The 1,153,433-nt window shown below is 46.4% G+C and overlaps 1 protein-coding gene and 1 long non-coding RNA gene across 8 annotated transcripts; one reads left to right on the forward strand and one right to left on the reverse strand.

Annotated features, from left to right (window-relative positions):
- Window positions 1-235,204: 235,204 nt before the first annotated feature.
- On the reverse strand, window positions 235,205-926,606 carry MAP4K3 (mitogen-activated protein kinase kinase kinase kinase 3). Of its 7 annotated transcripts, XM_063918038.1 has the most exons (36): window positions 926,289-926,604; window positions 795,655-795,712; window positions 621,676-621,766; window positions 567,490-567,554; window positions 565,222-565,277; window positions 538,450-538,497; window positions 515,132-515,174; window positions 493,208-493,280; window positions 485,403-485,534; window positions 484,491-484,553; window positions 484,304-484,385; window positions 479,128-479,238; window positions 469,467-469,541; window positions 429,453-429,531; window positions 421,277-421,335; window positions 420,424-420,486; window positions 403,813-403,854; window positions 399,173-399,231; window positions 374,062-374,100; window positions 373,699-373,752; window positions 369,991-370,033; window positions 355,675-355,837; window positions 354,492-354,616; window positions 352,680-352,721; window positions 341,311-341,395; window positions 332,078-332,157; window positions 330,964-331,024; window positions 324,307-324,424; window positions 289,853-289,911; window positions 261,944-262,047; window positions 251,169-251,340; window positions 250,967-251,035; window positions 250,725-250,817; window positions 248,366-248,436; window positions 239,617-239,672; window positions 235,205-238,528 (listed from the first exon to the last, which is right to left on the reverse strand). In XM_063918038.1, the coding sequence occupies exons 1-36, from the start codon at window positions 926,382-926,384 to the stop codon at window positions 238,441-238,443; spliced, it is 2,817 nt and encodes a 938-aa protein (XP_063774108.1). In that variant the 5' UTR covers window positions 926,385-926,604; the 3' UTR covers window positions 235,205-238,440. The 7 variants fall into 7 exon arrangements, with proteins under 7 accessions (XP_063774108.1, XP_063774110.1, XP_063774109.1 ...); XM_063918040.1 differs by lacking the exon at window positions 373,699-373,752 and having other exon boundaries at window positions 926,289-926,606; XM_063918039.1 differs by lacking the exon at window positions 403,813-403,854.
- Window positions 926,607-1,059,717: 133,111 nt separating this feature from the next.
- On the forward strand, window positions 1,059,718-1,138,735 carry LOC134911715 (uncharacterized). Its single transcript, XR_010176790.1, has 2 exons — window positions 1,059,718-1,059,841; window positions 1,138,227-1,138,735. It is a non-coding gene; the product is annotated as an uncharacterized LOC134911715 (long non-coding RNA).
- Window positions 1,138,736-1,153,433: the final 14,698 nt, after the last annotated feature.

Raw genomic sequence — 1,153,433 nt, forward strand, 5'->3', positions numbered from 1 at the left:
GTGCTCTGATTTCAACAGATTGACCACCCGTGAATCCTTGTTAAGCGAATTAAGGGCTCCATCCACAAGTCCCACATGCCTAGCGGAATCGCTCCGTGTTAGCTCCTCCTTCAATGTCTCCAGCTTCTTCTGCAAAAGCCTGATGAGGGGAATGACCTGACTCAGGCTGGCAGTGTCTGAACTGACTTCACGTGTGGCAAGTTCAAAGGGCATCAGAACCTTGCACAACGTTGAAATCATTCTCCACTGCACTTGAGACAGGTGCATTCCACCTCCTATATCGTGCTCAATTGTATAGGCTTGAATGGCCTTTTGCTGCTCCTCCAACCTCTGAAGCATATAGAGGGTTGAATTCCACCTCGTTACCACTTCTTGCTTCAGATGATGGCAGGGCAGGTTCAGTAGTTTTTGGTGGTGCTCCAGTCTTCTGTACGTGGCGCCTGTACGCCGAAAGTGTCCCGCAATTCTTCTGGCCACCGACAGCATCTCTTGCACGCCCCTGTCGTTTTTTAAAAAATTCTGCACCACCAAATTCAAGGTATGTGCAAAACATGGGACGTGCTGGAATTTGCCCATATTTAATGCACACACAATATTGCTGGCGTTGTCCGATGCCACAAATCCACAGGAGAGTCCAATTGGGGTAAGCCATTCCGCGATGATCTTCCTCAGTTGCTGTAAGAGGTTTTCAGCTGTGTGCGTATTCTGGAAAGCGGTGATACAAAGCGTAGCCTGCCTAGGAAAGAGTTGGCGTTTGCGAGATGCTGCTACTGGTGCCGCCGCTGCTGTTCTTGCGGCGGGAGTCCATACATCTACCCAGTGGGCTGTCACAGTCATATAGTCCTGACCCTGCCCTGCTCCACTTGTCCACATGTCCGTGGTTAAGTGGACATTGGGTACAGCTGCATTTTTTAGGACACTGGTGAGTCTTTTTCTGAGGTCTGTGTACATTTTCGGTATCGCCTGCCTAGAGAAGTGGAACCTAGATGGTATTTGGTAACGGGGGCACACTACCTCAAGAAATTGTCTAGTTCCCTGTGAACTAACGGCGGATACCGGACGCACGTCTAACACCAACATAGTTGTCAAGGCCTCAGTTATCCGCTTTGCAGCAGGATGACTGCTGTGATATTTCATCTTCCTCGCAAAGGACTGTTGGACAGTCAATTGCTTACTGGAAGTAGTACAAGTGGTCTTCCGACTTCCCCTCTGGGATGACCATCGACTCCCAGCAGCAACAACAGCAGCGCCAGCAGCAGTAGGCGTTACACGCAAGGATGCATCGGAGGAATCCCAGGCAGGAGAGGACTCGTCAGAATTGCCAGTGACATGGCCTGCAGGACTATTGGCATTCCTGGGGAAGGAGGAAATTGACACTGAGGGAGTTGGTGGGGTGGTTTGCGTGAGCTTGGTTACAAGAGGAAGGGATTTACTGGTCAGTGGACTGCTTTCGCTGTCGCCCAAAGTTTTTGAACTTGTCACTGACTTATTATGAATGCGCTGCAGGTGACGTATAAGGGAGGATGTTCCGAGGTGGTTAACGTCCTTACCCCTACTTATTACAGCTTGACAAAGGCAACACACGGCTTGACACCTGTTGTCCGCATTTCTGTTGAAATACCTCCACACTGAAGAGCTGATTTTTTTGGTAATTTCACCAGGCATGTCAACGGCCATATTCCTCCCACAGACAACAGGTGTCTCCCCGGGTGCCTGACTTAAACAAACCACCTCACCATCAGAATCCTCCTAGTCAATTTCCTCCCCAGCGCCAGCAACACCCATATCCTCCTCATCCTGGTGTACTTCAACACTGACATCTTCAATCTGACTATCAGGAACTGGACTGCGGGTGCTCCTTCCAGCACTTGCAGGGGGCGTGCAAATGGTGGAAGGCGCATGCTCTTCACGTCCAGTGTTGGGAAGGTCAGGAATCGCAACCGACACAATTGGACTCTCCTTGTGGATTTGGGATTTCGAAGAACGCACAGTTCTTTGCGGTGCTTTTGCCAGCTTGAGTGTTTTCAGTTTTCTAGTGAGAGGCTGAGTGCTTCCATCCTCATGTGAAGCTGAACCACTAGCCATGAACGTAGGCCAGGGCCTCAGCCGATCCTTGCCACTCCGTGTGGTAAATGGCATATTGGCAAGTTTACGCTTCTCCTCCGACAATTTTATTTTAGGTTTTGGAGTCCTTTTTTTACTGATATTTGGTGTTTTGGATTTGACATGCTCTGTACTATGACATTGGGCATCGGCCTTGGCAGACGACGTTGCTGGCATTTCATCGTCTCGGCCATGACTAGTGGGAGCAGCTTCAGCACGAGGTGGAAGTGGATCTTGATCTTTCCCTAATTTTGGAACCTCAACATTTTTGTTCTCCATATTTTAATAGGCACAACTAAAAGGCACCTCAGGTAAACAATGGAGATGGATGGATACTAGTATACTTATGGATGGACTGCCGAGTGCTGACACAGAGGTAGCTACAGCCGTGGACTACCGTACTGTGTCTGCTGCTAATATAGACTGGATGATAATGAGATGAAATCAATATATATATGTATGTATATATAATATCACTAGTACTGCAGCCGGACAGGTAGATAATATATTTATTAGGTAATGATGACTGATGACGGACCTGCTGGACACTGTCAGCTCAGCAGCACCGCAGACTGCTACAGTAAGCTACTATACTATAGTAGTATGTACAAAGAAGAAAGAAAAAAAAAAAACCACGGGTAGGTGGTATACAATTATGGATGGACTGCCGAGTGCCGACACAGAGGTAGCTACAGCCGTGGACTACCGTACTGTGTCTGCTGCTAATATAGACTGGATGATAATGAGATGAAATCAATATATATATGTATGTATATATAATATCACTAGTACTGCAGCCGGACAGGTAGATAATATATTTATTAGGTAATGATGACTGATGACGGACCTGCTGGACACTGTCAGCTCAGCAGCACCACAGACTGCTACAGTAAGCTACTATACTATAGTAGTATGTAGAAAGAAGAAAGAAAAAAAAAAAAACACGGGTAGGTGGTATACAATTATGGATGGACTGCCGAGTGCCGACACAGAGGTAGCTACAGCCGTGGACTACCGTACTGTGTCTGCTGCTAATATAGACTGGATGATAATGAGATGAAATCAATATATATATGTATGTATATATAATATCACTAGTACTGCAGCCGGACAGGTAGATAATATATTTATTAGGTAATGATGACTGATGACGGACCTGCTGGACACTGTCAGCTCAGCAGCACCGCAGACTGCTACAGTAAGCTACTATACTATAGTAGTATGTACAAAGAAGAAAGAAAAAAAAAACCACGGGTAGATGGTATACAATTATGGATGGACTGCCGAGTGCCGACACAGAGGTAGCTACAGCCGTGGACTAACGTACTGTGTCTGCTGCTAATATAGACTGGATGATTGATAATGAGATGAAATCAATATATATATGTATGTATATATAATATCACCAGTACTGCAGCCGGACAGGTAGATAATATATTTATTAGGTAATGATGACTGATGACGGACCTGCTGGACACTGTCAGCTCAGCAGCACCGCAGACTGCTACAGTAAGCTACTATACTATAGTAGTATGTACAAAGAAGAAAGAAAAAAAAAAACCACGGGTAGGTGGTATACAATTATGGATGGACTGCCGAGTGCCGACACAGAGGTAGCTACAGCCGTGGACTAACGTACTGTGTCTGCTGCTAATATAGACTGGATGATTGATAATGAGATGAAATCAATATATATATGTATGTATATATAATATCACTAGTACTGCAGCCGGACAGGTAGATAATATATTTATTAGGTAATGATGACTGATGACGGACCTGCTGGACACTGTCAGCTCAGCAGCACCGCAGACTGCTACAGTAAGCTACTATACTATAGTAGTATGTACAAAGAAGAAAGAAAAAAAAAAACCACGGGTAGGTGGTATACAATTATGGATGGACTGCCGAGTGCCGACACAGAGGTAGCTACAGCCGTGGACTAACGTACTGTGTCTGCTGCTAATATAGACTGGATGATTGATAATGAGATGAAATCAATATATATATGTATGTATATATAATATCACTAGTACTGCAGCCGGACAGGTAGATAATATATTTATTAGGTAATGATGACTGATGACGGACCTGCTGGACACTGTCAGCTCAGCAGCACCGCAGACTGCTACAGTAAGCTACTATACTATAGTAGTATGTACAAAGAAGAAAGAAAAAAAAAAACCACGGGTAGGTGGTATACAATTATGGATGGACTGCCGAGTGCCGACACAGAGGTAGCTACAGCCGTGGACTAACGTACTGTGTCTGCTGCTAATATAGACTGGATGATTGATAATGAGATGAAATCAATATATATATGTATGTATATATAATATCACTAGTACTGCAGCCGGACAGGTAGATAATATATTTATTAGGTAATGATGACTGATGACGGACCTGCTGGACACTGTCAGCTCAGCAGCACCGCAGACTGCTACAGTAAGCTACTATACTATAGTAGTATGTACAAAGAAGAAAGAAAAAAAAAAACCACGGGTAGGTGGTATACAATTATGGATGGACTGCCGAGTGCCGACACAGAGGTAGCTACAGCCGTGGACTAACGTACTGTGTCTGCTGCTAATATAGAGTCTAGACTGGATGATAAATTATTGATAATGAGATGAAATCAATATAATATCACTAGTACTGCAGCCGGACAGGTACTATATATATTTATTATGTAATGACTGATGACGGACCTGCTGGACACTGTCAGGTCAGCAGCACCGCAGACTGCTACAGTAAGCTACTATAGTAGTATGTATAAAGAAGAATGAAAAAAAAAAAAACCACGGGTAGGTGGTATACAATATTATATATATATATATATATATATTATATACAATTATATATATATATATATATATATTAAACTGGTGGTGATTGATTATTAAACTGGTGGTCAGGTCACGTTGCAACTTGCAACTAGTACTCCGAGTCCTAAGCAGACAATCACAAAATATATTATTATACTGGTGGTCAGTGTGGTCACAACAATGGCAGTGTGGCACTGACTCTGGCAGCAAAAGTGTGCACTGTACGTTATATGTACTCCTGAGTCCTGCTCTCAGACTCTAACTGCTCCCCACTGTCAGTGTCTCCCCCACAAGTCAGATAATTAATACAATACACAGTCACACTATCTAATCTATATCACTTCAGCAAGTAGTATAGTAGTATAGTAGTACTCCTCCTAATAGTAATAATGCTCCCCAAAATACTGTGTCTCTCTCGTCTCTACTGTGTCTCTCTCTTCTCTAAACGGAGAGGACGCCAGCCACGTCCTCTCCCTATGACTCTCAATGCACGTGTGAAAATGGCGGCGACGCGCGGCTCCTTATATAGAATCCGAGTCTCGCGAGAATCCGACAGCGGGATGATGACGTTCGGGCGCGCTCGGGTTAACCGAGCAAGGCGGGAAGATCCGAGTCGCTCGGACCCGTGAAGAAAAAACTGAAGTTCGGGCGGGTTCGGATTCAGAGGAACCGAACCCGCTCATCACTACAATATACTATATACTTCAGGAGTGACCACACAATGAGATAAAACAATTAATACAAATAACCTTTAAACCATCTAAAACTCATATGAAAAACCCGCAACGGTATCACAGTCGCTCTAATCTGAACTAGTGGTATAATAATTCAGAGTATAATCCCTAAATAAAAATCACAATACAGTGCACTGATTCATTAGTTGTAAAATGTCCACATAGGCTGGCCAGCCTGTATTTACAAGAGATGTAATTCACCCAAGAGTTCATCCAGAGAGAACAGTTAATTTGTATAAATAGTGTCTGTGACACAATACTAGAGTTAAATAAAATGAAGAAAGGTCACCATACAATTGGACCGCTTACATACCATCCAATTAAGTAGCGTCGGTATGTGACGAATATCTCCTCCAGCCGAGCGGTAATTATCCTCCCCATGCCACTGATGTGTGGAGCTGTTTAATGGGGATAATTTATGCTAAGCATCCGTCTCGTGCTGCCTCTTACACCCGCACTAGTTTACTTGCTGGGATCACCCGAGACCTCCGTTGTCTGTATTTCACGTGCCGGCATTCACCGCGCTGCCTGGGTGCTAGCAAGATAGCGCGGCTGGGTATTCCTTTGTAGCCGGAGTCCAATGTACAGAGATGTACGGAGTCCTTTGCAGCGGGTTTTGGATGTTATAATTACCCAGCAAAAAGGGCAGTAGTAGCCGGCATTCACCGCGTTGCCTGGGTGCTAGCCAGATAGCGCGGCTGGGTATTCCTTTATAGCCGGGGTCCAATGTACAGAGAAGTACGGAGTCCCTTGCAGCGGGTTTTGGATGTTATAATTACCCAGCAATTAGGGCAGTAGTAGATGATCAAATAGAGAGGTCACTACAAAGCCGTCACCTAACGCGTTTCTCAACCATTAGCCCCGGTCGTTTCATCAGAGGTAGATAAAAGGAAGTTCCCGTCTGACCATATTTAAAGCCCCAGAATGATTATCTAAACACAAACAGCTGATAACCTTAATCAAGCATGTGGAACAAGTTTAAAGTAATGAAAACACCATGAGATTTGAACGTAAGTCCACACAATAGATCCAAATGCTATAATACTCAGGAATGGAATAAAATATAGATACAGATACTGTATCTATAACTATCTATATATTTAAATTAAATATGTGCACCCGTGAGGTGTTATGAAAATCACCAATCAATAACAATAATATAAATATACAATCTGTAAATATGATTTCATTCATTTAAAACCTTTTACCTAGAGGACAAATAATTATATTGATATTAATAATAATATTATATTTATTGTGTTATTGCAGTGACAAATTCAAGTAAATGTTAAATTAAATAAATCAGTCTGTGGAGTCGACCGAGGGGAAATCAGACACATTCAGGAGAGATATATTTAAACTCATCTAGAAAGTGTCCGTCGGCCATCCGTCAAAACCACATTTATTCTAGTATATTTAAAAAATATATCATATCTTAATATATTGCAAATCCTACATATGTGAATGTGAAAAAAATCTTAAAAATAACTATACACCCGTGCATCTACACACATATATACACGTATCATTCCGTGTATACACAAATGCAGACGCACATATCATATTAAATAATAACTACAACTGTACAGAAACGCTCAAATACCCATGGATTACTATAATAAAAGCCACGTTCTGCAACCTAATTCCATACTAGACGGATAAGATAATTCCAAGATCTTTTCATTGGGTGGTTTCTACCACCCACCAATTCTCTGAGGGATCATTCAGTCCATTAAACATTATTCAATTCGACTGTATCATTTAGACCTTGTGGGGATAATGTTTGTAACTGGAAAATCCAAAAAGCTTCACGTTTACAAAGTCTATTGTACCTATCACCCCCCCTACATGTGGGCCTGACTTGTTCAATCGCTCTTACTGTAAGGCCTTTAAGGTTCCCCTTTTGACATAGATTAACATGATTGGAGAGCGTATGTGTTTTCACGCCCTTCATAATATTGCGCCTATGTTCAAGGAATCGCATATGTAGGGGACGTATAGTCCTACCTACATATTGAATGCCGCAAAGACATTGGATTACATATATTACATAGTTAGATCTACAGTTGAGAAAGGTAGTTATCTCAAATTTCTCCTTGGTTATGTTTGAATTAATAGTAGTACATCTGGGATCCGGTCTGAAGATCGACAGTGTCTAGGTCGACAATGTTTAGGTCGACCACTATAGGTCGACAGTCACTAGGTCGACATGGATGGAAGGTCGACAGGGTTTCTAGGTCGACATGTGCTAGGTCGACAGGTCTAAAGGTCGACATGAGTTTTTAAAAAAAAAATTGGGGGGGGGGATTTTTTCATACTTAACGATCCACGTGGACTACGATTGGAACGGTAAAGTGTGCCGAGCGAAGCGAAGGCACCATGCCCAAAGCATGGCGAGCGAAGCGAGCCATGCGAGGGGACGCGGTGCACTAATTTGGGATCCCGGTCACTCTACGAAGAAAACGACACAAAAAAAAAAAAAATGTCCTCATGTCGACCTTTAGACCTGTCGACCTAGCACATGTCGACCTAAAAACCCTGTCGACCTTCCATTCATGTCGACCTAGTGACTGTCGACCTATAGTGGTCGACCTAAACATTGTCGACCTAGATACTGTCGATAAAACGAACCACACCCGTACATCTATGATCAAAATATGCACATGTCAGACATCTGTCTTTCCCACATTTAAAGAACCCCCTTGGTTTAGGGGGCAATCTAAAGATGGGTTCTTCAGTGTCTATACCAGATGTTACAAGTTCTCTTCTGAACAAACTTGGTGCTAATCTTTGTTTTAGATTTTGTGCTTTTTTGAAAACCACAGGGTTCTTATCTGAAATAACACCTTCTAAAAACCAATCTGATTGTAAAATCGTAAGATACTTAGAAATAATCCTCTTAATTTGACCCGCAGCTGAATTATATTGTGTAATAAATGTGGGTGGTTGATCAGATCTCCTATTTTTTCGAGATGTTCCATTCTCAGGATTTAACATCAATGATCTTGACTGACTTAAAGTATGTTCTAACGCCTTATCCAGGAGGTGGGTCGGGTATCCTTGTTTGATAAATGACATATACATATCCCTGGCCTGTATATTGAACATTTCTTCCGAGGAACAATTCCTACGTAACCGGAGGAACTGACCTTTGGGAATGTTGTTCTTCCAGGAATTGTAATGACTGCTCTTATAATGTAAATAATTACCACAATCCACCTCCTTGATATATGTAGAGGATTCTATTTTACGATCCAGCCAGTATAATTCTGGGTGCAGCAGCATAATGGTGGGCAGTGTTGGTAAAAAAGCATAATAGTCATTGGTGGACAGTGGCGCAGTATAATGGCATTTAGGGTGTGGCCGCCTGGGGCTTGCAGTGGTGCAGCATTTTGGACAGTGGGCCAGTATAATTCTGGGTGCAGCAGCATAATGGTGGGCAGTGTTGGTAAAAAAGCATAATAGTCATTGGTGGCTTGCAGTAGGGCAGTATAATGGCGTTTAGGGCGCGGCTGCCTGGGGCTTGCAGTGGTGCAGCATTTTGGGCAGCGGGCCAGTATAATTCTGGGTGCAGCAGCATAATGGTGGGCAGTGTTGGTAAAAAAGCATAATAGTCATTGGTTGCTTGCAGTGACGCAGTATAATGGTGTTTAGGGTGCGGCTGCGTGGGGCTTGCAGTGGTGCAGCATTTTGGGCAGTGGGCCAGTATAATTCTGGGTGCAGCAGCATAATGGTGGGCAGTGTTGGTAAAAAAGCATAATAGTCATTGGTGGCTTGCAATGGCGCAGTATAATGGTGTTTAGAGCGCGGCTGCCTGGGGCTTGCAGTGGTGCAGCATTTTGGCCAGTTGGCCAGTATAATTCTGGGTGCAGCAGCATAATGGTGGGCAGTGTTGGTAAAAAAGCATAATAGTCATTGGTGGACAGTGGCGCAGTATAATGGCGTTTAGGGTGCGGCCGCCTGGGGCTTGCAGTGGTGCAGCATTTTGGGCAGTGGGCCAGTATAATTCTGGGTGCAGCAGCATAATGGTGGGCAGTGTTGGTAAAAAAGCATAGTAGTCATTGGTGGCCAGTGGTATAGCCTGCCTACCTTGTGCGGTTTGTTTGGGAGCTCAGCAGCGTGCTTGCAGCCTCCTCTCCAGTCATGTGCGCAGTGAGGGGAAGAGCAGTGTCCAGGAAGTCGGCTCCTGTCTTCACATATCGCACATCGCAGTGTAATATATCGAAAGTGGTAAAAAACATGTGATCGTGCCGCGATTCGATAAATAGTAAGTGCACCACATACTATCTTGAGACGCGAGATTCGACCGGCGTGCCCGCGCATCGCGTCGAAAGGTACCTAAAAGGTGCATACAATCCTTCAATTTCTCTCACAGACCGGTCAAAATTGAAAGGTTAGCACCGATTATCTCACAAGTGTATGGGCACCATCAAAGGGACATAATTTTTTTTTTTACCTAATATTTGTTTATTAAACTGTTGTGGACACACATTATATTTATTATACTGTAAATGCTGATTAACATACAGGACAGAAAAAGCAATACCTTTTACACTGAAATTCGAGCAGCTGTGGCTGCTGGATGTGTAACAGACTGGAAAATGTCCTGAATTCTTTTCCCCTTCGCGAGAGTCAGCAAGTGAACTCAATTCCACACGTAACACTCAGATATCAGAGAAAATTCTTCTTTATTACTTTATAGTCGTTCTCCAGCTGGGAATTTAAGTATCGTAGATTTACCTTTACATAACATACATTATGACTTCACAGTTGTAGATAAATAATAAATTCATCGTGAGTTCTTTTATTGCACAGATACTGGATCGTCACGACGTTCTCTCTCCGCCTATATTGGATCCCTAGAAGGAAGTGCACTTTATACTCACAACTTTAAAAGCATTAAGTACTAGGCTAAATCGGACCCACTAGGCAGAACAACCCGTTAAATAATGGTAATTTTCTCAACTATAGACTAAGGCAAACCTCTCACTAAATATGATAAATCGCGGAATGTTAACAATTTTAAACAGTAAGGGTTAGAATAGTAGTGTACACTCCACCCCCTTACACCCCATACCAAGGCATATAATTAGAAAGAATAATAAAACAAAACAAAAAAAATATCTCTTTAGAGCACGTGCACGGCTATATATGTCTTAAAGAGAGCTCTCTAACAGTTTGTTACTCGGGTCAAGTATAAACTGGGTTTAGAAGTTCGGATCTGATTTTTCTAGGTGATGCTGTCTATTCTAATGACCTGAGCGGTTCCTGAGACTAATGCTCAACTCCAGAAAGTTTATCGGCTTTCCTTGATATGCTTGTGAGGTTTAATTATGGCTTGCGTTCCAACTCTCTAGTGTACTGTATCTCCAACACGAGTTCCTCGGCTGCTACTTTATATTCTTTGCGGGGCACTACAGAATCCTCCGATTCCTAGATAACACTTGGACAGCTGTGTGGTACTGTGATTTTATAACTCAGTATCAGTCTATGTGGTTTATCCTATGCAATTCCTCGCACTCCTCCCAGGCTGCTGTTCTAGAAACCTGGTCCCTTAGCTACGTTAATTCTTCACCTCTCTAGCTGAGTTGATGTCTCTAGAGCTGCCTTTATAACCGAGCTTATTTGTGAGCATCAATGCCGGGGAAAGAGATCAGTGTCCCAAGTAAGTATGACTTGGTTGCCCAAAAGGTCTCTGTATTAAGTCTATGTCAGGGCTGCATCAGGGATCACAGCTGAAGGCACTACTATCTGAGTGACTACCCTGGCTGAAACACTACTGCTATCGCTGGAGCTCACAGATAGGAGAGAGGGGGAGTTTCACCTACGTGGTTCTCTTGGTGCTGTCAGCCGCCCTCTCCCTCCTCCTGGTGCGGCCGCAGTGAGGGAGACACCCCTGGAGTCGCCTCCTGCTGGTATTACTGTACGGGGTGGGAAGGAGCGTCACTCTCTGTACTCCGCCTCCGGCCCGCCTCTTGGGGTGGCGACGGCCTGTAAGCCGCACTTCTGCTCCACCTCCCGGCCGCCTCCAGCCCGCCTCCGCTCCGTCCCGCTGTCTCACCGCTCAGGCTGCTGTGCCTTGCCACGGCCAGGCTTTCTCCTTCCCACACTATTTACCGGGTAGTCCGGGGACTTCACACTCGGTGTCGAGCTGGGGAGAGCCACCCGATCAGCCCTACGCAGTCCTGCTTCAGTCTCTCTGGGACTCTGGGGGGTAAGTGCGCAGCTCTTTTTCTTAACGTCTCTCCTCAGGCACGAGTCTCGGTGTAGCCGGCGCGTGGATTTGATCCAACAGTTTTTTAATCACGCGCTGGCCCCCTGCACCTGTCCAACTACTGCCAGCAGTATGCACTATATGTGGCCACAGGCACCCATTTTTCCACTATCACCAATGTATATAATATATACTGAACACAGCATCTGTGTTATTATAGGTACATACCAATATATATATATATATATATATATATACATATATATAATTATTATTTCACCACGAGTCAAATAACTATACTTAGGGAATCCACAGCCAGGTGAACTGTGGTGGGGGTGTCACATACCTCCCCAGTAGAATGATGCGTGTCCTCACGCATGTGTCCATTTCAACATACAATACAGAACTAATCTTTCAATTGCTAAGGATTAATTACAAATAAAAATACCATACACAAATATACTATGACGACTTAATCACGATACCTTAGAGGTAATGTACCTCGGGTACTGCGTTTCGGTCTCCAACATATTGGGATAAGCACCTCCCCTTTGTCTAGAGCTCCCCCACTACAAGTGGTGTCATTATGTTCCAGGGACCCTTCCTCTATTAGGTCTGAGGTTATCGATTCTACCGAACTCTGCTTAGTAGGACCACCCAGGAACAATAAGAGCTCCATGGGATCGTGTAATGGTAGGAACTCCAAAACCCCTGGGTCATCTATTTCCGGCAAGTTTCGTCCTTCTGCAGGAACTGGGGCGAGACAAGGTTTGATTTGTTCACGGGACACGACACTGACTGGCTCTTCCGGACTGCGGCGGATTTTGTACGTATAGTGTTCTCCATCCGGAACACCGACCACGACATAGGGGAGACTTTCCCACAACGTATCCAATTTACAGTGACGATGGTTCCGTCTTCTCCATACCCTATCCCCGACTTTTATAGGCACGGGCTGGGTATGTTTGTTATAATTTTTTTCTTGACGCTGATGGACGACCCCTAGTCGTTTTTCTACAATTGCTTGGGCTGTTTTTATCCTCCGTTGATGTTCACGGACCCAGTCAGTCTGGGGGTTAATGTTATGAATTTCTGTAGGCAACAATTTCAGGTCCTGAGGCAACTTTCCCCGCCGGCCAAACATAAGGTAGTAAGGTGTAAACCCGGTGGAGCAATGTTCCGTATTGTTGTATAAATATGTAAGCTCCTGAAGTAGAGCAGGCCATTTGGCTCGTTCCCCTATCGGTAGACTCCTCAACATACTAATGATAGTTCGATTAGCTCGCTCGCACAGGCCGTTCCCCTGTGGGTGGTAGACTGTAGTTCTTGTCTTCTGACAACCATAATAGGAACACAGTTCCTGGAAAAGTTGGGATTCAAACGCAGGACCTTGATCCATTAGGATGCAATCAGGGTATCCATAAGGCCTAGCGAAATGTTTGAGGAACAGTTCAGCGGTGGTCTTTGCTGTAAGATCTCTGGCTGGTACTACCACCAGGAACTTACTATAATGGTCAGTCATAGTCAGAGCATATTGGTACCCGCTGGTGCTCGGTTCTAGTTTTACATGATCCAGCGCGACGATTTGCAAAGGACGTTGACTCTTGATGGGATGTAAGATATCTTTCTGAGTATTATCAAGATGTCGCTTAAGGCTGCACGGCACACACTCTTGACACCACCTCTCAATGTCGTTTCTCATGCCGATCCAAAAGTATCTTTTTCTTAATATTGCCTCTGTCTTTTGCATACCGAAGTGTCCAGATTGATCATGATATGCTTCTAACAGTAGGTTAGCTCGATCTCTTGGGACTAACAATCTGCCTGACTGTCTGATGAGTGCCGGGGTCGATGCTAAGTCGTATTAGAAGACCCTGTTTTAGCTGGAGACGTTCCCGGTGTCTCAACCATTTCACAAGCTCTGGATCAGCTTCGGCTCGTTGAACTCTGCTTAACCGGCATTTCTGTTGCAATAGAGCCATGAGGTCTTTCAACACTGTGCTTCGTTGTTGGATTCTTGACCAGTCGACAGGAGTTGGGTCACATGAGTGATCCTCAACCCGCGGATCAATGGAGGCGGATAAAGGGTCAGACGTAACAGTTCTCCCGGTTCTAGCGACTTTGAACACTGGAGTCTCGATGTCTTCCTCAATGTCATTACCCTCTTCTGCTACATCTGCAGTTGGTAGCCGTGATAGGGCGTCTGCATTCCCAATTAACTTCCCACTTCTATACGACACCGTATAATTGAAGTTGGCAAGGCGAGATACCCATCTCTGTTCGAGGGCCCCCAGCCGAGCAGTAGGTAGATGAGCTAAAGGATTGTTGTCCGTCATAATTATAAACGGGGCGGCGGCCAAGTAGTCCTTGGATTTTTCCGTAATGGCCCAGACGAGAGCTAACAATTCCAGCTTAAAGGTGCTGTAGTTCTCACTGTTTCGCTCAGTCTTGCGAAGGCCCCTGCTGGCGTAAGCAATAACTCGCTCCCTTCCATTCTGCCTCTGAGACAAGACAGCCCCTAAACCACGATGACTGGCATCGGTATATACTTCAAAGGGTTGATCTTAGTCTGGATAGGCAAGCAGCGGAGCCTCCGTTAACGCAATCTTCAGTTGGTCGAAGGCCATTTGATGTTCTTCCTTCCAATCTACAAAAGACGAACCTCTTCTCTCAACACCCAATCTGCCCCTTAAGAGTTCGTGCAATGGGGCGGCTACTCGGGCGAACTGTTCAATGAAACGTCTGTAATAACCGACGAGCCCTAGGAAACTTCGGACATCCCGGACGGTTCGGGGTACTGGCCAACTCTGCACCACATTAATTTTTTCCGGGTCAGGCATCACTCCTTCAGCGCTGACAACATGACCAAGGTATCGAACCTTTGGTTTGAGTAGATGGCATTTGGCAGGTTTGAGCTTCAGTCCAGCCTTAATCAGTAAATGAAATATCTCCTCTAGATGTCTAAGGTGATCCTCATAACTTTTTGAAAAGATGATGACATCGTCGAGGTATAACAACACGGTCTCAAAATTGTGGTGGCCAAGACAATGTTCCATGACACGTTGGAATGTAGCTGGTGCGTTACAGAGTCCGAAGGGCATCCGATCAAATTCAAAGAGGCCCATTGGGGTGGTGAACGCCGTCTTTTCTCTATCTTCAGGAGCCATTTGAATCTGCCAGTATCCGCTGGTAAGATCTAATGTGGAGAAGTATGCGGCCGTTTTCAAGGCTGTTAAGGATTCTTCGATCCTCGGTAGCGGGTAAGCATCCTTATGAGTAACAGCATTTAACCTGCGGTAGTCTACGCAGAATCTGAGGCTGCCGTCTTTTTTCTTCACAATTACAATCGGAGCCGCCCACGGACTATGGCTCTCTCGGATGACTCCAGCCTCCTTCATCTCGGCGAGCATATTTCTCACGGGCTGATACATGGTTGGAGGTAAAGGACGATGCCTCTCTTTGATCGGAGGGTTTGTTCCTGTAGGTATACGATGAAACACTTTCTCGGCCTTGCCGAAATCAGAAGGGTGTTGACTAAAAACCTCAGCATTTCGTCGTACGACCTGAAGTATCCCTTCTCGTTGAGTGTCTGGAGTATCCTCATTGCCGATCTGTACCTCGGACCACCATGGAGTTTCCCCGTCGTCGTCTGATTCTTCCGCTGCTGTCTCACCTGGAATTGTGATTCCATTCTGTCCCACGATATCCTGGAAGTCTACTTGACTGACTTTTGCTACTGGGTAGTGATTGTAAAGTCGGATGTGGTAGTTATGCGGGTTGAGTACACGCAAAGGTACTCTTCCATGTTCCACGATCGCCAAGGTTCTCGCTACAGCGAAAGGCTGCTGTCCATCATGAACGCAGGATTCTACTAGAGCCTCATAATTACGTCCCAGAGGCCCTATCCTGGTCTTACACCACACCACCTGTTCGGACTTAGGTTCTAACAAAACCGGTTGCCGATCTGCAACTCGGGCCTTTCCGACCTCCCCCCGAACATTGGCAAACCTCCTCTGCTTCTCAAGCATCCGTACTGTTTGTTGTAAGGCCCTCCGTTCTCTAGGAGCTGCAGTCTTCATTTCGCATCGTAGAGCTTCCACCATTTCCTCGGGGCAATTCTTCAAGATATTCATACCTAAGATAACTGGGGGTAAATGGGTACTAGGAGCAGTGGTAACTAGACACCCCTGTCGATATAACTTGGCCTTCCCTATCCTCATATCAGGTTCCCAATATCCTTGATATGGAATGGGTTGTCCGTTGCTGGCCAGCAGATGGAGCCATGTAGTTGGTGGAGTTACGATGGTGTGTTCATCCCAATGTCGAAGGAATTCTGTGAGACGTATAGTAGACACTTGAGAACCTGTATCTAGGAGAGCCATTACTTCGACCCCATTAATTCGGATTTTCAGATGCGGGCACTCTCCAACGTACCTGGGCCACCACTCCTGCGACGACGGACCTGTTACTGAGTCTCCTCCCGAGGGTCGGTCCCTTGCCTCGGGTTCTCCTGGTTTAAATTGGCATTAGGGCAGTTTCGCTCAACATGTCCACTTTGTTGACAACCCCTGCAGATTGGTCTTCCCTGGGGGTCGAATTGATCAGTGGGCCGCCGGCCCGACTCTCTAGGTATGTCCCAGCGAGGTCGATTCCGGCCACTGCGCCCTTGGCGCCATTCTCTTTGCCGGTTATCACCTTGTTCTCCACTTAGCTCGTCTATTCATTGGCTCATCCGAGCCAAATTCAGTGTAAGCTCTGTAAGTTTGCTGCCAAGTAGACTGATAGGGTCTGTTCCTACCGGGCTTGGGCCTGCTGCGAAACGGCCCCCTTTGGTATCGGGGTTTCAAACCTGGGACACGATTTATCTTCGTGTGGACTCTCCTCCTCATTTTTATCGGCTGCTTGTTCCTGATCAGCGTCGTCGCTTTGATTTAACCCGAGGATTTGGAGAATTTCCTCCTTAAATTCTGAGAACGAGCAATTTGGCTGCTGACGCCTCCACATTCTTAGTTGAGATCGAACTGCCTCACCTTGAGCTCCTTCTATAAATAAGTTAATTAACGTCTCGTCGGACTGGATTATCTCGCGGGTATCGAGGATTTTAACTGCTTTCATTGCCTCCTGTAGTCCCAGGGCGAAATCCCGCCGTGATTCGTTGGGTCGCTGTTTCCTTGCATAAAGACGGCTCTTGACCTCCGCTACTGTTTTGGAGTCGAATCTACTTCCGAGTTTTTTGAAAATATCTTCCACCGTCTCTTTTTCCTCATCCTCCCAGGCCTGTACCTCACGTAATGTAGAGCCTTTCAGTTGTCCCATCACAATCTCCACCTGTTGTTTCTTACTAAGTGGATATAACCGAAACATAGAATATAATTTGTCCTTGAACTCCTTAAGAGTACTAGAGCCAGAGGATCGTACATTTCCCGCATATGTAGGCAACCACGGGGCCCCAAAATAGTACGGCATAGTTATAGGCGATGTCATCGTGGTAGTAGTTGAATTTTCTTTTCTGGGAGACGCTGGAAGGAGCCTCCTGCCTGATGTCGATGTCGATGCGGTAGTCTGTGGAGCCGACATTTTTCAGATATCCTGTTCGTGGACGCCAAAATCTTGATGTAACAGACTGGAAAATGTCCTGAATTCTTTTCCCCTTCGCGAGAGTCAGCAAGTGAACTCAATTCCACACGTAACACTCAGATATCAGAGAAAATTCTTCTTTATTACTTTATAGTCGTTCTCCAGCTGGGAATTTAAGTATCGTAGATTTACCTTTACATAACATACAATATGACTTCACAGCTGTAGATAAATAATAAATTCATCGTGAGTTCTTTTATTGCACAGATACTGGATCGTCACGACGTTCTCTCTCCGCCTATATTGGATCCCTAGAAGGAAGTGCACTTTATACTCACAACTTTAAAAGCATTAAGTACTAGGCTAAATCGGACCCACTAGGCAGAACAACCCGTTAAATAATGGTAATTTTCTCAACTATAGACTAAGGCAAACCTCTCACTAAATATGATAAATCGCGGAATGTTAACAATTTTAAACAGTAAGGGTTAGAATAGTAGTGTACACTCCACCCCCTTACACCCCATACCAAGGCATATAATTAGAAAGAATAATAAAACAAAACAAAAAAAATATCTCTTTAGAGCACGTGCACGGCTATATATGTCTTAAAGAGAGCTCTCTAACAGTTTGTTACTCGGGTCAAGTATAAACTGGGTTTAGAAGTTCGGATCTGATTTTTCTAGGTGATGCTGTCTATTCTAATGACCTGAACGGTTCCTGAGACTAATGCTCAACTCCAGAAAGTTTATCGGCTTTCCTTGATATGCTTGTGAGGTTTAATTATGGCTTGCGTTCCAACTCTCTAGTGTACTGTATCTCCAACACGAGTTCCTCGGCTGCTACTTTATATTCTTTGCGGGGCACTACAGAATCCTCCGATTCCTAGATAACACTTGGACAGCTGTGTGGTACTGTGATTTTATAACTCAGTATCAGTCTATGTGGTTTATCCTATGCAATTCCTCGCACTCCTCCCAGGCTGCTGTTCTAGAAACCTGGTCCCTTAGCTACGTTAATTCTTCACCTCTCTAGCTGAGTTGATGTCTCTAGAGCTGCCTTTATAACCGAGCTTATTTGTGAGCATCAATGCCGGGGAAAGAGATCAGTGTCCCAAGTAAGTATGACTTGGTTGCCCAAAAGGTCTCTGTATTAAGTCTATGTCAGGGCTGCATCAGGGATCACAGCTGAAGGCACTACTATCTGAGTGACTACCCTGGCTGAAACACTACTGCTATCGCTGGAGCTCACAGATAGGAGAGAGGGGGAGTTTCACCTACGTGGTTCTCTTGGTGCTGTCAGCCGCCCTCTCCCTCCTCCTGGTGCGGCCGCAGTGAGGGAGACACCCCTGGAGTCGCCTCCTGCTGGTATTACTGTACGGGGTGGGAAGGAGCGTCACTCTCTGTACTCCGCCTCCGGCCCGCCTCTTGGGGTGGCGACGGCCTGTAAGCCGCACTTCTGCTCCACCTCCCGGCCGCCTCCAGCCCGCCTCCGCTCCGTCCCGCTGTCTCACCGCTCAGGCTGCTGTGCCTTGCCACGGCCAGGCTTTCTCCTTCCCACACTATTTACCGGGTAGTCCGGGGACTTCACACTCGGTGTCGAGCTGGGGAGAGCCACCCGATCAGCCCTACGCAGTCCTGCTTCAGTCTCTCTGGGACTCTGGGGGGTAAGTGCGCAGCTCTTTTTCTTAACGTCTCTCCTCAGGCACGAGTCTCGGTGTAGCCGGCGCGTGGATTTGATTCAACAGTTTTTTAACCACGCGCTGGCCCCCTGCACCTGTCCAACTACTGCCAGCAGTATGCACTATATGTGGCCACAGGCACCCATTTTTCCACTATCACCAATGTATATAATATATACTGAACACAGCATCTGTGTTATTATAGGTACATACCAATATATATATATATATATATATATATATATATAAAATTATTATTTCACCACGAGTCACATTACTATACTTAGGGAATCCACAGCCAGGTGAACTGTGGTGGGGGTGTCACAGATGTAATCTTTAACCTACGTGCTTTTTACACAGTTAGCGTACAAAGGTCCGTACCGTGTATGCACTTTGCGTACACACGCCGCGACGGATGTACAAAGTACACGCAGTGCATACACACACACACCGACACACTGAGAGCACAATGCAGCTACACGTGTGTCTGAAATACACTTTAAACCTTAGCAGGGAGGAGACACGACACCAATTGTATTTAAGATGTTGGGATCCGACCCACCAACATATAATTTCTGAAAGGGGGTACAACAGATATACAATTACAATAAGAGAAAAGAGGCTACAATACAATGGTACATACTTTTGGTGTCGCCAGCGCCACACGGTCCGATGCTCAGATCAATCAAGCAAGTTGACCTTCAGAGAGAGAGAGAGTGACCGGCTAGGCAGCTTTGGCTTTTATACAGTTGGTAAAAACACATTACAATGGAAACTGTAACCTCTTCATCCATAGGTCAAAGGGCTGGTCATTTACAGTACAGGAGGGGTCATAGGTTGGTTTGAATAGGTGGGCGATGTCTGTTCCAGGTGTGCTTGCAGTTGGTCTCCACTGGGTTCCCGCCGAATATCAGAGTACAGTAAATACAGTATAATAGTAATATTCTGTTCCTGCGCGTAATTATGCGCAGGAGCGTGCTATCTCTGCAAACTGCTACCGGAATGTTGCCCTAAAAATACCCTACAGCTGGATACCAAACACCACCTCATAACCTAATGCTGTCCCCTCATATCCTGTAAAGGTGAATCCCTTTGTTGTTGTACCATTTAAACAAGTATAAATTGCTGGTGTGGTGCATGTGGGCTATGTGTTCATTGTGCACTATGGGGGTAATTCCAAGTTGATCGCAGCAGGAATTTGGTTAGCAGTTGGGCAAAACCATGTGCACTGCAGGGGAGGCAGATATAACATGTGCAGAGAGAGTTAGATTTGGGTGTGGTGTGTTCAATCTGCAATCTAAATTGCAGTGTAAAAATAAAGCAGCCAGTATTTACCCTGCACAGAAACAAAAAAACCCACCCAAATTTAACTCTCTCTGCACATGTTATATCTGCCACCCCTGCAGTGCACATGGTTTTGCCCAACTGCTAAAAAATTTCCTGCTGCGATCAACTTGGAATTATCCCCTATGTGGATTAAATATGTGATATGTCTTTGTGGTTTTTCCATGCGAGTACAAATGCTACCGTAATTACTCATACCACGCGCTAATAAGCAGGACCGCGTGAGCGGTCATAAGCAACTTGCGGATATGTGCACGCATGGCAGAACAAGTACGCGCACGGAGGCCATCTGTGTGGAGTTTGTATGTGATGTGTGTACTGTAATATTTTCCGACTTCGACAATACTGATTGGCTCGTAACCGGCACAAGATTCCGGCACTGTCTCCATGGCTACCTGGCTGTTTGCCAGTGTGCAGCTGACGGTCCGGCACCAAATCCACACCTGCTGGTGGCAGACGGGGAGGTGAGAGGCTGCTGGAGGGGCACAGGGGGAGTTGAGAGGCTGAAAGGGGGGGGTGTCATAATGTGTAAGGGGCATTACTGTGTGGCATAATGTTATAAGGAGGATTACTATGTGACCTATTGTGGAAGAGGCACTAATATTGTGTAGCATTTGTAACGGCATTACTGTGTGTGGCATAATGTGTAGAGTAATATGTGGGTAAACCCTCAGGTGATTATGCACTGGACTGAGAAGTATTTAGAGCTAATAATACAATAAACCAGTTTATGACTTTTTTGTACATCAAATTGTCATGTGTCAAAGGGCTGTAGGTGTAGCAGAAACCGAGATACAATACAGTATGTTTGCTTGGGGTGAATGAGCTTCTAGAGAGCTTATTCAAGAAAGGCTTTCTTTTTGGTGCACTCTTTTTTTTTAATTAATTTGTTAGTTCATTGAAACATAACTTTTTTAATTTCAATTGTTTAAAAATTGGTGACACTAGTTGTCAAAAACTGTAATTGACAGTGCAGTATTAAAAATATAGTGGCTGTTTATTAAGCCGTTCCACAAATGGCAATAGTAGTTATATATTAGATTAATGTAGACATACCAATACTTAATTCCACTTGGATTCGAAAAAGCTGTATTGCGAAAATATTAGTTGGTATGTTTCTGCATACCTCCCAACACGACCCTCTCCAGGAGGGACAGAATGCTCTGCTCCTGGACTTCCGTCTTAATTTATGATTGCCCTCACCTGTGGTGAAACACCTTTCTTATCCATTAACCTGTTCAACACAGGTTCAACACAGGTGCCAGCAATCATACATTAAGAGAAAAGTCCAGGAGCAGAGCATTGTGTCCCTCCTGGAGAGGGTCATGTTGGGAGGTATGTTTCTGTAAGATATAGACAGTGTTCCACACAGAGGGTATATACATTTATAAGCGGTAGCGGAGCAAGGCACCTTGCCTGAAGCATGCGAGGGGACACGGTGCACTAATTGGGCTTCCCGGTCACTGTATGGAGAAAACTACACCTCCAAAAAATGAAAAACTCATGTCGACCTATAAACCCTGTCGACCTTCAAACCCTGTCGACCTAGTGACTGTCGACCTAAACATTGTCGACCTAAACATTTCGACAAGACGAGGAATTCGACTTGTTGAAAAGCACGTGGATCGGTGGAATAGCTGCCGATCCACGTGCTTGTCCCCCTTTTCGACCATCTCAATTCGACTTTAAAAAAAGTCATAGTGAGATGGGGAGAGCAGCGCCGGAGACGGGGAGAGCCGTGCCGGGGAGAGCAGCGTCGGAGGATGTCACAGCCGCCGCTCACAGCAGCGACCACCCGGCTCCAGCAAGCGAGACCTCGCTTGCTGGAGCTGGGTGGGCGCTGCCGTGAGCGGCGGCTGTGATGCAGGGACAGGGAGAGGAGGGACGGGGAGAGGCAGAGAGACAGGGGGGAGACGGGGGAGGGCCGCGGGCAGACGGGGAGGAGCAGTGCTACAGTGCAGCGCTGCTCTCCCCCGTCTGCCCGCGGCTCTCCCCCATCTCCCCTCCCGCATCTCAGTTCGACTTTTTTAAAAGTCGAATTGAGATGTCATTGAATAGCCCAGGTCGGATCCATTTAGACAAATGAGTGTCGGAATGAATCCGACTTCATTTGAATATACCCCATAGCCTCTAAGAATACAATTGTATACAACTAGTGTCACCAATTTTTAAATAATTTATATTTAAAGTTATGTTTTAACTAACAAATCGATAAAAAAAGAGAGTGCACCAAAAAGAAAGCCTTCCTTGAATACACTCTCTAGAAGCTCATTCACCCGAAGCAAACATAATGTGTAAGGTGCATTTCTGTGTGGCATAATATATAAGGAGCACTACTACTGTGTGGCATAATGTATATAAGGGGTTGTACTGTATGGCGTAACGGGAATAGGCTTAACTGGGTGCCTAATGTGTAAAAATGGGGACTCTGCTGCCATAATGTGTAAAAAGGGACTCTGCCTGCCTAATGTGTAAAAAGGGGGGCGCTGCCTGCCGTAATATGTAAAAGGAGGATTCTGCCTGCCTAATGTGTAAAAAGGGAACTCTGCTTGCCTAATGTGTAAAAAGGGGGACTCTGCTGCTGTAATATGTTAAAAGGGGACTTTGCCTGACATAATGTGTAAAAGGGAGCTCTGCCTGCCTAATGCATAAAAGGGAGCTCTACCTGCCGTACTGTGTAAAAGGGGACTCTACCTGGCATATAGGGGCAGATGTATTAAGCCTGGAGAAGGCATAAAGAAGTGATAAAGTGATGATAAGTGTAAGGTGATAACGCACCAGCCAATCAGCTTTAATATGTAAATTGTCAGTTATGAGCTGATTGGCTGGTGTGCGTTATCACCTTGCACTTATCACTGCTTTATAACTTCTTTGTGCCTTCTCCAGGCTTACTACATTTGCCCCATTGTCTGATAGGGGCTTTAACTGGAGTAATATGTAAAATGGGGTTCTACCTGGCGTAATAAGATACAGGGGCTCTACCTGACGTAATGTATAAAAGGGGCTCTACCTGTTGTAATATGAATTGTTATTATTTTGTGGTCACACCCCTTCCCCATAAAGCCATGCCTCTATTATTTTTGCACGTGCCTGTGGCCCGCACTGGCCCTGTTTTGTATATGGCGGGTGGCGCTGATGCTGTTTCTTGCATACAGTGCTAAAATGTCTAGTTACGGCACTGCACTACTCTTTGGCATAATTTGAATTTAAGGGTACAATTGATTTGTCACGCCCGTTCCCAGTGCGCACTCTCCCTGCTTCAATTATGGAGGGTAGCATCAATGCTGTTTGGCCCTCATTCCGAGTTGTTCGCTCGCTAGCTGCTTTTAGCAGCATTGCACACGCTAAGCCACCGCCCTCTGGGAGTGTATCTTAGCTTAGCAGAATTGCGAACTAAAGATTCGCAGAATTGCGAATAGAAATTTCTTAGCAGTTTCTGAGTAGCTCCAGACTTACTCAGCCATTGCGATCAGTTCAGTCAGTTTCGTTCCTGGTTTGACGTCACAAACACACCCAGAGTTCGCCCAGACACTCCTCTGTTTCTGCAGACACTCCCGCATTTTTCCCAGAAACGCCAGCGTTTTTTTCGCACATGCCCAGAAAACGGCAAGTTTCCGCCCAGAAACACCCACTTCCTGTCAATCACAGTACGATCACCAGAACGATGAAAAATCCTCGTTATGCCGTGAGTAAAATACCTAACTTTTGTGTAAAATAACTAAGAGCATGCGCTCTGCGAACCTTGCGCATGCGCAGTAAGCGACTAATCGCAATATAGCGAAAATCGGCAATGAGCGAACAACTCGGAATGACCCCCTTTATGTACACAGGGCACCAAAATGTGTAGTTTTGGCTGTGCTTTGGTGTGCACAGATGTGTACCTTACCTAAGTGAACACCAGGGGTTAAAGTGAGCAGGAACGGGGCGGAACTGCGTTCCGTCAGTTCAACTTGGAGACGGCACGCAGTTCCACCTCCTCCAGCTCACCTAACCTGATGTGTGACGGCGCCGCAGGGAGATGCCGGGCACCTGCTGAGATTGTGTTTTCAGCGGCGCCCGGCTCTGCCTGCACAGCCGGCGGCAGGAGCTCACTACTGAGATCCTGCTTCCGGCTACCGGCTCAGTGCGCGCTATGAAGAGAGACGTCATGACGTCCCTCTCATAGTGCTGGGGAGCAGAGTGAAGCGGACGCCAGGAGGATCACAGCGGGAGCGGGGATTGGTAAGTATGTTTTTTTTGTTTTTTTTTTTAAACGTGTGACTACTACTGGGGGCATAACCACAGGGGGGCTAAACTACAGGGGCTAACTACAAGGGGGCAAGCTACTGGGGGCATTACTACTTGGGGCAGACTACATGGGGCAAATCTACAGGGGCGCATTACTAGTGGGGGCATAACTACAGGGGCACATTACTAGTGGGGACATAACTACAGGGGCGCATTACTAGTGGAGGTATAACTACAGGGGCATTACTACTGGGGGCATAACTACAGGGGCTAAACTACTGGGGGCATTACTACTTGGGGCAAGCTACTGGGGGCATTATTAGTGGGGGCAAACCTACAGGGGCGCATTACTACTGAGGGCATAACTACAGGGGCACATTACTAGTTTGGGTATAACTACAGGGGAGCATTACTACTGGGGGTATAACTACAGGGGCATTACTACTGGGGGCATTACTACTGGGGGCATAACTACAGGGGCTAAACTACTGGGGGCATCACTACTTGGGGCAAGCTACTGGGGGCATTAGAACTGGGGGCAAACCTACAGGGGCGCATTACTACTGATGGCATAACTACAGGGGCACATTACTACTGGGGGCATAACTACTGGGGCGCATTACTACAGGGGGTATAACTACAGGGGCATTACTACTGGGGGCTAAACTACTTGGCACAAACTACTGGGGGCAAACTACATGGAGCTAAACTACAGGGATGCATTACTACTGGGGGCATAACTACAGGGGCGCATTACTACTGGGGGCATAACTACAGGGGAAAACTACTGGGGGCAAACTACATGGGGCTAAACTACATGGGCGCATTACTACTGGGGGCATAACTACAGGGGCGCATTACTACTGGGGGCATTACTACTTGGGGCTAAACTACATGGGCTAAACGACTGGAGTCATTACGTCAGGCGACATTACTACTGGAGGCAATATTACACAGGGGCATTACCATTAAGGGCATTACTAATGGGGGCACTACTAATGAGGGCATTGTAAAGGGGGCACTTCATAAGGGGCATCACTCCTGGGGACATAAGGGGCACTACTACTTGTGGCATTGCATAAGGGGCACCACTACTATGGGTTCAATGTAAGGGGCACTACCACTGTGGGCACTACCAGTACAGTGGACATTGCATAAGGAGCACTACTACTGTGGGCATTATAAAAGGGGCGCTACTGATGTCGGCATTGTGTAATACGGGGTGCTACTACTGTCGGCATTATGTGTATTGGGGGAGCTACTACTGTGGGGATTATTACCATTGCATGACCACGCCCCTTTCTTTTTTAGACCAAGCCCCCTTTTTGGGGCCTTTATTGCATGGGTGCCGGGGGGAAGGGGGGGGGGGGTGAGTTCCACCACCTCTCTACGACCACTTTAAAGCACTGGTGAACAGTATTTAATCCTCCTCCTATAGCTGCTAATCCGGGACTTGGTTAATTGGGGAAAAGCCTTCCCTTTTCTTTGTGTGTGACCTACACCAATGAAGTGCCAGCTTTACCTAACATTACCAACCAAATTCCAAATGTCGGACTATGGCACTTGTTTGAATCCCTTGCAGGATGAGCTTTGTTGTGTGTATTTATTTTTAATACAGAGAATGGTGTACACTTGCATGTTGCTCTAATATGAATTATATTTCTAAGAGCATAGACTAAGAAGTAGGAGAAGTCAGGAATAGTAAGGGGAGGAGTCTATGCCAGGAGCTGGACACTGACGAGAGGTGGGCCTGTGTGCGATAAATGCCAGGGCCTATTTTTAGTCCCAGTCTGGCCCTGTAAATTAGTATACTTATTTTACAGCACTTTGGAGAGAATTTGCAATTATCCAGTATTACTCATACTTGCCTACTTTTGAAAAACATTTCAGGGAGATTGTGAAAGTAACACCTATCAGCGTGGACGTACACTGCTACATCTGAGAGGCGTGTCATGAAAATTGCTTACATCCAACCGTAAATGAGCCCTAAAGTTAGTATACTGTATACACATATACTGCAAGTGGCCATGCAAAACCTTATTTAAAATGTATGTAGCCATAGGGATCATTGTGCTTTATAACCAATACAGGGAAATGGCACTGATGATCCCATTTGAATGGATATATCTCTGATTCATTGTTCCCCCCAAGAATGTAACCGCTACATAATGGGGGTGTCACAACTGAGGGCTGGTGCTGACCAAGGAAGCATCAGTTGTAGGGGCTAAAGTGTACGTGAACCTTTAGCACAGAGGCGTGACCAAGACAACTTTGTAAAAGTTTAAAATGTTTTATTGAACACAGTTCACTTTGCACATTGACAGTTCACGGAAGACAGTTGTACTCAGTATTATGGAGTTGTAGCATAACAGGAGAAAACACAGTTCCTTAAGTATAGGTACAGTAGGAATCTGTTGGGAGTAGTGTAACTCCGTAAAGTCTTGGAAGACCTGGAAATGGAATAGTCCAGAGAACCAACAGCCATCCACTGTATAGATGGTATGAGTAGGAACTGACCAGCAGAAGACAGACTGGAAGCTGGAGATGCTGGTGGAATGCTGAATGAGGGGTGTACTTTTGAACTGCCAGGAATGCTGGGTGGAACCGGCCCAGGTGGTGAGGGTGCTACGGAACTCGTGGATGAAGTGAGGTTTAGCTGATAGGAGCACCGATGGTGAACTGTGAGATGATGTTGGAACACCAATGTAGTAGGAGATCAAATGAGGAAACCCCGATGGTGACTGGAGATCGATGGTGGAACACCGATGGTGACTGGAGATCGATGGTGGAACACCGATGGTGACTGGAGATCGATGGCGGAACACCGATGGTGACTGGAGATCGATTGCAGAACACCAATGGTGACTGGAGATTAATGGCGGAACACCGATGGTGACTGGCAGGGCAGAGCACCGCTGGAAGCCGGTGTCGGGTAACTGCCGGTCACAGGATGCAATGCTGGGACACTGCAGAGTCAGGCTGCACCGCAAGATGGTAGCAGGTGCGGGTCTCTAGTGGAGCTTAACTCAGGAGCTGGAATACCTGGAACAATAGCTGAACTACCACAAGCAGGAGAGACTTGACAACCAAAGCACTGACACCTAAGCAGCCTTAATGCAGGATATTTATACCAGCTTGGAAGCAGGTATTGGCTGGGCAATTAAGCAGAGTCCAGAGTGCAGCTGCTGGATAATTAGGCAGAGACCAGAGTGCAGCTGATAGGCTGAAAAGTAACATGTGATGTAAACAAACATGGCTGCGCCCATGTTTGAATTTGGAGGGAAAGACTGTTTGTAACTTGCATGTGAGTTTTAACCATGATGCTGCCAGAATCACAATGAAGAGACTTGAGGCAATGTGATGCAGCGTGCTGCACGCAGACAGCGCAGATGGAATCCAGGCTTGGAATGCTGGGACAGTCTCAGGAGGCATTTGGAAGGTAAATACAGATAAGAAATTACCCAGATCGTGACAGCACCCCGCACCCCCCCTTTAGGAGTGGCCCCAGGACACTTCTTAAGCTTGAGAGGAAATCTGGCGTGGGAAGCCTGAACCAACTTGGGAGCATGGACATCCGATGCATTAGTCCAGGAGCGCTCCTCAGGGCCATATAGTCAGAAGATCTCTTGGAAAATGATTTACATCCAGAAACTGAAGAAAATAAATCTAGACAAAGTCAGAGACAACTTAAACTGGATTCCTAGAAGTCCTCCCAATCTTCCTCTTCAGAAGCCAGACCTTTGTCATCCGAACAAGTGGACCATTGACCGTCACTGAAAATAGAATTATCTTCCTGGGAGAAGACATGGCTAGGAAGAATAGTTTCACCCATAATGTAGCTTGAGTCATCAACAAACTCACCTTCGGAATCTGAGTCCAAGTCCAGAGTGAGCATGAGAACATTTACATTAGTGGAGAGAAGTGCTACGCCAGACTGCACTTCAAAGAATTTCGAACTACATGACGAACCAGAAGCAGAATCAAAAGGAAACATAACCAAGTCTTAAATCAGCAGACCGTTGTTCTTGAACTGGTTTTGCTGTATTTCTTTCCTTGGCAACTTGGAAGTCTTTGATACCTTGATCTTGCATAGGTAATGATGCTGCGGATGAGTTCGCAATGGACGAATTCGGACAGTCAGTCTTTGGGGCAAATTCCCGTTGAACGGCTTTAATGAAAGTAGAGAGATCGGTTAGTATTGGATCGTTGGAATCAATAAGAGGAGTAGCCCAGTCCAAAGCTTTGCCCCTGAAAGCTTGAAGGAAATACTTGATTGCATTAGATGGAGTGATGCCATCAGTTGATTTTGACTCAATTTCCGAAAGGTAGTGACGTGCTAGAGCAGGAAATTGGATTAAATCTCCCTCAAAGAAAACAGATGGAGAAACTTCAGAAGAACACTTGCAGACTGATCAGTAGACAAAGACTTAGACTCTTCAGTTAGATTGGTAGCTGGAGACCCTGGACTTGTTGTTGAGCGAATAGACACGGAGACAGACTGAAGTCTATTCTTGAGACTGGAAGATGGAAGTCCTTTATTGGGACTAGCTGACATAAGTTCTTTACCTAAACAAATGGAAGGATCCGGATTGAATCCTGATGAACTTGAACTGGCTGGAACCAGAGGAGACTGTACCGGACTTATGGACGAGACCAGATTGAATCCAGACAAACTTGAACTGGCTGAGACCGGCAGAGACTTTGGACCTACGGATGGAACCGGATTGGGTCCAGAGATATTGGAATCGGCTGGAACCGAAGGAATCTTCAGACAGACGGTGTTACGATTCCTGTACTCCAGACTGGAGAAGATCTTATGGCAGAGATCTGAGTACAGGAATGAAATACAGGTTGTGGGAGCTGGAGAGCCTAGTAACCCCTGGCGCCCTAACTCCGTTGTCTCGCCCGTGTTATCAGAAATCCCCTGCGAGACTATGGTTGCTTGAGCCCATGGCAGCCGCGTTCGAAGGGCGGATTATGTCTGCCCAACCCCGATGCCCCCGCAGGTCTTAATGGGAGACAAGGGGAAGTCCGAGACAGGGAGATAACAAGGGGCCCTCTGACTAAGCAACCAAGCCAGGGGTTACAAGCTAACTTAACTAAATCAAAAGGTATGTGCGGACTAGCCGCCAGGGAAAAGGACAACCAAGGATCCACGGATCCGACACTCCTATCCGGCACCGCTGGACACCAGAGTGGATCTTGTGGAAGCGGAATCCTCCGCAAAGCACCAGAACTCAAAATAAACACAATAATAAATAGTAGCGGACAAGCCGCAACACACGGCTGCGCCGCGACTCACGAACACCACCAGATATTAAAGGTGCTCGGTCAGACTCCAGGAACAGATGGTAACTTCCGAGTACTGGATCACTGAGAACAGGAACAAACGAACAGACCGGGACTGGGAACTCTCTCTGCAGCAGAATCAGGCAAACAGGAAGCTATCACCGGCGTCTGTGAGGAGTCCTGGGAGTGCTTTTAACAGAGAGTCTTCCAATCAGCTGTTTGGAGGCTGATTGGATTAAATGCCATGCAGCTGACAAGCTGCATGGCCAGGGAAACAGATGAGTGATAATTACAACATGCCGTGCAGCTGCATGCTACACAGCCAGGAAACCAGTGATGATATAAACTTAGACCCAGCAACGGGGAACACGATCCGACAGTGGCGTCCCCGTTGCTAGGCGCCGGCCGCACTGACGAGCGGACCCTCGGCGCCTAACAGTACCCCCCCCTTGAGGAGGGGTCAAGGAACCCCTAAATCCGGGTTTCTGAGGAAATTCTTGAAAAAATGCCCTTTTGAGCCTTGGGGCATGAAGGTCCTCATCTAGGACCCACGACCTTTCCTCAGGACCATAACCTGTCCAATGCACCAAAAAATAAAGCCGACCCCGGGACAGCTTGGAATCGAGAACCTTCTCAACCACGAACTCCTGCTGACCCTGTACATTAACTGGTGATCTCCCCTGAGGTTTTTTACGAGGAAATCTGCTAGATGAAACATATGGTTTGAGCAAAGAGCAATGGAAGGTATTTCCGATTCGTAACGTTTTTGGTAGCTGTAACCGGAAAGCAACTGGATTGACTTTTTTGATAATGAGAAATGGTCCAATAAATCTAGGACCCAATCTGGCTGAGGTTTGTCGAAGTTTGATATTGCGAGTCGACAGCCACACCCTGTCTCCTACTCTAAAAGTGCACGGCCGCCGGAACCTGTCCGAAAAATCTTTTTCCTTGAAAGCTGCTTTTCTGAGAGCTATGTGCACTTTTTTCCAAATAAGTTTAAGATGAGAGGTCAGGGCCAGAGAGGAGACAGAGGAATGTTGGAAAAATGAATTAGCTCTGGGGTGGAAACCAAAAACTGCAAAAAATGGAGACACATTGGTAGAGGAATGACAGGCATTATTATAAGCAAACTCTGCCAATGGAAGAAACTCAGACCAGTCATTTTGGAGTTTGGCCGAGTACAAACGCAAATATTGTTTTAAGGATTGGTTCACTCGCTCAGTCTGTCCATTTGATTGTGGATGATAACCGGAGGTTAATGATAATTTCATTTTTAACGAAGCACAAAAAGACTTCCAAAACTGTGCAATGAATTGTGGACCCCTGTCAGAAACAATATCAGTGGGTAACCCATGGAGTCTGAAAACATGACGGAGGAACAAGACTGCCAATCCCTGGGCAGATGGCAATCGGGGAAGACCAATAAAATGAGCCATCTTACTAAAACGGTCCACTACCACCCATATGACTGTGCATCCAGCTGACAGAGGGAGATCCACCACAAAATCCATGGAGATATGCGACCATGGTCTAAGAGGAACATTCAATGGCATAAGTTGACCAATAGGCAAAGAACGGGGAACTTTATGCTGTGCACAGACCTGACACGAAAAAACAAACTCTTTAATGTCTTTAGAAAGACCAGGCCACCACACTGCGCGGGATACCAATTCAAAAGTTTTAGCGACTCCCAGATGCCCTGCAACTTTGCTATCATGAAATTCCTCCAAAACAGTTGCTCTCAAAAACTCAGGAACAAAAAGACGACCAGCAGGAGTATTTCCCGGAGCTTGATGTTGAAGCAGCTTCAATTGAGAAAAAACATCCTGTGTGAGACCTGCCTGAATGACTGAAGGCGGAAGTATGAGAGTAACAGGACTGTTGTCTTGAGCGGGAAGAAAACTGCGTGAGAGGGCATCTGCCTTGGTATTCTTGGAACCAGGTCTGAAGGTGATAATGAATTTGAAACGAGTGAAAAATAAAGCCCAACGAGCCTGTCGGGCATTCAGTCGCTTAGCTGATTCAATGTATTGAAGATTTTTGTGATCTGTCAAAACAGAAATGGTATGGGTCGCTCCTTCAAGCCAATGTCTCCACTCCTCAAAAGCCCATTTAATAGCCAGCAACTCCCGATTACCAACATCGTAGTTGGATTCAGCAGATGAGAATTTCCTGGACATAAAGGCACAAGGATGTAACTCAAGGGAATCTGGATCCTTCTGAGAAAGGATAGCCCCTACACCAACCTCCGAGGCATCTACCTCAACGATGAAAGGCAATTCTGGGTTGGGATGTCTAAGGACAGGGGCTGAGACAAAGGCTTGTTTCAAGGCCTGAAAAGATACTTTAGCTTCACATGACCAATTGGTAGGATCTGCTCCCTTCTTAGTGAGTGCCACAATGGGAGCAACTATGTCAGAGAAAGAGTGAATAAACCTTCTGTAGTAGTTCGCAAACCCTAAAAAGCGCTGAATTGCTTTTAAGTTGGTGGGTTGCGCCCAACTCAGGATGGCTTGGAGCTTCTTAGGTTCCATTCGGAATCCCCGAGGGGAAATAATGTACCCTAAAAAGGATACCTCCGTGACGTGAAATTCACACTTCTCCGGTTTGGCATACAAGTGATTTTCACGTAATTTCTTAAGTACCTGACGCACCTGGGTAACATGTTGTTCTATAGAGTCAGAATAAATCAAAATGTCGTCTAAATAGACCACAACGAATCTTCCCAGAAACTCACGGAGCACATCATTAATGAGATCCTGAAAGACTGCCGGAGCGTTAGATAGGCCGAAAGGCATGACCAGATACTCATAGTGACCTGATTGAGTACTGAATGCCGTTTTCCACTCATCCCCCGATCTGATTCTAATGAGATTATATGCTCCTCTCAGGTCAATCTTGGAAAAAATAACAGCCGAACGTAGCTGATCAAAGAGGACAGAGATCAGAGGCAGAGGGTAAGTATTCTTTACTGAGATTTTATTCAGGGCTCGAAAGTCAATGCAGGGTCTGAGGGAACCATCCTTCTTCTCTACGAAGAAAAAACCTGCACTTAAAGGGGATTTAGATGGCCTGATAAACCCTTTCTCAAGACTTTCTTTCACATACTCATTCATGGCCACAGTTTCAGGACCAGACAATGCATATAACCTTCCTTTAGGCAACGTGGCACCAGGAATTAACTCTATGGTACAATCATAAGGCCTATGGGGAGGCAAAATATCCGCATTGCCCTTGGAAAACACATCCAAAAAATCTTGGTACTCTCCAGGAATATGTGCGGGCCTGGCAGCAGCTACTCGGATAGGAAGTGTAATACATTCTTTATCACAGATGGTACTCCATTGTAGAATCTCCCCAGACTGCCAATCTATGATGGGATTATGAAAGGCCAGCCAAGGGTGACCCAGAACCACAGGAACTGCTGGACAATGGGTAAGAAAAAACTCAATCTTTTCAGAATGTAGAGCTCCCACCGAGAGCAAAACAGGAGGTGTACATAGAGAAATAACCCCATTGGATAAGGGACTCCCATCTAAACCATGCATGGTGATACACCTACTTAAGGTTAACTGAGGAATACCTAAGGCCTTGGCCCATGTTAAGTCCATAAAGTTTCCTGCAGCTCCACTGTCCACAAAAGCAGAGACCGAGGAACAGAGGCTGTCATAAGAAACTTTAGCAGGAACCAATAGTGAATTATTTGAGGAGATGAGCTGTAGACCAAAGTGAACCCCCTCACTATTCACTTGGTCAGGAAGTTTCCCGACTTGTTTGGGCAACTACGGGCAAAATGTCCCTTACCTCCGCAGTACAAACACAGACCAGAATTTTGCCTCCTGGTTCTTTCTTCCGGAGACAATTTGGAGAGACCAATCTGCATAGGCTCCTCCATGTCTATCGGAACGGAAGAAACACAGGGAAAAGAAATTACAGATGCCCCTTTCTCAGTCCTCCGCTCTCTGAGCCGACGATCTATTTTAATAGAGAGCTCCATGAGTTTATCAAGGTTCTCAGGAGCGGGATACTGAAGGAGGCTGTCTTTTATAGATTCAGATAAGCCGAGGCGAAACTGACTGCGCAGGGCAGGATCATTCCAGCCACAGTCGTTCGACCAACGGCGAAACTCCGTACAATAATTCTCTGCAGGATTCCTACCCTGTCTTAGAGCACGCAACTGACTTTCTGCGGATGCCTCTCTATCAGGGTCGTCATACAATAGCCCTAAAGATTTCAAAAAAGCGTCTACAGACGATAAGGCCGGATCGTCTGTCTTTAAACCAAAAGCCCAGGTCTGAGGATCCCCCTGAAGCAGAGAAATTATAATTCCAACCCGCTGAGCCTCCGTACCTGAGGAAACTGGTCTTAAACGAAAATACAGTTTACAAGACTCTTTAAAATTAAAAAACTGTTTTCTATCCCCAGAAAAACGGTCAGGCAGATGCATTTTTGGTTCAGGGATGACCCTCGGGGAAGTCCGTAACAGATCTTCCTGTGAGCTCACCCGGAGGGACAGATCCTGAACCATCTGGGTAAGTTCCTGAATCTGACTAACCAAAAACTGGCCAGGATTTGGCCCAACACCGGTGGGATTCATGAGGCCGACAAAATTCTCCCTACTGGATAAGTGAAAAAATTAACTCCTGTTGAAATTTTTTCTTTTGTCTGGCCGGTGATAATGTTACGATTCCTGTACTCCAGACTGGAGAAGATCTTATGGCAGAGATCTGAGTACAGGAATGAAATACAGGTTGTGGGAGCTGGAGAGCCTAGTAACCCCTGGCGCCCTAACTCCGTTGTCTCGCCCGTGTTATCAGAAATCCCCTGCGAGACTATGGTTGCTTGAGCCCATGGCAGCCGCGTTCGAAGGGCGGATTATGTCTGCCCAACCCCGATGCCCCCGCAGGTCTTAATGGGAGACAAGGGGAAGTCCGAGACAGGGAGATAACAAGGGGCCCTCTGACTAAGCAACCAAGCCAGGGGTTACAAGCTAACTTAACTAAATCAAAAGGTATGTGCGGACTAGCCGCCAGGGAAAAGGACAACCAAGGATCCACGGATCCGACACTCCTATCCGGCACCGCTGGACACCAGAGTGGATCTTGTGGAAGCGGAATCCTCCGCAAAGCACCAGAACTCAAAATAAACACAATAATAAATAGTAGCGGACAAGCCGCAACACACGGCTGCGCCGCGACTCACGAACACCACCAGATGTTAAAGGTGCTCGGTCAGACTCCAGGAACAGATGGTAACTTCCGAGTACTGGATCACTGAGAACAGGAACAAACGAACAGACCGGGACTGGGAACTCTCTCTGCAGCAGAATCAGGCAAACAGGAAGCTATCACCGGCGTCTGTGAGGAGTCCTGGGAGTGCTTTTAACAGAGAGTCTTCCAATCAGCTGTTTGGAGGCTGATTGGATTAAATGCCATGCAGCTGACAAGCTGCATGGCCAGGGAAACAGATGAGTGATAATTACAACATGCCGTGCAGCTGCATGCTACACAGCCAGGAAACCAGTGATGATATAAACTTAGACCCAGCAACGGGGAACACGATCCGACAGTGGCGTCCCCGTTGCTAGGCGCCGGCCGCACTGACGAGCGGACCCTCGGCGCCTAACAGACGGATGGAACCGGATTGAGTCTGGAGACAGTTGAATCAGCTGGAACTGAAGGAGTCTTTGGACCTACGGATGGAACCGGATTGGGTCCAGAGATATTTGAATCGGCTGGAACTGAAGGAATCTTCAGACAGACGGATGGAACCGGATTGAGTCTGGAGACAGTTGAATCAGCTGGAACTGAAGGAGTCAGAATCCGGTTAGAACTGGAATAAGTGGAATCCAAGTGTTCAGTTAGTCCATCCTGGACCTGGACCATACTGGATGCCAACATGGTAACACTCTCAGAAGGCAGCAAACAGGAGTCTATGTCTGTATCTGTGGCCCTAAGAACTCCACCTGGGATCTTGGCCCTGGATACTTCCCTTGAAGCTGAAAGACTGGAGACCCCACCTGGGGTTGACAAATCAGACACTTCTCTTAGGGTTGATAATTCCGGCACCCCTTCTGGGGTTAACAGATCAGAAATTCCTCTTTGAGTAGAAGACTCATATGCCACTTCTAGAGCCTGAACATCGGATACCCCTCCTTGGGCTGCAGAAATGAACGCCCCTCCTTGGGCTGTAGAAACGAATGCCCCTTCTTGGGCTGCAGAATTTGACTTCCCTTTGGTGAAGAAAGTCTTAATTAATCTCTTTTGTTTCCCAGAATTGGAAATGGGGCTCCTGGTCACAGGACCCCAATTGTAGAATTGGGTTTTTCTTTGATTGACCTTCTTATTGTTCCTGACCAGATCAGAAGGAGCTGAAGATTCCACATAGGAAGGTATGTAATTATGAATGCTGTGATGTGGAGATCTAACACACTCCCTTGGCTTACGGAGAGAACAGTCTTTAATAAAATGATCAGAGCCCTCACAGTAGAAACACAGTTGAAACTGCATGCGACGCCCGCGTTCCTCTTCAGAAAGTCTAGACCGCGGCTTACTCCGGAACTTATCTTTACTTGGTGCAAGGGGGAATGACTTAGACATAGGGAGATTGGCAGCTGTCGCATCTTTGTTCTCAGCAGACTGTGGGAAGGCTTTCATGGAGATGGGAGCAGAGATATTAGGAGTATCACTGAGACACTTTGAAATAATCGGAACAATGCTAGAGAGAAGGTCTTGTAACTGATCCAACAGTTGACTGAGAGTCCTTAAATATTCAAATTTCTAAGCGACAGGAAACAGGGAGGACTGGGAATGATGAACAGAGGAGATCATCCCCTCAACAGGAATGTCAGAGAGTTCTCTTGAATCAGATACCTGAAGTGGAGTATCAGGTGTAATTGAAGCTTGGAAATCACTCGTAGGAACAGAAATGGAGTTAACCAGAGAATTTTTGACTGGCGAGGAGATGCATTATCTTGAAATGGAAGGCTAAAGCATTCAATAGGTACTGTAGTCAGAACACTGGATGCCCTCGAACCACGGAGGATTACTTGGATTCCATCCATCCGGGTGAAAAGGTCCTGGAGACAGCGAATAACTTGACCCTGTGCAGCCTCCAGATGTTCAAGGCGGGCTGCAAGTTCTTGCATCGGCCTGGTCGCTTGGACCTTGTCTCCGGCCGGATCCATTAGGTCAGTGCTTACTGTCACAACTGAGGTCTGGTGCTGACCATGGAAGCCTCAGTTGTAGGGGCTGAGGTGTACGTGAACCTTTAGCACAGATGCCCAAAGGCGTGACCAAGACAACTTTGTAAAAGTTTAAAATGTTTTATTGAACACAGTTCACTTTGCACATTGACAGTTCACGGAAGACAGTGGTACTCAGTATTATGGAGTTGTAGCACAACAGGAGAAAACACAGTTCCTTAAGTATAGGTATAGTTGGATGCTGTTGGGAGTAGTGTAACTCTGTAAAGTCTTGGAAGACCTGGAAATGGAATAGTCCAGAGAACCAACAGCCATCCGCTGTATAGATGGTATGAGTAGGAACTGACCAGCAGAAGACAGACTGGAAGCTGGAGATGCTGGTGGAATGCTGAATGAGGGGTGTACTTTTGAACTTCCAGGAATGCCGGGTGGAACCGGCCCAGGTGGTGAGGGTGCTACGGAACTCATGGATGAAGTGAGGTTTAGCTGATAGGAGCACCGATGGTGAACTGTGAGATGATGTTGGAACACCAATGTAGTAGGAGATCAAATGAGGAAACACCGATGGTGACTGGAGATCGATGGCGGAACACCGATGGTGACTGGAGATCGATGGCGGAACACCGATGGTGACTGGAGATCGATTGCAGAACACCAATGGTGACTGGAGATTGATGGCGGAACACCGATGGTGACTGGCAGGGCAGAGCACCGCTGGAAGCCGGTGTCGGGTAACTGCCGGTCACAGGATGCAATGCTGGGACACTGCAGAGTCAGGCTGCACCGCAAGATGGTAGCAGGTGCGGGTCTCTAGTGGAGCTGAACTCAGGAGCTGGAATACCTGGAACAATAGCTGAACTACCACAAGCAGGAGAGACTTGACAACCAAAGCACTGACACCTAAGCAGCCTTAATGCAGGATATTTATACCAGCTTGGAAGCAGGTATTGGCTGGGCAATTAAGCAGAGTCCAGAGTGCAGCTGCTGGATAATTAGGCAGAGACCAGAGTGCAGCTGATAGGCTGAAAAGTAACATGTGATGTAAACAAACATGGCTGCGCCCATGTTTGAATTTGGAGGGAAAGACTGTTTGTAACTTGCATGTGAGTTTTAACCATGATGCTGCCAGAATCACAATGAAGAGACTTGAGGCAATGGGATGCAGCGTGCTGCACGCAGACAGCGCAGATGGAATCCAGGCTTGGAATGCTGGGACAGTCTCAGGAGGCATTTGGAAGGTAAATACAGATAAGAAATTACCCAGATCGTGACAGCACCCCGCACTCCCCCTTTAGGAGTGGCCCCAGGACACTTCTTAAGCTTGAGAGGAAATCTGGCGTGGGAAGCCTGAACCAACTTGGGAGCATGGACATCCGATGCATTAGTCCAGGAGCGCTCCTCAGGGCCATATAGTCAGAAGATCTCTTGGAAAATGATTTACATCCAGAAACTGAAGAAAATAAATCTAGACAAAGTCAGAGACAACTTAAACTGGATTCCTAGAAGTCCTCCCAATCTACCTCTTCAGAAGCCAGACCTTTGTCATCCGAACAAGTGGACCATTGACCGTCACTGAAAATAGAATTATCTTCCTGGGAGAAGACATGGCTAGGAAGAATAGTTCCACCCATAATGTAGCTTGAGTCATCAACAAACTCACCTTCGGAATCTGAGTCCAAGTCCAGAGTGAGCATGGGAACATTTACATTAGTGGAGAGAAGTGCTACGCCAGACTGCACTTCAAAGAATTTCGAACTACATGACGAACCAGAAGCAGAATCAAAAGGAAACATAACCAAGTCTTAAATCAGCAGACCGTTGTTCTTGAACTGGTTTTGCTGTATTTCTTTCCTTGGCAACTTGGAAGTCTTTGATACCTTGATCTTGCATTGGTAATGATGCTGCGGATGAGTTCGCAATGGACGAATTCGGACAGTCAGTCATTGGGGCAAATTTCTGTTGAACGGCTTTAATGAAAGTAGAGAGATCGGTTAGTATTGGACCGTTGGAATCAATAAGAGGAGTAGCCCAGTCCAAAGCTTTGCCCCTGAAAGCTTGAAGGAAATACTTGATTGCATTAGATGGAGTGATGCCATCAGTTGATTTTGACTCAATTTCCGAAAGGTAGTGACGTGCTAGAGCAGGAAATTGGATTAAATCTCCCTCGAAGAAAACAGATGGAGAAACTTCAGAAGAACACTTGCAGACTGATCAGTAGACAAAGACTTAGACTCTTCAGTTAGATTGGTAGCTGGAGACCCTGGACTTGTTGTTGAGCGAATAGACACGGAGACAGACTGAAGTCTATTCTTGAGACTGGAAGATGGAAGTCCTTTATTGGGACTAGCTGACATAAGTTCTTTACCTAAACAAATGGAAGGATCCGGATTGAATCCTGATGAACTTGAACTGGCTGGAACCAGAGGAGACTGTACCGGATTTATGGATGAGACCAGATTGAGTCCAGACAAACTTGAACTGGCTGAGACCGGCAGAGACTTTGGACCTACGGATGGAACCGGATTGGGTCCAGAGATATTGGAATCGGCTGGAACCGAAGGAATCTTGAGACAGAGGGATGGAACCGGATTGAGTCTGGAGACAGTTGAATCAGCTGGAACTGAAGGAGTCTTTGGACCTACGGATGGAACCGGATTGGGTCCAGAGATATTTGAATCGGCTGGAACTGAAGGAATCTTCAGACAGACGGATGGAACTGGATTGAGTCTGGAGACAGTTGAATCAGCTGGAACTGAAGGAGTCAGACTCCGGTTAGAACTGGAATGAGTGGAATCCAAGTGTTCAGTTAGTCCATCCTGGACCTGGACCATACTGGATGCCAACATGGTAACACTCTCAGAAGGCAGCAAACAGGAGTCTATGTCTGTATCTGTGGCCCTAAGAACTCCACCTGGGATCTTGGCCCTGGATACTTCCCTTGAAGCTGAAAGTCTGGAGACCCCACCTGGGGTTGACAAATCAGACACTTCTCTTAGGGTTGATAATTCCAACACCCCTTCTGGGGTTAACAGATCAGAAATTCCTCTTTGGGTAGAAGACTCATATGCCACTTCTAGAGCCTGAACATCGGATACCCCTCCTTGGGCTGCAGAAACGAACGCCCCTCCTTGGGCTGTAGAAACAAATGCCCCTTCTTGGGCTGCAGAATTTGACTTCCTTTGGTGAAGAAAGTCTTAATTAATCTCTTTTGTTTCCCAGAATTGGAAATGGGGCTCCTGGTCACAGGACCCCAATTGTAGAATTGTGTTTTTCTTTGCTTGATCTTCTTATTGTTCCTGACCAGATCAGAAGGAGCTGAAGATTCCACATAGGAAGGTTTGTAATTATGAATGCTGTGATGTGGAGATCTAACACACTTCCTTGGCTTACGGAGAGAACAGTCTTTAATAAAATGATCAGAGCCCCCACAGTAGAAACACAGTTGAAACTGCATGCGACGCCCGCGTTCCTCTTCAGAAAGTCTAGACCGCGGCTTACTCCGGAACTTATCTTTACTTGGTGCAAGGGGGAATGACTTAGACATAGGGAGATTGGCAGCTGTCGCATCTTTGTTCTCAGCATACTGACGCAATCCTACGAAATGGGCGTGAAAGTGGGTGGCTAGTGTGGGAGTATGCATCCAGCAGTTGTTAGGCGCCGGGGTCCGCAATGTCCGCGCGGCCCGGCGCCTAGCAACTAGGGACGCCGTGCGCGTTCAGCCGCCGGCTTCCTAGCAACGCTAGACGCCGGGCGCGCTGAGCCGCACGGACCCTAGCAACGGGGACGCCACGGGCGGACCGCGTTCCCCGTTGCAGGGTCTAGTTGCACACACACTTGTCTTCTGGCCGTGCAGCAAGGTAGCTGCACGGCATTAATACCAATCAGGCTCTGAACAGCTGATTGGAGGACTCCCTGCTAAATACCTGCTCAGTGCTGCACACAGACGCCGGTAATAGCTTCCTGCATGCTGCTTTGGTTTCCTGAACGTCTGTTCCTGTCCTGCTGTATCCGGTCATTCCTGTCCTCAGAAGTTCTGTATCTTGGAGTTGTCATCTCATCCCAAGAAGTCGTTTGGTCCCCTGTTGTCCTCAACGATCACCAGAGAATATCGTGTGGTGTTCGTGAGTTACGGCTCTGCCGTATGTTGCGGTTCAGCTGCTTTATCTTTATATTCTGTTTCGGAGCATTTGCGGAGGGTTCCGCTTCCACAAGTCCTCTCCGGAACTCGGCGGTGCCGGGTAGGAGAGTGGACAAGTGGATATTTTGGTTGTCCTTTTCCCTGGCGGTTTTTCCGCACATATTCTAGTTTTTAGTTTCTTGTAGCCCCTGGCCTGGTTGTTTAGTCAGAGGGCCCCTTGTTATCACCCTGTCTCGGATTTCCCTTTGTCTCCCATTAAGACCTGAGGGGGCATCGGAGTTGGGCAGACATAATCCGCCCTTCAAACGCGGCTGCCATGGGCTCAAGCAACCATAGTCTCGCAGGGGATTTCTGACAGCACGGGCGAGACAACGGAGTTAGGGCGCCAGGGGCTATTTTCCATTCCCGCTCCCTTCCCCAGCATTACGTTCCAGTGCTCCGGTCCTCACAATAAGATCTCCTCAGACCAGAGTGCTGGAATCATAACATTATTAACGGCCAAAACCAAAAAAAAAAAAACTAAAATTAAACAGGGTTTAATTTTTTCTCATTCAGTTTTTGTTAAAATTTTTTGGCCTCTTGAATCCGACAGGTTTAGGGCCAAATCCTGGCCAGCTCTTAGTCAATCAGATTCAAGAACTTACTCAGATGGTTCAGGATCTTTCTCTTCGGGTGAGGTCGCAGGAAGATCTTTTGCGAGCCTCCCCAAAGGTAGTCCCTGAACCAAAGATGCATTTGCCCGACCGTTTTTCTGGTGATAGAAAAGATTTTTTAAATTTTTAAAGAGTCCTGTAAACTTTATTTTCGTTTAAGACCTACTTCCTCTGGTACTGAATCTCAGCGGGTTGGGATTATTATTTCTTTACTCCATGGGGATCCTCAGACCTGGGCATTCGGTTTAAGAGCAGAGGATCCTGCGTTGTTGTCAGTAGACGCTTTCTTTAAATCTTTAGGGCTTTTGTATGATGACCCAGATAGAGAGGCGTCCGCTGAAAGTCAGCTGCGCGCTCTCAAACAAGGTAGAAATCCTGCAGAGGTTTATTGTACTGAGTTTCGCCGTTGGTCGAACGACTGTGGCTGGAATGACCCAGCCCTGCGCAGTCAGTTTCGCCTCAGCTTATCAGAGTCTATTAAAGACAGTCTCCTCCAGTACCCCGCTCCTGAGACTCTCGATAAACTCATGGAGCTTTCTATTAAGATTGATCGTCGTCTCAGAGAGCGGAGAGCTGAAAGAGGAACATCTGTAAGGTCAAGTCCTTGTGTTTATTCCATTCCAGAAGACGTCGAGGAGCCCATGCAGATGGGTCTCTCCCGGCTGTCTCCTGAGGAAAGGACCAGAAGGCAAAATTCCGGTCTTTGTTTGTACTGTGGTGGTAAGGGACATTTTGCTCGTAACTGTCGGAACAAGTCGGGAAACGCTTTGACCAGGTGAATTGTGAGGGGGTTCACCTAGGTCTGCAGCTTATCTCCTCGAATAACTCTCTTTTAGTTCCAGTTAAGGTTTCCTTTGACAGCCTCAGTTCTTTGGTATCGGCTTTTGTTGACAGTGGAGCTGCAGGAAACTTTATGGATTTAACTTGGGCTAAGGCCTTAGGCATTCCACAGTTACCATTGGATAGGTGTGTCACCATGCATGGCTTAGATGGGAGTCCGCTTTCCAATGGGGTTATTACCCACCGTACACCTCCCGTAGTACTTACAGTAGGAGCCTTACATTCCGAAAATATCGAATTCTATCTAACACATTGCCCAGCAGTTCCAGTTGTTCTGGGTCACCCTTGGCTGGCCTTTCATAATCCCACCATTGATTGTCGGTCCGGGGAGATTTCCCAATGGGGTACATTTTGTGCTAAGGAGTGTATTTCGTTTCCAGTCAGAGTCGCAGCTATCATTTCAGAACTCATTCCTGGGGAATACCAGGAGTTTGCCGATGTATTCTCCAAAGGCAATGCGGACATTCTGCCTCCCCATCGGCCTTATGATTGTGCTATTGAGCTAGTTCCTGGTGCCGCATTGCCAAAGGGGAGATTATATGCATTGTCCGGGCCAGAAACTTCGGCTATGAATGACTATGTTCAGGAGAGCTTACAGAAAGGATTTATTAGACCATCAAAATCCCCTTTAAGTGCTGGTTTTTTCTTTGTGGAGAAGAAGGATGGCTCGCTTAGACCATGCATAGATTTTAGAGCCCTGAATAAGATCTCAGTTAAAAACACCTATCCTTTGCCGTTGATTTCTGTACTCTTTGATCAGTTACGTTCTGCTGTGATTTTTTCTAAAATTGACCTGAGAGGAGCTTACAACCTCATCCGAATTAAATCTGGAGATGAGTGGAAGACGGCTTTCAGTACTCAGTCGGGTCACTACGAATACCTGGTGATGCCGTTCGGCCTGTCTAATGCTCCAGCAGTTTTTCAAGACCTCATAAATGATGTGCTCCGTGACTTCTTAGGGAAATTCGTGGTCGTTTATTTAGACGACATCTTGATTTATTCTGAATCGATGGAACAACATATCACCCAGGTGCGTCTGGTTCTTCAAAAGTTACGTGAGAATCATTTATATGCCAAGCTGGAGAAGTGTGAATTTCACGTCACGGAAGTATCTTTTTTAGGGTACATAATTTCCCCTCAGGGATTTACCTAAGAAGCTCCAGGCCATCCTTAATTGGGCGCAACCCACCAATTTAAAAGCAATTCAGCGCTTTTTAGGGTTTGCGAATTATTATAGGAGGTTCATTCATTCTTTTTCTGACCTGGTTGCTCCCATTGTAGCTCTGACAAAGAAAGGAGCGGATCCTACCAACTGGTCGCATGAAGCTGAGTTATCCTTCCGGGCCCTGAAACAAGCCTTTGTCTCAGCTCCAGTCCTAAGACATCCTAATCCGGAATTGCCCTTTGTTGTGGAGGTTGATGCCTCAGAAGTTGGAGTGGGGGACGTCCTTTCTCAAAAGGATTCGGAGTCTCTGGAGTTACATCCTTGTGCCTTTATGTCCAGGAAATTCTCCTCTGCTGAATCCAATTATGACGTTGGTAATCGGGAGTTACTGGCGGTAAAGTGGGCTTTTGAGGAGTGGAGGCATTGGCTGGAAGGAGCGAAGCATACTATTTCGGTATTGACTGACCATAAGAACCTGCAATACATTGAATCAGCTAAACGGCTTAATGCCCGACAGGCACGTTGGGCATTATTTTTTACTTGTTTCAAATTTATAATCACTTTCAGGCCTGGTTCCAAGAATACTAAAGCTGATGCCCTGTCACGTAGCTTTCTTCCGGTTCACAATAACAATCCTGTTGTTACCCCAATACTTCCATCTTCGGTCATCCGGGCAGGCCTCACACAGGATTTATTTACCCAGTTAAACCAACTTCAACATCAAGCTCCAAGATTTACTCCTGCTGGTCGTCTTTACGTTCCTGAATTTTTGAGAGCTACTGTTTTAACTGAATTCCATGACAACAAAGTTTCAGGGCATCCGGGAATCACTAAAACATTGGAGTTAGTCTCTCGCTCAGTATGGTGGCCTAGTATTTCTAAAGACGTTAGGGAATTTGTTTATTCATGTCAGGTTTGTGCACAGCATAAGGTTCCCCGTTCCTTGCCTATAGGGCAACTTATGCCCTTAAGTGTCCCTCTCAGGCCATGGTCTCATATTTCCATGGATTTTGTGGTTGACCTTCCCCTTTCAGCTGGATTCCGAGTCATATGGGTGGTAGTGGACCGTTTTAGTAAAATGGCTCATTTTATTGCTCTTCCCCGATTGCCTTCTGCTCAAGGGTTGGCAGTTTTGTTCCTCCGCCATGTGTTCTGGCTTCATGGGTTGCCCACTGATAATGTTTCTGATCGGGGTCCACAATTCGTCGCACAATTCTGGAAATGTTTTTGTGCTTCATTAAAGATGAAACTGTCGTTAACATCCGGTTACCACCCACAATCCAACGGGCAAACCGAACGAGTTAACCAGTCATTGAAACAATATCTGCGCTTGTATTCAGACAAACTCCAGAATGATTGGTCCGAGTTTCTTCCTTTGGCTGAATTTGCTTACAATAATTCTTGTCATTCCTCCACTAAAGAGTCTCCTTTCTTTTCAGTTTTTGGTTTTCACCCCAGAGCTAATTCTTTTTTTCATCATTCTCCAGTCTCCTCGCTGGCATTGACCTCCCATCTCAGAGCAATTTGGAAAAAAGTGCACCTTGCTCTCAGAAAAGCGGCCTTTCGAGAGAAGAAATTTTCTGACAGGCTCCGACGTCCTTGCACTTTTAAGGTGGGAGATAAGGTGTGGTTGTCAACTCGCAACATCAGGCTTCGACAATCCTCGGCTAGACTGGGACCCAAATTTATTGGACCATTTCTTATTATTAAAAGAGTCAACCCAGTTGCCTTTCGGCTACGTTTACTAAGATCTCTCAAGATTGGAAATACGTTTCACTGTTCCCTGTTGAAACAATACGTTTCTTCCAGCAGATTTCCTCGGAGGATCTCTCAGGGTAGATCTCCAGTGGATGTACAGGGACAACAGGAGTTCTTGGTAGAGAAAGTTCTTGATTCCAAATTGTCCCGGGGTCGGCTTTATTTTTTGGTTCACTGGAAAGGCTAGCTATGGTCCGGAGGAAATGTCTTGGGTCCTAGATAAGGATCTTCATGCCCCTAGGCTCAAGAGGGCATTTTTTCGGGAATTTCCTCAGAAACCTGGCTTTAGGGGTTCTTTGACCCCTCCTCAAGGGGGGGGGGTACTGTTAGGCGCCGGGGTCCGCAATGTCCGCGCGGCCCGGCGCCTAGCAACTAGGGACGCCGTGCGCATTCAGCCGCCGGCTTCCTAGCAATGCTAGACACCGGGCGCGCTGAGCCGCACGGACCCTAGCAACGGGGACGCCACGGGCGGACCGCGTTCCCCGTTGCAGGGTCTAGTTGCACACACTTGTCTTCTGGCCGTGCAGCAAGGCAGCTGCACGGCATTAATACCAATCAGGCTCTGAACAGCTGATTGGAGGACTCCCTGCTAAATACCTGCTCAGTGCTGCACACAGACGCCGGTAATAGCTTCCTGCATGCTGCTTTGGTTTCCTGAACGTCTGTTCCTGTCCTGCTGTATCCGGTCATTCCTGTCCTCAGAAGTTCTGTATCTTGGAGTTGTCATCTCATCCCAAGAAGTCGTTTGGTCCCCTGTTGTCCTCAACGATCACCAGAGAATATCGTGTGGTGTTCGTGAGTTACGGCTCTGCCGTATGTTGCGGCTCAGCTCCTTTATCTTTATATTCTGTTTCGGAGCATTTGCGGAGGGTTCCGCTTCCACAAGTCCTCTCCGGAACTCGGCGGTGCCGGGTAGGAGAGTGGACAAGTGGATATTTTGGTTGTCCTTTTCCCTGGCGGTTTTTCCGCACATATTCTAGTTTTTAGTTTCTTGTAGCCCCTGGCCTGGTTGTTTAGTCAGAGGGCCCCTTGTTATCACCCTGTCTCGGATTTCCCTTTGTCTCCCATTAAGACCTGAGGGGGCATCGGAGTTGGGCAGACATAATCCGCCCTTCAAACGCGGCTGCCATGGGCTCAAGCAACCATAGTCTCGCAGGGGATTTCTGACAGCACGGGCGAGACAACGGAGTTAGGGCGCCAGGGGCTATTTTCCATTCCCGCTCCCTTCCCCAGCATTACGTTCCAGTGCTCCGGTCCTCGCAATAAGATCTCCTCAGACCAGAGTGCTGGAATCATAACAGCAGTAGGCGTGTTTTTGGCACATAACAAATGTTCGCTATCTTGACGCAGCCGAAGAGTGAGTCTGCAGCTACTCAGCACTTGCAAAGTACTGTTACAAGTGTGTGTCTGCTCTAATTAGCAATTAATTAGCAACTGAATTCACCTGTTGAGCATTTACTCGCAAAACACTGCTCTTACAAAATAATACAAACAGCAATTATATGGCCACTTCATATTTGTATTGTTAGCACAAACAAATCTGACACACTCACAAATAATGCACTGTATTTTTTGTAACAATAAAAATTAACTGACGTTAAATGCATGTTTTCATTATTTGTTTACTAATCTCAAATGTGACTAAATAAACTTATAAACTACATCAGCTAAATCTTCTCAACATAGACATATTCCTTTGTACATACCAAATAACATGAGCACCATAAAGCAGCCTACATTTCATGTGACTTAATATGTTTTCTTTTTTTGTTTTTTTTTGGGAATATGTGTCCATATCTAATACTATGGCATGTTGCCCCTAGTAACCCAAGTTTTTTTTTTTTTTAATATGGTAAATTAAGTGTTGTGCAAGGCATACAGATTTAAAATTACACTATGCAATGTTTGTATGAATATTCTGATTGTTCCCTTGTTCCACAAATGTCAATATGCCATGTTCAAGTTTACAGGGCACAGTTTTCATGAGTGCATAACCTTTAATAAAACACACAAACAATTGTAAATTAATTTTTTTTTACTTCAAAAAAAGTTCAAAATCAACAACACAACATGGCTACAAATGAACATCACATACAGAGATGGACATAGCAGCAAGCAGATGGCATTGGGCAAATGCACATAGCAGAACCCAGTACTATGGTAACCCCTTCTTCTGACAAAATATGATGTTTTCAATTAAGTAAGTGAACCCCCAGCCAGACTAAACTTTTAGGGGAACTGAGGTAGATTCCGGAACAAACACACAAACACAAACATACACAGCACGCTAGGAAGAGGAAGATGGCTCAGGTGTAGGCACAAATAACTCACAGGCTACAATTTAAAGAAAACCTTTCACTTTGAGGGAGTTCTACATTCTGGCCACACAAGCCAAAATCAAAAAATACATTGAGGCAACATGTAAAACATGGGTGCTGCCCATCTGGAGAGACATCACTTTCTCTTTTTTTTCCCCGCCTTATGATGTTCTTCTTGGCTTGGTCTGCGGAGCGACCTTCGAGTGCCCTGCCCAGTGGGATGTTCTTCCTGGGCAGGGGGAGGGGAGGGAGCCAATGTGGCTGGCTCTCTGCCACTGTGGGCAAGGGAGACAGCGATGTCCTGGAGCCCTTGCCGAATGGAATTGGCAAGTTCATGGAAGGAGGAGGCGAGTTGATCTTGTCCCTGCCTGATCTCTGCCAGACCTTGGCAGAGTTGAGCTACACCTTCTCCACACTGGTTCTGTGCTCAGTGAGCCGGACAGGTATCTGGCTTACCTCCTGGAGCATCCTGTCCTGAAAAGCATTCAGGCTCTCACCATACCTGGCTATTTCAGTCAGGATTTCCGGGATAGCAGAGGGTTGGGTGGGGGGGCCAGTTGGAATCTGGATGGGTGGGATTTGTGGTCCCACACTGCCAGACACACTAGGTCCCTCCACCTCAGCCTCAGCCACATAACCCTCCTGTGACTCTACCTGCTCACCCCCCTGTGCTGTGTTATGTGCAAAGCAAATAGAAGAATGAGTTTAAAAAGAGTAGATAAAAACAATATGAGACTTTTGTATCCAAAAAAATTTCAACAAAAAAAAAATATGTGTGTAAACTTACCTGGCAAGTCATGTGCATGGAGTATTTCAGGCAGGTTTGTGTCCATATAAGGCACCCCAACCACCTCCTCGTAGCTCACACAGTCCATCGCTATCTCCTCCAGATCTGTGTATTCCACAGTGGCAGCTAGTCCTCCCCCTGTTGCCCTCGAGGCATTCCACTCCGCAGATCTCTTGCCCTTCAGGCGGGATTTGAAGTTGGCCCAACTACATATGTGGGGAAAAATAGGGGCAAGGTAGTGTTAAATTTTGAAAACCTGCTTTAATATATAGTACACATGCTATGCATTTGGTTGCTATAGGCAACATCACATCTAAGTTACTTTTTAATAATACTTGGCACAGAAAATGGACTGGCAATATACACTTACCGTCTTCGAACTTCCTGCGAGGTGCGGACTATTGAGCCGACTTCATTTATAGAATTAGTGATGTCCCTCCAAATTCTGTCTTTGGTTGCAGCACCCATGTTTTTGGGTCCTCGATGTATTTTTTGCATGGCCTGTGTGACCAAAATCCGTAACTCCCTCTTAGTGAAGGCAGGCTGTCTTTTCTATTTTTTGGAAGTAGCCTGTGAGCTATCATCCTGACCTTCATCACCATCTTCCTCTTCACTAGCTGCTTGTGTAGTTTGTGTTTGAGCTGCTAGTCCAGAATCACCCTCAGTTTCCCCACTAGCTATGTCTGGCAGGGGATTCCCTCCTAACTCCTGGGTAGCAGAAGAAGGAGTTTGTATAGTACTGGTTCCTGCTATTTCAGAGTCAGCATTGGCAAACTCAAGCATCTGCCTCCGCAGTGCTAAGCTTCTATGTGCTAAAGCTGCCATCTGCTTCTGCACCTCGTCCATCTCTGCTGCCGTCTGCTCACGAGTAGCCATGTTGCTGGTAGCATGTGTGTATGCACGAGTATTCAGCTATTTATAGCTGCTTGCGTTTTCCGGTGCGGAATTCCGCGCAGGTGTATATTATGCTAATTGGTCCAGTAATTGCTACACTGGCTATATGAACGCCCTGCATGCAGCCTGTGTGTGGGTGTATGCGGAAAATTACTGAAGCACGGTGGACATTTCTGAGTGAGTTTTGAGAGTATTTTATATTGTTTCAGTACATTTTTTTAATGCAATATTCTCCTTTTCATGTATGTTGTGTAAGATTGTTGTATCCAATGGTTTTTATTATTTTAAAAAAATTTTATTTTATATATATGTGAAGACTAATATGTTTATGATTTGAAGCCATATTTGAATGATATGTGTGTGTTTGTGTGTGTCCGCGGGTGCGAATCACCGCCCATGAGAACAAACTGTCCTGCACATCAATGTACACATATCAATAAAGTTTATTACAGATGACACCATACATTTCCAACCAATCACATGCAACCAGAAACTATAAATATAAGCCCATATATGGAAAACGCCATTGCCATGATGCGCGCAGCAGCATTCACGCGCCGCGAGCTGCGCGTCCTGGTGGCAGTGATGGACCGCCGCGTAGGCCGCGCAGGGCCCTTTGTCCCAAATAGGGTAAAGCGCGAGGCCTACGCGGAGGTCTGCCGCTTATTGAGGACCCGCGTCCGCAGCAGGCGGACCATCATACAGTTAGAGAGGCGGTGGAGCGACCTCCGCAGGCGGACGCCGGACCTGTTGGCGGAACTCCGCCAACAAATCCGGGAATTACGTAGACACAGTAAGTTTAATACATTACATAACAATGAGATTATTAGCATAAACTTTGCATATTTTCACTAAGTGATAGTGTGAAAATTTGCACACTGACAATGAACTATTGTAGAATAAACATGACACAGTGTGTGTGGTTAGGGCAAGCAGTACTGACTGTGTAGCAAAGTGCTTCTGAAAAAGTGCATGTTGTTGTACAGAGTTGCTACACAGGCTGTCAACTGAACCCAATAACTTGCTCAGTGGTGTAATTTTAATAAGGTGGGAGGTTTTTAGAACTGGTGATGTTGCCTATAGCAATCAATCAGATTCAATCTATTAGATTCTATAAGCAGCTTAATAAATGTTAGGTATAATCTGATTGGTTGCTATGGCCAACATCACCAGTTTAAAAATTTGAAAAACCTATTAATGTTACCCCTGTGTCTTTAACATGGGACAGAACAGTGTAATTGAAAAATGGTGTTGTTAAAATTTGTCATGCTACAACCTAAATATTACATATGTCATTCTAGGACCACCACAACGGCAAGCTGCTGCTGGGAGCCCCGACCTGTCCCCTTCTGAGCCCCCCTCCCCTTCTGATGCCCAATCCCCTCTCCTTCCCAGTCCCCTTCTCAGCCCCCCTCCCCTTCTGTTGCCCAATCCCCTTCTCCTTCCCAGTCCCCTTCTCAGCCCCCCTCCCCTTCTGTTGCCCAATCCCCTTCTCCTTCCCAGTCCCCTTCTCAGCCCCCCTCCCCTTCTGTTGCCCAATCCCCTTCTCCTTCCCAGTCCCCTTCTCAGCCCCCCTCCCCTTCTGTTGCCCAATCCCCTTCTCCTTCCCAGTCCCCTTCTCAGCCCCCCCCTTCTGTTGCCCAATCCCCTTCTCCTTCCCAGTCCCCTTCTCAGCCCCCCTCCCCCTCTCTTTACCAATACCCATCTCTGTCCCCCTCCCCCTCTGAAGGCGGACAAACAACCACTCCGGCCATCTCCCCCTCTCTTTCCCAGACCCCCTCTCTGGCCCCCTCCCCCTCTGTTGCCCAAACACCCTCTCCGCCCCCCTCCCCCTCTCAATCAGACCCACCCTCTGAAAGCAGGTCCCCAATCCCTCCTCCTTCCCCAATCCCTCCTTCTTCCCCAATCCCTCCTCCTTCCCCAATCCAGCCTCCTTCCCCCATCCAGCCTCCTTCCCCCATCCAGCCTCCTTCCCCCATCCAGCCGCCTTCCCCCATCCAGCCGCCTTCCCCACCCAGTGAATGGGCCGAAGAAGCCCCTGCGGATATTCCGGGGAGTCCGCATGTGGCAGATGCGAGTAAGTGTTGAAAAATTTTAAATGTATTGGTTACCTACTTACACTTATAGGCCCTACACACTGGCCGATTTTTAGAAAGATATGAACGATCTCGTTCATAAATGAACGAGAACTCGTTCATATCTTTCAGTGTGGAGACTCCAGCGATGAACGATGCGCGGCCCCGCGCTCGTTCATCGCTGGTCTCCCGTCGGCTGTGCATGCAGGCCAATATGGACGATCTCGTCCATATTTGCCTGCACTTCAATGCAGCTGCGTGACGGGGGGAGTGAAGAAACTTCACTCCCCCCGTCACTGCCCCCCCCCGCCGCCGGGTCGCTCGTCGGCCGTATCCGCCGTCGGGCAGCTCGGCGGCGGGTCGGCCAGTGAGTAGGGCCCTTTACAATTACAAAACATGCAGTGTTGTACTGTGGGCAATCTTGGGCCAAGGAAAAATTTTGTGTTCTTCTTCATGGTCTAGATGTTGCGTTTACATTTATGTGAGTATCATTAGATGTACAGTGTCTATGTGTGCAATGTTTTGTCTGTCCACTCTAGGTCGACACTCATTAGGTCGACAGTGTTGCCAGGACAACAGGGTTTATATGTGCTAGGTTGTCAGTGAAACAGTTAGACCTGAGTGGAGTTTAGTATGTTGTTGGTCTTTTACACTTGTGCCTGGGTATTCATAATATTTGCACTTTCAACTCGCATACTTCACTTTGTTAGCCAGCCTAACGACACAATGATTTGTGCTGTGAAAGTTACACTCACAAAATGCTTATTTGATTTATCAAAACCTGTTTGCCCTTATTTAGAAAGGCAGGCTTTCAGGGAGTGTGGGCATGCTAGGATATGTTGTCCTTCTGAAGATGTTGATATCCATTGTGATGATGCAGGGCCAATCCCAAAAAATATAAGTTGGCTTCACTCCAGATGTGAAGGAATGCCAACATGGTGTAAGATTTACTAAGATGGTAGTTCTCTTTAAGATGGGATGTTGCCCATAGCAACCAATAAGATTAAACTTGTAATTTTTTTGACCACTTCTACAAGATAATATGTAGAATTTGATTGGTTGCTATGGTCAACGTCCCATCTTAAATAGAACTCCCATAGTAGTAAATGTACCCCATGGTGTGGTACACTTTCTTAAAAAAAAAAAAAAAAAACATTGCTGAGCAGGCTTGTGTGTTGTTCTGCTACTGATTTATCCTTAAAACAGCCATGATGTAGTCACTTAGGCATTAAAGTGTGCTTTGTGCCTTGCTTGTATAATAGGTAATGTGAGTAAGTTAGTAATGTTTTCTTTGACTCTTCTTTTCAGATGCTGCAATTGGAGATCCCACCAGTTTGCCTGCACTTTTACAACGCCTAAAAGGCAATTTAAGGGCAGTAATTGCTGATATAGAGGCAATTGAGAATTTTTTTAAAGTTTATAATTTTTATTTTGTTCACATTTTAATTTCTGGAAAAAAAAACAAAAAAAACAAATAAATACAAAAATTGTTGAAGTTAAGCAGGTGTTGTGTTTATGCTATAAAGGAACAGCACATTGGTGTGCAGAAATTGGTGACCTAAAACAGTTCACACATCTTACTTAAGAATAATTTCATAAAAATACACCAACAATAAAATTTTTTTAAAAACCGTTAGGAGGTTATGGATTATAAATACATGTAAACACATTTATTCACACACTACACATCTACACAATACTTCAAACATTTGCATTAGACCAGGCACATTTCCCATATCTATATTTGTAATTTTTCCAGATCAATGTTTATGGCCAATTATGCCTACAAAGTGTTCTTCTGGTATTCTTTGAAGACTTAATTGGTCAGGACCATTGTCATTCATTACACTAATTGGATTCGTAATTGAGGAGGGCTTGTGGACTTTAAACTGAAAGGTGTAATTTCACTTAATAGAAAAAAAAAACCATTGTTGTGCGTTTTTCCGCAAAAGTGTGCACTTTTAAGAAGAATGTGTAAATCTACGAAAACTTAGTATTTTTACGTTGCGGTTTGTGTTAATGCGATGGTTTCGCATTGCTGCGATGTCATTTGGCGTACGCCCACTTTGTGTTATACTGCGGACGAATTAGCAAAAATACGTTGGAGGCGGATATTCGCTATTTTGCAACATGTTCACAATTTTGCGCATACTTTGTGCGAACGGAAAAAATAGCGAACAACTCGGAATGACCACCATTAGGAGTATCACTGAGACACTTTGAAATAATCGGAACAATGGTAGAGAGAAGGTCTTGTAACTGATCCAACAGTTGACTGAGAGTGCTTAAATATTCAAATTTATAAGCGACAGGAAACAGGGAGGACCGGGAATGATGAACAGAGGAGATCATCCCCTCAACAGGAATGTCAGAGAGTTCTCTTGAATCAGATACCTGAAGTGGAGTATCAGGTGTAATTGAAGCTTGGAAATCACTCGTAGGAACAGAAATGGAGTTAACCAGAGAATTTTTGACTGGCGAGGAGATGCATTATCTTGAAATGGAAGGCTAAAGCATTCAATAGGTACTGTAGTCAGAACACTGGACGCCCCTGAACCACGGAGGATTACTTGGATTCCATCCAGCCGGGTGGAAAGGTCCTGGAGACAGCGAATAACTTGACCCTGTGCAGCCTCCAGATGTTCAAGGCGGGCTGCAAGTTCTTGCATCGGCCTGGTCGCTTGGACCTGGTCTCCGGACGGATACATTAGGTCAGTGCTTACTGTCACAACTGAGGGCTGGTGCTGACCAGGGAAGCCTCAGTTGTAGGGGCTGAGGTGTACGTGAACCTTTAGCACAGATGCCCGAATGCGTGACCAAGACAACTTTGTAAAAGTTTAAAATGTTTTATTGAACACAGTTCACTTTGCACATTGACAGTTCACGGAAGACAGTGGTACTCGGTATTATGGAGTTGTAGCACAACAGGAGAAAACACAGTTCCTTAAGTATAGGTATAGTTGGACTACTGTGGGAGTAGTGATGAGCGTCGGAATCCGAACCCCCCCGAACTTCACCCATTTTACACGGGTCCGAGGCATACTCGGATTCTCCCGTATGGCTCGGTTAACCCGAGCGCGCCCGAACGTCATCATCCCGCTGTCGGATTCTCGCGAGATTCGGATTCTATATAAGGAGCCGCGCGTCGCCGCCATTTTCACTCGTGCATTGGAAATGTTAGGGAGAGGACGTGGCTGGCGTCCTCTCCGCTTATTAATGTTGCTGCAAATATTTGTGCTTATTGCTTAATTGTGGGGACTGGGGAGCAGCTGTATTATATAGGAGGAGTACAGTGCAGAGTTTTGCTGATCAGTGACCACCAGTTTTATCCGTTCTCTGCCTGAAAAACGCTCCATATCTGTGCTCAGTGTGCTGCATATATCTGTGCTCACACTGCTTTATTGTGGGGACTGGGGACCAGCAGTATTACATAGGAGGAGTACAGTGCAGAGTTTTGCTGACCAGTGACGACCAGTATACGTTGTCTGCCTGAAAAACGCTCCATATCAGTGCTCAGTGTGCTGCATATATCTGTGCTCACACTGCTTTATTGTGGGTACTGGGGACCACCAGTATATTATATAGGAGGAGTACAGTGCAGAGTTTTGCTGACCAGTGACCACCAGTATACGTTGTCTGCCTGAAAAATGCTCCATATCTGTGCTCAGTGTGCTGCATATATCTGTGCTCACACTGCTTTATTGTGGGTACTGGGGACCACCAGTATATTATATAGGAGGAGTACAGTGCAGAGTTTTGCTGACCAGTGACCACCAGTATATATAGCAGTACGGTACGGAAGGCCACTGCTCTACCTACCTCTGTGTCGTTGTTAGGATCTCCTGCTCTGTGCTGCCACGTCGCCATGGCAACCGGGAGGCAAGTGTTAGCGAAGTAACCTGAGCGCAGCTGATACTCCGGTCCGGGTTTTTACTGTGTAGTGGTTACAGGCTCTGTGCACGGCAGGGAATCCGGCGCTGGTTTTGTGCTCACAGTCTGTGAGGTCTGAGTGGGGCTAGGACAGCACCTGCTATATAAACCATCCTCTCAGGCTAGGCAAATGCTGCTGAATCTTTGTTTGTTAGTCAGTTCCAGAGAGTTAGCTAGTACTGTGTGACTTTGTATTTACTTGTTGCTTACTGAGAATAGGCCTTGGGATTCGGTATTTCATTCTGCCAATCCGGACCTAGCAGTAAGACTGGAGTCAGTTGTTTGACCTGCTGGGGTTCTTTTGCTATTCTGTGAACCCAGCAGCTTTACGGCTGTACTCTCAGACCTGCTTGCTTAATCCTCCCTCACTGTGCAGGGCGTCCAGGTGTCAGTTTAGTGGCAGTAAGCTGAACCTGTGCCCTGCAAGTGGGGGTTAGGATTGTGGATACTCTCCTTGTGTCTATATTTCTATCTCTGACCAAGGAGTTTATTCCCACACCCGTTGGTAACCCTTTGGGGTTTTTCCTGTTGCTCTTAGCAACATCATTTCAGGTGCTCCACATGTTAAATCACTACACCTCGCTTCATTGTCCGCTCTATTCCATCTGAGCATTCCTGACACTAGGGAGACACCCAATTCCTGAGCCTTTGGGCTTCTCCGTTCACTTTGTGTTTATTAGTTATTCCATCACCTCCTGTGTATGTTATGTTATACTGTCTGTGAGTTCGTTTGCTTTGCTTCCCTCTCTGTTCATACGCCGGTATACTCCTGTTAGTACTGGTGTGCGTAACATATTCAGCAGCCTTACTCCTGTTGAAATTTTGTGGGAATATGGAGCATACCCCTCAAAATACTTTGCAACAGGTGGTCGATCAGGTGCAGGTCCTGACTCGACAATTTAATGAGATGTCCATTAAAATGAACACCCCGCAGGCCGCTAGCGGAGCTCCCGCAGCAGCAGCGGCAAGTTCAGGGGTTAAGGAGCCGAAAGTAAATCTCCCGGATCGTTTTTCTGGAGATCGCTCGCAGTTCTTTTGTTTCAAGGAGAGCTGTAAGCTATATTTCAGGCTTAGGCCCCAGTCTTCTGGGTCGGAGATTCATCGGGTGGGCATGGTGATTTACTTGCTACAAGGAGACCCACAGGTCTGGGCATATGGGTTACAGCCTGACTGTCCGTCGCTTAAAAGTGTTGATGCTTTCTTTACGGCACTGGGCATTTTGTATGATGACCCTGACAAGATGGCTTCAGCCGAGGCTCAGATTACGGTTCTTAAGCAAGGGCGATGGCCAGCTGAGGTTTATAGTACGGAGTTTCGGAGGTTGGCTCATGATACCCAGTGGAATGACACAGCCCTGAGAAACCAGTACCGAAGGGGCCTTTCTGACCAGATAAAGGACCAACTGGTACAATATCCCTCGCCTGATAGCTTAGATCAGCTCATGCAGTTATCCATCCGGGTGGATAGACGGCTGAGAGAGCGTAGGCTTGAAAGGGAGACCGCAGTTTCCTTTTTTCCCAAGGGAACCTCAGACTCTGAGGAATATTCCGAGGAGCCTATGCAGATTGGGGCTACCCGCCTCTCCTCGCATGAGAAGACGCGGAGGAGACAGCAGGATTTGTGTTTGTACTGTGGGAATAAAGGTCATGTTGTAGTATCATGCCCAGAAAAACCGGAAAACTTCAGGGCCTGAGGGTTATGGGAAATATCCTGTCAGGCCAGAAGTCAGAATTTCCCAAAAAGACTTTTCTCATTCTGGTGACTTTGGAGATCCTCGGTCAAACTGTCAAGACTAAGGCCAATTCTTTTGACCCCCTGGATTCCACGCCTGGTGGTTCCTCTGTTGTTTCGGTCCTTAGGGGTATTTGGAGGAAAGTGAAGAAAGCCCTTGTGTCTGTGTCATTAGTGACCAAAAGGGTTTTTGATAAGCGGAGAAGACCCTGCAGCTTCAAATTAGGAGATTTCGTCTGGTTGTCCACCAAGAATTTGAAGTTGAGACAGCCATCTCATAAGTTAGGCCCCCGGTTCATCGGCCCTTATAAGATCACCAGGGTTATCAATCCGGTGGCATTTCAGTTAGATCTGCCCCGTTCATTGGGTATCAATAAAACATTTCATTGTTCCCTTTTAAAACTGGCGGTTAGTAATCCTTCTTCCAGTGGAAGACCTTCTCCTCTTCTGATACGGGGTCAGAGGGAGTTTGTGGTTGAAAGGGTTCTTGACTCCAAGATGGTTCGGGGTCGGCTGTCATTTTTGGTGCACTGGAAGGGGTATGGCCCGGAGGAGCGGTCGTGGGTGCGCAGTTGTGATCTTCATGCCCCCAGACTAATACGCTCTTTCTTCTCGCAGTTCCCCGATAAACCCGGTGGTAGGGGTTCTTTGACCCCTCGTCAGAGGGGGGGTACTGTTAGGATCTCCTGCTCTGTGCGGCCACGTCGCCATGGCAACCGGGAGGCAAGTGTTAGCGAAGTAACCTGAGCGCAGCTGATACACCGGTCCGGGTTTTTACTGTGTAGTGGTTACAGGCTCTGTGCACGGCAGGGAATCCGGCGCTGGTTTTGTGCTCACAGTCTGTGAGGTCTGAGTGGGGCGTGGACAGCACCTGCTATATAAACCATCCTCTCAGGCTAGGCAAATGCTGCTGAATCTTTGTTTGTTAGTCAGTTCCAGAGAGTTAGCTAGTACTGTGTGACTTTGTATTTACTTGTTGCTTACTGAGAATAGGCCTTGGGATTCTGTATTTCATTCTGCCAATCCGGACCTAGCAGTAAGACTGGAGTCAGTTGTTTGACCTGCTGGGGTTCTTTTGCTATTCTGTGAACCCAGCAGGTTTACGGCTGTACTCTCAGACCTGCTTGCTTAATCCTCCCTCACTGTGCAGGTCGTCCAGGTGTCAGTTTAGTGGCAGTAAGCTGAACCTGTGCCCTGCAAGTGGGGGTTAGGATTGTGGATACTCTCCTTGTGTCTATATTTCTATCTCTGACCAAGGAGTTTATTCCCACACCCGTTGGTAACCCTTTGGGGTTTTTTCTGTTGCTCTTAGCAACATCATTTCAGGTGCTCCACATGTTAAATCACTACACCTCGCTTCATTGTCCGCTCTATTCCATCTGAGCATTCCTGACACTAGGGAGACACCTAATTCCTGAGCCTTTGGGCTTCTCCGTTCACTTTGTGTTTATTAGTTATTCCATCACCTCCTGTGTATGTTATGTTATACTGTCTGTGAGTTCGTTTGCTTCGCTTCCCTCTCTGTTCATACACCGGTATACTCCTCTTAGTACTGGTGTGCGTAACAGTCGTCAAGTATACTATCCATCTAGATTCTATACCTGTGGTGCATTTTAGTTTTGCAGTTTGCTGACAGTGACCACCAGTATATATAGCAGTACGGTACGGAAGGCCACTGCTCTACCTACCTCTGTGTCGTCAACTATACTATCCATCTAGATTCTATACCTGTGGTGCATTTTAGTTTTGCAGTTTGCTGACAGTGACCACCAGTATATATAGCAGTACGGTGCGGAAGGCCACTGCTCTACCTACCTCTGTGTCGTCAAGTATACTATCCATCTAGATTCTATACCTGTGGTGCATTTTAGTTTTGCAGTTTGCTGACAGTGACCACCAGTATATATAGCAGTACGGTACGGAAGGCCACTGCTCTACCTACCTCTGTGTCGTCAAGTATACTATCCATCTAGATTCTAAACCTGTGGTGCATTTTAGTTTTGCAGTTTGCTGACAGTGACCACCAGTATATATAGCAGTACGGTACGGAAGGCCACTGCTCTACCTACCTCTGTGTCGTCAAGTATACTATCCATCTAGATTCTATACCTGTGGTGCATTTTAGTTTTGCAGTTTGCTGACAGTGACCACCAGTATATATAGCAGTACGGTACGGAAGGCCACTGCTCTACCTACCTCTGTGTCGTCAAGTATACTATCCATTCATACCTGTGGTGCATTTCAGTTGTGCACAGTATATATAGTAGTAGGCAATTGCTATTGATACTGGCATATAATTCCACACATTAAAAAATGGAGAACAAAAATGTGGAGGTTAAAATAGGGAAAGATCAAGATCCACTTCCACCTCGTGCTGAAGCTGCTGCCACTAGTCATGGCCGAGACGATGAAATGCCATCAACGTCGTCTGCCAAGGCCGATGCCCAATGTCATAGTAGAGAGCATGTAAAATCCAAAAAACAAAAGTTCAGTAAAATGACCCAAAAATCAAAATTGAAAGCGTCTGATGAGAAGCGTAAACTTGCCAATATGCCATTTACGACACGGAGTGGCAAGGAACGGCTGAGGCCCTGGCCTATGTTCATGGCTAGTGGTTCAGATTCACATGAGGATGGAAGCACTCATCCTCTCGCTAGAAAAATGAAAAGACTTAAGCTGGCAAAAGCACAGCAAAGAACTGTGCGTTCTTCTAAATCACAAATCCCCAAGGAGAGTCCAATTGTGTCGGTTGCGATGCCTGACCTTCCCAACACTGGACGGGAAGAGCTTGCGCCTTCCACCATTTGCACGCCCCCTGCAAGTGCTGGAAGGAGCACCCGCAGTCCAGTTCCTGATTGTCAAATTGAAGATGTCACTGTTGAAGTACACCAGGATGAGGATATGGGTGTTGCTGGCGCTGGGGAGGAAATTGACAAGGAGGATTCTGATGGTGAGGTGGTTTGTTTAAGTCAGGCACCCGGGGAGACACCTGTTGTCCGTGGGACGAATATGGCCATTGACATGCCTGGTCAAAATACAAAAAAAAATCACCTCTTCGGTGTGTAATTATTTCAACACAAATGCGGACAACAGGTGTCAAGCCGTGTGTTGCCTTTGTCAAGCTGTAATAAGTAAGGGTAAGGACGTTAACCACCTAGGAACATCCTCCCTTATACGTCACCTGGACCGCATTCATCAGAAGTCAGTGACAAGTTCAAAAACTTTGGATGACAGCGGAAGCAGTCCACTGACCACTAAATCCCTTCCTCTTGTAACCAAGCTCCTGCAAACCACACCACCAACTCCCTCAGTGTCAATTTCCACCTTACACAGGAAAGCCAATAGTCCTGCAGGCCATGTCACTGGCAATTATGACGAGTCCTCTCCTGCCTGGGATTCCTCCGATGCATCCTTGAGTGTAACGCCTACTGCTGCTGGCGCTGCTGTTGTTGCTGCTGGGAGTCGATCGACATCCCAGAGGGGAAGTCGGAAGACCACTTGTACTACTTCCAATAAGCAATTGACTGTCCAGCAGTCCTTTGCGAGGAAGATGAAATATCACAGCAATCATCCTGCTGCAAAGCGGATAACTCAGGTCTTGTCAGCCTGGGTGGTGAGAAACGTGTGTCCGGTATCCACCGTTAATTCACAGGCAACTAGAGACTTGATTGAGGTACTGTGTCCCCGGTACCAAATACCATCTAGGTTCCATTTCTCTAGGCAGGCGATACCGAAAATGTACACAGACGTCAGAAAAAGAGTCACCAGTGTCCTAAAAAATGCAGTTGTACCCAATGTCCACTTAACCACGGACATGTGGACAAGTGGAGCAGGGCAGACTCAGGACTATATGACTGTGACAGCCCACTGGGTAGATGTATTGCCTCCCGCAGCAAGAACAGCAGCGGCGGCACCAGTAGCAGCATCTCGCAAACGCCAACTCGTTCCTAGGCAGGCTACGCTTTGTATCACCGCTTTCCAGAATAGGCACACAGCTGACAACCTCTTACGGCAACTGAGGAAGATCATCGCAGAATGGCTTACCCCAATTGGACTCTCCTGGGGATTTGTGACATCGGACAACGCCAGCAATATTGTGCGTGCATTACATCTGGGCAAATTCCAGCACGTCCCATGTTTTGCACATACATTGAATTTGGTGGTGCAGAATTATTAAAAAAACGACAGGGGCGTGCAAGAGATGCTGTCGGTGGCCCGAAGAATTGCGGGCCACTTTCGGCATTCAGGCACCGCGTACAGAAGACTGGAGCACCACCAAACATTCCTGAACCTGCCCTGCCATCATCTGAAGCAAGAGGTGGTAACGAGGTGGAATTCAACCCTCTATATGCTTCAGAGGATGGAGGAGCAGCAAAAGGCCATTCAAGCCTATACATCTGCCCACGATATAGGCAAAGGAGCAAATGCAAATGCACCTGACTCAAGCGCAGTGGAGAATGATTTCAACGTTGTGCAAGGTTCTGCAACCCTTTGAACTTGCCACACGTGAAGTCAGTTCAGACACTGCCAGCCTGAGTCAGGTCATTCCCCTCATCAGGCTTTTGCAGAAGAAGCTGGAGACATTGAAGGAGGAGCTAAAACAGAGCGATTCCGCGTGGCATGTGGGACTTGTGGATGGAGCCCTTAATTCGCTTAACCAGGATTCACGGGTGGTCAATCTGTTGAAATCAGAGCACTACATTTTGGCCACCGTGCTCGATCCTAGATTTAAAATCTACGTTGTATCTCTCTTTCCGGCAGACACAAGTCTGCAGAGGTTCAAAGACCTGCTGGTGAGAAAATTGTCAAGCGGAACGTGACCCGTCAACATCTCCTCCTTCACATTCTCCCGCAACTGGGGGTGTGAGGAAAAGGCTAAGAATTCCTAGCTCACCCGCTGGCGGTGATGCAGGGCAGTCTGGAGCGAGTGCTGACATCTGGTCCGGACTGAAGGACCTGCCAATGATTACTGACATGTCGTCTACTGTCACTGCATATGATTCTCTCACCATGGAAAGAATGGTGGAGGATTATATGAGTGACCGCATCCAAGTAGGCACATCAGACAGTCCGTACGTATACTGGCAGGAAAAAGAGGCAATTTGGAGGCCCTTGCACAAACTGGCTTTATTCTACCTAAGTTGCCCTCCCTCCAGTGTGTACTCCGAAAGAGTGTTTAGTGCAGCCGCTCACCTTGTCAGCAATCGGCGTACGAGGTTACTTCCAGAAAATGTGGAGAAGATGATGTTCATCAAAATTAATTATAATCAATTCCTCCGTGGAGACATTCACCAGCAGCAATTGCCTCCAGAAAGTACACAGGGATCTGAGATGGTGGATTCCAGTGGGGACGAATGAATAATCTGTGAGGAGGGGGATGTACACAGTGAAAGGGGTGAGGAATCGGAGGATGATGATGAGGTGGACATCTTGCCTCTGTAGAGCCAGTTTGTGCAAGGAGAGATTGATTGCTTCTTTTTTGGTGGGGGCCCAAACCAACCAGTCATTTCAGTCACAGTCGTGTGGCAGACCCTGTCGCTGAAATGATGGGTTTGTTAAAGTGTGCATGTCCTGTTTATACAACATAAGGGTGGGTGGGAGGGCCCAAGGACAATTCCATCTTGCACCTCTTTTTTCTTTCATTTTTCTTTGCATCATGTGCTGTTTGGGGACTATTTTTTTAAGTGCCATCCTGTCTGACACTGCAGTGCCACTCCTAGATGGGCCAGGTGTTTGTGTCGGCCACTTGTGTCGCTTAGCTTAGTCACACAGCGACCTTGGTGCGCCTCTTTTTTTCTTTGCATCATGTGCTGTTTGGGGACTATTTTTTTTAAGTGTCATCCTGCCTGACACTGCAGTGCCACTCCTAGATGGGCCAGGTGTTTGTGTCGGCCACTTGTGTCGCTTAGCTTAGTCACACAGCGACCTTGGTGCGCCTCTTTTTTTCTTTGCATCATGTGCTGTTTGGGGACTATTTTTTTGAAGTGCCATCCTGCCTGACACTGCAGTGCCACTCCTAGATGGGCCAGGTGTTTGTGTCGGCCACTTGTGTCGCTTAGCTTAGTCACACAGCGACCTTGGTGCACCTCTTTTTGTCTTTGCATCATGTGCTGTTTGGGGACTATTTTTTTGAAGTGCCATCCTGCCTGACACTGCAGTGCCACTCCTAGATGGGCCAGGTGTTTGTGTCGGCCACTTGTGTCGCTTAGCTTAGCCATCCAGCGACCTCGGTGCAAATTTTAGGACTAAAAATAATATTGTGAGGTGTGAGGTGTTCAGAATAGACTGAAAATGAGTGGAAATTATGGTTATTGAGGTTAATATTACTATGGGATCAAAATGACCCCCAAATTCTACGATTTAAGCTGTTTTTTAGGGTTTTTTGTAAAAAAACACCCGAATCCAAAACACACCCGAATCCGACAAAAAAATTTCAGGGAGGTTTTGGCAAAACGCGTCCGAATCCAAAACACGGCCGCGGAACCGAATCCAAAACCAAAAGATGGTATGAGTAGGAACTGACCAGCAGAAGACAGACTGGAAGCTGGAGATACTGGTGGAATGCTGAATGAGGGGTGTACTTTTGAACTGCCAGGAATGCCGGGTGGAACCGACCCAGGTGGTGAGGGTGCTACGGAACTCACGGATGAAGTGAGGTTTAGCTGATAGGAGCACCGATGGTGAACTGTGAGATGATGTTGGAACACCAATGTAGTAGGAGATCAAATGAGGAAACACCAATGGTGACTGGAGATCGATGGCGGAACACCGATGGTGACTGGAGATCGATGGCAGAACACAGATGGTGACTGGAGATCAATGGCGGAACACCGATGGTGACTGGCAGGGCAGAGCACCGCTGGAAGCCAGTGTCGGGTAACTGCCGGTCACAGGATGCAATGCTGGGACACTGCAGAGTCAGGCTGCACCGCAAGATGGTAGCAGGTGCGGGTCTCTAGTGGAGCTGAACTCAGGAGCTGGAATACCTGGAACAATAGCTGAACTACCACAAGCAGGAGAGACTTGTAGCACTGGGTTTGACAACCAAAGCACTGACACCTAAGCAGCCTTAATGAAGAATATTTATACCAGCTGGGAAGCAGGTATTGGCTGGGCAATTAAGCAGAGTCCAGAGTGCAGCTGCTGGATAATTAGGCAGAGACCAGAGTGCAGCTGATAGGCTGAAAAGTAACATGTGATGTAAACAAACATGGCTGCGCCCATGTTTGAATTTGGAGGGAAAGACTGTTTGTAACTTGCATGTGAGTTTTAACCATGATGCTGCCAGAATCACAATGAAGAGACTTGAGGCAATGGGATGCAGCGTGCTGCACGCAGACAGCGCAGATGGAATCCAGGCTTGGAATGCTGGGACAGTCTCCGGAGGCATTTGGAAGGTAAATACAGATGAGAAATTACCCAGATCGTGACAGCACACCCCCCCCCCTTTAGGAGTGGCCCCAGGACACTTCTTAGGCTTGAGAGGAAATCTGGCGTGGGAAGCCTGAACCAACTTGGGAGCATGGACATCAGATGCATTAGTCCAGGAGCGCTCCTCAGGGCCATATAGTCAGAAGATCTTTTGGAAAATGATTTACATCCGGGAACTGAAGAAAATAAATCTAGACAAAGTCAGAGACAACTTAAACTGGATTCCTAGAAGTCCTCCCAATCTTCCTCTTCAGAAGCCAGACCTTTGTCATCCGAACAAGTGGACCATTGACCGTCGCTGAAAATAGAATTATCTTCCTGGGAGAAGACATGGCTAGGAAGAATAGTTCCACCCATAATGTAGCTTGAGTCATCAACAAACTCAACTTCGGAATCTGAGTCCAAGTCCAGAGTGAGCATGGGAACATTTACATTAGTGGAGAGAAGTGCTACGACAGACTGCACTTCACAGAATTTCGAACTACATGACGAACCAGAAGCAGAATCAAAAGGAAACATAACCAAGTCTTAAATCAGCAGACCGTTGTTCTTGAACTGGTTTTGCTGTATTTCTTTTCTTGGCAACTTGGAAGTCTTTGATACCTTGAGAGGAGTAGCCCAGTCCAAAGCTTTGCCCCTGAAAGCTTGAAGGAAATACTTGATTGCATTAGATGGAGTGATGCCATCAGTTGATTTTGACTCAATTTCCGAAAGGTGCTGACGACTAGAGCAGGAAATTGGATTAAATCTCCCTCGAAGAAAACAGATGGAGAAACTTCAGAAGAACACTTGCAGACTGATCAGTAGACAAAGACTTAGACTCTTCAGTTAGATTGGTAGCTGGAGACCCTGGACTTGTTGAGCGAATAGACACGGAGACAGACGGAAGTCTATTCTTGAGACTGGAAGATGGAAGTCCTTTATTGGGACTAGCTGACATAAGTTCTTTACCTAAACAAACGGAAGGATCCGGATTGAATCCTGATGAACTTGAACTGGCTGGAACCAGAGGAGACTGTACCGGACTTATGGATGAGACCAGATTGAGTCCAGACAAACTTGAACCGGCTGAGACCGGCAGAGACTTTGGACCTACGGATGGAACCGGATTGGGTCCAGAGATATTGGAATCGGCTGGAACCGAAGGAATCTTGAGACAGAGGGATGGAACCGGATTGAGTCTGGGACAGTTGAATCAGCTGGAACTGAAGGAGTCTTTGGACCTACGGATGGAACCGGATTGGGTCCAGAGATATTTGAATCAGCTGGAACTGAAGGAATCTTCAGACAGACGGATGGAACCGGATTGAGTCTGGAGACAGTTGAATCAGCTGGAACTGAAGGAGTCAGAATCTGGTTAGAACTGGAATGAGTGGAATCCAAGTGTTCAGTTATTCCATCCCGGACCTGGACCATACTGGATGCCAACATGGTAACACTCTCAGAAGGCAGCAAACAGGAGTCTATGTCTGTATCTGTGGCCCTAAGAACTCCACCTGGGATCTTGGCCCTGGATACTTCCCTTGAAGCTGAAAGTCTGGAGACCCCACCTGGGGTTGACAAATCAGACACTTCTCTTAGGGTTGATAATTCCAACACCCCTTCTGGGGTTAACAGATCAGAAATTCCTCTTTGGGTAGAAGACTCATATGCCACTTCTAGAGCCTGAACATCGGATACCCCTCCTTGGGCTGCAGAAACGAACGCCCCTCCTTGGGCTGTAGAAATGAATGCCCCTTCTTGGGCTGCAGAATTTGACTTCCCTTTGGTGAAGAAAGTCTTAATTAATCTCTTTTGTTTCCCAGAATTGGAAATGGGGCTCCTGGTCACAGGACCCCAATTGTAGAATTGGGTTTTTCTTTGATTGACCTTCATATTGTTCCTGACCAGATCAGAAGGAGCTGAAGATTCCACATAGGAAGGTTTGTAATTATGAATGCTGTGATGTGGAGATCTAACACACTTCCTTGGCTTACGGAGAGAACAGTCTTTAATAAAATGATCAGAGCCCCCACAGTAGAAACACAGTTGAAACTGCATGCGACGCCCGCGTTCCTCTTCAGAAAGTCTAGACCGCGGCTTACTCCGGAACTTATCTTTACTTGGTGCAAGGGGGAATGACTTAGACATAGGGAGATTGGCAGCTGTCGCATCTTTGTTCTCAGCAGACTGTGGGAAGGCTTTCATGGAGATGGGAGCAGAGATATTAGGAGTATCACTGAGACACTTTGAAATAATCGGAACAATGCTAGAGAGAAGGTCTTGTAACTGATAGTGATGAGCGGGTTCGGTTTCTCGTAAACCGAACCCCACCGAACTTCACCCTTTTTACACGGGTCCGAGGCATACTCGGATTCTCCCGTATGGCTCGGTTAACCCGAGCGCGCCCGAACGTCATCATCCCGCTGTCGGATTCTCACGAGATTCGGATTCTATATAAGCAGCCGCGCGTCGCCGCCATTTTCACTCGTGCATTGGAAATGTTAGGGAGAGGACGTGGCTGGCGTCCTCTCCGCTATTGTTGAACTTGATTGTGCTGTGCACTATTGCTTAATTGTGGGGAGGGCTGGGGAGCAGCTGTATATAGGAGGAGTACAGTGCAGAGTTTTGCTGATCAGTGACCACCAGTTATCCGTTCTCTGCCTGAAAAAAACGCTCCATATCTGTGCTCACAGTGTGCTGCATATATCTGTGCTCACACTGCTTAATTGTGGGGACTGGGGAACTGCTGTATTATATAACAGGAGTACAGTGCAGAGTTTTGCTGACAGTGACCACCAGTATACGTTGTCTGCCTGAAAAACACTCCATATCTGTGCTCAGTGTGCTGCTTTATTGTGGGGACTGGGGACCACCAGTATAATATTATATAGGAGGAGTACAGTGCAGAGTTTTGCTGACCAGTGACCACGAGTATATAATATATAGCATTAGGTTACAGTAGGCCACTGCTGTACCTACCTCTGTGTCGTCATTAAGTATACTAGCCATCTTCATTCTATACATGTGGTGCACTTTAGTTTTGCAGTTTGCTGACACAGTGACCACCAGTATACTATATATAGCAGTACGGAAGGCCACTGCTGTACCTACCTCTGTGTCGTCATTCATTAAGTATACTATCCATCTACATTCTATACCTGTGGTGCATTTTAGTTTTGCAGTTTGCTGACACAGTGACCACCAGTATACTATAGCAGTACAGAAGGCCACTGCTGTACCTACCTCTGTGTCGTCATTCATTAAGTATACTATCCATCTACATTCTATACCTGTGGTGCATTTTAGTTTTGCAGTTTGCTGACACAGTGACCACCAGTATACTATATATAGCAGTATGGAAGGCCACTGCTGTACCTACCTCTGTGTCGTCATTAAGTATACTATGCATCTACATTCTATACCTGTGGTGCATTTTAGTTTTGCAGTTTGCTGACACAGTGACCACCAGTATACTATAGCAGTACGGAAGGCCACTGCTGTACCTACCTCTGTGTCGTCATTCATTAAGTATACTATCCATCTACATTCTATACATGTGGTGCATTTTAGTTTTGCAGTTTGCTGACACAGTGACCACAAGTATACTATATATAGCAGTACGGAAGGCCACTGCTGTACCTACCTCTGTGTCGTCATTCATTAAGTATACTATCCATCTACATTCTATACCTGTGGTGCATTTTAGTTTTGCAGTTTGCTGACACAGTGACCACCAGTATACTATAGCAGTACGGAAGGCCACTGCTGTACCTACCTCTGTGTCGTCATTCATTAAGTATACTAGCCATCTACATTCTATACCTGTGGTGCATTTTAGTTTTGCAGTTTTCTGACACAGTGACCACAGTATACTATATATAGCAGTACGGAAGGCCACTGCTGTACCTACCTCTGTGTCGTCATTCATTAAGTATACTATCCATCTCTTTTATCCGCCTCTTTTTTTCTTTGCATCATGTGCTGTTTGGGGACAATTTTTTTGAAGTGCCATCCTGCCTGACACTGCAGTGCCACTCCTAGATGGGCCAGGTGTTTGTGTCGGCCACTTGTGTCGCTTAGTTTAGTCTCACAGTGACCTTGGTGCGCCTCTTTTTTTCTTTGCATCATGTGCTGTTTGGGGACTATTTTTTTGAAGTGCCATCCTGTCTGACACTGCAGTGCCACTCCTAGATGGGCCAGGTGTTTGTGTCGGCCACTTGGGTCGCTTAGCTTAGCCATCCAGCGACCTTGGTGCACCTCTTTTTTTCTTTGCATCATGTGCTGTTTGGGGACTATTTTTTTGAAGTGCCATCCTGTCTGACACTGCAGTGCCACTCCTAGATGCGCCAGGTGTTTGTGTTCGGCCACTTGTGTCGCTTAGCTTAGCCATCCAGCGACCTCGGTGCAAATTTTAGGACTAAAAATAATATTATGAGGTGTGAGGTGTTCAGAATAGACTGAAAATGAGTGGAAATTATGGTTATTGAGGTTAATAAAACTATGGGATCAAAATGACCCCCAAATTCTATGATTTAAGCTGTTTTTTAGGGTTTTTTGTAAAAAACACCCGAATCCAAAACACACCCGAATCCGACAAAAATGTTTTGGTGAGGTTTTGCCAAAATGCGTCCGAATCCAAAACACGGCCGCGGAACCGAATCCAAAACCAAAACACAAAACCCGAAAAATGTCCGGTGCACATCACTAGTAACTGATCCAACAGTTGACTGAGAGTCCTTAAATTTTCAAATTTCTAAGCGACAGGAAACAGGGAGGACCGGGAATGATGAACAGAGGAGATCATCCCCTCAACAGTAATGTCAGAGAGTTCTCTTGAATCGGATACCTGAAGTGGAGTATCAGGTGTAATTGAAGCTTGGAAATCACTCGTAGGAACAGAAATGGAGTTAACCAGAGAATTTTTGACTAGCGAGGAGATGCATTATCTTGAAATGGAAGGCTAAAGCATTCAATAGGTACTGTAATCAGAACACTGGACGCCCCCGAACCACGGAGGATTATTGGATTCCATCCAGCCGGGTGGAAAGGTCCTGGAGACAGCGAATAACTTGACCCTGTGCAGCCTCCAGATGTTCATGGCGGGCTGCAAGTTCTTGCATCGGCCTGGTCGCTTGGACCTTGTCTCCGGCCGGATCCATTAGGTCAGTGCTTACTGTCACAACTGAGGGCTGGTGCTGACCAGGGAAGCCTCAGTTGTAGGGGCTGAGGTGTACGTGAACCTTTAGCACAGATGCCCGAAGGCGTGACCAAGACAACTTTGTAAAAGTTTAAAATGTTTTATTGAACACAGTTCACTTTGCACATTGACAGTTCACAGAAGACAGTGGTACTCAGTGTTATGGAGTTGTAGCACAACAGGAGAAAACACAGTTCCTTAAGTATAGGTATAGTTGGATGCTGTTGGGAGTAGTGTAACTCTGTAAAGTCTTGGAAGACCTGGAAATGGAATAGTCCAGAGAACCAACAGCCATCCGCTGTATAGATGGTATGAGTAGGAACTGACCAGCAGAAGACAGACTGGAAGCTGGAGATGCTGGTGGAATGCTGAATGAGGGGTATACTTTTGAACTGCCAGGAATGCCGGGTGGAACCGACCCAGGTGGTGAGGGTGCTACGGAACTCACGGATGAAGTGAGGTTTAGCTGATAGGAGCACCGATGGTGAACTGTGAGATGATGTTGGAACACCAATGTAGTAGGAGATCAAATGAGGAAACACCGATGGTGACTGGAGATCGATGGCGGAACACCGATGGTGACTGGAGATCGATGGCGGAACACCGATGGTAACTGGCAGGGCAGAGCACCGCTGGAAGCTGGACGCTGAAAGCCAGTGTCGGGTAACTGCCGGTCACAGGATGCAATGCTGGGACACTGCAGTCAGGCTGCACCGCAGGATGGTAGCAGGTGCGGGTCTCTAGTGGAGCTGAACTCAGGAGCTGGAATACCTGAAACAATAGCTGAACTATCACAAGCAGGAGAGACTTGTATCACTGGGTTTGACAACCAAAGCATTGACACCTAAGCAGCCTTAATGCAGGATATTTATACCAGCTGGGAAGCAGATATTGGCTGGGCAATTAAGCAGAGTCCAGAGTGCAGCTCCTGGATAATTAGGCAGACCAGAGTGCAGCTGATAGGCTGAAAAGTAACATGTGATGTAAACAAACATGGCTGCGCCCATGTTTGAATTTGGAGGGAAAGACTGTTTGTAACTTGCATGTGAGTTTTAATCATGATGCTTCCAGAATCACAATGTAGAGACTTGAGGCAATGGGATGCAACGTGCTGCACGCAAACAGCGCAGATGGAATCCAGACTTGGAATGCTCTGACAGTCTCAGGAGACATTTGGAAGGTAACTACAGATGAGGAGAAAACCAGATCGTGACAGGTGGTAAGGTACAATAAGGGAGATTGCTGGACTAGTCAGGGAGACAGGGAGATTGCTGCTATTTCAGGGAGTCTCCTGCAGAATGAGGGAGGGTAGTCAACTATGGTATTACTTAGAGATGAGCGGGTTCTGTTCTCCGAGATCCGAACCCCCCCAAACATCACCTATTTTACACGGTTCCGAGGCAGACTTGCTCGGTTAACCCGAACGCGCCCGAACGTCATCATCCCGCTGTCGGATTCTTGCGAGATTCGTATTCTATATAAAGAGCCGCACGTCGCCGCCATTTTCACTCGTGCATTGGAGATTGAACGGAGAGGACGTGGCTGCATTCTCTCCCTGAAAAGCTCCGTAATCTGTGCTCAGTGTGCTGCAAATATCTGTGCTCAGTGTGCTGCAAATATCTGTGCTCAGTGTGCTGAAAATATCTACATTCTCTGCCTGAAAACGCTCCATATCTATGCTCAGTGTGCTGCAAATATCTGTGCTCAGTGTGCTGCATTGTGCTCTTTGTCAAGTATACTATCTTTGTGCTGCATTATTGTGAGCAGTATATAGTAGGACAGTGCAGCATTTTGGTGACCAGCAGTATACATATATAGTACAGTACAGTAGGCCATTGCTGTATCTTGCAGCTCTGTGTCAAGTATACTATCTCTGTGCTGCATTATTGTGAGCAGTATATAGTAGGACAGTGCAGCATTTTGATGACCAGCAGTATACATATATAGTACAGTACAGTAGGCCATTGCTGTATCTTGCAGCTCTGTGTCAAGTACACTCCTGCAGAACATTGCACTCAAATAACTGCTGGTAATTCCATCTACTACACTCCTGCAGAACATTGCACTCAAATAACTGCTGGTAATTCCATCTACTACACTCCTGCAAAACATTGCACTCAAATAACTGCTGGTGAATATATACTTGTCTAGGTTTATTGTAAATGAGTGCTGCAGATTATCACTACTGATTGCACTGAAATAGTAAATAGCAAATTGGGTGTTAAGAATTATAGCATTGCTATAGGCATAAGGCATCTGCTTTTACATTAGATTGCTTATGTACATGATGGGTTGCTATTGATAAATTGGAATGTTATCTCCTGAGTATAGGCATGAGGGCATGACTGTGATAAATCTCAGTTGGTTGGTTTTGTTTTGTTAAAACTGTTTTATTACTAGTCATTGCTGGGGGAGGGTTCTTTGGAGTTTGGGTGTAATCAGTGTATTCACATGTTTGGTCCATTACTTAAAGAGCATCAGGACGGCTTAGGCCGTAGGCTTGTGGGAAATTACTTCTAAGGACATTATTCAAAGGATAACTACAAGTTTAAAAATAATTTCAATGTTACACCGACGTTAAACCGAAGGAAAACAGAAGGACAACAATCTATCCACAATCTGTACCACTAACGGACAGCTTTCAAACAAATGTGAGTTCAGTTCCTCTACACATCAAACTACTCCAGCCGGAGTAATCCATACTTATAACTTAAATCCGTGTTAGGAACGCTGCTAGACCTTTCCACTTCATCTGCAACTACTCAAATTTATGTCTATAGCTTACCAAAACCACCTGAATTCTCACCTGTACCAATGTTATCTGTCTTTTTACACTATGAAAAGACATCCCCAAACTGCTCACTACAGCTCTCTCTTATGCAAAATCATGTATGTTTTTTGATGTAATGATTGGCTTGTAATTGGCATTGCATGTGTGGGGAAGTTGCACAGTGACACATAGTTTATTATTGCATGCTTTCTGGTGTTTACCTCCTTTGATCATTTGCTCATTGTGGTCAGGTGTACTATATCTTTACATTTATGGAGGTGTATTCAAGGTGTAAAGGACACAGTGTGATTCCTGATTAGTAAAAAAAATATATATATATATATATATATATATCAAACACTGAGCAACATCCCCAAACAGGTAATTTCAACTTTAAACTTGTCATTTATTTTGTACAGTCTGGACATGGCTACTAATAACAAATGCACAGACAAAAATCTTAAAGCTATGTGTGCAAATGCTAGGAGCTTAGGAGACAAAATTCCAGAGCTAATTGTGATAATGACAAGGGATAACCTGGATTTTGTGGCAATTACAGAGTCATGGTGCAATGAAAATCATGACTGGGACATAGCTATACCAGGATACAATTTATTTAGGAAGGATAGAATAGGAAGAATAGGAGGAGAGGTAGCAATGTATGTGAAAAAAAGCATAAATTCTACTTTAATACAAAATATTGAAGACAAAACTGAGGAACCTTGGGGTCACTATAGAAACCGGGGAGAAGGATGTTATCCGCATTGGGGTGATCTATAGACCACCAGGACAGGGGCAGGATTTGGACAGGAACCTATTGTTGGACATCACTAAAATGGCTTTAAAGGGAGAAGTCATAATCATAGGAGACTTTAATTTACCTGATGTAAATTGGGAGGGGTCTTGTGCAAGTTCAGCTACAAGTGGCAAATTTCTACATTCCTTACAGGGAGCATCTCTCAAGCAATTGGTGGCGGAGCCCACTCGCAAAGATTCAATATTAGATTTAATTCTTACAAATGGTGATAGGATATCCGACATATATGTGGGTGAGCATCTGGGATCCAGTGATCATCAAGCAGTATGGTTTAGTATAAAGGCAGGATCCAACTCCTGTCACACAAAAACAAAGGTGTTAGATTTTAGAAATGCTGATTTTGCAAAAATGGGGAGATGTTTAAGTGATTCATTGGCAGACTGGTGGAACTTGGAAGGAGTGCAGGAGAGGTGGGAAAAACTGAAAAGTGCAATACTAAGTGCAACTGATCTTTGTATCAAAAGGGTTAGGAAAAGCACCAGGAAAAGGAAGCCAGTGTGGTTCACAAAAGAAGTATCTAGTGTGAAAGCAAAATAGATGGCTTTTAGGAAATACAAACAGACTCAAAATAATAACGACAAAGAGGTGTATCTTGACAGACGGAAGGATGCTAAGAAAGTGATCAGACGTGCAAAGGCAGAAGCTGAGGAAAAAATGGCCCAGTCAGTAGATAAAGGGGGCAAAACTTTTTTTAAGTATATAAGTGAAAGGAGAAAATCAAATGGAGGAATAATAAGACTTAAGACAGAGAGTGAGCATTTGGTGGAGGGTGACAAGGCAATAGCAGATCACCTAAATAATTATTTTTGCACAGTATTTACTACAGAAGAAGGGATGGGGCCACAGTTAAGTTGCAAGGACATTCATAAAAATAAGGAAGATGAAAGTACATTTACAGAGGAGAAGGTCCTAACAGAACTTTCACAACTAAAAATGGATAAATCAATGGGACCAGATGGGATACACCCAAGGATACTCAAAGAGCTAAAAGATGTGCTGGTTACACCATTAACAGAATTATTTAACCAGTCACTAAATACAGGTGCTATTCCAGAGGACTGGAAAAGAGCAAATGTAGTTCCACTGCACAAAAGTGGAAGCAAGGAAGAAGCAAGTAACTACAGACCAGTAAGCCTTACATCAGTAGTGGGGAAAGTAATGGAAAAACTATTAAAAGAAAGAGTTGTGGAATATCTTAAATCAAACCACTTACAGGATCCAAAACAGCATGGATTTACTGGTGGTAGATCATGCCAAACAAATCTTATTGACTTTTTTGACTCTGTAACGAAAATAATAGATCAAGGGGGAGCTGTAGATGTAGCATATCTAGACTTTAGTAAGGCATTTGACACTGTCCCACATCGCAGACTGCTAAATAAACTTGAAAGCGTGGGGGTGGATTATAAAACAGTTAAATGGATAAGAGCCTGGTTGCAGGATAGGAAACAGACAGTTATAGTTAATGGAGTGCAATCTATGGAGGGAAATGTTACCAGTGGAGTACCCCAGGGATCTGTACTTGGTCCAGTTCTCTTTAATATCTTTGTTGGTGACATTGCAGATGGTATTGAAGGGAAGGTATGCCTTTTTGCAGATGATACAAAGATATGCAACAGGGTAGACACACCGGGAGGGGTAAAACAAATGATTGATGACCTAGGTAGGCTTGAGAAATGGTCAAGAACGTGGCAACTACAGTTTAATGCTAAAAAAATGCAAAATCATGCACTTAGGTCTAAAAAACCTAAAGGCTAAATATAGTATCAAGGGTACTATAATAGAAACTACTGAGGAGGAAAGGGATTTAGGAGTCACTATTTCAAGTGACTTGAAGGCAGGAAAGCAATGCAACAAAGCAATGAGAAAGGCAAGTCAGATGCTTGGTTGCATAGGGAGAGGAATCAGTAGTAGGAAAAAAGAAGTGATAATGCCACTGTATAGGTCATTGGTGCGGCCCCATCTGGAATACTGTGTCCAGTTCTGGAGACCATATCTCCAGAAGGATATAAATTAGAGAGTGTACAAAGAAGGGCAACTAATATGGTGCATGGCCTACATCACAAAACGTACCCGGAAAGGCTAAAAGATCTTAACATGTATAGTTTGGAGGAGAGAAGAGAAAGGGGGGACATGATAGAAACTTTCAAATATATCAAGGGTCTTAACAAAGTTCAGGAGGGAAACATTTTTCAAAGGAAGAGAAATATTAGAACTCGAGGACATACACTGCGACTGGAAGGGGGGAGGTTCAGGGGAAATTTAAGGAAAAAATACTTCACAGAAAGGGTAGTGGATAAGTGGAATAGTCTCCCATCAGAGGTGGTAGAGGCTAAGACTGTAGAGCAATTTAAACATGCTTGGGATAGGCATATGAATATCCTTACAAAGAATTAGGGTTCAAAAAGGGTTGAGATTACCTAAAGGATAAAAAAAAAAAAGAGGCAGACTAGATGGGCCAAGTGGTTCTTATCTGCCGTCAAATTCTATGTTTCTATGTTTAAGTATACTATCTCTGTGCTGCATTATTGTGAGCAGTATATAGTAGGACAGTGCAGCATTTTGGTGACCAGCAGTATACATATATAGTACAGTACAGTAGGCCATTGCTGTATTTTGCAGCTCTGTGTCACCTAGTATCCTGATCAGTGCTCAATATCTGCTGCATTGTTGTGACCAGTATGTATACTGTACTGTGCGACGTGTGTTATACACCTGGTGATTTTATACATCCTGTAATCTGTACTGAGCGATGTGTGAGATACACCTGGGGATTATACACCCTGTATACTGTACTGTGCAACGTTTGTGATACACCTGGTGATTATACACCCTGTATACTGTACTGTGCAACGTTTGTGATACACGTGGTGATTATACACCCTGTATACTGTACTGAGCGATGTGGGAGATACACCTTGGGATTATACACCCTATATACTGTACTGTGTGATGTGTGTTATACACCTGGTGATTATACCACCTGTAATCTGTACTGAGCGATGTGTGAGATACACCTGGGGATTATACACCCTATATACTGTACTGTGTGATGTGTGAGATACACCTGGGGATTATACACCCTATATTATTATTATTATTGTTATCCTTTATTTATATGGCGCCACAAGGGTTCCGCAGCGCCCAATTACAGAGTACATAAATAATCATACAGGAAAACAGCAACTTACAGTTGATGACAGTATAGGACAAGTACAGGGTAAATAAACATAGTTACATCAGCAGATGACACTGGAATAAGTATCAGGTGGCAGAAGACTGCTGGATGTGGTACAGTTGAAGATTATTAAAGTAAGACAAAGGATAAGCACATGAGGGAAGAGGGCCCTGCTCGTGAGAGCTTACAATCTAAAGGGGAGGGGTAGACAGACATGGGTGACACAGATGGGGTACATAGAGAACGTGGAACAGAGGGTCAGGATGAGATTTGGCTGGGTTTGGTGAAAAAGTGGACCCCCAGAAGGCACAAGTCAATACTAAACATTGCAACATTTTACTGGGCTATGCATGAGAAAATTAAAAATAGGGGAAAATACAAATAAAAAAAAAGAATCGATAACTTATACCGCTTTCAAAAAGGTCAATGGAAGCTGAAATAATGGACAGCTACCTCATGGAAGCCAGATACAGTATACCAAACAGTACTTAGCAGAGTTAGGAATGAGTGCTTATGAAATACAGTAACATTTGGTCATAATATTTCAGAAACTGCATGGCTGGTCTCTTGCACTCTTTTGCTCTAATACACCACTTGCTTTAGGATTTATATTCAAAAACATTATGTCTCCATAATCCCAAAAACGTCAGTCTTCTTGGAAAGTGGTTTGTTCCTTTGTAAGGGAAAGAGAACAAACGTTCTCAAACAATGGTTTCTCAATTTCTTTTTCCTCTGGGAAGGGATTGTGGATTCGCAGGAATATCTGAGCGTTTCTGTAATCAGAAAGCAGCGACTTTCTACAAATGTTTACAAATAATTCCAGTGATTTTGTCATTTTCTTCCAGTGATTTGGACCAATAATACCATTGATTAGAACGAATAATTCCAGTGATTTTGTCATTTTCTTCCAGTGATTTGGACCAATAATACCATTGATTAGAACGAATAATTCCAGTGATTTTGTCATTTTCTTCCAGTGATTTGGACCAATAATACCATTGATTAGAACGAATAATTCCTGTGATATTGAGGTGTTTGTGTCGCTTAGCTTAGCCGTCCAGCGACCACAGTGCACCTCTTTTTCTCTTTTCTTTGCATCATGTGCTGTTTGGGGCCAATTTTTTTAAATGCCATCCTGTCTGACACTGCAGTGCCACTCATAGATGGGCCAGGTGTTTGTGCCGCTATCTTGGGTCGCTTTGCTTAGTCATCCAGCGACCTCGGTGCAAATTTTAGGACTAAAAATAGTATTGTTAGGTGTGAGGTGTTCAGAATAGACTGGAAATGAGTGGAAATTGTGGTTATTGAGGGTAATAATACTATAGGATCAAAATTACCCCCAAATTCTATGATTTAAGCTGTTTTTGAGGGGGTTTTGAAAAAAAACACCCGAATCCGACAACAAATTTTCAGGGAGGTTTTGCCAAAACGCGTCCGAATCCAAAACACGGCCGCGGAACCGAATCCAAAAACAAAACACAAAAGCCAAAATATTTCTGGTGCACATCTCTAGTATTACTGTATCTGCCAATATAAAACAATTTACTATTGCAGTTTGGAGGCGGACACCTCATACTGCAAAGCAAAGTTTTTTCAAACTCCTAAGCAAACTTGCATGGTAATACCAGATGGAAAATATCCGATTTTGCTATGCATTAGATTCCAGGCCAGTGCTACTCAGCACTTAGCTGGTCCTCTGGTGGACCCAAACACCTATCAGACCCCTCACTGTGGGGTAAATTTGCCTCTAAGCATGGGTCCTTACCACTGCATTCCCCCGGTGGGCCCTTCATGCCCCAGTCCGACACTGGATACAACACAATTATTACTGCTACAGAGTATTTTGTTTGCGCCTGATTCAGAGAAGGACAGAGAACCATACTTGCCTACTTTGGAAAAATAAGATTTTACTCACCGGTAAATCTATTTCTCGTATTCCGTAGTGGATGCTGGGACTCCGTAAGGACCATGGGGATAGCGGCTCCGCAGGAGACTGGGCACAACTAAAGAAAGCTTTAGGACTACCTGGTGTGCACTGGCTCCTCCCACTATGACCCTCCTCCAGACCTCAGTTAGGATACTGTGCCCGGAAGAGCTGACACAATAAGGAAGGATTTTGAATCCCGGGTAAGACTCATACCAGCCACACCAATCACACCGTATAACTCGTGATACTATACCCAGTTAACAGTATGAAATATAACTGAGCCTCTCAACAGATGGCTCAACAATAACCCTTTAGTTAGGCAATAACTATAAACAAGTATTGCAGACAATCCGCACTTGGGATGGGCGCCCAGCATCCACTACCGACTACGAGAAATAGATTTACCGGTGAGTAAAATCTTATTTTCTCTGACGTCCTAAGTGGATGCTGGGACTCCGTAAGGACCATGGGGATTATACCAAAGCTCCCAAACGGGCGGGAGAGTGCGGATGACTCTGCAGCACCGAATGAGCAAACTCTAGGTCCTCCTCAGCCAGGGTATCAAACTTGTAGACTCTTACAAAAATGTTTTAACCCGACCAAGTAACAGCTCGGCAAAGTTGTAAAGCCGAGACCCCTCGGGCAGCCGCCCAAGAAGAGCCCACTTTCCTCGTGGAATGGGCTTTTACAGATTTAGGGTGCGGCAGTCCAGCCGCAGAATGTGCAAGTTGAATCGTGCTACAGATCCAGCGAGCAATAGTCTGCTTAGAAGCAGGAGCACCCAGCTTGTTGGGTGCATACAGGAGAAATAGCGAGTCAGTTTTCCTGACCAGCTGTCCTGGAAACATATACTTTTCAGGGCCCTGACTACGTCCAGTAACTTGGAATCCTCCAAGTCCCAAGTAGCCGCAGGCACCACAATAGGTTGGTTCACATGAAAAACTGATACCACCTTAGGAAGGAATTGGGAACGAGTCCTCAATTCCGCCTTATCCATATAAAATACAGATAAGGGCTTTTGTATGACAAAGCCGCCAATTCTGATACACGCCTGGCCGACGCCAAGGCCCACAGCATGACCACTTTCCACGTGAGGTATTATAGCTCCACGGAATTAAGTGGCTCAACCCAATGCGACTTCAGGAAATCCAACACCACGTTGAGATCCCACGGTGCCACTGGAGGCACAAATGGGGGCTGACTATGCAGCACTCCCTTAACAAAAGTCTGAACTTCAGGCAGTGAAGCCAGTTCTATTTTGGAAGAAAATCGATAGAGCCGAAATCTGGACCTTAATGGAACCCAATTTTAGGCCCATAGTCACCTCTGACTGTAGGAAGTGCAGAAATCGACCTAGCTGAAATTTCTCCTTTGGGGCCTTCCTGGCCTCACAGCACGCAACATATTTCCGCCATATGCGGTGATAATGGTTTGCGTTCACTTCTTTCCTAGCTTTAAATAGCGTAGGGATAACTTCCTCCGGAATGCCCTTTTCCTTCAGGATCCGGCGTTCAACCGCCATGCCGTCAAACGCAGCCGCGGTACGTCTTGGAACAGACAGGCCCCCTGCTGCAGCAGGTCCTGTCTGAGCGGCAGAGGCCATAGGTCCTCTGAGATCATTTCTTGGAGTTCTGGTTACCAAGCTCTTCTTGGCCAACCCGGAACAATGAGTATAGTTCTTACTCCTCTCCTTCTTATTATTCTCATTACCCTGGGTAAGAGAGGCAGAGAAGGGAACACATACACCGACTGGTACACCCACGGTGTTACCAGAGCGTCCACAGCTATCGCCTGAGGGTCCCTTGACCTGGCGCAATATCTTTGTAGCTTTTTGTTGAGGCGGGACGCCATCATATCCACCTGTGGCCTTTCCCAACGGTGTACAATCATTTGGAAGACTTCTGGATGAAGTCCCCACTCTCCCGGGTGGAGGTCGTGTCTTCTGAGAAAGTCTGCTTCTCAGTTGTCCACTCCGGGAATGAACACTGCTGACAGTGCTAACACATGATTTTCCGCCCATCGGAGAATCCTTGTGGCTTCTGCCATTGCCATCCTGCTTCTTGTGCCGCCCTGTCGGTTTACATGAGCGACCGCCGTGATGTTGTCTGACTGGATCAGCACCGGCCGGTGTTGAAGCAGGGTCTAGCCTGACTTAGGGCATTGTAAATGGCCCTTCGTTCCAGAATATTTATGTGTAGGGAAGTCTCCTGACTTTTCCATAGCCTTGGAAGTTTCTTCCCTGTGTGACTGCCCCCCAGCCTCGAAGGCTGGCATCCGTGGTCACCAGGACCCAGTCCTGTATGCCTAATCTGCGGCCCCCTAGAAGATGAGCACTCTGCAGCCACCACAACAGCGACACCCTGGCCCTTGGAGACAGGGTTATCCGCCGATGCATCTGAAGATGCGACCCGGACCACTTGTCCAACAGATCCCACTGGAAAATCCTTGCATGGGACCTGGCGAATGGAATTTCTTCGTAAGAAGCTACCATCTTTCCCAGGGCTCGCGTGCATTGATGCACCGACACCTGTATACGTATTAGGAGGTCTCTGTCTAGAGACGACAACTCCTTGGACTTTTCCTCCGGGAGAAACCCTTTTTATCGTGTTCTGTGTCCAGAACCATACCCAGGAACAGTAGACGCGTCGTAGGAACCAGCTGCGACTTTGGAATATTCAGAATCCAGCCGTGCTGTTGTAGCACTTCCCGAGATAGTGCTACTCCGACGAACAACTGCTCCCTGGACCTCGCCTTTATAAGGAGATCGTCCAAGTACGGGATAATTATTTCGGCCATTACCTTGGTAAATACCTCGGTGCCGGGGACAGACCAACGGCAACGTCTGGAATTGGTAATGACAATTCTGTACCACAATTTTGAGGTACTCCTGGTGAAGAGGGTAAATAGGGACATGCAGGTAAGCATCCTTGATGTCCAGTGATACCATGAAATTCTCCAGGCTTGCAATAATCGCCCCGAGCGATTCCATTTTGAACTTGAACCTTCGTATATAAGTGTTCAAGGCTTTCAATTTTAGAATGGGTCTCACCGAACCGTCTGGTTTCGGTACCACAACATTTTGGAATAGTAACCCCGGCCTTGTTGAAGGAGGGGTACCTTGATTTCACCTGCTGGAAGTACAGCTTGTGAATTGCCGCCAGTACTACCTTTCTCCGAGGGCAGCAGGCAAGGCTGATGTGAGGTAACGGCGAGGGGGAGTCGCCTCGAACTCCAGCCTGTATCCCTGTGATAATATTTGCAGAACCTAGGGATCCACCTGTGGGCAAGCCCACTGGTCCCTGAAGTTCCCGAGACGCGCCCCTACCGCACCTGTCTCCACCTGTGGAGCCCCAGCGTCATGCGGTGGACTCAGAGGAAGCGGGGGAAGATTTTTGATCCTGGGAACTGGCTGTCTGGTGCAGCTTTTTCCTTCTTCCCTTGTCTCTGTGCAGAAAGGAAGCGCCTTTGACCCGCTTGCTTTTCTGAAGCCGAAAGGACTGTACCTGAAAATACGGTGCTTTCTTAGGCTGTGAGGAAACCTGAGGTAAAAATGTTTTCTTCCCAGCTGTTGCTGTGGATACGAGGTCCCAGAGACCATCCCCAAACAATTCCTCACCCTTATAAGGCAGAATCTCCATGTGCCTTTTACAGGCAGCATCACCTGTCCACTGCCGGGTTTCTAATACCCTCCTGGCAGAATGGACATTGCATTAATTCTGGATGCCAGCCGGCAAATATCCCTCTGTGCATCCTTCATATATAAGACGACGTCTTCAATATGCTCTATGTTAGCAAAATATTATCCCTGTCTAGGGTATTAATATTATCTGACAGGGTATCAGACCACGCTGCAGCAGCACTATTTATGCTGAGGCAATTGCAGGTCTCAGTATAGAACCTGAGTGTGTATATACAGACTTCAGGATAGCCTCCTGCTTTTTATCAGCAGGCTCCTTCAAGGTGGCCGTATCCTAAGACGGCAGTGCCACCTTTTTTGACAAACGTGTGAGCGCCTTATCCACCCTAGGGGATATCTCCCAACGTGACCTATCCTCTGGCGGGAAAGGGTACGCCATCAGTAACTTTTTAGAAATTACCAGTTTCTTATTGGGGGAACCCACGCTTCTTTACACACTTCATTCACTCATCTGATGTGGGAACAAAACACTGGCTGCTTTTTCTCCCCAAAAATAAAACCCCTTTTATGTGGTACTTGGGTTCATGTCAGAAATGTGTAACACATTTTTAATTGCCGAGATCATGTAACGGATGTTCCTAGTGGATTGTGTATATATCTCAACCTCGTCGACACTGGAGTCAGACTCCGTGTTGACATCTGTGTCTGCCATCTGAGGTAACGGGCGTTTTTGTTTTTGTTTTCGAGCCCCTGATGGCCTTTGAGACGCCTGGGCAGGCGCAGGCTGAGAAGCCGGCTGTCCCACAGCTGTTACGTCATTCAGCCTTTTATGTAAGGAGTTGACATTGTCGGTTAATACCTTCCACCTATCCATCCACTCTGGTGTCGGCCCCACAGGGGGCGACATCCCATTTATCGGCCTCTGCTCCGCCTCCACGTAACCTTCCTCATCCAACATGTCGACACAGCCGTACCGACACACCGCACACACACAGGGAATGCTCTGACTGAGGACAGGACCCCACAAAGTCCTTTGGGGAGACAGAGAGAGAGTATGCCAGCACACACCAGAGCGCTATATAATGCAGGGATTAACACTATAACTGAGTGATTTTTCCCCCAATAGCTGCTTGTATACATATATTGTGCCTAAATTTAGTGCCCCCCCTCTCTTTTTAACCCTTTGAGCCTGAAAACTACAGGGGAGAGCATGGGGAGCTGTCTTCCACCTGCACTGTGAAGAAAAAATGGCGCCAGTGTGCTGAGGGAGATAGCCCCGCACCTTTTTCGGCGGACTTTTCTCCCGCTTTTTTATGGATTCTGGCAGGGGTAATTTATCACATATATAGCCCTGGGACTATATATTGTGATGATTTGCCAGCCAAGGTGTCATATATTGCCCTCAGGGCGCCCCCCCCCAGCGCCCTGCACCCATCAGTGACCGGAGTGTGAGGTGTGCATGAGGAGCAATGGCGCACAGCTGCAGTGCTGTACGCTACCTTGTTGAAGACAGAAGTCTTCTGCCGCCGATTTTCCGGAACACTTCTTGCTTCTGGCTCTGTAAGGGGGCCGGCGGCGCGGCTCCGGGAACGAACACCAAGGTCGGGTCCTGCGGTCGATCCCTCTGGAGCTAATGGTGTCCAGTAGCCTAAGAAGCCCAAACTACCACCTGTTAGGTAGGTTCGCTTCTTCTCCCCTTAGTCCCTCGCTGCAGTGAGTCTGTTGCCAGCAGATCTCACTGTAAAATAAAAAACCTAAAATATACTTTCTTTCTAGGAGCTCAGGAGAGCCCCTAGTGTGCATCCAGCTCAGCCGGGCACAAGAATCTAACTGAGGTCTGGAGGAGGGTCATAGTGGGAGGAGCCAGTGCACACCAGGTAGTCCTAAAGCTTTCTTTAGTTGTGCCCAGTCTCCTGCGGAGCCGCTATCCCCATGGTCCTTACGGAGTCCCAGCATCCACTTAGGACGTCAGAGAAAAGCATTTCAGGGAGATTGTGAAAGTAACACCTATGAGTGCAGTGGTGTACTGCTACATCAGAGACGCGTGTCATAAAAATGACTTGCATCCAAATGTAGATGTGCCCCAAAGTAGTTAGTAAGATCTGATATTTTTCAGGGCTTCTCATGTACTGTGTTTTACAAGAGGTTGTATATAAGTGTTCACTAGAACTCGTATTTAAAAATGCATGTAGCTATAGGAATTATTGTGCCTTATAATCAATGCAGGGGAATGGCACTAATGCATACCTCCCAAGTTTATGCTTGTTGGGAAAGGGGCGTGGCTTCACGAGAGGGTCCACAATTGCGAGCCACGCCCCGTTTCCATCACTGAGGAGGCATGCTCAGCGCTCTGTGAGCTGCTGGCATGCCCCCTCTACCTCTGACTCCAGTGAATAGACGCTGTGCGCATGTGCACAGCGTCTATTCACCGCTGCTCTGCTAAGCAGAGCAGCGAGTGCAGGAGCCTCCCGACTGCCCATCCCACCCACCCACTGCGGGACACTGCGGCCCGCGGTGGGACAGCGGGACAGTCCAAAAAAAACTGGACTGTCCTACGAAAATTGGGACAGTTGGGAGGTATGCTGATGATAACATTTGAATGTATATATCTCTGATTTCTTTTTATGTTCCCCAGGAATATACAGTAACAGCTACATAATGGGGGTAAGGTGCATTCAGGGAGATTGCTAGACCCTTCAGGGAGTCAGGGAGATTGCTACTATTTCAGGCAGGCTCCCTAACAATCAGGGAGAGTTGGCAAGTAAGCACAGAACACATCACTGCTACATCTTTGTACATAGCAGCGATGTGTAAAAATGGCAATGCTGCAGGAGGTGTCTGTAGGAAAGAGATGCCCCCTTCCAGCATCTGCGATCCAAATGCTGTGTCTGAAGATGCAGCATTGGATCACTATTGCGACTATTGGTTATGCTGTTGGGAGCATTGGTTATTTGAATAAGCAGAAGCTGACTCCCCCCGTTTTAGGGGATGCTGGCCAGCTCTGCCCATCTCCGCCCCCAAGCACCAGCTGCCTGTTGATCATACTGTGGCTTAGGTTGCAGTGTGTGCGACCACGCAGTACCCTTTATGCTTCTGCATAGATCAGGTTCTGCGCAGTCCGCCCAGCATCGGAGATGTATGCATACCATTGGGTTTGTGTACATCTCTAAATCAGCCTATTGTCTCTAATTTATTGGATTTTATATCATTGCATTTGTTATTTGTTTGACTTTTATCAGTGCTGTCCACCTGGACAGCTGCTATTTCTGTATGTATTGATGTTTATGTTATTATTTTCTGGTTGTTTCATTTAATTTTTGTTGTCGTTGTTTATAATATGTAAATATATTTTTATGCAGTTTTCCATTATATGTATGATTATTTCATGTACTTATTATAGCATATCTGCAGCAATATTTTCTTTTTATTATTGGACAATTTATCGATATTTATATTTTAATTTGTTGTTTTCACATAGCACTAATTTCTATTCTTACATTGAATTATGTGCAGTTGCATATCTTTGTCCTCCTAGAGCATATATACTGTAGGTTGAAGACCATAGTCCACATTTGCAGGACTAGTAGTTTAGATGGAAACACACAGAAAGGAATGGGTAAAACAAAATTATTCTAAGTCTACTATCACTTTTGGACCACCCATTTAATAATCTCAACTTAATTTCATCTCTGGGGGCTATAAAATTAGCCCTTATAAGCAGGAGTTTATCCTTGATGCTGGCACTTATCGTGGATTATGCTATGCATGCCTTAGGTGGGTGTTTTTCGCACAACCTAATTGGGTAGGGGTGAGAAAAAATGCGAAAAACACCTTTTTTTTTTTGGAGGCTGTGGCAATAGCGCAGGTAATTGGATACCCCCTTAGAAACTTCCTTGAGGAACCTCAATTACAGTTTTGTTACATGCACTTTTATTATTTTTATTATTATTATTATTATTATTATTATTATAGAATTTGCTTGTAGTTTATCAGTAGCTTATACTGTGATACACTGCCACCCAGTGGTTTTTGTTGACATTACATTATTTAAGAACATGGGACCTGATTCACAGTTGCACATGTAATACCGCACAACATATATGCTAATGCTTCAGGAGGCATCTGAGAACAACAGACACCACCTGACAGCTTTGCAGATCTGAGTGCTGTAGTTTGAAGCATACAGGCATTTAGGACAGATAGATGACAAATGCACACAACATGGATGGAGTGTTTTTCATGGGAGTTGAAGGGACCTGGTGACAGCCCAGCACTATCACAGCATCTTGCAGGCCCTTGGGAATTATGACATGTCCCCAAAGTAATTTGAGCTTGCGTACTACTCTGAATTAGGTCCATTGATAAATAAAATGTAAACGATACAGTCATAAAGAATTGCAACAATATGCAAAAATAAAACAATATCAAAATTCTACAAACAATACCCTATAATGACAATTTGAAAAAAGTTTTTTGGAGATTTTTGCTAATTTATTAAAAATAAAAAGCTAAGAAATCACATATACATAAGTATTCACAGCCTTTGATCAATACTTTGTTGATGCGCCTTTAGCAGCAATTACAGCCTCAAGTCTTTTTGAATATGATGCCACAAGCTTGGCACACCTATCTTTGGGCAGTTTCGCCCATTCCTCTTTGCAGCACCTCTCAAGCTCCATCAGGTTGGATGGGAAGCGTTGGTGCACAGCCATTTTCAGATCTCTCCAGAGATGTTCAATCGAATTCAAGTCTGGGCTCTGGCTGGGCCACTCAAGGACATTCACAGAGTTGTTCTGAAGCCACTCCTTTGATATTTTGGCTGTATGGTTAGGGTCGTTGTCCTGCTGAAAGATGAACTGTTTCCCCAGTCTGAGGTCAAGAGCGCTCTGGAGCAGGTTTTCGTCCAGGACGTCTCTGTACATTGCTGCATTCATCTTTACTTCTATCCTGACTAGTCTCCTAGTTCCTGCCGCTGAAAAACATCCCCACAGCATGATGCTGCCACCACCATGCTTCACTGTAGGGATGGTATTGGCCTGGTGATGAGCAGTGCCTGGTTTCCTCCAAACATGACACCTGGCATTCACACCAAAGAGTTCAATCTTTGTCTCATCAGACCAGAGAATTTTGTTTCTCATGGTCTGAGAGTCCTTCAGGTGCATTTTGGCAAACTCCAGGCGGGCTGCCATGTGCTTTTTACTATGGAGAGGCTTCGGTCTGGCCACTCTACCAAACAGGCCTGATTTGTGGATTACTGCAGAGATGGTTGTCCTTCTGGAAGGTACTCCTCTCTCCACAGAGGAATGCTGTAGCTCTGACAGAGTGACCACTGGGTTCTTGGTCACCTCCCTGACTAGGGCCCTTTTCCCCTGTTTGCTCAGTTTATACAGCCAGCCAGATCTAGGAAGAGTCCTGGTGGTTCCGAACTTCTTCCATTTACGGATGATGGAGGCCACTGTGCTTATTAGGACCTTCAAAGCAGCAGATAATTTTATGTACCCTTCCCCAGATTTGTGCCTTGAGATAATCCTGTCTTGGAGGTCTACAGACAAGTCCTTTGACTTCATGCTTGGTTTGTGCTCAGACATGCACTGTCAAGTGTGGGACCTTATATAGACAGGTGTATGCCTTTCCAAATCATGTCCAATAAACTGAATTTAACACAGGTGGACTCCAATTAAGCTGCAGGAACAGCTAAAGGATGATCAATGGAAACAGGATGCACCTGAGCTCAGTTTTGAGCTTCATGGCAAAGGCTGTGAATACTTATGTACATGTGATTTCTTTCTTTTTTAATTTTAATAAATTTGCAAAAATCTCAAAAAATCTTTTCATGTTGCCATTATGGTAGGTATATAGGTATTGTGTGTAGAATTTTGAGTGGAAAAAACGAATTTATTCCATTTTGGAATAAGGCTGTAAAATATCAAAATGTGGAAAAAATGAAGCGGTGTGAATACTTTCCGGATGCACTGTATAACAAAGAATATGTCATGACAATGTAAAGAGCTGCCTATTATATGTGTGCTGTATACAGAAGCAGGGACTTTTATCTCTGCATGCAGAAATAGATTGCAGCAACAGCATTTACCCTGCAGCAGCGCTGCAAGTATGGCATTACGCGGCGATATGGCGTACCGGTAAGAAATTCCCAGCCGGTACGCCGTACCGTCCACCATACCTGCCTCCCACTGGCGTCTGTGTGAGGAGGAGAGCGCAGCGCCTCTCCTCCCCTCAATTCTCTGTGATGTCCACGGTTTCCGGCGGCTGCGGCGGTGGCGGGGTGAATATCAATAAGGCACCGGTTTGCTAGCCAATCAGAGCTCACGGACCGGCAGCCGCAGCTCCTGATTGGCTGCCGGTCCGCGAGCTCTGATTAGCTAACGAACCGCCGCCTCATTTGAGATACCCACCGCCGGAGAGGAGACTGGACTCCACGAGCATTGAGGGGCAGAAGAGGCGCGCGCTGTGCTCTCCTCCCCTCACACAGCACAGACAGACTAAGGCAGCAGTGAGCGGGGTAGGGGCACACTAGGGCAATGTATAGCTGGCACTATGGGGGCATTTGTGTATCTGGCACTGTGGGGGCAATGTATATCTGGCACTGTGGGGGCATTTGTGTATCTGGCACTGTGGGGGCAAAGTATATCTGGCAGACTGGCACTGTGGGAGCATTTGTGTATCTGGCACTGTGGGGGCATTTGTGTATCTGGCACTGTGGGGCAATGTACATCTGGCACTGTGGGGGCATTTTTGTATCTGGCACTGTGGGGCAATGTATATCTGGCACTGTGGGGGCAATGTATATCTGGCACTGTGGGGGCATTTGTTTATCTGGCACTGTGTGGGCATTTGTGTATCTGGCACTGTGGGGCAATGGGGGTCATTCCGAGTTGTACGCTCGTTATTTTTTTCTCGCAACGGAGCGATTAGTCGCTAATGCGCATGCGCAATGTCCACAGTGCAACTGCGCCAAGTAAATTTGCTATGCAGTTAGGTATTTTACTCACGGCATTACGAGATTTTTTCTTCGTTCTGGTGATCGTAATGTGATTGACAGGAAGTGGGTGTTTCTGGGCGGAAACTGGCCGTTTTATGGGTGTGTGTGAAAAAACGCTACCGTTTCTGGGGAAAACGCGGGAGTGGCTGGAGAAACGGAGGAGTGTCTGGGCGAACGCTGGGTGTGTTTGTGACGTCAAACCAGGAACGAAACTGACTGAACTGATCGCAGATGCCGAGTAAGTCTGGAGCTACTCAGAAACTGCTAAGAAGTGTCTATTCGCAATTCTGCTAATCTTTCGTTCGCAATTTTGATAAGCTAAGATTCACTCCCAGTAGGCAGCGGCTTAGCGTGTGCAAAGCTGCTAAAAGCAGCTTGCGAGCGAACAACTCGGAATGACCCCCAATGTACATCTGGCACTGTGGGGGCATTGTATATCTGGCACTGTGGGGGCAATGTATATCTGGCACTGTGGGGGCATTTGTGTATCTGGCACTGCAGGGGCATTTGTGTATCTGGCACTGTGGGGGCAATGTATATCTGGCACTGTGGGGGCATTTGTGTATCTGGCACTGTGGGGGCAAAGTATATCTGGCAGACTGGCACTGTGGGGGCATTTGTGTATCTGGCACTGTGGGGGCAATGTACATCTGGCACTGTGGGGGCATTTGTGTATCTGGCATTGTGGGGGCAATGTATATCTGGCACTGTGGGGGCAATGTATATCTGGCACTGTGGGGGCATTTGTTTATCTGGCACTGTGGGGGCATTTGTGTATCTGGCACTGTGGGGCAATGTACATCTGGCACTGTGAGGGCATTGTATATCTGGCACTGTGGGGGCAATGTATATCTGGCACTGTGGGGGCATTTGTGTATCTGGCACTGCAGGGGCATTTGTGTATCTGGCACTGTGGGGGCAATGTATATCTGGCAGACTGGCACTGTGGGAGCATTTGTGTATCTGGCACTGTAGGGGCATTTGTGTATCTGGCACTGTGGGGCAATGTACATCTGGCACTGTGGGGGCATTTTTGTATCTGGCACTGTGGGGCAATGTATATCTGGCACTGTGGGGGCATTTGTTTATCTGGCACTGTGGGGGCATTTGTGTATCTGGCACTGTGGGGAAATGTACATCTGGCACTGTGGGCAATGTATATCTGGCACTGTGGGGGCATTTGTGTATCTGGCACTGTGGGGCAATGTATATCTGACACTGGGGCATTTGTGTATCTGGCACTGTGGGGGCATTTGTGTATCTGGCACTGTGGGGGCAATGTATATCTGGCACTGTGGGGGCATTTGTGTATCTGGCACTGTGGGGGCAAATTATATCTGGCAGACTGGTACTGTGGGAGCATTTGAGTATCTGGCACTGTGGGGGCATTTGTGTATCTGGCACTGTGGGGCAATGTACATCTGGCACTGTGGGGGCATTTGTGCATCTGGCACTGTGGGGGCAAAGTATATCTGGCACTGTGGGGGCAATGTATATCTGGCACTGTGGGGGCTTTTGTTTATCTGGCACTGTGGGGGCATTTGTGTATCTGGCACTGTGGGGCAGTGTACATCTGGCACTGTGGGGGCATTGTATATTTGGCACTGTGGGGGCAATGTATATCTGGCATTGTGGGGGCATTTGTGTATCTGGCACTGTGGGGGCATTTGTGTATCTGGCACTGCGAGGGCATTTGTGTATCTGGCACTGTGGGAGCATTTGTGTATCTGGCACTTCAGGGGCATTCATATATATCTGGCACTGTGGAGGCATTTGTGTATCTGGCACTGTGGGGCAATGTATATCTGACACTGGGGCATTTGTGTATCTGGCACTGCAGGGGCATTCATGTATATCTGGTACTGTGGAGGCATTTGTGTATCTGGCACTGTGGGCAATGTATATCTGGCACTGTGGAGGCATTTGTGTATCAGGCACTGTGGGGCAATGTATATCTGACACTGGGGCATTTGTGTATCTGGCACTGTGGGGGCATTTGTGTATCTGGCACTCTGGGACAATGCATATCTGGCACTCTGGGGCAACGTGTGTCTGGCACTATTGGGTCATATGTGTATCTGGCCCCCCATATGTGTATGACGCCCCCATTTTCATTGGCCACGCCCCATGTGGCATTTGGTCACACCCCCTTTTTTTTTTTTTTTGCACACGCACACAGTACCCATAAGACATTTTGTCTACTTGCACCACTGCCCTGCAGTATGGCTCATGATGCCCTTTGTGTGTTAGGTGTGAACTTATGCAATATGGTGAACACGTTAAATAAATATTGGTGCTAATATGTCTTAATTGTAATTGTGGTTTTATTAACCATCCACCAACCATCTACCATATGCACCACACACAGCCTACATGCCTTTATGTTACATTCTACATTCATATTTGGACGTATCTACAGAAATCAAACATTATTTTTCAGACATTTTGGTCCCTATTGGGACATTTATCAATGACATACTGTATGTCCATTAAAACCATAGGTGAAGTGAATAACATTGATTATCTTGTTACAATGGCATCTGTCAAGGGGTGTGATATATTAGGCAGCAAGTGAGCACTCAGTTCTTGATGTTGATGTGTTGGAAGCAAGAAAAATGGGCAAGCTTACGGATCTGAGTGACTTTGACAAGAACCAAGTTGTGATGTATAGCCGCATACTGGTCAAGGTGACCATGTTGATCAATGACCACCACCAAAAATGTCTAAAATGGGCACACAATGCGGGCATTTATGCGGATGCTACTTTGACATGGACCACCTACAGTACCTAAACATTGTTGCAGACCAAGTACACCCCTTCATGGCAATGGTATTCCTTGATGGCAATGTCCTTTATCATCATTATTCAGAAATGATTTGAGGAATATGACAGAGAAGTCGAGTGATTGACTTCGCCTAGAAATTCCCCAGTTCTCAATCCAAGTATTCCGTGGGATGTGGTGGAAAATAGGATTTTAATACCTACCGGTGAATCCTTTTCTCTTAGTCCGTAGAGGATGCTGGGGTCACATTAAGAACCATGGGGTATAGACGGGATCCGCAGGTTACATGGGCACTTTAAGACTTTAAAAAGGTGTGACCTGACTCCTCCCTCTATGCCCCTCCTCCAGACTCCAGTTTAAGGAAACTGTGCCCAGGGAGACGGACATTTAGAGGAAAGGATTTATTGTTAAAGCACTGTGAGCAACTTACCAGCTCACACCTCAAGCATGCCGCAGAACGTGGCATTCAATAGAACACAAGCCAAAGGCATGAAGAATTTTCAGCACTATGCTGACAAAAACCAAAACACAACCTGTGTGTAACCACAACCAATAACTGCAGATACAGTACGCACTGGGACGGGCGCCCAGCATCCTCTACGGACTAAGAGAAAAGGATTTACCGGTAGGTATTAAAATCCTATTTTCTCATACGTCCTAGAGGATGCTGGGGTCACATTAAGAACCATGGGGTTATACCAAAGCTCTAGAACGGTCGGGAGAGTGCGGACGACTCTGCAGCACCGAATGACCCAACATGAGGTCATCATCGGCCAAGGTATCAAACTTGTAAAACTTAGCAAAAGTGTTTGCTAAATAGCTGCTCAGCAAAGTTGCAATGCCGAGACTCCCTGGTCAGCCGCCCAGGACGAGCCCACCTTTCTAGTAGAATGGGCCTTCACCTAATTTGGTAACGCCAATCCTGCCGTGGAATGAGCATGCTGAATCTTACCACAGATCCAGTGCGCAATGGTCTGCATGGAAGCAGGACACCCAATCTTGTTGGGAGCATACAGGACAAACAGAGCCTCTGTTTTCCTAATCTGAGCCATTCTGGCGACATAAATTTTCAAAGTTCTGACCACAGCCAGAGACTTCGACTCAACGAAGGCGTCAATGGCCACAGGCACCACAATAGATTGGTTCATGTGGAAAGATGAACCACCTTCGGCAGAAATTGTTAACGTGTCCTCAATTCTGCTCTATCTTCATGAAAGATCAAATGAGAGCTCTTGTGAGACCAGGCCACCAACTCAGACACCTGCCTTGTAGATGCCAAGGCCAACAGGATGACCACTTTCCAAGTGAGGAACTTCATTCAAACCAATGTGATTGAAGGAACTGCAACACCACATTAAGATCCCATGGTGCCACTGGAAGCACAAAGGAGGTTGGATGTGCAAGACGCCTTTCACGCAAGTCTGAACTCCTGGAAGGGAGGAAAGAAAACCTATAAGGCTGAAATCTGAACCTTAATTGAGCCCAATTTTAGGCCCGCATCCACACCTGCTTGTGGAAAATGGAGAAAATGTCCTAGCAGAAACTCTTCCGTAGGAGTCTACTTGGATTCACACCAAGAAATATACTTTCTGCAAATACGGTGGTAAAGTTTAGATGTTACCCTTTTTTTTTTCTGAACAAGTGTGGGAATGACTACACTGGGAATACCCTTACGGCTAGGATTTGGCGTTCAACCGCCATGCCGTCAAACGTAGCCGCGGTAAGTCTTGATACACGCACAGCCCTTGCCACAACAGGTCCTCGTGCAAAGGAAGAGGCCAGGGATCTTCTTTGAGCAATTCCTGAAGATCCGGATACCAAGCCCTCCTTGGCCAGTCTGGGACAATGAGGATTGCTCGAACCTTTGTTCTTTTTATGATCTTTAGAACTTTTGGAATGAAAGGAAGCGGAGGAAATACATACACTGACTGAAACACCCACGGTGTCACCAGTGCATCCACTGTTATTGCTTGAGGGTCCCTCGACCTGGAACAATATCTCTGAAGCTTTTTGTTGAGACGAGATGCCATCATTTCAACTTGAGGAACTCCTCAACGACTTGTCACCTCTGTGAAGACATCTTGGCGGAGGCCCCACTCTCCCGGATGGAGATCGTGTCTGCTGAGGAAGTCTGCTTTCCAGCTGTCCACTCCTCGCTGACAGAGCACTTGTATGTTTTCCGCCCAGCGGATAATCTTTGTGGCTTCTGCCATTGCTGCTCTGCTTTTCGTTCCGTCCTGACGGTTTATGTATGCTACTGCTGTTACAGTGTCCGACTGGATCAGTACGGGTAGACCTCGAAGAAGATGTTCCGGTTGTAGAAAGCCGTTGTAAATGGCCTTAACTCCAGAACATTTATGTGGAGACAAGTTTCCTGACTTGACCATCTTCCTTGGAAGTATTCCCCCTGTGTGACTGCTCCCCAACCTCAGAGGGTTGCATTCGTGGTCCCCAGGATCCAGTCCTCAGGATGAAGTCCATCAGGATGAAGTCCAGGCTTGATATGCCATAAGGACGAAACGCGTTGAGGAACAGAGACTGAACTGTATCTACTACACATCAGATAAGCTATTTTTACATTATTTTGATGTACGGGTATTTGCTTTGTTTTTTAACAATTAAACTGGTGTTAAAACTTTATTACACTATTTCGGCTACCTTCTTTCTTTTCATTGGTGATCACTGGGCATTAGAAGTACCATGAGGTTCTGGAGCTGAAGGGAGAAATCTATCCAGTTCGGGAATTCCCATTTTGAGAGCGTGCGATTTAATTAAGTGGTTAACTCCACTCATGATGGTACTTGCGTTTTTCTAAGGGTGTTATTGAACTGGTGGAGGTTTTCATTTGAAGGATCCTAATATACTGCACTAGTAGGCGCTGTTTTCACCTTCTTTATATATATATATATATATATATATATATAGAATAGCAGAGACCTAGGCGCTTAAGTACAAATGTGCTGTATTAATTATTAAAAGTGACACTCCTTATCTCCTTTAAGAGTAGCTGCTCATAATACAAAATAAGTGTGAGGTGTACACTTAACAACAAAAATACGTAATAGAGAAAATAAGCGCTTTTAGGAGTGTAATAGCAGAAAGTGGTGAGCCAAAAACATGTGGGTATATTTAAAACCAAGAGCACTTATCTGGTTTTATCAGTATTTCCAATGGTTTGTTGATCAATTGAGATTCACATGTAAAGAAACAAAACGAAACATAGTGTGTACTGTTTTCACAGAGCAATGTCATTAACTCAAAGGGCCATATATTAGGGAACCAGCTTATTCCCAAATTGCATATATTTCACAGCCCAGACATTTTAAGATAAACAAATTAACAATTTATTACAAAAGACATACAAATGGCTGCACTAAAAACGTACAAGATATAAGAGCAAAATTAGGCTTATCTGTCCATCTAAAAAGGACTCAGCAGCAGACTGTCCCGATAAATAAAATAGCCAAAATATATGCGTACAAGAATTTTATATATAATATAAAATATATATATATTATATATAATATATCCCCTTGAAGAAGTCCAGGCACTTGAACGGACGAAACGCGTTGGGACTTTACTGCTGCTGCAAATTCCTCTAATGGACAGATAAGCGATTGAATTTTAAAATTCTTGTACGCATATATTTTGGCTATTTTATTTATCGGGACAGTCTGCTGCTGAGTCCTTTTTAGATGGACAGATAAGCCTAATTTTGCTCTTATATCTTGTACGTTTTTAGTGCAGCCATTTGTATGTCTTTTGTAATAAATTGTTAATTTGTTTATCTTAAAATGTCTGGGCTGTGAAATATATGCAATTTGGGAATAAGCTGGTTCCCTAATATATGGCCCTTTGAGTTAATGACATTGCTCTGTGAAAACAGTACACACTATGTTTCGTTTTGTTTCTTTACATGTGAATCTCAATTGATCAACAAACCATTGGAAATACTGATAAAACCAGATAAGTGCTCTTGGTTTTAAATATACCCACATGTTTTTGGCTCACCACTTTCTGCTATTACACTCCTAAAAGCGCTTATTTTCTCTATTACGTATATATATATATATATATATACATACATAGCCCTCTCTGATATGCATCCCATTAACATGCAATTTTTTACCCAGTCAGATATTGGTGGTGCCGACAGGGCCACCCACACACGTCTGTGTCCCTAATATAGTTTTTTCTTGGGAAAAACATTCATCCACCTACATGTTGACACACATGTACCAAGTACCATCAGGAGTCGGCGGTGCTGACAGGGTCGCTCCCACAGCCGTTTGTGGGAAGCACTCCGCCTCAGACATGCCGACACACGTGAACCAAACATGTCAGAGAGACACAGATAGAGTTTTCCAGCTCATAACCCAGCGCTTAATCAACAGTTCTGAACACTATAGAATGCCCCAAACCTGCAGCGCTTTTATATTAAACATATATTGCGCCAATTTTACTGTGTCCCCTCCCCCCCCCCCTCCCCCGTTTTGCACCCTGATAGTTTCAGCAGTGTACGGAAGGACCAGCGTCTCTGCAAAAGAAAATGGCGCTGGCTGTGTGAGCTGTGAGGGCTAAGCCCCGCCCCCGTAATGGCGCGCTTCAGTCCCGCTATTTTTGTTAAAAATCTTTATACTGGTGGGGGTTAGGACAGTGCCCTGGCACCTATGTCCCCTGTTGCCAGTCTTATATTGAGGTATATATGCTGCCCAGGGAGCCTCCCCCCCCCCCCCCCCCCGTGCCCTGCAACCTGTAGTGCCTCTGTGTGTGGGAGCATGGCGCGCAGCGTGCGATCGCTGTGCGGTACCTAAGAAGCCGTCACTGAAGTCTTCTTTGCTTCTTCTACCTGTCTTCTGACTTCTGGCTCTGCAAGGGGGGTGACGGCCGGCTCTGGGAATGAGCCCCTAGGCGTACCAAGTGATCAAACTCCCAGGAGCTAATAGTGTCCTGTAGCCAAAGAAGCAGAACCTTGAAACTCACAGAAGTAGGTCTGACTTCTCTCCCATAAGTCCCACGAAGCAGGGAGACTGTTGCCAGCAGTTCTCCCTGAAAATAAAAAACCTAACATAAGTCTTTTTCAGAGAAACTCAGTAGAGCTCCTCAGAGTGCATCCAGTCTCACTGGGCACAGATTCTAAACTGGAGTCTGGAGGAGGGGCATAGAGGGAGGAGCCAGGTCACACCTTTTGAAAGTCTTAAAGTGCCCATGTCTCCTGCAGATCCCGTCTATACCCCATGGTTCTTAATGTGACCCCAGCATCCTTTAGGACGTATGAGAAATACTAATGCCAGCCATGGAGGCTGCACCTCGCAACTTACAGGGGGGCAGATGTATTAAGCCAGGTGAAGTGATAAAGTGGAAGGTGATAACTCACCAGCCAGTGAGCTCCTAACTGTCATTTTTCAAACCCAGCCTGTAACATGGAAGTTAGGAGCTGATTGGCTAGTGCGTTATCACCTTCCACTTTATCACTTCACCAGGCTTAATACATCTGCCCCACTGTCTGCTATCTGACATCTTGGTGCCAGATACTACAGGACACCTTCAGAGGTCTTGTGGAATCCATGGGGGTAATTCTGAGTTGATCGCAGCAGCAAGTTTGTTAGCAATTGGGCAAAACCATGTGCACTGCAGGGGGGCAGATATAACATTTGCAGAGATAGTTAGATTTGGGTGGGTTATTTTGTTTCTGTGCAGGGTAAATACTGGCTGCTTTATTTTTACACTGCAATTTAGATTGCAGATTGAACAAACCACACCCAAATCTAACTCTCTCTGCACATGTTATATCTGCCTCCCCTGCAGTGCACATGGTTTTGCCCAACTGCTAACAAATTTGCTGCTGCGATCAACTCAGAATTAGGCCCCATGGGGGTCATTCCGAGTTGTTCGCTCGTTGCCGATTTTCACAACGGAGCGATTAAGGCAAAAATGTGCATGCGCATGGTTCGCAGTGCGCATGCGGTTAGTATTTTAGCTCAAAATTTAGTAGATTTACTCACGTCCGAATGAAGATTTTTCATCGTTGAAGTGATCGGAGTGTGATTGACAGGAAGTGGGTGTTTCTGGGCAAAAACTGGTCGTTTTCTGGGAGTGTGCGGAAAAACGCAGGCGTGTCAGGGAAAAACGCGGGAGTGTCTGTAGAAACGGGAGAGTGGCTGGGCGAACGCTGGGCGTGTGTGTGACGTCAAACCAGGAACGAAACTGACTGAACTGATCGCTATTTGAGAGTAGGTCTGGAGCTACTCAGAACTGCTAAGAAATTTTTATTCGCAATTCTGCTAATCTTTAGTTCGCTGTTCTGCTAAGCTAAGATACACTCCCAGAGGGCGGCGGCTTAGCGTGTGCAATGCTGCTAAAAGCAGCTAGCGAGTGAACAACTCGGAATCACCCCCCATGTCTCGACGGGTCAGAGCTGTGTTGGTTGTACAAGGGGGACCTACACAATATTAGGCAGGTGTTTTAAAAAAAAAAAAAAAAAAACTTTTTGCTACAGTATATTGAAGCATAATTGAATCACAGAAGTCACATCCACGTAGAAGCAAGGCATGTGGTTATAATGTTATAGCTGATGGGTATACATCACAATCAATGAATATATATATATATATATATATGTATATAAAATCCTGGCATAAGACAGCATAGGATATGGGGGGTGGAGCAAAACATAAAAGAACCGAGAAAACATACATTGCTTCTTATGACTTTTTCTATATTTTTCAATCAATACCGGAAACCAAGCAAGCACCATATAACATAATGGTTCTCACAGAAAAGAGTGTAACACATATCTCCAGTCCAAACTGTCCCGATTTTCAAGGGACAGTCCCGTTTTTTTGGGAAAACAGTGGCGTGGCTCTCGATCGCGGCACTGCCACAAGGCCATGCCCCTTTCATATCGGTCACGCACCCTTTTCGGTTGCGCATGAGGGATTCCCGCGACATGATTTGAACATGTTGGGAGGTATGGTAACTAGAGATGAGCGGGTTCGGTATCTCTGAATCCGAACCCGCCAGAACTTCATGTTTTTTTTCACGGGTCCGAGCGACTCGGATCTTCCCGCCTTGCTCGGTTAACCCGAGCGCGCCCGAACGTCATCATGACGCTGTCGGATTCTCGCGAGGCTCGGATTCTATCGCGAGACTCGGATTCTATATAAGGAGCCGCGCGTCGCCGCCATTTTCACACGTGCATTGAGATTGATAGGGAGAGGACGTGGCTGGCGTCCTCTCCGTTTAGACACTTGATTTACTAATTTTGGGGAGCATTAGGAGTACTCAGTAGTGTACAGTGCAGAGTTTTGCTGATAGTGACCAGTGACCACCACTTTTATTTATAATCCGTTCTCTGCCTGAAAAAAGCGATACACAGCACACAGTGACTCAGTCACATACATACCATATCTGTGTGCACTGCTCAGGCTCAGGCCAGTGTGCTGCATCATCTATATATATTATATATCTGTCTGACTGCTCAGCTCACACAGCTTATAATTGTGGGGGAGACTGGGGAGCACTACTGCAGTGCCAGTTATAGGTTATAGCAGGAGCCAGGAGTACATAATATTATATTAAAATTAAACAGTGCACACTTTTGCTGCAGGAGTGCCACTGCCAGTGTGACTAGTGACCAGTGACCTGACCACCAGTATATAATATTAGTAGTATACTATCTCTTTATCAACCAGTCTATATTAGCAGCAGACACAGTACAGTGCGGTAGTTCACGGCTGTGGCTACCTCTGTGTCGGCACTCGGCAGCCCGTCCATAATTGTATATACCAGTGACCTAACGGTGGTTTTTTTTTCTTTCTTTATACATACATACTAGTTACGAGTATACTATCTCTTTATCAACCAGTCTATATATTAGCAGCAGACACAGTACAGTGCGGTAGTTCACGGCTGTGGCTACCTCTGTGTCGGCACTCGGCAGCCCGTCCATAATTGTATATACCAGTGACCTAACCGTGGTTTTTTTTTCTTTCTTTATACATACATACTAGTTACGAGTATACTATCTCTTTATCAACCAGTCTATATATTAGCAGCAGACACAGTACAGTGCGGTAGTTCACGGCTGTGGCTACCTCTGTGTCGGCACTCGGCAGCCCGTCCATAATTGTATATACCACCTAACCGTGGTTTTTTTTTCTTTCTTTATACATACATACTAGTTACGAGTATACTATCTCTTTATCAACCAGTCTATATATTAGCAGCAGACACAGTACAGTGCGGTAGTTCACGGCTGTGGCTACCTCTGTGTCGGCACTCGGCAGCCCGTCCATAATTGTATATACCAGTGACCTAACCGTGGTTTTTTTTTCTTTCTTTATACATACATACTAGTTACGAGTATACTATCTCTTTATCAACCAGTCTATATATTAGCAGCAGACACAGTACAGTGCGGTAGTTCACGGCTGTGGCTACCTCTGTGTCGGCACTCGGCAGCCCGTCCATAATTGTATATACCAGTGACCTAACCGTGGTTTTTTTTTCTTTCTTTATACATACATACTAGTTACGAGTATACTATCTCTTTATCAACCAGTCTATATATTAGCAGCAGACACAGTACAGTGCGGTAGTTCACGGCTGTGGCTACCTCTGTGTCGGCACTCGGCAGCCCGTCCATAATTGTATATACCACCTAACCATGGTTTTTTTTTCTTTCTTTATACATACATACTAGTTACGAGTATACTATCTCTTTATCAACCAGTCTATATATTAGCAGCAGACACAGTACAGTGCGGTAGTTCACGGCTGTGGCTACCTCTGTGTCGGCACTCGGCAGCCCGTCCATAATTGTATATACCACCTAACCGTGGTTTTTTTTTCTTTCTTTATACATACATACTAGTTACGAGTATACTATCTCTTTATCAACCAGTCTATATATTAGCAGCAGACACAGTACAGTGCGGTAGTTCACGGCTGTGGCTACCTCTGTGTCGGCACTCGGCAGCCCGTCCATAATTGTATATACCACCTAACCGTGTTTTTTTTTTCTTTCTTTATACATACATACTAGTTACGAGTATACTATCTCTTTATCAACCAGTCTATATATTAGCAGCAGACACAGTACAGTGCGGTAGTTCACGGCTGTGGCTACCTCTGTGTCGGCACTCGGCAGCCCGTCCATAATTGTATATACCAGTGACCTAACCGTGTTTTTTTTTTCTTTCTATATACATACATACTAGTTACGAGTATACTATCTCTTTATCAACCAGTCTATATATTAGCAGCAGACACAGTACAGTGCGGTAGTTCACGGCTGTGGCTACCTCTGTGTCGGCACTCGGCAGCCCGTCCATAATTGTATATACCACCTAACCGTGGTTTTTTTTTCTTTCTTTATACATACATACTAGTTACAAGTATACTATCTCTTTATCAACCAGTCTATATATTAGCAGCAGACACAGTACAGTGCGGTAGTTCACGGCTGTGGCTACCTCTGTGTCGGCACTCGGCAGCCCGTCCATAATTGTATATACCACCTAACCGTGGTTTTTTTTTCTTTCTTTATACATACATACTAGTTACGAGTATACTATCTCTTTATCAACCAGTCTATATATTAGCAGCAGACACAGTACAGTGCGGTAGTTCACGGCTGTGGCTACCTCTGTGTCGGCACTCGGCAGCCCGTCCATAATTGTATATACCACCTAACCGTGGTTTTTTTTTCTTTCTTTATACATACATACTAGTTACGAGTATACTATCTCTTTATCAACCAGTCTATATATTAGCAGCAGACACAGTACAGTGCGGTAGTTCACGGCTGTGGCTACCTCTGTGTCGGCACTCGGCAGCCCGTCCATAATTGTATATACCACCTAACCGTGTTTTTTTTTTCTTTCTTTATACATACATACTAGTTACGAGTATACTATCTCTTTATCAACCAGTCTATATATTAGCAGCAGACACAGTACAGTGCGGTAGTTCACGGCTGTGGCTACCTCTGTGTCGGCACTCGGCAGCCCGTCCATAATTGTATATACCACCTAACCGTGGTTTTTTTTTCTTTCTTTATACATACATACTAGTTACGAGTATACTATCTCTTTATCAACCAGTCTATATATTAGCAGCAGACACAGTACAGTGCGGTAGTTCACGGCTGTGGCTACCTCTGTGTCGGCACTCGGCAGCCCGTCCATAATTGTATACTAGTATCCAATCCATCCATCTCCATTGTTTACCTGAGGTGCCTTTTAGTTGTGCCTATTAAAATATGGAGAACAAAAATGTTGAGGTTCCAAAATTAGGGAAAGATCAAGATCCACTTCCACCTCGTGCTGAAGCTGCTGCCACTAGTCATGGCCGAGACGATGAAATGCCAGCAACGTCGTCTGCCAAGGCCGATGCCCAATGGCATAGTACAGAGCATGTCAAAACCAAAACACCAAATATCAGTAAAAAAAGGACTCCAAAACCTAAAATAAAATTGTCGGAGGAGAAGCGTAAACTTGCCAATATGCCATTTACCACACGGAGTGGCAAGGAACGGCTGAGGCCCTGGCCTATGTTCATGGCTAGTGGTTCAGCTTCACATGAGGATGGAAGCACTCAGCCTCTCGCTAGAAAACTGAAAAGACTCAAGCTGGCAAAAGCACCGCAAAGAACTGTGCGTTCTTTGAAATCCCAAATCCACAAGGAGAGTCCAATTGTGTCGGTAGCGATGCCTGACCTTCCCAACACTGGACGTGAAGAGCATGCGCCTTCCACCATTTGCACGCCCCCTGCAAGTGCTGGAAGGAGCACCCGCAGTCCAGTTCCTGATAGTCAGATTGAAGATGTCAGTGTTGAAGTACACCAGGATGAGGAGGATATGGGTGTTGCTGGCGCTGGGGAGGAAATTGACCAGGAGGATTCTGATGGTGAGGTGGTTTGTTTAAGTCAGGCACCCGGGGAGACACCTGTTGTCCGTGGGAGGAATATGGCCGTTGACATGCCAGGTGAAAATACCAAAAAAATCAGCTCTTCGGTGTGGAGGTATTTCACCAGAAATGCGGACAACAGGTGTCAAGCCGTGTGTTCCCTTTGTCAAGCTGTAATAAGTAGGGGTAAGGACGTTAACCACCTCGGAACATCCTCCCTTATACGTCACCTGCAGCGCATTCATAATAAGTCAGTGACAAGTTCAAAAACTTTGGGTGACAGCGGAAGCAGTCCACTGACCAGTAAATCCCTTCCTCTTGTAACCAAGCTCACGCAAACCACCCCACCAACTCCCTCAGTGTCAATTTCCTCCTTCCCGAGGAATGCCAATAGTCCTGCAGGCCATGTCACTGGCAAGTCTGACGAGTCCTCTCCTGCCTGGGATTCCTCCGATGCATCCTTGCGTGTAACGCCTACTGCTGCTGGCGCTGCTGTTGTTGCCGCTGGGAGTCGATGGTCATCCCAGAGGGGAAGTCGTAAGCCCACTTGTACTACTTCCAGTAAGCAATTGACTGTTCAACAGTCCTTTGCGAGGAAGATGAAATATCACAGCAGTCATCCTACTGCAAAGCGGATAACTGAGTCCTTGACAACTATGTTGGTGTTAGACGTGCGTCCGGTATCCGCCGTTAGTTCACAGGGAACTAGACAATTTATTGAGGCAGTGTGCCCCCGTTACCAAATACCATCTAGGTTCCACTTCTCTAGGCAGGCGATACCGAGAATGTACACGGACGTCAGAAAAAGACTCACCAGTCTCCTAAAAAATGCAGTTGTACCCAATGTCCACTTAACCACGGACATGTGGACAAGTGGAGCAGGGCAGGGTCAGGACTATATGACTGTGACAGCCCACTGGGTAGATGTATGGACTCCCGCCGCAAGAACAGCAGCGGCGGCACCAGTAGCAGCATCTCGCAAACGCCAACTCTTTCCTAGGCAGGCTACGCTTTGTATCACCGCTTTCCAGAATACGCACACAGCTGAAAACCTCTTACGGCAACTGAGGAAGATCATCGCGGAATGGCTTACCCCAATTGGACTCTCCTGTGGATTTGTGGCATCGGACAACGCCAGCAATATTGTGTGTGCATTAAATATGGGCAAATTCCAGCACGTCCCATGTTTTGCACATACCTTGAATTTGGTGGTGCAGAATTTTTTAAAAAACGACAGGGGCGTGCAAGAGATGCTGTCGGTGGCCAGAAAAATTGCGGGACACTTTCGGCGTACAGGCACCACGTACAGAAGACTGGAGCACCACCAAAAACTACTGAACCTGCCCTGCCATCATCTGAAGCAAGAAGTGGTAACGAGGTGGAATTCAACCCTCTATATGCTTCAGAGGTTGGAGGAGCAGCAAAAGGCCATTCAAGCCTATACAATTGAGCACGATATAGGAGATGGAATGCACCTGTCTCAAGTGCAGTGGAGAATGATTTCAACGTTGTGCAAGGTTCTGATGCCCTTTGAACTTGCCACACGTGAAGTCAGTTCAGACACTGCCAGCCTGAGTCAGGTCATTCCCCTCATCAGGCTTTTGCAGAAGAAGCTGGAGGCATTGAAGAAGGAGCTAAAAGGGAGCGATTCCGCTAGGCATGTGGGACTTGTGGATGCAGCCCTTAATTCGCTTAACAAGGATTCACGGGTGGTCAATCTGTTGAAATCAGAGCACTACATTTTGGCCACCGTGCTCGATCCTAGATTTAAAGCCTACCTTGGATCTCTCTTTCCGGCAGACACAGGTCTGCTGGGGTTGAAAGACCTGCTGGTGACAAAATTGTCAAGTCAAGCGGAACGCGACCTGTCAACATCTCCTCCTTCACATTCTCCCGCAACTGGGGGTGCGAGGAAAAGGCTCAGAATTCCGAGCCCACCCGCTGGCGGTGATGCAGGGCAGTCTGGAGCGACTGCTGATGCTGACATCTGGTCCGGACTGAAGGACCTGACAACGATTACGGACATGTCGTCTACTGTCACTGCATATGATTCTCTCAACATTGATAGAATGGTGGAGGATTATATGAGTGACCGCATCCAAGTAGGCACGTCACACAGTCCGTACTTATACTGGCAGGAAAAAGAGGCAATTTGGAGGCCCTTGCACAAACTGGCTTTATTCTACCTAAGTTGCCCTCCCACAAGTGTGTACTCCGAAAGAGTGTTTAGTGCCGCCGCTCACCTTGTCAGCAATCGGCGTACGAGGTTACATCCAGAAAATGTGGAGAAGATGATGTTCATTAAAATGAATTATAATCAATTCCTCCGCGGAGACATTGACCAGCAGCAATTGCCTCCACAAAGTACACAGGGAGCTGAGATGGTGGATTCCAGTGGGGACGAATTGATAATCTGTGAGGAGGGGGATGTACACGGTGATATATCGGAGGGTGAAGATGAGGTGGACATCTTGCCTCTGTAGAGCCAGTTTGTGCAAGGAGAGATTAATTGCTTCTTTTTTGGGGGGGGTCCAAACCAACCCGTCATATCAGTCACAGTCGTGTGGCAGACCCTGTCACTGAAATGATGGGTTGGTTAAAGTGTGCATGTCCTGTTTTGTTTATACAACATAAGGGTGGGTGGGAGGGCCCAAGGACAATTCCATCTTGCACCTCTTTTTTCTTTTCTTTTTCTTTGCATCATGTGCTGATTGGGGAGGGTTTTTTGGAAGGGACATCCTGCGTGACACTGCAGTGCCACTCCTAGATAGGCCCGGTGTTTGTGTCGGCCACTAGGGTCGCTAATCTTACTCACACAGTCAGCTACCTCATTGCGCCTCTTTTTTTCTTTGCGTCATGTGCTGTTTGGGGAGGGTTTTTTGGAAGGGACATCCTGCGTGACACTGCAGTGCCACTCCTAGATGGGCCCGGTGTTTGTGTCGGCCACTAGGGTCGCTAATCTTACTCACACAGCTACCTCATTGCGCCTCTTTTTTTCTTTGCGTCATGTGCTGTTTGGGGAGGGTTTTTTGGAAGGGACATCCTGCGTGACACTGCAGTGCCACTCCTAGATGGGCCCGGTGTTTGTGTCGGCCACTAGGGTCGCTAATCTTACTCACACAGCTACCTCATTGCGCCTCTTTTTTTCTTTGCGTCATGTGCTGTTTGGGGAGGGTTTTTTGGAAGGGACATCCTGCGTGACACTGCAGTGCCACTCCTAGATGTGCCCGGTGTTTGTGTCGGCCACTAGGGTCGCTAATCTTACTCACACAGCTACCTCATTGCGCCTCTTTTTTTCTTTGCGTCATGTGCTGTTTGGGGAGGGTTTTTTGGAAGGGACATCCTGCGTGACACTGCAGTGCCACTCCTAGATGTGCCCGGTGTTTGTGTCGGCCACTAGGGTCGCTAATCTTACTCACACAGCTACCTCATTGCGCCTCTTTTTTTCTTTGCGTCATGTGCTGTTTGGGGAGGGTTTTTTGGAAGGGACATCCTGCGTGACACTGCAGTGCCACTCCTAGATGGGCCCGGTGTTTGTGTCGGCCACTAGGGTCGCTAATCTTACTCACACAGTCAGCTACCTCATTGCGCCTCTTTTTTTCTTTGCGTCATGTGCTGTTTGGGTAGGGTTTTTTGGAAGGGCCATCCTGCGTGACACTGCAGTGCCACTCCTAGATGGGCCCGGTGTTTGTGTCGGCCACTAGGGTCGCTAATCTTACTCACACAGTCAGCTACCTCATTGCGCCTCTTTTTTTCTTTGCGTCATGTGCTGTTTGGGGAGGGTTTTTTGGAAGGGCCATCCTGCGTGACACTGCAGTGCCACTCCTAGATGGGCCCGGTGTTTGTGTCGGCCACTAGGGTCGCTAATCTTACTCACACAGCTACCTCATTGCGCCTCTTTTTTTCTTTGCATCATGTGCTGTTTGGGGAGGGTTTTTTGGAAGGGACATCCTGCGTGACACTGCAGTGCCACTCCTAGATGGGCCCGGTGTTTGTGTCGGCCACTAGGGTCGCTTATCTTACTCACACAGCGACCTCGGTGCAAATTTTAGGACTAAAAATAATATTGTGAGGTGTGAGGTATTCAAAATAGACTGAAAATGAGTGTAAATTATGGTTTTTGAGGTTAATAATACTTTGGGATCAAAATGACCCCCAAATTCTATGATTTAAGCTGTTTTTTAGTGTTTTTGGAAAAAAACACCCGAATCCAAAACACACCCGAATCCGACAAAAATAATTCGGTGAGGTTTTGCCAAAACGCGTTCGAACCCAAAACACGGCCGCGGAACCGAACCCAAAACCAAAACACAAAACCCGAAAAATTTCAGGCGCTCATCTCTAATGGTAACATATGTTGTAAGGCAAAAGAAAAATTGTAGTAACTCAAGTTAAATACACATAACCTTGTAGTACATAAACAAATCACAGAAGAAACACCTTAACTATCAAATTTATGCCCCCCATTTCTCTGACGTCCTAAGTGGATGCTGGGGACTCCGTCAGGACCATGGGGAATAGCGGCTCCGCAGGAGACAGGGCACAAAAAGTAAAAGCTTTAGGATCAGGTGGTGTGCACTGGCTCCTCCCCCTATGACCCTCCTCCAAGCCTCAGTTAGATTTTTGTGCCCGGCCGAGAAGGGTGCAATCTAGGTGGCTCTCCTAAAGAGCTGCTTAGAGTAAAAGTTTTGTTAGGTTTTTTATTTTCAGTGAGTCCTGCTGGCAACAGGCTCACTGCTACGAGGGACTTAGGGGAGAAGAAGTGAACTCACCTGCGTGCAGGATGGATTGGCTTCTTAGGCTACTGGACACCATTAGCTCCAGAGGGATCGAACACAGGCCCAGCCATGGAGTCCGGTCCCAGAGCCGCGCCGCCGACCCCCTTGCAGATGCCGAAGAGTGAAGAGGTCCAGAAACCGGCGGCAGAAGACTTTTCAGTCTTCATGAGGTAGCGCACAGCACTGCAGCTATGCGCCATTGTTGTCAGCACACTTCACACCAGCGGTCACTGAGGGTGCAGGGCGCTGAGGGGGGCGCCCTGGGCAGCAATGAAATACCTATACTGGCTAAAAGATACATCACATATAGCCCCTGGGGCTATATGGATGTATTTAACCCCTGCCAGGTCTCAGAAAAACGGGAGAAGAAGCCCGCCGAAAAGGGGGCGGGGCCTATTCTCCTCAGCACACAGCGCCATTTTCCCTCACAGAAATGCTGGTGGGAAGGCTCCCAGGCTCTCCCCTGCACTGCACTACAGAAACAGGGTTAAAACAGAGAGGGGGGGCACTTATTTGGCGATATGATTATATATATTAAGATGCTATAAGGGAAAAACACTTATATAAAGGTTGTCCCTGTATAATTATAGCGTTTTGGTGTGTGCTGGCAAACTCTCCCTCTGTCTCTCCAAAGGGCTAGTGGGGTCCTGTCCTCTATCAGAGCATTCCCTGTGTGTGTGCTGTGTGTCGGTACGTGTGTGTCGACATGTATGAGGACGATGTTGGTGAGGAGGCGGAGCAATTGCCTGTAATGGTGATGTCACTCTCTAGGGAGTCGACACCGGAATGGATGGCTTATTTAAGGAATTACGTGATAATGTCAACACGCTGCAAGGTCGGTTGACGACATGAGACGGCCGGCAAACCAATTAGTACCTGTCCAGGCGTCTCAAACACCGTCAGGGGCGTTAAAACGTCCTTTTACCTCAGTCGGTCGACACGGACACTGACTCCAGTGTCGACGGTGAAGAAACAAACGTATTTTCCTTTAGGGCCACACGTTACTTGTTAAGGGCAATGAAGGAGGTGTTACATATTTCTGATACTACAAGTACCACAAAAAAGGGTATTATGTGGAGTGTGAAAAAACTACCTGTGGTTTTTTCCTGAATCAGATAAATTAAATGAAGTGTGTGATGATGCGTGGGTTTCCCCCGATAGAAAATTATTGGCGGTATACCCTTTCCCGCCAGAAGTTATGGCGCGTTGGGGAAACACCCCTTAGGGTGGATAAGGCGCTCACACGCTTATCAAAACAAGTGGCGTTACCGTTTCCAGATACGGCCGCCCTCAAGGAGCCAACTGATAGGAGGCTGGAAAATATCCTAAAAAGTATATACACACATACTGGTGTTATACTGCGACCAGCGATCGCCTCAGCCTGGATGGGCAGCGCTGGGGTGGCTTGGTCGGATTCCCTGACTGAAAATATTGATACCCTTGACAGGGACAGTATTTTATTGACTATAGAGCATTTAAAGGATGCATTTCTATATATGCGAGATGCACAGAGGGATATTGGCACTCTGGCATCAAGAGTAAGTGCGATGTCCATATCTGCCAGAAGAGGTTTATGGACACGACAGTGGTCAGGTGATGCAGATTCCAAACGGCACATGGAAGTATTGCCGTATAAAGGGGAGGAGTTATTTGGGGTCGGTCCATCGGACCTGGTGGCCACGGCAACAGCTGGAAAATCCACCTTTTTTACCCCAAGTCACATCTCAGCAGAAAAAGACATCGTCTTTTCAGCCTCAGTCCTTTCGTCCCCATAAGGGCAAGCGGGCAAAAGGCCAGTCATATCTGCCCAGGGATAGAGGTAAGGGAAGAAGACTGCAGCAGGCAGCCCATTCCCAGGAACAGAAGCCTTCCACCGCTTCTGCCAAGTCCTCAGCATGACGCTGGGGCCGTACAAACAGGTGCGGTGGGAGGTCGTCTCAAGAGTTTCAGCACGCAGTGGGCTCACTCGCAAGTGGACCCCTGGATCCTACAAGTAGTATCCCAGGGGTACAGATTGGAAATTCGAGACGTCTCCCCCTCGCAGGTTCCTGAAGTTTGCTTTACCAACGTCTCCCTCCGACAGGGAGGCAGTATTGGAAACATTTCACAAGCTGTATTCCCAGCAGGTGATAATCAAAGTACCCTTCCTACAACAAGGAAAGGGGTATTATTCCACACTATATTGTGGTACTGAAGCCAGACGGCTCGGTGAGACCTATTCTAAATCTGAAATATTTGAACACTTACATACAAAGGTTCAAATCAAGATGGAGTCACTCAGAGCAGTGATAGCGAACCAGGAAGAAGGGGACTATATGGTGTCCCTGGACATCAAGGATGCTTACCTCCATGTCCCAATTTGCCCTTCTCACCAAGGGTACCTCAGGTTCGTGGTACAAAACTGTCACTATCAGTTTCAGACGCTGCCGTTGGATTGTCCACGGCACCCCGGGTCTTTACCAAGGTAATGGCCGAAATGATGATTCTTCTTCAAAGAAAAGGCGTCTTAATTATCCCTTACTTGGACGATCTCCTGATAAGGGCAAGGTCCAGAGAACAGTTGGAGGTCGGAGTAGCACTATCTCAAGTAGTTCTACGACAGCACGGGTGGATTATAAATATTCCAAAATCGCAGCTGTCTCCGACGACACGTCTGCTGTTCCTAGGGATGATTCTGGTCACAGTCCAGAAAAAGGTGTTTCTCCCGGAGGAGAAAGCCAGGGAGTTATCCGAGCTAGTCAGGAACCTCCTAAAACCAGGAAAAGTGTCAGTGCATCATTGCACAAGGGTCCTGGGAAAAATGGTGGCTTCTTACGAAGCGATTCCATTCGGCAGATTTCACGCAAGAACTTTTCAGTGGGATCTGCTGGAAAAATGGTCCGGATCGCATCTTCAGATGCATCAGCGGATAACCCTGTCTCCAAGGACAAGGGTGTCTCTTCTGTGGTGGCTGCAGAGTGCTCATCTACTAAAGGGCCACAGATTCGGCATTCAGGACTGGGTCCTGGTGACCACGGATGCCAGCCTGAAAGGCTGGGGCGCAGTCACACAAGGAAAAAATTTTTCCAGGGAGTGTGATCAAGTCTGGAGACTTCTCTCCACATAAATATACTGGAGCTAAGAGCAATTTACAATGCTCTAAGCTTAGCAAGACCTCTGCTTCAAGGTCAGCCGGTATTGATCCAGTGGGACAACATCACGGCAGTCGCCCACGTAAACAGACAGGGCGGCACAAGAAGCAGGAGGGCAATGGCAGAAACTGCAAGGATTCTTCGCTGGGCGGAAAATCATGTGATAGCACTGTCAGCAGTGTTCATTCCGGGAGTGGACAACTGGGAAGCAGACTTCCTCAGCACGACCTCCACCCGGGAGAGTGGGGACTTCATCGGGAAGTCTTCCACATGATTGTGAACCGTTGGGAAAGACCAAAGGTGGACATGATGGCGTCCCGCCTGAACAAAAAACTGGACAGGTATTGCGCCAGGTCAAGAGACCCTCAGGCAATAGCTGTGGACGTTCTGGTAACACCGTGGGTGTACCAGTCGGTGTATGTGTTCCCTCCTCTGCTTCTCATACCTAAGGTACTGAGAATTATAAGACGTAGAGGAGTAAGAACTATACTCGTGGCTCCGGATTGGCCAAGAAGGACTTGGTACCCGGAACTTCAAGAGATGCTCACAGAGGACTCATGGCCTCTGCCGCTAAGAAGGGACTTGCTTCAGCAAGTACCATGTCTGTTCCAAGACTTACCGCGGCTGCGTTTGACGGCATGGCGGTTGAACGCCGGATCCTAAGGGAAAAAGGCATTCCGGAAGAGGTAATTCCTACCCTGGTCAAAGCCAGGAAGGAGGTGACCGCACAACATTATCACCACATGTGGCGAAAATATGTTGCGTGGTGTGAGGCCAGGAAGGCCCCACGAAGAAATTTCAACTCGGTCGATTCCTGCATTTCCTGCAAACAGGAGTGTCTATGGGCCTCAAATTGGGGGTCCATTAAGGTTCAAATTTCGGCCCTGTCGATTTTCTTCCAGAAAGAATTGGCTTCAGTTCCTGAAGTCCAGAAGTTTGTCAAGGGAGTACTGCATATACAACCCCCTTTTGTGCCTCCAGTGGCACTGTGGGATCTCAACGTAGTTCTGGGATTCCTCAAATCACATTGGTTTAAACCGCTCAAATCTGTGGATTTGAAATATCTCACATGGAAAGATGACCATGATGTTGGCCCTGGCCTCGGCCAGGCGAGTGTCAGAATTGGCGGCTTTGTCTCACAAAAGCCCATATCTGATTGTCCATTCGGACAGGGCAGAGCTGCGGACTCGTCCCGAGTTTCTCCCTAAGGTGGTGTCAGCGTTTCACCTGAACCAGCTTATTGTGGTACCTGCGGCTACTAGGGACTTGGAGGACTCCAAGTTGCTAGATGTTGTCAGGGCCCTGAAAATATAGGTTTCCAGGACGGCTGGAGTCAGGAAAACTGACTTGCTGTTATCCTGTATGCACCCAACAAACTGGGTGCTCTTGCTTCTAAGCAGACGATTACTAGTTGGATGTGTAGTACAATTCAGCTTGCACATTCTGTGGCAGGCCTGCCACAGCCAAAATATGTAAATGCCCATTCCACAAGGAAGGTGGGCTCATCTTGGGCGGCTGCCCGAGGGGTCTCGGCTTTACAACTTTGCCGAGCTGCTACTTGGTCAGGGGCACACCCTGGCTGAGGAGGACCTGGAGTTCTCTCACTCGGTGCTGCAGAGTCATCCGCACTCTCCCGCCCGTTTGGGAGCTTTGGTATAATCCCCATGGTCCTGACGGAGTCCCCAGCATCCACTTAGGACGTCAGAGAAAATAAGAATTTACTTACCGATAATTCTATTTCTCGTAGTCCGTAGTGGATGCTGGGCGCCCATCCCAAGTGCGGATTGTCTGCAATACTTGTACATAGTTATTGTTACAAAAATCGGGTTATTATTGTTGTGAGCCATCTTTTCAGAGGCTCCGCTGTTATCATGCTGTTAACTGGGTTCAGATCACAGGTTGTACAGTGTGATTGGTGTGGCTGGTATGAGTCTTACCCGGGATTCAAAATCCTTCCTTATTGTGTACGCTCGTCCGGGCACAGTATCCTAACTGAGGCTTGGAGGAGGGTCATAGGGGGAGGAGCCAGTGCACACCACCTGATCCTAAAGCTTTTACTTTTTGTGCCCTGTCTCCTGCGGAGCCGCTATTCCCCATGGTCCTGACGGAGTCCCCAGCATCCACTACGGACTACGAGAAATAGAATTATCGGTAAGTAAATTCTTATTTTATCAAGCCTCGGAGAGTGATAAATAGCACGGTGATAAAGTACCAGCTAATCAGCTCATAACTGCCATGTTACAGGCTGTGTTTGAAAAATTACAGTTAGGAGCTGATTGGCTGGAACTTTATCAGCATGCTATTTATCATTCTCCAAGGCTTGATAAATCTGGGCCCTAGCGAGGAGGGGGGCTCCTCGGCCTAGCATGCAAGTGACATGTGCCCTAGCCTGGGTAGAGTTAGTGAAGTAGAAGGTGCCATCGTTATCCTGAATGCTAAGCTTGGCAGGGTACTTTAAAAAAAAATTGGTGTTATTATCATGGAGCTTCTTATAGGCATCTCTGCGATACTGATGCAGAGAAGTCTTGAAAAATTAGAATGCAAGCCCCTTCAGCCACCAACTAAGGAATTCTGCGGTTAGCACAAAGCGTGTGCTCCTTCATGCGGAAATCTAGAAATTTCGCTCTGACAGGTATAGGTTTAGTGGCTGTGTCTGGCCTATCTGGACCTATAGTGAGCTCTTTCAATATGAGGAAACAATGAATTATCAGAAATATTAAGAGCCCCAATAACTGACTTGATGAGGGTATAGTCCAGATCACCTATTTTAGCTTGCATGGCCTGGTCTTAGGATGTGAGGGTATCTGAGGAGTTATGTAGGGTATGGACTGACCCAGGGGCGAAGGGAGGGTGGTTCCGGTGGAGCTCGAGCTCCACGCGCCCAGGGGCGAAGGGAGGGTGGTTCCGGTGGAGCTCGAGCTCCACGCGCAGCTTCACATATTCCCTATGAAGCCATGCTCCTTTTTTTTTGCCGCGCGCCTTCACCGCGCACTATGTTTCACCTGCGGGGGTGTGTGTGGGGGCGCAAAAAGGAAACTTTCGCTCTGAGTGCCACAAGGTCTAGAACCGGCCCAGGTGGCAACGCCCCCAATTCAGTACAGGGGAGGGGGGTGCCGAAACATACCTTGCTCCAGGCACCATGACACCTTGCTACACCTCTGGACTGACCCTCTGGTCTAGGAAATTAAGTCTAGAAGGATTAGCTTCAGTGCTGTGTCAAAATGTGTCTGTATATTCTCAAGTTTTTCTCAATTTGGGGCATAATGATTTTTAAAATTTCTTGGGGAATTTCTGTAACTGAGGAATGCCCAGAAGGAAGGGGTGTCTTCAGGCAGGCTGCACTCCCTGCACCTATGGTAGCTACACCCTTGTATATAACACATGTAACTGTGACAGGGAAGGTGGCCGCTCTCAGCTGTGAGTACCAAACCAGCTGCACCTATGGTAGCTACACCCTGCATATAACACATGTAATTGTGACAGGGAAGGTTGCCCCTCTCAGCTCTGCATAGCAGCTGCACTCCCTGCACTTATGGTAGCTATGCCCTTGTATATAACACATGTAACTACAGTATGACAGGGAAGGTGGCCCCTCTCAGCACTGGGCCCCATAGCAGCTGCACTCCCTGCACCTCTGGTAGCTACATCCAGTGTCGGACTGGGGCATGTAGGGCCCACCGGGGAAATGCAGTGGTAGGGGCCCATTTTAGGGATGTGGCCTGTCTGCAGAGGGTGTGTGGCCTGCCACCTCATTGGTTTGACTAACCATTAGAGAGTGCAACATCTGGGCCCCTTCATAAATATATACAGTAAATTCAGCTGCTGCATGCATGATAATGTACCAGATTAATAACAGATTAATAACAGCAACTGTAGAAAATACACCATAGTCCAGTATAATGTACCATATGTATAATTCAAATGCACAGTCTAGAACCTGATCCTTAGAGCAGGAGGTGGGCCCCCAGGCAGTGGGGCGCACCGGTGGTTTCCCCTGTACCCCTTTGGGCCAGTCCAAGCCTGGCTACACCTTGTATATAACACATGTAACTGTGACAGGGAAGGTGGCCTCTCTCAGCATTGGGTCCCATAGCATCTGCACTCCTCGCACCTATGGTAGCTACACCCTGTATATAACACATGTAACTGTGACAGGGAAGGTGGCCCCTCTCCCTCTGGGCCCCATAGCAGCTGCACTCCCTGCACCTATGGTAGTTACGCCCGTGGTGAGCCCGCAGGGGGCTCTGTTGCACTCGTACCCCCACCGGCAATCGGGCGGCTAGGATCCCGGCATCAGGATGCTGACCGCTGGGATCCCAACTGCCGGTTACATAATCCCAACGCATGATAGAGCATATGGTACTTGCCTATTGTCCCGCAATGTCTTGGAGACTCCAGGATAGCAGGCACCAAGGTGTAGGCATATCTTCAGTAACTCCTCAGTTCCACACGCTGATGCCCACTTCCCATGTGAAGTGACCAGTCCAGGCAAGCTGATGACGCTATTCCTGCTGAATCCCATCATCATGGCCCCTTCCCCCGCTTTACAATGATGTAATCGTGGCTTTATATACTGTGCCTTGATGATGCCATTCTGCTGTCATGCCCCTGCACTGCCCACATGGTTGCGCCATACCCCTCCCAACTGGCAGCCAAGAGCTTGGTAAGTGTGTGATATCTGGGCCCTGTAGCTCACCAGCAAAAAAGTATCTATTTTGTAACCATTTCATCACCCCCACATCCACTGCATACAATGGGGTCTATGTACTAAGCCTTGGAGAGAGATAAAGTAGATGGAGATAAAGCACCAGCCAATCAGCTCCTGTCATTTTTCAAACCCAGCCTATAATATGACAGTTAGCAGCTGATTGGCTGGTACTTAACTCCGTCCACTTTATCTCTCTCCAAAGCTTAGTAAATAGACTCCAGTGTCTGTAACAAGCCCAGTGATTTAGCCTACCAAACACCCACCACCACCACCACCACCAATTTTGCAGCTGAAGACTGTAAAGCATGAGAGGACATGGGCTGTTATCCGATGTCTCCACTGTACAGCTGGCCACACGCAGGCCCATCCCGCCTCTGGAGCTGCGGCCCAGGATTATTCATCAATTTGACCTCACACCTGGATGGCCAAACCTGACCTGGACCAGTAAAACAGCCCCATGGGGTTTCTGGAGGATCTATGGGGCCAATTCAAACCTGATCGCTCGCTAGCTGTTTTTTTGCAGTCCTGCGTTCACATAGTCGCCGCCCACCAGGGAGTGTATTTTAGCTGTGCAAGTGTGCGATCGCATGTGCAGCCGAGCGGTACAAAAAGATTTTGTGCAGTTTCTGAGTAGCCCAGGACTTACTCAGCTGCTGCGATCACTTCAACCAGTCCGGGACCGGAATTCATGTCAGACACCCGCCCTGCAAACGTTTGGGAACGCCTGCGTTTTTCCAACCACTCCCAGAAAATGGTCAGTTGACACCCACAAATGCCTTCTTCCTGTCAATCTCCTTGCGATCGCTCATGCAAATGGATTCTTTGCACAAACCCATCGCAGAGCAACGAACCGCTTTGTACCTGTGCGACGTGCCTGCGCAGTTCTGACCTGATGGCAGCGCTGCTAAAAATGCTAGCGAGCGATCAGGTCTGAATTAGGCCCTATAAACACTGTGTTATGTGCACATTAAGTGGTATAAATGAAAATGTATGAAACATGAGTAATTAACATGAATTAAAAACATTATCACATTATAATGAAGTAAACATGACACGATGGGAGTTGTAGTGCACCAAGGACCTCCTAGACAGATCCGCACATGCAGAGCTGGATTAAGACTTCGGGGGGCCCGGGGAACGTAAAACAGGGGGGGCCCTCAGGTCTAAAATTAAAACCACAATACAAATGCATACATTATATATATATATATTCCATAGACAAAAAACCTTACGGTTTCACATGTCCCATTAAGGCTTCTTAGACATGATCGAAATTTCAGAAACCTGTTGTAACTCTTCCACTCAAACTCCAAAAAGCAATGAAATTCCGATCATTAAGGCTGACGCCTTAATGGACGTGTTCCTTGCGCAATACAGATATGGTATGCCATCACAGCCTGTGGGTAAGTGCAGATTCAGCACTCTCACAGAGTGAGATTGCTGTCACTCACACAATGGTGGAGCTGCTAATTCACAGATTTGTGTGCTCATTGGAATACACACATGCAGTCTATGCAACTGAAGGTCTGAGCAGTTTTGTGGTGCTCCCATCCCACACAGTGCCCACAACCATCCCATTCGGTCACCACAACCATCCCACCTTGTTACAACATCCTTCTGACTCCATACATCCATCTCACATAGTATACACATTTAGCTCCCTCAAACATCTTGGTTAATTGCTAAAACTATAATACCCTATCTACGGTCTATGCATCTACACTTACTTCCCCTATACACCCCCATGCTGCCCTGTCTTCCCCAATCCCTACTGCTGTGTTCTCCCATCTGTGCTAGTCTGTACTAACTTATCTGCACCATCTGTCTTTCCCCACCTGTGCCTTGTCTGTACCACCGTTTCCTTCTCTGTGCTGCTCAGTGTTTCCTTCTTCAACGTCACTCTGCCTCCTTCAGTACATGGCACACTATTTTCTCTCCCATCTGCACCAGTTTTCTACCCATCCATGCCAGTGTTTTCAACCCATCTGCACCGCTCTGTCTCCCTTCCCATACTTGCTGCTTAATCTACCCCCTATCCACACCACTCTTACCCCATTCATGTAGCTGACATCCTGAAGGTAAATTTCGTGGATCATGTGCTCTTGGCAGGGGGATAACCGCTACAGCCCACCCCCCAGTGGTCTGGAAACGCCTCCGTTGTGCAGACCATGCCCTGCCAATGGCATGCTAACGCTGTTTGCACGCCCCCCTCCTTCCCCGCAACCACCTCTGCCTATCAATCAGGCAGGGTGATCGCAGCCAGTGAGATGCTGATAGCATCTCACTGGGCTCCTGGGGTACGCACGCACAGTGCGGCCATTGCACGTGCGCACCTCACAAACTAATTCAGACTGCGATTGCTGCTGCTGCGGTCTGAATTACCCCCTGTGTTTCTTTGTCCCCCCCATCAGTGCTGCTTAGTGTTCAACTCTATCCACACACTTCTGTTCCCCCATCCACACCGCTCTCCTCCCTCCAATCAACAACACTCTTACCTCATCTGAGCAGCTTTGTCTTCCGCTCAGACCTTCAGTTGCATAGACTGCATGTGTGTATTCCAATGAGCACACAAATCTGTGAATTAGCAGCTCCACCATTGTGTGAGTGACAGCAATCTCACTCTGTGAGAGTGCTGAATCTGCACTTACCCACAGGCTGTGATGGCATACCATATCTGTATTGCGCAAGGAACACGTCCATTAAGGCGTCAGCCTTAATGATCGGAATTTCATTGCTTTTTGGAGTTTGAGTGGAAGAGTTACAACAGGTTTCTGAAATTTCGATCATGTCTAAGAAGCCTTAATGGGACATGTGAAACCGTAAGGTTTTTTGTCTATGGAATTTCATCGCTTTTTTTAAATTTATTCTTTTTATTCAGAAATGTAAAATTTCACTGTAAGAATAAACATTTGATTTTTTAAATGTTTAATGAAAATGTTCGTATAACATCACTGTTCTGTGCAAAATTATTTTATTAACCAAACCGAATTGTTTAAGGTCCATACACACTTAACGATTTAATGAGCAACGTCGCTCATTTTCCCCCTCTTTGAGCGATGTCGCTCGTTTTATCGTTAAGTGTGTATGCCGCCAGCGACGAACGATGCGCGGCCCCGCGGGTCGGCAACAATCGTCGCTGTCGGTAGGTCATGCATGAAGGATGTGGACTGTCGTCCACGACCTTCATGCAGGGCTGGCGGGGGCGTGACGTCACTGAGCGATATGAGCGGTCATATCGCTCAGCGTGTACAGTTGGCCGCCGGCCGGCCGGGGGAAACATTAGATGATGTCGCTCACAGAGCGACATCGTTTAATGTGTATGGGCCTTTAGACTTTGGTCAAAATATTTTGCTGCCTTTGCAGCTGATGCAGGGAGGGGGGTAGGCGGCAGCAGCCTGTGACTGAGGCTGGAGGTAGGCGTGAAATGCATTGCTTGTACGTGTGAGTGCGTGGTGTCAGGTGCTGCGCGTGTATATGTGTGTGTGTGTCAGGTGCTGCCTGTGTATCAGCTCCTGTGTGTGTGTGTATGTGTGTCAGGTGCTGCGTGTATATACGAGTGTGTCTGATGGTGCGTGTGTATGCGTCAGCTGCCGCACGTGTATGTGTGTCAGGTGTTGCGGGTGTATATGTGTGTGAGTATCAGGTGCTCCGCGTGTGTACAAGGGTAGGTCTGGTGCTGTGCATGAATACGTATGTCTGTGTCAGGTGCTGCGCGTGTACATGTGTGCATCAGGTGCTGCGCGTGTACATGAGTGTGCATTAGGTGCTGCGCGTGTACATGAGTGTGCGTCGGGTGCTGCGTGTGTACATGAGTGTGCATTAGGTGCTGCGCGTGTACATGAGTGTGCGTCAGGTGCTGCGTGTGTACATGAGTGTGCGTCAGGTGCTGCGCGTGTACATGTGTGTGCGTCAGGTACTACACGTGTCTATGTGTGTGTGAGTAAGGTGCTGCATGTGTATGTGTGTGTCTGATGGTGTGCGTGTATATGTATGTGTCAGGTGCTGCGTGTATATGCATGTGTCAGGTGCTGCATGTTTATTTAATTGTGTCTGATGCTACGTGTGTGTGTCAGGTGCCGCACGTGTATATGTGTGTGTGTCAGGTGTTGCGCGTGTATGTGTGGGTCAGGTGCTGCATGTTTATTTTATTGTGTCTGATGCTACGTGTGTGTGTGTCAGGTGCCGCACGTGTATGTGTGTGTCAGGTTGCGCGTGTATGTGTATGTCAAGTGCCGTTCCCCTTCTTCCCATCCCAGCTCTCTCTGTAGAATACAGCTCTGCACCCAGAGAGAGGGAAAGACTAGGGGGCTGATCACTGCACTGCTCACTTTTTGGTCATGAGTTCGGCCTCCTGTTTCTTCCAGTGCTGTGTTCCTGCAGCCCAGCCCTCCCTGTTGTGCCAGAGAATCAGCCCTTCCTTCCCCTGCCAGAGAGAGAGAGCCAGAGGCAGAGACACTCTTCCCGTAGCTGGCTTACCCCCAGTACTTCAGCACTGGCCATGCGGCAGTCAACAAAGGAGACCAGCAGGGGGTTCTGGCAGCATCAGCTGTGGCCGCAGCTGGATCGGGGAGGCCTGTAGTGTCTGAGGTGGGCAGCACTTCCTCCGCCGCTGTCACCTTCCCCTGCCAGAGAGAAAGCCAGAGACATACCCTTCCCGCAGCTGGGCTACCCCTAGTACCTCAGCGCTGGCCAGGCGGAAGTCTATGGAGGGGATCGGCAGGGGTTTCAGGCCACAGCAGCAGCAGCCAGATCAGGGAGGCCTGCAGGGTCAGAGCTGGGCAGCACTTCTACCAACACTGTCACCTCTGTGCTGGGCATGTACACCAGTCCGTACGGACGGAGGTGTCCACAACAGGCAGCAGTATAATGAGTCAGACAAACTCATTACACGCCGCCCACTGCTGCGCCGCATGCACTCGATGGAGGAAGCCTAGATGCGGTCCCCAGCTGCAGCGAGGGAGAAGGGTGATCACATCACCCTTCAACCCGGCACCTCACAATCAGCTGGGGATCTGCAGTAGCTTCATCTCTCTCTTCCTCTCTGACAGCACAGCAGCCCCTCTGGGTCCCATGTAGCTCTGCCCCCCTGCTCAGAGTTCACTCGGCCTCTCCTGATTAAAAAGAAAATAAGAGACTGACCTGCTGCTCAGATGCGAGGAGGGGACGGGCGGTAGGTCCTCTGTGAGTACACTACACAGTCAAAATTAACTCTGACTCCTCACAACAGTGTGGACTGCGGGCGACGTCAGACGCCAATTTGGGTGTGCTTGCCGCACTACCTGCCCATCAAGCCCAACGTGGTGCCATGGTGCAGCCCCGCCCACTATACGGATTCCATTTTGTATTAGGAACCCTATAACAGCATTCTGACATCCCTCCCCATGATGCTGCCATCCATACACTGCCGCTCTCACACAACTGTACACTGCTGCTCTCATACATCCATACACTGCCGCTCTCATACATCCGTACAACCCCGCTCTCATACATCCGCACACTGCCGCACTCTTACAGCCGCACACTGCCGCACTCTTACAGCCGCACACCATTGCACTCTTACAGCCGCACACCATTGCACTCTTACAGCCGCACACCATTGCACTCTTACAGCCGCACACCATCGCACTCTTACAGCCGCACACCATCGCACTCATACAGCTGTACATTGCCGCTCTCATACATCCGCACACTGCCGCTCACATCTATACAAACATAGCCTTCATACATCTACACATCCAATCCCCGCGCAAGGGAACACTGAAATCACTATCACTTTTGCCCGGGGTGTGACCACAGCCAGCCACTACTCCGGCCACCTTCTTGTGACACCAAAATGCATCTTACCTATCATCAGGGTGGTGCTGCTGCTGGGGGTGGGTTGCTGCCTCAGTCTCCAGGTTGGTGCTGCGATTGGAGGGGGTACTGCTTCCCTGTGCTGCCACTGTCTCCCGGATCATCGTGCCGCTGGCTGAATTGCAGCTTGACGCTACTGCTGCCGGGAGTAACAGCTTCCTGGCTGTTGTTGCTGGTGGCTGCCTACTGCTCATTGCCACCGGAACACTGACCGGCTCGGCAGTGATGCTGGCGGAGGAGTAGTGGCGGTGGGGTGGGGGGGTGCCTGCTCCCTTCCCTCGAGCATGCTGCAGTGTACAAAAATAAATAATAAATAGAGAGCTTACCAGGGTGAGAGTCTGTATGGATCACAGTGATTACATGGGGCACAGCAAAAGGACACCTTGCTGTGAGGGGCTCTGCCCACACAGATTGCTGCACCCTCTCTGATGTCAGCCGCTGCCCTCTCGTTCTCTGGGCGGCTAGTTCCAGTGTGAAGTAGGAGAGGAAGAGAACACACAGGAGAGCAGCCCTGATATATAACAGAGGTGGAAGTTCTATAGGCAGCAGAGACGGAGACCAGCCAGCCAGTCTCCCAGTGCCCTGATCACTACACGCCTCCAGCACAGCATTACAGGAGGGTCCTATAGTGCTGCCCTGAGCTAACAGGTGTGTGTACCAAGTGTACCCCGTACAGTGTGCTGCGCCCTGGTGTCTCTGAGAGGGGTGAGGTCACCGTGCCGCTTTAGTATATGGCTTTTCCTTAGTACTGTACGTTACAGCCCTGCACTAGTGGTGGCAACTCTGCCCTATGTGAACCTGTGAGGTTATTTTCCTATTTACAGAATAACCGGGGAGAAGGCGGCCATATTGCGGCTCTCAAGTGAAGGCACTCTAATACACCCCCTGCTGGCGGCCACTGTGCAGGCGCAACAAATTGAAATGCCCGATCTCTAATGGGGCATATTTCTCTTAATTAAAAAAAACCTGTAACTTTCTGAAAAACCACAACCCCAAAAGGCACTTCACTGGGACATGCTCTATCTAATAAAACAAACCCCAAGTCATATATATATATATATATATATATATATACACACACACACACACACACACACACACACACACTCATGTATATACATGTATACACAAATACACGTATGTCCATGTTTATGTATGTATAATACATTGATAGAGTACATTATATTTATGAATTAATTGCTTCCCGATTCTGCAGCAGCATCATCAGCACCACCAGTGTTACTCACAGTCACTTCACACTGACTGCTGCACAACACATCACTTAATTTCCGGGCCGCCCGCCACCTGGTGAAGAGACATGGGAGATGAAGGACCAGCAGTGCCACGTTGAGCGGAAGTATTGTGAATTAGTTACCCACACACTCCTTGTGACACCTGCTCCCCGTCTGCCCTCCCACCCGCCGCCTGCCGTCCGGAACCCGCACTGACAAGTAAGTCTCAGCAGAATGTGTCTGCCGGCGGCTCCCAGTCCCCAGTGGTGTGGCGGCCGCGGCACACTAGGACTGAGAGACCGCAGCGGGAGGAAAGCACAGGTGGGCGGGAGGAGAGCATGGGCGGACATCACCAAGTCACATTGCAAGGTGACGCCAGTCCCCCCAGTGAGGCCGCCAACTAATGCACTCAGCATAGTATTAGCAGCAGGCAGAGGGGGGGCGGGCGCATCGGTGGTGGGAGGTACGGAAATGAGCTGCAGGCTAGGCTCCACCGATCACACACTCAGTGATCACTGTGCTACAGCAAGCGTGGCGTGCAGCGATGCTGGACATTAGGGAGTGCCTGTGCGCACCAGGCACCCCCTGTACGCACGCCTATGCGCTACCACCCCCCATATGCCACACTACATCACTATGCTATAGCCCTCCCATATGCTGCACTTCATAATTACACTATACCCCCCATACAACATACTACATCACCACACTACACTACTCACAATAAAATTAAAGCATCCCATTAATGAGCTCACGTGAGTTCTCTTCCCAACGGAGCTCCAGACCAAGTAACAATGAAGACACCAGCAGCGTGTAGGGGCATGCCTGGTCCACTTGTCAGGAGAGAGCAGTCACTGGAGGGTAAGAAGGGGGCGGGGCCTAGTCCTACAGACGGGAGAGAGCACAGACAGGAGAGAGCAAGGTACAGGGGTACAAGGGGACGGCTGATGTGAAGAAGGGGGCGGGGCCTATTCTTACAGGCTTTCAAAATTCGATTTTTTTAAAAATTCGACATTTGACAAATTCGACTTTTCTGCAATGGTACAAATGCGGCAATTCGACAAAAGTATATTCAATTGAAGTTTGTAAATTCGACAACAGTGCTTTTAAACAGTAAATTCGTCATTTTCAATCCGCCACACTTTGCTGGCGGAATCTAATAAAAAAATGTAAAAACATGTTTTTTTTGCAGTTTTCTTTTTTGGTAATATCATATCTATTTATATTAGAAGGGATTAGGTACTTAGTTTGTCTTTTTTGGAGGCACAAGTATTATTTATATATTTTTTAAAAGATTATTATTATTTTTTAAATGGAATGTGAAAAACCAGTAAAAAAAATTGCGTGGAGTCCCCCCTTAAAGCATAACCAGCCTCGGGCTCTTCGAGCCGGTCCTGGTTCTAAAAATCCGGGGGAAAAACGGACAGGGGATCCCACGTATTTTTAAAACCAGCACCAGGCTCTGCGCCTGGTGCAAAAAATACGGGGGACAAAAAGAGTAGGGGTCCTCCTTATTTTTTACACCAGCATCGGGCTCCACTAGCTGGACAGATAATGCCACAGCCGGGGGTCACTTTTATACAGTGCCCTGCGGCCGTGGCATTAAATATCCAACTAGTCACCCCTGGCCCGGGTACCCTGGGGGAGTGGGGACCCCTTCAATCAAGGGGTCCCCCCCCCCAGCCACCCAAGGGCCAGGGGTGAAGCCCGAGGCTGTCCCCCCCATAAAAGGGCTGCGGATGGGAGGCTGATAGCCTTGAGAAAATTGAAAGAATATTGTTTTTCCCAGTAGTACTACAAGTCCCAGCAAGCCTCCCCCGCAAGCGGGTACTTTGAGAACCACAAGTACCAGCATGCTGGAGAAAAACGGGCCCGCTGGTACCTGTAGTTCTACTGGGAAAAAAATACCCAAATAAAAACAGGACACAGACACCGTGAAAGTATAACTTTATTTCACACCTGCCGACACACACATACTTACCTATGTTGACACGAAGCAGTCGGTCCTCTTCTCCAAGTAGAATCCACGGGTAACTGAAAATAAAAGATAAATTATACTCACCTGATCCAGGTTCCAGATTAAATCCACGTACTTGGCAAAACAACAAACCGAACACACGGACCAGACGGACTGAAAGGGGTCCCATGTCCACGAATGCAGACATCCGAATCTCGCGAGAATCCGACAGCGGGATGACAACGTTCGGGCGCGCTCGGGTTAGCCGAGCGAGGCGGGAAGGTTCGAACCTGCCTCGGACCCGTGTAAAATGGGTGAAGTTCGGGGGGTTCGGATTCCGACGAACCGAACCCACTCATCACTAGTATGTACGTGTGCGTCAGGTGCCGTGCGTGCACGTACGTGTGTGTCAGGTGCCGTGCGTGTACGTACGTGTGTCAGGTGTCGTGCGTGTACGTGTGTGTGTGTCAGGTGGCGCGTACCTACATGTGTATGTCAGGTGCTGTGCATGTGTGTACGTACACGCGTGTATGTGTCAGGTGCCGCACGTGTACGTGTGTGTGTGCCAGGAGCCGCGCATGTCCATGTGTGTGGGTGTCAGGAACCGCGCGTGTACGTACATATATGTGTATGTGTGTGTGTCAGGAGCCGCGCGTGTACGTACATGTGTGTATGTGTGTCAGGAGCCACGCGTGTGCATACGTGTGTGTGTGTCAGGTGCCACACGTGTATGTACGTGTGTGTGTGTGTGTCAGGTGCCGCGCGTGTACGTACGTATGTGTGTGCCTGGAGCCGCGCGTGTACATACATGTGTGTGTGTGTGTCTCAGGTGCTGCACGTGTATGTGTGTGTATCTCAGGGGCTTCATTTGTATGCGTCAGCTGCCACGTGGGTGTCAGGTGTTGAGAGTGTATGTGTTTGTGTCAGGTGTCGCATCTGCATGTGTGCGACTGTCAGGTGCTGCGCGTGTATGTGTGTGTCAGGTGCTGCATGTATATATGTGTGTGTTAGGTGCTGTTCATGTATGTGGGAGTGGCAGGTGCTGCATGTGTATATATGTGTGAGTAGCAGGTGCTGCGTGTGTATATGATTGTGTGTCAGGTGCTGTGCGTGCGTGCGTTAAATGCCACATGTATATATGTGTCAGGTGCTGCCTGTGTGTGTGTCAGGTGCTGCATGTCTGTATGTGTGGGTGTGTCAGGTGCTGCATGTCTGTGTGTGTCAGGTGCTGCATGTCTGTGTGTGTGTGTGTGTGTGTCTTTCAGGTGCTGCATGTGTGTGCCAGGTGCTGCATGTCTGCGTGTGTCAGGAGCTGCATGTCTGTGTGTCAGGTGCTGCGTGTCTGCGTGTGTGTGTGTCAAATGCTGTGTGTGTGTCAGGTGCTGCGTGTCTTTGTGTGTGCGTGTCTGTCAGGTGCTGCATGTGTGTGTCAGGCGCTGCATGTCTGCGTGTGTGTGTGTCAGGTGCTGCGTGTCTGTGTGTCAGGTGCTGCGTGTGTGTGTGTCAGGTGCTGCGTGTGTGTGTCAGGTGCTGTGTGTGTGTGTCAGGTGCTGCGTGTGTGTGTGTGTGTCAGGTGCTGCGTGTCTGCGTGTGTGTCAGGTGCTGCGTGTGTGCGTGTGTGTGTGTCAGGTGCTGCGTGTGTGCGTGTGTGTCAGGTGCACATCCCAGTTCCTCATTCTTAATGAGCTCACGTGAGTTCTCTCCCCAACGGAGCTCCAGACCAAGTAACAATGAAGACACCAGCAGCGTGTAGGGGGCAGGCCTGGTCCACTTGTCAGGAGAGAGCAGTCACTGGAGGGTAAGAAGGGGGCGGGGCCTAGTCCTACAGACGGGAGAGAACACAGACAGGAGAGAGCAAGGTACAGGGGTAGAAGGGGACGGCTGATGTGAAGAAGGGGGCGGGGCCTATTCTTACAGGCTTTCAAAATTCGACTTTTTAAAATTCGTCATTTGACAAATTCGACTTTTCTGCAATGGTACAAATGCAGCAATTCGACAAAAGTATATTCAATTGAAGTTTGTAAATTCGACAACAGTGCTTTTAAACAGTAAATTCGTCATTTTCAATCCGTCACACTTTGCAGGCGGAATCTAATAAATAAAAGTTGTTGTTTTTTTGGTAATAGCATATCTATAATTAGAAGGGATTAGGTACTTGGTTTGTCTTTTTTGGAGGCACAAGTATTATTTATATATTTTTTAAAAGATTATTATTTTTTTAAATGGAATGTAAAAAACCCGGAAAAAAAAATTGCGTGGGGTCCCCCCTCCAAAGCATAACCAGCCTCGGGCTCTTCGAGCCGGTCCTGGTTCTAAAAATCCGGGGGAAAAACGGACAGGGGATCCCCCGTATTTTTAAAACCAGCACCGGGCTCTGCGCCTGGTGCTGGTGCAAAAGATACGGGGGACAAAAAGAGTAGGGGACCCCCGTATTTTTTACACCAGCATCGGGCTCCACTAGCTGGACAGATAATGCCACAGCCGGGGGTCACTTTTATACAGTGCCCTGCGGCCGTGGCATTAAATATCCAACTAGTCACCCCTGGCCGGGGTACCCTGGGGGAGTGGGGACCCCTTCAATCAAGGGGTCCCCCCCCCCAGCCACCCAAGGGCCAAGGGTGAAGCCCGAGGCTGTCCCCCCCATCCAAGGGCTGCGGATGGGAGGCTGATAGCCTTGAGAAAATTGAAAGAATATTGTTTTTTCCAGTAGTACTACAAGTCCCAGCAAGCCTCCCCCGCAAGCTGGTACTTTGAGAACCACAAGTACCAGCATGCGGGAGAAAAACGGGCCCGCTGGTACCTGTAGTTCTACTGGGAAAAAAATACCCAAATAAAAACAGGACACAGACACCGTGAAAGTATAACTTTATTTCACACCTGCCGACACACACATACTTACCTATGTTGACACGAAGCAGTCGGTCCTCTTCTCCAAGTAGAATCCACGGGTACCTGAAAATAAAAGATAATTATACTCACCTGATCCAGGTTCCAGATTAAATCCACGTACTTGGCAAAACAACAAACCGAACACCCGGACCAGACGGACTGAAAGGGGTCCCATGTTTACACATGGGACCCCTTTCCACGAATGCAGACATCCGAATCTCGTGAGAATCCGACAGCGGGATGATGACGTTCGGGCGCGCTTGGGTTAGCCGAGCAAGGCGGGAAGGTTCGAACCTGCCTCGTGTAAAAGGGGTGAAGTTCGGGGGGTCCGGATTCCGACGAACCGAACCCACTCATCACTAGTATGTGCGTGTCAGGCGCTGCGTGTGAGTGTGTTAGGCGCTGCGTGTGAGTGTGTGTGCGTGTCAGGCGCTGCCTGTGAGTGCGCGTGTGTGTCAGGCGCTGCGTGTGAGTGCGCGTGTCTGTCAGGCGCTGCGTGTGAGTGCGTGTGCGCATGTCTGTCAGGTGCTGCGTGTGAGTGCGTGTGCGCGTGTCTGTCAGGTGCTGCGTGTGAGTGCGCGTGTCTGTCAGGCGCTGCGTGTGTCAGGCGCTGCGTGTCTGTGTCTGTCAGGCGCTGCGCGTCTGTGTGTGTCAGGCGCTGCGCGTCTGTGTCTGTGTGTCAGGCGCTGCGCGTCTGTGTGTGTGTGTCAGGCGCTGCGCGTCTGTGTGTGTCAGGTGCTGCGCGTCTGTGTGTGTGTGTCAGGTGCTGCGTGCCTGTGTGTGTCAGGCGCTGCGCGTCTGTGTGTGTCAGGCGCTGCACGTCTGTGTGTGTGTGTCAGGTGCTGCGTGTGAGTGTGTGCGTGTGTCAGGTCCGTGTGAGTGTCATGTGCTGCGTCTGTGTGTGTGTGTCAGGTGCTGCCTGTGTGTGTGTGTGTCAGGTGCTGCATGTCTGTATGTGTGTGGGTGTGTCAAGTGCTGCATATTTGTGTGTGTGTGTGTGTGTGTGTGTGTGTCAGGTGCTGCATGTCTGTGTGTGTGTCTGTCAGGTGCTGCATGTCAGGCGCTGCATGTCTGCGTGTGTGTATGTGTCAGGCGCTGCATGTCTGAATGTCAGGTGCTGTGTGTGTGTGTGTGTGTGTGTGTCAGGTGCTGCGTGTGTGTGTGTCAGGTGCTGCATGTCAAGTGCTGCGTGTCTGCGTGTGTCAGGTGCTGCGTGTCTGCGTGTGTCAGGTGCTGCATGTCTGCGTGTGTCAGGTGCTGCGTGTGTGTGTCAGGTGCTGCATGTGTGTGTGTGTGTGTGTGTAAGGTGCTGCGTGTGAGTATGTCAGGTGCTGCGTGTGAGTGCATGTGTCAGGTGCTGCGTGTGTGTGTCAGGTGCTGCGTGTGTGTGTCAGGTGCTGCGTGTGTGTGTCAGGTGCTGCGTGTGTGTGTGTGTCAGGTGCTGCGTCTGTGTGTGTCAGGCGCTGCGCATCTGTGTGTGTCAGGCGCTGCGAGTCTGTGTGTGTCAGGCGCTGCGCGTCTGTGTGTGTCAGGCGCTGCGCGTCTGTGTGTGTCAGGCGCTGCGCGTCTGTGTGTGTCAGGCGCTGCGCGTCTGTGTGTGTCAGGCGCTGCGCGTCTGTGTGTGTCAGGCGCTGCGCGTCTGTGTGTCAGGCGCTGCGCATCTGTGTGTGTCAGGCGCTGCGCGTCTGTGTGTGTCAGGCGCTGCGCGTCTGTGTGTGTCAGGCGCTGCGCGTCTGTGTGTGTCAGGCGCTGCGTGTGAATGTGTGCGTGTGTGTCAGGTCCGTGTGAGTGTCAGGTGATGCGTCTGGGGACGGCGGGGAGGGATGGACGGACACAGCAGGGAGGGCGGGGGGGATGGACGGACACAGCAGGGAGGGCGGCGGGGGGGATGGACGGACACAGCAGGGAGGGCGGCGGGGGGGATGGATGGACACAGCAGGGAGGGCGGCGGGGGGGATGGACGGACACAGCAGGGAGGGCGGGGGGGATGGGAGGGCAGGGGGGGATGGACGGACACAGCAGGGAGGGCGGGGGGGATGGACGGACACAGCAGGGAGGGCAGGGGGGGGATGGACGGACACAGCAGGGAGGGCGGGGGGGGTGGACGGACACAGCAGGGAGGGCGGGGGGGATGGGCGGACACAGCAGGGAGGGCGGGGGGGGATGGACGGACACAGCAGGGAGGGCGGGGGGGATGGACGGACACAGCAGGGAGGGCGGGGGAGGATGGACGGACACAGCAGGGAGGGCGGGGGAGGATGGACGGACACAGCAGGGAGGGCGGGGGAGGATGGACGGACACAGCAGGGAGAGCGGGGGGGGATGGACGGACACAGCAGGGAGGGCGGGGGGGATGGACGGACACAGCAGGGAGGGCGGGGGGGGATGGACGGACACAGCAGGGAGGGCGGGGGGGGGATGGACGGACACAGCAGGGAGGGCGGGGGGGATGGACGGACACAGCAGGGAGGGCGGGGGGGATGGACGGACACAGCAGGGAGGGCGGGGGGGATGGACGGACACAGCAGGGAGGGCGGGGGGGATGGACGGACACAGCAGGGAGGGCGGGGGGGGTGGACGGAAACAGCAGGGAGGGCGGGGGGGGGATGGACGGACACAGCAGGGAGGGCGGGGGGGATGGACGGACACAGCAGGGAGGGCGGGGGGGGATGGACGGACACAGCAGGGAGGGCGGGGGGGATGGACGGACACAGCAGGGAAGGCGGGGGGGATGGACGGATACAGCAGGGAGGGCGGGGGGGTGGACGGACACAGCAGGGATATGGACGGACACAGCAGGGAGGGCGGGGGGGATGGACGGACACAGCAGGGAGGGCGGGGGGGATGGACGGACACAGCAGGGAGGGCGGGGGGGGGGGGTGGACGGACACAGCAGGGAGGGCGGGGATGGACGGACACAGCAGGGAGGGCGGGGGGGGGATGGACAGACACAGCAGGGATATGGACGGACACAGCAGGGAGGGCGGGGGGGATGGACGGACACAGCAGGGAGGGCGGGGGGGATGGACGGACACAGCAGGAAGGGCGGGGGGGGGGGTGGACGGACACAGCAGGGAGGGCGGGGGGGGATGGACGGACACAGCAGGGAGGGCGGGGGGGGATAGACGGACACAGCAGGGAGGGCGGGGGGGATGGACGGACACAGCAGGGAGGGCGGGGGGGATGGACGGACACAGCAGGGAGGGCGGGGGGCGGGGATGGACGGACACAGCAGGGAGGGCGGGGGGGGGGGTGGACGTACACAGCAGGGAGGGCGGGGGGGGGGTGGACGTACACAGCAGGGAGGGCGGGGGGGATGGACGGACACAGCAGGGAGGGCGGGGGGATGGACGGACACAGCAGGAAGGGCGGGGGGGGGTGGACGGACACAGCAGGGAGGGCGGGGGGGATGGACGGACACAGCAGGGAGGGCGGGGGGGGGTGGACGGACACAGCAGGGAGGGCGGGGGGGGGGATGGACGGACACAGCAGGGAGGGCGGGGGGGGATGGACGGACACAGCAGGGAGGGCGGGGGGGGTGGACGGACACAGCAGGGAGGGCGGGGGGGGGTGGGTGGACGTACACAGCAGGGAGGGCGGGGGGGGGGGGTGGACGTACACAGCAGGGAGGGCGGGGGGGATGGGCGTACACAGCAGGGAGGGCGGGGGGGATGGGCGTACACAGCAGGGAGGGCGGGGGGGGATGGGCGGACACAGCAGGGAGGGCGGGGGGGGATGGGCGGACACAGCAGGGAGGGCGGGGGGGATGGGCGGACACAGCAGGGAGGGCGGGGGGGGTGGGCGGACACAGCAGGGAGGGCGGGGGGGTGGGCGTACACAGCAGGGAGGGCGGGGGGGTGGGCGTACACAGCAGGGAGGGCGGGGGGGATGGGCGGACACAGCAGGGAGGGCGGGGGGGAGATGGGCGGACACAGCAGGGAGGGCGGGGGGGAGATGGGCGGACACAGCAGGGAGGGCGGGGGGGGGATGGGCGGACACAGCAGGGTGGGCGGGGGGGTGGGCGTACACAGCAGGGAGGGCGGGGGGGTGGGAGTACACAGCAGGGAGGGCGGGCGGACACAGCAGGGAGGGCGGGGGGGGTGGGCGTACACAGCAGGGAGGGCGGGGGGGGATGGGCGTAGACAGCAGGGAGGGCGGGGGGGGGTGGGCGTAGACAGCAGGGAGGGCGGGGGGGATGGGCGTAGACAGCAGGGAGGGCGGGGGGGGATGGGCGTAGACAGCAGGGAGGGCGGGGGGGATGGGCGTAGACAGCAGGGAGGGCGGGGGGGATGGGCGTAGACAGCAGGGAGGGCGGGGGGGGGATGGGCGTAGACAGCAGGGAGGGCGGGGGGGGATGGGCGTAGACAGCAGGGAGGGCGGGGGGGGGATGGGCGTAGACAGCAGGGAGGGCGGGGGGGATGGGCGTAGACAGCAGGGAGGGCGGGGGGGGATGGGCGTAGACAGCAGGGAGGGCGGGGGGGGATGGGCGTAGACAGCAGGGAGGGCGGGGGGGATGGGCGTAGACAGCAGGGAGGGCGGGGGGGGATGGGCGTAGACAGCAGGGAGGGCGGGGGGGGATGGGCGTAGACAGCAGGGAGGGCGGGGGGGATGGGCGTAGACAGCAGGGAGGGCGGGGGGGATGGGCGTAGACAGCAGGGAGGGCGGGGGGGATGGGCGTAGACAGCAGGGAGGGGGGGGGGGGATGGGCGTAGACAGCAGGGAGGGCGGGGGGGATGGGCGTAGACAGCAGGGAGGGCGGGGGGGGATGGGCGTAGACAGCAGGGAGGGCGGGGGGGGATGGGCGTAGACAGCAGGGAGGGCGGGGGGGGATGGGCGTAGACAGCAGGGAGGGCGGGGGGGATGGGCGTAGACAGCAGGGAGGGCGGGGGGGATGGGCGTAGACAGCAGGGAGGGCGGGGGGGGATGGGCGTAGACAGCAGGGAGGGCGGGGGGGATGGGCGTAGACAGCAGGGAGGGCGGGGGGGATGGGCGTAGACAGCAGGGAGGGCGGGGGGGATGGGCGTAGACAGCAGGGAGGGCGGAGGACGGACACGGCAGGCCGGATGGACACAGCAGGCCGGGCGGACACAGCAGGGCGGGCGGGCGGCCGGGCACAGCAGGGCGGGCACAGCATCGGAGGACGGACACAGCAGGCCGGGCGGACACGGCCGGGCGGGCAGGCGGGGGACGGACACAGCAGGGCGGGCGGGGGGACGGACACAGCAGGGCGGGCGGACACAGCAGGGCGGCCGGGCGGGCGGACACAACAGGGCGGGAGAAGTATAAGAAAAATAAGAAAGGATGGCATACATCCTGCCGACGCTCCCGCTGAGTTAAGTGGGCCCGGCTTCCTCCGAGCTGCGGCTATCTCCTCCCGCTGACACTCCTGAAGGGGACCCGGCTTCTGCTCCGTCGTTCTCCTCCCCCAGTAAGGCTCCCTCCGTCGCTCACGTCCCGCGATCTCCTCCGGGTCTTGTAGAGGCTCCCTCCTTCTCGTCCTCCCGCCGCCTGCAGCTGTCCTCGTCATGCACGAGACACTGCTTCCCGCGCTCTCCTCGTGCACAACTTGACAAGCTCATCTATGTTCACCCCCTGCTGGCGGCCACTGCGCAGGCGCAACAAATTGAAAAGCCCTATCTTTATAATGGGGCATATTTTACTTAATTAAAAAAAAACTATAACTTTTTGAAAAACCACAACCCCAAAAGGCACTACACTGGGACATACTCTATCTAATAAAACAAACCCCAAGTCTTAATTTGTCCTCTATCCTGAGTTATGCCTTCCCAAAAAAATCCTCATTCACTCTATAGGAAAACCATGTCAAAAAGCCACAGAGGGAGTGGCAGAAAAAAACTGACAGTTGGAACTTTAGCTTACTCTCAATTCGTCATTTTTTATTATTTTGCCCTGAAATTTGGCATGCACCAGCGGGTGACGATTCTACACGTCCATGCCAAATTTCAGCTCGGTACGTCCAATCAGTTTTGAGGTGTAGCCCCTCAAACACCATGCCCCCATCTCAGAAGTTCCCTATGGGAGAATTCCGTTTGTTCGATTCAGCCTTAATATAAGGGCACGACGGTGCCCTTATATTATAATATATATATATATATATACATACATACATATACATACATACATACACATATATATATATATATATATATATATACACATACATACATACATACATACATACATACATACAGGTTGAGTATCCCTTATCCAAAATTCGCACATTTTTGATTTCCTACTGAGATAATGACATATATTTATATTATATTATATATCTATATAATATATCTACATATACACATAATATATAATATATATGTCATTATCTCAGTAGGAGACCCAAAAATGTGGGATTTTGGATAAGGGATACTCAACCTGTATGTATGTATGTATGTATGTATGTATGTATGTATATATATATGTATATATATATATATATATATATATATGCTAGAAACAAATCAGGAGAGCGCACTGGTAAATGTAAAATAGTTCACTTTATATAGAAATAAGTAATATCCACATACATTGCAGTTAAAACTTCCAAGCTCCGTGAAGTTCACACGACCAGCAGGTTTATGCTCAATCGAGCTGGAACTGTCTCGTCGGCTCTGAACCCGGCGGGTGACGTCACAACGTCCTCAGCAGATAGCCACGCCCAACGCGTTTCGACCAATCACAGTCTTCCCCTGATGAAGACTGTGATTGGTCGAAACGCGTTGGGCGTGGCTATCTGCTGAGGACGTTGTGACGTCACCCGCCGGGTTCAGAGCCGACGAGACAGTGCCAGCTCGATTGAGCATAAACCTGCTGGTCGTGTGAACTTCACGGAGCTTGGAAGTTTTAACTGCAATGTATGTGGATATTACTTATTTCTATATAAAGTGAACTATTTTACATTTACCAGTGCGCTCTCCTGATTTGTTTCTAGCACCAATACCGTTTGCTCCTGTCATAACTGTGGTTTTGTGAACCCGGTGTTAGTGAAGTCTGTGCGGGCGACTGGAGAATTATATGAATACTACCACTGACCTGGTTTGGGAGTGTTGTGGACTCGGGGTTTCTTCCGGTGACTGGGAAGAGGAACCGCAGCAGAGATGGCTGAATCTAGGTTCTCCTCATGCAGGATTAGGTCGGCAGGCAGGAGGCACGTGTGGACGCTGAAGGTCTCCTGAAAGACAGAACTGGAAAGGCGCTGATGAATCAGTGAAGAATACCAGGTACAACTGCGCTAAAGTGCACCGGATGCTTGGAGACACTGAGGTGCTTGGAGGACACTGAGGTGCGTAGAGACACTGGGGTGCGTAGAGACACTGGGGTGCGTAGGGACACTGGGGTGCGTAGAGGCACGGAGATGCTGGAAGCACGGAGATGCTGGAGGCACGGAGGTGCTGGAGGCACGAGGTGCTGAGACACGGAGGTGCTGGAAGCACGGAGGTGCTGGAAGCACGGAGGTGTTGAGGCACGGAGGTGCTGAGGCATGGAGGTACTGAAGGCACGGAGGTACTGAAGGCACGGAGGTACTGAAGGCACGGAGGTACTGTAGGCACGAGGTGCTGAGACACGGAGATGCTGGAAGCACGGAGGCGCTGAGGCACGGAGGTGCTGAGGCACGAGGTACTGGAAGCACAGAGGTGTTGGAAGCACGGAGGTACTGAGGCACGGAGGTGCTGGAAGCACGGAGGTACGGAGGTGCTGGAGGCACGGAGATGCTGAGGCACGAGGTGCTGGAAGCACGGAGGTACTGAGGTGCTGGAGGCACGGAGATGCTGAGGCACGGAGGTGCTGAGGCACAGAGGTACTGAGGCACAGAGGTACTGAAATGCTGAGGCACGGAGATGCTGAGGCACGGAAATGCTGAGGCACGGAGATGCTGAGGCACGGAGATGCTGAGGCACGGAAATGCTGAGGCACGGAGATGCTGAGGCACGGAGATGCTGAGGCACGGAGATGCTGAGGCACTGAGATGCTGCAGGGATACGAGAGCTCTGGAGATCACAACTATAACAGCAGTAAAGATGAACCACGGCAGCTGTGGTTTTCAGTTGAGACTATGGAATATAATACTGTGCCTTTAAGATGAACCACTGCAGCTGTGCCTTTACTTTGAGACTCGTGGAAATAGTGATCATCAGTGGCAACACAAAAGTAAACCAAACAGGGTAACAAGGAACAGAGTTTTCACAGGAACTAGAGTATAAAGGTTATCTTTAGGGAGCTCAGCTTGAAGACTCACACATAGCTGTGAGTGTGACACAAGGAACTGGCCCAGTTTCTAACTCAGCCTCCTGACATACTTCCTGGTCCTTGGTGATTGGTGAGCAGGATTAGGTGATGCAGAGAGTCTCAGGCTGGCAGAGGATTGGACAACTCTGGGTCAGGTGAACAGGCACTGTCATGTGACTACTCTAGCCTAGGCTGTGATGTAGAATGAGGCCTAGCAGGCCGAGAGAACACTGAAGCCTGAACTTCTGCAAAACATAAGATGCTGGCTTTTAGGCCTAAACTTCAGATTGCTGAATTCAGCCTCACACAGGAGATCACCACAGGTGGAGCTAATTAACTATTACCTTTCAGGCAGAGAACTCAGGAAAACACATAGTGCTGACAAGCTGTTTAACTCAGTGAGTAAAAGGACACAGGATCCGGGACAGATGGCAGGGGTAAGTCACCAAATATGAAACCTACAGTCAGGATTGTGACAGCTCCCTGGCTGGGAGCTGGATTGAGCGGCACTGGAATAACTAATTTCAAAGAGACTCTGGAAAACACGGACATGCAGCGCAGAAATTGAATCTTGTTGTTTCATATATATATATATATATATATATATATATATAATACTGGATTTCCACCATGGTGGAAGGGGCACTCACAATAATAGGAAACAGCCAAAAAATTCATATCTCTTAAATTATCACATAGTGTAATTGTTTTATCATCTGTTGCACCAACTCGCCCTTAATCGACGTTTCGACCCTATATCTGGGTCTTTTTCAAGATAGGCAGATTCGGTGAAGGTTCAGAAAATTCACAGAGGTAAATGTTACAACATCAATAGAGATCTAGAAAAGATATGAAACATAAAAACACACTCAGTGCCTCCCAGGCCCCATTGTTGCAAAATAAATACTTCTTTATTACAAAGCACACTCATAGGGGTATATTTACTAAGGTCCCGATTTTGACCGAGATGCCGTTTTTTCATCAAAGTGTCATCTCGGTAATTTACTAAGCAAAAATCACGGCAGTGATGAGGGCATTCGTAATATTTTGGAAGTCCTAGGAAAAAATCACGAATCAATACACCATCGGTCAAATACGCCTGCAATTTGCTAGAAATCGGGAATTTACTAAAAAGTGCAAAACACAAACACTGTCGACAATAGCCAAACACTGCCGTGATAAAATACAAATCGTGAAAAAGTGCTAAAAAAAAACAGACCTGCTTTTTTATCCCGTGTTTGTATAGGCATGCACGGATCCATGAGATCCGTGCATGTTTTTCAGTGGGAACGGGGGGGAAATGTTATAAATTTTCTGGAAAAAAATTGCGTGGGGTCCCCCCTCCTAAGGCAAACCAGCCTCGGGCTCTTTGAGCCGATCCTGGTTGCAGAAATATGGGGAAAAAATGGACAGGGGTTCCCCCATATTTAAGCAACCAGCATCGGGCTCTGCGCCTGGTCCTGGTTCCAAAAATACGGGGGACAAAAAGAGTAGGGGTCCCCCGTATTTTTGAAACCAGCACCGGGCTCCACTAGCTGGACAGATAATGCCACAGCCGGGGGTCACTTTTATACAGTGCCTTGCGGCCGTGGCATCAAATATCCAACTAGTCACCCCTGGCCGGGGTACCCTGGGGGAGTGGGGACCCCTTCAATCAAGGGGTCCCCCCCCCAGCCACCCAAGGGCCAGGGGTGAAGCCCGAGGCTGTCCCCCCCATCCACTAGCCTGCGGTCAACCGCTGACCTGAAAGTTCCCACCATTGGTTACAATGGAGCGCATAGGCGCTACATTGTAACACTGCCGTGTGCCGCCTGTCATACAGTACAGGAGCACACAGCCGATCAGGAGGGTGCTACAATGTGGCGCTCTCTGATTGGCTGAAGAAACCCACTTAGACATCAGTCAGAGTGGGTTTCTGGCATTCGGGGAAAGGGGTCCCATGTGAAAACATGGGTCTCCTTTCAGTTCGTGGTCGGGTGTCCCGTTTTTTTATTTTTTCAAGTACGTGGATTACAAAAGGATTTACAGAGGAGCCGAAAACACTGGATTATGTGAGTATAATTTTTTCTACAGGTACACAATGGATTCTACTGGAGAAGAGGACCGACCTGCGTGGGAACATAAGGTAAGTATGTGTATATGGAGGTGTGGATGGATGTATTAAAGTTATACTTTCAAGGTGTGTGTGTGTGTGGTCTTTATTGGGGTATTTTTTTAGTAGTAGTACTACAGGTACCAGCGGGCCCGTTTTTCCGCCGCATGCTGGTACTTGTGGTTCTCCAAGTACCAGCTTGCGGGGGAGGCTTGCTGGGCCTTGTAGTACTGCTACTAAAAACAATATCAATCACTTTTCACAAAGGCTATCAGCCCCCCATCCGCAGCCTATTGGATTGGGGGGACAGCCTCGGGCTTCACCCCTGGCCCTTCGGTGGCTGGGGGGGGGGACCCCTTGATTGAAGGGGTCCCCACTCCCCCAGGGTACCCCGGCCAGGGGTGACTAGTTGGATATTTGATGCTACGGCCGCAAGGCACTGTATAAAAGTGACCCCCGGCTGTGGCATTATCTGTCCAGCTAGTGGAGCCCGGTGCTGGTTTCAAAAATACGGGGGTCCCCTACTCTTTTTGTCCCCCGTATTTTTGGAACCAGGACCAGGCGCAGAGCCCGATGCTGGTTGCTTAAATATGGGGGAACCCCTGTCCATTTTTTTCCCATATTTCTGCAACCAGGATCGGCTCAAAGAGCTCGAGGCTGGTTTGCCTTAGGAGGGGGGACCCCACGCAATTTTTTTTTTACATTTAAACTTTATTTTTTTGTTAAACAAAGTGCACAATGAAGCCCAGCATGGATCTCTCAGATCCGGCCGAGATTCATTGTATTAAAGTCGGCAGTGTTTTACAAGTCACTCACGTAAAACACTGCCAAAAAAACGAATGACATCGACATCGGAAAACACGAAAATGCAGAATACGGCAGCTTAGTAAATTAGTCGTAATCAATTCAAAAAGTTGCATATTTACACTTTCGATGTCATTCGTGATTGAACTTTGACCTCAAACGGGAAAATACGAATCTTAGTAAATTTACCCCATAGTGCAATCCATCCGATACACCTTAGGCCCAGTGGGTAAAAACAAGTATGCTTCAGTGACCACCCAAGTGGAATCAAGAGACTAAGGGGGGGTACACACAGAGCGATAATCTAAGCAATCTGACTAGATTGCTTAGATTTTCAGCAAGATCGCTCCGTGTGTAGCCCTAACAGCGATAGCGATGCGCAGCCCCGCGCATCGGTATCGCTACTGCTAGATTGGCCTGCATGCAGGCCAATCTAGCGGGCCGCTCACTTCACCCGCTGGGTGAAGTGAGCGCCCCCCCCCCCCCCCGCACGCTCAGCACAGATCGCGCTGTGCTGAGCGCCGGGAGAGATGTGTGCTGAGCGGTTCGCTCAGCACACATCTCTCCAGCATCGGGCCGTGAGTACTGGCCTTAAAGGGCTTACATAAACCAATCTCTCTGGGAGATGTCCAAATAACACCTGTCAAATCAACAGGTGGGCGACCCATGTGCACCTAAAATCAATATATACAAAATATCAGAGGTATAGGAAAAGGGACAGTACTTAGTTCAACTAAAAAAATAATACATAAGTAATCACATACTCTAGTGGCCGTGCCTCCACAATTATCAACTTGTTACTTCTTAATGTGATCAGCTCTCCCTATAAACAAACGGAAGGTAAATCCACTAATTATATAAATACAACGTACCAGACAAACAATACACAAATTTCACAGTCTCTAATTACTCACTAGATCCAGGTAGTCTTTCCAGTATATATCTATGTCCAAATAGTCCATTAAATTGTTTCCAATAGGTCAAACAGATCCCTAGAGTATAGAGCAGTACATATTTACCATCAGCCACCCGGGGTATAACCTTTAAACAAATAGTCATAACCACTAAAATGCAAGTACTCACATGGCTGGAATCCTGCTGTCACACTGCACATGGCTCTACAAACACTGTCCCAGCACCGGGGGTTATAACCCCGGGCACCCGGAAGTAGAAACAACATCACTTTTTGTTCTCAGTATATATTATACACTCAATACACAAAGCCATAACTGGCCTCCCCTACCTCCAAACCAAGTCATCTATCCCTGAAGCCTGCAGCCCTCCCGCACATCGGACTCGACCCCCAGACGCCGCGGTCCGGGATGCGCCCTGCGCTCCACGGACTGGAAGCGCCTCCGCTGACCCGGTCAGGGATGCTTCATGCGTTCCACAGGCCGGAAGCGTGTATTGCGTTCCACCACAAAAAAAAACAAAAACGGAAACTAACGGGCAAATTCACACTTCTACAGGGCTCACTTGGCAATATACCCACTGGGCTTAACTAGGTGTATGCTCAAATTGCTCTCACTAGTAATAAAGATTTATTAATAATAAAAATGGTTTATAGAAAAAATAAACCTCATATTAAGTTGTTCAGACATCATGCAACAATAGGACCTGAGGACTTAACGTGGAGTGCAACCTACATCAATCCTGCCAACTGTGTCTCATACTTCAAATAAGTTGACATTTCAATAACATATAGTAATCATTATATAATCCTAAATTTAACATAGAACAATTCTTGCATATAATCAAATAACACTACATCACATAGAAACATTGTCTTTCAACAAGAAAAATTTCTCCACCCCCACGTATATACATGAAAAACCCGATGTCAAAACATTAACCCCATAATGGACAAAACATCCCCAAGTCATTAATACATTTCAATCCATACATATTTCACTGTGGGGTGTGGTACAAAAGAGTACATTCAATATGACACAAAACAATACAAAGATAAATGTACAAATCAATTGAATGGTCAAACTTATCTACATGCAGACTTTAGATCACTAGATAACATTTGAAATATTCCTGAAGATGAGACCAGTGGCAGAACCACATAATCCTTCCTGATGGACAAAAAGTCTTCAGGTTGGATCATAACACTTGGTTGAAGATCCCCTAACAACAGGGACACCTTCAACCAATCTGTAAGAAATATATAAACATCAACAAAGGTGTAATGAGAACCCCCATTGGGGTATCGAAATATAACTTCTAGATATGGTAAGAGAGGTAATATGCTCACCAAATGCAATCCCAAATGTATTTACCGTTTAATAAAATAGTTCAATGGGTTATATTCATTCATACCCTTGGGGGCGACAGTGTCCAGGGTGTAGATCCAATAACTCTCGCGCTGCTCAAGCGCGAGCACCCTGTCTCCCCCACCCTGTTTGGGTGGAACCCAGTCTATCAATTTACACCTCAGACTTGATACCTGATGTCTATTCTCAAGGAAGTGTCGGGCCACTGGTTTATCAGTGGACCCAATTTCAAAGGCTGCACGTATAGAGGTATGGTGATTGGCCATTCGATCTCTAAAGGCTCTAGTAGTGAGCCCCACATAATATAGACCGCAAGGACAGATTAATATGTAAATAACGTGATCAAGGCGACAGTGCAGATGGTACGTGATCCGTATTTTCTTCCCATTTTGAGGATGTATCACATTCGGACCCACCACCATAGACCTACAGGTCACACATCCCCCACAAGGGAAACATTCAGGTTTCTTTTTCATAATGAGGGTCTTATCAGAAGTGTCACCAGGAAACAAAGTAGGGCGCATCAGAAGCTGTTTCAAATTCGGTCCCCTACTGAACGCCATCATTGGTCTAGGCATGTTAGTAAAAGGCAATGTGGTATCAGAGGCTACAATTGGCCAATGCTTATTAATGGATCTCTGAACGCAGCCAGACATACCGTTATACGTTGTAGAGAATATCATTCTGTTGGTGTTGGCTCGCTTAGCCCTAACCTCACCTTTAAATATCATAGTAGCCTTCCTTAAACATCCCTTAAGGACCCTACGCTTATAACCACATTCAATAAATCTAGCAGTCATCTCTGCGAGCTGTGCCTCCATTGCCCCTGTCTCAGAGTTGATACGCATAACTCTAAGAAATTGTGACACTGGCAGGTTATCTTTTAACGATGGGGGGTGGTGACTACTTGCCAATAGTGTGGTATTTCGATCAGTGGCCTTCCGAAAAAGTGTGGTCACCAATCTCCCCTCTCGGAATGCTAACTTAATATCCAAGAAACAAATCTCATCAGTCGAAACAGTGTATGTAAATCTAACGGGATTCGCCAACCGGTTTAGATCCTCCACCATATTGACAAATGTTTGTTCAGAGCCAGCCCATAATATAAACACATCATCAATGAATCGTTTATACAAACGTATAAATTTACCGTATTTCGGATAAATATATGTTTCTTCATATTGTGTCATATATAAGTTGGCATATGATGGGGCCAGGTTTGAGCCCATGGCCGTCCCTGATTTCTGTATAAAGAATGAGTCCTTATATGAAAAGTGGTTCAGACTCAAAACGAGCCTGACCAACTCTAAGACATACGCAATAGGCTGTTTAAGATTAACTGACCTTAGTAGGGCAATGCCCACCGCCTCCAAACCTTGATCATGCGGAATGATAGTGTATAGAGAGCACACATCCATTGTGGCCAATACCAGTGTCTCATCTAGCAGAGTGAAAGTTCGAATAAGTTCAAGAAAGTCATTAGAATCCCGGATATGACTTTTACTTTCTAGTACTATTGGTTGGAGTATACTATCGATGTAAATAGCTAACGGTTGGAGCACTGACCCCTCTGCCGCTATAATGGGCCTCCCCGGTGGCTTATTTAGGGTTTTATGCACCTTGGGGAGGGTATAGATAATAGGGCATTTGGGGTAATCAACCGTGAGATAGGCAAATAGCTCTGGGTCCAACCATCCACTCTCTAGTCCTCTTTTCAACGAATCATCAACCTTAGATTTGATCCCTATTACCGGGTTGTAGTCTAATTTCAGATAGGTATTAGAATCAGAGAGTTGTGACAAAATTTCGCTATTGTAGTCGGTCCAGTTCTGGACCACCACCGCTCCCCCCTTGTCCGCTGGACGGATAACTATATTAGGATTATCTCGTAATCTATTCAAAGCATCTCGCTCATCTGGGGACAGGTTGTCATACATTTTTGGAACCTGACACTCATTGATGTCCTTCTGGACAATGCGTGTGAACGTTTTAATGCTGGCGTTTGAAGATATTGGGTCAAACTGTGATTTAGGCTTAAACACCGATATCAGAGTGTCTACTACCGAAAAATTCTTTCAACCTAAGATTACGACTAAATCTGTATAATTCAACAGTGTTTTGGAATTTACTATGCTTGGTTGTTGGAACAAATGTCAAACCTTTCGACAAGAGTGCTATTTCAGAGTCACCTAATGGGTAATCCGACAGATTAAACACGGAATCTACAGTCGTCGCCTTCGCCCCCTTCTTCGGGTGGCCACCCCGCCTCGTATGCGGCCGGTGACTCTTGGATCTTCTGTCAGGGCTGCGGACATAGAGTTGCCTGCGCCTAAAAAATGTGTACCCTCCTGCTGAACTTCCCCTGTATCTGTGTCAGAGGTTGAATAAGATGATCCAGGGTTATGGGTAACCGGTGTATAGCGGCGTCTGACCTGGGGCCGATAGTATCTCTCTTGCCCCTCCTGTCCTGAGTTCCAGAGTAACCAACGGTAAACCATATGGTTCTGATAGTCTAACGTCACTGCATTTAACTTTTTCCTCTTAAATGAGATCAACTCATTACGAAATGTGTCCATCTGTGTCTGTAGTCTGTCAATCCAATTACTGGATTTATCGTCGCGTAACAGAGGTAAGGTAGTGGCATTAGCTGTTTCAATGTCAATTTTCACCATTTTGAGATCACTACCGACCTCCTCGATGACAAGTGCAATAAGGTCAAAAGAACATTTATTTAAAATGCCACACCATTTACTACAGAACACCGGGTTGTTTCTACCGAGGGTAGGTATGTTATTCAAGCGAAATCCCAGTGGGATCTGTTTGCGCCTGTGATATTCCGAAAGGAATTGACCGTGAAGTTGTAACTCTACTTCACGTTGACGAAGTTTAAGTAATTTATAAAAAACATCAGCCGCTGTCTCGGCTGGCAAAGAATCAAAATCCAATTTGTCAAACAACAGTTTGTCCACTTCATCGTCAGTGTATGATACAGTCCCCTGTTCTGCTTGGGATAGGAGACCATCGTCCAAAAGGTATATCCCTCCCTGTGCCATAGCTATATTCACCTATTCGATGCTGAATAGCAATATAAGACGTAGATACGCACACCACTACAGTGTGTCCTAAGTTTCACTCTTTACCAAATACTCAAATATAGATGGGTGTCGGTAAGGCAGAGGCATACTAAAACACCTATACCCAATATATCATTGGAGATCCGCACTCACATCAAAACACATAAACACATATTTGGGTGCACCCAGTGATACTGACGAAGTCAGCCACAAATACAATACTGGATTTCCACCATGGTGGAAGGGGCACTCACAATAATAGGAAACAGACAAAAAATTAATATCTCTTAAATTATCACATAGTTTAATTGTTGGATCATCTGTTGCACCAACTCGCCCTTAATCGACGTTTCGACCCTATATCTGGGTCTTTTTCAAGATAGGCAGATTCGGTGAAGGTTCAGAAAATTCACAGAGGTAAATGTTACAACATCAATAGAGATCTAGAAAAGATATGAAACATAAAAACACACTCAGTGTCTCCCAGGCCCCATTGTTGCAAAATAAATACTTCTTTATTACAAAGCACACTCATAGTGCACTCATCCGATACACCTTAGGCCCAGTGGGTAAAAACAAGTATACTTCAGTGACCACCCAAGTGGAATCAAGAGACTAAAGGGCTTACATAAACCAATCTCTCTGGGAGATGTCCAAATAACACCTGTCAAATCAACAGGTGGGCGACCCATGTGCACCTAAAATCAATATATACAAAATATCAGAGGTATAGGAAAAGGGACAGTACTTAGTTCAACTAAAAAAATAATACATAAGTAATCACATACTCTAATGGCCGTGCCTCCACAATTATCAACTTGTTACTTCTTAATGTGATCAGCTCTCCCTATAAACAAACGGAAGGTAAATCCACTAATTATATAAATACAACGTACCAGACAAACAATACACAAATTTCACAGCCTCTAATTACTCACTAGATCCAGGTAGTCTTTCCAGTATATATCTATGTCCAAATAGTCCATTAAATTGTTTCCAATAGGTCAAACAGATCCCTAGAGTATAGAGCAGTACATATTTACCATCAGCCACCCGGGGTATAACCTTTAAACAAATAGTCATAACCACTAAAATGCAAGTACTCACATGGCTGGTATCCTGCTGTCACACTGCACATGGCTCTACAAACATTGTCCCAGCACCGGGGGTTATAACCCCGGGCACCCGGAAGTAGAAACAACATCACTTCCTGTTCTCAGTATATATTATACACTCAATACACAAAGCCATAACTGGCCTCCCCTACCTCCAAACCAAGTCATCTATCCCTGAAGCCTGCAGCCCTCCCGCACATCGGACTCGACCCCCAGACGCCGCGGTCCGGGATGTGCCCTGCGCTCCACGGACCGGAAGCGCCTCCGCTGACCCGGTCAGGGACACGTCATGCCTTCCACAGGCCGGAAGCGTTTATTGCGTTCCACCACAAACAGGTGAGACGCATCGGATCACGCTGGCGGAGTCATCAGGTTTACAATGTACAATGTACTATACTATACTATTGTGGAGACACGGCCACTAGAGTATGTGATTACTTATGTATTATTTTTTTAGTTGAACTAAGTACTGTCCCTTTTCCTATACCTCTGATATTTTGTATATATTGATTTTAGGTGCACATGGGTCGCCCACCTGTTGATTTGACAGGTGTTATTTGGACATCTCCCAGAGAGATTGGTTTATGTAAGCCCTTTAGCCTCTTGATTCCACTTGGGTGGTCACTGAAGTATACTTGTTTTTACCCACTGGGCCTAAGGTGTATCGGATGAGTGCACTATGAGTGTGCTTTGTAATAAAGAAGTATTTATTTTGCAACAATAGGGCCTGGGAGGCACTGAGTGTGTTTTTATGTTTCATATCTTTTCTAGATCTCTATTGATGTTGTAACATTTACCTCTGTGAATTTCCTGAACCTTCACCGAATCTGCCTATCTTGAAAAAGACCCAGATATAGGGTCGAAATGTCGATTAAGGGCGAGTTGGTGCAACAGATGATCCAACAATTAAACTATGTGATAATTTAAGAGATATGAATTTTTTGTCTGTTTCCTATTATTGTGAGTGCCCCTTCCACCATGGTGGAAATCCAGTATTGTATTTGTGACTGACTTCGTCAGTATCACTGGGTGCACCCAAATATGTGTTTATGTGTTTTGATGTGAGTGCGGATCTCCAATGATATATATATATATATGATACACACTGTATAATTTGATCTAGGGGAGTACCGGGCACTTTGGAGATAGACAGACAGACAGACAGACAGACAGACCATACATATAAATTGATATTTGGGACTTGGTCTCTTAATTACCGCCACTGTTTAATTCCTGGAAGTGCCGCCTGTCTCTGCCAGTTGTATTTGTGTTAACAGTGGAGAACTGAGTGCTATTTTTCTACAACTTTATACACACACATAAAAAAAAAAATATATATATATATATATATATATATATATACATACACACACACACACACATTTATACATACACGTACGTATGTACGTACGTACGTACGTACGTACGTACGTACGTACGTACGTACGTGTATATATATATATATATATATATATAATATATACACACACACTTATATGCACACATGTATTCTTTATATATATATATATATATATATATATATATATGTACTATATATAGGAACCTCAACTTCAAATTTAATTAATAACAAAATACAGCCTGTCTTACATTTGCTTGATGGCAAAGACTCACAGAACAGTAGGAGAAGAGCTTGAAGTTCTCTCCTCCGACAAACACATCCACATAGCATGCTGTGACTGTGTGCAGTGTACGGCACGCTTGAAATCCTGCTTCCCCTGGCTGCCGAGTGACAGCTCAGCTGTCCAATGGTGTGTGCAGCAGCAACCTGCGGCTCTGTGACTGGCTGGAGCGTAGGCTGCAGCTACACACACCATTGGACAGCTGAGCTGTCACTCGGCAGGCAGCCCAGCAAAGCTCTGCAGCTGTGTGTGAAGCGGTGTCACTATCAGAGGGGAGTGCAGTGCTGCGGATCAGATCAGTACATTGATCCGATCTGTGGCTTGTGGCGGGGGGCCCTTTCAGATTGGGGGGCCCGGGTACTTAACCCCAGAAACCCCCCCCCCACCCCCCCTTAATCCGGCTCTGCGCACATCACATTCCACCATGCACTGGGCTCAGCCACCAAGCATCCCTGGAACTTGTTATAACATGTTGGCAAGTATGACAGTCACATATCAAAGTAGCTCTAAGTGTATCTACTATATAAAAGTGAAAATCCGTCATTCTGTCTTTCTATACAAATCCACAGTTTACAAGCAACGATCGTGAAATTTTACATACGAGCATATTAAAACACGGCGGAGGCAACTAAAACAATTAGAAATCGCTAACACCCCTAGGGGGGCAGACAGCAGCACAGAGTATATCAGGAGGCAGCATAACTCCGGAATTGCTGGAGCAATGTACTCAAAACTTGGTACACATATGCCTTACAACCTGGGAACAAACACTGTGGAAGGAAGACACCCCTAGCACCCCTAGGGGTGAGGCAGCAGCACTGAGTATTTCAGCAGAGAACATAACTCTGGAATGCCTGCAGCAATTAACAACAAACTTGGTACACATATGACTTTCACTGTGGAAACAAACACTGTGGGGGCCAGACACCCCTAGCACCTCTAGGGGTGGGACAGCAGCACAGAGTATGTCAGCAGACAGCATAACTGTGGAAGGCCTGGAGCAATTTACACCAAACGTGGTACACATCTGACTTACAATCTGCAGACAAACTCTGTGGGGGTTACACCCGTAGGGGTGGGACAGCAGCACAGGGATTTTCAGAAGTCAGCATAAATGTGGAATCCCTGGAGCAATTTACACCAAACTTGCTACACATGACTTATACTCTGGTAACAAACACTGTGAGGGTAACACACCACTAGCACCCCTAGGGGTGGGCCAGCAGCACACACTATATCAGGACATGCATGATATCTCAGTGATGACAGGGCTGCATGTGACAGGGCCAGTGACATGATGTGAGGAGGGGAATGGAGGCAGCAGGAAACCACAGACTGAGAGTTGTATAGTGGGAAGAGCAGGGTCCATTGGGGGACCAAAAAAGAGTGCGGCCACTACACAAAGTGCATCAGGGAAGCAAGATATGCCTATATACTAGATCTCCAATCAACGTAAATTAACAAACTATCATTCTAATTTAACACCCTCATCCCATACCAAAGCACGGGTATTCAGCTATCTACAATGTTATTTATACTGTGTGTTTAATATTTAAATTTATTTTTGTAAACAGACATTCTTAAAATCCAGGGCAACGCCGGGTACTCCAGCTAGTATATACTAAATCATCTGTCACAGTAGCAATATTCTGAGCATATTGGAAGTCTCGCAACAGAACATTTATAGATGGAGTATAAGATCATACATGTTAACATTCAACAATATGCTATGTCGGCATGCCCTCTTATGGAGTCCATGTAAGTCATTAGCAAAACCAAATGCTCTGTCTACATACAGTACAGCGCAGGCACAAGGTCGTCATGCAGTAAGTGATATGCCGGCCAGACTCTTATACCTAAGTTTCCTTTTGATGCTTGATCCAAATAATGTATCACTAACAATGACATTACAGTGAAGTGAAGGAGAGATGATTAGGATGGTCACCTGTAACACACATGCAATGTTTCTGTGACATGGAAAAACAATGGAAGAAATGTTATGGAGTCACCTTCATTGTTGTCCTAGTTGATAGGATAACCAGAAGAGTAGCTTTGGGTGGAGTGTCATGAGATGAAATGAAAACAAAAAAGTTATGTACCCCCCAGGTTCCGTTCTCAACAGTCCGGCTATCGGTACAATGGTGCCACGTGGTGCCACAGGGCCAGGGGCGTAAGTTCAAACCAGACGCCCGGAGGCAAATTAGACAATGGTGTGCCCCCCCCCACCTCATTTGCAGCCACATATGCGCACACACACAGCCACATATACACAGCCACATATGCGCACACACAGCCACATATACACAGCCACATATGCGCACACACACAGCCACATATACACAGCCACATATGCGCACACACACAGCCACATATACACAGCCACATACAAACATAGCCACATATGCAGACAGCCACATCTACAGTCACATATACACAAACTGCCGCATACTGTATACACACACACCCACTTATACACAGACACGCAAACAGCTACATATACAGACAGCCTCCTCACCTACAGTAAAGCAGATATAAATGCAAGGCATCGTCCAGGAGAACCTTCCTAAGCAGCATGTGCCGGTGCGAGGGGGTGGCGGCAGAAGAAAGCTGGTGGGCTGTGGGAAACGAGCAGCAAGGCTGTCGGGAGGTGGGCGTATTGCCTGATACTACCAGCAAACCTCACCTCCTCCAAGCCACTGAGATTCTATAATGATGCTGCTGTGCACTGCCGCAGTGCTGTTCATACACATACTGTAGTGGCTGGTGCACAGAGACTGGGGGAGCTCAACAGAGGCAATGGAGAAGATCGAGGTGCCCCTTTCAGAACTGGCACCCAACTCCATTGTCTCCGATATGTCCGCCGCTGCACACAGCCACATATGCGCACACATCCCCATACATGCACAGTCCCATACACACACATGCACAGCCTCATACGCGCACACAAACAGCCCCAAATACGCCAGTCCGCACATGGACAGCTCACATATACAGAACATACACACACACAGCCCAGTATACATACACACACACACCATACATACTGTACACATACACACACACAGCCCCATATACATACATACATACATACTGTACACACACACACAGCCCCATATACATACATACTGTACACATACACACACAGCCCCATATACACACATACTGTACACATACACACACACACAGCCCCATATACATACTGTACACATACACACACAGCCCCATATACATACACACTGTACACATACACACAGCCCCATATACATACTGTACACATACACACACACAGCCCCATATACATACATACTGTACACATACATACATACACACACACACACACACACACACACACACAGCCCCATATACATACATACTGTACACATACACACACATAGCCCCATAAGGCCCATATACATACTGTACACATACACACACATAGCCCCATATACATACTGTACACATACACACACAGCCCCATATACATACACACTGTACACATACACACAGCCCCACATACATAATGTACATATACACACACAGCCCCATATACATACATACTGTACACATACACACACAGCCCCATATACATACTGTACACATACACACACACACAGCTCCATATACATACATACTGTACACATACACACACACATAGCCCCATATACATACTGTACACATACACACACATAGCTCCATATACATAGTGTACACATACACACACATAGCCCCATATACATACATACTGTTCACATACACAGCCCCATACAGTATATATATATATATATATATATATATATATATATATATATTATTTATTTATTTATTTATTTGTTTTTGTGGGGGAATATCTTTGTTGTTTATTTTTATACACACACTTGGATCCCCAAACATTGCAGCCTCCGCTGCCACGCCTCACCTGAAATCAGCCATCCAGCAGACTCCAGGACAGCAGGGAGCAGGTAAAGTGCGCGGGCTGCAGATTACTAGTACTTCCCGCCCGGCATGAGCCACTCTGGTGAGGAGAGAGCTGCCGGGAGATGGACTGCAAGACTCTCAGGAGGCGGGGCCCATTGCCTGGCACCGACGGCAAACCCCGCCTCCTGCTCGCTGAGATTCTGGAGTGAAGCTGCTGCTCCTCGGAAACCAAGATGTGGTTAGCACATTCCGAGTAGCTGGCCGCTGGCGCACAGAGGCTGTACTCGAGTCGGAAGTAACAGGAGGCAATGGAGACGGTCAGGCCGATTGCCCCCTTCAGAGCTGAAGCCCGGCGGCGACCGACTCCATTGACTCCGGAACTTCCGCCCCTGCACAGGGCACAGCCACGCTCACTGTCCACTCAACCTCTTTCCAACACGTCCAGCGGGTGTGAACAAGTCGAGTGGATGTCATTACCTATTCCCTGTGAATGTCACCTTGCTGGCCCACCTTACAGGTTTATATACACTGGTATTGAATAATACATTTCTTATTTCTTCTCCTCTTTATATGCTCATGGGTTATACAGGTTCTGTGGCTTATTAAACCAGGTGAGATGCAGACTTGTGGTCAGCCAGCCACAGAAACTGTATAATTCGTGAGTTTTCTGGTTTAATGGGATAGTATAGTTAGTATAGCTCTCTCTCTCTCTCTCTCTCTCTCTATATATATATATATATATATTTACACACACACACACACACACACACACACACACACACACACACACACACACACACACACACACACACGTACGTAACGGAAAATTATTAATTCAGCCTCTTAGATAAAGAGCTGTATTTCCTTATAAAATATAAGTGGTGGTTTAGTCTAGAAATTCCTGTCACTTATGTTTTCCCTTTACCTATATATTGAGGCACTCTGTACAACATTGCCTTATACTTCATTTTCTAGGGTGGTCTTCAGTATGCCGACTGACGGGATCCCGGCGCACAGTATACCGGCGCCGGAATCCCGACAGCCAGCATACCGACACTTATTCTCCCTCGTGGGGGTCCACGACCCCCCTGGAGGGAGAATAAAATAGCGTGGCGCGTGTAGCGAGCCTGCAAGGGGCTAATTTGCGCTCGCCACACAGTCGGTAAGCCGGCGTCCGGGCTCCCAGCGCCGGTATGCTGGTCGCCGGGAGCCCGACCGCCGGCATACCATACTGAACCCCATTTTTTACACTAGTCTCCTTTTTTTTAAACTAGAAACTCATGTATATCCAGCTGTAATTGATGTAGAAAGTGTATATGTAAGATAGCTGTAACTCTGTAGCTTTGCTGCTGGATACTGGGACATCACACCTAGCTTGTGACATCACTAGCCCGTGACATCACAATGCTTCTTCCTGTAACATTCTGTCTACAGCTGCTGACGTTTCCAGTTTCCATGCAGGAAGACAGGTAGGAGGTGAGTCCTACATAGCAGGGTATAATGGAGTGGGGTAAGGAAGACAGAGTGCAGTATAGTCCGCTGAAAGGCAAAACAAGATAGACAGAACAGGGAATACAGGTACAAGGACACATAAATAGGAGAAGTGCAGGAAGGAACAACATATTTAAGAATAAAAATGTAGCGTTACAGGAATAAAGAGGGCAGTATGGAGGCTAAGTACACAATAACCTGGGTCTCTATGAGGCAGGATCGTGGCTTTGGGATGAAAAAGTAAATAAAATAGATAAATGGGATATTGATAACTTTGAAAGTACTGTATCTTGTTTGGTTTAAAGAAAATTGGGAAACTGGTTGACTCATGGATATTTTATTGTACTTAAACTAGTACCATGCTTAATGATAGTCTTTTGTGTTTTTTAGATCATCTGGCAAAGAGATTTGCAGAGTGTCGGGTGACCGGCAAAGAGATCTGCAAAGTGTCAGTTGAAGATGACAGGAGGGGTCACAGAGGTAGCAACGACTGGAGTATAACATGCAGAAGGTAAGTTACCATACTCTCTCTGCACATGTTACATCTGCCCCACCTGCAGTGTACATGGTTTTGTCCATTAGAGAACAAATTTGCTGTTGCGATCAGGTCTGAATAAGGCCCAGTGTATGATACTAACATGATCCTAGCACTAGGGAAGATAAAACCTGGAGCAGATAACTTGGGTCTCTATGAGAAAGGATCTTGGGATTTGGATAAAAAGTCAATAAAATAGATAAATTGCAAATGAATAAAAATGAAAGTACGTAACAAAATGTAGTAGTGTAATTATACACATAGTATGTCTGACCAGGAACTTCTGTTATTTAGATCATCATTTGGCAAAGTTCTGGCAAAGAGATTTGCAGAGTGTCGGGTGACCGGCAAAGAGATCTGCAAAGTCTCAGTTGAAGACGACGGGAGGGGTCGCAGAGGAATTAGTGACTGGAGAATAGCATGCAGGAGGTAAGTTACCATACTTGTGTAATTGTGTGTGGTGGGGGGTATTGAGAGCATAAACACAAAACATAGGGTCTATGGTGGGGGAGAGCAGACAATACAAAACATGCAGAAGGGGGCAACTTGGTATAGCACATACAGATGGTGTGGGGGCACAATACAGAAACATAGAAATTGTGGCATACTCTATAGGACATATAGAGGAAGGACATACACTTTTGGGGATTGTGAGATGTAGAACATACTGTAATACAGAAAAATAGGAAGGGTGGGGAGAGCATGATACAGAACATACAGATCGAGGGAAGAACAATACAGATCGGGGGAGATAGTGAAATGGCTGACATTTACAGTATATCAATGAACTGGGGGCAGGTGTACAAAGCCTGGGAGAGTGATAAAGTGGATAGAGATAAATTAACAACCAATCAGCTCCCAGTTGTCATTTTTCAAACACAGCCTGTAACATAGCAGTTAGGAGCTGATTGGCTGGCACTTTACCTCTCTCCACTTTATCACTTTGCAGGGCTCAATACATCTCCCCCATAGAATGACCAAATGATGAAATGGTACAGAATGGTATAAATGATGTGAATTGGAGCTGTCACAAGTGACTCTTTCCCTATCTTTACATATAATAAAGGTGACATAGTCCTTTCCCTAGAGTCTTTCTCCTTACCACTCGGGGCCTGATTCAGATGCGGATGCAGAGATGCTGTTGCACCAAGTGGCTCAATGCTTTTTCACTGTGCATGCGTGTAAGCTGCACTGCGCACGAAATTAAATCAAGCTCACATAGAGGATCCCATCGCAAAGTGATTGACAGGAAGTCAGTGTTTGTGGTGGTAATGGGGGTGGCTAACTGTATACAGGTGTGTCAGGTCCGTTCAAACGCCGTTCCATGTGCGTGCATAAATTACCCATTGCGACCTGTGTTGCTGCTGGAGAGCCCCCTGTGTCTAGGAGACTTGCTCAGCCCACAACTGCTCAGGCTCACGATGCAATTGTGAACGGCAAGATTGCAGCAACGATCGCTTTAACAACCACAACTGAATCAGGCCCACTATTATATTTTATTATTTTATCACATTTAACAACTAAGGGGTCAGTTTAATTAGGTGCGAGTTTGTCTTACAACAGCCACCCTTTCCGGTAGCCCCATAGGCTGAATCTGGCCATGAAGGGTGTAAGTTTGGATACTGTTGAAACATCGCAGCAATCGTAACTCGTACCTAATTGGATTGACCCCTAAATGTTAGCAATTTATAGCTTTTATTATTTACTGGTCAAATTTCTTTTCTGAAGGTACCCACTAATTACTATAAGAGATAACTTATCTCCCCAATGTGTGTATTGTATAAAAACAATGGATAATTATCCTTATTTTAGGTATTTTCCATGTCCTCGGTAGTTATAGTAACATATTTACGTAGAGAGATTTTTCTCTCTACACAACCACACCACTGTTTGCAGTTTGTCTCTCTGCTTGTTCATCCACTAACAATGATTTTTCATCTCTTCCTCTTCGTCTACACGCAGTGGGTGATCCCTGAATAGCTGCCCTGGGAGGAGAGCTGCGGACACATGCTCCAAATGTTGGGACATATGCATTACCTATTAGGAGATGCCATAAAGATGCTAGCTGTCGGGTTTACGGCAGTCAGAATACTGACACTGGGATCCCGACACTCTTCAGAATCCCGGCGTTGGAACTCCGAATGGGCAAGGGGGAGGGAGGGTTAGGTTTACGCGTCAGGCGGGGGGATTAGGTTTAGGCGTCAAGCGGGAGATTAGGGTTAGGCTGTGGATAGGGTGGGTTAGGCACCCACTGGAGAGGTTAGGCTACATGGGAGGGAGGGTTAGGTTTAGGTATCAGATGGGAGGGTTAGGTTTAGGCATTAGGTGGGGGGGTTAAGTTTAGGCTGTGGGTGGGGGGAGCTTAGGGTTAGGCACCCCTGGGGGTGCTTAGGCTGCGGAGGAGCGAGGGTTAGGTTTAGGCATCAGGCGCTGGGTTAGGTTTAGGCTGTGTGTAGGGGGAGGTTAGCGTTATGCTGCAGGTAGGGTGGGTTAGGTTTAGGCACCCCCGGGAGTGGTTAGGCTGCAAGGGAGGGAGGGTTAGGTTTAGGCAACAGTGACGGAGGGGGGGGGGGGGTGGTTAGGCTGCGGGAGAGGGAGGGTTAGGTTTAGGCAGCAGGGACGGAGGTTAGGATTAGGCACCTCCGTGGGAGGGTTAGGCACAAAGGGGGGAGGTTAGGGTAAGACTGCGGACAGGCAGGGTTAGTGGGGTGGGGAGAGGGATAGGCATCAGGTGGAGGGGTTAGGGTTAGGCTGCGGGTGGGGGGAGTATAGGGTTAGGCTGCAGGTAGGGTGGGTTAGGGACCCCCAGGGCTGGTTAGGCTGCGGGGGAGGATAGGGTTAGGTTTAGGCATCAGGTGGGGAGATTAGGTTTAGGCATCAGGCAGGGGGTTAGGTTTAGGCTGTGGGTGGGTGGAGGTTAGGGTTAGGCAGCGGGTAGGGTTGGTTAGGGTTAGGCACCCCCGGGGGTGGTTAGGCTGCGGGGAAGGGAGGGTTAGGTTTAGGCATCAGGTGGGGGTTAGGCTTAGGCATCAGGCGGAGGGTTAGGATTAGGCTGCGGGTGGGGGGAGGATAGGGTTAGGCTGCGGGTGGGGGGAAGTTAAGGTTAGGCTGTGGTTTGGGTGGGTTAGGCACCCCCGGGAGTGGTTAGGCTGCGGGGAAGGGAGGGTTAGGTTTAGGCAGCAGGGATGGAGGTTAGGATTAGGCACCTCCGCGGGAGTCTTAGGCACAAAGGGGCGAGGTTAGGGTTAGACTGTGGACAGGCAGAGTTAGGGGGGTGTGGAGAGGGGAGAACACCCTTTACTCACCCCTGTCGGTCTTTTCTGTACTGGGATCCCGGCAACGGTATGACAACCACTGGGATCCCATGCGCTGGGATAGCATACTGACCCCTCTATTAGTACACCTCTTAACGCCCAGAGGGAAGGGCGATCCTGAGGCCATGGTTCCCCACAGGTTTCCCCCCAAGGGGTTTTTTCTCTCCTGAGTGCTGAAGGATGACTTTTTGTGAGTCCAGAGGTGCAGCTTTTATGCCATAATGAGTACCAATCTCATGCCAGTCCCTGCAATGTATAAGAAGTAAAATAATTGCTAATGCGATCACTTTACTTCTGGGTTTAGACACTGGCTGCGCTAGTTCACATGTGCAATCATCAGCCTGCGTATGTGAGAGCAGACAGTAATGCAGAGGGATCCCAAGGATCCTTCTCCTGGGAATGATTGCATAATGTAGCCCACAGGCTACAAAAGCCATTTAGAGATGGCATTAGCTGCCGGGCCAAGCTCAGAAATGCTTAGCATTCTGGAGCTTGGTGAGTTTCACAGTTTACCATCTGCCGTAGAAACTTTTGGTGGCTGTTTTTGTGTTCAAAATAGGAACGCAATAGATAGCTCAAATATCCATTGAAGTCCCCAATACATACATTCATAGGCTGGTTAATATTTGTGGGCAGCCCCAAAACCAACTGTTTTTGGAGATGTCTCGCAAATATTATTTATTAAATATTCCACTTAATAAACTTTTTATATTTTAACATAAACTAAAAAATGTTTTATGTATTCATTGACTAAGTCTCCTGTCTTTACTGAATGCTATTTTCACAGGGTCCGAAAATTATTCTGATATGACTGTTACTCTACTGTCCTGCTGGTGCTCCTGGCCTGCTGTATAGCAGCCAGACATATATTTTATATACAGCACTCTTGGGGAGATGTATCAAGCCTTGGAGAGAGAGAAAGTGCAGATGTCCAAACCACCCAATCATCTTCTGTCACTTATCTAGCACAGTACATGAAATGATACCTGTAGTTAGAAGCTTCATTTGATTTGGGCAAATACTCAACTTTATCTCTCTCCATGGCTTGATACAGCTCCCAGAAAATATCATGTCTTCCTTTCACTTAATTAACAAGTTAAATTAATTCATTGTCTTGGAAACATGGTAAGAAATTCACAGTATAAGATAATGTTATAAAGGCTTGTCAATACCTCCTGGTACATTTACATTGATTTATCATTCACATTTCTTCCATGCCAGACAGGGGTGGATTGGGAATGTAAAGTGGCCCTGGAAATATATGAAATGTGGCCTCATGTAGGTTGGAGTAAGTCAGCTATAAGCGGGGCCCAACACAAATTGGGCTTAAGCAAACTGTTAGCATTACCCACAGTGGTAGTAAGCAAGGCTAATGCAGCATGGTAGGCAGTCACAGCACCAGCAGTAGGATCGTGTCACAGGAGGTGGAGATCACACCGGTGGGTGAGGCATTGCACTGGTAGGCAGTCACATCACCTGCAGGAGAATCATGTCACAGGATGTGGAAATCACACCAGTAGCTGAGGCATTGTACTGGTGGGCAGTCACAGCACCAACAGGAGGATTGTGTCACAGAAGGTGGAGATCACACCAGTAGCTGAGGCATTGCACTGGTAGGCAGTCTCAGCACCAGCAGGAGGATCTTGTCACAGGAGGTGGAGATCACACCAATAGATTAGGCATTGTACTGGTAGGCAGTCACAGCACCAACAGGAGGATTGTGTCAAAGGAGGTGGAGATCACACTAGTAGGTGGGGAATTGCACTGGTAGGTAGTCACAGCACCAGCAGGAGGATCTTGTCACAGATGGTGGAGATCACACCAGTAGGTGAGGCATTACACTGGTAGGCAGTCACAGCACCAGCAGGAGGATCGTGTCACAGGAGGTGGAGATCACAACAGTAGGTGAGGCATTGTACTGGTAGGCAGTCACAGCACCAGCAGGAGGATCATGTCACAGGAGGAGGAGATCACAACAGTAGGTGAGGCATAGCACTGGTAGGCAGTCACAGCACCAGCAGGAGGTTCGTGTCACAGGAGGTGGAGATCACTCCAGTAGGTGAGGCATAGCACTGGTAGGCAGTCACAGTACCTATGGTAGCTACACCCCTATATATAACACATGTAACTGTGACAGGGAAGGTGGCCTCTCTCAGCTCTGGGCCCCATAGTAACTTAGGTAACTCACCAATGAGGTGTTTCCTGATTAGGAGGGTTGGGGATGGGATTTTCCTGAGGACTGTTTGGCCCTGTTCCTTCTGGTATTGACAGTAGATTGAGACAATTTGTTTGATGAATTCTTATGAACGTTTTTGTCCATAGCACACCCCACAGAACCTCAACAGAGTTAGAGCAGGTGCAGAAAAGCATTCACTGATTAAATTGCCAAGGATAAACAAAGTAGTATATCAATATACGCTCAGCGTGTTAACATTAACCACTATATGCTTTAACACAAAGTAGAGACAGTGAAAAATCTGTTTAACAAGTAATAGAGGTTGTATTAAGTACCGATAAAAAGGATCCTCAGTGCTGTTTGCAACAAATTGCTGAGATCAGGTAAACAGCTTAGGAATTGAAAAATCTAGACGTTACAGAAATTAAATAGTTACCTCATACTGCCACTGGGTGGGAGTGTTGCATAAAAGGTTGACCAGCTATATACCAAATAAAATGTGGTATATATCGCTTGGAGAAATCTTGGCAATGGGGGTAATTCCAAGTTGATTGCAGAAGAATTTTTGATAGCAACTGGGCAAAACTATGTGCACTGCAGGGGAGGCAGATATAACATGTGCAGAAAGAGTTAGATTTGGGTGTGGTGTGTTCAATCTGCAATCTAATTTGCAGTGTAAAAAAAAAAGCAGCCAGTATTTACTCTGCACAGAAACAAAATAACCCACCCAAATCTAACTCTCTCTGCACATGTTATATCTGCCTCCCCTGCAGTGCACATGGTTTTGCCCAGTTGCTATCAAAAATCCTGCTGCGATCAACTTGGAATTACCCCCAATAAGACCTCTCCTTAGATGATTTCCATACGCAGATTTTAAAACATTACGATTCAACTTTGAGACTTTTGAGATCCTCTTATCTGCAGAAAATTCATTTTAAAACGGTCCATAGGGCCTATACCTCCAGGCAATATACAACAAACTTCACCCTGACTCTAATATTACTTGTGTGAAATGTAGAGGTTCAACCACTACTTTACAGTTTGGGGAATGTGGTATTATTAAAAATGTTTGGAATAATGTTCTTATATTCATCAATGGTACCTTTAAAATGCATCTGTCATTGAAACCCCTTCCATTCTTAGGTGCTAACTTCACAGAATGGCTGACTGAAGGTTTGAATAAAAATGTATTACCGATATTGACAAATATAGTAACGATTGCTAAGAAAATTATCTTGAACCACTGGATAACCAGGTCCACCCGTCACTTTTTGAGGTCAAAACGTTACTTTTGAAAACTTTATATATGGACATACAATCTGCACTGCCAGATTTGGAAAAAGGAGCCAATTCATTTTACAAGAAATGGGGTCCGTATATAGATACAATGAATGATGACATGCAGACACAGATCTTTAAACTTTTCGATAAAACTAATTGGTGGACATATAGACGTGTATGTATGGGAATATGTGCTTGATATTAACGTGACTTCCTAAGGTTCTTTACTACTCTGATAAGCTTCCTCTTAATGGGGGTCATTCCGAGTTGTTCGCTCGTTGCCGAATTTCGCTATGCTGCGATTTGTTGCTAAATGCGCATGCGCATGGTATGCAGCGCGCATGGTACGCAGCACGCATGCGCTAAGTTATTTTACACAACACTTAGTAGATTTGCTGTTGTTCGTGCGGCGCTTTTCAGTCGCACTGCTGATCGATGAATGATTGACAGGAAAGGGGCGTTTCTGGGTGGTAACTGAGCGTTTTCCGGGAGTGTGCTAAAAAACGCAGGCGTGTCAGGGAAAAACGCGGGAGTGTCTGGAGAAACGGGGGAGTGGCTGGCCGAACGCAGGGCATGTTTATTACGTCAAACCAGGAACTAAACGGACCGAGCTGATCGCAATCTAGGAGTAGGTCTGGAGCCATAGGTGTGCGCAGGGGGGGTGCCTCGTGCGCACAGGCACCCCCTAATGTCTGGCACCCTGATCTCACATGCCTGATGCAGTGATCGCCAAGCAGGCTGATTACTGTCCCCTCTGCGTTGCACCCTGTCAGGACTGCATTACTGACCGGACGCCTGGGTTAATCAAGGGTGCCACTGACACCGGCTTTCAAATTCCCAGCTCCACCTCCATGTACAAAAACAGCGTGATGTGACGTGATTACGTCATGCTGCTCGCATGCCCACCCGCCACATACACAGTTCTCTCCTTCTATGCTATGCCAACGCCAGCCACTGATGAGGATCAGCATGCAGCCAGCGTTCCTCTTAGGAAGACAAATTCAATACTGGCAGATGGCCGGCAGCAGCATTGACACGTCACTCATTTTTCCAGCAGCAGCAGTACTAGTCTGCGACTGTCAGTGTCAGTGAGTGAGTGACTTGTAAGTAAGCAGCTGCAGCTTGCAGGGGAAAGAGAGGGAGAGCCAGACCAGGCTGAGGAGGAGCAGTGTAATTGCAGTGAGTGCCATCAGGGGTGTTTGTTTGGTGCACACCACAACATCTGACAATGTATCTGCTTTATTACAATTGGTACAAAGGTGGATATTTTATATGTGTTGACCATCAGTAGATGGTGCTAGACACGCCCAAAAGGCGGTGCTAGACACACCCCTCCGACGGTGCACCCCCTAATAAAATGTGCTGCGCACGCCAGTGTCTGGAGCTACTCAGAAACTGCAAGAAAATATTTAGTAGCAGTTCTGCTAATCTTTCGTTCGCTATTCTGCTAAGCTAAGATACACTCCCAGAGGGCGGCGGCCTAGCGTGTGCAATGCTGCTAAAAGCAGCTAGCGAACGAACAACTCGGAATGAGGGCCAATATTCATTAAGTTGCCATTATTGTATTACCAGACGTGTAACTGCTATGTGCAATGGTCAAACATTTTCACATGTATGAGTGATGCTGTACTTTGTCTGATATAATAACTCACCACCACTGGACCAGGAACAAGCCCAGTACCCAGGGGTGTATCTTCCTATTGGCCGGGATGGCACTCGCCAGGGGCACCAATTGTGGAGGGGTGCCATCCAGAGGTGCCACCTGCGGGCAGTAGGTACTGTAGATTCACTTTTAGAAGCAGCAGCTATCCCCCCACCCCCGTGTAGTTCCTCACCAGCATGGATGCCCAGTAACGATCACAGCATGCAGCAGCGGCTGCTGGGAGGTGTAGTTTACAATATGTAGAGTTTCTTGTCTGTATTGTGGTGTGGTGCTAGACGCCGGCGCCAATTACAGTGGCTGTTGCTGCATTGTTTGATCATTAATGGGAATCCCTGCTGTTGAGGAACTACATGGGTGTGGGGTGATAGCTGCCGCCTCTAAAAGTAAATCTACCTAAAAGTGCTGCCTTTAATAGTAAAATCAACATGGGGAATATGTATATCTGGCAGTGTGGGGACATATGTGTATCTGGCAGTGTGGGGGGCATACGTGTATCTGGCTGTGTGGGGGCATACATGTATCTGGCAGTGTGGGGGCATACGTGTATCTGGCACTGTGGGGGCATACGAGTGCCCAGCACTGTGGGGGCATATGAGTGTCCGGCACTGTGGGGGCATATGAGTGTCTGGTACTGTGGGAGCATACTGTATGTGTATCTGGCACTGCACTCGGAGGCATTATGTGTATCTGGCACTATACTGGGGGACATTATGTGCATCTGACACTATACTCGGGACATTATGTGTAAGGAGAACTACTGTGGGTATTGTGTGTAAGGCTGCTAATTGTGTGTGCATGTGTATGGGGTGTGATTTATATATATATATATATATATATAGTTTGATATCATAATATAAAATTGTGAGGCCACGCCCACTTTCCCAGTAGCGTGCACGCCTTCCCATATATATTGGCACTACTGTGTGGCATAATGTGTATAAGAGGTAGTACTCAGTGGCGTATCTATAATGGGTGCAGTTTGTGCGGTGCACACGGGCCCCTGAGTCCAGGGGGGCCCAAACCGCACACACTGCACCCATTGGTACTATACTTACCTTTACAGTCCATTGCTGACTGTGTGTTGGCCCCCTCCCCTCCTATAGCCGTCACCGCCGCTGCTAGCGAACTGAGCACTAGAGACTCTGGCGCTTTGAAAAAATGTTGCGGTGGCCATTTTTCTGAGTCCTGCGCATGCGCTGTAGACTCTGGTACTGTGCCAGTGTCTACAGCGCACAGAGCGCTAGCAGCAGCGGTGACGGCTACGAGAGAGGAGGGGGCCCAAACATGGAATCTGCACACGGGTCCCCTCCTCTCTAGAGATGCCCCTGGTACTACTGTGTAGCATAACGTGAATAATGTACTGTACATTACTGTGCTGTGTAATGTGAGTAAGGCACACTATTGTGGTGTAATTTGAATTGGGGAACTATTGAGTGGCCACGACCCTTTTTTTGGCCCACGTGCCTTCCCTATTTCAAATATGGGGGGGGGGGGGACTTTACCGGAAACCTTTAATATTGATTCAACTGTGATATTATACACGGAATTGCATAACGGTCATTCCCGATTGATTCATTAAGTGCTTTACTTTGCATTTCTGTGTTCATCTTATTTAACTGTCTTCTTGCTATTGAATCTGTGTTGTGTAACTTGCTATGTTTTTCTCTTTGGAAAACCCCCCCAATAAATATATATTACAAAAAAAAAAAAAGGTTGAGCAGCTATAGTTTCATTTGCTGTGTTAGCAGTGGCTACCAGGTGGAGATGATACAGAGCTACAAATAAAACCAGAACAGTGGAAGTTGTTAGCAGTAGCCACCAGGTGGGGGTATAGAGCACTAAATCAAGGAAATCGCAAAACTTCAATGATAAAACACTGTGGGGTCTATTTACTAAGCCTTGGACGGAGATAAAGTACCAGCCAACCAGCTCCTGTCATTTTTCAAACACAGCCTGTAACATGACAGCAGCTGATTGGTTGGTATTTTACCTCCATCCACTTTATCTCCGTTCAAGACTTAGTAAATAGACCCCTCAATTCTATCAATACACACTCAATTAGAGTACAAACATTAACCAGTGTATACCTTAACCACAAAGCAGAGTTAGCAAAAATTCTGTATAACAGCGGGAAGCAGTCAGGATCCCGGCTGTCGGGAACCCGGCAGTTAGAATACCGACGTCGGGATCCCGACACTAGTCTGAATGCTGACACCTGCATTCAGAAAGGGGGCAACATCCCGCCGGCAGAATCCCGAACGAGGAGGCACTGCTGCACTGCAGAGGTAAACTGAGATTAGGCTTAGCCTGCCTCCCGTGGGGGTTAGGGTTAGGCTGCGTCCTAGTGGGTTTGGGATAGGCTGCGGGGAAGGAGGGTTAGGCAGCGGGGACGAGGGGGGGGGGGGTAGCTTTAGGCACCCCTGGGGGATGGTTAGGTTTAGGCACAAAGGGGGGGAGGTTAAGGGTAGGCTACAGCCAGGTAGGGTTAGGGGGCTGGGGAGAGGGTAGAACACCCTTAACTCACCCCTGTCAGTATTTTAAACTCCGGGATCCCGGCGTTGGTATTACGCCAGAATACCATACGCCGGGATATCATACTGATCCCATAACAACTTTTCTGAACAGTAGTCAATCAATGTATTAGTAAACAGAGCTCCAACTGAAAGCTGAGGGTACCAGGCAAAAAAAAACTACTGCTAGGTGGAGATATATCAGATACAGTGAGTTACATAAACAGTCAGTATTCAAACATAGGAATTCAGGATATCAGTAATCGTTAGCAGTAGCCAGCAGGTGGGGATACAGAGCTTCGAATCAGTGACTTTACAGAGCTTCAGTAATAGAACTAGAGAGAACAGCAATTATCAGTACCACCAGGGGCAAAATTCCCATTAGGCACCTGAGGCACGTGACTAGAGGCGGCACTTGTTTGGGGGCGGCACTTGGATGCTTGTGTTGGTACTGTTGGTTATGGCTAAATCGAAGTTGGCTAAAGGACCTCTGACGTCACCACCACGTGACCCGCGACAAGAGTGGGGAGGAGCAAGGTCAGAACATGGAATCTGAAATCGCTTCGCTCGCCATGCTTTGGGCTCGGTGGCTCATTCGCCACCGGGCTACTAAAGGGAGCAGTTGTTAACATAGATAGTGAAAGTACTATCCCGGTGGCCTTGCTCCTCCCCCTCTGACGTCAAAGGTCCTTTAGCCCACTTGGACCTAGCATCAACCTGGTACTGTCAGCCCAAAAAGGATTAGTAACTATAAAATATTTCCACTGTACTGTACCATATGCCATCTTGAATGGAGTGTAAACAGGTAAGACATGTACATACTTTCCCTGTAAGTTGTCCTACTTAGTAAATATGTCTAAATAGTTAAAATGTCATAGTTAGTGGCATTTTTTAAATTATTTTATTAAATTGGCTATGATCAAATAAGGGCTTATAACCAATCAATGAAAATAATAAAATTAGGCAGGCAGGGGGCAGCCGTTACTGTTGTGCCTAGGGGTACCCTCACCCCTAAATCCGCCCCCCAGTACCACCACTGTGTGGGAGAATTATATAACAAGAAACTTTGCAGTCACACAGTCTGTGTTGTAAGCATAGGTTGATGACAATGAGATTGTGAGAACAATACTAAATCCACAGTAACTGGGGCTGCATATGCAGAATCATCACAAAACAATAAATAAATAACAATGGATTACAGAACCCTGGTGTAGCAGATGGATCAGCAAAATGTCCTTTTTTTTGTCCCCCTCTTTTTTTGGGAAAGGATATTCAGCTGGGGAAATAGGCATTGGACTGGCAGTACGTGGAAATAGGGACAGATCAAGATGTAGGCATGCAGGTCATTCCGGCCACCAGGTTCTAAGGGAAAAGTTCAAGGTCCAGTAGATAAAAATGGAGAAAAAGAAGGAAGAATAGAGGGGGGGAATGGAGGGGGGGGGGGGGGGGGGGGGAGAACGAGGGGATGGTAAGGAAGTACTTGGAGGGTGAGGAATACACACAAGGAGCAAGAGGGGAAGGAATCCAAGTAAGGAGAAAGAGGAGCAGAAACAAAAAAAAGTGTTAATAAAAACCAGAGAGGAGTTTAACAAACAAGGGCCCTCATTTCGAGTTGATCGCTCCCTAGCTACTTTTAGCAGCCGTGCAAATGCATAGTCGCTGACCACGGGGGGAGTGTATTTTAGCTTTGCAGGAGTGCAAACGCCTGTGCAGCCGAGCGACAGCAAACACATTTTGTGCAGAACAAGACCAGCCCTGTAGTTACTTATTCTGTACGATGATTGCTGCGACGAATGACTCGGTAATGACCCGCCAAACAAATGCCCTGCCACGCCTGCGTTTTTCCAAACACTCCCAGAAAACAGATAGTTGCCACTCAGAAACTCCCATTTCCTGTCAATCTCCCTGTGTTCGCCAGTGCGACTGAAAGCTAGAACCTGTGCAAAACCAAAATGCTCTTTGTACCCGTACGCCGTGTGCATATGCATGCAGGGCCGTCTTAACAGCAGTGTAGGCCCTTGGGCACAGCAATGCACTGGGCCCCCTACCCATACTCCAGCGGTAGGTGTGGGGGGTGCTATCAGCGGCAGCTTTGATGTCCCGCAGCCGGTAGGGGGTATTCTATCTTCTGCTCAGCAGGTAGGACCTGGAGCAGTAATTTCTGCTAATTACTCCTTTACTGCACAGATGGGGCTAAACTGTAGAAGGGGGCATTGGGCTGAATGAAGGGGCCCCAGTATATGGCTTCCAGGGTGGTAAGGGGTGTTTAATACGTAGGGGAGGGATGGATAGTGGAGTGGGCTTAATATTCATTATTTTCTGGTGAAAGGGCAGCTTGCTTGACTGCAGATATCTCAAGTTCCTGAAATTAGATTTCTTAGCTTTGAATGGGATAAAAAAACTAGAGAGTCCCACCTTTCAGGAGATATTGGGGACTTGGGGATCAGAGCTTAGGAGCCAGAGCAATTCACCAATGCAAATATAACTGCATACCAGGCGTGTGGAGCTGGAGCAGGGATCGGCTGCTGGAAGGCTGATATCTCTGGTTCTGGGCATTGTAGAGATGAGCTGCCAATGTCCTCCAAAAGAGGAGAGTCCCAGCTTTTGGAGTATACCCTCAGAAAACTCTAAGTCAGACAGAACCTAAGATATCTGGCTGGGAAGAGCAATTAACAGGCTTGGATGGGGACCACTGCTTCCAAGTCGGATATCTCCAGTTTCCCACGGCTGATTTTCAAAAATCTGGTACCCCTGGAAAGAGGGGACCCTCAGCTATCAGACTAGGGCCCTTATACTCCTGGGGCCCTTGGGAAAGAGCCCATTGAGCCCATATGAAAAGACGGTCCTGTACGCATGTGCAGTTTTGAGTTTTTTTTAAATGATCGCTACACAGCAAACAATGGCAGCTAGCGATCAACTCAGAATGAGGGCCAATATTCGTACTGGGAGAATAGACAACAGTCAGCTGCCACCATGATCACCAGGGCTCAGCACAGACACCCCGGAGGAACAGCTCACATGCAGAGGTAGACCAGCAGAGATGTCAGACAAGGCAGGTCACCGTTTCCAGCAACAGCAAGATGGTGCAGGGCAGATCCTGGTCTGGGCACTCAGCAAAAGAGCAAAGGAGAGCAAGGCAGATGATCCCAACAGCAGCACTCCCCAGGACAATGGATCCACCAGGGAGAGTCTCCCAAAGCAAGAGATGGGGTTCCGCAACCACCACAAAAGTTAGGAGCAGAGAGGGAAGCTGGCAGAGGATGGAAGGCTCCGTGCGGTAGGAGCACAAGCAGATCTCAATGTGGAGTCACAGTCGCAGTCCTCTAAAGTAAAGCACCACAGGTAAGACCTGCACAGGAGAAACTCAGCAGGAACTCTGCTGTCCACAGTCTTCAGCAATGAGGGAGGCAGGGTCCAGCGCCCACTCATGCCACAAAGTTCCATCGCTGTCAAAGAGCTCTTATGGTTTGATGGCCCCCGGCAGCACTGAAGTCAAAGCAGACCAGGAGTCTGTAAGTATAGGGAGAGATGCTCTTACTCCAAGAGCGGTCCTTGTGATTTTCTTCATAAATATGGCCAGGGCCAGTTCTAGACCTTGTGGCGCCCAGGGCGAAAGTTTCCTTTGCCCAAAATAGATAGGTACAACAGGGTTAGTACGCGCCGTAGATGTGTGGTAAAATAGGGGCGTGGCTTCATAGGGAAGGGGCGTGGTCACAGTTATGCCCCTTGTAGAGTTGTGCCCCCTGTAGCTGTGCCCTCAGTAGTTTTGCCCCCTGTAGAATTGTGCCCCCTGTAACTTTGCCCCCAGTAGATTTGCCCCCTGTAGCTGTGTCCTCAGTAGTTGTGCCCCCTATAACTTTGACCCCAGTAGAGTTGTGCCCCCTGTAGTTGTGCCCTGTAGTTTTGACCTCAGTAGTTGTGCCCCCTGTAGTTTTGACCCCAGTAGCTGTGCCCTCAGTAGTTGTGTCCTCAGTAGCTGTGCCCCCTGTAGCTGTGCCCCCTGTATTTGTGCCCCCTGTAGTTGTGCCTCCTGTAGTTTTGCCCCCAGTAGCTGTGCCCCCAGTAGATGTGCCCCCTGTAGCTGTGCCCCCTGTAGTTTTGCCTACAGTCGCTGTGCCCTCTGTAGTTGTGTCCCATGTAGCTGTGCCCTCAGTAGTTTTGCCCCCTGTAGTTTTGCCTACAGTCGCTGTGCCCTCAGTAGTTGTGCCCCCTGTATCTGTGCCCTCAGTAGTTGTGCCCCCAGTAGCTGTGCCCACAGTAGTTGTGCCCCCTGTAGCTGTGCCCTCAGTAGTTTTGCCCCCTGTAGCTGTGCCCTCAGTATTTGGCCCCCTGTAGCTGTGCCTTCAGTAGTTGTGCCCCCAGTAGTTGTGCCCCCTGTAGCTGTGCCCTCAGTAGTTGGCCCCCTGTAGCTGTGCCTTCAGTAGTTGTGCCCCCAGTAGTTGTGCCCCCTGTAGCTGTGCCCTCAGTAGTTTTGCCCCCTGTAGTTTTGCCTACAGTCACTGTGCCCTCAGTAGTTGTGCCCCCTGTAGCTGTGCCCCCAGTAGCTGTGTCCTCAGTAGCTGTGCCCCCAGTAGTTTTGCCCCCTGTAGCTGTGCCCTCAGTAGTTGGCTCCCTGTAGCTGTGCCTTCAGTAGTTGTGCCCCCAGTAGTTGTGCCCTCAGTAGTTTTGCCCTCTGTAGTTTTGCCCCCAGTAGCTGTGCCCTCAGTAGTTGTGCCTCTGTAGTTTTGCCCCCAGTAGTTGCGCCCCCAGTAGTTTTGCCCCCAGTAGCTGTGCCCCCAGTAGCTGTGTCCCCTGTAGTTGTGCCATCAGTAGTTGTGCCCTCAGTAGCGGCGCTTACACTACAAAAAAAAGAAAAAATACTCACCAGCCCTGCTCCTGCTTCCCGACCGCTGCTGCTGTCCTCCGTCTCCGGTCGCCGCTCCTCGGATCTATGGAAGAGACATCATGACGTCTCTCAATAGCGCCGCACACTGCACAGAGACTAGGACTCAGGACTGCGGCACCCCGGGCAAAAAGCCTGTTTGCCCACGGCAAGAGCCGCTACTGCATATGGCATTAGGAAATGCCGATATGCATGCTGGGTCATTCCATGTCAGTTCACCCAGGCATGACACCCATCATACTTTGTACATTTGATGCTACCACATAGCTACTAATCGATGTCAAATTTTTCTTCTCTAGGCCTCACAGTTTTTAAGATATAGGTGGTCAAAGGTTCGAAAAAATTGCTCTGAAATGCCACTCCTAATGTGATACCCTCAGATAAGTTGTGGCACCACAAGTACCAGAATGCCCATAATCACAGACACTGGGACATGCAGGCCACAACTAACTAGCCCAAGAAAGGGTTAATGCAATTCACAGCCAGCAGCTCAGAGGCTGCAAAGACAACAAGGGTTATACAATGTTGCTAGCTGCAGAACTTCTTGCCTGCAGCTGATTGGGTGCTCTCAGCGGCCTGTGGAGTGCCTGGTGGAGATTGCAGTGGCAGCCCGGTGTGTATGTCACAGCCACAGAGGAGACGTGGAGCAGTATCTAGCACTGTGGGAGAGCCGGTGCACAGCAGTGACAGAGGGCCGTGTCCTGCTGCAAAGAACAGCCAAAAGTGCAGCACGTCCGACAGGGCTGGGGGGAGCACAGCCGGAGGAGGACGCAAAGCAGCCCTGAGAACAGCGGTATAACGGAGGTCCGGGCAACTGCTTCTGGGTCTCCAAAGCATCAGCCATGCAGAGCAGGAGCCACAACACAGCAAGGAAGCACAAGTGCATCAGCCCTGGGACTCAGTAATCGTGTCCGGAGGAAGCGTCTGGAGGGGTAAGCACGCAACTTCGGTTGCACCCTGCAATTGCTAATAGAACAGGGAAGGGGAACCTTAACCCAGCCGGCAGCCATTACTTTCCAAGTTCCAGTAATAGCCTCAGGGTTGCAGAACTTTTACAATGCTTGCCTGTCCCTGCTAGCATCTATCCCACTAGAGAAAGAGACTGTGAGTGACGTGCTAGGACAGTCACCCCTTCATCCTGCCAGTAATCTAGGGACAGTGCCCAAATTGACAGACTATCTATGCCCCGCTTTGCCGATCCTGGTCAGAGTTAATTTAGAGCCGCAGGGGACATTACTCTAGGTAAAGGAAGTGGAACTACTGAACAAGACCTACACACTTAAAGATTTTACTGAACGATATGAACATTCTCGTTCATTAATGAATGAGAACTCGTTCATATCGTTCAGTGTGTAGGCACCACCGATGAACGATGCGCGGCCCCGCGCTCATTCATCGTTGGTGCTGGCTCATTCATACCTGCAGGCCAATATGGACAGTCTCGTCCATATTAGCATGCAGGGCTTTGGAGCCAGGTGACAGGGGAATAAAGAAACTTCACTCCCCCCATCACCCCCGGCGCCGTATCGGCCATCGGGCAACTCGGCGGCGAGTTGCCGAGTGTGTAGGACCCTTACGTTAGGGATCGGGTACCCGATGTCAGGTAAAGGATACACAGTGTGATGTGCTATGCACCTGAAATGTATGTGTCAACACAGTAATATGATTAGTTAAATGACACAGGTACCTGCATAGTAGATCCCATTGCTCTCGAAGTCTAAACCTGAATGACTGATAGATAGGCAAACGGTGGCTTTATAGTATGTTTGGCCAATATTTCTTGGAAAAGAGTATTCCAAGGATTTGGTTACATATTGCATGATTCTGCAGTGTACTTGTATACTATTGTACTTTGTTTAAAAGTACTGACTTATGGTATTGTAGTTTGTTTGATTAACCCTTTTCCACCTACCAAGCAGTGGTAAGCGCCATAGTGCTAATAAATTCATTTAGCCCCGCTTTTCTGGTGTAGTGTCTATTCTCTTGGTATGCTCATCCTTTTCTGTCTGCAAGAAGAGGGAACGTGTACAGGTCAGCTAGTGAAGCCGAAGCAGCAAGCTGAGAAGAACTACAGGTACAAGCTTTGCCTTATGCACCCACACTTAATCACACGTGACAGTATTACACTAATGCTCCTTTTTTTCTTAAGTGTATCTGGAAAAATATTCCTATTTCAGTGCTCTCTGTTCTAAATTTTGCCTAGCATGTCTGATTACCATTGGATATGTTGTGGGGAAGATTCAGATGCAAGTGACCCCTTTCCCCAAGTTATTTTCATCTGGGTCAATTTCTACTGAGTCTGTATCATCTCAGCATCACACTGCTATTGTGACAAGACCTCTCTGACTTGTGCTGCTGGTAATTTTTTTCTCCATCTTCACTTCCTAGGTTTGTCTACTACATACACTGTAATTTGTTTCTCATCTATCAACTACTAATCTAAAACACTCCTGTAATATAGCTATTTGGTATTTTTTCACTGCAAATCCGTTTAAACTGCCTCTTGTTGCTGAGTAACCGAATGGACTACTTACAGCAAAATGAACACATCTGCTCTCTCTATGCTTACACATACTTAAATCTAGTTTAATGACATTAATTTACAGTAACAGGTTCTGATACTTAATGAACTCCTGCACAGTATTGGACCGTGGTCTATCTCTGATCCAGTCTGGGATTCACTGCACAGTCTCTTGGACCACTAATAACCTATTAGATATATATTAAAATGAAATCTATAGACTTCCGACACCTGCGGAGCCTGGGGATATCCCCTTTTTGCTGTCTTGAAGTCAGTGACTTGCAGAAGAGTGTGTGATAGAGTTTTGGCTGTGTGGCAGTATTATGGCTTCAGGAATTACCAGATAGCAGTAATAGGCACAATCTACACAATTTGATTCTCAAACTTGCTAGAATATGCTGCACCTCATTACTAAGCACCACTCTGCACAATGGGCTTACTTCAGCATGGAACGCTGCTCCGATAGTGTTCGCATGCTGAAGCCCTTTGCAGTGTGCACATACGCAGAAGCAGCACTGCGATGGCATCTCACATGTGCAAACGTCTCTGCCTGATTAACAGGCAGGGGCGTTCGCGGGGGCAGGAGGGCATTGCAGGGGCGTTTTAGGGGAGTGGTCTTCACAACGCTGGACTGTTTCTGGGGCAGGCCGTGGTGGCTGCATGATGCCAAATTCAGCCGCTGCAAACCTAAACATGGCGGGTAGCCGTCTGGCTTCGCAGCTAGGATGTGTAGGCAGAGGGCTACCCTAAACATGCATGAGCATCATCTGCAGCTAGGATGCGTAGGTAGAGGGCAACCCTAAACATGCATGAGCATCATCTGCAGCTAGGATGCGTAGGTAGAGGGCAACCCTAAACACACGAGAGCATCATCGTCATGCATTTTTCACACATCTACAACTCACACTGAATTAGCCCCAATGTTCATTGCAATGGATCCTAAAACACCAATGCATGAACAACTGCATTACAAGTCAGGTGATATAATTATCAAGGCATTGCAAGCTACATCTGTATCACTAAACCAGTGCTTCTCAAATCCAGCCCTCGGGACACACTAACAGTACATATTTTTAAAATCTCACAAAATCACAAGTGAAAAAATTTAGTCCTGTAGATCTTTTCAAATGTGTCAGTCTGTTATGAATGTGCTCCAGCAAGGAGATGTGAAAAACATGCACTGCTGGTGTTTACTCAGGAATGGATTTGAGAAGCACTGCATTAGCTATTCACAGAAAATCAAATGGTTTTTGAGTTGTTAGAATGGTGGATACCAAAAGAATAGTTATACAAGTAACTTATCTGCGATAGTTTTTGAGATGTGAAGGCAAATGAAGCAAAAACAGAAAAAGTAGGAACTCCATCACAGAAGGTGGCATTAAGTGACGTAATAATGCCTTCTATTTCTTCTATACATCAGACCAACCCAGGTTCCTGTCTAGGAGGCATTCAAATAACAGATGGTCTGGAAGATTAAATAGCAGGACTGTGAGTCCCTACATCTAACGCTGGAGACTAACACCACCCTGTTCTTATTTTGGTGTTTGGTGTGGACAGACTAGCCCTCAGTATACCATATATTCTGGAGCTAAAATAAGCATCTTTCATCACACATTGGTGGTATATAATGTATAATAAGAAAGGGAACTTGGAAGGTCAAGTATTTTATATTATCTAATGAATCATTAAAAGAAGAAAAATAGGATTTCTTGTGGGTGGGCCATCAAGTATGGCTGCTTTTTTTCGTACGGCTCCCACTAGCACATATAGAATCTCTAGCCATCCTTCTAATTTTCACCTGAAGACTTATTGGCAAAGGCGTAGCTACCTGTTATGATATACCTGAGCAAATTTTACATGAGTCCCTTAGAGACACTCTTGTGAGGTCTTCAAGCCACTAACAGTCAACCACTGTTCCCATAAAGCAAGTGCACTTACCGGTACTTAGATGACCGCCTGGTCTTCTGCTAAGGGTTTATGTAATTAATCAGGTAATCAAGAGGTGCAGGATACAAATGGTAGATGTATCAGAAATTCAGGGTTTGGAGTTAAAGTGGTGCCGGAGGCACAGGATACTTGTGGACATAGAGATTGAATCATGATAGAATGCTGACTGGAGTTGGAGCAGGACCACGCTTACAGGATGTGCTGGAGTTAGAGCAGGACCAGCTTGCAGGATATGCTGGAGTTGGAGCAGGAAAAACTGGCAGAATATGCTAGAGTTAGAACTGGACCAGCTTGCACGATATGCTGGAGTTGGAGAAGGACCAGTTTATAAGATATGTTGGAGTTAGAGCAGGACCAGCTTGCAGGATATGCTGGAGTTGGAGTAGGACCATCTTGCAGGATATGCTGGGTTAGAGCAGAACCAGCTTGCAACATATGCTGGAGTTGGAGCAGGACCGGTTTACAAGATATGCTGGAGTTGGAGTAGGACCAGCTTGTATGATATGCTGGAATTGGAGCAGGACCAATTTGCAGAATATGCTGGAGTTGGAGCAGGACCAGCTTGCAGGGTATGATTCAGTTAGAGCAGGATCAGCTTACAGGATGTGCTGGAGTTAAAGCAGGACCAGCTTGCATCATATGCTGGAGTTGGAGCAGGACCAGCTTGCAGGATATGCTGAAGTTGAACCAGTATCTGTTTGCAGGATATGTTGGAATTGGAACAGGAGCACCTTGCAGGATATGCTGGATTTAGAACAGGACCAGCTTGCAGGATATATTCACTAGAACCAACAGGACCACTGACAGAGGAACACAAGCACCAGGAAAATGGACCAGAGGCTCATGCTGCAGGCATAAACTATAACCTTCAGGTCCTGACAGGGCTGACTGAAAGATAGAGGGTAGAGGAGCCAGTCCAAAGGCTAGCTCAGCCAGGCCGACTTTAATTACAATTCTGTGCAGCTGAAGCGCTGCACGTTCACCAGCGCTGCCCCACTTCCCCCCCATGGCAGACAGGCATCTCCGTTGCCTAGTGACTGGCCAGCTGGAAGTATCCAGATGTCCCAGTTGCCTAGCAACAACTGAGACGTGCAGTGCAGATGAGCTGCAGCAGCTCGTGACACTACTATAGGTGCAGGGAGTACAGCTGCTATGTGGACCAGAGCTAAGAGGGACCCACCTTCCCTATCAAAGTTACATGTGTCATATACATTTTTCACCATTGGGTGGTCCCCAGGGGCCCTTAAAAATTTTTGCATTGCATCTTACAATATATCTAGGTATGCCCCTGGACCTGCTCATTGTAATGTGCTATAAAATGAACTGGAGGGCATTATGATGTTACATAATATAAACTAGTCTAGAGCACTCTAATGTGGCATAAGAAGAACTGGGGGCACTGTAATGTGAGATAATATAAACTGGGGCACTGTATGTTATAATGTGAATTGGGGATACTACAGTATATTGCATAAAGTGTACTGGCAGCCCTACAATGTGACATGTGAGCCAAGGCACTACTATGGTTCATAAAATAAACTAGGGCACTATTATGGGGCATACAATTAATAACCGCTGTGGAGAAGTGTCTCTCTAGAAGTATTAGAACAGGAGTCCGGCCATCAATCGCGATGGCCTACATGATTTGGCGTGAATTCTACAAGAACCTTGACACATCTTGGGGGTCATTCCGAGTTGTTCGCTCGGTATTTTTTTCTCGCAACGGAGCGATTAGTCGCTAATGCGCATGCGCAATGCCCGCAGTGCGACTGCGCCAAGTAAATTTGCTATGCAGTTAGGTATTTTACATTACAAGGTTTTTTCTTCGTTCTGGTGATCGTAATGTGATTGACAGGAAGTGGGTGTTTCTGGGCGGAAACAGGCCGTTTTATGGGTGTGTGCGAAAAAACGCTACCGTCTCTGGGGAAAACGCGGGAGTGGCTGGAGAAACGGAGGAGTGTCTGGGCGAACGCTGGGTGTGTTTGTGACGTCAAACCTGGAACGAAACTGACTGAACTGATCGCAGATGCCGAGTAAGTTTGGAGCTACTCAGAAACTGCTAAGAAGTGTCTATTCGCAATATTGCTAATCTTTCGTTCGCAATTTTACTATGCTAAGATTTACTCCCAGTAGGCGGCAGCTTAGCGTGTGCAAAGCTGCTAAAAGCAGCTTGCGTGCGAACAACTCGGAATGACCCCCTGTATGCATACCGTCTCCTGCCTTGACTTTAGTGCCGTTGGGGGGGGGGCCTTCAGGTCGTGAAAGCTCTGTGATGCCGGCAGGACCTTATGGCATGGCTGGGCCCTACCTCCCCCATTGCTGATGATTGTGGACTGCAGCCAGCTGCCTGGATTCCTTCCTCAGTGTTTGCTGTGATCCTCGAGCTGCTGCTGCCTCCTGGGTTGTTGTTGACCTGCAGTGTGCCAGTGCAGTGGGCTGTTCAAACCATCAACTGCCCCCCATCTCTGCTGACGGTCAGCTGAGCTCTGCCCTATCTGCCCATTGTGGCTTGGCCTCTCAATTGCCGGAGATTCACTTATTCGCCAGTCAGAACCACTGCTTTCTTGATGTCTCCCTTCACAGCTCCTGTGAATCCAACATCCCGGCTCCTGTGAGGCGCTTGCGGCCGGCCATCTCCAACTTCTTCCGGCTGTGTGGAGTGTCATCTTTGGTGCTGGTGAGCTTGCTTTCTTCCTCTGCTGATTTCACCAACCTCCCCTCCTTCCTTGCAGGGGGTGCGCATGGAGCCAGGTTCGTGCCCTGTGTTTGCTGGTTCCCAGGGACGCCTTTGAAGCCAGTGGTGATGCAGAGTCCTGAGAAGCCTGTGGAGGTCATCGAGGACTATCTGATACACTGGTACTAAACCTGTTTGTGTCACTCTTTTCCTTCTCCTACTAATACTTTCTTATTCTGACCTAACCTTCTCTCTACCTTCTCTTGGACCCTTTCCCTCTGAGCGTTTGATCCTTACACCCCCATTACCCCTTCTTACTGTCCCTGATCTCTTCTCCCATACCCCTTCCTTTCTCTTTCTTTTTTTCTTTTACTTAGGCGTTCCTGTAACCATTGGCCCTCATTCAGCTTCAGCTGCTAAATAGCAAAAATTGCAAACTGAAATTTTTTGGTCATCCCGTAAGGATGCTATCACAAAATGATTGACAGGCAGCAGGTGTTTGGGTGCAGCAATGCGGTGTCAGAGGGGAGGTGAGCAGGAAACGCAGGTGTGTCATGGCCATGTTCGGAGCGGCCCAATGACGTCGCCTGTGTTTCTTGAGATAGGAAACATGGCGGCAGTGCTCCTTTTGTAAAGTTTGATTAATTTTACAAGGAAAAACAATATCGTATCACACTGTGGTTCAGGCCGCTGCGTCCGCTAAACATAAACAAATAGCCGCTAAGATATGTGTGAACCTTGCGTATACACGCCGACATGCTGTGTGCACAATGCAGCGACACGTGTGTCTGAATACACCTTATCCCCCAAACAAGAATGGAATGCAACACCAGTAGTTAAATGTTATGTTGTGGTCCAACGCATCAATAATATTTACTCAAAAGATACAGATAAAAGATACAACAATGTTACAGAGAACAGCTACAACCAATTGTACATATGTTTGTTCACGAGCGCTCCCGGATCCCGGACTCAGTCAGTCTTAGCAAGATGACCTTCAGAGAATAGACTGAGCCTGGCCAGGAGGACTCTCTTTTATACAATACAATGGGAAATGTAAGCTCTTCTTCCATAGGTCATGGGGCAGGTCACAGTACATGAGGGGTCATAGGTTGGTTTGAATGAATGGGCGATGCTTGGTCCAGGTGTGTTTGCAGGTGTTCGCCACTGGGTTCCCGCCGAATATCCCGAGTACAGTATCATTACAGTTTACTAATATTATATTTCTGCATATATCTACATGCAGATACATGCGATCAACTGCAAATAGCAACCGGAATGTGGATTACAAAATACTGCACATCTGGATACCAAACGCTAAGTCCTAACCTTGCTCTGTCTCCTCACATCCTGTAAAGCTGAATAACTCTATTGTTCTATCTTTTAAGTGTATGTAACTTGCTGGCAAAGTGTGTGGAGACTATGTGTAAATCATGCACTATATGAATAGAATATGGAATATGACTTTGTGGCTTCTCTGTACGAATGTGTATGCTACTGTATATACTCAAACCACGCGCCAATACGCAAGGCTCGTGAACCAGTGTACATAGCGTGCATGTATGCGTACGCACGGCGAAAACGCGCACGCACAGAGGCCATTCTGTTTGGTGTTTGCATGTGGTGTGTATGTAATATTTTCGACTTCGACACTTTATACGCAGCCTGGCTACCACTGTTTGCTGATTTCTGTGATGCGATCGCAATTGATTTGCAATCGCGTCGCTGGGCGGCACTTAACATGATGGCCAGCCTTGCCCTGTGCTGAGCAGCCCCCGAGCATAAGATTGTAAGCAGCAGCAGTTTTGCTATTTTAGCAAAACTGCTACTGAAAGGGACATTGAAGGTGGATGTGCCTGACTGGAGCTCCAGGCTGAATTGATGAGCTCCCTCTCCTCCACCCCCCCCCCAGAGGACTCCTTTCCACTTGTGCACTACGACATTAGCCCAATTACACCCCTCCCTGTTGGGAGATCGGGTCAGCAGAGCCGGGGGCCACTTCTCAGTGTCCCTGCAGGTTGCAGCCTGTGCTCCAAGCTGAAGCCGGGGCCTGGATTAGGAGCGGTGCCCGACAGCTATTTACCTCCGTGGAAGCCGCGTCCTGCCCTTCCGCAGCTCTATGCTCACTGGCCGGCCACCTGCATTGCCGGCCCTGGACTGGTTCCCCAGAATAGGGCTCCTACTGCGACTATCCTGCCCGGCCACCTGCGACTGGAATAGGCGGGTACCAGACCCCTGCAGGCATCTGGCACAATACTGCATAATATAGCTGGCTGTCTGGATCCTGGTTTCCCGAGGCTGCTCTTGCTGCTGGGATTTTCCCAGCCCTCCTGCACACACTGCAAGCAGGGTGGCTGTGCTCCCCTGGGCTGTCTTATCCTACACTTTCCCTGACTCCTGTGCACCCTGGCTCGATCTGAGGATTGGGCTGCATAGAGTCCTTTCACCACTGGGATTTCAGCTCTATCCCATAGCAGGTCTTCATTCATATCTAGCTTCTCTGCTTATTTTCTCAAGAAGGTTTGGTGGGTGCATTAGGCACTGGAGACTGTCCTTATATATTTGATGATATTAGAGCCCCCTCTGGTGGCCAACTGTAACAATTGTTCAACATTTATGCGGTTTATCCACATTGCAATTCAGCGATTTAAACTGCAACAGCATTAAGTAGTGATTTCTGGGACTGCGTCTAGTGCTCACCACCCCATCATTACCAAATATCTACAGTAAGACTCACCACGTTGCACGACCCTTCACCTATTTACCTCAACTAAGGGGGAAATTCAATTCCTGTTGGATCTTTTCCTACGGAAAGGATCCAACAGGTCAGTATTCAAACCCGACTGGTTTGGCCCGTTCCCGACAATGGCAATCTGACTTTCATTAAAGTTGGATTGACATTGTCGGAAACAGGGCTAAAACCTGTCGGGTTTGGCCGCAATTCCAACAGCCAACATGGATTCCGACAATCCACGTGGTTTCTGACAAGTCAGGAATTCTCGACTTGTCGGAAAAAATGTGTAATCTTCCATGGTGTTCATAAGTTCCTCCTGGGAATGGCTCCACCCAACTGAAGATGCCTGCCTAGTCATTTTTCTGGGGGGCATGGGTCAACAGCAACCTTGACAGCATTATACTCAACTCACATTTTCTCCCATTGGTGCATTTCTTCAATCTCATCTTTTGGTACCTCCGCTGTCAGTCACTGCCTACCTCATGGCTCGAGGCAAGAAAAGCTCTACACAACATGGAAAGGGCTCCCAAGGGAAGGAATCCACACACTCCAGGGACACTCCTTCCTCCTCCAATATGCGGCAGTGTCTAATACAACAAGGACCTGTTCCTGTGACAGACACCTCTGCTCCATCTACTCCCAGTCTCAGTGTCTTCTGACTCCCCGTTTTGGGTGGAAGACCCACCTCCGGGCCCTGACCCGACCTAAGAATCGGGTAGTATCTCAAAGATCTTGCAACTACTCCGCTCTTTGCCAACAAAACAGGACTTTCAATTGTTGGACACTTTCCATTCAGAGATTGCATCGGTTCAATCAGAGGTGACCCAGCTCGGTACTCAGTTATCTTCCTTAGAAGATTTCGCCTCGGACTCTGCCTCCGCTCACAACACCCTTCGAGCAGCTCCAACAGGCTGTTGAGTTCCAACAGCTCCAAGACTGCCTAGAGGATTTGGACAATAGAGGAAAGAGGAATAATCTGCACACTAGGGGTGTGTCGGAGGACATCTCGCCACAGAACATTATCGACTCCCTTACTAATATTTTCAATAACCTCCTGGGCACCCACCTCTCCAATGGAGTTTGACAGAGCACAACGAGCGTTGCGTCCTAGGGGCGCTCCTTCTGATCACCCAAGAGACATTATATGCCATTTGCACTAATATACCCAGAAGGAGGAAATCCAACACAAGGTCCGTCAAACAGATGTTTTGAATATTGATGGTCATCGCATCCAGATTTTTCAGGACTTATCCTGAATGACTCTCCAAAAGAGCAGGACGCTACAACCCCTGACGGCTGAACTCCATAAGCTGAACATTAAAAAAAGATGGGGCATCCCCTTTAGCCTCCAAGTCTCCCACAATGGTAAGATGCATACTTTTAAGGACCCAGCTGATCTCTCCTTTTTGCTCTGCTCTCGGTATCCCTCAGGTCTACCTATCGGACTGGCAAGAACCCTTGGTACGATCTATCTCACCAGAACCTTCTCACCCCAATAATGATTGTCAGCTTGTTCAACACAACCTGAAACCGCCTATGGAGCAGCGTATCTCGAGGGCCCATACTCCGATGTGATTGACTGCTGCGCATTCAGCTCGGAGTGTTAATATGCATGCCAGGATTTTTTATTTTTCCTTTCCTTATGGAGCCTCTAGCTCTTGATTTTTGACTTTTGATTTATGATCCATACTAATTTCTGAGGTTTCTACTCCAGTGGTCTCCCCCTCCCCCACCTCCCTCAATTTTTGTTTCCGCAGGTCCCTCATTGGGCCTATATGCAGCAGTCGGGGGAACTCATATCTCATTCTTGCCTTGACAGTCCACTATATGCCTAAATTAGAGTCCCCCAAACCCGTGGATTAAGTATGTATACATTTAAGAACACCATTTCTTTATGATTTTATTATGCCAGGTTATGCACCATAGAGGAGGTTGAAGAATGTTTCCTTATAATCAATTTTTTGTTATATGTTATGTGTTTGGAGTATAATTCTTAATCCATATCAATATTTGAATATTAAGGTTGCTGCTGTCACTGACCCCCCCCCAGTGACAACCCCCACCCCTCCCCCCGCCACCTTTTTTCTCCTTGGTCTTAGTTTTGAGCTCCCAAGTGACGGCAGTGCGCAATTAGTTGTTTTTCTTGTTCTAATTCAATGTCTATTTGTCTTTCTCAAACAGCTTTTTGATTTGTTTCATGTTTCCTCTGTCTTGTCTTCTCCCGTTCTTTCCCTATCCTCATTTTTCTCCCCATAGGAAGAGATGTAACCCCCCACCCTGGCGCATGTTGCCTCCCGCCTGCAATGTAAGATGGCACTTAATACCCAAAATACGACCATTAAACTCACTTAATGCAAAAGGTCTGAATCTGCCTGAGAAACGGTACAGAACACTACGTGGCATATTTGCTGCTAAAGCAGATGTAGTATTCCTCCAGGATAACCCATTTTAGATCCGACTCAGCCCCTATTTTAAGGGACCATAATTTTCCAGTATTCTTTTATAATAACAATAGTAAAAGTAAGTCATTAGGAGTCGCAATCCTTCTATCTAAACATCTTCCATTCCAGGATTTGTCCTCATTTGCCTTGAAGGAGGGTAGAACACTTCTGGTCACATTGTTTGGCCAGCCTTACACCTTTATTAATTTATATGTACCCAACCAAAATTAACTTTCCTCTCCAGAGTCCTGGACAGAATTGCCCCGCTGGTCGTGGGCATTACTGTGGTGGGAGGTGATCTGAATTGGTACCTTCAGCCGGGGGTCGATGTCTCGGGGACTCCCTCTAGATCCTCATTAGCTTCTTATCGCAAGGTTAGGCGTACTCTCCATGACCACCACCTGATCGACACATGGCGACTCCAGCACCCAGGGGAGTGGGATTATTCCTATTACTCGCGGCCTCATGATACGTACTCCCGTTTGCACTGTTTTCTGCTTCCCCATAGATTTTTACATCTACTCAAAGCTTCTGACATAGGTGTAACTACCTGGTCAGATCATGCTCCGGTGTCTGTGACCCTTGAGACTTCTCCTCGCTTCAAACATTGTCTTTGGATCTAAATGAGCAGATTCTTGCTGATCCTCGCTGAAAAATGTAACTGGGGGAAGAGATCCATAACTATTTTTTAACTAATGAGACGCCTGGGGTCTCGAGGATCACAGTGTGGGAGGCACATAAAGGTGTGCTCTGGGGGAAACTGATTCAATTGGGTTCGATGTTGAAACGTGAAAAAAATGCTAAAAAGGTTTTCTTGCTCCAACATCTCAAAGTCTTCGAAACTACCCACAAATCTGGCCTTTCTCCCCAAGTCTTAACTGAGCTCTCCAAGACTAGATCAGCCCTTAAAGCCTTGTTTTTTGATGATACTAAGAAGGATTACAGAATTTTCAGGAATCTTTTTTTTCAATGGGGTAACAAGCCAGGTAAACTATTCGCAAGAGCTCTGCGGGCTCAAAGAGCTACTACCTTATTCATCCCAATGGTTAAGGATTCTAAGGGGGCCCAACACATTTTCCCAAGGGATATAGCTGACACATTCCACTCCTACTACACCAAATTATACACTCTAAATGACCCTTTATCTCCCGAGGCTTTAACCTCCTCCCAGAAACTAGTGGCTCGATATGTAGCTGAAGCTGGCCTCCCTAGGTTATCTGAGAAGGATAGCGCCTGGTTAGACTCCCCTTTGTCCCTGCCAGAAATAGAGATGGCCCATAAAGACACACCTTCTGGCAAGAGCCCAGATCCTGATGGGTTCACCATTTCATATTATAAACTCTTTTAGGAATCTCTACTGCCTAAAATGCTAGCTGCCTTTAACGCAGTGTCAGAAGAGTGCAAGTTTTCCTCCCAATTTCTAGAAGCTCACATTATGGTCATACCTAAAATGGGGAAAGACCCAGCTCAATGTGCTAGTTATCGCCCGATCACTCTTTTGAATTCTGACGTTAAGCTGTTCGCAAAATTGATGGCCAACTGGCTGAAATTGCTACTCCCTAATTTGATACACTCTGATCAGGTGGGCTTCGTCCCTGGGAGGCAGGCACGAGACACCACCACTAAAGTTATAAACCTGGTACATCTGGTTTCTACTGGTCCTGTTCCGGTGGTCCTGCTGTCCACAGACACCGAAAAGGTGCTTGACAGGATTAGCTGGGTTTATATGGAAGGGGTTTTGAGACATCTGGGCCTTGGACCTGTTATCCTTCACCGAATTTTGGCACTCTATCATTCACTCACGGCACGGATTAGAATTAATGGGGCCCTTTTCGAACTGTTTTAATTTCTAATGGAACTAGGCAAGAGTGTACCCTTTCTTCTCTTATTTTCATATTGTAGATGGAGGCCCTAGTCTGCTCGATTCGCCTCAACCCAAATATCTCAGGCCTCAGAGTGGGGAGTATGGAGTACAAAGTAGCCTTATAAGCGGATGATTTGCTGGCAGTACTGTCCAATCTGGTTGTCTCAATTCCTAACTTAATGGCGGAGTTCAGGCAATTTAGTTCCCTCTCTAATTTTAAAATCAACTTCTCAAAGTCGGTGGCTGTGAATGTGTTGGCTCCTTTTCATTCATTAGACAGTCTTAAATAGTCCTTCTCCTTTTCCTGGCACACTCTAGTATTAAATATCTTGGGGTGACAATACACTCTGACCCTTCCCATATTTTTGATGATAATTTCAAATGCCTATTGCTTACACTCCGCTCAAAACTTAGGGGGTATTTCAGACCTGATCGCTTGCTAGCGTTTTTTGCAGTGCTGCGATCAGGTCAGAATTGCGCATGTGTATGCACTGCAATGCGCAGGCGCGTCACACAGGTACAAAGTGGATCATTGCTGTGCGATGGGTTTTACGAAGAATTCATTCGCACAGCCGATCGCAAGGAGATTGTCAGGAAGAAGGCATTTGTGGGTGTCAACTGACCGTTTTCTGGGAGTGGTTGGAAAAACGCAGGCGTGTCCAAGCGTTTGCAGGGCGGGTGTCTGACGTCAATTCCGGCCCCCGGACAGGCTGAAGTGATCGCAGCGGCTGAATAAGTCCTGGGCAACTCTGAAACTGCACAAAGTTTTATTGTACTGCTCGGCTGCACATGGGATCGCACACTTGCACAGTTAAAACACGGTCGCCGGTGGGCAGCGACTATGCAATTGCAGGACTGAAAAAAAACAGCTAGCGAGCGATCAGGTCTCAATTACCCCCTTAGAGACTGGGGTACCAAATGACTCTCATGGTTTGGTAGGCTTAGTGTAGTTAAAATGAACTTCCTTCCTAGGGTTTTATATCTCCTTCAGACCTTGCCATTCACATTCCCAAAACTTACATAGTAACATAGTTAATGAGGTTGAAAAGAGGCAAAATGCCCATCGGGTTCAACCTATATTATATACTAAGCTGTGCACATTATAATGTACCTGCTAAAGTAATGGTTTTTAGTACCAATTGACAATTATAATTCGTATCACTCCCAGATATTTAATGTCAATATATTAAATACTCTAGCCTTGGATACCTTTTTCAGTTAGAAATTTGTCCAATACACTTTTAAATGCATTTACTGAGTTCGCCATTATTACCTTCTCCGGCAGGGAGTTCCAGGCAGGTTTATTGCCCTTACCGTGAAGAAACCTTTCCTACATTGTGTGCAGAATTTTCTCTCCTCTAGCCTCAGCGAGTGCCCACGTGTTCTATACAGAGTTATTTTAATAAACAAATCCCCTGCTAACTCCTTGTAATGACCCTTTACAAATTTGAAGATATTAATAATGTCTCCTCTTAGACGCCTCTTTTCCAGTGTATACATCTTTAAGCTGGTAAGTCTTTCCTCGTACTCCAGTGTCTCTAACCCTTTAATCAATTTAGTAGCTCGCCTTTGAATTCTTTCGAGTTCCCGAATATCTTTTTTATAATGTGGTGTCCAAAATTGAACACAATATTCCAGGTGCGGCTGTACCAATGATTTGTACAACGGCAGGATTACAGCCTTATCCCTTGTCTCAATACCCCGTTTCATGCACGCAAGCACCTTACTTGCCATCTTTGCTGCATTTTGACATTGTGTACTGTTATTAAGCCTATTATCTATGAGCACCCCAAATCTTTTTCCACTACTGTTACCCCTATCTTTTCCCCATTTAATGTCTAGGATGCAAGTTTGTTTTTTTAGCCCAAAATGCATAACTTTGCATTTTTCTATATTGAAACTCATTCTCCATTTAGACGCCCAGGATTCAAGTTTAAATAAGTCATTCTGTAGAGACTCCACATCGATTTCTGAATTAATTACCTTACACAGTTTAGTATCATCTGCAAAAATTGACACTGTGCTTTTCAGGCCTATACCTAGTTCATTAATAAATATATTGAACAGTAGCAGGCTGAGTACGGACCCTTGTGGTATTCCTCTGACTACTGGTGCCCAGCAGGAGAACATCCCATTGACCACTACTCATTGTATCCTGTTATCCAGCCAATTACTTATCCATGTACAAATAGTATTTCCTAGGCCAAGCTCCCTTAATTTGATGATCAGTCTCCTGTGCGGCACTGTATCAAAGGCTTTTGCAACATCTAAATAGACCACATGCACTGCTTTTCCCTGGTCAAGATTATCTGTCACTTCCTTGTAGAAGCTAATTAAGTTAGTTTGGCATGATCTGTCCCTCACAAACCCATGCTGACTCTTGCTAATAATCTTAGTAGTCTGCAGATGTTCCTCTATGCAATCCCTCAAAATTCCTTCCAATATTTTAACCGCAATAGAGGTTAAACTAACCGGTCTTTAGTTACCAGGATGATTTTTAGTTTCCTTTTTAAATATTGGTACTACCTCAGCTATACACCAATCCTTCTGTACCATGCCTGATCTAATTGAACTATAGACAATCAACTATAGGGGTTTTGCTAGCTGTGACGTGAGGTCATAATAAATCTTGGGTGAAAACCATCTGGGACAGGTGATTTATTAATCTTTATTTTGCTTAATCTCTCCAGGACTACTTCCTCGCTTAATCAAGCATCTAGGCAAGAGTCATTACCTTCACTGTCATTATGCTCTACTATCATTGTCTGATCCTCCCTGGTAAGTACTGATGAAAAAAAATTGTTCAGTATTTCCACTTTTAATTTATCATCATTTATCAAGGCTCCCAGTTCATCTTGTAATGGGCCTACGTTCCCCTTTTTTAACCTTTTACTGTTACTGTATTTATAAAACTTTTTAGGATTAGTTTCACTCTCTATAGCGATTTGCTTTTTGTTTACAATTTTAGCTGCTCTTATTACGTTTTTGCTACTTTTGTTGCATTCCTTGTAGTATCGGAATGACTCCTCCCCTCCATTAGATTTAAATGCTTTGAAAGCATGCCTCTTTTTAGCCATTTCTTCTTTGACCTCCTTATTAAGCCACATTGGTTTGAGTTGCGTACTCCTGCGTTTACTGGCCATGGGAATTAATTTGTGAATATTGCTATTGAGCAACCCTTTTAAAGCATCCCACATTTCAGATGTGTCTTTACCATGAAACAAGAGTTCCCAATCAATGTTGTTTAGTGCCCGTCTCAGCATATTTAACTTTTCTAAAGTTTAATGTTTTCGTTGATCCCTTATAGCTGTGTTTCTTGAAACTGATGTCGAATATGATCATAAAGGGATCACTGTTTCCCAAGGTTTCCCCAACTTTAGTGTTTGATATCATATCCACATTATTGGTAATAACTAGGTCCAGAATAGTTTTACCCCTAGTTGGGTCATCAACTAATTGAGCCAAGTAGTGATCCTTTAACGTATTTAAGAAACTCTTGCCTCTAGCTTTTACACATGAATCGTTACTTCAGTTTATATCAGGATAGTTAAAATCCCCTATCACAAGGATGTCCCCTAATCCCGCAGCTTTTCAATTTGCTGCAAGAGTTGTTCCTCCTCATGTATGCTAATATCCGGTTGCTTGTAACACGTGCCTATGACTAGCTTTTTTGCTTCAATGCCCTGTCGAATAATGTGACAGAGGCAACCGGCTGAAGGCCTAACAGTTATGTGTGTGCACTACGGGATAGTACGTATATTATGTATACACCCAATAATCACAGTAGCAAAGGGTTCTCATATTCATTAGTAGAAGCATAAGAGAATCCATCTTGATTCTAGCTAGATGATATAGCAAATTCATCTTGAACTTTATACACACTGAGAGACGAGAAAAACAACTTTGTTGGCTAAGTATTAATTCCACATACGCACTTTCTAAAAGCTCATAGAGTCCAGATGTAATTCCTAATATGGACACAGTTGAATATCACGAGTATCTTTGAGTATTCTTGACAATGGTCCTAATATTGCATAATAATATTGCATAACAATATTGCCTAACACTGTATTCCTGAGGTATGAAATCATATGGGAGGGATATACAAAAGGGGCGTAACTGTGTATTATATAAAACTCATTGTTGATACGTGTATCTGGTTGTTAAAAGGATTTAACCCAGGAGGAGAGGATGTCCCTCTCCCCTGTATACGGGCGTGGCCTTTTTAATAAATAATAATTGATTTTTATAAATCCATTTTCAATTCATTAATTTTACCTAACAACCCAAACAGCAACAAGATGGTTAATTTAGTTAACCAAGAGAATTCAACAGATGGGGGCTCGTGGTCCTTGGAACTATAGATTTCGATCTCTTCATCAAATTCTCAAAGGGGTGTGCCAGCCAGCAGCTGAGGATGGAAGGAACATCCCAAGTCATTACAGCACTGGTAAGTATAGAATACCATGGTATGTGCTATATTCCAGTACATGCTGTTTCTATACCTGCCAGCTGTCTGTGTGATTGTATTTTTTATAATATGAGAATTAGGAGTGGAGAGATTGACAAAACTAGTAAAATAACTCAGGGACCTGTTTGTTGTTGCTTGTTTGTAAAATTAATACCAAAATTATGTCCAAATCGGTTGAAGGACCAAGTAACTCGGAAATGTTGATTGACAGATGCTGTTGCATGTAAATAAGATCAAAAATAATTCAAAGTTTGTATTTGGGCAAAGAAACAGTAACCGGGGTTTTTCACTCTATGAATGATTGCGTGAATAAGAGCTTTGGACCAAGGGCCAAAATAAAGTAAAAAGCACATAGACCACCTCCCCTTGTTAGTCAGCTACACGTGTATAAGGGTACATGAAATAAATAGAGTGAACAACCCGAGGTTGTAGGGATTATATGTAATTGAGTGTAATAATATATTGCAATACTGAGCTGCTAAGAGCTGCTGTTTGTTTTAAGCATAACCTAAGCATGTTGCTTTGTGATTGTAGTTGTGATAAGAGGGTCTACTGCAGCTTCCCAGTTGACAGACGTGTCGCGTGTGTGAAAAATTGCAGGGATTGCGAATTTTTCCAGCGTATGGGAAGGGCAGGGAGGATTAACCCTAAGTGTGCATATCATGTATGGAAGAAATATTCCATAGAAGCACCAATTTTGTATAAGACTGTGACAAAGGGTACAGTCTATGTTTTGCATTTCAATCATGCTGTATAATATTGGCCTGATCAACCAATACTAAGCGTATTTTGAAATTGGCAAAACTGTTGAAATCTGCAAGAAATTGAAGTTTGCAAACTGTATTTAAATTTTTGTGTTATGGTTTTGTGTGTGGGACATAATGTTCAGTTAAGTATATTCTCAGATCTGGGTTTAATAGAAACCTTCTGTCTGTGATTGGCATGGTTACAAGTTTTGAAATAAAGTTTATATATATATATATATATATATATATTTGTGAACTGAGGAAACAAAAGTTGATGTCCGTGTTCAAATGGCTTTTGGCAGATCTGTAGTTAAAAATATGTGTTTATCTAATGTTACTATCTAACTATGAAGTGAAGTTTCCATATGGTATTGTTTAATACGTAAATATTCTTTAATGCAATATATTGTGAGAAGGTCTGCCAGCAAATTAATGGCTGGATGCCGTGTGAGATTGTATTGAAATATAAAGGAAAAAAAAAGAAAGTTTTTTTTCTGCAAAATAAGCCTTCAGTTTCCAACGCTGTGTAGCGCGGAGAGCTGTAAAAGCCCAGAATCGTGTGACCCCCCTCCTTTCCAGCAGCAGTGTAAGCCATGACGCAGTAAAGAAAAAAAAAGTGTTCAGTGAGCTTTGATTTTTTTCATCTAATAAGATGGATCATAATAAGCATAAGTCAGTGGTTTAAAAAAAAAAAAAAAATTTTTTTAATCATGTGGCCCTAGAATATCAGAATTTTTTTTCACGGCACCCCTAGGAAAAAAATTTATTATTGAGAAATGTAAAAATAGATATTACATTAAGTAGATGGCGTTTATATGTCATCCTTAGAGTCAGTTGTGTGGTGAGGGACAAGATTTGCTTCTGTTTGGCCACATATTTTATGACTGGCAGCCACCAGCACTGGATAATTTGAAGTGGTCCTAGACCACCAACCCAGGTCGCCCCTGCAAGTGTCCGAGGCACCCCAGGGAGCTACGGCACACAGTTTGAGAACCTCTGGCATAAGCAATACTGTAAATATATATTGTGGAAGACAATGATCTGCAATTTTAAATGTTTGTTATACAAACTATCTACTCCAGTTTTAATATAAAAACTAATATCTTTACCAGATAACCTGTAGAAAATGCTGCCAATTTCTTTCTACAGCATAATTGTTATCAGAAAAAAATAAAAATAAAAATCCCAGCAACAGATATGGGCTAAAGATGTCAGCGCTAACAGCATTAAAGCTAACAGATCTGCATCTGGCAGACAGTCAAGAAGACAACGCCCTAACTCTGGTGAGCTATACGGGGAAAAGAGTTTTCAAAGCACCAGAAGCAGCAGCTAAAATCATAGGGAAAGATAAAGGAATACGCATTCTTTAATGTATATGCTGTAAATCAAACATTGCGACAAGCAATTAATCACTACGATTCCAGTATTAACATACTTTTAGACAATTCTTCAAAGTTATTTGGAAGAAACCTAATGTAAAAGTTACAGTGTAAATCATACTACATCACGGATTAGGTATTTCTAAAGATTCCAGGAAGAATAAAGTAGGAACAGATTAAGTTGGATGCATAGCATATCTATATATCACTTACCCTGGGTTCGTGAGGTAAAAAAAGAAAAAAAAATATGCTTGCTAAAATCCATCTCATTGTATAGGCATCGATATAATACGTTGCAAAAGTTCTTAGTGGACTGCACAATATGCAGTGATGAACCAGGTTCCGTAGCCAGGAAGTGTGGGGATATGATTGTATAGAATAGTTATACAGATAGAAATGTGAGCAGGAGCGTTGTTAAGTTTGTAAGTTTTCTGTGAATCCGTATATGTGCCAAGGCATCCATAGGATGGACACAGTCCAAGAAAAGTTTGCTTGGAAGCACATAATGGGTGTGCATGAAAAAACGTAGAGTTTGTGTGGACTGGCCAGTCTGAATGATATGTTGAGATAAGTAAAGAAATGTAACCAGTATGTGGATGATATACCTTTGTGTTACAAATTATTTGAAGTATTGGTGTCAGATACTAAACAGTTGTGGTTTCTTGCAGAAAAGGACACAAGGTGGCAAGACAAAAGTCAACGGTGTGCTGACATAGTTAACTACCTAGGTCATTATTTGGCGCTAGGCCAAAGATAGTTAAAACCCTTAGAGGGTGGAGCCTTGGTATACATTTATTGATAAATAGATATGTATGACCAGATGATAAATCTCTAGATACAGTAATTTTTTTTTTTGTAAATGCTATATGCATACATTCAAGTTCATAACCAAAGAAATTATAGAAGGTAATACAATATTACACTTTATCATGAATAAAACATTATGGATACACAGTCAGAGCCAAACCATCCACTTATGCATAAGCAAGAACATATATGTTTAATACTGAGTATATATGTTTAATACTGAGGTTAAGCAGTAGATTGTATATGATGTGTACATTTTACCTCTGACAGTATACAACTTAGATATAATATAGCAATAGTGTAGCTTACGGAGGGATTTCAGGTTTAAAGATATATCCCTTCATTCAATAGGGGATATATGAACCAACAGGGAAATTGTAACAAATGATTTGTTCCATGAAAAATGTGTTTATTAGGACACAAACTCATTGACATACTACATACATAAAGTGCATGGGTGAATCTGGACCAGTTAAAGTGACCGTGCAATAGATGTAAATCTCTCACCATATAATGGGATTGCGGTGGGCTAGCTTAAAGAAGCAACGTGGGTCCGAGGCTGAAAATTGCCTAGGCACCACCGCAGATGGTTTATTCAGCGTATCAGTCCTTTTACTTGCTTCACTGATCCTCGTCACCCGATTCCCCTGTCCAAGAACCTATCCTGGTAGGGTTTCCTCTGGTGGCACAGTGATGCCCAGCTCAGAGTGTTTCCCGATTCACAGGATCCACCACAACTTAGATACAGCTGCATACTTGTCTTCCTCACCCCCAAAAGTGGGGAGTATAAGGAATATAATGTGGATGAGTAAGACAATTATAATGATTACATCGCATTTTACATTGCATTTAAAGGAATTGAAAAAAACTGATTAACAGGAGAAAAATTTCTCGAGCATCCATAGGGGATAATGGGATGGTGAATTAGTGAATTAGTATTATTAATAATAAAGTGTTGTTGCCAATTATCATTAAGGGGAAATGTCATGAGTTATGCAAATCTAAGGGTAACTAACATGAAATAGATTCACAAGCTTTCTATAGTGGGATGAAGTTTAATGGAGAAGTGTACATTGTGTTTTGGCATGGGACCAAAATAACAAATTATGTGATAATAAGAGGGATCGTGATGGTGATAAAGAAACTATAGCATGTTTACTGCAGATGGTTGGGTTGATTAAAAACAACATTGTTTTAATACAACATAGTTTAATGCAAAAAAAAAAAAAAAAAAAAAGGAACTATAGTATGTGTAACAGGTGTTAAGGGGTTATTTGAGAAATGAATAATAAGGCCAGAGGTGTGAGCTATTGTTTCAAAGACAGTAAAGTTTCTTTACTGATAGAGTTTATAGGAGTTTGAAGAATATTTTGTGTTTAATATGTGTAATGTTGAGAAAAAAAAAGTTTAAAGAATTAAGCATTATTAATCTACAAAAGAGACAGGAAAGGCAGAATTTGAATCATGGCATGGTCCAATCGTTGGTTCAATAGTGGTAGAATTACACCTAAGCCTCTGCTTTGTCTCTCTTCTATATAATTTTTTTGTTATTCTTTTTGGAATCCATGCAAAGATATATTATCCAGAGACTGATTCAAAACTACAAAATGATTTGACGATTCAAATGTGTCACACAAATTATTTAAACAGTTACAAGAATATCAAAAGCTGCAAGAACCTTGGAAAGATATTTAACCAACACGAAAACACACAGTCCGGCACAGGACAATCACTAAAGAGAGTGAAGACGGTGTTATGGTGAGAAGTTGCTTATGTTTTGGTTCCATTACAGATCGCATAGGATGGTCCTGGGCAAGTACCGCTGACTACTGATACAGCCGTTGCAAAGGCTGCAGAAGAAGGACACCTAGATCCATGAGCTTGCAATGAAATGAAAAGGTCAGAGACCAGAGCTTAAAGGAACCTAACACTAAAAACAATTGTATGGAGATACAATACAGAGACTGTTACTACTGTTACTACCACAGAGTTGTATTTGAATAAACCCTTCAATCAAGATAGAGATGATTATGATCATTAATAATAGACTATGTGCTTATAAGCTAATATCCTACAGAACTTTTAACATTTCTGAAAGTATACGGGAGCGACGTTATTTATAACAGCATTAGGACTTAATTTATTTATTTTTCTTTGAAGAGAGAGCGAGCAAACGTGTGGTGTAGGTATGAGTACTCATCCATTATTGTGGATGGGAATTATTTCAATAAGACCCTTCCTTCCTCTTTTCTTTTCTAAGCAGGAAATCCAGAGGGATTTATGACTGGTGTAACGAACACACACTTTGAAAAACGTGGTTGTGAGTATTATACTCCCCTTGAAGACAGATGTATAGATTAATGCATGGATAATTTAAATAATTTAGGATATTATTCTGAGGAGTATCCAGTCCAGCAATACCATTAATTGTTGGAAAGATTTTAAGTACTGCAGCTATATAAATTGTATTGCTAATCATTTGTATAGATACAACAGTATCTCAAGAAAGAACCACTGGTGATAATATTAGCTACACATGTCGGGTGTATTTCAGTTAGTGGAAATAAAATAGGTCAATAATACAGGGAAAAAAATTATCTTATGTAGATATAAAAGGTTGATTTAAGGGAATGTGAAAGGATTGTTACAATATACTAACCTAAGGTTTCTAGATGTGCTAGATATAATGAGTTAGGTATATATATAGTAATGGTTACATATGATGTTCATTAAAGTTTATGATGTAATATGTATTTTACTAGGAGTAGATTCAAAGGTTAAAAGAAGATATCATACACAACGGGGAATGGTAGTTGTCACCATGTCCTTAGGATATGATATATAATTGGTTACCTATTAATTCTAAAAATGTTTGTTATTTAAGATTGATTTAGCAATTTTATACAAAAACATATATTAACTTGAGAAAAGTTTTCTTGCAGGATGAACTATTCCTAAAAAGAGTAATTGACTAAGTAATCAGGAAACATGTTCCTGCCACCAGAGTATCAATAAAACCTCGAAGTGGTAAAGGTGGCTAATAAGTTCTCCTATGGCTAATGAAGTCGTGTGATTAATCAACTGGAAGTTGACGTTTTTTTTTTGTTTAAATTATTGCTAACATGATTAAACTTTATGATAGGATATTCCAGAACTGTGGACATTTGTGATGATTCCAGGACATTGGACATGAACTATTACGATACCATATTGTTCTACATTCTTTAATACCACAAATTGGAGGATATTGTTGATTTCCGGAAACAGCACTTTGAGCTCACTGCTGTGCTTATTTGACCAAAGACATTACGGATCCTGATACGTGTATTGCCAAGTATATAAAGGAGGCCCATGATATAAAAAAAGAACTTTAACCAAGACATTATGATATGGACTGGAAAAGATAAATGTTTAAATCCTAGTATTCAATTTTCAGGATTAGGAAAATGTTTTTTAAGTGTATTGTATGTGATTGTATGTGATGATATATTCTGTGATGAGGTTTATTCTTTGGTGACCCCGATGTGATTATAGCCATTCATTTGATGTTCACCGCCTACAGGTGCGGCCTATGTTGTATTTAGAAGGCTACTGTCAAACGCAGAATAGCAATATTACATGAAATGATTATTAGCGAACTATACGTTCCCAGAAATTCTCCTGAGATGACAGGGCACATGGATAATGTCCCTGATCAAAGGGTGGAGCTGTCGAATAATGTGACAGAGGCAACCGGCTGAAGGCCTAACAGTTATGTGTGTGCACTACGGGATAGTACGTATATTATGTATACACCCAATAATCACAGTAGCAAAGGGTTCTCATATTCATTAGTAGAAGCATAAGAGAATCCATCTTGATTCTAGCTAGATGATATAGCAAATTCATCTTGAACTTTATACACACTGAGAGACGAGAAAAACAACTTTGTTGGCTAAGTATTAATTCCACATACGCACTTTCTAAAAGCTCATAGAGTCCAGATGTAATTCCTAATATGGACACAGTTGAATATCACGAGTATCTTTGAGTATTCTTGACAATGGTCCTAATATTGCATAATAATATTGCATAACAATATTGCCTAACACTGTATTCCTGAGGTATGAAATCATATGGGAGGGATATACAAAAGGGGCGTAACTGTGTATTATATAAAACTCATTGTTGATACGTGTATCTGGTTGTTAAAAGGATTTAACCCAGGAGGAGAGGATGTCCCTCTCCCCTGTATACGGGCGTGGCCTTTTTAATAAATAATAATTGATTTTTATAAATCCATTTTCAATTCATTAATTTTACCTAACAACCCAAACAGCAACAAGATGGTTAATTTAGTTAACCAAGAGAATTCAACAGCCCCCACTTGTGATCTCAACCCATAGCAATGCCACATTATCTCCAGTCCTCTCGTAGAGAACATCTTTTAAGTATGGTTAAGAGATGGTTTAACATAGAGATATACCCCATCTCCCATTTTGGTAGCTCTATACCTCCTGAAAAGAGAATATCTCTCCAAATGTGCAACCCAATCATGAGTCTCGTCCCACCATGTTTCCGTAATACCTATGCTATCATACTGAGTGTTTGATACAAGCCATTCCAATTCCCCCATTTACCTGATAGGCTTCTTGCGTTCACAAGCGTACATTTTAGCTTATTACTTCCCTTGCCCGTTTGTTTTAATGGTATCCTATTGTTATTTGTAAGTGCCTTTCTAGAATTACCCTTACCAACTGTTGTTCTCCTCCCTCCCTTTCCACCCCCATCATACTTAATACAGCCCTCCTTACTACTATCCCTGTTTGACCTATTAAGTCTTTCTAAACCCCCCCATGTAAGTATTTTCCTTGTGCTATGGACATCATTTTCTCTATGTTTAGGGACTTACACAATACCGTCAGAGATTTTGCGTGGGGCAACAAGAGGCCACGCTTCCAACACACTATTCTATTTTGTCGCAAATGTATGGGGGAACTCCAACTACCGCATTTTTCAGTCTACTGTGATGCAATTATTTTACAAAGGATACTGAAATGGTCTCAGGCAACTGACATTAAGCAGTGGGTTAACATAGAGAAGGAAAGCCTGCCCATAACTATTGCATGATACCCCTGGAGGTCTAAAGTCCCTGTTATTTCCCATGCCACTATTGGCTTGTTGGAATAGACTGAGAAATTGATCCTGCATGTCATCTAAATTCACCCCTATAACTCCATTGTTTAATAACCCTGACTTTCCCCCTGGGGTTGCCAGTTCATACTTTGCAGAACAACAACAGATGTCCCTGGTAGGTATGCGCAACAAAACTTGATGTTCAGCTACAATGTGTACAAATGGAAGTGTATCCCACACATCAAAGATAATACATGAAAGGAGAGATAATGTACACACAACTGCAGCGCTCACTAAGCACCATAACACCACATGTGCATGCCAAAAAACATAGTGGTATGAAATAAATACATTCACCCTAAAATGGATGATAGTCCTCAGTATTTGTGATGGCAGATTGGAAGGGTTGGTTTCTCTAAGAGATCTTTCCTTCGCATGTAGAACACAAGCAGGCCTGATTACTCCTTCAAGGCACCTGGAAGATAAGTGCCTCTTTTCCCAATATGAATGGAAATGATAAGAGGCACTGATTGTTCAGGCAGTGCTCCACCAGATTGGTGTCAGCTGGGTTTGGCCTTAAGGTTGCAGTCCCCTGAGGCGCTACAAATGGAGACTGCTTAACACAGACACACAAAAGAAATCATCCGCTAAAGCAGCAGGTGGCCTTGCTGAGGTAATCAGGATCACATTCAACTGAAAAGCAGTCTCAATTTCCAAATTGATTTTAGGGTGAATGTATTTATTTCATACCACTATGTTTTTTGGCATGCACATGTGGTGTTATGGTGCTTGGTGAGCGCTGCAGTTGTGTGTACAGTTCATACTTTGCAGCCTGGACGAAACAGGGGGGAGCAGAGGGTCGACCACCTGGTGGACAGGGGAGGAGTGTACTACCTTTCCCCGCATTGCAGGGAGTTCCCTCCCTCTGAGATATGGCTGAAATATTTTTTGCAGTCTGGGAACTTGTGTGCAGTTTCCATCAGACCTTTGACACCTTTTGAGAACTTGTGTCTGGCAGCTTTACGTTCAACGCGTTTTCTCTCGAAGGCATATGGGCTCTTGATCGAATATATGTACCCTGCTCTTCCCAAATATGCTAGAGACTGGATGTGTGATTTGCAACTTGACTTGGATGAAGACGAGTGGATTAAGATTTTCCAAAATACATTTGCTAGCTCTGTGAGTTACTCTGTAATTGAGACTCAATTTAAAGTACTGTCACGCTGGTTTAGATGTCCACTTACTTTAGGAAAGATGTTTCCTGGGGTGTCTGAGACCTGTTGGCGTTATAATCGGGAGATTGGCTCCCCACTCCACATATGGTGGGACTGCAGGCTGTTGTGTCCTTTCTGGGACAAAGTGATATCTGTATCTAGGTCAATAATGGGTATCGAGACTAGAGAGGCCAATCCCGGGCCATTTTTTCAATCCCAGGTATCGGGATTGAACAATGGTCAATCCCGGGATTCCCGGGACTGGCTTTTCCCTATGTGTCTGCCCCCTCACCCTGCCCCGCACACAAAACTAACCATACAACGGGGGCAGGCGGATGGGGAACATCTGTCTATCTCGGTGGTCAGCGGTGGGTGACGGCATACGACGCAGTGTCACTGCACGTCACGCTGTGGAGCCAGGCAGTGTCTGAGCATCCTGAGGAAGCTCAACGCTGATCCCTCAATCCCCGGGATTGGAGCTTTGAATCCCGGGATTGAATACCGGCCATTTTTGGGCCTTAATCCCGGGATCCCGCCGATCCCGGGTTTGGCCTCCCTTGTCGAGACCCCTTCTACTCCTTCTTTCTGGCTTCTTAATTATTACTCTGGCTCCCCAGAATGTTATAAAAATTCCCTATTGAAATTTCTCAACGGTGCGGGGAAGTCTGTGATACCAGTTCGCTGGAAGTCTACATCTCCTCCTTCCTTTAAGGAATGGTTCACTCGCATGGACATGAATATGTCAAAGGAGTATCTTCGAGTGACTCCGGAGTGGATCCGGAGCTTTATAGCTACCTGGCATCCTTGGCTGGAATTTAAATCCACACAAACATATCTTAAGTTTACTGTTTGAACCAGGTGTACCTATTTGTACCATCATATCGATCTGTGCAGACGGGAGATATGTTTACAGTATTTTATCTATATGTATTTAAGGGTAATCATCTCTTCCTACCCCCTACCACCCTTATTCTTTTCAAACTTGTACCTCTTTCACCTTTCTCCCCTCTTAGCCCTTTTCTTTTTAAGTGTTGTCCTTGTCTATGTCTAAATGTCTGTCTTGGTTTATATGTCTATTTTTGTGTGTTATTTTGAATATCGATAGATACTGTTATGGATACCTTTGCTGCATTTTGTGAATTCTGAATCAACAGGTGTCGAAATCAAAAATATTACATAGAGAGAACATACAGACTCCACACATTATGAGTCGCTATACTTGCGAATACACGCAGCGAGCACAGCAATATATGGTAACATACACATTTACACAGACATGCCACAAAGATAGATTCAACGCATATTTTATACCGCACATAAATTTGAACATACCAAGCACCAGACATCATAAGGTTTTAAATTATATAATGGAGTAATGTCATGTATGTGTATTATTGGAACGAAGCAAGATGGACATGTCGTGCTTGGTATCAAAGCAACCAGATTAATGTGTATATCAATTTGATGCCTGTTATTAAGTTGTAGCTCATTGCAACAAGTAGTTATGATTGAATGTAGGACTATAAAGCCACAATTCTGATGAGAACAAAAGGATTCCATTTAAAGCATGTGATGGACAGGAAACTCAGGCCAGCCCTTTTGATGTCTTCAAGGCTTGCATATGAACTGACCAATGACTCATCATGAATGAGAAAGTTCCCTCCCCTAGACTAGTAACAAGAGATCTGTATACACCCCCAAGAGACTCAGTGTATAGGTGATCACACACAGAGCCAGCTGCTTTTCCTGGTTGTCCCAGATGATGGTGGAGATGATGTCTGTCCAGTGGCTGCATGATTTTACTGAGAGAGAGAGAGAGATATGGAGTGGAGACTTTATTTGAGCAAAATATGGTAATTGTATTGCTGGCCGTGTCTGTAATGAATTAGTTTGTAATAACTGATTACTGTATAAATTGTAACCATGTAACTATATATATATATATATATATATATATATACTGTACATTGTGATATACTGAATACATATCCTTTTAATAACAAATATATACATCAATGAGCTTTGGAACTCAGATAATGTGTGGGTGTGTTATTTTCTTTTATGGGATGTAGTGTTTTTGCGATGTATAGCGTACATTTATAGCACATGGTAATAAGGTGCGCAGGAGTCCACAGTATATATTAGAGCTGGCATTTTAAATATTTGTTAGAAAGCATTTTGACTTTTACAGATGGGGGCTCGGAACCGCGATATCACGTTCTTAATGATTTCACTGTACAGACGCGGCTGTGGTCGACCAGCTAACGATGGACGCATCGCGACTTGCTGACGAATCACATGCCATTTGTTTTTTTGTGTTATCAGTAAGCCGCTGATATGATATTCAATGGACCGTGTGTTTCTCACAATATTTTAAATGCTACTGCGTATTTTTGTTGTTGCAAAACAAAGTTCAAATAAGTCATATTCTATTTAATTCAGATTGGATTGTTTATCTGTTAAGTAGATTTAAAGTACATTTAAAAGTTGCTGCATAGCCATAATATAGCTGTGTTAGCATGCTGAGAAAATTTGTAAACTTTTTAAACTCAGGCCTACAGAAACTCTTGGTGCCTGTATAGCAGCGTTTTTCAACCGCTGTGCCGTGGCACCTAGTGTGCCACCAGCGGTTGTCAGGTGTGCTGCAGCCTGCTGCTCACCGGCCACCAGAGATGCCCTGCACAGTGCTCCACCCAGTGGTGGAACTACTAGCTTCATTAGTAATGAGACGCTGCCGGCGACCTCCGGGCCATAAAGGAAGCAGTTCTGGAATGTAAGGGGAGGGGGAGCCCGCTCCCCGCTCCATAGTCAATTCTGTCTCCGGAGCAGTGTCGCGCAGACGTCATGGCACGACGCTGATGCCTAATGTTGCCTCCGTGCGGTCATAGAAGAGAAGAGACCCGCGCGTCTGGTGAGTTTAAGTGTGACGGAGGGTACAGGCTGTCAAGACAGAGCAGAACAAGGTAAGTTACCTGGGGTAGGCAGGGAGTTTGGAGGGCCGGAGCAGCACATTAATGGCCATACATGGGGAGGGGGGGAGACGCAGTATTGGGAAAACGGAGGGGGAGAAGGAGCATTCACTACAGTAAATACAACAGGGGGACACATCACTAGCAATACAGAGGGAGGACACAGTACTGACAGAACAGTGGTTGGAGCACATTATTGGCAATAGAAAAGCGAGTAGGAAGTACATTAATGGCAAAACAGACGATTGGGGGGAAAACAGCACTATGATGGTGATACACATGGAAAAGGGGATGTACATTATTGTTGGTGGTGCAAAATAAAGAACATAGGGGGGGAGGGGGGTTTCAGGCACATAATAGTGGACATACTGTATAGATGGGGGTGGAAACATGATACAGATTATAATGCAGAACATACAGAAAACTATAGTGCAAAACACTTTGCAAAATCTACAGATTTGAGTGGGTGAAAACAAACACAGAACATGCAGACATTAAGCAGAACATTCACATATATGGGTATGGGTTCAGAAAGTGATGGTGAGCGAGGGGGTATGTCTGTGGGTGAGGTATGGAGTCAGGCAGTGATAGTGAGTGAGGGGTATGTCTGGGTAATGTATGGGGTGGCAGTGTGTTTGATTTATACCTGTGGGGGCCAATGTGTTTAATTACTGTGGGGGCCAATGTGCTTGATAAATGTCGAGGCCAATGTATTTGATATCTGTGGGGACCAATGTGTTTTTTCCCCCGTGGGTAACTGATAGTGTGCCTTGGGAATTTAAAGTCTTGTTAGGCATGCCGCGAGTCGAGAGAGGTTGAAAATCACTGCTGTATAGAGTGTGATTTCTTTGTGACAAAGGAGCCGCATGGTCTGTCCTGCATTTTGGCCTAGCCACATGGCCTGTCCACCATCTTGTGTAAGCCTCATGGATGTGGAAGGGGGAGGAGCAGTGGCCATTTTAGGAAGGTCACTTTCTAAAAAGCTGGCTTTCAGTCTGGTTAGAACAATCAGTTTCCTTTGTCACAAAGTTTCCACATATCTACAAATCCAGCACCATTTATAGGTTACTAATGAATTTATTTAACCAGTGCCATAGTCAATTACAAATAGTTTCAATTGGGCCTAGTGAGAGTAAATGGTGAGATAAGTGAATGTTCTTTTTTAATTCTTGTCTGTGTGTAATTACTTTACATCAAGTGGGGGGTGGCACACAGATAGAAAAAGGAGAGACAGGTTTTGGTTTTTTTCTTCTTTCTTTTCTTCCAAGATTTGTGGAATCTGTTTACTAGGGTAGGATAGCCATTGAAATGCAAATTAACCTGTGTAACTACTTTTTTTTTTAGTAGTGCAAAGCAAATATCTTTGATATGCAAATTAGAGGCAGTGAAGAGGTGAGGTGTCTCATAGAAGTGCAGTAAATTATATATATATATATATATATATATATATATATAAAAATATTATTATAATTATGTGTATATTTATATCAGTATGTTCTGCAAGATAGCTATCCAGTCTGAATCATATAATTTAAATTATAGATTATTGCAGTGATTATAGATCTGAGTGAAATCAGATACATTTATTTGCTATATATATATATATATATTTGAATTAGTGTGTTAAGGGAGTAATTATAAAAACACAAAATGCAGTTCTGACCTGGTCGCAAAGGTTTATACAGAACAAGTGTGGGATATGTTAGTGAGCGATAATAGTTTGTATTGCTCACATTTATAGAGATTGTGTGGTTTAATTGCAGATGCACGTTTGTACACGTGGTACGGAAAAAGTGCAGGGTCGCACACGTGGGGTAAAGGCACGCATGGTCGCGTGTTTACTCAAGGTTGCATAGGATTGCGGATGCTAAGTATAAATCACACGATAGTTGTTCAATTAAAGGCGGGATAGTATACGTTTAATACAATAGCACATAGCTATCCGATTTCAAAAGCAGATTAGTGTAAGACTTTGTTTAGACTGTAAGTACCTCTGGGGTAAAGTAACCAACCTAGGAGAGTGGTATTTTCTCTACAGAAAAGAAAAACACTGTGTGTTTGAGTGAGTGAAAGCAGGAGTGAGTGTATTGAACCCCGAGGAGAAATCGGGATCCCGTGGAAACACTGGGTTAGTAGAGGCTCAGTGACGTAAGGGTTCACAACCCTACATATTGTCTAGGTGGTCTGAAGTGGTCTAGGTGATCTAGGGGGCCCAAATCTAGGTGGTCTAGAGTGGTCTAGGTGTTTCGGGTAACAGCGATCGTAGGGCGGATAGATAACAAGTATCTATACGCTGTGCAATTGAACCGCATGCCCGTGTTCTACACAGCAAAACGTGATACTATTGTCTCATATGCGCTGTGGAAAGCATACGCAGGCGTGATTGTGTAAACAAGGGGTTTTTCTTTGATAACGTCGGGAAATCTCCCTCGTGGGCTTCCACTGGAAAAGGTGAGCAATAGTTATTAGGAAACTTTTTTTTCACCCTACAAAAATTCCAGTGGAAAGATACCGAAAAGGAATTTTTTGCTACCTCTCTCAGGAAAATATTCCAACAGAACTTCCACCGAAAGAAATTGCGGTGCTGTAAGGTCTGATAGGAGCCCTAAGTTGGGTACGTTGCGATCCACTATCAACAGTGTATCGTAGTACTGGCCAGCATGGGCGAGAGCGAGTGAAAGGCACTCGAGTAACTTTCACGTCTGCTTGTATTATGTATTTTGGTGTTTGTGGGAAGAGGCTCACAAATATGGGAGCCAGTTGCTCAAGCGAGAGACGTTTAGCCAGGGTTCAGGCAGGAGAAGTGCGGCCAAAAGGGTCAGCAAGGTTTATTAATGTGTGGGAAATATGGTACACACACGGAGGCTTTTTTGCAATGAATGGGTACGTATGACTGCTGAAGATAGGGCATCATTCCCTGGGGTTGGTGAGTTTGATCCTAAGGTATTGCAGGTAGTATGTCTAACCAAAGTCATATAAGACAAGAACGGAAATATAAGAACTGTTTGAACTTGTAGCAACAATAAACAAGTAAAAAAAAAAAAAGAGAAAGCAAGTACACCGCCATATGTAGATGTGGAAGCAGTTACGGCCAGCATACAAACTATTGAAAATAATAAAAATATGAAAAATATGAATGTAACCTATATATGTACTTATGAATGTTGAAGTTTTATCTAGAAGGAGAAGGCGACCTGACTGGTTTCAGCCATTTCTCATGCACACAGAGGAGTATACAACCGGTAAAAGAAGAGCAGTAGCCTGCGGGGGAAGTTGCTGAGACCAGTGGAACTGGTAAGTATGGTGTCATTCGTGTACATATATAGTAAAACCCAAAAATAAAATAAAAATCAAGAAAGTAACGTCAGAAATGGAGAAAAACCTGTCCGCACATTAGTATTTGCCAGTAGGAAAGCGGACAGAGACAGGGTAACCCCCGGGTATTTCTTTTAGTTACTATATAAGAAGTATTTATTCCTAGTAATGCCCCTAGTCAAGATGAGCTTGGAAATGTATGTTGGATCATGTACAGACCCTTAATACGGGATGAGAAGGATTGAATGAATACTTTGCATGACCTAGAAGCTTATTTTTTTTTTGTCTTTTGCAGTAATAGAAAATTCTCCGTCTGGATAAGATCACTGGAAAACACTAATTCGGCAAATGGGAGGAACGAAAGAAGTGCAACATTACCCTTCAACAAAAAAACTGCTGAAGTTACGATTGGGCCCCTTTCCTTTCCTTCTTTTTCCTAACAGAAATGGCCCCTGACTAACGTAACAGAAACGTTGTTAAATATGAAATACATATATTGTACTCCCGCTCAGGAAGTACAAGGTATGTTAGATACCCTCAAAAACTAATGTTCCATTACACTGTTCTAGATTCATGTCCATCACAGGTAGAGGAAATGATCTCACAAATACCGGGTTCCCTTTGGACCAAAGATGGACAGGACACTGGATTGATGGCAAATGTAGCCCCAGTAGCAGTACAAGTAAAAGATGGTAGGATAGCTCCAAAAATTCCCCAGTATCCTCTGAAGCCAGAGGTAGAATTAGGAGTGCACCCCATCATAGAGCGGCTGCTACAGCAGGGCATCCTATTCAGGACTTCCAGCACAGCCAATAGTTCCATCTTCCTTGTGAAAAAGAGTGGGGGGAGGGGTTACAGGCTAGTGCAGGATCTAAGGGGGATAAACAAGATAGTTGAGAGTCAATTCCCCGTAGGGCTCAATCCAGTTGCCATTTAAAAAAAAAAATCCTCTCCACCTCTACAAACTTATCTGTCACCAACCTCTATTCTGTTTCTCCACAGTTTCCTCATCATCTTTTGCGTTCACACAGGGTGGTACAGTACATGAACCCGATTACAGTTCAAACACTACATGCCTAATTGGTCCTTCAGAGTTCTGCCCGAACCCAGTATAGCTCACCAGCACGATGACACCAGTATTACTGCAGTGTGCCTTGTCATGCACAAAGGGTGGAGGAAGGATGAGAATACTGGTGAAGGGAAATATTTGTATAGACACTGATATGCCCGTTGGTGAACGCAGACCTGATATTTTCTTCTTCTTTCTCTCCTCTAGAGATGTTTTTTTTTTCTTTTTTTTTTGAGTTATGCTCATGGTACTCTACATTGCAAACACACAACAGTTAAATTAAAATACAAATTTGTGTTCCCTACAGGAAAAGGAGGTCTGGAAGTCGAAGGGGTATGGTTAGGAGTCCCCAGGACTCTGGAGAGATGGACAAGGTAAGCCAGTGGCCCCCAGGACGTATCTCCCAAGCCTAGCTGAGGCGGCATATGGTCTGACTCACCTAGGGTAAGGAAGGTATGTGCAAATTGGTAAGAGATTACTGGCGTGTACCAGGGTTCTCTTCTCAGGCAAGCAGGAAAGGTCTTACTTGCATGAGGAAGAACATTTGTTAAAGGTAGTACTAACAGAGCCATCCCATATTCCTCCTGCAGACGGACCTTTTCAGGTAATACAAATCGACTTTGTACAGTTAACACCCTTTAGGAATTATTGTTATTTATTGGTGTGCACTGATGTTTTTTCAAACTGGGTAGAGGCATTTCCTTCCGCCACGGATGCTGCTGTGTTTACTGCAAAGAAAAATTGCACAGAAATTTGTGTGTAGATAATGGTACACCTAGGAGTAGGAGCAAAGCTTGAAATTGGACTATTGTGATCATAGACACTGCCACTAGTATTATGTAGCATCGGAACCACTCCCAGATCTTCACTTAACGAATCACCCTCTTCAAAATTTTTGTTTTTGTTTTGTTCTTGGTTTTTGTGGGTTTTTTTTGGAAGACAACCTCATGTCATGATTGATCCGCACAATGATCAGAAATACACCAATGAGGTGACAGTACAGTACCTTATCGAGATGAGCCAGCATTTGAGAACTTGACAAAAGAACTTGAAACTGTTGATTCCTGGTATGCCAAATACTAACTGTCTTGATTGTGGAACCAAGAGACTGTGTGATTGTTCTTACGCTCGGGTTGCCTAATAGACAGGTGGGAAGGACCATACCAAGTTTTGTTGACAGCACTATCCCAGTGAAAGTAGCCGAGAGAGAGACTTGGGTCCATGATTCCCATTGCAGGAAAGTCGGTAGTCCGGAAGGAACTCGTAAATGGAGTGATATAGCAAAAGTATCACCAGAGAGTCTGTTCCGTGAAGACTGAGAGGCGGCACTGTTGAAGACTACCCTGAGCGTGCTAAAGGATTACAGAAAGACCAGTTGTAATTGATCTGCTATGGACAAGATTTGTTTTGTTCTATTTTTTTTCTTTCCTCTTTCCCGCTGACAAACATTTTTTTCAGGACATTCTATTTTTGCGAGGTTTTTCATGAGGAGTCGAGTGCGGGACTGGAACTGGTTCTGGAGGAAGGAGTGATTTCCTTATAGGATCCCAGGATTAGCCTATGAGTTTGTAAAAGCCAGAGAAAAATCAAAGGTCTACTAGTTACGGAGTTCGGAGGTAACGTGATAGGCTATTGTCTGAGGAATATTATATTTTGTAGTTATTGTGACCCCATGTTTGAAGATGAGAGCATCCGGAGATGTCAGTCTAGCAATAAGGTGACAGACATCCCTTGAGTGATTACCACTCACTAGTGGGTAAGATCTTAAACCAAACGGAATGTTGGATGTGCTCACAGGCACCTCTAAGACGAAAAGATGCAGGCTCAGTGCCATATTTTTTTTTAGAGTTAGCTGAGGTACTTGAATTACACGGAAGGGGGAGTGGACCGGTGGACAAGGAGTATAATATAACTAGACCCCCTAGTCTTAAGATCCACCAGTACCATAGATAAATCCTTGGTATGTTTAAATCTCACCAATTTCAGGAAATTGGGAGGTAATCAGGAACAATCAGACAATGGCTACGCACACATTGCAGATAAAGAGCTCATTAATATATGTGGAAGAAAGGTTTATGAGTGGCTCTCCCCGAACTCCGAAGGTTTATGTTATTTAGGAAGGACACTACTTATAACCCTTGTTCAATGATGAAACAGACCTAGCATACGTTCCAGAAATGGAAACAATGTTCAGAAAATGATAGGAATATGTAAATCATGAAAATTTTATATGTCTCTTTCACGATTTGTTTGTGTTTTCTCCCTCTACCCAGCAGAACCTCAATCGAATCCGAACATCAGTGTACGAAGACGTAGGTACATGTATGTGTGAAATGTTCATTCAAATCAGACATTAAAGGCCAAAGCACTGTCCCAGCATACTCTATAGGTTGAATGTTGTCCCACACCCAACCAGTGGTCCCGTGACTGCTGAGTGCATATAGAGGATGTCTTATCCTCCTCCCTGTCTTCCCCAAATATAGTCAAATGTCTGATTTGCGAAATGAATACATACGTGTGTCTAGGCCACCGATTATTGTCTGAAATATTTTTCTTATGTTAATAATTTATGGCAGTTATTGTTTACTGCCAAAGGGTGGACTGTCGAAGTCAAAAATATTACAGAGAGAACATACAGACTACACACATTATGAGCCGCTATACTTGCGAAAACGCACAGCGAGCACCGCAATATATGGTAACATACGCATTTACACAGACATGCCACAAAGATAGATTCAACACATATTTCATACCGCACATAAATTTGAACATACCAAGCACCAGACATCATAAGGTTTTAAATTATATAATGGAGTAACGTCATGTATGTGTATTATTGGAACGAAGCAAGATGGACATGTCGTGCTTGGTATCAAAGCAACCAGATTAATGTGTATATCAATGTGATGCCTGTTATTAAGTTGTAGCTAATTGCAACAAGTAGTTATGATTGAATGTAGGAATATAAATCCACAATTTTGATGAGAACAAAAGGATTCCATTTAAAGCATGTGATGGACAGAAAACTCAGGCCAGCCCTTTTGATGTCTTCAAGGCTTGCATATGAACTGACCAATGACTCATCATGAATGAGAAAGTTCCCTCCCCTAGACTAGTAACAAAAGATCTGCATACGCCCCCAAGAGACTCAGTGTATAGGTGATCACACACAGAGCCGGCTGCTTTTCCTGTTTGTCCCAGATGATGGTGGAGATGATGTCTGTCCAGTGGCTGCATGATTTTACTGAGAGTGTGATATGGAGTGGAGACTTTATTTGAGCAAAATATGGTAATTGTATTGCTGGCCATGTCTGTAATGAATTAGTTTGTAATAACTGCTTACTGTATAAATTGTAACCATGTAACTATATATATACTGTACATTGTGATATATTGAATACATATCTTTTTAATAACAAATATATACATCAATGAGCTTTGGAACTCAGATAATGTGTGGGAGTATTGTTTTCTCTTATGGGATGTAGTGTTTTTGCGATGTATAGCGCACATTCATAGCACATGGTAATAAGATGCGCAGGCATCCACAGTATATATTAGAGCTGGCATTTTAAATATTTTTTAGAAAGCAATTTGACTTTTACACAGGATTCTTATCAATAATAATATTGTGCTGCACTTGATGTACCAATTTCTCTGATTAAAATGTTTATTTTTGTGTCCTTGTCATTTGAATCCAATAAATACATATTGGGAAAAAAACAGCTGCTACTGAAATTGAATATGTGTCTTTATTTGGACATTGTGGGTTAAAGGGACTTGGTGATTCTGTGGGACACTACTGTATCTGCCATATGACACTGGTATTGTACATGTGTAACACCCATGAGCAGGATCTCCACTACTTTTGGGGAATCATATTTACCGAAGTGGACAGTCATTCATATACCTGTTTATCATAGTTATCCTATTGCCAGCTGTGGGTTTATTTGTTCTGTGGTTACTTAGTTGAATCTATGTGAAGGTGAATAATTAGGTGCCATCAGATATTTCAGTGTATGTACTCTAATGTGTTCTTGTTAGGCTAATGCGACTTTATTAACTTGCTGAGCCTATCGCTGAGACCTAACCGTTCTCCTCTACATAGTTTTTTGTCTGGTTTATTTTATGTAATATGAATGTGATGCCTCTGCGTTCTAAATTAGTTTTCTGCTTTTGATGCTGTACTTTACTGTACTTGTTTAAACTTTATATTTGCTCATTTATCTGTAACAATGCAACACTGTACCCCCTTTGAGTAGCACCATTTTTTACCCCTTCTTTGTTACATAGCCATACTGCTGCTAATTGGGTATTTATTCTCTTTGTAGACTACATCGCCACAATTTTAAATTGTGTACTGAGGGCATGTTATGGACAAATACGTCCATAAACATTCAGCTAATAAACCATCCAACCCTTCTGCTAACTCCAGAAGGAGCAGAGCCAGTAAAACTACAGGGAAATCCAACCCCCCCTTTCCTCCCTCTGTTAATTCTCCACTTGAGGATGTCTCACCTGGCCATCCCTGGAGAGTATACAAACTCTCTTTGACATGGCACCGACCAAAAATTGATACAATTCTGAAGACCAGGTTCAAGAAATTCATTACTCCCCTGACACTCACACCACATCTCTCCAGCCCCACAAGCTAAGAATGATGACTTAGAGAACAGGCAGGGGAGGCCAAACTGATATTTTGTTGTTATTCCTGAGCATATCAGGGAAGCTCAGTTACCAGAGTTCCTCTCCACTAAAATTTTAGGGGCACGTGAGGACTCATTGCTCCCCCATATTGAATAAGGACATTGTATAGGCCCTGACTGTCCTGATACAGGTACAAAACCCAGGCCGGTCATAGCTAAATTTCTCGATTTACGTATGAAAGAACATATTTTGCATGCATAGTCCCTCATCTTACTGTCAACGGTACCCGTATTTTTCAGCCTCACTTTACCAAAAGCGTAGGGAATTTTCTTGTGTGTGCAAACTACGCTATGACAATTCCAGGTTTGGATTTGGCACAAGAATTGACACAATTCTTATCAGTGACGCCCTTGATGTACCCCATTAAATGTAGAATTCAAGATAATGGTCGCACACTGTTTTTCACTGACGCTGCTCAGGCTAAATCACATGTTACTCGTATGCTTGGTCAGGATGGTTCTCCAACGGATGATTCACTCTTTAGTGTGTTTTTCTCCGACAGGGTCCACAGGTTATCCACAGGATAACTATGGGATATGATGGAGCGACAGCGGATTGGCACCAAACGATCACAAGCTTTCAGTCCTCCCAGGATGCAACTGGCTCATCCATATATCCCCGTCCATTGGCTCAGGCAAATCAGTTTTCTGTTTGGTGCGGCAGGAGCCGGACCATGGTCAGAGGGCTGCTGTTCTGGGCAGCCCTAAGCTTTATTTTATTTTTTATAGTCTTACTATGTTTTTGAGCAATCTTTCTTAACAGCGTCTAATACGCATATTGGAAAGAGTCGCTCCAACAACTCTCCGCCGGATTGCAACAACGCTTACCCTTGCGTACAATGCTGTCTCGACGGGCGTCTGTGTCAAATATGCTAGCAGGTCCAGCAGACGTTACCAGGCTGTGGCCGGAGCACAGGGAGAAGGTAAGGCATTGGTTCCACGTAGTCAGGGAATACGGACACAGCCGCACTGTATTGGGAGGAGACTACCAAACAGTAGCTGATGTGCCGCCACCACGGGTGCTCCAGCGCTAGGCCTTAGGGATCATAAGGCACCAGGATTAGTATGAGGCTGCGATCCCTAGGGTTGATGTCAGCGGTGGGGAGTTAGACGCTCTCCTGGTCACCCCTCCCCCAGTTCATGACCAGTTTCCGCGAGTCTCCTGCCATGAACTGTTGCCTCACTTCCGTCTCAGACGCTACCACGAGGGGTCTCGGTCGCAGCACAGGCCGCTGAGTCTGTGTTCACTAAGCGCTACCACGAGGAGACCCGGTCGCAGTACAGGTGTCTGTATGATCGGTGCATCTGTATGCACAGTGCGTCTGTGTCCACTTACGAGTTCCCGAAGCAGCAGTGTACACTAGTAGCATCTGGATCCACTCAGCGTTTGCTAACGTATTGATCGATCTTGGAAGTGGGGTGAGTCTCCCTGTTTCCCACTCTACTGAGTATGGGTTATACAGCACTAAATTTCAATTTACTTTTTGTCAGTATGAATAGTTAAATTTAAGTGCCTATTGCATATGAGTTTGTGTACATTACTGTGGTTTTCTTCACATTGCGTCTGAATACTTTAAGGTCTTTATAAAGCAGAATTCAGTAATATGTACTCCTACATACTTTAAAATGTATTTGTAGCTAATAATGTGCTCATATGACTAATATATAACATATGACTGACTGCTAGTGTGATTGCTGACTTTAATATAGGTGTGTCAGTTGTTTCTTCTGATCCTCAATGCCGGTGCATGGGTAGGGTCAGATTGATATCACTTTAGAAGGTTAAAGTGATTATAGTCATAAATTGTGTAGTACACTGTGAAAGTGCTGATTATTTATCATGTCTAAGAGCGGCAAAGGTGACGAGGGTACACTCACAGCAACACCAACACTCATATCATGTTTGTCTTGCAAAACTGTATTATCCTCTCAGGATCTGGTACAGCATGGTTTATGTGCAAATTGTTTTGCGTTTCAGCAGATTACAAGGCAGATCCCTGTCAATGTCAGGGATAGATAGATCCACCTTGGGCGATGTTTGCACAGACCTTGTCCAGTATAGCTGAATACTTTAAGGTCTTTATAAAGCAGAATTCAGTAATATGTACTCCTACATACTTTAAAATGTATTTGTAGCTAATAATGTGCTCATATGACTAATATATAACATATGACTGACTGCTAGTGTGATTGCTGACTTTAATATAGGTGTGTCAGTTGTTTCTTCTGATCCTCAATGCCGGTGCATGGGTAGGGTCAGATTGATATCACTTTAGAAGGTTAAAGTGATTATAGTCATAAATTGTGTAGTACACTGTGAAAGTGCTGATTATTTATCATGTCTAAGAGCGGCAAAGGTGACGAGGGTACACTCACAGCAACACCAACACTCATATCATGTTTGTCTTGCAAAACTGTATTATCCTCTCAGGATCTGGTACAGCATGGTTTATGTGCAAATTGTTTTGCGTTTCAGCAGATTACAAGGCAGATCCCTGTCAATGTCAGGGATAGATAGATCCACCTTGGGCGATGTTTGCACAGACCTTGTCCAGTATAGCTGAATGGGTAATTCCTACAGCTTCACTACCAGGAATGGGGTACACAAATAACCCATACACACAGCTCCCTACTTACGGTATATATTTTCCCTCACCAGCTTCTCCTAAAAGACAAGCTAATAAACAAGTGTAAGTAAACCATCAATTTCACAGGCTACACAGGATGATTTATCGGACGATGAAAGCTCTATATACTCTACTTCGGCATACGAAGAACAAGTAGAAGGTCTCAGCTCAGTGGATATAGCCGAGTTAGAGAATTAACGGCCATTCTAGGCTTAGAGGATTCAGCAGAGCCTGTGTTAAAAACCAAGGCACCTGTATTTAAACAGCCCAAAGCAAGTAAGATTGAGTTTCCAGGGTCAGACCAGCTTACGGAAATCATGGAAGAAGTTTGGGCTACACCCAGTAAAAAATATAGAATTCCCAAAAAATTGGATTCCAATTATCCTTTTTCAGCTGGGGACTGTTTAAAATGGGAAATGGCTCCCAAATTAGATACGCAAGTCATTCGATTAGTGCGAAAATCTACATTGCCTTTGCCATCAACGTCATTGGATGATGTCACAGATAGGAGAGTGGATGGTTTTCTGAAAACCATATTTTCTCTGTCTGGGGCAGTCATAAGGCCAGCCATGGCTTCAGATTGGATGGCAAAAGCAGTTGCTGCCTGGATAGAGGTCTTTCAGCACCTTCAAGGGAGCAATAATCCTATATAGCTCACATAAAACAGGCTGCAATATTCTTGGAAGAAGAAGCATTAGATATGGGCACTATCGCCTCCAGGGCATCAGCATCAACAATAGCTGCTCGCAGAGCACTTTGATTACGTACATGGAAAGCTGATTCAGAATCTAAGAAGGTTCTGGAATCTTTGCCTTTTACTGGAGGCATTCTGTTTCGTAAAGAATTTACAGATATTCTGGAGTCAGCAGCAGACACCAAAAATGGTAAAATTTCCTTCCACATAAAACCCCAAACGTAGGGGTCCCGCTATTCGGCCCTTTGGGTCACAAGGAAAAGCGAAAGGAAAAAGTGATCGTAAGCAGCCCTAATACAATAAATTTGGTAAGGCAAAAAAGCAATGGGCTACCAGAACGCCAACCATAAAACCAGAGAATAAGCCATCAGTTTGATGGTGCGGGCCTCCTCCTGGGGGACCCCATGGTAGGGGGCCGACTTCTTCAGTTTGCACAGATATGACAGCAGTCTACAACAGATGCCTGTGTGCAAGAAGTGGTATCTCTGGGTTATGTTTTTCCCTTCAAGAAGCATCCTCCTCGAAGGTTCTTCTGCACCAGCCCATCTCGGGTAGAGACGAAGGCCAGGGCTTTGCAAGAAGCAGTTCAGAAATTGCTTCAGTCAGGAGTAATCATTCCAGTACCCCCTGCAGATCGGGGACAGGGGAGTTTTGGCCATGGAACCAGGGGATTATATGGTATCCTTGGATATTCAAGATGCTTACCTACATGTTGTCACAACTGAGGGCCTGAGCTGACGGGAGGCAGCCTCAGTTGTAGGGGCTGAGATGTACCGGAACCTGGGAGGTTGTATCAGACCCCTGGACATGTAAGTAACATGAATAATAACTGCCCGAAGGCGTGACCACGACAACTTGGATAAAAGTCAATGATGTTTATTATGACAACTCCGCAACACAGCAGCAGTAAAAGAAAACGTAAAAGTCAGCAAAGAATAAATACAGTTCCTGGGTACTACAGGATGGCAGGAGCCACAGGGCACTGGTAGTGTGAGATAGTTCTTATGATCTTCTAGATGGAAAGTCCTTACCAGGCCCGACTGTAGCAATGGAGATGACCCAGGATTGTGCCAGCTGGTGTTCCAGGAAAAGCTGGGTTGCTGAAGATAAAACAGCTGCTGTGGATACTGGCTGGAACCAGACTGTTGTTAGCACGGAGTGGATACTGGCTGGAACCAGTTAAATAATAAATGAACTTGGGAGCGATGAAATATGAACTGAAATGTAGAACTTGAGAGCGGAGAAATAATAATACCGGTGGAGAGTGGTAAAGTGTAGAAAGGACACCGGCCCTTTAAGGGAAGCTGTACTCTGCTGGAAGCTGAGCTGGAAGCAGGTAATGTTGTAGCTGGAAACAGATGAATCCACAATGGATTGGAGAGTCAGGCTACACCGCAGGTGGAATGCTGGTGCGGGTCTCTATGGTGGAAGTCTTGAGACAGGAGCTGGAACCTGGAAGACAATCACAGGAGAGAGACAAACAGGAACTAGGTTTGACAACCAAAGCACTGACGCCTTCCTTGCTCAGGCACAGTGTATTTATACCCGCAGCAAGGAAGGGATTGGCTAGGCAATTATGCACATTATCAATACTGAGAACAGATTGGTGGAAATGATCAGCTGACAGAATCCAAGATGGCTGCGCCCATGCAGACACTTGGAGGGAAGTTTGGTTTGTAATCCATGTGGTAATGAAAACAGTAATGGCGGCGCCGGCCACCGGAGACAGGAGGCGCCAGGCTGACAGATGCACATCCAACCACGCGGACACAGCGGAGGCCGCGGCTGACGTAATCGCCACTCAGACACTCTGCATGCAGAAGTTCAGGGACGGCGGCGGAGGCCGCGGGAGACGCCATGCCAGGTGTAATATGGCGTTTACTGTGACAGCGTCCCAGAGTGACAGGAGAGGATACAGGAATGTACACATCAGGATAACAGATGGGATCCGGTCCTGGAGCGCTGAGCCAGCCTTAGGAGGCATCTGATGGGTAAGAAATGGCGTCCAGATACCCGGATCGTGACAGCACCCCCCCCTTTAGGAGTGGCCCCAGGACACTTCTTTGGCTTTTGAGGAAACTTGGAATGGAATCTCCGGACCAAGGCAGGAGCATGGACATCAGAAGCATTGGTCCATGAACGTTCCTCAGGACCATAACCCTTCCAGTCAATAAGATATTGTAGTTGACCGTAACGGTGACGTGAGTCCAGGATCTTGGCCACTTCATACTCAACGCCTCGTTGAGTTTGGACTTTCGGAGTTGGAGGAAGTGAGGAATGAAACCGATTCAAGATCAGCGGTTTCAACAGGGAAACATGGAATGTCCTGGGTATTTTTAAGAAGGGAGGCAACTGGAGTCTGTAAGCAACAGGATTGATGACTTGTTCAGTCTTGAAAGGACCGATATAGCGAGGTGCAAACTTCATACTGGGAACTCTTAACCTCAAATTCTTCGTGGATAACCATACCCGATCACCCACCTTGAGAGCAGGAACTGCTCGACGCTTCTTATCCGCAAACTTCTTGTACCTGAACGATGCCTTGAGCAGAGCTGATCGTACGCTCTTCCAGATATTGGCAAACTGATGCAAGGTGATATCCACTGCGGGAACAGAAGTTGCTGGAAGCGGTTGGAACTCAGGGACTTTAGGGTGGAATCCAAAGTTAGTGAAGAATGGTGTTGAAGCAGATGAAGAATGATACTGGTTGTTATGACAGAACTCGGCCCAGGGAAGTAATTGAACCCAGTCATCTTGAGAGGAGGACACATAGATGCGGAGGAAGGCCTCCAAGTCCTGATTCACCCTCTCGGTTTGACCATTGGTCTGAGGATGGTAAGCCGTGGAAAACTTTAGCTTGACTTGGAGGACTTGACATAAACTTCGCCAGAATTTGGCTGTGAATTGAACTCCTCGATCTGAGATAATTTCTTCAGGAAGACCGTGGAGTCGGAAGATCTCTTGTATGAATACTTGAGCCAACTTGGAAGCTGACGGAAGACCGGTGAGAGGAATGAAGTGTGCCATCTTGGTGAACCGGTCAACTACCACCCAGATGGTATTGAACTTGTTGCACATGGGTAAGTCTGTAATGAAATCCATCGACAAGTGGGTCCATGGTCGACGGGGAACGGATAGTGGAACCAGTTGCCCCGCAGGCGACTGGCGGGATACTTTATGTTGGGCACACTTTGGGCAAGATGCAATAAACTCCAAGACGTCCTTTTTCAGAGTTGGCCACCAATAGGACCTAGAGATAAACTCCAGGGTTTTTTGGATACCTGTATGTCCGGCAAAACGGGAAGCATGGGCCCAATGCATGAGCTTCTTCCTTAGCATCGGCTTCACAAAACTTTTCCCTGATGGGGGCGTAGAGTCCATCCCTACCGTGGAGAATGCCAACGGATTTATAATAGGATGCTTGTCTGAAGACTCTGACTCATTTTCTTGCTCCCATGAGCGGGAAAGGGCATCGGCCTTGCGATTCTGAGAGCCCGGACAGAACTGGAGTTTAAAGTCGAACCTGGAAAAGAAAAGTGCCCATCTGGCCTGACGAGGGTTGAGACATTGTGCGCCCTTCAGGTATAAAAGGTTCTTGTGGTCTGTAAGTATGGTGATTGAATGAGAAGCTCCCTCCAACAGATACCTCCACTCCTCTAGAGCGAGCTTGATGGCTAGCAACTCCTGGTCGCCAATGGCATAGTTGCGCTCAGCTGGGGAGAACTTCCGGGAGAAGAAACTGCAAGGGTGTAAATGGCCATCTTTAGCCCTCTGAGATAACACCGCTCCTACTCCAACGGAGGAGGCATCCACCTCTAAGATGAAAGGAGAGTCGATGTCAGGCTGTTTCAGAACAGGCGCAGAGATGAACCTTTGTTTTAAAAGATGAAATGCTTGCATGGCTTCTTCAGACCACTTGGACGGGTTAGCACCCTTCTTAGTGAAAGCAGTAATAGGCGCCACAATGGTGGAAAAGTCTCGTATAAACTTTCGGTAATAGTTGGCGAACCCTAAGAACCTCTGGACCCCTTTGAGGGTTAAGGGTACCGGCCAATTTTGGATTGCTTGTAGTTTCTCAGGATCCATCTCTAGTCCGGAACCGGACACAATGTACCCTAGAAACGGAATGGACTTGACTTCAAAGACGCATTTTTCTAATTTGCAATAGAGATGATTGACACGGAGACGGGACAGAACCTCTTTAACCCAAAAACGATGTTCCTCTAAATCGTTGGCAAAAATGAGGATATCGTCTAGATAGACCACGACATGACGGTATAGAATGTCTCTGAAGATCTCATTGACAAAATGCTGGAAGACAGCTGGAGCATTGCTCAATCCGAAGGGCATGACGAGGTACTCATAATGTCCGTCACGGGTGTTAAAGGCGGTCTTCCACTCGTCACCCTCACGGATCCGGATGAGATTGTATGCACCTCGCAAGTCCAGCTTTGTAAAGATGGTAGCTCCGCTAACTCTGTCAAAGAGCTCAGTAATCAGGGGTAAAGGATAACGGTTCTTGATGGTAATGTCGTTCAAACCTCTGTAGTCGATGCACGGCCGCAGACCACCATCTTTCTTTTTTACAAAAAAGAAGCCTGCGCCGGCTGGAGAAGAAGAAGGTCGAATGAACCCCTTTGCTAGGTTCTCTTTAATATATTCCTCCATAGAATGCGTCTCAGGCAGAGACAACGGATAAGTTCGGCCTCGAGGTGGAACCTTCCCTGGAACGAGATCAATCGGACAGTCCCATTCTCTATGAGGAGGAAGGATATCAGCAGAAGCTTTACTGAACACATCCGTGAAATCTTGATATGGAGGAGGTGGAACATCAGACGACCTGGGGGAGGAAGAACAGACAGGCAATACTTTAAACAAACATGTCTCAGCACAGGAGGAACCCCATGCCAGGATTTGCGTAGTCGTCCAATCAATTGTAGGATTGTGAAGACGGAGCCATGGAAGGCCCAGGACCACAGGATGTGTGGCTCTTGGAATCACTAAAAAAGAAATAAGTTCGGAATGAAGAACTCCCACTCTCAGACGAACTGGTAGAGTCCTTAAAGAAATAACTGCATCAAAAATTTTGCTGCCATCCACGGCAGTTAAAGAAATGGACGAAGGAAGTCTCTCGGTGGGTAGGGACCACCGTTTAACATAGGCTTCGGTAATAAAGTTCCCAGCTGCTCCGGAATCAAGGAGGGCAATGACGTTCCGATAACGTTGAGCAACTTGAAGCGAGACTGGGAGATTACAATCTTGAGGAGATGGAGAGGAGATCATTACTCCTAGCCGGCCCTCTCCTTGGCGAGCTAGGATTTGGAGTTTCCCGGATGTTTGGGACAGGCATTAATGGTGTGAGACGGAGCTGCACAATAGAGACAGAGAAACTCGGAGAGACGTCTTCGGCGCTCAGCAGGAGTTAAACGGGAACGGCCAAGTTGCATGGGCTCATCTTTAGATGGTGACAGTTGACGAGGAGGAGGAGCAGAAGATTTTGGAGCAGATGATCTTCCACGCTCAGTTGCTCTCTCTCTGAAACGTAAATCAACTTTCGTGCAGAGTGAGATTAGCTCATCTAACTTAGAAGGTAAGTCTCTGGTAGCTAACTCATCTTTAATACGCTCAGATAAGCCATGCCAGAATGCAGCATACAGGGCCTCGTCGTTCCATGCCAGTTCGGATGCCAGGATCTGGAACTGTATCAGATATTGTCCTACAGTACGTGACCCCTGGCGTAAACGGAGAATCTCGGATGAAGCTGAGGTTACCCGGCCTGGCTCGTCGAAGATGCGCCTGAATGTTGACACGAAGGCAGTGTAGGAAGATAGCCGGGTGTCGGACCTCTCCCATAACGGTGATGCCCAATCAAGGGCTGAGCCACTGAGAAGAGAAATAATGTAGGCAATTTTTGTACGGTCACTGGGAAAATTGCCAGGTTGTAGCTCAAACTGAATCTCACACTGGTTGAGAAATCCCCTGCAGAATCTTGGAGATCCGTCAAATTTTGCTGGCGTTGGAAGATGAAGACGTGGAGCAGAAATGGGTAAGGTGGGTGGGGTTATAGCTGGAGTCACTGTGGTTGACGCACCAGACGCGCCTGATCCACGGAGAGTTGTCTGAATCCCATCCAGCCGAGTAGAGAGATCCTGGAGACAGCGGATGATGTGGCCCTGTGCAGCCTCCTGATGTTCTAGTCGGGCTGCCAGTTCTTGCATCGGCCTGGCCGCTTGATCCTGGTCTCCGGCTGGATTCATTAGGTCAGTGCTTACTGTCACAACTGATGGCCTGAGCTGACGGGAGGCAGCCTCAGTTGTAGGGGCTGAGATGTACCGGAACCTGGGAGGTTGTATCAGACCCCTGGACATGTAAGTAACATGAATAATAACTGCCCGAAGGCGTGACCACGACAACTTGGATAAAAGTCAATGATGTTTATTATGACAACTCCGCAACACAGCAGCAGTAAAAGAAAACGTAAAAGTCAGCAAAGAATAAATACAGTTCCTGGGTACTACAGGATGGCAGGAGCCACAGGGCACTGGTAGTGTGAGATAGTTCTTATGATCTTCTAGATGGAAAGTCCTTACCAGGCCCGACTGTAGCAATGGAGATGACCCAGGATTGTGCCAGCTGGTGTTCCAGGAAAAGCTGGGTTGCTGAAGATAAAACAGCTGCTGTGGATACTGGCTGGAACCAGACTGTTGTTAGCACGGAGTGGATACTGGCTGGAACCAGTTAAATAATAAATGAACTTGGGAGCGATGAAATATGAACTGAAATGTAGAACTTGAGAGCGGAGAAATAATAATACCGGTGGAGAGTGGTAAAGTGTAGAAAGGACACCGGCCCTTTAAGGGTAGCTGTACTCTGCTGGAAGCTGAGCTGGAAGCAGGTAATGTTGTAGCTGGAAACAGATGAATCCACAATGGATTGGAGAGTCAGGCTACACCGCAGGTGGAATGCTGGTGCGGGTCTCTATGGTGGAAGTCTTGAGACAGGAGCTGGAACCTGGAAGACAATCACAGGAGAGAGACAAACAGGAACTAGGTTTGACAACCAAAGCACTGACGCCTTCCTTGCTCAGGCACAGTGTATTTATACCTGCAGCAAGGAAGGGATTGGCTAGGCAATTATGCACATTATCAATACTGAGAACAGATTGGTGGAAATGATCAGCTGACAGAATCCAAGATGGCTGCGCCCATGCAGACACTTGGAGGGAAGTTTGGTTTGTAATCCATGTGGTAATGAAAACAGTAATGGCGGCGCCGGCCACCGGAGACAGGAGGCGCCAGGCTGACAGATGCACATCCAACCACGCGGACACAGCGGAGGCCGCGGCTGACGTAATCGCCACTCAGACACTCTGCATGCAGAAGTTCAGGGACGGCGGCGGAGGCCGCGGGAGACGCCATGCCAGGTGTAATATAGCGTTTACTGTGACAGCGTCCCAGAGTGACAGGAGAGGATACAGGAATGTACACATCAGGATAACAGATGGGATCCGGTCCTGGAGCGCTGAGCCAGCCTTAGGAGGCATCTGATGGGTAAGAAATGGCGTCCAGATACCCGGATCGTGACACATGTTCTTATAGCACTGTCCCATCAGTGCTATCTCAGGTTCGCTATCCTGCAGCAGCATTTTCAGTTCCAGGCATTACCTTTTGGGATAGCCACGGCACCCAGAGTGCTTACCAAAATCATGGTGTTATGGCAGCTTATCTCCGCAAGCAGGGGATAAGATTTTTCCATACCTCGACGACCTGTTAATTCTAGCACAATCACAGGAAATGCTCCTGGACCATCTTCAACAACAATAACATGTCTGCAGAGGCATGGATGGCTCATAAATTGGGCAAAATCGTCTCTAGTTCCGTCACAATGAATGACTCACTTGGGGCCTGTACTGGATTCAAGTCTGCAGAAAATATTTTTACCTCGGGACAAGATAGCCAAGGTACTGTCAAGGACTCAGGAGTTGTTACACAGTCAAACAATATCAATCCACGCAGCGATGACTGATTGGTTTGATGGTGTCAACATTCAACATGGTGGAGTATGCACAATTCCACTCAAGACCTCTGCAGCGTCTGATTCTGGCCAGATGGAATACATCAGACAATAAAGAAACAGACTATGGTACTTTCACACAAGGTAAGAAAGTCATTAGCCTGGTGGCTACAAACATCCCATCTAAACAAAGGGAGACCCTTTTGGATATCAGATAGGGAGTTCCTGACAACAGATGCCAGTCTTCAGGGCTGGGGAGCAGTGTCCAGAAGATTATGGTTCCAGGGACAATGGACCGCAGAAGAAAGTTGCCTGCCAATAAATCTGTTAGAACTTCGGGCTATATACATAGCACTGATTCAGGCAAAGGACATTCTTCAAGGAAGACCAGTCCAGATCCGTTCGGACAATGTAACGGCGGTAGCGTACCTCAACCATCAGGGAGGAACACGCAGTCAGACAGCAATGAAGGAGATAAGTCGCATACTAAAATGGGCAGAACTCCATCTTCCAGCATTGTCGGTAGTATTCGTTCTGGGAGTCCTAAACTGGGAAGCAGACTTTCTCAGTCGACACGCCAATCAAGCAAGCGAATGGGCTCTACATCCAGAAGTCTTTCAGATTCTAGTAGACAAGTAGGGTTTGCCAGAGATAGATCTCATGGCGTCCCGTCTGAACAACAAAGTACCGGCATATGGGTCAAGAACAAAGGATCCGGGAGCGATCTTTGTGGACACCCTATCAGTGAAATGGGATTTTCATCTGGCATACCTGTTTCCTCCGATCATCCTGCTACCCAGGGTGGTGAAGAAGATAAAAGAAGCAAAGGGTGCCGTGATTCTAATAGCTCCGGCTTGGCCCAGAAGGCATTGGTACACAGATCTGCAGAGAATGTTGATGGATGCTCCACTTCTCTCCCTCAACGTCCAGATCTACTAATGCAGGGTCCTTATTACCACAGGCATCTGGATCGAGTATCGTTGACGGTGTGGCTCTTGAAACCTCTATCCTGAAGTCAAGAGGATTCTCACAACAGGTAGTTCAAACAAAGCTCGCATTTATCACCGAATATGGCAGGCCTATATTCATTGGTATAATATAAAGAACTGATACACAATGCAAAAACAAAATGTAAGAAGTTGAACCCCTGATGTTTAAAGTCTCCACTAGTCTGAATAGGAGCTACCTCTGTTGTTTCTTAAATAAAGATAAATAATAATGCCAGTGGGTGAAAAAGAGTAAACTACAAGGTGTTTTATTAATTACTAATTGCACAGGGTTAGGTGTTTCCAAGAAAAGCCCAAATGCCGTCCTTCTCTTAAATGCAAGTCCAGCAATCTCTTTCTATTGAAAGTGTCCTTTTTGATGCACAGAGTAGTAACTTTAAAATGTCCTTATCTTAGTGAAAATTTAAATCGAATAAAAAGTCTTTGATCCTTAGTGAGGAAAAGAGACCGGCGTCCCGTGTCTCTGTTGTGGTCTAGTGGATATAGGTCCTTACCGTTGCGGCCGTGTTCGTGAGTAGTCCGGGTGCGGGTCTGCGCCGGGATTCTGGAGGGGCTCTGGACTGGTCAGCTGATGGCGGTCAGCACTAGCTCACTCAGTTCGTCCTTGTACGGACTCACCGTGAGCCGGCTACCTTCCTCGAGCCGATTTTATGTCCATGGAGAGGGTGCGCCGCTGTGGAACCTGTCCGGGAATCCACAGCGAGGCACACCAATCCACTTCTCGAGCCGCACCTGAAGTCTCCCTCCTCGCCGTCCGTCCGCCTGCACCCACTTACCCGTCTTGCTGCGCTACTGCTGCAAGCTCGTCGTCGGTGCTCTGGGGTTCCTCTTGTATCCACTGTCCGCTTTCATGTAGTTGTTTTGAGGACACGAAACAACTACATGAAAACGGACAGTGGATACAAGAGGAACCCCAGAGCACCGACGACGAGCTTGCAGCAGTAGCGCAGCAAGACGGGTAAGTGAGTGCAGGCGGACGGGCGGCGAGGAGGGAAACTTCAGGTGCGGCTCGAGAAGTGGATTCGTGTGCCTCGCTGTGGATTCCCGGACAGGTTCCACAGCGGCGCACCCTCTCCACGGACATAAGATCGGCACGAGGAAGGTAGCCGGCTCACGGTGAGTCCGTACAAGGACGAACTGAGTGAGCTAGTGCTGACCGCCATCAGCTGACCAGTCCAGAGCCCCTCCAGAATCCCGGCGCAGACCCGCACCCGGACTCCTCACGAACACGGCCGCAACGGTAAGGACCTATATCCACTAGACCACAACAGAGACATGGGACGCCGGTCTCTTTTCCTCACTAAGAATCAAAGACTTTTTATTCGATTTAAATTTTCACTAAGATAAGGACATTTTAAAGTTACTACTCTGTGCATCAAAAAGGACACTTTCAATAGAAAGAGATTGCTGGACTTGCATTTAAGAGAAGGACGGCATTTGGGCTTTTCTTGGAAACACCTAACCCTGTGCAATTAGTAATTAATAAAACCTTGTAGTTTACTCTTTTTCACCCACTGGCATTATTATTTATCTTTATTTAAGAAACAACACAGGTAGCTCCTATTCAGACTAGTGGAAACTTTAAACATCAGGGGTAGAGTGCAGTTCAACTTCTTACATTTTGTTTTTGCATTGTGTATCAGTTCTTTATATTGCATTAATAGGGACTGGACAACCCCTGAACCTGCTGCACACCCCGACCCAACTGACACCCAACACCTCAGTGCGCAGATTACCATCACCTGTTCTATATTCATTGGTGCAGTGAAAGAAATATGGACCCGAAATCATTCCAAGCTTCCAGGGTCTTAGATTTCCTTCAGGCAGGAATGGATAAAGGTTTGAAGGTGGCTTCCTTGAGAGTAGAAGTATCAGCATTGACTGTATGGTTCCATAAAAAAAATTGCTAATTTACAGGATGTGCGGACTTTCTTCCAGGGAATGCTGCGCATTCAACCTCCCTTTGTTCCTCCTACAGTGCCTTGGGACTTAAATTTAGTTCTGAAAGCCCTTCAAGTTGCTCCATTTGAACCACTTAATAAAGTGGATCTTAAATGGTTGACAGCTAAAGTTCTCTTTCTATTGATTGCATCAACTAGAAGAGTATCAGATTTAGGAGCGCTGTCTTGTCGTTCTCCTTTTCTGACTTTTTATCCAGATAAAGCAGTTCTAAGAATTAGACCTAGGTATCTTCCGAAGGTGGTGTCTAAATTCCACCTTAATGAAGAAATTGTAGTCCCGACTTTTCAGGTATCGGGACTTTCTGCGGGAGATGCGTCGCTGGACGTAGTCCGGGCATTAAGGATCTACGTGGATCATACCAGTGCCATCAGAAAGACTGATTCTCTCTTCATTCTCTACAGATTTCACAAGAGAGGATGGCCTGCTACAAAACAGATGCTGGCAAGATGGCTTCAAATGACTATTTCAGAAGCATATTCTTGAGCTGATCTCCCTGTTCCGGATAATGTCTCTGCTCACTCTACTCGTAAGGTAGGTCCTTCATGGGCAGCACAAAATTGTGCTTCAGCAGAACAGATATGTAAGGCAGCCACATGGTTTTCCATTAACACATTCATTAGACATTGGGGCAGATGTATTAACCTGGAGAAGGCATAAGGAAGTGATAAACCAGTGATATGTGCAAGGTGATAACGGCACCAGCCAATCAGCTCCAATATGTAAATTAACAGTTAGGATCTGATTGGCTGGTGCCTTTATCACCTTGCACATATCACTGGTTTATCACTTCCTTATGCCTTCTCCAGGTTAATACATCTGCCCCATTATTCCTTGGATACTTTTGCCTCTCATGACGCTGAATTTGAGCGAAAGGTTCTCCTGTCTAATCAGGAGCGTCCCCACCACTAAAATTGCTTTGGAAAATCCCATTGTTATCCTGTGGATAACCTGTGGACCCTGCCGGAGAAATATACGTTATGGTAAGAACTTACAGTTGATAACGGTATTTCTCCTAAGTCCACAGGTTCCACAGGGATCCCACCCTGACGCACATGATTTGAGGATCTTTCTACTCACTAAACCTCTTCCTTCTTGTATGGAAGGGTGTGCATGTGTGTTCTTCTCGCCTGATTAGGGCTCTACATGATGCTCCTGCCTAAATGCTTTGGAATATAACTGATTTGCATGAGCCAGTGGGCGGGGATATATGGATGAGCCCGTTACATCCTGGTAGGACTGAAAGCTTGTGATCGTTTGGTGCCAATCCGCTGTCACTCCATCATATCCCATTGTTATCCTGTAGAACCTGTGGACTTAGGAGAAATACAGTTATCAACGGTAAGGTCTTACCATCAAGTATATATTTCTCAAACCTAATCCATTATTTCAAGCTATAGTTTTTTTTGTGTTTTTTTTCTTACTAGAGCTACTCAAGTTTACAGACTTAAAAAAAAATGTTATGTGAAGCAATGTATTTCTTTATGTTTGCGTTATGTTTTGCTCGCTCCTCCTCCTCCCTCCATGCAGATCATATACTGTCTTCATGCCAGGATTTTCCACACATATTTTCCCCTGCTTGCTGGAACAGGAGGTTGGTGACTGAAGAGTTTGCCCTGATCTTTCTTAATCATCCTAGTTGGGGAATTGGTTATTTCGATACATCCCTCTAGTCTAGTTGCCCCCCTTCCCCCCCATACCCCACACACTTCAAGCTTGTCTCTTGGAATGTGGGAAGCCTTAACAGACTGGTAAAACAAATGAGTGGTTACTTATTTACAACAGTTTCGTCCTCAGATTGTCATTCTCCAGAAGACACACTGGGTGTCAGAAAGCGGGTCCTCTCTCTGAGCACTATGGTTGGATCAGTGCATTTCCACTGATTTTCAAAAGCAAGACTAGAGGAACAGCCATTTTGTTTCAAAAAGATCCCCATTACAGCATTATTTGCTCCATGACTAATCCTCATGGATGCTACCTAATTTTTAATGTAGAAGTGTGGAGTGCTCAGTACAACCTGGTAAACATTTATGCCCCCAATGTTGTCACCTCTTAATTTCTGCAAGATCTCACTCACCTTCTAGGGCAGTGCTCAAATTTCCCCTTATCATAAGTGGACATTTTAATTCTGTGGATGATCATCATCTTGATAAGCAGCCCCTCTCCCCCTGACTTCCAGCCCTTCCTCATGGAGGCATAGGGGGTCATTCAGAGTTGTTAGCTGGTTGCCGATTATCGCAACGGAGCGATTAAGGCGAAAATGTGCATGCGCATGGTACGCAGTGCGCATGCGCTAAGTATTTTAGCACAAAACTTAGTAGATTTACTCACGTCTGAAGAATTTCCATCGTTGAAGTGATCGGAGTGTGATTGACAGGAAGTGGGTGTTTCTGGGCGGAAACTGACCATTTTCTGGGAGTGTGCGGAAAAACGCAGGCGTGCCAGGATAAAACGCAGGAGTGGCTGGAGAAACGGGGGAGTGGCTGGCCGAACGCAGGGCGTGTTTGTGACGTCAAACCAGGAACGAAACGGGCTGAGCTGATCGCAATGTAGTAGTAAGTCTCGAGCTACTCAGAAACTGCTAAGAAATTTCTATTCGCAATTCTGCTAATCTTTCATTCGCAATTCTGCTAAGCTAAGATACACTCCCAGAGGGCGGCGGCCTAGCGTGAGCGATGCTGCTAAAATCTGCTAGCGAGCGAACTCGGAATGACCCCCATAGTCAATACCACAAATCAACTCTCCAGCTCACAGACATCGGACGTCATTTTAACCCTACGGATAGAATTTACACTTTTCTCTCTGGTGTACATCCATCAAGAACTGACACAATTCTTATCAGGGACGCCCTGGTTGCATTAGTACATCAATATGATATCCACAATAAAATATCAGATCATTCCCCAGTTTTGCTGTCCTTTACTCACTTGTTTACAGGTAGGTCGAACATGTCTATGGTGCTTCCTGAGTTACCTCTACCAATCCACAGAATTCAGGGACTTTCTCACTGCACAAAGGGCAAACTACTGTATCTAGCCAAAAACCTGGAATGTTGGGATAGGCCAGTGGTATTCTGGGGAGCATCCAGAGCAGTTCTCAGAGGCCACATTATTGACTGTAGCTAGACATCACAATACAAATCATTGCTGCTGTAGTTGCTTCCTCTCAGGATGCCCACACACAAAACACTGTAATTAGCTTCGATACCACCAAAGCGTTCGACACTGTCCTATGGCCACATTTGCTCTCAATTCTTTCACTTCAAAACTTTCATTGTTTTTCTAGGTCTTATTCAATATCTTTATACGTTGTCGGTCACCTCTTTTTTACTATATGGATACTGCGGTGATCATCTGATTATGTCCTTTGGCACTCTCCAAGCCTGTCCACTTCTATTCAGCATAGCTATTGATCCCTTCCTCTGTTCACGGCAAAATGACACCCACATTAGGGTAATTACCACTGGATCTAAAGAAATAAACTAACTGCCTTTGCGGATGATATCTTATTATACACTGCTCAAAAAAATAAAGGGAACACTTATACAACACAATGTAACTCCAAGTCAATCACACTTCTGTGAGATCAAACTGTCCACTCAGGAAGCAACACTGATTGACAATTAATTTCACATGCTGTTGTGCAAATGGAATAGACAACAGGTGGAAATTATAGGCAATTAGCAAGACACCCCCAATAAAGGAGTTGTTCTGCAGGTGGTGACCACAGACCACTTCTCAGCTCCTATGCTTCTGGCTGATGTTTTTGTCACTTTTGAAAGCTGGCAGTGCTTTCACTCTAGTGGTAGCATGAGACGGAGTCTACAACCCACACAAGTGGCTCAGGTAGTGCAGCTCACCCAGGATGGCACATCAATGCGAGCTGTGGCAAGGTTTGCTGTGTCTGTCAGCGTAGTGTCCAGAGCATGGAGGCGCTACCAGGAGACAGGCCAGTACATCAGGAGACGTGGAGGAGGCCGTAAGAGGGCAACAACCCAGCAGCAGGACCGCTACCTCCACCTTTGTGCAAGGAGGAACAGGAGGAGCACTGCCAGAGCCCTGCAAAATGACCTCCAGCAAGCCACAAATGTGCAAGTGTCTACGCAAACGATCAGAAACAGACTCCATGAGGGTGGTATGAGGGCCCAACGCCCACAGGTGGGGGTTGTGCTTATAGCCCAACACTGTGCAGGACGTTTGGCATTTGCCAGAGAACACCAAGATTGGCAAATTCGCCACTGGCGCCCTGTGCTCTTCACAGATGAGAGCAGGTTCTCACTGACCACATGTGACAGACGTGACAGAGTCTGGAGATGCCAAGGAGAACGTTCTACTGCCTGCAACATCCTCCAGCATGACTGGTTTGGCAGTGGGTCAGTAATGGCGTGGGGTGGCATTTCTTTGGGGGGCCGCACAGCCCTCCATATGCTCGCCAGAGGTAGCCTGACTGCCATTAGGTACCGAGATGAGATCCTCAGACCCCTTGTGAGACCATATGCTGGTGCGGTTGGCCCTGGGTTCCTCCTAATGCAAGACAATGCTAGACCTCATGTGGCTGGAGTGTGTCAGCAGTTCCTGCAAGACGAAGGCATTGATGCTATGGACTGGCCCGACCGGTCCCCAGACCTGAATCCAATTGAGCACATCTGGGACATCATTTCTCGCTCCATCCACCAACGCCACGTTGCACCACAGACTGTCCAGGAGTTGGCGGATGCTTTAGTCCAGGTCTGGGAGGAGATCCCTCAGGAGACCATCCGCCACCTCATCAGGAGCATGCCCAGGCGTTGTAGGGAGGTCATACAGGCACGTGGAGGCCACACACACTACTGAGTCTCATTTTGACTTGTTTTAAGGACATTACATCAAAGTTGGATCAGCCTGTAGTGTGTTTTTCCACTTTAATTTTGAGTGTGACTCCAAATCCAGACCTCCATGGGTTAATACATTTGATTTCCATTGATAATTTTTGTGTGATTTTGTTGTCAGCACATTCAACTATGTAAAGAACAAAGTATTTAATAAGAATATTTCATTCATTCAGATCTAGGATGTGTTATTTTAGTGTTCCCTTTATTTTTTTGAGCAGTGTATATTTCAAACTCTTCTGACTCATTAGTTCACTTAATCGATAAATTGCATTCGTTTGAGGAAGTGTCTGGTTTTACTGTCAACTAGGCCAAATCTACTGCACTCCATTTTAGTCATGACAACCCCCATCCCTGTGGAATGGATGCTGCCTCACTATACTGGCGATCAGACTACTTTACCTATCTGGGGGTTAAATTCCCACGAAACCTGAGACTTCTCTATAACCCTAATTTTACTTGAGTTGCTTGGGATATCTGCTGAGCTGGAAGTCCCTCCTCATTTCTTACATTGGCAGGGCAAACCTCATCAAAATGAAAACGTTTCTTCTCCTTATGTCCTTGATACAGGTCTTACTGGTGCCATTAACTCCTAAAGATGATGCATAGAAAAGAAAAGGCAATTTTCTTACTTTATTATATACTAACAGAGCTATCTTTAGTATCCACTATACCAGAGGTGCTCAAAATGCGGTGTCCGACGGTTGAACTACACATACCAGCATGCCATGCCAGTTTTGCTATAAGGGAATGCTAAAACTGTGGCAGAGCATGCTGGAATGTGTAGTTCCACAACAGCTCTATGGCCGCTTGTTGAGCACCCTTGCACAGTACCAGTTACCATTGTCCATCAGAGTCCTGACGATAGCACAACCAGTAAGACAACAGACAGATATGGCTTTATTTTAACTGAGGATGAGTGTTGTGTGTAGAACACAGATTAAAGACTGTACTGCAGGCACAAACACAATGGAAAAATACTTTAAATTCAAATTTTTTTATCATAAACTATTAAGTCATCCTAAACTATGGATGTGGTTAATGGCAACTAGAAATTATCTAAATTTGAAAGTTGTAAATTATGATTTAAAAATTGGGTGGAAATGTGTAGACAGGCAGGCAAGCTGACAGAGCTGTTTGCAAACCGACACAATCTCTAGGGCATGTGATGTTCTTGCTGGGGAAGGTCTTTCCCCAAGGATATAATAAATTACTTAGAGCTGATCTCTCTTGGAGGGATGATGCTGTCTCTAGCATGTCTTTTCTGGCCCTGAGCTCTCTCACAATTTTAACTATATTTTACTTTTATTTACTTAATACAAAAGGTGTGACTTGAGAAAAGGAGATTTATGGTAAGACTTACCATTGTTAAATATCTCTTTCTGCGAGGTACACTGGATTTCACAGGGAATAACATCGGGTGTAGAGTTGGATCTTGATCCGAGGCACCAACAGGCTAAAGCTTTGACTGTTCCCAGGATGCACTGCACCGCCTCCAGGCACTGGAGCTCAGTTTTGTTAACCAGTCCAATGCAGTAGCAGGTAAGAGGATGGTAGATGTTAGTCACATAGACCCACATTCTCACGACAGGAGAAGGGACTAGCGGCTAATGCCATACAAACCCAAAGAAGCTAAGTGTGTCAGGGTGGGCGCCCTGTGGAATCCAGTGTACCTCACAGAAAGAGATTTAACAATGGTACGTCTTACCATAAATCTCCTTTTCTGCAGCGGGGTACACTGGTATTCCACAGGGAATAACATCGGCGATGTCCTAAATCAGTTCCTCATGGGAGGGGACGCACTGTAGCGGGCACAAGAACCCGGGTCCAAAGGAAGCATCCTGGGAGGTGGAAGTATCAAAGGAATAGAACCTGATGAACGTGTTCACTGAGGACCAGGTAGCCGCCTTGCACAATTGTACAGTGGACGCGCCACGGCGGGCAGCCCAAGAAGGTCCAGCAGACCGAGTAGAATGGGCCTTGATAGCAGCAGGAGCTGGGAGTCCAGCCTGCGCATAAGCTTGTGCAATCACCATTCTAATCCATCTGGCCAAGGTTTGCTTATTCGCAGGCCAGCCACGTTTGTGAAAACCAAAAAGTACAAAATGGGAATCTGACCTCCTGTTAGAAGCAGTCCTTTGCACATATATACGGAGAGCCCGTACCACATGCAAAGATCACTCTTTGGAGGACAAACCAGAAGAGATGAAGGCCGGAACCACAATCTCCTGATTAAGGTGAAAAGATTATACTACCTTAGGCAAATAACCTGGGCGAATTCTAAGAACTGCCCGGTCACGGTGAAAAATCAGAAAGGGTGGATGACGGGACAAAGCGCCTAATTCCAACACCCTCCTAGCAAAGGCAATAGCCAACAGAAAACAACCTTAAGTGTAAGGCATTTAAGGTCCACAGACTCAAGAGGCTCGAACGGAGACTCTTGAAGGGCATTCAGAACAGACAGACAGATCCCATGGAGCCAAAGGAGGGACATAGGGAGGCTGAATCCGTAAAACACCCTGAGTGATAGTATGAACGTCTGGAAGAGACGCAATTTTCCTCTGGAACCATACCGACAAGGCAGAAATATGAACCTTGAGGGAGGCTAAACGAAGGCCCAAGTCCAGGCCTTGTTGTAGAAAAGCCAAAAGTCTGGAAATACTGAAAGTATAGGCATCATAGTTCTTACTGGCACACCAGGTGAAGTAAGAATTCCAGACCCTGTAATAAATCTGAGCCGAAGCTGGTTTACGGGCTTTCAACATAGTTTGAATGAACGCCTCAGAGAAACCTTTGGCTCTTAGGAGTGATGCTTCAAGAGCCACGCTGTCAAAGCCAGTCTGGACAGGTCCTGATAGACACAAGGGCCCTGAATGAGGAGGTCTGGGCGTTGAGGAAGTAGAAAAGGACGTGCTATTTAGAGACCCTGCAGGTCAGAGAACCAATGCCGTCTGCAACGAGAAGTAGTATTCCTCCTTCTTGCTTGAACTTCCTTATTACCCTGGGCAGGAGTGACAACGGAGGGAACACGTATGGCAGCCGAAAGTTCCATGGAATTGCCAGTGCGTCCACGAACGCCGCTTGAGGATCCCTTGTCCTTGATCCGAAGACCAGAACCTTGTGATTGTGTTGAGACGCCATTAAGTCTACATTGGTAAGCCCCAGTTGTCCACTAGGAGTTGAAAGACTTCTGGATGAAGACTCCACAAACCAGTGTGCACGATCTGACAACTGAGGAAGTCCACTTCCCAGTTGAGGATCCCCGAAATGAACACTGCCAATATTTCTGGCAGATGGCATTCCGCCCATTGAAATTTTTTTAAAAACACTTCCATCATTGCCATGCGGCTTCAAGTGTCACCTTGATGATTTATGTATGCCACGGTAGTGGCATTGTCTGATTGTACTTCAACTGGCCTATTCTGTACTAGAGGCAGAGCCAGTGTCAACACATTGAACACTGCCCGCAATTCCAGAATGTTTATCGGGAGGAGATATTCCTCCCTAGTCCACCGACCCTGAAGAGAGTGTTGCTCCAACACCGCACCCCAACCTCACAGACTGGCATCCGTTGTCAGGAGGACCCAGTTGGAGATCCAGAAGGGACGGCCTCTGCTCAACTGTTGGTCCTGTAGCCACCAGCTCAGTGATAGACGAACCTCCGGAGTCTAGGAGAGCATTTGAGACCTGATCCGATGAGGCAGGCCATTCCACTTGGAGAGGATTAACCTTTGCAGAGGGCGGGAATGAAATTGAGCGTACTCTACCATGTCGAATGCCGACACCATGAGGCCTAGTACTTGCATCACTGAGTGTATGGACACTCTCTGGCGAGAGAGTAAGTATCTGATTTTGTCCTGAAGCTTCAGGACTTTCTCCGGAGACCAGAACAATCGTTGGTTGTGTCTGTCCAGCAAAGCCCCCAGGTGCACCATGCTCTGAGCAGGGACCAGCAGGACTTCTTCCAGTTGATGAGCCACCTCTGGGCTTGAAGGAATTGGACCGTCAATTCTAGATTACTGAGGAGAAATTATGGTGGAGAAGAGCCGTCTTGACCACCATGACCTTGGTGAAGATCCGAGGTCAGTCCAAAGGGCAAGGCTTGGAATTGATAATGTAGGTTGCCAATGGCAAACCGCAGATATTGCTGATGCGATATGGCGATAGGTATGTGTAAGTAAGCATCCTGAATGTCCAGGGATACCATATAGTCCCTGGGCTCCATAGCCAGTACAATAACTCGCAGAGTTTCCATACGGAATTTGGATACCCTCACAAATTTGTTCAAAGATTTGAGGTTGAGTATAGGCCGGGAAGACCCATTTGGTTTCGGGACTAGAAACAGGGTCGAATAGTAGACCCTGCCTCTTTGAGACAGAGGAACCGGTACAATCACTCCAGTATCTAGGAGAGATTGTACAACCAGGTGTAAAGTCTGTGCTTTCAGTGGATCCAAAGGGATAACCGTTGAGCAGAACTGGTGAGGGGGGTATCTCTTTAAAGAGATCGCATAGTTGTGAGAGACAACTTCTCGCACCCAGGCGTCTGAACTGGTCTTTAGCCAGGCCTGGGCGAACTGCAGAAGTCGGCCTCCCACCCTGGGGTTTCCCAGGGGGAGGCTGGCCCGTCATGCCGCAGGCTTGTCCTGTTTGGAAGCAGGCTGATGGGTGGCCCAAGATTGCATAGACTTGGGCTTGGTGGTTGTGGAAGTACGAGCCTGTCTCGGATATGCCTGACCCTTTGCTTTACCTGGAGGTCGAAAGGAACGAAAGTTGGTACTCTTAGCCTTCGGAGCAGAAGGATTAGTACTTGGGAGAAATGCAGTCTTGGCTTTTGCCAAGTCAGTCACGATCTTGTTCAGATCCTCCCCAAATAGTATGTCCCCCTTAAAAGGGAGCACCTCCAATGTCTTTTTGGAGTCCAGGTCCACTTTCCAGAACTGTAACCACAAAATCTGGCGAGACAGGAAAGACATAGTAGACGCCTTGGCCGCCATTACACCTGCATCCGGGGCTGCCTCCTGAATATAGTGAGAGGCTGTGGTAATATATAACAGATATTGTCTGGCAGTGTCAGAAAAATTTAGAGGTAGCTCATCCTCAATAGCCTGAACCCATGCTTCAATAGCTTTTGCAGCCCAAGAGGCTGCCATAGTGGGTCTATGCACAGCACCGGTAAGTGTGTAGATAGACTTCAGGCATCCCTCCACACGCTTATCCGTCGGTTCCTTTAGTGAAGTGACAGTGGTGACAGGCAGAGTAGAAGATACCACTAGACGGGCGACATGAAAGTCCACCAGCGGTGGAGTTTCCCACTTGTTACTCAACTCCGCAGGGATAGGATAACGAGCCAACATCCTTTTAGACAGGGAAAATTTATTTCCTGGAGACTACCAGGATTCCTGACGTATGTCAATTAAGAGGTCAGAATGAGGTAAACTACTTAAGCAACCTTCTGACGTTTAAACTTATAAGGTTTCTTAGACGTAGCAGGAGGTTCAATCTCATCATCAGTCTGGAGAATTAGCTTGATAGCCTCCACCAGTTCAGGAACATCAACTTGAGTTGTAGAGTCCTCATCAGAAACAACTGTATCAGTATCTGATGGTTCAGTATAATCCCCATCCTCATCGGAAGAATCATCCAAAATATTTGTGGATTGTGAGGAAGAAATGGCCCGCTTGGATGACCCTTTGGTCCCAGTAGGGCGAGGGTTAGGTTTTCTTGTTTAACAAAGGACTGATTTAATTGCTGTAACTGGGTAGACAGAGTATCCGCCCATGGCAGATTAACTACAGGGACAATATGTGGCTGTAATGGCAGAGGAGGTCACACAGGGTGCGTAAGACAAGTTACAAGCGTAGTCAGCATGTTGGAAAATGCAGCCCAAGGTGGATCCTGATTTGCCACAGGTGCTGCGGGCTGACTGGAAGGTGCAGAGCACCCAGTACCTGAACCCTCAGCAGAAATCTTTTCCTCAGGTAAATCCGTGGCACCAGCACTGCATGATACAGGAGCGTCTGCGGAGTTCCCGCCCTGTGTAGCGGACATTATTGGGAATGTAGCCTTAGGACGTAACAGTACAATTATAGCCGGACAAACACAATACCTGACAAAAACCCACTGTGCTATGTGACCACAACTGCAGAGCACAAACAGAGGATTTAAGTGGTATGAGGCGACTGAAACACACAGTGAAAAATACTAAACAGTATATCCTGTGGAATACTATATGGTATATGAGACCCTGACGCATTTAGCTCCCCAGGGTACAGAATATAGTGATAGCAATATGTGTAATACACAGTATAGAAACCACACAGCAGCTATAGGCACACACAGTCACAGATACAATGCAGAAATTATTACATATAAACAATAAAACTGCACTGGACTAGCAATACTACATATAGATATGTATGTATACAGATATAACAAATGCACAGTAACCCCTGGATGTATATCACAGAATACTTGTACTAAATATTCATATAACAGTGCACTTGTTCTTAACTAACGCTGTCTAAACGACATGTAGAATACTTAAGTGTCCTGTAAATGCACAGCGCTGAGGAGACAGGCGGCTTTACAGAGGAGACAGTGCCCAGCAGTCCCAGGATCAGCGCAGCTATGTGAAATGGCGCCCAACACTGACAAGGAGTGAGGGAGAGAGATGCAGCTCCAGGGCGGGAACACCTGCTGTAGATGGCACCTGGAGCTGGGGGAGTGGCTACAGGTCAGCGCCTTAGCCCCTCTGCTGGACTTCACCACAGTGTCCATGAGAGCGGCGTGGTCTGTCTCCTGGGACCGCGACCGGATCGCGATTTACCGACGGGTTCCACCTGGGGGACCCTCTTGACTCCTCTCTGAAGTGCGGCCACGCGATCCAGGAGAGCAGCAGCGGTGATGTGTGCCTGAGGACCAGAGCGCCTCTGCTGTAAGTACCCGGGAACCAGGCCGCGGGAGTATACAGTGACGCTGAGGGAGGTGATGGAGCCGCCGCACAGAATGTCAACATGACTTACCCTGCAACTAGTGCTTGTGCTGCGGCCCTTGAATCTTTTTAAAAAGGCTCTTTTCAGGGCTGCCTAGTGCAGCCCCCCTGTTAGTGACCTGCACTGCAGGCACCAACTTAAAAACTGAGCTCCAGTGCCTGGAGGTGGGGCTATAGAGGAGGCGGTGCAGTGCATCCTGGGAAGAGTCAAAGCTTTAGCCTGTTGGTGCCTTGGATCATGATCCAACTCTACACCCTGATGTTATTCCCTGTGGAATACCAGTGTACCCCGCTGCAGAAATACAAATTTAGGTGCTTAATTTAATTTTACTTTAAAACACAATTGCTGCAAGTTTTAAAATTAATTTAAAAAAAAGCAACAACAAATTGTTAAAAAAAATCTTGTTTATTTTACAATATATACAATCATCAATTTATCCAAAAGCATTGCCACATCAAGAATATACACCATAGACCACCTACAGCTCTTTGCTCTGATTAGTGTTTTGAATGTGCAAAAACATATAAAGGGAACAAAATACAGTTTGTAAAATATACTTTGTACAATGGAAAGAAACTTGTCAACTGTTCGTGTGATGTGCAGAGGTATTCCTTCATCTATGGAGAAAACTCAACTGCCTTTATTAAGCTGGTTACAGATTCATATGAACTACTTTGTCTCTGGAGGAACAATGGTGGATAACAATGAAAGGGTACAATTCAGGCCCTCAAATTTGCCTCATTTGTTACTGTGCATAATGTAATGTTGAAATAAAGTCTTGGGGATAGACTTACTAAAACAGACAAGTGGAGATTTTGTCCATAGTAACCAGACTCTGGGGTATATTCAATTGAGGTTGGATCCATTCCGACATGCATTTGTCGGAATGGATCCGACAAGGGCTATTCAATGCCCATCTCAATTCGACTTTAAAAAAAGTCGAATTGAGATGAGGGACTGGAGAGGGGGGAGACCAGCGGGGAGACAGGGGACAGCCGCGGGCATACGGGGGACAGCAGCGCTGCAGTAGGATGTGGCACAGCCGCCCGACCTCATGGCAGCATCCACCCTGCTCCAGCAAGCGGGACTTCACTTGCTGGAGCTGGGTGGATGCTGCCGTGAGCGGCGGCTGTGCCACATCCACCTGCAGCACTGTGCTGTAGCACTGTGGCCCCCATCTGCCCACGGCTCTCCCCCCTCTCCTCCTCTCAGGTCCCTCATCTCAGTTCGACTTTTTTTTTAAGTCGGACTGAGATGGTTGAAAACGGGGCCAAAACCTGTCGAATTTGGCCCCGTTTCCCTCAGAAGCACGTGAATCCGCAGCTATACTGCAGATTCATGTACTATTCGACAAGTCGAATTCCCTGACTTGTCGATTAAAAAAGCTGGGGACTGAATAGGTCGGAACGCCTTCCGACCTGAAAAAATCGAAAACTGCCGTCTTTTCGACAGGACGGCAGTTTCGACCTTAATTGAATATACCCCTCTGTCTATCATTTTCTAGGATGCAAGAGAAAAGATAGCTAAAATATGATTAGTTACTATGGGCAACATCACCACTTTGTTTTTAGAACCTTTACTAAAAATAATCCCTGGGATTCTCCATTAAGTCAAGCTTTCATTAGGGTTGCCATGTTTAAAATTGGCAAAAAACATAAAAAATAAAAAAGGAATAATAAAAATAAAATAAACAAATGGACAGCTCCTTTGATGCGCAGTCTCCTTTAGTCTATTTGCATGAGGTAGTAACTAAATTATTTTGGCCACAAGTTCACAGGCATCCTAAAGGATGAAAATAAGGCAAAACAAAAAACCACCGGAAAGCTGTAGCAACGAAACAATACATTCTTAGAAAGTGGAATGTTAGAGGTGCGTGTGGTTGAAATGTTAAGCGTTTATCCAAAGTCAGAGGGAACACATTCGGTTCTGGCTTTTTGTTGGACCTATGTACACACATCTATCAGCTCCTCATTTTTCAAAATCTATGGCTGATTCTGCATCTGGTTTACTTGAATACCTCAGAAGGACTGAATGTAAAATTAAAGAGGAACTATCATAAAACTAAAACAATCAAATAGATTATAGTCTAATTAGGGTCAGCAGCTAATCCATCAAATTTGCACCGAGATAAACCACGTTGGGATGTAAGGGCCTTCATCTGCATCTAGCACACAAATACGTGGCCGTTCTTTATTTACACTAAAATTAAACTTCGGAAGCGCTCCTTCCCCTCCCAACTCTGGATTTACTCCAGGCTGAAAATATGGCCTTATGAGTTTTAATTTGTCATTTAACAGCACAAAAAAGAGAAATATAACAGACTGTACAATAGACACCTTTGTTTATCACATATAGAATAACCTCATTATTTTAGAATACTGACTAGGCAGCTGAGGTATCCTAAGTCACAAAAGCAACTGCTTAGTCAGTAAACCACAGGTAGGCTGACTATGTGACAACAAAGTCTGATTAACATTTCTCATTTGTAATATTCAAAAACAACCAAATTGTACAATTGTGACAGTTCCCCTTTAAACAGACAAAACGTGTACATAGATATGGAAAAGGAAATCTTGCATCATAAGTAAACAGGATTTATATATTTACATCTATATATAATGTGTGTGCATTTTGCCGTCCTCCTCACTAAAAACAACAGTAGCAACAAGCAAACAAAGATATTAGTGGCATGAAGCCAACGCATTACACAGTAGTCACTATGGACCTCTGTGGTGCAATGTATTACATGACAATACTTGTGCAAATTTAAACACCAGTGTACTTGCATTAAAGTTAAGGGTATCATAAAAATGCTTACCTCCTCTCTATAGATAACAGTATTTATTTTAGACTTACAAAAAAAATGTATATTGGCTTTACTAAATGACACAGAATAAAAAATACAATAGTGTTAATAAACATTTGTGTTCTTTTTCAAAGGTCCAAGCTAAATAGCTGGACTAGTCGCCAGGCAAATGAGAAGGATATAGATCACATGATAACCGACCCTGCCCTCCTAGCTATGGTATCGGACCAACTTTACATCTGTACAATTAAGACACTTGTATGTCATAAAAGTTTTACTATGTACAGTAGAACATCGGCTACAGGAAGTCTCAGCCACAGCAGGGTGATTAAGAATTAATACTACCTGTATGTGCAAAGATTACAGAATTGTGGATGCAGCACTTATGTGGGAGGGATTTAAGAATAAATGTGTCCATAACACATAGAAGCAATATTTTCCTCATTATTGACTCATGCCACAATAAATTATCTGTATATATAATATGTATATAAAAACAAACACGTGTTGCTGCAGTCTTGTTCTGAGCAGAAGCTGCTCTTGCAGGAATACGGAATCCTGCCATGTAACACACTTTCCACAATTCCAGTATCTGTAACCACATTATTTCAGCTGGACTGAAATGCAGAGTGACCTGTGCAAAGTGGTACAGATAGAATGCTTGTGTTTTGGCTATTGTATCAAACATGCGGTTCTGCAGTTACGAAAATCCTGAAATGCTTTCCCGCAGTTATCTGCTAGCCAACCTTCCTGCCAGGACAGTAGATCCTCAAGCGATAGTGTTACCAGGATGACAGCTCCCTGTGCAATATGAATTCAGTAACTGTTCTCGTGTCCTGCCAGGATATACAGGTTGCTGTTGGCTGTGGGGTTGTCTGTTGGTCTGCTTTCCAAAACAACAACCCTGCAAAAAATGATAACACAAAACAGTCAATCTATACCATAATACCATTTTTACCATATTTTCCGTACAAATGAACTTTCCTATCCAACATTATAATATCTTTAAATAATACTTTCCCTACTTTTTGGACCATGGTTAGGCAACAATGAGATTCCAGTCTTCATTGCCCCAGCCCCCATTATATAAAAGCTGTTTCTTATCATCCTGCATTGTGGGACAGAACTAGCTATGACGACGCGTTTTGCAGTGAATCGTCTCATCAATGCCCCACCCAGATCTCAAGAAACATAAAGCATAATCCTGGAAGGTGGCCTACGTCCTGGAGAGTAAAGCCAGTATGTTGTAAACAGTGGTTGTCCACCTTCACAGTTGAATTTATTTGCCCTTTTTCAACCTACAATTATACAAACGAAACTTTTATGAATTCTATGTTTTTCAAAGCATTTTTATCATCTAGGCCAGTGCTGTGTAACTATTCACGTGAAGAGGCTTGTGCTTCCAATATTACTTTGTGTTGCTATTAAAAACAAATGATGTCATCCAACACAGCCTGCCCTATAGAGTTTCCAGGAAAGCTTTGGGTCATTCTGTAGTTTTGGAGGGCGGCCTATCTATCGGACAGTCATGATCCAGCCATTTGTTTAGATACTCTTGGGTGCTGTACACACACACACACACACATATATATATATATATAGACTAATGACTGATGGGTTCACGATGCAAACACATGACGAAGAATAACACAATTACAGGATTTGTTAGAGTCTTGGGGAGGAAACGTAATCAATAGCATACAGAAGAAGACTGGGGGATACATGGACCAGGATGCCTGACCGCCGGTCACAATACCTCCGTCTGTGTCCTGGACCCTGAAAATCTCGACAGTCGGTATCCCGGCTAAAAAGGACTCGTTGTGCTCGCCCCCCCCCCCCCCCCCCGTCGGCATTCTGCGGCTGGGATCCCGGTAACAAAGCCCCAACCTCATGGACCCATGAACTCTACTGCAGGCAGCAGGTGTATTGATGACGAAGAAGAGTTTCTATCATTATAACAAGCTTAAGTTAAAACAATAGTTACATTATTACCTGTCAGATCCAAGCAGCCGGAATATCCGTGTGTTATCGGATATTTCCTGTGTTATCTATGAAGAGAAATGCATCAGACACATCATCTACTTACAGTAAATAGATGACCTATACATTGTGCTGGAGGAAAGTCATATTGTGTCAAATGAACAGGTCAGGTAATAGCAGTAGTTATGACAGTGTACTCTAGCCAATAAATATATAACAGGCAAGCATTGTGAGTGGGTATAATACCTGGGTACAACGTGCTTAGCTCATGTAAAAGGGTGACAAAAAATAAGATTTTACTTACCGGTAAATCTATTTCTTGTAGTCCGTAGTGGATGCTGGGGACTCCGTAAGGACCATGGGGAATAGACAGGCTCCGCAGGAGACAGGGCACTTTAAGAAAGAATTTGGATACTGGTGTGCTCTGGCTCCTCCCTCTATGTCCCTCCTCCAGACCTCAGTTAGAGAAACTGTGCCCGGAAGAGCTGACAGTACAAGGAAAGGATTTTGGAATCCAGGGTAAGACTCATACCAGTCACACCAATCACACCGCATAACTTGTGATAAACTTACCCAGTTAACAGTATGAACAACAACGGAGCATCAGATCAACCCTGATGCAACCACAATATAACCCTTATTTAAGCAATAACTATATACAAGTATTGCAGAAGAAGTCCGCACTTGGGACGGGCGCCCAGCATCCACTACGGACTACGAGAAATAGATTTACCGGTAAGTAAAATCTTATTTTCTCTAACGTCCTAGTGGATGCTGGGGACTCCGTAAGGACCATGGGGATTATACCAAAGCTCCCAAACGGGCGGGAGAGTGCGGATGACTCTGCAGCACCGAATGAGCAAACACAAGGTCCTCCTCAGCCAGGGTATCAAACTTGTAAAACTTTGCAAGTGTGTTTGAACCTGACCAAATAGCTGCTCGGCAAAGCTGTAATGCCGAGACCCCTCGGGCAGCCGCCCAAGAAGAGCCCACCTTCCTTGTGGAGTGGGCTTTTACTGATTTTGGAAGCGGCAAACCAGCCGCAGAATGAGCCTGCTGAATCGTGTTACAGATCCAGCGAGCAATAGTTTGCTTTGAAGCAGGAGCACCCAGCTTGTTGGATGCATACAGGATAAACAGCGACTCAGTTTTCCTGACTCTAGCCGTTCTGGCTACATAAACCTTCAAAGCCCTGACCACATCCAGCAACTCGGAATCCTCCAAATCACGAGTAGCCACAGGCACCACAATAGGTTGGTTCATATGAAAAGATGACACCACTTTTGGCAGAAATTGTGGACGGGTCCGCAATTCTGCCCTGTCCATATGGAAAACCAGATAGGGGCTTTTACGTGACAAAGCCGCTAATTCTGACACACGCCTAGCTGAAGCCAAGGCTAATAGCATGACCACCTTCCACGTGAGAAATTTTAACTCCACGGTTTTGAGTGGCTCAAACTAGTGTGACTTCAGGAAACTCAACACCATGTTAAGATCCCAAGGTGCCACTGGAGGCACAAAAGGGGGCTGAATATGCAGCACTCCCTTTACAACGTCTGAACTTCAGGAAGAGAAGCCAGTTCTTTTTGAAAGAAAATGGATAGGGCCGAAATCTGGACCTTACTGGAACCCAATTTCAGGCCCAAAGTCACTCCCGACTGTAGGAAGTGAAGGAAAACGGCCCAGCTGGAATTCCTCCGTAGGGGCATTCCTGGCCTCACACCAAGCAACATATTTTCGCCATGGCCCTCATTCCGAGTTGATCGGTCGCAAGGCGAATTTAGCAGAGTTACACACGCTAAGCCGCCGCCTACTGGGAGTGAATCTTAGCTTCTTAAAATTGCGACCGATGTATTCGCAATATTGCGATTACTAACTACTTAGCAGTTTCAGAGTAGCTTCAGACTTACTCTGCCTGTGCGATCATTTCAGTGCTTGTCGTTCCTGGTTGACGTCACAAACACACCCAGCGTTCGCCCAGGCACTCCCACCGTTTCCCCGGCCACTCCTGCGTTTTTTCCGGAAACGGTAGCGTTTTCAGCCACACGCCCCTGAAACGCCGTGTTTCCGCCCAGTAACACCCATTTCCTGTCAATCACATTACGATCGCCGGAGCGATGAAAAAGCCGTGAGTAAAATTACTTTCTTCATAGTAAAGTTACTTGGCGCAGTCGCAGTGCGAACATTGCGCATGCGTACTAAGCGGATTTTCACTGCGATGCGATGAAAAATACCGAGCGAACAACTCGGAATGAGGGCCCATATACGGTGATAATGTTGAGCCGTCACATCCTTCCTAGCCTCTATCAGCGTAGTAATGACCTCATCCGGAATGCTTTTATCTGCTAGGATCCGGCGTTCAACCGCCATGCCGTCAAACGCAGCTGCGGTAAGTCTAGGAACAGACAGGGCCCCTGTTGCACAAGTCCTGTCTTAGAGGCAGAGGCCACGGGTCCTCTGTGAGCATTTCTTGCAGATCTGGATACCAAGTCCTTCTTGGCCAATCCGGAACAAAGAGTATTGTTCTCACTCCTCTTTTCCTTATGATTCTCAGCACCTTGGGTATGAGAGTAAGAGGAGGAAATACATAGACCGACGGGAACACCCACGGTGTCACCAGTGCGTCCACAGCTATCGCCTGAGGGTCTCTTGACCTGGCGCAATATCTCTGCAGCTTTTTGTTGAGGCGGGATGCCATCATGTCCACCTGTGGCAGTTCCCACTGACTTGCAATCTGCATGAAGACTTCTTGATGAAGTCCCCACTCTCCCGGGTGGAGGTCGTGCCTACTGAGGAAGTCTGCTTCCCAGTTGTCCACTCCCGGAATGAACACTGCTGACAGTGCGCTTACGTGATTCTCCGCCCAGCGAAGAATTCTGGTGGCTTTTACCATCGCCACCCTGCTCATTGTGCCGCCTTGGCGGTTTACATGAGCCACTGCGGTGATATTGTCTGACCGAATCAGAACCGGTTGGTCGCGAAGCAGGGTCTCCGCTTGACTTAGGGCGTTGTATATGGCCCTTAGTTCCAGGCTATTGATGTGAAGGCAAGTCTCCTGCCTTGACCACAGCCCTTGGAAATTTCTTCCCTGTGTGACTGCCCCCCACCCTCGGAGGCTTGCATCCGTGGTCACCAGGACCCAGTCCTGAATGCTGAATCTGCGACCTTCGAGAAGGTGAGCACTCTGCAGCCACCACAGGAGAGACACCCTGGCCCTGGGGGATAGGGTGATTAACCGATGCATCTGAAGATGTGATCCGGACCACTTGTCCAGTAAGTCCCATTGGAAGGTCCTCGCATGGAACCTGCCGAAGGGAATGGCCTCGTATGATGCCACCCTCCTTCCCAGGACTCGAGTGCAGTGATGCACTGACACCTGTTTTGGTTTTAATAGATTCCTGACCAGTGTCACGAGCTCCTGAGCTCTCTCTATCGGGAGATAAACATTTTTCTGGTCTGTGTCTAGGATCATGCCTAGGAGAGGCAGATGAGCTGTAGGAACCAACTGCGACTTTGGAATATATAGAATCCAGCCGTGTTGCCGTTACACTTCCAGAGAAAGTGATACGCTGTTCAGCAACTGCTCTCTTGATCTCGCTTTTATGAGGAGATCGTCCAAGTACGTGATAATAGTGACACCTTGCTTCCGCAGGAGCACCATCATTTCCGCCATTACCTTGGTGAATATTCTCAAGGCCGTGGAGAGACCAAACAGCAACGTCTGAAATAGGTAATGACAATCCCGTACCGCAATTCTGAGGTACGCCTGATGAGGTGGATAAATGGGGACATGAAGGTATGCATCCTTTATCTCCAGAGTCCCCATAAAATCTCCCCCTTTCAGACTTGCAATGACCGCTCTTAGCGATTCCATCTTGAACTTGAACCTTTTCAGGTATATGTTCAGGGATTTTAAATTCAATATGGGTCTGACCGAACCGTCTGGTTTCGGGACTACAACATGGTCGAATAATAACCCCCTCCTTGTTGAAGGAGGGGAACCTTGACTACCACCTGTTGAAGATACAATTTGTGAATTGCAGTTAACACTGTTTCCCTCTCGTGGGGGGAAGCCGGCAAGGCCGTCGGTGAGAGGGCATCTTCTCAAAGTCCAGCTTGTATCCCTGAGACACAATATCTATTGCCCAGGGATCTAACAGGGAGTGAACCCACTTGTGGCTGAACTTACGAAGGCGTGCCCCCACCGTGCCTAGCTCCGCCTGTGGAGCCCCAGCGACATGCGGTGGATTTTTGTAGAGGCCGGGGAGAACTTCTGTTCCTGGGAACTAGCTGTGTTGTGCAGCTTCTTTCCTCAGCCCCCGCCTTTGGCAAGAAAAGACGCACCTCGGACTTTCTTGTTTCTTTATTAGAAAAGCTGCATTTGATAATGTCATGCTTTCCTAGGCTGTGCAGGAATATAAGGCAAAATATCAGAATTACCAGCTATAGCTGTGGAGACCAGGTCCGAGAACCCTTCTCCACACAATCCTCAGCCTTCCATATGCCTCTTAAGTCGGCATCATCTGTCCATTGCATATTCTACAGGACACGTCAAGCAGAAATCGACATAGCTTTTACTCTAGGACCCAGTATACTCATGTCTCTTTGGGCATGTTTTATATATACATGTCTCTTAAGACAGCATCTTTAATATATATATCTCTATATATACATATGTATATCTATATACATACTAGGGTCTCAATCTTTGCTGATAAGGTACCTGTCCACGCTGCCACAGCGCTATAAAACCATGCCGACACAATCGCCGGTCTGAGTAGTGTACCAGAATGTGCACGCTATCTGCAGGATCCCTGAGAATAGCTGTTACGTCAGGGCTACCTTTTGGGCAAACGTGACACCCTAGGGGGAGATTCCCATCATATCCTGGCCCTAGTGGGGAAAGGATACTGCCTGAGAATTCTTTGTGGTTAACTGCAGTCTCTTATCTGGAGATTCCCGCTCTTTTTCTTCATGAGAGGAGGGAAATTTACCTCAGCTTTCTTCCCCTTAAACATGTGTACCCTTGTGTCAGGGACAGATGAGTCATCAGTGATATGCAAATCATCTTTTATTACAATAATCATATATTGAATACTTTTCTGCCATTTCGGCTGTAACTTTGCATTATCGTAGTCGACACTGGAGTCAAACTCCGTGTTGATATCAGTGTCTATTATTTTGGATAGTGAGCATTGAGAGACTCTAAAGGTCTCTGCGACATAGGGACAGACATGGGTAGATTTCCTGTCTGTTCTCTAATCTTTTGTGCAATAAATTCACCTTAGCACTTAATTACACATATCCAAACAGGTGTCGGCGTTGTCGACGGAGACACCCTCTCACACACATATTTGCTCCATCTCCTCCTTAGGGGAGCCTTTTACCTCAGACATGTCGACACACACGTACCGACACACCACACACTCAGGGAATGCTCATCTGAAGACAATTCCCTCATAAGGCCCTTTGGAGAGACAGAGAGAGAGTATGCCAGCACACACCCCAGCGCTATTAACCCAGGAATAACACAGTAACTTAATGTTAACCCAGTAGCTGCTGTTTATATTGATTTTTGCGCCTAATTATGTGCCCCCCCCTCTCTTTTTACCCTCTTCTACCGTGTAACTGCAGGGGAGAGACTGGGGAGCTTCCTCTCAGCGGTGCTGTGGAGAAAAAACATGGCGCTGGTGAGTGCTGAGGAAGAAGCCCCGCCCCCTCGACGGCGGGCTTCTGTCCCGCTTTCGTGTACAATTTTGGCGGGGGCTCATACATATATACAGTGCCCAACTGTATATTATGCCAACTTTTGCCAAAGAGGTCTCTAATTGCTGCCCAGGGCGCCCCCTTCCTGCGCCCTGCACCCTACAGTGACCGGAGTATGTGGGTTTAGTGTGGGAGCAATGGCGCACAGCTGCAGTGCTGTGCGCTACCTCATATGAAGACTGGAGTCTTCTGCCGCCGATTTCGAAGTCTTCTTGCTTCTGTCACCGGTTTCTGTCTTCTGGCTCTGCGAGGGGGACGGCGGCGCGGCTTCGGGATCGGACGACCAAGGGTGCGATCCTGTGTACGATCCCTCTGGAGCTAATGGTGTCCAGTAGCCTAAGAAGCAGGACCTATCTTCAGTGAGTAGGGCTGCTTCTCTCCCCTCAGTCCCACGTAGCAGAGAGCCTGTTGCCAGCAGATCTCTCTGAAAATAAAAAACCTAACAAAATACTTTCTTTTTAGCAAGATCAGGAGAGCTCACTAAGTAGCACCCAGCTCGTCCGGGCACAGATTCAAACAACTGAGGTCTGGAGGAGGGACATAGAGGGAGGAGCCAGAGCACACCAGTATCCAAATTCTTTCTTAAAGTGCCCTGTCTCCTGCGGAGCCCGTCTATTCCCCATGGTCCTTACGGAGTCCCCAGCATCCACTAGGACGTTAGAGAAATAATATACTTCCCAGTCATTCCCACAATGGGGTATATTCAATTGCAGTCGAAAACTGCCGCCTGACGAAAAGACGGCAGTTTTCGACTTTTTAAGGTCGAATCCTGATTCGACCTATTCAAAGCTTTTCGACAAGTCGAGGAATTTGACTTGTCGAAAAGCATGTGGATCGGCGGAATAGCTGCCGATCCACATGTTGATGTCGAAAACGGGGCCAAATCCGACAGGTTTTGGCCCCCTTTTCGACCATCTCAGTCCGACATCACAATGATGTCGGAATGAGATGTGACCCAGAGGCGGCGAGGGAGGGGGAGCCGCAGGGAGACGGGGGGACAGCCAGCGGGCTTACAGGGAGATAAGCGCTACAGTAGCGCTGCAGCTGGATGTCACTCAGCCGCCCGACCTCACGGCAGCTTCCACCCGGCTCCAGCACGCTGCTGGAGCCGGGTGGAAGCTGCCGCGAGGTCGGGCGGCTGAGTGACATCCTGCTGCAGCGCTACCGTAGCACTGATCGTAGCGCTGATCTTCCTGTATGCCAGCCGGCTGTCACCCCGCGGCTCGCCCCCCTTCTCCTCCTCTGCGTCCCATCTTAATTCGACTTGAAAAAGTCGAATTAAGATGGGGATTGAATAGGGGATGTCGGATCCATACCGACAAATACATGTCGGAATGGATCCGACTTTAATTGAATATACCCCAATATCTTTTACCAATATAAAGTCTCTTGTGTTTTATTATTATTTTTCCCCATTTTGTTTATCTACAGAGTGGTGCTATTTTACGTGCTAAGAAACCACTGTGACTTCTAGGGTTTTTCTATTTTCTTTACTTTATTATTACTAAAAGGAGGAAGATAAGAATGAACAATCACTAACCCTTCAACCAACTCCACTGTTGCCTCGACCTCATTCCCAAGCTACCTGCTACATAATAATCTAACATAGCACAGCAAGGTGAGTGCTTTACATAGGAACAGAGAATTTCCTACCTCACAACTCTGTACCAGCTTGAACAGGGGCGTGGCCTCACAGGAAACGCTGTGCCCATAAGCCATGCCCCTGTTTTCGTCACTGTGGGGGCATGACCAGCGCTCTGGGAGCTGTTGACCATGTCCCTATCTCCATGGAATAGACTATTTACAGTGACAGAGGGCCTCCCAACATTGAGGCCCATGGGTGGGGTGCCTGAAAAACGTGACTCCCACCAAACTCTGGACAGTTGGGAGGTATGGAATTTGGTGGCAGAGAAGAACCACCTGGCCCATCTAGTTCCTTTCTATCAGTATGGAGGGGGAGTAAAAGTACAAAAACAAACCAAAGCCATGAATTGCCAAATTGTATTTTTTGTTCAATTTATTTTGAGTATTAATACATTATACAGAACTGCACATCTTCTACTTTTAAATATTATATTAGAATGTTATGAGTTCCATGACCTGTACAAAAGCACTTGTTTTGGATTAATATATATTCTGATCCCAATAAAACAAAACAACTACAACCCTCCCTTCAAGTACCCACGTCATGTGTTTGAGGACTTCTTTCAAAGCGACCATGTGGAACAATGACTGGCAGGTTAGCTATTCTCCTGTGTATGAATAAGAAATAGAATGTAACAGCTTTGCACTGTTTGGGCTGTACTGCATACCTGGCTTAACAGACTGCATTACTGACCCATATGCCAGCAGCTAATAGGGCTAGACTTTGTGTGGAGAAGTAATATCGCACCCCCCTCCCCTCAATGGAATAGTCAAACCCATCCCCACTGCATCTTACCTTAGTGGGTAACTACTGGTCTGGGGACTTTGGCACTTTGGTGTGACATCATAGCTTTGTGCTGAAGTACCACTGTAATGCTGGCAGGAAAGAGCTGCAGCTTCACAGGTAAGAAGTTGCTGTCTGCTTCTCCATGTCAGCGACCAGCGCTCCGTATAGGGTCATTAAAAAGACTATATACTGTAGGTGACATTATGACACTTACGCCGTCTTTTAGGCTATACTAACCATTGGCGACCATGGCAACAGCTTAGGTTCACTTAATGGTACTGCTGGTCCTGGATGTGTCATCTATTACTCTCCCCATCAGGGAACATAGTAGTAAACGGTAAGCAGTGGAAATAAGGTTTCTGATAAATGACGGCACTGCAGGGCTCTTTCCTATCATGGATTATTACTTAATTTACAAGGGGCCATATTCTGACTGTGTGTTTAATGTCCTTTCTTCTGTTTCTTAGCAGCAACTTTTTGTTTCAGTGAAAGTACTCAATGAAAACAAAGACAATGGTACTGGTATTGCAATGTACCACACCGTCATATATCTGATTTCATTACCTCATTTGATCGAAAGCTTCTCCCTTGCATACCATGCTTCCAAAATGCAAGGACACTGTCTTGTAGGCAAACTAGAAGACATAATATAAAGCACTTAGGAAAACAAACCATCAGTGGCGTTACACTGCACACCAAATAGAATCACTGTGTGACATCACTATTAAAATGAAACAAAATACTGACTTGCATTACATCTCATTCTGGAACAATGAAGGAATTTTCAAGTGTGCACATTAAGTGACCTTTCCGTTTCATACATTATAAGATTCATCTTCCTGATTAATTTTTAGATTTCAAATCAGGGTACAGCTGTGGCCTACCAGGATCATTTGTAACAGATTTGGGATAAGGCTACGGTAAATCATAAACTATAGATTTGACATAATTATCATGCACATGCTAAGCTGGGTGTGGTATGTTATCTCGACATTCAGAATCTCTGAGATGGTCTGAATGTTGGCACGGATGTTATGTCATCATAGCGTTTTTCTAGTGTTAAAGCCCTAGCCGTAACCACAGCCTAACCCTAACCCTTTACTGTCAACATTCACAATGTCGACATAATGACCACGTTGACACAGCGAGTGCGGCATATTAACTGTCAGCATTTCAACCATGTTGACACTCTGAAAAACGACATAATGACTAGATACTGTAAATTTGGTTAAGCTAAAAGCGCACAAAATGTAATGCTGAAATGCACAATAATAGGAGATGATGATCTGAGAGCTTTGCTATCTATGGAAATAAATCTTGCTGAGAGCAAAAAACTATCATAGGAGCAAGCACTGAGAATGGCAGCAAACACTGAGAATGCCGGTACTCACTATAAATGCAGACACGCACTGAGAATGGCAGCACACACTGAGAATGCCGGTACTCACTATAAATGCAGACACGCACTGAGAATGGCAGCACACACTGAGAATGCCGGTACTCACTATAAATGCAGACACGCACTGAGAATGGCAGAACACACTGAGAATGCCGGCACTCACTAAAACTGCAGACACGCACTGAGAATGGCAGCACACACTCAGAATGCCGGTACTCACTAAAAATGCAGACACGCACTGAGAATTGCAGACACGCACTGAGAATGGCCGCACACACTGAGAATGGCTGCACACACTGAGGATGATGGCACTCACTGAGAATGGCAGCACACACTGAGAATGCCGGTACTCACTATAAATGCAGACACGCACTGAGAATGGCAGCACACACTGAGAATGCCGGTACTCAATATAAATGCAGACACGCACTGAGAATGGCAGAACACACTGAGAATGCCGGCACTCACTATAAATGCAGACACGCACTGAGAATGGCAGCACACACTGAGAATGCCGGTACTCACTATAAATGCAGACACGCACTGAGAATGGCAGCACACACTGAGAATGCCGGTACTCACTATAAATGCAGACACGCACTGAGAATGGCAGCACACACTGAGAATGCCGGTACTCAATATAAATGCAGACACGCACTGAGAATGGCAGAACACACTGAGAATGCCGGCACTCACTAAAACTGCAGACACGCACTGAGAATGGCAGCACACACTGAGAATGCCGGTACTCACTAAAAATGCAGACACGCACTGAGAATTGCAGACACGCACTGAGAATGGCCGCACACACTGAGAATGGCTGCACACACTGAGGATGATGGCACTCACTGAGAATGGCAGCACACACTGAGAATGCCGGTACTCACTATAAATGCAGACACGCACTGAGAATGGCAGCACACACTGAGAATGCCGGTACTCAATATAAATGCAGACACGCACTGAGAATGCCGGTACTCACTAAAAATGCAGACACGCACAGAGAATGGCAGCACACACTGAGAATACCCGCACACATTGAGAATGGCCGCACACACTGAGAATGGCCGCACACACTGAGAATGGCCGCACACACTGAGAATGGCAGTACACACTGAGAATGGCAGCACACACTGAGAATGGCAGTACACACTGAGAATGGCAGCACACACTGAGAATGGCAGTACACACTGAGAATGGCAGCACACACTGAGAATGGCAGTACACACTGAAAATGGCAGTACACACTGAGAATGGCCGCACACACTGAGAATGGCAGTACACACTGAGAATGGCAGTACACACTGAGAATGGCAGCACACACTGAGAATGGCAGTACACACTGAGGATGCCCGCACACACTGAGGATGCCCGCACACACTGAGGATGCCCGCACACACTGAGGATGCCCGCACACACTGAGGATGCCCGCACACACGGAGGATGCTGGCACTCACTGAGAATGGCAGCACACACTGAGAATGATACAACTCATTTTAATCACAGAGACAGAGGCTGACCTACCTATAGATTCAATCTGAAAATCAAACGTGAGCTCTGAAGACAACTTCCGGCTGGATTTTAACCGCCCTTGAAGATTAACTATCTTTATACAACCTTGGGGTGACAGAAAAAAGATGAATTTACATAAATTATATCACTATTCTAATAGGCTGCTGGGCCTTTTTACATCAGCATATTTACTAATTAAAGTGAAAAACACAGAAGACATTTAACATAGTTACTGTGCCTTTAAATAAACTTACGATCCAAGCACACTAAGATGGTATCTCTCTCTAACTGTGTCACGTGGACAACATCCGACTGCGGGGTATCTGTAAAAATTATAAATATTCATTTTAACAAGGTACTGGTAATGGGAAGATAACAGAATACATGCTAAGAATGAAGAAGTTCTAGTGATGTGCTGACTAATGAGAGAGGCAATGTGACAGAGGATGTACTAACCGGTTTCTGTAAACCAGGAAGACGTGGAGTTGGGATTCACAGTCTCAAATCGTACAACCTGGTTAAAGTCCGTGCCCTTGCTGACACTCACACACACTAAGGGGTACTCCTGTTCAGGCACGACCAGCATCTCCAACATCATGAGCGGGCAGGGCAGAGGAAAATCTATGTGCTGGGTAAAACACATACAGCACATGGGCATAAGTATAAATTACCAATGTCATTGAAAATTAAACTTTCTCATATAATGAACTTGTGAAACTTGTAATCTTTTTCTTTTAATTCAATTCAAGCTAATAAGGTGGAGGCATGTGTCACAAGTGACTGACTAACAGATCATGGGGGTGGGCTACAAGTGACACCTGACAGCAAGACCAGCGTCACAGTTGTGGGCACAACGGTAGGAGAAAAATAGCATTTGGATAGAGAACCAATATGGAGGACGTGTAAGTTAATATCATGTAAGTTAGCTCCCTTCTGAGGCAGAATAAATTATGCTAATCATACAAGATAGAAGAGATCACTTGATTGCAAATGTAATTAGTCTGATGTCCCTAGTAGATAAATCTTGGTAAAGTATAAACAAAGAGATGGGAGTAGTACTCCAGATGGATTTTCTGGCACACTTTAAGAACTCCATGTTATCTCTGAAAGCAATATATCTTAACAAAGCTAGCAAGGCTGAATCAAATTCATTCTGCCAACAGTTCATTTTACAACCTTATTCTTAGCTCTAGTTTGACAACGTACTCTGACAAAATAGTCAAACCATGTAGGTTGTCAGTTTCTATCACACAGAGACAAATGAAATTGCAGCTTCCTCAGCCCAGTGACTTGTCACAAACATCCTGTTATTTATAACTGAGCAGTGACAGGACACAGATAGCATACTCCTCCTGCTCATCTTAGGCACTGCAGAAAAGGAAGATACACAATAATATTGCCATGTAACTCAAACCTGTTAAATGTGAGGCATCTTAATGCAAAGTATTTAAAACATTTCCAGTAGGGGGCGTGGCCTGGAGCCGGACCAAGGTGGCAGCACGGACGAGGAGCTCCTCGGCTGCTCTCATCTTTTCATCCCCATACCTCTCCCCCCGTGCCTCTCACCCCTCCTAATCCCGTCCCCCTCTTTTCTGTGACCCCTGCCTGCCGCTGGACTACGGCCGCGGAGTCGGGGAGCCGGTATACTGGCTCCTGCGGAATGCGGCCTGTCCGATACCCGGAGGCCGGGGCCTCGATTCCTGACTGGCGGTGCCGGAAGTCCGTAGCGGCCCTCCCCGCGGCTTCTACCGAGGGTCTGCGCTCGGCACCCCTTGCCTGGACCCTTACCCCGAGCCCCGCTGAGCCTCTCCGCGCCCGAGGAGGCCTGGGGACCCGTCCGGACTCGGCCGCACAAGCTCCGTACTCCCGGCGGTGGCGGCCATCTTCCCCCCTCGTGTGCCGGAGGGCGCTGCGGGAGACGCACGACCCGGCCGCCGCCTCTACATTTCCGACGAGGGACAGGGGCCTCTCTCCTGCTGCAATCCAGACGGGGACAGCAGCTGCTCTCCTGCAACCCTCCAGACGCTGCTTCCCGGAGGACTTGCTTGTGACACTGGAGGGAACATCAGCCTGCTCTCCCTGTGCCCGTGGTCTGGTGCCGGATCCGTGGGCCCTCAGTGTGATAACGGCCCGTCAGGTAATTTGACTGGACCCCCATCCCTTGTGAAGCCTTTTCCCGGTGGGCGCAGCACACCCTGCCCCCCTGACCGCCTGTGACTCCATATTACACCCAAGCCCAGGCCCCCGGATTGCTGGGCCCCTCGCTGCTCCCCTCTGGCGCCTACAGTCAGGCCTCTATAGGAGACCGGGCCCTCTCCCTGGCTACACACAGTTCCACGAGGCCCTGCACCACCTTGCTCCCCCCCACCCCCTGTGGGCCCTCCGGTAGAGCCAGGCCTAGGCCCCCCGCCTCTGCTGTCTGGTCGTGGTGTGACCCCGGCCACTGGCTGGTCCGTGTCCGGGCCCCATTTGCACCAGAGGGCTTTGCCCTATACTCTTCCCGACGGCCTAGCCTCTCCACGGGACCGTGGGGACCCTCGCCTCTGCCGGAGCCCCTCTGGCCCTGGGCCACCTGCCTTGCTAGGCGAGCTACGCCGTGATGTCTCCCTAGAGCTCCTGCCTCACCCACCCTGGCCCTGAGCTCTGCTGCCGGAGCGCCTTCTCTACTTCACACCCTCCTCATCACCCTCCTTCTTATATATTCACGATGCCCAGGGGCAGCAAAAAGTCACAGAGCTCCGACCTCACACCATTTCTCACCAAAAAGAGCACCCCGGCCATACTCAGGCCCGATGCTCCGGACCCTCCCCAGGGTTCCTCCGACTCTGAGGCCGATGGCGATGACCTCACGCCCCTTACCAGAAGAGACTTCCTCTCCCTCCTCAAGGAGGTGCGGGATGTTAAAACTGAAATCCGACATTGCCGACATCGGCTCCAGGACGGACCACCTTGAACGCCGGATGGAAGAGGTGGTGACGTTCCAGCAAACGGTTGAGACCGACTTTCACCAACTCCGCCAAGATGTCGTCCAATTGAGGGAGGAGCATGAGGATCAAGACAATAGGGCGAGGAGTAACAACCTGAGGATTCGGGGCATCCCTGAAGAGGTCGAGGCGGCTCACCTTGACCTCTACCTTAAGCGCCTTTTTGCCCTTCTATCGCCTGACACCCCTGAAGAACACCTCCTCCTGGACCGAGCACACCGAGCCCTCCACCCTCGCTCCCAGGACTCCTCTCAACCCAGAGATGTCATTCTCCGACTACATTACTTTACTGCAAAGGAGGCTATTATGAGGGAGGCCCGACGGATGGGATCCGTGACTTTCCAGAATGTCCCCCTGCAGATCTTCCAGGATCTCTCCCCGCTCACCCTCGCCAAACGTAGGGACTTTAAGCCCATCACTTTCCTGCTTACCCGTCACAATGTGAAATACTGATGGGGCTTCCCTTTTTGTATCCTGGTGTGGCATCAGGGGAAGCTGCTTACAGCCAGGAATCTCCCCGAGGCTCAAGCTCTCCTATCCAAGCTGGGCATCCACAACACTGAACAAGAGGTTTCTGCTCAACGCCCTCCACCGCGGACACAACGAAACCCGCCTCAGCCTCCTCGATTGGAATGGTTCACGATCCCAACGTCAGCAACTTCGACGATTCCACCTCCAGTTCCCTGATGGACTTCCAGCTTCCTGAGTTATTGTCTTTCTGTAATTGTTTCGACCTTCCCTGGTCGACCCCCCTACCCGGGGAGTAGTTTCACTTTTGTTCTCATACATCTTGCTCTCCCGAACCCTTAGATGGTTCTTAACTGTTTGATTGTTATCTCTTACTACAATGTTGACATGTTTATTTGCCTCTATGTTGCGTAATGCTAAACTGCTTCCTTTCTTTCTTTCTTGTCTTGTTCTCCTTTCGATTCCTTGCTCCTCTCTTCTTCTCCTTTTGGAGTTGGCGCTCCGTCTGTCCCTCTTCCTCGCTTTATTTCCAGTTTTCTCCCTCAGGCTCCACCAGGGATGGTGGGCCTCCTGGCTGTGGCTATGCGGTTGGTAATCCACCCCCCGGACTCCATCCCGCGCCCCCTTAGGGCCTTGAGCCCTCTTGCTGACCTAGGTGCCCCCCAGGCACCTGGTATCCCTCCCCCTGTCAGCACTACTGGTCCTGGCCCCTACTGCCGGACGACCACCTACCTTCCTCCCCCTTCCGGTCTCCTTCCCTTCTTCCCCCCTCTCACACCACAGTGTCTCTTGTTTCTTCTCTTCCTTTGCCCTCTTTCTTTCTCTTTCCTCTACTCTTGATGCTCTACGCTTCATCTTCTCTGCCTACCTCTTTGTGGCTTGCCCATGGGTCTCCGAGTACTGTCCTTTAATGTGAAGGGCCTGAACAGCCCCCAGAAGCGAGGTAAGCTCTTTGACTCCCTTAAACTTCACAAGGGCGACCTGGTCTTCCTCCAGGAGACCCACTTCCTCCACGGCTTCCACCCCGCCCTGCAAACCATATCCTGACTCCTTCCATGCCTGTGATCACTCTGCCAAAAAACGCGGGGTCGCGATTTTGCTCGCCCGCCACCTCACATTTGAGCTTCTGGACTCCCACGCTGATAAAGAGGGCAGGTTTCTTATCTTAGTGGGGAAACTTAATAACAAACTTTGCACCCTCGCCAACATTTATGCCCCTAACCAGCAGCAGGACTCATTCTTTACAAAATTGGACACCCTCCTTACCCAAGTTCGGCAAGGCGACCTTATTCTTGCTGGGGACTTTAATTCGGTACTGAATCCGAAATTAGACCGTTCTCCTACCCCTCCTACTACCTCCCAGTCAGACTCTCGTCACTCCCGATCCCTCCTCCGCCTCATGCGATCCCAGCTTCTCTACGACTCCTGGAGGATAAAAGACCCCTCTGCTCGGGACTATACCTTTTATTCTGCCCCTCACAATTCTTACTCCCGCATTGATATGATCCTGCTCAGCCACGATTTCGCCCTGAACCTTCGCGCTGTCCACATACATCCCCTGATCTGGTCTGACCACGCCCCTATCTCTTGTGATCTCTCAGGACTGCTCTCCCGCCCTCGCCCCATGACTTGGCGCCTTAATGACTCCCTACTCCATAGCCCGGAAATAAGCTCCCAACTTCGGGACACGATTTCCGACTACTTTGCCTTAAACGACTCCCCTGATATTTCAAGGCCCTCTCTCTGGCTGGCACACAAAGCAGTTCTTCGGGGACACATCATTAGTTTGGCCTCCAAACTCAAAAAGCAATCCCTCACTCAGGTTAACAGACTCTCCATCAGACTCCACACACTTGAGACCGAACATAAGGCGTCCTCCGATCCGGCGGTCTTGTCTGAACTCCGTACGGTTAAGGCGGAACTTAATCTCCTTCTCTCCAGACGGGTGGCCAAACATCTTAAATGGCTTCGCCAGTCTTTCTACGAGAAGGGAGATAAAGCAGACAAGATCCTGGCGGCACAACTCCGCTCCACGAGAGCCAAAACCAATATTATCTCCATCCTAAACTCTCTTAATCAGCTTGTTCACGATCCCAATGCCATCAGAGCTGCCTTTCAATCCTACTACGCTGATCTCTATAACCTCCCACCCCCCCTGCTTGGCTCTCCCTCCCCACCCCACCCTGACCTGGTCTCTCACTTTCTCTCAGCGGCCAACCTACACCAGCTCCCCCAGGACGCCATGGACCATCTTAACAGTGAGATCTCGATGGAGGAAATTGCACAGACTATACTCATGCAAAAAATTGGTAAATCTCCGGGCCCGGACGGGTTCACGGCTCTCTACTACAAAAAATTCTCCGAACTCCTGTCCCCCCACCTCCACTCCCTGTTTAATAGGATTGTCCATGGCGACCCCTTCCCACCTGAGATGCTGGAGGCGAGAATAGTGGTGATCCCCAAGGAGGGCAAGGACCCCCTCAATCGTGCCAGCTACCGACCAATATCCCTCCTGAACCTGGACTTGAACATTTTTGCCAAAATACTAGCCAACCGCCTTAACCCGTACATCCCTGCCCTTATCCACTATGACCAGGTGGGGTTCGTCCCGGGCCGCCAGGCGAGGGATAACACCAAACGTGCTATTGACCTTATACATATTTCGAACTCCAGGGGCTCCCCCGCCATTATCCTCTCCCTAGATGCTGAGAAGGCATTTGATCGGATCTCCTGAAGCTTCTTGAGAGGGGCCTTGGAGGCCTACGGCTTGTCTGGTGGCTTCCTCACTGGTATCCTAGCGCTGTACTCCACCCCTTCCGCCACGGTTTTAATCAATGGAATCCCGTCCGCTCCGGTCCGCATCGCAAACGGAACACGTCAGGGTTGCCCTCTCTCACCGCTAATTTTTGCCCTTATTATTGAACCCCTCGCTTCTCAAATCAGAGCCCACCCAAATATACATGGTATACAAGTAGGCCGTACTGATCCCAAAATCTCTCTCTTCGCTGATGATGTTCTACTCACACTGACCCAACCCCTAATCTATTTTCAGCCCTGCACTCTTACAGCCTCGTATCTGGCTACAAGATTAATTACTCTAAGTCTGAGGCTATGCTACTTCATGTCCCACGTCGAGAAGCTGAATCCCTTCGGGCCAATTTCAATTTTAAATGGCACTCCACCAAGATTAAATACCTAGGAATCTACTTAACCACACGTTATGACTCCCTTTTCCGGGAAAACTTTCCACCTCTTCTCACCAAATCACTTGCTGACCTCTCTTCCTGGAACAACCTGTTCATCTCGTGGCTGGGTAGGATCATAGCGGTTAAAATGTCTATAATCCCTAAATGGCTCTATCTTTTCCAGACCCTCCCTGTGGCCGTTTCGGCTTCCTTTCTCCGGACTATTCATCGTGCCTTCATGCGCTTCATCTGGAACCATAGATCCCCCCGCATCGCCGCTAATACCCTGAAGCGACCTACCTCCGCTAGCGGTAGGGGGCTCACTGATATTAAACTTTATTACCTGGCCTCCCACCAGTCCCATATTGTCACCTCTTATGCCCCGCCGGGATCTACAGCCTGGCTAGATATTGAGGCAGCCCTTGTTGGTCTCTCCGATATGACCCCCTTGTGGGGTCTCCCACCTGCCTCCCGGCCCCCAACCTCTAAACTTCTCCCCACGGTCACATTTAACCTCAAAATTTGGGACTCTCTCTCTCGGAAGATGGGCCTCTCCACTACCCCTTCGCCCTTGACCCCTATCTGGCAGAACCCGATGTTCCCCCCCGGACTCTTGACTACGAGATTTCGTCTATGGACGACGTTGGGCTTTAAATTCCCGATTAATTTTGGCGATCGAGGCCAATGGCTGTCTCTACCTGATCTTCAACAGAGGACCCCTTCACACTCGCTTAACCCCTTCCAATTTTTACAAATCCACCATTTCCTCCCACCTCTCCAAGGGCCTGATCTCCCAACTTTATTCCCTTTTACTAGACTTCTCACCCTTCCTCCCGACTCCACGAACTTACTTGGGAGCGCGACCTGGGGCCCCCCCCCAGATGGTGCGGAATGGGAGGACATGAGACTCGGGATAGCTAAATCCTCTATTGCTACGGCTTTTAAGGAGACGGCCTACAAACTCTACTATCGCTGGTACTACACCCCTAACAGGCTCAACAAACTTTTTCCGTCCTCCTCTCCTAGCTGCTGGAGGAATTGTGGAGCCAGAGGAACGATGCTACACATATGGTGGACTTGTCCATCCATCACCCCATTCTGGAATTTGGTCCACTCCCTCCTTAACTCGCTTCTGGATTCCCCTGTCCAGAAGGATCCATGGATCTTTCTGATGTGCTACCCTCCCCCGACACTTTCCAAATTATTCCAAAAACTAGTTGCGCACATTCTAGCAGCGGCTAAATTGCTGATAGCCCTCAATTGGAAGAACCCCTCTGCGCCCTCCCTCCTGTCTCTCAAAGCCAAAATATGGCATATTGCATCCATGGAGAAGATCACGTACTATCTCCATGATCGAGGCCATATCTTTGAGCGGGTCTGGGCCCCCTGGCTCTTCGCCGAACGCGGACCTCCGCCCCCCCCCCCCCCTAGACCATATCGCAGTCCCATGGGCACCGCTTGTCGCTCTGACTTACTTCTCTTCCTTCCTGTCCTACCTTCTCTCTATTCCCTACCTCTTCTCCTTTTCTTCACTGTCACCTCTTCCTGTCTCTTAGCCTTGTTTCTTCCCATTCTCCTTCTTCTATTTCACTCCAGGACAGACACTGTGAGTAGGATACTATCCGGTTCCCCTCCCTATGCCCCCCCTCCCTCCTCCCTTCCCCCCCCCCTCCCTGAACCCTATAACTATTTCCCATCGTTCATTTTTCTGTTTGTTTTAGATGTTATCTGCAAAAATTGTGGTTTCTGATGGACATTTGGTCATACGACCATCTGCCCTGCATGCCTATGTAATGTCTGCCTACTCTGTTTAACCACACATAAATAAAGAATTAAAAAAAACAAAAAAACAATTCCAGTAACGCAAAAACACATGTTGAGCGTCTTTCTCGCTCTGCTGGCCATACACTATCCAAGTTGGGCTGTGACAAATCAGCAATGCTTCCCACTGAGAACCGAAACCACAACTTGCTATATGAAGCAATATATACCCATTCCTCCTCACAGAATTGCTGGAGGTGGATCAGGTTTTTATCATTGTTACCATTTATTATTATATACAAAACGCCAGAATACTCATCACCACTTTATAATTGGGACACAGTGTATAAACCAAGACTAGGCATTAAAAAACAGACAAGCTTAGAGTCTGTAGTAAAATAGGAGTTTGATATACAAGCCAGAATGTGATCATTTGTATATTGGTCCGACCATTCACACAGAAATGTTGGTTTGGATGCTGGTAGGTTGTTTAAGTATAAAAGAAGAATTTTAAATTGAGTGAATTATATAGAGGGGTTGGAAATTGGTAGAATGACCTAATGAGGCTGAGGAAATAATTTGGAAATTTGGTTAAGTTTGCCTCAACAGGAGGTTATTGGGTACATTGGCAAGTTTGGAAGATAGAGGAAACTCTTGTTGAAAAGAGGAGGGAATTCTAGTGAGTGGGCGCAGCCTGAGAGAGTAAAGAAAAATGGGAACAATTACGGAGTGAAAGTAAGAAGAACAAATCTTGGGTAGCGAGAAGGGATTCAATTTGGAGATATGTTGAGACAAGTAAGAGATCAAATTTGTTGTAATTTTGTTTCTGGCTATGTAAAGTATTCTACATACAGGTTATACCCTCTAAATTATAGCAACCAATTTAAGGGATTGGTAGAGCATAACGGCAATAGGACATTTGGCAATGAAAATTAGTCTAGCCACCAGGGGGGTACAGATGGAGTGTAAGGGGAACTTCGGTATGGGATGATGTTTTTTGTTTTTTTAACAGAGGGTGAGTACAGCCGGACTGATGCCACTGGGGCTGATGGCCTGATGGGATGGTCCAGCCATCAGAATGCCAGGCCAATCAGCTTCTCCTCCCAGCACTCTGCTGGGCCAGCATGCTTAAACTGGGCCAGCGTACTGCGTGGCCACGTCCCCTTTTCTCATGTACGGACAGAGTAAGAATACCGGGGCCGAATTTCAGCCAGAGTCCATCCCTGAGGGCGAGTACTGGGGTGGCTGTCTGTACTCACCAGGCTTGGTCTGACATTGACCCAAAGCATAACAGGCAGCAAACTTCTACACGTTATCGGTTTGTGCTGCGTATAACGGCAAGTAACATTACAGGATCTCAGATTATACAGGAAAGCGATCCATGGCAGCTGCTCTGCCTGCAGTTTCTCTTTTCCTAGATTTTCCATGGGACTAAGGTATATACATCTGCACCTGATTCAATTTCATAGCTGACCTTACAGGAGCTTCTCTGGTAAGCCCCATCATTGGGCAGCAAGATTAATCAGCCTAGATTAAAACCCTTTCACTTCAGATCAATGGATATACAATGAACTCAATAGCAATGTTTATTCCTTGAATCAGTGTCTGTTTTGTGATCAGTTCTATTTAATAATATTGTTGTCTTGCTGTTAACTCTTTCATTATTATTATTATTTTTTTTGGGGAGGAGGCATATGCTCTACCATGCTGTTGGACCTCACAGAGTGAAGGGTAGCTTTATGTACAAAAGAATTGGGAATGTATGACCCACTCATTAGTCACGCAGGTTGGGTCAGTAACCCCACTGCGCGACAAATTCGGAGGTAAGGTATTACATCTGTGCTAATTTAAACTTGCAATGACAAAGGGTATGAATACTTTTTAGATTAAATCATATAGTTGTCTCAATTACAGTCATTTGTGAAAAGATTTATGAATATTTATCTTAAATTGACAATGTCCTAAATACTCTGTGTATATATATATATATATATATATATATAGCTATCTACATATGACTTTTAGTTTATATTAATCATGACAGTATGAGAATATAGTCACTGTCTTTTACTTTTGGGTGAAGCTTATTAATGTATTGCTTTGAGTGTACTGTTAAATGCAATATGGAGGGCCAATTTAGATCCCATTGAAAGTGTGGGACAATACCTGACCTCTTCTGAATCTCAGAGGGAGCTAAAGTACTCTCTCATTGTGAATTATCACCTTTTAGAGTCCATATTTCTCAATTTTTCTCTTTTGTCTGTGGTCATAATAAAAACTTGACAAAAATAAGAAAAGGGATGTCCTTCTGGAGAAAGCTTCATCTCATTACAACAATCTTGCTTTGGAAATATCTGCTTGAATATGGCCCTGAATGTGCGTACTCCACTAGGGCTAGCAGTGCCTTCTGGGAAACAGACTAATCATTTATATTTTTTTACTACACTTGTTAGAACACAAGTGCTTTAGCAGTGTTAAGTAAGGTTTTATCCTTTTCCACATAGATCTAAATAAATAATCAGTCTCACTGTTCTTCTGTGGAAAAATATACCACTAAATTACATGCTATTACTTTACCAGGTTAAAGTATTGCCCTGTACCATCAGACTCTTGTCAAGTTAAATACTCATACCTTGGCAGAGGAACTCGTACATAAAAACCAGGCATAATTTAATTGGCAATCTATTTTACCTGATCTGCATCGTACTGAAATCTATTAGGATATTGACTCACGGACTGTTCTGCTCTAGAAAGAAATTTGTAATGCAACCTGTAAACCATAAGGTTCAACTGTCTTTGTTCATTTAAAAAAATCATAAGAAGTGACACCTACCTTGATCAGCATGAATTTCTGCATCTGTTCCACCCATTCTAAGAGTACAATGCTGGACTGCAGGGCTCCACACAGATATTTATGGCTTGTGTATGGATTCCTCACTAAAATAATCAAACAATAACACATAATATAGGTGAAAACAGTTAAAACATGTCAGCAGTTTGTTTTGTGAGAAGAACTTTACATTCATTAGAGAACTTTTGCACATTAGAAATGTATACATTTATATAAAATATTTTCTGTTAAATAAATGTACACTTTATTCCCGTCTCTCCCTTTGCTGTTTTCATGAAGACACATATAGACATACATTATAAAGTAGAACCCCAAGGCCTGTTTACTGAAGGCTTAGGATGTGTTAGGAGATCGAAGTGTAGTTAAATTGAGGTCATCTGTGGGCAGGTCCCAAGTCTGTCAGACCCTGGCTGAAGAAAAATGCGTTGGCAGCCTTGACTTAAGTAGCACACAATTACTCAATATCTTATTTATTTCATCAATGCATGACAAGGTGAATTCTCTTGTATAATACATATGGGCTTTTATCCATGGAATGAAAAGCACAAACTTAATTTTTAGTTGCCACTGTTCACAGCTAACGTGCACTGACCGCGATAATACATGATAGGAAGTTATGGTCACCTCCACCTATCTAAATGAAACAAATTTACCTTGAGGGGCCATAATTTGGGATAACTGGTAGCAAATACTTCTAACAAGCTTTAGTATTTCACTTGTAGCTAATCAATATCAAGCTTCAACAGGTTAAACAAATGCTCTACTAAAAGGTGTCTGTTAGTGATTAAAAAATATAAATATATCTATATATAACTTGAGCCTCTATTTGTTTCATGTATTCTCATTATATTATGCCTGTCATCTCTCGTTGCTCTTCTCACATGAGCCGGGCCAGCGTTACTTCACCACCGCAGCCCGGGGAAATGCTGAGGAAGAGCTGCCGATGGCAGCATCACGGCAGCTTCGGCTCAGTCTGGGATGAACACAGTCTCGCGAGATTTGATGTCATCATCTCACGAGACAGTCACTGTAGTTCCTTGGCTGCCAAGGAGCACTGCTGGTGCTCCCAGGGTCCCCTTATTCCTGGAGAATCCAGGAATCCGGGTGAAGTGAAAAGCCTCCTGGAGGGTTGCCACCAAATCCTGGAGAATCCAGGAAATCAGGGAGAGGTGGCAACCCTACCTGTAGCCCTGTGTAACTAGTACTGTGTAGATCTAACAACGTATTCCTAATAGCAGCCCACATGTGCGTTTGCTGTGTGATTACACAGCAGACTGAGAAGTGCTTCCCTGGTTACTCCCATTCTGTGGATTCCCAACACTTCAGCTGTAACTTGTTAACAAATCACAGTTCACAGCAATCTAAATATTTATCCATTTATGGTACGTTTTAATTGTAGCTGTCAGGGCAATTGTAATTAATAGGAAAATGTATGAGCGATAAAGACAAGTCAATACTTAACACTGAAACCATGTCCCCCTGATTAAAAGTCAACATTATCAAGGGACTAATATTTGGTGGAAACATAATTATCTATGAAAATTGGCAAGTGTCTGCTTTATTGTGGGCCTAGGGGAGACTTCATCTTCAGCAGACACATTGAGCTTCAATACCCCCCTACAGGCCAAAACACATTTTTTTGCTCAGTATTAACATCAGAACAAATGAAAATCCTAATCAAAGGAATTGTGTCGTTTGTAACCTTTCAGAGTTACAGAGGTCACTGTGTGCTACTAATAAGGCTCTTCAAACTTATAAAATGCCTCCTCTTTCAAATAGTGCAAGGTACAACAGCGACTAATGAGTATGGCTCTATAGCTCTGTCACCCCTCTCTAGGCAGCATATAATTGAAGGTCAAAGCATTCTTCTATCACATGGCTAAACTCTGCAGGCCCCACATCACAAAACTCTGCTGTACTAATAATACCTCCAGGACAGCCACTAACATTAAATACAGAAAGGTAGGTACTGCAAGGCATGATTTTGAAAGGGCAATTTCAAATTATCAATTGAATTACGTACCTATAATATATGCATAGTATAGATCTTGCCCTAATATGGTCTGCAAACTACAATGTATTGTAATTACCCTGCATACAGTTTAAAGGAGCCTGTCTTAAGTGTCTGTGTAATAATATTTATTACCCCTAAACCCCTTATATGAGCTACTGTAATCACTGTAATTAATTCTAACCCCCTAAATGTGCCTGTGTAATAATTGTAATTATCCCTACATCCCTAAATGTACCAGTATAATTGTAATTACCCCAACATCCCTAAATATGACACTGTATTAACCGATTACCTCTAACCCCTTAAATGTGGCAATGTAACAACTGTAATTACCCCTACATCCACTAAATATCACAGTGCAAGAACTGCAATTACTATAGCCCCCTAAAAGCGCCAGTTTCCTCACTTTAATTACATCATTGATGTGTAGCTATAATCCCACATAGCTACCAAGAGATAAAGTCACATCTCTAGAACGAGAGGCCAGAAATTGTGAGGCAAAAGCAGAAATTGTATCCTAGAGGTTAACCTTTGTACTCTTGATGAAAGGACAATGACACCTGGTTTTTCTGTAATGACATATGGGTTGAGCTCTTTTTGAGATGTCACTGACTGTATTCCACAGTTCCTGACGCACCTAGAAATTAGCCTGTGCAGGGGGTGAAGGGTAAATTGTACAGCAGCCTAATGCACCACTGAAAACCATCTTGTACTTTTAAGACTTGCAGTTTGAGTCCCAGGAGCTCCTGAGATATTATCACTACAGGAGGAGAAGCCCATTCTGAGAGAGAGCTCCAGTGAATGTGTGTATGTAAGTTGGATCTACTTTTATGTCACATAAAATGAATGGCTCCCAGAGGATCCCTAAAGAAAAGCATCCCCGGATGAAGTGGTACATGCCGTAAAACTATCACATGCTTACTATGGCTGTACTGGGATAATCTGCATGCTGGCAGGTTTATTGTAATAATTATGGTTATCTAAGCTTTAACTGATTCCCCTGGAGATGTTCCTTGACTATTCGGGACACGTAACCATTTTCTAAGGTACTAAGCAAATTAAGCGTGAAATTCAGGAATAAAGAGGTATGCCTAAAGGTGGGTACACACTGGCCGATATATCGTCCGTTCTCTTGAACAGCCGATATATCGCAGGTCCGTCGGCCAGTGTGTACGGGCGATATGTCTGTGAACTCCGTCGTTCACAGACATAGCGCGTCGGCCCCGCAGCACAGCCGACGGCTAATATATCTACCATTATACTGGCGCATCGCTGTACACATGCTGCGGCAGCCGGCGGTGATTGACAGCTGAACTGGGCGTGCCTAGTTCATGACGTGAGTCCCCGACGGATCGGGCACTGTGTATGCTCAACACACTGCCAGATCCGTCCATAGATATATCTGCCGATCAATTGATTGGCAGATATATCTATCAGTGTGTACCCACCTTAACAAACTCCAAAAGCTAAGAAGAATAAAGAAAAAACAAACAAGAGAAGAGGTATACGGTATCAGCAGGTAACATGTATACAGAAGGCGGACTCCATAAAAAAAAGGATATCTGTACTAATGTGAGGATAAAAAAAAATGATATATTATCTCATTTATATACTATGTACAATACTTAATATATTTTACTTGCTGAAAGACTCAGAATTTTCTGCTGAAGGTAACATGTTCTAACGCTAGAACATGGTCCAGAGAGGCTCTCTTACTAGACTTGGGAGATATCCCTCCTCAATGGGAACCCCTGCAGATTAGGAGCAAGTATTACACTGCATAGCATTCTACATTAAGGGGGTTATTCAGTAAGGATTGCAGATTCTGCTAAGAAGCAGACTCTGCAATACTTTCTATCACATACTGGGGTCTGCCCAGTGGCTGCACAACTGTGGATGACCCCCTGGAGCTGCAGCTAGGCTGCGTATGCAGGCGGTCCTCCGCCATTTTTCCCATCGGACTGGCTGCGTGTGTTGTCACACAGCCGCCCCAAAAACGCCACTGACCCATCCCCGTTTGCCCACGCAACGGTCCGTTGCTGCCCCGCCCGCCTCTGCCTGTCAATCAGGCAGAGGCGTTCGCAGCCAATGCAATCTAATTGCATTGGGGGTGTTCACACGCGCAGGACAGGACACTACCAGAGTGGAAATTGCGGTAGGAATAACCACCTAAATACTGTGCAGTAGCAATCTAATACGTGGAAACTTGTTATTGGTTCCAGCCGTTATACAGGAGTCCGTTATGCCCTGGTGAGCCAATGGGTTAATTATGAAGATCTGATCTGCCTATGAACATACATAATGCGAGAAAAAAAATAAGATTTTACTCACCGGTAAATCTATTTCCCGTAGTCCGTAGTGGATGCTGGGACTCCGTAAGGACCATGGGGATTAGCGGCTCCGCAGGAGACTGGGCACAACTAAAGAAAGCTTTAGGACTACCTGGTGTGCACTGGCTCCTCCCACTAAGACCCTCCTCCAGACCTCAGTTAGGATACTGTGCCCAGAAGAGCTGACACAAATAGGAAGGATTTTGAATCCCGGGTAAGACTCATACCAGCCACACCAATCACACACCGTATAACTCGTGATACTATACCCAGTTAACAGTATGAAATATAACTGAGCCTCTCAACAGATGGCTCAACAATAACCCTTTAGTTAGGCAATAACTATAAACAAGTATTGCAGACAATCCGCACTTGGGATGGGCGCCCAGCATCCACTACGGACTACGAGAAATAGGTTTACCGGTGAGTAAAATCTTATTTTCTCTGACGTCCTAAGTGGATGCTGGGGCTCCGTAAGGACCATGGGGATTATACCAAAGCTCCCAAACGGGCGGGAGAGTGCGGATGACTCTGCAGCACCGAATGAGCAAACTCTAGGTCCTCCTCAGCCAGGGTATCAAACTTGTAGACTGTTGCAAAAATGTTTGATCCCGACAAAGTAACAGCTCGGCAAAGTTGTAAAGCCGAGACCCCTCGGGCAGCCGCCCAAGAAGAGCCCACTTTCCTCGTGGAATGGGCTTTTACAGATTTAGGGTGTGGCAGTCCAGCCGCAGCATGTGTAAGTTGAATCGTGCTACAGATCCAGCAAGCAATAGTCTGCTTAGAAGCAGGAGCACCCAGCTTGTTGGGTGCATACAGGATAAATAGCGAGTCAGTTTTCCTGACTCCAGCCGTCCTGGAAACATATACTTTTCAGGGCCCTGACTACGTCCAGTAACTTGGAATCCTCCAAGTCCCAAGTAGCCGCAGGCACCACAATAGGTTGGTTCACATGAAAAACTGATACCACCTTAGGAAGGAATTGGGAACGAGTCCTCAATTCCGCCTTATCCATATAAAATACAGATAAGGGCTTTTGTATGACAAAGCCGCCAATTCTGATACACGCCTGGCCGACGCCACGGCCCACAGCATGACCACTTTCCACGTGAGGTATTGTAGCTCCACGGATTTAAGTGGCTCAACCCAATGCGACTTCAGGAAATCCAACACCACGTTGAGATCCCACGGTGCCACTTGAGGCACAAACGGGGGCTGACTATGCAGCACTCCCTTAACAAAAGTCCGAACTTCAGGCAGTGAAGCCAGTTCTATTTTGGAAGAAAATCGATAGAGCCGAAATCTGGACCTTCATGGAACCCAAGTTTAGGCCCATAGTCACCTCTGACTGTAGGAAGTGCAGAAATCGACCTAGCTGAAATTTCTCCTTTGGGGCCTTCCTGGCCGCACAGCACGCAGCATATTTCCACCATATGCGGTGATAATGGTTTGCGTTCACTTCTTTCCTAGCTTTAAATAGCGTAGGGATAACTTCCTCCGGAATGCCCTTTTCCTTCAGGATCCGGCGTTCAACCACCATGCCGTCAAACGCAGCCGCGGTACGTCTTGGAACAGACAGGCCCCCTGCTGCAGCAGGTCCTGTCTGAGCGGCAGAGGCCATGGGTCCTCTGAGATCATTTCTTGGAGTTCTGGTTACCAAGCTCTTCTTGGCCAACCCGGAACAATGAGTATAGTTCTTACTCCTCTCCTTCTTAATATTCTCATTACCCTGGGTAAGAGAGGCAGAGAAGGGAACACATACACCGACTGGTACACCCACGGTGTTACCAGAGCGTCCACAGCTATCGCCTGAGGGTCCCTTGACCTGGCGCAATATCTTTGTAGCTTTTTGTTGAGGCGGGACGCCATCATGTCCACCTGTGGCCTTTCCCAACGGTGTACAATCATTTGGAAAACTTCTGGATGAAGTCCCCACTCTCCCGGGTGGAGGTCGTGTCTTCTGAGAAAGTCTGCTTCTCAGTTGTCCACTCCGGGAATGAACACTGCTGACAGTGCTAACACATGATTTTCCGCCCATCGGAGAATCCTTGTGGCTTCTGCCATCGCCATCCTGCTTCTTGTGCCGCCCTGTCGGTTTACATGAGCGACCGCCGTAATGTTGTCTGACTGGATCAGCACCGGCCGGTGTTGAAGCAGGGTCTAAGCCTGACTTAGGGCATTGTAAATGGCCCTTAGTTCCAGAATATTTATGTGTAGGGAAGTCTCCTGACTTTTCCATAGCCTTGGAAGTTTCTTCCCTGTGTGACTGCCCCCCAGCCTCGAAGGCTGGCATCCGTGGTCACCAGGACCCAGTCCTGTATGCCGAATCTGCGGCCCCCTAGAAGATGTGCAGCCACCACAACAGCGACACCCTGGCCCTTGGAGACAGGGCTATCCGCCGATGCATCTGAAGATGCGACCCGGACCACTTGTCCAACAGATCCCACTGGAAAATCTTTGCATGGGACCTGGCGAATGGAATTTCTTCGTAAGAAGCTACCATCCTTCCCAGGGCTCGCGTGCATTGATGCACCGACACCTGTATACGTATTAGGAGGTCTCTGTCTAGAGACGACAACTCCTTGGACTTCTCCTCCGGGAGAAACCCTTTTTTTCCTGTTCTGTGTCCAGAACCATACCCAGGAACAGTAGACGCGTCGTAGGAACCAGCTGCGACTTTGGAATATTCAGAATCCAGCCGTGCTGTTGTAGCACTTCCCGAGATAGTGCTACTCCGCCGAACAACTGCTCCCTGGACCTCGCCTTTATAAGGAGATCGTCCAAGTACGGGATAATTATTTCGGCCATTACCTTGGTAAATACCTCGGTGCCGGGGACAGACCAACGGCAACGTCTGGAATTGGTAATGACAATCCTGTACCACAATTTTGAGGTACTCCTGGTGAAGAGGGTAAATAGGGACATGCAGGTAAGCATCCTTGATGTCCAATGATACCATGAAATTCTCCAGGCTTGCAATAATCGCCCTGAGCGATTCCATTTTGAACTTGAACCTTCGTATATCAGTGTTCAAGGCTTTCAATTTTAGAATGGGTCTCACCGAACCGTCTGGTTTCGGTACCACAACATTTTGGAATAGTAACCCCGGCCTTGTTGAAGGGGGGTACCTTGATTTCACCTGCTGGAAGTACAGCTTGTGAATTGCCGCCAGTACTACCTTTCTCCGAGGGCAGCAGGCAAGGCTGATGTGAGGTAACGGCGAGGGGGAGTCGCCTCGAACTCCAGCCTGTATCCCTGTGATACTATTTGCAGAACCTAGGGATCCACCTGTGGGCAAGCCCACTGGTCCCTGAAGTTCCCGAGACGCGCCCCTACCGCACCTGTCTCCACCTGTGGAGCCCCAACGTCATGCGGTGGACTCAGAGGAAGCGGGGGAAGATTTTTGATCCTGGGAACTGGCTGCTGGTGCAGCTTTTTCCTTCTTCCCTTGTCTCTGTGCAGAAAGGAAGCGCCTTTGACCCGCTTGCTTTTCTGAAGCCGAAAGGACTGTACCTGAAAATACAGTGCTTTCTTAGGCTGTGAGGAAACCTGAGGTAAAAATTTTTCTTCCCAGCTGTTGCTGTGGATACGAGGTCCCAGAGACCATCCCCAAACAATTCCTCACCCTTATAAGGCAGAATCTCCATGTGCCTTTTATAGGCAGCATCACCTGTCCACTGCCGGGTTTCTAATACCCTCCTGGCAGAATGGACATTGCATTAATTCTGGATGCCAGCCGGCAAATATCCCTGTGGAACCTTTATATCTAAGACAACGTCTTTAATATGCTCTATGTTAGCAAACTATTATCCCTGTCTTAGAGTATTAATATTATCTGACTGGGTATCAGACCACGCTGCAGCAGCACTATTTATGCTGAGGCAATTGCAGGTCTCAGTATATAACCTGAGTGTGTATATACAGACTTCAGGATAGCCTCCTGCTTTTTATCAGCAGGCTCCTTCAAGGTGGCCGTATCCTAAGACGGCAGTGCCACCTTTTTTGACAAACGTGTGAGCGCCTTATCCACCCTAAGGGATATCTCCCAACGTGACCTATCCTCTGGCGGGAAAGGGTACGCCATCAGTAACTTTTTTAGAAATTACCAGTTTCTTATCGGGGGAACCCACGCTACTATACACACTTCATTCATTCATCTGATGGGGGAACAAAATACTGGCTGCTTTTTCTCCCCAAAAATAAAACCCCTTTTATGTGGTACTTGGGTTCATGTCAGCAATGCGTAACACATTTTTCATTGCCGAGATCATGTAACGGATGTTCCTAGTGGATTGTGTATATGTCTCAACCTCGTCGACACTGGAGTCAGACTCCGTGTCGACATCTGTGTCTGCCATCTGAGGTAACGGGCGCTTTTTTGAGCCCCTGATGGCCTTTGAGACGCCTGGGCAGGCGCGGGCTGAGAAGCCGGCTGTCCCACAGCTGTTTTACATCATCCAGCCTTCTATGTAAGGAGTTGACATTGTCGGTTAATACCTTCCACCTATCCATCCACTCTGGTGTCGGCCCCACAGGGGGCGACATCCCATTTATCGGCCTCTGCTCCACCTCCACGTAGCCTTCCTCATCCCACATGCCGACACAGCCGTACCGACACACAGCACACACACAGGGAATGCTCTGACTGAGGACAGGACCCCACAAAGTCCTTTGGGGAGACAGAGAGAGAGTATGCCAGCACACACCAGAGCGCTATATAATGCAGGGATTAACACTATAACTGAGTGATTTTTCCCCCAATAGCTGCTTGTATAAACAATATTGCGCCTAAATTTAGTGCCCCCCCTCTCTTTTTAACCCTTTGAGCCTGAAAACTACAGGGGAGAGCCTGGGGAGCTGTCTTCCAGCTGCACTGTGAAGAGAAAATGGCGCCAGTGTGCTGAGAGAGATAGCTCCGCCCCTTTTTCGCTGACTTTTCTCCCGCTTTTTTATGGATTCTGGCAGGGGTATTTATCACATATATAGCCTCTGGGGCTATATATTGTGATGATTTTGCCAGGCAAGGTGATTATATTGCTGCTCAGGGCGCCCCCCCCCCCCCCCCAGCGCCCTGCACCCATCAGTGACCGGAGTGTGAGGTGTGCATGAGGAGCAATGGCGCACAGCTGCAGTGCTGTGCGCTACCTTGGTGAAGACTGAAGTCTTCTGCCGCCGATTTTCCGGAACACTTCTTGCTTCTGGCTCTGTAAGGGGGCCGGCGGCGCGGCTCCGGGACCGAACACCAATGGCCGGTTCCATGCGGTCGATCCCTCGGGAGCTAATGGTGTCCAGTAGCCTAAGAAGCCCAAGCTACCACCAGTTAGGTAGGTTCGCTTCTTCTCCCCTTAGTCCCTCGCTGCAGTGAGTCTGTTGCCAGCAGATCTCACTGTAAAATAAAAAACCTAAAATATACTTTCTTTCTAGGAGCTCAGGAGAGCCCCTAGTGTGCATCCAGCTCAGCCGGGCACAAGAATCTAACTGAGGTCTGGAGGAGGGTCTTAGTGGGAGGAGCCAGTGCACACCAGGTAGTCCTAAAGCTTTCTTTAGTTGTGCCCAGTCTCCAGCGGAGCCGCTAATCCCCATGGTCCTTACGGAGTCCCAGCATCCACTTAGGACGTCAGAGAAAACATGAATATGCGGCGTCCTTAACGCATGTGGTCTTGCTACTCGATAAAGGGGAATTCCATTACCAGCTGACAAGGACACACAGACTTTGTGAAAGTTCTAATGAAAACCTCACCAACATCACAGATGAGAAGAAATCGATAACTGAATAATAAACATGCACTTATGTAATTCAACAAATGCAGCCTTGAATGGATGGAAGCTGCAATGACGTTCTCCAACTGTTAAACAGTGCTGCATCGGGATGCAGTTAATTTGCAGTCAGCCAGAATCCCGGAGCACCAGGGCTATTCCTACTTGTGGGTGTTCACGACCCCCTAAAAGTGAGAATAAAACCTGTGGCAAGCACAGTGAGCCACTGAGCCCGCAGCGTGGTGAGCCCTGCAAGGGGGCTCTTTGCTCTCGCACCGCTGCTGGCATACTGGCAGGCGGAATGCTGCTGTCGGGAGATTGACAGCCGGCATCCCGTCCGCCGGGAATATGTCTGTATTCTTGCTTACTCCAGTAACCTAACTAATAATGATGACTGAATATATATTATTATACACTTCGCAAGTTACTGATCTGGGACACTGGAAGAACTTTTTCCGCTATATATCAGCAACCAATGAGCAGACAATAATTGCAGTGGAGGAGGTTTTGCATGGTCAGTGCCTAGATGAGGGCAACTGTGTCCCCTGGGAGCAAGGAGAAACTTTTTAAGAGCCAAGCAGTTGTTACAAAATACAGATCCCTGTATCCAGCTATTGGGCACCCACTTGTGTACAAATGTTACACAAACCTAGGAATAATTACAGCATGTACCCTTAGGTGTACACATTCCTAAATGTCTGCTTAATCATAATACATGTCTAGCGTGTGAATTATCTTTCAAGATATAGCCATTTCATTTTATTTTTGTTTGACCATGATAGCTATCCTGACATTGCCTGTATATGTCAACACAAAGGCTCAGCTGGTGGCGGTCGGGGCTGCTACTGTAAATGGTAATGAGCATAATTAAATGATGGAAATGATAGATCACAAAATAGCTTACAGGTATACTGAATTATTTTACTTTCCATTAATTGGATAAATATGCAAATCACATATTGTAACGATTCAAATGAATCTGCTAATACTAACACTGCAGCTTATGGCATAACTGGAAGTACAACGTTCATTAGACAAACACCACTGCATAACAGCATGCCTTATTAACCCCAGTTCCCCTTGGTGTTTATACTGGCAGATATCTATAGTCTTTCCTGTCCGCAGAAGGCATCTAATGATGTTGTTGTTGCTATTTTTACCTAGTGGAATAAATGTTTGTGCATATCTTAAGGTCTAGTGATACATGACCTATTGTTCATCTATTGTTAAGCTTCCGTAGGATTGGAGTGTTATGAAAGCGGTGGTATACAGTGGTGCACACCCAGTTTTTCAATACTTACCTCTCCAGAGTCCCATGTCAGCAGCAGCAGCGCTGCACAAATAATCGGTAAAATGGTGCAGGGGCCATTTTCCCATCATCTTTCGCATGCACAGTAGGTAAAATCACAACCGCCGCACCATTTTTCCAGAGACCTGTGCACCACCTAGTTCTCAGAGTCAATATACTGTAGATGTGCTGCCGCTGCCTGCTAGAGAGAACGGGGACCGACTGCAAAAGTCACGCTGCCTCTCCCTCCTCCCCCTGCACAAGCTGCCGTGTAAACAATAGCTTGTGAAGAGATTTGGGGGTTTAACTTAAAGTGCCCGGCTCCCAATTACCTCCATCTATACGGTCTTAAGCCTTCCAGTGTTCCCTAGTGGATGAACGAGAAATTAAGTATTTTCAGAGTTTGATTAATGTTCCCGTTTCAACATCCCCATAATAATAATAATTTTATTGTTATAACAACATTGGACATGTATAGCGAAAATACAGGAATACTGCAGCCGCTGCGTATATATGCGCCGCCATCACTATAGTATGGGGAGTGTAGAAAGCATGAAAAATTAAGGATAATGAATATGCCCCTATGAGATCTATCTGTGTAAGTGGCAGACTCTAACCGCTGAACATGGATAATGTAATGCCTGCAGTGTATTCTAGATGTGTCATGTATCATCAGGCTGCTGCTGAAGCCTGAAGCCAAGTATTTGCTAGAATTCAGGTCATTTTACTTCTTGGCTGAGACATCTGTTTATTCACCTGAACCGGTAATTAGGTTTCTAGCTTCAGTTTAAATCTCGTTTGATTTTACTATTATTTTGGTAAGGAAGCTTGAAATATCACAGCATAGTTACATTGCTCTACTATTACTCCTAGGAAAATAAGAAAACATGCTGCAGAAAAGGAGGAATGAGGATAAGATTAGATTGGAGGACAAGACTGTGGTATTTTATACTGTATCCAGTCGAACGCACGACAATATCCTTGACGACTTTCATGTCGACACCACAATGCTAAAATCAGATCATCAACAAGGTCCAAACTGTGGACATGCACTAGGAAGAAATCCTTAAACTGTCAATAGGCTCACAATGTCAACATCTGTAATGCCATCATGTGAAATGTCGACAGTCTGAAGATGCCGATGGTTAGCGTTAGACGCCGTTGGGAGGGTTAGAGTTAGACACTAGAGGGAGGGTTAGAAGTAGGCTACAGGAGAGGTGGTTAGGGTTAGACACTAGAGGGTGGGTTAGAGTTTGGCTGCAGGAGAGGAGGTTAGGGTTAGACACTAGAGGGAGGGTTAGAGTTTGGCTGCAGGAGAGGTGTTTAGGGTTAGACACTAGAGGGAGGGTTAGAGTTAGGCTGCAGTAGAGGTGGTTAGAGTTAGACACTAGAGCAGGGGTGGGCAATTATTTCAGCTGGGGGGCCGTTTAACACTTCCAGCGAATATTCGAGGGCCACACACAAAATACACAAAAAAATCCCCTTTTTACACATTACAGCAGACAGCGTCCCTCTTTTTACACATTACGGCATACAGCGTCCCCCTTTTTACACATTACGGCAGACAGCGTCCCCTTTGTACACATTACGGCAGACAGCGTCCCCTTTTTACACATTACGGCAGACAGCGTCCCCTTTTTACACATTACGGCAGACAGCGTGCCCTTTTTTACACATTACGGCAGACAGCGTGCCCTTTTTACACATTACAGCAGACAGCGCCCCCGTTTTTACACATTACGGCAGACAGGAAAGAAAGAAAGAAAGAAAGAAAGAAAGAATTATACTTACTCTCTCCGCTGGCTCAGGCTCCTCGGTGCAGCTTCTGCAGAGCTCCCGGGCAAGGAGGGAAGGGGAGGAGGGAGCCTGTGTAATTGGTGGAGGCGCTGCTGCTGCTGTCCCACTGCTTCACCATAGGCTGTTCTCCACCGCTGCGAATGCTGGGATACGCTTCCCAGCATTTACAGCGGCGGAGGGCAGCCTATGGTGAAGCAGAGGGACAGCAGCAGCGTCTCCACCAATTACACAGTGCTGCTGCGGCTCCCCCTCCCTCCTCCTTCTCCCCAGTGCGCTCTTCTCCTCAGTCATTGACCGCCGCCAGGGCTGGCAACAGAAATATTGGGGCCCGATACATTGATATCTCTGGGGGCCCCCCTTGTCATACCCCCCCTTACCCTTGATCCCCAACCTTAGCGGTAAGCACACCCCACCATCACACACAGCAGCCATCCTACACAACCCCCGTCTTCCAAACTCACAGCAGTGGCCAACATTACCTCCCCCTCCAGTACAGAGCAGTGGCTGGAGTCACAATCACAATGCACCCCCCTTCCTCTCCCCCACAGCACACAACAGGCAGCATCCAGCACCCCAATCCATCATCCCTCCAGTACATAACAGTGGCCAAAGAGATACCCCCTTTCAGTATAGCTGCAGCCAGAGAGACCCCCCACCCACTGCATTTGACAGCCCCCTCTCTCACTCCACATACAACAGCCAGCATCCGACACCCCCTCCCCCACTCCACACACAGCAGCCGGTATCCGACACCCCCCTATACACACAGCAGCCGGCATCCAACACCCCCTCCACACACTGACCCGAGGCTGAGCTCTCAGCTGGGGGAAGTGAGGGGCGACCACGGGCCTGACCTATACAATTTTTTCAATCTATGCCTTGCTGCTGCCGCCGCTGTACCTTGGCGCTTGGCCGCCGCTCCTGCTTACTGCCTGTTCCCCCGTGCCGCCCAGCGCATAACAGAGGAAATCCCGGTCAGCTGACCCTGTGACGTGACCGGGATTTCCTCAGCGGCGCCGTGTCTGGGAGCAGGGTAGCGCAATGACAAGCGGCTCTGCCTGTCGGGCAGCGTGTCATTGCACTCTGATGGGGCACAGCGGGCCAGGCAGGATCGGTCCGCGGGCCGCATCCGGCCCGCGGGCCGCATGTTGCCCACCCCTACACTAGAGGGATGGTTAGAGTTAGGCTGCAGTAGAGGTGGTTAGAGTTAGACACTAGAGGGAGGGTTAGAGTTTGGCTGCAGGAGCGGTGGTTAGGGTTAGACACTAGAGGGAGGGTTAGAGTTTGGCTGCAGGAGAGGTGGTTAGGGTTACACACTAGAGGGAGGGTTAGAGTTTGGCTGCAGGAGAGGTGGTTAGGGTTAGACACTAGAGGGAGGGTTAGAGTTAGGCTGCAGTAGAGGTGGTTAGAGTTAGACACTAGAGGGAGGGTTAGAGTTTGGCTGCAGGAGCGGTGGTTAGGGTTAGACACTAGAGGGAGGGTTAGAGTTAAGCTGCAGTAGAGGTGGTTAGAGTTAGACACTAGAGGGAGGGTTAGAGTTTGGCTACAGGAGAGGTGGTTAGGGTTACACACTAGAGGGAGGGTTAGAGTTTGGCTGCAGGAGAGGTGGTTAGGGTTAGACACTAGAGGGAGGGTTAGAGTTAGGCTGCAGTAGAGGTGGTTAGAGTTAGACACTAGAGGGAGGGTTAGAGTTAGGCTGCAGTAGAGGTGGTTAGAGTTAGACACTAGAGGGAGGGTTAGAGTTTGGCTGCAGGAGCGGTGGTTAGGGTTAGACACTAGAGGGAGGGTTAGAGTTTGGCTACAGGAGGGGTGGTTAGGATTACACACTAGAGGGAGGGTTAGAGTTTGGCTGCAGGAGAGGTGGTTAGGGTTAGGCACTAGAGGGATGGTTAAGGGGCCTACACACTGGGCGATGTTTTTGACCATCGATATTATATGAAAAAGCTTCTGTAGGCTAAAGCTACCTTATACCACATCCCGTCTGGTAAATGCTAGGTGCAGTTGTACAACTGGAGGTGCACAGTGGGCCCAAAAAGGATTTTGCTCTGCACTACTAATGTTTTGTAACTCCATCTAAATCAATTAGCACCAATTGGGGAGATACAAGAGGTCACAGCAAGTCAGCTAATAAATGCAGCCAGAGCTTGCTTTCTTCTGACACAATGGAAACAGATGTCTCCACCTTCTAGTAAGTACTGTATGCATACCTTCAAAGTGACCCATTGCTCTGCTCCTATTCATACCAACCTATGTTACAATTCTAATAACCTGTGCTGTATTACGGGGATACATATGATATCCCGGTAGATGGGATGCCAGTGGCCATATGACCGAGACCTGCATTCCGAAGCAGAGAATCCCCACAGGGGTCATGTAAATATGTTTACCCTCCCACCTTACCCCCAACCCTAACCCTCCCTTCCCATAGCCTAACCCAACCCCCACCCCCCCACCCCCGCCTCCATCAGTGGTGCCTAAACCTACCTCCCCCTTCCCACAGCCTAAACCTAACCCCCCCTCCCCGCAGCCTAACCCTAACCCTCGCGTTCCTTACCTTATTCTGTATTACGTTATTTATGTTAAATGGGTTTTTGTTGATTTACAACATTTAGATAAGACTAAGCTGGAAAGTAAGAAGAAAACAGTATGAAACGGATCACATTGAAACGTATAAATATGAAGTGTCCACACCTGAATACAGATGAGAGGTATCCTATTTACTCCAAGTAGATTATAAATGTATCAACTGATAATTATCCATCCTCAACCCCTTTTTTGGTATTATGAGTTCTGTCTGTCATTAATGAATTACCGTACCTTCAAAAACTTGAAAGAACCTAAACTGTGATGTATATTGCGTGTGAGGCTGTATAGAACTAGTTCAGCTGTAGAGTGCCTCACATTGAGGGTACACAGCTGATTGCCACCACACCAGTAAACTCTAATACAGGAATACACTTTACAAACTAGTATGTGCTGTATATATTATTTACATAACTTTATGAAGAAACTGCAGTTTTTGAAGCATAATATGAATTATGGCTACATGCTAACAGCCTATAACAGAAACCTTCTGCAGAAGGGTGGTATTCATGTGACCGGCGGTCGGGAGACCGACAGTCACATGACCTCCTCCAGCATCCCGACCCCTCACTATCCCGATGGTCGGCATGCCTACCAACAGGGACTATTTCCACTCGTGGGTGTCCACGATACCCATAGAGTGGGAATAGAACCCGTGGCGACCGCAGCGTGGCGAGTGCAGCGAGCCAGCAAGGGGCTTGCTGCACTCGCCCCTCCCCGCCGGGATCCCGGCGTCGGTATGCTGACCGGCGGTCAGCCATACTACACCCCTGCAGAAGACTTATTAATGCTGTAGACGGCAGTCCCCTTTATTATCAATGGGGACTACAGTCTGACACTTATGTACAAAACTCCGAAAAGTTTGGCTCTTCATAGCTTGGCCCCGTCAGTTTACACCATCCTTAGATATGCTTAAGCATTCTCGCAGGAGAGGGATCTTACACAGTCCCTCCCCCACAGCCTCTGCCTCATGATTTCACTGAGAGGGACAGTAATTATCGCTACTGGTGTCCCTGTAAATTATCTTTAGTACATAGAAGAGTAGATTTTGTTTAAAATGAAAAAGACTGTTAATAATCTTAACACTGCTACAACTATTAATACAAAGACCCCTTAGATTTAGTACCTAAAGCATCTCACAGTGTTTTTTGGTTTTAAACTTGTTCCAACTTAAAACTTCAAAAAGGAACTTTATTTTTAATTTCTTAGAAGCAAACCAAATGCACTGTTCTTTCACTCACATCTGATTATTTTATAATAGAATCCAGTCCATAGATCTACACTAAAGATCGACAGGCATTATGTCAACATGGTCAAAAGGTCTACATGTAAAAGGTAAACAGGGAAATGGTCAACACAATATAAGGTTGACACATTTTTGTTTTTTTTAGTGTTTTGTCACTTTTCTGCCACAAAAAGCCCCATTTAATGATCTGCACCCTTTTATAATATGATGCAACTCAAAATATAGGTTGTAGTGAAATCCATAGCAACAAACCAAATCAAATATTACCTTTAACAAGTATTACTACAATAGACTTTTGAAAGCTCATAGCTGATTGGCAAGTGTTACAGCATATCATTGCTCTTTGTACCACATTATTATATTCCTTAATCATTTATTAACATTTCTTTATACAGCACCAGCATAGTCTGTTGAGCTTTGGGAACCAAAAATTAATAGAAAGAGACTGGGTATTAAAAGACAGAGGGGTAAATTTACTAAAGCTTCTAAAAGTGAAAAGAGGTGATGTTGCCCAAAGCAACCAATCAAATTATCTCTATCAATTCTTTACTGCATCCTAGGAAATGATAGAGAGAATCTGATTGGTTGCTATGGGCAACATCACCTCTTTTCCCTTTTAGAAGCTTTAGTAAATTTACCCCAGAGAGAGAACAAGCCCGTATGCGTATGTAGCATGTATAGTTTGACATATGTGCCAAGCATAGACTGAGTAATATGAGTGCACTACTGTGAACTGAATATTGTAATGTTTTGGTTGCATTTCCCAGTATATGTGGGGTTACTCCATCTAACTGGCTGTATGAGGAATGGAATAGATCAAATTTAAAGAAACATAACCTAATCATCCCACTGTCATGTGCCAGTTTGAGCTATTTGATAAAAAATAAAGTTACAAACCTGCTGCCTCAGCACATGCATTAGTACATACGATCTACATAGTAACATAGTGTCTAAGGTTAAAAAAGACAATTGTCCATCGGGTTCAACCTATTTGTGGTCTCCTATGCACGATTATTTTGTATAAGATTTTGACTGAAGTTGCTGACTGCCATTCCGATGAACCCCTCTTTTTTATAATAACCATAGTGCGTGACTATGCCCCGTAACCCTGGATATCCTTATCCATTAGGAATTTATCTAACCCATTCTTAAAGGTGTTGACTGAGTTGGCCATTACAACTCCCTCAGGCAGGGAATTGCAAACACGTATCGTCCTTACCGTAAAAAAGCCTTTACGCCGTATTGTGTGGAATCTCCTCTCCTCTAACCTGAGCGAGTGTCCACGAGTTCTCTGTGTTGATCTAACCAAAAACAGGTCCTGCGCAAGATCTGTATATTGTCCCCTTATATATTTGTCAATGTTGATCATGTCCCCTCTTAATCTCCGCTTTTCCAGTGTAAACATGCCTAGTCTTGCAAGCCTTTCCTCGTATTCCAGTGTCTCCATACCCTTAATTAGTTTGGTCGCCCGCCTTTGAACCTTTTCTAGCTCCAGGATATCCTTTTTGTAGTAAGGTGCCCAGAATTATACACAGTATTCAAAGTGTGGCCTCACAAGTGATTTATATAATGGGAGTAGAATACTCTCGTCCCTAGCATCAATTCCCCGTTTTATGCATGCCAATATCTTATTAGCCTTCTTTGCTGCAGTCCTACTTTGGGTACTACTGCTTAGTTTGCTATCTATGAGGACACCTAAGTCCTTTTCCAGTACAGAATCCCCTAATTTTACCCCATTTAGTAGGTAAGTGTTATTTGTGTTCTTGTTACCACAGTGCATTACCTTACACTTGTCTGTATTGAAGCGCATTCTCCATTTCGCTGCCCAAGCTTCTAATTTAACTAAGTCATTCTGAAGCGACTCAGCATCCCCCTCCGCATTTATAACTTTACACAATTTGGTATCATCTGCAAAAATTGACACCATGCTCTCTAGACCTTCTGTTAGGTCGTTAATGAAAATACTGAACAATAGCGGTCCTAATACTGAGCCTTGCGGCACACCACTTAGCACTTCAGTCCAAGTTGAAAAAGATCCATTAACCACAACGCGCTGCTCCCTATTATCTAACCAGTTTTTGACCCAAGTGCATATTGTGCTTCCTAGCCCTGATTCTTGTAGCTTGTAGATAAGTCTCATGTGTGGTACAGTATCGAACGCTTTGGCAAAATCTAAAAAGTTTACATCCACCTCTTTACCCTGATCTAGGTTTGCGCTTACTGTTTCATAAAAGCCAAGTAAGTTGGTTTGACAGGATCTGTCCTTCATAAACCCATGTTGATTCCTTTTTATGACCTTATTGACTTCAAGGAACTTCTGAATACTATCTCTTAGAATACCTTCCAATACTTTCCCCACTATAGATGTAAGACTAACTGGTCTATAATTACCTAGTTCAGCTTTACTTCCCTTTTTGAATATAGGCACTACTTCCGCTATACGCCAGTCTTTGGGAACCATACCTGATATTACTGAATCCTTAAAGATCAAAAATAGCGGTTTTGCAAGTTCAGAATGAAGCTCTATTAGAACCCTTGGGTGAATACCATCGGGACCTGGTGACTTATTAATCTTTAAATGTTTTAATCGGTCACAGACTACTTCCTCGCTTAAATAAGTACCTATCAGTGGGATATTCTCATTATTGAGATTATATGTTAGTCCCTGAATTGGGTCCTCTCTAGTAAATACTGTTGAAAAAAGCTCATTTAGTGTGTCCGCTATGTCATTATCATTTTTGCTTAAGACTCCCAACTTGTCTTTTAAAGGGCATATACTCTCCTTCTTTAATCTCTTGCTATTACTGTATTTAAAGAATTTTTTGGGATTCGCTTTGCTTTCCTTTGCTACTAGTTTTTCAGTTTCTACTTTAGCCGCTCTTATTTCCTTTTTGCAAATTTTGTTACATTCCTTATAGTGCTGAAATGACTGCTTCCCCGTCAGATTTGTATTTTTAAAATGCTCGCCTTTTCTTGCCCATAAGTTCTTTAATCTTTTTGTTAAGCCACATCGGTTTATGATTTTTATTCCTTTTTTTTGCTGCTCGTAGGAATAAATTTGAGTGTAATTTTAGCTAGCAGGAATTTTAGTACCTCCCATTTCTCCGTAGTATTTTTTCCTAAAAACAAACCTTCCCATTCAATATCCCTGAAAAATACCCTAATCTTTTCAAAATTTGCTTTGCTTAAGTTTAGAGTCCTAGTTGAGCCAGTATAGGGCTGTTTATGGAAACTGATATTGAATGTGACCATATTGTGGTCGCCGTTTCCTATGGGTTCCCCTACTATAATACCGGATACAAAATCCCCATTGTTTGTTAATACCAGGTCTAAGATTGCATTGTACCTAGTTGGTTCCTCAATTAGTTGAACTAAGTAGTTATCATTAAGTGTGTTTAAAAACATATTGCCCCTAGCAGTATCACATGAATCATTTTTCTAGTTTATCTCTGGATAGTTAAAATCTCCCATCACTACTATGTCTCCTACTCCTGCTACTCTTTCAATTTGCTTTAGTAACAATTCCTCATCAGATGCGTTGATACCAGGCGGCCTATAGCATACACCCAATACTAACTTTTTTATTCCATTTTCTCCGCATGCAATTTCTACCCATACTGTCTCGACAGTGTCTACAGTCCCCTCCTGAATATCTTCCTGTATATCAGGTTTTAAAAACGGCTTTACGTAAAGACACACCCCTCCACCCTTTTTATTTAGTCTGTCTCTCCTAAACAGTGTATAGCCCTCTAGATTGACTGTCCAATCATGAGATTCGTCCCACCAAGTTTCAGTAATGCCTATAATAATCATACTGTTTGCTTGCTGCAAGTATTTCTAGTTCACCCTTTTTACCAGTAATGCTTCTGGCGTTTACATACATACTACTAAGATAAGTATTTTCCCTTGCGTTAGGGACATCTTTCACCTTATGTAGCACTGATGACCTGTAATCGTCACTGGTTAGTGCTTTGGTAAAATCTCTTTTAGTACCCATGTTAGTAACCTTACCGCCTGCTCTTACCCTCCCCCCAACTTCTCCCCCATTTCGTTTACTACCGCCATCCCCACTATTCTCACTGCATGACCCGTAGTTTCTAGCTAAACCCTCCCCCCAGGCTCCTAGTTTAAAATCTCCTCCAACCTTCTAACCATCCTTCTGAATGTTAGAAATTATACAGTGTACATTTATAATGGGTGTGGATTAAAATATTGACAGTTAATAGATCAACAACAGATGCTCGACAGTTAGTAGGTCAACAGGGTAAAAAACAAAACAAAAAAAAACAGTCGACATGCAAATGGTCGACACACAAAAAAAGGTTGACCCTTTTTTGGTTTTGTTATTTTAACCCTAATTCTAACCCTCCCCTAATGCCTAACCATAAACGTCCTCTTACGCAGCCTAACTCTGACCCTCCCCTTAAGTGCCTGACCCTCATGAAATATCATGAAAAACTATGTGTCGACCATTTACATTTTGACGCTTTGAATCTGTGGACCTAAATCCATGTAGATTATTTAACTGTCAACCTTTTGACCCTGTCGACCATCTGGTGTCGACCTATTGATTGTCTATTTACTATCTATTTTTCATCCAGATACCATTATATTTTTTAGGTGTACATATGTTATGCAATGTAGAATTTATTCTGCATAACGTAACATAACATTAGTGGAAAGGAATAATAGGATTTTAATACCTACCGGTAAATCCTTTTCTCTTAGTCCGTTGAGGATGCTGGGGATGCTTCAAGAACCATGGGGTATAGACGGGATCCGCAGGAGACATGGGCACTTTAAGACTTTAAAAGGGGTGTGAACTGGCTCCTCCCTCTATGTCCCTCCTCCAGACCCCAGTTATAGGAACTGTGCCCAGGGAGACGGACATTTCGAGGAAAAGGATTTATTTAATTTTAAAACTAAGGTGAGATACATACTAGCTCACACTTCAAACACGGCGTACAACATGGCATTCAACAACACCACATGCAACGGCATGACCAACCTCAGCCACAGACTGACTGTACTTAACTCAACATGAGAGTAACCAAAACCAAACTGCAGATACAGCATCCTCTACGGACTAAGAGAAAAGGATTTACCGGTAGGTATTAAAATCCTATTTTCTCATACGTCCTAGAGGATGCTGGGGATGCTTCAAGAACCATGGGGTTTATACCAAAGCTCTAGAACGGGCGGGAGAGTGCGGATGACTCTGCAGCACAGACTGACCAAACAAGAGGTCCTCCTCAGCCAGGGTATCAAACTTGTAAAACTTCGCAAAGGTGTTTGAACCCGACCAAGTAGCAGCTCGGCAAAGCTGTAATGCTGAAACCCCTCGGGCAGCCGCCCAGGATGAGCCCACCTTTCTGGTAGAATAGGCTTTCACAGATTTCGGTAACGGCAATCCTGCCGTTGAATGAGCCTGCTGAATCGTTATTACAGATCCAGCGCGCAATAGTCTGCTTAGAAGCAGGAGCCCCAATCTTGTTGGGAGCCCACAGGACAAACAGAGCCTCTGTTTTCCTAATCTGAGCCGTTCTGGCAACATAGATTTTCAAAGCTCTGACCACATCGAGAGACTTCGATTCCGCGAATGCGCCAGTAGCCACTGGCACCACAATAGGCTGGTTTACGTGAAATGATGAAACCACTTTTGGCAGAAATTGCTGACGAGTTCTCAACTCTGCTCTATCTGCATGGAAGATTAAAGACAAAGCCGCCAATTCAGATACTGTACATGCCTTGCAGATGCCAAGGCCAACAACATGACTACTTTCCAAGTAAGGAATTTTAACTCAACCTTACGGAAAGGTTCAAACCAATGAGATTGCAGGAACTGCCATACCACACTAAGATCCCACGGTGCCAGAGGCGGCACAAATGGAGGTTGGATGTGCAGCACGCCTTTCACGAAGGTCTGAACTTCTGGAAGGGAGGCCAATTCTTTCTGAAAGAAAATTCGAATTGGCCAAAATTTGTACTTTAATAGAGCCTAACTTTAGGCCCGCATCCACACCTGCTTGCAAAAAATGGAGCAAACGCCCCAGCTGAAATTCTTCCATAGGAGCCTTCTTGGACTCACACCAAGACACACATTTTCTCCAAATACGGTGGTAATGCTTTGCCGTTACTTCCTTTCTAGCCTGAAGAAGAGTGGGAATGACTTCACTGGGCATACCCTTTCTGGCTAGGATTTGGCGTTCAACCGCCATGCCGTCAAACGCAGCCGCGGTAAGTCTTGATACACGCACGGACCTTGTTGTAACAGGTCCTCCGGCAGAGGAAGAGGCCAGGGATCTTCTATGAGCAACTCCTGAAGATCTGGATATCAGGCCCTTTTTGGCCAGTCTGGAACAATGAGTATCGCCTGAACCCTTGTTCTTCTTATAATCTTTATCACCTTTGGAATGAGTGGAAGTGAAGGGAACACATAGATCGACTGAAACACCCACGGTGTCACCAGGACGTCCACCGCTATTGCTTGAGGGTCCCTCGACCTGAACAATATCTCTGAAGTTTCTTGTTGAGGCGAAACGCCATCATGTCTATTTGAGGAATTCCCCAACGACATGTCACTTCTGCAAAGACCTCTTGATGAAGACCCCACTCTCCTGGATGGAGATCGTGTCTGCTGAGGAAGTCTGCTTCCCAGTTGTCCACTCCTGCTGACAGAGCGCTTGCATGTCTTTCCGCCTCAGCCATCGCCGCTCTGCTCTTTGTTCCGCCCTGGCGGTTTATGTACGCCACTGCTGTTATGTTGTCTAACTGAATCAAGACGGTCAGACCGCGAAGATGTGGGATCCGGTCTGAAGATCGACAATATCTAGGTCGACAATGTTTAGGTCGACAGTCACTAGCTCGACATGGATGGAAGGTCGACAGGGTTTCTAGGTCGACATGTGCTAGGTCGACAGGTCTAAAGGTCGACATGAGTTTTTCACATTTTTTTTCTTTTTTTCATACTTAACGATCCACGTGGACTACGATTGGAACGGTAATCTGTGCCGAGCGAAGCGGTAGCGGAGCGAAGGCACCATGCCCGAAGCATGGCGAGTGAAGCGAGCCATGCGAGGGGACGCGGTGCACTAATTTGGGATCCCGGTCACTCTACGAAGAAAACGACACAAAAAAATATAAAATCCTCATGTCGACCTTTAGACCTGTCGACCTAGCAACCCTGTCGACCTTCCATCCATGTCGACCTAGTGGCTGTCGACCTAAACATTGTCGACCTAGATACTGTCGATTTGATGAACCACACCCGAAGATGTTCCGCTTGCAGAATGCCGTAGTAAATGGCCCTTAATTCCAGAATGTTTATATGCAGACAAGTTTCCTGGCTTGACCATTTTCCCTTAAAGTTTCTCCCCTGTGTGACTGCTCCCCAGCCTCGGAGACTTGCATCTGTGGTCACCAGGATCCAATCCTGAATCCCGAACCTGCGTCCCTCCAGAAGGTGAGAACTGTGCAGCCACCACAGAAGGGAGATCCTGGTCCTGGAAGATAGGATTATTTTCCGGTGCATGTCCAGGTGAGACCCGGACCACTTGTCCAACTGGTCCCACTGAAACACCCTGGCACGGAACCTATCGTACGGAATGGCCTCGTAGGCCACCACCATCTTCCCCAGCAACCGAGTGCATTGAAGAACTGACACCTTTGCTGGTTTAGAATCTGTTTTACCATGTTCTGTAACTCCAGAGCCTTTTCCACTGAAAGAAAAACTCTCTGTAATTCTGTATCCAGAATCATACCCAGGAACGACAGATGTGTCGTCGGAACCAACTGTGATTTTGGCAAGTTTAAAAGCCAACCATATTGTTGCAGAATCGTCAGTGAGAGCGCAACATTTTTCTGCAATTGCTCCTTGGATCTCGCCTTTATGAGGAGATCGTCCTAGTACGGGATAATTGTAATTCCCAGATTGCGCAGGAGAACCATCATTTCCACCATAACCTTGGTGAAAATCCTTGGTGCTGTGGACAGACTAAACGGTAACGTCTGAAATTGGTATTGACAATCCTGAACAGCAAACCTCAGGTATGCCTGATGTGGAGGATATATGGGAACGTGCATCCTTTATGTCGACCGACACCATAAAATCCCCCTCCTCCAGACTGGAGATCACTGCTCGGAGAGATTCCATCTTGAATTTGATTTTTTTCAGAAAGAAATTGAGGGATTTTAGGTTCAGAATTGGTCTGACTGAGCCATCCGGCTTCGGGATCACGAACAGACTCGAATAAAAACCCTCCCCCTGTTGTGACGGGGGAACTGTGACAATGACCTGATTTTGACACAGCTTTAGCAATGCAGCGCATACTACCTCCCTTTCTAGATGAGAAGCTGGCAAGGCCGATTTGAAAAATCGGTGAAGGGGCACGTCTTGAAACTCTAATTTGTACCCTTGGGTTACTATTTCTAATATCCAAGGATCCAGGTCCGAGTGCACCCAGACCTGACTGAAGAGTTTGAGACGTGCCCCCACCGGTGCAGACTCCCGCAGAGGAGCCCCAGCGTTATGCGGTGGATTTGGTAGAAGCCGGAGAGGACTTCTGCTCTTGGGAACTTGCCACAGCCTGTGACCTTTTTCCCCTTCCTCTTGCAGCAAGGAAGGAGGACCCTCGTCCTTTTTTGAATTTATTGGGCCGAAAGGACTGCATCTGATAGTGGGGCGTTTTCTTCTGTTGTGCAGGAACATAAGGCAAAAATGACGACTTACCAGAGGTAGCCGTAGATACCAGGTCCGTGAGGCCGTCACCAAATAAGACACTACCGTTAAATGGTAAAGACTCCATCGGCTTCTTAGATTCAGCATCAGCATTCCATTGATGAATCCACAATGCTCTCCTAGCTGAGACTGCCATGGCATTGGCCCTTGATCCCAAAAGGCCAATATCCCTTACAGCTTCTTTTAAATATGCTGCAGTGTCCCTGATATGACCCAGAGTCAAAAGCACGCTATCCCTGTCCAGGGTATCTATCTCAGATGACAAGTTATCTGCCCACTTTTCAATAGCGCTACTCACCCATTCCGAATCAACGGCAGGCCTGAGTAGCGAACCCGTAGTGACATAAATGGATTTTAGTGTATTTTCCTGCTTACGATACGCAGGATCCTTTAGGGCTGCCGTGTCAGGAGACGGAAGTGCCACCTTTTTGGATAGACGCGATAGAGCTTTGTCCACCGTGGGGGTTGACTCCCACTTTTCCCTGTCCCCAAAAGGAAACAGATATGCCACTGGAATTCTTTTGGGAACCTGTACCTTCTTGTTAGGATTTTCCCAAGCCTTTTCAAAAAGAGCATTCAGTTCATGAGAGGGAGGAAAAGTTACCTCAGGTTTCTTTCCTTTATACATACAGACCCTTCTATCAGCAACCGCAGGGTCCTCCGTTATATGCAACACTTCTTTTATTGCCACAATCATGTACTGAATGCTCTTAGCCAGTTTAGGATTCAATCTGGCATCACTATAGTCGACACTGTAATCAGAGTCCGTGTCGGTATCCGTATCTGTTATCTGGGTAAATGCACGTTCCTGTGACCCCGAAGAGGCCTGGGCTTGTGACAATGCATCTTCCATGGATTTCCTCCATGTCTGGTTCTTAGACTCAGATTTTTATAATCTCTTAGTCAACCGAGCCACATTTGCATTCAAAACACTCAACATATTTACCCAATCAGCCGTCGGCAGTGCCGACACGGTCATTCCCACAGCCTTTTCTGTCCCCAATCCAGCCTCCTCCTGGGAAGAGCACTCAGCCTCAGACATGTCGACACACACGTACCGACACCCACAACCACACTGGGGCTATAGGAGACAGACCCACAACAAAGCCTGTTGGGGAAACACAGAGGGCGTTCTGCCAGCTCACAACCCAGCGCCTATCCCGGTTCTGAAGCGAGTAAACTATTGCCCAGACCTGTTAGCGCTTTTCTTATCAAATAATTTAGCACCAAATCTCTTGTGCCCCCCCCCCCCCCCCCCCCCCCCCCGTTTTGCACCGTGTTACTTGTACAGCAGTGTGGGAGGCCAGGCTCAGCATCTCTGCAGCTTCTGTGAAGAGAAAATGGTGCTGGTCAGAGCTGTGAGGGCTAAGCCATGCCCCCTTAATGGCGTGCTTCAGTCCCGCTTTATTTTGCATATTTATACTGGCGGGGTCTGTAATTAGTGCCCAGGCACTTTATACACTTCTGCCAGTCGTATTTTTGAGGATTTATGCTGCCCAGAAAGCCCCCCCTGCGCCCTTCAGTGCCGTTCTGTATGTGGGAGCATGGCATGCAGCGCGGTACCTCAAAAGCCGTCTTCGGCCGTCACTGAAGTCTTCTGATCTTCTTTTACTCACCAGGCTTCTGTCTTCTGTGACGGTGCGGCTCTGGGAACGAGCAGCTAGGCGCACCAAGTGATCAAACCCTCTGGAGCTAATGGTGTCCAGTAGCCTAAGAAGCAGAGCCTTTGAACTCAGAGAAGTAGGTCTGCTTCTCTCCCCTCAGTCCCACGATGCAGGGACCCTGTTGCCAGCAATGATCCCTGAAAATAACAAACCTAACAAAGTCTTTTTTCTGAGAAAATCTGGAGAGCTCCTCAGTGTGCATCCAGTTTCACTGGGCACAGAATCTAACTGGGGTCTGGAGGAGGGGCATAGAGGGAGAAGCCAGTTCACACCCCTTTTAAAGTGCCCATGTCTCCTGCGGATCCCGTCTATACCCCATGGTTCTTGTAGCATCCCCAGCATCCTTTAGGACGTATGAGAAAACATGTTGCAGACTCTATCATATAACAGATGCACTCAGTGTGTCACGGTATTCCCTGCACATACACCCTCTCCCTTGCATGTGAAATGAATGCTTGATGCAGAAGATTCTTACCAACGCAGCATTTCTGACACCATTTTGTATCGGGTATTTTTGTAGAGACAGCAAATTTCCTGAAGAACGACAATAAAAAGAAAAACACAGGAATCAATGCAAAATAGTCAAGGAGGTTATAGTAAGTGGCATGCTGTATACATTCTAATAACTGCATTGTATTTTAACAGCAAATCAATGCTTCCAGTGACACTGGTATAATTCCCTCTGCACTTTAGCACACTCATTTGTCGACCTCCATTCAGAAGAGCAAGCCATAAACGTCACCCTGCGTTGTACAGGCTTTATCTTGTAGTACGTGACAAGTGACCATTCATTCATCACATTATTTTACAACACATCTGTGCTATAAGCAACAGCAGTTCCTTTATCTGATATGCTGCACGCTGGCATGTTGTAGATTATACATTCCACAATATACTTGTATTAATTGTCACTTTTTGAAAATAAGAATTTACTTACCGATAATTCTATTTCTCATAGTCCGTAGTGGATGCTGGGGACTCCGTAAGGACCATGGGGAATAGCGGCTCCGCAGGAGACTGGGCATATCTAAAGAAAGCTTTAGGACTAACTGGTGTGCACTGGCTCCTCCCCCTATGACCCTCCTCCAAGCCTCAGTTAGGATACTGTGCCCGGACGAGCGTACACAATAAGGAAGGATTTTGAATCCCGGGTAAGACTCATACCAGCCACACCAATCACACCGTACAACTTGTGATCTGAACCCAGTTAACAGTATGATAACAGAGGAGCCTCTGAAAAGATGGCTCCCAACAATAATAACCCGATTTTTGTAACAATAACTATGTACAAGTATTGCAGACAATCCGCACTTGGGATGGGCGCCCAGCATCCACTACGGACTATGAGAAATAGAATTATCGGTAAGTAAATTCTTATTTTCTCTAACGTCCTAAGTGGATGCTGGGGACTCCGTAAGGACCATGGGGATTATACCAAAGCTCCCAAACGGGCGGGAGAGTGCGGATGACTCTGCAGCACCGAATGAGAGAACTCCAGGTCCTCCTCAGCCAGGGTATCAAATTTGTAGAATTTAGCAAACGTGTTTGCCCCTGACCAAGTAGCTGTTCGGCAAAGTTGTAAAGCCGAGACCCCTCGGGCAGCCGCCCAAGATGAGCCCACTTTCCTTGTGGAACGGGCTTTTACAGATTTTAGCTGTGGCAGGCCTGCCACAGAATGTGCAAGCTGAATTGTACTACAAATCCAACGAGCAATAGTCTGCTTAGAAGCAGGAGCACCCAGCTTGTTGGGTGCATACAGGATAAACAGCGAGTCAGATTTCCTGACTCCAGCCGTCCTGGAATATTTTCAGGGCCCTGACAACATCCAGCAACTTGGATTCCTCCAAGTCCCTAGTAGCCGCAGGCACCACAATAGGTTGGTTCAGGTGAAAACGCTGGAACCACCATAGGGAGAAACTGAGGACGAGTCCTCAATTCCGCCCTGTCCGAATGGAAAATCAGATAAGGGCTTTTACAGGATAAAGCCGCCAATTCTGACACGCGCCTGGCCCAGGCCAGGGCCAACAGCATGACCACTTTCCATGTGAGATATTTTAACTCCACAGATTTAAGTGGTTCAAACCAATGTGACTTTTGGAACCCAAACTACATTGAGATCCCAAATTGCCACTGGAGGCACAAAAGGAGGCTGTATATGCAGTACCCCTTTTACAAACGTCTAAACTTCAGGGACTGAAGCTAGTTCTTTTTTGGAAGAAAATTGACAGGGCCGAAATCTGAACCTTAATGGACCACAATTTCAGGCCCATAGACACTCCTGTTTGCAGGAAATGTAGGAATCGACCCAGTTGAATTTCCTCCGTCGGGCCTTACTGGCCTCGCACTATGCAACATATTTTCGCCAATTGCGGTGATAATGTTTTTGCGGTTACATCCTTCCTGGCTTTAGATCAGGATATGGATGACTTCATCCGGAATGCCTTTTTTCCTTCAGGATCCGGTGTTCAACCGGCATGCCGTCAAACGCAGCCGCGGTAAGTCTTGGAACAGACAGGGTCCTTGCTGGAGCAGGTCCCTTCTTAGAGGTAGAGGCCACGGATCCTCCGTGAGCATCTCTTGAAGTTCCGGTTACCAAGTCCTTCTTGGCCAATCCGGAGCCACGAATATAGTGCTTTCTCCTCTCCATCTTATCAATCTCAGTACCTTGGGTATGAGAGGCAGAGGAGGGAACACATACACTGACTGGTACACCCACGGTGTTACCAGAACGTTTACAACTATTGCCTGAGGGTCTCTTGACCTGGCGCAATACCTGTCGAGTTTTTTAATCATGTGGACGACTTCTGGGTGAAGTCCCCACTCTCCCGGCTGGAGGTCGTGCTGAGGAAGTCTGCTTCCCAGTTGTCCACTCCCGGAATGAATACTGTTGACAGTGCTATCACATGATTTTCCGCCCAGCGAAGAATCCCTGCAGCTTCTGCCATTGCCCTCCTGCTTCTTGTGCCACCCTGTCTGTTTACGTGGGTGACTGCCATGATGTTGTCCGACTGGATCAACACCGGCTGACCTTGAAGCAGAGGTCTTGCTAAGCTTAGAGCATTGTAAATGGCCCTTAGCTTCAGGATATTTATGTGAAGTGATGTATCCAGGCTTGACCCTAAGCCCTGGATATTCCTTCCCTGTGTGACTGCTCCCCAGCCTCGCAGGCTGGCATCCGTGGTCACCAGGACCCAGTCCTGAATGCCGAATCTGCGGCCCTCTAGAAGATGAGCACTCTGCAACCACCACAGGATGGATACCCTTGTCCTTGGTGACAGGGTTATCCGCTGATGCATCTGAAAATGCGACCCGGACCATTTGTCCAGTAGGTTCCACTGGAAAGTTCTTGCGTGGAATCTAACGAATGGGATTGCTTTGTAGGAAGCCACCATTTTTACCCAGAACCCTTGTGCATTGATGCACTGAGCCTTGGTTCGGTTTTAGGAGGTTCCTGACTAGCTCGGATAACTCCCTGGCTTTCTCTTCTGGGAGAAACACCTTTTTTCTGGACTGTGTCCAGGAACATCCCTAGGAAACAGAAGACAAGTCGTCGGAACCAGCTGCGATTTTGGAATATTGAGAATCCAATCGTGCTGCCGCAACACTACCTGAGATAGTGCTACACCGACTTCCAACTGTTCCCTGGATCTTACCCTTATCAGGGAATCGTCCAAGTAAGGGATAACTAAAATTTCCTTCCTTCGAAGGGATATCATTTCGGCCATTACCTTGGTAAAGACCCGGGGTGCCGTGGACCATCCCTACGGCAGCGTCTGAACTGATAGTGACAGTTCTGTACCATAACCTGAAGAACCCTTGGTGAGAAGGGTAAATTTTGACATGAAGGTAAGCATCCTTGATGTCCCGAGACATCATGTAGTCCCCTTCTTCCAGGTTCGCAATCACTGCTCTGAGTGACTCAATCTTGAATTTGAACCTCTGTATGTAAGTGTTCAAAGATTTTAGATTTTAGATTTAGATTTAGAATCGGTCTCACCGAGCCGTCTGGCTTCGGTACCACAATAGTGTGGAATAATACCCCGTTCCCTGTTGCAGGAGGGGTACCTTGATTATCACCTGCTGGGAATACAGCTTGTGAATGGCTTCCAAAACTGCCTCCCTGTCAGAGGGAGACGTCGGTAAAGCCGACTTTTGGAAACGGCGAGGGGGAGACGTCTCGAATTCCAATATGTACCCTTGAGATATTACCTGAAGGATCCAGGGGTCTACTTGCGAGTGAGCCCACTGCGCACTGAAATTCATTGAGAACGGGCCCCCACCGTGCCTGAGCTTGTAAGGCCCTAGCGTCATACTGAGGGCTTGGCAGAGGCGGGAAAGGGTTTCTGTTCCTGGGAACTGGCTAATCTCTTCAGCCTTTTTCCTCTCCCTCTGTCACGAGCAGAAAAGAGGAACCTTTTGTCCGCTTGCCAACAAAGGACTGCGCCTGATAATACGGCGTCTTATTTTGAGAGGCGACCTGGGGTACAAACGTGGATTTCCCAGTTGTTGCCGTGGCCACCAGGTCTAAAAGACCGACCCCAAATGTCCCTTTTCAAAGGCAATACTTCCAAATGCCGTTTGGAATCCGCATCACCTGACCATTTTACTGGTAGAATTGGACAACGCACTTATACTTGATGCCAGTCGGCAAATATTCCGCTGTGCATCATGCATATATAGAAATGCATCTTTTAAATGCTCTATAGGCAATAATATACTATCCTTATCTAGGATATCAATATTTCCAGTCAGGGAATCCGACCATGCCAACCCAGCACTGCACCTCCAGGCTGAGGCGATTGCTGGTCGCAGTATAACACCAGTATGTGTGTGAATACATTTTTGGATACCCTCCTGTTTTCTATCAGCAGGATCCTTAAGGGCGGCCATCTCATGAGAGGGTAGAGCCCTTGTTCTTACAAGCGTGTGAGCGCTTTATCCACCCTAGGGGGTGTTTCCCAACGCACCCTAACCTCTGGCGGGAAAGGGTATACACCAATACTTTTTAAGAAATTATCAATTGTTATCGGGGGGAAACCCACGCATCATCACACACCTCATTTTATTTCTCAGATTCAGGAAAACTACAGGTAGTTTTTCCATGACCGAACATAATACCCCTTTTTGGTGGTACTCGTATTATCAGAAATGTATAAAACATTTTCCATTGTCTCAATCATGTAACGTGTGGCCCTACTGGAAATCACGGTTGTCTCTTCACCGTCGACACAGGAGTCAGTATCCGTGTCGGCGTCTGTATCTGCCATCTGAGGTAACGGGCGCTTTAGAGCCCCTGACGGCCTATGAGACGTCTGGACAGGCACAAGCTGAGTAGCCGGCTGTCTCATGTCAACCCCTGTTTTTTATACAGAGCTGACACTGTCACGTAATTTTCAACAGTACATCCACTCAGGTGTCGACCCCCTAGGTGGTGACATCACTGTTACAGACACTCTGCTCCGTCTCCACATCATTTTTCTCCTCATACATGTCGACACAAACGTACCGACACACAGCACACACACAGGGAATGCTCTGATAGAGGACAGGACCCCACTAGCCCTTTGGGGAGACAGAGGGAGAGTATGCCAGCACACACCAGAGCGCTATATATATATACAGGGATAACCTTATATAAGTGTTTTTCCCCTTATAGCTGCTGTATGTTTTAATACTGCGCCTAATTAGTGCCCCCCTCTCTTTTTTTAACCCTTTCTGTAGTGTATGCAGGGAAGAGCCAGGGAGCTTCCCTCCAACTGAGCTGTGAGGGAAAATGGCGCCAGTGTGCTGAGGAGATAGGCTCCGCCCCCTTTTTGGGCGGCCTTATCTCCCGTTTTTCTGTATATTCTGGCAGGGGTTAAATGCATCCATATAGCCCAGGAGCTATATGTGATGTATTTTTTGCCATGTAAGGTATTTTTATCATGTTTTATTGCGTCTCAGGGCGCCCCCCCCAGCGCCCTGCACCCTCAGTGACCGGAGTATGAAGTGTGCTGAGAGCAATGGCGCACAGCTGCAGTGCTGTGCGCTACCTTATTGAAGACAGGAACGTCTTCTGCCGCCGATTTCTCCGGACCTCTTCGCTCTTCTGGCTCTGTAAGGGGGCCGGCGGCGCGGCTCCGGGACCCATCCAGGCTGGGCCTGTGATCGTCCCTCTGGAGCTAATGTCCAGTAGCCAAGAAGCCCAATCCACTCTGCATGCAGGTGAGTTCGCTTCTTCTCCCCTTAGTCCCTCGATGCAGTGAGCCTGTTGCCAGCAGGTCTCACTGAAAATAACAAACCTAAACTAAAACTTTCACTAAGAAGCTCAGGAGAGCCCCTAGTGTGCACCCTTCTCGTCGGGCACAGAAATCTAACTGAGGCTTGGAGGAGGGTCATAGGGGGAGGAGCCAGTGCACACCAGTTAGTTCTAAAGCTTTCTTTAGATGTGCCCAGTCTCCTGCGGAGCCGCTATTCCCCATGGTCCTTACGGAGTCCCCAGCATCCACTTAGGACGTTAGAGAAACCTACATTTACCACTGTTACGCTGTGGTTATTATCTTATCGTGCTCCGTGGTTTGCAACATCCATTGTAAATACAGAGACACACATGTTCTATTTTCTTTCTTTCATACTCCTTGGCTGAATGTAAAGAAAATGTGTCCATGAAGGTGTTGGCATTGGACAATTAATGAAGGGTGCAAATTGGAGGAAATGAATGAAGCTCACATATGCACACCATAAACACTGACTCTAAGTATACATGATGTTGCATATGCCTACTACACATTCTCAGCAGTAGCTTCCGCAAACTAAATGTGCACCTCGGGATCCGGACTGAAAGTCGACAGTAACTAGGTCGACAATGTCTAGGTCGACCACTATTGGTCGACAGTGACTAGGTCGACAGGGTGTCTAGGTCGACATGTTCTAGGTCGACATGAGTTTTTCACATTTTTTTTCTTTTTTTGAACCTTTTCATACTTAACGATCCACGTGGACTATGATTGGAACGGTAATCTGTGCCGAGCGAAGCGGTAGCGGAGCGCAGGCACCATGCCCGAAGCATGGCGAGCGAAGCGAGCCATGCGAGGGGACGCGGTGCACTAATTGGGGTTCCCGGTCACTCTACGAACAAAACGACACCAAAATAACATTAAAAACTCATGTCGACCTTTTGACATGTCGACCTAGACGCCCTGTCGACCTAGTTACTGTCGACCAATAGTGGTCGACCTAGACATTGTCGACCTAGTTACTGTCGACTTTCAATACCACACCCGTGCACCTCAGTGTGTGGAGAAGCAGAAGACTATTTTAAGTTGCACTGTGTTACAGTATCACAGTCCAACCTTCTACCACAACAGTACACCCCTTTGTTTATGGCTTACATTAATCCTCAGATGAGGAGACATGGAGCCTGCACTCAGGAGCGGTTCTTGGTGCGGGCAAGCAGTGCCTTCGCCCGGGGCACTGCGGTCTGGGGCCGCGGCCGCAGTCACCCCGCAGGCACCGCCGCCTATCCGCACCCCGCTTGACGGCTGCAGCAGACGCCGTGGGCTGCGTGGGCTCCGCTGCAGCCAGCTCCAGGGACAGACACTAGAGGTCAGTATTGACCTCTAGTGTCTGCGCGGCACTGCTATGGGAGAGACGTCATGACGTCTCTCCCATAGAGAGGAGCCGGTGGCCAGAGATGGAGCAGCAGTGGTTGGGAAGCAGGAGCGGGGCAGTGGTAAGTATTGTTTTTTCTATTTTTGTGTGTGTTTGTAAGCGGCTACTGGGGGCACAACTACTGGGGGCAAAGAAAGAGGGGGCACAACTACTGGGGGCAAAGAAAGAGGGGGCACAACTACTGGGGGCAAAAAATAAGATTTTAAACCTACCGGTAAATCTTTTTCTCCAAGTCCGTAGAGGATACTAGGGACTCCGTAAGGACCATGGGGAATAGACGGGCTCCGCAGGAGACATGGGCACTAAAAAAGAACTTTAGGTATGGGTGTGCACTGGCTCCTCCCTCTATGCCCCTCCTCCAGACCTCAGTTAGAGAAACTGTGCCCAGAGGAGACGGACAGTACGAGGAAAGGATTTTGGAAATCCAAGGGCAAGATTCATACCAGCCACACCATTCACACCGTATAACATGGGATACACGAACCAGTCAACAGTATGAAACAAAACCAGTATCAGTCCAAAACTGATCCAAACTGAAAACATAACCCTTATGTGAGAAACAACTATATACAAGTCTTGCAGGATGTTGTCTGCACTGGGACGGGCGCCCAGTATCCTCTATGGACTAGGAGAAAAAGATTTACCGGTAGGTTTAAAATCTTATTTTCTCTGACGTCCTAGAGGATGCTGGGGACTCCATAAGGACCATGGGGATTATACCAAAGCTCCAAAACGGGCGGGACAGTGCAGATGACTCTGCAGCACCGAATGAGCAAACATTAGGTCCTTATCAGCAAGGGTATCAAACTTGTAGAATTTTGCAAAAGTGTTTGAACCCGACCAAGTCGCCGCTCGGCAAAGTTGTAAAGCCGAGACGCCTCGGGCAGCCGCCCAAGAAGAGCCCATCTTCCTAGTGGAATGGGCCTTTACCGAATTCGGTAACGGCAATCCAGCCGTAGAATGAGCCTGCTGAATCGTGTTACAGATCCAGCGAGCAATAGTCTGCTTAGACGCAGGAGCGCCAAATTTGTTGGCTGCATACAGGATAAACAGGGCCTCTGTTTTCCTAACCCGAGCCGTTCTGGCCACATAAATTTTCAATGCTCTGACCACATCCAGGGACTCTGAATCCTCCACGTCCCTAGTAGCCACCGGCACCACAATAGGTTGGTTCATATGAAAAGAAGAAACGACCTTAGGCAAAAACGGATGACGAGTCCGCAACTCAGCTCTATCCACATGAAAAATCAGATAATGGATAGGGCCAAAATCTGAACCTTAATGGAGCCTAACTTTAGGCCCAAATTCACTCCAGTTTGCAGGAAGTGGAGAAAACGGCCCAGATGGAATTCTTCCGGAGCAGCAGTCCTGGCTTCGCACCAAGATACATACTTCCTCCAGATACAGTGATAATGTTTCGATGTCACCTCCTTCCTAGCCTTTATCAGAGTAGGAATGACCTCATCCGGAATGCCCTTTTTCGCTAGGATCCTGCGTTCAACCGCCATGCCGTCAAACGCAGTCGCGGTAAGTCCTGGAATAGACAGGGCCCTTCTTGTTGTAACAGGTCTTCCCTGAGAGGAAGAGGCCACGGATCTTCTGTGAGCATTTCCTGCAGATCTGGATACAAGGCCCTTCGAGGCCAATCTGGAACAATGAGAATTGTCTGAATCCCTCTTCGTCTTATGATTCTCAGTATCTTTGAGATAAGAGGAAGAGGAAGAAACACATAGACCGACTGGAACACCCACAGTGTCACCAGGGCGTCCATTGCTACCGCCTGATGGTTCCTTGACCTGGCGCAATATCTCAGAAGTTTCTTGTTGAGGCGTGAAGCCATCATGTCTATTTGAGGCAGTCCCCACTGACTTGCAATCTCTGCGAAGACTTCCTGATGAAGTCCCCACTCTCCTGGATGCAGATCGTGTCTGCTTAGGAAGTCTGCCTCCCAGTTGTCCACTCCCGGAATGAAGACTGCTGACAGAGCGCTTACATGACTCTCCGCCCATCGAAGAATCCTTGAGGCTTCTTCCATTGCCACTCTGCTCCTTGTGCCGCCTTGGCGGTTTACATGAGCCACTGCTGTGATGTTGTGTGACTGAATCAGAACCGGTAGACCTCGAAGTAAGGTCTCTGCTTGACGAAGGCCGTTGTATATGGCCCTTAATTCCAGTACGTTGATGTGTAGACAAGTCTCCTGGCTTGACCACAGACCTTGGAAGTTTCTTCCCTGTGTGACTGCTCCCCATCCTCAGAGGCTCGCGTCCGTGGTCACCAGAACCCAGTCCTGAATGCCGAACCTGCGACCCTCTAGAAGGTGAGCACTCTGCAGCCCCCACAAGAGATACCCTGGCCCTGGGGGACAGGCGGATCATCTGATGAATCTGTAGATGTGACCCGGACCACTTGTCCAGAAGGTCCCACTGAAAAGTCCTGGCATGGAACCTGCCGAATGGAATGGCCTCGTAAGACGCCACCATCTTTCCCAGAACTCGAGTGCAGTGATGTACCGACACTCTGTCTGGCTTTAAAAGGTCCCTGACCAAGCTCTGAAGTTCCTGGGCCTTTCCATCAGGAGACAGACCCTCTTTTGTTCCGTGTCCAGAATCATGCCTAAGAAAGGCAATCGGGTCGTTGGAACTAACTGTGACTTCGGTAGATTGAGAATCCAACTGTGTCCAGCAACTGTTCTCTCAATCTCGCTTTTTTCAGGAGATCGTCCAGGTATGGGATAATTGTGACACCCTGCTTGCGCAGGAGCACCATCATCTCTGCCATTAATTTGGTAAAAATCCTCGGAGCCGTAGAAAGCCCAAACGGCAACGTCTGAAATTGGTAATGACAATCCTGCACCACAAATCTCAGGAACGCCTGATGAGGTAGATATATGGGGACATGAAGGTATGCATCCTTTATGTCAAGGGACACCATATAATCTCCCCCTTCCAGACTTGCGATGACCGCTCTGAGCGATTCCATCTTGAACTTGAACCTCTTTAAGTATAGGTTCAAGGATTTTAAATTCAGAATGGGTCTGACCGAACCGTCCGGTTTCGGGACCACAAACAGGGTTGAGTAATAGCCCATCCCCTGCTGCAGCAGGGGAACTTTGGCCACCACTTGTTGAAGGCACAACTTTTGAATTGCTGCCAAAACTACCTCCCTCTCTGGGGAAGAAGTCGGCAGTGCCGATTTGAAAAACCGGCGAGGAGGCCCCTCTTCGAATTCCAGCTTGTACCCCTGGGAAACAATGTCTATTGCCCATTGCCCAGGGATCCACCTGAAAGTGAACCCAGACTTGGCTGAAAAGACGAAGACGTGCCCCCACAGGAGCGGACTCCCCCCGCGGAGCCCCAGCGTCATGCGGTGGATTTAGTAGAAGCCGGGGAGGACCTTTGTTCCTGGGAACTGGCTGTAGCTGGCAGCTTTTTCCCTTTGCCCTTACCTCTGGCAAGAAAGGAAGATCCCCGAGCTCTCTTGGATTTATGCGACCGAAAGGACTGCATCTGATAATGTGGCGCTTTCTTAGGCTGTGAGGAAACATAAGGTAAAAAGGTTGATTTACCTGCAGTAGCCGTGGAAACTAGGTCCGCGAGACCTTCCCCAAACAATTCCACACCCTTGTAAGGCAAAACCTCCATATGCCGTTTTGAGTCGGCATCACCCGACCACTGTCGGGTCCACAGTGCTCGCCTGGCAGAAATCGCCATAGCGTTCGCTCTGGACCCCAGTATGCCCACATCACTCTGAGCCTCTCTCATATAAAGGACCGCATCCTTAATATGGCCGAGGGTCAATAAAATAGTTTCCTTATCCATCATATCCATATCAGCAGATAAGGTATCGGTCCACGCTATTACAGCGCAACAAACCCAAGCCAACGCTATTGCCGGCCTGAGTAATGTACTGGTATGTGTGTAAATTGACTTCAAGGTAGTTTCCTGCTTACGATCAGCAGGATCCCTGAGGGCAGCGGTATCCCGAGACGGCAGCGCCACCTTTTTGGAAAGGCGCGTCAACGCTTTGTCCACCCTTGGGGAGGATTCCCACCGTATCCTGTCCTTGATCGGGAAAGGATACGCCATAAGAATCCTTTTGGGAATCTGCAGTTTCTTGTCTGGAGTTTCCCAAGCACTTTCAAATAACTCATTTAATTCAAAAGAAGGTGGAAAAGTAACCTCAGGCTTCTTTTCTTTAAACATGTGGATCTTTGGATTAGGTACAGCGGGGTCATCTATAATATGCAGCACATCCTTTATAGCAATAATCATATAATGAATACTCTTTGCCAATTTTGGCTGCAACCTCGCATCATCATAATCGACACTGGATTCAGAATCCTTGTCGGTATCTGGGTCAACTACCGGAGAAAGTGGACGTTTTTGAGACCCAGAAGGCCCCTGTGTCCATCCAGTCATGTGTCGGCGTTGCCGACGGAGACACCACACCTCATCCCTAGGAGAGCCTTCCGCTTCAGACATGCCGAGACACACGTACCGACACACCACACACTCAGGGAAAGCTCTAATCTGGAGACAGTTCCCCCACAAGGCCCTTTGGAGAGACAGAGAGAGAGTATGCTAACACACCCAGCGCCAATAACCCTGGAAAAAATTACCCAGATACAGCGCTTCTTTATATATGTACTGCACCAAATTATGCGCCCCCCCCCTTCTTTAAAACCCTCTGTCACCGGTGATCAGCAGGGGAGAGTCCGGCGAGCCAGCTTCTCAGCGTGTGCTGTGGATAAAATGGTGCTGGTGAGGGCTGAGGGAGAAGCCCCGCCCCCCTCAGTGGCGGGCTCTTTTAAAACAACTGGCGGGGATTCACTGTTAATACCACAAAAAAGTGTATATATATGTATAGCCAGTCTTAGAGGTATACATTGCTGCCCAGGGCGCCCCCCCCCCCCCCCCCCGCGCCCTGCACCCAACAGTGTGCGCTGTGTGTGTTCTGTGCGGGAGCAATGGCGCGCAGCGTTACGGCCGCGCGTTACCTCAGTGAAGCGCTGAAGTCTTCTGCCGCTTTTGAAGTCTTCTGTCTTCCTATACTCAACCGGCTTCTATCTTCCGGCTCTGCGAGGAGGACGGCGGCGCGGCTCCGGGATGAACCGCTACGGGAGACCTGCGTTCTGACTCCCTCTGGAGCTAATGGTGTCCAGTAGCCTAAGAAGCAGAGCCTATCACTTAAGTAGGTCTGCTTCTCTCTCCTCAGTCCCACGGTGCAGGGAGCCTGTTGCCAGCAGGTCTCCCTGAAAATAAAAAGCCTAACAAAATACTTTCTTTCAGGAAGCACAGGAGAGCTCCCTGTAGTGCACCCAGTCTCCTCTGGGCACAGTATTAAACTGAGGTCTGGAGGAGGGGCATAGAGGGAGGAGCCAGTGCACACCCATACCTAAAGTTCTTTTTTAGTGCTCATGTCTCCTGCGGAGCCCGTCTATTCCCCATGGTCCTTACGGAGTCCCAGCATCCTCTAGGACGTAAGAGAAAAAGAGGGGGCACAACTACTGGGGGCAAAGAAACGGGGCACAACTACTGGGGGCTTTCGCACTGGGCGCCACAAGGTGTAGTACCGGCTCTGCCTGCACTGTGGAGTGGCCAGCATGGTAAACAAAGCTACACCACTGGTACAGATGAGTTATGTCAAACCTGTCATAAATTACATCATTTTTACACCTTTCGTGAAAAGTTTGAGTATAAATGTTTAGTAACAAAAATCACATTCTCAATTGAATATTTAAAGTGGACCCATCATCAGCACACAGAGAAGGTCATTTCTAAAGCGTTCAACACATTTGGGTCCACTGTACGTTGTGATTTGCATAAGCAGATTACACACACTTTTTCTGTAATATTTTTATTATGATCACAAATAACGAGAGAGGACTTAAATTTAGTGCCAGCTGAGATTTAGAAGAGGTCGATACGGTCTTGTTCATTTAATGGGACCTAAATTGGCCTTCCATATTGCATTTAAAGGCACACTCACAGCAATATAGCATTAAGCTACACACACATACTTGCTCTCTGTAGTAAAGGGTCCCTATATTCTCACACTGTCATTATCAATATGAGCTAAAAGTCATTCTAAAATAAGCATTTTTTTTATGCAATAATTTTTATTGAGTTTTGTGGGATACGGTCGTTAGGTCGACACAGCTTAGGTCGACCACTGCAGGTCGACACGCATTAGGTCGACAGGTCAAAAGGTCGACGTGAGTTTTTTCAGTTTTTTTTTCTTTTTTTTCCATACTTAAAGATCCATGTGGACTACAATTGGAATGGAAACCTTGCACGAAGCATGGCGAGTGAAGCAAGCCATGCGAGGGTACATGGGGGGTAATTCCAAGTTGATCGCAGCAGGACATTTTTTAGCAGTTGGGCAAAACCATGTGCACTGCAGGGGGGGCAGATATAACATGTGCAGAGAGAGATAGATTTGGGTGTGGTGAGTTCAATCTGCAATCTAAATTGCAGTGTAAAAATAAAGCAGCCAGTATTTACCCTGCACAGAAACAAAATACCCACCCAAATCTAACTCTCTCTGCAAATGTTATATCTGCCCCCCCTGCAGTGCACATGGTTTTGCCCAACTGCTAAAAAATTTCCTGCTGCGATCAACTTGGAATTACCGCCATGGAGCACTAATTGGGGTTCCCCGTCGCTTTACGAAGAAAAGACGCCCAAAAAAGTAAAAAAACCCATGTCGACCTATTGTCCCTGTCGACCTTCCATGGTCGACCTAATGACTGTCGACCTAAATTGTGTCTAGCCAACGACTCATACCCAGTTTTGTAACATAATGAGTAACAACAAAACAAAACAAACAAGAAAAGTACACAAAACATCACAGTATAAGCATTCTTATATATACAATTTTTAATTTAACTACTAAATTGATTGAAAGAGGTGATACTGAAGGCGTAAGAAGATGGAATCTGATGTGAAGGCTACATGTTGGCACAGTACACCTGTACCTTTGTGGAGCTGGTTCCTGTGAGTGGGGTGTAGGTCAGTGGTTCCCAAACTTGGTCCCTGAAGGGCTCTCAACAGTTCATGTTTTCCAGGTCACCCAGATGAGCACAGATGTATTCATTACTCACTGACAAATTTTAAAAGATCCACATGTGGAGCAGATTATTTCATTTGTGATTCTGTAAGGAGACCTAGAAAATGTGAAATGTAGGGGGTCCTTGAGGATCGCGTTCGGGAACCACTGGTATAGATTATACACCTTGAAGTGTGGCTTGGTGGAATCTCTCTGCACTCCAAAGACAAATCCTGGCATTTCAGGTGCACACTGCATTGTCTTCAGCAAGGGCCCCAGTGTGGGTTCAATCAATAGAAATAGATTATCTAGATGCATCATCACTTGGAGAGTAATAAAACGGAGAAAGAAAAAGTGCCAGCCAATCAGGTCCTAACTCCATGTCACAGGCTGTTGTCAAAGTCAGAAAAATATCACGCTACACACTGCCATATAAGCACCTCATGCGAGTGCCTGCTGCGTGTGCATGAGCCCTCCCGTGCGTGCGCATACTCTCAGTTGCGTGCACCCGCAGGCGCACGGTATGCGCATTTACGGTAGAGTTTATGTGCGTCTAGCGGGCGACTCAATCGTAACATATTTTAGTCATATAATGTATTTTGTAGATTATGGTCCCTTTGATAGAATCTGAAAGTTTAGTTAATATAGCATGTTCAGGGACAAGGAGATTCCTCTTTGTTTGATACGAAGGGTCAGACAGGGGTTACACAGTGGTGTTTAGTATCCATCGGAAGAGAATATAATTAGCAATATTCCGGTGTTGGTTTGAAGCGGATTACTCGCTCGTGCGTATAGTTATGGACATAAGAAGTTTATGGACATTTACTATATTTGCACTTTATTACCCATGCGGCGGGAAACCCAGTTTCCCTCCCACCTGAGCAGTTTGAAATAGTCACAGCCCACCTGTATGAACCAACCTATGACCTTTTGTTATAATACAGAGACGAATTCCTGTGTCCAATGAACAATAAGAATGTAGGGACCATTGTACTGTACTGTGTGTAAGTGTATATAAAGACAAGCCGATCTGGGCCAGCTCTCTACTCTCTTCAACGGTTCTCATTGCTGATAATCGGGAGCTGGATATCCAGAAAGGCGCTCGCGATTTTTTCCCCTGGTGCGTAAGTTCTCTGCAACCATATTGTCTCTTATTTAATGTTATAAGCCATTCTCTCTCTCCTTCCCCCCTTAAATGTAATTGTATCTTTATTGTATTTTATGTGTAGTGATTCGGTTAGGTATTTTATGTTATCTTGGTAGTGTATAACTTGTATTGTATTATTCTTTTGCAATTGAACGTTCATTCATTTCCTTAAAAGGCGTTAGACCCTTAGACCGGTATTTGAGTGTTTATTATATGGCTAAGGGGTTCTCAGAGCGTCACATACGCTCATACAGCTTTTAAACTAACAGGGTTACACTGTGTTGCATTTACACCTTATCACTGCACAAGGGTTTACAGTATAAGTACATTGTTTATGGTATTGTTTTAAAGGTTTAACTCTGTGAGCGTCAGCGCCGCTTGTGATCTCCTCGTGGTCTCGAGCGTCCGCTACGCTGATAGCGTATCATTACGTTAGTCGGCAGCCTATAGCATGCTTGCCTTTACGCTCTAAGCCGTGAGCGAACGTGACGCTCGTGCGTCTCGTCCACGGCTAAGCGTTCGTTACGCTACGTGCGTACTCATACGGTATTCCATACGCCAATTGCGTACTGTGTTCTTTAACCTTTTAGAGTGTTTTATACAAGGTATAGAATAGGCATTGTCAATTGGGGACTCGCCCGCTCTTCACATATCTGCACTAGGTAATTCCAGCAGACATTATCGGTCAGCAAAAGGCGGGAGGTAATATTCCTCGTAGTGCTGAACAGATAAGCGTTTGCTTCGCTTAGTAAGGAGTGCTGAAGGAATCCGGAACAAAAAGGTAGGAACAGTACGTTATTGTCTTTTAAAACCTGTTTAGTTTCTGTTTTGCGAACGTAAGCAATAAGCATACACATCTGTATTTCTTGTTTAGTATTGTTTTCGTGCCTCATTCTCCTGATTGCCACATGTGTTGAAACATTTGTTGTTATTAATAGTTAAAAGTAATATTTAAGGGAATAATTGTAAAAGGCACGCACACAATCTCGCCTAGAATACAAGGGAGATTTGAGTGGTGGTCAGTGAAGGATTACTGTTAAAGATCATTCACATTCATAAACGTGTAGTGTGTAACTGTGGACGTACTTGGTCTGTGTACACGTGTCCTTACAAGGGCAGGGCGTACGCAGCAAGGGTCGACGCACAGAGCGTGTATTACGCAACAGAGCGTACGGATACGCCCACATGATACAAACCGCACGATAGTATTGTTTAGTAAGCGATAAGGAAAGAACGCGAAAAATAACACAAATCTATCTCAAATCCAAAAGATTAAAAGTTAAAAGAAAAAGACTTTCTCTGTTGCAATTCTTCTGGGTTAGACTATTACTGAATGAAAGGATTTCTGCGCAGAAATAAAAAAATTAAAGTGTACCTGTGGTAAGAGTGTGTGTATATATAAGATTTCTCTTTTATTACGGAAGTGGGAACCATAGGCCAGTAGAAAGAGATACACCAGCGAGAGTGATATCGTGGGGTGGCTTGGGAGGCGTCCCTTGTTAGACTCGACACATTTATGAGCAGTAGAGTCTGCTGTACATAACAGACCAGGAGGTCACAGACCAGGAGGTCACAGAACAGGAGGTTCAGGTACAGCAGACTAGAAGTAGAGAAGCACAACCGAAGAGGGTTGGTGCTAGACCCATATAGGCCAAAGAAGCTCATTGCTGAAGGAATTCGCAGCCGAAATTTTCGATTCCACTGATCGTTCCGCACATAAGATTAGTTGCTTATGTGCAGATACGATTGTACCGCATGTGATTGTGTGCATTAGCGTGTCTTAAATTCAAAAGAACGCTACTTGCACATTGTTAACGTGATTTGTGTAATTTTTTTTATTTTAAGGGAAGTAGCCTGATCACTCAGGGACATTCCAGCGACTGATACTTGCTGGGGAGGGTAAGACACTCCCACACGCCCGAGCAAGTAGACGTACTTAGGTGCCCTAGGCTGGGTACGGAACCTCTGGGAACTTTGGTCGCCGTATTGGCCAGCGTGGACGGGAGTTAAGTGGACGGACCTCGGAGCAAAACCCCCACCGCAGCCTTACCCCGAACATTTTGGTTTTCTGTGAGGGTTGCCGGAGACCCTGATTGGAAGTCAGAGGTAGTGAAAGCAACGCCTGCAGAGATGGGGGCCACTTGTTCAGGTAAGGGGCGATCAACCCAGGTTCAGGTTGATTTGGTAAACCGACCAATCGGGTCGGCAAGGTATATCATGTGTGAGAAATATGGTCATCACACAGAAATATTGTGCAATGAATGGGAGAGGATGACTGTGCATGACGGGGAAAAGTTTCCCCGGGTAGGTAGTTTTAACCCAGAAGTGTTACAGAATTTAAGGAGAAGAGTTTGTCTGATTAAGTCTTCAAAAAGGCGTATTAGACATTATGATTATTTAACATTGTGGCAACAGGAAGGTGAAATACAAAGGGGGTTGGCGCAAGCCACTGGATCTAACCCTATCAGGAAACTGATAGCCACTGCTCCCCCACCACCGTACATACCTGGAGAGAAATTGGTTGCAGAGAATGGCACTCAGGGTCATGTTAAATGTGTAGAAGTTAAGGATAATGTAACCAAAGTAATTAATGCTAACACTAATCCGTGCAAGTTGTACCCTGTTTTGAACTTTCCCCAGGATTGTGACCAAGAGGATGAGCCCACAACAATATCAGCACTCTCCCTAGCAGCCACCATATCAGAAACAGCAGTAGGCACGACTCAACCCGTAAGATTAGTATCAAAGGCCCCTAGCGGAGGGACAGGTGAGGTCGTATCGACTGGTAAGTACGGCACCATACACTATGCTGAAACCATTTCACCACATGTTGTAGAATCTACTCAGAATGATGTTATTGGACTTAATCCTGTTAGGGTAATAGCAGTGCCAAATGGGAAAACTGAAGCTTCAGGAGCAACTCCTGTCAGGAACATCGCCATGCACTGTCCCTTTTCCCGAACGGAATTAAGGTCAATGATGTCTGAATTCCCTGATCCTAGGAAAGACTTAGTTGCATGTCAAAAGTATATTAGGGAACTAGGAAATTCTGCAGAGCCAAATAACAAAGATTGGAGGACAGTTTTGAGGGCATGTTTACCCCCCAGTGTTGATCCGTTAAAGTTTATCGCTGATTGCAAGTTAGATGAGGAAGTACCACTAACAGACGAGTATAATCAGGATAATGTAAAGAGAATCAACTTACAGTTAGGGGTATATTTTCCTGCAGTAGTAAAGTGGAATAAAACCTTTACAATAAAACAAAAAGGTGAATCCACACCAGAGTATTTTCACCGGGCTCTGCAGGATATGGCTAGGTACACTGGTATAGATGACATTAAAACAAATGTACACCACAGGGAAGTAGCTGTTTCAGTATTAATGGACGGTCTAAAAGAGGTTTTAAGGAATAGAATACAAACCACTAGGCCTGATTGGAGAGGTATGTCGGTGGATGCATTGGGAGAGGCTGCTGCTGGGCATGATCGGAATATCATCAGACACAGGGAGTCACAGAGTGATAAGTTAATGGCTGTGAGCATACAGGCCCTCACTACCCGGCCACCTCAGCCCAGAACTGTGACCCCTGTGGGTAAGTCAAGAGGTATAAAATGTTTTAGTTGTCATAGAGAGGGACACATGTCACGTGATTGTAAAGCAAGACAAATACAAAATTCATATCAACCCTATAGACAACGAACTGATACGAGACACTGGAATCAGGGACCAAAGGGGCGGAGCTATGAGCCACATGCAGGGGAAACAAAAAGGTATCCCCCAAGAAGAGACTGGCAAATCTCTGATAGTTCCCATCTACCCCCACCACAAGTAATTGCTGCCAGCGCGATTCAGGGAGGTCACCATACCCAATAGGGGTGTGGCCACACCTGTAATCTGCAGCCAGTGAAATTGATTGCAAGTCTTGGAAGTGAACCCGAGATCACAATTGATGTAGCTGGTAAATCATTAAATTTCCTTGTAGATACGGGGGCGGCCAAATCAGTGATAAATTCGACAGTGGGCATGAGAACCACTGGTAAAACAATTCCAGCCATGGGAGTAACGGGAGTAGTACAACACTACCCTGTTAGCAAACCAGCAGAGATTACAATAGGGCCTTTGCATACCAAGCATTCCTTTTTGCTGGCTGCATCGGCACCGACTAATCTCCTGGGAAGAGATTTACTGTGTAAAATGGGGTGCGTCATTTATTGTACTCCTGAAGGTGTATTCTTAGACATACCTGAGAATCACGCTCAGGAAGTACGAGACATGCTAGACTCCCCATCAAAATTAATGTCACAGACCGTTATGATAAATAGGAGTTCATCCCAGGTAGAAGAAATGACATCCCAAATACCAAAGTCACTTTGGACTAAAGATGGACAAGACACTGGATTAATGGCAAACGTAGCTCCAGTAGTTGTGCAAGTAAAAGATGGTAGGATAGCTCCAAAAATCCCACAATACCCTCTGAAGCCAGAGGTGGAGTTAGGAGTGTACCCCGTAATAGAGCGCTTGCTACAACAGGGCATTCTGGTAAGAACATCCAGCACTGCCAATAGTCCCATCTTCCCTGTGAAAAAGAGTGGGGGGAGGGGTTACAGGCTAGTGCAGGATCTAAGGGGGATTAATAAAATAGTTGAGAGTCAGTTCCCCGTAGTGCCAAATCCAGCTGTCATCCTTATGCAAATCCCTCCCACTGCGAAATTTTTCACTGATATTGACCTCTGCTCCGCCTTCTTCTCGGTACCTCTACACCCTGACAGCCAATATTTGTTTGCATTCACATACAGAGGAGTCCAATACACATGGACTCGATTACCACAAGGTTTCATAGACAGCCCAAGTATATTTTCACAGGCTTTGCATGATTGTTTACAGTCTTTCCAACCAGAGAGTGGATCAGTATTGATCCAATATGTGGATGATTTACTACTATGTTCAGATTCACTGGAAGCGTCCCTGAAAGATACGAAACAGCTCCTGTTTCATCTTTCAGACACAGGACACAAGGTTTCCAAAGACAAGTTGCAATTATGCCAGACTAAAGTAAAATATCTGGGACATTGTCTGACACAAGGACTGAGACACCTGACCGCTGATAGAATTCAAGCAATTCGAGACATGACTCTGCCACAAACCCAGCAACACATCAGAACATTTCTAGGAATGTGTGGGTATTGCCGTAACTGGATCCCAGGTTTTTCTATTCTAGCATTACCTTTGCAGGAGATGGTCTCATCAAACAAACCTGATCGGATTTCGCATACAGACGAATCCGAGATGGCATTTGAGAGACTTAAACAGTGCCTAATGCCAGACTATGGGAAACCCTTTGAGCTGTACGGAACAGAAAGTGCTGGTTGCGCGGCAGGCGTCCTAACCCAAAAGCACGGTGATGCCAGCAGGCCGGTAGCATACTACAGCGCTCAGCTAGATACGGTAGCGCGATCCCTCCCCACATGCTTGCGAAGTGTTGCAGCGATAGCATTGCTAGTTACAAAAAGCGAAGATGTAGTGCTAGGACACAACCTCACAATCCATACACCGCATGCAGTGTCAGCCTTGCTGAATTCTGCCCAAACCAGGCACGTCTCATCAGCGCGGTTTACAAGATGGGAATTGGCATTCATGGCCCCCGTAAACATCACCATAAAGAGATGCAGTGCATTAAATCCTGCAACATATCTCCCAGGTGTGCCTGGACAGGCACAAAGGGTGGAGGATGAGAGTGATGGGGAAGGAGGATTTAATACAGGAGATGACATGCATGATTGTATGGAGTATTTGACCCAAAATTTCACGGCAAGGCCTGACATCAGTGACAACCCACTGGAAGATGTAGATCTTACTTTCTACACTGACGGTAGTTGTCACAGACAGACGGACTCGGGAGACTTGTGTACTGGATACGCAGTCGTAGATGACCAAGGCACCATAGAAGCAGAACCGCTAGGCCCACCTCACTCAGCCCAGGTTGCTGAACTGGTTGCCCTGACCAGAGCATGTGAATTGGCTAAGGGCAAGTCAGCCAATATCTACACCGATTCTATATACGCCTTCGGGGTAGTCCATGATTTCGGAGCCCTATGGCGCCTCAGAAATTTCATGACGGCAGCTGGTACACCGGTAGCGCATGCAGCTCACATCAAAAGGCTTCTAACAGCGATACAGGAACCCGACAGAGTGGCTGTTATCAAGTGTAAAGCACATACATATAGCCAAGACCCAATATCACTTGGTAACAGCCGAGCAGACGAGGCTGCTAAGTTAGCAGCTGGTACCCCCAGACAGACAGACACCACACAACTGATGGTATTTAATACCGTCAACACACAGAAATTGTGTGAAATGCAAAATTTGTGTTCCACACAGGAAAAGGCAGTTTGGAGGGCAAAGGGATATGGCCAGGAGTCCTCAGGACTCTGGACAGATGGACAGGGTAAACCAGTGGCACCCAGAGCATACCTTCCAAGTTTGGCTGAAGCAGCACATGGGCTGACTCATCTAGGCAAGGAAGGGATGTGCAAGTTGGTAAGAGCATATTGGTGCGCCCCAGGATTTTCTTCCCATGCGGGAAAGAGAGCAATGTCATGCCTCACCTGCTTGAGGAAGAATATCGGAAAGGCAATACCAACAGAACCATCTCATATCCCACCCACAGGCGGTCCTTTTCAGGTAATTCAGATTGATTTCATACAATTACCCCCCTTGTCGAAATTTGAAGTACGTACTAGTTTGTATAGATGTGTTTTCAAATTGGGTCGAAGCATTTCCTGCGGCCACAAATACCGCAATGTTTACTGCTAAGAAAATTGTACAGGAATTTGTGTGTAGATATGGTATCCCTAGAATAATTGAAAGTGATAGGGGTACCCATTTTACAGGTGATGTCTTTCAAGGAATGTGTAAGTTGATGGGAATTGATAGTAAGCTGCACACTCCGTACCGCCCCCAGGCGAGTGCGAAAGTAGAAAGAGTGAACAGCACTATTAAAAATAAATTGAGCAAAGTTATGGCGGAAACAGGATTGACATGGCCAGAAGCTTTGCCCCTTGTATTATACAGCATCAGAACCACTCCCAGGTCCCCTCTTAATCTGTCCCCTTTTGAAATTCTGTTTGGTCGACAACCGCATGTCATGATTAACCCTCAGGATGATTTGAAGTGTAACAATGAAGTGACTGTAAAGTATTTGGTTAAGATGAGTAAACAGCTAAAGAATCAGAATGATAATTTGAAGTTAGTGATTCCTGATCTGCCACATAGTAATTGTCATGACATTGAACCTGGGGATTATGTAATGATACAGAATTTTCTACGCTCAGGTTGCCTTATTGACAGATGGGAAGGACCATACCAAGTCTTATTGATTAGCACGACAGCATTGAAGGTTGCCGAGAGAGAGACTTGGGTTCATTCGTCCCATTGTAAGAAGGTTGCTGATCCAGAGAGGTCCCGTGATAAGGAACAGACGGTAGAGGAAGTTGTATCACTGGAGTGTCTGTTTCAGGAGGACTGAGACGGCACCTGAGCATTGAGAATAATAAGATCGGAGGCAGTTGTCGATTCCCTGTTCCCTTTTATTGTTTTTCTCCACTTCCCATCCCATCTCCCTCAATTGTTTCTTTCCCCCTTCTCATTCTTCTCCATTTCCTCCTATAAGATGGACTTGCCCCAAGAGACTGTGATCCGGATTTTCCTGTTGACCATGATGTTGACCAGAGCAGTCTGTTCCGGCGAGAGTACCATGGAGGTCGAGAGAGGTTCTGGAATGGGTTCTGATGACAGAGATGGAGGCGTAGATTTCCAAGAACAACATAATCACCGAGTAAAGGCGAGTATCAGAAAACGATCTGGTAGCATCGACAATAGAAGAAATTGTGAAGGATTGTTAGCTGAAGAGAACTGTATCTGTAGACTCTGTGACAGTGTAGTTGAGGATGGGTGTATCAAGAAATGCCAATCCAGTTTTAATATCCACATGGACCGGCATCCATTGAGTGACTATCACTCCTTAGTGGGTAAAGTGTTAAATCAGACAGATTGTTGGGTATGCTCTCAAGTACCTCAAGGCCATAGCAAATCAGGATTAGTGCCCTTCCCTTTAACTATAGGGGAGGTACTTGAGCTAAGTGGTGGGAGGCCGGTGGACAGGAGGTTTAATATCTCCAGTCCTCCTAGTTTGAAGCTCCACCAATATCATGTGGATAGATCCCTAGTATGTTTTAACATTTCCAATCCCCGAAAGCCGGGAAATTGGGAAGTGTCATGGAATAACCAAACCATGACCTTTTCATACAGAGCCGATAGAATGCCTACAGATACAGAACTTATACGCCACATAGCCGGTAGCGGAAAATATTTCCGATATAGGTATACCCTAGGAAGTAGGACCATGAGAGTTGGAGAGGTATCACCAGGATACTGTGCACATATCGTACAAACTGATACGTGTACTAAACAGATGGGAGAATTAGGGATAGGAGATTTCATATGGAAAGTGTGTAATATGGTATTGTCCTACTCCGTCCCATATGTTCTCCCCGATGATGCATATTTCATATGCGGGAGGAAGGCGTATAAGTGGCTTGCCCCAAACTCAGAAGGGTTATGTTATATTGGAAAAGTACTGCCTGAAGTAATGACCGTATCCCACACTAAAATGAAGGATATTCACCGCAGTGCCCAAGCTCCTTATACTCACACTCATTACGAGCACATCGTTAAACGGCACCTGATAGAAAGAACAGAGCATCCGGCCTCTGACCTGATCCATGAATCCACCGGGATTCAATTCCTAATCGCGTTAGATATCACTCCTACCGCCAGAGTAGTGATAAATTATAAATATATATCTGCGCTTGCAAATTTATTAGACAATATCACTGAAATGTATGATGACACATTCAGGTATACCGGAAGGGAGCTCCAAGCTTATAAAACAGAACTGGTTCAGCATAGGATGATTCTCAATTATCTCACAGCTGTGACAGGCGGGTATTGTGTTACACTAGCGACTCAGTATGGAATAAAGTGCTGCACATATATTACAAACAGCACCGAGGACCCGGCCGAGGTCATAGACAAAAAGATGGATGACATTTTGCAATTAAAATGGGAGTTCCGAAGGAAACACAATCTCACCCTTGCCGCTGTGGGTAATGAGCTGACCAGTTGGGTGTCATGGTTGAACCCACGAAATTGGTTCTCTGGTTTAGGAGAATGGACTCAAGGAATTATCATGGATGTAGGGAAATTTCTTTTGTGTATTCTGGGTATCATCATATTGATCGGTCTGATATTTAGATGCGTTCGGGTTTTAACAAAGTGTAAACGTAGCGCCCGAGTGATGAGTTTAAGAAGTGAAGATACTGTAATAACAAAGACTGATTTGGTTTATGACCCAACGATAGAGACAATGTTGTGATGAAAATGTGATTCCACAGTCCGTTTCACCCGTTTCTCCTTTGTTTTCCTCCAAGGTACAAAGACATCCGCTTGGAAGAAGAATTTGACAACCTTTTACACAGACAGCTGATGGACTATGCCATAGACCCCCATATCCCCAGTACCTTTAATTTTACGCTAGCCCAACATTTTTTGTAAGTCTATGGACATTGAGAAAGCTTTTGCTCGCACTTTGGCAAAAGCCCAAGGAGACTACAGTCAACATGTACATCGAGACAAGACAAGACACAAGACAAGACCTCAATCGGCAAATGTACATTAAACTCACATAGTTTACGACTGCATTTACCATAATTGCTTCTTATCTTCATCTCTACAACCTTCAGGTAATAACACACATAGTCGATAGGGAATATAGGCACAGATATCAGCACTCACATATTCCCCTATTCATGTATCATCAACTAAAATGTGCTCCCCCATTTTGTCGCAACCAAAAGCCGAAAAGAGCTCGGTAAAGTTTGACAGCCCATCCACAGACCCTTAATACGGGATAAGAAGGAATTCAAATGTATTCTTCGCAATACCTCGAAGCTTGATTTAAAACACGTACGGCACGATGATACATGACCCCCCAAACATGGATTCATACACACATGCTTCTGCTATCTCACTAGGTCATACCGTTTTCCCACCTTCTCCTCTTCTCCCCTACCCAATCATAGAAATGTATTATACATGACATATATTTTTCTCTTTTGAACTGTTTTAGGGAGTGGCAGTTATTGGTGACTGCCAAAGGGTGGACTGTCAAAGTCAGAAAAATATCACGCTACACACTGCCATATATGCACCTCATGCGAGTGCCTGCTGCGTGTGCATGAGCCCTCCCGCGCGTGCGCATACTCTCAGTTGCGTGCACCCGCAGGCGCACGGTATGCGCATTTACGGTAGAGTTTATGTGCGTCTAGCGGGCGACTCAATCGTAACATATTTTAGTCATATAATGTATTTTGTAGATTATGGTCCCTTTGATAGAATCTGAAAGTTTAGTTAATATAGCATGTTCAGGGACAAGGAGATTCCTCTTTGTTTGATACGAAGGGTCAGACAGGGGTTACACAGTGGTGTTTAGTATCCATCGGAAGAGAATATAATTAGCAATATTCCGGTGTTGGTTTGAAGCGGATTACTCGCTCGTGCGTATAGTTATGGACATAAGAAGTTTATGGACATTTACTATATTTGCACTTTATTACCCATGCGGCGGGAAATCCAGTTTCCCTCCCACCTGAGCAGTTTGAAATAGTCACAGCCCACCTGTATGAACCAACCTATGACCTTTTGTTATAATACAGAGACGAATTCCTGTGTCCAATGAACAATAAGAATGTAGGGACCATTGTACTGTACTGTGTGTAAGTGTATATAAAGACAAGCCGATCAGGGCCAGCTCTCTACTCTCAACGGTTCTCATTGCTGATAATCGGGAGCTGGATATCCAGAAAGGCGCTCGCGATTGTTTCCCCTGGTGCGTAAGTTCTCTGCAACCATATTGTCTCTTATTTAATGTTATAAGCCATTCTCTCTCTCCTTCCCCCCCTTAAATGTAATTGTATCTTTATTGTATTTTATGTGTAGTGATTCGGTTAGGTATTTTATGTTATCTTGGTAGTGTATAACTTGTATTGTATTATTCTTTTGCAATTGAACGTTCATTCATTTCCTTAAAAGGCGTTAGACCCTTAGACCGGTATTTGAGTGTTTATTATATGGCTAAGGGGTTCTCAGAGCGTCACATACGCTCATACAGCTTTTAAACTAACAGGGTTACACTGTGTTGCATTTACACCTTATCACTGCACAAGGGTTTACAGTATAAGTACATTGTTTATGGTATTGTTTTAAAGGTTTAACTCTGTGAGCGTCAGCGCCGCTTGTGATCTCCTCGTGGTCTCGAGCGTCCGCTACGCTGATAGCGTATCATTACGTTAGTCGGCAGCCTATAGCGTGCTTGCCTTTACGCTCTAAGCCGTGAGCGAACGTGACGCTTGTGCGTCTCGTCCACGGCTAAGCGTTCGTTACGCTACGTGCGTACTCATACGGTATTCCATTCGCCAATTGCGTACTGTGTTCTTTAACCTTTTAGAGTGTTTTATACAAGGTATAGAATAGGCATTGTCACTGTGTTTGAGAAATGGCAGTTAGGAGCTGATTGGCTGGTACTTTTTCACTCTCCATTTTATCACTTTCCAAGCGATGATGCATCTGGCCCTAATTCTGTTCTCTTCATGACCTATAGTCTCTCTGGCCCTGTAAATACAGACTATCCCTTCAATATGTTGATGGCTGGACCGATGTTCACACCTTGCCAGATGGTCTGGGAATTACCTTTTATTCTTTCATCTACACAACTGCATTTTCCCCCAGAAAAAGTGGATTGTATACTATTCTATTTTATGGACCTTATCAGGGCAAATAATCCTTGGGAAAAAATGGGAGCAAAATAGTTTTGAATTGCACCCTTGTTAAAGTTACCCAATACGTGCAAACCCAAATGTTTACTTAAATTAAATTCTATATCACTTCAAATGGGTGGTCTTCTGTTTGCCGGCGGTCGGGCTCCCGGCGCTCAGTATACCGGCGCCGGGAGCCCGACAGCCGGAATACCGACAATTATTTTCCCTCGTGGGGGTCCACGACCCCCATAGAGGGAGAATAAAATAGTGTGGCGCGCGTAGCGCGCCACCGTGCCCGTAGCGTGGCGAGCGCAGCGAGCCCGCAAGGGGCTCATTTGCGCTTGCCAAGCTGTCGGTAAGCCGGCGGTCGGGCTCCCGGCGCCGGGATGCTGGTCGCCGGGAGCCCGACCGCCGGCCAGCCGTAGTGAACCCCTTCAAATGTATTACCAAGTTCTCACATGTGTATCAATACCAAATAACATTACTATAGTCATATAAAAGATCTCCAGTTGTACAGGAACAAAAATGAAAATGTTAGTTTTAATAGCACTTTTTTTTTAATGACATGGTATGTTGGCATGCTGGCGCAACGCATCATGTACATCATTTCTAAGCTTGGGGTAGGGCTAAGACTTGGAAAAAAAATGGGCGGTGTGGGGTCAATTATGAAGTTTTAAGATGACTGTCACAGAGTTTAACATTATGTGATTCTACATAGGAGTGTTACACTCACATGGATGCATAACATGTGGCCTCACTACAGAGTGCAACACTTATGTGTTTGTGCATAGGAGTGCTATACTTACATGGATGCATAACACATGGCCTCACTACAGAGTGTAATACTTAAGTGTTTGTGCATAGGAGTGTTACACTCACATGGATGCATAGCATGTGGCCTCATTACAGAGTGTAATACTTACGTGTTTGTGCATAGGAGTGTTACACTCACATGGATGCATAGCATGTGGCCTCATTACAGAGTGTAATACTTACGTGTTTGTGCATAGGAGTATTACACTCACATGGATGAACAACATGTAGCCTTGCCACGCATGGGAGGCAAGTAGATGGTTTTTTTTGTTGCAAAAAATGCTGTTGGCAATCCGCAGTGAAAGGAGAGTCTCTTAGCTCTCTCCTCGATACTAACATTAGAAGTGGCACTTTCAGGACATAATAGCAGCTTGCATGCTAGGTAACACTAGGTCTAATAGCTTTAGTGGCAGGGGAGTTCTGACCAGGACTCTGTCATTGTAGCTCCAAGGGAAATCTTTGTAATTAGAACCAGAAATTCAGACTTGCTATGCTGAATCCATAGATATGAAGGAAATTGGAAAATAGGATTTTGGTACTTACCAGGTAAATCCTTTTCTTTGAATCCATAGGGGGCACTGGAGTACTCTTGGGATATGGACGGCTTCCGCAGGAAACAGGGCACTGAATATTTAAATTTAGAACACTCCACCCCTCCATATCACAGAGTACCTCAGTGTTTTTTACTGAGCCGAACAGGAGCTATAGAGAGGTTGACAATGGAGTATTACATATAACATAACGGACAACAATGAAGTTGACACATAACGTTACTGACAACTAAACAGTTGACACCATAACCAGCACTTGATAATTTGAAACTGTCAGTGAGAGTGTGTTACCATAAGATCCCCTGAACTTACCACAAACCAGGTAAACTGCTCTGGGTGGGCGTCCAGTGCCCCCTATGGATTCAAAGAAAAGGATTTACCTGGTAAGTACCAAAATCCTATTTTCTTTTTCATCCACTAGGGGTCACTGGAGTACTCTTGGGATGTACCAAAGCTTCCCCGTGGGCGGGAGAGCTGTTTGGCACCTGTAACACTAGGCGGCCAAAGCTAGATGCTGATGCCGCAAACGTATCAAACTTGTAAAAGCGCACAAACGTGTGCACGGAAGACCATGTAGCCGCACGGCAAAGCTGCATCCTAGAAGCTCCACGACCAGCTGCCCATGAAGTTCCCACAGAACGTGTGGAATGAGCTGTTACTGATGTAGGCGGCTGTAACCTAGCATGAAGGTAAGCCTGACGTATGGTCAGTTTTATCCATCTGGATAAGGTCTGCTTAGACGCTGGCCAACCCATCTTGGCAGCATCATAGAGAACAAACAACGTATCCGTCTTACGAACTGTAGACGTTTGGGATACATAAACGCGTAAAGCGCGTACCACATCCAAAGTTCCAGAATGTGCTGTTAACACAGGAACTACTATTGGTTGATTGATGTGAAAAGATGACACTTCCTTTGGTAAGAAAGCGGGATTCGTCCGAAGTTCCGCTCTGTCATCATGAAACACCAAATACGGTGGCTTGCATGACAAGGCACCCAAATCTGAAACACGCCTTGCCGAAGCTAAGGCTAGAAGAAAAATTGTTTTGCAAGTGAGAAACTTTATATCCACTTGCTGTAAGGGTTCAAAATGTGAAGACTGTAAGAAATCTAAAACCAGATTCAAGTCCCATGGCGCTGTAGGTGGAATGAATGGAGGCTGTACTCTGAGGACACCTTGCAGAAAGGTGTGTATAGACGGCAATAGAGCCAATCTTCTTTGAAAGTAAATTGACAAAGCAGATACCTGCACCTTTAGTGTAGATAAACGCAGTCCTCCATCTAACCCCGTTTGTAGAAATAACAAAAGACGGGATAACTTGAAAGATGATGTCGGAAACTTCCGAGTTTCACACCAACCTATATAGGCACGCCAAATTCTGTAATAATGAGCTGCCGTAACTGGCTTCCTAGCTCGTAACATGGTTGGTATAACAGATTCTGGAATGCCCTCTCTTCTTAAGAGGGCGGTCTCAACAGCCACCCCGTCAAACGCAGCCGCGCTAAATCAGGGTAAAGGAACGGACCCTGTTGCAACAAGTCCGGACGTAGTGGGAGTGGCCAAGGATCGTCTGCGAGTAGACCGTGGAGATCCAAAAACCAAGCTCTCCGAGGCCAATGAGGTGCCACTAGTATGACTGTGACAGACTCTCTTTTGATCCGTTTTAGCACCAGAGGGAGCAGCGGAAACGGTGGAAACAGATACACTAGGCTGTACGGCCAAGCGATTGTGAGAGCGTCCACCGCCACTGCCTTTGGATCTCTCGTTCTGGACACATACTGGAGCGTTTGGTGATTGAGGCGAGACGCCATTAGGTCCACCTGAGGGTAACCCCACCGCTGAACCAACATGTGAAACACTTCTGGATTTAATGCCCATTCTCCTGGATGAAAATCCCGACGGCTGAGATAATCTGCCTCCCAGTTGTCCACTCCCGGAATGAACACTGCCGACAATATCACCTGGTGGTATTCTGCCCAATTGAGGATTCGAGCTACTTCCCGCATTGCCATGCGGCTTCTCGTTCCTCCTTGTTTGTTGATGTGTGCGACTGCCGTTGCGTTGTCTGACTGCACTTGGACAGTCTGAGAGCGAAGCATGTGTACTGCTTGTCGTAGTGCATTGTAAATTGCGCGGAGTTCCAGGACATTTATAGACAGCAATCTTTCGTCATCCGCCCAGAGACCCTGGAGCTGACAATTTTGAACTACAGCTCCCCAACCTCTGAGACTCGCGTCCGTCGTTAGAATTATCCAATTCCAGCCGCCGAACAGTTTCCCTGTGGTTAAATTGTGTACCTTGGCCACCAGAGTAGAGACACCCTTGCCCTTGGCGACAACCTCACCCTGTGGTGAATCTGCAGATGCGAGCCTGACCACTGTGCGAGCACATCCAGTTGAAATGGACGTGAGTGAAATCTTCCGAACTGAAGCGCTTCGAAAGCCGCCACCATTGTTCCTAAAAGGCGAATGCACAAATGTACCGAGACTGTGCGTGGCTTGAGCACTAATTGTACTAGATGGCGAATAATCTGTACTTTCTGTTGTGGTAGGTAAATTCTTTGATTTACCGTATCGAAAATCATACCTAGGAATTGAAGGCGTTGAGACGGAATGAGATGTGATTTCTTGAAGTTGACAATCCAACCGTGGTGAACTAGTACATTGTACGTTAGTAGCGATGTTGGAGAAGCATCTGTTGAGACGGGGCTTTGATGAGCAGATCGTCTAAATACGAAACTATTGTCACTCCCAGGGATCTGAGATGAGCTATCATCACAGACATCACTTTGGTGAATACCCGAGGCGCTGACGATAGGCCAAACGGTAGAGCCTGAAACTGGTAATGGTTTTGGCGTATTGCAAACCGCAAGAACCTCTGATGAGGCTGCCAAATCGGAATGTGTAAGTACGCATCTTTAAGATCTAGCGCAATCATGAATTCCTTTGGCTCTAAACTTGCAATCACTGAGCGCAGAGATTCCATCTTGAATCTGTAGTAAGTTACGTACCGATTGAGACCCTTTAAGTTCAATATTGGCCTGACTGAGCCATCCGGCTTCGGTACCACAAACAGACTGGAATAATAACCCTGACCCTGTTGGTGTACAGGCACCGGAATCAAAACTGCTGAATCCAGTACGTACTGAATGGCAATTTGCAGAACCGCCCTCTTGTCGTCCGACAGAGGCAGTCCTGTCTTGAAAAACCGCAGTGGTGTTAGACAGTCGAACTCTATTTTGCAACCTCTTAACACTAAATTGCGGATCCACCCATCCGCGGATGTCTGGAACCACGCCAAATGGAACGTCTGAAGGCGTGCTCCCACAATCGGAGAACCGAGATGGGCTGGTAGCCTGTCATGCCACTGGCTTGTCGGTGACCTTAGCGTCCTGACGACTTGTGTTGGTTTGTTGGAAACCACGTCCACGACCACGTCTACCAGGCGTGGCTGTTCCTCTGCCACGTCCGCGAAAGGACTGAGGTATAAAGGATTTGAACGCAGGTCCAGAGTACCTCCGTCTTGGTACCGGTGGAGGCAATGGTAAGAAAACCGACTTTCCTCCCGTGGCCTCAGAAATCCATGTGTCCCATTCAGGACCAAACAACTTCTTGCCACCGTAAGGTAACGCCTCTATACCTCTTTTGACCTCTGCCTCCGCTTGCCAAGAACGCAGCCAGAGTGCTCGTCGTGCCGTAACTAGCGACGATGAAATACGAGAAGTGAGCTGACAGACGTCAGTAGAAGCTGTACAGAGATACTCCGCAGCCTCACACATTTGATCAGCAAGAAGTATAAGGTGTTCGTCATGTAGGGCAGACTTGAGTTCTGTTATCCATACTATGAGCGCCTTAGTGACCCAGATACCAACCAAGCCAGGTCTCAGCAGCACTCCTGCTGCTACATACATGGACTTTAGCATAGTTTCTATTTTGCGATCTGAAGGGTCTTTAAGCGTAGTAGCAGCTGGCACTGGTATGGTTAATTTCTTTGTAAGTTTCGACACTGACGAATCAACTATTGGTGGATTCTCCCATGTACATGTCACAGAGTCTAGAAACGGGTAACTAGACTTAAATCTGCGAGGTATAGAAAACCGTTTATCTGGAGTCTGTCGTGTTTCTACTAACATCTTATTAAGAGACTCCGAAACAGGAAAACACATTGGAGTTCTCTGTCGTTTAGTAAATACGACCTGATCATTTGTCAGAGGCTCCTCAGTTTCTGTAAACTTCAGAGACTGACGCACCGCTCTGATGAGATTATCAATACCTGAGCTGTTAAAATCCTCACTATCTGACTCCACTTCGCCCTCCTCACCCTCATCTTGTGCCGTGAGGTCTGGCATGGAATCGTCAGAATGCAACATAGCAGAAACTGGTAAATCATAAGACATAAGAAATTTATCCCGTCTACCCAAAATGGATTTGGAACTTTCGCAAGGCTGAGACGCCTCTGGTAGTTCTGGCGGTCTCACCCTAGACTCAGATCTTGCCGCTTCCCGCTCTTTTCGAGGGGCGGACAATTCTGATAGCTACCCAGCCAGTACATTGGCTAGCATTTCCCATGGAGGGTCCGGGGATGAAACTGGCCTTAAAACCGGAGCAGAAATTGTATTCGTAACTGAATCCACAAAACATACTGGACATGTGGTAGATCCATCCGGTAACACACTGCTACAGACTTTGCAGTGATGCTTTTTAATTTTTGCTGGTGCCTTACTCATTATGGAGACAGACAATACAATACACAAAAAACAGACACTTGCACTACTCAGTAAAATAGTACGAAGGTGTCTCTATATATATATCTGGCCAAGTGCAGTACATGTGGCCAGTACTATGAAATGTGATCCCAAATTCCCACTAACACCCCTGCGCCTCCGGTGGAGTAGAGATGTAGTACTGGAACGTTCTGGAATCACAACAGGAAGACACAGGAAGCATGGTTAAAATGGCTGCCATGCTTAAAATCATAGTCACAGTACAGGTTACAAGCTTATAAACTGATATATAACCTGTATGAAAATCCTGTGTAATCATCCCTGCAGCCTAGCATACTGCTGTTGCTGCAGTTTATCCCCCCTCGTGCCGCTGATTGTATCCTCTGCTTGCAGCCTGTAATGCCCCCCCCCCCCCTGTATGCTCCGTTGCGGATGCAGTATGCGGGGCGGGCAGCGTTAATGTGGGGCCGCCAGCTGGAGCCGGGTAGCGGGACGCGCTGGAACCAGTGAGCGGGGAGCGCCTGACGCGCTCTGAGCAGCGGCGGCGGCCGGAGCAGCGGCGGCGGCCGGGCGAACTGTCTAGGATCCAAGCGGCCAGTAGTATGGTGCGCCAGTGAAAGAAAACAATGTCCCCACACAGCGGGGCGGCAGCGTGAGCTGACCGCCCCGACCAACATACCTTGACTATTGCTCCTGTGGTAAGGCTCCGACAGGGCTTCTCTGTAAGCGCCGGCCAGCCTGTCTGCATGATCTGTATGGCTGTGAGGGTGCTCATTTAGTGAGGACCGACACGCCCCAGCTGCTAGTAGCAGCTTGCACTATCCCTGACCCTGCCTTATGGAAGGGGGAAAGGGATGTGTATGAAAAAAGAAAAATATTAACAAAAAAATAAAAATATTCAAAAGAATTGTGGACTACGCCACAGAACCTGTTGCTACGTCGAGCACAGAAAAAACACTGAGGTACTCTGGGAAAGGGAGGGGTGGAGTGTTCTAAATTTAAATATTCAGTGCCCTGTTTCCTGCGGAAGCCGTCCATATCCCAAGAGTACTCCAGTGACCCCTAGTGGATGAAAAAGAAATCAGTCTTGAGTATACACACAATGAGAGCATTTTACACCCACCTGGGCAGTATTCTGTCAGGGAGCTTGTGGGCTGGAATAGCAACTGGCAGTTTCTGCATTTGTCTTGCATAATCAAACAGGCCGGGGAGATTGTGGGAATACAGCTGGGAAGCTTTACCTGCAGGTATCAGAAAAACAATATTCTGGTGTTAGTTCACAGAATGTTTGGCCACAGCGGACAACCTTATGTAAAGAGCTGGCCAAGTCTGTTATACATCTTGTACACAATGCTTATGTCTTTATTCTGTATTACAATGCATATGGAAAATATGGATTATGATGTAGTGGCATCTTGTGGCATTTATCTGCCTCCAGAAGGCTGGGCACATTTCTTTGGAGCCAGCTCCAAATAATGGATAGTGGGCAAGAACTCTGCTGTGCATTTGCTCCATTAGAATATCTTGTGCCCCTGCATTACTTCTACCCCTGGCGCATTATTAGCCTAATAGTACATACTACCGAGTGCCGTTCTAAAGAACAGAGCAAGAACTTGAATCCTCTGCTGCAACAATTCTGTCACAGTGTAACGCTTTGTGGGGGCAATTTATCCCCACAATGTGCAGCTGAACACATTTAGCACATTACTAGTTGTGCTGTGCACCCCTATGGGCTGCAAGGAAACTGAGCGATGTGCTGATCTAGGAAAGGCGCATCACAGTCATTGCCACTTATTTACTACCATCTCTAAAACAGTTACAATATTTGGGTATAGACGGGCATTCCAAAACTTTAGACAAAGTCACACCACACACTGTCAAGCAAGAAATAGTGGCTCGTTTCACCAGAAACTGGTTTTAATCTAGTTGGTTTTTTTTTTTTCAACATAGTGACCCATTTTAAGAAAAATAAGAATTTACTTACCGATAATTCTATTTCTCGTAGTCCGTAGTGGATGCTGGGGACTCCGTAAGGACCATGGGGAATAGCGGCTCCGCAGGAGACTGGGCACAAAAGTAAAGCTTTAGAACTACCTGGTGTGCACTGGCTCCTCCCCCTATGACCCTCCTCCAAGCCTCAGTTAGGATACTGTGCCCGGACGAGCGTACACAATAAGGAAGGATTTTGAATCCCGGGTAAGACTCATACCAGCCACACCAATCACACCATATAACTTGTGATCTAAACCCAGTTAACAGCATGATAACAGAGGAGCCTCTAGAAAAGATGGCTCACTACAGCAATAACCCGATTTTTTTTGGTAACAATAACTATGTACCAGTATTGCAGACAATCCGCACTTGGGATGGGCGCCCAGCATCCACTACGGACTACGAGAAATAGAATTATCGGTGAGTAAATTCTTATTTTCTCTGACGTCCTAGTGGATGCTGGGGACTCCGTAAGGACCATGGGGATTATACCAAAGCTCCCAAACGGGCGGGAGAGTGCGGATGACTCTGCAGCACCAAATGAGAGAACTCCAGGTCCTCCTCAGCCAGGGTATCAAATTTGTAGAATTTTACAAACGTATTTGCTCCTGACCAAGTAGCTGCTCGGCAAAGTTGTAAAGCCGAGACCCCTCGGGCAGCCGCCCAAGATGAGCCCACCTTCCTTGTGGAATGGGCTTTTACAGATTTTGTCTGTGGCAGGCCTGCCACAGAATGTGCAAGCTGAATTGTACTACAAATCCAACGAGCAATAGTCTGCTTAGAAGCAGGAGCACCCAGCTTGTTGGGTGCATACAGAATAAACAACGAGTCAGATTTTCTGACTCCAGCCGTCCTGGAAACCTATATTTCCAGGGTTCTGACAACGTCTAGCAACTTGGAGTCCTCCAAGTCCCTAGTAGCCGCAGGCACCACAATAGGTTGATTCAGGTGAAACGCTGAAAACCACCTTAGGGAGAAACTGAGGACAAGTCCTCAATTCCGCCCTGTCCGAATGGAAAATCAGACGAGGGCTTTTACAGGATAAAGCCGCCAATTCTGACACGCACCTGGCCCAGGCCAGGGCCAACAGCATGACCACTTTCCATGTGAGATATTTTAACTCCACATATTTAAGTGGTTCAAACCAATGTGACTTTTGGAACCCAAAAACTACATTTAGATCCCAAGGTGCCACTGGAGGCACAAAAGGAGGCTGTATATACAGTACCCCTTTCACAAACGTCTGAACTTCAGGGACTGAAGCTAGTTCTTTTTGGAAGAAAATTGACAGGGCCGAAATTTGAACCTTAATGGACCCCCATTTCAGGCCCATAGACACTCCTGTTTGCAGGAAATGTAGGAATCGACCTAGTTGAAAATTCCTCCGTCGGGGCCAAATGCGGTGATAATGTTTTGCGGTTATATCTTTCCTGGCTTTGATCAGGATAGGAATGACTTAATCCGGAATGCCTTTCTCCTTCAGGATCCGGCGTTCAACCGCCATGCCGTCAAACGCAGTCGCGGTAAGTCTTGGAACAGACAGGGTCCTTGCTGGAGCAGGTCCCTTCTTAGAGGTAGAGGCCACGGATCCTCCGTGAGCATCTCTTGAAGTTCCGGTTACCAAGTCCTTCTTGGCCAATCCGGAGCCCGAATATAGTGCTTACTCCTCTCCATCTTATAATTCTCAGTACCTTGGGTATGAGAGGCAGAGGAGGGAACACATACACTGACTGGTACACCCACTGTGTTACCAGAGCGTCTACAGCTATTGCCGGAGGGTCCCTTGACCCGGCGCAATACTTGTCGAGTTTTATAAACATGTGGAAGACTTCTGGGTGAAGTCCCCACTTGCTGACAGTGCTATCACATGATTTTCCGCCCAGCGAAGAATCCTTGCAGCTTCTGCCATTGCCCTCCTGCCTCTTGTGTCACCCTGTCTGTTTACGTGGGTGACTGCCGTGATGTTGTCCGAATGGATCAACTCCGGGTGACCTTGAAGCAGAGGTCTTGCTGAGCTTAGAGCATTGTAAATGGCCCTTAGCTTCAGGATATTTATGTGAAGTGATGTCTCCAGGCTTGACCATAAGCTCTGGAAATTCCTTCCCTGTGTGACTGCTCCCCAGCCTCGCAGGCTGGCATCCGTGGTCACCAGGACCCAGTCCTGAATGTCGAATCTGCAGCCCTCTAGAAGATGAGCACTCTGCAACAACCACAGGAGAGACACCCTTGTGCTTGGTGACAGGGTTATCCGCTGATGCATCTGAAGATGCGACCCGGACCATTTGTCCAGCAGGTCCCACTGGAAAGTTCTTGCGTGGAATCTGCCGAATGGGATTGCTTCGTAGGAAGCCACCATTTTTCCCAGAACCCTTTCATTGATGTACTGAGACTTGGCTCGGTTATAGGAGGTTCCCGACTAGCTCGGATAACTCCCTGACTTTCTCCTCCGGGAGAAACACCTTTTTCTGGACTGTGTCCAGGATCATCCCTAGGAACAGACGACGAGTCGTCGGAATCGGCTGCGATTTTGGAATATTGAGAATCCAATCGTGCTGCCGCAACACTACCTGAGATAGTGCTACACCGACCTCCAACTGTTCCCTGGATCTTACCCTTATCAGGGAATCGTCCAAGTAAGGGATAACTAAAATTCCCTTCCTTCGAAGGAGTATCATCATTTCGGCCATTACCTTGGTAAAGACCTGGGGTGCCGTGGACCATCCATACGGCAGCGTCTGAAACTGATAGTGACAGTTCTGCACCATAAACCTGAGGTACCCTTGGTGAGAAGGGTAAATTGGGACATGAAGGTAAGCATCCTTGATTTCCCGAGACATCATGTAGTCCCCTTCTTCCAGGTTCGCAATCACTGCTCTGAGTGACTCAATCTTGAATTTGAACCTCCGTATGTAAGTGTTCAAGATTTTAGATTTAGAATCGGTCTCACCGAGCCGTCCGGCTTCGGTACCACAACAGTGTGGAATAATACCCCGTTCCCTGTTGCAGGAGGGGTACCTTGATTATCACCTGCTGGGAATACAGCTTGTGAATGGCTTCCAAAACTGCCTCCCTGTCAGAAGGAGACATCGGTAAAGCCGACTTTTGGAAACGGCGAGGGGAAGACGTCTCGAATTCCAATTTGTACCCCTGAGATAACACCTGAAGGATCCAGGGGTCTTGATTCTGCTTGTAAAGCCCCAGCGTCATACTGAGGGCTTGGCAGAGGCGGGAGAGGGCTTCTGTTCCTGGGAACTGGCTGATTTCTGCAGCCTTTTTCCTCTCCCTCTGTCACGGGGCAGAAATGAGGAACCTTTTGCCCGCTTGCCCACGAAAAGACTGCGCCTGATAAAACGGCGTCTTCTTATGTTGAGAGGCGACCTGGGGTACAAACGTGGATTTCCCAGCTGTTGCCGTGGCCACCAGGTCTGAAAGACCGACCCCAAATAACTCCTCCCCTTAATAAGGCAATACTTCCAAATGCCCTTTGGAATCCGCATCACCTGACCACTGTCGTGTCCATAACCCTCTACTGGCAGAAATGGACAACGCACTTAGACTTGATGCCCGTCGGCAAATATTCCGCTGTGCATCACGCATATATAGAAATGCATCTTTTAAATGCTCTATAGGCAATAATATACTGTCCCTATCTAGGGTATCAATATTTTCAGTCAGGGAATCCGACCACGCCAACCCAGCACTGCACATCCAGGCTGAGGCGATTGCTGGTCGCAGTATAACACCAGTATGTGTGTAAATACATTTTAGGATACCCTCCTGCTTTCTATCAGCAGGATCCTTAAGGGCGGCCATCTCAGGAGAGGGTAGAGCCCTTGTTCTTACAAGCGTGTGAGCGCTTTATCCACCCTAGGGGGTGTTTTCCAACGCACCCTAACCTCTGGCGGGAAAGGATATAATGCCAATAACATTTTAGAAATTATCAGTTGTTATCGGGGGAAACCCATGCATCATCACACACCTCATTTAATTTCTCAGATTCAGGAAAACTACAGGTAGTTTTTCCTCACCGAACATAATACCCCTTTTTGGTGGTACTCGTATTATCAGAAATGTGTAAAACATTTTTCATTGCCTCAATCATGTAACGTGTGGCCCTACTGGAAGTCACATTTGTCTCTTCACCGTCGACACTGGAGTCAGTATCCGTGTCGGCGTCTATATCTGCCATCTGAGGTAACGGGCGCTTTAGAGCCCCTGATGGCCTATGAGACGTCTGGACAGGCACAAGCTGAGTAGCCGGCTGTCTCATGTCAACCACTGTCTTTTATACAGAGCTGACACTGTCACGTAATTCCTTCCAACAGTTCATCCACTCAGGTGTCGACCCCCTAGGGGGTGACATCACTATTACAGGCAATCTGCTCCGTCTCCACATCATTTTTCTCCTCATACATGTCGACACAAACGTACCGACACACAGCACACACACAGGGAATGCTCTGATAGAGGACAGGACCCCACTAGCCCTTTGGGGAGACAGAGGGAGAGTTTGCCAGCACACACCAGAGCGCTATATATATACAGGGATAACCTTATATAAGTGTTTTTCCCCTTATAGCTGCTGTATTTTTAATACTGCGCGTAATTAGTGCCCCCCTCTCTTTTTTAACCCTTTCTGTAGTGTAGTGACTGCAGGGGAGAGCCAGGGAGCTTCCCTCCAACGGAGCTGTGAGGGAAAATGGCGCCAGTGTGCTGAGGAGATAGGCTCCGCCCCCTTCTCGGCGGCCTTATCTCCCGTTTTTCTGTGTATTCTGGCAGGGGTTAAATTCATCCATATAGCCCAGGAGCTATATGTGATGCATTTTTTGCCATCCAAGGTGTTTTTATTGCGTCTCAGGGCGCCCCCCCCCAGCGCCCTGCACCCTCAGTGACCGGAGTGTGAAGTGTGCTGAGAGCAATGGCGCACAGCTGCGGTGCTGTGCGCTACCTTGTTGAAGACAGGACGTCTTCTGCCGCCGATTTTCCGGACCTCTTCTGTCTTCTGGCTCTGTAAGGGGGCCGGCGGCGCGGCTCTGGGACCTATCCATGGCTGGGCCTGTGATCGGTCCCTCTGGAGCTAATGTCCAGTAGCCTAAGAAGCCCAATCCACTCTGCACGCAGGTGAGTTCGCTTCTTCTCCCCTTAGTCCCTCGATGCAGTGAGCCTGTTGCCAGCAGGTCTCACTGAACATAAAAAACCTAAAACTAAACTTTTCACTAAGCAGCTCAGGAGAGCCACCTAGTGTGCACCCTTCTCGTTCGGGCACAAAAATCTAACTGAGGCTTGGAGGAGGGTCATAGGGGGAGGAGCCAGTGCACACCAGGTAGTTCTAAAGCTTTACTTTTGTGCCCAGTCTCCTGCGGAGCCGCTATTCCCCATGGTCCTTACGGAGTCCCCAGCATCCACTAGGACGTCAGAGAAATATATCATGAATACTACCAACAGCACTTTCCAAATGTATCTGCAGTTAGTGTTTTTATCATTATTGTGATACGGCTGTGAGAGCAGAGGTAATGCTGGTCACTACAGGTCCAGCACTGAGCATGCACAGCTACTGTAGTGGACCATCAGGATGGCTGCAACTTTCTTATTCTTTCCGACGCTGTCAGATTCATTTCTGGCGGTCAGAGAACACGGACTGATACCTTATAGCTTACAAAACATTTAACGTCATGATGGCATGATATAATGCATAGGAGGCGCACAGCTTGGCATCACTGTCTTGGATGCCTAAGTTGTTTATTCACCATTGGTACAGTAAATGTGCCAATAAAGTGTATTTACATACCGGATATAGAGAGAAGGCAGTTGTTCATTACATACATCCATGTACATCTTCTCGGGAAAAGCTAAAGTAGAAAAAAAATCAGAATATTACTACCCAGCAAATTACTTTCTGCTCTAGAGATGTATGATTAGGTATACAGGGAGATAGACTTATATACATATCAATATCTATTTATCTGCAGTGACGTCTCATTCTATAAATGAGCATTAGTATATTCAATTTGCCAGCTGATGGTTTGCGCTCTGTTGGCTACAGTGCACCTTCCTACTGTCCTATACTAATAATAATTTTATTTATATAACGCTCTTTCTCCAACAGGACTTAAGGCGCTTTACAGATATCAAAAACAATGCACATGATACAGAGGATTTGAGTAATACAACAATAGATAAGCCACACAGACATAAAAGAAAACCTTAAGCACACAGAAAGCATAATGCAGGATTGGTGTAGGCATTTTGGGAAATAACTTCCAAGGGTTGTGTATTCCACCCTCACAAGGTACCAGGTGCGGCAGCCATCTTGGGTGCTCAGCGTAGGATTACCCAGGGTGGAATAGTCCACCCCTAGAAGAGATGACACAAAATGGGGGTGATTTCAGAGTCCTACAGTTCAGAGTAGGGTTCCATCAAAACCATCAGGCCTATGTGTTTTTCATCCCATCCACAAGTGTACCATATGGGGCAGACATGTTGGGCGCACTTTGAAGGTTACACTGTGGGAGGTGAGCCATACAAGGGCCAAGTTCATATATGGGAAAACTGATGCTTATGTAGTAGTATGATGTACCCTGCATGTAGGGCAAAATGGAAAGGTGTGCAATCAGTGGAGGTAAACATTACAGGAAAAACACATGGTGGGGTGGAAGCGAGGAATGGGAAAAACAAAACAAAACACAATAGCAGGCAACTAGTGGCAGAAGTAGGATTGGGATAACATTTTGATCAGATCTTAGTACGGGTGGGTAGGAGAATGTGGGGGGCATACTCAATACTCAGGAGCAATGGGGATGTCCCTGCTGAGCCTGGTCCTGGTGCTGTGCCCCCACACAGCTGGATATAAATTATATAATATAAAGCATAAAGGTTCACAGTGTCCGAGCATGAGTCCGCACCTGTTCCATTGATGTTTCATGTAGTTCATTCAGATTCAAGGTATAGATTCCTTCCTCCGCACCAAATATTAGATACTGATCTGAAAGTCACCAAGAAGTAGGCAGCCTTAATTCCTATACACATTGCACAATATACACATATTCATAAACAATTTAAATTTTTTCATATAAAGAGACATACAAGCAATGATCTCCCCTTTAAGGGTGTTTGTGAAATATATAAGCAATAAAAGCCTAGAACTTGCTATTATATGACGGTTGCCTAGCACCAATCACAAGTCCGGTCATAGAAACTAATAGCAAGGTTAATACAATGCCAAAAAACAAGTTTTATGGTAAGCACTTACCCTTGTTAAAACTCTTTCTGCGAGGTACACTGGGCTCCACAAGGAATGGACAATGGGGTGTAGAGTAGGATCTTGATCCGAGGCACCAACAGGCTCAAAGCTTTGACTGTTCCCAGAATGCATAGCGCCGCCTCCTATATCACCACGCCTACCTGCACAGGATCTCAGTTTTTAGTTAACCAGTCCAATGCAGTAGCAGGAAAAGAGACGACAACTGTTAGTAGCCACAACACCGCATTCTCACGACAGGAGACGTGTCAGCGGCTAATGCCATACCAACCCAAAGAAGCTAAGTGCGTCAGGGTGGGCGCCTTGTGGAGCCCAGTGTACCTTGCTTAAAGAGTTTTAACAAGGGTAAGTTCTTACCATAAAACTCGTTTTCTGCTGCGGGGTACACTGGGCTCCACAAGAAATGGACAATGGGGATGTCCTAAAGCAGTTCCTTATGGGAGGGGACGCACTGTAGTGGGCACAAGAACCCGGCGTCCAAAGTAAGCATCCTGGGAAGCGGCAGTATCGAAGGCATACAACCTTATGAACGTGTTCACAGAAGACCACGTAGCCGCCTTGCACAATTGTTCAAGGGTCGCACCACGTTGTGCCACCCAAGAAGGTCCAACAGACCGAGTAGAATGGGCCTTAATGTGATCAGGAGCAGAGAGACCAGCCTTCACATAAGCATGTGCAATCACCATTCTAATCCATCTGGCCAGAGTTTGCTTGTGAGCAGGCCATCCACGTTTGTGAAATCCAAACACAACAAAAAGAGAATCAGGGGGCAGATGTATTAACCTGGAGAAGGCATAAGGAAGTGATAAACCAGTGATATGTGCAAGGTGATAAAGGTACCAGCCAATCAGCTCCACTATGTAAATTAACAGTTAGGATCTGATTGGCTGGTGCCTTTATCACCTTGCACATATCACTGGTTTATCACTTCCTTATGCCTTCTCCAGGTTAATACATCTGCCCCCAGATTTCCTAATAGGAGCAGTTCTCTTCACATAGATACAGAGAGCCCGTATCACATCCAAAGACCGCTCTTTGGGAGACAGATCAGGAGAAACAAGTGCCGGAACCACCATCTCCTGATTAAGGTGGAACGAAGAAACCACCTTAGGTAGATAGCCGGGACGAGTCCTAAGAACCGCCCGGTCACGGTGAAATATCAGATATGGGGAACTACAGGACAAGGCACCCAAATCCGACACTCTTCTAGCTGAAGCAATAGCCAGCAGAAACACCACCTTAAGGGAAAGCCACTTAAGGTCAGCTGAGCCAAGAGGTTCAAACGGAGACTCTTGTAACGCCTCCAAAACCACTGACAAGTCCCAAGGAGCCACAGGCGGGACATAGGGAGGTTGGATACGCAACACGCCCTGAGTAAAGGTATGCACATCAGGTAAGGTCGCAATTTTTCTCTGAAACCACACACCGACAAGGCAGATATTTGAACCTTGAGGGAGGCCAGACGCAGGCCTAAGTCCAGGCCCTGCTGAAGAAAAGCCAACAACTTGGCTATACTAAACTTGGAAGCGTCATAATCGTTAGATGCGCACCAAACAAAGTAAGAATGCCAGACCCTATAGTAAATCCGAGCCGAAGCCGGTTTCCGGGCCCGCAACATAGTTTGAATGACCGCCTCAGAAAACCCTTTAGCCCTCAAGACGGAAGCTTCAAGAGCCACGCTGTCAAAGACAGCCGGGCTAGGTCCTGGTAGACACAGGGGCCCTGAACGAGGAGGTCTGGGCGTTGTGGAAGTAGAATTGGGCGCTCTGACGATAGGCCTTGCAGGTCTGAGAACCAGTGCCGTCTGGGCTACGCTGGAGCTATGAGAAGCAGAATTCCTTTTTCTTGCTTGAACTTCCGAATTACCCTGGGCAGGAGTGACACCAGAGGGAACACGTACGGCATCCGAAACCTCCACGGTACCGCCAGCGCATCCACGAATGCTGCTTGAGGATCCCTTGTCCTTGCTTCGAAGACCGGAACCTTGTGATTGTGTCAAGACGCCATCAGATCTACGTCTGGAAGGCCCCAACTTTCCACTAGGAGTTGAAACACTTCTGGATGGAGGCCCCACTCGCCGGCATGCACGTCCTGACGACTGAGAAAGTCCGCTTCCCAATTCAGGACTCCCGGAATGAATATTTCCGATATGGCCGGTAGATGGCGTTCTGCCCACTGTAGAATCCGTGAGACTTCCTTCATTGCTAGGCGGCTTCGAGTGCCGCCTTGATGATTTATGTAAGCCACTGTGGTGGCATTGTCCGACTGTGCTTGAACAGGACGGTTCTGAATTAAATGCTAGGCTAGGTTCAAGGCATTGAAGATCGCCCGCAACTCCAGAATATTGATCGAGAGGAGGGACTCCTCCTTGGTCCACCACCCCTGAAGGGAGTGTTGCTCCAGCACCGCGCCCCAACCTCTTAGACTGGCATCTGTCGTCAACAGAACCCAGTCGGATATCCAGAACGGACGGCCCCTGCCCAGTTGTTGGTCCCGGAGCCACCAGAGCAGCGACAGACGGACCTCTGGAGTCAATGAGATCATTTGAGATCTGATCCGGTGGGGCAGGCCGTCCCATTTGGCTAGAATCAGCCTCTGGAGAGGGCGAGAGTGAAATTGAGCGTACTTCACCATGTCGAATGCTGACACCATGAGGCCCAGCACCTGCATCGCCGAATGTATAGACACTTGCGGACGAGATAGGAAGCAACTAATCCTGTCCTGAAGTTTCAGGACTTTCTCCTGAGACAGGAACAACCGCTGGTTGTGAGTGTCCAATAGTGCTCCCAGATGCACCATGCTCTGAGCAGGGATCAGGGATGACTTCTTCCAGTTGATGAGCCACCCGTGGGCTTGCAGAAACCGGACCATCACATCTAGATGACACAGGAGAAGTTCTGGGGAATTTGCCAGGATTAACAAGTCGTCCAAATACGGCAGTATCCTGACCCCTTGACGGCGGAGTACCACCGTCATCACTGCCATGACTTTTGTAAAGACTCGCGGAGCCGTTGTTAAACCAAAAAGTAATGCTCGAAACTGGTAATGGCAGTTGCCAATCGCAAATCTCAGGTACTGCTGATGAGATACTGCTATAGGAATATGCAGGTAAGCATCCTGTATATCCAGGGAGACCATGAAGTCCCCAGGTTCCAAGGCCAGAACTATAGAGCGAAGGGTTTCCATACGGAACTTGGAAACCTTCACAAACCTGTTCAATGCCTTGAGGTTGAGAATGGGCCGGGAGGACTCATTCGGTTTCGGGACTAGAAAAAGCGGAGAATAGTACCCCCGGCCCCTCTGCGCAAGAGGCACCTGTACTACGACTCCTGTATCCAGGAGGGTCTGTACCACCGAATGTAGAGTATTTGCCTTTGTCTTGTCCAACGGGACAGCTGTCTGGCAAAATCGATGAGGGGGTCGGTTTTTGAAGGCTATGGCTTAACCTTGAGCGACGACTTCCTGTACCCAGGCATCTGAAGTGGTCTTCAACCATTCCTGGGTATACCCTAGAAGCCGGCCCTCCACCCTGGGATCCCCCAGAGGGAGGCCCGCCCCGTCATGCGGCAGGCTTATCTGTATTGGAAGCTGGCTGACGGGCCGCCCAGGCTCTTTTGGGCTTAGGCTTACCGGGATTGGAAGTGCGGGCCTGTTTGTTGTACGCCTGACCTTTTGCTTTACCTGAAGGACGAAAGGGGCGAAAAGAAGTAGCTTTAGCCTTCGACACAGAAGGAGCAGTACTTGGCAGACAGGCAGTTTTGGCAGTAGCCAAGTCAGCCACAATCTTATTTAAATCCTCCCCAAACAGAATATCTCCCTTAAAAGGGAGTACCTCCAGGGTTTTTCTAGAGTCCAGATCCACAGACCAGGATCTCAGCCACAATATCCGGCGAGCCAGGACTGACGTAGTAGAGGCCTTGGTTGCCAGGATACCGGCATCAAAAGCTGCCTCTTTAATATAACGAGAAGCTGTGACAATATAAGTCATGCATTGTCAGAGGAGATTTCAGCATCTAACTCCAAGGCCCATGCTTCAATGGCCTCTGCAGCCCAAGTAGCTGCAATAGTGGGTCTTTGTGCAGCACCCATGAGGGTGTAAATCGCTTTCAGACAACCCTCCACACGTTTATCCGTAGGCTCTTTTAGAGACGTGACAGTGGTGACCGGTAGAGCTGAGGAAACCACCATCCTAGCCACATGTGAGTCCACTGGAGGAGGCGTTTCACAATTCTTAGACAGCTCCGGCGCGAGGGGATAGCGAGCCAGCATCTTCTTTTGAGGCACAAACTTCGTACCCGGGTTTTCCCAGGGTTCCTGACGTATATCAATTAGGTGGTCAGAGTGAGGTAAAACTTGTTTAATCACCTTCTGACGCTTGAACCTATCTGGTTTCTTAGGAGGAACGGATGGCTCGGGATCATCCGTAATCTGTAAAATTAACTTAATAGCCTCCAAAAGATCAGGAACATTCACATGTGAACCACCCTCCCCATCAGCCGTATCCGAGTCAGAACCTGTGGGGTCAGTGTAAGTGCCGTCTTCATTCGACGAGGTGTCAGTGACAGCAGTGGATTGTGAGGAGACAAGCGCTCGCTTAGAGGACCCCTTGGACGTAGGCGAGCGACGGTCAGACTTTTTAGTAGTCAGGGACTGGTTCAACTTCTTTATTTGAGCAGATAAATCGTCCGCCCACGGCAGGTTAGCTGCAGGGACCACAAACGGTAGTACCTGCATTGGGGGTCCCATAGGGGGTGTTAGTTTATGAACTAGCGTATGCAGAAGCGTGGAAAAAGCGGCCCACGGCGGGTCATTATTTGCCCCCGTTGCCGCCGTTCCACTAGGGGGCAAGGAGCCCCCAGAACCAGTGCCCAAAGCTGCTATATTCTCCTCATAGGTATCTGTGGCTTCAGCAACACCGGCAGTGTGTTCAGCCCCAGTACCGTTACCCTCAGAAGCAGACATAATATTACTTGCAGTATCAGGTAACACAGTACAATTTGTCAGCAGCACAATGCCTCTAGCCCAAACCCCTGCACAGTGTAGTCAGCACTAGCAGAGATAAAGGAGAGATATGGTGACTAAATCACAGAGAAAAATACATAATACAGTATATCTTTGTGAAAATCCTATATTAGATAAAACCTGACGCACCAAGTCTCCTCAGGTTATAGAATATAGGGATAGCAAGTTGAGTGAAAGACACGAAATGGACACCCCTCAGCTATCAAATGCACACACAAATAGTCACAGTTTGTACAATGCAGAGGTTATTACTAACAAAAATACTGCACTGGACTAGCTTACACAGCTATATAACAATAGATATAACAGTACACAGTAAGAACTGGATGTATATCACAGGGTAATAGTACTAATAAACCCTGACTAAATGCACTCTTTCTTAACTAACACTGACTAAAAAAGGCAGGTAGAATACTTAAGAGTCTTGTAAAGTCACAGCACTGACAACCAGGCGGCTTTACATAGGAGGATTTGCCCAAGCATTCCCAGGAACAGTGAGCTGAGGGATAATGGCGCCGCAGACACTGCCAGGGAGTGAGGGAGAGACAGATATGCAGCTCCAGAACGGGAACATTTGCAGAAAATGGCGCCCTGTGGCTGGGGGAGAGGCTTCAGGTCCAAGCTCTATCCCCCTGCTGGCAAAACCACCGGGTACTGCGGGCTCTAATAAAATGGTTTATAGAGGAAAACCTGACCTGTCCCATGCCCTGGTGATCTAGTGGGATCGCCTGTACTGCCACAGTGTCCACCGCCAGCGCGCGCGGTCCGCCTCCCACTGACCGCACCGGATCGCGATAAAGACCGGGTCCCGCAAGCAGGACCCACTTACCACCTCCCGAAGCGCTGCCACGCGATCCCGGAGAGCCCCCGTCGTGTGTGCCTGACAAGAAGAAAACCGGAGCCTCCTGCTGTAGTTACCCGGCAACCAGGGCTCGGGAGTGTACAGCGCCGCTGGGGAGAGCCGGAGCTGCAGCCGTGAATGTCCACTGATATGTAACACTGCTGCTGCCCTTGAAGTCTTCACTTTTTTCCTCAGAAAAAAAGCTCTTCTAGAGCAGCCCCTCTGCTAAGTGCCTGCTACTGCATCACCAACTACAAAACTGAGATCCTGTGCAGGGAGGCGGGGTGATATAGGAGGCGGCGCTATGCATTCTGGGAACAGTCAAAGCTTTGAGCCTGTTGGTGCCTCGGATCAAGATCCTACTCTACACCCCATTGTCCATTCCTTTTGGAGCCCAGTGTACCCCACAGCAGAAATTATGATTGTTTGCATATTAGGACACATAACGTTTCTCTATTCAGCATGATGTAGCCACACGAGTCACGTTACTCTTGTAGCAGGCAGTAGCATTAGGTGACGGTGAGTGAGGATGTCCAGGAGATTTATACAGGAACATCCAATAATTTCACATGTAGAAAAAAAATACTGAGGTTTTAAAGATAACACCTGGACTGTAAGGGCTACACATAAGATGTTTTTTTAAATTGAGGGGCAAATTTATTAAGCCTGGTAAAGTGATAAAGTGGAAGGTGATAACGCACCAGCCAATAAAATCCTACCTGCCATGTTACAGGCTGGGTTTGAAAAATGACAGTTAGGAGCTGACTGGCTGGTGCGTTATCACCTTCCACCTTATCACTTCACCTGGCTTAATACATCTGCCCCATAGTGAGGTCAAAGGTGTCCATTAGTAGACAGATCTCCAAAGAACAACAGTAAATTGTGAGGGTGGACAACTGTGGAGAGAAGAAAGTTGAGGAGTAGTCACAAAATCGAAATACTAATGGGAATTAAGGTGCCAAGGCACGCTGTCACTTTGATGGTCAAATAAGTTGTTTTAGACAGAACTGGCAACAAATCAATGTTAGCAAAAGTCCAAAAAATTTAGTTGAGCTTAATCAATTTCTTCATAAAAATTATGTAAGTGCTGTCTATAATCTTCAAGTTTTTCCTTAAAATGTTCATTATGTACTGTGTGCGTCGTCATGTCACTTGCAGCGATTACTCAGGTTACATGTGCCATACTTATGTCATTGTACAGACACATAATCACAAACAGACCGTAATCATGATATTGGAAGAAATATTACAATAAATGTTTAAATCCATCAAATACATGACTTAAACCTTTCACTTTATAGGCCCTTTATATTAATTACAAGCCCAGGAAGGAGTTTGGTTTAGTCTTTATATAAACACACACTGAAAATACTCCCATCTGGCTGTTTTGTTACTATCCAAGAGATCCAACACATTACTGGCAAATGTTCCCGCTTTCATTTGCACGGAGGTGTGGTCTAAACACAGTGCTTTATCTCCATAATACCTCTTGGTACCTATCACGCCCGATAATGACCCACCTGTTACTCTTGACTTTAATACTTCTTGAGTGATGGGTTTCGTGGGGTTTCTGGGGGGAGGGGGGTTTAGAGGAACTTGAATCTTTATTTCCTTTTGTTTTCATTGCTCTATTTAACCTAACTGCTTTGGTTTTTGTACATCCATTTTGCATACTTATTTGTTTCCACATTTTGGTATGCTTGCACAATAACTATATACAGTATCTGGTCTTACAACTTCATCTTTATGTGTGTGGTTTCAATTGTTATTTAAAAGGTCCGACTTTACATCTTTATGTCTTTGGTTAAACTGTGATTTCTGTATATCATATGGATTTGTTGTGTTATGTATTGAATGTATATTCTCTGTAATGCTTCAATAAAAATATTTTGAAAAAACAACAAAAAAAACAATGGGCATAATTCAGATCTGATCACTGCGCTGCTTTTTTTACGGTCATGCGATCACCTAGTCCCCGCCTGCAGGGGGAGTGTATGTACGCTGTGCAAGTGTGCTTTCCTATGTGTAGCAGAGCTGCTCAAAATAAGTTTGTGCAGTCTCTGCGCAGCCCAGGGTTTAATCTTCCAGTGCGATTGAATCCTGCTGATCCGGGCTGGAGCTGACGTCAGACACCCTCCCTCAAAATGCTTGAGCCCGCCTGCGTTTTTCCGGACACTCCCTGAAAATGGTCAGTTGCCACCCACAAACAGCCTCTTCCGGTCAATCACCTTGTGAACGCCAGTGTGAATGGACCCTTCGCACAATCTTGTCGTTGACCGCCGATGCCCGTTGTAGCCATCTGACGCGCCTGCGCATTGCGGCTCGTCAGATGCATGCGCAGTTCGGATCTGATCGCCGCTGAGCGATAATGCACAGCAGCGATTAGATCTGAATGACCCCCATTGTTTTATGATGTTTCTATTACAAATAACAAATATAACTTATACCCTAGTTAATGCCAGTTGAAGCGCATACGCATTGGCCGATATATCGGCCGTTCTATTGAACGGCCGATAAAACGTGGGTCCGTCGGCCAGTGTGTACAAGCAATAGGTCTGTGAACGCCGTTGTTCACAGACATATCGCGTCATCCCTTCAGCACAGCCGACGGCCAATATATCGAACGATATATCGGTGCATCGTCCTATGTGTACGGGCGGTCGGCTGACCACCTGCACACCTGCTGCAGACACCGGCGGTGACTGACAGCTGAACTGGGCGGGCGCATGTAAACGCCCGCCCAGTTCATGACGTCAGTCTTGACGGATCAGGCAATGTGTATGTACAACACCCTGCCCGGTCCGTCTGTATATATCTGCAGATCAACTGATCTGCTGATATATCTATAGGTGTGTACCCAGCATCATTGTGGGTCTGTAAACACGGCTTGCACTAATCCTTTGGATCAGCAATGTGTGTCATGTACTACCAGTAAGTTAGCCATATATGGTGACCACGGCAAACACTGGGACTAGTTAATAGTGCCAAGAAATGACAGAATGACAGTGTCTTACCTCTTGTTTCTGGATTTATCCATGATGTTGCACAATAGATTTTCAAGGGACAACCATTAAATACTTTTGAAAAACATGCGCCCATCTGTTGAGAAAAACACGTGCCAATTAAAATCCAGGAGCTTAACTATCTCATCTTAAATAAACGTACAGTTACAGCTGCATAAGACTGAAAGGGCTTTGGCTATGCATGTAGTTGTAAAACAAATAATGACAACATACAATAGGTTTATTTAAATACTACAGATTAAAGCCAATACTTTCCATTTCCACTATCTGTATAAATATACATTCAGTGGCACAATACACTGCTCTTGTGCTGGCTTACTAAAATGCTTTACTTTAATCTTACAGATGTGTCCGGTATCATCTTACCCATGAACGACTGGCACGTGCATACGCATTCCGATTGCGGCTAGCTGCTCGTTCACAGGCGCGTACGCACCATGCAATCCTATGGGTCGCGGGTGTGTGCGCGGCGCATGTGCACACTAGTCACGGATAAGATGAGGCTGGACACATCTGTATATAATAATAATCGAGAACTGAATGTCCTGAGATAAATATGTGCCGAAAGAGCAGGGGAATACGCATGAAAAGGCCAATCACGCAGCGCTGGATTGGCTTTGAACCTCTGCAGTTTGCACAAGTGTGCCGAAGTTCCTGCCAGGGCACATTCAAAGTAAGATGCTGACGGCTGTAGAAGAAGGCACAGGCTGAAGTGAGAGGTTGGGCATGGTGGCAGCGTCTTCTGTACAGTAGGAAGAAAGTGCACTGCTGCATCCTTGTTTGTGGAACAATTAAGAGTAATTAATTTGATACTGCATGATTATTGAAATGAGATAAAGTAAAGAGTGTGGAATTCCTTGCAGTTTTTGGGTCTAGTACAATACATTTGATGGGGAATATGTTGCACCTCCATGTTGCACATTGGCAGAGAAGGGCATCACCAGGCACACAATCCACAACCCTCTCTCATGAGTCATATAAGCCATAAACAAGGTTAATCTGAGAAGAAATGTGTAACAGTACGGTTACAAAGTTATATAGGAATTCATTCAGAACAGTGGGACACACATGCGCCCATGCAGAGTTCTATGACTGTCACACATACCTGTGCTAGGATAAGTGGAATGGGGTGTTCAAATGTAAGCCAAGTACAATAAGGTGACTGTCAAGGACTATACCTGGGAAGGGTATAGTCCTTGACTATACCTGGGAAGGGATGCTAGCGGTCACATGACCGTCACTGGTATCGCGCCCATGAGAATGGCGACAGGGGACGGGGTAATTATTTTACCCCTCCCTTTCCCCCTACCCTAAACCTGGCTTGGGAGGTGGCAAGGGCTAAGATAGTGAGGGTAGCTTCTAGGGCTAAGATCCAGTGGGTGTTGGCTAGGGCTAAGACTCTGGGGGGGTGCCAGCTACGGCTAAATTCCCCCTTTAGTGCCTAACCCTAACCTCCACTCATAACCCTAACTGGGGGCCCAATACTTACCCCCGGGATGTTGGCGTTGGGTGTTACAGCACCAGGATTCCAAGTGGTGTGGGGATTCTGGCGTCGGTCACATGACTAACCGCATCTCACTGGGAAAACCATGTTATGTGCATGTGGTCACAGGCAGGCACAAACAGCAGATGACCGTCACAAACAGTAGAAAACCACCTGTAATTGGATGTTTGCAAATTCTTTGCTGCCATATTGGTGCTTTCTTCATAGCGTGGCTATAGATTAGGCATCAGTGAGCATGTATAAATAAATGGTTTCAATTTTTTTTTTCTTTTGCATACGTGAGAATGGAAACGGTTTTTGCTGTATCAGAGATGATTATTATTTTGGTACAGTAGCAGTGAATGCAAATCTTGTACACACTATAAACCGTTCACACCTTGAGTGAAAATAAGAATTTACTCACCGGTAATTCTATTTCTCGTAGTCCGTAGTGGATGCTGGGTACACCGTAAGGACCATGGGGAATAGACGGGCTCCGCAGGAGACTGGGCACTCTTTAAAGAAAGATTAGGTACTACATCTGGTGTGCACTGGCTCCTCCCTCTATGCCCCTCCTCCAGACCTCAGTTAGGGAAACTGTGCCCGGAAGAGCTGACATTACTAGGAAAGGATTTGGAATCCAGGGTAAGACTCATACCAGCCACACCAATCACACCGTATAACTTGTGATAACTATACCCAGTTAACAGCATGAATAACAGCTGAGCCTCATTCAACAGATGGCTCAGAACAATAACCCTATAGTTAAGCAATAACTATATACAAGTATTGCAGAAGTCCGCACTTGGGACGGGCTCCCAGCATCCATTACGGACTACGAGAAATAGAATTACCGGTGAGTAAATTCTTATTTTCTCTGACGTCCTAGTGGATGCTGGGTACTCCGTAAGGACCATGGGGATTATACCAAAGCTCCCAAACGGGCGGGAGAGTGCGGATGACTCTGCAGCACCGAATGAGCAAACTCAAGGTCCTCCTCAGCCAGGGTATCAAACTTGTAGAATTTTGCAAACGTGTTTGATCCCGACCAGGTAGCAGCTCGGCAAAGTTGTAAAGCCGAGACCCCTCGGGCAGCCGCCCAAGAAGAGCCCACCTTCCTCGTGGAATGGGCTTTTACTGATTTAGGATGCGGCAGTCCAGCCGCAGAATGAGCCTGCTGAATCGTGCTACAGATCCAGCGAGCAATAGTTTGCTTAGAAGCAGGAGCACCCAGCTTGTTGGGTGCATGCAGGATAAACAGCGAGCCAGTTTTTCTGACTCTAGCCGTCCTGGAAACATAGATTTTGCAGGGCCCGGACTACGTCCAGCAACTTGGAATCCTCCAAGTCCCGAGTAGCCGCAGGCACCACAATAGGTTGGTTCAAATGAAACGCTGATACCACCTTAGGGAGAAATTGGGGACGAGTCCTCAATTCAGCCCTGTCCATATGGAAGATCAGATAGGGGCTTTTACATGACAAAGCCGCCAATTCTGACACACGCCTAGCCGAAGCTAAGGCCAATAGCATGACCACTTTCCACGTGAGATATTTTAGCTCCACGGTCTGAAGTGGCTCAAACCAATGTGATTTTAGGAAATCCAACACAACGTTGAGATCCCAAGGTGCCACTGGAGGCACAAAAGGGGGCTGAATATGCAGCACTCCCTTGACAAACGTCTGAACTTCAGGCAGTGAAGCCAGTTCTTTTTGAAAGAAAATAGACAGGGCCGAAATCTGGACTTTTATGGATCCCAATTTTAGGCCCATAGTCACTCCTGACTGTAGGAAGTGCAGAAATCGACCCAGCTGAAATTCCTCTGTTGGGGCCTTCATAGCCTCACACCAAGCAACATATTTTCGCCATATGCGGTGATAATTTTTTGCTGTCACATCCTTCCTAGCTTTTATCAGCGTAGGAATGACTTCAACCGGAATGCCCTTTTCCATCAGGATCCGGCGTTCAACCGCCATGCCGTCAAACGCAGCAGCGGTAAGTCTTGGAACAGACAGGGCCCCTGCTGCAGCAGGTCCTGTCGGAGCGGCAGAGGCCAAGGGTCCTCTGAGATAATTTCTTGTAGTTCCGGGTACCAAGTTCTTCTTGGCCAATCCGGAACGATGAGTATAGTTCTTACTCCTCTCTTTCTTATTATCCTCAGTACCTTTGGTATGAGAGGAAGAGGAGGGAACACATAAACCGATTGGTACACCCACGGTGTCACTAGAGCGTCCACAGCTATCGCCTGAGGGTCCCTTGACCTGGCGCAATATCTTTTTAGCTTTTTGTTGAGGCGGGACGCCATCATGTCCACCTGTGGCCTTTCCCAACGATTTACAATCAGCTGGAAGACTTCTGGATGAAGTCCCCACTCTCCCGGGTGGAGGTCGTGCCTGCTGAGGAAGTCTGCTTCCCAGTTGTCCACTCCCGGAATGAACACTGCTGACAGTGCTATCACGTGATTCTCCGCCCATCGGAGAATCCTTGTGGCTTCTGCCATTGCCATCCTGCTTCTTGTGCCGCCCTGTCGGTTTACATGGGCGACCGCCGTGATGTTGTCTGACTGAATCAGCACCGGCTGGTTTTGAAGCAGGGGTTTTGCTTGACTTAGGGCGTTGTAAATGGCTCTTACTTCCAGAATATTTATGTGTAGGGAAGTCTCCTGACTCGACCATTGTCCTTGGAAGTTTCTTTCCTGAGTGACTGCCCCCCAACCTCGGAGGCTTGCATCCGTGGTCACCAGGATCCAGTCCTGTATGCCGAATCTGCGGCCCTCGAGAAGATGAGCACTCTGCAGCCACCACAGCAGAGACACCCTGGCCCTCGGGGACAGGGTGATCAGCCGATGCATCTGAAGATGCGATCCGGACCACTTGTCTAACAGATCCCACTGAAAGATCCTTGCATGGAACCTGCCGAAGGGAATTGCTTCGTAAGAAGCTACCATCTTTCCCAGGACTCGCGTGCAGTGATGCACCGACACCTGTTTTGGTTTCAGGAGGTCTCTGACCAGAGATGACAACTCCTTGGCCTTCTCCTCCGGGAGAAACACCTTCTTCTGTTCTGTGTCCAGAATCATACCCAGGAACAGCAGACGCGTCGTAGGAACCAGCTGCGACTTTGGGATATTCAGAATCCAGCCGTGCTGTTGTAGCACTTCCTGAGATAGTGCTACTCCGACCAACAACTGCTCCATGGACCTCGCCTTTATAAGGAGATCGTCCAAGTACGGGATAATTATAACTCCCTTCTTTCGGAAGAGTATCATCATTTCGGCCATTACCTTGGTAAATACCCTCGGTGCCGTGGACAGACCAAACGGCAACGTCTGGAATAGGTAATGGCAGTCCTGTACCACAAATCGGAGGTACTCCTGGTGAGGTAGGTAAATGGGGACATGTAGGTAAGTATCCTTGATGTCCAGTGATACCATATAATCCCCCTCTTCCAGGCTTGCAATAACCGCCCTGAGCGATTCCATTTTGAACTTGAACTTCCTTATATAAGTGTTCAAGGATTTCAAATTTAGAATGGGTCTCACCGAACCGTCTGGTTTCGGTACCACAAACATTGTGGAATAGTAACCCCGTCCCTGTTGAAGGAGGGGAACTTTGATTATCACCTGCTGGAGGTACAGCTTGTGAATTGCCGCCAGTACTACCTCCCTGTCCTTGGGAGTAACTGGCAAGGCTGATTTGAGGTAACGGCGAGGGGGAGACGTCTCGAACTCCAGCTTGTATCCCTGAGATACCACTTGTAGAATCCAGAGATCCACCTGTGAGCGAACCCACTGGTCGCTGAAGTTCCGGAGACGGGCCCCCACCGCACCTGGCTCCACCTGTGGAGCCCCAGCGTCATGCGGTGGACTTAGTGGAAGCAGGGGAGGATTTTTGTTCCTGGGAACTGGCTGTCTGGTGCAGCTTTTTCCCTCTACCCCTGCCTCTGGGCAGAAAGGACGCGCCTCTGACCCGCTTGCCTTTCTGAGGCCGAAAGGACTGTACTTGATAATACGGTGCTTTCTTAGGCTGTGAGGGAACCTGAGGTAAAAAAGTCGACTTCCCAGCTGTTGCTGTGGATACGAGGTCCGAGAGACCGTCCCCAAACAATTCCTCACCCTTATAAGGCAAAACCTCCATGTGCCTTTTAGAATCAGCATCACCTGTCCACTGCCGAGTCCATAATACTCTCCTGGCAGAAATGGACATTGCATTAATTCTAGATGCCAGCCGGCAAATGTCCCTCTGTGCATCCCTCATATATAAGACTACGTCTTTAATATGCTCTATGGTTAGCAAAATAGTGTCCCTGTCAAGGGAATCAATGTTATCAGACAGGGAATCAGACCATGCTGCTGCAGCACTACACATCCATGCTGAAGCAATAGCAGGTCTCAGTATAGTACCTGAGTGTGTATACACAGACTTCAGGATAGCCTCCTGCTTTCTATCTGCAGGCTCCTTTAAGGCGGCCGTATCCTGAGACGGCAGTGCCACCTTTTTTGATAAGCGTGTGAGCGCCTTGTCCACCCTAGGGGATGTCTCCCAGCATAACCTATCCGTTGGCGGGAAAGGGTACGCCATTAGTAACCGCTTAGAAATCACTAGTTTCTTATCTGGGGAACCCCACGCTTCTTCACACAATTCATTTAACTCATCAGATGGGGGAAAAGTCACTGGCTGCTTTTTCTCCCCAAACATAATACCCTTTTTTGTGGTAACCGGGTTAATGTCAGAAATGTGCAACACATATTTGACCGCCGGCCAGCCGTAGTGAACCCGTCCACTACAACTGCCATATATTCCTTGGTGTGAAGGAAACAAGGAAACCCAATGGGCAGACAGTGGGAAAAACACTATCGCCCATCATGCCACCCTGGTGCCCGGGTTAGTTTCCTGTTCTCATTCTCTGCTGTTTTGTTATGAGCAACTGGCAGATCTGAATGTGCTGCTGATAGACTGTAATTAATGACTCGTTCCGCACGCAGACCTCTAAAATGTGGTATTGTTTGTCTCTGCTGTTGTCTTGCTAAGCTGCCTTGCTGAAACTCACGCACAGATGCTGCTTCTATGCAAAATATTCTTAATGGGGTATTTCAGTGAAATGAGATTTGCAATGAATGTTTCAAAACACACATCACATAAATTTGCCACATCTAATTTCAGATCTTTCCGTGTATATTCGTCTTCTGCGTCTCCTCATGCTCCTGTAATTGAGCAACGACAGACAGTAATTCTTCCACGTTTCCAATTTTGCTTTCAGCATGTTCCTTGTAATCAACAGAAAAACAACTTTCATCTTGAGGTGTCAGTGGAAGCAGAGACAGTAAATCAGAGGCGCCAACTGATAGCAAGCCTTTGCATTACACTGCCTATGTTTCTATTCTGACTAACTTCAGGTGCTGCAAAGACTGTCTGTTCCATATGCTAAGCAAGGATTTTCTTTTTAAAATACAAGTTACAAGACAACTTACATTTTGGAAAAGACAGGCATGGGAGCACAGTATAATTGTGTCCCTGTGGCTTTACAAACAATACTGGACTGTATGGACAGTTGGGGGTATACAATCAATTAAGGTAAAAAGCTGCCGTCTGTTGAAAAGACGTCAGTTTTCGACTTTTTTAGGTCGGAAGGGGTTCTGACCTATTCAATCTAACCCCAAATTATTTGACTTGTTAAAAAGCACGTGGATTGGCGGAATAGCTGCCGATCCACGTGCTTGTGTTGAAAACGGGCCCAAAACCGACCATCTCAATCCGACTTTAAATAAAGTTGAAGTGAGATGGGGAGAGCAGCGCCGGAGACGGGGAGCGCAGCGCCGGTGACGGGGAGAGCCGTACCGGATGATGTCACAGGCGCCGCTCACAGCAGCGTCCACCCGGCTCCAGCAAGTGAGAACTCGCTTGCTGGAGCCGGGTGGACGCTGCCGAGAGCGGTGGCTGTGATGCAGGGACAGGGAGAGGCAGAGTGAGAGGGTGAGGGAGCCGCGGGCAGACGTGGGAGAGCAGCGCTACAGCAGCGTCTACCCCGTCTGCTCGCGGCTCTCCCCCGTCTCGCCTCCCGCATCTCAATTCGACTTTTTTTAAAAGTCGAATTGAGATGTCATTGAATAGCCCAGGTCGGATCCATTCCGACAAATGAATGTCGGAATGGATCCGACTTTAATTGAATATACCCCTTGGTCTCAACCTGGTAACCACAAGTTTATGAAGAGAGAACATAGCTGGTAATGTGTAATCTAATCTGTAATCTCCATAAACTATTTAATTTGAACACATTGTCAAAAACTATTTGTTTTTGTAAATGTGGGAGCACACCAGAGCATCTGCAGGAAATCCATGTAACCATGGGCAGAACATATAAACCAGATAAGGCCCTGGTTGGAATCTAACCCATGATTCCAGGGCTGTAAGGCAACAACACTAATATTGTGCCTCTGTTCTGTCCATATAAACAAAACTGAATTTTCTCCCTTAAACTCTTTATCAAGGTAGGATCAACTAAAATCTGCCAAATATGTAGGAATTGGACTAAAGGTGCATACACACGGTGCGATGTGTGATTACGATTTTGACTGTATAGTCAAAATCGTTAGAAAAATTAGTACATATCGCACCGTGTGTATACAGCTTGTGATGCTGATGCGTGCTCCCTCAGGCAAGGCAGTTTTGACTAGAAAGTTTACAACCTAGGGGGTCATTCCGAGTTGTTCGCTCGCAAGCTGCTTTTAGCAGATTTACTCACGCTAAGCCGCCGCCTACTGGGAGTGAATCTTAGCTTCTTAAAATTGCGAACGACGTATTCGCAATATTGCGATTACACCTCTCTTAGCAGTTTCTGAGTAGCTCCAGACTTACTCGGCATCTGCGATCAGTTCAGTGCTTGTCGTTCCTGGTTTGACGTCACAAACACACCCAGCTTTCGCCCAGACACTCCTCCGTTTCCCCAGCCACTCCCGCGTTTTTCCCAGAAACGGTAGCGTTTTTCCGCACACACCCATAAAACGGCCAGTTTCCGCCCAGTAACACCCACTTCCTGTCAATCACACTACGATCACCAGAACAATGAAAAAGCCGTGAGTAAAATTCCTAACTGCATAGCAAATTTACTTGGCGCAGTCGCACTGCGGACATTGCGCATGCGCACTAAGCGGAAAATCGCTGCGATGCGAAAAAAAATACTGAGCGAACAACTCGGAATGACCCCCCTAGTTTCTAGTATAGGCAAAATTGTATACAGCAAAATTGCACCGTGTGTACAGTCAATATCAGTGGTTCTGGGCTCTGGGGAGTTCAAGGGAAATCGCATAATCAAAATCGGCCGTAGTCAAAATCTCGCCGTGCGTATGCACCTTAAGGCTAACAGTGAATAATACCCATCATTCAGCGTTTCACTTTTGGACATTCCTAACATTCATTTTGGGACATTACCCTCAGCCAGCACTGCCTTCGTGCTGACTAGCAAAGTCTGAGTGACAAAAGAGCTGAACCTGAATCCTGTATCTTCACAACAAGACAAGCTTAAAACAAAGCTTACGATCGCAAAGTGCAATCAATCTTTCACTCCATCTCTCCTCTCTATATAAACCGTATATATAGACGCACACAGGTACATAAACATAAACCGGTGCCTGCTGAAAATATATCTTGGTTTTCAAGAGACTGCTGAACAGTTCATCTGAGTTCATAAATAGAAAACACCTCTTTCTAGCACAGCAGCAGCAGTGACAAGCAGACAGAGGCATGCTGACCAATCACATTTTGGCAGTCCAATGTGCATAAAAAAGTTGTAGCAAGTGACAAGTGTCACTCCAAAGACATTGTGGCCACTCAAATTCAAGAGCTGGCAGAACAAAATCCATCCAAGGGCATTTATCTAGTGGCTTGCTACTCAGTGCTGTTTGTGGTGGGGTACAAAAATCACATCAGCCAGAAGATGGCAGTATTACCAATATTACAGAAGAAGAGATTTTTCTTCAACTAAATATATATTAAATACAAAATATTGAAGCATCTAGCACTAGTTTCCTACATTTCATATCTGCACTAAGCTACAAGATGAAGTCAAATTCACTGTTTAGTTTTAAAGTAAATATATTAAGAGATTATTCAGTCCTGTTATTTTCAGGATTCTCTGGATTCTAAAATGAATATGATACCAACAGTAAGGAAAATTGCTCAACTTAATGTTAATTCACAGCTGCAGATGGTTTACATGACAGGAAGCTGCCCAACACTCACATTTCCTGTTCTATAGACTATACTATAACACTGTTATTGAAGCCTGTTGTCATAACCTGTATAGCTCCAGAATAAATGTACTGCATACAATATCAGGAATTACAAGACAATGGGCAGGTGACTCCGCTTCCTCTTCCTAGTAAATTACTATAGAATATATACAAACTAAGAGGCAGATAATAATGGGTTTAGACACCTTATTCTGCTTTTATTAATACCCTACTTCACCAAATTACCCATCCTTTCCCTGCTTATCCACAGAGCTGACCAGTTAGAGCCAGGAAAAAGTGATGGGTATTTTAGGATAGGGGAGAATAGTAACATATCACTGTTAGCACTCAGTGGGGTATATTCAATTGAAGTTGAAAGCTGCCGGCTGTCGAAAAGACGGCAGTTTTCGACTTTTTAAGGCCGAATCGTGATTCGACCTATTCAATCAAACCCAAAATTTTTCGACAAGTCGAGGAATTCGACTTGTCGAAAAGTACGTGGATTGGCGGAATAGCTGCCGATCCACGTGCTTGTGTCGAAAACGGGGCCAAAACCGGCAGGTTTTGTACCCCTTTTTCGACCATCTCAGTCCGACATATAAAAATGTCGGACTGAGATGTGGGACCCAGAGGAGGAGAGGGGGGGAGCCGCAGGGAGACAGCCGCGGGCATACAGGGGAGAGCAGTGCTACAGCACAGCTCTGCAGCAGGATGTCTCACAGCCGCGCCGCTCACGGCAGCGTCCACCCGGCTCCAGCAAGTGAGGTCTCACTTGCTGGAGCCGGGTGGACACTGCCGTGAGGTTGGGCGGCTGTGAGACAACCTCCTGCAGCGCTACTGTAGCGCTGATCTCCTCCGTCTGCCCGCGGCTGTCCCCGCTGGCCTCCCCGCGGCAGGGCCCCCTCTCCTCCTCTGGGTCCTTCATCTCAATTCGACTTTTTAAAAGTCGAATTGAGATGAGATTTGAATAGGGGTTGTCGGATCCATTCTGACAAATGCATGTCGGAATGGATCCGACCCTAATTGAATATACCCCAGTAGCTCTAAACTCTATGTGGTTCATTGTAACTCTTATTCTATCTATAGAGAGTGACAGTGCGAGAGAGAGAGAGAGCTTAAACAAAAGAAGGCAAAAAGTAATAATTAACGTCTTTATAGTATGTCATCATTTTGTTCCATGCATTTGTGAGAAGGGGGTTCAGTATGATTTACCGACGGCCGGGATGCTGGCCGTCAATATACAGACATCGACATCCCGGCCGCCAGTGTGCCGGCAGCGGGGTGAGCGCAAAAAATCCTATAATGGGCTTGCTGCGCTCGCCACAGGTTATATTCCCACTCTATGGGTGTCGTGGACACCCACGAGTGGGAATAGTTCTGTTGCGCCTGTATTCTGCCTGGCAGCTTTGCCAGCTGCCGGGATTCCAGCATTGGTAGGTATCCTGACCGCCAGAAAATTAAACATATACTGTGAGACAGTTTAGCTAACTCATGACTGGACTCTGCTGACATAAAACAAACAACTACACTGAATATCTCTATACTTCGTGACCCTATCCCACAGTCACTGCAGCTGTCGCAGTCCCAACAGTCAAATTTTTCATATTTCTGTAGATGAAACCCTTTCATGATTGTTTTTGGCAAGTTACTTACGTGCACTTTAGGCGTAGGTGGAAGTCCATTGCTTATTGCCTTCTAAAATAGAAAAAAATATATTACACATGTATGTTTCCTGCTTAGGAGATCTGATATATAAACTTGATGCTAAATGTCATTCGCATCACAGGCAAATAATTTCCGACCATTCTCTGAAACTGTTGAAGGGGCGCTGAAGTTAGAAAGTATTGTTTTATTGACAGTGCTGTAGATACTTTGGAAAACAAAACAAAACATAAGAAAAACTAGGAAAGGAAGTTTAAAAAGCAATTAAACCAGGTCTACTGTGTGCGGAGAATAAATATTACAATTCATCTTTAATTCTGTTACATTCTTTGTTCCTGGGCAAAAAAACACAAGAATTTACAAAATACAATGTAAAAAATTCCAAGTGTATACGTATATATTACTAAGGATCACATACTGGAGAACACCAGAAAATGTTCGCACAGGCTGTATAGGTAAGAACAATGAAAACATTTGATGGCTGCATTCATGTAAGGACAGACTTACTGTATTTCTTCCAGAATCTCAAATTGCCTCGTGTGCTGCAGTTACTGGGACTTACACTGAGAAGTTACACGTTCCTGATGATCAGCAGATTGAGGACCTCATTCAGATCTGTATGTAGACCTAATGGTTTACGTACAAATCCTATGATTGAAGATCTGCGCTGGTGTAAAACCCATTCTGCGCGTGTGGAGAATGGGTCTTTCTGTATCGCTTGCAGCCCCCCCGTCAAATGCAGCATGCGTTTGGAGGGGAGGCGACACTGTTCTTTAAAACGGGGGAGTGGCACCCTCGTTTTGTAGGCGTTACGGTTCCAGGTTCTGCATCATTGGATGCCAGTCTGAGTAAGCTTCAGCTTATGCAGGCTGACCGTTGCCTGGAAACATTGCGAATTGCGACCAGACTGATGGTTAAGATGGTGATCCAAGGCTGCATCCTCAGGCACAGCACTCGGATCTTGCAAATTCATGCAGGAGGTGTCTATCGCCTACTTTTTTCCATGATTTTTAGGGTTAGCGGTTAGAGTGAAGTATAGGGTTAGGCTCTTGGGGGAGGGTTAGAATTAGGCTGCCAGAGGGAACAGTTAAGGCGAGGCACTCGGCAGCGGGTTAGGCTTTGAAAGGGGTCAGTTTGGATTAGGCAATAGGGGGAGGGTTAGGATTAGGCACTGGGGGGGAGGGTTAGGCTGTGGAAGGGGAAGGTTAGGGTTAAACACTAGGGTGAGGGTTAGGATTAAAATAACAAAAAGTGTTGACTTTTCCTGGCGAACATTTGCATGTCAACCTTTTGACCCTGTCGATCATCTGATGTCAACCTTTGACTGTCTATTTATGTACTGTCTTGTAATCCACACCCATAGAGTACGTGATCATGGCAAATACAGGTATGCCAAGCTTTACAGAACATGTACAGATATAAATGTGCCTGCTGAACTGCAACTATAATGTGAGTGCCATGGACAAAACATGAAACCAAAAACCAAATCACCTGATCCAAACAGCTTACAATATAATGTCTTATTATTACAAACACAAATAAGTGCAAACATTACATACAAGAAGAACAAGAAATGTCCCACTTTATGCTACTACAGTAACTTAATATACTGTATGTAGTCATTTTGTGCACAATTCACTCAGCAACATGGTTACTCGGATGGAGGAGGCTGGATTATCTCTTTAGACATGTCTGTCGTTGTATTCAACTACAGGTTCAGAGAACCAAAACATAAGCAGCAGTTGAAGTTAAATTCTGAAGACTATATTAAATTATAAAGCAAGTTTAGACAATTAGACCTACCGGCACATCTTTCTTTTCTTTCCGTGTAGGCACACTTAGTGACTTTGTAGTACGACTGTCTACCGGCTGAGGAAGTGACGAAGTGTCCCGTTCCCCATTTACTTGAAATGAACCTACGCCATTACCTGTGGGAAAAGAGATCAATTATTTTCAAGTCTGAATGCTAGATGGAGATACCGTGTCATATTATATAGAAATGTAATTCCACCCAGCTTCTACATCCTACGTCCACATACACCTATACTCAAAACACTAATCCTAAGTGTCTAGTACACAATAAGCGAACTTAATAAAAAAATTGGGGGAAAGTAAAACAATCTAGGGTAAAAAGGCAAAAACAGGTCTGATACAAGTGATCTGTGCCAAGCATTGCGACATCACACCAATTCCTTTGCTACGAAAATACTAATCCTAACTACATAGCACACTATAAGCAAAGTAAGATGTAAAACTGAGAAAAAAGTAAGCAGTCAGTGTAAAAAAGGAAAAAAATAGGAGTGCTTAGTAATATTATGCTTTATCTGCGGCCTATACCATTTCCTGTCGCAAGTACATTATACTATATGCTTTATACACCAATGTTTAAACGCGGGTGTTTATTGTACAGCTCGTCATAACTCGTGGAATTTATTACCCAAAATTATGATTTCAACCTGCATTATGCCTGCTATATAGATTTCTCCTTTTTATTTCTGTGTGGTTTTTCAAATTGCTTTAACACTAAATCCTATGGTATGTATTTGAAGTCTGTAAAGCACCTCGAGACCTATTGGAGAGAGAGCGCTATAAATAAAATTATTATTATTATTTACTTATTCATCTTGTTTCTATATTTTTGATGATCTCACACAATGTTGCTGTGGATGATATATGCGGTGGGATGTAATGCCACCCGAGCTCGGCGGCCGTGAGGGATGCCGGCTGAACACGGACGTTTTTTTAAAGGGGCAATCACTTACAAGGCAAAACCATGCAGTGTAAGTGATTGCCCCTTTAAAAAACGTCCAGGTTCGGCTGGCATCCCGCACGGGCCGCATTACATCCCGCCGATGGTGTCTTTGCGCTGATGTATTGCATCTCAATTTTCGATAAAAACAGGTAACACAAACAAAAGTACACTTTATGCAAATTTAGATGTAAAACTAAGACTATATTGGCATACATTATAACATTTTAGGATCACCTAAAACGCCTGTCTTGTGGAGTGGTAACCGTGGAGGTGGAGGTCTTGGAGGTACGTAAGAAGCTGGCCGTGCTGGGCTCTCTGAAATGGGACATCTCTTGATCGTTCCTTGGTTGTCATCTTCAGAAGCACTTGATTCCTGTGGTATGAATATTGATTTTGGCTGTATGAAGAAGCACAAACATTAAACATGGCATTAGTGAGATATGTAAAATGTTGAAAGAAAAACAAAAAAGCTACACAGCTATGTAAGGGAGTTAAGGATAAATCTGTTATATAATAATAATAATTTTATTTATATAGCGCTCTTTTTCCAATAGGACTCAAGGCGCTTAACAGATATCATGAACATAATTATGTGAGAGCTGGCAATACATACAGTGATAGTTCCACATTTGTGGCCCCCAAAACAGTGCGATGCCTAACGATTATCCAATCCAAGCTGATCAGACAATTATCATAAAGTTTTAAAGCATCTGTAACTGGCTGCTATGGACCTATGTATGTAGTCATCTTCCAACCACACTTTTGTTATTCGGCAAGAACCTGTTTACAATGCGTTGCCAAACTGGTTATCAAATTCAGTCACTGTGTGCTCATCTTAAAGGGGAACGGTCCCACACTCCATAAATTCCTACTATTGATCTTTCAGTCCCATTCACATAAAGGTCATGGGGGGGATGGGTCATTAACAACAGTTTGTCTCATCTAAAAAAGCGGATACTGTAGCAGAAACAGGAGCGTGGCTGGGACCATTACAGACATACTGTAGTAGAACCGGGAGATCTGGAAAACTGAGCCTCACCTCAGTCATCTCCACCCAAGTTCTTTTTTCTAAGTCATTACAATTCTAGTACATAGATATATTTTAAAATACTTATTAAAGGCATATAAGAAAAATAAAGCTATCTATTAAAACAGCTTGAAAAGTGTAGTAATTGGACATGCAACCAATGCGTACAGCAATTAGAGACACAGGATAAAACAACAGTATTTATGGACTACAAAAACATGCTATTTTTTGGCTTAGGTTTATTACAGATGCTCACTGACAGAATTTGAGAAAGGAGTAAATCACTCGGTGAGGATTTTTAGAAAGGTCACCTGCTGGAGAACTGCAAATAATAACACATGGCTGTACATCACCGTCCACAGTCACCACGGGCATTATCACTAAGCATCAGCTCAGCTACAGTCACACAAGTAATAAGGAGCAGCTAACATTTATCATGACATGGTATAGAAGCAGCACAAGGCACAGACCAGGTGATTCTCTTTTCACCACTGTTATGCTCAGAAGTCAGTAGGAGCTGCAACTTTTTAAACAGAAAATTAAATTGATCCAATGTGACATTATGAAATGAAAAATGGAAAATAAATAAAAATGAAACTATGAAGATGAATCTGGGGAGGAATCGTAGGACTTTCCTACTAAAAAAAAACCCAACAGTATTGTCATTTCCTTTATTCCATCATCCTTACAATACCAAAATTTAGTAATAAGCGTGTGTGGGCTAGAGGCACAGGGGCTGATTCTACAAGTCTCAGTAGGTAGCACCTCACATTACTGGCAGCTGTAGATATGCAGCCTTAAGGCCCCTAACTAGCAAACTAAAAGTGTTTTATATAGACACACCTGAAGGAGTGAGACACCTTCATTCTTGGACTTGCACCCACCCACACTTGACCCTCATTTATTTTAACTAGGGTACCGAACATGACTGCACTTTTGTATATGGCACAATTCTAGGTGAGTCCAATTATTCTGTACTATAAGTCAGCAATGGGGTGGCTCCTGGGGCGCGGGGCCTTCTGGACTGCCGTGGCTGGGTGACAACAGGGCATCGCAGCATTACATTTAATTTGGCACTTTCACCGTTTGTTTATTATACATGTCACACCTTTTCCACTTATATTAATTCACCCCATAACACGCTTTTCTCACCTATTCCTTAATCCTTCTCACTACACATAATCATTCCCTGTGATGCTCTGGGGTCGCTTGGCTGTGGTGGTTTGGGGGGTCCCGTGCCCTAGGTTTGAACGCCTATAGTGTTAGGTACTGCAGCAGAGTGGAGTCCCTTGCCGCAGGGCTGCAGCTTCATGCATTGATCAATTCATAACTAAACTCCACTATTTATTATATGCTAAGCTATATGATATCAGTAATGCTAGAGACAGTGCACCTACAACACCCCTCTTTTCTCTGTAGAACTACAAGTCTCAGTAGGTACACCTCACATTACTGGCAGCTATAGGTGTGCAGTCTTAAGGCCCCTCCCTAGCTGATTCTGAGTTACACAAGTGCAGATGGCGAGTATTTGCACACAAAGTACACGCCAATACAAATTTACACGTTTGTGTATGTCCGTCCTATTCTGAGTTGGCCACAACTTGGACTGATCTGTCTTTGTGTGAATTAGGGCGTTTTGGGGTGTGAACTTGGCGGTGACCATGTGATTGCATGTAACCACTAGTGATGAGCGGGTTCGGTTCCTCGGAATCCGAACCCGCCCGAACTTCAGCTTTTTTTACACGGATCCGAGCGACTCGGATCTTCCCGCCTTGCTCGGTTAACCCGAGCGCGCCCGAACGTCATCATGACGCTGTCGGATTCTCGCGAGGCTCGGATTCTATATAAGGAGCCGCGCGTCGCCGCCATTTTACACGTGCATTGAGATTGATAGTGAGAGGACGTGGCTGGCGTCCTCTCCGTTTAGAGAAGAAATAGATAGGAGAGTGAGAGTGAGACAGTGACACTTCATTTACTGGAGCTTAGGAGGAGTACTCAGACAGAGAGTGCAGAATTTTGCTGATAGTATTAGTTAGTTATACTAGTGACTGACCAGTGACCACCAGTGCAGTTTTATATTATTTAATATAATCCGTTCTCTGCCTGAAAAAACGATACACAGTGACTCAGTCACATACCATATCTGTGCTCAGCCCAGTGTGCTGCTGCATCATCTATGTATAATATCTGACTGTGCTCACACAGCTTAATTGTGGGGGAGACTGGGGAGCAGTTAGGTTATAGCAGGAGCCAGGAGTACATATTAAAATTAAACAGTGCACACTTTTTTTCTGCAGGAGTGCCACTGCCAGTGTGACTGACCAGTGACCTGACCACCAGTATATAGTATACTATATTGTATTGTGAATGTCTGCCTGTAAAAGTTAAACACACGTCGTGTGACTTGTGTGGTGTTTTTTTATTCTATAAAATAAAAAACTCATTCTGCTGACAGACAGTGTCCAGCAGGTCCGTCATTATATAATATATACCTGTCCGGCTGCAGTAGTGATATATATATATTTTTTATATCATTATTTATCATCCAGTCGCAGCAGACACAGTACGGTAGTTCACGGCTGTAGCTACCTCTGTGTCGGCACTCGGCAGTCCATCCATAATTGTATACCACCTACCCGTGTTTTTTTTTTTCTTTCTTCTTTATACATACTACATCTCATTATCATCCAGTCTATATTAGCAGCAGACACAGTACAGTACGGTAGTCCACGGCTGTAGCTACCTCTGTGTCGGCACTCGGCAGTCCGTCCATAATTGTATACCACCTACCCGTGGTTTTTTTTTTCTTTCTTCTTTATACATACTACATCTCATTATCAACCAGTCTATATTAGCAGCAGACACAGTACGGTAGTCCACGGCTGTAGCTACCTCTGTGTCGGCACTCGGCAGTCCGTCCATAATTGTATACCACCTACCCGTGGTTTTTTTTTCTTTCTTCTTTATACATACATACTACATCTCTTTATCAACCAGTCTATATTAGCAGCAGACACAGTACGGTAGTCCACGGCTGTAGCTACCTCTGTGTCGGCACTCGGCAGTCCGTCCATAATTGTATACCACCTACCCGTGGTTTTTTTTTCTTTCTTCTTTATACATACATACTACATCTCTTTATCAACCAGTCTATATTAGCAGCAGACACAGTACGGTAGTCCACGGCTGTAGCTACCTCTGTGTCGGCACTCGGCAGTCCATCCATAATTGTATACCACCTACCCGTGGTTTTTTTTTCTTTCTTCTTTATACATACATACTACATCTCATTATCAACCAGTCTATATTAGCAGCAGACACAGTACGGTAGTCCACGGCTGTAGCTACCTCTGTGTCGGCACTCGGCAGTCCATCCATAATTGTATACCACCTACCCGTGGTTTTTTTTCTTTCTTCTTTATACATACATACTACATCTCTTTATCAACCAGTCTATATTAGCAGCAGACACAGTACGGTAGTCCACGGCTGTAGCTACCTCTGTGTCGGCACTCGGCAGTCCATCCATAATTGTATACCACCTACCCGTGTTTTTTTTTTCTTTCTTCTTTATACATACATACTACATCTCATTATCAACCAGTCTATATTAGCAGCAGACACAGTACGGTAGTCCACGGCTGTAGCTACCTCTGTGTCGGCACTCGGCAGTCCATCCATAATTGTATACCACCTACCCGTGGTTTTTTTTTCTTTCTTCTTTATACATACATACTACATCTCATTATCAACCAGTCTATATTAGCAGCAGACACAGTACGGTAGTCCACGGCTGTAGCTACCTCTGTGTCGGCACTCGGCAGTCCGTCCATAATTGTATACCACCTACCCGTGGTTTTTTTTTCTTTCTTCTTTATACATACATACTACATCTCATTATCATCCAGTCTATATTAGCAGCAGACACAGTACAGTACGGTAGTCCACGGCTGTAGCTACCTCTGTGTCGGCACTCGGCAGTCCGTCCATAATTGTATACCACCTACCCGTGGTTTTTTTTTCTTTCTTCTTTATACATACATACTACATCTCTTTATCAACCAGTCTATATTAGCAGCAGACACAGTACGGTAGTCCACGGCTGTAGCTACCTCTGTGTCGGCACTCGGCAGTCCGTCCATAATTGTATACCACCTACCCGTGGTTTTTTTTTCTTTCTTCTTTATACATACATACTACATCTCTTTATCAACCAGTCTATATTAGCAGCAGACACAGTACGGTAGTCCACGGCTGTAGCTACCTCTGTGTCGGCACTCGGCAGTCCATCCATAATTGTATACCACCTACCCGTGGTTTTTTTTTCTTTCTTCTTTATACATACATACTACATCTCATTATCAACCAGTCTATATTAGCAGCAGACACAGTACGGTAGTCCACGGCTGTAGCTACCTCTGTGTCGGCACTCGGCAGTCCGTCCATAATTGTATACCACCTACCCGTGGTTTTTTTTTCTTTCTTCTTTATACATACATACTACATCTCATTATCATCCAGTCTATATTAGCAGCAGACACAGTACAGTACAATAGTCCACGGCTGTAGCTACCTCTGTGTCGGCACTCGGCAGTCCATCCATAATTGTATACTAGTATCCATCCATCTCCATTGTTTACCTGAGGTGCCTTTTAGTTGTGCCTATTAAAATATGGAGAACAAAAATGTTGAGGTTCCAAAATTAGGGAAACATCAAGATCCACTTCCACCTCGTGCTGAAGCTGCTGCCACTAGTCATGGCCGAGACGATGAAATGCCAGCAACGTCGTCTGCCAAGGCCGATGCCCAATGTCATAGTACAGAGCATGTCAAATCCAAAACACCAAATATCAGTAAAAAAAGGACTCCAAAACCTAAAATAAAATTGTCGGAGGAGAAGCGTAAACTTGCCAATATGCCATTTACCACACGGAGTGGCAAGGAACGGCTGAGGCCCTGGCCTATGTTCATGGCTAGTGGTTCAGCTTCACATGAGGATGGAGGCACTCAGCCTCTCGCTAGAAAAATGAAAAGACTCAAGCTGGCAAAAGCAGTAGCACCGCAAAGAACTGTGCGTTCTTCGAAATCCCAAATCCACAAGGAGAGTCCAATTGTGTCGGTTGCGATGCCTGACCTTCCCAACACTGGACGTGAAGAGCATGCGCCTTCCACCATTTGCATGCCCCCTGCAAGTGCTGGAAGGAGCACCCGCAGTCCAGTTCCTGATAGTCAGATTGAAGATGTCAGTGTTGAAGTACACCAGGATGAGGAGGATATGGGTGTTGCTGGCGCTGGGGAGGAAATTGACCAGGAGGATTCTGATGGTGAGGTGGTTTGTTTAAGTCAGGCACCCGGGGAGACACCTGTTGTCCGTGGGAGGAATATGGCCGTTGACATGCCTGGTGAAAATACCTAAAAAAATCAGCTCTTCGGTGTGGAACTATTTCAACAGAAATGCGGACAACAGGTGTCAAGCCGTGTGTTCCCTTTGTCAAGCTGTAATAAGTAGGGGTAAGGACGTTAACCACCTCGGAACATCCTCCCTTATACGTCACCTGCAGCGCATTCATAATAAGTCAGTGACAAGTTCAAAAACTTTGGGTGACAGCGGAAGCAGTCCACTGACCAGTAAATCCCTTCCTCTTGTAACCAAGCTCACGCAAACCACCCCACCAACTCCCTCAGTGTCAATTTCCTCCTTCCCCAGGAATGCCAATAGTCCTGCAGGCCATGTCACTGGCAATTCTGACGATTCCTCTCCTGCCTGGGATTCCTCCGATGCATCCTTGCGTGTAACGCCTACTGCTGCTGGCGCTGCTGTTGTTGCTGCTGGGAGTCGATGGTCATCCCAGAGGGGAAGTCGTAAGACCACTTTTACTACTTCCACCAAGCAATTGACTGTCCAACAGTCCTTTGCGAGGAAGATGAAATATCACAGCAGTCATCCTACAGCAAAGCGGATAACTGAGGCCTTGGCATCCTGGGTGGTGAGAAACGTGGTTCCGGTATCCATCATTACTGCAGAGCCAACTAGAGACTTGTTGGAGGTACTGTGTCCCCGGTACCAAATACCATCTAGGTTCCATTTCTCTAGGCAGGCGATACCGAAAATGTACACAGACCTCAGAAAAAGAGTCACCAGTGTCCTAAAAAATGCAGCTGTACCCAATGTCCACTTAACCACGGACATGTGGACAAGTGGAGCAGGGCAGGGTCAGGACTATATGACTGTGACAGCCCACTGGGTAGATGTATGGACTCCCGCCGCAAGAACAGCAGCGGCGGCACCAGTAGCAGCATCTCGCAAACGCCAACTCTTTCCTAGGCAGGCTACGCTTTGTATCACCGGTTTCCAGAATACGCACACAGCTGAAAACCTCTTACGGCAACTGAGGAAGATCATCGCAGAATGGCTTACCCCAATTGGACTCTCCTGTGGATTTGTGGCATCGGACAACGCCAGCAATATTGTGTGTGCATTAAATATGGGCAAATTCCAGCACGTCCCATGTTTTGCACATACCTTGAATTTGGTGGTGCAGAATTTTTTTAAAAACGACAGGGGCGTGCAAGAGATGCTGTCGGTGGCCAGAAGAATTGCGGGACACTTTCGGCGTACAGGCACCACGTACAGAAGACTGGAGCACCACCAAAAACTACTGAACCTGCCCTGCCATCATCTGAAGCAAGAAGTGGTAACGAGGTGGAATTCAACCCTCTATATGCTTCAGAGGTTGGAGGAGCAGCAAAAGGCCATTCAAGCCTATACAATTGAGCACGATATAGGAGGTGGAATGCACCTGTCTCAAGCGCAGTGGAGAATGATTTCAATGTTGTGCAAGGTTCTGATGCCCTTTGAACTTGCCACACGTGAAGTCAGTTCAGACACTGCCAGCCTGAGTCAGGTCATTCCCCTCATCAGGCTTTTGCAGAAGAAGCTGGAGACATTGAAGGAGGAGCTAACACGGAGCGATTCCGCTAGGCATGTGGGACTTGTGGATGGAGCCCTTAATTCGCTTAACAAGGATTCACGGGTGGTCAATCTGTTGAAATCAGAGCACTACATTTTGGCCACCATGCTCGATCCTAGATTTAAAGCCTACCTTGGATCTCTCTTTCCGGCAGACACAAGTCTGCTGGGGTTGAAAGATCTGCTGGTGAGAAAATTGTCAAGTCAAGCGGAACGCGACCTGTCAACATCTCCTCCTTCACATTCTCCCGCAACTGGGGGTGCGAGGAAAAGGCTCAGAATTCCGAGCCCACCCGCTGGCGGTGATGCAGGGCAGTCTGGAGCGACTGCTGATGCTGACATCTGGTCCGGACTGAAGGACCTGACAACGATTACGGACATGTCGTCTACTGTCACTGCATATGATTCTCTCAACATTGAAAGAATGGTGGAGGATTATATGAGTGACCGCATCCAAGTAGGCACGTCACACAGTCCGTACTTATACTGGCAGGAAAAAGAGGCAATTTGGAGGCCCTTGCACAAACTGGCTTTATTCTACCTAAGTTGCCCTCCCACAAGTGTGTACTCCGAAAGAGTGTTTAGTGCCGCCGCTCACCTTGTCAGCAATCGGCGTACGAGGTTACATCCAGAAAATGTGGAGAAGATGATGTTCATTAAAATGAATTATAATCAATTCCTCCGTGGAGACATTGACCAGCAGCAATTGCCTCCACAAAGTACACAGGGAGCTGAGATGGTGGATTCCAGTGGGGACGAATTGATAATCTGTGAGGAGGGGGATGTACACGGTGATATATCGGAGGATGATGATGAGGTGGACATCTTGCCTCTGTAGAGCCAGTTTGTGCAAGGAGAGATTAATTGCTTCTTTTTTGGGGGGGGTCCAAACCAACCCGTCATATCAGTCACAGTCGTGTGGCAGACCCTGTCACTGAAATGATGGGTTGGTTAAAGTGTGCATGTCCTGTTTATACAACATAAGGGTGGGTGGGAGGGCCCAAGGACAATTCCATCTTGCACCTCTTTTTTCTTTTATTTTTCTTTGCGTCATGTGCTGTTTGGGGAGGGTTTTTTGGAAGGGCCATCCTGCGTGACACTGCAGTGCCACTCCTAGATGGGCCCGGTGTTTGTGTCGGCCACTAGGGTCGCTTATCTTACTCACACAGTCAGCTACCTCATTGCGCCTCTTTTTTTCTTTGCGTCATGTGCTGTTTGGGGAGGGTTTTTTGGAAGGGCCATCCTGCGTGACACTGCAGTGCCACTCCTAGATGGGCCCGGTGTTTGTGTCGGCCACTAGGGTCGCTTATCTTACTCACACAGTCAGCTACCTCATTGCGCCTCTTTTTTTCTTTGCGTCATGTGCTGTTTGGGGAGGGTTTTTTGGAAGGGACATCCTGCGTGACACTGCAGTGCCACTCCTAGATGGGCCCGGTGTTTGTGTCGGCCACTAGGGTCGCTTATCTTACTCACACAGTCAGCTACCTCATTGCGCCTCTTTTTTTCTTTGCGTCATGTGCTGTTTGGGGAGGGTTTTTTGGAAGGGCCATCCTGCGTGACACTGCAGTGCCACTCCTAGATGGGCCCGGTGTTTGTGTCGGCCACTAGGGTCGCTTATCTTACTCACACAGTCAGCTACCTCATTGCGCCTCTTTTTTTCTTTGCGTCATGTGCTGTTTGGGGAGGGTTTTTTGGAAGGGACATCCTGCGTGACACTGCAGTGCCACTCCTAGATGGGCCCGGTGTTTGTGTCGGCCACTAGGGTCGCTTATCTTACTCACACAGTCAGCTACCTCATTGCGCCTCTTTTTTTCTTTGCGTCATGTGCTGTTTGGGGAGGGTTTTTTGGAAGGGCCATCCTGCGTGACACTGCAGTGCCACTCCTAGATGGGCCCGGTGTTTGTGTCGGCCACTAGGGTCGCTTATCTTACTCACACAGTAAGCTACCTCATTGCGCCTCTTTTTTTCTTTGCGTCATGTGCTGTTTGGGGAGGTTTTTTTGGAAGGGACATCCTGCGTGACACTGCAGTGCCACTCCTAGATGGGCCCGGTGTTTGTGTCGGCCACTAGGGTCGCTTATCTTACTCACACAGTCAGCTACCTCATTGCGCCTCTTTTTTTCTTTGCGTCATGTGCTGTTTGGGGAGGGTTTTTTGGAAGGGACATCCTGCGTGACACTGCCTGCAGTGCCACTCCTAGATGGGCCCGGTGTTTGTGTCGGCCACTAGGGTCGCTTATCTTACTCACACAGTCAGCTACCTCATTGCGCCTCTTTTTTTCTTTGCGTCATGTGCTGTTTGGGGAGGGTTTTTTGGAAGGGCCATCCTGCGTGACACTGCAGTGCCACTCCTAGATGGGCCCGGTGTTTGTGTCGGCCACTAGGGTCGCTTATCTTACTCACACAGTCAGCTACCTCATTGCGCCTCTTTTTTTCTTTGCGTCATGTGCTGTTTGGGGAGGGTTTTTTGGAAGGGACATCCTGCGTGACACTGCAGTGCCACTCCTAGATGGGCCCGGTGTTTGTGTCGGCCACTAGGGTCGCTTATCTTACTCACACAGCGACCTCGGTGCAAATTTTAGGACTAAAAATAATATTGTGAGGTGTGAGGTATTCAGAATAGACTGAAAATGAGTGTAAATTATGGTTTTTGAGGTTAATAATACTTTGGGATCAAAATGACCCCCAAATTCTATGATTTAAGCTGTTTTTTAGGGTTTTTTGAAAAAAACACCCGAATCCAAAACACACCCGAATCCGACAAAAAAAATTCGGTGAGGTTTTGCCAAAACGCGGTCGAACCCAAAACACGGCCGCGGAACCGAACCCAAAACCAAAACACAAAACCCGAAAAATTTCCGGCGCTCATCTCTAGTAACCACACTTACTAGTGGGAGTGTCCTGGGCTTGTACCAAAAGCTCCCTGTGATTCGGAGTCAAGCGTACAGGGAAGGGAAACCTGTTCGTAGCAGATCTCTTGCATGGAGCTGGTGCAAGTGCAAATAATAATGATGGTTGTGGTGGTCAGCACTGGTTTTCGCTTGCATGCGCACGAACCCCAGCATTAGCTGAATGGATTAGCATAATGTAGTATATCAGGCTACAGCGGCTGCCCGCAACTACAGGCACTTTGCTTGTTACTAAAGTCCCAAAGACATATGGTGCTTTGCGCAGCCATGTATAATAACCCAGGGAACCCTGTTGTTATACAGTGGGGAAATAATATCCCAACTGCTGACAATTGTGCACATACTTTTCATCAATGTGGAACAATAAACCTTAATCATTTTTGGGATCTTGTCTACAGGTCGACAGTAAATTGGTCGTCCACTAATGGTCGACATGACAATGGTCAACAACTTTATAAGGGTGTTTTGTATTTTTTTTCAACTTTTTCATACTTCACCATCCTCGTGGGCTAAGATTGGGAATACATGGCGCAGTACACTAATTAGGATTGTCTGTGCTTTGAAGGCGAAAACGACACACAGATAAACAAGGTGTCAACCTTTTTTGTGCCATCCATTTCCCATGTCGACCTTTTCATGTGTCAGCCTTTTGTACCTGTACACCTGTTCTGACCTAATGACCCTGTCAACCTTTTCCACGTCAACCTAATTAGGGCGACCTAATGAGCCATACCCCTCATTTTCACCTGAAAGCAGTCACAAGGGGGGAGAAAGCACAATTTCAATAACCAATCCCAATTTCAACAACCAAGTTGCCTATATCGTGCAATATTTTTTGCCATCTTCTACCGTCTACAATTTGAAGAATAAAAAACATCCCTCACTGACTATATTACAGCACTTCTATTATCAGTCCCCCAACACTCCTTTCAGTGTGTGGCCCGATATGACAGATTTAGGTCATCCTGTAACTGGATGTAACTTCGCTGACAGCAGCACATCAGAACTGTGTACAGCTATGACACCAGTAGCACCAAGGCTAAGAATCCTGATAGAAATGTTTTGCAAAGGAAAAGGAACATTAAGAAGTCAGGTGCTTTCAGCAATTGCCTGGAGCCAGCTCTACTCCCAAATTCTTTTCGTCTTTCACTTGGAAAAGCCGGTGTTATTTATACAGGCTCCCAGTCTCCCAGGCACAGGAATTATTCCTGGGCAATGTGTGTGATGGAAGGCCATGCACATACCGCTGCAAGCACTCTGCTATTCTCTTTCGGACAAGGGAGCTAATGCACATTTTTGTGCTTGATTTGCCCTTAATTCATTAATCTCATCTTTAAATGTTTGGAGGTAAATAAAAGACGCAGGAAGAGAGGCTGGGCTCGCACGGAACAGCAAGAAATGTCAACTTAGCAATGGGAAAGGCAAGAAAAATGTTCAGGCTCTAGGCGGTTTTCATTGCAAAGCAGCAGAGCACATCTGAGAAGAATTGATGTAGTGATTAGTGGATACTGCTGGGCATCACAGTGAACTGTCAAGTCCAAGTTTGCGGTCTACATCTGCTCCACTTCTGAGACAGGTTGATAAAGAGACAGGCTAATGCACAATTTCTAAAGACTATAATACCATTTTCAATATAAATACTGCACTGCTTTTGTGGGGTTTTATTACATCAAAGCCTTAACTTAATCATATAACAATATGTTGTTGTTGTTTCATTGCTCTGCCGCGCTTGCCTGGATTATTACTACAATGTATTTACAATGCTCCGGACATTTTGTGTTTTGGCGCACAGACTGGATTTTGATGCTACTTCTTTAGGAATCCTTTATTACATAGAGCCATACAAAACTGGATAAAGTGATGATCATTTTTATGTTTGCACTGTGCTTCCAGATCATTACTTCTTCCAACTGATAGCTTCTGTACATTTTTCATGTCATATATCTGTTCATGCCAGGATGTTTTAACATATTGGCTAGCATTAGCACTTTCCTGCGTACCATACAGCTCCTTCGTCTTACGATACCATTTATATGCTGATGACACTGGCCTGACTCCAGTCTGTAATTGCCTTCCTACCATCCCATCCTAGATGTCTGAGCGTTTCCTGAAATCTTCCATGGCGAAAAATGAATTCAATGTTTTTCCACATTCCAGGATCTTTGCACCTTATCCCTCTCTCTCTCTCAGTTGACATTATTCTTCTCTTCTGTCTTATGTCGACGGCCTCTGTGTCACCCTTGATTCCGCTCTCTCATTCTCTCACCACATTCAGGCCATCACCAAGTCCTGGTAGCTCAACCTCTGTAACATGTCTAGAATTTGGCCTTTTCTCAGATGCTACTAAAACCCTTAACAAAGCGCTCATCACTTCCTGACATGACTACCATCTCCTTACTGGCCTTCCTCTCCCCTCTGCTACTCATCTCATCTATCACCATACTTCATTTATCTCCCCCTCTTTAATCTCCTACATTGGCATCCTATACCCATCAAAAGGGATGAGATTATGTGACTGGCGGTAAGGAGACCGCCGATCACAATACCGGCACCTACATCCCGCACCTCACAATCCCTACAGTCGGCATGCCGACTAACAGGGACTATTCCCACTCGTAGGTGTCCACGACACACATAGAGTGGGAATAGAACAAACACCATCAGAATATAGTTCAAATTTGTCATCCAGACATATAAAACCCTCCTCCCCCACATCACTGTTCATATTCCCTCCGCCCTTTTCGCTCCTCCTACAAATACAGCCTAATCTCTACTAGGATCAATTCTGGTGCACACCTTTCTCTGGAACATTCTCCCTCAACAAGTTCTACTTTCTTCCAATTTCCTCAGCTTTAAACATTTCTTGGGGATTTACCATTTCGCTAAAGCCTACCAGCCCTTCATCTCTTACTCCTTCCTGCTACCCAATTCTCTCCCTTGCACTATCCTTGCTAGTGTTCCTTGTCTTTTGTTTCCTTCTGATACTGTCTGCTCTCCCTTGCGATGGGTACAGGATCATAGAGAGCTGTTGTGCCACCCCCAGCAATTCACTACTGCCCGCTGACTACATCTACAGTGAATTGCCCTACCTTGTGCCATTATATGTCACTTAATCTGTGGTTTTATTGCATAACTTGTATTTATGCTTTGTACTGTTCCTTGTTGCACATTATATGCTGTGAACTTGGTGTTTTTTGTTAACTTCTGTACACCTTGTGTCTCCTAACAACTAAAGGGCAATTATAAAGCTGTGTGCATGACTAGCGCACACAGGCCTATGACTCAAGAGGACCCCATGCTGCTGTGCTACACCCAGAACTATATTTTATTCCTTCCTGATGTGTAGATTGATCTCAGCTTCCCAGACAGCAGCAGTCATCTGTGATCAGGAAGGTCCACTGCAGTGTTACCCAGCTCTACGCCTGAACTTCATGTGTCTCTTCAATTATGTATTAAGACAATACAATTCTAAAGGCTTCTGGCATTTTGTGTATTTCACTGGTCTCAAAAACAATCTTATAAACTCACACAATAATATTGGCACAATTAACACTTAAATAGTGTTTTGAATCAGGAAAGTGGTAAAAGTTAATGTGTTAATGCTATTTTGCAACAATATCAGGTTTAAAGCAGGAAGATCACTGACCTTTGGCGGCAGAGGAGGTGGCACCTTGGTCTTTATTGTTGAACTGGAAAAAGTTAAGATAGAATAGAAGACCATAAGGTGAGATATAAACCTAAGAACCTGGGTTATGAACATGGATTACGTGAGTGAATATTCAAAAGTACTAGCACTGTATTTCATAATCAAATGCATAATAATATAATCATCTGGCAGAACCATACACACCCAAAATACAATTGAACTTTAGACCTAAACAATTAGACTATAAAATAAAACAACTGTTGTAAAGGTCACTAACACAATGAACACTGTGTAGGTGAAAATGGTGCCATACTGTGTGAAGCAGGCACAGAGCACACTTCGATATTACAGTAATTTTTATGTATTTGTTTTGTGCTCTGGATTGAAGCTGAATGTATGTATTTCATAATGAAATTCAAGTAAAAATCTGTTATAAACATCTGTAAGCAGAAACGACATCCCATACTGTTGGCTCCATAAGTGGCACACAGCTGTTCAAGTGCAGAACATTATAAGGGGAAAAAAATATTGTATCAATAAATTAGGAAAAGCATTTAGCGATAAGGTGGTTGTATTTCTGTGGCAAAAACACTAATACTGGAGGTGGAGCTTATTGCAAATGCATGGCAGTGGAGGCAATTTTATCGCCCCCAAAGCTATACAACTTTGCAATTCAATATTCAAAATGCAAGGACAGAATCCATGAACTCCAATCCTCCAGTGAACTGACTGGCTGCAGTGTGTGTGTGTGTGTGTGTGTGTGTGTGTGTGTGTGTGTGTGTGTGTGTGTGTGTGTGTGTGTGTGTGTGTAAAATATTAAATTTAAAAGATCACAATGATCCCAAAATAAATGTATTAGAACATTCTTAAATGTAAACGCAGTTGTAAAGAAATAACTGAAATAACGATTGCACTGGTAGATGCAAGGACACTGTGCAATGTGTTGGCAAGGAAATGTGATTTAAGATTTATATGCCCTTAAAAAATTACTCCAGGACAAAGACTACACCAATTTCTTTCCTTCTTTTTCATAAGAGGAATGACAAGTCCTGTTAATCTTGGGGTGGATTGACAAACCCCCCCCCACAATCATTGTATACCTGTATGTAGTAAGAGAAACAAAGTTCTGACAATGTATTTTAGGAACTGTATTTGTGTATTTACTGTAGCTTTACCATCATCATACTCTACAGTAAAAACAGGTTCGGTATATTAGGTCAACATGGAATGTCAACATGGTGATAGTGTTGACCGTCAACATATCGACATGATCATCATGTTGACATTTGGCATGTCTGTTTAACGTACAGTTAAAACCAAACCCCTAAACGAATGCTGATGTCTATATTTCCCATGACCACATTCTGTCCATGTCAATATTTTCTAGGTGTTAACATCACAGCTGTCGACACTGAATTCTCAAAAACTGACTGCATACTGTACAAACCAGTGATGATTGCAGCTTTGATACTTCCGTTATTCTGTGCTACATTGCTAAGAACATCCTTAAAATGATTTAGAAACCTTAAGAATAGTGCCACTGTCAGTATCAGCTGTTATTACAAATGAAGTAATCACACGGAAATGGCTGGTATATATTTGCCCAGTGTGTGTCAAGTGACTTTTGAGACTCTGTAGAATAATTTACCAGTACAAGCGCTCCGTATTGGGACATAGAATGAGTGATAGTATAATAGTATTTTAGAGGCCCTCTAACAGCAACCGTACAAAATTTCCCTTTATTGTAGCACTTGCCCTGTCTCTATAAAGAGAGACATTAATTTGAGTGACTTTATTTTACATGAGAAACACTTAACATTTTTGGGTAAATGGAATATACCATTGTAATAATACATGATTGTTTACTACCGAATATATAGTATATTGGTCAGTGTGTGATACTTTGTTTTATCCTTGCCATTGCAGAAGCATGCAGGAAAAACATGCGTTATGTGCTCCCTCTAGTACTTAACGGACGGAGTAACCCATAGATATCAGTTATTAGCGAGGAATCTATTTGGTTACCCGCGGGTTATTGCGCAGGGAAGTTAATATTTTTTCATCTCCAGGCGTTAAACTCACAGCTTTACCCATGAGGGTAATTGAATCTACTATAATACGCTATTTATGAACACAGTTAATGTTTGTGTTATGTGTTGACTATAGAGTCTGAGTGAACTAAAGTACAGAGTAAAATCTATTTGTGGCTACTTCAGATGTATTTCTGAGATAGTATAAATGTTTAATAAACGTATCATCGACAAATGCTAACAATATTGCAGAAAGTATGAAAAGGTGGAAATGATGAATTATTAAGTGCGTTATGTATTATTACTTACACTGTCTGGATTACAATGTAACCTAGGAAGTAAATTACCTACACAAATTAGTTTAACAATTATGACTAATAAAATAAAATAATTATGTACAGATGCGTCCTTTATCATCTATCCTCCGTATGTAATGAGTCGCAGAACACAGCGCACATGAAAGCTGCCAGCTCCCGTGCAACTCGACCAGTGCTGAGTGCCTTTTTCCTCCCGAAAAATGTATCTTATTTGTGTGAAGCTGGAAAACACTGTAATGTAGCACTTTATATGCAGATACAGCTGCAGTCACACACAGACTATAGACACACCGCCTATCAGCATAGCCAGCTAGTGCATCTTAGTCACATGACGATGCGAATAAGATGGATTTTCGGGAGAAAAATGCACAAAAAGACACTCAGCGTTAATACTCGCGCTCACGACTAGGCACAACTAGAAGGGCTGTTTATCGTGACTGCAGCAACAATGAGGGAGGACACATCTGTACTAGTACATAACAACTTTGGATAAAGAAATCATAGTGGGTGGTAAACCACTGGTGGAAATCATTTTTTCCTTAGGATGTAACACACCTCTCATACATGTGTCCTGTGGATTCATATGAAGACAGCGGCAATATACAGTCTATATATTTTTTTTAAATATGAACCCAACATTTACCACATACTGTCTGTATAAATAAAATGGATTTTAATTCTATTAAAATATTAATAAATATTTTTTTTGTTGTTATGCTTGTAGGCACATCTTCCAACCATCCCAATTTTCAGAGGTCAACAGGGTATGACCTACTGGAAGTGCAGTAACACAATGACACTGAAAAAGACAGGGACTAACAAGCAATCTCATTACTTAACCATGTTAAACTTATTGCAGCACTGTATTCATAAAGAACGACTGTGGGGAAAAATTAGAATAATTCTTGTAACAGAGAACACTTGAAGCTTAGCACATTAAAAGCCAGATAGCAAAGACTGAGCTAGAACGAAGCCACCAGGAGACAGAGTAGAACGATTGAGGGACTTAACAATGCTACAGAAGTTACGAGACACACCACCTAGGTTGAAAACAGAATCTAAGAGCACCGGGGACACTAGATCCACAACTTAGTGTTGCCATAGCAGTAATAACCCTGTCACTGTGTTCGGCTGTCTGATTTTGATTGAAGACAAATATAGAGAAGAGATTTGTAGCCTAGAAATGAATGTATGTCTTAGGTTAGCGGCTAAGAAGTAAAGTAAGATATTTGGGAAGAGGTTAGTGCACTGCTGGGCCTTGGTCATGTTCTGCCAAATGCAATGTTGTTAAAGGCAGAGTCCCATTCTTAGGATGTGCGCGAAGCGGAGACCCAATAAGCCGATATAGGAAAAGGACTTACTGTTTTGATTCATCATCATCCCCATCATCATCTTCTAAATGTGCCACATGTCCCCTAAGGAGATGAACAAGGTACCATGGCTGAGTGGTCTTCACTAATACGACTACAGCTACAGTACTATGAGGGAACTATGGCATGCAATATCTAAAGGCTTTATTTTTACTTTGTTTGCTACAGAGTATAGAGTTTTCTGGTATTTCTGCCCTTGTGTTTGCCTTTACTGTAGAGCACAGATGCAGGTCACACCAAGTAAAGCTCTGATACATCTGCACAACACACACAGGGACAGGGAGACAGCACAACACTGGCACAGTGAGAGCACACTGGGTGAGGGGGATGCTGGCTGAGTAGGGCAGTAATTACCGTTGGTGCAGCTCCTCTTCCACCGATTTCAGAAGACTCCTTTAAAGCAAAATCACAACAGTTTATTTCATGGAAAATAGATGCATTTAAATTAATATTTCCATACTGGTTCCAAACAGCATTAAGAAAAAGGGTCACAATTTATTTTAACTATTTAAGAAAGTAGATTTTTTTATCATCATCATCATTGTCTTTACTATTTTTACTACCATCTTCTATTAAAATATATATATATATATATATATATATATACACACACACACACACACACACACACACACACACACACCAACGTCTATTAAAATAAATATATATATATATATATATATATATATATGGGGTTGGGTATGTGTGACCAGCAGTCAGGAGACCGCCGGTGAAGATACTGACAGGGTGATCCTGTCTGTTAGGTGGTCAGCGGAGGGGGTAGCGCAACAAAACAGGCTCGGTGGCTCGCCACAGGTTTTATTCCCACTCTATGGGTGTCGTGGACACCCATAGAGTGGGAATAGTCCCTGTTGGACAGCATGCCGGCCGGCAGGATTTTCAGATGCCGGGATCCCGTCGTCGGTATTGTGAGTGGCGATCTCCTGACCGCCAGTCACATAAAAACATCCCATATATATGACAGCACATAACAAGTTTCACTTAATGTAGGTTTTCATGGTGGCACCAGGTGACAAAGACTCATTGTAGAAAAAAAGAGCACATACAGGGTAAATACATTTCAAAGGTACAGTGGTATAAAGAAATGTACATTGTCTAAATATTATTTCATTATCCAAATTAAAATGAAGCCAGTGAACGGACATGTTCCCACACTTTCTGACAAGTGTTTACATTTCTGCTGATTGTGATGTTGCCTGCAGCTTTCCGTAGCCTTGACGCTCGGCATAATATAATAGGTCTGTGACAGAGCTCATTAAGTACAACATAGCACATTAAGCTGCATGGACGCCGCTTAAAAGTGAAGACAAAATAGAAGGTTTCATCTATGCCATGGGTCTTCATCCTGTGGCCCTCCAGCTGCTGTGAAACTACACATCCCAGCATGCCCTGCCACAGTTTTGCTATTAAGGTATGCTAAAACTGAGGCAGGGCATGCTGGGATGTGTAGTTCCACAGCAGCTGGAGGGTCGCAGGTTGAAGACCCATGATCTATGCGTTTAATAGGTGTATTCCAACCACCGTGTGCATGAGCGCTTCTAGTTTGTTGACAGAATTTTTTGACCATTAAACTTTTTATTTAAAAAATGCAGTAAAATAAAATTAAAATCACACTGTGAGGCAAACAAGAACAGATGACAAAAAAAAAAGACAATACACGGCTCATCATTTTAAGGCGCAAACCAAATATTGCTAGAAAATTGCCTGTTGAGCAACAGAATAATTGGATTTTGTAAAATTCCAATTTACATGCCCCCAATGTGGTCAGAACAGAGCACAGACGGTTCTTTCATCCGTAGCATTTTCACCTTAATTTCAGCCGCGTTTCGGTGTGATCTTCTAATAAGGCCAAATATACTTAGACAAGGTAGGCGCAGAGATTGGAGAAAAAGAAAAGCACTATATCCTTTGCTCGGCTTGCCATGGGATAATTTGTCTTCTGCAGTACAAAAGCTCCCTGTGACTCACTCCTACATCCCTTAAAGCTCTTAAGAGCGCTGGATTTCTCAGACTGATATGCAGCTGATTTTTCTTATGATGAAAGAGTGTTTTTTTCACTGTACTGTATATTTTATGAATTCTATTCTATTCTGCACATTATCACTACTGCAAACTCATGTTGAGGGATTCTCCATTAAATGATTTGCTTTATGAGGGAAGCCGTTGGCAACTTTCACCCACTTGTTATTATTGCTTGTCAAAAAATCATAATTATGAAAGTTTTGCTTTGGGAATGTTAAATGCAATGATGTCCTTTGTATTTGTACCAGAACAAATAGAACAAATAAGCAAAGCACACAGTACAGCAATGGAACGGCTGCAATGATGTGTGGAAGAAATAAGTATGTCTGCGGTAGCCGTATCGCACACACATGTAACATATGCTATGAATTGTTGTTGTTTTGCAATCACAGACTCCCATGGTCAATCTCATTCGTACTCTGAAGACAATACCATGTTACTAGTTAGGGACATTATAAAGAAAGAACCCTACAGCTAATTGGATCTCCCAGTGTACGTGGCAGTATTATAATATTAATTAATATAAAGCAAGTTACAACCCCCGCATTTCTCTCTAACAATATGATCCGGCTCCCTGCTATCTGGTATATTATTTTGCAAGATATATGTTCTATAAAACAACCCAATCAAGAATCTATCTACATGCCTGAAGCCTGTCATACTATTAACATATGTTACTTCTTATAAAACTATAATAACAGATTAACATTTTACTGTAGTGTAAAACTAAATCTCGGGGAATATTTATCAACACTTAGAGAGACATACAGTGGAGAAAGATAAAGTACCAACCAATCATCTCCTGACATTTTTCAAACACAATTATTAGCCAAAGCAGAAGGACAAGAAGAGCACCTGTACTCTCGCTGTAATGGGCTCTAAACATTAGGCGATATGCTGCCGATATGGCCGACGGGCAACCAGGCGGGGGGGGGAGTGAAGTTTCTTCACTTCCCCCATCAACCAGCCCCATATCAATGCATGCTAATATGGAGATTGTCCATATTGGCCTGCATGTATAAGCACCAATGATGAACGAGCGCAGGGCCGCGCATCGTTCATCGTTGGTGCCTACACACTAAAAGATATTAACGATATCTCACTCATTAATGAACGAGATTGCTCATATCTTTCACTGATGTCGCCTAATGTGTAGGGCCTATAAGAGTCAGATTGCCCACATAGGGGTCTATTCAATGCATGTCGGATCCTCTCCGACGTAGAGGATCCGACAGTGCAGTATTCAATTTGTGGGCAAGTCCGACTGGTTTTGCCCATTTTCGACGATACCAATTCGACTTTTTTTAAAGTTGGATTGACATTGTCAAAAACGGGACTAAAACCTTTCGAATTTGGCCGCAAATCCGACAAAACACGTGGATCCACAGCTAATCAGACGATCCACGTGTTTTCCGCCATGTCGGAAAAACGTCAGTACCATTGAATAGGTCGAATCGTGATTCGACCTAAAAAAAGGCAGACTTCAATTGAATAGACCCCATAGGCTTAACTGCAGCTAATTGGTGGAGGTGCGCCCATGAGAATAGAAACAGTATACCGAAGCAAGGGAGGAAAAGTATTGTCTTTGTTGGGGGCACACACCCTACTAAGCATAAAACGTTTCTTATTACATTTAAAAAAAACATCAAATCCAAGAAAATGCAAAGAAACTCAAAATGAACACACTAAAATCATACAATCTTCATGAAGGACCACCTATACGTTTATATAAGCCTAAACTGGCTGTACATTGGCGTATCAAGGTGTGGTTCATTAGGTCGACATGAGTTAGGTCGACATACATTGGGCCGACATGCATTAGGTCGACATGATCACTAGGTCGACATGGAAAAAGTGACGGGGAACCCCAATTAGTGCACCGTGACCCCTCGCATGGTGCCTCGCTGCGCTCGGCACATTGTTCCGTTCCCAATTGTAGCCCACGTGGATCGTTAAGTATGAAAAAGGTCAAAAAATGAAATGAATTGTGAAAAACTCATGTCGACCTAATACATATTGACATAATGACCATGTCGACCTAATGCATGTCGATCTAACTCACATATATCGACCGCCATCCAGCAATGACATTGATGAAATCAATAGTAATAAAGGTCTGGCTTATAAATGTACCAAAATGGGCCAGATATTATCTTGCATCTCAATGCTTAGTGTTACCACAATATTGAAATATTAAGCATTGAAATTTAAGGTACTATCTATAAGCCAGACCTTTTTACTATTATTTTTCATCAAAGCCACTGCTATATTGATACACCGATCAGTGGCGTAAGTTTGTCCCAGTTGCCCGGAGGCAAGATAAATATTGGTTCCAGAGCAATAGGTCGTGGGTTCTAATTCTGGGTATGACACTTGTAAAATGTGTATCTATATTAAAGATGGTGTGACTTGTAAGGTGTAGGGGAGGAAAAGATAACGACGGCTGTCAATTAATTGAATTGAATGGTGTCTCTGAACACACACAGAACGGGAGAAGAGGTGCCCCCCTACAGAGCAAGAGCCCAGCAGCAGCCGACTCCGTTGTCTCCGACAGTTACGCCTCTGACACCGATGCACAACCAATTTAGGCTTATATGGACCTATAGGTTGTCCTCTTTAAAGATTGTATGATCCTAGTGTGTTCATTTTGAGTTTCTTTTTTCCTTTTCTTGGACATCTCATACTTGCCTACTTTTGTAAAGTAGTTTCAGGGAGATAATGGTAGTAGAATGCGGCACGTTGTTGAGGGTGTGTGTCATGCTCTGCCCAAAGGGCATGCCTAAATCAACTTCTGGGTGTATCTATTCCCACGCAGTGGTGTGTCCTGCAGTGGCAGGTGAAAACTATAGTACTAAGATGAAGACATGGCTTCTGTCACTTGATAGATCTGTTGGGATCTCGAGTATACCAAACAATTCCGACAATACACCCCCACACTCATTCAGTGCCCACAATACATCCTCCATACACATACAGTGCCCAGCATATACTTCTCCAACCCCATGCCGACAATGTTCAGCATACACCCCTCCATACCAATCCAATGCCCAGTATATACCCCCTGTACCCATACTGTGCCCAGCATACCACCCCGCCCCAATATTCAGTGCCCAGCATACACCTCGACGTACCCTCTCTCACCAATACCCACAGTGCCCAACATACACCCCACCATACCCATACAGTGCCCAGAATACAACCCTTCTCATACCCATAAAATGCATAGCATGCACCCCCCCATACTCACATGCTGCCCTACATACACCCTACAATACCTACACAGTACACTGCATACACCCCACCCCCCCTTCCCACAGTGTACAGAATACACCCCTCATATCCATACAGTGCACAACAGACACCTCCCAAACCCACATAGTACCCAGCTTATACCCCTATACCCAGAGTTACTGGCATACACACATAGTAACTTAGATGTACATGTAGAACAGCCACACATAGTCTGCCATAGCCAATGACAAGCAGCAGGGAAATACAGTATGGAGGTGATTACTTTATTGCAGGAGCAGCCATTTTGCTGTAATCCTATAATAACAGACACTTCTCTGTCACATGCTCTACCCCTGGTGGCCGCCAGTAGCAGCTGCACCTAAAGAATGCTCTCAAATTGACGGTCAAGTTATTCACTGAAGTAGCTGTACGGTGGCGGGGCAGAGAACTCCGGAACTTTTAACTAACTTTCTAGAGCAGCGAAAGACTAAACCCTGAGTCGGGAGTCTCCCACAGGGTAAGCAAGTATGATGTCTTTTTAAATGTAATAATAAATGCTATGTTTTCATATTTATTAATAGGATGAGTGCCCCAAAGAGTACTTTTCTTCCCTTGCTTCGGTATTCTTCAAACACAGTCTGTAACATGGAAGATAGACAGGACTGGACTGATCTACAGGGAAAACCACAGTTGGTGCCACTACCTGGGGCCCCACTTCCTCTTCTAGGGTTCAGGTTCCAGACTGTGCACTTGAATTATACATTATACATATGTTACCTTATACTGCACTGGACTATGTATTCTCTATAGTGCATTGCTGTTATTAATCTGGTACATTTTCATGCAAGCACCAGCAGTATTTGTACTGTACCGTATTTGCCCCGACCATGCACTCTCTAATGGTTAGCCAAGCCACTGTGGCAGCTGGACACCCCCCTCTGGAGACTAGCCACACCCTTTAACATAGGTCCCCTACCACTGTATTCCCCCGGTAGGACCTTCATGCCCCAGTCAGACACTGCAGATAGAAGATGATTGGTTATTACTTTATCCCTTGCCAAGCTTTGACAAATCTCTCCTTATTTCCTGTTTTTACTTCCAAAAAGTGTGAGTAGTGGTAATGGAGAAAAGCTATTTATTATTTATATTTATTTATTTATTAGGGAATGACATTTATCTCTAAATATGGACCTTTAAAGTAATTCCCTGCAAGGATTGTCATGTATTTGCTTAGCCATTTTCTATTTCTCAATTACAGTCCTGTAATCCAGAAATGAAATGTCAGGTCCAAAGGTTAATTTGTTTCACAACACAGAGCTGAAGTTATGTGTTACAATTTCTACTCACAAATCGCTGATTAGCTGAATTGTGCTCTAAAACATTTGTAGCTGCGGGTTTAATAAAATAACGGCTCTAACTTTTTAAAAATGTATTTTTTTTAAATGCAGAAAGGAATAGTTTGCCTGGGTTTAAATGCATCTCTCATCTGCCAGGTCAGAAGACATTTTGTGAACTGAACACATTTAAAACAGCAATTCCTCATTTTTCTTTTCTTTACACAGCTAGTGAAGTACCTGTTTAAGCATGCATCTGATTCCTGCTTCTACTTATTTCTGCTGCGGGGTACACTGGGCTCCACAAGGAATGGACAATGGGGTGTACAGTAGGATCTTGATCCGAGGCACCAACAGGCTCAAAGCTTTGACTGTTCCCAGAATGCATAGCGCCGCCTCCTATATCACCCCGCCTCCCTGCACAGGATCTCAGTTTTGTAGTTGGTGCTGCAGTAGCAGGCACTTAACATAGGGGCTGCTCTAAGCAGCCCTAAGAAGAGCTTTTTTTCTGAGGAAAAAAGTGAAGACTTCAAGGGCAGCAGCAGTGTTACATGTCAGTGGACATTCACGGCTGCAGCTCCGGCTCTCCCCAGCGGCGCTGTACACTCCCGAGCCCTGGTTGCCGGGTGACTACAGCAGGAGGCTCCGGTTTTCTTCTTGTCAGGCACACACGACGGGGGCTCTCCGGAATCGCAAGGCCGCGCTTCGGGCGGTGGTAAGTCGGACCCGCTTGCGGGACCCGGACTTTATCGCGATCCGGCGCGGTCAGTGGGAGGCGGGCCGCGCGCACTGGCGGTGGACACTGTGGCAGTACAGGCGATCCCACTAGATCACCAGGGCATGGGACAGGTCAGGTTTTCCTCTATAAACCATTTTATTAGAGCCCGCAGTACCCGGTGTTTTTGCCAGCAGGGGGATAGAGCTTGGACCTGAAGCCTCTCCCCCAGCCCCAGGGTGCCATTTTCTGCAAATGTTCCCGCCCGGGAGCTGCATATCTGTCTCTCCCTCACTCCCCGGCAGTGTCTGCGGCGCCATTATCCCTCAGCTCACTGTTCCTGGGAATGCTTGGGCAAATCCTCCTATGTAAAGCCGCCTGGTTGTCAGTGCTGTGACTTTACAAGACACTTAAGTATTCTACCTGCCGTTTTTAGTCAGTGTTAGTTAAGAAAGAGTGCATTTAGTCAGGGTTTCCTAGTACAATTACCCTTTGATATACATCCAGTTCTTACTGTGTACTGTTATATCTTTTTTATATAGCTGTATAAGCTAGTCCAGTGCAGTATTATTGTTAGTAATAACCTCTGCATTGTACAAACTGTGACTATTTGTGTGTGCATTTGATAGCTGAGTGGTGTCCATTTCGTGTCTTTCACTCAACCTGCTATCCCTATATTCTATAACCTGAGGGGGCTTGGTGCGTCAGGTTTTATCTAATATAGGATTTTCACAAAGATATACTGTATTACGTATTTTTCTCTGTGATTTAGTCACCATATCTCTCCTTTATCTCTGCTGGTGCTGACTACACTGTGCAGGGGTTTGGGCTAGAAGTATTGTGCTGCTGACAAATTGTACTGTGTTACCTGATACTGCAAGTTATATCATGTCTGCTTCTGAGGGTAACAGTTCTGGGGCTGAACACACTGCCGGTGTTGCTGAAGCCGCAGATACCTATGAGGAGAATATAGCAGCTTTGGGCTCTGGTTCTGGGGGCTCCTTGCCCCCCAGTGGGACGGTGGCAACGGGGGCAAATAATGACCCGCCGTGGGGCGCTTTTTCCACGCTTCTGCATACGCTAGTTCATAAACTAACACCCCCTATGGGACCCCCAGTGCCGGTACAACCGTTTGTGGTCCCTGCAGCTAACCCACCGTGGGCGGACGATTTATCTGCTCAATTAAAGAAGTTGAACCAGTCCCTGACTACTAAAAAGTCTGACCGTCGCTCGCCTACGTCCAAAGGGGTCCTCTAAGCGAGCGCTTGTCTCCTCACAATCCACTGCTGTCACTGACACCTCGTCGGATGAAGACGGCACTTACACTGACCCCACAGGTTCTGACTCAGATACGGCTGATGGGGAGGGTGGTTCACATGTGGATGTTCCTGATCTTTTGGAGGCTATTAAGTTAATTTTACAGATTACGGATGATCCCGAGCCATCCGTTCCTCCTAAGAAACCAGATCGGTTCAAGCGTCAGAAGGTGATTAAACAAGTTTTACCTCACTCTGACCACCTAATTGATATACGTCAGGAACCCTGGGAAAACCCGGGTACGAAGTTTGTGCCTCAAAAGAAGATGCTGACTCGCTATCCCCTCGCGCCGGAGCTGTCTAAGAATTGAGAAACGCCTCCTCCAGTGGACTCACATGTGGCTAGGATGGTGGTTTCCTCAGCTCTACCGGTCACCACCGTCACGTCTCTAAAAGAGCCTACGGATAAACGTGTGGAGTGTTGTCTGAAAGCCATTTACACCCTCACGGGTGCTGCACAAAGGCCCACTATTGCAGCTACTTGGGCTGCAGAGGCCATTGAAGCATGGGCCTTGGAGTTAGATGCTGAAATCTCCTCTGACCATGCTAGACCATACTTGTCTTATATTGTCACAGCTTCTCGTTATATTAAAGAGGCGGCTTCTGATGCCGGTATCCTGGCAGCCAAGGCCTCTACTACGTCAGTCCTGGCTCGCCGGATATTGTGGCTGAGATCCTGGTATGTGGATCTGGACTCTAGAAAAACCCTGGAGGTGCTCCCTTTTAAGGGAGATATTCTGTTTCGGGAGGATTTAAATAAGATTGTGGCTGACTTGGCTACTGCCAAAACTGCCTGTCTGCCAAGTACTGCTCCTTCTGTATCGAAGGCTAAAGGTACTTCCTTTCGCCCTTTTAGTCCTTCAGGTAAAGCAAAAGGTCAGGCGTACCACAAGCAGGCCCGCACTTCCAAACCTGGTAAGCCTAAGCCCAAAAGAGCCTGGGCGGCCCGTCAACCAGCTTCCAAGACAGATAAGCCTGCCGCATGACGGGGCGGGCCTCCCTCTGGGGGATACCAGGGTGGGGGGCCGGCTTCTAGGGTATACCCAGGAATGGTTGAAGACCACTTCAGATGCCTGGGTACGGGAAGTTGTCACTCGAGGTTACGTCATAGCCTTCAAAAACCGACCCCCTCATCGATTTTGCCAGATGTCCCGTTGGACAAGACAAAGGCAAACACTCTACATTCGGTGGTACAGACCCTCCTGGATACAGGTGTCGTAGTACAGGTGCCCCTTGCTCAGAGGGGCCGGGGGTACTATTCTCCGCTGTTTCTAGTCCCGAAACCGAATGGGTCCTCCCGCCCCATTCTCAACCTCAAGGCATTGAACAGGTTTGTGAAGGTTTCCAAGTTCCGGATGGAAACCCTTCGCTCTATAGTTCTGGCCTTGGAACCGGGGACTTCATGGTCTCCCTGGATATACAGGATGCTTACCTGCATATTCCTATAGCAGTGTCTCATCAGCAATAGCTGAGATTTGCGATTGGCAACTACCATTACCAGTTTCGGGTGTTACCTTTTGGTTTAACAACGGCTCCGCGAGTCTTTACAAAAGTCATGGCGGTGATGACAGTGGTACACCGCCATCAAGGGGTCAGGATACTGCCGTATTTGGACGACTTGTTAATCCTGGCAAATTCCCCAGAACTTCTCCTGCGTCATCTAGATGTGACGGTCCGGTTTCTGCAAGCCCATCAACTGGAAGAAGTCATCCCTGATCCCTGCTCAGAGCATGGTGCATCTGGGAGCACTATTGTCTCAGGAGAAAGTCCTGAAACTTCAGGTGAGGATTCGTTGCTTCCTATCTCGTCCACAAGTGTCGATACATTCGGCGATGCAGGTGCTGGGCCTCATGGTGTCAGAATTCGACATGGTGGAGTACACTCAATTTCACTCTCGCCCTCTCCAGAGGCTGATTCTAGCCAAATGGGACGACCTGCCTCACCGGATCAGGTCTCAAATGATCTCATTGATTCCGGAGGTCCGTCTGTCGCTGCTCTGGTGGCTCCGGGACCAACAACTGTGCAGGGGCCGTCCGTTCTGGATATCCGACTGGGTTCTGTTGACGACAGATGCCAGTCTAAGAGGTTGGGGCGCGGTGCTGGAGCAACACTCCCTTCAGGGGCGGTGGACCAAGGAGGAGTCCCTCCTCTCGATCAATATTCTGGAGTTGCGGGCGGTCTTCAATGCCTTGAACCTAGCCCAGCATTTAATTCAGAACCGTCCTGTTCAAGTACAGTCGGACAATGCCACCACAGTGGCTTACATAAATCATCAAGGCGGCACTCGAAGCCGCCTAGCAATGAAGGAAGTCTCACGGATTCTACAGTGGGCAGAATGCCATCTACCAGCCATATCGGCAATATTCAGTCCGGGAGTCCTGAATTGGGAAGCGGACTTTCTCAGTCGTCAGGACGTGCATGCCAGCGAGTGGGGCCTCCATCCAGAAGTGTTTCAACTCCTAGTGGAAAGGTGGGGCCTTCCAGACGTAGATCTGATGGCGTCTCGACACAATCACAAGGTTACAGTCTTCGGAGCAAGGACAAGGGATCCTCAAGCAGCATTTGTGGATGCGCTGGCGGTACCGTGGAGGTTTCGGCTGCCGTACGTGTTCCCTCCGGTGTCACTCCTGCCCAGGGTAATTCGGAAGTTCAAGCAAGAAAAAGGAAATCTGCTTCTCATAGCTCCAGCATGGCCCAGACGGCACTGGTTCTCAAACCTGCAAGGCCTATCGTCAGAGCATCCAATTTTACTTCCACAACGCCCAGACCTCCTCGTTCAGGGCCCCTATGTCTACCAGGACCTAGCCCAGCTGTCTTTGACGGTGTGGCTCTTGAAGCTTCCGTCTTAAGGGCTAAAGGGTTTTCTGAGGCGGTCATTCAAACTATGTTGCGGGCCCGGAAACCGGCTTCGGCTCGGGTTTACTATAGGGTCTGCCATTCTTACTTTGTTTGGTGCGCATCTAACGATTATGACGCTTCCAAGTTTAGTATAGCCAAGTTGTTGACTTTTCTTCAGCAGGGCCTGGACTTAGGCCTGTGTCTGGCCTCCCTCAAGGTTCAAATATCTGCTTTGTCAGTGTGGTTTCAGAGAAAAATTGCGACCTTACCTAATGTGCATACCTTTACTCAGGGCGTGTTGCGTATCCAACCTCCCTATGTCCCGCCTGTGGCTCCTTGGGACTTGTCGGTGATTTTGGAGGCATTACAAGAGTCTCCGTTTGAACCTCTTGGTTCAGCTGACCTTAAGTGGCTTTCCCTTAAGGTGGTGTTTCTGCTGGCTATTGCTTCAGCTAGAAGAGTGTCGGATTTGGGTGCCTTGTCCTGTAGTTCCCCATATCTGATATTTCACCGTGACCGGGCGGTTCTTAGGACTCGTCCCGGCTATCTACCTAAGGTGGTTTCTTCGTTCCACCTTAATCAGGAGATTGTAGTTCCGGCACTTGTTTCTCCTGATCTGTCTCCCAAAGAGCGGTCTTTGGATGTGGTACGGGCACTCCGTATCTATGTGAAGAGAACTGCTTCCATTAGGAAATCTGATTCTCTTTTTGCTGTGTTTGGGTTTCACAAACCTGGCTGGCCTGCTCACAAGCAAACTCTGGCCAGATGGATTAGAATGGTGATTGCACATGCTTAAGTGAAGGCTGGTCTCTCTGCTCCTGATCACATTAAGGCCCATTCTACTCGGTCTGTTGGACTTTCTTGGGCGGCCCAACGTGGTGCGACCCTTGAACAACTGTGTTAATAAGGTTCTATGCCTTCGATACTGCCGCTTCCCAGGATGCTTACTTTGGACGCCGGGTTCTTGTGCCCGCTACAGTGCGTCCCCTCCCATAAGGAACTGCTTTAGGACATCCCCATTGTCCATTCCTTGTGGAGCCCAGTGTACCCCGCAGCAGAAAACGAGTTTTATGGTAAGAACTTACCTTTGTTAAAACTCTTTCTGCGAGGTACACTGGGCTCCACAAGGCGCCCACCCTGACGCACTTAGCTTCTTTGGGTTGGTATGGCATTAGCCGCTGACACGTCTCCTGTCGCGAGAATGCGGTGTTGTGGCTACTAACCGTTGTCGTCTCTTTTCCTGCTACTGCATTGGATTGGTTAACTAAAAACTGAGATCCTGTGCAGGGAGGCGGGGTGATATAGGAGGCGGCGCTATGCATTCTGGGAACAGTCAAAGCATTGAGCCTGTTGGTGCCTCGGATCAAGATCCTACTCTACACCCCATTGTCCATTCCTTATGGAGCCCAGTGTACCTAGCAGAAAGAGTTTTAACAAAGGTAAGTTCTTACCATAAAACTCGTTTTCTTGAACTGTCCCCTACAAATCTTTATCTCCTTTTAAAAACCTCTCTGGAGAGACATCCAGTATAGTTGACAGTCACACAAACACACCTGTTCACAGCAGTCAGACTGTCATGTGATGACAAAGGGAGGGAAAAAATGGAGGATTTCATACTGCACAGAGGGGTTTAGTAAGGAATGCCGGCGGTCAAAATAACGTCCGCGTCATCCCCACGATCAGAATCCCGACAATGGAAGGTAAGTATACTTACGTTCCCCACATGGCCCCCTAATCTCCACTTCCCCTGCAGCTTAACCCTATTTTGACTGCTGGGATCCCGAGCGCCGGGATCTTGACCGGATCCCACACAGAGCATACAGAGCTCCAAAGCCCCTCTACTCACGTGTAATGTCACCGTGGTTGACATGGCAGTCACGTGACAATACAGAATTAAAAATCTATAATGGCAGCCTGAAAAATCAAACCAAGGAAAATGGGACATACCGTGATTTTTCTTATAGCCTGCCACAGTGATTTATGTTTTAAACAGTATTACACAGATTGAAGGCAGAACATTTTCTGGTTTGGATTAATCAGATTTCATTATAAAAAGAAAAAGTAAAGAAAAGGATTGCCATGGTTAATAGACGATCTACCATAAAACGTCCTGTAATGCGGTGGTATACCATGAGACTCAGTGTAGCCTATTAGGCAAGGTTCCATATGCAGAAACGTCATTGGCTTCTAGTGAATTTATACTGTTTGCTGCACTGTCATGGAGCTTCTGCTGCTACTTACAATACAACTGCCTGCCCTGCGTCCAGGTGGTAGTCCCACTTCAAGGATAGATTCTAAATAACTGTGAAGATTATAATATTTTGCAAAAATTCAATTTGGGGCAAATTATTGCCCCCGAAAGCTCAGATGACAACACTTTTGTCAAAAGAAAGCAAATAACAGTTTCAAAAGATATAGATTTGTTCTTACATAACACATATAACAAAATCATCTGTCTTTATGCTAATGGGTCTTACTCAACCACCCAGGGATTTTATTATATAAATATTTAAGGGAATTCAAGTGAGTTTTTAAGTGAGATAAACAAATGGTCACATTGGCTAATAAACATTGTAAGTTAACACTGCCCAAGTGCATCAGACAAATAAAGTAATACAGGTTGAGTATCCCTTATCCAAAATGCTTGGGACCAGAAGTATTTTGTATATCGGATTTTTCCGTATTTTGGAATATTTGCATACCATATTGAGACATCATGGTGATGGGACCTAAGTCTAAGCACAGAAGGCATTTATGTTTCATATACACCTTATACACACAGCCTGAATGTCATTTAATACATTATTTTTAATAACTTTGTGTATTAAACAAAGTTTGTGTACATTGAGCCATCAGAAAACAAATGTTTCACTATCTCAGTCTCACTCAAAAAATTCTGTATTTCGAAATATTTGGATATGGGATACTCAACCTGTATTGCAGCATGTATGGATGTGATGACCGATAACAGTGGTCAACCAGGAAAAGTAATCAGAGATCATTTTGTGTTGACTGGAGAGCAATTTTGACGCTGATTACAAAATGGTAATCAAATTTTCTCTAACACATTACAGTTTTTATGGTGAAGGCATATGTATATAATTACATAGATTTGGGTTCATTTGGTTAATCTCATCATGTATTGTTCAGATTACAGTATAATTAATATATATATGGGCGATTCTCCGTGATGCATGGGACAGATACATATATGGAATTACCTTGACTTGTATAGTAATCTAAATCTTATTTTTATTTCAGTAAGCACAAGAGCCACCTCCATCTCTGAGAACAGTGTCTCTGGGTACTGTCATGTGAAGTGCGTTGCTGGTGTTTATTTGTTTAGAATAATTTGCTGAGATCAAGCGGCATGTCTCAAAAATACATGAATCACCCAGACAAGTTCCGTTATGTAACAATAACCATAACTGTCTAAGAAATGTCCTAAGGTTAGTGCAGCAAATAATGAAGGAGGGAATTTTTGATGGGTCACAAACTAGGGAGGTTTTAATGCAGGGGTGGGGAACCTTTGGCCCTCCAGCTGTTGTTGAACTACAGATATCAGCATGACCTGCTACAGTTTTGCTATTTGGTCATGCAAAAGCTGTTGCATGATGGGACGTGTAGTTCAACAACAGCTAGAGGGCTAAAGGTTACCCGTACCTGTAAAATGGATATGGAATTCAAACGGCCCTCAGTCCGCTGAAATTGAAACATTGGCTGGCACTCAGTGCCGTATCTAGCAGTGGGCCAGAGGTGCCTGGCACACAGAGCATATGCACTGTGGGTGCAGGACTGCCAGCAACACCAGTCACGGCAGTGGTAGGGTCCTGGCTTCCCCTTCCGTGTCTGCAGTGTTTGGGCAGGAGGAGCCTGGTGGTAGGCAGCTGCTGCTCAGGACCAAACATACTGTAAATATAAAGCACACACACAAACACAAACACACACACACACACACACACACACACACACTTTCTCTCCCCCTCACATTTACTTGTAAAAAGGAGCACTACCTGGCGTGATGTGTAAAAGGGGGCTATACCTAGCGTGATGTGTAAAAGGGGGCTCTGTCTGGCGTAACATGTAAAAGGGGGCTCTGTCTGGAGTAACGCGTAAAAGGGGGCTCTGTCTGGAGTAACGCGTAAAAAAGGTCTCTGTCTGGAGTAACGTGTAAAAGGGGGCTCTACCCAGCATAATGAGTAAAAGGGAACTCTACCTGGCATAATGAGTAAAAGGGAACTCTACCTGGAATAATGAGTAAAAGGGAACTCTACCTGGCATAATGAGTAAAAGGGAACTCTACCTGGCATAATGTGCAAAAGGGGGTTCTGTCTGGTATAATGTATAAAAGGCTAAGTCTGGCATAATGAGTAAAAGGGAACTCCACCTGAATGTAATATGTAAAAGAGGGCTCTAACTGGCATAATGTAAAAGGGGGCTCTACCTGGAGTAACGTGTAAAAGGGGGCTCTGTCTGGTGTAATGTGTAAAATAGGGCTCTACCTGGCATAATGAGTAAAAGGGAACTCTACCTGGCATAATGTGTAAAAGAGGGCTCTACCCAGAATAATGTGTAAAAGGGGGCTCTACCTGGAGTAATGTGTAAAAGGGGACTCTACCTGGAGTAACGTGTAAAAAAGGGCTCTACCTGGAAAAACATGTAAAAATAGGATTTTGGTACCTACCGGTAAAACCTTTTCTCGTAGTCTGTAGAGGATGCTGGGGTCCACATTAGTACCATGGGGTATAGACTGGTCCACCAGGAGCCATTGGCACTTTAAGAGTTTGAGAGTTTGGGCTGGCTCCTCCCTCTATGCCCCTCCTACCAGACTCAGTCTAGAAACTGTGCCCGAGGAGACGACATACTTCGAGAGAAGGACTTAACACACATAGTGGTGAGATTCATAACAGCTCACACATGCAAGGCACGTCAAGACAACTAGCTTGAACTACTCAGCAACAGCTGAAACATTACTTACCAAGTAACAATGCAGTACTCAACAAAAACGAAGTTGTACTGAACCAAATAACAATAGCAGGAAAATGAAGCGCTGGGTGGGCGCCCAGCATCCTCTACGGACTACGAGAAAAGGATGTACCGGTAGGTACCAAAATCCTATTTTCTCTTACATCCTAGAGGATGCTGGGGTCCACATTAGTACCATGGGGATGTACCAAAGCTCCCAGAACGGGAGGGAGAGCGCGGAGGCTCCTGCAGAACTGATTAACTGAACTTCAGATCATCAGAGGCCAAAGTATCGAACTTGTAGAACTTTGCAAACGTGTTCAACCCAGACCAAGTAGCAGCTCGGCAAAGTTGCACTGCCGAGACACCCCGGGCAGCTGCCCAGGAAGACCCCACCTTATGAGTAGAGTACCCCTTAACAGATTTTGGACATGGCAGTCCTGCCGTAGAATAAGCGTGCTGGATAGTTAACCTAATCCAGCTAGAAATAGTCTGCTTAGAAGCAGGACACCCAATTTTCTTGGGATCATATAGGACAAACAGAGGGTCCGACTTTCTGTGACGAGAATTTCTCTTCACATAAATCTTCAGAGCCCTCACGAAATCCAAGGACTTTGACGTAACTGAGGAGTCAGTAGCCACTGGCACCACAATAGGTTGGTTGACATGAAATGCCAATACTACCTTTGGAAGAAACTGCTGACGAGTCCGGAGCTCAGCTCTATCTTCATGGAAGATCAAGTAAGGGCTTTCACATGATAAAGCCCCCCAGCTCGAAGACACATCTAGCAGAAGCTAAGGCCAACAAAGTGACCGCCTTCCATGTAAGAAATTTGAGCTGCACCTCCTGTAGAGGCTCGAACCAATCCGACTGGAGGAACTGCAACACTACGTTAAGGTCCCATGGCGCCGTAGGCGGTACAAAGGGAGGTTGGATATGCAGAACTCCCTTCAAAAAGGTCTGAACCTCAGGAAGGGCAGCCAATTGCTTCTGAAAGAAAATGGATAAGGCTGAAATCTGGACCTTCACAGATCCCAACCTCAGACCCATATCCACTCCTGCTTGCAGGAAGAGGAGGAAACGTCCCAGTTGAAATTCCACTAAAGGAAACTTCTTGGACTTACACCAAGCAACATATTACTTCCTTCGCCCTTCCGAGCAAGAATCAGGCACTCAACTTCCATGCCGTCAAACCTAGCCGCGGTAAGTCTTGATAGGTGAACGGCCCCTGCTGCAGCAGGTCCTCCCGAAGATGAAGAGGCCTCGGCTCTTCGAGCAGTAGATTCAGAATGTCCGCGTACCAAGCCCTTCTTGGCCAGTCTGGGGCAATGAGGATTGCATGAACCCTTGTTCTCCTTATGAGCTTTAGAGTTCTTGGGGAGAGTGGGAGTGGTGGAAACACGTACACTGACTGGAACACCCACGGAGACACCAGGGCGTCCACTGCCACTGCCTGTGGGTCCCTCGACCTGGAACAATAAACGCCAAGACTTCTTGTTGAGACGAGAGGCCATCATGTCTATTTGGGGCAATCCCCAAAGATCTGTTATTTCCTTGAAAACCTCTGGATGTAGTCCCCACTCTCCTGGATGGAGATCGTATCTGCTGAGGAAGTCTGCTTCCCAGTTGTCTACTCCCGGAATGAAGATGGCTGACAGCGCTAACGCGTGTTTTTCCGTCCAGAGGAGTATTCTTGTCACCTCTGACATTGCCGCTCTGCTCTTCGTTCCGCCCTGCCGGTTTATGTAAGCCACTGTTGTTACGTTGTCTGACTGCACTTGGATGGCCCGATTTCTCAGAAGAGGGGCCACTTGAAGAAGACCGCTGTAGACGGTTCTTAGTTCCAGGATGTTGATGGGCAGGCCGGCTTCAAGGCTTGACCACCGTCCTTGGAAGGTTACTCCTTGAGTAACTGCTCTCCAGCCCCGGAGGCTCGCATTCATTGTTAGCAGGACCCAGTCCTGAATCCCGAACCTGCGACCTTCCTGGAGGTGAGGCAATTGGAGCCACCAGAGGAGAGAAATCTTTGCCCTTGACGACAGACGAATTCTCTGATGCATGTGGAGGTGAGAAACCGACCACTTGTCCAGGAGATCCAGTTGGAAGGGCCGAGCATGGAACCTCCCGTACTGGAGAGAGAGATTGGATCACCAACGCCTTGTCCCGCGGAAGAAACACCCGCTGCACTTCCGTATCCAGGATCATTCCCAGAAATGACAATCTCTGCGGTGGTTCCAAATGTGACTTTGGAAAATTCAGAATCCACCCGTGACTCTGAAGCAGTCGCATTGTGAGAACAATGGACTGCAGCAGCTTCTCCTTGGACGATGCCTTTATCAGGAAATCGTCCACATAAGGGATGATGTTCACACCCTGCCTGCGGAGTAGTATCATCATTTCCGCCATCACCTTGGTAAACACCCTTGGTGCTGTGGAGAGGCCGAATGGCAGGGCCTGGAACTGAAAATGACAGTCCAGGAGTGCAAAGTGGAGATAAGCCTGATGCGGCAGCCAGATCGGATTGTGAAGGTACGCATCCTTGATATCCAGTGATACCAGGAATTTCCCCTCTTCCAGACCTGCTATCACCGCCCTGAGAGACTCCATCTTGAACTTGAACTCCTTTAGAAAGGGGTTCAATGATTTTAGGTTCAGAATAGGCCTGACCAAACCATCAGGTTTCGGTACCACGAAAAGATTCGAATAGTAACCTTTGGTCAGCATGTGAGCTGGCACCGGCACAATAACCTGTGCCTCCACCAGCTTTTGGACAGCGTCTTGAAGCACTGCGCTGTCCTCCAACAGAGTTGGTAAGCCCGACTTGAAAAACGATGAGGAGGGAGACTTTGAAATTCCAGCCTGTATCCCTGAGACACAATATCTACTACCCAGGGATCCAGGCCGGATGATACCAAGACATGACAGAACTGTCTGAGTCGCGCTCCCACAGGCCCCACCTCCGGGCCGTGCCATCCACCGTCATGCGGAGGACTTTGGGGTACCTGAAGCAGGCTTTTGTTCCTGGGAACCTGCAGCGGCAGGTTTCTTGGCCTTAACCTTACCTCCCCTAAATAAGGTATTGGATGATCTGGCCTTTCTAGGCTTGTTAGGCCGAAAGGACTGCTGCGCAGCTGAGGATTTCTTCGGAGCTGTTGCTGCTGAGGGAAGAAACGGGGACTTACCCGCTGTAGCCGTGGATATCTATGCGTCTAGAGCTTCCCCAAAGAGAGCCTGACCTGTATAGGGTAGCGACTCCACACTTCTTCTGGATTCCGCGTCGGCCGACCACTGGCGGAGCCACAGACCCCGATGAGCTGAAACAGACATGGAAGAAATTCCCGCAGCCATGGAACCCAGGTCTTTCATGGATTCTACCATAAAACCAGCAGAATCATGTATGTTGCGTAAATACAATGCAACATCATCCCTATCCATTGTATCCCAATCCTCTATTAAGGTAGCCGATCACTTCACTATTGCCTTTGCAATCCATGCACTAGCAATAGTGGGACGTAATATGGCCCCTGAAGAAGTGTACATTGATTTAAGCATGTTATCAATTTTCCTATCTGCCGGCTCTTTTAAGGCGGTAGATCCCGGTACAGGTAAAACCACCTTTTTTGAGAGTCTGGATACAGATGCGTCAACAATCGGCGGGTTTTCCCACCTTTTCCTATCCTCCTCAGGGAGAGGAAAAGCCATCAGAATCCTCTTAGGGATCTGAAACTTCTTTTCAGGGTTTACCCATGCTTTTTCAAATAAAGCATGACGCAGGGAAGGTTAGCGAGGCTTTCTTATTTTCAGTGAAAAAAGCCTCCTCAACCTGCTCAGGTGTGGTATCATTTACATTCAACACATCCCTGATATCCTCTATCAACAATTGCACCCCCCTTGCAAGAGATGCGGACCACCGCAATACATCCCCATCACCATCTGTAGTGCCAGAATCTGTATCCGTGTCGTCTTGTGTGACATGCACAAGCGCACGTTTGTAGGGATATATAGTGGGGTGTCCTGAGGTACCAGACACAGACCATACTGCCATAGAGCTCTGTAATACCTGGGTTGCAGATTCATTACTAGCAACCCTGTCAGAAATCCGAGAAATCCAAGTTTTGATAGAAGAAAACCACTCTGGTTCCCTTACTGGTATCTGTGCTAAACCAGTGCTAACTGATTACATGGGATGGGATCATCCTGGGAGGATAAATCCTCAGCAGCATATGACACAGTGTCCCTGGACATAGCTAAAGGTGACCACCAAACACTCCACACACACACACACACACACGTGGGGGTAGACAGAGTTTCCCCCCCAAGAATGGCAAGAGAGAGACAGAGATTGGAGCCAACCCACACACAGCGCTTTTTAGCAAGGAGAAACCCCTTGTCAGCGCTGACTGTGCTCCTTAATAGGATACACAGTCTAATTACAGCCTCCCCTCCCTTCTACAACCCCCTGGTACCGTGTACAGTAAGCTGGAGTTGCTGTGGAGGGACCTGAATCTTCCTCTCAGCGCTTGCAGGCAGGAAAATGGCGCTGGAACGCTGCTGGGTCCGCTCTAAGGAGAAGCTCCGCCCCCCTAATGGTGCTATCTTCCCGCTCTTCAGATAATTATACTGGCCTGTGGAAAGTTGCTGGCTGAGATCCCTGGACCCCGACAGGCTTGACCAGTGTGGGGAGTAAGCGCTGGCCCAGGGCGCCCCTCACAGCGCCGCACTATGTGCCTCTGGTACCGTCCCGGAGTGCGTCCCTCCCCATTGCCGCCATCATCACACCGGCCCCCGCTTGCTAGGAGGGTCGGTGAATAACTCACCACTCTCTTCAGCTCTGTAAGGGGTCGGCGGCATGCTGTTGGGGCGAGCGGTTCCCCTGTGGCGGAGATCGATCAGACCCCTCTGGAGCTCAGTGTCCAGTAAGCGGAGTCAGTGGCTCAGACCCTGCAAGGCGGACACTACTCCCCCCCTTAGTCCCTCGCTGCAGGCAGGCTATTGCCAACAGCCTCCTGTAAAAAAACAAACTCTAAAAACAACTTTTACTAGAAAAGCTCAGGAGAGCTCCGCTAGCTGTGACCGACTCCTACGGGCACATTTTCTAAACTGAGTCTGGTAGGAGGGGCATAGAGAGAGGAGCCAGCCCACACTCTCAAACTCTTAAAGTGCCAATGGCTCCTGGTGGACCCGTCTAATGGTACTAATGTGGACCCCAGCATCCACTAAGACGTAAGAGAAAATAGGATTTTAATTACCTACCGGTAAATCCTTTTCTCAGAGTCCGTAGAGGATGCTGGGCGCCTGCCCAGCGCTTCGTGATCTTGCAGTGGTTGTTTAACTCAGTACTGCTTAGTTCTTGGTTAAGTACTGGAGTAATGTGTAAAAGGGGCTCTGTCTGGAGTAATTTGTACAAGTAGCACTACATGTGGCGTAATTTGAATAAGGGAGACTACTGTGCGGCGTATTATGCTTTAGTATTATTTTATGACCACACCCCTTCCCCCTAAAGACACGCCTGCTTCTGTCTACTTACAGCTCTGCTGGCTTTCAAATGGATATGCGAAAACTTTCTGGGGAGTAACAAATCTCATCCATATAAGGATGGAGTAGAGAATTTCTTCGATACTTATAAAGAAATGGGGTGTCACGTGTCATTGAAAATGCATTTCCTGCATTCCCATCTGGATTTCTTTCCAGAAAGTCTTGATGCAGTGAGTGAAAACAATGGGAACGATTCCATCAAGATATTCACACTATGGAAACCCGTTACTAAGTATTTTGGAACTAAAGCATTTTAGTTGACCACTGTTGGATGTTGTATCGTGATAGTGCAGACATAATTCATAACGAAAAGCGCACTCTTAATGCTTTTAAGATTTTGTAATAATAAAAAAGTGATATAAATACAGTTTACAATTGTGATACTGACTTTTGATAATCAAATTAATTTATTTAAAAAAACCAAAAAAACTATACGTGCTAGAAAAAAAACTAAAATCAAATTTGTAATCAGTGGCAAAAATTCATTCAAAAAAGTGATTTATGGGCCGGATGTAATAGAGTTTGAGTTCACCCAACGTGCGGGATGCTGGCCGATCTCGGACGTTTTTTTTTTTAAAGGGGCAGTCATTTACATGGCATGCCTTGTAAATGAGTGCCCTCTTAATAAAAAAAAAAAATCTGAGTTCGGTCAGCATCCCTACATTACATACGGCCCCATGTGTGTGATGAAGAAAACAGATGATTTTTGTTGACCAACGTAATGATCATACATAAATTGAACTAATAGGATCATTACTGAGCATTTCTTAAATGTGGTCAGAAACTTGGTCAAAGAAGGCCTTTTACAGCCTTTACAGTCATATACCAATTACACTGACAAGCCCTAATGACGGGATGTACAGTAGTTATGATCCCGGCAGTCGGGATCTCGGCTCGCCCCCCTGCCGGCATTCTGGCGGCCAGGATGCCGCCGTCGGTATGCTGACCACCTGGATTCCGACCACCGGTCCCCCAATCCCAACCCCTAATGTCACTGGCATGGATCTGATCAATCAGCCTGACAACCCAATAGCTGGAACTTGACAAATACTGTTACCGGCACATGAGTAAGCCTTGCATGGCCAGGTTAGGGAGTAGGATTGCTCAACTAGACTAGGGAGCAAGATTGCACTGCCTGCTTAGGGAGTAATATTGCATGGCCAGGTTAGGGAGTAGGATTGCACAGCTAGGTTAGGTAGTAGGATTGCTCAGTTAGATTAGGGAGTAAGATTGCACTGCCTGCTTAGGGAGTAATATTGCATGGCCAGGTTAGGGAGTAGGATTGCACAGCTAGGTTAGGTAGTAGGATTGCTCAGTTAGGGAGTAAGATTGCACTGCCTGCTTAAGGAGTAATATTGCATGGCCAGGTTAGGGAGTAGAATTGCACAGGTAGGTTAGGGAGTAGGATTGCTCAGATAGATTAGGGAGTAAGATTGCACTGCCTGCTTAGGGAGTAATATTGCATGGCCAGGTTAGGGAGTAGAATTGCACAGGTAGGTTAGGGAGTAGGATTGCACAGCTAGGTTAGGGAGTAGGATTGCTCAAATAGATTAGGGAGTAAGATTGCACTGCCTGCTTAGGGAGTAATATTGCATGGTATGCTGACCACCTGGATTCCGACCACCGGTCCCCCAATCCCAACCCCTAATGTCACTGGCATGGATCTGATCAATCAGCCTGACAACCCAATAGCTGGAACTTGACAAATACTGTTACCGGCACATGAGTAAGACTTGCATGGCCAGGTTAGGGAGTAGGATTGCTCAACTAGATTAGGGAGCAAGATTGCACTGCCTGCGTAGGGGAGTAATATTGCATGGCCAGGTTAGGGAGTAGGATTGCACAGCTAGGTTAGGGAGTAGGATTGCTCAGATAGATTAGGGAGTAAGATTGGACTGCCTGCTTAAGGAGTAATATTGCATGGCCAGGTTAAGGAGTAGAATTGCACAGGTAGGTTAGGGAGTAGGATTGCACAGCTAGGTTAGGGAGTAGGATTGCTCAAATAGATTAGGGAGTAAGATTGCACTGCCTGCTTAGGGAGTAATATTGCATGGCCAGGTTAGGGAGTAGGATTGCACAGCTAGGTTAGGTAGTAGGATTGCTCAGTTAGATTAGGGAGTAAGATTGCACTGCCTGCTTAGGGAGTAATATTGCATGGCCAGGTTAGGGAGTAGGATTGCACAGCTAGGTTAGGTAGTAGGATTGCTCAGTTAGGGAGTAAGATTGCACTGCCTGCTTAAGGAGTAATATTGCATGGCCAGGTTAGGGAGTAGGATTGCACAGCTAGGTTAGGTAGTAGGATTGCTCAGTTAGATTAGGGAGTAAGATTGCACTGCCTGCTTAGGGAGTAATATTGCATGGCCAGGTTAGGGAGTAGGATTGCACAGCTAGGTTAGGTAGTAGGATTGCTCAGTTAGGGAGTAAGATTGCACTGCCTGCTTAAGGAGTAATATTGCATGGCCAGGTTAGGGAGTAGAATTGCACAGGTAGGTTAGGGAGTAGGATTGCTCAGATAGATTAGGGAGTAAGATTGCACTGCCTGCTTAGGGAGTAATATTGCATGGCCAGGTTAGGGAGTAGAATTGCACAGGTAGGTTAGGGAGTAGGATTGCACAGCTAGGTTAGGGAGTAGGATTGCTCAAATAGATTAGGGAGTAAGATTGCACTGCCTGCTTAGGGAGTAATATTGCATGGTATGCTGACCACCTGGATTCCGACCACCGGTCCCCCAATCCCAACCCCTAATGTCACTGGCATGGATCTGATCAATCAGCCTGACAACCCAATAGCTGGAACTTGACAAATACTGTTACCGGCACATGAGTAAGACTTGCATGGCCAGGTTAGGGAGTAGGATTGCTCAACTAGATTAGGGAGCAAGATTGCACTGCCTGCGTAGGGAGTAATATTGCATGGCCAGGTTAGGGAGTAGGATTGCACAGCTAGGTTAGGGAGTAGGATTGCTCAGATAGATTAGGGAGTAAGATTGGACTGCCTGCTTAAGGAGTAATATTGCATGGCCAGGTTAAGGAGTAGAATTGCACAGGTAGGTTAGGGAGTAGGATTGCACAGCTAGGTTAGGGAGTAGGATTGCTCAAATAGATTAGGGAGTAAGATTGCACTGCCTGCTTAGGGAGTAATATTGCATGGCCAGGTTAGGGAGTAGAATTGCACAGGTAGGTTAGGGAGTAGGATTGCACAGCTAGGTTAGGGAGTAGGATTGCTCAAATAGATTAGGGAGTAAGATTGCACTGCCTGCTTAGGGAGTAATATTGCATGGCCAGGTTAGGGACTAGAATTGCACAGGTAGGTTAGGGAGTAGGATTGCACAGCTAGGTTAGGGAGGTAGGATTGCTCAAATAGATTAGGGAGTAAGATTGCACTGCCTGCTTAGGGAGTAATATTGCATGGCCAGGTTAGGTACCAGGATTGCAAACTCAAGTATTTCAGAAAAATTAATCCATGTTCAGATTTAAATGTAACTTACTTGTTTCCTCCAAGGAAATAGCCACTCTGAGACCCTTGGCCATAGTCTAACTGTAGGTCCTACACAAACAGAATAAAATCAGAATAGAAAAGGTGTTATTCAGTCAATTCAATAGTGCAATAAAATAACAAGACAAAGGGCGGAATTCAATTAGCCGTGATAGATTACCACGGGCTAATTGATCCCCGGGGCTATCCAATTAGCCCCGAAAGCGGAAGTCAACTGGGATTTTTTTTCACTTGCTCCAGCAACCCTGTTAACGCACAAATCCGTGAACTTTTGTGTTAACACTCACTAACAGTTTAAGTTAATAGGTGTTAACAAGACTATTGGGAGAAACTGGGGGTGCCACTGAATAGCCTCGGGCGTTAAAGAACAAGGCTACCTTCTGTTTTTGCAGGCAATTGAATTCCCCCCAAAATGTTAAGATGCATCAAATTAATGAGCATTAACAATCAATTTAAATTGAGTAAGATTTTAGGAGTGGCATATAACATTGTAAAGGGAGTTTTAGGTTGGTCAAGTGTTTCCCTAATACTGTAGTTATAACCAAAGAACACATATCAACAGTAAAAAGTATTTTAGAAGGGGAACCTCTGGAAACCAGATTTTCTTTCTAAACAGCCACTGAAGTAACCTGCAAGATGCCAGTGACTAGGAACAATAGCTTACACTGAACTACACAGAGAAAAATGTCAGCAATCTTGAATTCTAGCAGCATACAGATGTGTCCACTTACATCTTTGCTTTTTTACAAATTTGGCACAACATGCATAACACGGCTAAGCTGTTTTTCACGAGTAGCGAGTGGATGAATTTTAAAATTTTTGTTTGCAATAATAGAATATGTATAAACTAACATACTAAAGAGGCAAACTCAGAAAAATCACAAGGCATGGCTAAATTTCTGAGTCTATGGCATGCAAAACTGTGCCATACATGGCGGGATATAGCAAAGATGTATGTTGACACATCTGTACATGACATTTGAGAATACTTAAACAAGTGTTCACCTTGCAATTTAAGAACATTGATACACATATAAAAATGAGGACGTTTCCGTTATTTTACAATAAGTTTTTATCTGTTATGAAAATGATCCAAGAGTCTAAAACAAATTGTGCTAATATGTATATATAAATGCCCAATATATCCCTGTGCAGGTGAAAAAACAAACAAAATACAGATAAAAAAAGAAGACAACATTAGGATTCATACAGTCAATTTTCAAGAGCCACACTTAACTATTACAGGCTGTGTGGACATTATTTTGAAATGTAGTTTAATGATTAAAACAGTAATGATTAAAATACACAGAACTTTTCTATACAATGAAATGAATCAAACATAGTAATTAGCAGATTAAGGACACATTCTCTTTGTGAGCAAAACATTTAGATAACATAAAACAGAAAGCTCCACATACTGTAGATATGTTTATTTCAAAGAAATATCTTAGTTCTGATATACAAAATGTCAACTCAATAAAATTAAGTACAAACCTAATTCTCAACTCGGATTTATATAAATTTGTTGAAAGCACAATAATAGTGAAATATTTTGGGACTTCTATTGGAGTGAATGACCGAGACTGATAAAACAAGTTAACTGAAAATCATTTTAGAATTTGGATGCCAAAAAATAAAGAAAGATATGACTATATGCCTTTCTCTTCAGGAACGTAAAACACTGTACTAGCTAGCGTCAAGCAGAGAATTTTGAAGGACAATTTTCAGTGGCGTCACTTATCCTTCCGTCACCTGGTATGGCTGCCGAGAAAAAGGGGGCGTGGCTTCACAAAATGGGGGAGTAGCTGCTAAAAAAAGAAGCGTGGCTTCGCAGAACAGCCTCTAATGGGGGCATGGCTCAGTGGAACGAGGCTGCGCGTCACGATCTCCGTTTCAGTCACTTGGATGACCTGGGAGGTGCGGCCTACCCACCGAAACTGCCTTTTCTGCAGTGCCGGCTTCTTACACAGTGACAGGAGCAGAGTGCTGCATGTAATGTTACAGTGCAGCACTCGGCTACTGTCACTGAGCAGGAGCCAGCACTTTGGTGTCACCCCTAAGTGGGTGACACCCAGGTGCGGGCCGCATACCCCTTGTGACGCCACTGAGAATTTCCCAATGTAAAAGTTCTAGTACAAAGGGAAAACATATGCCTTAGCCTAAGGCTTGAATGATGCCTGAATGATAAGGGGGAATACAATTAGACCTGATAATTTACCGGGTGTAAAAATTGGTGGTAGCCTTGGGCATTAAGACTAGATGCTAATCAACTGCAGCTCTTTTTTCTCGCCCAATAAATGAACTGCTAATCGGAGTTAGCAAATATAATCTGGAACAAGTTCCCAGGCCTATGTGATAACGGGTTCGCAGCACCCAAAAAAAAAAAGGGATTTATCTAGGATTTCTTTTTGGGTCTGCTCAGAAAAAAAAATCCTGTTAACTGCAGCCTGTGGGCTGCCTTCAGGGTTAATTGAATTCCCCTTGCTAAAGATTTCTCAGCTGACAGAGGGGTCCGTTAAGTAAGCTATAAACATTTGCCAATTGACCACTCGATATGTTGAGCCAGACATCACTCCTGGGTGGAAATTTAAATTTGCCCCCCCTTCCCAGTTGTGATGTCAATGTCGGCAGTTCCTGCAGCCAATATAGAGGCAATCAGTGGGTCTTTCCGATACATCGCCACTGGCTGTGTTGCAGGGCTGACGTAATATGTCTGTAAACAACGTTGTTCATAGACATGACAGGTGTATACACTCACCGATTTGCTACAGATATATAGTTCATCCCTCAAATGAACGATATATCATTCTAGTGTGTACCCAGGCATTCTGTGGTCCAAGGATAAAAACTCACTCCAGTATAGTCTATGCATTACACTGTTCAATAAAATATGTTTTGCATAACAAAGGCTCTGGTGGTCAGAAATGTGTTTGCAGTTTTTATGTAAGCCAACCCTGAGTGTGGATTATTAGATAGTTAAAAGGTTGACATTCTATATGTAGACACCAAAAGGTTGACAGGATCAAAAGGTCGACAGGGTTAAAAGTTTGAGACAAAAAAAAAGTAGACTTTTTTTTGTATATGTGTGTGTTATTTTGTGTTTTGAAACCTATTTAACCCAAGTTTGTTGAAATGCATCGCTCGCCACGCTTTGTACGCAGTGACTCGCTTTGCCTGCCACAAGATTACTAGCGGTAATAGTTTGTGACATGGATAGTAAATGCAGCAAAAGTTGTAAAAACCATAAAAAATTGTGTGTTGACCTTTTGACCCTATGAGGTCAAACCTGACTGCCGAGCTTTTAACTGTCTAACAACCATCTCCCATCAACTCCACCCTCGAAACACATACCTACAGCTCCACTCACCCAACAATGTCGGGATTAGGGAGACTATAGAGTGGGTGACATACATTGCCACTCTATGGAGCTACTATATTGTGCTCCTGTTTTATTATTACAAATAGAGGTCATGGGATCTACATTATGGGGTGTATTCAATTCTTGTCGGAACTGCCGTCTTGTAGTAAAGATGGCAGTTACCGACTTTTTCAGGTCGAATAGTGATTCAACCTATTCAATGAAGCTGCCATTTTTCCGACAGGTCGGCATTTCCGACTTGTTGGAAAACACGTGGATTTGCGGATTAGCCGCGGATCCACGTATTCTGACGGATTTGTGGCCAAATCCGACAGCTTTTAGCCCCGTTTTCGACAATGTCAGTCCGACTTGGGGGAGGTTACTGGGAGAGAGGACAAGACGCAGGTCCATCGCAACAGTATTTGCACAAAACATGGCACTAGCGTTTGAAATCCCATGGCCATTCTTAGCGACACAGGATTACTCAGGGAGGTTAATTATCTAAGGGTCTGCGATTGCTGCTACAGTATGTGTTTGTACACAGTTGCTTTGATCTACAAAGCCACCAGGAGTCTCATTAGAATTTCAGGCGTCTGTGTCATTTGCACATCACCTGCGTATGGGATCACAGCTGTGAATGTATTATAACTTTGAATCAGGCCCATAGTCTGCAGATCTTCCACCGAGCAGAATAGATTTGGAATAGTAAATGTACAAAAGACGCAATGTGACAAAAATACCCTACTGTATTATCAGGTGAAATCATGCGACTACCACCGAAGGCACAAACAACCTTATACTTCACTGATGTCACTAATGTCTATGCATTACACTGTCTATGCATTACAATGTTCATGGAGTAGCTGCACTGCCATGAACATTGGGAAGGCCAGCATGGTTGTCCCCACTAAGCACAAGCACTAAATATGCACTTTACGAGCAGGTTCCTCATTGGCTATTAGACAGACAAAGCTTTTCATGCCAGATTGATTACTGCACGAGTAGGCAAAAGATGAAGACAATTTTATGTATGTGTCTATTACACATATCACTGGATTGCTCTTATCTATTAGTTATAATCATTGTCCAAGTAAAATGCATCTGAAACAATTCTAGAATCAAGATGACAAGAGCACATACCTCTGAGGTCTAATATGTTCATATTAATTCTTGATCAGTGGGTACAAATCACTTAATCAGCATATGGTGTTTGACTTCAACTGATGCAGTGTATTCCTGCTTGTTATTCTGCACTAGGCCCCTGGCATAATTACCTGTGCAGGGCACGGAAAAGCCCGCTGGCCATTCTGTCCCAGCTAGGAAAAGCAAAATGTTTTTTTAGGAGAAAACCCAAATCTGTCTCTGAGACTTAGGCTGTTTGTCACAATTTAGTTCAAGAACCGAGACAGTGAAAATAACAAGAGGAAAGGAAAAATCCTGCAAATGTGAGAGGTTGTTCAACTGCCACCCCGAGAATCACATCTAACGTGACATTTTCATGAACATGACATCTGTCAGGGCTGCTTAAAGTGGTATCAAGAGATTGCAAGGCAGGCTGCATCAACTATAAATAAGACTTCTCCAGAAGACAATAGTTAATGAATATATACAGTAATGTATATGTATTCCCTAGAGACAAGCAACGTAGAAGCAGAGTTTATTATGACATTACACAGTGCATTGGCATAGTAGGCGCACTGCTGCTTCACTGTGCTAGGGAAACGGTTCAATTCCGACCAGGGCTTTACTCTGTGGATCGTTTGTAGGATTCCCTCCTCCGTCTGTGTGAGCTTCCAATCGTTGCTCCAGTTTCCCACCACAATCAGCAAAAAGGTTAATTAACTTCTGACAAAAATAAACCTATTGTTAGCCCGATGGAGCAGGAACTAACATGAATCATTGAACATAAGTATGGTATCCCGTAGACACAGGGGTATGGCTGTCTAAGTCGACAAGCATAAGGTTGACAGTGTCTAGGTTGACCACAAAAGGTCGACATGACAAAAAGGTTGACACAAGATAAGGTCGGCATAAGAAAAAGTAGACAAGAAAAGGTCGACATGGGGCTTTTAATTTTTGGCCATATCATTTACGCAATAAAGTGACCGGGAAACCCAATAAGTGCACAGCGTCTGCTCGCCATGGTTCGGGCAAGTAGCCTCGCCCCGCTATCATAGTCCACGTGGATCGTAAAGTAAAAAGTAAAAAAATAAAAACAAATTGTACAAAAGGCTTGTCGACCCCTGACATCCTTTTGTTCATGTTGACTGTCGATCTTATCCATGTCGACCTAGCATCCGCATACCATCCACAGATGTGCATTTTAAAAAGCAGAAGGAGTTTAAACAAAACAGAAATGTGGGAGAAGAGAAATTTGCTGCTGCTCAGTGATAATTAATGCACACCGACAGGATCCCCAAGTGACTTCTCTGAGGCTGGGCACACACTATGCAATATATTGGATACACAAAGGTGTACGGTATATTGTCCCAGCCGTTGGATTGTGTATAAATCAGATATGTCTGAGAACAACATAATTTGCAAACATATCATGTTGTTTGTGCAGCACGGCAGATGTCATTACCGATCCCTATGGCTGGGCATGTCTAGTTAGACAGTCATTAGGTCGACATGGTCAAAGATCTACAGGTAAAAAGTCGCCTGTGTCTAAGGGTGGTAGGTACAAAAGATCACCATGACAATGGTTGACAGACAAATGGTCGACACAATTTAAAAAAAAAAGCATTTTAAACTTTTGCTTCATTTACCATCCACGTGGACTGCGAATGAGAATAGTAACCTGTGGAGAACCCAGAGGTAGAGGAGTGAGCCACCTTGCGTGAGGGTACAAGGTACACTAATTGTGGCCACATATGATGAAACAAACAAAAAAAATGACACGTCAAAAAAAAAATAAGATTTTAAACCTACCGGTAAATATTTTTCTCGTAGTCCGTAGAGGATGCTGGGGACTCCGTAAGGACCATGGGGATAGACGGGCTCCGCAGGAGACATGGGCACTTTAAGAAAGACTTTAGGTCTGGGTGTGCACTGGCTCCTCCCTCTATGCCCCTCCTCTAGACCTCAGTTAGAGAAACTGTGCCCAGAGGAGAAGGACAGTACGAGGAAAGGATTTTTGTTAATCCAAGGGCAAGATTCATACCAGCCACACCAATCACACCGTATAACTTGTGTATCTATTAAACAGTTAACAGTATGAAAAAACAACGTAGCATCAGTCCAACCTGATGAAACTATACCATAACCCTTATGTAAGCAAAACTATATACAAGTCTTGCAGAAGTAGTCCGCACTTGGGACGGGCGCCCAGCATCCTCTACGGACTATGAGAAAAAGATTTACCGGTAGGTTTAAAATCTTATTTTCTCTAACGTGCTAGAGGATGCTGGGGACTCCGTAAGGACCATGGGGATTATACCAAAGCTCCCAAATGGGCGGGAGAGTGCGGATGACTCTGGAGCACCGAATGAGCAAACCTTAGGTCCTCCTGAGCCAGGGTATCAAACTTATAGAACTTTGCAAAGGTGTTTGAACCCAACCAAGTAGCAGCTCGGCACAGTTGTAGTGCCGAGACCCCTCGGGCAGCCACCCAAGACGAGCCCACGTTCCTAGTGGAATGGGCCTTGACCGATTTTGGTAACGGCAATCCAGCCGTAGAATGCGCCTGCTGAATCGTATTACAGATCCAGCGAGCAATAGTCTGCTTCGAAGCAGGGGCGCCAACCTTGTTAGCTGCATATAGGACAAACAGTGCTTCTGTTTTCCTGACGCTAGCCGTTCTGGCCACATACATTTTCAAAGCCCTGACTACATCAAGGAACTCGGAATCCTCCAAATCTCGTGTAGCCACAGGCACCACAATAGGTTGGTTCATATGAAAAGATGACACTACCTTAGGCAAGAATTGAGGACGGGTAGGCAATTCCGCCCTATCCATATGGAAAACCAGATAGGGGCTTTTATGAGACAAAGCCGCCAATTCCGATACTCGCCTAGCCGAAGCCAAGGCTAATAACATGACCACCTTCCAAGTGAGATATTTTAACTCCACCGTTTGAAGTGGTTCAAACCAGTGCGACTTAAGGAAACTCAACACCACGTTAAGGTCCCAAGGCGCCACCGGAGGTATAAAAGGAGGCTGAATATGCAGCACTCCCTTCACAAAAGTCTATACTTCTGGGAGAGAAGCCAATTCTTTTTGAAAGAAAATAGATAAGGCCGAAATCTGAACCTTAATGGAGCCTAATTTTATGCCCAAATTCACTCCAGTCTGTAGGAAGTGAAGGAAACGGCCCAGATGGAATTCTTCCGTAGGAGCATTCCTGGCCTCACACCAAGAAACATATTTTCGCCATAAACGGTGATAATGTTTAGCTGTCACTTCCTTCCTAGCCTTTATCAGAGTAGGAATGACCTCATCCGGAATTCCCTTTTCCGCTAGGATCCGGCGTTCAACCGCCATGCCGTCAGACGCAGCCGCGGTAAGTCTTGGAACAGACATGGCCCCTGTTGTAACAGGTCCTGTCGTAGAGGAAGAGGCCACGGATCTTCTGTGAGCATTTCCAGCAGATCCGGATACCAGGTCCTTCGTGGCCAATCTGGAACAATGAGAATTGTTCTCACTCCTCTTTTTCTTATTATTCTCAACACCTTGGGTATGAGAGGAAGAGGAGGAAACGCATAGACCGACTGGGACACCCACGGTGTCACTAGGGCGTCTACTGCTACCGCCTGAGGTTCATTTGATTTGGCGCAATACCTCTGTAGCTTTTTGTTGAGGCGGGATGCCATCATGTCTATCTGGGGTAGTCCCCACTGACTTGCAATCTGTGCGAAGACTTCCCGATGAAGTCCCCACTCCCCTGGATGCAGGTCGTGTCTGCTGAGGAAGTCTGCTTCCCAGTTGTCCACTCCCGGAATGAACACTGCTGATAGTGCGCTTACATAATTTTCCGCCCAGCGAAGAATCTTGGTGGCTTCCGCCATTGCCACTCTGCTCCTTGTGCCGCCTTGGCGGTTTACATGAGCCACTGCGGTTATGTTGTCTGACTGGATCAGAACTGGTTGGTCGCGAAGCAAGTTCTCCGCTTGACGTAGGGCGTTGTATATGGCCCTCAGTTCCAGGATGTTGATGTGAAGACAAGTCTCTTGACTTGTCCAAAGTCCTTGGAAGTTTCTTCCCTGTGTGACTGCTCCCCACCCTCTGAGGCTCGCGTCCGTGGTCACCAGGATCCAATCCTGAATGCCGAACCTGCGTCCTTCCAAAAGGTGAGCACTCTGCAGCCACCATAGGAGAGATACCCTGGCCCTGGGGAACAGGGTGATCCGCTGATGAATTTGTAGATGTGACCTGGACCACTTGTCCAATAGGTCCCATTGGAAAGTCCTTGCATGGAACCTACCGAAGGGAATGGCTTCGTATGTTGTCACCATTTTTCCCAGGACTTGAGTGCAATGATGCACAGACACTTGTTTTGGCTTCAATAGGTTCTTGACTAGAGTCATGAGTTCCTGAGCTTTTTCTATCGGGAGAAAAACCCTTTTCTGGTCTGTGTCCAGAATCATGCCCAAGAAGGTCAGACGAGTCGTAGGAACCAGCTGTGACTTCGGGATATTGAGAATCCAGCCGTGTTGCTGTAACACCATCAATGAAAGTGACACGCTGTTCAGTAACTTCTCTCGTGATCTCGCTTTTATGAGGCGATCGTCCAAGTATGGGATAATTGTGACACCCTGCTTGCGCAGGAGCACCATCATTTCTGCCATTACCTTGGTGGAAATCCTCGGGGCCGTGGAAAGCCCAAACGGCAACGTCTGAAATTGGTAATGACAATCCTGTACCGCAAATCTCAGGTACGCCTGGTGAGGTGGATAAATGGGGACATGAAGGTATGCATCCTTTATGTCCAGAGATACCATAAAATCCCCCCCTCCCAGGCTGGCGATGACCGCTCTGAGCGATTCCATCTTGAACTTGAATCGTTTTAAGTATAGGTTCAGGGATTTTAAATTCAATATGGGTCTGACCGAACCGTCCGGTTTCGGAACTACAAACAGGGTTGAGTAGTATCCCTTCCCTCTCTGAAGCAGGGGAACTTCGACCACCACTTGTTGAAGACACAATTTGTGAATAGCATTTAACACTATCTCCCTTTCTAGGGGAGAAGTCGGTAGAGCCGATTTGAAAAACCGGCGAGGAGGCACCTCTTCGAATTCCAGCTTGTATCCCTGAGAAACAATTTCTATTGCCCAGGGATCCACCTGTGAGTGAACCCAGAGGTGGCAGAAAAGTCGAAGACGTGCCCCCACTGGGGTGGACTCCCTCAGCGGAGCGCCAGCGTCATGCGGTGGATTTTGCAGAGGTCAGGGAGGACTTCTGTTCCTGGGAACTAGCTGTGCTGTGCAGCTTTTTACCTCTGCCCTTACCTCTGGCAAGAAAGGACGATCCACGTACTCTTTTGCTTTTATTTGAACGAAAGGACTGCATTTGATAATGTGGCGCTTTCTTAGGTTGTGAGGGAACATAAGGCAAAAAATTTGATTTACCTGCCGTAGCTGTGGAGACCAGGTCCGAGAGACCTTCCCCAAACAATTCCTCACCCTTGTAAGGTAAAACCTCCATATGTCTGTTTGAGTCGGCATCACCTGTCCACTGCCGGGTCCAGAGGACTCGTCTAGCAGAGATTGACATAGCGTTTATTCTGGAACCCAGTAAACTAATGTCTCTTTGAGCATCTCTCATATATAAGACAGCATCCTTTATATCGCCTAGGGTCAATAAAATGGTATCCTTATCTAGGGTCTCAATCTCCGCCAATAAGGAATCTGTCCATGCTGCTACCGCGCTACAAACCCAGGCCGACGCAATTGCCGGTCTGAGTAATGTACCAGAATGTGTGTAAATGGATTTCAAGGTAACCTCCTGCTTACGGTCAGCAGGATCCTTGATGGTAGCCGTATCTTGAGATGGCAGCGCTATTTTTTTGACAAGCGTGTCAATGCTTTGTCCACCTTAGGGGAGGATTCCCACCGTATCCTGTCCGCTGGCGGGAAAGGATACGCCATAAGAATCCTTTTGGGAATCTGCAGTTTTTTGTCCGGAGATTCCCACGCTTTTTCACATAATTCGTTCAACTCATGTGAGGAGGGAAAAGTTACCTCAGGCTTCTTTCCTTTATACATGTGTACCCTCGTGTCAGGGACAGGGGGTTCCTCTGTGATATGCAACACTTCTTTTATTGCAATAATCATATATCGAATACATTTAGCCACTTTTGGCTGTAACTTTGCATCATCGTAGTCGACACTGGAGTCCGAATCCGTGTCGGTATCAGTGTCTGGTATTTGGGATAGTGGGCACTTCTGAGACCCTGAAGGTCCCGGCGACATAGGGACAGACATGGGTTCACTCCCTGACTGTTCCTTAGCTTCAGCTTTATCTAATCTTTTGTGCAATAAGTTCACACTAGCACTTAAAACATTCCACATATCCATCCAGTCAGGTGTCGGCACCGCCGACGGAGACCTCACAATCATACGCTCCCCCTCCTCCCTAGGTGAACCTTCTATCTCAGACATGTCGACACACGCGTACCGACACACCACACACACAGGGAACCTTTTATCTGAAGATAGTTTCCCCACAAGGCCCTTTGGAGAGACAGAGAGAGAGAATATGCCAGCACACACCCCAGCGCTATATGACCCTGGAAAAAAACACTAAATGTTTATCCAGTAGCGCTGTTTATACTTTAAATCTGCCAAATATGTGCCCCCCCCCCCCCTCTTAAAACCCCTCTATCACCGTGTATAAGCAGGGGAGAGTCCGGGGAGCTTCCTCTCAGCGCTGTGCTGTGGAGAAAAATGGTGCTGGTGAGTGCTGAGGGAGAAGCCCCGCCCCCTCGGCGGCGGGCTTCTGTCCCGCTCAAAATTCCTGAAAACTGGCGGGGGCTCTGTTATATACATGTACAGTGCCCATCTGTACATGTATATACTTATTTTGCCAATGGAAAGGTTTTATTGCTGCCCAGAGCGCCCCCCTGCGCCCTGCACCCTCACAGTGACTGCGGTGTGTGAGGTGCATGGGAGCAATGGCGCACAGCTTTACTGCTGTGCGTTACCTCAGTGAAGATCATGAAGTCTTCTGCCGCCTCTGAAGTCTTCTTTTCTTCTCATACTCACCCGGCCTCTATCTTCCGGCTCTGCGAGGAGGACGGCGGCGCGTCTCTGGGACGGACGGCGAGGGTGAGACCAGCGTACCAATCCCTCTGGAGCTAATGGTGTCCAGTAGCCTAAGAAACAGAGCCTTGAAACTCACAGAAGTAGGTCTGTTTCTCTCTCCTCAGTCCCTCGATGCAGGGAGTCTGTTGCCAGCAGTGCTCCCTGAAAATAAAAAACCTAACAAATATACTTTCTGACAGGAAGCTCAGGAGAGCTCCCTGTAGTGCACTCATCTCCTCTGGGCAAAGTATCAAACTGAGGTCTAGAGGAGGGGCATAGAGGGAGGAGCCAGTGCACACCCAGACCTAAAGTCTTTCTTAAAGTGCCCATGTCTCCTGCGGAGCCCGTCTATCCCCATGGTCCTTACGGAGTCCCCAGCATCCTCTAGGACGTTAGAGAAAAAGGGGTCAACCTTCTGCATGTCAACCTTAGACACAGTTGACCTTTTGGCCCTGTCAACCTTTTGCATGTCGACTATATGGTGTCAACCTATTGACTGTAGATCTATTGTACCACACCCCTAAAGTTATCTAAATAATCAAAAGCAGCACTAGCTACTACCACTTTTGGACCAACCCCTTAATTAACTGCATGGTTTACATTAATCTCATTTTTTTTGTAAAAGTCATGAGAGTAAGTGAATAAAGTTCTCAATATTTCATTTCTTTTCACCCCCTTCCACACCTGTTCTGTTTCTGCTGACGGGTGTGGTATAATCATTTCAGCCCAACCCTTTACGCAACTAAATCTGATATGCGCGATAACAGAGATCACTTTAGAAAGGAGATTGGGCGAGATAGATCATTTGAATACTGCCACGTATTAATATATTAAATGATTACCATTTAGTGTTGTGTATATACTAAGGGCTCTTTCTGTAGTATTGGTATTAATGGTAATGCTGCAGCCAGCTCACCTTCAGCAAGGAACGCAATGATTAGCTTCGCTCCCACCATTAAAGGGAATATATAACCCTATCAGTGGCGGCTCCAGAGGTAGGGCTGCAGCGCAGTCCACAATTCAAATAGGTTAGTCATGCCAACTGCCAGGGAGTCCTGGGTGACGATGTTTGGCAGCAGTTGGTGTGTCTCGCCCCACCTCTGGAGTCGCCACTGCACCCCTTCATGTCAATGCACCAAGCTACTGTACAGTATGTGCTTCCTTGTGAAAACAGATTCCATTGCACCTATGTATAGTAGGTACAGGACTTGTTTTGAAAATAAGCATTACTGATTGTTCTACTATGGTACAATTTAAAGTCAATCATGTAACACAAACGCCCAATGAGTACATGCAGACAGATCAATACATATAACTTGTATCTTGGGAAAAGAGTTAAGCAGCTGTTACACAAGAGTCCACCAACGTTGTAGTGAATAATTACCACAACAAATGAAGTACACAGCTATTGTGATGTTTTTCTGCAGTACACAGAGTATTACAAGTGCATTAATAGCCTGTTTCTGAGTCGCACACATCTCTGCTTGCGGACACATCAGGAATGCCAATGCGACTGCACGCATGTTTTCATGGGTACGCATCTCGCCAGCCTGCTGTTTTTTCAGATGCAGTCATCATAACTAGTATCAGGACCTACACCTACCCTAAGAGAACCGTCTGAAACACGGCATACACATGACACAGAATAGGATGCGACTCTAGCTACACGTTTATGATGTGAGAAGGTTCTCCTCCATGCAAGCGCCCAGTTTACACACAGAAACTCTCATTACATGTACTGAAAACAGTGGCCAACACGAGTCCTAATCAGAATAAGCCTAACATGAGAATTCTCACTACAGAGCACGCGCAGTTGCTACAATTCGCTACAAACAGCCACACATGGCACTGACTCAGGTCTTAGGACTGGGACAGGGACTCTATAACAAACACATCCTATAAGTTAAGCAGGTCCTATTTATGAGGTCTCAGAATATAAAGGTGCATTTCTGGATTTGATTTTTTTCCCCCCCGATATATTCTGGACAGTGGAGGAAATGAAGAGTTTTTTTTACATCGGAAATCAATGTTAATTATTTTATATTTGTGGCTACTGTATAGCGTGCACAATTGATGTAATGGCTAGCGCTACTGCGTGACATCACTGAGGTCATGGGTTCGATTCCCACCACAGCCCTGTGCGGAGTTTGTATATTCTCACTTTGCTTGCGTGGGTTTCCTCCGGGTGCTCCGCTTTCCTGCCACATTTCAAAAATTTACTGGTAGAGTAACTGGCTCCTGACAAAAAATTATTATCCCAAGTGTGTACATTTGTGTGCACATGCAGTAGGGCATATGGATTGTAAGTTCCACTGGGGCAAAGACTGATGTCAATGGCCAAATATTCTCTGTAGAGCGCTGAGGAATGTAATTGGTAATAAATTAAAATCATAAAATAAATAATTTTAAAAAAGATGCTCAATTATTTTATTACCTTCTATGTTCTATTTACTTTTTGCTTATATTAAAACTATTTTAAAATAATATCAGCCCATACTGTCTTTAATGAAAGATTAATTCCATATTAGAAATACAAGTTGCAGATTATAAAGCAATTCAACAGCTTTAAGCCGACCAGAAACCATTAAGTAACAATGCTCGTGGTTAGTTGTTTCGTGAAGAGTTGCGTTTCCATGTGCTTTAACCAGAGATATATGCCACCAAGCTAACAACATACAGAAACAGAGAAAGATGCAGAACGAAACTGAAACAGCGCAATTACAACAAAGAACAGACATATCTCAATAATACATAAACATTCCATGACCCAAGAACTGACAAGTACATGCCTAGATTGTTAGCAACTGTACAGTTACAGATTATCATCTACTATTTTTAGTTTTAGTTTTAAGTAGAGCAGGATCATCCATTGGACAACCTATCCCAGCAAGGACCCACTTGGCACTAAGGGAGCAAGACTGCTTAAAACAACTAATATTTTTTGAGAAAGGGAGGAGGGAAGGTGGCACAAACCAGTGTCTTGCCTAGGGCCCAATGGAATTTTAATCCAGCTTTGGTTGTAGGTTATGCACTTTGCTAAACACCTCTGCTGATTCATTGGCTGCTATCCAAAGCTTGCTATCACCAAATCAATACTGACCACTACTGATCTGCAGTGCAAATTAAGATCCGAGATCTGACAAACGAATGCTTCACAAGGGCTCCTAGTGTATAAGCTGTCCGTTACAGACACTTACACGTGCCTGCACTAAAGTGCATTTGCAAACTGCTAAACAGAAAGCGTAGAGAGGACAAAGGATTAAAGAGAAGGAAGTCGGAGCACTATGTCCACTGATATCATGCAACTATAGCTAGAAAACCCATTTCTGTGCAAACCACCACTGTCCCTGTAGAGTCTTTCATTATAACATACAGTAACCTTTTTTTTACTCAGCAAATTAAAATTGGGCACGAAAAAAGTATTAATCTCGTGTTTTCCTATAATGGGCTCGATTCAATTCAGCGTGGATTGAACAGAACCGGGAATTAGCTCCCGGTGCTATTCAATTAAGCGCGATGTGACGGCGGACAAGAGGATTTCTTCACACACCCCCGGAGTGGCGTGAGCGGAAATCTGCCAAAAATGCTTGCGCGATACTGATTTCTGCCCTTAGCGCGACGGAAATAGCATTGCACCGGGCACTTTAGTCGGAGAATGCTGGTTCTTGCGACAATACACCCAGTTTAATCCGCAAGAACTGGCCTTCTCTGACATGACAGCATGCTGAATTTAATAGCACAGGGAGCTAATTCCCAGCGCTATTCAATCCTTTGCTGAATTGAATCGAGCCCAATAAGGGGTCTCCTCTTGTATAAATCACTAGCTAGACCATCTTGACTATAGGGTATAGTTTCTGGCCTTGCTATGTAAGAAAGACTTACATGAGGCTACCTCCTTTACACAGGGACCAGGATGGTTGCATTATAAAGAGGAGGCAGGAGTTTCATGTCACAGTTATAGTTTGGATGTTTTATTTAAGTACTTCTACTTCTGGGTATTTCTAAAAAAAAAATAAAAAAAAAAATGCTTCTGCATCCCCATTTCTGAATCAATCTAAATTCTACTTTAGAATAGCTCAGGTCTCTAAGACAGTTCTGCTAGCACATTATATACTGTAGTGATATGAAGGCTACAGTGATGTAATTATGCAATGTCTCATCTGGGTGGAGTTTACACATTTTTCCTGTGTTTGCGTGGGATTCCTCCACAATCGAAAAATAAGAATTTACTCACCGGTAATTCTATTTCTCGTAGTCCGTAGTGGATGCTGGGACTCCGTAAGGACCATGGGGAATAGCGGCTCCGCAGGAGACTGGGCACAACTATAAAGAAAGCTTTAGACTACTGGTGTGCACTGGCTCCTCCCACTATGACCCTCCTCCAGACTTCAGTTAGGATACTGTGCCCGGAAGAGCTGACACAATAAAAAAAGGATTTTGAATCCCGGGTAAGACTCATACCAGCCACACCAATCACACCGTATAACTCGTGATACAATACCCAGTTAACAGTATGATAACAGAGGAGCCTCTCAACAGATGGCTCAACAATAACCCTTTAGTTAAACAATAACTATATACAAGTATTGCAGACAATCCGCACTTGGGATGGGCGCCCAGCATCCACTACTGACTACGAGAAATAGAATTACCGGTGAGTAAATTCTTACACGGTTTTTAGTGGCTCAAACCAATGTGACTTTAGGAAATCCAACACCACGTTGAGATCCCAAGGTGCCACTGGAGGCACAAAAGGGGGCTGAATATGCAGCACTCCCTTAACAAAAGTCTGAACTTCAGGTAGTGAAGCCAGTTCTCTCTGGAAGAAAATCGATAGGGCCGAAATCTGGACCTTAATGGAACCCAATTTTAGGCCCATAGTCACCCCTGACTGCAGGAAGTGCAGAAATCGACCCAGCTGAAATTCCTCCGTTGGGGCCTTCCTGGCCTCACACCACGCAACATATTTTCGCCAAATGCGGTGATAATGGTTTGCGGTAACTTCTTTCCTAGCTTTAATCAGCGTAGGAATGACTTCCTCCGGAATGCCCTTTTACTTCAGGATCCGGTGTTCAACCGCCATGCCGTCAAACGCAGCCGCGGTAAGTCTTGGAACAGACAGGGCCCCTGCTGTAGCAGGTCCTGTCTGAGCGGCAGAGGCCATGGGTCCTCTGAGATCATTTCTTGAAGTTCCGGGTACCAAGCTCTTCTTGGCCAATCCGGAACAATGAGTATAGTTCTTACTCCTCTTCTCCTTATTATCCTCAGTACCTTTGGTATGAGAGGAAGAGGAGGGAACACATAAACCGACCGGTACACCCACGGTGTCACTAGAGCGTCCACAGCTATCGCCTGAGGGTCTCTCGACCTGGCGCAATATCTTTCTAGCTTTTTGTTTAGGCGGGACGCCATCATGTCCACCTGTGGCCTTTCCCAACGGTTTACAATCATTTGGAAGACTTCTGGATGAAGTCCCCACTCTCCCTGGTGGAGGTCGTGCCTGCTGAGGAAGTCTGCTTCCCAGTTGTCCACTCCCGGAATGAACACTGCTGACAGTGCTAACACGTGATTTTCCGCCCATCGGAGAATCCTTGTGGCTTCTGCCATCGCCGTCCTGCTTCTCGTGCCGCCCTGTCGGTTTACATGGGCGACCGCCGTGATGTTGTCTGACTGGATCAGTACCGGCTGGTTTTGAAGCAGGGGTTTTGCCTGACTTAGGGCATTGTAAATGGCCCTCAGTTCCAGAATATTTATGTGCAGGGAAGTCTCCTGACTTGACCATAGTCCTTGGAAGTTTCTTCCCTGTGTGACTGCCCCCCAGCCTCGAAGGCAGGCATCCGTGGTCACCAGGACCCAGTCCTGTATGCCGAATCTGCGGCCCTCTTGCAGATGAGCACTCTGCAGCCACCACAGCAGAGACACCCTGGTCCTTGGAGACAGGGTTATCAGCCGATGCATCTGAAGATGCGATCCGGACCACTTGTCCAATAGGTCCCACTGAAAAGTTCTTGCATGGAACCTGCCGAATGGAATTGCTTCGTAGGAAGCTACCATCTTTCCCAGGATCCGCGTGCAGTGATGCACCGACACCTGTTTTGGTTTTAGGAGGCCTCTGACTAGAGATGACAGCTCCTTGGCCTTCTCCTCCGGGAGAAACACTTTTTTCTGTTCTGTGTCCAGAAGCATCCCCAGGAACAGTAGACGTGTCGTAGGGATCAGCTGTGACTTTGGAATATTTCGAACCCAGCCGTGCTGTTGTAGCACCTCCCGAGATAGTGCTACCCCGACCAACAACTGCTCCCTGGACCTCGCCTTTATCAGGAGATCGTCCAAGTACGGGATAATTAAAACTCCCTTCTTTCGAAGGAGTATCATCATTTCGGCCATTACCTTGGTAAAGACCCTCGGAGCCGTGGATAGACCGAACGGCAACGTCTGGAATTGGTAATGACAATCCTGAACCACAAATCTGAGGTACTCCTGGTGAGGATGGTAAATGGGGACATGCAGGTAAGCATCCTTGATGTCCAGTGATACCATGTAATCCCCCTCGTCCAGGCTTGCAATAATCGCCCTGAGCGATTCCATCTTGAACTTTAATTTTTTTATATATGTGTTCAAGGATTTCAAATTTAAAATGGGTCTCACCGAACCGTCCGGTTTCGGTACCACAAACATTGTGGAATAGTAACCCCGTCCTTGTTGAAGTAGGGGCACCTTTACTATCACCTGTTGTGAATACAGGTTGTGAATTGCCCGTAACACTGCCTTCCTGCTTGAGGGAGTGGTTGGTAAGGCAGATTTGAGGAAACGGCGGGGGGGGAGACGTCTCGAATTCCAGCTTGTACCCCTGAGATACTATTTGAAAGATCCAGGGATCCACCCGTGAGCGAGCCCACTGATTGCTGAAATATTTGAGACGGGCCCCCACCGTACCTGGCTCCGCCTGTGGAGCCCCAGCGTCATGCTGTGGACTTAGAGGAAGCGGGGGAGGACTTTTGCTCCTGGGAACTGGCTGTATGCTGCAGCTTTTTCCCCCTACCTCTGCCTCTGGGCAGAAAGGACGCGCCCTTAACCCGCTTGCCCCTATTGGGCCGAAAGGACTGTACCTGATAATACGGTGCTTTCTTTGGCTGTGAGGGAACATGGGGTAAAAATGTAGACTTCCGAGCTGTTGCTGTGGAAACGAGGTCCGAGAGACCATCCCCGAACAACTCCTCACCCTTATAAGGCAGAACTTCCATGTGCTTTTGGAATCTGCATCTCCTGTCCACTGCAGAGTCCATAACCCTCTCCTGGCAGAAATGGACATTGCACTAATTTTGGATGCCAGCCGGCAAATATCCCTCTGTGCATCCCTCATGTATAAAAGTGCGTCTTTAATATGCTCTACGGTTAGCAATATAGTGTCCCTGTCTAGGGTATCAACATTTTCCGACAGGGAATCTGACCACGTAGCTGCAGCACTGCACATCCATGCTGACGCAATAGCTGGTCTCAGTATAACACCTGTGTGTGTATATATAGACTTCAGGATAGCCTCCTGCTTTCTATCAGCAGATTCCTTCAGGGCGGCCGTATCCGGAGACGGTAGTGCCACCTTCTTTGACAAGCGTGTGAGCGCTTTATCCACCCTAGGGGATGTTTCCCAGCGTGACCTATCCTCTGGCGGGAAAGGGTACGCCATTAGTAACCTCTTAGAAATTACCAGTTTCTTATCAGGAGAAGCCCACGGTTTTTCACACACGTCATTTAACTCCTCAGATGGAGGAAAAGCTACTGGTAGTTTTTTCTCTCCAAACATAATGCCCTTTTTTGTGGTACCGGGGGTAACATCAGAAATGTGCAACACATTTTTCATTGCCTCAATCATGTAACGTGTGGCCCTATTGGAAGTTACATTAGTCTCATCGTCGTCGACACTGGAGTCAGTATCCGTGTCGACATCTGTGTCTGCCATCTGAGGTAGCGGGCGTTTTAGAGCCCCTGATGGCTTTTGAGACGCCTGGGCAGGCACAGGCTGAGAAGCCGGCTGTCCCATAGTAGGTATGTCGTCAAACCTTTTATGCAAGGAGTCGACACTGTCGCGTAATTCCTTCCACAGAACCATCCACTCAGGTGTCGACCCCGCAGGGGGTGACATCACATTTACAGGCATTTGCTCCGCCTCCACATAAGCCTCCTCATCAAACATGTCGACACAGCCGTACCGACACACCGCATACACACAGGGAATGCTCTGACAGAGGACAGGACCCCACAAAGCCCTTTGGGGAGACAGAGAGAGAGTATGCCAGCACACACCAGAGCGCTATATAATACAGGGACTAACTGAATAATATCCCCTTATAGCTGCTATATATATATAATATATATATATATATATATATATATATATATATATATACTGCGACTAAATTTAGTGCCCCCCCTCTCTTTTTTACCCTTCTGTAGTTGTAGACTGCAGGGGAGAGCCAGGGAGCTTCCTTCCAGCGGAGCTGTGAGGGAAAAATGGCGCCAGTGTGCTGAAGGAGTTAGCCCCGCCCCTTTTTCGGCGGACTTCTCCCGCGTTTTTTGAAACTCTGGCAGGGGTATTAATTTACACCTATATAGCCTCTGGGACTATATATGGTGTATATTTGCCAGCCAAGGTGTGTAATATTGCCCTCAGGGCGCCCCCCCCCCCCCCCCCAGCGCCCTGCACCCATCAGTGACCGGAGTGTGAGGTGTACATGAGGAGCAATGGCGCACAGCTGCAGTGCTGTGCGCTACCTTGGTGAAGACCGAAGTCTTCTGCCGCCGATTTTCCGGACCTCTTCATGCTTCTGGCTCTGTAAGGGGGACGGCGGCGCGGCTCCGGGAACGAACATCAAGGTCGGGTCCTGCGGTCGATCCCTCTGGAGCTAATGGTGTCCAGTAGCCTAAGAAGCCCAAACTACCACCTGTTAGGTAGGTTCGCTTCTTCTCCCCTTAGTCCCTCGCTGCAGTGAGTCTGTTGCCAGCAGATCTCACTGTAAAATAAAAAACCTAAATATACTTTCTTTCTAGGAGCTCAGGAGAGCCCCTAGTGTGCATCCAGCTCAGCCGGGCACAAGATTCTAACTGAAGTCTGGAGGAGGGTCATAGTGGGAGGAGCCAGTGCACACCAGTAGTCTAAAGCTTTCTTTATAGTTGTGCCCAGTCTCCTGCGGAGCCACTATTCCCCATGGTCCTTACGGAGTCCCAGCATCCACTTAGGACGTCAGAGAAATTATATTGGTGGAGGTAAATTGGCTTCTAACAAAAAAAAATACATAAAAAAATACAGAACCCTGAGTATACATGTATATGGGAACATATACTGCAAGCTTCACTCAGGCAAGGACATGGGTCTTAATTTGCGCTATATAATAACTCGCTAAAAATGACTTGCTTAAATAAATATGCTAATTCCTCTGATCTGGTCAGATACAAGAGACCTCTTTATAGGACTTGTAGAGGATCTCCTACAGTATGTTATTTTAGACCCTGTGGTATAGGAATCGGGGAACATAAAGCACAGGACAAACACACCTACACTGTGCATACTTATGGCTTAAGAATAACAGCAGAAGAACATTTAAATTGCGTTGAAAAGTTAAAGATGACAAAGAAAAGGAATATACCAGATTAGATCTTGCAGTGTAGTATATTTCTTCTGCACTGTCCAAAAAATCGTCCCTGTCGAGCTGTTTAGCAGACAAATGCCCAAGTTATTTACAGTGATACTGAAAGCTGCACATACACAAGAGGGAAAATCACTTGCAGGCTGCAAAGAAAAACAAAAACATGCGGCTGGCTGGGAACCACTCACACACCGTGCTGCTCTTTGCTGGCTGTGTATCATGAGTGTATATCATCGCATAATACAACTGCAGCTTGTTAGTGGCGATGACAAACAGGTGCTAGTGGAACTACTGCAGACACTCTTTACTTCATTACAATTGCACAAGTATTATATACATGTAAGTAGTGCAATGGCAATCAGAATCACAGACGCACTCTTTCAGATAGACTAAAAAGGTTAGTTAAACCCAAGAAGCATTAGTAAAATAAATGCATTCTGTCTGACCTTCCTCTTAAGCATTTGCCACATGCAGGATCTTGTAAGAGAACAAAAAGGGGAAGAAGCAGAAGCTACTGTAAATAAGACTAGAAAATATAGTTTAAAAAGAAAGTGTGCTGAGAATAGTATTCTGCATGGTGTATACAAGCCTTTGCAAATCTTTCACACATCAAATCACATATTTATTTATATATATATATATATATATATATATATACATACATACATACATATACAGCCTATGGTCATCATACGGTATATGAAAGTATCAACTAATCACCCGGGAGGTGCCAGTGGTGTCCTTAACATCACTGTCAATGTTGGTGGGTCGCTGTGGTGTTAGTACAAATCGATCCTGGATGTCCTTACAATTAGCTTAGATCAAGGACAACATAGAACCCCAAACTACTAACCAGATCATGATGTGGCTCAGTCTCTTTCCTCATTGGTGGATCAAACTTTACTTGGCCAACTATAAGGGAAACGGAAAGATGTTAATGTGTCATCCATTTTAGTCTGACGATTTGCTTTCTTTTTATTGAAATACATATTTTAAATCAATTAGCAAAAAGTCTTCTACAACACCTTATGCTGTAAGCAGTTCCTAGTACACATGGGAACCTATTTGTTTCATTATTGTAATTCCATAGCACATAAATAAGCCCAGTAAAATATTGACCACCACATGATGACATACAGCTATAGCCTCTCTCATCATTGACACAATGCATTCACACATGTGCACACACCGCACCAGTGACGATATGGTAGATGCTAGAATCAAGTGGGCTAAGGGACCTTTTCCGTAAGGGGGAGGAGTTACGACGCAAGGGGGAGGAGCTAGGCCAGCGGGATAGTTCCTCTACTATCCACGCCACCAACTATTACCTTTAGTAATTAGGTGGTGAGCGAAGCGGAGCGGAGCGAGCAACCGTGCCCGAAGCGTGGCGAGCGAAGCGAGCCCGCGAGGGTACTTTTCGGGTACCCTGTTCGCCCGTAGCTCCTCCCCCTGGTGACGTAGCTCCTCCCCTCAATACGTCACAAGGTCCCTTCAGCCCCTCCGATATAGAACCAACCGTGATGATATGCGCCCAGGTGTAAATAGCCGCACCAGCGATCACACAGCTATTTCCTATGGAACACGGGTGCAACTACTGCATTTGCACATGCCTGCTAGCGAGCCCGCTAATTGCGCCAAGCTACACTGTATACACACACACTCAGTTAAAAAATAAGAATTTACTTACCGATAATTCTATTTCTCGTAGTCCGTAGTGGATGCTGGGGACTCCGTCAGGACCATGGGGATTAGCGGCTCCGCAGGAGACAGGGCACAAAAGTAAAAGCTTTAGGATCAGCTGGTGTGCACTGGCTCCTCCCCCTATGACCCTCCTCCAAGCCTCAGTTAGGATACTGTGCCCGGACGAGCGTACACAATAAGGAAGGATTTTGAATCCCGGGTAAGACTCACACCAGCCACACCAATCACACTGTACAACCTGTGATCTGAACCCAGTTAACAGCATGATAACAGCGGAGCCTCTGAAAAGATGGCTCACAACAACAATAACCCGATTTTTGAACAATAACTATGTACAAGTATTGCAGACAATCCGCACTTGGGATGGGCGCCCAGCATCCACTACGGACTACGAGAAATAGAATTATCGGTAAGTAAATTCTTATTTTCTCTGACGTCCTAAGTGGATGCTGGGGACTCCGTCAGGACCATGGGGATTATACCAAAGCTCCCAAACGGGCGGGAGAGTGCGGATGACTCTGCAGCACCGAGTGAGAGAACTCCAGGTCCTCCTCAGCCAGGGTGTGCCCCTGACCAAGTAGCAGCTCGGCAAAGTTGTAAAGCCGAGACCCCTCGGGCAGCCGCCCAAGATGAGCCCACCTTCCTTGTGGAATGGGCATTTACATATTTTGGCTGTGGCAGGCCTGCCACAGAATGTGCAAGCTGAATTGTACTACACATCCAACTAGCAATCGTCTGCTTAGAAGCAAGAGCACCCAGTTTGTTGGGTGCATACAGGATAACAGCAAGTCAGTTCTCCTGACTCCAGCCGTCCTGGAAACCTATATTTTCAGGGCCCTGACAACATCTAGCAACTTGGAGTCCTCCAAGTCCCCAGTAGCCGCAGGTACCACAATAAGCTGGTTCAGGTGAAACGCTGACACCACCTTAGGGAGAAACTGGGGACGAGTCCGCAGCTCTGCCCTGTCCGAATGGACAATCAGATATGGGCTTTTGTGAGACAAAGCCGCCAATTCTGACACTCGCCTGGCCGAGGCCAGGGCCAACATCATGGTCACTTTCCATGTGAGATATTTCAAATCCACAGATTTGAGGAATCCCAGAACTACGTTGAGATCCCACAGTGCCACTGGAGGCACAAAAGGGGGTTGTATATGCAGTACTCCCTTGACAAACTTCTGGACTTCAGGAACTGAAGCCAATTCTTTCTGGAAGAAAATCGACAGGGCCGAAATTTGAACCTTAATGGACCCCAATTTGAGGCCCATAGACACTCCTGTTTGCAGGAAATGCAGGAATCGACCGAGTTGAAATTTCTTCGTGGGGCCTTCCTGGCCTCCCACCACGCAACAAATTTTCGCCACATGTGGTGATAATGTTGTGCGGTCACCTCCTTCCTGGCTTTGACCAGGGTAGGAATGACCTCTTCCGGAATGCCTTTTTCCCTTAGGATCCGGCGTTCAACCGCCATGCCGTCAAACGCAGCCGCGGTAAGTCTTGGAACAGACATGGTACTTGCTGAAGCAAGTCCCTTCTTAGCGGCAGAGGCCATGAGTCCTCTGTGAGCATCTCTTGAAGTTCCGGGTACCAAGTCCTTCTTGGCCAATCCGGAGCCACGAGTATAGTTCTAACTCCTCTACGTCTTATAATTCTCAGTACCTTAGGTATGAGAAGCAGAGGAGGGAACACATACACCGACTGGTACACCCACGGTGTTACCAGAACGTCCACAGCTATTGCCTGAGGGTCTCTTGACCTGGCGCAATACCTGTCCAGTTTTTTGTTCAGGCGGGACGCCATCATGTCCACCTTTGGTCTTTCCCAACGGTTCACAATCATGTGGAAGACTTCCCGATGAAGTCCCCACTCTCCCGGGTGGAGGTCGTGCTGAGGAAGTTTGCTTCCCAGTTTTCCACTCCCGGAATGAACACTGCTGACAGTGCTAACACATGATTTTCCGCCCAGCGAAGAATCCTTGCAGTTTCTGCCATTGCCCTCCTGCTTCTTGTGCCGCCCAGTCTGTTTACGTGGGCGACTGCCGTGATGTTGTCCCACTGGATCGATACCGGCTGACCTTGAAGCAGAGGTCTTGCTAAGCTTAGAGCATTGCAATTGCTCTTAGCTCCAGTATATTTATGTGGAGAGAAGTCTCCAGACTTGATCACACTCCCTGGAAATTTTTTCCTTGTGTGACTGCTCCCCAGCCTTTCAGGCTGGCATCCGTGGTCACCAGGACCCAGTCCTGAATGCCGAATCTGTGGCCCTTTAGTAGATGAGCACTCTGCAGCCACCACAGAAGAGACACCCTTGTCCTTGGAGACAGGGTTATCCGCTGATGCATCTGAAGATGCGATCCGGACCATTTTTCCAGCAGATCCCACTGAAAAGTTCTTGCGTGAAATCTGCCGAATGGAATCGCTTCGTAAGAAGCCACCATTTTTCCCAGGACCCTTGTGCAATGATGCACTGACACTTTTCCTGGTTTTAGGAGGTTCCTGACTAGCTCGGATAACTCCCTGGCTTTCTCCTCCGGGAGAAACACCCTTTTCTGGACTGTGTCCAGAATCATCCCTAGGAACAGCAGACGTGTCGTCGGAAACAGCTGCGATTTTGGAATATTTAGAATCCACCCGTGCTGTCGTAGAACTACTTGAGATAGTGCTACTCCGACCTCCAACTGTTCTCTGGACCTTGCCCTTATCAGGAGATCGTCCAAGTAAGGGATAATTAAGACGCCTTTTCTTTGAAGAAGAATCATCATTTCGGCCATTACCTTGGTAAAGACCCGGGGTGCCGTGGACAATCCAAACGGCAGCGTCTGAAACTGATAGTGACAGTTCTGTACCACGAACCTGAGGTACCCTTGGTGAGAAGGGCAAATTGGGACATGGAGGTAAGTATCCCTGATGTCCCGGAACACCCTATAGTCCCCTTCTTCCTGGTTCGCTATCACTGCTCTGAGTGACTCCATCTTGATTTGAACCTTTGTAAGTGTTCAAATATTTCAGATTTAGAATAGGTCTCACCGAGCCTTCTGGCTTCAGTACCACAACATAGTGTGGAATAATACCCCTTTCCTTGTTGTAGGAGGGGTACTTTGATTATCACCTGCTGGGAATACAGCTTGTGAATTGTTTCCAATACTGCCTCCCTGTCGGAGGGAGACGTTGGTAAAGCAGACTTCAGGAACCTGCGAGGGGGAAACGTCTCGACTTTCCAATCTGTACCCCTGGGATCCTACTTGTAGGATCCAGGGGTCCTGTACGGCCCCAGCGCCATGCTGAGAAACTTGGTAGAAGCGGTGGAGGCTTCTGTTCCTGGGAATGGGCTGCCTGCTGCAGTCTTCTTCCCTTTCCTCTATCCCTGGGCAGATATGACTCTTATGGGGACGAAAGGACTGAGGCTGAAAAGACGGTGTCTTTTTCTACAGAGATGTGACTTAGGGTAAAAACGGTGGATTTTCCAGCAGTTGCCGTGGCCACCAGGTCCGATGGACCGACCCCAAATAACTCCTCCCCTTTATACGGCAATACTTCTTTGTGCCGTTTGGAATCTGCATCACCTGACCACTGTCGTGTCCATAAACATCTTCTGGCAGATATGGACATCGCACTTACTCTTGATGCCAGAGTGCAAATATCCCTCTGTGCATCTCGTATATATAGAAATGCATCCTTTAAATGCTCTATAGTCAATAAAATACTGTCCCTGTCAAGGGTATCAATATTTTTAGTCAGGGAATCCGACCAAGCCACCCCAGCTCTGCACATCCAGGCTGAGGCGATCGCTGGTCGCAGTATAACACCAGTATGTGTGTATATACTTCTTAGGATATTTTCCAGCCTCCTATCAGTTGGCTCCTTGAGGACGGCCCTATCTGGAGACGGTACCGCCACTTGTTTTGATAAGCGTGTGAGCGCCTTATCCACCCTAAGGGGTGTTTCCCAACGCGCCCTAACTTCTGGCGGGAAAGGGTATACCGCCAATAATTTTCTATCGGGGGAAACCCACGCATCATCACACACTTCATTTAATTTATCTGATTCAGGAAAAACTACAGGTAGTTTTTTCACACCCCACATAATACCCTTTTTTTTGTGGTACTTGTAGTATCAGAAATATGTAACACCTCCTTCATTGCCCTTAACAAGTAACGTGTGGCCCTAAAGGAAAATACGTTTGTTTCTTCACCGTCGACACTGAAATCAGTGTCCGTGTCTGTGTCGACCGACTGAGGTAAATGGGCGTTTTAAAGCCCCTGACGGTGTTTGAGACGCCTGGACAGGTACTATTTTGTTTGCCGGCCGTCTCTGTTGACATTATCACGTAATTCCTTGAATAAGCCATCCATTCCGGTGTCGACTCCCTAGAGAGTGACATCACCATTACAGGCAATTGCTCCGCCTCCTCACCAACATCGTCCTCATACATGTCGACACACACGTACCGACACACAGCACACACACAGGGAATGCTCTGATAGAGGACAGGACCCCACTAGCCCTTTGGGGAGACAGAGGGAGAGTTTGCCAGCACACACCAAAAACGCTATAATTATACAGGGACAACCTTTATATAAGTGTTTTTCCCTTATAGCATTTTAATATATATATAGTCATATCGCCAAATAAGTGCCCCCCCTCTCTGTTTTAACCCTGTTTCTGTAGTGCAGTGCAGGGGAGAGCCTGGGAGCCTTCCCACCAGCATTTCTGTGAGGGAAAATGGCGCTGTGTGCTGAGGAGAATAGGCCCCGCCCCCTTTTCGGCGGGCTTCTTCTCCCGTTTTTCTGAGACCTGGCAGGGGTTAAATACATCCATATAGCCCCCAGGGGCTATATGTGATGTATTTTTAGCCAGAATAAGGTACTATCATTGCTGCCCAGGGCGCCCCCCCCAGCGCCCTGCACCCTCAGTGACCGCTGCTATGAAGTGTGCTGACAACAATGGCGCACAGCTGCAGTGCTGTGCGCTACCTTATGAAGACTGAAAAGTCTTCTGCCGCCGGTTTCTGGACCTCTTCACTTTTCGGCATCTGCAAGGGGGTCGGCGGCGCGGCTCCGGGACGAACCCCAGGGTGAGACCTGTGTTCCGACTCCCTCTGGAGCTAATGGTGTCCAGTAGCCTAAGAAGCCAATCCATCCTGCACGCAGGTGAGTTCACTTCTCTCCCCTAAGTCCCTCGATGCAGTGAGCCTGTTGCCAGCAGGACTCACTGAAAATAAAAAACCTAACAAAACTTTTACTCTAAGCAGCTCTTTAAGAGAGCCACCTAGATTGCACCCTTCTCGGCCGGGCACAAAAATCTAACTGAGGCTTGGAGGAGGGTCATAGGGGGAGGAGCCAGTGCACACCACCTGATCCTAAAGCTTTTACTTTTGTGCCCTGTCTCCTGCGGAGCCGCTAATCCCCATGGTCCTGACGGAGTCCCCAGCATCCACTTAGGACGTCAGAGAAATATACAGAACTGTATGTATGTATGTATGTATGTATGTATGTATGTATATATATATATATATATACACACACTGTATTTTTATCTATATCAGGGACGTGCGGTGAGCTAAATGGCTCAGGAGGCATTGATGCTATGGACTGGCCCGCCCGTTCCCCAGACCTGAATCCAATTGGGCACATCTGGGACATCATGTCTCGCTCTATCCACCCACGCCACATTGCACCACAGACTGTCCAGGAGTTGGCGGATGCTTTAGTCCAGGTCTGGGAGGAGATCCCACAGGAGACCATCCGCCACCTCATCAGGAGCATGCCCAGGCATTGTAGGGAGGTCATACAGGCACATGGAGGCCACACACACTACTGAGCCTCATTTTTACTTGTTTTAAGGACATTACATCAAAGTTGGATCAGCCTGTAGTGTATTTTTCCACTTTAATTTTGAGTGTGACTCCAAATCCAGACCTCCATGGGTTAATAAATTTGATTTCCATTGATAATTTTTGTGTGATTTTGTTGTCAGCACATTCAACTATGTAAAGCACAAAGTATTTAATAAGAATATTTCATTAATTCAGATCTAAGATGTGTTATTTTAGTGTTCCCTTTATTTTTTTGAGCAGTGTATATATATATATATATATATATATATATATATATACACATATATATATATATACATATATATATATATATATATATATATATCCGTATGGTCCGGCTCTCCTTCTAATTACGATCCTCGTCCGGGTGCCCTCACGTATATGCACACACACCAATTTTCCAAGTGCGGCACTCCTGGACTTATCAAAATAAATCACGGCTCAGACAGGCAGGTACAGTACCTGCCTGTCTGAGCCGTGATTTATTTTGATAAGTCCAGGAGTGCCGCACTTGGAAAATTGGTATATATATATATATATATATATATATGTACACACACACGACCATTAGACTGCGCCTTACAGTATATCAGTCATCCTGTCCCAACATCAGCTGTAAGATGGCTGGGCTGGCGGAAACATGGTCACACACTGAGGTGTGTTGTGTGATCAGATTTCTGCATCTAAAGCGCACATCTGCAGCTGAAATTCATTGCCAACGACCTGGGTTGCAGCAACAGCCGTCGTACTGCTGCACGATAATGCAGGCCACACTCAGCCAACCGCATGCATGAGTTGTTACGGTGCTACCATTGGGAGGTACTGGACCATCCTCGCTACAGCCCTGTCCTAGCACTGAGTGATTTCCATCTCTTTGGACAATTGAAGAAGCTCCTGGGTGGAAGGCGATTCGCAACAGACGGTGAAGTTCAGCAAGCCATCATGTCAGGCGTCAGGCACGGATATGTTCTATACTGGGACAGATGCCTTGGTGTACAGTTCGAACAAATACTCAGACAAGTACAGTATGGGGACTATGTGGAACCAAGGCTATACTATTGATTTTATACATATATGTACGACTTGGATACATTTATGCAATGAGAGGTCTTGTTACTTTATTTTTTGAACCACACGTGTGTATATCTAGACATTTAGGATAACTGTTACCATGTATGCTTTGCATGATAATGTCATTCAATAGGTAGGAAATTGTAAACAACACATACAGTAAGTGTATGTTGCCCAATTTAATCATGTAAAGCTTCAATTCTCAGTTTATCTATCCTTTGCTACCACACAGAGAGGAAAGAGAAAGGATGAGGAGGATCAGTGATTGGGCGGCACAGTCTGAGCAGGGAAGGCAATATAGAATCATCCATGAAAGCCATGGGAGGGTAATAAAGAGAAAATGTAAAGAACTAATAATGGTGCAGGCACTTGCTGAAGGTAAGAGTGACACAATAGTAAGAGTAGCGTGCCTAGATCCTTACAGTTAATTTCTGAGCGTGTCTTCTCTTCTCTCACACTCCGACTTGTTGAGTGAATTCTTTGAGGAACGACAATAGGAGGCTGTTAGAGATAATAAAAATGAATATTGCTTTAGCGGTTTAGAACAGCAAGGTATCTTGACTACAACACTGCAGGTTATTTTGTTATGAAGGTTGTGTGTGCTATCCATAATCTCTAAATGAAAGAGCATACAGTAATTTGCTGTTTATAATTATATTCATTTACACATCACAAGGTTAAAATTGGGAATACTCCCAAAAAAATCAGGATATGGATTCTTTTTTTTTTTTGGGGGGGGGGGGGGGGGGAAATATTTTGTATATATATATATATATATATATATATATATATATATATACACACACACAAATAGAGAATTCAGCACTCACCATAGCAAGCTCACTTGTCCTCACAACATCAATAAATAAATGATGGGGGTTTAGTTAGTGAATTGGCCAATGCACGGAAGCCTGCATACCGCTCGCCAAGGTACCCCACCTTCATGCAGGTCCTACACTACCACAAAGCCTTAAGAATTAAAACCTGGCAACTGTATCACATATAATATAACTGCAAATATGCCCACTAAGTTTAATGTATGCCTGCCACATATCTTGTGGCTTTTAAAGGCATACTAGTCACCTGACACAGCCGATAAATTACTAAGGAGCAGCTGACACAGGTTTAGAACAATTGAGATTACACAGGGGTGCATGAAAAGGCCTGTGACCACGGTTAATAAGAGTTAACCAAAGATTAACCCCATAATATACAAACAAATATAGAAAACCACAGCACTCGCCACCCCAGAAGCGGGGTGCAGTGTCTGCACTCACCACTCATAGGGTGGGGTGCATGCATATTTGGGTAGGTGGCCATGGGCTGCATGCACCCCACCCTATGAGTGGTGAGTGCAGACACTGCACCCCGCTTCTGGGGTGGCGAGTGCTGTGGTTTTCTATATTTTGTTTGTATATATATATATACAGGTTGAGTATCCCATATCCAAATATTCCGAAATACGGAATATTCCGAAATACGGACTTTTTTGAGCGAGAGTGAGATTGTGAAACCTTTGTTTTTTGATGGCTCAATGTACACAAACTTTGTTTAATACACAAAGTTATTAAAAATATTGTATTAAATGACCTCCTGGCTATGTGTATAAGGTGTATATGAAATATAAATGAATTGTGTGAATGTAGACACACTTTGTTTAATGCACAAAGTTATAAAAAATATTGGCTAAAATTACCTTCAGGCTGTGTGTATAAGGTGTATATGTAACATAAATGTATTCTGTGCTTAGATTTAGGTCCCATCACCATGATATCTCATTATGGTATGCAGTTATTCCAAAATACGGAAAAATCCCATATCCAAAATACCTCTGGTCCCAAGCATTTTGGATAAGGGATACTCAACCTGTATATATATATATATATATCAAATATTTTACAATACCAACAAATGTGTTGCTAAGATCACTACCGTTTTTACAAGTTAGCCCATAAAAGCAAAAACCATAAACATGTTAAAGAACAATGTTTCAGTCAGTGGGCAGAAGAGAATTTAATTCATCTTAATATTCAGTTTACTGAGGCCCACATAATCCATATCCACACCTCATTGGCCTTAATTGTTGCTATGGGAGACCTTACTTATTCCTAGAGAAGTGACAGATTGCTTGAATACTGAATCAAACCCTTGTCCATTGTGCATTGCCGTGACACCTACATTACTATATGGCATGATTCAATGTAGAGTCATGCAGCATCTATATAGAAATTATACATAGTCTGTCCCATCTCAGTCATGTGCAGTGGGAGCCTGGCCTCACCCTCTACCCAAATACTGTGCTGGACATACAGTATAGGGCCAGTTTGCAGCCAGGGGAGAGCAGGGAACTGGCCATACTACCAAGTGACTTGGCGGATAACAGATCAAAAATACTAGTGTAAAATCTCTAACTACTACCTATCTCTCACAAAACCAACAAACACCAAAACTCCAGATCTTTACTGCTAGTATGTGTGCCACACATGACTGTGTCTACGTCATCACTGGGGAATTCTGCAATATTCCAGTAATTGTTTTTATGATCATGTTTTGTTACCTACAAATAATTTCTTAACACTTTATATGCAGATGATGTGATGCAAATAAAAGAATAATAACACTTTATTACAGACACACCACTTCAATTTGTACATGAGATGCTGATATGTAGCATACCACCTAAATTGGAACATACTGTACTTTTGAAGATGGGATGATTGCTGTTCAGTAGAATTATTGTACATAAATGATTTTGTCCGGAAGCAATTTCAAAAGTTATTATGAACTCCAGAGCTATACACACATGTATTGGGCAATTAGCTTCTATACATGTGTTTATTCTTGCATGGATTCTGCACAATACAGTGTATAAACTTTTCAGTTCCAGTAAATCTCTGTAGATGGGTTGGGTTCGTGTGACCGCCGGTTGAGAGACCGCCGGTCACCATGCTGACGATGGCTTTTAGATGACCGTGGGGGGAAGCGAGCGCAACTAAGCCCCTTGCGGACTCGCTGCGCTTGCCACAGGTTCTATTCCCACTCTATGGGGGTCGTGGACACCCAGGAATGGGAATAGTCCATGTTGGTCGGCATGCCGACAGGCGAGCTACTCAGCATTCGGAATCCAGGCATCAGTAATACATAACCGCATCCCCTGTAGATAACCCAGGCACTGTAGGTTATTGATTACTACTGGGCAACAGTCATACCGCCCTGGGATGTGATTATATCAGCCAGCTATAACCCAAAGTTTTACATTCATATACATTCTCCAATCCCTGGACTCCATGATTTTCCTGTAGTGCCTGGTGAGGACAGCGGAGGGACATTGTCAGGGGCCCTGTATCCCTATCCCCCTTCCCCACCAGGTTTGTGTGAGATTCCTACAGGTAGATTGTGCTCCTCTTACACTCCAAAGATATAGTGGTAGCTTATATTACTTTTGCCAAAATAAACCCTAGTGTGTGCATGTCCGTGTACTAGGGAATGCAGGTTGTAAACTCTACTTGGGCAACTACTAATGTGCATGACTAAATCACTGCATAATATGTAAGCACTATATAAGACTATTTTAATAAATAATATCACTGCAATGTTATAGAAGAAAGGTACGAGGTAACACAGAACCAGAACTATTTTGAACACAGAACAATAAAACAGACTGGCACACCACCTGCCTGAAACACTGAATTTGGTAAAAAACAAACAAAAAACAAACAAAAAAAAAAAAAAACAGAGAAAATATTTTACAAGATTTTCAGTTCTTGGACTGTGGGCTAATTCAGACCAGATCGCTAGCAGGTGATTTTTACACTGCTGCGATCAGATAGTCGCCGCCTACAGGAGGAGTGTATTTTAGCTGTGCAAGTGTGCATGAGTAGCAGAGCTGTACAAACAGATTCTGCGCAGTGTCTGTGTAGCCCAGGACTTACTCAGCCGCTGCGATCACATCAGCCTGTTCAGGACTGGGATCGACGTCACACACCCGCCCTGCAAATGCTTGGACACGCCTGTGTTTTTCCAAACACTCCCAGAAAACAGTCAGTTAACACCCACAAACACCTTCTTCCTGTCAATCTCCTTGCGAACGCCCATGCGAATGGATCCTTCGCACAAACCCATCGCTGAGCGGCGAGCCACTTTGTACCCATGCGTCATGCCTGCGCATAGACCTTATCGCCCACCGTACGAAAAAGCAGTCTATTGATCAGGTCTGAATTAGGCCCTGTGTCAGAAGACTCTGTTCCAGTGGCACCGGCGGCCATGTTCCGCTGGAAATTCTGAGCAACTACACTCTACTGCTGGGCAGTACGGATGGTGTAATGGTTAGCATTACTGCCTCACAGCACTGAGGTCTTGGGTTAGATTCCCACCATGACCCTAACTGTGTGGAGTTTGTATATTCTCCCCGTACTTGTGTGGGTTTCCTCCGGGTACTCCGGTTTCCTGCCACAATCCAAAAATGTACTGGTAGGTTAACTGGCTCCCAACAAAATTAACCCTAGCGTGAATGTGTCTGTGTGTACATGTGATAGGGAATATAGGGGTCTATTTACTAAGCCTTGGATGGAGATAAAAGCTTCTGGAGATATAGTCCCAGCCAATCGATCCTAAGTGCCATGTCACAGGCTGGGTTTGAAAAATACAGTTAGGAGGTGATTGGCTGGTACTTTATCTCCATCCACTTTATCTCCGTCCAAGGTTTAGTAAATAAACCCCTATAGATTGTAAGCTCCACTGGGGCAGGGACTGATGTGAATGGGCAAATATTCTTTGTACAGCGCTGCGGAATATGTGTGCGCTATATAAATAACTGGTAATAAATAAATTAGCAGCCACCTCTGAATTAGGACCGTAGTATTCAATTAATAACCCGTCTATACCTGCTAGTTTTCCGTAAGCAGCAGATTGCCCAAAAGAATATGTGAGCGTGCTATAACTACTTCTTTATTTACAGTATTTTTATTTTCAGTATGTCCATTTTTATTCAATAAAAACTGTGATATTTTTATTATATTAACTCAATATCGTAATATACTGTATTTGTGTTACTAAAAATGTAAGTTGTAATTTTTTTATGATAATGCTTAATTCACACGGGTAATTATTTGGTTTAAATAGCACTGATCAAATCAGGTTGTAATTGCAATTTGAGATAAGTCAGGGAGCAACCTAAAGGCTTCCTAAGAGTGTCAACTGTTGAACTATGGCCCTCATTCAGCATTGATTGCATTTGCAAAGCTGCACGCAGGCAGTTTTGCAAATGCAATCATTAAAAATACAAATATAGTAGGTGGTGTTAAACACTTCCTTGCTGAATTTGCGATCCCAGGACTGCGACCTGCATCACAGGCAGTGATCAACATCATGACTGATGGGCGCAATGTTTCCTGCAAACGGCCGGCTGAGTAAACCTCAGCTTATGCAGGATGGACGTCGCAGGGGGCCTTGCGAGGCCAAGAAATCTGCGTCTCTAGACGCAGACCTTGGCCTCGCCATGCCCTGAAAATGGGGCGACGAGCCCGTTTCTGACAAAGCGCTGCCATCCTTGCCCCGCCCCCTTTGACTGTAAATCAGGTAGAGACTTATGGAGGGCTTCCTGCAATAACGTAGGAACCATTCTGTACAGGGCAGAATGAGTGCTGGGCCTGTGCAGTTTTCCCGCTAATCAGGAAACTGCGTACGGGATCACAATAGTGATCCTTACTGAATTAGCCCCTATATCTTAGTATCGGCAGAACTTGGTGTTGAATAATAAATGGAAAAATTTAATTGTGGAGGACTTCAAGCTGTGTACACACTATGCAATATGCGCGTCCCTGCCATCGTCAATGATGTTTTCTGGTCAGCCATGCTGCACAGCCGACAGAAGTCTTTGCTAGCAATACCATGCTGCATCCTGTGCCGTTCCCCTGCATCAGCAAGTGTATATGCACTTGCAGACGCAGGGTCCTGTTGCCAGTTGGATTGGCTGAACACACACGTCATCAAGTGTGTACCCAGTTTCACACAGGCAATGTAGTATTATTTTTATTATAATCCGTTATCTGTTGTCTTATACCCCGAACCTCAGTACTGAGCCCAAAGCAACTAAAGAAAACTTTTTTTGGCCTATTTGTTGACTGAAAAGCAATTTATTTGTTTTTCTTCTGCGCTTCAAGCTGCAAGCTAAAATAAACCTAGGTTCATGTCTCCTCAAACAACCTACAGTAGTTCTATCAAATTCTGTTTTATTATATCTGAAAGGCACAGATTAGTTTTTCTCAGTGTTTCAACTACTGCTTGGAAATACAGATAATACTTTGGAAAAGTAGCCTTATTTCATGTATATGGAAATAACAAAACATAACAGAATCTCAAGCATTTGATAAGAAAAAATTATTGAGTTTGTCAAAACAAGATTCTCAACGCCTGCATGGAGTAATAATATACAGGGACACAATGTAGCCTGACAGCTTGGAATGTGTGCGCTATTTGTTACAGCACTTCAAGAAAATGGCCTTTGAAATCAAATAATAATACATGTCTTACCAAAACAGGCAAGAAATGACAAGGGAGAGAGCACACACTGACAGATTAATATCAATGCACTTGAATGGAAACAGATTTAAGGGAGAAATGATATCTTTACAGAGCAATTTCAAAACAACATAATGGTAGTGGGATATGTTTCAGAGATGAAGGAAAAGACTTTTATTTTTGCCAATGTCATCCTCTCTCATGCAGATCACTTTATATGATATAACTACTATTATTAAAATGAATGTTCAGGTTACAAACATAAAAGAATCTATTGAATTTTGAACAAATTGTCAAATGTACTGCTGTTTAGCAAAGGTGAAACAAGGTTTATAAACTATAGGAACATTCATCATGTGGAAAAATAATTGTACGCACGTTACTCCAAGCGGGTTGGGTTCAGGATGCCGGCGCTCAGAATACCGTCTGCGGTATCCCGATGTTCGGAATCCCAACAGGGGAAGGTAAGAGGTCACGCAGCCGAAAGAGGGAGAGTGTACTAGGACACACAGGTACTTTTAGGGTGTAGTATGGTATGCCGGCGACCAGCATACCGGCACCGAGATCCCGACTGCCGGGATACCGACAGCGTGGCGAGCGCAAATGAGCCCCTTGCGGGCTCGCTGCACTCGCCACGCTGCGGGCACGGTGGCGCGCTACGCTATTTATTCTCCCTCCACGGGGGTCGTGGACCCCCAAGAGGGAGAAAAAGTGTCAGTATGCCGGCTGCCGGGATTCCGGCGCCGGTACACTGTGCCCCGGGATACCGACAGCCGGCAAACTGAAGACCACCCGTACTTTTATACTCTGCCAAGTGTGTTTTTAATACATTTATGCGTTATATGAACCTGCTTCACTGCCATCTGGAGGTGAAGCGGGTCCTTACACATAATGGCCGGAGCATGTATGTTAATACATCTACCCCTGTAAATCATATTAACTGGTGATGAATGCTGTAGAAAAGGTAGTATCTGCTTAAGAACTGGGAGTGCTTTGAGCAATGGATGAAACGATCATGAATTAGTCATAGTCACAGAGATAAAGGACTTGCCATTTACAAAAATAGGATTTTGGTACTTACCAGGTAAATCCTTTTCTTTGAATCCATAGGGGGCACTGGAGTACTCTTGGGATATGGACGGCTTCCACCGGAAGAAGGCACTGAATAAATTAATTTTTGAGACTACTCCTCCCCTCCATATCCTCGAGCACTTCAGATTGACAAAAGGAGAATTACCTATAATCTCACGGACAACAATAAAGTTGACACAAAACGTAACAGACAACTAAACAGTTGACACCCTAACTGATTAACCTTTGTTAAATTTAAACCAGTCGTGAAAGTGTGTTACCATAAGAACCACTGAACTTCCTAAAACAGATAAACTGCTCTGGGTGGGCGTCCAGTGCCCCCTATGGATTCAAAGAAAAGGATTTACCTGGTAAGTACCAAAATCCTATTTTCTTTTTCGTCCACTAGGGGTCACTGGAGTACTCTTGGGATGTACCAAAGTTTCCTCCGTGGCGGGAGAGCTGTTTGGCACCTGTAACACTAAACGGCCAAAGCTAGATGCTGATGCTGCGAACGTATCAAACTTGTAAAAGCGCACAAACGTGTGCACTGAAGACCAAGTAGCCGCACGGCAAAGCTGTGTCGTAGAAGCCCCACGACTCGCTGCCCATGACGTTCCCACAGAACGTGTGGAATGAGCTGTTACTGATGTAGGTGGCTGTAACCTAGCATGAAGGTAAGCCTGACGTATGGTCAGTTTGATCCATCTGGATAAGGTCTGCTTAGAGGCTGGCCAACCCCTCTTAGCCGCATCATAGAGAACAAACAACGTATCCGTCTTACGAACCGTAGACGTTCGGGATACATAGACGCGTAATGCGCGAACCACATCCAACGTTTCAGCATTCTCTGTTAATACCGGAACTACTATTGGTTGATTGATGTGAAAAGACGACACTACCTTTGGTAGAAAAGCGGGATTCGTCCGAAGTTCCGCTCTGTCATCATGAAAAACTAAATACGGTGACTTGCACGACAAGGCACCCAGATCTGAAACACGCCTAGCCGAAGCTAAGGCTAAAAGAAAAATCGTTTTCCAAGTGAGAAATTTAATATCCACTTGTTGTAAGGGTTCAAAGTAATCGGACTGTAAGAAATCTAAAACCAGATTCAAGTCCCATGGTGCTGTAGGTGGAATGAAAGGAGGCTGTATCCTCATTACACCCTGTAGAAACGTATGTATTGACGGCAACGAGGCCAATTTCCTTTGAAAGTAAATTGACAACGCAGATACCTGCACCTTTAGTGTGGAAAGACGTAGTCCTCCATCTAACCCCATCTGTAAAAATAACAAAAGACGGGATAAATTAAAAGATGATGTCGGAAACTTCCGAGCTTCACACCAACCTATATAAGTACGCCAGATTCTGTAATAATGAGCTGCCGTAACCGGCTTCCTAGCTCGTACCATGGTTGGTATAACAGACTCCGGAATGCCCTCTCTTCTCAAGATGGCCTTTTCAACAGCCACCCCGTCAAACGCAGCCGCGCTAAATCGGGGTAAAGGAACGGACCTTGTTGTAACAGGTCCGGACGTAGTGGGAGTGGCCACGGATCGTCTGCGAGTAAACCGAGGAGATCCGAGAACCAAGTTCTCCGAGGCCAATGAGGCGCTATTAGTATGACTGTGACGGACCCTCTCTTGATCCGTTTTAGCAACAGCGGGAGCAGCGGAAACGGTGGAAACAGATACACGAGGCTGTACGGCCACGCGGCTGTGAGAGCATCCACCGCCACTGCCCTTGGATCTCTTGTTCTGGACACATATCGTGACACCTGATGATTGTGGCGGGATGCCATCAGATCCACCTGAGGGTAACCCCACCTCTGGATCAACATCTGAAACACTTCTGGATTTAATGCCCACTCTCCTGGATGAAAATCCCGACGACTGAGAAAATCTGCCTCCCAGTTGTCCACTCCCGGAATGAACACTGCCGACAATATCACCTGGTGATATTCGGCCCATCTGAGGATCCGAGCTACTTCCCGCATTGCCATGCGGCTTCTCGTTCCTCCTTGTTTGTTTATGTATGCGACTGCCGTCGCATTGTCTGACTGCACCTGAACAGTCTGAAAACGAAACATGTACACTGCTTGTCTTAGAGCATTGTAAATCGCCCTGAGTTCCAGAACATTTATGGATAGCGATCTTTCGTGATCTGCCCAGTGGCCCTGGAGCCGATAACTCTGAACTACAGCTCCCCAACCTCTGAGACTTGCGTCTGTTGACAGAATTATCCAATTCACGACGCCGAATCGTCTCCCTGCAGATAGATTGTGTATTTTTAACCACCAGAGAAGAGACACCCTGACTTGTGGCGACAATCTCACCCTGTGGTGCATCTGCAGATGTGATCCCGACCATTGCGCTAACACCTCCAGTTGAAACGGACGTGAGTGAAATCTTCTGAACTGAAGTGCTTCGAAAGCCGCCACCATTGTGCCTAAAAGGCGAATGCACAAATGTACTGAGACTGTGCGTGGCTTGAGCACTAATTGCACCAGATGACGAATGACCTGTACTTTCTGTTGTGGCAGGTAAACCTTTTGATTTACTGTATCGAGAATCATCCCTAGGAATTGAAGTCGTTGACACGGAATTAGATGTGATTTCTTTAAACTGACTATCCAACCGTGCTGAACTAGTACATTGTACGTTAGCAAAGCATGCTGGAGAAGCAATTGTTGAGACGGAGCCTTTATGAGTAGATCGTCCAAATACGGAACAATTATTACTCCTAGGGACCTGAGATGAGCTATCATCACGGACATTACCTTGGTGAATACCCGAGGCGCTGATGAGAGGCCAAACGGCAGAGCCTGAAACTGGTAATGGTCTCGCCTTATTGCAAACCTTAAGAAACTCTGGTGAGGTGGCCAAATCGGAATGTGTAAGTACGCATCTTTGAGATCCAGTGCAATCATGAATTCCTGTGGCTCTAACCCTGCAATTACTGACCTGAGAGATTCCATCTTGAATCTGTGGTAAGTGACGTAATGATTGAGACCTTTTAGGTTCAATATTGGCCTGACTGAGCCATCTGGTTTTGGTACCAGAAACAGACTGGAATAATAACCCTGCCCCTGTTCCTGCACGGGGACCGGAATTACAACTGCAGCATTCAGCAAAGACTGAATGGCAACCTGCAGAACTGCTTTCTTGTCATCCGACACAGGCAGTCCTGTCGTGAAAAATCTTCCTGTCGGAAGATAATCGAACTCTATTTTGTAACCCTCTAATACTAAATTGCGGATCCACCCATCTGTGGACGTCTGCAGCCACGCCCCCTGAAAGCTCTGAAGGCGTGCTCCCACAATTGGAGATCCGAGATGGGCTGGGAGCCCGTCATGCCACTGGTTTGTTAGTGGTCTTAGTGTCTTGACGACGTGCATTGGATTGTCGGGCACTACGTCCCCGACCTCTTCTACCAGGCGTGACTGCTCCTGTGCCCTGCCCACGAAAGGGCTGAGTTCTAAAGGATTTGAACGCCGGACCAGAATATTTCCGTTTAGGTATAGTTGTAGGCGATGGAAGAAACACAGACTTTCCTCCAGTAGCCTCAGAAATCCATTTGTCCAATTCAGGACCGAAAAGCTTCTCGCCATCATAAGGCAATGCCTCTATACCTTTTTTAACCTCCGTCTCCGCCTGCCAAGAACGCAGCCAAAGTGCTCGTCGAACTATGACTAGCGATGAGGACAGGCGAGAAGTAAGCTGACAGACGTCAGTAGAAGCTGTACATAGATATTCAGCAGCTTCCCAGATTTGATCCGCGAGAAGTATAAGATGGTCATCTTGCAGAGCTGACTTGAGCTCTTTTATCCATACCATTAATGCTTTAGTAACCCAAATGCCAACCAACCCAGGTCTCAGCAGCACTCCAGCTGCTGTATACATGGACCTTAGCATAGCCTCTATTTTACGATCTGCAGGGTCTTTAAGCGTAGTAGCAGTTGGTACTGGTATGGTTAACTTCCTTGTAAGTTTAGATACGGATGAATCCACCGATGGTGGGTTCTCCCATGTAGCTGTCATGGACTCTGGAAACGGGTAACTCGATTTAAATCTACGAGGTATAGAAAACCGTTTATCCGGATTCTTCCGTGTTTCCAGTAACATTTTATTAAGAGATTCCGAAATAGGGAAACACATCGGAGATCTCTGTCGTTTAGTAAAGACTACCTCATCATTCGTCAGGGGCTCCTCAGTTTCCGTAAACTCCAGCGACTGACGTACTGCTCTGATGAGATTATCAATACCTGGGCTGTCAAAATCGTCACTATCTGACTGTTGGTCTATTTCGCCCTCCTCATACTCATGTTCAGTGAGGTCTAGTATCCCAGAGACTGGAAAATTATTAGGAAAAGGAAACTTATCTTTTCCACTCAAGGTGGACCTCTGACCAGATTGAGACTCCCCTGGTAACTCAAATGGTCTCATTTTAAACTCAGATCTTGCCGCCTCTCTTTCTTCACGAGAGGCGGCCAGCTCTGATTGTAAACCAACTAATACATCTGCAAGTAAAGCCCATGGAGGGTCCAGAGATGCTGGCTTTACTTCTGTGGAAATCGTATTTGTGGCTGTATTAACAACACATGCTGTACATGTGGTGGATCCATCAGGCAACACACTCTTACAGACATGACATGAAAAATGTTTCTTAGATTTTGCTGGTGTCTTACTCATTATAAAGACAGACAATACAAACTACACACAGACAGTCTGCACGACTCAGTAATAACACCAAAGTTCCTTGTATATATCAGGCAAGTGCAGTGCCTGCCAGCAATAAGAAAACTGACCCCCAAATTCCCCTAGTACCACTCTTAAGCCGAGATGTAATATAGGAATCCTGGAACAGACAGGAGAACATTAAACATGTTAAGTACCAAGTTTTTCTACAAAGCTTAACACTGCCAATACTGCTAATGTCTCCCCCCACCCCCACGACCTCCGTGTACAGCACCGGGTCGGGGCCTGCGGAACTTTGCATAGGGCCGTGTGAGCGGCCTGTACCTGTATGCCAAGGCAGCGGGGAACTCCTCGGCTGCTGCGGGCGGTCAGCGGGAGCAGAGCGCGTACTGCATAGAGCCGTGGAGCGGCCTATGCACACGCGCTCCCGGCCCGCCACACACAGCATAGAGTGGAGTGGCCTCCTGTGTAGCCAGGCAGCGGGGAACATATCGGCTGCTGCGGCGCAGGGAGCAGCGGTCTGCTAGGTAACTTAAGATGCTGGGAGCGGCGGAGAGTGAGAGCGCGCTGCATAGAGCCGTGAAGCGGCCTATGCACACGCGCTCCGGGCAGCGGTCGTTAGTGAGTGAAACATGCCCAATACAATCCCCAACAGTGGGGCGGCAGCATAAGCTGACCGCCCCTACCCAACATACCTGGACCGTAACAAAAGTCTATGACGGGGCTTCTCATCCAAGCTCCGTCCAGCTTTTTGCAGGCAGCCTGCAGGTGGAGTGAGGGAGCTCTTTACAGAGAGGTCCGACACTCACGGCTGTTCTCAGCCGCTTCCACTGTCCCTGACCCACGCCTGTTAGAAGGGGGGAAAGGACGTGGAAATCCTTGAAAGGAAAAAAAAAAAAACTTAGAAAAAATTCCAATACTTTGTGGACGAGCTCCACTATGCCTTCTAACTGTGTCGAGCACAGAAAAAACACTGAAGTGCTCGAGGATATGGAGGGGAGGAGTAGTCTCAAAAATTAATTTATTCAGTGCCTTCTTCCGGTGGAAGCCGTCCATATCCCAAGAGTACTCCAGTGACCCCTAGTGGATGAAAAAGAAATGTAAATTTCCAACACATGAAAATTATTTGCTGAACACTATGGAGAGAATTCAGTTATTTTATTGCGACTTAAGCTAATGGTCACCCAGTGGAGCAATTTAGTTGTTACAGGGCACTTAAATATCCCGCCCATAAGCACTGTTTCGACATGGACTCATTAATGGACACTGTATGATCACAGTACATTTCTGTTATATACTTTACAGAAATAGGCAGCTTTACCTACCCAATTTGACATGACCACTAGCTATTATCCTAATAAAAGTTTTGTTACATAGTCAATATTACTTTTTAATCATAATGTATGAGACTATGAATAAACATAGTGAAAACGGACAGAACATAAGGACAGATGTCAGTTGTATTAGCTAGAAACAAAGAGCAGCAACCAGTAACCCAATATCTGATGCCAATTAATGGAAGTTAGCAACCACAGCATTCATGTTGTATGTACTGTCTGGTAACCATCAGCCTCGCTCAGTGTTCCTGCTCAGACAATCGTCTCCTGAATATGTCAAGACTCGCTTTACTGTTATGACGAGATAACGGCTATAGTGGTCTGTTTACACTTGGTAAAACATTTGCAATTAAAGCTATTTGAAGGATTTAGTATCAGGAAATAGAAATCATAAATACATATATTGTTTCTAAATAACAATTATTTTTTGTTTTCTAAAACTGAATAAATATATGTTCTTTCTATGTAGCATACCACAAAGCCAAACAGAGCTTGCTTGCATTCATCTATTCTCTATATATAATTAGAGAATATTTCTCAAAAACTCATACAGTATAGCTTCAGTTATTCAACAAGAGCCATACTTTGCACGCTTATCGAAATGGCCATTTGTGAATGTAAACTCTGTTTGGAATCGAAAAGATAATATACGTTTACCTTTGTTTAGTTCTAAAAATAGCTCCAGATTGAAAAATGTATTCGTATGAGTAAAATGGAGAGAATGTAAAAAAAAAATTAATTTAAAATTCTGAGAGCAGTAATTTGGACAAGTGTCCAAAGAGTTCTCCCTATTAGAATTAAATAGAGCCTGTCACACAGAGTGTTTCAAGAGCTCTTTAGAGCTGTGAACTGTAGGAAAATGTTTTTTTTACAGCTGAGATGAAAACAGCATAAAATTAAGCACAGCTGCTTCTGAACATGAAAGAAGCACTAGAGTGAAAATCACCCATATACTACTACCATTAACACATACTTGCCTACTTTTTAAATCTAGTTTCAGGGAAATTCTAGGGAGTTTGTGTGGTGCGGGTATGTCATACTTCACCTAAAGGGCGTGTCTAGACCCACCTATGGGTCTACTGTCGGCCAGGGGCGTCCTGCAGTGGCAGGTGAAAACTAGTATTTATATTACTTCACTGATCTTATATATATATATATATATATACACACACACACACACACACACACACTGGTCAGTGCCAGCATATACACACACAAGTGTCAGTGCCAGCCTACACACACAAATTGGTAAGCGACAGCCTACACATACACAGGTGTTAATGTCAGCCTAAACACACACACACACACACACACACACACACACACACACACACACACACACACACACACACACACACGTGTGTTAGCATCAGCCTACACAAACACACACACACACACACACACACACACACACATACATACATACAGGGGTCAGTGCTAGCCTACACACACGTTAGTACTTAGTATCAGCCTACACACACGGGGTCGGTGCCAGTCTACATGCACAAGGGTCAGTATCAGCCTACACACATATACACACAGGTGTTAGTGTCAGCCTAAACAAACACACACACACACACACACACACACACACACACACACACACAGGGGTCAGTGCCAGCCTATACACACACGTGTTAGTATCAGCCTACAAACACACACACACACACACACACACACACACGTGTCAGCCTATACACACACATGTGTTAGTATCAGCCTATAACACACACACACACACACACACACACACACACACACACACACATGTCAGTGCCAGCCTATACACAGGGGTTAGTATCACCCCAGTAGCAAACGCAGGATTTCTAGAGGGGGTTTCCAAATATAATCTGCAAATATCCCACTCTGCGGAACATGGAATACAGTATAGATGACCTATAGTATAGGCTGTATCAAATATATTTGAATAATATAAATAAGATAAGTGGTCAGGAAAAGGTTAAACATACTATAATAAATAAATGCAGAAACATTATAGAACCAGTACTGCACTTTCTAAGCACACATTCTCCCACTTCATGGTAAGGCTCCTGTCTCTTCTTTCTGTTATCTACTCTGTGGTCCAGTGCACTGAATAAGGGCTCAGAGCCACACACAGCAAACTTGATAGAAGCTACTACCACTGGGCATGTGCATCAGCTCTGCTCTGTCCCTTCAACTGCATGATGCGGCGGCAGCTCTAGTAATCGTATTATATACCATTGGTATTGTTGTCATAACTTGCAACTTGCCAAGAGTAAGGGAGTTTCTGGGCAACCAGAACCCCCCCCCCCCTGCGTTTGCCTATGCAGCCTACACACACACACACACACACACACACACACACACACAGGGGTCAGTGTCAGTCTACACACACAAGAGTCAGTGCCAACCTACACACCGGCAATCCACAGTGGTCAGCGAAAGCCTACACATAAACACACAAGGGTCAGTGCCAGCCTACACACACACACACACACACACACACACACACACACACACACACACACACACAGGTCAGTGCCAGCATATACACACACACAAGTGTCAGTGCCAGCCTACACACACAAATTGGTAAGCGACAGCCTACACATACACAGGTGTTAATGTCAGCCTAAACAAACACACACACACACACACACACACACACACACACACGTGTGTTAGCATCAGCCTACACAAACACACACACACACACACACATACATACATACATACAGGGGTCAGTGCTAGCCTACACACACGTTAGTACTTAGTATCAGCCTACACACACGGGGTCGGTGCCAGTCTACATGCACAAGGGTCAGTATCAGCCTACACACATATACACACAGGTGTTAGTGTCAGCCTAAACAAACACACACACACACACACACACACACACACACACACACACAGGGGTCAGTGCCAGCCTATACACACACGTGTTAGTATCAGCCTACAAACACACACACACACACACACACACACACACACACACACACACACACACGTGTCAGCCTATACACACACATGTGTTAGTATCAGCCTATAACACACACACACACACACACACACACACATGTCAGTGCCAGCCTATACACAGGGGTTAGTATCACCCCAGTAGCAAACGCAGGATTTCTAGAGGGGGTTTCCAAATATAATCTGCAAATATCCCACTCTGCGGAACATGGAATACAGTATAGATGACCTATAGTATAGGCTGTATCAAATATATTTGAATAATATAAATAAGATAAGTGGTCAGGAAAAGGTTAAACATACTACAGTGATCGCGCTGAGCCGGAAAAAAAGTGGGTCCCAGGGACCCCTCACTTTTAAAAATTGGGGTCCTACCGGTCCTTTTGTGGGTCCCATTGAAGTGAAGGTTCATATTAATCTCATTACCGATTCAAACATGAAAACACAGACTTGATTTGGACACTACGAAAGTGTAGCAGGAGGGGGGAAGTGACAAAGCCGCTGGGCTGTGTAGCATACAGACACTGCACCAGAGCTGTAACTAGACATTTTGGCGCCCTTGTGACAGAAAGTGAATTGGTGCTCACGGTCCTACACTGCAAAGAACAGATAATGCGCGCCGAAGGCGCGCTGAAAATTTTTAGGGGCGTGGCCACATAACAGTGCCAATTCACATTACACCACACAGTAGTGCCGCTTATGCACATTGCGCCGGGTACAGCACGTTACACACTTTGCGCCGGGTACAGCACGTTATACACTTTGCGCCGGGTACAGCACGTTATACACTTTGCGCCGGGTACAGCACGTTACACACTTTGCGCCGGGTACAGCACGTTACACACTTTGCGCCGGGTACAGCACGTTACACACTTTGCGCCGGGTACAGCACATTACACACTTTGCACCGGGTACAGCACGTTACACACTTTGCGCCGGGTACAGCACGTTATACACTTTGCGCCGGGTACAGCACGTTATACACTTTGCACCGGGTACAGCACGTTACACACTTTGCACCGGGTACAGCACGTTATACACTTTGCAGCCACCACCTCAGACCCCCCCAGACACAGCGATCATGGGTGTCAGCGAGGGAAGGTGGTATCCACAGTAATTGTGCGGAAAAGGGTGGGGGAGGGGAATTGTGCAGGAAGGGGGTGCTCAGTCATTGCAGGTGTCACTGGAGGGGGTGTCCTGCCTGTAACTCACAACACCATATTCGCTTATCCAGCCTGTAGCAATGGCCCCCAGCAGCCGCATCTTACCAGCGCCGCATCACCCTCCCTCCCTCCCTATGTAATGAGCCAGGCGAGGAGCGGACAGAGCAGCAGAGTAGCCGCTGCCCCGCTCACTGTCCCGTCTGCCAGGCTGTGTGGACATTGCCTCCCACTCGCAGCGTCGTCCCCGTATCCCGCAGCAGCGCACAGACGGGTGAGGTCCACAGGGAGGAGGACGGATTACACTGACAGCGCATTGCCCTGCAGCGCAGCGCGTCCTCACCTTTAAATTCAAACCTGGAGTCCGCCCTGCAGCCGGCACAGAGAGCGCTGCTAAATCCCGTCTCAGCCCCAGCATTCGACTGCTGTCACCCGGACTCGGAGCCCAAGGAGGAGGAATCAAGCTGCAGAGCGGGAAGAGAAGTCAGGACGGAGGCTGCCGCAGTGATTGGATGAGAGGAAACGCTGCCAGCATTGATTGGTTGGGGTTTGGTCTGCTGGCTGTGACTGGTTGAAGAGACGCGACGTGCAGCTGCCTGCAGTGATTGGTAGGGGAGCCACAGCGCGTCCCGCAGGACCCCGTCATAATTCAAAACTGAGTCCCCCACTGCCTATAACGCGTAAAATACGCGTTATAGCGCGTTTTTGCGATCACTGTACTATAATAAATAAATGCAGAAACATTATAGAACCAGTACTGCACTTTCTAAGCACACATTCTCCCACTTCATGGTAAGGCTCCTGTCTCTTCTTTCTGTTATCTACTCTTTGGTCCAGTGCACTGAATAAGGGCTCAGAGCCACACACAGCAAACTTGATAGAAGCTACTACCACTGGGCATGTGCATCAGCTCTGCTCTGTCCCTTCAACTGCATGATGCGGCGGCAGCTCTAGTAATCGTATTATATACCATTGGTATTGTTGTCATAACTTGCAACTTGCCAAGAGTAAGGGAGTTTCTGGGCAACCAGAACACCCCCCCCCCCCCCTGCGTTTGCCTATGCAGCCTACACACACACACACACACACACACACACACACACAGGGGTCAGTGTCAGTCTACACACACAAGAGTCAGTGCCAACCTACACACCGGCAATCCACAGTGGTCAGCGAAAGCCTACACATAAACACACAAGGGTCAGTGCCAGCCTACACACACACACACACACACACACACACACACACACACACACACACACACGAATCAGTACATGTTGCGTACGATTTTCTAGATGGTTCTGGGGGAATCCAGGGGGATTAGGTGGGCTTTGAAGTGCAGCAGGAGATTTCCGCAGTTTTTGCAAGTATGCCTTAACACATTATATATTAGAGATGAGCGGGTTCGGTTTCTTTGAATCCGAACCCGCACGAACTTCACTTTTTTTTTCACGGGTCCGAGCGACTCGGATCTTCCCGCCTTGCTCGGTTAACCCGAGCGCGCCCGAACGTCATCATGACGCTGTCGGATTCTCGCGAGACTCGGATTCTATATAAGGAGCCGCGCGTCGCCGCCATTTTCACACGTGCATTGAGATTGATAGGGAGAGGACGTGGCTGGCGTCCTCTCCATTTAGATTAGATTTAGAAGAGAGAGAGAGAGAGAGATTGCTGTGATACTGTAGATTAGAAGAGAGTGCAGAGTGCAGACAGAGTTTAGTGACTGACGACCACAGTGACCAGTGACCACCAGAGACAGTGCAGTTGTTTGTTTTATTTAATATATCCGTTCTCTGCCTGAAAAAAACGATACACAGTCACACAGTGACTCAGTCTGTGTGCACTGCTCAGCCCAGTGTGCTGCACATCAATGTATTGTATATAAAGCTTATAATTGTGGGGGAGACTGGGGAGCACTGCAGGTTGTTATAGCAGGAGCCAGGAGTACATGATAAATAATATTATATTAAAATTAAACAGTGCACACTTTTGCTGCAGGAGTGCCACTGCCAGTGTGACTAGTGGTGACCAGTGCCTGACCACCAGTATATTAGTAGTATTGTATACTATCTCTTTATCAACCAGTCTATATTAGCAGCAGACACAGTACAGTGCGGTAGTTCACGGCTGTGGCTACCTCTGTGTCGGCACTCGGCAGGCAGTCCGTCCATCCATAATTGTATTATATACCACCTAACCGTGGTTTTTTTTTTCTTTCTTTATACCGTCGTCATAGTCATACTAGTTGTTACGAGTATACTACTATCTCTTTATCAACCAGTGTACAGTGCGGTAGTTCACGGCTGTGGCTACCTCTGTGTCGGAACTCGGCAGGCAGTCCGTCCATCCATAATTGTATTATAATATATACCACCTAACCGTGGTTTTTTTTTCGTTCTTTATACCGTCGTCATACTAGTTGTTACGAGTATACTACTATCTCTTTATCAACCAGTGTACAGTGCGGTAGTTCACGGCTGTGGCTACCTCTGTGTCGGAACTCGGCAGGCAGTCCGTCCATCCATAATTGTATTATAATATATACCACCTAACCGTGGTTTTTTTTTCGTTCTTTATACCGTCGTCATACTAGTTGTTACGAGTATACTACTATCTCTTTATCAACCAGTGTACAGTGCGGTAGTTCACGGCTGTGGCTACCTCTGTGTCGGCACTCGGCAGGCAGTCCGTCCGTCCAACCATAATTGTATTATATACCACCTAACCGTGGTTTTTTTTTCATTCTTTATACCGTCGTCATACTAGTTGTTACGAGTATACTACTATCTCTTTATCAACCAGTGTACAGTGCGGTAGTTCACGGCTGTGGCTACCTCTGTGTCGGCACTCGGCAGGCAGTCCGTCCAACCATAATTGTATTATATACCACCTAACCGTGGTTTTTTTTTCATTCTTTATACCGTCGTCATACTAGTTGTTACGAGTATACTACTATCTCTTTATCAACCAGTGTACAGTGCGGTAGTTCACGGCTGTGGCTACCTCTGTGTCGGCACTCGGCAGCCCGTCCATAATTGTATATACCACCTAACCGTGGTTTTTTTTTCTTTCTTTATACATACATACTAGTTACGAGTATACTATCTCTTTATCAACCAGTCTATATATTAGCAGCAGACACAGTACAGTGCGGTAGTTCACGGCTGTGGCTACCTCTGTGTCGGCACTCGGCAGCCCGTCCATAATTGTATATACCACCTAACCGTGTTTTTTCTTTCTTTCTTTATACATACATACTAGTTACGAGTATACTATCTCTTTATCAACCAGTCTATATATTAGCAGCAGACACAGTACAGTGCGGTAGTTCACGGCTGTGGCTACCTCTGTGTCGGCACTCCGCAGCCCGTCCATAATTGTATATACCAGTGACCTAACCGTGGTTTTTTTTTCTTTCTTTATACATACATACTAGTTACGAGTATACTATCTCTTTATCAACCAGTCTATATATTAGCAGCAGACACAGTACAGTGCGGTAGTTCACGGCTGTGGCTACCTCTGTGTCGGCACTCGGCAGCCCGTCCATAATTGTATATACCACCTAACCGTGTTTTTTTTTTCTTTCTTTATACATACATACTAGTTACGAGTATACTATCTCTTTATCAACCAGTCTATATATTAGCAGCAGACAAAGTACAGTGCGGTAGTTCACGGCTGTGGCTACCTCTGTGTCGGCACTCCGCAGCCCGTCCATAATTGTATATACCAGTGACCTAACCGTGGTTTTTTTTTCTTTCTTTATACATACATACTAGTTACGAGTATACTATCTCTTTATCAACCAGTCTATATATTAGCAGCAGACACAGTACAGTGCGGTAGTTCACGGCTGTGGCTACCTCTGTGTCGGCACTCGGCAGCCCGTCCATAATTGTATATACCAGTGACCTAATCGTGGTTTTTTTTTCTTTCTTTATACATACATACTAGTTACGAGTATACTATCTCTTTATCAACCAGTCTATATATTAGCAGCAGACACAGTACAGTGCGGTAGTTCACGGCTGTGGCTACCTCTGTGTCGGCACTCGGCAGCCCGTCCATAATTGTATATACCAGTGACCTAACCGTGGTTTTTTTTTCTTTCTTTATACATACATACTAGTTACGAGTATACTATCTCTTTATCAACCAGTCTATATATTAGCAGCAGACACAGTACAGTGCGGTAGTTCACGGCTGTGGCTACCTCTGTGTCGGCACTCGGCAGCCCGTCCATAATTGTATACTAGTATCCAATCCATCCATCTGCATTGTTTACCTGAGGTGCCTTTTAGTTGTGCCTATTAAAATATGGAGAACAAAAATGTTGAGGTTCCAAAATTAGGGAAAGATCAAGATCCACTTCCACCTCGTGCTGAAGCTGCTGCCACTAGTCATGGCCGAGACGATGAAATGCCAGCAACGTCGTCTGCCAAGGCCGATGCCCAATGGCATAGTACAGAGCATGTCAAAACCAAAACACCAAATATCAGTAAAAAAAGGACTCCAAAACCTAAAATAAAATTGTCGGAGGAGAAGCGTAAACTTGCCAATATGCCATTTACCACACGGAGTGGCAAGGAACGGCTGAGGCCCTGGCCTATGTTCATGGCTAGTGGTTCAGCTTCACATCAGGATGGAAGCACTCAGCCTCTCGCTAGAAAACTGAAAAGACTCAAGCTGGCAAAAGCACCGCAAAGAACTGTGCGTTCTTTGAAATCCCAAATCCACAAGGAGAGTCCAATTGTGTCGGTTGCGATGCCTGACCTTCCCAACACTGGACGTGAAGAGCATGCGCCTTCCACCATTTGCACGCCCCCTGCAAGTGCTGGAAGGAGCACCCGCAGTCCAGTTCCTGATAGTCAGATTGAAGATGTCAGTGTTGAAGTACACCAGGATGAGGAGGATATGGGTGTTGCTGGCGCTGGGGAGGAAATTGACCAGGAGGATTCTGATGGTGAGGTGGTTTGTTTAAGTCAGGCACCCGGGGAGACACCTGTTGTCCGTGGGAGGAATATGGCCGTTGACATGCCAGGTGAAAATACCAAAAAAATCAGCTCTTCGGTGTGGAGGTATTTCACCAGAAATGCGGACAACAGGTGTCAAGCCGTGTGTTCCCTTTGTCAAGCTGTAATAAGTAGGGGTAAGGACGTTAACCACCTCGGAACATCCTCCCTTATACGTCACCTGCAGCGCATTCATAATAAGTCAGTGACAAGTTCAAAAACTTTGGGTGACAGCGGAAGCAGTCCACTGACCAGTAAATCCCTTCCTCTTGTAACCAAGCTCACGCAAACCACCCCACCAACTCCCTCAGTGTCAATTTCCTCCTTCCCCAGGAATGCCAATAGTCCTGCAGGCCATGTCACTGGCAAGTCTGACGAGTCCTCTCCTGCCTGGGATTCCTCCGATGCATCCTTGCGTGTAACGCCTACTGCTGCTGGCGCTGCTGTTGTTGCCGCTGGGAGTCGATGGTCATCCCAGAGGGGAAGTCGTAAGCCCACTTGTACTACTTCCAGTAAGCAATTGACTGTTCAACAGTCCTTTGCGAGGAAGATGAAATATCACAGCAGTCATCCTACTGCAAAGCGGATAACTGAGTCCTTGACAACTATGTTGGTGTTAGACGTGCGTCCGGTATCCGCCGTTAGTTCACAGGGAACTAGACAATTTATTGAGGCAGTGTGCCCCCGTTACCAAATACCATCTAGGTTCCACTTCTCTAGGCAGGCGATACCGAGAATGTACACGGACGTCAGAAAAAGACTCACCAGTCTCCTAAAAAATGCAGTTGTACCCAATGTCCACTTAACCACGGACATGTGGACAAGTGGAGCAGGGCAGGGTCAGGACTATATGACTGTGACAGCCCACTGGGTAGATGTATGGACTCCCGCCGCAAGAACAGCAGCGGCGGCACCAGTAGCAGCATCTCGCAAACGCCAACTCTTTCCTAGGCAGGCTACGCTTTGTATCACCGCTTTCCAGAATACGCACACAGCTGAAAACCTCTTACGGCAACTGAGGAAGATCATCGCGGAATGGCTTACCCCAATTGGACTCTCCTGTGGATTTGTGGCATCGGACAACGCCAGCAATATTGTGTGTGCATTAAATATGGGCAAATTCCAGCACGTCCCATGTTTTGCATATACCTTGAATTTGGTGGTGCAGAATTTTTTAAAAAACGACAGGGGCGTGCAAGAGATGCTGTCGGTGGCCAGAAAAATTGCGGGACACTTTCGGCGTACAGGCACCACGTACAGAAGACTGGAGCACCACCAAAAACTACTGAACCTGCCCTGCCATCATCTGAAGCAAGAAGTGGTAACGAGGTGGAATTCAACCCTCTATATGCTTCAGAGGTTGGAGGAGCAGCAAAAGGCCATTCAAGCCTATACAATTGAGCACGATATAGGAGATGGAATGCACCTGTCTCAAGTGCAGTGGAGAATGATTTCAACGTTGTGCAAGGTTCTGATGCCCTTTGAACTTGCCACACGTGAAGTCAGTTCAGACACTGCCAGCCTGAGTCAGGTCATTCCCCTCATCAGGCTTTTGCAGAAGAAGCTGGAGGCATTGAAGAAGGAGCTAAAAGGGAGCGATTCCGCTAGGCATGTGGGACTTGTGGATGCAGCCCTTAATTCGCTTAACAAGGATTCACGGGTGGTCAATCTGTTGAAATCAGAGCACTACATTTTGGCCACCGTGCTCGATCCTAGATTTAAAGCCTACCTTGGATCTCTCTTTCCGGCAGACACAGGTCTGCTGGGGTTGAAAGACCTGCTGGTGACAAAATTGTCAAGTCAAGCGGAACGCGACCTGTCAACATCTCCTCCTTCACATTCTCCCGCAACTGGGGGTGCGAGGAAAAGGCTCAGAATTCCGAGCCCACCCGCTGGCGGTGATGCAGGGCAGTCTGGAGCGACTGCTGATGCTGACATCTGGTCCGGACTGAAGGACCTGACAACGATTACGGACATGTCGTCTACTGTCACTGCATATGATTCTCTCAACATTGATAGAATGGTGGAGGATTATATGAGTGACCGCATCCAAGTAGGCACGTCACACAGTCCGTACTTATACTGGCAGGAAAAAGAGGCAATTTGGAGGCCCTTGCACAAACTGGCTTTATTCTACCTAAGTTGCCCTCCCACAAGTGTGTACTCCGAAAGAGTGTTTAGTGCCGCCGCTCACCTTGTCAGCAATCGGCGTACGAGGTTACATCCAGAAAATGTGGAGAAGATGATGTTCATTAAAATGAATTATAATCAATTCCTCCGCGGAGACATTGACCAGCAGCAATTGCCTCCACAAAGTACACAGGGAGCTGAGATGGTGGATTCCAGTGGGGACGAATTGATAATCTGTGAGGAGGGGGATGTACACGGTGATATATCGGAGGGTGAAGATGAGGTGGACATCTTGCCTCTGTAGAGCCAGTTTGTGCAAGGAGAGATTAATTGCTTCTTTTTTGGGGGGGGTCCAAACCAACCCGTCATATCAGTCACAGTCGTGTGGCAGACCCTGTCACTGAAATGATGGGTTGGTTAAAGTGTGCATGTCCTGTTTTGTTTATACAACATAAGGGTGGGTGGGAGGGCCCAAGGATAATTCCATCTTGCACCTCTTTTTTCTTTTCTTTTTCTTTGCATCATGTGCTGATTGGGGAGGGTTTTTTGGAAGGGACATCCTGCGTGACACTGCAGTGCCACTCCTAAATGGGCCCGGTGTTTGTGTCGGCCACTAGGGTCGCTAATCTTACTCACACAGTCAGCTACCTCATTGCGCCTCTTTTTTTCTTTGCGTCATGTGCTGTTTGGGGAGGGTTTTTTGGAAGGGACATCCTGCGTGACACTGCAGTGCCACTCCTAGATGGGCCCGGTGTTTGTGTCGGCCACTAGGGTCGCTAATCTTACTCACACAGCTACCTCATTGCGCCTCTTTTTTTCTTTGCGTCATGTGCTGTTTGGGGAGGGTTTTTTGGAAGGGACATCCTGCGTGACACTGCAGTGCCACTCCTAGATGGGCCCGGTGTTTGTGTCGGCCACTAGGGTCGCTAATCTTACTCACACAGTCAGCTACCTCATTGCGCCTCTTTTTTTCTTTGCGTCATGTGCTGTTTGGGGAGGGTTTTTTGGAAGGGCCATCCTGCGTGACACTGCAGTGCCACTCCTAGATGGGCCCGGTGTTTGTGTCGGCCACTAGGGTCGCTAATCTTACTCACACAGTCAGCTACCTCATTGCGCCTCTTTTTTTCTTTGCGTCATGTGCTGTTTGGGGAGGGTTTTTTGGAAGGGCCATCCTGCGTGACACTGCAGTGCCACTCCTAGATGGGCCCGGTGTTTGTGTCGGCCACTAGGGTCGCTAATCTTACTCACACAGCTACCTCATTGCGCCTCTTTTTTTCTTTGCGTCATGTGCTGTTTGGGGAGGGTTTTTTGGAAGGGACATCCTGCGTGACACTGCAGTGCCACTCCTAGATGGGCCCGGTGTTTGTGTCGGCCACTAGGGTCGCTTATCTTACTCACACAGCGACCTCGGTGCAAATTTTAGGACTAAAAATAATATTGTGAGGTGTGAGGTATTCAGAATAGACTGAAAATGAGTGTAAATTATGGTTTTTGAGGTTAATAATACTTTGGGATCAAAATGACCCCCAAATTCTATGATTTAAGCTGTTTTTTAGTGTTTTTGGAAAAAAACACCCGAATCCAAAACACACCCGAATCCGACAAAAATAATTCGGTGAGGTTTTGCCAAAACGCGTTCGAACCCAAAACACGGCCGCGGAACCGAACCCAAAACCAAAACCCGAAAAATTTCAGGCGCTCATCTCTATTATATATATGTCATGTAAATATCTCTATTTTTTTGACATCAAACATATTACTCAGGGGTGTAAAAAACAGTCCTTACCCCTGTGGATCTTACAACCTAATTTCCCTACCACAGAAAAACTCAAACATAAAATCCAATTACACTCATTTCCATACCATAAGAACAAACTGAACAGAATCAAACCCAACACCACAGCAATAATATTCAACGCAAATAACCATTGTGCTACTTTAAAGTAATTAATCCAACGCGTTTAAGGTACATATACTGTATTAATTGGACCCCTTTCACACTGCCAAAGTCTGATCCCACCTGGGAATTGGAAACGGGTCCTTCCCGGGTGGGTTTCGGCATTGGACGCTACCGCTGGCTTCCCTGACCCGGCAATATGCCGGGCGGGTTGCCATAGCGGCGGGAGCCCGTTTACGCTGCCATTGACCAGGTATTGAACCCACTGCTTTATTCCCCGGTTGAATTGCCGGGTCAGGCGATCTGGGATTTCAGCTATGGCGCTCTCACACCACACGCTGACCCGTGTTGACCCGGCAATATGCCGGGTCAACACCGGGTTATTTGTGCGGTGTGAAAGGGGTATAACATTGAGGAGTAACAATCAAGAGTCCAGTGGTCTCTGAGGCATTCACAAATTCAGATTCGGAAAGAGTAACAAATACTGGAGCTCAGACACGCCAGTAATGCATTTTAGGTTTTGCTTCAATGAGTGCTGCTAAGTTTGTGTAAATGTTGACATTTAAGAGACTGTTTTCTATATTGACACACTGAAATGTATCAAGACACTACTGAAAGCAACCAAATATCAGCTAGAATCAGGAGACAAGCCTAGGCAGTGCAGAGGGGAAACATTTCTCAGCGCTCATTTCCCCCCTTTTGAGCGATATTGTCTAAAATTTTACACAGTGTGTATGCTGCAAACAATGGCTGATGTGCGTTCCCGGGTGTCATTAATGACCCCCTCTGTCGGCTGTACATGCAGGTCAATTTTGGCTATGTCGGCCAAAACGGCGGGCCGGCCGCGGCGTGATGTCACTGAGTGATATCGTTTGCTGTATCGCTCAGGGTGTACACACTATTTCGGGCGGCTCGGGAGGGAAGGGACGACACTAAGCAATATCGCTCACAAAGAGTATCACACAGTGTGTACCCACCTTTAGTTCCTTTCTGGTAAATCAATACTTGCAGTGATACACACAACATGCACAGTGAAGATACACACACAGTGCTTTAAAACACAGATACACCTTAGAAAAAAAAGAGCTAAACAGAGAGTCTTAATTCAGAATTAAGCACAACTCTGTTTTGCAGACAGATCTTGTAATGTCCGCACTGCACCCGCTCTGTAACCAACATACGTATCTATGAGCAACTATGGGCTATTCTGAATTTGTACGTATCGCAACTGCATCTCTACTTGCAGATGGATGAGCATACTAGGAGGCAATTGGCCATTCGCACACAGTATAGGGTGTTCCGAGGACCTGGCCTGTCGTGTGCCTTTAAGTGGAATTGCGGGCCAGACAAAGTTCAGCGTACGCAGTTATCGGTCTGATTTTGGATGATCTCTTGCACCAAATATATCACTACATTAAGCGAATGGAGTGCAGTAATACGCAGGTACACATACACAGGGTCGCTAATGTAACTCCACTAGTCTGAAAAAAGCCTGGAGCAGTGCTAGTTCCCTATAATGGGAAAAATAGCCAAATACATCTCTCATAGTAAGGGACAAAGAAACCAACTCTATAATTAAAAGAGCCTTCTTACAGAGGAAAGTAATGTTTATACCCACATAGGGGTGTATTTAATTAGAGTTGGAAACTGCCATCTTGTCGGAAAGAGGGCAGTTTCCGACTGGAATAGTCCGGAAGGGGTTCCGACCTATTTAAACTGGGCTCAGTTCTTCTGACAAGTCGAGAAATCCAACTTGCGGAATGCTGTCGGAATACACGCGGATTGGCTGCTTCAGCCGCTGAGCCGCGTGTATTGTCGGAAGTGGGGCCCAACCCTACAGGTTTTAGCCCCATTTCCAACAATGTCACTCCAACTTTAAAAAAAGTCGGGTTCGGCCCGGCATTGAATAAAGTGCTGTCGGGTCCTTTCCGTCGTCAATTGAATATACCCCATAGGGTAAGCTGCATGGAGTGGCATTACAGCTGGGCATGCTAAAATACTTATTACAATTTACATAAATTTGGCCATAATTTATGCACGCTGGTGTAATTAAATCGCAATCTTAGAATGTATTGTCAAAGTCGAAAAATATTGCAGTACACACATCACGTACAAACTACACACAGATGGCCTCCGTGTGCGTACTTGTTCTGCCGTGCGTGCGCATATTCGCAATTTGCATATGGTCGCTCCCGCGGTCCTGCATATTAGCATGTGGTATGCACCGATACTTTGCATACCCTCTCACATTGTTGCCGCAAGTTTTAGATTGCTAGATTTGTTTAGATCTGTGTGAAATCGGATACATTTGTTGCTATATAGCTTTGTTAAATAAAAGTATTTAAGGAAGTAAATATAAAGCACAACACGCAGTTCTGGCCCTGTCGTTAAAGATTACACAGAACAAGCGGTTGTGCTTGTGAGCGAGTATAGTTAGCATTGCTCACATTTATAGAGTTGTGTGATTTGTTTTATTGCGTACGCACATTGGTACACGTGGTACGGAACGTGAGGACAGCATACAAAAACGTGCACGTGGCGCAAGGCCGCACACATGGCATAGGGGTACGCATGGGTGCGTAATTACGCAAGCTTGCGTAGGGTTGAGTACGCATAATAAAACCACACTATAGTTTTGTTCAGTTAAAAGGTGGGACAGTAGCCATGCTACAATAGCACATAACTATCCGGTTTCAAAAGCAGATTAGTATAAAACTTTTGTTTAAACTGTATTGCCTCTGGGGGTAAAGCTGCCGATCAGAACGAGTGAAAATTTTCTGTACAGAAAAACAAAGCGTATTTGAGTGAGTGAAAGCGGGAGTGAGTGGGTTGAACCCCGGAATTCGGGATCCCGTCGTTCGGTACACCAAGTGAGTGGAGGCTTGGAGGCGTGAGGCGGCTGACTCACATTAGTATAGATTGGAATACGTAAGTCGTAAGGAGACTTACACAGGAGCATGGTAGGGAATTGTGAATTGTGACCCATATAGTTTTTTTGATACGCTCCGGCTGAGGTTTCGCAGCTTGTGATTCGATTCCAGTGGTCGTAGGGCGGATAGGTAACAAGTACCTATACGCTGTGCGATTGGACCGCATGTTTGTGGGTGTGATATATAGCGTAACTTGATATCCTTTTTACGAGCTTTTGCGTAAAATCGCGGTATCATTAGCGCTGTATGGAGCATATGCAAGCGTGATTTGTGTACAAGTGCATAAAGAGATTTTTCGCTGGCCTCTCTCAGGAAAATCTCCAACGACAGAAATTTACTGGAAAGGGTAAGTCACTCCTAAAAACTTTCAGTAAATATAGGTCAATTAGGGGCCCTAAGTTGGGTACATCGCCTTCGCTATCGACAGTGTATGGTAGTACCGGCCAATGTGGGCGAGAGTGGGTGAAAGCGCTCGGAGAACTTTAACCGTCGGCTTATATTGAGTATTTTGGTGTTTGTGGGAAAAGGCCCACAATTATGGGAGCCAGATGCTCAACTAAGGGACGTATGGTAGCCAGGGTTCAGGTTGAAGAGCCGCGGCCCAAGGGGTCAGCGAGGTTTACTATGTGTGGAAAATATGGTCCACACGCTGAAGTTTATTGTGACAAATGGGTACGTATGACTGACAACGATAGGGTTTCATTCCCTAGGGTGGGCAGCTTTGAACCAGAGGTACTGCAGAATGTAGGCAGTAAAATATGTCTGCTTAAATCCAGAAAACAAAGGATTAGACATAACGATTGTTTAAAACTATGGCAACAAGAGGGGGAGATGCAAAGGGAACAAACTCGCAAAGCAGGTTCCAAACCTAGTAGTAATGAGGACACAAACACACCATTATCGACACAGGTCGAGAGGGAAGAGATGGCTACAGTCAATGGTATATCTATGAATGATAGTAGAATGCAAGAGAAATGTATTAACCCTAATTTTTGCAAGATATATCCTGTTTTGAAGTCTTTTCAAGGTTATAGGTCACAGGAAGATGAAGGACCCAGCCAAATCGCAGCTCTCATTAAGACAGTCGCCTTGCAGGAAACTCAGGTGGGGCCTGTCCATCCAGTTAGAGCAGTAACAGTATTCCCCACTGAAAGAACTGGTGAGGTCACAGCTACCGGTAAGTGTAAGACGGGTCATTGCACAAAGACAACACCATTCCAAACAGATTAGGAACGGAATGGTAGGATTACATCCTGTCTTAGAAATAGTAACTCCCAATGGGGGAACCGATAGTCAGGGAGAAATCCTCACCAGGAATAATGCAATGTATTGCCCGTGGTCCAGATCTGAGCTGCGGTCAATCATTTCAGAATTCCCCGATCCCTGGAAGCATTTAGCCAGATGTCAGAAGTTTATCAGAGATCTGGGTAATGCTCATGAACCAGCTAACAAAGATTGGCAGATATTTTTGAAAGCCTGCCTACCCCCTAATATTGACACCTAAAAAAATGTATTACTGATTGTAGATTAGAGTCGGATAGTCCTATGACTGACGGAAACAATCAGGAGAATGTGGAACGAATTAACATGCAACTAGAGTTGTATTTCCCCACTACTGTTAAGTGGAGAAGAATTTTCTCCATAAAACAGAGAGAAAATGAAATGGCATCTGAATATTTCCATCGGGCCCTGCAAATAATGGATAGATACGTTGGGATATCAGATATAGGGAACGATGCGAATTACAGGGAGGTGGCTGTCTCTGTGCTAATGGACGGACTCAATAAGACAGTAAGGGACAGGGTACAAACATCTTTGCCTAATTGGAGAGGGGCCACAGTAGCTTGTCTTAGAGAGTGCGCAATTGAACACCACAAGAATATTGCTAGTCGCAGAAAACAACAGGAGGGGAAACTGATGACAATAAGTTTACAGGCTCTGACAGGAAAGCCCCATCAGACCAAACCCCAGACCCCTGCTGTTTGGAAAAGACCGAGAATATGTTACATTTGTAAAAAGGAAGGGCAATTTGCCAGAGATTGTAGGTATAGTAGAACACATAGTCAATATAGACCCCTAGACAGAGAAAACAAGCCACATTATTAAACACATAGATGGGATCAAGGGACATATAGTAAGGAATCACGAGCCATATAGAAAACACAGATTCGGTTAATGGGAAGAACAGAATAAATGCAACTTTACCCTTTTGACAAAACTTGCTGGGGTTAAGATGAGGCCTCTGAACTTTTGCTTCTTTCTCTAGCAGAAATGGCCCCTGATTAACTTAACAGGAGTTTTGTTAGAGATGGTATACATATAGCGTGCTCCCGCCCAGGAAGCACAAAGTATGTTGGATACCCACAAAGACACTGTTCTAGATGCATGTCCATCACAGGTAGAGGAAATTATCTCACAGATACCGGGTTCCCTACGAACTTAGGATGGACAGGACACTGGATTGATGGCTGGGATAGTCCCAGTAGAGATATGACACAGAATTTTTTTTTTAGGGGTATATACAGTAGATAATCACTTCCCCATAGTGCCCAATCCAGTTGTCAAATTTTATAAAATCCTTTTTGCCTCTACAAACTTATCTGTTACTAACCTCTATGTGATTTTTCTTCAAAGTTTCCTCCTCATCTCTTACGTTCACCGACAGGAGAGTACAATACATGGACCCGATTACAGTTCAAACGCCACATGCTACTCGGTCTGTCAGAGTTCTGCCCAAATCCAGTATATCTCACCAGAACAAGGACACCAGTATTTATGCAGTGTGCCTGGTCATGCACAAAGGGTGGAGAATGAGGATACTGGTGAAGGGAGACTGTGTACAGACACCGATATGCATGATGGTGTGACAGCCTGTTAGTGAATGCCAAACCTGAATGCCAAACCTGACATTTTCTTTTTGTATTGTTATTATTCCCCTCTCTTCTCTCATCCAGAGACGGTTTACTTCACACAACTGATAACACACGATAGTAAATTAAAATGCAAAATTTGTGTTCCCTACAGGAAAAGGCAGTCTGGAGGGCAAAGGGGTATGGCCAGGAGTCCTCAGGACTTTGAAAAGCTAGTAGCCCCCAGAGCATATCTTCCAAGTCTAGCTGAGGTGGCACACGGTCTGACTCATCTGGGCAAAGAGGGTATGTGGAAGTTGGTAAGAGCCTACTGGTGTGCGCCAGTATTCTCTTCTCATGCAGGTAAGAGAGCAAAAACATGTTTTACTTGCTTGAGGAAGAATATCGGAAAGACAATACCAACAGAGCCATCCCATATCCCTCCTAGAGACGGACCTTTTCAGGTAATACAAATCGATTTCATACAGTTACCACCCTGTAGGAATTTGTATTGATGTATTTTCCAACTAGGTAGAAGCGTTCCCTGCTGCCACAAATACTGCTACGTTCACTGCAAAGAAAATTGTGCAGGAATTTGTGTGTAGATATGGTATCCCTAGAGTGATTGAAAACGACAGGGGTACCCATTTTACAGGTGAAGTCTTTCAGGTCATATGCAAACTGATAGGAATTAATAGCAAGCTGCATACTCCGTACCGGCCACAGGCGAGTGCAAAGGTAGAGAGAGTGAACAGCACTATTAAGAACAAGCTGAGCAAATTAATGGCTGAAACTGGATTGTTGTGGCCAGAAGCTTTGCCACTAGTGTTGTACAGCATCAGAACCACTCCCAGGTCTCCAACTTATCACCCTTTGTAATTCTTTTTGGTCGACAACCTCATGAAATGATAGACCCCCAGGATGATTTGAAATGTAATAATGAAGTGACTGTGAAATATTTGGTTGGGATGAGCCAGCAGCTGAGAAATCAACAAAGAAATCTAAAGCTGGTGATTCCTGACCTACCGAACAGTAATTGTCATGACATTGAGCCTGGGGATTATGTGATGATTTGAAATTTCTTACGCTCAGGTTGCCTCATAGACAGGTGGGAAGGACCATACCAAGTCTTGTTAACCAGCACGACAGCACTGAAGGTCGCCGAAAGAGAGACTTGGGTCCACTCGTCCCACTGCAAGAAGGTCGCTGACCCAGAAGAGAACTCGTGACAAAGTAGTTTGGTAACTGTGTGTTCAAAGTGAACTGTGTGTTCAAAGAGCAAGGCAAAGAGAACCTCGTATCACTAGAGTGTTTGTTCCGGGAAAGTTGAGAGGCAGGATTGTTGAAAGGCACCTGAGCACGGAGAGCAACAAGATCTAGAACAGTTGTCACACCATTTTCTTTTTTTCACCTCCCCCTGCATTTTCCTTTCGTTTCTCCTTTTTTTCCTTCTTTCCCCTAACGAAATGGATCTATCACAAGAGACTGCGTTTCGGGTTCTACTAGTAATTCTGTTTTTGATCAGGACAATTTGTTTTGGTGAGGGTCCCAGAGAGGTCGAGCAGGGATCTGGAATGGGTTCTGATGGCGAGTACGAATTTGTAGGATCTCAGGAGCAGCACATCACTTGAGTAAAGGCTGGTATCAGTAAGCGCTCTGGTAGTCATCGAGCTCGGAGGCACTGTGAAGGGATATTGACTATGAACTTGTACGCCAGATATCCAACAGTGGGAGGTATTTTCGGTATAGGTATACCTGTGGAAGCAAGACCATGTGGGTTGGAAAAGAATTGTCAGGGTATTGTGCCCATATCATCCAGCCCGATACTTGTACTGAGCAGATGGGAGAACTAGGGATTGGTTTCTTTACTTGGAAAGTTTGCAATATGGTGATGTTACATTTTGTCCCCTATGTTCTCCCAGATGATGCCTATTTCATATGTGGGAGGTAAGCGTACAAGTGGCTTGCCCCGAGCTCAGAGGGATTGTGTTATATTGGGAAAGTACTACCAGAGGTCATGACCATAACCCATGATAAAATGAAAGACGTTCACCGCAGTGCTCAGGCTCCTTATACTCATACTCACTACGAACACATCATCAAGAGACACCTCATAGATAGGGCAGAGCACGCAGCCTCTGATTTGATCCACGAATCCACCGGGATTCAGATCCTTCTCGCATTAGACATCACCCGTACTGCCAGAGGAATTATAAATTATAAGTATATCCATGCGCTAGCGAACTTGATAGATAATATCACTGAGATGTATGATGACACCTTCAGGTATACGGGAAGGGAGTTACAAGCCTACAAGAAGGAACTGATCCAGCATAGGATGGTCTTTAATTACGTCACAGCCGTGACAGGTGGGTACTGTGTTACTCTGGCAACTCAATATGGTGTGAAGTGCTGTACGTATATTACAAACAGCACTGACGACCCCACAGAGATCATCGATCAGAAGATGGACGAGATCTTGCAGTTGAAGTGAGAGTTCAGGAGGAAGCACAACCTTACCTTAGCAACTGTGGGTAATGAACTGACCGGCTGGGTCTCATGGTTGAACCCATGCAAATGGTTCTCAGGTTTAGGAGAGTGGGCTCAAAATGTCATTATGAGTGTGGGGAAGTTTCTCCTTTGTATCCTGGGAGTCATCATAATTATTGGTTTGATATTTAGGTGTGTTCAAATTCTAACGCGGCGCAAGCACAGCACAAATTTGATGAGTCTAAGGAGCGAGGGCGCTGTTACAGCAGCAGATTTAATTTATGATCCATCCATAGAGACAGCGTTATGATAAGGATTGCAAATTAATTTCATGGCCTGTTTTTTTCACCCATTTTTCTTGGTCTCCCCCTCTGCCCAGATACATCCAAGTGGAAAAGACGTCAGCCTTACCCAAAATGTTTATGTGAATGTATTTTTATATATGTGTCTTATCTTCATCTCTTCAACTTCCAGTTAATGGCACACATAGTCGACAGGTGATATCCACATATACTAGCACTCACATATGTTCCCCCTCCATGTATCATCAACTAAATGTGCACCCCATTTGTTGAAACAAGAAGCCGAAAAGAGCTTGGTAGTGTTTGTTGGCCCATTTACAGACCCTTAATACGGGATGAGAAGGATTTAATGTATACTTTGCAATACCTCGAAGCTTATTTAGAACATATACGGCACGATGATACATGCCCCTCAGACATGAATTCATACATACATGCTTTTTACTATCCCACTAGGTCATACATTTCCCACCTACAACTCTCCCCCGATCATCCAAGCTTCTGTATACATTGTATAGATATTTTTCTGTTTATTGATTAGGTAGTGGCAGTTATTTGGTGACTGCCAAAGGGTGGACTGTCAAAGTCGAAAAATATTGCAGTACACACATCACGTACAAACTACACACAGATGGGCCTCCGTGCGCATACTTGTTCTGCCGTGCGTGCGCATATTCGCAATTTGCATAGGTCGCTCCCGCGGTCCTGCGTATTAGCGCGTGGTATGGGTAATTACGGTAGAGTTTGTGTTCGCATAGAAAAGCCATAAAAACACATTACATATTTAATCCAAATAGTGCACAATGTACACATAGTCTTCCTGTATACCACCAGCATGTTACAATAGTTTAAATGGTATCAGAACGAAGAGATTCACCTTTACAGGATAGGAGGTGACAGAACAAGGTTATAAGGTGGTGTTTGGTATCCAGCTGTAGGGTATATTAAGGGAAATATTCCGGTGTTGGTTTGCAGAAAATCGCACGCTCCTGCGAATAGTTATCCGCAGGAGCAGAATATAAATATTAACTGTGTTTACTGTACATTTGGTATGCGGCGGGAACCCAGAGGAGACCACCTGCAAGTGCACCTGGAACAGACATCGCCCACCTATTCAAACCAACCAATGACCTCTCCTGTACTGTAAATGACCATCCCTGTGTCCAATGGATAAAGAGATTACAGTATCCATTGTGTTAGGTTTTGGAATATTGTATAAAAGAGCCAGCTGCATGCCCGGCCAGTACACAGACTCTGAAGGTCATCTACCTTGATGACTGAGGACCAGACTGGGAAGCGCAGGTGAAACCAAAAACGTATGTACCATTGACTGTAGCCATTCTTCTATTGTATTGTATTGTTTATATTGTAACCCCCTGCAAGTAAAGAACCGTTGGTGGGTTAGATCCCAACCTAGTTTTGAATTACAATTGGTGTTGTGTCCCATTTCCTTGCTAAGGTTTAAAGTGTATTTACAGCCACTTGGGCTGCTGCATTGTGCTAACAGCGTATAAGCCTGTGTACGCAAACTGTGTAGTCACTACGCCCTTTCAGAGTACGTACGCAGAGTGCGTACACTGTACGATCTTGTGTACGTAAGTTTTGTGAACAAAATAAGGGTGAAAGGTTAATTACAGCGGCCGCAGCGGCTCAATATTAAAGTGTATTAAGTGTGTTTAAAGTATAAGCTTTTTAGTCCTGTAAGTAAACCGACGTTTACAGTATTATAAGTGACGGAGCTATCCTGCTGTAAATATGAAGTTGGCATAACCCCGAACACTGACATCATGAATTTCATACAAAAACAAGCAAGATCATATGTTCTTAGAAATCGGATTGATAAAGTACAAGCTATAGTCCATTAGGCACAACAATTACAGGACAGCGGCCTAGCAGAGTCCTAGCAGACATGGCAGAGATAATCCTGTCCGTGCAGAGTGACAATCTGAGAGTGTGAACGTCCCCACATTTTGCTGTAAAAATACTGGCCATCCTGTAGCTCTACTATAGGTCACAATTCTGCCATCCAGGAAGTAAATCATGTTATTTAAAGGAATGCATAGCCATATTAATCAAAGGTCCTGTATCATGAACTTCTGATTGGCAGAGAAAGTGGTGGTACCACAAAATGCTGCAGGTAATAGGATCCCATGCTCAGTTTGCATTAGGTACTGTCCACTAAGGTACTACAATACCCAAGCGCAAATAAAACACATACCACATATGCTTCAGCAAATTCCTGGTGAGAATACAAGTTTATAACAAGCAACCAGCCCTGCATTACTCACAATTATTCTACAAGCACACACATGTGCTAATTACATTCCTCACCACCGTGCACTGATAAATTATGTTTCTCTGTCGCGTGGAATTTTTCATTCCCTCTGGATTGTAACTCTTACATAAGCGTGCAATTTCACACTGTGCTTCCTCAGGGCATAACAAAGGCTTTCTTTCAAGCACTTCATTATAAATATAAAAAAATAAACCACAACAACAAGGGCTGCAAATCATAAAATCAAATGATCCTGCCAAGTCAACCGTTACAGCATTTACTATGTAGTATTTTGCCAAATAAGGCAACTGACGCATAGTAAAAGGATTGAAACCCCTGTGAAATAATGTGACTGATACTTCCTCTTTATACAGCTGCCTTCCCCTGTACAGCGGCTATCTTATGGAGCACATTCTACAAAACATGCTGGTTTGCAAGGAATCAGTTCTATGTCACCTGGAAACACATCAGTCATGGCATGTTCCAAGCTAGTGACACAAAATGTAATTACTTCAAATGCTGGAATTGCTTTTACACTTTCACAACAGTTAAACAGTCTATGAAAGGAAATATGAAAGGTTCAGTTGTGACCTAGACAGAGACAGGCACAGGCAGGTAGTGTTTGTTCCTCAAGTATCTGCATTGTCTTCTGAAGATCTATTTCCTCATATCAACAAGGTCTGATAATGACCCATCCTAGTAGGTATATGTGTGAGGGGACAAAGGTTTCATTTGCTGTCTGTTAGCCTGTATGTCACCTAATTAGACAGACCATTTACATTTCTGCTGAGCAGTGCTGGCCTAAGTGGAATGTAAATGATACCAGTCACCTGGCGGCATAACTTACTGCAGCCAAACAATTACACAATCTAAATCAGAAAATAACAATGGGTTTAAAATAACGAGATATGAACTTTTATTGACTAGTTGTACCCACTGAATGTGCCTTTCCATATAGAATTTGCATACTTTTCATTTCAAGGTCATCAAGGTAAAGGACAGCAACGTAGACAGTTTTTATGTAACAGGCATTACTGAAAGAAACTGGTCATTTTCAATGAACACCATTTAACCTCTACTTCTTGATAAGTACAACATCATATTTTCATATAAGTATACAGTGAATATGAAGCAGTGCCACAAAAAAGCCTTTATGATCAGCCATTATAAATGTTATGTATCTTAGTTCCAGTTCTTATACATAAATATATCAGTTTAGCCACAAGTAAAATGTCATATACTAATAATATTCATATTTATGCTCTCCCAAGGTGGGTTCCTACAGCATAAGCTAATACAAATAGCAGATAGCCTGGCTGACATCAGAAGGTGGCCCTTCTGATGTCAGGTAGAGTTGGATGTTTTTATCTTCGACCAAACTGATGGATTCTATGGAGCCCAGCTATAACAGTTACATGACCACTGCATGCATTGTCAGAGGGCGATCACTGGCAGCCGAATCTTGAGCCAGTTCTCCGCAGATGTTAATCCTTTGAGACCCAACACGCAGTGACTTGGAGTCTATATAGTCTAAACTCAACTAAATGGGCGTCTATATTGTTGCATGTATGTGCAGCATAAGCATCCTCCAGGATACAGGGCTAGACAACTGTGACGTAAGGAAGCCTTTGTGGCAAGTAAACTACTGATGGACAGATAAATGAAAATACATGGAGCAATTGCTCACAGTCCCAACATTGTGGGCAGACATCTTTGTATAAGAAAAAAAGAAAATAAATTAATCTCAGCTGAAAATACATACAAGCACACGCAAATTCAGGCTTGGGAACCATGCTTTTCAGCTCTGGTGTTCAAGTAAGGCATGCTGGGACTTTTAGTGTCACAAAATATGGACAACCACAGGTCGCCTATCTCTGCCATAGATTATGAATGGAAATCTCAAAAAGGTATATTCATGGCTCTTCAACCTGCGGCCCTCCAGCTGCTGTGGAACTACACATCCCAGCATGCCCTGCCCCTATTTTAGCATGTCTTATTAGCAAAACTGTGGCAGGGCATGCTGGGATGTGTAGTTCCACAGCAGCTGGAGGGCTGCAGGTTGAAGACCCATGGTATATGTCTAGAATTAAAATAAAAGTGCATTTAAAAAATAAATTTAAAGACTATCTTGGTTATTATATACTTGTACCTCATTATATATAATTCCACTGATATTTTCAATGAAGAAATTGGCATTTTTTTTAAATAAAAATCTAGGCCCTGAAGAGTGCAGGTGAGGTTGGGCATACTTATTACTATTTACAGGAATAGGTAATACTAGAGTGCTCCTCTAAACCACTCTCCCTTATTCTAGTAACATCATGGCAGATTCTTTAGACGTAGAGGCACAATGGTTATCAAACATCAGAGACAGACTCAGCTATTGGCTCATAACAATATATTAATAGCTAATTAAATGGCAGAACCAAGTGTTCATTAAATAAAAAATAACATGAACTCAAGCAAAATGATCATATTTCATGGTAATGGACAAAGTATATGATATATTGTATAGCAAAGGTAGAAGAGACTAATAACATATTTCTTTTTCTAGGAAACATAATGTAAACAGAGTTAGTATGCAGTAAAGTGTTTAGAATGTTTCCACAAGTCACACTAGAGCTGGGAGGTCATCTAGAGACCTTGATGGAAAGATCAATGGAGGAATATGTTGACTTCATTCTGAAGCTGCAAGCTTGGTAATAGCAATGTTATACTGCCTCAGCTACTGGAGGTTTAGGAAGCTGGCATAATGAACGATAGTTAGGTGATACACTCATCTTGCTGGGACAAGCAATTGTACCTTGGGACGGGCTGCAAAACGAGGGGCCCGACGCACAGGAGGAGATGCAGGAGAAAAGATCCCCCAAAACTTAAACTATTTGGAAAACAGAAAACGACCAACGCAGACAAGAACATACACAAAACAAAAATAAAGAAAATAATGAGAAACAATAATTTTAAACAGAATCCCACATTTAAAAGATATTTTTCTTGATATATTATCACTTACTCAAACTATATACTATACAGTTTTAACACATATGCAGTGTACCCTATAGAGCACAGGTTCTCAAACTCAGTCCTCAGGACCCCACACGGTGCATGTTTTGCAGGTCTCCTCACAGAATCGCAAGTGACATAATTAGCTCCACCTGTGGACCTTTTAAAATGTGTCAGTGAGTAATGAATACACCTGTGCACCTGCTGGGTTACCTGCAAAACATGCACTGTGTGGGGTCCTGAGGACCGAGTTTGAGAACCACTGCTATAGAGTATGCAGGAAATGCATAGATAAAAATATTTTAATTTACAGTGGAGGTCATTAACAAAGGACAAAATAGCAACTTTACAGCACTAATACAGCTCTGTACCTGTCGCACACCTTGATTTGCACAGGATTTGCAGAAAAAGATGGCTGCATCTGGGGGGGGGGGGAGCAGTAGTCTGCATTCATAGGCATAGGGTGGGAGTTGTGAAAGTCCATTAGAGGCCCCAGCTATATCAGGGGGTGCACACGCTCGTGGCCATCTTGTTATAGTGAATAAATAGTGCTATGGCTGCATTGATAATTATTTCTGTTCATTTTAAGCTGTGAACTGTACTTGGAGAGCACTAGTCCACGGAACAGGTAACCTTAAAAATATAGGTTTAAACTCCATCTCTGCCAGCCTTCGGTGGTGAAATGCATTTTTAGGACTACTCAATGTAATAATAGGTTTCAAACACACAAAAAAGGGACACATACTCATCTATACCCCATTGTCTATATCACAGGTTCTCAAACTCGGTCCTCAGGACCCCACACGGTGCATGTTTTGCAGGTCTCCTCACAGAATCACAAGTGACATAATTAGCTCCACCTGTAGACCTTTTAAAATGCGTCAGTGAGTAATTAATACACCTGTGCACCTGCTGGGTTACCTGCAAAACATGCACTATGTGGGGTCCTGAGGACCGAGTTTGAGAACCACTGGTCTATATGCTCCAGTGTCCCCTAGTGGATGAAGGAGAAAAATCACAGAAAAAACAAATACTAATGATCTTATAGATCTAAAAAAGATTTAATTGGTTGGGGGGATTCTAAAGGGGTAGGACGTAGGACTTTGATGTGATGTTTATGTATGCACCTTGCACCCACAGATTATTAAGCACTGTTACTTTCCGGAGCGACACCTTCATTTGCCTCATGAGCACTTCGTAAATGACCTCCAGTGTTTGCCAAATCAGGCCCATTAGTTTCTGACAGGCTAGATTTTCAAAACTCTAGGGACAGTAATACATATTGTAGACAATGTCACCATCACCTCCAACAAATACATTAAAGGATTGAAAAATTATGTTTACACTGCAGACTTTTAGTTGTCTCTGTAACAAAGACCACACACCTTTCTATGTCGTACCTCTCAACAGCCCTAACTTCTGGATACTGAAAAGGGTGGGCCTGTTGGACAGCAAGCATTGCAATGCAAGAATGTGGCACTGGTTGGGTGAATTAGGGTCGATGGCATCTTTTAACCCAGTTTTGTTTTGCAAAATCTTAGGCAAGTTTTGTTTTTGCAAAAATAGGATTTTTATTATCTACCGGTAAATCCTTTTCTCGTAGTCCGTAGGGGATACTGGGAATCTATTTAGTACCATGGGGTATAGACGGGTCCGCTAGGTGCCATGGGCACTGTAAGAAATTGATAGGGTGCGCTGGCTCCTCCCTCTATGCCCCTCCTACCAGACCCAGTCTAGGAAACTGTGCCCGAGGAGACGGACATACTTTGAGAGAAGGATAAGGAAAGTGGTGAAATTATGAACCAGCACACACAGAACAAGAGGAAAGCCATGCAGGGCCGTACCTAGGTGTGTGCCGATGGTGCCTTGCCCACAGCGCACTTGCACTGAAGGCGCACCATCGGCAGCACCCAAACCGCCCCCCGCCACGGTCGCAGCCACTGTCACTATAGCGCTGCCGCCTGTCATCTGCCGCCCGCCGGAGCCGCCACCTCTGAAGTCCTGTGAGCTCCGCATTCTGCATTCCCCCCAGCATAACCACAGTGCCGCCTGTCTCCCGTCACCTGCCGCCCGCCGGAGCCGCCACATCTGAAGGGACTTTGAGCGCCGTGCTCTGAGCCCTGCCAGCGCCTGTCTCCTTCCGCCGCCTCAGCCTGGGACACGGGAGAGCTGCAATCAGCTCCCAGGACTCTGTCTCTCTCAGCAGCCAGCCCGCCGAATTAACACAGCAGATGGGTGCCAAGTCACAGGTGAGTCTCTCTCTCTCTCGCTATCTCTCTCTCCCTCTCATAAAAGGGGGACTGCTGTCATAATGTGTAAAAAAAATAAAAAAAAATAAAAGGGGACTGCCTGCCATAGTGTGTGTAGGGGGACTACCTGCCATAATGTTGATGTTTTTTTTAAATGGGGAATGCCTGCGATAATGTGTAAATAGGGGGACTGCCTCCCATAATGTTAAAAATAAAAATAGGGACTGCCTGCCATAATGTGTAAATAGGCGGACTGCTTGCCATAATGTTTAAAAAAAAATGGGGACTGCCTGCCATAATGTGCAAATAGGGGGATTGCCTACCATAATGGTTTTTTTTTTAAAATAGGGGACTCTGCCTGCCTTATGTGTAAAAAAAGGGGACTCTGCTTAATGTGTAAAAAAAAAAAAAAAAAACCTGACCAAGTAGCTGATGGGCAGAGCTGTAAAGTCGAGACACCACGGGTAGCCGCCCAAGAAAAACCCACCGACCTAGTAGAGTGGGCCTGTACAGATTTTGGAATCGGCAAGCCTGCCGTGGAATAAGTATTCCAGCATGCAGTAGACTGCTTTGAAGCAGGACACCCAATTTTATTGGGATCATAGAGTACGGACAGCGAGTCCGATTACCTGTGACGAGCTGTTCTCTTTACATACACCTTCAAAAGTCCTCACAACATCCAAAGACTATGAAGTAGCAGAGGTGTCCGTAACAACCGGAACAACAATATGTTGGTTGATGTGAAACGCAGACACCACCTTAGGAAGAAATTGCTGACGAGTTCAGAGTTCAGCTCTGTCCTCATGGGAAATTAAGTAGGGGCTCTTGTGAGAAAACGCCCCTGGCTCCAACACACATCTTGCTGAAGCCAAGGCCAACAGTGTGACGGTCTTCCACGTAAGATACTTTACGTCAACCTCCTGTAACGATTCAAACCAGTCCAATTGGAGGAACTGCAGCACCAAATTGAGATCCCAAGGTGCCGTGGGAGGCACAAAGGGAGTTGGATGTGGAGAACACCGCTCAAGAACGTCTGAACCTCAGGGAGAGAAGCCAATTGTTTCTGAAAGTAAATAGACAAGGCCGAAATCTGGACTTTAATGGAGCCAAGACGTAGGCCCACATTTACTCCCGACTGCAGAAAAAGCAGGAAACGTCCCAGATGAAATTCCACTGCAGCATATTGTCTGCTTTCACACCAAGAGACATACTTCTTCCATATACGGTGGTAATGTTTAGACATTACCCCCTTCCTGGTTTGGATCATAGTCGGGATGACCGTGTCAGGAATCCCTCTACTGGCTAGAATCAGCCGCTGAACTTACATGCCGTTAAACGTAGCCGCGGTAAGTCTTGATAGGCGAACGGGCCCTGTTGCAGAAGATCCTCGCGAAGAGGTAGAGGCCACAGATCTTCGATCAGCATCTCGAGAAGACCAGTGTACCAGGCCCTCCGAGGCCAGTCCGGAGCAATGAGGATTGCTTGAACCTTTTCCCTTTTTATTCTTTTTAGAATTCTTGGGATCAGAGGAAGTGGAGGAAACACATATACCAGCTGGTAGAGCCACGGAGTTGTTAGAGTGTTTACCGCCACCGCTTGTGGGTCTCTCGACCTGGCACAATACCGCTTCAGTTTCTTGTTGAGTTGAGAGGCCAACATGTCAATCTGTGCATATCCCCACCAATGTGTCAACCACTGGAACACCGGCGGGTGAAGGCCCCACTCCCCCGGGTGCAGGTCGTGTCTGCTGAGGAAGTCTGCTTCCCAGTTATCTACACCCGAAATGAAGGCCGCCGACAATGCCATGGCGTGTTTTTCTGCCCAGTCTGCTTTTCGTTCTGCCCTGTCAGTTTATGTACGCTACCGTCGTCACATTGTTCGACTGGACTTGAATGGCCTGATTCCGAAGTAGAGATGAGGCATGCAGAAGGGCGTTGTAGATAGCCCTGAGTTCCAGGATGTTTAGTGGAAGGACGACTTCCTGACTTGACCATCTTCCTTGAAACTGCACACCCTGGTTGACTGCTCCCCAACCTCTGAGGTTTGCATCTGTGGTTAGCAGAATCCAATTCTGAATCCCGAACCTCCAACCCTCGACGAAGTGAGAAGTCTGTAGCTACCACAAAAGGGAGATCCTGGCTCTAGGCGACAGACAGATCTACTGATGCATGTGAAGATGCGATCCGGACCATTTGTCCAATAGATCTAGTTGGAAGGGCCTCGCATGAAGCCTTCCGTACTGAAGAGGCCACCATTTTCCACAGAAGGCGAATGCACAGATGCACCGAGATCCAGGTTGGCTTCAGGACAGCCCGAACCATCGACTGGATTACCATAGCCTTTTCCAAGGGAAGGAACACTCTCTGAGACACTGTATCCAGTATCATTCCCAGGAAAGGAAGCCTCTGTGTCAGTTCCAGGTGAGATTTTGGTAAGTTCAGAATCCACCCATGATCCAGGAGTAGTCTGGTTGAGAGGCCAATGCTGTCCAACAACCACTCCCTGGACGGAGCCTTTATCAGAAGGTTGTTCAGGTACGGAATTATGTTCACTCCCTGTTTGCGGAGTAGAAACATCATCTCTGCCATCACTTTGGTGAACACTCTCGGTGCCGTCGAGAGACCAAATGGCAGGGCCTGGAACTGGTAGTGACAGTCCTGCAGTGTAAACCGTAGATAAGCCTGATCGGAATGTGTAGGTACGCATCCTTGATATCCAGAGACACTAGGAATTCCCCCTCCACCAGACCTGAGATCACGACTCTCATAGACTCCATCTTGAATTTGAACCCTCGTAAGTATGGGTTCAATGACTTGAGGTTCAGAATGGCCTCACCAAACCGTCTGGTTTCGGTACTACAAACAAGTTGGAATAGTACCCCTTGTTTTGCAGATGAGGTGGAACTGGAACAATGACCTGGGTCTGTACCAGTTTTTGAATGGCGTTTTGTAAAGTTATACTTTCCTCTTGTGAAACTGGTAAGCCCGATTTGAAGAATCTGTGAGGTGGGAGCTCCTTGAACTCCAGTCTGTAGCCCTGGGAAATAAGATCTATGACCCTGACACAATGTTGTCCAGATGTACAGATGCTGTAATGGTTAGCATTACTGCCTCACAGCACTGAGGTCATGGGTTCGATTCCCACCATGGCCCTAACTGTGTGGAGTTTGTATATTCTCCCTGTGCTTGCGTGGGTTTCCTCCGGGTACTCCGGTTTCCTCCCACAATCCAAAAATATACTGGTAGGTTATATACTGGTAGGTTAATTGGATCCCAACAAAATTAACCTTAGTGTGAATGTGTGCGCGTGTACATGTGGTAGGGAATATAGATTGTAAGCTCCAACGGGGCAGGGACTAATGTGAATGGCCAAATATTCTCTGTAAAGCGCTGCGGAATATGTGTGCACTATATAAATAACTGGGAATAATAATAATAATAATAATAATAATAATAATGTGACTGAAGAATTTTAGCCGGGCTCCCACCTGCCATTCTTCCAGGCATCTCTGTCCACCGTCATGCTGACGGTTTTGAGGAAGCAGAGATTGAGCCCTGTTCCTGTTAACTGGCAGTTGCTGGTTTGCATGGTTTACCTCTAGCGCCTCTGGTGGTGGTAGAAAAACCTCTGGGCTTGCCCTCAAACTTGGCAGCCCGAAAGAACTGTAAATTGAGCCCTGATTAGGCTTTCCTAACTGAGGGATCTTCAAAAGGAAGGTATGTGGACTTACCCGCAGTAGCTTTGGAGATCCATTTGTCTAGTTCATCTCCAAATAGGGCCTCGGCTGTGAAAGGTAGGCCTTCCACGCCTTTCCTGGAGTCCGCATCCCCAGTCCACTGGCGTACCCATAGATCCCTGCATGCAGACACTGCCATAGCTGTAGTGCATGCATTAAGCAAGCCTATTTCTTTTATGGCTTCCCCCATAAAGTTCGCAGAGTCCTGTATATGTTGCAGGAGCAAAACCATCACCCCTTGAGGTAAGGTATCTAACCCCTCAATTAGGTTACCTGACCATTTAGCAATGACTCGGGTTACCCACCGACATGCTCTAGTGGGTCTCTGGGCCACCCCCGCAGTTGCATATAAAGATTTGAGCGTAGTCTCAATCTTGCGGTCAGCCGCGTCTTTCAGAGAGGCTGCACCCGGTACAGGCAATACAATTTTCCGTGAGATCCTGGATATGGATGCATCCAGTATTGGTGGATTTTCCCATTTTTACCTATCCTCAGGAGGAAAAGGATGATAATAACCATTTAGGGATTTGAAATTTCCTATCAGAATTAACCGATCATTCTTCAAATAGGGTATTTAATTCCTTTGACACAGGAAAAGTGGCTGAGGATTTATTTTTTTATATTAAAATAAGATTCCTCACTTTCCTCTGTCACCTTATCAGGGATATTTAGAACTTCTCTGATAGCATCTATGAGAGCCTCTACACCCTGCAACAGAGTACCCTCCCCCCACCTCTGAGTCCACCTCACCCTCCTCCCTGTCTGACCCTTCATCATCAGAGTCAGCCTGCAGAATATGGGCCAAAGAGCGTTGTAGCAGACAAATGGCAGGGGACTAAGACGCTGGTTTGGGTACTGAGTCTCTTTTCATAAACTCAGTCATAGATTGTCTTAAGTATTGCGTCTCTTTCTCATTCCGAGATAACTTAGTAGAGATTGTGGAAATCATTCCCGTAATGGAGTCCAGCCATGCTGGTTCTGCCCCACTAGCCTGGAAAGGGACACTACATTGAGTACACACTAGTGAACCCCCTGGGGAAGAGGAACACTGTGCTTTACATGAAACACACTCTTTGCCTGACATACTTTAACAGTGACAGCACACACACACAGGAAAAGGTTAAATACACAATTAACCTACAAAGAGCCTTTCCAGGGAGACACAGAGGGAGTATGAAACCAGCACACGGCACCCCTTAATGCTAATGCCAAGCTTAGCCAGGTCGCAAACTAGACTAGGGACTTAGTACACTAACAATCGCTCCCCGCCTGCTATGACCCCCTGGTACCGCTGAGGTAATCTGGAGTCTCTCCGGAGGAGCCGTGCGTCCCTGTCAGTCAGCGTCTGTGTCAGCTGCAGAGAGAAAATGGCACTGGTGAGCTGCTGGATCCACTCAGTGAAGCCCCTCCCCTTCAATGGCGTGTAGTCTTCCCGCACTTTTTTATACTGGCTGTATATATCTTGTGCATAAAAGGGAGACAGACTCCTTTTATGGCTATGTTGCCAGTCTGGGTACTGTGTCCACTGTTCAGTGTCTGTGTCCGTACACAGCAGGAGACGCAGTCCGCCCCGTTTAGAAGCTGTGCATCTCCGTACCATCATGCCGCCATAATGGCTAGCGACCCGCTAACCGGGACTCCGGCTTAGTACTCACCACTCTTCTGGCTCTGTTAGGGGTGGCGGCGTGCTGCGGGAATGTATGCTCACCGTGGTGGGGCTTGCAAATAGTTCCCTCAGGAGCTAGTGTCAGCGGGGAACGGGACCATGAACCCTGAGAGAGGTTGGGCTGTTCCCCCCCTAAGTCCTGCCTGAAAATAACAAACACAGAAAATAAATGCAGAAAACTCTTCAGGAGCTTCCAGAGACGTGACCAACTCCTCCAGGCATATTTTCTAGAGTCTGGTAGGAGGGGCATAGAGGGAGGAGCCAGCGCACACTATCAATTTCTTAAAGTGCCCATGGCTCCTAGTGGACTCGTCTATACCCCATGGTACTAAATGGATCCCCAGTATCCCCTAGGACGTAAGAGAAATAATCATTAGGGTCAGACAAAATCTTTTAACATATCTACTTCTCCTTAAGTGGTCCCAAATAATGCCTCTAGTGTTGTTTTTTGCAGTCCTGTCTTTTCTTCTATATTGTAACTATATTCTTTATAACAGATGTACAGCAACCAACAGTCTCTGCTTAAACAGGCATAAGAATTTCTAACAAATGTTTTCAATTAATATGCGCAATAAAACTTGATGTGCAGCTATAAAGGGTGCAAATAGAGGTGTATCCCACACTTCAGAAAAACGGTGAATGTAAAGAAAATATGCACACATAGATACAGCGCTCACCAAATACCATGACAATACATATACATACTCAAATGTTATAAATAAAATGCAATCACCCTTTAATGAATTATAATCCTCATATGATGGTAAAGACGAGGAAGGATTATTTCTTAGGGGTCTTTCCATCAAACACAATGCACAGGTAGGGCTGATTAAGCCTTGAGGAACCTGAAAAATAAGTGCCTCTTTTCCAAATATGAATGGGAATGACAGGAGGCAAAGATGTAAGAATAAAACAGCATAGCACAATAGATTCCATAGGGTAACACAATGGATATATCACCAAGAGGGTCCTTGCAGCCACAGGAAAGGACCATCATATGAGGATTATAATTCATTAAAGGGTGATTGCATTTTATTCATAACATTTGAGTATGTATATGTATTGTCATGGTATTTGGTGAGCGCTGTATCTATGTGTGCATATTTTCTTTATAAACAGGCATAAGGCCATTATCTGGAAATCCAATATCCAGAGAGTTGAAAGAACAAGAAATAATTAAAATAAATAAATAAGTAAATAAATAAATAAATAAAAACTACTGCTTTTGAAGCACTGAAAAGCACTCCATTGTAATAAGGCCACGAGCAATGCGGAAAAACTGAGATACATCTGAAATGTAATTATGTATATTTAGGCATGGACCACCAAATAACAAAAAAAGAATTCAAACATTCCAGCTCATATATTCCATATCTGAACTGTTTAAGCAGTTGGCACACGCCAGAATTAATATCACCATATATAAATAAAAGGTTTGAACACTATTTTTGAAGTGTATTAGAATTTGGTAGCATGCAGAAGTAGCAATTAAGGAAAGGTAGTAAGCTCCACATAGTAAACTACTACAGTAATAACTACATATTTAGCGTACAAATCAATAATTGTACTTTTGTCCAAAATAAAGACTCAAACTGTTTAAAATCACCCATCAATCAAGATCCACTCTATATACTGCATAAATATATGAACACATTTCTATTCTACTAAAGTATGTTCAACAGCAAACAAGTAATATGTGTTCTTGAATTTTTATACTACACTACTCATATCTGTTACTAGATACACGTGACATAAAGATGGCTGTTGTTGAACCTTAATGATCATAACTGTGGTTATTAAATACTCTTACCTCTGGGTCATCATCATCGAAATCATGGAAACTAGAGTGGTCGGGATTATTCACTTTATCCAATAGTTCAATAGCAAGTGTGCGGTTTAATGGCTGTGTAACAAAAGGATGCTATAAAAAGCAAGAAAATCATGTTACGTGAATGCAAACCCTCAGAGAAATCACCACATGATCTGCCAGGCTACATGACTTGCTCTGTTTTATCTTCCTTACACTAAAATGGCACTTGCTGCATTAGTTGTGTCAAAATGCAATAAAAATGTAATACATACATCACGGCACCAAAACAAACAGTTTTCATGATATAAATATAGAGCACATTAAAAGTGAAACACTGAGGTTTGATTATCTCTTGCCTGTGGCCATTCAAGCGTCTGACAGTAAGTAGTCAGTAATGACTGCTTGTTTAAGTACAAAGTAGAAGCACATTAATGGCCTATTAGTGCTATCATTACCATACATGTTTTGCAAAGCTCAGTATGTAGCCTATGACATCATATTCTTCAAATGCAGACAAAATGACTACAATAGTAGTAGTGACAGGAGAGAACAGACATCAGCTATTTATATTAGGGTTGGGTACGGCGGTCAGGTCACATAACTACATCCCTTATAGTACATGCATCTACAAACTAGAGGGGCTTCTGGAGAGACAAAGAGATTCTGACTAATTTTGGATGCACGATACAAATGCTTGTGGAACAAGTTTAACAGAACAGATGGGACTATTAATGCTTGAACTAATCTTTAATCTGGATCAGAAAGTTTTTTCTGTTTGTGGTTTCATATCAGGGAAAGTGGTCACAAGCATATGATATAGATCAAGGTACTCTAGATTGCTAACACTGCAGCTCCAAGGAAGCTGGAACTAGAGACAGCTCTATCAGACACAGTTTACACAGAATCATTAAACGCTGGCAAAAGGCAAATTCACACATATTTGAGGATACTATTAATATCAGACTCAGGAGAGCTGCCCTATTACATATGAGGGAAAACAATAGGCTCACACTAGCCATAGAAAAATTACAAAAAGGAGTGATCAGAATATTGATCACAGTACATATATATTATTTATATTGATATACATACACACACACACACACACACACACACGTGCGTTCGTGGGTGTGCGTGTGTGTGTAACATACATGCACAGCGACAAAAGTGGCTGTCAATTGAAGTCACTCAGGTATGCAACAACAGGGGAGGTGGGTATACATATACAGTGGGGCAAAAAAGTATTTAGACAGCCACCGATTGTGCAAGTTGACCCACTTAAAAAGATGAATCATAGGTACACTTCAACTGTGAGACAGAATCTGAAAAAACAAAACAAAACAAAAAAACACAGGAAATCACATTGTATGATTTGTTAACAATTTATTTGTATATTCTTCCGGAAAATAAATATTTGGACACCTACCAAGCAGCAAGATTTCTGGCTCTCACAGACCTGTTACTTCTTCTTTAAGAAGCTCTTCTATCCTCCACTCATTACCTGTATTAATGGCACCTGTTTGAACTGGTTATCTGTATAAACGACACCTGTCCACACCCTCAAACAGTCAGACTGCTACCTCTCCACCATGGCCAAGACCAGAGAGCTGTCTAAGGACACCAGGGACAAAATTGTAGAGCTGCACAAGGCTGGGATGAGCTACTCGACAATAGGCAAGCAGTTTGGTGAGAAGAGAACAACTGTTGGCGCAATTATAAAAAAAATGGAAGAAATACAAGATCACTGACAATCTCCCTCGACCTGGGGCTCCATGTAAGATCTCACCTTGTGGGGTTCAATGATCTTGAGAACGGAGAGGAATCAGCCCAGAACTACACGGGGGACCTGGTCAATGACCTCAAGAGAGCTGGGACCACAATCACAAAGGTTACCATTAGTAACACACTACATCGTCATGGATTGAAATCCTGCAGCGCCCGAAAGGTCCTCCTGCTTAAGCCAGCACATGTCCAGGCCTGTCTAAAGTTTGCCAGTGACCATCTGGATGATCCAGAGGAGGATTTGGGAAATGTAATGTGGTCAGATGAAAGCAAAATCAAACTTTTTGGTATAAGCTCCATTTGCCGTGTTTGGAGGGAGAAGAATGATGAATGCCATCCCAAGAACACCATACCCATTGTGAAGCATGGGGGTGGAAACATCATGCTTTGGGGCTGCTTTTCTGCAAAGGGGACAGGACGACTGATCCGTATTAAGGAGATGATGAATGGGGCCAAGTATCGTGAGATTTTGTGCAAAAACCTCCTGCCCTCAGTAAGAGCATTGAAGATGGAACATGGCTGGGTCTTCCAGCATAACAATGACCCCAAACACAACGCCCGGGCAACTAAGGAGCGACTCCGTAAGAAGCATTTCAAGGTACTGGAGTGGCCTAGGCAGTCTCCAGAACTCAACCCAATAGAAAATCTGTGGAGGGAGTTGAAATTCCGTGTTGCCCGGCGACAGCCCCAAAACATAACAGATCTACATGGAAGAGTGGGCCAAAATACCTGCTACAGTGTGTGCAAATCTGGTCAAGAACTACAGGAAACGTTTGACCTCTGTAATTGCCAACCGAGGTTATACTACAAAGTATTGAGTTAAACTTTTTGATTGTCCAAATATTTATTTTCCGCAAGAATATACAAATAAATTGTTTAAAAATCATACAATGTGATTTCCTAGGTTTTTTTTTCAGATTCTGTCTCTCACAGTTGAAGTGTACCTATGATGGAAATTACAGACCTCTCATCTTTTTAAGTGGGTCAACTTGCACAATCGGTGGCTGTCCAAATACTTTTTTGCCCCACTGTATATGTATACCCACCTCCCCTGTGGTTGCAGACCCTGTGGTTGCCCCACTGTATGGATAAAAGGAGGGACTGAGATGGTTAATCATATGCTTGTAACACTTCCGTCATGTTCCACGGCACCATCTTTGAAACTATTTGAATTCCATACACTCTGACACATCAATCCTCATTTTCAAGATTTAAAATTCATTCTTTTAATTTCACTTTTCTGCCTTTCTGGATTTCTAATTCCCCCCACAGACAAGGAATGTCAATGACTTGATAAGGTTCCAGCCATACTCTTTCCCTTTCCCATCTGATTTTTTTTCAATAAGCATTATTTCCTTACATGTCACTTCATCCTAGAAAGACCGGTCTCATGCCCCACAAACCACTCAATTAGGAACACTTTACTAACATACTAAAATACGGTATCTGCCTTATGGCCTTACACAGCTTTCTATGACAAAACACTCTAAAGGATTCACTGTTAAAAATACAGTACTCAGTACAGCTCGGGGTATTTATCACTACTGAGGCACAGGAGAAAGGTGCTGTTACCACAGTAAGAATATGAACTGTCATCTTTCTAGCATGGTTTTGAAAACTCTGTAAGAGCATTTGTCCGGTGGAATGTATTAGTTAGAGAACCTTTCCTTTTACTTGAGAACCAATCTACTGTATATTAACACCAGTGCTGCAAGTGTGCGAGTACGGGTGGGTACGGTGTACCCTTAAGAATTTAGTGGTGGGTACGCCGTACACACGCCACTGGTCCGCCGCTCACTGTGCCGCTGTTACCTTCAATTCTGCGCCGGCCCGTGATCACAGATCGGAGCCTAATTGAAGGTAGACACTGAGGGGCAGGAGAGGCGCACGCTGCGCTCTCCTCACCTCACACACAAAAAGCAGCGCGGTAAGCAGCAGGGGAAGGGGGGCATGTGTACCTGGCACTGGGGGCATATCTGGCACTGCGGAGACATATGTACCTGGCACTGGGGGCATATCTGGCACTGGGGCATTTATGTATCTGGCACTGGGGGCATATCTGGCACTGGGGGCATCTCTGTATCTGGCACTGGGCGCATTTATGTATCTGGCACTGGGGGCATCTCTGTATCTGGCACTGGGGGGACCTGTGTATCTGGCATTGGGGGCATATCTGTATCTGGCACTGGGGGCATATCTGGCACTGGGGGGGCATTTCTGTATCTGGCACTGGGGGGCAATGTATATCTGACACAGTGGAGGCGTTTGTGTATCTGGCACTGTGAGGCAATGTATATCTGGCACTGTGAGGCAATGTATATCTGGCACTGTGAGGCAATGTATATCTGGCACTGTGAGGCAATGTATATCTGGCACTGTGAGGCAATGTATATCTGGCACTGTGAGGCAATGTATATCTGGCACTGTGAGGCAATGTATATCTGGCACTCTGGGGGCATTTGTGTATCTGGCACTGTGGGGCAATGTGTATCTGGCACTGTGGGGCAACGTATATCTGGCACTGTGGGGCAACGTGTGCTTGGCATAATTGGGGTCATATGTGTATCTGCACCCCCGCATATGTGTACCACGCCCCCATTTTAATTGGCCACACCCACTTTTTGGGCGAACGCACACAGTACCTGTAGGACATTTTTTCTACTTGCGCCACTGATTAACACAATGTAAAACAATACTCTGCAACCAAAACTGCATTCTTTCCATAAGCGAGTATAACTCCATCACCTTGGAAAGGTTCAATGTGGCCCAAACCCAGGTTTCCCCTGCTTTACACTGCAATGTGGAGCTACTGAGAATATGCAATAAAAGGCGCTCCTGAAGGAGTCAGGGGCTGCTGTTAATGCACACTTCCCAAGAAGAATATGTATTTGGACAACTCCACCTCTCCTGTGCATGCTGTGTCACATTCCAGCAGTTATTTCTGTGGCACAAGGGTATGGGAAACTCCTTGCAGGCTTGTACCTGGAGAATAGTTAGATTAGGAGGGATAAGTCAGGAGATAGCGGGAAGAGTTTGTCTGTAAAATGTTCCTCATTACTAATTGTTATGGGAGCAAATGTAACAATATAAGGGTTTGCAAAGTACGGATTTTTCAACGATTGAGCCACAAGATTGAAAGCACCATTTAAAAAAATGTAATAAATAAAATTGACAAAAGCCATTACATTCGACCAATGGTAGGACATCATGTGGTTTACACTGCAAATTCATTCTTCATTACAACAGATGTGCCAGTAAGAGATAAATGTTAAAGCAAAATGTATGTATAATCTTACTGATCCAATAAATGATTACAATTGTGACTAAAATTCAACTGCAGCAGAAAATACCCACCAGACACAGACAGAACAGCAGCCACACAGTATTATATTACCTGTAATAATTTCTCAGCGGTAGGTCTTTTCTTAGGATTTTTTGTAAGTGCCATTTTGACAAAATGATGGAAACTATTTGACCTTCAATGGAAAAAATGAAGAAAAAAAAAATATGAATAGTTCCAGCGATGAAAAATAAATGTATGAGCAGAACCTAATCATCAGGTGAGAATTTTCACTGCTTACCATTTCATCTTATCTTTTAACTTGGGAGGCTGGAAGTTGCTCTTAGTCATAAGGAATAAGGCCCTGAAAGCACATAACCATTATTACTGAGGTGTAATGAGATGAAATCTGAGGAGGCACAACCCTGGCTGCAGATGAAAATATTTCATTACAAATTCTTAAACGTTTACGTTAAAGGGTTATCAATATGGGGGGTATTCAATTGGTGCCGATTTTTCCGACAGTTGAATGTGCATTCAACCTAATCAATGAAAGCGCAGTTTTTTTCGACTGTCGGAAAACATGTGTAGAAAACCACTTAGGCCGAGCCACGTGTTTTCGTCGAAAACGCGGCTGTTTTTGACAGTTTGCCGCTGATGCAGATTCGACTTGTAATCAAGTCGATTCTGCATTTGTCAGAATGCTGGCCGGAAACAGCCGGCATTGAATAGTATTATTCAATAGTATTAAAATGTTTTCAATCAACTTTATTAATCCTTAATATCCTGAAGCTGTTTTAGATTAGATATTTGATTAAAACAAAATAAACTACACACATGCACTACTGGAGGCAGCAGAGAGCCATACCGAGTGCAACTACTACTAATAAATATACATAAAATAGTAACCGTGCAGATAATGGAGAAATAAATTCTAAATTACAGTCTCAATGTACAGAACACTTTACTTATGTTTACTTCTATAGTTGCAGAGGAACAGTGTTATAGCACTGGTAGACAATTCACTGGGATAAGATTTGACAACCCTAAACAGGCCCTCGAAGCATTAGATGCACAGGGGGCACCTGCTGAATTGCATGTAACATTTATTTGGTTATTATCTGATCACACGCCAATCAAAAACATTAGGTGGAATTTGCAATGAGTACAAAATATCAATACAGAGTGATTTTGCCATGCCGAAGAAACATACCTCATTGGATGCAAGTCAAACATAGGAGGCTGAAGCTCTGCCAGCTCTATAGAGGTTATGCCAACCGCCCAGATATCACACAGCTGGTTGTATCCTCCTTTCCTTTCCACAGCGGCTACTTCAGGAGCCATCCTGAGGACATCATTTATTGTTAGGGACTATGTTGCATATTCTACACAACCTCCCTATTAAATACGCATTTGGTTATATTTTTGGAAACCTATGTTTTCTTTTATTAAGACGCCTCCTTTATATATAGAAGTCATATAAACAGCTCACACTGGTGCATATTGCCTACTTTTTATACTTCATCCCCAGTAAAGGGGGGAGGATCTGGGGGGGGGAGATGTCTAGTCTGGGGGAGCTATTCTAAATTTGGAAGGTAGCAAGTATGCTCTGGAGATGGTAGGTGTATATGGGATGTGTTCAGCATCCCGGCGGTCAGGATGCTGGCAGTCATGTGACTGATGGCGAAATCCTAATACCAGTCTGGAGACAGTCGCCAGAACACCAACATCCTAAAGGTAAGTATCGGGGGTCTGAGTTACGGCCTGGAGGAAGGGGAGGTTAGCCCAAACTGCCACCCACCGACGGTTAGCCCTAGCTGCCACCCCTAGAGAGTTAGCCCTAGCGGTCATCCCCAGAGGGTTAGGTCGGGAACTTCAGTGTGGTGATGCCACTGTCTTGTGACCACCAGCATACCGACCACCGGGATGTCATACCAAGCCTGTGTGAGGCACATATGTTGCATAGTTCGGCAATGCCGGCTGCATGTATTTTGTACTTACAGTAGGCCACAGCAGATCATTGCATGGTCCCGCTTTCTATCATGATCATGCAGCTTCAGGCCACTGAAGTAATGTTTTCTCTCAATATCAGTTTGTACATAACAGGCCTGGAAATTTTTCCTTGAAGATTTATTCAAATGACATACTAATGTGGGCGCCAATGGGCTGCAAGCTGGCAGAATTTCTACACATTGTCAATACCCCAGACAGTTTCCCACCAGCTCAGTGAGATTACTCATGTGTGTAGAAGGAACTTAACTTCATCTAATTTTAGCAAAAACTAAAAAGCTGCCACAGACACAGACAGATCTGTATAGTACAACAAATATGTTTGGCTGTCTGTTTAATATGTTTGTCTGCTGATACAAAAAGTACACATTCCAATACGTGTATGTAATATGTTTAAAAAAAATACACAATCTGCCAGTTGAATGACATGTGCAATTAGGCTTTTACACAAGGTAAAGAACAGACTTAAGCATAAAGCAATATGATTACAATGTGATATATGGGCAGTCACTATATAAAACACATTTATATTTAGGCAAGAACATTTACAGTTTAATTAAAACATTGTTTATTGTTTACATATTTACTGTAACAGATTCCATTTTTACACTTCTAAAACCAATAATAATAAGATTTTACTTACCGATAAATCTATTTCTCGTAGTCCGTAGTGGATGCTGGGGACTCCGTCAGGACCATGGGAATTAGCGGCTCCGCAGGAGACAGGGCACAAAAATAAAGCTTTAGGATCAGGTGGTGTGCACTGGCTCCTCCCCCTATGACCCTCCTCCAAGCCTCAGTTAGGATACTGTGCCCGGACGAGCGTACACAATAAGGAAGGATTTTGAATCCCGGGTAAGACTCATACCAGCCACACCAATCACACCGTACAACTTGTGATCTGAACCCAGTTAACAGTATGACAACGTAGGAGCCTCTGAACAGACGGCTCACAACAAGAACAGCCCGATTTTTTTGTAACAATAACTATGTACAAGTATTGCAGACAATCCGCACTTGAGATGGGCGCCCAGCATCCACTACGGACTACGAGAAATAGATTTATCGGTAAGTAAAATCTTATTTTCTCTAACGTCCTAGTGGATGCTGGGGACTCCGTCAGGACCATGGGGATTATACCAAAGCTCCCAAACGGGCGGGAGAGTGCGGATGACTCTGCAGCACCGAATGAGAGAACTCCAGGTCCTCTTTAGCCAGGGTATCAAATTTGTAGAATTTTACAAACGTGTTCTCCCCCGACCACGTAGCTGCTCGGCAGAGTTGTAATGCCGAGACCCCTCGGGCAGCCGCCCAGGATGAGCCCACCTTCCTTGTGGAATGGGCCTTGACAGATTTAGGCTGTGGCAGGCCTGCCACAGAATGTGCAAGTTGAATTGTGCTACAAATCCAACGAGCAATCGTCTGCTTAGAAGCAGGAGCACCCAGCTTGTTGGGTGCATACAGTATAAACAGCGAGTCAGATTTTCTGACTCCAGCCGTCCTTGAAATATATATTTTCAATGCCCTGACAACGTCCAGCAACTTGGAATCCTCCAAATCGCTAGTAGCCGCAGGCACCACAATAGGCTGGTTCAGGTGAAACGCTGACACCACCTTAGGCAGAAAATGAGGACGCATCCGCAGTTCTGCCCTGTCCGAATGGAAAATCAGATATGGGCTTTTATACGATAAAGCCGCCAATTCTGACACTCTCCTGGCTGAAGCCAGGGCCAGTAGCATGGTTACTTTCCATGTAAGATATTTCATGAGTGGCTCAAACCAATGGGATTTGAGAAAATCCAAAACTACATTAAGGTCCCACGGAGCCACTGGGGGCACAACCGGGGGCTGTATATGTAGTACTCCTTTTACAAAAGTCTGGACTTCAGGAACTGAAGCCAATTCTTTCTGGAAGAAAATCGACAGGGCCGAAATTTGAACCTTAATGGACCCCAACTTGAGGCCCATAGACAATCCTGTTTGCAGGAAATGTAGGAATCGACCCAATTGAAATTCCTCCGTGGGGGCCTTCCTGGCCTCACACCACGCAACATATTTTCTCCAAATGCGGTGATAATGTTGTGCAGTCACCTCCTTCCTGGCTTTAACCAGTGTAGGAATGACCTCTTCTGGAATGCCTTTTTCCCTTAGAATTCGGCGTTCAACCGCCACGCCGTCAAACGCAGCCGCGGTAAGTCTTGGAATAGACACGGTCCCTGCTGAATCAGGTCCGTCTTAGAGGTAGAGGCCACGGATTTTCCGTGAGCATCTCCTGAAGTTCCGGGTACCAAGTTCTTCTTGGCCAATCCGGAGCCACGAGTATCGTTCTTACTCCCCTTTGCCGTATAATTCTCAGTACTTTGGGTATGAGAGGCAGAGGAGGAAACACATACACTGACTGGAACACCCACGGTGTTACCAGAGCGTCCACAGCTATTGCCTGAGGGTCTCTTGACCTGGCGCAATACCTGTCCAGTTTTTTGTTGAGGCGAGACGCCATCATATCCACCTTTGGTTTTTCCCAACGGTTCACAATCATGTGGAAGACTTCTGGATGAAGTCCCCACTCTCCCGGGTGTAGATCGTGTCTGCTGAGGAAGTCTGCTTCCCAGTTGTCCACTCCCGGAATGAACACTGCTGACAGTGCTATCACATGATCTTCCGCCCAGCGAAGAATCCTTGCAGCTTCTGCCATTGCTCTCCTGCTTCTTGTGCCGCCCTGTCTGTTTACGTGGGCGACTGCCGTGATGTTGTCCGACTGGATCAACACCGGCTGACCCTGAAGCAGGGGTTTTGCCAGGCTTAGAGCATTGTAAATCGCTCTTAGCTCCAGTATATTTATGTGAAGAGACATCTCCAGGCTTGACCATACTCCCTGGAAGTTTCTTCCCTGTGTGACCGCTCCCCAGCCTCTCAGACTGGCATCCGTGGTCACCAGGACCCAGTCCTGTATGCCGAATCTGCGGCCTTCTAACAGATGAGCACTCTGCAACCACCACAGAAGAGACACCCTTGTCCGTGGCGATAAGGTTATCCGCTGATGCATCTGCAGATGCGATCCGGACCATTTGTCCAGCAGATCCCACTGAAAAGTTCGTGCGTGGAATCTGCCGAATGGGATTGCTTCGTAAGAAGCCACCATCTTTCCCAGGACTCTTGTGCATTGATGCACAGACACTTTTCCTGGTTTTAGGAGGTTCCTGACAAGTTCGGATAACTCCTTGGCTTTCTCCTCCAGAAGAAACACCTTTTTCTGAACCGTGTCCAGAATCATTCCCAGGAACAGCAGACGTGTTGTCGGGGTCAACTGAGATTTTGGAAAATTCAGAATCCACCCGTGTTGTTGCAGCACTACTTGGGTTAGTGCTACTCCGTCCTCCAGCTGTTCTCTGGACCTTGCCCTTATCAGGAGATCGTCCAAGTAAGGGATAATTAATACGCCTCTTCTTCGCAGAAGAATCATCATTTCGGCCATTACCTTGGTAAAGACCCGAGGTGCCAATCCAAACGGCAGCGTCTGAAACTGATAATGACAGTTTTGCACCACGAACCTGAGGTACCCTTGATGTGAAGGGCAAATTGGGACATGCAGGTAAGCATCTTTTATGTCCAGGGACACCATAAAGTCCCCTTCTTCCAGATTCGCTATCACTGCTCTGAGTGATTCCATCTTGAACTTGAATTTTTGTATGTACAGGTTCAAAGATTTCAGATTTAGAATAGGTCTTACCGAGCCGTCCGGCTTCGGTACCACAAATAGCGTGGAGTAATACCCCTTTTCCTGTTGTAGGAGGGGTACCTTGACTATCACCTGCTGAGAAAACAGCTTGTGAATGGCTTCCAATACCGTCGCCCTGTCTGAGGGAGACGTTGGCAAAGCAGACTTTAGGAACCGGCGAGGGGGAGACTTCTCGAATTCCAACCTGTAACCCTGAGATACTACCTGCAGGATCCAGGGGTCCACCTGTGAGCAAGCCCACTGCGCGCTGAAATTCTTGAGTCGACCCCCCACCGTTCCTGAGTCCGCTTGTAAAGCCCCAGCGTCATGCTGAGGGCTTTGCAGAACCCGCGGAGGGCTTCTGTTCCTGGGAAGGAGCTGCTTGCTGCCCTCTCTTACCCTTTCCTCTGCCTCGGGGCAGATATGACTGTCCTTTTGCCCGCTTCTTATAGGACCGAAAGGATTGCGGCTGAAAAGACGGTGTCTTTTTCTGTTGGGAGGGGGTCTGAGGTAAAAAGGTGGATTTCCCGGCAGTTGCCGTGGCCACCAAATCCGATAGACCGACGCCAAATAATTCCTCCCCTTTATACGGCAATACTTCCATATGCCGTTTGGAATCCGCATCACCTGACCACTGTCGTGTCCATAAACTTCTTCTGGCAGATATGGACATCGCACTTACTCTCGATGCCAGAGTGCAAATATCCCTCTGAGCATCTCGCATATAAAGAAAAGCATCCTTTAATTGCTCTAAAGTCTGTAAAATACTGTCCCTATCCAGGGTATCAATATTTTCAGTCAGGGAATCCGACCAGACCACCCCAGCACTGCACATCCAGGCTGAGGCGATGGCTGGTCGCAGTATAACACCAGTATGTGTGTATATACTTTTTAGGGTAGTTTCCAGCCTCCTATCAGCTGGATCCTTGAGGGCGGCCGTATCAGGAGACGGTAACGCCACTTGTTTTGATAAGCGTGTGAGCGCCTTATCCACCTTAGGGGGTGTTTCCCAGCGCGCCCTAACCTCTGGCGGGAAAGGGTATAATGCCAATAACTTTTTTGAAATTAGCACTTTTCTATCTGGGTTAACCCACGCTTCATCACATACATCATTCAATTCCTCTGATTCAGGAAAAACTACAGGTAGTTTTTTCACCCCCCACATAATACCCCTTTTTGTGGTACTTGTAGTATCAGAGATATGCAAAGCCTCCTTCATTGCCGTGATCATATAACGTGTGGCCCTACTGGAAAATACGTTTGTTTCTTCACCGTCGACACTAGATTCAGTGTCCGTGTCTGGGTCTGTGTCGACCGACTGAGGTAAAGGGCGTTTTACAGCCCCTGACGGTGTCTGAGACGCCTGGGCAGGTACTAACTGGTTTTCCGGCCGTCTCATGTCGTCAACTGATTTTTGTAATGTGCTGACATTATCACGTAATTCCATAAACAAAGCCATCCATTCCGGTGTCGACTCCCTGGGGGGTGACATCACCATTACCGGCAATTGCTCTGCCTCCACACCAACATCGTCCTCATACATGTCGACACACACGTACCGACACACAGCAGACACACAGGGAATGCTCTATTGAAGACAGGACCCCACTAGCCCTTTGGGGAGACCGAGGGAGAGTTTGCCAGCACACACCCAAGCGCTATAATATATATGGGAACAACCCTATATAAGTGTTGTATCCTTATAGCAGCTTAAATATAGTAATATCGCCAAAAAAAGTGCCCCCCGTCTCTGTTTTACCCTGTTTCTGTAGTGCAGTGCAGGGGAGAGTCCTGGGAGCCTTCCTCACAGCGGAGCTGAGCAGGAAAATGGCGCTGTGTGCTGAGGAGAATAAGCCCCGCCCCCTATTTCGGCGGGCTCTTCTCCGGAGTTTGTGAGATCTGGCAGGGGTTAAATACATCCATATAGCCTCAAGGGCTATATGTGATGTATTTTTTAGCCATAAAAAGGTATTATACATTGCTGCCCAGGGCGCCCCCCCAGCGCCCTGCACCCTCCGTGACCGCTGTGTGAAGTGTGCTGACAACAATGGCGCACAGCTGCAGTGCTGTGCGCTACCTCAGGAAGACTGAAAAGTCTTCTGCCGCCTGCTTCTGGACCTCTTCCATCTTCGGCATCTGCAAGGGTGGTCGGCGGCGCGGCTCCGGGACCGGACTCCATGGCTGGGCCTGTGTTCGATCCCTCTGGAGCTAATGGTGTCCAGTAGCCTAAGAAGCCAATCCATCCTGCACGCAGGTGAGTTGACTTCTCTCCCCTAAGTCCCTCGATGCAGTGAGCCTGTTGCCAGCAGGACTCACTGAAAATAAAAAACCTAAAAACTTTTTCTAAGCAGCTCTTTAGGAGAGCCACCTAGATTGCACCCTGCTCGGACGGGCACAAAAACCTAACTGAGGCTTGGAGGAGGGTCATAGGGGGAGGAGCCAGTGCACACCACCTGATCCTAAAGCTTTATTTTTGTGCCCTGTCTCCTGCGGAGCCGCTAATCCCCATGGTCCTGACGGAGTCCCCAGCATCCACTAGGACGTTAGAGAAAATAACATTTATACTTCCAAAATATTTATTGATAAACTAAGGCTGGCCATACACTAGGTCGATAACCTGTACGAATAAACGATATCGTCCTATCATTCGATCTAATGCATGCACATTGTGCATGTTAATGGGTGCGAATACGATGTGTGGCCCCGCAGGTCACACCAGATGATCATATGTGCTGCACATATGATCAGCCGATCCCAGCCCCTGGCAATTACGCAGGTACGATATACTGTACGGTACGAAAGCACCGTACATTCTATCACATGCCCGGTGGCTGACAGGGAGGATCATTAGTAATCTAATGCGAGTCGTACTAATGTATGGCCAGCATTACTCAGACAAACATTCTAAGGGGGTATCCAATGACTATGGGTAATTGTATCACCGGGGGCTATCCATTTAAACCCGATGCGGCGCGCTCCTCCCCCAGATGCTGGCAGTTATCGGGGATTACCATAGGTCATTAATCACGACAACCGGCTGTTTTGTTCGGCTGAATCGTCATCTGGGCTAACAGGATACCGCCCTAAACATGAGTATGCCAATGTTTTTACAAATCAGGCCCCGGTTACAAAATTATTAAGTGTCCTTTTAAAGCGGCAAGAACAAAGGACATATGTAAACAAATTTGTATGAATAATATTTTGTTGTGCAAAAATGTGTGTTATATTAATAGGATAATGGGCCTTAACAGGTTAAAGGCCAATAAAAAAAGGAAATAATGATGTTTTACCAGTATGGGGTTCCAATAAAAGACTTCCGTTTTGCTATTGTGGCAGTAATTTGAGCTGACACTCCAAAATCCGCTGTAAATAAAATACATTCATTCTTTTAGTAACAGTACAAATATGCACATATTTAAAATAAGAATTTACTCACCGGTAATTCTATTTCTCGTAGTCCGTAGTGGATGCTGGGAACTCCGTAAGGACCATGGGGAATAGCGGGCTCCGAAGGAGGCTGGGCACTCTAGAAAGATCTTAGACTACCTGGTGTGCACTGGCTCCTCCCACTATGACCCTCCTCCAAGCCTCAGTTAGGTACTGTGCCCGGACGAGCGTACACAATAAGGAAGGATTTTGAATCCCGGGTAAGACTCATACCAGCCACACCAATCACACCGTACAACTCGTGATATGAAACACAGTTAACAGTATGAAACAATAGAGCCTCTCAACAGATGGCTCAACAATAACCCGATTTAGTTAACAATAACTATGTACAAGTATTGCAGATAAACCGCACTTGGGATGGGCGCCCAGCATCCACTACGGACTACGAGAAATAGAATTACCGGTGAGTAAATTCTTATTTTCTCTAACGTCCTAGTGGATGCTGGGAACTCCGTAAGGACCATGGGGATTATACCAAAGCTCCCAAACGGGCGGGAGAGTGCGGATGACTCTGCAGCACTGAATGAGAGAACTCCAGGTCCTACTCAGCCAGGGTATCAAATTTGTAGAATTTTGCAAACGTGTTTGCCCCTGACCAAGTAGCTGCTCGGCAAAGTTGTAAAGCCGAGACCCCTCGGGCAGCCGCCCAAGATGAGCCCACCTTCCTTGTGGAATGGGCATTGACAGATTTTGGCTGTGGCAGGCCTGCCACAGTATGTGCAAGCTGAATTGTACTACAAATCCAACGAGCAATAGTCTGCTTAGAAGCAGGAGCACCCAGCTTGTTAGGTGCATATAGGATAAACAGCGAGTCAGATTTTCTGACTCTAGCCGTTCTGGAAACATATATTTTCAGTGCCCTGACAACGTCTAGCAACTTGGAGTCCTCCAAGTCCCTAGTAGCCTAGGCACCACAATAGGCTGGTTCAGGTGAAACGCTGACACCACCTTTGGGAGAAACTGGGGACGAGTCCTCAATTCTGCCCTATCCATATGGAAAATCAAATAAGGCTTTTACAAGACAAAGCCGCCAACTTTGATACTCGCCTGGCAGAAGCCAAGGCCAATAACATAACCACCTTCCACGTGAGATATTTCAGATCCACGGTTTTTAGTGGTTCAAACCAATGTGATTTTAAGAAACTCAACACCACGTTGAGATCCCAAGGTGCCACAGGAGGCACAAACGGGGGCTGACTCTGCAGCACTCCTTTTATAAATGTCTGAACTTCAGGTACTGAAGCTAGTTCTTTTTGAAAGAAAATCGACAGAGCCGAGATCTGTACCTTAATGGAACCCAATTTAAGGCCCATAGTCACTCCTGCTTGCAGGAAATGCAGAAATCGACCTAGTTGAAATTCCTCTGTTGGGGCCCTTTCGGCCCTACACCATGCAACATATTTTCGCCATATGCGGTGATAATGAGTTGCTGTAACCTCTTTCCTGGCTTTAGTAAGCGTAGGAATGACTTCCTCCGGAATGCCCTTTTCCTTCAGGATCCGGCGTTCAACCGCCATGCCGACAAACGCAGCCGCGGTAAGTCTTGAAACAGACAGGGCCCCTGCTGCCGCAGGTCCTGTCTGAGTGGCAGAGGCCATGGGTCCTCTGATATAAATTCTTGAAGTTCTGGATACCAAGCTCTTCTTGGCCATCCACGAGTATCGTTCTTACTCCTCGCCTTCTTATTATTCTCAGTACCTTTGGTATGAGAGGCAGAGGGGAGAACACATAAACCGACTGGTACACCCACGGTGTTACCAGAGCGTCCATAGCTATCGCCTGAGGGTCCCTTGACCCGGTGCAATATCTTTTATAGCTTTTTGTTGAGGCGGGACGCCATCATGTCCACCTGTGGCCTTTCCCAATGGTGTACAATCCTATTGGAAGACTTCTGGAGGAAGTCCCCATTCTCCCGGGTGGAGGTCGTGTCTGTTGAGAAGATCTGCTTCCCAGTTGTCCACTCCGGGAATGAACACTGCTGACAGTGCTAACACATGATTTTCCGCCTATCGGAGAATCCTTGTGGCTTCTGCCATCGCCATCCTGCTTCTTGTGCCGCCCTGTTGGTTTACATGGGCGACTGCCGTGATGTTGTCTGATTGGATCAGTACCGGCTGGTTTTGAAGCAGAGGCCTTGCCGGCCTCAGGGCATTGTAAATGGCCCTCAGGTCCAGAATATTTATGTGTAGGGAAATAACCTGACTTGACCAAAGTCCCTGGAAATTTCTTCCCTGTGTGACTGCCTCCCAGCCTCAAAGGCTGGAATCCATGGTCACTAGGACCTAGTCCTGTATGCCGAACCTGCGGCCCTCTTGAAGATGGGCACTCTGCAGCCACCACAGTAGAGATACCCTGGTCCTTGGAGACAGGGTTATCAGCCTATGCATCGGAAGATGCGATCCGGACCACTTGTCCAACAGGTCCCTCTGAAAAGTTCTTGTATGGAACCTGCCTAATGGGATTGCTTCGTAGGAAGCTACCATTTTTCCCAGGACTCGCGTGCAATGATGCACCGCTACCTATTTTGGCTTCAGGAGGTCTCTGACTAGAGATGACAACTCCTTGGCTTTCTCCTCCGGGAGAAACACTATTTCTGGTTTATGTCCAGAACCATCCCCAGGAACAGTAGACGTGTCATAGGAACCAGCTGTGACTTTGGACTGTTTAGAATCCAACCATGCTGTTGTAGCACTTTCCAAAATAGTGCTACCCCGACTACCAACTGCTCCTTGGACCTCGCCCTTATAACGAGATTGTCCAAGTACGGGATAATTACAACTCCCTTTTTTTGAAGGAGTATCAACATTTCGGCCATTACCTTGATAAAACACCCTCGGTGCCATGTACAGTCCAAACGGCAGTGTCTGGACTTGGTAATGGTAATCCTGTACCACAAATCTGAGGTACTCCTGGCGAGGATGGTAAATGGGGACATGCAGGTAAGCATCCTTGATGTCCCAGGATACCATGTAATCCCCCTCGTCCAGGCTTGGAATAACCGCCCTGAGCGATTCCATCTTGAACTTGAATTTTTGTGTTCAAGGATTTTAAATATAAAATGGGTCACACCGAACCATGCGGTTTCGGTACCCCAACCCGTGTGGAATAGTAACCCCGTCCTTGTTGAAGTAGGGGCACCTTGAGTATTACCTGCTGGGAATACCGCTTATTAATTGCCTCTAGCACAGCCTCCCTGCCTGAGGGAGTTGTCAGCAAGGCATATTTTAGGAAACGGCTGGGGGGAGACATCTCGAATTCCAGCTTGTACCCCTGAAATACTACTTGAAAGAAACAGGGATCCACCTGTGAGCGAGCCCACTAATTGCTGAAATTTTTGAGACGGCCCCCCACCGTACCTGGCTACACCTGTGGAGCACCCGCGTCATGGTGTGGCCTCACAGGAGGCGGGGGAAGAATCTTGATTCTGGGAACAGGCTGACTGGTGCAGCTTTTTTCCCTCTACCCTTGTCTCTGTACAGAAAGGAAGCGCCATTTGTTTCTGAAGCCGAAAGGACTGTACCTTTGTCTGTGAGGAAACCTGAGGTAAAATTATTTCTTCCCAGCAGTTGCTGTGGATACGAGGTCCCAGAGACCATCCCCAAATAATTCCTCACCCTCATAAGGCTCTCTATGCGCTTTTTAAGTCAGCATCACCTGTCCAGTGACAGGTCTCTAATACCCTCATGACAGAATGGAGATTACATTTATTTTGGATGCCAGCCGGCAAAATATCCCTCTGTGCATCCCCCATATATAGGACGACGTCTTTAATATGTTTTTATGTTTTCCAACTAGTATCCCTGTTTGACAGGGTCACCGACCACGCTGCAGCAGCACTATCTGCAGGTCTCAGTCTAGTACCTGAGTGTGTAAATACAGACTTCAGGATAGCCTCCTGTTTTTTATCAACAGGTACCTATTAAAGAGGCCGTATCCTAAGACGGCAGTGCCACCTTTTTTGACAAACGTGTGAGCGCCTTATCCACCCTAGGGGATATCTCCCAGCGTAACTTATCCACCTGGCGGGAAAGGGTACGCCATCAGTAACTTTTTATAAATTACCAGTTTCTTAACGGGGGAACCCACGCTTTCACACACTTCATTTATTCATCTGATGGGGGAACAAAACACTGCCTGTTTTTTCTCCCCAAACCTAAAACCCATTTTTAGAGGTGCTTGGGTTAAAGTCAGAAATGTATAACACATTTTTTATTGCCGGGATCACGTCACGGATGTTCCTAGTGGATTGTGTATATGTCTCCACCTTGTCGACACTGGAGTCAGACTCCGTGTCGACATCTGCCATCTGAGAGAGCGGGCGTTTTTGAGCCCCTGATGGCCTTTGAGACGCCTGGGCAGGCGCGGGCTGCGAAGCCGGCTGTCCCACAGCTGTTACGTCATCCACCCTTTTATGTAAGGAGTTGACACTGTCGGTTAATACCTTTCACCTATCCATCCACTCTGGTGGCGGCCCCACAGGGGGCGACATCACATATATCGGCCTCTGTTCTGTCACCATATAAGCCTCCTCATTCAACATGTCGACACAGCCGTACCGACACACCGCAGACACACAGGGAATGCTCTAAACGAGGACAGGACCCACAAAAGCCCTTTGGGGGGACAGAGTAAGAGTATGCCAGCACACACCAGAGCGCTATATATATACAGGGACTAACTGAGTTATGTCCCTAATAGCTGCTTTTTATATAATATACTGTATACAGTGCCAATTTTAATGCCCCCCCTCTCTTTTCCCTCTTACTGTACTGTAGAATTGCAGGGAAGAGCCAGGGAGCTTCCTTCCAGCCGAGCTGTGAGGGAAAAATGGCGCCAGTGTGCTGAGGAGATAGGCTCCGCCCCTTTTTCGCGGCCTATTCTCCCGCTTTTTATGGAATTCTGGCAGGGGTATTTACCTCATATATAGCCCCTGGGGCCATATATTGAAGTATTTTAGCCAGCCAAGGTGTTTTTATTGCTGCCTCAGGGCGCCCCCCTCAGTGCCCTGCACCCTCAGTGACCGGAGTGTGAAGTGTGTGAGAGGAGCAATGGCGCACAGCTGCAGTGCTGTGCGCTACCTTGGTGAAGACAGAGTCTTCATGCCGCCGATTTTCCGGACCATCTTCTTGCTTCTGGCTCTGTAAGGGGGACGGCGGCGCGGCTCCGGGACCGAACATCAAGGCTGGGCCTGCGGTCGATCCCTCTGGAGCTAATGGTGTCCAGTAGCCTAAGAAGCCCAATCCGGCTGCAAGCAGGCGAGTTCGCTTCTTCTCCCCTTAGTCCCTCGCTGCAGTGAGCCTGTTGCCAGCAGGTCTCACTGAAAATAACAAATTCTAAGACTATAACTTTCTAAGAGCTCAGGAGAGCCCCTAGTGTGCATCCAACCTCGGCCGGGCACGAAATCTAACAGAGGCTTGGAGGAGGGTCATAGTGGGAGGAGCCAGTGCACACCAGGTCGTCTAAGATCTTTCTAGAGTGCCCAGCCTCCTTCGGAGCCCGCTATTCCCCATGGTCCTTACGGAGTTCCCAGCGTCCACTAGGACGTTAGAGAAATAACATGCATAGTGATAAATGGCTTGACCTGTGAAAATCACGTTTATGCTTACAAATTACCATGTTATAGCAAGTTGCCTGATAAGTATAGGCTATTTGTAGAATTCACAAAAATATGCATCAAGATCTTTTCTGAACTAAATATACAGTATATGTGAGAACACTGATTAATGAAGGAAATGTTTTTGGACACCAGCTGGCTTACAAACCATGTTTACACAGCCCAAAAGGTTACCGTGCCCTACCTCTGGAGCCGCCACTGGTGGAAGCCATCTATAAACTGAGAACGCTGATAAATCGAGTATCTAACCAATAATAGGTTCCAGGTTTCAATAAATGACAATTAGGGCCTACATGTTATACACATACAGATATGTGGTCTCTTCTGCCCTGAAAACTGGATATTGGCTGTAAATTGCCTTACGTTCAGTGGTACCGGTAATAGATGGACTGTTTACATATCTTTTGTGAATACCATCTTTTCAGATTCACGTTTGTACTTTGTAGGTTTAATGGCCCCCCCAGTGTGACATATTTTACCAACATATAGTGAAGCAGACCTTCTGACATTGACATGTTTCAAAAATCTAGAACAGTAAAAAATAAGCAGTTGTTCAATTAACCTGTATGGAGTAAATGCAGCAGGAAACAACCGTTACTGTTTTATCAATATTAAAAGCTGTTAAGTCCACACTGAACAAGTGCAAAATAAAACAATCCAATAAAATGACAGTTACTAACACATAATGTGAAATCACGTTACTGCTTTGAAGAGATCAATTGGAAGCTATAATATTATCGATTGTAACAAGCAACAGTATCAGCTCACAGATGTGTTACAACTACAGTACCCAAAGCTTTAATGTAAGTGGATAACACTGTGCTAGCCCAAGCTTACAATAACAAATCTTTTAAAGCGGCAAGACCATGAAAAAATGACTCTCTGTGGCAGCCTATGACGATTGGAAAGTAAGACATGCACCTCACCACCAAAATTAAAAAACAGTATTTACAAATGTCAAACAAATCAATCATAATTCTATTCACAGCCTGAAAGGTGTACAAAGATATACAACCAGCCGTCAATTTGATAAAATTGACAGGCTATATCGGAAAGAAGATTAAAAACGTTTTTTGAAGCTGCTATTAAAGATGGTCAGTGTCAGGAGGCTACCATGGCAACCACAGCCACATAGGCACATGATGTAGTGAGCAGAGAGGCTTTAAAAATGCCCCTCTGAGTTTAGTCCACTCTGCAATGTAAAATCCTCTCCTTTCGCTATCACAAGAGATTGCAGCTTAGTGCCTGTGAGTATTACTGGCAACCTCACCGGTCTCCCCACTACATTGCTTTAGAAATTATTTGTAGGAGGACAGCTAATAAAAACTACTATTAAATGCATGTTTGACTTTCATCTCTTGCTCCTAAACCCTCTGGGTGGATCAGGAAAACATAACCACTAGGTAACCTCTAGGTAACCCACTAGATAATCCTCTCCTAGTAACCACTAGGAGAGGCTTACGAATAATACCTTAAGAGGTGCATTATCCTTCTGGCACAAACTCTTACAAACCCCAGATAAGTCCCCTGACCAGTTGCAATGTGAATTAGATCAACATTAACCTATTACTATGACAGAATGTGAATTTATATACAGGTTTTCTTATTGTATGACAAAACCCAGGTCCCTTTTCTGTGTGGAAGGGTCCACCCGGGTCCTGACCAGGATTGAAGCCCTGGCAATTTTGACCTGGGTGCACCCTTTCACGCATAGAAATGATCCAGGTTAAGCCGGCTTGCCCCAGCACATTCCCAGGTCCAAATGCTTGCCCCGACATTTTCATCTCTTGTGTGAAAGGGGGTACTGAAATGGGATCCAACACGTGTTCCAAAAGCTGTGAAAAACCAGTGTCTAAGCACCGGTTTCTGCCTGAAAGGGGTGTAAGCTGCATACAATGTGGCCAGAGTGCTCCAAATTGTGATGGTGTGGTTGCAGTCAAAAGGGAAGCAGCATGCTTTTATTTTGGGATTTCCCCTTTATTCAACAACTTAGGCTATAATTTTCACTTTCATGGTCAAAGTCAATATTACCCCATTGATCCTGGATGATCCAGGTTGTAGAAGTCAAAAATGTTATACCCACATGCATCACGTGCAAACACCACACAGAGTGGCCTCCGTGCGTGTGCTTGTTCTGCCGTGCGTGCGCATGCCCGCACGTTGCATATATTGGCTCACGAAGTCCTGCGTATTAACGCGTGGTATGAGTAAATACGGTAGCATACGCATTCGCATGGAAAAGCCACAAAGACATATCTGATATTTAATCCACATAGTGCATAATTTACACATAGCCTACACGCACCACACCAGCAAGTTACATTTACTTTGGAAGAATAACAACAGAGGGATTCAACTTTACAGGACATGAGGGGACAGAATTAGGTTAGGATGTGGTGTTTTGTATCCAGCTGTACAATACTCCGATGGCAGTTTGCAGAAAGTAGCACGCTCCTGCGCATAGATATGCGCAGGAAATATATTATTAATATCACACTGTATTTACTGTACTCTTGATATTCGTCGGGAACCCAGTGGAGGACACCTGCAAGTGCACCTAGACCAGGCATCACCCACCTATTCAAACCGACCTATGACCCCTCACGTACTGTAAATGACCAGCCCTTTGACCTATGAAAGGAGAGATTACAATTTCCTTTGTTTCATGCTTTGGACTATTGTATAAAAACCAAGCCTCCTGGTCGGCCTCAATCTATTCTCTGAAGGTCATCTTTCCAGATTGACGGAGGACCGGATCCGGATGGTGCAGGCGAACAAACTTATGTATCTATTGGTTGTAGCTTCTTCTCTGTAATAGTGTTGTGTATTCTGTGTTTACCCCTTTTAAGTAAATATTTGTTGCTGCATTGGACCACAACATAACATATAACTACTGGTGTCGCATTCCTTTCCTGTTAGGGGTTAAAGTGTATTCGGCCGCACGTGTAGCTACTTTGTGCTTACAGCGTGACGGCGTGTTTACGCAACGTGTACGCATTTCATAGAGGTTTATCACACACACGCTTAGAGGTCACAGCGGCCTGAACATTTCTGTATTAAGGTAGTGTTTTTTCTTCCTGTAAGTTAAACGAACTTAACAAGGTCTAAACTCCTCTATACCTACATTTCATTGGTATGGCTTGTTCATATACTGAATGAGCTGGAGCAGCTATTTCACCAAATTTGGAAACCACCCTCTGCCCAGTCTTTAGCCAAGATTATTGCTACAATACAATTCTGCATTCAGATGGGAACACCCTACTCCACATCAGTATACTACCCAAATGATCAAATGGATTACATGGCACAAAAATATAAGGATGGTAAAGGTGCCCTAGTGATCCCCGCTGCTGATGGCTCCCACTTACTGCCTTTCAATCTGAATGACCCACCCTCCTCCTAATGGGTAGACTGATGCTTCCCTCGTGGTCTGGTTTCCCTGTTATTTACTGTAACTCTAGGAGCCGGATGTAATGGCTTGCGAGATGGCCGGATCTCCGAGACTCCGGACGAACTCATACGTTTTTTTAAAGCAGCAAACGTTTACAAGGCAAAACCTGGTTTGTTTTGCCTTGTAAACGTTTGCTGCTATAAAAAAAACTTACGAGTTCGGCTTGAGTCTCGAAGCTCCGGCCATTTTGCAAGCCATTACATCCGGCCCTATATTGCTACATATCTGTTGTAGCTATTTGCTATGTGGTGTATACCCATGTGTACTAGAATCTCTCCCCCATTCTGCCCCCCCCCCCCCCCTCAATTTTCCTCATTTTTTTCTGTTCCCAACATTTAATAGTTTTAAAAAATTAAATAAAAATCTAATGATGAAAAATATATACTTGGCCTTCATTTTGAACAAGTTATGTGGGATTGCAATCTAATAAGTTATAATCACAGAAAAATCCATACAGTGGTGTACTGTATGCACATACATTAGTCCTTCCATTGTCATACCAATTTTACAGTGATTTTATTGTGTGTAATTTTGGGTACATATGCAACATACTATACCGTAACAGTATATCAAAGACTGATATGAAGACAAAGTATAACACAAACTAGGCATCAAGAATATTTTCTACATCTGCTTTAGCGTTTAGGAGAGCAGTCAGCCATATAGGGTTACATATAGAACTTGAGAAAGAACTGTGGTAAAGACCAGAGCTAAACTTCTGGTAGTTTGGACTAATGGATAAGTCTATAGTTGTGTTGTAAATTATGTAGGTGTTTGAACATACAGAGAAGTTCTGTGATCACATAAAAGTCTTTAAAATTTGAGGTGACAATTAATAGTTATAATGGGTAGGGTACGAAACCCATTAGTCCCAATCCAGACAGTCAGGATGACGACAGCAGCAACCTGTAAGTCAAAATCCAGACGGATTTCTACCCTTACCCATCCCTCCTGCAGCCTAACCCTTACAGTCTCCTTCCGCAGCCTATCCCTAGCCACCCCCCGCAGCCTAATCCTAACCATTCCCACCCATAGCCTAACCCTCACTCTCTTGTCTAAATCTCACCATCTCCTCCAGCGGTCTAACCCTAACCTCCCCCACCCCGGTAGAATGACTCTGAAACTCCCCCTAGTGCCTACCATCGGAATCCGTTGAGATTCTGACAGTCGGGATTACGCTGTAGGTATTCTGGCTGTGAGAATGCTCACAGTATCCCGTTACAATAATTTAGAGTAGCAGCTGCTACTAATGCAGATCTTACCTACAAGAGTTTATCAATACACTAAACATGAGTTACAGTATGAATTATATTTGATTTAAAGTCGAGATTAATGTTAGCACTGGAGTTATGATTAGGAGTTTGTTAGAGAAAATGAGCATCTTGTAGTAGGATACCACAGTGGTGTCTAAAACCTCAAAGAATATCACCGTAATTACTGTAAAACGTACATATAAATCGTAATTCAAATAACCTACTATTTTGCTCATTAACGAAAAAGTTTGCTGTTGCGATCAGCTCTGAATTAGGCCCATAGCACCTAGTGATACGGCCGACTAGTTAAATCTTGGTACCAGAGAAACTTCCTTCATTTGGTATGCAAGTCTCTCAAGCGCTTTCTGGCAAACACTGGATGAGATCTTAGGATTCTTTCAGTATTGGGCAATGGCTGACCTAGTGGCAATAAGAATGTGAGTACAGCTACCATTACCCGAACTAAAAATAAGAATTTACTTACCGATAATTCTATTTCTCGTAGTCCGTAGTGGATGCTGGGGACTCCGTCAGGACCATGGGGAATAGCGGCTCCGCAGGAGACAGGGCACAAAAATAAAGCTTTAGGATCAGGTGGTGTGTACTGGCTCCTCCCCCTATGACCCTCCTCCAAGCCTCAGTTAGGATACTGTGCCCGGACGAGCGTACACAATAAGGAAGGATATTGAACCCCGGGTAAGACTCATACCAGCCACACCAATCACACCGTATAACTTGTGATCTGAACCCAGTTAACAGTATGACAAACGTAGGAGCCTCTGAACAGACGGCTCACAACAAATAACAACCCGATTTTTTTGTAACAATAACTATGTACAAGTATTGCAGACAATCCGCACTTGGGATGGGCGCCCAGCATCCACTACGGACTACGAGAAATAGAATTATCGGTAAGTAAATTCTTATTTTCTCTAACGTCCTAAATGGATGCTGGGGACTCCGTCAGGACCATGGGGATTATACCAAAGCTCCCAAACGGGCGGGAGAGTGCGGATGACTCTGCAGCACCGAATGAGAGAACTCAAGGTCCTCCTCAGCCAGGGTATCAAATTTGTAGAATTTTGCAAACGTACTTGTCCCTGACCAAGTAGCAGCTCGGCAGAGTTGTAATGCCGAGACTCCCCGGGCAGCCGCCCAGGATGAGCCCACTTTCCTTGTGGAATGGGCCTTGACAGATTTAGGTTGTGGCAAGCCTGCCACAGAATGTGCAAGTTGAATTGTGCTACAAATCCAACGAGCAATCGTCTGCTTAGAAGCAGGAGCACCCATCTTGTTGGGTGCATACAATATAAGCAGTGAGTCAGACTTTCTGACTCCCGCCGTTCTTGAAATATATATTTTCAATGCCCGGACCACGTCCAACAACTTGGAATCCTCCAACTCGTTAGTAGCCGCAGGCACCACAATAGGCTGGTTCAGGTGAAACGCTGACACCACCTTAGGCAGAAAATGAGGACGCGTCCGCAGTTCTGCCCTATCCGTATGGAAAATCAGATATGGGCTCTTATATGATAAAGCCGCCAATTCTGATACTCTCCTGGCTGAAGCCAGGGCCAGTAGCATGGTTACTTTCCATGTAAGATACTTCAGCTCCACCGATTTGAGCGGCTCAAACCAATGGGATTTGAGAAAATCCAAGACTACATTAAGATCCCACAGTGCCACTGGGGGCACAACCGGGGGCTGTATATGTAGTACTCCTTTTACAAAAGTCTGGACTTCAGGAACTGAAGCCAATTCTTTCTGGAAGAAAATCGACAGGGCCGAAATTTGAACCTTAATGGACCCCAATTTGAGGCCCATAGACAATCCTGTTTGCAGGAAATGTAGGAATCGACCCAGTTGAAATTCCTCCGTGGGGGCCTTCCTGGCCTCACACCACGCAACATATTTCCTCCAAATGCGGTGATAATGTTGTGCAGTCACCTCCTTCCTGGCCTTTACCAGTGTAGGAATGACCTCTTCCGGAATGCCTTTTTCCTTTAGAATTCGGCGTTCAACCGCCATGCCGTCAAACGCAGCCGCGGTAAGTCTTGGAATAGACACGGTCCCTGCTGAAGCAGGTCCCGTCTTAGAGGTAGAGGCCACGGATCCTCCGTGAGCATCTCTTGAAGTTCCGGGTACCAAGTTCTTCTTGGCCAATCCGGAGCCACTAGTATCGTTCTTACTCCCTTTTGCCGTATAATTCTCAGTACTTTTGGTATGAGAGGCAGAGGAGGGAACACATACACTGACTGGAACACCCACGGTGTTACCAGAGCGTCCACAGCTATTGCCTGAGGATCTCTTGACCTGGCGCAATACCTGTCCAGTTTTTTGTTGAGGCGGGACGCCATCATATCCACCATTGGTTTTTCCCAACGGTTCACAATCATGTGGAAGACTTCTGGATGAAGTCCCCACTCTCCCGGGTGTAAATCGTGTCTGCTGAGGAAGTCTGCTTCCCAGTTGTCCACTCCCGGAATGAATACTGCTGACAGTGCTATCACATGATCTTCCGCCCAGCGAAGAATCCTTGCAGCTTCTGCCATTGCTGTCCTGCTTCTTGTGCCGCCCTGTCTGTTTACGTGGGCGACTGCCGTGATGTTGTCCGACTGGATCAACACCGGCTGACCCTGAAGCAGGGGTTTTGCCAGACTTAGAGCATTGTAAATCGCTCTTAGCTCCAGTATATTTATGTGAAGAGACATCTCCAGGCTTGACCATACTCCCTGGAAGTTTCTTCCTTGTGTGACCGCTCCCCAGCCTCTCAGACTGGCATCCGTGGTCACCAGGACCCAGTCCTGTATGCCGAATCTGCGGCCCTCTAACAGATGAGCACTCTGCAACCACCACAGAAGAGACACCCTTGTCCGTGGCGATAAGGTTATCCGCTGATGCATCTGCAGATGCGATCCGGACCATTTGTCCAGCAGATCCCACTGAAAAGTTCGTGCGTGGAATCTGCCGAATGGAATCGCTTCGTAAGAAGCCACCATCTTTCCCAGGACTCTTGTGCATTGATGCACAGACACTGTCCCTGGTTTTAGGAGGTTCCTGACAAGTTCGGATAACTCCCTGGCTTTCTCCTCCGGAAGAAACACCTTTTTCTGAACCGTGTCCAGAATCATTCCCAGGAATAGCAGACGTGTCGTCGGGGTCAACTGAGATTTTGGAAAATTCAGAATCCACCCGTGTTGTTGCAGCACTAGTTGGGTTAGTGCTACTCCGTCTTCCAGCTGTTCTCTGGATCTTGCCCTTATCAGGAGATCGTCCAAGTAAGGGATAATTAATACGCCTCTTCTTCGTAGAAGGATCATCATTTCGGCCATTACCTTGGTAAAGACCCGAGGTGCCGTGGACAATCCAAACGGCAGCGTCTGAAAGTGATAATGACAGTTTTGCACCACGAACCTGAGGTACCCTTGATGTGAAGGGCAAATTGGGACATGCAGGTAAGCGTCCTTTATGTCCAGGGACACCATAAAGTCCCCTTCTTCCAGATTCGCTATCACTGCTCTGAGTGACTCCATCTTGAACTTGAATTTTTGTATGTACAGGTTCAAAGATTTGAGATTTAGAATAGGTCTTACCGAGCCGTCCGGCTTCGGTACCACAAATAGCGTGGAGTAATACCCCTTTCCCTGTTGTAGGAGGGGTACCTTGACTATCACCTGCTGAGCAAACAGCTTGTGAATGGCTTCCAATACCGTCGCCCTGTCTGAGGGAGACGTTGGCAAAGCAGACTTTAGGAACCGGCGAGGGGGAGACTTCTCGAATTCCAACCTGTAACCCTGAGATACTACCTGCAGAATCCAGGGGTCCACCTGTGAGCAAGCCCACTGTGCGCTGAAATTCTTGAGTCGACCCCCCACCATTCCTGAGTCCGCTTGTAAGGCCCCAGCGTCATGCTGAGGGCTTTGCAGAACCCTGGGAGGGCTTCTGTTCCTGGGCAGGGGCTGCTTGCTGCCCTCTCTTACCCTTTCCTCTGCCCCGAGGCAGATATGACTGTCCTTTTGTCCGCTTGTTCTTATAGGAACGAAAGGACTGCGGCTGAAAAGACGGTGTCTTTTTCTGTTGGGAGGGGGTCTGAGGTAAAAAAGTGGATTTTCCGGCAGTTGCCGTAGCCACCAGATCCGATAGACCGACGCCAAATAATTCCTCCCCTTTATACGGCAATACTTCCATATGTCGTTTGGAATCCGCATCACCTGACCACTGTCGCGTCCATAAACTCCTTCTGGCAGATATGGACATCGCATTTACTCTCGATGCCAGAGTGCAAATATCTCTCTGCGCATCTCGCATATAAAGGAAAGCATCCTTTAATTGCTCTATAGTCAATAAAATACTGTCCCTATCCAGGGTATCAATATTTTCAGTCAGGGAATCCAACCAGACGACCCCAGCACTGCACATCCAGGCTGAGGCGATGGCTGGTCGCAGTATAACACCAGTATGTGTGTATATACTTTTTAAGGTAGTTTCCAGCCTCCTATCTGCTGAATCCTTGAGGGCGGCCGTATCAGGAGACAGTAACGCCACTTGTTTTGATAAGCGTGTGAGCGCCTTATCCACCCTAGGGGGTGTTTCCCAGCGCGCCCTAACCTCTGGCGGGAAAGGGTATAATGCTAATAACTTTTTTGAAATTAGCATTTTTCTATCTGGGTTAACCCACGCTTCATCACATACATCATTTAATTCCTCTGATTCAGGAAAAACTACAGGTAGTTTTTTCACCCCCCACATAATACCCCTTTTTGTGGTACTTGTAGTATCAGAGATATGCAAAGCCTCCTTCATTGCCGTGATCATATAACGTGTGGCCCTACTTGAAAATACGTTTGTTTCATCACCGTCGACACTAGATTCAGTGTCTGTGTCTGGGTCTGTGTCGACCGACTGAGGTAAAGGGCGCTTTACAGCCCCTGACGGTGTCTGAGACGCCTGGGCAGGTACTAACTGGTTTGCCGGCCGTCTCATGTCGTCAACTGATTTTTGTAATGTGCTGACATTATCACGTAATTCCATAAACAAAGCCATCCATTCCAGTGTCGACTCCCTGGGGGGTGACATCACCATTATCGGCAATTGCTCTGCCTCCACGCCAACATCGTCCTCATACATGTCGACACACACGTACCGACACACAGCAGACACACAGGGAATGCTCTTATCGAAGACAGGACCCCACTAGCCCTTTGGGGAGACAGAGGGAGAGTTTGCCAGCACACACCCAAGCGCTATAATATATATGGGAACAACCCTATATAAGTGTTGTTCCTTGTAGCCGCTTAAATATATAAAAATATCGCCAAAATATGCCCCCCCTCTCTGTTTTACCCTGTTTCTGTAGTGCAGTGCAGGGGAAAGTCCTGGGAGCCTTCCTCACAGCGGAGCTGAGCAGGAAAATGGCGCTGTGTGCTGAGGAGAATAAGCCCCGCCCCCTATTCCGGCGGGCTTTTCTCCCGGAGTTATAGACATTTGGCATGGGTTAAATACATACATATAGCCTCAATGGCTATATGTGATGTATTCTTTTGCCATAAAAGGTATTATATATTGCTGCCCAGGGCGCCCCCAGCAGCACCCTGCACCCTCCGTGACCGTCTGGTGTGAAGTGTGTGACAACAATGGCGCACAGCTGCAGTGCTGTGCGCTACCTTCATGAAGACTGAAGAGCCTTCTGCCGCCTGTTTCCGGACCTTCAATCTTCAGCATCTGTAAGGGGGGTCGGCGGCGCGGCTCCGGGACGAACCCCAGGGTGAGACCTGTGTTCCGACTCCCTCTGGAGCTAATGGTGTCCAGTAGCCTAAGAATCCAATCCATCCTGCACGCAGGTGAGTTGAAATTCTCTCCCCTAAGTCCCTCGATGCAGTGAGCCTGTTGCCAGCAGGACTCACTGAAAATAAAAAACCTAAAAAACTTTTTCTAAGCAGCTCTTTAGGAGAGCCACCTAGATTGCACCCTGCTCGGACGGGCACAAAAACCTAACTGAGGCTTGGAGGAGGGTCATAGGGGGAGGAGCCAGTACACACCACCTGATCCTAAAGCTTTATTTTTGTGCCCTGTCTCCTGCGGAGCCGCTATTCCCCATGGTCCTGACGGAGTCCCCAGCATCCACTTAGGACGTTAGAGAAATGAGACCACAGACTTCCATCCATAGATTCTGGAGTATGGGACATGACCAAAAAGTATGGAGGAGAGTACCAACCTTTCCACAATTCCTCGAGCATAAGCGAGAGATATCAGGACAAAATTCATGCAGCCGTCCATATGTGAAATATATTCTTTGTATCAATCTCATATGCATTTTCGAATGATTAATACATTTAGACATTTTAAACACATTCTGGAATATTTTCTCCCACTCTTCTTCCCATTTGGTCTGAACTGATAACGTATACTATTCACTATAAGATGTTTATACTGTACCACATAGTGTTCACTCTAGGATTTTTTTAGGGCAGGGTGCTGATCACGGGGAGGGCACATTTTTCATTCGGGAGGGCACATTTTTAAGTTAGTAGTGTAAAATTAGGTACATACTATAATGCTTGGTCCTCCCATTACTACATGTGAAAGCATGGACATTGCGCGCCAAAGGCGCGCAGCAAAAATTTAGGGCGTTGTTTCGTGGGGAAGGGGCGTGGCCACATAATAGTGGCAATTCACATTACACCACACAGTAGTGCAGCTAATACACATTGCACCAGATAGAACCTCCTATACACACTGCGACAGGTAGAGCACGTTATACATATTGCGCCAGATAGAGCACGTTCTACACTTTGCGCCGGTTAGAGCACGTTATACACATTGCACCAGGTAGAGAGCACTGAGAAACATTGCACCAGGTAGAGAGCACGTTATACACATTGCACCAGGTAGAGAGCACGTTATACACACTGCACCAGGTAGAGAGCACTGAGAAACATTGCACCAGGTAGAGAGCACTGAGAAACATTGCACCAGGTAGAGAGCACGTTATACACATTGCACCAAGTAGAGAGCACTGAGAAACATTGCACCAGGTAGAGAGCACTGAGAAACATTGCACCAGGTAGAGAGCACTGAGAAACATTGCACCAGGTAGAGAGCACGTTATACACATTGCACCAGGTAGAGAGCACGTTATACACACTGCACCAGGTAGAGAGCACTGAGAAACATTGCACCAGGTAGAGTGCACTGAGAAACATTGCACCAGGTAGAGAGCACGTTATACACATTGCACCAAGTAGAGAGCACTGAGAAACATTGCACCAGGTAGAGAGCACTGAGAAACATTGCACCAGGTAGAGAGCACTGAGAAACATTGCACCAGGTAGAGAGCACTGAGGCACACTGCACCAGGTAGAGAGCACTGAGGCACACTGCACCAGGTAGAGAGCACTGAGGCACACTGCACCAGGTAGAGAGCACTGAGGCACATTGCACCAGGTAGAGAGCACTGAGGCACACTGCACCAGATAGAGAGCACTGAGGCACATTGCACCAGGTAGAGAGCACTGAGACACATTGCACCAGGTAGAGAGCACTGAGGCACACTGCACCAGATAGAGCACTGAGGTACACTGCACCAGGTAGAGAGCACTGAGGCACATTGCACCAGGTAGAGAGCACTGAGGCACACTCCACCAGATAGAGAGCACTGAGGCACACTCCACCAGATAGAGAGCACTGAGGCACATTGCACCAGGTAGAGAGCACTGAGACACATTGCACCAGGTAGAGAGCACGTTATACACACTGCACCAGATAGAGAGCACTGAGGCACACTGCACCAGGTAGAGAGCACTGAGGCACATTGCACCAGGTAGAGAGCACTGAGGCACACTCCACCAGATAGAGAGCACTGAGGCACATTGCACCAGATAGAGAGCACTGAGACACATTGCACCAGGTAGAGAGCACTGAGGCACACTGCACCAGGTAGAGAGCACAGAGAAACATTGCACCAGGTAGAGAGCACTGAGACACACTGCACCAGGTAGGTCACATTTTTGATCTCCGCTTTTTTGTGTGCTAATTTTACTTACTGGGGGCTGATGCTGCGGGAGTTGATCGCGCTGATTCCCCCTCACACACCGCGGAGCTAGTTGAAAATGGCCGCCACACTGATCCTCCCCGGCGTCCTCTTTTATAGGGTCATGTACACAGAGGAGGGAGGGCTGGGTTTGCCTCGGCGGGAGAAGCAAACCCAGCCCTCCTCATCTTACCAGATTCCGAGCAGCCTGTCAGTGTTGCCTTCAGCGCATCAGCACAACAAGCCTAAGGCAGCTGCAGGGAGGAGTGACATCTTGGCAGTGGGGAGTGACATCTCGGCAGGGGGGAGTGGCAGCGCGGTGAGACAGAGCGGCGGGGAGGAGTGACATCACGGCAGGGGGCAGTGACAGCCTGGCACGGCGGTGAGTAGGCGGACCTTTAGTAATCGGCAGGGCGGGCACAAACGGGCAGGGCGCATTCTGCCACTCAGAAAAGGGGCAGGGCGCAGCGCCCCGTCAAAGAAGGCTAGATTGAACACTACCACATAGAGATGGAACCAATTTGGGATAGGGAGGTCAGCTTTGATACTATGGAACACAGTCAGACCTAGGGGACCTATTTGGATGACTGAAGCCAATGAAAATCACGCAGGTACTTAAAAACGTCACAGTAGGAAAACCGTACTGAGATTACAGCTGAGCAAATTACCTGATGACAGATCTTTCCAGGAGCTCAAGGCTTTGTTCAGCCCCAAATCCACCAAAGAAGACAAGGAGAGGTCTGGGATCAATTTAGACCAAGCCTTCAAGAATAACTGGGCAGAGGGCAACACAACAGCACCAGTGATTTTAATCATCCTATCCCAAGCACAGAATGAATCAAGAATACCCATCAAAAAGGAAATTATCTAACGGTAAATGACCAGAAAGAACACGCTCAATTTCTACCCAAGGTTTAGGAGAGGCTGTGTTAAACCAGTCTGACAGATGTGCCAACAAGCTAGCGAGCTGATAAAACTCCATATTGAGAGCTGTAAGACCTCCACTAACTTTAGACCGAAACAAACGGGCACGAGACATTGTGGCTCTTTCTGCCTTCCATATAAATTAAAAGGATGCCCTATAAAATTGATTCATAAGTGGGCAAGGGAGTAAGTATGGAATGGCGCTGAACAGATACAATATTCTGGGAAGGAACATCATCTTTACATTAGTTAATCTACCCAATCATGATATCTCATAACTGAAACTTGACTTAGTCAAAGCGGTGATTTGAATCAGTAGTACAGAATAATTATACTCTATAGTAGAATGAAGGCCGTGGGAATTCTAACACCCAAGTAACCTAGCAAAGAGTCCTGCCATGTATATGTTTATCTAGATTTAAGAGACAGGAACAAATGATGGTCAACACCCAGAGCCAGAGCATCGGTCTTGGATGTATTAAGCTCATAATAGGATGCTTCCAAATAGCTTTGGAGCACTGCATGGACAGCTGGGAGTGAAATCTCTGGGTTGGTGATAAATAAAAGCACATCAAAGAAACACAGAATTTGACGGTAGATAAGAACCACTTGGCGTTTCTAGTCTGCCCCTTCATCTGCGAAAATATATATTTTATGTACGCTTGAGCCCACTGAGATGACCAAGATCTGTCTGTGATGTCTACTATATTCTACAGATAGGGCAAATATTAATGGAGAGAGAGGGCACCCTTATCTGGTTCCATTGAAGATGGGGAATTTTATGGACAAAAATGTATTACTGAAAACTCTAGCAGAGGGATTCCTATACAATGTAAGGATCGCTTAGGAGAAATAACACCTCTAAACCAAACCTGGCAAAGCTAGTCATGTACAGCCAATGCAACCTATCAAACACTTTCTCTGAATCTAAGGAGAGAAGGAACATAGGCATTGTTGTTTTATCCTGGAACAAGCAAATTAAAGACCCTCCTCATATTGTCCGGAGCTGGTATAAACCCCTGTATAAACCCCACTTGATCTTGATTTACTAAACCAGGTAGGAGGGAGTTAAAGGCCCCATACACTACAGCGACATGTCGGACCCTCATGTCGCATAAGATTTCCCTTGAACCGCCCGGCAGCCTCCCGGCCGGCAGGATCGCTTAGGATACATCGTATGCGGTCCTTTTGCATACAATGTATCTTATGCGATCCCAGCCATGCCTGCGGGACCCGACATATCACGAGTGCAGCACTAACGATCTAGGGACTCCGATGCGATGCTCACGGACCACGCATCGGATGTAAAACACATCCGATTTTCCACTTTTCGTTCGATTTATCGTCCCGAATGGTCGAAATCGGATCAAATCGGGTATTATCGTTGTAGTGTATGGGGCCCTTAAGTCTGTTCGCCAGTATCTTTGCAAATATTTTAATGTCTGAGCTAAGCAAGGTTATAGGTCGATCGTTTTGAGGACTTGTTAGAGCCTTGCCAGGTTTAGGAATAGTAGTTTTGTTCCTAACACTTTTTGGGGGAAACCTTCCTTTTTAGTGGAATCACTATATAACATAGTGAGAAGGGGTACCAAGGTCGACTGGAGGGTAATGTAGTAGTTATAAGTAAAGCTGTCTGGTCCAGAAATCTTGTCTTTCTGTAAAGACACAATGGTTCTTCTGACCTCCCCTGCAGTCCATGCCGAACATAACGAATCTGCAGTAGATAATTTAGGAAGATCAAAGGAATCCGCAAAGGATGAAATAGATATATGTGAGGGTTGAGGTGTGGAGGGGTCAAGTTTGAGATTATAAAGTTAATCCCCAATATGCCACAAACTAGTTTGTAATGTCTTGGGTGTTTGAGAACCGCCTACTGCAGGTATTCACCTGAAGTTTGACCTGGATAATGGTATTAAGTTTGTGAGCTAACAGTTTACTAGCTCTGTTACCCAGGATGTAGAGTACGTTTCTTATGGGCCTCATCAAAGTCAGTATTAAGTTGCGAGTCTAAAGATGGGTACACACCTAAAGATTTCTCTGTCCAATCTGTCTAGTGGGAACAAAAATCTGGTAATGTATGGGAACAAATGACAATCACCCATTTGTTACCAAAATGCTGGAAAATGGACAAAAACGATTGTTCACATACATTTGTTAGATCAAATTAATTTAATAAATTTGTCTGAAGGCCATTGTCTGCTTTCCAGTGTTTGGGAGCAAAAGGTCGACTGTCATTTTCTCCCAAATAGTCCCAGATTTTTGTTCCCACCAGACAGATTGGACAGAGGTGTCTACCTAGTTTAAGGGGTTAATCTTATGTCACGCCTCTAATTGGGCAATTTATCTTTCAAAGGACACTTGAACTTCACTATTTTTTAGTTAACTATAACCACCCCACTTATATAACTATTTCAGGCATACAGTACTTTCGACTACCCAATGCACACAGTTTACTGAAATCATACAAAAATGATAACACATAATATCACTTACCTAGCTTTACATGACCATTATCTGTTAGAAGAATATTTGCTCCCTAAAGCAAAAGAAGAAAAAAACTGAATGTAAATAGGAGGTTGATTCAGGAAAGATCACAATAATTCAAAACAAGTCTCTGAAATATGCAGAATAACATAGAATCATCTAACTTCAGGAAATATTAGCCTGGGCACACGGACATTATTATAGTGTCTGTTCACACCTATTAATCATATAGCTACATACAAAGGCATACAAGATCCTTGCCCTTATTCTTTCACTTCTAATCCCATCCAAAAACCAATATCCTTCTTTCACATTCATTCTGCTTGGTTGCACTGTCATCATGCTCTGTACAAGTAAAAATGTGGTGTAGAAAACAATGCGTATGAAAATGTCAGACCGGCTGTCAGCACCAGTCCACATGCATCTGCAGTAATTACACTTTGTCCAAGAACACAATATTCACTCTGTCTTATGAAAAGGCAATAATGATTTTCACTTGTGACAAAGATTAAAAACCTGTCAAATGAAAAAGGGCTGGAAAAAAACAAAACAAAACAAAAACAACCGCAGTGGGCATAGCAGCCCCTGTGCTGTTTATTAAACACGCACTATTTGACAATGTTTAATTGAAAATATTGAGTTTTCTTGTACTCATTAACTGGTGCCTTGTAATATTTATATTATGTACGCAGTAATGTGATATACAGCATAGAGCTGGAGAGAAGATAGTTCTTTGTACATTCTTTAAGGGGGGTACACACGTAGAGATTCAGACTCAGAGTGATGTGTGCAGAGCCCGATGTGGGCTTACCACACTGCGATGTGTGCTAGCCTGATCCTAAGCAGACCGCAAGGCTCAATGAGAGCCTAGCGATCTGGCCAGATCTGAACTACATGCAGTCAATATCTGAGCCGGCGATAGCGCCGCGCACTGCTATCGCTATGGGGTATAGTGGTATACACACGGAGCGATGTGTGCTTAATTCTTAAGCAATCTAGCCAAATTGCTTAGAAATTAAGCAAAAATCGCAACGTGTGTACTCCCTTTACTCCATAATTGTTGGATCTTTCAGCCCCAAACAAAATGTGATTGTCATCTTTAATGTAAAAAAACAATCAACCAAAAAAAAAAAAAAATTGTCAATTTGTTCTAGTTGACTATATGCTAAATATATATATATATATATATATTTTATAAATAATTTACATTTCCTGAAGCTACAAGGGCCATTCTAATTTTAAAACTACTAGGACAATTGTTGAATCTGCCACCCTCCACACGCTACCAGTATAGGAGTGAAAAAGCCCATAGTGGAAGCAGTGACTTTCCACGCAGTAATTACCAGTTTTAGGCACGGGCAGAAGGCTATTTAACTGAATAGCTTTTCCCAGCGCTGCGTGGACAATTAGCCATGGGGTAAACCTTGCAGCTAATTAAATAGATAACCAGGGCGAGTTCTAAGAACTGCACGGTCACGGTGAAAAATCAGAAAGGGTGACCGACAAGACAAAGCACCCAAGTCTGAAACGAGTCTAGCATATTCAATAGCCAGCAAAAAATAAGAATTTACTCACCGGTAATTCTATTTCTCGTAGTCCGTAGTGGATGCTGGGAACTCCGTAAGGACCATGGGGAATAGCGGGCTCCGAAGGAGGCTGGGCACTCTAGAAAGATCTTAGACTACCTGGTGTGCACTGGCTCCTCCCACTATGACCCTCCTCCAAGCCTCAGTTAGGTACTGTGCCCGGGCGAGCGTACACAATAAGGAAGGATTTTGAATCCCGGGTAAGACTCATACCAGCCACACCAATCACACCGTACAACTCGTGATATGAAACACAGTTAACAGTATGAAACAATAGAGCCTCTCAACAGATGGCTCAACAATAACCCGATTTAGTTAACAATAACTATGTACAAGTATTGCAGATAAACCGCACTTGGGATGGGCGCCCAGCATCCACTACGGACTACGAGAAATAGAATTACCGGTGAGTAAATTCTTATTTTCTCTGACGTCCTAGTGGATGCTGGGAACTCCGTAAGGACCATGGGGATTATACCAAAGCTCCCAAACGGGCGGGAGAGTGCGGATGACTCTGCAGCACCGAATGAGAGAACTCCAGGTCCTCCTCAGCCAGGGTATCAAATTTATAGAATTTTGCAAACGTGTTTGCCCCTGACCAAGTAGCAGCTCGGCAAAGTTGTAAAGCCGAGACCCCTCGGGCAGCCGCCCAAGATGAGCCCACCTTCCTTGTGGAATGGGCATTGACAGATTTTGGCTGTGGCAAGCCTGCCACAGTATGTGCAAGCTGAATTGTACCACAAATCCAACGAGCAATAGTCTGCTTAGAAGCAGGAGCACCCAGCTTGTTGGGTGCATACAGGATAAACAGCGAGTCAGATTTTCTGACTCCAGCCGTCCTGGAAACATATTTTCAGGGCCCTAACAACGTCTAGCAACTTGGAGTCCTCCAAATCCTTAGTAGCCGCAGGCACCACAATAGGCTGGTTCAGGTGAAACGCTGACACCACCTTAGGGAGAAACTGGGGACGAGTCCTCAATTCTGCCCTATCCATATGGAAAATCAGATAAGGGCTTTTACATGATAAAGCCGCCAACTCTGACACTCGCCTGGCTGAAGCCAAGGCCAATAACATGACCACTTTCCACGTGAGATATTTCAGATCCACGGTTTTTAGTGGCTCAAACCAATGTGATTTTAAGAAACTCAACATCACGTTGAGATCCCAAGGTGCCACAGGAGGCACAAATGGGGGCTGAATATGCAGCACTCCTTTCACAAATGTCTGAACTTCAGGTACTGAAGCTAGTTCTTTTTGAAAGAAAATCGACAGAGCCGAGATCTGTACCTTAATGGAGCCCAGTTTTAGGCCCATATTCACTCCTGCTTGCAGGAAATGCAGAAATCGACCTAGTTGAAATTCCTCCGTTGGGGCCTTTTCGGCCTCACACCATGCAACATACCTCCGCCATATGCGGTGATAATGAGTTGCTGTGACCTCTTTCCTGGCTTTAATAAGCGTAGGAATGACTTCCTCCGGAATGCCCTTTTCCTTCAGGATCCGGCGTTCAACCGCCATGCCGTCAAACGCAGCCGCGGTAAGTCTTGGAACAGACAGGGGCCCTGCTGCAGCAGGTCCTGTCTGAGCGGCAGAGACCACGGGTCCTCTGAGATCATCTCTTGAAGTTCCGGGTACCACGCTCTTCTCGGCCAATCCGGAACCACGAGAATTGTGTTTACTCCTCGCTTTCTTATTATTCTCAATACCTTTGGTATGAGAGGTAGAGGAGGGAACACATAAACTGACCGGTACACCCACGGTGTCACTAGAGCGTCCACAGCTATCGCCTGAGGGTCTCTTGACCTGGCGCAATACTTCTCTAGTTTTTTGTTTAGGCGGGACGCCATCATGTCCACCTGTGGACGACCCCATTGATTTACAATCATTTGGAAGACTTCTGGATGAAGTCCCCACTCTCCCGGGTGGAGGTCGTGCCTGCTGAGAAAGTCTGCTTCCCAGTTGTCCACTCCCGGGATGAACACTGCTGACAGTGCTAGTACATGATTCTCCGCCCATCGGAGAATTTTTGTGGCTTCTGCCATCGCCGTCCTGCTTCTTGTGCCGCCCTGTCGATGCATATGGGCGACTGCCGTGATGTTGTCTGACTGGATCAGCACCGGCTGGTGTAGGAGCAGGGATTTTGCTTGACTTAGGGCATTGTAAATGGCCCTTAGTTCCAGAATATTTATGTGAAGGGCAGTCTCCTTACTTGACCATAGTCCTTGGAAATTTCTTCCCTTTGTGACTGCCCCCCAGCCTCGTAGGCTGGCATCCGTGGTCACCAGGACCCAGTCCTGTATGCCGAATCTGCGGCCCTCCAGAAGATGAGCACTGTGCAGCCACCACAGAAGAGACACCCTGGTTCGTGGAGACAGGGTTATTAAACGATGCATCTGAAGATGCGATCCGGACCACTTGTCCAACAGGTCCCACTGAAAAATTCTGGCATGGAACCTGCCGAATGGAATTGCTTCGTAAGAAGCTACCATCTTTCCCAGGACCCGCGTGCAGTGATGCACCGATACCTGTTTTGGTTTTAGGAGGTCTCTGACTAGAGAAGACAACTCCCTGGCTTTCTCCTCCGGGAGAAACACTTTTTTCTGGGCCGTGTCCAGAATCATTCCCAGGAACATTAGACGTGTCGTGGGGACCAGCTGTGACTTTGGGATATTCAGAATCCAACCGTGCTGGCTCAGCACTTCCTGAGATAGTGCTACTCCCACTAACAACTGTTCCTTGGATCGTGCCTTTATTAGGAGATCGTCCAAGTATGGGATAATTAAAACTCCCTTTTTTCGAAGGAGTATCATCATTTCCGCCATAACCTTGGTAAATACCCTCGGTGCCGTGGAGAGTCCAAACGGCAGCGTCTGGAATTGGTAATGGCAATCCTGTACCACAAATCTGAGGTACTCCTGGTGAGAATTGTAAATGGGGACATGCAGGTAAGCATCCTTGATGTCCAGGGATACCATGTAATCCCCCTCGTCCAGGCTTGCAATAACCGCCCTGAGCGATTCCATCTTGAACTTGAATTTTTTTATGTATGTGTTCAAGGATTTCAAATTTAAAATGGGTCTCACCGAACCGTCCGGTTTCGGCACCACAAATAGTGTGGAATAGTAACCCCGGCCTTGTTGAAGTAGGGGTACCTTGATTATCACCTGCTGGGAATACAGCTTGTGAATCGCTGCTAGCACCGCCTCCCTGTCTGAGGGAGCAATCGGCAAGGCGGATTTTAGGAAACGGCGGGGTGGAGTCGCCTCGAATTCCAGCCTGTATCCCTGAGATACTATTTGAAGGATCCAGGGATCCACCTGTGAGCGAGCCCACTGATCGCTGAAATTCCGGAGGCGGGCCCCCACCGTACCTGGCTCCGCCTGTGAAGCCCCACCGTCATGCGGCGGACTTGGAAGAGGAAGCGGGGGAGGACTTTTGTTCCTGGGAACCTGCTGTTTGCTGCAGCCTTTTTCCCCTGCCTCTGCCTCTTGACAGAAAAGACCCTCCTTTTCCCCGCTTGTTTTTCTGGGACCGAAAGGACTGAACCTGATAAAATGGCGCCTTCTTAGGCTGTGAGGGGACATGGGGTAAAAATGCTGACTTCCCAGACGTTGCTGTGGAAACTAGGTCGGAGAGACCATCCCCAAATAATTCCTCCCCCTTATAAGGCAAAACTTCCATGTGCCTTTTGGAATCTGCATCTCCAGTCCACTGGCGAGTCCATAAGCATCTCCTAGCAGAGATGGATAATGCACTTACTTTAGATGCCAGCCGGCAGATTTCCCTCTGTGCATCTCTCATGTATAAGACTGAGTCTTTGATATGGTCAATTGTTAGCAGGATCGTGTCTCTGTCTAACGTGTCAATATCTTCTGACAGTTTATCTGACCACGCAGCGGCAGCACTGCACATCCATGCTGACGCAATAGCTGGTCTGAGTATAATGCCTGAGTGTGTATATACAGACTTCAGGATCGCCTCCTGCTTTCTATCAACAGGTTCCTTAAGGGCGGCCGTATCCTGGGACGGTAGTGCCACCTTTTTAGACAAACGTGTGAGCGCTTTATCCACCTTCGGGGGTGTTTCCCAACGTAACCTATCCTCTGGCGGGAAAGGGAACGCCATTAGTAGCTTCTTAGGAATTACCAATTTCTTATCAGGGGAAGCCCACGCTTCTTCACACACTTCATTTAATTCATCTGACGGGGGAAAAACTACAGGTAGTTTTTTCTCCCCAAACATAATACCCTTTTTTGTGGTACCTGGATGTAAATCAGAAATATTTAACACCTCTTTCATTGCCTCAATCATGCAGTGAATGGCCTTAACGGGCATTAAATTTGACTCATCGTCGTCGACACTGGTGTCAGTATCCGTGTCGACATCTACTTGTGCCACCTGAGATAGCGGGCGTTTCAGAGCCCCTGATGACTTTTGAGACACCTGGACAGGCACGAGCTGAAGACTCGGCTGTCCCACAGTCGGCATGTCGTCAAATTTTTTATGTAAGGAGTCTATACGTGCACTCATTTCCTGCCATAATACCATCCACTCAGGTGTCTGACCCCCAGGGGGTGACATCCCTGCTAAAGGCATCTGCTCCCCCTCCACATCATTATCCTCCTCAAACATGTCGACACAGCCGTACCGACACACTCCACACACACAGGGAATGCTCCAACAGAGGACAGGACCCACAAAAGCCCTTTGGGGGGACAGAGTAAGAGTATGCCAGCACACACCAGAGCGCTATATATATACAGGGACTAACTGAGTTATGTCCCTAATAGCTGCTTTTCAATATAATATACTGTATACAGTGCCAATTTTAATGCCCCCCCTCTCTTTCCCCTCTTACTGTACTGTAGAATTGCAGGGAAGAGCCAGGGAGCTTCCTTCCAGCCGAGCTGTGAGGGAAAAATGGCGCCAGTGTGCTGAGGAGATAGGCTCCGCCCCTTTTTCGCAGCGTATTCTCCCGCTTTTTATGGCATTCTGGCAGGGGTATTTACCTCATATATAGCCCCAGGGGCTATATATTGAGGTATTTTAGCCAGCCAAGGTGTTTTTATTGCTGCCTCAGGGCGCCCCCCCCCCAGCGCCCTGCACCCTCAGTGACCGGAGTGTGAAGTGTGTATGAGGAGCAATGGCGCACAGCTGCAGTGCTGTGCGCTACCTTGGTGAAGACAGGATGTCTTCATGCCGCCGATTTTCCGGACCATCTTCTTGCTTCTGGCTCTGTAAGGGGGACGGCGGCGCGGCTCCGGGACCGAACATCAAGGCTGGGCCTGCGGTCGATCCCTCTGGAGCTAATGGTGTCCAGTAGCCTAAGAAGCCCAATCCGGCTGCAAGCAGGCGAGTTCGCTTCTTCTCCCCTTAGTCCCTCGCTGCAGTGAGCCTGTTGCCAGCAGGTCTCACTGAAAATAACAAATTCTAAGACTATAACTTTCTAAGAGCTCAGGAGAGCCCCTAGTGTGCATCCAACCTCGGCCGGGCACGAAATCTAACTGAGGCTTGGAGGAGGGTCATAGTGGGAGGAGTCAGTGCACACCAGGTAGTCTAAGATCTTTCTAGAGTGCCCAGCCTCCTTCGGAGCCCGCTATTCCCCATGGTCCTTACGGAGTTCCCAGCATCCACTAGGACGTCAGAGAAATAAGACCTTAAGCGTAAGCCATTTAAGGTCCAAAGAATCAAGAGGTTCAAATGGAAACTCTTGCAGGGCATTCAGAACAACAAGTAAATCCCATGGAGCCACAGGAGGGACATAGGGAGGTTGAATCCGTAAAACCCCCTGAGTGCAAGTGTGAACGTCAGGAAGAGACACACACCGACAAGGCAGATATATGAATCTTGAGGGAGAACAGACAAAGGCCTAAGTCCAGGCCCTGTTGCAGAAAAGCCAAAAGTTTGGCAGTACTGAACTTGTATACAGCATAATTCTTAGCCGCAACACCAGGTGAAGTAAGAATTCCAGACCCTATAATAAATCCGAGCCGAAGCTGGTTTACGGGCTTTCAACATAGTTTGAATGACTGCCTCAGAAAATCCTTTGGCCCTCAGGAGTGAAGCTTCAAGAGCCACGCCATCAAAGCCAGTCGGCCAAATCCTGGTAAAAGAAGCAGAAGAGGACACTATCGAGAGACCCTGCAGGTCTGAGAACCAATGCCGCCTGGGCCACGCTGGAGCGATCAGAAGTAGTATTCCTCCTTCTTGCTTGAACTTCCTTATTACCCTGGGCAGGAGTGACACCGCAGGGAACACGTACGGCAGCTGAAAATTCCATGGAATTGCCAGTGCGTCCACGAACGCTGCTTGAGGATCCCTTGTTCTTGCTCCGAAGACCGGAACCTTGTGATTGTGTCGAGATGCCATCAGGTCTACATCTGGTAGGCCCCACTTGTCCACTAGGAGTTGAAAGACTTCTGGATGAAGGCTCCACTCTCCGGCGTGTACGTCCTAACGACTAAGGAAATCCGCTTCCCAGTTGAGGAACCCTGGAATGAACACTGCCGATATGGCTGGCAGATGGCATTCCGCCCACTGAAGAATCTTTGACACTTCCAACATTGCCATGTGGCTTCGCGTGCCGCCTTGATGATTTATGTACGCCACCGTTATGGCATTGTCCGACTGTACTTGAACAGGCCTGTTCTGTACCAAAGGCATTGCAAGTTTCAGAGCATTGAACACTGCCCGCAACTCCAGAATATTTATCGGGAAGAGAGATTCCTCCCTGGTCCACCGACCTTGAAGAGAGTGTTGCTCCAACACCGCGCCCTAACCTCGCAGACTGGCATCATTAGGAAGACACAGTCAGAGATCCAGAAGGGATGACCCCTGCTCAATTGTTGGTCCTGTAGCCACCAGCTCAGTGACAGACGAACCTCCGGAGTCAAGGAGATCATGTGAGATCTGATCCGGTGAGGCAGGGCGTCCCACCTGGCAAGGATTCGCGTCTGCAGAGGGTGAGAGTGAAATTGAGCGTACTCTACCATGTCGGAAGCCGACACCATGAGGCCTACTACTTGCATCGCAGAGTATATTGACACTCGTGGGCGAGAGAGGAAGCATCTTATCCTGTCCTGAAGCTTCAGGACCTTCTCTGGAGACAAGAACAAACGTTGGTTGTGTGTGTCCAGTAATGCCCCCAGGTGCACCATGCTCTGAGTAGGGACCAGTGAGGATTTCTTCCAATTGATGAGCCACCCGTGTGCTTGTAGGAATTGGACAGTCAGTTCCAGATGACGTGTGAGAACCTCTGGGGAGTTTACCAGGATCCGCAAGTCGTCCAGATACGGTAGGATCCTGATACCTTGCCGACAGAGAATGGCCGTCATGACTGCCATGAGCTTGTTAAAGATCTGAGGAGCTGTAGTCAGTCCAAAGGGCAAGGCTTGGAATTGATAATGTAGGTTGGCAATAGCAAACTGCAGATACTGCTGATGCTATACGGCAATAAGTATGTGTGGGTAAGCATCCTGTATGTCCAGGGATACCATATAATCCTTCGGCTCCAAAGCCAGAACAATAGAGCGAAGAGTTTCCATACGGAATTTGTATACCTTCACAAATTTGTTCAAAGATTTGAGGTTGAGAATGGGTCGGGAGGATCCATTCGGCTTCGGGAATAGGAACATCATTGAATAGTACCCCCTGCCCCTCTGAGACAGAGGCACCGGCACTATCACTCCCGTGTCCAGGAGTGATTGCACCACCAAACGTAGAGTCTTTGCCTTTAATGGATCAGAAGGGATAAACGTTGAGCAAAACCTGTGAGGGGGACACGTCTTGAAAGAGATGGCGTATCCGCGAGTGACGACTTCCCTCACCCAGGCGTCCAAAGTGGTCTGTAACCATACCTGGGTGAACCGCAGATGTCGGCCTCCCACCCTGGGATCCCCCAGGGGAGGCCCACCCCGTCATGCAGCAGGCTTGTCTGGTTTGGAAGCAGGCTGATGGGGAACCAAAGAATGTTTAGGCTTGGGCTTAGAGGTTTTGGAAGTGCGAGCCTGTTTAGGGTACACCTGACCCTTTGCTTTACTTGGAGGTCGAAAGGATCGAAAGGAGGTACTTTTAGCCTTCGGAGCCGAAGGATTAGTACTTGGTAGACATGCAGTTTTAGCAGACGCTAAATCAGCAACAATCTTGTTCAAATCTTCCCCGAATAGCATGTCTCCCTTAAAAGGGATCACCTCCAAGGTCTTTTTAGAGTCCAGGTCTACCGACCAGGACCGCAACCACAGAATCCGGCGAGCCAGAATGGATGCCTCCTGAATGTAATGAGAGGCTGTGGTAATATATGAAAAATACTGTCTGGCATTATCAGAAAAATCCAGAGGTAGCTCTGCCTCAACAGCTTGAACCCAGGCTTCAATACCCTTTGCAGCCCAAGAAGCAGCTATAGTGCGTCTATGTACAGAACCAGCAAGAGTGTAAATAGACTTCAAGCAAACCTCCATGCGCTTATCTGTCGGTTCTTTCAGAGAGGTGACGGTAGTGACAGGCAGAGTAGAAGACACCACAAGACGAGCTACATGTAAGTCCACCGGTGGTGGAGTTTCCCAATTCTTACATAACTCTGCAGAAAGGGGATAACGAGCTAGCATCTTTTTAGACAGGAAGAATGTCTTCCCTGGAAACTCCCAGGATTCCTGACGTATGTCAACCAAATGGTCAGAATGTGGCAAAACTAATTTAGTAACCTTCTGACATTTAAACTTATCAGGTTTCTTAGACGTATCTGGAGCAGCAGTTTCATCCTCAATCTGAAGAAGTAGTTTGATAGCCTCCAATAGGTCAGGAACATCAACCTGCGTTGTAGATTCCTCATCAGAAGCATCTGCATCAGTGTCTGATGGGTCAGTATATACCCCATCTTCATCGGATGAAGTATCCGAAACATGAGTGGATTGTGAGTAAGAAATGGCCCGCTTAGATGACACCTTGGTCCTAGGAGGGTGAGGGTTAGGCTTTTGTTTAACCAAACACTGATTTAATTGCTGTAACTGAGTAGACAGAGTATCCGTCCATGGCGGATTAACTACATGGACAATATGTGGCTGCAACGTAAGTCTCGTTATTAGTGTAGTCAGTAAATTAGAAAAAGCAGGCCAAGGTAGGTCTTGGTGTGCCACCAGTGCTGCAGACTGACTGAGGGGTACAGAACACTCGTTACCTGGACCCTCAACTGGAATATTTACCTCAGATTAATCTGTGGCATCAGCAGTGCATTATGCAGGATCAGCCGTGGATCTCCCGCCCTGTGTAGCAGACATTATATGGAAACATAGCCTTAGGGCATAACAGTACAATATAGCTAGACACAGTACCTGAAAAAAAAACCCTGTGGAGTGTGACTGCCAATGTAGAACACAGAGGATTTAAGTGGTATATGGTGACTGAAATACACAGAGAAAAATACAAAAAAACCTGTATATCCTGTGAAACGCTAATGAAATATATATTTTATATATATATATTTTATATATATATATATATATATACACACACACACACACACATATATATATATATATATATATATATATATATATATGACCCTGACACACATAGCCCCCTCAGGGTACAGACTATAGTGACAGCAAGACGTGATACACGGAATGGAAACAAAACACCAGCTATAGGCACACCAGTAACATGTACAATGCAGAAATTGTTACACACAACAATAAGACTGCACTGGACTAGTAATACTACATAAAACTATGTATGTATACAGATATAACAATGCATAGTAAACACTGGATGTATATCACAGAATTCTTGTACTAAATATTCCTGTAGTTATGCACTTGTTCTTAACCAACACTGTCTAAATGACATGTAGAATACTTACGTGTCCTGTAAATGCACCGCGCTGAAGAGGCAGGCAGCTTTACAGAGGAGACAGTGCCCAGCAGTCCCAGGATCAGCGCAGCTCTGTGAAATGGCGCCCAAACGCTGACAGGGAGTGAGAGAGAGAGATATGCAGCTCCAGGGCAGGAACATCTGCTGTATATGGTGCCTGGGGCTGGGGGAGGGGCTACAGGTAAGCGCCTTATCCCATGTGCTGGGCTTCACCACCGGGTACTATGGAGCCTGTAATAAATGGATTTTAGTAAATCCGACCTGTGCTCCTTGCCCTGGTGGATATAGTGGGTTCCATGCACAGCCACAGTGTCCACGCCAGTGGCGCGGTCCGTCTCCTGGGACCGCGATTTCGGCAGATCCCACCTGGGGGACCCTCTTACCTCCTCCCTGTAAGTGCGGCCACGCGATCCAGGAGAGCAGCAGCGGTGATGTATGCCTGATGAGACCGGAGCGCCTCCGCTGTAAGTACCCGGTAATCAGGGTGCGGGAGTATACAGCGCCCGTGGGGAAGGTGATGGAGCCGCTGCACGATATGTCAGCATGACATACAGCATCTAGTGCCTGTGCTGCGGCCCTTGAAGTCTTCTTTCTTCTCAGAAAAGCTCTTTTCAGGGCTGCCTAACGCAGCCCTCCCTGTAAGCTGCCTGCACTGCAGGCACCAACTTACAAACTGAGCTCCAGTGCCTGGAGGCGGGGATATAGAGGAGGCGGTGCAGTGCATCTTGGGAACAGTCAAAGCTCTAGCCTGTTGGTGCCTCGGATCACGATCCAACGCTACACCCCAATGTCATCCCCTGTGGAATCCCAGTGTACCCCGCTGCAGAAAAATAAGATTTTAAACCTACCGGTAAATCTTTTTCTCCTAGTCCGTAGAGGATGCTGGGGACTCCGTAAGGACCATGGGGTATAGACGGGCTCCGCAGGAGACATGGGCACTTTAAGACTTTAGATGGGTGTGCACTGGCTCCTCCCTCTATGCCCCTCCTCCAAACCTCAGTTAAAGAACTGTGCCCAGAGGAGACGGACAGTACGAGGAAAGGATTTTTGCTAATCTAAGGGCAAGCTTCATACCAGCCCACACCGTATAACATGAAATATACGCAACCAGTTAACAGTATGAACAAAACAGCATCAGCCAAAGACTGATCTTAACTGTAACATAACCCTTATGTAAGCAATAACTATATACAAGCCTTGCAGAAATATGTCCGCACTGGGACGTGCGCCCAGCATCCTCTACGGACTAGGAGAAAAAGATTTACAGGTAGGTTTAAAATCTTATTTTCTCTTACGTCCTAGAGGATGCTGGGGACTCCGTAAGGACCATGGGGATTATACCAAAGCTCCAGACTGGGCGGGAGAGTGCGGATGACTCTGCAGCACGGACTGAGCAAACATGAGGTCCTCATCAGCCAGGGTATCAAACTTGTAGAATTTTGCAAAAGTGTTTGAACCCGACCAAGTCGCCGCTCGGCAAAGCTGTAACGCCGAGACGCCTCGGGCAGCGGCCCAAGAAGAGGCCACCTTCCTAGTGGAATGGGCCTTTACCGAATTTGGTAACGGCAATCCAGCCGTAGAATGAGCCTGCTGAATCGTGTTACAGATCCAGCGAGCAATAGTCTGCTTAGAAGCAGGAGCGCCAACCTTGTTGGCTGCATACAGGAAAAACAGTGCCTCTGTTTTCCTAACCCGAGCCATCCTGGCTACATACATTTTTAAGGCACTGACTACATCAAGGGACTTGGAATTCTCAGAGTCACCCGTAGCCACAGGTACCACAATAGGTTGGTTCATATGAAACGATGAAACCACCTTAGGCAAAAATTGAGGACGAATCCTCAACTCTGCTCTATCCACATGGAAAATCAGATAGGGGCTTTTGTGAGATAAAGCCGCCAATTCGGACACACGCCTTGCAGATGCCAAGGCCAACAACATGACCACCTTAAAAGTGAGAAATTTTAATTCAACCGTTTGAAGAGGTTCAAACCAGTGAGATTTTAGTAACTGTAACACCACGTTAAGGTCCCATGGTGCCACTGGGGGCACAAAAGGAGGCTGGATGTGCAGCACTCCCTTTACAAAAGTCTGGACTTCTGGGAGAGAAGCCAGTTCCTTCTGAAAGAAAATTGATAGGGCCGAAATCTATACCTTAATGGAGCCTAACTTTAGGCCCATATCCACTCCTGTCGGTAGAAAGTGGAGAAAACGGCCTAGATGCAAATCTTCCGTAGGAGCATTCTTGGCTTCACACCAAGAGACATACTTCCTCCAGATACGGTGATAATGTTTCGCCGTTACCTCCTTCCTAGCCTTTATCAGAGTAGGAATGACTTCCTCCGGAATACCTTTCCCAACTAGGATGTGGTGTTCAACCGCCATGCCGTCAAACGTAACTGCGGTAAGTCTTGGAACACGCAGGGCCCCTGCTGCAACAAGTCCTCCCTGAGAGGAAGAGGCCACGGATCTTCTGTGAGCATTTCCTGAAGATCTGAATACCAGGCCCTTCGAGGCCAATCTGGAACAATGAGTATTGTCTGCACTCTTTTTTGTCTTATGATTCTCAATATTTTTGAGTTGAGCGGAAGAGGAGGGAACACATAGACCGACTGAAACACCCATGGGGTCACCAGGGCGTACACAGCCACTGCCTGTGGGTCCCTTGACCTGACACAATACCTCCGAAGCTTCTTGTTGAGGCGTGACGCCATCATGTCTATCTGAGGAAGTCCCCAATGACTTGTTATCTCTGCAAAAACTTCTTGATGAAGTCCCCACTCTCCTGGATGGAGGTCGTGTCTGCTGAGGAAGTCTGCTTCCCAGTTGTCCACTCCCGGAATGAAGACAGCTGACAGAGCGCTTATGTGATTTTCCGCCCAGCGAAGAATCCTGGTGGCTTCCGCCACTGCCACTCTGCTCCTTGTCCCGCCTTGGCGGTTTACTTGAGAAACGGCCGTGACGTTGTCTGATTGAATCAGAACCGGTAGGTCGCGAAGAAGATTCTCTGCTTGTCGTAGGCCATTGTATATGGCCCTCAATTCCAGTACGTTGATGTGTAGACAAGCCTCCTGGCTTGACCATAGTCCCTGAAAATTTCTTCCTTGTGTGACTGCTCCCCATCCTCGGAGGATCGCATCCGTGGTCAACAGAACCCAGTCTTGAATACCGAACCTGCGACCCTCGAGAAGGTGAGCACTCTGCAGCCACCACAGAAGCGACACCCTGGCCTTGGGGGACAGGCTTATTTTCTGATGTATTTGTAGATGGGACCCCGACCACTTGTCCAGAAGGTCCCACTGAAATGTCCTCGCGTGGAACCTGCTGAAGGGGATGGCCTCGTAGGCCGCCACCATTTTTCCCAGTACTCGAGTGCATTGATGGACTGACACTCTTTTTGGTTTTAGTAGGTCTCTGACCATGTTCTGGAGTTCCTGGGCTTTTTCCACTGGGAGAAAAACCCTCTTCTGTTCCGTGTCCAGAATCATTCCTAAGAAAGATAGCCGAGTCGTTGGAATCAACTGTGACTTTGGTAGATTTAGAATCCAGCCGTGCTGCTGCAGCACCCTCAAGGAGAGCGACACGCTTTTCATCAATTGATCTCTCGATCTCGCTTTTATCAGGAGATCGTCCAAGTACGGGATAATTGTGACTCCCTGCCTGCGCAGGAGCACCATCATTTCCGCCATTACCTTGGTGAAAATCCTCGGGGCCGTGGAAAGCCCAAACGGCAACGTCTGAAACTGGTAATGACAGTCCAGTACAGCGAATCTCAGGTACGCCTGATGAGGAGGATATATGGGGACATGAAGGTATGCATCCTTTATGTCTAGTGACACCATAAAATCCCCCCCTTCCAGGCTGGAGATCACTGCCCGGAGCGATTCCATCTTGAATTTGAACTTTTTTAAGTACAGGTTTAGGGATTTTAGATTCAGAATGGGTCTGACCGAGCCATCCGGTTTCGGGACCACAAACAGGGTTGAATAGTACCCTTTCCCCTGTTGGGCTAGGGGAACCCTGAAAATCACTTGCATACAGCTTTTGAATTGCAGCTAAAACTATTTCCCTCTCTGGGGGAGAAGCTGGCAAAGCCAACTTGAAAAATCGGCGAGGGGGCACCTCTTCGAATTCTTGTTTGTAGCCTTGGGATATAATTTCCATCGCCCAAGGATCCACGTCTGACAGAACCCAGACCTGGCTGAAGAGTCGAAGACGTGCCCCCACCGGCGCGGACTCCCTCAGCGGAGCCCCAGCGTCATGCGGTGGATTTAGTAGAAGCCGGGGAGGACCTCTGCTCCTGGGAACTAGCCGTCGCAGGCATTCTTTTCCCTCTACCCTCACCTCTGGCGAGGAAGGAAGAGCCCCGACCTCTTCTGGATTTATGCGACCGAAAGGACTGCATCTGATATTGTGGTGTTTTCTTTTGCTGTGGGGGAACATAAGGCAAAAAAGAAGATTTACCCGCGGTAGCCGTGGAAACCAGGTCCTCGAGACCCTCCCCAAATAAGACCTCACCCTTGTAAGGTAAAACTTCCATATGTCTCTTTGAATCGGCATCCCCCGTCCATTGGCGGGTCCACAGGGCTCGCCTAGCAGAAACAGCCATGGCGTTGGCTCTTGAACCCTTCAGCCCAACGTCTCTCGCAGCGTCTCTCATATATAAGGCTGCGTCTTTAATGTGACCCAAGGTCAATAAAATGGTATCCCTATCTAGGGTGTCAATGTCAGATGACAAGAAATCTGCCCACGCTGCTACTGCACTGTCTGAGCAAGGCACCCGTATGTGTATAAATTGATTTTAAGGTAGTTTCCTGTCTGCGATCAGCAGGATCCTTGAGGGCTGCTGTGTCTGGAGATGGTAGCGCCACCTTTTTGGACAAGCGCGTTAAAGCCTTGTCCACCCTGGGCGAGGATTCCCACCGTACCCTGTCCTGCGCAAGGAAAGGGTACGCCATAAGAATTCTCTTGGGAATCTGCAAATTTTTGTCTGGAGTCTCCCAAGCCTTTTTAAATAAAGCGTTCAGCTCATGAGACGGGGGAAAGGTTACCTCAGGTTTCTTTTCCTTAAACATGCATACCCCCGTGTCAGGGACAGAGGGGTCATCTGTGATATGCAAAACATGTTTTATAGCAAAAATCATATAATGAATACTTTTGGCCACCCTTGGGTGTAACCTCGCATCATCGTAGTCGACACTGGAGTCAGAATTCGTGTCGGTATCAGTGTCTGCTACGTGGAACAGGGGACGTTTCTGAGACCCTGAAGGGCCCTGTGACACAGCCAAAGCCATGGATTGGCTCCCTGTTACTTCCCTGGACTCTGCTTTGTCCAATCTCTTATGCAATAAAGACACATTTGCATTTAAAACATTCCACATATCCAACCAATCAGGTGTCGGTGTGGCCGACGGAGACACCACAATCATCTGCTCTACCTCCTCCTTAGATGAGCCTTCCGCTTCAGACATGCCGACACACACGTACCGACACCCCCACACACTCAGGGATATATATCTATATGGAGACAGTCCCCCAATAAGGCCCTTTGGAGAGACAGAGAGAGAGTATGCCAGCACACATCCAGCGCCACCGGACATTGGAATATAAACCCAGTCAGTACAGCGCTTTTTATATATATAATAATACACTCACTGCGCCAAATAAATGTGCCCCCCCCCTCTTTTGTGCCCTCTGTACTTGTGTTCAGCAGGGGAGAGTCCGGGGAGCCAGCTTCTCTGCAGCGTGCTGTGGAGAAAATGTCGCTGGTTAGTGCTTAAGGATCAAGCCCCGCCCCCCCAACGGCGGGCTTCGGTCCCCCTCAAATCTTTATACTGGCGCGGATTTGTGTAATATACTGCCTCCGCAGTATATATATATCTCTGCCAGTGTCCCTAGAGGTTAATTTTGCTACCCAGGGCGCCCCCCCCTTACAGTGCCGTCAGTGTGTGAATGTGTGGGAGCAATGGCGCGCAGCGTTACCGCTGCACGGTACCTCAGTGAAGATCAGAAGTCTTCTGCCGCCTTTAAAGTCTTCTTTCTTCTTATACTCACCCGGCTTCTATCTTCCGGCTCTGTGAGGAGGACGGCGGCGCGGCTCCAGGACGAACAACGAGGGTGAGACCTGTGTTCCGACCCTCTGGAGCTAATGGTGTCCAGTAGCCTAAGAAGCAGAGCCTATCATTTAAGTAGGTCTGCTTCTCTCCCCTCAGTCCCACGATGCAGGGAGCCTGTTGCCAGCAGTGCTCCCTGAAAATAAAAAACCTAACAAAAGTCTCTCTCAGAGAAACTCAGTAGAGCTCCCCTGCAGTGCATCCAATCTCCTCTGGGCACAGGATCTAACTGAGGTCTGGAGGAGGGGCATAGAGAGAGGAGCCAGTGCACACCCATCTAAAGTCTTTAGAGTGCCCAAGTCTCCTGCGGAGCCCGTCTATACCCCATGGTCCTTACGAAGTCCCCAGCATCCTCTAGGACGTAAGAGAAATAGGATTTTAATTACCTACCGGTAAATCCTTTTCTCGTAGTCCGTAGAGGATGCTGGGGTACATATTAGTACTATGGGGGTATAGACGGGTCCACCAGGAGCCATGGGCACTTTAAGACTTTGATAGTGGCGGCTGACAACTCCCTCTATGCCCCTCTTACAAGACTCAGTCTAGAAACTGTGCCCGAGGAGACGGACAACTTTGAGAGAAGGACTTAACAGAGATAGTGGCGAGATTCATACCAGCTCACACATACAAGGCAAACCAAGCTAACCAGCTTGAAAACTCAGGAACAGCTGAACAAGAATACTTAACCAAGTAACCACTGCAGGATCACGAAGCGCTGGGCGGGCGCCCAGCATCCTCTACGGACTACGAGAAAAGGATTTACTGGTAGGTAATTAAAATCCTATTTTCTCTTACATCCTAGCGGATGCTGGGGTCCATATTAGTACCATGGGGATGTACCAAAGCTCCCAGAACAGGAGGGAGAGCGCGGAGGCTCCTGCAGAACTGATTGACCATACTTTAGGTCCTCAGTGGCCAAAGTATCGAACTTGTAGAACTTAGCAAACGTGTTCGACCCAGACCAAGTAGCCGCTCGGCTAAACTGTAAAGCCGAGACACCCCGGGCAGCCGCCCAGGAAGAACCCACATTACGAGTAGAGTGGGCCTTAACAGATTTTGGACACGGCAATCCTGCCGTAGAATATGCACGCTGGATAGTGACCCTGATCCAGCGAGAGATCGTCTGCTTAGAAGCAGTACACCCAATTTTCTTGGGATCATACGGGACAGAGAGTCCGATTTTCTGTGACGAGCAGTCCTCTTCACATAGATTTTCAGAGCCCTTACAACATCCAAGGACTTGGACGGAACTGAGGTGTCAGTAGCAACTGGCACCACAATAGGTTGGTTGATATGAAAAGCCGACACAACCTTTGGAAGGAATTGCTGACGTGTCCGGAGCTCAGCTCTATCTTCATGGAAGATATGGTAGGGGCTTTTACAAGAAAAAGCCCCCAACTCCGACACACGTCCAGCAGAAGCCAAGGCCAACAAAGTGACAGCCTTCCACGTGAGAAACTTGACCTCAACCTCCCGCAGAGGCTCGAACCAATCCGATTAGAGGAACTGTAACACCACGTTAAGATCCCAGGGTGCCGTAGGCGGCACAAAGGGAGGCTGGATGTGCAGAAACCCTTTCGAGAAAGTCTGAACCTCAGGGAGGGAAGCCAGTTGTTTCTGGAAGAAAATGGATAAGGCACATATCTGGACCTTTACGGATTCCAAACGCAGGCCCATATCCACACCTGCTTGCAGGAAGAGGAGAAACCATCCCAGTTGAAACTCCACCGTAGGAAACTTCTTGGATTCACACCAAGATACATACTTTTTCCAAGTGTGATGGTAATGTTTAGACGTTACTCCTTTCCTAGCCTGTATGAGGGTAGGAATAACCTTGTTCGAAATGCCCTTCCGAGCTAATATCTGGCGTTCAACCTCCATGCAGTCAAACGTAGCCACGGTAAGTCTTGATAAGCGAACGGCTCCTGTTGCAGCAGGTCCTCCCGAAGAGGAAGAGGCCTCGGATCTTCCAGCAGTAGATCCAGAAGATACGCGTACCAAAACCCTTCACGGCCAGTCCGGAGCAATGAGGGTTGCCTGAACTCTTGTTCTCTTTATGAGCTTTAGAATCCTGGGAATGAGTGGAAGTGCAGGAAACATCCACATCCAGGGCATCCACCGCCACTCCTTGCGGGTCTCTTGACCTGGAACAGTACCTCCGAAGCTTCTTGTTGAGACGGGAGGCTATCATGTCTATTTGAGGTACACCCCAAAGATTTGTCACCTCCGTGAACACCTCCGGATGGAGGCCCCACTCTCCTGGATGGAGATCGGGTCTGCTGAGGAAGTCCACTTCCCAGTTGTCCACTCCCTGAATGAAGATTGCTGACAGCGCCAACGCGTGCCTTTCTGCCCAGAAGATGATTCTTGTTACCTGACATTGCAGCTCTGCTCTTTGTTCCGCCCTGTCGGTTTATGTAGGTCACAGTCGTTACATTGTCCGACTGTACCTGAATGGCCCGATCTTTGTAGAAAATGTGCCGCTTGTAGAAGACCATTGTACACGGCCCTTAGTTCCAGAATGTTGATTAAAAGAATGGATTCCAGACTTGACCACCTTCAACCCCTGAGACTTGCATCCGTGGTTAGAAGGATCCAGTCCTGAATCCCGAACCTGTGGCCCTCAAGAAGGTGAGGCAATTGTAGCCACCACAGAAGTGAAATCCTGGCTTTCGGCGACAGATGTATCCTCTGGTGCATGTGCTGATGAGATCCCGACCACTTGTCCAGGAAGTCCAGTTGGAAGGATCGTGCATGAAATCTTCCGTACTGAAGAGCCTCGTAGGAGGCAACCATCTTCCCCAGAAGGCAAATGCACTGATGAACTGATACCTGGGTAGGCTTTTAGACATCCTGGACCATACTTTGGATCACCAACACCGTTTCCACCGGCAGAAAAACCCTCTGCACTTCCGTGTCGAGGACCATCCCCATGAAAGACAATCTCCTTGTCGGCTCCAAATGTGAATTTGGAAGATTCAGGATCCATCCATGTTCCCTGAGCAGTCGAGTCGTGAGAGCAATGGACTGCAACAACCTCTCCATGGAAGATGCCTTTATCAGCAGATCGTCCAGATAAGGAATTATATTCACCCCCTACTTGCGGAGGAGGATCATCATCTCTGCCATTACCTTGGTGAACACCCTCGGTGCTGTGGAGAGGCCGAACGGCAGTGCCTGGAACTGATATTGACATTCCAACAGCGCAAATCTGAGATAAGCCTGGTGTGGCGGCCAATTCGGAATATGGAGGTATGCATCCTTGATGTCCAAGGATACCAGAAACTCCCTCTCCTCCAGCCCTGAGATCACCTCTCTCAGAGACTCCATTTTGAACCTGAATTCCCTTAGATAAGGGTTTAGCGACTTCAGGTTCAAAATTGGCCTGATCGAACCACCCGTTTTCGGTACCACAAAGAGGTTTGAATAGTAACCCTGGTTTACCAGATGAGGTGGAACTGGAACAATTACATCTGCCCTTTCCAATTTGTGAATGGCTTCCTGAACGATAGTCCGGTCTGCCAGCAAAACTAGCAGACCTGGTTTGAAGAACCTGTGGGGTGGGAGCTCTTGAAACTCTCAGTTTGTACCCCTGGGACACAATATCCCGATGACACCCAGACATGACTGAAACGTCTGAGCCTCGATTCCACCTGCCCGTTCTCCAGGCAGGGATGTCCACCGTCATGCTGAGGATTTTGAGGACACAGAGGCATATTTCTGGTCTTGGGAACCTGCAGATGGCGTTTTTTGGGATTTCGTTCAGCCACCCCTGAAGAACGTGGTAGGAGTCTTGGGGGTATATTCAATTAGTGTCGAAAACCGCCGTCTGTCGAAAAGACGGCAGTTTTCTACTTTTTTAGGTCGAAACGTGATTCGACTTATTCAATGCTATTCGACAAGTCGAGGAATTTGACTTGTCGAAAAGCACGTGGATCGGCGGAATAGCTGTCGATCCACATGCTTGTGTCGAAAACCGGTTTTGGCCCCCTTTTCGACCATCTCAGTCCGACATAAAAACATGTCGGACTAAGATGTGGGACCCGAGAGAAGGAGAGGGGGGAGCCGCAGGGAGAGGGGGGGACAGCCGGCGGGCATACAGGGGAGATCAGCGCTACAGCAGGATGTCACACAGCCGCACCGCTCACGGCAGCTTCCACCCGGCTCCAGCAAGTGAGGCCACGCTTGCTGGAGCCGGGTGGACACTGCCGTGAGGTCGGGCGGCTGTGTGACATCCTCCTGCAACGCTACTGTAGCGCTGATCTCACCTGTATGCCTGCCGGCTGTCCCCGCTCGTCTCCCCGCACCTCGCCCTCTCTCTCCTCCTCTGCGTCCCTCATCTCAATTCGACTTGAAAAAGTCGAATTGAGATGAGATCGAATAGGGGTTGTCGGATCCATTCCGACAAATACATGTCGGAATGGATCTGACTTTAATTGAATATACCCCTTGGACTTTTTAGCTTACGCAGACCGAAAGGACTGCACCAAAGACGTAGAAAAGGTTTTCTTTGTCGTCTGAGTAGCTGAGGGAAGAAAGGTAGACTTACCAGCTGTTGCCGTGGAGATCCACGCATCCAATGCTTCCCCAAAGAGAGCCTGACCTGTGAAGGGTAGGTTCTCCACACTTCTCCTGGATTCCGCGTCTGCAGACCACTGGCGTAGCCAGTGTCCCTTGCGTGCTGAGACAGCCATGGGCGATGTCCTCGCAGTCAGATTACCCAGGTCCTTCATGAACACTCTTTGGGACCTGGAATTTTTTCTCTGGATCTTCCCAGGATTTTTCAAATAATGCGTTTAATTCCTTACGCACAGGGAAGGTCGGGGAAGTTTTCTTATTGTCTGTAAAGTAAGCCTCCTCTACCTGTTCAGGTGGTTTGTCAGTATAACACATCCCTAATAGCCTCAATCATGAGTTGCACCCCTCTTGCCAGGGAAGCCTCACCTCGCCGCAAATCCGCATCACCCTCTGCCGTGTCAGAGTCGGTGTCCGTGTCGACCTGCATAATCTGAGCAAGCGCACGTTTCTTGGACACACCAGGGGATTTTGAGGTAGTGGGGACAGAAACAGACAAAACCTCCACAGATTGTTTTAAAATCTGTGATTCAGTCTCATAATGTGCAATCCAAGTAGAGATCTGGGATATCATTCTCTTAATAGAAGCTACCCACTGGGGCTCGTAATTCGGAAGGCTGAGACAAAATATTACATTCCTGAGTACGTGGAATGGATTCCTCTGGAGAAGATACATATTCTGCCACACAAGACACAGAGTCCCTGGACATGGTTATGTGATAGTTTGCATACACACACATACACACACACACACACACACACACACACACGCACGCACGCACGCACACACACACACACACACAGAAAAATGTCAGACACAGTTTCCCCCAAGTACCTTCAGAGAAACACAAAGACTGGAGCCAGCACACACAGCACCCCAGTAGACAGTTACAGAGTAATTGCCTGGCGATGGACCCCAGCATCCTCTAGGACGTAAGAGAAATATCAATATTTGTGACCCAACTGGCATTGTCACATAATTTCCTGACTAAAACATTATATTGGGCTTGTTAACATATTCAGGTGGGAAAGAACTTGTCTGTTCTGCCAAGTTCCTGCTGCGTTAACAGGCTACACTGATGCCGTAAATAATGTCATCCAATATGTCTCTAATCCAGTTTCATCAGGATATTGAATAATGACAACTATACTTACATAAATAAAACCAAGCCTAAAATGATTATTACCTTTATGTCCCTGTGCATTTTTCCTTTTACGTGCAGATAATATAACCCCTAGAAAAACAAATAAAAATAATTAGGATACCGTGAACAAACAAACAAAAAAAAAAGATGCAAACATTAGATTAGTAAACATCAAAATTATCTGACTAACAGTACTTAACACACATATTAATTCCTTACTGGGCAAATCCATAGCGCATATTGGAGGCAGGATAATGGGGTTATACAGCAGGTGTACATGTTACCACTTAGTAAAAGGCTGCGATTTCATCAATCTCATACAGTTGCTATTACAGAAATAAGAAACCTACTACTGGGCCTCCTCTAAACTAATAAACTATACTTTCACTATATGTATTAATTAAACCAACTATAACACCACAGGAGGAAATACTGCAATGCTTTACAGGCACAGGAAAATAAGAATTTACTTACCGATAATTCTATTTCTCGTAGTCCGTAGTGGATGCTGGGAACTCCGTAAGGACCATGGGGAATAGCGGCTCCGCAGGAGACTGGGCACAAAAGTAAAAGCTTTAGGACTACCTGGTGTGCACTGGCTCCTCCCCCTATGACCCTCCTCCAAGCCTCAGTTAGGATACTGTGCCCGGACGAGCGTACACAATAAGGAAGGATTTTGAATCCCGGGTAAGACTCATACCAGCCACACCAATCACACCGTACAACCTGTGATCTGAACCCAGTTAACAGCATGATAACAGAGGAGCCTCTGAAAAGATGGCTCACAACAATAATAACCCGATTTTTGTAACAATAACTATGTACAAGTATTGCAGACAATCTGCACTTGGGATGGGCGCCCAGCATCCACTACGGACTACGAGAAATAGAATTATCGGTAAGTAAATTCTTATTTTCTCTGACGTCCTAGTGGATGCTGGGAACTCCGTAAGGACCATGGGGATTATACCAAAGCTCCCAAACGGGCGGGAGAGTGCGGATGACTCTGCAGCACCGAATGAGAGAACTCCAGGTCCTCCTCAGCCAGGGTATCAAATTTGTAGAATTTAGCAAACGTGTTTGCCCCTGACCAAGTAGCTGCTCGGCAAAGTTGTAAAGCCGAGACCCCTCGGGCAGCCGCCCAAGATGAGCCCACCTTCCTTGTGGAATGGGCTTTTACAGATTTTGGCTGTGGCAGGCCTGCCACAGAATGTGCAAGCTGAATTGTGCTACAAATCCAACGAGCAATAGTCTGCTTAGAAGCAGGAGCACCCAGCTTGTTGGGTGCATACAGGATAAACAGCGAGTCAGATTTTCTGACTCCAGCCGTCCTGGAAACATATATTTTCAGGGCCCTGACTACGTCCAGCAACTTGGAGTCCTCCAAGTCCCTAGTAGCCGCAGGTACCACAATAGGCTGGTTCAAGTGAAACGCTGAAACCACCTTAGGGAGAAATTGAGGACGAGTCCTCAATTCTGCCCTGTCCGTATGAAAAATCAGGTAAGGGCTTTTATAGGATAAAGCCGCCAATTCTGAGACACGCCTGGCTGAAGCCAGGGCTAACAGCATTACCACTTTCCATGTGAGATATTTTAAGTCCACAGTGGAGAGTGGTTCAAACCAATGTGATTTTAGGAACCCCAAAACTACATTGAGATCCCAAGGTGCCACTGGAGGCACAAAAGGAGGCTGTATATGCAGCACCCCCTTGACAAACGTCTGAACTTCAGGAACTGAAGCCAGTTCTTTCTGGAAGAAAATCGACAGGGCCGAAATTTGAACCTTAATGGACCCTAATTTTAGGCCCATAGACAGTCCGGTTTGCAGGAAATGCAGGAAACGACCCAGTTGAAATTCCTCTGTAAAATTCCACTCCCGGAATGAACACTGCTGACAGTGCTATCACATGATTTTCCGCCCAGCGAAGAATCCTTGCAACTTCGGTCATTGCCCTCCTGCTTCTTGTGCCGCCCTGTCTGTTTACGTGGGCGACTGCCGTGATGTTGTCTGACTGGATCAGCACCGGCTGACCTTGAAGCAGAGGTCTTGCTAGGCTTAGAGCATTGTAGATGGCCCTTAGCTCCAGGATATTTATGTGAAGTGATGTCTCCAGGCTTGACCACAAGCCCTGGAAATTTCTTCCCTGTGTGACTGCTCCCCAGCCTCTCAGGCTGGCATCCGTGGTCACCAGGACCCAGTCCTGAATGCCGAATCTGCGGCCCTCTAGAAGATGAGCACTCTGCAACCACCACAGGAGAGACTCCTTGGTGACAAGATTATCCGCTGATGCATCTGAAGATGCGACCCGGACCATTTGTCTAGCAGATCCCCCTGGAAGGTTCTTGCGTGGAATCTGCCGAATGGGATTGCTTCGTAAGAAGCCACCATCTTTCCCAGGACCCTTGTGCATTGATGCACTGAGACTTGGCCTGGTTTTAGGAGATTTCTGACTAGTTCGGATAACTCCCTGGCTTTCTCCTCCGGGAGAAACACCTTTTTCTGGACTGTGTCCAGGATCATCCCTAGAAATAGAAGTCGTGTCGTCGGGATCAGCTGCGATTTTGGAATATTGAGAATCCAACCGTGCTGGCGCAGCACTATCTGAGATAGTGCTACTCCGACTTCCAACTGTTCCCTGGATCTTGCTCTTATCAGGAGATCGTCCAAGTAAGGGATAACTAAAACTCCCTTCTTTCGAAGGAGTATCATCATTTCGGCCATTACCTTGGTAAAGACCCGGGGTGCCGTGGACAATCCAAACGGCAGCGTTTGAAACTGATAGTGACAGTTCTGTACCACAAACCTGAGGTACCCTTGGTGAGAAGGGTAAATTGGGACATGTAGGTAAGCATCCTTGATGTCCAGAGACACCATATAGTCCCCTTCTTCCAGGTTTGCAATCACTGCTCTGAGTGACTCCATCTTGAATTTGAACCTTTGTATGTAAGTGTTCAAGGATTTTAGGTTTAAAATTGGTCTCACCGAGCCGTCCGGCTTCGGTACCACAAATAGTGTGGAATAGTACCCCTTTCCCTGTTGTAGGAGGGGTACCTTGATTATCACCTGCTGGGAATACAGCTTGTGAATGGCTTCCAATACTGCCTCCCTGTCTGAGGGAGACGTCGGCAAAGCAGACTTTATAAAACGGCGAGGGGGAGACGTCTCGAATTCCAATTTGTACCCCTGAGATACCACCTGAAGGATCCAGGGGTCCACTTGCGAGTGGGCCCACTGCGCACTGAACTTCTTGAGACGGGCCCCCACCGTGCCTGAGTCCGCTTGTAAAGCCCCAGCGTCATGCTGAGGACTTTGCGAAGGCGGGAGAGGGCTTTTGTTCCTGGGAACTGGCTGTTTGTTGCAGCCTTTTTCCTCTCCCTCTGCCACGGGGCAGAAATGAGGCGCCTTTTGCCCGCTTGCCCTTATGGGGCCGAAAGGACTGCGCCTGATAATACGGTGTCTTCTTAGGTTGAGAAGCTACCTGGGGTAAAAATGTGGATTTTCCAGCAGTTGCCGTGGCTACCAGGTCTGATAGACCTACCCCAAATAACTCCTCCCCCTTATAAGGCAATACTTCCATGTGCCTTTTAGAATCCGCATCACCTGACCACTGCCGCGTCCATAAACCTCTTCTTGCAGAAATGGACAGCGCGCTAACTCTTGATGCCAGTCGGCAAATATCCCTCTGTGCATCACGCATATATAGAAATGCATCCTTCAAATGCTCTATAGTCAGTAATATACTGTCCCTATCTAGGGTATCAATATTTTCAGTCAGGGAATCCGACCACGCCAGGCCCGCACTGCACATCCAGGCTGAGGCGATTGCTGGTCGCAGTATAACACCCGTGTGACCGTATATACCTTTTAGGATATTCTCCAGCTTTCTATCGGCAGGTTCCTTAAGGGCGGCCGTATCAGGAGAGGGTAGTGCTACCTGTTTAGACAAACGTGTGAGCGCTTTATCCACCCTAGGGGGTGTTTCCCAACGTGCCCTATCCTCTGGCGGGAAAGGGTACGATGCTAATAACCTTTTAGGAATTATCAGTTTTTTATCGGGGGAAACCCACGCCTCATCACACACTTCATTTAATTCCTCGGATACAGGAAAAACTACAGGCAGTTTTTTCTCACCAAACATAATACCCTTTTTAGTGGTACTTGTATTATCAGAGATATGCAATACATTTTTCATTGCTTCAATCATGTAACGTGTGGCCCTAGTGGAAGTCACGTTTGTCTCCTCATCATCGACACTGGAGTCAGTATCCGTGTCTGTGTCTGCCATTTGAGGTAACGGGCGTTTTAAAGCCCCTGATGGCGTTTGAGACCCCTGGACAGGCACAAGCTGAGTAGCCGGCTGTCTCATGTCGTCAACTGTCTGTCGTAAAGAGCTGACACTGTCACGCAATTCCTTCCATAAGCTCATCCACTCAGGTGTCGACTCCCTAGGGGGTGACAACTGTATAATAGGCAATTGCTCCGCCTCCATCTCATTTTCCTCCTCAAACATGTCGACACAATCGTACCGACACACCGCACACACACAGGGAATGCTCTGATAGAGGACAGGACCCCACTATCCCTTTGGGGAGACAGAGGGAGAGTATGCCAGCACACACCAGAGCGCTATATATAGACAGGAATACCACTATAAAATGTGCTTTTCCTTTATAGCTGCTGTTAGTATCAAAACTGCGCCAAATTAGTGCCCCCCTCTCTTTTTTACCCTTTTCTGTAGTGCAGGACTGCAGGGGAGAGTCAGGGAGACGTCCTTCCAGCGGAGCTGTGATGGAAAATGGCGCCTGTGTGCTGAGGAGATAGGCTCCGCCCCCTTCTCGGCGGCCTTTTCTCACGCTTTTTTGGTGAGTTCTGGCAGGGGTTAAAATACATCCATATAGCCCTTAGTGAAGACTGATGTCTTCTGCCGCCGATTTTTCCGGACCTCTTCTTGCTTCTGGCTCTGTAAGGGGGCCGGCGGCGCGGCTCTGGGACCGAGCTCCGAGGCTGGGCCTGTGTTCGGTCCCTCTGGAGCTAATGGTGTCCAGTAGCCTAAGAAGCCCAATCCACTCTGCACACAGGTGAGTTCGCTTCTTCTCCCCTTAGTCCCTCGATGCAGTGAGCCTGTTGCCAGCAGGTCTCACTGAAAATAAAAAAACTAAAACTAAACTTTCACTAAGAAGCTCAGGAGAGCCCCTAGTGTGCACCCTTCTCGGCCGGGCACAAAAATCTAACTGAGGCTTGGAGGAGGGTAATAGGGGGAGGAGCCAGTGCACACCAGGTAGTCCTAAAGCTTTTACTTTTGTGCCCAGTCTCCTGCGGAGCCGCTATTCCCCATGGTCCTTACGGAGTTCCCAGCATCCACTAGGACGTCAGAGAAATATAGAATAGGATTTTAAATGTAAATTACATAATACTATAGGATGGAACTATCAATAAGGCAAATATAAGCACCATTACACCCTCAGTTTTATGTAAAATGCTACAAAACATATGTTATATTTAAAGCATACATACAGTACACATGTTACAGTACACGTGAATTCTAACCTACTTTAGTTTAGTCTATAATCTACAGTATATTGCACAACATAATCTAAAAGTAAAACTATGCATCACCACCCAGTGGTCAGAAGGAGTACTGCATTTTTTATCGTCAATGTTTTTAAAGGTTTTGGAAGTATTACTTGACTTTAGGTTATTTCAGTCTTCTATACATCACCTATCCCAACAAACATGGCAGTGGCCTGCAATGAGAAATCCTTATTAAAGAGAATAAGGATTCCCAAACTTTAATAAATCCAATGATAATACTGGTTATCACTACTGTAAGAACTTTTAAAGATGTGAAATACACTGGAACAGGTTCTAATTTATTTCATACAACAGATGAAACAGCTCCGTTCCTGTAATCTCAACAAAGTCAACATTCTATTAAAATGCTGAATGTTTTAAAGAAATAACAACTTGAATATAAGCTTCACAGCTCTCAGAAAGAGTTACGGAAGTAATATACTGTAGATAGGAATAACTTTGGACATAGCTGACATAATGCAGACGTGGGGCACGTGAGGCTTTTCAAGGAGCAAAAACAGAATCTGTTTCTCTTCTATTAGCGCAGAGGAATGAGGAAGTAGAAGAAGAACTCTAGTATTACAATGACAGCCTTGCTTCACAATGCGGAGGGGTTGAAAGCACAATTATTACCATGGGAGTGTCAAGGAATTTGCTGACACATATTGATTAAGTCATATGGAGCATACCAAACATAAACGCTCCACTCTGGGAGAAAGAACACATGCTTATTTAGCACTGAGTGGTTTTACTGCCTGGTATCACATATGGTGAAACAGAGAGCTGACGTTCGATAACAATAACACATAGTAAGAGGCTTGGGAGTGGGTAACAAACACCGCAGGAATTACACGCGTCTGTCAGGGTAGCACTTGTCTCACAGTTCATGTAACCTCTAACGCTTTCTCTCGATATTATGTCACAACATTTGGTGTTTATTCTGTTTGTACAAGCTAAACTGCGCATCTCACCAGTAAGAACCACAACAATACGCAAAGAAAGTGGTTTAGACTTTGCTACAAACTGACAAGTCACTGAAGAGTGGTTATGTGGGTGTGGTGCAGGCGGTAGCACCTAGGCTTGCAGGATGCTCTATTGTCATGCTTGTGAATGCTATGACAGCTTGCCAGCGTGTGCACACAGAGATACGGATATGAATTCCAGGATGCAGCTGCATGAACAGAACAACACACGTACAGCAAAAGCTGTAGCACTGGCTAGAAATCTTCATTTTGGTTAAAGACCGTCCTGACTTTAAAACAATTTATTTTTGCACGCAATGTTTTTATGGGGTGGTATTCATGATCCCGGCACTCAGTATATCAGCGCCGGAATCCCGACACCCGGCATACCGACAACTATTCTCCCTCTTGGGGGTCCACGACCCCCCTGTAGAGAGAATAAATAGCGTGGCGCGGGTAGCGCACCAACGTGCCTGCAGCGTGGTGAGTGCAGCGAGGCCGCAAGGTGCTCATTTGCGCTCGCCCACCTGTCAGTATGCCGACGGTCGGGATCCTGGCGCCGATATGTTGTCCGCCGGGTTCCCGGACACCGGCATACCATACTACACTTGATTTTTGTTAGGGACAAAATGTGAGCTTGTTTTTGTATGTGAAACTGGGGGTTGTCACATGATTACACGCTCCAAGGAATGGTGACAAGTGTAGCTGTAAGAGTTCACAATTATATTACTTTTTTTTTTTACCCCAGATTTTAAAATAAATTGAAAATCTTAAGTAAAACAGCAAAAACTATATAGGCATCATTAAAAACTTATTTTTTTTAAAAACTGAGAAAACCGAGATGACAAATTAATAAAATCTAATGCATGTGGCTTTTCGCTATTTTTATTCAATAGAATGGCCTTTTTTTTTTCGCCTAGACGAAATTCAGCAAGAGCTAAAAACATGTGGATCTGTGAATCCACATTTTCTCACCTGCAAGGGCGAAAAGTGGGCCGTTCTCGCCGATTTTGAGGCATTTTTCATCAATGCCTTTTAACTAAGAAAAACCAAGGTGAAAAGGCATTGGTGAAAATTTCCCTAAAAAACGGGTGAAAAACGAGCCTTAATTGAATAGGCAGGGGGAGAAATCAACAGCTGCCAGATTACCGAAGCAAACTGCATACCCCCTAAGACTGTTAAATCTTTACTGAAACAAAAATAAGATTTTACTCACCGGTAAAACTATTTCTCGTAGTCCGTAGTGGATGCTGGGAACTCCGAAAGGACCATGGGGAATAGCGGCTCCGCAGGAGTCTGGGCACAACTAAAAGAAAGCTTTTAGACTACCTGGTGTGCACTGGCTCCTCCCACTATGACCTTCCTCCAAGCCTCAGTTAGGATACTGTGCCCGGAAGAGCTGACACAATAAGGAAGGACTCATACCAGCCACACCAATTACACCGTACAACACGTGATACCATATCCAGTTAACAGTATGAAACAAAACTGAGCCTCTCAACAGATGGCTCATAACAATAACCCGTTATTAAACAATAACTATGTACAATTATTGCAGACAATCCGCACTAGGGACGGGCGCCCAGCATCCACTACGGACTACGAGAAATAGATTTACCGGTGAGTAAAATCTTATTTTCTCTAACGTCCTAGTGGATGCTGGGAACTCCGAAAGGACCATGGGGATTATACCAAAGCTCCCAAACGGGCGGGAGAGTGTGGATGACTCTGCAGCACCGAATGAGAGAACTCAAGGTCCTCCTCAGCCAGGGTATCAAATTTTGCAAACGTGTTTGCCCCTGACCAAGTTGCAGCTCGGCAAAGTTGTAAAGCCGAGACCCCTCGGGCAGCCGCCCAAGATGAGCCCACCTTCCTTGTAGAATGGGCTTTAACTGATTTAGGACGCGGCAGTCCTACCGCAGAATGCGCCAGCTGAATTGTGCTACAAATCCAGCGCGCAATAGTCTGCTTAGAAGCAGGAGCACCCAGTTTGTTGGATGCATGCAGGATAAATAGCGAGTCAGTTTTCCTGACTCCAGCCGTCCTGGAAACATAAATTTTCAAGGCCCTGACTACGTCCAGCAACTTGGAATCCTCCACGTTACTAGTAGCCGCAGGCACCACAATAGGTTGGTTCAAGTGAAAAGCTGATACCACCTTAGGGAGAAACTGGGGACGAGTCCTCAATTCTGCCCTATCCATATGGAAAATCAGATAAGGGCTTTTGCATGACAAAGCCGCCATTTCTGAAACACGCCTGGCCGAAGCCAAGGCCAATAACATGACCACTTTCCACGTGAAATATTTAAGATCCACGGTCTTCAGTGGTTCAAACCAATGTGATTTTAGGAAATTCAACACCACGTTGAGATCCCAGGGTGCCACTGGAGGCACAAAAGGGGGCTGAATATGCAGCACTCCTTTTACAAATGTCTGTACTTCAGGTAGTGAAGCTAGTTCTTTTTGGAAGAAAATCGACAGAGCCGATATCTGCACCTTAAAAGGAGCCTAATTTTAGGCCCATAGACACTCCTGTCTGTAGGAAGTGCAGAAATCGACCCAGCTGAAATTCCTCTGTTGGGGCCTTATTGGCCTCACACCAAGCAACATATTTCCGCCATATGCGGTGATAATGTTTTACAGTTACATCTTTCCTGGCTTTAATCAGCGTAGGAATGACATCCTCCGGAATGCCTTTTCCTTTAGGATCCGGCGTTCAACCGCCATGCCGTCAAACGCAGCCGCGGTAAGTCTTGGAACAGACAGGGCCCCTGCTGCAGCAGGTCCTGTCTGAGCGGCAGAGGCCATGGGTCCTCTGAGATCATCTCTTGAAGTTCCGGGTACCACGCTCTTCTTGGCCAATCCGGAACCACGAGAATTGTCCTTACTCCTCTTTTTCTTATTATTCTCAGTACCTTTGGTATGAGAGGCAGAGGAGGGAACACATAAACCGACTGGTACACCCACGGTGTCACTAGAGCGTCCACCGCTATCGCCTGAGGGTCCCTTGACCTGGCGCAATATCTCTCTAGTTTTTTGTTTAGGCGGGACGCCATCATGTCCACCTGTGGCCGTTCACAACGATTTACAATCAGTGTGAAGACTTCTGGATGAAGTCCCCACTCTCCCGGGTGGAGATCGTGTCTGCTGAGGAAGTCTGCTTCCCAGTTGTCCACTCCCGGAATGAACACTGCTGACAGTGCTAACACGTGATTTTCCGCCCATCGGAGAATCCTTGTGGCTTCTGCCATCGCCGTCCTGCTTCTTGTGCTGCCCTGTCGGTTTACATGGGCGACTGCCGTGATGTTGTCTGATTGGATCAGTACCGGCTGGTTTTGAAGCAGGGATTTTGCCTGACTTAGGGCATTGTAAATGGCCCTCAGTTCTAGAATATTTATGTGTAGGGAAGTCTCCTGACTCGACCATAGTCCTTGGAAGTTTCTTCCCTGTGTGACTGCCCCCCCGCCTCGAAGGCTGGCATCCGTGGTCACCAGGACCCAGTCCTGTATGCCGAATCTGCGGCCCTCTAGAAGATGAGCACTCTGCAGCCACCACAGTAGAGACACCCTGGTTCTTGGAGACAGGGTTATTAGCCGATGCATCTGAAGATGCGATCCGGACCATTGGTCCAACAGGTCCCACTGAAAGATTCTGGCATGGAACCTGCCGAAAGGAATTGCTTCGTAAGAAGCCACCATCTTTCCCAGGACTCGCGTGCAGTGATGCAACGACACCTGTTTTGGTTTCAGGAGGTTTCTGACTAGAGATGACAGCTTCATGGCTTTTTCCTCTGGGAGAAACACTTTTTTCTGGACTGTGTCCAGAATCATTCCCAGGAACAGTAGACGTGTCGTCGGAACCAGCTGTGACTTTGGAATATTTAGAATCCAACCGTGCTGGTGTAGCACCTCCTGAGATAGTGCTACTCCTACCAACAACTGCTCCTTGGATCTCACCTTTATTAGGAGATCGTCCAAGTATGGGATAATTAAAACTCCCTTTTTTCGAAGGAGTATCATCATTTCCGCCATTACCTTGGTAAACACCCTCGGTGCCATGGACAGACCAAACGGCAGCGTCTGGAATTGGTAATGGCAATTCTGTACCGCAAATCTGAGGTACTCCTGGTGAGGATGGTAAATGGGGACATGCAGGTAAGCATCCTTGATGTCCAGGGATACCATGTAATCCCCCTCGTCTAGACTTGCAATAACCGCCCTGAGCGATTCCATCTTGAACTTGAATTTTTTTATGTATGTGTTCAAGGATTTCAAATTTAAAATGGGTCTCACCGAACCGTCCGGTTTCGGTACCACAAACAGTGTGGAATAGTAACCCCGTCCTTGTTGAAGTAGGGGCACCTTGACTATCACGCGCTGGGAATACAGCTTGTGAATTGCCTCTAGCACAGCCTCCCTGTCCGAGGGAGTTGCTGGCAAGGCTGATTTGAGGAAACGGCGGGGGGGAGACGCCTCAAATTCCAGCTTGTACCCCTGAGATACTACTTGAAAGATCCAGGGATCCACCTGTGAGCGAGCCCACTGATCGCTGAAATTTTTGAGGCGGCCCCCTACCGTACCTGGCTCCGCCTGTGGAGCCCCACCGTCATGCGGCGGACTTGGAAGAAGCGGGGGAGGACTTTTGCTCCTAGGAACTAGCTGTTTGTTGCAGCCTTTTTCCCCTACCTCTGCCTCTGGACAGAAAAGACCCGCCTTTTCCTCGCCTGTTTTTCTGGGTCCGAAAGGACTGTACCTGATAAAACGGCGCTTTTTTAGGCTGTGAGGGAACATGGGGTAAAAATGCTGACTTCCCAGCTGTCGCTGTGGAAACGAGGTCCGAGAGACCATCCCCGAATAACTCCTCACCCTTATAAGGCAAAACTTCCATGTGCCTTTTGGAATCTGCATCCCCTGTCCACTGCCGGGTCCATAAGCCTCTCCTAGCAGAAATGGACAATGCACTTATTTTAGATGCCAGCCGGCAGATCTCCCTCTGTGCATCTCTCATGTATAAGACTGAGTCTTTTATATGCTCTATGGTTAGCAGAATAGTGTCCCTGTCTAGGGTGTCAATATTTTCTGACAGGGAATCTGACCACGCAGCGGCAGCACTGCACATCCATGCTGACGCAATAGCTGGTCTAAGTATAATGCCTGTGTGTGTGTATATAGACTTCAGGATTGCCTCCTGTTTTCTATCCGCAGGCTCCTTCAGGGCGGCCGTATCCGGAGACGGAAGTGCCACCTTTTTAGACAAACGTGTGAGCGCTTTATCCACCCTAGGAGGTGTTTCCCAACGTGCCCTATCCTCTGGCGGGAAAGGGAACGCCATTAGTAATTTTTTTGAGATTATCAATCTTTTATCAGGGAAAGCCCACGCTTCTTCACACACTTCATTTAATTCTTCAGATGGGGGAAAAACTACGGGTAGTTTTTTCTCCCCAAACATAATACCCTTTTTTGTGGTACCTGGGTTTAAATCTGAAATGTGTAACACCTCTTTCATTGTCATCGTCGTCGACACTGGTATCAGTATCCGTGTCGACATCTGGGTCTGCCATCTGAGGTAGCGGGCGTTTTAGAGCCCCTGATGGCCTTTGAGACACCTGGGCAGGCACAAGCTGAGAAGCCGGCTGTCCCGCATTTGGCATGTCGTCAAATTTTTTGTGTAAGGAGTCGACACTTGCACGTAATTCCTTCCATAAAACCATCCACTCAGGTGTCTGCCCCTCAGGGGGTGACATCACTTCTACAGGTATCTGCTCCGCCTCCACATAATTTTCCTCCTCAAACATGTCGACACAGCCGTACCGACACACCGCACACACACCGGGAATGCTCTAAACAGAGGACAGGACCCCACAGAAGCCCTTTGGGGAGACAGAGAGAGAGTATGCCAGCACACCCCAGAGCGCTATATACTGCAGGGACTAACTGAATTATGTCCCCTATAGCTGCTATAATATTTACTGCGCCTAAATTTAGTGCCCCCCCTCTCTTTTTTACCCTTTTTCTGTAGTGTAGACTGCAGGGGAGAGCCAGGGAGCTTCCTTCCAGCGGAACTGTGAGGGAAAAATGGCGCCAGTGTGCTGAGGGGGATAGCTCCGCCCCTTTTTCGCGGACTATTCTCCCGCTTTTTTAAGGATTCTGGCAGGGGTAATTATCACATATATAGCCTCTGGGGCTATATATTGTGATTGTTTTGCCAGCCAAGGTGTTTTTATTGCTGCTCAGGGCGCCCCCCCCCCCCCCAGCGCCCTGCACCCTCAGTGACCGGAGTGTGAAGTGTGTATGAGAAGCAATGGCGCACAGCTGCAGTGCTGTGCACTACCTTGGAGAAGACAGAAGTCTTCATGCCGCCGATTTTCCGGACTTCTTCTTGCTTCTGGCTCTGTAAGGGGGACGGCGGCGCGGCTCCGGGACCGAACACCAAGGCCAGTTCCATGCGGTCGGTCCCTTTGGAGCTAATGGTGTCCAGTAGCCTAAGAAGCCCAAGCTAGCTGCAAGCAGGTAGGTTCGCTTCTTCTCCCCTTAGTCCCTCGTTGCAGTGAGCCTGTTGCCAGCAGGTCTCACTGTAAAATAAAAAACCTAAAATATACTTTCTTCTAAGAGCTCAGGAGAGCCCCTAGTGTGCATCCAGCTCGGCCGGGCACAAAAATCTAACTGAGGCTTGGAGGAGGGTCATAGTGGGAGGAGCCAGTGCACACCAGGTAGTCTAAAAGCTTTCTTTTAGTTGTGCCCAGACTCCTGCGGAGCCGCTATTCCCCATGGTCCTTTCGGAGTTCCCAGCATTCACTAGGACGTTAGAGAAACAAATAAAAAGTCTTAACATCAATAAATTTACATGTATAAAGCATTCGGGAACATGTCAAATGAGATCAGTGATTTGTGGGACACTCATACCCCTTTTCACATTGCCAAAAGAACTCGGGTTATTGCCGAGTCATCCCGGGTTGAGTTACACCGGGAAAGCACCAAAGTGAAATAACACGGATCGAGCAAACCGGCATTTCAAACGGGGACTAAAGCAGGGTCACACACGGGTACAACCCAGGTCAGAGTGCAGTGCGAAAGCGTCCACCCGGCTTATCCAACCCCGGACTCACAAAACACTTCTGATTGCATGTTCCTGTGTCTTTCTGATGATGTCAGCAGCCAGCGTCCTGGACAAAGCCTGATAAATAGGATTTTAAATACCTACCGGTAAATCCTTTACTCGTAGTCTATAAGGGATATTGGGGACGCATTAGTACGATGGGTAAAGACGGGGTCCAAAGGACCCTGCACTGGCTTTAAATTTTTCCCACTGGGTGTGCTGGCTCCTCCCCTCTATGCCCCCTCCTACAGGCAGTTATAGGTAAACAGTGCCAAAAGGAGAAATGACATACATGAGAGAAGGAACATAACAACGAGAAGTGTGGTGAGATTTATACTCCAGCACACCATAACAAAACTGGGACAGCAACATCTGGCAACATAAACAGCAACGGCTGAACAGGTAACACCTAACAGAGAACCTGCAGAAAGTCACCGCACAGAGGCGGGCGCCCAATATCCTTTATGGACTACGAGAAAAAGGATTTACCAGTAAGTATTTAAAATCCTATTTTCTCTAGCATCCATAAGGGATATTGGGGACACATTAGTACGATGGGGATGTCATAAAGCTCTCAGAACATGTGGGAACGTGCGGAGACATCTGCAGCACCGCCTGCCCAAACTGGGTATCCTCTTTGGCCAGGGTATTAAACTTGTAGAACTTCACAAAGGTGTTCTTCCCCGACCAGGTAGCGGCTCGGCATAGTTGCAAGGCCGAGACTCCACAAGCAGCCACCCAGGAAGAGCCCACCGATCTAGTAGAGTGGGCCTTTAGAGATTTAGGAACAGGTAAGGCTGCCGACACATAGGCCTGTTGGATAGTAAGTCGAATCCAACGAGCAATGGACTGCTTTGAAGTAGGGCAACCCTTCTTCTGTGCATCATAGAGCATGAACAAGGAATCAGTCTTTCTGATCCGAGCTGTACGCTTGATATAGATCATCACGGCACGCACAGCATCCAATGCCTCCGGAGGAGCAGAAGCGTCAGAACAGGATGGAACCACAATAGGTTGATTCAGATGAAACGCGGAAAAATAAGATTTTAAACCTACCGGTAAATCTTTTTCTCCTAGTCCGTAGAGGATGCTGGGGACTACGTAAGGACCATGGGGTATAGACGGGCTCCGCAGGAGACATGGGCACTTTAAGACCTTCTAATGGGCGTGAACTGGTTCCTCCCTCTATGCCCCTCTTCCAGACTCCAGTTATAGGAACTGTGCCCAGAGGAGACGGACATTTCGAGGAAAAGGAATTTGTTAATCAAGGGTGAGACACATACCAGCTCACACCACAAACACACCGTACAACATGGTATATACGCAACCAGTTAACAGTATGAACAACAACAGAAAAACAGCAACAGCCTGATGTCAACAGTAACATAACCTGTGTGTAATCTTATCAATAACTATGTACAATTATTGCAGATTTCAGTCCGCACTGGGACGGGCGCCCAGCATCCTCTACGGACTAGGAGAAAAACATTTACCGGTAGGTTTAAAATCTTTTTTTCTCTTACGTCCTAGAGGATGCTGGGGACTCCGTAAGGACCATGGGGTTTATACCAAAGCTCCAGGTCGGGCGGGAGAGTGCGGATGACTCTGCAGCACCGATTGAGCAAACATGAGGTCCTCATCAGTCAGGGTATCAAACTTGTAGAATTTTGCAAAAGTGTTTGAACCCGACCAAGTCGCCGCTCGGCAAAGCTGTAACGCCGAGAAACCCCGGGCAGCCGCCCAAGAAGAACCCACCTTCCTAGTGGAATGGGCCTTTACCGATTTTGGTAACGGCAATCCAGCCGTAGAATGAGCCTGCTGAATCGTGTTACAGATCCAGCGTGCAATAGTCTGCTTGGAAGCAGGCGCGCCAATCTTGTTGGCCGCATACAGGACAAACAGTGCCTCTGTTTTCCTAATACTAGCCGTTCTGGCTAAATAGATTTTTAAAGCCCTGACCACATCAAGGTACTTGGAATACTCCAAGACATCCGTAGCCACCGGCACCACAATAGGTTGGTTCATGTGAAACGACGAAACCACCTTGGGTAGAAATTGAGGACAAGTTCTCAATTCCGCTCTATCTACATGGAAAATCAGATAGGGGCTCTTGTGAGACAAAGCCGCCAATTCTGACACCCGCCTTGCCGAAGCCAAGGCCAATAACATGACCACTTTCCAAGTGAGAAATTTCAAGTCAACATTTTGTAGAGGTTCAAACCAATTTGATTTAAGAAACTGTAACACCACGTTAAGGTCCCACGGTGCCACTGGGGGCACAAAAGGAGGTTGGATGTGTATGTAGTACTCCCTTCACAAAAGTCTGCACTTCTGGAAGAGAAGCCAATTCCTTCTGAAAGAATATTGATAAGGCCGAAATCTGCACCTTAATGGAGCCTAACTTCAGGCCCATATCCACTCCTGTCCGTAGAAAATGGAGAAAACGACCCAGCTGGATATCCTCCGTAGGAGCATTCTTGGATTCACACCAAGACACATCATACTTCCTTCAGATACGGTGATAGTGCTTCGCCGTTACCTCCTTCCTAGCTTTAAGCAGAGTAGGGATGACTTCCTCCGGAATACCTTTCCTAGCTAGGATCTGGTGTTCAACCGCCATGCCGTCAAATGTAATCGCGGTAAGTCCTGGAAGACACACGGCCCCTGTTGTAACAGGTCCTCTCTGAGAGGAAGAGGCCAAGGATCTTCCGTGAGCATTTCCTGAAGATCTGGATACCAGGCCCTTCGAGGCCAATCTGGAACAATGAGTATCGTCTGAACTTTTGTTCTTATGATTCTCAATATTTTTGAGATGAGTGGAAGCGGAGGGAACACATACACCGCCTGATACACCCATGGCGTTACCAGCGCGTCCACCGCTATCACCTGAGGGTCCCTTGACCTTGAACAATACGTCCGAAGCTTCTTGTTGAGGCGTGACGCCATCATGTCTATTTGAGGGAGTCCCCAGCAACTTGTTACTTCTGCAAAGTCCTCTTGATGAAGTCCCCACTCTCCTGGATGGAGATCGTGTCTGCTGAGGAAGTCTGCTTCCCAGTTGTCCACTCCCGGAATGAATACTGCTGACAGGGCGCTCACGTGATTTTCCGCCCAGCGAAGAATCCTGGTGGCCTCTGCCATTGCTGCTCTGCTCCTTGTTCCGCCTTGTCGGTTTACATGCGCCACAGGTGTGACGTTGTCTGACTGGATCAGAACCGGTAGGTTGCGAAGAAGGTGCTCCGCCTGTCTCAGGCCGTTGTATATGGCCCTTAATTCCAGCACATTTATGTGCAGACAAGCCTCCTGGCTTGACCATATTCCCTGAAAGTTTATTCCCTGTGTGACCGCTCCCCATCCTCGGAGGCTCGCGTCCGTGGTCACGAGAACCCAATCCTGTATTCCGAACCTGCGACCCTGTAGAAGGTGAGCCCCCTGGAGCCACCACAGGAGAGAGATCCTGGCCCTGGGGGACAGGCATATCAACCGATGCATTTGGAGATGGGACCCTGACCACTTGTTCAGTAGGTCCCACTGAAAAGCTCTTGCATGAAACCTGCCAAATGGAATGGCCTCGTAGGCCGCCACCATCTTTCCCAAAACTCGAGTGCATTGATGAATCGATACTCTTTTTGATTTTAGCAGAGCCTTGACCATGTTCTGGATTTCCTGAGCTTTTTCCACTGGAAGAAAAACCCTCTGTCTTTCTGTATCCAGAATCATGCCCAAGAACGACAGCCGAGTTAACGGAACCAACTGCGACTTTTGCAAATTTAGAAGCCAGCAGTGTTGTCGTAGCACCTTCAGAGAGAGCTCCACATTTTTCAGTAATTTTCTCTTGATCTCGCTTTTATCAGGAGATCGTCCAAGTACGGGATAATTGTGACACCCTGCTTGCGCAGGAGCACCATCATTTCTGCCATTACATTGGTGAAAATTCTCGGGGCCGTGGAAAGCCCAAACGGCAACGTCTGAAACAGTGGCGTAACTAGAAGTTTTCTCCCCCAAGCCAAAAAATTATTCGGCGCCCCCCCTCCCCCCCCCCCAATCCCCCATAATTGGCACTATGAAAGGGACAAACATGCGCGCGCCGAAGGCACGCCAAAAAGGGGTGTGTGGCTTCGTTGGAATGGGCGTGGCTTTGCATAAAGGGGCGTGGTATTGCAGGAAAAGACTTCCCTGTCGAGGGTGTCCATGTCAGATGACAAGTTATCTGCCCAAGCTGCAATAGCGCTACGCACCCATGCAGACGCAACTGCCGGTCTGAGGAGGGCTCCCGTAGTCGCATAAATTGATTTTAAAGTGGTTTCCTGCTTGCGGTCCGCAGGATCCTTTAAAGTCGCCGTGTCCGGGGACGGTAGGGCCACTTTTCTGGATAACCGCGTCAAGGCTTTATCCACCGAGGGAGAGGATTCCCACCGTAACCTGTCCTGTGAGGGGAAAGGATACGCCATAATAATTCTCTTGGGAACCTGCAGCCTCTTGTCTGGAGTTTCCCAAGCCTTTCAAATAGAGCGTTAAGTTCATGAGATGGGGGAAACGTTACTTCATGTTTCTTCTCTTTAAACATACAGACCCTTGTGTCAGGGACAGAAGGGTCCTCTGTGATATGCAATACACCCCATACTGCTACAATTATGTACTGAATACTCTTGGCCACCCGTGGGTGTAATCTCGCCTCATCATAGTCGACACTGGAGTCGGAATCTGTGTCGGTATCAGTGTCTGCTATCTGGGTAAAGGGACGTTTCTGTGACCCTGACGGGTTCTGAGACACAGCAATATCCATGGATTGACTCCATGCTTGGTTCTGAGACTCAGCTTTGTCCAATCTTTTATGCAATAAAGCCACACTTGCATTCAAAACATTCCACATGTCTACCCAATCAGCAGTCGGCAGTGCCGACGCAGTCACGATCACATTTTGCTCCTTTTCCTCCCTCGAATAGCCTTCCGCCTCAGACATGTCGACACACACATACTGACACCCCCACACACACTGAATTATAGGGGACAGACCCACAAGGAGGTCCTTTGGAGAGACAGAGAGGAAGTTTGCCAGCTCACACCCAACGCCGCCACAGTCTGAAATATAACGATACCCCAGACCTGTATAGCGCGTTTTATATATATAATATATATATCAAATCAGCACCAAATATTGTCGTCCCCCCCCCTCGTTTTGCACCGTTACTTGTAGATATCAGGGCAGGGTCCGGGAGCAGCGTCTCTGCAGCCAAGCTGTGGAGAAAAAATGGCGCTGGTTAGAGCTGAGGGACGAAGCCCTGCCCCCTCGACGGCGGGCTTCGTTCCCGCTAATATTTATACTGGCGGGGGTTTTAAATACCCTGCAATGCAGTGTATATAGCTTGCCAGTCGTTTTTATGAGGTAATCTTTGCTGCCCAGGGCGCCCCCCCTGCGCCCTGCACCCTTGCAGTGCCTCGTGTGTGTGCGGGAGCAAAGGCGCGCAGCGAAGCTCTGATGTCTTCTGCCGCCTGTGAAGTCTTCTTTCTTCCTATACTCACCCGGCTTCTATCTTACGGCTCTGTGAGGAGGACGGCTGCGCGGCTCCGGGAACGAACAGCTAGACGACACCAGTGTTCAGACCCTCTGGAGCTAATGGTGTCCAGTAGCCTAAGAAGCTACCCATCAGTCCAGGAAAGTGGGTCTGCTTCTCTCCCCTCAGTCCCACAAAGCAGGGAGTCTGTTGCCAGCAGTGCTCCCTGAACATAAAAACCTAACAAAGTCTATTTTCTAGAGAAACTCGGTAGAGCTCCCCTAGTGTGTGACCAGTCTCCTCTGGGCACAGGATCTAACTGGAGTCTGGAGGAGGGGCATAGAGGGAGGAGCCAGTTCACGCCCATTAAAGGTCTTAAAGTGCCCATGTCTCCTGCGGAGCCCGTCTATACCCCATGGTCCTTACGGAGTCACCAGCATCCTCTAGGACGTAAGAGAAAAACCTTCGGCAAGAACTGCTGTCTAGTCCTGAGCTCCGCTATGTCCTCGTAAAAGACCAAATACGGACTTTTATACAATAAGGCCCCCAATTCCGAGACACGTCTAGCAGAAGCCAGGGCCAGTAACATCACCGTCTTCAACATGAGGTACTTGCCTTCTACCGTCATCAGAGGTTCAAACCAGGAGGACAAAGAAATCGTAATACCACATCCAAATCCCAAGGTGCGGTAGGCAGCACAAATGGAGGTTGGACGTGAAGCACCCCTTGCAAGAAGGTCTGAACTTCCGGCAGTATAGCCAACTTCTTTTGGAAGAAGATTGAAAGAGCTGAAATTTGAACCTTAATGGATCCCAGATGTAAGCCTTGACCCACTCCAGCCTGCAGGAAACTAAAAAATCTTCCCAAGTGAAAAGCAGCAGATGGATATGTCTATTCCTTGCATCAGGAGACGTCTCTCCGCCATATGATGATAGTGGTTTTGACGTCACAGATTTTCTGGCTTGCACCATAGTGGCAATGACCATTTTGGAAAGTCCCATGTGAGCTAGGATGTTCCGCTTACTTCCATGCCGTCAACCGAAGCTACCGTAAGTCCGGGTAGACAAACGGTCCTTGTTGAAGAAGATCTCTTCCGAGTGGTAGAGGCCAAGGGTCTTTAACGGACATGTCCCGAAGATCTGCGTACCACGGTCTCCGTGGCCAATCAGAATTGCTTGTACTCCTTGATGCCGAATCCTCTTGAGCACCTTTGAATTTGCATACACTGCACACGCCTGAGGGTCTCCGGTTCGTGAGCAATAGGAGCAAAGTTTCTTGTTGAGGCGAGATGCCATCATGTCGATCTGGGGGCAACCCCACCAGTCGATTATCTGTTGAAACACTTGAGGATGTAGGCCCCACTCCCCTGGGTGGAGATTGTGGCGACTCAGGAAGTCCACTTCCCAATTGTTCACTCCCAGAATGAAGACTGCGGACAGTGCTAGTGCATTTCTTTCCGCCCAGAGGAGTATTCTTGATACTTCTCGCATGCAGGCCGTGCTTTTTATCCCTCCTTGTCAATTGATGTATGCCACAGCCGTGGCGTTGTCCGACTGTACCTGAATTGATTGATCCCGGAGCAGAAGGGAGGCCTGAATAAGGGCATTGTATATAGCCTGAACTTCCAGGATGTTGATCGGAAGAAGAGCCTCTTGGGAAGACCACATGGGTGACAGCCCCCTTTCCTCTCAGACTCGCATCCGTCGTGAGGAGAATCCAATTCTGAATTCCGAAGCGTCGACCTTCCTGGAGATTTTAAAACTGCAGGCACCACAGGAGTGAAATCCTGGCCCGGGGTGACAGTTGAATCATCCAGTGCATCTGAAGATGGGAACCGGACCACTTGTTCATGAAGTCCAGTTGAAAAGTTCTGGCATGGAACCATCCATACTGGATGGCCTCGTACGAGGCCACCATCTTTCCCAACAATCTTATGCAAAGATGAATGGAAACGCGAGTCGGGCGGAGAACCATGCGAACCATTTCCTGGAGAGTACTCACTTTGTCCTCTGGGAGGAACACTTTATGCGCTACAGTATCCATTAGCATTCCCAGAAACAGGAGCCGCTGAGATGGCTCCAGGTGGGACTTCTGTAGATTGAGGATCCACCCGTGGTGTGACAGAAGATGTATAGTGCGATCTACTGTATATGGAGCTGTAGGAGATCTCTGGAACTCGCTTTTATCAAGAGATCGTCCAGGTAAGGGACCAAGTTGACCCCCTGGACCCTGAGCTGGAACATCAGGCATGCCAGGTCGATACCGGGTTATTAGTGCGGTGTGAAAGGGGAATAAAAGGGTCCTTGAAAAATAACTCAGGTTGTTCGACCTGGGAATCTGAACATTGTAGCTACCAAGATTGGACCCAGGTAACGATGCAGTGTAAACAGCTTGACCCTGGTTATGTTTATAAGCTGCTGATTGGCTGTGTATGCAGAGGTTCGCCTTAAGGGAGGATCTGTGAGTGATATGCAGGGTAGACCCAGGTTCAGTAAATGGGGCTGACCTGGGAATAACTTGGGTCCAATGTGCAGTGTAAACAGGGTTTGACCAAGGTTGGAACGGTGTCCAAAAACCTGTGTCGAACCTGGGTTTTTGGTGTAAAAGTGGTACTAGCTTCCAATGTAGAATTAGCTGTGATGCAGTGGCCGAGGCTATTACTGAAGCCTGCACTTGATGCAGATTTCAGTTTACCTCCTCCTGAGGCTGCCACAAACACATTAACCCATAGCTCCGAAACCTATGGGTAACGCGTGTTAGCTTCTGACTTATTACAACAGGAAATGGGGTTGTAATTGAAAATCTCAGAGTGCAAAACTCTGATGCTACAACTCTTTTCCTCCTGCAGTAAGCTTTCGAGGCTGATTGAATCCGGCCCTTGGAATGTTTTCCTATGAAGATCAGGCTTTCTGTTCTACTTGTATTATAAAGCTGCAATACACATTGTTATTGTTTTTTTGTATCAGCACAGTTTGGGATATTCTCCTAATCCTCCGCCTTTGCTTCGCTAGGAGGCTGGCTGCGCAGTCTCTTAGCATTTCAGCAGTCAAGTGTGTTTCTGAGGATATGGTCACCTGATCAGAATCCTCCCCTCCACAGAGCCGGTCCTAGGCATAGGCGAACTAGGCAAAAGCCTAGGGCATTTGGCATGCTTAGGGGCACCAGCAGCTTCTGCTGATTAAAATGATATGCGGCATGCCTATACTGTGTGTGTAGCATTTTGTATGCAGATACAGCCACAGTCAAACACAGTATATAGGCATGCTGCATATCATTTTAATTAGCAGAAGCTGCTTGTCTAGCTACATAGCAATGCAAATAAGATGCATTTGCATAAAAAAAATGTGCCCGCCCTGATGGCAGCAGAGCTGCCAGCTGACGCATGCCAGGCATCTCCTGCTGCATGGCGCATTGAGGCAAGATTTATGAGAACACATCTGTATCCAAACAGAGGCAGAGGACACAGTGTTAGTTAGTGCTGTGTGTGAGTGGGTTGGTTGTGCAATAGTATTCGGCATACAGTATGTGTAAGAGGCATTATGCGTGTCATGTGTATAAATGCATTAATAATGTGCAGCAAATGTGTAAGGGGCACTATGTGTTTCATTATGTGTATAAATAAATTAATAATGTGCAGCATATATGTACGGCACACTATGGGGTAAATTTACTAAGATGGGAGTTCTATTAAAGATGTTGTCTATAGCAACCAATCAGATTCTACTTCTCATTTATCTAGCACCTTCTAGAAGATAATACCTGGAATCTGATTGGTTACTATAGGCAACATCTCATCTTAAATAGAACTCCCATCTTAGTAAATTTACCCCTATTTGTGTTATTAGGTGTATAAGGGCATTAATAATGTGTGGCATATGTGTAAGGGGTAATGTGTGTGTCATTATGTGTATAAGGGCATTAATAATGTGTGTCTTATGTGTAAGGAGTACTATGTGTGTCATTATGTGTATAAGGGCACTAATAATTTGCAACATATGTGTAAGGGACACTAATAATGTGTGCCATATGTGGTATTACGTGTATAAAGGCATTACTAATGTATGGCATTATGTGCATAAGGTGCTCTACTGTGTGGCGTTACGTATAGAAAGGGCACTACTGTGTGGTCTAATGTGAATAAAGAACAATATGGTGTGGTGTAATGTGAATAAGGAGCAATTCAGTGTGATGTACAGTAGTGTGAATAAGGGGCCCTACTGTGAGGAGTAACGTTTATAAGATAAAGTGGTACAGGTTGAGTATCCCATATCCAAATATCCGAAATACGGAATATTCCGAAATACGGACTTTTTTGAGTGAGAGTGAGATAGTGAAACCTTTGTTTTCTGATGGCTCAATGTACAAAAACTTTGTTTAATACACAAAGTTATTAAAAATATTGTATTAAATGACCTTCAGGCTGTGTGTATTAGGTGTATATGAAACATAAATGAATTGTGTGAATGTAGACACACTTTGTGCATTAAACAAAGTTAAAAAAAATATTGGCTATAATGACCTTCAGGCTGTGTGTATAAGGTGTATATGTAACATAAATGCATTCTGTGCTTAGTCTTAGGTCCCATCACCATGATATCTCATTATGGTATGCAATTATTCCAAAATACGGAAAAATCCGATATCCAAAATACCTCTGGTCCCAAGCATTTTGGATAAGGGATACTCAACCTGTACTACTGTGTGATGTAACGTGAATTAGGGACACTATCGCATGACAAAATGTGAATAAAGTTGCAGTACTGTGTGGCGTAATTTGAATTTGGGGTACTATTATGTGGCCATGCCCCTTGCCAGCAAAACATGCCCCTTTTTGGGCTGTGCGCCGAATGTGCGCACTGTTCCTATTTAAAATATAGGTGGAAGGAATACCAAACGAGGACTGCTATGGGTGAGGGGTGATGGTTCTGGGAAAGGGGTGCAGGGTCATATGCGGAACTAGCGGTGGTGCTAAGGGGCACCAGCCAAAATCTTGCCTAGGACATCATATTAGTTAGGGCCGGCTCTGCCCCTCCATGTACATGCTGGTGGAAGGAGTAGTGGGATTGTGCTGTGAATGAGCAGAGGGGCATTTGTCTTATTTCAAGTGGCTGTGGTTGCCTTGGTAGTTGCAGGATGCTCGGCAGACTGCAAATGTATCTATTTATTTATTACCAGTTATTTATATAGCGCACACATATTCCTCAGCGCTTTACAGAGAATATTTGCCCATTCACATTAGTCCCTGCCCCAGTGGAGCTTACAATCTATATTCCCTACCGCATGTACACACAGACACATTCACGCTAGAGTTCATTTTTGTTAGGAGCCAATTAAGCTACCAGTATATTTTTGGATTTATAAATAGCGGCTTAAAAAAAATGACCAGTAATATGTGACTTCTTACAGCAAACTAGTTCAGTGTAAACAAAATAAGCGGAGCAGATGACTGGATACGAGCTAACAAAGTAGTGGAAGTATAAAGCAAATATTTTCAAGGTTATTGGCATCTTAAGAAGAAAATATTAAGTGATTCACACAGAATGGATTAAATATACATCATATACACATTGTAGCATGTAAATATACACAACTATTTCTATATGTCTGCTGTGCAAAATTTCACGCACAGAATTTGACAATAATATATCTAATAATAATGTCTAATAGTTATAAATATTGATAAATACATATATTCACACAATAGGGCAACAATCAGCTGAGGTGGTCATATAAATGTCCAGTGGTACTAGTACAAGCCTGTGATTGTCAATCATTTAAAATCAATGCAGAGTTAATGAAGTAGGAAACTACATTATACTATATGACTATAAAACATTCCCACTACAGAGAGGAAGAAGATGAGCACAGACAGTAACTGAACAAGTCCACACCAACATTGTAAACATAGCAGAAACGTGATGTCGGTAAAAGAAGACAAACAGGGCAGCTTCAGTTTATAGTGCCCAAGAAATACTCTGTGGCTTTCCATAGGCTGAGACTCAATTACCATAAATGGGTTAAAAAAAAAAAAAAACCCTAACATTACCCAAAATTGACGATTTTTTTGTCATTATCAAATTTAGTAAATAATATCTATTTAAAAAACTGATTCATTATAATTCTATAAACAAATATGCAGATGGACAGACTGGTAGGCGATCCTATTAGGACTGTTTATCGCAGCCACACCTCTAACAGTAACTACAACCGAGAAATAGAAGGGAAGTCGCAGCTCCCCTGATCCCGGCCTGCAGGAAGACTGTTTTCCTGCAGCCGCAGATGGGTGATCGTTTTGAACACTGGCCAATGGGAGGAGGCTGGGAGGAGGTTGCCCACTTTGGAGTGGTAGTATCTGAGGAGGCCATGCCAGGCAACTAGTTAACACTTAGGGGTATATCCAATTACTCGCGGTAATGATATCGCCCATGCTATCCTATAAACCCCGCTAAGCTGGCACAAGCTGCGGCTTATTTGGGTTTTTCTGTACTGCACCAGGTACTGGCTCCTGACAGCTCCCGGTGCAGCTCTCCATCTACGGCTTCTCCCAGTCACGACTGCTTTTCCATCATGTGACCACTGCCGGGGGTGGAGGAAGAGGGTGGATGTGGGTCACAGCGCTGCCCCAGCCTTCCCACCGGGGATCCCAGTGCTGAGTGCCGGCTCCTAAGCCGCGGCACCCTCACTGAAACCCAGCCTGCTGTTGCTCTGGCGGGAATGGGACACTGCAGGTTGCCGCGGTTATCAGGGATTTTGTTCCACCTGTCTCGGGCAGGCGAAACAAAATCTCCGGAAACAGCTTGAAAACTGGTCTGTTACTCACAAAAACACACAGGTTTCACTGAACCTGTGTGTTTTCGGGAGGAAACCTGTTTTTACGGGAGATCCCAATTGTATAGCCTGTAAAAAAAAAGCATCAGTTTTTCGCACCCGATGTTTTATCTCCTGTAATAGGATACCGCCCTTATCCTATCATATGACACTATCTAACGAAACCATATCCAAATGGCTCATTTCCCATTCGGCTATTGAATACAGCACATGTCAGAGGTGGAATTTGGCCTGCAGTCTTGCCAGTCCCATGTCATCCTTATCACAAAGCAGAATTAATTGATATTCGTCATCACAACTCTATTCGTATATTATATAATTCTACTAATCTCTGATTATTGCTATGTTGCCCAATGGTGAAGCAAAAGCGCTATTTATAAGATTAGAGTTTCAGAAATGAGCATATTAGGTTAATGGCCTGTTCCATGGCAAGATCCAGTTTGCACTATTCTGCTCATGTCTAGGAAGAACAGATTCGGCTTTAGGGGCTCATGACCTCTACAGGCCACAAGTTATTTTTTTTATAGATTCTGATGCTTGTTATAAAAGGTTATAGTTTAAGCATATGCAAACTGCTGCACATTTGTGATGTGTCTTAAGAGATGATGAAAAAGTATTGCAGCTTTCATTGTCCCTGGTAACTATTATAAAACTAAATAGAGTGCACAGTACAAGAGGTTAGCAGTGGGATGTTATAGAAGGTTATGCTGCCTCCTCACACAATGACAGGGTACAATTTGCCTTTAGAACATTGCTGTTAAACACTGTGTGTGTACTCTCCAGATTGGAATTCTAAGACAGCAAAACATCCAAGGTTACTTCTGACTCATGTAACCCATAACACAACTGACAGCTAAAGTACCTGCAGCGTTTCCCGGGAAACATATGCGATCTGCTGTTCTGAGAGAGGCCCAGTTACTGTGGGGGGAAAAAAAGAACATTATTTTCCATTAGTCCAATAATACAAGATGCTATATTGTGCAGATACTGGCTGAAGAAGTTACCTACATTAACCATGCAGGTTGATTTTTTCCAATATATTTTCAAAAAACAAACTCCAGAACATAGTCATTTAGGCTGGAACCTGCCTGGTTTGGCCCGTTCCCGACAATGGCAATACGACTTTCTTTATAGTCGAATTGACACTGTCGGAAACGGGGCTAAAACCTGTCCGACTTTCTTTATAGTCGAATTGACACTGTCGGAAACGGGGCTAAAACCTGTCGGGTTTGGCTGCGCTTCCAACAGCCAACGTGGATTCCGACAATCCATGTGATTTCCGCCTTGAGGGAAAAGAGCTGCCGACATTGAATAGGTCGGAAACCCTTCCGACCTAAAGTTGTCGGAAGCTGCCGTCTTTCCGGCAAGACGGCAGCTTCCGACAATTATTGAATACACCCATAAGACAGATAAACACTCTGCTGTATGTTTATTGTTCTATACAGAAGACCACTGCTAAATAATGCTGAGTAATGTGTTTTCTGTGTTCAAGGAACATTCTTGTGTTCCAGGCACTACAGGTTGAGAATCCCTTATCCAAAATGCTTGGGACCAGAAGTATTTTGGATATCGGATTTTTCCGTATTTTGGAATAATTGCATACCATAATGAGATATCATGGCGATGGGACCTAAGTCTAAGCACAGAATGCATTTATGTTACATATACACCATATACACACAGCCTGAAGGTCATTTTAGCCAATATTTTTAATAACTTTGTGCATTAAACAAAGTGTGTGTACATTCACACAATTCATTTATGTTTCCTATACACCGTATACATACAGCCTGAAGGTCATTTAATACAATATTTTTAATAACTTTGTGTATTAAACAAAGTTTGTGTACATTGAGCTATCAAAAAACAAAGGTTTCACTATCTCACTCTCAGTGAAAAAATTCCGTATTTCGGAATATTCCGTATTTCGGAATATTTGGATATGGGATACTCAACCTGTACTAGTACTGTGATAAAAAAAATAAAGTAAGACTGAAAAGGGAAAGGGGGTTGCCTAAGTACTGATCACAACTAATCATATTGTCCTCATATAAATGTAAGTCTATTCCAACTACTGTACAATAGGCCACATCAGCTATCTATACCAAGGGTCAACAATGCTACATCCCTTGAGTTCCTCCGTCAACACTGTAATGCACAAAACCAACCAAAACATTTCTGGAGTACAACCGCCATTACAACATATACAAACATACAATACAAGGTAATAGATGGGTACTAAACTGTCAGTAACTTCCCTGTCCTTCATGTTCTGAACTGTGTTTGCTTAGGTCAGATTTCTAACTTGTAGTTTGGATAAGAAGCCATCCGAATATTGTACTTGGACTGTGAGCAGGACTGCCTGTGGGGTGTAGTATGGTATGCCGGCGGCCGGGCTCCCGGCGACCAGCATACCGGCGCCGGGAGCACGACCGCCGGCATACGGACAGCGTGGTGAGCGCAAAGGAGCCCTTGCGGGCACGCTGCCCTCGCCACGCTGCGGGCACGGTGGCGTATTCTCCCTCCAGGGGGGTCGTGGACCCCCACGAGGGAGAATATCTGTCGGTATGCCGGGTGTCGGGATTCCGGCGCCGGTACACTGTGCGCCGGGATCTCGACATTCGGCATACTGAAGACCACCCCTACCTGTGTCAGTGTTCAATTAAACGAAGCACAGGCTTCACTGGGTGTGCTGGTAAGGTTGCTACATGTTATGTGGCTGGCTGGCTTCAGGTCTGTACTTCTCCTGAGAACCTGTATCATATGTCCCTGATAAAAGTATATTAAAGTTATATAATAGCAACTCAATATGAAGGCCACGTTTGGGTTCCCCGGTTGAAAAGGATCTAGTGCATCAAAAAGGCAACATATGTGAGGAAATGAGGTGGTGCAAAACAGGAAACATACACACAGTCGGAGATGGAATGACCCAGTGGGTGCCTCTCAAAACATCCTTAAGTGGCAGATTGTGGCACTGGTGCCAAGAGTTGCCAACAGCATTGTTATGTTACTCTCCCTCCAGCAATTGTGTGAAAAGAGATCAAAGTTTTGATGTACAACCACCAGCTCTAACCAAGACAGGACTGATTAACAGCAACTTTTTTTATTTATTATTATTAAATGTTTTTACCATGGTAGATATCTTGTAAGGAACCTCCACCACAGAACTCCATGCATATCCATAACTTATCGCGCCTGTGAGGAGAAAATTGGGCAAAGTTATAAATCAGAGAATTATTAATGCTTACTTTCATGTTTGAAAGTACTAAATGCACAATTTAACAGAAACCGCATGTGATAAAAACAGCATCTAATAAATTATTATTATTATCCTTTATTTATATGGCGTCACAAGGGTTCCGCAGCACCCTATTACAGAGTACATAAATAATCAAACCGGAAAACAGCAACTTACAGTTGATGACAGTATAGGACAAGTACAGGGTAAATAAACATAGTAACATCAGCAGATGACACTGGAATAAGTATCAGGTGGCAGAAGACTGCTGGAGTTGATGCAGTTGAAGATTATTAAAGTAAGAAAGGATAAGCATATGAGGGAAGAGGGCCCTACTCGTGAGAGCTTACATTCTAAAATACACTGTGTAATAGAAATAGCATGTAATAAAAACGTCATGTGAATAAAAATAAGATTTTACTTACCGATAAATCTATTTCTCGTAGTCCATAGTGGATGCTGGGGACTCCGTCAGGACCATGGGGGATTAGCGGCTCCGCAGGAGACAGGGCACAAAAATAAAGCTTTAGGATCAGGTGGTGTGCACTGGCTCCTCCCCCTATGACCCTCCTCCAAGCCTCAGTTAGGATACTGTGCCCGGACGAGCGTACACAATAAGGAAGGATTTTGAATCCCGGGTAAGACTCATACCAGCCACACCAATCACACCGTACAACTTGTGATCTGAACCCAGTTAACAGTATGACAAACGTAGGAGCCTCTGAACAGACGGCTCACAACAATAACAACCCGATTTTTTTGTAACAATAACTATGTACAAGTATTGCAGACAATCCGCACTTGGGATGGGCGCCCAGCATCCACTACGGACTACGAGAAATAGATTTATCGGTAAGTAAAATCTTATTTTCTCTGACGTCCTAGTGGATGCTGGGGACTCCGTCAGGACCATGGGGATTATACCAAAGCTCCCAAACGGGCGGGAGAGTGCGGATGACTCTGCAGCACCGAATGAGAGAACTCCAGGTCCTCTTTAGCCAGGGTATCAAATTTGTAGAATTTTACAAACGTGTTCTCCCCCGACCACGTAGCTGCTCGGCAGAGTTGCAATGCCGAGACCCCTCGGGCAGCCGCCCAGGATGAGCCCACCTTCCTTGTGGAATGGGCCTTGACAGATTTAGGCTGTGGCAGGCCTGCCACAGAATGTGCAAGTTGAATTGTGCTACAAATCCAACGAGCAATCGTCTGCTTAGAAGCAGGAGCACCCAGCTTGTTGGGTGCATATAGTATAAACAGCGAGTCAGATTTTCTGACTCCAGCCGTCCTTGAAATATATATTCTCAATGCCCGGACAACGTCCAGCAACTTGGAATCCTCCAAATCGCTAGTAGCCGCAGGCACCACAATAGGCTGGTTCAGATGAAACGCTGACACCACCTTAGGCAGAAAATGAGGACGCGTCCGCAGTTCTGCCCTGTCCGAATGGAAAATCAGATATGGGCTTTTATACGATAAAGCCGCCAATTCTGATACTCTCCTGGCTGAAGCCAGGGCCAGTAGCATGGTTACTTTCCACGTAAGATATTTCAAATCCACCGATTTGAGTGGCTCAAACCAATGGGATTTGAGAAAATCCAAAACTACATTAAGGTCCCACGGAGCCACAGGGGGCACCACCGGGGGCTGTATATGTAGTACTCCTTTAACAAAAGTCTGGACTTCAGGAACTGAAGCCAATTCTTTCTGGAAGAAAATCGACAGGGCCGAAATTTGAACCTTAATGGACCCCAATTTGAGGCCCATAGACAATCCTGTTTGTAGGAAATGCAGGAATCGACCCAGTTGAAATTCCTCCGTGGGGACCTTCCTGGCCTCACACCACGCAACATATTTTCTCCAAATGCGGTGATAATAAGAATTTACTTACCGATAATTCTATTTCTCGTAGTCCGTAGTGGATGCTGGGGACTCCGTCAGGACCATGGAGAATAGCGGCTCCGCAGGAGACAGGGCACAAAAGTAAAAGCTTTAGGATCAGGTGGTGTGCACTGGCTCCTCCCCCTATGACCCTCCTCCAAGCCTCAGTTAGGATACTGTGCCCGGACGAGCGTACACAATAAGGAAGGATTTTGAATCCCGGGTAAGACTCATACCAGCCACACCAATCACACTGTACAACCTGTGATCTGAACCCAGTTAACAGCATGATAACAGCGGAGCCTCTGAAAAGATGGCTCACAACAATAATAACCCGATTTTTGTAACAATAACTATGTACAAGTATTGCAGACAATCCGCACTTGGGATGGGCGCCCAGCATCCACTACGGACTACGAGAAATAGAATTATCGGTAAGTAAATTCTTATTTTCTCTGACGTCCTAAGTGGATGCTGGGGACTCCGTCAGGACCATGGGGATTATACCAAAGCTCCCAAACGGGCGGGAGAGTGCATATGACTCTGCAGCACTGAGTGAGAGAACTCCAGGTCCTCCTCAGCCAGGGTGTGCCCCTGACCAAGTAGCAGCTCGGCAAAGTTGTAAAGCCGAGACCCCTCGGGCAGCCGCCCAAGATGAGCCCACCTTCCTTGTGGAATGGGCATTTACATATTTTGGCTGTGGCAGGCCTGCCACAGAATGTGCAAGCTGAATTGTACTACACATCCAACTAGCAATCGTCTGCTTAGAAGCAAGAGCACCCAGTTTGTTGGGTGCATACAGGATAACAGCAAGTCAGTTTTCCTGACTCCAGCCGTCCTGGAAACCTATATTTTCAGGGCCCTGACAACATCTAGCAACTTGGAGTCCTCCAAGTCCCTAGTAGCCGCAGGTACCACAATAAGCTGGTTCAGGTGAAACGCTGACACCACCTTAGGGAGAAACTGGGGACGAGTCCGCAGCTCTGCCCTGTCCGAATGGACAATCAGATATGGGCTTTTGTGAGACAAAGCCGCCAATTCTGACACTCGCCTGGCCGAGGCCAGGGCCAACATCATGGTCACTTTCCATGTGAGATATTTCAAATCCACAGATTTGAGCGGTTTAAACCAATGTGATTTGAGGAATCCCAGAACTACGTTGAGATCCCACAGTGCCACTGGAGGCACAAAAGGGGGTTGTATATGCAGTACTCCCTTGACAAACTTCTGGACTTCAGGAACTGAAGCCAATTCTTTCTGGAAGAAAATCGACAGGGCCGAAATTTGAACCTTAATGGACCCCAATTTGAGGCCCATAGACACTCCTGTTTGCAGGAAATGCAGGAATCGACCGAGTTGAAATTTCTTCGTGGGGCCTTCCTGGCCTCACACCACGCAACATATTTTCGCCACATGTGGTGATAATGTTGTGCGGTCACCTCCTTCCTGGCTTTGACCAGGATAGGAATGACCTCTTCCGGAATGCCTTTTTCCCTTAGGATCCGGCGTTCAACCGCCATGCCGTCAAACGCAGCCGCGGTAAGTCTTGGAACAGACATGGTACTTGCTGAAGCAAGTCCCTTCTTAGCGGCAGAGGCCATGAGTCCTCTGTGAGCATCTCTTGAAGTTCCGGGTACCAAGTCCTTCTTGGCCAATCCGGAGCCACGAGTATAGTTCTTACTCCTCTACGTCTTATAATTCTCAGTACCTTAGGTATGAGAAGCAGAGGAGGGAACACATACACCGACTGGTACACCCACGGTGTTACCAGAACGTCCACAGCTATTGCCTGAGGGTCTCTTGACCTGGCGCAATACCTGTCCAGTTTTTTGTTCAGGCGGAACGCCATCATGTCCACCTTTGGTCTTTCCCAACGGTTCACAATCATGTGGAAGACTTCCCGATGAAGTCCCCACTCTCCCGGGTGGAGGTCGTGCTGAGGAAGTCTGCTTCCCAGTTGTCCACTCCCGGAATGAACACTGCTGACAGTGCTATCACATGATTTTCCGCCCAGCGAAGAATCCTTGCAGTTTCTGCCATTGTCCTCCTGCTTCTTGTGCCGCCCTGTCTGTTTACGTGGGCGACTGCCGTGATGTTGTCCCACTGGATCAATACCGGCTGACCTTGAAGCAGAGGTCTTGCTAAGCTTAGAGCATTGTAAATTGCTCTTAGCTCCAGTATATTTATGTGGAGAGAAGTCTCCAGACTTGATCACACTCCCTGGAAATTTTTTCCTTGTGTGACTGCTCCCCAGCCTTTCAGGCTGGCATCCGTGGTCACCAGGACCCAGTCCTGAATGCCGAATCTGTGGGCCTTTAGTAGATGAGCACTCTGCAGCCACCACAGAAGAGACACCCTTGTCCTTGGAGACAGGGTTATCCGCTGATGCATCTGAAGATGCGATCCGGACCATTTTTCCAGCAGATCCCATGAAAAGTTCTTGCGTGAAATCTGCCGAATGGAATCGCTTCGTAAGAAGCCACCATTTTTCCCAGGACCCTTGTGCAATGATGCACTGACACTTTTCCTGGTTTTAGGAGGTTCCTGACTAGCTCGGATAACTCCCTGGCTTTCTCCTCCGGGAGAAACACCTTTTTCTGGACTGTGTCCAGAATCATCCCTAGGAACAGCAGACGTGTCGTCGGAGACAGCTGCGATTTTGGAATATTTAGAATCCACCCGTGCTGTCGTAGAACTACTTGAGATAGTGCTACTCCGACCTCCAACTGTTCTCTGGACCTTGCCCTTATCAGGAGATCGTCCAAGTAAGGGATAATTAAGACGCCTTTTCTTTGAAGAAGAATCATCATTTCGGCCATTACCTTGGTAAAGACCCGGGGTGCCGTGGACAATCCAAACGGCAGCGTCTGAAACTGACAGTGACAGTTTTGTACCACGAACCTGAGGTACCCTTGGTGAGAAGGGCAAATTGGGACATGGAGGTAAGCATCCTTGATGTCCAGGGACACCATATAGTCCCCTTCTTCCTGGTTCGCTATCACTGCTCTGAGTGACTCCATCTTGATTTGAACCTTTGTATGTAAGTGTTCAAATATTTCAGATTTAGAATAGGTCTCACCGAGCCGTCTGGCTTCAGTACCACAATATAGTGTGGTATAATACCCCTTTCCTTGTTGTAGGAGGGGTACTTTGATTATCACCTGCTGGGAATACAGCTTGTGAATTGTTTCCAATACTGCCTTCCTGTCGGAGGGAGACGTTGGTAAAGCAAACTTCAGGAACCTGCGAGGGGGAGACGTCTCGAATTTCCAATCTGTACCCCTGGGATACTACTTGTAGGATCCAGGGGTCCACTTGCGAGTGAGCCCACTGCGTGCTGAAACTCTTGAGACGACCCCCCACCGCACCTGTTTGTACGGCCCCAGCGTCATGCTGAGGACTTGGCAGAAGCGGTGGAAGGCTTCTGTTCCTGGGAATGGGCTGCCTGCTGCAGTCTTCTTCCCTTATGGGGACGAAAGGACTGAGGCTGAAAAGACGATGTCTTTTTCTGCTGAGATGTGACTTGGGGTAAAAAAGGTGGATTTTCCAGCTGTTGCCGTGGCCACCAGATCCGATGGACCGACCCCAAATAACTCCTCCCCTTTATACGGCAATACTTCCATGTGCCGTTTGGAATCTGCATCACCTGACCACTGTCGTGTCCATAAACATCTTCTGGCAGATATGGACATCGCACTTACTCTTGATGCCAGAGTGCAAATATCCCTCTGTGCATCTCGCATATATAGAAATGCATCCTTTAAATGCTCTATAGTAAATAAAATACTGTCCCTGTCAAGGGTATCAATATTTCCAGTCAGGGAATCCGACCAAGCCACCCCAGCGCTGCCCATCCAGGCTGAGGCGATCGCTGGTCGCAGTATAACACCAGTATGTGTGTATATACTTTTTAGGATATTTTCCAGCCTCCTATCAGTTGGCTCCTTGAGGGCGGCCGTATCTGGAGACGGTAACGCCACTTGTTTTGATAAGCGTGTGAGCGCCTTATCCACCCTAAGGGGTGTTTCCCAACGCGCCATAACTTCTGGCGGGAAAGGGTATACCGCCAATAATTTTCTATCGGGGGAAACCCACGCATCATCACACACTTCATTTAATTTATCTGATTCAGGAAAAACCACATGTAGTTTTTTCACACTCCACATAATACCCTTTTTTGTGGTACTTGTAGTATCAGAAATATGTAACATCTCCTTCATTGCCCTTAACAAGTAACGTGTGGCCCTAAAGGAAAATACGTTTGTTTCTTCACCGTCGACACTGGAGTCAGTGTCCGTATCTGTGTCTGTGTCGACCGACTGAGGTAAAAGGACGTTTTAACGCCCCTGACGGTGTTTTAGACGCCTGGACAGGTACTAATTGGTTTGCCGGCCGTCTCATGTCGTCAACCGACCTTGCAGCGTGTTGACATTATCACGTAATTCCTTAAATAAGCCATCCATTCCGGTGTCGACTCCCTAGAGAGTGACATCACCATTACAGGCAATTGCTCCGCCTCCTCACCAACATCGTCCTCATACATGTCGACACACACGTACCGACACACAGCACACACACAGGGAATGCTCTGATAGAGGACAGGACCCCACTAGCCCTTTGGGGAGACAGAGGGAGAGTTTGCCATCACACACCAAAAACGCTATAATTATACAGGGACAACCTTTATATAAGTGTTTTTCCCTTATAGCATTTTAATATATATAGTCATATCGCCAAATAAGTGCCCCCCCTCTCTGTTTTAACCCTGTTTCTGTAGTGCAGTGCAGGGGAGAGCCTGGGAGCCTTCCCACCAGCATTTCTGTGAGGGAAAATGGCGCTGTGTGCTGAGGAGAATAGGCCCCGCCCCCTTTTCGGCGGGCTTCTTCTCCCGTTTTTCTGAGACCTGGCAGGGGTTAAATACATCCATATAGCCCCCAGGGGCTATATGTGATGTATTTTTAGCCAGAATAAGGTACTATCATTGCTGCCCAGGGCGCCCCCCCCAACGCCCTGCACCCTCAGTGACCGCTGCTATGAAGTGTGCTGACAACAATGGCGCACAGCTGCAGTGCTGTGCGCTACCTTATGAAGACTGAAAAGTCTTCTGCCGCCGGTTTCTGGACCTCTTAACTTTTCGCCATCTGCAAGGGGGTCGGCGGCGCGGCTCCGGGACGAACCTCAGGGTGAGACCTGTGTTCCGACTCCCTCTGGAGCTAATGGTGTCCAGTAGCCTAAGAAGCCAATCCATCCTGCACGCAGGTGAGTTCACTTCTCTCCCCTAAGTCCCTCGATGCAGTGAGCCTGTTGCCAGCAGGACTCACTGAAAATAAAAAAAATAAAAACCTAACAAAACTTTTACTCTAAGCAGCTCTTTAGGAGAGCCACCTAGATTGCACCCTTCTCGGCCGGGCACAAAAATCTAACTGAGGCTTGGAGGAGGGTCATAGGGGGAGGAGCCAGTGCACACCACCTGATCCTAAAGCTTTTACTTTTGTGCCCTGTCTCCTGCAGAGCCGCTATTCCCCATGGTCCTGACGGAGTCCCCAGCATCCACTTAGGACGTCAGAGAAAATGTTGTGCAGTCACCTCCTTCCTGGCTTTAACCAGTGTAGGAATGACCTCTTCCGGAATGCCTTTTTCCCTTAGAATTCGGCGTTCAACCGCCACGCCGTCAAACGCAGCCGCGGTAAGTCTTGGAATAGACACGGTTCCTGCTGAATCAGGTCCCGCCTTAGAGGTAGAGGCCACGGATTTTCCGTGAGCATCTCCTGAAGTTCCGGGTACCAAGTTCTTCTTGGCCAATCCGGAGCCACGAGTATCGTTCTTACTCCCCTTTGCCGTATAATTCTCAGTACTTTGGGTATGAGAGGCAGAGGAGGAAACACATACACTGACTGGAACACCCACGGTGTTACCAGAGCGTCCACAGCTATTGCCTGAGGGTCTCTTGACCTGGCGCAATACCTGTCCAGTTTTTTGTTGAGGCGAGACGCCATCATATCCACCTTTGGTTTTTCCCAACGGTTCACAATCATGTGGAAGACTTCTGGATGAAGTCCCCACTCTCCCGGGTGTAGATCGTGTCTGCTGAGGAAGTCTGCTTCCCAGTTGTCCACTCCCGGAATGAACACTGCTGACAGTGCTATCACATGATCTTCCGCCCAGCGAAGAATCCTTGCAGCTTCTGTCATTGCTCTCCTGCTTCTTGTGCCGCCCTGTCTGTTTACGTGGGCGACTGCCGTGATGTTGTCCGACTGGATCAACACCGGCTGACCCTGAAGCAGGGGTTTTGCCAGACTTAGAGCATTGTAAATCGCTCTTAGCTCCAGTATATTTATGTGAAGAGACATCTCCAGGCTTGACCATACTCCCTGGAAGTTTCTTCCCTGTGTGACCGCTCCCCAGCCTCTCAGACTGGCATCCGTGGTCACCAGGACCCAGTCCTGTATGCCGAATCTGCGGCCTTCTAACAGATGAGCACTCTGCAACCACCACAGAAGAGACACCCTTGTCCGAGGCGATAAGGTTATCCGCTGATGCATCTGCAGATGCGATCCGGACCATTTGTCCAGCAGATCCCACTGAAAAGTTCGTGCGTGGAATCTGCCGAATGGGATTGCTTCGTAAGAAGCCACCATCTTTCCCAGGACTCTTGTGCATTGATGCACAGACACTTTTCCTGGTTTTAGGAGGTTCCTGACAAGTTCGGATAACTCCTTGGCTTTCTCCTCCGGAAGAAACACCTTTTTCTGAACCGTGTCCAGAATCATTCCCAGGAACAGCAGACGTGTTGTCGGGGTCAACTGAGATTTTGGAAAATTCAGAATCCACCCGTGTTGTTGCAGCACTACTTGGGTTAGTGCTACTCCGTCCTCCAGCTGTTCTCTGGACCTTGCCCTTATCAGGAGATCGTCCAAGTAAGGGATAATTAATACGCCTCTTCTTCGCAGAAGAATCATCATTTCGGCCATTACCTTGGTAAAGACCCGAGGTGCCGTGGACAATCCAAACGGCAGCGTCTGAAACTGATGACGACAGTTTTGCACCACGAACCTGAGGTACCCTTGATGTGAAGGGCAAATTGGGACATGCAGGTAAGCATCTTTTATGTCCAGGGACACCATAAAGTCCCCTTCTTCCAGATTCGCTATCACTGCTCTGAGTGATTCCATCTTGAACTTGAATTTTTGTATGTACAGGTTCAAAGATTTCAGATTTAGAATAGGTCTTACCGAGCCGTCCGGCTTCGGTACCACAAATAGCGTGGAGTAATACCCCTTTTCCTGTTGTAGGAGGGGTACCTTGACTATCACCTGCTGAGAAAACAGCTTGTGAATGGCTTCCAATACCGTCGCCCTGTCTGAGGGAGACGTTGGCAAAGCAGACTTTAGGAACCGGCGAGGGGGAGACTTCTCGAATTCCAACCTGTAACCCTGAGATACTACCTGCAGGATCCAGGGGTCCACCTGTGAGCAAGCCCACTGCGCGCTGAAATTCTTGAGTCGACCCCCCACCGTTCCTGAGTCCGCTTGTAAAGCCCCAGCGTCATGCTGAGGGCTTTGCAGAACCCGCGGAGGGCTTCTGTTCCTGGGAAGGAGCTGCTTGCTGCCCTCTCTTACCCTTTCCTCTGCCTCGGGGCAGATATGACTGTCCTTTTGCCCGCTTGTTCTTATAGGACCGAAAGGACTGCGGCTGAAAAGACGGTGTCTTTTTCTGTTGGGAGGGGGTCTGAGGTAAAAAGGTGGATTTCCCGGCCGTTGCCGTGGCCACCAGATCCGATAGACCGACGCCAAATAATTCCTCCCCTTTATACGGCAATACTTCCATATGCCGTTTGGAATCCGCATCACCTGACCACTGTCGTGTCCATAAACTTCTTCTGGCAGATATGGACATCGCACTTACTCTCGATGCCAGAGTGCAAATATCCCTCTGAGCATCTCGCATATAAAGAAAAGCATCCTTTAATTGCTCTAAAGTCTGTAAAATACTGTCCCTATCCAGGGTATCAATATTTTCAGTCAGGGAATCCGACCAGACCACCCCAGCACTGCACATCCAGGCTGAGGCGATGGCTGGTCGCAGTATAACACCAGTATGTGTGTATATACTTTTTAGGGTAGTTTCCAGCCTCCTATCAGCTGGATCCTTGAGGGCGGCCGTATCAGGAGACGGTAACGCCACTTGTTTTGATAAGCGTGTGAGCGCCTTATCCACCCTAAGGGGTGTTTCCCAACGCGCCATAACTTCTGGCGGGAAAGGGTATACCGCCAATAATTTTCTATCGGGGGAAACCCACGCATCATCACACACTTCATTTAATTTATCCGATTCAGGAAAAACCACATGTAGTTTTTTCACACTCCACATAATACCCTTTTTTGTGGTACTTGTAGTATCAGAAATATGTAACATCTCCTTCATTGCCCTTAACAAGTAACGTGTGGCCCTAAAGGAAAATACGTTTGTTTCTTCACCGTCGACACTGGAGTCAGTGTCCGTGTCTGTGTCGACCGACTGAGGTAAAAGGACGTTTTAACGCCCCTGACGGTGTTTTAGACGCCTGGACAGGTACTAATTGGTTTGCCGGCCGTCTCATGTCGTCAACCGACCTTGCAGCGTGTTGACATTATCACGTAATTCCTTAAATAAGCCATCCATTCCGGTGTCGACTCCCTAGAGAGTGACATCACCATTACCGGCAATTGCTCTGCCTCCACACCAACATCGTCCTCATACATGTCGACACACACGTACCGACACACAGCAGACACACAGGGAATGCTCTATTGAAGACAGGACCCCACTAGCCCTTTGGGGAGACAGAGGGAGAGTTTGCCAGCACACACCCAAGCGCTATAATATATATGGGAACAACCCTATATAAGTGTTGTATCCTTATAGCAGCTTAAATATAGTAATATCGCCAAAAAAAGTGCCCCCCCTCTCTGTTTTACCCTGTTTCTGTAGTGCAGTGCAGGGGAGAGTCCTGGGAGCCTTCCTCACAGCGGAGCTGAGCAGGAAAATGGCGCTGTGTGCTGAGGAGAATAAGCCCCGCCCCCTATTTCGGCGGGCTCTTCTCCGGAGTTTGTGAGATCTGGCAGGGGTTAAATACATCCATATAGCCTCAAGGGCTATATGTGATGTATTTTTAGCCATAAAAAGGTATTATACATTGCTGCCCAGGGCGCCCCCCCAGCGCCCTGCACCCTCCGTGACCGCTGTGTGAAGTGTGCTGACAACAATGGCGCACAGCTGCAGTGCTGTGCACTACCTCAGGAAGACTGAAAAGTCTTCTGCCGCCTGCTTCTGGACCTCTTCCATCTTCGGCATCTGCAAGGGGGGTCGGTTCCGACTCCCTCTGGAGCTAATGGTGTCCAGTAGCCTAAGAAGCCAATCCATCCTGCACGCAGGTGAGTTCACTTCTCTCCCCTAAGTCCCTCGATGCAGTGAGCCTGTTGCCAGCAGGACTCACTGAAAATAAAAAACCTAAAAACTTTTTCTAAGCAGCTCTTTAGGAGAGCCACCTAGATTGCACCCTGCTCGGACGGGCACAAAAATAAGAATTTACTTACCGATAATTCTATTTCTCGGAGTCCGTAGTGGATGCTGGGGTTCCTGAAAGGACCATGGGGAATAGCGGCTCCGCAGGAGACAGGGCACAAAAGTAAAGCTTTCCGATCAGGTGGTGTGCACTGGCTCCTCCCCCTATGACCCTCCTCCAAGCCAGTTAGGTACTGTGCCCGGACGAGCGTACACAATAAGGGAGGAATTTTGAATCCCGGGTAAGACTCATACCAGCCACACCAATCACACCGTACAACTTGTGATCTAAACCCAGTTAACAGTATGATAACAGCGGAGCCTCTGAAAAGATGGCTCACAACAATAATAACCCGATTTTTGTAACTATGTACAAGTATTGCAGATAATCCGCACTTGGGATGGGCGCCCAGCATCCACTACGGACTCCGAGAAATAGAATTATCGGTAAGTAAATTCTTATTTTCTCTATCGTCCTAGTGGATGCTGGGGTTCCTGAAAGGACCATGGGGATTATACCAAAGCTCCCAAACGGGCGGGAGAGTGCGGATGACTCTGCAGCACCGAATGAGAGAACTCCAGGTCCTCCTTAGCCAGGGTATCAAATTTGTAGAATTTAGCAAACGTGTTTGCCCCTGACCAAGTAGCTGCTCGGCAAAGTTGTAAAGCCGAGACCCCTCGGGCAGCCGCCCAAGATGAGCCCACCTTCCTCGTGGAATGGGCATTTACATATTTTGGCTGTGGCAGGCCTGCCACAGAATGTGCAAGCTGAATTGTATTACACATCCAACTAGCAATAGTCTGCTTAGAAGCAAGAGCACCCAGTTTGTTGGGTGCATACAGGATAACAGCAAGTCAGTTTTCCTGACTCCAGCCGTCCTGGAACATATTTTCAGGGCCCTGACAACATCTAGCAACTTGGAGTCCTCCAAGTCCCTAGTAGGTGCAAGGCACCACAATAAGCTGGTTCAGGTGAAACACTGACACCACCTTTAGGGAGAGAACTGGGGACGAGTCCGCAGCTCTGCCCTGTCCGAATGGACAAACAGATATGGGCTTTTTTGAGAAAAAACCACCAATTTGACACTCGCCTGGTCCAGGCCAGGGCCAAGAGCATGGTCACTTTTCATGTGAGATGCTTCAAATCCACAGATTTGACTGGTTTTAAACCAATGTGATTTGAGGAATCCCAGAACTACGTTGAGATCCCACAGTGCCACTGGAGGCACAAAAGGGGGTTGTATATGCAATACTCCCTTGACAAACTTCTGGACTTCAGGAACTGAAGCCAATTCTTTCTGGAAGAAAATCGACAGGGCCGAAATTTGAACCTTAATGGACCCCAATTTGAGGCCCATAGACACTCCTGTTTGCAGGAAATGCAGGAAACGACCGAGTTGAAATTTCTTTGTGGGGCCTTCCTGGCCTCACACCACGCAACATATTTTCGCCACATGTGGTGATAATGTTGTGCGGTCATCTCCTTTCTGGCTTTGACCAGGGTAGGAATGACCTCTTCCGGAATGCCTTTTTCCCTTAGGATCCGGCTTTCCACCGCCATGCCGACAAACGCAGCTGCGGTAAGTCTTGGAACAGACATGGTACTTGCTGAAGCAAGTCCCTTCTTAGCGGCAGAGGCCATAAGACCTCTGTAAGCATCTCTTGAAGTTCCGGGTACCAAGTCCTTCTTGGCCAATCCGGAGCCATGAGTATAGTTCTTACTCCTCTACGTCTTATAATTCTCAGCACCTTAGGTATGAGAAGCAGAGGAGGGAACACATACACCGACTGGTACACCCACGGTGTTACCAGAACGTCCACAGCTATTGCCTGAGGGTCTCTTGACCTGGCGCAATACCTGTCCCGTTTTTTGTTCAGACAGGACGCCATCATGTCCACCTTTGGTATTTCCCAACGGTTTACAATCATGTGGAAAAAACTTCCCGATGAAGTTTCCACTCTCCCGGGTGGAGGTCGTGCCTGCTGAGGAAGTCTGCTTCCCAGTTTCCATTCCCGGGATGAAACACTGCTGACAGTGCTATCACATGATTTTCCGCCCAGCGAAAAGTCCTTGCAGTTTTTGCCATTGCCCTCCTGCTTCTTGTGTCGCCCTGTCTGTTTACGTGGGCGACTGCCGTGATGTTTTTCCCACTGGATCAATACCGGCTGACCTTGAAGCAGAGGTCTTGCTAAGCTTAGAGCATTATAAATTTACCCATAGCTCAAGTATATTTATGTGGAGAAAAGTCTCCAGACTTGATCACACTCCCTGGAAATTTTTTCCTTGTGTGACTGCTCCCCAGCCTCTCGGGCTGGGCTCCGTGGTCACCAGCATCCAATCCTGAATGCCGAATCTGCGGCCCTCTAGAAGATGAGCACTCTATAACCACCACAGGAGAGACACCCTTGTCCTTGGATATAGGGTTATCCGCTGATGCATCTGAAGATGCGATCCGGACCATTTGTCCAGCAGATCCCACTGAAAAGTTCTTGCGTGAAATCTGCCGAATGGAATTGCTTCGTAGGAAGCCACCATTTTTACCAGGACCCTTGTGCAATGATGCACTGTTTTTAGGAGGTTCCTGACTAGCTCGGATAACTCCCTGGCTTTCTCTTCCGGGAGAAACACCTTTTTCTGGACTGTGTCCAGAATCATCCCTAGGCACAGCAGACGTGTCGTCGGGATCAGCTGCGATTTTGGAATATTTAGAATCCACCCGTGCTGTTGTAGCAGTATCCGAGATAGTGCTATTCCGACCTCCAACTGTTCCCTGGACTATGCCCTTATCAGGAGATCGTCCAAGTAAGGGATAATTAAGACGCCTTTTCTATGAAGAAGAATCATCATTTCGGCCATTACCTTGGTAAAGACCCGGGGTGCCGTGGACAATCCAAACGGCAGCGTCTGAAACTGATAGTGACAGTTCTGCACCACGAACCTGAGGTACCCTTAGTGAGAAGGGCAAATTTGGGACATAGAGGTAAGCATCCCTGATGTCCCGGGACACTATATAGTCCCCTTCTTCCTGGTTCGTTATTACTGCTCTGAGTGACTCCATCTTGATTTGAACCTTTGTAAGTGTTCAAAAAAATTTTTAGAATAAGTCTCACCTAGCCTTCTGGCTTCAGTACCACAATATAGTGTGGAATAATACCCCTTTTCTTGTAGTAGGAGGGGTAATTTAATTATCACCTGCTGGGAATACAGCTTGTGAATTTTTTCCCATACTGCCTCCTTGTCGGAGGGAGACCTTGGTAAAGCAGACTTCAGGAGCCTGCGAAGGGGAAACGTCCAATCTGTACCCCTGGGATACTACTTGTAGGATCCAGGGGTCCTGTACGGTCTCAGCGCCATGCTGAGAACTTGTCAGAAGCGGTGGAACGCTTCTGTTCCTGGGAATGGGCTGCCTGCTGCAGTCTTCTTCCCTTTCCTCTATCCCTGGGCAGATATGATCTTATAGGGACAAAAGGACTGAGGCTGAAAAGACGGTGTCTTTTTCTCTATCGTCCTAGTGGATGCTGGGGTTCCTGAAAGGACCATGGGGAATAGCGGCTCCGCAGGAGACAGGGCACAAAAAGTAAAGCTTTAGGATCAGGTGGTGTGCACTGGCTCCTCCCCCTATGACCCTCCTCCAAGCCAGTTAGATTTTTGTGCCCGGACGAGAAGGGTGCAATCTAGGTGGCTCTCCTAAAGAGCTGCTTAGGAAAGTTTAGCTTAGGTTTTTTATTTTACAGTGAGTCCTGCTGGCAACAGGATCACTGCAACGAGGGACTTAGGGGAGAAGAAGTGAACTCACCTGCGTGCAGGATGGATTGGCTTCTTGGCTACTGGACATCAGCTCCAGAGGGACGATCACAGGTACAGCCTGGATGGTCACCGGAGCCTTGCCGCCGGCCCCCTTGCAAATGCTGAAGTAAGAAGAGGTCCAGAATCGGCGGCAGAAGACTACTCAGTCTTCTAAAGGTAGCGCACAGCACTGCAGCTGTGCGCCATTTTCCTCTCAGCACACTTCACACGGCAGTCACTGAGGGTGCAGGGCGCTGGGAGGGGGGCGCCCTGGGAGGCAAATGAATACCTATTTTGGCTAAAAATACCTCACATATAGCCTCCGGAGGCTATATGGAGATATTTAACCCCTGCCAGAATCCGTTAAGAGCGGGAGACGAGGCCGCCGAAAAAGGGGCGGGGCCTATCTCCTCAGCACACAGCGCCATTTTCCCTCACAGAAAGGCTGGAGGGAAGGCTCCCAGGCTCTCCCCTGCACTGCACTACAGAAACAGGGTTAAAACAGAGAGGGGGGGCACTAATTTGGCGATATGCTTATATATATATTAAGATGCTATAAGGGAAAACACTTATATAAGGTTGTCCCTATATAATTATAGCGTTTTTGGTGTGTGCTGGCAAACTCTCCCTCTGTCTCTCCAAAGGGCTAGTGGGTCCTGTCCTCTATCAGAGCATTCCCTGTGTGTGTGCTGTGTGTCGGTACGTGTGTGTCGACAGGTAGGAGGACGATGTTGGTGAGGAGGCGGAGCAATTGCCTGAAATGGTGATGTCACTCTCTAGGGAGTCGACACCGGAATGGATGGCTTATTTAGGAAATTACGTGATAATGTCAACACGCTGCAAGGTCGGTTGACGACATGAGACGGCCGACAAACAATTAGTACGGTCCAGACGTCTCAAAAACACCGTCAAGGGTTTTAAAACGCCCGTTTACTTTAGTCGGTCGACACAGACACAGACAGGGACACTGAATCCAGTGTCGACGGTGAATAAACAAATGTATTCCTTATTAGGGCCACACGTTAAAGGCAATGAAGGAGGTGTTACGTATTTCTGATACTACAAGTACCACAAAAGAGGGTATTATGTGGGATGTGAAAAAACTACCATAGTTTTTCCTGAATCAGATAAATTAAATAAAGTGTGTGATGATGCGTGGGTTCCCCCCGATAGAAAATTATGGGCGGTATACCCTTTCCCGCCAGAAGTTAGGGCGCGTTGGGAAACACCCCTTAAGGTGGATAAGGCGCTCACACGCTTATCAAAACAAGTGGCGGTACCGTCTATAGATAGGGCCGTCCTCAAGGACCAGCTGACAAGGCTGGAAAATATAATAAAAAGTATATACACACATACTGGTGTTATACTGCGGCCAGCGATCGCCTCAGCCTGGATGTGCAGAGCTAGGGTGGCTTGGTCGGATTCCCTGACTAAAAATATTGATACCCTTGACAGGGACAGTATTTTATTGACTATAGAGCATTTCTATATATGCGAGATGCACAGAGGGATATTTGCACTCTGGCATCATGAATAAACGCGATGTCCATAACTGCCAGAAGATGTTATGGACACGACAGTGGTCAGGTGATGCAGATTCCAAACGGCACAGTATGGCCGTATACAGGAAGAGGACTTGTTTGGGGTCGGTCCATCGGACCTGGTGGTCACGGCAACTGCTGGAAAATCCACCGTTTTTTACCCTAAGTCACATCTCTGCAGAAAAAGACACCGTCTTTTCAGCCTCAGTCCTCTCGTCCCTATAAGATCATATCTGCCCAGGGATAGAGGAAAGGGAAGAAGACTGCAGCAGGCAGCCCATTCCCAGGAACAGAAGCGTTCCACCGCGTCTGACAAGTTCTCAGCATGGCGCTGAGACCGTACAGGACCCCTGGATCCTACAAGTAGTATCCCGGGGGTACAGATGGGAATGTCGAGACGTTTCCCCTTCGCAGGCTCCTGAAGTCTGCTTTACCAAGTCTCCCTCCGACAAGGAGGTAGTATGGGAAAAAATTCACAAGCTGTATTCCCAGCAGGTGATAATTAAATTACCCCTCCTACTACAGAAAAGGGGTATTATTCCACACTATATTGTGGTACTGAAGCCAGAAGGCTAGGTGAGACTTATTCTAAAAAATTTTTTTTGAACACTTACAAAGGTTCAAATTAAGATGAAGTCACTCAGAGCAGTGATAACGAATCAGGAATAAGGGGACTATATAGTGTCCCGGGACATCAGGGATGCTTACCTCTATGTCCCAAATTTGCCCTTCTCACTAAGGGTACCTCAGGTTCGTGGTGCAGAACTGTCACTATCAGTTTCAGACGCTGCCGTTTGGATTGTCCACGGCACCCTGGGGTCTTTACCAAGGTAATGGCCGAATTGATGATTCTTCTTCGAAGAAAAGGCGTCTTAATTATCCCTTACTTGGACGATCTCCTGATAGGGGCATAGTCCAGGGAACAGTTGGAGGTCGGAGTAGCACTATCTCGGATACTGCTACAATCAGCACGGGTGGATTCTAAATATTCCAAAATCGCAGCTGATCCCGACGACACGTCTGCTGTGCCTAGGGATGATTCTGGACACAGTCCAGAAAAAGGTGTTTCTCCCGGAAGAGAAAGCCAGGGAGTTATCCGAGCAAGTCAGGAACCTCCTAAAAACAGTGCATCATTGCACAAGGGTCCTGGTAAAAATGGTGGCTTCCTACGAAGCAATTCCATTCGGCAGATTTCACGTAAGAACTTTTCAGTGGGATCTGCTGGACAAATGGTCCGGATCGCATCTTCAGATGCATCAGCGGATAACCCAATATCCAAGGACAAGGGTGTCTCTCCTGTGGTGGTTATAGAGTGCTCATCTTCTAGAGGGCAGCAGATTCGGCATTCAGGATTGGATGCTGGTAACCACGGAGCCCAGCCTGAGAGGCTGGGGAGCAGTCACACAAGGAAAAAATTTCCAGGGAGTGTGATCAAGTATGGAGACTTTTCTCCACATAAATATACTGGAGCTAAGGGTAAATTTATAATGCTCTAAGCTTAGCAAGACCTCTGCTTCAAGGTCAGCCGGTATTGATCCAGTGGGAAAAACATCACGGCAGTCGCCCACGTAAACAGACAGGGCGACACAAGAAGCAGGAGGGCAATGGCAGAAACTGCAAGGACTTTTCGCTGGGCGGAAAATCATGTGATAACACTGTCAGCAGTTTTTCATCCCGGGAATGAAAACTGGGAAGCAGACTTCCTCAGCACGACCTCCACCCGGGAGAGTGGAAACTTCATTGAGAAGTTTTTTCCACATGATTGTAAACCGTTGGGAAATACCAAAGGTGGACATGATGGCGTCCCGTCTGAACAAAAAACGGGACAGGTATTGCGCCAGGTCAAGAGACCCTCAGGCAATAGATGTGGACGTTCTGGTAACACCGTGGGTGTACCAGTCGGTGTATGTGTTCCCTTCTCTGCTTCTCATACCTAAGGTGCTGAGAATTATAAGACGTAGAGGAGTAAGAACTATACTCATGGCTCCGGATTGGCCAAGAAGGACTTGGTACCCGGAACTTCAAGAGATGCTTACAGAGGTCTTATGGCCTCTGCCGCTAAGAAGGGACTTGCTTCAGCAAGTACCATGTCTGTTCCAAGACTTACCGCAGCTGCGTTTGTCGGCATGGCGATGGAAAGCCGGATCCTAAGGGAAAAAAGGCATTCCGGAAGAGGTCATTCCTACCCTGGTCAAAGCCAGAAAGGAGGTGACCGCACAACATTATCACCACGTGTGGCGAAAATATGTTGCGTGGTGTGAGGCCAGGAAGGCCCCACAAAGAAATTTCAACTCGGTCGTTTCCTGCATTTCCTGCAAACAGGAGTGTCTATGGGCCTCAAATTGGGGTCCATTAAGGTTCAAATTCGGCCCTGTAAATTTTCTTCCAGAAAGAATTGGCTTCAGTTCCTGAAGTCCAGAAGTTTGTCAAGGGAGTATTGCATATACAAACCCCTTTTTTGTGCCTCCAGTGGCACTGTGGGATCTCAACGTAGTTCTGGGATTCCTCAAATCACATTGGTTTAAAACCAGTCAAATATGTGGATTTGAAGCATCTCACATAAAAAGTGACCATGCTCTTGGCCCTGGCCTGGACCAGGCGAGTGTCAAATTGGTGGTTTTTTCTCAAAAAAGCCCATATCTGTTTGTCCATTCGGACAGGGCAGAGCTGCGGACTCGTCCCCAGTTCTCTCCCTAAGGTGGTGTCAGTGTTTCACCTGAACCAGCTTATTGTGGTGCCTTGCACCTACTAGGGACTTGGAGGACTCCAAGTTGCTAGGAGTTGTCAGGGCCCTGAAAATATGTTCCAGGACAGCTGGAGTCAGAAAATCTGACTCGCTGTTTATACTGTATGCACCCAACAAGTTGGGTGCGCCTGCTTCTAAGCAGGCGATTGCTCGTTGGATTTGTAACACAATTCAACTTGCACATTCTGAGGCAGACCTGCCACAGTCTAAATCGGTTAAGGCCCATTCCACAAGGAAGGTGGGCTCATCTTGGGCAGCTGCCCGAGAGGTCTCGGCATTACAACTCTGCCGAGCAGCTACGTGGTCAGGGGAGAACACGTTTGTAAAATTCTACAAATTTGATATCCTGGCAAAAGAGGACCTGGAGTTCTCTCATTCGGTGCTGCAGAGTCATCCGCACTCTCCCGCCCGTTTGGGAGCTTTGGTATAATCCCCATGGTCCTTTCAGGAACCCCAGCATCCACTAGGACGATAGAGAAAATAAGAATTTACTTACCGATAATTCTATTTCTCGGAGTCCGTAGTGGATGCTGGGCGCCCATCCCAAGTGCGGATTATCTGCAATACTTGTACATAGTTACAAAAATCGGGTTATTATTGTTGTGAGCCATCTTTTCAGAGGCTCCGCTGTTATCATACTGTTAACTGGGTTTAGATCACAAGTTGTACGGTGTGATTGGTGTGGCTGGTATGAGTCTTACCCGGGATTCAAAATTCCTCCCTTATTGTGTACGCTCGTCCGGGCACAGTACCTAACTGGCTTGGAGGAGGGTCATAGGGGGAGGAGCCAGTGCACACCACCTGATCCTAAAGCTTTACTTTTTGTGCCCTGTCTCCTGCGGAGCCGCTATTCCCCATGGTCCTTTCAGGAACCCCAGCATCCACTACGGACTCCGAGAAATAGAATTATCGGTAAGTAAATTCTTATTTTCTGCAGAGATGTGACTTAGGGTAAAAACGGCGGATTTTCCAGCAGTTGCCGTGGCCACCAGGTCCGATGGACCGACCCCAAATAACTCCTCTTCCTTTATACGGCAATACACCTTTGTGCCGTTTGGAATCTGCATCACCTGACCACTGTCGTGTCCATAACATCTTCTGGCAGATATGGACATCGCATTTACTCTTGATGCCAGAGTGCAAATATCCCTCTGTGCATCTCGCATATATAGAAATGCATCCTTTAAATGCTCTATAGTCAATAAAATACTGTCCCTGTCAAGGGTATCAATATTTTTAGTCAGGGAATCCGACCAAGCCACCCCAGCTCTGCACATCCAGGCTGAGGCGATCGCTGGTCGCAGTATAACACCAGTATGTGTGTATATACTTTTTATGATATTTCCAGCCTCCTGTCAGCTGGTCCTTGAGGACGGCCCTATCTATAGACGGTACCGCCACTTGTTTTGATAAGCGTGTGAGCGCCTTATCCACCCTAAGGGGTGTTTCCCAACGCGCCCTAACTTCTGGCGGGAAAGGGTATACCGCCCATAATTTTCTATCGGGGGGAACCCACGCATCATCACACACTTTATTTAATTTATCTGATTCAGGAAAAACTACGGTAGTTTTTTCACATCCCACATAATACCCTCTTTTGTGGTACTTGTAGTATCAGAAATATGAAACACCTCCTTCATTGCCTTTAACGTGAGGCCCTAATAAGGAATACGTTTGTTTATTCACCGTCGACACTGGATTCAGTGTCCCTGTCTGTGTCTGTGTCGACCGACTAAAGTAAACGGGCGTTTTAAAACCCCTGACGGTGTTTTTGAGACGTCTGGACCGGTACTAATTGTTTGTCGGCCGTCTCATGTCGTCAACCGACCTTGCAGCGTGTTGACATTATCACGTAATTCCCTAAATAAGCCATCCATTCCGGTGTCGACTCCCTAGAGAGTGACATCACCATTACAGGCAATTGCTCCGCCTCCTCACCAACATCGTCCTCATACATGTCGACACACACGTACCGACACACATGTCAAAGTCAGAAAAAAATGTCTCAATGCACGTTGCCATATTTGCACCGCACACTGGTCCGCGCTGCGCGTGCATGCGCTCTCCCGTGGATGCGCATACCCGCAATAACGTGCACTCGCAGGCGCGGTATGCGTATTTACGGTAGAGTTTATGTAGTCGTAGCGTGCGACTCATTCGTTACAAATGTTCACAATTAATGTAGTTTATAGATCACGGTCCCTTTGATAGATTCTGAAAGTTTGGTTAAAATACAATGTCCCAGAGCTGAGGAATCCCTCTTTATATCGTACGAAGGGTCTAACAGGAATCATACAGCAGTGTTTGGTACCCATCGGAAGAGTATTTAATTAGCAATATTCCGGTGTTGGTTTGGAGCGTATTAATCGCTCGTGCGAATAGTTATGGACATAAGAAGTTTATGTCCATTTCTATTATTTACACATACTCAGGTATGCGGCGGGAAACCCAGTTTCCCACCCACCTGAGCTGTTGGAAATCGTCACAGCCCACCTGTATGAATCACCCTATGACCTTTTGTTATGATGCAGGGCCGAATTCCTTCGGCCAATGGACAATGGGATTGTAGGACCAGGAGATTGCATTGTGTGTGGGGCATAAATAGGCAGGCCGACCACATCCAGCTCTCACTCTCTCATCAACGGTTATCTGCTGATAGCCGGGAGCTGGATATCGAGGCGCAGGCGATCATACCCTTTGTGCGTAAGTTTCTCTCCGTTATCATTGTCTTTCTGTGAGCCAATTTCTCTCATCTCATCTCTCTCTCTCTCTCTCTGTTCTGTTCTCTCATATCTCCCCTAGACTAGGCTAGTATTGTATTGTATTAGATAGTATTGTATTGTATTGCATTTAGGTCAGTGTAGTATTGTCTTTTTGTATTTATTGTTTAGTTCTGTGGTTAGGAAGTCTTTGTTATATTGTAGTGTATCATTTGTACTGTTATCCCCTTTTACAAGTATATTAGATATAATACAGTTAATAGGCTTTGGAACCTAAACCAGCATCTGTGTATCTCCTATAGTGTTAAGTGTTCACTTGAGCGTCGGTGACGCTCAAGCAGCTTTGTAGTTAGTCAGGTTACACAAGGTTGCACTTACACCCTGTACTCACATTAAGGTATTCAGTGTATTTCATTGGTATAAGGTTTTATCGTAAAGGTATAGTGTTGTGAGCGTCTGCATCGCTGGTGACCTCCTCGTGGTCTCGAGCGTAAGCTACGCCATAGCGAATCATTACCCTAGACATAACCAATAACGTGTCCTGTGATCGCTGGGCCGTGAGCGAACGTGACGCTTGAGCGTCTCGCCTACGGCTGAGCGATCGTTACGCAACTAGCGTACCATTACGGTACTTCTTAAGTAAACAGCGTACAGTGTTCTTAGCTTCATAAAGGGTTGTTATACGACAAAGGAATTTGACATTGTCAATTGGGGACTCGTCCTATCCTTCTCATATCTGCACTAGGTAGATCAGCAGACACTATCCCTCCAGCAAAGGGTGGGAGGTTGTCTCACAGTGCTGACGGGATAAGCGTCTGCTTCGCTTAGATAAAGAGTGCTGAAGGAATCCGGGAACCGGAAGTAAGAACAAAACGCTTGTGTCTTTTAAAACTGTTTTATTTCTCTTCTGTCTTGCGTATACACGCATGCATACATATATCTGCATTTTCTGTTTCATTTTCGTATATCACTATTCCTGTTTGCCAAATTTTATAGTTGATAGAAAGTGCTAAAAAGAGATTTGCTGTTATTTCATAGTAGAGGTGATAGTTAAAGTATAGAACAAACACACGGTTTGTCTGAGATACAAGGCAGTCAGTGTGGATTGCGGTAGATGATCAGGGATCATTTACATTGATAAAAATATATTGTGTTACGGTGGATCCTTTGCATTGCGTACACGTGTCGCTAACAAAGACTAGCGTACGCAATCCAAAAGGCAGACGCACGCAGCGTTCATTACGCAACGTAGCGTCCGGTTACGCCCACGTAGCTCAAGTTGTGATAAAGTGAAGTAACGCAAAGGCGATAATTAACGCACAGCGGTAGATAACGCGAAGCGGTAAATAACGCAAATCTATTTTTGGAAAATCTGAAATTTAGTTTAACAGATCCTGCTCCTAATTGGTAACACTTTTGGCCTAAAGACAATTTCTGCGCAGAAATAGATATAGAAACAAAAGTGTACATGTGTTGAGTGAGTGTGTTTTGTATACAAAAGTTTATATAACTTTAAGGTGGAACCAAAAGGAAAGCCGGGTACTCGTCAAGGGACATACGTGTAAGTGACATATACGGTGGCTAGGGAGGCATCCCTGGTTAAATAATATTTGAGCATTAGAGTATAGCGGACCATAAGGTAACAAGACCAGGAGGTCATAAGGTAACAAGACCAGGAGGTCATAAGGTAACAAGACCAGGAGGTCGTAAGGTACTAAGAGGTCCGCTATAAAAGTCCAGTGGCACAACGCCTGGGGTGTTGGTGCAGAACCCATATAGGCCATAAGCTCTTGCTGAAGGAATCGCGGCCGGAAACATCGATTCCATTGATCTTTCAGTACATGACAAGTAGTGCTCGTGTACTGAACGATTGGACCACACGTAATTGTGTGCAGTAGTTAGTAATCTGACCTAATACCATTAGAGTAGAGTGGTCACAAACGCTATCTGTACATTCTGACGTGATTTGTGTAATTTTTTATTTTTGGAAGGGAAGTTCGCTGGTCACTCAGGAACTATCTAACAACCCCAACTTTACTGGAAAGAGTAAGTGTCCTGCGGGTAACCCTCATATGTTCCAGTAAACTGAAGGTTCCATAGGGGCCCTGTATCGAGTACGCCAGCACCATATCGGTGTGATCAGGTCGTATTGGTCGAGGTGGGCGAGTGAGTGGGGTACTCGGTAAACCGCCACCGCCGGCCTACTGTGGAGTAATTTGGTTGTCTGTAAAGGCTTGCTGAAAACCTTGATACAGAGATCCAAGGAGGACTAAGCAACACCTGCAGACTATGGGGGCCAGTTGCTCAGGTAGGGGGCGATCAACCCTGGTTCAGGTTGATTCTGTGAACCGACCAGTTGGGTCGGCACGATATGTAATGTGTGAAAAATATGGAATTCACACCGAATCTTTATGTGATGAATGGGAGAGAATGACTGTACAAGACAGGGACAAATTCCCAAGAATAGGTAGCTTCAGTCCAGAAGTGTTACAAAATTTAAGGAGGAGGATATGTCTCGTAAAATCAACAAAGAGACGAATTCAACATCATGATTGTTTACAGTTATGGCACCAGGAAGGTGAGATACAGAGAGGTTTGGCTCTGGCGGCAGGATCTGGGGCAGTCAGGAAGTTGATTGCCACAGCTCCTCCTCCACCATACATTGCAGGAGAGAAGTTGATTGCGGAGAGAAACGCACTGGGTTGTAAAACACAAACTCTTAGTAACCCTGTAAATGTTAATGATGTTAACCAAATAACTCATGCAAGTATTAACCCGTGCAAGATGTACCCTGTTTTGAACCTTCCTCAGGAGTGTGATCAAGAAGACGATTCAGCAACAATTTCAGCTCTCTCTCTTGCAGCCACCATAGCAGAGACCACAGTAGGCACAGCGACACCCACGAGATTAGTGAAAGCCCCTAGCGGAGGGATAGGTGAGGTCGTGTCAACGGGTAAGTACGGCACCATGCACTACACTGAAACAATTGTACCACAACAAGCAGTAGAATCTACACAGGAAGAGGCTGTTAGAATTGCTCCTGTAAGGGTAATAGCAGTTCCCAATGGAAAAACAGATGTGTCTGGAGCCACTCCCATAAGGAACATTGCCATGTACACTCCATTTTCCAGAATGGAATTAAGAACAATAGTGTCCGAATTTCCTGACCCCAGGAAGGATTTAGTTGCTAGCCAAAAATACATCAGGGATCTAGGTAACACTGTAGAATCCAACAACAAGGATTGGCAGATACTGCTAAGAGCTTGTTTACCTTCCAATGTTGACGCAACTCAATTTTTAGCTGACTGTGCATTGGATAAAGATGTACCGCTTACAGACGTGTACAACAAGGATAATGTAAAAAGGATAAATTTACAGCTAAAGGAGTATTTCCCAGCCGTTGTTAAATGGAATAAAATATTTTCCATTAAGCAAAAGGAGTCCGAAACGGCAACAGAATATTTTCACCGGGCACTATTAGAAATGGCAAAGTACACTGGTATAGAAGACATTAAGACCAACCCAAACCATCGAGAAGTAGCAGTATCTGTACTGATGGATGGTTTAAAGGAAACATTAAAGACTAGGGTTCAGACCACGCAACCATGCTGGCGAGGTCTGTCAGTGTCCGGCTTGAGAGAGGCTGCTATTGATCACGACAGAAACATCACTAGGCACAGGGAATCGCAAAGTGATAAGTTGATGTCCGTAAGTATACAGGCGCTGACCACAAGGCAGCCTGCGTATGTACCACCGAATCCTGTGGGTAAGGCAAGTGTAATAACATGTTTTTCTTGTAACAGACCGGGACACTTTGCACGAGAATGTAGAACAAAGAATGTACAAAGATCTTTTCAACCCCCTAGACAACAACACAACACACGACATTGGGAGCAGGGTCCACAGAGGCGGAGTTTTGAGCCACATACAGGGGAAACAAAAAGATATCCCCCGAACAGAGATTGGCATGCCTCTGGTAGTTCCCAGCTAACTCCCTCACAAGTAGTTGCTGCCAGCGGGATTCAGGGAGGTCAGCATACCCAATAGGGGTGTGGCCATACCTGTAATCTGCAGCCAGTTAAGTTGATTGCTAGTCTTGGAAGCGAACCAGAAATTGCAATCAATGTAGCTGGTAAAACTTTAAACTTTCTTGTAGACACAGGGGCGGCCAAGTCAGTGATAAATTCGACAGTGGGCATGAGAACCACTGGTAGGACAATTCCAGCCATGGGAGTAACAGGAGTAGTCCAGCACTACCCTGTTAGCAAACCAGCCGAGATTACAATAGGGCCTTTGCATACCAAGCATTCCTTTTTGCTGGCTGCATCGGCACCAACCAATCTCCTGGGAAGAGACTTACTATGTAAAATGGGTTGCGTCATTTATTGTACTCCTGAAGGTGTATTCTTGGACATTCCTGAGAATCACGCTCAGGAAGTACGAGACATGCTAGACTCCCCATCAAAATTAATGTCACATTCCATTAGGACAAATAGGAATCCATCCCAAGTAGAAGAGATGATATCTCAGATACCAGAGTCACTTTGGACAAAAGATGGACAGGACACTGGATTAATGGCAAACGTAGCTCCAGTAGTTGTGCAAGTAAAAGATGGTAGGATAGCTCCAAAAATCCCACAGTATCCTCTGAAGCCAGAGGTGGAGCTAGGAGTTTTTCCCGTAATAGAGCGCTTGCTACAACAGGGCATTCTAGTAAGAACGTCCAGCACCGCAAATAGTCCCATCTTCCCTGTTAAAAAGAGTGGGGGGAGGGGTTACAGGCTAGTGCAGGATCTAAGGGGGATTAACAAAATAGTTGAGAGTCAGTTCCCCGTAGTGCCTAATCCAGCTGTCATCCTAATGCAAATTCCTCCCACTGCCAAATTTTTCACTGTTATTGACCTCTGCTCCGCTTTCTTTTCGGTACCTCTGCACCCTGACAGCCAATATTTGTTTGCATTCACATACAGAGGAGTCCAATACACGTGGACTCGGTTACCCCAAGGTTTCATAGATAGTCCAAGTATATTTTCTCAGGCTTTGCATAATTGTTTACAGTCTTTCCAACCAGACAGTGGATCAGTATTGATACAGTATGTGGACGATTTATTACTGTGTTCAGATTCACTGGAAGCATCTCTGAAGGATACGAAACAGCTCCTGTTTCATCTTTCAGACACAGGTCACAAGGTTTCCAAAGACAAGTTGCAATTATGCCAAGCTAAGGTAAAATATTTGGGACACTGTCTAACACAAGGACTGAGACACCTGACCGCTGATAGAATCCAAGCCATTAGAGACATGACACTGCCACAAACCCAGCAACAGATCAGGACGTTTTTAGGAATGTGTGGGTATTGCCGTAATTGGATCCCAGGGTTTTCCATATTGGCGCTACCTTTGCAGGAAATGGTCTCTTCAAACAAACCTGATCGGATTTCGCATACAGACGAATCTGAAACAGCATTTGAGAGACTCAAACAGTGCCTAACGCAGGCACCAGCACTAGGTATGCCAGACTATGGGAAACCCTTTGAACTATACGGAACAGAAAGTGCTGGGTGCGCAGCAGGTGTACTAACACAAAAACACGGTGACGCCAGCAGGCCAATTGCATACTACAGCGCCCAGCTAGACACGGTAGCGCGATCCCTCCCCACATGCTTGCGTAGCGTTGCGGCGATAGCATTGCTAGTGACGAAAAGCGAAGATGTCGTGCTAGGCCACAACCTCACAATCCATACACCGCATGCGGTATCTGCCTTATTGAATTCTGCCCAAACCAGACACGTCTCATCTGCAAGGTTTACAAGATGGGAATTGGCATTAATGGCCCCAGTAAACATCACCATAAGGAGATGCAGCGCATTAAATCCTGCAACATTTCTCCCAGGTGTGCCTGGTCAGACACAAAGGGTGGAAGGTGAGAGTGATGGGGAAGGAGGATTTAATACAAAGGAAGATACACATGATTGTATGGAATATTTGACCCAAAATTTTACCGCAAGGCCTGACATCAGTGACAATCCACTGGAAGATGCAGAACTCACGTTCTACACGGACGGTAGTTGTCACAGACAGTCAGACTCGGGAGACTTGTGTACTGGATACGCAGTCGTAGATGACCAAGACACCATAGAAGCGGAACCGCTAGGCCCACCTCACTCAGCCCAGGTTGCTGAACTGGTCGCCCTAACCAGAGCATGTGAATTGGCTAAGGGTAAGTCAGCCAATATCTACACCGATTCCAGATACGCGTTCGGGGTAGTCCATGATTTCGGAGCGCTATGGCGTCTCAGAAATTTCATGACGGCAGCTGGTACACCGATAGCGCATGCAGCTCACATAAAAAGGCTTCTAACAGCAATACAGGAACCCGACAGAGTGGCTGTTATCAAATGTAAAGCACATACATATAGCCAAGACCCAGTATCCCTTGGTAACAGCCGAGCAGACGAAGCCGCAAAGCTTGCAGCTGCTACCCCCACACAGACAGACACCACACAGTTGATGGTATTTAATACCATCAACACACAGAAGTTGTGTGAGATGCAGAATTTGTGTTCCACACAGGAAAGAGCAGTCTGGAAGGCAAAGGGATATGGCCAGGAGTCCTCAGGGCTCTGGACGGATGGACATGGTAAACCAGTGGCCCCCAGGGCATACCTTCCATGTCTGGCTGAAGCAGCTCACGGGCTGACTCATCTAGGCAAGGAGGGGATGTGCAAATTGGTAAGAGCATACTGGTGCGCCCCAGGATTCTCCTCTCATGCGGGTAAAAGAGCAATGTCATGCCTTACCTGTCTGAGAAAGAATATTGGAAAAGCAATACCTACAGAACCATCCCATATCCCACCTGCCGGCGGCCCTTTCCAGGTAATACAAATTGACTTCATTCAATTACCCCCATGTAGAAATTTGAAATATGTACTTGTCTGTATAGATGTTTTCTCGAATTGGGTCGAAGCTTTTCCAGCAGCTACAAATACCGCTATGTTTACAGCTAAGAAAATTGTGCAGGAATTTGTATGTAGATATGGTATCCCTAGAATCATTGAAAGTGATAGGGGTACCCATTTTACAGGTGATGTCTTTCAAGGAATGTGTAAATTGATGGGAATTGATAGCAAGCTGCACACTCCGTACCGTCCACAGGCGAGTGCGAAGGTCGAAAGAGTGAACAGCACTATTAAAAATAAATTGAGTAAAGTAATGGCAGAGACAGGATTGACGTGGCCAGAAGCTTTACCCATTGTTTTGTATAGCATCAGAACCACTCCCAGGTCCCCTCTTAATCTGTCTCCTTTTGAAATCTTGTTTGGTCGACAACCGCATGTCATGATTAACCCTCAGGATGATTTGAAATGTAACAATGAAGTAACTGTAAAGTACTTGATTAACATGAGTAAGCAGTTGAGGAATCAAAATGATAATCTGAAGTTGATGATTCCTGATTTACCAGATAGTAATTGTCATGACATTGAACCTGGGGATTATGTAATGATACGAAATTTTCTACGCTCAGGTTGTCTTATTGATAGATGGGAAGGACCATACCAGGTCTTATTGACTAGCACCACAGCATTGAAGGTTGCTGAGAGAGAGACTTGGGTCCATTCATCCCACTGCAAAAAGGTTGCTGATCCAGAGAAGTCCCGCGATAAGGAACAGACGGTAGAGGTTGTATCACTGGAGTGTCTGTTCCAGGAGGATTGAGGCGGCACCTGAGCCTTGAAGACCGAAAGCAGTTGTCGACTCCCTTCTCCCTTTTATTGTTTTTCTCCACTTCCCATCCCCTCTTCCTTGAAATTTCTTTTTTTCCCCTTCTCATTCTTCTCAATTTCCTCCTCAAAGATGGACTTGCCCCAAGAGACTGTGATCCGGATTTTGATGTTAACCATGATGTTGACCAGAGCAGTCTGTTCCGGCGAGAGTACCATAGAGGTCGAGAGAGGTTCTGGAATGGGTTCCGATTATGATGATGGAGGCGTAGTTTTCCAAGATCAACCAAACCAACAAGCAAAGGCGAGTATCAGAAAACGATCCGATAGAAGAAATTGTGATGGATTGTTAGCTGAAGAAAATTGTATCTGTAGGCTCTGTGATAATCTGGTTGAAGATGGATGCATAAAGAAATGCCAATCTAGTTTTAATATCCATATGGACCGGCATCCATTGAGTGACTATCACTCTCTAGTGGGTAACGTGTTAAACAAGACCGATTGTTGGGTATGCTCTCAAGTACCTCAGGGTCACAGTAAATCAGGGCTAGTACCATTTCCTTTAACGTTAGGGGAGGTACTTGAGCTAAGTGGTGGGAGACCGGTGGACCGGAGGTTTAATATCTCCAGCCCTCCTAGTTTGAAGCTCCACCAATACCATGTGGATAGGTCCCTCATATGTTTTAACATCTCCAATCCCAGAAAACCGGGAAATTGGGAAGTGTCATGGAGCAACCTTACCATGACCTTTTCACACAGAGCAGATAGAATGCCTACAGATACAGAGCTCGTACGCCATATAGCCAGTAGAGGAAAATCTTTCCGGTATCGATATACCTTAGGAAATAGGATTACTAGAGTTGGAGAGGTATCACCAGGATACTGTGCACATATCGTACAAACCGATACGTGCATTAGGCAGATGGAAGAATTAGGGTCAGGAGATTTCACCTGGAAGGTTTGTAACATGATCATGTCCTTCTCCGTCCCTTATGTTCTCCCCGATGATGCATATTTCATATGCGGGAGAAAGGCGTACAAGTGGCTTGCCCCAAACTCTGAAGGATTGTGTTATATTGGAAAAGTATTGCCTGAAGTGATGACTGTTACACATGACAAAATGAAGGACATACACCGTGGTGCCCAAGCTCCTTATACTCACACTCATTACGAGCACCGAGTTAAAAGACAACTGTCAGAAAGGTTAGAGCATCCGGCCTCTGATCTTATCCATGAATCCACCGGGATTCAGGTTCTGGTAGCGTTAGATTTCACTCGTACCGCTCGGGGAGTGATGAATTATAGATACATTTCCGCACTCGCCAATTTGTTAGATAATATCACTGAAATGTATGATGACACGTTTAGATACACTGGAAGAGAACTTCAAGCTTACAAAACAGAACTAGTTCAGCATAGGATGGTTCTTAATTATCTTACAGCAGTAACAGGCGGATATTGTGTTACATTGGCAACACAGTACGGCATAAAGTGTTGCACGTATATCACAAATAGCACCGAGGATCCGGTAGAGGTCATAGACCAAAAGATGGACGATATTCTCCAATTGAAGTGGGAATTTCGTCGAAAACACAATCTCACCCTTGCTGCTGTAGGTAATGAGCTGACTGGTTGGGTGTCATGGTTGAACCCGCGAAATTGGTTCTCCGGTTTGGGAGAATGGGCTCAAGGAGTCATAATGGATGTTGGAAAGTTTCTACTATGTATCTTGGGTGTCGTTATATCGATTGGATTGATATTTAGATGCGGGCAGGCTTTAATGAGGTGCAAACAAAGTACAAAAGTGATGAGCTTGAGGAGTGAGGAAACCGTAATTAACCTGGATTTGATTTATGACCCAATGATAGAAACCAGGATGTGATGAAAATGCGATTATACGGTCCGTTTCTTTCACCTGTTTTTCTGCTTTTCTCCCAGATACAAAGACCCCCTTGGACGAGGAAGCTGACGAGACGAGATGTATACAGACAACGGATTGACCAAAGAAGAAGATTTGACAACTTTAAATATGGACACTTGATGAACTTTGCCATGGATCCCCAGTTTCCCTAGTATTTTTAAACTCACGCTAGCCCAACATTTTTGTAAATCTGATGGCACTGACAAAGCTTGTTGCTCATGCCTAAGGAGCAAAACAGCGCAAAGAAGACGACTCTCAACAGATACCTAACACAACTTCAACAACAGATGTACATTTCCCTGACATAGAATATCATTGCATTTTTCGTAAGTGTTCTTTATCTTCATCTCTACAACCCTCAGGTAACGACACACATAGACGATAGGGAATACAGGCACAGATATCAGCAACCACATACCTCCCCAATTCATGTATCATCAACTAAAATGTGCATCCCCATTTTGTTACAACCACAGCCGAAATGAGCTCGGTAAAGTTTGACAGCCCATCCACAGACCTGTACCACAGGATAAGAAGGAATTCAAATGTATACTTCGCAATACCTCGAAGCTTGATTTACAACACGTACGGCACGATGATACATGACCCCCCAAACATGGATTCATACACACATGCTTCTGCTATCTCACTAGGTCATACCCTCTTCACACCTTCTCCTCTCTCCTCCCCTACCCAACCATGGAAATCAATTAACCCCTGACTTACATTTTTCTCCTTAAAATGTTTTGTGGCAGTTATTATTGACTGCCAAAGGGTGGACTGTCAAAGTCAGAAAAAAATGTCTCAATGCACGTTGCCATATTTGCACCGCACACTGGTCCGCGCTGCGCGTGCATGCGCTCTCCCGTGGATGCGCATACCCGCAATAACGTGCACTCGCAGGCGCGGTATGCGTATTTACGGTAGAGTTTATGTAGTCGTAGCGTGCGACTCATTCGTTACAAATGTTCACAATTAATGTAGTTTATAGATCACGGTCCCTTTGATAGATTCTGAAAGTTTGGTTAAAATACAATGTCCCAGAGCTGAGGAATCCCTCTTTATATCGTACGAAGGGTCTAACAGGAATCATACAGCAGTGTTTGGTACCCATCGGAAGAGTATTTAATTAGCAATATTCCGGTGTTGGTTTGGAGCGTATTAATCGCTCGTGCGAATAGTTATGGACATAAGAAGTTTATGTCCATTTCTATTATTTACACATACTCAGGTATGCGGCGGGAAACCCAGTTTCCCACCCACCTGAGCTGTTGGAAATCGTCACAGCCCACCTGTATGAATCACCCTATGACCTTTTGTTATGATGCAGGGCCGAATTCCTTCGGCCAATGGACAATGGGATTGTAGGACCAGGAGATTGCATTGTGTGTGGGGCATAAATAGGCAGGCCGACCACATCCAGCTCTCACTCTCTCATCAACGGTTATCTGCTGATAGCCGGGAGCTGGATATCGAGGCGCAGGCGATCATACCCTTTGTGCGTAAGTTTCTCTCCGTTATCATTGTCTTTCTGTGAGCCAATTTCTCTCATCTCATCTCTCTCTCTCTCTCTCTCTCTCTCTCTCTGTTCTGTTCTCTCATATCTCCCCTAGACTAGGCTAGTATTGTATTGTATTAGATAGTATTGTATTGTATTGCATTTAGGTCAGTGTAGTATTGTCTTTTTGTATTTATTGTTTAGTTCTGTGGTTAGGAAGTCTTTGTTATATTGTAGTGTATCATTTGTACTGTTATCCCCTTTTACAAGTATATTAGATATAATACAGTTAATAGGCTTTGGAACCTAAACCAGCATCTGTGTATCTCCTATAGTGTTAAGTGTTCACTTGAGCGTCGGTGACGCTCAAGCAGCTTTGTAGTTAGTCAGGTTACACAAGGTTGCACTTACACCCTGTACTCACATTAAGGTATTCAGTGTATTTCATTGGTATAAGGTTTTATCGTAAAGGTATAGTGTTGTGAGCGTCTGCATCGCTGGTGACCTCCTCGTGGTCTCGAGCGTAAGCTACGCCATAGCGAATCATTACCCTAGACATAACCAATAACGTGTCCTGTGATCGCTGGGCCGTGAGCGAACGTGACGCTTGAGCGTCTCGCCTACGGCTGAGCGATCGTTACGCAACTAGCGTACCATTACGGTACTTCTTAAGTAAACAGCGTACAGTGTTCTTAGCTTCATAAAGGGTTGTTATACGACAAAGGAATTTGACATTGTCACACAGCACACACACAGGGAATGCTCTGATAGAGGACAGGACCCACTAGCCCTTTGGAGAGACAGAGGGAGAGTTTACCAGCACACACCAAAAACGCTATAATTATATAGGGACAACCTTATATAAGTGTTTTCCCTTATAGCATCTTTTTTATATATTTCTAACGCCAAATTAGTGCCCCCCCTCTCTGTTTTAACCCTGTTTCTGTAGTGCAGTGCAGGGGAGAGCCTGGGAGCCTTCCCTCCAGCCTTTCTGTGAGGGAAAATGGCGCTGTGTGCTGAGGAGATAGGCCCCGCCCCTTTTTCGGCGGCCTCGTCTCCCGCTCTTAACGGATTCTGGCAGGGGTTAAATATCTCCATATAGCCTCCGGAGGCTATATGTGAGGTATTTTTAGCCAAAATAGGTATTCATTTGCCTCCCAGGGCGCCCCCCTCCCAGCGCCCTGCACCCTCAGTGACTGCCGTGTGAAGTGTGCTGAGAGGAAAATGGCGCACAGCTGCAGTGCTGTGCGCTACCTTTAGAAGACTGAGGAGTCTTCTGCCGCCGATTCTGGACCTCTTCTTACTTCAGCATCTGCAAGGGGGCCGGCGGCAAGGCTCCGGTGACCATCCAGGCTGTACCTGTGATCGTCCCTCTGGAGCTGATGTCCAGTAGCCAAGAAGCCAATCCATCCTGCACGCAGGTGAGTTCACTTCTTCTCCCCTAAGTCCCTCGTTGCAGTGATCCTGTTGCCAGCAGGACTCACTGTAAAATAAAAAACCTAAGCTAAACTTTTCTAAGCAGCTCTTTAGGAGAGCCACCTAGATTGCACCCTTCTCGGCCGGGCACAAAAATCTAACTGGCTTGGAGGAGGGTCATAGGGGGAGGAGCCAGTGCACACCACCTGATCGGAAAGCTTTACTTTTGTGCCCTGTCTCCTGCGGAGCCGCTATTCCCCATGGTCCTTTCAGGAACCCCAGCATCCACTAGGACGATAGAGAAAACCTAACTGAGGCTTGGAGGAGGGTCATAGGGGGAGGAGCCAGTGCACACCACCTGATCCTAAAGCTTTATTTTTGTGCCCTGTCTCCTGCGGAGCCGCTAATCCCCCATGGTCCTGATGGAGTCCCCAGCATCCACTAGGACGTCAGAGAAATAGCATTTAGAGCCTTATTCAGAGTTGTTAGCAAACCAAAAAAGCACACTAATGGGCAAAACCATGTAAAGTGCAGGTGGGGCAGATATAACATGTGCAGAGAGAGTTAAATTTGGGTGGGGTGTGTTCAAACTTAAATCTAAATTGCAGTGTAAAAATAAAGCAGCCAGTATTTACCCTACACAGAAACAAAATAACCCACCCAAATTAAGGGAGCTTAAGTAGGGCTCAAAAAGAAAGGAGTGCAAAGTTTAAAAAAATATTTATTTCAATTCTGGTACCACAGTGAGATGTATTTTATTTGGAGCATATACCGCTCTGAAGTCCAGATGATGTTAAATGTTATATTCTGATTAAAAAATATATTTTAAAGCCAAATTTGCACTTCAAAATGGTTGATTTTGGAAAAAGAAAATCAGATAACATTACAACTTACCGTAATTAAATTTGCCATCAGAGGCATGATTGCACAAGCCATTTAAAAAAGCTCATAAATGTCAAACCAATGCTAAACCTTTGTAGACTTTAAGGGGTATATGCAATTGCGGTCGAATTCGCGGCAATTTTCGCCGTTTTTTAATTCGACCAAATTCGCCAGGTGAATTCCGGAAGGTGGCTTCCGGAATTCACCATATTCAATGAAAAACGGATTCGCCAGAGTCGCGGGCGAAAATCGGCCGATTTGGCGGATTTTGCCGCGATTTAAAAAAACGGGAAAAACCCGGAAAAAAAATGGCGTGGGGTCCCCCCTCCAAAGCATAACCAGCCTCGGGCTCTTCGAGCTGGTCCTGGTTCTAAAAATGCAGGGGAAAAATTGGGCAGGGATCCCCCGTATTTTTAAAACCAGCACCGGGCTCTGCGCCTGGTGCTGGTGCCAAAAATACGGGGGACAAAAAGAGTAGGGGTCCCCCGTATTTTTAACACCAGCATCGGGCTCCACTAGCTGGACAGATAATGCCACAGCCGGGGGTCACTTTTATACAGCGCCCTGCGGCCGTGGCATTAAATATCCAACTAGTCAACCCTGGCTGGGGTACCCTGGGGGAGTGGGGACCCCTTCAATCAAGGGGTCCCCCCCCCAGCCACCCAAGGGCCAGGGGTGAAGCCCGAGGCTGTCCCCCCCATCCAATGGGCTGCGGATGGGGGGGCTGATAGCCTTTTGTGATAATAAAAAGATATTGTTTTTTCCAGTAGTACTACAAGTCCCAGCAAGCCTCCCCCGCAAGCTGGTACTTGGAGAACCACAAGTACCAGCATGCGGGAGAAAAACGGGCCCGCTGGTACCTGTAGTACTACTGGGGAAAAAATACCCAAATAAAAACAGGAGACACACACCTTGATAGTAAAACTTTATTTCATACGCCGACACACACATACTTACCTATGTTGACACGCCGACTGCCACGGTCTCCGACGATCCGAGGTACCTGTAAAAAAATTATACTCACCTTCCAGCGTCCAGAGGTACATCCAGGTCCAGAGAGATAATCCACGTACTTGGCAAAAAAAAAAAACGAACACCGATCCAGCGGACTAATGAAAGGGGTCCAATGTTTTCACATCAGACCCCTTTCTCCCGAATGCCGGGACATCACGTGACTCCTGTCACTGACGTCCCTTCAGCCAATCAGGAAGCGCTACTTCCGTGGCGCTCACCTGATTCCGTGGCGCCCTGCTGACACATGGGACACCTTTCCACGAATGAGACCTGTCAGTGACAGCTGTCACAGACAGGTCTCTAAGCCAATCAGGAAGCGCAACTTCGTTGCGCTCACCTGATTGGCTGAGCGCTGTCTGTACTGTGACAGCACATCGCAAAGCCGCTCCATTACTTTCAATGGTGGGAACTTTGCGGGTAGCGGTGGGGTCACCCGCCGGTCAGCCGCTGACCGGCGGGTGACCTTACCGCTAGCCGCTAAGTTCCCACCATTGAATATAATGGAGGGAGCTGTGCGATGCGCTGTCACAGTACAGACAGCGCTCAGCCAATCAGGTGAGCGCAACGAAGTTGCGCTTCCTGATTGGCTTAGAGACCTGTCTGTGACAGCTGTCACTGACAGGTCTCATTCGTGGAAAGGTGTCCCATGTGTCAGCATGGGACCCCTTTCAGTCCGGTGGTCGGGTATTTGCGGTTTGTTTTTTTGCCAAGTACGTGGATGTATCTCTGGACCATGGCTGAGGTGAGTATATTGATCTTTTCTTTTCAGGTATCCGTGGATTCTACATGGAGAAGAGGACCGATGTCGGCGTGTGAACATAGGTAAGTATGTGTGTGTCGGTAGTGTGTAATAAAGTTTTACTGTCGACGGTGTGTGTGTCCTGTTTTTATTTGGGTATTTTTTTCCCAGTAGTACTACAGGTACCAGCGGGCCCGTTTTTCTCCCGCATGCTGGTACTTGTGGTTCTCCAAGTACCAGCTTGCGGGGGAGGCTTGCTGGGACTTGTAGTACTACTGGAAAAAACAATATCTTTTTATTATCACAAAAGGCTATCAGCCCCCCCATCCGCAGCCCATTGGATGGGGGGGGACAGCCTCGGGCTTCACCCCTGGCCCTTGGGTGGCTGGGGGGGGGGACCCCTTGATTGAAGGGGTCCCCACTCCCCCAGGGTACCCCGGCCAGGGGTGACTAGTTGGATATTTAATGCCACGGCCGCAGGGCACGGCATAAAAGTGACCCCCGGCTGTGGCATTATCTGTCCAGCTAGTGGAGCCCGATGCTGGTGTTAAAAATACGGGGGACCCCTACTCTTTTTGTCCCCCGTATTTTTGGCACCAGCACCAGGCGCAGAGCCCGGTGCTGGTTTTAAAAATACGGGGGATCCCCTGTCAATTTTTCCCCCGCATTTTTAGAACCAGGACCAGCTCGAAGAGCCCGAGGCTGGTTATGCTTTGGAGGGGGGACCCCACGCCATTTTTTTTATGATTTTACCGTTCCAGCATTAAAAAAAATAAATAAAAAAAAAAAAATATTTTAAAAAATATATAAATAATATTTGTGCCTCCAAAAAAAAAAAAAAAAGTACCTAATCCCTTCTAATATAAATAGATCTGCTATTCCCCCCAAAAAAAACACAAAAAAAAACATGTTTAAAATTTTTTTATTTGTTTTCACCCTCCAAAGTGTGGCGGATTGAAAATGACGAATTTGCTGTCTAAAAGCCCTGCTGTCGAATTTCCAAACTTGAATTGAATATGCTTTGGTCGAATTGCAGCACTTGTATCATTGCAGAAAAGTCGAATTTGCAAAAATTCGAATTTCAAAAAGTCGAATTTTGAAAGTCCGTTTTTTGGTCGGAAAGCACTGAATTGCATAGGCGATTTTTTTTTTTGGTCGAAAATGACCCGAAATTCGACAATTTCGGGAATTCGACCGCAATTGCATATACCCCTAAATAACCAAACTATAATGAAATGTGTGAGATTATAGATGCTTATGTGACGCCATCTTTATGAGGACTGCCATTTCCACACGGTTTTTCCTGTATGCTGTAAGAATGTTAACATAATAGGTTTTATTGCAGATATTAGAGACAGGCTAGCTTGACTGCCTCAGGGAAGTGTGGCTTGTCTACTCTCATAAAATCAATTCACTCTGCAGTTTGCTGCAACAACTGGCAACCGCAGCAATGAAATGGCTCTCTCAAAGAAATTTTGCATAATTGTTCTGTTCCTCTTTCTCCATCAAGAAATGAATTTGTTATGAAATATTGAATCTGAATATTTCTTCACCACGCTGTCCCTGACATACGCGCACGCAGGGGGGGTTTCTGAGTACCTGTAACCCCCTGCCCAACAACCATCAGCGCAGCGGACAAATTATTTTTTTGGTTGCGCAGAGTGCAGGCAGATCTGTCCGTAGCATGGTCTGCTGCCATGAGAATCCTCTTACTAAATGAAGGGTAGCTGCGGTAGCGGGAGAGGGGGGGCAGCAGGCGTCTTTAATATATGAGGCTGCCTCGCTGAGCACTCTCTGTTGTCCTGACAGCTTGCGGGGGATGGGGGGGGGGGGGGGTGCGGAATATCTATAATAAATGATGGTGGCGGCAGTGTTTTATTTACATGTGAAAGAGGTGAATGTGTATATAAGTGTGTTATGTGTACTGTATATGTGTATTTTTATGCTGTGTGTATGCATCCTATATGTGGGTTTATGCAGTGTGTATATGTATGCTGTGTGTGTATGCATCCTATGTGTATGCATGTCCTGGGTGTTTGTAAGTATGCTGGGTGTAGGTATGTTATGTTTATGTGTCTCTCTCACACTCTCTCACACACACACACACACACACACACACACACACACACACACACACACATCTCCTTGTGCCCCAAAAAATAAAAAAAATAAAAAAACAAAAGAGGGTGTATATATGTATGTAGATGTGCGTGTAAAAAGAGTTTTAAAAAAAAAATGTATATATATATATTTATTTATATATTTATTTATACACACACAGAAACCCCCACTGAAAATCCTGCGTTTGCCCCGCCTGATTGCATGCACACATACGCAGGGACGTCTAACTGGTTCAAGGACCTTTTTTGAGTTGCCGCCAAAGCATTTCATATATGAAAAACTAAACCTGGCTATCAATACACATTGTTATATCACCGACAACATCAGGCAACAGGTCAGAGATTGCAGCACGTTTGGTCTCATAGTAAACATGATGCCTTACAATAATATTGATCAAATTTTCATGTGGAAGATCACCAATCTCAATGCCCATGTGATACCATCTGTCATCTAATGGGCCCCAGTGTGAGCTGGCCACTCTAAGTGTCAACTGGCTGGATCTCAATTAACAAGTGTGTGGTCAAATAAGATTGTAATGTTGTGGCTTACCTCTCAGGCTGAACTGCACGAGTCAGTTTTACATATTTGAGCATAAATTTATAGTTTTACTATTTTAAATATGATCGATGAACCACTAGCAAACCTTGAACAGTGAAGATTGACCCTACAACACATTAGGGTTCACTGTTCTAATAAGAACGAGATTTATGGTAAGAACTTACTGTTGTTAAATCTCTTTCTGCGAGGTACACTGGGCTCCACAAGGAATTACATCGGGTTGTAGAGTAGGCTCTTGATCCGAGGCACGAACAGGCTCAAAGCTTTTGACTGTTCCCAAGATGCACAGCGCCGCCTCCTCTATAACCCCGCCTCCATGCCAATGAGCTCAGTTTCGTTAACCAGCCCAATGCAGTAGTAGGTACCAGAGACGACAACCGATCGTAGCCAATTACACCACACACTCACCGCAGGAGAGGGTGTCAGCGGCTATGCCAATACCAACCTAAAAAAGCTAAGTGTGTCAGGGTGGGCACCTTGTGGAGCCCAGTGTACCTCACAGAAAGAGATTTAACAACGGTAAGTTCTTACCATAAATCTCGTTTTCTGCTGCGGGGTACACTGGGCTCCACAAGGAATTATATCGGGGATGTCCCAAAGCAGTTCCTCACGGAAAGGGACGCACTGTAGTGGGCATAAGAACTAGAGATGAGCGGGTTCGGTTTCTCTGAATCCGAACCCGCCAGAACTTCATGTTTTTTTTCACGGGTCCGAGCGACTCGGATCTTCCCGCCTTGCTCGGTTAACCCGAGCGCGCCCGAACGTCATCATGACGCTGTCGGATTCTCGCGAGGCTCGGATTCTATCGCGAGACTCGGATTCTATATAAGGAGCCGCGCGTCGCCGCCATTTTCACACGTGCATTGAGATTGATAGGGAGAGGACGTGGCTGGCGTCCTCTCCATTTAGATTATAAGAGACTGAGAGAGATTTACTGGAGCTGACTAGGAGGAGTACTGTTACTGTAGAAGTGTAGAGACTGAGTGGAGAGAGTTTACTAGTGAGGACAGTGCAGTTTACTTTATAATCCGTTCTCTGCCTGAAAAAAGCGATACACAGCACACAGTGACTCAGTCACATACCATATCTGTGTGCACTGCTCAGGCTCAGGCCAGTGTGCTGCATCATCTATTATCTATATATAATATTATATATATCTGTCTGACTGCTCAGCTCACACAGCTTATAATTGTGGGGGAGACTGGGGAGCACTACTGCAGTGCCAGTTATAGGTTATAGCAGGAGCCAGGAGTACATAATATATTATATAGTGAGTGACCACCAGACACACAGTGCAGTTTATTTAATATATCCGTTCTCTGCCTGAAAAAAGCGATACACACAGTGACTCAGTCAGTCACATACCATATCTGTGTGCACTGCTCAGGCTCAGGCCAGTGTGCTGCATCATCTATTATCTATATATAATATTATATATATCTGTCTGACTGCTCAGCTCACACAGCTTATAATTGTGGGGGAGACTGGGGAGCACTACTGCAGTGCCAGTTATAGGTTATAGCAGGAGCCAGGAGTACATAATATATTATATAGTGAGTGACCACCAGACACACAGTGCAGTTTATTTAATATATCCGTTCTCTGCCTGAAAAAAGCGATACACACAGTGACTCAGTCAGTCACATACCATATCTGTGTGCACTGCTCAGGCTCAGGCCAGTGTGCTGCATCATCTATTATCTATATATAATATTATATATATCTGTCTGACTGCTCAGCTCACACAGCTTATAATTGTGGGGGAGACTGGGGAGCACTACTGCAGTGCCAGTTATAGGTTATAGCAGGAGCCAGGAGTACATAATATATTATATAGTGAGTGACCACCAGACACACAGTGCAGTTTATTTAATATATCCGTTCTCTGCCTGAAAAAAGCGATACACACAGTGACTCAGTCAGTCACATACCATATCTGTGTGCACTGCTCAGGCTCAGGCCAGTGTGCTGCATCATCTATATATATTATATATCTGTCTGACTGCTCAGCTCACACAGCTTATAATTGTGGGGGAGACTGGGGAGCACTACTGCAGTGCCAGTTATAGGTTATAGCAGGAGCCAGGAGTACATATTATATTAAAATTAAACAGTGCACACTTTTGCTGCAGGAGTGCCACTGCCAGTGTGACTGACCAGTGACCTGACCACACTGACCACCAGTATAGTTAGTAGTATACTTATATTGTGATTGCCTGAAAAAGTTAAACACTCGTCGTGTGACTTCACTTGTGTGTTTTTTTTTTTTTTATTCTATAAAAATAAAACTCATTCTGCTGACAGACAGTGTCCAGCAGGTCCGTCATTATATAATATATAATATATACCTGTCCGGCTGCAGTAGTGATATATATATATTTTTTATATCATTTATCATCCAGTCGCAGCAGACACAGTACGGTAGTTCACGGCTGTGGCTACCTCTGTGTCTCTGCACTCGGCAGGCAGTCCGTCCATAATTGTAATACCACCTAACCGTGGATTTTTTTCATTCTTCTTTATACATACATAGTTACATAGACATCTTCTCTTTATCAACCAGTCTATATTAGCTGCAGACACAGTACAGTACGGTAGTTCACGGCTGTGGCTACCTCTGTGTCTGCACTCGGCAGGCAGTCCGTCCATAATTGTATACCACCTAACCGTGGTTTTTTTTCATTCTTCTTTATACATACATAGTTACATAGACATCTTCTCTTTATCAACCAGTCTATATTAGCTGCAGACACAGTACAGTACGGTAGTTCACGGCTGTGGCTACCTCTGTGTCTGCACTCGGCAGGCAGTCCGTCCATAATTGTATACCACCTAACCGTGGATTTTTTTCAGTCTTCTTTATACATACATAGTTACATAGACATCTTCTCTTTATCAACCAGTCTATATTAGCTGCAGACACAGTACAGTACGGTAGTTCACGGCTGTGGCTACCTCTGTGTCTGCAGTCGGCAGGCAGTCCATAATTGTATACTAGTATCCATCTCCATTGTTTACCTGAGGTGCCTTTTAGTTGTGCCTATTAAAATATGGAGAACAAAAATGTTGAGGTTCCAAAATTAGGGAAAGATCAAGATCCACTTCCACCTCGTGCTGAAGCTGCTGCCACTAGTCATGGCCGAGACGATGAAATGCCAGCAACGTCGTCTGCCAAGGCCGATGCCCAATGTCATAGTACAGAGCATGTCAAATCCAAAACACCAAATATCAGAAAAAAAAGGACTCCAAAACCAAAAATAAAATTGTCGGAGGAGAAGCGTAAACTTGCCAATATGCCATTTACCACACGGAGTGGCAAGGAACGGCTGAGGCCCTGGCTTATGTTCATGGCTAGTGGTTCAGCTTCACATGAGGATGGAAGCACTCAGCCTCTCGCTAGAAAAATGAAAAGACTCAAGCTGGCAAAAGCAGCACAGCAAAGAACTGTGCATTCTTCGAAATCCCAAATCCACAAGGAGAGTCCAATTGTGTCGGTTGCGATGCCTGACCTTCCCAACACTGGACGTGAAGAGCATGCGCCTTCCACCATTTGCACGCCCCCTGCAAGTGCTGGAAGGAGCACCCGCAGTCCAGTTCCTGATAGTCAGATTGAAGATGTCAGTGTTGAAGTACACCAGGATGAGGAGGATATGGGTGTTGCTGGCGCTGGGGAGGAAATTGACCAGGAGGATTCTGATGGTGAGGTGGTTTGTTTAAGTCAGGCACCCGGGGAGACACCTGTTGTCCGTGGGAGGAATATGGCCGTTGACATGCCAGGTGAAAATACCAAAAAAATCAGCTCTTCGGTGTGGAGGTATTTCACCAGAAATGCGGACAACAGGTGTCAAGCCGTGTGTTCCCTTTGTCAAGCTGTAATAAGTAGGGGTAAGGACGTTAACCACCTCGGAACATCCTCCCTTATACGTCACCTGCAGCGCATTCATAATAAGTCAGTGACAAGTTCAAAAACTTTGGGTGACAGCGGAAGCAGTCCACTGACCAGTAAATCCCTTCCTCTTGTAACCAAGCTCACGCAAACCACCCCACCAACTCCCTCAGTGTCAATTTCCTCCTTCCCCAGGAATGCCAATAGTCCTGCAGGCCATGTCACTGGCAATTCTGACGAGTCCTCTCCTGCCTGGGATTCCTCCGATGCATCCTTGCGTGTAACGCCTACTGCTGCTGGCGCTGCTGTTGTTGCCGCTGGGAGTCGATGGTCATCCCAGAGGGGAAGTCGTAAGCCCACTTGTACTACTTCCAGTAAGCAATTGACTGTTCAACAGTCCTTTGCGAGGAAGATTAAATATCACAGCAGTCATCCTACTGCAAAGCGGATAACTGAGGCCTTGGCATCCTGGGTGGTGAGAAACGTGGTTCCGGTATCCATCATTACTGCAGAGCCAACTAGAGACTTGTTGGAGGTACTGTGTCCCCGGTACCAAATACCATCTAGGTTCCATTTCTCTAGGCAGGCGATACCGAAAATGTACACAGACCTCAGAAAAAGAGTCACCAGTGTCCTAAAAAATGCAGCTGTACCCAATGTCCACTTAACCACGGACATGTGGACAAGTGGAGCAGGGCAGGGTCAGGACTATATGACTGTGACAGCCCACTGGGTAGATGTATGGACTCCCGCCGCAAGAACAGCAGCGGCGGCACCAGTAGCAGCATCTCGCAAACGCCAACTCTTTCCTAGGCAGGCTACGCTTTGTATCACCGGTTTCCTGAATACGCACACAGCTGAAAACCTCTTACGGCAACTGAGGAAGATCATCGCGGAATGGCTTACCCCAATTGGACTCTCCTGTGGATTTGTGGCATCGGACAACGCCAGCAATATTGTGTGTGCATTAAATATGGGCAAATTCCAGCACGTCCCATGTTTTGCACATACCTTGAATTTGGTGGTGCAGAATTTTTTAAAAAACGACAGGGGCGTGCAAGAGATGCTGTCGGTGGCCAGAAAAATTGCGGGACACTTTCGGCGTACAGGCACCACGTACAGAAGACTGGAGCACCACCAAAAACTACTGAACCTGCCCTGCCATCATCTGAAGCAAGAAGTGGTAACGAGGTGGAATTCAACCCTCTATATGCTTCAGAGGTTGGAGGAGCAGCAAAAGGCCATTCAAGCCTATACAATTGAGCACGATATAGGAGGTGGAATGCACCTGTCTCAAGTGCAGTGGAGAATGATTTCAACGTTGTGCAAGGTTCTGATGCCCTTTGAACTTGCCACACGTGAAGTCAGTTCAGACACTGCCAGCCTGAGTCAGGTCATTCCCCTCATCAGGCTTTTGCAGAAGAAGCTGGAGGCATTGAAGAAGGAGCTAAAAGGGAGCGATTCCGCTAGGCATGTGGGACTTGTGGATGCAGCCCTTAATTCGCTTAACAAGGATTCACGGGTGGTCAATCTGTTGAAATCAGAGCACTACATTTTGGCCACCGTGCTCGATCCTAGATTTAAAGCCTACCTTGGATCTCTCTTTCCGGCAGACACAAGTCTGCTGGGGTTGAAAGACCTGCTGGTGACAAAATTGTCAAGTCAAGCGGAACGCGACCTGTCAACATCTCCTCCTTCACATTCTCCCGCAACTGGGGGTGCGAGGAAAAGGCTCAGAATTCCGAGCCCACCCGCTGGCGGTGATGCAGGGCAGTCTGGAGCGACTGCTGATGCTGACATCTGGTCCGGACTGAAGGACCTGACAACGATTACGGACATGTCGTCTACTGTCACTGCATATGATTCTCTCAACATTGATAGAATGGTGGAGGATTATATGAGTGACCGCATCCAAGTAGGCACGTCACACAGTCCGTACTTATACTGGCAGGAAAAAGAGGCAATTTGGAGGCCCTTGCACAAACTGGCTTTATTCTACCTAAGTTGCCCTCCCACAAGTGTGTACTCCGAAAGAGTGTTTAGTGCCGCCGCTCACCTTGTCAGCAATCGGCGTACGAGGTTACATCCAGAAAATGTGGAGAAGATGATGTTCATTAAAATGAATTATAATCATTTCCTCCGCGGAGACATTGACCAGCAGCAATTGCCTCCACAAAGTACACAGGGAGCTGAGATGGTGGATTCCAGTGGGGACGAATTGATAATCTGTGAGGAGGGGGATGTACACGGTGATATATCGGAGGGTGAAGATGAGGTGGACATCTTGCCTCTGTAGAGCCAGTTTGTGCAAGGAGAGATTAATTGCTTCTTTTTTGGGGGGGGTCCAAACCAACCCGTCATATCAGTCACAGTCGTGTGGCAGACCCTGTCACTGAAATGATGGGTTGGTTAAAGTGTGCATGTCCTGTTTTGTTTATACAACATAAGGGTGGGTGGGAGGGCCCAAGGACAATTCCATCTTGCACCTCTTTTTTCTTTTCTTTTTCTTTGCATCATGTGCTGATTGGGGAGGGTTTTTTGGAAGGGACATCCTGCGTGACACTGCAGTGCCACTCCTAGATGGGCCCGGTGTTTGTGTCGGCCACTAGGGTCGCTAATCTTACTCACACAGTCAGCTACCTCATTGCGCCTCTTTTTTTCTTTGCGTCATGTGCTGTTTGGGGAGGGTTTTTTGGAAGGGACATCCTGCGTGACACTGCAGTGCCACTCCTAGATGGGCCCGGTGTTTGTGTCGGCCACTAGGGTCGCTAATCTTACTCACACAGCTACCTCATTGCGCCTCTTTTTTTCTTTGCGTCATGTGCTGTTTGGGGAGGGTTTTTTGGAAGGGCCATCCTGCGTGACACTGCAGTGCCACTCCTAGATGGGCCCGGTGTTTGTGTCGGCCACTAGGGTCGCTAATCTTACTCACACAGCTACCTCATTGCGCCTCTTTTTTTCTTTGCGTCATGTGCTGTTTGGGGAGGGTTTTTTGGAAGGGACATCCTGCGTGACACTGCAGTGCCACTCCTAGATGGGCCCGGTGTTTGTGTCGGCCACTAGGGTCGCTTATCTTACTCACACAGCGACCTCGGTGCAAATTTTAGGACTAAAAATAATATTGTGAGGTGTGAGGTATTCAGAATAGACTGAAAATGAGTGTAAATTATGGTTTTTGAGGTTAATAATACTTTGGGATCAAAATGACCCCCAAATTCTATGATTTAAGCTGTTTTTTAGTGTTTTTTGAAAAAAACACCCGAATCCAAAACACACCCGAATCCGACAAAAAAAATTCGGTGAGGTTTTGCCAAAACGCGTTCGAACCCAAAACACGGCCGCGGAACCGAACCCAAAACCAAAACACAAAACCCGAAAAATTTCAGGCGCTCATCTCTAATAAGAACCCGGCGTCTAAAGGAAGCATCCTGAGAAGCGGCGGTATCGAAGGCATAGAACCTTATAATCATGTTCCCTGAGGACCACGTAGCCGCCTTGCACAACTGTTCAAGGGTCGCACCACGGTGGGCCGCTCAAGAAGGTCCAACCAACCAAGTAGAATGGGCCTTAATGGTAGCAGGAGCTGGACGACCAGCCTGTACATAAGCATGTGCAATCACCATTCTAATCCATCTAGCCAGAGTCTGCTTGGAAGCAGGCCAGCCACACTTGTGAAAACCAAACAACACAAAAAGAGAATCGGATTTCCTTACAGAGGAAGTTCTCTTCACATAGATACGGAGAGCCCATACCACATCCAAAGACTGTTCTTTGGGAGACATCTCAGGAGAATTAAAGGCCGGAATCACAATCTCCTGGTTAAGGTGGAAAGAAGACACCACTTTAGGCAGATAACCAGGCCGCGTCCGAAGAACCGCCCGGTCACGATGAAATATCAAATACGGAGACATGCAGGATAAGGCACTCAAGTCAGAGTCCCTTCTAGCTGTAGCAATAGCCAGCAAGAATAGGACCTTAAGGGAAAGCCACTTAAGGTCAGCAGAGGCAAGAGGCTCAAACAGAGACAATTGCAAGGCCTCCAAAATGACCGACAAGTCCAAAAGGGCCACAGGAGGCACATAAGGAGGCTGAATCCTGAGTGAATGTATGGACATCAAGTAGGGTGGCAATCTTTCTCTGAAACCAAACCGACAAGGCAGAAATGTGAACCTTGAGGGAGGCCAGATGCAGGCCTAAGTCCAGGCCATGTTGTAGGAAGGCCAACAGTTTGGCCGTGCTAAACTTGAAAACGTCATCGTTGTGAGATGCACACCAAGTAAAGTAAGCATTCCAGACCCTAAGGTAAATCCGAGCGGAAGCTGGCTTACGGGCCTTCAACATAGTTTGAATGACCGCCTCAGAAAAACCCTTGGACCTCAGGACAGAAGCTTCAAGAGCCATGCCGTCAAAGACAGTCGGGCTGAGTCCTGGAAAACACAAGGGCCCTGAACGAGGAGGTCTGGTCGTTGTGGAAGTAGAAGGGGACAATCTAGCGAGAGGCCCTGTAGATCAGAGAACCAGTGCCGTCTAGGCAACGCTGGAGCTAGCAGAAGTAGGTTTCCTCCTTCTTGCTTGAACTTCTGTATTACTCTGGGCAGGAGTAACACCGGAGGGAACACGTATGGCAGCCAAAAGTTCCATGAGATTGACAGAGCATCCACGAACGCTGCTTGAGGATCCCTTGTCCTTGCTCCGAAGACCGGAACCTTGTGATTGTGTTGAGACGCCATCAGGTCCAGATCTGGGAGGCCCCACTTGTCCACGAGAAGTTGAAACACCTCCGGATGTAGGCTCCATTCTCCGGCGTGCATGTCCTGACGACTGAGATAGTCCGCCTCCCAGTTCAGAACGCCCGGAATGAACACTGCTAATATGGCCGGCAGATGGCGTTCTGCCCACTGAAGAATCAGTGATACTTCCCTCATTGCCATTCGGCTTCGAGTGCCACCCTGATGATTTATGTATGCCACCGTGGTGGCGTTGTCCGATTGTAACAGGTCTGTTCTGTTCTGTATGAGATGCTGGGCCAGTGTCAATGCATTGAACACTGCCCGCAGTTCCAGAATATTTATCGGAAGTAGAGCCTCCTCCTTGGTCCACCGACCCTGAAGAGAGTGTTGTTCCAACACCGCGCCCCAACCCCTCAGACTGGCATCCGTTGTCAGTAGGACCCAGTCGGATATCCAGAACGGACGGCCCCTGCTCAATTGATGGTCCTGCAGACACCAGCTCAGTGACAGGCGGACCTCCGGAGATAATGAGATCATGTGAGATCTTATCCGGTGAGGCAGGCCGTCCCACTTAATCAGAATTAACTTCTGCAGAGGGTGAGAGTGGAACTGAGCATACGCCACCATGTTGAAAGCCGACACCATGAGACCTAGCACTTGCATTGCCGAATGAATCGACACTCGCGGACGAGATAGGAAGCATCGAATCCTGTCCTGAAGCTCCAGGACTTTCTCCTGAGACAGGAACAACCATTGGTTGTGAGTGTCCAATAACGCTCCCAGATGTAACATGCTCGGAGCAGGAACCAGGGAGGACTTTTTTCCAGTTGATCAGCCATCCGTAGGCTGTCATGCATTGGACCGTCAGATTGAGATGACACAGTTCTGGTGAATTTGCCAGGATCAACAAATCGTCCAAGTACGGTAGGATCCTGACCCCTTGACGGCGGAGTGTAGCCATCATGACCGCCATTACTTTGGTGAAAACTCGGGGAGCCATTGTCAAACCAAAGGGTAATGCTCGAAATTGGTAATGAAGGTTGCCCACTGCAAACCGCAGGTACTGTTGATGAGAAACCGCAATAGGAATATGCAGGTAGGAATCCTGTATGTCCAGGGAGACCATATAGTCCTCAGGCTCCATGGCCAGAACAATAGAGCGCAGAGTTTCCATACAAAACTTGGAGACCCGCACATGCTTGTTTAAGGACTTCAGATTGAGAATGGGCCACGAGGACCTGTTCGGTTTCGGGACTAGAGAACAGCATGGAATAGTACCCCTTGCCTCTCTGAGCCAGAGGCACCTGTACCACCACTCCTGTGACCAGGAGGGAATGTACCACTGTGGGGGACGATTCTTGTAGGGTAAGGCGTAACCTCGAGCGACGACTTCCCTCGACAAGGCATCTGAAGTGGTCTTCAACCATTCCTGGGCAAAACCTAGAAGTCGGCACCCCACCCTGGGATCCACCAGAGGGAGGCCCGCCTCGTCATGCGTCAAGCTTGTCAGTTTTGGAAGCACGCTTTGGTCTGGGCTTGTTTGGTCTGAAAGCACGAGCTTGTTTTGGGTATGCCTGACCTTTTGCTTTACCTGGAGTACGAAAGGGCCGAGGGAAAGTACTTTAAGCCTTCTGTGCGGAAGGAGCCGTACTAGGCAGGCAAGCTGTTTTAGCTGGTGCCAGATCAGCCACAATCTTATTTAGGTCTTCTCCAAAGAGAATGTCTCCTTTGAAAGGAAGCACCTCCAGGGTTTTCTTTGAATCCAAATCCACCGACCAGGATCTCAACCAAAGGATACGTCTGGCCAAGACGGACGCAGTAGCAGCCTTGGCCACAAGCACCCCGGCATCGGAGGCCGCCTCCTTAAGGTACAAAGAAGCCGTGGCAATATATAAGAGACATTGTCGAGCATGCTCAGACGCGTCGGCAGACAGTTCCGCCTCGAGTTCCTGAGCCCATGCCTCAACAGCTTCAGCAGCCCAAGTCGCTGCAATTGTTGGCCTATGCACAGCCCCCGTTAGGGTATAAATCGCTTTTAAACAGCCCTCCACACGTCTATCCGTCGGTTCCTTCAGAGAGGTGACGGTAGATACTGGCAGAGCAGAGGAAACAACCATACGCGCCACATGAGAATCTACAGGCGGTGGGGTTTCCCAATTTTTACACACCTCCGCAGAGAGAGGATAGCGAGCCAACAGTCTCTTATTCTGTGCAAACTTTGTCCCCGGATTTTCACAGGATTCCTGATGTATGTCAACCAGGTGTTTAGAGTAGGGTAAAACCTGTTTAACCACCTTCTTACGCTTAAACCTATTCGGTTTCTTGGAGACAGTTTCAGGCTCAGAATCATCAGACACTTGAAGAATGAGCCGAATCGCTTCAATCAAATCTGGGACATCCACGGATGACTTTCCTTCCCCATTTGAAACGTCAGCGTCAGTGTGGTCAGTATATGCACCTTCCTCCTCAGAGGACGTGTCGGTTAAAGCCGTGGATTGGGAGGAGGTAATGGCCCATTTAGAAGACGATTAAGTCTTAGGCGGGCGAGAGTGAGACTTAGATTTAGGCATAGATTGGTTCAAATGCTGCAGCTGAGTGGAAAGCTGATCCGCCCATGGAGGGTTCACGGCAGGGACCATAAACTGCTGTAGTGGCACAGGTGGTCCCACAGGGGGCGTCAATTTAGTCACAAGCCTTCTTAGCAATGTGGAGAATGTAGCCTAAGGCAGATCCTGTGATGCCCCAAGCGCTACTGACCCACTGGGGGGTAATGAACCCCCTGAACCTGAACTCTCAACTGCTAAATTATCCTCCGTTGCGTCAGCGGCCTCACTACCATGCAGTGTGGGAGAGGCCCCAATGTCGTTGCCACGTGTAGCAGACATAACTATGTACACAATAATGGGCAACCCGGTACAAGGTGTAGCAGCACTATACCTAGCAAGAGCTCTCAGACGGCACAGACCGGAGGTTCAATAGATACAGAATATATGGTGACTATAAATCACAAGCAAAAATACCCCGACAGTATATCTTGTGATATAATCCTACATTGAAAATAGAAAAACCTGAAACACTTGGCCCCCTCAGGTATAGCAATATAGGAATAGCACGCTGAGTGAAATACCCTTCAATAAGGCATCCACGCAGCAGCTACATGCACACACACAGATATATTGTCACAAGTGTACCATGCAGAAATGATGTACCATAAACTGCACTGGACTAGCAATACAAAGTAATACTCAGTATGGCTATATGTGATAACTATAGATATAACAAACACAGTAAGCACTGGATGTTTATCACAGGGTGTTTGTACCACACAACCCTAAAGGTATGCACTCTTTCTTAACTAACACAGTCCCAGTGACAGGTGGAATACTCAAGTGTCCTGTAGGAAGCACAGCACTGGCAGTCAGGCAGTTCCACAGAGGAGGATTTGCCCCAGAAATCCAAGAAACAGCAAGGCTCAAGCTGTAATGGCCGCTGACCAGGAGTGAAGGAGAAGGAGGCAGCTCCAGGGCGGGAACATTGTAAAAATGGCGCCCTGGGGCTGGGGGGAGGGGCCTCAGGTCTGGCCTGCTCCCCCTGCTGGCATCCCCACCGGGTGTGCGGGCAGAACAAAAAACGGGGGAATTGTACTAAATCCCCCTGACCTGTGCCCAAGACAATACCCTGGTGGCTAGTGGAGCAAGCTGCCCAGTAATCAGTGCGCGCGCGACCCGCTGGATCGCGGTAAAGTGCGGCACAGGAGCCCTTTACCTCCAACTTGTCTGCGGCCCCGCGATCCCAGAGACAGCGGCGTGTGTGTGACTCAGTTAGGAAGAAGCCTTAGTCTCCGCTGCAGTGACCCGGCAACCCCGGCGCGGGAATATACAGCGCCGCTGGGGGTGATGGAACTGCAAGTTGAAAAGTCTCTAAGACTTTACTAGCAGCAGCCCTTGAAGTCTTCAAACAGAATCCACTGTTCAGTCTTTAAAATTACTTTGAAAAACGCTGCTTAAGGCAGCCACCTGTAAAGTGCCTGCATACTGCAAGGCATCAACTTACAAACTGAGCTCACTGGCATGGAGGCGGGGTTATAGAGGAGGAAGCGCTGTGCATCTTGGGAACAGTCAAAAGCTTTGAGCCTGTTGGTGCCTCGGATCAAGATCCTACTCTACACTCCGATTTAATTCCTTGTGGAGCCCACTGTACCCCGCAGCAGAAAGAAAAAAAAATTACATTCTGCTAATTAAAAGTGAACACTGAAATATGAAACTGAACACAAGCTACGTTATTTTGTTGAAACATGGTCTGCTGAAAAATGTTATGTGAAAGTATTAATAGTCATTGAATCTGTTCAATTCAATAATATCTCAAACTGTTTCAACGTTTTTGAATTTAACTATTCCTGAAACTTGAATTACAAAAACGTGGATCTGATTTTAACAATTACATGAAAATATTGTTCATCTAGAAACACAGATATTGATCAAGGTCTGCCATGTAACATGAAAATATTGTTCATCTAGAAACACAGATATTGATCAAGGTCTGCCATGTATTATCAGATTATTTTTGAAACATACAGGACCTCATTTAGAGATGCATATAAAGATGATCCTTTACTTATTATCTAGGATGTGCCTGTACATTTGCACTTTTATATTTGTAGAAAAACAAGAGAGCATAGATGCATCTAGAGACAAACTAGTTCTATCAACTTAAATATTAGACTTACACATGAGCAAAGATATACCTCACAAAAGCATGTTAACAGCTACATGTAATCCCAAAATAAAACGCATGAGAAAGGGGAGTAGATAACTTGCATTTGCAAGTCAACCCTTTACTGTACTTATACATATTTAAGTCCCTAACCTGCCTCTCAAAGCATAAGGGACTTGCTAGGGAAATTGAAATACAGAGAAAATAAATTAGTTGGAGCTTTTCCCATTTATTTCAATGGGGTTGAAATACCAATGTAATTAATGGGCACCTTCAAATTAATCAAAAGTACAAGGATATTTAATAAGTGCTGGTGAATTCACCTATTTGAGTAGAAAGAAATTGCAAAAAAAATCACTACCTCATAGATAAGAGAGTTGGGCGACAAAATTCCTGTTGTTTTTGTTGTTGTCTTTTTTGATAGATTTAGAAAAAGTTGAAAAATCAACTATTAGTAGATCTCCACAGTGAATAAAAATCAATAGAACCGAGAGAAATAACATTGTGACATTGATCATGCTTTTAGATTTAAAAGCATAGACTACAAATACAAACGGTATCTATTTAAAGTTTAACGTCTCTTTAAGTGCAACCACCAATTATGTTACAAATATAGTTTCGATAGTCTGTTGCATTTTAAATATTGATGCAGCTAATACTCTACCTCAGGTAGCTGCCGAAGTAAGCCACGATGTTTGTATGCTTGCAGTCTTTCATCATTATAATCTCCCGCTGCACCACCGCAAAGTCTTCTCCTGTAAAAGATTGCAGAAAGAATGAGGATGGATAACATCAATTTGTTTTTATCTTCAAATTAATTTCAAAATACATAAATATGTTAAAACAAAAATTACATAGAGAGCACAAAGATCATAGAAAGTATATGAAATAAATACAAAAATGTATGCTGTTTCAAATCCTATTGAGAGGAGACATAAAATAAAATAAAGAAAATATTCTTTAATAATTAAATAGTTATGTGTTCTTTTGAATTAGGGCTCAGTGTAAAGACATTCACAGTATAATTACTGTGTCATCTTTTATAAAAAAAAATGTTTTCATCAAAAGAGTGGAAAGATAATTCTGTACTCGGCCCTAAGCTAGGTTTAAAAACAAAAAAATTAAATTGGAAAAAAAAAAAAAACCACAACGGCTTTTCTGCCAAACTACAAAACAATGAGCCGCTAGTGTCTGCAGAGTGAAATAACATTGTATGAGCTGACTAAATGCCACACAATTTTGATGCTGGCTGCAGTTACGGTTATTATGTTTTTATTTTTTAGTTTATTCATTTTCCATATACATCCACTTCTACTTTCACAGCTCTTCACTGTAATCATTTATTGTTATCCACATACTGTTTTAAAGAGTACCTGTCATGTAGTATTGAAAAACCTAACACTATTAATCCAGGCTGAGTAAAAGCTTAATTGCAATGTACAGTCGTTAACATGCATAGCATTTTTGATAAAATTAGCTTTAGAACTGTGACAAATTCCATTTGTCTTTTAATCACTGCTATAATCTTACAGCCTACGTACATGTAAAGACCTCAACTGTCAATGAGACCCCAGGGATCTGGTGATGAGACAGTCACTGTTTTGGAAGCCTTCCGCCTGTTAGAGGAGTGACTGCATGGTAAGTGACATCAACAGGGTCTACCGACTGGACAGCACACCAGGACAACATGGTGGGATGATGAAAGTCAATGAAACACGTCAGCAACGGCATAATGTGATAGCAGGATTAGGATCTCTATTCTCAGGTAATGAATAAGAACGCTTTATACTCCACATACATGTAATACTTCCAAAAAGGAAATTTACCGTACTCGACAAAGCGTGCTATTCCGAACTACCCAACGACAAACTGACTGGCAAACTGAACACAGAACCTGTAAATTGTTGATACAATTTTTGCTCTAATAAGTGAAATGTGATTGGGACTTTCTTGTTCCTAAAGAAGTTACTGTATATATATATACCACCTCAATATCCTAGCCAGAATAATCAGTCTGAGGCTCAATTAGAATCTCATACTCATAAACATGCATCTGTGCAATACAGACAGCGCCTCGTTGATATAATAAGAACTGTTTTCTGTTGAGACTGATAAAAAGAGATCTACTGTCAAACACTGCCTAGCTATGTAAAAGATCCAAGCAAAATATTTTAGACCATAGGTTCTCAAACGCGGCCATCAGGACCCCAAACAGTTCATGTTTTCCAGGTCTCTTCACAGAATCACAAGTGAAATAATGAGCTCCACTTGTGGATCTTTTGAAATGTGTCAGTGAGTAATGACTACACCTGTGCACCTGCTGGGTAACCTGGAAAACTATATGGGGTCCTGAGGACAAGGTTTGAGAACCACTGTTTTAGACTAATGAATATAATTTCTGTATGTTGATATTATGTTAATAAATAGAAAATATTTGGTTATTTCACGCAGGACATAGTACTGGAAATCTTGCAAATCTTTTTACCTTTATTTTCAAATGTTAGATTTTGTATATATTTTTTGTTGCTAATAAAAGTAAACACATGATAGCATCGCCTAGACAAGCATAACATCAGGGTTGCTAAGTAAGAACTTTAAAAGTTTAACTATTGTTTTAAATCTTATTTGTATGGTTTGTTTTTTGCATATATATTAGTTTAAAGGTCTTATTCACATTGGGGGTAATTCCAAGGTGATCGCAGCAGGACATTTTTTAGCAATTGGGCAAAACCATGTTCACTGCAGGGGAGGCAGATATAACATCTGCAGAGAGAGTTAGATTTGGGTGGGTTATTTTGTTTCTGTGCAGGGTAAATACTGGCTGCTTTATTTTTACACTGCAATTTAGATTGCAGATTGAACTCACCACACCCAAATCTAACTCTCTCTGCAAATGTTATATCTGCTCTCCTGCAGTGCACATGGTTTTGCCCAATTGCTAACAAAGGGGGTAATTCCAAGTTGATAGCAGCAGGATTTTTGATAGCAACTGGGCAAAACCATGTGCACTGCAGGGGAGGCATATATAACATGTGCAGAAAGATTTAGATTTGGGTGGGTTATATTGTTTCTGTGCAGGGTAAATACTGGCTGTTTTATTTTTACACTGCAAATTAGATTGCAGATTGAACAAACCACACCCAAATCAAACTCTCTCTGCACATGTTATATCTGCCTCCCCTGCAGTGCACATGGTTTTGCCCAGTTGCTATCAAAAATCCAGCTGCAATCAACTTGGAATTACCACCAAAGTTCCTGCTGCGATCAACTCAGAATTACCCCCATTATGACAAGAATACATTTCTGTGTTACTACCTCCCATCTTCCTAACCACACCGAAGAGGCTTGGGAAGAAATTTTTGTTATAGACCAGTGGCTTAGATTCATAAATAACCTAGTAAGGTTAGGAGCTACTGTAATAAAAGATCCATACTGCACTGGCATTCAATATTTTCGGAGCCATTACACAGATACAAATGTAAATGACTTGGCATATGGACATAAATACACAATTTTTACATCCATATTTTATTTTCACCATAAATTACCCTCTATCAGGCACTTTCTGTCTTGCTAACATTGCGCCTATGTCATGTCTGCACGCAATGCCGATGTTTACGCAACCGAGCGGTTATCGGCAGACTGCGCATTTGCTGTGATAATACTGTGCACGTGCCAAGGTGCTGTTGCGATCACGCGCACACTGAGATTTTTATTGCAGTGATTGACAGGAAGGGACCGTTTTGGAGAAGTAACGGGGAGTGGCAGCAAGTACGCAGGGGTGTCATGGCTGTTTTCTTGGCATATATATGCCATCAGCTGCAATCATGCCCATACAAAAACATAGCGTCTGCATCGCTACTTTAGTGTCCAATATGCGTAGCCATACGGCTACCCTAACTGTCGATGTTCCTCGTAGTACAATTATATTTACGGGCATAGCTATGAGATTAAAGCCCATACACAAATACAAGTTGAATTTTTGAACGAGTACTGATAAAATTCACGTATTGCACAAATATCTACAAATGCACAATAGTACCAAGGGGTGGTATTCATGTGACCGCCGGTCAGCTGACCGACAGTCACATGACCTCCTCCACGAGCCCGACGGCTCACTTTCCCGATGGTCGGCATGCCGACCAATAGGGACTATTTCCACTCGTGGGTGTCCACGACACCCATAGAGTGGGAATAGAACCTGTGGCGACCGCAGGTCGCCACCAAGCCCGCAGCGTGGCGAGCGCAGCGCGGCTCACTTTCCCGATGGTTGGCATGCCGACCAATAGGGACTATTTCCACTCGTGGGTGTCCACGACACCCATAGAGTGGGAATAGAACCCGTGGCGACCGCAGGTCGCCACCAAGCCCGCAGCGTGGCGAGCGCAGCGAGCCCGCAAGGGGCTTGCTGCACTCGCCCCTCCCCGCCGGGATCCCGGCGTCGGTATGCTGCCGGGATCCCGGTGTCGGTAAGCTGACCGGCGGTCAGGAGACCGCCGGTCAGCCATGCTACACCCGTACCAAGAAATGCATATGAATTTAAGGTTAGTAAACGAGTAGCAACATCTTACTGTGAAATTGCTATAAAAAAAAAAAAAAAGTCTGTGTCTACGCTAATAGGTTTACTCAACTTTAGAGAGCAATTACATTAATTAAATAGCCTATTGGGGAAATCATAATAAGTCTAGTCAAAAGAAAATTAATTTACAAACATACACCATGAAACATGAACATAATATCTGGAGTCCTGGGAGGATAATTTACCTATTTCATTTTAAGGCTGGTACCAATGGTTGATGAAATTAGTCCCTTCTTATAAATACAGACAGCGATCCTTTTAAATATGGATTTATAGGCAGTAATGCATTGATATATAATACCTGGGATGGTCACAGTATCTTCTATATTCACAGTATCTGGAGGATGCCATAAAACCTTATCTGATCTGTTAATCTTATCTGAAATTACTGTGACAAGGGTTCTGGACCTCAATAAAATATAAACCCATCCATGTGATAAGGCACAGGACAATCTAGATGACACCATGCTTCCCCAAACATTCCACAGGCCTTTACGGGTATATTCAACATAGTTAACCTATGAGTTATAGTCATACAACTGTCACAGGAGATAAATAAATCCCATGTGATGAAGTAAATAATTATAGTATGTATTGCTTTATTATTTTCTGATTAAGCCATAATCAAGACAACTATAAACATTAATAAAAGAAGTCATTATAAGCATGAACCACGCTATTTGTCTGTAGAGCTAACAAGCAGCAAAATCCTGTAGACTCAGGGACACTTTACTGTGCCCACACATTAAAAACACAGTATATTTTCCACAGGAGAGCCATACAACACAATACAAAACAAGTTACAAAATTTGGTTAAGGGGAAAATTTTGGTTCATTTAAATTTAAAGCTTGCTAAAATCCGGTTAGCCTTTGTTTTTTAACTAATTTGGTCTTATACCATATTAAATGAGTGCTCTAAAATGACCATCACTGTTCAGTCAAATATTTGATGCCAGTTGATCTGGGAGGATGAAAAACTAGAACAAAAAATAACCCCATTAATATGTATATTGGATCACAGATTTATCTAGCCACCTGTTTTCTATTATTCTTGATTCAACATTTATGGCCCTAATATGCAGATCTTTCCATAGGACCCTGTTTATACCACTACAAAAACAATCTCTGAGCACACAGGTGAAACAGTTTTTATGGAACATTAAGAGGAGATCTCACTATATCAAAGTTTAGTCTCTTTAATAAAGATAGTTGTTGGATGAGGTAACAACAAAAGTGATAATATACTCTCAGAAACCACTTTCTTACATACACCTTTATAGTACTGGGTAGGTATCCCTTTGCCCCCAGAATAGCTTCAATTCTCTATGGCATGTATAGAGATGAGCGGGTTCGGTTCCTCGGAATCCGAACCTGCCCGAACTTCATTTTTTTTTACACGGGGCCGAGCGACTCGGCTCTTCCCGCCTTGCTCGGTTAACCCGAGCGCGCCCGAACGTCATCATCCCGCTGTCGGATTCTCGCGAGGCTCGGATTCTATCGCGAGACTCGGATTCTATATAAGGAGCCGCGCGTCGCCGCCATTTTCACACGTGCATTGAGATTCATAGGGAGAGGACGTGGCTGGCGTCCTCTCCGTTTATAGAGAAGAGAGTGAGACAGTAGAGAGAGACACAGTAGTAATTTTGGGGAGCATTAGGAGGAGTACTACTACTTGCTGAAGTGATAGATAGATAGTGTGACTGTATAATGTATATCTGACTTGTGGGGGAGACACTGACAGTGGGGAGCAGTTAGAGTCTGAGAGCAGGACTCAGGAGTACATATAACGTACAGTGCACACTTTTGCTGCCAGAGTGCCACACTGCCATTGTGACCACACTGACCACCAGTATAATATATATTGTGATTGTCTGCTTAGGAGTACTACTTGCAAGTTGCTGATAGTGTGACCAGTGACCTGACCACCAGTTTAATAATCACCACCAGTTTAATATATATATATATATATATATAATTGTATATAATATATATATAATATTGTATACCACCTACCCGTTTTTTCTTTTTTCTTTCTTCTTCTTTATACATACTACTATAGTAGCTTACTGTAGCAGTCTGCGGTGCTGCTGAGCTGACAGTGTCCAGCAGGTCCGTCATCAGTCATTACATAATAAATATATATACCTGTCCGGCTGCAGTACTAGTGATATTATATATATATATATATATATATATATATATATATATATATTGATTTCATCTCATTATCATCCAGTCTATATTAGCAGCAGACACAGTACGGTAGTCCACGGCTGTAGCTACCTCTGTGTCGGCAGTCGCTCGTCCATCCATAATTGTATACCACCTACCCGTGGTTTTTTTTTCTTTCTTTCTTCTTTATACATACTACTATAGTAGCTTACTGTAGCAGTCTGCGGTGCTGCTGAGCTGACAGTGTCCAGCAGGTCCGTCATCAGTCATTACATAATAAATATATCTACCTGTCCGGCTGCAGTACTAGTGTGATATTATATATATATATATATATATTGATTTCATCTCATTATCATCCAGTCTATATTAGCAGCAGACACAGTACGGTAGTCCACGGCTGTAGCTACCTCTGTGTCGGCAGTCGCTCGTCCATCCATAATTGTATACCACCTACCCGTGTTTTTTTTTTTTTCTTTCTTCTTTATACATACTACTATAGTAGCTTACTGTAGCAGTCTGCGGTGCCGCTGAGCTGACAGTGTCCAGCAGGTCCGTCATCAGTCATTACATAATAAATATATCTACCTGTCCGGCTGCAGTACTAGTGTGATATTATATATATATATATATTGATTTCATCTCATTATCATCCAGTCTATATTAGCAGCAGACACAGTACGGTAGTCCACGGCTGTAGCTACCTCTGTGTCGGCAGTCGCTCGTCCATCCATAATTGTATACCACCTACCCATGGTTTTTTTTTTCTTTCTTCTTTATACATACTACTATAGTAGCTTACTGTAGCAGTCTGCGGTGCTGCTGAGCTGACAGTGTCCAGCAGGTCCGTCATCAGTCATTACATAATAAATATATATACCTGTCCGGCTGCAGTACTAGTGATATTATATATATATATATATATATATATATATATATATTGATTTCATCTCATTATCATCCAGTCTATATTAGCAGCAGACACAGTACGGTAGTCCACGGCTGTAGCTACCTCTGTGTCGGCAGTCGCTCGTCCATCCATAAGTATACTAGTATCCATCCATCTCCATTGTTTACCTGAGGTGCCTTTTAGTTGTGCCTATTAAAATATGGAGAACAAAAATGTTGAGGTTCCAAAATTAGGGAAAGATCAAGATCCACTTCCACCTCGTGCTGAAGCTGCTGCCACTAGTCATGGCCGAGACGATGAAATGCCAGCAACGTCGTCTGCCAAGGCCGATGCCCAATGTCATAGTACAGAGCATGTAAAATCCAAAACACCAAATATCAGTAAAAAAAGGACTCCAAAATCTAAAATAAAATTGTCGTCGGAGAAGCGTAAACTTGCCAATATGCCATTTACCACACGGAGTGGCAAGGAACGGCTGAGGCCTTGGCCTATGTTCATGGCTAGTGGTTCAGCTTCACATGAGGATGGAAGCACTCAGCCTCTCGCTAGAAAAATGAAAAGACTCAAGCTGGCAAAAGCACCGCAAAGAACTGTGCGTTCTTCGAAATCCCAAATCCACAAGGAGAGTCCAATTGTGTCGGTTGCGATGCCTGACCTTCCCAACACTGGACGTGAAGAGCATGCGCCTTCCACCATTTGCACGCCCCCTTCAAGTGCTGGAAGGAGCACCCGCAGTCCAGTTCCTGATAGTCAGATTGAAGATGTCAGTGTTGAAGTACACCAGGATGAGGAGGATATGGGTGTTGCTGGCGCTGGGGAGGAAATTGACAAGGAGGATTCTAATGGTGAGGTGGTTTGTTTAAGTCAGGCACCCGGGGAGACACCTGTTGTCCGTGGGAGGAATATGGCCGTTGACATGCCTGGTGAAAATACCAAAAAAATCAGCTCTTCGGTGTGGAAGTATTTCAACAGAAATGCGGACAACATTTGTCAAGCCGTGTGTTGCCTTTGTCAAGCTGTAATAAGTAGGGGTAAGGACGTTAACCACCTCGGAACATCCTCCCTTATACGTCACCTGCAGCGCATTCATAATAAGTCAGTGACAAGTTCAAAAACTTTGGGCGACAGCGGAAGCAGTCCACTGACAAGTAAATCCCTTCCTCTTGTAACCAAGCTCACGCAAACCACCCCACCAACTCCCTCAGTGTCAATTTCCTCCTTCCCCAGGAATGCCAATAGTCCTGCAGGCCATGTCACTGGCAATTCTGACGATTCCTCTCCTGCCTGGGATTCCTCCGATGCATCCTTGCGTGTAACGCCTACTGCTGCTGGCGCTGCTGTTGTTGCTGCTGGGAGTCAATGGTCATCCCAGAGGGGAAATCGTAAGACCACTTTTACTACTTCCACCAAGCAATTGACTGTCCAACAGTCCTTTGCGAGGAAGATGAAATATCACAGCAGTCATCCTGCTGCAAAGCGGATAACTGAGGCCTTGGCATCCTGGGTGGTGAGAAACGTGGTTCCGGTATCCATCATTACTGCAGAGCCAACTAGAGACTTGTTGGAGGTACTGTGTCCCCGGTACCAAATACCATCTAGGTTCCATTTCTCTAGGCAGGCGATACCGAAAATGTACACAGACCTCAGAAAAAGAGTCACCAGTGTCCTAAAAAATGCAGCTGTACCCAATGTCCACTTAACCACGGACATGTGGACAAGTGGAGCAGGGCAGGGTCAGGACTATATGACTGTGACAGCCCACTGGGTAGATGTATGGACTCCCGCCGCAAGAACAGCAGCGGCGGCACCAGTAGCAGCATCTCGCAAACGCCAACTCTTTCCTAGGCAGGCTACGCTTTGTATCACCGGTGTCCAGAATACGCACACAGCTGAAAACCTCTTACGGCAACTGAGGAAGATCATCACGGAATGGCTTACCCCAATTGGACTCTCCTGTGGATTTGTGGCATCGGACAACGCCAGCAATATTGTGTGTGCATTAAATCTGGGCAAATTCCAGCACGTCCCATGTTTTGCACATACCTTGAATTTGGTGGTGCAGAATTATTTAAAAAACGACAGGGGCGTGCAAGAGATGCTGTCGGTGGCCAGAAGAATTGCGGGACACTTTCGGCGTACAGGCACCACGTACAGAAGACTGGAGCAACACCAAAAACGCCTGAACCTGCCCTGCCATCATCTGAAGCAAGAAGTGGTAACGAGGTGGAATTCAACCCTCTATATGCTTCAGAGGTTGGAGGAGCAGCAAAAGGCCATTCAAGCCTATACAATTCAGCACGATATAGGAGGTGGAATGCACCTGTCTCAAGCGCAGTGGAGAATGATTTCAACGTTGTGCAAGGTTCTGCTGCCCTTTGAACTTGCCACACGTGAAGTCAGTTCAGACACTGCCAGCCTGAGTCAGGTCATTCCCCTCATCAGGCTTTTGCAGAAGAAGCTGGAGACATTGAAGGAGGAGCTAACACGGAGCGATTCCGCTACGCATGTGGGACTTGTGGATGGAGCCCTTAATTCGCTTAACAAGGATTCACGGGTGGTCAATCTGTTGAAATCAGAGCACTACATTTTGGCCACCGTGCTCGATCCTAGATTTAAAACCTACCTTGGATCTCTCTTTCCGGCAGACACAAGTCTGCTGGGGTTCAAAGACCTGCTGGTGAGAAAATTGTCAAGTCAAGCGGAACGCGACCTGTCAACATCTCCTCCTTCACATTCTCCCGCAACTGGGGGTGCGAGGAAAAGGCTCAGAATTCCGAGCCCACCCGCTGGCGGTGATGCAGGGCAGTCTGGAGCGACTGCTGATGCTGACATCTGGTCCGGACTGAAGGACCTGTCAACGATTACGGACATGTCGTCTACTGTCACTGCATATGATTCTCTCCCCATTGAAAGAATGGTGGAGGATTATATGAGTGACCGCATCCAAGTAGGCACGTCACACAGTCCGTACTTATACTGGCAGGAAAAAGAGGCAATTTGGAGGCCCTTGCACAAACTGGCTTTATTCTACCTAAGTTGCCCTCCCACAAGTGTGTACTCCGAAAGAGTGTTTAGTGCCGCCGCTCACCTTGTCAGCAATCGGCGTACGAGGTTACTTCCAGAAAATGTGGAGAAGATGATGTTCATTAAAATGAATTATAATCAATTCCTCCGTGGAGACATTGACCAGCAGCAATTGCCTCCACAAAGTACACAGGGAGCTGAGATGGTGGATTCCAGTGGGGACGAATTGATAATCTGTGAGGAGGGGGATGTACACGGTGATATATCGGAGGATGATGATGAGGTGGACATCTTGCCTCTGTAGAGCCAGTTTGTGCAAGGAGAGATTAATTGCTTCTTTTTTGGTGGGGGTCCAAACCAACCCGTCATTTCAGTCACAGTCGTGTGGCAGACCCTGTCACTGAAATGATGGGTTGGTTAAAGTGTGCATGTCCTGTTTATACAACATAAGGGTGGGTGGGAGGGCCCAAGGACAATTCCATCTTGCACCTCTTTTTTCTTTAATTTTTCTTTGCGTCATGTGCTGTTTGGGGAGTGTTTTTTGGAAGGGCCATCCTGCGTGACACTGCAGTGCCACTCCTAGATGGGCCAGGTGTTTGTGTCGGCCACTAGGGTCGCTTATCTTACTCACACAGCTACCTCATTGCGCCTCTTTTTTTCTTTGCGTCATGTGCTGTTTGGGGAGTGTTTTTTGGAAGGGCCATCCTGCGTGACACTGCAGTGCCACTCCTAGATGGGCCAGGTGTTTGTGTCGGCCACTAGGGTCGCTTATCTTACTCACACAGCTACCTCATTGCGCCTCTTTTTTTCTTTGCGTCATGTGCTGTTTGGGGAGTGTTTTTTGGAAGGGCCATCCTGCGTGACACTGCAGTGCCACTCCTAGATGGGCCCGGTGTTTGTGTCGGCCACTAGGGTCGCTTATCTTACTCACACAGCTACCTCATTGCGCCTCTTTTTTTCTTTGCGTCATGTGCTGTTTGGGGAGTGTTTTTTGGAAGGGCCATCCTGCGTGACACTGCAGTGCCACTCCTAGATGGGCCCGGTGTTTGTGTCGGCCACTAGGGTCGCTTATCTTACTCACACAGCTACCTCATTGCGCCTCTTTTTTTCTTTGCGTCATGTGCTGTTTGGGGAGTGTTTTTTGGAAGGGCCATCCTGCGTGACACTGCAGTGCCACTCCTAGATGGGCCAGGTGTTTGTGTCGGCCACTAGGGTCGCTTAGCTTACTCACACAGCTACCTCATTGCGCCTCTTTTTTTCTTTGCGTCATGTGCTGTTTGGGGAGTGTTTTTTGGAAGGGCCATCCTGCGTGACACTGCAGTGCCACTCCTAGATGGGCCCGGTGTTTGTGTCGGCCACTAGGGTCGCTTATCTTACTCACACAGCTACCTCATTGCGCCTCTTTTTTTCTTTGCGTCATGTGCTGTTTGGGGAGTGTTTTTTGGAAGGGCCATCCTGCGTGACACTGCAGTGCCACTCCTAGATGGGCCCGGTGTTTGTGTCGGCCACTAGGGTCGCTTAGCTTAGTCATCCAGCGACCTCGGTGCAAATTTTAGGACTAAAAATAATATTGTGAGGTGTGAGGTATTCAGAATAGACTGAAAATGAGTGGAAATTATGGTTTTTGAGGTTAATAATACTTTGGGATCAAAATGACCCCCAAATTCTATGATTTAAGCTGTTTTTTAGTGTTTTTTGAAAAAAACACCCGAATCCAAAACACACCCGAATCCGACAAAAAAAATTCGGTGAGGTTTTGCCAAAACGCGGTCGAACCCAAAACACGGCCGCGGAACCGAACCCAAAACCAAAACACAAAACCCGAAAAATTTCAAGTGCACATCTCTAGGCATGTATTCAACAAGGTGTGGGACTCATTCCTTGGAGATTCCAGTCCATGTTGACATTATGGCATTGTCATGTTCTTGGAACCAACTTGAGAGAACATAGCTTATTACCCTGTTGCAAGTAACTATTAGAAGATGGCTAGACCGTGGTCAATAACGGCTGCACACAGCAATAAAATCAGTTAGGCTGTGGCAATTAAATAATGCTTAATTTGTATTAAGGGTCCTAACGTGTGCCAAGAAAGCTGTTACCAGTCCATTACACCACCAGCAGACTGGACTGTTGTCATAAGGCAGAATGGATCCAAGGACTCATGTTGTTCATGCCAAATTCTGTTGCCAACAATCTGCATGTAGCAGCAGAGTCTATGGAGTCTACATTTTTAACTGCTCAGTTTTAACGAGTATGCACCCTCTGTAGCCTCAGTTAGCTGATAGAAGTGGAACCCGTGTAGAAGTCTTCTGCTGCAGTTCAAGGTATCATGCTGTGTTTTCAGAGATGCTCTTCATCATACCACTTGAGTTACTGTCACCTTCCTATCAGCTTAAACCAGTCTGGTCATTCTCATTAACAAGGCGTTTTCATCCACATAAATGTTGTCAACTGTGTGGTTTGAGCTCCAATCTATGTAAACGCTAAAGACTTGTGTGAAAATGGCAGGAGATAATCAGCAAAAATAGGATTTTGGTACTTACCGGTAAATCCTTTTCTCCTAGTCCGTAGAGGATGCTGGGGACTCCAAAAGGACCATGGGGTATAGACGGGATCCGCAGGAGCTTGGGCACACTAAAAAGACTTAATCTGGGTGTGAACTGGCTCCTCCCTCTATGCCCCTCCTCCAGACCTCAGTTATAGGAACTGTGCCCAGGAGAGACGGACATTTTGAGTAAAAGATTTTTGTTTAAACTAAGGGCTACCAACATACCAGCCCACACCACAAACATACCGTACAACCGGAGTAACTTTAAACCAGGTAACAGTATGAATCAACAACAGCAACAAGCTGAAACAAGAAATACACATCCCGTGTATAAACAAATTTAACCAGCAAGAAAACACTGCAAGTAATAGTCCGCACTGAGATAGGCGCCCAGCATCCTCTACGGTCTAGGAGAAAAGGATTTACCGGTAAGTACCAAAATCCTATTTTCTCTTACGTCCTAGAGGATGCTGGGGACTCCAAAAGGACCATGGGGTTTATACCAAAGCTCCAGAACAGGCGGGAGAGTGCAGACGACTCTGCAGCACCGACTGAGCAAACGCAAGGTCCTCATCGGCCAGGGTATCAAACTTATAGAACTTAGCAAAAGTGCTTGAACCCGACCAAATAGCTGCTCGGCAAAGCTGTAACGCCGAGACGCCTCGGGCAGCCGCCCAAGATGAGCCCACTCTCCTGGTAGAATGGGCTTTTACTGACTTTGGCACCGGTAGTCCGGCCGAAGAATGAGCCTGCTGAATCGTTCTACAAATCCAGCGTGCAATAGTCTGTTTTGAAGCAGGATGACCAATTTTGTTTGAAGCATACAAGACAAACAGCGCCTCAGTTTTCCTGGTAACAGCTGTCCTAGTGACGTAGATCTTCAACGCTCTTACAACATCCAGAGATTTTGGAATCGCCACGGCTTCCGTAGCCACCGGGACCACAATAGGTTGGTTAATGTGAAATGAAGAAACCACCTTCGGCAGAAATTGTTGGCGAGTCCTCAATTCCACCCTATACGAATGAAAAATCAAGTACGGGCTCTTATGAGATAAGGCCGCCAACTCTGACACCCGCCTGGCAGACGCCAGCGCCAATAGCATAACTACCTTCCAAGTGAGAAATTTCAACTCAACCTTACGCAAAGGTTCAAACCAGGAAGACATGAGAAACCGTAAGACCACATCAAGATCCCATGGAGCTACAGGAGGCACAAACGGAGGATTGATATGCATTACTCCTTTCACAAAAGTCTGAACCTCTGGGAGGACAGCTAACTCTTTTTGAAAGAAAATAGACAAAGCCAAAATCTGCACTTTGATGGAACCTAATTTCAGGCCTGCATCTACTCCCGCCTGTAAAAAGTGGAGAAAGCGACCCAAGTGAAAATCTTCCGCAGGAGCCATTTTAGACTCACACCAGGAAACATACTTTCTCCAAATACGGTGATCATTTTTTGCCGTAACCTCCTTCCTAGCCTTAATGAGAGAAGGAATGACCTCCCTGGGAATACCCTTACGAGCTAAGATCTGGCGCTCAACCTCCATGCCGTCAAACGGAGCCGCGGTAAGTCTGGAAACACGCATGGACCCTGCAACAACAGGTCCTCTCTTAGAGGAAGCGGCCAAGGATCTTCCACCAGTAATTCCTGAAGGTCCGGGTACCAGGCCCTTCTTGGCCAATCTGGAACGACGAGAATCGCCTGAACCCTTGCTCGTCGAATGATCCCCAGTACCTTTGGAATGAGAGGAAGTGGAGGGAACACATACACCGACTGGAACACCCACGGAGACACCAGGGAGTCCACTGCACTGGCTTGGGGGTCCCTTGACCTGGAACAATACCTCGGGAGCTTCTTGTTGAGACGAGATACCATCATGTCGATCAACGGAATTCCCCAACATTTTGTCACCTCTGTAAATACCTCTTGGTGAAGAGCCCACTCTCCCGGATGGAGATCGTGTCTGCTGAGGAAATCTGCTTCCCAGTTGTCCAATCCCAGTAGGAAGACTGCTGACAGGGCGCTCACGTGTTGTTCCGCCCAGCGAAAGATTCTTGTGGCCTCCGCCATTGCCGCTCTGCTCCTTGTTCCGCCTTGGCGGTTTATATGTGCCACCGCTGTGATGTTGTCTGACTGTACCAGGACAGGTCGACCCTGAAGAAGGCTTCTTGCTTGCAGCAGGCCGTTGTAAATGGCTCTTAACTCGAGAACATTTATGTGGAGATAGGCTTCCTGGAGCGACCATTTCCCCTGGAAGTTTCTTCCTTGGGTGACTGCGCCCCAGCCCCGGAGACTTGCATCTGTTGTCAGAAGTACCCAATACTGGATACCGAACCGGCGTCCCCCCAGGAGGTGATGACTTTGTAGCCACCACAGAAGAGAAATTCTGGCTCTGGGAGATAGACTTATCTTTTTCCGGTGCATGTGTAGGTGAGACCCGGACCGTTTGCTCAGCAGGTCCCACTGAAACACCCGGGCATGAAACCTGCCAAACGGATGGCCTCGTACGCCGCAACCATTTTCCCCAGAACCCGAGTACAGTGATGGATTGACACACTCGTCGGCCTCAGAAGTTCCCTGACCATCGTCTACAGTTCCAGATCCTTTTCTTCTGGAAGAAATACTTTCTGTAAATCCGTGTCCAGAATCATGCCCAGAAAAGGCAGCCGAGTGGTCGGAATCAACTGAGATTTTGGCAAATTGAGTACCCAACCGTGCTGTCGCAGAACAGACAGTGACAAATCTACACTTCTCAGCAACCGTTCCTTGGACCTCGCCTTTATCAGGAGATCGTTCAAGTACGGGATAACTGTAACCCCTTGTTTGCAAAGGAGAACCATCATTTCCGCCATGACTTTGGTGAAAATCCTCGGAGCCGTGGAAAGCCCAAACGGCAACGTCTGAAATTGGTAATGAGAATCCTGTATCGCAAACCTGAGGAAGGCCTGATGCGAAGGATATATCGGGACATGTAAGTAGGCATCCTTTATGTCGACTGACGCCATAAAATCCCCCCCTTCCAGGCTGGCAATTACCGCTCGAAGAGATTCCATCTTGAACTTGAAAACTTTCAAGTATGGATTGAGGGGTTTTAGATTTAGAATTGGTCTGACCGAACCGTCCGGTTTCGGCACAACAAAGAGGCTCGAGTAGAACCCCTCCCCCCGTTGGGACGAGGGAACAGGAACAATGACCCTCTGTAGACACAATTTTTGTATCGCTGCCAGCACCACCTCCCTGTCCGGAAGAGCTACTGGTAATGCCGAAATGAAGTACCGGTGAGGGGGTATCTCCCGAAACTCCAGTTTGTATCCCTGAGACACAATCTCTAGGACCCAAGGATCCAGGTCTGATTGAATCCAGACCTGACTGAATATTTGTAGACGGCCCCCCACCGGTCCGGACTCCCCCAGGGAAGCCCCAGCGTCATGCGGTGGACTTGGTAGAAGCAGGGGAGGACTTTTGGTCCTGGGCGCCTGACACTGCAGGTGGTTTCCTTCCCCTTCCTCTACCTTTTGAAGCGAGGAAGGACGAACCTTTTCCACGCCTGTATTTATTGTGACGAAAGGACTGCATTTGCTGATGTGGTGCCTTTTTCTGTTGTGTTGGAACATAAGGAAGAAAAGAGGACTTACCCGCAGTCGCGGTCGAGACCAGGTCAGCCAAGCCGTCCCCAAACAAGACCGTACCTTTGAAGGGTAACGCTTCCATAGCCCTCTTGGAGTCGGCATCAGCATTCCATTGATGGATCCACAGCGCCCTCCTGGCTGATATCGACATGGCATTGGTTCTTGAACCCAAGAGAGAGACGTACCTCGCCGCATCCTTCAGGTAATCTGCAGCGTCCTTGATATAACCGAGAGCCAAAAGGACATTATCTTTATCAAGGGTTTCCATATCATTAGCTAAATTCTCAGCCCATTTAGCAATAGCACTACTCACCCATACCGACGCCACAGCAGGTCTGAGCAGCGCACCCGAATTAGCGAAAATGGACTTCAGAGACGTCTCCAGCTTGCGATCCGCCGGATCTTTGAGAGCTGCCGTGTCAGGAGACGGAAGTGCCACTTTCTTAGACAAGCGAGATAGAGCTTTGTCAACATTTGGAGACGACTCCCATTTTTCCCCGTCATCAGAGGGGAACGGATATGCCAAGTAAATCCTCTTGGGAATCTGCCACCTCTTATCCGGCGACTCCCAAGGCGTTTCACAAAGAGTATTCATTTCATGAGAGGGGGGAAACTTCACCTCAGGTTTTTTTCCCTTGAACAAGCAAATCCTTGTTTCCTGTACCGCAGGTTCATCAGAAATGTGTAAAACATCTTTTATAGCCACAATCATGTATTGAATACTCTTAACTAATCGTGGATGTAAAGCAGCCTCAGTGAAATCGACCTCGGAATCAGAGTCCGTGTCGGTATCAGTATCTACCACTTGAGTAAATGGCCGCTTTTGCGACACGGATGGGGTCTGAACCTGAGACAAAGCCTCTTCCATGGACTTTTTCCACTCCTGCGTCTGTGACTCAGACTTATCTAACCTCTTTGATAAAGAAGCTACATTCGAATTTATCGTACTGAGCAATGCGAGTAAATCAGGTGTCGGCTGCGTCGACAGTCCCAAATCTAGCCCCGCATCCGCTCCCCCAATAACCTCCTCTGGTGAATAACATTCACCCTCAGACAAGCCGACACGTAGTACCGACACACAGAAACACACAGAACGTCCCAGCTAGGTGACAGGCCCACAATGAAGCCCAGATAGAGGACACAGAGGGAGTATGCCAGCTCACACCCCAGCGCCCATATATCCCAAGAAAAGATATATGTACCCAGTGCTGCTTTATAATGATAAGAAGCACCACACTGCGCCCCCCCCCCCTATCTGAATATCTCCCCGTTACTTGTAAAAGGAGCTGTGGAGGTCCCGGCAGCGTCTCCTTCAGCCGCGTGTTGAAGGAGAAGATGGCGCCTGTGAGCCGCGGGACGAAGCCTCGCCCCCTCCCGGCGCGCTTCGGCCCGCCAAATTTGAAAATGAAAAGATGCCGGCGGGGGTTTTAGAAACGGTGACGAGGCACCGAAAAACTTTCTGCCGGCCCCGAACTCCAGTAAAATGCTGCCCAGGGCGCCCCCCAGCGCCCTGCACCCTGTGATTACCGTTGGTGATGTGTGTGGGAGCATGGAAGGCAGCGTTACCGCTGTGCTGTACCTTCCATTACTGAAGTCTTCTGCCGTCCTGAAGTCTTCTGTTCTTCTCATACTCACCCAACTTCTTTCTTCTGGCTTCTGTGAGGGGGGTGACGGCATGGCTCCGGGAACAAGCAGCTAGGCGCACCAAGTGATCGAACCCTCTGGAGCTAATGGTGTCCAGTAGTTGAGAAGCAGAGCCCTTAACTAAGTAGAAGTAGGTCTGCTTCTCTCCCCTCAGTCCCACGATGCAGGGAGCCTGTAGCCAGCAGGTCTCCCTGAAAATAAAAAACCTAACAGAAAGTCTTTTCTAGAGAAACTCAGGAGAGCTCCCCTAGTGTGTGTCCAGTCACTCCTGGGCACAAAGTCTAACTGAGGTCTGGAGGAGCGGCATAGAGGGAGGAGCCAGTTCACACCCAGATTAAGTCTTTTTAGTGTGCCCAAGCTCCTGCGGATCCCGTCTATACCCCATGGTCTTTTTAGAGTCCCCAGCATCCTCTAAGACGTAAGAGAAACATCTGTATTATAAAGCATGAGCACATTATCTACTACAGGTTGAGTATCCCTTATCCAAAATGCTTGGGACCAGAGGTATTTTGGATATCAGATTTTTCCGTATTTTGGAATAATTGCATACCATAATGAGATATCATGGTGATGGGACCTAAATCTAAGCACAGAATGCATTTATGTTTCATATATACCTTATACACACAGCCTGAAGGTCATTTTAGCCAATATTCTTTATAACTTTGCACATTAAACAAAGTGTGTCTACATTCACACAATTCATTTATGTTTCATATACACCTTATACACACAGCCTGAAGGTTATTTAATACAATATTTTTTAATAACTTTGTGTATTAAACAAAGTTTGTGTACATTGAGTCATCAAAAAACAAAGGTTTCACTATCTCACTGTCACTCAAAAAAGTCCGTATTTCAGAATATTCCGTATTTTGGAATATTTGGATATGGGATACTCAACCTGTACAATGTATTACAGATCCTGAAAGTCACTTCAGATTACGCATATCTGCATTAGAGACATCAGCCTGCAGCCTAGTTCCTTGATATAGTCACAGAACTGCTGTGTAACTTGTAATTTACAGTAGGGGACACATTATCCCATCTTCTGCGTATAGGGAACAAAACAGAAGTTCTGAGGAGCAGGGAAAGTAAGCAAAACAATCATTCGCCTTTATGAATGCATACTACTGTATAATATAGGCATATAGCATAGAAACCCAATTATTTCAGTCACTGAGTACTGCTACGGCTCCTTTCACAGAGTTAGCGCTGTTCTTGAAAAGAACCCCAGCATATGCTAGAGAATATGTTTACATCTTCCTGACTCCTGCTAAGAAATTATCTCGGATAAATGCATTGTATGAAAGTGACAACCACATGCTTTTGTTCTACCTTATTGTCAAAACACATTCTGATGATGTCTGATGAGTGCATGGTATTGGAGTTAGTAATACGTGCAGCAGTAGGAAGAACCACTGTAGTCTGACATGCATGCGGGCATTGTTATTACTCACACTAAAGCTGCACTGGTAGCAACATTGTGAATACTGTATTGGTCTTCAGTTGGCACATTGGATCGATAAACTCAAGTTACAGCCAGTTACATTGTGCTAACATTGCCCTTGAACCTATCAAATTGAGAGCGTTTCATATATACTGGCTTTATTGTTCTCTATTAAATGTTATCACTTTTGAGAAGCACATGCAGTAGACTGCAAGAAATGTAGCAGTCACATTAAACTATTAAAAGGTCACCAAGAAGCAACATTTGTACTTTCTTACGAATTAAGACAAGTCATAATGCTCTTTAAATATTTGTTTTTTATAGAGCTGAAAAATCAGCAGGTTCAGTACAGGCCGTAATCAGCACAATTTACTGGTTTCGTTATTTCATGGTTTCTCTCTATCAATGATCCAGTTCCTCCTGTTACTCAAAGGACACCAAAAATCTTATTCCTCTTGATACTACTGTATACTCCTCTGTGGTGATATTTTAACACTGCTTGCTTGATATGAACATGACAATAACCTCAACATTTTCTTTTATTATAATTAGTTATCAGGTTTGTTTAGTTGCTTTGTGTGCAGAAGAGCAAATGTAATACAAACACAAAATATATTCCGCATGTAGCTTCTGTCTTTGGATATAGACCTTCTGAGGCAGACAGAGTTTTCCTGAGCAAAACATAAAGCCCTGAGTGGTCTTTGCCTCCCCCTCCTGCCTCTTCTTCTCTCCCAGTATCCTCTCCTCACATTTCTGATAATAAAAGTAAAGTACGTCTATTTAGGGTTGAGCAGAAGAAAAGAGCAAAAAAAGAGGGGCGTAGGGTTTTAGCACACAAATACAGAAGGTCTTATCTGGAAAATAGCAACATTGCCGAGTTACCAATTGACTGCGTATCCAGTGTTTACAAAAGGAAGAGGACAGAATGTACTAACGTCTCTGAACAATTTCTCTGTACAAATATACTTCCTTATAACTCAGACAAATTATTATCTTTAAAACAAATGGGATTGGGGCATTTAAGAATATTAAGGCAATATGGCCTTTAACAAAAAAAAACCATAGTAGCAGTTAGGAGCAGATTGACACCGAAATCCTACTGAGTTTATTTTTTGGGCCCCATACACTAAAGCGACCACATGTCGGAGGCGATCACCCTGGCAGCCTCCCGGGGTAACAGGATCGGCCAAGATACATCGCATGCTGCCCTTTTGCATCTGCTGTATCTTGGGCGATCCTGGGCGATCCCAGCCACGCCCCCAGGTAAGACCTGATTGATTGTGCAGCACATTCAATCTGGAGGATCCGATCCGATGCTCACGGGAACACGCATCGGATCGGAAACACCTCCAAAATGCCCGATTTCATCCAATATATCGGGCCGAATACCCGAAATCAGGCATTATCACTCTAGTGTATGGGGCCCTTAGATACATGACTGACTCAGTTCCTTGATATATGGATTTACAGGGCTAGTTTTTTTTTCCCGTTGGCACAAGTAATATATACAAGGCAGAATACATCCAGCACAGTAACAAAAGTTCAGAAGAAAAAAAAAATAATAGGTTACGGATATCGGTACAAATGCATCGCTTACAAGGTAAACCAGGTGTAGTAACTGATAACTATACCTTGAACAAGGCACAGTGGTGACCATGGGCTATGGTGATAACAGAAAAAAAGCATTAAAGGTGGAAAAACATAAAGGTATGGAAACAATGGGTAGTGTATTAAGTTAAACTAGGGTACCCCCATCTAGGACAGCTAAACTGTACCAGGCCGTTAGCTGGTAGCTCCCTTAAGTGTGCACATAAGGTAAGCAGGTAGAAAAGTATTTTCAGCTAGCCCTTCTTTATCTAGGGATGTGTCTTTCCAGTCCATAGTGAATAAATAAGAAAATCTGGGTGATAAAGCAAGAGCAGGTGGCGTGGGTTCAATCCATTGTGAGTGAACAGTCTTAGCGGCGGACGCAGCAATTTTGGTCAGTAACAGCCCTTTTTTCCTTGTAGGGGAGTATTTGCTCCAAAGTTGGGGACATTTGGAAATCTATACGTGTCTGTAAGATAATGACGAACTTGGCCCCAGAACTCACTAATACAGGTACAAGTCCAAAGGCAATGGTAGATATCAGAAAAACAACACATAACAATTAGAATTATCAGATTGTCCAAGTATATATGTTAATATAGGGGCGTAGAAAGCTGTGTGTAGTATTTACTAATTCATCTGCACATAGGGTGCAAGAGATCGGTATGCGATCCTGGCGGATGGGATGCTGGCTTCTTAATGTATAGCTAACAGATACCTATAGGACGTGTGATCGCGGCCTTGCAGAACATTGCTCTGCGCTGCAATCACCAGTTCTAAAAATTGTAGAAAATAGTGATCAAGTCATCACTAAGGAATGATCTATACTTCCAGTGAATATAGACAAAACATTACTCACAGATAAACAGATCAATAATATGATGCCTTAAACTCGTCCACCAACCGGAGCAGTGCAAGGAAGGCGGAGTACACAACCTTGAAAGATTGGTCACATTTTTCAAAAACTAATTAGATAAAATGAAAAGCAAACAAAAAAATATATATAATCCAATTACATGTTTCCCTTCGTCACATGTAATATAAATATCTCATACAGCAAGACATAAAAAGTAAAATGATTGCCATAAAAAAGTTGGGGGGGGAAAAAAAGAATTTTCAGAACCAAATAATATTTATTTATTTACTTTACTATTATAACAGAATTCCTGTCTCAACAGCATAGCAAGGAAAGCCCAAACAGACAGAGCCATGAGGTATCTATCTAGCCAGTGATTCTGGAATGATAATGCTTGCTGAATGTGTGCCCCCGGCTTTGTGGGCTCTGTGACCTGACATTAACCACTGACTCCAGAAACGTAAGCATGTGTGCACAGCAAAACAGCAGAACTCCCTCTGGGCTTGCAGCATCTACTCCCATGGAATACCACTCATACCTCAGCACGCAACACAGGAATTGAAAATATGAGGACACAAAAGTCATGCAAAAAAAAAAAAAAATCTGTCATGCTGTGATCCATAGCTTGAGACCAGACAATATTTTGCATGCTTGCGTCTGGGAAGTGAGGAGGTTTTGGGTCGTGCTCAATAAGCAAAGATGCAGTATCTAGTTAATATATTTATATATCTATATATCTAATACAGGTTGACTATCCCTTATCCAAAATGCTTGGGACCAGAGGTATTTTGGATATGGGATTTTTCCGTATTTTGGAATAATTGCATACCATAATGAGATATCATGGCAATGGGACCTAAATCTAAGCACAGAATGCATTTATGTTTTATATGCACCTTATACACACAGCCTGAAGGTTATTTTAGCCAATATTTTTTATAACTTTGTGCATTAAAGAAAGTGTGTCTACATTCACACAATTCATTTATGTTTCATATACACCTTATACACACAGCCTGAAGGTCATTTAATACAATATTTTTAATAACTTTATGTATTAAACAAAGTTTGTGTACATTGAGCCATCAAAAAACAAAAGTTTCACTATCTCACTCTCGCTCAAAAAAGTCCGTATTTCGGAATATTCCGTATTTCGGATATTTGGATATGGGATACTCAACCTGTACTTCTATATTTTTCCAGTGCGGTAGTATTGTATGCATTGTATTTAATGTCCTATAACCCATCGGACACCATGACAAAAGCAGGCATTTATTAGCTCCTAGGAATGTGCAATTTATATGCTGCGTGTACAAGTACCCTAAAGGACAGGGGTACATTTCAAGTTCTTAAGAGAACATTATATCAAAAAAGGTAAGTATTTTCAATCTGTTATTAAAATTCTTAAGTAAAACTACTTCAATGTGCTCACGTCTGGCTGTCCCTGACACCAGCTCAAACACTGACGTCTGTCTACAGATCTGCTATTTGCGTTCTCCTTACATTTTGCTACAGTATATACAACATTATATAGTGCACAGCACTTAGGGGAGAATTCAATTAGCATGGTGGGGATGTAGTTCCTGAGATGAGTGCCCGGAGTTATTCAATTGTCTGTGCTGTACCTAGAAAGCCATGCTACCCAGTGCCCTGGAGCTATCTGCTGTGTTACTGTGTGCGGAAACAGCTCTGCGCCCAACACTTAAATCAGAAAATACAGTTTAGCGCTATTAAGCACCAGATATTAGTTGTAGTATACTGCATCTCCTGACGTAAGCGGCGGGCACGATGCTGTCAATTGAATAAACTCCATACAATTGTCCCGCAAGCTTCATCCGCTTTCTTCTAATTATACCCCCCACCCCCCTTAGAATAATAGTACACTCTATACATTATGGTTGTGTCTCCAATGATGGGGAGGGCTGTTTTATTAAGTGAATTATTCTGCACTTGGCAAAACTAGATCCTTCAATTTCCCTCTTTGTTCACGAGGGCAATTCAACTGCAGACAAAGGTGGCAGATTGCTGTTGTCGTGGCATTTAAACTGCTGCAATGGCACCGTACCTCGCCCCTTTCACCTGGTCAAATCCCAAATTTGCACAAAACTGTTCTCAGCCCTATGTGGAAGCAAGCAGTTTTGTGCACGTGTGGGTTACCATAAAGTGCGGTTGTTGCCGTGCTGATTCCGCTGGGCAGATGTCATCCACAATTGCATTTCCCCCTATATCCCTTATCATATGAATGTGGTGACCATTGTAATCACATGCCACTTGGCAAACTGTAAATCATGAACAGCACCTTGTAGAAACACTAAGGAAATAGCTCTTCATACCTTCTTCCAGGTTACCTGTGATTTAAAGTACCAAAAAAGACCTATATATGTATGTATGTATGTATATATATATATATATATATATAGTTAATCCCAGTCAGCGGCACTCCGTTCCGAAGATGATCAAGTTAAATGGCCGGTGCCCTCCGTAGATGACTAAGCAGTCACTAAAAACATAGAAACGCTGATATATCTGACAGTGGTCTGTCATTATTTTATGGAAATCCATGAGTGCCGCTGACCGTGTGTGTGTGTGTGTGTGTGTGTGTGTGTGTGTGTGTGTGTGTGTGTGTGTGTGTGTGTGTGTGTGTGTGTGTGTGTGTGTGTGTTTTTTTAACGTTTAGCATGATAATGAATATAAAGGGCTATACTGACGTTTTTTTTGCCAGTAGATGGCGCCCAGCAAAGCTATTCAATTGTTGCTCCATTTAGGTGCGATCAGCTGGGGGTGGAGAGCTGAAATGAGCAAATAAAAGTGACCCATTTGAGCGCTTAAACAGAGCTTTTCGCATCACACCCATTAGTTTGGTCAGGTTTAACGGCTTTACACGGCTAAATGTGATCTCTCTGGGCGCGACAAGCGGATTATTAAGCACAATTGAATATCGCACCCCATATCTCTTTAAACGGGAGATCGGGAGCAATAATAAGAATTTACTTACCGATAATTCTATTTCTCGTAGTCCGTAGTGGATGCTGGAGACTCCGTCAGGACCATGGGGAATAGCGGCTCCGCAGGAGACAGGGCACAAAAATAAAGCTTTAGGATTAGGTGGTGTGTACTGGCTCCTCCCCCTATGACCCTCCTCCAAGCCTCAGTTAGGATACTGTGCCCGGACGAGCGTACACAATAAGGAAGGATATTGAATCCCGGGTAAGACTCATACCAGCCACACCAATCACACCGTATAACTTGTGATCTGAACCCAGTTAACAGTATGACAAACGTAGGAGCCTCTGAACAGACGGCTCACAACAATAACAACCCGAATTTGTTTGTAACAATAACTATGTACAAGTATTGAAGACAATCCGCACTTGGGATGGGCGCCCAGCATCCACTACGGACTACGAGAAATAGAATTATCGGTAAGTAAATTCTTATTTTCTCTAACGTCCTAAGTGGATGCTGGGGACTCCGTCAGGACCATGGGGATTATACCAAAGCTCCCAAACGGGCGGGAAAGTGCGGATGACTCTGCAGCACCGAATGAGAGAACTCAAGGTCCTCCTCAGCCAGGGTATCAAATTTGTAGAATTTTGCAAACGTGTTTGCCCCTGACCAAGTAGCAGCTCGGCAGAGTTGTAATGCTGAGACCCCCCGGGCAGCCGCCCAGGATGAGCCCACTTTCCTTGTGGAATGGGCCTTGACAGATTTAGGTTGTGGCAAGCCTGCCACAGAATGTGCAAGTTGAATTGTGCTACAAATCCAACGAGCAATCGTCTGCTTAGAAGCAGGAGCACCCATCTTGTTGGGTGCATACAATATAAACAGTGAGTCAGACTTTCTGACTCCCGCCGTTCTTGAAATATATATTTTCAATGCCCGGACCACGTCCAACAACTTGGAATCCTCCAAATCGTTAGTAGCCGCAGGCACCACAATAGGCTGGTTCAGGTGAAACGCTGACACCACCTTAGGCAGAAAATGAGGACGCATCCGCAGTTCTGCCCTGTCCGTATGGAAAGTTAGATATGGGCTCTTATATGATAAAGCCGCCAATTCTGATACTCTCCTGGCTGAAGCCAGGGCCAGTAGCATGGTTACTTTCCATGTAAGATACTTCAACTCCACCGATTTGAGCGGCTCAAACCAATGGGATTTGAGAAAATCCAAGACTACATTAAGATCCCACGGTGCCACTGGGGGCACAACCGGGGGCTGTATATGTAGTACTCCTTTTACAAAAGTCTGGACTTCAGGAACTGAAGCCAATTCTTTCTGGAAGAAAATCGACAGGGCCGAAATTTGAACCTTAATGGACCCCAATTTGAGGCCCATAGACAATCCTGTTTGCAGGAAATGTAGGAATCGACCCAGTTGAAATTCCTCCGTGGGGGCCTTCCTGGCCTCACACCACGCAACATATTTTCTCCAAATGCGGTGATAATGTTGTGCAGTCACCTCCTTCCTGGCTTTTACCAGTGTAGGAATGACCTCTTCCGGAATGCCTTTTTCCCTTAGAATTCGGCGTTCAACCGCCATGCCGTCAAACGCAGCCGCGGTAAGTCTTGGAATAGACACGGTCCCTGCTGAAGCAGGTCCCGTCTTAGAGGTAGAGGCCACGGATCCTCCGTGAGCATCTCTTGAAGTTCCGGGTACCAAGTTCTTCTTGGCCAATCCGGAGCCACTAGTATCGTTCTTACTCCCTTTTGCCGTATAATTCTCAGTACTTTTGGTATGAGAGGCAGAGGAGGGAACACATACACTGACTGGAACACCCACGGTGTTACCAGAGCGTCCACAGCTATTGCCTGAGGGTCTCTTGACCTGGCGCAATACCTGTCCAGTTTTTTGTTGAGGCGGGACGCCATCATATCCACCATTGGTTTTTCCCAATGGTTCACAATCATGTGGAAGACTTCTGGATGAAGTCCCCACTCTCCCGGGTGTAGATCGTGTCTGCTGAGGAAGTCTGCTTCCCAGTTGTCCACTCCCGGAATGAATACTGCTGACAGTGCTATCACATGATCTTCCGCCCAGCGAAGAATCCTTGCAGCTTCTGCCATTGCTGTCCTGCTTCTTGTGCCGCCCTGTCTGTTTACGTGGGCGACTGCCGTGATGTTGTCCGACTGGATCAACACCGGCTGACCCTGAAGCAGGGGTTTTGCCAGACTTAGAGCATTGTAAATCGCTCTTAGCTCCAGTATATTTATGTGAAGAGACATCTCCAGGCTTGACCATACTCCCTGGAAGTTTCTTCCCTGTGTGACCGCTCCCCAGCCTCTCAGACTGGCATCCGTGGTCACCAGGACCCAGTCCTGTATGCCGAATCTGCGGCCCTCTAACAGATGAGCACTCTGCAACCACCACAGAAGAGACACCCTTGTCCGTGGCGATAAGGTTATCCGCTGATGCATCTGCAGATGCGATCCGGAACATTTGTCCAGCAGATCCCACTGAAAAGTTCGTGCGTGGAATCTGCCGAATGGAATCGCTTCGTAAGAAGCCACCATCTTTCCCAGGACTCTTGTGCATTGATGCACAGACACTGTCCCTGGTTTTAGGAGGTTCCTGACAAGTTCGGATAACTCCCTGGCTTTCTCCTCCGGAAGAAACACCTTTTTCTGAACCGTGTCCAGAATCATTCCCAGGACCAGCAGACGTGTCGTCGGGGTCAACTGAGATTTTGGAAAATTCAGAATCCACCCGTGTTGTTGCAGCACTAGTTGGGTTAGTGCTACTCCGTCCTCCAGCTGTTCTCTGGACCTTGCCCTTATCAGGAGATCGTCCAAGTAAGGGATAATTAATACGCCTCTTCTTCGCAGAAGAATCATCATTTCGGCCATTACCTTGGTAAAGACCCGAGGTGCCGTGGACAATCCAAACGGCAGCGTCTGAAACTGATAATGACAGTTTTGCACCACGAACCTGAGGTACCCTTGATGTGAAGGGCAAATTGGGACATGCAGGTAAGCATCCTTTATGTCCAGGGACACCATAAAGTCCCCTTCTTCCAGATTCGCTATCACTGCTCTGAGTGACTCCATCTTGAACTTGAATTTTTGTATGTACAGGTTCAAAGATTTCAGATTTAGAATAGGTCTTACCGAGCCGTCCGGCTTCGGTACCACAAATAGCGTGGAGTAATACCCCTTTCCCTGTTGTAGGAGGGGTACCTTGACTATCACCTGCTGAGAAAACAGCTTGTGAATGGCTTCCAATACCGTCGCCCTGTCTGAGGGAGACGTTGGCAAAGCAGACTTTAGGAACCGGCGAGGGGGAGACTTCTCGAATTCCAACCTGTAACCCTGAGATACTACCTGCAGAATCCAGGGGTCCACCTGTGAGCAAGCCCACTGTGCGCTGAAATTCTTGAGTCGACCCCCCACCGCTCCTGAGTCCGCTTGTAAGGCCCCAGCGTCATGCTGAGGGCTTTGCAGAACCCTGGGAGGGCTTCTGTTCCTGGGCAGGGGCTGCTTGCTGCCCTCTCTTACCCCTTCCTCTGCCCCGAGGCAGATATGACTGTCCCTTTGTCCGCTTGTTCTTATAGGACCGAAAGGACTGCGGCTGAAAAGACGGTGTCTTTTTCTGTTGGGAGGGGGTCTGAGGTAAAAAGGTGGATTTTCCGGCAGTTGCCGTGGCCACCAGATCCGATAGACCGACGCCAAATAATTCCTCCCCTTTATACGGCAATACTTCCATATGTCGTTTGGAATCCGCATCACCTGACCACTGTCGCGTCCATAAACTCCTTCTGGCAGATATGGACATCGCATTTACTCTCGATGCCAGAGTGCAAATATCCCTCTGAGCATCTCGCATATAAAGGAAAGCATCCTTTAATTGCTCTATAGTCAATAAAATACTGTCCCTATCCAGGGTATCAATATTTTCAGTCAGGGAATCCAACCAAACGACCCCAGCACTGCACATCCAGGCTGAGGCGATGGCTGGTCGCAGTATAACACCAGTATGTGTGTATATACTTTTTAGGGTAGTTTCCAGTCTCCTATCCGCTGGATCCCTGAGGGCGGCCGTATCAGTAAACGGTAACGCCACTTGTTTTGATAAGCGTGTGAGCGCCTTATCCACCCTAGGGGGTGTTTCCCAGCGCGCCCTAACCTCTGGCGGGAAAGGGTATAATGCTAATAACTTTTTTGAAATTAGCATTTTTCTATCTGGGTTAACCCACGCTTCATCACATACATCATTTAATTCCTCTGATTCAGGAAAAACTACAGGTAGTTTTTTCACCCCCCACATAATACCCCTTTTTGTGGTACTTGCAGTATCAGAGATATGCAAAGCCTCCTTCATTGCCGTGATCATATAACGTGTGGCCCTACTTGAAAATACGTTTGTTTCATCACCGTCGACACTAGATTCAGTGTCTGTGTCTGTGTCGACCGACTGAGGTAAAGGGCGCTTTACAGCCCCTGACGGTGTCTGAGACGCCTGGGCAGGTACTAACTGGTTTCCCGGCCGTCTCATGTCGTCAACTGATTTTTGTAATGTGCTGACATTATCACGTAATTCCATAAACAAAGCCATCCATTCCGGTGTCGACTCCCTGGGGGGTGACATCACCATTATCGGCAATTGCTCTGCCTCCACACCAACATCGTCCTCATACATGTCGACACACACGTACCGACACACAGCAGACACACAGGGAATGCTCTTATCGAAGACAGGACCCCACTAGCCCTTTGGGGAGACAGAGGGAGAGTTTGCCAGCACACACCCAAGCGCCATAATATATATGGGAACAACCTTATATAAGTGTTGTTCCTTATAGCAGCTTAAATATATCCAATATATCGCCAAAAAATGCCCCCCCTCTCTGTTTTACCCTGTTTCTGTAGTGCAGTGCAGGGGAGAGTCCTGGGAGCCTTCCTCACAGCGGAGCTGAGCAGGAAAATGGCGCTGTGTGCTGAGGAGAATAAGCCCCGCCCCCTATTTTGGCGGGCTTTCCTCCCGTAGTTTCAGATAACTGGCATGGGTTAAATACATACATATAGCCTCAATGGCTATATGTGATGTATTCTTTTGCCATAAGGTATTAAAATATTGCTGCCCAGGGCGCCCCCAGCAGCGCCCTGCACCCTCCGTGACCGCTTGGTGTGAAGTGTGTGACAACAATGGCGCACAGCTGCAGTGCTGTGCGCTACCTTCATGAAGACTGAAGAGCCTTCTGCCGCCTGTTTCCGGACCTTCAATCTTCAGCATCTGTAAGGGGGGTCGGCGGCGCGGCTCCGGGACGAACCCCAGGGTGAGACCTGTGTTCCGACTCCCTCTGGAGCTAATGGTGTCCAGTAGCCTAAGAATCCAATCCATCCTGCACGCAGGTGAGTTGAAATTCTCTCCCCTAAGTCCCTCGATGCAGTGAGCCTGTTGCCAGCAGGACTCACTGAAAATAAAAAACCTAAAAAACTTTTTCTAAGCAGCTCTTTAGGAGAGCCACCTAGATTGCACCCTGCTCGGACGGGCACAAAAACCTAACTGAGGCTTGGAGAAGGGTCATAGGGGGAGGAGCCAGTACACACCACCTAATCCTAAAGCTTTATTTTTGTGCCCTGTCTCCTGCGGAGCCGCTATTCCCCATGGTCCTGACGGAGTCCCCAGCATCCACTTAGGACGTTAGAGAAAAGTCTTTAATTAAACTATATATACAACTAAAATCATTCTGTAAGTAACTGAATGTGTCCCTTAGTAGCAACACCACTGAAATTTTTATGCATCTGTTTCTTGCCGCTACACTCCTATAATCACTCTGGCAGGTCAGAATTCAAGCAACAGGAGGCACATAATTAGAGAGAGAGTTGCAATCAGTCTCTCCACAGCATACTGTAAAATACTTCTTGGATGGACTCACTGCAATAAAAGTTAGCACTCTATGTCCTTCCTACAGTTTCTTGAATACTGCAAGAAAATGGCTATACACTACTGTACTTCCTCTTAATTACAATACGTATATATAACAATTATACGTGTATATTTTATTATCCTTTATTACTAATTAAGTCATCAATAATAAACAATTGCCCCTTTCGTGGTGTGTGAATTGGGGCAGGTGGGAGATATGCTATTCTGTCCCTGCTTAACCCTATACACAGTCTGATACTTCATGTCATACAGGTTAAGTATCCCATATCCAAATATTCCGAAATACGGAAATTTTTGAGTGAGGCTGAGGTAGTGAAACCTTTGTTTTCTGATGGCTAAATGTACACAAACTTTGTTTAATACACATATGTATTAATAATAACGAGTTTTATGGTAAGAACTTACCTTTGTTAAAACTCTTTCTGCGAGGTACACTGGGCTCCACAAGGATAGACATAGGGGTGTAGAGTAGGATCTCGATCCGAAGCACCAATAGGCTCAAAAGCTTTGACCTTCTTCCCAAGATGCATAGCGCCGCCTCCTATATCACCCCGCCTCCGTACACAGGAGCTCAGTTTTGTTAACCAGCCCAATGCAGTAGCAAGTAAAAGAGACGACAACTGCCAGTTGCCACAAACACCACACTCTCCCGACAGGAGAAGTGTCAGCGGCTAATGCTATACCAACCCAAAGAAGCTAAGTGCGTCAGGGTGGGCGCCTTGTGGAGCCCAGTGTACCTCGCAGAAAGAGTTTTAACAAAGGTAAGTTCTTACCACAAAACTTGTTTTCTGCTGCGGGGTACACTGGGCTCCACAAGGATAGACATAGGGGGTGTCCTAAAGCAGTTCCTTATGGGAGGGGACGCACTGTAGCGGGCACAAGGAAGCATCCTGGGACGCGGCAGTATCGAAGGCATAGAACCTTATGAACGTGTCCACAGAGGACCACGTAGCCACCTTGCACAATTGTTCAAGGGTCGCACGACGTTGGGCCGCCCAAGAAGGTCCAACAGACCGAGTAGAATGGGCCTTAATGTGATCAGGAGCAGAGAGACCAGCCTTCACATAAGCATGTGCAATCACCATTCTAATCCATCTGGCCAGAGTTTGCTTGTGAGCAGGCCAGCCCCGTTTATGAAATCCAAACAGCACAAAAAGAGAATCAGATTTCCGAATAGAAGCAGTTCTCTTCACGTAGATACAGAGAGCCCGTACCACATCCAAAGACCGCTCTTTGGGAGACAGATCAGGAGAAAATAAGAATTTACTTACCGATAATTCTATTTCTCATAGTCCGTAGTGGATGCTGGGGACTCCGTCAGGACCATGGGGGAATAGCGGGCTCCGCAGGAGACAGGGCACATCTAAAAAAGCTTTTAGGTCACATGGTGCGTACTGGCTCCTCCCCCTATGACCCTCCTCCAAGCCTCAGTTAGGTACTGTGCCCGGACGAGCGTACACAATAAGGAAGGATCTTGAATCCCGGGTAAGACTCATACCAGCCACACCAATCACACCATACAACTTGTGATCTGAATCCAGTTAACAGTATGATAACAAAACGAAGTAGCCTCTAAAAAGATGGCTCACAACAATAATAACCCGATTTTTGTAACAATAACTATGTACAAGTATTGCAGACAATCCGCACTTGGGATGGGCGCCCAGCATCCACTACGGACTATGAGAAATAGAATTATCGGTAAGTAAATTCTTATTTTCTCTAACGTCCTAGTGGATGCTGGGGACTCCGTCAGGACCATGGGGATTATACCAAAGCTCCCAAACGGGCGGGAGAGTGCGGATGACTCTGCAGCACCGAATGAGAAAACTCCAGGTCCTCTGTAGACAGAGTATCAAATTTGTAAAATTTTACAAACGTGTTCTCCCCTGACCACGTAGCTGCTCGGCAAAGTTGTAATGCCGAGACTCCTCGGGCAGCCGCCCAAGATGAGCCCACCTTCCTTGTGGAGTGGGCCTTTACAGATTTAGGCTGTGGCACGCCTGCCACAGAATGTGCAAGTTGGATTGTGCTACAGATCCAACGTGCAATCGTCTGTTTAGACGCAGGAGCACCCATCTTGTTGGGTGCATACAATGTAAACAACGAGTCAGTTTTTCTGACTCCAGCTGTCCTTGAAATATATATTTTTAATGCTCTGACAACGTCCAGTAACTTGGAGTCCTCCAAGTCGCTAGTAGCCGCAGGCACCACAATAGGCTGGTTTAAGTGAAATGCCGAAACCACCTTAGGGAGAAATTGAGGACGCGTCCTCAATTCTGCCCTGTCCGAATGGAATATCAGATATGGGCTCTTGTATGACAAAGCTGCCAACTCTGAAACTCTCCTGGCAGAAGCCAGGGCCAACAGCATGGTTACCTTCCATGTAAGGTATTTTAATTCTACCGATTTTAACGGCTCAAACCAATGAGATTTGAGAAAATTTAGAACCACGTTCAAATCCCACGGTGCCACTGGAGGCACTATTGGGGGTTGTATATGTAGTACCCCTTTGACAAAAGTTTGTACTTCAGGCACTGACGCCAATTCCTTCTGGAAGAAAATTGATAAGGCCGAAATTTGAACTTTAATAGACCCCAATTTTAGGCCCATAGACAATCCTGCTTGCAGGAAATGTAAGAATCGACCCAATTGAAATTCTTCCGTTGGAGCCTTCTTGGCCTCACACCACGCAACATATTTTCGCCAAATGCGGTGATAATGTTGTACAGTCACTTCCTTCCTAGCCTTAATCAAGGTAGGAATAACTTCCTCTGGAATGCCCTTTTCTTTTAGAATCCGGCGTTCAACCGCCATGCCGTCAAACGCAGACGCGGTAAGTCTTGGAACATACAAGGTCCCTGCTGAAGCAGATCCCTTCTCAGAGGTAGAGGCCACGGATCCTCCGTGAGCATCTCTTGAAGTTCCGGATACCAAGTTCTCCTTGGCCAGTCCGGAGCCACCAGTATCGTTCTTACTCCTCTTTTCCGTATAATTCTCAGCACCTTTGGTATGAGAGGCAGAGGAGGGAACACATACACTGATTGGTACACCCACGGTGTTACCAGAGCGTCCACAGCTATTGCCTGAGGGTCTCTTGACCTGGCGCAATACCTGTCCAATTTTTTGTTGAGGCGAGACGCCATCATGTCTACCTTTGGTTTTTCCCAACGGTTCACAATCATGTGGAAAACTTCTGGATGAAGTCCCCACTCTCCCGGGTGAAGGTCGTGTCTGCTGAGGAAATCTGCTTCCCAGTTGTCCACTCCCGGGATGAACACTGCTGACAGTGCTATGACATGATTCTCCGCCCAGCGCAGAATCCTTGTCGCTTCTGCCATTGCACTCCTGCTTCTCGTGCTGCCTTGTCGGTTTACGTGGGCGACTGCCGTGATGTTGTCGGACTGGATCAACACCGGCTGACCCTGAAGCAGCGGTTTTGCCAGACTTAGAGCATTGTAGATCGCTCTTAGCTCCAGTATATTTATGTGAAGAGACGTCTCCAGGCTTGACCACACGCCCTGGAAGTTTCTTCCCTTTGTGACTGCTCCCCAACCTCGTAGGCTGGCATCCGTAGTCACCAGGACCCAGTCCTGTATGCCGAATCTGCGGCCCACTAACAGATGGGCAGTCTGCAGCCACCACAGGAGAGACAACCTTGTTCTTGGTGACAGTGCTATCCGCTGATGCATGTGTAGATGCGATCCGGACCATTTGTCCAGCAGATCCCACTGAAATGTCCGTGCATGGAATCTGCCGAATGGAATCGCTTCGTACGAAGCCACCATCTTTCCCAGGACTCTTGTGCATTGATGTACTGACACCGTTCCTGGTTTTAGGAGGTTCCTGACAAGTTCGGATAACTCCCTTGCTTTTTCCTCCGGGAGAAACACCTTTTTCTGAACCGTGTCCAGAATCATTCCCAGGAACAGCAGACGAGTTGTCGGGGTCAATTGAGATTTTGGAAGATTCAGAATCCACCCGTGTTGCTGGAGCACTACCTGGGTTAGTGCTACACCGACTTCCAGCTGTTCTCTGGACTTTGCCCTTATCAGGAGATCGTCCAAGTAAGGGATAATTAATACGCCTTTTCTTCGTAGAAGAACCATCATTTCGGTCATTACCTTGGTAAAGACCCGAGGGGCCGTAGACAAACCAAACGGCATCGTTTGAAACTGATAATGACAGTCTTGTATCACGAACCTGAGATACCCTTGGTGTGAGGGGTAAATTGGGACATGCAGATAAGCATCCTTTATGTCCAGGGACACCATGAAGTCCCCGTCTTCCAGATTCGCTATCACTGCTCTGAGTGACTCCATTTTGAACTTGAATTTCTGTATGTACAGGTTCAAGGATTTCAGATTTAGAATAGGTCTTACCGAACCGTCCGGCTTCGGTACCACAAATAGTGTGGAATAATACCCCTTTCCCTGTTGTAGGAGGGGTACCTTGACTATCACCTGCTGAGAATACAGCTTGTGAATGGCTTCCAAAACCGACGTCCTTTCTGAGGGAGACGTTGGTAAAGCAGACTTTAGGAACCGGCGAGGGGGAAACCTTTCGAACTCCAGCATGTAACCCTGAGATATTATCTGCAGGACCCACGGGTCCACTTGTGAGTGAGCCCATTGATTGCTGAAAATCTTGAGTCGACCCCCCACCGTTCCTGGGTCCGCTTGTAAAGCCCCAGCGTCATGCTGATGGCTTTGTAGAAGCCGGGGCGGGCTTCTGTTCCTGGGCAGGGGCTGCGTGCTGCCCTTTCTTACCCTTTCCTCTGCCTCTCGGCAGATAAGACTGTCCTTTTGGTCGCTTTTTATAGGAGCGAAAGGACTGCGGCTGAAAAGACGGTGTCTTTTTCTGTTGTGAAGGGGTCTGAGGTAAAAAGGTGGATTTGCCGGCAGTTGCCGTGGTCACCAGGTCCGAAAGACCGACCCCAAACAATTCCTCTCCTTTATATGGCAATACTTCCATATGCCTCTTGGAATCCGCATCACCTGACCACTGTCGCGTCCATAAACTTCTTCTAGCAGATATGGACATCGCGCTTACTCTTGATGCTAGAGTACAAACATCCCTCTGAGCATCTCGCATATAAAGAAAAGCATCCTTTAATTGCTCTAGAGTCAATAAAATACTGTCCCTATCCAGGGTCTCAATATTTTCAGTCAGAGAATCCAACCACACTACCCCAGCACTGCACATCCAGGCTGAGGCTATTGCCGGTCGCAGTATAACACCCGTATGTGTGTATATACTCTTCAGTGTAGTTTCCAGCCTCCTATCTGCTGGATCCTTGAGGGCGGCCGTATCAGGAGACGGCAACGCCACTTGCTTTGATAAACGTGTGAGCGCCTTATCCACCTTAGGGGGTGATTCCCAGCGCGCCCTAACCTCTGGTGGGAAAGGGTATAATGCCAACAACTTCTTTGAAATTAGCATTTTTCTATCGGGGGTAACCCACGCTTCATCACACACATCATTCAATTCCTCTGATTCTGGGAAAAATACAGGTAGTTTTTTCACCCCCCACATAATACCCCTTTTTGAGGTACCAGTAGTATCAGAGATCTGCAAAGCCTCCTTCATTGCCGTGATCATATAACGTGTGGCCCTATTGGAAAATACGTTTACTTCCTCACCGTCGACACTAGATTCATCTGTGTCGGTACCCGTGTCGACTGACTGAGGTAAGGGACGTTTTACAGCCCCTGACGGTGTCTGAGATGCCTGAACCGGTACTAACTGGTTTGCCGGGCGTCTCATTTCGTCAACTGACTTTTGTAATGTGCTGACATTATCACGTAATTCCATAACCAAAGCCATCCATTCCGGTGTCGACTCCCTAGGGGGTGACATTACCATCATCGGCAATTGCTCTGCCTCCACACCAACTTCGTCCTCATACATGTCGACACACACGTACCGACACACACAGCAGCCACACAGTGAATGCTCTATTGAAGACAGGACCCTCCTAGCCCTTTGGGGAGACAGAGGGAGAGTTTGCCAGCACACACCAAAAGCGCTATACAGTATATAACAACCCTAGAAGGTGTTGTTTTTATATATGCGCTCTCAATATATATTTATATCGCCAATTTATGCCCCCCCTCTCTTTGTTACCCTGTTTCTGTAGTGCAGTGCAGGGGAGAGTCGTGGGAGCCTTCCTCACCAGCGGAGCCGTGCAGGAAAATGGCGCCGAGTGCTGAGGAGAATAAGCTCCGCCCCTTTTCCGGCGGGCTTTTCTCCCGGTTTTTCTAATAAACTGGCCTGGGTTAAATACATACATATAGCCTTAATGGCTATATGTGATGTATTTATTTGCCTCTAAGGTACTCTATATTGCTGCCCAGGGCGCCCCCAGCAGCGCCCTGCACCCTCCGTGACCAAGATCCGTGAGCCGTGTAGCAACAATGGCGCACAGCTGCAGTGCTGTGCGCTACCTCTATGAAGACTGAAGTCTTCAGCCGCCTGTTTCCGGACCTCCGTTCTGCCGTTCTTCAGCGTCTGTAAGGGGGATCGGCGGCGCGGCTCCGGGACGAACCCCAGGCTGACCTGTGTTCCGACTCCCTCTGGAGCTCAGTGTCCAGTAGCCTAAGACTTCAATCCTCCTGCAGGCAGGTGAGTTGCAAGTCTCTCCCCTAAGTCCCTCGTTGCAGTGCTCCTGTCGCCAGCAGGAGACACTGATTAGAAACCTAAAAAAAAACTTTTCTAACTAGCTCTTTAAGAGAGCCACCTAGATTGCACCCTCTCGGACGGGCACAAAAACCTAACTGAGGCTTGGAGGAGGGTCATAGGGGGAGGAGCCAGTACGCACCATGTGACCTAAAAGCTTTTTTAGATGTGCCCTGTCTCCTGCGGAGCCCGCTATTCCCCCATGGTCCTGACGGAGTCCCCAGCATCCACTAGGACGTTAGAGAAATAAGTGCTGAGACTACAATCTCCTGATTAAGGTGGAACGAAGAAACCACCTTAGGTAGATAGCCGGGACGAGTCCTAAGAACCGCCCAGTCACAGTGAAATATCAGATATGGGGAACTACAGGACAAGGCACCCAAATCCGACACTCTTCTAGCTGGAGCAATAGCCAGCAGAAACACCACCTTAAGGGAAAGCCACTTAAGATCAGCTGAACCAAAAGGTTCAAACGGAAACTCTTGTAACGCCTCCAAAACCACCGACAAGTCCCAAGGAGCCACAGGCGGGACATAGGGAGGTTGGATACGCAACACGCCCTGAGTAAAGGTATGCACATCAGGTAAGGTCGCAATTTTTCTCTGAAACCACACCGACAAGGCAGATATTTGAACCTTGAGGGAGGCCAGACGCAGACCTAAATCCAGGCCCTGCTGAAGAAAAGCCAACAACTTGGCTATACTAAACTTGGAAGCGTCATAATCATTAGATGCGCACCAAACAAAGTAAGAATGCCAGACCCTATAGTAAATCCGAGCAGAAGCCGGTTTCCGAGCCCGCAACATAGTTTGAATGACCGCCTCAGAAAACCCTTTAGCCCTTAAGACAGAAGCTTCAAGAGCCACGCCGTCAAAGACAGCCGGGCTAGGTCCTGGTAGACACAGGGGCCCTGAACGAGGAGGTCTGGGCGTTGTGGAAGTAGAATTGGACGCTTTGACGATAGGCCTTGCAGGTCTGGGAACCAGTGCCGTCTGGGCCACGCTGGAGCTATGAGAAGCAAAATTCCTTTTTCTTGCTTGAACTTCCGAATTACCCTGGGCAGGAGTGACACTGGAGGGAACACGTACGGCAGCCGAAACCTCCACGGTACCGCCAGCGCATCCACGAATGCTGCTTGAGGATCCCTTGTCCTTGCTCCGAAGACCGGAACCTAGTGATTGTGTCGAGACGCCAGCAGATCTACGTCTCGAAGGCCCCACCTTTCCACTAAGAGTTGAAACACATCTGGATGGAGGCCCCACTCGCCGGCATGCACGTCCTGACAACTGAGAAAGTCTGCTTCCCAATTCAGGACTCCCGGAATGAATATTGCCGATATGGCTGGAAGATGGCGTTCTGCCCACTGGAGAATCCGTGAGACTTCCTTCATTGCTAGGCGACTTCGAGTGCCGCCTTGTTGATTTATGTAAGCCACTGTGGTGGCGTTGTCCGACTGTACTTGAACAGGACGGTTCTGAAATAAATGTTGGGCTAGGTTCAAGGCATTGAAGACTGCCCGCAACTCCAGAATATTGATCGAGAGGAGGGACTCCTCCTTGGTCCACCGCCCCTGAAGGGAGTGTTGCTCCAGCACCGCGCCCCAACCTCTTAGACTGTCGTCAACAGGACCCAGTCGGATATCCAGAACAGACTGCCCCTGCACAGCTGTTGGTCCCGGAGCCACCAGAGCAGCGACAGATGGACCTCCGGAGTCAATGAGATCATTTGAGACCTGATCCGGTGAGGCAGGCCGTCCCATTTGGCTAGAATCAGCCTCTGGAGAGGGCGAGAGTGAAATTGAGCGTACTCCACCATATCGAATGCTGACACCATGAGGCCAAGCACCTGCATCGCCGAATGTATCGACACTTGCGGACAAGATAGGAAGCAACAAATTCTGTGCTGAAATTCAGGACTTTCTCCTGAGACAGGAATAACCGCTGGTTGTGAGTGTCCAATAGTGCTCCCAGATGCACCATGCTCTGAGCAGGGATCAGGGATGACTTCTTCCAGTTGATGAGCCACCCGTGGGCTTGCAGAAACCGGACCGTCACATCTAGATGACGCAGGAGAAGTTCTGAGGAATTTGCTAGGATTAACAAGTCGTCCAAATACGGCAGTATCCTGACTCCTTGACGGCGGAGTACCAGCTTCATCACCGCCATGACTTTTGTAAAGACTCGCTGAGCCGTTGTTAAACCAAAAGGTAACGCCCGAAACTGGTAATGGCAGTTGCCAATCGCAAATCTCAGCTATTGCTGATGAGACACTGCTATAGGAATATGCAGGTAAGCATCCTGTATATCCAGGGAGACCATGAAGTCCCCAGGTTCCAAGGCCAGAACTATAGAGCGAAGGGTTTCCATACGGAACTTGAAAACCTTCACAAACCTGTGCAATGCCTTGAGGTTGAGAATGGGCCGGGAGGACCCATTCGGTTTCGGGACAAGAAACAGCGGAGAATAGTACCCCCGGCCCCTCTGCGCAAGAGGCACCTGTACTACGACTCCTGTATCCAGGAGGGTCTGTACCACCGAATGTAGAGTGTTTGCCCTTGTCTTGTCCAACGGGACATCTGGCAAAATCGATGAGGGGGTCGGTTATTGAAGGTTATGGCGTAACCTCGAGTGACGACTTCCCGTACCCAGGCATCTGAAGTGGTCTTCAACCATTCCTGGGTATACCCTAGAAGCCGGCCCCCCACCCTGGGATCCCCCAGAGGGAGGCCCGCCCCGTCATGCGGCAGGCTTATCTGTCTTGGAAGCTGGCTGACGGGTTGCCCAGGCTCTTTTGGGCTTAGGCTTACCAGGTTTGGAAGTACGGGACTGCTTGTTGTAGGCCTGAAGGACGAAAGGAGCGAAAGGAAGTACCTTTAGCCTTCGACACAGAAGGTGTGGTACTTGGCAGACAGGCAGTTTTGGCAGTAGCCAAGTCAGCCACAATCTTATTTAAATCCTCCCCAAACAGAATATCTCCCTTAAAATAAGAATTTACTCACCGGTAATTCTATTTCTCGTAGTCCGTAGTGGATGCTGGGGACTCCGTAAGGACCATGGGGAATAGACGGGCTCCGCAGGAGACTGGGCACACTATAAGAAAGATTTGGTACTACCTGATGTGCACTGGCTCCTCCCTCTATGCCCCTCCTCCAGACCTCAGTTAGGATACTGTGCCCGGAAGAGCTGACACAATAAGGAAGGATTTTGAATCCCGGGTAAGACTCATACCAGCCACAACAATCACACCGTATAACTCGTGATATTAAACCCAGTTAACAGTATGAAATATAACCGAGCCTCTCAACAGATGGCTCAACAATAACCCTTTAGTTAGGCAATAACTATATACAAGTATTGCAGACAATCCGCACTTGGGATGGGCGCCCAGCATCCACTACGGACTACGAGAAATAGAATTACCGGTGAGTAAATTCTTATTTTCTCTGACGTCCTAGTGGATGCTGGGGACTCCGTAAGGACCATGGGGATTAAACCAAAGCTCCCAAACGGGCGGGAGAGTGCGGATGACTCTGCAGCACCGAATGAGAGAACTCAAGGTCCTCCTCAGCCATGGTATCAAATTTGTAGAATTTAGCAAACGTGTTTGCCCCTGACCAAGTTGCAGCTCGGCAAAGTTGTAAAGCCGAGACCCCTCGGGCAGCCGCCCAGGATGAGCCCACCTTCCTCGTGGAATGGGCTTTCACTGATTTAGGATGCGGCAATCCAGCCGCAGAATGCGCCAGCTGAATTGTGCTACAAATCCAGCGAGCAATAGTCTGCTTAGAAGCAGGAGCACCTATTTTGTTGGGTGCATACAGGATAAAAAGCGAGTCAGTTTTCCTGACTCCAGCCGTCCTGGAAACATAAATTTTCAAGGCCCTGACTACGTCCAGTAACTTGGAATCCTCCAAGTCCCTAGTAGCCGCAGGCACCACAATAGGTTGGTTCAAGTGAAAAGCTGATACCACCTTAGGGAGAAACTGGGGACGAGTCCTCAATTCTGCCCTATCCATATGGAAAATCAGATAAGGGCTTTTACATGACAAAGCCGCCAATTCTGACACACGCCTGGCCGAAGCCAAGGCCAATAACATGACCACTTTCCACGTGAGATATTTCAGATCCACGGTTTTAAGTGGTTCTAACCAATGTGATTTTAGGAAACTCAACACCACATTGAGATCCCAAGGTGCCACAGGAGGCACAAAAGGGGGCTGAATATGAAGCACTCCCTTTACAAAAGTCTGAACTTCAGGCAGTGAAGCCAGTTCTTTTTGAAAATAGACAGGGCCGAAATCTGGACTTTTATTGAACCCAATTTAAGGCCCATAGTCACTCCTGACTGTAGGAAGTGCAGAAAATCGACCCAGCTGAAATTCCTCTGTAGGGGCTTTCCTGGCCTCACACCACGCAACATATTTTCGCCAAATGCGGTGATAATGGTTTGCGGTTACTTCCTTCCTGGCTTTTATCAGCGTAGGAATGACTTCCTCCGGAATGCCCTTTTCCTTTAGGATCCGGAATTCAACCGCCATGCCGTCAAACGCAGCCGCGGTAAGTCTTGGAACAGACAGGGCCCCTGCTGTAGCAGATCCTGTCTGAGTGGTAGAGGCCATGGGTCCTCTGATAACATTTCTTGAAGTTCCGGGTACCAAGCTCTTCTTGGCCAATCCGGAACCACGAGTATCGTTCTTACTCCTCGCCTTCTTATTATTCTCAGTACCTTTGGTATGAGAGGCAGAGGAGGGAACACATAAACCGACTGGTACATCCACGGTGTCACTAGAGCGTCCACAGCTATCGCCTGAGGGTCCCTTGACCTGGCGCAATATCTCTTTAGCTTTTTGTTGAGGCGGGACGCCATCATGTCCACCTGTGGCCTTTCCCAACGGTTTACCAACAGTAGGAAGACTTCTGGATGAAGTCCCCACTCTCCCGGGTGTAGGTCGTGTCTGCTGAGGAAGTCTGCTTCCCAGTTGTCCACTCCCGGTATGAACACTGCTGACAGTGCTAGTACGTGATTTTCCGCCCATCGGAGAATCCTTGTGGCTTCTGCCATCGCCAACCTGCTTCTTGTGCCGCCCTGTCGGTTTACATGGGTGACTGCCGTGATGTTGTCTGATTGGATCAGAACCGGCTGGTTTTGAAGCAGGGGCCTTGCCTGACTTAGGGCATTGTAAATGGCCCTCAGTTCCAGAATGGTTATGTGTAGGGACGACTCCTGACTTGACCAAAGTCCCTGGAAATTTCTTCCCTGTGTGACTGCGCCCCAGCCCCGAAGGCTGGCATCCGTGGTCACCAGGACACAGTCCTGTATGCCGAATCTGCGGCCCTCTAGAAGATGAGCACTCTGCAGCCACCACAGTAGAGACACCCTGGTCCTTGGAGACAGGGTTATCAGTTGATGCATCTGAAGATGCGATCCCGACCACTTGTCCAAGAGGTCCCACTGGAAGGTCCTTGCATGGAACCTGCCGAATGGAATTGCTTCGTACGAAGCCACCATTTTTCCCAGGACTCGTGTGCAGTGATGCACCGATACCCGTTTTGGTTTTAGGAGGTCTCTGACTAGAGATGACAGCTCCTTGGCTTTCTCCTGCGGGAGAAACACTTTTTTCTGTTCTGTGTCCAGAATCATCCCCAGGAACAGTAAGCGTGTGGAAGGAACCAGTTGTGACTTTGGAATGTTTAGAATCCAGCCATGCTGTTGTAGCACTTCCCGAGATAGTGCTACTCCGACCAGTAACTGCTCCCTGGACCTCGCCTTTATTAGGAGATCGTCCAAGTACGGGATAATTAAAACTCCCTTTTTTCGAAGGAGTATCATCATTTCTGCCATTACCTTGGTAAACACCCTCGGTGCCGTGGACAGTCCAAACGGTAGTGTCTGGAATTGGTAATGGCAATCCTGTACCACAAATCTGAGGTACTCCTGGTGAGGAAGGTAAATTGGGACATGCAGGTAAGCATCCTTGATGTCCAGGGATACCATGTAATCCCCCTCGTCCAGGCTTGCAATAACCGCCCTGAGCGATTCCATCTTGAACTTGAATCTTTTTATGTATGTGTTCAAGGATTTCAAATTTAAAATGGGTCTCACCGAACCGTCCGGTTTCGGTACCACAAACAGTGTGGAATAGTAACCCCGTCCTTGTTGAAGTAGGGGTACTTTGACTATCACCTGCTGGGAATACAGCTTGTGAATTGCCTCTAGTACAGCCTCCCTGCCCGAGGGAGTTGTCGGTAAGGCCGATTTGAGGAAACGGCGGGGGGGAGGCGCCTCGAATTCCAGCTTGTACCCCTGAGATACTACTTGAAGGATCCAGGGATCCACCCGTGAGCGAACCCACTGATCGCTGAAATTTTTAAAGCGGCCCCCCACCGTACCTGGCTCCGCCTGTGGAGCCCCACCGTCATGCGGCGGATTTGGAAGAAGCGGGGGAGGACTTTTGTTCCTGGGAACCTGCTGCGTGGTGCAGCTTTTTTCCCCTTCCTCTGCCTCTAGACAGAAAGGACCCGCCTTTTCCCCGCCTGTTTTTCTGGGGTCGAAAGGACTGTACCTGATAATACGGCGCTTTCTTAGGCTGTGAGGGGACATGGGGCAAAAATGCTGACTTCCCAGCTGTTGCTGTGGAAACAAGGTCTGAGAGACCATCCCCGAATAACTCCTCACACTTATAAAGGCAAAACTTCCATGTGCCTTTTAGAATCTGCATCCCCTGTCCACTGCCGAGTCCATAAGCCTCTCCTAGCAGAAATGGACAATGCACTTATTCTAGATGCCAGCCGGCAGATCTCCCTCTGTGCATCTCTCATGTACAAGACTGAGTCTTTTATATGCTCTACGGTTAGCAATATAGTGTCCCTGTCCAGGGTGTCAATATTTTCTGACAGGGAATCTGACCAAGCAGCAGCAGCACTGCACATCCACGCTGAAGCAATAGCTGGTCTCAGTATAACACCAGTGTGTGTATATATAGACTTTAGGATAGCCTCCTGCTTTCTATCAGCAGGTTCCTTTAGGGCGGCCGTATCCGGAGACGGTAGTGCCACCTTTTTAGACAAACGTGTGAGCGCTTTATCCACCCTAGGGGGAGTTTCCCAACGTGACCTATCCTCTGGCGAGAAAGGGAACGCCATTAGTAATTTTTTTGAAATCACCAATTTTTTATCAGGGAAAGCCCACGCTTCTTCACACACTTCATTTAATTCTTCAGATGGGGGAAAAACTATTGGTAATTTTTTCTCCCCAAACATAATACCCTTTTTTGAGGTACCTGGGTTTATATCAGAAATGTGTAAAACCTCTTTCATTGCCTCAATCATGCAACGAATGGCCCTAGTGGACATTAAATTTGACTCATCGTCGTCGACACTGGTATCAGTATCCGTGTCGACATCTGTGTCTGCCATCTGAGGTAGTGGGCGTTTTAGAGCCCCTGATGGCCTTTGAATTGCCTGGGCAGGCACGAGCTGAGAAGCCGGCTGTCCCGCATTTGGCATGTCGTCAAATTTTTTATGTAAGGAGTCGACACTTGCACGTAAATCCTTCCATAAGTCCATCCACTCAGGTGTCTGCCCCGCAGGGGGTGACATCACATTTATAGGCATCTGCTCCGCCTCCACATAAGTCTCCTCATCAAACATGTCGACACAGCCGTACCGACACACCGCACACACACACAGGGAATGCTCTTAAAGGAGACAGGACCCCACAAAAGCCCTTTGGGGAGACAGAGAGAGAGTATGCCAGCACACACCAGAGCGCTATATAATGCAGGGACTAACTGAATTATGTCCCCTATAGCTGCTATAATATTTACTGCGCCTCAAATTTGTGCCCCCCCCTCTCTTTTTTACCCTTTTCTGTAGTGTAGACTGCAGGGGAAAGTCAGGGAGCTTCCTTCCAGCGGAACTGTGAGGGAGAAATGGCGCCAGTGTGCTGAGGGAGATGGCTCCGCCCCTTTTTCGGCGGACTTTTCTCCCGCTTTTTTCTGTATTCTGGCAGGGGTAATTACCACATATATAGCCTCTGGGGCTATATATTGTGGTTATTTTGCCAGCCAAGGTGTTTTTATTGCTGCTCAGGGCGCCCCCCCCCCCAGCACCCTGCACCCTCAGTGACCGGAGTGTGAAGTGTGTATGAGGAGCAATGGCGCACAGCTGCAGTGCTGTGCGCTACCTTGGTGAAGACTGAAGTCTTCTGCCGCCGATTTTCCGGACCATCTTCTTGCTTCTGGCTCTGTAAGGGGGACGGCGGCGCGGCTCCGGGAACGAACACCAAGGACGGGTCCTGCGGTCGATCCCTCTGGAGCTAATGGTGTCCAGTAGCCTAAGAAGCCCAAGCTAGCTGCAAGCAGGTAGGTTCGCTTCTTCTCCCCTTAGTCCCTCGTTGCAGTGAGCCTGTTGCCAGCAGGTCTCACTGTAAAATAAAAAACCTAACATATACTTTCTTTCTAGGAGCTCAGGAGAGCCCCTAGTGTGCATCCAGCTCGGCCGGGCACAGAAATCTAACTGAGGTCTGGAGGAGGGGCATAGAGGGAGGAGCCAGTGCACACCAGGTAGTACCAAATCTTTCTTATAGTGTGCCCAGTCTCCTGTGGAGCCCGTCTATTCCCCATGGTCCTTACGGAGTCCCCAGCATCCACTAGGACGTCAGAGAAAATGGAGTACCTCCAGGGTTTTTCTAGAGTCCAGATCCAAAGACCAGGATCTCAGCCACAATATCCGGCGAGCCAGGACTGACGTAGTAGAGGCCTTGGCTGCCAGGATACCGGCATCCGAAGCCGTCACTTTAATATAACGAGAAGCTGTGACAATATAAGACAAGCATTGTCTAGCTTGGTCAGAGGAGATTTCAGCATCTAACTCCAAGGCCCATGCTTCAATGGCCTCTGCAGCCCAAATAGCTGCAATAGTGGGCCTTTGTGCAGTACCCGTGATGGTGTAAATCGCTTTCAGACAACCCTCCACACGTTTATCCGTAGGCTCCTTTAGAGACGTGACGGTAGTGACAGGTAGAGCTGAGGATACCACCATCCTAGCCACATGTGAGTCCACTGGTGGAGGCATTTCCCAATTCTTAGACAGCTCCCGCGCGAGGGGATAGCGAGCCAGCATCTTCTTTTGAGGCACAAACTTCGTACCCGGGGTTTCCCAGGGTTCCTGACGTATATCCACTAGGTGGTCAGAGTGAGGTAAAACTTGTTTAATCACCTTCTGACGCTTGAACCTATCTGGTTTCTTAGGAGGAACGGATGGCTCGGGATCATCCGTAATCTGTAAAATTAACTTAATAGCCTGCACCGGCATTGGGGGTCCCATAGGGGGTGTTAGTTTATGAACTAGCGTATGCAGAAGCGTGGAAAAAGCGGCCCACGGCGGGTCATTATTTGCCCCCGTTGCCACTGTCCCACTGTGGGGCAAGGAGCCCCCAGAACCAGAGCCAAAAGCTGCTATGTTCTCCTCATAGGTATCTGCGGCTTCAGCAACACTGGCAGTGTGTTCAGCCCCAGAACCGTTACCCTCAGAAGCAGACATGATATAACTTGCACTATCAGGTAACACAGTACAATTTGTCAGCAGCACAATACCTCTAGCCCAAACCCCTGCGCAGTGTAGTCAGCACCAGCAGAGATAAAGGAGAGATATGGTGACTAAATCGCAGAGAAAAAATAAGATTTTACTCACCGGTAAATCTATTTCTCGTAGTCCGTAGTGGATGCTGGGGACTCCGTAAGGACCATGGGGAATAGACGGCTCCACAGGAGACTGGGCACATCTAAAGAAAGCTTTAGGACTATCTGGTGTGCACTGGCTCCTCCCCCTATGACCCTCCTCCAAGCCTCAGTTAGGACACTGTGCCCGGAAGAGCTGACACAATAAGGAAGGATTTTGAATCCCGGGTAAGACTCATACCAGCCACACCAATCACACCATATAACTCGTGATAGGAACCCCGGTTAACAGTATGATAACAATGGAACCTCTGAATAGATGGTTCGCAATAACAACCCGATTTGTGTAACAATAACTATTTACAAGTATTGCAGACAATCCGCACTAGGGATGGGCGCCCAGCATCCACTACGGACTACGAGAAATAGATTTACCGGTGAGTAAAATCTTATTTTCTCTGACGTCCTAGTGGATGCTGGGGACTCCGTAAGAACCATGGGGATTATACCAAAGCTCCCAAACGGGCGGGAGAGAGCGGATGACTCTGCAGCACCGAATGAGAGAACTCAAGGTCCTTCTCAGCCAGGGTATCAAATTTGTAGAATTTTGCAACGTGTTTGCCCCTGACCAAGTAGCAGCTCGGCCAAGTTGTAAAGCCGAGACCCCACGGGCAGCCGCCCAAGATGAGCCCCCTTCCATGTGGAATGGGCTTTTACAGATTTAGGCTGCGGTAGTCCCACCGCAGAATGCGCAAGCTGAATAGTGCTACAAATCCAGCGCGCTATAGTCTGCTTAGAAGCAGGAGCACCCAGCATGTTGGGTGCATCTAGGATAAACAGCGAGTCAGTTTTCCTGACTCCAGCCGTCCTGGAAATATAATTTTTCAGGGCCCTGACTACGTCCAGTAACTTGGAATCCTCCAGGTCCCTAGTAGCCGCAGGCACCACAATAGGTTGGTACAAGTGAAAACCTGATACCACCTTCGGGAGAAAGTGAGGACGAGTCCTCAACTCTGCCCTATCCATATGGAAAGTCAGGTAAGGGCTTTTTTTATGACAAAGCCGCCAATTCTGACACATGCCTGGCCGAAGCCAGAGCCAACACATGACCACTTTTCATGTGAGATATTTCAAATCCACGGTTTTAAGTGGCTCAAACCAATGTGATTCCAGGAACTTCAAAACCACATTGAGATCCCAAGGTGCCACTGGGGCACAAAAAAGGGGCTGAACATGCAGCACTCCCTTACAACGTCTGAACTTCAGGCTGACATCGTTCCTTGCTTTGATCAGGATAAGAATGACTTCCTCCGGAATGCCTTTTTCACTCAGGATCCGGTGTTCAACCGCCATGCCGTCAATGCAGCTGCGGTAAGTCTTGGAACAGACAGGGCCCCTGCTGCAGCAGATCCTGTCTGAGTGGCAGAGGCCATGGGTCCTCTGAGATCAACTCCTGAAGTTCCAGGTACCAAGCCCTTCTTGGCCAATCCGGAACAATGAGTATAGTTCTTACTCCTCTTTTCCTTATTATCCTCAGTACCTTGGGTATGAGAGGGAAAGGAGGGAACACATAAACCGACTGGTACACCCGCGGTGTCACTAGAGCGTCCACAGCGATCGCCTGAGGTTCCCTTGACCTGGCGCAATATCTTTTTTATTGAGGCGGGACGCCAGCATGTCCACCTGTGGTCTTTCCCAACGGTTTACCAGCATTTGGAAGACTTCTGGATGAAGTCCCTATTCTCCCGGGTGTAGTCTGCTGCGGAAGTCTGCTTCCCAGTTGTCCACTCCCGGAATGAACACTGCTGCCAGTGCTACCACGTGATTTTCCGCCCAACGGGGAATGCTTGTGGCTTCTGCCATTGCCCTCCTGCTTCTTGTGCCGCCCTGCCTGTATACATGGGCGAGCGCCGTGATGTTGTCTGATTGGATCAGTACGGCTGGTTTTGAAGCAGGGGCCTTGTTTGGCTTACGGCCTTGTAAAGGGCTCTTAGCTCCAGAAAATTTATGTGAAGTTAAATCTCCTGTTTGGACCACAGTCCTTGGAATTTTACTCCCTGTGTGACTGCACCCCAGCCCCGAAGGCTGGCATCCGTGTTTACCAGGACCCAGTCCTGTATTCCGAATCTGCGGCCCTCTAGTAGATGAGCCCTCTGCAGCCACCACCGCAGCGACACCCTGGTTCTTGCCGACCGGGTTATCCGCTGCTGTATCTGGAGATGGGACCCGGACCATTTGTCCAACAGGTCCCACTGGAAAATCCTTGCGTGGAACTTTCCGAATGGAATTTCTTCGTACGAAGCTACCATTTTTCCCAGGACTCGTGTGCATTGATGTACCGACACCTGTCCCGGTCTTAGGAGGTTTCTGACTAGAGATGACAACTCCTCTGCTTTTTCCATTGGAAGAAACACTTTTTTCTGGTCTGTTTCCAGAATCATTCCCAGGAACAGAAGACGTGTCGTCGGGACCAGCTGTGACTTTGGAATTGAGAATCCAGTCCTGCTGTTGCAGCACTTCCCGAGAAAGTGCTACCCCCTTACCAACTGTTCCTTGGACCTCGCCTTTATCAGGAGATCGTCCAAGTACGGGATAATTAAAACTCCCTTCTTGCGAAGGAGTATCATCATTTCGGTCAAAACCCATGGTAAAGACCCTCGGTGCCGTGGATAATCCAAACGGCAGCGTCTGGAACTGATAGTGACAGTCCGGTACCACAATCTTGAGGTACTCCTGGTGAGGAGGGTAAATGGGGACATGCAGGTAAGTATCCTTGATGTCCAGAGAGACCCTGTAATCCCCCTCGTCCAGGATCGCAATAATTGCCCTGAGCGATTCCATCTTGAACTTGAATCTTTTGTTATATGTGTTCAAGGATTTTAAATTTAAGATGGGTCTCACCGAACCGTCCGGTTTCGGTACCACAAACATTGTGGAAAAGTAACCCTTTTCCTGTTGAAGGAGGGGTACCTTGATAATCACTTGCTGTGAATACAGTTTTTTGGATAGCCACCAACACTGCCTCCCTGGCAGAGGGAGTTGCCGGTAAGGCAGATTTTAGGAAACGGCGGGGGGGAGACGTCTCAAATTCCAGCCTGTACCTCTGAGATACTGTTTGAAGAACCCAGGGATCCACCTGTGAGAGAGCCCACTGTGCGCTGAAAATTTCTGAGACGGGCCCCCACCGTACCCGGGTCCGCCTGAGCAGCCCCAGCGTCATGCTGTGGACTTACCGGACGCAGGGGAGGACTTCTGCTCCCGGGAACTAGCTGTGTGCTGCAGCTTTTTCCCTCTACCTTTTCCTCTTGGCAGAAAAGATGAGCCTCTAGCCCTCTACTTTTCTGGGGCCGAAGGGACTGTACCTGATAATACAGTGCTTACTTTTGCTGTGGGGTAGCTTGTGGCAAAAGTTTTGATTTCCCAGCCGTAGCTGTGGAAACGAGGTCTGAAAGACCATCCCCAAACAGTTCCACCCCCTTCTAGGGCAAACTTCCATGTGCCGTTTTGAATCGGCATCGCCCGACCATTGCCGAGTCCATAACCCCCGTCTGGCGGCAATGGTTTTACATAGCGCTTATTAGTGATGCCAGTCGGCAAATATCCCTCTGTGCATCACGCATGTATAAGACAGCGTCTTTTATATGCTCTATTTTCAGCAAAATATTGTCCCTATCTATAGTATAAATATTATCCGACAGGGAATCTGACCACGCAGCTGCCGCACTGCACATCCATGCCGAGGCAATAGCAGGTCTCAATATAATGCCCGTGTGTGTGTATATAGCTTTAAGGGTAGTTTTCTGCTTTCTATCAGCAGGTCCTTCAGGGCGGCCGTATCCGTGACGGTAGTGCCACCTTTTTTAATAAGCGTGTAACCGCTTTATCTACCCTAGGGGTTATTTCCCAACGTGACCTATCCTCCTGCGGAAAAGGGTACGCTGCTTAGAAATTATCAATTTCTTATCGGGGGAAGTCCACGCTTCCTCACACACCTCATATCAATTCCTCAGATGCAGGAAAACTACTGGTAGTTTTCTGTCACCAAACATAATACCCTTTTTTGTGGTGTCTGGGGTATTATCAGAAATGTGTAATACATTTTTCATTGCCTCAAACATGTAACGGGTGGCCCTATTGGAAGGTACACTAGTCTCATCGTCGTCGACACTGGAGTCGGTATCCGTGTCAACATCTGTGTCTGCCATCTGAGGTAGCGGGCGTTTTAGAGCCCCTGATGACATGTGAGACGCTTGGACAGGCACAAGCTGAGCAGCCGGCTGTCCTATGTCGTCAAACCTTTTATGTAAGGAGTTGACAAAGTCACGTAATTCCTTCCATAAGTCCATCCACATCGGTGTCGACCCCGCAGGGGGTGACATCCCATTCACAGGCATTTGCTCCGCCTCCACATCATTATCCTCATCATACATGTCGACACAGCAGTACCGACACACAGCACACACACAGGGAATGCTCTGACAGAGGACAGGACCCCACAAAGCCCTTTGGGGAGACAGAGGGAGAGTATGCCAGCACACACCAGAGCGCTATATATCACAGGGATATCACCTATAGAGAGTGTTTTCCCTTATAGCTGCATAATATATATATACTGCGCCTAATTTGTGCCCCCCCCTCTCTTTTTAACCCTTTTCTGTAGTGCAGGACTGCAGGGGAGAGTCAGGGAGCGATCCCTCCAGCAGAGCTGTGAGGGAAAATGGCGCCAGTGTGCTGAGGGAGATGGCTTCGCCCCTTTTTCGGCGGGCTTTCTCCCGCTATTGTAAAAGTTCTGGCAGGGGTTAATAAACACCTATATAGCCCCTGGGGCTATATATGGTGTCAGTTCGCCAGCCAAGGTGTTAATATTGCTGCTCAGGGCGCCCCCCACCCCCAGCACCCATCAGTGACCGCAGTGTGTGGTGTGCATGAGGAGCAATGGCGCACAGCTGCAGTGCTGTGCGCTACCTTGGAGAAGACAGAAGTCTTCAGCCGCCGATTTTCCGGACCACCTTCTTGCTTCTGGCTCTGTAAGGGGGACGGCGGCGCGGCTCCGGGAACGGACGACGAGGTCGGGTCCTGTGTTCGATCCCTCTGGAGCTAATGGTGTCCAGTAGCCTAAGAAGCCCAAGCTACCACCACTTAGGTAGGTTCGCTTCTTCTCCCCTTAGTCCCTCGGTGCAGTGAGCCTGTTGCCAGCAGGTCTCACTGAAAATAAAAAACCTAACATATACTTTCTTCCTAGGAGCTCAGGAGAGCCCCTAGTGTGCATCCAGCTCAGCCGGGCACAGAAATCTAACTGAGGCTTGGAGGAGGGTCATAGGGGGAGGAGCCAGTGCACACCAGATAGTCCTAAAGCTTTCTTTAGATGTGCCCAGTCTCCTGCGGAGCCGTCTATTCCCCATGGTCCTTACGGAGTCCCCAGCATCCACTAGGACGTCAGAGAAATACGTAATACAGTATATCTTTGTGAAAATCCTATATTAGATAAAAAATGACGCACCAAGCCCCCTCAGGTTATAGAATATAGGGATAGCAGGTTGAGTGAAAGACACGAAATGGACACCACTCAGCTATCAAATGCACACACAAATAGTCACAGTCTGTACAATGCAGAGGTTATTACTAACAATAATACTGCACTGGACTAGCTTACACAGCTATATAACAATAGATATAACAGTACACAGTAAGAACTGGATGTATATCACAGGGTAATTGTACTAGGAAACCCTGACTAAGTGCACTCTTTCTTACCAACACTGACTAAAAAAAGGCAGGTAGAATACTTAAGTGTCTTGTAAAGTCACAGCACTGACAACCAGGCGGCTTTACATAGGAGGATTTGCCCAAGCAATCCCAGGAACAGTGAGCTGAGGGATAATGGCGCCGCAGACACTGCCAGGGAGTGAGGGATAGACAGATATGCAGCTCCAGGGCGGGAACATTTGTGGGAAATGGCACCCTGGGGTTGGGGGAGGGGCTCCAGGTCTAAGCCTTATCCCCTCTGCTGGCAAAACCACCGGGTACTGCGGGCTACTTGTAAAAAAGGCTTAGAGAGAAAACCTGACCTGCACCCATGCCCTGGTGATCTAATGGGATCGCCTGTACTGCCACAGTGTCCACCGCCAGCGCGCGCGGCCTGCCTCCCACTGGCCGCGCCGGATCGCGATAAAGTGCGGGTCCCACGAGCGGGACCCACTTACCTCCTCCCGAAGTGCGGCCACGCGATCCCGGAGAGCCCCAGCCGTGTGTGACTAACTTGGAAGAAAACCGAAGCCTCCTGCTGTAGGTACCCGGCAACCAGGGCACGGGAGTATACAGCGCCGCTGGGGGAGAGATGGAGCTGCAGCAGGCAATGTCTACTGACATCCAGCACAATCTGTGCCTCTGCTGCAGCCCTTGTAGTCTTCTTTTTTCCTCAGAAAAAGCTTTTTCTAGAGCTGCTGTGAGCAGCGCTTCCTGTTACATGCTTGCACTGCAAGCACCAACTACAAACTGAGCTCCTGTGCACGGAGGCGGGGTGATATAGGAGGCGGCGCTATGCATCTTCGGAAGAAGGTCAAAGCTTTTGAGCCTGTTGGTGCTTCGGATCAAGATCCTACTCTACACCCCTATGTCTATCCTTGTGGAGCCCAGTGTTCCCCGCAGCAGAAATTGTATTAAATGACATTCAGGCTGTTTGTATAAGGTGTATATAAAACATAAATGAATTGTGTGTTTTTACACAAACTTTGTTTAATGCACAAAGTTATTAAAAATATTGGCTAAAATGACATTCAGGCTGTGTGTATAAGATGTATATGACACATAAATGCATTATGTGCTTAGACTTAGGTCCCATCACCATGATATCTCATTATGGTATGTAGTTATTCCAAAATACGGAAAAATCCGATATCCAAAATACTTCTGGTCCCAAGCATTTTGGATATGGGATACTCAACCTGTACAAACATATAATGGTCCTATGATTACACAATGAGTGGTAAGACATGCAGCACACAAGGGTTTATCCTGTTTCATTGTATCCCCTGGAGGGGATACGGTCATTAGGTCGACAACTATGGGTCGACATACATTAGGTCGACATGAATTTTTCTACATTTTTTTTTCTTCTTCATTTTTTTAACTTTTTCATACTTTACAATCCACGTGGACTACGATTGGAAATAGTAACCCGAAGCATAGCGAGCGAAGCGAGCTATGCGAGGGAACACGGTGCACTAATTGGGGTTCCCCGTCACTTTACAAAGAAAACAACACCCAAAAAAGTTTAAAAAAACTCATGTTGATCTTTTTTCCATGTTGATCTAGTGACCATGTCGACCTAATGCATGTCAACCAATAGTGGTCGACCTAATGACTGTCGACCTAAGCGTGGTCGATCTAATGACCCATGCCCCCCTAGAGCAGGAAGCAATTGTGTAGCTGGTGGCATTTGATCACAGATTAGATTGCTAGTAATAGATAAATTAGTTTTCTTAGTGTTAAGTTTAGTTTATAAGTTTTGTATGTTAGTGTATACTATGGGAAAGGCGAGGGGAGGAAGAAGCCACGGTCATATGCTGGCCATTCGGCAGGAGTAAGGTTACGTGCGCTGTTATCTTTATTTGTACTTTGTTGTTTGCACAATCAGGGTTTTTCATGGATTTCATAAGAGACAGGGCTCCCTTACTAATGCTGCTTTCACATCGCAAAACCTGCTTTTGAAACGGTTCTTTAAACGGTTCTTAAAATGGGTCTGAGCAGTTAAACCCCCTTCACATCGCATGTTGTAACCAGTATATTACCATTTCATTACCGTTTTGGTACCTTTCACACTGAACCCGTTTCACCCATACAAAACAGTGGTTGTCATTTTAAATGTTTATTTCCTGCTTCTGCCTGGTGACATCACACATGGAGACAGCCTATCACCTTCTGGGGCTTGCAAATACCGTTTCAGACCCTTTCACACTGCACAATTAAACGGGTCTGAAACGGGTAGGACCCTGCTTTTTTACCGTTTCAAAATACCGGTATTTTGTAAACGGTAAATTGAAGGTGACCCTTTCACATCGCAGCTCGAACCGTTTAGGAAGCCAGTAAAAACGGCAAATTACCGGGTACAAGCTGTGGTGTGAAAGGGGTATAAGGGGTTAATAATTATTATTTACAGTATTCCAAGTTCTCAACGACTGCAAATCGTAGGCGTTATATGAGCTGAAATGGTTTTTCAAGTTCAGTGAGTTCACAGGTATGTTTGCAGGAATGATTCTTGGTAAATTTCAGAGTTTTCTTGATGTAAAATCCACCCGAGTTTGGTCGATAGTGTATTTGATTGCATATTCCTGTCCCCCAGTGTTAAGTATTTGGTAAATTTATGAGGCTGAAAATATACTCACGTTGGTCATCTCGTACAAAAACTGTAGCTTAGTAAATTTACCCCAAATTCTCAGCCATGTTCCTGCAGATTAACATAGGCTCCGGCCTACTGACATTCAGGTTCTACTCACATTCGGACTCTCTGGCCTGGCTTTTCAGCAATACATAGTTCAGTCCTGCTTCCTTGCAGGGAGATTCCTGGCCATCTGGCCTGCTTCAATCTGAATGTACCACTTTCACCTGGGCTCTGTCTCCCCAGGGTAGTACAAACAATCCCATTTGGACTGGATACACAGGCATCAAACCAGCACTTGACTGAACAGTCTCATCTGGACTGTCACCTCTCTGCAGCAGCCATCAGGTGTGGGTAGATCCCTCTAGCCAAACTCTGAAGACGTGTCAATGACGCAATGCTGAATGTAAGCTCTGGCAGGAGAGGAAGGTGGGTTTGGGCATTACTGCCCACAGCTGGAATTGGGGGGGGAGTCAGGTATCACTGCACGCAGCTGAACATAAGCTTCTGTAGGAGTAGGAGGGAGGGTTGGGCATTACTGCCCACAGCAGGAATTGGGGAGGGGTCAGCCAACACTGCCTGTGGCTGAATGTAAGCTCCGGCGGAAGGGGGGGGGGGGCAGGCATTACTGCCGGCAGCTGGAATTCGGAGGGTGGGCATCACTGCCCTCTGCAATAAAGTAACCCCTGCCAGAAGGGGGAAGGGGGTACTGGGGTCAGTAAACGATAGATCAGGGTGCAATTGTAAAGAACGAAGCCTGCAGGTATCAGGGGGCCAGCAGAGGTAGGCAGCCTGCTGAACAAGACAGGATGCCAGAGGGTTGAATGTTGGAGAGGCCTCCAAATGGTACCTCCCACCCCATGGCCACATAGCTAAGGGGGTAAACCACAGCCACCAACCTCCACAGCCGCACCCAGTTACACAACACAACCCCCTAGCAATATCCAGCCATGCATAGACACGCTTTCCAGAGAGCTCTCTGCAGCCACAGTTGGGAAAGAGACCAGGATGGAAAATATCAACGCAGCCAGTCAGGTAAGACAGATGCCCCAGCCACCCTGGGCAAAACAAAAATGCACTCCACCCCCGGCCATAGAGGCATGTGCCCCACCATCACCATCACCATCAGAAAGGCATGTTGCCGACCACCATCAGAGAGGCATGCACGCCCACCACCATTGTAGAGTAATGCATCCCCACAAACGGTGGAAAGGCATGTGACCCACCATCAACATCTGAGAGGCTTGCACCCCCTCACCACCATCGGAGAGGCATGTAACCCCGCCACCACCATCAGACAGGCATGCACCCTCACCACCATCGGAGAGGCATACGCTACCGCCATTGTAGAGATATGAATCCCTGCCACTAGGGAGAGGTGCGCATAGACACATAATGTATTATTCACAAAGCACAATTTATATTGTATTAAATGTTTGGTGCATAATGACACTACACTGTTTTTTTCCCCAACTGGAACCGGCCGATACCTGCAGTTCACAGGCTATTACATTAACCTCTGACCCTGAGTTGTACAGAGATTAATAAAGGCAGATGGTCTAATTCAGATGTGGTTGCATAGTGGCTTTTGTACACAAATCAGTCTGTTTTCTTACTGTGCATGCGCCTGAGCTGCAGTCACAAAAACAGCAAGTGATTTGCGATTGTGGTCGTAACGAGGGATTAGTCGCAAAGTGTGTTATCAGAAGGCAGCATTTGGGGGTGGGAATGGGAAGTAGTTGGGTAAAAGCAGGCATGTTATGGCTGTTCAGATGGCATTTTTTGGGCGTGCATAAATTACCATTTGACATCTTACTTGCTACTGGGGAGCTCTCTGCATCCCAGAGGCACTCAGAATCTGCGACAACCCAATTTGCAACGATGTTACCAATTAATCAGTAATTGTATTTCTTAGGTTAGCTTCTGTCCATATTAGCATATAATTGCGCACCGCCAAAAAGGGTGTGTGGCTTTGTTGAAATGGGCGTGGCTTCGCGTAAAGGGGCGTGGTATTGCAGGAAAAGACTACCTTATACCCCAGTTTTGCAACCTGCACGCCCATACGTTGGCCACCACAGGAAAGAAAAATAATCCTGATTCATGCCCCTTACATTATTTCTAATTTTTCCTCCTTATAGTAATTCCCAGTATACATTATGCCACATACTGCAATGGCCTTAGCCATTATGCCACACACAATAATGCACATGACACAATATGCACACACTGTAATGCCCCCGACACATTATGCCACACACCGTAATGCCTGTGACACATTATGCCACACACCGTAATGCCTGTGACACATTATGACAGGAATCGCAATGCCCGTTATACATTATGCTACACTAGGGGTGGGCAACGTGCGGCCCGCGGGCCGGATGCGGCCCGCGAACCGATTCTACCTGGCCCCGCTATCTCACACCAGTGTGCAATGACAAGAGGCCCGACTGGCTGAGCCGCTCGTCATTGCGCTACATAGCTCCCAGACGCGGCGCCGCAGAGGAAATCCCGGTCACGTCACAGGGCCTGCTGACCGGGATTTCCACTGTGATGTCAGGCGCTGGGCGGCACGGGGGGCGGGGCCATGGCGGGACTGGGCAGCAGGCAGCAGCCGCAGCGTCTCGGTGCGGCACAGCGGGCAGCGGGAATCTGGCAGCGGATCATCTGGGCAGCGGATCTGCCTCTGTGTAAAAAAGGTACAGGGATCTGTGGCTAACTTTAAAAGACTGCTTTATTGGTTCGGGGGGGGGGGGGGGGGGAGAGGGAGGAGAGAGAGGGAGATTAGGGACTGCTATACGGGTTTAGGGGAAGGGGGTGAAGAGGTGTTGGGACTGCTATATGGGTGGGTGGGGGGGGGGTAGAGACTGCTATATGGGTCCGGGGGGGGGGGGGGGGGGGGGGGGTAGAGACTGCTATATGGGTCCAGGTAGGGGGGGGGGGGGGGGGAGGGGAAGCTAGTAACTGTGCCCAGGGAGAGACAGGAGCTGTGCATACCAGCATTACACAGGATGCTATTTGTTTTCAGCACTGTTTTTTATTTATTTATTTATTATATGTGTTTTTTTTAGACATTTTGTATTTGCCTGTAAAAAAACTACGTATGTAATGTATATTGTGGTGTGTGTTTTATATATATATATATATATATATATATATAGTTCCTTTCTATATATATATATATATATATATATATACACACACTATGTTTTTATAGTTATATACATATCTATGGGCCTAATTCAGACCTGATCGCTAGCAGGCAATTTTTGCACTGCTGCGATCAGGTGTTCGCCACCTACAGGGGGTGGGGGTAATCGCTGTGCAGGGGTGTGATCACTTCTGCAGAGAGCTGCACAAACAGAAGTTTGTGCAGTTTCTGCACAGCTCAGGACTTACTCTTCCAGTGCGATGATCGAGACCGGAGCTGACGTCAGAAACCCTCCCTCCAAACGCCTGGTCCCTCCTTCATTTTTGCGGACACTCCTCTAAAACGGCCAATTGCCACCCACAAACGTCCTCTTCCTGTCAATCACTGTGCGATCGCTTTGTTCGTACCATCCCGTCGCTGCCCGGCGCTGCAGACCGACGCGCCTGCACATTGCGGTGCATGCGCAGTTCAGACCCGATTTTACAAGATATTTTGTGTGTGGCCCTCGACTATTCACTGGAAGTGTTAAGCGGCCCCCCAGCTGAAATAATTGCCCACCCCTGTGCTACACACTGCAATGCCCCTGATACATTATAGCACATACAATGTCTGTGACACAGTATGACACACACCACAATGATCCTGAGACATTATACCACATACCACAATGCCCGTGATATAGTATACAACACACCGTAATGCCTGACACATTATGACACACACCGCAATGTCCGTGATACATTATGCCAAACACTGCAGTGACCCTGAGACATTATACCACATACCACACAATGCCCGTGATATAGTATACCACACACCGTAATGCCCATTACACATTAAGTTCTACAGTAAGGCTTCCAATTACTTTTAAATTACCTGCTCGTTGCCAGGGGTTTCATGCTCTTGGTTCCATGCACGGTGCCAGGGGTTTTCATGCTCAGGGTGTCATGCTCGTTGCCAGGGGTTTCATGCACTGGGTGTCATGCTCGTTGCTAGGGGGTAGTGCTTGTTGCTAGGGCCGTGCTCCCAGTGCCACATATGCCCCCAGTGCCATATATTCCCCCACAGTGCCAGGTATATGCACCCAGTGCCACATATGCCCCCTCAGTGCCTGCTCCCCCCAGTGCCAAATATTCCCCCACAGTGCCAGGTATATGCCCCCAGTGCCAGATATTCCCCCACAGTGCCAGGTATATGCCCCCAGTGCCAGATATTCCCCCACAGTGCCAGGTATATGCTCCCAGTGCCAGATCTTCCCCCACAGTGCCAGGTATATGCCCCCAGTGCCAGGTATATCCCCCCCCCAGTGCCAGATATTCCCCCATAGTGCCTGCTCCCCCCCCCCCAGTGCCAGGTATATGCCCCCAGTGCAAGGTATATGCCCCCCCCAGTGCAAGGTATATGCCCCCCCAGTGCAAGGTATATGCCCCCTCAGTGCCAGGTATATATCCCCCCAGTGCCTGCTTTCCCCCCTCCCTTGGGTTGGAGGGACACGGAGCGCACATCACGCGCCCCCCTGTGTCCGTCCTGGCTCTCCCCCGGCCGGTCTAATAAAGGAAGTGCCGGTTCGTGAGCCAATCAGAGCTCAGGAACGGCACTTCCTTTATTAGACCGGCCGGGGGAGAGCCAGGACGGACACAGGGGGGCGCGTGATGTGCGCTCCGTGTCCCTCCTTACAGGGCAGCTCAGCGGCGGAGGGAAGAGACCACAGATTGACATGCGTAAATGTTGCTGTGTTAAAAGAATTTATATAACGCACAATGATTGGTCGTGGGCCTTATTTCTTGGGTACATTTGGTGAAAGGAAATCCCTACAGATGTACAGTCCATCTACTCACATAAGTAATGAGGAAACGTGACCCACTGAGGAAATAGGGGTTCATTTAGAGATGGACGCAGCTGCGCATCCATAAGGAGCGGCTATTTTCATATGGTCTGCTCTCACACACTGGCCGCAGTGCGCGACCCTCCTCCAGGAAGGATGCGGCCGCAAGATGCTTGAAGTGGTGGGCGTTTGCGGGGCAGTGATGTGACATTGGGGGGGGGGGGGGGGGGGGGGCGGCGAACGGGGGCGGGCCGGGAGCATTTTTGGGGCGCTGTGTGACATCACACGCAGGAGCTCTGATTAAAAAAAGGTGGAAGACCGCCTGACAGCGCAGCCAGGGGTCAACCTTAAGGCAATGCATCCGCAATGTAATTGCAGATGTATCGGGAGGTGGCCCATAACACATGCTGGGCCACCTCCTTGTTAGGAGATGGACGCAGACATGGCTGCGTATGCCGTGATCTACGTCCATCTCTGAATCAGGTCCATAGTGCACTAAAGACTGGAAAATCTTTAAAAAAAAAATAACTTTAAAATGAAAGGATCATTCAGATGGACGCACGAAAAAAATAGTTATTAAAAGTAAATAGGTGTACGGCATGCTTCAAGGTTTGGGTATAACAATCTTTCTAAGGCTGGCACTAGGACCCATAGGTCCACATACTACCAAGAGCAAGTACAGGAGAGTGAGACACAACCCTAACAGTGTGCATACATGATCCAGAGAGAATAAACCTCTATCCATTCCTTTGTACACAGCATCACTGCGCACAAATATATTTTTGAGGTTAATGTACCTTTAACTTGGTCTAGTAGGTTATATCTTTTTTTTTTGTGCGAGTCTTGCAATTATTTTATCTAAAACAGGAGATTGGCTTAAATGCAAGTGCTGAACATATAATAAACAGCAGCACAGCAGGGGGCTAGCAACAATCTGTTCCAAAGGAAGCACAGCGTTAGCATTAACCCCCTGCTGAGTGGGGATATAAGATGATGTGATTCTCTCATCGTTTTACATTTGCCTGTAACTAGGGGCATTGATCTGAGATGACATAAAATGTTTGGCAGCATTTTTACAGAGAACAGAACGAAAGCAACAATTGTATAAGGAAAGATAAGCTTCAGTGTTTTATGTAACATAAGACATTAATTCCACCATTATTATTCCATCACACCAAACAGTATGGTATCTCCTCTTTAGCTGCTTTTCATCTACAGTAGGTACCTGCATCAAATACATATATTATTTATTTAAAATAAATAGCACAAAATGTTTTCTGTGAGTGCTGGAATCCAGTCAGGTTACTGATGTGTCCAGGCTGCAGGGCTGTTAAATCAGATTAATGAAAGCAGGACTAGCCAGGAGAACACTGTAATGGTAACAATGGCACTGTAAAGAGTAATACACAGAGCTAATAAACAGATCAGCTTTCACATTTTCCCTTTTCTTGCTGTGAATGACCTGGAGCTTTAATAAAATGTTCTGCCTGAATGCGCACAGCCCTAAAAACACATTCATTTAGTATCAGAAATGGTTTCCTTTAATGTGCTAGGCTCCACTCCAAAAGCAGCAATCCAAGTATTGAAAGATCAAAACAGTATACACCCCAAACAGGAGATAACCAATTTCATTACGGAAAGGGCTTAAAACTAGAATAGGGCAAGGTAGAGATGTGATGTAACCTGGAAAGAAGACAAATTCGGAAACATACAATCAAGGTAAGGTGACACTAAACAGACTTGTACAGCACATGGATGGAACAGTACAGATGGCAGTACAGATGGTGTAATGGTTAGCATCACTGCCTCACAGCACTGAGGTCATGGGTTCAATTCCCACCACGACCCTAACTGTGTGGAGTTTGTAGATTCTCCCTGTACTTGCGAGGGTTTCCTCCAGGTACTCCGGTTTCCTCCCACAATCCAAAAATATACTGGTAGGTCAATTGGCTCCAAACAACAGCGTGAATGTGTGTGTACATGTGATAGGGAATATAGAATGTAAGCTCCACTGGGGCAAGGACTGATGTGAATGGCCAAATGTTCTCTGTAAAGCGCTGCGGAATATGTGTGCGCTATATAAATAACTGGTAATAACAGTGTTAACTTTAGTGTCTTTCTTAATGTTGCTCTCTCAGATTCATAACTAGAAAAACAGGCAGAACCTCCAGGAATAAAATACAGAATATACAATTTTAGGGCAGGTATTGGGGCGTTAGCACAATAATTGTTTTGTGTGGGCTTAACGCTTAGTCTAAAATGCGTAGAATAGGTTCCCGATATTGTGTGTGCTGGACACACTATATCATTCACATCATTTCAGTGTGTACGGACCTCTACCTGACCTCCAGTGTATAGTGTACGGAGACACTGGGCCTAATTCAGTAAGGATTGCAATTGCAAAGCTATTTCAATTCCTTGCAATGCAAATGCAGGAGGCAGTGTGTAGCACCTCCTTCCTGCATTTGCGACACAATCGCATCTGAGATGAACATCACGACTGTCTTCTGAGACAGCAAACTTGAGCTTACTCAGGCTTCCTATCGCAGTACAGCTTGCGAGGTCAAGGAAACTGCCGGACGCTCCCACCTCTCTCTGTCAACCAGGCAGAGACGTTCGCATCCCTGCAATGTGATCGCAGGACCCATTCTGCACATGCTCAGAATGGGTTCTGCGCATGCGCAGTTACCGGACGTCAGCAAACTGCAATAAGGATCCCTTATGCGATCCTTACTGAATTACGGCCACTATCGCTGACTGGGAGGGTGTATGATCTACATTGGCTGTTTTCTGGATTATTTGGTCGGTCGGAATCTAGCACTGTTAAGCAAAATCTTAAAATGGGTACACACTAGACGACAGGCTTCATGAGCAATATCGTCAGTGTTTGCCCTTGAACTCCCAGGCAAACAAGATATGCACTAACGATATCATTCAGTGACATCAACCTGCTATCACCCCGAAAATGCAGTTTCAGACAATATAGTCAAAATTTACTTGCATGTACAGACGACAGAAGACCTTGTCAACAACCTGCGGGAGAGAGAATCGTAGACAATAGTGCGTGCACACTGGCCAATATTGTCCAGAAATGTCCTTATCGTACATATCATTAATAAAAGTCACCTAGTGTATACCCAGCTTTATAGTGTGTACCTAACTTTAATCTAGTAATATTTTAGGACTACTTGATAAATTTTTTGCTGAAGCAAAATAGTCTATAGTGCTAGAACTTTAGAAATACAGCAAAATTCTGCAAGTACACACATACACACGGTGAGATCCTTGCTATGTTCGATTTTGACTATGCGATTTTCCTTGCACTCCCCCAGAGCCCAGATAGCACAGATTGTACAGATTTTGACTATCTGTGCTTGAGATTTTGTCTATGTACGATTTTGGCTAAGTGCCAATTTTGACTATACTTTGTACTAGATTGTACACTAGATAGATTGACTTGCCTGCACAGTCTATCTAGCCTTACGATACCGACCCCACGGGAGCGCGCATCGGGATCGAATCTGTATCGCAAGCTGCCTAGCACCATGAGATATGCACTAACTTTTCATAAGATTTTGAGTATATAGTCAAAATCTCACAGATTTATCTCACCGTGTGTACACACCCATAGGATTTATATAAATACAAGCAGCACCGAGCACCATTCTTAAAAATAGGAGCATGCGCACACCCTTTTATAAGCGTGACGGGTTCAGGGCCTGCTTCGTTAAACATAAACTTATTGGACCCGGGTGCCCAGATCCGCTAGCCTCTGTAAGCTGAAGCTTACTCAGGCAGATGACTGGTGCCTATAAATATTGCTATGGTTGCGATGGTGATTTGAGGCTACGCCCTCAGACGTTTAGATTTAATTGGCATTAGGGCCAGTAGGGTAAGCTTGCCGCCACTGGGGCAGCCAAAGGCAGGGAATCTCTAGTAATCGTACACCACTGGGATTGGTTTGGGTGGCTTGCTTGGCATCATCAATATGGAGCACCAATAAAACCAACTTGTGTGGCATTACTTATGACTGATTTTACTAAATATTAATAACACCACCTTGCGTATTGGTCACTGTTTTCTCATTTTCCCGGAAGGGTTTATTTTACCAGAAGAAAGTTTAATTGTGGGACTTGATATTAATCTTTTATATATTTATATTTTTTGTGTTTATTGTGAATAAATGTGTTTTTATATGGAACTATACAAATGTAATTGATTGCTGTTTAATAGGTAATGCGCTTCAATTAGTGAGTTAGATCACTATTTCCCCTATCCTCATCTATCTGAATTAGTTAAACCAGTGTTCACTAGGTGGAGCTGCTAAATTGGTTATTTAAATCCCTGATCTTTTATTATATACAGTGGGTCAGATGTATTAACCTGGAGAAGGCACAAGGAAGTGATAAACCTGTGATAAGTGCAAGGTGATAAACGCACCAGCCAGTCAGCTCCAATATGCAAATTGACAGGAGCTGACTGGCTGGTGCATTTATCACCTTACCCTCATCACTGGTTTATCACTTCCTTATGCCTTCTCCAGGTTAGTACATCTGCACAAGTATATCTTATATACTGTATATATTCTGTTTGCATTCCGTATAGAAGTGCACTGGTTGAAGGTCTTGGGCAATCTGCTTTAGCCGTGCTATTTTCCATTCAGGTATATACTGGTATGGTATTTTTTTAGGCGTCATTCTGCAGACATGTTTGAACCACTTTAAACGCTGTCTTTTAATATAGGGTTCAAATGTGGGTTGGTCTTGGCATAGTTTTCAGATGTTTTCATTTCTCCAGCGGTCTGCTAGTTTTACTTGTAGGATGTTTCGTAAGCACCTCATCCGGAAACGTTCCAGCCTTGTTAGGTCATTTTTACGGATTGTCCATTGTTCTGAACCATAAAGTAATATTGTTCTAACTGACACATTGAATATATTTATTTTTGTGGCAATGGAAATGTTCTGTTGCTTCTAGAAGCCTTTTTTCAGGGATGCAAAGGCAGCTTGTGGCACAACCTATACGACTTGTGATGTCGCTTATAGCAGCTATCTGTTGACCATTTATACTTGAATCCAGGTATTTAAAGGTATCCACTTGTTCAATTAAGTATCTATCTAGGTTTAGCTGCACAGGAACAGTTCCAGTAAACCTATTTTTTCCCCCATATTTATTTGTAATCCAAGCTTACAAACACCCTCGGATGCAGAGCTCTGATCTTGCAAATGCATGCAGGAGGCGTCTATCACTCCTCCTTCGTCATTTGAGTTTTACTTACACGGAATTGTACAGCCGCCTCCTTGCAGCTGTGCAATTCCTTACAAACACGTATCTGTGACTGTGTCATTCCTCCTCTTCCCCACCCTCTGCAAATCACAGTATATTTTGAGAACAGTTACCCTTTTGGCAGCCATTGTTGTCTGCCCTCCTGCAATATACTGAAAAGAAGATAATGATCTGTGGAAGATAGATATGATCAATAATTAAGAGATGTTTGCTTGAAAGGTACTTCTTATTTAAATAAAAAGAAAACCTATGTGAGATTGCTGTATTAAGGAGTATTGTACATTTTACATTTGTATTTCATAGACAGGTTCTAGATTTCATAGACAGGCTCTAGATTTGGCATGCATGCCTGCCAAATCTAGTGAGATCGCTCATTTCACCGCTGGGTGAAATGAGCTCCCCCCCCCCCCCCCTTATGCTCAGCACACATTGCACTGAGTGGGGGGGGGGGGGGGGGGGATGTGTGCTGAGCGGCCTGTGCTAGATCGCTCAACACACATCTCCCGCATGTGTACGGGGCTTTAGTAAGTCTCATGTTTCTTGGAAGAGAAGCACGACAAATGAACTAAGGCCCTGATTTATCAAGCCTTGGAGAGTGATCAATTGCACGGTGATAAAGTGCCAACCAATCAGTGCCTAACTCTCATTTTTCAAACCCAGCTTGTAACATGGCAGTTAGCAGTTGATCATTGGAATGGGCAGTTAGTTGCTTCAATAAAAGCAATTAATGAACAAAAAGTGCTATGATGAGAATTGAGATCAAAAAGACTATGAATAGGGGACTGAGAATTTGTAAAGTAAAGAAACAAAGAACACATTCTTTGTAAATCTGCACATGCTATAGCGTCAAGTACTGTAGAAGTTGTTCCATATCACAGAGAACTGATCGGTTATTTATGGGTATGAGATGGTGACGATTTGTTAGCTCTACAGGACAAGACATTCTACATGTCTTGTAACCAGGTTCAATGTTCAGGAAAATAATTAATGTTTTAGTGATTAATTATCAACATATGCGGATTCTAAAATGTAACCGCATGGGAAATCAACCACACTATGTTTTAGCTTTAATCTAATTACTAACCCGTATATAAACTTCTTTACGTTCGTTTTAATTAGCATACATTACACTTCTGAATGCTCTACTGACACATAAATACAGACAAAGCTTTAGGGAAGGCTTACTACATTATGTAATATGCATTATCTTGTGGTTTTGTGTGGTTATCATCATTAAGAATAATTTTAAGCAAGGAAAGACAGTCAGCTTACAAAGCTCTTACAGTGATTAGTGTTGGTATAATTTCTACCCTGTGAGGTTTATCTATGCACCTTGTATTTAATACTGCTATGTGGACGGATGTAAAAAAAAATTCTGGCGCTGGTATGCTGGTCACCGGGACCCCGACCGCCGGGCAAACCATACTACGCCCCTTCACCAGAACTCACTCACAGCAGGGATCAGCACTGGCAAGCAAAGCTATGTCTGTGCATTTGATGGTATAATGAGGGATTTGTGTATTTTGAGAGAGGAAATATGTTCCTCTGTGGGGGTTGTGACTAAATCCAAATTCTTTCTAGAGTTGTTTAAAATAAGAATTTACTTACCGATAATTCTATTTCTCGGAGTCCGTAGTGGATGCTGGGGTTCCTGAAAGGACCATGGGGAATAGCGGCTCCGCAGGAGACAGGGCACAAAAGTAAAGCTTTTACAGGTCAGCTGGTGTGTACTGGCTCCTCCCCCTATGACCCTCCTCCAGACTCCAGTTAGGTACTGTGCCCGGACGAGCGTACACAATAAGGGAGGATTTTGAATCCCGGGTAAGACTCATACCAGCCACACCAATCACACCGTACAACTTGTGATCTAAACCCAGTTAACAGTATGATAACAGAGGAGCCTCTGAAAGATGGCTTCCTAAACAATAACCCGAATTAGTTAACAATAACTATGTACAAGTATTGCAGATAATCCGCACTTGGGATGGGCGCCCAGCATCCACTACGGACTCCGAGAAATAGAATTATCGGTAAGTAAATTCTTATTTTCTCTATCGTCCTAAGTGGATGCTGGGGTTCCTGAAAGGACCATGGGGATTATACCAAAGCTCCCAAACGGGCGGGAGAGTGCGGATGACTCTGCAGCACCGAATGAGAGAACTCCAGGTCCTCCTTTGCCAGGGTATCAAATTTGTAAAAATTTACAAACGTGTTCTCCCCTGACCACGTAGCTGCTCGGCAGAGTTGTAATGCCGAGACCCCTCGGGCAGCCGCCCAAGATGAGCCCACCTTCCTTGCGGAATGGGCCTTAACAGATTTAGGCTGTGGCAGGCCTGCCACAGAATGTACAAGTTGAATTTTGTTACAAAACCAACGAGCAATCGACTGCTTAGAAGCAGGTGCACCCAACTTGTTGGGTGCATACAGTATAAACAGCGAGTCAGATTTTCTGACTCCAGCCGTCCTTTAAATGTATATTTTTAAGGCTCTGACAACGTCCAACAACTTGGAGTCCTTCAAGTCGTCTGTAGCCGCAGGCACTACAATAGGCTGGTTCAGGTGAAACGCTGATACCACCTTAGGGAGAAAATGCGGACGCGTCCGCAGCTCTGCCCTATGTCGAATGGAAAATTAAATAAGGGCTTTTATAAGACAAAGCCGCCAGTTCAGATACTCTCCCGGCCGAAGCCAGGGCCAGTAACATAGTCACTTTCCATGTGAGATATTTCAAATCCACATTCTTTAGTGGTTCAAACCAATTGGATTTGAGGAAATCTAAAACTACATTTAGATCCCACGGTGCCACCTTAGGCACCACAGGAGGCTGTATATGCAGTACTCCTTTGATAAAAATCTGGACCTCAGGGACTGAGGCCAATTCTTTGTGGAAGAATATTGATAGGGCCGAAATTTGAACCTTAATAGATCCCAATTTGAGACCCATAGACAATCCTGATTGCAGGAAATGTAGGAAAACGACCCAGTTGAAATTCCTCCATCGGAGCACTCCGCTGCTCGCACCACGCAACATATTTTCGCCAAATACGGCGATAATGCTTCGCGGTGACTTCCTTCCTTGCCTTTATCAAGGTAGGAATGACTTCTTCTGGAATGCCTTTTCCTTTTAGGATCTGGCATTCAACGCCATGCCGTCAAACGCAGCCGCGGTAAGTCTTGAAAAAGACAAGGACCCTGCTGAAGCAGGTCCCTTCTCAGAAGTAGAGGCCACGGATCGTCCGTGACCATCTCTTGAAGTTCCGGGTACCAAGTCCTTCTTGGCCAATCCGGAGCCACTAGTCTTACTCCTCTTTGCCGTATAATCCTCAATACCTTTGGTATGAGAGGCAGAGGAGGAAACACATATACCGACTGGTACACCCAAGGTGTTACCAGCGCGTCCACAGCTATTGCCTGCGGATCTCTTGACCTGGCGCAATACCTGTCCAGTGTTTTGTTGAGGCGAGACGCCATCATGTCCACCATTGGTTTTACCCAACGGTTTAATAGCATGTGGAAAACTTCTGGATGAAGTCCCCACTCTCCCGGGTGAAGGTCGTGTCTGCTGAGGAAGTCTGCTTCCCAGTTGTCCACGCCCGGGATGAATACTGCTGACAGTGCTATCACGTGATTCTCCGCCCAGCGAAGGATCCTGGCAGCTTCTGCCATTGCCCTCCTGCTTCTTGTGCCGCCCTGTCTGTTTACATGGGCGACTGCCGTGATGTTGTCCGACTGGATCAACACCGGTCTTCCTTGAAGCAGAGGTTCCGCCTGGCTTAGAGCATTGTAGATTGCTCTTAGTTCCAGAATGCTTATGTGAAGAGACTTTTTCAGGCTCGACCACACTCCCTGGAAATTTCTTCCCTGTGTGACTGCTCCCCATCCTCTCAGGCTGGCATCCGTGGTCACCAGGATCCAATCCTGTATGCCGAATCTGCGGCCCTCCAATAGATGAGCCTCCTGCAACCACCACAGAAGGGATACCCTTGTCCTCGGCGACAGGGTTATCCGCAGGTGCATCTGAAGATGCGACCCTGACCATTTGTCCAACAGATCCCTTTGCATGGAATCTGCCGAAAGGGATTGCTTCGTAAGAAGCTACCATTTTTTCCCAGGACTCTTGTGCATTGATGTACAGACACCTTTCCTGGTTTTAGGAGGTTCCTGACCAGGTCAGATAACTCCTTGGCTTTTTCTTCGGGAAGAAAAACCTTTTTCTGAACTGTGTCCAGAATCATCCCCAGGAACAGCAGACGAGTTGTCGGCATTAATTGGGATTTTGGAATATTCAGAATCCATCCGTGCTGCTTTAGCACCTCTTGAGATAGTGCTAAACCCATCTCTAGCTGTTCTCTGGACCTTGCCCTTATTAGGAGATCGTCCAAGTATGGGATAATTAATACGCCTTTTCTTCGAAGAAGAAATATTATCTCGGCCATTACCTTTGTAAAGACCCGAGGTGCCGTGGACAAACCAAACGGCAGCGTCTGAAACTGATAGTGACAGTTTTGTACAACGAACCTGAGGTACCCCTGGTGTGAGGGGTAATTGGAACGTGGAGATACGCATCCTTGATGTCCAAGGATACCATAAAGTCCCCTTCTTCCAGGTTCGCTATCACTGCTCTGAGTGACTCCATCTTGAACTTGAACTTCTTTATGTATAGGTTCAAGGACTTCAGATTTAGAATAGGCCTTACCGAGCCATCCGGCTTCGGTACCACAAATAGAGTGGAATAATACCCCTTCCCTTGTTGTAGAAGAGGTACCTTGACTATCACCTGCTGAGAATACAGCTTGTGAATGGCTTCCAAAACCGTCTCCCTTTCTGAGGGGGACGTTGGTAAAGCAGACTTCAGGAAACGGCGAGGTGGCTCTGTCTCTAATTTCAACCTGTACCCCTGAGATATTATCTGCAGGATCCAGGGATTTACCTGCGAGTGAGCCCACTGCGCGCTGTAATTTTTGAGACGACCGCCTACCGCCCCCGAGTCCGCTTGCGAAGCCCCAGCGTCATGCTGAGGCTTTTGTAGAAACCGGGGAGGGCTTCTGTTCCTGGGAAGGAGCTGCCTGTTGCTGTCTCTTCCCTCGTCCTCTGCCTCGTGGCAGATATGAATAGCCCTTTGCTCTCTTATTTTTAAAGGAACGAAAGGGCTGCGGTTGAAAGGTCGGTGCCTTTTTCTGTTGGGGAGTGACTTGAGGTAGAAAGGTGGATTTCCCGGCCGTAGCCGTGGCCACCAAATCCGATAGACCGACCTCAAATAACTCCTCTACGCATCGCCTGTCCACTGTCGTGTCCATAAAGCTCTTCTGGCCGAAATGGACATAGCACTTACCCGTGATGCCAGTGTGCAGATATCTCTCTGTGCATCACGCATATAAAGAAATGCATCCTTTATTTGTTCTAACGACAGTAAAATATTGTCCCTGTCCAGGGTATCAATATTTTCGATCAGGGACTCTGACCAAACTACCCCAGCACTGCACATCCAGGCAGTCGCAATAGCTGGTCGTAGTATAACACCTGCATGTGTGTATATACCTTTTTGGATATTTTCCATCCTCCTATCTGATGGATCTTTAAGTGCGTCCGTCTCAGGAGAGGGTAACGCCACTTGTTTTGATAAGCGTGTTAGCGCTTTGTCCACCCTAGGAGGTGTTTCCCAGCGCTCCCTAACCTCTGGCGGGAAAGGGTATAAAGCCAATAACTTCTTTGAAATTAGCAGTTTTTTATCGGGGCACCCCATGCTTCATCACACACGTCATTTAATTCTTCTGATTCGGTAAAAACTACTGGTAGTTTTTTCACACCCCACATAATACCCTGTTTAGTGGTACCTGTAGTATCAGCTAAATGTAACATCTCCTTTATTGCCAAAATTATATAACGTGTGGCCCTACTGGAAAATACGGTTGATTCGTCACCTTCACCACCGGAATCAGTGCCTGTGTCTGGGTCTGTGTCGACCGACTGAGGCAAGGGACGTTTTACAGCCCCTGACGGTGTTTGAGGCGCCTGGACAGACACTAATTGAGTGTCCGGCCGCCTCATGTCGGCAAACGACTGCTTAAGCGAGTTGACGCTATCCCGTAATTCCACAAATAAAGGCATCCATTCTGGTGTCGACCCCCTAGGAGGTGACATCCTCATATTTGGCAATTGCTCCGCCTCCACACCAATAACGTCCTCATACATGTCGACACACACGTACCGACACACAGCAGACACACAGGGAATGCTCTATACGAAGACAGGACCCACTAGCCCTTTGGGGAGACAGAGGGAGAGTCTGCCAGCACACACCAAAAAGCGCTATATATGACAGGGATAGCCTTATGATTAAGTGCTCCCTTATAGCTGCTTTTATATTAATATATTGCCATTTATTCTGCCCCCCCTCTCTGTTATACCCTGTTTCTGTAGTGCAGTGCAGGGGAGAGACCTGGGAGCCTTCCTGACCAGCGGAGCTGCGACAGAAAATGGCGCCGTGTGCTGAGGAGATAGGCCCCGCCCCTTTTTCGGCGGGCTCGTCTCCCGCTATTTAGTACATTTAGGCAGGGGTAAATATCTCCATATAGCCTCTGGGGCTATATGTGAGGTATTTTTAGCCTTTTTAAAGGTTTTCATTTGCCTCCCAGGGCGCCCCCCCCCCAGCGCCCTGCACCCTCAGTGACTGCCGTGTGAAGTGTGCTGAGAGGAAAATGGCGCACAGCTGCAGTGCTGTGCGCTACCTTAAGAAGACTGCAGGAGTCTTCAGCCGCCGATTCTGGACCTCTTCTTGCTTCAGCATCTGTGAGGGGGCCGGCGGCGTGGCTCCGGTGACCATCCAGGCTGTACCTGTGATCGTCCCTCTGGAGCTTCATGTCCAGTAGCCAAGAAGCCAATCCATCCTGCACGCAGGTGAGTTCACTTCTTCTCCCCTCTGTCCCTCGTTGCAGTGATCCTGTTGCCAGCAGGAATCACTGTAAAATAAAAAACCTAAGCTAAACTCTCTAAGCAGCTCTTTATGAGAGCCACCTAGAATTGCACCCTTCTCGGCCGGGCACAAAAATCTAACTGGAGTCTGGAGGAGGGTCATAGGGGGAGGAGCCAGTACACACCACCTGACCTGTAAAAGCTTTACTTTTGTGCCCTGTCTCCTGCGGAGCCGCTATTCCCCATGGTCCTTTCAGGAACCCCAGCATCCACTTAGGACGATAGAGAAATAAATGTTTTAGCGGGGGTGGGGTGGAGGGATGGGATTATTGTTTTGTGCATAAGGCTAACAGTCTAGGAGTTGTCTTGGGTTTATATAGGATTCAGGATTGACAACTTTTTTGGACAGCTTTCCACCTAAAATTGAGACCCTCCGCATTCATGCAGAACCTCAATACGGGTTAATTTATGCCAACCTAATAATAGGGCATTTTTAATAAAGCAGCACCTGTCCATGACCTAACATTCCATTTAGTAATTGGTTTGGCGAGCTTCTTTCACAGAACTCTGTCAAAGGGAGACAGGAGACCCCTTTTCCTTTTTCAAGCAGACTACAAAATCGTGCATCAACCTTAGAGTAACAATGACAGATACACTGTCCTAAATCTGAACCTATATCACGGTTTAACCATAACTGCAAATTAAAAAAGACCCCACAACCTGCACTATTATACCCATTCCAGCCACGTGTTTGGATTTCCCAACACCGCTGTTACCACTATGAACATTATTTCTATAAGAGAAACTCTCCTGACTTAGCTTGCAAGCAAGACCTTGTATAGTTCTGCTTTTGGGTGGTCTTCTGTTTGCCGGCGGTCGGGCTCCCGGCGCTCAGTATACCGGCGCCGGGAGCCCGACAGCCGGCATACCGACAATTATTTTCCCTCGTGGGGGTCCACGACCCCCATAGAGGGAGAATAAAATAGTGTGGCGCGCGTAGCGCGCCACCGTGCCCGTAGCGTGGCGAGCGCAGCGAGCCCGCAAGGGGCTCATTTGCGCTCGCCAAGCTGTCGGTAAGCCGGCGGTCGGGCTCCCGGCGCCGGGATGCTGGTCGCCGGGAGCCCGACCGCCGGCCAGCCGTAGTGAACCCCTGCTTTTATGTATAGACTGTTAGTTCTTTAGAGTACTTCTGGGTTGCACATTATTACAGGAAGTAATTATCAACAAGGTAATATAAGATCTGCAGCTTCATCTGAGTCACAACCACCCTGAGGAAGGACCTAACAGGACCGAAACACGTTTGTCAGAACAACATGCCTATCTCTACTTCAATCCAGATCTGATCTGGAACCACTGGATGTGTTACATCTATATGCCTCTAATCCACTGGCAGCTGGTACGAGTCCATTTCTCACATTGTTTGATAATCTTTGGGGGGATTTATTTTGTCATGTTTGTAGAACGGTTTTTATCTATTATGAATATTAATCAACAGTATTGGTTGCTAAATTTATTTGGTTTTGTCTCAAAGTACTGTATATTCTGAGCACATATGGAAGAACAGAGAGCCCATCCTTATTAGGATCCATTAGTATCCACAAAACCTAAAATGAAAGAGGAGGTCCTATAGATAAAGAATTGATCACATGCCTGTTATCTAGCTTTTATAAAGGAGGAGAACCCCAAAAGGCGCCCACCACAAGATCCCCAGTAATCAATCTACTAATAAACAATTCATGTTATTATGTTTATATTGATAGCATTACGCTAAGTTTTTAATTATGTTTCATTGAACAGGAACTATGTCTTTCCATATTCAAGATAAGTTGATTATTTGTATAAAGTTTATCATCTAGAGGGGTCACCATCTTTTATTTATGCTGTATTAATGTTTACAAATAAATGACAGAACAACCCATGGGCCCTAATCCAATCTGTTTCTTGACCAAACATGGGCCCGCAATCTGTTTCTTGACCAAAAACTGCTTCACGACACCTAAAGAGGGAGAATATAACCTGTGTCAAGCGTAGCGAGCTACCATACCCGCAGCATGGCGAGCTCGCAAGGGTTTTTTTTAGCGCTCGCCTAGCTGCCGTCATACTGGTGGCCGGGATCCCGCTGTCAGTATACTGACAGTCAGGATTGTGCCCGCCGGTTTTTCGTACTGATCCCAGCTGAGGTATGAGGACACATCTGTACAGTCTCATTATTTAATAGCCACACCTCACACAATTTTCAGTGTGCAGCTTGAAGGCCAAGCTTTTTCTATGTTAGAAAGGGAAGTGAACTTGCAGGGTCAGAAAAAAAAAAAGGATTAAAAAAAAACACCTTTTTTGTTTAAACCAGGTTTGTGGTTTTGTTTTGTTTTTAAATAATGTATTAGAAACCCTGATCAACCATATTTTAATGCTTTCTAACAATGCTATTTTTTTTTTACATCTTTCAATAAACCCAATAAAAAATTTAAAATAAGAACAAGTTAACGGCAAGCATTAGTCCTACGTATAACTTATAATAGATAAATCTGGATAGTAATACATAGTGAAAAATGCCAAAGCACTTAGGGAAACGCACACACACACAGGAGTTAAGCATTAACACTGGGCATGCCACTGGCATTAAACATTTTTATTAAAAAAAAACAAAACAATTTTTTTTAATATAATAGGCTTTTTTTTTAAAAGAAGTCACGGTGCTGTGACTATAGTCACAACGTTAAAAAAAAAAAAAAACAACCATTTAAAAAAAAAAAACCAACAAAACATTTGGTTTAAACCAGCCAACCTGGTGGACTTGGAAAAGAAACAAAGTTTTAAAAAATAAATACATTTAATATTGTAGTCCATTTTAGAAATCAGCAACTGCTGGTCTTGCCTTTCCCTAAGCCATACATTATGGCACAAATTACCAAAATGTAATTACCATATTAATCAAATGAGCCACAGGGTTAAAATCCTTAGTTTTGCACCCTCAAATTGCATGAATATCTCTTAAAAAGTACTGTATTAGTCATCTCAATCTCACAAATCCTTTAAGAACATACAGACAGAATGCTAAATTTAACTTAATATAGCTTAACAAGAAAGTCAGAATGCATATTGTTTAAAAAATAGTTCTAAAATAAATGCAAACCTGGTTTTAAATAATAATTGAAAAACAACATCATCAAAGGAGGTGCTCATGTGGACTAACGTGGGTTTCTAGCAGTTCTTGCTGTCATGTCATAGTGATGTGACCTGTCATACAAACATATATATATATATATATATATATATATATATATATATATATATATAGAGAGAGAGTTTTTTAAGGTCAGTGCGCTTAATCTCACGTCCAAATATTCCTTTAAAGCAAAGGGTCGTCAAAAAGGTTCTACTGTTTGGATTCAGTCAATTGTGGATGCTCCGTCAGACAACACCTCCCAAACTTCTTTGGTGGCTGCTCAGTTCTTCAAAATATGACTTGGGTATGTTCAGTCATGAAATTCTGTGAAGGCAGGGGAGAAGAACAAGCGCCATATGGTGTAGTATTTTGAATAAATTGGAGTGATAGATACGTATATACGAAGTAAGTACCGGATAGATTCTTGAGATTAGGCCTGTCTGTCTCACTAAATTCTTTGTGGCTGTTCCCCACCACTTTTCCTTGAAAATAGAAGAATTTATTGCCACTCACAGGTGTGTCTCACATGGAGACAGTCAGCATAACAGCATATAGTGTCGACGTTTCGGCTCCCATCGAGCCTTCTTCAAGACAGACAGAAAAACAACAGGTGTATACCCAGCAGCCCATACATGTATGGGCTGCTGGGTATACACCTGTTGTTTTTCTGTCTGTCTTGAAGAAGGCTCGATGGGAGCCGAAACGTCGACACTATATGCTGTTATGCTGACTGTCTCCATGTGAGACACACCTGTGAGTGGCAATAAATTCTTCTATTTTCAAGGAAAAGTGATGGGGAACAGCCACAAAGAATTTAGTGAGACAGACAGGCCTAATCTCAAGAATCTATCCGGTACTTACTTCGTATATACGTATCTATCACTCCAATTTATTCAAAATACTACACCATATGGCGCTTGTTCTTCTCCCCTGCCTTCACATATATATATATATATATATATATATATATACATACACACTGCTCAAAAAAACAAAGGGAACACTAAAATAACACATCCTAGGTCTGAATGAATGAAATATTCTTATTAAATACTTTGTTCTTTACATAGTTGAATGTGCTGACAACAAAATCACCCAAAAATTATCAATGGAAATCAAATTTATTAACCCATGGAGGTCTGGGTTAGGAGTCACACTCAAAATTAAAGTGGAAAAACATACTACAGGCTGATCCAACTTTGATGTAATGTCCTTAAAACAAGTCAAAATGAGGCTCAGTAGTGTGTGTGGCCTCCACGTGCCTGTATGACCTCCCTACAACGCCTGTGCATGCTCCTGATGAGGTGGCGGATGGTCTCCTGAGGGATCTCCTCCCAGACCTGGACTAAAGCATCCGCCAACTCCTGGACAGTCTGTGGTGCAACGTGGCGTTGGTGGATGGAGCGAGACATGATGTCCCAGATGTGCTCAATTGGATTCAGGTCTGGGGAACGGGCGGGCCAGTCCATAGCATCAATGCCTTCGTCTTGCAGGAACTGCTGACACACTCCAGCCACATGAGGTCTACTATTGTCTTGCATTAGGAGGAACCCAGGGCCAACCGCACCAGCATATGGTCTCACAAGGGGTCTGAGGATCTCATCTCGGTACCTAATGGCAGTCAGGCTACCTCTGGCGAGCACATGGAGAGCTGTGCGGCCCCCCAAAGAAATGCCTCCCCACGCCATTACTGACCCACTGCCAAACCGGTCATGCTGGAAGATGTTGCAGGCAGCAGAACGTTCTCCTTGGCGTCTCCAGACTCTGTCACGTCTGTCACATGTGCTCAGTGAGAACCTGCTTTCATCTGTGAAGAGCACATGGCGCCAGTGGCGAATTTGCCAATCTTGGTGTTCTCTGGCAAATGCCAAACTTCCTGCACGGTGTTGGGCTGTAAGCACAACCCCCACCTGTGGACGTCGGGCCCTCATACCGCCCTCATACCACCCTCATGGAGTCTGTTTCTGATCGTTTGAGTAGACACATGCACATTTGTGGCTTGCTGGAGGTCATTTTGCAGGGCTCTGGCAGTGCTCCTCCTGTTCCTCCTTGCACAAAGGCGGAGGTAGCGGTCCTGCTGCTGGGTTGTTGCCCTCCTACGGCCTCCTCCACGTCTCCTGATGTACTGGCCTGTCTCCTGGTAGCTCCTCCATGCTCTGGACACTATGCTGACAGACACAGCAAACCTTCTTGCCACAGCTCGCATTGATGTGCCATCCTGGATGAGCTGCACTACCTGAGCCACTTGTGTGGGTTGTAGACTCCATCTCATGCTACCACTAGAGTGAAAGCACCGCCAGCTTTCAAAAGTGATTACACATCAGCCAGAAAGCATAGGAGCTGAGAAGTGGTCTGTGGTCACCACCTGCAGAACAACTCCTTTATTGGGGGTGTCTTGATAATTGCCTATAATTTCCACCTGTTGTCTATTCCATTTACACAACAGTATGTGAAATTGATTGTCAATCAGTGGGGCTACCTAAGTGGACAGTTTGATTTCACAGAAGTGTGATTGACTTGAAGTTACATTGTGTTGTTTAAGTGTTCCCTTTATTTTTTTGAGCGGTGTGTGTGTATATATATATATATAAAATTTAGACACCACCTTAGAAAGATAACCAGATTTGGTACCGCTCTATCTGGATAAAAAAAAATCAGAAATGGAGGGCGACATAACAATGCCCCTAAATCTGAAACTCTTCTAGCTGAAGCAATAGCCAGTATAAAGAGAACTTTAGGAGTCAACCATTTAAAATCCACTAGTTTTAGTGGTTCAATGGGGCAAACTGAATGGCCTTTAGGACTAAACTTAAGTCCTAAGGCACTGTAGAGGAACAAAAGGAGGTTGAATGTGCAGCATTCTCTGGGAAAAAGTGCGCACATCCTGTAGGTTAGCAATTTCCTTTTGGAACCATACAGTCAATCCTGACACTTGCACTCTAAAGGAAGCCACCCTTAGACCTTTGTCCATTACTGACTGAAGGAATGCTAGGACTCTGGAAACTCTGAAAGACCCAGGATAAATTTCTGGTCACTGCACCATTTAATATAGGCTTGCCATATTCGGTGGTAAATGCAAGCTGAGGAAGGTTTCCTTGCTCTGAGCAGTGTTTGAATTACCTGATGTGAGAATCCTCTTGCTTTCAGGATGGAAGTCTCAAGAGCCACATCGTCAATGACAGTCAATCCAGGTGCTTGTGATAGCAAGGACCCTGAGACAGTAGATATCTGGACGTTGAGGGAGTAGGAATGGAGCATCCATCGATAGCCTATGCAGATCTGTGTTCAAATGTCTTCTGGGCCAAGCCGGAGCTATTAGTATCACGTCGCCCCTTCCTTGTTTTGCCTTTTGCATCACCCTGGGTAACAGAGCGATTGGTGGAAACACATAGGCCAGACAAAATCTCATATCACTGACAGGGCATACACAAAGATTGCTTTGAGATCCTTTGTTCTTGACCTTTATGTTGTTCTGACGGGACGCCATAAGATCTATCTCCAGTAACCCCCACTTATCTACCAGGTGTAAAAGCCATTCGTTTGCATGAATGACGTGTCAACTGAGAAAATCCACTTCCCAGTTTAGGACTCCCGGAAAGAACACTGCAGACAAGGCTGGATGATGACGTTCTGCCAACTTTAATGTGTGACTTACCTCCTTGATTGCGTTTTGGCTGCGAGTTCCTCCCTGATGGTTGAGGTACGCTACTGCCATTGCATTGTCCGAGCGGATTTGGACTGGTTTTCCCTGGAGGATGTCCTTTGCCTGAATAAGTGATATATATATGGCCCAAAGTTCCAATATATTTATTGGCAGGCAACTTTCTTCCTTGGTCCACTGCCCCTGGAAGCAACTCCTTCCTGACCCAGCTCGCTCCCCAGCCCTGAAGGGTGGCATCTGTGTTCAGACTTTCCCAATCTGATATCCAAAAGGGTCTCCCTTTGTCCAGATGGGATGTCTGTAGCCACCAGGCTAATGACCTCCTTACTTCCAGACAAAGGACCATAGTCTGCATTTTTATTGTGATGAAAACCATTCCATTTGGAAAGGATCAGATGTCACAGAGGCCTTGAGTGGAACTGAGCATACTCCACCATGTCGAATGTCGACACCATCAACCCCATCACACGCATTGCTGCGTGAATGGATACCCTTTAACTGTGTAATAATAATAATTTAATTTATATAGGGCCCCTGAATCCTTGACTTAATTTTGATATTTTGTTCAGAGGTAAACTTACTCTGTGAAGACTTGAATTCAACACAACCCCCAGTGAGTCATCCGTTGTGACAGAACCAGGGACGACTTTGCCCAATTTATGAGCCAACCGTATCTCTGCAAACAAGCAATAATATCTGTCGCAGATGACACTGAAGCAATTCCTGAGATTGTGCCAGGATTAAAAGATCGTCGAGGTATGGAAAAATCCTTATCCCCTGCAGACGGAGATAAGATGCCATTACCACCATAATTTTGGTGAACACTCTGGGAGCTGTGTCCAGTCCAAATGGTAGGGCCTGAAACTGAAAATGTTGCTGGAGGATAGCAAACCTGAGATAGCGCTGATGGGACAGTGCTAAAGGAACATGACTGTAAGCATCCTGGATATCCAGGGATACCATAAAATCCTCCGGCTCCATGGCCAATATAATGGAACGTAAAGTCTCCATATGAAACCGAGGCACCCAAATGTACCTGTTCAGCACTTTGAGATTGAGTATGGGCCGGAATAACCCATTTGGCTTCTGGACTAGAAACAGGTTGGAACAAAAACCGTGTCCTCGTTGTGCTGGAGGAACTGGAATTATCACTCCTGACTGAAGCAACTTTTGAACTGCCTCTTGCAAAGCCCTGACCTTTGTTTACACTGAAGACGGGCTGGTACAAAAAAATCTGTGAGGAGGGTGCTTCTTGAAAGCAAACGCATAACCGTGAGATACCGCTACTTGCACCCAGGCATCTGTGGTAGACTGCTGCCAGATCTGGGCAAACTGCAGAAGTCGGCCTCTCACCCTGAAACTCCCCCCCCCCCCCCCCCCCCCAAGGTGGAGGCCCGCACCATCAGGCTGATGGCTTATCTTCTGATTTGGAAGCCTGCCCCCCCCCCCCCCAAAGTGGAGGCCCGCACCATCAGGCTGATGGCTTATCTTCTGATCTGGAAGCCTGCCCCCTGGTAGCCCAATGCTTTTTAGGCTAACCAGACTTGGCAGATTGAGACTGTTTGCCATAACCCTTTCCTTTTGCTTTTCCTTGAGTCTGCAAGGGGCGAAAAGCTAGAAATCTAGGCTTGGATTTGTGTGTGGAAGGAAACTTCACTTTCTTGGAGTCTGCTTCTGACTCCAAAATACTGTTTCATTCTTTACCAAAAAGAATATCCCCAGTAAAAGGCAAAGATTCCAGAACCTTCTTGGATTCTGAGTCAGCTTTCCATGTACGTAGCCAAACCTCTGTGAGCTGCTACTGCTGATGCCTGAGAGGCAATTGTACCCATATCCAAGGCTGATCTTCCATAAAAATAGCTGCCTGTTTGATATGTGCAATATGGGATTTTTGCTCTCTAGATGTCATTGAAAGGTCATCATCCAATGCATCAGTCCAGGCTGCCACTGCTTTTGCCATCCAGGCTGAAGCCATGGCTGGTCTTATGATTGACCCAGACAAGGAGAAAATGGTTTTAAGAAAACTATAAAATTTTCCTATCCGTGACATCATTTAATGATGTTGAAGGCAGAGTTAATGTAGATTTTCACACCAATCGGATGACATGCATATCTACTTTGGGAGCCACCTCCTTTTTTAAACAGTCCCCAGCCGGAAGAGGATAATGGGAATTCCATTTCCTTGGAATTCTAAACTTCTTACTGGGTGTAACCCAAGCTTCTTGCATAATTTCCGGCAGCTGTTCTGACCCAGGAAATTAAGTCCTAATTGTTTTGGGACGTTAAAACACAGGTGTCATAGATTTAAACAAAGGCTCTGCTGCATCCTCTAAGGACAGAATGGCTTTCATAGCACTAATTAAGCTCAGGAATGTCCACTGAGCTGATGCCTTCCTCCTCATCTCTGAAACATGTGTAGACTGTGAAGAGGTTGTTTCATGTCTATGTGATTTACTTACCATCGGCCTATCAGTCTGTTTCTGTTGAGAGGCTGCCGATTCCTGTACTGGATGTGATAATCCTCAGGTGGAATGTTGCATGTAAGGGTTAATAGGGTAATATATCCCTGGTATAGGAGCTGGCATTATCCGCTCAGCTATACTGGATTATGTCTGTGCAAAGGTAGCCCATGGGGGTTCAACTTGAACCTGTGCTTGCTTAGGATTATTCAAGAGGCTTTGGTGAAAGCTAAAACAAATTGCACATAATCCATTTTGAACAAGATCCTGAGAGGTTAACCCATCTTTGGAATACAAACATGACATGAGTGTTGGTGCTGCTGTGGAGAGTGTATCCTCCTCACCCTTGCCTCTCTTAGACATGATAAATAAATCACACACCTGTACAGTGTTAACTACACAAATTGTGACTCTAATCACTTTAAAATGTGTTAAAGTTACATACAATCCAATACCTCCCTGCTTTGCACCAGCATTGAGGATCGGAATACACACAAACTGACAGAAAATAGTTAAGTCAGCAATCACACTAGCAATCAGTCACAGGTTATACATTAGTATAACAAGCAATATGAGCACATAATCAACTACACATACATTTCAAGTATGCAGGAGAAATATCACTGCATTACCTTATATAGGAGTTTGAACGTATTCAGTTGCACAGCAAAAGAAAAGAGCAGCAATAGTTTACAGACTCATATGCATCAGGCACTTATCCAACTATTCATACCAAAGGCAGATAGAGACTTCGGGGCAGATGTATTAAGCCTGGAGAAGTGATAAAGCAGTGATAAGTTGAAGGTGATAACACACCAACCAATCATTACAGGTTTGAGAAATGACAGTTAGGAGCTTATTGGCTGGTGCGTTATCACCTTCCACTTATCACTGCTTTATCACTGCTCCAGGCTTAATACATCTGCACCTTAGTGCTGTATCCCCAGCTCAGGATAGTGGGATACAAGGAGACTTCAACCCGCTTCCAGGATCGATCAATACGTTAGTGAACGCTGAGTGGATCCAGACTCTATTAGTGTACACAATCGCCCCATGAACCTACAGATGCCCAAGTGAACACCGACGCACCAGTCATACAGCTGCCTATGCTGCCACTGGGTTCTTTTAGATACACAGCATCTCAGATGGAAGCGGGAACTCAGTTCATGGCGGGAAACTTGGAGGAAACTGGTCATGAACCGGGGGGAGGGGCGATTAAGGGAGCGTCTTATTCCTCACTGCTGACATCAACCCTAGGGATCGCGTCCTCATACTACCCCTAGAGCCTATGATCCCTGAGGCCTAGCGCTGGTGCACCCGAGGTGGCAGCCGCGTCAGCAACTGTTCGGTAGCCTCCATCCCGAAACAATGCGTCTGTGTCTCGTGTTTCCTCTACTAAGTGGAACCGATGGCTTACCTTCTCCCCGTGCTCCGGCCACAGCCTGGTAACGTCAGCCAGACTTGCTAGTAAATACTACACAGACACCCGCCGAAACAACACTGTATACGTGGGTAAGAGTTGTCCCAGCGAGGAGTTGTTGGAGCAAATTCTTTCTAAGGTACGTATAGGATGCTTTTTTAGAAAGATTGCTCAAAAAAAAAATAGTAAGACTATAAAAATAAAATAAAAAAAGCTTATGGCTGCTAAAAACCAGCAGCCCATTGGCCATGGTCCGGCTCCTGCCACACCAAACCAAAAACTGAATTGCCTGAGCCAGGAGGCGGGGATATAGGGACGGGCCCGTTGCATTCTGGGAGGCTGAAAGTTTTAATCGTTTGGTGCCAATCCGCTGTCGCTACCTCATATCCCAATGTTATCCTGTGGATAACCTGTGGTCCCTGCAGAATATATTTATTAATATATGGTAGCATATATGCTATTTAATGCCAAAATAGCAAATTCAGGAGGATATGTATCAAGCAGTGTATTAAATGGAGAAGTGAACCAGTGTAAGAGTTGGCCATAGCAATCAATCAGCTTAGAGGTAGTATTTATCAAGGGTGTGGTATAGAAGATCTGCAGTGTCTACGTCGACAGTCATTAGATCGACCCCATATGTTCGATATGCTTTAGGTCAACACTGACAAAAGGTCGACATGCATTATGTCATACTGACAAAAGGTCGACATAGGAAAAGGTTGACAGGTACAAATAGTTGATACAGAAAATGGGTGTTTTTCTGTGTGTTATTTTTACCGTCAGAGCACAAGGAACCCCAATTAGTGTACCTTGTCCCCTTGCATGGCTTGCTGAGGGCAAAGTGCTTTACCCAGCTACCGCTGCGCTTGGCACATGTTACTATTTCCAATCATAGTCCACAGGGATAGCAAAGTATGAAAAAGGTGTAAGAAAATGCAAAAAATCTTAAAAAGCTGTGTCGACCATATTTGAACCTGTCGACCTTTTCCATTGTTGACATAATGCATATTGACTTTTTGTCAGGTCGATCTAATGCATGTCGACCAAATGGGGTCGACATATTGCATGTTGACCTAGACTGGTGTCTATCTAAACACTGGAACCCATTTATCAAGTACAAAAAAAAATTGTGACAGTCAAACTGCAATAACAGGAAAAGTGGACTAGATATGATTAAAAAAGCGAGAAAACTAAATTGCAAATAATTCTAATATGAGCCAAAAAGGAGTTTCCGTTGTTATCCATGTGTTTTTCTATTACTTATTTTATTGTCAACACGATGCACTAGTGACCTTCAATAGGCTCACCGACAGGAAGCTTGATGTGCGGAGCAAAAAGCCTTCCCCCGCTGATCACAGCCTGGTTCCAAATCGCTTATTTTCAGTTCTGATAAGCTCAGTGGTTTATATTTTAAACACGTCTAGTATATCAATGATTTGCAAATGCCTATTACGTCTAGAAATGTGTAGTGGTCTGTTAAAAGTGTCTGCCAAAAAAAACCAAACCCAAGCTTTTTGCTATTGCCGGGAAGCACTTCTGTATACATATTACATACCTTTGTTGTTCTATTGTGCAGGAATATGGCTTATGTGCCAAACAAGTAATCTTCAAATAACCTTCCCTGTTGCCTGATGACCATTAAGTCACAAACTTCATTGAGTGCTTTCTACAACACTGTCTAGTGCTTTTTAAAATGCAAGAGAATTGCAGCAGAACAGCACTTTCAAGGGCACCATCAATAAAAGATAAAAATCAACACATTCCTATCACTGGCTCCATTTCCCTCCTGTATTCATTAGAAAGAAGGGATTCTAAATGCAGTATCAAAGGACTGCAGTTGGATATCAACTAGAATATCTCAGCAAGACTGCATGTGAATGATTTATTCTAATTCCTTGTTTGTACAGCACCATTATGTAATGAATCACTGGGAAAACTGAAACTCCAAAGACTGCAAAAGTATAAAAGTGTAACAGTAAAGTCACAGGCCAAGAAATGGGAACAGGATTGCATGAAATGGAGGGACTAGAGATTATAAAGACACATTAAACTATTTAAAAACATTCATACCGAATATAAAATACTGGATTGCTGACACATTAAAAATATTCAGTTACAGTTTTTTTAACCCTTTTTCCACGTGCCCAGTAACAAGGGACAGCACCCCAAGAAACCCCTATGTTTTTATCTAGATCTGAGAAAAGCTCCTACACAGTCTCCTTTATGTTTCATTTTGCCACAATAATTAACATTTGTTATCGCCAGAATCTGCAGTAATAACAGATTACTTGACATGGCTATTTATCTTTTAAGCCAAGCCAGGATAGCACATCTAATAATAAGAATTTACTTACCGATAATTCTATTTCTCGGAGTCCGTAGTGGATGCTGGGGTTCCTGAAAGGACCATGGGGAATAGCGGCTCCGCAGGAGACAGGGCACAAAAAAGTAAAGCTTTACTAGGTCAGGTGGTGTGCACTGGCTCCTCCCCCTATGACCCTCCTCCAGACTCCAGTTAGGTACTGTGCCCGGACGAGCATACACAATAAGGGAGGCATTTTGAATCCCGGGTAAGACTCATACCAGCCACACCAATCACACCGTACAACTTGTGATCTAAACCCAGTTAACAGTATGACAACAGAAAGGGCCTCTTAAAGATGGCTCCTTAACAATAACCCGAATTAGTTAACAATAACTATGTACAAGTATTGCAGATAATCCGCACTTGGGATGGGCGCCCAGCATCCACTACGGACTCCGAGAAATAGAATTATCGGTAAGTAAATTCTTATTTTCTCTATCGTCCTAAGTGGATGCTGGGGTTCCTGAAAGGACCATGGGGATTATACCAAAGCTCCCAAACGGGCGGGAGAGTGCGGATGACTCTGCAGCACCGAATGAGAGAACTCCAGGTCCTCCTTTGCCAGGGTATCAAATTTGTAAAATTTTACAAACGTGTTCTCCCCCGACCACGTAGCTGCTCGGCAGAGTTGTAATGCCGAGACCCCTCGGGCAGCCGCCCAAGATGAGCCCACCTTCCTTGTGGAGTGGGCTTTTACAGTTTTAGGCTGTGGCAGGCCTGCCACAGAATGTGCAAGTTGAATTGTGTTACAAATCCAACGAGCAATCGACTGCTTAGAAGCAGGTGCGCCCAACTTGTTGGGTGCATACAATATAAACAGCGAGTCAGATTTTCTGACTCCAGCCGTCCTTGCAATGTATATTTTTAAGGCTCTGACAACGTCCAACACTTTGGAGTCCTCCAAGTCGCTAGTGGCCGCAGGCACCACAATAGGTTGGTTCAGATGAAATGCTGATACCACTTTAGGGAGAAAATGCGGACGAGTCCGCAGTTCTGCCCTATCCGAATGGAAGATTAGATAAGGACTTTTATAAGATAAAGCCGCCAATTCAGATACTCTCCTGGCAGAGGCCAGGGCTAGTAACATAGTCACTTTCAATGTGAGATATTTCAAATCCACCTTTTTCAATGGTTCAAACCAATGGGATTTGAGGAAATCTAAAACTACATTTAGATCCCACGGTGCCACCGGAGGCACCACAGGAGGCTGTATATGCAGTACTCCCTTGACAAAAGTCTGGACCTCAGGGACAGAGGCCAATTCTTTTTGGAAGAATATTGACAGGGCCGAAATTTGAACCTTAATGGATCCCAATTTGAGACCCATAGATAATCCTGATTGCAGGAAATGTAGGAAACGACCCAGTTGGAATTCCTCCGTCGGAACCCTCCGATCCTCGCACCACGCTACATATTTTCGCCAAATGCGGTGATAATGTTTCACGGTGACTTCCTTCCGTGCCTTAATCAAGGTAGGAATGACTTCTTCTGGAATGCCTTTCCCTTTTAGGATCTGGCGTTCAACCGCCATGCCGTCAAACGCAGCCGCGGTAAGTCTTGAAAAAGACAGGGACCCTGCTGTAGCAGGTCCCTTCTCAGAGGTAGAGGCCACGGTTCGTCCGTGAGCATCTCTTGAAGTTCCGGATACCAAGTCCTTCTCGGCCAATCCGGAACCACTAGTATTGTTCTTACTCTTCTTTGCCGTATGATCTTCAATACCTTTGGTATGAGCGGCAGAGGAGGAAACACATACACTGACTGGTACACCCAAGGAGTTACCAGTGCGTCCACAGCTATTGCCTGTGGATCTCTTGACCTGGCGCAATATTTGTCCAGTTTCTTGTTGAGGCGAGACGCCATCATGTCTACAATTGGTCTTTCCCAACGGTCTATTAACATGTTGAAGACTTCTGGATGTAGACCCCACTCTCCCGGATGAAGATCGTGTCTGCTGAGGAAGTCTGCTTCCCAGTTGTCCACGCCCGGGATGAACACTGCTGACAGTGCTATCACGTGATTCTCCGCCCAGCGAAGAATCTTGGCAGCTTCTGCCATTGCACTCCTGCTTCTTGTGCCGCCCTGCCTGTTTACATGGGCGACCGCCGTGATGTTGTCCGACTGAATCAACACCGGCTTTCCTTGCAGGAGAAGTTCCGCCTGGCTTAGAGCATTGTAGATTGCTCTTAGTTCCAGAATGTTTATGTGAAGAGACTTTTCCAGGCTCGACCACACTCCCTGGAAGTTTCTTCCTTGTGTGACTGCTCCCCAGCCTCTCAGGCTGGCGTCCGTGGTCACCAGGATCCAATCCTGAATGCCGAATCTGCGGCCTTCTAATAGGTGAGCCTTCTGCAACCACCACAGAAGTGACACCCTTGTCTTTGGTGACAGGGTTATTCGCAGGTGCATCTGCAGATGCGACCCTGACCATTTGTCCAACAGATCCCTTTGGAATATTCTTGCATGGAATCTGCCGAATGGAATTGCTTCGTAAGAAGCCACCATTTTTCCCAGGACTCTTGTGCATTGATGTACTGACACTTTTCCTGGTTTTAGGAGGTTCCTGACCAGATCGGATAACTCCTTGGCTTTTTCCTCTGGAAGGAAAACCTTTTTCTGAACCGTGTCCAGAATCATTCCTAGGAACAGCAGACGAGTTGTCGGGATTAAATGGGATTTTGGAATATTCAGAATCCACCCGTGTTGTCTTAGCACCTCTTGAGATAGTGCTAAAGCTGTCTCCAGCTGTTCTCTGGACCTTGCCCTTATTAGGAGATCGTCCAAGTATGGGATAACTAATACGCCTTTTCTTCGAAGAAGAATCATCATCTCGGCCATTACCTTGGTAAAGACCCGAGGCGCCGTGGACAATCCGAACGGCAGCGTCTGAAACTGATAGTGACAGTTTTGAACAATGAACCTGAGGTACCCCTGGTGTGCGGGGTAAATCGGAACGTGTAGATACGCATCCTTGATGTCCAAGGATACCATAAAGTCCCCTTCTTCCAGGTTCGCTATCACTGCTCTGAGTGACTCCATCTTGAACTTGAACTTTTTTATGTAGAGGTTCAAGGACTTCAGATTTAGAATAGGCCTTACCGAGCCATCCGGCTTCGGTACCACAAATAGAGTGGAATAATACCCCTTTCCTTGTTGTAATAGGGGTACTTTGACTATCACCTGCTGAGCGTACAGCTTGTGAATGGCTTCCAACACCCTCTCCCTTTCGGAAGAGACGGTTGGTAAGGCAGACTTCAGGAAACGATGAGGAGGATCCGTCTCTAATTCCAACCTGTACCCCTGAGATATTATCTGCAGGATCCAGGGGTCTACCTGCGAGTGAGCCCACTGCGCGCTGTAATTTTTGAGACGGCCCCCCACTGTCCCCGAGTCCGCTTGAGAGGCCCCAGCGTCATGCTGAGGTTTTTGCAGGAGCCGGGGAGGGCTTCTGTTCCTGGGAAGGAGCTGCCTGTTGGTGTCTCTTCCCTCTTCCTCTGCCTCGTGGCAGGTACGACAAGCCCTTTGCTCTCTTATTTTTGTAGGAGCGAAAAGGCTGCGGTTGAAAGGTCGGTGCCTTTCTCTGTTGGGGAGTGACTTGAGGTAAAAAAGTGGATTTCCCGGCAGTAGCCGTGGCCACCAAGTCTGATAGACCAACTCCAAATAACTCCTCCCCTTTATACGGCAAAACCTCCATGTGACGTTTTGAATCCGCATCGCCTGTCCACTGTCGTGTCCATAAGGCTCTTCTGGCTGAAATGGACATAGCACTCACCCGAGATGCCAGTGTGCAAATATCCCTCTGTGCATCACGCATATAGATAAATGCATCCTTTATTTGTTCTAACGACAGTAAAACATTGTCCCTATCTAGGGTATCAATATTTTCAATCAGGGATTCTGACCAAACTACTCCAGCACTGCACATCCAGGCAGTTGCTATAGCTGGTCGTAGTATAACACCTGCATGTGTGTATATATTCTTTTGAATAACTTCCATCTTTCTATCTGATGGATCCTTAAGTGCGGCCGTCTCAGGAGAGGGTAACGCCACTTGTTTGGATAAGCGTGTGAGCGCCTTGTCCACCTTAGGGGGTGTTTCCCAGCGCGCCCTAACCTCTGGCGGGAAAGGGTATAATGCCAATAACTTTTTTGAAATTATCAACTTTTTATCAGGAGCAACCCACGCTTCATCACACACGTCATTTAATTCTTCTGATTCAGGAAAAACTGTTTGTAGTTTTTTCACACCATACATAATACCCTGTTTTACGGTATCTGTAGTATCAGCTAAATGTAACGTCTCCTTCATTGCCAAAATCATATAACGTGTGGCCCTACTGGAAAATACGTTTGAATTTCTACCGTCGTCACTGGAATCAGTGCCCGTGTCTGGGTCTGTGTCGACCGACTGAGGCAAAGGGCGTTTTACAGCCCCTGACGGTGTTTGAGGCGCCTGGACAGGCATTAATTGATTGTCCGGCCGCCTCATGTCCTCAACTGACTGTTTAAGGGAAGATAAACCATCACGTAATTCCACAAATAAAGGCATCCATTCTGGTGTCGACCCCCTGGGGGGTGACATCTGCATATTTGGCAATTGCTCCGCCTCCACACCAATATCGTCCTCATACATGTCGACACCACGTACCGACACACACCGCAAACTCACAGGGAATGCTCTAATGAAGACAGGACCCACTAGCCCTTTTGGGGAGACAGAGGGAGAGTCTGCCAGCACACACCACAAAGCGCTATATATACAAGGGATATCCTTATATTAAGTGCTCCCTTATAGCTGCTTTAATATATATATATATAGCCATTAATGTGCCCCCCCTCTCTGTTTTACCCTGTTTCTGTAGTGCAGTGCAGGGGAGAGACCTGGGAGCCGTTCTGACCAGCGGAGCTGTGACAGAAAATGGCGCCGTGTGCTGAGGAGATAGGCCCCGCCCCTTTTTCGGCGGGTTCTTCTCCCGCTATTTTTCCAGTCAGGCAGGGGTTAAATATCTCCATATAGCCCCTATGGGCTATATGTGAGGTATTTTTAGCCTTGTATAAGGTTTATATTTGCCTCTCAGAGCGCCCCCCCCCAGCGCTCTGCACCCTCAGTGACTGCCCAGTGAAGTGTGCTGAGAGGAAAATGGCGCACAGCTGCAGTGCTGTGCGCTACCTTATGAAGACTGAGGAGTCTTCAGCCGCCGGTTTCCGGACCTCTTCACGCTTCAGCATCTGCAAGGGGGTCGGCGGCGCGGCTCCGGGACCGGACTCCACGGCTGGGCCTGTGTTCGATCCCTCTGGAGCTAATGGTGTCCAGTAGCCAAGCAGCAAATCCACTCTGCATGCAGGTGAGTTTACTACTTTCCCCCTAAGTCCCACGTTGCAGTGATCCTGTTGCCAGCAGGACTCACTGTAAAGAAAAAAACCTAAACTAAACTTTCTCTAAGCAGCTCTTTAGGAGAGCCACCTAGATTGCACCCTTCTCGTTCGGGCACAAAATCTAACTGGAGTCTGGAGGAGGGTCATAGGGGGAGGAGCCAGTGCACACCACCTGACCTAGTAAAGCTTTACTTTTTTGTGCCCTGTCTCCTGCGGAGCCGCTATTCCCCATGGTCCTTTCAGGAACCCCAGCATCCACTTAGGACGATAGAGAAAAGAGGCTGTCCTGGCAAAGACTGCACCCCAATTAAAAAATCCTTCACCGCTTGCTAATCGCAGCAGTCAAGGAGAGGTTTTGTCAGGGATGGATTAAGTCTTTAGGGGCCCAGAGAATTTAAGACAGGAAACCCGTTTCCTTTTGTCTCACCAACCGGGGTGATGTCATCATAGACCAGGGCGCACTCGACCTTCTACGGCACTGGGAGTGGGGAGAAAATGTTACAGGGAGATAATACCGCAGGACTCTGCTAGACACCCCCTACATGTATGTTTTCTGCTTAATTTCGGACGTTTGAAAAAAATACATTCATAAGATGGTTAATATACATTATAGAGCACATCACTAAAGATAACCATTTTGCCCTCTTTTCAACATCTGTTACCATGTGTAGGTGACTAGAGGCAGCACCCCTTCTCAGTGCTATTTACGGTCTACAGTGAAAAAATAAACAGGAGTAGCACCTACTACAGCCAAACCGTGCACTATATGTACTGTATATGGCTGCAGGTGACTTATAGATACCTGCACGGGACATTAACATATGACATGTATGAGCACACACAATACACAAACCAATACTGGGCAAACACTTAATACACTGTATACATTCCGTGTAAATAGACTACACACAATGAATTGCCCTTCTGCAGGTACATAGCGGAGAATATACGGTGTGCATTGTAATGGGGCCATATTATCGGCTGTTGCCTGGAGCAGCAGGCGAAGGTGGTGGGTGGGTGGGTGGGTGGCTCCGGCCGTGGGGCCTGGTGTAAGATATTTCCTGTGACATCTCTCTGGAGGTCTTCCAATCACTTGTGGATTTTATGCAACATCAGACTAGAGTGGGTCCTACACTCTAGGATAGTAGCCACCAAAACCATGACTTTTAGCACTTCAGTGTATGTTATGCTCTATCTGGGGAAGAGGCATCATAGGAAGACATTGCATTTGTTAGAATATACATAGGGCCTAATTCAGACCTGATCGCTCGCTAGGGTTTTTTTTGCACTGCTGCGAACAGATAGTCGCCGCCCATAGGGGAGTGTATTTTCGCTTTGCAAGTGTGCGAACGCATGCAGAGCTGTACAAACAGATCTTGTGCAGTCTCTGAGTAGCCCAGGACATACTCAGCCACTGCAATCACTTCAGCTTGTCCGGGCCCGAAATTGACGTCAGGAACCCTCCCTGCAAACGCATAGACACGCCTGCATTTTTCCAACCACTCCCAGAAAACGGTCATTTGCCACCCACAAACGGCTTCTTCCTGTCAATCTCCTTGCGATCGCCCGTGCAAATGGATTCTTCGCACAAACCCATTGCTGAGCGGCGATCCGTTTTGCACCTGTGCGACGCGCCTGCGCATTGCGGTGCATACGCATGCACAGTTCTGACCTGATCGCAGCAGCACTGCAAAAAACGCTAGCGAGCGATCAGGTCTGAATTACCCCTATAGTTCATTAGGAACTATATAAAATGGACTTACTTCACAGAAAGGGTAGTGGACAAGTGGAATAGCCTCCCATCAGAAGCGGTAGAGGCTAAGACTGTAGAGCAATTTAAACATGCTTGGTATAGGCATATGAATATCCTTACAAAGAATTAAGGTTCAAAAAAGGGTTGAGATTACCTAAAGGATAAAAAAGGGGCAGACTAGATGGGCCAAGTGGTTCTTATCTGCCGTCAAATTCTATGTATCTATGACTTTAACTTAAACATAGTACATAAAAGAGAAATACTAAATTGTCAGTAATATCCCAACAGTGCAGTCAGATGGATTACATATCTAGGATCCCTACCAAATTGCAATAGGGTAGTTTAAAAATTAAAGATGTGTCCTCATACATCACTGCTGCAGTCACCACATACACCGCATCTTGGCACATCAGGTCTCGTGAGACGCGGCTAGCGTCAAATGTCTTTATTTTGCCAAAAATGCATATTAGATGCACACCCAATGCCCAGGAGACTGTGTTGATTAATGTGATCTGTCACACTTGTATATTTGTGTGCGGCTGAATCCCAGAATCTGCATATGAAGTGTTATGATGCATCAGCCATGGCATTTGTCCATACCAAGTTCTGTTGTGCATCATATACAGATTTGGTCACACACAGATATATGTCACATAACAAATGAATGAGCACAGTTTCCTTCTGCGTCCTAGTTGCATCACATTGCGTCAAAGACGCATTTTCTGCAAAAATAAACGCCCAATGTTAGCGGAGTCGCACGGGTCCTGTCAACAGACATCTTTAGTCGCGTGGGGTATTTAGGCTAGATGTATGAGGACACAGCTGTACTTTATTTTAAAAGTTGCAGAAACCTGGAATTATCTTTTTTTTTTTTTTTTTTTTTTTTTTTTAATACATATTTTATTTGGAAGTTGGCAAAGATATCCAGACTGTAGCAGCAACATTACTACTCGTGATTGTAGTTTCTTGGAACGGGTTATATACGTTATACCGACGGACCGGATGCCGGCTGTCAATATCCCAACATCGGCATCCCGCCTGCAAAATTGCAGGCAGCGGAGCGAGTGCTAAGAGTCCCCTTGCGGGCTTGCTGCACTCACCACAGGATCTATTCCCACTCTATGGGTGTCGTGAATAGCCCTTGTGAGCCAGGATTCCGGCTGTCGGCATTGTCGGCTGTTGAGACTTCGGCGTCAGTATCCTGAACGCCGGGATCCTGACAGCCGACATTTTAACTACATCCCCTTGGAACACTGTGCAATACAATCATTAGAAGAGGATGAAAATAACAATGTGAATATACATTTGTTATAAACATCCAGTAACGCTGTGAGTTATAATGAACTCTGCATAGTTTCTTGTTGTGTTGCCTGGATAATATTTTTAAAAAAGAGAATAGACCTTTTCTGGATGAATAATAATTGCTCAGGAAAGCTTACAGATAACAATCACCTTTTACATGTCTGCAATGCCCTTTCCCTTATTGCTACCCATTTATGAAGCTTGGGGGAAAAAAGTTACAAAATCAGTTACCTAGAACGCAGTGTGGCTGGCACGTACCCAGCCCGCAGGGGTTGGATCTATGTGAAACATAAAGTAGGCAAAGTAACCTGGTTGGGGAAAGTATTTTTAGGCTGTTTGGCAAAGGTTAGACAGACAGGTCTATTCTGGTCTGCTGACCCCACTGTACATGCTCAATGAACAGCTTGCTCTCATTATTATCAAACATACTGAATAACCCCCAATTAATAATAAGATGAAGCGGAAAAAATTGTCAGTGTAACATCTTACAGAAATAAGAATCAATAAAAAAAAAAAAACACCCCCCAAAAAACTTGCCAGTGCTAATATGCATGAATGTTTTTAATTTGTTCATACAGGCACACAATATGATATAAACAGCAAAATTTATTTATTATTGTTATTATTATTATTATTATTATAATTATTACCAGTTACTTATATAGCGCACACATATTCCACAGCACTTTACAGAGAATATTTTGCCATTCACATCAGTCCCTGCCCCAGTGGAGCTTACAATCTATTTTTCCGTGGGTTAATTTCAGTTGGGAGCCAATTAAACTACAAGTATATTTTTGGATTGTGGGAGGAAACCAGAGTACCCGGAGGTAACCCAGACAGGTACGAGGAGAACATACAAATTCCACACAGTTGGGGCCATGAGGTAGTAATGCTAACCATTACATCGTCCGTACTGCCCCAACATAAACAAGCGAAATACTAACATCTTGCATAAAACCGGATGTGAAAAAAAATAATATACACATTGATTCTTTTTAAAACTGTGCTGCAATCAGTGATAAGCAGGCTATAACTGCGTGATATGTTGGTGCCACATGAATATCAATAATAATATCATGAAGTCTTGTGCATTTACATTTTTATGGAACTTTCCTGCAAACCCTAATATACTTAGAATTACCTGTACTTAAACCCTATTTAGCTGAAGATAAAACAAAACTACATTTATACAGAGGGCATTTTTCCAAATCGATACTGTAACTAAAATGAACATAATGTAGAAATGGGGCATACAATTCAAAATACAGACTAAAGAGGTGTACACACGGTGAGATAAATCTGTAAGATTTTGATTATATAGTTAAAATCTTAAGGAAAGTTAGTGCATATCTCATGGTGCTAGGCAGCTTGCAATACAGATTCGATCCCGATGCATTCTCCCGTGGGGTCGGAATCGTAAGGCTAGATAGACTGTGCAGGCAAGTAAATCTTGACTATCTAGTGTACTTTCTAGTACAAAGTATAGTCAAAATTGGCACTTAGTCAAAATCGAACATAGACAAAATCGAAAGTAAAGATAGTCAAAATCTGTGCTATCTGGGCTCTGGGGAAGTTCAAGGGAAATCGCATAGTCAAAATCGGGCATAGCAAGGATCTCACCGTGTGTACACACCTTAACAATTGTGCAAATCTTGCAGCCTAGTTGTACTGATATTTAAAGGTAAATATAACAGGTACAAATTTCAGCTGATAATGTAGTCTAAGATCATAAATTCTGTATTCTGCCGGACTGTTCCCATTTAAGATTATTTAAGGCCTTTAATCATTAAAAGTGTATTTGGAGAAGCCCTAGAGGTAATGATGATAATTCTTAAACCTGCCTGTAAACAGTAGGTGCAGCAACAATACTGGATTTTACCACTATGGGGTATATGCAATTGCGGTCGAATTGCCACAAAAGTTAAAAAACGGGGCATTTTCGACAAAAAAAAAACCTGTCGAATTGGATTCGACAATGCAATACAGTACTTTTCGTCAAAATAACTGCCGTTTCAGATTCGACTTTTTTAAAATCGACATTTTCAAAATTCGACATGTCTGCAATGGTCAAAATGCGGCTTTTCGACAAAAGTATATTCAATTGAAGAATGTCAATTCGACAACAGTGCTTTTCGACAGTCATTTCGTCAATTTAATTCCGCCTCACTTTGCTGGCGGAATCTAATAAAAAAATTTAAAAACATGTTTTTTTTGTGTGTTTTTTTTATTGCTAATAGCATATCTATTTATATTAGAAGGGATTATGTACTTGGTTTGTCTATTAGAAGACACACGTATTATTTATATATATTTTAAAAGAATATTTTTTTTTTTAACTGACTAAAATAGAGAGAGCATGGTTTTCAGTGGGAAGGGGTGGGAATGGGTTAAAAATCAAGAAAAAAATGCGTGGGGTCCCCCTCCTAAGCATAACCAGCCTCGGGCTCTTTGAGCCGGTCCTGGTTGTAAAAATACGGGGGGGAAATTGACAGGGGATCCCCCGTATTTTTAGAACCAACACCAGGCTCTGCGTCCGGTCCGAGTGCAAAAAATACGGGGGACAAAAGACGTAGGGGTCCCCCGTATTTTTAACACCAGCACCGGGCTCCACTAGCTGGAGAGATAATGCCACAGCCGGGGGACACTTTTATATCGGTCCCTGCGGCCGTGGCATTAAATCCCCAACTAGTCACCCCTGGCCGGGGTACCCTGGAGGAGTGGGGACCCCTTAAATCAAGGGGTCCCCCCCTCCAGCCACCCAAGGGCCAGGGGTGAAGCCCGAGGCTGTCCCCCCCATCCAAGGGCTGCGGATGGGGGGCTCATAGCCAAGTGTCAAAGAAAAGAATATTGTTTTTTGCAGCAGAACTACAAGTCCCAGCAAGCCTCCCCCACAAGCTGGTACTTGGAGAACCACAAGTACCAGCATGCGGGGGGAAACGGGCCCGCTACCTGTAGTTCTACTGCAAAAAAAATAAGATTTTACTTACCGATAAATCTATTTCTAGTAGTCCGTAGTGGATGCTGGGGACTCCGTCAGGACCATGGGGATTAGCGGCTCCGCAGGAGACAGGGCACAAAAATAAAGTTTTAGGATCAGGTGGTGTGCACTGGCTCCTCCCCCTATGACCCTCCTCCAAGCCTCAGTTAGGATACTGTGCCCGGACGAGCGTACACAATAAGGAAGGATTTTGAATCCCGGGTAAGACTCATACCAGCCACACCAATCACACCGTACAACTTGTGATCTGAACCCAGTTAACAGTATGACAAACGTAGGAGCCTGTGAACAGACGGCTCACAACAATAACAACCCGATTTTTTTGTAACAATAACTATGTACAAGTATTGCAGACAATCCGCACTTGGGATGGGCGCCCAGCATCCACTACGGACTACGAGAAATAGATTTATCGGTAAGTAAAATCTTATTTTCTCTGACGTCCTAGTGGATGCTGGGGACTCCGTCAGGACCATGGGGATTATACCAAAGCTCCCAAACGGGCGGGAGAGTGCGGATGACTCTGCAGCACCGAATGAGAGAACTCCAGGTCCTCTTTAGCCAGGGTATCAAATTTGTAGAATTTTACAAACGTGTTCTCCCCCGACCACGTAGCTGCTCGGCAGAGTTGTAATGCCGAGACCCCTCGGGCAGCCGCCCAGGATGAGCCCACCTTCCTTGTGGAATGGGCCTTGACAGATTTAGGCTGTGGCAGGCCTGCCACAGAATGTGCAAGTTGAATTGTGCTACAAATCCAACGAGCAATCGTCTGCTTAGAAGCAGGAGCACCCAACTTGTTGGGTGCATACAGTATAAACAGCGAGTCAGATTTTCTGACTCCAGCCGTCCTTGAAATATATATTTTCAATGCCCTGACAACGTCCAGCAACTTGGAATCCTCCAAATCGCTAGTAGCCGCAGGCACCACAATAGGCTGGTTCAGGTGAAACGCTGACACCACCTTAGGCAGAAACTGAGGACGCGTCCGCAATTCTGCCCTGTCCGAATGGAAAATCAGATATGGGCTTCTATACGATAAAGCCGCCAATTCTGACACTCTCCTGGCTGAAGCCAGGGCCAGTAGCATGGTTACTTTCCATGTAAGATATTTCAAATCCACCGATTTGAGTGGCTCAAACCAATGGGATTTGAGAAAATCCAAAACTACATTAAGGTCCCACGGAGCCACTGGGGGCACAACCGGGGGCTGTATATGTAGTACTCCTTTTACAAAAGTCTGGACTTCAGGAACTGAAGCCAATTCTTTCTGGAAGAAAATCGACAGGGCCGAAATTTGAACCTTAATGGACCCCAATTTGAGGCCCATAGACAATCCTGTTTGCAGGAAATGTAGGAATCGACCCAATTGAAATTCCTCCGTGGGGGCCTTCCTGGCCTTACACCACGCAACATATTTTCTCCAAATGCGGTGATAATGTTGTGCAGTCACCTCCTTCCTGGCTTTTACCAGTGTAGGAATGACCTCTTCCGGAATGCCTTTTTCCCTTAGAATTCGGCATTCAACCGCCATGCCGTCAAACGCAGCCGCGGTAAGTCTTGGAATAGACACGGTCCCTGCTGAAGCAGGTCCCGTCTTAGAGGTAGAGGCCACGGATCTTCCGTGAGCATCTCCTGAAGTTCCGGGTACCAAGTTCTTCTTGGCCAATCCGGAGCCACGAGTATCGTTCTTGCTCCCCTTTGCCGTATAATTCTCAGTACTCTTGGTATGAAAGGCAGAGGAGGAAACACATACACTGACTGGAACAACCACGGTGTTACCAGAGCGTCCACAGCTATTGCCTGAGGGTCTCTTGACCTGGCGCAATACCTGTCCAGTTTTTTGTTGAGGCGAGACGCCATCATATCCACCTTTGGTTTTTCCCAACGGTTCACAATCATGTGGAAGACTTTTGGATGAAGTCCCCACTCTCCCGGGTGTAGATCGTGTCTGCTGAGGAAGTCTGCTTCCCAGTTGTCCACTCCCGGAATGAACACTGCTGACAGTGCTATCACATGATCTTCCGCCCAGCGAAGAATCCTTGCAGCTTCTGCTATTGCTCTCCTGCTTCTTGTGCCGCCCTGTCTGTTTACATGGGCGACTGCCGTGATGTTGTCCGACTGGATCAACACCGGCTGACCCTGAAGCAGGGGTTTTGCCAGGCTTAGAGCATTGTAAATCGCTCTAAGCTCCAGTATATTTATGTGAAGAGACATCTCCAGGCTTGACCATACTCCCTGGAAGTTTCTTCCCTGTGTGACCGCTCCCCAGCCTCTCAGACTGGCATCCGTGGTCACCAGGACCCAGTCCTGTATGCCGAATCTGCGGCCCTCTAACAGATGAGCACTCTGCAACCACCACAGAAGAGACACCCTTGTCCGTGGCGATAAGGTTATCCGCTGATGCATCTGCAGATGCGATCCGGACCATTTGTCCAGCAGATCCCACTGAAAAGTTCGTGCGTGGAATCTGCCGAATGGAATCGCTTCGTAAGAAGCCACCATCTTTCCCAGGACTATTGTGCATTGATGCACAGACACTTTCCCTGGTTTTAGGAGGTTCCTGACAAGTTCGGATAACTCCCTGGCTTTCTCCTCCGGAAGAAACACCTTTTTCTGAACCGTGTCCAGAATCATTCCCAGGAACAGCAGACGTGTCGTCGGGGTCAATTGAGATTTTGGAAAATTCAGAATCCACCCGTGCTGTTGCAGCACTACTTGGGTTAGTGCTACTACGTCCCCCAGCTGTTCCCTGGACCTTGCCCTTATCAGGAGATCGTCCAAGTAAGGGATAATTAATACGCCTTTTCTTCGCAGAAGAAACATCATTTCGGCCATTACCTTGGTAAAGACCCGAGGTGCCGTGGACAATCCAAACGGCAGCGTCTGAAACTGATAATGACAGTTTTGCACCACGAACCTGAGGTACCCTTGATGTGAAGGGCAAATTGGGACATGCAGGTAAGCATCCTTGATGTCCAGGGACACCATAAAGTCCCCTTCTTCCAGATTCGCTATCACTGCTCTGAGTGACTCCATCTTGAACTTGAATTTTTGTATGTACAGGTTCAAAGATTTCAGATTTAGAATAGGTCTTACCGAGCCGTCCGGCTTCGGTACCACAAATAGTGTGGAATAATACCCCTTTCCCTGTTGTAGGAGGGGTACCTTGACTATCACCTGCTGAGAATACAGCTTGTGAATGGCTTCCAATACCGTCGCCCTGTCTGAGGGAGACGTTGGCAGAGCAGACTTTAGGAACCGGCGAGGGGGAGACTTCTCGAATTCCAACCTGTAACCCTGAGATACTATCTGCAGGATCCAGGGGTCCACCTGTGAGTGAGCCCACTGTGCGCTGAAATTCTTGAGTCGACCCCCCACCGCCCCTGAGTCCGCTTGTAAAGCCCCAACGTCATGCTGAGGGCTTTGCAGAAGCCGAGGGGGGCTTCTGCTCCTGGGAAGAAGCTGCTTGGTGCACTCTCTTACCCTTTCCTTTGCCTCGGGGCAAATATGACTGTCCTTTCGCCCGCTTGTTCCTATAGGAACGAAAGGACTGCGGCTGAAAAGACGGTGTCTTTTTCTGTTGGGAGGGGACCTGAGGTAAAAAGGTGGATTTCCCGGCTGTTGCCGTGGCCACCAAATCCGATAGACCGACCCCAAATAATTCCTCCCCCTTATACGGCAATACTTCCATATGCCGTTTGGAATCCGCATCACCTGACCATTGTCGCGTCCATAAACTTCTTCTGGCAGATATGGACATCGCACTTACTCTCGATGCCAGAGTGCAAATATCCCTCTGAGCATCTCGCATATAAAGAAAAGCATCCTTTAATTGCTCTAAAGTCAATAAAATACTGTCCCTATCTAGGGTATCAATATTTTCAGTCAGGGAATCCGACCAAACCACCCCAGCACTGCACATCCATGCAGAGGCGATGGCTGGTCGCAGTATAACACCAGTATGAGTGTATATACTTTTTAGGGTAGTTTCCAGCCTCCTATCCGCTGGATCCTTGAGGGCGGCCGTTTCAGGAGACGGTAACGCCACTTGTTTTGATAAGCGTGTGAGCGCCTTATCCACCCTAGGGGGTGTTTCCCAGCGCGCCCTAACCTCTGGCGGGAAAGGATATAATGCCAATAACTTCTTTGAAATTAGCAGTTTTCTATCGGGGTTAACCCACGCTTCATCACACACTTCATTCAATTCGTCTGATTCAGGAAAAACTACAGGTAGTTTTTTCAGACCCCACATAATACCCCTTTTTGTGGTACATGCAGTATCAGAGATATGTAAAGCCTCCTTCATTGCCGTGATCATATAACGTGTGGCCCTACTGGAAAATACGTTTGTTTCTTCACCGTCGACACTAGATTCGGTGTCCGTGTCTGGGTCTGTGTCGACCGACTGAGGTAAAGGGCGTTTTACAGCCCCTGACGGTGCCTGAGACGCCTGTACAGGTACTAACTGGTTTGCCGGCCGTCTCATGTCGTCAACTGATTTTTGTAATGTGCTGACATTATCACGTAATTCCATAAACAAAGCCATCCATTCCGGTGTCGACTCCCTAGGGGGTGACATCACCATTACCGGCAATTGCTCCGCCTCCACACCAACATCGTCCTCATACATGTCGACACACACGTACCGACACACAGCAGACACACAGGGAATGCTCTTATCGAAGACAGGACCCCACTAGCCCTTTGGGGAGACAGAGGGAGAGTTTGCCAGCACACACCCAAGCGCTATAAATATATAGGAACAACCCTATAGAAGTGTTGTCTCCCTTATAGCAGCTTAATATATCAAAAAACGCCAAAAAAGTGCCCCCTCCTCTCTGTTTTACCCTGTTTCTGTAGTGCAGTGCAGGGGAGAGTCCTGGGAGCCTTCCTCGCAGCGGAGCTGAGCAGGAAAATGGCGCTGTGTGCTGAGGAGATAGGCCCCGCCCCCTATTTCGGCGGGCTCTTCTCCGGTGTTTGTGAGACCTGGCAGGGGTTAAATACATCCATATAGCCCCAGGGGCTATATGTGATGTATTTTTTAGCCAGAACAAGGTATTCTCATTGCTGCCCAGGGCGCCCCCCGCAGCGCCCTGCACCCTCCGTGACCGCTGGTGTGAAGTGTGTGACAACAATGGCGCACAGCTGCAGTGCTGTGCGCTACCTCATGAAGACTGAAAAGTCTTCTGCCGCCGGTTTCTGGACCTCTTCACTTTTCGGCATCTGCAAGGGGGTCGGCGGCGCGGCTCCGGGACCGGACTCCATGGCTGGGCCTGTGTTCGATCCCTCTGGAGCTAATGGGGTCCAGTAGCCTAAGAAGCCAATCCATCCTGCACGCAGGTGAGTTCACTTCTTCTCCCCTAAGTCCCTCGTTGCAGTGAGCCTGTTGCCAGCAGGACTCACTGTAAAATAAAAAACCTAAAAACTTTTTCTAAGCAGCTCTTTAGGAGAGCCACCTAGATTGCACCCTGCTCGGACGGGCACAAAAACCTAACTTGGGCTTGGAGGAAGGTCATAGGGGGAGGAGCCAGTGCACACCACCTGATCCTAAAGCTTTATTTTTGTGCCCTGTCTCCTGCGGAGCCGCTAATCCCCATGGTCCTGACGGAGTCCCCAGCATCCACTAGGACGTCAGAGAAAATACCCAAATAAAAACAGTACACGCACACCGTGATAGTAAAACTTTATTACATACATGCCGACACACACATACTTACCTATGTTCACACGCCGACCACTGTCCACTTCTCCAAGTAGAATCCATGGGGTACCTGAAAATAAAATTATACTCACCAAAATCCAGTGTAGCATCTCTAGTCTTCTTTTTTGTAATCCACGTACATTACCCGGACCACGCACTGAAAGGGGTCCCATGTTTACACATGGGACCCCTTTCCCCGAATGCTGAGACCCCCCGTGACTCCTGTCACAGAGGGTCCCTTCAGCCAATCAGGGAGCGCCACGTCGTGGCACTCTCCTGATTGGCTGTGCGCGTCTGAGCTGTCAGACGCGCACATCGCACAGCCGCTCCATTACCTTCAATGGTGGGAACTTTGCGGTCAGCGGTGAGGTCAATCACGGTCAGCGGCTGACCGCGGGTAACCTCACCGCTGACCGCAAAGTTCCCACCATTGAAGATAATGGAGCGGTATGTGCTATGCGCGTCTGAGCTGTCAGACGCGCACAGGCAATCAGGAGAGTGCCAAGACGTGGCGCTCCCTGATTGGCTGAAGGGACCCTCTGTGACAGGAGTCACAGGGGGTCCCGGCATTCGGGGAAAGGGGTCCCATGTGTAAACATTGGACCCCTTTCAGTGCGTGGTCCGGGTAAATGCGGTTTGTTTTTTTGCCAAGTACGTGGATTACAAAACTGAAGAGGACCGATCTACACTGGATTTTGGTGAGTATAATTTTATTTTCAGGTACACCGTGGATTCTACTTGGAGAAGTGGACCGAACCTTGTGTCAACATAGGTAAGTATGTGTGTGTCGGCATGTATGTAATAAAGTTTTACTTTCACGGTGTCTGTGTACTGTTTTTATTTGGGTATTTTTTTTGTAGTAGAACTACAGGTACCAGCGGGCCAGCTTCCCCCCCGCATGCTGGTACTTGTGGTTCTCCAAGTACCAGCTTGTGGGGGAGGCTTGCTGGGACTTGTAGTTCTGCTACAAAAAACAATACTCTTTATTTTGTCACTTGGCTATCAGCCCCCCATCCGCAGCCCTTGGATGGGGGGGGACAGCCTCGGGCTTCACCCCTGGCCCTTGGGTGGCTGGAAAGGAGGGGACCCCTTGATTTAAGGGGTCCCCACTCCTCCAGGGTACCCCGGCCAGGGGTGACTAGTTAGTGATTTAATGCCACGGCCGCAGGGACAGATATAAAAGTGTCCCCCGGCTGTGGCATTATCTCTCTGACTAGTGGAGCCCGGTGCTGGTGTTAAAAATACGGGGGACCCCTACGCTTTTTGTCCCCCGTATTTTTTGCACCAGGACCGGACGCAGAGCCCGGTGCTGGTTGTGAAAATACGGGGCATCCCCTGTCAATTTCCCCCCCATATTTTTACAACCAGGACCGGCTCAAAGAGTCCGAGGCTGGTTATGCTTAGGAGGGGGGACCCCACGCATTTTTTTTCTGGGTTTATTAATCATTTTTGTGCCGTCCAAAAAGTCGAATCCAGGACGCACATATCCATCAATTGGTCCGTTTTTCGACAGCGGGACTGTCGAATCCGTTTTTTATTGAATATGTTGAATTCGGGTCCCGGCGGGAGGGTATGTGACTGTCGAATTGTGTCGAATTTATACCCCATTGTCTTTTGAAATATTTATCCCATCAAACAGGTTTTCAAACTGCAATAAAACTGAAAATAATAAGATTTCTAATCTAACGGTAAAAGATAATGGGAGATGGAAAACAAATGAGACAGACAGAGCATAAGAAATAAGGATGCAAGTAAGATCTGCCTTAAGACATGTGGACCTGGGAGTGATTAATGCTTCTAGATGTGTCCGATAGCATAATGGAGCACGGCAGAACTCCGTGTTCCAGACATTATGCCAACAGCAAGATTCCTTAATAAGGCATTGTGCAACTCCGTACAATACACTAACTTTATATAGCATGCACAATGGCCAAGATATTTCCCTTTGGTATTATCAACATGTTGTATTATGTTGTAAAACAAAAACTAAATTGAATTGAAAAGAAAGCTTAACTAGTCAAACATCTTTCCAGTGAGTAAACAAAAAAACACACTTATGCCGGGTACACACTGGAGCGATGTTTGGCCGATTTGCTGTTTCGTAACGACAAATCGGCTGCATCGCTCAGTGTGTACTGGTGATTTCCACGCTTCCGCAGTGCTAATCGATGTACATTCACTGGCCCTGCTGCTTATGTCCTAGCAACTTATGTTATGAAATTTACCTAAAATTGAAAGAGGGAGCAGTGATTGTTCCATTCTTCATTAAATCATTCCAGTGTGTATAGGCAATCGGCTCAAGGGAATTCGTCCCTTAAATTGGCCCGATTGCCCGTCGCTCCAGTGTGTACCTGGCTTAAGACTAAGGCAATCTAAAAGAAAAATATCATGGATCCATTAAATTTACATATTATACATGATGATATTTGTGAGGCATCATCTGCACATTATCCCGAAATAACTGACCTTGCTGCAATCACCATTATTCACCTGAATATCACTTTCTCATCTCCAGTCCCAATTTGAATCCTACTATAGTTTTTTGGCAAATTATTGAACATCACAACCTCATTCTATTACCCCCAATTTGCGACATGAAATGGTAATTAGTTAGCACTATAAAACTTTCAAAGAATAAAGCTTCTATTAACAAATAATTATATCGACTGCAGTCAATGTAACAATTATAATTGCTATCAGACAAAAATACTGAATACTTTACATAGCCAACTACCAAAAATCACCTACAGATGGGGAGAAGATACATTACTCATCATAACATGTAGCTTACACGCATTGTAACCTAGCATTGGTGGTTTCATAGTATCCTAGCAAGGTTCTAGTACACTGTACCCAAGCATTGACAAATTCTAGCTTGCCAAGTTAAATGTGATTTTGATTCCTTTGCAGAATCTTTTTCACATGTTCCATGTTGCTATTGCTTACTGACACGTTGTACATAGTTTGTATAACTGAGACAATGCTTAGTGGTTTGTTGCAGTGTACCACTTTGTGATGTACTGATGCAGTGTAAAAGTGTTAATGATGATGTGGGACCGAGCCATGGATTCAGCTGGTTATTGAAATCGTAAAAAGGAAGACATCTTGGAAGACTTCAGAAAGAGGTACCAGGGCAGACTACTGTATGTTTATGATATATTTATAGTAGTGAGTCTATAGGGGAAACAAGAAGGAACAGATAAGATAGAAACTGGGAAGAGAATATAGTAAAAGTTATAAAGGAGACAAATGATAAATTGATGGGTTATAAGGATTAGATAATGGCATGGATATAGAAGTAGACTTAAGAAGAATTCAAATATGGTCAGTACAGAGGGAATAGCAAGGGGGGATCAATTGTATTTCTGCACAAGTAAATAATAAGAATTTACTTACCGATAATTCTATTTCTCGTAGTCCGTAGTGGATGCTGGGGACTCCGTCAGGACCAGGGGGATAGCGGCTCCGCAGGAGACAGGGCACAAAAATAAAGCTTTAGGATTAGGTGGTGTGTACTGGCTCCTCCCCCTATGACCCTCCTCCAAGCCTCAGTTAGGATACTGTGCCCGGACGAGCGTACACAATAAGGAAGGATATTGAATCCCGGGTAAGACTCATACCAGCCACACCAATCACACCGTATAACTTGTGATCTGAACCCAGTTAACAGTATGACAAAACGTAGGAGCCTCTGAACAGACGGCTCACAACAATAACAACCCGAATTTGTTTGTAACAAACTATGTACAAGTATTGCAGACAATCCGCACTTGGGATGGGCGCCCAGCATCCACTACGGACTACGAGAAATAGAATTATCGGTAAGTAAATTCTTATTTTCTCTAACGTCCTAAGTGGATGCTGGGGACTCCGTCAGGACCATGGGGATTATACCAAAGCTCCCAAACGGGCGGGAGAGTGCGGATGACTCTGCAGCACCGAATGAGAGAACTCAAGGTCCTCCTCAGCCAGGGTATCAAATTTGTAGAATTTTGCAAACGTGTTTGCCCCTGACCAAGTAGCAGCTCGGCAGAGTTGTAATGCCGAGACCCCCCGGGCAGCTGCCCAGGATGAGCCCACTTTCCTTGTGGAATGGGCCTTGACAGATTTAGGTTGTGGCAAGCCTGCCACAGAATGTGCAAGTTGAATTGTGCTACAAATCCAACGAGCAATCGTCTGCTTAAAGCAGGAGCACCCATCTTGTTGGGTGCATACAATATAAACAGTGAGTCAGACTTTCTGACTCCCGCCGTTCTTGAAATATATATTTTCAATGCCCTGACCACGTCCAACAACTTGGAATCCTCCAAATCGTTAGTAGCCGCAGGCACCACAATAGGCTGGTTCAGGTGAAACGCTGACACCACCTTAGGCAGAAAATGAGGACGCGTCCGCAGATCTGCCCTGTCCGTATGGAAAATCAGATATGGGCTCTTATATGATAAAGCCGCCAATTCTGATACTCTCCTGGCTGAAGCCAGGGCCAGTAGCATGGTTACTTTCCATGTAAGATACTTCAACTCCACCGATTTGAGCGGCTCAAACCAATGGGATTTGAGAAAATCCAAGACTACATTAAGATCCCACGGTGCCACTGGGGGCACAACCGGGGGCTGTATATGTAGTACTCCTTTTACAAAAGTCTGGACTTCAGGAACTGAAGCCAATTCTTTCTGGAAGAAAATCGACAGGGCCGAAATTTGAACCTTAATGGACCCCAATTTGAGGCCCATAGACAATCCTGTTTGCAGGAAATGTAGGAATCGACCCAGTTGAAATTCCTCCGTGGGGGCCTTCCTGGCCTCACACCACGCAACATATTTTCTCCAAATGCGGTGATAATGTTGTGCAGTCACCTCCTTCCTGGCTTTTACCAGTGTAGGAATGACCTCTTCCGGAATGCCTTTTTCCCTTAGAATTCGGCGTTCAACCGCCATGCCGTCAAACGCAGCCGCGGTAAGTCTTGGAATAGACACGGTCCCTGCTGAAGCAGGTCCCGTCTTAGAGGTAGAGGCCACGGATCCTCCGTGAGCATCTCTTGAAGTTCCGGGTACCAAGTTCTTCTTGGCCAATCCGGAGCCACTAGTATCGTTCTTACTCCCTTTTGCCGTATAATTCTCAGTACTTTTGGTATGAGAGGCAGAGGAGGGAACACATACACTGACTGGAACACCCACGGTGTTACCAGAGCGTCCACAGCTATTGCCTGAGGGTCTCTTGACCTGGCGCAATACCTGTCCAGTTTTTTGTTGAGGCGGGACGCCATCATATCCACCATTGGTTTTTCCCAACGGTTCACAATCATGTGGAAGACTTCTGGATGAAGTCCCCACTCTCCCGGGTGTAGATCGTGTCTGCTGAGGAAGTCTGCTTCCCAGTTGTCCACTCCCGGAATGAATACTGCTGACAGTGCTATCACATGATCTTCCGCCCAGCGAAGAATCCTTGCAGCTTCTGCCATTGCTGTCCTGCTTCTTGTGCCGCCCTGTCTGTTTACGTGGGCGACTGCCGTGATGTTGTCCGACTGGATCAACACCGGCTGACCCTGAAGCAGGGGTTTTGCCAGACTTAGAGCATTGTAAATCGCTCTTAGCTCCAGTATATTTATGTGAAGAGACATCTCCAGGCTTGACCATACTCCCTGGAAGTTTCTTCCCTGTGTGACCGCTCCCCAGCCTCTCAGACTGGCATCCGTGGTCACCAGGACCCAGTCCTGTATGCCGAATCTGCGGCCCTCTAACAGATGATCACTCTGCAACCACCACAGAAGAGACACCCTTGTCCGTGGCGATAAGGTTATCCGCTGATGCATCTGCAGATGCGATCCGGACCATTTGTCCAGCAGATCCCACTGAAAAGTTCGTGCGTGGAATCTGCCGAATGGAATCGCTTCGTAAGAAGCCACCATCTTTCCCAGGACTCTTGTGCATTGATGCACAGACACTGTCCCTGGTTTTAGGAGGTTCCTGACAAGTTCGGATAACTCCCTGGCTTTCTCCTCCGGAAGAAACACCTTTTTCTGAACCGTGTCCAGAATCATTCCCAGGAACAGCAGACGTGTCGTCGGGGTCAACTGAGATTTTGGAAAATTCAGAATCCACCCGTGTTGTTGCAGCACTAGTTGGGTTAGTGCTACTCCGTCCTCCAGCTGTTCTCTGGACCTTGCCCTTATCAGGAGATCGTCCAAGTAAGGGATAATTAATACGCCTCTTCTTCGCAGAAGAATCATCATTTCGGCCATTACCTTGGTAAAGACCCGAGGTGCCGTGGACAATCCAAACGGCAGCGTCTGAAACTGATAATGACAGTTTTGCACCACGAACCTGAGGTACCCTTGATGTGAAGGGCAAATTGGGACATGCAGGTAAGCATCCTTTATGTCCAGGGACACCATAAAGTCCCCTTCTTCCAGATTCGCTATCACTGCTCTGAGTGACTCCATCTTGAACTTGAATTTTTGTATGTACAGGTTCAAAGATTTCAGATTTAGAATAGGTCTTACCGAGCCGTCCGGCTTCGGTACCACAAATAGCGTGGAGTAATACCCCTTTCCCTGTTGTAGGAGGGGTACCTTGACTATCACCTGCTGAGAAAACAGCTTGTGAATGGCTTCCAATACCGTCGCCCTGTCTGAGGGAGACGTTGGCAAAGCAGACTTTAGGAACCGGCGAGGGGGAGACTTCTCGAATTCCAACCTGTAACACTGAGATACTACCTGCAGAATCCAGGGGTCCACCTGTGAGCAAGCCCACTGTGCGCTGAAATTCTTGAGTCGACCCCCCACCGCTCCTGAGTCCGCTTGTAAGGCCCCAGCGTCATGCTGAGGGCTTTGCAGAAACCTGGGAGGGCTTCTGTTCCTGGGCAGGGGCTGCTTGCTGCCCTCTCTTACCCCTTCCTCTGCCCCGAGGCAGATATGACTGTCCTTTTGTCCGCTTGTTCTTATAGGACCGAAAGGACTGCGGCTGAAAAGACGGTGTCTTTTTCTGTTGGGAGGGGGTCTGAGGTAAAAAGGTGGATTTTCCGGCAGTTGCCGTGGCCACCAGATCCGATAGACCGACGCCAAATAATTCCTCCCCTTTATACGGCAATACTTCAATATGTCGTTTGGAATCCGCATCACCTGACCACTGTCGCGTCCATAAACTCCTTCTGGCAGATATGGACATCGCATTTACTCTCGATGCCAGAGTGCAAATATCTCTCTGCGCATCTCGCATATAAAGGAAAGCATCCTTTAATTGCTCTATAGTCAATAAAATACTGTCCCTATCCAGGGTATCAATATTTTCAGTCAGGGAATCCAACCAGACGACCCCAGCACTGCACATCCAGGCTGAGGCGATGGCTGGTCGCAGTATAACACCAGTATGTGTGTATATACTTTTTAGGGTAGTTTCCAGTCTCCTATCCGCTGGATCCCTGAGGGCGGCCGTATCAGGAAACGGTAACGCCACTTGTTTTGATAAGCGTGTGAGCGCCTTATCCACCCTAGGGGGTGTTTCCCAGCGCGCCCTAACCTCTGGCGGGAAAGGGTATAATGCTAATAACTTTTTTGAAATTAGCATTTTTCTATCTGGGTTAACCCACGCTTCATCACATACATCATTTAATTCCTCTGATTCAGGAAAAACTACAGGTAGTTTTTTCACCCCCCACATAATACCCCTTTTTGTGGTACTTGCAGTATCAGAGATATGCAAAGCCTCCTTCATTGCCGTGATCATATAACGTGTGGCCCTACTTGAAAATACGTTTGTTTCATCACCGTCGACACTAGATTCAGTGTCTGTGTCTGGGTCTGTGTCGACCGACTGAGGTAAAGGGCGCTTTACAGCCCCTGACGGTGTCTGAGACGCCTGGGCAGGTACTAACTGGTTTGCCGGCCGTCTCATGTCGTCAACTGATTTTTGTAATGTGCTGACATTATCACGTAATTCCATAAACAAAGCCATCCATTCCGGTGTCGACTCCCTGGGGGGTGACATCACCATTATCGGCAATTGCTCTGCCTCCACACCAACATCGTCCTCATACATGTCGACACACACGTACCGACACACAGGGAATGCTCTTATCGAAGACAGGACCCCACTAGCCCTTTGGGGAGACAGAGGGAGAGTTTGCCAGCACACACCCAAGCGCTATAATATATATGGGAACAACCTTATATAAGTGTTGTTCCTTATAGCAGCTTAAATATATCCAATATATCGCCAAAAAATGCCCCCCCTCTCTGTTTTACCCTGTTTCTGTAGTGCAGTGCAGGGGAGAGTCCTGGGAGCCTTCCTCACAGCGGAGCTGAGCAGGAAAATGGCGCTGTGTGCTGAGGAGAATAAGCCCCGCCCCCTATTTCGGCGGGCTTTCCTCCCGTAGTTTTAGATAACTGGCATGGGTTAAATACATACATATAGCCTCAATGGCTATATGTGATGTATTCTTTTGCCATAAGGTATTAAAATATTGCTGCCCAGGGCGCCCCCAGCAGCGCCCTGCACCCTCCGTGACCGCTTGGTGTGAAGTGTGTGACAACAATGGCGCACAGCTGCAGTGCTGTGCGCTACCTTCATGAAGACTGAAGAGCCTTCTGCCGCCTTTTTCCGGACCTTCAATCTTCAGCATCTGTAAGGGGGGTCGGCGGCGCGGCTCCGGGACGAACCCCAGGGTGAGACCTGTGTTCCGACTCCCTCTGGAGCTAATGGTGTCCAGTAGCCTAAGAATCCAATCCATCCTGCACGCAGGTGAGTTGAAATTCTCTCCCCTAAGTCCCTCGATGCAGTGAGCCTGTTGCCAGCAGGACTCACTAAAAATAAAAAACCTAAAAAACTTTTTCTAAGCAGCTCTTTAGGAGAGCCACCTAGATTGCACCCTGCTCGGACGGGCACAAAAACCTAACTGAGGCTTGGAGGAGGGTCATAGGGGGAGGAGCCAGTACACACCACCTAATCCTAAAGCTTTATTTTTGTGCCCTGTCTCCTGCGGAGCCGCTATCCCCCTGGTCCTGACGGAGTCCCCAGCATCCACTTAGGACGTTAGAGAAAATGGGTTCCCAATAGAGCTAATGAATTGTATCTGTTAATGGGTGCAAATTTCACAGGCACCCACGATTTCTGCTCACACCCTCCCAAGGTTGCGAGCAGAAATCCAAGAAAAGTCGGGGACTTTTGTGTGCCCACACTACTGTAGGGCGCGCTACCCAGTACTCTGTGTGGGTTTAGCCACTTTATGCATCTAAGCACAGTGCTTTTGTGTACGATAAACAAGATAAGTAATGGGGATCCACACCCGTCGACAATACAATAGGACGGCACTGTCAGGCGCCCTTCAAAACTATTGAATTCCTCTTTAAAAGTTAGAAAAATAAAGATAAAAAAAAACAGAGGATAAAATAAGAATTTACTTACCGATAATTCTATTTCTCGTAGTCCGTAGTGGATGCTGGGAACTCCGTAAGGACCATTGGGAATAGCGGCTCCGCAGGAGACTGGGCACAAAAGTAAAAGCTTTAGGACTACCTGGTGTGCACTGGCTCCTCCCCCTATGACCCTCCTCCAAGCCTCAGTTAGGATACTGTGCCCGGACGAGCGTACACAATAAGGAAGGATTTTGAATCCCGGGTAAGACTCATACCAGCCACACCAATCACACCGTACAACCTGTGATCTGAACCCAGTTAACAGCATGATAACAGAGGAGCCTCTGAAAAGATGGCTCACAACAATAATAACCCGATTTTTGTTAACAATAACTATGTACAAGTATTGCAGACAATCCGCACTTGGGATGGGCGCCCAGCATCCACTACGGACTACGAGAAATAGAATTATCGGTGAGTAAATTCTTATTTTCTCTGACGTCCTAGTGGATGCTGGGGACTCCGTCAGGACCATGGGGATTATACCAAAGCTCCCAAACGGGCGGGAGAGTGCGGATGACTCTGCAGCACCGAATGAGAGAACTCCAGGTCCTCCTCAGCCAGGGTATCAAATTTGTAGAATTTAGCAAACGTGTTTGCCCCTGACCAAGTAGCTGCTCGGCAAAGTTGTAAAGCCGAGACCCCTCGGGCAGCCGCCCAAGATGAGCCCACCTTCCTTGTGGAATGGGCTTTTACAGATTTTGGCTGTGGCAGGCCTGCCACAGAATGTGCAAGCTGAATTGTACTACAAATCCAACGAGCAATAGTCTGCTTAGAAGCCGGAGCACCCAGCTTGTTGGGTGCATACAGGATGAACAGCGAGTCAGATTTTCTGACTCCAGCCGTCCTGGAAACATATATTTTCAGGGCCCTGACTACGTCCAGCAACTTGGAGTCCTCCAAGTCCCTAGTAGCCGCAGGTACCACAATAGGCTGGTTCAAGTGAAACGCTGAAACCACCTTAGGGAGAAATTGAGGACGAGTCCTCAATTCTGCCCTGTCCGTATGAAAAATTAGGTAAGGGCTTTTATAGGATAAAGCCGCCAATTCTGAGACACGCCTGGCTGAAGCCAGGGCTAACAGCATTACCACTTTCCATGTGAGATATTTTAAGTCCACAGTGGAGAGTGGTTCAAACCAATGGGATTTTAGGAACCCCAAAACTACATTGAGATCCCAAGGTGCCACTGGAGGCACAAAGGGAGGCTGTATATGCAGTACCCCCTTGACAAACGTCTAAGCTTCAGGAACTGAAGCCAGTTCTTATTGGAAGAAAATCGACAGGGCCGAAATTTGAACCTTAATGGACCCTAATTTTAGGCCCATAGACAGTCCTGTTTGCAGGAAATGCAGGAAACGACCCAGTTGAAATTCCTCTGTAGGGGCCTTCCTGGCCTCGCACCACGCAACATATTTACACCAAATACGGTGATAATGTTGTACGGTTACATCCTTCCTGGCTTTGATCAGGGTAGGGATGACTTCATCCGGAATGCCTTTTTCCTTCAGGATCCGGCGTTCAACCGCCATGCCGTCAAACGCAGCCGCGGTAAGTCTTGGAACAGACAGGGTCCCTGCTGGAGCAGGTCCTTTCTTAGAGGTAGAGGCCACGGGTCCTCTGTGCGCATCTCTTGAAGTTCCGGGTACCAAGTCCTTCTTGGCCAATCCGGAGCCACGAGTATAGTCCTTACTCCTCTCCTCCTTATGATTCTCAGTACCTTGGGTATGAGAGCCAGAGGAGGGAACACATAAACTGACTGGTACACCCACGGTGTTACCAGAGCGTCCACAGCTATTGCCTGAGGGTCCCTTGACCTGGCGCAATACCTGTCTAGTTTTTTGTTGAGGCGGGACGCCATCATGTCCACCTTTGGTTTTTCCCAACGGGTCACAATCATGTGGAAGACTGCTGGGTGAAGTCCCCACTCCCCCGGGTGGAGGTCGTGTCTGCTGAGGAAGTCTGCTTCCCAGTTGTCCACTCCCGGAATGAACACTGCTGACAGTGCTATCACATGATTTTCCGCCCAGCAAAGAATCCTTGCAACTTCTGTCATTGCCCTCCTGCTTCTTGTGCCGCCCTGTCTGTTTACGTGGGCGACTGCCGTGATGTTGTCCGACTGGATCAGCACCGGCTGACCTTGAAGCAGAGGTCTTGCTAGGCTTAGAGCATTGTAGATGGCCCTTAGCTCCAGGATATTTATGTGAAGTGATGTCTCCAGGCTTGACCACAAACCCTGGAAATTTCGTCCCTGTGTGACTGCTCCCCAGCCTCTCAGGCTGGCATCCGTGGTCACCAGGACCCAGTCCTGAATGCCGAATCTGCGGCCCACTAGAAGATGAGCACTCTGCAACCACCACAGGAGAGACACCCTTGTCCTTGGTGACAAGATTATCCGCTGATGCATCTGAAGATGCGACCCGGACCATTTGTCTAGCAGATCCCACTGGAAGGTTCTTGCGTGGAATCTGCCGAATGGGATTGCTTCGTAAGAAGCCACCATCTTTCCCAGGACCCTTGTGCATTGATGCACTGAGACTTGGCCTGGCTTTAGGAGATTTCTGACTAGTTCGGATAACTCTCTGGCTTTCTCCTCCGGGAGAAACACCTTTTTCTGGACTGTGTCCAGGATCATCCCTAGGAATAGAAGTCGTGTCGTCAGGATCAGCTGCGATTTTGGAATATTGAGAATCCAACCGTGCTGGCGCAGCACTATCTGAGATAGTGCTACTCCGACTTCCAACTGTTCCCTGGATCTTGCCCTAATCAGGAGATCGTCCAAGTAAGGGATAACTAAAACTCCCTTCCTTCGAAGGAGTATCATCATTTCGGCCATTACCTTGGTAAAGACCCGGGGTGCTGTGGACAATCCAAACGGCAGCGTCTGAAACTGATAGTGACAGTTCTATACCACAAACCTGAGGTACCCTTGGTGAGAAGGGTAAATTGGGACATGTAGGTAAGCATCCTTGATGTCCAGAGACACGATATAGTCCCCTTCTTCCAGGTTTGCAATCACTGCTCTGAGTGACTCCATCTTGAATTTGAACCTTTGTATGTAAGTGTTCAAGGATTTTAGGTTTAAAATTGGTCTCACCGAGCCGTCCGGCTTCGGTACCACAAATAGCGTGGAATAGTACCCCTTTCCCTGTTGTAGGAGGGGTACCTTGATTATCACCTGCTGGGAATACAGCTTGTGAATGGCTTCCAATACTGCCTCCCTGTCTGAGGGAGACGTCGGTAAAGCAGACTTTAGAAAACGGCGAGGGGGAGACGTCTCGAATTCCAATTTGTACCCCTGAGATACCACCTTAAGGATCCAGGGGTCCACTTGCGAGTGAGCCCACTGCGCACTGAACTTCTTGAGACGGGCCCCCACCGTGCCTGAGTCCGCTTGTAAAGCCCCAGCGTCATGCTGAGGACTTTGCGGAGGTGGGAGAGGGCTTTTGTTCCTGGGAACTGGCTGTTTGTTGCAGCCTTTTTCCTCTCCCTCTGCCACGGGGCAGAAATGAGGCGCCTTTTGCCCGCTTGCCTTTATGGGGCCGAAAGGACTGCGCCTGATAATATGGCGTCTTCTTAGGTTGAGAAGCTACCTGGGGTAAAAATGTGGATTTTCCAGCAGTTGCCGTGGCTACCAGGTCAGATAGACCTACCCCAAATAACTCCTCCCCCTTATAAGGCAATACTTCCATGTGCCTTTTAGAATCCGCATCACCTGACCACTGCCGCGTCCATAAACCTCTTCTTGCAGAAATGGACAGCGCGCTAACTCTTGATGCCAGTCGGCAAATATCCCTCTGTGCATCACGCATATATAGAAATGCATCCTTCAAATGCTCTATAGTCAGTAATATACTGTCCCTATCTAGGGTATCAATATTTTCAGTCAGGGAATCCGACCACGCCAGGCCCGCACTGCACATCCAGGCTGAGGCGATAGCTGGTCGCAGTATAACACCCGTGTGAGAGTATATACATTTTAGGATATTCTCCAGTTTTCTATCGGCAGGTTCCTTTAGGGCGGCCGTATCAGGAGAGGGTAGTGCTACCTGTTTAGACAAGCGTGTGAGCGCTTTATCCACCCTAGGGGGTGTTTCCCAACGTGCCCTATCCTCTGGCGGGAAAGGGTACGATGCCAATAACCTTTTAGGAATTATCAGTTTTTTATCGGGGGAAACCCACGCCTCATCACACACTTCATTTAATTCCTCGGATACAGGAAAAACTACAGGCAGTTTTTTCTCACCAAACATAATACCCTTTTTAGTGGTACTTGTATTATCAGATATATGCAATACATTTTTTATTGCTTCAATCATGTAACGTGTGGCCCTAGTGGAAGTCACGTTTGTCTCCTCATCATCGACACTGGAGTCAGAATCCGTGTCTGTGTCTGCCATGTGAGGTAACGGGCGTTTTAAAGCCCCTGATGGCGTTTGAGACCCCTGGACAGGCACAAGCTGAGTAGCCGGCTGTCTCATGTCGTCAACTGTCTGTCGTAAGGAGCGGACACTGTCACGCAATTCCTTCCACAAGCTCATCCACTCAGGTGTCGACTCCCCAGGGGGTGACAACTGTATAATAGGCAATTGCTCCGCCTCCATCTCATTTTCCTCCTCAAACATGTCGACACAATCGTACCGACACACCGCACACACACAGGGAATGCTCTGATAGAGGACAAGACCCCACTGGCCCTTTGGGGAGACAGAGGGAGAGTATGCCAGCACACACCAGAGCGCTATACATATACAGGAATACCACTGTAAAATGTGCTTTTCCCTTTATAGCTGCTGTTAGTATAAAACTGCGCCAAATTAGTGCCCCCCCCCTCTCTTTTTTACCCTTTTCGGTAGTGCAGGACTGCAGGGGAGAGTCAGGGAGACGTCCTTCCAGCGGAGCTGTGATGGAAAATGGCGCCTGTGTGCTGAGGAGATAGGCTCCGCCCCCTTCTCGGCGGCCTTTTCTCCCGCTTTTTAGGTGAGTTCTGGCAGGGGTTAAAATACACCCATATAGCCCTAGGGGTTATATGTGGTGTATTTATGCCAGCCAAGGTGTTTTACATTGCTGCTCAGTGCGCCCCCCCCTAGCGCCCTGCACCCTCAGTGACCGGAGTGTGAAGTGTGCCTGAGTAACAATGGCGCACAGCTGCAGTGCTGTGCGCTACCTTGTTGAAGACTGATGTCTTCTGCCGCCGATTTTTCCGGACCTTTTCTTGCTTCTGGCTCTGTAAGGGGGCCGGCGGCGCGGCTCCGGGACCGAGCTCCGAGGCTGGGCCTGTGTTCGGTCCCTCTGGAGCTAATGGTGTCCAGTAGCCTAAGAAGCCCAATCCACTCTGCACGCAGGTGAGTTCGCTTCTTCTCCCCTTAGTCCCTCGATGCAGTGAGCCTGTTGCCAGCAGGTCTCACTGAAAATAAAAAGCCTAAAACTAAACTTTTCACTAAGAAGCTCAGGAGAGCCCCTAGTGTGCACCCTTCTCGGCCGGGCACAAAAATCTAACTGAGGCTTGGAGGAGGGACATAGGGGGAGGAGCCAGTGCACACCAGGTAGTCCTAAAGCTTTTACTTTTGTGCCCAGTCTCCTGCGGAGCCGCTATTCCCCATGGTCCTTACGGAGTTCCCAGCATCCACTAGGACGTCAGAGAAAATTGTTTATAAAAATAAATACAGGTTAAGTCTTGGTTAAACCTGCTTATATATATACACATACATATATATATATATATATATATATATATACACACACACAAACACGAAACACCGAATGTCAGTATACCGACATCGGCATCCCGTGCACCAGTATGCCGGCAGGGGGTAAGCTGAATGAAGCCCCTTGCCGGCTTGCTACGCTCGCCACGCTATGGGTGTTGTGGTCACCCACAGAGTAGTAATCACAAACTTCCCCAGCAGTATAGTACCTCTGTCGGGATCCCGGCATCGGTACTGAGATAGCCGGGATCCTGACAGGCGGTATTTTAACCGCATACCATATAAATAACACTGCACCAAAATGTTATGTCATTGTGGGAGTTCCTAGATGTTAGCTGGTAGAAAGCTGGCCCATAACGTTTACAGCTCAGTGTGACATTTACAATGGTGATGCATATGCACCTATTAAGTGTGCGCTTGAATCTCCTAGCAGTGTGATCGGGTATGGGTGCATACACATCTCCTAAGTCAGACATCATATGCGCGCAGAGGTGCTGAATGGAGACATGTGGATGAGAAAATGATCTCTTGAAGTGAAAAACGAGATTTATGGTAAGAACTTACCTTTGTTAAATCTCTTTCTGCGAGGTACACTGGGCTCCACAAGGATTGGACAATGGGGGTGTAGAGTAGGATCTTGATCCGAGGCACCAACAGGCTCAAAGCTTTGATTGTTCCCAGAATGCACAGCGCCGCCTCCTCTATAACCCCGCCTCCATGCACAGGAGCTCAGTTTTTAGTTAACCAGCACAATGCAGTAGCAGGAAAAGAGATGACAACGGTTAGTAGCCACATACACCACACTCTCACGACAGGAGAAGTGTCAGCGGCTAATGCCATACCAACCCAAAGAAGCTAAGTGCGTCAGAGTGAGTGCCTTGTGGAGCCCAGTGTACCTCGCAGAAAGAGATTTAACAAAGGTAAGTTCTTACCATAAATCTCGTTTTCTGCTGCGGAGTACACTGGGCTCCACAAGGATTGGACAATGAGGATGTCCTAAAGCAGTTCCTTACGGGAGGGGACGCACTGAAGCGGGCACAAGAACCCGGCGTCCAAAGGAAGCATCCTGGGAAGCGGCAGTATCGAAGGCATAGAACCTTATGAACGTGTTCCCTGAGGACCACGTAGCCGCCTTGCACAACTGATCAAGGGTCACACCACGTTGGGCTGCCCAAGAAGGTCCAACAGACAGAGTAGAATGGGCCGTGATGTGAGCAGGAGCTGACAGACCAGCCCTCACATAAGCATGTGCAATCACCATTCTAATCCATCTGGCCAGGGTCTGCTTGTGAGCAGGCCAGCCACGTTTGTGAAATCCAAACAAATCAAAGAGATGCAGATTTTCGAATAGAAGCAGTTCTCTTCACATAGATACGGAGAGCCCGTACCACATCCAAAGACCGCTCTTTGGGAGACAAATCAGGAGAGACAAAAGCCGGAACCACAATCTCCTGATTAAGGTGGAACGAAGAAACTACCTTAGGCAAATATCCGGGACGAGTCCTAAGAACCGCCCGGTCACTGTGAAAAATCAGATATGGGGACTACAAGACAAGGCACCAAGATCAGACACTCTTCTAGCAGAGGCAATAGCCAGCAGAAACACCACCTTAAGGGAAAGCCACTTAAGGTCACCTGAACCCAGGGGTTCAAACGGAGGCTCCTGCAATGCCTCCAAAACCACCGACAAGTCCCAAGGAGCCACAGGCGGGACATAGGGAGGTTGTATATGCAACACACCCTGAGTGAAAGTATGAACATCAGGTAAAGTAGCATTTTTCTCTGAAACCACACCGACAAGGCAGAAATATGAACCTTGAGGGAGGCCAGACGCAGGCCTAAATCCAGGCCCTACTGCAGAAAAGCCAAAAGTTTGGCTGTACTAAACTTGGAAGCGTCATAATTATTAGATGCGCACTAAAGTAGGACTGCCAGACCCTATGGTAAATCCGAGCAGAAGCCGGTTTCCGGGCCCGCAACATAGTTTGAATGACCTCTTCAGAAAAATCCTTAGCCCTCAAGACGGAAGCTTCAAAAGCCACGTCATCAAAGACAGCCGGGCTAGGTCCTGGTAGACACAGGGGCCCTGAACGAGGAGGTCTGGGCGTTGTGGAAGTAGAAGTGGATGCTCTGACGATAGGCCTTGCAGGTCTGAGAACCAGTGCCGTCTGGGCCACGCCGGAGCTATGAGAAGCAGATTTCCTTTTTCTTGCTTGAACTTCCGAATTACCCTGGGCAGGAGTGACACCGGAGGGAACACGTACGGCAGCCGAAACCTCCACGGCACCGCCAGTGCATCCACGAATGCTGCTTGAGAATCCCTTGTCCTTGCTCCGAAGACCGGAACCTTGTGATTGTGTCGAGACGCCATCAGATCTACATCTGGAAGACCCCACTTTTCCACTAGGAGTTGAAACACTTCTGGATGGAGGCCCCACTCGCCGGCATGCACGTCCTGACGACTGAGAAAGTCCGCTTCCCAATTCAGGACTCCCGGAATGAATATTGCCGATATGGCCGGTAGATGGCGTTCCGCCCAACATAGAATCTGTGAAACTTCATTCATTGCCAAACAGCTTCGAGTGCCGCCTTGATGATTTATGTAAGCCACTGTGGTGGCGTTGTCCAACTGTACTTGAACAGGACGGTTCTGAATTAAATGCTGAGCCAGGTTCAATGCATTGAAGACCGCCCGAAATTCCAGAATGTTGATCGAGAGGAGAGATTCCTCCTTGGTCCATCGACCCTGAAGGGAGTGTTGCTCCAGCACCACGCCCCAACCTCTTAGACTGGCATCTGTCGTCAACAGGACCCAGTTGGATATCCAGAAGGGACGGCCCCTGCACAATTGTTGGTCCTGGAGCCACCAAAGCAGCGACAGACGGACCTCCGGAGTCAATGAGTTCATTTGAGACCTGATCCGGTGAGGCAGGCCGTCCCACTTGGCCAGAATCAGCCTCTGGAGGGGGCGAGAATGGAATGGAGCATACTCCACCATGTCGAAAGCTGATACCATGAGTCCCAGCACCTGCATTGCCGAATGTATCGACACTTGCGGACGAGAAAGGAAGCAACGAATCCTGTCCTGAAGCTTCAGAACTTTCTCCTGAGACAAGAACAACCGCTGGTTGTGAGTGTCCAATAGCGCCCCCAGGTGCACCATGCTCTGAACAGGGACCAGGGAGGATTTTTTCCAGTTGAGCCACCCATGGGCTTGTAGAAACCGGATCGTCATATCCAGATGACGTAGGAGAAGTTCTGGGGAATTTGCAAGGATTAACAAGTCGTCCAGGTACGGCAGTATCCTGACCCCATGACAGCGGAGTACCACCGTCATCACCGCCATAACTTTGGTGAAGACTCGCGGAGCCGTTGTTAAACCAAAAGGTAACGTCTGAAACTGGTAATGGAGGTTGCCAATAGCAAACCTCAGGTATTGTTGATGTGACGCTGCTATAGGAATATGCAGGTAAGCATCCTGTATGTCCAGGGAGACCATGTAGTCCCCAGGTTCCAAGGCCAGAACTATAGAGCGAAGGGTTTCCATACGGAACTTGGAAACCTACACAAACCTGTTCAATGCCTTGAGGTTGAGAATGGGCCGGGAGGACCCATTCGGTTTCGGGACTAGAAATAGTAGAGAATAGTACCCCCTGCCCCTCTGAGCAAGAGGCACCTGTACTACAACTCCTGTATCCAGGAGGGTCTGTACCACCGAATGCAGAGTGTTTGCCTTTGTCTGGTCCAATGGGACATCGGTCTGTCAAAATCGATGAGGGGGTCGGTTTTGAAGGCTATGGCGTAACCTCGAGTGACGACTTCCCGTACCCAGGCATCTGAAGTGGTCTTCAACCATACCTGGGTATATCCTAGAAGCCGGCCCCCCACCCTGGGATCCCCCAGGGGGAGGCCCGCCCCGTCATGCGGCAGGCTTATCGTTCTTGGAAGCTGGCTGACGGGCAGCCTAGGCTCTTTTGGGCTTCGGCTTACCAGGTTTGGAAGTGCGGGCCTGCTTGTGGTACGCCTGACCTTTTGCTTTACCTGAAGGTCGAAAGGGGCGAAAGGAAGTACCTTTAGCCTTCGACACAGAAGGAGCGGTATTTGGCAGACAGGCAGTTTTGGCAGAAGCCAAGTCAGCCAATATCTTATTTAAGTCCTCCCCAAACAGAATATCTCCCTTGAAAGGGAGTACCTCCAGGGTTTTTCTAGAGTCCAGATCCACATACCAGGATCTCAGCCACGATATCCGGCGAGCCAGGACTGACATAGTAGAGGCCTTGGCAGCTCGGATACCGGCATCAGAAGCCGCCTCTTTAATATATCGAGAAGCTGTGACAATATATGACAAGCACTGTCTAGCATGGTCAGAGGAGATTTCAGCTTCTAACTCCAAGGCCCATGCTTCAATAGCCTCGGCAGCCCATGTAGCTGCAATAGTGGGCCTTTGCGCAGCACCCGTCAGGGTGTAAATCGCTTTTAGACAACCCTCCACACATTTATCCGTAGGCTCTTTTAGAGACGTGATGGTAATGACAGGTAGAGCTGAGGAAACCACCATCCTAGCCACATGTGAGTCTACTGGAGGAGGCGTTTCCCAATTCTTAGACAGCTCTGGCGCGAGTGGATAGCGAGCCAGCATCTTCTTTTGATGCACAAACTTCGTACCCGGGTTTTCCCAGGGTTCCTGACCTATATCCACTAGGTGGTCAGAGTGAGGTAAAACTTGTTTAACCTCCTTCTGACGCTTGAACCTATCAGGTTTCTCAGGAGGGACGGATGGCTCGGGATCATCCGTAATCTGTAGAATTAATTTAATAGCCTCCAAAAGATCAGGAACATCCACATGTGAACTACCCTCCCCATCAGCCGTATCAGAGTCAGAACCTGTGGGGTCAGTGTACGTGCCGTCTTCATCAGACGAGGTGTCAGTGACAGCAGTGGATTGTGAGGAGATAAGAGCTCGCTTAGGGGACCCCTTGGACTTAGGTGAGCGTTGGTCAGACTTTTTAGTAGTCAAGGACTGGTTCAACTTCTTCAATTGAGCAGATAAATCGTCCGCCCACGGCGGGTTAGCTGCAGGGACCACATACGGGTGTACCGGCATTGGGGGTCCCATAGGGGGTGTTAGTTTATGAACTAGCGTATGCAGAAGCGTGGAAAAAGCGGCACACGGTGGGTCAGTATGTGCCTCTGTTGCCACAGTCCCACTGGGGGGCAAGGAGCCCCCAGAACCAGAGCCTACAGCTGCTATATTCTCCTCATAAATGTCCGTGGCTTCAGCAACACCTGTAGTGTGTTCAGCCCCAGAACAGTTACCCTCAGAAGCAGACATGATATAACTTGCAGTATGAGGTAACACAGTACAATTATCAGCAGCACTATATCTCTAAACCCAAACCCCTGCGCAGTGTAGTCAGCACTAGCAGTGATAAAGGAGAGATATGGTGACTAAATCACAGAGAAAAATACGTAATACAGTATATCTTTGTGAAAATCCTATATTAGATAAAACCTGACGCACCAAGCCCCCTCAGGTTATAGAATATAGGGATAGCAAGTTGAGTGAAAGACACAAAATGGACACCACTCAGCTATCAAATGCACACACAGAAAGTCACAGTTTGTACAATGCAGAGGTTATTACTGACAATAATACTGCACTGGACCAGCTTTTACACAGCTATATAACAAGAGATATAACAGTACACAGTAAGAACTGGATGTATATCACAGGGTAATTGTACTAGAAAACCCTGACTAAATGCACTCTTTCTTAACTATCACTGTCTAAAAAGGCAGGTAGAATACTTAAGTGTCATGTAAAGGCACAGCACTGACAACCAGGCGGCTTTACATAGGAGGATTTGCCAAAGCAGTCCCAGGAACAGTGAGCTGAGGGATAATGGCGCCGCAGACACTGACGGGGAGTGAGGAAAAGACAGAGATGCAGCTCCAGGGCGGGAACACTTGCTAGAAATGGCGCCCTGGGGCTGGGGGAGGGGCTTCAGGTCTAAGCCTTATCCCCCTGCTGGCAAAACCACCGGGTACTGTGGGCAATATAAAAATCGGTTTAGAGGGAAAACCTGACCTGTCCCATGCCCTGGTGATCTAGTGGGATCGCCTGTACTGCCACAGTGTCGTGCCGGATCGCGATAAAGACCGGGTCCCGCAAGTGGGACCCACTTACCACCTCCCGAAGCGCGGCCACGCGATCCTGGAGAGCCCCAGCCGTGTGTGTCTAATGTGAAGAAAGCCGGAGCCTCCGCTATAGGTACCCGGCAACCAGGGCTCAGGAGTGTACAGTGCCGCTGGGGAGAGCTGGAGCAGCAGCAGTGAATGTCTCCTGACATTTACCACCGCTGCTGCCCTTTAAGTCTTCACTTTTTCTCACAAAAAAGCTCTTTTTAGTGCTGCCTGGAGCAGCCCCCCTGTTAAGTGCCTGCTTACGGCAACACCAACTTACAAAACTGAGCTCCTGTGCACGGAGGCGGGGTTATAGAGGAGGCGGCGCTGTGCATTCTGGGAACAGTCAAAGCTTTGAGCCTGTTGGTGCCTCGGATCAAGATCCTACTCTACACCCCCATTGTCCAATCCTTGTGGAGCCCAGTGTACCCCGCAGCAGAAATATACTGTATCTTTCTAACTGATACACAATTTGTGTTTCAACTTTTGCTGCTCCTAAAAGCAGAACTTGCACTCACTCCCTGTTATATATGAGAACAAATACCACTGATACGAAAGAAACAAGCTGCTTAAGAGAACATACAGTAGTTACAGCCATGAATAGATTTCTGCAAAACTAGTGACGTATGATCAATGGGTTGGTGGTCATTTTTCATGATTACAGCAGCTGCTTTGGAGCAGAACCAACATTTATAATATGTTATATATGATATGCATCAATGTCAAGGAACCAGTGTCAACACTGAAAAAAGCAGCCTATTAACTCACAGGGAGCCAGTGACCCCACAAAGGCATTCTGTGCATGGACAGGCTGCATGGTCGGCCGGCAACCTAACTGCACCCCGGCTGCATGTGTATGAATGCAAGAGACCATAGGTTGGCTGTCTCTATGTTTTTAAGTGACAAAAGCACTTTAATTGAAGTTGGTGTCCTAAGTAAAATGACATCAGCAGCGTTTTTACTGTAACTGGTGACCCTTTTAGTAACGTGGTCATGAAAGACAGACGCTAAATCAATTTCTAATGTGTGTCTTGTTTACAGCACAGCAACTGGCTCAAGTCTCTGGAAAAAGATAACTGTTCCTGCACTGGCACATTGAGTACCTTATGTAGTGCACATGGGTGATTCATCACAGGGCGATCTGAACACTCTCCAGGGGATCCCGTTCCATTACCATGTTATGCTCGAGTAATATGCACCTATAAATCAGGCCAGCTAAGAAAGATGAGCTCACGCTGTCATCATAACCACCTCAACCTCAGAGATCACAACCACGACTTAGATATCATCATACAATATGTACCTTCCATAATGACATCTGAAACAAAATACAGCTAATTGTCAGCTCCAGGAAGCAAGAGTTAACAAAGGTAAGACATGATGTCATCATGGTAGAAGACAAACGAGCCTCCCAAAAAAGAGATCTATGTATGCGTTATAAAGGCGAGTGTACAAAGGAAGTCCTTGGCATGCTTTGTATAATAACCCTGTATGCCCATAACTGAATAACTGCACCTTTTTTAATCTATTCAGCTGTTAACAGATTCTACTTTTGTATTTTCCTGTGCTTTCCTACATTTGTAATTCAAAGAGAATTTTTTGTTAAATAGCAAACGGTGATTTTTCAGCAAATAAAGGTAAAAATTGTTAAAGCCCCCTTTTTATCTTCTACACAAAGCAAAGTAATAGGGAGCTACCGGATACGTACAAACAAGAGACTGGTCAGCTGGTGTCATTACTGCGCTATTTAGCGCTGGGTTTAACATTTAAAAATGCAGCACACACTTGCCTTTTAGTTTTCAAGCTGGAACAATAATACCCCTTTCACATCGCACAAATAACCCGGTATCGACACGGCATATTGCCGTGTCGAAACGGGTCAGTGTGCGATGTGAAAGCTCCTTTGCTGAATTAGCGGGTTATTAAAGAAGGGTTATTACCAGGTTGAATACTGGGTCAGGTGCAGTGTGAATGGGAGCCGTTTCGATGCGACACGGCTCCCATTCACAGCATAGGGAGAGGCGGCGCAGGAGATGAGCTCATCTCCCAGCGTTGCCTCCACCCCCGCCCCTGCTGCTGCTGCGCCCCCCGCTGCTACGGCAACCGACCCGGTATATTGCCGGGTCGGAAAGCCAGCAAAGGAGAGCAAATGCCGGATCCCACCCGGTAAGGACACGTTTCTCTTACCGGGTGGGATCCGGCATTTGCGATCTGAAAGCAGCATAATAGTGCAGTAATGTATGGCCATCCCTCCACCCAGCCTCCATAAATTGTAGGGGAAAGCATACAAAGCACCCAGTGCACCGTTAAAACCCACTTCTAAATTCTTGTTCCCATAAAACCAAGAAAAATAGTAACAAATAAAAAGGCTAAAAGTGTCACACATTTGAGTTAAAAAGTTCATCAGGAAATATTGAAAAATTCCTGTAATGGGAAAAGAAGTAATGTTGCAAAAATTAAAGTGCCTAAAGCTGGGTACACACTGGCCAAAAGATCAGCCGTTCAAACAGCCTATATATCGTGAGCCATTCGGCGGGTGTGTATCCCAGATATGTCTATGAACATCATCATTCACAGACATATTGGTCAATATGTCTGCAGATATATCGGGTCATCTGGCTGTGTGTACGGGTACACTTGCTGCAGGGACCACCGCTGACATTTCAACTGGGCAGGCATTCAGCCATGACACATCAGGCAGACCATTGATAAGTGTGTGTGCACTTACCAATCACCGTTGGCCAGGTGTGTACCCAGCTTCATTGAGTTCTCTCATGGACTCACAACTCCTGCGTCAACCCCTCACACTAGCTGACCAAGTTAGACTGCCCATGGTTGAGGAGCTTTTTAGTTCCTTGAAGGAAAGTACGAGACCTAATTGTAACTAAAAGTCCAAGAAGAAACTGTTATACAGCCACTGCAAGCTTATTAATGCACACCATTGGCGTTTATGAAGAAGAAATTGTAAGGGTCCCATACAGAAAAACTACTACAATGAAGGCAAGGGGGGCTAAAAATTAACTGAAAAGCCCGTTGCTGTAAATTAGCAATGCCTCGCAAAAGCAGGATATGGCGGGATTTACTTGTTACTATAAGAACTGGGGAGAAGCCATGAAAATCATTGCTTGAGCGTTCTTAGAAGTAGGTCTTCACACACACAAAAATGTGGACTTCTAATACCCCTTTCACACCGCACAAATAACCCGGTATTGACCCGGCATATTGCCGGGGCCACAAGGGTTAGTGTGCGGTGTGAAATCGCTGAGCCTGAATTCCCAGGTCGCCTGACCCGGTAATTCAACCCGGGTTATAAGCAGTGTTATTCCCGTGTTGAATACCGGGACAGAGGCTGCATAAACTAATTCCCGGGTCGCATCCGTTTACTAGGTAGGGAGAGGCGGCGCGGAGATGAGCTCATCTCCCAGCGCCACCTCCGCGCCCCGCCGCTATGGCAACCGAATCGGCATAATGCTGGGTCTGGAAGCCAGCAAAAGGGGTAGGAGAGTCTCCAATGCCGGATCCCACCCGGGAAGGACCTGTTTCCAATTCCCGGGTGGGATCCGGCATTGGAGATGTGAAAGGGGTATAAAGCATTCGGCAAACCACAACTTCTCTCAGACTGCCCCTAACACACACGACTTCTCTCAGACTGCCCCTAACACAAACAACTTCTCTTAGACTGCCACTAATACACACAACTCTGACTGCCCCTAACAAACACAACTTCTCTCAGACTGCAATTAGCCTCTAACACACACAATTCTCAGAATGCCCCTACCACACACAACTTATGTCAGACTGCCCCTAACATACACAGCAACTCTTAGCTTGCCCCTAACACACACATCTCTCAGACTGCCCCTAACACACACAACTTCTCTCAAATTTCTAGCCTTCCAGTATCAAATAATAGTACACATCCTAAAAACCTACTACTTCTTTAAACCCAGTGTGGATTCATCCTTTAAACAAACACAAATAATTGTGTATTCTAATCAATAATTTATCCCTTGCAATATAATAAGAGTCAGAAGTCACAATATAGTTATTTGACTCTACAATTTGTATACTTGTACTGCACCATAAAGTGCCACAAAAAATTATTGTTCCTATATAAATGGCAATACTATATACCACAACCCAACATTGTGTGATTGTTCATATTACATACATACATACATATATATATATATATATACACACACAAAAAAGCTCTCCTATTGCGCTAATTACAAAACGAAAATTACATTTAATAGGCTGCCTTACCTCACTGAGTCCTCTGTTAGAAAGAACCCAAACAACAAGAAACATGGGGTGAAAGTGAGATTGGCGCCTTAGGGTATAATGGATACCCGATTACTCTTAACACCCAGACGTGGGATATGACCTTTAACACAGATTGAGGAAAAACAACGTGATCATTCAATACAATTTTTTAAAATACATAAAAAGTGATGTACGGTCCCATAAGAGAATTTTTTTTTTACAGTAATTACTTCCAATTGTTATCAAAACCCCAGAATATTCACATGAGTTAGTATACAGACGAATAGATGTCTCTTTACAATCTCCTCCTCATAAGAGGTCACGGTACAGTGAAAGAAAACCCATACATATGAAAAGATGTTTCTTTACAATCAGTCCCTCATAAGAGATCACAGTACAGTATCCACTATACCCTAAGGTGCCAATCTCACTTTCACCCTATATATATATATATATATATATATATATATATACACACACACACACACACACACACACATACTGCAAGACAAAAACTAAAAACAAAACACATTTTATGTAAACACACATACAATTAACTGTATGTACACAAATATCTTGTGAAGCTTGATTATTACTAGTCTCCGCAAGTAAATCAAGCCTTTTTTTAAAATAGGGTATATTTTTATATCCCTTTAAATGACAGTTATCAGATGTAGTTATCCAATAATGTACTGGAGCCCAAATGAGCATCATTCTGGCTAATGTGGACTTAAATCAAGTGTAACTTTAGGAGATTTCTGGTAGGTTTAGCAACAAGACAGAAATTTGCAATGCTTTTCTTGCTTCACATGCTGCTGAAAATTGCATTGAAGACTTACCAGAGGGACACCATTTCCTTCACGGTTCTTGTGAAAGAACATATTGGGCCGGCTGTAATGACGCCAGAGTTTGGAGGCTGTGCGGTATGCCGGCCAAACTCAAACTTTTAAAGGGGCAATGTACGAGGCTAAACCATGCCTTGTACAAGTTTGATAAAAAAAAAAAAAAAATCGAGTTCGGCTAGCATAATGTATGGCCACCGAACTCGGGCATCATTGCATCCAGCTTCTTATGTGGTTCTGAAACACGCCATCAAACTAACAATCTCACCTTCACAAGCATATATTCTTTCCAATCACAACAAGCACGCCATACAATATAATGGGACTTTTACTTAGACTTAATTGTCTCGCCAGTAAGGTAAGCTTGCCGGAACTGTGCCAGCCAAAGGCAGGGAATCTCGCACGATACTTGGTTTGGTTTAGCACGGCTTGCACAGCATTATCAATGGTGAAGTACAATGGCTGAAGATTGTGGGCAATTTGCTTAAGCCATGTTTTGTTTGGCACACAGAATGCTATTTTTCATTCGTCCATGCGAGTATTTTTTAGGCACTGGTATGGTATTCTTTAAGGCTTCATTCTGCAGTCTAAACCGCTTTAAATGTTGTCTTTTAATATAGGATTCAATTGTGGATTGGTCTTGACAGAGCTTTCAGATACATTTCTTCAGTAGTCTGTTAGTTTTACTTGTAGGATGTTTTTTAAGCACCTCATTGGAAACATTCTAGCCTTGTAGGGTCGCTTTTAACAAATGTCCACGATTCTGATCCACAAAGTAACATTGGGGCAGATGTATTAAGAAAGGAGAAGTGATAAAGCAGTGATATGTGCATGGTGATAATGCACCAGCCAATCAGCTCCTGTCATTTTTCAAGCCTGTATCGACTGGCTGTGCGTTATCACCTTGCACTTATCACTGCTTTATCCCTTCTCCAGTCTTAATACATCTGCCTCATTGTTCTAACTGATGCATTGAATATCTTCGTTTTTGTGCCAATGGTAATGTCCTGTTGGTTTCAGAAGCCTTTTTTCAGAGATGCAAAGACAGCTGTAGCATGACCTATACAACTCATGATGTTGCTTGTGGCAGCTATCTGTTGACCATTGATAGTTGAACCAAAGTATTTAAAGGTGTCCAATTATTCAATGATGTTTCCATCTAGGTTTAGCTGCACAGGCATGGTTCCAGTACTTGTTTTTTTCTGCACTTGTTTGTAAGCCAAGCTTTGCCGGTATCCGTTCACATGGTCGACCACTATTGGTTGACATTGACATGGTCGACACATGAAAAGGTCGACATGAGTTTAACTTTTTTTTCTTTTGGGGAACTTTTCCATACTTTACGATCCACGTGGAGTACGATTGGAACGGTAATCTGTGCAGAGCGAAGCGAAGGCACCATGCCCGAAGCATGGCGAGCGAAGCGAGCCATGCAAGGGGACGCGGTGCACTAATTGGGGTTCCCAGTCACTTTACGCAAAAAACGACACCAAAGAAATGTCAATAGTGGTCGACCTAATGACTGTCGACCATAACATGGTCGACCATTCATACCGGAACCGCTTTGCCGCATTTGAAAAAAGGAGACTTTTACATGCTCAGCAATACAGAAATGGTCCAGGAAAAGCCTTATATCCAAGACAATCCTATACTACTATGACCTATCTTGCTCTGGGGTGCAATAAAGCACAACCATGTAGTAAAGTGGGGAATAGGTGTTGAAAACCAGTACATGAAATAAAAATGAAATACTTGTAATACAAAGGACACAGGGCCCGATTCATAGTTGTATGCTATGCCGATGTTGTACGCAGTAAGAGCATTTATTTGCCACTGTGCACGCGCCTAAGCCGCATTGCGCATGCGATTGTATTGCAGTTTAGCATGCAATAATGCTTTATTCACAAATGGAGTGACAGGTAGTCAGCGGGGGGTTAAGATAACCGCAGGTCAGTGATATGCGGTGAGGTAAATTGATGAGGAGGCATTGGCTAGTACCAGAGCCAGATTTACACACAATAGATATCTGGACATCGTACGGGGTGTGCCAAAAGGCTATGGATCAATGGGTCAACCTGGATAAGGTCAACAGTCAATAGGTCTACAACTATTGGTCTACATGGACAAGGTCGACATGGGAAAAAGGTTGACATAGTAAAAAGGACGACATTAGTTGTTATTTTTTAAATGTTTCTGGTGTCTTTTTTTCTGTAACATGACCAGGAACCCCAATTAGTGCACCGCTTCCATTGCGGGTGTGGTTCATAGGGTCAACTACACTTAGATCAACAGTATCTATGTCGACCACTATTGGTCAACAGTAACAGTCGACACCCAAAATAGGTCGATGCAAGCATTAGGTTGACATTACAAAAGGTCAACATGAGGGTTTTTTGTAATTTTTTTGTGTCGTTTTCTTTGTAGAGTGACCGGGAATCCCAATTAGTGCACCGTGTCCCCTCACATGGCGAGCGAAAGGTACCTCGCTCCACTGCGCTCGGCACAGGTTACTGTTTCCAAATGTAGTCCATGTGGATTGTAAAGTATGAAAAAGTTCAAAAAATTTAAAAAAATTGTGAAAAACTCTTGTCGACCTAGTGACCATGTCGACCTAATGCATGTTGACCAATAGTGGTCCACCTAGTGACTGTCGACCTAAGTGTTGTCAACCTAGAGACCGGATACCTCCCTTGCATGGCGAGCAAAGTGCAGGTTACTATTCCCAATGGTAGTCCACGTGAATGGTAAAGCCTGAGAAAAAGTTGAAAATCTAAAATTGTAAAAAAAAAAAAAAAAAATCACATTGTCCTTTCCTGTGTCGACCATTGCCATGACAACCTTTTAACAATGTTGATCTTTTGTTCACATCGACCTAATGCATGACCTATTGACTGTCGACCTAACAGCCGTACAGAGGGGGTCATTCAGACATGATCACATGCTAGCTTTTTTCGATCACATAACCATACGCAAATACCAGTACATCAAAGAATTTTTACATCTGGGCCAGGCAAGGTCGTCCACAATTTGGTATATGTAAGAGGCTGGAAGCGGTCATCATTGACGTTAGTGACCCACCCGAAAAATGCCTCGCCACGCCTGCGTTTTTACAAACACACTCACAAAACGCCATGTTTCATCCCCAAAACGCTGGCTTCCTGTCAATCAAAATGCAATTGCATTGAAGCACAATGCGTTTGCAGAAATAATATCTAATTTCAGATGCGCACTCGCAATGCAAACGCTGCGCTTGCGCAATCGTTTGAATCGTCCAGATTGCATTTTCTCAAATTGTGCAATCCAACCTGAAATAGGGTCCTATATCCCTATCTTTCCACACTCTCAACCATCAGCTCATTCTCTGCTACCTCTCATGACAACACGTACATGCAGGTTCGCACTCTTTTGCTGCATTTTTTTTGTCCAGGGATATCCACTATATCACCTGGCTTTTTTTGTGCCTACACCCCATGTTTCAGATCTTCGTTTGCTGATCTGGTCACCAGTGATCATTACCCTTACACTCATCTGGTCTGTCCTTATATATACTCTAATGATGCTCTTCTTGCACCACACAAGTCTACTCTTTTTATTCTTTAAGCTTCACACTATCCTCAGGGCCCAACCCCAACCCCACCCAGGGGCTAGTCTCTGCCCACTAATCATCGGTTTCCAAATACCCCCGTCCCTTGCAAATCCACACTGCACTCTTTCCCTGTTTCTGCTGTCTCCTCTGCCACCTGGTCACGTCTCCTCACGTGCCTTTTATTTCCCTTCACAGATTTAAAGTCTCCACTTGCACATCTTGTCTGCCTCTTCTTTGTTCTTCCTTATTCATGCCCCACATATCTTCACAGCTCTACAATGATATTCTGCATCAGGCAATGGTAACTGCACGACTCCTTTTCCCACCATCCTCTACATGCCAGAGGTCCACACCTTCCCTTTCAAACTCTTATTACCTATAGGGGAAACGCATCAAACCTAATGAGGACAAGTAGCCGTGTTACCCATAGCAACCAATTCACTTCCAGCTATCATTTATACCCCTTTCACACTGCCAATACCGGATCCCACCCAGGAATTGGAAACTGATCCTTTCCGGGTGGGATCCGGCATTGGATGCTGCTGCTGACCTCCCCGACCCGGCAATATGCCGGGCGGATTGCCATAGCAGCTGGGGCGGAGCCGGCGCTGGGAGATGAGATCATCTCTGTGCTGCCTCTCCATATTGTAGTGAATGGGTCCCGGGTCGCATCGACCAGGGAGCCCGTTTACACTGCCACTGACCCGGTATTTAACACGGGGAATTTCCGGGTTGAACTGCCGGGTCAGGCGACCCGGGATTTCCGACATGGCGCTTTCACACCGCACGCTGACCCGTGTCGACCCAGCAATATGCCGGATCGATACCAGGTTATTTGTGCGGTGTGAAAGGGGTATTATTTAGTACATTATGTAAAATGAAAGCTAGAAGATGATTGGTTAATACAGACAACTTCTCCACCCATCCTCTTCAGGTTTGATTTATATATTTCTTCATACTAAACTAAAGAATGTTTAAAGAGTCTGTTTAACTTTACCATCCCTATATTGATATGAACATGTAAAAGTGTCTGCGTAAAGTACCACTAGAGTAAATACATTATAATCAGTGTAAGTCCCTGTTCATAGTAACTGATAGTCCCCGTAACGGTTCACAGTAACTGTTAGTCACACAAATGACTGATGCCAACAGGAGCAAAACATGTATCATGCAGCATCTCTCAGCAGTGCTTCTCCCAGGCTACCCGCCAGGCCTGCCCACCTAAGCCTTTTGTAACCCAAAATCCCCACAGAGAAAGAATTTTCCTGTTTTAGCTTGGGAATGGCAAAGTAAAATGTAATGGGCAAGTGATCCACACCCATTGCTGTACTGTCAAAGTTATTCTATGGAAGCTTTGTCACAGAAATGCCCTAAGAGACCAGTAGGAAACACCTGTCCATCCTGAGTTTATTCAGCAAACATGCCAATGTGAAGACTTAGCAGTAGGAAGCAAAGGTGCAGAAAATGCAAGGCTCTGTGGCACATGGGAGAATACATATAAACAAGTCTATTATGTTTTTAAGGCACAAATGTACTTTTATAGAAGAATAGCAGGACAGCTCAGATGAGTCATGCTGGCTGTGTATGCCTGAAAGTCACACAGCAGAAATGAGGAAATCAGGATGTGAGAATGTTGCCGGAACATGAGAAATAGCAGAAACGGCACACAGGTCAACTGACACAGGACTCCTCCGCTCATGCTAACCATGGCATGTGAGGCTTTACAACTGCAGACTCCCACTATAAAAGCCATACATGCCCCATAGTACAGTACAATCCCATATAGTACTGTTCCAAGTAACACATTTTATATTAGAAACCAAAATAAAGCGCCCAATTCAAGTGAATGCCGATTTGGTATGATTGGCTGATGGACAGAACGCCGGCTGTCAGAATCCCGACAGTGGCATTCCGTCTGTGGGAATCCTGGCAGTGAGCCCGCTCGCCACGCTTCGGGCCCGGCGGCTCACTACAGGTCACATTCCCACTTGGGTGGTGACGTGGACCCATCATCCGAGTGGGAATACCGGGCTGAGGTCGGGATTCCGACAGCCAGCATTTCAATGCCTGTCGAGATTCCAGCTTCGATATATTAACCGCATCCCATAAATGCAGCCCCCCTATTTCCATCACATAACAAAGTTCCAAATGTTCATCGATATACCAGGCATACTGTGCTACATTACAATATGGACATATATGATCATGAGATTAAAGAGAAGGGTATGTTCCCAGCCTATAACAAAGTGTCAGATATCTGCTACAATAAGACAGAAAACATGATGCGAATATAAATGTAAAATCATACACCAGCTGCCTTCAATGAAATATGGCAGAATTATACTCATAGTATAAAGAATTGGTCTATAATTAACTTACATTTGGAATGAGCCCAATTTCCATGAATATTGTCTGTGTCCAAACAGAATCTAAACAACTGGTTATGGATGAAGTTGTATACCAGGATATACAAATATTTGACTTGTATGTACTGTATATTAACAATTAAGCACAGATTTACATTTTTGTTTACATCTACATTTTATTTCTATTTTGTATTTTAAATACCATTTTGCACAAATCCGTTTTTTCAGTGATTGTACCTAGAAGTTTCAATTACATGTTTTTTTTATTAACACATATTGGTTTACACACTGTATGTGTTTACGATCAGACTGGGTGTAAAATGACCAGGAGCTATTCAAGTGTTCTAGGCACTCAGCAGATATTTGTTTGCACCCTCCTGAGGTGCAATCAGAAATCCATGTAAAGGAGGGCTTTGGGACTGGGTGCAAGTGCTGGGTATGCCTTAACTGCAGCACACTTACAGGGTCATTCAGACCCTGCCACTAATGCGGCTCGCAGCGCAGATTGCCATTATCAGCAAACTGAGCATGCGCTCGACCGAATTGCAGATGCGTGTCCACACACATTGCAGTAGCATCCCCGATGGATACGACCGCTATGTGATTGGCAGCGGTGTGCATCTTCGGGGCGGTGATGCGGCGGTGGGGGTAGCGGGGAAATGTGAGCAGGTCGGGACTGTTTTTGGGGTGGCTGCGTGACGTCACGCGCAGCCGCTATAAAAAAGTAAATGGCAGCAGACCACGCAGCCAGGCTGCGCTGTTAGGGGTCAACCTTAAATCTCATGCGTTCGCAATTAGATTGCCCTGTGCTGGGCAGCCTCCAGCATGTGCACAGATGAACGCAGCCATCTGCGCTCATCTCTGAGTAACCCGCTTAGTGATTAATACCGTGCATTTTGGGCAACGAGAGCAGCACAGTGCTGGACACACAAACAATTTAATACAGTAGCTCTGTCACTTTAGATGGGAGCTGCGGGGGCCCAACTCAATAGAATCACCACCATTGCATATTATAATAAGAATTTACTTACCGATAATTCTATTTCTCATAGTCCGTAGAGGATGCTGGGGACTCCGTAAGGACCATGGGGAATAGCGGCTCCGCAGGAGACTGGGCACATCTAAAGAAAGCTTTAGGACTATCTGGTGTGCACTGGCTCCTCCCCCTATGACCCTCCTCCAAGCCTCAGTTAGGATACTGTGCCCGGACGAGCGTACACAATAAGGAAGGATTTTGAATCCCGGGTAAGACTCAAACCAGCCACACGAATCACACCGTATAACCTGTGATCTGAACCCAGTTAACAGCATGATAACAGAGGAGCCTCTGAAAGATGGCTCACAACAATAATAACCCGATTTTTGTAACAATAACTATGTACAAGTATTGCAGACAATCCGCACTTGGGATGGGCGCCCAGCATCCACTACGGACTATGAGAAATAGAATTATCGGTAAGTAAATTCTTATTTTCTCTAACGTCCTAAGTGGATGCTGGGGACTCCGTAAGGACCATGGGGATTATACCAAAGCTCCCAAACGGGCGGGAGAGTGCGGATGACTCTGCAGCACCAAATGAGAGAACTCCAGGTCCTCCTCAGCCAGGATATCAATTTTGTATAATTTTACAAACGCATTTGCTCCTGACCAAGTAGCTGCTCGGCAAAGTTGTTAAGCCGAGACCCTTCGGGCAGCCGCCCAAGATGAGCCCACCTTCCTTGTGGAGTGGGCATTTACAGATTTTTGGCTGTGGCAGGCCTGCCACAGAATGTGCAAGCTGAATTGTACTACAAATCCAACGAGCAATAGTCTGCTTAGAAGCAGGAGCACCCAGCTTGTTGGGTGCATACAGGATAAACAGCGAGTCAGATTTCCTGACTCCAGCCCTCCTGGAAACATATATTTTCAGGGCCCTGACAACGTCTAGCAACTTGGAGTCCTCCAAGTCCCTAGTAGCCGCAGGCACCACAAATAGGTTGGTTCAGGTGAAACGCTGAAACCACCTTAGGGAGAAAATGAGGACGAGTCCTCAATTCCGCCCTGTCCGAATGGAACATCAGATAAGGGCTTTTTTAGGATAAAGCCGCCAATTCTGACACGCGCCTGGCCCAGGCCAGGGCCAACAGCATGACCACTTTCCATGTGAGATATTTTAACTCCACAGATTTAAGTGGTTCAAACCAATGTGACTTTTGGAACCCAAAACTACATTGAGATCCCAAAGTGCCACTGGAGGCACAAAAGGAGGCTGTATATGCAGTACCCCTTTTACAAACGTCTGAACTTCAGGGACTGAAGCTAGTTCTTTTTGGAAGAAAATTGACAGGGCCGAAATTTGAACCTTAATGGACCCCAATTTCAGGCCCATAGACACTCCTGTTTGCAGGAAATGTAGGAATCGACCCAGTTGAATTTCCACCGTCGGGCCTTACTGGCCTCGCACCACGCAACATATTTTCGCCAATTGCGGTGATAATGTTTTTGCGGTTACATCCTTCCTGGCTTTGATCAGGATAGGGATGACTTCATCCGGAATGCCTTTTTTCCTTCAGGATCCGGCGTTCAACCGCCATGCCGTCAAACGCAGCCGCGATAAGTCTTGGAACAATCAGGGTCCTTGCTGGAGCAGGTCCCTTCTTAGAGGTAGAGGCCACGAATCCTCCGTGAGCATCTCTTGAAGTTCCGGTTACCAAATCCTTCTTGGCCAATCCGGAGCCACGAATATAGTGCTTACTCCTCTCCATCTTATCAATCTCAGTACCTTGGGTATGAGAGGCAGAGGAGGGAACACATACCCTGACTGGTACACCCACGGTGTTACCAGAGCGTCTACAGCTATTGCCTGAGGGTCCCTGGACCTGGCGCAATACCTGTCGAGTTTTTCCCAACGGTTTATAATCATGTGGAAGACTTCTGGGTGAAGTCCCCACTCTCCCGGGTGGAGGTCGTGCTGAGGAAGTCTGCTTCCCAGTTGTCCACTCCCGGAATTAATACTGCTGACAGTGCTATCACATGATTTTCCGCCCAGCGAAGAACCCTTGCAGCTTCTGCCATTGCCCTCCTGCTTCTTGTGCCACCCTGTCTGTTTACGTGGGTGACTGCCGTGATGTTGTCCGACTGGATCAACACCGGCTGACCTTGAAGCAGAGGTCTTGCTAAGCTTAGAGCATTGTAAATGTCCCTTAGCTTCAGGATATTTATGTGAAGTGATGTCTCCAGGCTTGACCATAAGTCCTGGATATTCCTTCCCTGTGTGACTGCTCCCCAGCCTCGCAGGCTGGCATCCGTGGTTACCAGGACCCAGTCCTGAATGCCGAATCTGCGGCCCTCTAGAAGATGAGCACTCTGCAACCACCACAGGAGGGACACCCTTGTCTTGGTGACAGGGTTATCCGCTGATGCATCTGAGGATGCGACCCGGACCATTTGTCCAGCAGGTCCCACTGGAAAGTTCTTGCGTGGAATCTGCCGAATGGGATTGCTTCGTAGGAAGCCACCATTTCACCCAGAACCCTTGTGCATTGATGCACTGAGACTTGGCTCGGTTTTAGGAGGTTCCTGACTAGCTCGGATAACTCCCTGGCTTTCTCCTCCGGGAGAAACACCTTTTTCTGGACTGTGTCCAGGATCATCCCTAGGAACAGAAGACAAGTCGTCGGAACCAGCTGCGATTTTGGAATATTGAGAATCCAACCGTGCTGCAGCGACACTACCTGAGATAGTGTTACACCGACCTCCAACTGTTCCCTGGATCTTACCCTTATCAGGGAATCGTCCAAGTAAGGGATAACTAAAATTCCCTTCCTTTGAAGGAATATCATCATTTCGGCCATTACCTTGGTAAAGACCCGGGGTGCCGTGGACCATCCATACGGCAGCGTCTGAACTGATAGTGACAGTTCTGTACCATAAACCTGAGGTACCCTTGGTGAGAAGGGTAAATTTTGACATGAAGGTAAGCATCCTTGATGTCCCGAGACATCATGTAGTCCCCTTCTTCCAGGTTCGCAATCACTGCTCTGAGTGACTCAATCTTGAATTTGAACCTCTGTATGTAAGTGTTCAAAGATTTTAGATTTAGAATCGGTCTCACCGAGCCGTCCGGCTTCGGTACCACAACAGTGTGGAATAATACCCCGTTCACTGTTGCAGGAGGGGTATCTTGATTATCACCTGCTGGGAATACAGCTTGTGAATGGCTTCCAAAACTGTCTCCCTGTCAGAAGGAGACATCGGTAAAGCCGACTTTAGGAAACGGCGAGGGGGAGACGTCTCGAATTCTAATTTGTACCCCTGAGATATTACCTGAAGGATCCAGGGGTCTACTTGCGAGTGAGCCCACTGCGCGCTGAAATTCATTGAGACGGGCCCCCCACCATGCCTGATTCTGCTTGTAAAGCCCCAGCGTATACTGAGGGCTTGGCAGAGGCGGGAGAGGGTTTCTGTTCCTGTGAACTGGCTGATTTCTGCAGCCTTTTTCCTCTCCCTCTGTCACGGGGCAGAAATGAGGAACCTTTTGCCCGCTTATCCACGAAAAGACTGCGCCTGATAATACGGCGTCTTCTCATGTTGAGAGGCGACCTGGGGTACAAACGTGGATTTCCCAGCTGTTGCCGTGGCCACCAGGTCTGAAAAACCCCAAATAACTCCCCCCTTAATAAGGCAATACTTCCAAATGCCGTTTGGAATACGCATCACCTGACCACTGACGTGTCCATAACCCTCTACTGGTAGAAATGGACAACGCACTTAGACTTGATGCCAGTCGGCAAATATTCCGCTGTGCATCACGCATATATAGAAATGCATCTTTCAAATGCTCTATAGGCAAAAATATACTGTCCCTATCTAGGGTATCAATATTTTCAGTCAGGGAATCCGACCACGCCAACCCAGCACTGCACATCCAGGCTGAGGCGATTGATGGTCGCAGTATAACACCAGTATGTGTGTAAATACATTTTAGGATACCCTCCTGCTTTCTATCAGCAGGATCCTTAAGGGCGGCCATCTCAGGAGAGGATAGAACCCTTACAAGCGTGTGAGCGCTTTATCCACCCTAGGGGGTGTTTCCCAACGCACCCTAACCTCTGGCGGGAAAGGATATAATGCCAATAACATTTTAGAAATTATCAGTTGTTATCGGGGGAAACCCACGCATCATCACACACCTCATTTAATTTCTCAGATTCAGGAAAACTACAGGTAGTTTTTCCTCACCGAACATAATACCCCTTTTTGGTGGTACTCGTATTATCAGAAATGTGTAAAACATTTTTCATTGCCTCAATCATGTAACGTGTGGCCCTACTGGAAGTCACATTTGTCTCTTCACCGTCGACACTGGAGTCAGTATCCGTGTCGGCGTCTATATCTGCCATCTGGTAACGGGCGCTTTAGAGCCCCTGACGGCCTATGAGACGTCTGGACAGGCACAAGCTGAGTAGCCGGCTGTCTCATGTCAACCACTGTCTTTTATACAGAGCTGACACTGTCACGTAATTTCTTCCAACAGTTCATCCACTCAGGTGTCGACCCCCTAGGGGGTGACATCACTATTACAGGCAATCTGCTCCGTCTCCACTCATTTTTCTCCTCATACATGTCGACACAAAAGTACCGACATACAGCACACACACAGGGAATGCTCTGATAGAGGACAGGACCCCACTAGCCCTTTGGGGAGACAGAGGGAGAGTTTGCCAGCACACACCAGAGCGCTATATATATACAGGGATAACCTTATATAAGTGTTTTTCCCCTTATAGCTGCTGTATAGTTAATACTGCGCCTAATTTGTGCCCCCCTCTCTTTTTTAACCCTTTCTGTAGTGTAGTGACTGCAGGGGAGAGCCAGGGAGCTTCCCTCCAACGGAGCTGTGAGGGAAAATGGCGCCAGTGTGCTGAGGAGATAGGCTCCGCCCCCTTATCGACGGCCTTATCACCCGTTTTTTTATGTATTTTGGCAGGGGTTAAATGCATCCATATAGCCCAGGAGCTATATGTGATGCATTTTTTGCCATCCAAGGTGTTTATTATTGCGTCTCAGGGCGCCCCCCCCCAGCGCCCTGCACCCTCAGTGACCGGAGTGTGAAGTGTGCTGAGAGCAATGGCGCACAGCTGCAGTGCTGTGCGCTACCTTGTTGAAGACAGGACGTCTTCTGCCGCCGATTTTCCGGACCTCTTCTGCCTTCTGGCTCTGTAAGGGGGCCGGCGGCGCGGCTCTGGGACCCATCCAAGCTGGGCCTGTGATCGTCCCTCTGGAGCTAATGTCCAGTAGCCTAAGAAGCCCAATCCACTCTGCACGCAGGTGAGTTCGCTTCTTCTCCCCTTAGTCCCTCGATGCAGTGAGCCTGTTGCCAGCAGGTCTCACTGAAAATAAAAAACCTAAACTAAAACTTTCACTAAGAAGCTCAGGAGAGCCCCTAGTGTGCACCCTTCTCGTTCGGGCACAGAGATCTAACTGAGGCTTGGAGGAGGGTCATAGGGGGAGGAGCCAGAGCACACCAGATAGTCCTAAAGCTTTCTTTAGATGTGCCCAGTCTCCTGCGGAGCCGCTATTCCCCATGGTCCTTACGGAGTCCCCATCATCCACTTAGGACGTTAGAGAAAATAATAAGAATTTACTTACCGATAATTCTATTTCTCGGAGTCCGTAGTGGATGCTGGGGTTCCTGAAAGGACCATGGGGAATAGCGGCTCCGCAGGAGACAGGGCACAAAAGTTAAGCTTTAGGATCAGGTGGTGTGCACTGGCTCCTCCCCCTATGACCCTCCTCCAAGCCTCAGTTAGGATACTGTGCCCGGACGAGCGTACATAATAAGGAAGGATTTTGAATCCCGGGTAAGACTCATACCAGCCACACCAATCACACTGTACAACCTGTGATCTGAACCCAGTTAACAGTATGAGAACAGAGGAGCCTCTGAAAGATGGCTCACTACAACAATAACCCGATTTAGTTAACAATAACTATGTACAAGTATTGCAGATAATCCGCACTTGGGATGGGCGCCCAGCATCCACTACGGACTCCGAGAAATAGAATTATCGGTAAGTAAATTCTTATTTTCTCTATCGTCCTAGTGGATACTGGGGTTCCTGAAAGGACCATGGGGATATACCAAAGCTCCCAAACGGGCGGGAGAGTGCGGATGACTCTGCAGCACCGAATGAGAGAACTCCAGGTCCTCCTTAGCCAGGGTATCAAATTTGTAGGATTTTACAAACGTGTTCTCCCCCGACCACGTAGCCGCTCGGCAAAGTTGTAAAGCCGAGACCCCTCGGGCAGCCGCCCAAGATGAGCCCACCTTCCTTGTGGAATGGGCATTTACATATTTTTGGCTGTGGCAAGCCTGCCACAGAATGTGCAAGCTGAATTGTACTACAAATCCAACGAGCAATAGTCTGCTTAGAAGCAGGGGCACCCAGCTTGTTGGGTGCATACAGGATAAACAGCAAGTCAGATTTCCTGACTCCAGCCGACCTGGAAAACTATATTTTCAGGGCCCTGACAACATCCAGCAACTTGGAGTCCTCCAAGTCCCTAGTAGCCGCAGGTACCACAATAAGCTGGTTCAGGTAAAACGCTGACGCCACCTTAGGGATAAACTGGGGACGAGTCCGCAGCTTTGCTCTGTCCGAATGGACAATCAGATATGGCTTTGTGGGACAAAGCCGCCAATTTTGACACTCGCCTGGCCGAGGCCAGGACCAACCGCATGTTCACTTTCCATGTGAGATATATCAAATCCACAGATTTGAGTGGTTTAAACCAATGTGATTTTTGGAATCCCCAAAACTACGTTGAGATCCCCCAGTGCCACTGGAGACATCAAAAGGGGTTGTATATGCAGTACTCCCTTGACAAACTACTGGACTTCAGGAACTGAAGCCAATTCTTTCTGGAAGAAAATCGACAGGCCGAAATTTGAACCTTAATGGACCCCAATTTGAGGCCCATAGACACTCCTGTTTGCAGGAAATATAGGAATTAACCTAGTTGAAATTCTTCCGTGGAGCCTTCCTGGCCTCACACCATGGAACATATTTTCACCTAAACTGTGATAATGTTGTGCGGTCACCTCCTTCCTGGCTCTGACCAGGGTAGGGATGACCTCTTCCGGAATGCCTTTTTCCCTTAGGATCCGGCGTTCACCCGCCCCTGCGTCAACGCAGCTGCGGTAAGTCTTGGAACAGACATGATTCTTGCTGAATCAAGACCCTTCTTATCTCTTGAAGTTCCGGTTACCAAGTCCTTCTTGGCCAAACCGGAGCCACAAGTATAATTCTTACTCCTCTCCTTCCTATAATTCTCAATACCCTGGGTATGAGAGGCAGAGGAGGGAACACATACCCGACTGGTACACCCACGGTGTTACCAGAGCGACCCAGCTATTGCCTGAGGGTCTCTTGACCTGGCGCTTCAGGTGGGACGCCATCTTATGACCACCTTTGGTCTTTCCCACGGTTTACAATCATGTGGAAACTTCCAGATGAAGTTCCCACTTTTCCGAGTGGAATTCATTCCTGCTGAGGAAATTCAGTTTTCCACTCCCGGAATGAACACTGCTGACAGTGTTATCACATGATTTTTTGCTCAGCGAAAAGTTCTTGCTGTCATTGCCCTCCTGCTTCTTGTGCCGCCCCGTCTGTTTACGTGGGCGACTGCCATGATGATGTCCGACCAGATCAGCACCGACTGACTTTGAAGCAGAGGTCTTCCTAGGCTCAGAGCATTGGAAATTGCTCTTAGCTCCAGTATATTCATGTGGAGAAAAGTCTCCAGACTTGACCACATTCCTTGGAAATTTCTTCCCTGTGTGACTGCTTCCCAGCCTCTCAGGCTGGCATCCGTGGTCACCAGAACACAGTCCTGAATGCTGAATGTGCTGTCCTCTAGAAGATGAGCACTCTGCAGCCCCCACAGAAGAGACACCCTTGTCCTTGGAGACAGGATTATCTGCTGATGCATCTGAAGATGCGATCCGGACCATTCGTCCAGCAAATCCCCCTGAAATTTTTTTTTTTTGCGTGAGATCTGCCGAATGGAATTGCTTCGTAAGAAGCCACCATTTTTCCCAGGACTCCTGTGCATTGATGCACTGATACTTGGCCTGGTTTTAGGAGGTTTCTGACTAGTTCGGATAGCTCCCTGGCTTTCTCCTCCAGGAGAAACACCTTTTTCTGGACTATGCCCAGAATCATTCCTAGGAACAGCAGACGTATCGTCGGAAAAACGCTGCGATTTTTGGAATATTTAGAATCCACTCGTGCTGTCATAGAACTACTTTAGATAGTGCTATTCCGACCTCCAACTGTTCTCTGGACCTTTCCCTTTTCAGGATATCGTCCAAGTAAGGGATAATTAAGATGCCCTTTTCTTTGAAGAGAATCATCTTTTCGGCCATTACCTTGGTAAAGGCCCGGGGTGCCGTGGATAATTCAACGGCAGCGTCAGAAACTGATATTGACAGTTCTGTACCACGAACCATAGGTACCCTTGTTGAGAAGGGCAAATTTGGACATGGAGGTAATCCTTGATGTCCAGGGACACCATATAGTCCCCTTTTTTCCGGTTCGCTATCACTGTTCTGAGTGACTCCATCTTGATTTGAACCTTTGTATGTAAGTGTTCAAAAATTTCAGATTTAGAATATGTCTCACCAAGCCGTCTGGCTTCAGTACCACAATATAGTGTGGAAGACTAATACCCTTTTCCTTGATTGTAGGAGGGGTACTTTGATTATCACCTGCTGGAAATACAGCTTGTGAAATTTTTTTTTTCCCAATACTGCCTCCCTGTCGGAGGGAGCCTTTGGTAAAGCAGACTTCAGGAACCTGCGAGGAAAAGATGTCTCGAATCTCCAAACTGTACCCCTGGGATAATACTTTGTACGATCTAGGGGTCAACTTGCGAGTGATCCCACTGCACGCTGAGACTCTTGAGACGACCTCCCACCTCACCTGAGTCAGCTTGCACGGCCCCAGCGTCCTGCTGAGGACTTGGCAGACTCGGTGGAGGGCTTCTGTTCCTGGAAAGGGGCTGCCTTCTGCAGTCTACTTCCCTTTCCTCTATGTCTGGGCAGATATGACTGGCCTTTTGCCCGCATGCCCTTATGGGAACGGAAGGATTGAGGCTGAAAAGACAGTGTCTTTTTCTGCTGAGATGTGACTTGGGGTAAAAAGGTTGGATTTCCCAGCTGTTGCCGTGGCCCCCAGGTCCGATGGACCGACCCCAAGTACCTACTCTCCTTTATACGACCATACTTTCATGTGCCGTATGGGATCTGCATCACCTGACCACTGTCGTGTCCATAACATCTTCTGGCAGATATGGACAACGCACTTATCTTGATGCCAGAGTGCAAATATCCCTCTGTGCATCTCGCATATATATATATATATAGACTGCATCCTATTAAATGCTCTATATCACTAAAATATTTTCAGTCAGGGAATCCGACCAAGCCAACCCAGCACTGCATTTCCAGGCTGAGGCGATCGCTGGTCGCAGTATAACCACCGTATGTGTGTATATACTTTTTAGGATATTACTCCAGCTTCATATCAGCTGGCTCCTTGAGGGCGGCCGTATCTGGAGACGGTAACGCCACATGATAAGCGTGTGAGCGCCTTATCCACCCTAAGGGGTGTTTCCCAACGCGCCCTAACTTCTGGCGGGAAAAGGTATAACGCCAATATTTGCTATCGGGGGAAACCCACGCCTCATCACACACTTCATTTTATTTTATCTGACTCAGGAAAAACTACGGTAGTTTTTTCACTCCCACATAATACCCATCTTTGTGGTACTTGTAGTATCAGAAATATGTAACACCTCCTTCATTGCCCTTAACGTGTGGCCCTAATGAGGAATACGTTTGTTTATTCACCGTCGACACTGGATTCAGTGTCCGTGTCTGTGTCTGTGTCGACCGACTAAGGTAAACGGGCGTTTTAAACCCCTGACGGTGTTTTTGAGACGTCTGGACCGGTACTAATTGTTTGTCGGCCGTCTCATGTCGTCAACCGACCTTGCAGCGTGTTGACATTATCACGTAATTCCCTAAATAAGCCATCCATTCCGGTGTCGACTCCCTAGAGAGTGACATCACCATTACAGGCAATTGCTCCGCCTCCTCACCAACATCGTCCTCATACATGTCGACACACACGTACCGACACACAGCACACACACAGGGAATGCTCTGATAGAGGACAGGACCCACTAGCCCTTTGGAGAGACAGAGGGAGAGTTTGCCAGCACACACCAAAAACGCTATAATTATATAGGGACAACCTTATATAAGTGTTTTCCCTTATAGCATCTTTATATATATGTCTATCGCCAAATTAGTGCCCCCCCTCTCTGTTTTAACCCTGTTTCTGTAGTGCAGTGCAGGGGAGAGCCTGGGAGCCTTCCCTCCAGCCTTTCTGTGAGGGAAAATGGCGCTGTGTGCTGAGGAGATAGGCCCCGCCCCCTTTTCGGCGGGCTCGTCTCCCGCTCTTCAACGGATTCTGGCAGGGGTTAAATATCTCCATATAGCCCCCGGAGGCTATATGTGAGGTATTTTTTGCCAAATAACAGGTTTCCATTGCTGCCCAGGGCGCCCCCCCCCAGCGCCCTGCACCCTCAGTGACTGCCGTGTGAAGTGTGCTGAGAGCAATGGCGCACAGCTGCAGTGCTGTGCGCTACCTTAAGAAGACTGAAGAGTCTTCTGCCGCCGATTTCTGGACCTCTTCTCTTTTCGGCATCTGCAAGGGGGCCGGCGGCGCGGCTCCGGTGACCCATCCAGGCTGTACCTGTGATCGTCCCTCTGGAGCTAATGTCCAGTAGCCTAAGAAGCCAATCCATCCTGCACGCAGGTGAGTTCACTTCTTCTCCCCTAAGTCCCTCGATGCAGTGATCCTGTTGCCAGCAGGACTCACTGTAAAATAAAAAACCTAAAACTAAACTTTTCTAAGCAGCTCTTTAGGAGAGCCACCTAGATTGCACCCTTCTCGGCCGGGCACAAAAACCTAACTGAGGCTTGGAGGAGGGTCATAGGGGGAGGAGCCAGTGCACACCACCTGATCCTAAAGCTTAACTTTTGTGCCCTGTCTCCTGCGGAGCCGCTATTCCCCATGGTCCTTTCAGGAACCCCAGCATCCACTAGGACGATAGAGAAAATAAGAATTTACTTACCGATAATTCTATTTCTCGTAGTCCGTAGTGGATGCTGGGACTCCGTCAGGACCATGGGGAATAGCGGCTCCGCAGGAGACAGGGCACAAAAGTAAAAGCTTTAGGATCAGGTGGTGTGCACTGGCTCCTCCCCCTATGACCCTCCTCCAAGCCTCAGTTAGGATACTGTGCCCGGACGAGCGTACACAATAAGGAAGGATTTTGAATCCCGGGTAAGACTCATACCAGCCACACCAATCACACTGTACAACCTGTGATCTGAACCCAGTTAACAGCATGATAACAGCGGAGCCTCTGAAAAGATGGCTCACAACAATAATAACCCGATTTTTGTAACAATAACTATGTACAAGTATTGCAGACAATCCGCACTTGGGATGGGCGCCCAGCATCCACTACGGACTACGAGAAATAGAATTATCGGTAAGTAAATTCTTATTTTCTCTGACGTCCTAGTGGATGCTGGGACTCCGTCAGGACCATGGGGATTATACCAAAGCTCCCAAACGGGCGGGAGAGTGCGGATGACTCTGCAGCACCGAATGAGAGAACTCCAGGTCCTCCTCAGCCAGGGTATCAAATTTGTAGAATTTTGCAAACGTGTTTGCTCCTGACCAAGTAGCAGCTCGGCAAAGTTGTAAAGCCGAGACCCCTCGGGCAGCCGCCCAAGATGAGCCCACCTTCCTTGTGAAATGGGCATTTACATATTTTGGCTGTGGCAGGCCTGCCACAGAATGTGCAAGCTGAATTGTACTACACATCCAACTAGCAATCGTCTGCTTAGAAGCAAGAGCACCCAGTTTGTTGGGTGCATACAGGATAACAGCAAGTCAGTTTTCCTGACTCCAGCCGTCCTGGAAACCTATATTTTCAGGGCCCTGACAACATCTAGCAACTTGGAGTCCTCCAAGTCCCTAATAGCCGCAGGTACCACAATAAACTGGTTCAGGTGAAACGCTGACACCACCTTAGGGAGAAACTGGGGACGAGTCCGCAGCTCTGCCCTGTCCGAATGGACAATCAGATATGGGCTTTTGTGAGACAAAGCCACCAATTCTGACACTCGCCTGGCCGAGGCCAGGGCCAACCGCATGGTCACTTTTCATGCGAGATATTTCAAATCCACAGATTTGAGCGGTTTAAAATGTGATTTGAGGAATCCCAGAACTACGTTGAGATCCCACAGTGCCACTGGAGGCACAAAAGGGGGTTGTATATGCAGTACTCCCTTGACAAACTTCTGGACTTCAGGAAGTGAAGCCAATTCTTTCTGGAAGAAAATTGACAGGGCCGAAATTTGAACCTTAATGGACCCCAATTTGAGGCCCATAGACACTCCTGTTTGCAGGAAATGCAGGAATCGACCGAGTTGAAATTTCTTCGTGGGGCCTTCCTGGCCTCACACCACGCAACATATTTTCGCCACATGTGGTGATAATGTTGTGCGGTCACCTCCTTCCTGGCTTTGACCAGGGTAGGAATGACCTCTTCCAGAATGCCTTTTTCCCTTAGGATCCGGCGTTCAACCGCCATGCCGTCAAACGCAGCCGCGGTAAGTCTTGGAACAGACATGGTACTTGCTGAAGCAAGTCCCTTCTTAGCGGCAGAGGCCATGAGTCCTCTGTGAGCATTTCTTGAAGTTCCGGGTACCAAGTCCTTCTTGGCCAATCCGGAGCCACGAGTATAGTTCTTACTCCTCTACGTCTTATAATTCTCAGTACCTTGGGTATGAGAAGCAGAGGAGGGAACACATACACCGACTGGTACACCCACTGTGTTACCAGAACGTCCACAGCTATTGCCTGAGGGTCTCTTGACCTGGCGCAATACCTGTCCAGTTTTTTGTTCAGGCGGGACGCCATCATGTCCACCTTTGGTCTTTCCCAACGGTTCACAATCATGTGGAAGACTTCCCGATGAAGTCCCCACTCTCCCGGGTGGAGGTCGTGCCTGCTGAGGAAGTCTGCTTCCCAGTTGTCCACTCCCGGAATGAACACTGTTGACAGTGCTATCCCATGATTTTCCGCCCAGCGAAGAATCTTTGCAATTTCTGCCATTTCCCTCCTGCTTCTTGTGCCGCCCTGTCTGTTTACGTGGGCGACTGCCGTGATGTTGTCCCACTGGATCAATACCGGCTGACCTTGAAGCAGAGGTCTTGCTAAGCTTAGAGCATTGTTTTATGTGGAGAGAAGTCTCCAGACTTGATCACACTCCCTGGAAATTTTTTCCCTGTGTGACTGCTCCCCAGCCTCTCCGGCTGGCATCCGTGGTCACCAGGACCCAGTCCTGAATGCCGAATCTGCGGCCCTTTAGTAGATGAGCACTCTGCAGCCACCGCAGAAGAAACACCCTTGTCCTTGGAGACAGGGTTATCCGCTGATGCATCTGAAGATGCGATCCGGACCATTTTTCCAGCAGATCCCACTGAAATTTTTTTGCGTGAAATCTGCCGAATGGAATCGCTTCGTAAGAAGCCACCATTTTTCCCAGGACCCTTGTGCAATGATGCACTGACACTTTTCCTGGTTTTAGGAGGTTCCTGACTAGCTCGGATAACTCCCTTGCTTTCTTCTCCGGGAGAAACACCCTTTTTTGGACTGTGTCCAGAATCATCCCTAGGAACAGCAAATTGTCGTCGGAAACAGCTGCGGTTTTGGAATATTTAGAATCCACCCATGCTGTCGTAGAACTACTTGAGATAGTGCTACTCCGACCTCCAACTGTTCTCTGGACCTTGCCCTTATCAGGATATCGTCCATTTTCTTTGAAGAAGAATCATCATTTCGGCCATTACCTTGGTAAAGACCCGGGGTGCCGTGGACAATCCAATCGGCATCGTCTGAAACTGATAGTGACAGTTCTGTACCACGAACCTGAGGTACCCTTGGTGAGAAGGGCAAATTGGGACATGGAGGAAGCATCCCTGATGTCCCGGGACACCATATAGTCCCCTTCTTCCTAGTTCGCTATCACTGCTCTGAGTGACTCCATCTTGATTTGAACCTTTGTATGTAAGTGTTCAAATATTTCAGATTTAGAATAGGTCTCACCGAGCCGTCTGGCTTCAGTACCACAATATAGTGTGGAATAATACCCCTTTCCTTGTTGTAGGAGGAGTACTTTGATTATCACCTGCTGGGAATACAGCTTGTGAATTGTTTCCAATACTGCCTCCCTGTCGGAGGGAGACGTTGGTAAAGCAGACTTCAGGAACCTGCGAGGGGGAGACGTCTCGAATTTCCAATCTGTACCCCTGGGATACTACTTGTAGGATCCAGGGGTCCTGTACGGCCCCAGCGTCATGCTGAGGACTTGGCAGAAGCGGTGGAGGGCTTCTGTTCCTGGGAATGGGCTGCCTGCTGCAGTCTTCTTCCCTTTCCTCTATCCCCGGGCAGATATGACTGGCCTTTTGCCCGCTTGCCCTTATGGGGACGAAAGGACTGAGGCTGAAAAGACGGTGTCTTTTTCTGCTGAGATGTGACTTAGGGTAAAAAAAAGGTGGATTTTCCAGCTGTTGCCGTGGCCACCAGGTCCGATGGACCGACCCCAAATAACTCCTCCCCTTTATACGGCAATACTTCCATGTGCCGTTTGCAATCTGCATCACCTGACCACTGTCGTGTCCATAAACATCTTCTGGCAGATATGGACATCGCACTTACTCTTGATGCCAGAGTGCAAATATCTCTCTGTGCTCTATAGTCAATAAAATACTGTCCCTGTCAAGGGTATCAATATTTTCAGTCAGGGAATCCGACCAAGCCACCCCAGCGCTGCACATCCAGGCTGAGGCGATAGCTGGTCGCAGTATAACACCAGTATGTGTGTATATACTTTTTAGGATATTTTCCAGCCTCCTATCAGCTGGCTCCTTGAGGGCGGCCGTATCTGGAGACGGTAACGCCACTTGTTTTGATAAGCGTGTGAGCGCCTTATCCACCCTAAGGGGTGTTTCCCAACGCGCCCTAACTTCTGGCGGGAAAGGGTATACCGCCAATAATTTTCTATCGGGGGAAACCCACGCATCATCACACACTTCATTTAATTTATCTGATTCAGGAAAAACTACATGTAGTTTTTTCACACCCACATAATACCCTTTTTTGTGGTACTTGTAGTATCAGAAATATGTAACACCTCCTTCATTGCCCTTAATATGTAACGTGTGGCCCTAAAGGAAAATACGTTTGTTTCTTCACCGTCGACACTGGAGTCAGTGTCCGTGTCTGTGTCTATGTCGACCGACTGAGGTAAATGGGCGTTTTAAAGCCCCTGACGGTGTTTGAGACGCCTGGACAGGTACTAATTTGTTTGCCGGCCGTCTCATGTCGTCAACCGACCTTGAAGCGTGTTGACATTATCACGTAATTCCTTAAATAAGCCATCCATTCCGGTGTCGACTCCCTAGAGAGTGACATCACCATTACAGGCAATTGCTCCGCCTCCTCACCAACATCGTCCTCATACATGTCGACACACACGTACCGACACACAGCACACACACAGGGAATGCTCTGACAGAGGACAGGACCCCACTAGCCCTTTGGGGAGACAGAGGGAGAGTTTGCCAGCACACACCAAAACGCTATAATTATACAGGGACAACCTTTATATAAGTGTTTTCCCTTATAGCATCTTAATATATAATCATATCGCCAAATAAGTGCCCCCCCTCTCTGTTTTAACCCTGTTTCTGTAGTGCAGTGCAGGGGAGAGCCTGGGAGCCTTCCCACCAGCAGTTTTGTGAGGGAAAATGGCGCTGTGTGCTGAGGAGATAGGCCCCGCCCCCTATTCCGGCGGGCTCTTCTCCCGGTTTTTCTGAGACCTGGCAGGGGTGAAATACATCCATATAGCCTCAGGGACTATATGTGATGTATTCTTTTTAGCCAGAAAAGGTATTAACATTGCTGCCCAGGGCGCCCCCCCCAGCGCCCTGCACCCTCAGTGACCGTTGGTGTGAAGTGTGCTGAGAGCAATGGCGCACAGCTGCAGTGCTGTGCGCTACCTCATGAAGACTGAAAAGCCTTCAGCCGCCGGTTTCTGGACCTCTTCTTACTTCGGCATCTGCAAGGGGGTCGGCGGCGCGGCTCCGGTGACCCATCCAGGCTGTACCTGTGATCGTCCCTCTGGAGCTAGTGTCCAGTAGCCTAAGAAGCAAATCCATCCTGCACGCGGGTGAGTTCACTTCTTCTCCCCTAAGTCCCTCGTTGCAGTGAGCCTGTTGCCAGCAGGACTCACTGAAAATAAGAAAACTATCAAAACTTTTACTCTAAGCAGCTCTTTATGAGAGCCACCTAGATTGCACCCTTCTCGGCCGGGCACAAAAACCTAACTGAGGCTTGGAGGAGGGTCATAGGGGGAGGAGCCAGTGCACACCACCTGATCCTAAAGCTTTTACTTTTGTGCCCTGTCTCCTGCGGAGCCGCTATTCCCCATGGTCCTGACGGAGTCCCAGCATCCACTAGGACGTCAGAGAAAAGATTTTAAACCTGCCGGTAAATCTTTTTCTCCTAGTCCGTAGAGGATGCTGGGTACTCCCTAAGGACCATGGGGATAGACGGGCTCCGCAGGAGACATGGGCACTAAGAAAGAACTTTAGGTATGGGTGTGCACTGGCTCCTCCCTCTATGCGCCTCCTCCAGACCTCAGTTAGAGAAACTGTGCCCAGAGGAGACGGACAGTACGAGGAAAGGATTTGTTAAACCAAGGGCAAGATTCATACCAGCCCACACCATTCACAGGGTTCACTACGATATGCCGGCGGTCGGGCTCCCGGCGACCAGCATACCGGCACCGGGAGCCCGACCGCCGGCTTACCGATAGTGTGGCGAGCGCAAATGAGCCCTTTGCGGGCTCGCTGCGCTCGCCACGCTACGGGCACGGTGGCGCGCTACACTATTTTATTCTCCCTCCAGGGGGGTCGTGGACCCCCACGAGGGAGAATAAGTGTCGGTATGCCGGCTGTCGGGCTCCCGGGGCCGGTATGCTGGTCGCCGGGAGCCCGACCGCCGACATACTGAAGACCACCCCATTCACACCGTATAACTAGGGTATATACAAACCAGTTAACAGTATGAAACAACACAGCATCAGACCGAGACTGATGAAAACTGTAACATAACCCTTATGTAGGCAAAAACTATATACAAGTCTTGCAGAAGTAGTACGCACTTGGGACGGGCGCCCAGCATCCTCTACGGACTAGGAGGAAAAGATTTACCGGTAGGTTTAAAATCTTATTTTCTCTTACGTCCTAGAGGATGCTGGGGACTCCGTAAGGACCATGGGAATTATGCCAAAGCTCCCAAACGGGCGGGAGAGTGCGGATGACTCTGCAGCACCGACTGAGCAAACAGGAGATCCTCCTCAGCCAGGGTATTAAACTTGTAGAACTTTGCAAAGGTGTTTGAACCCGACCAAGTAGCAGCTCGGCACAATTGCAACGCCGAGACCCCTCGGGCAGCCGCCCAAGACGAGCCCACCTTCCTAGTGGAATGGGCCTTAACCGATCTTGGTAACGGCAATCCAGCCGTTGAATGAGCCTGCTGAATCGTGTTACAGATCCAGCGAGCAATAGTCTGCTTTGAAGCAGGAGCTCCAATCTTGTTGGCAGCATACAGGACAAAAAGCGCCTCTGTTTTCCTGACCCTAGCCGTTCTGGCTACGTAAATTTTCAAAGCCCTGACCACATCAAGGGACTCGGAATCCTCCAAGTCTCGCGTAGCCACAGGAATCCTCCAAGTCTCGCGTAGCCACAGGTTCATATGAAAAGAGGAAACCACCTTAGGCAAGAATTGAGGACGGGTCCACAATTCCGCTCTATCCATATGGAAAACCAGATAGGGGCTTTTTTGAGACAAAGCCGTCAATTCCGACACTCACCTAGCCGAAGCCAAGGCTAACAACATGACCACTTTTCAAGTGAGATATTTTAATTCCACTGTTTGAAGTGGTTCAAACCAGTGCGACTTAAGGAAACTCAACACCACGTTAAGGTCCCAAGGCGCCACCGGAGGTACAAAAGGAGGCTGAATATGCAGCACTCCCTTCACAAAAGTCTGTACTGCTGGGAGAGAAGCTAATTCTTTCTGAAAGAAAATGGATAGGGCCGAAATCTGAACCTTAATGGAGCCTAATTTTAGGCCCAAATTCACTCCACTTTGTAGGAAGTGAAGAAAACGGCCCAGATGGAATTCCTCCGTAGAAGCATTCCTGGCCCCACACCAAGAAACATACTTTCGCCATATACGGTGATAAAGGTTTAGCTGTCACATCCTTCCTAGCCTTTATCAGAGTAGGAATGACCTCATCCGGAATGCCCTTTTCCGCTAGGATCCGGCGTTCAACCGCCATGCCGTCAAACGCAGCCGCAGTAAGTCTTGGAACAGACAGGGCTTCTGTTGTAGCAGGTCCTGTCTTAGAGGAAGAGGCCACGGATCTTCCGTGAGCATTTCCTGCAGATCCGGATACCAGGCCCTTCGTGGCCAATCTGGAACAATGAGAATTGTCTGTACTCCTCTTTTTCTTATTATTCTCAACACCTTGGGGATGAGAGGAAGAGGAGGAAATACATAGACCGACTGGAACACCCAAGGTGTCACCAGGGCGTCCACTGCCACCGCCTGAGGGTCTCTTGACCCGGCGCAATACTTCTGTAGTTTTTTGTTTAGGCGGGACGCCATCATGTCTATCTGGGGCAGGCCCCACTGACTTGCAATCTGTGCGAAGACTTCCTGATGAAGTCCCCACTCTCCTGGATGTAGATCGTGTCTGCTGAGGAAGTCTGCTTCCCAGTTGTCCACTCCCGGAATGAACACTGCTGACAGTGCGCCTACATGATTTTCCGCCCAGCGAAGAATCCTGGTGGCTTCCGCCATAGCCACTCTGCTCCTTGTGCCGCCTTGGCGGTTTACATGAGCTACTGAGGTGATGTTGTCTGACTGGATCAGAACCGGTAGGTCACGAAGCAAAGTCTCCACTTGACGAAGGGCGTTGTATATGGCCCTAGGTTCCAGGACGTTGATCTGGAGACAAGTCTCTTGACTTGACCAAAGACCTTGGAAGTGTCTTCCCTGTGTGACTGCTCCCCAACCTCGGAGGCTCGCGTCCGTGGTCACCAGAACCCAGTCCTGAATGCCGAATCTGCGACCCTCCAGAAGGTGAGCACTCTGCAGCCACCACGGGAGAGATACCCTGGCCCTGGGGGACAGGGTGATCAACTAATGAATCTGTAGATGTGACCCGGACCCCTTGTCCAGTAGGTCCCATTGGAAGGTCCTCGCATGGAACCTGCCGAAAGGAATGGCCTCGTAAGATGCCACCATCTTTCCCAGGACTCGAGTGCAGTGATGCACCGACACCTGTTTTGGCTTCAATAGGTCCCTGACCAGAGTCACGAGTTCCTGGGCCTTTTCTATCGGAAGATAAACCCTTTTCTGGTCCGTATCCAGAATCATGCCTAAGAAGGTCAAACGGGTCGTAGGAACTAATTGTAACTTCGGGATATTGAGAATCCAGCGGTGTTGCTGTAACACCTCCAGTGAAAGTGACACGCTGTTCAACAACTGCTCTCGTGATCTTGCTTTTATTAGGAGATCGTCCAAGTATGGGATAATTGTGACACCCTGCTTGCGCAGGAGCACCATCATTTCCGCCATTACCTTGGTGAAAATCCTCGGGACCGTGGAAAGCCCAAACGGCAACGTCTGAAATTGGTAATGACAATCCTGTACCGCAAATCTCAGGTACGCCTGATGAGGTGGATATATGGGAACATGAAGGTATGCATCCTTTATGTCCAGGGACACCATAAAATCCCCCCCTTCTAGGCTGGCGATGACCGCTCTGAGCGATTCCATCTTGAACTTGAACCTTTTCAAGTATAGGTTCAAGGATTTTAAATTTAAAATGGGTCTGACCGAACCGTCCGGTTTCCGGACTACAAATAGGGTCGAGTAATACCCCCTCCCTTGTTGAAGCAGGGGAACTTTGATCACCACCTGTTAAAGACACAATTTTTGAATTGCATTTAAGACTATCTCCCTTTCTGGGGAGTAGCTGGTAAGGCCGATTTGAAAAACCGGCGAGGAGGCACCTCTTCGAATTCCAGCTTGTAACCCTGGGAAACAATCTCAATTGCTCAGGGATCCACCTGTGAGTGAACCCAGATGTGGCTGAAAAGTCGAAGACGTGCCCCCACTGGGGTGGACTCCCTCAGCGGAGCCCCAGCGTCATACGGTGGATTTTGTAGAGGCCGGGGAGGACTTCTGCTCCTGGGAACTAGCTGTGGATTGCAGCTTTTTCCCTCTGCCCTTACCTCTGGCAAGAAAGGACGATCCTCGTGCTCTCTTGTTTTTATGTGACCGAAAGGACTGCATTTGATAATGTGGCGCTTTCTTAGGCTGTGAGGGAATATAAGGCAAAAAATTTGATTTACCTGCCGTAGCAGTGGAGACCAGGTCCGAGAGACCTTCCCCAAACAATTCCTCACCCCTGTAAGGTAAAACCTCCATATGCCTCTTTGAGTCGGCATCACCTGTCCATTGCTGGGTCCATAGGACTCGTCTAGCAGAAATCGACATAGCGTTGAGGTATCTCTCCACGCTGCTACAGCGCTACAAACCCAAGCCGACGCTATCGCCGGTCTGAGTAAGGTACCAAAGTGTGTGTAAATGGACTTTAATGTAGCCTCCTGCTTGCGATCAGCAGGATCCCTGAGGGTAGCCGTATCTTGGGATGGCAGTGCTACCTTTTTGGATAAGCGTGTCAACGCTTTGTCTACCCTCGGGGAGGATTCCCACCGTATCCTGTCCTTAGTCGGGAAAGGATACGCCATAAGAATCCTTTTTGGAATCTGCAGTTTCTTGTCTGGAGATTCCCAAGCCTTTTCAAATAACTCGTTCAGCTCATGAGAAGGGGTAAAGGCTACCTCAGGTTTCATTTCCCTATACATGTGTACCCTCGTGTCAGGGACAGGGGGTTCCTCTGTGATATGCAAAACATCCTTTATTGCAATAATCATATATTGAATACTTTTAGCCAATTTTGGCTGTAACTTTGCATCATCGTAGCCGACACTGGAGTCAGAATCCGTGTCGGTATTAGTGTCTACTATTTGCGATAGTGGGCGCTTTTGAGACCCCGAGGGTCCCTGCGACATAGGGGCAGGCAGGGCCTGACTCTCTGCATAATTCCTGGACTCAGCTTTGTCCAACCTTTTGTGCAATAAATTTACATTAGCACTTAAAACATTCCACATATCCACCCAGTCAGGTGTCGGCGTTGCCGACGGAGACACCACATTCATTTGCTCCACCTACTCACTAGGAAAGCCTTCAACCTCAGACATGCCGACACACGCGTACCGACACACCACACACTCAGGGAAACCTCTTATCTGAAGACAGTTTCCCCACAAAGGCCCTTTGGAGAGACAGAGAGAGAGTATGCCAGCACACACTCAGCGCTAATGACCCAGGAAAAAACACACTATATGTTTACCCAGGTAGCGCTGTAATTATCTATTTGCGCCAAAATATGTGCCCCCCTTCTTTAAAACCCTCTTTCACCGTGTAAGCAGGGGAGAGTCCGGGGAGCTTCCTCTCAGCGGTGTGCTGTGGAGAAAATGGCGCTGGTGAGTGCTGAGGAACAAGCTCCGCCCCCCTCAGCGGCGGGCTTCGGTCCCGCTTAAAAATTCAAAATATGGTGGGGGATCTCTCTTATATACAGTGCCCAGCCTGTATATAAGTTTTTTGCCACCTTTGGAGGTCCATATTGCTGCCCAGGGCGCCCCCCCTGCGCCCTGCACCCTTACAGTGACTGCCGTTTGTGTGTGCTGTGTGGGAGCAATGGCGCACAGCACTACCGCTGTGCGTTACCTCAGTGAAGATCTGAAGTCTTCTGCCGCCTTTGAAGTCTTCTTTCTTCACATACTCACCCGGCTTCTGTCTTCCGGCTCTGCAAGGAGGACGGCGGCGCGGCTCTGGGACGAACTGCGGGGTGAGACCTGCGTTCCGTTCCCTCTGGAGCTAATGGTGTCCAGTAGCCTAAGAAACAGAGCCTAACATTAAAGTAGGTCTGTTTCTCTCCCCTCAGTCCCTCGCTGCAGGGAGTCTGTTGCGAGCAGGCTCCCTGAAAATAAAAAACCTAACAAATACTTTCTTTTCAGGTAAAACTCAGGAGAGCTCCCTGTAATGCACCCAGTCTCCTCTGGGCACAGTAATAAACTGAGGTCTGGAGGAGGGGCATAGTGGGAGGAGCCAGTGCACACCCATACCTAAAGTTCTTTCTTAGCGCCCATGTCTCCTGCGGAGCCCGTCTATCCCCATGGTCCTTACGGAGTGCCCAGCATCCTCTAGGACGTAAGAGAAATATATATATATATATATATATATATATATATATATATATATATATATAGATAGATTGTCACACTTCTATATAATGTCTCTACATGGTATCTCTTGAGTCAGATGTGCAGTGGGAGCCAAGGTGTCACCAACAGCTCCCATCACAGTCACTGCTGGGGCCACTGTAGTGGGGAGGGGAGAGGAGAGTGCCCTCGATCTGCCAAATGTCAGGTCCAATATGTTAGCGTATAAATATATACATACACACATCTCAGTAGATAAAACATTCCTGCTTCAGGAAGGATTAGTAAGTTATTCATTGGAAGGTCTACAGTTTCTATGGCATGTCTCCAAACCACACGAGCAAGCAGCAGGACAATCTTGTTATATTCATAATAAAAAGCCTGTGTGCAAGTAGCCACATGCGCACAAAGATGCTCTACAAATGATGCAAGTATGGTAACAAGACAGTCCATTGTTTCCATGGAAACAAAGGCTAAACTATATCAGATACCATAGTTATTGCTAGAATCCTAATGAGGGGAAATCAGTGATCTATAATCTTTCTTTTTTTTCTTCTTCTTGAGAGCCCACAGGCACTACATGCTTAGAGTCTGTATTCTTTTAACTTGGCTGCAGTAGAAAACAGTCTAATTTTATAAGTCTTAGGCCCAGATTTATCAAGCCTTGGACAGTGATAAATTGCACGGTGATAAAGTACCAACTAATCAGCTCCTACCTGTCATTTTTCAAACACAGCATGTAACATGACAATTAGGAGCTTATTGACTGGTACTTTGTCACTGTACAATTTATCACACTCCAAGTATTTATAAACTGTGCCTTAACGTGATAAATCCTTATATGGGTTATACTGTAGAATCACCTGTGTGCTACTTATACATGAATGCACCATTTTCCATCATCTAATTCCCTCTATTGCTTCTAGAATCACATATTATATTCTGTTGAAAATGAAAACTTAAAATGTTACCATCATACACCCTCAGTCCAATTCCTGCTCGGTGTCCAATCTTGCTATCTAACATTCATCTAGTAGACCTTTGCATGCAGTATTGTGGCGAGCACTTAACTGAAACTCAAACATCACCTGTAAAACATTTCAGCTGAAGGACAGGAAATCCTGTAATAAGTTCTAGCTATATTTATGGAACGGATCCATCTTTATGATTTATTCCCCTAGTAAGATCTAAACGTTGTGTAATGTCACTATGTTCCTAACATTTACGTTTTTATCATGTTCCCCACATTGATGTAAATACTTTTATCAGTGTTCCCTCAAAAGGATCATTACCATTATCACTGTGGTCACTTTCATCTAAAGGCCCATACACACTAGACGAGGAAGTAAAAGATCTCGCTCAGAATGGCCAATCTGAGCGAGACATTTTACAATCTTGTGTATACTCAATGTCGTTAACGATGCGCGCTCCCTTGTCTGAACATTTACAGACAAGGGAGGTCCTAGTTAACGACAACTATGCTGCAGATGCAGCATGGGCGTCATTTCCCCCGCCGTCGATCCCTTCCCCGCTGGCATCGGCAAGTGTGTATGTGCCGCCAATATCGGCGTCGGCGGGGACTTGTTTAGTGTGTATGGGCCTTTAAATTCTACAAATAGAAGATCTACATTTACCTAGGTTTTAAAATGACATCGTCCCCCTAACACTGATGTTAGGTAATATATTAGAATAGCAATAACCTAATTGGCCATGAAGAACTGACAACTCTTGCATGTAGGGACTGTGATTATTTCTCTTTCCCACTGAACTAACACCCATATCAGCTGGAGAGCAGCTGTTTGCAGAGAACACCACTGCTGGAAACCAAACAGTTGTGGCTGTGGATAAATAAACTGGAATCCTTTTCCAGTAGAATGGGAGTTCCAACGGATACATTTACTTTGCTATAATACATAAAACTAACGGATCTGCATAGGCAATGTTAACGGAAGTATTGCCAGGCATTGGTCCTCAAAGTGTATATAGGATAGCACTGTCTATACTTTGACAATTTTGGTGAAATTCATAAAACTAAACTTCTACTACTACAGTGTCCGACCTGGGATACTGAATACAGGTTGGCGCCAAGGCTTCAGCTATACTTACTGCTTTCACACCTCCGCCGGGATTCAGGTCATTCCCGCTCACACAGGATGCTTGGAGATGACAACATCTCCAAGCGCTCCTTAGTCAGCCAATTGGCAGCCTTTTAGGCATGACTCGGGCTATCAACATTTCACACTGCAGCCAATCCAGGACGGACCCGGGAAGAATCGTGGTTGCAACTTGATGCAAGATTTTTTCTCATCGATCCTGGGGGGTCATTCTGAGTTGATCGTTCGCTAGCAGCTTTTAGCAGCCGTGCAAACGTATAGTCGCCGCCCACGGGGGAGTGTATTTACGCTTGGCAGGAGTGCAAACGCCTGTGCAGCAGAGCGCCTGCAAACACATTTTGTGCAAAACAAGACCAGCCCTGTAGTTACTTATCCAAATGCCCGGCCACACCTGCGTTTTTCCAAAACTCCCATAAAACGGTCAGTTGACATCCATAAATGCCCTCTTTCTGTCAATCTCCTTGCTTTCGGCTGTGCGATTGGAATCGTCGCTAGAATCAGTGCAAAACCACAATGGACTTCGTACCCGTACAACGCACGTGCACATTGCGGTGCATACGCATGCGCAGATTAGCCATTTTTTTCACTGATCGCTACGAAGCGAACAACGGCAGCTAGCGATCAACTCGGAATGACTCCCCCCAGGACCCAGGCCGTGCCAGCCTCTCTTGGCAATAATCCGGGTTCTTGGCTCTGTGTGAAAGGGGTATTACCAGCTGTTGGGATCTCGGCGTTCAGGATCCCGATGCCGGAACCCCGACAGCCGGGATGGCACTGTTGGGATCCTGACAGCTGCTATCCCGTTAGCGGGGATATCATACTGAACCCATTCAGAGAAGCACGCAATGTCGATGTTGGATGCAGTGGAGCAATTTTTAGGCACTGCGCATGTGCTGTGATTGTCTTACTGTACAGACAGTCAGGGAGTGTTTGTGGGTGGTTACATGGGGCTTGCATATTTTCACACAGCTGTTGTATACAAGATCACAGCTGTGAAGGCAACTGCATCCACATTAGTACCACGGGGTATAAACTGGTCCACTAGGAGCCATGGGCACTTTAAGACTTTGATAGTGTGGACTGGCTCCTCCCTCTATGCCCCTCCTAACAGACTAAGTCTAGAAACTGTGCATGAGGAGACGGACAACTTCAAGAGAAGGAATTTACACAGACAGTGGCGAGATTCACACCAGCTCACACATGCAAGGCAAACCAAGCTAACCAGCTTGCAAACTCGGCAACGGCTGAACAACATTACTTAACCAAGTAACAACAGTACTAAACCAAAACAAAGCAGTACTGAATAAACCATAGCAGGATCACGAAGCGCTGGGCGCGTGCCCAGCATCCTCTACGGCCGTGGAACCTCAGGCCCGCGGGTCGTATAAGGCCCGCAGAGCCACTTGATCTGGCCCGGCCAGGCTCACCTAACTGAGGGAGATGCCGGGCGCCCGCTAAGATTTTGATACTAGCGGGCGTCCGGCTTCTTCCCCTCAGCAGGAGCCGGAGGCAGGAGCTCACGCCTGAACTTCGGCTTCCGGCTCTGGCAGTGTGCGTGAGCAGCTGTGCGGCGCTATGGGAGAGATGTCATGACATCTCTCCCATAGTTCTGAGGAGTGGGCGGCCAGGCAGAGGGCAACGGTCTGGAAGCAGGAGCGGGCTGGTGAGTATTGTGGGTTTTTTTTCTTCTTTTAATGTGTGTGTGTGTGTAAGCGTCGCTACTAGGGGGCATATCTAATGGGGCATAACAACTGACTGGGGGCATATATAATAGGGCATTAGAAGTGACAGGGGGCATATGTACTGGGGGCATATCTAATGGGGCATAACAACTGACTGGGGGTATATCTATTGGGGGCATAACAACTGACTGGGGGTATATCTATTGGGGCCATAACTACTGACTTGGGGCATAACTACAGGCGGCAGGCTTATTTTTAAGTTGATAATTTTTGTATGGCCCACAAAGGATTTTATAAATATCCAAATGGCCCTTCATAGAATAAAGGTTCCCCACCCCTGCTCTACGGACTACGAGAAAAGGATTTACCGGTAGGTAATTAAAATCCTATTTTCTCTTACGTCCTAGAGGATGCAGGGGTCCACATTAGTACCATGGGGATGTACCATAGCTCCCAGAACGGGAGGGAGAGCACTGAGGCTCCTGCAGAACTGACTGTCCAAACTTTAGGTCCTCAGAGGCCAAAGTATTGAACTTGTAGAATTAAGCAAACATGTTCGACCCTGACCAAGTAGCCACTCGGCAAAGTTGTAAAGACGAGACCCCCTGGGCAGCCGCCCAGGAAGAATCCACCTTACGGGTAGAGTGGGCCTTAACCAATCTTGGACACGGCAATCCTGCCGTAGAATACGCATGCTGGATAGTGAACCTGATCCAGCGAGAAATCGTCTGCTTAGCAGCAGGAGACCAAAGTTTCTTGGGATCATACAGGACAAACGGAGAGTCCGATTTTCTGTGACGAGCAGTTCTCGCCACATAGATCTTCAGAGCCCTTACAACATCCAAGGACTTTGATGGAATTGAGGTGTCAGTAGCAACTGGCACCACAATAGGTTGGTTGATATGAAAAGCCGACACAACCTTCGGAAGGAACTGCTTACGTGTCCGGAGTTCCGCTCTATCCGCATGGAAGATTAAGTAGGGGCTTTTTACAAGACAAAGCCCCCAATTCCGACACACGTCTAGCAGAAGCCAAGGCCAATAACGTGACAGTTTTCCACGTGAGTAACTTGACCTCAGCCTCCTGTAGAGGCTCGAACCAATCCGATTGCAGGAACTGCAATACCACGTTAAGATCCCAGGGTGCCGCAGGCGGCACAAAGGGAGGCTGTATGTGCAGAACCCCTTTCAAGAAAGTCTGAACCTCAGGGAGGGAAGCCAGTTGTTTCTGGAAGAAAATGGATAAGGCTGAAATCTAGACCTTCAGGAATCCCAAACGCAGGCCCATCTCCACACCTGCTTGCAGGAAGAGGAGAAACCGTCCAAGTTGAAATTCCACCATAGGAAACTTCTTGGATTCACACCAAGATACATACTTTTTCCAAATGCGATGGTAATGTTTAGACGTTACACCTTTCCTAGCCTGTATCAGGGTAGGAATAACCTAATTCGCAATGCCCTTCCGAGCCAAGATCTGGGGTTCAACCTCCATACCGTCAAACGTAGCCGTGGTAAGTCTTGATAAGCGAATGGCCCCTGTTGCAGAAGGTCCTCCTGAAGAGGAAGAGGCCTCGGATCTTCCAGCAGAACTCCAGAAGGTCCGCATACCAAGCCCTTCTTGCCCAGTCTGGAGCAATGAAGATTGCCTGAACTCTTGTTCTCTTTCTGAGTTTTAGAATCCTTGGGATGAGTGGAAGTGGAGGGAACACGTTCACTGAATTGAACACCAACGGAGTCCACCGCCGCTGCTTGTGGGTCTAATGACCTGGAACAGTACCTCCAAAGCTTCTTGTTGAGAAGAGAGGCCATCATGTCTATTTGATGTACACCCCAAAGACTTGTCACCTCCGTGAACACCTCCGGATTGAGGCCCCACTCTCCTGGATGGAGATCGTGCCTGCTGAGAAAGTCCGTTTCCCAGTTGTCCACTCCCGTAATGAAGATTGCCGACAGCACCACAACGTGCCTTTCTGCCCAGAGGAGGATTCTTGACACCTCAGACATTGCGGCTCTGCTCTTCGTTCCACCCTGTCGGTTTATGTAGGCCACCGTCGTTACATTGTCCGACTGTACCTGAATGGCCTGATCTTGCAGTAGCTGTGCCGCCTATAGAAGACCGTTGTACACAGCTCTTAGTTCCAGGATGTTGATTGGAAGAATGGATTCCAAACTTGACCACCTTCCTTGGAAGGTTTCCCCTTGGGTGACCACGCCCCAACCTCTGAGACTTGCATCCGTGGTTAGAAGGATCCAGTTCTGAACCCCGAACCTGCGGCCCTCTAGAAGGTGAGGCCGTTGTAGCCACCATAGGAGTGAGATCCTGGCTTTCGGCGACAAACGTATCCTCTGGTGCATGTGTAGGTGAGTACCTGACCACTTGTCTAGAAGGTCCAGTTGGAACGACTGTGCATGAAATCTTCCGAACTGTAGCGCCTCGTAGGAGGCAACCATCTTCCCCAGAAGGCGAATGCACTGATGAACCGATACCCGGGTAGGCTTCAAGACATCCCGGACCATCAATTGTATCACCAACGCTTTCTCCACCGGTAGAAATACCCTCTGCACTTGCGTTTTGAGGATCATCCCTAGGAAAGACAAATTCCTTGTCGGCTCCAAATGTGACTTTGGAAGATTCAGGATCCATCCGTGATCCCTGAGCAGTCGAGTTGTGAGAGTTCACCCTGGAGGACGATTTTATCAGCAGATCATCCAGGTATGGAATTATATTCACTCCCTGCCTGCGGAGGAGAACTATCATCTCTGTCATAACCTTGGTGAACACCCTCGGTGCCGTGGAGAGGCCGAATGGCAGTGCCTGGAACGGATAGTGACAGTCCAAAAGCGCAAATCTGAGATAAGCCTGGTGGGGCAGCGAAATCGGAATGTGGAGGTACGCATCCTTGATATCCAGGGATACCAGAAACTCTCCCTCCTCCAGACATGAGATCACCGCTATCAGAGATTCCATTTTGAACTTGAATTCCTTCAGATAAGGGTTTAACGATTTCAGGTTCAAAATTGGTCTGAACGAACCATCCGGTTTCGGTACCAGAAATAGGTTTGAATAGTAACCCTTTTTTTCCAGATGAGGTGGAACTGGTACAAATGACATCTGACCTTTCCAATTTTTTAATGGCTTCCTGTAGGATAGCCCTTTCCGTCAGCAAAGCCGGCAAGCCTGATTTGAAGAATCTGTGAGGGGGGAGCTCTTGAAACTCCAGTCTGTAACCCTGGGACATAATATCCTGTACCCAGGGATCCAGTCCGGATGACACCCAGACGTGACTGAAAAGTCTGAGTCTCGCTCCCACCTGCACGTTCTCTAGGCCGTGAGGTCCACCGTCATGCTGAGGATTTTGAGGTAAAGGAGGCAGGCTTTTGTTCCTGGGAACCTGTGTGTGCAGGTATTTTGGATTATGCACGACCACCTCTGAAGAAAGTGGTAGGAGGCTTGGAATTTTAAGCTTTTGCGGTCCGAAAGGAAGGACTGCACTGAGAACGTAGAAAAAGGTTTCTTCGGCGTCTGAGTGGCTGAGGGAAGAAAGGTTGACTTACCAGCGGTTGCCGTGGAGATCCACGCATCCAATGCTTCCCCAAAGAGAGCCTGACCTGTCCTTCATGGCCTCCACCATGAAACCCGCAGAATCCTTTACGTTACGTAAAAACAATTCAATGTCACTTCTATCCATAGAATCTAAGCCCTCTAGTAATGTGCCTTTGAGCGTAGTTTCAGGAATAGGTAAAACCACCTTTTTAGACAGTCTAGATACAGAAGCGTCTACTATAGGTGGGTTTTCCCACTTTTTCCTATCATCCTCTTGGAAAGGAAAAGCCACAAGAACCCTCTGAGATCTGGAATTTTTTCTCTGGATTTTCCCGGGATTTTTCAACTAATGCGTTTAATTACTTAGACACAGGGAAGGTCAGGGAGGCTTTTTTATTGTCTGTAAAGTAAGCCTTCTCTACCTGCTGTGGTGGTTTGTCAGTAATGTGTAACACATCCCTAATAGCCTCAATCATGAGTTGCACCCCTCTTGCCAGGGAAGCCTCGCCCAACCCCGCATATCTGCGTCACCTTCTGCCGCGTCAGAGTCGGTGTCCGTGTCAAACAGAACCAGACAAAATCTCCGCATATTGTTTTAAAATCTGCGATTCAGGCTCATAATGCGCAATCCGAGTAGAAATCTGGGATATCATTCCCTTAATAGAAGCTACCCACTGGGGCTTGGATTCGGAAGGCTGACACAAAATATTACATTCCTGTGTAAATGGAATGGATTCCTCTGGAGAAGATACATATTCTGCCGCACAAGACACAAAGGGGTATATGGAATTCCGGGCGAATTGCGGCACTTTTTCGCCCGTTTTAAATTCGACACAATTTGACCGTAGACTTCGGGCAGGTGGGTGCCGGAATTCGACATATTCAATAAAAAACGAATTCGACAGTCCCGCTGTCGAAAAACGGCTGATTTGACGGATTTTGATTAGATTTTTAAAAATGTTTAAAAAAACGGTTAAAAACGGTAAAAAAAAACAAAAAAATTGCGTGGGGTCCCACGAAGTGGCGCTTCCTGATTGGCTGAAGGGACCCTCTGTGACAGTACTCACAGGGGGTCTCTGCATTCGAGGAAAGGGGTCCCATGTGTAAACATGGGACCCCTTTCAGTACGTCTGGTTGGGTAAATGCGTTTTTTTGTTTTGCCAAGTACGTGGATTATAATAAAAGAACTGGACACTGGATCAGCTGAGTATAATTTTATTTTCAGGTACCCCGGACGTCGACATTGGAGACGAGGCCAGAGTCGGCGTGTCAACATAGGTAAGTATGTGTGTCGGCATGTATGTAATAAAGTTATACTTTCACGGTGTCGGTGTCCTGTTTTTATTTGGGGTTTTTTTTGCAGTAGAACTACAGGTACCAGCGGGCCCGTTTCCCCCCGCATGCTGGTACTTGTGGTTCTCCAAGTATTGGCTTGTGGGGAGGCTTGCTGGGACTTGTAGTTCTTCGGCAAAAAACAATATTCTTACAATTTTACACACGGCTATCAGCCCCCCATCCACAGCCCTTGGATGGGGGGGGACAGCCTCGGGCTTCACCCCTGGCCCTTGATTGAAGGGGTCCCCACTCCTCCAGGGTACCCCGGCCAGGGGTGACTAGTTGGGTATTTAATGCCACGGTCGCAGGGCGCTGTATAAAAGTGACCCCCGGCTGTGGCATTATCTGTCCAGCTAGTGGAGCCCGGTGCTGGTACAAAAAATACTGGGGACCCCTACTCTTTTTGTCCCCCGTATTTTGGCAACCAGGACCGGCTCAAAGAGCCCGAGGCTGGTTATGCTTAGGAGGGGGGACCCCACGCATTCTTTTTTTCTGATTTTTACACCATTCCATTAGAAAAAAATAATAATAATAATAATAATAATAATAATATTTTTAAAAATATATAAATAATACTTGTGCCTCCTAAATAGACAAACCAAGTACCTAATCCCTTCTAATATAAATAGATATGCTATTACCAATAAAAAAAACACTAAAAAAAACATGTTTTTAAAAAAAATTATTAGATTCCGCCAGCAAAGTGTGGCGGATTGAAAATGCCGAATTTACTGTCTAAAAGCACTGTTGTCGAATTTACAATCTTCAATTGAATATACTTTTGTCGAAATGCCGCATTTGTACCATTGCAGAAATGTCGAATTTGACAAATGTCGAATTTCAAAAAGTCGAATTTGGAATGCCCGTTTTTTTTGGCGAAAAGTACTGTATTGCATTGTCGAATTTTTTGGGGGGGCGAAAATGTCCCGTTTTTCGACATTTTCGGGAATTCGACCGCAATTGCATATACCCCAGAGTCCCTGGACATGGTAATGTGAGAATTTGCACACACACACACAGGAAAATGTCAGACACAGTTTCCCCCAAGTACCTACAGAGAGACACAGAGTAATGGAGCCAGCACCCACACAGCGCCCCAGAAAGCAGATACAGAATCTGTGCCTGGCGCTGACTGTGTAACCTTAATCGATTACACAGTTGTGACTAAACACTCTCTTCTCCCTTCTATAACCCTCTGGTACCGCACAGGATAGCTGGAGTCGTGTGGAGGGTCAGCGTTCCCTGTCAGCGTCTCTCAGTGATCATCTGTGGGGAGGGAAATGGCGCTGGTGAGCTGCTGGGTCCGCTCTGAGGAGAAGCTCCGTCCCCATACATGGTGCGTCTTCCCGCACTTTGTAGGATTATACTGGCCTGAGGTATAGTGTCTAACAGCAGAACTAACATCCTTGATAGCAATTGTGACCAGTTTTCAAGGGTACCTGCGCTGGCTCAAGGCGCCCCTCACACCGGCGCACCATGTGTACCGCTGAGCCTTCCGGAGCGCAGTGTCAGTACTGCGCTCCGACCCTGATGCCGCCATTTACACCGGTTCCCCGCTTGTCGGGTCGCCGGTGACACACTCACCACCGCAATCTTCTGGCTCTGTCAGGGGGTGGCGGCATGCTGCGGAAGTGAGCGGTCGCCTCGGGGGCTAACGATCATCACCCTCAGGAGCTTAATGACCTGTCAGCGGAGATAGTGGCCATTAACCTCAGAGGGTTGCACACTACTCCTCCCCCTAAGTCCCACGAAGCAGGGAGGCTGTTGCTAGCAGCATCCCTGTACCTAACATCTTAATAAAATAATAAAACTAGAAAAGCCCCTAGAAGCTCCCCTAGCTGTGACCGGCTCCACCGGGCACATTTTCTAAACTGAGTCTGGTAGGAGGGGCATAGAGGGAGGAGCCAGCCGACACTAACAAAGTCTTAAAGTGCCCTTGGCTCCTAATGGACCCGTCTATACCCCATGGTACTAATGTGGACCCCAGCGAAAAAACAACTGATTTGTGTGTGTGTGTGTGTGTGTGTGTGTGTGTGTGTGTGTGTGTGTGTGTGTGTGTGTGTGTGTGTGTGTGTGTGTGTGTGTGTGTTACTGAAGTAGCTTATCAGAACATTCTGAGCTCAATATAAGTGAAAGTGTTTTACTAGTATTGTGTAAAAATAAAAAAAATGCAAGTACAGTTTGAAACCTGAAGAACATGAAACAATAACCAACAATGAACTGAAGCACGCAATAGCCAATATGGTTTAAACAAAAATATACACAAATGATTTTATTGTAAACATTTTATTTACTTTGTAACACGTTTTTGTTACTTTTGATATGAAAGCATGGAGGAATCCAATTCAGCTTGATGGACGCAATTTGCCTTACTGGCGAAATATTACCAGCAATTGAATTCTCCCCTTGCTTTCTTTACATTCAATACAAATAACGCCAAAGCTATTGAACTGGGCCCAGTGGCTCTGTCTCTACTATGGAAATGCTAGAGATGATGCTGGCAAGGCCTCCAGGGCACGGGAAGAGCACTACACTGTGGGAGTAATTCAGCGATCGCAGTCTGAATTCCATTGTGGAGTGCACACCCCGGGAGCCCAGTGAGATGCTAAAAGCATCTCAGGGCTGCGATCACCTTTGCCTGATTGACAGGCAGAGGCGGTCGTGTAACGGGAGGGGGTGTGCCAATGGCATTAGAACGCCGTTGGCAGGGTGTGGTCCGGACAACGCAGGCGTGTCTGGACCATTACAGGGACGGGCCGCTGCATGCAGCTGCGTGAGGTCACAAGCAGACATTGCGACCCGGGATGCGGTAGTAGCTGCGCTGGCAGGGAGCTACTCAGCGGGTGCAAAAGCATTGCCGCTGTGCGATGCTTTTGCACCCCTGCGGGGAGGATAGGGCATGACATGCAGGGCGTCTCCCCACATGGCAGAGAAAAATTTTGCACATCTATGATCAGATCAGAATTAGGCCCTGTTGATTAGTGACAGCCTGGCCAATGTACACATTGTGTATGCAGCAGCTCAATGCCAAGATTTCACCAAGGCAGCCTGATGGGGTTAGGTACAGCACATCTGGCCGTGCCATTACATTCTGGTGCATAAAAGGGGTTAATGAGACCCTACTATGAAAAATAATGTTCTAATTTTTGTAACATTAATGTCCATTAATTTATAATGCAAAGGACAAATAAACGTTTACTATGTTACTGACTATGGTGGCTAATCTCGGGATTTAGGCCTAAAATTGGCAAGGATTCAATCCCGGTATTGGAGCCTCCAATACCGAGGATTTCAGGATAAGCCAGCCCCCTTTTATTTTCAATGCCGGGCAGCGTTGAGCCTCTTTAACAGGCACAGACGCTGCCTGGCTCGCACTGCGCAGTGTGACATGTCGTCAGAGGTCACAATGCACAGACTGACTCCAGCGGCTTGGACCTCACCTCACTGGCCGACTTGAGAAAAATGTTTTGGTAGAATGAATGAGGCGCTCCTAGTGGGTGAAAATACCTGCTGCCTCTCTCTTGCACCACTGGATTAATCCCAGATAGTAATCCAAAAGGGTTCTCACCTCACTGGCCGCCTATCCAACGGATGGTAAGTTGTATGGGCTGAGCTCGGCGGACATGGAAAAATGTAAATTTAAACACAAACCGATCCCGGGATTGATCATTTTTTAATCCCAATTCCCGAAATTGAAAAAAAAAGGCCAGGATTGGCTTCTCCTATTACAGACATGGAATGGCTGTGCTTGCAAATTCACTGACTCTATAAAAAAAAAAGTTGAACATGTGCTAGGTTCCATTTTGTGATCTCTATTACCCTATGCGCCCAATCATCCCAGCTACACAAACCACCATCACTGTGATAACAGGGTAACCTCTTAATTTGCAACACTGATAAAATGTAGGCATCGTTTTGTTTTTTGGGTTGTTCCAATATGGTTCACTCCCCTCCATCCCCATCTATATGGGCAAGCCCTAAATACTATTTAACTTGAGAAAGAAAAGCTACAGTATTTACTGTACCATATACAGTATGACGCAGTCCCATATATATCACTAATAAGACTGTCAACATTACTGATGCTAAATCTAGACCTTTAATATACATTTAAACAATAATTATATACACAACTTTATGACAAGATTCCTCACAAAAAATAAAACAATCTCATGCTACTGACACTGGGACAATAAGCTGTGTGTCCTGCCAATGGCTCTATGCACTGTTTTACAGCCAGAACCTCTCCTCCCTTCCTTAGCTATTGTGGGGAAAAGTAGGAAAACTACAGGGAGAAAGAATAACCAATGGAAGGAAGAGAAGCAGATGTTTTATATATTCAGCAGCTGCATTCTTACAACTCCCACATAATCCTCTACAGTGGTGTGCACCTTTCATGCCATTCTCCAAATAGACAAGACAGGGAGATCATGCTTTTTGCACAATCTTAAAAGTATCGCATGCATATACATAAGGAATGGAATGACTTAAAAACATTGTTTTCCATACGATGAATGTGACACACAAGGGGCAATTAAGCCACAACAAGCTCACATACAGTTCAATGTTCCATATGCTGTATGATGCTATGGCTTTTTACATTGTAAATACATACAGTATACATATAGGTATGAGAGAGAGATATATATACGGACAGAAGGACAGATAGACATCGTTTTCTAAAAAGCAGCATTTCTTATTCTAGATTTGTAAGAGAAAATTTAGTCTTCTGGGGTCATATCCTGTAACCACATTCCATTCAAAGGATGGACTATTGAGACATTGCAGGAATCTGGTATACAATCCATAAATATCTGACTCCATCTGGTACATTCTTCCCTTCTCTAAATCACTGATTTCCGCATTTTTATTTTAACAATGAACAAACAAGCACAAAAAACAGTCACATAATATAAGTTTGTGGCTGCTTTTGCTTGTATTATGTGTTCCATAACCTCACAAGTCAAAAGTAATACAATGAGGAAGGAAGGACACAGCTTTATAAAAGAACACATGAGCAACTGTGACACAATACTCTGAGCAAATACTGCTGTACATCATTCATACAGAAAAGCCGCTATAATGCAAGAGTGGCGTATACAAAGCAGACTACAAGCTGTTTTTCATGGCTATGTAACTGGCCTCACCAAACTACAGAGACATTTAAAGGAATACAATTAGGAGCACATTGCCTTAGCTGGGTCAGGATGGAATACAGCTTGGTACAGACTCAGCTTGGCAATAAAATGACGTTTATACGTTTAGGAAAAATGAAATGAGTAAGTGCAGTTACAGTGATCACAAAAACATTATAAGACACAGCTCTGTGGAAGATTAGAGCAAATCAGTGTAAATCCGTCTACAGTCACTACTGGCCCTTAATTAGAAATAACAGTAAGTAATGTTTTCATAACAGAGCGGCAAATTAGCAAAATCAAACATCTGTTATTACCAAGACCAATTCCATTGCTTAAACAATACTTCTGACGAAAAGAATGACATTTTTTCAACACGATACATTATGGATTAATGTGCTGCATATGGATGGTGCCATCTTTTGCATAATCAGGATAAAAAGCAATAGAAAACAAGAAAAAGGAAAAACCTTCAAAATCTTTTAGAGTCCGTTCCAGGTCATAAAATATACCCTTCTGCAGGCTGCATTATATGTATATAATGCTGGGCATGCGTTATACAATTATCAGCGGATCGGTCAGATAATTGTCGAGTGTATTTTTGCACAACCGACCACAAATTATTGGTCTGTCAGACATTCTAATCATCCAGCAAGGTCCAATAATTGTGAGCTGCTAAATCATCTGCATCTGTATGCACTGCCCCGGGCCGAGTGATCGACAAACGTTTCCTGTTACTTCCCGGAGGAGTAGCGGGGATATGTCTCCCTACCCAGGGAAGGAAAGCAAATATTGTGTGGCCACACACTGTGATATATCTCAGTGTATGGCCACTATACCTGCTGGCTTTCAGGCTGTCAGATAAAATGTCTGTAGGTCTGAAAGACATTTTCCTGACAGTGTATTCTAAGCTTATGGCCATTATATCTTGCATGATAATACAATGTAAGTATCACAGGGTTACCTTATGCAGGCTCAAGCAATGTCATGCATGTTAGGACCAAGCAACAGTTCCCTGTAATTATAATAAAGTATACGACTTGTGTGGATGCAACAGAAAAGCATTCTGCCAAAAAGTGATTGCTAATAAGAGAAAAAGTGACACAACTGGTTATCACTGTAGTAAAAATGTACTGTGATGGGATGTAGAGCGTTCTGTTTAGAAAGCTGCACAGGAATCAGATTTACAGTATACACCAGTCTGTGTATAATCGTGCTGCAAGAAGTCATCAGTACAGGACTAGCGGACATGGCCCAGGCCGGTAGGACAGCAATCGTCACAAAAGTCAAAAATGGTGAATGACCCCTGACAGCAGTGGGCACCACTTCTAGACCTACTATCTAACTACAAAAGTGTGCATACAAACATTCACTAGAACATTTTGCCAAGTTGATTTTACTCTTTTCACTGTACATTTTTCTTACTGCCTTTACGCTTCATGCACCGTTGCCCTGCTTCCATAACCCCTCCATCCCCTATCAGAAACGTCACTATCCCCATGAATATAAAGTCACTATAAGCTGCTTACCTGGTTCCAGTTTAATAACTTTAATTGCCGCCAGTTCTCCAGTGTTGACATTCCGTGCCTGCAAAACACAAAGCAAACAACATTTTTTAAGGTCTACAAGAAACCATGCAAACAAAAAAGTCAATCTGTAAAAGAAAAGGTTACCATGAAAATGTGTAATGTAAGAGACACAACTGAGACTTCAGTAATGAAAGCAGCGCTAAGGCCTTCACATTTGTTTGATGAATTGTTTCTTATCTGAATACTATCCAATTGCCAATGGAAAAATAGATTATCAAACCAAAATTATTTTGTGTACAATGTATGTAGTTTCCCTAAACTGAATGATTGAAACTGACAAGATTATGGGGTATATGCAATTGCGGTCGAATTCCCGAAATTGTCGAATTTCGGGTCATTTTCGACCAAAAAAAAAAATCGCCTATGCAATTCAGTGCTTTCCGACCAAAAAACGGACTTTCAAAATTCGACTTTTTGAAATTCGAATTTTTGCAAATTCGACTTTTTTTGCAATGATACAAGTGCTGCAATTCGACCAAAGCATATTCAATTCAAGTTTGGAAATTTGACAGCAGTGCTTTTAGACAGCAAATTCGTCATTTTCAATCCGCCACACTTTGGAGGGTGAAAACAAATAAAAAAATTTTAAACAGGTTTTTTTTTGTGGTTTTTTTTTTTGGGAATAGCAGATCTATTTATATTAGAAGGGATTAGGTACTTTTTTTTTTTTTTTTTTTGGAGGCACAAATATTATTTATATATTTTTTAAAATATTATTTTTTTTTATTTTATTTTTTTTATGCTGGAACGGTAAAATCATAAAAAAAAATGGCGTGGGGTCCCCCTTCCAAAGCATAACCAGCCTCGGGCTCTTCGAGCTGGTCCTGGTTCTAAAAATGCGGGGAAAAAATTGACAGGGGATCCCCCGTATTTTTAAAACCAGCCCCGGGCTCTGCGCCTGGTGCTGGTGCCAAAAATACGGGGGACAAAAAGAGTAGGGGTCCCCCGTATTTTTAACACCAGCATCGGGCTCCACTAGCTGGACAGATAATGCCACAGCCGGGGGTCACTTTTATGCCGTGCCCTGCGGCCGTGGCATCAAATATCCAACTAGTCACCCCTGGCCGGGGTACCCTGGGGGAGTGGGGACCCCTTCAATCAAGGGGTCCCCCCCCCCCAGCCACCCAAGGGCCAGGGGTGAAGCCCGAGGCTGTCCCCCCCCATCCAATGGGCTGCGGATGGGGGGGCTGATAGCCTTTTGTGATAATAAAAAGATATTGTTTTTTCCAGTAGTACTACAAGTCCCAGCAAGCCTCCCCCGCAAGCTGGTACTTGGAGAACCACAAGTACCAGCATGCGGGAGAAAAACGGGCCCGCTGGTACCTGTAGTACTACTGGGAAAAAAATACCCAAATAAAAACAGGACACACACACCGTCGACAGTAAAACTTTATTTCATACGTCGACACACACATACTTACCTATGTTCACACGCCGACATCGGTCCTCTTCTCCATGTAGAATCCACGGATACCTGAAAAGAAAAGTTCAATATACTCACCTCAGCCATGGTCCAGAGATAAATCCACGTACTTGGCAAAAAAAGAAAACGCAAATACCCGACCACCGGACTGAAAGGGGTCCCATGCTGACACATGGGACACCTTTCCACGAATGAGACCTGTCAGTGACAGCTGTCACAGAAAGGTCTCTAAGCCAATCAGGAAGCGCAACTTCGTTGCGCTCACCTGATTGGCTGTGCGCTGTCTGAACTCAGACAGGGCATCGCACAGCCCCGTCCATTATATTCAATGGTGGGAACTTAGCGGCTAGCGGTGAGGTCACCCGCCGGTCAGCGGCTGACCGGCGGGTGACCCCACCGCTACCCGCAAAGTTCCCACCATTGAAAGTAATGGAGCGGCTTTGCGATGCGCTGTCACAGTACAGACAGCGCACAGCCAATCAGGTGAGCGCCACGGAAGTAGCGCTTCCTGATTGGCTGAAGGGACTTCAGTGACAGGAGTCACGTGACGTCCCGGCATTCGGGAGAAAGGGGTCTGATGTGAAAGCATTGGACCCCTTTCAGTCCGGTATGGAGCGGGTATTTGCGTTTTTTTTTATTTTAACAAGTACGTGGATTTATCTCTCTGGACGTGGATTTATCTCTGGACGCTGGAAGGTGAGTATAATTTTTTCACAGGTACCCTCGGATCGTCGGAGACCGTGGCAGTCGGCGTGTCAACATAGGTAAGTATGTGTGTGTCGGTAGTGTGTAATAAAGTTTTACTATCAAGGTGTCTGTGTCCTGTTTTTATTTGGGTATTTTTTTCCCAGTAGTACTACAGGTACCAGCGGGCCCGTTTTTCTCCCGCATGCTGGTACTTGTGGTTCTCCAAGTACCAGCTTGCGGGGGAGGCTTGCTGGGACTTGTAGTACTACTGGAAAAAACAATATCTTTTTATTATCACAAAAGGCTATCAGCCCCCCCATCCGCAGCCCATTGGATGGGGGGGGGGGGGGACAGCCTCGGGCTTCACCCCTGGCCCTTGGGTGGCTGGGGGGGGGGGGACCCCTTGATTGAAGGGGTCCCCACTCCCCCAGGGTACCCCGGCCAGGGGTGACTAGTTGGATATTTGATGCCACGGCCGCAGGGCACGGCATAAAAGTGACCCCCGGCTGTGGCATTATCTGTCCAGCTAGTGGAGCCCGATGCTGGTGTTAAAAATACGGGGGACCCCTACTCTTTTTGTCCCCCGTATTTTTGGCACCAGCACCAGGCGCAGAGCCCGGTGCTGGTTTTAAAAATACGGGGGATCCCTGGCCAATTTTTCCCCGGATTTTTAGAACCAGGACCAGCTCGATGAGCCCGAGGCTGGTTATGCTTTGGAGGGGGGACCCCACGCCATTTTTTTTTCGGGTTTTTCCCGTTTTTTACCGTTTTTTAAAATCGCGGCAAAATCCGCCAAATCGGCCGATTTTCGCCCGCGATTCTGGCGAATCCGTTTTTCATTGAATATGGTGAATTCCGGCAGGCACCTGCCGGAATTCACCTGGCGAATTGAGTCGGAAAAAAAAACGGCGAAAAATTGCCGCGATTCGCCGTGAATTGCATATACCCCTATGTCAAAGTTCATAACAAATAATTTTTTTTTTTATCATCAGATATTGTGTAATGAGTAGAGATGTGCGGGTTCGGATTAACCCGGATCTCAAACGGCATCTTACTGGCTCTCAGATGTCACGTGTTTTGGATAGCCAATAAAAAAAATCTGGATAAATCTGAACTTGCATTAATTTTGGCGTTTCCAAACCCGCACATCTCTAGTAAGGAGAAATAAAAACATTCCGATTTCATTTATGCATATCAAGAGAACAATAAAGAATACTGCATATTATAATATAAAGGGGTGTCATGTTTCAACATCTCACATAGAATGTGTTGCAAATCATCTGCAGAATATTAGTTCAAGGCTATAATATATAACCATCTGATTTATTTATTCAATAAAAAATATATATATAAAAAAATATATATATATGAGGAAGCACCCAGGTGCGAAACTAGTTAGAGGGAAAATTTGCTGATCATTCTACAAATTCCTACAACTGATGGTGATCTGGTCCATAAGCTGGGAACCAAGGACGGCCAAACGTGACTCCTTAAATCAGAAACCGCCGGCTGGGTCTTCTGCAACGAGGACGCGGCCAACCAGCTGACGGGGAGAGTCAGATCTGCACAGCCGTCCGTATACAAGCGGCTCCAGCTTCCCGTGCTCTGTTGAGCGGACGTAGACGGGTGAGAGACAGCACCACATACCGCTGAGTGCAGCGCAGGATCCCGCAAAACAGCCAGTTGGGCTGCAGTGGTAAGCTGCCATACACGGCACATAAGCAGCAATCACATTACGGGACAAGTGCTCTCAGAATTGTTTGCACATAACGTGGGACACCATACATAGTGCCACTGCTTGTATATACAAGAGACTGCACCTTAAAACTGAAAAGCATACGAGTGTGCAAAAGTTTTCATACCATTTTAAGAAACATATATATTATGGAACAATAAGCTGTGTGCATACAGCATGAGTGGTAACCACAATTTGGGACAGCAATTTTAAAAACAGTTGCTTCTACGTGCAAAAGTTTTCATGGTATCCGTTCACATGGTCGACCATGTTATGGTCGACAGTCATTAGGTCGACCACTATTGGTCGACATTGACATGGTCGACATGGACACATGGTCGACACATATCATGGAACAATAAGCTGTGTGCATACAGCATATGAGTGGTAACTACAATTTGGGACAGCATCTTTAAACACAGTTGTTTCTACAATATCTATATGGATAACATTTTAAAGTTAAATTGCACTTTTTTATGAAAGATGTATACTTAAGATTGGATACTATCAAGAGTGTTCATAAGTATTCATACTACATGTGGTAATATATATCAGGTGTTTTCCATTGTTATAGCAATTAGGAAAAGTATTTGATGACTTGTACACATGAATTCTATATAGTAAAAGCAGAACGTTACCCAATCTTTTTATATATTTTTTTTTTATTGAATAAATAAATCAGATGGTTATATATTATACAGGAGTTTTCATTCATACATGCACCATTTAGTATTTTAGCGCAAAACAGTCCTTTTTTGGTTCAAAATTGAGAAGAGCTAATTGATTGACTTTTGTAATTAGCTCAATCAGGGGTTGCATAACATTTACCCAGCTGTTTAAAAGCTAGCATAGGAAATTAAGTCCAAAGTGGGAGAATTTATGCACACAGATTATATTGGCATGGTCTCAATCACCGTGAGAAAATGTCACTTATAAGGGAAGAAATGTACTTTGATAAAGGATCTGGCAGCAATCATGGCACGTCATAAAAAATAATTCAATAGCTTTCCCTAGCTAGTTAGACATATTTGCCTTAAATCGAAATAAGAGATTAAAAAATAGCAACATAGAATTTGACTGCAGATAATAATAATATGGCCCATCCAGTCTGCCCCTTAGGGTATTAGGGTTAGGGACTTGGTTAGGAATTATGGTATTAGGGATAGGGTATTAGGGCTGTATTAGCAGTTTGGGTTAGACGTGAGAGTATTATGGTTAGGATATTAGGGTTGGTTTATCAGTTTGGCTTAAGGTATTAGGAGTTTTGATTAGGTAGAGGTTGGGGTTTGGTTAGGGTCAGAGGTTAGGGTATTAGTTAATATTTTGGGCGAGTAGGATGCTATAGTTACACACAATGTGTCAGTAAGCCAGTGCTATACAGGTTAGGCTGCTATAGATACATGCAATATGTTAGTAAGTCAGTGTTATGAAGGTCAGATGTTACACTGATGGATAGAGCGCACTATAGATTGATTAAGTCTGTATAGCCAATCATCATACGGCACGCGGGTGACCCCATTATCTAGCTCCACTGACTAGCCCTCATACACACAGTAACATATCACTGTTACCATAACAATACACAGCAGGTGTTCCGCCAATATACGTGTCGGTTACGGCTTTATCAAAGCAGCAAATGATAAGAAAAGACGTCTGCTCTGCCCTTCTGAGAGCACAGAGGGTGCCCTGGCAGGCATTCGGCAGGACCAAGATAAGTGCACTGTTATTTTTATAACAATTAGGGTTTTTCATGGATTTCTTAAGGGAAGGGGCTCACCTGAAAGTGGGCGTTTCAGGGCATAGAAGGTGGTTCTGTCCCAATTTAGTAGTCCAAAAAAGTGGGCGTGTCAGGGCATAGAAGGCGGTTCTGTCCCAATTTAGTAGACCAATTTGTCAGAAGGTGTCTCTGCCAAATTAGGCTAAGCTATTATTATTTATAGTATTGCGGATTCTCAATGGCCGCAAATCGTAGGCATTATATAAATTGAAATGTTGTTTCTAGTCCTGCGAGTTCAAATGTGGCCCTTCAGCCGCCATGTAACCACAAATCCCAGCATGCCTTTCCACAGTGCTATTAAGGATTGCTAGAACTGCGAGGTGTGGTCCTGTACAGGAAATGACAACAAATATACTAGAGAGTATACAAATAATGAACGATGAATATATGTCAAACCAACCATATAAGAAATACTCAGTATTCTGTACCTATTTGTGACGCTGATGGTGCTCCCTAGAGGCAAAATTTATGCCAGTATTTAGCTATATTTTGTTCTTATTGCCACAGAGAAACAAAACAAAAAAACAGATACTTTTTGGGGCATGCTTTTAGATACATGTGTTTTAAACTATAACTTTTAACAAATAATTCAATAAAACATTGTATTGTATTACATGACCCCCGTTCCATTTGAAAAAACTGACTTAGATTCAAGATGGCCAATTTCAAGATGGCGCACATGTTCGGTACATACCCTAAAAAATAGCCCACCTCACCCATACCTTACTGGAGTATTCAGTTTTCCCATTTCCTGCACAGTTTTTGAAACAAAAGGGTGTACTGCGACTTTTGAATCACCCTGTATAATGCCGAAACTGCAGGGCATGCTTGGATGTTGCAGCACAACAGCCGAAGAGCCGCAGGTTCAAAATCCCTGTTATTTTTTTTAGAGCCTCACCTCATGTGCTTATACCCTTCCTCATTTACCCCACTCCATGTGTGCGCTCTTTTATATATTTGGGTGGTAAAATCGCATCTTCTGAACAGGCACCAATGGCACCCCCGGGCAGGACAGAAGCCCTAGTAACTTCAGGCAAAATATGTGCCCCCGACACCCCAGGCAATGTATGCGTTACCACCATCACCATCTGTATGTTCATTTTGATTGTCTGCACACAGAACAATTCTTCCCATAAGAACCATGAAAAAGGCAAAGTTCATTGCTCTGCTGTCCGCCAGTAGAGCGGATTATAATTTTGCTTTTTTGTAGATGCCACGATGTTTGCATACAATTTAACTAATGTATACCTGTATATAAATGTTTATGCTCATCATATAATCTAGGGCCATGTTCATATAATAGGTGTACTTATACGAACACAGATATTTGTCAGCTTTTGTCAATTCCATGGTCCTAATTTAGAGATGCACACACTACACAGACGTAGCTGCTGTGTGCAAAAACATGCTTATGCTGCAGGTGGCGCCTTGTGTATTTGCTTCCTGCAAGCTTCTCTGATCCGCTGCTGCATCTGTATCCATCTGATCAGTTGCTTGAAAATCGTTGGTGTGGTGCTCAGAGGCATCTCACGGGGCAACTCTCACCATCTTGGAGAACGCCTTAGCACCCCTAAATCATCTGTCCTGAGTTCTGTGGGGTTCCTGCATCCACCTGCTGACGTGCACCACGGAAGTCTGGTCTTCCAGCACTCACTACGCTTCTGGTGCCTGGTCTGGATCACTTCTTGACTTCCAGAATTCACCCTACCCTGCTGACATCTTAAATCCGGGGAGACCCCCTGCTGCAGTGTATGTGTCTCTGTTCCAGGATTTCAGCCTGGCTGTGGGCGTTTGACCTGTGAGCAGGGGTTGGTGGTGTGATTTCTCCTTACATCTGTTGGTTGAGATTCTGCCTGGGCTTTCTGGCACCACCTACAGATATGCCCTGATTCATCTTTGCAACAGTCTTGCCAAACAGCCCCTCTTCACACGCCAGGTCGCATAAGAATCTTCTAGCTTTGGGCATCTTTTTTTGACGAAAATGTCTCTTAATCGTCATGCAATGCGACTAGGAGGCACAAGAAAACTGTGCTGATTCATTTGATATTAGACACCTGTATATCTGTGTGACTGGGTCTCTGAATCTGTACACAAAGTGCTATAATGTAGCAGCCGCAGCTTTTTTCCAAGGCTGTCACACACAATATACAAGTGTCATACATTAATCAGCAATCTCCATGTGTATCCTAGTTGTACTGAGTTGTGAATAAGACAAATTTTTCTGCAAAAAAAGAAGCCTGATGTTAGCAGAGTTGAGCGGGACCTGGGAGCTCTCACACCAGGCATCTCACGCTGCATGGCGTATTGAGGTTAGATGTATGAGGAGTGAGGACACATCTGTAGCTGTAACTGTAGAACTGCAGTTTCTCTCTACGTTTATCATTCCAGCTTCTACAGGTGTCCTTACCTCTTCGTGCTCAGACTGACTGCAATCATTTTCATACTATTATATAAGCACCCTGCAAATGTCTGCCTGGCTCACCATTGCTGTTGCTGTCAAGTGATGACCTGGGAACAGGCTTGCAGCATACTGGTAGCAAGTGTTCTATGCATCCATCAGTATCTCTACTGATAGGGAGTCACATTACTGCTATCTGATTATGCACGGTTATTTAATGTGAATCTTCTTTTACTTTTTCTAGAACGTTCTGTGGTGCTGGACATTTGTATCCCATTTAGACATACTGGGGGGAATTCAAATGTTTACGCTTAATATCTAAGGCTGACATCATGGGGTATGGGTGGTACATTTGTTATTAGTCTGAACTTATCAAGGGGAACCACCACCAATGATGATCCCTGTCACAAATTGCTTCTGATTCACAGTCAATGTGCCTGTAAATAAGATGTAGTTTGTGGCCAAGATCATCAGTGCCAGCAGTCCGTGTGCAGTGCTACATGTAATAGAGCCAGACTAACATGAAACACGGGAGCATGTGCCTCGGTCCTCCCTCTCTCAAGGGCCCTCTGACCAGATGCACAAATTGCCATTTGAACTGGAGAAGTAGAGCGGCATCACTCTATGGTCTGACAACACCTCTCTACTTCCACTGCTAACATGCTCCTCTGGCTTCCTTTCAGTTGGCGGAGCCTGTCCTCTGATATAGTCAGGGGAGAAAGTAGTGCGAGAACAGAGGACAGTAATACTAGTAACATAGTATCGGTGTGTTATTGGAGTGACATCAGTGTGTTGCTGAAAGTGGTTGCGTACAGAGAATTGCTCATATTGGAGGCTATACTCAGAAGTGCAGGTCCTAGCACCTAGATAGGGCAAGTTTCAATGGTGTGACTGATGGTGACGTCTATGAGGCGGTATCCCACCCCCCTCGACAGACCCCATCCCATCAAAAGAACCCACCATTAGAGCTGCTTCCAAAAATTTCCCAGGCTGGTTTTCTCTTACAATCTGCCCCTGCCCATGGGTAAGCGACTAGGTAATTTGAAATGGGAAAAAACAGCATACACTTCATCTTATGAAAGAACATGAATAGCTTCCAGGCAGTTGTATGATCCTAATTTGCCTACTCTACCGGAACTTATAGGAGAATCACACATTTTTGGGTAGTCCCCAGCACCTCCATAAGAGTGGGCACACCTCCCTCATTCTAACCCCTTCTTAGAGTATGATAATTGTGTAATTTTGGCACTGCCCCTAAGCAAATAATTGCCAATAATGTCATGTTACACAAGGGGCGGGGCCTAACAGCTTGGCATGGCCCACCCCACCCGACCCTCCACCTGCATCTCCTCTCTTACTGTTGACCTAATGAACCATACCTTAGGACAATGAAAAACTGCCATTACAGAAGAAACATGACTTGCACAGATGCATAAATCAATCATTAAAGTATTGAGGTTATGGGTTCAATTCCCACCATGGCCCTGTGTGGAATTTGTATATTCTTCCCGTACTTGCGTGGGCTTACTCCGGGTACTCCGGTTTCCTCCCACACTCCAAAACTATACTGGTACTGTAGGTTAATTGGGTCCCAACAAAATAAACCCTAGTGTGTGCATGTGGTAGGGAATAACGATTGTAAGCTCCACTGGGGCAGGGACGAATATGAATGGCCAAATATTGTCTGTAAAGCGCTGCGGAATATGTGTGCGCTATATAAATAACTGGTAATAAATAAGTATATCAACTCCCAACACTCTTGATTAGTGGATGACAATAACAGATGTAGATAAACAGTTGCGGTACTTGCATTCCACCCACACACAACACAATGTGCACTGCAGGGTGAACCCTAAAAGAACAGGGATGTGGATTATTAGATCTACACTAAAAAGGTCTACAGTCAGTAGGTCTACCACTAATGGTAGACATGCATTAGGTCGACAGGGTCAAAAGGTCAAGAGAATAGGTAGACAGTAAAAAGGTCGACAGGGTCAAAATGTAGACATGGTAATAGTCGACACAAAAAAAAGGTAGACACTAATTTACATTTTTTGGGGGGGATGTTTTGTCACTTTTCTGCCACAAACAAGCCCCATTAGTGTACTGCTTTGCCCGCCATGGTTCAGGCAAGGTGCCTCACTCTACTACCGCTGCACTTGGCACAGGTTACTATTCCCAATCGTAGTCCACATGGATGGTAAAATATTAAAAAGTTAAACAATTAAAATAAAAAACAACTTGTGTCTACCATACGTGTCGAGCATTGTCATGTCACCCTTTTTAATAATAATAATTATATAATAATAATTTTATTTATACAGCGCTCTTTCTCCAACAGGACTCAAGGCGCTTTTACATGTTGACATTTTGACCCTGTCAACCTAATGCAGGTCTACCATTAATGGTTGACCTATTGACTGTAGACCTTTTTACTGTAGATTTTTAGTCCGGATACCAAATAACAGATCATTAAATAAAAGGGACATTGGTTACACTAGTAACTGTAAATAAAGGATGCTGTAACCTACAGCAAATAATCTAATCTTGATAATTTTTTACTTCATTTTCTAATGAGAAAGGGAACATAGGACCGATTGCTGACTGTGTCCCAGCAGCAGGTTCTTGTTTTAAAGAACATAAGGAGTAGCCGTCTTTCAAATATAGGAATTCAATTATAAATCGAGAAGTTTTCAAAAATGTTGCCCAATGAATATACATTTACTGGGGATAATTCAAGTGTTATCATCACCTGATCTACCATCTAAAGTGACGGGAAATTGCAGGGTAATATTCAATTTATGCAGTTTATCACGTCCAATAGTGTCAGGTTAAGCCGCAGAAAGCATCTAAATCCAACTAAACTAATGGTCGCGATTGCAAAAAATGCAGTTTGGGCACCCAAACGGGTCACTTTTCACACATTTCAGTTTGCCAGCATAGGGGAAAGCTGAAATGTATACCCCCCATGGCTCAGCACGACCGAACGGGGCAACAATTTAATTGCTCCTTTGGGCGCCATCTTGTGGCGGCCGCAGTGAGAAACAATTGAATTCCTGCCAATACGTCATAAAATAAGTAAAACTTATGTATTGTTTACAATCTAGTTTTAGCCCCATTACCAGTCCTGTCCCAACCTTTACATTTTGCCTTTTGCCTGTAAGTAAACACTGTGCAGTGAAATGAATGTAATGCGTTAAGCATCTTAGCTGACCTTACTTGATATGCTATGACAAAACTGTCTGCTCTGTTAATGTCATACTAAGGCGTTCAATCTCTAACAAGCCAGATTCTATTTATACACAGATTGAGTCTTCATTTCAGTTAATTAATTGCAGGAGTGAGTTGTATAATGCATGTGCTCAGCTGAGTGTTTCTGTACATAACATCTAATAGAACATGAATAGGATACATGCTGCTCTCAAATCTTAGATACATTTCAATTTACCAGCATGCTCGATGGCCAAGTAATTCCACAAGAGTGAAAGATTCACAGAATGTCTTATAGGCCCTACACACTACGCGATAACACTGAGAGATATAAATGATTTCGTTCATTAATGAACGAGATTTCGTTCATTAATGAACGAGATATCGTTCATATGTTTCAGTGTGAATGCACCAACGATGAGCAATGCGCGGCCCCGCACTCGTTCATCGCTGGTGCCGGGTCGCTTATACATGCATGCCAATATGGACAATCTTGTCCATATTAGTATGCAGGGCTATGGAGCCAGGTGACGGGGAGAGTGAAGAAACTTCACTCACCAAGTCACCTCCTCCCCGCCGCCGGGTCACCCGCCAGCGGTATCGGACGTCTGGCACCTCGGCGGCCAATCGCCAGGCGTGTAGGGCCCATTAGCCTGCTTTACTGCATGAATGGTATTCTCAGTGTGAGGTGTAGCCATTAAAAGTTGTTTTGTGGTCTTCAGGTTTACGGAGGTCATTCATAGACTACATTACATGGCATATACTGTTTATTAATAGGTAAGAAGTAGAAATGTAGAACAGAACTCTAAACTCATCAATATTTTATCCTTTCATTTATTTTAAGCAAACAAAACCGAGAACACACTTGACTACCAATAATGCCAATTAAAATTGGACAGTATGGAATTTAGAAAACAATAAAAAGGGAGGTACTTGTTAGTAGGATAGCAGGCTCATTGCTAAACTTCTTTCCATGCTGACTGATGAGAATACTACCAGAACTAACCAAATACACACCGGATACCCCTAGCAAACCAATCACACCTAGACAGGAACCTCAAATAAACTAACTAATTTTCAATGTAAACCATAAATATGTCAACCCCCCCCCCTCCCCATCTCTTTTCCTACAAACATATACCTTATGTCCATTGGTAACACGGATGGTGGTGGGTTAGATTCCTACCACGGCCCAGTGTGGAGTTTGTATATTCTTCCTGGGCTTGTGTGGGTTTCCTCCCACAAACCAAAATTTACTGGTAGGTTAACTGGCTCCTGACAAAAATGAACCCTAGTATGTGTATATGGCAGGGAATATAGATTGTAAGCTCCACTGGGGACGGGACTAACATGCATTTGCCAATTATTCTCTGTAATGTGTGTGTGCACAATATAAATTTACACTGGTAATAAATAATACTAATTAGAAAGCAACAACAGGCCTAATTCAATTACTGTTGGAGTTTAAGCCTCTGCATTTTCTATGATTAAGGTTAATATACAGTTAGATATTAATTGTTTCTCCATAAACAACCCTTCAGTCTACACAATTTTGTCTATCCATGAACTATTACACTTGCTGTGTACCTCCATGGCACCGGCCGAAATGTTTCCCAGCGTAGTGCATGTTCTGTTCCCCTGTGCTGCTACTGCAACCATACTTCTATATCAGTGTTACCCAACCTCGGTCCTCAAGGCACTCTAATCGTAACGGATTTAAGGATATCCATGCTTGAGCACAGATGTTTTACATTAAAAAAACTGAGGTACTATTTAAGTCATCTGTGCTCAAGTATGGCTAACCATAAAACCTTGACTGTTAGTGTGCCGTGAGGACCGCGACTGGGAAGCCATGTTATTTATATACAGACTGCAAGGCCCATGCAATAAAAAGCCTGCCATCATGGACTGAAAATGTCAAGCATGATGGGGGATGTTGTAAGCAGAAATAAAAATGAACCAGTCGCAGGACAAATTTCTTCGTTGTCATGGCAACAGTTGTAAGGGTACCTTAACAAGGGAAGCTTTCTTCTGGGTAACTCGGTCAACAATTTTATGGCATTAGGGTATAAAAAGAGGAGAAATTCTGAGTTACAAGGGCAAACTTCAACTAAAAAATTCTTGGTCTCATGAAACCATGTCATAAAATCTCATTATTGTATCATCGCCATGGTGTGCATCACGAAGATGAGTACAAGTATTAAAATGACAAATTAAACTTAGAAGCTTACATTACAGCTTATCATAAACTTACAACAACTTTTTTAGTCATTCTCCATTCTCTTTATTTAGTAAAGTGCCACTGCATGTGTTAAGTGTATGATATATATCTCATTGGTAAGCATTTATTAACAGTTTCTTATATAGCGCAGCATATTCCATTACAAACTGGTACAACTGTAATCGAACAAAACTGGGTAATAACAGACAGACGTACAAGTAGAAAGGTCCTATATATAGCATTTATACAGTATCTCCGCATGCATTCATGTACCGAAGAACCATATTAGTCACTTGGCAACTGTAGCAACAAATAATTTTTACACACCTCAGATGAACAATGCCTGAAGCACACGGATACTAGAAACACTCAAAGAACTTCTATTTCCCTTTAATCCCTGGCAGCTGGCTCAGAGCAATCTAATATTTCACCTATTGACAGGGGACTTTGAATGCTTTGAAAGCATCTTCGCACCATGCAGCTGCTCTACCTGTAAGACCTGACCCTGGTTTACACGGAGTTAAGCAGATAGGTTTGATCTGCAGGTCAGGGCGATGGTTCTCCGCCTCATGTTTACATAATGTAACATGGCTTCCACTTTAAAGATCTTGTGGCTGCGGATAACATTACAATAAGGGGAGCGGATCCAGGAAAAACATATATATTATTTACCGGCTGAGACTCTGAATTGCCATTTTGGCCCGCTGTCTAATGCATTTTGTTACAATGAATAAAGAGAATTTAATTATTGTATATAATACTGTACTACAACTATGGATTAGTGATGCCGTCAGACACCTATAATATTACATTCGTATTCATTGGCAAGGCTGAAAAAAACCTGCTATTAAACTAAATAGCATACCTGTATCCTGCAAAAACAGGATGGTCCCTTTCCAACCAACAGTGCTGAATAGGTAGCACCTGTAGTTCCTAGCAAATAGTGATTTGACACAGGTGTTATACACCTGTCATATACTGTAATGTACATATAGATACAAGGGTATTCGTTCACATGGTCGACCATGTTATGGTCGACAGTCATTAAGTCGACCACTATTGGTCGACATTGACATGGTCAACATGGACACATGGTCGACACATGAAAATGGTCGACACATGAAAGGTCGACACATGAAAAGGTCGACATGAGTTTTTTAACTTTTTTTTCTTTTGGGGAACTTTTCCATACTTTACGATCCATGTGGACTACGATTGGAACGGTAATCTGTGCCGAGCGAAGCGGTAGCGGAGCGAAGGCACCATGCCCGAAGCATGGCGAGCGAAGCAAGCCATGCGAGGGGACGCGGTGCACTAATTGGGGTTCCCAGTAACTTTACGAAAAAAACGACACCAAAAAAAGTAAAAAAACTCATGTCGACCTTTTCATGTGTCGACCTTTCATGTGTCGACCAATAGTGGTCGACCTAATGACTGTCGACCATAACATGGTCGACCATTCATACCGGAACCAGATACAAGCACCCACATAGATAAATACACAGGTACATCAATCTGTGCTGTGGCACCCCAGCTTGTCATGTCTGCAGTCAAGAAAGAAAGAAAGAAAGAAAGAAAGAAAGAAAGAAAGAAAGAAAGAAAGAAAGAAAGAAAGAAAGAAAGAAAGAAAGAAAGAAAGAAAGAAAGAAAGAAAGAAAGAAAGTTAGTTGCAGGATACACAGCTTTCCCAGCAGGTTAGAAACTCATTGATTCTAACATGTAGGCCATGCATCTGGATTTATAAAGTAATTAAAATGCTGGGCAGACTTCAGCTTCCATCTTTTCATTAATCCAAGGAATTAAGTATAATAATAATTCCCTGTAGTAGTCAATCTTAAGAATATCACCTCCTCCACTTTCCAAGTCCCTGCTATATTTCAGCACAACCTGCAGAACACAAGTTAATGCAATTAGATCATTACAGCATAATTGTTACAGATGGTAATTTAGCATAGTTGTTAACAGTTTATCAGTTTAACCAAATCTGCCAATAGCATTATTAAATGAAATACCGCTGCTATAGACTGGGTGATTGTGTGGTTGTGTGTGTCCAGGATTCCTCAAGAATCCTGGACTGGCCATCCTGTGGCTCTCTTGTTGTAAAACTACACATCCCAACATGCCTTGCCACAGTTTTGGCATTCCTTAATAGCAACACTGTGGCTATGGCATGCTGGGACTTGTAGTTTCACAACAGATGGAAAGCCCCAGGTTGTCCAGGTCTGCTTCAGACTGTACAGAATCGTGACACGGTACCAACGACATCACTGCGCCAATGCATCATGGTCAGAGCAGATCCTCTCTGCAGTGCTGCTCCACCTCCAGACTGCTCCTACTCCTGTGAGTGATACTTATGGCCACAGACGTGACTGGAGTCAGTGTGAGAGGAGCACTGTGGATAGAAAGAGTTCAGGAAGCAGACAGTGTGGAGGGCAGATGCTGGACTGAACAGAACCAGCCAGAGCCAATCCAAAATGTATTCAATACAACTCAGGATCAGTAAGATAAGAAAGGCATGGACACAGCAGTGGGCTGGCATGAGTGAGCTCTGGGAACTGAGGCATATAAAGGAACATGGCATGACGGGGGGCTCTGAGGCTGGCATGCAAAGGGGCCTAACAGAGGCGGCTCTGAGGATGGAATATACAGATGGGTCCACGGTTATCTTGGCTAGTTTGCTGCACCTAGGCACAACATGGTTTATTAACATAACCCCTTCATCTATTGTTCCCAGCTGCAATACAATACAGAGAACAATACAGCAGGGGATTAAGTCATTACAGCAGGGGATTAAGTCCGACTGCCCAGTCTCAGTCAATCCTATTAAAGGTCAATATAAACCTGGACCCATCTGTATAAAGGTGCATGATTGGGTGGGCTGTAAGGTAGGAATAAATAACGGTGCATGTATGTGTGGGCTCTGAGGCTGGCATACAAAGGGACATGGCAGATGGGGCTCAGAGACTGGCATATAAATGGGAATGATTGAGTCTAATATATGAATAAATATAACAAAGGGGTTCTGAGGCTAGTATATACAGTGGCATGACAGGGGGCATTTAGGCATATATTGGGATCATGATAGGGCTATGATGCATATAAAGGGATTTAAGAGGGCTCTTTACTGGATACAAGAGCATGAGGAGGCTCTGATGAATATAATGGAGTGACTCTTTATTTCAGCTACTAAAAATAATACTACAGGGTGTGCCCCAACCGCTTAGTTATACGGTAGTATATTGACTGAACGCAACTAAGTCAAGTGATATACATACTTTCAGACAAAGGTAGCAGAACTTATCTGAATTGTGTTTTTACTTTACAACATGAAGCCAGATCTCCCAATCCAAAAACATTCTGGGACATACCCATGCTGAAAAAAACATGGCAAAAGGCCGTATAGCAAGTCTTTAATTTGTACACAAAAAAAAGATACTAATAAAATGAATCATCCCACCTTTCCTCAATACTAGAAGTAAGCACCACAGTATAATCATCTGGCCCCAGTAAACCATTAGAAGAAGTAAAACAAGCCACACGGAAGCTGCTCTTTTTTGTTTTTGTTCTGTACTGTAAAAACAAATAAAGGGTGTGCAACATAATGATGCACAGTTTTCAAATTTTAATCATAGCCAGTGCTGCAAGTATGGCGGTACGGGGAGACAGCCGACGACCCTACCACCTTGCTTGCAGACACTGCTGTGTGTAAGGGGAGGAGAGCGCAGCGTGTGCCTCTCCTTCCCCAAAGTGCTCAGTCCAGTCTCCGGCGGCGGCATGTATCTCAAATAAGACGCCGGTTCATTAGCCAATCAGAGCTAACGGACCGGCAGCGGCAGCTCCTGCCTGCAAACTTTCATTGGCTCAGGAACCGGTGCTTGATTTGAGATACATGCCGCCAGAGACCAGACTGAGGGGCAGAAGAGTCCGAGGAGATAGACAGACTTGTCGATGAAGGTGTAGATGGGAACACAACCACTGAGACAGAAGATCTAACTGAAAAGGTCTAGAGTGGAACCTTCATAACTGCAATGCTTCGAAGGTTGCCACCATCTTGTCTAGCAGGTGAATGCAAAGGTGCAAAGATACCCATTTTGGCCTTAACACCTCTTGGGCCATCTGAAGAATGTCTTGTGCTTTGTCCATAGGCAGAAAAACCTTCTGGATTTCTGTATCAAGAATCAGAGCTAGGAATTGAAGACGGCAAGTTGGAATCAATTGAGATTTGTCGAAATTGATTATCCATCCATGGTGAATTAGTGTGTGGTATGTTAAGAACGCATGTTCCAACAGAGTTGATTTTCGTGGCGCCTTGATCAACAGGTCGTCCAAGTATGGAACAATGTTGACACCCAAGGATCGAAGGTGAAAGTGTTGCTTCAACACCGTGCCCCCAACCCCTCAGACTGGTGTCCGTAGTCAGTAGGACCCAGTTGGGGGTCCAGAAGGGACGGCCCCTGCTCAACTGCTGGTCCTGTAGCCACCAGGTCAGCGACAGGCGAACCTCTGGAGTCAAGTGAGACCTGATCCAATGAGGCAGGCCATCCCACTTGGAAAGTGTTGACCTCTGTAGAGGGCGGGAATGGAATTGAGCGTACTCTACCATGTCAAAAGCAGACACCATGAGGCCTAGTACTTGCATCACAGAGTGAGTTCTCCGGAGACAAAACAGCCGTTGACTGTGTATGTCCGGTGCCTCCAGGTGCATGCTCCGTGTAGAGACCAGCAAGGACTTCTTCCAGTTGATGAGCCACCCATGGGCTTGTAGGAAGTTTACCGTTAGTTGTAGATGAATGAGGAGGACATCGTGGGAGTTTGTCAGAATCAGCAAATCGCCCAGATACGGCAGGAACCTGACTCCCTGGCGAAGATGAGCCGTCATCACGGCCATAACCTTGGTGAAGACCTGAGGGGCCGTGGCCAGTCCAAACGGCAGAGCCTGTAATTGATAGTCAAGGTTGCCAATAGCAGACCGCAGACATTGCTGATGCGATATGGCAATATGAATATGCAGGTAAGCATCTTATATTACCAGGGATACCATATAGTCTCCGGGTCCATGGCCAGTACAATTCAGCGCAGTGTTTCCATACGGAACTTGGACACTCTCACAAACTTGTTCAGTGATTTGAGGTTGAGAACAATCCTGAAAGATCCATCAAGTTTCGGAACTAGAAACAGGGTCAAGTACTATCCTCTGCCTCTCTGGGACAGAGGTACCAGCACTACCATGCCTGTATCCAGGAGGGAACGCACAACCACCAGTAGAGCTTGCGCCTTTAACGGATTCAAAGGGATAACCGATGTGCAGAACTGGCGAGGGGGACGCCTCTGGGAAGAGACTGCGTACCCGTGAGAAACAATTTCTCGCACCCATGCGTCTGAAGTGGTCATTAACCAGACCTGGATGAATTGTAGAAGTCGCCCCCACCACCCTGGGATTCCCCGGGTAGGCCTGTCCCATCATACAGCAGGCTTGTCATGAGAAGCAGGCTGATGAGCAGCCCAGGAACATTAGGCCTTGGGCTTAGTGGTTATTGGGAGCACAAGACAATCTCGGGTATGCCCGACTTTGGCTTTACCTTAAGGCCGAAAGCAGGAGTAGCATTTGGTAAGAAAGGCAGTCACAGTAGCCGCAGATTCAGAGCCCATTTTTAATTAGATCTTCCCCAAATAAGATGTCCCCAGTAAAAGGGGAATATCTCCAAGGACTTTTTGAGTCCAGGTCCACTATCAATGACCTCAACCATAGAATACAGCGAGCCAGGACAGACGTATTCAATGCCTTGGCAGCCATCACACCCGCCTCAGGGGACGCCTCCTGGTGAAGAAAAAGGTGGCGGTGGTATTGTGAGAAAGGGGATGTCTGCCATTGTCAGAAATATCCTCAGGCAGCTCTTCCTCTAATACTTGATCCAGTCATCAATCTATTTTGCAGCCCCAAGAGGACGTAATCGTGGTCTATGTACAACACCCGTAAGGGAGTAATAGACTTCAGACATCCCTCCATACGCTTACCTGCCAGTTCCTACCGTGAGGGGACAGTGGTGAGAGGCAGAGTGAACGACACCCGATGGGTGACACAAGTTCACTAGCAGTGAATTACCTACTCGTCATATAACTCTGCAGGGGGAGGATATTGAGCTAATGCCCATTGTAGACAGGGGGAATGTCTTCCATGGATTAAACCAGGAGTCTTGTCTGATGTACACTTAATGGTCAGATTGTGGTAACAGAGTTTTAATTACCCTCTGACGTGTGAATATATCAGTTTGCTTAACAACAGTAGGGGAATCCTCTTATCATCAGTGATTTGTAGGATTTGTTACCCAGTAATCACAAGGGCAGTGCTATCATTTAGCAATGGAAAATCCTTGTCAGGAACACTTAACATAGGGACTGACAGGACAGCATGATCCCCCTCTCTAGAGAGATTATTGGATAGGGAGGAAGAAGCAGCCCGCTCAGATGACCCAGAGACACGAGAGTGACTTGCAATAGGGTTTTGCCTGATCAGGGAATGAGTCATATGCTACAATCCGTGAGGCAAAATTTTCCCGCCCAAAGTGGAGTAACCATGGGGACATCAGAGACTGTAATGTTACAGGTGGTCCCATAGGGGGCATAAAGCGTTCAACTAGAGAACCCAGTAGCTTTGAGAATGCAGCTCAGGTTGGCTCCTGATTGATCACAGGAGCTGCGGACTGACTGGGAGATGTATGAGAGAAAGCACACAGACCATCACACAAAACTTCCCCTCAGGTAAATCCATTGCCCATGATCTGCAGGATGGTTCCCAGATTCACTGCCCTACATGTTAAACATTATACACAAATGCAACAGAGAGCAGTTTAGTACGATGAAGCCAGACAGAATACAATACCTGCGAATAAATCCATTAGCAAGTGACTGAGTACCCAGTACACAACACCTGTGAATAAATCCGGTATTATGTGACTGAGTACACAGTAGTATACACGTAATAGGTAAATACTGTGATGCACTATACATGGACCCAGGCGCACCTAGTCCCAGGGTACAGCAAACAGTGATAGATATATCTGGAATATACACCACAGTGAAATCACATATCAGATACAGGCACACACAGTCACGTTTGCAATGCAGATAATAATTTTCATGACAATAAAATTGCATTGGATTATTATATGTATATATATATATATATATATATATATATATGTGACAATGTGCGGTCTGAGACCGGATGTATATACTGTATCAGAAACTTGTAAAATAAGAATTTACTTACCGATAATTCTATTTCTCGTAGTCCGTAGTGGATGCTGGGCACTCCGTAAGGACCATGGGGAATAGCGGCTCCGCAGGAGACTGGGCACAAAAGTAAAGCTTTAGGACTACCTGGTGTGCACTGGCTCCTCCCCCTATGACCCTCCTCCAAGCCTCAGTTAGGATACTGTGCCCGGACGAGCGTACACAATAAGGAAGGATTTTGAATCCCGGGTAAGACTCATACCAGCCACACCAATCACACCGTACAACCTGTGATCTGAACCCAGTTAACAGCATGATAACAGAGGAGCCTCTGAAAAGATGGCTCACAACAATAATAACCCGATTTTTGTAACAATAACTATGTACAAGTATTGCAGACAATCCGCACTTGGGATGGGCGCCCAGCATCCACTACGGACTACGAGAAATAGAATTATCGGTAAGTAAATTCTTATTTTCTCTGACGTCCTAGTGGATGCTGGGAACTCCGTAAGGACCATGGGGATTATACCAAAGCTCCCAAACGGGCGGGAGAGTGCGGATGACTCTGCAGCACCGAATGAGAGAACTCCAGGTCCTCCTCAGCCAGGGTATCAAATTTGTAGAATTTAGCAAACGTGTTTGCCCCTGACCAAGTAGCTGCTCGGCAAAGTTGTAACGCCGAGACCCCTCGGGCAGCCGCCCAAGATGAGCCCACCTTCCTTGTGGAATGGGCTTTTACAGATTTTGGCTGTGGCAGGCCTGCCACAGAATGTGCAAGCTGAATTGTACTACAAATCCAACGAGCAATAGTCTGCTTAGAAGCAGGAGCACCCAGCTTGTTGGGTGCATACAGGATAAACAGCGAGTCAGATTTCCTGACTCCAGCCGTCCTGGAAACATATATTTTCAAGGCCCTGACTACGTCCAACAACTTGGAGTCCACCAAGTCACTAGTAGCCGCAGGTACCACAATAGGTTGGTTCAGATGAAACACTGAAACCACCTTAGGGAGAAAATGAGGACGAGTCCTCAATTCCGCCCTGTCTGAATGGAAGATCAGATAAGGGCTTTTACTGGATAAAGCCCGCCAATTCTGACACACGCCTGGCCGAGGCCAGGGCCAACAACATGACCACTTTCCATGTGAGATATTTTAACTCCACAGATTCAAGTGGTTCAAACCAATGTGACTTTAGGAACCCCAAAACTACATTGAGATCCCAAGGTGCCACTGGAGGCACAAAAGGAGGCTGTATATGCAGTACCCCTTTTACAGACGTCTGAACTTCAGGTAGTGAAGCTAGTTCTTTCTGGAAGAAAATTGACAGGGCCGAAATTTGAATCTTAATGGACCCCAATTTTAGGCCCATAGACACTCCTGTTTACAGGAAATTCAGGAATCGACCTAGTTGAAATTCCTCCATCGGGGCCTTACTGGCCTCGCACCCCGCAACATATTTTCGCCAAATGCGGTGATAATGCTTTGCGGTTACATCCTTCCTGGCTTGACCAGGGTGGGGATGACTTCATCCGGAATGCCTTTTTCCTTCAGGATCCGGCGTTCAACCGCCCTGCCGTCAAGCGCAGCCGCGGAAAGTCTTGGAATAGACAGGGTCCTTGCTGGAGCAGGTCCCTTCTTAGAGGTAGAGGCCACGGGTCCTCCGTGAGCATCTCTTGAAGTTCCGGGTACCAAGTCCTTCTTGGCCAATCCGGAGCCACGAGTATAGTTCTTACTCCCCTCCGTCTTATAATTCTCAGTACTTTTGGTATGAGAGGAAGAGGAGGGAACACATACACTGACTGGTACACCCACGGTGTTACCAGAGCGTCCACAGCTATTGCCTGAGGGTCCCTTGACCTGGCGCAATACCTGTCCAATTTTTTGTTTAGGCGGGACGCCATCATGTCCACCTTTGATTTTTCCCAATGGTTTACAATCATGTGGAAGACTTCTGGGTGAACTCCCCACTCTCCCGGGTGGAGGTCGTGCCTGCTGAGGAAGTCTGCTTCCCAGTTGTCCACTCCCGGAATGAACACTGCTGACAGTGTTCTCACATGATTTTCCGCCCAGCGAAAAATCCTTGCAGCTTCTGCCATTGCCCTCCTGCTTCTTGTGCCGCCCTGTCTGTTTACGTGGGCGACTGCCGTGATGTTGTCCGACTGGATCAGCACCGGCTGACCTTGAAGCAGAGGTCTTGCTTGGCTTAGGGCATTGTAAATGGCCCTTAGCTCCAAAATATTTATGTGAAGTGATGTCTCCAGGCTTGACCACAAGCCCTGGAAATTTCTTCCCTGTGTGACTGCTCCCCAGCCTCTCAGGCTGGCATCCGTGGTCACCAGGACCCAGTCCTGAATGCCGAATCTGCGGCCCTCTAGAAGATGAGCACTCTGCAACCACCACAGGAGAGACACCCTTGTCTTTGGTGACAGGGTTATCCGCTGATGCATCTGAAGATGCGATCCGGACCATTTGTCCAGCAGGTCCCACTGGAAAGTTCTTGCGTGGAATCTGCCGAATGGAATTGCTTCGTAGGAAGCCACCATTTTTCCCAGGACCCTTGTGCACTGATGCACTGACACTTGGCCTGGTTTTAGGAGGTTTCTGACTAGTTCGGATAACTCCCTGGCTTTCTCCTCCGGGAGAAAACACCTTTTTCTGGACTGTGTCCAGGATCATCCCTAGGAATAGAAGTCGTGTCGACGGGATCAGCTGCGATTTTGGAATATTGAGAATCCAACCGTGCTGCCGCAGCACTATCTGAGATAGTGCTACCCCGACTTCCAACTGTTCCCTGGATCTTGCCCTTATCAGGAGATCGTCCAAGTAAGGGATAACTAAAACTCCCTTCTTTCGAAGGAGTATCATCATTTCGGCCATTACCTTGGTAAAGGCCCGGGGTGCCGTGGACAATCCAAACGGCAGCGTCTGAAACTGATAGTGACAGTTCTGTACCACAAAACTGAGGTACCCTTGGAGAAGGGTAAATTGGGACATGTAGGTAAGCATCTTTGATGTCCAGAGAGACCATATAGTCCCCTTCTTCCAGGTTTGCAATCACTGCTCTGAGTGACTCCATCTTGAATTTGAACCTTTGTATGTAAGTGTTCAAGGATTTTAGATTTAAAATTGGTCTCACCGAGCTGTCCGGCTTCGGTACCACAAATAGTGTGGAATAGTACCCCTTTCCCTGTTGCAGGAAGGGTACCTTGATTATCACCTGCTGGGAATACAGCCTGTGAATGGCTTGCAATACTGTCTCCCTGTCTGAGGGAGACGTCGGTAAAGCAGACTTTATGAAACGGCGAGGGGGAGACGTCTCGAATTTCTTGAGACGGGCCCCCACCGTGCCTGAGACCGCTTGTAAAGCCCCAGCGTCATGCTGAGGACTTTGCGGAGGCGGGAGAGGGCTTCTGTTCCTGGGAACTGGCTGTTTGCTGCAGCCTTTTTCCTCTCCCTCTGCCACGGGGCAGAAATGAGAAGCCTTTTCTTAGGTTGAGAAGCTACCTGGGGTAAAAATGTGGATTTTCCAGCCGTTGCCGTGGCCACCAGGTCTGTCAGACCTACCCCAAATAACTCCTCCCTTTTATAAGGCGATACTTCCATATGCCTTTTGGAATCAGCATCACCTGACCACTGTCTTGTCCATAACCCTCTTCTGGCAGAAATGGACAGCGCACTTACTCTTGATGCCAGTCGGCAAATATCCCTCTGTGCATCACGCATATATAGAAATGCATCTTTTAAATGCTCTATAGTTAGTAATATACTGTCCCTATCTAGGGTATCAATATTGTCAGTCAGGGAATCCGACCAAGCCACCCCAGCACTGCACATCCAGGCTGAGGCGATTGCTGGTCGCAGTATCACACCCGTGTGAGTGTATATACATTTTAGGATATTTTACTGCTTTCTGTCAGCAGGTTCCTTAAGGGCGGCCGTATCCGGGGACGGTAGTGCCACCTGTTTAGACAAGCGTGTGAGCGCTTTATTCACCCTAAGGGGTGTTTCCCAACGTGCCCTATCCTCTGGCGGGAAGGGGTATGATGCCAATAACTTTTTAGGAATTAACAGTTTTTATCGGGGGAAACCCACGCATCATCACACACTTCATTTAATTCCTCAGATGCAGGAAAAACTACAGGCAGTTTTTTCTCACCCAACATAATACCCTTTTTAGTGGTACTGGTATTATCAGAAATGTGTAAAAACATTTTCCATAGCCTCAATCATGTAACGTGTGGCCCTACTGGAAGTCACATTCGTCTCTTAATCGTCGACACTGGAGTCAGTATCCGTGTCGGCGTCTGTATCTGCCATCTGCGGTAACGGGCGTTTTAGAGCCCCAGATGGCTTTTGAGACACCTGGACAGGCACAGGCTGAGTCGCCGGCTGTCTCATGTCATCAATCTTTTGTAAAGAGCTGACACTGTCACATAATTCCTTCCATAAGCTCATCCACTCAGGTGTCGACTCCCTAGGGGGTGACATCTCTGTTACAGGCAATTGCTCCGCCTCCACCTCATTTTTCTCCTCATACATGTCGACACAACGTACCGACACACAGCACACACACAGGGAATGCTCTGATAGAGGACAGGACCCCACTAGCCCTTTGGGGAGACAGAGGGAGAGTATGCCAGCACACACCAGAGCGCTATATATATATATATATATATATATACAGGGATAACCTTATATAAGTGTTTTTCCCCTTATAGCTGCTGTATTGTTATACTGCGCCTAATTAGTGCCCCCCTCTCTTTTTTAACCCCTTTCTGTAGTGTAGTAACTGCAGGGGAGAGCCAGGGAGCTTCCCTCCAACGGAGCTGTGAGAGAAAATGGCGCCAGTGTGCTGAGGAGATAGGCTCCGCCCCCTTCTCGGCGGCCTTTTCTCCCGTTTTTGGAATCTGGCAGGGGTTAAAATTCATCCATATAGCCCTGGGGGCTATATGTGATGTATTTTCGCCAGCCAAGGTGTTTTTATTGCTGCTCAGGGCGCCTTCCCCTAGCGCCCTGCACCCTCAGTGACCGGAGTGTGAAGTGTGCCTGAGGAGCAATGGCGCACAGCTGCAGTGCTGTGCGCTACCTTGGTGAAGATAGGATGTCTTCTGCCGCCGATTTTTCCGGACCTCTTCTTGCTTCTGGCTCTGTAAGGGGGCCGGCGGCGCGGCTCTGGGACCGAGCTCCGAGGCTGGGCCTGTGTTCGGTCCCTCTGGAGCTAATGGTGTCCAGTAGCCTAAGAAGCCCAATCCACTCTGCACGCAGGTGAGTTCGCTTCTTCTCCCCTTAGTCCCTCGATGCAGTGAGCCTGTTGCCAGCAGGTCTCACTGAAAATAAAAAACCTAAAACTAAACTTTCACTAAGAAGCTCAGGAGAGCCCCTAGTGTGCACCCTTCTTGGCCGGGCACAAAAATCTAACTGAGGCTTGGAGGAGGGTCATAGGGGGAGGAGCCAGTGCACACCAGGTAGTCCTAAAGCTTTACTTTTGTGCCCAGTCTCCTGCGGAGCCGCTATTCCCCATGGTCCTTACGGAGTTCCCAGCATCCACTAGGACGTCAGAGAAAATATATTCTGGTACAGAATCGACATGTGAATACTTACAGTAAGTGTTTGTAAAACCACGGCGCTGATGTACAGGTGGGTTTACAAAGGAGACCTTGCCCTGCAGTCCCGGAGACCAGTCGCATCTATTTTAGAAAATGGCGCACAGTGTCCCAGTCAGGGAGTGAGGGAGAGTGTGAGGCATCGCCAGGGCGGGAACACCAGCAATAGATGGCGCCCGGAGCTGCGGAAAGGGCTACAGGTCATGTGCCTTTTCCCCTATGCTGGTCCTCACCACCGTGTACTATGGAGCCTTAATACAGTGGATATTTTACTATCCAACCTGTGCTCCCATGCCCTGGTGAATATAGTGGGGTTCCTGCTCTGTTACAGTGTCCACGCCAGTGTCGCGGTTCATCTCTTTAAACCGTGACCAGAACGCGATTTAGTGGTGGGTCCCACCTGGGGGACCCTCTTACCTCCTCCCTTAGTAGCAGCCACGCAAACCAGGAGAGCATCTGCGGTGGTGTGCCGAGGAACCGGAGCACCTCCGCAGCAAGTACCCGGGAACAGAGCCAGCGGGAGTATGCGACACCGCTGGAGAGGTGACGGAGATGCAGTACAGTATGTCACACTGACATATGAAGTGCTGCAGTCCTTGAAGTCTTGCAGGCACCAACTCTAAAACGGAGCTCACAGTGCCTGGAGGTGGGGTTATAGAGGAGGCCCCGCAATGTATTCTGGGACAGTCTAAAGCTTTAGCCTGTTGGTGCCTCTGGATGAATATCCATCTCTACACCCCGATGTATTATTCCCTGTGGAACACAGTGTACCCCGCTGCAGAAATATATTTTAACCTTGTAAGAATTTTTTATAAAACTGATGCAGTAATAAATGTGCAACTTAGAATCCCACTACTAGCTGCAGCATTGGGTCAGTGAACGAAACATAAAGTTTTGCATATCAAGCATACTGTACATAAAGCAGAGAGGACGTACAGGCCATATTCAGGTGAGAATTATCTTAATATTGAACCTTAGAAAACGGACATATAGTACTGCAGTCTGTCTTTCCAGGAATAACTTTGTTTCATTCATATTATTTAAGAAGACCACTAACAGAAAAGGTTTCACACTGCATATGTCTAGTGCTCTATGATTGGATAAGAGCTGTGATTTACAATGTGTGTAAGGAAGCAGCTCGGATTTGACTAAATGGAGAATAGTGCACATTGTCCTATGTGGGTGATCTTGCTTGACCAGAGATGTTCAGAGACACAATGACTGACTAAAGGAAACATGCAAGATGCAATGAAAAACAATTATGGTAGAATTCAACATTAACATGTCAAAGTGGGATGTAGTCAATATCCCGGCGCACAGCATGCAGACGGTCAGAATACCGAAGGATTAAGTATTGGGATTAGGGTTAGACACTGGAGTGAGAGCTAGGGTTAGGCTGCCGGAGAGGACGTTTAGGGTTACAATATGTAAAAATATCAGTCAGATTTTGAACACTGGTATTCTGACCGTTGGCATGCTGGGTGCCGGGATACTGTAACCAACACGTCCCAGTACATCTCCCAACTCTCAATATTTAGGTGTGACAGTCCCAATTTGAGGATCCTACCAAACTGAAACGTATGTTTTTCAGATCAGGAATATGGGACATATCTGCTAATCACCGCTGCTCGGTAATTAACAACTGCCCGGTGCAGCAAAGAGAAGAGCTACCAAGTGCGTTTAAAAATGTTAGTCATACCTCCATCCCAACACAGCATTGCCCTCTGTCCCAATAATTAATTCCTAGTGCTCCAAAGTTGTGAGCTATGATCAGCACAATGCATTACAGAGTAGAGCAACCTACATGAAATTGCTGAAATATATTCACCAAGATTTCTGTCACGCCTTTGCAACAAGTAGCCAGGCTTGGCAGGGAGGTGCTTCTCTATTAATTTAGGCACAGAGTGACAGGCTTCAGAATTGATTTGATGAATTGCACTGTATGGTTTAGCTGATATATACAGAAGGACATAGCCCACTAACATCACAAGGACGCTAGGGGCCGAATCGATTGAGAAGCTGATCTCTGATTGCAAATTAGCTTCCATAATTGGCTGATCCGCTCGTTACATCTTCTCAAGGCTAACTGAATCTGTCCATAGAAGAGTGAGACGATTCAGTTTTTAACGGTCCAAAGTGGTCATACTATGGGGGGTCATTCCGAGTTGATCGCTCGCTAGCTATTTTTGCAGCGCTGCGAACAGATAGTCGCCGCCTATAGGGGAGTGTATGTTTGCTCGCATGTGCAGCTAAGCACTACAAAAAAGTTTTGTGCAGTTTCTGAGTACAGTAGCTCTGAACTTACTCAGCCGCTGTGATCACCCTGTTCAGGACCGGAATTGACGTCAGACACCCACCCTGCAAACGCTTGGACACGCCTGCGTTTTTCCAACCACTCCCAAAAAATGGTGCTTTGACACCCACAAACGCCTTCTTCCTGTCAATCTCCTTGCGATCAGCTGTGCGAATGGATTCTTCATAAAATCCATCGCTCAGCAACGATCCGCTTTGTACCCATACGACGCGCCAGCGCACTGCGGTGCATACGCAGTCCTGACCTGATCGCAGCGAAAAATCCAAGTGTGCGATCAGGTCGGATTGACCCCCTATATTGCAAGACACAGCTGCAGTGGAAATCCAGCTTTTCCTTCATAGTTAATATCTGAATATTTTATTGAGTGGTACAGATTGGGCTTCCCAGTATATACATTCCATTCCATCTAACTGTCCACCACAGCATTGGCAAGCAAAACTACTTACCTGAATTACTGGATTCTAAAACAGATTTACCAAAACAGGAGAAGGCCTGCTGCTCTGCAGGATTATACGTTCAGTGCTAGCGACTAGTTTTACAGAGGTCTTCTCTGCAACAATTGTGGAGTTTATATTAATGTGACCACCTGTTGGCCTCTCACCAGAAGCTTCCGACAGCCTCAGAACATTGCTCTCCATATGCAGGCTCGCCAGATACTGTGAGCCTGCAGTAGAACATGGTTGCTCTACTATTAAGTTACCAATATATCCTACTAATACAAGCATGTGACATTGGCCCTCATTCCGAGTTGTTCGTTCGCTGCTATTTTTAGCAGAATTGCTAATAGGCTAAAATCCGGCAGTTCTGCGCATGCGTATGCACAGCAGGGAGCACGTGCTAAGTATTTTTACACAAAACTATGCTATTTTACTCACAGGCGAACAAAGCTTTTCAATCGCTCTGCTGATCGTAATGTGATTGACAGGAAGTGGGTGTTTCTGGGCGCAAACTGGTCGTTTTTTAGGGAGTGTGCTAAAAAACGCAGGCGTGCCAGGTAAAAACGCAGGAATGGCTGGAGAAACGGAGGAGTGGCTGGCCGGACGCTGGGCGTGTTTGTGACGTCAAACCAGGAACTAAACGGACTGAGGTGATCGCAATCTAGGAGTAGGTCTGGAGCTACTCAGAAACTGCAAGGAAATACTTAATAGCAGAATTGCTAATCTTTCGTTAGCAATTCTGCTATGCTAAGATACACTCCCAGAGGGCGGCAGCTTTGCGTTTGCATTTCTGCTAAAAGTAGCTAGCGAGCGAACAACTCGGAATGAGGGCCATTGTGCAACTGTACCATCAGGTTATCGATCTGTGATAATCCATAAGCCAAACAATTACAGCCTTACACATGAGAAGGAAGAATGCAAACACACCATTACATAATTTTACCGCTCTATGCTATATATACTTAATGATAGTAAGGTCATATACAGAAATAGGTAAGCTCTGTGACTGGTACTACATACACACTGCACACTTGCAGCAAACTAGTCACTGACCAGCTGAGTTCAGTTTTGTATAAATTATATTATCCACATTTTCACAAAAATAGAGCTGTACGGCAGAGTTATCCCGACATCGACGCAGTGTGCCTTTCCGAAACAGCAAATCACATCTTTCCAGCATTGCAACTTGCGATGACGGCACTAACGTAATTGACTGATATGTGTGCAGCCTCATAGCGGGGAACTGAATTCTCCTCATGTAACATAAGGAACTAATTGAAAATGATACATGTGCACAGACACAATTTATTTCTGAAATATATTCAGAAAGCGTAATATGCGATTAAACTGGGCTCTATTGTGCACGTAACAAAAAATCCTCTCAATCTAGCACATCCAAAGCTACAAAGTTTTCTATTTAAACACATAAGAAAAATGAATAATAGCTGGTTTAGTCCTCAGCTCCTTATAGAAAATAAGATTTTACTTACCGATAAATCTATTTCTCGGAGTCCGTAGTGGATGCTGGGGTTCCTGAAAGGACCATGGGGGATAGCGGCTCCGCAGGAGACAGGGCACAAAAAGTAAAGCTTTTTCAGATCAGGTGGTGTGCACTGGCTCCTCCCCCTATGACCCTCCTCCAGACTCCAGTTAGGTACTGTGCCCGGACGAGCGTACACAATAAGGGAGGATTTTGAATCCCGGGTAAGACTCATACCAGCCACACCAATCACACCGTACAACCTGTGATCTAAACCCAGTTAACAGTATGATAACAGCGGAGCCTCTGAAAGATGGCTTCCTTCAACAATAACCCGAATTAGTTAACAATAACTATGTACAATTTATGCAGATAATCCGCACTTGGGATGGGCGCCCAGCATCCACTACGGACTCCGAGAAATAGATTTATCGGTAAGTAAAATCTTATTTTCTCTATCGTCCTAGTGGATGCTGGGGTTCCTGAAAGGACCATGGGGATTATACCAAAGCTCCCAAACGGGCGGGAGAGTGCGGATGACTCTGCAGCACCGAATGAGAGAACTCCAGGTCCTCCTTAGCCAGAGTATCAAATTTGTAAAATTTTACAAACGTGTTCTCCCCTGACCACGTAGCTGCTCGGCAAAGTTGTAATGCCGAGACCCCTCGGGCAGCCGCCCAAGATGAGCCCACCTTCCTTGTGGAGTGGGCCTTTACAGATTTAGGCTGTGGCAGGCCTGCCACAGAATGTGCAAGTTGGATTGTGCTACAGATCCAACGAGCAATCGTCTGCTTAGACGCAGGAGCACCCATCTTGTTGGGTGCATACAATATAAACAACGAGTCAGATTTTCTGACTCCAGCTGTCCTTGCAATATATATTTTTAATGCTCTGACAACGTCCAGTAACTTGGAGTCCTCCAAGTCACTTGTAGCCGCAGGCACTACAATAGGCTGGTTCAGATGAAATGCTGACACCACCTTAGGGAGAAAATGCGGACGAGTCCGCAGTTCTGCCCTGTCCGAATGGAAAATCAGATATGGGCTTTTGTAAGATAAAGCTGCCAATTCTGATACTCTCCTGGCAGAAGCCAGGGCTAGAAGCATGGTCACTTTCCAAGTGAGATATTTCAAATCCACCTTATTTAGTGGTTCAAACCAATGAGATTTTAGAAAGTCCAAAACCACATTGAGATCCCACGGTGCCACTGGAGGCACCACAGGAGGCTGTATATGCAGCACTCCCTTAACAAAGGTCTGGACTTCAGGGACTGAAGCCAATTCTTTTTGAAAGAAAATCGACAGGGCCGAAATTTGAACCTTAATAGATCCCAATTTGAGACCCATAGACAATCCTGATTGCAGGAAATGTAGGAATCGACCCAGTTGAAATTCCTCCGTCGGAGCACTCCGATCTTCGCACCACGCAACATATTTTCGCCAAATTCGGTGATAATGTTGCACGGTTACTTCCTTCCTTGCTTTAATCAAAGTAGGAATGACTTCTTCCGGCATGCCTTTTTCCTTTAGGATCCGGCGTTCAACCGCCATGCCGTCAAACGCAGCCGCGGTAAGTCTTGAAACAGACAGGGACCCTGCTGAAGCAAGTCCCTCCTTAGAGGTAGAGGCCACGGATCTTCCGTGATCATCTCTTGAAGTTCCGGGTACCAAGTCCTTCTTGGCCAATCCGGAACCACTAGTATCGTTCTTACGCCTCTTTGCCGTATAATTCTCAATACTTTTGGTATGAGAGGCAGAGGAGGAAACACATACACCGACTGGTACACCCAAGGCGTTACCAGCGCGTCCACAGCTATTGCCTGCGGATCTCTTGACCTGGCGCAATACCTGTCCAGTTTTTTGTTGAGGCGAGACGCCATCATGTCCACCATTGGTCTTTCCCAACGGGTTACCAGCATGTGGAAGACTTCTGGATGAAGTCCCCACTCTCCCGGGTGAAGATCGTGTCTGCTGAGGAAGTCTGCTTCCCAGTTGTCCACTCCCGGGATGAACACTGCTGACAGTGCTATCACATGATTCTCTGCCCAGCGAAGAATCCTTGCAGCTTCTGCCATTGCACTCCTGCTTCTTGTGCCGCCCTGTCTGTTCACATGGGCGACTGCCGTGATGTTGTCCGACTGGAGCAACACCGGTTTTCCCTGAAGCAGAGGTTCTGCCTGGCTTAGAGCATTGTATATTGCTCTTAGTTCCAGAATGTTTATGTGAAGAGACGTTTCCAGGCTCGTCCATACTCCCTGGAAGTTTCTTCCTTGTGTGACTGCTCCCCAGCCTCTCAGGCTGGCGTCCGTGGTCACCAGGATCCAATCCTGTATGCCGAATCTGCGGCCCTCCAATAGATGAGGACTCTGCAACCACCACAGAAGAGACACCCTTGTCCTTGGAGACAGGGTTATCCGTAGGTGCATCTGAAGATGCGACCCTGACCATTTGTCCAACAGATCCCTTTGGAAAATTCTTGCGTGGAATCTGCCGAATGGAATTGCTTCGTAAGAAGCCACCATTTTTCCCAGGACTCTTGTGCATTGATGTACAGACACCTTTCCTGGTTTTAGGAGGTTCCTGACAAGCTCGGATAACTCCTTGGCTTTTTCCTCCGGGAGAAAAACCTTTTTCTGAACCGTGTCCAGAATCATCCCTAGGAACAGCAGACGAGTTGTCGGCATTAACTGGGATTTTGGAATATTCAGAATCCACCCGTGCTGTTTTAGCACTTCTTGAGACAGTGCTAATCCCATCTCTAGCTGTTCTCTGGACCTCGCCCTTATTAGGAGATCGTCCAAGTATGGGATAATTAATATGCCTTTTCTTCGAAGAAGAATCATCATCTCGGCCATTACCTTTGTAAAGATCCGAGGTGCCGTGGACAATCCGAACGGCAGCGTCTGAAACTGATAGTGACAGTTTTGTACAACGAACCTGAGGTACCCCTGGTGTGAGGGGTAAATTGGAACGTGGAGATACGCATCCTTGATGTCCAAGGATACCATAAAGTCCCCCTCTTCCAGGTTCGCTATCACTGCTCTGAGTGACTCCATCTTGAACTTGAACTTCTTTATGTACAGGTTCAAGGACTTCAGATTTAGAATAGGCCTTACCGAGCCATCCGGCTTCGGTACCACAAAAAGAGTGGAATAATACCCCTTCCCTTGTTGTAGAAGAGGTACCTTGACTATCACCTGCTGAGAGTACAGCTTGTGAATGGCTTCCAAAACCGTCTCCCTTTCGGAGGGGGACGTTGGTAAAGCAGACTTCAGGAAACGGCGAGGTGGATCTGTCTCTAATTCCAACCTGTACCCTTGAGATATTATCTGCAGGATCCAGGGATCTACCTGCGAGTGAGCCCACTGCGCGCTGTAATTTTTGAGACGACCGCCCACCGTCCCCGAGTCGCTTGAGAAGCCCCAGCGTCATGCTGAGGCTTTTGTAGAAGCCGGGGAGGGCTTCTGTTCCTGGGAAGGAGCTGCGTGTTGCTGTCTCTTCCCTCGACCTCTGCCTCGTGGCAGATATGAATAGCCCTTTGCTCTCTTATTTTTAAAGGAACGAAAGGGCTGCGGTTGAAAAGTCGGTGCCTTTTTCTGTTGGGGAGTGACTTGAGGTAGAAAGGTGGATTTCCCGGCTGTAGCCGTGGCCACCAAATCTGATAGACCGACTCCAAATAACTCCTCCCCTTTATACGGCAAAACTTCCATATGCCGTTTTGAATCCGCATCGCCTGTCCACTGTCGCGTCCACAAAGCTCTTCTGGCCGAAATGGACATAGCACTTACCCGTGATGCCAGTGTGCAGATATCCCTCTGTGCATCACGCATATAAAGAAATGCATCCTTTATTTGTTCTAACGACAGTAAAATATTGTCCCTGTCCAGGGTATCAATATTTTCAATCAGGGACTCTGACCAAACTACCCCAGCACTGCCCATCCAGGCAGTCGCTACAGCTGGTCGTAGTATAACACCTGCATGTGTGTATATACTTTTTTGGATATTTTCCATCCTCCTATCTGATGGATCTTTAAGTGCGGCCGTCTCAGGAGAGGGTAACGCCACTTGTTTAGATAAGCGTGTTAGCGCCTTGTCCACCCTAGGAGGTGTTTCCCAGCGCTCCCTAACCTCTGGCGGGAAAGGGTATAATGCCAATAATTTCTTTGAAATTATCAGCTTTTTATCAGGGGCAACCCACGCTTCATTACACACGTCATTTAATTCTTCTGATTCAGGAAAAACTATAGGTAGTTTTTTCATACCCCACATAATACCCTGTTTAGTGGTACCTGTAGTATCAGCTAAATGTAACGCCTCCTTCATTGCCAAAATCATATAACGTGTGGCCCTACTGGAAAATACGGTTGAATCGTCACCGTCACCACTGGAGTCAGTGCCTGCGTCTGGGTCTGTGTCGACCGACTGAGGCAAAGGGCGTTTCACAGCCCCTGACGGTGTTTGAGTCGCCTGGACAGGCACTAATTGATTGTCCGGCCGCCTCATGTCGTCAAACGACTGCTTTAGCGTGTTGACACTATCCCGTAGTTCCATAAATAAAGGCATCCATTCTGGTGTCGACTCCCTAGGGGGTGACATCCTCATATTTGGCAATTGCTCCGCCTCCACACCAATATCGTCCTCATACATGTCGACACACACGTACCGACACACAGCAGACACACAGGGAATGCTCCTAACGAAGACAGGACCCACTAGCCCTTTGGGGAGACAGAGGGAGAGTTTGCCAGCACACACCAAAAGCGCTATATATATATCAGGGATAACCTTATAATAAGTGCTCCCTTATAGCTGCTTTGTTATATCAAAATATCGCCATAAATTTGCCCCCCCCCTCTCTGTTTTACCCTGTTTCTGTAGTGCAGTGCAGGGGAGAGACTTGGGAGCCGTCCTGACCAGCGGAGCTGTGAGAGGAAATGGCGCCGTGTGCTGAGGAGATAGGCCCCGCCCCTTTTCTGGCGGGCTCGTCTCCCGCTATTTAGAAAAATCAGGCAGGGGTTAAATATCTCCATATAGCCTCTAGGGGCTATATGTGAGGTATTTTTAGCCTTTATAGGTATTCATTTGCCTCCCAGGGCGCCCCCCTCCCAGCGCCCTGCACCCTCAGTGACTGCCGTGTGAAGTGTGCTGAGAGGAAAATGGCGCACAGCTGCAGTGCTGTGCGCTACCTTTAGAAGACTGCAGGAGTCTTCAGCCGCCGATTCTGGACCTCTTCTGACTTCAGCATCTGCAAGGGGGCCGGCGGCACGGCTCCGGTGACCATCCAGGCTGTACCTGTGATCGTCCCTCTGGAGCTTGATGTCCAGTAGCCAAGAAGCCAATCCATCCTGCACGCAGGTGAGTTGACTCCTTCTCCCCTCAGTCCCTCGCTGCAGTGATCCTGTTGCCAGCAGGAATCACTGTAAAATAAAAAACCTAGCTAAACTTTTTCTAAGCAGCTCTTTAGGAGAGCCACCTAGATTGCACCCTTCTCGGCCGGGCACAAAAATCTAACTGGAGTCTGGAGGAGGGTCATAGGGGGAGGAGCCAGTGCACACCACCTGATCTGAAAAAGCTTTACTTTTTGTGCCCTGTCTCCTGCGGAGCCGCTATCCCCCATGGTCCTTTCAGGAACCCCAGCATCCACTAGGACGATAGAGAAAATGTTATTTTGTTTACAAAACGTAACCATAGCTAGGTCAAAGTTTCCAATATGTCTCTTCCATATTAATTAGCTCAGCTGTTGTTATTTATACCTCTTTCAACCAGAGTCCTGGGTACACAAACCGAGTCGGACCCGGGACTTACCCCTTTTCAACTGCAGCACCGACCCTGAATTTTCCCAGGTCGGCACCATTTACACCGCAGTCTCTTTTGGCCAGCGCTTAGGGATTATAATAATATATGTTTACCACGCTTAGGAAATCTAAGCAGATCCAGAACTATAGTATATAGTCTTGGTATGGGAGTGCTATGTGTTGTACATGTGTAAAACTGCACATGCATTTATCATAAATTCTCTGAAAAGAGCCTAAACATTTTTACTAACCTTTTACTTTTCAGCTTTGCAATTTCACACACGTATAACACATAGCGCTTCCATAACCTGACTACAGAGCTTAGGAATGACATCTCCAAGCGCCAGGAAATCCTGAAATTTGGGACCCCCAGGGCGTGACCTCTGTCCTGTTAGGCCACGCCCCCTCACTGAAGTGGCCATATGTCACGCTGGAGGCCAGCCCAGCACTCTGGCAGCTGCTGGGCTGCCCCCCAGCCTCTGGCGCGCACTTTCACTTAACAGCTCTGCTGTCGGCATAGAAGGGCAGACAGCGTTCGTCGTATCCCCCAACCTCCCGACCGCTCGTGGGGCACTGCGGTCGGAGGACCAGGGTTACCAGTTTACACTGCTACTTTACCCGGTTCCTATTCATGTCCAACCCTGCAAGCTACTTGTTTTTTTTGGGTGGGGGACCCTTTATCCATCGACAAAAACCCAGGTTGATGCGCATTCATGTACAAAAAAATGGGTTTTACAAAGCAGTGGAAAAATAAGATTTTACTTACCGGTAAATCTATTTCTCGTAGTCCGTAGTGGATGCTAGGGACTCCGTAAGGACCATGGGGATAGACGGGCTCCGCAGGAGACATGGGCACTTTAAGAAAGAATTTAGGTTCTGGTGTGCACTGGCTCCTCCCTCTATGCCCCTCCTCCAGACCTCAGTTAGAGAAACTGTGCCCAGAAGAGCTGCCAAGGAAAGGATTTTGGTAATCCAGGGCAAGATTCATACCAGCCACACCAATCACACCGTATAACAAGTGATAACAACCAGTTAACAGTATGACAAATAACAGAGCATCCGGTCAAACCCTGATGCAATCATAACTAAACCCTTATTGAAGCAATAACTATATACAAGTATTGCAGTAGAAGTCCGCACTTGGGACGGGCGCCCAGCATCCACTACGGACTACGAGAAATAGATTTACCGGTAAGTAAAATCGTATTTTCTCTAACGTCCTAGTGGATGCTGGGGACTCCGTAATGACCATGGGGATTATACCAAAGCTCCCAAGCGGGCGGGAGAGTGCGGATGACTCTGCAGCACCGATTGAGCAAACACAAGGTCCTCCTCAGCCAGGGTATCAAACTTGTAGAACTTTGCAAAAGTGTTTGAACCTGACCAAGTAGCCGCTCGGCAAAGCTGTAATGCCGAGACCCCACGGGCAGCCGCCCAAGAAGAGCCCACCTTCCTAGTGGAATGGGCCTTAACTGATTTCGGGAGCGGCAATCCAGCCGCAGAATGAGCCTGCTGAATCGTGTTACAGATCCAGCGAGCAATAGTTTGCTTTGAAGCAGGAGCACCAAGCTTGTTGGAAGCATACAGGATAAACAAAGACTCTGTTTTCCTGACCCTAGCCGTTCTGGCTACATAAACCTTCAAAGCCCTGACCACATCAAGTAACTCGGAATCCTCCAAGTCAGTAGTAGCCACAGGCACCACAATAGGTTGGTTTATATGAAAAGATGAAACCACTTTCTGCAGAAATTGTGGACGGGTCCGCAATTCTGCTCTATCCGCATGGAAAACCAGATAGGGGCTTTTATGTGACAAAGCCGCCAACTCTGACACACGCCTAGCCGAAGCCAAGGCTAATAGCATGACCACCTTCCACGTGAGATATTTCAACTCCACCGTTTTGAGTGGTTCAAACCAGTGGGATTTCAGGAAACTCACCACCACGTTAAGATCCCAAGGTGCCACTGGAGGCACAAAAGGGGGTTGAATATGCAGCACTCCCTTTACAAACGTCTGAACTTCAGGTAGAGAAGCCAACTCCTTTTGAAAGAAAATGGATAGGGACGAAATCTGGACCTTAATGGAACCCAATTTTAGACCCAAATTCACTCCGGACTGTAGGAAGTGAAGGAAACGGCCCAGCTGGAACTCCTCCGTATGAGCATTCCTGGCCTCACACCAAGCAACATATTTTCGCCATATACGGTGATAATGTTGAGCTGTCACGTCCTTCCTAGCCTTTATCAGCGTAGGAATGACCTCATCCGGAATGCCTTTCTCTGCAAGAATCCGGCGTTCAACCGCCATGCCGTCAAACGCAGCCGCGGTAAGTCTTGGAACAGACAGGGCCCCTGTTGCAACAAGTCCTGTCTTAAAGGAAGAGGCCACGGGTCCTCTGTGAGCAGTTCTTGCAGATCTGGATACCAAGTCCTTCGTGGCCAATCTGGAACAATGAGTATTGTTCTCACTCCTCTTTTTCTTATTATCCTCAGCACCTTGGGTATGAGAGGAAGAGGAGGAAATACATAGACCGACTGGAACACCCACGGTGTCACCAGGGCGTCTACAGCTATCGCCTGAGGGTCTCTTGACCTGGCGCAATACCTCTGTAGTTTTTTATTGAGGCGGGATGCCATCATGTCCACCTGTGGCAGGTCCCACCGACTTGTAATCTGCGCGAAGACTTCCTGATGAAGTCCCCACTCTCCCGGGTGGAGGTCGTGTCTGCTGAGGAATTCTGCTTCCCAGTTGTCCACTCCCAGGATGAACACTGCTGACAGTGCGCTTACGTGATTCTCCGCCCAGCGAAGAATTCTGGTGGCTTCCGCCATCGCCACTCTGCTTCTTGTGCCGCCTTGGCGGTTTAGATGAGCCACTGCGGTGATGTTGTCTGACTGAATCAGAACCGGTGGGTCTCGAAACAGGGTCTCCGCTTGACGTAGGGCGTTGTATATGGCCCTTAGTTCCAGGATGTTGATGTGAAGGCAAGTCTCTTGACTTGACCACAGACCTTGGAAATTTCTTCCCTGTGTGACTGCACCCCAACCTCGGAGGCTTGCGTCCGTGGTCACCAGGACCCAGTCCTGAATGCCAAATCTGCGGCCCTCGAGAAGGTGAGCGCTCTGCAGCCACCACAGGAGTGACACCCTGGCCCTGGGGGATAGGGTGATTAACCGATGCATCTGAAGATGTGATCCGGACCACTTGTCCAGTAAGTCCCATTGAAAGGTCCTCGCATGGAACCTGCCGAAGGGGCCTCGTATGATGCCGCCATCTTCCCCAGGACACGAGTGCAGTGATGCACTGACACCTGTTTTGGTTTTAATAGGTTCCTGACCAGTGTCATGAGTTCCTGAGCTTTCTCCATCGGGAGATAAACCCTTTTCTGGTCTGTGTCTAGAATCATGCCCAGGAAAGGCAGACGAGTCGTAGGAACCAACTGCGACTTTGGAATATTAAGAATCCAGCCGTGTTGCCGTAACACTTCCAGAGAAAGTGCTACACTGATCAAGAGAGCAGTTGCTGATCTCGCTTTTATGAGGAGAACGTCCAAGTATGGGATAATTGTGACTCCTTGCTTCCGCAGGAGTACCATCATTTCCGCCATTACCTTGGTAAATATTCTCGGTGCCGTGGAGAGACCAAACGGCAACGTCTGAAATTGGTAATGACAATCCTGTACCACAAATCTGAGGTACGCCTGATGAGGTGGATAAATGGGGACATGCAGGTATGCATCCTTTATGTCCAGAGACACCATAAAATCCCCCCCTTCCAGGCTTGTGATGACCGCTCTCAGCGATTCCATCTTGAACTTGAACCTTTTCAGGTATATGTTCAGGGATTTTAAATTCAATATGGGTCTGACCGAACCGTCCGGTTTCGGGACTACAAACATGGTTGAATAATAACCCCTTCCCTGCTGAAGGAGGGGAACCTTGACCACCACCTGTTGAAGATACAATTTGTGAATTGCAGTTAACACTATTTCCCTCTCGTGGGGGGAAGCTGGCAGGGCCGATTTGAGGTATCTGTGAGGGGGCATCTCCTCGAATTCCAGCTTGTATCCCTGAGACACAATATCTATTGCCCAGGGATCCAACTGGGAGTGAACCCACTTGTGGCTGAAATTTCGAAGACGTGCCCCCACCGGCCCTAGCTCCGCTTGTGGAGCCCCAGCGTCATGCGGTGGATTTTGTAGAGGCCGGGGAGGATTTCTGTTCCTGGGAACTAGCTGTATTGTGCAGCTTCCTTCCTCTGCCAAGAAAGGACGCACCTCGGACTTTCTTGTTTTTCTGTGATCGAAAGGACTGCATTTGACAATACGGTGCTCTCTTAGGCTGTGAGGCAACATATGGCAAAAAATTTGACTTTCCAGCAGTAGCTGTGGAGACCAGGTCTGAGAGACCCTCCCCAAACAATTCCTCACCCTTGTAAGGTAAAACCTCCATATGCCTTTTTGAGTCGGCATCACCTGTCCATTGCAGAGTCCACAGGACCCTTCTGGCAGAAATTGACATAGCATTTATTCTAGAACCCAGCAGACTAATGTCTCTTTGAGCATCTCTCATATACAGGACAGCGTCTTTAATATGCCCCAGGGTCAATAAAACAGTATCCCTATCTAGGGTATCCAACTCCTCTGATAAGGTATCAGTCCATGCCGCTACTGCACTACAGACCCAGGCCGACGCGATTGCCGGTCTGAGCAAGGTACCTGAATGTGTATAAATGGACTTCAGGGTACCCTCCTGTTAGCGATCAGCAGCATCCTTGAGGGTAGCCGTATCCTGTGACGGCAGGGCTACCTTTTTGGATAAGCGTGTTAAAGCTTTGTCCACCCTAGGGGAGGATTCCCATCGAAACCTGTCCGTTGGCGGGAAAGGATACGCCATAAGAATCTGTTTGGAAATCTGCATTCTTTTATCTGGAGATTCCCAAGCTTTTTCACATAACTCATTCAGTTCGTGTGAGGGGGGAAAAGTTACCTCAGGTTTCTTTCCCTTATACATATAAACCCTTGTGTCAGGGACAGGGGTTTCCTCTGTGATGTGCAAAACATCCTTAATTGCTATAATCATATATCGGAGTGATTTAGCCAACTTTGGCTGTAACTTTGCATCATCGTCATCGACACTGGAGTCAGAATCCATGTCGGTATCTGTGTCAACAATTTGGGATAGTGGGCGCTTCTGAGACCCTGACGGCCTCTGCGACATAGGATCAGGCACGGGTTGGGACCCTGACTGTCCTGAGGCTTCAGCTTTATCTAACCTCTTATGCAAGGAATTAACATTATCATTTAAAACCTTCCACATATCCATCCAATCAGGTGTCGGCGCCGTCGGCGGAGACACCACATTCACTTGCTCCCGCTCTGCTTCCACATAGCCTTCCTCATCAGACATGTCGACACAAGCGTACCGACACACCACACACACAGGGAATGCCCTTTTTGAAGACCGTTCCCCCACAAGGCCCTTTGGAGAGACAGGGAGAGAGTATGCCAGCACACACCCCAGCGCTATAACCCAGGAATAACACAGTAACTTAATGTTAACCCAGTAGCTGCTGTTTATATTGTGTTTTTTGCGCCTAATTTATGTGCCCCCCCCTCTCTTTTTACCCTCTTCTACCGTGAATCTTTAGAAGAGAGCCTGGGGAGCTTCCTCTCAGCGGAGCTGTGGAGAAAAAATGGCGCTGGTGAGTGCTGAGGAAGAAGCCCCGCCCCCTCGACGGCGGGCTTGTGTCCCGCTAAAATATGCATTTTCTTGGCGGGGGCCTCATACATATATACAGTGCCCAACTGTATATATGTGTACTTTTGCCAAAAAGAGGATCCAAATGCTACCCAGGGCGCCCCCTTCCCTGCGCCCTGCACCCTTACAGTGACCGGAGTATGTGAGGTGTGTGGGAGCAATGGCGCACAGCTGCAGTGCTGTGCGTTACCTCAGTGAAGAACGGAGTCTTCTATCGCCGATTTGAAGTCTTCTTGCTTCTCATACTCACCCGGCTTCTGTCTTCCGGCTCTGCGAGGGGGACGGCGGCGCGGCTCTGAGATCGGACGGCGAGGGTGAGATCCTGCGTACGATCCCTCTGGAGCTAATGGTGTCCAGTAGCCTAAGAAGCAGGACCTAGCTTCAGAGAGTAGGGCTGCTTCTCTCCCCTCTGTCCCACGATGCAGGGAGTCTGTTGCCAGCAGAGCTCCCTGAAAATAAAAAACCTAACAAAATACTTTCTCTCAGCGAACTCAGGAGAACTCACTGAAAAGCACCCAGCTCGTCTGGGCACAGTATCAAACTGAGGTCTGGAGGAGGGGCATAGAGGGAGGAGCCAGTGCACACCAGAACCTAAATTCTTTCAAGTGCCCATGTCTCCTGCGGAGCCCGTCTATCCCCATAGTCCTTACGGAGTCCCCAGCATCCACTAGGACGTTAGAGAAAAGGGTATTAGTCTGCATATAACACCATCAGTAAATCAGTTATACTTAAGTTACATACATTGTGAACACTCACCATGTACTGTAGGTACATATTCTGTCCATAAATAAATGTTGTGAATTTTGGGCAAAATGTTTTCTACACCAGATAAACAAATCTTATTGAGACCCATAGAAATGTACGATTTAAGTAAGGTATTGTTAATATTATTATTATTATTATTATTATTATTATTATTATGGTTAGTCTTCCTTCCTCTAGGCCAATACATGTCTGTGTAGGGAGGCAATCAATTTGCCGGCTGTCAGGATCCAGGCTGTCTGGTGAATTCTGGGTCAACTACAAGACCAATGATACAATTCGCTTTTAGGCTTCTTACCTATTGGAATTAAGAAAACACCAAAGATGCATGTAACCACCTCCTGCGATCAGAGAATAGAGGGATAATGGAGAAATCCCCATTGATGCCTTGCAGTGGATGCAGGCAATTACAGTGGGCAGCATCCTGACTGGAAGCACAAGACTAAGTGGGTACAAGGTCATTGGAATCCGTAAACTACATCCTGATACTCTTTTACATACTTTTCCTTTTTAGACAATTATACACTGCATTGTCAGTATAAACATGAGCATAAGCACTTAAGGGGCAATATAAAAGCACAATTTTTAATGCTAGTGGGCGACGGGTTCTAGTTAGAATTATCCTTTAAGTTACCCTGTTTTACCAGAAATATTAATTGCTCAAAATAACTTGCTTTCTTAAGCCGTGCTGAAGGCTGTGCCTAGCGCAGAACAGAACACAAAATGCCTTTTCCTTCCCATCTGCAGAGAACATCTGTAATGAATGTATTTAAAGATGAGCACCTTGCAAAGCAGCTTGTTTGTCTGTGGGCCTGTCTCGAATTCCTAGGGATTATTTCGGCTTTAACCACATTACATCTCACTGCATTTTAAATGGCTTTGAGATCAGTGGATTATATGGACTGTATACAGTCCTGTTAAACTAACCAGCAAACATATAATAATTGCAATAAATGTAGATGATAAAGTCCAGAGGAATGGAAGCCTTTCTATAACAAAGCCTGCACTAACACATCCTGTTTAATATCGGCTACACTGATCTGTCAATCACACAACAGGCAATCAGGCAAACTGCATGAATCAAACCAGTAGACTAGAACCAGGAAAAGCCAATCCAGGTATACAGAGGTGAACGCTGATGCCTATCTGTAACATACAAGCAGACAGTAGTGTGTATGACAATTGGGACAGAATTCTTAATTGGGGAGGAAACCAAACTATGTGTGGCCCATAAAATGAGTAGCGAACAACGTAATCCATAAGCATTAGTCCAAACTGGACACAGATCTGGCCTCTTGAGTGGGTGCTATTCATGTGACCGGCGGTCGGGAGACCGACAGTCACATGACCTCCTCCACCATCCCGACCCCTCACTATCCCGAAGGTCGGCATGCCGACCAACAGGGACTATACCCACTCGTGGGTGTCCACGACACCCATAGAGTGGGAATAGAACCCGTGGCGACCGAGCCCGCAGCATGGCGAGCGCAGCGTCAATATGCTGCCAGGATCCCGGCGTCGGTAAGCTGACCGGCGGTCTCCTGACCGCCGGTCAGCCATACTACACCCTCTTGACTTGAGTAGTCCTATCTACCATTGTATGGTCACCTTAAAACAAAGAGAAAACAGTAATATATTTATTTGTATACAGGTTATGCTGGCTTGGTCACAGAGTATGTTGCAAACCCCTGTGAATGGAAAATCTGCAAAAAGGTTAAATCATCAATGGTTATTCAGTAGTTACCATGGTAATAATTATATGTTCATTTTTACACAGATACTAACAACAGACAGAAGGGCATATTCAGTGCATTCTGCTACAACTCTTCTCCAAAATGCAGCTTGCTGCAAATCTGTAAAAATATAAAGACAACGGAGCCAGTCCTCCTTTTCTGCTAACTTGTTGTTAATGGAACATATGGTTCGGTCTGGTGCCATGTTTATTCCACACACCCTGCACACAAACATGTGAATCTAGCATGTGGCACCAACCCTTCAGCCATTACAGGCTCTAAAAATAGGAGTGCATGTTTTCAATGCCAGTGGTGGTTGTAACGTAAGGGCCTATCCTGGGAAGGGTTTCTTAGGAAGAGTAATTAAATAGATAAGAGCATAAAACTATATATAAATTACTTAGGGACGATACAATTGTTTTGGGTATCTATTGTTCACTCCTAAACGTGTCTTTTTAGACACCCAAACACTGGTCACAATTCAACTGTGTTTTGGCTCCCATGCATTTCACACACATCGCGCTCAAAACAACTGAATCGGTCTCTTTGTACTCGACAGATCTGGCAAGAAAGTACAGATAACCTTCTATTAAAAATTAAACAAGTTCTTGCAACCAATATAACAAAAAAGAACTAAAATTTTGCTTAAAAAAAAAAAAACATTCCTACATAAGAACAATCTAAAAAAGAATTGCAATCAAATAATTGTGCAATAGTTTAAACTACAGAACACAAATACCCTTTTTATATTACAAAGTCAGGAAGCACCCGGGATTTTGTACACTGTTCCAACCCAGATGTGACTAGTCTAAGACCCTTTTCAGTCTGGCGGTTGGACCCGGTTTATTCCCAGGTTGGTGACATCACTGCACATAGGTGCAGCGCTGGCACTTGGAGATGAGGTTATCTACAAGTGACGTCTCTTCCAATAAGGTAAAATGAGCCCCATTAACACGGAGCCTTACCCAGGTCCCTCCCAGGAAAAACCCTGTTCGCTAGCAGCGTTGGACTCCCGGGTCACTGGACACGGGTTGAGCAGTTTCCACTGACAAAAATGATGGGTTCATGTGCAATAACTTGGGATTTTCACGTCAGTGGAAAGAGTATTAGTTAAGGTACATTTTGCCAGAGATGCAGCTTAATCTAATTTAGATTGTGAAAAACACAAGATAAAGTATTTTAGAATACATGGAAATCATGTTTGATCTAAAGAGAATTAAATAGTAATTCAATTACACAATAGTTGTGCATCAACTATAATAACATGCCATAAACTCTTACAAAATACTAGAGTAAATCAAATCAGTAATGTCATTATTGCAGAAGTACAAATAGATTGAGGATAAGTTATTAAACGTACTAACTTCCTGAATAAATTTGGTTTCTGTTCCTACTTTAATATCTTCATAAAATTGAGAAGCAATACAGCTGAAAGTTCTACAATATACATTTTAAGCGATATTACGATAGTGGAAGTGGGCACAAGACAACTTTTACCTCTTTGTTCCTCACAAAATAGCCACACAGAAATAATTAGAAGAGACCCAAGTACAGATGTAGTCATGCTCATCTATCCTCGGTGTGGCATGTAGTGCGAAAAACTAGACGCATTACGTTTGCCTGCACCTTGTCCTCAGTGTGGTGTATTCAATCACAGTGTAACGAATTGAGTCTCCGACGGGTGCAATACTGGTGTTCGTCTACCAGGTGACGGCATTGAAAACAACCATTGCGCATGTGTGAAGCCTCCATTGTAAAGTCAAACGATGCTTGTAGTTTAAGAACTACTTTTTTTTTTTAGATGATCACTACATTATTTTGAAATGTGAACACAGAAAAAGACTGGCTCAGCGTCTCCGACGCACACAAACAAAAGCACAGTTCAGAGTTCTACACAGCTCTGTAAAAGAAAAAAAAATTCATTATAATCAGTGATAGAGTTGAGACACACAGCACTTTAAATAAAAAAAATTACAATGAGTGACACCACTATGTCACTGCTCTCTTCCCCCCCCCCTCCCCCTCCCCCTCCCCAAACATACACACACCATCCATACAATGGTAAAATAAGCGTTATTGGTCTATGGTTTCCAGAGCTGGTAATACTCGACATGTAAATGTAATAGTGTTATCCACATTAAAAGTGCAATCATATGCTGTATGTTGCAGTGTTCCATGAAGAAGTTGGTCTGCAGGTGTATGACATAACCTCCATGCTGACTGTATACTGAGCACTGCAGTGTTTGAATATCTCTCAATCAAATATGTTATTGAGGCTATGTAAATTCAAATAAGTCATCTCTTACCATTATGGAATATGGGTGTCATACATGGGTGGGGAAAGACAATTCTATTTAACTACAGAACATCATTCGAATCTCTGCCTAATATGCAAAAACACAACAACTTTGCACTGCAGATGGGGCATATTTAAAAGGATCAATTCAATAAGGACCGACTGGGGCAAGTTGCTATTGTAAAGTACAAAAATGCCACCAAGGGCAATACTACTCTCCCCTTCGTGGGCCGATCCCACCCCATACTTGTGTATTTTTTTAAGCAGCCCTATAAAGGTGCGCACAAAACTCCACAACAAAGGAGGTACCATAACTAAGACACATAGCCAATCTTACTCGCAGACATAAATACATCACTCCTAAATGAATAGACCCTAAATTGTGCAGAGAGATTTAGAGTTGGGAGGGGCATGTTCTAGCTCAAATCCTTAGATTAAGAACATGTACAATAACCAAATTCAGTGATGGCACCCTAATATATATGATCGCCAAAGAAAGAGGTTATACTGCTTATCCAAATGTATGAAGACTGTGAAGAGGTCAGATATCTCCAGTTGCGCCTTCGAACTCTGTAGTTAATGTTGCCACAATGTGTGGTCAGTAGTTTCGGAATGCTGACCTTCTTATCGCTAAACCAGAAGCACATAATGTCATCTGAGAAAGGCCCTATGTGTTACCAGTTTCATACCCCCACTTCCTGATGTATCTGCACATCTGCTGATGGTCCAGACTCAGATCTTGCGGTGTACAGTATGTGCAGCGCACCCCCTGGGAGCAGTTCAGTATTGCATCAGCACTAGGCTGATGTGATACGGACAGGGCCAAGATCACCAGAGAGGTGACTTATCATATCGCTTCTTCAGCGTTTTTTCCCCATAGAGAATTATCTATAATGAGTAAAGCAAATGATTTCCAGAAAACCATCTTCTGAAAAAGACATCATGATAAATAGGGTTAGGAAACTGCTGGCACCATCAGAAAATTTCCCATGCTATATTTGTGGGTAAATAGGCAGTAGTGGGCATACTTTACCTGGCCAAACAGCTTGTCACAAGGGTAAGGTGTGAGTCATGTGACAATAAATATAGTGACACTCACGTGTTATAATTAGTAGCTCACTACGGTGTAACACATAAGGAGTAAAAGGATAATATCATATCCATCCATATGCCACAGTATAGAATGAACATGGGGTGTACTCATCAGATTGCCTTAAAATCTTCAAATGCTTATTCAGTAAAAATAATCAACTATGGTAGATATTTTTTCGATATGATCAGATTAAACATACATATTCGCTCACACACTTTTGGTTTTATGTTTATGTATAAAGTTCCAATATGCTACATACATGCTGTACATTAAGAGATTAATGTTGCATACTAAATATACACAATGACATTAGAGCAGAAGGTAAAGGTGGCTAACCATGAATTTGCATCCTTGTGCATATTACAATGAGCCATATCATATAGCAACACTTGATTAATCCTTCACTATTTATTGATAAAAATATTGATTTGTTTTCAGTTTTCCTTGATGTGGTTCTCAGCCTATGAAGATACTAGAACAGGAGTGCTGCCTACCTTTGGGAAAGTCTGGAAACTGGGAAAAAAGTAGATGCGTCACATAAACCCTGCAGGCTTCTCAAGCCATCTGCAGCTTTGCGAGAGACACATCTTGCTTTTCCATCTCACTACACACAGCCAGAGGATGATCAGAATGTATTACATATCCCCATACTGAGGTAGACGTGAGATGGAGACACACTATGAACAAGGCTGGGGTCAGGCAGAATGAGGAGCTCAGCACTTACATATATCATTTGGAGACATTCCTCAAATATAAAAGATGTTTTAATCTCTATTATAGTTCTAACCACATTATTTAGATTTACAATGCAATTCACAGCTGCTGCAAATACTGATGTACAAGTTGAGTCCGCAATATATATAAAGTTCTGAAATACAGAATACTCCCTGAAGGTTCAATGTACACAAATTTAGTTCCATACAAAAAAATTATTACAAATATTGTATAAAAAATGACCTCCAGGCTGTGTGTATACGTTATCTGAAACATAAATACATTGTGTTTAGACCTGGGTCCCATCCCTAATATATCTCATTATGGTGCGTCAATATTCCAAAATATGGAAAAATCTGTAATCCAAAATATTTCTGGTCCCAAGTATTTCACATATGGGGGACTCCATCTGTATAATATACGTAACAAGAGGTTATCTTCCATTATTCTGAGACCGGCAGCGGAGCAGTAATCAACTCATCTCTGCATCTGCATCTCACTGAGGTAGCATTAGCACTGCCCAGGAACAGGTGTGGATCATTGCATAGACAGTGTTTAGGTCGACAATGTTTGGGTCGACATGTTCTAGGTCGACAGGTCAAAAGGTCGACATGAGTTTTTTCACGTTTTTTTGGTGTCGTTTTCTCTGTACAGTGACCGGGAACCCCAATTAGTGCACAGATTACCGTTCCAATCATAGTCCACGTGGATCGTTAAGTATGAAAAAGTTCCAAAAAAAAAAAAAAAAATATGAAAAACTCATGTCGACCTTTTGACCTGTCGACCTAGAACATGTTGACCTAGAAAACATGTCAACCTAGTGACTGTCGACCAACAGTGGTCGACCCAAACATTGTCGACCTAGACACTGTCGATCTTCAGACCGGATCCCCCGGGAACTGCATACTGTGATAAATAGTCCTCTACTATTAAAATATTACACATCTACTGTTTTCATTTAATAAAAGTATTTTCGTCACAAAGTGCCCTGTCTCTTTCCCTGTACAAATCTTATCAACCCAGGAACAAATGGGAGTAAATGTGTCCAATCAATATAAATCTTAATGACTAAATACATCTAAACAGGGCCGGATTAAGCCTTGATTAAGTGGTGTCACATGTGTTGAACCATTTCATTGCTAAAACTGGTTATACATTATACAATTATCTGACAGATTATCTGACACATCTGGCTGGTTGGAATGAAAATCTGGAAATGGATGACAGCAAATGACAATCAACCGTTTGCTCCAAAACACTGGAAAGCTGACAGAATTCAAACAAATTTGATAAATCACTGATTTTACTTTTATTACATCATGGATTTAACCAATTTGTATGAACATTTTTTGACCGTTTCCCAGTGTTTGTGAGCATTTGCTCTCATCCATTACTAGATTTTCATTCCAACCAGCCAGATGTGGCAGATGATCTTCCAGATAATTGTATAGTGTATGCCCAGCTTTAGAAAGGTGTTTCAACACAGGTGATTGCAATCATAACTTAAGAAGGAAGTCCATATAGAGAGCACTGTGTCCCTCTTGGAATGTGTCATTCTGGGATGTATGGATTGTGTATATTAAATTTAAACCAATGGTGTATATTAGATTTAAACTAATAGTTTAATAATGCCTGGGAACTATTTCAAAAGATGGACTACTAGTCTTTTTTTCAACCTCAACTACTATGTTACTATGTTTGTAGCTCCTCCTAATTGAAAGTCAACTATTTTCTTTAAAACAAATTTGTAGTGGAAGACAGACAACTTACACAACAACACAAAAATACACATAGAAAAATAAAAGCTTTCATTTATCTTGTCACATGAAAGAATAACAGCAGCAGCCTCTGTACTACTTACACACTGGGACAAGAATAAGGAAGTCTCTTTCTAGACCCTCATTAGATAACGGGCTACACTGGACCCAGACAACCAGGCAGGGAGGAGGAGAAGCTGGGATTCCTGTGTCACTTACAGCTACCGCCTACCCCTTATCTCTCCTCTGTCGGAAAGCTCCATAGGTAGCTCATGAAACCTGATATTCCTGTGTCTCTGCCTGTACTGAATACTGTCCTGCTCGCATTCTGGCTGCTGGTTCTGCTGCTGCTGCATAAGAGGGAAACCTAGTGATGTCGCTGGCACCCGCCAAAAAAAAAAAAACACAACATCTGAAAGTTTTTCCCCTTGTTACTTCTGTCTTTCAACAGTTGTTCTAGATTATTTGTCAATTTAATTTACTGTTAACATTCAGAACTATAACCATTTCAAAGTGTAGTCATTTTGTGAGAAGCACACCAGATGCAATTTCTATATTATTTTCACATGCACACACATTCATAATGGCTACAAAAATATTAACCTCTTGTCACTTTTCAAATTGGATGTTTCAATTAAATTTTAAATAAAAACACCTGCACGTCTAAACAAAAGATTCTTTATAAAACTCAGAGAGCAGTAACAGAAAATCTAACAAAAGGCTCCTGAAATGAACCAATCACGGGAGGGGCCTAATTTAAAAAATCTATAATCGTTCAGAGGGTTGAACGACATAATAAAAAAAGGGATGTAGTTATGTGACCATCGGTCACAATACCTCCCCCTACTTCCCAACCACTTACAATACCGACAGTCGGCATGACTACTAGCAGGTACTATTCCCACTCATGGGGTTTGTTGCGCTCGCCCCCCCCCCCCCCCCAATTCCCTCCCCCCACCAGCATACCGCCGCCAGGATCCCGCCGTCAGTATGGTGAGACCTCTGGTCACGCATACCCAACCCTAAAGAAAGAGAGAACGTGACAACTGTGAATTTGTCTTTAAAAGACTTTCCGTCAAAATGGTGAGGGTCGCTTGCAAAAAGAGTCGTCAATGCGTAATATACTAAAACATATGTCCTGATATTTACATTTGTCCAGGCAGTACTTGATCGCATTTATAACAAAAAGTAATATCTTTACTAACCAACATAATATTTTCAGTATAAACTACAGAATGCACCTCATTGTAAGGACTGATTCCCTCTACTTAGATTTCCGCACGGTAGCCAGCGGCAGCTTGCCAGCCATCTAGGCCTGCAACACCCAACACATAAAACTATCCAGGCGGTCCAATTATAAAGAATATCTCTGTATGTATAAACAAACCAAAAAGCTGCTAATTCATTAATATTGGTAAATTCCTCTGCAAAAGCAAAGTTCAAAACAATAGAAAACGAGGACTGCTAAATTTTGTGTGATAATAATGAAACAATAACAATACTAAAAATAGAAATATATTAAATGTTTTATTTATTTTTAAATGACACAAGACCATACTTAAGCATTGTAATAAATTGAATAAACGTTTATTAGTTCTAATTATGCAGGATGTTCTACACCATGTACTGTAAAATCATGTACTGTTCTACTGTACACTGAATTACAGTACATTATGTGAATTCAATTGTTTTTATCGCAATGCTAATTAGTTTGCACTTGAATTTAACCTTCTAACTGCACTTAATTAATGACCTCACAATAACTTATTGTGTAGGAGAATGGATATTCTGTTTAATGCCGGATGGTCTGTATAAAGTTATCAGAGTATCATATAAGATCTTGGTCTCACTTGCACAAGACAACAAATAGAATTAGGAAATCTGTCTGCAGGGTATAATAACAATGCATTATATTGTATCAAGTCATTTTTGTATATTTTGTTTATGCAGGGGGTAATTCAGATCTGATCGATGGGCTGCATTTTTTTTGCTGCCTACAGGGGGAGGGTGAAATCGCTGTTCAAGCGTGTGCGTTCCTATGTGTTGCAGAGCTGTGCGGTCTCTGCGCAGCCCAGGACTTACTTATCCAGTGTGATTGAATCCTGCTGATCGGGGCCGCAGCTGACGTCAGACACCCTCCCTGAAAACGTGCATAATAGAATTACACTGGCGCTATGTGTTTCTCCAATATTAACAGACAACTATTAGTAGATTTAAAAAGACACGTAATTTGACTAAACAACACATATAGCATGTAAAAGTAGTTAATCCAATAAAAATATGAAATTAGGGCATGACTTCTGATGAAGCTAGGTGACCGAGCCTAGGGAAACGCGTTAAGTGTCAAGCTGCCATCACCACATGTGTCCTGCGGTTTAAAGGATCCTGATATGGACTTCTAATTCCGGCCTCTGGGAATGTTCCCTGTGGGACTACAATATACAGCACTGATTGGAGAGACCCAGCTTCAATACAACTGTTACAGCTTGCTTGCTGTCAAATTTTCAAGCCTCTGGAAGTCTCCGTCACTATGGGTAACACCAGCTGTACTTAACATCATTTTCCCCAGGGAACTTTATACATTGTATCAGTCCGGGATCCTTTTTTGGACACTTACAAGCAGCTATCACAATTTCATTATCAGCTCAATCTATGCCCTAATTTTATGTTTTTATTGGATTAACTACTTTTACATGCTATATGTGTTGTTTAGTCAATAAATTACGTGTCTTTTTAAATCTACTAATAGTTGTCTATTAATATTGGAGAAACACATAGCGCCAGTTTCATTCTATTTTGCACATTTTTGTTATCTTGGGACTGACAATCCCTTACTGGCAGCTCTGACAGCACGTCTGGGCCCTGCTTTTTCACTTGGTTTTTTTACCCTCCCTGAAAACGCTTGAGCCCGTCTGCGTTTTTCCGGACACTCCCTGAAAACGGTCAGTTGCCACCCACAAACAGCCTCTTCCTGTCAATCACCTTGCAAATGCCTGTGAGAATGGATCCTTTGCACCATCCCGTCACTGGCTGGCGATGCCCGTTGTAGTCGTCCGATGCGCTGGCGCATTGCGGCTCATACGCATGCGCAGTTCAGATCTGATCGCCCGCTGAGCGAAAACGCCCAGCAGTGATCAGATCTGAATTAGGCTCTTAGTTTGGTCAAAGATCTATTGTGCCATATGACATTACTTCCAGCAGGAGCTGCGACAATACCTCTTTTCTGCAGTGGGTAAAAATGTTTGTGTGGGATATTTTGAGAACAAAAATCATTATGTGGAGGATTGGTATTATGGCGTGCCATCAGTATTGTTTTGTTCTTTAGTTCATATACAGTATTATTATGCAGCAGGGCTCGACAAATCCCATGTGCCAGGTCGCCATGGCCCTAGATTTTGCTGCATGGCTACCAGATAATGGCGGGAAGGATGAAGCAGATCCTCTTCAGCACCAGCAGCCCCAGTGGAAATTCGTGGGCGTGCCTGTATTGCGGTGGCCACGCCATGCACAGGTGCATGTGCCGAGTGTCTGCCCGGGATCAGTACGAGATCCCGCCGGACGGGATCCCGGCTATCGGAATACCGACACCAGCAGACAAATTAGTGTACCTCTGTCGGGATTGTGCCGGTCGGGATCCCGGTGTCGGTATTCCGACCGTCGGGATTCCGTCTGGCGGGATCTTGACCGCATCCCGTCTGCCCCGGCCTGCGCATCCAAGCCTGCACTGACTGCTGCTGTTCCTGTCAGTCCCAGCCTGTACTGACTGCTCTGCCTGTCCGTCCCAGCCTGCGTTGACTGCTGCTGTTCCTGTCCATTCCAGCCTGCGCTTAATGATGTGCCCGTACGTCCGAGCCTGCGCTGATACTGTCTCCAAACTCTGCATAGAGCTCTCCAATAAGAAGGTCTTCGTGTGGTGGGGGATTGCGGCTTCTGAGGGCAGTCATGTGGCCACAGGGTGAGGGGGGCAGGACTGTTGGCCCAGGGGGTGGCTGTGGAGGGGGGTTTGTCTTGGGGTACCCCCATAGTTTTGTGTGTGTGTGGGGGGGGCCCAGAGATGTTAGCTTATCATTCATGTGGCAGCGGTGGTGAGGGGGGTGATGTTTGCCTGGGGGTAACTGTGGCCACAGAGGGCTTTTCTGCCCAGGGGTACACTCTGGTCGTGGAGGTTGGTTTGCCTGAGTGGTCGGGAGAAGCTACTCAGTAATGTGGCTGAGGGAGGGTGTTCCAGTTACAATATTTTCTTAAAATAATTATTTTGTTTTATTTATTTATTATTAATTAATTTATTTTATGTATTTATTTATTTTTTTGGGGGGGGGATCTGGTTCCTACACTTTGATCCTGGCTCCTAGAGTTTAGAAAAAATAATAGGATTTTAGTACCTACCGGTAAATCCTTTTCTCTTAGTCCGTAGAGGATGCTGGGGACTCCAAAAGGACCATGGGGTATAGACGGATACGCAGGAGCTTGGGCACACTATAAAGACTTAAACTGGGTGTGAACTGGCTCCTCCCTCTATGCCCCTCCTCCAGACCTCAGTCAGAAAACTGTGCCCAGGAGAGATGGACATTTCGAGGAAAGAATTTATTGTTATAAACACGGTGAGTGTCATACCAGCTCACACCTCAAACACACCGTAGAGCGTGGCATTCAGTAGAATACCAGCCCACAGCATGAACAAAACACAGCCACATGCTGAGAAAATATGTAACACAACCCGTGTGTCCACAGAAGCAAAATTAAGACCCCGCATGCCATGTCATAAACAACGGTAGCAACCGCCAGACAGAGAAGACACACCACCAGGGTGTAACCAAAAGCAATAACTGCAGACACCGTACGCACTGGGACGGGCGCCCAGCATCCTCTACGGACTAAGAGAAAAGGATTTACCGGTAGGTACTAAAATCCTATTTTCTCTAACGTCCTAGAGGATGCTGGGGACTCCAAAAGGACCATGGGGTTGATACCAAAGCTCCAAAACGGGCGGGAGAGTGCAGACGACTCTGCAGCACCGAATGAGCAAACATAAGGTCACCAAAAATCAGGGTATCAAACTTGTAGAGCATAGCAAAAGCGTTTGATCCCGACCAAGAATCCGCTCGGCAAAGTTGAACCGCCGAGACTCCTCAGGCATCCGCCCAAGAAAAGCCCATCTTCCCAAAAGAAGGAACCTCCACCGACTTCGGTGACGGCAAATCAGCTGTAGAACGAACATGCCAAACCGCATCACAGATTCAGCATGTAACAGACTGCATAACGCAGTCTCCCAAACCAAGCTGGGAACATACCAGACAAACAGGGCCTCTGTTTCTCCAAACTGAGCCAGATTGACGACCTACATACTCAAATCCCTGGCTAGATCAAGGGAATTTGAACCAGCTAATGCCTAAGTAACCACCGGCACCAAAATAGGCCGATTTCTGCGAAACCCAGAAACCACTCTTGGTAGAACTACCAACGAGTACTCAATTCCTCTCTATCCACCTGAAAGATCAAACAAGGCTCTTGTGAGACAAAACCACCACTTCCGACACCCGCCTTGCGGACGTCAAAGTCAATAGCCTGACCACTTTCCAAGAGAGAAATTTCGTAAAGAAACTTATTAGGCTTGCCTCCACATCGGCTTGTAAAGTATGGATAAGCACGACCTAGCTGAAAGTCCTCCATAGGAGCCTTCCTGGATACACACCGAGACACATAATTACTCCAACAACGGTGGTAACGCAGTGCCGTTAGTTTTTTCCTAGCCTGAAGAATTGAAGAAACGACTTCACTGGGAACTCCCGTTCGGCTTAGGATATGACATTCAACCGCCCCGCCGTCAGACGCAGCCGCGGTAAGTCCTGATACACGCCCTGATCTTGTTGTAACATTACCTAACGTAAAAGAAGAGGGCAGTAATTTTCTATGAGTAAACCATGAAAAACTGGATAGCCAACCCTCGCTGGCTAGACCGGATTTAAGAGGATCATCGGAACCTTCGATCATCTTACGCTTACCACTGTCAGAAAAGTGAAAGCGGAGAGGCGACCTAGACCGACTAAAAACACCCACGGTGTCACGAGGATGTCCACTGCTATATCTTGAGTGTCCCTTGACCTGGAACAATCTCCTCGAGGCCTCTCGTTGAGGCGAGACGCCAACATGTCCAATTGCGACACTCCTCAAAGACTTGTCACGACTGGGAAAGCTTCTCGATGATGACACAATTTTTTCCCGGCTGGATATCGTGTCCGCAGAGGAAATCTATTTCTCTGTCGTTTACCTCCGGAACGAAGACTGCTAATATAGCGTTTACCAGACTTCCCACTCAACTGCAAACTGTGCATCTTCTGCCATTGCCGCTTTGCTCCTTGTTCCGCCCTAGTGGCTTACTTACGCCATTGCTGACAAGTCGTCTGGCAGAATTAACACGGGCAGAACACGAAGAATACGTTCGTCTAAAATAGCTCTTAATTCAAGAAAGCTTACAGCAGACAAGTTTCCCAACTTAACCTCATCCTCTGGAAATACGTCCCTTGCAAAGGACTGCTCCCCAGCTTCGGAGATCTGTATGCACGGACACCAGGATCTAAACCTGGATCCCTAACCTTCATACCTCTAGAAGGAAAGAACCGAGCAGACACCACAGGATCGATGTCCTGGCCGTTTTGATTATATTCCGGTGCATGCCCAGGTGAGACCCGGACCCCATTTCCAACTGGTCCCATGAAAACAACTCTGGTATTAGACCTACTCACCGAAAAAGGCCTCTTAGGCCGCACCCATCTGTCTTATTAACGGAATCTATTGATGAGGTGTCACCTCAAAGCCGATCCAACTCTGGATCCTCAGACCTCTTTCCACAGGAAAAACACAGAACCTTAACCGGTCAGTATCTACTCTGAAACCCACTTCTGACATCTGCGTCGTTGGGAACAACAGCCAATCCCTGCGCCGAAGAACAGTCAGAGATAAACAACGATATGCACCTTCATACAGGGACAACCAGACAATGTCCTGAACGTGACGCACCTCTGTATGGCGTCGCGTACTACCTCCCCTTCCATAGGGGAAAGGCAAGATCTATTAGAAAAAACAGTAAGGGGAAACAACCGTAACTCAGAATGTTCCCCTTTGGCTTCTATAAATAACTCACAGGTCCTAGTCTATTCCTGGACTAACTGAAAATTAGTAGATAAGTGGTCACCGGAGTGGGGACCAGCCAGATAGACTCAGCGACAAGTGGTGTATGTAGTGGAAACAGAAAACTACGTCCACTTCTGCGAACCTAACAAGGCTGCAGAACACTTACCTTTTCACCTTCCACTGTCTACACAGAAAAGGAAAAAAGAACGGTATCGAACCGGTTAAAACGACTGCATCCCACAAAAGAATGCGTCACCAACCGTTGTGAAAGAGGCTAACTCACGAATTCAGACTTACCAGTGGAAACCGCCGAGATTGACTGAACAGAGGCCACACCAAACAGCTGTATACCTCCCACCAGCAACTCCTGGAGACCTCCTCCGCATTTTACCGGTCACACCATCTGCTGTCACGTGGCAGCCTGCTGTAATGTTATAAGGAAAAATAAACATAGGCAAGCCTACCCACTCTGGGTACGATAATTCTATCGGATGCCTACCCGACCACAACACTCCCTCAAGTGCATACAGTGCAAATAAGGTCAAAGTATAGAAATAAAATTTCACTTAGCTGCCTGTGCATGATCCTTTGCGACCGGGCTCTGCGTCGACTAGGAGTTGACTGTCATAATTTTAACTCCGCATTGTGAAGAGAATAATATTCGTACTCCCTGAGAGGATCGAAACCAACTCGTCCCGGCCAATCTAGAGCTTAATCAACAGAGCGACCAGCACATGAGAAGAATACCATTATTTCAGCATTCATGGATATGCATAATGTAATACACAATAAAACACATATATCCTAACCATGCATATATAAACCTATATCTACATATATACACATATAGATATAACCTATACGCAAGTGGATTGTCCAGACCCGTCAGGTCCCAAGTGACAGTAATGTGTTGTGAATGTGTATGACCATGTACTGACGTGCCCCCAAAGTGGATCTACCAGGAACGTTACGGCCGACAGAAACTGAGTAAATGTCGACAGCACGGAATAGTAAGCGGGCAAAAATAATAATAATCTTGGAACCCCAAGGGGTCTGAGGGAAGCATACATATACAATTATAATAACACTCCCCCCCACATATATATATAAATATATATACAAATACAGGTACAAGGCAATAACAGCCTGTTAATTCTTTTACCCAGGAAATACCGTTGATGCCGACAGGGCATCGACAGACCACCGTGTCTCCCCTAGCGTGTTAACTTGTTTTTAAGCACACAAAAGCAACCTGCTAATACTTAGTTGTTTGAATCAAGTACCGCCAAGCGTCGGCGACAGTTATCCCCACAGGAGCTTTTGACAAAGCCCTCACACCTGTCGACACATGTCGACTAACCAATAGTGGGTAAACAAACAGGGAAACAGTGAATTTATGTAACACAACAAGGATTATGCGTCCATTAATTAACATAATGCTATATAATAATGCTATATTACACCCATATTACACCCATATAGCATTAAAAACAGTGTCCCCCCTCCTTCTTACCATACAGTAAATCTTGGCGGGGACCTGAGGAAAAATGGCGCCGATTCCTGTGTAAGGGCTAACCTCCGCCCCCTCCCGGCGCGCTTAAGCCCGCCCAAACATATTTCTTAAATTGAGCTAGGGACCTATATACAGGGATTAATCCCCTGTATATACCCCTATATATCCAAAACGCAGCCCAGGGCGCAGCGATGGAGCGCAGCGCGCACGCTGCGGTGCCCTGGCGGGGTGAAGACACCCGGAGTCCAGGTATGTTCCCCCGCCCGGGAAGATTCAAGACATGCTGCCCAGGACGCTCCCCCCCAGCGCCCTGCACCCATGGAGCCGGTGGCGGTGGAGAGATGGCGCACAGTGCGCTACAACACGCTGGCGGGGTCCGAGACACGGAGCCTCGGCACCGCCAGCTTAACTCTGCAAGTTGTAATATGCTTCCCAGGGCGCTCCCCCCCAGCACCCTGCACCCGTGAGAGCCGGCGGCGCGGAAGAAATGGCGCCTAGTGCGCTACACATGCTGGCGGGTGTCCGGGACACGGAGCCCCGGCACCGCCAGTGTGTCACACAGAGAACTGTTAAATGTCTGCCCAGGGCGCTCCCTCCCCAGGAAGCCGGCGGCGGGGGAGTAATGGCGCGCAGCGCGCAGTATATGCTGGCGGGGGTATGGGACACGGTGCTCAGGCACCTAAATGCTTTTCTGCCAGCCACAAAAAGAAATCAGCAACCTGCTGCCCAGGGCGCTCCCCACCCCAGCGCCCTGCACCCTGTGAGTGCGTTGGTGTGTGGGAGCATGGAGCGCAGCGCGACCGCTGTACCTCCGTTACTGAAGTCTTCTGCCGTCACTGAAGTCTTCTGTTCTTCACATACTCACCCGGCTTCTTTCTTCTGGCTTCTGTGAGGGGGGTGACGGCGTGTCTCCGGGAACAAGCAGCTAGGCGCACCAAGTGATCGAACCCTCTGGAGCTAATGGTGTCCAGTAGCCGAGAAGCAGAGCCGTTGAACTAAGAAGAAGTAGGTCCTGCTTCTCTCCCCTCAGTCCCACGATGCAGGGAGCCTGTAGCCAGCAGGTCTCCCTGAAAATAAAAAAAACCTAACATAAAGTCTTTTAGAGAAACTCAGTAGAGCTCCCCTAGTGTGACCCATCACTCCTGGGCACAAAGTCTAACTAAGGTCTGGAGGAGGGGCATAGAGGGAGGAGCCAGTTCACACCTAGTTTAAGTCTTTACAGTGTGCCCAAGCTCCTGCGGATCCGTCTATACCCCATGGTCCTTTTGGAGTCCCCAGCATCCTCTAGGACGTATGAGAAATTAAGGAAATACATTTTAGATAAAATGTAACAACAGGTAGATGCACTCTAAAATCAGTATTATGCTTTTCAGTGCAACTTCGTCAATATCAGTTAATACATGACAATTGTTGACAATAGATGGAGTTATTACAGAAAATGCTCACATAGTTTTATACTTGAAGATGGCAGTAAGAATGTATTCATACAGATCATGACAACTATTTTAAACAACATTTTCAAACAAGAGGACAACTGAATTAGTCGCAACTTCCGTCCGCGGAAGCCATATGTTACATTACCGCAAACTTCACAGGTTATTTTCCCTCAAGTTGCTCAATACAATTGTGAAAGCCTATTCACAGCAATGCGATAATTCTACAGTGCGTGACCTGGGGGTACTAGAACACAAGAAAAGTAATAAATAAAATTTTTACCCTATAACAAATATTTTTCCCTACTTCACATACTCTAAGACAGGGGTGGGGAACCTTTTTTCTACCGAGGGCCATTTGGATATTTATAAAAATCCTTCGGGGGCCATACAAAAATTCTCAACTTAAAAAATTACCCTGCCCCCCAGTAGGTCTACCCCTTAGAGGCACTGTGTGTGCGCGCCAGAGGCGCGCGCACCAAAAAAATGGGTGTGGACAATTAAAATGATACACATATGCCCCCAATAGTGCAGTGCCAGATCCACAGTTGCCCCCACAGTGCCAGGTAAACAAATGCCCCTCACAGTGCCAGGTATACAGATGCCCCTACAGTGCCAGGTATACAAATGCCCCCCACAGTGCCAGGTATACAAATGCCCCTCACAGTGCCAGTTATACAGATGCCCCCACAGTGCCATGTATACAGATGCCCCCACAGTGCCAGGTATACAGATGCCCCTCACAGTGCCAGGTATACAGATGCCCCCCACAGTGCCAGGTATACAAATGCCCCTCACAGTGCCAGGTATACAGATGCCCCCACAGTGCCAGGTATACAAATGCCCCTCACAGTGCCAGGTATACAGATGCCCCCACAGTGCCAGGTATACAAATGCCCCTCACAGTGCCAGGTATACAGATGCCCCCACAGTGCCAGGTATACAAATGCCCCTCACAGTGCCAGGTATATAGATGCCCCCACAGTGCCAGGTATACAAATGCCCCTCACAGTGCCAGGCATACAAATGCCCCTCATAGTGCCAGGTATACAGATGCCCCCACAGTGCAAGGTATACAGATCCCCCCCCCCCCCCCCACAGTGCCAGGTATACAAATGCCCCTCACAGTGCCAGGTATACAAATGCCCCTCACAGTGCCAGGTATACAAATGCCCCTCACAGTGCCAGGTATACAGATGCCCCCACAGTGCCAGGTATACAGATGCCCCCCCACAGTGCCAGGTAAACAGATGCCCCCCCACAGTGCCAGGTATACAGATTCCCCCACAGTGCCAGGTATACAGATGCCCCCCACAGTGCCAGGTATACAGATGCACCCCACAGTGACAGGTATACAGATGCACCCCACAGTGCCAGGTATACAAATGCCCCTCACAGTGCCAGGTATACAGATGCCCCCACAGTGCCAGGTATACAGATGCCCCTCACAGTGCCAGGTATATAGATGCCCCCACAGTGCCCGGTATACAGATGCCCCCCACAGTGCCAGGTATACAAATGCCCCTCATAGTGCCAGGTATACAGATGCCCCCACAGTGCAAGGTATACAGATCCCCCCCCCACAGTGCCAGGTATACAGATGCCCCCACAGTGCCAGGTATACAGATGCCCCCACAGTGCCAGGTATACAGATGCCCCTCACAGTGCCAGGTATACAAATTCCCCTCACAATGCCAGGTATACAGATGCCCCCACAGTGCCAGGTATACAGATGCCCCCCCACAGTGCCAGGTATACAGATGCCCCCACAGTGCCAGGTATACAGATGCCCCCACAGTGCCAGGTATACAAATGCCCCTCACAGTGCCAGGTATACAAATGCCCCTCACAGTGCCAGGTATACAAATTCCCCTCACAGTGCCAGGTAAACAGATGCCCCCACAGTGCCAGGTATACAGATGCCCCCCCACAGTGCCAGGTATACAGATTCCCCCACAGTGCCAGGTATACAGATGCCCCCCCACAGTGCCAGGTATACAGATGCCCCCCACGGTGCCAGGTATACAATTGCCCCTCACAGTGCCAGGTATACAGATGTCCCCTCGTCCTGCTGCTTACCGCTGCTTCTTTCGGCGGGACACGGAGGAGAGCGCGGCTATGTTGGGGGGCGGCGTGTAGGACTTGAAACCAGCCGCCGGTTCGAGAGCCAATTAGAGCTCGCGGACCGGCAGCCGCGGCTCCTGATTGGCTGCCGGTCCGCGAGCTCTGAATGGTTCACGAACCGGCGGCTGGTTTCTAGTCCTACACGCCGCCGCCGCCATCCGCCGCGCTCTCCTCCTGAGTCCCTGTCCTGACAGCTGAGACACGCTGCCGCCGGACTGAGCGGATGCGTGTCTCACAGAGAAGCTGGTGGGCCGGAGCAAACGGCTTCGCGGGCCTTATACGGCCCGCGGGCCGGAGGTTCCCCACCCCTGCTCTAAGAGGGTGATTCAATTGTTTTTCTGTGCCTGATATATCATCTAAAGTGACAGGAGATTGCAAAGTGATTTTCAAATGGTTTTTTTTCATGCACGTCATTTCAAAACATACCGTGTTTAGCCACGCAAAGCCGATAAACTTGTCTAAACTAATGGGCGCCCAAATACAGGTAGCTGACTTTTCACACAATTCAACTGGCCACCTCTAGGGGGCAGCGAGGTGAAATGTGTCCCTCCCCCAGAAGCAGTCGCGTAGAAAAACAATTGAATTCTCCCTAGACGGAGTCTGCATACTAAAATTGACGGTAACTCAAAGTGGATTCCTAATTAGGAAAATGTCACAGCTGCATGTTTTTGGCCTGCATTAATGGAACCAGAGACTTACTGCATTTGGGCCACTACAGACCAGACATACCAAGATTATACAGAATGTGTCTGCATCACTTTGAACATATGCACACCCCCAAAAGAGCACATAAAATATTGTCAGCAGCCATATCAATTTGAGGGCAAATGCACATACACGCTGATGATGATGGCGACTGCATTATCTTAATCGCAAATGTAAGTGTATATGATATATACCTTACATAAAACTGGTACATTTGCTGCTGGCACAGCCCTGCATTTCTTTAGTGACTGCATTGTACCCCAACGTTTTTTTCAAGCAAATGCATTGAATCCCATCAGCAGCTGCCGACATGAGGGAAAAAACATACTACTGAAATGCAAAAACCTACAAAGGGCCACGGTAAAGGTAGACAGATGAATCAAAAGTTGTAATTATAATCAAATTTCCAACCATAATATAATTTTTTTAAACACGTAACAACATAAAGACATAAACTATAGTGAATCTACTCATGCACAATAGCACACTGAAGACTGCCTCTTTTAAAGCTGTACTTGTTTCCCAGCCAAGCATGAACCATGGTGAACTAAGATTACATTTAAATGATTCTATGACTAATGCCAGGCAATTTCTATGTATGGCACTCATGAGTGATTACAGACAATAGCGGCACTGTGAAATAATGGGTTTGTCTGACAGAAAACCAATCCTCCTTAACGCGGAGAAACAGTGTCATGCTACGAGCCAGAGCTTTGTCATTCAGTCATCGCACAACAAGCAGAATCAACTCCGCTAATCTGCCTTTGTTTAAAACTCAGAGTTCAAAGGGATATTGTCATGGAATAAATGAACAAGACTCGTTCTTACTGATCAGGCACTCAGCCTTCTTTATCTATAGCTGAAACACAGGTGGAAAAGAACTACATGCCACCTTGCTGAAGGGGTGAAGATGGTGCATCTATAGACAAGTTCTTGTGGTGCTGAAGGCCTCATGGTCATTTTCACTCCACAAAAAAACAGATCTTTGCACCAGCTCTGAGCTGAAAAAGGATGTATCGCACCCGATGCCTTTAATAGGATGCATTTTGCCCCATCCTGTTGCACGGAGATGCGCATTTCTACATGCACTTTGGGCCTAATTCACTAAGGATTGCAAATGCAAAGCTTCTCGCAGCCGCTTTGCATTTGCAGTCCTTATCAATGCAAATGCAGGATGAGGCTTATACCACCTCCTCCCTGCATTTGTGATGCTTTCGCATCTCAGATGAACATTGCGACCATCGATGGCAGGCTGAGTAAGCTTAAGCTTTCTGAGCCTTGCCGTCGCAGTGCAGCTTGCACGGAAAAGGAAACCGTATCTTGCGACGCAGTCCTTGGCCTCGCCACTCCCCCAACGCCTCTGCCTGCATTTGCATATCTGCACCTCGATTGCAGGACATGTTCTGCACACACGCAGACTCAAACATCGGGGAAATGCAGTAAGGATCACATCAGAGAAGTTTACTGAATTAGCCCCTTTGTCCATTGCAAATTAACAATCCTAAAATATGCAAGTGTCACATGCAATAAAGACCCATTGTTCCTTACTCTCATGATTAATTTAAGCCACAAATGAGACTAGAATGAGCAATGTTTTTAGAAAACAACAGCTTTCTATATTCAACGAGTGGTACTAATGTGGTAAAATTTTGGACATTGATGAAACATTTAAATCTTGGGCACCTCGTAAGGCTTTTCAACCTCGCTGCACACCAAAGTGTACTTCTAGGTCAAGTACGACCAAAAACAGCCTGCCAGGCAATTCTCTATGGCCTGTTACCAATTAACAACACACAAACTGTATGCAGCCTTATGGCCAGCAGATGCCTCTCAATTTTCTTGTTTATGTCACAGGCACCTACGTGGTCTATGTTCAGAGCAGAAATTAATTTCTGTCCTTCCCTTCTCCTCTCTCATTAGGGCCATGGGCAGCTGCCTAATGTGGCCACACATTAATGTAAACCTGAATTTGACTAGGGGTGACCCAACTCCACCAGGACAGAGAAGGATGAGAATGGGACCTGGAGAGTAACTATGTATCCTGGAGTAGGGTGCGAGTGCTTCAGGTACTGCGGTGGCCCCAGATACAGAAATCCAGGAGAGAGGAGAAGGTGTGATATTTTTGTTGTTTTGTTTACAAGGGTTGCTTGCCACACCGATGTAAACATGGCACAGGAGTGTAATTTAAAGCCTTTGGGGAGAATTCAACTGGGAGCGACGTTAATAGAGGTAAAAAAAAAACCTTGTGTACCTTGCACCCAATTTTTGATTACCGCGGGTATGCACGCTTCCAATACCCGTGGTATCCAATTAATAAAAACTGGCCATGGTGTTTTCAGGGCTGAAAATACTGCGGCTTGTGAAAAAAAAGAAGAAAAGATAGATACCTCTCCACGGTTCTCCCCTCCATCTATACTCTGGGTAAGGGTCTGCTAGGAGTACCGGGCACTGCTGGGAGGCACAAGGGCTGCTGGGAGATGTAGTTCTCCCAGCAACTGGCTCCAGGGAGGGGGGGGATTGCACTACATGGGAAGGGGGGGGGAGGTGTGTCACACACACAGATACTCATGCACACAAACAGACACCCATGTACACTCACACACACTACATACTTACCGCTGCTGAAGAAGAGCCGACTCCCAATGCTGGATGCAGAAGACACCGCTTCGGGAGGTGAGTAATCACAAACTTATTAAGCTAATTGGAAATTTCCAGTTGCTTAATTGGTCCTAATTGCTTAATTAGTCTCCCTACCGTACACCCCTTCCCCCCCCCCCCCCCCCCCCACACACACACACACACACTCACACACATACACACCCTCCGATTGGCCTGGGGTGCCAGATCAAGTTCTGGTGATCTTTCCTAAATTTAAGGATTTTAGGAAAAATCAGGACTTGCTCTAGAGGTGCGAGAGAAAAAGAAGAAGTGATATAGAAATCACTGCGTTCCATTTTCAGTCCTGCTGATCATATCAGAATAATGTAATATTGCTTAAAGCCAAAATAAGCCTTAATATTTTTAAAAAAGGGCTTCAGAAAAAAAAGTTAAATATAAAAGTTTTATTTCTAACTAACCATTTTTTTAAGTTTTAAAAAAATGTATACAACATGGATGCTTACTGTGACTGGTAACACAAAAACATACTGTAGGGATCTAAACCACAGCACTATACAGACACATGCTTTAATTACCTTACTTATAAAGGGCTCATTGCTGATTAGTTGTGGTGAGAGCACACTGTGCACCTATATCTAATTTTTTTAAATGAACCCTTGAAATTGTTAAGCAATCATGTATGGATTTTTATCTTCTTTACACAAAACAACTTGGCGGCATTGCCCACACTGTCAGAAGGTTCAACATGACTTACACTGTAGACTTTTTGTCGGGAAACCAATTAACCTTTCAGATTATTTTTGGATTGCGAGAGGAAACCAGAGTACCCAGAGGAAACCCACGCAAGTACGGGGAGAATATCCAAACTCCACACAGAGCCATACTGTCCAAAATCGGGCCTCTGTTAATAACTTAGCTGCCATAGCCAGCTAAGGTGGTGAAGCACTAGGGCACTTACTAAAGGATGAACAGCAGAGCTTCACATGGTTTGTCACCTAACACACAGCACCATCTGAGGAAGGTACTATGGGGCCAACTCAATTGTTTTACCACGTGGCTACCACTAGGGGGCGCAAAACTGAACAATTCAATTGTTGCTCTGTTTAGATGCCTAGTAGCCGTGGAGCTGACATTTCTTTTCACAGCCTCCTGACGTGCAAGAAGAAATGTGTGTTAAGTCAGCACTTTGGGGGTCCAAACAGGAGATTGAATGCCCAAAGTTGGACTTTAGATGGGTTTAGCTGTTTTACGTGGCTAAACCCTGTCACACCATCAACTGAATTGAGACAATTGTTTGGCAGTCTAGACAGGATATTTAGATGCCCAAAACAATTGAATTGGCCCATATGTGTATTTGCCAGTCCCTTCACTGCCTCCTTTTGTTTACTCGTACATGTGCTTATCTCACATTGAGATTTTGTGCATTTACAACACGCCCCATGGGAACCATTCCATATCGCATCAGCACTAGGCTGATGTAATTCAGGAAGGACAGAAGTTGCTAGAGGTTACCATGACACCTCTCCAGTGAGTCTCTTTTTAATACATTTCAGCGCTAAAATACTGCATACAAATCTGCAGACATTGTTGCTGTAACATAATTGGTGATGGCCTGTGTATGACTCAAATAATCCACACAGAGTATTTTTACAAAGTAAGCCTGCCAATCTGTCAGCCACTGTCTGTCTGCCTCTTTACTTAACGATGCGTCTCCCTCATAATTTCGAAACCTGCTGCAGAGGTTGGAATGAGAGCATCATGGGCATCATTTTGAAATATAAATACTCCAATGATTTTGATGATCTTTACTTCAAGCATGTATTCACAAATGCACGTATGTACAAAACTGTTAGAATTGATATTTCAGTGCTCAAACCTAACAGGCAGATTTGAAAGGGCACCATTAGAGTAGTCACAGCGACAGCACATATGGTCTGATATAGTCACCATCCAACTGAATTTACCATCTGTTCCTACTGACATGAGGTGTCCTCATAGGCAAACGCAGGGGGGGTTTCCAGTTGCCTGAAACCCCCCTTTCCAACAGCCTGGCCAGTGGCCACTACATACAGTATTAAGGGCAGAATTGGGCTGCTGCCATGTCCACTGACAGCAGATTTTTCTACCAAGTCTGCTGTGTGTGTCTATGGATAGGAGTGCCCAATCATTGTACCAGAGAAAGTAGTAAGTGGCTCACCGTGATTATTGAGTCTGCATATGTCTGAAGTACATTATTACACAAACTGCACTTTGTTTGGGGCATACCCTTCTTACATGATAATTATGCATCATTCATGGACTGGCAACAATCGCTCTAAAATCACACATTTGGAAACCCCCCTCCAGAAATCCTGCTTTTGCCCCTGGACCTGATCACATTTTGAACTGAAATGGCTAACTCCAATTTATTAATAAGACTAGACTAAAGAAACCTAACTGCCCACCAGACACTGCAGTGTGCATGGGAACCTTTAAGCAACATCACTGACTGTCGAACTTCCAACAGAAAGTACAGAAGGAATGTGCAAGCTATTCTGCTCTTTTTTTTAATTTCAATTGAAATAACACATTTATAATGGAAATTGTAAAGCTCTCACTGCATGTTCAATTCTTGCTCCACTTTCAAAACACATTATTACGGTTTTCACCGATATTCTGCAGCATCATAATACACTAGAACACAGATTTGCAAAATAAAAGAGGGGGGGGGGGAAACATTGCTTTGTCTTATCACACTGTTCCTAGGAGAAATAATTAACGTCACTAAGTGACTGAGTGGGAAGCAGCCCACAAGAAATTACAGACTTCCATGCAGAAAACTATTTTTTAACTTTCTAAAATACCTGAATAGCTCAGTCCAAACAACTCAATTCAAGAGAATGACTATAATTATCTTGGCAAGCCTGGAAACGCTGCTTTTCTTCCATATCAGCAAAAGTCTGCATTAAAGCTGTAACTGAAGCTAAGAAAACTCTACTTTAACCTATAGACGTGGTGTAAATCTTCCATATGGACTCCATACAGAGCATACATAAAGGTCAGTGTGTAGTAGGTCAAGAGGAAACACAAAAACCTTCAGATGTACAGAAAATATATTAAAAGCTTTAGGAACTGTGGGCAGAGACCAGAGCGTACGGTACAGCATATGATGACTGCAATAAGTGGCCTGGCTATTTAGGTTACAGGGGAATGCAGTTTACAAGTCCATGTATGTATGCATGAAGGTGCTTCACCCAAGAGGACATAATCAATGGGGGAAATATTTCAAAACTTCTAAACAGTGCAGAAGTGTACAAGGCATCCAATCAGTTTCTGGTTAGTCATAAATGACAGCCATGAGCTGATTGGTTGCTATGGACAACTTCTGCACTTGTCCACCCCGTAGAAGGTTTGATACATCTACCCCAAAGTCACTTTACAACCCCCACCAGCTTCCTATTGCAACAAAACAATTCCTCAGGTTAACTTATACCAGAGAAGATGCTCCTATAGGTTTCCTAGTATCTTTGCCCCAGACTCTTCTTCATCATCAAACACATATCTACTTACTGTTCTTCTGCAGCGTACCCTGAATGTGTATAACTTTTTTTGGGCCTGGGCAGAGGGGGGTACTAATTATCCAGGCCCGATTGGAGGGATAATCGCACTGATTGCAACCCCCTGATCGATCTTTCCCTGGCTGGAGGAGGCGCCTAAACAGTATTTTATTCATGTTTTAAGGGGTGTGGCCACGCCCCCTACATTAACCTGGCCCAGAAAACCTCTTACGGAACTCAATCGACCCGCATCTTGTGACCAATAACAGCGATAGGAGAGTGCACTGAGCACGTGAGGCATAAACATGTGCGCACCACTGCGATGACTTCATTTTAATTAGTGGTCATCTCTATTACAGAAATTTTTAAGATATACACCATACACTGTATGTGCAGTATTTTAGAAGCAGTACGTTTTCCTAATACTCATTAGTTGAGGCAACAATAAGACAACACTAATATTACTGATCGTTCAGAATAAAGAGTCTGCTTTGAAGACTAGTACTGTAGTACATGTGTGTGATTTAATAATATCACAGCTCATTGCTTCCCAATACAATACGTGTTATGTTATTCTGATCTGGAGGTGTGAAGAAAGAACGTAGAATGTGAATGACATACTGTAAGGAGCTGAACAGTGGGACAGTGGGAAGTATATCAGGCATATGCTGCTGAATAGAAGTGCACACGGATCAAATGCGCTGTGAGTTGTATGCCTAGAGAAGTTACCGCATCTAGGTTTACTACTAGTCATCATTATCAACATGCATTCTTGCACCTTCCCCATACTAGGTATAACAGATACACCTCCTTTTCTGATGTCCAAATCTGCATGGTGCAAATTCACATATGATTTGTACAACAAGCAGGTAAACTTTCCACTGTGCATCAGCCCAAATATTACCAGCTGACCCTATACCTGGAAAACACCTTTGTTACATATCTTAATTCTTCTCGAGAGATATCACTGTACTCAGCACTCTACATGTTATACTTATGGTAATAGTGCTTTAACCCTATTTGTTATTTAATGAAATTCATTATTTCATTTTGTTTCATTCTGCTGTGTTAACATTTAAAATACATTTTCGTACTTTGGCAGAAATGAATACATTAGATTGTATGTACCGTAGTTAAAGTAAAAGTCTACTTTCAGCCATATTTCTCTCACATTTTAGTGGACATGTTCCTACAGTATTTTTGCTTCTGAGAGAGATGTAAATATTCTCCAGTCCTGATGGTCTGTAACTCGGGAAAGCTTCCTTAAAATCTAAAGGGCACTACAGACTGGGCGACCCGCCGCGAGCGGCCCAACCACCGATACAGCAGATGGGCGACCCGGCGGGGGAAGGTGATGGGAGGGGGGGGGGGGGGGGGAGTGAAGTTTCTTCACTCCCCCTGTCACCCGGCGCCATAGCAATGCTTGCTAATATGGAAAATCCCGTCCATATTGGCCTGCATGTATAAGCGACGTGGCACTGAAGATGAACAAGCGCTGGGCCGCGCATCGTTCATCGTTGGTGCCTACACACTGCACAATATGAACGAGTTCTCGTTCATTAATGAACGAGAACGTTCACATTGTGCATGTTATCTGCCAGTGTGTAGGGCCCTTTAGGTCCATCCTGTGTGTGGCTAATGACAGGCTGCAGACACAACAGTGTTAAAACTTTAAGTGAAAAGCATGTACATATGAGTTTTTCATGCGTTACCTTAAGATCAAACACACAGATATGAATGAACCTCTACAGAAAGCGTCCATGAGATTTGATATAAAGATATATGATGTAGCTCATTAATAGATATACTTTGGTGTACAAGTACTGCTGTAGCCTCCATCTTATTCCACATTCAGGAACCTTATGTTTGTTCATCAGGTTGTAATCATAAAAATCCTATAAACTTTAATAGCACTGTAAGACATATCCGTACTAGGAAACTTTGGCAGAATTATCAATGGTCATTGAAATAATGTTTGGAAAGGGAAAACGGAATGGAGAGGCAGCACTGCAGTGCCTGGTGCTGACATGAGAAGCTCAGACCTAGCAAGGATAAGTAAGCAAACAGAGTCACTGCTGGGAGAAGCTTCGCATGTGAGACGTGTGCCAGCTCTGCCCTTTCATCACTTTCCACTGCTAGAGGTGTGCCAGCTCTGACATCCCTCTAATAGGCACCCGTCTAAAAATAATGACTCCAGGATATTGATTTCCTAAATAAGGAGTAGCACGATATTAATTAACACTGGAGGACAATGAAGTAGAACGGTCACAGTCACAAAGCAAAGCCTTTAAACATCACACATGGCTTACTAGCTACAATTGGGCTTTTATGGCGCTTGTGAAGAAAAAAGTTATTGATTCCCCTTTAACTATATTTTTTCAACATTTTAAGATGTTTCAATGTTACTGATAACACAGCATGTTCCAACAACCTAGTGATAGCTACATACAAAGCTCATATTGGGTGTTCTAATGCCTGCTACCTACTCTATTCCTACATTAAACACAGGAAACTATTAAATCATTTATTAGAAGCTGGCCAGTATAACATTAACGTGTTGGAGAGACTTTAACAAGTGAAAGTCAGCTACTGTACTGTATAAGTTAAAAAGAAATATAGTTATAGGAGTTCAAAGCTATAAAATGGTTTATACAACATTTACGCACTCCCCCAGTGAGCCTATAGCACAGTGCTCCAGGAATGCTTTGCCTGTGGGGAGCTGCCTAACCACAGTTACTATGCTTCAGGAAAGTCAAGGTGTCCCTGGGTTGTTTTTTTTAATCACACTGAAAGCTTACATTTGTTTTTAACACATTCAGCACTAAGGTTAAAAGAAAATCTGAGCTGCTGTACAAACCGAAGATTAAAAATCATTACAATAATTAACCATTTGCATGATAAGTAATGTATCTAGATATGGTAGGAGCATATTAAAAAATGTAAAATAAAATAATAAATATTTGACAAGTAGCTATACCAAACAGATAAGACTAGAATTATGACGTTTTGGTTTAACAGTTTGGCTTGTTAATTAAGAAATGGCTTAGAAGTTGCAGCTGTAATATCATAGTACTATACCAATGAAACAATAATCAAGAGTGTATTTTACTCCTGCAAAATAAAAACATATACAGCTTTTATATTTGTATGCCTACTTTGAGCTAATATTACAGGTTGAGTATCCCTTATCCAAAATGCTTGGGACCAGAGGTATTTTGGATATGGGATTTTTCCGTATTTTGGAATAATTGCATACCATAGTGAGATATCATGGTGATGGGACCTAAATATAAGCACAGAATGCATTTATGTTACATATACACCTTATACACACAGCCTGAAGGTAATTTTAGCAAATATTTTTTATAACTTTGTACATTAAACAAAGTGTGTCTACATTCACACAATTCATTTATGTTTCATATACACCTAATACACACAGCCTGAAGGTCATTTAATACAATATTTTTAATAACTTTGTGTATTAAACAAAGTATGTGTACATTGAGCCATCAAAAAACAAAGGTTTCACTATCTCACTCTCACTCAAAAAAGTCCGTATTTCGGAATATTTGGATATGGGATACTCAACCTGTAGTGCATTTTGTAATATAAACAAAACTTTATACAGGTTATATGTACTGTACTTGGTTTAATAATACCCCTTTCAGATTGACAATAGTCGGGTCGCACACGGGAATGTGTACACAGGTGCTTCCCAGGTGCGACCCGGCTTGAGACTCCTTCAGACTTGCGGCCCGACCCGGCATATTGCCGGGTTGGTGACATCACCGCTGATGCTACCAGAGGCGGTGCTTGGAGATAATCATCTCCAAGCACAGCCTCCTATGCAGAGAACTGGTGCGAGGTCGCCTTGATCCGGCTTACCTGTTCACACTGCACTGCATCCCGGGTCGATTCCAGATTCAACCCAGCTCGACCCGGGATATTCTTTCAGTACCCTATCACACTGAGCAAATTCCCGGGTTGATGCGCATTCATGTGCAATAACCCGGGAAATATTTGTCAGTGTGAAAGGGGTATTATAGGTATCACCAGTGCAATTTACCTTTTCTAAAAGTCACATTGTGTGCCCCAATAGGCTCTACCTCTATTACACTATGGCAACCTGCATGTTTACCATAAGCTACTGGAGTGAGAATCCTGGTCACACAGACACAATACATATGCCACTGACTGGAATGGCATATTAGCATATTAATACATTTGTGCTACTTTTTCCGGGATCACTGTGATAAAACATTTCTGCTATCCTAGGTTAGATTAAGAAAGCCTAATACCCAACCTTCACCCTTAATTCTAACACCTAACACTAAAACCCTCATCCTAATACCCTAACATTAACAGTAATGCCCCAACCCTCACCCGTAATCCTAACCTAATACCCTAACACTAATACCCAAACTAAACTCCTAACCCTAAAAGGGCATAGTTGATGGTTCTTATCTGCCATCTAATTCTATGTTTCTATGAGCGTGCCACCAACCCTGGAGCACACAGAGGCGAGGCTGCCCACCCATGAGATCACAAAGGAAGGGAAGCCTTTCACTGGGAAAAAATGGTATGAGAAAGTAATGTGAAAAGGAGTGCGAAAGACTTGAAAGATGGGTGGTTCTAAAACGGTTTGTTGATCATGCTTAATAGTTTAAGTTCAGCAACCCTTCATCAGCTTGGGCCTAGTGCATAGGTTCTAATCAATGTCCTTCACAAACAGAATTTGCAATCAACAGAATTTAGCAGAAGACATGACCTATGTCCACATTACAACTGAAAAACGGTCATCAGATTTCTGTTTATTTCCAGCGCTCGTATCACCTGTACTGGTCTAAGGCTTTTGTTTTGGCTATCATTACTACATCACTTTATTCTATCATTAAGACATATCCATTTACTTTCTAAGAGTTGGTCTTTATCAGCTTTTCAGCTACTTCATCTACAATGCACCAGTCACGGCAGAATGATACATAACACAAATCAGAGATCACCAGCAGGATGTCCTGACAGTCTGTTTGTAGTTGTGGCATTCTGAATACACTACAAAACAGGATGCTGGAGAATCCCCAGATGACCTTTCAATGTCATCAGCTTCAGGTCAATTACAATTTTTTGTTGCCATTATGTGCCTTCTAATGATATATATATTTATTTTCCCCTTCCAGTTATGTATTATCAAGATGATCAAAAAAGTTGGATTTCGCCTGTATTCTTAGACTATAGATCATCAGGGTAAGGATGAGTATTTAAGGTCTTATACATGCAAATTCTAGGACTGTAGTAGTAAGATGGAATTAAACAGGTAACCGGATAGTCATCGGTGTGCAATGGAAACAAACAGGACTATCTGATGATGCAACAGAGGCAGTGCCACAGTCTTTTGGGTATCTGGAGAATAGGTTAAGGCAGTGGTTCTCAAACTGTGTGCCACGGCACCTTGTGGTGCCGCAAGGCTCTTGCAGGGGTGCCTTGGATTGGTAGTCCAGTACCAATTCAAATTATTTATGGTCAATGTAATTGGCAAAACCAAGTCTGGTGGCTGCCAGTCATAAAATATGTGGACAAGCAGAAGCAGATCATGTCCCTCACAACACAACTGAACCTAAAGAAGACATATAAACACTTTACTTAATTTAACATTTATTTCTAAATTTCTCAATAAGGAACATTTGGCTTAGGGGTGCGTAAAAAGTTTCTGATGCTCTAGGGCGCCGTGATTCAAAAAAGTTTGGGAACCACTGGGTTAAGGGCTTGTTAATAAAGTAGTTCCAGGAAGTGAATGATCAGTTTGCAGACGTGAATATGAACTGTACAATAAACTCAAAGGCCCTCTTAGAAACTCACAGACCATCAAATCGTGCTCTTACACTATAACAGCTCAAAATAAATATTTTTCAGATTAGGAGGCAATCCAAGTCATATAAGATATGAAATCACAATATACTCCAAACATGGCAAGAAAAACAGAGCTGAATGTCAAGTCAACTTTCAGGCTTGGGTGATAAAATTCCTTTTTCAAAAGATGCAGCCAAGAAATTCTGCAATATCAATCAGGCAAATGCCTGTGATCAAGTCTAAACACAAAGATCCCTTTGTGAGTGAAGTGTAACTTTATATACAGATAGGCCTGCTCTGTTTGATATGTGGCTAGACAGCATTTGCTGCAACTATCAAGTGTATGCTTGAACTGGAACACCCTGAAGAAAATTGAGATTATTCATAAAGGAATTCTGATAATTAAAGAAACTTTAGTTGAAAGGAGACAGGAGTTATCATGACACACTTGCACAGCAATTTATTTCTATAGTAATTTTTTACTCAAACAGCCATTCTACCGCCCAGTGCTTCTTTGCACATAAAACTTAAGATAACAAAAAAAAAAACCCTTCACATAGCAAATAGCACATATATGTATAGGTAATGCTAATTGTTCAGTGCTACTGGTTGCCTTAGAACACGGGCAAAAAGATCTCAGCAAAGTGTACAGGCACTCCATGTATAATTATACAGTATATAACTACTCTGGTTGGCTACACATTCACTGTCAGAGTAGAGCAGGGCTAGCCAACCCTGGTCCTCGAGAGCTACCTACAGTTAACGTTTTCCAGGTCTCATCACAGAATCACAAGTTAAGTAATTAGCTCCATCTGTGGATCTTTTCAAATGTGTCAGTGAGTAATGACTGCACCTGTGCACCCGCTAGGTGAGCTGGAAAACTTGAACTGTTGGTAGATCTGGAGGACCAGGGTTGGCTACCACTGGACTAGAATAACAGAATCACTTTCCAAAAAACTTGCAGCATGTGGAAACAAATTGCCAGTCTAATGGTGCCCACACACGGTGAGATCTGTGCTAGGTGCGATTTGAGCCTATACAATGTATGCTATGAGATTTGAACTACACCCGAATTTGACTACACTACAATATGTAATGTATGCGATGTAGAACAAAAATACCTGACTGCACATACTATTTTGCATTGCAATGTTGACTACACGGGAGCACACATCGCATCGCCAGGGAAAATAAACACGGTGCGATTTGAACTAGATGCAATGCGATTTGAACTAAAAAGATCAAATCACACGCGATAATCGCACCATGTAGTCGGGTGGTATTCATGTGACCGCCGGTCAGCTGACCAACAGTCACATGACCTCCTCCGTGAGCCCGACGGCTCACTATCCCGATGGTCGGCATGCCGACCACCAGGGACTATTTCCATTCGTGGGTGTCCACGACACCCATAGAGCGGGAATAAAACCCGTGGCGACCGCAGGTCGCCACCGAGCCCGCAGCGTGGCGAGCGCAGCGTGGCGAGCGCAGCGTGGCGAGCGCAGCGAGCCCGCAAGGGGCTTGCTGCACTCGCCCCTCCCCGCCGGGATCCCGGCATCGGTATGCTGCCGGGATCCCGGCGTCGGTAAGGTGACCGCCGGTCACCAGTACTACACCCCATGTAGTCGGCACCATTACAAACACTATAGCTCTCAAACAAGACAAAAATAAATAGTTCTCTCTGAAACAGTACCATAAATCAAAGTTGATTTTACAATCACTTTTGTCTACATAGTACAGTAAAATTGATCTGTTTAAAAAGTAAAAAATAAGATTTTACTTACCGATAAATCTATTTCTCGTAGTCCGTAGTGGATGCTGGGACTCCGTAAGGACCATGGGGAATAGCGGCTCCGCAGGAGACAGGGCACAAAATAAAAGCTTAAGGATCAGGTGGTGTGCACTGGCTCCTCCCCCTATGACCCTCCTCCAAGCCTCAGTTAGGATACTGTGCCCGGACGAGCGTACATAATAAGGAAGGATATTGAATCCCGGGTAAGACTCATACCAGCCACACCAATCACACCGTACAACTTGTGATCTGAACCCAGTTAACAGTATGATAAACGCAAGGGAGCCTCTGAAAAGATGGCTCACAACAATAATAACCCGAATTTTTGTAACAATAACTATATATAAGTATTGCAGACAATCCGCACTAGGGATGGGCGCCCAGCATCCACTACGGACTACGAGAAATAGATTTATCGGTAAGTAAAATCTTATTTTCTCTGACGTCCTAGTGGATGCTGGGACTCCGTAAGGACCATGGGGATTATACCAAAGCTCCCAAACGGGCGGGAGAGTGCGGATGACTCTGCAGCACCGAATGAGAGAACTCCAGGTCCTCCTCAGCCAGGGTATCAAATTTGTAGAATTTAGCAAACGTGTTTGCCCCTGACCAAGTAGCTGCTCGGCAAAGTTGTAAAGCCGAGACCCCTCGGGCAGCCGCCCAAGATGAGCCCACTTTCCTTGTGGAATGGGCTTTTATTGATTTTGGCTGTGGCAGGCCTGCCACAGAATGTGCAAGCTGAATTGTACTACAAATCCAACGAGCAATCGTCTGCTTAGAAGCAGGGGCACCCAGCTTGTTGGGTGCATACAGGATAAACAGCGAGTCAGATTTTCTGACTCCAGCCGTCCTGGAAACATATATTTTTAAGGCCCTGACAACGTCAAGCAACTTAGAGTCCTCTAAGTCCCTGGTAGCCGCAGGTACCACAATAGGTTGGTTCATGTGAAATGCAGAAACCACCTTAGGTAGAAATTGAGGACGAGTCCTCAATTCCGCCCTGTCAGAATGAAAAATTAAGTAAGGGCTTTTATATGATAAAGCCGCCAATTCTGACACACGCCTGGCTGAAGCCAAGGCTAACAGCATCGACACCTTCCATGTGAGATATTTCAAGTCCACAGTGGAAAGTGGTTCAAACCAATGTGACTTTAGAAAACTCAACACCACGTTGAGATCCCAAGGTGCCACTGGAGGCACAAAAGGAGGCTGTATGTGCAGCACCCCTTTTACAAATGTCTGAACTTCAGGTACTGAAGCCAGTTCTTTCTGGAAGAAAATCGACAGGGCCGAAATTTGAACCTTAATGGACCCTAATTTTAGGCCCATAGACAGTCCTGTTTGCAGGAAATGAAGGAAACGACCCAGTTGAAATTCCTCTGTAGGGGCCCTCTTGGCCTCACACCACGCAACATATTTACGCCAAATGCGGTGATAATGTTTTGCGGTTACGTCCTTCCTGGCTTTGACCAGAGTAGGAATGACTTCTTCTGGAATGCCTTTTTCCCTCAGGATCCGGCGTTCAACCGCCATGCCGTCAAACGCAGCCGCGGTAAGTCTTGGAACAGACAAGGCCCCTGCAGTAGCAGGTCCTTTCTTAGAGGTAGAGGCCACGGTTCGTCCGTGAGCATCTCTTGAAGTTCCGGGTACCAAGTCCTTCTTGGCCAATCCGGGACCACGAGTATAGTTCTTACTCCTCTCCTTCTTATGATTCTCAGTACTTTTGGTATGAGAGGCAGAGGAGGGAACACATACACTGACTGGTACACCCACGGCGTTACCAGTGCGTCCACTGCTATTGCCTGAGGGTCCCTTGACCTGGCGCAATATCTGTCCAGTTTTTTGTTTAGACGTGACGCCATCATGTCCACCTTTGGTTTTTCCCAACGGTTTACAATCAGGTGGAAGACTTCTGGGTGAAGTCCCCACTCTCCCGGGTGAAGGTCGTGTCTGCTGAGGAAGTCTGCTTCCCAGTTGTCCACTCCCGGAATGAAAACTGCTGACAGTGCTATCACATGATTTTCCGCCCAGCGAAGAATCCTTGCAGCTTCTGCCATTGCCCTCCTGCTTCTCGTGCCGCCCTGTCTGTTTACGTGGGCGACTGACGTGATGTTGTCCGATTGGATCAACACCGCCTGACCCTGAAGCAGAGGTTTTGCTTGACTTAGGGCATTGTAAATGGCCCTTAGTTCCAGAATGTTTATATGAAGAGATGTTTCCATGCTTGACCACAGGCCCTGGAAATTCCTTCCCTGTGTGACTGCTCCCCAGCCTCTCAGGCTGGCATCCGTGGTTACCAGGATCCAATCCTGAATGCCAAATCTGCGGCCCTCTAGTAGATGAGCACTCTGCAGCCACCACAGGAGAGACACCCTTGTCCTTGGCGACAGGGTTATCCGCTGATGCATCTGCAGATGCGATCCGGACCATTTGTCCAGTAGATCCCACTGAAATGTTCTTGCATGGAATCTTCCGAATGGAATCGCTTCGTAAGAAGCCACCATTTTTCCCAGGACCCTCGTGCACTGATGCACTGAGACCTGGCCCGGTTTTAGGAGGTTCCTGACTAGCTCGGATAACTCCCTGGCCTTCTCCTCCGGGAGAAACACCTTCTTCTGGACTGTGTCCAGAATCATTCCTAGGAACAGTAGACGTGTCGTTGGAATCAGCTGCGATTTTGGAATATTTAGAATCCACCCGTGCTGACGTAACACTACCTGAGATAGTGCTACTCCGACTTCTAACTGTTCCCTGGATCTTGCCCTTATTAGGAGATCGTCCAAGTAAGGGAAAATTAAAATGCCTTTTCTTCGTAGAAGAATCATCATTTCGGCCATTACCTTGGTAAAGACCCGAGGTGCCGTGGACAATCCAAACGGCAGCGTCTGAAACTGATAATGACAGTTTTGTACTACAAACCTGAGGTACCCTTGGTGAGAAGGGTATATCGGGACGTGGAGATAAGCATCTTTGATGTCCAGAGACACCATATAGTCCCCTTCTTCCAGGTTCGCTATCACTGCTCTGAGTGACTCCATCTTGAATTTGAACCTTTTTATGTAAGTGTTCAAGGATTTCAGATTTAAAATTGGTCTCACCGAGCCGTCCGGCTTCGGTACCACAAACAGCGTGGAATAATACCCCTTTCCTTGTTGCAGGAGGGGTACCTTGATTATCACCTGCTGGGAATACAGCTTGTGAATGGCTTCCAAAACTGCCTCCCTGTCGGAGGGAGACTTTGGTAAAGCAGACTTCAGGAACCGACGAGGGGGAAACGCCTCGAATTCCAGTTTGTACCCCTGCGATACTACCTGTAGAATCCAGGGATCCACTTGCGAGTGAGCCAACTGCGCGTTGAAATTCTTGAGACGGGCCCCCACCATATCTGAGTCTGCTTGTAAAGCCCCAGCGTCATGCTGAAGACTTGGCAGAAACAGGGGAGGGCTTCTGCTCCTGGGAAGCGGCTGCATGGTGCAGTCTTTTTCCTCTTCCTCTGCCCCGGGGCAGAAAAGAGTGGCCTTTTGCTCGCTTGTACTTATGGGAACGAAAGGACTGAGTTTGAAAAGACGGTGTCTTTTTCTGCTGATGTGGAGTGACCTGGGGTAAAAAGGTGGATTTTCCAGCCGTTGCCGTGGCCACCAGGTCCGATAGACCAGCCCCAAATAACTCCTCCCCTTTATACGGCAATACTTCCATGTGCCGTTTGGAATCCGCATCCCCTGACCACTGTCGCGTCCATAACGCTCTTCTGGCAGAGATGGACATAGCACTTACTCTTGATGCCAGGGTGCAAATATCCCTCTGTGCATCACGCATATATAGTAATGCATCCTTTAAATGTTCTATAGTTAACAAAATATTGTCCCTATCCAGGGTATCAATATTCTCAGTCAGGGAATCCGACCATGCGACTCCAGCACTGCACATCCAGGCTGAGGCGATTGCTGGTCGCAGTATAACACCAGTATGTGTGTATATACTTTTTAGGATATTTTCCAGCCTTCTATCAGCTGGTTCTTTGAGGGTGGCCGTATCAGGAGACGGTAACGCTACTTGTTTAGATAAACGTGTGAGCGCCTTATCTACCCTAGGGGGTGTTTCCCAACGCGCCCTAACCTCTGGCGGGAAAGGATATAATGCTAATAATTTTTTCGAAATTAGCTGTTTTTTATCGGGGGAAACCCACGCTTTTTCACACACCTCATTTATTTCCTCTGACTCAGGAAAAACTATTGGTAGTTTTTTCTCACCCCACATAATACCCTTCTTTGTGGTACTTGTAGTGTCAGAAAGGTTCAATGCCTCTTTCATTGCCGTGATCATGTAACGTGTGGCCCTACTGGACATTACGTTTGTCTCGTCACCGTCGACACTAGACTCAGTATCTGTGTCAGGGTCTGTGTCGACCCACTGAGGTAACAGGCGTTTTAGCGCCCCTGACGGTGTCTGAGACGCCTGGACAGGCACTAATTGATTTGCCGGCTGTCTCATGTCGTCAACAGTTTTTTGCAAATTGCTGACATTATCACTTAATTGTTTAAATACAATCATCCAGTCAGGTGTCGACTCCCTAGGGGGTGACATCACCAACACAGGCAACTGCTCCGCCTCCACATCATTTTCCTCCTCATACATGTCGACACACGCGTACCGACACACAGCACACACACCGGGAATGCTCTGATAGAGGACAGGACCCCACTTAGCCCTTTGGAGAGACAGAGGGAGAGTCTGCCAGCACACACCCAGCGCTATATATATATACAGGGATAACCTTATATAAGTGTTACTCCCTTATAGCTGCTGTTAATATATTTATTTGCTGCCAAACGTGCCCCCCCTTCTCTTTTTTACCCTGATTCTGAAGCAGGACTGCAGGGGAGAGTCAGGGAGCCGTCCTTCCAGCGGAGCTGTGAGGGAAAATGGCGCTTGTGTGCTGAGGAGATAGGCTCCGCCCCTTCACGACGTCCTTATCTCCCGCTTTTTCTGTGTAAAATGGCAGGGGTAAAATACATCCATATAGCCCAGGAGCTATATGTGATGTATTCTTTTTAGCCACCTAAGGTATATACTGTAATATTGCGTCTCAGGGCGCTCCCCCCCCAGCGCCCTGCACCCTCAGTGACCGGAGTGTGAAGTGTGCTGAGAGCAATGGCGCACAGCTGCGGTGCTGTGCGCTACCTTAGTCTGAAGACAGGATCGTCTTCTGCCGCCGATTTCACCGGACCTCTTCGTCTCTTCTGGCTCTGTAAGGGGGACGGCGGCGCGGCTCCGGTGACCCATCCAGGCTTAACCTGTGATCGTCCCTCTGGAGCTAATGTCCAGTAGCCTAAGAAACCCGATCCACTCTGCACTCAGGTGAGTCCGTTTCTTCTCCCCTTAGTCCCACGATGCAGTGAGCCTGTTGCAAGCAGGACTCACTGAAAATAAAAAATCCTAAACTAAACTTTTATTCTAAGCAGCTCAGGAGAGCCACCTAGATTGCACCCTTCTCGGCCGGGCACAAAAATCTAACTGAGGCTTGGAGGAGGGTCATAGGGGGAGGAGCCAGTGCACACCACCTGATCCTTAAGCTTTTATTTTGTGCCCTGTCTCCTGCGGAGCCGCTATTCCCCATGGTCCTTACGGAGTCCCAGCATCCACTAGGACGTCAGAGAAATGAAAATTCTTTACCTGTAGTATATAAAGTACATAACAATAATAAGAATTTACTTACCGATAATTCTATTTCTCGTAGTCCGTAGTGGATGCTGGGGACTCCGTCAGGACCATGGGGAATAGCGGCTCCGCAGGAGACAGGGCACAAAAGTAAAAGCTTTAGGATCAGGTGGTGTGCACTGGCTCCTCCCCCTATGACCCTCCTCCAAGCCTCAGTTAGGATACTGTGCCCGGACGAGCGTACACAATAAGGAAGGATTTTGAATCCCGGGTAAGACTCATACCAGCCACACCAATCACACTGTACAACCTGTGATCTGAACCCAGTTAACAGCATGATAACAGCGGAGCCTCTGAAAAGATGGCTCACAACAATAATAACCCGATTTTTGTAACAATAACTATGTACAAGTATTGCAGACAATCCGCACTTGGGAAGGGCGCCCAGCATCCACTACGGACTACGAGAAATAGAATTATCGGTAAGTAAATTCTTATTTTCTCTGACGTCCTAAGTGGATGCTGGGGACTCCGTCAGGACCATGGGGATTATACCAAAGCTCCCAAACGGGCGGGAGAGTGCGGATGACTCTGCAGCACCGAATGAGAGAACTCCAGGTCCTCCTCAGCCAGGGTGTGCCCCTGACCAAGTAGCAGCTCGGCAAAGTTGTAAAGCCGAGACCCCTCGGGCAGCCGCCCAAGATGAGCCCACCTTCCTTGTGGAATGGGCATTTACATATTTTGGCTGTGGCAGGCATGCCACAGAATGTGCAAGCTGAATTGTACTACACATCCAACTAGCAATCGTCTGCTTAGAAGCAAGAGCACCCAGTTTTTTGGGTGCCTACAGGATAACAGCAAGTCAGTTTTCCTGACTCCAGCCGTCCTGGAACCTATATTTTCAGGGCCCTGACAACATCCAGCAACTTGGAGTCCTCCAAGTCCCTAGTAGCCGCAGGTACCACAATAAGCTGGTGCAGGTGAAACGCTGACACCACCTTAGGGAGAAACTGGGGACGAGTCCGCAGCTCTGCCCTGTCCGAATGGACAATCAGATATGGGCTTTGTGAGACAAAGCCGCCAATTCTGACACTCGCCTGGCCGAGGCCAGGGCCAACAGTATGGTCACTTTCCATGTGAGATATTTCAAATCCACAGATTTGAGCGGTTTAAACCAATGTGATTTGAGGAATCCCAGAACTACGTTGAGATCCCACAGTGCCACTGGAGGCACAAAAGGGGGTTGTATATGCAGTACTCCCTTGACAAACTTCTGGACTTCAGGAACTGAAGCCAATCTTTTCTGGAAGAAAATTGACAGGGCCGAAATTTGAACCCTAATGGACCCCAATTTGAGGCCCATAGACACTCCTGTTTGCAGGAAATGCAGGAATCGACCGAGTTGAATTTTCTTCGTGGGGCCTTCCTGGCCTCACACCACGCAACATATTTTCGCCACATGTGGTGATAATGTTGTGCGGTCACCTCCTTCCTGGCTTTGACCAGGGTAGGAATGACCTCTTCCGGAATGCCTTTTTCCCTTAGGATCCGGCGTTCCACCGCCATGCCGTCAAACGCAGCCTCGGTAAGTCTTGGAACAGACATGGTACTTGCTGAAGCAAGTCCCTTCTTAGCGGCAGAGGCCATGAGTCCTCTGTGAGCATTTCTTGAAGTTCCGGGTACCAAGTCCTTCTTGGCCAATCCGGAGCCACGAGTATAGTTCTTACTCCTCTACGTCTTATAATTCTCAGTACCTTGGGTATGAGAAGCAGATGAGGGAACACATACACCAACTGGTACACCCACGGTGTTACCAGAACGTCCACAGCTATTGCCTGAGGGTCTCTTGACCTGGCGCAATACCTGTCCAGTTTTTTGTTCAGGCGGGACGCCATCATGTCCACCTTTGGTCTTTCCCAACGGTTCACAATCATGTGGAAGACTTCCCGATGAAGTCCCCACTCTCCCGGGTGGAGGTCGTGCCTGCTGAGGAAGTCTGCTTCCCAGTTTTCCACTCCCGGAATGAACACTGCTGACAGTGTTATCACATGATTTTCCGCCCAGCGAAGAATCCTTGCAGTTTCTGCCATTGCCCTCCTGCTTCTTGTGCCGCCCTGTCTGTTTACGTGGGCGACTGCCGTGATGTTATCCCACTGGATCAATACCGGCTGACCTTGAAGCAGAGGTCTTGCTAAGCTTAGAGCATTGTAAATTGCCCTTAGCTCCAGTATATTTATGTGGAGAGAAGTCTCCAGACTATATCACACTCCCTGGAAATTTTTTTCCCTGTGTGACTGCTCCCCAGCCTCTCAGGCTGGCATCCGTGGTCACCAGGACCCAGTCCTGAATGCCGAATCTGCGGCCCTTTAATAGATGAGCACTCTGCAGCCACCGCAGAAGAAACACCCTTGTCCTTGGAGACAGGGTTATCCGCTGATGCATCTGAAGATGCGATCCGGACCATTTTTCCAGCAGATCCCACTGAAAAGTTCTTGCGTGAAATCTGCCGAATGGAATCGCTTCGTAAGAAGCTACCATTTTTCCCAGGACCCTTGTGCAATGATGCACTGACACTTTTCCTGGTTTTAGGAGGTTCCTGACAAGCTCGGATAACTCCCTGGCTTTCTTCTCCGGGAGAAACACCCTTTTCTGGACTGTGTCCAGAATCATCCCTAGGAACAGCAGACGTGTCGTCGGAAACAGCTGCGATTTTGGAATATTTAGAATCCACCCGTGCTGTCGTAGAACTACTTGAGATAGTGCTACTGCGACCTCCAACTGTTCTCTGGACCTTGCCCTTATCAGGAGATCGTCCATTTTCTTTGAAGAAGAATCATCATTTCGGTCATTACCTTGGTAAAGACCCGGGGTGCCGTGGACAATCCAAACGGCAGCGTCTGAAACTGATAGTGACAGTTTTGTACCACGAACCTGAGGTACCCTTGGTGAGAAGGGCAAATTGGGACATGGAGGTAAGCATCCCTGATGTCCAGGGACACCATATAGTCCCCTTCTTCCTGGTTCGCTATCACTGCTCTGAGTGACTCCATCTTGATTTGAACCTTTGTATGTAAGTGTTCAAATATTTCAGATTTAGAATAGGTCTCACCGAGCCGTCTGGCTTCAGTACCACAATATAGTGTGGAATAATACCCCTTTCCTTGTTGTAGGAGGGGTACTTTGATTATCACCTGCTGGGAATACAGCTTGTGAATTGTTTCCAATACTGCCTCCCTGTCGGAGGGAGACGTTGGTAAAGCAGACTTCAGGAACCTGCGAGGGGGAGACGTCTCGAATTTCCAATCTGTACCCCTGGGATACTACTTGTAGGCTCCAGGGGTCCACTTGCGAGTGAGCCCACTGCGTGCTGAAACTCTTGAGACGACCCCCCACCGCACCTGAGTCCGCTTGTACGGCCCCAGCGTCATGCTGAGGACTTGGTAGAAACGGTGGAGGGCTTCTGTTCCTGGGATTGGGCTGCCTGCTGCAGTCTTCTTCCCTTTCCTCTATCCCTGGGCAGATATGACTGGCCTTTTGCCCGCTTGCCCTTATGGGGACGAAAGGACTGAGGCTGAAAAGACGGTGTCTTTTTCTGCTGAGATGTGACTTGGGGTAAAAAAAGGTGGATTTTCCAGCTGTTGCCGTGGCCACCAGGTCCGATGGACCGACCCCAAATAACTCCTCCCCTTTATACGGCAATACTTCCATGTGCCGTTTGGAATCTGCATCACCTGACCACTGTCGTGTCCATAAACATCTTCTGGCAGATATGGACATCGCACTTACTCCTGATTCCAGAGCGCAAATATCCCTCTGTGCATCTCGCATATATAGAAATGCATCCTTTAAATGCTCTATAGTCAATAAAATACTGTCCCTGTCAAGGGTATCAATATTTTCAGTCAGGGAATCCGACTAAGCCACCCCAGCGCTGCACATCCAGGCTGAGGCGATCGCTGGTCGCAGTATAACACCAGTATGTGTGTATATACTTTTTAGGATATTTTCCAGCCTCCTATCAGCTGGCTCCTTGAGGGCGGCCGTATCTGGAGACGGTAACGCCACTTGTGATAAGCGTGTGAGCGCCTTCATTTAATTTATCTGATTCAGGAAAAACTACAGGTAGTTTTTTCACACCCCACATAATACCCTCTTTTGTGGTACTTGTAGTATCAGAAATATGTAACACCTCCTTCATTGCCCTTAACATGTAACGTGTGGCCCTAAAGGAAAATACGTTTGTTTCTTCACCGTCGACACTGGAGTCAGTGTCCGTGTCTGTGTCTGTGTCGACCGACTGAGGTAAATGGGCGTTTTAAAGCCCCTGACGGTGTTTGAGACGCCTGGACAGGTACTAATTTGTTTGCCGGCCATCTCATGTCGTCAACCGACCTTGCAGCGTGTTGACATTATCACGTAATTCCCTAAATAAGCCATCCATTCCGGTGTCGACTCCCTAGAGAGTGACATCACCATTACAGGCAATTGCTCCGCCTCCTCACCAACATCGTCCTCATACATGTCGACACACACGTACCGACACACAGCACACACACAGGGAATGCTCTGATAGAGGACAGGACCCCACTAGCCCTTTGGGGAGACAGAGGGAGAGTTTGCCAGCACACACCAAAACGCTATAATTATACAGGGACAACCTTTATATAAGTGTTTTCCCTTATAGCATCTTAATATATAATCATATCGCCAAATAAGTGCCCCCCCTCTCTGTTTTAACCCTGTTTCTGTAGTGCAGTGCAGGGGAGAGCCTGGGAGCCTTCCCTCCAGCAGTTCTGTGAGGGAAAATGGCGCTGTGTGCTGAGGAGAATAGGCCCCGCCCCCTTTTCGGCGGGCTTCTTCTCCCGTTTTTCTGACAACCTGGCAGGGGTTAAATACATCCATATAGCCCCAGAGGCTATATGTGATGTATTTTTAGCCAGTATAGGTACTTTCATTGCTGCCCAGGGCGCCCCCCCCAGCGCCCTGCACCCTCAGTGACCGTTGGTGTGAAGTGTGCTGAGAGCAATGGCGCACAGCTGCAGTGCTGTGCGCTACCTCATGAAGACTGAGAAGTCTTCAGCCGCCGATTTCTGGACCTCTTCTCTCTTCAGCATCTGCAAGGGGGTCGGCGGCGCGGCTCCGGTGACCCATCCAGGCTGTACCTGTGATCGTCCCTCTGGAGCTAGTGTCCAGTAGCCTAAGAAGCCAATCCATCCTGCACGCAGGTGAGTTCACTTCTTCTCCCCTAAGTCCCTCGTTGCAGTGAGCCTGTTGCCAGCAGGACTCACTGAAAATAAAAAACCTAATAAAACTTTTACTCTAAGCAGCTCTTTAGGAGAGCCACCTAGATTGCACCCTTCTCGGCCGGGCACAAAAACCTAACTGAGGCTTGGAGGAGGGTCATAGGGGGAGGAGCCAGTGCACACCACCTGATCCTAAAGCTTTTACTTTTGTGCCCTGTCTCCTGCGGAGCCGCTATTCCCCATGGTCCTGACGGAGTCCCCAGCATCCACTTAGGACGTCAGAGAAATGTTATTTTTTCTTTGCTATCATTTTCAAAGTTAAAAAGATACTGCACTAAGACAGTGGTTCCCAAACTGAGTGCTGCAGGTCACCCTATAGTCCCATACACTCCCATAGTGTCTCTGACTCTGCTCCCCCTCTATGTTGCTTTCACAACCTTTGTACTGGTCTGTTGCTAACCTGTATGTGTCCTGTACTCTCTTCTATGTATACCTGTCTTCCCATGTGGGCATTCTTATATGGGGGGAGGGGATTTAATTAGATGCAGTTAATTCACCTTGGTGGAAAAAGAGTGGTAGCCTCCGGCCTTAATGCCTGGGTCTATTCAATTAGAGACCCTTTTTCTTGCCTGGCAAATTACCATGTTAACAGTGTTAACACATAGAATCCAGAATAAGTTCACGGACCTATGGGTTAATATGGCCGCTGCACCCTGAAAACAGTCTATTTAGCGCAAATTTCTTTTCGGGTCTGCTCAGCCTCTTAGAAAAAAAAAATTGTTAACAGCAGCTTGCGGGACTAACTGAATAGCCTGGATGCTTCAATTATCCAATTCAATTGAAATTTTCCCCATATTTTATTTCAATATTGTATAAGCTATTATTACCTATTACAATACAAGCCATATTATACTAATTTGTGTTATAATACACATCATACTATCTTAATCCATGTAAGTAATGCATTACAGCGATTGGTTATGATATAATAAATTCATTATTTATAGAAAAAAAAATGTATGTACTGTATCAAACAAATTCCTCATTAGATATTAGATATCGCTGCAGAGTTCAGTGACCTATATAGACACACTAAAAGTCCATACACACTGGGCGTTTAGTAGGAGACTATGGAAAGTGCTTCACACACGGCAGTTCAAACAGCCCGACGGACGGCGGCGGCCAGCGATGATGCAGGAGCGTGCATCAGCGCTCATCGCCCGCGCATACACACTCGCCGAATTTGAGCACAAAGTAGCTCAAAATGCCAAAAGTGAGGTACTTTGAGCTCAAAATCGCCCAGTGTGTATGGGCCTCAAGCCCAGAGTGTCATGCTTTGACATTGTCATGAGACTATTTGCTGGCTTCTATTATGCAATTTCCTCATATTTTGTGTAGAAATATAATGCCATCCCTCTTGTAACAACCAGTCATGTCATTAAAAAAAAATAAAAAAATGATGTTAACATTTTCTTGTTATCACAATATCTTTACTAACAGTTGTTCTTTGTACTGTACGTCACACTGGTACAGTTTGCAACTAGATTTATATATAAAGGTAATAATATTAGGTTTACTGTACACGTAAAATAGCAGTAAAGAATATGACAGAGACCATATGCGCTGTAGAGCTGCCTAATGCAAGACTTTTTTTTCTTTTTTTTACATACAGTGCATCCGAAAAGTATTCACAGCACTTCGCTTTATCCACATTTTGTTATGTTACAGCCTTATTCCAAAATTGAATAAATTAATTTTTTACCTCAAAATTATACACACAATACCCCATAATGACGTGAAAAATGTATGAGATTTTTGCAAATTTAGTAAAAATAAAAAACTAAGAAATCACATGTACATAAGTATTCACAGCCTTTGCCATGAAGCTCAAAAATTGAGCTCAGGTGCATCCTGTTTCCACTGATCATCCTTGAGATGTTCCTACAGCTTAATTGGAATCTACCTGTGTTAAATTCAGTTGATTGGACTTGATTTGGAAAGGCACACAACTGTCTATATAAGGTCCCACACTTGACAGTGCAGGTCTGAGCACAAACCAAATATGAAGTCAAAGGAATTGTCTGTAGACCTCCGAAACAGTATTGTCTCGAGGCACAAATCTGGGAAAGGGTACAGAAAAATATCTGCTGATTTGAAGGTCCCAATGAGCATCCGTAAATGGAAGAAGTTCGGAACCACCAGGACTCTTCCTACAGCTGGCTGGACGTCTAAACTGAGCGATCGGGGAAGAAGGGCCCTAGTCAAAGAGGTGACCAAGAACCCGATGGTCACTCTGTCAGAGCTACAGCATTCCTCTGTGGAGAGAGGAGAACCTTCCAGAAGGACAACCATATCCGCAGCAATCCACCAATCAGGCCTGTATGGTAGAGTGGCCAGACAAAAGCCACACCTTGGTAAAAAAATAACAACAAAAAAAACACAACATGGTAGGCCGCCTGGAGTTTGCCAAAATGCACCTGAAGGACTCTCAGACCACCTGATGAGACAAAGATTGAACTCTTTGGCGTGAATGCCAGGCGTCATGTTTGGAGGACACCAGGCACCGCTCATCACCAGGCCAATACCATCCCTACAGTGAAGCATGGTGGTGGGCAGCATCATGCTGTGTGGATTTTTTTCAGCGGCACGAACTGGGATACTAGTCAGGATAGAGGGAAAGATGAATGCAGCCATGTATAGAGACATCCTGGATGAAAACCTGCTCCAGTGCACTCTTTACCTCAGACTGGGGCAACGGTTCATATTTCAGCAGGACTACGACCTCAAGGACACAGCCAAGATATCAAAGGAGTGGCTTCAAGACAACTCTGTGAATGTCCTTGAGTGGCCCAGACTTGAATCCGATTTAACATCTCTGGAGAGCTCTGAAAATGGCTGTTCACGACGCTTCCCATCCAACCTGATGGAGCTTGAGAGGTGCTGCAAAGAGGAATGGGCAAAACAGCCCAAAGATAGGTGTGCCAAGCTTGTGGCATCATATTCAAAAAGACTTGAGGCTGTAATTGCTGCCAACGGTGCATCAACAAAGTAATGTGATTTCCTAGGTTTCTATTTTTAATAAATTGGCAAAAATCTAAAATAAACTTTTTTCACGTTGTCATTATGGAGTAGTGTGTAGAATTTTGAGGGGAAAATTTTTTATTCCTTCAGCTGTTCCAACTTCCATTTAACACATCATATGCTAAGCTACAGTCCAGCTTCTGGGTTATCTTTTTTAGAAATGACTGTTTTATTATTGTTGTTCTTTCCTTTAGTACTAAAAACATATTAAGGTACATAATATTGAATTATGGGGATGTTTCAGTTAGATGTGAATTGGCTCGCAAGTCATTTCTCCATGTTATATGTAGGTTTGCGTGGTAATGCTCACACCTCAATATATTAAGTCACTCATTTTTGCTTATAGTATGGCTATCACTTATACCCCTTTTCCAGTGACATGAAAATCCCGGGTATTTGCACATGAACACGCACCAACCCGGGATTTTTATCAGTGGAAACGGCTACAAGTCAAAAATCCTGGGTAAAGTGACCTGGGATTTTTACCCTGGTAACAATAAGGGTTTTTAGAGGGTCTTTCCCAGGTGAACTGCAGTGGAAATGACCCAGATAACCTGCTTACAGCCTGGTGATTAACGCTCCCGAACGCACCGCACACCACCCGCAGCCGGTCTCTGGTCCGCTGTTTGCAGTGCTTGGAGACAGCCTGCCGCCAGTCTCTGGCACTCCTCTCCATCCACGCACCTGCAGCCAGTCTCCGTCCACTGTTTGCGGCGCTTGGAGATGACGTCATCTCCAATCACTGGCAAATACCTGGTGCAGTGGAAACAGCGCCGACCTGTGTATATTCAAGGTCGGCACCGCTGTGGAAACAGGATAAATCCCGGCCCTGACCCAACTTGGAACAGTGTTTCAAATACCGGGTTAGACCCTAGATTTTGGTGGAAAAGCAGTATTAAAAGAAAATAGCAGAAATGTTTGCAACACACGGTATCCGGTTGATAGATAGTGTCTAGTTAGACAGTCAATAGATAGACACCATATAGACAGACATTAGGTCAAAAGGTCAACATGGAAAAGGTAGACAGCTCAAAAGGTCAACAGGGTCAAAAGGTTGACATGAAAATGGTCGACATAAAAAATGTTTTTTTGAAATGTAACATGTTTTTGGACTATTTCATACCTTCTCTATCCATGTCGGCACAGAGTTGATTACAAACCTTGTGGCGAGCGCAGCGAGCCACCGAGCCCGAAGCGTGGCGAGCAAAGTGAGCCCCGTGAGGGTATGTCTTTCTACAATTGGGGGTCCCAGATGACAAAACTATCCACACAAACCACAAAAATGCAAAAAATATGGTGTCTACCTTTTTATGTCGACCTTTTGATCCTGTCGACCTTTTTCGACCTAATGTCTGTCTAACATATGGTGTCTATCTACTGACTGTCTAACTAGACACTGTCTATCTTTTATACCACACCCCAACACACATGGTGCAACGCTAAGGTCACGTCATAAAGGAAAATTAAATTGTCATAACTATAAGTATCAAAAAATGTAAACTAAGAGCAATTCTGTGTCACACATCCAGGCTGCATATTATTATTTTTTGCCTACACCTTGGGGACAGTCATTTGTGTGAAGGAAATATTCCTGAGAATGCAGTCTGTATTTTCACTACCAGTGATTCCATGGAGGCACTTTGGAACAGTTGGTTCTTTGGCTCTTGCATACACTTCAGAGGCCAATTCAGAGTTGCACACATTATTAACATGCACTTGTGCCAGCACTATACTTGGTGCTCAGAAGGTTGTCTGTATACGCGTAACTTCGCACAGCACAAAATTCTGCAATGTGATCACAGGACCCGTTCTGCACATGCGCAGTTTCCTGATAATCTGAAAACTGCGCTGGGAATTGCTTATGCGATTCCTATTTAATAAGCCCTCTGCATTCCCAACCTCGGTCCTCAAGGCACACTAACAGTCCAGGTTTTAGTGAAATCCATGCTTAAGCACAGGCGACTTAATTAACACCTCAGTTATTTTGATTTAACCATCTGTGCTGAAGCCTGGATATCACTAAATACTGGACTGTTAAGGGCCCTACACATTTAGCGATCCGCCGCCGAGCTGCCCGACGGCGGATACGGCCGACGGTCGACCTGGCGGCGGGGGGGCAGTGGCGGGGGGGGGGGGTGAAGTTTCTTCACTCCCCCCGTCACCCGGCTCCATAGAAGTGCACGCAAATATGGACGAGATCGTCCATATTGGCCTGCATGCACAGCCGACGGGGCACCAGCGATGAACGAGAGCGGGGCCGCGCATTGTTCATCCCTTGTGCCTCCACACTCAAAGATATGAACAGTATCTCGTTCATTAATAAACGAGATCGTTCATATCTTTGAGTGATATCGCCCAATGTGTAGGGCCTATTAGTGTGCCTTGACGACCGAGGTTGGGAATGCCTGGTTTAAAGGTGTGAACACAAGGTGAGATTTCTCCTTTCGATTTAGACTATATAGTCAAAATCGCAAGGAAAGTTAGTGCAAAGTGCAAGGTGTTAGGCAGCTTGCGATACCGATTCGATCCCGATGCGCACTCCCGTGGGGTCGGTATCGCAAGAAAAGATAGACTGTGCAGGCAAGTCAATCCTGGCTATCTAGTGTACTATTTAGTGCAAGGTATAGCCAAAATTGGCACGTGGGTCATTCCATGGTAACAAACGTTACATTTTAGTCAAAATTGCACTTAGTCAAAACAGAAAGTACAGATAATCAAAAACAGTGCTTCTGGGCTCTGGGGGAGTTCAAGGGAAATTGCATAGTCAAAATCGGGCATAGCAAGAATCTCACCGTGTGTATGCACCTTAAGAGATATCTGAGAAAAAGGAGGAAAACACAAGGGTATGGTCAGATACACAATGATTCATTATGTTGTCAACAAATGGATATTTAAGTCCCGGTATGGCACCAACACCAACCTAAAAAGGTTCTACTGCTTGTTTCCAACAGTGAACAGGCTTAATATTTTAAATGGCAAGCTTAATGCTAATTGTTACCTAATGGAACGGAGGGGTAGATGTATAAAGCATGTGTAAATGTACTTCATAAAAATGTTACCGTATATACTTGAGTATAAGTCGACCCGAATATAAAAGCCGAGGCACCTAATATTGCCACAAAAAACTGGGAAAAATTACTGACTCTAGTATAAGCATAGGGTGGGAAATGCACGGTGCCAGGGGTTTTCATGCTCAGGGTGTCATGCTCATTGCCAGGGGTTTCATGCGGTAGGTGTTATGCTTGTTGCCAGGGGGTAATGCTTCTTGCTAGGGCTGTGCCCCCAGTGCCACATATACCCCCAGTGACACATATCCCCCCACAGTGACAGATAAAAATATGCCCCCCTGTTGCTTTGCCCCCAGTAGTTGTGCCCCCTCTTTCTTTGCCCCCAGTAGTTGTGCCCCCTCTTTCTTTGCCCCAAGTAGTTGTGCCCCCTCTTTCTTTGCCCCCAGTAGTTGTGCCCCCTCTTTCTTTGTCCCCAGTAGTTGTGCCCCCTCTTTATTTGCCTCGTCGCTGTGCCCGTCGCCGCTTACAAACACACACACACAAAATAATAAAAACAATACTTACCACTGCCCCGCTCCTGCTTCCCGACCCACTTCTTCTGCTGCTGCTGCTGCTCCGTCCGTCCGTCTGGCCGCCCCTCTCTATGGGAGAGATGTCATGACGTCTCTCCCATAGCAGCGCCACACAGACACTAGAGGTCAATAATGACCTCTAGTGTCTGTCCTTGGAGCCGGCTGCAGCGGACGCCCACACAGCCCACGGCGTCTGCTGCAGCCGTAAGCTGACTCGAGTATAAGCCGAGGGGGGCTTTTTCAGCATAGAAAAATGTGCTGAAAAAGTCGGCTTATACTCGAGTATATACGGTATTTAAAAACTGATTGGTTGCCATAGGCAGCTTCTCCACTCCTCTCACTGCTTCATACATCTACCTGAGTGACTAATCATCTTCATTTAATTGCATTTCTTTCCTGAAGGAAGGCATCTCCCAAGATGAAACTGCCCATTCCGAAATAGCAGAAACTGAGCAACTAGGGGATACTCTAGAATGGCACCAAAGACAACGTCAACTGGGCATCAGATGAGCAACACTCTTGTGGTACAAAGGTGCTGCATCCCTCCTGCACAAATCGAGACAATGCTATTGGCTATTAAATAACAGACTGTACTTGTAAAAAGTAAACCATACTGTGCAAGTTAAAATAAGATTTTACTTACCGATAAATCTATTTCTCGTAGTCCGTAGTGGATGCTGGGACTCCGTAAGGACCATGGGGATATAGCGGCTCCGCAGGAGACAGGGCACAAAATAAAAGCTTAAGGATCAGGTGGTGTGCACTGGCTCCTCCCCCTATGACCCTCCTCCAAGCCTCAGTTAGGATACTGTGCCCGGACGAGCGTACATAATAAGGAAGGATATTGAATCCCGGGTAAGACTCATACCAGCCACACCAATCACACCGTACAACTTGTGATCTGAACCCAGTTAACAGTATGATAAACGCAAAGGAGCCTCTGAAAAGATGGCTCACAACAATAATAACCCGAATTTTTGTAACAATAACTATATACAAGTATTGCAGACAATCCGCACTAGGGATGGGCGCCCAGCATCCACTACGGACTACGAGAAATAGATTTATCGGTAAGTAAAATCTTATTTTCTCTGACGTCCTAGTGGATGCTGGGACTCCGTAAGGACCATGGGGATTATACCAAAGCTCCCAAACGGGCGGGAGAGTGCGGATGACTCTGCAGCACCGAATGAGAGAACTCCAGGTCCTCCTCAGCCAGGGTATCAAATTTGTAGAATTTAGCAAACGTGTTTGCCCCTGACCAAGTAGCTGCTCGGCAAAGTTGTAAAGCCGAGACCCCTCGGGCAGCCGCCCAAGATGAGCCCACCTTCCTTGTGGAATGGGCTTTTACTGATTTTGGCTGTGGCAATCCTGCCACAGAATGTGCAAGCTGAATTGTACTACAAATCCAACGAGCAATCGTCTGCTTAGAAGCAGGAGCACCCAGCTTGTTGGGTGCATACAGGATAAACAGCGAGTCAGATTTTCTGACCCCAGCCGTCCAGGCCCTGACAACGTCAAGCAACTTAGAGTCCTCTAAGTCCCTGGTAGCCGCAGGTACCACAATAGGTTGGTTCATGTGAAATGCAGAAACCACCTTAGGTAGAAATTGAGGACGAGTCCTCAATTCCGCCCTGTCAGAATGAAAAATTAAGTAAGGGCTTTTATATGATAAAGCCGCCAATTCTGACACACGCCTGGCTGAAGCCAAGGCTAACAGCATCGACACCTTCCATGTGAGATATTTTAAGTCCACAGTGGAAAGTGGTTCAAACCAATGTGACTTTAGAAAACTCAACACCACATTGAGATCCCAAGGTGCCACTGGAGGCACAAAAGGAGGCTGTATGTGCAGCACCCCTTTTACAAATGTCTGAACTTCAGGTACTGAAGCCAGTTCTTTCTGGAAGAAAATCGACAGGGCCGAAATTTGAACCTTAATGGACCCTAATTTTAGGCCCATAGACAGTCCTGTTTGCAGGAAATGAAGGAAACGACCCAGTTGAAATTCCTCTGTAGGGGCCTTCTTGGCCTCACACCACGCAACATATTTACGCCAAATGCGGTGATAATGTTTTGCGGTTACGTCCTTCCTGGCTTTGACCAGAGTAGGGATGACTTCTTCTGGAATGCCTTTTTCCCTCAGGATCCGGCGTTCAACCGCCATGCCGTCAAACGCAGCCGCGGTAAGTCTTGGAACAGACAAGGCCCCTGCAGTAGCAGGTCCTTTCTTAGAGGTAGAGGCCACGGTTCGTCCGTGAGCATCTCTTGAAGTTCCGGGTACCAAGTCCGTCTTGGCCAATCCGGAACCACGAGTATAGTTCTTACTCCTCTCCTTCTTAGGATTCTCAGTACTTTTGGTATGAGAGGCAGAGGAGGGAACACATACACTGACTGGTACACCCACGGCGTTACCAGAGCGTCCACTGCTATTGCCTGAGGGTCCCTTGACCTGGCGCAATATCTGTCCAGTTTTTTGTTTAGACGTGACGCCATCATGTCCACCTTTGGTTTTTCCCAACGGTTTACAATCAGGTGGAAGACTTCTGGGTGAAGTCCCCACTCTCCCGGGTGAAGGTCGTGTCTGCTGAGGAAGTCTGCTTCCCAGTTGTCCACTCCCGGAATGAATACTGCTGACAGTGCTATCACATGATTTTCCGCCCAGCGAAGAATCCTTGCAGCTTCTGCCATTGCCCTCCTGCTTCTCGTGCCGCCCTGTCTGTTTACGTGGGCGACTGACGTGATGTTGTCCGATTGGATCAACACCGCCTGACCCTGAAGCAGAGGTTTTGCTTGACTTAGGGCATTGTAAATGGCCCTTAGTTCCAGAATGTTTATATGAAGAGACGTTTCCAAGCTTGACCACAGGCCCTGGAAATTCCTTCCCTGTGTGACTGCTCCCCAGCCTCTCAGGCTGGCATCCGTGGTTACCAGGATCCAATCCTGAATGCCAAATCTGCGGCCCTCTAGTAGATGAACACTCTGCAGCCACCACAGGAGAGACACCCTTGTCCTTGGCGACAGGGTTATCCGCTGATGCATCTGCAGATGCGATCCGGACCATTTGTCCAGTAGATCCCACTGAAATGTTCTTGCATGGAATCTTCCGAATGGAATCGCTTCGTAAGAAGCCACCATTTTCCCCAGGACCCTCGTGCACTGATGCACTGAGACCTGTCCTGGTTTTAGGAGGTTCCTGACTAGCTCGGATAACTCCCTGGCCTTCTCCTCCGGGAGAAACACCTTCTTCTGGACTGTGTCCAGAATCATTCCTAGGAACAGTAGACGTGTCGTTGGAATCAGCTGCGATTTTGGAATATTTAGAATCCACCCGTGCTGACGTAACACTACCTGACATAGTGCTACTCCGACTTCTAACTGTTCCCTGGATCTTGCCCTTATCAGGAGATCGTCCAAGTAAGGGATAATTGAAATGCCTTTTCTTCGTAGAAGAATCATCATTTCGGCCATTACCTTGGTAAAGACCCGAGGTGCCGTGGACAATCCAAACGGCAGCGTCTGAAACTGATAATGACAGTTTAGTACTACAAACCTGAGGTACCCTTGGTGAGAAGGGTATATCGGGACGTGGAGATAAGCATCTTTGATGTCCAGAGACACCATATAGTCCCCTTCTTCCAGGTTCGCTATCACTGCTCTGAGTGACTCCATCTTGAATTTGAACCTTTTTATGTAAGTGTTCAAGGATTTCAGATTTAAAATTGGTCTCACCGAGCCGTCCGGCTTCGGTACCACAAACAGCGTGGAATAATACCCCTTTCCTTGTTGCAGGAGGGGTACCTTGATTATCACCTGCTGGGAATACAGCTTGTGAATGGCTTCTAGAACTGCCTCCCTGTCGGAGGGAGACTTTGGTAAAGCAGACTTCAGGAAACGATGAGGGGGAAACGCCTCGAATTCCAGTTTGTACCCCTGCGATACTACCTGTAGAATCCAGGGATCCACTTGCGAGTGAGCCCACTGCGCGTTGAAATTTTTGAGACGGGCCCCCACCATATCTGAGTCTGCTTGTAAAGCCCCAGCGTCATGCTGAAGACTTGGCAGAAGCAGGGGAGGGCTTCTGCTCTTGGGAAGCGGCTGCATGGTGCAGTCTTTTTCCTCTTCCTCTGCCCCGGGGCAGAAAGGAGTGGCCTTTTGCTCGCTTGTACTTATGGGAACGAAAGGACTGAGATTGAAAAGACGGTGTCTTTTTCTGCTGATGTGGAGTGACCTGGGGTAAAAAGGTGGATTTTCCAGCCGTTGCCGTGGCCACCAGGTCCGATAGACCAGCCCCAAATAACTCCTCCCCTTTATACGGCAATACTTCCATGTGCCGTTTGGAATCCGCATCCCCTGACCACTGTCGCGTTCACAACGCTCTTCTGGCAGAGATGGACATAGCACTTACTCTTGATGCCAGGGTGCAAATATCCCTCTGTGCATCACGCATATTTAATAATGCATCCTTTAAATGTTCTATAGTTAACAAAATATTGTCCCTATCCAGGGTATCAATATTCTCAGTCAGGGAATCCGACCATGCGACTCCAGCACTGCACATCCAGGCTGAGGCGATTGCTGGTCGCAGTATAACACCAGTATGTGTGTATATACTTTTTAGGATATTTTCCAGTCTTCTATCAGCTGGTTCTTTGAGGGTAGCCGTATCAGGAGACGGTAACGCTACTTGTTTAGATAAACGTGTGAGCGCCTTATCTACCCTAGGGGGTGTTTCCCAACGCGCCCTAACCTCTGGCGGGAAAGGATATAATGCTAATAATTTTTTAGAAATTAGCTGTTTTTTATCGGGAGAAACCCACGCTTTTTCACACACCTCATTTATTTCCTCTGACTCAGGAAAAAATATTGGTAGTTTTTTCTCACCCCACATAATACCCTTCTTTGTGGTACTTGTAGTGTCAGAAAGGTTCAATGCCTCTTTCATTGCCGTGATCATGTAACGTGTGGCCCTACTGGACATTACGTTTGTCTCGTCACCGTCGACACTAGACTCAGTATCTGTGTCAGGGTCTGTGTCGACCCACTGAGGTAACGGGCGTTTTAGCGCCCCTGACGGTGTCTGAGACGCCTGGACAGGCACTAACTGATTTGCCGGCTGTCTCATGTCGTCAACAGTTTTTTGCAAATTGCTGACATTATCACTTAATTGTTTAAATACAATCATCCAGTCAGGTGTCGACTCCCTAGGGGGTGACATCACCAACGCAGGCAACTGCTCCGCCTCCACATAATTTTCCTCCTCATACATGTCGACACACGCGTACCGACAAACAGCACACACACACCGGGAATGCTCTGATAGAGGACAGGACCCCACTTAGCCCTTTGGAGAGACAGAGGGAGAGTCTGCCAGCACACACCCAGCGCTATATATATATACAGGGATAACCTTATATAAGTGTTATTCCCTTATAGCTGCTGTTAATTATTGTTATTTGCTGCCAACAATGCCCCCCCTTCTCTTTTTTACCCTGATTCTGAAGCAGGACTGCAGGGGAGAGTCAGGGAGCCGTCCTTCCAGCGGAGCTGTGAGGGAAAATGGCGCTTGTGTGCTGAGGAGATAGGCTCCGCCCCTTCACGACGTCCTTATCTCCCGCTTTTTTGTGTAAAATGGCAGGGGATTAAAATACATCCATATAGCCCAGGAGCTATATGTGATGTATTCTGTTTTGCCACCTAAGGTATTCTGTTATATTGCGTCTCAGGGCGCTCCCCCCCCAGCGCCCTGCACCCTCAGTGACCGGAGTGTGAAGTGTGCTGAGAGCAATGGCGCACAGCTGCGGTGCTGTGCGCTACCTTAGTCTGAAGACAGGATGTCTTCTGCCGCCGATTTCACCGGACCTCTTCGTCTCTTCTGGCTCTGTAAGGGGGACGGCGGCGCGGCTCCGGTGACCCATCCAGGCTGAACCTGTGATCGTCCCTCTGGAGCTAGTGTCCAGTAGCCTAAGAAACCCGATCCACTCTGCACTCAGGTGAGTCCGTTTCTTCTCCCCTTAGTCCCACGATGCAGTGAGCCTGTTGCCAGCAGGACTCACTGAAAATAAAAAAACCTAACTAAACTTTTATTCTAAGCAGCTCAGGAGAGCCACCTAGATTGCACCCTTCTCGGCCGGGCACAAAAATCTAACTGAGGCTTGGAGGAGGGTCATAGGGGGAGGAGCCAGTGCACACCACCTGATCCTTAAGCTTTTATTTTGTGCCCTGTCTCCTGCGGAGCCGCTATATCCCTATGGTCCTTACGGAGTCCCAGCATCCACTAGGACGTCAGAGAAAAGGGGAACATAGACCTTGAACTATCCCAAAATGGTTTTGCAAGTTTCACCCCTGTCGCACAGATAGTTTGCTGTTACACAACATTAGAAAAGTTGTGTTTGCTTGAGCATCGCAAACATTTTTAGTTCAAAAGTAGAGCAACATGTTAACTTCAAATTTATTAGCTAAACTGAACAAAATGTCCACTGAATCCTTCCATATGCTAACCAAGGCTTACGGGGCAGACTGTATGTCTCATGCATGCGTGTTTGAGTGGCACAAAAGACTTAGTGGCAGTTGTGAGGATGTCGAAGATGATGAACATCCCAGAAGGCCTTTCAAATCAAAAACAAACAAAAATGTGGAGAACATTTTCAAAATTGTTCTAATTGACCATCGACTCAGCATCTGAATGATGACAGAAATGGAAAACATCGACATGAAACTGCAAATTTAGCATGAAGTCCTTACCATGACATGCCTAGCAGAAAGAAAAGCAAAAGTGAATCTGTACAAACATTTTTTAACAAATTCAAGCAAATTCACATTTTGTAGATAAAGTTATTACCTGTGATAAAACATGGATCTTCAAGTACGATCCTGAAACAAAACGCCAGTCCATGCACTGGAAAATACCATCATCACCAAGAATGAAAAGCACAATAAAGCAAATCCAAATTAAAGCCATGTTACAGTCATTGTTTTTTTGATATCAAGGGTGTTGTTCCGGAAGACTGAGTTCCAGAAGGCGCAACAGTGAATCCACATTCTAGCACCTTTGTGGGAATGTATCAGAAGAAAAAGGCCAGAGTTGTGGAAAAATGGTTTCATTCTCCATCAGGACAACGCACCAGCCCACATGCTTTATGAGAAAGGAACATAGGAAAATAAAGTAACGTGCTGTCATAGATAATTCTGTTAACAGACCTTTTAAAAGGCAGGTTATGTGAATGTCAAATGCAGCTTTAATATTAATTGCATAGTTAAAAGCAGGAGCAGACAAAAGAAATTTCTGAAGCATGCTGAGATTCGCAACAAGCACGGGAACTACGTCACAGGAGTTGCCAGACAAGGCCTGCTTGGCAGGACGTAGAACACTGCTGCTCTCGATCACATGCTGCTCCTCTGTTCAATTATTTCCATTTTTATCAAGTTCCTGGAAATTGTGCCCATCCTCCTACTATTAAACCGGAGAGCAATGACACATGGGCTTCTGCCTCATCCTCCTTGCTAGGCCTCAGCTGCTTGTAACATCTAATTCAGTGTTCTGCTTGTAATGGTTCGTTTTCTGACCAGCAACAGCTAGCTAGGGAAACTGCATTACCCTGTGGCATCAATGTAATATTCAGCTTCAACTATTTTATTTGTATTTTGGAATGCAGTGGACTGAGTCAATATTGGACTCTGGAAACACTACTGTAAAATAACCAAAGAAAATGCTCTACATTGAATACAAATTATGTAAAGAAGTGAAACAAACCTTTATACCTTGTTATGTAATAGACATCCAGCTACTGGGATTACTATGCTCTAGCATGCAAGGGGTTAACTTTTCTTAAATACACAAGCTATTTGACATTCATTTATATTTTAGATTTGGGAGGTTACCAGGTTGGTAGTATATTTTGTTGGTACCGCACTGTGTCACCAGATGCTGCAGACTTTGGCTGGTTGTGATCCTCGCCCCTTTCCGTTAGTGCTAGGGTCCTACGTCTTGTGCAACAAAAAGTAGAGGCCTAGGGGGGTATATTTACTAAAGTGTGGGATTTTAGTAGTGGATGTGTTGCCCATAGCAATCAGATGCTAGCTATTATCTTCTAGAAAGTGCAAAATAAATAAGTAGATTCTGATTGGATGCAATGGGCAACATCTCCACTTCTAAAAAGCCGCACTTTAGTAAATATACCCCCAGTCTGAGATGGGTAGTGGCGCTATTCAGGTGAGTACTGAAGACACGGGGCCTGATTCAAGTTTGTAAGTAAAGCAAAAAATCAAGCCATGGGCAAAACCAGGCTGCAGAGAGATTTAGATTTGGGTGGGCTCTATTTTTTCTGTGCAGGGTAATTACAGGCTGCTTTTGCATGTAACCCCAATCATTGGCCCTCATTCCGAGTTGTTCGCTCAGTAATTTTCTTCGCATCGCAGCGATTTTCCGCTAATTGCGCATGCGCAATGTTTGCACTGCGACTGCGCCAAGTAAATTTGCTAAGAAGTTTGGTATTTTACTCACGGCATTACAAGGTTTTTTCTTCGTTCTGGTGATCGGAGTGTGATTGACAGGAAGTGGGTGTTTCTGGGCGGAAACTGGCCGTTTTATGGGAGTATGTGAAAAAACGCTGCCGTATCTGGGAAAAACGCGGGAGTGGCTGGAGAAACGGGGGAGTGTCTGGGCAAACGCTGGGTGTGTTTGTGACGTCAAACCAGGAACGAAACTGACTGAACTGATCACAGTGGCAGAGTAAGTGTCGAGCTACTCAGAAACTGCTTAGAAATTTCTATTCGCAATTTTGAGAATCTTTCGTTCGCAATTTTGCTAAGCTAAGATTCACTCCCAGTAGGCGGCGGCTTAGCGTGTGCAAAGCTGCTAAAAGCAGCTTGCGAGCGAACAACTCGGAATGAGGGCCATTAGCTTTATGTTTACACTTTAAATAAGAATTTACTTACCGATAATTCTATTTCTCGGAGTCCGTAGTGGATGCTGGGGTTCCTGAAAGGACCATGGGGAATAGCGGCTCCGCAGGAGACAGGGCACAAAAAGTAAAGCTTTAGGATCAGGTGGTGTGCACTGGCTCCTCCCCCTATGACCCTCCTCCAAGCCTCAGTTAGGATACTGTGCCCGGACGAGCGTACACAATAAGGAAGGATTTTGAATCCCGGGTAAGACTCATACCAGCCACACCAATCACACTGTACAACCTGTGATCTGAACCCAGTTAACAGTATGATAACAGCGGAGCCTCTGAAAAGATGGCTCACAACAATAATAACCCGATTTTTGTAACTATGTACAAGTATTGCAGATAATCCGCACTTGGGATGGGCGCCCAGCATCCACTACGGACTCCGAGAAATAGAATTATCGGTAAGTAAATTCTTATTTTCTCTATCGTCCTAGTGGATGCTGGGGTTCCTGAAAGGACCATGGGGATTATACCAAAGCTCCCAAACGGGCGGGAGAGTGCGGATGACTCTGCAGCACCGAATGAGAGAACTCCAGGTCCTCCTCAACCAGGGTATCAAATTTGTAGAATTTAGCAAACGTGTTTGCCCCTGACCAAGTAGCTGCTCGGCAAAGTTGTAAAGCCGAGACCCCTCGGGCAGCCGCCCAAGATGAGCCCACTTTCCTTGTGGAATGGGCTTTTACTGATTTTGGCTGTGGCAATCCTGCCACAGAATGTGCAAGCTGAATTGTACTACAAATCCAACGAGCAATCGTCTGCTTAGAAGCAGGAGCACCCAGCTTGTTGGGTGCATACAGGATAAACAGCGAGTCAGATTTTCTGACTCCAGCCGTCCTGGAAACATATATTTTCAAGGCCCTGACAACGTCAAGCAACTTAGAGTCCTCTAAGTCCCTGGTAGCCGCAGGTACCACAATAGGTTGGTTCATGTGAAATGCAGAAACCACCTTAGGTAGAAATTGAGGACGAGTCCTCAATTCCGCCCTGTCAGAATGAAAAATTAAGTAAGGGCTTTTATATGATAAAGCCGCCAATTCTGACACACGCCTGGCTGAAGCCAAGGCTAACAGCATCGACACCTTCCATGTGAGATATTTTAAGTCCACAGTGGAAAGTGGTTCAAACCAATGTGACTTTAGAAAACTCAACACCACATTGAGATCCCAAGGTGCCACTGGAGGCACAAAAGGAGGCTGTATGTGCAGGACCCCTTTTACAAATGTCTGAACTTCAGGTACTGAAGCCAGTTCTTTCTGGAAGAAAATCGACAGGGCCGAAATTTGAACCTTAATGGACCCTAATTTTAGGCCCATAGACAGTCCTGTTTGCAGGAAATGAAGGAAACGACCCAGTTGAAATTCCTCTGTAGGGGCCTTCTTGGCCTCACACCACGCAACATATTTACGCCAAATGCGGTGATAATGTTTTGCGGTTACGTCCTTCCTGGCTTTGACCAGAGTAGGGATGACTTCTTCTGGAATGCCTTTTTCCCTCAGGATCCGGCGTTCAACCGCCATGCCGTCAAACGCAGCCGCGGTAAGTCTTGGAACAGACAAGGCTCCTGCAGTAGCAGGTCCTTTCTTAGAGGTAGAGGCCACGGTTCGTCCGTGAGCATCTCTTGAAGTTCCGGGTACCAAGTCCGTCTTGGCCAATCCGGAACCACGAGTATAGTTCTTACTCCTCTCCTTCTTATGATTCTCAGTACTTTTGGTATGAGAGGCAGAGGAGGGAACACATACACTGACTGGTACACCCACGGCGTTACCAGAGCGTCCACTGCTATTGCCTGAGGGTCCCTTGACCTGGCGCAATATCTGTCCAGTTTTTTGTTGAGGCGGGACGCCATCATGTCCACCTTTGGTTTTTCCCAACGGTTTACAATCAGGTGGAAGACTTCTGGGTGAAGTCCCCACTCTCCCGGGTGAAGGTCGTGTCTGCTGAGGAAGTCTGCTTCCCAGTTGTCCACTCCCGGAATGAATACTGCTGACAGTGCTATCACATGATTTTCCGCCCAGCGAAGAATCCTTGCAGCTTCTGCCATTGCCCTCCTGCTTCTCGTGCCGCCCTGTCTGTTTACGTGGGCGACTGACGTGATGTTGTCCGATTGGATCAACACCGCCTGACCCTGAAGCAGAGGTTTTGCTTGACTTAGGGCATTGTAAATGGCCCTTAGTTCCAGAATGTTTATATGAAGAGACTTTTCCAGGCTTGACCACAGGCCCTGGAAATTCCTTCCCTGTGTGACTGCTCCCCAGCCTCTCAGGCTGGCATCCGTGGTTACCAGGATCCAATCCTGAATGCCAAATCTGCGGCCCTCTAGTAGATGAGCACTCTGCAGCCACCACAGGAGAGACACCCTTGTCCTTGGCGACAGGGTTATCCGCTGATGCATCTGCAGATGCGATCCGGACCATTTGTCCAGTAGATCCCACTGAAATGTTCTTGCATGGAATCTTCCGAATGGAATCGCTTCGTAAGAAGCCACCATTTTCCCCAGGACCCTCGTGCACTGATGCACTGAGACCTGTCCTGGTTTTAGGAGGTTCCTGACTAGCTCGGATAACTCCCTGGCCTTCTCCTCCGGGAGAAACACCTTCTTCTGGACTGTGTCCAGAATCATTCCTAGGAACAGTAGACGTGTCGTTGGAATCAGCTGCGATTTTGGAATATTTAGAATCCACCCGTGCTGACGTAACACTACCTGAGATAGTGCTACTCCGACTTCTAACTGTTCCCTGGATCTTGCCCTTATCAGGAGATCGTCCAAGTAAGGGATAATTAAAATGTCTTTTCTTCTTAGAAGAATCATCATTTCGGCCATTACCTTGGTAAAGACCCGAGGTGCCGTGGACAATCCAAACGGCAGCGTCTGAAACTGATAATGACAGTTTTGTACTACAAACCTGAGGTACCCTTGGTGAGAAGGGTATATCGGGACGTGGAGATAAGCATCCTTGATGTCCAGAGACACCATATAGTCCCCTTCTTCCAGGTTTGCTATCACTGCTCTGAGTGACTCCATCTTGAATTTGAACCTTTTTATGTAAGTGTTCAAGGATTTCAGATTTAAAATTGGTCTCACCGAGCCGTCCGGCTTCGGTACCACAAACAGCGTGGAATAATACCCCTTTCCTTGTTGCAGGAGGGGTACCTTGATTATCACCTGCTGGGAATACAGCTTGTGAATGGCTGCCAAAACTGCCTCCCTGTCGGAGGGAGACTTTGGTAAAGCAGACTTCATGAAACGACGAGGGGGAAACGCCTCGAATTCCAGTTTGTACCCCTGCGATACTACCTGTAGAATCCAGGGATCCACTTGCGAGTGAGCCCACTGCGCGTTGAAATTCTTGAGACGGGCCCCCACCATATCTGAGTCTGCTTGTAAAGCCCCAGCGTCATGCTGAAGACTTGGCAGAAGCAGGGGAGGGCTTCTGCTCCTGTGAAGCGGCTGCATGGTGCAGTCTTTTTCCTCTTCCTCTGCCCCGGGGCAGAAAAGAGTGGCCTTTTGCTCGCTTGTACTTATGGGAACGAAAGGACTGAGTTTGAAAAGACGGTGTCTTTTTCTGCTGATGTGGAGTGACCTGGGGTAAAAAGGTGGATTTTCCAGCCGTTGCCGTGGCCACCAGGTCCGATAGACCAGCCCCAAATAACTCCTCCCCTTTATACGGCAATACTTCCATGTGCCGTTTGGAATCCGCATCCCCTGACCACTGTCGCGTCCATAACGCTCTTCTGGCAGAGATGGACATAGCACTTATTCTTGATGCCAGGGTGCAAATATCCCTCTGTGCATCACGCATATATAGTAGTGCATCCTTTAAATGTTCTATAGTTAACAAAATATTGTCCCTATCCAGGGTATCAATATTCTCGGTCAGGGAATCCGACCATGCGACTCCAGCACTGCACATCCAGGCTGAGGCGATTGCTGGTCGCAGTATAACACCAGTATGTGTGTATATACTTTTTAGGATATTTTTCAGCCTTCTATCAGCTGGTTCTTTGAGGGTAGCCGTATCAGGAGACGGTAACGCTACTTGTTTTGATAAACGTGTGAGCGCCTTATCTACCCTAGGGGGTGTTTCCCAACGCGCCCTAACCTCTGGCGGGAAAGGATATAATGCTAATAATTTTTTAGAAATTAGCTGTTTTTTATCGGGGGAAACCCACGCTTTTTCACACACCTCATTTATTTCCTCTGACTCAGGAAAAAATATTGGTAGTTTTTTCTCTCCCCACATAATACCCTTCTTTGTGGTACTTGTAGTGTCAGAAAGGTTCAATGCCTCTTTCATTGCCGTGATCATGTAACGTGTGGCCCTACTGGACATTACGTTTGTCTCGTCACCGTCGACACTAGACTCAGTATCTGTGTCAGGGTCTGTGTCGACCCACTGAGGTAACGGGCGTTTTAGCGCCCCTGACGGTGTCTGAGACGCCTGGACAGGCACTAATTGATTTGCCGGCTGTCTCATGTCGTCAACAGTTTTCTGCAAATTGCTGACATTATCACTTAATTGTTTAAATACAATCATCCAGTCAGGTGTCGACTCCCTAGGGGGTGACATCACCAACACAGGCAACTGCTCCGCCTCCACATAATTTTCCTCCTCATACATGTCGACACACGCGTACCGACACACAGCACACACACCGGGAATGCTCTGATAGAGGACAGGACCCCACTTAGCCCTTTGGAGAGACAGAGGGAGAGTCTGCCAGCACACACCCAGCGCTATATATATATATATACAGGGATAACCTTATATAAGTGTTATTCCCTTATAGCTGCTGTTATTATCGTTATTTGCTGCCAAAAATGCCCCCCCTTCTCTTTTTTACCCTGATTCTGAAGCAGGACTGCAGGGGAGAGTCAGGGAGCCGTCCTTCCAGCGGAGCTGTGAGGGAAAATGGCGCTTGTGTGCTGAGGAGATAGGCTCCGCCCCTTCACGACGTCCTTATCTCCCGCTTTTCTGTGTAAAATGGCAGGGGATTAAAATACATCCATATAGCCCAGGAGCTATATGTGATGTATTCTGTTTTGCCACCTAAGGTATTCCGTTATATTGCGTCTCAGGGCGCTCCCCCCCCCCAGCGCCCTGCACCCTCAGTGACCGGAGTGTGAAGTGTGCTGAGAGCAATGGCGCACAGCTGCGGTGCTGTGCGCTACCTTAGTCTGAAGACAGGATGTCTTCTGCCGCCGATTTCACCGGACCTCTTCGTCTCTTCTGGCTCTGTAAGGGGGACGGCGGCGCGGCTCCGGTGACCCATCCAGGCTGAACCTGTGATCGTCCCTCTGGAGCTAGTGTCCAGTAGCCTAAGAAACCCGATCCACTCTGCACTCAGGTGAGTCCGTTTCTTCTCCCCTTAGTCCCACGATGCAGTGAGCCTGTTGCCAGCAGGACTCACTGAAAATAAAAAAACCTAACTAAACTTTTATTCTAAGCAGCTCAGGAGAGCCACCTAGATTGCACCCTTCTCGGCCGGGCACAAAAATCGAACTGAGGCTTGGAGGAGGGTCATAGGGGGAGGAGCCAGTGCACACCACCTGATCCTAAAGCTTTACTTTTTGTGCCCTGTCTCCTGCGGAGCCGCTATTCCCCATGGTCCTTTCAGGAACCCCAGCATCCACTAGGACGATAGAGAAATTTAGATTTCAGTTTGAAAACATGCCACAAAAAATCTAACGCTCTCTGCATGTTACATCTGCCCTACCTGCAGTGCAACATGGTTTTGCCCACTTGCTTGATTTTTTCTTTACTTATAAACATGAATCAGGTCCACAGATACATTCACAGAGCAATATGGACACAGGAGGAATGCAGCTACTCACACTGACAAAGGACAAGCAGTACATTATCCAGAGTCCATGCAGAGGTCAGGGCAGGATATTCAGAAAATCATAAGGTTGTGGCAGGAGGCAAATCAGTTGTGCAGACAAAAGGTCAGAACATAAAAAGTAGCATCTAAGCAAAAGCTTAAGGTATATGAAAATCTAGAGAAAGTCCAGGCCTACAGGGTTAGGCATAATGTACCTTAAGAAGTCGAGCTGCCGAAAATATAAAAGGTGCAGACAGCTAGTCAAAAACACTCCTTAGTAGCCAAGATCCTGCAACCAGATTCAACCGGGTTCACTACGATCTGCCGGCGGCCGGCCTCCCGGCGACCAGCATACCGGCGCCGGGAGGCCGGCCGCCGGCTTACCGACAGTGTGGCGAGCGCAAATGAGCCCCTTGCGGGCTCGCTACGGTGGCGCGCTACGCGCGCCACACTATTTTATTCTCCCTCCAGGGGGGTCGTGGACCCCCACGAGGGAGAATAAGTGTCGGTATGCCGGCGGTCGGTATGCTGGTCGCCGGGAGCCCGACCGCCGGCATACTGAAGACCACCCGATTCAACCATAGCGTGATGTTGTGATTACACTGCAAGTATGTGTCTGATGACTTGCAAGCGTCCTTAGAAACTGAGACGACAGTGGAAGCAGAGGGTAGTTGTGTTTGGCACTGCACCCACCACTCCTAACACAGTGTGAGGTCCTAAACCCATTAGTCGATATGGGTAGTAATGAACTACCATAATAGAATGTCTATGACAGTTCAATGAAAAATAGGTAGGTCAAATGTCCAAAACACACAGACACCAAACAATGGGGAATAAACACTCTATTGGTAGTCTATTACATGCCCAGAAGTATATACCACATAAAATCATGCACACAGCCATGGGTCGTACTGAATAGCCGAATAACTGTAAATGCGGAACGGTCATAGGATGCCACCTTTCCAACAAGGATGTTTGTCAAGTTTCTACCCTGCTAGATCTTCACTGGTCAACTGAAAGTGCTGCTATTGTGATGAAGAAGAGACTACAAGCAATGACAGCATCGTCGTGAAGTGGTACGCCACACAAGCTCAAAGAAAGGAACCACCAAGGGCTGAAGCATGTAGCACATAAAAAAGTGTCCTCGGGTGCAACACTCACTACAGAGGTACCAAATACCTTTGAAAGCAACATAAGCACAAGAACTGTTTATTGGGAGCTTAATGGATTGGATTCCCATGGTCAAGCAGCTGCGCACAAACCTTAATTCACCATGACAAATGTTGCTTGGAGTGGAGTAAAAGCAAAACTAACCATCAAGACTCTTGCGCAGTGCAAACCTGATCTCTGGAGCAGGTCCGGCTCCAGGCCTACTAGCACCCTGAGCGAGAAAATATAAAAGCGCCCCTCCCCCCCCCCCCCCCCAAACTCCTATGCGCGCGCCGAAGGCCTCGTATATTATCAAACTATAAATATATTTTCACACCCCCTCTACGCACACAATTAGCAGCCTTACACATAACAGCTACAGTAGTGTTCCTTATAGGCCCTACACACATGCCGATTTTTTTGAAAGATATGAACGATCTCGTTCATAAATGAACGAGAACTCGTTCATATCTTTCAGTGTGGAGGCTCCAGCGATGAACGATGCGCGGCCCCGTGCATGCAGGCCAATATGGACGACCTCGTCCATATTTGCCTGCACTTCAATGGAGCCGCGTGACGGGGGGAGTGAAGAAACTTCACTCCCACAGTCACTGCCCCCACCCCCGCCGCCGGGTCGCTCGTCGGCCGTATCCGCCGTCGGGCAGCTCGGCGGCGGATCGGCATGTCTGTAGGGCCCATTACACACAATGTCTCCAGTATAGTGCCAGATACACATAATGTGCAGTGCCAGATAGATATGATCCCCAGCAGTGCCAGCTACACATGACATGCCTCGCAGCAGTGCCAGCTACACATGACATGCCCCCCAGCAGTGCCAGCTACACATGATAGTGCTCACTTTTTAGGGCAAGGTGCTGATCACAGGGAGGGCACATTTTTAAGTTAGGAGGGCGAAATTATGTACATACTGTAATGCTTGGTGCTCACCTACCCACATGCCAGAGCATGGACAGTGCGCGGCGAAGGCGCGCAGCAAAAATTTAGGGACGTTGCTTCGTGGGGAAGGTGCGTGGCCACATAATAGTGGCAATTCGCTTTACACCACACAGTAGTGCAGCTAATATACATTGCACCAGGTAGACCCTCCTACACACTTTGCGCCAGGCAGAGTACGTCAGCCTCACTAATGCTTTTGTGGTTGAATGGATGCCAATCCCACCAGCCATGTTCCAAAATCTATTGGAAAGCCTTCCTACAAAATTGCAGAAAGTTATAGCAGTAAACTGAAGGGAGTGGGACCAACTTCAAATTAATGCAAGGCACATATGGCTGCGCTCTAATTTATGCTACATAGTGTAGACTGATTAGGCATTATGACTACTACTATTATTATTATTATTATTGCGCCAGGAAGAGCACTGAGACACATTGCGCCAGGCAGAGCACAGACACATTGCGCCAGGCAGAGCACTGAGACACATTGCGCCAGGCAGAGCACTGAGACACATTGCGCCAGGCAGAGCACTGAGACACATTGCGCCAGGCAGAGCACTGAGACACATTGCGCCAGGCAGAGCACTGAGACACATTGCGCCAGGCAGAGCACTGAGACACATTGCGCCAGGCAGAGCACTGAGACACATTGCGCCAGGCAGAGCACTGAGACACATTGCGCCAGGCAGAGCACTGAGACACATTGCGCCAGGCAGAGCACTGAGACACATTGCGCCAGGCAGAGCACTGAGACACATTGCGCCAGGCAGAGCACTGAGACACATTGCGCCAGGCAGAGCACTGAGACACATTGCGCCAGGCAGAGCACTGAGACACATTGCGCCAGGCAGAGCACTGAGACACATTGCGCCAGGCAGAGCACTGAGACACATTGCCTAGCCAGAACACTACATATGCTATGCTCCCCAGCCGTGCCAGCTACACATGACATGCCCCCCAGCAGTGCCGGATACACGTGACATGCCCCCCCAGCAGTGCCAGATACACGTGACATGCCCCCCAGCAGTGCCAGCAACACGTGACATGCCCCCCAGCAGTGCCAGCAACACGTGACATGGCCCCCAGCAATGCCAGCAACACGTGACATGCTCCCCAGCAGTGCCAGCAACACGCGACATGCCCTCCAGCAGTGCCAGCTACACGTGACATGCCCCCCCCAGCAGTGCCAGATACATAAATGCCCCCACAGTGCCAAATAAATGCCCCCACAGTGCCAGATAAATAAATGCCCCCACAGTGCCGATATGCCCCCAGCAGTGCCAAATACATAAATGCCCCCACAGTGCCAGATAAATAAATGCCCCCACAGTGCTGATATGCCCCCCAGCAGTGCCAGATACATAAATGCCCCCACAGTGCCAGATACATAAATGCCCCCACAGTGCCAGATAAATATATGCCCCCACAGTGCAGATATGCTCCCACAGTGCCAGATACATAAATGCCCCCAGAGCCAGATAAATAAATGCCCCCACAGTGCCAGATAAATAAATGCCCCCACAGTGCCAGATAAATAAATGCCCACACAGTGCCGATATGCCCCCACAGTGCCAGATACATAAATGCCCCCACAGTGCCAGATACATAAATAACCCCAGTGCCAGATACATAAATGCCCCCAGCAGTGCCAGATACATAAATGCCCCCACAGTGCCAGATAAAAAAAAATGCCCCCACAGTGCCAGATACATAAATGCCCCCACACTGACAGATACAAAAATGCCCCCACAATACCAGATAAATAAATGCACCCACAATGCAGATATGACCCCACAGTGACAGATATGCTCCCACACTGTGCCAGTGCCCCCACAGTGCAGATATGACCCCACAGTGCCAGATATGCCCCCACAGTGACCGATATGACCCCACAGTGTGCCAGTGCCCCCACAGTGCAGATATGACCCCACAGTGCCAGTTATGCCCCCACAGTGCAGATATGCCCACACACAGTGCCAGTGCCCACACAGTACAGATATGACCCCACAGTGACAGATATGGCCACACACAGTGACAGATATGGCCACACACAGTGACAGATATGGCCACACACAGTGACAGATATGGCCACACACAGTGACAGATATGGCCACACACAGTGACAGATATGGCCACACACAGTGACAGATATGGCCACACACAGTGACAGATATGGCCACACACAGTGACAGATATGGCCACACACAGTGACAGATATGGCCACACACAGTGCCAGTGCCCCCACAGTGCAGATGACCCCACAGTCCCAGATATGCTCCCACACAGTGCCCGATGATCCCCACAATACCTGCGACGGCGCTGGGAGGGGGAGTGCTGCTGTCGGAGGGCACCACTGTCTGTTCCCGACCGCTTGAGCGCTTCATGCGCGCTGCCGGCGTCTGATGCCGGCGCCGCGCAGCGCACACACAGTCAAAGGCCGGGGAGAGCTGCAGTATACAGGGCCGGCTCCAGGTACGACTATGGTGGCGCCCCGCGCGGCTGCTCTAGTCGAACATGCCTGGAGCCGGCCCTGCTCTGGAGTGGCAAATCACAACCCCATCAGGCAGTCTGACACACTAAGCTGGGCTTGGCAGAAGCCAAGAGAACACTTCCTGTTCGAACGAGTACAGCCAACTGTGAAGTTTGTTGGAGGAAGAATAACAGTCTGGAGCTTATCTTCATTGTTTGGGGCCTTTAGTTTCAATGCAGGGAAATTTTAATGCTATAGGGGTATATTCAATTACTGAATATACTGACAGTTCCTTATTTAATTTGCGGGCTTATTTGACTACTTTTGTCCCGTTTTCGACATGCCAATCTAACTTTTATTAATTGGCATGGGCGAAAACGGGACAAAAACCGGTCAAAAACGCCCGCAAATTTGCCAAAACAGGTGGTTCGGCAGCGAACCACCAGTTTTTCGACAGTGTTGGAATTTCCGACAAGTCGAAATTTGCCCCAAAAACATCTTAATTTAGTTTTTTTCGAAGTCGAAAATTCAGACAGGAATTGAATATACCCCATAGCATACAATGACTACGAGTCTAGAAAATGTTTCCAACTTTGTGACAACAGTTTGCAGAAGGCCCTTTACAGTTTCAGTGTAACTATGCCCCTATGAGCAAAAAATAGTTTGCCAAGATTAATGTAGAAGCACTTGACTGGCCTGCAACCTCAACACCAACAAACACATTTGAGATCACCAACACTAAGCTATGCTTTACCACTTAAGACCAGTGCCCAGCCTCACTAATGCTTTTGTGGTTGAATGGATGCCAATCCCACCAGCCATGTTCCAAAATCTATTGGAAAGCCTTCCTACAAAATTGCAGACTGTTATAGCAGTAAACTGAAGGGAGTGGGACCAACTTCAAATTAATGCAAAGCACATATGGCTGCGCTCTAATTTATGCTACATAGTGTAGACTGATTAGGCATTATTACTACTACTACTATTATTATTATTATTATTATTATTATTATTATTATTACAGCTAATATTAGTTGTGGGCATTTGAAATTAAGTTGTCATGTTTCTTTAGTCCTGCAATCTCATTAAAAAAGTTTATCCTAAAGGTGTCCAACTACATAACAGTGTCCGTTTACGCAATATGACTTTATGGGGTCGATTCAATTCGGCAACAGATGAATAGCGCCGGGAATTAGCTCCCGACGCTATTCAATTCAGCTAAAGTTAAGTCGTCGAATGCCCATTCTCGCCGACTTAACAGGTAGTTTTGTCGGGAGAACAGGCATTCTCCGACTTAACTACCGCGGCAATGCTGATTCCCGACAGATTCAGCCTCGCGCCGGCCGCGCGGCAGCACTTTTGTCGGTTTTCTTATCTCACCCCCCAGGAGGTGAGAGAATTCCCAACAATTGCGGGTAACTAGTAGCTGGTAACTAGTAGCTGAATTGAATAGCGTCGGGAGCTAATTCCCTGCGCTATTCATCTGTTGCTGAATTGAATCGACCCCAATGTCTTGGGATGTCCTACCAATATAATAGTAGGTGCATACCAGGTTATAGTGTTGTGATTTAAGAAATTTCTTACTTTCTGCTTTTGTGCCTGCCTATCTAGCCGTCCATATGCAAGCCTGGTGCTGTTGGCACATAACCAGATCGCTTTTCTATGCAAGATAAATTTGAAGTGATGCTTTACTACATGTTATTAGGGAAGAGTAGACACAAGATTCATTTTCCAAAAGTCCAGTAATCCAAAAGATAGAATCTTTATCTATAAGCATATAATTATAAAGAAATGCTATTTTTCTCCCCCTTCTATTTTGCGCTGTTAGGTTACAGAAGAACATATAACGCATGCCGTGTAAGCACTGTGACTATCACTGTATAGATTTTAGAATAATTCATAATTATATTCCTGTTTGGGATATATGCCTTTGACAATCTATGGGTTTTTAGCTAACTGAATTTCAATAATCAAGCCCTGAAGAATTTTACAAGCTGGTGTGATTTCAGGTTCTTATCTCCTGTACTATAGTACAAGGGAAAATTACTAAACTTAAAGGGGCCTGTGGGTGGACCAATCACAATTCACAATAAATGCAATCACCCTCTCCCCTATTTGAATGAGACAAATGGAACTGATTCTCCAACTCTACATTAGAAAACAGGTGTAGTCCCAAGTGGCTATAAGGAGCAGTACAAGGGAGTCTGGTTAAAGCAGGGCCAGGAACTCAGGGAGATTAGTAAAATGAATCACACAGGCCAGGCCTGGCCAACCTGTGGCTCCCTAGCTGTCCCAGCATGCCCTGCCACAGTTTTGGGGAATGCTAGAACTGTGGCAGGTCATACTGGGATGTGAAGCTTCACAACTGCTGGAGAGCCAAAAGGTTGGCCAGGCCTCACATAGGTGGTAGATAAGCTTTTAAGCCCACAAAATTATTATTATTATTATTATTATTATTATTATTGTTACAGATTTGTAACATACTGCAGAGCACACATAAAACACCGACCTACAAGATAGACAACATACATGCAGAGGTGAAGAAAAAATTCAGGCATGCCAGGAACAGTTTGTAAGAGAGCTTACAATGAGAAAGGAGACAATAGATGCAAGTGTTTCTCAGAGTGACATTGTAACAATAGTGACAGTGTATCGGGTGGAGTAGGATAGGTTCTGGTAAAATGTTGGATTTCAAGTGTTAGTAAATTTGCCGTCTGGAAGAAAATGTGACCATACCCACAGGTATGAAAAGTCATTCTTTTATTAGCGTTTATTAATGCAAATAAAAACAAGAAAAGAGGTAAGAGGGATGGAATATATTGGTAACAAGGAGTACATACCCACTTCCAGTGAGGAGCCGCATGTTTTGGACACTGCCTGCCCTATTTACTCCTCTTTGCTGCAAGTGTCATTCCCTGATCAGCGCCGCTTGACCTCTGATTAATATCATGCCATACAAAGACGTGTTTAACATGCGGCGTTGCTGGCGTTTTGATAATACTAGCGTGTAACCAACCATAGTGGACAGGAAGTTATACAGTATGCATGATATGGTGACCTACAAGTAATGGGACTAAGTTCAGAAGTAATAATTCATTCCACTCATATTACAGATCGGTTCAAATAAATGTTTCAGTTTATTGAAAAGAACAAAAGGCAGAATTGTGGTTTTACTGAAAAAAATCTGGCCTTCAAAGAATGCTTTGGAGATGGAATAAACAGGACAAATACAATTGTCTTTGGGGGTTTTTAATGGCTATGGAAGGTCAACATAGCCATTTATATGGTTATACGCCAGGTATGGTGTATGTTTTACTTTCTATGTACGTACTTCACAACCTCACAAGTATACTAGCCTGAGTCTTGAATGTGAAACATTACAATCTTACAATCTTGTAAAATTTACAAAAACATAATTAGAAATTCCTAAATAACAATAACTTCAAATTTGAAACACTGCCACTTCTGTATCACTTCTAATCTGTAGTGCTTCAGTATTATACAAGTTCCTGAACTGAATGTTTTGATGCACTCTACTGAACTTTTGTAAGTATATTTTTCATGTAAATGTTTTCCGATTCAATATATGGAAAAATACCCAAGTGAGGAAGCAGTGTTTGAAAACAAACATCAAAACCATGTTTACATTTTATACCAAAGAAAAGTATGTAACAAGAACAGTTTCAAGAAAAACAAACTTACACGAACATGACCTCACCATAAACAGTGAAATAAATATTAGTGTATTTCTTATTGGTGCAATGGTACAATTTGGCAAGCTCAGAAAAAAAGTGATTTGCACATCAAAAACATGACTTGCAACGGGATACTGAAAATATTTACAATAATTCTCGTTCGTTTACAGATACAGGAATTAAATGCCACATCTGTGAAGAATTAATCATACATTAAGAAAAATTTAAAAAAATAAAACAGAATGGTAATCAAGAACAAGTTGCATAGCAACGCCATTGATAAACGTCCCAGCTGTGTATTCTACAAATGAATCAGAAAATCAGCTACAGCAGGCTTGTTAGTTTAGATGATTTCAATAGGAGCAAACAAGACCATGTGGGATTCTAGGAAATAAGGGCTCCTCTGTGTCATAGTAGATACATACAGTAGTGACTTCTAAAAACAAGCATTTGATCTAGAAGCTAATAATACACCTCAAGGTACATATCAAAACATCAACACATACAAATCAGTTCAGAGATTTACAATAGCAAAACGTGAGGCGCTTGATTATATGTGATTTGAAAAACTAGCCATGAGAACAACAAACAATCATTCAGTATCCTGATCCATCTAGAAAACCCCACTATTTTGGAACTAGATTACTGAGAAGTACACCTTTCTCTCCAGGGGGAAACTTGGTTGCAGGACGTCTATATATTTTTGTTTTAGTTAAGCCTAAAATAACTGAAGTATTCCAAAAGACCACCAACAAATTCACAACTAAACGCTGCTTAGTAGTAGTGAGCACAACAACCTGATGATAAGCAGCAGTAAATCTGACAAGTATGAGTCTATTACGTGGCTGCTACACTTCTATGTGCCAGGTTCAGTTTCAACAACAGTGCTCGTGTTTCAGTTCCCATGTCAGTGTACTGTGTGTATTCAGCCGACATATCTAGACCTTATACTGCAGCGAAGAAATGCGAGAAACAGCACATCCACTTCTAGCTTTTAACACCTACTGGTAGTGTCCGAAAGTGAACAGGTATCATTTTCTAAGCCTCTATGTTCAGTCTCTTATTTCATACAGCTCAGCAGTATGTTCAGCAGTGTTTTATACTGTACGCTTGTAATGCACAGGTTCTCAAACTCTGTCCTCAGGACCCCACACGGTGCATGTTTTGCAGGTCTCCTCACAGAATCGCAAGTGAAATAATTAGCTCCACCTATGGACCTTTTAAAATGTGTCAGTGAGTAATTAATACACCTGTGCACCTGCTGGGTTACCTGCAAAACATGCACTGCGTGGGGTCCTGAGGACCGAGTTTGAGAACCTGTTTAATGCTACTCGGATAAATCCTATGCAAACACCTAATCTGTCATTTGTTTCCGAAAACACGGTTGGTTAGCATTCCTGCTTCGCTGTACTGAGGTCTTGAGTTCGATTCCCATCACAGCCATAACTGCATGGAGTTTGTATATTCTCCCCATGTTTGTGTGGGCTTCCTCTGTGTATTCTGGTTTTCTCCAACAATCCAAAAATATACTGATCAGTTACTGTATGTGTGTGAACATGTGGTAAGGAATACAGTATAATATATAACTTAAGTTCAACTGGGACAGGGACTGATGTGAACGGGCGAATATGAATGCATTGTATAAATAACTTAATAAATAAATCAGGCAGCAGGCATGGCAATAAATGTAACATCAGGGTTGAGTGCTCATGGCTAATTCAACGCAGTCCACAGGTTGCACTTACCACAGATTCCTGTGCAAAGAGAAATTGGTGGTAACTATGGCTTTTGAACCCTTCCCACGGCTGCCCCTAATTGATAACCTGTAGTGCCAGACACTTAACCCAGTATCTATTTGTTAACTAACGTCAGCCCCAGGCTTACCGTGCAAGCAAATACGCTTGTAATTGATTAGCTCCAAATATTTAAGCCTGGAGCTACAAGCATGAATTAAGCACCGCGGAAATTTGAATCTGGTCCTAAGGTTACATGAGAACACCCTATTGTTACCCAGTTACACACATTCAGCCACAATTGGAGATGTGACAGAGTTATGTACGGCTAGAAATTGTTGTAGTTGCTCATAGCTCTGTTGGCTTGGCCACAAAGCATGCCCAGTGCTAAAAATAAAATGTAAAAAATAAAAAAAAAATAAGAATTTACTTACCGATAATTCTATTTCTCGGAGTCCGTAGTGGATGCTGGGGTTCCTGAAAGGACCATGGGGAATAGCGGCTCCGCAGGAGACACGGCACAAAAGTAAAGCTTTCCGATCAGGTGGTGTGCACTGGCTCCTCCCCCTATGACCCTCCTCCAAGCCAGTTAGGTACTGTGCCCGGACGAGCGTACACAATAAGGGAGGAATTTTGAATCCCGGGTAAGACTCATACCAGCCACACCAATCACACCGTACAACTTGTGATCTAAACCCAGTTAACAGTATGATAACAGCGGAGCCTCTGAAAAGATGGCTCACAACAATAATAACCCGATTTTTGTAACTATGTACAAGTATTGCAGATAATCCGCACTTGGGATGGGCGCCCAGCATCCACTACGGACTCCGAGAAATAGAATTATCGGTAAGTAAATTCTTATTTTCTCTATCGTCCTAGTGGATGCTGGGGTTCCTGAAAGGACCATGGGGATTATACCAAAGCTCCCAAACGGGCGGGAGAGTGCGGATGACTCTGCAGCACCGAATGAGAGAACTCCAGGTCCTCCTTAGCCAGGGTATCAAATTTGTAGAATTTAGCAAACGTGTTTGCCCCTGACCAAGTAGCTGCTCGGCAAGGTTGTAAAGCCGAGACCCCTCGGGCAGCCGCCCAAGATGAGCCCACCTTCCTTGTGGAATGGGCATTTACCTATTTTGGCTGTGGCAGGCCTGCCACAGAATGTGCAAGCTGAATTGTATTACACATCCAACTAGCAATAGTCTGCTTAGAAGCAAGAGCACCCAGTTTGTTGGGTGCATACAGGATAACAGCAAGTCAGTTTTCCTGACTCCAGCCGTCCTGGAACATATTTTCAGGGCCCTGACAACATCTAGCAACTTGGAGTCCTCCAAGTCCCTAGTAGGTGCAAGGCACCACAATAAGCTGGTTCAGGTGAAACACTGACACCACCTTAGGGAGAGAACTGGGGACGAGTCCGCAGCTCTGCCCTGTCCGAATGGACAAACAGATATGGGCTTTTTTGAGAAAAAACCACCAATTTGACACTCGCCTGGTCCAGGCCAGGGCCAAGAGCATGGTCACTTTTCATGTGAGATGCTTCAAATCCACAGATTTGACTGGTTTTAAACCAATGTGATTTGAGGAATCCCAGAACTACGTTGAGATCCCACAGTGCCACTGGAGGCACAAAAGGGGGTTGTATATGCAATACTCCCTTGACAAACTTCTGGACTTCAGGAACTGAAGCCACTTCTTTCTGGAAGAAAATCGACAGGGCCGAAATTTGAACCTTAATGGACCCCAATTTGAGGCCCATAGACACTCCTGTTTGCAGGAAATGCAGGAAACGACCGAGTTGAAATTTCTTTGTGGGGCCTTCCTGGCCTCACACCACGCAACATATTTTCGCCACATGTGGTGATAATGTTGTGCGGTCACCTCCTTTCTGGCTTTGACCAGGGTAGGAATGACCTCTTACGGAATGCCTTTTTCCCTTAGGATCCGGCTTTCCACCGCCATGCCGACAAACGCAGCTGCGGTAAGTCTTGGAACAGACATGGTACTTGCTGAAGCAAGTCCCTTCTTAGCGGCAGAGGCCATAAGACCTCTGTAAGCATCTCTTGAAGTTCCGGGTACCAAGTCCTTCTTGGCCAATCCGGAGCCATGAGTATAGTTCTTACTCCTCTACGTCTTATAATTCTCAGCACCTTAGGTATGAGAAGCAGAGGAGGGAACACATACACCGACTGGTACACCCACGGTGTTACCAGAACGTCCACAGCTATTGCCTGAGGGTCTCTTGACCTGGCGCAATACCTGTCCCGTTTTTTGTTCAGACGGGACGCCATCATGTCCACCTTTGGTATTTCCCAACGGTTTACAATCATGTGGAAAAAACTTCCCGATGAAGTTTCCACTCTCCCGGGTGGAGGTCGTGCCTGCTGAGGAAGTCTGCTTCCCAGTTTCCATTCCCGGGATGAAACACTGCTGACAGTGCTATCGCATGATTTTCCGCCCAGCGAAAAGTCCTTGCAGTTTTTGCCATTGCCCTCCTGCTTCTTGTGTCGCCCTGTCTGTTTACGTGGGCGACTGCCGTGATGTTTTTCCCACTGGATCAATACCGGCTGACCTTGAAGCAGAGGTCTTGCTAAGCTTAGAGCATTATAAATTTACCCTTAGCTCCAGTATATTTATGTGGAGAAAAGTCTCCAGACTTGATCACACTCCCTGGAAATTTTTTCCTTGTGTGACTGCTCCCCAGCCTCTCGGGCTGGGCTCCGTGGTCACCAGCATCCAATCCTGAATGCCGAATCTGCGGCCCTCTAGAAGATGAGCACTCTATAACCACCACAGGAGAGACACCCTTGTCCTTGGATATAGGGTTATCCGCTGATGCATCTGAAGATGCGATCCGGACCATTTGTCCAGCAGATCCCACTGAAAAGTTCTTGCGTGAAATCTGCCGAATGGAATTGCTTCGTAGGAAGCCACCATTTTTACCAGGACCCTTGTGCAATGATGCACTGTTTTTAGGAGGTTCCTGACTAGCTCGGATAACTCCCTGGCTTTCTCTTCCGGGAGAAACACCTTTTTCTGGACTGTGTCCAGAATCATCCCTAGGCACAGCAGACGTGTCGTCGGGATCAGCTGCGATTTTGGAATATTTAGAATCCACCCGTGCTGTTGTAGCAGTATCCGAGATAGTGCTACTCCGACCTCCAACTGTTCCCTGGACTATGCCCTTATCAGGAGATCGTCCAAGTAAGGGATAATTAAGACGCCTTTTCTTCGAAGAAGAATCATCATTTCGGCCATTACCTTGGTAAAGACCCGGGGTGCCGTGGACAATCCAAACGGCAGCGTCTGAAACTGATAGTGACAGTTCTGCACCACGAACCTGAGGTACCCTTAGTGAGAAGGGCAAATTTGGGACATAGAGGTAAGCATCCCTGATGTCCCGGGACACTATATAGTCCCCTTCTTCCTGGTTCGTTATCACTGCTCTGAGTGACTCCATCTTGATTTGAACCTTTGTAAGTGTTCAAAAAAATTTTTAGAATAAGTCTCACCTAGCCTTCTGGCTTCAGTACCACAATATAGTGTGGAATAATACCCCTTTTCTTGTAGTAGGAGGGGTAATTTAATTATCACCTGCTGGGAATACAGCTTGTGAATTTTTTCCCATACTGCCTCCTTGTCGGAGGGAGACCTTGGTAAAACAGACTTCAGGAGCCTGCGAAGGGGAAACGTCTCGACATTCCAATCTGTACCCCTGGGATACTACTTGTAGGATCCAGGGGTCCTGTACGGTCTCAGCGCCATGCTGAGAACTTGTCAGAAGCGGTGGAACGCTTCTGTTCCTGGGAATGGGCTGCCTGCTGCAGTCTTCTTCCCTTTCCTCTATCCCTGGGCAGATATGATCTTATAGGGACGAAAGGACTGAGGCTGAAAAGACGGTGTCTTTTTCTGCAGAGATGTGACTTAGGGTAAAAACGGCGGATTTTCCAGCAGTTGCCGTGGCCACCAGGTCCGATGGACCGACCCCAAATAACTCCTCTTCCTTTATACGGCAATACACCTTTGTGCCGTTTGGAATCTGCATCACCTGACCACTGTCGTGTCCATAACATCTTCTGGCAGATATGGACATCGCATTTACTCTTGATGCCAGAGTGCAAATATCCCTCTGTGCATCTCGCATATATAGAAATGCATCCTTTAAATGCTCTATAGTCAATAAAATACTGTCCCTGTCAAGGGTATCAATATTTTTAGTCAGGGAATCCGACCAAGCCACCCCAGCTCTGCACATCCAGGCTGAGGCGATCGCTGGTCGCAGTATAACACCAGTATGTGTGTATATACTTTTTATGATATTTTCCAGCCTCCTGTCAGCTGGTCCTTGAGGACGGCCCTATCTATAGACGGTACCGCCACTTGTTTTGATAAGCGTGTGAGCGCCTTATCCACCCTAAGGGGTGTTTCCCAACGCGCCCTAACTTCTGGCGGGAAAGGGTATACCGCCCATAATTTTCTATTGGGGGGGAACCCACGCATCATCACACACTTTATTTAATTTATCTGATTCAGGAAAAACTACGGTAGTTTTTTCACATCCCACATAATACCCTCTTTTGTGGTACTTGTAGTATCAGAAATATGTAACACCTCCTTCATTGCCTTTAACGTGTGGCCCTAATAAGGAATACGTTTGTTTATTCACCGTCGACACTGGATTCAGTGTCCCTGTCTGTGTCTGTGTCGACCGACTAAAGTAAACGGGCGTTTTAAAACCCCTGACGGTGGTTTTGAGACGTCTGGACCGGTACTAATTGTTTGTCGGCCGTCTCATGTCGTCAACCGACCTTGCAGCGTGTTGACATTATCACGTAATTCCCTAAATAAGCCATCCATTCCGGTGTCGACTCCCTAGAGAGTGACATCACCATTACAGGCAATTGCTCCGCCTCCTCACCAACATCGTCCTCATACATGTCGACACACACGTACCGACACACAGCACACACACACAGGGAATGCTCTGATAGAGGACAGGACCCACTAGCCCTTTGGAGAGACAGAGGGAGAGTTTACCAGCACACACCAAAAACGCTATAATTATATAGGGACAACCTTATATAAGTGTTTTCCCTTATAGCATCTTTTTTATATATTTCTAACGCCAAATTAGTGCCCCCCCTCTCTGTTTTAACCCTGTTTCTGTAGTGCAGTGCAGGGGAGAGCCTGGGAGCCTTCCCTCCAGCCTTTCTGTGAGGGAAAATGGCGCTGTGTGCTGAAGAGATAGGCCCCGCCCCTTTTTCGGCGGCCTCGTCTCCCGCTCTTAACGGATTCTGGCAGGGGTTAAATATCTCCATATAGCCTCCGGAGGCTATATGTGAGGTATTTTTAGCCAAAATAGGTATTCATTTGCCTCCCAGGGCGCCCCCCTCCCAGCGCCCTGCACCCTCAGTGACTGCCGTGTGAAGTGTGCTGAGAGGAAAATGGCGCACAGCTGCAGTGCTGTGCGCTACCTTTAGAAGACTGAGGAGTCTTCTGCCGCCGATTCTGGACCTCTTCTTACTTCAGCATCTGCAAGGGGGCCGGCGGCAAGGCTCCGGTGACCATCCAGGCTGTACCTGTGATCGTCCCTCTGGAGCTGATGTCCAGTAGCCAAGAAGCCAATCCATCCTGCACGCAGGTGAGTTCACTTCTTCTCCCCTAAGTCCCTCGTTGCAGTGATCCTGTTGCCAGCAGGACTCACTGTAAAATAAAAAACCTAAGCTAAACTTTTCTAAGCAGCTCTTTAGGAGAGCCACCTAGATTGCACCCTTCTCGGCCGGGCACAAAAATCTAACTGGCTTGGAGGAGGGTCATAGGGGGAGGAGCCAGTGCACACCACCTGATCGGAAAGCTTTACTTTTGTGCCCTGTCTCCTGCGGAGCCGCTATTCCCCATGGTCCTTTCAGGAACCCCAGCATCCACTAGGACGATAGAGAAATCTAGTGCCTCATGTAGTGATTTTGAAATGGCAAAATGCACATAGCCCTCTTGTCGGCGCCCCGCTGGAACAGCCTGCTCTCTTCTATCCTTAACAACGGGCCGCAATGTCATGCGGGTGGGAAAAGTTTTGGTGTAGCGATCACCGCACGGCATCTATTCACAGTGAGGAGAGAGCTTTTGGGAAACCCAGCACCTCTGTAAGTGACGCCAACGGGACTGAACTCCCTACCTGGCACTCAAGATGCTGGTGGATGGAACACCAGTGCCAGAATACAGGTACCTGTCAAAATACAGATGCTGGAATCCCAAGGGCCGACATCCGGAACATAAGTATCAGGGGCAGGTTTGTGTTAGACTGCCGGGGGGGAAGGGGAAAAGGGATATATATATATATATATATATATATTTATTTTTTTTGTACACATTATCAATCATGTCTGTAAAACATATAAGGCTTCATGAGAAATCAAGCAGCTTTCTTCCAACACTCCCTTGTGTCAAGAATACAAAAAGGAAACACCAGGTCCTGCCCTATCTGTGGCTTCTCTCCTAAATTGAATAGCCAGTCCAAAGCAGGTAGTGGAAAATTCCAGGGAAACAATTGTTAATACTTTCCCCCTCTACTGCGTGAATTGGTGCCAAAGTTTCTGTAAAATGTACCTAACCAAGCAGTTGTTAGTTTAACCATATTACCACTAAGAGGTTCCGATTATAGTCGGAACTGCCGCCTTGTCGGAAAGACAGCAGTTTCCGACTCTTTTAGGTCGAATCGTGATTCGACCTATTCAATGGGGCTGCCATTTTTCCGACAGGTCGGCAATTCTGACTTTTTGGAAAACACGTGGATCGTCAGATTAGCCGCAGGTCCACGTGTTTTGTCGGATTTGCGGTCAAATCCCACATCTTTTAGTCCCATTTTCGACAAAGTCAATCAGACTTTAGAAAAAGTTGGATTGACATTGTCGATAGCCAAAACCTGTCGGATTTGGCAGCAAATTGAATACTGCATTGTCGGATCCTTTCCGTCAGACCAGTATGAGTTCAATTTCTGACCAAGGCACTATCTGTGTGGAATTTGTATGTTTTCCCTGTGTTTAGGTGGCTTTAACCCGGGTGCTCAAGTTTCTTCCCCTAGTTAACGCAACACAAAAAAAATAATTATATGAATCCTAGTGTATGTGTGTGTTTATATGTGATCAGGAATATAAAAGTAGGCTCCACTGGGGCAGGGACTGATGTGGATGACAAATATTCTCTATAGAGCACTGTGTACTATGTGTCGGAATCAGTATGGATGACTGGCGTCAGGGATCCCGATGTTCAAAATCCCGAAAGGGTTGAGTAGAGGGTATTTCTCCTGCTCCCCTACCCCATAACCCTAACCCTTTGAACCCGTAGCCTAAACCTAACCTCCCTCTTTAGTGCCTGAACCTAACCACCCCCTGGAGGTGCCTAAACCTAACCTCCCATCCCCGCAGCCTAAACCAAGCCCTCCCTCCCCCGCAGCCTGACCATAACCTCCCCTAGCGGTGCTTTACCCTACCCCACCCCCCCAAAAAAAAAACCCTAACACCCCCCCATCCCCGGGTGGCACCCAAACCTAACCCGCTGGCTGGTGTAATGGTTGGGATGCCGTCTGTCGGACTCCCGACCCTTTCGGAGTTCTGACGTTGGGATTCCAATGGGTGTCGGGATGCCGGCGTCTGTACTTCTGCTGCCGGGATCCCAACTGCCGGCATATTCACCGCATCCCTATGTGTCTGCTATACAAATAACTGTTGAAAAGGGGGAGGGGGTTTGTGGGAGGAAACATGGTGGGTGATGCGGTTTGGGGCCAGTGGTTAGTCTACCCCAACTTTCCCATCTCTGTTCCACAACCTGTCTGTGTCTCTCTTGACTACTTTCCCTCGTCCCATCTTTTTCATCTCTGTCCCATCTTACTCACTATCTTTCATATCTGCCCCCACTCTTTCATTTCTGACCCCCTCCTTTACCCCATATCCATCATCTTTGAGAATAAGAAAGATGGGGGTCAGCAGTCATGGGGGCCTGTGAAATGGGGCAGGGGTTCTGGCACCAGTTACTTACAGCGCTGGCTGAGGGAGAAGTGAGGCAGTGTCTAACCTGCAGCCAGTGATACAGTAACTGTGAGGGGAGAGGTTGGGGCCTTCCTGAGGTTCTCTATGGAGTCTGTGCTAGACTGACAGTAGCAGCATTATATAATTTCTATCCAAAAGACCTTCACCACCAAGAACCACAAGCTGTCTGACAAGGCCTACCTAACACTAATTGTTTCCTCCACCAAAAATATTGTATAACTTTTAAGAAGCATTCCCATGAAAAAATGGAGGTGTTAACTTTTAACTAACAGTGGCAAGATAAAAGAAGTAGCTTAGTATTTATCATTACTCATTGGTATGTTCTTCATGTTGCTATTTGTAGTTATGCACAGCGTGAAGGACATCAATGGAAACCAATCACATGATGTATAGAGCAGAGAGGATATACAAAGCCCCTCTGAGCTCTGCCAGTTCTGTGTACTGTAAAATCTTCCCACTCTGCCTTCACGCGACATGCTGAAATATTGGAGACAATGTGTGACTGGCAGCCATACAATGGGGGCAATTCAATTCTCTGCAGTAATTTACCGCGGGCTAATTGATCCCCCTGAGCTAAACAAGTAGCCCCGAATGCAGCCCGACACCAGAATTTTTTGGAGAATTTTTTTCAGGACCCCATGAGATCCAGAAATGCCTTGTTTTCGTGATCGCCGCAGTGAAAACACATAGGTCTGTGAATTTATCACGGATCCTATGTGTTTTTGCCCGAAAACAGGTAATATTTCAACAGTAAAAACAGGCTCTAATTGGATTGGCCCAAAAAAAAGTGGTCCCATTTTTACCACGGGCATGAATTCCACCCTTCTGTGTCCTCCATAACGTCTATAAAAACACTCAGGAGGGTGTAAAGCAGCAATATGCATGTCATGTCAAGACAGAGAGAGGGGATAATTTTACAGTAAAAGGTGCAGACAGAGGTCAGAGAGGTTGAAAAGGGAAGTGCTTCGGAAATAAAGCCCATAGTGTTTTTTAGTTCTTAATCTCTAAAAACATCTCCACAATTGAATAACACAGAGTTCCTTATGTGGGATCCAGTCAGGATCCCAGCATTCAGGATCCCGATAGTCAAAATACCAATGGCAGAATCCCATCCCTGCTCGGAATGCCGGTATCCCGACATGGATCACAATACCAACACTGGGATCACGAACTAGGGTTTGCCGCGGCCAGGGGCGCTTTAAGAGTGGAGGAAGCCCGGGTTCAGCCTCCTCCGTTCGGGCCCCCTCCTCTCTGCCGGCAGCGCTGAGAGTCTGAGCACTAGAGCGCTCAGACTCTACTGCGCATGCGCAGATCTCTGGGAAAATGGAGCGGCGCCCATTTTCCCTGAGATTTCTCTACTGCGCATGCGCAGAACCCCGTGAAAATGGGCGCTGGGCCATTTTCACAGAGTTTTAACACCGCCGTGGACGTTGCCGCGGTCCTACGGAGGGGTGAGTATTCAGAAAATGGGTGCAGCGTGTGCACCCATTATAGAAACGCCAGTGGCCAGGGCTGCGGACAGGTAAGCCGTGGGATGAGGGAGGTTAGGTTTAGGCTGTGGGGGGAGGGTTGTTAGGCTGCGGGGGGGGGGGGTTAGGAACCCCCAGGGAGGGTTAGGGTTAGGGTTAGGCTGTGGGAAGGGGGACTTATGGATAGGCACCACCAGGGAGGGTTAGGGTGTTTGGGGATTAGGGATAGAATACTTACCTACTAGGTGTCGGAATCCTGAGCGCCAGGATGTCGCTGTCGGTTTTATGACTGCCGGCTTCCCAAGCACAGGAATTCCAATACCATCCCCCTTATTCATACCAGTTATGCCAATGACTCTTTAACATACCTACATTTCACATAGAAAGATGACCTGTGCTGAGACTTTTCTATATAGTAGCTGGAACAAATACTATATACTGTACATGCATACAGAGGCACATCACATATGTTATTACTCTTTCCTTCTGTAGCTGGCACAGTAGTATATAAAGTTGGTGCAACCTGCAGGCTCAGCTCATGCTCAAGTCAGTATACTACAGGCCCGATTACTTCTCTAGTGGCAACTTTGAGAGTCATAGGCCAAGCTCACATACCCTCCTGTGAAGTAATACCATGGCAGGCACAAATACAGTTTCTGCACCTTACAGACACAGGCCATGATCACATAATGTACTGTCAGCACAGGTATAGGTTCTATTATTACTGTGCTGGATCATCTACTGTATTGTTCAGCATGCAACATGTTGACACAGGCAATGGATCACATACTGTCAACACAGTACTACTGTAGCTAGGATAAATACTATCTGCACAATGCATCCTGCTTAATGCCTTCATCACAGATATTATTCCACTTTCTCTTGTGTCTGTGGTTGCCACAAATACTTGTATCTGTTCTGTGCATCTTGCAGAGTCACAGGCCATACTTACAAAGTTTCATCATGGGTATAATTTGCATTACTACAGCTGGTACAAAACCTGGAGCAATGCCTTCCCATACCAATCTTACAGTACACGGTTTCAACACAGGTATTACCCCCATAATCTAGTGATTTGGAAACATGCTGTAATGGGCACCATAACTGTGCAGTCCTGTAGCTTGCAGACACAGGCCATGGCACATACTTTCAGAAGAAGTACTCCTATTATTTCTGCAGCTGGCACAAATCCTGGTGGCAGAGTCTCACTTTTTACAGTTGGCACAAGCTCTTATTGCTTATTACAGAACACACATATATACATGCATGCGCATGACTATTCGTGGATGCCAGCAGTCATCTTTGTACAGGTATTTTGCCACATATGACTTCTGCCCCTGGCACAGTACTGGCTCAATGTTGCACAGCTGAGGATCTCCAGAATAACACCAGTCTCACTGTTCCCATTAGGTTACTGTTTTTCTCTGACAAATGCAGATTCAGCCCCTATTACATACATACATACATACATACATACATACCAACCTACCTACCTGCCTGTCTCTCTAGCTGGCACTACAGGGCGCTCTCGCTGTTGCTCTGTCACATACATGTGCCCCACGTCATGCCCCGTCCCCGCCGGTGTAATTACCTTGTACACATCCCCATAGGTGCCACTACCGATCCTCTGGATGAGCTCGAAATCCTCCTGCGGATTCCTCCGGGACAGGTCGCAGCCCGTGGTCATGGTGACCGCCCGGGGGAGGCCCCCCGACCCCACTCACGTCCGCAGCACGGGATAGGGAACCGGCTGCCCGTTCACACGCACACCGGGCTCGGCCTCGGATTCCTCTCACACCCGCAGACGTAGAGACGTACAGGATCCGGGAGAATAGAAGCCCCGTTGATTCAACAACATGGCTACCGAAACGGGCCTGTGCGCAGGCGCAGTGCGGGGGCAGAGGCCTGTGCCAGGGGTGGGGAGAGGAAAACGGGGACGGGGCAGTATAGGGCAAGCATGGGGTATAGCATCTATAGGGCGATGAGGTAGGGCTGAGGGGTGCGCTGTGGAGTGGAGGGAGGTTTTAATAACTAGAAAAGCTATACTTTTCACTTAAAGCGGGAGTGGTGCCAGTCTCTGCATCTCACTGTTACCACACAGCAAGGTGGCACACACCGATATTAGGGGGGATGCCCACCTTGAGGAGCAGGGAGAGGGCTTTTCCCAGGCAGCACGGTGTATGTTTGCCAACAAATTCTTGACTTTCTTTTTTTAATGAATGTACAGGCAGCCATCTAGTCTGGTGTGTAATTGTGCCTGCGTATATTTACAGTATATCGCTAGTGTGTAGCAATTACATACGTCATACTGTATATACTGTAAGAAATCCTTTAAAACAAGGTAGTGCTCAGGGCAGTGCTTTATTTTTGTTTCAGTATAAAGGCCTTTACCCTATGGTGTTTAAATGATGCACCTGAATTTGCACTTTTAACACAAGTGCATAAGCATGTAAAAATAAAACTCAAGTTATACTAAGGGGGGAATTCAATTTCCTGTCATCGGCGGAATTTGACATTCCGGAACAGCACATTGCACCAGCCAGATCACAGGTTTTTCATCGCAAGGAAATACTTGCTGTGTCGGCACTATCGTAAGTGCCTGATATGTGCACAGCTGCAGCACTTCCCGCTGAATTGAATCCCGCTCATTGTATTCCTGTCCTGTATATTTGTGTGCTCATTTGCATTTTTTGGAAGATTTTCTTGGGTGCTGCTTGCTCCAAAAGCAAGTGTCTAAGTGAAAATCCATTGAGCTCTATGTAAACACATGAGGCCTAATTCAGATGTGGTTGGAGGTGCTATCACAGCTGCTTCCTGGCGCTATATGGTAATGAGGCAAGAGGCGCCTATTACAAGCAGGTGCCTCCTGCTGCAGTAGTGATCCAACCTGCGTTCTAGGACACAGCATCGGATCACTGGACTCACCATGGTGCGTAGCAAGCCGCCTGTCACAGATGCTGGGAAATCTCCATACAACCACGGAGATTCCTGGCCACTTCCCTCTCCCTAAACGGTGGCGTCACGCCTCTGCTTGTAGAAATGGAGGCCGTCGCCCACCCCCCTCCTGCCTCTCAATCACTGACAGTCTGATGTTGAACTGCGTCCTGTGTCGCAGGACCCTTTCGCGCACGAACAGAATGAGGCGTTCACAATGTACACAGGGCGAACCTCTGTCCACATCAGAATTCAATCCTATTGTTTTAGGAATGGTCATCAATGGTTTTCCTAGTTGTACCATTAATGGGGTTACAATTGATCTTATGTGTGATTGAAGAAGGAAGCCCAGGATTCCCCTCATCGCCATATAATCACATTACAGCTTGCATGGCAAACTGCTGGGGATTTAGTTAGAACAAGATGTGGTTATTTCAGTTCACAGGGGACGATTTTCATTAAATATTTGCAGCATAGTCCCCAAAAGCACCTGCAAATATTAAGCATCACCCCAAGGTATACCATGTAGGGATAGCCATCTGTACAACCTGCATCAATCGTTGCCATCGATGGATATAATAGAAGGAACCATCGATGGTATGAAACTATGACATGTCATTCCTGTATAGTTTCCACTATCGAATGTTAGCGCATGTGCAGAAGAGACAACCCGCGCTGATGTAAAAAAAAGAATATCAGTGGCCAAAAGTTTCCTCTGTGCATACGCGGCTGGACAATACAGATGTAGCCATGCTCATCTTTGCTGTGATACGGCATGCTGCATGGCGTGCTGGGCTGAGACTAGGGAAGCCAATCCCGGGCCACTTTTTCAAACCCGGGTATCGGGATTGAAAAAATGGCCAATCCCGGGATACCCGGGATTGGCTTTTAACTATGTGGCCTCGCCCCGCCCGTCCTGCACACATAACTAACCCGATACCGCAGACTGGTGGGTGGGAAACTCCACAGCCTCTCTCTCTTCTCCAGCGGCCGTGGTGCAGCGTGAGGTCACGTTGCGCCGCCGCCGCTGGGGGAGAGAGAGAGAGGCTGGGGAGACGGAAGAAGGAAGCCAGGCAGCGTTTGAGCGTCCTGTGGATGCTCAACGCTGATCCCTCAATCCCCGGGATTGGATCTTCCAATCCCGGGATTGAATCCCAGCCGTTTTTGGCACTAAATCCCGGGATCCCGCCGATCCCGGGATTAGCCACCATAGCTGAGATTATTCGCAGCTGGCGATCACTCCATTAATTCGACGCTAGATGCGAATAGTCACAGCCCGGCACGCCATGCAGTATGCCAGGGAGGCGATATTCAATTGTGGGGTTTTTTTTAAAACATATTTTTATTGAAGCAATATACGTGGTACATACATAAACATTCACATTAGGTCAAACCTAAGTTGGAAGGGTAGATGCGAGAAGGGAACAAATAAGAATACAATTGAGTCCTCAGTCAAGAGACATATCAATTATAGTAAGAACAATAATATTGCGATTGTATGGAGCATGTCTCTGGAGGCATCAGTCTCCATTGATTTAAAATCTAGTCCAACCAATCAGTGGCGTAAGTTCGTCCTAGACGCCCGGAGGCAATATAAATACAGGTGCCCCCCTATATAGAGGCAAAAAAATAAAATTATATATATATATATATATATATATATACACACACACACCACACCAATATTGATCCTGCAGGCTATATATATATTTATATATATATATATATATATATATCCTGCCATTCTTTGCAAGCATAATGGCGTATGCATGAAGAAATTTCCAAAGGACAGCTCTTGCGGTGAGAGCTATTCTTTGCCATGATACAGTAGAACTTCCCGGTGTATGATCCGGAGTCCTATCTGTGCATGCGTGGGCTGATGCGCCCCACTGGGGGGTGCTGGGAGGGGTCCAATGGGAAATGTGATAGAAGCCCATCTAAAGATGGTGTTGCCCACCGCATCCAAGCCCTGGGGTCTAGGCTTGGTGGATAAGTAGTAAGCCGCCAAACCTATGAAAACTGCATTTTTGGAGGTTTGGCTGCATTTTTAACCTTGTGCTAATGATACATCCCAGCAGACCAGTGCCAGTTTAGGGTCCACATGGGCCTGGAGCTGAAAGTGAGTCTATTATGTGACCGATACTGCGGGAGGGGAGGCAATCATTTTGCTTGCTGTCGGGATTCCTAGCGGTCAGGATACCGACACCAGAATACCGTCTCACAGGTCTTATTCCTATTTGTGGGTGTCCACAACACCAATAGAGTGGGATGGGAACCACCGAGACCACTGAGTTGCGAGCGCAACAAGCAAGGGCCTTCATTGCGCACGCCCCTTGCCAGCATTCTGACGGACGGGATGCTGCTGTCAGGATGCTGACAGACGGCATCCCGTCTGTCGGTAAAACATATGTATTCCCTGCGGGAGGACAATTAATTATGGGAGGAAGATGGGGAGGGATGGTCGCGGGCGGGCAGAAGGACTTGGCAAATGGGGGGTGGGGGGGGCAGATGGAGTAACAGAGGTCTGGAGGACGGGATGAGGCAGAATGGGGGTCATTGTATATATGACAAAAATGCAGATTCATTAAACGGGCATTGAAACGTTGCACTACTTCAATTGGTGTCAGTGTGCAAATCATTGGAGTGCCGCACCACCTCTATTTTGCTAAACTACTTTGCTGTGAGGGCACCCAATGTATTAGTCTATTATGTGGCTGTGCCAGACCCCTACCTCTATCTATATATACACAAACATACATACAGTATACTGGCAGTGCACTTATACAGGGAGAAAGGGAGCATAGATGGATACCTTGTGTAGTGAAAGAAGGCTCTACTCTCCTCCCCAATTACCGGAGGCAGGGCGCAATTAGGAAGTGGAATACAAGGCAAGCGTGGTACCAGCTCTTAAACTCCGCCTCGCACGTGTGTCCATCCATCCCGTCCCCCCCTTCCCCACAGCAGCGGGGCAACGGTAGCAGCAGCTCCTCTCCTACCTCCCACAGCAGGCGCGCACCAGCGTACTCTCCTGGGGTTTGCGCTGTGGTGGCGGCTTACAGGAATGAGTCAGTTCAGTGACGTAACTAGAAATTTTTCTCCCCCAAGCCAAAAAATTATTTGCCCCCCCCCCCCCCTCCATAATTGGCAGTATAGAGTGTGTGGCTTCGTTGGGATGGGCGTGGCTTACCATAAAGGGGCGTGACATTGCAGGAAAAGACTGCGTTATACCCCAGTTTTCCAACCTGCACGCCCAGACGGGAAAGAAAAATAATCCTGATTCATGCCCCTTACATTATTTGTAATTTTTCCTCCTTATAGTAATGCCCAGTATACATTATGCCACATACTGCAGTGGCCCTTAGACATTATGCCACACACAATAATTCACATGACACAATATGCACACACCATAATGCCCACGACACATTATGCCACACACCGTAATGCCCCCGACACATTATGACAGGAATCGCAATGCCCGTTATACATTATGCTACACACTGCAATGCCCCTGATACATTATACCACACACCGTAATGCCTGTGACACATTATGACAGGAATCACAATGCCCATTATACATTAAGCTACACACTGCAATGCCCTTGATACATTATAGCACATACAATGTCTTTGACACAGTATAACACACACCACAATGAGCCTGAGACATTATACCACATATCACAATGCCCGCGATATAGTATACCATACACCGTAATGCCCGACACATTATGACACACACCGCAATGTCCGTGATACATTATGCCACACACCGTAATGCCCATTACACATTAAGTTCTACAGTAAGGCTTCTAATTACTTTTAAATTACCTGCTCGTTGCCAGGGGTTTCATGCTCTTGGTTCCATGCACGGTGCCAGGGGTTTTCATGCTCAGGGTGTCATGCTCGTTGCCAGGGGTTTCATGCACTGGGTGTCATGCTCGTTGCCAGCGGTTCCATGCACGGTGCCAGGGGATTTCATGCTCAGGGTGTCATGCTCGTTGCCAGGGGGTTCATGCACTGGGTGTCATGCTCGTTGCTAGGGGGTAGTGCTTGTTGCTAGGGCCGTGCTCCCAGTGCCACATATGCCCCCAGTGCCAGATATTCCCCCACAGTGTCAGGTATATGCCTCCAGTGCCAGGTACATGCCCCCAGTGCCAAATATACCCCCCCCCAGTGCCACATATGCCCCCTCAGTGCCTGCTCCCCCCAGTGCCAAATATTCCACCACAGTGCCACATATGCCCCCTCAGTGCCTACTCCCCCACAGTGCCAGCTATATGCCCCCAGTGCCTGATATTCCTCCACAGTGCCAGGCATATGCCCCCAGTGCCAGATATTCCCCCACAGGGCCAGGTATATGCCCCCAGTGCCAGATCTTCCCCCACAGTGCCAGGTATATGCCCCCAGTGCCAAATATATCCCTCTCCCCAGTGCCACATATGCCCCCCGCCCCAGTGCCAGGTATATGCCCCCCAGTGCCAGGTATATGCCCCCCAGTGCCAGGTCTTCCCCCACAGTGCCAGGTATATGCCCCCCAGTGCCAGGTGTATGCCCCCCAGTGCCAGGTGTATGCCCCCCAGTGCCAGTTCTTCACCCCCAGTGCCAGGTATATGCCCCCCAGTGCCAGGTATATGCCCCCCAGTGCCAGGTCTTCCCCCACAGTGCCATGTATATGCCCCCCAGTGCCAGGTATATGCCCCCCAGTGCCAGGTCTTCCCCCCCAGTGCCAGGTATATGCCCCCCAGTGCCAGGTCTCCCCCCCCCTCGTGCCAGGTATATGCCCCCCAGTGCCAGGTATATGCCCCCAGTGCCTGCCCCCCCCTTGTGTTGGAGGGACACGGAGCGCATAGAGCGTCTCTCCTGTGTCCCTCCCTGGCTCTCTCCCCCGGCTGGTCTAATACAGGAAGTGCCGGTTCGTGAGCCAATCAGAGCTCACGAACGGCACTTCCTGTATTAGACCGCCGGGGGAGAGAGCCAGGGAGGGACACAGGAGAGACGCTCTATGCGCTCCGTGTCCCTCCAACACAGCAGGGAGAGACCGCAGATTGACATGCGGACGCTCGTCCGCATGTCAATCTGTGTAAAGTCAGTGGGCGCTGCGAGGCGCCCTCTTCAGGTGAGGAGCCCGGCGGCAGCCGACTCCGCTGCCTCCGGGACTTCCGCCCCTGCAACCAATTGACCCAGACATATGCAGGTCTAGAGAACAAAACAAACAAGAAAAAGGAAAAAAACAAACAAAACAAAAAAAAACACCCGTGTCCGTACGCCATCTCCCCCCCACAGTCGTCCACCAAGCCCAGAATGGCAATCAGTTCTAAAGCACAATCGGCGGATCCCCCGCAATGGTTCTAGTTAAAAACCATTCTGTATTAGACAAGGAGTTGTGGAACTGTACCCTAACCGCTGTCGACAAGGTCATTATATAGCTGTCCGATACTTCAATAAATCTCTGTATCTTAGTATTTTTTTCTTTGCAAAATTCCAATTCATTCCATCCTAAAGAGATAAAATAATTTGACCTTAAATAATGAAAGTGTAGGTGGATCTCTAGCAATCCACACTTGCAGAATAGCCTTCCTGGCCGCTATACTAACTGCCAGCAGCAGCTTTCTACTTCCCTGAGAGAGACGTTAATCCGGTGAGAAAATACAGAAAAGCGCCCATTCTGGACACAATCTCCAATAGTTCACTAGGTTAGCCGTCAAGTAGTTCCTTATATGTATCCAGAACTGTCTAATCATAGGGCAGGTCCACAGGCAGTGATATAGGTCTGCCTGGGGAGCACCACATTTCCAACATGCATGCGTGTCAGCTAGTCCTATCAGGCACCTTCTGTGTGGCGACAAGTAAGTCCTGTGTAAAATATTAAGAGACATTTCCTTATACCTAGAAGAGGGAAATAATTTACAAACCTTTACATGGGCCGCAAGTAAGTCAGTTGCCTCAATCCCAGGGAGACAGTCCTTCCAAGATCTGATGCCTCCCTGTCCCTTAGAGTAGTCCAGAACGTTCCGAAAATAACCATATGTAATCGATATAGCCTTACTAACCCTAGGGGTTTGTTGCAGTAATTTATCTATCGGATTGTTCCAGTCCCTAGGTGAGAAACTTCTGATAGTAGCAGAAACATAGTGTTGAGCTAAAAGAAAGGCCACCGGATAGGCCAACAAAACTGGATATCTAGTGGTGGCCTCCTGGAATGTGAGCGGCCTCGAGCTTTGTATATCTACTAGATGACCTATCTTGGAAACACCCTCCACCCGCCAGATGTTAAACGGATAGTGAGCCCGACCCTCCTGGAAGTCCGGGTTAGCCATGAACGGAAGGTATAATGATTTGTGGGCATTTAGATCAAGTTTGTTTCGTATATCCGTCCATAACTTTTTAATGTTCCACAATAGTGGGTTCCTCCTCAACTCCTCAGACACCTCTTAAGCATGTAGATGTAGAAAGGTGACTAGATCCCCCCCTTGTAAAAATTCTCTATCTAAGTCAGTGTTCGTGTAGTTGTTGTCATTGTGCAACCAGTCCTGTAAGTATCGTAGTTGAGCGGCTTGGGAGTACCAAAGAACATTAGGAAAATTAATTCCCCCATTCCCTGTGGCTTGCTGTAGCTTAATCAACGCTATACGTGGTTTCCCTCCCTGCCAAATAAATCTTCTAAAAAGAAAATTGATATGTTGAACATCTTTAGGTAGAAGCACATGTGGCATGGCTTGAATAAAGTACATCAGACGGGGGAATGATATCATCTTAATCAAGCTAGCTCTCCCCATAGAGGCATAGACTTCCAGGTGTCAAGTTCTGCTTCAATTTTTTGGATAGCCGAGGTAAAATTTAGGGTGTATATTCGCTCCGGTTTTCTCGATATCTGAATCCCCAGATAGGTCAATTGATCTGAGCTGCATTGTAGTGGTAAGCCCCCCACCCCGTCCCTTAAAAACGATCCACTCCCCAGTCTTAGTGCCACCGACTTTGACCAGTTAATGTTGAAACCAGAAACATGTCCATACGCCTGCAATTAATTAAATATATGAGTCAAGGAAGTCCCTGGATCTGAAACGTAAAGCAGTAGATCATCAGCAAACGCTGTAAGTTTTAGTTCCCTGCGACCTATCTGAATTCCATGAAACTGAGTATCAGTTAATAGTAAGCGATGGAGGGGATCTATGGCCAAGTTGAACAACAGGGGAGACAAGGGGCAACCCTGCCGTGTGCCACGATGCATAACCACCGGATCACTGGTATAGCCATTTAGTAAGAGGGTAGTGGAAGGAGAATCGTATAAATAACGAATAATATTAATAAAGTCTTGGTGGAATAGTCTACTTTCTAAGACCTTGAATAGATGGGGCCAAAGTACCGTATCGAAGGCCTTAGTAGTGTCCAGACTGAGGAGTATATTCTTGGACTGGGGCGACTGAGCAGAGGCTATGACTGCAGCAATAGCAGCCCGAATTCCCTTTACCGAATGTGTATTGCGAACAAAGCCAAGCTGATGACTAGTTAAAGCGTGGGGGAGAATCGTCTGTAGTCGATCTGCCAAAATCTTGGTAAATAGTTTTATATCGGTATTTAATAACGTAATGGGCCTGTATGAAGTTACCAGTTGTGGGTCCTAGGTGGGTTTAGGGATTAAAACAGTATGGGCTGTTGTGAAATGGTGAAAAGGGGCACGGTGTTGCAAGAGGCTGTTAAACAATTCTAGCAGAGTCGGAATTATGTGAGGCTGAAGGATTTTAGAAAATTCATTGGAGAGGCCATCTGGGCCTGGAGACTTGTGCAGGTGGAGTCTGGACATTGCCGAGATAAATTCCTCCTCAGTGATAGCACTCACCAGTAAATCCGACAGTGCACTTGTTATTGGAGGTAATACTGTGTCAGGTAAAAGTGTGGCATGGGTAGGTTCACTGAAAGGGAGATCAGAATACAAGTCGACAAAATAAGACTCAAAATGTTTCACTATAGCAGGGGAAGCGGTAAGGCGGTGCCCCGTATCTCGATGCTTAACAGCCGTTATGAATTTACGAGTTGTTTTCTTCCTAGCCATGTTTGCCAATAGTCGACCAGATTTATTACCCCATTGATAATACTTATGAGAAGAAAATACCACGTCACGCTTTGCTTGTGCCAGCAAATGGTCATTCAATAGCTGCTTGGCCTACAAATAAAGCCTCAAAGACTCCTCAGTCTGCAAGGTAAGATGATGCTGCAACGCAGCAGTTAATTTGAATTGTAAAGCAGTATAAGTCGCCAAATTTTTCTTTTTCAATCTATGAACATTTGCCTTTGCCGCACCCCAGAAAATATTTGGGCGATCCCAGTGTTCTAAGTAATCGTCTAAGAAGTTGGCCCAATTGGTTATCAAAAATTTCCGAAAGCCGTCACAATTATAAAGATAACTCGGAAATCTCCAATTTCTGGATCCCCCCGACTGAAGAGTTCTTTGCAGCGTCAATGTCACAGGAGCGTGATCCGATATTAAAATGTTATGGATATCAGCATGCGCGACCCGTGTAACTAGAGAATCCGCAACTAAAATTGAATCAATCCTGGACCAGGATCGATGAACCCCCAGAAAAGAAAGTAAATGATTTGTCGGAGGGGTTTAGAAGACGCCAAATGTCAGTAAGCTGGAGGGAGATTTTTAAAGTTTGAAGGTGTGTCCAAAAAGGAGACCGTGAATTGCGTGGGACAGGACATTTATCAATAGTAGGATCATCAACAGTGTTCCAGTCGCCCCCCAGGACAAGCTGAAAATTGTCGCGTTGCAACAGCTGAGAACTTAATTCTTGGAGGAAGGCAGCGGTCTCGATATTGGGTGCGTAGACATTTACCAGTGTATACTTGTTACCCCAAACTTCCACATCTAAAATTAAATAACGTCCCCTTGGGTCAATGACAGAGTTCAAAACAGTGTACTGCAAATTTTTACTAAATAGGATCGCAACCCCCCTAGTTTTCCTTGTATTATCTGCGGAGATACAGTCATCTAACCAAGGTGCCCGAAGAGCAGAGGAGGCGCCCAACATCCAGTGAGTCTCTTGGAGAAATATAATTTGAGGTTTAAACCGCTTTAAATGCGTGATAACCCTTTTACATTTAATTGGGGAGTTAAGGCCGCCCACATTCCAGGACAGAATCTTAAAGCAGGTATCCAACGAAGAGGCCCCTGTACCGGAGTCAGTCATGAGTCTGCTAACCTACACCCACCCGAGGGTGCCAATCCAGAAGGATCAGTACATCACAAAGTCGCCCTCCCCCGTCCCAGCGAGCGGAGAGGGACAACCAAAACCACACTGTATCATAGAGCTCAGCAACAGACCGGGTGAGGGAGGGGCAAAACAAAAAGAAAAACAAAAAAACACACATTGCTTCACATAACAATTTTCACATTTTCCAAACCAAAATATCAACAGCGCGAGTGCTAAACCATCCGGTAGCACTGGTGAGGAACACATCAATAGTAAATGTAGCATTTAAATTAAGCTTAGTAGCATATAATGAGACCAAAGGCCTCACTCATGTGAAAACTAAACCAACTCAGGGTACAAGGTATGGAGTACCAAAATATCTAGACTCCGGTAGCGCTGGCGCGGACCATAACAATATTAAATATGATACTTAAGGTTAAGCTGAGTAGCACAGAACGGGTCCTATGGTCTCTCAATGATGGAAGATAACCCAACCTAGGGTAGTAAACATGTAGTAGCATTATAGCTATCAATTGTGCTATGGGTTCTCAGGATTCAACATACGTGTGACATGGGATTTGGCAGTAACAGGAACAGCAAATAGTAGTGTGCGACGATTGTCATGAATACGCAATTTAGCTGGATACATCAGCGCAAATCTAGTATTGCTCTCGTGAAGCAATTTGCAAACGTCATAAAACTCTCTCCTCTTTTGCGCAACAGAGGCAGAGAAATCTTGAAAAAGCAAAATACGTTTGCCATTCACTAGCAATTGCGGGATTTTGCGGTAGGAGTGCAAAACATGTTCCTTCATGCGGAAATCCATAAACTTTGCGATGACAGGCCTTGGTTTCACATCTACATCAGGGCGAGTAGGACCAATTCTATGTGCCCTTTCAATATGTGTCAGAAATGGGGAATCTGTGATATCTAGAGCTAAGAATAGGTCATTTATTATAAAATCTGATAACTATCCGTCCCTGATTACTTCGGGGCTGCCCACGAAGCGTAGATTCGATCTCCTGTCCCTGTTCTCAAGATCATCTATTTTTGCCTGCAAAGCTTTAAGGGATGAATCTTGGGTGTCAGTGGAAAGTTGGAGTGTATGTATCTGGTCCTCTCCGTCACTAACCCTTTGCTCTAAGGAATTTATCCGTGAGGTGTTCTGATCAATCTTTGTAAGTGTGGAGTCTAGTAGTGTCTGTATCTGTTCCAACCTCTTGTCAATTAGAGGGATATTTTCAAGTTTCTTGTCAATTTGGGGCATGAGGAGTCGCGAGAGCACCTGTGCCATATGCATTAAAGAGGGCTGGTCAGGCAGAGCCTCTGTTTCCTGAGGCTGGTCCTGGGAATTGCCCACAGCTGGAGGGGAGGGGGGGTTAGGTTTCCCCGCAGTGTTTTTATTTTTACTCATTCTTGTATTCACTGAGGACTGGGAAGGTCTAATCGTTGAAGTCTTATGGACGTATTTGTCCATCCCTCGGTCGCTAGACCGCTATACACAAGGGTAGAAAGGCCCCGACACAAACACACGGTGGTATATGATAATAAAACACCTCATGTAAGAGCTCAAGTTGGAAGATATGTCAGAGCCACTCAGCAAAATAAAAAAAAATCAAACATCAATTCACATAATATGCAGATTGAGGCACGTCATAGTCATGACGTCTCGTAACCACCAGGTGGAGGTAAAACCCAGGGCAGTACACTAGCTCGCTGGATATAAATAATCATGTGAGAATAACCATAGGTTGCACAATTCAAAAGAAAGAAAAAAAAAGACACAAACAAGCAGTATCAGTGAAGGAAGAAAGTTAACAAAACGTAACTGAGCAACTTGCCAGTAGTTAACCACTAGTCGGTAGTACAGTCTAGACAAGAGTTGAGCCACGGAATATTTCAAACCACAGTAGTCTGTCAATTTAAGAGATCACATACAGTTCCTCTATTGTATTAGATAGTCTGCGTTTTCAGATAGATGTGGGAGAAGAACTGGAGCCAGGTTGTGAGCAGTCCACAGAACAGCTCAAAGCAGCTCACCCTGCAGCTTCCCGCAATCACTGTTCGTGAGGTGGGTGTAGTACGGGTGACCGGCAGTCTCCTGACCGCCGGTCACCTTACCGACGCTGGGATCCCGGCAGCATACCGACGCCGGGATCCCGGCGGGGAGGGGCGAGTGCAGCAAGCCCCTTGCGGGCTCGCTGCGCTCGCCACGCTGCGGGCTCGGTGGCGACCTGCGGTCGCCACGGGTTCTATTCCCACTCTATGGGTGTCGTGGACACCCACGAGTGGAAATAGTCCCTGTTGGTCGGCATGCCGACCATCGGGATAGTGAGCCGTCGGGCTCACGGAGGAGGTCATGTGACTGTCGGTCAGCTGGCCGGCGGTCACATGACTACCACTCCGTGAGGTGACAGCTTTCTGGTCGCAATAAAATCCCTGTTGGCCAGGAGTTATGGAGGGACCAGAGGAGAGGGGAAATCAAGAGGGATCACGGAGTGGGGAGGGAGAGCAAGGAAGGGGGGGAACGGGAAACACACAAGGGGGGAACGGGCTAAAGTATAGGGAGAGTGTATGCAGTGTTAAGAGCTGTTAATGGAAAAGGAAGGGGGTAATACATACAAAGTTAGTACCTGGGGGAGAACGAGCAAAAGAGCAGCGTGAGCTGTGTATGCTCGGATCAGGGAGGTGTGTCGTGGTGAGCCCCGTAAGTCCAAGCGCCTTGTGCTCGTCGTCACTGACCTCAGGCTAGTCCTCCCCGCGGGTGTCCCTGCATGCGGCCGGGTAACTTTGCCACTCAGCGCCGCTGTCTGTGACCGCTGTGAAGCTCCCCCAGGACAGAGCGGATTTCAGTCAGTTCGTGGCGTAGACAGGTCAGAAGGCAGTCACTCATCCGGTGTAATTGACCCGAATTCCGTCTCCAGTAGGCGATGTACGTGCTTTAAGATCCGCAAGCAGGGAAGTACCCACAATTCAGCGACTCGGTGGGTAATCCTGCAGGGGCCACGTAATCCATCCGGGATGCTCCCGATCTGCGTCCCGCTCCACCGCTCCGCCGCTCACAGCGGCGCGTTCCCCCAGGGCAATAGCAGTTGTAGGACAAGATGGCTTTGTGTCCAACTAGCGATGGGTGTCCTCAGCCCGTGTGCGCCCCGCTACACCGCCGACATCACTTTCGCGCCAACGCCATGCTGGCGGTCATGCTGGCCGTCTCTATCGATGGCCTGACTCCGGGGCAATCCTTTAACCTCCGTAACAATCTCGATATCCCAGTGTTCCCTAAGATGCAGGCAACAGGAATATGATTTCCTGGTGTCAAAATTAGTGACAAAATTAGGGGATTGTGGAGGATTTTGTATCAGCTCAGGGAGCTGTATTAAAAAGCAGCCATACTCGCTGGCTCCGCCCCCGGAAGTCCCAATTGTGTTTTTTTATCGAGCACATCATGCCCTGAAGGTTGGGTGTAGCTGCGTAAAGCAAAATAATGGGTGCAAAATAATGGGCACAATGCAAAAGTCCTGTTTGGGCGCCCAAACAGGACACTTTTCTCTGATATCAGCTCGTGAGCTGAAATGCCGGTGCTAGCAACTGATCGCGCATGAATGCGGCTACAATTGAATAACTCCGTTGGGCACCAGCTACTGACTGACGGCTGTTCAAACAATTGAATTCAGCCCATTGTGTGTAACTATAGCAGGATACCCTGTATAGCACTGGTTTACTGACACATTGGCCCTCATTCCGAGTTGTTCGCTCGGTAAATTTCATCGCATCGCAGCGATTTTCCGCTTAGTGCGCATGCGCAATGTTCGCACTGCGACTGCGCCAAGTAAATTTGCTATGCACTTAGTAATTTTACTCACGGCTTTTTCATCGTTCTGGCGATCGCAATGTGATTGACAGGAAATGGGTGTTACTGGGCGGAAACAGGCCGTTTTATGGGCGTGTGGGAAAAAACGCTACCGTTTCCGGAAAAAACGCAGGAGTGGCCGGAGAAACGGAGGAGTGTCTGGGCGAACGCTGGGTGTGTTTGTGACGTCAAACCAGGAACGACAAGCACTGAACTGATCGCAGATGCCGAGTAAGTCTGGAGCTACTCAGAAACTGCTACGAGGTGTGTAATCGCAATATTGCGATTACTTCGGTCGCAATTTTAAGATGCTAAGATTCACTCCCAGTAGGCGGCGGCTTAGCGTGAGCAACTCTGCTAAAATCGCCTTGCGAGCGATCAACTCGGAATGAGGGCCATTGTGTTTAAACTATAGCAGCCTACCGTGTATAGCACTGGGTTACTGGCATATTGTGTGTATCTTTAGCAGCCTACCCTGTATAGCACTGGGTTACTTGCATATTGGCCCTCATTCCGAGTTGTTCACTCGCTAGCTGCTTTTAGCAGCCGTGCAAACGCTAAGCCGCCGCCCTCTGGGAGTGTATCTTAGCTTAGCAGAAGTGAGAACGAAAGGATCGCATAGCGACTACAAAATAATTTTGTGCAGCTTCAGAGTAGCTCCAGACCTACTCCTAGCTTGCGATCACTGCAGACTATTTAGTTCCTGTTTTGACGTCACAAACACGCCCTGCGTTCGGCCAGGCACGCCTACGGTTCACGAGCCACGCCTGCGTTTTTATCTGGCACGCCTGCGTTTTTTCACTCACTCCCTGAAAACGGTCAGTTGACACCCTGAAACACCCACTTCCTGTCAATCACTGTGCGGTCAGCAGTGCGACTGAAAAGCTTCACTAGACCTTGTGTGAAACAACATCGTTCGTTGTAATAGTACGACGCGCGTGCGCATTGCACCGCATACGCATGCGCAGAACTGCTATTTTTTTGCCTGATCGCTGCGCTGCGAACGAAAGCAGCTAGCTAACAACTCGGAATGACCACCACTGTGTGTATCTATAGCAGCCTACCCTGTATAGCACGGGGTTACTGGCATATTGTGTGTATCTATAGCAGCCTACCTTGTATAGCCCTGGCTTACTGACACATTGGGGATAATTCTGAGTTGCTCGCAGCAGGAACTTTGTTAGCAGTTGGGCAAAACCATGTGCACTGCAGGGGAGGCAGATATAACATGTGCAGAGAGAGTTAGATTTGGGTGTGGTGTGTTCAATCTGCAATCTAAATTGCAGTGTAAAAATAAAGCAGTCAGTATTTACCCTGCACAGAAATTAAATAACCCACCCAAATCTAACTGTCTCTGCAAATGTTATATCTGCACCCCCTGCAGTGCACATGGTTTTGCCCAACTGCTAACAAATTTGCTGCTGCGACCAACTCTGAATTACCCCCATTGTGTATAACTAAAGCAGCCTATCCATCTTAACACTGGCTTACTGACACATTGTGTGTACCTATAACCTTCCCGTTATAGCACTGGCTTACTGACACATAGGGTGTACCTACAGCAACCTTCACCTTTGTAGCACTGGCTTACTGACACATAGGGGAGATGTGTTGGGCTTTTAGGGGTGATGGATTTGGGAGGGATGGGGTGCCGGCCAGTCAGCTCCTAACTGTCATATTACAGGCTGTGTTTGAGAAAGACTGTTGGAAGCTGATTGGCTGGTGCTTTGTCACTCTCTGCTTTGTCTCTCTCCAAGGCATAGTACATCTGCCCCATTGTGTGTATATATACCAGCCTACCCTGTATACTGTAGGACTGGCTTAGTTACACATTGTGTAAAACTATAGCAGCCTACTCTGTATAGCACTGGCTTACTCACACGTGTGTATCTATAGCAGCCTCCTCTGTATAGCACTGGTTTACTGACACATTGTGGGCATCTATAGCAGCCTAATCTTCACAACGCTGGCTTACTGAAGCGTTGTGTGTAACTGTAGCAGCCCACACTGTATAGCACTGACTTAGTGACACATTGTGTGTAACTATAGCAGCCTACCCTGTATAATACTGGCTTACTGACACATTGTGTGTAACTATAGCAGCCTACCCTGTATAATACTGGCTTACTGACACATTGTGTGTAAATATAGCAGCCTACCCAGTATAGCAGTGGCTTACTGATACATGTGTATCTATAGCAGCCTCCTCTGTACAGCACTGGTTTACTGACATTGCGGGTTATTTAGAGATGAATGCAGATCGCTGCATACGCAGCCAGATCTGCATTCATCTCTGCACATGCTGAGGGCCGCCCAGCACAAGGCAAAGCCGCACAGCATGTATGGGGCTGCCCAATTTAATTGCAAACGCTTCGGATCTAGGGTTGACTCCTGGCTGTGCTGCAAGGCGGTCAGCAGCCATGTTTTTTTATCAGGTGAGCTGCGTGTGATGTCACACAGCCTCGATCTGGACCGCCCTCATTCGTCCTGCCCCCCCCAATGCCACGCCACCACCCCAAAAATGCCCACCGCTGTCAATCACATTGCGGGCGCATCCATCGGGGATGCAACCACAATATGTATGCCCACACAGCTGCTGTGTGGCCGCTGCACATCCACAGTTTGCCGCCACCGGCAAACTAAGCTGTGCGCAGCAATGGCGGCAAGGTCTGAATGACCCCCTTTGTGTGTATCTGTAGCAGCCTCCTCTGTTTAGCACTGGTTTACTGACACGTGTGTAACTATAGCAGCCTACTCTGTATAGCTGTGGCTTACTGACACATTGTATGTAACTATAGCAGTCTACTCAGCTTAAACATTAATGTTGTGTCAGCAGACCGTAGATGCGCTCGTGTCCCATGAAGAGGCATGAAGAGCCTACATGCGGTGTGTATATTGACACATTCCAGCTGTATTATCATATACTGAAATGTAATTTTGGATGATAGTATCACACCCAGATCGCACAGAAATGTGATTATTGATACATGTGCTCCTTATTCAGGTTGCAGTGAGGTTGCAGTGAGGCTCTCAGTGGAGTAGTGTGTGACATCCTTGGTGGGGGATGCAGTTAATTTACTGGCTGTCGAGATCCCGGCGGTCAGGAGACCGATGCCGGAATCCCAACAGCCAGCGATATATCGGTGGTCGGAATCCTGACAGTCCTGAGTTCCCACTCGGGTGGTGGTCGCGAGCGCAGCGAGCCTGTGAGGGTACTTGCTGTGCTCGCCGCTGGGATTCCGGCATCAGTCTCCTGACCGCCAGGATCCGTACTGCTGATATTACATATCAGACCCTTTGGTAATAAGGGATGTTAGTCATGTTGGAATACAAAAAGAATGTATTTGTGTGTGGATTAAGATAAAATTTGTGTATTGATTACCTAAGAAAATCCCTTGGAATACATTTCCCTTGGATCATGAATTAAGGACATTAAATGCAAATATAAGTAAAATTTCTTGGATTTTACGGTTTTAAATTATAGTATAGATTAAGAATTACCATGGATATATAAATTATGAACAATTTGTAATGCAAAAATAATGTATTTTCTTATGATTAATACATTAGTAATGTCGAAGTCGGAAAATATTACAGTACATACATCACATACAAACACCACACAGATGGCCTTCGTGCACGTACTTATTCTGCCGTGCGTGCACATATTTGCAAGTTGCGTATGATCACTCACGCGGTCGTGTGTGTAAGCGCGTGGTATGAGTAATTACGGTAGCATTTGTACTCGCATGGAAAAGTCACAAAGACATATCATATATTTAATCCATATAATGCATAAATCACCCACTGTCTGCTCATCCTAATAGCAAGAAGATGGTTCACACAAAAATTATCCTCCTAGAAACTCTAATACAATGTACCAGACGGCCTTGTATACGCAAAGCTTTGAAATCCTATGAAGAAGGCAAATACCTACGGTTACCCCCATTGTTCTAGAGTTGTCCAGTATCTGTCGAAGACAATAAATACTGGATTGTATTTTATATATATATATATATATATATATATATATATATATATATATGGATATATAGTAACATAGTAACATAGTATCTGAGGTTGAAAAAAGACAATTGTCCATCGAGTTCAACCTATTTGTGGTGTCCTATGCATGATGATTTGACTAAAATTTCTGACTGATGCTGCTGTCAGCCATTGCATTTTATCCCTATTAATAGTAACTATAATGCATGACTATGCACCATACCCCTGGATATCCTTATCCAATAGGAATGTATCTAACCCATTTTTAAAGGTGTTGACAGATTCCGCCATTACAACTCCCTCGGGCAGGGAATTCCAAATACGTATTGTCCTTACCGTGAAAAAGCCTTTACGCCGTATTTTGCGGAATCTCCTCTCCTCTAACCTGAGCGAGTGTCCACGAGTCCTCTGTGTTGATCTAACCAAAAACAGGTCCAGCGCAAGCTCTGTGTATTGTCCCCTTATATATTTGTAGATGTTGATCATATCCCCTCTTAGTCTCCGCTTTTCCAATGTAAACATGCCTAGTCTTTCAAGCCTTTCCTTGTATTCCATCGTCTCCATGCCCTTAATTAGTTTGGTCGCCCTCCTCTGTACCTTTTCAAGCTCCAGGATATCCTTTTTGTAGTACGGTGCCCAGAACTGTACACAGTATTCGAGGTGTGGCCTCACTAGTGATTTATATAACGGGAGTATAATACTCTCGTCCCTAGCATCAATACCCCGTTTTATGCATGCTAATATCTTATTAGCCTTCTTTGCTGCAGTCCTACTTTGGGTACTACTGCTTAGCTTGCTATCTATGAGGACACCTAAGTCCTTTTCCAGTACAGAATCCCCTAATTTTACCCCATTTAGTAGGTAGGTGTTATTTTTGTTCTTGTTACCACAGTGCATTACCTTACACTTGTCTGTGTTGAAGCGCATTCTCCATTTGGCTGCCCATGCTTCTAATTTAACTAAGTCGTTCTGAAGAGACTCGGCATCCTCCTCTGTATTTATAGCCTTACACAATTTGGTATCATCTTCAAAAATTGACACCATGCTCTCTAGACCTTCTGTTAGGTCGTTAATGAAAATATTGAACAATAGCGGTCCTAATACTGAGCCTTGCGGCACACCACTTAGCACTTCAGTCCAAGTTGAAAAAGATCCATTAACCACAACGCGCTGCTTCCTATTATCTAACCAGTTTTTGGCCCAAGTGCATATTGTGCTTCCTAGCCCTGATTCTTGTAGCTTGTATATAAGTCTCATGTGTGGTACAGTATCGAACGCTTTGGCAAAGTCTAAAAAGATTACATCCACGTCTTTACCCTGATCTAGGTTTGCGCTTACTGTTTCATAAAAGCCAAGTAAGTTGGTTTGACAGGATCTGTCCTTCATAAACCCATGTTGATTCCTTTTAATTACCTTATTGGTTTCAAGGAACTTCTGAATACTATCTCTTAGAATACCTTCCAATACTTTCCCCACTATAGATGTAAGACTAACTGGTCTATAATTACCTGGTTCAGCTTTACTTCCCTTTTTGAATATAGGCACTACTTCCGCTATACGCCAGTCTTTGGGAACCATACCTGATATAACTGAATCCTCAAAGATCAAAGATAGCGGTTTTGCCAGTTCAGAGTGAAGCTCCATTAGAACCCTTGGATGAATACCATCGGGCCCTGGTGATTTATTAATCTTTAAATGTTTTAATCGGTCACAGACTACTTCCTTGCTTAAATAAGTACCTATCAGTGTGATATTGTCATTATTGAGATTGTGTGTCAGTCCCTGAATTGGGTCCTCTCTAGTGGATACTGTTGAAAAAAACTCATTTAGTGTGTCCGCTATGTCATTATCATTTTTGCTTAAGACTCCCAACTTGTCTTTCAAAGGGCCTATACTCTCCTTTTTTAATCTCGTGCTATTAATGTATTTAAATAATTTTTTGGGATTCGCTTTGCTTTCCTTTGCTACTAGTTTTTCAGTTTCTACTTTAGCCGCTCTTATTTCCTTTTTGCAATTTTTGTTACATTCCTTATAGTGCTGAAATGACTCTGCTTCCCCGTCAGATTTGTATTTTTTAAATGCTCGCCTTTTCTTGCCCATAAGTTCCTTAATCTTTTTGTTAAGCCACATCGGTTTATGATTTTTATTCCCTTTTTTGCTACTCATAGGAATATATTTGAGTGTATTTTTAGCTAGCAGGAATTTTAGTACCTCCCATTTTTCCGTAGTACTTTTTCCTAAAAACAAACCTTCCCATTCAATATCCCTGAAAAATACCCTCATCTTTTCAAAATTTGCTTTTCTAAAGTTTAAAGTCCTAGTTGAGCCAGTATAGGGCTGTTTGTAGAAACTGATATTGAATGTGACCATATTGTGGTCGCTGTTTCCTATGGGTTCCCCTACTATAATACCCGATACCAAATCCTGATTGTTTGTTAATACCAGGTCTAAGATTGCATTGTACCTAGTTGGTTCCTCAATTAGTTGGACTAGGTAGTTATCATTTAGTGTGTTTAAAAACATACTGCCCCTAGCAGTATCACATGAATCGTTTTTCCAGTTTATCTCTGGATAGTTAAAATCTCCCATCACTACTATGTCTCCTACTCCTGATGCTTTTTCAATTTGCTTTAGTAACAATTCATCATCAGATGCGTTGATACCAGGCGGCCTATAGCATACACCCAATACTAACTTTTTTGTTCCTTTTTCCCCACATGCAATTTCTACCCATAATGTCTCAACAGTGTCTACAGTCCCCTCCTGAATATCTTCCCATATATTAGGTTTTAAAAACGGCTTTACGTACAGACACACCCCTCCACCCTTTTTATTTAGTCTGTCTCTCCTAAACAGTGTATAGCCCTCTAGATTGACTGTCCAATCATGAGATTCATCCCACCAAGTTTCAGTAATGCCTATAATATCATACTGTTTGCTTGCTGCAAGTATTTCTAGTTCACCCTTTTTACCAGTAATGCTTCTGGCGTTTACATACATACAACTAAGATAAGTATTTTCCCTTGCGTTAGGGACATCTTTCACCTTATGTGGCAAGGATGACCTGTAATCGTCATTGGTTAGTGCTTTGGTAAAATCCCTTTTAGTACCCATGTTAGTAACCTTTCTGCCTGCTCTTACCCTCCCCCCAACTTCTCCCCCATTTCGTTTACTACCGCCATCCCCACTATTCTCACTGCATGACCCGTAGTTTCTAGCTAAACCCTCCCCCCAGGCTCCTAGTTTAAAATCTCCTCCAACCTTCTAACCATCCTTCCCCCCAGCACCGCTGCCCCCTCCTCAGTCAGGTGCAATCCGTCACGACAAAAGAGATGGCGCCTGACTGAGAAGTCCGCCCAGTGTTCCAGGAACACAAACCCCTCTTTCCTGCACCAATCCCTAAGCCACACATTTACCTCCCTAATCTCCCTCTGCCTCCCTGGACTAGCGCGTGGCACGGGTAATAATTCCGAGAATATTACCTTAGATGTCCTTGCCTTCAGTTTCTTTCCTAAGTCCCTATAGTCTTTCTTAAGGACATCCCACCTTCCGCTAACTTTGTCATTGGTGCCAACGTGCACCAAGACCGCCGGGTCTTTGCCAGCCCCTCCCAACAATCTATCTACCCGGTCCGCGATGTGCCGTACCCGAGCACCCGGGAGACAACAGACTGTACGGCGATCATGGTCCCGGTAGCAGATTGCCCTATCTGCCTACCTGATGATAGAATCCCTTACCACCACCATTTGACTAGGTACCTCTCTATCTTTTATCCCAACCGCGCCAGAGGGACCGCACCTCTGGATGCTAGAGGGAGCAGTCTCCTCCGGCACCGTCATTTCTTCACTATCATCCTCCGATTCCTCGTCCAATCGGGCAAATTTGTTCGGGTTTGATAGTTCGGAGATGTCGTGCCTCCCCCTCTTTTTCTTCCTTCTAACTGTGACCCAACTGGCTACCTGATCATCATCCTCTTCTACCAGTGACCCCTCCCGCAACTCCTCCACCGTTCTGTCTAAACTACGCTCGAGATTGTGAATCTCCCTCAGTCGCGTAACGGTTTGCTCTAGATCAGTTACCTGGGCTTCCAGGGCAACCATTCGCACACACCTCGTGCAGATGTATTCACACTGGGCCGGTAGCTCCAGGTGTGCATACATCTTGCACGACATGCACTGAGTGAGGTCCTCAATCACAGCCCCTCCCATATTGTTTGCAAGGTCTAACTCCCTGTTACACTCAAAGAAAAAGCAGCAAAAATAAAAAATAGAAGACAAGCAATATCACTTATACAATAATTAAGCTGGCTTATACTTATCTATCTTTGTGCGGTTCTTGGTCCTTCACTTTTATGCAGCCGTAGTACTCTCTCCTGCGGCACCTATACTCCACTTAGCAGTTGCAGTTGTTCCAGCTCACTGCTCCTCCTTTTCACTCGGCTTCCAGCTCCTGCTAAGAAAAAAAAAAAAATGCCCCTCACACCCGCACAATCACAGCCCATCTGCTACTCCAAGTAAGAGACCTTCTCACTCAATCACAAGGTCAGCCCCTTGCAGCCTCACCAGAAGTTTAATGGTACTGTAAATGTGTGTTCCTGATTGTGTATTATAAAACTCAACTTTTTCTGTATTCTAACTCACCTTTTTACTGTTTCCAACTCACACTTAGAAATCCCAGCAGCACTTGGAAGAGACCAGCCCTACAGAGCTGGTCAACAGATGCAAACAACAGAAACAACAGAAATCAGATGCAAACTCAGATGCAAACAACAGAAATCAGATGCAAACAACAGAAATCACATCCAAGTCTTAGCCATCGCCCACTGCTTGAGCTGACCAATGATCCCCGGTGCACAGGATATGTCCCACCCCCGAACCAATGGAAGAAGAGCATACAGTGTCTATTGTATTATGTTTTGATCAACTGTATAAAAAGCCAAGCTGCCTAGCCGGTCGGTAATCTCTCTCTCTGAAGGATCATCTTGCCTGATAGAGCTGAGAACCGGGACCGTGTGGCGCTGGCGAAACCAAACGTATGTACCATTGTATTGTAGCCTCTTTTCTCTTATTGTAATTGTATATTTGTTGTAACCCCCGTTTTATCAATTATAAGTTGGCGGGTCAGATCCCAACTTCTTAAATACAATTGGTGTTGTGTCTCTCTTTCAATGCTAAAGTTTATATAAGTGTATTTAAGTCACACGTGTAGCTGGAAAGTGCTCATGGCGTGTCTTTGTGTGTGTATGCACCGCGTGTACTTTTTACGTCCGTCGCGCGTTTGTACGCAAAGTGCGTACACAGTACGGGGCTTTGTACGCTAACTGTGTAAAAAGTACGTAGGCTAAGGATTGATTACAACGGCCGCATCGGCTCCATTTTAAAGTGTATTCTGTGTATTTTTAAAGTGTTGCTTTTAGTCCTGTAAGTAAATCAGCATTTACAATTGGGGACTCGATCCGGTTTTTCACATGCTCATAGGCTAGCAGTACATAGCAGACGTTAATCTATCAGCAAAGGGTGGAAATACATCTTTAAGTCAAACCTTTTCCTGGTTGCTTGGATGTTTTAAAACTCTATTTTTGTGCTGTTAGATTGCGTCTGCTCTGTCTGGTCTACAGAGGTGCTGATAGAGCCCGGAGGTAAACAGGAAAAAAGCTATTTAAAAAAATCTGTGTCATTTTTCTTGACAAAAAAGCGTACACAGGGCATACCTATACTTTGCATACCCTCTCACATATTGTTGCCACAAGGTATAGGTTTTTAAATCAATTTAGATCTGTGTGAAATCAGATACATTTGTTCGCTATATAGATAAATTTGAATATAGTATGTTAAGGGAGTAATTATAAAGACACAAAACGCAGTTCTGGCCTGGTTGTAAAGGTTTATACAGAACAAGTGTGGGTTGTGTTAAGTGAGCGATTATAGTTTGTATTGCTCACATTTATAGAGATTGTGTGGGTTGTATTATTACGGACGCACGTTTTGTACACGTGGGCCGGACAAAGTACAGGACCGTGCATGCAGCGTAAAAGGCACGTACGGTCACGTGTTTACGCAAAGTTGCGTAAGAGTGCGGACACTAAGTACAAAATACACGATCGTTTGTTCAATTAAAAGGTGGGATAGTATACCTTAAATACAATAGCACATAACTATCTGATTTCAAAAGCAGATTAGTGTAAGACTTTTTGTCTAAACTGTAAGTGCCTCTGGGGTAAAGCTGCCAATCAGAAAGAGTGGAAATTTTCTGTACAGAAAAATGCTGTGTATTTGTGTGAGCTGAAAGTGGAGTGAGTGGATTTGAACCCCAGAAATTCGGGTCCCGTGGGTACACCAAGTAAGTGGAGGCTTGGTGGCATGAGGCGGCTGACTCACATTAATAAAGATAGAGATAATACGCAAATCGTGAGGTGATTTGTAGAGGAGCGTGATATAGAATTGTGCATTGTGCAGAAGTATAGATATTGTGAATTGAAGTTTAAAGGTTTTGTATTACGCTTCGGCTGAGGATCGCAGCTTGTATATTCGATTCCAGTGGTCGTAGGGCGGATAGGTAACAAGTACCTATACGCTGTGCGATTGGACCGCATGTTTGTGGGTGCGATACGTAGCGCTACTTGATACCCCTTTACGAGCGTTTGCGTAGAATCGCGGTATCATTAGCGCTGTGTAGAGCATACGCAAGTGTGATTTGTGTAAGTCAAAAAGGGAAGTTTTCGCTGGTCTCTCAGGAAAATCTTCAACGGTAGATATTTACTGGAAAAGGTAAGTTACTCCTAAAACTTCCAGTGAATAGAAGCCAGTTAGGGCCTCACTGGGTACGCGGTGGTTACTATTGGAGTGAGTCATGGTATGTCAGCGGAGAAGGAGCGAGTGAAAGCGCTAGGTGTCTTTCACCACCTATTGTGTTGTGCATTTGGGGATTGCGTTTATAGGCAAAAAGTCCGCAATGGGATCCAATTGCACAAGCAGTGGGCGTTTGGTAGCTAGGGTTCAGGCTGAAGAGTTGGGACCGAGAAGGTCAGAATTGCGGCCGAGAGGATCAGCAAGGTTTATTATGTGTGAGAAATATGGTTCACACACAGAGGCTTTTTGCAATGAATGGGTACGTATGACTGCGGAAGATAGGCTATCATTCCCTAGGATGGGCAGCTTTGAGCCAGAGGTACTGCAGAATGTAGGTATTAGAATATGTCTGATCAAATCTAGAAAACAAAGGATCAGACATAATGATTGTTTAAATCTGTGGCAACAAGAGGGGAAGAGTCAAAGGGAACAAACTCGCAAAGCAAGTTCCAAACCTAGCAGGAATGAGGGCACGAACATACCATTACCGACACAAGTCGAAGGGGAGGAAGTGGCTACAATCAATGGTATATCTGTAGATGATAGACAAATGCAGAATCAATGTGTTAACCTTAACGCTTGCAAGTTATATTCTGTTTTGAACTCTCTCCAAGGTCATAGGTCAGAGGAAAATGATGCATCCATCCCACTCTCAGCCCTCATCCAGGCATTCGCCTTACAGGAAATTCAGGTGGGCCCTGTCCAACCAGTAAGAGCAGTAACAGTATCCCCCACTGAAAAGACTGGTGAGATCACAGCTACCGGTAAGTGTGAGACTGTTCATTACACAGAGACATTAACACCTCACAGTGAGCAGATTAGAAATGGAACGGTTGGGTTACATCCTGTCTTGGAAATAGTAACTCCCAAAGGGAGAACCGATAGTCACAGAGTAATCCTCACCAGAAATAATGCAATGTATTGCCTGTGGACCAGATCAGAACTGCAGTCAATCATTTCAGAATTCCCCGATCCCCAGAAGCATTTAGCCAGATGTCAGAAGTTTATCAGGGACCTGGGTAATGCCCATGAACCGGCAAACAAAGATTGGCGGATATTCTTGAAAGCGGCCTACCCCCTAATATTGACACCCAAAAATGTATTACGGATTGTAAATTAGAGTCGGATGGTCCTATGACTGACGAACACAATCAGGAGAACGTGGAATGAATTAACATGCAACTAGGATTGTATTTCCCTACTACTGTTAAGTGGAGAAAAATTTTCTCCATAAAGCAGAGAGAAAATGAAATGACATCTGAATATTTCTATAGGGCGTTGCAAATAATGGCTAGATACACTGGGGTATCGGATATAGGGAACGATGAGAATTACAGGGAGGTGGCTGTCTCTGTGCTAATGGACGGGCTCAATAAGGCATTGAGGGCCAGGGTGCAAACCTCTTTGCCAAATTGGAGAGGGGTCACAGTAGATAATCTTACAGAGTGCATTATGGAGCATCACAGGAATATCACTATATGCAAGGAACAACAAGAGGAGAGGCTGAGGACTGAAAATACACAGGCTCTTACAGCAAAGTCCCATCTACCTGAACCCCAGACCATTGATGTTTGGAAAAGATCAAGACTATGTTCCACTTGTAGGAAGGAAGGGCATTTTGCCAGAGATTGTAGGAGTAGTAGGACACATAGTCAATATAGACCCCCTAGACAGAAAACACAAGCCACATTATTAAACACATAGACGGGACCAAGGGACATATAGTAAGGAATCACAAGCCATATAGAAAACACAGATTCGGCTAATGGGAAGAACGGAATATATACAACATTACCCTTTGACAAAACTTGCTGGGGTTAAGATAGGGCCTCTAAACTTTTGCTTCTTTCTCTAGCAGAAATGGCCCCTGATTAACTTAACCGGAGCTTTGTTAGATATGAAATACATATAATGTGCTCCCGATCAGGAAGTGCAAAGTATGTTAGTCACCCACAAAGACTAATGTTACATTTCACTGTTCTCGATTCATGTCCATCACATGTAGAGGAAATTATCTCAAAGACACCGGGTTCCCTATGAACTTAGGATGGACAGGACACTGGATTGATGGCTGGGATAGTCCCAGGAGAGATACAACACACATAGAATTTTTTTTTAGGGGAGTAGACCAAGTAGAAAAGTAATTCCCCATAGCGCCCAATCCAGTTGTCAAATTTTATAAAATCCTCTCTGCCTCTACAAACTTATCTGTTACTAACCTCTATTTGATTTTTCTTCAAAGTTTCCTCCTCATCTCTTACGTTCACCGACAGGAGGGTACAATACATGGACCCGATTACAGTTCAAATGCCACATGCCTACTCAATCCTTCAGAGTTCTGCCCAAATCCAGTATATCTCACCAGCACAAGGACACCAGTATTACTGCAGTGTGCCTGGTCATGCACAAAGGGTGGAGAATGAGTATACTGGTGAAGGGAGACTGTGTACAGACACCGATATGCATGATGGTGTGACAACCTGTTGGTGAATGCCAAACCTGACATTTTTCTTTTTTTATTATTTTTATTCCCCTCTCTTCTCTCATCCAGAGACGGTTTACTTCACACAACTGATGACACACGACAGTAAATTGCAATGAAAATTTGTGTTCCCTACAGGAAAAGGCAGTCTGGAAGGCGAAGGGGTATGGTCAGGAGACTTTGGACAGGTGGACACGGTAAGCCAGTGGCCCCTAAAGCATATCTCCCAAGTCTAGCTGAGGCGGCACACGGTCTGACTCATCTAGGTAATGAAGGTATGTGCAAGCTGGGAAGAGCCAACTGGAGTGCACCAGGATTCTATTCTCATGCATATAAGAAAGCAATGACATGTCTTACTTGCTTGAGGAAGAATATTGGTAAGGCAATACCAACAGAGCCATCCCATATCCCTCCTACAGACGGACATTTTCAGGTAATACAAATCGACTTCATACAGTTACCACCCTGTAGGAATTTGAAATATGTGTTAGTATGTATTGATGTATTTTCCAACTGGGTAGAAGCATTCCCCGCTGCCACAAATACTGCGGTGTTCGCTGCAAAGAAAATTGTGAAGGAATTTTTGTGTAGATATGGTATCCCTAGAATGATTGAAAGTGATAGGGGTACCCATTTCTCATACGTCCTAGAGGATGCTGGGGACTCCAAATGGACCATGGGGCATAGACGGGATCTGTAGGAGACATGGGCACTTTAAGACTTTAAAAGGAGATGTGAACTGGCTCCTCCCTCTATGCCCCTCCTCCAGACTCCAGTTAGATTCTGTGCCCAGAGAGACTGGACACATAACAGGGGAGCTCTCCTGAGTTTCTCTGAAAAGACTTTATGTTAGGTTTATTATTTTCAGGGATCACTGCTGGCAACAGGCTCCCTGCTTCGTGGGACTGAGGGGAGAGAAGCAGACCTACTTCTGTGAGTTCAAAGGCTCTGCTTCTTAGGCTACTGGACACCATTAGCTCCAGAGTGTCTGATCACTTGGTATATCCTAGCTGCTCGTTCCCGGAGCCGCGCCGTTCTCCCCCTCACAGAGCCAGAAGAAAGAAGCCGGGTGAGTAAAAGAAGCAAAGCAGACTTCATAAAGACAGCAGAAGACTTCAGTCTTCAGAGGTACCGCGCATCGGTCGCGCTGCGCCCCATTGCCCCCACACACAAGTGGCACTACAAGGGTGCAGGGCGCAGGGGGGGCACCCTGGGCAGCAATAAAACCTCTATATCAGGCTGGCACAAGAGGTATACAGTGCATAGGCACTGTATACAGACCCCCGCCAGGGTAAAAAAGCTAAAAAATAGCAGGGCTGAAGCGCGCCATTAAGGGGGCGTGGCTTAGCCCTCACAGCTCTACACAGCGTCATTTTCTCCTCACAGAGACGCTGGCCCTGCCAAAAGCACTGCTGATGATATCACAGTGAAAAACAAGGGGGGGGGGGGGGGGGCACAGTGGTTTAGTGTGTTATATGTATAAGAAAAGCACAATATATAAGGAATATGGTGTAATAGAGCTGAAAAACGTCTTTTGTGTTTCCCTGACATAAAATAATCAGTGTAATGTACGGTGGGTGGTTAGTACATGTGTGTTGGCATATCTACGGCTGAGTACTCTGTCAAAAATGTCTCAGTCGGCACCGCCGACGCCTGATGGTACTTGGTTCATGAAAATAAGTATCAACATGTCAGTAGATGTATATTTTTCACAAGAGAAAACTATATGGGACATACAGACGTGTGTGGGTGACCTTGTCAGCACCAACAAATCTGACTGGGTAAACATTGCATGATAATGTGATGCTTTTCAGAAAGCTATACCTGTATGTATATATATATATATATATATATATATGTATGGTACGGTTGCACAGACGTAGTAATATCTGTGGAGGGTGTATTATTCTTAATAGATATTTCCCTCAGACCCCTCGAGGTCGCAAAAATGTTATTTTGCCCAGTTGCTACTCCCTCATATCGACACGAATAATAATTCTTATGTCGACCATAAAGTTTCCTGATTAGATCCACAAATCAGCGTTCAGTACATGTTTCACACAAATTAAGAACGTATTAACGTCACTATATATATATATATATATATATATATGAGTTATATATATACAGTGATATATGTGTGTATATATGTGTATGTAAATGGGCAAATTTATATTGTAACACTGTAGGGGTGCAAGGCGCCTCTTCCTGGGGAATATGGCAGCACGCATAAGCTGAGGAACAACACAAGTCCAGTGTCTGGTACAACTGGCCCCGGCCAGTTTTATTGAAACAGAAAATAAAACAAACACCAAAAGAAAATACCTTGCCTGTCCGGCACTAACTAAACACAAGATGTTCCTAACTATCACTAAACAAAAACACAGAGTTCTCCAGTACCCTGTATAGCTCACTTGTATCAGGAAGCGTGTCTCTCACACAGAGATCCTGCAGTTTTCCCAGGCAGTCTGCACACCCTAATCAGGCCAGCAGCTCTATAACACTCTTACACAGCTGAAAGCCTGATTAGCCTTCTGTGAGGCCAAAGACCCGAATTGGGCCCAATGTCTAGAACTCACCTTATCTCTCTCTCAGAGCCTTTACCCAGCTTTTACAGCAAACTGAAAAGGTTCTGACAAAACAAAAGCATTTTTCCTAGAAGTTTCCATTTTCTAAAACATGTAAGACAAGAACCTGGGACAAACATACCTGCCCTCAAATACTATCCCAGTGTTCTTGTCACATATCCCCCTCCCCTGTTTCGACCTAGGGGCCGGAACACTTGTAGCCCCCAAACAGAAGATGCGAGACAATGCATCTGCGTTGGCCAATTGTGTTCCCGGTCTATGTTCGACAGTAAACTTAAAATCCTGCAACGCTAGAAACCATCTAGTTACCCGAGCATTCTTGCCTCTATTTACATACATCCATTTTAAAGGGGCATGATCCGTCACTAGTCTGAATTGTCTACCCAAGAGGTAATATCTCAAGGTATCTAGTGCCCACTTAATGGCCAAAGCCTCCTTTTCCACAATGGCATACCTTTTTTCATGCTCATTGAGTTTCCTACTCAAATAAATGATAGGGTGTTCGTCCCCATCTCTGGTTTGGGACAGCACAGCACCTATCCCTACCTCTGAGGCATCTGTCTGTACCACAAATTCTTTTGAAAAATCTGGTGTTATCAACACCGGTTGTGAACACAAAGCCACTTTTAACGCTTGGAACGCTTTTTCTGCATCAGGGTTCCATTTCACCATATTTGACTGCTTCCCTTTGGTAAGGTCTGACAACGGCACCGCTGTGGTCGCAAAATTGGGAATAAACTGTCTATAGTACCCAGTAATTCCCAAAAAAGCCCTTACCTGTTTTTTATTCACTGGACGAGGCCAGTTTTGAATAGCATCAATTTTATTCAACTGGGGCCTAATCAGACCTCTGCCTATGGTGAAGCCCAAGTATTTGACCTCCTCCATTGCGAGGCAGCACTTCTTTGGGTTAGCAGTTAACCCTGCCTCTCTGATTGAGTCCAGTACTGCTTGTACTTTAACCAAATGGGACCCCCAGTCTGTACTGTGAATTACCACATCATCCAAATAGGCAGCTGCATATTTTCTATGGGGCCTCAAAATTTTATCCATCGCCCGTTGGAAGGTTGCTGGAGCCCCATGCAACCCAAAGGGTAACATCTTATACTGGTACAGCCCCTCCGGAACCGAAAAGGCTGTTTTTTCTTTGGCACTATCAGATAAAGGTATTTGCCAGTAACCTTTGGTCAGGTCCAACGTGGTGAGAAACCTGGCTGTTCCCAGCCTTTCTACAAGCTCATCCACACGGGGCATGGGGTATGCGTCAAATTTGGACACCTCATTTAACTTACGAAAGTCATTACAGAAGCGTATGCTACCGTCGGGCTTCGGGATGAGCACTATGGGACTGGACCACTCACTGTTAGACTCCTCTATGACTCCAAGTTCTAACATGGTTTTAACTTCTTTAGAAATAGCTTCTCGCTGAGCTTCAGGAATCCTATATGGCTTCAAATGAACCCTGACCCCTGGTTCTGTGACAATGTCATGTTTTATTATGGTCGTTCGGCCAGGCAGCTCTGAAAATATCTCCCTATTTTGGATGAGAAATTCTTTAACCTGATTGTTCTGATCAGCTGATAATGTCTCTGACACCTTCACTGCGGGAAGCAACCGGGGTGAAGACACCGAAGGGCAAGGCTCCGCTGACAGAGACAACCTATCTTTCCAGGGTTTGATTAAGTTCACATGGTAGATCTGCTCTGGTTTTCTCTTTCCCGGCTGGTATACTTTGTAATTAACCTCATTCACTTTTTCCCTAATCTCAAATGGACCCTGCCATTTAACTAGGAATTTGCTTTCCACAGTGGGTACCAAAACAAGAACTCTATCTCCAGGAACAAATTCCCGTATCTTGGCACTCCGGTTATAGACCCTCTGTTGAGCACTTTGGGCCTGTTCCATGTGCTCTCTGACAACAGGTACCACGGCTGCAATCCTATCCTGCATTTGTGTTATATGTTCAATAACGCTCCTATAAGGAGTGGGCTGTCCTTCCCACGTCTCTTTGGTAATGTCCAACAGCCCTCTGAGGTGTCTACCATACAACAAATCAAATGGAGAAAACCCCGTAGAGGACTGAGGAACTTCTCTGATGGCCATTAACAAGTAGGGCAACAAACAATCCCAGTTTTTCCCATCTCTCTCAACAACCTTTTTTAACATACTTTTTAATGTTTTATTAAACCTTTCCACCAACCCGTCAGTTTGGGGATGGTAGATGGACGTCCTGAGGTGAGTGACCTTGAATAATTTGCACAACTCTTTCATGATCCTTGACATAAATGGAGTACCTTGGTCAGTCAAAATTTCCTTTGGTATTCCCACTCTACTAAATACCTGCACCAGCTCCCTAGCTATCGCCTTGGTTGTGATAGTGCGTAAAGGGACAGCCTCAGGATATCGAGTGGCATAGTCCATAATTACCAGGATATACTGATGGCCCCGAGCAGACTTTAACAAGGGCCCCACGAGATCCATGGCTATTCTGTCAAACGGGACCTCTATAATAGGCATGGGAACTAGTGGGCTCCTAAAATGGGGTCTAGGGGCATGATACTGGCATTCAGGACAGGAAGAACAATATTCAGACACTTCTTTATAAACCCCTGGCCAAAAGAACCTTTGTAAAACTCTTTCAGTGGTTTTTTCTGCCCCTAAATGTCCTGCGGTAACGTGACTATGAGCTAAATCTAGTACCGTTCTCCGATAAGGCTGGGGAACTACCAGCTGTTCCACCACATCCTCACCCCTTTTAACAATGTGGTACAAGAGCTCATTACAGATGGCCATGTGGGGATATGTAACCCTGTCACCTGGTACCACAGGTTCCCCATTAACAATCTTAACATTCTCTCTAGCCTTTATTAAGGTAGGATCCTTTAACTGTTCAGACGCAAACAGATCCTTCTTTACCTACAGGTCAGGCACGCTTTCAGTTCTAACTACTATGTCTCTGTTCCCAGCAAGAGGGTCCTCACTGGACTCCCCATCTGTCACTTCCCCAGCCAAACTAGCAAAAGGCAAAGGGTCAGAAAGTTCCGAAGACACACGTACATCCCTACAATCACCGGTATTATCAACTGGCTCTTTACTTCTCACATCTGTTGATAACCGTGCTTCCCACAGTTTCCAAAAATGAGGAAAATCCCTCCCTATTATGGCCTCATGCACCAAGGTGGGGACCAGTCCCACTTTAACCATTGCTGACCCACAACAAGTTTCTATATTCACTTCAGCGGTGACATAATGTTGGGTATCCCCATGTATGCTAATTACCCCAATAGGTATTTGCTGGACCTTTAAGGGGTTCACTAACCCAGCTTTCACGAGGGTAACTAAACTTCCTGAATCCAGCAAGGCCTCTACCCGGTTACCCTCTAAGAACACATCACACATTTGTTTTTCCAGCTCAGGTGAAGGTACCACAGTACAGGCTAACCTAGCAAAGAAAGACATTCTGCGACATTCAAAGGCAGCATCACATTGCATGGGTTCTTGCATGACTGGGCAATTGGCAATAACATGACCTGGCATACCACATCTAAAACATTTAACCACACGAATATCAACCCGTTTGGGCAACATAGACCGTTCTAGCCCCATTGGCCTGTCTCCAGGGCCAGTGTTTACAGTCTCTCCAGCCTTGCGTTCTCTTAACCGCCCAGCAACGTTTTCCCACGGAACAGTCTTACCAGTCTTTACTGAAGGGCGCTGTCGAGGATCTATGGGTTGCTGGGTGGTCATCAGTAGTTCCTCTGCTGCCAAATACCGCTCTACCATGTCCACTAATTGGTCAGCAGTACCCGGGTTTCCATGGCTCACCCACTTGCGCAGGACCATGGGCAAAGATCTCAAGTAGCGGTCCATGATGACTCTTTCAACCATCTGAGGACCAGTTAATGTCTCTGGCTGTAGCCATTTTTTTGTTAGCTGAATAAGGTTGTGCATCTGGGAGCGCGGAGGCTTCTCCATGGCGTACACCCAACGCAGAGCCGGCCTTAGCTATAGGCAGGCTAGGCATTTGCCTAGGGCATCCAAGCATGTCTAGGGGCATCCAAGCATGTCCCTGCAGTATCTCATGCTGGGAGGGACAGTCCGCAAACTAACTGTTACTTTCCAAATGTATTCAATCAGTACTTGTATACACTGCTGTTTACATTTGTAAAAAAAATGCACACTGTGCCTTAAACTTCCTCTAACATGCTTGAATGCCCCTGACTTGTGAGACCTCAGACAGACAGCAGAAGCCAAGTAAATGCAATTCCTGGACCTGTGACATTTTCACTGACTGTATAAGGTTATTACTGGATGGCTTCTATAACACATGTGTATTTTGGAAGACTGCTTCACAGAAACCTGACATCACCTATACTGCTTGTGCACATAGGGGAGGGGGACCCTGTTATCCTGTGTCCCTTATCCCTGTGCAATTCCCAGGTGTTTGCAGGGACATAACATGGGCAATGTTCTCCCCACACTTTATTTCCTAGTCAGTCCATGCCGTAAAATTCCCCTGCCACCCAGCACTGTAACGTGGTCAGTAAGTTGCGTTGTGCTTTTCTATATGAAACATCAGTGCAGCATGACTTTCGGACACATCAGACTGGAGGGCAGAGCATATCACTCCCACAGTATAAAGTAAAGGGCATGCAGTAACAGACACCAGCAAACACACTGAATAGTGAAGAGAATGGACAGTTTCTACATGTTTGATACTGGTCTTTTTGTATAACCAGCAAGTGTGGCAGTATCTGTGGCAGTATATGTGTATTATGGGCATTACTAATGTGGGGCATATGTGTAAGGTGCATTACTGTGTGGCATTATGTGTATTATGGGCATTACTAATGTGGAGCATATGTGTAAGGTTCCTTTACTGTGTGGAATTATATGTATTATGGTCATTACTGTGTGGCATTGTGCAGAGTTGAACTGGCCCACAGGGTAACCCCCCGGTGGGCCCCACTACCTGAGCGGTGCAGGTACAGATGCAGAACTAGCGGCGGAGCTAGGGGGCACCAGACAAAATTTTGCCTAGGGCATCAAATTGGCTAGGGCCGGCTCTGACCCAACGGTGCACCCGTTGTGCTCGTACTGACAGCGTGACTCCCAGGCGGGTCAGGATCTCAGTCTTTAGTTTATCATAGTCCCGAGCCTCAGCAGGGCTTAAATCAAAGTAAGCTTTTTGGGGCTCACCTGACAAGAAAGGTGCCAGCAGACTGGCCCACTGTGCTTTCGGCCAGTTCTCACGCTCGGCAGTCCTTTCAAACGTGGTCAGATAGGCCTCCACATCGTCAGCCTCTGTCATTTTCTGCAGGAAGTGACTGGCCCGTAAAGAACTAGAGCTGGTCGGAGCACTGACGGCCACATCTCCAACCCGAGCTGCAAGTCTCTGCACCACTTCTGCTAAGGCCTCTCTATCCTGACGCTGTTGCCTGTAAAGTTCGTCAACAGCTGTCTGCTGTTGTCTCCTATTTTCCTCCATTGCCACCTGCTGCTGTCTGTTGGCCTCCTGCTGTAGTCTCCAATTTTCCTCCATTGCCACCTGCTGCTGTCTGTTGGCCTCCTGCTGAGCCGCTGTAGCTTGCAGCAAGGCTTTAAGCAGATCCTCCATGTCGACAGATTTTCCAGGCGGCTTTGTAGCTGCTTTCACCCAGGACATATATCAAACCCTCAGGGGTGAGTCTCAGTAACTTCCCACTGGGCTGTATCTGCATAAACCACCGTTTTCTGCAGGCCTCACAAAGCTGCTGCTTTCACTTATGCGCAGAACGGCATGCTCGCATTCTCCACCAAGTTGTAACACTGTAGGGGTGCAAGGCGCCTCTTCCTGGGGAATATGGCAGCACGCAGCAGCTGAGGAACAACACAAGTCCAGTGTCTGGTACAACTGGCCCCGGCCAGTTTTATTGAAACAGAAAATAAAACAAACACCAAAAGAAAATACCTTGCCTGTCCGGCACTAACTAAACACAAGATGTTCCTAACTATCACTAAACAAAAACACAGAGTTCTCCAGTACCCTGTATAGCTCACTTGTATCAGGAAGCGTGTCTCTCACACAGAGATCCTGCAGTTTTCCCAGGCAGTCTGCACACCCTAATCAGGCCAGCAGCTCTATAACACTCTTACACAGCTGAAAGCCTGATTAGCCTTCTGTGAGGCCAAAGAGCCGAACTGGGCCCAATGTCTAGAACTCGCCTTATCTCTCTCTCAGAGCCTTTACCCAGCTTTTACAGCAAACTGAAAAGGTTCTGACAAAACAAAAGCATTTTTCCTAGAAGTTTCCATTTTCTAAAACATGTAAGACAAGAACCTGGGACAAACATACCTGCCCTCAAATACTATCCCAGTGTTCTTGTCACAATATATATATAAACTTTATAATGAATGCTGAAGTAAAGTTATTCGTTTCCATGTGCTGGTCGCTCTGTTGAAATACTCTAGGTCAGCCGTGACAAGATGGCTTCGAATCCTCACGAGGAGGCCGAGTGTTATTCTTTTCCCGCCGTGGATAGAATAAAGTGAGAGTCAACCCCTGCCTGGGGCCCTGTCACAGAGGATCTTATACAGGAAGCTAAGTGATATTTTAATTATATACGTTGATTATACTTGCATTACATGCGCATGGGGGAGTGCTTGTATTCGGAAATGGTCGGTTACCTTGTCATCCGATATAATTACCCTGGGGAGAGATGGGATACTCCTTAAGTTGGGTCATATCTAGAACATGGTAGCATACTGCCTGGGTCTCTTGGGTTCGCGAGCCAAGTCCAGGGCGGTCTCGGTTGAGAGGGCTTTGTGGATTCACTAAACGGTTGCTACTGCTGATTCCGAGATGAGATGGAGTCTCTTCCCTGGGGAAGTGAAGCCTGGTTTGGTGATGGCTTTGTGAATATGCTCGCGGCGGATGCCACTGGTAAGTTTACCTTCTTGCCCTAGGTTACCTCACTAAGGTGCATGACGCATTCTTGTAGGATGCAGTCATTTCGGCCGAATGGATAAGGATTCCCCTTTCTTTGCAGGAAAAGGAGGGTGAAAGGAGGTAAGAGGTCAGCTACCTTGTTTTCAGGTTCACAGGAGCTGAATTCATCCTATGTTTCTGCCAGGTCCACCGCAGGACATTGGGGCTATCTTGCAGGAGCCCACACCGGTGGGCCCGCATCTGAAACTCTTCAGTCAGCCCTGGTAAGGACATGGACCAGTGAGTTAAGGATAGCATCCCTAGGGGAACATACGGGAGTGGTCCAGACGTTTCCCCTCAACGATTTTTTTCAAATAGACCTTACAGAGTCTCCTCTGGACAGGGAGGTAGTATGTGACACAATACGAGAGATGTGTCAGGATCAGGTTATTGTCCTGCTGTCCCGGTCACAAAAAAAAAAAAAAGCTGTTCTTCAAGCTTTTTTGTCTTTCCAAGGCCGGACGGTTCGAGCCCTTTCGAATCCTATATCTGAAATCTCAAAATTCCTACTCGAGATCCATGAGGGACTCTCTCATGGCAGGTTTCTCCACTCTGAAAAAGGAGAAAGGAGGTCTAATTACGGTTTCTTCCGCGTTAGGCTTACATGAGGTTTTGATTCAGGATTGGCATTTCGCCAGAGTGATGGCGGTATGAGGGGTTTTTCCTACAAGGGTAAGGAGTCAGAAGTATTCTGTACTGGTTCGCTCTCCGGATTACAGAGAGATCATGAAGCAAAATGGCGAAAAACCTTGCATTCTCCCTGACAGTTCTTCAACAACAGAATTTAGCGGATTACCGGTTGGTCCCTATGACGTGGGGGTCGGTTTGGCCAATATTAATTTCTTCCAGTGGAAAGAGCTCTGATGATTCATAGGCTGGTCAGACCTGCAACAGTGTCAATCCATCAATACATTCAGTTACTTGAATGGGGTTGTGGCCTACGAGGCCATTCAGTGGCCAGCTTGCATGCCAGAGTTTTAGCAGAATTTGTTGGACGAGTGGTCCGGTTTCCACCTAGGATAATCATGATTTCAAGACCAGAATATCACTCCTGTGGCGGCGGCGTGAATCTCTTCAAGGACGGGTGTCAAGTTAGGATACTGGTCATCCCATTAACGGTCTAGGGTTAAGGGCCGTTTATATCGGTTTTCTACTAACAAAAAGCGAAGAAGAAATGCAGAAGCCAGAAAGATTTTCCGCTGAGCGACGAAAACATTTACGCGCTCTGTCAGAGACAGCCGTTCCAAGAGTGGACAACTGGGAAGTAGACTTCCTCGGCGGACACGTTCTCCATTCAGGAGAGTGGAGTCTTCATCAAGCGGTTTTCACAGAAGTGACATGTTTTGGGTAATTCCACAAATAGACAAGATGGCGTCTCGCCTCGACAAGAAACTTCTGAGATTTTGTTCAGGGTCGAGGGTCCCTAACGTTAGCGGTGGACGCCCTAGTGACACCGTGGGTGTTTTCGGTCGGTCTATGTGTTCCCTCCACTTCCAATCTTTCCAAAGATGCTAAAAGATCATAAGAAGAAAAAGGTTCAGGTGATCCTCATTCTTCCAGACTGTTCAAGGAGGGCTGGTATCCGGCCCTTCAGGAATTACTCATAGGAGATCCCTGATCTATTCCTCTGCGAGAGGATCGGTTACAGCATGGGCCGTGTGGGTTCCAAGGCTTACCGCGGGTTCCATTGACGGCTTGGAGGTTGAACGCCGGATCCTAACCTGAAAGGGTATTCCCAGTGAAGTCATCCCTACTCTTCTTCAGGCAGAAAGAAGTAACGTTGAAACTTTACCACCAATTCTGGGGAAAGTGTGTCTTGGTGTGAATCCAAGAATGTTCCTACGGAAGAATTCCAATTGGGTCGTTTTCTCCATTCCTTCCTTACAAAATCATGTGGATGCAGGTCTTAAGTTGGGCTCGATTAAGGTTCAGTTTCAGCCTTATCGGGTTTCTTCCAAAATCAATTGGCCTCCTTTCCAGAGGTTCACACTTTTCGTAAAAGGAGTGTTACGCATCCATCCTCCCTTGTGCCCTGTGGCATCGTGGGATCTTAACGTGCGTTGCAGTTCCTACAATCTCATTGGTTGAACTTTTCAATACGGTTGAGTGGACATTCCTCACTTGGAAAGTGGTCATGCAGTTGGCCTTGTCATCCGCAAGGCGGGTGTCTGAATTAGCGGCTTTGTCTCACAAGAGCCCCTATTTAATCTTCCATGAAGATAGAGCAGAGTTAAGTACTCGTCAGTGCTTTCTGCCAAATCTGTGATTTCATCGTTTTCACAGGAACCAACCTATTGTGGTGCCGGTGGCCACTGCCGCCAGGGCGGCATCGATGTATCTCGATATGGTCTAAGTTTGAAAATTTATGTTGCCAGAATGGCTCAGATTAGGAAAACAGACGCTCTGTTTATCCTTTATGCTCCCAACAAGATTGGATCTCCTGCTTTCAAAGCAGACTATTGCGTGCTCGGTCTGTGATATGACTCAGCAGACTCATTCGACGGCTGGATTGCCGTTACCGAGATCGGTGAAGGCCCATTCTACCAGGATGGTGGGCGCGTTCTGGGCGGCTACCCGTGGGGTCTTGGCATTCTTGATTTGCAGAGCGGCTCCTTGGTAGGGTTCAAACACCTTTACGAAGTTTTACAAGTTTGATACCATGGCGGGTATGGACCTCATTTTTGGTCAATCGGTGCTGCAGAGTCATCTGCACTCTCTCTTTGGTATAATCCCATCACTCTGCACTCTCTCTTTGGTATAATCCCCATGGTCCATTTGGAGACCCCAGCATCCTCTAGGATGTATGAGAAAATAGGATTTTAATACCTACCGGTAAATCCTTTTCTCTTAGTCCGTAGAGGATGCTGGGCGCGCGTCCCAGTGCGTACTGTATCTGCAGTTATTAGTTGGGTTACACACATGCTGTGTTTCTTTTCAGTAAGCCTATTACTGACGTTTTTCAGTGGCATAGGTTATGCTATTTATTGGTGATGTGTACACACAGGTTGTGTTCCGTTCTGGCAGCGTATTGCTGTTTTTTAGTCATGCCGTCAGCTGTTATTCTCTTGAATGCCACGTTCTGCAGCATGCTGGAGGTGTGAGCTGGTATGTCGCTCACAATGTTTAACTGATAAATTCTTTCCTCGAAATGTCCGTCTCCCTGGGCACAGTTCTATAACTGGAGTCTGGATGAGGGGCATAGAGGGAGGAGCCAGTTCACACCCCCTTTTAAAGTCTTAAAGTGCCCATGTCTCCTGCAGATCCCGTCTATACCCCATGGTCCATTTGGAGTCCCCAGCATCCCCTACGGACTAAGAGAAAAGGATTTACCGGTAGGTATTAAAATCCTATTTTTACAGGTGAAGTCTTTCAGGTCATGTGCAAACTGATGGGAATTAATAGCAAGCTACACACTCCGTACCGACCACAGGCGAGTGCGAAGGTAGAGAGAGTGAACAGCACTATTAAGAACAAGCTGAGCAAAGTGATGGCTGAAACTGGATTGCTGTGGCCAGAAGCTTTGCCACTAGTGTTGTACAGCATCAGAACCACTCCCAGGTCACCGCTTAACTTATCACCATTTGAAACTCTTTTTGGTCGACAACCTCATGTAATGATAGACCCCCAGGATGATTTGAAATGCAATAATGAAATAACTGTGAAATATTTGGTTAGGATGAGCCGGCAGCTTAGAAATCAACAAAGAAATCTAAAGCTGGTGATTCCTGACCTACCGAACAGTAATTGTCATGACATTGAGCTTGGGGATTATGTGATGATACGAAATTTTCTACGCTCAGGTTGCCTCATTGACAGGTGGGAAGGACCGTACCAAGTCTTGTTAAGCAGCACTACAGCATTAAAGGTCGCCGAAAGAGAGACTTGGGTCCACTCGTCCCACTGCAAGAAGGTCGCTGACCCGGAGAAAACTCGTGACAAAGAGCAAGGTGAAGAGAACCTCATATCACTAGAGAGTCTATTCCGGGAAAGTTGAGAGGCAGGACTGTTGAACGGCACCTGAGCACGGAGAGCAACAAGATCAAGGACGGTTGTCGCACCACTTTCTTTTTTCACCTCCCCACTGCATTTTCTCTTTCTTTTCTCCTCCTTATTTTCCCTCTTTCCCCTAACGAAATGGATCTATCACAAGAGACTGCATTTCGGGTTCTGCTAGTAAAATTGTTTTTGACCAGGACAATTTGTTTTGGTGAGGGTCCCAGAGAGGTCGAGCAAGGATCTGGAATGGGTTCTGATGGCGAGTACGAATTTGTAGGATCTCAGTAGCAGCACATCACTCGAGTAAAGGCTGGTATCAGTAAGCGCTCTGGTAGTCATGGAGCTCGGAGGCAATGTGAAGGGTTATTGTCTGATGAATATTGTATTTGTAGGAATTGTGAGAACATAGTCGAAGATGGGTGCATCCAGAGATGTCAGTCCAACATTAATATCGACATGGACCGCCATCCGTTGAGTGATTACCACTCACTAGTGGGTAAGGTCTTAAACCAGACAGAATGCTGGGTGTGCTCACAGGTACCTCAAGGTCAGAGTAAGTCAGGATTAATACCATACTCTTTTTTTTTTATCAAAAGTTTTTTATTGACAAGTGGAATATTAACAAGTCAGGATAAGAATGACATGCATTGTACACAGAAGTCGATACATACATACAATGACAGTATGGATACTCCATGTAAGCCCTAAACAATACAAAGCTGAACATTAGAGGAAGTAAACAAACATACCGTGTAGCAAGAGAGGAGCAAAGTGGTGTATATAAACAGCAGGGGATCCTGTAATTAAAATTATAAATTAAAAATTAAAAAGGGGCCACTGAGTCAAGGGACTCCAATAAGTACCATTTAGTGTCCTTAAAACATTTCCGTAGGGCCTCTTTTACCACCGGAGGAAGTATTTGGACATAGGGTAACCAAATTTGGAAGTGTTTTTCAGTCAGCTAGTCCTTCTGTAAGGCAGTATTGGTCCAGTCTAGGTGAAAGAGGTGTGAAATCCTAGGGTGTAGTAATGAAATGGGAATGGGGTCAGAGGAGATCCATTGGGAGAGGATCTTCTTCTTAGTGGCGGCTGCCAGTTTAATTAGTAAGATGCGTTGCCCTTTGGATAACCTGTTGGTCATGGGTTTCGGGTATATGCCCCAAAATGCCCATGTCTTGGTAATTGTGAATTGTAATTGTAGATCTGTCATAATGTATGATTGAAGTGCCTGCCAAAGTGCCTGCACCTTAGGACAAGACAAACAGACAATGTACAAGATCTGCATCTGGTGCAGCGCACTTAAAGCAGTGAGATGAAGAGGCGGCTCCTATAAGATATCGTAGCTTGGGGGTGACATAGGCCCTGTGCAGGATTTTTTTATGCATTTCTGAGTATGAGACTGAGCCCAATGTTTTATCTAGATATGTGTTGGCCTCTAAAATCAGTTTCAAAGTGAGATCTGGGAATTCTAGTTTCCATTTCAGGAGACCCACTGAGCCAGATTCTATATTTAGTAAGGTGCGAGAGTGTGAGTGTATGAGTGCCGTAGGGAAATTACTATTTGGATTGAGACGTAATGTTTTGTCCAGAGTATGTGAGGTGTCCTGTGGGGATAACAAAGATAGGACCTTCTGCACATAACTACATGCTTGAAGAAAGGGAAAAAATGGGATTAGCAAAGCTGGAAAACGTGTCATAACTTGTGAATGTGTGAGTAGGGCTAGAGTCTCAACGTTTAGAAAATGATATACATATTTTAGACCTCCGTCATACCAAGTCTGAAATATAGGAGAGGTAGTGTGTGGCGTGAAGTCTGAGTTACCCCAGAGAGGTAAGAATAATGATATGCGTCGTGACAATTTTAACCGTGAGCGGACTTGTCGCCAGGCAACACAGGTAGAGGACATAAGTATGTTGTCACTTACACAGTGTGGCATGGAGGCAGGAGTAGTGTGTAAAAGGGACACCAAAGGCTGAGAGGATATAAAAGATTGTTCCAGGGATATGTTAGCGTAGATGCTTTGTCCGCCAATCCAGTCCAAGGCAATCCTATAAATGGCTGCCAAGGCATAGGTGTGAAGACATGGTAAATTTAAGCCACCCAGGGAACGAGGTTGACGTAATTTAAATAATGAGAATCTAGGGCGTTTGCCTGCCCAAATGAATTTAGATAGTGCCTTGTCCAATTGAGTTAGTATGTTCTTGGGCGGAATCAGCGGGAGCATCTGCAGCACATATAAGAAGCGCGGGAAGCTGATCATTTTGTACAAGTGACTTCTGCCAGTATATGTGAGAGGAAGGTGGGCCCATCTGGCAAAGTCTGCGTATGTCCTAGGGAATAGTGGGGGGAAATTAAGTGAATATAGTTTAGAGTGGTGATCAGGGAATATGATCCCTAAATAAGTAATACAATTATTAGTGGCCCAGTGAAATGGGAATGTGTCGCCCATCCCAGTTTAACCAAGGGGAAGAATGCCAAGGCCCCTGTTTTGGAATAATTAATTTTAAAACCAGAGACTATTTCGAATGAATCTAAAATATCAAGTAAATGTGGTATGGCCGTTTGGGGGTTGCTGAAGTAGAGTAGAATGTCGTCAGCAAATGCTGAGAATTTGAGTTCTTGGTCAGTCAACCTTATACCATGCCACCTTTTTTCTTTTAGAAAGTGACGAAGAAGGGGGTCCAGGGCCAAATTAAATAAGAGAGGGGATAAAAGGCAACCTTGCCTGGTACCCCGATGTAAGAAGAATAGCCTAGAATTGTGACCATTAATCGTCAAAAAGGCTTGGGGAGTCTGGTAAATAGTGTGAAATACTGTGATAAAGTCAGGGCCGAAATTTTGAATACTAAGTGTTCTGGCCATATGAGCCCAAGAGACTCGATCAAAGGCCTTGTCTGCATCGCAACTCAAGATCATATTCTCGGTCTCCTGTAAACCATGTGTTTTAAACATGGCCGCTAACAACGAGCGGACATTGTGTACCGAATGCCTATTACGCATAAATCCTGTCTGAGCAGGGTGAAGTAGTTTAGGTAGGACTGCTTGGAGGCGGGAAGCAAGAATCTTCGTGAATATTTTAAAATCCTGGTTCAATAACGAGATTGGCCGGTAGGATGGGACTAGGGTATGATCTTTATTAGGTTTAGGGAGTACTATGACTCGGGCCGTATTAAACCCCGGTGGGGCTGGGTGGCCTGCTAGGAGTGCGTTATATAATTTTCTAAGGTGTTCACTCATTTGTGGAAGTAGTAATTTATAATAGGCTGCCGAGAGGCCATCAAGGCCTGGAGATTTCCTGTTGGCCAAAGATTTGACGGTCGATTCCAATGCTGCTTCAGTAACGGGGGTAGTGAGAAATTCTCTATCGTCGTCAGAGAGAGTAGGAAGATCAGCATGTGTCAGAAAGTCCATACCAGCTGCAGGTTGGTCGGGGCGGGCGGTGCAGTGTAAAGAGTCTCAAAAAAGGTCAAAAAGGTGTCATTGATCTTTTCTTGTGTTAGTGAGGGGGGACTGTGAGTGTCTCTAATTGTGGAAATATATTTAGGTGTTGTCTGAGCTTTTACCATGTTCGCCAATAATTTCCCGGGGCGATTGCCCCAGCGGAAATATTTGTTAGAACGATAGGAAAGGAATAATTTGGCCTGTTCAGCGCAGAGGGTATCATGAATCGATTTAGCGTCTTTATATACTATTCTGTTGGATTCGGATGGATCGACCAATAACTGAGAATAAGCAGAGGCAACCTGAAGGGATGCCTCGGCCAACCTCTCCCGAACTTGTCTCTTCTTAGCCGCTACATATGAAATTATCTGTCCTCTAAGAACAGGTTTTGTAGCCTGCCAGAAAAGATTTATGTCATCGATATGTCTGGCATTATCATTTGTGTAGTTAAAATATGATTGTGTCAAATAAAGTTTGAAGTCCTCAGAGTGAGCTAGGTGTTCCGGAAACCACCATACGGAAGAATAGAAGCGGGGTGTAGTCAGGGTAATTGTCAAGGTGATGGGGGCGTGGTCAGACAGGAGAATATTGGCTATGGTGGAATCCACTATTCTATGAGTCAATGAAGCAGATATTAGCCAGTAGTCTAGTCTGGAAAATATTTTATGTGGGTGCGAGAAAAAGGAATATTCTCTAGAATCAGGGTGGAGAAATCTCCAGGGGTCTAGAAGCTGCAGGGAATCCAGCATTAAAGACAATGGGGGCGGTGTGGATCTATGGAAATTCAGGTGTCTAGGCCACCTGACACATCTAATAATGGGTCTAGAACAACATTGAGGTCTCCCCCTAAAATCAAAAACCCCTCCATCCAACCCTGTAAATGAACAAAGATATCTGAAAAGAAGGAAGCATTTGGCCCTGTGGCGGCGTAAATACACGCTAATGTGAAATGTTCCCCTTCTACTTCCACCTTTAGAAACAAAAACCGACCCTCTGGATCCACCCATTCGTCCTTGATCTCGTAGTGCAGGGATTTACGAAATAAAAGAAGTACTCCCCTCGCTTTAGTAGTGTAGGAGGCACTTCTAAAGTCCCCAACCCATGTATCTCTAAGTTTATTAGGGTCAGTGAGACGCCAGTGCGTCTCCTGTAGAAACACTACATCGGGATGAAATTTTTTGAGGTGTGTCAAAAATGTTTTCCTCTTGATTGGTGTGTTCAAACCCTCCACGTTCCATGAGACTAACTTAAGGGACATCTTTGAGCCATCAGCAGAGGTCCCGGGGTCTCTAGGGCATGGCATTATCCAATACCCTGTCTAATGGAACGTAAAGGAAGAAGCCACAATCGAGAGTTCAATCCCCCGTCCCAGCACACAAGGGGAGGACAAATGAAATATAGTGGGCAAACAAATGGAGTTAAGACAAACATATAGAGATAACAATACTGCGCAATGCATGTAGAAATCAGCGGCCAGAGCAGTCTAGGCCACCAGTCAAAACTTTTTTCACATTTTCGAACCCAAAAAGACAGTAACAATAACCATCTATATATAGCAGAAACTTCGGTTAGATTAGAAAAAGGGGAAAAGAGGAAGATTGACAAAAAAGACAAGATAAATGTCTCCCACCACCCGTGCAACCGTGCTAGGTGAGGAGCATTTCCATTGAACCGAGGCTGCAAGAGCCTAATATATATAATCAACAGTGTGCTATCCATTAGGAAAAAGGAAAAAAAGATAATGAAGTAAAGAAATACTTAGTTCTAGGAGAGTCAAGCAGCATCGTCCATTCGAGAGTCAGACTGTAATGAAGACAGAGACTTGAGAAAGTTCCGTGCGGATTCTGGAGTGTCGAAATAGTGTGGTTTGACAGCGTGGAAGATTCTCAGTTTTGCGGGATACAGGAGAGCAAATCTGACATTTTTGGTAAAATGTTCCTTGCATATAGGGGAGAATTCCCTCCGTTGCGTCGAGACTTGAAAAGAAAAGTCCTGAAAAAGAAGTTTGGATTCCTCGTAGCGTAGCTCAGAGCTTCTGTGGTAGGCCTCCATGATCTTCACTTTGTCGAGATAATTTAACAATTTAAAGATTACTAGCCTGGGGCGTGACTGGGAGGATTGTGAAGATTGTCTATCGGGGCCGATGCGATGGGCTCGTTCTACCAGATAGAAGGTGGGTGAGGGCGGTAGTAGGGAGCCAGCGAGTAACCAAGTCCAGTAAATCTTTCTGCCTGATGGATTCTGGAAGACCAATCAGACGCAAATTATTCCGGCGATTCCGATTTTTCAGATCTTCAATCTTATCGGTCAAGGCCACTAGAGTGTTGTCGTGTGTTTGCTGTAGTGATTGAATAGCTTGTTGGTCATCCTCCAATGTAGATATTCGGTCCTCTGCCTCTGCCAGGCGTTGAGTGTGTTGGTTTAGTTGAGCTGCTGCTGACGTAATGGCCTCCATGAGGGGTGCCAATTTTGCATCCAGCAATGGTGATATGATATCTGATATTTCTTTGGCCCTCTGTATAGCGGAGGGGCTGGCTCGAACGTCGGTGAGCACCGAGTCGTCAGTGTCCCGTCTACCTGGAGAGGAGGGAGACCCCTGATGAATAGGGCTATGCTCTTCTTCTTTGGCCGCTGATTTATTTTTGTTTTGGGAATTCTTATTCGTGCGGGGCGTTTTGGCCACATATTTTTCCATGATGGGAAGTGCAGTTTAATCACTGTTCAGCAAGATAAAAGTAATGTTCGTCACACGAGAGACACAATGGGGTATATTTACAAAGATTCGTGTTTTTGCCGTTTTGAAGGGTGTTTGAACTCGAATGGTATCGGGTGCATTTTACTGCAACTTTTTGAATCCTGATACGATCATTCACTAAGATGCCGACTTTTCCCAATTCGTATTTTCCGATGTCGATGTGATTCGTAATGTTAGGCAGTGTTTTACGGGCGTGATGAGTAAAACACTGCCTGACAAAACACAAGTAATCACGGCCGGATCTGTGAGACCCGTGCAGGGCTTCATTGTGTACCTTAAAAAGGTGTTTAAAGTCTGTAAAAATCAGAAAAAAATTGCGTGGGGTCCCCCCTCCTAAGCACAACCAGCCTCGGGCTCTTTGAGCCGGTCCTGGTTGACAAAATATGGGGGAAAAAAATGACAGGGGTTCCCCCATATTTCATCAACCAGCACCGGGCTCTGTGCCTGGTCCTGGTTCCAAAAATACGGGGGACAAAAAGCGTAGGGGTCCCCCGTATTTTTCAAACCAGCACCGGGCTCCACTAGCCAGGTACATAATGCCACTGCCGGGGGACACTTTTATACTGGTCCCTGCGGCCCTGGCAAAGAGCCCGAGGCTGGTTGTGCTTAGGAGGGGGGACCCCATGCAATATTTTTTTCTGTTTTTACACTAAACAGACCCTTTCCCATAGATAACCATGCACAGATCTCACTGATCCGTGCATGGTTATCCAAACTCGACTGGAAAAAGCAGGTCTATTTTTTTGCTGCTTTTTTTAACGAATCGAAAAAAAACAGACCCGCACTTGAGCACTCAGAGACTAACACCCAAATACGAATGAATAGTGAATTCCCATATTGTATGAAATAACAGCCGCGTTTGACCGATGGTCTATTCATTCGTATTTCTGAACTTTGCCAATCAAACCATTACAAATAGACCAGACACTGCCGAGTTTTCTGCTTAGTGAATTCCCGGATTGGGACTTAGAAAAAAAACACAAATCGGACAAACTCGAATTCTTATTAAATATTGGCCAATGAGTGCAGATGTACAGCAAAAGATTACAGGTTCCTCAGAGGTGCAGCCGGTGTATCACGCTGGGGGGAAAAGGAAATTAATGGAAATTACACTGTGGCAAGCATATGCAGAGGTGTCGGTTCAAGGTACAATTTAATGAGGCACATCAGCAGCACGGAATGAGAGGGGGGGGGGATGAGATTCCACCTGTGACCGCCACTAGGTCTGGGGTCAGGCAGCGACCAGCGCGGTACCAGAGACATTTTGCGCGATGTGAGTCGTCGCTTGTTAATGGCACAGGTGGAGAGGACATCAGTGTCACCGCCAGTGTCAGTCTGTCAATGGCGCTGGGCCGTGGAGCAATGGGTGTGCTGCCGGAGTCCAGTGCATCCACAGCAGGGGCAGGAGGCCTCGGGCGCTCTGGGGCTCCAAACCGCTGGGCAGGGAGTCGTGACCGCTGCAACGGTTAGGCGAGTCGCACGCACCTGTTCCAGGGGGTCGCCAGTCAGCGGTGTGGGATCCAAAGGGCCGGTGGGGAGACACAGCGGGATGCCGTGAGCGGCCAGGGATCCCTCAGGCGGTCCGGTCTCCGCTTCCCAGGAGATCCAAGATAGCCGCCGTCATTTGCTGCACACCGCGTGTGCGGACTCCGGTGAGTAATACGGAGGAGGGGAGCGAGCCGGGATGCACTCCACTTTGCTCCCTCTTATCTCCGAGACCCGCTGATGTGGTTGCAGGGTCTCAGGTCCAGGGAAAGCCGCTGGTTTGGGCCGATTGAGACGCCTGGAGGGAGAGCTCCTAGGGAAAGCAGCCGGGTCGTTCGGCCCGCCCACCAGAAGTGTTTTGTAGTACCATACTCTTTAGCAATAGATGAGGTACTCGAATTATGGGGTGGGAGACTGGTGGACAAGAAATTCAATATATCTAGGCCCCTCTAGCTTGAAGCTCCACCAGTATCATGTAGATAGGTCACTGTTGTGTTTTAATATTTCCAATTTCCGAAAACCAGGAAATTGGGAAGTGACGTGGAATAACCAGACAATGACCTTTTCACACAGAGCTGATGGGATACCTATCGACTCTGAACTTGTACGCAAGATAGCCAACAGTGGGAGGTATTTTCGGTACCGGTATACACGTGGAAGCAAGACCATGTGGGTTGGAAAGGAATCGCAGGGGTATTGTGCCCACATCATCCAGCCCGATACTTGTACTGAGCAAATGAGAGAACTAGGGATTGGTTTCTTTACATGGAAAGTTTGCAATATGGTGATGTTACATTTTGTCCCCTATGTTCTCCCAGATGATGCCTATGTGGGAGGAAAGCATACAAGTGGCTCACTCCGAGCTCTGAGGGATTGTGTTATATTGGGAGAGCACTACCAGAGGTCATGACCATAACCCATGACAAAATGAAAGACGTTCACCGTGGCGCTCAGACTCCTTATACTCATACTCACTATGAACACATCATCAAGAGACACCTCATAGATAGGGCAGAACACGCAGCCTCTGATTTGATCCATGAATCCACGGGGATTCAGTTCCTTCTCGCATTAGATATCACCCGTACTGCCAGAGGAACTATAAATTATAGGTACATCCATGCGCTCGCGAACTTGATAGATAATATCACTGAGATGTATGATGACACCTTCAGGTATATGGGAAGGGAGTAACAAGCCTATATGAAGGAACTGATCCAGCACAGGATGGTCCTTAATTATGTTGCAGCCGTGACAGGTAGGTGCTGTGTTACTCTGGCAACTCAATATGGTGTGAAGTGATGCACGTATATTACAAACAGCACTGACGACCCCACGGAGATCATCGATCAGAAGATGGACGAGATCTTGCAGTTGAAGTGGGAGTTCAGGAGGAATCACAACCTTACCTTAGCGACTGTGGGTAATGAAGTGACCGGCTGGGTCTCATGGTCGAACCCACGCAAATGGTTCTCAGGGTTAGGAGAGTGGGCTCAAAATGTCATTATGAGTGTGGGAAAGTTTCTCCTTTGTATCCTGGGAGTCATCATAATTATTGGTCTGATATTCAGGTGTGTTCGAATTCTAGCGCGGTGCAAACATGGCACAAATTTGATGAGTCTAAGGAGCGAGAGTGCTGTTACAGCAGCAGATTTAATTTATGACCTCTCAATAGAAACTGTGATATGATAAGGAATGTAAAAATGAATTTCATGGCCTGTTTCTGTCACCCGTTTTTCTCTGTCTCCCCCTCTGCCCTGATACATCCAACCAGAAAAGACGTCAACCCTACCCAAAATGTTTATGTGAATGTATATATATATATATATATATATGTCTTTTCTTCATCTCTGCAACCCTCAGGTAATGGCACACATAGTTGACAGGTGTTATCCACATATAGTAGCATTCACATATGTTCCCCCTCCATGTATCATCAACTAAATGTGCTCCCCATTTGTTGGAATAAGAAGCAAAAAGAGCTTGGTAGTGTTTGTTTATTTGTTTGCCCATTTACAGACCCTTAATACGGGATGAGAAGGATTTAATATATACTTCGCAATACCTCGAAGCTTATTTAGAACATATACGGCATGATGATACATGCCCCTCAGACATTGGTTCATACATACATGCTTTTTACTATCCCACTAGTCTATACATCTCCCACCTACAACTCTCCCCCAATCATCCAAGCTTTTGTATATATTGTATAGGTAATATTTTTCTGTTAATTAGTTAAGAGTGGCAGTTATTGATGACTGCCAAAGGGTGGACTGTCGAAGTCGGAAAATATTACAGTACACACATCACATACAAACACCACACAGATTGCCTCCGTGCGCGTACTTATTCTGCCGTGCGTGCACATATTCGCAAATTGCGTATGATCACTCACGCAGTTGTGCGTGTGTAGCACGTGGTATGAGTAATTACAGTAGCATTTGTACTTTCATGGAAAAGCCACAAAGACATATCATATATTTAATCAATATAATGCATAAATAACCCACTGTCTGCTCATCCTTCTAATAGCAAGAAGATGGTTCACACATAAATTATCCTCCTAGAAACTCTAATACAATGTACCAGACGGCCTTTGAAATCCTATGAAGAAGGCAAATACGTTTGGTTACCCCCATTGTTCTAGAGTTGTCCAGTATCTGTCGAAGACAATAAATACTGGATTGTCATTGTCTTATCTGTAGACAGGACAAACAAAAAGAGAATATCCAGGAACCTAGTTTGACTGAAGAGAAACTCAAATAGCAATAGCTGACAAATTACAAACCAGACATTTAGATAGCTGCGGTAATAACAGTCATGGTCTGAACTCTTGGAAGTGTGTGTGTATATATATATATATATATATATATATATATATGTTCCCTAACAAATTGTAATAACAGGAAAATGTATGTGTATATATATATATATATATATATATATATATATATAGATCTATGTATATCTTGAGGATGGAAATGGAAAATTATATCATGTGTGGGATCATATTGTTCAGAGTCACATAAGCAGTAATCTGGTGGGTATAAGAATATTGTCACATATTGCAACAATAAGTTATTAATAATACCAGATTTATGTATGCTTAATATGAGGGGTTTAACTGGTCATGGGGCGGGAACTCAGATGCAAACAATAGAAATCACATCTCAAGTCTTAGCCATCGCCCACCGCTTGAGCTGACCAATGATCCCCGGTGCACAGGATATGTCCCACCCCCGAACCAATGGAAGTAGAGCATACAGTGTCTATTGTATTATGTTTTGATCAACTGTATAAAAAGCCAAGCTGCCTAGCCGGTCGGTAATCTCTCTCTCTGAAGGGTCATCTTGCCTGATAGATCTGAGCACCGGGACCGTGTGGCGCTGACGAAACCAAACGTATGTACCATTGTATTGTAGCCTCTTTTCTCTTATTGTAATTGTATATTTATTGTAACCCCCTTTTTATCAATTATAAGTTGGCGGGTCGGTTCCCAACTTCTTAAATACAATTGGTGTCGTGTTTCTCTTTCCCTGCTAAAGTTTATATAAGTGTATTTAAGTCACACGTGTAGCTGCAAAGTGCTCACGGCGTGTCTTTGTGTGTGTATGCACCGCGTGTACTTTGTACGTCCGTTGCAGCGTTTGTATGCAAATTGCGTACACGTAACGGGGCTTTGTACGCTAACTGTAAAAAGTACGTAGGCTAAGGATTGATTACAACGGCCGCAGCGGCTCCATTTTAAAGTGTATTGTGTGTATTTTTAAAGTGTTGCTTTTAGTACTTTAAGTAAATCAGCATTTACAGTAAACATGGGTTTGGGGAATTTATATTTTGGTGTCTGCGTTTTAGTTACATTTTATCACCATTTTAATGTAATGGAATTGATTCCTAAAGACCCCTTACCATTGTACTGGGCCACTTATATGGCTACTTCATGGATATCAGTACAGTATTTACCGTCTCTGTACCCCACTGCTTTAGGCATATGTACCCTCAGCAGATCTTGATTAATAGAACCCTGCTGGCTGAGACAGGAACTGCACAAATGGGGGTTATTCCGAGTTGATAGCTAGCTGCCGTTGTTCGCTGCGTAGCGATCAGTGAAAAAAAAACGGCTATTCTGCACATGCGTATGCACCGCATACGCATGCGCGTCGGACGGGTACAAAGTCCTTTGTGGTTTTGCACTGGTTCTAGCGACGATTCCAATTGCACAGCCGTACGCAAGGAGATTGACAGGAAGTGGAAGTTTCTGGGTGTCAACTGACCGTGTTCTGGTAGTGGTTGGAAAATCGCAGGCGTGGCCGGGCGTTTGCTGGGTGGTTATCTGACGTCATTACCGTGTCACTCGTCGCAGCAATCATCACACAGGATAAGTAACTTCAGGGCTAGTCTTGTTTTGCACAAAATGTGTTTGCAGGCACTCTGCTGCACAGGCATTCGCACTCCTGCAAAGCGAAAATACACTCCCCGGTGGGCGGCGACTATGCGTTTGCACGGCTGCTAAAAACTGCTAGCGAGTGATCAACTCGGAATGACCCCCAAAGTTATTCGTAGGCTGCAATGAATAGTGCATGTAGGAATATACTGGCTGAGACTGCACACAGTAAATTAAATGTTGAATCCACGTCAGGAAAGTGCTGGTTTGAGACTACACGCAGAGATATGTTGTTTGTGGTACAGTATTGCAGGAAGCTATGGAGGTTTGAAGCACAGAAGCACACTAGTGTAATGGGAGTGACTGATCACCAGACTGAATGCAGGAGGCTATAGTGAATAGCACATTGTAGTTAGTAGTGCTGGATGGATTGTAAGTAGCAGCAAGGCTGTTTCTAGCCAATTTGGCTCCCAGTGCGAGATTTCAAAATGCGCTCCCCCCCCCCCATTGACGTGAAAAAAAATGTCCCCCCCCATAGATGTAATAAGAAAAAGCATGCGCTCTCGGCAAGGGGGCTGGCCTCATTAAAATGGGTGTGGTCTCATTAAAATGGGTGTGTCCTCATCTGATCTCATCATCACGGCCACCACAGGGAAAAAAAAAAGTCCCCATTTACACATTACAGCAGGCACGTGTCCCCATTTTATACAGTATGGCAGGCAAGTGTCCCCATTTTACACATTACGCTGGCAAGAGCCCCCATTTTACACAGTACGGCAGGCAAGAGTCCCCATTTTACACAGTACGGCAGGCAAGTGTCCCCAGTTTAAACAGTACGGCAAGCAAGAGTCCCCATTTTACACAGTACGGCAGGCAAGAGTCCCCATTTTATACAGTACGGCTGGCAAGTGTCCCCATTTTACACGTTACGCAGGCAAGAGTCCCCATTTTACACATTACGGCAGGCAAGAGTCCCCATTTTACGCAGTACGGCAGGCAAGAGTCCCCATTTTATACAGTACGGCAGTCAAGTGTCCCCATTTTACACATTACGCAGGCAAGTGTCCCCATTTTACACAGTACGGCAGGCAAGTGTCCCCATTTTATACAGTACAGCAGGAAAGAGTCCCCATTTTATACAGTACGGCAGGCAAGAGTCCCCATTTTACACATTACAGCAGGCAAGTGTCAAGTGTGGGGGAAGGAAGGGAGGGGGGGGGAGAGAGAGACTATTTACATTTGAAGAGGTTCTTCCTGCTCTTCTGGCCGCCTCTCCTTCCTTGCGCCGGCTGCCTCCTCCTTCTAGCTTGGCTCCCCCTCTTGTCATCAGTACTCCTACTCAGGGGGCGGAGTTTCACGGAATGATGCGATTGCGTTGTGACGCCACGAAGCAATCGCGAAACTCCACCCCCCGAGCAGAAGTACTTGGGAAGAGGGAGGAGGGGGAAACAAGGACCCGCAAAGCGCTGCAGTGGGCGCCCCGTACGGTTGCACGGCTCTCCCGCCGCAAGAAACGGCACTGAGTAGTAGACAGCCCACTGGTGAAGAGGAGGAGTGCTTGCTGATTGCAGCATGGAGAACTGGAAAAGAATATTGCTGCTGAGTAGTTAGGACCTAATTTATGTATGTACGCATTGCCGATGATTGCAATCACACGGCGCACGTGCCAAGGTACCTTTGCGATAGCGGTACTGTTATTTTGTACATAGAGTGATTGACAGGAAAGGACCATTTGGGGGAATTAACGTGGGAGTGGCGGCAAAAATGCAGGTGTGTCATGGCCGTTTTCTACATCTGTATTTGCCTTCAGCTGCAGTCATGTATGTAGAGAAACATGGTGCCAGCGTCACTACTGCCGCGGCCAGTCTGCAAAGCTATATGTCAACCCTAGGATTCTATGTTCATCGTTATTGCGCTGATCATGCGTATGAGTAAAGCTCAGGAATCAGAAAGTCGCTTGTGATTCAGGAACCAGGAGCAGCTTGAATACAAGTCGAACTGGCAATGAGCTGGTGCCAGGGAATGGTTTAAATAGAGTGCATTGTACCAGGATTGGAAATGAGAGTCGTGTGAGAAGTAGAATTTCTGTGAATGGCTGCAATAGTGTCAGCTGACCTCAGACAAGACAGCACCAATGCAGCCAACAGAAACACTATCCTGAAATTGGAACAATAGGAACATCCTGAGATGACCACCCAGCGGAGACATACTAGCCAGGATGTAGTTAAAATGCAGCTGGATGGGATCCCTGCAGTCAAAATACCGACGCCGGAATCCTGAACGGGCCAAGAATGGCAGTATTTTTGAGACAGCGCAGTTTGTGAACTGCTTGCTTGTTGCTGTGGTGAAGGTGTAGCGTGTCTAAACAAAATGGCACCATTGCAAATAACTAACGTGGAGACTGCGGAGCACCACATGCCATTGATGTGAGAGGTGAACATTGGCTATGAAGGCTACGAAGGTGTGTGAGGGCCAACCGACACACTACAGTGGAGCAGCTCACCATCAAATGAACCTGGGGGCTACCAGACGTTTGTCTAAAACAACAGTTCAGCCTGTCTAGCAGCTGTCTGTGCTGAACACGGCGGTTACTCTGGCTATTAGCTGGTGGTCATAATAGTGACTCGATCATGTATTTTGTACATTCTATGGGATAAACCAGAAAACATGCAATGAACGAACCATACTGTATTTACGAGAGTACTCCATAAAGTAAAGCCTGTTTGGCTGTAAAAAAAACTAAAACATTAATTTTTATTAATGTATGTACATTTAAACACAGGGTACATTTGTCTATGTCTCAAAATAATCATCTTCTTCATATAAGCATTTATCATATCTGTCCTGAGCTTTAGAATACCCTTGTTGTGCGTGGCTGCCTCCAATACACTGGAATGGTTGTTTATTGTAAAACTTCAGCATAACACTACCAAAATGTTTTTGTCCAGGAACTCTTTAATTTAGTGACAATTGCTTGGAACAAGGGGGGGGGGGTCATTCCGAGTTGATCGCTAGCTGCCGTTGTTCGCAGCGCAGCGATCAGGCTGAAAATCAGCATTTCTGCGCATGCATATGCACCGCAATGCGCAGGCGCGTCATACAGGTACAAAGAGCATCGTGGGTTTGCACAGAGCCTAACGCACATTCCTTTCACAATGCCGAATGCAGGAAGATTGACATGAAGTGGGCGTTTCTGGGTGGCAACTGACCAATTTCAGGGAGTGTTTGGAAAAAAACGTAGGCGTGGCAGAAAAAACGCAGGCGTGGCTGGGCGTTCGCTGGGCAGGTGTGTGACATGAAAAGCCGTCCCTTCGTCGTTAGAATCAACACACACGAAGAGTAACTACAGGGCTGGTCTTGTTTTGCACAAAAAAGTTTTGCAGGCGCTCTGCTGCACAAGCGTTCGCACTTCTGCAAAGCGAAAACACACTCCCCAGTGGGCGGCGGCAATGCGTTTGCACGGCTGCTAAAAACTACTAGCAAGTGATCAACTTGGAATGACCCCCAAGGACCCGACTATAGGGTGGAAGATCAAAAACCTCCTACTCAAAACTGTGACAAGTGATAACCGCAGGGCCATCTGAACAGCAGTGTAGGCCCCTGGGCAAAGTTGTGCACTGGGGCCCCTACCCATCCTCCATCAGTAGGGGTGGGGGAAGGGCCGGATTACCAATGGGCGGGTGGAGCTGCAGCTCCAGCAGCACCCCCCCGCCCTCATAAAAATAGGCCCAGATGGTGCTGGTGGACATTGGTTACAAGATTTTTTTTTCTGTTACCACCGTCAGTGGCCGTCCGAAGCCCCGCCCACTACCTCCCTCACCCCTCCACCCCACCTAGTGTCCGACTCCACATACACTTCAGTAGTGCGGTGCAGATGAATGGCCTCACTGCGCCTCTGTGCGGATGCAGTGTAGTACTAAGAGGCTGGCTGCGGGCTGAGGTGGTTTGGCCTCTGCCCTCCACTCAGGTCATGTTTCCTCCCCCTCCTCCTCTCGGACGTTGCTGTGTATGTGCTTTTGCCGCAGCTTAAAGCTGCGAGATCCAAACGACGGGGACCCGCTGCTACCGGCGCCACTGATGGGGACGCTGCTGCTGCTGGCGCCACTGATAGGGATCCGCTGCTGACGGCGCCACTGATGGGGACCCGCTGCCACCGGCACCACTGATGGGGACCCGCTGCTGCCAATGATGGGGACCCGCTTCCACCAACGATGGGGACCCGCTGCCGCCAATGATGGGGACTCGCTGCTAACAAAATTGCAAAGTGCCTGTACAGGAGAGGAAGAGGGAAGGGATGCCTGGTCACATGTTAATAAAGTGCCACCTGTATGAGGGTTAGGTGATGCCTGTCTCAACTGTTTCCCTGCCCCCCCCTTTTCTCTCTCTGTCTCCTCCCATTTCTCTCTCTGTGCCTCCCCCTTCTTTCACTCTGTTTCCCCCTTCTCTGTGTCTCCCCCTCTCCCCTTCTCTCTCTCTCTATCTCTGTATCCACCCTTCTTTCTCTCTCTCTGTAGCCCCGGTCTTTCTCTCTGTGTATCCCCCTTCTCTCTCTTCCCACTCTCTCCCCCTTCTCCCTCATAAATGTCTTCCTCTCTCACTTTGTCTCCCCCTTCTCTCTCTCTCTCTCACTCTCTCTCTCTCTCCTTTGTGTCTCCCCCTTCTCTCTCTCTATGTGGGTCTCCCCCTTCTCTCTCTCTCTCTATGTAGGTCTCCCCTTCTCTCTCTCTGTGGGTCCCCCCCTCTCTCTCTGTGTGGGTCTCCCCCTTCTCTCTGTGTTGGTCTCCCCCTTCTCTCTCTCTCTGGGTCTCCCCCTTCTCTCTCTCTCTCTCTCTCTCTGGGTCTCCCATCTCTCTCTCTCTGTGGTTCTCCCCCTTCTCTCTCTCTCTCTGGGTCCCCCCTTCTCTCTCTCTCTCTCTCTCTCTCTCTGTGGGTCTCACCCCTTCTATCTCTCTATGTGGGTCCCCCCTTATCTCTCTGTGTGTGGATCTCCCCCTTCTCTCTCTGTGTGGGTCTCCCACTTCTCTCTCTCTGTGGGTCTCCCCCTTCTCTCTCTCTCTCCCCCTGTGGGTCTCCCCCATTTCTCTCTGAGGGTCTCCCCCTTCTCTCTCTTTCTCTCTCTCTCTGTCTCCCCCTTCTCTCTGTGTGTCTCCCCCTTCTCTCTTTCTCACCTTCTGTGTCTGCACCCTTCTCTCTCAGTGTGCCCCCCACACTTTACTCTCTGTCTCACCCCTTCTCTCCCTCCCTCCCTCTCTCTCTGTCCCATCTCTCTATCCCCCCTTCTCTCTCTTTCTGTCTCCCCTTCTTTCACTCTGTCTCCTCCCTTCTCTCTCTCTGTCTCCCTTCTTCTATGTCTCCCCCCTTCTCCCCTTCTCTCTCTGTGTGTCTCCCCTTCTCTCTGTGTATCTACCCCTTCTTTCTGTGTGTCTCCCCCTTCTCTCTCTCTCTCTCTCTCTCTCTCTCTCTGTGTCTCTCCCTTCTCTCTATGTGTGTGTCTCCTCCTTCTCTCTCTGTGTGTGTCTCCCCCTTCTCTCTCTCTCTCTGTCTCCCCTTCTCTCTCTGTGTCTCCCCCTTCTGTGTGTGTGTGTGTGTGTATGTATGTGCCTCCCCCTTCTCTGTGTGTGTGTCTCCCCCTTCTCTGTTTGTGTCTCCCCCTTCTCTCTTTCTCTCGCTGTCTCCCCCTTCTCTCTCTGCCTCTCTTCTCTCTCTGTGTCTCCCCATTTTCTCTCTGTGTATGTCTCCCCCTTCTCTCTCTGTGTATGTCTCCCCCTTCTCTTTCTGTATATCTCCCCCTTCTCTGTGTGTGTGTCTCCCCCTTCCCTCTGTGTGTGTCTCCCCCTTCTCTCTCTGTGTCTCCCCCTTCTCTCTGTGTGTGTGTCTCCCCCTTCTCTCTCTCTGTCTCCCCTTCTCTCTCTGTCTCCCCCTTCTCTCTCTCTCTGTCTCCTCCTTCTCTCTCCCTCTGTCTCCCCCGTCTCTCTGTCTCCCCCTTCTCTCCCTGTGTGTCTCCCTACTTCTCTCTCTAGGTATCCCTCTTCTCTCTCTATGTATTCCCCATCTCTCTCTCTCTCTCTCTCTCTCTCTTTCTCTGTCTATCCCCCTTCTCTCTCATCACCCCTGTTTCTCCCTTTCTATCTCTACCACTTCTCCCCCTCTTTCTGTCTTCTGCCTCTCACTTTTCCCTCTCCTCTGTGTCTCCCCCTTCTCTTTCTATCCACGTCTCCCCCTCCTTTCTTTCTTTCTTTCTTTCTTTCTTTCTTTCTTTCTTTCTTTCTTTCTTTCTTTCTTTCTTTCTTTCTTTCTTTCTTTCTTTCTGTCTCCCCTTTCTCTCTCACTCTCTTCTCCATCACCCCCTCTCTCTCCCCTCTCTCTGTATCTTCCCCCTTCTCTCTCTGTCTCCCCCTAATCTGTGTCTCTCCCTTCTCCCTCTGTGCCTCCTCCCATTCTCTCTCTGTCCCCGTCTCTATGTCTTCCCCTCTTTCTCTCTGTCTCCCCTTTCTCTCTCCCCCTCCCCCTTTTTCTCGCCTCTCTCTCTCCTTCTCTCCCTCTCACCCCTTCTCTCTGTCTCCCTCATTTCTCTCTCTCTCTCTCTGTCTCTCCTTTCTCTGTCTCCCACTTCTCTCTCTCTCTCTCTCTCTCTCTCTCTCTCTATATATATATATATATGTATCCCTTCTCTATCTGTGTATCCCCTTCTCTCTCTCTCCTCTGTCTCTCATTACCCTTCTCTCCCCCTTTCTATCTCTACCACTTCTCCCCCCTCTCTCTGTCTCCTGCTTCTCTGTCTCCCCCTTCTCTCTCTCCAGGTCTCCCCCGTTTTTTTTCTTTCTCTCTCTGTTTCCCCCTTCTCTCTCTCCTCTCCCCCTCACACCTTTCTCTCTCACCTCTCTCTCTGTATCTTCCACTTCTCTCTCTCTCCATGTCTCCCCCTTCTTTCTTTCTGTCTCTCTCTATCTCCCCCTTTTTTCTCCTCACCCCCTCTCACCTCTCTCCTCTCTCTCTCTTTATCTTCTCCCTTCTCTATCTCTCTCCCTTTTTTTCTGCGTGTCTCTCCCTTCTCCCTCTATGTGTCCTCCCCTTCTCAATCTCTCAGCCCCCCCTTTCTCTCTCTGTCACCTTCCCTTTTCCTCTCTGTCTCCCCTTTCTTTCTCTCCCTCCCCCTTTCTCTCTCCCCCTCCGTCTCCCTGTTCTCCCTCTATCTCTCTCTGTATCTCCCCATTCTTTCTCTCTCTGCCTACCCCTTCTCTCTTTGTGTCTCCCCCTTGACTTTTTTCTGTGGGTCTCTCTCTGTACCTACCCCCTTTCTCTCCCATTCTCTCTCTCTCCACATCACTAGTCAAGCTACCACAGCACTGGTTACACCCCTGTGGGGGCACACAATAGGCCCTTCAGCAATTTCAGCTCCAAGCCCATGTGGACCTTAATCTGGCACTGGTTGGGGGTGCTATCACTTTGATGTCCCTAGGGTGGTAAGGGGTTCTATCTTCCGCTCAGCATGTAGGACCTGTAGCAGTAATTTCTGCTAATTACTCCTTTACTGCACATATGGTGGGAGGTGGGGCGGGAGAGAGAACACTAAACTGTAGAAGGGGGCATTGGGCTTAATGAAGGGGCCTCAGTACATGACTTCCAGCATGGTATGGAGTGTTTAATATGCAGGGGAGGGGTGGATAGTGGAATGGGCTTAATATTCATAAGATTCTGGTGGGAAGGCAGCTTGCTTGAATGCAGATATCTCCAGTTCCTGGAAATAGATTTCTTAGCATTCAATGGGATAAAAAACGACAGAGTTTCTCCTTTCAGGAGGTATTGGGGACCTGGGGATCAGAGTTCAGGAGCCAGAGCAATCCACCAGTGAAAATATAAAACTGCATACCAGGTGTATGGAGCTGGAGCAGGGACCAGCATACACGTACGCAGGAGGGGTACTGAGTACCTAGAAACCCCCCTGGCCGCCTATACATCGGTGCTGCTGACTGATTTTTTTTTTTTTTTTAAACAGACCACGAGAGCTCAGGCACTCAGGCAGGCTATGAGGTGTATTCAATTGATAATGGATACTTTCTGGCAGACATCTCAGTATCCAATTAGCGGCCAAATCCGACAGGATTTGGCCATTCCCGACAATGCTAATCCAACTTTCTGCAGCGGGGTACACTGGTATTCCACAGGGAATAACATCGGGGTGTAGAGTTGGATCTTGATCCAAGGCACCAACAGGCTAAAGCTTTGACTGTTCCCAGGATGCACTGCACCGCCTCCTCTATAGCCCAGCCTACAGGCACTGGAGCTCAGTTTGTAAGTTGGTGCCTGCAGTGCAGGCAGCTTACAGTTGGGGCTGCACTAGGCAGTCCTGAAAAGAGCTTTTTAAAGAAGAAAGAAGACTTCAAGGGCTGCAGCACAGGCATGTCAGTCTGACATTCTGTGCTGCGGCTCAATCACCTCCCTCAGCGGCGCTGCAGACTCTCACGCCCTGGTTGCCGGGTACTTGCAGCGGAGGCTCTCTGGTTCCCACATCACCGCCGCTGCTCTTCTGGATCGCGTGGCTGCACTTCAGGGGGGAAATAAGAGGGTCCCTAGCTGGGACCCGCCGAAATCGCAATCCGGTCTCGGTCCCAGGAGACGGACCACATCGCTGGCGTGGACACTGTGGCCGTGCAGTGACCCCACTATATCCACCAGGGCAGGGAGCACAGGTTGGATTTACTAAAATCTGTTTAACATAGGCTCCATAGTACCCGGTGGTGAAGTTCAGCAGAAGGGATAAGGCGCTGACCTGTAGCCCCCCTCCGAGCTCCAGGCGCCATCTACAGCAGGTGTTCCCACCCTGGAGCTGCATCTCTCTCTCTCCCTGTCAGCGTTTGGGCGCCATTTCACAGAGCTGCGCTGATCCTGGGACTGCTGGGCACTGTCTCCTCTGTAAAGCCGACTGTCTCATGAGCGCTGTGCATTTACAGGACACTTAAGTATTCTACATGTCATTTAGACAGCGTTAGTTTAAGAACAAGTGCACTCCATATGAATATTTAGTACAAGTATTCTGTGATATACATCCAGTGGTTGCTGTGTATTGTTATATCTGTATACATACATAGATATATGTAGTATTACTAGTCCAGTGCAGTTTTATTGATTATGGGTGTAATTCTGAGTTGATCGCAGCAGGATCTTTGTTAGCAGTTGAGCAAAACCTTGTGCACTGCAGGGGAGGCAGATATAACATGTGCAGAGAGAGTTAGATTTGGGTAGGGTGTGTTCAATCTGCAATCTAAATTGCAGTGTAAAATAAAGCAGCCAGTATTTACCCTGCACAGAAACAAAATAACCCACCCAAATCTAACTCTCTCTGCACATGTTATATCTGCCTCCCCTGCAGTGCATATGGTTTTGCCCAACTGCTAACAAAAAATCCTGCTGCGATCAACTCAGAATTACCCCCAATATGTAATAATTTCTGCGTGTGACTGTATGTGCCTATAGCTGCTGTGTGAATTCTTTTCTGTGTATCACACATATTGCTATCACTATGGGGGTCATTCCGAGTTGATCGCTAGCTGCCGTTGTTCGCAGCGCAGCAATCAGGCTAAAAATCGGCACTTCTGCGCTTGCGTGTGGTGCGCACTGCGCACACGCGACGTACTTTCACAAAAGCCGATGTAGTTTTACACAAGCTCGAGCGACGCTTTTCAGTCGCACTGCTGATCGTTGAGTGATTGACAGGAAGTGGTTGTTTCTGGGTGGTAACTGACCGTTTTCGGGGAGTGTGCTGAACAACGCAGGCGTGCCAGATAAAAACACAGGAGTGGCTGGGGAAACGGGGGAGTGGCTGGCCGAACGCAGGGCGTGTTTGTGACGTCAAAACAGGAACTAAATAGTCTGAAGTGATCGCAAGGTAGGAGTAGGTCTGGAGCTACTCAGAAACTGCACAATCTTTTTTCGTAGCAGCACTGCGATCCTTTCGTTCGCACTTCTGCTAAGCTAAGATACACTCCTAGAGGGTGGCGGCTTAGCGTTTGCACTGCTGCTAAAAGCAGCTAGCGAGCGATCAACTCGGAATGAGGGCCTATATTCTGTACCCTGGGGATCTACAGTAAGTGCGTCAGGGTCTCATATACTATATAGTGTTCCACAGGATATACTGTTTAGTATTTTTCACTGTGTGTTTCAGTCACTTGATACAGCTTAAATCCTCTGTTGTACTGTGAATTTGCGGTCACATAACACAGGGTTTTTATTGTCAGGTATTGTGGTTGTCTGGCTATATTGTACTGTTATGACCTACGGCTACATTCCCAATAATGTCTGCTACACAGGGAAGGAAATCCACAGACGCTCCTGCATCATGCAGTGCTGATGTCATGGATTTATCTGAGGAATAGATTTCTGCTGAGGGTTCAGGTAGTGGGTGTTCTTTCCCCCCTAGTCAGCCCGCAGCACCTGTGGCACATCAGGATCCACCTTGGGCTGCTTTTTCCAATATGCTGACTACGCTTGTAACAAGGCTTATGCCCCTTGTGGGACCTCCTGTGCCATTACATATTGTCCCTGTAGTTAATCCACCATGGGCGGATACTCTGTCAACCCAGTTACAGCAATTAAATCAGTCCTTGGTTAAACAAAAACCTACCCCTCGCCCCAACTGGTACTAAAGGTTCATCTAAACGGGCCATTTCTTCCTCACAATCTACTAATATTTCGGATGATTCTACCGATTCGGATGGGGAATATACTAATCCATCAGATGCTGATACTGCTGCTTCTGATGATGATTCTACGACACAGGTTGATGTCCCTGACCTAATGGAGGATATCAAGCTGATTCTTCAGATTGATGATGACGTTGACCCTCCTGTCACGTCTAAGAAACCTGATAAGTTCAAACGTCAGAAGATTTCTAAATTAGTTTGACCACATTCTGACCTTTTAATTTACATACGTCAAGAATCCTGGTCTTCTCCAGGAAATACATTTTCCCTGTCTAAATATATGCTAGCTCGTTATCCTATTTCTGCGGAGTTTGAGTAACAAGTGGGAAACCCCACCACCAGTGGACTCACATGTAGCCCGTCTTGTGGTGTCATCTACTCTGCCTGTCACCACCGTCACCTCTTTGATAAAACGTGTGGAAGGTTGCTTGAAGTTTATTTACACCCTTACAGGTGCTATACATAGACCCACTATGGCAGCCTCTTGGGCTGCAAAAGGCATTAAAGCATGGGTTCAAGCTATTGAGGAAGAGCTACCTCTTAATTTTTCTGACACTGCCAGACAATATCTGTCATATATTACCACAGCCTCCCATTATATTCAGGAGGCGACCTCTGATGCAGGCGTGATGGCGGCTAAGGCATCTACTACGTCTATCCTAGCTTGCCGAATTCTGTGGTTACAGTCCTGGTCGGTGGACCTGGACTCTAAGAAGACCTTGGAGGTGCTCCCTTTTAAGGGAGATATACTATTTGGGGAGGATCTGAACAAGATTGTGACCGACTTGGCGTCGGCCAAGACTGCATTTCTCCCAAGTACTAATCCTTCGGCTCCGAAGACTAAGAGTACTACTTTTTGTTCCTTTCGCCCTCCAGGTAAAGCAAAGGGTCAGGCGTACCCGAGACAGTCTCGCACTTCCAAATCCTCTAAGCCCAAACCTAAATGTTCTTGGGCCGCCCGTCAGCCTGCTTCCAAACCAGAGAAGCCTGCTGCATGATGGGGCGGGCCTCCGCCTGGGGGACCCCAGGGTAGGAGGCCGACTGCTGCAGTTCACCCAGGTATTGTTAAAGAACACTTCGGATGCCTGGGTGCAGAAAGTGGTCTCTCACGGGTACGCAATCTCCTTCAGGAGATGCCCCCCTTGCCAGTTTTGCTCGACGGTTATCCCTTCGGATCCGTTAAAAGCACAAACTCTACATTTGGTTGTACAATCCCTCCTGGATACTGGAGTGATTGTGCCAGTGCCTCTGTCTCAGAGAGGCAGGGGATACTATTCAATACTATTTCTGGTTCCAAAGCCAAATGGATTCTCCCGGCCTATACTCAACCTCAAATCTTTGAACAAATTTGTCAAGGTATCCAAATTCCGTATGGAAACCCTGCGCTCTATTGTACTGGCTTTGGAACCCAAGGATTATATGGTATCCCTGGACATACAGGATGCTTACCTACACATCCCCATTGCCATGTCGCATCAGCAATATCTGTGGTTTGCTATTGGCAACCTAGATTATCAATTCCAAGCCTTACCTTTCGGACTGGCCATGGCTCCTCGGATCTTCACCAAGGTCATGGCGGTCATGACGGCCCTTTTCCGCCGTCAGGAGATCAGGATCCTGCCGTATCTGGACGACTTGTTGATCCTGGCGAACTCCCCAGAGGTTCTCTGTCATCTGGAACTGACGGTCCAATTCCTAAAAGCCCATGGGCGGCTCATCAACTGGAAGAAGTCCTCGCTGGTCCCTGCTCAGAGCATGGTGCACCTGGGGGCGTTACTGGACACACACAACCAACGTTTGTTCTTGTCTCCAGAGAAGGTCCTGAAACTTCAGGACAGAATCAGATGCTTCCTCTCTCATCCAAGAGTGTCGATACACTCGGTGATGCAAGTACTAGGCTTCATGGTGTCGGCTTTCGACATGGTAGAGTATGCTCAATTTCATTCCCACCCTCTACAGAGGTTAATCCTTTCCAAGTGGGACGGCCTGCCTCACCGGATCAGGTCTCAAATGATCTCCTTGACTCCGGAAGTCCGTCTGTCACTAAGCTGGTGACTACAGGACCAAAAATTGAGCAGGGGTCATCCCTTCTGGATCCCCAACTGGGTCCTCCTAATGATGGATGCCAGTCTGCGGGGTTGGGGGTGCAGTGTTGGAGCAACACTCTCTTCAAGGTCAGTGGACCAGGGAGGAATCTCTCCTCCCAATAAATATTCTGGAATTGCAGGCAGTGCTCAATGCGCTGAAACTTGCCCTGCCTCTGGTACAGAACAGGCCTTTTCAAGTACAGTCAGACAATGCCACCACGGTGGCGTACATAAATCATCAAGGCGGCACTCGAAGCCGCATGGCAATGATGGAAGTGTCAAAAATCCTTCAATAGGCTGGACGCCATCTGCCGGCCATATCAGCAGTGTTCATTCCGGGAGACCTCAACTGGGAAGCGGACTTCCTCAGTCATCAGGACGTACAACCCAATCTAAAAACACACGTTATTGTCCTCCGTATGGGGCGCTTTCAAATCACTGCAGCTGTTTCCTTAATAAGTGGCAGTTCAGCTCCCACTGCCCAAACAGTCACACATCAATAAAAATTCAAATCAAGGAAAAACACAGCGCTGTTTCTAACAGACCACAGGGATACAGTCCAGGCTTCCTCCACGTTATGAATAACACTTTGCCACATCAATGTAGATAAAAAACATTTTTCCTTTATTCCAAAACATCCATTAAAAGTCTCTGTTTGGCGGACACAGGTCAATCTCAGCAGGAGCGCGGTGCAAGAGTGGGTATTAGATTAAAACATTGGAGCTCACCAGACCCTCAGGGCGCAGTTTGTATTTGCGGTGCCGTTTAATGCAGGGTTTGCTCACCCGCCGTTGTTATCCAGCCTCCGCTAGCCGTCCTTTGGTCACGGACCCTCCAGGCGCTGCAGCCGCCTCCACACTCCTCCGCTCTCCCCCGCTAGACGCTCCCTGCTCCACACTTATTTCAGACCAGGTTCACCTTGCGCTGCCGACGCCTTTCTACCCTCTGCGGGTCTTTCTCGAGCCACCGCGCTCCTGCTGAGATTGACCTGTGTCCGCCAAACAGAGACTTTTAATGGATGTTTTGGAATAAAGGAAAAATGTTTTTTATCTACATTGACGTGGCAAAGTGTTATTCATAACGTGGAGGAAGCCTGGACTGTATCCCTGTGGTCTGTTAGAAACAGCGCTGTGTTTTTCCTTGATTTGAATTTTTATTGATGTAGGACGTACAACCCGCTGGAGAGTGGAGTCTTCATCCGGAAGTCTTTCAACTCCTAGTGGACAAGTGGGGCCTACCATATGTAGATCTGATGTTGTCTCGACACAATCACAAGGTTCCGGTCTTCAGAACAAGATCAGGGGATCCTCAAGCAGCGTTCGTGGACACACTGGCGATTCCATGGAACTTTCGGCTGCCATACATGTTCCCTCCGGTGTCTCTTCTGCCCAGGGTGATATGGAAGTTCAAGCAAGAAGGAGGAATACTACTTTTAGTTGCTCCAGCGTGGCCCAGACGGCATTGTTTCTCAGGCCTGCAGGGTCTCTCGATAGAGCGTCCTCTTCTACTTCCTCAACAGCCAGACCTCCTCGTTCAGGGCCCTTGTGTCTACCAGTACCTGGCACGACTGGCTTTGAGGTTAACAACCAGTCCTCTTCCTTCAGGGCCCTTGTGTCTACCAGGACCTGGGACGACTGGCTTGAAGCTTCACTCCTGAGGGCCAAAGGATTCTCTGAGGCGGTCGTTCAAACTATGTTAAAATCCCGTAAGCCGGCTTCTGCTCGGATTTATTATAGGGTCTGGAATTCTTACTACAGCTGGTGTGCTACTAAGAATTATGATGCATACAAGTTGTCAAAGTCAGAAAAATATCTCTATGCACACTACCATATTTGCACCTCACACAGGTCCGTGCTGCGCATGCGTACGCTCTCCCGTACGTGCGCATACTCACAGTCGCGGGCACCCGCAGGCGCATGGTATGCGTATTTACGGTAGAGTTTATGCGATCGTAGCGTGCGACTCAATCATTACATATTTTCACTATATAATGTATTTTGTAGATCATGGTCCCTTTGATAGATTCTGCAAGTTTGGTTAATATAGAATGTTCATGAACAGAGAAATCCCTCTTTGTTTGATACGAAGGGTCAGACAGGAGTAATACAGTGGTGTTTAGTATCCATCGGAAGAATATTTAATTAGAAATATTCCGGTGTTGGTTTGAAGCAGATCAATCGCTCGTGCGAATAGTTATGGACATAAGAAGTTTATGAACATTTTATTTATTTGCACTTTATTACCCATGCGGCGGGAAACCCAGTTTCCCTCCCACCTGAGCTGTTGGAAATAGTCACAGCCCACCTGTATGAATCAACCTATGACCTTTTGTTATAATGCGAAGCCGAATTCCTGTGTCCAATGAACAATAAGATTGTAGGGACCATTGAATTGCATTGTGTGTGGGGCATAAATAGGCAGGCCGACCATATCCAGTGCACTCTCTTCAACGGTTCTCATTGCTGATAATCGGGAGCTGGATATCGAGGCGCATGCGATCGTTTCCCCTTGTGCGTAAGTGTTTCTCCGCAATCATACTGTTTCTCTCTTGTTATTATGGGCCATATCTCTCTCTCTCTTCTCTTTCTCTCATTTTTCTCTTAAACTTAATTGTATTGTATTTACTGTGTAGTTACCTGGTTAGTTAGTCTATGTTATATTGTAGTGTATGATTTGTATTTGTATTAATTCTTTTACAAGTATATCATTCAAAATATATATATGTCAGGCGTTGGACCCTAAGCCCAGGTATCTGTGTATTTCTTATAGTATTAAGTATTCTCAGAGCATCGGTGACGCTCAAACAGCTTTTAAGGTAATAAGGTTATACTGTGTTGCATTTACTCTCTAACATTACACTAAGGTTTTACTGCACAATACACTGTTTATGGTTTAGATACAAAGGTTTAATATAGTGAGCGTCAGCTCCGCTGGTGATCTCCTCGTGGTCCCGAGCGTTCGCTACGCTATAGCGAATCATTACTTTAGTTAACAGCCAATAACGTGCCTGCCTGTGATCTCTTGGCCGTGAGTGAACGTGACGCTTGAGCGTCTCGATCACGGCAAAGCGATTGTTACGCAACTAGCGTACCCTTACGGTACTTCATACGTAGATAGCGTACAGTGTTCTTAGACCTCATAAAGGGTATTATATACGATAAATATTTAGCTTTATCAATTGGCGGCTCGCCCTGTCCTTCACATATCTGCACTAGGTAATTTCAGCAGACATTATCCAGCAGCAAAGGGCGGGAGATCATATTCCTCGTAGTGCTGTTTGGATAAGCGTCTGCTTCTCTTAGTAAAGGGTGCTGAAGGAATCCGGGAACCGGAGGTAAGAACAAAACAATAGTGTCTTTTTAAAACTGTTTATTTTTCTGTCTTGCGTACACACGCACGCACACATATATATCTGCATTTCCTTTTCATTGGTGTATTTTCGTATGTCACTCTCCTGTTTGCCAGTTCTATAGTTGATAAACGTATAAATTGTGTTACGGTGGATCTTTGCTTTGCGTACACGTGTCTCTAACAAAAGACTGAGACTTGCGTACGCAATCCAAGGGCCGACGCACGCAGCGTATATTACGCAACGGAGCGTACGGGTACGCCCACGAAACTCAAATCACAAGTTTTTTCTCTCCTCTCAACGCGATAAGTAGCGCCACGCGGTAAATAACGCCAGGCGATAAATCGCGCAAATTTTTTTTTTTAATTCCAAATTTAAATTAATAGATCCTTCTCCTAATTTGTAACACATCTGGTCTAAAGAGAAATTTCTGCGCAGAAATAGAAATAGAAACAAAAGTGTATATGCGGTGAGTGAGTGTTTGTTTTTACAATTTTTAAGGTTGAACCACAAGAAAAGTCGAGTACTCGTGATGTACATGCGTGGAAGTGACGTACATGGTGGCTAGGGAGGCATCCCTGGTTAAATATACAATTTGAGCATTAGAGTGTAGCAGACCAGGAGGTCATACTGTAACAGACCAGGAGGTCATAGCTGACCAACAGGTTCAGGTACAGCAGACAAGGAAGTCCGCTATACAGTCCACAGGCACAACACCAAGAAAGGGTTGGTGCAACACCCATATAGGCCATATAAGCTCTGGCTGAAGGAATTCGCAGCCGAAATTTTCGATTCCACTGGTCGCTCAGTACATAAGATTAGTTGCTTGTGTACTAAACGATTGTACCGCACGTAATTGTGTGCATTAGTAAACCTGACCGGTACTATTTGTGTACGAAGGTCATAAACGCTATTTGTACATTCTAACGTGATTTGTGTAATTTTTTTTATTTTAAGGGAAGTTCGCTGCTCACTCAGGAACTATCCAGCAACCAATAGTTACTGGAAAGAGTAAGTGTTCTTCGGAGCACCCTCACAGGTTCCAGTAAATAGAGGTTCAGGTCGCAGGGGCCCTAGGTCGAGTACGCCAGCACCATATCGGTGTGATCAGGTCGTATTGGTCGGCGTGGGCGAGTGAGTGGGGTACTCGGTAAACCGCCACCGTCAGCCTATTTTGGACATTTGGTTTGCGTAAGGGTTGGTTAAATAAAGCAACACCTTCGAACTATGGGGGCCACTTGTTCAGGTAGGGGGCGATCAACCTCGGTTCGGGTTGATTCAGTGAACCGACCAATTGGGTCGGCAAGGTATGTAATGTGTGAGAAATACGGAAGTCACACAGAAGCTTTATGTGATGAATGTGAGAGAATGACAGTACATGACGGGGAGAAATTCCCAAGAGTAGGTAGCTTCAGCACAGAAGTGTTAACGAATTTAAGGAGAAGGATATGTCTCATTAAATCAACAAAGAGACGAATCAAACATTACGATTATTTGCAGTTGTGGCAGCAGGAAGGTGACATACAGAGAGGATTGGCTCAGGCGGCGGGATCTGGCTCAATCAGAAAACTGATAGCCACGGCCCCACCGCCACCATACATATCAGGAGAAAAATTGGTTGCGGAGAATGACGCACTAAGGTGTAACACACAAACACTTAGCAACTGTATAAATGTTAACCAATTAACCAACGCAAGTATTAACCCGTGCAAGTTGTACCCTGTTTTGAACTTTCCTCAGGAGTGTGATCAAGAAGACGAATCGGCAACAATTTCAGCGCTCTCTCTAGCAGCCACCATAGCAGAGACCACAGTAGGCACAGCTCCACCCACGAGATTAGTAACAAAGGCCCCTAGCGGAGGGATAGGTGAGGTCGTGTCTACAGGTAAGTACGGCACCATACACTATGCTGAAGCCATTTCACCACAGGCTGTAGAACCCACACAGAGTGATGTTGTTAGAGTTAATCCTGTTAGGGTAATAGCTGTTCCAAATGGGAAAACTGACACAACAGGGGTCACCCCTGTGAGGAACATTGCCATGTATAGCCCATTTTCCAGAATGGAATTAAGGACCATCGTGTCTGAATTCCCTGACCCTAGAAAAGATTTAGTTGCCAGTCAAAAATACATCAGAGACTTAGGTAACACTGTAGAGCCCAACAATAAAGACTGGCAGATATTGCTGAGAGCATGTTTACCCTCCAATGTTGACGCAACTCAATTTTTAGCTGATTGCGGATTAGATCAGGATGTACCTCTTACAGATGTGTACAACAAAGACAATATAAAAAGAATAAACTTACAGTTAAAAGAATATTTCCCAGCGGTAGTCAGATGGAACAAGATATTCTCCATTAAACAGAAGGAGTCAGAGACAGCTGCAGAGTATTTTCACAGAGCATTATCAGAAATGGCAAAATACACAGGCATAGAGGACATTAAAACAAACATAAACCATCGAGAAGTAGCAGTATCGGTACTGATGGATGGTTTAAAAGAGTCATTGAAGACTAGGGTACAGACCACACAACCATGTTGGCGAGGTCTGTCTGTGGCTACTTTGAGAGAGGCTGCTATTGATCACGATAGGAACATCACCAGACACAGGGAACAACAAAGTGATAAGTTAATGGCCGTAAGTATACAGGCCCTGACCACAAGGCAGCCTTTGTTTGTATCACCAAACCCTGTGGGTAAGTCAAGTGTGGTTACTTGTTATTCTTGTCATAAACAGGGACACATGGCACGAGATTGTAGAGTAAAGAATGTACGAAACTCATACCAACCCCCTAGACAACGACACGACACACGACATTGGGAGCAAGGTCCGCAGAAACGGAGTTATGAGCCACATGCAGGGGAAACAAAAAGATACCCCCCAAACAGAGATTGGCAAACCTCTGGTAGTTCCCAGCTAACTCCCTCACAAGTAGTTGCTGCCAGCGGGATTCAGGGAGGTCACCATACCCAATAGGGGTGTGGCCATACCTGTAATCTGCAGCCAGTAAAATTGATTGCAAGTCTTGGAAGTGAACCAGAAATTGCAATCAATGTAGCTGGTAAATCATTAAACTTTCTTGTAGACACAGGGGCGGCCAAATCAGTGATAAATTCGACAGTGGGCATGAGGACCACTGGTAGGACAATTCCAGCCGTGGGAGTAACAGGAGTAGTCCAGCATTACCCTGTTAGCAAACCAGCAGAGATTACAATAGGGCCTTTACATACCAAGCATTCCTTTTTGCTGGCTGCATCGGCACCGACCAATCTCCTGGGAAGAGACTTACTGTGTAAAATGGGGTGCGTCATTTATTGTACTCCTGAAGGTGTATTCTTGGACATACCTGAGAATCACGCTCAGGAAGTACGAGACATGTTAGACTCCCCGTCAAAATTAATGTCACATACCACTATGACAAATAGGACTCCCTCCCAAGTAGAAGAAATGACATCTCAGATACCAGAGTCACTTTGGACTAAAGATGGACAGGACACTGGATTAATGGCAAACGTAGCTCCGGTAGTTGTACAAGTAAAAGATGGTAGGATAGCTCCAAAAATCCCACAGTACCCTCTGAAGCCAGAGGTGGAGTTAGGAGTTTACCCAGTAATAGAGCGCTTGCTACAACAGGGCATTCTGGTAAGAACGTCCAGCACTGCTAATAGTCCCATCTTCCCTGTGAAAAAGAGTGGGGGGAGGGGTTACCGGCTAGTGCAGGATCTAAGGGGGATTAACAAAATAGTTGAGAGTCAGTTCCCCGTAGTGCCAAATCCAGCTGTCATCCTAATGCAAATCCCTCCCACTGCGAAATTTTTCACTGTTATTGACCTCTGCTCCGCTTTCTTTTCGGTACCTCTGCACCCTGACAGTCAATATTTGTTCGCATTTACATACAGAGGAGTCCAATACACATGGACTCGATTACCACAAGGATTCATAGATAGCCCAAGTATATTTTCTCAGGCTTTGCATGATTGTTTACAGTCTTTCCAACCAGTGAGTGGATCAGTATTAATACAGTACGTGGATGATCTACTACTGTGTTCTGATTCATTGGAGGCATCCCTGAAGGATACGAAACAGCTCCTGTTTCATCTTTCAGACACAGGACACAAGGTTTCCAAAGACAAGTTGCAATTATGCCAAACTAAGGTAAAATATTTGGGACACTGTTTAACACAAGGACTGAGACACCTGACCGCTGATAGAATTCAAGCAATTAGAGACATGACTCTGCCACAAACCCAGCAACAAATCAGAACATTTTTAGGAATGTGTGGGTATTGCCGTAATTGGATCCCAGGGTTTTCCATTTTAGCGTTACCTTTGCAGGAAATGGTCTCCTCAAACAAACCTGATCGGATTTCGCATACAGACGAGTCTGAGGCAGCATTTGAGAGACTTAAACAGTGCCTAATGCAGGCACCAGCATTAGGTATGCCGGACTATGGGAAACCCTTTGAACTATACGGAACAGAAAGTGCTGGTTGCGCGGCAGGCGTACTAACCCAAAAGCACGGTGATGCCAGCAGGCCAGTAGCATATTACAGCGCTCAGCTAGACACGGTAGCGCGATCCCTCCCCACATGCTTGCGAAGCGTTGCTGCGATAGCATTGATAGTAACGAAAAGCGAAGACGTTGTGCTAGGTCACAACCTCACAATTCATACACCGCATGCAGTGTCAGCCTTGTTAAATTCTGCCCAAACCAGGCACGTCTCATCAGCGCGGTTTACAAGATGGGAATTGGCACTAATGGCCCCCGTAAACATTACCATAAGGAGATGCAGTGCATTAAATCCTGCAACATATCTCCCAAGTGTGTCTGGACAGACCCAAAGGGTGGAGGATGAGAGTACTGGGGAAGGAGGATTTAATACAAAGGAAGACACTCATGATTGTATAGAATATTTGACCCAAAATTTTACCGCAAGGCCTGACATCAGTGACAACCCACTGAAAGATGCAGAACTTACGTTCTACACGGACGGTAGTTGTCATAGACAGTCAGACTCGGGAGACTTGTGTACTGGATACGCAGTCGTAGATGACCAAGGCACCATAGAAGCGGAACCGCTAGGCCCACCTCACTCAGCCCAGGTTGCTGAACTGGTCGCCCTAACCAGAGCATGTGAATTGGCTAAGGGCAAATCAGCCAATATCTACACCGATTCTAGATACGCATTCGGGGTAGTCCATGATTTCGGAGCCCTATGGCGCCTCCGAAATTTCATGACGGCAGCTGGTACACCGGTAGCGCATGCAGCTCACATAAAAAGGCTTCTAACAGCGATACAGGAACCCGACAGATGGCTGTTATCAAATGTAAAGCACATACATATAGCCAAGACCCAGTATCGCTTGGTAACAGCCGAGCAGACGAAGCAGCTAAGTTAGCAGCTGCTACCCCCAGACAGACAGACACCACACAACTGATGGTATTTAATACCATCAACACACAGAAGTTGTGTGAGATGCAAAATTTGTGTTCCACACAGGAAAAGGCAGTCTGGAGGGCAAAGGGATATGGCCAGGAGTCCTCAGGACTCTGGACGGATGGACATGGTAAACCAGTGGCCCCCAGAGCATATCTTCCGTGTTTGGCTGAAGCAGCTCACGGGCTGACTCATCTAGGCAAGGAAGGGATGTGCAAGTTGGTAAGAGCATATTGGTGCGCCCCAGGATTCTCCTCTCATGCGAGTAAAAGAGCCATGTCGTGCCTTACCTGTTTGAGAAAGAATATTGGAAAGGCAATACCTACAGAACCATCCCATATCCCACCTGCCGGCGGCCCTTTCCAGGTAATACAGATTGACTTCATTCAATTACCCCCTTGTCGAAATTTGAAATATGTACTTGTTTGTATAGATGTTTTCTCAAATTGGGTCGAAGCATTTCCGGCGGCCACAAATACCGCTATGTTTACTGCTAAGAAAATTGTGCAGGAATTTGTATGTAGATATGGTATCCCTAGAATTATCGAAAGTGATAGGGGTACCCATTTTACAGGTGATGTCTTTCAAGGAATGTGTAAATTGATGGGAATTGATAGCAAGCTGCACACTCCATACCGTCCACAGGCGAGTGCGAAAGTGGAAAGAGTGAACAGCACTATTAAAAATAAACTGAGTAAAGTGATGGCAGAGACAGGATTGACATGGCCAGAAGCTTTACCCATTGTACTGTACAGCATCAGAACCACTCCCAGGTCCCCTCTTAATCTGTCTCCTTTTGAAATCTTGTTTGGTCGACAACCGCATGTTATGATTAACCCTCAGGATGATTTGAAGTGTAACAATGAAGCGACTGTAAAATACTTGATTAACATGAGTAAACAGTTAAGGAATCAAAATGATAATCTGAAGTTAGTGATTCCTGATTTACCAGGTAGTAATTGTCATGACATTGAACCTGGGGATTATGTAATGATACGGAATTTTCTACGCTCAGGTTGCCTTATTGACAGATGGGAAGGACCATACCAGGTCTTAGTGACTAGCACTACAGCATTGAAGGTTGCTGAGAGAGAGACTTGGGTTCATTCGTCCCACTGTAAAAAGGTCGTTGATCCAGAGAAGTCCTGTGATAAGGAACAGACGGTAGAGGTTGTATCACTAGAGTGTCTGTTCCAGGAGGACTAAGGCGGCACCTGAGCATCGAGAACCACAAGATCAAAAGCAGTTGTCGATCCCCTGTTCCCTTTTATTGTTTTTCTCCACTTCCCATCCCCTCTCCCTCAAATTATTTTTCCCCCCTTCTCATTCTTCTTCGTCTCCTCCTAAGATGGACTTGCCCCAAGAGACTGTGATCCGGATTTTCCTGTTGACCATGATGTTGACCAGAGCAGTCTGTTCCGGCGAGAGTACCTTGGAGGTCGAGAGAGGTTCTGGAATGGGTTCTGATGATAAAGATGGAGGCGTAGTTTTCCGAGAACAACATAATCAACAAGCAAAGGCGAGTATCAGAAAACGATCCGATAGCATTGACCATAGATGGAATTGTGAAGGATTATTAGCTGAAGAGAACTGTATCTGTAGGCTCTGTAACAATGTCATTGAGGATGGGTGCATTAAGAAATGCCAATCCAGTTTTAATATCCATATGGACCGGCATCCATTGAGTGACTATCACTCCTTAGTGGGTAATGTGTTAAACAAAACAGATTGTTGGGTATGCTCTCAAGTACCTCAGGGTCATAGCAAATCAGGGCTAGTACCATTTCCTTTAACGATAGAGGAGGTACTTGAGTTAAATGGTGGGAGACCGGTGGACCGGAGGTTTAATATCTCCAGCCCTCCTAGTTTGAAGCTCCACCAATACCATGTGGATAGGTCCCTATTATGTTTCAACATCTCCAATCCCCGAAAACCGGGAAATTGGGAAGTGTCATGGAGTAACCACACCATGACCTTTTCGCATAGAGCAGATAGAATGCCTACAGATACAGAGCTTGTACGCCACATAGCCAGTAGAGGAAAATCTTTCCGGTATAGGTATACCTTAGGAAATAGGATTACTAAAGTTGGAGAGGTATCACCAGGATACTGTGCACATATCGTACAACCTGATACGTGTACTAAGCAGATGGAAGAATTAGGGTTAGGAGATTTCACATGGAAGGTGTGTAATATGGTTATGTCCTACTCCGTCCCATATGTTCTCCCCGATGATGCATATTTCATATGCGGGAGAAAGGCGTACAAGTGGCTTGCCCCAAACTCTGAAGGATTGTGTTATATTGGAAAAGTACTGCCTGAAGTAATGACTGTATCACATGACAAAATGAAAGACATACACCATGGTGCCCAAGCTCCTTATACTCACACCCATTACGAGCACGTTGTTAAAAGGCACCTGATAGAGAAGACAGAGCATCCGGCCTCTGATCTGATAAGTGAATCCACCGGGATTCAATTCTTAATCGCGTTAGAATTCACCCGCACCGCTAGAGGAGTGCTGAATTATAAATACATATCGGCGCTCGCAAATTTGTTAGACAATATCACTGAAATGTATGATGACACGTTTAGGTATACTGGAAGAGAACTTCAGGCTTACAAAACAGAACTGGTACAGCATAGAATGGTTCTCAATTACCTCACAGCAGTGACAGGCGGATATTGTGTCACACTGGCAACACAATACGGCGTGAAATGTTGCACATATATTACGAATAGCACCGAGGACCCGGTCGAGGTCATAGACCAGAAGATGGACGATATTCTCCAATTGAAGTGGGAATTTCGCAGGAGACACAATCTCACTCTTGCTGCTGTAGGTAATGAGCTGACTGGTTGGGTGTCATGGTTGAACCCGCGAAATTGGTTTTCTGGTTTAGGAGACTGGGCTCAAGGAGTCATAATGGATGTTGGGAAGTTTCTCCTATGTATCTTAGGTGTTGTCATATCGATTGGATTGATATTTAAATGCTGTCAGGCTTTAATGAAGTGCAAACACCGTACAAGGGTAATGAGTTTAAGGAGTGAGGAAACTGTAATTAACCTGGACTTGATTTATGACCCAAATGTAGAAACAATGATGTGATGAAAATGCGATTTCTACGGTCCGTTTCTTTCACCTGTTTTTCCGTTTTCTCCAAGGTAACAAGACCCACTTGGACGAGGAATTTGATGAGCCGATATACAGACAACAGAGGGATTAAAGAAGAAGTTTGACAACCTGATACACAGATTTTTGATGAACTATGCCATGGATCCCCAGTTTCCCTAGAAATTTTAAAATTACGCTAGCCCAACACTTTTGTAAATCTATGGACATTGACAGCTTTTGCTCGCACCTTATGGGCAAAAGCACAAAGAAGACTGCATTCAACAGACACCAAACAAGACCTCAATCGACGACTGTACATTTACCTGACATAGAATACCACCGCATTTACCGTAATTATGTCTTTTCTTCATTTCTACAACCCTCAGGTAATGACACACATAGTCGATAGGGAATACAGGCACAGATATCAGCAATCACATATCTCCCCCATTCATGTATCATCAACTAAAATGTGCTCCCCCATTTTGTTACAACCAAAGCCGAAAAGAGCTCGGTAAAGTTTGACAGCCCATCCACAGACCCGTACCACGGGATAAGAAGGAATTCACATGTATACTTCGCAATACCTCGAAGCTTGATTTAAAACACGTACGGCACGATGATACATGACCCCCAAGCATGGATTCATACACACATGCTTCTGCTATCTCACTAGGTCATACCCTTTTCCTACCTTCTCCTCTCCTCCCTTACCCAACCATGTAAATGTATTAACCCCTAACATATATTTTTCTCCTTTTGAAATGTTTTCAGGAAGTGGCAGTTATTTTTGACTGCCAAAGGGTGGACTGTCAAAGTCAGAAAAATATCTCTATGCACACTACCATATTTGCACCTCACACAGGTCCGTGCTGCGCATGCGTACGCTCTCCCGTACGTGCGCATACTCACAGTCGCGGGCACCCGCAGGCGCATGGTATGCGTATTTACGGTAGAGTTTATGCGATCGTAGCGTGCGACTCAATCATTACATATTTTCACTATATAATGTATTTTGTAGATCATGGTCCCTTTGATAGATTCTGCAAGTTTGGTTAATATAGAATGTTCATGAACAGAGAAATCCCTCTTTGTTTGATACGAAGGGTCAGACAGGAGTAATACAGTGGTGTTTAGTATCCATCGGAAGAATATTTAATTAGAAATATTCCGGTGTTGGTTTGAAGCAGATCAATCGCTCGTGCGAATAGTTATGGACATAAGAAGTTTATGAACATTTTCTTTATTTGCACTTTATTACCCATGCGGCGGGAAACCCAGTTTCCCTCCCACCTGAGCTGTTGGAAATAGTCACAGCCCACCTGTATGAATCAACCTATGACCTTTTGTTATAATGCGAAGCCGAATTCCTGTGTCCAATGAACAATAAGATTGTAGGGACCATTGAATTGCATTGTGTGTGGGGCATAAATAGGCAGGCCGACCATATCCAGTGCACTCTCTTCAACGGTTCTCATTGCTGATAATCGGTAGCTGGATATCGAGGCGCATGCGATCGTTTCCCCTTGTGCGTAAGTGTTTCTCCGCAATCATACTGTTTCTCTCTTGTTATTATGGGCCATATCTCTCTCTCTCTTCTCTTTCTCTCATTTTTCTCTTAAACTTAATTGTATTGTATTTACTGTGTAGTTACCTGGTTAGTTAGTCTATGTTATATTGTAGTGTATGATTTGTATTTGTATTAATTCTTTTACAAGTATATCATTCAAAATATATATATGTCAGGCGTTGGACCCTAAGCCCAGGTATCTGTGTATTTCTTATAGTATAAAGTATTCTCAAAGCGTCGGTGACGCTCAAACAGCTTTTAAGGTAATAAGGTTATACTGTGTTGCATTTACTCTCTAACATTACACTAAGGTTTTACTGCACAATACACTGTTTATGGTTTAGATACAAAGGTTTAATATAGTGAGCGTCAGCTCCGCTGGTGATCTCCTCGTGGTCCCGAGCGTTCGCTACGCTATAGCGAATCATTACTTTAGTTAACAGCCAATAACGTGCCTGCCTGTGATCTCTTGGCCGTGAGTGAACGTGACGCTTGAGCGTCTCGATCACGGCAAAGCGATTGTTACGCAACTAGCGTACCCTTACGGTACTTCATACGTAGATAGCGTACAGTGTTCTTAGACCTCATAAAGGGTATTATATACGATAAATATTTAGCTTTATCAAAGTTCAGCACTGCCAGACTTTTGGCTTTTCTTCAACAAGGCCTGGACTTAGGCCTTCGTTTGGCCTCCCTCAAGGTTCATATATCTGCCTTGTTGGTGTGGTTTCAGAGAAAAATTGCGTCTCTTCCTGATGTTCATACTTTCACTCAGGGTGTTTTATGGATTCAGCCTCCCTATGTCCGTCCTGTGGCTCCATGGGATCTGTCTGTTGTTCTGAATGCCCTGCAAGAGTCTCCATTTGAACCTCTTGACTTTGTGGACTTTAAATGCCTTATGCTTAAGGTTGTTTTTGTGTTGGCTGTTGCCTTTGCTAGGAGGGTGTCGGACTTAGGTGCTTTGTCCTGTTGTCCACCCTTTCTGATTTTTCACCGCGACCGCGCAGTTCTTGGAACTCGCCCTGGTTATCTAGCCAAGGAGGTGTCATCTTTCCACCTTAATCAAGATTGTGGTTCCGGACTTTATCTCTCCTGGTTTGTCTTCCAAAGTGCTGTCTTTGGATGTGGTACGGGCTCTCCGTATATATGTGGAGAGGACTGCCTCCATCCGGAGGTCAGATTCTCTTTTTGTCCTTTTGGTTTGGTTTTCACAAACGTGGCTGGCCTGCGAATAAGCAAACTTTGCCCAGATGGATTAGAATGGTGATTGCACAAGCTTATGTGCAGGCTGGGCTCCCAGCTCCTGCTGCTATTAAGGCCGATTCTACTCGGCCTGTTGGACCTTTTTGGGCGGCCCGTCGTGGTGCATCCCCGGAACAATTGTGCAAGGTGGCTACGTGGTCCTCAGTGAACACGTTCATCAGGTTCTATGCCTTTGATACTTCCACCTCCCAGGATGCTTCCTTTGGACGCTGGGTTATTGTACCCGCTACAGTGCGTCCCCTCCCATGAGGAACTGCTTTAGGACATCCCCGATGTTATTCCCTGTGGAATAACAGTGTACCCCGCTGCAGAAAAGGAGATTTATGGTAGATTTACCCTTGTTAAATCTCTTTCTGCAAGGTACACTGGATTCCACAGGGCGCCCACCCTGATGCACTTAGCTTCTTTGGGTTTGTATGGCATTAGCCGCTGGTACCTTCTCCTGTCGTGAGAATGTGGTTCTAAGTGGCTAACATCTACCGTCTCTATTTTACTTGCTACTGCATTGGACTGGTTAACGAAACTGAGCTCCAGTGCTGGAGGTGGGGCTATAGAGGAGGTGGTGCAGTGCATCCTGGGAACAGTTAAAGCTTTAGCCTGTTGGTGCCTCGGATCAAGATCCAACTCTACACCCCAATGTTATTCCCTGTGGAATCCAGTGTACCTCGCAGAAAGAGATTTAACCATGGTAAGTCTACCATAAATCTCCTTTTTTTTAAAGTCGGATTGACATTGTCGGAAACGGGGCTAAAACCTGTCGGATTTGGCTGCGAATCCAACAAAACACCACGTGCTCTCCGACAAGTCAGATTTAAATTGCCGTTTTTATTCGACAAGTTGGAAAATCCGAATTGAATTGAATATTGCCCTATGCCTGGGGTGAATACTGCCCTATGTCTGCCACGGCTGCGGCAGCGGTGTCCAAACATGACAGTGTGGGAGGCTGGCAGCTGACTACCTGTAGGGGGAGCTGCAGCGACAGCGCGCAGCTCCTCTCAGACAGCTCTCGCTTGGGGCTTTGTGAAAGCCGGACGCGTTGCAGGGTGGTGGCAAAGCGAAAAAGGCTGAAGTTTGTCTATGTAGAGTATATGTACAGATGTACTGTATGTATATACTACCTGTTCAACCCCTTCTTCGCATGGGAGTTTCTCATTTTCACGGTTGTAAATATAAATGAGTGTTAAAAATTTGATAAATCTATAGAGATGTAAATTTGAGATGTCTTAATGTAAGTCAATATTAATCCATGGTTCTTGCGTCACCTAAGGGTGACACATACACACACACACACACACACACACACACACACACACACACACACACACACACACACACACACACAGTGACCCTAGTATCAGGGGTGGGCGGACAGCGTGGTACACAGTGCCACCTGTACCCCCTCTCTTTCTCTCAACCCTCTCTCTCACCCCTTTTCTTTCTTTCTTTCTTTCTTTCTTTCTTTCTTTCTTTCTTTCTTTCTTTCTTTCTTTCTTTCTTTCTTTCTTTCTTTTTCTTTCTTCTCTCCTCGTTCCCTCTCTCACCCCCTTCTCTTTCTCTCTTATTCTTTCTCTCTCTTTTGCTCTTTCTTTCTCTCATATTTTCTCTCTCTCTCTCTCTGTCCCCTCCCTCTCTCTCTGCCCTGCTCTAACATAGTAACATAGTATCTGAGGTTGAAAAAAGACAATTGTCCATCGAGTTCAACCTATTTGTGGTCTCCTATGCATGATGATTTGACTAAAATTTCTGACTGATGCTGCTGTCAGCCGTTGCATTTTATCCCTATTTATAGTAACTATAATGCATGAATATGCACCATACCCAGGGGTGTATCTACCCATTGGCCAGGATGGCACTCTCCAGGGGCGCCAGGCAAGGAGGGGGCGCCGCCTGGCTGTGCCACCCGCTGCCAAATTGTAGGAAAGCAGTACTGTCAGACTGTACCTGGTGAGAGTCTGTTACTGCTGGCGCGGCACCGGTGTCCAGCAGTACCGCACTTGTAATCAGACTCAAAATAAACAACAGCTCCCAGCAGCCCTTGTTGCTGGGAGCTCCCGGCAGCAAGGGCTGCTGGTAACTGTAGTTTATTGTGAGTCTGATTACAAGTGCGGTGCTGCCGGACACTAGTCTGATCACTAGTGCAGTTCGGTGCTGATGGACACGCCGGCAGTAACAGACTGTCACCAGGTACACAGCAATTGTTATATAGCACAGTGCTATAGATCTATTTGTTGTTGAAGATAATAAAAAAGTGTCAGTGTTTGGGAGAAGGGACTGTAGTACCTGGAAAACTACATGATTTTCATGCATGTTAGATGTAAGTAAGTAGTAAGTAAGCGAAAACTTTAACTTGTTGAGTGTAATAAAGAAAATACATATCTTACCTATTTCAAGGACATGTATATCAGTTAACAGGAAGCACTTCTACCATCCAACTAATGGTGTCTGGTTAATGGCTGGGTCCATTTGAGGCTCATCTCACAGCATCTCATTAGCATTTCATTCAGGATACAGACAAGATGCCGGCGTTTGGCACCCCGGCGGTCGGAAAGCTGACACCGGCATCCCGAAACTGCTTGGAATGCTTGCTTGGAATGCTGATGCTGGCATCCCAACACAGATAGCGATGCAGAATGCCAAAATCCGGATCGAGTTGGTGCCAAAGTCTCCACTAGCAAGCGACGTGGGAGAGTTAGGGTTAGGCTGTGAGGATGGGAGGGTTAGGGTTAGGCTGCAGGAAGGGAGATTAGGAAGGGTGGGTTAGGGTTAGGCACCACTGAAGAGGCTTTTGGTGGGGGGGGGGGGGGGACAGGTTAATGTCAGGCTGTGGGAAAGGTGGGTTAGAGGGGAGGGATGGTGTAACGTGAATACGAGACACTACTGTGTGGTGTAATGCGAATAAGGGACACTACTGTGTGGCATAATTTGATTTGGAAGTACTATTGTGTCCACGCCCTTCCCCTACAAGACCATGCCCCATTTCCAATACTCACAACTTATTCAAAATGCGTGTAGGGGGCGGGTGCCAGCCCCTTACTTTGCCAGGGGCGCTCGGACCCCTAGATACACCCCTGACCATACCCCTGGATATCCTTATCCATTAGGAATTTATCTAACCCATTCTTAAAGGTGTTGACAGATTCCGCCATTACAACTCCCTCGGGCAGGGAATTCCAAACACGTATTGTCCTTACCGTGAAAAAGCCTTTACGCCGTATTGTGCGGAATCTCCTCTCCTCTAACCTGAGCGAGTGTCCACGAGTCCTCTGTGTTGATCTAACCAAAAACAGGTCCCGCGCAAGCTCTGTGTATTGTCCCCTTATATATTTGTAGATGTTGATCATATCCCCTCTTAGTCTCCGCTTTTCCAATGTAAACATGCCTAGTCTTTCCAGCCTTTCCTTGTATTCCATCGTCTCCATGCCCTTAATTAGTTTGGTCGCCCTCCTCTGTACCTTTTCTAGCTCCAGGATATCCTTTTTGTAGTACGGTGCCCAGAATTGTACACAGTATTCAAGGTGTGGCCTCACTAGTGATTTATATAACGGGAGTATAATACTCTCGTCCCTAGCATCAATACCCCGTTTTATGCATGCTAATATCTTATTAGCCTTCTTTGCTGCAGTCCTACTTTGGGTACTACTGCTTAGCTTGCTATCTATGAGGACACCTAAGTCCTTTTCCAGTATAGAATCCCCTAATTTTACCCCATTTAGTAGGTAGGTGTAATTTTTGTTCTTGTTACCAAAGTGCATTACCTTACACTTGTCTGTGATGAAGCGCATTCTCCATTTGGCTGCCCATGCTTCTAATTTAACTAAGTCGTTCTGAAGAGACTCGGCATCCTCCTCTGTATTTATAGCCTTACACAATTTGGTATCATCTGCAAAAATTTACACCATGCTCTCTAGACCTTCTGTTAGGTCGTTAATGAAAATATTGAACAATAGCGGTCCTAATACTGAGCCTTGCGGCACACTACTTAGCACTTCAGTCCAAGTTGAAAAAATAAGAATTTACTCACTGGTAATTCTATTTCTCGTAGTCCGTAGTGGATGCTGGGAACTCCGTAAGGACCATGGGGAATAGACGGGCTCCGCAGGAGACTGGGCACTCTAAAGAAAAGATTAGGTACTATCTGGTGTGCACTGGCTCCTTCCTCTATGCCCCTCCTCCAGACCTCAGTTAGGGAAACTGTGCCCGGAAGAGCTGACATTACAAGGATAGGAAATTTGAATCCAGGGTAAGACTCATACCAGCCACATCAATCACACCGTACAACTTGTGATAACCTTACCCAGTTAACAGTATGAACAACAACTGAGCCTCACTCAACGGATGGCTCATAACAATAACCCTTATTTAAGCAATAACTATATACACGTATTGCAGAAAGTCCGCACTTGGGACGGGCGCCCAGCATCCACTACGGACTACGAGAAATAGAATTACCGGTGAGTAAATTCTTATTTTCTCTGACGTCCTAGTGGATGCTGGGAACTCCGTAAGGACCATGGGGATTATACCAAAGCTCCCAAACGGGCGGGAGAGTGCGGATGACTCTGCAGCACCGAATGAGCAAACACAAGGTCCTCCTCAGCCAGGGTATCAAACTTGTAGAACTTTGCAAATGTGTTTGAACCCGACCAAGTAGCCGCTCGGCAAAGCTGTAAAGCCGAGACCCCTCGGGCAGCCGCCCAAGAAGAGCCCACCTTCCTTGTGGAATGGGCTTTTACTGATTTTGGATGCGGCAATCCAGCCGCAGAATGAGCTAGCTGAATCGTGCTACAGATCCAGCGCGCAATAGTCTGCTTTGAAGCAGGAGCACCCAGCTTGTTGGGTGCATGCAGGATAAACAGCGAGTCAGTCTTCCTGACTCCAGCCGTTCTGGAAACATATATTTTCAAAGCCCTGACTACGTCCAGTAACTTGGAGTCCTCCAAGTCCCGAGTAGCCGCAGGCACCACAATAGGTTGGTTCAAATGAAACGATGATACCACCTTTGGGAGAAATTGGGGACGAGTCCTCAATTCTGCCCTGTCCATATGGAAGATCAGATATGGGCTTTTACATGACAAAGCCGCCAATTCCGACACACGCCTAGCCGATGCTAAGGCCAACAGCATGACCACTTTCCACGTGAGATACTTTAGTTCCACGGTCCTAAGTGGCTCAAACCAGTGGGATTTCAGGAAATCCAACACAACGTTAAGATCCCACGGTGCCACCGGTGGCACAAAAGGGGGCTGAATATGCAGCACTCCCTTAACAAACGTCTGAACCTCAGGCAGTGAAGCCAGTTCTTATTGAAAGAAAATGGATAGGGCCGAAATCTGGACCTTTATGGACCCCAATTTTAGGCCCATAGTCACCCCTGACTGTAGGAAGTGCAGGAAACGACCCAGCTGGAATTCCTCTGTAGGGGCCTTCCTGGCCTCACACCAAGCAACATATTTTCGCCATATACGGTGATAATGCTTTGCTGTCACATCTTTCCTAGCCTTTATCAGCGTAGGAATAACTTCATCCGGAATGCCTTTTTCCGCTAGGATCCGGGGTTCAACCGCCATGCCGTCAAACGCAGCCGCAGTAAGTCTTGGAACAGACAGGGCCCTTGTTGCAGCAGGTCCTGTCTGAGAGGCAGAGGCCATGGGTCCTCTGTGCGCATTTCTTGCAGTTCCGGGTACCAAGTCCTTGTTGGCCAATCCGGAACAATGAGTATTGTTCTTATTCCTCTCTTTCTTACTATTCTCAGTACCTTGGGTATGAGAGGAAGAGGAGGAAACACATATACCGACTGGTACACCCACGGTGTCACTAGGGCGTCCACAGCTATCGCCTGAGGGTCCCTTGACCTGGCGCAATATCTTTTTAGCTTTTTGTTGAGGCGGGACGCCATCATGTCCACCTGTGGCAGTTCCCATCGGTTTGCAATCAGTTGGAAGACTTCCTGACGAAGTCCCCACTCTCCCGGGTGGAGGTCGTGTCTGCTGAGGAAGTCTGCTTCCCAGTTGTCCACTCCCGGAATGAACACTGCTGACAGTGCTTGCACGTGAGTCTCCGCCCACCGAAGAATCCTTGTGGCTTCCGCCATTGCCATCCTGCTTCTTGTGCCGCCCTGTCGGTTTACATGGGCGACCGCCGTGATGTTGTCTGACTGAATCAGCACTGGCCGGTTTTGAAGCAGGGGCTCTGCTTGACTCAGGGCATTGTAAATGGCCCTTAGTTCCAGTATATTTATGTGTAGAGAAGTTTCCAGACTTGACCACAGTCCTTGAAAGTTTCTTCCCTGAGTGACTGCCCCCTATCCTCGGAGGCTTGCATCCGTGGTCACCAGGACCCAGTCCTGTATGCCGAACCTGCGGCCCTCGAGAAGGTGAGCACTCTGCAGCCACCACAGAAGAGACACCCTGGCCCTTGGGGACAGGGTGATCAGCCGATGCATCTGAAGATGCGATCCGGACCACTTGTCCAACAGATCCCACTGAAAGATCATCGCATGGAACCTGCCGAAGGGAATGGCTTCGTATGAAGCCACCATCTTTCCCAGGACTCGCGTGCAGTGATGCACCGATACCTGTTTTGGTTTCAGGAGGTCCCTGACCAGAGATGCTAATTCCTGGGCCTTCTCCACCGGGAGAAACACTTTCTTCTGTTCTGTGTCCAGAATCATGCCCAGGAAAAGCAGACGCGTCATAGGAATCAGCTGCGACTTTGGACATTCAGAATCCAGCCGTGCTGTTGCAACACTTCCTGAGAGAGTGCTACGCTGATCAACAACTGCTCCCTGGACCTCGCCTTTATGAGGAGATCGTCCAAGTACGGGATAATGATAACTCCCTTCTGCCGAAGGAGTATCATCATTTCGGCCATTACCTTGGTAAATATTCTCGGTGCCGTGGACAGGCCAAACGGCAACGTTTGGAACTGGTAATGACAGTCCTGCACCACAAACCTGAGGTACTCCTGGTGAGGTGGGTAAATGGGGACATGCAAGTAAGCATCTTTGATGTCCAGCGACACCATAAAATCCCTCTCTTCCAGGCTTGCAATAACTGCTCTGAGCGATTCCATTTTGAACTTGAATTTCTTTATATAAGTGTTCAAGGATTTTAAATTCAGAATGGGTCTCACCGAACCGTCCGGTTTCGGTATCACAAACATTGTGGAATAGTAACCCCGTCCCTGTTGAAGGAGGGGGACCCTGATAATCACTTGCTGGAGGTACAGCTTGTGAATTGCCGCCAGTACTACCTCCCTTTCCATGGGGGAAGCTGGCAAGGCTGATTTGAGGTAACGGCGGGGGGGAGTCGCTTCGAATTCCAGCTTGTATCCCTGAGATACAATTTGTATAGCCCAGAGATCCACCTGTGAGCGAACCCACTGGTTGCTGAAGTTTCGGAGACGCGCCCCCACCGCACCTGGCTCCGCCTGTGGAGCCCCAGCGTTATGCAGTGGACTTAGTGGGAGCAGGGGAGGACTTTTGTTCCTGGGAACTGGCTGCATGGTGCAGCTTCTTACCTCTACCCCTGCCTCTGGCAAGAAAGGATGCGCCTCTGACCCTCTTGCCTTTCTGGGAACGAAAGGACTGCATTTGATAATACGGTGCTTTCTTAGGCTGTGAGGAAACCTGAGGCAAGAAAGTCGACTTTCCAGCTGTCGCTGTAGACACGAGGTCCAACAGACCGTCCCCAAACAATTCCTCACCCTTATAAGGCAAAACCTCCATGTGTTTTTTAGAATCAGCATCTCCTGTCCATTGCCGAGTCCATAAGACCCTCCCGGCAGAAATGGACATAGCATTAATTCTAGAGCCCAGCAGGCAAATGTCCCTCTGAGCATCCCGCATATATAAGACGACGTCTTTGATATGGGCCAGGGTTAGCAAAACAGTATCTCTGTCGAGGGAATCTATGTCGTCTAACAGAGTATCTGTCCACGCTGCTACAGCACTACACATTCAGGCTGAAGCAATAGCAGTTCTCAGTAGAGTACCAGAGTGTGTATACACTGACTTCAGGATAGCTTCCTGCTTTCTATCCGCAGGCTCCTTTAGGGCGGCCATATCCTGAGACGGCAGGGCCACCTTTTTAGATAAGCGTGTCAGCGCCTTGTCCACCCTAGGGGATGTTTCCCAACGTAACCTGTCCATTGGCGGGAAAGGGTACGCCATCAGTAACCTCTTAGAAATCACTAATTTCTTATCAGGGGAACTCCACGCTTCTTCACACAATTCATTTAATTCATCAGATGGGGGAAAAGTCACTGGCTGCTTTTTCTCCCCAAACATATAAACCCTCTTGGTATTAACAGGGTTAATCTCAGAAATGTGTAATACATCTTTCATTGCAATAATCATGTATCGGATGGCCTTGGTCATTTTAGACTGTAAATGTGCCTCATCATTGTCGACACTGGAGTCGGACTCCGTGTCGACATCTGTGTCAACCATCTGAGATAGAGGGCGTTTATGAGCCCCTGACGGTTTCTGAGTCGCCTGGGCAGGCGCGGGCTGAGACCCCGGCAGTCCCAAGGCTGCAGCGTCATCAAACCTTTTATGTAAGGAGTTTACATTGTCATTTAAGACCTTCCACATATCCATCCAATCAGGTGTCGGCCCCGACGGGGGCGACACCACACTTAACTGCCCTTGCTACACCTCCACGTAACCTTCCTCATCAAACATGTCGACACAGCCGTACCGACACACCGCACACACACACACACACACACACACACACAGGGAATGCTCAGACTGAGGACAGGACCCCACAAAGTCCTTTGGGGAGACAGAGAGAGAGTATGCCAGCACACACCACAGCGCTATATAACACAGGGATTTTCACTGATAATAAGTGATTTACCCAATAGCTGCTTTATATGTCTTATTTGCGCCTAAATTTATGTGCCCCCCCTCTCTTTTTAACCCGTCTTGTACCTGGATACTGCAGGGGAGAGCCTGGGGAGCTGCTTCCTGCGGAGCTGTGAAGAGAAAATGGCGCTGGTGTGCTGAGGAAGAAGGCCCCGCCCCCTCAGTGGCGGGCTTCTGTCCCGCTTTCTGTGTAAAGAAATGGCGGGGATTTTACATATATACAGTGCCAGACTGTATATATGTATTTTTATGCAAAAAGGTACTTCAATTGCAGCCCAGGGCACCCCCCCCCCCCCAGCGCCCTGCACCCTACAGTGACCGGAGTGTGTAAGTGTGCTGGGAGCAATGGCGCACAGCTGCGGTGCTGTGCGCTATTTTAATAAAGACAGGAGTCTTCAGTCGCCGATTTCGTCATCTTCAAGCTTCTGTTCTTCTGGCTCTGCAAGGGGGACGTCGGCGCGGCTCCGGGAACGGACGATCGAGGACAGGTGCCTGTGTTCGAACCCTCTGGAGCTAATGGTGTCCAGTAGCCTAAGAAGCACAAGCTAGCTGCAAGCAGGTAGGTTTGCTTCTCTCCCCTTAGTCCCACGTAGCAGTGAGTCTGTTGCCAGCAGAAGCTCACTGAAAATAAAAAACCTAATAAATACTTTCTTTACTAGTAAGCTCAGGAGAGCCCACTAGGAGCACCCAGCTCTGGCCGGGCACAGATTCTAACTGAGGTCTGGAGGAGGGGCATAGAGGGAGGAGCCAGTGCACACCAGATAGTACCTAATCTTTTCTTTAGAGTGCCCAGTCTCCTGCGGAGCCCGTCTATTCCCCATGGTCCTTACGGAGTTCCCAGCATCCACTAGGACGTCAGAGAAAGATCCATTAACCACAACGCGCTGCTCCCTATTATCTAACCAATTTTTGACCCAAGTGCATATTGTGCTTCCTAGCCCTGATTCTTGTAGCTTGTAGATAAGTCTCATGTGTGGTACAGTATCGAACGCTTTGGCAAAGTCTAAAAAGATTTAATCCACGTCTTTACCCTGATCTAGGTTTGCGCTTACTTTACCCTGATCTAGGTTTGCGCTTCTCTCTCCCCCACCTCCCTCTCCCACTTTCAGCCCTCTCTTTCACCACCCCGTCTCACGCAACCTTATCTCTCATCCTCCTTCTCTGTCTCACCTCTCTCCCTCTCTCTCTCGAAACCCTTTTTCTCCCCATCACTCTCTTTCTTTTTCAATATTGAAAATGGTAGGGGCATAACAAAGTGGGAGGGGCTATGAGTGGAGGAGCCATGATTCCTACACCCCCCCTATAAGTAAAGTCTAGATCCGCCACTGGTATAAGTCTACTCTGACCTCTGCCTACACTGCGCTCCTGGCCACCACCAGACTGTAATGCCAGCCTGTCTGCAGGGAGGGGGGAAGAAGCTGGAAGAAATGGTGACATGAAGCCTGCCCTGATTGCAGCAGTCAGACAGATCTCCATGTACCACTATCAGGTACTGCAGTTTTCAGGACATTTTTTTTTAAAGATTGAGAACTGCAGTGCCAGTAGAACATGGAGATCTGGATGGGGGGGGGGGGGGGGGGGAGTGTAACAGCATACAGAAGAGGAATACTCTCAGTTCAATTTCCTCCAGCCCACTTTGCCCGGGCATGAGAATTATTTAGTGCAGCGCTGTAGTGTAGCCGCAGCTCCCACACAAATAGAAGGGACGGTGGGCAGGCGGCGCTAGACTGATACCCTTGCCCCACCTCCCCCAGTCCCCCTCCAATGCTGCTGGACTGCGAAGAGAATAAAGAGCTGGTGGCGCACTGAGAGCAGACACCACTGAGAGATGAGGCAAGTGGGGGTGACATTTATTATGTGTAAAAGGGGCATTGCTTCCGTGGACATGTGTATAAGCAGCACTGCTACAATGGCCATTATTATGTGTATAAGCGGCACTGCTTCCGTGGGCATTATGTGTATAAGCAGCACTGCTACCGTGGGCATTAATATCTATATAAGCGGCACTGATACCGTGCCCATTATGTGTATAAGAGGCACTGTTACAATGGGCATTATGTGTTTATGCGGCACTGCTACCGTGGGCATTATGTGTATAAGCGGCACTGCTACCGTGTGCATTATTATGTGTATAAGTGCACTGGTACTGTGCCCATTATGTGTATTAGCAGCACTGCTACCATGGCCATTTTGTGTATAAGCGGCACTGCTACCATGGGCATTATTATGTATACAAGCGGCACTGATACCGTGCCCAGTATGTGTATAAGCGCCACTGATACTGTGCCCATTATGTGTATAAGCGGCACTGTTACAGTGGACATTATTTTGGTGTATAAGCGTCACTTCTACCGTGGGCATTATGTGTATAAGCAGCACTGCTACTGTGGGCATTATTATGTGTACAAACGGCACTGATACCGTGCCCATTATGTGTATAAGCGGCACTGTTACAGTGGGCTTTATTATGTGTTTAAGCGGCACTGCTACCGTCGGCATTATGTGTATAAGCGGCACTGCTACCGTGGGCATTATTATGTGTATAAGCGCACTGGTACTGTGCCCATTATGTGTATAAGCAGCACTGCTACCATGGCCATTATGTGTATAAGCGGCACTGCCACCATGGGCATTATTATGTATACAAGCGGCACTGATACTGTGCCCAGTATGTGTATAAGCGCCACTGATACTGTGCCCATTATGTGTATAAGCGGCACTGTTACAGTGGACATTATTATGAGTATAAGCAGCACTTCTACCGTGGGCATTATGTGTATACGCGGCACTGCTACTGTGGGCAGGTGTATAAGAGGCGCTACTGTGTAGCATAGCGTGAATATGGGGCACTACTCTGTGGTGTAATATGAAATAGAGGCACTGGGGTATAGTCAATAGGAGTCGGATCCATTCCGACATGCAGTTGTCGGAATGGATCCGACAACCCCTATTCAATGGGCGGCCAAATCCGAATGTCGAATTTGGCCGTACACAGGGACCTGTCCTACTGCTGCTGTCAGCAGCTGCAGATGCGCTGACAGCAGCGACCAGGTGCGCAGATGGCGGTGGGAGTAAGCTGGGCGGCGGGGGGGGGGGGGGGGCAGAGATCGGTGGCGGCAGGAGGAGCTGGCTGGGGGGGGGGGGGGCATGTCTGTGGCAGCGGTGGAAGGTGCTGCAGGGAAAGAATTGCCTGGCCGGGGGACGGCCAGGCACCTCTCTCCCTGCAGTGCCTCCCCCTGCCACCGCAGACATTTATTTTTTTATTAACAGTTTATAATATAGCACAGCATATTCCATTGCGCTTTACAATTAGAACAATAGTAATAGAACAAAACTGGGTAAAGACAGACAGACATAGAGGTAGGAAGGCCCTGCTCGCAAGCTTACAATCTATAGGGAAATAGGCATTGATACACAAGGATAGATGCTACCTATTGTATAATGGTCCACCAGATTGCTAGGTTCTTAATGGATTGTATGATATGATCACCGCACAATGTTGGCCAAGTGCCAGGAGGGTGTGAGAGTAAAGAAAGACAAAATATGTGATGTTATGTATACTGTACAGAGAGGATGTAATTAGATAGGAAAGCACTGAAGGTTATGTGGGTGGGTCTGGAATTTGATAGGCTTGTCTGAAGAGGTGAGTTTTCAGGAAACGTTTAAAGATTTGGAGACTAGAGGCAAGTCTTATTGTGCGTGGGAGGGCATTCCACAGAGTGGGTGAAGCCGGATAAAGGCCTGTAATTTTGAGTGTGAACAAGTAATGCGTGTGGATGAGAGACGTAGATCTTGTGCAGAGCGGAGAGGTCGGGTAGGGAGATATTTTGAGATGAGTGAAGAGTTGTATGTTGGTGCAGTTTGGTTAATAGCCTTGTATGTCACTAAAGGTATTTTATATTTAATACGGTAGAATACTGGTAACCAATGGAGGGACTGACAGAGTGGATCTGCAGACGATGAATATCTAGCAAAGAAGATTAGCCTCACAGCTGCATTCAAAATGGATTGTAGTGGTGAGAGCCTATGTTTGGGTAGACCGGTCAGGAGACTATTACAATAATCAATGCGGGAGATAATACGTCCCCCCCCCCCCCCCCCCCCCGCAGCCAGCTCCTCCCCTCGGCCGCCGATCTGTGCTCCCCCTGCGGCCGGCAGCACCGCATGTCTCCTCAACCTCAATCCGAATTGTTTTCAAGTCGGATTGAGTTTGTCGGAAAGGGTGCCAAAACCTGTCGGATTTGGCCCCGTTTCCGACTGAAGCACGTAGATCAGCAGCTATTCCGCCTATCCACGTGTTTTCCGAAAAGTCTGGAATTCCCGACTTGACGGAAAAAATCAGCCCCTATTGAATAGGTCGGAACCCCTTCCGACCTATTTCTGTCGGAAGCTGCCGTCTTTCCGACAAGACGGCAGCTTCCGACAGTTATTGAATACAGCCCACTGTGTACAGTGTAATGACAATAAGAGTGTGCTACTGTGTTGCATAATTTGTATTGGGGGTACTATTATGTGGCCACGCACTTTCCATGTGATGCCGCACACCTTTTTTGTGACGCGCGCCTTCGGCGCGCACTGTTCCTTTAGACAGTATGGGGGTTAGGGCACAAATTTGTAGTTTACAGGTGGGTGCCTAACGCCCCTGCCTCTGCTTAATGGAAGGGGAGTCGGTGGCAGGGAAAATGAGTTCCACCACCTCTCCAGCACCACTTTAAGCCCTGGTAGGGACAGACAACACACAAAGAGGAGGGGAATGGGGAAGAAACTGCACATACGAAACTGGAGACAAGAAGGCCAACAGAAAGTGAAAGACAGACAGGTGATTGATAGATGAAGGCATACACACAGATAGGGAACAGCAGTGGCGTAACTACTGCCCCCGCAGCCCTCGCTATGGCTTGGGGGCGAGGGGCTGCGGGGGCGCCACTGATTTAGTGCAGATTGACATGCGGACGAGCATGTCAATCTGCTGTCTCCTCCTTCCCTCCGCTGCTGTAAGGAGGGACATGGAGGGCACAGCGCGAGCCTCTCCTGTGTCCCTCCTGGGTCTCCGGCGGGTCTAATAAAGGAAGTGCCGTTCGTGAGCTCTGATTGGCTCACGAACCGGCACTTCCTTTAACAGACCCGCCGGAGACCCAGGAGGGACACAGGAGAGGCGCGCGCTGTGCCCTATGTGTCCCTCCAACACAAAGGAGCGGGGGGGGGGAAAAGCGGGGCACTGGGGGAGCATATGTGGCAGTCACTGAGGGGGCATATGTGGCACTAGGGACACGTGAGTACCTGGTACTGTGGGGGAATATCTGGCACTGGGGGCATATGTGGCATTGGGGGGGTATATTTGGCACTGGGGGCATATGTGGCAGGCACTGAGGGGGCATATGTGGCACTGTGGGGGAATATCTGGCACCGAGGGGGCATATGTGGCACTGTGGGGGAATATCTGGCACTGAGGGCATATGTGGCACTGGGGGGGGGGGGTATATTTGGCACTGGGGGCATATGTGGCAGGCACTGAGGGGGCATATGTGGCACTGGGGGCACGTGAGTACCTGGCACTGTGGGGAATATCTGGCACTGGGGGGGTATATTTGGCACTGGGGGCATATGTTGCAGGCACTGAGGGGTGATAAAGCTAAATATTTATCTTATTTAAAACCCTTTAAGAGGTCTAAGAACACTGTACGCTATTGACGTATGGAGTACCGTAAGGGTACGCACGTTGCGCAACAATCGCCTAGCCGTAGTCGAGACGCTCAAGCGTCACGTTCGTTCACGGCCAAGAGATCACAGGCAGGCAGGCTATTGGCTGCCGACTAACGTAATGTTTCGCTATAGCGTAGCGGACGCTCGAGACCACGAGGAGATCACCAGCGGCGCTAACGCTCACAATGTTAAACCTTTATATCTAAACCATAAACAATGTATTATACAGGAAGACCTTAGTGTAGTGATAGAGTGTAGATGCAACACAGTGTAACCTTATTAACTTAAAAGCTGTTCGAGCGTCACCGACGCTCTGCGAATACTTAACACTATAAGAAATACACCAATACCGGGCTTAGGGTCTAACGCCTTATATGAATGTTATACTTTGAAAAAGAATAATACAATACAAGTCATACACTACAATATAACACAGACTAACTAACCAGATAACTACACAGGAAATACAATACAATTACGTTTAAGGAAAAATGAGAGAGAAAGAAGAGGAGAGAGAGAGAGAGAGATAGAGAGAGATATGGCTCACAATAACAAAGACAAATATGATTGCGGAGAAAACTTACGCACAAAGGGAACGATCGCATGCGCCTCGATATCCAGCTCCCGATTATCAGCAATGAGAACCGTTGAAGAGAGTGAGCTGGATATGATCGGCTTGTCTATTTATGCCCTACACACAATACAATTCAATGGTCCCTACAATCTCATTGTTCATTGGACACAGGAATTCGTCTTCGCATTATAACAAGAGGTCATAGGTTGATTCATACAGGTGGGCTGAGACCATTTCCAACTGCTCAGGTGGGTGGGAAACTAGGTTTCCCGCCGCATGGATAAGTAAGTGCAAATAATAGTAAATGGACATGAACTTCTTATGTCCATAACTATTCGCACGAGCGATTAATCAGCTTCAAACCAACACCGGAATATTGCTGATTAAATACTCTTCCGATGGATACTAAACACCACTGTATGACCCATGTCTGACCCTTCGTATCAAACAAAGAGGGATCTCTCGGTCCATGAACATGCTATATTAACTAAACTTTCAGAATCTATCAAGGGGACCATGATCTACAAAATACATTATATGGTGAAAATATATAACGATTGAGTCGCACGCTGGGCGCACAGAAACTCTACCGTAAATGCGCATACCGTGCGCCTGCGGGTGCCCGCAACAGCGAGTATGCGCACGCACGGGAGAGCGCACGCATGCGCAGCGCGGACCTGTATGAGGTGCAAATATGGCAGTGTGCATCGTGATATTTTTCTGACTTTGACAGTCCACCCTTTGGCAGTCAACAATAACTGCCACTTCCTAAAACATTTCAAAAAGAGAAAAATATATGTCAGGTGTAAATACATTTCCATGGTTGGGTAGGGGAGGAGAGAAGAAGGTGTGAAAAGGGTATGACCTAGTGAGATAGCAGAAGCATGTGTGTATGAATCCATGTTTGGGGGGTCATGTATCATCGTGCCGTACGTGTTGTAAATCAAGCTTCGAGGTATTGCGAAGTATACATTTGAATTCCTTCTTATCCCGCGGTACGGGTCTGTGGATGGGCTGTCAAACTTTACCGAGCTCTTTTCGGATTTTGGTTGCAACAAAGTGGGGGAGCACATTTTAGTTGATGATACCTGAATGGGGGAATATGTGATTGCTGATATCTGTGCCTGTATTCCCTATCGACTATGTGTGTCATTACCTGAAGGTTGTAGAGATGAAGATAAAGAACACTTATGGTAAATGCAGTGGTATTCTATGTCATGTTAATGAACATTTGTCGGTTGAAGTCTTGTCTGGTGTCTGTTGAATGCAGTCTTCTTTGGGCTTTTGCCAAAAAGTATGGTCAAAAGCTTTGTCAATGTCCATAGACTTACAAGAGTGTTGGGCTAGCGTAATTTTAAAATTTCTAGGGAAACTGGGGGTCTAGGGCATAGTTCATCAAATATCTGTGTATAAGGTTGTCAAAACTTCTTCTTTAATCCATCAGTTGTCTGTATACAGGATCATCAAATTTCTTGTCCAAGTGGGTCTTTTTACCTTGGAGAAAACGGAAAAACAGGTGAAAGAAACGGACCGTATAATCGCTTTTTCATCACATCATTGTTTCTACCGTCGGGTCATAAATCAAACCTATTGGAATTACAATTTCCTCACTCCTTAGACTCATTACCCTGGTACTACGTTTGCACTTCATTAAAGCCTGAACGCATCTAAATATCAAGCCAATCGTTATGACAACACCTAAGATACATAGGAGAAACTTCCCTACATCCATTATGACTCCTTGAGCCCATTCTCCTAAACCAGAGAACCAATTTCGCGGGTTCAACCATGACACCCAACCAGTCAGCTCATTACCCACAGCAGCAAGGGTGAGATTGTGTCTCCTGCGAAATTCCCACTTTAATTGGAGAATGTCGTCCATCTTTTGGTCTATGACCTCGACCGGGTCCTCGGTACTATTCGTAATATATGTGCAGCATTTCACGCCGTACTGCATTGCCAGTGTGACACAATATCCACCTGTCACTGCCGTGAGATAATTAAGAACCATTCTATGCTGAACCAGTTCTGTTTTATAAGCTTGAAGTTCCCTTCCAGTATACCTAAAAGCGTCATCATACATTTCAGTGATATTGTCTAATAAATTTGCAAGCGCAGATATATATCTATAGTTCAGCACTCCTCTAGCAGTGCGAGTGAAATCTAACGCAAGTAAAACCTGAATCCCGGTGGATTCATAGATCAGATCAGAGGCCGAATGCTCTGTCCTTTCTGTCAGTTGCCTTTTAACAACGTGCTCGTAATGAGTGTGAGTATAAGGAGCTTGGGCACCACGGTGAATATCTTTCATTTTGGCATGTGATACAGTCATTACTTCTGGCAATACTTTTCCAATATAACACAATCCTTCAGAGTTTGGGGCAAGCCACTTATACGCCTTCCTCCCGCATATGAAATATGCATCATCGGGGAGAACATATGGGACGGAGTAGGACATAACCATATTACACATCCTCCATGTGAAATCTCCTACCCCTAATTCTCCCATCTGTCTAGTACACGTATCCGTTTGTACGATATGTGCACAGTATCCTGGTGATACCTCTCCAACTCTCGTAATCCTACTTCCTAGGGTATACCTATATCGGAAAGATTTTTCTCTACTGGCTATGTGGCGTATAAGCTCTGTATCTGTAGGCATTCTATCTGCTCTATATGAAAAGGTCATGGTTTGGTTACTCCATGACACTTCCCAATTTCCCGGCTTTCGGGGATTGGTAATGTTAAAACATATTAGGGATCTATCCACATGATATTGGTGGAGCTTCAAACTAGGAGGGCTGGAGATATTAAACCTCCTGTCCACCGGTCTCCCACCCTTTAGCTCAAGTACCTCCCCTACCGTTAAAGGAAATGGTACTAGTCCTGATTTGCTATGACCTTGAGGCACTTGAGAGCATACCCAACAATCTGTTTGATTTAACACACTACCCACTAAGGAGTGATAGTCACTCAATGGATGCCGGTCCATGTGGATATTAAAACTGGATTGGCATTTCTTGATGCACCCATCCTCAACTACATTGTCACAGAGCCTACAGATACAGTTTTCTTCAGCTAACAATCCTTCACAATTCCGTCTATTGTCAATGCTATCGGATCGTTTTCTGATACTCGCCTTTACTTGTTGGTTAAGTTGTTCTTGGAAAACTACGCCTCCATCTTTGTCATCAGAACCCATTCCAGAACCTCTCTCGACCTCCATGGTACTCTCGCCGGAACAGACTGCTCTGGTCAACATCATGGTCAACAGGAAAATCCGGATCACATTCTCTTGGGGCAAGTCCATCTTATAGGAGGAAGCGGAGAAGAATGAGAAGGGGGAAAAAATAATTGAGGGAGAGGGGATGGGAAGTGGAGAAAAACAATAAAAGGGAACAGGGAATCGACAACTGCTTTTGATCTTATGATTTTCAGTGCTCAGGTGCCGCCTCAGTCCTCCAGGAACCGTCTGTTCCTTATCACGGGACCTCTCTGGATCAGCAACCTTTTTACAGTGGGACGAATGAACCCAAGTCTCTCTCTCGGCAACCTTCAATGCTGTAGTGCTAGTCAATAAGACTTGGTATGGTCCTTCCCATCTGTCAATAAGGCAACCTGAGCGTAGAAAATTTCATATCATTACATAATCCCCAGGTTCAATGTCATGACAATTACTATCTGGTAAATCAGGAATCACCAACTTCAAATTATCATTTTGGTTCCTTAGCTGTTTACTCATGTTAATCAAGTATTTTACAGTCACTTCATTGTTACACTTCAAATCATCCTGAGGGTTAATCATAACATGCGGTTGTCGACCAAACAAGATTTCAAAGGGAGACAGATTAAGAGGGGACCTGGGAGTGGTTCTGATGCTGTATAGTACAATGGGTAAAGCTTCTGGCCATGTCAATCCTGTCTCTGCCATAACTTTGCTCAGTTTATTTTTAATAGTGCTGTTCACTCTTTTCACCTTCGCACTCGCCTGGGGACGGTATGGAGTGTGCAGCTTACTATCAATTCCCATCAACTTACACATTCCTTGAAAGACATCACCTGTAAAATGGGTACCCCTATCACTTTCAATTATTCTAGGGATACCATATCTACATACAAATTCCTGCACAATTTTCTTAGCAGTGAACATAGCGGTGTTTGTGGCCGCAGGAAATGCTTCGACCCAATTTGAGAATACATCTATACAAACAAGTACATATTTCAAATTTCGACAAGGAGGTAATTGAATAGAGTCAATCTGTATTACCTGAAAAGGGCCGCCTGTAGGTGGGATATGAGATGGTTCTGTTAGTATTGCCTTTCCGATATTCTTTCTCAGGCAGGTAAGGCATGACATTGCTCTCTTACTCGCATGAGATGAAAATCCTGGGGCGCACCAATATGCTCTTACCAACTTGCACATTCCCTCCTTGCCCAGATGAGTCAGCCCGTGTGCTGCCTCAGCTAAACATGGAAGATATGCTCTGGGGGCCACTGGTTTACCTTGTCCATCCGTCCAGAGTCCTGAGGACTCCTGGCCATATCCCTTTGCCTTCCAGACTGCCTTTTCCTGTGTGGAACACAAATTTTGCATTTCACACAACTTCTGTGTGTTGATGGTATTAAATACCATCAATTGTGTGGTGTCTGTCTGTCTGGGGGTACCAGCTGCTAATTTAGCAGCTTCATCTGCTCGGCTGTTACCAAGTGATACTGGGTCCTGGCTATATGTGTGTGCTTTACACTTGATAACAGCCACTCTGTCGGGTTCCTGTATCGCTGTTAGAAGCCTTTTGATGTGAGCTGCATGCGCTACCGGTGTACCAGCTGCTGTCATGAAATTTCTGAGGCGCCATAGGGCTCCGAAATCATGGACCACCCCGAAGGCGTATCTAGAATCGGTGTAGATATTGGCTGACTTGCCCTTAGCCAATTTACATGCTCTGGTTAGGGCGACCAGTTCAGCAACCTGGGCTGAGTGAGGTGGGCCTAGCGGTTCTGCTTCTATGGTGCCTTGGTCATCTACGACTGCGTATCCAGTACACAAGTCTCCCGAGTCTGACTGTCTGTGACAACTACCGTCCGTGTAGAAAGTAAGATCTACCTCTTCCAGTGGGTTGTCACTGATGTCAGGCCTTGCGGTAAAATTTTGGGTCAAATATTCCATACAATCATGTGTGTCCTCCTTTGTATTAAATCCTCCTTCCCCACCACTCTCATCCTCCACCCTTTGTGCCTGTCCAGGCACACCTGGGAGATATGTTGCAGGATTTAATGCACTGCATCTCCTTATGGTGATGTTTACGGGGGCCATTAGTGCCAATTCCCATCTTGTAAACCGCGCTGATGAGACGTGCCTGGTTTGGGCAGAATTTAGCAAGGCTGACACTGCATGTGGTGTATGAATTGTGAGGTTGTGACCTAGCACTACATCTTCGCTTTTCGTTACTAGCAATGCTATCGCAGCAACGCTTCGCAAGCATGTGGGGAGGGATCGCGCTACCGTATCTAGCTGAGCGCTGTAGTATGCTACCGGCCTGCTGGTATCACCGTGCTTTTGGGTTAAGACGCCTGCCGCGCAACCAGCACTTTCTGTTCCGTACAGCTCAAAGGGTTTCCCATAGTCTGGCATACCTAATGCTGGTGCCTGCGTTAGGCACTGTTTAAGTCTCTCAAATGCCATTTCGGACTCGTCTGTATGCGAAATCCGATCAGGTTTGTTTGAGGAGACCATCTCCTGCAAAGGTAACGCCAGAATGGAAAATCCTGGGATCCAGTTACGGCAATACCCACACATTCCTAAAAACGTTCTGATCTGTTGCTGGGTTTTAGGCAGAGTCATGTCTCTAATTGCTTGAATTCTATCAGCGGTCAGGTGTCTCAGTCCTTGTGTTAGACAGTGTCCCAAATATTTTACTTTAGTTTGGCATAATTGTAACTTGTCTTTGGAAACCTTGTGTCCTGTGTCTGAAAGATGAAACAGGAGCTGTTTCGTATCCTTCAGGGATGCTTCCAATGAATCTGAACACAGTAGTAAATCATCCACGTACTGTATCAATATTGATCCACTCTCTGGTTGGAAAGACTGTAAACAATCATGCAAAGCCTGAGAAAATATACTTGGACTATCTATGAAACCTTGTGGTAATCGAGTCCATGTGTATTGGACTCCTCTGTATGTAAATGCAAACAAATATTGACTGTCAGGATGTAGGGGTACCGAAAAGAAAGCGGAGCAGAGGTCAATAACAGTGAAAAATTTTGCAGTGGGAGGGATCTGCATAAGGATGACAGCTGGATTTGGCACTACGGGGAACTGACTCTCAACTATTTTGTTAATCCCCCTTAGATCCTGCACTAGCCTGTAACCCCTCCCCCCACTCTTTTTCACAGGGAAGATGGGACTATTGGCAGTGCTGGATGTTCTTACCAGAATGCCCTGTTGTAGCAAGCGCTCTATTACTGGGTAAACTCCTAACTCCACCTCTGGCTTCAGAGGGTACTGTGGGATTTTTGGAGCTATCCTACCATCTTTTACTTGTACAACTACCGGAGCTACGTTTGCCATTAATCCAGTGTCCTGTCCATCTTTAGTCCAAAGTGACTCTGGTATCTGGGATGTCATTTCTTCTACTTGGGATGGAGTCCTATTTGTCATAATGGTATGTGACATTAATTTTGATGGGGAGTCTAACATGTCTCGCACTTCCTGAGCGTGATTCTCAGGTATGTCCAAGAATACACCTTCAGGAGTGCAATAAATGACGCACCCCATTTTACACAATAAGTCTCTTCCCAGGAGATTAGTCGGTACCGATGCAGCCAGCAAAAAGGAATGCTTGGTATGTAACGGCCCTATTGTAATCTCTGCTGGTTTGCTAACAGGGTAATGCTGGACTACTCCTGTTACTCCCATGGTTGGAATTGTCTTACCAGTGGTTCTCATGCCCGCTGTCGAATTTATCACTGATTTGGCCGCCCCCGTATCTACAAGAAAGTTTAATGATTTACCAGCTACATTAATTGCAATTTCGGGTTCACTTCCAAGACTTGCAATCAATTTTACTGGCTGCAGATTACAGGTATGGCCACACCTTTATTGGGTATGGTGACCCCCCTGAATCCCGCTGGCAGCAACTACTTGTGAAGGGGTTAAATGGGAACTACCAGAGGCTTGCCAGTCTCTGTTCGGGGGGTATCTTTTTGTTTCCCCTGCATGTGGCTCATAACTCCGTTTCTGTGGACCCTGCTCCCAATGTCGTGTGTCGTGTCGTTGTCTAGGGGGTTGATAAGACTTTTGTATGTTTCTCGATTTACAGTCTCGTGCAAAGTGTCCCTCTCTATGACAAGAAAAACAGGGTACCACATTTGACTTACCCACAGGGTTTGGTGATTTATACAAAGGCTGCCTTGTGGTCAGGGCCTGTATACTTACGGCCATTAATTTATCACCTTGTAATTCCCTGTGTCTGGTGATATTCCGATCGTGATCAATAGCTGCCTCTCTCAAAGTAGCCACCGACAGACCTCGCCAACATGGTTGCGTGGTATGTACCCTTGTCTTTAATGCTTCTTTTAAACCATCCATTAGTACAGATACTGCTACTTCTCGATGGTTTATGTTTGTTTTAATGTCCTCTATGCCTGTGTATTTAGCCATATCTAGTAATGCCCTGTGAAAATACTCTGCAGCTGTTTCTGACTCTTTTTGTTTTATGGAGAATATCTTGTTCCATTTAACTACAGCTGGGAAATACTCCTTTAACTGTAAACTTATCCTTTTTACATTATCTTTGTTGTACACATCTGTAAGAGGTACATCCTGATCCAATCCACAGTCAGCTAAAAATTGAGCTGAGTCGACATTGGAGGGTAAACATGCCCTCAGCAATATCTGCCAGTCTTTGTTATTGGGCTCTAAAGTGTTCCCTAGGTCTCTGATGTATTTCTGGCTAGAAACTAAGTCTTTCCTAGGGTCAGGGAATTCAGACACTATGGTTCTTAATTCCATTCGGGAAAATGGGCTATACATGGCAATGTTCCTAATGGGAGTGACTCCTGTGGTGTCTGTTTTCCCATTTGGAACAGCTATCACCCTAACAGGATTTAATCTAGCAACATCATTCTGTGTAGATTCTACAGCCTGTGGTGAAATGGTTTCAGCATAGTGTATGGTGCCGTACTTACCCGTAGATACGACCTCACCTGTCCCTCCGCTAGGGGCCTTTGTTACTAATCTTAAGGGTTGGGCCGTGCCTACTGTAGTTTCTGATATGGTGGCTGCTAGAGAGAGCGCCGATATTGTTGCCGATTCGTCCTCTTGATCACACTCCTGGGGAAAGTTCAAAACAGGGTACAACTTGCACGGGTTAATACTTGCATTGGTTAACTTATTAACATTTACACAGTTGCTAAGTGTTTGTTTGTTACACCCTAGTGCGTCATTCTACGCAACCAATTTCTCTCCCGTTATGTAAGGTGGCGGTGGTGCCGTGGCTATCAGTTTCCTGATAGGGTTAGATCCCGCCGCCTGAGCCAATCCTCTCTGTATTTCACCCTCCTGTTGCCACAACTGCAAATAATCATAATGTTTGATCCGTCTCTTTGTTGATTTAATGAGACATATCCTCCTCCTTAAATTTTGTAACACTTCTGGGCTAAAGCTACCTACTCTTGGGAACTTCTCCCCGTCATGTACCGTCATTCTCTCCCATTCATCACATAAAACTTCTGTGTGTGACCCGTATTTTTCACACATTACATACCTTGCCGACCCGATTGGTCGGTTTACTGAATCAACCCGAACCGAGGTTGATCGCCCCCTACCTGAACAATTGGCCCCCATAGTTTGAAGGTGTTGCTTTCTTCAGCCAACCCTTACAAAAACCAAAATGTTCACGATAGGCTGACGGTGGCAGTTTACCGAGTACCCCACTCACTCGCCCACGCCGACCAATACGACCTACACACTGTCCTAGTGCTGGCGTACTCGACCCAGGGCCCCTATGAACCTTTATTTACTGGAACATGTGAGTGTGTTCCGCAGAGCATTGACCCTTTCCAGTAACTATTGGTTGTTGGATAGTTCCCAAGTGACTGGCGAACCTCCCTTAAAATAAAAAAAATTACACAAATCACGTTAGAATATACAAATAGCGTTTATGACCCGTTTCGTACACAAATGGCACTGGTCAGACTAACTAATGCACACAATTACGTGCGGTACAATCGTTCTGCACATAAGCAACTAATCTTATGTACGGAGCGACCAGCGGAATCGAAAATTGCGGCTGCGAATTCCTTCAGCATGAGCTTTATGGCCTATATGGGTTCCGCACCAACCCCCTGGGTTGTGCTACTTGTCTCTATTTATAGCGGACTTCCTTGTCTGCTGTACCTGGACCTCCTGGTCTGTTCCGGACCTCCTGGTCTGTACTACAGTATGACCTCCTGGTCTGCTATACTCTAATGCTCAGATTTATGTTTAACAAGGGATGCCTCCCTAGCCACCATGTACGTCACTTACATGCATGTACCTCACGAGAACTCGACTTCTTGTGGTTCAACCTCAAAAATTGTATAATTGCAAACACTCACTCACCACATGTACACTTTTGTTTCTATTTCTATTTCTGCGCAGAAATTTCTTCTTTAGACCAGATGTGTTGTAAATTTGGAGAAGGATCTGTTAGTCTAAATTTCGGACACTAAAATAGACTTGCGCTATTTATCGCGTTGCCACCTTTTCGCCTGTTAAAAATAACACTAGCGTGTGATTTGAGTTACGTGGGCGTACCCGGACGCTCCGTTGCGTAATATACGCTGCGTGCGTCGGCCTTTGCGTTGCGTACGCGAGTCTCAGTCCTTTGTTAGAGACACGTGCACGCAAAGCAGAAATTCACCGTAACACAATTAACACGTTTATCAATGTAGATGATCCTCGATCATCTACTGAGCACCACACCAATCTCTCCTTGTATCTTTAGGTAGAGCTGTGTGCGAGCTTTGCAATTTATCCCTTAATGTATTACTTTTACACTTTAACTATGAAATAGCGACAAATCTCTCTTAGCACGTTTATCAATTATAAAATGGCAAATAGGAGAGTGATATATGAAAATACACGAATAAAAAGAAATGCAGATATGCGTGTGTGCGTACGCAAGACAGAAATAAACAGTTTTAAAAGACACTAGCGTGTTGTTCTTACCTCCGGTTCCGGATTCCCTCAGCACCCTTTACTAAGCGAAGCAGACACTTATCCAGACAGCACTACGAGGAATATGATCTCCCGCCCTTTGCTGATGGATAATGTCTGCTGAAATTACCTAGCAGAGATATGTGAAGGACGGACGAGCCGCCAATTGATAAAGCTAAATATTTATCTTATTTAAAACCCTTTAAGAGGTCTAAGAACACTGTACGCTATTGACGTATGGAGTACCGTAAGGGTACGCACGTTGCGCAACAATCGCCTAGCCGTAGTCGAGACGCTCAAGCGTCACGTTCGTTCACGGCCAAGAGATCACAGGCAGGCAGGCTATTGGCTGCCGACTAACGTAATGTTTCGCTATAGCGTAGCGGACGCTCGGGACCACAAGGAGATCACCAGCGGCGCTAACGCTCACAATGTTAAACCTTTATATCTAAACCATAAACAATGTATTATACAGGAAGACCTTAGTGTAGTGATAGAGTGTAGATGCAACACAGTGTAACCTTATTAACTTAAAAGCTGTTCGAGCGTCACCGACGCTCTGCGAATACTTAACACTATAAGAAATACACCAATACCGGGCTTAGGGTCTAACGCCTTATATGAATGTTATACTTTGAAAAAGAATAATACAATACAAGTCATACACTACAATATAACATAGACTAACTAACCAGATGACTACACAGGAAATACTATACAATATAATTATGTTTTAAGGGAAAACGAGAGAGAAAGAGGAGGAGAGAGAGAGAGATATGGCTCACAATAACAAAGACAAATATGATTGCGGAGAAAACTTACGCACAAAGGGAACGATCGCATGCGCCTCGATATCCAGCTCCCGATTATCAGCAATGAGAACCGTTGAAGAGAGTGAGCTGGATATGATCGGCTTGTCTATTTATGCCCTACACACAATACAATTCAATGGTCCCTACAATCTCATTGCTCATTGGACACAGGAATTCGTCTTCGCATTATAACAAGAGGTCATAGGTTGATTCATACAGGTGGGCTGAGACCATTTCCAACTGCTCAGGTGGGTGGGAAACTAGGTTTCCCGCCGCATGGATAAGTAAGTGCAAATAATAGTAAATGGACATAAACTTCTTATGTCCATAACTATTCGCACGAGCGATTAATCAGCTTCAAACCAACACCGGAATATTGCTGATTAAATACTCTTCCGATGGATACTAAACACCACTGTATGACCCATGTCTGACCCTTCGTATCAAACAAAGAGGGATCTCTCTGTCCATGAACATGCTATATTAACTAAACTTTCAGAATCTATCAAGGGGACCATGATCTACAAAATACATTATATGGTGAAAATATATAACGATTGAGTCGCACGCTGGGCGCACAGAAACTCTACCGTAAATGCGCATACCGTGCGCCTGCGGGTGGCCGCAACAGCGAGTATGCGCACGCACGGGAGAGCGCACGCATGCGCAGCGCGGACCTGTATGAGGTGCAAATATGGCAGTGTGCATCGTGATATTTTTCTGACTTTGACAGTGGGCATATGTGGCACTGGGGGCACGTGAGTACCTGGCACTGTGGGGGAATACCTGGCACTGGGGGCATATGTGGCACTGGAGCACGGCCCTAGCAACAAGCCCCACCCCCTAGCAACGAGCATGACACCCAGTGCATGAAATCCCTGGCAACGAGCATGACACCCTGAGCATGAAAATCCCTAGCACCGTGCATGGAACCAAGAGCATGAAACCCCTGGCAACGAGCAGGTAATTTAAAAGTAATTAGAAGCCTTATTGTAGAACTTAATGTGTAATGGGCATTACGGTGTGTGGCATAATGTATCACGGACATTGCGGTGTGTGTCATAATGTGTCACAGGCATTAGGGTGTGTGGCATACTATATCACGGGCATTGTGGTATGTGGTATAATGTCTCAGGGGCATTGCAGTGTGGCATAATGTATAACGGGCATTGCGGTGTGTGGCATAGGGTATAACGGGCATTGCGGTATGTGTCACAGGCATTACGGTGTATGGTATACTATATCACGGGCATTGTGATATGTGGTATAATATCTCAGGGTCATTGCAGTGTGTGGCATAATGTATCACGGACATTGCGGTGTGTGTCATAATGTGTCAGGCATTATGGTGTGTTGTATACTATATCACGGGAATTGTGGTATAATGTCTCAGGATCATTGCGGTGTGTGTCATAATGTGTCACAGACATTGTATGTGCTATAATGTATCAGGGGCAGTGCAGTGTGTAGCATAATGTATAACGGGCATTGCAATTCCTGTCATAATGTGTCACAGGCATTACGGTGTGTGGCATAATGTGTCGGGGGCATTACGGTGTGTGCATATTGTGTCATGTGCATTATTGTGTGTGGCATAATGTCTAAGGGCCATTGCAGTATGTGGCATAATGTATACTGGGCATTACTATAAGGAGGAAAAATGACAAATAATGTAAGGGACATGAATCAGGATTATTTTTCTTTCCTGTGGTGGCCAACGTCTGGGCATGCAGGTTGCAAAACTGGGGTATAAGGTAGCCTTTTCCTGCAATACCACGCCCCTTTATGCAAAGCCATGCCCATTTCAACAAAGCCACGCCCCCTTTTTGGCGGCACGCACCTTCGGCGTGCACATGTTTGTCCATTTACTAGTACGAATTATGGGGGATACGTGTGTGTGTGTGTGGGGGGGGGGGCGGCGGCGCCGAAGAATTTTTTGTCTTGGGGGAGAAAGATTTCTAGTTACGCCACTGGGGAACAGACAGCAGAAAGTGGAACAATTGGTGAAGCATGGGGAAGCGAATTGCTCAGAATTGTTCACCCAGTGGAAATGCAGTAAAGGTAGGGTCAGGAGGTACAGCAGTAAGCTGTGCCCCCTATTTAAACAGGGTGGCTGCATGCTTCCAATTGTGGCTGTCCCATTGGCGCAGAAACCCTGCATCAAGTGACTGGCCGAAGCTTGGCAGATAAAAGGGGAGAGAGGCAGAAACTGAGCAAAAGGAGAAAGGCAGAAGACGGTCAGTGAACATAGACAGAAAGAAACATGCAGAAGGGAGAATGATATTGGTGTGAAAATGAGAAAAGAGAGGCTGGGAGAAACATGCTGGAGATGGACTGAGAGGGAGGAGGAGACCCATGCAGGAGATAGAGAGCAAACATATTAAGAAGATGGACTTAGTGGGGGCCTAAGGGGTTAATTAAATTCAGCGCGGATTGGATAGCACTGGGAGGGAGCTTCTGGAGCTATTCAATGCAGCGCGATGCTAAGTCTGAGAATACCCGTATTCCTAGACTAAATAAGGCGAGAACGGGCATTCTACGACTAAACTGCCTCGCCGTGGTGCTGTTTGCACAGCGTTAGGTCACGAAGTAGCATTATGGACCTAGTTTTGTTGAATTTCGGCTCGCACCCTTGGAAGGGTGCAAGAAAAAATCCTCTAGTCAGGGACAACATCGCTCTGAATTGAATAGCACCAGGAGCTCCCTCCCTGCGCTATTCAATCCCTGTTGAACCTTATTGACCCCTTAGAAGCAGAGGCAAATGAAGGAAATGGACTGAGATATGAGTGTGCAGAGGATTAAATGTCACCCCAGTTTTAATTTCTTTACTCCTGCTACAACACAATACTTTCTAAACTTTTAATGTGTTAGGTCCAGCTAATTTGCCTTTTGTTGGTGTAACTACACCTACATTAAATTTTGAAGTAATCCCGCCAACTTGGTATTGGCTCCGCCTGCAATTGGTTTGGTGCCGCCCACATGAGGCCACTTCTAGAAACTTTTCCAGGGCCACTTTTGTTTCCCAATCCGTCCCTGGGTTCACCCGTAGAGGTTTCAGAAGGCCTGGCGGGTGTGATAGGGTCACCAGCAGGTGGGTGAAGAGGCCAGAAAAGTAATGATACGGTGACCAAAAGTAAGGGCTTATGACCTACTAATCACACTTTTAAAACAGGGGGCACACCAAATAACTGCTTTGCCCTGGGTGAGAAAAATTCTAGCTGATTGGGGCTGAACTTGGATTGAAATGGCATCGGGAGTGTCACTATTCATCTACGCGACCCCGAAAACTATGGATTTCTCCTACGTCCTAGAGGATGCTGGGGACTCCAAAAGGACCATAGGGTATAGACGGGATCCGCAGGAGACATGGGCACACTATAAGACTTTGAATGGGTGTGAACTGGCTCCTCCCTCTATGCCCCTCCTCCAGACTCCAGTTAGACTCTGTGCCCAGAGAGACTGGACAAACACTAGGGGAGCTCTCCTGAGTTTCTCTTAAAAGACTTTATGTTAGGTTTGTTATTTTCAGGGAGACCTGCTGGCAACAGGCTTCCTGCATCGTGGGACTGAGGGGAGAGAAGCAGACCTACTTCTGTGAGTTCAAAGGCTCTGCTTCTTAGGCTACTGGACACCATTAGCTCCAGAGGGTCTGATCACTTGGTTCGCCTAGCTGCTCGTTCCCAGAGTCACGCCGTCACCCCCCTCACAGAGCCAGAAGAAAGAAGCCGGGTGAGTAAAGGAAGAACAGAAGACTTCAGTGACGGCAGAAGACTTCAGAGTCTCGGAGGTACCGCGCACTATTTATATATATATATATATATATATATAATATGAGCCTGTGTAAAATGAGTTGGTAAAAGTTTCTGTGTTTTCCCTGTCAGATACTGGAATCTACCCATTTTAGCAATGTCGGTGGGTGTTTAGTACACGTGTGTCGACATGTGTGAGTGCTCTGCCACAAACAGCTATGGGAATCCCTCTGTCGGCATTGCCGACTCCAGATGGTACTTGATTCATGAGATTAAGTGTCAGCATGTCAGTAGTTGTAAGCTTTCCCAAAGTAAACACAGTATGGGAGACACAGACGTATGTGGGTGACCCTGTCGGCACCAACTATTAATGACTGGGTGTAAAATAATGTAAAAAACCTATACCTGTGTATATATATATATATACTAGGTGAGTAAAGGAAGAACAGAAGACTTCAGTGACGGCAGAAGACTTCAGAGTCTCGGAGGTACCGCGCACTATTTATATATATATATATATATATATATATATAATATGAGCCTGTGTAAAATGAGTTGGTAAAAGTTTCTGTGTTTTCCCTGTCAGATACTGGAATCTACCCATTTTAGCAATGTCGGTGGGTGTTTAGTACACGTGTGTCGACATGTGTGAGTGCTCTGCCACAAACAGCTATGGGAATCCCTCTGTCGGCATTGCCGACTCCAGATGGTACTTGATTCATGAGATTAAGTGTCAGCATGTCAGTAGTTGTAAGCTTTCCCAAAGTAAACACAGTATGGGAGACACAGACGTATGTGGGTGACCCTGTCGGCACCAACTATTAATGACTGGGTGTAAAATAATGTAAAAAACCTATACCTGTGTATATATATATATATATACTAGGTGATTCATCGCGCCCTACGGGCGCTCTTCACACCGTCGTTAGGGGCTATGCCCCGTTAACCGGGTGTAGCGGGGGGAGAGGTGGGTATGGGGGTGGAGTGGGGGGGTGTCACGGGTGGGGGAGGGGGCGGTTTGCCGGTGTGGTGCATTAGGGGGGGTGGTGGGTTTGAGGGTGCCACGGTTGCAGGTGCAGGTGCTACAGGTAGGGGAGGGGTGGGGGTGCGGGAGCAGGGGTGCTGTGCGTAGTAGAGGGGCGGGGGTGCCATGGGTGGGGGGTTGGGAGCAGGGGTGATGTGGGTGTGGGAGGGCTGTGGGAGAAGCTGGTGTGGGAGTGCCGTGGATGGGGGAGGGGGGTGCTGGGGGTGGAGGGACAGGTGCGGAGGGGGGGCAGGGGCTGGAGCAGTGGTGGTGCAGTTGGGTGGTGGGAGGCAGCTGCTGGGGTTCCGAGGGTTGGGGCGGTGGTGCGGGTGGGGGAGGGGTGGGTGCAGGAGGGGTGGGTGCAGGATGGGGCAGTTGCGGTGGTGGTGCGGGTTGGGTGAAGGGTGCAGCAGGGGGGAGAGGTGGGTATGGGGGAGGGGCAGGGTTGCAGCGGGTGGGGGAGGGGCGGGGGGTGCTGCAGGTGTGGGAGCTACGGGTGGGGGCGTGAGTGCCGCAGGTGGGAGCGGATGTGGGGGATGCGTTGGGTGCCGCAGGGGGGGCCAGCGGGTGTTGGTGCTGTGGGTGGGGGAGGGGGCAGAGTGCCACGGGTGGTGCGGGTGTTGGTGCTGCGGGTGGGGGAGGGGGCGGAGTGCCACGGGTGGTGGGTGGATGCGGTGGGTGTCGCGGGTAGGTGGCGCGGGTGTTGGTGCTGCGGGTGGGAGTGCCGCGGGTGGGGGGCGAATGGGGTTGGTTGCCTCGGGTGTTGGTGCTATTGGTGGGGGAGGGGGCGGGAGTTCCGCGGGTGGGTGGCGCGGGTGTTTGTGCTCTGGGTGGGGGAGGGGACGGGAGTGCCGCGGGTGGTGGGTGGATGCGGCGGGTGTTTGTGCTACGGGTGGGGGCGGGAGCAGTGGCGCCACAACGTGGGTGCGGGGGGAGCGGCCCGCACCCGGGTGTTACCCTCTGAGGGGTGACACCAAAGTGCCGGCTCCTGTCACAGTCCAGAAGCCAGCACTGCAGATTCAGCAGTGTCCGGGTGAAGGCCGTATGCCCCGACCCACAATGTGCCGAAAACGGGGGTCGGGATGCGGAGCCACGCCCCCTTCCGTGAAGCCACGCCCCCTTTCACCCACGACCGCGGGTAAGTGACGGGTGGATGCCGCGGGTGGGGGGCAGATGCGGGTGGTTGCCGCGGGTGGGAGGGGGGGGCGAGTTGTGCCGAAAACGGGGGTCGGGACGCGGAGCCACGCCCCCTTCTGCGAAGCCACGCCCCCTTTTCACCCGCGACCGCGGGTAAGTGACGGGTGGATGCCGCGGGTGGGAGAGGGAGCGAGAGCAGCTGCCAGTGCTCAGCATGTCCCCCTGAACTCTGCAGCAGCCGCTAGTCTGTGAGGCGGGTAGTGTGAGTTCCGCTCACAGTCAGCGGCTGCGATGTCACCAGAGAGTGTACGGGGAGGAGGGAGACAGGGGACTGGGCGGAGATGGGGAGGGGACTGGGCGGAGAGAGGGAGGGGACTGTTCCTGGCCAGATCTGTGCCTGTGACTCCGCCCAGCGTTACGGGCACAGAGTCACAGACTTGGGCAAATATATACGAGATATATATATATATATATATAAAACTAGTGAAGAACAAGGGCGCCTATTTAGTGTGTTTTTTCTTATAAAAAATATATAATTGATATAAAGTGAATCAAGTGATAAGGTATGGACATCACTTATCTGATACACACACTTTCTTCGGTCTCATGACCAGTGCACATATGTAAAGAAAAATAAGACAGAAATAACATAGCGCGTACAGTTTTCAAAGCAGATTTCACCATAAAAATAGAGCTTGTTGTATTTAAAAAACCTTCTAAGGATAAGCAAATCCTCAATCGTAAAAAATTCACCAGCAGGGATAAAATAAAAAGGTTTTTCACAAATTTTAATACAAAAATTATAGGAATTATAAGTTACGTTTGCATTTTTTACCAATATCGGATTCTTATGGAAAACAGGATGTTTCAAACTACATATACAGAATTTTAAGCTTGAATCTCGATATATTCTGTACGTTTGCACTTATATCATCTGTTCATATTTTTTATATTTTATGTTGTATTAAAATTTGTGAAAAACCTTTTTATTTTATCCCTGCTGGTGAATTTTTTACGATTGAGGATTTGCTTATCCTTAGAAGGTTTTTTAAATACAACAAGCTCTATTTTTATGGTGAAATCTGCTTTGAAAACTGTACGCGCTATGTTATTTCTGTCTTATTTTTCTTTACATATGTGCACTGGTCATGAGACCGAAGAAAGTGTGTGTATCAGATAAGTGATGTCCATACCTTATCACTTGATTCACTTTATATCAATTATATATTTTTTATAAGAAAAAACACACTAAATAGGCGCCCTTGTTCTTCACTAGTTTTATTCATTTTATGTGCCATCCAAGCACATATCACATTGTTTAAGGTTGCTGCCATCCACCAATTGGAATAGTGTTTTTATACTTTATACGTTATATATATATATACATATATACTTATTCTTTTAAATATCACAGACTCACGTGCACCTTAGTGTCCACTTAACGTTACCTGTGCGCCCCCGCATCTATTTGTTTTATATATATATATATATATATATATATATATATATGTATGGTACGGTTGCATTGAGCTGTAGCTCGAGCACAGACGTGGTAGTAATTTGTGGGGTCGTGATAGTAAAATTATGTATATATTTCCCTCAGACCCCTCGGGGTCGCAAAAATTTCACGAGTATGATTTGTCCTTGAAGACGGGGCTTGTTCCCCTAAATGCCGTAGGACTGCAATAAAAGTTTTCTTCACTTTGTAACTCAGACTGCCGAGTGCCGCTGATTCCTCCTCTTGATATATATATATATATATATATATATATATATGTGAGATGTATATATAGATATATGTGTGTATATGTGTATTTAAATGTGTATATTCATATAACAATTTATTATGAATGCTGAAGTAAAGTTATTCCTTCTCATGTGCTGGTCGCTCTGTTGATGAAGCTCTAGGTCAGCCGTGACAAGATGGTCTCGAATCCTCACGAGGAGTCCGAGTGTTTATTCTTTTTCCACCGTGGATAGAATAAAGTGAAAGTCAACCCCAGGTCTGCACGGGGCCCTGTCACAACGGATCGTATACAGGAAGCTAAGTGATATTTAAATTATATGCTTTGATGATATTTGCATTACATACTGATAAAGCTGAATATTTATCTTACTTAAAAACCCTTTAAGAGGCCTAAGAACACTGTACGCTATTTACGTCTGGAGTACCGTAAGGGTACGCACGTTGCGTAACAATCGCTTAGCTGTAGTCGAGACGCTCAAGCGTTACGTTCGCTCACGACCAAGAGATCACAGGCAGGCATGCTATAGGCTGCCGACTAGATAAAGCCAAATATGTATCCTATATATCACACTATAAAGAGGTTATGAAACACTGTACGCAACTGGCGCACGAGGTACCGTAAGGGTACGCTCTTAGCGTAGCGGACGCTGTATCTGGAGCGAGCCGCTCGAGCGACACAAACGCTCGCGAGAATACGCTGTTGGTATCGGGCACACTTATAGGTGAGCGACTACCGTAATGCTACACTATCAGCGTAGCGGACGCTCGAGACCACGAGGAGATCACGAGCGGCGCAGACGCTCACAATGTTGAACCTTTGTATTTAAACCATAAACAATGTATCATACAGGAAAACCTTTGTGTAGTGATAGAGTGTAGATGCAACACAGTATAACCTTATTAACTTAAAAGCTGTTTGAGCGTCACCGACGCTCTGAGAATACTTAACACTATAAGAAATACACAACTACCGGGCTTAGGGTCTAACGCCTTATATGAATGTTATACTTGAAAAAGAATAATACAGTACAAGTCATACACTACAATATAACATAGACTAACTAACCAGATAACTACACAGGAAATACAATACAATACTATTACGTTTAAGGGAATACGAGAGAAAGAGGAGAAGAGAGAGAGAGAGAGAGAGAGAGAGAGAGAGAGAGAGAAATAGAGAGATATGGCTCAGAATAACAAGAAAAACAATATGATTGCGGAGAAAACTTACGCACAATTGGGAACGATCGCATGCGCCTCTGGACATCCAGCTCCCGATTATCAGCAATGAGAACCGTTGAAGAGTGAGCTGGATGTGATCGGCTTGTCTATTTATGCCCCACACACAATACAATTCAATGGTCCCTACAATCTCATTGTTCATTGGACACAGGAATTCGTCTTCGCATTATAACAAGAGGTCATAGGTTGATTCATACAGGTGGGCTGAGACCATTTCCAACTGCTCAGGTGGGTGGGAAACGAGGTTTCCCGCCGCATGGATAAGTAAGTGCAAATAATAGTAAATGGACATAAACTTCTTATGTCCATAACTATTCGCACGAGCGATTAATTTGCTTCAAACCAACACCGGAATATTGCTAATTAAATACTCTTCCGATGGATACTAAACACCACTGTATGACCCATGTCTGACCCTTCGTATCAAACAAAGAGGGATCTCTCTGTCCATGAACATGCTACATTAACTAAACTTTCAGAATCTATCAAAGGGACCATGATCTACAAAATACATTATATAGTGAAAATATGTAACGATTGAGTCGCACGCTACGAACACATAAACTCTACCGTAAATGCACATACCGTGCGCCTGCGGGTGCCCGCAACAGCGAGAATGCGCACGCACGGGAGAGCGCACGCATGCGCAGCGCGGACCTGTATGAGGTGCAAATATGGCAGTGTGCATCGTGATATTTTTCTGACTTTGACAGTCCACCCTTTGGCAGTCAACAATAACTGCCACTTCCTAAAACATTTCAAAACGAGAAAAATATATGTCAGGGGTTAATACATTTCCATGGTTGGGTAAGGGGGGGGAGAGGGGAAGGTGTGAAGAGGGTATGACCTAGTGAGATAGCAGAAGCATGTGTGTATGAATCCATGTTTGGGGGGTCATGTATCATCGTGCCGTACGTGTTGTACATCAAGCTTCGAGGTATTGCGAAGTATACATTTGAATTCCTTCTTATCCCGCGGTACGGGTCTGTGGATGGGCTGTCAAACTTTACCGAGCTCTTTTCGGATTTTGGTTGCAACAAAATTGGGGAGCACATTTTAGGTGATGATACATGAATGGGGGAATATGTGATTGCTGATATCTGTGCCTGTATTCCCTATCGACTATGTGTGTCATTACCTGAAGGTTGTAGAGATGAAGATAAAGAACACTTATGGTAAATGCAGTGGTATTCTATGTCAGGTAAATGAACATTTGTCGGTTGAAGTCTTGTTCGGTGTCTGTTGAATGCCGTCTTCTTTGTGCTTTTGCCCAAAAGGTGCAAGCAGAAAGCTTTGTCAATGTCCATAGACTTACAAAAGTGTTGGGCTAGCGTAATTTTAAAATTTCTAGGGAAACTGGGGGTCTATGGCATAGTTCATCAAATATCTGTGTATTAGGTTGTCAAAACTTCTTCTTTAATCCATCGGTTGTCTGTATACAGGATCATCAAATTCCTCGTCCAAGTGGGTCTTTTTACCTTGGAGAAAACGGAAAAACAGGTGAAAGAAACGGACCGTATAATCGCATTTTCATCACATCATTGTTTCTACCGTTGGGTCATAAATCAAATCCATTGGAATTATAATTTCCTCACTCCTTAGACTCATTACCCTGGTACGACGTTTGCACTTCATTAAAGCCTGACCGCATCTAAATATCAAGCCAATGGATATGACAACACCTAAGATACATAGAAGAAACTTCCCAACATCCATTATGACTCCTTGAGCCCATTCTCCTAAACCAGAGAACCAATTTCGCGGGTTCAACCATGACACCCAACCAGTCAGCTCATTACCTACAGCAGCAAGAGTGAGATTGTGTCTCCTGCGAAATTCCCACTTCAGTTGGAGAATATCGTCCATCTTTTGGTCTATAACCTCGACCGGGTCCTCGGTACTATTCGTTATATATGTGCAGCATTTCACGCCGTACTGCGTTGCCAGTGTGACACAATATCCGCCTGTCACTGCCGTGAGATAATTGAGAACCATTCTATGCTGTACCAGTTCTGTTTTATAAGCTTGAAGTTCTCTTCCAGTATACCTAAACGTGTCATCATACATTTCAGTGATATTATCTAACAAATTTGCAAGCGCAGATATGTATTTATAATTCAACACTCCTCTGGTGGTGCGAGTGAAATCTAACGCGATTAGAAACTGAATCCCGGTGGATTCATGGATCATGTCAGAGGCCGGATGCTCTGTTCTTTCTATCAGGTGCCGTTTAACTACGTGCTCGTAATGAGTATGAGTATAAGGAGCTTGGGCAACACGGTGTATATCTTTCATTTTGGCATGTGATACAGTCATTACTTCAGGCAGTACTTTTCCAATATAACACAATCCTTCAGAGTTTGGGGCAAGCCACTTATACGCCTTCCTCCCGCATATGAAATATGCATCATCGGGGAGAACATATGGGACGGAGTAGGACATAACCATATTACACATCCTCCATGTGAAATCTCCTACCCCTAATTCTCCCATCTGTCTAGTACACGTATCAGTTTGTACGATATGTGCACAGTATCCTGGTGATACTTCTCCAGCTCTCGTAATCCTACTTCCTAGGGTATACCTATATCGGAAAGATTTTTCTCTACTGGCTATGTGGCGTATAAGTTCTGTATCTGTCGGCATTCTATCTGCCCTATATGAAAAGGTCATGGTTTGGTTGCTCCATGACACTTCCCAATTTCCCGGCTTTCGGGGATTGGTAATGTTAAAACATATTAGGGATCTATCCACATGATATTGGTGGAGCTTCAAACTAGGAGGACTGGAGATATTAAACCTCCTGTCCACCGGTCTCCCACCCTTTAGCTCAAGTACCTCCCCTACCGTTAAAGGAAATGGTACTAGCCCTGATTTGCTGTGACCTTGAGGTACTTGAGAGCATACCCAACAATCTGTTTGATTTAACACACTACCCACTAAGGAGTGATAGTCACTCAATGGATGCCGGTCCATGTGGATATTAAAACTGGATTGGCATTTCTTAATGCACCCATCCTCAACTACATTGTCACAAAGCCTACAGATACAGTTCTCTTTTCAGCTAACAATGTTTACAAATAACATGGCTGCTAGATCGTTTCCGGTACTCGCCTTTTGCTTGGTGGTTGTGTTGCTATTGGAAATTTACACCTCTGTCTCAGTCATCGGGATCTTTCTGGATCCTTTCTTGACCTCACTGGTACTCTCGCCGGAACAGACTGCTCTGGTCAACATCATGGTCAACAGGAAAATCCATATCACAGTCTCTTTGGGCAAGTCCATCTTACAGGAGGAGAAAAGAAGAAATTTGTAATGGGGGTACAGAAAAACAGTTTGAGGGGGAGAGAAACTTGTTACGATAATTAGTTCTCTCGTCTTGTTGTTCCTCTTGTTCTGCTGTCATCTCAAAGGTGCTGTCTCTCAGTCTTCCAACCGAACATTCCGATGATGCAATATTCCTTCCAAACCAGCGATCTTTCTGTAAGGAGCAAAAAATCTTGCATTACCATTTGTCTAACTGAGGTGTGACATACCATCTTTAAAACATAAAAACATGAGTGAGAAGAGGGAGAGGGAAAAAAAACAACAAGAGAGAGAGAGAACCGTTCATATATGTATATATCACATAAATCAACAATAAACAACAACAGGGAAAAACATTTTTCAAACATTTTTAAAACATTGTCAGATCATCAGGCTGTCATATCTACATGTCCAATGGTTTCCTTGCGCAGTCCCTCCCACCAGCACCTCCATACTCCACCCTCTGTATCTGGCCAGGATACATTGATGTGGGTAGGTCATGCTGGGGTTTGGTAGACTTCTGCAAAGACCAAGCAGATATGCAATGTTTGAGTCCTACCAATAATCGTCAGAGATGGGGAGAGAAAAAGAAACATTTCACAAATACATTTACAACGTTTCACCCGGTCATTCCTGTGTCTTCAGGGAATGACCTCCCAATTTGTTAACCATAACATCAATCCTAAAGATCACCTTTCCTGACTATATATTATGGGTGTGGCTCAAAATTCTTCCTATATGATCCCTGATTATAATTTGGTGTGTCATCCTTTTGCTCATTTTCTTGTCTAGGGGGTCTGACTTTATGTGGGCTGTTACAGTTACTGGCATAATGCCCTTCTCTTTTACAAAGGTAACAAACCCTGGGTTTCCTCCAAGTGTCAATGACCTGAGGTCTTGGTTGATTTGATGCCTCCTCAAACGCTCGGATGCTCATCACCATCAACCGTTTTCCCTGTACTTCCCTGTTTCCTTGGGCATCATGGTTATGTTGTTGTCTAGGGGGCTGATGTGATTTTTGTCTACTTCCTGATCTACAATCTCTTGCAAAGTGTCCCTTTTTATGACAATGGTAACAGATTTCCACATTTGAATTTCTCGCAGGGGTTTGGGGCTTATGCTGGAGTGGTCTTGTGGTTAGGGCCTGTATACTTGTGGCCATTAACTTATCACTTTGTGACTCCCTGTGTCTGGTGATATTTCGATCATGATCAATAGCGGCCTCTCTCAATGCGGCCACTGAGATATTTCTCCAGTTTGGGTTGGTGGTCTGTACCCTTGTTCTCAATACCTCCTTTAAACCATTCATTAATACCTTAACCGCTATTTCTCTATGCTGTGCGCATGTTTTGATGTCTGTGATCCCAGTGTTCCTAGCCATTACTTGCAGTGCTCGATTGAAATAATTGGAAATACTTTCCCTTTCGTTTTGTCTTATGGAGAAGATTTCATTCCACTTGACAACGGCAGGGAAATATACTTCCAACTGTTGGTTTATCTGCTTAATACATTCCTGATTGTGTTCCTCCGTTTGAGGTACTTCTGTGTCTAATTGACAATCAGTAATAAATTTCGCAGAGTCAACACCGGAGGGCAAACATGCCCTCAGCACTGTCCGCCACTCTTTGTTGGTGGGTTCTGTTGAGTTTCCTAGTTCTTTAATGAACCTTTGACATGCGACTAGATTTTTCCTAGGATCAGGAAATTCAGACATAATTGATCTCAATTCGGTCCGGGACCATGGACAGCGCATTGCTCTGTCCTGGACGGGAATGGTTCCCTGATCGTCAGTCTTCCCATTGGGGACTGTGATCACCCTGACAGGACTAAACTCAATTACATCACCTTGTTTTGGTCTTACAATATGGGGTACATTTGTTTGTGCGTGATATAAAACATTGTACGTACCTGTGGACACGACCTCACCTGACCCTCCGTTAGGGGGTTTGATTATTGCCTTTACCGATTTGGTCACGTCCACCTGGATGTCTTGTGTGATGGCTGCTGGAAGAGGTGCCGACATCGTGTTGGGCTCACTTTCTTGTTTGTATTCCTGAGGGAAGTTTGACATGGGGTGCGACTTGCACGGGTTAACATTTGTAATTTTTACACTTTCATTTTCATAAACATTATTACATTTTACACTTTCATTCTTAATACAGTTACTAAGTGCATTTTTATCGTACACCATTGTGCCTTTCTCCGCAACCATAATCCTCTCCATTGCCATATCTCTCCTCCCAAGATGAGAGTCAGATATGTCAGTTAACTCTCTTTGCATTTCACTTTCCTGTTGCCATAATTTTAAACAATCATAATGTTTGATCCGTCTCTTTGCTGGTTTAATAAGACCTATCCTTCTCCTTAGATTTAGTAACACTTCTGGGCTAAAGCTACCTACTCTTGGGAATTTCTCCCCGTCATGTACCGTCATTCTCTCCCATTCATCACATAAAACCTCTGTGTGTGAACCGTATTTTTCACACATTACGTACCTTGCCGACCCGACTGGTCGGTTTACTAAATCAACCCGAACCGAGGTTGATCGCCCCCTACCTGAACAACTGGCCCCCATAACTTGCAGGTGTTGCTTTTCTTCAGCGAACCCTTACAAAAACCAAGATGTCCGGGGCAGGCTGGCGGTGAAGTTTACCGAGTACTCCACTCACTTCTCGCCCACGTTGGCCAGTAACACAATCACTGTATCCAGAGCTGTTGTACCCAACCTAGGGCCCCTGTGAACCTTTATTTACTGGGGCGCGTTCCCCAGCAAGTATCGGTTGTTGGATAGTTCCTGAGTGACCAGCGAACTTCCCTTAAAATAAAAAAATTTCACAAATCACGTTAAAATGTACAAATAGCGTTTATGACCTTCGTACACAAATGGTACCGGTCAGGTTTACTAATGCACACAATTACGTGCGGTACAATCGTTCAGCACATAAGCAACTAATCTTATGTGCGGAGCGACCAGTGGAATCGAAAATTACTGCTGCGAATTCCTTCAGCCAGAGCTTTATGGCCTATATGGGTTCCGCACCAACCCTTCTTGGTGTTGTGCTACTCGTCTCTATAGCGGACTTCTTAGTCTGCTGTAACTGGACCTCCTGGTCTTGTTATAAGACCTCCTGGTCTGCTGCTACAGTGTGACCTCCTGGTCTGCTACACTCTAATGCTCAAATTTTATGTTTAACCAGGGATGCCTCCCTAGCCACCATGCACGTCACATACATGTATGTACCTTCACGAGAACTCGATACTTTTCTTGTGGTTCAACCTCAAAATTGTATAATTGCAAACACTCACTCACCACATGTACACTTTTGTTTCTATTTCTATTTCTGCGCAGAAATTTTCTTTAAACCAGATGTGTTGTAAATTTGGAGAAGGATCTGTTAATTTAAATTTCGGATATTAAAATAGATTTGCGCTATTTATCGCCTGTTGCACTATTTATCGCCTGTTGCGCTATTTATCGCCTGTTGCGCTATTTATCGCCTGTTAAAAATCAACACTATTGTGTGACTTGAGTTACGTGGGCGTACCCAGACGCTCCATTGCGTAATTTACGCTGCGTGCGTCGGCCGTTGCGTACGCGAGTCTCAGCCCTTTGTTAGAGACACGTGTACACAAAGCCAATGTCCACCGTAACACAACTAACACGTTTATCAATGTAGATGATCCTCAATCATCTACTGAGCACCACACCAATCTCTCCTTGTACCTTTAGGTAGAGTTGCGTGCGCTCTTTACAATTTATCCCTTAATATATTACTTTTACACTTTAACTATGAAATAGCGACAAATCTCTTTTAGCACGTTTATCGATTATAAAATGGCAAACAGGAGAGTGATATATGAAAATACACGAAAAAGAAATGCAGATATGCGTGTGTGCGTACGCAAGATAGAAATAAACAGTTTTAAAAGACACTAGCGTGTTGTTCTTACCTCCGGTTCCGGATTCCCTCAGCACCCTTTACTAAGCGAAGCAGACGCTTATCCCGTCAGCACTGCGAAGAATATGATCTCCTGCCCTTTGCTGATGGATAATGTCTGCTGAAATTACCTAGCAGATATGTGAAGGACTGGACGAGCCGCCAATTGATAAAGCTGAATATTTATCTTACTTAAAAACCCTTTAAGAGGCCTAAGAACACTGTACGCTATTTACGTCTGGAGTACCGTAAGGGTACGCACGTTGCGTAACAATCGCTTAGCCGTAGTCGAGACGCTCAAGCGTTACGTTCGCTCACGACCAAGAGATCACAGGCAGGCATGCTATAGGCTGCCGACTAGATAAAGCCAAATATGTATCCTATATATCACACTATAAAGAGGTTATGAAACACTGTACGCAACTGGCGCACGAGGTACCGTAAGGGTACGCTCTTAGCGTAGCGGACGCTGTATCTGGAGCGAGCCGCTCGAGCGACACAAACGCTCGCGAGAATACGCTGTTGGTATCGGGCACACTTATAGGTGAGCGACTACCGTAATGCTACGCTATCAGCGTAGCGGACGCTCGAGACCACGAGGAGATCACGAGCGGCGCAGACGCTCACAATGTTGAACCTTTATATTTAAACCATAAACAATGTATCATACAGGAAAACCTTTGTGTAGTGATAGAGTGTAGATGCAACACAGTGTAACCTTATTAACTTAAAAGCTGTTTGAGCGTCACCGACGCTCTGAGAATACTTAACACTATAAGAAATACACAACTACCGGGCTTAGGGTCTAACGCCTTATATGAATGTTATACTTGAAAAAGAATAATACAGTACAAGTCATACACTACAATATAACATAGACTAACTAACCAGATAACTACACAGGAAATACAATACAATACTATTACGTTTAAGGGAATACGAGAGAAAGAGGAGAAGAGAGAGAGAGAGAGAGAAATAGAGAGATATGGCTCAGAATAACAAGAAAAACAATATGATTGCGGAGAAAACTTACGCACAATTGGGAACGATCGCATGCGCCTCTGGACATCCAGCTCACGATTATCAGCAATGAGAACCGTTGAAGAGTGAGCTGGATGTGATCGGCTTGTCTATTTATGCCCCACACACAATACAATTCAATGGTCCCTACAATCTCATTGTTCATTGGACACAGGAATTCGTCTTCGCATTATAACAAGAGGTCATAGGTTGATTCATACAGGTGGGCTGAGACCATTTCCAACTTCTCAGGTGGGTGGGAAACGAGGTTTCCCGCCGCATGGATAAGTAAGTGCAAATAATAGTAAATGGACATAAACTTCTTATGTCCATAACTATTCGCACGAGCGATTAATTCGCTTCAAACCAACACCGGAATATTGCTAATTAAATACTCTTCCGATGGATACTAAACACCACTGTATGACCCATGTCTGACCCTTCGTATCAAACAAAGAGGGATCTCTCTGTCCATGAACATGCTACATTAACTAAACTTTCAGAATCTATCAAAGGGACCATGATCTACAAAATACATTATATAGTGAAAATATGTAACGATTGAGTCGCACGCTACGAACACATAAACTCTACCGTAAATGCACATACTGTGCGCCTGCGGGTGCCCGCAACAGCGAGTATGCGCACGCACGGGAGAGCGCACGCATGCGCAGCGCGGACCTGTATGAGGTGCAAATATGGCAGTGTGCATCGTGATATTTTTCTGACTTTGACAATACGCATGGGGGAGTGCTTGTATTCAGAAATGGTCGGTTACCTTGTCATCCGATATAATTACCCTGGGAGAGATGGGATATTCCTTCAGTTTGGTCTTATCTAAAACATTGCAGCATGCTGCCGTGCAACTACAAGAGGTATGGGACTCTTGGGTTCACGGACTAATTCCATGGCTGTCTCGACTAGGAGGGCGTTGTCGTTCACCAAGGGAATTATGAGACTGACTACGAGAAATACTGGAGGATCTTCCCTATGAAGGTGTAACCTGGTTTGGGGATGGCTTTGTTAAGTTGATCTCGACAGATACCACTGGTAAGTTTACCTTCTTGAGCTATGTTCCCTCACAACGGTTGGTGACGCATTTTTTGTAGGCTGCAGTCATTTGGACCGGTTGGATACCGTTTTTTCCCCTTCTTTGCAGGTACTGGAAGGTGAAAAGGTAAGAGGTCTGCAGCCTTTTCAAGTTCACAGAAGCAGATATCGTCCTCTGTTTCTACCACATCCACCGCATGTCGCTGGGTCTATCTTACTGGAGCCCACACCGGTGAGAACTCGTCTAATACTCTTCAGTCAGTCCTGGAATGGACTTGGACCAGTGAGTTAAGAATAGAGTCCAGAGGGAGACATGCTGGAGTTTCCAGATGATTCCCCTCACTGTTTTTCAAATAGATCTTACCGATTCTCCTCTGGACGGGGAGGTAGTATGCGACGCCATACAAGAGTTGGGTCAGGATCAGGACATTGTCCTGCTGTCCCTGTCACACACACAAAAAAAAGACGTTATTCAAGCTTTTTCGTGCTTCTGAGCCTGGACAGCTCGGTCAGAACAATCCCAAAAAGATTTCTACTTAAGAAGTTCAACTACAAGATGGAATCTCTCAGGGCAGGGATCTTCAACCTGTAAAAGAAGAAAGAGGGTTTAAATGCGGTTTCATCCCTATTAACCTTACCTGGGTTTGCTATTCAGGATTGTCATTGCCATTTCACCGGAGTGATGGCAGTTTGATGGTTTTCCTTCAATAATAAGAGCCATTATTATTCTTTACTGGGACGCTCTCCTGACTACGGCGAGGTCAAGAAACAAGTGGTACGAATCGTTGTTTCTCTCTGACAGCTCTTCAACACATAAGAGGTCTGAGGATCCAGAGTCGGATCAGATTTGCAACAGTGTAAACCCATCAATACGTTCCGTTGATGCAGAAGATGGTTGCGGCATTCAAGGCCATTCGGTGAGCAGATCAAATGCCAGAGTGGTTTTTGCGGGACCAGTTGGACAGGTGGTCCGGGTCTCACCGGCACATGCACCGGAAATTAATCCTATTTTCCAGGTCCAGGATATTGGTCCTGTGGTGGCTTCACATTTCTCACCTCCTAGATGGACGAAGGTTTGGGATCCAGGATTAGATCCTGGTGTCCATGGATACAAGTCTCCGAGGCGGGGGAGCAGGCTTTCCAAGGGAAATAATTTCCAGGGAAAAAGGTCGAGCCGGAGGGCTTGTCTGCAATAAGCATTCTGGAATTAAGAGCTATTTACAACGGAACATCTTCTTCACGATCTGCCCGTCTTAATTCTGTCGGACGACTTAACAGCAGTGGCGTAAGTAAGCCGCTAGGGCGGAACGAAGAGCGAAGCGGCAATGACAGAAGCCACAAAAGTTTTTCGCTGGGCGGAAAGGCATGTAAACGCTCTATTAGCGGTCTTCGTTCCGGGTGTAGAAAACGGAGAAATAGACTTCCTCAGCAGACACGATCTCCATCCAGGAGAGTGGGGTCTTCATCAATAAGTTTTCACAGAAGTAACAAGTCTTTGGGGAATTCCTCAATTAGGCATGATGGCGTCTCGCCTCAACAAGAAACTTCAGGGATAGTGTTCCAGGTCAAGGGACACTCAAGCAATAGCAGTGGATGCCCTTGCGACACCATGGGTGTTTCAGTCGGTCTATGTGTTCCCCCCACTTTCACTCTTTCCGAAGGTGGTAAATATAAGAAGAACAAAGGGTTCAGGCGATCCTCATGGTTCCGGTCTAGCCAAGGAGGGCTTAGTATCCAGATCTTCAAGACTTACTCATAGAAGATCCCTGGCCTCTGCCTCTACGAGAGGACCTGTTACAACAAGGACCGGGCGTGTATCAAGACTTACCGCAGCTGCGTTTGGCGGCATGGCGGTTGAATGCCATATCCTAGCCCGAAAGGGTATTTCCAGTGAAGTCATTCCCACATTGCTTCAGGCTAGGAAGGGAGTAACGGCGAAGCTTTACCACCGTTTTTGGAGGAAGTATGTGTCTTGGTGTGAATCCAAGAAGGTTCCTACAGAAGAATTTCAGCTGGATCGTTTCTCCATTTTTTGCAAGCAGGTGTGGATGCAGGCCTAAAGTTAGGTTCCATTAAAGGGCAGATTTCAGCCTTATCAATTTTCTTTCAAAAAGAATTGGCCACCGTTCCAGAAGTTCAGACTTTCGTGAAAGGAGTGCTGCACATCCAACCTCCATTTGTGCCCCAGTGGTGCCATGGGACCTTAACGTGGTGTTGCAGTTTCTTATGTCACACCGCTTGGAACCTTTATGAAAGGTTGAGTTAAAATTTCTCACTTGATAAGTGGTCATGCTATTGGCCTTGGCGTCCGCAAGGCGGGTGTCGGAATTAGCGGTTTTGTCTCACAAAAGCCCCTATTTGATCTTCCATGTAGATAGAGCAGAACTGAGAACTCGGCACAATTTCTGCCAAAAGTGGTTTCTGCTTTTCACATGAACCAACCTATTGTGGTGCCTGTGGCTACTGGAGCCTTGGCTGATTCGAAGCCTCTCGATGTAGTCAGAGTTTTGAATATTTATGTCACAGAACGGCGCAGATTGGGGAAACAGAGGCTCTGTTTATCCTGTATGCTCCCAACAAAATTGGGGTTCCTGCTTCTAAGCTGACTGTTGCGCGCTGGTTCTGTGATACGATTCGGCATGCTCACTCTACGGCTGGATTGCCGTTACCGATGTCGGTGAAGGCCCATTCTGCCAGGAAGGTGGGCTCTTCTTGGGTGGATGCCCGAGGAGTCTCGGCGATTCAATTTTGCCGAGCAGCTACTTGGTCGGGTTCAAACACTTTTGCTAAGTTCTACAAGTTTGATACCCTGGCTGATGGGGTCCTCATGTTGGCTCAATCGGTCCTGCAGAGTCGTCCGCACTCTCCCGCCCGGTCTGGAGCTTTGGTATAAACCCCATGGTCCTTTTGGAGTCCCCAGCATCCTCTAGGATGTAGGAGAAAATAGGATTTTAATACCTACCGGTAAATCCTTTTCTCTTAGTCCGTGGAGGATGCTGGGCGCCCGTACCAGTGCGTACTGTATCTGCAGTTATTGGGTATGGTTACACACATGGTGTGTTGCGTTTAAGTCAGCCTGTTGCTGACGTTATCATGCCGTGGCATGCGCTATGCTGTTATTGGTTGTGTTTACACACAGGTTGTGTTATGCTTTGTGTCAGCATATTGCTGCATATTCTTCATGCTGTCGGCTGGTGTTCTATTGAATGCCACGTTCTGCGGCATGTTCGAGGTGTGAGCTGGTATGACACTCTCCGTGTTTAAACAATAAATTCTTTCCTCGAAATGTCCATCTCCCTGGGCACAGTTCTCTAACTGGAGTCTGGAGGAGGGGCATAGAGGGAGGAGCCAGTTCACACCCATTCAAAGTCTTATAGTGTGCCCATGTCTCCTGCGGATCCCGTCTATACCCCATGGTCCTTTTGGAGTCCCCAGCATCCTCTACGGACTAAGAGAAAAGGATTTACCGGTAGGTATTAAATCCTATTTTTTACATGTCACCCCCTGCCCACCCCCACCCCTAGGGGTGCTAGGGGTGTCTTACCCGCACAGTATTTTTTTACAGATTGTAAGTGATAAATTGCTCCAGGCAGTCCAGAGTTTGGTGTAAATTGTACCAGGCATTCCAGAGTTATGCTGGAACATACATACACACATATACACATCCATCCATCCTTCCATTTTTAGATAGATAGATAGATAGATAGATAGATAGATAGATAGATAGATAGATAGAAAGATTTATTTTAAATGCAGACTTTAGTTTCGTAACATTTTGTGGTCTACCATGCCCCACCATCAGGATAAATATACAAACCACAATACCTTTTTTAAGTTTTTGTACAGAGGCACTCTCCAGACTTTTCTCTAATATGCAAAAAAGTTATTCATTTATTATAATATACGCTACACAGTGGCGGAACTAGCAAGCGGTGGGCCCAGGTGCGACAAAATGCTTTGGGCCCCCCCATCCCATCCAAGTCCACCCCCTCACCCCTTGAGAGGATCTCGTGAGGGGGACCTGCTCAGGGCCAGAGAAATGGATACCTAGCAACAGTGCTGTAACTAGACATTTTAGCACTGTGTGCAAGAAACGGCATTGGAGCCCCACCCCTGCATGCAAAACAGGGGCAGTGCGCAGCGTAGGCGCGCGCAAAAATACATAGTGGCGTGGCTTCACGGGGAAGGGGTGTGGCCACAAAATAATACCAATTCCTAAAACGGTGCACAGTAGTCTCCATTCTTCAAATTACGCAGCACAGTAGCACCACTACACCAGGTAGAGACCCTTTTACACCTTACAGCGAACAGATTCCTCTTTTTAACATTACGGCAGACAGCGTCCCCTTTTTACACATTACGGCAGACAGCGTCCCCCTTTTTATACATTACGGCAGACAGCGTGCCCTTGTTACACATAGCGGCAGACAGCGTGCACTTTTTACACATTACGGCAGACAGCGTCCCCCTTTTTATACATTACGGCAGACAGCGTGCCCTTGTTACACATAGCGGCAGACAGCGTGCACTTTTTACACATTACGGCAGACAGCGTACACTTTTACACATAACGGCAGACAGCGTGCCCTTGTTAAACATAGCGGCAGACAGCGTACACTTTTTACACATAACGGCAGACAGCGTCCCCCTTTTTACACATTACGGCAGACAGCGTCCCCTTTTTACACATTACGGCAGACAGCGTACACTTTTTACACATAACGGCAGACAACGTACACTTTTTACACATAGCGGCAGACAGCGTGCCCTTGTTACACATTACGGCAGACAGCGTGCCCTTGTTACACATTACGGCAGACAGCGTGCCCTTGTTACACATTACGGCAGACAACGTGCCCTTGTTACACATTACGGCAGACAGCGTGCCCTTGTTACACATTACGGCAGGCAGATTCCCCCTTTTTACACGTTGCGGCAGGCAGTCCCCCGTTTTTACACATTGCGGCAGGCAGATTCCCCATTTTTACACATTGCGGCAGGCAGATTCCCCATTTTTACACATTGCGGCAGGCAGTCCCCCATTTTTACACATAGCGGCAGGCAGTCCCAACAAATAAAGAAAGAAAGAGACAGAAAGAAAGAAATAAAGAAAGAGACAGAAAGAAAGAAAGAAATAAAGAGAAAGAAAGAAAGTAGAATCATACTTACCCTCTCCGCTGGCTCAGGCTCCTCGTGCAGCTTGACGACTCCCGGGCAGTAGACGAGGTGGAGGAGGGAGCCGCAGCAGCGCTGTGTTATTGGTGGAGGCGCTGCTGCTGCTGCCCCCCTGCTTCACTATAGGCTGTTCTCGGAAGACAGCCTATAGTGAAGCAGAGGGGCAGCAGCAGCAGCGCCTCCACCAGTAACAAAGCGCTGCTGCGGCTCCCTCCTTCACCTCCGTCCTCCTCCTTCCCCCGTCCGTGCCGCTGCTCTTCTCCTCTGTGGGCGGCTGTGCGCTGCGGGCAGCGGTTGCCCGCAGCGCACAGCGGCATGTAATGAGTCAGTTTGACTCATTACATGCTTGGGCCCCTGGACAGTGGCGGGCCCCAGTGCAACGCACTGCTTGCCCTGCCGGTAGTTCCGCCTCTGACGCTACATAGTCCACTTGGGGACATGAAATAGTATCCTCAAGTGCTTTCGGCCCACATCGGGCCTTCCTCAGGAGGCTATACTCAGCGACTGCACAACAAGTGATAAAAATAAAACAACAGTGATCCCAGGCATCCAGCAGTAAAGATGGTCATGCCTGACTGGCTTAATATACACCCTGCTCTAATTGAAATTGGCTCCCAAAACGCCCCATCATGACGTCATAGCAATGCGACCTATTGTATGTTAATATACATCCAATATCTAAGCAACAAGCCACATCAGTATAAAGAGAATTAGTCCAGTGTACATTTGTGTTATACAAAACAAGACAAAACCACTAACAACTTCAAGACTAGTGTGATCCCGCTACGGTACCCGTAGGAAGTGTACCCACAATGTAGTAATCGTAATACATATAATCCAGTGAGATGTTGTCAATTAGTAATCAACCTGTTGTTATATATTGTGTGTTAAAGCGCCCTACACTGTCCCCATTCACAATAGTACTGTATATAAAAATAACAACACGAATGCACACTGCCACCCTAGGGTATTAGAGCCAGTAACCACAGTTAAAAACATTCCCCATTTGACATCAGCATACACAATATGGCTACTAGTGGATAAAGGTAATGGGCAAAACAATATTTTTATCTTAATATCAAAAAGATCAATATATCCAATAACGCACTATAGCAATATAGCTACCACCTCTTCAGGACGAATGAAACCCTCACTACCATAACCACCAAGTAGCCATAGCGTATAAAAAAACACATACATAAAAACAAACAAAGCTATACATATGTGTAATCGTTAGACAAGAAGAACCATTTTATAATCAAGAAAACAAAGAAAATCTTTTTCATATATACATCAATGCATATGTCCATATATACACATGCACATGTATACAAACACACATAAATACACATACATACACACACATATACAGATGTGTGTGCAAAGTGTATCGGTCAGAATTTATGAGCAACATGCTGGAACTTTTCTCTCGAAAAGAATGGAAGAAAAAAGCCTTCCTTAACATAGAAAAAAAATCAAAGTATTAGATTCATTGAGTCCATTGGGCACCACTGAACCCAATCTATGGATCCACCTTCCTTCTAATTTTTTAAAAGGAGTGATCGATCTCCTCCCCTTTTTTGGGACTGGAACCTAATCAATGATCCGGCCCTTAAGAGAGGCCACTTGATGTCCCGCCTCCATAAAATGTTGGGCAACCGGTTTGGCAGTGCGTCCTGTAAGGAGTGCCTGGTGGATCGAACTGGTTCGCCATCCTCTCCCTAAATGTACAAGTGGTCATCCCCACATAAGGGAGACCACACAGACACACTAGCATGTATATTACGTGGTCAAGTCGGCAGTGCAGCCTGTATCGGATACTAATAGATTTTCCACTCAAAGGATGTGGAAACTTATCACCAACCAGCATGGTACGGCATGTGACACACCCTAGGCACTTGACGCAGCCTTTTTGTTGTGTACTCAGCCAGCCATGTTCTCCATCTCCACTGGCAGTTTGTCTTGCCTGGGTGCATCAAAAGCTGCTTCAGATTACGGCCGCGCAAACATACCCTTAAACTTAGGGTCAGATTTTATTATCCGCCAATGTCGCCTCAATGAGGATCCAATGCTGGATGATTTTTCAGCAAATTGTGTAACGTATATCATTCGTGCCTCTTTTACTGGTTTCAACTCCACACTTTTTGAGCGTGGCTTCTCCAAGCAAATATTGATCAAGCTCTTTTTATACCTCCTCTCCAGGAAACGAGCTTTCATTTCCAAAATTTGTACTTCCGCAGTTTCTGGATCCGTGTTATTCCTCATGACGTCATGATGGGGCATTTTGGCGCCAATTTCAATTAGAGCAGGATGTATATAGAGCAAGTCAGGCAAATTCTGACCGATACACTTTGCACACACATGTGTATATGTGTGTATGTATGTGTATTTATGTGTGTTTGTATACATGTGTACATATGGACATATGCATTGATGTATATATGAAAAAGATTTTCTTTGTTTTCTTGATTATAAAATGGTTCTTCTTGTCTAACGATTACACATATGTATAGCTTTGTTTGTTTTTATGTATGTGTTTTTTTATACGCTATGGCTACTTGGTGGTTATGGTAGTGAGGGTTTCATACGTCCTGAAGAGGTGGTAGCTATATTGCTATAGGGCGTTATTGGATATATTGGTCTTTTTGATATTAAGATAAAAATATTGTTTTGTCCATTACCTTTATTCATTAGTAGCCATATTGTGTATGCTGATGTCAAATGGGGAATGTTTTACTGTGGTGACTGGCTCTAATAACCTAGGGTGGCAGTGTGTATTTGTGTTGTTATTTTCATATACAGTACTATTGTGAATGGGGACAGTGTAGGGCGCTTTAACGCACAATATATGACAACAGATTGATTACTAATTGACAACATCTCACTGGATTATATGTATTACGATTACTACATTGTGGGTACACTTCCTATTTGCATTCCATGCAGCGCGGCCTCACTTCCGTCCGAATGATATGTGCGTCTCACGGACCGGAAGAGGTCCGCATTGCTTAGGAACAGTTAGGGAGTGACGCGCTGTCCCACCTACGTCCGGATGATGCGAGCGTCTCATGGACTGGAGGGGGTCCGTGCTCGTGAATAACCCACGGGTACCGTAGCTGGATCACACTAGTCTTCAAATTGTAAGTGGTTTTGTCTTGTTTTGTATAACACAAATGTACACTGGACTAATTCTCTTTATACTGATGTGGCATGTTGCTTAGATATTGGATGTATATTAACATACAATAGGTCGCATTGCTATGATGTCATGATGGGGCGTTTTGGCGCCAATTTCAATTAGAGCAGGGTGTATATAGAGCCAGTCAGGCATGACCATCTTTACTGCTGGATGCCTGGGATCACTGTTGGTTTTTTTTATCACTTGTTATGCAGTCGCTGTGTATTGCCTCCTGAGGAAGGCCCGGTGTGGGCCGAAAGCGCTTGAGGATACTATTTCATGTCCCCAAGTGGACTATGTAACATATATTATAATAAATGAATAACTCCTTTGCATATTAGAAAAAAGTCTGGAGAGTGCCTCTGCACAAAAACTTTCTATAATTACAATGCTTTGACATTGGACTGGACACTCCAGTGGTTGGTTAATATGAAGATGTGAGTGCGACCATTTTTGGATATATATATATATATAATATACTGCTCAAAAAAATAAAGGGAACACTAAAATAACACATCCTAGATCTGAATGAATGAAATATTCTTATTAAATACTTTGTTCTTTACATAGTTGAATGTGCTGACAACAAAATCACACATAAATTATCAATGGAAATCAAATTTATTAACCCATGGAGGTCTGGATTTGGAGTCACACTCAAAATTAAAGTGGAAAAACACACTACAGGCTGATCCAACTTTGATGTAATGTCCTTAAAACAAGTCAAAATGAGGCTCAGTAGTGTGTGTGGCCTCCACGTGCCTGTATGACCTCCCTACAACGCCTGGGCATGCTCCTGATGTGGCGGATGGTCTCCTGAGGGATCTCCTCCCAGACCTGGACTAAAGCATCCGCCAACTCCTGAACAGTCTGTGGTGCAACGTGGCATTGGTGGATGGAGCGAGACATGATGTCCCAGATGTCCTCAATTGAATTCAGGTCTGGAGAACGGGCGGGCCAGTCCATAGCATCTATGCCTTCGTCTTGCAGGAACTGCTGACACACTCCAGCCACATGAGGTCTAGCATTGTCTTGCATTAGGAGGAACCCAGGGCCAACCGCACCAGCATATGGTCTCACAAGGGGTCTGAGGATCTCATCCCGGTACCTAATGGCAGTCAGGCTACCTCTGGCGAGCACATGGAAGGCTGTGCGGCCCCCCAAAGAAATGCCACCCCACACCATTACTGACCCACTGCCAAACCGGTCATGCTGGAGGAAGTTGCAGGCAGTAAAACTTTCTCCTTGGCGTCTCCAGACTCTGTCACGTCTGTCACATGTGCTCAGTGAGAACCTGTTTTCATCTGTAAAGAGCACATGGCGCCAGTGGCGAATTTGCCAATCTTGGTGTTCTCTGGCAAATGCCAAACGTACTGCACGGTGTTGGTCTGTAAGCACAACCCCCACCTGTGGACGTCGGGCCCTCATACCACCCTCATGGAGTCTGTTTCTGATCGTTTAAGTAGACACAATCACATTTGTGGCTTGCTGGAGGTCATTTTGCAGGGCTCTGGCAGTGCTCCTCCTGTTCCTACTTGCACAAAGGCGGAGGTAGCAGTCCTGCTGCTGGGTTTTTGCCCTCCTACGGCCTCCTCCACGTCTCCTGATGTACTGGCCTGTCTCCTGGTAGCGCCTCCATGCTCTGGACACTACGCTGACAGACACAGCAAACCTTCTTGCCACAGCTCGCATTGATGTGCCATCCTGGATGAGCTGCACAACCTGAGCCACTTGTGTGGGTTGTAGACTCCATCTCATGCTACCACTAGAGTGAAAGCACCGTCAGCTTTCAAAAGTGACCAAAACATCAGCCAGAAAGCATAGGAGCTGAGAAGTGGTCTGTGGTCACCACCTGCAGAACAACTCCTTTATTGGGGATGTCTTGCTAATTGCCTATAATTTCCACCTGTTGTCCATTCCATTTGCACAACAGCATGTGAAATTGATTGTCAATCAGTGTTGCTTCCTAAGTGGACAGTTTGATTTCACAGAAGTTTGATTGACTTGGAGTTACATTGTGTTGTTTAAGTGTTCCCTTTATTTCTCTATCGTCCTAAGTGGATGCTGGGGTTCCTGAAAGGACCATGGGGAATAGCGGCTCCGCAGGAGACAGGGCACAAAAAAGTAAAGCTTTACTAGGTCAGGTGGTGTGCACTGGCTCCTCCCCCTATGACCCTCCTCCAGACTCCAGTTAGATTTTGTGCCCGAACGAGAAGGGTGCAATCTAGGTGGCTCTCCTAAAGAGCTGCTTAGAGAAAGTTTAGTTTAGGTTTTTTTCTTTACAGTGAGTCCTGCTGGCAACAGGATCACTGCAACGTGGGACTTAGGGGGAAAGTAGTAAACTCACCTGCATGCAGAGTGGATTTGCTGCTTGGCTACTGGACACCATTAGCTCCAGAGGGATCGAACACAGGCCCAGCCGTGGAGTCCGGTCCCGGAGCCGCGCCGCCGACCCCCTTGCAGATGCTGAAGCGTGAAGAGGTCCGGAAACCGGCGGCTGAAGACTCCTCAGTCTTCATAAGGTAGCGCACAGCACTGCAGCTGTGCGCCATTTTCCTCTCAGCACACTTCACTGGGCAGTCACTGAGGGTGCAGAGCGCTGGGGGGGGGCGCTCTGAGAGGCAAATATAAACCTTATACAAGGCTAAAAATACCTCACATATAGCCCATAGGGGCTATATGGAGATATTTAACCCCTGCCTGACTGGAAAAATAGCGGGAGAAGAACCCGCCGAAAAAGGGGCGGGGCCTATCTCCTCAGCACACGGCGCCATTTTCTGTCACAGCTCCGCTGGTCAGAACGGCTCCCAGGTCTCTCCCCTGCACTGCACTACAGAAACAGGGTAAAACAGAGAGGGGGGGCACATTAATGGCTATATATATATATATTAAAGCAGCTATAAGGGAGCACTTAATATAAGGATATCCCTTGTATATATAGCGCTTTGTGGTGTGTGCTGGCAGACTCTCCCTCTGTCTCCCCAAAAGGGCTAGTGGGTCCTGTCTTCATTAGAGCATTCCCTGTGAGTTTGCGGTGTGTGTCGGTACGTGGTGTCGACATGTATGAGGACGATATTGGTGTGGAGGCGGAGCAATTGCCAAATATGCAGATGTCACCCCCCAGGGGGTCGACACCAGAATGGATGCCTTTATTTGTGGAATTACGTGATGGTTTATCTTCCCTTAAACAGTCAGTTGAGGACATGAGGCGGCCGGACAATCAATTAATGCCTGTCCAGGCGCCTCAAACACCGTCAGGGGCTGTAAAACGCCCTTTGCCTCAGTCGGTCGACACAGACCCAGACACGGGCACTGATTCCAGTGACGACGGTAGAAATTCAAACGTATTTTCCAGTAGGGCCACACGTTATATGATTTTGGCAATGAAGGAGACGTTACATTTAGCTGATACTACAGATACCGTAAAACAGGGTATTATGTATGGTGTGAAAAAACTACAAACAGTTTTTCCTGAATCAGAAGAATTAAATGACGTGTGTGATGAAGCGTGGGTTGCTCCTGATAAAAAGTTGATAATTTCAAAAAAGTTATTGGCATTATACCCTTTCCCGCCAGAGGTTAGGGCGTGCTGGGAAACACCCCCTAAGGTGGACAAGGCGCTCACACGCTTATCCAAACAAGTGGCGTTACCCTCTCCTGAGACGGCCGCACTTAAGGATCCATCAGATAGAAAGATGGAAGTTATTCAAAAGAATATATACACACATGCAGGTGTTATACTACGACCAGCTATAGCAACTGCCTGGATGTGCAGTGCTGGAGTAGTTTGGTCAGAATCCCTGATTGAAAATATTGATACCCTAGATAGGGACAATGTTTTACTGTCGTTAGAACAAATAAAGGATGCATTTATCTATATGCGTGATGCACAGAGGGATATTTGCACACTGGCATCTCGGGTGAGTGCTATGTCCATTTCAGCCAGAAGAGCCTTATGGACACGACAGTGGACAGTCGATGCGGATTCAAAACGTCACATGGAGGTTTTGCCGTATAAAGGGGAGGAGTTATTTGGAGTTGGTCTATCAGACTTGGTGGCCACGGCTACTGCCGGGAAATCCACTTTTTTACCTCAAGTCACTCCCCAACAGAGAAAGGCACCGACTTTTCAACCGCAGCCTTTTCGCTCCTACAAAAATAAGAGAGCAAAGGGCTTGTCGTACCTGCCACGAGGCAGAGGAAGAGGGAAGAGACACCAACAGGCAGCTCCTTCCCAGGAACAGAAGCCCTCCCCGGCTCCTGCAAAAACCTCAGCATGACGCTGGGGCCTCTCAAGCGGACTCGGGGACAGTGGGGGGCCGTCTCAAAAATTACAGCGCGCAGTGGGCTCACTCGCAGGTAGACCCCTGGATCCTGCAGATAATATCTCAGGGGTACAGGTTGGAATTAGAGACGGATCCTCCTCATCGTTTCCTGAAGTCTGCCTTACCAACCGTCTCTTCCGAAAGGGAGAGGGTGTTGGAAGCCATTCACAAGCTGTACGCTCAGCAGGTGATAGTCAAAGTACCCCTATTACAACAAGGAAAGGGGTATTATTCCACTCTATTTGTGGTACCGAAGCCGGATGGCTCGGTAAGGCCTATTCTAAATCTGAAGTCCTTGAACCTCTACATAAAAAAGTTCAAGTTCAAGATGGAGTCACTCAGAGCAGTGATAGCGAACCTGGAAGAAGGGGACTTTATGGTATCCTTGGACATCAAGGATGCGTATCTACACGTTCCGATTTACCCCGCACACCAGGGGTACCTCAGGTTCATTGTTCAAAACTGTCACTATCAGTTTCAGACGCTGCCGTTCGGATTGTCCACGGCGCCTCGGGTCTTTACCAAGGTAATGGCCGAGATGATGATTCTTCTTCGAAGAAAAGGCGTATTAGTTATCCCATACTTGGACGATCTCCTAATAAGGGCAAGGTCCAGAGAACAGCTGGAGACAGCTTTAGCACTATCTCAAGAGGTGCTAAGACAACACGGGTGGATTCTGAATATTCCAAAATCCCATTTAATCCCGACAACTCGTCTGCTGTTCCTAGGAATGATTCTGGACACGGTTCAGAAAAAGGTTTTCCTTCCAGAGGAAAAAGCCAAGGAGTTATCCGATCTGGTCAGGAACCTCCTAAAACCAGGAAAAGTGTCAGTACATCAATGCACAAGAGTCCTGGGAAAAATGGTGGCTTCTTACGAAGCAATTCCATTCGGCAGATTCCATGCAAGAATATTCCAAAGGGATCTGTTGGACAAATGGTCAGGGTCGCATCTGCAGATGCACCTGCGAATAACCCTGTCACCAAAGACAAGGGTGTCACTTCTGTGGTGGTTGCAGAAGGCTCACCTATTAGAAGGCCGCAGATTCGGCATTCAGGATTGGATCCTGGTGACCACGGACGCCAGCCTGAGAGGCTGGGGAGCAGTCACACAAGGAAGAAACTTCCAGGGAGTATGGACGAGTCTGGAAAAGTCTCTTCACATAAACATTCTGGAACTAAGAGCAATCTACAATGCTCTAAGCCAGGCGGAACTTCTCCTGCAAGGAAAGCCGGTGTTGATTCAGTCGGACAACATCACGGCGGTCGCCCATGTAAACAGGCAGGGCGGCACAAGAAGCAGGAGTGCAATGGCAGAAGCTGCCAAGATTCTTCGCTGGGCGGAGAATCACGTGATAGCACTGTCAGCAGTGTTCATCCCGGGCGTGGACAACTGGGAAGCAGACTTCCTCAGCAGACACGATCTTCATCCGGGAGAGTGGGGTCTACATCCAGAAGTCTTCAACATGTTAATAGACCGTTGGGAAAGACCAATTGTAGACATGATGGCGTCTCGCCTCAACAAGAAACTGGACAAATATTGCGCCAGGTCAAGAGATCCACAGGCAATAGCTGTGGACGCACTGGTAACTCCTTGGGTGTACCAGTCAGTGTATGTGTTTCCTCCTCTGCCGCTCATACCAAAGGTATTGAAGATCATACGGCAAAGAAGAGTAAGAACAATACTAGTGGTTCCGGATTGGCCGAGAAGGACTTGGTATCCGGAACTTCAAGAGATGCTCACGGACGAACCGTGGCCTCTACCTCTGAGAAGGGACCTGCTACAGCAGGGTCCCTGTCTTTTTCAAGACTTACCGCGGCTGCGTTTGACGGCATGGCGGTTGAACGCCAGATCCTAAAAGGGAAAGGCATTCCAGAAGAAGTCATTCCTACCTTGATTAAGGCACGGAAGGAAGTCACCGTGAAACATTATCACCGCATTTGGCGAAAATATGTAGCGTGGTGCGAGGATCGGAGGGTTCCGACGGAGGAATTCCAACTGGGTCGTTTCCTACATTTCCTGCAATCAGGATTATCTATGGGTCTCAAATTGGGATCCATTAAGGTTCAAATTTCGGCCCTGTCAATATTCTTCCAAAAAGAATTGGCCTCTGTCCCTGAGGTCCAGACTTTTGTCAAGGGAGTACTGCATATACAGCCTCCTGTGGTGCCTCCGGTGGCACCGTGGGATCTAAATGTAGTTTTAGATTTCCTCAAATCCCATTGGTTTGAACCATTGAAAAAGGTGGATTTGAAATATCTCACATTGAAAGTGACTATGTTACTAGCCCTGGCCTCTGCCAGGAGAGTATCTGAATTGGCGGCTTTATCTTATAAAAGTCCTTATCTAATCTTCCATTCGGATAGGGCAGAACTGCGGACTCGTCCGCATTTTCTCCCTAAAGTGGTATCAGCATTTCATCTGAACCAACCTATTGTGGTGCCTGCGGCCACTAGCGACTTGGAGGACTCCAAGTTGTTGGACGTTGTCAGAGCCTTAAAAATATACATTGCAAGGACGGCTGGAGTCAGAAAATCTGACTCGCTGTTTATATTGTATGCACCCAACAAGTTGGGCGCACCTGCTTCTAAGCAGTCGATTGCTCGTTGGATTTGTAACACAATTCAACTTGCACATTCTGTGGCAGGCCTGCCACAGCCTAAAACTGTAAAAGCCCACTCCACAAGGAAGGTGGGCTCATCTTGGGCGGCTGCCCGAGGGGTCTCGGCATTACAATTTTGCCGAGCAGCTACGTGGTCAGGGGAGAACACGTTTGTAAAATTCTACAAATTTGATACCCTGGCAAAGGAGGACCTGGAGTTCTCTCATTCGGTGCTGCAGAGTCATCCGCACTCTCCCGCCCGTTTGGGAGCTTTGGTATAATCCCCATGGTCCTTTCAGGAACCCCAGCATCCACTTAGGACGATAGAGAAAATAAGAATTTACTTACCGATAATTCTATTTCTCGGAGTCCGTAGTGGATGCTGGGCGCCCATCCCAAGTGCGGATTATCTGCAATACTTGTACATAGTTATTGTTAACTAATTCGGGTTATTGTTAAGGAGCCATCTTTAAGAGGCCCTTTCTGTTGTCATACTGTTAACTGGGTTTAGATCACAAGTTGTACGGTGTGATTGGTGTGGCTGGTATGAGTCTTACCCGGGATTCAAAATGCCTCCCTTATTGTGTATGCTCGTCCGGGCACAGTACCTAACTGGAGTCTGGAGGAGGGTCATAGGGGGAGGAGCCAGTGCACACCACCTGACCTAGTAAAGCTTTACTTTTTTGTGCCCTGTCTCCTGCGGAGCCGCTATTCCCCATGGTCCTTTCAGGAACCCCAGCATCCACTACGGACTCCGAGAAATAGAATTATCGGTAAGTAAATTCTTATTTTTTTTGAGCAGTGTATCTCTCTCTCTCTCTCTCTATCTATAGAACCCCTCCCCCCCCCCCCCATAAAAATCCTGCTTTGCCACTGATCAGCTGCTGCAAGGCTGATATCTCTGGTTCTGGGCAGAGTAGAGACTGAAAGGGGAGAGTCCCAGCTTTTGGAGTGTACCCTCAGAAAAACTCTTAAGTCTGACAGAACCTGGGATATCTGTCTGGAAAAAGCAATTAACAGGCTCAGATGGGGACCACTGCTTTGAAGTCAGATATCACTGATTCCCCAGTGCTGATTATACCATACCCTCCAGCATTTTACACATGAAAACCGGTACAAATTAGGAAAGGGGGCGTGGCCACAGGTACAGGGGTGTGGCCACGCACCCTTTCCTATACTTTCAATGTTAATTTGGGGAGTCAAAAATCGTTACAAAGCCCCTTTTGGCAGGTACAGACCATAAAAAAAAAGGTACTGTACCTGCCAAAAAGGTACAGTTGGAGGGCATGTTATACTCCTAGGGTCCTTAGGCAACTGCCCATTAAGCCCATATGAAAAGACGGCCCTGGATAAGCATCCAGATTGACCTTTGTCATGCAGTTTGATCGTCCATTATTCCACTATTGAACATTTCACACCACTTTTTCACATCACCATACAGCTGCTTTAACTGACGATACATTTTGGTAGGTCTCAATGTCTGCGCAAAGTCGGAGGGATTTTGTATCTTAGGGTTCATTTTAACAACGCACAACTTCGGCAAAAACAACTATAACAGCACTCCACCACTTTGAAAACAAGTTAGGGAGACCGCCTGACCATAAATTGGGACCTCAATGGCAGCAATTTGTAATAAGTATTTACTTTCTGGAAAACTCTCATGCAACAAAGCCTTATAATCCCTGCCCATCGATCTTACCGCATATACTGTGTAAGCCAGTACGAGCGGTACAACTGGCTAAGACACAAAGCAGCCACACATACAGTTTACAACCGCTGTTGCAAATAATCAAACGTACCCAATCTAAGTCACAAAAATGGAAAGCTGTCAGTTTTAAAGGGAATGCTGGGATGAGTAATACACATGTACTATACATTGACTTAAGTTTTATTTCTCTTATTTGCACTGAGATGTACACTGTCCGGGATATTCAATTACCTTGACTTGTTGTCGGGTGTAATATTTCATCGCCGGGGGCTATCTAATTAGCCCCGATAAGCCGGCGGGTGCCGCGACTTATCTGGGATTTTGTTTCACCTGCCTCCGGTAGGCGAAGCAAAATCCCTGATAACAACCCCGTTTTCATCCAAAAACGGGGCTGTTTCACCTGTTAACAAACAGGTTTCACTACACCTGTGTGTTTACGGGTGTAAAAGCACATTTCTCTTAAGTCCTAGAGGATGCTGGGGTCCACATTAGTACCATGGGGTATAGACGGGTCCACTAGGAGCCACTGGCACTTTAAGAGTTTGAGAGTGTGGGCTGGCTCCTCCCTCTATGCCCCTCCTACGAGACTCAGCTTAGAAAATGTGCCCGGAGGAGCCGGTCACAGCTAGGGGAGCTCTCCAGAGTTTCTCTAGTAAAGTTGTTTTTTTAGAGTTTATTATTTTACAGGGAGGCTGCTGGCAACAGCCTTCCTGCTTCGTAGGACTAAGGGGGGGTGGGTGTGGGGGGAAGTAGTGTCCACCCTGCGGGGTCTGAGCAACTATCTCCGCTGACAGGACACTGAGCTCCTGAGGGGATTCGAACGTTCCCCGCCACAGGGGATCGCTCACCCCGGCAGCATGCCGCCACCCCCTTACAGAGCCAGAAGATCAGTGGCGAGTCAGTCACAGGCCCCCCTAGCAAGCAGGGAGCTGATATGAAGATGGCGGCAACAGGGTATGGAGCGCAGTACTAACTGCGCTCTGGGGCTCAGTGTTACATATTGCGGTGCTGTGAGGGGTGCCCTGAGCCAGCGCCTACACCCTACACTGACCTCCAAGCCTGTCAGGGTCCCAGGATCGCTGCCAGTATAATCTCCAGAAGAGCGGGAAGACAGCGCCATTAAGGGGGCGGAGCTTCGCAGAGCGGACCCAGCGCCATTTTCCTTCCTGCAGAAGCGCTGTCAGTGAGCGCTGTCCCTCCAATTTAACTCCAGCTATCTCTTACGGTACCAGGGGTTGTAGAAGGGGGGGGGGGGGGGGAGGCTGTGTACAGACTGTGTAATCTATTAAGGAGCACAGTCAGCGCTGGTTGGGGTTCTCCCTATACCTTGAGAGCGCTATGTGTGGGTTGGCTCCAATCTCTGTGTGATTTCTACTAGGGTTGCACAGAATTAATCTGCAACTCAGGTTTTACAGAACTCTATGGCAGTTTGGTCTGGTTCTGTTACTGGAAGTTCCCACAAACATTCTCTTGCCCAGACTATGCAAGATGACACGTATACCGATTCTGACACAGCATTCGGTGATGGGGATGTGCTGAGAGGGGCCGCATCTCTTGCTAAAGGGGTGCAGTTGATGATAGAGGCTATTAGAGATGTGTTGAATATTGCAGATACAACACCTGAGCAGGCTGAGGAGGCTTACTTCACTGACAATAAGAAAGCCTCGCTAACCTTCCCTGCGCCCAATGAATTAAATGCTATTTTTGATAAAGCATGGGAAAACCTGGAGAAAAAATTCCAGATCCCTAGAAGGGTTCTGGTTGCTTTCCCCTTCCCTGAGGAGGATAGGAAAAAATGGGAAAACCCACCCATAGTGGACGCATCTGTATCCAGACTCTCAAAAAAGGTGGTTTTACCTGTTCCAGGATCTACCGGCTTAAAGAAGCTGGCTGATAGCAAAATTGATACTACGCTCAAATCCATATACACGGCTTCAGGGGCGACACTACGTCCAACTATTGCCTGTGCATGGATTTCCAAAGCTATAGTAAAGTGGTCAGGCACATTACTTGAGGATTTGGATACAATGTATAAAAGTGATGTTGAATTGTTTTTACGTAACATTCAGGATTCTGCAGGATTTATGGTGAAAGGGATATCTTCCATGTCTGTCTCAGCTCATAGGGGACTTTGGCTGCGCCAGTGGTCTGCCGATGCGGAATCCAGAGAGATGCGGAGAGGTGTGGAGACCCTACCCTACACAGGTCAGGCTCTCTTTGGGGAAGCGTTGGATGTGTGGATTTCCACAGATACAGCAGGTAAGTCTCCTTTTCTTCCCTCAGCTACACCTGCTATGAAGAAACCCTTTTCTTCAGCTGCATCTCAGTCCTTTCAGACTGCCAAAGCAAGAAAGGCCAAGTCGTCCAACACCTTCTTTAGAGGAGGTCGGCCAAAATTCAAGAAACCTGCTGCTGAGGGTTCCCAGGATCAGAAACCTACTTCAGGTACACCAAAGTCCTCAGCATGACAGTGGATCGTGCGGCCTGGACATGGGGCTGGTGGGGGCGAGACTCAGGCATTTCAGTCACGTCTGGGTGTCATTTGGCCTGGATCCCTGGGTGTAAGATATTGTGTCCCAGGGGTAAAGGCTGGAATTTCAAGATCTCCCTCCCCACCGGTTCTTCAAATCAGGCTTGCCAGCTTTGCTGGCAGACAGGGCTATCCTACAGGAAGCAATCCAGAAGTTGGTGGAGGCACAGGTTATTATACCGGTTCCACCCCATATGCAAAACAAAGGTTACTAGTCGAACCTTTTCGTAGTACCGAAACCGGATGTTTCAGTCAGGCCCATTTTGAACTTAAAGTCGCTAAACCCCTTCCTGAGGGAGTTCAAGTTCAAAATGGAGTCTCTAAGGGCGGTGATACAAGGTCTGGAGGAGGGGGAATTCCTGGTATCCCTGAATATCAAGGATGCGTACCTCCACATTCCGATTTGGCCGCCGCATCAAGCTTATCTCCGATTCGCACTGTTGGACTGTAATTTTCAATTCCAGGCCCTGCCATTCGTCCTCTCCACAGCACCGAGGGTTTTCACCAAGGTAATGGCGGAAATGATGGTTCTCCTCCGCAGACAGGGGGTGAGCATAATTCCATATCTGGACGATCTGCTGATAAAGGCATCGTCCAAGGAGAAGCTGTTACAGTCCATTGTTCTCACGACCCATCTACTCAGGGAACACGGTTGGATCCTGAATCTTCCAAAATCACATTTGGAACCAACCAGTAGGTTGTCCTTTCTGGGAATGATCCTTGACACGGAAGTGCAGAGGGTGTTTCTTCCAGAGGAAAAAGCGTTGGTGATACAAACAATGGTCCGGGATGTGCTGAAGCCAGCCTGGGTGTCGGTTCATCAGTGCATTCACCTTCTGGGGAAGATGGTGGCCTCTTACAAGGCTCTGCAGTACAGGAGATTCCATGCTCGGTCCTTCCAACTGGATCTCCTGGACAAGTGGTCGGGATCCCATCTACACATGCACCAGAGAATACGTCTCTCGCCAAAGGCCAGGATTTCACTCCTCTGGTGGCTACAATTACCTCACCTTCTGAAGGACCGCAGGTTTGGGATTCAGGACTGGATCCTTCTAACCATGGATGCAAGTCTCCGGGGCTGGGGCGCAGTCACTCAAGGGAAACCTTCCAAGGAAGGTGGTCAAGTCTGGGAGCCGGCCTACCGATAAACATTCTGGAACTAAGAGCCGCCTACAACGGTTTTCTCCAAGCGGCCCATCTTCTGAGAAATCGGGCCATTCCAGTGCAGTTGGACAATCCAACGACAGTGGCTTACATAAACCGACAGGGTGGAAAGAAGAGCAGAGCTGCAATGTCAGAGGTAACAAGAATCATCCTCTGGGCAGAAAAACACACGTTGGCGCTGTCAGCAATTTTCATTCCGGGAATAGACATCTGGGAAGTGGACTTCCTCAGGAGACATGATTTCCATCCAGGGAAGTGGGGTCTCCATCCAGAGGTGTTCAAGGAGGTAACAGATCTTTGGGGCGTACTCCAAATCGACATGATGGCCTCTCGTCTCAATAAGAAGCTTCGGCGATATTGTTCCAGGCCGAGGGACCCGCAAGCAGTGGTGGTGGATGCCCTAGTGACTCCGTGGGTATGCCAGTTGGTGTATGTGTTTCCACCACTCCCACTCATTCCAAGAGTGCTAAAGCTCATAAGAAGAACAAGGCCTTAAGCGATCCTCATTGCTCCAGACTGGCCAAGAAGGTCTTGGTACGCGGGTCTTCTGGATCTACTGCAAGAAGAGCCGAGGCCTCTTCCTCTTCGGGAGGACCTGCTGCAGCAGGGGCCTTTCGCCTATCAAGACTTACTGTGGCTATGTTTGACGGCATGGAGGTTGAACGCCAGATACTAGCTCAGAGGGGCATTCCGAACAAGGTTATTCCTACCCTGATATAGGCTAGGAAAGGAGTAACGTCTAAACATTACCATCGTATTTGGAAAAAATATGTATTTTGGTGTGAGTCCAAAACGTTTCCTACGGTAGAGTTTCAACTGGGATGGTTTCTCCTCTTCCTGCAAGCAGGTGTGGATATGGGCCTGAGGTTAGGATCCATAAAGGTCCAGATTTCGTCCCTATCCATTTTCTTCCAGAAACAGTTGGCTGCCCTCCCTGAGGTTCAGACTTTTTTGAAGGGAGTTCTGCACATCCAACCTCCCTTTGTACCGCCTACGGCGCCCTGGGATCTTAACGTGGTGTTGCAGTTCCTCCAGTCAGACTGGTTTGAGCCTCTACAGGAGGTTGAGATCAAGTTTCTCATGTGGAAGGCTGTCACTTTGTTAGCTTTAGCTTCTGCTAGACGTGTGTCGGAGTTGGGGGCTTTGTCATGTAAAAGCCCATACTTGATCTTCCATGAAGATAGAGCTGAGCTCCGGACACGTCAGCAGTTTCTTCCGAAGGTTGTGCCGGCATTTCATATCAACCAACCTATTGTGGTGCCAGTTGCGACTGACTGCTCAATTTCATTGAAGTCCTTAGATGTGGTAAGGGCTCTCAAAATCTATGTGAGGAGGACTGCTCGTCATAGAAAATTGGACTCTCTGTTTGTCCTGTATGATCCCAAGAAAATTGGGTGTCCTGCTTCAAAGCAGACTATTTCTCGCTGGATCAGGTTCACTATCCAGCATGCGTATTCTACGGCAGGCTTGCCGTGTCCTACGTCTGTTAAGGCCCACTCTGCTCGTAAGGTGGGTTCTTCATGGGTGGCTGCCCGGGGTGTCTCGGCTTTACAACTCTGCCGAGCGGCTACTTGGTCGGGGTCAAACACGTTTGCAAAGTTCTACAAGTTCAACACTTTGGCCTCTGAGGACCTTAAGTTTGGTCAATCGGTTCTGCAGGAGCCTCTGCCCTCTCCCTCCCGTTCTGGGAGCTTGGTACATCCCCATGGTACTAATGTGGACCCCAGCATCCTCTAGGACGTAAGAGAAAATAGGATTTTAATTACCTACTGGTAAACCCTTTTCTCGTAGTCCATAGAGAATGCTGGGCGCCCGCCCAGCGCTTCGTTTTCCTGCAGTGGTTATCTGGTTCAGTACAACTTTGGTTTTTAGTTACGTACTGCATTGTTACTTGGTAAGTAATGTTTCAGCGGTTGCTGAGTTTCAAGCTGGTTAGCTTGTTTTGCCTTGTGTGTGAGCTGGTATGAATCTCGCCACTATCTGTGTTAAATCCTTCTCTCGAAGATGTCCGTCTCCCCGGGCACAGTTTCTAAACTAGAGCACCACCATCTGAGCAATAACGGGTACATTTGTTTAAACAAACAATCTTTCAGAGATGAATGTAATATCCCGTGAAATGCAGGCATCAGCAGGACTCTGGTGAGTCTGACCAATGTTTTAAAGGAGTTATAATTTAAGAGGCAAAATGGTGGAATTTGCCTTTTAAATGATTGCCCTTTAAAATATTGGGCATACTTGCCAGCAACTCGCTGATGCCTGCATTGCAGAGCTATTACATTTACTCCTTATTGTAGTTAGTTATAAACAAATACTGTTCCACCAATCTCTCCAGTTTCCGCTATTTGGCGGAACCAAAGTTCTGCATTGCAGGTCAAGTGATTAATGAGGTGCGGGAATGTTCTTGGTCAAACATTTGCCTATGGGCACTCATCACGGCTTCTCTCCTCACCTCTTTCTCCTCTCTCATCACCACATCTTCTTCCTGCATCTCCTCTCTGCTCCCAGGGCTGACACTACCATTAGACAGCATAAGGCCTAAGGGCACCGGTGACCGGAGAGAACCGCTCAGAACACTATAAAAAAGAAAAAAATTGAAGGATATCTGTTTCAGAGACATTCTTATTTCACAAGGCGCTGGTGGCACACTGACAGTCCTGGACGGGACTACTGATGACCAGGGCTAATTCTGCCAAGGTGGTAAACCTCCAAAACTCCTCCAGCTGCAGGTTCCTGTTAGTGAGACCACATGTGGTAGAGAGTCAGCAGCAGGAGCTGCTGCTGCTGAATACAGCCAGGTGGGGAGAAAGGATTAATACCGTAGGTGGGTGGATGAGTGTGTATGTAGGGTCTGGAGGGCGTGTGTTTGTGTGTGTGTTAATAAGTGCTGCCTACGTATATGTGTTGGTTATTGGTGCTGGCAGGGTGAGTATGCACACACGTGTGTGTGTGTGTGGTAGGGAGGATTAATGAGAACTGACATACATTGAGGCACTGAAGTGTGGCAGAAATATGTACTAGGGCACTAATGTATGCATATAATATTGGGGGTGCTGCTGTTTGGCATATAAGGAATTTGGGTCACATATATACATAGGGGGCATTGTGTGGCATAATTGTGAATTACAGGCACAGTTATGTGGCACACGAAAAAAATTGACGCTCAGAGACGGCTGTGTGGCATTTTATGTATTGTGACACTATGGGCCTAATTCAGATCTGATTGCAGCAGCAAATTTGTTAGCTAATAGGCAAAGCCATGTGCACTGCAGGGGAGGCAGATATAACATGTGCAGAGAAAGTTAGATTTGGGTGGGGTGTGTTCAAACTGAAATCTCAATTGCAGTGTAAAAATAAAGCAGACAGTATTTACCCTGCACAGAAACAAAATAACCCACTCAACCCACTAACAGAGTATACCCTGCTTTGGCTCCTAGGCTTGTCCAGATGTAAGTACAGGAGAAGGTACCAGATAAGTCCAAAACATAGGATCAGGTTGCCAACTCGTTTGGAGAGGCCAGATCTCTTCATCAATCCTTGCTGTTACAGGACTTTACAGTGGATGGTCGTAGGCGGAACTGCAGGAATAGGTTTGTCAGAGGGAATGTGAGATGATTGCACAGTAGACTATCGATCAGGCCCGGTGCTACCCGCTCAGCAAAGGGATGCAGTGCAGGTAGGCGCCAGGAAGGAGAGGCACTCTACCTGCTCTGCCCCCTGTGCTGCTGCCGGCTGCTGTGTCTGTCACACCGTTTGACAGGCAGCGGCACCGGCAGCTCGAAGCCTCCCCTTACCCCCCTGCAGTGTCCTACGTATCCTGGACGAAAAGTGGGTGGGGCTACACGGTGCCGAGGGGTGGAGCTACATGGGACCAGGCTGCAGAGCCTGAGGATGACAGAAACTGCGGCCAGCCAGATGGTCTGTGGAGGGAAAGTGTGTGTGTATCTGTGTGTATGTGTGTGTGTATCTATGTGTATGTATGTGTGTGTATCTGTGTGTATGTGTGTGTGTGTGTGTGTATCTGTCTATGTGTACAGTATGTGTGTGTGGGTGTAGGGGCATAATTTGTATAAATGGCACTTCTGAGGGCATTACAGTGCTCAAAGTTGGCCGGTATGCAGCGGTATGGCATACCGGCACTTCGCCACTGACCAGGAAAGTTTTTTTTTTTAAACTAATAGCAGTATGCAGTGCAAACCATTGGCGTGCGCACCCCCCACTCACATGCTTGCCACCGATTAATGTCCCCCCCCCTGCTGCCGATTAATGTGTCATCAGCCCACTCGAGATGCCCCGGTCAGGTCTCGTTTGTGTGCCGTGCAGTGTGCAGATGGAGGAGCGGGACAAGGTGCCGCGGCTCCTGTGTGAGGCTGCTGCCACCATCCTATTGTGTGTGTAAGCGGCACTGCTACAGGGGGTATTATGTGTATAAGCGGCGCTTCTAAAGGGGCTATTGTGTTTATAAGCGGCACTGCTACAGGAGCTATTATGTGTATAAGCTGCACTACTACAGGGGCTATTATGTGTACCTCTGATGAAACCGCCCACTTTGGAGGCGGAGAAACGCGTCAGGTGACCTGCTACGACTGTGGAACGCAGGTGGACCGCAACCGGAAGCCGGAAGCCCCGAACCCGGAAGCCGCGCATCGCGGCACTACAGCGTCCCCTGCCATCCAGGACCTGGACACGTGTATCCCTGTCTCCGCTCCTGTCCAAGTACGGAACCTAAGGACAGTGCAGGACATCGAGTGACACCTAAGAGAACCGCCGCAGAGCGGTCAGTCATCCGAACAGTGAGTGATATAAACCACCTGGTCTTACAGGAGACAGTTGCGGGATTGGCTTACTGAACATTCAGCTATATCTCTGACTTTTTAATCACCAGTTCTCAGGTGATACGTAAACAGGCTTTTATTAAACAACATATAGCCTCTACTCCGCAAAGTGCAATCTGAATATAATTATGCACTAACCCTAACTGCAACTAACAAACAAGCTTCTTGCATGCAAATTAATCAATCTATTAAGGGTGGGTACCCAACTCTTAGTCCTGAGGTCCTGGACACAGTTATTAGTTTATTTTATTAATGTTGTGATTTTAGAAAATTATTTTTATGTGATTATATCTGTATACTGCTAATAGCATTAATATCTATTGTCCATTCACTAAAAAATTCTGTACCAATAAATAACTTTTATTTTTTGCAAAACCAGCAGCAATTGATTTACCCTTCCCTCTGAGCGCCCACAAACCCTCTTTTCTTATTATGTGTATAAGCAGCGCTACTACAGGGAGTATTATGTATATAACCGCCACCACTACTGTGGACATTATGTGTATAAACAGCACTACTATGGGGGTAATTCTGAGTTGATCGCAGCAGGAACTTTGTTAGCAGTTGGGCAAAACCATGGGGGTAATTCCAAGTTGATCGCAGCAGGATTTTTGTTAGCAATTGGGCAAAACCATGTGCATTGCAGGGGAGGCAGATATAACATGTGCAGAGAGAGTTAGATTTGGGTGGGGTGTGTTCAATCTGCAATCTAATTTGCAGTGTAAAAATAAAGCAGCCAGTATTTACCCTGCACAGAAACAAAATAACCCACCCAAATCTTACTCTCTCTGCACGTTATATCTGCCTCCCCTGCGGTGCACATGGTTTTGCCCAATTGCTATCAAAAATCCTGCTGCGATCAACTTGGAATTACCCCCCATGTGCACTGCAGGGGAGGCAGATGTAACATGTGCAGAGAAAGTTAGATTTGGGTGTGGTGTGTTCAATCTGCAATCTAAATTGCAGTGTAAAAATAAAGCAGCCAGTATTTACCCTGCACAGAAACAAAATAACCGACCCTAATCTAACTCTCTCTGCACATGTTATATCTGCCTCCCCTGCAGTGCACATGGTTTTGCCCAACTGCTAACAAAGTTCTTGCTGCGATCAATTACCCCCTATGCGCGGGATAATGTGAATAAGATTGTGCTTCTAGGTGGCGTATTTGAAATGGGGGTACTATTGTGTGACCATGCCCCTTCCTTGTGAAACCACATCCCTTTTTGCTGCACGATGTCCCTTTGTAAGATATGGGAGGGACCAAATTTACAATTTGCAGGGGGGCGCCGAACACCCTAGCATTGGCCCTGCTACCGATCAAAATAGTGGGCACACTACAGGTTGCCTGAGGATCACAGGAGCAGCGAATGACTGCTCAGGTACCGATGCTGCAGACTGCCTGTTATTGGCCGGAGCAACATATGGCTCTACAAGAGACAGCAGTTGAAGGATACACAGTGAGGTGGAATTACACTGGCAGCTGGGTCACAGAGAGGTGGTATACTCTGGAGTTACAACAAAGTAGTTGGTAAATACTGGTGGCTGGTATACACAGCAAACTGAATAACAATGCTGGAGGATTAAAGTGAGATGAACCAACACTGGAGAACTCAGAATCACATTTAGCTGGAACAACACTATAGAACTCAGAATCACAGTGAGCTGGAATCCAAGAAGCACTGTGGAACCTGGAGTCAAGGCGGGTGTAGTATGGAATGCCGGCGGTCGGGCTCCCAGCGACCAGCATACCGGCGCCGGGAGCCCAACTGCCGGCTTACCGACAGTGTGCGCAAATGAGCCCCTTGCGGGCACGGTGGCGCGCGACGCTATTTTATTCTCCCTCCAGGGGGGTTGTGGACCCCCACGAGGGAGAATAAGTGTCGGTATGCCGGCTGTCGGGATCCCGGCGCCGGTATACTGTGCGCCGAGATCCCGACAGCCGGCATACTGAAGACCACCCAGTCAAGGCACACTAGGGGAATATGTATTACTGACAATCTATTGCCAGAACTGCTGTTCTTTCCATGGCAAGGTAAGGAGGACACCAATCTGTCACGGATCTACAGATGTGCCTGGCTGCGAATATTCGCCACCGCAACTAGGCAATGTATTGCCTATGAGCTGCAGGTGCAAATATTTGCACATGCCCACCCAGCCACCCATCCCTGTACCTTTCAGACTAAATGCAAACACTGCTTACATGTTCCCCTTATCAGTACGCATAATAGTTTTTTTTTAAATGTTTGGGAGGGGACATGGCCATTCATCTTGGGATTGGCCACACCCACTGTAACCGGGCCCATCTCAGCTCACAATGGGGTTGCAGAGGAGGAGGACACTAGTGGGCCTGTATGGTGTGACTCTCATAAATACTGTATTCATATCTGCCAGCACCTCCTCAAGTGTGATCGTTAAATGGCTTGTGTTTGATTCTCCTGTGAGAACTAACTGTTGTGATCTGCTTGGGAACCCCAAAGATGACTTGGTTTGGCAAACACAGAATAGTGCCTCTGTTCCCCGCACTGCACCTGCTATCATTTGCCCTGCTGTGTTAACAGTTAAGGTTTTTTCTCTACCAACATCCACATCTCTCTCTCTCTCTCTCTCTCTCTCTCTCTCTCTCTCTCTCTCTCTCTCTCTCTCTCTCTCTCTCTCTCTCCCCCTCTCTCTCTCATCTCTCTCTTATGTTCTCTCTCTTTCCTGTTCTCCCACTCTCTTGCTGTTCTCTCTCTTCCTCTTCTCTCCTTCTCTTTCTCCTATTCTCTCACTCACTCGCCATCCTTTTCTCTCTCTCTGGCGGCCACCAGTAGCACATGTAACCATCTGTCTGTTACCGTGGTGCAGCTCAGGGTGCCTGCTCTGTGTGAGGGGGGATAGGAAGAGGATGAGGATAGTGAAGGAAGAATATGGTGGAGGCACCAGTGCCTTATTTTGCCAGGGGCGCACGGACCCCTTGATACACCCCTAGATGTAATTGATTAATTTCAATTCAACTGTTTATTGTTACTACAAAAACATAAAATCCAAATAAAGTGAAATTATAAAACAGTCGACTGAGAATAAAATAATAACACGTGTTAAAAAGAATTCACTTAAATTTAATCTAATCATAGATAGTAAGAAACTATTCCTACACTTACTTGTGCATGTTTTAATGCTCCTTCATTGCCTATTTGATGGTAAAAGATAAAAAAGATTCTGTCACGGATGGCTATTGTCTACGATAATTTTGTTTGCCTTTGTCACACTTCTTGTTAAGTAGATGTCTTCAAAACAAGGCAGTGATTGACCAATCACCACAGCGCCGTAACTAGGTGTGTGCTAGTGGTGCCTTGCACACAGCGCAGAAGCGCTGGAGGCGCAGGACCACTAGCAACACCTGCCTGGCCGCCGATATCGCTGCCGCCGCACTGAGGTGTCCTGACCGCGTCTCCCTGCCTGTCACCGTCCGGCGCCCCCAGCTGCATTGGCCGGCTACCGCACACATAGGTAGCCGGGCAGCGCTACAGCTCCCCCTCCTCTCCCCCGTATGCTGGATGACGACTCTCCCAGCCCGCCCCCAGCCCATTCACAATGCCCTGCGCTGCCAGGAGCGCAGCTCAGGAAGACGGAAGACAGAAGAGGTGTGGAGAGGAGAGGCGCATCTAGGCTCGTCGCAGGTGGTGAGTATAACTCTCTCTCTCAGTCTTTCTCTCTATCCTTCCTTTCCCTCCCCACCCATAATGTGTAAAAAGGGGGACTGCCTGCAGTAATATGTAAAAAAGGGGGACAGCCTGCAGTAATGCGTAAAAAAGGGGGACTGCCTGCCGTAATGCGTAAAAAACGGGGGCTGCCTGCCGTAATGCATAAAAAAGGGGGACTGCCTGTCATAATGCGTAAGAAAGGGGGACTGCCTACTGTAAAGTGTAAAAAGGGGACTGCTTTCCATAATGTGTAAAAAAGGGGGACTGCCTGCCGTAATGCATAAAAAAAGGGAGACTGCCTGCTGTAATGCATGAAAAAGAGGGACTGCCTGTCGTAAAGCGTAAAAAAGGGGGAATGCCTGCCGTAATGTGTAAAAAGGGGGACTGCCTAGCATAATGTGTAAAAAAGGGGGACTGCCTGTCGTAATGTGTAAAAAGGGGGACTGCCTGCCGTAATGTGTAAAAAGGGGGGACTGCCTGCCATAATGTGTAAAAAAGGGGGACTGCCTGCCGTAATGTGCAAAAAAGGAGGGCTCTGTTGCTGTATGTGTGAAAAAGGGTGACTTTGTTGCCGTAATGTGTAAAAAGGGAACTGTGCTGCCGTAATGTGTAAAAAAGGGGGTCTCTGTTGCTGTAACGTGTAAAAAGGGGACTCTGCATTTTTTTCACTGGCCCTGCTTTGTATATGGGGGGGGGGGGGGGGGCGATGCTGTTTCTTGCACATAGCGCTTAAATGCCTTGATATGGCACTGAATCACCCACTTATCTATGTTCTACCTGGGAGCAATTCCCATACCATGCCAAAACAGAATACATCAGTGTGCTCTTAATGACACTTCTATAAAAGTTTATTAATATATTCCTAGATTAACTGCATAGAGTAACCTAAGTAAAAGAAAAGGCATTGCTTTGCTTCTCCCTCTGCATAAGTGATGTACAGTAAGTAGCCCTCTCCACTTCTATGTCATTTATGCACAGCTTATTTTGGTCCATTCGTTCTGCCCTCCTAAAGTCTAAAATAACTTCCAATCCACAATTTGCAAGGTGCTGAACCTTAGCCCTGTACATTTCTTCATCTCCATTGCCAATGAAGACTACAACAGTGCTGTCATCCACAAATTTTACAAGGCATGTTTGACTTTGAAGATGATACACAATTTGAAGTATACAAAGAATACAATAACAGGCTTAAAACACATCTCTGAGGAACGCCAGTTCTAATGGTCATTTCAGATGAGGTTTTAGCACCATTTCTAAAAGACTGGGGACAGTTTGATAAAAAGTCCAACAGCCATTTTCACTACAAGTAATAATTTCTTAATCAACAATGAAAGGACAATAGTATTTGGGGCAGAGCTGTAGTCCACAAATAAAAGCATAACATAATATTTCTTATTATTTAAATGCAAAAATAAGAATTTACTTACCGATAATTCTATTTCTCGTAGTCCGTAGTGGATGCTGGGGACTCCGTAAGGACCATGGGGAATAGCGGCTCCGCAGGAGACTGGGCACATCTAAAGAAAGCTTTAGGACTATCTGGTGTGCACTGGCTCCTCCCCCTATGACCCTCCTCCAAGCCTCAGGATACTGTGCCCGGACGAGCGTACACAATAAGGAAGGATCTTGAATCCCGGGTAAGACTCATACCAGACACACCAATCACACCGTACAACTTGTGATCTGAACCCAGTTAACAGCATGATAACAGAGGAGCCTCTAGAAAAGATGGCTCACTACAGCAATAACCCGATTTTTTGGTAACAATAACTATGTACCAGTATTGCAGACAATCCGCACTTGGGATGGGCGCCCAGCATCCACTACGGACTACGAGAAATAGAATTATCGGTAAGTAAATTCTTATTTTCTCTAACGTCCTAAGTGGATGCTGGGGACTCCGTAAGGACCATGGGGATTATACCAAAGCTCCCAAACGGGCGGGAGAGTGCGGATGACTCTGCAGCACAGATTGCAGCACCAAATGAGAGAACTCCAGGTCCTCCTCAGCCAGGGTATCAATTTTGTAGAATTTTACAAACGTATTTGCTCCTGACCAAGTAGCTGCTCGGCAAAGTTGTAAAGCCGAGACCCCTCGGGCAGCCGCCCAAGATGAGCCCACCTTCCTTGTGGAGTGGGCATTTACAGATTTTTTGGCTGTGGCAGGCCTGCCACAGAATGTGCAAGCTGAATTGTACTACAAATCCAACGAGCAATAGTCTGCTTAGAAGCAGGAGCACCCAGCTTGTTGGGTGCATACAGGATAAACAGCGAGTCAGTTTTCCTGACTCCAGCTGTCCTGGAAACATATATTTTCAGGGCCCTGACAACGTCTAGCAACTTGGAGTCCTCCAAGTCCCTAGTAGCCGCAGGCACCACAATAGGTTGGTTCAGGTGAAACGCTGAAAACCACCTTAGGGAGAAACTGAGGACGAGTCCTCAATTCCGCCCTGTCCGAATGGAAAATCAGATAAGGGCTTTTACAGGATAAAGCCGCCAATTCTGACACGTGCCTGGCCCAGGCCAGGGCCAACAGCATGACCACTTTCCATGTGAGATATTTTAACTCCACAGATTTAAGTGGTTCAAACCAATGTGACTTTTGGAACCCAAAAACTACATTGAGATCCCAAAGTGCCACTGGAGGGCACAAAAGGAGGCTGTATATGCAGTACCCCTTTTACAAACGTCTGAACTTCAGGGACTGAAGCTAGTTCTTTTTGGAAGAAAATTGACAGGGCCGAAATTTGAACCTTAATGGACCCCAATTTCAGGCCCATAGACACTCCTGTTTGCAGGAAATGTAGGAATCGACCCAGTTGAATTTCCTCCGTCGGGCCTTACTGGCCTCGCACCACGCAACATATTTTCGCCAAATGCGGTGATAATGTTTTGCGGTTACATCCTTCCTGGCTTTGATCAGGATAGGGATGACTTCATCCGGCATGCCTTTTTTCCTTCAGGATCCGGCATTCAACCGCCATGCCGTCAAACGCAGCCGCGGTAAGTCTTGGAACAGACAGGGTCCTTGCTGGAGCAGGTCCCTTCTTAGAGGTAGAGGCCACGGATCCTCCGTGAGCATCTCTTGAAGTTCCGGTTACCAAGTCCTTCTTGGCCAATCTGGAGCCACGAATATAGTGCTTACTCCTCAGTGATCGCGCTGTACCCAAAAAAAAGTGGGTCCCAGGGACCCCTCACTTTTAAAAATTGGGGTCCTACCGGTCTTTTTCTGAGTCCCATCAGAATGAAGGTTCTTTTTAATCTAAATCTTGTTTGGACACTACAAAAGTGTTGCAAGGTGGGGGGATGGGGTGACAATGCTGCTGGGCTGTGTAGCATGCAGGACACCCTGCACCAGAGGTGTAACTAGACATTTTGGTGCCCTTAGGCTGAAAGTGAAATGATGTACCACGTCACAGACTGGGAAGCACAGGCAGTGCGCGCCGAAGGTGCGCAGCAAAATTTTAGAGGTGTGGCTTCATGGGGAAGGGGCGTGGCCACATAATAGTGCCAATTCACATTACACCACACAGTAGTGCCGCTTATACACATTGCACCAGGTAGAACCTCCTATGCGCACTGCGCCAGGTATAGCCCTTTATACATATTGTGCAAGAGAGCACGTTATAGACTTTGATCCAGGTACAGCACGTTATACAAATTGCACCAGGTAGAGCACATTATAAACATTGCACCAGGTAGAGCACATTATAAACATTGCACCAGGTAGAACAATTGCACACATTGCACCAGGTTAAGCACGTTATACACATTGCGCCAGGTTAAGCACGTTATACACATTGAGCCAGGTTAAGCACGTTATACACATTGAGCCAGGTTGAGCACGTTATACACATTGAGCCAGGTTGAGCACGTTATACACATTGAGCCAGGTTAAGCACGTTACACACATTGCGCCAGGTTAAGCACGTTATACACATTGCGCCAGGTTAAGCACGTTATACACATTGAGCCAGGTTGAGCACGTTACACACAATGAGCCAAATAGAGCACATTACACACAATGCGCCAGGTAGAGCACGTTACACACAATGCGCCAGGGAGAGCATGTTACACACAATGCGCCAGGTAGATCACGTTACACACATTGCGCCAGGTAGAGCACGTTACACACAATACGCCAGGTAGAGCATGTTACACACATTGCGCCAGGTAGAGCACGTTACACACAATGGGTAAGGTAGAGCACGTTACACACAATGCACCAGGTGATCAGTTAGACACATTGTAGCTACCATCTCGGACTCCCAGTTGTCGCCCCCAGACATAGCGATTGCGGGTGTCAGTGGAGGGGGTGTCTACAGTGATTGCGGCTTGTCAGCGGGGGAGGGTGGTGTCCACAGTAATTGCGCGGGAAGGGGGTGTCCGTAATCATCTCAGGTGTCAGTGGAAGGGGTGATCTTGGGTGTCAGCGAGGGAAGGGGGTGCCCACAGTCATCACAGGTGTCAGTGGAGAGGGGGTGATCGTGGGTGTCAGCGAGGGAAGGGGGTGTCCACAGTCATCACAGGTGTCAGTGGGGGTGTCGAGGGGAGGAGTGATGACTGACACGTAGTGCAGCAGCTGTGATCCTCTTCCTACTCTGGTGCTGCAGCGATGGCCACTGAGCCCAGTGTGACAGATTTAGGAGCCCGCTCTAAACCCCGCACATATAAAGCAACCAGCTCTCCTCTCCCCCCACACAACACACACACAGTCACCGGCACTCACTCCCCCCATTCCCCGCAGCACATACATGGGCACCAGCTCTCAGCCCTGACATCCCCTGCCGGAAGAGCACATATACTCTCCGGCGCTTCACCCAGCCGCCCCCCCCCGGCACATTATCACCAGCGCTCCCCCCGCAGCACATACAATCAATAGTGCCCGTTCACCCCGCAGCACAGTCACTCACCAGCACTCCCCCCGCCGCAGCAGTCACTCACCAGCGCTCCCCCCGCCGCAGCTCAGTCACTCACCAGCACTCCCCCCGCCGCAGCACAGTCACTCACCAGCGCTCCCCCCGCCGCAGGACAGTCACTCACTAGTGCTCCCCCCGCCGCACATGCACATACCTGCCAGCCTCAATTGGAGTCTTGCACAATGTTCCAGGGAGCCGCGCGATCATGGCGGGACCCTGTGAACGAAGCCACTGCACGTTAACAGGAGAGGAGCGGTAACGCTCCACCTCCTATTTAAATCCAGGATACAGCAATCCCTCTGATTTGCTGCTGCGGAGCGCGTCCCCGGGGACCCTCCCATTTTTGAAAACTGAGTCACCGGTTTATAAAAGTGGGTAAAATACGCGCTATAGCGCGTTTTTGCGATCACTGCTCCTCTCCATCTTATCAATCTCAGTACCTTGGGTATGAGAGGCAGAGGAGGGAACACATACACTGACTGGTACACCCACGGTGTTACCAGAGCGTCTACAGCTATTGCCTGAGGGTCCCTTGACCTGGCGCAATACCTGTCGAGTTTTTCCCAACGGTTTATAATCATGTGGAAGACTTCTGGGTGAAGTCCCCACTCTCCCGGGTGGAGGTCGTGCTGAGGAAGTCTGCTCCCCAGTTGTCCACTCCCGGAATGAATACTGCTGACAGTGCTATCACATGATTTTCCGCCCAGCGAAGAATCCTTGCAGCTTCTGCCATTGCCCTCCTGCTTCTTGTGCCACCCTGTCTGTTTACGTGGGTGACTGCCGTGATGTTGTCCGACTGGATCAACACCGGCTGACCTTGAAGCAGAGGTCTTGCTAAGCTTAGAGCATTGTAAATGGCCCTTAGCTTCAGGATATTTATGTGAAGTGATGTCTCCAGGCTTGACCATAAGCCCTGGATATTCCTTCCCTGTGTGACTGCTCCCCAGCCTCGCAGGCTGGCATCCGTGGTCACCAGGACCCAGTCCTGAATGCCGAATCTGCGGCCCTCTAGAAGATGAGCACTCTGCAACCACCACAGGAGGGACACCCTTGTCCTTGGTGACAGGGTTATCCGCTGATGCATCTGAAGATGCGACCCGGACCATTTGTCCAGCAGGTCCCACTGGAAAGTTCTTGCGTGGAATCTGCCGAATGGGATTGCTTCGTAGGAAGCCACCATTTTACCCAGAACCCTTGTGCATTGATGCACTGAGACTTGGCTCGGTTTTAGGAGGTTCCTGACTAGCTCGGATAACTCCCTGGCTTTCTCCTCCGGGAGAAACACCTTTTTCTGGACTGTGTCCAGGATCATCCCTAGGAACAGAAGACAAGTCGTCGGAACCAGCTGCGATTTTGGAATATTGAGAATCCAATCGTGCTGCCGCAACACTACCTGAGATAGTGCTACACCGACCTCCAACTGTTCCCTGGATCTTACCCTTATCAAAGAATCGTCCAAGTAAGGGATAACTAAAATTCCCTTCCTTCGAAGGAATATCATCATTTCGGCCATTACCTTGGTAAAGACCCGGGGTGCCGTGGACCATCCATACGGCAGCGTCTGAACTGATAGTGACAGTTCTGTACCATAAACCTGAGGTACCCTTGATGAGAAGGGTAAATTTTGACATGAAGGTAAGCATCCTTGATGTCCCGAGACATCATGTAGTCCCCTTCTTCCAGGTTCGCAATCACTGCTCTGAGTGACTCAATCTTGAATTTGAACCTCTGTATGTAAGTGTTCAAAGATTTTAGATTTAGAATCAATCTCACCGAGCCGTACGGCTTCGGTACCACAACAGTGTGGAATAATACCCCGTTCCCTGTTGCAGGAGGGGTACCTTGATTATCACCTGCTGGGAATACAGCTTGTGAATGGCTTCCAAAACTGTCTCCCTGTCAGAAGGAGACATCGGTAAAGCCGACTTTAGGAAACGGCGAGGGGGAGACGTCTCGAATTCTAATTTGTACCCCTGAGATATCACCTGAAGGATCCAGGGGTCTACTTGCGAGTGAGCCCACTGCGCGCTGAAATTCATTGAGACGGGCCCCCCACCGTGCCTGATTCTGCTTGTAAAGCCCCAGCGTCATACTGAGGGCTTGGCAGAGGCGGGAGAGGGTTTCTGTTCCTGGGAACTGGCTGATTTCTGCAGCCTTTTTCCTCTCCCTCTGTCACGGGGCAGAAATGAGGAACCTTTTGCCCGCTTGTCCACGAAAAGACTGCGCCTGATAATACGGCGTCTTCTCATGTTGAGAGGCGACCTGGGGTACAAACGTGGATTTCCCAGCTGTTGCCGTGGCCACCAGGTCTGAAAGACCGACCCCAAATAACTCCTCCCTTTAATAAGGCAATACTTCCAAATGCCGTTTGGAATACGCATCACCTGACCACTGACGTGTCCATAACCTTCTACTGGTAGAAATGGACAACGCACTAAGACTTGATGCCAGTCGGCAAATATTCCGCTGTGCATCACGCATATATAGAAATGCATCTTTTAAATGCTCTATAGGCAAAAATATACTGTCCCTATCTAGGGTATCAATATTTTTAGTCAGGGAATCCGACCACGCCAACCCAGCACTGCACATCCAGGCTGAGGCGATTGCTGGTCACAGTATAACACCAGTATGTGTGTAAATACATTTTAGGATACCCTCCTGCTTTCTATCAGCAGGATCCTTAAGGGCGGCCATCTCAGGAGAGGGTAGAGCCCTTACAAGCGTGTGAGCGCTTTATCCACCCTAGGGGGTGTTTCCCAACGCACCCTAACCTCTGGCGGGAAAGGATATAATGCCAATAACATTTTAGAAATTATCAGTTGTTATCGGGGGAAAACCACGCATCATCACACACCTCATTTAATTTCTCAGATTCAGGAAAACTACAGGTAGTTTTTCCTCACCGAACATAATACCCCTTTTTGGTGGTACTCGTATTATCAGAAATGTGTAAAACATTTTTCATTGCCTCAATCATGTAACGTGTGGCCCTACTGGAAGTCACATTTGTCTCTTCACCGTCGACACTGGAGTCAGTATCCGTGTCGGCGTCTATATCTGCCATCTGAGGTAACGGGCGCTTTAGAGCCCCTGACGGCCTATGAGACGTCTGGACAGGCCCAAGCTGAGTAGCCGGCTGTCTCATGTCAACCACTGTCTTTTATACAGAGCTGACACTGTCACGTAATTCCTTCCAACAGTTCATCCACTCAGGTGTCAACCCCCTAGGGGGTGACATCACTATTACAGGCAATCTGCTCCATCTCCACATCATTTTTCTCCTCATACATGTCGACACAAACGTACCGACATACAGCACACACACAGGGAATGCTCTGATAGAGGACAGGACCCCACTAGCCCTTTGGGGAGACAGAGGGAGAGTTTGCCAGCACACACCAGAGTGCTATATATATACAGGGATAACCTTATATAAGTGTTTTTCCCCTTATAGCTGCTGTATCTTTAATACTGCGCGTAATTAGTGCCCCCCTCTCTTTTTTAACCCTTTCTGTAGTGTAGTGACTGCAGGGGAGAGACAGGGAGCTTCCCTCCAACGGAGCTGTGAGGGAAAATGGCGCCAGTGTGCTGAGGAGATAGGCTCCGCCCCCTTATCGGCGGCCTTATCTCCCATTTTTCTATGTATTCTGGCAGGGGTTAAATGCATCCATATAGCCCAGGAGCTATATGTGATGCATTTTTTGCCATCCAAGGTGTTTTTTATTGCGTCTCAGGGCGCCCCCCCCCCCCCCCAGCGCCCTGCACCCTCAGTGACCGGAGTGTGAAGTGTGCTGAGAGCAATAGCGCACAGCTGCAGTGCTGTGCGCTACCTTGTTGAAGACAGGACGTCTTCTGCCGCCGATTTTCCGGACCTCTTCTGCCTTCTGGCTCTGTAAGGGGGCCGGCGGCGCGGCTCTGGGACCCATCCAGGCTGGGCCTGTGATCGTCCCTCTGGAGCTAATGTCCAGTAGCCTAAGAAGCCCAATCCACTCTGCACGCAGGTGAGTTCGCTTCTTCTCCCCTTAGTCCCTCGATGCAGTGAGCCTGTTGCCAGCAGGTCTCACTGAAAATAAAAAACCTAAACTAAAACTTTCACTAAGAAGCTCAGGAGAGCCCCTAGTGTGCACCCTTCTCGTTCGGGCACAAAGATCTAACTGAGGCTTGGAGGAGGGTCATAGGGGGAGGAGCCAGTGCACACCAGATAGTCCTAAAGCTTTCTTTAGATGTGCCCAGTCTCCTGCGGAGCCGCTATTCCCCATGGTCCTTACGGAGTCCCCAGCATCCACTTAGGACGTTAGAGAAAGAATATTATGAAGCACTGCCAGAACTGTATCTTCTGTGGAGCTGTTAGCTTTATAAGCAAATTAGTGGACATCACAGCCAACAGGGATGCTACTCTGCAGCACAAGTTCTTCTGAGGACAAGGGAGGAAGTGCTGATAAGGGATTTCTTGTCTGCCATAAATTGCTAGCAGGATGGGAGATCCAATAGCCTGGCAAAAGGTGTAACTATTGAGCCATGTCTCTTTGAGGACAATGCCCAAATTCCTGGGTAGTAAAAATACTGTTCTTGACTCCCTCAGACACATTGAGTGATACAGGTTGAGTCTCCCTTATCCAAAATGCTTGGGACCAGAGGTATTTTGGATAGAGATGAGCGCCGGAAATTTTTCGGGTTTTGTGTTTTGGTTTTGGGTTCGGTTCCGCGGCCGTGTTTTGGGTTCGACCGCGTTTTGGCAAAACCTAACCGAATTTTTTTTGTCGGATTCGGGTGTGTTTTGGATTCGGGTGTTTTTTTCCAAAAAACCTAAAAAACAGCTTAAATCATAGAATTTGGGGGTCATTTTGATCCCAAAGTATTATTAACCTCAAAAACCATAATTTCCACTCATTTTCAGTCTATTCTGAATACCTCACACCTCACAATATTATTTTTAGTCCTAAAATTTGCACCGAGGTCGCTGGATGACTAAGCTAAGCGACCCTAGTGGCCGACACAAACACCTGGCCCATCTAGGAGTGGCACTGCAGTGTCACGCAGGATGTCCCTTCCAAAAAACCCTCCCCAAACAGCACATGACGCAAAGAAAAAAAGAGGCGCAATGAGGTAGCTGTGTGAGTAAGATAAGCGACCCTAGTGGCCGACACAAACACCGGGCCCATCTAGGAGTGTCACTGCAGTGTCACGCAGGATGTCCCTTCCAAAAAACCCTCCCCAAACAGCACATGACGCAAAGAAAAAAAGAGGCGCAATGAGGTAGCTGTGTGAGTAAGATAAGCGACCCTAGTGGCCGACACAAACACCGGGCCGATCTAGGAGTGGCACTGCAGTGTCACGCAGGATGTCCCTTCCAAAAAACCCTCCCCAAACAGCACATGACGCAAAGAAAAAAAGAGGCGCAATGAGGTAGCTGTGTGAGTAAGATAAGCGACCCTAGTGGCCGACACAAACACCGGGCCCATCTAGGAGTGGCACTGCAGTGTCACGCAGGATAACCCTTCCAAAAAACCCTCCCCAAACAGCACATGACGCAAAGAAAAAAAGAGGCGCAATGAGGTAGCTGTGTGAGTAAGATAAGCGACCCTAGTGGCCGACACAAACACCGGGCCCATCTAGGAGTGGCACTGCAGTGTCACGCAGGATGTCCCTTCCAAAAAACCCTCCCCAAACAGCACATGACGCAAAGAAAAAAAGAGGCGCAATGAGGTAGCTGTGTGAGTAAGATTAGCGACCCTAGTGGCCGACACAAACACCGGGCCCATCTAGGAGTGTCACTGCAGTGTCAGGCAGGATGTCCCTTCCAAAAAACCCTCCCCAAACAGCACATGACGCAAAGAAAAATTAAAGAAAAAAGAGGTGCAAGATGGAATTGTCCTTGGGCCCTCCCACCCACCCTTATGTTGTATAAACAGGACATGCACACTTTAACCAACCCATCATTTCAGTGACAGGGTCTGCCACACGACTGTGACTGATATGACGGGTTGGTTTGGACCCCCACCAAAAAAGAAGCAATTAATCTCTCCTTGCACAAACTGGCTCTACAGAGGCAAGATGTCCACCTCATCATCATCCTCCGATATATCACCGTGTACATCCCCCTCCTCACAGATTATCAATTCGTCCCCACTGGAATCCACCATCTCAGCTCCCTGTGTACTTTGTGGAGGCAATTGCTGCTGGTCAATGTCTCCGCGGAGGACTTGATTATAATTCATTTTAATGAACATCATCTTCTCCACATTTTCTGGATGTAACCTCGTACGCCGATTGCTGACAAGGTGAGCGGCGGCACTAAACACTCTTTCGGAGTACACACTTGTGGGAGGGCAACTTAGGTAGAATAAAGCCAGTTTGTGCAAGGGCCTCCAAATTGCCTCTTTTTCCTGCCAGTATAAGTACGGACTGTGTGACGTGCCTACTTGGATGCGGTCACTCATATAATCCTCCACCATTCTTTCAATGTTGAGAGAATCATATGCAGTGACAGTAGACGACATGTCCGTAATCGTTGTCAGGTCCTTCAGTCCGGACCAGATGTCAGCATCAGCAGTCGCTCCAGACTGCCCTGCATCACCACCAGCGGGTGGGCTCGGAATTCTGAGCCTTTTCCTCGCACACCCAGTTGCGGGAGAATGTGAAGGAGGAGATGTTGACAGGTCGCGTTCCGCTTGACTTGACAATTTTCTCACCAGCAGGTCTTTCAACCCCAGCAGACTTGTGTCTGCCGGAAAGAGAGATCCAAGGTAAGCTTTAAATCTAGGATCGAGCACGGTGGCCAAAATGTAGTGCTCTGATTTCAACAGATTGACCACCCGTGAATCCTTGTTAAGCGAATTAAGGGCTCCATCCACAAGTCCCACATGCCTAGCGGAATCGCTCCGTGTTAGCTCCTCCTTCAATGTCTCCAGCTTCTTCTGCAAAAGCCTGATGAGGGGAATGACCTGACTCAGGCTGGCAGTGTCTGAACTGACTTCACGTGTGGCAAGTTCAAAGGGCATCAGAACCTTGCACAACGTTGAAATCATTCTCCACTGCGCTTGAGACAGGTGCATTCCACCTCCTATATCGTGCTCAATTGTATAGGCTTGAATGGCCTTTTGCTGCTCCTCCAACCTCTGAAGCATATAGAGGGTTGAATTCCACCTCGTTACCACTTCTTGCTTCAGATGATGGCAGGGCAGGTTCAGTAGTTTTTGGTGGTGCTCCAGTCTTCTGTACGTGGTGCCTGTACGCCGAAAGTGTCCCGCAATTCTTCTGGCCACCGACAGCATCTCTTGCACGCCCCTGTCGTTTTTTAAAAAATTCTGCACCACCAAATTCAAGGTATGTGCAAAACATGGGACGTGCTGGAATTTGCCCATATTTAATGCACACACAATATTGCTGGCGTTGTCCGATGCCACAAATCCACAGGAGAGTCCAATTGGGGTAAGCCATTCCGCGATGATCTTCCTCAGTTGCCGTAAGAGGTTTTCAGCTGTGTGCGTATTCTGGAAACCGGTGATACAAAGCGTAGCCTGCCTAGGAAAGAGTTGGCGTTTGCGAGATGCTGCTACTGGTGCCGCCGCTGCTGTTCTTGCGGCGGGAGTCCATACATCTACCCAGTGGGCTGTCACAGTCATATAGTCCTGACCCTGCCCTGCTCCACTTGTCCACATGTCCGTGGTTAAGTGGACATTGGGTACAACTGCATTTTTTAGGACACTGGTGAGTCTTTTTCTGACGTCTGTGTACATTCTCGGTATCGCCTGCCTAGAGAAGTGGAACCTAGATGGTATTTGGTAACGGGGGCACACTGCCTCAATAAATTGTCTAGTTCCCTGTGAACTAACGGCGGATACCGGACGCACGTCTAACACCAACATAGTTGTCAAGGCCTCAGTTATCCGCTTTGCAGCAGGATGACTGCTGTGATATTTCATCTTCCTCGCAAAGGACTGTTGAACAGTCAATTGCTTACTGGAAGTAGTACAAGTGGGCTTACGACTTCCCCTCTGGGATGACCATCGACTCCCAGCAGCAACAACAGCAGCGCCAGCAGCAGTAGGCGTTACACGCAAGGATGCATCGGAGGAATCCCAGGCAGGAGAGGACTCGTCAGAATTGCCAGTGACATGGCCTGCAGGACTATTGGCATTCCTGGGGAAGGAGGAAATTGACACTGAGGGAGTTGGTGGGGTGGTTTGCGTGAGCTTGGTTACAAGAGGAAGGGATTTACTGGTCAGTGGACTGCTTCCGCTGTCGCCCAAAGTTTTTGAACTTGTCACTGACTTATTATGAATGCGCTGCAGGTGACGTATAAGGGAGGATGTTCCGAGGTGGTTAACGTCTTTACCCCTACTTATTACAGCTTGACAAAGGCAACACACGGCTTGACACCTGTTGTCCGCATTTCTGTTGAAATACTTCCACACCGAAGAGCTGATTTTTTTGGTATTTTCACCAGGCATGTCAGTGGCCATATTCCTCCCACGGACAACAGGTGTCTCCCCGGGTGCCTGACTTAAACAAACCACCTCACCATCAGAATCCTCCTGGTCAATTTCCTCCCCAGCGCCAGCAACACCCATATCCTCCTCATCCTGGTGTACTTCAACACTGACATCTTCAATCTGACTATCAGGAACAGGACTGCGGGTGCTCCTTCCAGCACTTGCAGGGGGCGTGCAAATGGTGGAAGGCGCATGCTCTTCACGTCCAGTGTTGGGAAGGTCAGGCATTGCAACCGACACAATTGGACTCTCCTTGTGGATTTGGGATTTCGAAGAACGCACAGTTCTTTGCGGTGCTTTTGCCAGCTTGAGTCTTTTCAGTTTTCTAGCGAGAGGCTGAGTGCTTCCATCCTCATGTGAAGCTGAACCACTAGCCATGAACATAGGCCAGGGCCTCAGCCGTTCCTTGCCACTCCGTGTGGTAAATGGCATATTGGCAAGTTTACGCTTCTCCTCCGACAATTTTATTTTAGGTTTTGGAGTCCTTTTTTTACTGATATTTGGTGTTTTGGATTTGACAAGCTCTGTACTATGACATTGGGCATCGGCCTTGGCAGACGACGCTGCTGGCATTTCATCGTCTCGGCCATGACTAGTGGCAGCAGCTTCAGCACGAGGTGGAAGTGGATCTTGATCTTTCCCTAATTTTGGAACCTCAACATTTTTGTTCTCCATATTTTAATAGGCACAACTAAAAGGCACCTCAGGTAAACAATGGAGATGGATGGATACTAGTATACAATTATGGATGGACTGCCGAGTGCCGACACAGAGGTAGCTACAGCCGTGGACTACCGTACTGTACTGTGTCTGCTGCTAATATAGACTGGTTGATAATGAGATGTAGTATGTATAAAGAAGAAAAAAAAAAAAAAACCACGGGTAGGTGGTATACAATTATGGATGGACTGCCGAGTGCCGACACAGAGGTAGCTACAGCCGTGGACTACCGTACTGTACTGTGTCTGCTGCTAATATAGACTGGATGATAATGAGATGTAGTATGTATAAAGAAGAAAGAAAAAAAAACCACGGGTAGGTGGTATACAATTATGGATGGACTGCCGAGTGCCGACACAGAGGTAGCTACAGCCGTGGACTACCGTACTGTACTGTGTCTGCTGCTAATATAGACTGGTTGATAATGAGATGTAGTATGTATAAAGAAGAAAGAAAAAAAAAACCACGGGTAGGTGGTATACAATTATGGATGGACTGCCGAGTGCCGACACAGAGATAGCTACAGCCGTGGACTACCGTACTGTACTGTGTCTGCTGCTAATATAGACTGGATGATAATGAGATGTAGTATGTATAAAGAAGAAAAAAAAAACTACGGGTAGGTGGTATACAATTATGGATGGACTGCCGAGTGCCGACACAGAGGTAGCTACAGCCGTGGACTACCGTACTGTACTGTGTCTGCTGCTAATATAGACTGGATGATAATGAGATGTAGTATGTATAAAGAAGAAAGAAAAAAAAAACCACGGGTAGGTGGTATACAATTATGGATGGACTGCCGAGTGCCGACACAGAGGTAGCTACAGCCGTGAACTACCGTACTGTGTCTGCTGCTAGTATAGACTGGATGATAAATAATGATATAAAAAATATATATATATCACTACTGCAGCCGGACAGGTATATATTATATAATGACGGACCTGCTGGACACTGTCTGTCTGCAGAATGAGTTTTTTTAATTTTTATAGAATAAAAAAATACCACACAAGTCACACGACGAGTGTACTTTTTCAGGCAGACATTCAATCACAATATACTATACTGGTGGTCAGTGTGGTCAGGTCACTGGTCACAGTGGTCAGTGGTCAGTCACACTGGCAGTGGCACTCTGGCAGCAAAAGTGTGCACTGTTTAATATGTACTCCTGGCTCCTGCTATAACCTATAACTGCTCCCCAGTCTCCCCCACAATTAAGCTGTGTGAGCACAGTCAGATATTATACATAGATGATGCAGCACACTGGGCTGAGCACAGATATGGTATGTGAGTGTGACTGAGTCACTGTGTATCGTTTTTTTCAGGCAGAGTACAAGAACAGAACGGATTATTAAATAATAATAAATTATAAAACTGCACTGGTGGTCAGGTCACTGGTCATCAGTCACTAGTATAACTCCTCCTAAGCTCCAGTAAGTAAATGAAGTGTCTCACTCTCACTCTCCTATCTATTTTAATTTCTAAACGGAGAGGACGCCAGCCACGTCCTCTCCTTATCAATCTCAATGCACGTGTGAAAATGGCCGCAACGCGCGGCTCCTTATATAGAATCCGAGTCTCGCGATAGAATCCGAGCCTCGCGAGAATCCGACAGCGTGATGATGACGTTCGGGCGCGCTCGGGTTAACCGAGCAAGGCGGGAAGATCCGAGTCGCTCGGACCCGTGTAAAAAAACATGAAGTTCGGGCGGGTTCGGATTCAGAGAAACCGAACCCGCTCATCTCTAATTTTGGATATGGGATTTTTCCGTATTTTGGAATAATTGCATACCATAATGAGATATCGTGGTGATGGGACCTACATCTAAGCACAGAATGCATTTATGTTACATATACACCTTATACACACAGCCTGAAGGTAGTTTTAGCCAATATTTTTTATAACTTTGTGCATTAAACAAAGTGTGTGTACATTCACACAATTCATTTATGTTTCATATACACCTTATACACACAGCCTGAAGGTCATTTAATATAATATTTTTAATAACTGTGTATTAAACAAAGTTTGTGTACATTGAGCCATCAGAAAACAAAGGTTTCACTATCTCACTCTCGCTCAAAAAAGTCCGTATTTCTGAATAATCCGTATTTCGGAATATTTGGATATGGGATACTCAACCTGTATAAAAGTAGGATGCTGTTGGGAGATCCCTCTATAGTGCTAGACAATTAGATTTCCTGGGAAGCTGCACCCTATCGAACTCTAGACTCCTCCTATTCCTCTTAGAGGCAATTTATTACAATGGTTTGGACCATATAGGCTTTAGATGATGTCACAATGTGTGTATATATGATGTGTACAAGAGGAATGCTGAAATTTGCATTTATTCACACTGCTGTGGACTATTGTGAATGGGACTTTTTGATTACAAATCTACTGTTTTACTTCAAATCTATGTAACTGTTGTAATGTGATGCTTCAATAAAAAGTAGTGATGTGCACCGGACATTTTTCGGGTTTTGTGGTTTGGTTTTGGATTCGGTTCCGCGGCCGTGTTTTGGATTCGGACGCGTTTTGGCAAAACCTCCCTGAAATTTTTTTGTCGGATTCGGGTGTGTTTTGGATTCGGGTGTTTTTTTTACAAAAAACCCTCAAAAACAGCTTAAATCATAGAATTTGGGGGTCATTTTGATCCCATAGTATTATTAACCTCAATAACCATAATTTACACTAATTTTCAGTCTATTCTGAACACCTCACACCTCACAATATTATTTTTAGTCCTAAACTTTGTACTGAGGTCGCTGGATGGCTAAGCTAAGCGACACAAGTGGCTAACACAAACTCCTGGCCCATCTAGGAATGGCACTGCAGTGTCAGGCAGGATGGCACTTCAAAAAAATAGTCCCCAAACAGCACATGATGCAAAGAAAAATGAAAGAAAAAAGAGGTGCAAGATGGAATTGTCCTTGGGCCCTCCCACCCACCCTTATGTTGTATAAACAGGACATGCACACTTTAACGAACCCATCATTTCAGCGACAGGGTCTGCCACACGACTGTGACTGAAATGACTGGTTGGTTTGGGCCCCCACCAAAAAAAGAAGCAATCAATCTCTCCTTACACAAACTGGCTGTACAGAGGCAAGATGTCTACCTCATCATCATCCTCCGATTCCTAACCCCTTTCACTGTGTACATCCCCCTCCTCACAGATTATTAATTCGTCCCCACTGGAATCCACCATCTCAGGTCCCTGTGTACTTTCTGGAGGCAATTGCTGCTGGTGAATGTCTCCACGGAGGAATTGATTATAATTCATTTTGATGAACATCATCTTATCCACATTTTCTGGAAGTAACCTCGTACGCCGATTGCTGACAAGGTGAGCGGCTGCACTAAACACTCTTTCGGAGTACACACTGGAGGGAGGGCAACTTAGGTAGAATAAAGCCAGTTTGTGCAAGGGCCTCCAAATTGCCTCTTTTTCCTGCCAGTATACGTACGGACTGTCTGACGTGCCTACTTGGATGCGGTCACTCATATAATCCTCCACCATTCTTTCAATGGTGAGAGAATCATATGCAGTGACAGTAGACGACATGTCAGTAATCGTTGGCAGGTCCTTCAGTCCGGACCAAATGTCAGCACTCGCTCCAGACTGCCCTGCATCACTGCCAGTGGGTGGGCTCGGAATTCTTAGCCTTTTCCTCGCACCCCCAGTTGCGGGAGAATGTGAAGGAGGAGATGTTGACGGGTCACGTTCCGCTTGACTTGACAATTTTCTCACCAGCAGGTCTTTGAACCTCTGCAGACTTGTGTCTGCCGGAAAGAGAGATACAACGTAGGTTTTAAATCTAGGATCGAGCACGGTGGCCAAAATGTAGTGCTCTGATTTCAACAGATTGACCACCCGTGAATCCTGGTTAAGCGAATTAAGGGCTCCATCCACAAGTCCCACATGCCTAGCGGAATCGCTCTGTTTTAGCTCCTCCTTCAATGTCTCCAGCTTCTTCTGCAAAAGCCTGATGAAGGGAATGACCTGACTCAGGCTGGCAGTGTCTGAACTGACTTCACGTGTGGCAAGTTCAAAGGGCATCAGAACCTTGCACAACATTGAAATCATTCTCCACTGCGCTTGAGTCAGGTGCATTCCCCCTCCTTTGCCTATATCGTGGGCAGATGTATAGGCTTGAATGGCCTTTTGCTGCTCCTCCATCCTCTGAAGCATATAGAGGGTTGAATTCCACCTCGTTACCACCTCTTGCTTCAGATGATGGCAGGGCAGGTTCAGGAATGTTTGGTGGTGCTCCAGTCTTCGGCACGCGGTGGCTGAATGCCGAAAGTGGCCCGCAATTCTTCGGGCCACCGACAGCATCTCTTGCACGCCCCTGTCATTTTTTAAATAATTCTGCACCCCCAAATTCAATGTATGTGCAAAACATGGGACGTGCTGGAATTTGCCCAGATGTAATGCACGCACAATATTGGTGGCGTTGTCCGATGTCACAAATCCCCAGGAGAGTCCAATTGGGGTAAGCTATTCTGCGATGATGTTCCTCAGTTTCCGTAAGAGGTTGTCAGCTGTGTGCCTCTTCTGGAAAGCGGTGATACAGAGCGTAGCCTGCCTAGGAACGAGTTGGCGTTTGCGCGATGCTGCTACTGGTGCCGCCGCTGCTGTTCTTGCTGCCGGAGGCAATACATCTACCCAGTGGGCTATCACAGTCATATAGTCCTGAGTCTGCCCTGCTCCACTTGTCCACATGTCAGTGGTTAAGTGGACATTGGGTAAAACTGCATTTTTTAGGACACTGGTGACTCTTTTTCTGAGGTCTGTGTACATTTTCGGTATCGCCTGCCTAGAGAAATGGAACCTAGATGGTATTTGGTACCGGGGACACAGTACCTCAATCAAGTCTCTAGTTGCCTCTGAATTAACGGTGGATACCGGAACCACGTTTCTCACCGCCCAGGCTGCCAAGGCTTGAGTTATCCGCTTTGCAGCAGGAGGACTGCTGTGATATTTCATCTTCCTCGCAAAGGACCGTTGGACAGTCAATTGCTTACTGGAAGTAGTACAAGTGGTCTTCCGACTTCCCCTCTGGGATGACGATCGACTCCCAGCAGCAACAACAGCAGCGCCAGCAGCAGTAGGCGTTACACTCAAGGATGCATCGGAGGAATCCCAGGCAGGAGAGGACTCGTCAGACTTGCCAGTGACATGGCCTGCAGGACTATTGGCTTTCCTGGGTAAGGAGGAAATTGACACTGAGGGAGTTGGTGGTGTGGTTTGCAGGAGCTTGGTTACAAGAGGAAGGAATTTAGTGGTCAGTGGACTCCTTCCGCTGTCACCCAAAGTTTTTGAACTTGTCACTGACTTCTGATGAATGCGGTCCAGGTGACATATAAGGGAGGATGTTCCTAGGTGGTTAACATCCTTACCCCTACTTATTACAGCTTGACAAAGGCAACACACGGCTTGACACCTGTTGTCCGCATTTGTGTTGAAATAATTCCACACCGAAGAGCTGATTTTTTTTGTATTTTGACCAGGCATGTCAATGGCCATATTCGTCCCACGGACAACAGGTGTCTCCCCGGGTGCCTGACTTAAACAAACCACCTCACCATCAGAATCCTCCTTGTCAATTTCCTCCCCAGCAGCAGCAACACCCATATCCTCATCCTGGTGTACTTCAACAGTGACATCTTCAATTTGACTATCAGGAACTGGACTGCGGGTGCTCCTTCCAGCACTTGCAGGGGGCGTGCAAATGGTGGAAGGCGCAAGCTCTTCCCGTCCAGTGTTGGGAAGGTCAGGCATCGCAACCGACACAATTGGACTCTCCTTGTGGATTTGTGATTTAGAAGAACGCACAGTTCTTTGCTGTGCTTTTGCCAGCTTAAGTCTTTTCATTTTTCTAGCGAGAGGATGAGTGCTTCCATCCTCATGTGAATCTGAACCACTAGCCATGAACATAGGCCAGGGCCTCAGCCATTCCTTGCCACTCCGTGTCGTAAATGGCATATTGGCAAGTTTACGCTTCTCATCAGATGCTTTCAATTTTGATTTTTGGGTCATTTTACTGAACTTTTGTTTTTTGGATTTTACATGCTCTCTACTATGACATTGGGCATCGGCCTTGGCAGACGACGTTGATGGCATTTCATTGTCTCGGCCATGACTAGTGGCAGCAGCTTCAGCATGAGGTGGAAGTGGATCTTGATCTTTCCCTATTTTAACCTCCACGTTTTTGTTCTCCATTTTTGTGGAATTATATGCCAGTATCAATAGCAAGTAAGCAAACTGTGCAAAACTGAAATGCACCACAGGTATGGATGGATAGTATACTTGACGACACAGAGGTAGGTACAGCAGTGGCCTACTGTACCGTACTGCTATATATTATATACTGGTGGTCAGCAAACTGTGCAAAACTGAAATGCACCACAGGTATGGATGGATAGTATACTTGACGACACAGAGGTAGGTACAGCAGTGGCCTACTGTACCGTACTGCTATATATTATATACTGGTTGTCAGCAAACTGTGCAAAACTGAAATGCACCACAGGTATGGATGGATAGTATACTTGACGACACAGAGGTAGGTACAGCAGTGGCCTACTGTACCGTACTGCTATATATTATATACTGGTGGTCAGCAAACTGTGCAAAACTGAAATGCACCACAGGTATGGATGGATAGTATACTTGACGACACAGAGGTAGGTACAGCAGTGGCCTACTGTACCGTACTGCTATATATTATATACTGGTGGTCAGCAAACTGTGCAAAACTGAAATGCACCACAGGTATGGATGGATAGTATACTTGACGACACAGAGGTAGGTACAGCAGTGGCCTACTGTACCGTACTGCTATATATTATATACTGGTGGTCAGCAAACTGTGCAAAACTGAAATGCACCACAGGTATGGATGGATAGTATACTTGACGACACAGAGGTAGATACAGCAGTGGCCTACTGTACCGTACTGCTATATATTATATACTGGTGGTCAGCAAACTGTGCAAAACTGAAATGCACCACAGGTATGGATGGATAGTATACTTGACGACACAGAGGTAGGTACAGCAGTAGCCTACTGTACCGTACTGCTATATATTATATACTGGTGGTCAGCAAACTGTGCAAAACTGAAATGCACCACAGGTATGGATGGATAGTATACTTGACGACACAGAGGTAGGCACAGCAGTGGCCTACTGTACCGTACTGCTATATATTATATACTGGTGGTCAGCAAACTGTGCAAAACTGAAATGCACCACAGGTATGGATGGATAGTATACTTGACGACACAGAGGTAGGTACAGCAGTGGCCTACTGTACCGTACTGCTATATATTATATACTGGTGGTCAGCAAACTGTGCAAAACTGAAATGCACCACAGGTATGGATGGATAGTATACTTGACAACACAGAGGTAGGTACAGCAGTGGCCTACTGTACCGTACTGCTATATATTATATACTGGTGGTCAGCAAACTGTGCAAAACTGAAATGCACCACAGGTATGGATGGATAGTATACTTGACGACACAGAGGTAGGTACAGCAGTGGCCTACTGTACCGTACTGCTATATATTATATACTGGTGGTCAGCAAACTGTGCAAAACTGAAATGCACCACAGGTATGGATGGATAGTATACTTGACGACACAGAGGTAGGTACAGCAGTGGCCTACTGTACCGTACTGCTATATATTATATACTGGTTGTCAGCAAACTGTGCAAAACTGAAATGCACCGCAGGTATGGATAGATAGTATACTTGACGACACAGAGGTAGGTACAGCAGTGGCCTACTGTACCGTACTGCTATATATTATATACTGGTGGTCAGCAAACTGTGCAAAACTGAAATGCACCACAGGTAAGGATGGATAGTATACTTGACGACACAGAGGTAGGTACAGCAGTGGCCTACTGTACCGTACTGCTATATATTATATACTGGTGGTCAGCAAACTGTGCAAAACTGAAATGCACCACAGGTATGGATGGATAGTATACTTGACGACACAGAGGTAGGTACAGCAGTGGCCTACTGTACCGTACTGCTATATATTATATACTGGTGGTCAGCAAACTGTGCAAAACTGAAATGCACCACAGGTATGGATGGATAGTATACTTGACGACACAGAGGTAGGTACAGCAGGGCCTACTGTACCGTACTGCTATATATTATATACTGGTGGTCAGCAAACTGTGCAAAACTGAAATGCACCACAGGTATGGATGGATAGTATACTTGACGACACAGAGGCAGGTACAGCAGTGGCCTACTGTACCGTACTGCTATATATTATATACTGGTGGTCAGCAAACTGTGCAAAACTGAAATGCACCACAGGTATGGATGGATAGTATACTTGACGACACAGAGGTAGGTACAGCAGTGGCCTACTGTACCGTACTGCTATATATTATATACTGGTTGTCAGCAAACTGTGCAAAACTGAAATGCACCACAGGTATGGATGGATAGTATACTTGACGACACAGAGGTAGGTACAGCAGTGGCCTACTGTACCGTACTGCTATATATTATATACTGGTGGTCAGCAAACTGTGCAAAACTGAAATGCACCACAGGTATGGATGGATAGTATACTTGACGACACAGAGGTAGGTACAGCAGTGGCCTACTGTACCGTACTGCTATATATTATATACTGGTGGTCAGCAAACTGTGCAAAACTGAAATGCACCACAGGTATGGATGGATAATATACTTGACGACACAGAGGTAGGTACAGCAGTGGCCTTCTGTACCGTACTCCTATATATTATATACTGGTGGTCAGCAAAATTATGCACTGTACTCCTACTATATACTGTCTACAATGCAGCACAGATATGGAGTGTTTTTCAGGCAGACAACGTATACTGGTGGTCACTGGTCAGCAAAACTCTGCACTGTACTCCTCCTATATAATATTATACTGGTGGTCCCCAGTCCCCACAATAAAGCAGCACCCTGAGCACTGATATGGAGTGTTTTTCAGGCAGACAACGTATACTGGTGGTCACTGTCAGCAAAACTCTGCACTGTACTCCTGCTATATAATACAGCTGCTCCCCAGTCCCCACAATTAAGCAGTGTGAGCACAGATATATGCAGCACACTGAGCACAGATAAGGAGCGTTTTTTTCAGGCAGAGAACGGATAACTGGTGGTCACTGATCAGCAAAACTCTGCACTGTACTCCTCCTATATTAATATACAGCTGCTCCCCAGTCCCCATAATTAAGCAATAAGTAAAGCAAGCACAAATATTTGCATCAACAATACATGGAGAGGACGCCAGCCACGTCCTCTCCCTAACATTTCCAATGCACGAGTGAAAATGGCGGCGACGCGTGGCTGCTTATATAGAATCCGAATCTCGCAAGAATCCGACAGCGGGATGATGACGTTCGGGCGTGCTCGGGTTAACCGAGCCATACGGGAGAATCCGAGTATGCCTCGGACCCGTGTAAAAAGTGTGAAGTTCGTGGGGGTTCGGTTTCCGAGGAACCGAACCCGCTCATCACTAATAAAAAGTAAAAAAACAAAACTTTTTTTTAATGCCAGAGAGATATAAGACATAGTCTCCCAGAAGACACCTAATTTGCATCTACACAAACACACAAAGACACATCATCATGCACTAGAGCATACTGCATTACTTGTCAGTTAAAGAGTTAGCCCCAATTATGCATTTAATCATATACATTTTATTTGATTTTATTTAAAGTACAAAGAATCGTAAACAAGTTTTGTCAAAGACAGAACAGTGGGGGTTATTCAGATTTGTTAGCAAACCAAAATGCACACTAATGGGCAAAACTATGTTGCACAGCAGGTGGGGCATATGTAACGTGCAAAAAGATTTAGATTCGGGTGGGTTATATTGTTTTTCTGCATGGTATATACTCATAGGTGTGCGCACAGGGGGGTGAATGGTGCACACAGGCACCACCTAATGTCCCTCATGTCACAAAACGGAGGTTATCAGTGCACCCCAGCCACGCTCTGTCTTACCTCTGACGCAAGCCTGGGCGAGATCCCTCATCTGCGCGCTCCCCTCATGTCCTGTGCTGCCGGCCAAGGCACTTGGGACTCCATGTCAGCACCTCTCTGCCAAGTAGCCATAGTGGTTATCCACGGCCGTACCACGCCACGGTTCCCACCGCTTAGTTCCATGGACAGCAACATGACAGTCTCCAGTCAGCTGATCTTCCTGGAGCCAATCTGGATTCACGTCCGCATCATGTGAGCTGCTCATCCTGTTAGCTGCAAGCACAGGTTATAAATTCCAAGTCTCAGCACTGGCAAGCTGTCAGTGCTTTGTTGTCCTTCAGTCTATGTAGAGCTCCAGAACCTCCAACTGTATCGACTCAGTGCTAATTCCACCTCAGTACTAACTGACTCCTTGGCTGGTCTTAAAGGGCCATACTGCTACTATCACCACAGCGATTCCGGGTGCACTGAAGTGCTATTCCAGTGCATCCAGAGACTGTTTGAATACCACCGCAGCATTTGTGTCTCAGCTGGTTCCAGGAAACCTGCTGTGCTATTCAGCGCACTTCAGCATTCGGTAAACCTGCTGCTACTGATTCTCCACTTCTCAGCATCTATAGAACCTGCTGTGCTGATTCACCACTCCTTAGCATCTGGAAACCAGTAATGCTGGTACAGTAAAACCCACTGCGCTGTCACTGCATTTGGAAAACCTGTGTTGCTGACTCCATCAGCATTCTCTGCAACCTACTCCGCTGGTTCCATCCAGCTTCAGGAAAACCCACTGTGCTGGTTCCGCCCAGCCTTCTGCAAACTACCCCGCTGGTTCCGTCCAGCTTCAGGAAAACCCAGTGCACTGGTTCTGCCCAGCCTTCTGCAAACTACCCTGCTGGTTCCGTCCATCACATTGGCATTTCCATAAGGGTGCAATGTGTGCAGTGCACACGGGCCCCTGGGTCCAGGGGGGCCCACCGCGCACACATTGCACCCATTTTATTACTTACTATTCTGGTGTCCAGCGTCGGGCGCTGCGATTGCGGTGGAAATTGATGCCAAAATGGCTGCCGCAGTTGCGCGGTAGCCAAATTGGTCTCTGGATTGGGGCAGGTGCCATGTTTCCGGAGACCTGCACATGCGAAGCAGACTCTGGCACAATGTCGGAGTCTACAGCTCTGTACAGAGGAGGGGCCCACCCGGAGGTGCACATGAAACGCCTCTGGTCCAGCCTCTGGAAATCTACTGTGCTGGCTCCGCCCAGCCTTCTGCAAACTACCCCGCTGTTTCCATCCAGCCTCTGGAAATCTGCTGTGCTGGTTCTGCCCAGCCTTCTGCAAACTACCCCGCTGGTTCCATCCAGCCTCTGGAATTCTGCTGTACTGGTTCCACCCAGCCTTCTGCCAACTACCTCACTGGTTCCATCCAGCATTTGGAAACCCGGTAATGCTGGTTTCTTCCAGCATTCCTCTTCCCTGCATTGCTGACTCCTCCCAGCATTCTGACACCAGTCTTCACAAGACTCTCAGCATTGGTGACAACCCAGCTTCTATTGCACTGGTGGCTCCCACCACCAGTGTTCCAGTTCCCCATAGCTAGTCACCTTCAACCTCGAGCCTTCTGCCAACCTGCCACATATGTATGAGCAGATCATTTATTAAGTCTGCCCAGTTCTGTCCACAATGCTCAAGATCAGACCCAGTGTCCAGTCCTAGTCCGGGTTCACAAACTACAGTCGTGACAGTAAGCACTGACCAAATGGATCCGGCTAGCATTACTGGGTTAAGTGCAGACCTACTTCAAGCAATCACAGCTCATCTTGAAGGACTTGAGTTAGTACAGCGACAGATGGTTAAAAGCTAACAAGATCTTTCAGCCCGACAAGACAGGTTCCAGGCATCCCTGGCTACTTCTGCTACCACTTCTACAGTTCATGATCCGCCACAGATCCTTCTAATGTAACTAAGACCCTTCGTCTCCCAACATCAGGAAAATTTGATGGGAGTTAGGGGGTTCCTGAATCTCTGTGATGTGCACTTTACTCTTAAGCCTGAGAATTTTCCTACCTCGAAATCCAAAGTGGCCTTCATGGTGTCCCTGTTATCTGGGAAAGCCCTTGAGTGGGTATCTCCACTATGGGAAAGGTCGGACCCCATCTTCAGTAATTACTCCAAGTTCCTGGAGTCATGCCGGGGAATCTTCAGTGAACCTGGTCACCCTACTGCTGCCTCCATTGAGATCATGAGGGTCCGTCAAGGTTCCAGGTCTTTTGGTCAATACATCATAGAGTTCCAGACCCTAGCTTCTGAACTCCAGTGGAATGAAGAAGCCCTCATTGCGGTTTTCTGGCAGGGCCTCTCCGAGAAACTCAAAGATGAGTTAGTGTCCTGTGACTTGCCGGCTTCTCTCAAGGACATTATGCCTCTATGCAATAAAATAGATCTCCGCATCTGAGAAAGGTGTCACGAGAAGTCTCCCCTTGAATGACCTAGGCCGCATCCTGCAACTCGCCTCAGTTCTCCAGCCTCGGACGTTGAACCCATGCAGGTGAATCGTTCCAAGCTCTTCCATAGAAAGGCAGCACCGCCAACAAATGAATTTATGTATGTACTGTGGCAAGGGCCACAGTAACCACCTGTTCTAAGCGTCCGGGAAATGGATGGTCCTATGTTTGGAAGTAAGGCCGAGGCAAGGAACCCAAAGAATCTCTCCAAGCAAAAAGGATTCTGTTACCTCTGTGTCTCTGCAGGTCCCCACTGGCCTCAAAGCCATTCCAGCCCTTTCAGCAAAGAACTTTATTTCAGCGGATCTGGTGTCTCAATACCACATTCCTGTTCGGAAGCTTCCTCAATCTATCACTCTCACAGCTGTAGACAGGAGTGTTATCCCTCATGGGACTATCACCTAAGAGACATGTTCTTTGACTCTATTTGTAGGAGTTTTGCACTCTGAAGTCCTTTCTTTGTTTATCTAATACAAGTCTTCACAACCAATTGTCCTCGGGCTTCCATGGCTCCAGCAGCATAATCCGCAATTGGATTGGATCACTATGCAAATTCTTTCTTGGGGACCCGCATGTCATTCTCAGTGCCTGCAAAAGGTCGTTCCTGTCTGGAAATCTGAAGTTCCTATTCCAGAAACTCTACCAGAGCCATACCATGCTTTTGCAGACATCTTCAGCAAAGGTGGGGCAGATAAATTACCACCACATCGGGAATGGTATTGTCCCATTGACCTCTTACACTGCAAATCACCCCCCAGGGGAAGAACTTATCCTCTTTCTATTCCTGAAACAGCTGCGATGTCCGAGTATATTACAGAGAATCTTGAGAAAGACTTCATATGACCTTCATCTTCACCTGCTGGTGAGGGTTTCTTCTTTGTTAAGAAAAAGGATGGGGGTCTTTGTCCGTGTATAGACTACAGGGAGTTGAATGACATCACAATCAAGAATCATTACCCACTACCCCTAATTACAGATCTCTTTGACGGGGTCAAGGAAGTAACCATTTTTTCTAAATTGGAATTAAGGGGTGCATACAACCTTATACGCATCCGAGCAGGTGACGAATGGAAAACAGCTTTTAATACTTGGGACAGACACTACAAGTATCTAGTTATGCCATTCGGACTCAGTAATGCACATGCTGTGTTCCAGCATTTCGTCAATGAGATATTCAGAAATCCACTGTACCAAGCTGTCATAGTGTATCTCAAGGACATCTTAATATTCTCCCGAGATTTGCAGTCCCATCGACAGCAAGTTCAAGATGTCCTCGGTTGCCTGAGAAGTCACCCACTCTTCTGCAAACTTGAAAATGCGTTTTTGAAGTCCCTTCTATAGCATTCTTGGGATATATTATTTCCGGCCCAGTCTCTGGATGGACTCTGAAAAAGTCAAAGCTATATTATCTTGGAATGAACCCACATCCCTTAAGTCTACTCAACACTTTTTGGTGTTCCCGAACTACTACCGGAAATTCATTCATGGCTTCTCCACTTTGGTTACTCCCATCTCTGCTCTCTCACCTGTAAAAGTGCCAACCCTAATTCCAGGTCTCTTGAAGCTAAACAAGCTTTTCTTTTATTTAAAAAATGCATTTATTTCTGCTCCAGTACTGCAACAACCTGATATTTCTCGTCCATTCTTTCTGGAAGTTGATGCCTCCTCTGTGGGGTTGGCGCAGTCCTGTCTCAACGCTACTCCAATGAAAAACTCCATCCTTGTGCATATTTTTCACAGAAATTGGCTCCTGTGGAAAAGAGCTACCCCATTGGTGAGAAAGAGTTACTTGCAATTAAATTAGCCTTTGAGGAATGGTGTTATCGTTTAGAAGGAGCCCAATTCCCAATACCGTCTATATGGATTATCAGAATCTCATCTTTTTGAAGAATTTGCAATGTTGCTATCCTCGTCAAGCCCGATGGTATCATTTCTTCTCCAGATTCAATTTTAGACTCGCCTACTGATCGGGATCTCAGAATGGGAAAGTGGATGCCCTCTCCCGCACTCTCTCTCAAGAGGATGACTCTTTTTATGAAGACCAAAGTCCAATTCTTAATCCTACCATCTTCACTTCAGCTAAGGCAAATCCTACCCCTCTTAAAGGAAGGTCCTTTGTTGCTCCCAATCTCCGAAAGCAACTTCTTCAATGGGCTCATTCATCTCTTTTTTCAGGTCATGTAGGAGTACAGAAAACATTGGAATTCCTAAGCAGAATCCTACTGGTGGCCGACCATTTTGCAAGACATTCAAGCATTTGTAGCATCCTGTATAAAATGTGCTTAGCACAAATCCCCATGTCAGATACCTGCAGGTCCGCTCCATCCTTTGTCCATCCCAGATCATCCATGGACTCATATATCAATGATTTTCATCACGGATCTACCTGCTTCCCAGAGAAAAACTATTATCTGGGTCATTGTGGATAGATTCTCCAAAATGGCGCACTTCGTACCTCTGTCGGGTCTTCCTTCTGCTCCTCAACTTGCCATGTTTTTAATTTCTTAAGTCTTTTGCCTATGTGGTCTTCCTAAAGAGATTGTGTCTGACCGAGGGGTCCAATTCGTTGTTACATTTTGGAAGTCTCTTTGTTCTTCATTATAAGTCAAACTGAAGTTTTCTACAGCCTACCACCCTCAAAGTAATGGTCAAACAGAGCGAGTCAATCTAGATTTAGAGACTTTTCTCCGTTTGTTCCTGACTTCATTCCAAGACAACTGGGTGGAACTTCTTCTTTGGGCTGAATTTTTGCATAATAACACTTATCATTCCTCTTCAGAAAATGCACAATTCTTTACAGTCTATGGACAGCATCCACGAGTCCCTGAGTTCCATGCTGCTCCACCATTGGATGTGCCAGCAGCACAGTAAATGCTCAAAGACTTTATTACTATTTGGAAAAATGTTCAATCTGCTCTGAAGAAGTCTTCTAAGCATTACAAATTCTTTGTGGACCGTAAAAGGAAAGCTGTTCCTCTCCTTCAAGCTGGCGACAAAGTGTGGCTGTCTACACGTAATCTTCGCCTAAGAGTACATTCTATGAAATTTGCTCCTCGATACACTGGATCATTCGTTATACAGAAGGTAATTAATCCTGTTGCCTATCAGCTGAAGCTTCCTTCATACCTTCGTATTCCAAACTCCTTTCACATCTCTCTGCTCAAGCCGTTGATCCTCAATCAAGTTCAGTCAACTCTTCCTTCTGGTCTGAAAGTTCACACTCAATGTGGAGTGGAATTTTAAATTGAGAAGATCCTTGGCTCCCGATTCCGCTATGGGAGATTACAGTATCTAATTGATTGGACGGAATATGGACCCAAAGAGAGATCATGGATCTTCGCTTAGGTCGTGCATGCACCTCTTCTGGTAAGAAGATTCCATTCCAGATTTCCTTGAAAATCAAAAAGACATCCAGAGACCGCTCCTAAAGGGGGGGGGGCTGCTGTCACAAAACAGAGGTTATCAGCACTCCCCAGCCGCGCTCTGTCTTACCTCAAGCCTGGGCGCAATCACTCATCTGTGTGCTCCCTTCATGTCCTGCACGGACAGCCGCGGCGCTTGGGACTCCATGTCAGTGCCTCTCTGCCAAGTGGCCATAACGGTTATCCACAGCCGCACCACGCCAAGGTTCCCGTCGCTTAGTTCCATGACAGTCTACAGTCAGCTGATCTTCCTGGAACCAATCTGGATTCACTTCTGCATCATGTGAGCCGCTCATCCAATCAACTGCAAGCACAGGGTATAAATTCCAAGTCCCAGCACTGGCAAGCTGTCAGTGCTTTGTTGTCCTTCAGTCTGTGTAGAGCTCCAGAACCTCCAGCTGTATACACCTCAGTACTAACTGACTCCCTGGCTGGTCTTAAAGGGCCATACTGCTACTATCACCACAGCGAGTCCGGGTGCACTAAAGTGCTATTCCAGTGCATCCAGAGACTGTTTGAATACCACCGCGGCATTTGTGTCTCTGCTGGTTCCCACCAGCATCCAGGAAACCCGCTGTTCTATTCAGCACATTTCAGCATTCAGAAAACCTGCTGCTGCTGATTCTCTGCTCCTCAGCATCTAGAGAACCTGCTGTGCTGACTCACCACTCCTCAGCATATGGAAACCAGCAGTGCTGGTACAGCATCTCTCAGCATCCCACTGCACTGTCATAGTATCGTCCAGCATTTGGAAAACCTGTATTGCTGACTCCATCAGCATTCTCTGCAAACTACTCCGCTGGTTCCATCCAGCTTCAGGAAAACCCACTGTGCTGGTTCCGCCCAGCCTTCTGCAAACTACTCCACTGGTTCCATCCAGCTTCTGGAAAACCCACTGCACTGGTTCCGCCCAGCCTTCTGCAAACTACCCCGCTGGTTCCGTCCAGCCTCTGGAAATCTAGTGCGCTGGTTACATAGTTGCATATAGTTACATAGTTTCTGATGTTGAAAAAAGACAATTTGTCCATCGAGTTCAACCTACAGTATTTGAGTCTCCTACGCTATATTACTTCCAGGACTAATTTGAACTTTAACTTTTGCTAAAGTCGGCCGTTGTGTTTATTATTCTTTTTATAACTATAGCCTGTGATCTATGTACCCTAGCCCTGTATATCATTATCCATTAGGAATGTATCTAGCCCATTCTTAAAAGTGTTGACCGAGTCTGCCATTACTACCCTCTCAGGCAGGGAATTCCAAACTCGTATTGTCCTTACTGTGAAAAACTTTTCGCCTTAATGTGCGGAACCTCCTTTCCTCTAACCTAAGCGGGTGTCCACGTGCTATCTATGTCGATCTTACTAAAAACAGATCCCCTGCATTATATTTATATATTATTTATAAATGTTAATCATATCCCCTCTTAGGGGGTAATTCAGACCTGATCACTCGCTAGTGTTTTTTGCAACACTGCGATCAGGTCAGAACTGTGCAGGCGTATGCACCGCGATGCGCAGGCGTGTCGCACGGGTACAAAGTGGATCATTGCTGTGCGATGGGTTTTACAAAGATTCCATTTGCACAACCGATCACAAGGAGATTGACAGAAAGAAGGCGTTTGTGGGTGGCAACTGACCGTTTTCAGGGAGTGGTTGGAAAAACGCATTTGTGTCCAAGCATTTGCATGGCGGGTGTCTGACGTCAATTCCAGCCCCGGACAGGCTGAAGTGATCACAGCGGCTGAGTAAGTCCTGAGCAACTCAGAAACTGCACAATGGGGGTCATTCCGAGTTGTTCGCTCGTTGCCGATTTTGACAACGGAGCGATTAAGGCAAAAATTCGCATGCGCATGGTACGCAGTGCGCATGCGCTAAGTATTTTAGCACAAAACTTAGCAGATTTACTTACGGCCGAACAAAGAATTTTCATCGTTGAAGTGATCGGAGTGTGATTGACAGGAAGTGGATGTTTCTGGGCGGTAACTGACCATTTTCTGGGAGTGTGCGGAAAAACGCAGGCGTGCCAGGATAAAACACGCAGGAGTGTCTGGAAAAACAGGGGAGTGGCTGGACGAACGCATGGCGTGTTTGTGACTTCAAACTAGGAACGAAACGGGCTGAGCTGATCGCAGTGTAGGAATAAGTCTCGAGCTACTCAGAAACTGCTAAGAATTTTCTATTCGCAATTCTGCTAATCTTTCGTTCGCAATTCTGCTATGCTAAGATACACTCCCAGAGGACGGAGGCCTAGCTTTTGCAATTCTGCTAAAAGCAGCTAGCGAGCGAACAACTCGGAATGACCACCAATGTGTTTTTGTACTGCTCGGCTGCACATGCGTTTTCACACTTCCACAGCTAAAATACACTCACCTGTAGGCGGCGACTATCTGATCGCAGCGCTGTAAAAAACTGCTAGCGAGTGATCAGGTCTGAATTACCCCCTTAGGGCCTAATTCAGAGTTGATAGCAGGAGCAAATTTGTTAGCAGTTGGGCAAAACCATGTGCACTGCAGGGGAGGCAGATATAACATGTGCAGAGAGAGTTAGATTTGGGTGGGGTGTGTTCAAACTGAAATTTAAATTGCAGTGTAGAAATAAAGCAGCCAGTATTTACCCTGCACAGAAACAATATAACCCACCCAAATCTAATTCTCTCTTCAAATGCTATATCTGCCCCACATGTAATGCACATGGTTTTGCCCAACTGCGAACAAATTTGCTGCTGCGATCAACTCTGAATTAGCCCCTTAGTCTCCTCTTTTCCAGTGTATACATGCCTAGCTTTGCAAGTCTTTCTTGGTAATCCAGCGTCTCCAATCCTCTGATTAGTTTGGTTGCGCGCCTCTGGATCTTTTCTAGCTCCACGATATCCTGTTTGTAGTATGGTGCCCAAAATTGTGCACAGTATTCAAGATGTGGCCTCACTAGGAATTTATATAATGGGAGTATAACACTCTCATCCCTTGCATCAATTCCCCGCTTAATGCATGCTAATACCTTGTTTGCCTTATTTGCTGCAATCCTACTTTGGGTACTGCTGCTCAGTTTGCTATCTATACGAACACCTAAGTCTTTCTCCAGTACAGAATCCCCTAAATTCACCCCATTTAGTGTGTATGTATTATTTTTGTTCTTGCTACCAAAGTGCATTACCTTGCACTTGTCTGTATTGAAACTCATTCTCCATTTAGCTGCCCAAGTTTCCAGTTTAGCTGGAGAAACTCAGCATCACCCTCCGAATTTATGACCTTACACAGTTTGGTACCATCTGCAAAATTTGATCCACTGCTAGATCATTAATAAAAATGTTGATCAATAGTGGTCCGAGTACAGACCCTTGTGCACACCACTTAGTACTTTTGACCAATTTGAGAAAGTTCCATTTACCACAGTGCGCTGCCCCCTGTTATCCAACCAATTGCTATCCCAAGTGCATATTGTGCTCCCCAGCCCCAGTTCTTGTAATTTATAGATAAGTCTCATGTGTGGTACTGTGTCGAAGGCTTTAGCAAAGTCTAAAAAGATTACATCCACCTCCTTACCCTGATCAAGGTTAGCGCTGTTTCATAAAAGCCTAGTAAGTTTGTTTGACATGATTTATCCTTCACAAATCCATGTAGATTATTGTTAATAACTTTATTGGTTTCAAGGAACTTCTGAATACTATCCCTTAGAATACTTTCCAGTAGTATCCCCACTATAGACGAAAGACTAACTGGTCTATAATTAGCCGGTTCAGATTTACTCCCCTTTTGTATAGCGGCACTACCTCCGCTATATGCTAGTCTTTGGGAACCATGCCTGACTTAAGTGAGTCATTGAAGATCGTAAATAGTGGTCTTGCTAGTTCGGAGTGAAGCTCCATGAGTACCCTTGGGTGAATACCGTCGGGACCAGGTGACTTATTTATCTTAGTTTTCTTTAATCGGTCACAGACTTCCTCCTCGCTTACATAATCACTTAGCAGTGGGACATTATCTTTATTGAGGTTGTGTGTTACCTCCTGCATCTGGTTCTCTCTTGAGAATACCGATAAAAAAACTCATTTAATTTATCCGCTATGTCATTATCGTTTTTGATTAAGGCTCCCAGCCTGTCCTTTAATGGGCCTATATTCTCCTTCTTTAATCTTTTGCTGTTGATATATTTAAAAAAAATTGGGGTTTTATTTACTTTCCTTGGCTACTTGTTTTTCCGTTTCTCCTTTAGCTGCTCTTATTTCTTTTTTGCATATTTTGTTACAAGCCTTATAGTGCTGGAAAGACTCCTCCTTTCCGTCTGATTTGTATTTTTTGAAAGCTCGCCTTTTTTGCCTATTAGTTCCTTACTCTTATTATTAAGCCACATTGGTTTGGAATTTTTAGTCCTATGTTTGCTGCCATTGGGAATATATTTAATCTCATCCAGGAGTGATTTTAACACCTCCCATTTCTCCTTAGTATTTTTTCCTTGAAACAAAATTTCCCATTCAATGTCCCTTAAAGCTTCCCTCATCATGTCAAAGTTGGCTTTGCTAAAGTTTAAAGTCCTAGTTGAGCATATATAGGACTGCTTGTGAACACTAATATTGAATGTGATCATATTGTGGTCGCTGTTTCCTAAGGGCGCCCCTAATTTAACATTTGATATCAATTCCCCATTGTTTGTTAATACCAAGGGGTAAATTTACTAAGGTGGGAGATTTTTAGAACTAGTGATACTGCCAATAGCAACCAATCAGATTACATCTAATATCTTTTAGAAGCAACTACATAAATGTTAAGTAGAATCTGATTGGTTGTTATGAGCAACATCACCAGTTCTGAAAAACTCCCACCTTAGTAAATTTACCCCCAGGTCTAAGATTGCATTGTACCTAGCTGGTTCCTCGATTAGTTGATTTAAATAGTTATCATTTACTTTGTTGAGAAACATATTACCCCTAGCAGTATCACATGAATCAATTGTCCAATTTATCTCCGGATAGTTGAAGTCTCCCATCACTATTACGTCTCCTACTCCTGCTGCTTCTTCAATTTGCTTCAGCAACAATTCCTCGTCAAACACAGTAATACCAGGCGGCATCTCAACATTATTTGAAGTCCCCTCATGAATATCTTCTCGTATATCAGGTTTTAAAACCAGCTTTACGTAAAGACAAACCCCCTGCCCCGTTTATTTAACCTGTCTCTCCTAAACATTGTATACCCCTCTAGATTAACTGTCCAATCATGAGATTCATCCCACCAAGTTTCAGTAATGCCTATAATATCATACTGTTTGCTTGCTGCAAGGATTTCTAGTTCCCCTTTTTTTCCTGTAAAGCTGCTAGCGTTTACATACACACAGTTAAGATAAGTATTTCTCCTTGTGTTAGGGACATCATTTTCTATTTACAGTATAGCAATGATGACCCATAATCGTCATTCGTTAGTGTTTAACAACACCCTTGGTAGTACCCATGTTAGGGCCCTTGCTGGCTGCTCTTACCCTCCCCCCTTCTCTACCCTCATTTAGTTCACTACTTCCATCCATACTATTCTCACTGCATGACCCGTAGTTTCTAGCTAAACCCATCCCCCAGGTTCCTAGTTTAAAAACTTCTCCAACCCTCTAACCATCCTTCCCCCCAGCACTGCTGCCCCTCCTCATTCAGGTTCAATCCATCGCGACAAAAAAGATGGCGCCTGACCGCCGGCTCGATCCCAGCCCCTCCGAACAATCTTTCTACCCGGTCTGCAATGTGCCACACCCAAGCACTCGGGAGACAACAAACTGTATGGTGATCACGGTCCCGGTAGCAGATTTCCCTATCTGTCTTCCTAATTATAGAATCCCCTTCCACCACAATCTGTCTCGGTACCATGCTATCTTTTATCCCATCTGTGCTAAAGGGACCGCTCCTCCAGTTGCTAGAGGGAACAGTCTCCTCCAACTCCATAATTTCCTCACTACCATCCACCGAATCTTCGTTCAATCGGGCACATTTTTGGGGTTTGGTAGTTCATAGATCTCACGACTCCCCCTCTTTTTCTTCCTTCTAACCGTGACCCAGCTGGCTACCTGTTCATCCTCATCTACCAGTGACCCCTCCTGCAACTCCTCCACTGTTCTATCTAATCCTTGCTCGAGATTGGGAATGTCCCTCAGTCATGTAACGGTTTGCTCTAGATCAGTTACCTGGGCTTCCAGGGCAACTGTTCACACACATCTCACGCAGATGTATTCACACTGGGCCGGTTGATCCAGGTGCGCATACATCATGCACGACATGCACTGAGTGAGATTCTCAATCACGGCCCCACCCATATTATTTTTAAATAAATGCTAACTCCCTGTTACCTTCAGAAAACAATACAACCTATGCTATACAATACAGTACTATTGCCTAGCTGTGAGGAAAAACAATAATCACGTCAGAAAAGATACAGAACAGTTTTTGGTAATGCAAATCAACTGCAGGGGGAGAAAAAAAGAAGAAAAACAATCACATATGTAATATACAGCGATACGATAAAATAGGTAAGGTAATACTTATCTGAGGGAGGCCTTTCCTGCGGCACCGCAGTACCTCCACACTTTTTCACTTTTCAAAGGGTCAGCTTTAGCCGTCCTGCAGTACCTGAGGTTCAGGCTCTGGAATCCCTGCACCTCCGTTCCGTCCCCCGCATGGTACACCGTTCTCACGCAGCACGGCACTGCTCCCGGAACTCCTGGTCATGTCACGTCAGCGTCTCCCTGTGTACACACATGCCCATAGAGCAGCAGCTCAGTTTACCGCTGCCTGCTCCTCACCTGCACTCCAGCACCCAATCAGGCAAGAGACTCCCTGTGTCCGCACACGCTGCTCCGTTCGGCACACGCTTCACACAGCACACACACGGAGCGGCAGCTCTCTGTCCCGCTGCCCACTCTGCTTCTTCCCACGATCAGCAACCCTTTCACACCTTTTACTCGTAGCGGCAGCTCAAGCTCCAACTGCCCGCTCCCTTGCTCCGTTCAGCACCTGCATCGGCTCCAGCTCTCACAGCATCACTTCCATAACAGCCTTCCGCAAACTACCCCGCTGGTTCCATCCAGCCTCGGGAAATCTGCTGTGTTGTTTTTCGTCCAGCCTTCTGCAAACTACCTCACTGGTTCCGTCCAGCATTTGGAAACCCCGTTGTGCTGGTTCCATCCAGCATTCCTCTTCCCTGCATTGCTGACTCCTCCCAGCATTCTGACACTCACCAGTCTTCACAAGACTCTCAGCCTTGGTGACAACTTAGCTACCTATTGCACTGGTGGCTCCCACCACCATTGTTCCAGTTCCCCATAGCTAGTCGCCTTCAACCTCGAGCCTTCTGCCAACCTGCCATGTCTGTATGAACAGATCATTTATTAAGCCTGCCCAGTTCTGTCCACAACGCTCAAGACCAGACCCAGTGTGTCCAGTCCTAGTCCCGGTTCACAAACAAATACAGCTGTGACACTTTGCCATTAACGGATTTACCTCGCTATGCTGCCACAGCGGAGGCTTAGATTCCGGTGAGTCCGAGGGGATCCCGTTACATGCCTGAATTGAGTAGGAGTGGGCACTCCAGTGATCAAGCTGAAAATAAACTACAGCTCCCAGCAGCCCGTGCTGCTGGAATCTGGAGCTGTAGTTTATTTTCAGTTTGAGCACATTAGTGTGGTGCACAGGGGCAGATTGGGCTGGTCCAAATGTCCCCGACTCTTAGTGTCCTTCTGGCAAGGGCGTCGTACCCGCACTGCCCGCTACCCTGGTGCCGCACCGGCATCACCCACCCACCATTGCACCGCCGAAGGCCCGTCATGTTCGGTGGCATGACTTTACTACAGCAGTGCAGCTCCAACTTTGTTAGGGCTGCTGCTGGGAGTAGGACCGTGACGCCAAAGCTGCTGCCTGGCCCCACTGGCCACCAACTCCTTCTGTTCGGTTTCGCAGAGAGAAACAGTTGTGAGATGATTATGTGGCTGAGAGATGACACAGTAGTGAGGCAGATGATGGTGTGATGAGAGATGATGCAGATGGGGGAGATGGTGTGCTAAGAGATGACGCAGGTGGGGAGGGGAAGATGGTGTGCTGCAGTGCTTAAAGTGGTCCTGGATAGGTGGTGGAACTCATCAAAGCCCCAAGCAGCTCCCCCTTCCCTACAGTGCTAATGTTTTCGGCACCCAGAGTGGTCACACAATAGTACCCCCAATTCAAATTGCACCACACAGTAGCATAATCTCATTCACATTAGACTGCATTTAGTGCCTGATTCATATTACACCACACAGTAATGCCCCTTATTATGGTTACATTACTCAGTATTGTCCTTTATTCACTTTGCACTACACAGTGGTACCCTTGATATATGTTATGCCACACAGTAGTGTCCCTTATATATACAATGTCCACAGTAGTGCCCTTTATAAGCAATTCCCATAGTAGTAGTACCACTTACACATAATGCCCACAGTTGTAGTACCCCTTAAACGTAATGACCACAGTAGTGCCGCTTATACAGATAACATATTGCAAGAGGTAAGTACTGTGGATGTGTTGTGCAGGTGCAGGTGGACGTACCTGGATTGTTAACCCGGAATTACCTCTGGGACCGGAATTCACTGCTGGAACCCTAGGCAGAGGAGGGAGGAACCCCAACCCCAGAGGACCCAATATAATAGTCACCACACGTTAGGACAGTGACATATAATTTATTATACAGGAACCACTGGTCACCGCTATGGGTTTAAAGGGTTAAAGGCAAATACAATTCCACAAATGCGAGAACAATGCAAATAAGAATATACAATAATTTGACAAAAACAGAATGTAACGTCACAATGTATCAGTATAATATCTCCTTATACTGTGAATGTGCTAATCCGCTGTAATACCCTAACCTGGGCACAGAGTGGCGCATAACCTCAGCTGTCACCCGGATATACTTTTAACTCAAAGTATGTACTCGGTTCGGAGCTACTCTAAGTAGTATACAGTATAGGGCAGCAGTTCAGTCACTTCTCCTGAGCATGCAGCTACCTGATACACATCACAGCTTAGTTCAGAGTATTTGCCCAGTGCAGACATACAAGAGTAAGCTGGTAGCAAAAAAAATTGCCTCAGGGTAGTACCATGCATAGCCTTATGACAGAAAGCAGAGGTACAGGATGAAGCAGAGTTGCGTGGTATTGGAGGGCACAATATAATTCCTGTGTTACACTGTCTTTCACCAGCTGACAGGGTAATTGTTGTAAACCTGAATAAAACTTCCCCTGTTCGTTATCACTGAGGCAGTTTAGAGTTCCTTTTGCTACCTAGCGCCTGCCTTTCCTGAAGTAAATTATGTCCAAAAAGGGTTGTGCTGGTCATTAAATTGACTCCCCTGTTGAGATGTACAATATTTGATCCTGTCCAGTGCTCTTAATAGCTGTGTCTGCCAAGTAAAAGGAAGAGAGTCTCTCTCTCTCTCTCTCTCTCTCTCATCTGACTCCTATTCAGCTGTGTATGCAGAGCTGGGTGACTCTGGGTTTCTAACTGAGGGCATTAGCTGGAGTGTCTGTGCGTCCGAGGTAGGTACCTGCTATTAGCGGCCTCACCCACTCCCCTCTATCACCTGAGACCTTTATCGGCAGCTTCTGTCACTACTGGGCAGGCTGATGTCACTGCAGCGGCTGGCGGCTCTCACAGCGGTCTCCTCAGCGGCGACTCCACTCTCTACAGCATGTCTCCTCAACATCACCTCAGCGCAGCATCGCTCTCTGCGTTGTTACCTAAGATCACACACACACACTGGATGGTAACTCCGCCTTCTACTCTTCCCTCTCTGCACCACCCAATCAGCGGCTTCAATTCCTCTTGCTCTGCAGGTCTGCACCTGGGTCCTAGTGCTCCACAAGTTGCTGTCCTTTGGTTGCTGGCATTGCCTAGCAACCCAAGCAAGGGGAAGCTGTTAACCCTTTCAGCTGCACTGTGCCAGCTAGTGAGAAGTGAGGGTTCCTTTTAGGGAAAATGTAGGTGTCTCACCCAGGTTGTCTCCAGTATATGGGTGATGATACCTATATAGCCACATATATCCCCATAAATCCAAGTTAATAGGATATCCATGTCAGAGTTTCACAATATCTGCCTCAGTCACTCCAGTAGCTCACTGCCTGTGTCCCTCCAGCAGTTCCATGCCCTGTATCCCTCCAGCAACTTCCCCGCTTCTATTGTCCCTCCAGCCCCCTCTCATCTTTTCTTCAAGATGCATGGAGCCTGCTCCTCTTTATGGCCCTTCTTCACTTCAGCAGTGGTAACAGCATGACATCACATACGCTGTGCCAGAAAAGGAAGCCACTGGGACCTGAGGAGATGATGAATGCTGTCCAACAGACACAGCGTGTGTGAGTACCAGGAGGGTGGGCTGCAGATGTAGGAGGACCAAGGAGCCACCAGGACCTGAGGAAGGGGGAGTTGGCTGCAGCTCCTCAGTAACACTAGCGCAACCTGCATCATCGATTGAAATAGGTGTTGGAATTACTGTGTAGGTCAATGGGGGAGGTGAAACTAGTTCCCCTACCATTACAGGTGGTGGAACTCAGTACCACCTTGTTCCCCCCCACTTTAACCCCTGGTGTGCTCAGACATTACATTAGATGATGTGGCTGAGAGGCAATGCAGGGAGGAGACTACAGTGTGGCTGAGAGACGCAAGGGGTGCGGCTCATACTTTTTGATATAATGTGAATTTCGGCTCATACTGTGTGGTGTAATGTAAGGTAAATTTTGGCTCATACCATGTGACGTAATGTGAATTTTGGCCCATACTGTGTGGCGTAATGTGAATTTCGGCTCGCCCCATGTGGCATAATGTGAATTTCAGCTCATGCCATGTAGCATATTGTGAATTTTGGCTCATACTGTGTGGCATATTGTGAAATTGGCTTATACTGTGTTCCATAATGAGAACAAGAGGAACTACTGTCAGTAGCTAGTGAACATGGGCACATGTGTGACAAATGCCTGTGTCCTGCATATATATAGAGTCTGATTGCATAAAAAGAGGCAAATGTGGCTCGGATGTCATTGAGTAAAATTTAAACTTTACTTGTGTTATATTAAAACTCAAATGTTCGGCCCCCTAAATCTCCAGTACTTTTCAGAGTGACCCACTCAAAATCAGGGTGTAAGTGCCAGGGGATGCAAGGGGTGGGGTGTTCCGCCACTGTGCCAGGGATAGGTTGGGGAAGTATAAGCAATAAGGTGCAGCAACAGCTACGGCCCATGGTTATGTCGTGGCGGACAGTCAGTTGGTGGTTGCACCATTATGTTTCATTTTATTTCTCTGTGGTGTATTATATCTACTTGATTATTAAAAACTAGGGAGAAATTAGATTAAGCCTTGTGATTTTAGTGAGAGAATGCAAAATAGGGCTAGATACGCCCAGAAGGCGGTGTACCCCCTAATAAAATTAGCTGTGCATGCCTATTTAGATACTTGGTGCTTTATTTTTATGCTGCATGCAATTTAGATATCAGTTTGAACACACCCCACCCAAATCTAATTTTCTATGCGCATGTTACATCTGCCACAACTGCAAATAAAAAGTACTAAATTTGACTTAAAAAACCAGACTAACCAAATGCACCCAAATCAAACGTGTATATATATATATATATATATATATATATATATATATATATAGCAAACGCAGGTGCGGCACTCAGGCCACGGTAAACAGCAAACAAATGACAGACGGAGACTGTAATTCAATCAACGTTTCAATATTAGAGAATATTGTCGTCAGGATTACAATAATACGTGCAACACATACCTTTATAGTGCTCACCAAACAAGAAGATAGCGGTTCCCGGGCTGGGACTGCACACCCGCCCAGTCGCCGCACATCCATTGACGTCACCCGTGAGGCGCATTCTACTACGTACACCATTACCATGGAAACGGGAAACAAGCTAAACATACAAAGTACATCGTTGTCACTATAGTGGAATAAACAATACTAGCATATACAAAAGGTACCAAGTTGATCACTATCACAATAATAGAATAAAATCAAAACAATGCTGACATATACATAAAGTACAGGCTATAGAGAGGTCATAACTACATATAAAACCAACATCACATACAAAGCCTCATAATATAGCCTAGCTACAGGGTCTGTTTCAACGTAAACTTGCAAAAGAAATATTTTCGTTTAAACCATTAGGAGCAATGACATTTAATCTATAAATCCATCGTGCCTCACACTTCAATAGGCGTAGAGAACGATCTCCGCCCCGGGCATTTGGCACAATGGTGTCGATCATCCGATATCTTAAACTTGACAGAGTGTGATGACACTCTGCAAAATGCCGAGCGACCGGCTGGTCGCTGGAGCCAGAACTAATAGCTGCTCGAATGGCACTCCGATGGTTACCCATCCTCTCTTTAAATTTACTCTCGGTTTTCCCGATATAACTCAAACCGCAAGGACAAATAATTTGATAAACAACAAAAGATGAATTGCAAGTAAAATGATGGAGGATTTTATAAGTTTTACCTGTATGGGGATGTTGAAACGTATCGCCAGATAACAGAAACTGGCAAGTGGTGCATGTACATTTAAAACAGCCCATACGGGCCCTGCCAAACAAAGTGCGATTAGTGCTGCTTAAAGAAGTGACATCAGTTTTTACCAAAATATCTTTTAAGTTACGTCCACGGGAGTAACAAGATCTTACATCCTAATTATCAAGTTTTAATTTAGCATCACTTTGTATAATGGGCCATAACTTTTTAATTGTTTTGTTAATAGTAGGGGAAGCAATGTTAAATTTATTAACCCACCCAAATTTTTTCCGTTTACTACTATCCGTACTGGCCAGTGTATCGGTGTTATTTAATAAAGAAATTCTACTAAAAGATAGAACTTTACTTTTACAGGCTTCTAACAAATCCCTACCATAACCACGATCTAAAATTTTTTTTATCAATAAATCAATCTGCATTTCAGATATCACCCTATCACTGTTGATGCGGTGGATCCGAAGCATCTGGGAATATGGCAGGCTGTTTATCAAAGCTGACGGAAGACAGCTTTGTGCTTTCAACAGCATATTTCTATCTGTCGGCTTTGCAAAGAGACTAGTATGAATCCGTTTTACAGTGATACATACATCAAGAAAATTAACAGTCTCTCTATTAACCGAATAGGTAAATTTGATAGGGTGATCAGAACAATTATGAACGTTAATCAGGTTACTTAATGGCTCAATGTCACCGCGCCAAATCAAAAACAAATCATCTATATATCGTAAAACAATATAATTCTAGATGATATTGTCTCTTCTGAGAAGAATAGTGCATGCTCCACAAAAAACATAACAATGTTGGCATAGGCTGGAGCCATAGAACTGCCCATGGCACAGCCGCTGGTTTGTAAATAAAACTTGCCATTATACAGAAAAAAGTTGTTATTTAAAATGAGATCAAACAATTGGAGCATGATACCAATCTTGTCAGGAGAGAAATCACTTTTATTGTTCAAGAACACCTGCAACGAATGCAACCCCAAACTATGGGGAATAGAGGTGTATAAATTCACCACGTCAATTGTAACCAACCAGCAATCAGAAGGTAATAACGGTAAGTCATACAACTTACGTAGCAGAGTAGATGTATCTAACAAAAAAGTAGGTTCCACTTGAATAAGGGGTTGTAAAAGGGAGTCAAGGAATGCTGCCACTGGCTGAAAAAGGGAACCCCGTGCTGACACAATGGGGCGTCCCGGAGGGGGATCTAGTCCCTTATGGATTTTTGGTATGGTATAAAAAATCGGAATAATGGGTGATTGTGGAAATAATACATCTTTAATTTTCTCTGTAATAATCCCCATATCCAAAGCCTGGCGGAGTACCCTTAACAACTCCCTCTTACAAACCCTAGTAGGGTCACTAGGTAAGAGACGGTAAACCGATGGATCTAATAGTTGTCTCATGACCTCACGATCATAGTCCACAAAGTCCTGTAAAACGATAGCACCACCTTTATCCGCCTGGCGGATTATTAAGTTCTTGTTACCAGCCAGGCTTCTCAGGGCCTGTCGTTCAATTGGAGACAAATTAGGGTGATGATTCCCCTTCTCGTTTACCTCAGGGCATGCACGAACCTCTTGGTCCAAAAGTCTCATAGTTGTCCTAATCGTAGGATTATTAGACGGGGGGTCGAAGTGGGAACGAGGTGCAAACTTCTGAAGAGATGCAGGAAGTTGATCACTATTTGCCCCTACATCCTGGCCAAAAAATTCTTTTAGACGAAGAGCACGTGATAATTCGTATTTTTCCATACCCCATTCCAGTTCATCAAATCGCACAGTAGGAATAAAGGATAAACCTTTTGATAGCAAACTGAATTCTCCAGATGACAGTTCATAAGAGGATAGGTTAAAAATTAGATATTTTTGTAGAGTGGGGGACGTCCTACTCTTCCCCTGCCTCTTTGTTTGTTTTCCCCTTCTCGTGAACTGCCTTTGCCTTCTTCTTCTACCGGAATGTTCTTCGGGGTTTTGGGGCGCGTGCCCAAAGGGGCCCTCTGAGACTTTGGTTGTTCTATTTCACTGTTGGAACTAGTGTTGTCATGGGAAGACTCTGTGTCAAAACGGGCCACAGGTCGATTACCTTGACGCCTGTTTCTTCTAAAAAACGGCTGTTTTCTCTCTGAAGTCGAGTTACCGGAGGTCCACCGGTACACCGTATGGCGTTCGTAATCCCCTTCCACTTTGACCAATTTCTCCTTTTTGAATTGGAGCAGATCTTTTTTATACGTGGCCAACTGCAATCTCAGACGATCCATCCAGTCAGTACTTTCATCAGCTAATAGAATCGGGACATTAATCTGTTCGAATTGTGTAATCTTGTCTTTAATGATCTGGAGCTCTTTAGTTGATTGCTCAATGACCAGAATCATCAAGTCAAAAGAGCAACGATTTAAAATCCCTATCCAGCGTCTGCAGAACTGCGGGTCAAATCTGCCTATTGTAGGGCAGTTACGGACTCTGAATCCGCGTGGAATCATTTTTGATTTATAATAGTCACTGAGTGACACGCCATGCAGATAGAAATCAGTTTCTTTTTTCTTTAATCTTAAAAGATCTCTAAAGATGATCTCAGGAGTACTAGCCACTGCTTCATCCTTCATACCGGCATTGTATAAAATTGCCTCCACCTCAGACTCTGAGAAGGTATGTGTATCACCAATAGGGTACTTAAATTGTGATATTAACTCATTAAAATCTTCACCACCTTCAGCCATTTTGGATACCAGGTGTGATGCGTAGCAGAATAAGCCGTGCAAACAAAAAAAGTGATACCTTATGATACCTTGTGCAAATGAAAGATTTAAAAACTCAGGAGTGCTTGGTTTTATCCTTTATAAACGCACTAGAGAGTGTAGAAAAATAGCTGTCAGTTGCAAATACAGCCAATGGATATCCTGTTCAGTAAGACAATAGAAAGAGCTGGGTGCCTTGACACAGTGAATCATCCGCTTAATCCACTTAGTGCACAAAAAAGTTCCAGAGTCCGGCACTCCCCGCAACACAGGCAACTTGAGCCGGTGCCCTCACAATCGTTTACGTTGAAACAGACCCTGTAGCTAGGCTATATTATGAGGCTTTGTATGTGATGTTGGTTTTATATGTAGTTATGACCTCTCTATAGCCTGTACTTTATGTATATGTCAGCATTGTTTTGATTTTATTCTATTATTGTGATAGTGATCAACTTGGTACCTTTTGTATATGCTAGTATTGTTTATTCCACTATAGTGACAACGATGTACTTTGTATGTTTAGCTTGTTTCCCGTTTCCATGGTAATGGTGTACGTAGTAGAATGCGCCTCACGGGTGACGTCAATGGATGTGCGGCGACGGGGCGGGTGTGCAGTCCCAGCCCGGGAACCGCTATCTTCTTGTTTGGTGAGCACTATAAAGGTATGTGTTGCACGTATTATTGTAATCCTGACGACAATATTCTCTAATATTGAAACGTTGATTGAATTACAGTCTCCGCCTGTCATTTGTTTGCTGTTTACCGTGGCCTGAGTGCCGCACCTGCGTTTGCTATACATCCTTTGATTGTGAGGGCACCGGCTCAAGTTGCCTGTGTTGCGGGGAGTGCCGGACTCTGGAACTTTTTTGTGCACTAAGTGGATTAAGCGGATGATTCACTGTGTCAAGGCACCCAGCTCTTTCTATTGTCTTACTGAACAGGATATCCATTGGCTGTATTTGCAACTGACAGCTATTTTTCTACACTCTCTAGTGCGTTTATAAAGGATAAAACCAAGCACTCCTGAGTTTTTAAATCTTTCATTTGCACAAGGTATCATAAGGTATCACTTTTTTTGTTTGCACGGCTTATTCTGCTACGCATCACACCTGGTATCCAAAATGGCTGAAGGTGGTGAAGATTTTAATGAGTTAATATCACAATTTAAGTACCCTATTGGTGATACACATACCTTCTCAGAGTCTGAGGTGGAGGCAATTTTATACAATGCCGGTATGAAGGATGAAGCAGTGGCTAGTACTCCTGAGATCATCTTTAGAGATCTTTTAAGATTAAAGAAAAAAGAAACTGATTTCTATCTGCATGGCGTGTCACTCAGTGACTATTATAAATCAAAAATGATTCCACGCGGATTCAGAGTCCGTAACTGCCCTACAATAGGCAGATTTGACCCGCAGTTCTGCAGACGCTGGATAGGGATTTTAAATCGTTGCTCTTTTGACTTGATGATTCTGGTCATTGAGCAATCAACTAAAGAGCTCCAGATCATTAAAGACAAGATTACACAATTCGAACAGATTAATGTCCCGATTCTATTAGCTGATGAAAGTACTGACTGGATGGATCGTCTGAGATTGCAGTTGGCCACGTATAAAAAAGATCTGCTCCAATTCAAAAAGGAGAAATTGGTCAAAGTGGAAGGGGATTACGAACGCCATACGGTGTACCGGTGGACCTCTGGTAACTCGACTTCAGAGAGAAAACAGCCGTTTTTTAGAAGAAACAGGCGTCAAGGTAATCGACCTGTGGCCCGTTTTGACACAGAGTCTTCCCATGACAACACTAGTTCCAACAGTGAAATAGAACAACCAAAGTCTCAGAGGGCCCCTTTGGGCACGCGCCCCAAAACCCCGAAGAACATTCCGGTAGAAGAAGAAGGCAAAGGCAGTTCACGAGAAGGGGAAAACAAACAAAGAGGCAGGGGAAGAGTAGGACGTCCCCCACTCTACAAAAAGATCTAATTTTTAACCTATCCTCTTATGAACTGTCATCTGGAGAATTCAGTTTGCTATCAAAAGGTTTATCCTTTATTCCTACTGTGCGATTTGATGAACTGGAATGGGGTATGGAAAAATACGAATTATCACGTGCTCTTCGTCTAAAAGAATTTTTTGGCCAGGATGTAGGGGCAAATAGTGATCAACTTCCTGCATCTCTTCAGAAGTTTGCACCTCGTTCCCACTTCGACCCCCCGTCTAATAATCCTACGATTAGGACAACTATGAGACTTTTGGACCAAGAGGTTCGTGCATGCCCTGAGGTAAACGAGAAGGGGAATCATCACCCTAATTTGTCTCCAATTGAACGACAGGCCCTGAGAAGCCTGGCTGGTAACAAGAACTTAATAATCCGCCAGGCGGATAAAGGTGGTGCTATCGTTTTACAGGACTTTGTGGACTATGATCGTGAGGTCATGAGACAACTATTAGATCCATCGGTTTACCGTCTCTTACCTAGTGACCCTACTAGGGTTTGTAAGAGGGAGTTGTTAAGGGTACTCCGCCAGGCTTTGGATATGGGGATTATTACAGAGAAAATTAAAGATGTATTATTTCCACAATCACCCATTATTCCGATTTTTTTATACCATACCAAAAATCCATAAGGGACTAGATCCCCCTCCGGGACGCCCCATTGTGTCAGCACGGGGTTCCCTTTTTCAGCCAGTGGCAGCATTCCTTGACTCCCTTTTACAACCCCTTATTCAAGTGGAACCTACTTTTTTGTTAGATACATCTACTCTGCTACGTAAATTGTATGACTTACCGTTATTACCTTCTGATTGCTGGTTGGTTACAATTGACGTGGTGAATTTATACACCTCTATTCCCCATAGTTTGGGGTTGCATTCGTTGCAGGTGTTCTTGAACAATAAAAGTGATTTCTCTCCTGACAAGATTGGTATCATGCTCCAATTGTTTGATCTCATTTTAAATAACAACTTTTTTCTGTATAATGGCAAGTTTTATTTACAAACCAGCGGCTGTGCCATGGGCAGTTCTATGGCTCCAGCCTATGCCAACATTGTTATGTTTTTTGTGGAGCATGCACTATTCTTCTCAGAAGAGACAATATCATCTAGAATTATATTGTTTTTACGATATATAGATGATTTGTTTTTGATTTGGCGCGGTGACATTGAGCCATTAAGTAACCTGATTAACGTTCATAATTGTTCTGATCACCCTATCAAATTTACCTATTCGGTTAATAGAGAGACTGTTAATTTTCTTGATGTATGTATCACTGTAAAAAATCAACGGATTCATACTAGTCTCTTTACAAAGCCTACAGATAGGAATATGCTGTTGAAAGCACAAAGCTGTCATCCGTCAGCTTTGATAAACGGCCTGCCATATTCCCAGATGCTTCGGATCCACCGCATCAACAGTGATAGGGTGATATCTGAAATGCAGATTGATTTATTGATAAAAATTTTTTTAGATCGTGGTTATGGTAGGGATTTGTTAGAAGCCTGTAAAAGTAAAGTTCTATCTTTTAGTAGAATTTCTTTATTAAATAACACCGATACACTGGCCAGTACGGATAGTAGTAAACGGAAAAAATTTGGGTGGGTTAATAAATTTAACATTGCTTCCCCTACTATTAACAAAACAATTAAAAAGTTATGGCCCATTATACAAAGTGATGCTAAATTAAAACTTGATAATTATGATGTAAGATCTTGTTACTCCCGTGGACGTAACTTAAAAGATATTTTGGTAAAAACTGATGTCACTTCTTTAAGCAGCACTAATCGCACTTTGTTTGGCAGGGCCCGTATGGGCTGTTTTAAATGTACATGCACCACTTGCCAGTTTCTGTTATCTGGCGATACGTTTCAACATCCCCATACAGGTAAAACTTATAAAATCCTCCATCATTTTACTTGCAATTCATCTTTTGTTGTTTATCAAATTATTTGTCCTTGCGGTTTGAGTTATATCGGGAAAACCGAGAGTAAATTTAAAGAGAGGATGGGTAACCATCGGAGTGCCATTCGAGCAGCTATTAGTTCTGGCTCCAGCGACCAGCCGGTCGCTCGGCATTTTGCAGAGTGTCATCACACTCTGTCAAGTTTAAGATATCGGATGATCGACACCATTGTGCTAAATGCCCGGGGCGGAGATCGTTCTCTACGCCTATTGAAGTGTGAGGCACGATGGATTTATAGATTAAATGTCATTGCTCCTAATGGTTTAAACGAAAATATTTCTTTTGCAAGTTTACGTTGAAACAGACCCTGCAGCTAGGCTATATTATGAGGCTTTGTATGTGATGTTGGTTTTATATGTAGTTATGACCTCTCTATAGCCTGTACTTTATGTATATGTCAGCATTGTTTTGATTTTATTCTATTATTGTGATAGTGATCAACTTGGTACCTTTTGTATATGCTAGTATTGTTTATTCCACTATAGTGACAACGATGTACTTTGTATGTTTAGCTTGTTTCCCGTTTCCATGGTAATGGTGTACGTAGTAGAATGCGCCTCACGGGTGACGTCAATGGATGTGCGGCGACGGGGCGGGTGTGCAGTCCCAGCCCGGGAACCGCTATCTTCTTGTTTGGTGAGCACTATAAAGGTATGTGTTGCACGTATTATTGTAATCCTGACGACAATATTCTCTAATATTGAAACGTTGATTGAATTACAGTCTCCGCCTGTCATTTGTTTGCTGTTTACCGTGGCCTGAGTGCCGCACCTGCGTTTGCTATACATCCTTTGATTGTGAGGGCACCGGCTCAAGTTGCCTGTGTTGCGGGGAGTGCCGTACTCTGGAACTTTTTTTATATATATATATATATATATATATATATATATATATATTTATTTATTTATTTATTTTCGGGTTGGGGGGTGGGAGGGATAGGGGGAGTAGAGGGAAGAGTATAAGTGTGAGGTCAGAATACGACAATGAAGGGTTGTGTATAGCTGTGGCTAGTAGTTACATAAAAAGCAGGAATGTAAGTATAAAAGCTCAAAACATAAGTTCACTTCACAGCAAGGCTAGGTATCGCAAGGAAGGGAGAAACATTGATAGGAGGGCTGAGATCAGAAGGGAGTATGGACAAGGAAGCAAGTTGGGAGGGGAAAAAGGGGAAAGCAACAAAAAATATAATAGAAATATGTCCATTCTAAGCAAGGTCAGGAAGGGATCCATTGTGTGCGCTATGCCAAGGTGTCCACACCGCACAAAACTTATTCATTGTCCACTGTATTATTTTGAAGGCTGGTTATACATAATTGAGTGACATTATTATGACCACCCCCTACATTTGACAGGGATTACAGACGCAGACATTAAAAGTGAATGGACCGTTGTCCAGAATGGTTGAATATGTGGACAAATCCACCAGATATGTAAAAAAATATCCTACCTGGCCGCTTTGCCGCCAACATATGTTTGAGGCAGTGACATGCGGTGGGGTGAGGCAGAACCTTTCCTGTCATACTAACGTATAAGCTAGAGTTTAGACTTTATAAAGTAACTGAAAAATACAAATAATCTATTAGAAATATCTTTCTTTGTATTATTCTAATAATTTTGATAGTCAAAACTCCGGTCCCACAGAGAGTCGGGAAGGGCGTGTGCAGCTCAGCCTCCGCCTCTCTGGTTTAGCTGTCCCCGCCGCCTAAAGCGTGCGTCTCCATGGAAATGGGGGCGTGCTGCGAGTCCAAGCCCCCCTGACTCGCAGCTCGCACCTGCCCGAAGTGCGTCATCCAATGCACTGTGTCCATGCGTCCACCTGTGATGTGTGCGCGCCCCCCATGACGTTCACAAACGCCAGGGCCTATTTGGAGCCCCAGTCCATCTCTGCCTGTGTAGAATGCCCACATGAACCCTTTGGCTCATATATTATGTGTAAACCTGGCTCTGGAACTAGCCAGTGCCTCCTCAGCAATTTACCTCACCGCATGTCCCTGGTTTGAGGTAGTAGGGTAACTAAATGTGCATTTATTGGGTTAAGACATCTTAACAATACCTCTCTTTATAAACCACTTTGATTTCATTAGAGTAACAATGACAAACTTATAGCATTTTTTTCAAGCTTTAAGATAAAAATGTAACATGCAGTAAATGTGACAAATGAAAAAAAGGGATAAAATTACAGAATGTAGAATTCTTATTTAGGATTGCATAATATATATATGCTAGCGGAGCAGAATAATGGAATGGCTTTTAGTTAGATTTAACCTTCAAAAATAAAAATGAAATAAAAAAATGTTTTTTTTTTTAAATACATTTTTCTCCTTCACCCTCTTTTGTAATGTCATTGGGTGGAGATTATTCTATAGTATTATAACAGATAACAGGATCTGCTCCTAAACAAACTTCAGAAAGAAAGCCTTAAATTCCGTGCTGCATACTTATCTGAGGCGGTAATTCAGACTGGATCGCTGCAGCGGCAGCGATCGCAGCCTGAATTACTTTGTGGCATGTGAATGTGCACTGCGCATGCGCACCCCAGGAGCCCAGTGAGATGCTATCAGCATCACACTGGCTGTGATCACCTCTGACTGATTGAAAGGCAGAGGCGGTTGCGGGGTGTGCCAACGGCGTCGGGATGGTGGGCCACGGTGGCTGCGTGATGTCACACGCAGCTGATGCGACCCAGGATGCGGCGGGTATCTCCCTGCCTGTGCCCACGAGCTCTGCAGGTAGGGAGCCACTCACCTGGTACAAAAGCATTGTCGCCTTGCGATGCTTTTGTATCTGTGCAGGGGGGGGGAGGGTCTGACATGCAGGGTGGACTAGCCCTGTGCTGGGCGTCCCCCCGCATGTCAGAGTAAGTGATTGTAGATGTGCTAAATTAAGCACATCTAAGATCAACTCTGAATTGCCCCCTGAGTTTGAAGCCGTATGTACTGCTTAGCTAGGGTGGCCATATTATCCCTTTTAACTGGGACGCTCATGGATTACACAGGTTCTGTGGCTAGCTGATTTACAGCCTACATTTCAGCTGGTTTTAATCAGCCACAGAACCTGTGTAATCCATGAGCTTCCCAGGTAAAAGGGATAATTTGGTCACCCTAGCTTAGCTAGAAGCTTTACGGCACACACCAGCTTAACTGACAACATTTAGACATTTTAATATTCTAATGTCTTCACCTTCATTTATATATCTGTTGTAGATTTATGTTAGGATGGAAAACGGTTTATTTTATTTCAACTAGAGACTTCATGACTTTAAGTTTTTGAGCTACATTTGCCAAGCTGAGGCCTTTTGTACTGTTAGACGTATTTAATATAGTTCCCTCTAAGCTTGGTTCAGTGGACTTATTCAAAAGCAATGTATCTTCTGAGAAATTATTTATTGACAGTTATATATTTACTTATACTCTTGATTGGACACGACATAGCCATTTTAGGAAAACTGTTTCATTACTGATATTGCAATTTTAAAATGATTGGCAGGCTGCATACACACTATGCAGTTCCTAACGATATTGTATAATGCTTATCCACAGTCTGCCGGCACTCCAATCAAAGCCTTCAAATCAGGTGCCCCTCCAATAAACTACATATCCAATCCAACAAAGCAGGCACTCAGAGACTGTCTTAGATGCAAAATTTATTTTGTATTGAATAGTACATCAAACGTTTTCGAGGCCGTAGCCCCGTCCTCAGGACAATACAAATTCTACAGCAAACACATAGACATACCCACATAAATACCCGCAACTGAATCCATTTCGTGCTCACCGCCGCACTCCAGACTCCCGTCCTCTGGAAGTCTCCCCAGCCGCACTTACGGATACACGCCCGCTGTCACCATAGGAACGATTCAGCATGCATTACACCGGCCGGCTTCCTGCGCTCCGTGTATTCACTCCGGGGTCCCGGCAGGTACAAGAATCCGTAAGGCTGCAGGAACAGAATACAGATACATATAAAATGCATATTTAAGAACACACAATGCAAACTTGATACAATATAAAAACACATAAAAAAAAACAAAACAAAAACAAAACAAAACCCAAAATGCAGAAAAAGACCCAGACAATGAACCTCAAATAGCACACTGGAATCAACCTTACTATCAGACTAAACTATTCCAATTAATTTTATCATTCAGTCCTAACGGTTTAGTGGTACCTAACAGAATAATCCACTGTGATTCCTTAATGAGAAATTTGTTTGCCCGATCCCCTCTATGCAGGGATTCAGGCACATGGTCTATCACAGTGGTTCTCAACCTCGGTCCTCAAGTACTCCCAACAGTTCATGTTTTCCATATCACCTAGCAGTTGAACAGGTGTATTCATTACTCACTGACACATTATAAAAGACAGACAGGTGGAGCAAATTATTTCACTTGCAATCCTGTGAGCAGACCTGGAAAACATGAACTGTTGGGGGTACTTGAGGACTGAGGTTGAGAACCACTGGTCTATCATATAGTACTTCAATGATTCTAAGGCAGGGCTGGCCAAACTGGTCCTCGAGATCTACCAACAGTTCATGTTTTCCAGGCCTCCTAGAGATCTGTAGAATTGTCAGTTAGGAATGAATGCAGCACATCTTAATTAGTAATGACAACACCTGTGCACCAGCTACGTGGTCTGGAAATTATGAACTGTTGGTAGATCTCGAGGACTGGTTTGGCCAGCCCAGTTCTAAGGGGTGTCCAGCTTCCCTAAAATGCTGGGACACTGGCACTACCCTTTCACAGTGGGGGTGTTTAAACTGTTTGCAGGCTATCATATAATTACAAGTGGTACAATTATTGCACCTGTAGCACCCCGGTGGCTTAATGTAAGTATTAATCAGTTTGGGAGTTCCTAAGCCAGAGATGTCATATTATCTTATATTTGACTGGATTGAGCAAGTCAGATCTATCCATTTCCAGAACTTTCATTTTTTGTCCATGTAGTTCTATAAATATAATATAAATATATAAATCAGAAAATATGATTCCTTTGGTGAGTGAGTACTCTACGGCCTGCCCATAAAACGTAGGGCCACTACTGCTCTGTGGCCCATTGTCAGCACAGATAAAGACCTCACGATTTTTAGTATGGTTAGCCCTATTGCTGCATACAAACGGGGCAGCAATCTTCGTGACAGATTGGTGCATGCTGACATCTCTGGCTTAGGAACTCCCAAACTGATTAATACTTACATCAAGCCACCGGGGTGCTACAGGTGCAATAATTGTACCACTTGTAATTATGTGATAGCCTGCAAACAATTTAAACATCCCCACTGTGAAAGGGTATATGACATTAGATTTGTTTTGACATGTAACACCTCCTACGTGGTTTATGTGATAGTATGTCCTTGTGGGCTGTATTTTATTGGACAAACGACCCGTAAATTTAAAGAATGTATGAACGCCCACAGGTCTGCTATCAACATGACACTTAGGGGCAAAGATATTGATCAGCCAGTGTCCCGGCATTTTAGGGAAGCTGGACACCCCTTAGAAGCATTGAGGTACTATATGATAGTAGACCATGTGCCTGAATCCTTGCGTAGAGGGAATCGGGCAAACAAACGTCTCATTAAGGAATCACAGTGGATTATTCGGTTAGGTACCACTAAACCGTTAGGACTGAATGATAAAATTAATTGGAATAGTTTAGTCTGATAGTAAGGTTGATTCCAGTGTGCTATTTGAGGTTCGTTGTCCAGATCTTTTTCTGCATTTTGGGTTTTGTTTTTTTCGTTTTTTTTTCATGTGTTTTATATTGTATCAAGTTTGCATTGTGTGTTCTTAAATATGCATATTATATGTATCTGTATTCTGTTCCTGCAGCCTTACGGATTCTTGTACCTGCCGGGACCTCGGAGTGAATACTCGGAGTGCAGGAAGCCGGCCGGTGGAACGCATGCTGAATCGTTCCTATGGTGATGGTGGCCGTATATCCGGAAGTGCGGCTGGGGAGACTTCCAGAGGACAGGACTCCGGAGTGCGGCGGTGAGCGCAAATCGGATTCGGTTGCGGTTATTTATGTGGGTGAGTATGGCTATGTGTTTGCTGTAGAATTTGTATTGTCCTGAGGACGGGTCTACGGCCTCGAAAACGTTTGATGTACTATTCAATGCAAAAGAAATTTTGCATCTAAGACAGCTTTGGAGTGCCTGCTTTTTTGGATTGGATATTGTATAATGTGTACACTAGATATAGTGTACGATGCGCGCTCCCACAGGTTGTATGCTACATTGCACGTCGGACCGGCATGCGGGTCCGATGTGGGATGTTGCTTGCGAGGGCCATGCTGCCGAATGCAGCATTGACCCATCGCTGCTTGTCGCAGCTAACATCAGCAAGTGTGTATGCACTTGCCGATGACGGAGTCCCATCGCAGGAGATGTTGCATCATGCGGATATCGCCCTGATGTGTACATAGCCTTAGTGTGTTTCAAGGTATGTCCCTACTTGCTGAAATGCATCATTGAAACGATCTTTTATCTGCCTAGTGTCAATTATACATTGAACACAAGTACTCATTTTGTTTCCGTTGTACAAATTGTGCACAAATAGGCAATGTCACTACAGTATACTGTATGAGTTTTACTGAGCGTGTAAATTATGTCTAGACAAGATATAATACAGTGCATAGCTTCTGTATTCACTTTACATGTTATACCTAACATTAATTTTTCATCAAACACTCATACTGTAGAAAAAAGAACTCATGGCCTGTGATATTGTTACCTTTGAATATGAATAATACACGGAAATGTATTAAATTTAAACTTTGGACCTTATTCAGCTTCAGATGCAGTTTTGAAAAACTGCTACTGGCTGTGATCACATGTTGGGGGACGCACAGCACAGGGCACGGCCACCCAGCATGCAAATACCTTGCAGCGATGTGATCGCAATGTTGATCTGTAGAAGCCCCCTGACTCCACAGCCAGGCTGCGAAGACAGGCGCAGGGCAGGGATTTTTCAGGTCGCAGCGGCTGTATGTGACATCACCCGGCCGCCCCGAACTCGCCCCCTTTTTCTATGAGAGGCCCGCCCAATGCCAAGCCGCAGCCCCCGCAACACCACGTCATCACCCTGTCCCGCCCCGCGAACGCCTCTGCCTGTCAATCAGGCAGAGGTGTTCACATAGTGAGATGCGATTGCATCTCACTGACTCGCAGTCGCACAGTGTGGGTCTTGCGCGTGCGCACTACAGTGGGACCGGGGAGAATGCGATCGCATCGTAGCTGCTAATACAGCTGAATAAGGTCCTGTGACTTCAAAGGAAATAAACTAATGTACTCTTTAGCACTTGCCTGTTCTAATTAGAGACGTGTGCCGGCCTCCGTCATGAGTCTTTGATGTGGATCTGTATATATATATATATATATATATATATATATATATGACAAGAATTACTCTCCCACTGCGCTATTTCAAATAAAACACTAAAATTAATTAATTATATGGCTGCCTGTATCCTCTAAGTTCCCTGTTAGGAGGAACTAAATGTGTGAAAATATGAAACGAAATAGAGGAGATGGCGCCAATGGAGTTATATCAACGCCCTACCTAAAAACGGACCCTTACAGTACTCTCCGGATAAATTACGTCAGATAACAAATACTAACATAAAAATGTATTAAAACAACATATACACCCGACACAAATGTTCATAAGTATACAGAGTTGATACATTTACATTTGTCGCACAATTTGAACAATCAGTTTGTAGTGATGAGGAAAAAGCGTAGATATATCACTACAATTTACTCCTTCTCCTTATTGTAGATTCGGAGGTAACATCAGATATTAGATAGATAAATAACCCAACGCGTTTCGTCTTGTTCCAAGACTTCATCAGGGGTAAAATCTCATATAACATCAGCTTGAGTCTGACATTCAGATATTAGAATATGGGGAAGATTCATATGTGTATAGAATCTAACTGGTTCGCAAGCATAAGGAACCTCGTCGGTCAGCAGCTTGAACCTGACACTCAGAGACTCAGGAGTGAAGGCAATTCAAATGGGTATAATGTCTAACCAATTTAGAACACGTGGTAGACCCTCCAGTGGTGCAGTGCTGACAGCCAAGTCTCTGTATAATATTTCGTTTCATATATATATATATATATATATATATAAAATTTTTTTTGACATTTATACTTTTTCCTTTAATTTTATTTTACACTGGGGTCGCACCCCTAGATTGACAGAGCACCCCTGAATGGACAACACAGCACCCCATGATGAACATGCCATGGACAGAGCACCCCTGGAGAACAAAACAGCCCCAGCTCCTTAATAGACACACTGCAGCACCACTGGATGGACACAGCAATCTTGGATGGACACAGCACGGACAGAGCACCCCTAGACAGAGCAGCCCCTTGATAGACAAACTGCATCACCCCTGGATGGACTCACAGTCCCTGGATGGACAAAACACGGACACGTCTTTTCACTACAAGCTCCAAAATTAAATGGTGCAGATCACTGGGCCTTATATAGAATCCAAAACCCAGAGAATCCGATAGTGGGAGGATGATGTTTTACCTCGTTTTGAGATCCGAGTCAGACAGGAAACCCTGAGCCGGACTCGGATCCTGGCTCGGAATGCTATGTTCGGGTGGGTCCAGTACTCGGAGAACCGAACCTGCTCATTTCTCGTTCTAATTGAGTTTTAGATTAAAGATAAGCGTTTAACATGTTGCAAAGTTGTTTTATTTTTGTTTGCTTTGATTACATTTAAGACCTGTACGCACTAGGCGATATAGTAAGTGATATCGCTAATTTTTACTCTATGGTCGATAGCGCTTACTATGTCGCTCAGTGTGTATGATGACGGCCGATGCGCGGTCATGGGGCTCGTTAACGTTCCCCTTTGTTGGCTGTACATGCAGCTCAATCTGACGATATCGTCAGATGCTACATGTTTGGGCCGACCACGGCATGATGTTGCTGTGCCTTATCGCTAGCGATATCGCACAGTGTGTATGCACACTGTCGGTGACCTGGCCAGGAGAGAGACACAGTAGGCGATGTCGCTACTGTAGCGAATCACCGTGTGTATGCACCTTTACTGTTAAAACTACGTAAATGTCTTAATGCCATGTGTGAGATAACATAATTCCATGTGTGCATTTTAACATAACTCACCCTGGTTTTACTGTAAGAAGGATCATAGTGTTGTTGATTTTAGAGTATTTCTAAATTGTGAAATATCATGTTACTACCATGGCAACCACAATCAACTGACTTATATGGGCATATATGGACTCACTGTGTGGTTGGGGAGAATTTAATTTCTGCCATCATGTACATTTTAATCTAAATTGACTAATTTATTATTATATGTAGGAGGATTTTCTGTTTTCCTGTTTATGTTCATGTTATTTCAAATGACAGTAGGGCTAAATGCAGTGGCGTAACTACTGCCCCCGCAGTCCTCGCGGTGGCTTGGCGGCGAGGGGCTGCGGGGGCGCCACTGACTTAGTACAGATTGACATGCGGACGAGCGTCCGCATGTCAATCTGCGGTCTCCTTCCCTCCGCTGCTGTGTTGGAGGGACACGGAGGGCACAGCGCGCGCCTCTCCCATGTCCCTCCTGGCTCTCCGGCCGGTCTAATAAAGGAAGTGCCGTTCGAGAGCTCTGATTGGCTCACGAACAGGCACTTCCTTTATTAGACCCGCTGGAGAGCCAGGAGGGACACGGGAGAGGCGCGCGCTATGCGCTCCGTGTCCCTCCAACACAATGGAGCGGGGGGGAGCAGGCACTTAGGAGGGCATATGTGGCACTGTGGGGGAATATCTGGCACTGGGGGCATATACCTGGCACTGTGGGGGAATATCTGGCACTGGGGGCATATACCTGGCACTGTGGGGGAATATCTGGCACTGGGGGCATATCCCTGGCACTGTGGGGGAATATCTGGCACTGGGGGGAGCAGGCACTGAGGGGGCATATGTGGCACTGTGGGGGAATATCTGGCACTGGGGGCATATACCTGGCACTGTGGGGGAATATCTGGCAGTGGGAGGAGCAGGCACTGAGGGTGCATATGTGGCACTGTGGGGGAATATCTGGCACTGGGGGCATATACCTGGCACTGTGGGGGAATATCTGGCACTGGGGGGAGCAGCCACTGAGGGGGCATATGTGGCACTGTGGGGGAATATCTGGCACTGTGGGGGCATATACCAGGCACTGTGGGGGAATATCTGGCACTGGGGGCATATACCTGGCACTGTGGGGGAATATCTGGCACTGGGGGCATATACCTGGCACTGTGGGGGAATATCTGGCACTGGGGGGAGCAGGCACTGAGGGGGCATATGTGGCACTGTGGGGGAATATCTGGCACTGGGGGCATATACCTGGCACTGTGGGGGAATATCTGGCACTGGGGGGAGCAGGCACTGAGGGTACATATGTGGCACTGTGGGGGAATATCTGGCACTGGGGGCATATACCTGGCACTGTGGGGGAATATCTGGCACTGGGGGGAGCAGGCACTGAGGGGGCATATACCTGGCACTGTGGGGGAATATCTGGCACTGAGGGGAGCAGGCACTGAGGGGGCATATGTGGCACTTTGGGGGAATATCTTGCACTGGGGGCATATACCTGGCACTGTGGGGGAATATCTGGCACTGGGGGGAGCAGGCACTGAGGGGGCATATGTGGCACTGTGGGGGAATATCTGGCACTGGGGGCATATACCTGGCACTGTGGGGGAATATCTGGCACTAGGGGGAGCAGGCACTGAGGGGGCATATGTGGCACTCTGGGGGAATATCTGGCACTGGGGGCATATACCTGGCACTGTGGTGGAATATCTGGCACTGGGGGGACCAGGCACTGAGGGGGCATATGTGGCACTGTGGGGGAATATCTGGCACTGGGGGGCATATACCTGGCACTGTGGGCGAATATATGGCACTGGGGGCATATACCTGGCACTGTGGGGGAATATCTGGCACTGGGGGCATATACCTGGCACTGTGGGGGAATATCTGGCACTGGGGGGAGCAGGCACTGAGGGGGCATATGTGGCACTGTGGGGGAATATCTGGCACTGGGGGCATATACCTGGCACTGTGGGGGAATATCTGGCACTGGGGGGAGCAGGCACTGAGGGGGCATATGTGGCACTGTGGGGGAATATCTGGCACTGGGGGCATATACCTGGCACTGTGGGGGAATATCTGGCACTGGGGGGAGCAGGCACTGAGGGGCATATGTGGCACTGTGGGGGAATATCTGACACTGGGGGCATATACCTGGCACTGGGGGGAGCAGGCACTGAGGGGGCATATGTGGCAATGTGGGGGAATATCTGGCACTGGGGGCATATACCTGGCACTGTGGGGGAATATCTGGCACTGAGGGGAGCAGGCACTGAGGGGGCATATGTGGCACTGTGGGGGAACATCTGGCACTGGGGGAGCATATACCTGGCACTGTTGGGGAATATCTGGCACTGAGGGGAGCAGGCACTGAGGGGGCATATGTGGCACTGTGGGGGAATATCTGGCACTGGGGGCATATGTGGCACTGGGGGGGGGGTATATTTGGCACTGGGGGCATGTACCTGGCACTGTGGGGGAATATCTGGGACTGGGGGCATATACCTGGCACTGTGGGGGAATATATGGCACTGGGGGGAGCAGGCACTGAGGGGGCATATGTGGCACTGTGAGGGAATATCTGGCACTGGGGGCATATACCTGGCACTGTGGGCGAATATATGGCACTGGGGGGCATAAACCTGGCACTGTGGGGGAATATCTGGCACTGGGGGCATATACCTGGCACTGTGGGGGAATATCTGGCACTGGGGGGAGCAGGCACTGAGGGGGCATATGTGGCACTGTGGGGGAATATTAGGCACTGGGGGCATATACCTGGCACTGTGGGGGAATATCTGGCACTGGGGGGAGCAGGCACTGAGGGGGCATATGTGGCACTGTGGGGGAATATCTGGCACTGGGGGCATATACCTGGCACTGTGGGGGAATATCTGGCACTGGGGGGAGCAGGCACTGAGGGGGCATATGTGGTACTGTGGGGGAATATCTGGCACTGGGGGCATATACCTGGCACTGTGGGGGAATATCTGGCACTGGGGGGAGCAGGCACTGAGGGGGCATATGTGGCACTGTGGGGGAATATTAGGCACTGGGGGCATATACCTGGCACTGTGGGGGAATATCTGGCACTGGGGGGAGCAGGCACTGAGGGGGCATATGTGGCACTGTGGGGGAATATCTGGCACTGGGGGCATATACCTGGCACTGTGGGGGAATATCTGGCACTGGGGGGAGCAGGCACTGAGGGGGCATATGTGGTACTGTGGGGGAATATCTGGCACTGGGGGCATATACCTGGCACTGTGGGGGAATATCTGGCACTGAGGGGAGCAGGCACTGAGGGGGCATATGTGGCACTGTGGGGGAATATCTGGCACTGGGGGGGCATATACCTGGCACTGTGGGGAAATATCTGGCACTGAGGGGAGCAGGCACTGAGGGGGCATATGTGGCACTGTGGGGGAATATCTGGCACTGGGGGCATATGTGGCACTGGGGGGGTATATTTGGCACTGGGGGCATGTACCTGGCACTGTGGGGGAATATCTGGGACTGGGGGCATATACCTGGCACTGTGGGGGAGTATCTGGCACTGGGGGGAGCAGGCACTGAGGGGGCATATGTGGCACTGTGGGGGAATATCTGGCACTGGGGGCATATACCTGGCACTGTGGGGGAATATCTGGCACTGGGGGGAGCAGGCACTGAGGGGGCATATGTGGCACTGGGGGCATATACCTGGCACTGTGGGGGAATATCTGACACTGAGGGGAGCAGGCACTGAGGGGGCATATGTGGCACTGTGGGGGAATATCTGGCACTGGGGGCATATACCTGGCACTGTGGGGGAATATCTGGCACTGTGGGGAGTAGGCACTGAGGGGGCATATGTGGCACTGTGGGGGAATATCTGGCACTGGGTACATATACCTGGCACTGTGGGGGAATATCTGGCACTGGGGGGAGCAGGCACTGAGGGGGCATATGTGGCACTCTGGGGGAATATCTGGCACTGGGGGCATATACCTGGCACTGTGGTGGAATATCTGGCACTGGGGGGAGTAGGCACTGAGGGGGCATATGTGGCACTGTGGGGGAATATCTGGCACTAGGGGGCATATACCTGGCACTGTGGGGGAATATCTGGCACTGAGGGAAGCAGGCACTGAGGGGGCATATGTGGCACTGTGGGGGAATATCTGGCACTGGGGGCATATGTGGCACTGGGGGGTATATTTGGCATTGAGGGCATGAACCTGGCACTGTGGGGGAATATCTGGGACTGGGGGCATATACCTGGCACTGTGGGGGAATATCTGGCACTGGGGGGAGCAGGCACTGAGGGGGCATATGTGGCACTGTGGGGGAATATCTGGCACTGGGAGCATATACCTGGCACTGTGGGGGAATATCTGGCACTGGGGGGAGCAGGCACTGAGGGGGCATATGTGGCACTGTGGGGGAATATCTGGCACTGGGGGCATATACCTGGCACTGTGGGGGAATATCTGGCACTGAGGGGAGCAGGCACTGAGGGGGCATATGTGGCACTGTGGGGGAATATCTGGCTCTGGGGGCATATGTGGCACTGGGGGGGTATATTTGGCACTGGGGGCATGTACCTGGCACTGTGGGGGAATATCTGGGACTGGGGGCATATACCTGGCACTGTGGGGGAATATCTGGCACTGGGGGCATATGTGGCACTGGGGGGGTATATTTGGCACTGGGGGCATGTACCTGGCACTGTGGGGGAATATCTGGCACTGGGGGCATATGTGGCACTGGGAGCATGGCCCTAGCAACAAGCACTACCCCCTAGCAACGAGCATGACACCCAGTGCATTAAACCCCTGGCAACGAGCATGACACCTTGAGCATGAAAATCCCTGGCACCGTGCATGGAACCAAGAGCGTGAAACCCCTGGCAACGAGCAGGTAATTTAAAAGTAATTAGAAGCCTTACTGTAGAACTTAATGTGTAATGGGCATTACGGTGTGTGGCATAATGTATCACGGACATTGCGGTGTGTGTCATAATGTGTCAGGCATTACAGTGTGTTGTATACTATATCACGGGCATTGTGGTATGTGGTATAATGTCTCAGGATCATTGCGGTGTGTGTCATACTGTGTCACAGACATTGTATGTGCTATAATGTATCAGGGGCATTGCAGTGTGTAGCATAATGTATTACGGGCATTGCGATTCCTGTCATAATGTGTCACAGGCATTACGGTGTGTGGCATAATGTGTCGGGGGCATTACAGTGTGTGCATATTGTGTCATGTGCATTATTGTGTGTGGCATAATGTCTGAGGGCCTTTGCAGTATGTGGCATAATGTATACTGGGCATTACTATAAGGAGGAAAAATGACAAATAATGTAAGGGGCATGAATCACGATTATTTTTCTTTCCTGTGGTGGCTAACGTCTGGGCGTGCAGGCTGCAAAACTTGGGTGAATAAAGGGGAAAAGACAGGGAGGGAAATCGAAAAGTAGTTGCCTAGTAGGGCGCACTGGTATAATTTGTATTCTGGTATTAATTAAAACTTAGATTTTATTGCTTACGCCTTCTAAAATATCCCTTTTCTCTGGTGATTTACACAGCAAAACATAGAGGTTAAAAATTTAGACATATACAAACATATAGTGAGTGAGAAGAAATAAAGATAAATGTGAATAGATTTAAAAAGCGGCACTACCACATATAACTCCTGATGTGGTGTAGAAATAAAATTTGTAGTGCCCTTGTGGATCCAGATATAATGTCCAATCAGATCACTCAGTTCTATCTATTCAATATTAATACAGCCTATTTTGTACTAATGAAATATTGCAGGGTTAAAAGATGTATGTCTAATTGCAACCTGGTGTTGTAGAAGTATAATGTGAAAAGTCACTTATCCCAATAAATCTCTTTTGCAGATGTGATGTGTGTTTTTTGTGTGTGCGTATAATCTACACGTTTTTATTCATTTTATACATTCCACACCATCACTACATATATATCTTGCTGACTTTTTATTGGAAAAAGGTGCCCCACAGGTAGGTGCCCCTGCAATAAGGGTCAAAATTGCTAGAGAAATGTGTCTCTTATTTTTTTATTATTTGGGTGAATTCCACTTATTCACTTCACATTTTATAGATTTTTATTGAAGAGATACCATGGATTAATGTCCCTGTAGTGAACAATAGTCAAGGGATATGTCACAGAATTGTGCTATGGCTCTTAAATTACATAGGTGACAGTTCTATCACTCCTATACACTTGCCAGCATTTACTTATCCAGTGATACTTTCACTCTAATGTTGTAGCAACCTGTATTCACGATAAAATGACACAGGAATGATATTGCTACATTACTGTTATTATTCTGGCTGCACCTGTGTTTATAATTAAACAATGTATCAAGTTATGCTGCACAGTACACTTCACTTGTGTATCACTGGGTTCTGCTTAGAGGCTAGAGAGTATGTACTCAATCACTAGTTCAAATCTTTTATATTTATAAGTGGAGCACAATATTACGTGTAATTACCATGGATCAACTGCTATTACTATAGAATATGGTAAGTATAATATTTAGTTGCCACGTGCTAAATATAGCACCTGAGTGAGTAGATTTCAAAGTGGCCGCGCAGTGCTGCTACTGACATACACACATGTTAAACAATGACATCATACATTTAAGGTCTGTGTCTGAGTATCTGAATTGTTATACGGTTTGAACACTCTTGGTGGTATTCCCTGATAACCTGTCCTGACACTTGCATTCGATTGCTATCACCTCAATATTCGAGGGTGTCAGAAAGGTCTAGAGTGACTGTCTATATAATAATTTCTACACCATTCAATACATTATTAAGGAGTGTGGCAGGCCGCTGAAACGCCGACGTGCACGTTTCGCTGTATAGCTTTAACGAGGCTGAACCCGATTGCCTTCCGTGAGCATAATTTCTAGGATTGACCACAGCCAATCATATGCCAGATGCAGATCATGTGAACTGTTCTGCCAATAGCGGCGCATCCGCATCCCATTCGGGCACTGGTCACATGGGCAGTGACGTTGGCCCGCTCCGATCACGTGGTATCCGCCGTCACTCGTCACTCCATGGTTACAATGTAAACAATCGGCCCGATCACGTGGTTGGGTCCTTTGAGGTCTCAGTATGTACTGTTCTATTTATTCTGCAAAACCCAAGAAAGAAGCACAAAATGTTGATGCGCTTAGATAAAACATGGTACTGTTAAGTACATATCCTGGACTGACTCATCTTATTGAGGATTTCAAAACACCTTCTCCGTATTATGTATTGTATCTTTCAATTACCATAAGAACATAAGCTGCATTATCACTTATTGGATGGTATATTATATCACAGTTATCCCCATACTTATGGGATATCTCATGTCACCAATGATTTCATAATCCCACACGGGAGTCGGAAACGTAATCCTGAAGTATAAATCTTACAAGGTTAGATAGAAATCATATCCATAAGATAGAAAAATATTGATATTACCCTAATTAACACGGGGGAGCCAAAACAAATCATAACAAAAATAAATTCACTTAGATGGCCTACTCAAATGATGCCAGTATTGGAGTCCTTGTGTACCTTCAATGTGTCCTAGTTGTACAGGTAAGTATATATCAGCCACAAGGGCTGTAATTACTGGTATTGGAGCAATTGTTCTTCAATCTGTCTCAGAGGAGCCAAATATGGGCCATATGAAACAAGTCATGATAGAGATGGATTCACTTAGGTGGCCTATTGAGATAATCCATATTGAAGTTCTTATGTACCTTTATTGTATTCTTGTTGTACAAATAAGTGGGTGGTCCACTGAGATAATCCATATTGGAGTTCATATATACTGTTAATGTATTCTTGTTATAGAGGTAAGTATATATTAGCGGAAAAGGGCTGTAATTTCTAAAGTTGAAACAATTATTCTCCAATCTTATCCCAAAAAGACCAAATATGAGGATATACAAGGAAAGGAGTACTGGCATATGATTGCCAGATACTGGACTGTCCGTCTGATTATAACTTGTGAGTCATCAGTTAACTACAATCTCATGTAGCTTGTCAAGGGGGGATGTTTGGTTAACATAATTCCTCCTATATACAGACCTCTCGGTGAAATTTAATAATTATTCAAACTGATATTATTGTCATTTACCAGAAAAAAGGGGGAAAAAATAATAATAATAACAATATTGAATCTAAATTTTATAGAATAAATTGTTGTCCTGGTTTTTACTGCCTATTGATCTGAATAAGATATGCAATAATGTGGTCATCGTGATGTGTGAAAAAGAGATAAAGAGAAAATAGAAGAAAAATGAAATGAAATGAAATAAAAATAAAAAGTGATTGAAATAAGTGCAGTATATGCAAGACTCCCAAAATAAAAAACAAACTACAAGAGGGAGATGGGGAAATATTATGTGAAGGTTGAAAAACTACTAAAGTGTGATGTAAGTGTGACAGTGTCTAATCTGGCTTGCAATTGCTAGCAATAAACCACTGGTGATGTATAGTAAAACTAGCCAGTGAGTTGTACGTGATATGTGATGGTCTGTGGTCAAATTCAGGCCACAGACAGACCCTTAAAAAGAAAACTAAAGTTGAAATTATCAGTGCATATATAATAGAGTGTTAATACAGGGAGATATTAATAAAAAATAATATCCAGATACAATTATGAATTGATAAATAAATCCGGCTGGAATAATTGACCTAGGTTTGAAACTGCATAATCATATACAGGTTGATCATAAATATGAACTGTAGCTGTTGGCTTCGTTCAGACCTGTCGGATACAAGCTATTCATCAAGAAGATCATTTTGGTTTCATATCTTAGGAGGGCCTGATCCACATCTCCACCCCGAATCCCAAGTTGTATTTGTCTCATGCCAAAGACCTTCAGACCTGTGGGGTCACATTTGTGAAATTTCTGAAAATGTCGTGCCACCGATGTCAAAGTTCTAAATCTGGCTTGGTCTTTATTGGCATTGCGTATATTTCCAACATGTTCTAATATACGTACTTTCAATGGTCTCAATGTTTTGCCAATATAAACCTTATGGCATGGGCATTCCATGTGATAAACAATGCCTATGGAGGTGCAGGTTATGAATGTGGAGATCATCCATTTTTTATTGAATTTATCAAAGAAATACATAGTAGGGACCATGTACTGATATGCTTTACACTGGCCACAACCTCTTGATCATTTTCTGTTGGATTTAGCATCTCCTATTTTCTGGAGGTGACTGTGAACAAGATGATCTTTGATATTACGTGACCGACGCCAGCTACTCTGGACCCTTGCTGGTAAGATTGAATTCAGATCGTGATCAGTTTGGAGAATTGACCAGTGTTTCTGAAGGACAGCATTGATCTCTCTCCAATGTACATTAAAGGTACCAATAAACCGTACTGGTTCTTCCCTCCGTTCTTTATGCTTCACTTTAAGAAGGGACTCACAAGGGTACCTATCCACTTCCCTCACTGTTTTCTTAATGAGTGTATTGCTGTATCCTCTGTTATGAAATCGAACACTCAATTCCTTTTGTCTTATATCAAAGGTATCTGGATCCGAACAGTTCCTTTTAGTTCGGAGCAGTTCCCCTTTTGGTACTGCTTTGACCGTAGCGGGAAGATATGAACTCCTGGAGTGAAGGATGCTATTGGTTGCCGTGTGTTTCCTGAAAATGTCTGTGGAGATATTACCTTCCTCATTAATCTGTATTGTGCGATCCAGGAAATTAATCCTGGATTGGCTGGTCTCATACGTGAGCCTCAGATTGAGGTCATTTGAATTCAAGATGGTAATAAATCGTGTCAAGTCACTGAGCTGTCCATCCCAAAGCATGAAGATGTCGTCTATATAACGTAGGTAGATTAAGATGTTATCTGTAAATATTTCCAATGATTCATGGAAGACCACCTCCTTTTCCCACCACCCCAGGTAGAGGTTAGCGTAAGTGGGGGCACATGCTGTCCCCATCGCTGTTCCTCTTACCTGGAGGTAGTGGGATTCATTACACGTAAAGTAATTTTTTGTTAGAATAAATTCTAACAATTGGATAAGAAAATCATTGTGTTCACATGGTATCTCCATATCAAGAAAATATCTTGCTGCTTTTATTCCTTTGTCGTGGCTAATGCTAGTGTACAAGCTCTCGACGTCGCAGGATACCAGCCATACCCCTGGGTTCACATTCAAATTTTGAAGTTTCAGTAACACATCCATTGTATCCCGTGTGTAGGAAGCCAGTGAGATGACATGCTTCCGTAGGTATTGGTCGACATAAATACTAGCTTTTTCAGTTAAGCTCCCTTTTCCGGACACAGTAGGTCTTCCTGGGGGTCTGGTCTCGTTCTTATGTATTTTTGGAAGTAGGTATAGTGTGGGGGTCCTTGGTTTTTCCATTTTCAAAAATTCCAGATCTTGTTTTTTTATGATACCATTATCAAAGGAGGTCTGAATTAATGCATTGTATTGTTTGAGAAATTTCTGAGTGGGGTTGAAAATAAGTTTCTTATAACATGTACTATCTTCCAGTTGTTTGCGTATTTCTTCAAGGTACATGTCTCTTGGCCACAGTACTACGTTCCCCCCTTTGTCAGAGGGTTTCACCAGGATTTCATCCCATTTTGCTATTTCCTGCAGTGCAGTTCTTTCTCCCTGACTAATATTGTCAGGATGTCTACGTTTAAGGAGAAATAGTTTATCTAAATCTCTGGATACTAGGTCTTGGTATACTTGTACTGATGGACAGATCTTGTAGTCAGGGAAGAAAGTAGATCTTTTTTTGATCTTGCTCCTGTCAAATGGTAGAGACATGGAATTGTCTACTGGTTCTTCATTGGCTAGATCTTCTAATACTTGAATCGCCAGTAAGTCTTGTGAATTCAAGGTCAGAGTATTAGAATCAGATTCTGCTAAAGGAGATTTTTGGGAGTTTTGATTCGCAAAAATTTTTTTGAGAAGGATTTTCCTAGTGAACAGATGTAAATCCTTTTCGCATTCAAACCGGTCCAAATCTTGGACTGGGGAAAAGGAGAGGCCTTTGCTTAAAATCCCAATTTGATCCGGGGTCAAAGTTTTGTCAGATAAATTGATGACTCTTAGAGTATCTCCCAGCGTAGTATTGGGAGCATCTACCGATATTTCCTGTCTCTCCTTTCCCTCGGTTCCTCCTGCCAGTCCAGGGAATCTCTTTTTCTTCTGTTTCCCCTGCCCCCTCCTGATCTTCCTCCCTCTATTCCTAGACCATCTCGTGTATTTCTCTGGGTTTTGCCTAAAAAATCCCTCCTATGTGTCCTATTGAGGGATGTGCTGCTGGAAAGTTCCCCCTCCGAGGAATCAACCTCAGAAGTGGAATAGGTGGAGGGTTGAGGGTTTCTATTTCCCTGGGGATGGGTGTTCCATTTAAAAACTCTGTTCATTGTGAAATCCGTTTTATCTCTCAAACATTTGCGTCTCTTTCTTTCAATTATTTCATTTTCATATTCCTCCAATTCCTTTCTATATTTTTCATATCTCTGTTGAAATACATCCAGACTTTCAACATTTTTGAGTCTATCACTAAGCTTAGAAATCTCTTGTGTTAATTGCGTAAGTATGATATCATCATGTTTGATGAGTATTTTAATTAATTAATTAAAATACTCATCAAACATGATGATATCATACTTACGCAATTAACACAAGAGATTTCTAAGCTGAGTGATAGACTTAAAAATTTTGAAAGTCTGGATGTATTTCAACAGAGATATGAAAAATATAGAAAGGAATTGGAGGAATATGAAAATGAAATAATTGAAAGAAAGAGACGCAAATTTTTGAGAGATAAAACGGATTTCACAATGAACAGAGTTTTTAAATGGAACACCCATCCCCAGGGAAATAGAAACCCTCAACCCTCCACCTATTCCACTTCTGAGGTTGATTCCTCGGAGGGGGAACTTTCCAGCAGCACATCCCTCAATAGGACACATAGGAGGGATTTTTTAGGCAAAACCCCGAGAAATACACGAGATGGTCCAGGAACAGAGGGAGGAAGATCAGGAGGGGGCAGGGGAAACAGAAGAAAAAGAGATTCCCTGGACTGGCAGGAGGAACCGAGGGAAAGGAGAGACAGGAAATATCGGTAGATGCTCCCAATACTACGCTGGGAGATACTCTAAGAGTCATCAATTTATCTGACAAAACTTTGACCCCGGATCAAATTGGGATTTTAAGCAAAGGCCTCTCCTTTTCCCCAGTCCAAGATTTGGACCGGTTTGAATGCGAAAAGGATTTACATCTGTTCACTAGGAAAATCCTTCTCAAAAAATTTTTTGCGAATCAAAACTCCCAAAAATCTCCTTTAGCAGAATCTGAATCTAATACTCTGACCTTGAATTCACAAGACTTACTGGCGATTCAAGTATTAGAAGATCTAGCCAATGAAGAACCAGTAGACAATTCCATGTCTCTACCATTTGACAGGAGCAAGATCAAAAAAAGATCTACTTTCTTCCCTGACTACAAGATCTGTCCATCAGTACAAGTATACCAAGACCTAGTATCCAGAGATTTAGATAAACTATTTCTCCATAAACGTAGACATCCTGACAATATTAGTCAGGGAGAAAGAACTGCACTGCAGGAAATAGCAAAATGGGATGAAATCCTGGTGAAACCCTCTGACAAAGGGGGGAACGTAGTACTGTGGCCAAGAGACATGTACCTTGAAGAAATACGCAAACAACTGGAAGATAGTACATGTTATGAGAAACTTATTTTCAACCCCACTCAGAAATTTCTCAAACAATACAATGCATTAATTCAGACCTCCTTTGATAATGGTATCATAAAAAAACAAGATCTGGAATTTTTGAAAATGGAAAAACCAAGGACCCCCACACTATACCTACTTCCAAAAATACATAAGAACGAGACCAGACCCCCAGGAAGACCTATTGTGTCCGGAAAAGGGAGCTTAACTGAAAAAGCTAGTATTTATGTCGACCAATACCTACGGAAGCATGTCATCTCACTGGCTTCCTACACACGGGATACCACGGATGTGTTACTGAAACTTCAAAATTTGAATGTGAACCCAGAGGTATGGCTGGTATCCTGCGACGTCGAGAGCTTGTACGCTAGCATTAGCCACGACAAAGGAATAAAAGCAGCAAGATATTTTCTTGATATGGAGATACCATGTGAACACAATGATTTTCTTATCCAATTGTTAGAATTTATTCTAACAAAAAATTACTTTACGTGTAATGAATCCCACTACCTCCAGGTAAGAGGAACAGCGATGGGGACAGCATGTGCCCCCACTTACGCTAACCTCTACCTGGGGTGGTGGGAAAAGGAGGTGGTCTTCCATGAATCATTGGAAATATTTACAGATAACATCTTAATCTACCTACGTTATATAGACGACATCTTCATGCTTTGGGATGGACAGCTCAGTGACTTGACACGATTTATTACCATCTTGAATTCAAATGACCTCAATCTGAGGCTCACGTATGAGACCAGCCAATCCAGGATTAATTTCCTGGATCTCACAATACAGATTAATGAGGAAGGTAATATCTCCACAGACATTTTCAGGAAACACACGGCAACCAATAGCATCCTTCACTCCAGGAGTTCACATCTTCCCGCTACGGTCAAAGCAGTACCAAAAGGGGAACTGCTCCGAACTAAAAGGAACTGTTCGGATCCAGATACCTTTGATATAAGACAAAAGGAATTGAGTGTTCGATTTCATAACAGAGGATACAACAATACACTCATTAAGAAAACAGTGAGGGAAGTGGATAGGTACCCTTGTGAGTCCCTTCTTAAAGTGAAGCATAAAGAAGGGAGAGAAGAACCAGTACGGTTTATTGGTACCTTTAATGTACATTGGAGAGAGATCAATGCTGTCCTTCAGAAACACTGGTCAATTCTCCAAACTGATCACAATCTGAATTCAATCTTACCAGCAAGGGTCCAGAGTAGCTGGCGTCGGTCACGTAATATCAAAGATCATCTTGTTCACAGTCACCTCCAGAAAATAGGAGATGCTAAATCCAACAGAAAAGGATCAAGAGGTTGTGGCCAGTGTAAAGCATGTCAGTACATGGTCCCTACTATGTATTTCTTTGATAAATTCAACAAAAAATGGATGATCTCCACATTCATAACCTGCACCTCCATAGGCATTGTTTATCACATGGAATGCCCATGCCATAAGGTTTATATTGGCAAAACATTGAGATCATTGAAAGTACGTATATTAGAACATGTTG

Source organism: Pseudophryne corroboree, chromosome 4 (genome assembly GCF_028390025.1).
Source record: "Pseudophryne corroboree isolate aPseCor3 chromosome 4, aPseCor3.hap2, whole genome shotgun sequence".
Classification (NCBI taxonomy): domain Eukaryota; kingdom Metazoa; phylum Chordata; class Amphibia; order Anura; family Myobatrachidae; genus Pseudophryne; species Pseudophryne corroboree.

Bases quoted from the DNA above. Each gene is read 5' to 3' on its own strand.
- MAP4K3 (XM_063918038.1), bottom strand. From the start codon at position 926,384: ATGACCACGGGCTGCGACCTGTCCCGGAGGAATCCGCAGGAGGATTTC. The intron at 373,753-374,061 runs GTAATTACTGCC...TCATCTCCTTAG, and splicing joins GAAGAGGAGCTGCACCAACG to GGGACATGTGGCACATTTAG. The intron at 289,912-324,306 runs GTGGGTGTAAAA...GTCGTTCTTCAG, and splicing joins CCTGACAGAATACTGCCCAG to GAAATTTGCTGTCTCTACAA.